General features: G+C 43.7%; 1 protein-coding gene across 1 annotated transcript; it reads right to left on the reverse strand.

The window, feature by feature from the left end:
* Positions 1-171,640: 171,640 nt before the first annotated feature.
* On the reverse strand, positions 171,641-688,467 carry GABRA1 (gamma-aminobutyric acid type A receptor subunit alpha1). The gene is made up of 9 exons (XM_078650719.1): positions 688,391-688,467; positions 602,704-602,813; positions 460,143-460,210; positions 384,807-385,027; positions 341,672-341,754; positions 289,674-289,817; positions 260,434-260,586; positions 177,689-177,891; positions 171,641-173,981 (listed from the first exon to the last, which is right to left on the reverse strand). Exons 1-9 carry the CDS (start codon positions 688,417-688,419, stop codon positions 173,676-173,678), a joined length of 1,317 nt encoding a protein of 438 aa, XP_078506845.1. The 5' UTR covers positions 688,420-688,467; the 3' UTR covers positions 171,641-173,675.
* Positions 688,468-1,153,433: the final 464,966 nt, after the last annotated feature.

Genomic DNA, 1,153,433 nt, shown 5'->3' on the forward strand with positions numbered 1-1,153,433 from the left:
CAGGATGTTAGACCGGACCTGACAAGAGAGGGAGTGGACAAAGGGTGCCAAGCATCTGGGGCTACTGCCCCCCACCATCTGACGCCACAGAGGTTTGAGAGCCCTGAGAGGCATGAGGCCTGGGTCTCACCCTTGATCCCTGTTGGTGGTCACCGTGGCTGTCTGTCTGTCTGTTGGGACACACCTGTGAGTAAATTAAGGTTAGGTGCTGCACAGGTATTGTTCACAGGTGAGGAGAAGGGTTCCACATGGATTGGCATGGTGGACCCTGAGAGTATGGATAGAGTGATCCAACTGGGTTTAGGACGGCGTAGAACAGGACTGTCCTGCAGTGTGGGCCAGTTTCCGTGTTCTATCGCCTTAAGCAGGGAATCCCATCGAGGTATCGTTTGGTCTACCCTGGCTTTAGGCTGGAAGGGGGTTGTGTTGGAACTGGCCCTTCTTGCAGGGTCATCCCCAAACATTTTGCTTCTTCCTCCCTTATTTTTCCTGACCCGTGGCTGTTGGCAATAGGACTCTGCGCACTTTACCACTGCTGATCAGTGCTAAAGTGCATATGCTCTCTGTGTAAATTGTTATTGTGATTGGATATACATGTTTGGCATATTTGTATCACCATGAAGTCCCTAGTAAAGTGCACTGGGTGTGACAGGGCTGGTGATGACAAATGCTACTAGTGGGCCTGCAGCACTGATTGTGCCACCCACATGAGTAGATCTAAAATGGTGTCTCAGGCCTGCCACTGCAGTGCCTATGTGCAGTTTAGAACTGCCATGTCCTCCTGGTCAGTGTCCCCACTGACCAGGCCTAACCATTCCCTTTTTGTGCGCATCAGTCACCCCTATGGAAGGCCCAAGCTACCCCCCTGGGCAGGGTGCAGTATATGTAAAAGGTAGAGCATGTACTAGTGCAGGTGACATGCTCTGGTAGTGAATGGCAGCCATTTTCGTTTTTCACTACTGTAAGGCTATCTTGCTCCATAGGTTAACATGGGGGATGCTGGCTACAGTGGTTAACAGCATTTCTTCCCATAGGAACAAGATAGGACATAAGTATCTAGTATCCCTGAACTCAGAATTTAATAACACATCTTTTAGGAAAGGTTGTTTTTAAATCCTGTGTTTGAGAACAGCACTTTTAGAAAGTTGCTGTTCTCTTGTCTGACCCTTCTGTGTGCCTGGGCCTGTTTGTGTATTGACTGTCTGGTTTGAGAGTGACAGGGGCTGGGGGATTCCCCAGGAGGCTGGATGAGTCAGCACTAGGCTGAATGACTGCATTTGCAACTGGAGTGGTGGGAGGAGTTAACACCTGAGCTGAATAGGGCTGTGCCTGCCTTCCACAATGCTGGCTCCACCCCCCTGCTGGGCGGCTGAGGACCCTGCCCCTCACTCTGAAAGGAAAGATGCAGCCAGCAAAACAAAGTACTCAGGATCCACCCAGAACTGGTTTAGACCGGGCTCAGGGCCCACATGCACCAAGAGAACAAAGACTTTAGGGGTATAAGTACAGGACCCCTGACAACAGAAAATTAGATCATCCTGGAAATCAAGAAGGAACCTCTGCCAAGGAGAAAGCTGAAACTGAAGAAGGAAGATTGTCCTGCTGTTGCTCTGCTGGACTGACCTGTTGCTTTGCTGCCAAGGAGAGGGGAAGGACTTTGCTGCTGAGCTGTGTCCCCTGTCTTGAAGGAATCTCCAAGGGCCTGAGAAGAGCTGGCTCCCTGTTTTGAAGTCCCAGGAACAAAAGGACTTCACCCCCAGCTTCCCTGAACTCTGCTGAGAGAGTTCTGTCCTTCCTAGAGTGCTTGATCCAGTTGTGGGGCCTCTGGAAGTTGTACCTGTGCTGGGAAGCTTGAAACTAAGCTTGAGTGACTTTTGAAACTGAAAAGTGTCGCATCGCTCGCTTGCGGAGCGCATCCCCAACAGTGCGAGAAGTTTCCCGCCGCTACGGAGGTCGAGATCATCGCAGCGCCTGACCCCGCTGCCAGAGACGTCGCATCCTTCGTTTGCGGGATGCACCAGACCGGTGCGGGAGAATCGAACATCGCTGCGAGTATCGTCGCAGAGCCTGTCGTCGCTGGGTGAGATCGCCGCACCGCTTGCTTGCGGACCGCATCACGTCGCTGCGAGCATCATCGCAGAATCAACGCATCGAGGAGCTGCGAGAGAGAGGATCCCCGCTGGACCGCGCATCGTCGCAGCCCCTACGAGATCGTCGCATCGTGCCTTTGCGAGAACAGACTTCCTACGGAACCTACGCATCGGAATCCATACAAGTGGCCTTCCTCCCCATACAGACCGGATTCGTCACAACACGCCCGCTGCTGCAGCGGGGCTGTCGCATCGCCTCCCCAGGGTCTCAGGAGCAATGCATCGCTTGTTTTCCACCGCACCAGCTTCTGCTTTTGGAACTTTGTTGCAACTAAAAGGTACTGTGAGTAAACGTGACGCAACTGTGAACTTTTCACGCATCAGTAGAGAATTCTATCGCAACATAGAGAATTCTAACGCAACCTTAAGATCTCTTTTTGAAACCATATTCTTGAACTGTGTATGTTGGATTTTTTTGTCGTTTTGGTCTTGTGTAGTTTAGATTAAAATACCTTTATTTTTCTAAATTGTTGTGGAGTCAGTTTGTGGTGTTTTCACTGTGTTACTGTGAGTGTTGGTACAAATACTTTACGCATTGCCTCTGGTTAGCCTAGACTGCTCGTGCCAAGCTACCTAGAGGGTGAGCAGGGGTTATCTCAGAGGGTTATCTCCTTGCCCTGACTAGAAGCAAGGGTCCCTATTTGGACAGTGGTACCTACCTCTGCCAACTAGAGACCCCCAGATCTAACAGCACCTAATCTTTGTTTCCTTGAAACTTGATCTGCAACAAAAACCTTTCTGTCAATAAAAATGGTAGAAAGTGAAGACGAAAGGGAGACAGCTAGAATAGCAGCTCAACTCCTAGCGGATGACACGAGTCTCCAAGACAATGACCCGAATATTATACTCATTCCGGTCAACATAAGAAAAACTATAACTCTTAAACTTATAGAAAATGGACTAACATCACGAGGTGGTATAGTCATATTCGTGATAGAGGCCCATGAATATTCTATTCATGGATAAACTTTCCAGCAGCAAACACTGTAACACACGAATTCCACTATTACAAAATATAGGAACCTCCGGATGTATAGACTCCGTTTGAGGAGATTGAAATCCCACTAAATTACTAAGAGCACCTGCTCTGGTTTATAGGCGCCTTAAAACATAATAATCACATCACCAGGCTCGGTCCACTAGGTAGACCGGGAGCAACGTGGCCGGTTCTAGCCAGCTACACACCACATCCAGACATCGAAAAAATGTCAGTACCAGAACTTTTAGCACAGCTAAAACAACTGATTAAAATACATAGACAATTAGTCCAATATGTAATGCGGACTTCAACAGTCCAACCAGCAATTAACATTCCACAGCTGACCCCTCATCAGGGGAACACAAACAAAATTACACCACAGAACATACAATCATGTCTTGGTAAAGTACCCACAAAACGGGAACAAATTCCATTCTGGTTAGCACAAAAAATCACTCAAATAGAGGCAGTGTTTCCTAATACTACACCTACTGAGAAACACAGAATTCTGACTATCTGTCTTCCAATGGGGATCGCACCACATGTGGAGGACTGTGACACTTGGGACACAGTCTTTGCTTCCATTTACACAAAAACACATGGTGTTCCGTCCATGGCGGTAATACCAGATGTGCTAAGACAGATTCAAAATGAATACGGTCCAGAACCTGCTTTAACTCTGGGTATGAAATTACTGAAAGACTTAAAGCAGGTCTCGGCTATATTATTAGCCAACATAAAAGGAGAAGCAGCGTCTGTGGCGATCCGCCAGAAATTGAAAGAAACAGATATAGCAGAACAGCCATTTGTACTTGCCAGACTCATAGAAAAATCCTATGAAGAACTAGGTAGAAATAGTTTGGGTGGGAAACCATTAAAACCCCAACTAACTGAAAATCCTGAAAAAATAGTTATAAAAAATAATCTAAATACTCCAAAAAAGAGTTGGGATGGAAATAAACAATCCACTCCCAAAGAAAAAAGATTCCAGTCCAGAGGAAGGTCTCCTCAACGAAGAGAAAGTTCTGACCGAGGAAACAGATCTCCCCAGAGGGAGCCCTCTGAGAAAAGATACAAACTTAGAAATAGGGATAATTTGAAAAAACCTGATAGATATCAAGATATTGATACACGTCCCTCTCGATCTTTTCAGACTTCCTCGCAGAAATCGGAAAGAAGAGGACGGTCAGAACACAGGGAAGAGCACGTCAAGTCCAAAGACAAGGAACCTGCTCAACAAAGTAAAAAGTTACAATTTCCAAGAAAGAAGGTAGCCAGTATTAAAATAATTAAACATGTCGAGGATACTGAGGACACAACTGAAAAACGGGGAGTGGGCTCAGACAATGCTAGACAGCGCAGCAGAAGTGACCATAGCTCGCAAGATCTTGATGAATCTTCTGGAGACAGTGGACACGAATGAATACATTCAGGTGGAAACTGCAGATACCAGAGTTAGCAAACCTCATAAAATATACGAAATAACATTGCGTATAGAGGGAGATAAGACTAGGAAAATAAGGGGTCTATTTTGGGATAACCTTTCGAAAGGCTATGACATCCTTTTAGCTGAGAAAGACTGGCCATCAGAGTTCGTCAGGGAGTGCCCTCATGGCGAAGAAATGATTATGCCTGCTTTCTCAAATCATATTCCAATTCATAGAAAATATACATATGCAAGGAAATGGGCAGTAGCTCAAGCTCCTGCATTATACAAAAATCATGTAGGATGGGATGAGGACTCTCCTCCTCACAAAATCCAGTTAAAATGTCAACCCACTGCACAAAGGCAGTACCCAATTAAACAAGAAGCTAAAAAGCAAGTCAGGGAGATCTTATATCAACTTGAATACCAAGGGGTGATTGAAACATGCACCTCTCAAATGAACAATCCTTTGTTTCCTGTCTCCAAGCCAGACGATTCATATCGTCTAGTTTTGGACTACAGACACCTTAACTCATGTTGCAAAACATTTGCAGCACAAAACTCACACAGTGCAGCACTAATGAATAACATCGTGCGCAAAAAATACAAAACGACATTAGACATCTCTAATGGATTCTTTTGTCAAAACATTGCACCTGAAAGCAGGTATTTGACCGCTTTCTCAATAATGGGGTCACATTAATTTCTGTCGACTCCCACAGGGATTCAAGAATAGCCCAGGATTATTCTCAGCAAGAGTAACAGAGTTACTACAAATATATGATGATGACGCATTATCCTATGTCGATGACATCTATCTAACAGATGATGACCTGGATACTCACTTGAAAAGAGTAAACACCATAATACTTGGGTTTGCAGCTTAGGGTTACAAATTCAACTTTAAAAAGTCACGAAGTGCCCATCTAACTGTCCTGTTTTTTAGGATATGAATTATCAAGTGAAGGCAAAAGCCTAGCAGACAACTTCTTAGAGAAGTGCGCTGTACTCCAAGCACCTAAAACGCTGAAGAACTTACAATCAATTCTAGGTTTCCTGAATTTCGGAAGAACATACATTCTAAATTATGCGGAGAGGGTTAAACCTCTCTATGAATTAATAAAACCTGATTTCAAACCAATCAATTGGACTCAAAAACACACAGAAATGTTAAGATCATTGCAAACAGACATGTTACCTAAAACAAAATTGCAAACACGCGAAAACATACGGAACCTTGTAATCCGAGTCATCCCAGGAAGATGCGGATTCACGTACCTGAACTCTAATGAGGGAGAAAAGGTACCAATAGCTTACAAATCACATTTGTACACACAAGCTGAAAAAACATTCAGTCTTACAGAAAACATTGTAAATGCGGTTCAAACTGCTGTCGTGGACCCCACCGTCCTCAAGAACTACGGTCCCATCTCGCTCCTTCCTTTTCCGGCCAAAGTCATCGAGAAGACCTTCAACAGACAGCTTGCCGCCTTCCTCGAGACGAACGGATCCCTTGACCCCTCGCAGTCCGGGTTTCGGGCCAACCACAGCACCGAGACCGCCCTCATCGCTGCCACTGACAACATCAGAACCCTGATCGACAACGGGGAAACAGCGGCCCTCATACTCCTGGACCTCTCTGCAGCGTTCAACACTGTCTTCCACTGCACCCTAGTGAAGCGCCTCAGCAACATCGGAATCCGAGGGAAAACACTGGAGTGGATCATCTCGTTCCTCGCCGGAAGAACCCAGAGAGTCCGCCTCCCTCCGTTCAGATCCGAGGCCACCGAAGTCATCTGCAGCATACCACAAGGATCTTCACTCAGTCCAACCCTCTTCAACGTCTACACGAGCCCCCTCGCAACCATCGCTTGCCAACACAACCTCAACATCATCTCCTACGCCGATGACACCCAGCTGATCCTCTCCCTCACCAACGACCCCACCACCGCCAGAGCCAACCTACACGAAGGGATGAAAGACGTCGCCGACTGGATGAGGAACAGCCGCCTTAGACTGAACTCGGACAAGACGGAAGTCCTCATCCTGGGATCATCACCCTCCGCCTGGGACGACTCCTGGTGGCCCCCGGCCCTGGGCACCGCTCCCAAACCTATGGACCACGCACGCAACCTGGGCTTCATCCTAGACTCCTCCCTGTCGATGACCAGACAAGTCAACGCCGTCTCATCTTCATGCTTCTATACCCTGCGCATGCCCCGCAAGATCTTCAGATGGATCCCCACTGAAACCAGGAAGACCGTCACCCAGGCACTCGTCACCAGCCGACTGGACTACGGGAACACCCTCTTTGCTGGAACCACAGCAAAACTTCAGAAAAGACTCCAACGCATCCAGAACGCCTCCGCATGACTCATCCTGGACATCCTACGACACAGCCACATCAAAGGACACCTGAGAGACCTGCATTGGCTCCCCGTCAGCAAGAGAATCACTTTCAGACTCCTCACCCATGCACACAAGGCTCTCCACGACCTGGGCCCCAAGTACCTCAACGACCGCATGACCTTCTACACGCCCACCCGCCAGCTACGATCGACCAGCCACGCCCTCGCCACCGTACCACGCATCCGCAGAGCCACCGCCGGAGGAAGATCCTTCTACTACCTGGCAGCCAAGACTTGGAACTCCCTCCCCACCCACCTTCGACGAACCCAAGACCATCTCTCCTTCAGGAAGCAGCTCAAGACCTGGCTGTTCGAGCAGTAGCTTACCCCTTTCCCCCAGCGCCTTGAGACCCTCCTGGGTGAGTAGCGCGCTCTACAAATGCCGTGATTGATTGATTGATTGACTGTAGCAAAAGAAAGAGCCCAAGCACAAGGCAAAAGGATAACTGTTTTAACAGCAGAATCAACCTTTGAGGCATTAACAAGCCCACGCAGTATTACTAAGGTGGCATTAAATGCAAAATGGATCGAATGGGAAAATTCTCTTGCTACAGAAAACGTGAAATACTATTTTGACCCAGAAATGAAAAAATTAAAAGATCTAAAATATGAATTAGAATATCCTCTGCCAATCGAGATTCTGCCTCTACAGCTTTACGCCTGTGTAATATATACAGACGGATCAGCACAACCCGCAGTTGGTGGTAAGCAAGCTTACAGTGCTGCGTGCGCGGTTGTTAAATGCCGGTGGCACGGAGGTAAATTGAGACCACTGGTAACTATGTCTCAATCTGTAAAAGATAGTTCAGCTCAATGAACTGAACTACTAGCTTTAAAGATGACGCTGGATATTGCCGATCGCGAATTCCCCACACTAATAGTGTGCGATTCGCATTACTGCGTCAAATCCTACAATAATGACTTGCAGAATTGGGTTCAAAACGATTACAAAGATGACACAGGTGCCACAATAAAGCATAAAAAGCTTTGGGGACAGGTAGTTCTTTTTCAGAAGGAACTACAAAAGACTCACGTGATACATACACTGAGTCATCAGCGTGATGGCGTTCACGCTGCAGGAAATTCATTGGCTAACACAGCCACAGCGGAAGCAACTAATCCGGCTTCCATAGCCACAAAAAATCGTTCAGAAAAATACATAGACGGGGAAACCATGCTGGCAGTAAAAATGTCTTTACAAGGCAACTGTGCAGCATTACCTCTGAACTATCCACTCAATTATACATACATAATTGATGCAAACTCCGTTCCTTTTGCTCGAATCCCTGGAGTGGGGGATAGAGTAATTCCAAACACGAACAGGAGAGTCTTGTTAATAGCAGACGCACACATGGGTGAAGGTCTAAGGCGCCAGGAGATCTGGACATCTCTGAAAGAATTACAATCTGAATATTGGTGGCCGGGGATGAGCCTGCATAACTACAAATTTGCAATGGGCTGTCCAAACTGCAACAGAGATCGCAGTGGCGAACCGGCCGGAGTAATGCCAGGTCCCTTCTTTTAGAAAGCATAAGGCTATCTATACCCAGAAATCCAATAGGAGAAATGCGTCCCATTTATGTTTAAGACTAGATTCACTTAAAATGTAGACCCCAGCGCTCGGCTGATGCCAGAACTGTTATAAATGATTTGCGAGTCTTTAGCGGCACATACGCAATTGCCATGCTACATTCTGACCAGGGTCCTGCTTTTAGCTCTCGAGCTTAGAAGGAGGCCATGACCAGCATGGGCATTGCATTGCGTTACTCTTGTCCCTTCCATCCTGAGGGAAATGGGATTGTGGAAAGAAAAAACCGGGACATAAAGCAATCTATAACGGCGAGGGTATTAGGTTCTGGTGATGGGTGGGTCCAACATTTAACAAGTGTCCAACGTAGTCTTAATAATCTGCCAAGAAATTCTCTGAAAGGTTTCAGTCCGTACAAACTATTGTTCGGGACTGGAATGCATATTCAGGACCTCGATAGTCAGACTTCAGTGGTAAAAGAAAAATGCTTTGATATCAAAGATCATTTGGCTATTTTACAGGACTTAAATGAAACAAGAAAAGGCCTGAGCAACGTAAAGTTAAAACAGCAGCCAACAGCCACTGAAGATAAACCACCTGTCCCAGCAAGGCCTATCTGGATTCCAAAGATTGGGGATCTGGTCAGAGAGAAGATCGCGGTTAAGAAGGAATTCGGGCCTTCTTACAGAAAAGCAGTACCTGTCTTAGCTGTCAGCGGAACGAGATCAGTTGTACTACCGCCCCTTGCTGGTAAAAAGGAGAACCGAGTTGTATCCATCGACCTGGTAAAACCACAATCATGTGGCCAATAATAGGTAGTAGGCCCAGTGGACTCCCAAGAAATAGCAGAGTACCAAAACTTGCTACAATACAAGAGGTTCAAACTGAGAGACTAATCACATTTGATTAACCTGCAGTGAATAAAAAAGGACTATGCAACAATGCCATGGAACTTGTGCCTCTTGAAACCCAAATTGCAACAGTGTGTCAAGAAACACCAGTCTACAACGATGTAGCCTCAGACTATGCTAGTGAAACAAAGAAAAATCCAAAAGCAAATGAAAATTCGAAAGCAATTCCAACAATTGACAGAACTGCATCTGGCTACTTCATCAATTTCGATAACTTTTCTGAAGATCCAAGTGAACCGGAAGAAATGCCAGCAACAAAAACTATTAAATACAAAATAACAGAACTTCTACATCAACTCAAAGAAACCTATCTGATTTCTCCATGGATTGAATTTTGGATTGTGTTAGGTGTACTTTACCTCCTGCTTTGGCTCATCATGGTTCTTTGTTTGGGAAAATTAATTGAAGGAAAATACAGTACAATGGACACAGCAAGTCAGAACATCAACTTGGTCCTAAAGCCTCACAAGTCATCTCACATCGAGAAAAGAGAACTATCATCAATGAATGTCACAGCCAATCCAATACCCGGTGGGGTAGCATGGGACAAAACGGATTATGAAATCTATGGCCCGGTTGAGCTCTTGAAATATCCACATCAGTTCAAGGTTTCATTAAGTGACTTTGTAAAACCAAGTACATTCTCTGATGATTGGGACTTTGAAAGTATTAATGATATGATGTCAGATTTAGTAATTTCAGCAAAATTTACAGAACATGATTACTTACAGGGTTCATCAAATTATGAAGAAATGTACTGTTATAATCACTTTGCACATCACTATTTGCATAAATCTGCTCAGCCTAGAAATGTTTTTAATTATAATCAATGGGAACATTGTGCAACTCCACCTCAAAGCAGTTCGAAAACATTTTACGAGAAATTCCCATACTTCTCAGGGTTTAACACAAGTGATGCAGAAACGTTTTATTTCAAACTGTTAAATAAGACAGGGGTAAAAACAATGCTGACTAATACTAAATTAATCTATTCGGAAACATTTTATGAAAAAATGATTACATTTGGTTTTGATTTCTGGAAAAACAACATTGAAACAAAAACCATCTGGGGACCAAAGATTGGCAGGTCCAAGGTCTAGAAGCATTATTTAGAGCCTGCATGATCCCAGAACAAATAATATTCTTGAATGATACCATTCAACAGACAACCTGTCTTGGCCTAGCCAAGATAAAAGACTTAAACAAACCGTCTATTCCAAAGCCAACACCTGACAGTAATAGCACTACAGATGTTGAGATAGACGTATCCCATATTTTTAACCAAAACAGAACACATCCTGATTGGAAAAAATGGTTGATCTGGCCCACAGACACAAATAACTGTCAAGATAGATTCCTGAACAAAATACAGGGGTTAAAAATGACCAGGCCAGACCCTAGATACTCTCAGAGACAACATCCAGGGATAGTTACAACATACAGTGTAGGGAAACTTTGCCTCGAATGGCTACAGAAATCCACACTGGCTGAAATTAAGCAACACTTGACTTTACTTAAAGACGGTGCTGACTTGCGTGATTTCATAATGGGACCACGCAAACAGCGTCAAAAACGTTTCATAGCGTCCGGTATATACGCTGCGTACAACGAAGCTCGGAAAGTAGTGCAAATTGAAACAGCGGAAAAAATACGAGAAATTGATCGTATTAATTTGGAAAAATCACTTTCTGTTGTGGACGATGGGTTAATGACTCTGTCCTCCAGAATATATTCACTGGACAGTATTGTATCATCTGTTATTGATATAATAGAGCATGACTTACTAATGTTACAACACGGTCAGTCCCAATTACGTTCTATTGTACAGCTTGGCTGGACGTTGCAAAATCTGCGTTCAGGCTACGTGCCCTGGCGTTTAATCAACACAACATCATTATTCTCTATCTTTACCCTTACTGATACACAAATCAGTTTGGCACAAAAAGGAGCAGACTATACGATTCTGAGCATTGAAAAACTTGAGAGATTACCATTGACAATGTCAGAAAGACCTGTCATTGAATGGATAATACACAGAATAATTACAATTCCGATAACAACTTTCCAATTTAAATACTGCCAAGAGTATATACCAGTGGGCCAGTTTGAAAGGTTGGGTAAAGGGTACCTCAAGTCATCATGGAAATTACCTTATACACACACGTTACAGTGAAAAGAAACAGAATGTATTTCTTAGTGGTAAAAATTGTAAACGATCGCTAAGCGGTATACTTCTATGTCATGGTGGCCTGTAAGGGGACTTCAAATAACCTTTCTTGTCACCAGCACCGCACAACTGCAACACAAATAGTGCCATTCTTTAGACGGCTTTCTAACGGGAGCTATATTCTAATAGTGGACCACAGCTGTTGTGGCATGGTGCGAGGGAAAGCCTATCTCGTCAGCGTGAGTTCCATGGTCACTTGCTGTATGCACGTATTGTATCCAAACAGCTCTCCAGATACGGAGGCAACAATTTGGCCTTCTTTGAATATCTCTTCTATTCGAATTGATACTTTAAACAGAATAAAGTCAGTTCTTTTACAGACAACTGGGCCCTTAACGTCATCAAAAGGAACGTATGATCTGCAAGTTGCAAGGACAACGGCAGAGATAAATAGCCTTTTATCAACAAATTGCCCCATGCATTTCGCAGAAATGCTAAGCCAAATCCTAAATATGTCAGATACCAGTGGCATCCCACATGTATTTAAGACAATTTTTTCGGGACTGTTAACACCCTTCAAAACAGTTCTGGGCATTTTTCCTAATATTGTCCATTCTGTCTTTGGCGGCCTACTACTTCTTTTGGGACTCGTAGCAGGAAATTTATTTTTGATCCTTGATATGGCAAGCCAAGTCGCAGACAAAACTCCAGCAACAATGGAAGAAACGATCCTAGCTATACGCTATCGGGACCGCATAACTAAAGTCCTTGGATTAGCCCGGCTACGAGATCTGAATATGACCTGGTTTCTTTCATTCAGACCCATCTAGCAGAATTGCATCTTACCTGTGCTTCGATGTATGCTGTGCGGAGAAGAATGCGTGTTGGACGTCTGTCTTACACTACCATCAGCAGTACCATTGGATACAGATACTTTGCTAAGTCCTGTAACGGTTCATGCATCGTGTTGTCCCCAGCGGCTACCCATTCTGATGACGGCATTCGTTGAGACTTCACTACTATGATTAGGGGGCAGTGAAGTACGAGGTGAGAGCAGCATCACCCAGGTACGACCGTCTGTGAGCATTGCTGATCCTGACATCGATGATAGCAATCATTCTCACGACTGTACTGTTGTGGCATTTTCAAACTTGGTCGAACTTTCACCTGAAGCCGTAGACCAATTTTTTGAGAGTCTATCTGAAATGATGTTCTCCCCTGAACAGAAAGAATAACTTTTTTAAGCAACGAGCACACAGCGTTCCCTGAACTCTGAATTCGGCCTTCAGCTTTGATAAACAAAAGCTACTGAAAACTTTTGGAACTGGTTTTTCCCCTGAAAGCGAAATTATTTTATCTCACTTCCAAAAATAATTTTTTTTGGCACATGTACTCTGCTTAAAGTAGAACTATTCTTAGAGAACAGAGCTTCTATTTTAGGAACTCTAGAGACAATATATTACCTCAGCCTCTAGCACATGTACAGCATTTTGTATTAATATGTGATGGAATGGTCTCGACCTTCTTTTCTGTATTAAAAGCCATTTCATGTGTAAATTTTCGCAAATCATTCAGCTGATAATTATATGCATTCCTTTTTTCTGAATGATAACACTGCTTGAAAAGCGTACAGTACCAATACTCATTTTCGTGTATTTACCATATACCATTTCGAATGCAAATTTATGTATGTTGGGGTGGGTTGGAAAACACATGCATCATTATATGTTTATATGTTTACTATTGCTTAGTTTTAAGTAATGAGTGACATTAGATCGTGGAGTGGGTGTTGTAGTTCTATCTAGGACCCTAAATTTGATAGTCCTGATTTATGCCCTTATGTGGTTATAATAAATAATATCCGTATAAAGGCATAAAAATCATATCCATATGTAGTCATAGCCCATGCTGCCCAAATTAAGCAAGGCTACTTCCCCAGGCTCTTAGAAAGTACAACAAGTTCTGTAAACAAACCAAACCTCCAGCAACCTGGGAATTCCCCATTGCTTCTGTTTTGATTTCGTCCTAGAACTCCTGTGAGCACTCTAAGAATGGCCAGTTCTTAGTGACATCTTCATTGACGTCTTATGTCCAACCTTACATCAAAACCCGGCACCTTTCAGGTATTAATATACCAACGTTGACTTAAGCAAACACACGGTGGTGGTTTTGGAGCAGAGCGGCTATCTACTTGCGCGAGAGCCCAGCTGATGCGAGAGCCCAGGAACGCCGCCCCTCCTCTTTGATGCACTGAGAGAGACGCTGTCTTTTCTCCTGCCGAGAAATCCAGCTCCGGTGTTTCCAGATACCCTCGCGGGTTACTGGGATATCGAGTCCTGAGAGAGAGATACCAGACCTCCTGCTTTCTAATACCCAGGTACGGAGCTGACTAAACCCTTAAAGAGAATTCTTGATTCAGATTCCTTGGCAAAACCAACTTAACTTAAACTGCTACTTACTTACTCCTTCCCACGTATTAGGCTTAGGTCAGGTACACCGGGAAAGGCGTATTTAGAAGCACCAGTTGAGTACGTTAGTCAATGTATATTTGTATGTATATATTTTATCTATTTTAAAGAAACATATGGCTAAGAAACCATATCAATGCTTTTACAGTATTATTTCATAATACTCCTTTTAGTGTACGCACTTTACTTTACTCTAAGTATTGCAATTGTGGCAATTCATCTCTCTTGTATGAGAAAGAAGACTACTCAATAAATAACACCTTTTATTGAAAACGCCCATCTCTCTTTTCTCTGCACTCTGGTGAAACTAAGTATGCACGCTTGACTGAGTGAAATAGCTGTCTATTGTTTTCACACGACTCTAGAGATACACTCTTATTCTGAGGGAGCAAAGTTGTCATGTTTTATGGTTGTCATAAGCTAATCCCTTCTTGTCTATCCAGGGAGGTTAAACTCCTCCTCGTTTATTCGAGAAAGTTTCTAGTGACCTCTGAGCTAGCTGGCAAACCTTAAGTCTAATATAGTCAGTAGAGACCTAGTCGACCTCAGTCCTACGTCTACACTGCTGAATATATTATTCCAATGCACAGAGCCTATTGGGAATATAGGAACTACACTACACTACCACTTCACCGGCTACCAACTCCCCTAACTCAAAACTAAAAAACAATGCATCCTTGCTCAATTTTCTCCCCGTCACTGAGCTTGAGGTCCTCAAAATAATTGGCAATCTTAAACCGTCCGCCCACACAAAAGACCCTGTACCCTCCAATCTTGTTGCTAACTTTAAGCATGTCATAGCCCCATTCTGGCACAAAATAATTTACACCGCTCTTCCCACGGGCTGTGTCCCTAACTCCCTTCAACTTGGACAAATCTCGCCCATAATTAAAAATCCTTATGCTGACCCAAATGACCTAAATAATCTCCGCTCTATCACCAACCTCCTCTTCTCTCAAAGGTCCTTGAAAAATACAACTTGACAAACACATCGAAAACTTTAACCTACTTGACCCCCTTCAGTCTGGCTTTAGGAAAGGCTGCAGCACCGAAACGGCAATGCTCAATGTCATAGATGACATCCATCAATCACTTGAAAATGGCGAGACCTGCCTTCTTATCCTCCTTGATCTCTCCGCAGTGTTCGATACAGTCAATCATTCAGCCCTACTTAATGTTCTTAGGACCCGTTTCAGCCTTAATGGCATCACCTTTAAATGGTTCACCTCTTACCTTCAACACCGAACTCAGCAAATCAAAATTCTAAATTTTCTCTTTAAACCAACTCCAGTGTCCCTTGGAGTCCCCCAAGGATCTATTCTCTCTCCTTCCCTCTTTAACCTCTTCATGGAACCCCTCACTCTCATTCTTAAACAAGCAGGTATCAACTACCACCTTTATGCAGATGACACCCAAATCGATTACAAGATTAAAACTCATGCTGACATCTTACACCAGAACAACACCTTGTACAAGATCCAAACCTGGTTCCATTCAAATCATCTCTAACTAAACCGTAAGAAAACCAAAATCATTCTTTTCTCCCCTAAAAAGAACATTCTCCCCGTTCAATCTTGGATTTCAGACCTTAACACACTCAATTGCTCACTCACACTGTCAAACTCCATCAAATCTCTTGGCATTACAATTGACAATACCCTCACCCTTAACGTTCACATCAAAAACTCTGCCACTCCATCACCTCAAGAAAATCCAACCATTCATACCCACCGATGATTTTAAACGTGCAGGTCAATCACTCGTTCTTTCACGTATTGACTATGGCAATGCTATCCTCAGCGAATCTTCGAACACGAAAGAGGGGTGAGGGTTTAACTAGTTTATACTCTACCACCCCAGACCCCCCAAGGACCTCAATTATACACACATGAGCGAATCCCCAAGGTCCACCTGGCTCCAATTAAAGCTGTGCTCAACCTTGCAGCCAGACTCACCACTGACTGCAAACGCTTCGATCATATCTCCCCAGCTTTTAAATCTCTTACATGGCTCCCCATTGAAGGGAGATCAGCTTACAAAACTGCCTGCATTACTCACAAAGCCCTCCACCAAAATACTCCGCAATACCTCTCCAAGAAACTCCTCATCGCTGGTACCACTCGTCCTCTGAGAAGCACAAACGCCCTCCTCCTAATCCCACCTCTGCATAAAAAGAAAACCACACAATCTTGCTCCTTCTCTGGCAATGCCTCTACTATCTGGAATACCCTCCCAAAAAACCTGCGGTGTAACCCCTCCTATGCCAGCTTAAAAAAAGACCTCAAAACCCACCTCCTTAATTACTATTGGGGATCCTAACATGTGCCCGACTCCTGATCTCTTTTCACCATACCATATTTGCTTCAGTAATATATGTCCCTCTTCCTGTACTCCACTTTACCTTAATTACTTGTTAATATACTGCTCCAGCTCCTGTTCTACTCCTTCATGATTTGTTAATATGTTGTTTTTTACTTTGATATTTCACACTGTTTTTCTCTATTTTTATGCTTTGATATCATGTTTGCCTCATACTATCGTGATCATGTAAAGCGCTCTGATACCGCTGGGTCTAGGCAGCGCTATATAAAACTCTAAATATAAATAAATAAATAAATAAACTGCAGGTAGAATTCCCAGCAAGGTAGTTCAGGTGGAGCCGGTGGTGAAGTCTTTGTGTCCCTGAGACTTTTGAGATCTTCCTCAAGATGATAAAACAAACAGCAAAGTCCTTTTCTCCATTCCTAGGCAACAAGTAACCACTGCAGGCCAACCCCAGACAGCAAACAGCACAGGGACAGTAATCCTCCTTCAGCTTTCCCAGGTTCTTCTCCTTGGCTCTGCAATGGCTGACCTGAGACATATTTCACAAGCTCCTTCTGTGGGCGGCACAACCAGTGCTGCAAGCCGACCAGCAGCATTTGATTTACAGGCCCTGGGCACACATGGTGCACTGTACTAGGGTCTGAAAAGTAAATCAAACAACTTATCATGGAATCACTAATCCATTACAACATTTTGCAATAGGGAGCACTGGCACATTGGCACTGACCAGTAGTGGCAAAGTGCCCAAAGCATCTAGACCAACAAATACAGATGAAGCAACAGCAAAAAGTGGAAGGGAGACTCACGCCAATGGTGCCAAGTCTAACACATACACTAATTCATATTTCATTTTTTCATCAAATATTTAAATGTAATTGACAATATGCAAAATATTACACTGTGATGCATTTCAACATTTTTCTAATGAGTCCTGAGTTGGGCCTGATTTTGATTTTCCAGATGGGATACTCCAACATATATGTGCTGGAACTTACCATCTGCAAAAGTCCATTAAAGTACCCTGTTTTTATCCATCATTAATTTATCATCTGGACATAATTAAGGACTTTAAAAAAAAATGTTGGTTATGGATTTCTCTGTCACCAATGTGTACTGTGTTGTTCCCAAAAAAATATGCTGGTCACAAATATTTTTCATAAAACAGGCTAGATAACATGCACAGTGCACAGTGAAGGAGCATCACACCTAACACAATAAAGGCTAGTGGCCTGTTTGGTACAAATGTTCCTTATCACATCAAACAACTTGATGTATATGTGTTGTTTAGGCAGGCATGTGTCTGCTAAAACCAGTCTTTTGGTAGTGAACAGAAAACAGGTGGTATCATTTTACACACATTCATTTACAAAACACATCATACACCTTGTTCAAAACTTACAGTTTCAAGAACTCTTCTTCTTCATTGGACGTGTCAACTTTAATATTAATGGCAAAATTAGTTGCTAACTTTTTTGTTATTTAACATATTGAACTCACACTTGAACCTACAACTGTGATGCTGCTGTTGGACTCTCAATTGACCATCAAGCTCCGGATAGGCCACTGCAAGTATGCGGGCCATTAGGGGGCCAGACTTGCTGAGCTGGGCTTCTGATGACTTCTTCGTCCAGCGTCGTAGCTCCTCCCACCTCTTCCAACAGTGAATGCTGCACCGCTTAAAGAGCCCCAGGGTCCGCACCTCCTTGGCGATGGGCTTCCAAATGCTTTTTTTCTGATGGTCATTGACCTGTATAGATACAAGAAATGAGAGGGAAAAAATTAATTGTTTTGTGGCTTGTTGTTTGTCTGTTTAATGTAATACAATTTTACTATTTGAATCACAAGCCTTAGTCAAGAGTTACTACACAAAACATTTTTGTTTTACATTTTGTCAAAATACAACAATAAATAATACTTTTGTTGTAACCTGTTGACTAGCCTTATCCCTTGTCATTTCCTTAATTCAATAATCCAGGCCAGTGACATCATCTGGGCCAGAGTGTTCCAACAGTTTCTGTAATCAGAGTTACTCCTCATCAGTGAATATAATTGTGAAATACTGAAGGCTAAACAACTTGCATAGTGTAATCAGACACCCCCTACGACCAGCTACATTGACTTGAAGCCTAATGTCCATAGAGCCAGATACTATAGTTTGAACTAAATATAATGACTAAGGGCACTATGAAAAGGCTGCCATGTGTGTCAGTGAGAGCGTGCTCGTTATGGATGTATGAACATGTGTGCTTCTGAAGGTGATATATATTCATATTGGCAACTGAGAGCCAGTGAAATGTAAACTATTTGTGTATCTATTAACTCTCCGTTTAATTTTAGTTCCATTTAAAGCATTCAGAAGCATCCTTTTGTTCAGAACTCCAAGTCTTAGTTAACACGGAATTTCTAAGAGTCCAATATGTTGCGCTTCAGTTGTTCACCTCTGTAACTCAGAACCAGCTTGGCCAACAAATCCGAGCACTGCTCATTGTCAGGTCCTGCTCTCTGCAGCCTGATGACCATGATATAACCTGAACAGAGTCTTCCCTTAACTTTGAAATGAAAATATGACCTTGGGCTCATTTGAAAAAGAAATCAAGGCTGTGAGCTACTCTGAAGGTGTCTGGGAGATACTGGTTATTAAAGACAAGGGTCCTTAGCTTACACAATTTACAAGGAATAGGATAAAATATAGACCATGATAGGCAACTATATGTGTCACATATTAACATAATAGTTTGGTTGTGAAGGTGCTTTACAAAGTCGACGTTTATTTTACAGCATTTGCCTGACAATTTGACATACAAGAGATTTACCGCCCTGATAGGGGTTAATTAGACCCTATTCAGACAGGTGGTGTTTGTTAAAAGTGCCAACCTGTGCGCAGTCCTTCTGTGGTATGAACTTCTATTGGGATAGCGTGGGGCAGGTTATATTTAACCAGATACTTCCGTGCGGCGGGGCACCCTCGTGTTGCAACAATCTGCAATACCGGAGCTGGAGGAGCGATGTCCTTCTTTCAGCTCAACCTGTCTGAATAGGGTCTAATTAACCCCTATCAGGGCGGTAAATCTCTTGTATGTCAAATTGTCAGGCAAATGCTGTAAAATATGTCAGTCCTGATGATGATCCCAAACAATTGAGCATAGGGGATCGAAACGTCGACTTTGTAAAGCACCTTCACAACCAAACTATTATGTTAAATTTTGTTGTGTCTGGTGCCTTCTTTGGCACTACTTTATTTGAACACTGATTTAAAAGTGGCCAATTTTGCTCATTTCTTTTGCCTGCTTCAAACTTGCGAACACCTTGTATGTTCTCTGAATTGCCTTGGTACAGGATTGTGCCTGTTGAACTATCCCTGAACTACAAGTCTTATTCTTTTGAAAATAAATATCCTGTCCGGCTGGACAGTGACACATATAGTTGCCTATCATGGTCTATATTTTATCCTATTCCTTGTAAATTGTGTAAGCTAAGGACCCTTGTCTTTAATAACAGTAACTACCCACGGTCCTCAGCAAACTAGTTGGGTTCCCTTGTGTTAATTGATAAAATGGGAGATACTGGTAGCTCCCAAATGACTGATTGGAGACACCTACTCTGGGCTGAGTAATTTGTGGGATAATAAACATAAGAAACATCATTCTAATTTGGTATGTTATATATATATATATATATATATATATATATATATATATATATATATATATATATATATATATATATATATATATATATATATATATATATATATATATATATATATATATATATATATATATATATATACACATCTGCAAATAAGATATAAACTGGTTTCTAGTTTTGCATAATGTGAAATTTCTACGTTTCACGTGAAAATCATACCTAAATTTGCTCTAATCATAAAGTGCTTACAAATACTCACCATCATTTTTTTATGTAATGTAAAAAATAAATGACAACTTCAATCACTGCACTTCACTTAGAAACTCATATAATCATGTGTGTATTAAATAGGAAACAGTCAGACAGATTTACAAACACATTTTAAACATGTACCTGTTCCTCTGGGGAGCGATAGAGCTGGCTGTACAGGGACAGAACCTCAGTTGCCAACAACTCCAGTTCCTCTGGCAATAAGGATCATGCGCTGTCATCTGTTCTTCCTGGGTTTCTGGCTCCCAGAAATTTGAAACAACAGAAAAAGTTGAGGAGGTCTTGTTGGCTGCTGTGTTAGGAGGCAAGGGAGCTTTTTTTTAAATTCTGTGTACATGTACATGATTTACACGATTGTCAATGGCTGCAAATACATCCATTTGCTGTCCTACATTACCTTTACACATGTTAGCCTGTGGCTGGGCCTGTCATGGAGTTTCACACCCACTAGGGGGTCAACATCCACTGTGATCGAATTATTTCAAATGTCCTGATGGCGAGGCCAGACGGCATCCATTTTAGATTGTGGAATGGAATGTTTGTGACTGTTAAGTATGTCACCACCTCTCAAAATGGTGGCAACTTTGTTTGAATGTTGAAAATGCTAATGTTGTTCATTTGTTTTGATGAACAAGTGTAATGTAATGTCTTGATGTGGTTCGATGTAAGATTTGCACAGTGGTGTTTATTCCACCATTGATGGTATTTTTGTACAAAAAAATTAGAAAAAAATATATAACAATGTGTACATATTATATTAACAATGTATTATTTACACATTTAAATACAAATAATTTCCACATATAAGAAATGTTAATTTTTAAAATATTTATATTTAACATAAGAAGTTTCTGTATAATTATGTATTAAAAATGTATATATATTAAAAATTGAATGGAATGTGTGGTTTTATTTTAAAATATGTTTGCAAAAATGTACTGCTTATTTATTTTTTAATGAAGACATATGAACCCAGGTAGAGTGAGGAGAAGACTCAAGTAATCCAACCATTACTAGACCTTGCCGCAAAGGAAGAACGGGAAATTATCATATAGTCAGATTGAATAGGCAAACAAATCTTGATTTATGTCATCAGCTGCAGTCAGATTTTCTCACACAATATTAATCCCACATCAATAACACTAACAGACAAAATAATGTCAGTACTCTATTTTGTGGCCACTACACTGTGGCAGTATCTGGTAGAATGACACAACCAACTTTCAGTGGGGTGATACAAGAAGGTCTGTCTTCAATGATGAGAGACAGCAACAGCTTCATTCAGTTTCCTACAAACCAGTATTTTGCCAACGTAAATGAAGATTTCTATGTCTTGGGCTGCCTATCTCATGAGGTTGGAACAATTGGTGCCACTACACGTCAGAGAATAAGTGCACCACAATCGAAAGATAGTTCCATTCAATCAATGTGCCAGTTGTCTGCTTATCAGATTTGTACATTAGAAGCGTGTGTACACATTTTCCTGGATCAACGCATGATTCCTTCGTACTACTTAACAGCAGCATAGTCCTAAAAATGTACCAACCTGGGTCTGGGAGAGCCTGGCTTGTTCGCAAGTACTATCTGTCATTATGTTGTTTGGTTAATATAACGTGTAATGATCTTTTATTTTGTCACATTTCTTTGCAAATATTTTTTTCATCCCATACAGGAGCCAAGGAACGTCTGTTTCAATGGGGTCCAGGGACGTACATGGAGGCCAGTGGAGCAGTCTTGTGGGCTCATAAAGGCCAGATTTGGATGTCTGGATAAGACATGTAGATCCCTCCCCCACTCACCCGATTAGGTGTACACAATCATGATGGCATGCTGCAAGTTACACTCAAAAACACAATGGAGTCACCCTTCTTTAGAGAAAAGGGACAGGGTATATATAGGGCTAGCACAGAACAATTCCCTTTTCACTTTATTAATTTTCTAAACATCGGGACCCCTTATTTCCAAAATGGAAGCAGAACAAAAAAAAAGAGAAAAAAAAGACCATACTATTGGTTGGTGTAAAACCCATCCTGTAGAATACAGTGAAAACACCTTAATAAAAAAGCCTTAAAAACAAATGAACATAACGTTACAAAAATATGAATGGTTTCAATGAAAAGCCGTATACACATGAGAATTCTTTTTTTTGATAGATAGATAGATATTATTTTATTTCAAGAGATAAAATAACATTATACACGCACACATGTGTGCCTTTTCACAAATCACAATCTATCAATAAAGAATTCAATTACAAAAAGTGCATGTGCATATTCTTTAAAAACATGTACATAAAAAATGTATATTGTATGCAATCTCATAGTCATAGTCATATGTAGCTTTATTTGGTGTCATGAAAAAACATCAATAAAAGCATTTGTACAGAATAGAAAATAACCATACATTTAATTTCATTTCATATAAATGAAATACAGTTATATACAATGTAAACATAGACTCAAATTGTTTAAAATACAGTAGCACACTATTTTTATACTCTCTTTCAAGTTATTCTTACTCCCACTGGTCATGATGCCTATATCCATAATATATGATCTGTTTACCATGTCCTAGGTCACAGCTTTCCAAACTGTGTGGCGCGACACATTACTGTGTCGCGCCCCATGCGTAGGTGTGTCGCGAGGGCAGATTTATGAGGAGAATGAGCGGGAGGAATACGGCGGCGGCTGGTGGAGCGAGGGGCGCCATTTCACCCCAAATCAGCGGGGGCCGGATGTGGAGGGAGCTGCGGCCTATAGCGTGGGCTCTGAACGGGTTGCCGTAACCTGCAAGGCATGAGCACTAGATTAAGATGCTCTTCTTTCGCGCTCGTGGAAAGCACACTGAAGAAGTTGTATTCATCTTCGTAAACGCATTACGGCAGATTGGATTATTTTATTTACTTTTCGATTCTTTTAGCAAGTACTTGGCCAGCTAGTGCTTGAAATCTCCCCACACATGCTTTGTGCTCGAAGGGGTGCTTGCTTGCTGCCTATAAGTAGCTACTGTGAAAAAACTAAAAACTGCAAGTGCATCCCCACTGTCGCAGACATCCCGCGAGCAGTGCCCATTAGTGAAACATTCGTCTCCTGTCTGCATTCCTCGACAGTGCCCTGTGCCCAATACGGCCTTTCACAGCAGAACGGGGCAGCAGTCACTGCGGGCTCCTTGTGAATTAGGGGTGCACACCTATCTGCCACACTATTGGCCGTGCTCACCATTATATAAACAATTCCCATTAACAATTTGTACACAACAGATGCCCTTCCACTGATATATGTATGAGAAATATAAGGGAGCTGTTCCTGACCTCTTTTAACCGAATAATCCATAATTCATTCTGCCACGCATTCCCTGGAGTGCCTTAATGCGCGTTATTTTTATTAAACAAAAAAAGAGTACTTTGAACTACTACTCAGTAATGGTATTACGCCTCTTGTGTTCTGTGTTGTGCTTCTCTTTCCCCTTGCTTGTCACCCTGTGCCGGCCCCTCGTGATGTGAATATCTCCCCGTCTGGGGCGCTGCGTCAAGAACCGCCATAGAGGCCTGTTGTCTGCCTTTACCTGCCAGTGAAGAGAGCTTGGGGCAGTGAGGGGTAGCAAGCGGCAGCGGGAGATGAACCACAACACACGCCACTGCGAACGAGCCAACAGCCATTGTTGCCGAGTCCAGCTTCATGAAATGATGTTCATACAGAGCTAGCGTTACCCGGAGCACTGTGCATAAAGAGCCCAGCCTGCACCATAATTGGATATTGTTTCTATGAAATTGGCCGAGCGTTGAGCATGGAAAAGCCAGACTGATGTTAAACCCTGAAGCAGGCCTTGGACGGATATTAGATTAAAATATCCAGTCAGGCTTGAGTGGCGTCTTCTCATCAGCAAGTGATAATGGAAGCATCTTATGTGGCTGGTAGGAACTTCTTTAGATCAACTGTTGCTGTCTTGTAGTTTACATCTTGCCTGCTTGGGTAAGGGAACCGTCATTCAGTGATGCGAATACAGGGGCGGCTCCTCCACTAGGGCGGGGGAGCTTCGCCACACTACTTTCACGCAGGGGCTCTTAGAAGGGTAGAAGGGGTGAAACAACAGCAAGGCCTCATTAACATACAAATGGTCTTTTAAAGACCTGTGAAGTACTCGGGTGCGGCTGTGAGCACAGGCTGCAGCTAGCTGAAGCGAATTGTCCGCACAGACAAGTTCTAGCTGAAGGTAATTGTGTGCATAGACTGGTTCTAGCTGAAGATGTGTGTGCACAGACAGCAGCTAGCTGGAGTTAATTGTGTGCACAGACTGCAGCTAACTGAAGTTAATTGTGTGCACAGACTGCATGTAGATGAAGTTTTGTGCACAGACTCGTTCTAGCTGAAGTTAAATGTGTGCACAGACTGGTTCTAGTTGAAATTAATTTTGTGCACAGATTAGTTATAGCTGAAGATAGTGTGCATAGACTGCAACTAGCTGAAGTTAATTGTATGCACAGTGTAGCTAGCTGAAGTTAACTGTGTGCACAGACAAGCGCTAGCTGACGTTACTGTGCACAGGCTGGTTCTAGCTGAAGGTAATTATGTGCATAGACTGGTTCTAGATTAAGTTAATTATGTGCACAGATAGCAGCTAGCTGAAGTTAATTTTATGCACAGACTACAGCTAGCTAAAGATAATTGTGTGCACAGGCTGAATCTACCTGACGTTAATTGTCTGTACAGACTGCAGCTAGTTGGCGTTAATTGTGTGCTCTGGGCACAGCAGATACCGACTGGGTGCCCAAACTAGTCCTGTGATTAAAATCTAGGATTTGGTGAGCATAATCTATAATGAAATCAACTGAAACACTATCACACTTACCACAGATAGATGCACTGAAGAACATTTTGTAGATTGATTGCTTCTTAAACAGGTTTCGGATTTGTAAATACGCTATCTTGATTGAATGCCATTGAAACAGGCATTGGCAAACTCAGTAGGCTCGGCCTTGGCAAGCGCCTTGGGTGGTTCGGGCTCGCTAGCTCGCATTGCTGTGTCCCGATTTTTTTTTTTCAGAATGGCGTGTCATCAACATGAAAAGTTTGGAAAGCTGTGTCCTAGGTGGTGACAATAGCATATTTTTCTAGCATAAAAAACAGACCATAAAAATGATGACATTCCACAACAAATCTCTAGCGATGGCAGTGATTGTAAAAACAAATATGCAGGACGGCATTGTGTAAAGGACGGTTGTCATCGGAAAGACATGCCTCTTCCTATGTCACAAGGGCAGTTTGACGGTTTTGTGGATCAGTCATTCATAGCGGGGAAAGTAATTAACAGATGGAATGTGTCCAGTCTTAAACGTGTAAGAAAAAAACTATGGCATGCATTTAAAACTGTTTTAAGATAAGGCTGCATACCAAAAGTAGTTAAAATCAGTTGTTTAAAAAAAAATTAGATTTAAGAAGTTCAGTAGTCAATTTGAGGGTTTCCAGGTGAGTCATCGCTTCCCTTTCCAAAATGTTCTGCTAATTGTACATAGCGATTCCGGTTTCTCAAAGTACTCGGGATCTGCCATGTCGCAGAAAAAACGTTGAACGTACGCCAACCATGCAATGTGTGAATAGAAGCTTGATTTTAGACATTCGCCAATGATTGCTCGATTGAGGTCAGTGTGATCTGAGGTCCAGATTTTATGCCACAACAGGATTGGTTTTAACTTAATCATGTCAGCAAGAAAGGGGGCACCACATTCAGATTGGGATACATATTCTGAAGTACTTTTGTGGATTGTTAAGAGGTATCTGAATAATTAATTTTCTATTATTTGCACCTGTTTGCATTTCTTGTATCCCCATATACCTGCCCCATAAAGTGCTATACTAAGGCATTTCACTTTGTATATCTTCATCATCATCCAAGGGGGATTTGAGCCCACACCTTTTGCAAAGCTTCTGAGAGCCCAGTAGCCCTTACTAAATAATTTCTTCCTATTGTCAATGGCATTGCTCCATGAACCTTCTTTGTTAAATAGCACCCCTAGGTAACAGAAGGTATCAGTGAAAGCAATATTTTTCCCATTTATTGTTATATCCCTATATTTCGTATTTCTCTCACTGCATTTCATAATAAAAGTCTTAGATTGGTTCATTTGGAGGCCCATTTCCTTTATATAATCAACAAAGTTGGTAAGCATTGACTGCAAGGCCAGTGGGGTGCAGGCCATGATAACTGCATCATCGGCGTAAAGGAGGGCCAGGACAGGCTGCGTACCTATTTGTGGAAGATCTTTTGTAGGTAACACAAGCTCCTCCCCCATGTTGTTTCCATATAAGGAAAACAGGGAAGGGGCCAGGACGTATCCCTGTCTCATCCCTCCCTCCAAGCCAAAAGCTTCCGTGCATTCTCCTCTGGCACTGTATCTAACTTTGACTCTGCACCCCGTTTTGACCCGTTTGCGTGGAGGTGAGTTCGATCTTCAAGCGCACACACAATTGAGTGTATGTTGTATACAGTCATTTGCCTTGTTTGCCTTGATTGTTCCTTTCCCTTTATTCTCTCTCCTAGGTTCCTTCCCTGCTGCTGTATTTCCTGGGGTGCCAGAGTCAATAACCAGGACATCGGCTGTTGTCACCTGGGCTACTTCACTTCCTCCATTTGTTAATAAGGATTCTTCAACTGTTAAAATATGCTTCTCAATGGCCCCCATCACTCCTGTAATATATTTTAATAGCGATGTTTGCAATGTTAAAGTTAAAGTTAAAGTCCACATTTGTAAAGCGCACAATCACCCGTAAGGGTCTCTAGGCGCTGGGGGCCGTTGGGAAGATTAAGCGAGCTATTGCCCAGAGTCACATGGTGCTGGGCTAACCTGCCGCCGGAGCCGGGGATCGAACCGTGGTCCCCAGATTCCAGCGTCAGTCGCCCTGGCCACGGCGCCACACCTCTTCCCATGTGTCTGGAGAATGTGTTTTTACTACTGTAGGTAAATGCTTTCTATGACCCATTTAAAAAACTATTTACAACAAGTATGTCAAAAGGACGATTGTACCAGATTGAAGGCCAGATGTAGGACCCTATTTGGTTTGCGAACCGTTTGCTCATGCAAAATGTGAAAGGGCCATGTACAATTACCAAATAGCGAGTCCCAATTTATTTGCGTCTCTCTATTTGAGAATTCCGAGTCGTATTAGGAAGGGTGTTCCCTTCCTAATAGCCAACGCAACCCCATGTATGAATGTGTTGCAACCGCAATTGCGGTCGCAAAACATTCACAAATTACTACCCTCTTCAAGAGGGTGGTAATGCACTCACAAATTGGAAGGGGTCACCAGGGGACCCCTTACCCTTTGTAAATGCAGGGGAAAATATTTTTATGGGGCAGGCAGTGGCCCCAGGGACCACTGCCTGCACTTAAAAAATGAAAACAATTTGTTTCATTTGGAAAAAAATGCATCCCATTTTCCTTTAAGGAAAATGGGCTGCATTAAAAAAATGCTTTATTTAAAAGCAGTCCCAGACATGGTTGTCTGCTAAGCCCAGCAGGCCACCAACCCTGGGAAGGCCTGTCATTCCCAATGGGCTCTCAAAATTGCGTGAGGCTCATTAATATTCATGAGCCTCGCAATTTGCTACCCCATTGGGAATCGCAAACAGTGTTAAACACGCTTTTGCACATGCCAAATAGCTCCTCGCAATTTGCGAGAAGCAATTTGCAAGGTGCTTTTTTGCAGATCGTACATCTGGCCCTAATTCTAGAATAGTAACGTATGACTTTAGACTTTTTTAGGGGGGCAAAAGTACAGGTTGACTGCAAAAATAGAGTTACAAAATTACTTGGCTAATAAGCATCCCAACCTCTAGTGCAATAATAAAGTAATAATTACTGTCCTTGTCTCTCCTTCAAAAGTCAATTTGTTTAGACTAAAAGTTAAAATAGTACCTTAGTTCTTGAAAGTCCCAATATCACGGTTTACTTACAAGTGTGTGTTCGGGCCAGAGCTCCAGCACTTAAGACAATGCAGGGAACTTCCCGCAGATTGATTGATTCAGGTGTGGCTTGTAAGCGTTATAGCACAATCTCCTTTGGTCGCTCGCTCAAGAACAAGTAGATAGAAAAGGTGCGGAGGCCTAGTTGGTACCCCTGTTTTTTGAGATTCAAGGGGGGTGAACCGCCTCCTCCTGTCGCCAACGGGTGCAGGATGGTCCCACCGTTAGCCCGGGCTTCCCTCAGGCTAGGCCCGGGCTCGGCCCATGCACACCCCATGCCGTGGGGTCCAAGGCAGGCTTTATGCACCTCCTGGCGCTCTCTCTGTCTCGTAATTGGCAGCGTGGGTGCAAGACTTGCTGGGGACTGTGGTCATAGTCACTTTCTCAGGCTCAGGTTAGGCAGTAATGGGCTCTCGTGCCACGGGCAGCCAACACATGCTTTATGCACCTCCCGGCACTCTTCCTGTCTCCTGGGTGGCGGCATGGGTGCAAGGTTTGCTGGGGACTGTAGTCCTAGTCCCTTTCTGAGACTCAGGTTCGGCAGTAACGGGCTCCCGTGGTTCGGGTACCCGAGGCAGTTTTAATGCACATCCTGGCGCTTTCTCTGTCTCATTGGTGGTGGCGTGGGCGTAAGGCTTGCTGGGGACTGTAGTCCTAGTCTCTTTCTCAGTCTCAGGTTAGGCAGTAACAGGCAATCTCTTGCAGTTCATGTTAAGATAAAACAGTAACAAGCAGTTGTCACAATTTATATTAAAAAAAACATATAACATATTATTAAACCTTTTGTTCACCACCATATTCTGAAAAAACTGTCAACACTACCCAACATAGCCCTGTGACAGAACATCCCATGCATTATAGATGTCGGAGACAATGAAGGTCACTGGGTGAGGATGTTGACATGCCAAATGAAGATGATAGTGGTAAAAAGGAAGGAAATTGAAGTATGACAAGGTGTCACTGACAATTTCTTCACATGAGCAAAAGTAAACTAATTACATTTTATTAAATGAAATGCTAGACCAACTTTTAATGTAATGAGAATAAATGACTGTGTTAGACATTTTTTAGAAGGTCAAGTAAAGTGACATCCAGGCCAAAGATGTTTGTTGAATAAAGTTTTGACACATTGACTACTGTGTTCATTTGCGTTGTCCATCTTTGATTATTCTTAGAAAATGTGACTTAAAATATATTCATTTGTATGGTGTCCAGCTTGTAATGTTATGTAATGATTTTTTTGTTTTTACCTCTTTTGGGACCCTTCTGCATGTTATCTTCATTTGGACATTTCAAAGTTGTGACATTTACAGTTATATGCTGCTGTTGCGAAGTACAAAGGGAACATTGGTTTATCCTGTGGAAGACACACACGGACTTTGAGTATACATATCTTGTACTGAGATAACTTGCACAGTTATTGCAGGGAAGTTTTTAAAATTACATTAGACCTGGTTTCTGTTGAATGTTGCCACCAAGCCGAATGGGGTGCTGCTTGAATTGCTCTAACCACATGTGATAGTCGACCCAAAGCATATTAATCCCCCTTCACATTAGCAAAATGCTCATTTTGTATGGAGTGTATGAAGCAGTTGTTGTGTCTCATCAATTTAGAAAGAACATCTTGTAGCATACCACTTAAAGTTGGCTGTGACATTCCTCCAGATGTTGCAAAAGTGTATTGGAATAATCCTCTGGCCACACAATTTAGTATTGCCAGGATTTAGGACTATTGATGTTATAGCTGGCAATTCCTAATGTGAGGTGAAAGATCTGGCTCCAGCTCATGACATAATTAAATAATATTGAGTCTGGTTGCTTTGATTGTATCCCCTTCTTCCATGATCGCAAGGTGTGGAGCTGGAAATGTAAAAATGGCACGGAGTCTTTGTATTATGTATGGTTTGTTATGTTTAAGAAACATGTGACACACTAATCTTTTTCTAATTTAATAAAATACTAGTTTATGAGTTTTTGTTCTTTAAATTTTGTTGTCATGATAGAAAGTTGTGACAAATATTATCTATTAGCAATTCATTCATAAATAAAGTATCATTTGATTGTTTACAGTCTAAAATGTGTGATAGAAGGAAAAAAATACATATAAGAACTACACCACCAGTCTTTGACCATGTTAGTTTTGCTTTTATTAAACAAAACCATGTAAAATAAAACACGATAAAAACCAAAAAGCAAACCAAAAATCAAAAAGTCTTTCATGGTGAATGAAACCAATATTGAAGAGCCACAATTGTTTGAAGTTCAATGTCTAAAATACAACTGGCACCAAAAAGGTAAAAGTGGCCAGAAAAGAGTCCACAGAGTGAATGGTAGTCACACACTGGAGACAATTAGGTTCAGGAACCCTTGGTGGTGTTGGTCTGGACATCCTCTCCCGGTGATCCAGATTAACGTGTGCTCCTGCGTTGGGCTCATGAAATCCACAGTTGCAGGGATTGAGGTGTGTTGCCTCTTGTGGCAGGCTCTTCCTTTTTACAGGCTGAGGCTGATGTAGTTGCCCCAGATGTTGTAGGACCACAGAAAAGGGAAGGTAGTACTGGAAAAGGCCTGCACATATGAGTGTAAATGTCACCCAGCACCCAAGTCAGGGAGCCCACATTAGAGTTTAGACTCTCCATCTGTACATTGTGCTCCTTCTGCAACTGCTTCATCTCCAGGAGTTCTATAAGGACCTGTCCTATAATGTCTTGGGACTGATGGAGGGTTCGATAGAATTGTGTGATGATGGCTTGGGTCACAGTGAAACCAGTGGCCTCACTATTTTTGCCAACAGGTTCCCTCACAAGACCCCTACCCCCAAAACACCCTGTCCTCTTGAGCCAGTGTGCCCATCCCACTGGTTCCTGGCTGACCTGGAGGTGGTGTTTATGTTGTCTCAAAGCAACCAGGACTGGGGGGCACAAAATGGGTGTGATATTGGCTTGGACATAAGAAGTGTAGGTATCCGTAAACTGAGGTGTTGTAACAGCTGGGGTGGGAGGTGCAGGTGTGGGTCGAGTGAGACTCACTGGAGCTGGTCGCGCAGGCAGACCAGACGACCAGGCCGCTCCTTTTCATCTTGACTTTCATAAGTGGAGTCCTCCCTAGTGATATGATCCTGGACTGAAGTGGAGGTTTCCTCAGTGACAGATGTTTAGCCACATGCTCTGGCTGTTGGACCTATTATGAGTGTTGAAAAATGAATACATTGTAAAAGTGTAGATTACACATCCAATGAGTTTTAAGCAAAAAATGTAGCAACCTAAAAGGGAAAAGGAATTGAATATCATGATTATATCTTTCAGTTGTATTCTAATTAATTACTCTGACAGTTTAAATTTCAGACAAAACTACTTCAAATAAACAGGTAAGAAGATGTCCTGAAATGAAAAAACTAATTAGTAACTACACAGGAAATGCACCATCCATTACAACTCAACACAGTAGAGAGGAAAAATGTGAAATTACCATTCCAATGCCTAGCAGGTAATAAAAAAGACATTTACACAACTTACAAGGATGTTTAGCATTAGTCACCATTTAACAGTGGAGAGTACATTTTTCACATACACCACTTATATTCAGCATACAAATATACATACCTGAAAAGTTTTAGGTGAACAAACTTTTTCTTTTTTTTTAATTTTCAAAAACCTTTATTGAGAAAAATCAAGACAGAAACAGTACAGCGTGCTGTATCTCAGTGTAGTACATCACATCAAAAGCAGAACATGTGCTCCAGGAAACATACACGTCAATTGTCTACACAGCGGATAAACATGGAAAGAATATCACAGCTCCATCACAACAAGTTCCCTCCCACAGGGGAGAAATCACATCTAGCGTCATTGGCTATAAAAGGGCCACAGAGAAGGGGGCGGATGCGCCCACTACAGGGGGGGTGATGCAGTCACTACCCAGCACCGCCAGCCACCGCGGACTCCGGGCCGGCGGGGAGCGCGGGAGAGGCAGCGCTACTAGGGTGGGAGCGGGAAACGAGGTAGGTAATCAGAGGGCTCCAAATATCACGGGACCTAGCCGGCATTAAATCCCCGAGCTCTGACAAGAGAGTCTGGCATCGAGAGGCATCTTCAAGACAGCTTTCAACCTTGGGAGCCGGCTTGAGACCCCAGCACATGGCCACCCTACACCTAGCGAGGACCAGAAGCATCGCAATCAAGCGACGGGAGTTGTCCGGGCAGAACTTAACAAACCCTAGGAGGCACAGAGGTGGATCAGGCTGCACTGGTGCGCCAGTGATGTCAGAAATAGCAGAACAAACTGCCCTCCAGAACTCCGAGACCTTCGCCAGATGGGCGAAGTCTGCCGCAGGAGCGGCACAGCGCATGCAGTTGTCTCCAGGAAGCAGCCCGAGCCTATGGAGTTGCACTGGGGTACAGTAGAACCTATGCAGATACTTAAAATGGATCAAGCAAAGCCGGTAGTTTCATGACAGTTTCCTCGTTTGATTACAACAATAAAGCCAGTCAGCTGGCGATATCTCCGCTCCAAAATCATTTCCCCATGCCTCACGGGCATGATACGAGGTGATGGGAACGGACACCAGAGTAGGAGCATAAAGTTTGGTGACCAATTTGTGTTGAGACGAGGAGGTGTAAATAAGATCCAGAGCGGGCATATTGGCTGGGGGCTGAGGGAAGGTGGAGTGCAGCTTCCGACATGTGGCACGTAGCTGGTAGAACAGAAGCGTGTCCCGTGGCCTCGATGCATCAGAAAGCAAAAAAAGGTGTTCTCCGGATAGAGGTCCGCCACCGTCGCAAGTCCCAGATGCGCCACACTCCTGGACATACTGGGGGCATGGAGAGAGGCCAAATCCGGGTGGTTAGCTATGGGCACAGATTTAGCGGAGAGCAATGGGACGTCAGACAGCCGGCGCAGGCTAGACGAGGTCCATCGAAGCGTTGCGACCGTGTCGACCTCAGCTCGAGGGCGCACTGTGGGCGCAAACAGTGCCTTGGACAGACGCCAGGGGGAAGCTAAATCCCTCTCAACAGCAACATGAGGCAGGTAGGGAGACGGATGGTTCCAGAAATGGAGATAACTAGCCTGTGCGCATAGTGCATATAGCTTAAAATCTGGCGCGCCCATTCCGCCAGCAGACATGGGAAGAGTAAGAATATCATAAGCTACTCTTGGTTATTTACCTGCCCAGACCAATGAAATAATTAGAGAACGCAATTTGCGAAAAAAGTGAGTGGTAAGGGGGATGGAATATTTAAAAACAAGTAAAGGTATTTTGGAAGAACCACCCTTTTGGCGATGGCGATGCGACCCGCCAAAGACAGCGGGAGCCTACTCCACGATGGGATCTTGGATTCTAGCCAGTCAAACGTGCATCCGAAGTTCGATCTCCACAGTTCGTCCAAATATCTGCTGAGCCAAACGCCCAAATAGCGTGTTGGGCCGGAGGCCCAGACAAAGGGAAAGTCAAGGGGAAAAGGCACCGTGGCGTTAGTCAGGGGGAAGAGTACCGACTGGCTCCAGTTTACCTGGATGCCCGACAGTCCACCAAACCGAATGATTTCGCGGACGAGGGGCTAAGGTTCTCTGGTGTGGTGTATTTATTATGGGTACTGTATCGATCCCCCTGTTTCTGACCCTTGTCTGGTTAATAATTAACTAGCAGCCATTCAACTGCACAGAAATCCGCTATCTGATTAGCCACACAACAGCACAGAAGCCCGTTATCTGATTAGGTCATAGCGCATGCCATCTCATTAGGCAAGCACTATTCCTCCAGCCCCCTAATAGGCATACGGTGTTCTCAAAACAAATCAAACCTACCACGATCTGGGAAATCCCCACAGCCATTGTTTTGATTTAGCCGAGAACTTCAGTAAAGAATGTGCGAACGATCAAGTTCGTATGACATCCTTATTGACGTATTTATGTCCATCCTTACGCCAATCCCGGCACCTTTCAGGTATAAATAATACCGACATTGCCTTAAGCAAACACACGAGGTGGTGACAAGATTGGAGCAGCGAGACTTGCCGAGAAGCCCACAGACGCTGCCCCTCCTTTCTGACGCGCTGAGAGAGAGACGCTGCCTTTTCTCCTGCCGAGAAATCCAGCTCCGGCGCTTCCAAGCAGCCCTCGCAGGCAGCTGGAATATCGAGACCTGAGATAGAGATACCAGACCTCCAGCCTTCTAAATCCCAGGTACTGAACTGAATCATCCTTTGTAGAGAATTCTTGAAGCAGACCCTTGGCAAAACAAACTTAACTTAAACTGCTACTTATCTACTCCCGCCACGTATTAGGCTTAGGTCAGGTACATTGGGGTAGGCGTAGTTAGAAGCACCAGTTGAGTACGATTAGTCAATGTATATATGTATGTATCTATTTTATCCATTTTAAGTATCATATGGCTAAGAAACCATATCAATGCTTTTACAGTATTATTTTATAATTCTGTTATTACTGTATGCACTTTACTTAACTCTAAGTATTGCAATAATAGCGATTCATTTCTCTTGTATGAGAAAAGAGACTGATCAATAAACAACATCTTTTTATTGAACACGCCTGTCTCTTCCTTTTCTCTACAATCTGGTGAAACTAAGAAGCACTGAACTGACTGAGTAAAATAAGTTGTCTTTTGTTTTCACATGACTCTAGAGATACACTCTTGATTAGGGGAGAGCAAAGTTGTCATGTTCTATGGTTGTCAGAAACTAAATCCCTTCTTGTCTATCCAGGGAGGTTAAACTCCTCCTTCTCTATTCGAGAACGTTTCTAGTGAACTCTGAGCTAGCTGGCAAACACTAAACTTTAAGTCTAATATCGACAGTAGAAGACCTAGTTAACCTCTGTCATACGTCTATACTATTGAAGATATTATTCCAATGCGCAGAGCCTATTGGGATGATAGGAACTACACTACATGGCGCCCAACGGTTTGGATAGGCGATAAATCTAACGTAAGACATTAGAGTAACTCAGTCGTGCTTTTTAACACAGACCCCTTTTCCCCATAATACTCCAAAGACGTCTGGAGTGGGTGAAAGGTTAAATCCGCCAAACTTAGTAGGAGGAGACTCCTATGTATGGTTCTTGGTTTATTCAACGTTGAAGGATACACTGTTCCAAAATATTGTGCATCTAATCTTTGTTTCCATAGAAACCTGATCTGCAAATAAATAAAATAATTTTCTTGACATTAGAATGTCAGAAACTGAAGAAGAAAGGGAGACAGCTAGAATAGCAGCTGAACTCATAGCAGCTGACAATAGTCTCCTACAGCAAGACCCGGAGGCAATACTCATCCCGGTCAACATAAGGAAATCTATAACTTTAAAACTTATAGAAAATGGGCTGACACCGAGAGGTGGTACAGTCATATTCGTAATTGAGGCACACAAATATCGGCAGACAGAGGTATTCTATTCATGGATAAACTTTCCAGCAGCAAACGCTGTAACAAAGGACTTCCACTATTACAAAATAGAGGAACCTCCAAATGAGTACACTCCTTTCGAGGAAGTGGAAATACCACTCAAATACCAAGAGCACCTGCTCTGGTTTAATGGCGCCCTAAAACATAATAATCACATCACCAGGCTCGGTCCACTAGGTAGACCAGGAGCAACGTGGCCGGTCCTAGCCGGATACACACCACATCCAGACATTGAAGAAATGTCTGCACCAGAACTTTTAGCACAGCTAAAACAACTAATTAAAATACACAGACAATTAGTCCAATATGTAATGCGGACTTCAACAGTCCTACCAGCTATTAAAATTCCACAGCTGATCCCTCACCAGGGGAACACAAATAAAATTACACCACAGAACATACAGTCCTGTCTAGGTAAAGTACCCGCAAAACGGGAACAAATTCCATTCTGGTTAGCACAAAAAATCACTCAAATAGAGGCGGTATTTCCAGATACCACCCCGGTTGAGAAACACCGGATTCTGACTATCTGTCTTCCAATGGGAATCGCACCACATGTGGAGGACTGTGACACTTGGGGTACAGTCTTTGCTTCCATTTACACAAAAACACATGGTGTTCCATCCATGTCAGTAATACCAGATGTGCTAAAACAAATTCAAGATGAATACGGTCCAGAACCTGCTTTAACTCTTGGTATGAAATTACTAAAAGACTTCAAGCAGGTCTCGGCAATATTACTAGCCAATATAAAGGGAGAAGCAGCAAATGTGGCGATCCGCCAGAGGTTGAAAGAGACAGATATAGCAGACCAACCATTTGAAATTGCCAGAATCATAGAAAAATCCTATGAAGAACTAGGAAGAGATAGTTTGGGTGGAATACCTGTAAAACCCCAACTTATTGAAAAACCTGAAAAAATATTTATTAAAAATAATCTAAACACTCAAAAAAAGAGCTGGGATGGAAATAAACAATCCACTCCTAAAGAAAAAAGATTCCAGTCCAGAGGAAGGTCTCCTCGGCGGAGAGAAAGATCTCCGGACCAAGGACACAAGTCTCCCCAAAGGGAGCCCTCTGAGAAAAAATACAACCTTAGAAATAGGGATAATATAAAAAAACCTGATAGATATCAAGCTATTGATACACGTCCCTCTCGATCTTTTCAGACTTCCTCGCAGAAATCGGAAAGAAGAGGACGATCAGAACACAGGGAAGAGCACGTCAAGTCCAAAGACAAGGAACCTGCTCATCAAAATAAAAAATTACAGTTTCCAAAAAAGAAGGTAGCCAGTATTAAAGTAATCAACCATGCCGAGAATACTGAGGACACAGCTGAAAAACGGAGAATGGGCTCAGACAATGCTAGACAGCGCAGCAGAAGTGAGCATAGCTCGCAAGATCCTTATGAATCATCTGGAGACAGTGGACACGAATGAATGCATTCAGGTGGAAACTGCAGATACCAGAGTTAGCAAACCTCATAAAATATATAAAATAACATTGCGTATAGAGGGGGATAAGACTAGGAAAATAAGGGGTCTCTTTTGGGATAATCTCTCCAAGGGCTATGACATCCTTCTAGCTGAAAGAGACTGGCCACCAGAGTTTGTCAGGGAGTGCCCTCATGGCGAAGAAATAATTATGCCTGCCTTCTCAAATCATATTCCAATTCATAAAAAATATACACTTGCAAGAAAGTGAGCAGTAGCCCAAGCTCCTGCATTATATAAAAACCATGTGGGATGGGATGAGGACTCTCCTCCTCACAAAATCCAGTTAAAATCACAACCTACTGCTCAGAGGCAGTACCCAATTAAGCAAGAAGCTAGAAAACGGGTAAAAGAGATCCTAGATCAACTTGAATACCAGGGGGTGATTGAAACTTGCACCTCACAAATTATTAATCCTTTGTTTCCTGTCTCCAAACCAGAAAATTCATATCGTCTTGTTTTGGACTACAGACACCTTAAATCATGTTGCAAAACCTTTGCAGTACAAAACTCGCATAGTGCTGCACTAATGAATAACATAGTGCGCAAAAAATACAAAACAACATTAGACATCTCTAATGGATTCTTCTGTCAAAATATAGCACCAGAGAGCAGATATTTGACCGCGTTCTCAATAAATGGCGCGCAAAAATTTTTCTGTCGTTTGCCCCAGGGGTTTAAGAATAGCCCAGGATTATTCTCAGCAAGAGTAACAGAGTTACTACAAATATATGATGATGAGGCATTAACATATGTCGATGACATCTATCTAACATATGATGACTTGGATACTCACTTGAAGAGAGTGAACACCATAATACTTGGGTTCGCAGCAAAGGGTTACAAATTCAACTTTAAAAAGTAAAGAATTGCCCATCTAACTGTCCTGTTTTTAGGATATGAACTATCAAGTGAAGGCAAAAGCCTGGCTGACAATTTCCTAGAGAAATGTGCTGTAATCCAAGCACCTAGAACAATAAAAAACTTACAATCAATTCTAGGTTTCCTAAATCTCGGAAGAACTTACATTATAAATTATGCAGAGAGAGTTAAACCTCTCTATGACCTTATAAAACCAGATTTTAAAAGAATCAATTGGACTCAAAAACACACAGAAATTTTGAGATCTTTACAAACAGATATGTTAGTTAAAACAAAATTACAAACACGTGACAACACACGCAACCTTGTGATTCAAGTCATCCCAGGAAGATGCGGATTCACATACCTGACCTCTAATGAGGGAGAGAAGGTACCAATAGCATACAAATCACATTTGTACACAGAAGCTGAAAAAAGGTTCAGCATTAAGGAAAACATTGTTCATGCGGTTCAAACAGCTGTAGCAAAAGAGAAATACCAAGCCGATGGTAGACAGGTTACAGTCAGAACAGCAGAATCAGCTTTTGAGGCATTACCAACACCATGTAATTTACCGACAACGGCACTGAATCCAGAATGGATACGATGGGTAAATTCTGTTGCTACAGACAAAGTAAAATACTATTTTGACCCGGAAATGAAAGAATTAAAATATCTAGAATATGAGAGAGAATACCCTTTGCCGATCGATATTCTGCCTTTACGACAGTACGCCTGTGTAATATATACAGACGGACATGCTCAACCCTCAGTTTGGGGAGAGCTGGCTTACAACGCCACATGCGAAATTGTACAAGAAGTGTGGCGCGGAGGTAAATTAAGACCTCTACTTACAAAAACACACTCAGTGGAAAATAATTCAGAACAACAAACTGAACTAATAGCGTTAAAAATGGCGCTAGATAATGCCGATCGCGAATTCCCGACACTTATAGTGTGCGATTCGTATTACTGCGTCAAATCATACAATAACGATTTACAGAAATGGATTCAAAACGGTTACAAAGATGACACAGGTGCAACAATAAAGCAAAAAGTGCTTTGGGAACAAGTAGTTCTTTTACAGAAAGAACTACCAAAAACTCACGTGATACACTCACTGAGTCATCAGCGTGATGGCGTTCACGTTGCAGGGAATTCATTGGCTGAGACAGCCACAGCGGTAGCAACTAAATCGGCTTCCGTAGCTACAAAAAAGCGTGCAGTAAAATACATTGACGGTGAAACTGTGCTGGCAGTAAAAACGTCATCAAAAGGCGACTGCTCTGCACTACCGATCAATTATCCACTCAATTATACATACATAATCGATGCAAACTCCGTTCCTTTTGCTCGAATCCCTGGAGTGGGGGATAGAGTAATTCCAAACATGGACAGGAGAGGCTTGTTAATAGCAGACGCACATATGGGTGAGGGTCTCAGACACCTTAAGCTAAAAGATTCTCTGGAAGAATTACAATCAGTGTACTGGTGGCCAGGCATGAGCCTGCATCATCACATTTTTGTAAAAAAACTGCCCAGACTGCAACAGGGATCGCAGTGGCGAGAGAAACGGTTTACTACCATGGCGTTTCACTCCAGAAGGTATCAAATCAACAAAAAAACAGAACCCAGTATGAAAATGCGTCGTATTAACATGAAAAGACTATTTTCACTTATAATGTAGACCCCAACTTTCGGCTGACGCCAGAACTGTTATAAAAGATTTGCGAGTCTATAATGGCATATACGCAAGAAGCATGTTACGTTCTGACCAAAATCTTCACTCTAGCTCTAAAAACAGCTTATGGGGGGTGCCTGGCCAAAATGAACATTGCATTGCGGGAGTCTTCTCACTTCCTTCCTGAGGGAAACGGGATGGTGTAAAGAAAAAACCAAGGCATAAAGCAATCTATAACAGCAAAGGTATTAGGTTCGGGAGCTGGGTGGGTCAAACATTTAATAAGTGTCCAACGTAGTCTAAATAAACTGCCAAGAAATTCTCTGAAAGGACTCAGTCCGTACGAACTATTGTTTGGGACTAGAATGTTAATCCAGGACTTAGATAGTCAGACTTCAGTGGTTAAAGAAAAATGCTTTGGTATCAAAGATCGCTTGGCTATTTTACAGGACTTAAATGAAACAAGAAAAGACCTGAGCAACATAAAGTTGAAACAGCAGCCAGCAACCACTGAAGAAAAACCACCTGTCCCAGCAAGGCCTGTCTGGATTCCCAAAGTCGGGGATCTGGTCAGAGAAAAGATCGCGGTAAAGAAGGAATTTGGGCCTTCTTACAGAAAAGCAGTTCCTGTCTTGTCTATCAACGGGACAAGATCAGTAGTACTACCGCCCCTTGCTGGTAAAAAGGAGAACCGAGTCATATCCATCGACCTGGTTAAACCACAATCATGTGGCCGATAACAAATAGTAGGCCAAGTGGACTCCCAAGAAGTAGCAGAACACCAAAGTTTGCTACATCCACAGAGGTTCAAACTGAAAGATTGATCACATTTGGAAAATCTACAGTGAAACAACAAGGACTATGCAACAAAGCAATGGAACTTGAACCTCTTAAAACCCAAATCAAAGCTTTTCATCAAGAAACAACAACCTACGATGATGTAACTACAGAGTTTTCTAATGAAACAAAGCAAAAGCCAAAAGCAAAAAGTAATCCAGAAGCAATTGGAACAATTGACAGAACAGCATCCGGCTACTTCATCAATTTCGATGATTCTTCAGAAGAACAAAGCGAACCAGAAGTACAGCCATCAACAAAAACTTTTAAAGACAAAGCAAAGGAACTTTTTCATCAACTAAAGGGAACCTATCTGACTTCTCCATGGATTGACATTTGGGTGACATTAGGTGCATTTATCCTCATACTTTGGCTCATCATGGTACTATGCTTGGGACATTTCATTGAGGGAAAATATGCTAAAATGGACACAGCAAGCCAGAAAATCAACTTGGTCCTTAAACCACACACAACTTCACACGTCAAGAAAAGAGAACTTTCTTCAGTGAACTTCACAGCCAACCCTATACCAGGCGGTGTAGCATGGGACAATACTGATTATGAAATCTATGGCCCGGTTGAAATCCTGAAGTATCCACACCAATTTAAGATCTCGTTAAGTGACTTTGTAAAACCAAGCACATTTGCTGATGATTGGGACTTTGAAAGTATTAATGATATGATGTCTGACCTAGTAATGTCTGCTAAATTTACAGAACATGATTATTTGCAGGGTTCATCTAATTATGATCAAATGTTCTGCTATAACCACTATGGTAACCATTATCTCCATAAATCTGCACAACCTAGAAATGTTTTAAATTATAACCAATGGGAACATTGTGCTACTCCACCAAAGGGTAGTTCCAAAACATTTTATGATAAATATTCATACTTTTCAGGGTTTAACACAAGTAATGCAGAAACATTTTATTTCAAATTGTCAAATAAGACAGGTATGAAGACCATGCTTACCAACACAAAATTGATATATTCAGATTCATTTTTTGAGCAAATTAATACATTTGGTTTTGATTTCTGGAACAGTAACATTGAAACAAAAACTGTTTGGGGTACAAAAGATTGGCAAGTACAAGGTATAGAATCATTGTTCAGAGCCTGCATGATCCCAGAACAAATTATATTTTTGAATGACACTATTCAACAAACTACCTGTCTTGGCTTAGCCAAAATCAAAGACTTAAACAAACCGTCTATTCCAAAGCCAACAACGCAAAGTAATAGCTCTATAGATGCTGAGATAGACGTAAACCATATTTTAAACCAAAACAGAACACATCCTGATTGGAAACAATGGTTGATCTGGCCCACAGACACAAATAACTGTCAAGACAGATTCCTGAACAAAATACAGGGGTTCAAATTGACTAGGCCAGACCCTAGATATTCCCAAAGACAACATCCAGGGATAGTAACTACTTACAGTGTGGGCAAGCTTTGCATTCAATGGCTACAAACATCCACACTGGCAGAAATTAAGCAACACCTAACTTTACTTCAAGAAGGTGCTGACTTGCGTGATTTCATTATGGGACCACGCAAACAGCGTCAAAAACGTTTCATAGCGGCCTCTATATATGCAGCTTACAATGAAGTTTGGAAAGTAACTCAAATTGAGACAGCAGAAAAAATACGGGAAATTGACCGTATTAATTTGGAAAAATCACTTTCTGTTGTGGACAATGGGTTAATGACTCTGTCCTCCAGAATATATTCACTGGACAGTATTGTATCTTCAGCAATCGATATAATATCGCAAGACTTACTGATGTTACAACACGGTCAGTCCCAATTGCGTTCTATTGTACAGCTTGGCTGGACGTTACAAAAGCTGCGTTCAGGCTATGTGCCTTGGCGTTTAATCAACACAACGTCACTATTTAATATCTTTAACCTTACTGATAAACAAATCAGTTTGGCACAGAAGGGTGCTGACTATACAATTCTGAGCATTGAAAAACTTGAGAGATTACCATTGACAATGTCAGAACGACCTGTCATTGAATGGATAATACATGGGATAATAAATATTTCGATAACAACTTTCCAGTTTCAATACTGCCAAAAATATATACAGGCAGGCCAGTATGAAAGGTTGGGTAAAGGATACATTAAGTCAACATGGAACTTGCCCTATACACACGCATGTGTTAGTAATAAAGGACAAAGTGTGTTCCTTAGTGGCAATAATTGTGAAAGGTCACTAAGCGGTACACTTTTGTGTCAGGGTATTAGTTTACATGGAGCATGTGAAGGGAACTCAAATAACCTTTCATGTCACCAGCTAGGCACACCTGCAACACAAATAGAACCATTCTTTAAGAGACTCTCGAATGGGAGTTACATTCTAATTGTAGATCGCAGATGTTGCAGTCTGCTGCCCGGAAAACCTTATCTCATAACCGTGACTAGGAAGGTCATGTGCTGTGAACGAGTATTGTTCCCGAACGATGCCCGAGACAGGGAGGCAAGGTTGTGGCCCAGTTTGAAAATGTCTTCTATTCGAATTGATACTTTAAGCAGAATGAAGACAGTGCTCCTACATACGCCAACCATGTTAACGTCATCAAAAGATACATATGATCTCCAAGTTGCAAGGATAACTGCTGAGATTCATTCACTGTTATCAACCAATTCCCCCATACATTTCGCAGAAATACTGAGCGAAATCTTAAAAATTTCTGATACAAGCGGAATCGCGAGTGTATTTAAGACAGTGTTTTCAGGAGCTTTAACCCCATTCAAAGCCATCCTGGGTATTTTTCCTGAATTTGTCCATTCCATCTTTGGCGGACTTCCTCTCCTTTTGGGACTAGTGGCAGGCATCCTATTTTTGATCCTGTTACTTCGCTATGGCAAACCACGTCACAGACAAGACACCAGCGATAATGGAAGAAACAATCCGAGCTATTGGCTACCGGGACCGCATAACTAAAGTCCTTGGACTAGCACGGCTACGAGATTTGAACATGACTTGGTTTCTTTCATTCAGACCGATGTGGCAAAGTTGTGTTATGCCTGTATTAAGGTGCTTGCTATGCGGCGAAGAATGCGTGTTGGACACCTGTCTGACACTACAATCGGATGTGCCAATGGACGCAGAGACTTTGTTGGGTCCGGTAACGGCTCATGCATTGTGCTGTCCCCAGCGGCTACCAATCCTGATGACGGCATTCGTGGAGACTTCACCACTACGATTGAAGAGTTGTGAAGTACAAGATGAAAGCAGCATCGATCAGGTACAACCTTCTGTCAGCTATGCTGATCGAAACATCAATGAAGGCAATCATGCTCATGAATGCATGTTACAAAATGTATCCGAGTTAGTGGAACTTTCACAAGAAGCAGTTGACAGTTTTTTCGAAAGTCTCAACAATATGATGTTTTCACCAGAGCAGAAAGAATGACTTTGAACAAACTAGCACACGGCGTTCCCTACACCCTGAATTTGGCCTTCAACTTTGAAAATTAAGCAATAAGAAATTTTCTCACCAGTTTTTACAGAGAGCGAGACATTTTTCCTCTTCCTTTCCAAAATATTTACGATTTTTTGGGACACTTATCTTCTGCTTAAAGTAAGACTATTCTTAGAGAACAAAATTTCTATATTTAGCTACTCATGACACTTTAGCTACCCTCTAGCATATTCACGAGTATTATGAATTTGTGATGAGATGGTCTCGACCTTTTCTTCTGTATTAAGAGCCATTTCATGTGTAATTTCCGCATTTCATTCATGCTTATTTGAAAATATGTGTTTAGATTTAGCATTTATTATACTGCTTGAAGTGCATATAGTAATTATACTCATCTTTTCGTGTATTTCGCATTTCCAAATTTCATTATGCAAATGATTGTATTTTGGGGTGGTTCGGTATACACATGCACTACTAGTATGTTTACTATGCCTAGACTTGTAAATATGGACATAGACTACGTGGAGTGGGTGTGGTGTATTTATTATGGGTACTGTATCGATCCCCCTGTTTCTGACCCTTGTCTGGTTAATAATTAACTAGCAGCCATTCAACTGCACAGAAATCCGCTATCTGATTAGCCACACAACGGCACAGAAGCCCGTTATCTGATTAGGTCATAGCGCATGCCATCTCATTATGCAAGCACTATTCCTCCAGCCCCCTAATAGGCATACGGTGTTCTCAAAACAAATCAAACCTACCACGATCTGGGAAATCCCCACAGCCATTGTTTTGATTTAGCCGAGAACTTCAGTAAAGAATGTGCGAACGATCAAGTTCGTATGACATCCTTATTGACGTATTTATGTCCATCCTTACGTCAATCCCGGCACCTTTCAGGTATAAATAATACCGACATTGCCTTAAGCAAACACACGAGGTGGTGACAAGATTGGAGCAGCGAGACTTGCCGAGAAGCCCACAGACGCTGCCCCTCCTTTCTGACGCGCTGAGAGAGAGACGCTGCCTTTTCTCCTGCCGAGAAATCCAGCTCCGGCGCTTCCAAGCAGCCCTCGCAGGCAGCTGGAATATCGAGACCTGAGATAGAGATACCAGACCTCCAGCCTTCTAAATCCCAGGTACTGAACTGAATCATCCTTTGTAGAGAATTCTTGAAGCAGACCCTTGGCAAAACAAACTTAACTTAAACTGCTACTTATCTACTCCCGCCACGTATTAGGCTTAGGTCAGGTACATTGGGGTAGGCGTAGTTAGAAGCACCAGTTGAGTACGATTAGTCAATGTATATATGTATGTATCTATTTTATCCATTTTAAGTATCATATGGCTAAGAAACCATATCAATGCTTTTACAGTATTATTTTATAATTCTGTTATTACTGTATGCACTTTACTTAACTCTAAGTATTGCAATAATAGCGATTCATTTCTCTTGTATGAGAAAAGAGACTGATCAATAAACAACATCTTTTTATTGAACACGCCCGTCTCTTCCTTTTCTCTACAATCTGGTGAAACTAAGAATGCACTGAACTGACTGAGTAAAATAAGTTGTCTTTTGTTTTCACACGACTCTAGAGATACACTCTTGATTAGGGGAGAGCAAAGTTGTCATGTTCTATGGTTGTCAGAAACTAAATCCCTTCTTGTCTATCCAGGGAGGTTAAACTCCTCCTTGTCTATTCGAGAAAGTTTCTAGTGAACTCTGAGCTAGCTGGCAAACACTAAACTTTAAGTCTAATATCGACAGTAGAAGACCTAGTTAACCTCTGTCCTACGTCTATACTATTGAAGATATTATTCCAATGCGCAGAGCCTATTGGGATGATAGGAACTACACTACACTGGGGGGTGACGAACATAAAGCATAATGTCATCCGCATACATTGAAACAAGTAAGGCATGAGACGAAAAACCAAGGCCCCTGTGGGTATGGTGCTGCCGCAGCCTGGCAGCCAGGGGCTCCATTGCTATAGCAAAAAGCATGGGCGATAGTGGGCACCCTTGACGCGTACCCTGAGCGATAGCAATAGTGTCCAAAATTTGACCATTAATGTGGAGACGTACTGTAGGGTTAGTATACAGGAGTCTGACGTTGCGCAGGAAGTGGTCGCTAAAACCCATGCGTGGCAAGATGTAGAATAAAAAGGCCACTCAAGCCTGTCAAACACCTTGGTGGTGTCAAGCAAGGCAGCCACGGCCGGTAGATCAGGGTTAATTTGATGCAATACCGAGAAAATTGTACGGAGGTTGTGGGAGGTCCCCCTCCCAGGGATGACACCTGATTGATCAGGAAGAGCGATGGTAGACATAAGCTAGAAAAGACGGTTAGCAAAGATTTTGTTATCAATGTTTATAAGAGACAGGGGACGTTAGGAATCGCGGCGGTCCGGGGGTTTATCGGGTTTAGGAAGGAGGGTTAACAGCGCCTTGCACAGGGAGGGCGGAAAGGAGCCGGAATCAAACGAGTCATTATATATTGAAGCGGAATGTGGCTCAAGAAGACCGTCAAACGTCTTATAGAAAGAGGCCGGCAGTCCATTTAATCCAGGGGCCTTGTCGCCGGGCAGACTGTTGATGGCCGCCAATATTTCTTCTCTGGAAAATGGTTCATCAAGATACAGGAATTATTGGCCCTCTTTATCAAGCCTCCACCTCGGGTGGTACCTCCTTCTCTGAACATCTTGGGGAGCCAGCAACAAATGGGAAATCAGTAGCGAGCCTTATTTTGGAGACCATTGAAGATCATCGAGCAGAGACTAGAGCAGATGGGAAAAAGACAAGACAGGCCACAAAGAAACTGGAAGGAGCTATCCGGAAAGTAGGGCGCACTTGTGGCGAAATTTGCGAAAGGCTGGATGCAATGGAAATAAGAACTGTTGCTGTTGAGAAGGACTTGGTTGCTGTGAGACAGCAAACAAAGACTCATGAAGCCCAACTAACCGATGTGATGTGGAAGCTTGAGATCCTAGAGAACCGCCAGCGAAGAAACAACCTTTGAGTCCTTGGGATTAAGGAAAGCATGGAAGGGGAAGTCATTCGGGGCTTAATGTTAGATCTTTTTAAGGAGTCCTTTCCAGGGCTTATTGGGTGGGACTGGGACCAAGAGATCCAGAGGGTACATAGGTTCCCCTTTGTCCGCCACAAGATGCCTAACAGAGATGCTAATCAGCCGAGGGCAATTTTAGTATTTTTTGGCAATTTCCCACTTAGACAGGCCATTTTTGAGAAAGCCCACCCGGAGGCTAGAAGCTAGTTTAAGAGGGCCTCTTTTTTCGTACAGCCTGATTTCTGCCCTAACTATGGAGCGAAGATGGCGTCTATGGCAGTTAATCAAGCCATTTCAGAAAGTTGGGTTTGCGGCTTTTTTACTGGCTCCAGCGAGGCTAAAAACGGTTGGTAAAGGGGTTGCTAGATTCTTTACCTCAGAGATCCAGGCCAGTGATTATCTTGAACAAGCTCAGGGGGAGAAGAGAAAAGTATAGGAATTGCTTGTATGTAGTTGGTTTCGGGTAGTACGGGGAGTTTTTCTGTCTCTAAGCATTGACATCATTAGGGCCTGGGGTCGAGGGAGGGGGGTAGGGGTGAATGGGGGCTGTTGGTTTTTCTGGAGCGGGAGCTGAAAGCAAACTACAGATAAATAATATGATGTGTCTTTTTTTATGTCTGCGTTATTAGGGAATAATGTGGAAAAAACTGCAAAAACCTTCCAGACAAGATTTCTAGGTTACTATATAATTTTGAAAGAGAGCCTATGCAGTTATATTCTGTATGACATGAATAACATGTATATGATTTGCTTGATTATCTTGGAAAGAAGTGAATTAATGAATAATGGCTAAGTTATGTATTGCAACTATAAATATCTGTGGTCTCAATGATGGGGTTAAAAGAAGAAGGATTCAAGAAGATCTTAAAGGATTCAAGAAGGTTTAAAAGTTCTACACGCAGATCTGGTCTGTCTTCAAGAGACCCATATAGCTATTAATGAATATAAACTACTTGATAATTTAGGCTTTAACTTAATTGCATACACGACGCAGGAAGTTAGGATCAAAGGGATGACAGTTTTGATTAAAAGTAAAAATACTATGGGTGAGAGAAAGATTGTCGATAAGCATGGCAGATGGATAATTATGGAAGTTAGAGAAGGGTCTGGCTTGTTTACTCTGTCCTAAATATATGCCCCTGTCCTGGATGATCCTTCGGTAGTGAACTTCTTAGCCAATGAGCTCCCTTCCTGGACGGCGCCTTATATAATTTGTGGCGATTTCAACATTATTGGATCGAATCGCATGTTAGATAAATCTGGAGTAGTAAGTAAGAATCACAAACTTCAATTGTTTAAGGCATTTAAAAATCTGCTTAAAGATATAGGTTTAATCAATGCTTGGCCTAGTTTGAGGAGTACAGAGCCTGGATTCCCCTATTTCTCTGCACCTCATCTTAAATTTGTTAGGTTAGATTATTTTTGGGTTACACCATTTCTTTTGAAGGATGCCAGGATAGAGATATTCCTGAAGGTAATGTTGGATCACAATTCTTTGGTTTCTGAATTTCCACTGTCCAGAGTAAGGAACTTGCAGAATAAATGGACTTTTGGGAGGGCATTACAATCTGACCAGGACTATGTGAGCTATATGAAAGTCTGGATTAATGAGTTTTAATAATAAGGACAGTGCACCCTCAATATTTGGGACTCATTTAAAGCTTCTGTGAGAGGGGAAGACACTGCGATTTAGTTTGATTAGGCAAAGAAAAGCACATAACAAATCAAAGGCTATTATCAGAAAATAGCTCTTCGAGAGACTAAACTAATTGAGTTGGTTAATATTGGCGGGGATATCTCTAGTGTTAAAAAATGGATGTATGACATTACAACGCATGCTTTTACCACGCATGCCTTTACATCGCAGTTTTTACAACGCATGCTGTTATAACGCATAGCGTTAAGGGGTGCTGGATAGTGAATAGTTTAATTTACTATTCCAACTCCAGTCCCCGTGGATAGTAGGGAAGGTGTTGAATAGTAAACTAAAACTATTCCCTATCGTAGAGCGCCCCCCAGCGCAATGCGTTGTAATGGCATGCGTTGTAATAGTTGCGTCGTAAAGGCACTGCGTGGTAAAAGTTGCGTTGAAAAGGATGTTTCCCGGAAAAAATGGCTGGCAAGTATCTCGCTAAAAAGCAACAATGCAATGAATACTGTGAGACAGTTGGCCGACTACTAGCTGTCAGGGCGAGACAACAGACAGCGTTAGGACATATTAAGCAAATCAGGAATCTTCAGGGAGATATAGTTACTGACTCTACAGAGATTAGGGACGCTTTTAAAGAGTATTATGAGGTATTATATACCGCTGCACCCATACCCGAGGAAAGCGAAATGTTGTATGAGCATGATTTTTTACCTAAGCAAAATTATCACAGGAGGAAGCTTTTTTCTTGGGTACTGAAATCTCTCAGGAGTAGCTCTATTCGGCTCTGCAAGCTCTTGCATCTGGAAAGGCCACTGGTACAGACGTCATATCATTAGAATTTTATAAGATCTTTATTAATGAGGTTGGACTCGAGATTTTGGGGTTATTTAAGAATGTCAGAAATGGGGCTGTATCACCGGCATCATGGGAGACTGCCAATATTATAATTTTTGTAAAAAAGGTGAAGGACTCTACGAACTTGGGCTCCTACAGACCTATTACTTTGCTAAATAGTGATACAAAATTATACTTGAAGATATTTGCATCTCGCCTTAATAAGGTTATGCCGCAGCTTGTGACAGTTTGGCAACAAGGCTTCATTCAGGGGAGGGGGACGAATGATCATATCAGGTGGCTAATTTCTCTATTTGATGCAGCAGATGTCTTAAGAAAACTGTTGTAATGTGCTTATTACTTTTGCAGTCTCCCCACTGTGGTTCTTTGCCTTCTGCTCAGCCTATGTGAGGTCACATGGAATGTTGAGGTTGGTTTGTATGTTGAGTGAATCAGTTGGTCTGCAAGGCTGAGCAGAGAGGACCCTTGGTCCTGGTGGGGCATTTCACTGGTTTTGACAAGGACCAGTACTTCTTTTAATAACTGAGTACACATGATTTAACTATAAGAATAAATCTACCACTACGCTTATCTACAAGACTTGTCCGCGCCCTTTATTCTTCTTTTAACACTGGCGACGATTTAAAAAAGAACCCATGTGAACTATCTTGGATTGACTGAAGAATCATAAGGATTTAAAGAACTGGTGCTGATTAGAAATTTAAAGACTTAAAGACTTCAAGTAAGTGGATGAAACTAGGCACCCCATATGCCCGACCAGTGACCTCATCAACGGTCGCCCTTAATTAAGAAGTGCCTTCCCCTACCAAATATTTGCTTTGACCTTAACGACTTCCTGTATGTGTGTCAGTACATAAGTAACAGCTGTGTCGAGGAGAGAAGCCAGCTTTGAGTGTTTTCCTACCATTTATATATTATCCACGTTGTGTAAAATGGGGATTCTGCTCGTGTGTTAAGAGAGCCAGCAACCCTGTGTGACATTTCTTGTCCTAAGCTAAAATTGGAAACGCCGCAAAATGAGGCATATGTAAACACTTCTACACTGTTTATTTTTGAACGGATATGCCTACCGTTATTATGCACGCTCATGCTTCTGCCTCATTTGCGTAGCTGGGTGCACGCGCTGACTCTTCTCTCAGGAAGCCGGTGTTCCCTTATGTGTCTGTGCGTTCTGAAATCATTACGTCATGCGCACATCACGCACGTCACGTACGCCCAAGGGGTTACTATGACAATGTGACAACGAAACGAAGAAAGGATTTTGCGAGTATAGAAGCCTCATTTTTCTGGGTTTTGGCAGTATTTAAACTCTAAGGATTTATTGCGAACTTTCACAGTTTCGTGAAAATATTCTCGCTATTGTGCGGATTCCCTTTAGCATCGTGTATTACTTCAGTGATACACACACTTTTAATTTTTCATTGAGACTATCACCACCAGAAGTTGTGAACTTTGTGCAGTTCCACGTGGCGGATGGCGACCGGCAGACATCTCTCAACTTTTTGGCTCTTAAATTTGAAGCATCATCACTCTGCCTCTAACTCTTCTTTACACCTTATTGTGGATTTAACACTTGGTTTTTCATGAGGTACTGTGTTTTTGGCCTCATCTGCAATCTGCTAAGAATGAGTTTTAAATGGTGTTTGGACGTTATCAGTAGTGAATTCGGGTGAGGGATCGCTCACCGGAGCAACACAGTTCGTGAGTCAGACAGGGTGTGCCATCCTGTTGTATGCTTTTAAGACCACGGTGACTACGTTTTTTGTGTTAGCCTTTTATTTTCTTGTGGACTGTTTATATACATTGTGTTCACCTCACAATTTGTATGTAAAGGGGGAGTGTGGGTTGTGTTTGTCTTAAATACATTGTGCGAGACTGGTACGCACAAAAAAAAAAAACTACCCTTTGTATTGGTTTATTATTTTTTTACCCTTGTTTGGGGGAAAGGGAGAATGGTGTTTGGTTTTTCTGGACTTTCTCATATTTTATTAGGTTGAAGTATTTGTTTCAACCTGTGTTAAGGGGTTTTCCGTGGGTTTAAAGATACCCACAGTTTTTTTTTCCAAGAGTGTCAAGGGTTTAAGGATATCCATAAAGTGTCTTGTGTGTTTCGGGTCTAAGATACCTTAGATTCGTTTTGATACCCTAGATTTACTCTAGGTACCCTGCATTTGTATTGGGTTATATATACCTATAAAGTGTCTTCAGTGTGTTTCAGGTTCAGATACCCTAGATTTGCTTTAGGTACCCTGCATTTGTATTGAGTTAAATATACCTACAGAGTGACTTGTGTTTTGGGTTTATGTGCCCTGTCTTAGGGGCCGATTATGATTGCGGTTTTTCCGCATCTTCCGGGCCGGCGGAAGCGACCACTGGCCCGGAGGATGCGGAAAAAACGCTGCGGAGCCTCCAAAGACCCACCGCCAAATTAGGATGGCTGGTGGGTCTGGAATTCCGTCCTCAGCTTTTCCGCCGCGGTCGCCTTCCGACCGCGGCGGAAAAGCTCTAACATGGCTGGCGGAGTCTATCAGACACCGCCAGCCATATTAGGATGGTGGTGAGTACATGCTTTTCCGCGGCGGCTTTTCCGCCGTGGAAAAGCATACGGACTTTCACTTCAGGGGCCCATTGTGGGCCCCCTGGGTGAAAGGGGGGTGGGGGGTGCACATGGGGGGTACCTATGGTACCCCCCTGCATTTGCATGCACAAAGTGGCAGGCACTGCGCAGTGCCTGCTGCTTTGTTCATGCAAATGCGATGCATGCATTTTTAACCTTGCAGCGGGTGCAGCTTGAAGCTGCATCCACGGCAATGTTAAAGATAGAGGATGTGACCGCCACCCTGGCGGTCACATCCTAATCTGCTCGGAGGGAACGCCGCAACACCTGCGGACGTTCCCTCCTCCTCAGAGGTCGCGGACGGACTCAAGTCCGTCCGCGATCCTAATCGGCCCCTTAGTTTGGGTGGGGTTAAAGGTTACCCCGGACCTACTTTGGATTTAAAAATACCCAGGTTGATTTATGGTGTTTTGGGTTTAAGTTCCCTGTCTTAGTTGGGTGGAATTTGCCCTACACTAGTTTCTGCAATGTAGGGTTGTAGATCCCTTATTTGCTGTAGTTTGGTGCTTTAGTTGTGGCGCCATTAGTTCTGCAATGTAGGGTTGTAGATCCCTGTTTGTTTGTGGTTTTGTGCCTGTTGTGGCGCATTGGGTACTTTGTGCGGTCACTTGGATTTGTATTCGCACTGTGAATTTAAGAAAGTATCTTCTTGTCTTCCACTTTCTTTTTAATTGTCTATGATCATTAACAGGGAGAGGGGTGTTTTATATTGTTATTCATGATGCGATGCGTCCTCTTTTTCTGTTGAAAGTGTATTTTCCATCTTTATGCATTTTTGTGTATGATCATTATTAGGGAAGAAGGATGTGTTATATGTTGTTATTGATGCATTCTTTTTTCCTGATTTCATATTATTATTATTGCATTTCTCCTGTATGTTTTATAATCTTTTATTCAATGTGTTTTTGGTTATTAAGGGGGGAGATGTGTTGTAATGTGCTTATTACTTTTGCAGTCTCCCCACTGTGGTTATTTGCCTTCTGCTCAGCCTATGTGAGGTCACATGGAATGTTGAGGTTGGTTTGTATGTTGAGTGAATCAGTTGGTCTGCAGGGCTGAGCAGAGAGGACCCTTGCTCCTGGTGGTGCATTTCAATGGTTTCACCAAGGACCAGTACTTCTTTTAATAACTGAGAACACATGATTTAACTATAAGAATAAATCTACCACTACGCTTATCTACAAGATTTGTCCACGCCCTTTATTCTTCTTTTAACAAAAACCTATAGCTGCAGCCTTTTTTGATGCCAAGAAGGCTTTTGACCGAGTTTCATGGAAATATTTATGGAAGTGTTTGGAAGCTAACTGGTTAGGCACAGCTCGCTTGCAAATGATGGGAGGGCAGTCACAGCCGTTCTCTGTAGGAAGAGGAACTAAGCAGGGTTGTCCCTCTTCTTCCCTGTTGTTCGCATTATATATAGACTCTTTTCTGCGACGTCTTGAGTCCTCTCCAAATATTTGTCCAATCACGCTGCTTGGCTGGGAGATAAAAATGATAGCATATACCGATGAATTTCGCGATAATTACATCTGAGCCGGATAGAGCGATGGCCGAAGTCGAAATACTGTCCGATCAACTTGGCTCACTCTCAGGCTATTGGCTGTACAGAGCCAAAACCCAGATAGTAGCAAATAGATATACATCCATCGATGACAGTAGGCTGGTGATGAGGCCATATATTTAGGCATACAATTGAGAGCTAAGGTGGAAGATATTATAGATATAAATCTCTCACCCCCATAATCGGTAAAATTAAGAATGATATGTGTCGCTGAGATAATCTAAAACTATCTATAGTTGGTGGATGCAACCTGATTAAAATGATGATTCTGCCTAAACTATCATACATTTTTCGTATGATTCCACTTGAAATACACAACTATTGGTTTAGGCAGTTCGAGAGGGAGGAAGCCAGGTTTATATGGTCGTATAAGCGTACACGTAGATCAAATGCATTTGTATTCCTCGCTAGGGGGAGTCTTGGATTACCTAATTTTAAACTCCACTATTTAGCAGCTTCTTTACAATATTACTGGTCCCTGTTTGGTATAAAGAAGAAGGAAGTAAATGATTCTAATTACATTCCATCCATTTTTGAGTACCTAATTGGCTCACAGGATAATGGCTGTCTATTAAAAATATACTGACCCAATTATTTCAAAAAGGCTCGTTTTAAGACTTTAATAGCAGCATTTCCAAACTGGTCGGGGATCAGGAAAAAACGAGGGCTTGGCGGATTTAGTAGATATACACTATTGATTAAAAATGATCAGATACCTGAGGCACTGTCAGATTCGCACTTGCAAAGATGGGAGAAAGCAGGGGTTTGTAGGATAGGTCATCTTTTGACAGGAGAATATATTGCCTCTTTTGAAGAATTTAGGGTCAAATTTAATATTAATAGTCGAGATGTTTTTAAGTTCTTACACATAAGGGACTTAGGGCCATATTATCAAGCAAGGGCTATACATTATGGCCGCTTTTATCGGCAGGAAACTGCTGCTAAAGTGGCGATAATGGGCTTGATAATATGCCCTTGGGAATTCCCATAGAAACCCAGGTTCTGGTGTTAACCTGGGCTTCTATGGGAATTCACAAGGGCATATTATCAAGCCCATTATCGCCGCTTTAGCGGCAGATTCCTGTATGGCCTTTTATTTTAAAAAAAGTTGGTGGGACAGCGGGGTTTTCAGAATCACCATTGAGGGAAGCTCTAATCCGTAAATCTGGGTTCCCAATCTCTACTTTGTATAGTTTATTGTTGGAGGGTATAACGGATGATCTCAAAAAGCATGCATCGAAATGGCAGGCTGGGTGAATGTCACCGACTGATGCTTTTTGAAGTCAATAGAAATAGGCAGTCTGGTAGTACGTACAGGTAATCTGCGGGCAAAGCATTGTAAGACTCTTTTTGACCTATATATTACGCCTGCAAAAAATGCTAAGTGCGGGGGTATAGAGGGAACCCATTATTTTAGGTGTAAGGTGTATGGGGCAGATGCGACTCACATTTTTTGACATGTCCGGATTTACTAAGAAGAGAAATCTCAGTTTTTTGCAAATTGTACTAAAAAAAGAAATTTGGCTTTCTCCCCAACTTAAGCTACTTGGGATAACAGCACAATATAGCCCTAACAGTGAGTTTTTATTTATAGCCATGTCAGTGCTTAGACTATGCATCACATCAGCATGGCTAGACTCTTCCCCCCCAACCTTTTTGCAATGGAATGTCCAGTAACTTCATATATTTAATCTGGAAAGAGCACTTTATGTACAAAAAGGCAGAAAGGGCAGAGCAAAAGGATTGAAGATCTGGAATCCATTAAAAGATTGGGTTAACGGAGTAACTCAGGAGAGGTACTAGGCTTAATAGGGTGCACTCTTTGTATTTAACAATATGTGTTTTTCCCCTTTTTTTTCTTTTTTGCTCTCTGTCATTCGTCATATGTTTGCTGCTAAAATAAGGAAACCGGTGTCATGTGGAATTAAGCTGCTTTTATTGCTTCTGCTTGTTTTTCCGTTTTGGTTGAATGAAAATAAAAGAATAATAAACAAAAGAAAAGTAATCTATCTTACTTTTTTCATTCAATTCAAAATCTCTTTATTTGATTCAAAGAATCATTAAAGCATTTTGAACACATCTTTAAGAACATTGTAGTAATATTCCAACTAGCATAAGCATTAAGAACAGTTTTCAATAAAAACTAAAGTGCAAAAAATGTAAACAATTCAAAATTCCCAGTTTTTAACATGGTACTAACAAACATAACTTGACAAAAATTATTATAAATACAAAGTGCAAATTTCTGTTCAATTAGCCCATAACTGCGGCAGGGTTAATTACAATTCTGATAAAATAATTAAGCCCTACCCTAGTTAACAATAAAAACATTCATATTATTTTCCTGTATCCCAACATATGCTGAAACATTAATTCAAATATTGGATAAGCGAGCAATCACAGTGCAGCAATGTGTAAATTGATAAAAGAATTGTAACATGTTTGCCCTTTCTTTTTCCTTATGTAACTGGTGGGCAATACAAAATTGCTGATGCCTAATACAATAGGTTGAGAGCTGTCTGATTTTAATATTCTTAGCGTTTCTAAATAGCTCCTGGTATTCAGCATTTTACACAAAGACTTATTCCATTTACGTCTGGGGGTAACATAAGCTGTATAAAAGAATAAGACAAGCGCCATATCTTCATTTGCACCTAATAAGCATAATATACATTTGGGGTCTCTTGCTTTCAATTCAGACTTTGCCCATTTAGTGTCTTTGCTAATTATCGTTCAATTTCATCTAGGAAGGGCTCGAAGCCTGGGGTCATTTTAAAAGACAAAAATTGGGTTGTCTCCCTGACTCGGAGTTTAAAGTGACTTTGTGCAAGATAAAATTCGCAAAAATATACTTGATCTCTCTCTTTGATTCCGGAATCATCAGGTTCGGATTTACCCAATATCTGTTTATACTTAAATCACTGAGCCATTTTCGAATATGGGCCAACCAGGGAAGAGTAACATGTACGTTCAATTCCAATAACTCACTCAGGGTCTGCCTGTAGGTGTCTGATTCCACGGTTGTGCAAATTCTGACCCAGAATGCCAACAAACTCCATACAGCAAGATGTTCCAACCTTTTAATCCCAATGTTGTATGTGAGTGGGATCAGTGGTGTATTTTTGGAGAGACACTTGAACATTCTCAAGATTTTATTTTCCCCTACAGTTAGAGGCTGAAGGTTTTCACCTCCCCATAGCTCAGATCCATAGAGGGTGGTGGGTTGGGCTCTGGATTAGGATACTTCCAGAGCAGGGGTGATGGATTTTGACAAAGTCAGATATTGTTTCTTCACAATGGTCAGATATTGTTTCTTCACAATGGGAGTAGAGTTTTGCATTAAAATTGTTTTTGACTTATTTATTTATAGCTTGAGCATTCTGAAATACATATTATAGTATAGAATGTACCTTTGTTAGCATTAATTGTACTACATTCTACATATTAACAGTAGTCATGAATAATACCACTAACTATTAGCATCAATCTGTGTTTCATCACATGTACAAGCATGAATACTACATGCTTTGGCTCGCATACTAGCATTAATATTGGACTACATTGAAATGAAAGAGAACATTCAGAAAATTATTATACTAAGGCTATAAACATTGGTTGTTGGATGGAGCCAAAGATGGCATGCATGTTGGACCTACACTACCCTACAAACTCTAACTAAGCCAAGAATAGACTTTTCTGGCCTGCAGGAGCTAGGTTGTAAATTCCTAAATTGGCTTGTAAAATTCTGCAGTGAGAATATAGGGGAATTTCATGATAGTGGTTGAGCGCGTGTGAAAGGGACTGAATCCTAATCTCATGTGGAGTGCTCTAGGAGCTTTAACTCAAAATGCTCAGGAGTACATTGAAATACCTCACAAAGCTTGTGGAATTATGCCCTGGTAACAGAGATCGTCCTTGGGTCAGTGCCTGAAGTTCTGGTGTGAGCGACAATTCCTCATACATGTAAATGGGACAGCGGGACATTTAGGTAGGATCTTCACTAACTTGATTCCCATTTCAAGCATTAGAATCCATGCCGAGGTTCCACAATTCTTCCACATGTACAGCTAGGCTCCACAGATTGCTGTCTGTAGTCCAGGGTGGCTATCCTAGACATGTATGTGGATCTTGAGGCGCTCCTACAGCATTGTTCATGCAGGTTTTTACTGCAGAATCACATAGGTAAATAGTTCAATGTGCAACTATAACTCTGTCCTGAGTATAGGTAAATGCCTATGTTTGATGGCTAAATCTCAGGTCAATAGTCACCATACCCCTGGCTTCAAGGATATCTGGCCAGTCTTTGACTCACTCATATGTTCTAGAAAATACTTAGGTACACCGCTGGCAAAATACATTTATGTTTGGAGCACAATCTTAAGTGGGACAATTTTAAGCACCATACAGGCCACAGTCGCCTCCTTTTGCTTCATGAAGTCCGAGGATGTTATTTTACTGCCCAAGTGCCTAAGACCAGAGACGGGCTTATGCGGCAGTTCCTTTCACATAGCAATCTGGGTGAAGGTGATTAGGCATTATTGTAATCAGGCCAATGGACAAGGAGGGGAGTCCATTCTTTGAGTTCGGTCTGCTAAAAAAGTGCCACAAAATATGGGTTTTGCAGGGTGATATGTTCTTGCTTTTATGTTTTGTAACTATATTAAATCATTTGGACATTCCTTTTAATTATTTTTACTATTTTTCTAATAAACCTTTCCAGCCTTGTCAAAACAGATAGTTCATACTACATACCCCTAATTTACACACAGAGCATGGAAATGAAGGCTCCAATGGTATATATATATATATATATATATATATGAACACAGAGTTGTAGCTATTCCCAAGCCTCAGTATCGGCGGGCTCACGGCAGGGGTAGCCACCCCCTTAAATGAATCACGTCACCACCAGCGTTCTCCTTCCCGATATTATGGAAAAGAACTACACAGGAGCCGTGGCCTCAGTCAAAGTGCAGGTTTATTTCCAGACACAACGTCCTACGCGTTTCGGAGTGAAAACTACTCCTTCATCACGGGCAAAGATTGTGCATCTCAACAAAACTAATAAAGAAAAGTAAAGTGTCACGTGGTATAACAACATAGACAAAATATTCGATGCTTGTACATATTTTACAAAATGTATAACAAGTTCATTATTCATTGTATATTATTTCAGATGAGTGACCGCTTGCTGATGTTTTGACCAAAGCTTATTCCAAACATTTTGAAAGAAATGCCGCCAACATACATGTAATTTAACCTTGTTAAAATTACGGATGGTAATTTCTAACTCTATGGGTTGGCGGCATTTCTTTCAAAATGTTTGGAATAAGCTTTGGTCAAAACATCAGCAAGCGGTCACTCATCTGAAATAATATACAATGAATAATTAACTTGTTACACATTTTGTAAAATAAGTACAAGCATCGAATATTTTGTCTATGTTGTTATACCACGTGACACTTTACTTTTCTTTATTAGTTTTGTTGAGATGCACAATCTTTGCCCGTGATGAAGGAGTAGTTTTCACTCCGAAACGCGTAGGACGTTGTGTCTGGAAATAAACCTGCACTTTGACTGAGGCCACGGCTCCTGTGTAGTTCTTTTCCATAATATCGGGAAGGAGAACGCTGGTGGTGACGTGATTCATATATATATATATATATATATATATATATATATATATATATATTTTTTTTTATCTGTTAGGGTAATTGGGCACAATACAATTATACAATTATTAATCAAGGTTGAGGACGCAAATAATTGTGGAATTATTAGGTATTTTGCACACCTGTGATGCTTAGATAAATCATGCAAAGCTATTGAATGATCTCCTCTCATCAGTAAAGATCTCCTTCATGTTGCAAAGTTAATGATCTATATTACCCTGGAAGCAGATGGTAACTGTAAAACTCACAAATTAGATACATTTTATATACTGTCTTGAAATGAACAAATGAATACGAGAATTTTCTAACGCACATGGCTAATCAAGAGTGTCCCATCGCTGAGGGACGCACCCAGACACAAAAGCCTTATAGGCAGACAAGAAAAGCCAAGTGTTAAGCCTCCTCTAGAACATAACATCCAAAAATCTCAAGAGAGCTGATTCCAGGTTTTGGCTGTTAGGAACAAAAACGCTTTACCTCCCTTCCTTGTGTGCTTTATGCAAGCCACTACCAACAAACCAGCCGATGCCAAACGCAACATCCAGGTGGGGTAATAACAGAGGAACCTATCAACAAGATAGCCTTGACAGGACTGAAGCACTGCACTATGTACAAGGGAAAGAGATTTAAATAGAATCTGCTTCCTGATAGTCAACCAATCCAAAGGTTATAAGAAGGGAAAAACACAATGCCCGACTAGGCAATCACATTATGAGCCGGCAGCAGCATTATGTACCGGTGTAGCACGGTTACAACGAATTTTTTACAACGCACTACCATTACATCGCAACTTTTACCACGCAAACCATTACAACGCAATGCGCTGGGGGGCGCTCTAGGATAGGGAATGTATTTAATATACTATCCAACACCTTCCCTGTTATCCACGGGGACTGGAGTTGGAATAGTAAATTAAATAATTCACTATCCAGCGCCTAAAAGCATTATGCGTTGTAATGGACTGCGTGGTAAAAACCGCGTTGTAAAGGCATGCATGGTAAAAGCATGCGTTGTAGTGACACCAATCCTTATGTACCATCTGCAGACGTTGTAGCAAGGCTTCAGACCCCCTAAAGTAGACAGCGTTAGAATATTCCAGTCATAATGTAATCAGCGCATGAATCACAGTTCTTCTAAAATGCAAAGGCAGGAGATTCAGTAATTTCTTGATGGTGTGAAGCAACCCAAAACACGGACGAACCACAGCAGAAATCTGGGGTCACATGAAGAATTGACTATCCAGTTTGACTTCCAGTTTTTTAATCACCGAAGATGGAGGGGAACAAGCAAGGCAAAAGACCAGATGGTTTTCAATCAGTTGGCCGAATGGGAGCGAAAAAGTAGATATATTTTTTTTCAAGTTACATTTTAAGTGGCTGCTTTGCATCCACTCAAAGACTGCCAATATGCAATCCTTAAAATGCTTTTTGATGGAGGACGGAGGTCCCTCAAAATAGAAAAGCAGCTGGGTATCACCCACCTAGGAAACAATTTTACAACAAAATGACTCCACCAATAAAGCCAACGGTGACATAAAGACATTAAAAAGGGTTGGACACCCTGCTTCACTGCTTTAACATCTGAGGTAAACGGTGCTACCCAGACCTATTGCCCTCTGGAATCAAGGAATTACTTCAATCAGTCACACACCAGGCCTCCAACATCCAGGATGACAATGCGTTGTAAAAGAATTCTGTAAGGGATGGTATCAAATGCAGCAGATAGGTCGAATAGAATCTGTGTCACATTTTTGCCTTGATCCAGAGACCACAGAATATGATTAGATATTTCTAGTAGCGCTGTTTCCAAACTGTAACGGAGATGAAACTCATATTGACTAAGACGTAGCAACTTGCCATGCACTAAATAATCTGAAAATTGGAGATTAACCAATTTTTCCAGCATTTTAGAAGAATAACATCAATCTACAACATAATTAAAAACCTGGCTGTTTCAATGAAAGTGGAGTCAACCATATTCGCGGCATCAGTTCTGTCAACTGGTTAGTTAGCGCTGGGACACTCCAAGGAGTAGCCGTGCCCTTTACAAATACACCCTATAACATAACAATTATGCAAGTATCCTGGAAATTTGTTTCCCAATAACCTCAACATACATGCATGCACTCTTCTCAGATTGCTGCCAACCATTTGGTAAAACATAAATGGAAACTTTAACTCACCATACCAGAATCAGAATCCATACCATTCCTACTCACACTCATTCCACACTTCTCCCCACTAGGATGAATTCCTTTCCCACCATTACAACACAAGGCAACATTGCTTAGATTCCACACCCTGACATATATCAATTTGACTGCACTTCCCAAAACCTTGATAACCATCATTGGCTCTGAACAATGAGGCATACCTTTTTCAACAATACCTCGCTTCCTAATCCTCTCAAACTGACCAATCTTACACAAGGAATCCTCACTTTAGAATTGTGACTTGCCCTTGTCACCACTTTTTTCTCATCTCACCATCCAATTAAACACTACAGTTTTTCACATGTTTAATCATCAACCACCGCAAAGCACATTTAGTGGTTCTCCCTCAAAAGACATTATCCCTGTCACAGAATGAATCCTATATGCCAAGAAAATTTTTGGTAAGGATTTCTTCCATGGTAATACTGATTTGAGCTCCAATTTTATGGATTCCAGCATGACTCTATTAAAGCTTGACCTGATCTTTAGCCTCTAAAAGATATAATTCTACTTGTGAATGATTGACACTACAGCTTTTCAAAAACATTGCACTTTCTCCGATGTGAGTTGAACTGTATTTTCAGTAACTAAGGGCCTTGTTTAAAAAAAATTACACAGCGCAGCACCACAAGCCATTTTGCTCCACTGAGTTGCGTAATTTTATAAGCACTGAGAGGCGTCCTATTAACAACAATGTGACGCATCCGTGTGCTTTCCACTGCAGGGGCACACAATTGGCTGCCATGCACCAGCGTAGGCACCCTTACCTCATGTTTCAAGGGTGCCTGCAGTGCGGGGATGATTGTTTTTGTGCAGGAAGTGACACCTTCCGCCACAAAAATAATCATTGATGGCATTTTCATCTTCCTATGCAGCACGCATAGAAAGGAGAAAGCAAGGCAAAATTAAAAGTATTGCTCCTTGTTGCACCATTCCTACATTCCCTGGTGACGCATATGAATCACACGAATTCCCAGTAATGCGTGAAAGGGACCCATCTTTACAAAGCGATGAAAAGTCAAGCAGGGTGACTTTACGTGTTGTTATAAATATGGAGAGGCAAACTGCGCCAGTGTGCATCAAAAATGACACACCGGCGGCACAATCGCCTTGTAAATGAGGCCCTTAAATCTCAGGAATGTTTTTCTCGGAGAGTACAGAAAACAAGCTTGAACGGATTTTTCCTCATAGGGTACCGCTGGAAAAATAGAGGATAATATTGATTGGCTTGCCAATGGGGATGGCTCCCCCGGTAGAAGACTGTGCAACTTGGGGTACAATCTTCTCTGAAGGTTACACCAGGACTCATGGTAACCCTTCAATAGCAGTTTTACCTGAGGTACTGAACAAGTACAGAATGAGTAAAGAGAAGGGCATGCCCTGGACTTGGGGATGAAACTGATAGGTAACTGTGCCACAGTATCAACAATTATATCAAGTAACATAAAAGGGAAATCAGCAGCATTGGCTATACACCAACGCCTGAGGGAACTCACTCCTGTGCAGCAGGAGCTGGAATTGCCTAAAATTATCGAAGAAATCAATGTTGCGCGAGGCAGAGATAATTTGAGAACCTGACTTGGGAAACCGCAGGTTAAGACTCATTCTGGAAAGGATTAATCCAAGCAAGCACCTTATTCTTGCAAGAAGAAATGGGACAATAAACAAAAGAATAAATAAAACAAACACAATCACAGGGGGATCTCCTCAGTAGAAAAACCACTAACAAAAAATAAAATTCAAGAAACCGTGATAATATTAGAAAGCCTGACAGGTATCAGGATACTGATATTCATTCCTCTCGTTCCTTTCAGGATTCATCTGATACAGGTTCAGAGAGAGGTGGACGGTCAAAGCACAGATCAGAAGAGTGCATGAAGCCAAAAGGGGAAACACATCACACTTCAGACTACATCCTTAAAAGGACCAACAAAAGACTCAAAAACCTCAATTCAAAAAGAAGAAAGTAGAGGGATCAAAATAAGAAATCCCAGACTACTGAGGTCTCTACTTCTGAATGGGGAATGGGTAGTGACAATGCTTGAGAGCGGCAGAAATCACGATGGCTCACCAGAACATGATGCATTATCTGGTGGTAGTAGCACCAAGGGCCAGATGTAGGTAGGCTTTTACCGGGTGGTAACGGCCGAATTCGGCCGTTACCACCCGGTAAAAGCAATTTGACATGTAGGGCCCTGTAATTTACAGACTCGGTAAATTTACCGGTAGGTAAATTTACCGAGTATGTAAAATACCGAGTCGGTATCATTACTGATTCCGGACAATTGGTATGTAGGTGGGACTCTTCTGAGTCCCACAAGCAGTACCACATCGGTATTTTACCATCAAATACTACTTGATGGTAAAATACCGTTTCTGGTGTGCATGCACATGTGTGCATGCACACCTATGCCATATGACAGGCAGACCTGCCCTTAGGGCAGGTATGCCTGCCACATGGCACCCGAGCCTCTTTTGGGGGTGCCAGAGGGTGTCAAAGTGACACCCCCTGCACCCTTGTGACAGTCGGTATTTTCCGATGTGGTAAATACCGACCGGTATATGCCCAATCAATCCTATGGGCTTCAAAGCCCATAGGAATGCATGGGCATTAACTGGTCGGTATTTACCACATCGGAAATTACCGACTGTTTCCGATTCGGTAATTGCACATCTGCAATTACCTACATCTCGGTATTTTTATTTTCCGACCTCTTAAATACCGAGTCGGTGTGACTCGGTATTTAAGAGGTCGGTAAATAAAAATTACCTACATCTGGCCCTAAATGAGGATATTGTGGTGTAAACACCTGCTAAAAGGGTAAGTGTCTCATATTGTTTCTTTGAAATAAGGCTCCAAGTGGAGGGGGACATACCCTGGAACATCAAAGCTCTCGTTTGTGAGAACCTGACATATGGTTACGACATTCTGTTGGGTGAAGAGGATTGGCTACCTGAGTTCGTAATGGAATGCCCACTGGGAAAAACAGTCATTTTACCTGCTTTCTCTGACCTCATTCCAAAATCAGTTAAACATTCATAGTCAAGGAGCGGGTGTTAGTGCTAGCTCCTGCACTATACTGTGATCATGTAGGGTGGGATGATGAGTCCCCTCATCACGAAATCCCATTAAAATCAGTTCCTCAACCCCAGAAACAGTACCAAATAAAGCATGAGGCTAAAAAACAAGTTAGGGAAATCCTAGAACAACTTGAATACCAGGGTGTAATGGAAAATTGTGACTAATCCCTTGTTTCCCGTAACAAAACCGGACAAATAATACCATTTAGTCTTGGATTAGAGACATTTGAACACTTCCACATACACATTTGCAGTACAAAATGCACAGAGTGCTGCATCAAAAAGATTGCACCAAAGAAATACAAAACAATGGTAGGTACCTCAAATGGATTCTTCTGCCAAAATATAGCATCTGTAAGAAGATATTTTACCAAATTTTCAACGCTAGGTTTACATCGTCATATTTGCCATTTATCTCAAGGGTATAAGAACAGCCCTGGACTGTTTTTAGCCAGGGCAACAAAGTAACTTCAAGATTTTGATGAGGAGGTATTGTCCTATATAGATGATATTTATCTGATGGACGATTAGCTAATGGAACACTTGGCTAGAGTAACCCACATAAATCTTGGGTTCAATCACTTGGGTTATAACTTTAGTTCTAAGAAATCAAAAATTTCCTATCTCGATTTCCTGTTTCTGGGATATGAGCTGTCAAGTAAAGGCAAAAGCCTGGAGGCACATTGTTTAGAAAAAAGTGCAATGCTCCAACTTCCGACAACTCTGAAAAGACTACAATCCATTTTAGAATTTCTGAGTTTTGGCAGAACATACATTTTGTATTATGCAGAACAATTAAAACCATTCTACAACTTAATCAGACCTTATTTTTCAATCAACAATTCGACACAGGAACATGCAAACATTTTATGTTCTGTGCAAGCTGATGTGAAAGCTTCCAAACATGTTCAAACATATGTAAACACGACTAACCTGGTCATCCGTGTGTTCGCTGGACCCACCGGGTACACCTATATCACTTTCAATGAAGGTAATACAGTACCTATTGCATACAAATAACATTTGTACACCAACACTGAAATGCATTTTGTACCCACTTTGAAAATTCTCACAGAGATACAGACTCCTTCTAGTAAGAAAGAGAGCACTGACTCAGAGTAAGCGCATTATTGTCATTACCACAGTACCGACCTAAGAGGCTGTTACTAAAGCAAGCGTTCCAAATGCCTAAGCATTACATCTCAGATGGATTCAATGGGATAACTCTCTCACTGTAACTCAGATGTAGATTACAGATTTGATTCTACATTACGTACACAAGCATTTCTGCAGTACAAGCATGAATATCCTCTCCCAAATTAACTAATGCATCTAGATTGAGATGAATACATCATTTATAGTGATGGATCTGCTCAGCCTGCCGTTGGGCCACAACACCAGTATTCCGCAGCATGCGCAGTCGTAAAGGAGCACATGCAAGACAGAAAGTTTTGCCCTGTAAAACACACACTCAAAGCATAACTGGCAGAACTAAAAACCCTAATTCTGGCACTGCAAAGTACGGATTCCGAATTCTCCATACTTATATTGTTTGATTATTACTACTGTGCCAAAATGGGTTTGAAGATTCAAAGGGTTGAACAATCAAGCACACGCTGCTTTGGGAACAGAGGGCGACGCTGAAAGAATGATTGCCATGTGCTCATGTAATCCACACATTAAGTCATCAGCATGTTAGGGTTCACGTTGAAGGGAATTCCATGACCAATGAGGCAGTTAAGGCAACAGTTCACCATGCTGCAGTTGCTGCAATTACTCCTTCAAGTATGATACTAGACAGAGACATCATGGTGGCTGTTAAATGTGGCCCGCAACGACACCCAACAGGCAAAAGGTTTACCACTCAAGTTCTCCCTCAAGTTAGATGCACAAAACATTCTGTGTGCGCAGATTCTAGGAGTGGGGGATAGAGTAATACCAAACACTGATCACAGATTGGGATTAATACTAGCTGCCCACAAGGGTCAAGGTTCAGAACACGCAGGAGTTACTGCTACAGTCTTGTTACTAAAGCAACACTATTGGTGGCCAGGTTTAATAAAACAGACCAAGGACTTTGGTCCAGATGTATGACTTTTTTTTGTGGTCGCAAAGGGGTTTTAGGCTCATTCGCGATCGCAAAAAATATGTGGCCCATGTACCAACCCTATTTTGCGAGTCACAAACAAGTTACGACTGGCAAAATAGCGTTAGCGACTCGCTCTTAGGAAGGGGCATTCCACAGGCATCCCTTCCTAATAGTGACTCCAAAAACTATGTATGAATGTTTTGTGAACTCAATCATGGTCGCAAAACACTTGCAGTTTACCACTCTTCTCAGAAGGGTGGTAAAGCACTCATATATGGGAAGGGGTCCCCTTCCTCTTTGGGAATGCATGCACAAAAATGTTTTAAGGGCAGGCAGTGGTCCCAGGGACCACTGCCTGCCCTTACAAAAAGAAACTGAAAAGTTTCATTTTTGGGCCATCTTATAGAGCGCCTGTACATGTCTTGGTTATCAAAAGTACCAGAACTGTACTTCTTCAGCCACTTGCCGGTCACAGAGACAAAATATTTGTCTCCATTGATCTGATCAAACCACACTATGTGAGCCATTCTCAACAGTTGGCCGCGTGGACTCCTGGGCAGCCACTCAATATCATTTAGGAAGTTCAAATAGAAGATTTAATAACTACAGAAGATTCCCCAGCTCAAGCCAGAATGGAGACAGCACTGCTTGTACTGCGATGCCATGAGTGCATGGCACACTGCTCAAGCAGACCTCGTCTTTGAGAACTACACAAGCACTGGTTCTTGTCCTTTGGCCTGTTTAGCCTCACTGTGTACAACCTGTATTCCACTGCCTGCTTTCAAGCCACAAATATGTATTATTTCTATGCCTAGGATCACAATGGGTTGTGAAATTGGACATTGAAATACTGATGGACCCCTTATAGGCCCATGGGTATTGTTATCCCCAGTGTATTCCATTGCTAATGAATGCATTCTTTCAGCCACCATGGGATGCTTTGGCTCCTAGTATATTGGAAATCGGTTCTACAGTTCGCATACATGATGTATTTTGACATTGCAGCGCCAGCAATATGGGTAGTGGACTATAACTCCACATATGACATAGGCGTTAACCATTCACGTCTGTCGCTTCTGGCAGCACAATCCATTCAGACTTCAGGACCCTTGAGGGACTGGGTAGATCATATGCAGCTGAAAGACACTTGGCGTAGTCAGCACCATGAATCACACACTTATTCCCACTACTCCTTGTTGCATGACCTGCACGCACAGATAGATGCAATATACTGCTCCATGGAAGCCCTGACAATGGTAAAGCAAATGGATTACTTAGCAACGGGGCTTTCAGACCATAACCCATTGCAGCTGCATCTAATGTGGGGCGCTTGCAGAGCTAGAATACCGACTTGGCGCTTGTCTGTCACTGCACTTAGGTACTTGACATTCCGTACTGCCATATATCACAGTCAATTACCACATACTTCCAGGAGAATACGGGCACTGCCTCCAAAAGGGGTATAGAGTGGGATGCTTTTAAGACGGTTACCAGGTGACACGCCATTAAATCAACATATGGCTCATCCATGGCACTGACGGCTGACCTGCGTAGACACGAGGAGGAAATACAGCGATGTGAAGTCTTGGTGACCACGGACCCTCTGTTGACTTCCCAGCCGGCCAAGGTGCAGCTAGCATATAAGGAGGCTTTCCATAGTCTATGTGCGCTGGACTACAAACACTATTTTGCTCAACAGCACATAGAAGTCGATAAAGCAGGTACAATGCAAGCCTGGCTCTTGAAATCTGATGCCTCTCAACCCCTAATCACAGCATTATATAATAACGAAGGTGTGCAAGGGAACACACAGGCAGAAATAAATGACTCATTTTATAAATACTATACAACTTTGTACAGGGCTCCAGTGATCAATAACCTTCCATGCATACAGCGCTTCTTGGCACCTGTGCAGCTTGCGCAAGTTACGAAATCCCAATATGACTCACTAGAGGATCCTATTACAGTGGACAAAATATCCGACGCCTTCAAACAATTTGCATCGGGTAAGTCCCCAGGTACCGATATTTGGCCGTTGGAGTTTTATTCTACATACTCTGAAAAACTTGTGCCCCAATTAATGAACGTTTATAAGGATGCTTATGACGGAGGGGAGCTCCCGGCATCCTTGAGAGAGGCACTGTTAGTGGTCCTGCCTTAACTGGGTAGGGATTCACGGCTGATGACATCATATCAACCACTATCTTTATTAAATGCTGACTATAAAATAATGGTAAAGGTGTTGGCCAACAGAAACAACATCTCTTCTGATACATAGGGACCAAAATGGTTTCATCCAGCGGAGGAGTACCAGACTGAAACTGCGTTGGCTTTTCAGATTACTTGACTGGGCCCAGGCGGAGACTGACACACCCTGGATAGCAGCCTTGGACATTGAAAAGGCATTTGACACCCTAGGGTGGCAGTACCTACTGGAAGTGTTGGGCAAATTTTGCATCGAACACAAATACTTGCCCTGGATACGTATACTATATACTAAGCCGTGGGCACGAGTAAAAACAGGACGCGATATATACCCACATTTTGACATTGAGCGAGGCTCCAGGCAGGGCTGCCCTCTGTCACCTATCCTATTTGCATTTGCTATGGAGCCCTTAGCATGCAAGCTGCGACAGCGGGTGTTGGACTAGGGTACCTATGCAGACAGGCAGTGGCATATAATTTTGCAGTATGCAGACGATGCACTGGTCTACCTTCGGGGGTAGGGCGCTGTATCGCAAGACCTGATGGCGCTCCTGGATGCCCATGCGAAGGCCTTTGGCATCCGGGTTAACTGGCCTAAGTCAGTGGTGTTTCCCATGAAAGCGATCCCATTGGATCGGAGGCAGAGTATGCTTAGGACCTAGTTGGAATTGCATTTGATCCTTTCAAGTGCCTGGCAGTGCAAATTTACCACTCAAGCGCAGACATTATAGGTGGTCTTCCCCTGTCCCCTATGGGAAGAGTGGCCATTGCCAAAATGCTGCTTCTCTCCAGGCTTCTCCACTTCTTTACTGCTCTTCCACACAGGCTGCCCGAAGTATATTTAGGGAGCTGGAGGTGCAGCTGGTGGCGCTTATATGGGGGTGCTTCAAGTCTCGAGTAGCACTCTGTATACAGTATCTGCCACTTATAAGCGGGGGATTGGGGGCACCAAATTATGAGCACTGCTACACTGCCGCACAGCTCTATTGGCCAATGAGATGGCTGGTGAGTGCTCAGGTGACTGAGATGTCTAGCTGGGCAATGCCCTTAAGATGCACAGCTATAATAGAATGGCTATCAGGCGCCACTACTTCGTTACAAAAAAAAGCAAGGCAACCTGCGAATGACGGCAGCCAGGCATAGTTGGTTAAGATATGTGATTCCTAAACACCAGACATCACCATATGCACCTATGTTACCACTTGAGACACTGCCGGGGACATTTGCCTGCCATGACCGACCAGAATTAGAAACCTGGGCAGAGGTAAGAGTGGATCCCTGAGGCGATTTATTTGTAGATGCATAGCTGCAGAGCCTGGAAGGGCTGGTAGACGAGTTTGGTATCCCTCAAGGTAATTTTATGCTTTACACATTATTGGCAAGGCAATTCCATCACGTATGGGTGAACGTCGACACAGAACCGGAAACATCACAGGTTCTGCAGACTATGCTGACGCATGGTAAGGGCAGACAGGCAGTGACAGCAATATATAATTCCCTGAGGCCTGGTCCAAGCCCCCTACTGATAAAGCTCTGGGAGTATTGGGATTCCAAGCAATCAACTACCATGAGTGATAAGCAGTGGGAGCAGTGCGTCGGGTATCCCAAAAGTATATCTACTAATGCCCGACTGAAATATACACAGTTTAATAATTTGCACCACACATACTTAATGCTGCATAGATTGGCCTGCATGTACCTGACATCGGTCAACATTTGTCACCACTGCTCAGGAGAAGATGCCAAGTTCCTACATATGGTCTGGATGTGCCCCAGCCTTGAGGCCTACTGGACAGAGATTGCAGTGATGTTTGGGGCAGCAACTGGCACCAAAATCCCAGCGCAAGCCCTACATTTTCTACTGGGTGTCACCAAGTGTAACGCATGACGAAAAACCTCAATAAATGTTTAGACTTGACTTTGGTATTAGCAAAACAGAGGATTGCCATGTCTTGGAAATTGAGCGCAGCTCCCAGCACACGCATGTGTTTATTGGATCTCCACAAGGCTCTAGTGGCAGAGCATATGACACAAATATTGAAGGCACCTCATGACCCCCCAGACCAACCCCATGCAGTGGCAGGAATACGCGTAATTTGTGGAAGGTAAATTGAATGCATCTAATTCCTCCCAAGGATGAGAGGGTCCCCTGTGTGGGGCAACAGCACTACCACACTAACATATACTAAGGCGCAAGGAGGGCACCTGGGCAGGCGAGATCCAGGTCAACTAGACAGAGTCTATGGCTCTCACAGAGAGAGTAAGAGAGTCATGAGTAATATCCCCCCTTTTTTCTCTCCACTCCCATCCTCACTCTCTCTCTCCTTCCTTGCCCTCCTTCTGCTCCTCCTACTGCTCTACCTCTTCTCGATTGTTCCCGCCATCCTCTAAAAAGTACGAATTACGCAGCCTTCCTAGCTCACATCAGACTTGAACCGCATAGCACATATGGGGTAATTGAGATTGCTATGTTCATGTTTATTGTGAATTGATTGGCGTGAAGTATAGAGGTAAAATTAAGAGAAATAGTTAGCTGTTTTAAAAAAAAATATATTATTTACTGATTATAAAGTTGACAATATATGTAGACATGTTCAAAAGATTGGATATGGTTTACTTTATTCCATGACATCAACATTTAGAGTAGCCTGGCTCCCCACCAGGCATCAAAGGTGTGGTTGTCACTGTACTGTTTTTGTGTAATAAAGCTGGCAGATTGTATGAAGTATACATTTGTGAAAACACCAATATAGACGATTTAAAAAAGAAAAATACGCTTACAGGATGCAGTCCCTCCCTCCGCGTATTCTGCTCTAGAGGTGTGCCTCTAGGAACGTCATCTTCAGTTGCGAGCAACAGCAATGTTGCGTCTACCACTCGGAACACATAAACAATTGACTTTTTCTATGTGATGGGAACTATTTGGACTGTTTTTAAAGAAAATGAATCAAAACAGCTTTTTGCTTCATTTTTTCGGCACCATGGTTTTTTGGGTGCTTGGGATTTCAAATAGTATAGTGACTTTTTAAGGCTTTTTTAATTAATATATTTAAGGGCACCTTGCTTTTAGATAGTTTTAAAGGTTTTAGAACTTTTTTTGTTCAATTTCATTATGGCCTGCTGGCTTTTAGATAGCTTTTACATATTGATCCTTTGTATGCAGAGTGGGTGTCATGTGCCCGGGCTAGGCCCATGTAGTGAAGCTGCTCATTTCTTACATTGTACTATTTTTCACAATAATATTTCTGCTGTGACCTTTTGCCCATATTTAGCTGCACAACAATGTTGGATTAGTTGCTCTGCAACTGCTTTGTTTTACTCATCAAGCTTCGCACAACATTATCATGATGCCTTGAACATCATTTACAAGGCTTTTCTATGCAGTATGTACAAATGTCATTTCCATCTTCATCCACGGGCGACAGGTCTATCTACATATCCATAACATCAGTAATTTATATGCACATCGCAAGGCTACTTTCTATCATAAATATAGAGCATCCTGTAAGATTAGTAGAGGAGGCACTACAGCTAACAGTCCCTGCATGCTTAGACTTCATAACACCGCAGTTTGAAATCTCCGTGAGGGGTGCCCAGTTTGTGACCAAGGCAGACTTCTACATTCTATCCCACCAGTTAATGGGGTTGGTTCATCCCTTGGGGTGATTCTTGGCTTCATACCTACACACACTCTAGGCATACTTAGATTAGGGTTTCGTATATAGGGATACACCGGATTACTGCCTTGTCTATATTAGGGGTGGGCGTAGTTCGCAAATTAGCGCTACGCATAGCTACACAGAGTGCACTTCGTACTATGCAAGGTACACATAGCACTTCGCGAACTGCGTAGTAGCATGTTGGCACTGTGAAAGATGTCGTTTTCAATGATTGCACAGTGTGGACAACCATCCGGCACTGTGTAATCATTGAAAACGGCATCTTGCACAGTGTGAGCTGTAATTTTCTGCCGCTCGAGTAGATTTTTACTCGAGCTGCAGCTTTCTCAACGCGGACTGGTAGTTTCTCATCGCGAGCGGACGCGAGCATGCGCGACCACCCGCAATGAGAAACCTGACCTCCCTGCGTTGAGAATCCCGCCAGGAGGTTTATTTTCCATGCTTGCGATAGCGAACAAGGAAAAAGTTTGCGGGGATGTCATTTTGCTTGCTCGCAGTCGCCAACTTGACGTTGAGGACCGCGAGCAAGCAAAAAATGACAGCTGCACTACGCTACGCATGTTTGCACTGTGCTACGTGCAGTTCGCGTAGTGCGAAGTAGCGCAAACTTGGCAAACTACGCGAGCGTAGCGTAGTGCTTGGCCCAGGGTTAGTCTATATGCCTGGATATATACAATGTTTTAGCACCATGGTAGAAATGTATCTACTAGTTAAGCTTTTGGTACTTCTAGTCACTTTCATCTGCTTCTACCAACTATTGCAGCACATGTATTCTATACAAGAATAATGTTAGTTCAATAAGTTCAATAAATATATTGAAAATATCCCACTGTGTTTTCTGTATATTTCTCTGAGCACAAGTAAGCACAAGTGACTGAGTGGAAAGGTTCTGATCTGTTTTCATGATCCCTTAGGGGTCAGGGTTGTAATGTTCAGGGTTGCCAGAAACTATTTGCTCCCTGAAAAGGTTAGGGGGGCTTATGGTAGCACAGTGGAAAGGGCTGAAATACCTTTATTTAAACTGAATTCCCTAGTGAGCATTGCTGCATTGTCCGCACGCTCGTAAGCGCTGCTGCATGACTTTAAGCCCGCATTGGGAATTCCTTCTTCACAAAGATTTGGTGGAGACTGTTTGACTTGAGGAAGCTGTTGCCATAACAAGTGCACAAAACTCTCTGCCTCACAACAGGTTGAGTTACCTCCAGTCGCATTCCTGAGAAGGTTGACATACTGTTCTGTTTTTTCACACCAAGTGATTGCATCATAATTTTTTCAGAAAAGCAATTGTTGAGATCTGACTGTTTAATTATATTGGTCACACCCCTATTCTAGTCATCATGAGAGTAATAAGATATGCATTTTAAGACTATTGATTTTGGGTGCTGGAAAGTATCATAATAATCAATTTTTAACAGAGCTATTTGTTAAATGAAATAGAAGTGACTTATTTAACCCCTCTACTACTCTTTTTGGCACAATTTGGAGTTCCACCAATAGAGTGAGAGGAGCATAAGGATATTTTGAATAATTACTTGGAAGCACTTGATGGGCAGTGTTTTCAATCCAGTCAGGTAAAAGCAATTCTGTTTAGTACTTTGGAAAAAGAAGGATAGCACATTTTAAATATTTATCTCCGGTGTTTACCTTGGGCTGTTATCCACAGTGGTCGACCTATAGAAGATGTGTACTGTGAAGCAAGGAATAAACTTCAGATTAGGTTTGACAAAGGATCTAATGTAGTTATGAGAATATACAAGTTCTACAAAGAGCCACAGAAAGCTGTGGAATCTGTAAGTGACGTTACTAGGTTGCAAGAATTGTCAGTCGAATGCCAATTTGTTACAACAGATGAGATGATAAGGAATCAGCTACTAATTGTACAATGCAAAAGCAAAAAGATGCAGGAGAGATTGTAGGCTGAAAAGATCCATCTTTAAAAGACACTTTTGAAATAGCTAGAGTGATGGAGGAGTCTGAATATTGCATGCAGGAGAAGGAACGGAGGGATCTTGATGAAGGGAGCAATGAGGTGTTGGCTGTTGATAAATTGGAAGAAGAGGTGGCAATAACCTCTAAGTGGAGAGTAAAAGTGGGGAAGCACGTTTATAACAATAAATTCTCTAGAAAAGTATGTAACAGATGTGGAAGCAGCTATCATACATCAGAAGCAAAGAAGTGTTTTGCTATTGGAAAGAAATGCAGGAAGTACAGACATAAAGGGCTCTTTGCAAGGATGTGCAGACACAACAGAAAGGGAAGGTGGCAGTGTTAATTGAGGTAATACCTTTTGTGGCAGGTGGTTTAGACAGAGTTTTGTGTGTAGGAAGGTGCAAGTTCAGACAAACGTTTGTGTGGAGGAAGGAAATGTGGGGAAGTTGAAAGGACCGAAAGCAGAGTTTACGATCAAGAAGGTGGAGCAAATGGTTGATTCTAGCTCATTTTACACCATTTTACCTAAGAGTATATTTGTGGCTGAGGGGCCCCACATAAGGTTACTGCCTAAAGACATCAACCCTGGTGGGTATTAAGGTAAACAAATAGACATTAACCTCATCGCTGCTGCGAACGGCCAACGGCCGTCGCGTGCACTACCTCGGTTATGCTGCGCACGTCCGTTGGCCGTCGTGGCCCCACCCGCGCAATGGAACGTTCAGCACTGGAGCTGAACGTTCGGCGCAGTTAAGAGGTTATTGGGTACATGTACAATGATATTGTGACCGACACATAAAGGGTAAGATGTATGTAGCTGAGTCAGGACCACCTATTTTGGGTTGGTTCTTAAATACAATCTTCACATTATAATTAACCCATGTGCTCTTACCCAGGTGATGGTGGTAGAGGATACAACACTTGATGACATTTTGGAGGGAACAAAACACGTGTTCAAGAAGGAGATGGGAGTGTTTTAAAGGTATGTGTTAGAAATTAGTATGCAGTTTTACTGTGGTATAAGCCCTAGTCAAGCAGCAACCACAATCCTAGTCAAAGTAAGAAAAAGGCAACCCCTAAAATAACCTGTGCTCACCCTCTGGTAGCGTGGCACAGAGCAGTCAGGCTTAACTTAGAGGTAATGTGTAAAGTATTTGTGCAAGACTTCAAACTGGAAAACAGAGAAAACGTCACACAAAAAGAGTCCACCCCAACTTAGAAAGATAGAACTTAATTTATTAAATAAAACAAGAACAAAACTACAAACATCCAATAAGTAGAACTTGAGATATGAAGTCTTAAAGAATAAACTGTTAAGTAGTGCTTAGAAGCAAGAAGCGCTTACTTGGGATATCTGGTCATGCTGGAACGTGGCAAAGTCAAAAGCTCAGGCAAACCACGACGGAGGGATACAAGGACCCAGTTAGGCCTGCTGAACAAAAGTACCTTGATCCTGGCTGCGTCGACAGTAAAGATGCGAGCCATAGCCGAAGTGTTTTGTCAGTGTCAATCCACACAGTTAGGGTGATGAGCTGGTTCTGGTCACACCAAAGGAGCGATGTGCTGGTTCTCATCCATGCAACAGGGGTGATGTATTATCGATACCCAACCTCCTTGGTCCACTCAAGCCCTCAACCTCCACACTCTCTCTAAAGCCCAATCCCCCCTGGCACCCCACACTAACTCTCCTACTCTTGAGCCCTACACTAAACCCTCCTCCTCACAACCCCAACTGGCATAACCGGCCTTCTCCTCCATCTATATCCACAACACTGACTCGGTTTACCCCTGTTCTTCCCTCAATTCGGATTACTCTTCCACATCACGTCTCCCCTCTATTGCTCGCAATAACATAATCTGTCATGACACCCATCTCTCCCAGTCTCCTAGTGAACCTTCCCCCCTTTCTGCCACCTCCTCCATTAACCCTACCACCCACCCTCATGATGCTTCTAATCCACCTAATGCCCCGACCCGCCCACTCCTGCTGCATCCTCTACATGGGACTCTCTATGCTCTTCCGCTCACTCTTCCCCTGATGATCTATCCTGGATCAATCACTTCCCATCCCCCACCTCACTCAACTCCTCATCGGCACATCCAACCCCCCCTCATACCCCTTACTTTCCCCTCATACTAATAACACAGTTTCCTCTACACCCCTATCTCCCTCTGAATTCCTCCTCACCCCATCGGATGATGCTCTTCTCCCTCGCCCTTTACGCCTAACATCTCCAAGTAGCCCCTCATTACCTTCCACTTCCTCCCTTCTGATCCCTCCTTCCCACTCCCCCTCGTTCTCTCTTCCAACCCATAATATGCCTAAGACGCCACCCCCCACTATCCCCTCGTCCCTTTTTCCAACCCTTCCTCCCAATTTGAACGCCCCGCCCCGTCTATCTCCTATGCACCCTCTCTCCCCAACGATGACCCTCTCCCTCCTCATAATTCAATATCCTCCCGCCCCCAGGCTATCCCCCCGTCACCCCTTTGATCTTCTATCCTTTGAACACTCTTACCCCTTTAACTTCATAAACACGATTGAAACACATCATTCCTCACTTCTTACACGATCACTCCTTAATGTTGAATGTCTCCTATCATCCCTTGTCATTGAACTCACCTCCCTCAGAACTGATGTCTCACTCCTCACCAAAGCCCACTCCTTGATCCATGCCCACTTACCGATCTCTCCACATCATTCTATCCCCTCTTCCACTCACTCTAATACCCTTCCCCTCAATTCTCACTCTATCTCCCCTCATGACTTTGCTGCCAACACCTACACTCCTCCTGGTGATGCCACCAACACCAACATTCCCCACTCCCCACCCCCAGCGAACGTCTCTACCTCATCCGAACACACTGAAATTGCCAAAATCATCCCTCCATGCTATGCCATCACGCCCCCCCCTCCACAGCTCTACACCCACACGACAGCCCTAGCAATCAACCCTCTCTCAAGCTCTCTCGTATCTCCTTCATCATCCCTTTCCCCCACTCTCCTTAACCATCTGTCCACTATCCCCGTTCTCATTGGTACAAGCAGACTCCCCCTACCTCCGGCGTCACCTAGACCCCCGACTACTCAGACCTGTCCCCCCTTGTCCCCCCACCCAACTGCCAAACCCCACCCCCCCTTATACATGCTAATTAACTGCTGATCCGCCTCCTGCCACGCGACTGAGATTGCGGAAACCATTCTCAACGAAAACATTGACCTAGCATTCCTGACTGAAACTTGGCTCAAACCTCACTCCACTCCTATCCTCGACCTGCTGGTCTCCCTGGTTATTCCATCATTAAGAAAGATAGAAGCGAGCAAATAGGAGGTGGCCTTGCCCTAATCTTTAAAGAAGGCCTTAATATCACGACAGTCCATGTCCAAGACCCCTCCACATTTGAATACCTATGCTCTGATATCAATATACCTGGCTCCCCCGCCATCAGGCTTCACACTATCTACCACACTCCTGGTAACAGTATCGCCTTTACTGAATAGATGTCTATTCTTATTACCCAAGCATCGCTTTCCCACTCAACAAATCTCTTTCTTGGGGACTACAACATCCACTGGAATAATAATAACGACCCAGCGGTCTCCTTATTTAAAGGTATTATGGACCTCACTGACCTGACTCAACTCTGCCAATCCCCAACTCACTCCAAAGGTGCCACCCTTGATGCGGTCCTGGGTAGCAAGGTTCTGGCCTCCCTCGTAAATATCCTTCCTGTCGACTGGTCAGATCACCACCTCATCCTCTTCACCTTGAATTGCTCCATTTCGTGCCCCGTCCCCAATAGCAGTCTACCTCTGATACCTACTCGAAAACTTCACCTTATTCCGCCGGTCGAATTGGAATCCACTATTAAAACTTACTTACTCCTCCCCCCTCTCTCCCACAGCACTAATGACCTAACTGAACATTACAATAACTCTATCATTGATGCCCTCGACCAAATCGCCCCAATCAACTTCAAACAACAAAAAAACTTCTAGCCCAAATCCTGGTTCAATTCTGACCTCAATAATGAGAGACGGGCCCTCAGACAATCAGAACGGACCTGGAGGAACCATCACTCCTCCAACAATCTGGCCCTCCTTAAAAAGGCCAGAGGACACTATAAAAAACACATTTTCAATGAAAAAGCCTCATATCTCCGCTCCCAATTAGACCAGGCTAGAAACCGCCCCAGAGAACTATTTAGCATTGTTAAAAAGCAAACGTCCTCCGGCCCCCCCAAACTTCTATCCTCCGTTGAACGATGTGAAGAAATCGCTAGCTTCTTTTCTAACAAAATCAACTCGATTGAACTCTCCTTCGCCACCTCCCCTCTCTCACCACAACCACCCCCCACTCATCTCCCCCCACAACATACCTAACACCAGTTCATCCTCTCCCCCCGCCTCAAGTTCTCTCCAAACCCCTCACAATTCACCCCCAATTTGTCCCCACTATCACGTGCCACTATGCTAAAAACTATGCCTCATGGAGTGAATTCTCCCCTGTCTCAGAAACGGCTCTCACCAATATCATCACAAAACTCAAACCATCTTCTCACACCAAAGACCCTCTTCCTGCTCACCTGGTTCAAGAACTCAAACATGTCATTGCTCCGATGTGGACCAACATCATCAATTCCGCTATTTCCTCAGGCTGTGTTCCTGTCTCCCTTCAACTAGGCCAAATCTCCCCCATCCTCAAAAACACCTCCGCTGACCCTAATGACTTGAACAACTTACGCCCCATCTCTAACCTTCCTTTCCTCTCAAAAGCACTGGAAAAATGTGTCCTATCACAACTTGATAACCACATAGCCTCTTACCATCTCCTTGACAGATTCCAGTATGGTTTCAGAAAGGGATGCAGTACCGAAACTGCCATGCTCAATATTACTGATGACATCCATCGCTCCTTAGACAAAGGTGAATCCTCTCTACTAATCCTCCTTGACCTCTCAGCCGCCTTCGACACTGTCCATCATCCCACCCTTCTTAACACCCTCGAAGCTCGCTTCCGTCTTGAGGGCACCGTACTCAAATGGTTCTCCTCATTCCTTCAAAACAGATCCCAACAAATTAAGCTCAGTCACTGCCTCTCCAAGCTCCAACCTGTCTCACTTGGTGTTCCGCAAGGCTCTATCCTCTCCCCTACCTTATTTAACCTATTCATGGAACCTCTCACCCTCATCCTCAAACAAGCTACACTATGCTATCACCTCTATGCTGACGACACCCAAATTTACTACAGGATTAAATCTCATAAGGACATCCTCCACCTCAACGAGTCCCTGATTAAAATACAAACTAGGTCCCATCTTAATCACCTCAAACTTGACCCGAAAAAAACTGAAATCATCCTTTTCACTCCCAAAAATAACTCCCTCCCCATTCAACTTTGGATTAAGGATATAACAGCTCTCAACTGCACTCCTCAAATTCTGTCAAATCCTTAGGCATCAGTGTTGATTGTAACCTGAATCTTATCCCACACATCAACAATGCTGCCAAGGGTGCCCTCTTCACCCTCCACCACCTCAGAAAACTCAAACCTTTCATACCAGCAGACGACTTTAAAACCGTTGTCCAATCGCTTGTCCTTTCCCGTATTGACTGTGGTAACGCCACACTCGCTGGCACCCCTAAAATCCACCTAGCTCCGATCAAATGTGTTCTCAACCTTGCCGCAAGACTTATCTCTGATTGTAAAAAATTCGACCACATATCTCTGATCCTAAAAAATCTCAATTGGCTCCCAGTAGAAGGTAGATCCACCTACAAGATTGCATGTATCACACACAAAGCACTTCACCAAAACACCCCCTCCTACCTGGCAGAGAAATTGCAAAAAACTGGGTGCTCCAGGTCCCTGAGGAGCTCTTACTCCCTCATCCTTATCCCTCCTAAACTCAAACATAAAAAAGCCCAATCCCGTGCTTTTTCGGGGAACGCCCCACGATCTGGAATTCTCTCCCCAAAGATCTTCGATGCAACCCTTCGTACCCCCTCTTCAAAAAGAGACTCAAAATACTTCTTCTCAACAAATATTGGGGAACGTAATTTCTCTTTATTCTGACACTCTTCGCTCCTGGCTCCCTGTTTCTCGCCTCCTCTCAACCCCTTCCCCACCTTTCATCCCTCATCCCTCCTGTCTACACCCCTTGGTCCCTCTAAATTTCTACACTACCCCACCCCTGTTGATCTGCACCCCCCACTCCTCCCCCTCCCATTCTAATACCTTGTTTTATATCATTCATATTTAAATTCACATTGTTTATTTTGTTGCAAATGTTGTCTTACTTGTAAAGCGCTCTGATACCCTCGGGTCCAGTAGCGCTATATAAAACCTTGAAAATAAATAAAATAAATTTATAAATAAATAAATAAATAAATATGCAATGGCAACCATGCACCAGTTCAACAGAGAATGCATGGGCTTTGTTGAAGCAAGCACCTTAGGCATCACTTCCAAGGGTTCAGGACTGGGATAGCACTACTTGGCCGGGCAGACTTTCAGATGGCAGAGTTCAGATGCAGACACCCCAAAGACTTCAGAGCAGGAGGCCAGCCAGCTAGCCCTTGGAGTTACTCTGGGTTCAAGTGATAAATGTCCAGTATTTCTCACCCAGGCAGGGGAACAGCAAGCAGCAGGGCAGCACAGCAAGGCAGGGGTCCGGTACAACAGCAATCCAGCAGAATGGCAGTCCTTCAGCAGCCCAACAGTTCTTCCTGGCAGAGTCTTTGCAGGTCCAGAAGTGTACTGAAGTGGTGCTGTCAGAGGTCCAGTACTCATACTCAGTAGTGCTTTTGAAGTGAGGGAGAATTCAAAGACATGTCTTTGAATGTCTTTGAAGTGCATAGAGGTTCTCCCATCCTGCCCTGGCTCCTGACTCACTACAGGGGGGTATGTATCCCTTTGTGTGGGGACAGGACATAGCCTATTCAGGTGTAAGTGAAGCTGGGTCTAGCGCCTCCATCCCACCATGCCAGGGTGGTCCATCAAGTCACATCTAAACTCTTATTGAGTGTGGCTGTCTAGGGGGAATACACAAAGACCAGCTCTCAGCCTCCACAGACATGCAGCAGAGACATGCAACAGGCACCAAATGGCTAACGTTAGAAAATGCCAACTTTCTAAAAGTGGCATTTTTAGAACTGCAATTTAAAATCAAACTTCACCCTAGGTTGTGATTTTAAATTGTGAATCCAGAGACACCAATCTTGGAAAGTCTGTCTCTTCACAATAGTAAATTACTCTTAAAGGTGTAATAAGGTCATCTCAATATTTTCCTCTGGGAGAGACAGGCCTTGCAGTTGTGAAAAACAAATTTGGGAGTGTTTCACTAATGGGCCATGTAAAACTTAAAAGTACATGCTCTGCTTTGTATATAAGTTGCCCTTTGCCCTGTGGGTTGTCCAAAGACTACTTTAGGGATAACCTATATGTATAAAAAAGGAAGGGTTGGACTTGGCAACATTTTTATTTTGCCTGATTGAGATGGAATTGTAAAATTGCACACACAGGCTGTGCAGTGGCAAGCCTGAGCTATGGTTACAGGGCTCTCTTAGTGGGTGGCACCACAAATGCTGCTACAGGCCCACTAGCAGCATGCAATTTACAGGCCCTGGGAACATGAAGTACACTCTAATAGGGACTTATGGGCAAATTAAATAGGCCAATTAGGGGTATGCCAATCAACCCGTGTTTAGGGGGGTTAGCACAAGCACCTTAGCACTGAGTAGCAGTGGTAAAGTGCACAAAATCCAAAGCTAGCAAAAACAAGGTCAGAAAAGTGGAGGAGGTAGACAAAATGTTGAGGGGTACCACCCTGAGGCTGTCAGGTCTAACAGTACCAACATATGATAAAACTGAAAGAGGGAGCTGTTCAAGTACAGAATAAGTTAAGAAGTGCTCCTATTTTGGAGAGAAGAAGTTAAAAAAATTGAATAACATTTTGAAGGATGGGGTGATTGAGCCTGTTGATACATAAAGCTGGATATCTCCGGTTGTTTTAACGGAGAAGGCTGATTAGAATGTGAGGTTCTGTGTGGACATTAATGAGCTAATTTTGTTGCTAAGATGGGTCATTTTTGTTTTCAAAATTAGATCTCAAGCATGCCTATCACCTGATTTGCTCTTACATTTGTTCCAAGCCTTTGATTTCACTCATAAGGATGGAAGGCACTGAGCAGTCTACCAGGATGCTGTTTGGCTTATCATCCATGAGCAGTGTCTTCCAGAGAATGATGTCTACGGTATTTAAGCGTTTGCACAATGCCATGTACTTCCAAGATGACATACTTTGTTTGGTAATTGTGTGGAAAGTCACAATATTTCATTGAAACAGACATTTCCTTCCTTGGGCGGAATAAGTACTATTCTAAATTTGACAGGAACTTTGCATGCAAAACTAAGTGCCTGAAAGAGTTAATGAGAAAGGATGTAAGTTTTTTGTGGGGTGAGGATCAATAAAAATGTTTAAATAATATTGAAGTTGAGGGTCCCAATTCAACAAGGTAAACTTAGACTGTCGGTCTTAACTTAGACCAAATGTCTAAAATTACTACTTTGTAAAGTCATAAAAGGCATTTACGAGTACTATCTTCATGTTCGCACTTGAGGCGGAGATGTTCATTGGAGTCATGGAACTGTTAGTGATTTAGAATGAACTTTTGTGATGAGTAATGATGAGGTGTTGAAAGCAGTTTTGGAGATGATCGGAAAAGGTGGCAGAAGAGAGAGTATGTTGCCCAATACTTTAAGACCTTCTGACAAAGTTTTGGATGAATTGTCTGTAGTGGCTGGTAAGGTGATTATGTGATGTGATTAGATAGTAATGCCTAGTGATGTGCGGAAGAACCGTTTGAGATAGCACATGAAGGACTTTTGGAGCAAACTGTTACCAAGAAGAGATTGAGGATGGGATTTTGGTGGCTTGGAATGGATAGTGATGTAGTATCTTGGGTGCAACATTGTGATGTATGGTATGCAAGGAATGTGAAAAGACTCAGAGTTGATTATCAAGCAGATGTATGCAGTATTCATGACCCTGGGCAGGATTGACATAGTGCCTGCATCGATTTTATTTATTGTGGACATTCATTCAAGATGGTTGCTGGTTAAATTTTTGTCTGAGATTTCTACAAGAAATAACTTAAGTAAATTACGAGAGGTCTTCCGGGAGCAGGGTTTTCCTGTGGTCCTCGTAACTGACAATGGTACCTAGTTACCTTCGCAGGATATGAAGGAATTTCTGCTTGATGGTGGTATTAAACATTCACACATGGCATTGTACCATCCCCAAGCCAATGGCATTGTTCAGAGGCCGAATTGTAAGGTTAAGGGTGTCATACAATTGGCAATAGCCAACAGGTTAGATGTTGATGAAGTGGTCTCTGATTTTGTTTGGGCATTCTGCATTACAGAGAATTCAGTCACAGTTTGTGTCCCGTTTTGTGCAATGAGAGGAACGAAACCCACTACCAAGCTTATTCCTTAATGGATAACATATTTTATTGAAGGAAGGACTTTGTCGGTTAATGAATAGCAACTGGAGAGTTATTTTTGTGGTTTCACAGCTATCAGAGGGAATATGTTATCTGGTGATTGGGTCAAGGTACATTTAGGGCATGTGAAGAGGGAGTGGAGCAAGTTCTGTGGGCCTTTTGAAGTGAAAGAAGTACATTGGCGGCAGTGGTTTTGGTTAATGGTGAGCAGGGAACCTGAGTAGGCTTGCAAAGTGTGGTATTCAAGGGTGTGTGGAAAGATGAAATAGCATTGATTAAGGGTGAAGTGGTGTTCTGTTGATGAAGGATGAAGAGGCAGTGAATGGAACAGGAATAGATATCACCGGGCACAGCACTGGTTCAGGTGGCAACAATTTGGAATAAATGGAAACTGTGTAGAAAGTGGAAATGGTAGTGGTGGTGGTAACAGAATTGAAATGATTCCTAGAAAAAGGAGGCCACCGAACTACCTGCATGACTTTGTAAAATGACCCTCACTTTTCTAATATCTTGTGTTCATTTCAGTTAAAATGTTACTGGATGCTTATTTCAGGTTCCATATGGTTATTATTTGTTACTTGTATTGATAAGGGAGAGAGATAGGTTGTGATTGTCTCCCTGGTGTCATTTTAAGAATAGACTGTCCTATGCAGTTAAATTCCTATGTGATTGTCTTTGTGTGTGGATGTTCCATCCATGGGCAGTTGCTCGCTGACTGGTGAAGGGAGCACCACACTTGAGATTTTGCTCTGGAATAAACTCTGGACTTCATTTAAAGATCTTCTGTGAGCTTCATCACAACATACTGACACTACAGTACTACAAGTTTCAGAAATTGCTAGTATTTGTAAACTTTAAAGGTGCACTGTGGCTAAAAGGAGAGTTGGAATTTTCCTGTCAAAATGGGTTTTGTTCAGTATTGATTAAGGGACCAAAAGAAACAAAATGGTAACTACAGTGTTCATAGTACCTGAAGACGAAAGGCATTGCGTAATAAAACGAAAGCTTGTGGCTGCAGCAACATTACAACTGACACTGACTCCAGCTCAAGTCAAAACGTTCTAGCTGATGTCATTCGCATTCCTAACAAAGAATGCTAAACTTAAAGAGCAAGTTACAACATCGTGCTTCAGAGGTCATATGTGAGGGTTTATGGATATCAGAGAGGTACACAGAAATGAAGTTGTTTAGATAGGAATAGGACTACAAGTCCCAGAGGAAATGGGCTGAAAACAGAGCACAACAGCTAGTTGATTCAGCCTATCTAATAGCCATCCCACAACTGGCCCAGGTTCTTGGGTGGTGAAGGCAGAGGTCTGCTTATCATGCAGACTGACCAACCATCCCACCTATACGTGTAGCATTTCATCTTTTTCCATCCCACCTGCATCTCAGATGAAGGGATCTTTGGATATTCGTGAACATGAATTAGTGTCAAGTTTGATTTTTAGGCAGTTCGCATTTGATCTTTTGATGAAGGGTAGAGTTTGCTTTAAGCCACCGAGTCACTTTTCTAGTTTCCTTAGACCAGTTAGGAGTTTCATGGTGACAAGGCTTTCTTAGAGGTTTGTGCGGTCACTACATTACCTGCCTGAAAACCTTACATTTGAACCAATAATGTATATGAAGATCATTTGAAATATATTAACTTCCTGGCACATGTTGTGTTGTTTCTGAGGCAACAAGAAGTATGTGTTGATATATAATAATTACGTAACATAATAATGACCTAAAAAAAGAGTAGCAGAAACAGAGCAGTCAGAAGATGTTCAGTGAAAGGTTAATCCTTTGGTGATTCTGTATAATGCTTGCAAACATTAACATTAGTAAAGAAAAAACAGATTATGAACATGCCTTCCTAGTATTCAGGTGTCATGCTTGTTGAAAGTACTATTTTGAAAGAGGATTTTCTACTCAGAATTTAAGGGACCGGTAACCTGAGAAACTTAAAGCAGTTGAGTTTCCAATAAAAATCCTACGAAAACCAAGGTTGGTCATGAGAGAATATAGATTTGTATTGTTTTCAAGATCCAGAATATTATCACTAGTGCATAAACCCATCCTTCAATTTGTTAAAAAGCTAAGGCTATTCACCTGAATTGTATTAACCTACCAAATCACTCTGGAGACCCATTATTCATCTGTCATTTTTGTTCCAGTGTTTCAAACTCCACTTTTTTCTTAATCTCCGAAGAAGCTGTTTATCATTTAAAGGATGTAATAGTTACGAACATAATCAATGCTAAGGAAACCTTGATTACTCCACTAATCCAAATTCTTTATCAATGGGGTTTCACTACTGTTTCAGTGCTAGCAGTCAAAACCCAATCCAAACATGCACAACAGGAGATCGATCTTGCAGAGAAATACCGAATGTATCTATTTGAAATAGTGGATAAATCCACTTCTCCAAACCTGATGGAGTCCCAATATCTCCAAAGAAAGAGGTAAGGAATTATCACCTCTTTCACCTACAGGGCAAAGAAGATGTAAATTAACTTTCCTCAACCTTCAGAAGTCCAAAGCTACAAAGCTAGCCCACAACAAGCTATGGTCAATAGTTCCTCCTTTAAATAAGTAAATCAATAGAACGGATAAATATATTTGCTAAAATTATATATTCCTCCCATGTCACTGAGCCAATTGTCAGAGTGCCTTTCAATCAAATTAAAGAAAAAGGATTAGACTGTTAAAAATATGTCAGGATTCATATTTAGTAAAATAAACAAGGCTGATTGTTGCTGACCTCACTAACTTCCACTCAGTCTTGAATTTTTCTTTCTAGGCATAAATATGATAGAGCTGCGTGAACAGCCATTTTAAATTCTTCATTGAGAAAGCTGTCCTGGTAGAAAAGTACCAGTTATGCTTCAACTAAGGATGTCACACCAAGGCCACAACTTAAATAATAGCAGATGTTGCTCTAAGCATTATAGATAAGAGTGACTCCTTTTTCCTCAGTGACCCTGACCTACGGGCAGCCTTCCACACTGTCTTCTGTAAATTCTCAAAGAGAAAATGAAGATGAAAGGCATAGTCCAGATGGCATGAACACTTACAAATGACCAACTTACTCTCTTTCCTTGTCAAGATGCAAGATTTAATTCTCTCTCCTACCATCTTCAAGCATTGCTTGAAGCCCCCAGCCTCCATTGTCAGTTGCTCCAATGTCTCCTATAATTTCCAGGCAGATGGCACCCTGCTCCCGCTGAAATTGACATCCCCAAAAGATGTTGAAATTATGACTACCGAGTTTGAGTATGTTAAATTCGGAATGACACACAACTATGTGAATCTAAGCCCACTTAAAACAACGTCTCATTGTTTTTACTGGTGTTAAACTGCTAAACTTCCACCATGGAGTCTGTCCAATCCTTTCGCTTCATCTTTTTAAAATATCTTAACATAATCCCACTTCAATACAATGACAATAGGTTTTCACTTTCAAGTTAGACACGCTTGTTGAAACAAACCTTCCAGAACCAGATTTTAGTTAGTTATGCAAGGCGTTGTATTGTCATGCCTTGACTATGGAATAATCTCTGCTCACAGATATTGTCCAACTGTATTTAGCAACCCACTTACAGCTGCATTCCATGTTGCTGCCCAGGGCCAGACTGGGAACTGAAAGCAGACCTGGCAAATGTAGCCAGACCAGCCCCCATCTGGCGCTCAGCGAGCGAGGAAAGGGAGCGGGCCCAACCACTATTAGGGGGATTTGGGGGTACTCCACCCACAAAAATTTTGGAAAAAGTAAGACCAAAACTGTGCATTTGACAGCACATTTTTAATGACATATTTATTTGTATTAGCTTTCAAAGCACAGTAAATAGTAGACAATTGACCCAGGCTACCCTGTCATATCTACCCATAGACATTCTTACTGAGAGCACCAAAAATAGACACAGGAGTAGAGAATCAGAGAGCACAAAGTATACGTGAGACCTCCCCCCATACAGTGTTTCACGAGCAAGGGCCACTACCAGGGGTGGTTTGTGGGTTCTCCCCCAAGAAAAGTTTGGAGACAGAAAGGCCAAAACAATGCATTTTTCAACACATTTTTCATGACATTTAATTGTATTAACTTTTAAAGCATAGTAAATGATGAGCTTATGTTGCACCAGTATACCCAATCATAAACCACAGAAATTCCTACAGAGAACACCCAAAAAATTAAATGTCGAGTATGGAACGTCAATTTAAATATAACACATTTATTCCTACTATAAAATAGTATAAGAAAATCTAAAACTCACTAAACCTCTAACAATTATGCAATGGTTTAGAGCAAAAATGTACAAGACAAGCATCACCCTTCGGGTCACTCTTGTCTTTTCAACCAAAATGCTATGAGTTTGAGTTTTTTTTTTAAGGCTGTCTCAATGCCATAACTTTATAGTACAAGGACTACATTCTGATAAACTTTTTTGTATTTTGAATAAATTGTCACTCACATTGTCACACGTTAAGCACTGAAATGTCACACATGAGCATCCAGGCCAGGAAGCATGGAAATGTCACACATAGGCACCCAGGCCACTGAGGTGAGAAACTGTGGAAATGTCACACATAAGTACCCAGGCCTCTGAGGTCAGAAACTATGGAAACGTCACACCAGGCCAGAAAGCATGGAAACGACACACATAAGCACCCAAGCCAATAAGCATGGGAAACTCACACATAAGAACCCAGGCCACGGAGACCAGAAACTATGGAAATATCACACGTAACCACCCAAGCCAGAAAGAATGGAAACGTCACACAGAAGCACTTAGGCAGCCAGAAAGCATGGACATGTCATACATAAGCACTCAGGAAGCCAGAAAGCATTGAAATGTCACATATAGCACACAGGCCAGAAAGCATGAACAATTCCCACATAGGCACCCAGGCCAGTGGCACTGGAACAATTTGTTCCAAGTGTGGGTGCTGCCATCTGTGTTACATCACTGAAGTCATGGGATTGTGAAAAAAATCAAGAATCACACAAAGAACAAGGGTAGCAAATGAGTCTCGCCTATTCCATCGGAGGTGGTGAGGGTGTGGTTCAGAGTGGAAAAGGTCTAAATTTCATCTCAGCACATGACATTCCTTCAGAACAGATCAGATACATTGACAGATTCACCATCTGTGCGGTTTCATGGAAGCTGACGACCCTTCTTTAGCAGATCTGAGCATTCCCACACACACCCATTCAACACCACTATAAGCGAGATAACAGCATTTATCAAACAACACTACCTCACAGACAAATGTGCATATAGCAAGCACAGCACTTGCAGTCTTAGCAAGACTAAGGACCAGAAACTGCAAGAATAAGAACCAAAAGACAGGCCTTATGCATCAATCATTTTAGTTGAAAACAACACTCTTTTGAATACCTGACAACAGAGCTTTAAGTGGGACTGGTCCTGCCAGTGCCTGACAGTTCTAAAAAGCAGCTGCTGAGACGAGTCCCCATCGGGCTCTTCATTTTTGTCCTCAGGCCAGGTGAAAAAAAAACTTAACTCTGCAGCAGTGCCACCCTTCACTGACTTTGGTATAACTTCAACGAGACTCAGTATAGTACTTTCACAGTGTCATCATTTCAGAACTGAAGCATTTTCAAGATAATAAACAATAAAGCAGTATTTTCTGTGTTTTTCATATACAATTAACAACCATTGACAAAGCCAATAGCCCTGGCGTGTTGTTGTAGGTATAATGTTACGTGTTACTCTATATAGCTGGATACAATGACAGAAACAGCAAAATACCAGTTGGATGGCACACTATGCTAAGCACAGATTTTTAGCTTTTGTGTTATTAAGCCACGTCCTTAATTACATTGGCCACGCCACTTTGAGAGACCCCTTTTTTCATCCCACTTAAAGCCCTGCTTGACAAACATTATAACTGTGACTCTTTGCTTGTCCCTGAACCAGAGAGTGGCAGGAGATATTTCCTCTTCAAACCAGTCCCTCTAGCCAATATCTTGTACTTTTAAATGCAGTGATGTATTTTTGGAGCTATGTCATACTAAAGAAATCCGATCTTACACGTCAAAATCACTTTCCATATTTGCATCATATATGTATAAAAGTCAGTATCTCTCATACCTTCTAATATGCCCACCGTTCCAACTAGCATGATCCAAACCATGCATTCTGGGTGCTTTCTGAGAATATACACTTTTAACCACTGATGAAAAAGAATTTGTTGTACCACCATTTGTGGCAACATCCTATATGTTCGAGATCTGCTGGGGACATGTACAGGTGTCATGCATTCAGCATTACAGCAAAATGCTTTCTAATGACTCCCATTTTTGTTTTCCATTCCAGACAAGACTGCATCTGGCCGGACTGAAAGAAACTAAAAGGCAAATCCCTGCCAGCTCAGAGGGAATGTCTCCTCTGGCGAAATTTGGGTGTTGTATTCCGAGTCCAAGACATGTTAGCCAAACAAATTGAAAAACACGTATGCTGGCCTCGTAATGCCCTTAGCTTGTGGTTAGCATGCAGGCCTGTTTCCATGTGGCCACGAGACTCCACTCCTGGGGATACGTTTCTAGTCAGTTGGTTGTCTTAGGTAAAGTGAAATGAGGCCCAGAGAAATGAGGATTAGATGTTTAGTGTTCTATCTTCAAATAATTTGTGCATGGTTGATCTTCAGTTTGGGTGTGATGCTGTAATCCCGTCAGTCACCAAAAGTTACATCGGGTGGATTGTGAAATGCCTGCAGGTTGGTGGGATTCCTATTTACAAGTCCATGTTGAAAGCGTTTCAATAATGACGATCTAATGTTACCACTTCAAGGATCAAGGTGATTTGAAAGAAAATACCAGTAGGAGAGATACAGGCCCTTGTAGTAAGCAAAGCTTATGGAACACTTTGCCTTCTCTTTAGGTTCCTTTTTTTTTTTTTTTTTTTATTGAAAGTTCATGACAATGTAATATTTCTATACATAACAAAAACATATTGGCACAGAAATATAAATAAATATGCATACAGAATGATAAAAACACATAATAAGATCTCAACTTGTTAGAAAGATGTTAAAACAAGTTAAAACCAAAAAGTGTGGGCTTAAATATAGTGAATATGTTAAGAATATCAGGAGTATCTACATGGGTGTTAGAGACTATTGACCCCCAGTTTTTGACAACCTCCATGATGCCACGGGCGACCAAATCCTTAGTCCCATATCCCTGGATTTCACCCCCTTCAGTGCATACAGCTACGACTCGATGTTATGAATCCCGAGCAACCTGCAGATCCACATTTGAAAGGTTGGAGCCCCAATGTCCTTCCATGCAGCAGCAATTAATATTCTAAAAACAGCTGTTGCTATAAAAACAAGTGCCTCAGACTCTACACTTAAACCTATCTTGGCGTCACACCCAATTATTAAAAGTGTAGGGGATAGGTCTATCCTGACAGCTAGCAGCCCCTCTAAAAACTTTTCAATTTCATTTTTAATTGGCCCTAGTTTCTCACAGCTACAAAACATATGAAGTAGATCAGCAGGACCATTTCCACATCTAGGGCAGTTGTTATCCGCTCTCTTTCCCCACTCAAACAGTTTTGCCGGTGTATAATATAAGTTGAATAGGGTTTTAAAGTGCTGTGCTCTTAGGTTTGAGGATCGTAGGAACCTTTTATCCATAAGAAGGGCTCTGTCTAAATCGATATCGGGATCTCTCAGTTTTCCAACCCAGGTAGCCTCGGTCTTAAGCATATCATCTGGTAGCGTCCCCAAGAAAAATCCATACATTTTACTTATACGACGACCACCTCCCTTCATGTAACCTAATAGTGTACAATCTTTTGATATGTTTATGGTGGGTCTTTTTGATTTAATTGTGTTAGTCAATTGTATGTATTTAAACTCTTGGGAGCCTTGAAGTGAATATCGTGACTTCAGTATATCAAGGGGCCTCAGAACATCCTTTATCATCACTTGACCTAATGTGGTGATTCCCTGTCTTTCCCAATATCTCCAGGGGCCATCTCTACTTAAGTGCGGGAATAGCCCTGATTTCCAGAGTGGAGTATGTTTGTTAAACTTCGGGATGCTCTGATTCTTCTGTATGGCCAACCATACCACCCGAATATCTTCCATGATTTTATAGCCTGAGGCCATGAAAAAACGTTTATCATACTTCTTTAGCAATGCCCCATATGCTTCGTTCCCTAGTGCCAGCTGGCATATAGATGGAATACCACGCTGGCAGTGTATCGTGTCAACAGGAAAAAAGAGTATAGCCATATCTGTGAGGAGACAAGACCAGTTATATAATTTTAGATTAGGTATACCTAATCCACCCTGTCCCTGGGGTAGAGACATAAATTTAATTGATCTCCTCACCTTACCATATTGCCAGACGAAGTTCATAAAAATTGCCTCCATTTCCCTGATCAATATGTCATCTATTTTAAAGGGGATGGACCTAAATTTATATAAGATCTTCGGGAACATTGTCATTTTAATGACATTGACCCTGCCTATAATTGATAGATGGAGGGTATCGATTCTTTTTAAGTCCTGTTTCATTTTCCCCAGTAGTGGTGAAAAATTATCTTTAATGATTTCCTTTGTCTGGGCATTGATTGTGATTCCTAGATAGACTACTGAATCCACATATCTATCGTCCAGTTTGACTGTATTTCTTGAACATAATACTTGTGTTTTTGCCACGTTAAGTCGATAACCAGAAACCCTCCCGAAATCCGAAGTTATACTAATTATTTCCCTCATGGCACTAGCAGGATCAATAGTGGTAATAGCTATGTCGTCCGCATATGCGAGGATTTTAGTTTCAAATCCATTGGTAACAATTGGCTTTATGTTGATATTGCTCTTAATATGACAAATCAGGGGATCTATATACAGTGCAAATAGGATGGGTGAGCACGGGCACCCTTGTCTCGTCCCTCTTGAAATATGGATCTGGTTGGAGCCTTCGCCCATTAGCTGAATACTAGCGGTTGGATTGTAGTACATGGCCTTGATTGCCTGCAGGAATCTAGGGCCAAATCCTTTACCAGCCATCGCTTTCCAGAGAAAGCTCCACCTGACACGATCGAACGCCTTCTCTGCGTCGAGGAGGATCATCGCGATCCCCCCTCCCCCGCAGCATGCATATCGAACAGAGTTATAGCTCTTTTAATATGGTCAGTGGTACCCCTATCAGGGATAAAGCCATGCTGCCAGGGAGAGACGAGGCCCGCGATAATCCTCCCCAACCGTGTGGCCAGTATTTTAGCGTATAGTTTGTTGTCGCTGTTTATTAGCGATATGGGCCGATAAGAGCCGGGATTTTCCTTCGATTTGCCCTTTTTGTGGAAAACCACTATGTTGGTTTTAGTCCAGGATTCTGGTATGGTACCTGTATTAATAACCCCGTTGAATAGGTCTAACAGAAGAGGTGCCGTTTCTTCCTTCAGGTATTTATAGACTTCCAGAGGTATGGCATCAGGCCCTGCTGCCTTACCTGCAGATAAATCTTTTAGTGCCTGAAGAAGCTCGTCCATAGTAATATTCTGCTCTAAGGATTCCCTCTCGTTAGATGTCAGATTGATACCTGTATCCTGCCAATTTGTGCCCGGATAGACTATGTCCGTATCCTCATTATACAGATCCTGATAAAACCTCCTGAAGACTTCCAGAATTTCAGTTGGCTTTTTATAGGTCTGCTGACCTTCTTTAATTTCAGTAATAATATTTTTTGATGTGGCTTGTCTTATCCGTAGCGCTAGAGCCCTACCTGCATTCTCGCCTGTTTCATACATACCAACTCTACGGGTCTGATACTCTGCTGCAGCTTTCTTTGCCAATTGCCGTTGGATATCTGCCTTTATGCTGTTTAATCTTTCTAGGCTCTGAGTTCCCTGGATCCCGTGGCATACGTCTCTCCTATGTTGTTCCTCTGCCTCCGCCAATTTAGCCAAAAGACGCTCTCTATCTTCCTTAACTTTTTTCCACAGCCGCCCAGAGAAGCTGATTGTCTCACCTCTCAGACCAGCCTTAAAACTATCCCAAACCATGCCCTGGGATGCACTATATCTATTTGCATCGAAGAAAGACTGGGACCAGCCCTTTATATACGCTATCTAATTGCTATCCACTAAAAGTTTTCTATCAAAGGTCCAGGGTCTGGTTTTTTCCCTTGATTTATTAACAGACATATTCAAGACAAGGGGATTGTTATGTTATGTTATGTTATGTTAAAATGGTTTTTGTAGAGCGCACGGCTACTCAAAAAGAGTGTCCCGGCGCTTTTAATTGAAACAGGCTGCAGTAAACTAACATAACACATTAAAAGAGAAAGTAACACAGACGAAAGACAACAAACAGAGAAGGCCTACTGGCTGAACAACCAAGTCTTAAGGTCCTTTCTAAAAGCTAGTAAGCAAGTGGCTGCCCGAAGTGAAAGAGGCAGAGAGTTCCACAATTGGGGCGCCAGTAATCCAAAGGAGCGACCTCCCAGGCGCGCTCTCTTCACTCGTGGGACAGTCGCCAAAAATAAGGATTCTGACCTCAGGGAGCGAGTCGGTTGGTAAAAGGCCAATCTCCTTTGGAGGTACTTAGCTCCCGTCGCATGGAGGGCCTTGTATGTCAGGGTCAGAGCCTTAAAGACGATCCGCTTACGGATTGGAAGCCAGTGCAGAGTCTGGAGCAAGCCCGCAGCACTGGCGCGTCTGTTCAGTCCATAGATTGCTCTCGCCGCAGCATTCTGCACAACTTGGAGCCGCTGTAACAGGTACTCTGGCAGGCCCAGGTATAGAGCGTTTGAATAATCCAACCTGGAGCCTATCAGGGCCTGCACAGTCAGCTTCCTGTGCTCCTCCGATAATAGGGGAAGAAACCTCCGCAGCATCCTGAGGAGGCCAAAACATATGCCCGACACGCCCAGGATCTGGGCCTTCATTGTCAACCCCGTGTCCAGCTTAACACCCAAGTTCTTAGCCATTTGGGATGGACAGGTTGGGGGGAACATGTTAGTGGGCCACCAAGTCTGCCAGTCTGGCTCCGAATCGCACCCAAAGAAGAGTACCTCGGACTTATCGGAATTGCACTTGAGGCTGTGCAGTTGGAACCATTGAAACACAGCCCCAAGGCAATCCCGGATACTCTCCCCCTCAAAATCTCCACCTCTCTTACAAGAGAAGAGGAGCTGGGTGTCGTCGGCATAGGATACGATCCGGGCCCCAAACGACTCCGCCAACGCCGCCAAAGGGGTCATGAAGATATTAAAGAGGGTCGGGCTCAAAATAGAGCCCTGAGGGACCCCGACTCCCAGAGGCGGCATCACGGCGGAATCTGGCGAGGCCCAGACCGTTTGCCGGCGGCCAGCTAGAAAAGAGGAAAACCAGCTGAGCACCGTCCCCCGAAGTCCTATCTCATAGAGTCTTGCGAGAAGGCCCTCATGGGGGACGGTGTCGAAAGCCGCCGACAAGTCCAACATCACCAGCATGGCTTTACCCCCTGAATCCAAAATCCCCTTGATTGTTTCGGAGACCTCGAGGAGCGCTGTCTCCGTGCTGAGATTAGGGCGGAAACCTGATTGAGTGGCATGGAGAATCTCATTCGACTCTAGAAAATTGGAAAGCACTGTCTGCACGTGCTTTTCAACAATTTTCTAAAGAGCCGGCAGCAGAGAGATAGGCCGATAGTTAACAGGGGCCTTGGTGTCCAGACCAGGCTTCTTGAGCAGCGGGATGACCATTGCCTGCTTCCAAGCCTGCGGGACCACTCCCTGGCTCAGCGAGAGATTCAGCAACGGGTTGGCCAATGGATTAATCACCTCAGCCAATTTCGCCAGAATTTTAGCAGGGCAAGGGTCCAAGGGCGAACCAGATTTCAAATTGCCCATGAGTGCTAAGGAGGCGGGCGCCGATATGAGTGGAAATGCGCCCAGTGTCAGGCCAGGCGAAGCCGGGGGCGATTGATTAGCCTCAGTAACAGTCCGCTCCGCGGGTGTAGCCGATGGAAAGGAAGCCTGTATAAGTTGGATCTTGCTAGTGAAAAAACCAGCAAGATCCGCAGCCCAAGAGTCAGAGGGCCTCTCCTCAGCAATGTTTATCCGTGGAGATGTAAATTCCCTGACTATAGCGAAAATCTCCTTGCAGGAGTTGGAGGCAGCTTCTATCCTCCCTGCCAGGTAGGCTTTCTTACCCAGGCGAATGTCCCGGTGATACTCCTTCACCACGCTCTTAAAAGTCACCTTAGCCTCCGCATCATATTTTATCTGCCAAGCTCTTTCAGCTACCTTGCACTGCTGCCACTTAGCCGACAGTGCTACGGTAAACCAAGGGGCGGGAACTCGTTTGGGAGTAAGACGGGGGGCTAATTCCGGGGCAAGATCGTTAATCCTATCAGCCAGCCACACCTGCAGGGACTCCAAATCCTTCGTCAGGTCTCCAGAAAGAGGGCAGGGATGATCCAGAGCAGCCTGAGCTAGCATCTCAGGGGTCACTCGATGGTACGCCCTATGGGTTCGACCATACTGCTGTGGGGCGGCAGTAGCCGATTTGACTGTGCCTTTGATCGAAAATTTAGCCAGCAGATGGTCTGACCATAGTACTGGGATAATCTCCAACACCTCTAAAGGGGAAGTCGAGAAAACCTGGTCTAGAGTGTGACCCTTGTCGTGCGTCGGCCCATGTAAATAGGGAAGCAATCCCAATGGTGCCGTAGCCTCTAAGATTTTAATTGCGGCCGCGTCCGAAGGATCATCCATCCGGAAGTTAAAATCCCCTGCCACAATGCAGTGTTCTGCTTTCAGGGCCAATCTCAGTAAGACGGAGTCAAGATCTTCAAAAAACATTCCGGGTGGGCCAGGTTATCTATAGACCAATAGCCCCTTGACAGATTGATGCGGAGCCAAAGCGATGGAAAAAGCGAGGGCCTCCGAACCACGAATATCCTCCACTGGCAAGATAGTACAAGCCGTGCCTTTCCTCACCACCAGTGCCACTCCACCGCCCCTACCCTTAGCTCTGTCCTTCCGGAAGACATTGTAATCAGGCGGGATTGCCATGGCGACGTCTGTGATCCGATATTAACATAGGGAGCATTGAGATTTCGACATTACTAAGATGTGTAGCTGATATTAAAAAATAATCCAGTTTTGTATGTTTATTAAATGGGTGTGAGAAGTATGTAAACCCGGGTTCATCTTTCTTTTGGTTGCCCCAGACATCCTTCAACCCATAAGAATGAATTATGGAGTATACCGCCCTAAAAACCCGGGGCTTGCGGCCACTATATGGGGTGTTGCCTGTAAAATCGGCTGAGATGTTAAAATCACCACACATTACTATAGGTGATGGCCAGTTAGTAAGTTCCCTCTCGATGTGATCCATCACCCCAGGGTCATCCTGATTAGATCCGTAAACTGAGCATAGAGTAATGCCCAATTTCAATTCGCATATTGCCCATCTGCCCAGTGGATCAGCTTTTGATTTTTTAGCTCCTCCCAGACCTACCCGGCCTATAATAGCTACCCCCTTTACAGTTGAAGTCTGTGAGGAACAAGATAAAATTTCATACCCCCTTATATTCAACCAATGTTTCTTTTTCCAGGGTAGGTGAGTCTCTTGTAAACACACGATATCGGCCCTGATTAGTTTAACATACTCCTCAAACCTTTCCCTCTTTTTCCAATCATTCAGCCCTCCTATGTTGAGGCTAATTAGCTTAATCCTTGACATACCCCTGGAGAGAAAAAAGCCAACATACTAACCAATCACATTTTATCCTAAATCTAGCATCGATATGCATAACCACTTTGAGCATCTCAGTTATATTAGTAAACATATTTATTGCATGAACTTTCTTTTTACTTCTTTTTCCCCCTTTACTTCTCCCCCCCACTCCCTCGAGACTTCCCCCCCTCCCAGCCCCCCTGACCCCAACCCACTCCCAAGTGAGGCGTGCAGACTAGGTCTGTGCGTGTGATGGGTGCAGCCCAGCAGCGGACACAGTGCAATCTATTTGTCAGACCTCATCCTCGACCTTTTGTGTAGCCGTAAACCTCCATATTGTGACGCCCTTACCTCTGTGGGATTCAAACTTAAACTAAACTTAGACTAAGGCTTCAGTCAATGTCAAAAATTAAGGCCTTAGCCCTTGTTAGCTTATATAGGTCATGTAACATGCTATAGTGAGTCTAGAAACTCCTGAGCCTTGATTTCCGAGGAGAAATACATGGTCTTGCCTAGATGAATTACTTTTAACTGAGCAGGATTGATGAGATAAACCTGCACTCTTTTGTCCTGGAAAGGCTTGATTAATTGTCTTAATCTCCAGCGCCGTTCGACGGTGGAGTGGGAGAAATCGGGCCTTACGAAGAAGGACCCTCCTTCAAAGGTTCTTTTGGCGTCTGGCCGCGCTTTCTCTGATATGGACTGACGGAGAAGGAAGTTACCTATATAGATTAGAATCGCTCTAGGCTTATCGCCCTCCCTGGCATTTTGTCTCAGTTTGAAGGGTGTCCTATGTGCTCTCTGAATTTCAGTGGTCCAGTTCCAACCGGCGATGTCTGGGAAGGCTTTCTCGAAGGTTCTGACAATAAACATTTTGACATCCTGACCCTCAATCCCTTCCGGGATACCAAGGACCCTAAGGTTGTTCCTTCTTTGCCTGTTTTCTAAGTCCTCCAGCTTCCACTGGACATCAATTGCTTGGGCTCCCAGTGTTTCCACTTTATTTGTGGCTGCAGCAGCCTCTGCTTCAGTGGCAACTACCCTCTCCTCTAGGTTTGAGACCCTATCTCCAACACTTACCCAGGCTTTTGAAAGCTTTCTGACCACTGCTTTCATCTTTCTCATCGCAGCTTAGGATTTAAGGCTGTCTGAACGGGTCTCTTCTCTGTGTGCTGTTATTCCTTGGTGAATTGATTCCATCATTGCCATCATTGACAGCTGCGTAGTCTCGTGATGCCGTGCGTTACCCATGTCCACATTAGAGTTCCCTTGTAGAGATGTTGTAGGAGAGTGATCCCAGGTTAGTGCTGTTTGGTCCCTTTGAGGGGGCACATTTTTGATAGTAGTTGATGGTAAACCTGTCTCACTATCACTCTCTGTTTCCGGGTTACTGCCATCGATATCTGAGCTGTGGGGCTCGTCATCCTCCGACCAGTTGGCCTCCTCTGTGACTGAAAAGAAACATTCGCTCGGGGTCTTCTCCTTTTCCCTTTCGCCGTGAATGACCCCGGAATAGGTTGCATTTGCTTTTGCATTGACGATTAGACCCCCAGGTTCATCCAGGACCGTGATGGATGTGGCACTCTCTTTAAATATTTCGACTATTGTTGAGCCCCCTTGAACGTCCCCACTGTTAGTTGAGGGGAGTACGGGATTAAGTTCTACTATCACTTCCGTTGAGGGGTTTATCGCATCTTTTGAGAGAATTGGGGTTATGATCTCACTATCGTCGACACCACCGGTCTCGTCAACCCCCAGAGATACAGCAGCTAGAGATTCCGGTTGCGTCATCAGAATCTTGTACCCGCCTGAAACATCACCCATGTCTCCGACCTCCTGACATGACTGAAGCAACTGTGTTTGAGGATGAGACTGTTGTTGAAGGTGCGGGATTGATTGTGATACTGGTTGTGATGCAGGGTCTATGTCAGTATCGGTTGCAGACTCTTCAACTGCAGTAGTAACCGGTAGTGGCGATGCCGGTAATGCTGCAGCAAGTATCTCAGGTAACACAGGTAGCACAGGTAACACAGGTGACCCAGGTAACACAGAGGCCGCCGCTGTAGCCGGTTCCAATTCCTTCAGTTTTTTTTTTCTTTCATTACGATTCAGCAGCTCTACCACACTAACAGTCGCGGTGGCTGTAGCTTGTCGGGTTCTAGCTGAAGGAGGACGCATCTCTTTAGGGGTGTTCTGCCCTGTGGGTGGTTGCAGCTTAGCCCGCCCATATTCCGCTTCTGATACTGCTCCCTCCGTCCCGGCATTCATCGCAGACACCGTGCTTTTGGAGCTGTCTGCATTGCCTGTCACAGAGACACCGTCAGTCATAACTTTCTTTTTTGAGGGCGGCTTCTCCCCGGTGTTAGTTTTAGGAGCCATAGGTAGGGCAAGCACTATATGCAGAGAGATCCTCTGCCTCACCTTAACTGGTCCCCCGTAGCTCTGAGCCTCCCAGCCTCCTGGCACCGGCCTGTCGGGTCTGTCGGGTCTACAGCTGCCACCTCCGCTCCGCTCACCAGGTCTCGCCGGCCTTGTGTGGCTCCGCCTCCAAACTCCGCGAACTCCGTGAGCTCTGCTGGGGCTGTGAGCCAGCCCGACTCTCAGCAAGACCGAAGCCAAGAGCCTCTGCCGACCCGTGGGGAACAGCCCGCTGTGAGGACCGCTCAGAAAAAGCATCAGATTTGCATCGAGTTACAGTAGGGTAAACATCCAGGTATTCTGGCCGCCGTTGCGCCGTTACGCTGCTTTACTGCCTCGCTACTTGTGGCTGCTTATGGCTGGGCGTCTGTCTCCGTGCGGTGGCTGTATGACTCCCCCTCGCTCTGCTCACTTAGTGCACCGTGCACCTGACAGACCATGTAGCTTCATAGCGCTACTTTTCTTTCGATAAACAGGAGATACTGGAATGAAAAAAGAGCCTGGGTGTCGAGGTTACATCAGGTTACATCAGACTGTATCCGCGCTGTGTCCAATGCTGCCGCTCAGCCGCTTCTCACGGCCGCCATCTTCGATATCCCAATGCCTTCTCTTTAGGTTCCAAAGGAGAAAGCTCAGTCTAGCAATATCTCCAGATCGCAAACCTTCAGATCATTCATGGGGCATAGTCCCATTGTGTCTGGCCAATCGAAATGCTGTGTTGTTAGATCTCCTCGGAATTCTGGCTTTCATCTGTAAAGACAGAGACTGGTATGGTGCATCAAATACTGAACATACCTCAGACAGACCACCACCTGCAGTTGATCCTCAGAACCATTCTGTGCATTCAGATCAGGGTAGGTATCTTCTGCAAACATGATATTCTGAGTTGTCAGTGTTAGTTTTTCAGGCTATTTGTGCCACATAACTGTAAAAAAGGTTGGTGAGAGAAAGACTATTGTTAATCATGGCCTCTCTGATTCGTATTGGCTTTACTAAGCAATTGAACAACACGTCATGGTTGATGGTGCTGGAAGAGACAAAGACTTTAGCAACCTGATTGGGCTTGTGTGTCCATCTTTTCAGAGACAAAGACTTTAGCAACCAGGTTGGGCTTGTGTGTCCATCTTTTCTGGCACCTACATGCTATTATTTAATGTGAGAATTTTGATCGCTGCCTCAAAAGCAGAACATTGGCTAGATTTGTTGGCTAGGACGTTGATTTCCAAAAGAAGAGAGAGTTCACTGGTGACTACTATTTCTAGTGTTTTATGGGGACGGGATTCATGATGAAGAAGATGAGTTTGCAGACTAGGGTTGCCAGTATCAGAAAGCCTACATTTGTAACCATTGCCTTAATCAGTGATGTCGTCTTAAAGGTTGTGTTGATCTTAATGAGTTTGTATTCTTGTAAAACCATGAAACGACTCATTGTTTTTATCAAAACCTTTAGGCGTGTTCGAGTAAATAGCATTATGTCAAAAGGACAACAGATTCTCATAGAGCCATCGAAAAGAGGCCAGGGGAGATCTGCTAACTGTTCCTCATAGCTCTTTCTGCTATCTTCTGCCTCTGAGATTTCTCCCTAAATCCAACACTCAGTGTGGTCACCAGGGAATTGGACTGGCCACATTAGGCCACCGTGACAACGTGGACTTGGTCTGAATACTTCAGTATCCTCATGTTCCCCGCTAGTCTTTTTCCCAGATTCGGCTAATGCCAAAACAACTGCATATATGCAGTGCCAGTGCAGCTTGGATTACAAGACCACAGTTCGAAGATCTGGTTGTTGTGTGTATTCTGCAGCACATGGGGAGTGGGGAATGGTTATAGGCGTACTTTGACGGACATACAGCGTTGTCTGCTCACTGCATGCATGCCTTTCATACGCTATGGAGCTGGTGGAATTGCTCCTACTGCCAATTCAAGTGGTACAAGCAGACCGTATTTCCATCTCCCACTCGTCTGCAAGCACTTCATAACAGGGTGATAAGTTAACATGACAACCACCATAGCAGCCTGGTGGATGGTGAGAATAAGTAAGAATAAGAGTTAGTGCATGTGAGTGTGAATGAATGATTGCATCAGAGTGAGAATAAGTGACACTGAGACTAGGACAGGGTACAAGTGAGTGTGAGTGAGAAGGTATGAGTATCTCACAGTAAGAGTGAGTGAGATAGAGTGCAAGAGAGTATCTGAGAATGAAAGAGAGAGAATGAGTGAGTGAACTCACGTGAGTGAGAGAATGTTATGCTAGCAAGCCTGCATTAGCTCTGGTATGCTGAAAGTAATTCTTGGTGTACAGAGGCACCCAAGGAAAATGTTGGCACTTGCATGCTCAAGGCAATTCTTTGCTCCAAGCACCCATGAAAAAAGCTAGCGTTGTCATAGAGGTCAACATTCTCGCCAAGAGGGTACCCCTGGCAACATACTGGCACATGGTAATTCATGGCATAGGGAGACCACCTGTGTAATTTGGGAGGAGGAAAACATGGCAAATTCTGACCCTGGATTAACTGGAGTCATTATTGACATACGTGCCACCCAAGGTATAGGGATGGCCCTAACTGCAAAATTCTGACACTGGCATATTGGGTATAATTTGTGGCCTAAGTAGGCATCCATCGCATACAGTGGGCATTCGTATCAAAATGCTGACCATGCAACAGTAGAGGTAATTTTTGATATGTGGGGCACACGGGGCACACTTTTTAAAAACAGAAAATAGGGTCAACTGGTGGCGAGTAGGGCGTTTCATTGGCTTGGGACAGTAAGAAAGGACTTGAATATTTAGTAAGTTAAAATGAAAATGGTGCTCTGGAATGTATTATTTGACCTAGTGTTTTTCAAAATGTTCTCAGTGGGAAAACCTCAACCCTTCCCCAGAAGATATCCGAGTCACTCACTTATTTCCATTTAGGGCAGGTACTACGCCCCTTTCAAAAATTACCAGCTGCAAAAGTAAGAACAGAAGGTAGACAGTGTACTGATGAGCAATGCTTACTTGCAGCAGCTTCCACTGGGAATGGAGTGTTACACTGTAGATATTGTAAAATAATTTCAGCAGTGCATACTCTTCTGGTTAATTACTGCGCTGATGGGGCCCCGCACATTACAGAGAGGCTGGAACGTGGGGGCGCGGGCCTACATTAAGTTTTACGGCCTGCCCCGTGAAGCATGTGATGTCCAGTATGCTGCCCAGCCCAGAGCCCACCCCACCCTCTGAGACTCACCTGAGGCCTGGCCTGCAGCTCTAGTTGAAGGCGCGAGCGGGCTCCAGAAGACCGGGCAAAGCAAGCCAGGGGCTAGCAATAATTAAATTATGGCGGCCCGCAACCGCCACACCCTCTCAGCTTGGATTGGATTGATGGAATGTTTTCATCATGTCCTTTTGCGCAGCCCCACCCTGCGGACTGCGCAGACGCGGAGCCATCTGCGCACTAGGAGCCATCTGCACGCTCCATTAATGATAAAGCCGCGGCCGCTGGCAAGGTGCAATGACGGCGAGACAAGCGTAACGTAAGTTACGTAACGTAAGCCACAAATAATCACACCCCAGGCGCAGTGATGTGTGCAGTGCTTGCTTGCTTAGAGAAGGGGGCCCCTGGAAGTCCCCCCCCCACCCCCACAACGCGGGGGCTGTGGAGTTCTGTGTTACACCCCTGTTTCCAGCAAACGTGTTTTTAATTTTTGGATCCATTTCACAGAGAGGCAAATAAACAAAAGGAGGAAAGAGAAGGTAATGCCTGGCTGTTCTTAATGTAAATTACGTAATGACTGACTGACTCACGCAGGGGTCGGTTCCACACGGTCAGATCGGCCCCTGCTACGGAACCGGTCCCCTGTCACAAAACCGGTCCCCACCCCCTCCAGCCTACCGGGGGATTGCCCGGTGCCTGGACTTGCTGCCCAGATTGACATGTACACAAGACGTTTTAATACATCTCACCTCTTCTCATCTCTTTGAAAGTGTGCCCTATTAAAGCAAAGATAATTTAAAAAAAACTGGCTTAAACCACACACAATCCGCAATGTTCTTGGGCATCCCCACCTATTTTGCAATAAAAGTGACCATCTATGGTCGACATTTTCCTTGAAATACCTAGACAGAAGGTGGCAAAACTCTAAAACAATCCTTATCAGGAAGTGCACCCACATTTGGGAATCTCATCCAATTGCCTTTAAGGCAGTTATTTTCCATGATGCCGTAAAAAAGAAGGAAAGCATATTATTTGAACACCAGGTCCAGTTGTGACAGCCATTTCATACTTTGCAGTAATCATGGGACACTGGGAGAGATTAGGAGATGATGCTGTGGGAGGTGACGACGCTGTGGGAGGGGAAGATGCTGTGGAGGAGAGGACACTGGGGAGGAGAGGACAATGTGGGAGGGGAGAATGCTGTGGGAGTAGAGGATGTTGTGGGGGAAGGACACTGGCGAGAGATGGAGATGCTGTGAAAGGAGATGTGGAGACGCTGTAAGAGGAGAATAGGTGGCACTGTGAGACAGGGGAACCCTGGGGAACTACCATGTGAACACAGAGATGCTATGAGGAAGCACCAAGATTCAAAAGTAGGCTAGCAGGTGTGGTGTGGTGTAGAGTTGCACCAGCCTAACTGGGCCAAAGTGCTGAGGTGCCAGGGAGCTACAGGGGCCTTAAACGAGACCCTAAATTCTGTAGAGAAATGCAGTGAAAAGTCACACGGGTCTTGAACCATGATGAGCCAGAGACACTCAACATTATAGACTCACCTACTTGCTGCCACTGCCTCTCACCTAATGCTAGACATGGGTCAGATGACCCATAGGATTGCTACAGGTTGCTTCTACAGTGCAAGAGAACTACAGCAGAGCTGCTGAGTACCAAAGGTCTTTCCTCAGTAAATGGGGCCTGGAATCAGGAGCTTGGAGACTGGATCAGCCTGGAGTCTGCTTTCACTAATGAGTGGTGAACACAAGGGTTGGTATGACGTGTATGAGTCCATAATACATGAGCAGCTTTAGAGTAGTAAGGGAGGGGCACCCAAGAAGTTGGATTTGCTACCCACTGGGGCATTTCACACTGGTGAGTGCATTGGATGTTGCTGATTGGGCATGGAAGTGGCTGACCTATGTGTTGGTGCAGATTGTGCCCCTTGCACCCCTTAGTGGGTAATTGGAGATAGCTCAATTTTCTGACTGCAGAGGCTGTGACTGAGACCAGAGATGTCTCCCTCCCCTCCCATGACCTCATAACCTGTGCTTGGTATTGAATGACTTATTGTGGACAAGCTCTGCGAATTGCTTGATATATTATCATCAAATGAAGCAATTTTGGCAGCCTTGCAAACTCTGAAAACTATGCCATTAAAAAAAAGAGATTATTACATGAAATATGTGGTTCAAAATAGCTTTGAGCAGAAAAAACAGTAATTGAAGATGTTCAGAGGAAGATATGTCTCCTGTCAATGCCTTAAATGGATCAAATGGACTAAATGGATCAAACAGAGCAAATCGAGTTTATGGTTAAAAAAATAATATCTAAATGAGTTTGGCAACTCTTATGCAGACTGAGGCAGACCAAGAAAAGGAGTTAAAGCAAGTGAAGAAAAATTGTTTCAGTCTGTGTAGCTAATTGATGAACTTTATTTCAAGGCACCTGCAATGCAACCAAGAGTTCTAAATTATCAAAGAGTCTTACCTTGCCACTAACTTCAAATGATATGAATGGTAATGGTAATTATTTAGACAGTTAAGCACTGTGTAAGGCTGCAGATATAAGATCAGGATCAGCCAAGGTTTCACCTAATGCAGCTGATGCTGTAAACAGTAGTATGTCAAATGTTGTCATACATCGTACATCCCAGGTGGATTTTTATCCTCTTTTGCCATTATTATCTATTCAAGGAAAAGTTGTGATTAATTGTGATTTCACATAAATTTGATGATGAAAATGCTTGTAGTATGCAAAGTAGGGTGTGTTAGACCGTATTTTGTTGAGTAAAAGATCGAATTTCAATATCAAAGCAGGGAATTTGCATAGAAGGAAACAAGCTCTCCACCCACCCAACCTGTCTTCCACACACAACTGGAGATGGGCACTAATCAGCGGCCAAAGGTGACTCAAAGTATCGCTATCCCTGAAGTACCACACTCACCCCAGCCTGATACCTACTTTCTTTATTCACGAGATAGCTCCCCCGAGTATTCTTTGCTACACCTGCTAACACTAATGCACAAATTTTCGGGCATGCTCAAAGCTTTAGTTTTGGCAAATACGCAGCAGGTCAAGCCGATATGACTCCTCAAAAGCATTAAATCAATGTTTGATTGGAACTGAAGAGAAGCACAAAAAAACTACAGTGTCTTTGGCCTGAGCAAATGAAACACATTACGGCAATCACCTCAACAATCCCTGACAAAACTACAAGTGTGTACCAGTGAACCATACAGAAAAAATAGGGGTCTATCCTGATACAGCTTACTCAATTGTGGTAGCAGAAAAGTTCCTTAGAGTAAGACCATAAATGGTTATAAATATAATGATTGTTCCCTGAATCCAGACAAAATATACCTGCATGGTGGAGAGCACAGGAATAAGAAGGCCCACCCCAAGGCAAACGAGACAGCATTGATGGAACGTAAAAGTTTAAAGACGATTGCCTGTATCAATTCTCACTATTAAATGAGATTTACAATACTATTTTTAATAAAATTTACAAAATAGATCATGACGAAAAACATGAGAACTTTTCCTACTTTGTAAAAGTATGCAGCAGTGTTCTGAAAACTTGAAAATGTGAAAGATGTAAATTGAGAGAAAAACACTTATTTGCTTATGCAATGTTAACACACATTTAAGAAATCAAACATGGTTAACTCAGAAAATGTGCTGCTGATTATCTAAGTGACAAATTAAAAGAATGCTTACATAATTAAATATTTGAAAACAATTGAAATGTTTAGTTTAACGATGCTTTACAGTACAAGATTTCCTGTTTTATTCTAGTAATATGTGAAAATAAACGTGAATAACATAAGTGACACATGGTAATCTGTTTGAAAAATAAAAAATGTGTGAAATGTTCTTTTTAGTAGCACCTAATATTGACATGGAGATTCTGGAGAAAGAAATAATGAGTAAACTAACTACAAAAACTGAATTATTTATATTAACGTGTGTTTTATATTAATCATAAAGTAGTAATGATTTCACAAGTTTTCATGTTGGCCTCAAAGTGCTTCTTTTTCCTCATTTAGAAAAGCAGTAACTAGCTGAAGTAGTCATTTCAGAGGCTATGAGAACTTTTCCAGGAGTTTCTTTGTACGCTCATGAACAGTAAGTCCCTTTTTGATTAAGCAACACTTTTAACAGAAATGCATCAATACAATTGCAAACCCAGAGAGGGCATCAGGGAATGGGCAGACAGTGAACACATACATTTTTCTACTTCAGAGAAAAGGGTGGAAATGTTAAAGTTGTTGATAATGATGATTTGGCAAAAGGATTACTTAAATGCTTCTGGATTACCTAGTGAGGTATTGATCACACCATGAGCAGCCCACTGTGGACAACCAATAGAAACCATAATGTACAATGAAAATGATACTCTCTGGGTATAATCTATGAACTTTTGGAAGTATAATTGTCTCCTTGTTGAGGCTGGTAATCATTTTTGATTTCCCTGCCTGGCATGCTGTTGGACTGAACTTTGATTTCCTTCCCTATGCCAAACCCGTTTGAACTGAATTTTTTTACTGACTCAACGTGTACTTTGCTGGCTGGTAAAGTGAGCAGGTGATCAGCATATGTCTATTTTCTGAATATGTATGGCATTGTGTGACAAATTGTACTAAATGATTTCTACGAACGAAAGCTTAAATTTGATTTGTGTTTCCTGTCAATTCAAATGTCCCTTAGACAAATGTTTTACATGAGCAAACCGTATCACATTTGAGTCATTCTTTGTGTAACATTTCTTGCCCAAACTCTATTAATATCTATCTCTTAAAACTTGGGCTTTTGAGTGTGGGATAGTTCCCAGAGAACAGGATGATTTTCAGTCAGCTTATTCTCCGATTGACCACAGATTCATACTTTGCTATGCAAGAAGGACAGCAATTACTGTGGGCAGATTATGCTGCTATTTGTAACATTCCTAAAGACCTGCTGTGTATAAAAAAACAACTACATAAACACAAATCTGTACAGGTAGACCTGAATGGGATAGATATTCTAATGGACAAAATGTTGGTGAACAATGGACTAAAACAAGGATGCATCCTAGCCGCCTGCTCATTAGTCTCTTTGTCTTGGATCCACAAGAAGTCCTGGGGAACACAACCTAATTCTCCTCAAAGATAGGAGGAGTACATACATATTGTCTCATGTATGCAGATGGCATGGAGTTTATGGATTACACACCAATAGGATTAAAACATACATAAAAGCCCTACATTTACATTTTTAGAAAACACTTCTCATTATAAATGCTGATAAAACTAAGAGCATGACATTCTCTACTAGGCTGAAAAAATACTCGTTGTTCCTAAAAAAAACTTTTTAGAGCAGGTCAATGAGTATAAATATCTGGGGATTACTTTCTTGTAAAATTTAAAATGGGATAGACTGTCAAAACTGTACTTTTAAGGACAGTGAATACCTTGAAAAGATTTACCCAGAGGTCTCGGAAACTATCCATAGATTCTCTTATAAAGGCAGTAGCTGGGAAGCTAATCGTACCGACTCTTTACATAGGGAAAATTGTAGCATTGGACTAGCGTATCAGCTGAGAAACTCAGTGGAGTATGTGTTTAAAGATGCTCCTGGGTTTCCCAATGAGTTCAATGCAGCAGGCACTACAGTTTGAGTTAGCCCTTAATTCGTGGACTTTGCTTGCCAGATCCTGTATGTTAAGGTTTGTCTATGGCCTTATTCATGTTATAGCAAAGAGAAACATTCTTCTTTGATGGTGCAGGACATAATGTCATCTAGAAGTGAATTCTCCTTATCTTCAGTTAAAGAAATGGATCTAGGACTCAATATATTTGAGGCAGGTAATATTATGACTATGAATATGCTGAAGAGAACATGCCATGAGGGAGTAAAGAACTGCACAACATCAAGAGACAAATTATATCTTCCCTCAAAAAGCTCTGTTGTCCACTCTCTGAAGTTTCTTAGAATAGATGTGTCTTTTTCCTAAATGTCTCAGATCCCAGATAAATGATTGAGGCATGCTGTCCTCCAACTTCTGATCAGTATGGATCCCAGCAGGAGAATTTCCAGCAACAGATAATAATGGCCACTGTTTTTGGAACCTAAATAGTAAGTAGTCTGTAAATCTTTTATTTTTAAATTACACTCTCTTTCTGAGTGAAAGAAAAAGGACATTATATTTTTTTTTAAGAAGTACGGTGTAGGAAACCAGCTGACCTGTGTGGCCTGTGGCAGGGGCAGAGCACAGCCTTCAGCGCCATGAGGGGAACGGCTGGTTACACCGGGAGTGCCGTGAGGGCAACGGCGGTGGTTCCCATCGGGGAACCACATTACCCAGCAGCCCCGGGGTCGGCGCACACCTCCCGCATCAGCAGCGCGCCCGGAGACGCTTCATAGCCCGCGACCCCGACGAGGCACAGGGGGAAACCAGCTGACCTGTGTGGCCCGTGGCAGGGGCAGAGCACAGCCTTCAGCGCCGTGAGGGGAACGGCTTGTTACACCGGGAGTGCCGTGAGGGCAACGGCGGTGGTTCCCATCGGGGAACCACATTACCCAACAGCCCCGGGGTCGGCGCACACCTCCCGCATCAGCAGCGTGCCCGGAGGCGCTTCATAGCCCGCGACCCCGACGAGGCACAGGGGGAAACCAGCTGACCTGTGTGGCCCGTGGCAGGGGCAGAGCACAGCCTTCAGCGCCGTGAGGGGAACGGCTTGTTACACCGGGAGTGCCGTGAGGGCAACGGCAGTGGTTCCCATCGGGAAACCACATTACCCAGCAGCCCCAGGGTCGGCGCACACCTCCCGCATCAGCAGCGCGTCCGGAGGCGCTTCATAGCCCACGACCCCGACGAGGCAAAGGGGAAACCAGCTGACCTGTGTGGCCCGTGGCAGGGGCAGAGCACAGCCTTCAGCGCCGTGAGGGGAACGGCTCGTTACACCGGGAGTGCCGTGAGGGCAACGGCGGTGGTTCCCATCGGGAAACCACATCACCCAGCAGCCCCGGGGTCGGCGCACTCCTCCCGCATCAGCAGCGCGCCCAGAGGCGCTTCATTGCCCGCGACCCCCACTCGCCCCGCGAGTCGCACGCAGGAGCTGCCCGGGAGAAGCCCGGGACAAGGGCGGGGCCGTCTGTGGCCGTCCGGGGACGACAAGGGACGGGATGGGCCTATCCCCTAAGACTCTACTATGGGTAAGCGCAAACATCTATGCAATGGGGGCCAAGAAACTAATAAAGCTAAGATTCCACGTAAAACAGACACTATAATATCTTATCTAACTTCAGCTGTGGGAATGATTTCTAAGGAAATTGCGAATGCCGAAAAAGAACTTGGCTTAACTGCGCCTCCAATGGGAGAGGGGGGTGATGCCCAGGACAGGGTGCCGCAGGAGTCCGTAGTTGCTCAACCCCTTATACATCTGAATTTTGATCAGGGCCCAAGTACTGCATTGTCGGGCGCTGAGGATCCAAATAAAGGCGAACAGGTTCCCTCGTTACCTCAGGACAATACCTTGATCGCCCCTTCCAAACCGTGTAAGGGGGATATGCTACTGAAGAAATGTAACAAAAAGACTAAGCATACTGACACTCTTACTGAGGCCATGGAGGACGAACTGGTTAATAGACTGAGTAACAAAATTGAAGGACTTATCAATCTGCATCTGGAACCTGTACTAACTAAAATAGCAAAGGATATTATTGATGTTCTAAATACATGTGTAGCAAGTCTCCTTAGGAAGTGCAACACTCTAGACTGTGCAACGCAAGAATATCGTGATCTTCTAAATAGAAAAGGGAACCCCATGCTAAGTGTCATCCCAAGGGAACAACAAAACCCAGCTCAAAATCCTGTAGTTAACAGTAGGAAAGCAGGGTTGCTCTCGGAGGGAGCTATTGTAAATAAACCTGTGAGAGGCAGTACACGAGAAAACCAGTGCAGCCCCACACTGATAGGCACAAGATATTTTACAAAGGAATCAGAGGTCCAACCATGTAAGTTTAACATTGATCTTCCGCCCCAAGCTGCTCCCTTACTGGCCGTGTTGACAGGGGTTACCCCATTGAAAAAAAATGAGTGCGAAAGCACGATAGAGCTAATGGAGCGAACCAAATTGTGGTGTAAAAATTATTGTAGTGGGGATAGGGATATAGCCGCTAGTATAAACATGGCTAGAAGAGTAAGATGGGTTGGCTCCAAAAGAAAAACACTTAAAGGGGATTGTGTGGTGATAAATTTTAAGGTCCAACACATGGCGGACCGTTTATTCTGGGATGGCTCTAATTTGTGAAACCCGGGCATTAGGCCCCTCCCCCTTGGCTATTTTTATCCACCACCCCTAAATAGGTCATGGGTCCCCCCAGTTCCAGTGGTGAGGGCATATGGCACCTCACAAGCTGCGACAACTCTCGGGTACAGGGGCTTACATTCCGTGAGAGAGGGAAGCGTTGGGAATAACGTATGGCCCCTACCTGTGACAGATGGAGGACATGGGAATAAGGTACAGGCCCCACCTGTTGCATTAGCTCCTGACATGGCAGCACAGGGTACACCATCAGCACTGCCAACACTTGTCCATGGGGAGCTACAGCCTGTGTTATAAGAAGGGAAAGTGCCAGGGGTTGAGGGTATAATTAATAAAAACTTAAACGTTCTTGGTTTTGCACAGGCGAATCGTTTTTCTCCACTCTCCGGGATGGATGAAAACGACTGACTAAATACGCACCAGGAACAGGGCCATGCTGAGGGCACATCATCATCACACTGTAGAGTGTTGAGCTGGAATATAGCTGGCATGAGGACAAAAATGGGAGATGTCCTGTGAGTGGCCTATCTAAAAACATTTGATATAATATCTCTTCAAGAGACTTGGGACCTCCATAACAGTTTTTCCTTAGACGGGTATTCTTACTTTTCTATCCCAGCCAGACAAAGCGTTGCGAGGAGAGCGAAGGGCGGTTTGATCAGCTTATTCTCCCTGGAGATTAAGGGCTCTCTAACACAGCTTGATGTTGGAAAGTCTAACAGTCTAGTCGTAGAACTATCAGTATCCGATACGAAAAAAGTTTTATTTATTAACCTTTATAACTCCATGGAAGTAGATAACAATATAGATCTATTAGAGCAATTTCTTTTTAATTATAGTTTGAAGTCATATTCCTTTGAATTTTTTTTGATGGGAGACCTAAATATTCACCCGTGTGAAAATCAGTGTGGGAGTAAGGATTATGAGGGCCCCCCATTTACTGCACCATCGCACTTTGAACACACAAGACAGTGTGAGGAACTGGAACTCTTTCTGGCAAATTGGAATTTATACGAGTCAGGTTCTCTAGAGGTTGGAAATAGGATCCCAACATTTAAGGGTAAAGACAAAGGTACAATTATTGACTATGTATTTTTAACATTGTTTATGTTATCGCATGTTTTTAGATATTTGACAGAGGTTTCTGTTTTAGTGACCATAATCCTGTGGTAATTGCACTTTTTCCTAGAATACAACGGGAGACTAACACTTGCCTAGATGTCGATGCTGGAAATTCTGACATAATTAGTGCCTTTAATAAAATTTGTGTACAAGTCAATGAAAGCCTATCAATTAAAGGAAAGCGGAAACAGCAGATTGGTAAAAGATGGTTTAACAAAATGTGCTCTCAGTCCCACGCTGCTCTCCTGAAGGCTATAAAGGCTACCCCTAGGGATAGAGGGCTTGTAGCCTCTCGAAGAGCAGCCTATAAACAAGTATTAATAGAAAGAAAATGGGAGCTACGGGAGGAAGCTTGGTCAAAACTCCTCTCAACAGAAGTCCTGAAAGATAGTGGGAAATTTTGGGAAATAGTAAATCAGCCACTGTTTACAAATGACGATAATTCCCCCTTGGATTGTAACATTGCAGACGAGGCATGGATAGCCCATTTTGAAAATATTTATAGTCTCCCAGGAAATAGCCAAGGTCCTCTACATAAGTTGTTTATAAGTACCCTCTCTCCTCTAATTTATGAGGTCTCTGAAGTTGAAAGGGCCATAGTAGAAATGTCTAAAAATAAGGCTCCTGGGCCAGACGGGGTGCCTGGGGATTTGTCTGGAGCCGCTCCGACTCTTTGGTCAAAAATTCTAACCAATGTTTTTAACTCTATAGGCCCCGACAGTTTACCAGCCTCGTGGGCCACTTCAGTCATTATTCCAGTCTTTAAAAAGGGTGCCAGGCAGGACCCCGCCTTCTATAGACCGATTTCTCTAATCGATTCTTCGGTAAAAATATTGGGTCAGGTGGTACTACATAGACTGACTGAGTGGCTGGATGAGAGAGGTTTTAGATCTAAACGGAGTACTATTGACCAGTGCCTAAATCTTCACCTTTTAATTAGCAAGTATACGGTGGCTAAGGAGGGGTCACTACACATGGGTTTATGGACCTCTCCTCGGCGTTTGATTTTGTAAATAGGTCAAAGCTCTGGAATATACTTTTAGACATGGGTATTGACGCACCCCTAGTACATTTTTTAGCAGTTCTCCATTCCAACCTCTCGGGAAAATTTGAGTCAACAACGAGGGGCGATGCTCAAGACACTTTAGGTCAGATAGGGGGGGTCAGACAGGGGTGTATTCTGGCTCCCCTGCTGTTCACATTATATATAAACGCCCTTGAATCTGAATTTGCTGTGGTTTTCCTGGATATTCCGCGAATGGGGGAACTGGTCATTCCGGTTCTCCTGTACGTGGATGACGCTGTCCTTCTGGCCCGAACTGGAGTGGGTCTTCAGAAGTTGTTGGATGCGTTTGGAAGTTTTATGCATAGTCTGGATTTAAAAATTAATGCGAAAAAATCACAGGTTCTGATTGCCGGGAGGGCAAAGCGGAAGAACAAAATAAAGACCTTCTTCTGTAGTGGGGAAGAGGTCTGTAGGATACCCACTTTCCCCTATCTGGGGGTTGTATTTGATGAAAAGGGTACCTGGCGCCCACAAAACAACAGCCGCAGTGTGGCATTTGCAAGGATTATACCAGGACTCACAGGGTTCACTAAAAAGCTGGGGGCCAAACCAGTAGAAGCAATCTTAATGGTTTATAAAGCCAAATGCCTGACAGTTGCATCATATGGATGTGAAATCTGGGGTTATACAACCCAGAGTAAAATTCAGTTATTAGAGAATACATTTCTGAGAGGGGTTTTATCTGTTCCTCAGTCTACCCCTACTTTCTCTACTCATACTGAACTGGGAGTTGGATTTGTTTCGGACCATATCAAAATTGCACCCTTGCTATATTGGTTAAAGATCTGTCTCAATGAGGAAATTTCACTAAACCACACTATACTGAAAAACTGTTTGGCATTGGACAAAGCCAATAAAATACAATAGTTGGCATACATAAAATCTGGCTTTCATAAAATAGGGGGTGCGGTCCTTTTTTCCTCTCCTGAAACTATAACGAAAAAGGATATCGCACTGACTAAAAACGCTATGATTGACCTGTTATCACTAGAGCGAGAGGAGATCGAATTGGGGAAACCAATGTTAAGAGCAAACTATGCCCTGGTTAGCTGTGCAGGCCCTGAACCCTATCTGATCACAGTGAATACCCCATACCATCGGTATCTCTTGATCAGATTTCGGCTCAACCTGATACACTTTTCCTTGGGTTCCTTCCGAACTTGGTGTTCCCCAGAACAGGCAGGTCCCTGTAACTGCGATAATTTTTCAAACCAGGATACATTACACTTTTTTATGTTTTGCGACTATTTTCAGGAATGTGGAAGGACGTTTTTATTCCCAATCCTGAGGGAGGCTGGATTTACACAAGTTAGGCCAGCACTTGTGTACCTACAGCAATTAAATTCACCCCGAATTATGTTTCATGTCTCAAACGTCCTGGTTGCTGCTATGCACGTCAGGCAAAAGTCCAATATCCCAGTATCAACCTTATGCGTCTCCGATTAGCATATTATATTCTTTGGTAAATTGGTTTTAGGGTCAAGTACATCCAGATGGTAGTATTTTTAACATGTTTTTAAAATTTATATTTATGTATGTGTTAAAACCATGTCAAATTGTACCAAATGAAATGTTTAAATATGTATTTTTCCTTTTACATATAATCAAGTTTATAATTGTGTATTTAATTGTTACTTTATTGTACCATGTCTTTTTTGATATTAAGTTATCGAATAAAGGAATTTTGACTGACATAACAAAGAACAAGCACCTTTATTTGCCATGAAATTATTTGTAAATGCAACAGCCAGGTATATTCTGCTTATTCAAAGATAGCATTTTAAATGTACTTCAGGACATTTAGTATATTATGCAGACAAGTTTATTTCATATTAAGATACTTTGTATTAATTGTGTTCATGTGTATTAATGATTCACAGTAAACTAATGAAAACGCAATTGCTAAATTCATAGTTTCCGTAATGCTTGTTGAATTTGAATAATTTTTATCTTAGTATGTATTTAAAAAATGTGTTTTTATATTTGATAAAGATGAGCTGTACATGTATATTTCTATGAAATATATTTCTTAATTATAAATTTGTAATTGACTGCGAAGTAGATATATTTCACTGTTCTTATCCTACTGTATACTACTCATGCAGCATATTTGATTCACCCTATTTAACTGTTTTTAATTATATTAAATCATATATATATATATATATATATATATATATATATATATATATATATATATATATATATATATATATATATATATATATATATACATTACTTTTTCATACTAATATATATGGTATTATATGTCCTATTACTTTTTTATATAGCTTAGAAACTGTCTTTACCACTCATTGGGTATTTATCAGGAATCAGGCTAGACAGCAGGCACCTCAGGGGATGGACGTACTGCAAATTGGGCCTGCCAAAGTTTAGATGGACTGGAAAACTAGGCTGTTAACCTCCAGTTTCATTCATGTGAGCTCACTTTGTGGGTCAAATATTTTCCAGGACAAGATTGGTAGAACACTATTCAAGATTTCTGTTGAGAGTTAGTCTTTGCCAGGCAATCAGCAGTGGTCTTATTGGCATTCTGACGTCTGCTATAGTCCACACTCGTTTAGCATCCCTTCTCTGTTGTCATTTTCTTCCCACTCAGTTCCCCTGGTTCCCATTAGTGCCTCTCAAGCGTTGTCCTTCTGTTTTGCTGTCATTTGTCTACTTTGTTTGTAGAGTCTTATTGGTGAGTGTTCAGCAGCATCCAGGGGCCTATACAAGATTTACGGTGAGTTTCCAGCTTGTAATAGCATCATCTGCTGCTGAAATAAGTGAGCCTTGTTTAATTTGTTATTTGTTGTTCAGCTGGTAAATTACCTGGCAATCTGCCCCCTGTCTTCCAACTATTCAGATCTATTCATCCCTGAAACATCCAGAAAGTGTGGTTCAGTCCCTTGAAATAAAAACAATACAATGGAGAGTGGGTTCTAGCACACAATTTGTCTCTTACTAATTTTCCTTTTCCTTTTCCTTTCCCTTTCCCTTTTCCTTTTCCTTTTCCCTTTCCCTTCCCTTTTCTTGACAGTCTTGTCTGTGTTGTGTTAAGTTAAGTTATGTTATGTTATTTGTATTTATGTAGTGCATAACTTACCTTGGAGGGTATCATGGAGGCTCTGATGTTCACAGGCTGGTCCTTCCAGGTTCTAGGAGTAAGGTAGAAGGAGGCGCGAGCACTGATCAGGTTCTGCATATGCAGGGGTGCAAGTAGGTGTCTGGCTGGGCGAAGGTGTCTGGTAGGTATGTCGAAATTTATGTTGCTGTTTATGTATCTGGGGACAATATTGTGAAGGTTTTGTATGGGTATGAGGAGTTTGAATAGTGCTTGTTTGTGCATTAGGAGCCATTGGAGCTCTTTGAGGTGGGAGTGATATGAGTGTGGGTGGAAAGTGGCGGTTGATCCTTAGCAAAACGTTTTGTAAGGTCTGGAGTCTTCTGGTCAGTTGAGCATTGATTTTAGCATAGAATGCATTGCCATAGACCTGCTTGCTGGTGGCGAGAGCTTGGTTGACAGTTTTACAAGTGTTGGTGGGGAGCCATTTGAAGATCTTGAGTTTTTGGAAGCAGGAGATGAAGATCCCTTTCATTTTGCCTGTCATGGTTAGTTAGTTGTCAATTACTATTCTGAGGTTCTTTGCATAGGTTGTCATGAGGGATATGAGTTTGAGTTTGTCAGGCCAACATGTGGATTCACAGACGTAAGTGCCTTTGCCAACTATTACTACTTCCATCTTGACTTTGTTGAGCTTGAGGCAGTTCTTTTTTCATTCATCTGGTGACTTAGGTCATGCAGGTGGAGAAATTATAATGGGTGCTTAGAATATGATGTTGATTCTGTGTGTAGATGATGCTGACGAGTGTGGGTGTTGAAAAAAATAAGGCTGAGTGAGGATCCTTGTGGAACTCCACAGACAAGAATGAAAACCCTATAAAGTGAAGGGTTCAGGCTGATCTACTGGGTGTGCCTTGTCAGGAAGGAGAAAATGCACTAACTGCAGGATGTTAGATGATGGCTAAGTCTGGGCAGTGAACTCAGCTCAGCTCGCTGAGTTTGCAGAGATTTCAGCACTCCGCGTTACGTGGAGCTTGAGGAGTTCTGAAAATACACCTCCCAACAGGATTTTCCTTGTTCGCAATCAAGTTAGCGAGTGCAAGCATGGAAAGTCACCCTCCTGGTGAGATTTCTCAACGCAAGCAGTCAGATTTCTCATTTCGAGTGGTAGCATATTCTCGCGACCACTCGCATTGAGAAACTGTCCCTTCGCATTCAGAAAGCTGCTGCTCAAGTAAATATCTACTCAAGCAGCAGAAAGGAAGCTGCTCATGCTTGCGCAGTGCATGGTGCCGTTTGCGATGATTGCACAGTGCAGACAAGCACCTGGCACTGAAAATGACCGCAAACAGCATCTATCCAACGCACTCCACCGCTTACGGAGCTCTGCGTAGTGCAGGTTTTTTTTGCACTTTGCAGAGTCCCGCGTAGCAGAACTCTGCGAACTCTGCCCAGGCTTAATGATGGCTTCATGCAGTCATTGGATGATGATGGGATGGGAGATAATGTTGAACACTGCAGACGGATCCAGGAAGATGAGGGCCTCTGTGTTACCTCTGTCCATTATCATCCAGATGTCATCTGTGGTGGCAATAAGGGTGGTTTCTGTACTGTTTTACTGTAATGAGCCTGAATATAGATTGAATGGTGTGTCAAAGAGGTATTTGTCAATCAGGTGGATGTCTAGGTGCTTGATCATCATCTTTTCCATATCTTTTGCCAGGTAGAGTAGCAGGGAGATAGGCCAATAGAAGGCTAGCGTCTTTGGGTCTGGTGAGGGTTGCTTCAGGTGGAGTATTGTGGCATGTTTCTAGGCATCCAGGTAGGTGGCTGTCATGATTGATTCATACAGGATCAGGATGAGCTCTGCGCTGACGGGGTGCAGTCCTTTGATGAAGATGTAGTGAGGGAAAGGTCTGAGGGTACTCCAGAGTGTATGGATACTGGGTGGTCAATGCAGTCTGTTGAGTGGTGAAGGCGGGCCAGGGAGTAGGGTAATCCTTGTAATGGTGAGTCAGGTGGTCAGGGTGGCCCTCTGGGTGTTGATAGACATGAGGGGGGTTATGAGGTGGAAGGGTTCAGTTGGGGCTCAAACGTTTCATAGATCCTAATGATCTTGTTGCTGAAGAATGGGGACAGCTAGGTGCAGAGGTCCTGAGTGTGGGATGTGCTAGTTTAGCTTACTGCCATAGAGGTGAATTCTTTCATCATGGCAAAGATATCCTTTGTGCTGTTGCTTTTAATGCATTTGGTGAACATGGAGTGATTGGTGCTCTGATTAGCTGATGGTACAGTCTTAGTACCGATTTGTAGGTGGACTTGTCGGTGTCGTTCTGACTGTCTCCATCTGCGTGCAAGTTTCTTGCAGTGGCATTTGGTGGACCTGAGCTCTTCCATGTATTACCTTGCTTTCAGTCTGGTTCTCATTACTCTGTTGACTTTGAGAGAAGCCAGTCTATCTGCACAGGCTGTGATCCAGGTGTTGATGTTAGAGATTGAGTTGAGGGCATTGCTGTTGTGTTGAAGCCGGTGGTGTAGGCCAAGATGCATCTGAGATTTTGTTTCAGTCCCATTGTGAAGAAGATTTGGTGATTGTGCTTCTGCAGTGGTGCGAGATTGGAATGATCGATTTGTTGAAGGTGTCATTGGACCAGGTGATTGGTATGTGCTTGTCTACTGTGATGTTGCTGAAGCTGAAGATGGGGTTCAGTAGGTGTCCGGTTTCATATGTGGGGCTTTCTACTTCCTGGTGAAGAACCGGGTCTTATGGGCCTGGCGGCGCAGGGCACGCCTTAATCTTCGAGTTTACCTGCCTTGTCGGACAGAGACACGAGACACTCTGTTGGACGTAGAAAATCAGGTTTATTAGCTCCAGCTAAGCACAGTTGTCCCAGAAGTACAGAGTAGGTTCTCAGGAGACTGCCACTTCAATTCCGTGGCACACAATCTTTTATAACACACATATTTACGACATGTATTCTCAACACATACAAAGCTAACCATTAGGAGAAGTTGGAAAACAAGCTATTGAATGTCCCAAATACGCCCTTCTTTCAGACTCGGTGTGTTACCCCCTCCCCATAAGTTAATCAATGCTAGTGCTATAATCTAATTCGCAGGTGGCTGGACGTATTTGTGTGCCTCAAAGGATAGTTGTGTTACAAGAGAATACAAGGAGTCGGATAAGATAGAATAAGGAAAGAATAGAGAAAGCCAAACAATCAGTTGAGACAGGGATCAATCAGTCCAGACATGGATTAGTGGACTAGGCCAGACCCTGACATCGGTTTCGTAAGCAAGGGCAGGGGGTTACTTTTTAACAAAAGAGACACGTAGAAGCTGGAAATGGCAAAAACACTCAGTTTGCCGTATCGCCTGAGTGAAGGCAACACAAAATGGCGGCAGGCCACAAAATGGCGGCCGAATACGGGACGAAGTCGGAAATCAAAGAACCTCAGACCCTCCTTTTGCCATTACTCAGGCAAAACATAAAAGACTCAAGTTAATCTGAATCGATGTCAATGGCCATGAGGTCATCGAGCTGTTGCTGCACCATCATCTTAATGTGCTCTGTTCTCTGCGATACAGGTCTTGGGATGCACATTGTAGTACAAAGACCACAAATGGCGGGACCACATTGCACACACAGACAGCAAAAGAAAATGATGGCCAGAACCATTCCAAGGAAGGTTAACACCTTCCATCCCCATGTGGACAGTAGTCCCCAAAACCATTCCATCACCGACCAATCTCCTGAATCCTGATAAATCGACTCGGAAATTACATGTAATTTAGAGATGGCTTGGTATACTGTAGGGGCATTATCAGGAATATAAATGCAGCAACTAGACCCGATCAATTTACAGACTCCTCCGCGGTCTGCTAAAATAATGTCTATAACCATCCGGTTCTGCAAAGTCATAAGGCGGTCGGCCTGAAGGTCCGCTGTTAAAATACTCAAGGCTCCAGAAGTCACATTTATGGTAGCCTCAACAACACGAACTAGTTGTCTAATATTTCTTCTATTGACCATTGGGCCCCAGAAAGGAAGGAGTCCTTTGAAAAAGTCCCCTCCCTCTTGTCCTCCGGTGTCTTTAGTATCAATAACCCCTCTGCCATATCTATTTCTATGATAACTTGAGGGAGCAGTGTATGTTGGAGCGAGACGAAAAGCCACATAACATGTTCCTGAAAAATTGATGGGGAGCCACGTGTAGGCTCTGTCATGACAAACAAAATATGTGCCTTGAGATGGTACTAATGGTGAAGGAATCTGTGATGAATAGATGTATGTATGGGAACAGACACTCTTTTCCTGTTCGTTTTTAGGTTTTGCTTGGCAATGCGTACGAAGTACGCATGCGCTAGCAAAATCTTATGTTTTGCTCTGTGGGGTCGGGTATCCGCCCCCTCCTTGCCCCCTCCTCCCATTGGCTAGCTCCATAAATGGAGGCTAGCCATTGGGAGCCGGATCTGTCCGTCAAGGCCGGACCAGATTCGGGGGCGTTCCCGACATTTTTTCCCTCTCCGCCTCTGCGATGTCGTCATCGCAGCGGTGGGCGGAGTTTCGTTTTTTTTAAAAATTTGTTTGTTTTTCCCATTACGCGGCCGACCGCCGCTGGAGGAAGTCGAGGTGAGTGCTGCCGTTCCCTCCCCCCTCCCGCTGTCCGTGAGCCCCCCCCCGCCCACCTCCCGCGTCTCATGTCGATTAGTTTCTGGAGCTCGGCTCGGGTCCATTCCCGCCCCCCTCCCGCTTCCCGCACCCCCTCCCGCTCGGAAGTGCATGTGCAGTTGCCACCCGGAAGAAGTCCAGGTGAGTGCTTGCTTTTTTTTTTTTTGCCCGTTCCCACTCCCTCTCCCGCTCTCCCTGTCTCCGGCCCCGGTCCCGCACCCCTCCCGCTGCCTCTCACGCTCTCCGTGTCTCCGGCCCCATTCCCGCCCCCCTCCCGCGCTCAGTGCTAAAGTGACAAGTGTGCGGCTACAAGAGAAAACAAAGCATCATCCGAGGCACAACACTGCAAAACGTAAAAAGACACCCATCCACAAAAACAAGCGTCACGTCACTGATTTGTTATACTGATTTGAGCTTGGCGCCTGCAGGAAGGAAGGCACGTTGTGGTGTGTATGTAGTTTGGTGGCAGGGAGTTGTACTATACTTCGCGTGCAACATCTAACTAGCTCCGGAATGCGCTATTCCCTGACCTTCGGTGTACCATGAAGGGCCGGATCGAACTGGCCATTAAGTTCCACTTCTAGCCACGCTCCCGCCATTGCTTGTCTCGACCTTTTAAAGTGTGCATAGCACGATCGCTGTGAGCGGCAGCGCCAGGCACTTAGTTCTTACAACGTTTTTTTGGGAGGTGAATATAAAAATATTGTATTTGATGTTTTTTTCTTTCAGCGCGAGTTACCTCCATGAAAAGACCGAGGCATATGTGCCATGGTGTGGACAGGGTTGCCCAAAAGCTTAGCTAAATTGGACGCGCGCTCCCCTTTCGAATTTTCCCGGCTTGAAGTTAAGACATTGTTGGCGGCTGACCCTCCCCCACGTAATGCTGGACATGCCATGCGTTCTGGCCAGATCCCTTCACTGTTGCGCCTTTTCACGTTAAAAGCAGACCTTTACTTAGATTTTTGCCAACTGTTGTTGTTCGTGCAATAACACGCTGTCCATCCTCTCTACACGCTAGTCCCAAACCCTGCACCCGGGACCAGTGTCACATGCTCCTGTCTCCCACCTCTGCCCCCTAGTACCTGTGTCTCCATGCGTCTGTCCGCCCTGTGCCAGCCTTTCCTGTCCAGACAACCCCGTCACTTGCTCAGTCCTCACCTTCATGAACAACTTCCTCTTTGCTCCTCCCACTCCCTGTGGCTCCATCACTCGCTCTTCCCTTTCACCGCACTCTCCTTCTCTCACTGCCTCTCTCTCTTCTGCTCATACTCTCATCCCGTCACTCGCTCTTCCCTTTCACCGCACTCTCCTTCTCTCACTGCCTCTCTCTTCTGCTCATACTCTCATCCCGTCACTCGCTCTTCCCTTTCACCGCACTCTCCTTCTCTCACTGCCTCTCTCTCTTCTGCTCATACTCTCATCCCGTCACTCACTCTTCCCTTTCACCACTCTCCTTCTCTCACTGCCTCTTTCTTCTGCTCATACTCTCATCCCGTCACTCACTCTCCCTTCAACACACTGTTAACTCTCTCCAATGCACCACTCTCTCACCCTAATTTGTTTTTCCTTCTTGGCTCTATCTCTATTCATTATCCCTCCCAGACTCCTCCTGATTCTATAGAGCACTTTTCAAAACATGTTGTAACCATCGTCCATTTGCGTGAGATTACGCTATTGGCATTGTAAATGACAATGCCATTAATTTATCTGTTTTCAAAACCAACACATAAATACAAAATTTGTCATTGACAATGCCAATAGCTCTAACTTTGTCAAAGGCAAAACCATTGCATTGTAAATGCTTGTTAATATTGCTACCATTTATCTGCAAACACAAATTTCCTCGATGAGGGACGGTACAGATTGGTGGTGATATTCCTCGTTTAGCCTTATCTGTGAGGCTAGTAACATAACGAGTCACGTTCCAACCATCATATGCTCGTTTCTCATCGACAGGAATCCTACCACTTTCGGAGACTCTATCCATAGCCACTATTCCCTTTATCACAGAACTATGACTAAAATCTGCTCCAAGAGCATATGGACCAGCAAGAGGATGTCGAAGTTGAATCTGGTATGCATTAGAAAAATAGCCAAATAGGCCCAAGCAGAACCTTCATAAGAGAATGGAAGGACTAGATATGGCATCCCTTTCTCTGTGTTATGGGGCATGAGTTCACAAACCCAACAATCAGTAGTATTAACTGCCAGTTGATGCTGATGCAACAGCTGGATAAATGAATTGTTAAAGTATTCTGTTCTCCTGGTTTGTTCATGTTCTGGCAGTGTATGAAACTGAGGTGGAAAAACAGTAGTAGAAGAAGACAAAGTAACAGAAGTAGGGACAGGTGCTTGCTGCATAGTATGAACAACCCAACCCACACAAGCCAATAAAATACATATACACATTCAAATGCACAAAGTTATGCCACATGGGCTAAACAACAATTTCTTACATTTACTGTTAATTTTTTGATTTTTATCATTCTTTCCAAATTCTATATCCATTCTCTAGAGCGTTGCTCACGGTAATCTTCCTAGATCACTTAGTTGTGGTTATTAGCCGTCCTATGACACTGCAAGTCCTGCAGACCTATGTCACTACTCAGGTCACATCCTAAGACTCCTACCGTGACCCTGCAACTTGATGGATAGTAAAAAGAATGTCTCTTAAAGAGTTCAAGTGTTTTTTGTCAATCTCGGTCTCAGACTGTACCGAGTCTTATCAGGTACTGTTTGTTCTCGAAACAAAGTCTCTGGATTTGTTGTGTTCAACCTCAGATGTGATGGTACAGCTTCTTGCAACACGTCATCGTCTTCTTTCTCAGATTTTGTCCAATCCAGATGTGCACTACTGAAAGGTACAAACCGGGGGACCCTTTCACCTTCACTATCACCTATACCCTCACGAACCCACTGATCAAAAGGCAAAGGCAAAGGTACCCTTTTGCAGTGCACACCATGGATCCAATTCTTCTTTCCGACAACTTTCACTGCTGTACGTGTCACCAGAATGACTTGTCGAGGCAGCCCCCAACGAGGTTCCAAATTCTTCTTCCGCTGAAAATTCTTCAGGCAGACCCAGTCTCCAGGTTGGATGGGGTGCCCTGGGTCCGTGGAAACCTCTGGTAAAGCGTTTTGTACCTGCTGATGAAGAACACGCAATTTAGTGGTGAGGTCATGCAAGTAATCAATTAACATAGGATACGGAATATCAGAGTACTTTTTAGGTCGTGGGACTCCCCAGACGTTAGCTGGGCGTCCAAAAACAACCTCGTATGGGCTAAGTCCCAGGCGAGAATGTACAGTTGTTCTTGTAGATAGAAGTGCCAGAGGTAAAGCATCTGGCCTGAATCTTTTTCAGTTTAAGCTTGAGAGTGCCATTATAGCATTCTACCAAACACGCTGACTGAGGGTGGTTTGCCGCATGGAATTTCTGCTTAATACCAAGGCCTGCACACACCTTCTGCATAATTTGGCCTACAAATTCGCTTCCGTTGTCACTCCAGGACACTCGCGGCAAACCAAACCTCGGGAAGAATTCCTTCAAGAGGACTTTGGCAGTGGACAAAGCAGTATTATCCTTTAGGGGTAGGCCTCTATCCATCTGGAAAAGGCACACACCACCACCAGAACATACTTTAAATTATTGCAACGTTCCATGTGAATGTAATCAACTTGCAATACCTCAAAAGGATATGTAGGGGGAGCAAAATGACCTGCCGGAGTTGGGGTTCCCTTTCCTGGATTATGCATCAAGCAAACGATACAATGTTTCACCACATTTTCCGCACATTTAGGGATTCCTTCATTTTGCCATACTGGAGCCAAAAGTTTGCATATCCCTTTCGCACTGTTGTGAGTTGGACCATGCACCATAGTAAAAACTGGCAATACATAAGCGTCTGGTAACAGCCAACGTTGGTGTTCTGACAATTCCGTCCAACACTCTGTTGCGTCCAACATTCCTGTACTTTCTCTCCACTTACTCAATTCCTTTTCTGTAGCCTCTCCTTGAATCATTCTCAAAATTTCTATTGTGTCCTCACACATTCCTGCTTCTCTGACCCATCTTGCAGGGCCGGCAACATACATGCGACTTGTAGCATCTCTCGCTGTTTCTTTCGCTACCTCGTCTGCAAAAGCATTCCCGCGACCCACATCATTAGTGATCCTTTTATGTGCACTACATTTCACAATTGCTATCTGGGTAGGCAAGGTAAGTGATTCCAAAAGATCATTCACTAACTGACCATGCTGTATTTTAGTCCCGTGTGAAGTAAAGAATCCTCTTTCTTTCCAAAGGCGGCCAAAACTGTGGGCCACCCCGAATGCATATTGGCTGTCGGTGAACACATTCACTCTTTTTCCCTCAGCCAATACACAAGCTTTAGTCAAGGCTATCAATTCAGCTGCTTGGGCTGAATTCTGCCTGATACGTGCTGTCTCAACAACCGTATGCAAATTAGTAACAGCATAGGCTGCAGTCGTTTCACTATTAGGGAGCTTAAAACAAGACCCGTCCACCCATAAGATCCCATCCGGATCCACGAGTGGTGTATCTTTTAAATCTATTCTGCCTTTCGTTTCCTCCTCTGTACGGAGAAAACAATCATGCTGTTCTTGGGTATCTTTCTCTTCTGTAATGGGTAGCAGTGTTGCTGGATTCAAAGTATTACATCGCTTGATGTGTATATGACTAGCCAAAAGCGTCAGCTCATACCCAGACAAACGAGCACTCGTGAGATGTTGTATTGTTGTTCTGTTCAAAAGGGTATCTACTGCATGTGGTACCATAACCACAAGGGTATTATCCAGCACCAATCCAGCAGATTGACGAATAGAGATCGCTGCTGCTGCTGTAGCTCTAAGACAAATAGGCAATGCCTTGGCTACTGGATCCAATGTAGCCGAAAAATAGGCACATGGCCGCTGTTTATCTCCAAATTGTTGTGTTAAAACTGACAAACCACAACCTTCTCTTTCATGAACATAGAGTGTAAAAGGTTTACTGTAATCCGGAGTACCTAACACAGGGGCAGAACACAGAGCAGTACGTAAGTCAGAAAAGGTCCTCTGACATTCGTCAGTCCAGGGAAGAGGTTGGGGCGTGTCTTTCAAAGTAAGTGCCATCAGAGGTTTAGCCAACAAAGAAAAATTTGGAATCCACTGTCTACAATAGGAGGTAATGCCCAAAAAGGCAGGCACCTCCCTTTGTGTGGATGGTACAGACATTTGTGCAATTGCTTTAATATGTTCTGGGGTCAATCGCCTTCCCTCCTTCGACAAGAGATGACCTAAATAGGTGACCTCTTGGCGACAATATTGTAATTTAGAGGGCGACACTTTATGATGTAGATCAGACAAATAGAGCAACAACAAAACAGTCACATCCTTCCAAATATCCTCTGAATCAGCAGCGATCTACAAATCATCCACATACTGAATAAGGGTGGCACCTGGGGGCAAAGGGAAAGCATCAAGCTGAAATTTCAAAGCCTGACTATAAATGGAGGGACTCTCACAATAGCCTTGGGGTGCACGTTTAAATCGAAAGCTTCGGCCCCAAAGAGAGAAGCCAAAAAGATCTCTACTCTCCTCAGCAATAGGAATACTGAAGAAAGCGTTCTTGAGATCAATGACCGAAAACCAGGCAGCCGAAGCAGGTATCATTGTGAGCAAAGCAGTTATATCTGGGACAACAGGAAACTGGGGTAAAACAATCTTGTTAACCTCCCGAAGATCAATTACAAATCGATAGACAGGAGGCTGAGAAGAATCAGTACATTTAAGAACAGGCAGAACAGGACTATTGCAAACATTTCCTCTTGTTTCTTCAACCACACCCTTCTGAACCAAATCATAAATGATAGCCTACAGAGCTCTTTCACCATCGCAGGAAATTTTATACTGAGGAATGCGTAGTAACTTATCATTAGGCTTGACAGTAACCACGTAAGGTGGAATTTGGAGCAAACCAACATCATTCGGCCCTGTAGCCAAAAGCTTAGCTAGAAGTAACTGCAGTTTGGGTGGAAGGTTGTTTTTAGACAAATACATAGGAGAAACCAAGTTCTTGCCTAAAGTAAGATGTACACCAGAGGGAGAACAGTACAGTGTTGCATGAAGAGGTTTTAGTAAGTCCAAACCCAGCAAATTCTCACCGCAACCAGTCATTAAAATGAGCGGGGCATCTAAATCATAAGGACCAATGGAAAGAGGTAAAGGGCAAGAAACCGGGTTATGAACTGGGGCGCCAGAGAAACCTACAGAAACGTTTGTTAAGCCAGACAAAGGTGCCCCAGGGAGTTTAGAGTGAATGATAGAACTTCTCATTCCACCAGTATCCAACAGAAATGGCTCTGAAACACCCAATGCAACAACTTTAACATAAGGCCCATTCTGATCCACTGGAACTGATACGACTCCCTTACTTTGTCCATGGCTGTCCTAGCTAGAATGAAAATCCTGATTCACACCTTCAACACAATAGTCGTCATTGTAATATTGTGCAGACTGAGTATTCTGTTGGTCAAAATAATTCATGGAAAACTGAGGGGGAGAGGGATGCTGCGTCTGTGACGGCGCACCTCGCCCTCTACCCCTGGGTGCTGACTGAAAACTACCACGGCCTCGTGGCCCTGGCAATCCACCATTATTATTATTATTATTATTATTATTATTATTATTTAGTCACTTGTAAAGCGCGAACAGCTACCCCCAACGGCAGTGTCCCGGCGCTGACAGCGTGTGAAGTCCTAGAGGGTCCATCAGAGAATTCCGTCAGGCTAGATCCGAGAGAAGAACCAAGTTTTGAGTTTCCTGCGGAACACAGCCTCAGATGAGAGGAATCTAAGTTCATCTGGAAGTGAGTTCCACAATCTGGAAGTGGCCACGGCAAAAGCCCTACCACCTGTGCGAGTCAGACGGAAGCGAGGGCAAAACATAAGGCAAAGATGGTTGGATCTAAGATCCCTTGTTGCCATAGACCGCCTGATTCTGTGCCTTAAGAATGCCGGGCCACGACCATTGAGAGCTCTGAAGGCAAAGATCAGGGCCTTAAACTGAATGCGATATCTCACAGGTAACCAATGCAGTTTGGCCAGATGGGGTGAAATTGAGTGGCGATAAGGAATGTTACAAATCAACCGGGCCGCCGAATTCTGCACGATTTGCAGACGGTTAATGAGATATGCAGGGGCACCGACATACAGACTGTTTGAGTAATCCAGATGGGATGTGATTAGTGCATGTACTACTGTTCTGCGGGACTCAAAAGGCAAAAAAGGGATGATTTTTTTAATCATTCGGAGTTTTCCGAAGCAGGATAATGAAACCTTATTAATTTGGGTCTTGCAGGAAAGAGCTGTGTCAAATTGAAAGCCCAGATTGCGGGCAGCTTGAACAGGCACAGGAGGGGGATTACGTTGAGATGGCCACCAGATATTGGAGGGAATAGCAGATTTTTTATTAAAAATAACACCTCCGTTTTGTCGGTATTTAATTTTAAGTTGTTGGTGGACATCCATGAGGCGATGTTAACCAGACAGTGGCAAAAGCGGGCCAGGTAGCTGTCAGAGTGATCCTTAAAAGAAAACACAAGCTGAGTGTCATCAGCATAAAAGATCACTCTGACGCCCCATGATTCAACCAGCTCTGCCAATGGCCTTAGGAACACATTAAATAAAAGAGGACTGAGGGCAGATCCCTGCGGTACCCCCCATCTCAATGGTTTCTTAGTGGAAACAAAGGGTCCGAGGGAAACCTGTTGAAACCTGCCTGACAGGAAAGATTTGACCCAAGCCAGGGGAATTCCTCCAAAGCCCACCTCCTGCAGTCGTATCAGTAGAGTGTCATGTGAGATAGTGTCGAATGCTGCGGATAGGTCGAGAAGGACCAACATGGCCTCCTCGTCCCTATCCACACACTCGCGAATAGATTCAGACACTTCCAACAAAGCTGATTCGGTACTAAAATCAGGCCTAAATCCTGACTGTGTGTCATGCAGAAGGTGGTTAGTTTCTAAATATTCAGACAGCTGCTCTTGTACCGCTTTCTCTAACACTTTTGCCGGCTTGGGGAGAAGTGAGATGGGGCGGTAATTATTAAAGCAAAGTGGGTCAGCGCCTGTTTTTTTTAAAATAGGTATCAGCAGTGCCTGTTTCCCCAAAGAGGGGAGAAGGCCTGATTGCAAGGAAGAATTCCAGATTTCTAACAAGGGCTTAATCAATAATGGGGCTAAGTCATTCAAGACATGAGCTGGGGCAGGATCCAGAGGAGAGCCAGATTTACACTTCAGAAACAGAGTCAAGGCATGATCTTCCGTCAGTGGCTTAAATGAGGTAAACACTTCCGCACAGCTGGTGACATAGGCTGGCGGTGCTGCAGCGGGTATGTGCTGGATGTTTACTGGGATATTCTTGATTTTCTCATAGAAAAAATCGGATAGTCCCTCACTAAGTACTTGGCTTGGGATGATTGGGGAGGCCAATGCAGAAGGATTAGCAAACTCCTTAACAATATTAAAAAGGGTCTTTGTGGAATTTTCTGCACTTTGAATTTTATCAGCAAAATACTCTTTCATGGCCGTACGTTTGAGTTTGTGAAACTCTTTAAGAGCAGATCTGTAACGGGCTTTAGCCACTGGGTCGTATGCCCGGCGCCAAATGCGCTCCAGTTTTTTACAACTGCTTCTGTTTTCTCGTAGCGACAGTGTGAACCATGGGGCCGAAGGTTTAGATCGTAAAGAGGAGAAATTTTTCAGGGGGGCAATTTGCTCAATAGCATCAAGAAGATCTTTATTAAATAAGGAAACACGTTCATTAAGATCGTCAACGGGTGGGACCGGGGAACTCTTAAACCCCTGTTCCAGAGCAAGGCAGGAGACTTTGTGCCAATTTCTGCCCTTTCCTCTGCAAGTAGATTCTATCCTAGGTGGCTTAGATATAGACACCACAAACGGGATCAGATAATGATCAGACCACGTAAGAGGCATAGAAGGGAGAACTTTAAGGTCAGGCAGATTGGAAAAAATCAGGTCGAGAGTATGTCCTGCAGAATGAGTCGGACCACTCACCCATTGGGATAAATCCAGGCCTTGCATAGCGTCAAGGAGATTTTTAGCGGGTATGCAGTCATGCAAATCAACATGATGATTAAAATCCCCCAACACAATGAAATCGGGGTGCTTAAGGGAGAGATCTGCAGTGGCGGCTATAAGCGAGGTGAGTGCAGACTGATGGGAGCTCGGGGGATTATATACCAACACGCCTGAGAGTATGGCAGCCGATGACTCGGCGATCGAAAATAGAGAGCCTCTATAGGCCCTAAATTTGGGATTTTCCTGGAAGTGATGGTGAGATGATTCCGTAAAATTACGGCAATACCACTGCCAGATTTCGATCCCTCACGGCTAATTCCTATGAGGCGGTAGCCCTGGGGAGTAGCTAAAGCAATATCTGGATTGGACGAGTCCTTAATCCAGGTCTCAGTGAGAAAAAGTAAGTCCCAGGAAGTCGATGATAACAGTAACCATATATCGCTTGCGTGACATGGAAGAGAGCGGCAATTCAGTAAACCAGCCGTGTAGGATCGTATAGACATGGGAGATGGCTTTGTGGTGGGAGAAGAGGGTCTTTTATTAGGGACTAAAACAAACGAACATTGATTACATTTGAAATAGGGGCGACAAGGAGAGGCCAAGTTGCACCGTGTCTGGGGAATGCAGGGTCCTTGGTTCAATGCCAACAGCTGAGATCTAGACCAAAATTGATATGGCTGGCCCTAGGCATGGAGCTGGCGCGGACGGGCGCAGACAGGCTCGCCTTTGGCGCGCCGCCGGCGCGCCCGCTGCGCTCGTCCGCTGCGCTTCCGATGCCAAGGAACCATTTATACTTGTGGGGTGGGAGGGGCCGAGCACTAGACCGCTCGCCGGCTCCTCGCCTCACACAAGATGGCGCCCAAAGTAGTCGATCCCAAGCAGACCCTAGTCGTCTGCAGTGGGGGCTACAGCGCTTCGGGAGGGTAACGCTGCAATAAAACCGGACAGCTATTTTTATAATGACCTTCCTCCTTACAATAGGCACATTGATTAGGACCGATTAAAGGTTGCGGGACAAAAGGTTCAGGTTTCTGTAATAACCTCTGAAACTGGGGAGGCTGTTGAAATTGGCGCTGAGCAGAACGAGGGGGATAAGCCTGTTGTAAAAGAACCTTTGTTTTTAATTCTTTAGTCTTTTTCTCGAGTTTATCCTTTTCCTCCTTATCCCTATTCTCGTAACACTGAGCAGTGGCTAATATTTGGCCAGATGAAGAAACAGCCCACGAACTCTCGGAATCTTTTAATTTATGCGACAATTCTGGAAGTAAATTAAATACGATTTGTCCACAAATAATCGTTGTCCACCCTCAGTACTCATGTCTTGACCACTGTGGTCGATAAACGTTTCCTCAAAACAGGTAAAGAAATCAGAGACACTCTCATCTCTCTTCTGTTTACACGCAGCTAATTGATCCCAGTTAACACGTAAGGCAGGCATCATCGTTTTCATTAAGGTAATGATCCTACCGGGCAATTCTGTAATCAAAGCCTCGGGTTTAGCACCACCTACTTGTGCTGCATCTGTGGCAGTTATAGCAGACCACGCACCATCTAAAGCTTGATCATGGTCCTCCTTACGAATCCGAGCCCATAATGCTTGTGGGACTACATTTCCCATCAACAAATCAATATCGGCCAAATTCATGACGCACGCATCAACAGTCTGGGACAGCTCTTTATAATACCCAGTAGGATTTTTACGAGGATCCGGTAAAGACTGTTTAAGAGCCAAAACTTCAGACCATTTCCAGGGGACATGTACCCATATACGCTGGAAATGAGCAGGGACAGGTGGATTAGCACCTGCTTGTGGAACTGCATCTCTCCATATTGGAGGAACTTGTCTCATAGGATAATGTTTCACTTTTTGTCTTACTGCAGGATCAGGTTCAAGAGAAGCGTGAGAAGAAAATAAAGACCTAAAGGTGACAAGTGTCCTTACGGCGTTTTCAACCTCAGAACCCACAATAAGTCCCTTATCAAACGTAGCCTGTACATCTAACAGACCCTGGGGAGCGAGACCCAAGTCCATATCCTCCCAACCTTTAACAAGAGTATCAGACATGACATTAAAAGCATATCTCTGTCTGGGCTCATCCCACTGGGAAAAGGTGCTTATGATATCGGGCACACTATACTGTGGACCACTCGTGATCCATTTACGGGCAAGATTATCCAGCACAGTTCGCTCGTCAGTACCTGGAAGTTGACTACGAGATTGTCTTCGAGAAAGAGCAGGAGTCAAGTTAAAAGATCCAAAGAGGGGGGAGAAAAGGCCAGAGACAGTATCGACCAATCGTCTTCGAGCTGTAGGGGAATCTGACAGTAGAACGGGAGACAAAGCATTAGGCAGAGCAGGAGGAGGGCTGATTGTTATAAGAGGAACCGAGGATAAAGGAGACTGAGGTATAGGAATCCCAGGAACGGGAGTCGGTGGTAAAGGAGGCGGGGTGGCAATACTGGAAGAGGTAATTGTGGAAGAGCCGGGACCTGTGGTAGACTGACAGGTGGCTGGACAAGCGGCAACAGTGGGGGTGCATTAGCACCTTGTGCATAGGGCGGAGGCAATCTCGACAAATGGGACATTAAAGGATCTTCATCAAGATCCTTGCTCTGTGGGGAAGTAGGCAACACAGGGTAACATTTATCTATTGCCATACAGTGCTGTCTGTCAGAGACTTCAATCGCCTGATCAATCTCATTATTTTTAAACTGCTGGGCAGCTTGTATGATCGTCATATCTTTCTTTTTCATATCTCTTTTCGCCTGCTTAATTTCTCTCTGTTTGGGTTCCTTACGCCAGAGGCGGAAAGGGTCAAACATTGCCGGCCGTGCTTTTCTTTTGGACAAAATTGCTTCTAGATTATCTAGTATGTCACACTCAAAACTACCATTTTGTGGCCACTGCAGAACACCATCTTTCTTTGTGTATCGAATCCATGCATCGTTAAACACAATAGGACCAACACCATATTTCGAATAGAGCTCATAAGTGGGAGTTCCAACAGGAGGAATTGGACAAGAGTCCTCCAACCGGGAATCCCTATTACAACCGAAACAACAAAACTTCCTAAACTTACTAAAACCAGGCATTTTCAAAGTCACTGGTCTATTTTCAAACCTCAAGGGGATTTAGAGCAAATGACACAGTACAAACGTACTTACCCCTTGGCTTCGGCTATTGCAATAGTCGAATAATAAACCCAAACAAAAACAAAGAAGTGGGCGCTACCCACGGATACTTAACTAGATGTTTTCTCGCGCCAACAGAGGTCCGTCTAACGTCTCGCAATACCAATCGTCACCAAAGGGGCCAAGTCAGGGTGGAAGTCAGGGCAGCAGTCGTCAGCAGCCGTCGAGAAGGAGTCCACTTTGACATACAGGGGTCGCTTGACGTGGTTCGCGAATCCTCCAGAATTTTCCTGCGGGGCTCCTCACGACCCTCGGGCTGAACCGCTACCACTGATCCTGCCCTACGTTGGGCGCCAGTTGAAGAACCGGGCCTTTTGGCCCTGGCGGCGCAGGGCACGCTTTAATCTTCGAGTTCACCTGCCTTGTCGGACAGAGACACGAGACACTCTGTTGGACGTAGAAAATCAGGTTTATTAGCTGCAGCTAAGCTCAGTTGTCCCAGAAGTACAGAGTAGGTTAACAGGAGACTGCCACTTCAATTCCGTGGTGCACAATCTTTTATAACACACATATTTACGACATGTATTCTCAACACATACAAAGCTAACCAATAGGAGAAGTTGGAAAACGAGCTATCGAATGTTCCAAATACGCCCTTCTTTCAGACTCTGTGTGTTACCCTTCCCCATAAGTTAATCAATGCTAGTGCCATAATCTAACTGTCAGAAGTCGCCCCAAGGAGGCAGGGCGCCGCAACACACTCGCAATCAGCAGAGCACCGCATACATCAGCAAGCCTCCGAGGTTCGGGAACACAAAACTACACTTCCCGGCAAGCCGAGAAGCGCGTCACATAAGTGACGCAGAGCACGCCGTTCCCGGAAATAAAGACCGCGCCAGAGACATCGGCAGCGCCGAATATTCAGGATATTTCTCCATTTTGGGCGGTAAGCTGTGGATGCGGTAAGCTCTTGAATTCTTACTCCCTGGTATCCTGGGTTCCTTGGACCGATCCGTTTGAGCTCCAGACTCTCGTACACGCACATCGCGTGTGTCACGAAACTGCCCCGGGTCTCTCTCGGCTGAGAGAGAGCTGTTACTGTCTGATTGCTTCAGACGAACTTTGGTAAATTCTGTCTGGGGATTTCTTCAGTTGCATTTCATGGCGTTGTTATGAGGTGTTGCCCTGAGGCTATATCGAGGCTAACACAAGGGTGTTTTGACTTGTGACATTGGAATAGAGGCGTCCAGGCTTCTAGTCAGCAGACTACGTTAAGAAGGAATTAACCCTGTCTGCGATATTTTGAATATGTTTTTCTCCACAACCCTGTTTATCTCTCATCCAAGCAGGAGACACGAGTGAGGGGTATCAAGTTCAAGGGATTGTGTTACTGCTGTGTGTACACAAGTGATATGGTATGTGTGGCGAGTTTTCTGCATATAGCATAGTTGTTCTTGGAATAGGGTTTCATGCATGTCTTTCTTCTCTACAGTTGAGCAGAATCCCTGGTACCACCTCGTATCTCTTCTCCTTGCACTAGTCACCATTATTTTCCTTTACAGGTATGAGGATGTATGCATATTAAGTGCCTTGTGTGTAACTAGCAGGTGTGTTAGCCTCAGGAGGGTATGGGGGGGATTCGTTCTAATAGCTTGTTCTTTGTAATTGCAGATCTCCCTCCCTGCTGTCCCCTTCCTTTCCCTCCCCAGTGAAACTGCCTTAGTGGTCTGTGTTCTCATTCAGACATTGGGGTTGTTCTTCGGGGGAAGGTACAGGTATTTTCAACACAGCCCTGAAGAGACATAAGGCGGAGCCTGACAGAATAATCGGCCCAAGAATATTCTCTCTTCTTGGCTGTGTTGAAATACACCATGACAACTCTAGACGACTTGCTGGCAGCGTTGGGGCTGGTTCAAACCAAACTTGCAGCCTCCAATAGGGAAGTGGCGGCTTCCAGAGCCGGGAATGCCCAATTGAAAGCTAGGATGGACAAGACTCCAATGCCACAGACCCTGGGAGGGGGGAGTCAGGTTCCTTCTACCTCAGTGATAGTGGAGATGCCCGCTCAGATACCCCTAGCTCCCCCTGAACGTTTTTATGGAGACAACAGTAAAGTACAGGTGTTTATGACACAGGTTTTGCTGCACTTTATGTGCAAACCGAAAATGTTCGCTACCAACTAAGCTAGGGCGGCCTTTTTGATTTCCTACTTGGGGGGTGAGGCAGCACAATGGGCAGTCCCTGTTGTGAGAAGAGATGAGCCTTTACTCTACGAATGGGATGACTTCCATGCCGAATTTGAAAAAACATTTGATAGAAGGGCTGAGACCTTTACAGCTGATCGGGAACTTCTGAAACTAAAGCAAGGCAACTCGGATTTGGTTACATATCTGAATAGCTTTCGTCGTTTGGTGGCTGAAACGGACTGGCCTGAAGCCAAACAATCTGCCCTCTTTTACCAAGGCCTGAACGATGACCTAAAGGATGTGTTGGCGCAAATCGACTAGCAACCTTGTACCTGCTTCGCACTTATTGAGCTCGCATTGCGCCTGGATCACAGGATGAAAGAGCGAAAGGGGTTCATAAGACAAAAGAACGGCCTGTTCTACCCTATGAACACCCAGGGCACGGGGAAAAGACTTCCTCGGTGCCGTAACCTATGGAAATCGGAGCAGTAAGGGCATCGTTGACGCTTAGCGAAAACAACTACAGTCGGAAACAAGGTCTTTGCTTATATTGTGGTAAGAAAGGGCACTTCTTGCGGGAATGTCCTGTAAAACCCAAACCAGGCAGGTTCAGGACAGGACAGTCCGCGGCAGGAATCACTGAAAAAGAACAGGAAAACTACAAAGCTTGAAGGTGTGTGAAGGGGAACCATCAAGCAGGAAAACCATCCCTTCTTTTACACCGGGAAACGAACCCGAGAAGAACCACCTGTTTTTATGTATGTCACTAGTGATCGCGTCGGAGGAAAAGAACATCAGAGCAATGGTGGACTCTGGCGCTACCGGCTGTTTCATGGATACTGCGGAAGCTGAACGTCTGGGAGTATGTTTGATCGCCAAGGAACATCCAGAAACGGTATATGCTGTTGACGGCAAAGAGCTAAAGGCCGGGCCCATAGTATATCACACCCCAGAATACGCGCTCTCTTATGCAGGAACACACCATGAGAATATGGCGTTCAATATCATCGAAGCACCCCAGTACGGGGTCATCTTGGGGCTTCCTTGGTTGAAAAAACATGAGCCTTCCGGTGCAGTACAATTCAAGTCCACTTTCTGCCAAGACCATTGCAGCTATGATATAACAGACCCTTCGTGAGTACTGGCTTCAGTACTGCAAATCGCCATTGCCGCTGAAAAAGAAGTATCACTCCCGCTTTCTTATAAGGATTATGAAGCAGTGTTCAGCGACGTTAAGGCAGAAGCGCTTCCTCCTCACCGTGCGTACGACTGACGGATAGACCTCCTTCCAGGAGCAGTGGTGCCCAATGGCAGAATCTACGCCCTCACGATACCCGAGAACGAAATACTACGAGCATATTTGGATAAATACCTGGCCCTTGGATACATCAGACCTTCTCGGTCTCCAGCAGCTTCACCGATATTTTTTATCCCGAAGGCCAATGGCGAGAAGAGATGCTGTATCGACTACAGAGCACTGAACACCATCACAATAAAAAAACAATATCCCTTGCCATTGATTCCGGTACTGTTGGAGCAAGTAAGATCAGCCACAGTGTACACCAAGCTAGACCTGAGGGGGGCTTATCACCTTGTCAGAATACGACAAGGTGATGAGTGGAAAAAGGCATTCAAGACGCGGTATGGGCTTTACGAGTATCTAGTGATGACCTTCGGATTGTGTTATGCCCCGGCCGCATTTCAATTCTTTGTCAACGAAGTCCTACGTGACTTCCTGGACCACCATGTTGTTGTCTACATCGACGACATGCTGATCTATTCGAATACCATGGAGGAGCATGTGGAACATGTGAGTCAGGTGTTACAGGTCCTATTGTCCCATCATTTGTACTGTAAAATCACCAAGTGTGAATTCCACGTTACCACCGTGGAGTTTCTGGGAGTGATGCTTACCCCGTCAGGACAGGTGATGGCAGAAAGAAAGGTCAAGGCGGTGAAAGAATGGCCACGTCCCTGTAACGTCAAGGACATCCAGAGCCTGTTAGGATTTGCCAACTTTTATAGGCGTTTCATCCGCGGATTTTCCGGATTGGTGACCCCGTTAACCCGACTCACACGCAAGAATGTACCCTTTGTTTGGGATCAGAAAGCACAGCAGTCGTTTGATCACTTGAAGAACTCTTTCTCCACGGCACCGATACTGATCCATGCCAACCCCGAACTGCCGTTTATCGTGGAGGCCCATGCCTCCGAAGTTGCGCTTGGAGCAGTGCTGTCTCAGAGAAACAAAGCCACCGGCGTATTGCACCCCATCGCATTTATGTCTAGGAAACTAAGCACGGCTGAGTGCAATTACACGATCGCTGAGAAGGAGCTGTTGTCTATCCGGGATGCCTTCTTGGAGTGGAGGCATTGGTTGTTGGGTACAAAACAGCTAGTCACTGTTTATACTGACCATCGGAACCTACAGTTCATGTGTGCCGCAAGACATCTCACGCCACGACAACTACGTTGGATGTTGTTCTTCGAAGAATACCGGTTTATCGTCACTTTCAGACCTGGCTCGAACAACAAGAAGGCGGACGCCTTGACCAGACAGGAACACCCAACAATGTATGCCATGAAACCAAGCAGAGCAATCATTGTACCCTCTCAAGTGGTATGTGTTACGCAAACTAGGGATTTCCTCTCTGGAGTGAGAAATGGTGTACAGACCTGTGTGTAGAACCTGGTTTAGGCATCATCCCGAATGGAAGATAAAGCACGGAGTACCCATGAGAGGAAACCAGGTACTCGTTCCTACAACAATTTAAGAAAACTTTTGTATTCCTGGTGCCATGATACCCCTTGTGCGGGACACATGGAGTATGTGAAATCGTTAGAGAAGATGTTGTGGCAGTTCTGGTGGCCTTCATTAAGGCCGGACTTACGGAGGTGGGTGATGGAGTGTATGAAATGCGCCCAGATGAAGTCCAATCGACAGCAACCACAGGGGCTCTTACAACCTATGCGCACACCGGAATACCCATGGGAGAGGTTTTCGGTGGACTTCATTGTCGGCCTCCCCAAAGACCAGGGGAAAACCGCCATCATCGTGGTTGTAGATTACCTGACAAAAATGGGTCACTTCGTAGCTTGTAATCAGGTCCCCACAGCTGGTCAGTTGGCTCACCTTCTTTTGGTTAATATTTTAAGAATACATGGTCTCCCGAGGGTTATTGTGTCAGACAGGGGGGCACAGTTCACGGCTCGCTTTTGGAAAACCTTGTGTGCAGACTTACAGATATCATCCTCTTTGTCCACCAGTTTCCACCCGCAGACTGATGGGCAGACTGAGATCTGAACCAAACTCTGAAGCAGTATCTGCGTTGTTACGTCCAGAGTAACACGGATGCTTGGGTGGATTGGTTGTGGGTGGCAGAAATCGCCTATAACAGCACCCAACATTCCTCCACTCTGCACACCAATTTCTTTTGTTCTTATGGGCACCATCCAGATTCACCCCTTTGTTGCTACCTAGCACGTGCAGTAAGCTGCCAGACGTCAGGGAGAGGTTGTTGCGTGTCCGTAAGGTGCTCCTCGCCACACGCAAGAATCTTATGCATGCCAAGGCTAGCTATAAGATGCAAGCGGACAAACACCGCAGGCCACGTCCGGTGTACAAGAGTGGTGATTTGGTGTGGTTGTCTACAAAGCACATTAGATTCAAAAGGCACAGCGTGTTCAATCCAAGGTTGATAGGGCCCTACAAAGTCGTGAGACATGTCAATCCAGTGGCCGTGCAATTGCGCTTGCCTGCGCATTTCAGGATAAACCCGGTGTTCCATGTATCCCTTTTGAAGCCTTCTCGCTGCCCGCAACGTCGGTTGCCCCTGCCTATCTGGGTCCACCATGACAAGGTGTATGAAGTACAGGAGGTTCTGGACGCCAAGTGGGTGAGGGGGCGTTTACACTATCTGATCTCCTGGAAGGGCTACGGTCCAGAGGAGAATTCTTGGGAGCCTGCTGGGGCTGTGCATGAACCCCGTCTGGTGGCGAGATACCACCGGTCTTATCCGGACAAACCAGTGCCGGGTCGGCACCCCTTGTGAGGGGGGATGTACTGTCAGAAGTCGCCCCAAGGAGGCAGGGCGCCACAACACACTCGCAATCAGCAGAGCGCCGCATACATCAGCAAGCCTCCGAGGTTCGGGAACACAAAACTACACTTCCTGGCAAGCCGAGAAGCGCGTCACGTAAGTGACGCAGAGCACGCCGTTCCCGGAACTAAAGACCGCGCCAGAGACATCGGCAGCACCGATTATTCAGGATATTTCTCCATTTTGGGCTGTAAGCTGTGGATGCGGTAAGCTCTTGAATTCTTACTCCCTGGTATCCTGGGTTCCTTGGACCGATCCGTTTGAGCTCCAGACTCTAGTACACGCACATCGCGTGTGTCACGAAACTGCCCCTGGTCTGTCTCGGCTGAGGGAGAGCTGTTACCGTCTGATTGCTTCAGACGAACTTTGGTAAATTCTGACCGGTTATTTCTTCAGTTGCATTTCATGGCGTTGTTATGAGGTGTTGGCCTGAGGCTATATCGATAGCCGGGATTAAGGGTGTTTTGACTTGTGACATTGGCATAGAGGCGTCCAGGCTTCTAGTCAGCAGACTACGTTAAGAAGGAATTAACCCTGTCTGGGATATTTTGAGTATGTTTTCCTCCACAACCCTGTTTATCTCTCATCCAAGCAGGAGACACGAGTGAGGGGTATCAAGTTCAAGGGATTGTGTTACTGCTGTGTGTACACACGTGACATGGTATGTGTGGAGAGTTTTGTGCATATAGCATAGTTGTTCTTGGAATAGGGTTTCATGCATGTCGTTCTGTTTTCTTATACAGTTGAGCAGAATCCCTGGTACCACCTCGTATCTCTTCTCCTCGCACTAGTCACCATTATTTTCCTTTACAGGTATGAGGATGTATGCATATTAAGTGCCTTGTATGTAACTAGTAGGTGTGTTAGCCTCAGGAGGGTACGGGGGGGATTCGTTCAAATAGCTTGTTCTTTGTCGTTTTAGATCTCCCTCCCTGCTGTCCCGTTCCTTTCCCTCCCCAGTGAAACTGCCTTAGTGGTCTGAGTTCTCATTCAGACATTGGGGTCGTTCTTCGGGGGAAGGTACAGGTATTTTCAACACAGCTCTGAAGAGACATAAGGCGGAGCCTGACACTAATTCGCAGGTAGCAGGACGTATTTGTGTGCCTCAAAGGATAGTTGTGTAACAAGAGAATACAAGGAGAGAATAGCGAAAGCCAGTCGGATAAGATAGAATAAGAAAAGAATAGAGAAAGCCAAACAATCAGTCGAGACAGGGATCAATCAGTCCAGACATGGATTAGTGGACTAGGCCAGACCCTGACATCGGTTTCGTAAGCAAGGGCAGGGGGTTACTTTTTAACAAAAGAGACACGTAGCAGCTGGAAATGGCAAAAACACTCCGTTCGCCGTGTCGCCTGAGTGAAGGCAACACAAAATGGTACGGCAGGCCACAAAATGGCGGCCGAATACGGGACGAAGTCGGAAATCAAAGAACCTGGGTGAGTCCATGATCGGACAGGTCCTCTAGGAGGTTTGTTATGTATGTATTGATGAGGTCCTCCAGATGGTAGTCGAGGTCACTGAGTCGGGGATCAGGGAAGCAATGAAGTCTGTGATAGTGCTGCCAGAGTGGGCACATAGTCCAGAAGGATGATAGACAATTGTGCAGGTCAGGGTGCTGTTGGCGGTGATGAGGCTTTTGTAGGTCAAGTGTTCCATTTTGCTGGTGGTGCTTTCTGAGGTGGTGGAGCATTGGAAGGATTCTTTGAAGATGACAGCAAAGAAGATATCCGATCTTGTATCCAGGGGTATTGCCATGGGGATGATGAGGTCAGCTAGGTTTCAATTAGGAAAAACAGGTCAGGTGAACGGCCATGTAGCAGATCCCAAATTTCAGTGGTGTGTTTAATGAGGCTGCTAGAGTTGAGAAGCATGCAGGACAGGGAGGGGTGTGATATAGTGGGGGGTCATGTGTGTTGAGTGTGCTTGGTGTGAAGTGCATGTGGGAATGTGGTGGCTGCAGGATGGTGCACGTGAAATGGCAGGTGGTTTGGAACCACAATGTTGGTACTGGGAGTGATGCGCAGCCAGTGTTGGGAGATGCGACTGGGGTTCTGAACGTGGAGAGTCATTGTGGAGTAGTGACAGGGGGCAATGTGGGTTGTAGGAGACCCATGGACCTTGGCACTAGGTGTGGGTGGGGCATGGACAGGCACAGACAGGCTTTTATTTTGCAGGCTTCAGAGAACCTGTGGTGTACCTCCACTGCAGGCCAGTGCTGCAGCCTCCTTAACTGAAGACAGTTGTGGTGGAAAATCAGTGATGTTACTCCCTGTGCAGATATATGATGGCAAATCCAGTTATGTCACTGCCAGTGCAGGTGAATGACGGGTACCCAGTGATGTTGCTTCCTGTGCCGATTGATGATGGAAAATTAGTCCTCTTCCTTGGCTTCTTCTTTTAAAGAAAGTTTTAGCTGGAAGACAGTTATATCATGTCCTGTGTAAATGTGTGATGAGAATCCAGTGATATCACTTCCTATGCAGATGAAGGATGGAAAATGAAGTCTCTTTCTTGCCTTCTTCTTTTAAAAAGAGTTTTGGAAGAAAACCAGTGATGTCACTTCCTCTGGAGATGGATAATGGGAAATTCAGTGATGTCACTTACTATGTAGATGGATGATGGGTAAACTATTTAAAACATAATAAAACACATTTTTTTTTAAATCCTTGAAGTTTTGACAGTTTTATCACACAGATAACCAGCTTTAACTCTGTGTCATTTGGTTTCATTTGCAAATCCAAAATGTAGTGAGATTGATTTTACTTTCATTTTTATAAAATACTGTAATGAGGGCATACGCATGGCGGGTAAGTGACTCTGCATACATGTGACACTAGATACAAGGGCAGGGATGTACATGTTTACATCCCTAACCCATCTTGTATTCACCGAGGCAGGTGATTCATCCCCATACTACATGTTAAAATGCAAACTCCCATGTTGCCTCTGACTTCTTTGCAGGTCTGTTAACTTCACCCATCTGCCAAAACATAACAGCAATCTCAAGTTGCACACCTTTAACATTTAGAATACCTAAATGTAGGCTGGCAAAAAAATAGATTTACTAAACAGCCATTTATTATTACTTTATTGCGGGTGACCATCATAGACTCAAAGTTACACTGCTCATGCACTCCGTGGCAGCTAGGACACACTCTCTCTTTGGTCTTAAACAACCCATTTATATAGAATAGCCAATCTGGTGCTTTAATTTTTGTGTATGAGTGCATTTTCTGGCATGATAATGCATTTTTATTATGGCCAAGTCCAAGGTAACCATTGTCCGAGTATGCATCTGCGAAGTTCTGAAAACGATGTGAATGCACCGCTGCAGTTTCTGAAGGCAAGGGCTGCCTTACTAAATATCTAGGCACAGTGCATGTATTTGTTGTTATTGTATTAAGCAAACCAAGCTGGACTGTAAGAGAGCACTCAACATTGGACCAGTGTCCTAAGATATGTTTCACATGTGTGTACAAGGCAGCAGCTTTACATAGGTTTTGAAAAAGTTGGAGGGTAATGGTCTTTAAAGAGAAGAGATGAGTTTTAATTTCCTTTCAGCATGGCAGAAGAGTAGGAGTAGGAGAGAGCGCGCGCCGCGGCAGTCAAAATGGCCGCTCCTCCTTGAGCCCCGCGATTTCGGCGGCGCTTTCTTCACGAAGGACTCGCTCTCTGCAAGCATCCTCCTTCCAAAACGGTGGATACTGGTGTCGGAAATGCCCCCCACCAGCTGGGTATTCTTTTTACTCGTAATGCCTGTTTCCATGGAGAAAAGTGCGAAAACGCTCTTTCTTCGACGACGGCTGCCATTTTGTTTTTTCTTTTTTCACTAGTTTTTCTTCTACAAGGATTTTCTTGTATTCTACATTGACTATGTCGTTTAAATTGCCTCTGTCTCTCAGTCATTGCTGCAACTCCAGGTTTTGTGTCCTAATCTACTGATTCAAGGATGTTCTCAGACCCTACGCTTACTTCAGTACTACTCTTTTGAATGTGCGTCATTGGTTTCTGAGGTACACCTAGTGGTTTATGTAGCGCAGTCGCTGTTTCTCACAGTTGCTCTACTCTTGAGTGCCTAGCTCCTTTTTTTAGCGCCTTTTCCTAGCACTGCTGTGGTTTTTTGGGTTAGTTCACCCTTTTGTACATCCTAGTGGCTCACTCTTTTGTTTTTTCTTTTCCTTATTTCTACATTGGTTCTCTCCGCTTTCATTGCAATGGAGCACGCTCTCAACTCAAAAGCCTCAACTAACACCTCTGCTCCGCACAAGGATTCCGCTTCCTCCGGTAAGCGCCTCAAAAAGGACCCTCCTTCTCCCTCTAAGTCTCCACTTCCCGTGACTCTTGAGGATATAATGGAAGAGTTACGCCTTATCCGCCCCTTCATGACGGATATCACCACCACTTTACAGAGACTGAATGATAAATGGTCCAATCTGGATAAGAGGGTTTCGGATGTGGAACAACACATTAGTGATGCCAAGGATGTTGCTGCCAAGGTTGCTAGCCTCACTAGAGAAGTGGAAACGCTCAAGAAATCCTCTGAGGACTTGGAAAATCGTAATAGGCGCAACAACCTACGCATTTATGGTATTCCGGAGAATTCGGAGGGGTCTGACGTCATCCAATTTTTTAAGTCACAAGTTTTACCTATCATTGGTATACCTAAGCACTTGGATGTGAATATTCAAAGGGTGCACCGCCTTGGACCAAAAAATTCTTCCACCACTTCTAGAACCAGAGGCATCATCGCTTATTTTCTCCTCTACTCCGACCTTATGACTGTTCTTCACTCTGCTAAACAGCACAAGCAGTTGCTATGGTCTGGCCACAAACTTTTTTTACTCAAGATGTTTCCAAGCTGACAGCTGCGCGTCGCAAGAAATTTCTGGACTTACGACCTGCGTTATGATCCATGAATGCGAGATACGGCCTCATTCACCCTTGCTTCTTCAAGGTCACCTACAAGGAGAGAACCTTCAGCTTTGATGACCCAGCTGATCTCCGGAAATTCATCAACAATCATAAAGAAGATTCGATGGAACAAAGCAGTTCTTAATGTTTCCATGTTTCTGTTTTTTGCCTTTTACTTCCTTGTTTTGTTGTTCCTCATTGTAATGTCCTCTCGTTCCCTTTACCTCGTTCTTTAGGTCTCCCCTCCAATTGTTTTGGCTCCAGCCACCCTTCATTGTGCTGCTTCGTCGTTATTTGTTATGTACATTCCGGTGTGCTGCCTTCCTTTCTAACTTGTTTGGTAAGTTTCCTTCATTTGTTTTTATTGTCATGTTTGGTCTCCAAGCCATTTGTATTTTGTTTCTTTTCCCGTCAAGTCTTCAACATCATTGGGACCTTGCATTAACTTTCTTCTTTGCTGTGCGGCTGTTTGTTTTTTGCTGCTCCCGCTCTCACGTCATTGTTTTCAATGCCTTTATTTTGCATGGCTGAAGCCTCCTGGTTTTTTTGCCATCTTTTTTTTCATTATTTTTTCTCAAGGGAGTTTTGATCTCCCACCTCTCTCTTCCTCCCTTCACTCTCTTACCTACTCTTTTCTTTTCCTTATGGCATTCGTCACCTACTTCTGCCTTCCTCTTTCCAATTTCCTTTGGCTTTCAATTTTAGACTTTGCTTCCTCCTTTCTATTTTCTTTACGTCTCACCCACTCTCTCTCTCTTTATTGTGGTAGTTATATAGTCCATTTCTTCAAGATTGTTTCTCTTTCTGCAATTGTTTGTCCTTCCTCTCCTACGCTTCTCATATCCGGTTTGAGTATATCTTTCCTTCCCCATTTTTCTCTATTTCCATGCATACTTTTCTCTCTAATCTTTAAATGAATGGTCTTCGAGTAATATCTTGGAATGTTAAGGGTCTCCGCATCCCGGTGAAAAAGCAAAGAGTTTTATCTCACTTCGCAAGATTAAAATATCAGGTTGCTTTGTTGCAGGAAACGCACCTTTCCCAGAAAGACCTATCCTCTCTACGTAAGCAGTGGGTGGGAGAAATATTCTGTTCGTCTTCAGTTAATAATAAGAATGGTGTTGTGATTTTGTTCCACAAGTCACTGTCTGTTCAGCTTTCTCAGATTCCAACGGTAGATGGCTGTACTTAGATGTAATAGTTAATAAGTCTGCTTTATCTTTTTGCAATGTTTACGGTCCTACTGGTATAGACCTTACTTTTTGGAATGATTTTTCTAAGTTCTTATCCTCTCACACAAATGTTGATCTAATTGTTGGTGGTGATTGTAATCAATTAATGGACCCTTTCCTGGACCGTAAATCTCAGACCAGATACATTCCTAACAAAATGCAAAAGTCTTTTTCCAAAGCAATTTCTTCTAGAGGATTAATCGATTCTTGGAGGTTGTCTCACCATGATACCCTGGAATGTTCTTTTTATCCCCCTGTTCATGCCACACACTCTCGGATTGATGATATTTTCCTCAATCAGCATATTTTTCAATTCATGACAAATATCGAAATTGGTTCAATTCTTATTTCCGATCATGCCCCTGTCATTCTAGATATTGATCTACCTTCTCATACTCCTCGTTCTAGTCGCTGGCATTTTAACAATTCTCTCCTTCTGGATCCTCAATTTATTGATCACTTTACTCTATTTATAGATTAATTCTTTTACAACAATCTTAACTCCTCTTCCCAGTTTCATTTTGTTTGGGATGCTTTTAAAGCTTCGGCTAGAGTCTTTATCATTGATTTTGTCTCCCGCAAAAAAAAGCAGACCCTATCCAAATCCTCTACTATTCTTAAACAGATCAAAGATCTGGAGCATCTCTTTTATACATCTAACTCCCCAGAAGCCCTTGCATCTCTTATTAAAGCTAAACTCCAATTTAATAAATTTTCTTGTGAAGCGGCCTGTAACCATCTTTTAAAATTCAATTCTAAAATGTATGGTGGGCGCAACAAAGCTGGTAGATCTCTTGCTAATTATTTAAAAATCAAGAAACAAAAATCTAGCATAGCTGTTATTACTGATTTGCATGGTATTCGTCATAGTACAGATGATAAGATTCTTTCTTGTTTTGTTCAATACTACTCCTCTTTATATACCCCTGAATTGACTCCATCTCGATCTCAAATAGATTCTTTCTTTCTTAATATACCTAAATCTTCTTCCACAGATCTAGATATCTCCTCACTGGATGCCCCCATCTCTGAAAAAGAGATTTTACAAGCAATAACTATTTTACCCAATGATAAGTATCCTGGCCCCGATGGCTTCACTGTTCGTTTTTATTTTCAATTTAAAAAGCATCTCATACCTCACCTCTCCTCCTTGATAGCTTCCTTTATCGCCATGGGAGAATCCAAAGGCTCTTTTACTCAAGCCATGTTATGTTTACTCCCCAAAAAAGACAAAGATCCCTCGCTCTGCAAAAATTATCGACCCATTTCTTTAATCAATACAGGTTGTAAAATATATGCAAACATGTTGGCCTCTCGACTAAATACTGTTGTTCCAGATCTTATTAATATTTATCAATCCGGTTTCGTCAAAGGTAGATCCATTACGGATAATTCTAGAGTACTTCTCAATATTATTCATTTTGCCTCTAAGATGAATGACCCCCTTGTGGCCATCACCCTTGATGCTGAGAAAGCTTTTGATAGGGTTAATTGGGACTTTATGTTTTGGGCTCTACGATGGTACGGTTTCGGTCCTCATTTCATTAATCTAATTCAATTGCTCTATTCAGCCCCCTCCACTTCTATTTGGGTTAATGGTGCCCAGTCTTCTTACTTCACCTTGCATAGAGGCACTAGACAGGGTTGTCCTCTGTCCTCTGTCTCCTCTCCTTTTTATTTTAGCATTAGAACCTTTTCTTGAAAAGATCCGGTACTTCACTTCTTATTCCTTTTTTTTTCATAAATCGTTAGATATCAAGTTCAAAGCATACGCCGATGATATTTAACTTTATATCTCTAACCCTTCTACTTCACTGCCTGCCCTTTTTTCCTTACTCAGAGACTATTCCTCTGTCTCTGGTTACAAGCTAAATATCGATAAATCCGAAGTTCTACCCCTAAATAAGCACTGTCTTCCACATATGTTTCAGGACTCGGGCTTTGAATGGAATCTTATTAGTATCAAATGCTTGGGTGTTTTGTATGCTAACTCAATCAAAAATACTATCAAACTTAATCACAAAGATATTCTTTCCAAGCTCTCTGCTCTTATATAACGTTGGTCTCCATTATTTGTGGGTAGATTTGTGTGGTGGGTAGATTGTCCACTATTCAGATGATGCTTCTCCCCATTGTTAATTTCTACCTCTCAATGTTACCTATTTCTCTTCCCGCTTACTTTTTTACACAAATTAATCGTATCCTTGTTCGTTTCCTCTGGAATAACCGCAAATCCAGGATATCTCTCTCTCGCCTTCAGCTTGCAAAGCACTTGGGAGGGGTAAACTTTCCGAACATCGTCCGTTTTCATTCCTCCTTCACTTTAAAACAAATTTGGCCATTTCTATCTCTTCCTACTACTGCATGGAGTGCCTTGGAAGTGGCACAACTCTCGCCCTTCCCTTTTCTCGCTGCCACTCATTTATCTCAACCCCCTAAACGCTTCCTTTCACCCACTTTCAAACTCTCCAGGACGCTTTCCCTCTCACTGTTTCGCTCCTCTTTTTCTCAGGCTCATTTGCATTCCCTCACACCGTTATGGTATAATAACTCCCTTAAAATTAATAATAAAGCTCTCTTTTGGAAGGAATGGATTGATAAAGGTATTATACTTGCTGATAAGCTTTTATCCCATGGTTCTTTAATGGGCTTCTCGGATATTTCTTCGTCTTTTCATTTATCTAATAAGTATTCTTCCCAGTTCCCAGCTTTTAAGCTAGCTTTCTCTTCTCTTATCTCATACCACCACTCCCTCTCGGATGACATTCCATCTTACTCTATTCATTTAGATTTTACCACCGCGCACAAAGCTGCTACTATTTATAAGATCCTCTCTCGCTCCATCCCTGATCGTTCAAAATCCAAAACCGAACTTGCTTGGGAAAAGGATCTAGCACAGTAATTTTCTTTTCCTGTCTGGGATCCCATCTGGTCTGGGATTCACTCTGTGTCCCGTTCAGCTAGTACTACTCAGACTCTGAATTTCTTTTATAATCAACTTTTTCTTACCCCTTCTGACCTTCTCAAGTTTAAAGCCTCAGACTCTAGTCAATGCTGGTCTTGTTCTCACCCTGACAGTAACATCTTTCATATGTTTTTCCAATTTCCCCATGTTATTTCCCTATGGAAAAACATATGGTGCAAGCTGAATGAAATTTTGGGTTCCTCTAACGCTCTGGATATTGTTCATATCTTTTTGGGTGGTTCTTCCCCTATTTGGAATGTTTCTAATATTGTTCGTAAATTTATAGACTTGTTTATAGCTATTTCTTTGCAGATTATTACTACAAATTGGAAAGACACTTCTAAAATCTCCTATACTGCATGGTGGAACCTGTTATGCCATCATCATAGACTTGATCGTGCCCATGCAACAACTACCTCTCTTTTGATAAAAAGAGATTTGCTATGGTTACCTTTAACTGATTTTCTTTCCAGATGTGTAACATAATATGCCTTATTGTTATTAATATGTTATTTTCTCTTTCTTCTTCTGTTCTCTATTCTTTCTTCCTTTTTCTCTCTCCCTTCCTTTCTCTTTCTTTCTTTCCTTCTCTCTTTTCTTTCTTACTCATAAAACTTTAAAAAAGCACTTTCTCTTACTATATGCATTATGTTTTCCCCTTTTTCCTGGGGATTACTTGTATTTTGCAATTCACATTTATATTGTACTTATCAGGTTTTTTCATCCTTTTATACCTTTTTGTTTCCTTTTTCTTATTGCATTGTGAATTGTACTTTGTACTGATGTTTTACTTAGTATATTTGATCTAATAAAGCTTTTTAAACTTAAAAAAAGAAGTGTAGGAGTAGTTCTGATGTTCATGTAGATGTTGATCCAATCTTGCAGTCATGCAGTTAGTGTGCATAGATAAAGAAGGTCTGTGCTAGACCTGTCAGCCCTAGGGTGGCCTTACCCCGCATTTTTTCCCTTTGCGCCTCATTTATTGCCACCATCTTTTTGTTGGACCAAGACCTCTGGGCGCCTTACCACTGCCAAACAGTGCTGAGGTGCAGGATCTCTCTCCTAATAACATGGCTGCCACAGGCCCCTGCTACTGCGGAGTGGCCAATGAACATACACACACCAGTAGTTATGAGCAGGCTGGGACATACTGCTACTGTATCTTTGCTGTCCCGCCTTTTTGTCCCATAGACCAACATGTAGAAGCTCCTTTAACCTTCCAGCCCAGGGAGGAGTTATGCTTTGCCGCCTTTAAAGGAGGGTCACCTGACCTAGAGGTATAAGAGGAAAGGAGGGAAACCTGACTAGTCAGTTGGGGCACCACTGGACCTGGGGGAACCTCTGCCGGAGTATAGGCGGTTGGGCCTAGGCGGGAACCTACACTACTGAGACTGACTGAGCTTAGGCCCTGCTGTACCCAAGATAGCCGAGGGACTCTACCTGCCTGCTGACCTTGCCCAGTGAGGGGGAAACCCAGGAGACCAACTCCAGTGTGCTGCAGGGAACCATCCTGCCTATGATGCCTACCAACTCAACCCCTACCTGTCCCCCAAAATACTGCAATCCAAGAACCTGCAACTAAGACCTGCTAACGACTAATGTTGTGAACCTAAAACCTGCCATCCTCTCAAAGCGCTAGGGACCGTGTGAGAGCGGCTGCTGGGGGATCAACAGGTAAAGCACTCTGCCCACCTAGCGCTATCTTGTCCGTGCTGTGCCCACCTACGCTGTGGGGAAGGAATCGGCCTATGCTGCCCATCGCTGTGGCCTTTGAGCGCTATTTGCCCCCCAAATCACAGCCACAGCCCAGGACTTGGCCTAACTGTCGTTGTGCCCGTGCATTCTGTGACACTCGAGCGTTGTGAGTAATCGCGATGCAGGCCCCAATCACCGCCGCAGCCCAGTTACCTGCCTTTCATCGCTGTGTCAGGAAGTGTGCGATCTGAAGAAATCATCGTTGCGGCCCAGGCGCTGCAAAGTCCCAAACCGATGCATGAGCTTCAAGCGTGTGTGTGTGCCTTAAGTGGGGCGCTACCGTTGAATGCGCCTTGGGGCCCAGAAATCACCGCTGCGGCCCCAGCGCCTCGTGGGAGGAATCAGCATTGGTCCCAAAGTCATGCTGCGGCCCCCGAAGCCTGGGAAGGGCTGCGGCGGTATCAGAGAAGGCTGTGCTGGGCCAGAGAAGGCCGAGAGGGCATTGTCACATGACTGAGGCGCCGGCTGCGTCATCGGCCGTGCCCCCTGCCAGTCGCGCCCCCATTGATTCTTGCTGGCGCGCCCATCGTCAGCTGCAGCCTGACTGGCTGCCATGCCCAGCCCCCAAGACGCCGCAACCCGATTGGTTCCTGGGCCGGGAGGAGGCCAGAGGTTAGGGGCTGATCCTGCACGTTGCCTGCGGAACTCCGCTGCCAGTGTGAGCATCTCGATCAATTTCCCTGACGTCGCCCCCCTCCAGGTGAGAGTCCTGTGGGAGCAGAGCAGTGGGCTACCTGGGGAGGGAGGCGAGATCTCTGCCAGCGTAGGGGCTGCCGTGAGTGGAGCGGCAGCCCCGTGGGTGCTCAGGAGACTGGAATTGGGCCGTAAAGGCCACATTTAACCCATTATGTGAAACTGCTGGGGCTGGGCCTGACTAGGACATAGAACTGCCCTTAACCATGCCGAGTACTGGTAATCACCATCTGCCACACGAGATAAGTTGTTAATGTGAAGTGCATGCCCCTGAAGTGTTACCTGGATGTCATATCAAAAGTGCTATTTTTAAGAAATTGATGTTTGAGAGCTGGTTGCTCCATTTGCCTAGTATCTAAGAAGTGATACCTGCCTGAACTAAAAGTAGATAAAGAGACTTGGTTTAAGCAACAACCTGTTGTGGTGTCAGTCTATTGTGTGCGAGTTATAGTCTCAGTGCGAGTGTGTGCTGCACCACTGATTTACACATTGCCTTCGGGTGCCTTCCCGCCTCGCGCCAAGCTATCGTGTTGGAATTGGTGACCCCAGTTCTAACAGTCTGCAATGTGATATTTTCCTTCTTGCATGTCTTCCTGTTTAGTTAAGCAAAGTCCTGGTTCACTATGTGGTGCAGACCTCATGTAGTGGTTATATTCTCACTCAGTTATGTCAGAATGTCATTTCCGGTTACCTTGTAGGGGGTATAGCTGGTCTTAAAGGTAATGTGTGCTCAGAGGGATGTGGTTAAGCTCTTTGTTTCTTCAGTGAGATTAGCTGCAGCGTTTGATTGGTTTTCAGTGATACCAGAGCGGTTCTGGAATGGGGTTGAGCAGACCATTGTCTTCATCCATTTAAGAAAGGGCTAACAATTGCACTTTTGACCTAAAGTCAGTTTGGGATAGCCAACTTTTCACTTTTTACAGGAGGAAGATGATGTTATAATTTTCTTTGGAGATTTGCTCTTTGAAGGATAGGTTGGTGGTCTGTGTGAATGGAAGTGCCTTTGCATAAAGGATAGGCTAGTGGACAGGGTGACTTTAATTGCATTAGTATTCAGATTGGAGGTGAAGCCTTCGATATTATGTAATGTTATGTTATGTTAATGGCATTTGTAATGCACTCAGCTGCTCCAGCGAAGGAGCGTCCCGGCGCCCGACAAGGTAGCCACACAACATAACGAAGGGCAGAATTTTATTTAAAAATTAGAGTTGCAGCGGCTATGGAAACAAAAAAGTCTTAACGGCCCTGCGAAAAGAAAGCAGGTCAACAAGGGTCCGGATTTCCAGAGGCAAGGCGTTCCACAGAGCGGCTGCCCGCACCTTAAAGGAGCGCCCCCCAGCTCGACTACGATTGAAGCGTGAGGCTAGTGCCAATTCTTGGTCTGAGGAGTGAAGGGAACGGCCAGGGATATAGGGACGCAAAAGGTGATGCAGTATTGGAGCAGAGGGGCCTTTTAAGATCTTAAAGGCCAGACAAAGCACTTTGAAATGTATCCGTTGCCTGACAGGCAGCCAGTGTAGAGCACGCAAGGTGCCGGAGACCAAGCAAAACCTAGGAAGGCCTACAACTGCTCTAGCGGCTGCATTTTGCACTCGCTGGAGACGTGTCAGCTCGGCCTGATTTAACCCTATAAAAAGGGAGCTGGCGTAGTCTAGCCGAGCCAATACCGTCGCCTGGATCACGAGTTGGCGCGTTGCTGCATCAAAATATTTGAGTGCAGGTCTTAAGCTACGCAAAATGCCAAAGCAGGAAGCCGCCAACTTTTTGGTATGGCCGACAAAACTGAGTGAGGGGTCCAAACACACCCCCAGATTTTTTGTCTCCGAAACCGGAGTGGGGGTGGGACCCAGCTCCGAAGGCCACCAAGAATCTCCCCAGAGATCCGTCGGCTTGCCAAAGACCATCACCTCGGTTTTTTTGGCATTCAGTTGGAGACAGTTGGACATCATCCAACTGGCCATTACAGCTGCATATTGAAGTTTGAATCTGAAATTGCTTGTTTCTTTCAACAACCAGGATGAATTATGTCTTTACTGGAGCTTGATATCCATTCTGGATTAAATCAAGGCATGGTTTGAATTACTGACTGTTGAAGATGTAAAAAATTGTAAGGGCATGTATGCCCTCGGTGATCTGGTAAATCTTGACCTCCACAGGAACCTGATAGTATTTAGGGAGTTAGGTTTTCCATCAGAATGTGCTGATGATATTTGGTGGGGTGTAAGGTGTCCCATGGCAGAACTGTGTCAGAGAAATGCATGAATGTTGCAAATCAATGCTTGGTGGCCAACTGTTTTGAAGTTTATAGATAGGTAAAGTAGGGTTAGAGAGCAATGTCATTTATGCATTTAAGACAGCAGTCTAAATGTCACAGGATGTTCTGATGACAGATTGGTAGGCTTAAAGAAGGTTATTCATATTGATTTGAACCTTAATCAAATGGATACTTTTCTCTTTAAATGTCCTGCTGTAAAATAGGTGTTTGAGCAGTAGTTGGCCTGACTGCATGGGTTATGGGTGAATTCTTCCTCAGTGAGAGGACCTGTTAATTTTAGGGTTCATCTTGGAAACCTTGGCAATGTTGACAAGTTGGATTGGCAAAGCAATGATTTGCAGACAATGATGAACAGGCATTTAAGGGCATCTCCAAGATGGATTTCTAAATGAAGGAAGGTAGTAGGTCATCCTCAGAGAAGGTAGCCTTGAGGATGGTTAAGGGAGTTTATGAATTCACCATGGAAAACAAAATTTAATGTTTTGCACTTGCTGTGGCAGGATAGGTTTAGCAGGCAAGGTGGGTATCTAGTTGGTGTTGTCAATGTATGTCCTCATTTTGGTAACCTTCTTGGCAAGAAGTGATTGATGGCAATGCATTTAAAGATTCAATGGGGGACTGGAGGAGGTGGCAGGTAAGTACAAAAGTGTTTACCTGCCTCAAAAAGTATTTTTCTTTAATTCTTCACTTTGTTGGTAGTAGACCAATAGACCCTGGCTTTGGAGGTGTTGAAGAAGGATTTGCATGCCAGACAAAGTGCTTTAATTTGACTGAAGTTGTTTAGAGCACTGGTTAGACAGTCTCCGTTTAATTGTCTTTTTGTACACATAGAGCTTGGGTTCATAGGGTTCTCAGGTATTCCAAAGAAGTAAGGGTTCTGGTTTCGACAGATCATGGTTTTGGTGTGTGTTTATAACCATACAGCTTTTTGCCAATGTGTATGTATGAAGAAAAATGTAGTCCCTACGGTCGACAAATATTGGGGTATCTCACTGCATGGGCCTAGAATTGAGGATGAGGCCTTCATGATGACATTCCTTGAGGATGTTGAATTTGGAGTGAATAGGATCATTGACCTCCTTAAAGCCCACAATCATGAGGAGAGTATAAGGGCATTATTCAATTGTTTTTGTTTGTGAGTCAGTAGGGAGGCTGAAGTGTTCAAGGAAGATGCTTATGACGGCTGAATAGAGACAGATCTGCGAAGAGAACAAGTTTGTGTTAGTGAAGTTCTTGTTCGAGCTAGGGTTCACAAGATTAGATTAAAAGAGGCTATCAGGGATATTTTGAGTTGGCGGTGGGAGATGTGGCTATCGATTGACTTCTATGTATATGTATTTGTGTGCAATTATGTACATAAAGGCACTTGTGCAATGCAACGATGGCTGGTGTTCACTAAATGATCAGTACCAGGTGGACTTGTAGGTAACTTTGAGTCCATGTCTTCTGTTGTGTTTGAAGTCTAAATGTCAGATGTGGGACCTGGGGAGTTTAGGCCATCTATGATTAGTATATGACTGCAAAGTGAGGATTAATTACCAAACGTTTGTGAACCTGCACTGCTGGTCATATGTTTGAGCCAGTAAGTATGATGTGGGAGAGGTTATTAGTGTGAGCTATTTGAGTGTGGTATTGGGAGTGTTGGTATTGGGAGTTGTCTATAATGTGTAACACATATAGGGCAGATGGCTAAGATGAGGGACAAGGGTACTGTCTATAGGTTGCAGCCAACAATGTAGAATGTTTAATAGGAGTGTTTCAATTTTCTTGGCCAACTTCTGTTCAGAACTATTTTTACGTGTGGCATCTGTTATTTGTGGAAGACTGTGGTAGCAAGCGTCAACCCAACATATTAGCAAAACTCTGACCACTGCACAGAATTCATACATCTCATGTAGAAAAGCACATTTTAGCTGCATCTACAAAAGAAAAGATTGGCTCCTAAGACATCTAAGGTGGTGATTGAACAAGTACAGCTAAGCATGTTTCAGAGGTCTTCTCCCGAGGCCACTTCGAAGAATCTATCTGTCCATCATAGGAAAATATAAAAGGAACATTTCAGAAAACAATCCCTCGCTTTCTATTTTCCATGTCCCTGGTTTCTAATAAAACAACATTTTGGGGATCAAACATGACAAGAGACGGTGGAGGCTGAGAAATCATCCCAATCAAGTAGGTTATTGAACATTTTTTAGCTTTATTATTTTAAGAGAAGTACAATCTGACATAAAATAGAGAGCTTTTGCTAAACTCTGTAAAGCAATACATGCGTCTACCATAAACAACCTCAATTTGTTTTCGGTTTATTGCCACATCACTGCACTGAGGTGCGAGAAACATTCAGTGTCATTTTTCGGATTGCGCCCGGGACAGCGGGAGCGGCCACTCTACAAGAGTCTATCAGTATTTTCAAGGAAGACTTACCAGTATTACATGGTTTAGCAAAACGCTGTATAAAAGCTACAGAGTATACCCTTTTCTTCGATAAACTGTGCAATCAATTTTATACATTTCCATACAATTCACACTTACTAATGAACTAAGAGGTGATATAATGCAGTCGTTGCATAGCAAGAAGCAGACTATTTAAAAATATTCACAACTAATGTGCAAAATGCAGACCCAAAAAGTAGCCATGAAGAATACCCAGGAAGGCAGAATGACCAAAAATGAACAAACTACGCCTATGCCAAATTAACCAGATAAACAAGTACACAAAGTTAAAAATTCATACGTTTATATTTTTTTGTATTTCTATACATGTATCTATACATAATACTAGAAGGAATAACATCCCCTTTAAGTGACTAATCAGGACAATTTTCTAGGGTCTCAGACAAATGTTTTTGTCCCACTGATAGGCAGAAGAAAAACACAACCACTTCAGAAATCCTTGCTTGACTGTATTCCATGAACGCTGTTTTTTGTTAAAGAGAAGAAACACGAGTGTTTATACAAACCACAGCAATGTATTGTGATGTAATACATACTAGCTCCATCCTATCCTTCCTCAGTTTCCGCATCTCACATGCCCCACATGGCCACAGGAGAACATGTTGTTTCACAAAATGTATTTCACACCATCAGATGATGAATTGCACGTCGAAACCCTCATGCAGCTCTATGGCGATTGTGCGACATAGGTCCAGAGATTTGGATGTTTTTCTGCTTCTCAGCAAAAGCAAAGCCTTAGATTCTGAAGAATATCTCTGCCAGCATCTCACAGGCCACACTTTCTACTGATGATTCGTTTACAGGTAGGAGATATGTGCTGGGGCGTTTTTTTACCTTCCAATTTGGTACACTGTGCAGATGCAGCTATTCAAAACTTGCATGGCAATTCCTTTTATGCTAAGGAAGGGGACACAGTGGCAGTTGCTACCCACTGCGAATCCCCTGCCTTAAGCAACAATAACTTACAAGATGAAGCTCTAATGACAATGGCTTGAAGACGGTCTGTAAGCTTGGCAGCAGTCTAACCTCAGCTGCCTCCTCCAGACTCTATACCCATTGTGGTTGGATGCAATACCATGGAGATTGTATTCCAGTGGGATCGTCTCACTTTATGTGCAACTTGCACATCGAGATCATTGTTGGGAGAAAGTCTGAAGAATATGCCAACTTGGAGAATTAAAAGGCAGGAGGGTAAAATAAAAAAAAAAGGTTTACATTGAGCATGTAATACACATGTTTATAAGCTAGTATTTAGAGGTACTGCTATTACTGGTTGGAAAGGGGATGTCAAACCTACCGCATTGGACATCTTTTTGTTAAAGCCCTTACATATTGTTCCTACAAAGATATTGCTACAGTAAAAACGTTGTGTATTCAGTTTACTTATTAAACATATGTTCCTGTACATTCCTTTGTTTTCAGATAGTTGAATTTAATGCTACATATATTACATCACATATTGTAACACTTATGTATCATCAAAGATAGCGGTTGGTAATATACAGATTTTTTACACATATATTTATATATATAAGCTTTGCCTCAGCCTACCAAAATTCAATCTGTCTTTTACTGCCTGCCTGAGATTGTAACAGAGCTCTCCTGTGAAATGCCTCTCATGCATCTCCTGTGTAGCAGTCCAGCATCTCTGAATTATGACCATCTCACCAGCCACGTATGTTATCTTCTTCAAAAGAGGTGCTGTAACACGCGCTGAATGGCTGGCTGTCTATCTTGAAGCAATTTCACAGACTTTACAGCAAGACTAACTCATTTTTTTTCCAGATTTGAAGCATGCAAAGTGAAGTTTACCACATTTTTTAATTCTTTAAATTATTGTCTGGAACCGTGATCATTCTGGGGCGATTCAAATATGTTGACAACAAATCTAAAAGCTGGTCACAATAATGTCCTAGAAACATTGTAACAGCATATGTTATCTTCTGCTCACAGACTAGAGATATGTTTAAAGTACCTCACTGCGGCCTCTGTGTCAACTGATTTGTTTGGCAACAAATGTTTCAGAGATAACAGATGGATAGCTTAACACTTTCAGGTGCTGCTCAAACACTGTTTGGAATTACCAACGAGTGATGAAGGCAAGCAGTCTACAAAAGAACGAAATTTGTACTTTGCGGTCCCCTAGTTGACAATTTCCGAAGAAGCGTCGGTGATTGATTAGACATAGAAAAAGATATGCCAAAGTGATTGCCAAAGAATAGCCATCTCAGAGCAGAGCCGAGATTTACTTGTCTTTCGGTGTTATGCTGCCACACAAGTTGCTTGAGGTTTTTCTGTTCGAGTCTTTGAAAGGGCTCGTTGTCAAAGCACGCCATCAGTTAGTTTCCATAGTAACTAAAGAAGACAAACTGAGCAGAAGAGAGCAAAGCTGGAGAGAAGACTTTGCCTCCGAAGGAATGCTGCTCTGCGGAGTGTGGCATGTCAGAACTGAGACGGGCTTTGTCAGTTCATTCGCACGGTGGAAATACAATTTCACTAAAGCACTAGTTGAGAGCTGGTCCCAGGGATCAATGCTGGAAGTCTTTGCACCACCCAAGATACTTGTAAACAATGTTACACAATTCGAATCATGAAAAAGTGCCTTTGTGTTTCTGGGTCATGGCTGCAAAGGTATATTGTCTTGAGTGGAAGCAAAATGCGAACGACAGTTAGGGATGAAGACAACTGAAAAAAGACTCTCAAGTATGAATATTACATGGGAAAAAAAGAAAGAAAACGATTTGGAGCGAGAGCTAACACTGTCTCCGTGACTAGACCCAAAGTTCAAGGCACGGGAAAAGAAAATATAGGTACAGAAATGTCTTTGGGCAACACAGAAAAATTTAACTGGCATTATGGCCCCGTGCTTTACATACAGCACTGGCGTGGAAGGGATACTAATTCTGAACTTAACCAGAATACCGGACATCTCCCATTATCTTTTCAAAAGCAAAGTTGTATCTCAAGCAGCCTTTTTCTGTTTGGAGAATTTTGCAGAAGCGAAGGGCAGAAACAAAGAATCAGCTGGCTACTCCCAAAAACTCAGGACAAGTTTCAAACGTGCTGCAGCAGTTGATTGTGCTGGATTTGCTTTGTTTCTGGCTCCTGATGCGAGCGGTCATGGATACCAAAGGAGGAGCATCTCTGAACTAAGAAGAAGGAGAAGAGGCTTGATACCAGAGCTGTGAACTACCCCCTTTCTTTATGGATGCTCGTTCACAAGAGAGGGAACTTGGGGGCATATACGGAGAGCATGAACAAAGTAAAAACAGCCATCATTGTATCGCTGAAAAAAGTAGAAATGGAGTCTCTTCCACGTTTTTGCAAAGGTAAACTAGCTGAATTCTTCCTATTCTGTATTCTGGGTAAGATTTTGATCTATGTCTATCTGTGAGCAAATTGCATGGTTCTAGGTATGGCAAAGCGCACTGCTTCTTTCAACCTTTGGATGACTGAAGTGACAGCCTTCAAATTCCATTCCTTTTGCAGCTACACCTTACTTCAACAGAAGAGTTAAATTATAAAAGTTTCAGAGCATTGTTCAGCAGTCTGTGCATCTGAAGCACTTCGCTGACTGCACATCCCTATTAAGTTATCGTTGTGTCTGCTCTTTATAGGTTTTTGGGCCATTCTGGATAATTGAGTACTATATTTTTGCACCCTTTTTTGAATAATGCTGGTTCTATTGTGCATCTTCCACGTCACATAAGGTGTCACTAACCTCTGTATTGTACAATGTGATGTTCCATATTTAAAAATTAATTGTTTTCTTCTGCTTCCACAGTTATTAAGTAGAAACCTTTTACTAGTAGAATCAGACAGTCACCTTTTCTAGATGTCGCAGTACTACCCGATATGCTGCCAGTTACACGAATGAACAAATACATCACAGTTACACAAAACTTTCAGGGTCTTAGTGTTGATGCTCTGCCGGACGTCGAAGAAACACTACATGGACATTTAGACCATGATAGATGTTACACTGGGTTATAAGATATTGCAGCACATTTAGATGGGGTAGTTGTTTTGTAAATCACAACAGTAAACTAAAAATGTTTTTGGTGTTGATAATTATTACTAGATCTATAATTTAAAAACAAATGGTGCACAATCCATTTTTCTATTGAACAAATCCTACCCTTTTGATTACTTTCATCCACTCTTGTTTTCAGTTTCACAGTGGTACACAATACAAGCATCCCACTAACACTATGGGTCAAAATGTTTTTGCAATTTTGTCTATCGTGTCCCTTGCCCTAGTACCTGTTAGGGAAATAGAAAAGGGCTTTAAGATGAATGAACGTTAACTAACCCAAACTCAGAGTTCAAGGAATACTTGCAGCATATTGTCTTTCATTACGTATTTCTGGTTTTGCTGATTTTTCACATATGTAACTCAAATACTACAATGTTTTGAGGAGTTTAGGTACTGGAATATTGGAGACACAACTAAGAAATTATGTTTCAGATGGGTTGGAGTGGGAACTCATTCAAACAAAAGACTTTGATGTGGCACCCAAAGTGATGTCACGTGCGGTTTAGGTGGATACATGTATATGTTAAATGATCATTACCATTTGCTAAGCTGTTGTGGATTGCAGTTTGAAGACAAGGTCGTGCAGTTATAGAAAGGCAGAGCAAGATCTTCAGAAGTTACTTGTGAAGCCGAATCTAGGGGCATATTATCAAGGAATGGCGTTATAATTATAGCCGCTTTAGCGGCAGAAAAGAAATTTCGTAGCGCGAGCTGCATCGCAGCTGTATGAATGCATTTGCTGATCACAAACACTGTGGTCCGGTAAACTGCAGGGTTTGCAACCAGTACATGTGTTTTGTTCAAATGTTTTAAAGCATTTAGCAAATCTGTATCAGGTGATTGCACCACTAAATCGGTGTAGAAACCATATCAAATCAGTATTTGTAAGGTGCATGTTTAGTGCATCTCTCCCAAATACAGATTCCTTTTGGTACGTATTAATGTTTTATGACCAAAATCCATTCACAAAACATTAAAATCTTGCTGGGTACCGAAAGGTAGAGGTAACCTATTCCCAAACAGAAGGGGTCTCCAAGAGACCCCTTCCTCTTTGCGAACGGTCAAAAAACATGTTTTATAAGTACCGCCTATTCGTAAAAACGTTTTCAAAACCTTTGTTTCATTTCTTTGAAACATAGCCTATTTTTCCTAAAGTAAAACAACCTGTATTTAAAACAATGATTACTTTATTCAAAAGCAATCAAGGACATGGTAGTCTTTTGACCCAAGCAGGCCCCAATCCATGTGATGGCAACAAAACATAATGGGTTGCAATTTGCGACCTTCTTTATTAACATGGCTGAGGTATGTCGGATTCTGACTAACTATGATTGGGATTTTTAAGAACCAAACAATTACTATACATGGTGGCTCCTAAAACTCTTTACTGGTCACAAGAATATTGATTGCAGTAAATAGTACATATGTCCCAATATTACTGAACAATATTAGCAATGTCTGAAAATTAACTTTGAAAAACTCACTGGTCCCAAAAAGGAAACCAAAGTAAAGGAAGATAATAAGCAGATATGCAAAGCTAGAAACCACACATCATCAATTCTTGCAAGAAAACCAGCTGCCCAAGTAACCTCATTTGCCCTTCCCCCACATCAGCAACATGCTACTTATTCATGCACTGCTAACAAACGCTGGTATTCAACAAATTTTGAAAGCCTTTAATTTCTACAGGCGACCTAAGGTCTCCTCCGCAGGAGTGACATCCAGCTCTTTCTTATCCCCATGAACATCCTATTCTTGTTTCATGTCTCTGGGTAGAGATGCTGGAGCAAAATAGTGTGTTGCGTCGGCCCCCGATGTTTAGTACACAATACCCTGGAGGTTGGTTTCTCTCTCACAAATTGACCCTGTCAAGAAAACATCTCCATAACCGAAACAATGGCCATTGATGAATGTTCTATATATTTAGATCTCACAGTCATGTTGAGATCATTTCCGGGCAGAGGCACTTCCTCTTTGGAAAGTGACACAGGTATGTCCACCAACATGGTATTTCAGCCAGAGTGGGCAAAATCAAGAAACACAGAACAGGAGCGCAAAGGATTTGTAGCTATCCTTAAGTCCTGTTTCTGTTTTTTCATGGTTTTAATGTGCCTAACCAGCATATGACCAATTATAGAAAGCCTCATGGGATGATTCTATAGAGAAACTAATCAACAATGATACATAGTAGTCTGACCAGATGTTGACCAAGGTGAACACTGCTAAGCTATTGTTCTCGTGTGGGAAGATATGTGCAGGTCTTAGCTGAAAATGCATGCTTAATAATGTAGTCACTTAGTGTACTAGGGAAGCGGTATTTAGAAAAGATTAGGTCAAGCAACTTAACACATTTTGCATGTTTTATAGCCCAGGAGAGTGTAAAATAAGAATCGTCTTCAGCTTGGTGATTTAAATCTTCAGCAGAGTTGTTTGGTCATCATTTAAAGATATTTTTCACCCAAGTATGGATGTGCACCTGAAATTGGTACTGGTAGCTGAGTGCGTTGTTTTCAGTTTCGTTCAACTTGTATCAGAGATGTGAAAGAATTTCACATAATGTGAAGATGAGTAGGTTAAATTAGCTCAACCACCCCATTAATATTACAACTAATAATCTTGCTTGACACCTTCATTTCTTTCTGCAATTGTCTCAATTCTCATTCTCCTTTTTAACTAATTATTACACAATTTTATTTCTGAGCATATACTTGTTGAAGTAAAAGTAAAGGAGTGTTAAGTCTGTCCATTTTCTAACTTTCAATTACTTCCAAAATTGATAAAACATTTTTATATCACAGCAACAGTTAACTGTGTGTCGGTCAATGGTTTACTGCCAAATACATTACAGCTGCCTGAATGGCCTTACCTTGACGAAAAGAACGAGGGACAAGTATGCAAATTAATTAAATGAAGTGTAATATGACTACTAATGACAAATTAAACTCATGCAATTTAAGGAAAGTAATGACTTGCTTTGTTTGATCAAATAATCAGCAAAAGAGGATGATATGGCAATGTTACAGTTTTTATTGAAATTGTACTAAAATAACCTCTTTGAAAGTAGCACCTCACCTATGTACACTAACAATTTCACCTTTCAAAGGTACATTGCAAAGCATGCCAAGAAGGCCACTGGAAACCCTAAACCAAATGTGTGGCTTTCATGTGATCTTGTGATATGTTTGGGGGATTCTAAAATCACTTGCTGATAATTTATTACCTGGTACCCTTTAGAGAGGTTCAGGTCAAAATACTAACTAATATCAAACAGATTATTTTTAACTTACTTTAATTCATATAGTGATTTTTATGTTCAGATGTATTCACAAATGCTTCTATAATTGTCCTGGTAATGTGACTTTTACCAAATCAACTGAAGAAGGTATGCAAGCAAGAAAGCAATGTTCTCCAACAAATCTTCAGAACACCCAAAGAGATTGATATCCAGAAAAGCACATGCAATGATTCAAACGGCAGAAAACTATAAAGGCCTTAAACATGCACATATTTATTGGGGCATAAAATGTTGCAACAGTGCAATGAAATATGCTTTTTCACCCAAAATCATGACTGCTCATTCTCGTAAAGGTTATTATAGTGCATGTTGTACATATGTATTTGAGTGCTTCAAGCATTTCATTGTTATATCAGGTGCCTTGAAGATATTGTCCTAGCCACACACAAGTGATATGAGTGAAACCAGCCAGTCATGGAGTGGTTTTTGCTAAGATATTTCTGTTTTCCTGTGACCGACTTTATTCCTTTCTGTATGGTGGAACATGAGATATTAAAGAAGTTATAGTATATAATAGAAATATTAAATCGCTAAAGATCCTTTTCGATGTGTGCACTGGTTATTCAATATTCTCAGAAGCTTAATACCACAAATATAAGATCAATTGTTTTTGCTTGTTAATTCCTTATCATACAAAATATTTAAATTCAGCTTCTCATTGTATAATCTCACTCAGTTGCCGATCATATTTCCATGGACTACCAAATAGCTTTTATTTTCTGTCCTTATCTTACACAATTACTCTCTTTTATCAGTGCCCACTGTCCTCAGACCCTTTTCCACCTGTAAATAGTCATACGATCCTTGAACCTTTTTCATATCCTTGACTTCTGTCATTTCCTTTCCTTCCTGAATATTATGAGAGAATAGAGAGGAATTACTAATATGAACGCTGAGCATGATGTTGAAGGTACTTTTTTTCTAATTTGCTCTGTAGAAATCCATACCCTTGATATGAAAGCATTAGACAACAGATCTTGATTTAGGCACATGGCAACCACTCTTGGATGTGGTCCACCAAATTTGGTTTGAGTGAGTTAGTAATGAAGCGAGTGAGCACATTAATTAGATTCACTGTAAAGTAGAACTCACACCGAACATTCCCATATGAGCCTAACAAGTTGTGGGTAATCATTAAACATTCTAAATGACGAAAGCCTCAACCATTCCTGCAGACAGCGTATTACAGTCTAGAATTATGTATTTGAAATATGGCGTGGAGAGGAAAACCTTTGAGTGATAGATGCTTTCATTCAGCTGGAGTATTTGATCTGTTATCCTCCAGAGATGCTAAGCAGTAGTTAAGATTTACGTTTGCAGACACATTTCTTTCGAGACAGCAATGATTTGAATGCTATGGTTAAAAGACACGTTGAAGGTTCGAGGGAAAAGTCTTAGGAAAAGACCTTCTGTTAATTATCCACATTTCATTTTCCAAGCCATAATAATAATAATATCTGACTATTCTGGTATGTTACCATACACCAGATAGCAAACACACAATAGAGTTAAGGGATGCCTCCGAGGGAAGAAGAAGAAGCTAGTTGAAAGGCAACATGCTTAAGCCCTGAAAGAAAATAGTGGATATACATATGGAAAAGTGGCACATATACATTTTAGGTTATGTTTGCCGCTTGCTTCACAAGAGACCGGGCAAACACCCTTTGTTAATGCAGATATTACATTAGTTTTTTCATCAGGTGCAAATTGGTATTGCACTATTTCTGTGGCGTATGCAGCATGGCTTCAGCAAAATTCTTTCTTAGTTGAAAAATGTATTTTATTTTCTCTGTTCTTTAATACAAACAGATGCAAACAATCATTCGCCATTGAAAAACCTTGCGCAATATGGGTTAGATAACTCTTCTCTAATATGAACTGGCAGAAAAGGGATGCAAGGAATTTCAAAATGTGTTGTCCAGTGGGAGATTTTGTAGAATATTTCAAGGGGGCCTAGGGCAGAGTCCAGTGGAAACAATAAAAGAGAGCTATGGTATGAACTCCATTGTGCACAGTGAGAGAACTAAAGATGGCATGCAGCAAGTGAAGACAGTGAAGAAAAAAGGCATGCTTCCACTGCCTCATCTTATGGTAGGCATACATGATAAGGAGATACATCTTTACTAATCTTGAGTAGTAGAGACTCCATTTATAATGTTTCCAAAGAGTTAGACTTGCTGCAGCTCTCAGCTTCTAAACTTGATTCCCATCAAAACAGCAGCATAGGACCTGATTACAATGTCAGTCGGAAATCAAATGGTCTGACTCCTTGTCGGATCGGTTCCGACTGAATCGCCTTCAGCGAGTCCGACCGATTACGATGCTCTCCCAATGACTTCAATGGGAGCCTGTGTACCGACCAACAACACAAGCTCCAATTGAAAAAAGGGTGGTTGCGGAGACCTCTGCAGCCTGTGGTGCCTACCACACTGTGCATGGTTTTAAAGAGGGGTCCCATGGGTACTCCTATAGCCCCCAACAAGAGGCCTCGGGATGAAGGGGGCCTGCTACGGGCCCCCAACGCAGTTTCCGACCCCTTTTCTGTGTTGGACAGACCGAGTCGGAAATGCTGACTGAAACCGACATCATAATCCGTAGGTCAGAAATGCTGTCCGTAGAACTGTATGATTTGGTTTTGACCAACTCAGAGTTTCCGAATGCCAGTCGGATCCGATTCCGACTCATCGTAATTGGTCGGTCAGAAATGTTTGCGACTGAGTCGGAAACATAGGTTCGGACACGGTTTAAGGTGATTCAAATGCCGTTAGGGGCCTGTTATACTGCTGCTGCTCATCCTGAGTGCCTGTGAAAGAGAATCTGGGTGAATGGAATGTTTGTGTGTGTGAGTGTCAGTTGGAGATGAGCTGAGTTAAATGTTCATGCCAATGCTTTAGAAATGTGTCATCTTTTGTATATCTTGCAATGTGTAAAATGCCTGTGAGCTTTCTTTCTTTTACATTGCAAAGAAAGGGGATGTGTTATACTGCTGCTCAGCCTGAGTGCCTGAGAGAGAGAATGTGGGTGAAAGCAATGCTCTTGTGTGTGAGTGTCAGTTGGAGATGGGCTGAGCGGCAGTGAGGCTGCTACTGATGGGGCTCTTATCCTGGATATATCTTACCTAAAATAAATCGTCATGGAATCTTACCTGGACTACTTATGTTATTTACAACATATGTTGGCGACCCACTGGAAAAAAACATACGTGTTCCACCTCATGAGCTACTAAAAATTACATCCTGAAGAAACTGAAAGGTAAAAGCCTTCTTAAAACTACTTACTACAGAATTTAAGCATACTTGCACCCCTGAGTGAGCCCCACCAGTGACCTCTACATCGGTCGCCCCAACAGAAGTTTGCCAGTCCCTGCTCTACCTTCATTCTTCCTTTACTGCTCCTTAGAAACAGTGCTCCCTCTCCTGCTACTTTGGGACAGTCCCTTCTCTAAGTGCAGTTTCCTGGAACAACCTCTAGCTCTTACTTCCAGTGTGTCATCCTGTCTGCTACCTGCCTGAAGAGCTGTCTGTGTCCTGCTACCTTCCTCTCTTGTTGGCTTTTCATCTTGTTGCTTTAAAGAAGTGTCACTGTTTTGCTGCCTTGCGAGAGTGTTTCTAGAATGTGCAGTGTTGTGTGGAGAAGCACCTGCACTCCATCTCTGTTGGACTCTGGAGTTTGTTTTCTGCACCTTTTTAGAGGAGCTTCCCTATTCAGGAGTCCCTTATGAGTAACATGTGGGGGAGTGTTACTGGCAAAAGTAGTTTAGCATGACTTCAAGGGGGTGTTTCCTTGCTTCACGTGGGAAGGACATTGTGGGCACTACTTCTGTCTTAGTGCCGACTTCATGGTGCAGACTGTGCAGTATTTGGGGCAACGTTCCCACTTTGGTCTGTCATGTGACTGACTTTGCTGTCCCTCAGATCTCCATCGCTGAGCCAGATTTGTTTAAAATTTCAAATGAAACCGCCACCTACCTTCGGACTCTTTAATGGAGTTTGAACAGATTCTTTTCCTTTGTTCGGTGTTGCCAGCGTGAGCCCCCTTTATCCTCGCATAGCGCCATTTCTTGTGCAAGGTTTCCTCCCATGGACATTTGTGAGCACGCTGACGCTGGGAGCCATCCAGCGCGGCGTCAGTGGTGCGTGCCTCAATCTTTTGATTGGTATAATCCTTAACTGTTTGCTGCTTCATACTCCTCTGCCATTCACTTTTCCTGCCAACCACATTTTTCCGTGTCTCAAAAAAGTTACATTGAGACTAGAGAAGCCTCCCACATCGGGTTTTCCTGCTGTGCCTCAATTTTCATTAGCTTTCTCTTGTTGTCCGTACCCGGTGCCAGCCATCCGCAATCAGCTTTTAACGTTACTTCATTATGACGACGCTGATGAACTCCCTGCCTACCCTCTTCTTACAAGCTCTTCTAGCAACTTACACTCCTGTATTTCGAGGTTTGCCGGCCTTGAAGCAACTCCTTATATATATATTTTTTATATATTGCTTTTGTCTGTGCTCATTTTCTAAATGTATTATGGAAGCTATGCACCATGAATCGGTTGTTTTTGCTTATTTTGACATCTCTTTTGCATGATCTGCCATACACAATAACATCAGTTGTTATCTTCTGCCCTGCCTACCATCTCCTATTTGATGCATCTCACGGTGATAGGCACACCTGTGTAAAGTACTGCAAACAATTAAGATCTTATCTTGCGTTTGTTTCCATGCTATTTCCATGGATTAGTCTAGTATTTAGTTTTGTGTTGCTGTAGTGACTTCTTTTCTCCATTCATATTGGTATTCATTTTACACTAGTGTTGTATTTTTGCATTTCTAGAAGAGTTTCGGGTGAGCGGTTGCTCACCAGTGTTCCAGAGTTTTACTGTGTGCCAATGTCCTATGTCATATACTTGTTGTTGTACTATGCTTACTGATGTGCTAATGTGTTAATGCTTTATTCTTGCTTCCCTAAGGTACCTGTACTTATGTTTCCTGGCATGTGTAGGAATATGATTAGAAATGAATATTAATTATTGTTTCCCACTCTTACGTGGTTATGGGTTGGTGTCCAACCACCCATTGTAGTAGAAATGTATTGTGTTTGACTCAGACGGGACATTTGCAATTACTTACCTTATATGATTTTTCGTTCCTTATGTGCTTTTACATTAGTCCTGTGTGAAGTCCCCCTCACACATCACAACCCAATTGTATGTTTGGGTGGAGGTTATTGTTGGTGATCGGTGTGATCTTTACTTGTTTTGTCTGCCTATAGGTATGTGATTTACAAGTTACTGCTTGCTTGCATATGTATTACTCCCTTGGATTTCAAGGTTTCCTGCTTGATTTTTATTTGTTCCCTCGCACGTCAGAGTTGCATTGGATGTTCCTTGTTTCTTTGTGAAGCCCCTACACACATCACTCCCCAATTTGAGGTGTTGGGGGAAGAGTTTTTGCCTGCCTACTTTACATGCATTTACTTAGATGATTTCAGATTGCTTTTTGCTTTACTTACGAGATTTCAGATTGCGTCTTGCTTTCGTCTGCATTGCATTGTTACTCCCTTGGGTGTCAAGTTTTCCTTTGCTTGGTTTGCGTTTTCCCCTCGCACATCAGGGTTGCGTTGGGAGTCATGTTGGGTTTGTGTGAAGCCCCTTACGCACATCACACCACAATTTCTCGTTGGGGGAAGTTTGCTACAGGTGTGCTTGTTAGTTTGTTCTGTGTGGAGATTTTCCACACCTTCTTACTGTTTTTTTATTACTGGTTAGTTTCCTTTCACACTTTCTTCATTGGCTCTCTTGTGCTTCTCGTGTTTGCCTCGCCACCTTTCATGATTTAGGTACTTGGGTTGGTATGTAGTCTGTGGTGTGGGAGTTTTTGGTTGTTGTGCGATAGAAAGGAGGATGGTGTGCATGAGTCTTTGTACTTGTGTTTTGTTTCCGCTTCTTTTATTCACTTCTTTGCATGAATGTTCCATCTTTAATTTTTCATGCCAATGCTGTACAAATAAGTTTTCCCTTCTTTTACTCACTTCTTTGAATGAATGGTCCATCTTTAATATTTCATGCCAATGCTGTAGAAATGTGTCATCTTGCAATGTGTAAAATGCCTGTGAGCATCCTTTCTTTTACATTGCAAAGAAAGGGGATGTGTTATACTGCTGCTGCTCAGCGTGAGTGCCTGGGAGAGAGACTGTGGGTGAATGGAATGTTTGTGTGTGTGAGTGTCAGTTGGAGATGGGCTGAGCAGCAGTGAGGCTGCTCCTGGTGGGGCTCTCATCCTGGAAACATCTTACCTACACTAAATCTACTTGGAAACTTACCTGGACTACTTATTTCATTTACAACAGACCCTTTCCGACCGACATCGTAATCACTCATAACATTCTCCCAAAATTTCACCAACCCAACAGATTAGTAGGTATACCCCTTGTATCACATATAACCTCTCCCAGCCCAGGTGACAACACACATCCAGGTGCAAGTTATCGAAATCCATCACATAGAAGGAAAGGGCATTTTCAACTCTATTTATTCTTGGGCTCTATGCTGGCGGATACCACGTCCATTATGCAGAAGGTAAAAAGTGAAAGAGAAAAAAATCTTTGAATATCTTGCAGAAGACATTTTAAAATATGTATGTTTCTCTAATGTGAGCCTAAGGAAACAGTGATGTGGCTGAAAATTAATTGTATCGCTGCTAGCCATTGTTAACAATATGAGAGGGGTAGAATGAATAGGCATGTAACATTACAGGAAGGTTCACCATACTTATTGATAAAGCAGTCAAACAATTAATTAAAGAATAGACAAAATCGTTTGCTGTGCGCAAACTAACAAAATGAATGGCCAATCTCTACCGCCCCAGAACCACAGAGGAGAGCAGCTTTATGCACAATTAAACTTTGAAATAACCAGGCAGCCCTAAAACAAGCCCAGATGATGAAGACACTCTGTGTTGATGTTTCAGAAAATAGCTATATATATATATATATATATATATATATATCTCCCATTGAGGACGCATTATTCCCCGCTGTAATGACAGGCTATCATTAGAATTAGCATGTGCTGGATAATGAGGACTAGAGATAAGATGTGTGTCCCAGTGTGCCACACAATTTATTTATTTATTTATTATTTATTTGATTTATATAGCGCATTATAACCCAGGGGTCTCTAAGCGCAATCAACTGCTGGTTCCATTCACTAATGTCTGATGCAACTCTGGTGCAAATTATGTGCACTCAAAATATTATTTAGAAATACCCTCTCGAAATAACTTTTTTTGGATCATGTGTTTTAGTTATCCAATGTTTTGCAATTGTTTGTGGCGGATAGAAAAATGTCATTCGATCTGCCATTTGCAGATGCCAAAACTCTTATTTTTGGGTATGTACCTCTTCTGTAAAACTGCTTAAGGCTTTCAAATGACCTTTCCCCTCATAGAGCTACTTGTTACTTGTGTCCTGGTACATTATTTTTGCAATAATCAAATAGACCTACCCTATTAAATTAGGCTGATATGCCTTCAAGTAGGCCAGGTTCAGAGCAATAGAGTATTTTCTACCTGAAGGATGTAGTTGCAGTTCTCACTGTCATAGCGCATGGTACATATCTAATCAGATTGCACAGTCTTTCAAAAAGAGTACACAATTAGTAAGTTTTACCAAGTTGCATTGTCCTAAAATAAATGATTTCCTCGCACTAATTCATTGAAAATTGTGTGCTTAGTTATGTCCAACTCCGAGGGCAAATATTTGAAGCTTAAGCAATAACTTTCGCAACAAGTGGCCCTTTTACAATGACACTGTTCTCCTGCTGTTGAAACACATGCTCCTTCAAGTTAAACAAGGGCTTTATTTTGAACACAATGAAGGTATGTGCACTTATGTACTTGTGAAATAGATCGGATTAGACATATATCATTGGAAGCTCTCAGGAAGAGTCTCTGCTTCTACACACTGAACTTCCTGTGTCACAAACCCTGTTTTGGCTGTGGAGGGGGACACGCAAGATGCCCATTTTCTCTGCCACGGGCAACAGCACTTCAAGAACGTCAATTCACCAAAATGCCAGAAGTAGCAGAAGTGAAATCAAACACCCTTTAAATGCTCATGACATCAAATGGTTGCCCCATTTCCAATGCTTATTCCTGAACGACCACCTATTGGGTGCTGAGGGGCTAAGGGAAGGTAAGGGAGAGCAGTGGAAGCTATGTAAGGCAAACATGGATCTTAATAACCTACTTACTTTATGCACAAGCTCTTCTCTTCATAAATCCTGATACCGGGGATTGCTAAGGACAAGCCAGGGGGAACTGATGTGACCCTAGGCTGCCCATACTGAAAGTCCTTGAAAGAAGTATTGCGTTTGGTGCTCTATACAATACTGTTCTTTGGTTTTGGTAAAGGGCACATCTTGTCACTGGTTAACTGACTGTGAGTGCATGATTATTTCTTTAATGCCTACTGACTGGTTGCAGCGATTAATGGCAGTGACCTGAGGCAGACTGAATCTTGAGCCCAAAATAGGGGGAAAAGGATCTCTGTTTCAAGATAGCTACAATTGTGTGTTAACACTATTAATTTTACTTTGCTCTCCTATTTCGATGTATAATAATTCTTTGATTAAATCCTATAGGGTTAATATAGGAAAGCAAAACGCATTTGATGCATGCAAAAAATTGCAATGTGTTCTACAGATCGACACGCTAGGCTTTTAGTCTTTCTCAAAGCGTTCTAACACGTTTGCATTTAAAGATAAGTTAGAAAAATCCTACATGTTCTTCAAAACATATTCGATTGGGTCGTTATAGAGCTCATCCGGAAAGGGATCATTAATTGTGATTGAACTCTAACAAGTGCTTCATTTATGGGAATCTTAGACACCTTTCCAACCATTCTGTGCGTTGCGAAAGAAATGTGCATAATATAGCGATATGTGCACGATTCTCAAGCATTTTGACACAGCAGTGATTGGACGGGGCACAATTTATGCAACAGATGAAAGTGCTAAGAGCTTTCTGTAAAAAAATAGATAACATTTGTTCATGACATTATTTCATGTTCTCCAATGAAACCCTAAGCATCTGAAGCAATTTTGTCGGAAAGTATACAATGCGGACATATTCTTGAGGGAAATTTAGGTTTTTGCAACATTTTCGGCAGGAGATGCACGGATTTGAACATTTGCACCTCTCTCTTGAAACCCATTCTGCAAACAAGTCAAACACACTTTGACTTATGTCTCACACACTACCTAATATTGTATCACTTTGCTCACTCTGGAATTAAAAAATACCTATCCACATACTGTACCTGAAGTTCTAGACTGCTTTGTAATCTACATTTTTTTGTTATTCGATCGCATATCTACACTGTTAAAAATAAAATGCCATCAGTCCTTTGTGGGTTTGAGGGGCCTTGTGCCCACATTTTAGTGACCTTGGGCGCAGGGGAAATGTATCAATGTCACACATCATTTCCTGTAACTGAAAAGACACACATTCTTAGAGAGAAATTCTGCTTCATGAGAAGAAGTAGGAAACGTAGACTGTTACTCGAGGCCTTCGCTGCTGCACATCGATATCAACTCACTTTTTGTGTTGGGCCATTCCACAATCGTAGTGGCTGCAAGTAACTTTTGGAAGTACTCAGTTTCTACTTTGTAGGAAGCACTGTCTTTCTCTGTTTAAGAATCAGGGTTCCCGTGCACGCGACGAAAGATAACACTGTGGTAACTGCAAGTGCTGACAACTTTTCTTTGATTTTCCTCAAATTTTGTTGGGAACAGGAAACCATCAATTTCTTTGAGACAGAGGCAATGCTGCAAAATGGGAGTACTCGGTCAGGAATTGAAAGCGTTTCCCAGCGCCATGGAACAGAAACAAAATGTCAGAGCGGGGCAGTCTATTGAGGAGGAATCATGGCTTTGAGGCCCGGATCTCGATTCAAGTATGTTGCCCAGTAGACCAAGTTGAAAGTGCCAAAAAGCAAGGGGAAGGCTATTCTGGACAGTCGATCAATTTTGCTGACACTGTTGAAGGTTTTCTTCGGCTCCGCTGGCTTTGGCTTGGGTTCGAGGGCCGGCTCAATAGCAGCACTTTTAGCAATGGTCGCTAACCCTTGGTCCCTGGCAATGTTAGGGTTGTAGCTCTGCGTTGCTGCCGCATACGTATTGTTTCTTTTCATAAGAGGGTCCTTCACTTTCTTTGGCTGGAGCAACAGAAATTGGATACAGTTATTACATGGTTCCATTATTGTCTTTACATTCTCATTGATATTGTCTAGACAGATGAATCAAAAATACCATCGACTTTCAGCGAGCACATCCAGGCCAGTTATCTGCACACCAATAAAACCACTGTAGAAAGAGGACAGGGCTATAAGTGATATTTCTTGTGGAATATAATATTACTGAAATTGTGGACTAGCCTCGTACTTTCCCATTCTTTAAAAGCACTCTAATCTTATTCCTCATAAGTCCCTCGACTCCATATTGGAAAAGGCAGCATAGTGATTTATACCTGTTTGGTTACTCATATGGGACCTATACACCACACTACCTTTAAGTGTCTAGCCCATAGCGCATACAGTAACTTCTGAAGAGAGGCAAAGGACAGCTTCGGCAATAACAGTCCCACATTTTATGTGCGTTTATTGAAAACATCTGTTTTTCAGTATGAACAGTGGCTCATAGCCTCCCCCCATGTCAAACAGTTGTTCCCGCCCACAGTCCAACAATTTTACAAATACCAGCATCTCCAGCAAATAAGGCCTTTATACAATGACTTAAGTAGTGGCAATGGGGATCACTATATCACTCACTCATATTCCCAAACCAATGTTACAGCCCATCAGTGTCAAAAATATATTCCATTGACAATGTATTGTCACTTCAACTTTTACTACATGTCAATTTACAGTAATATGCTCTTGTTATTTTTTCAGCTCAATTAAATACATGCACATTTGAAAGATGGTTTGAATTGTATATGATAGGACTGTGAGAATGAGTTTATTGAGGTGGTGGAATAACAAAGCATATATACACCATCATTCTACACAGTGAGAGCAGAAACTCGCACTGTGTGTTTGCTAGGTTCAGGTTTGGCATCAACATCTTTGGGAAAATTGTTTAGAACAAGAGAGTAAAAATGTTCACAGGCAAGTAAACACGTTTTTCTTAAAACTGAAAATATGAATTTGGGCAACGAGGCATTTTTGCTTTTGTTTGTGCATCTTACTAAGAAAGATACATTGGCTTGAGCCCAATTAAATTGTTCTAAATTATTTCAGAGAAGAAAATATTTTACCACTATGTTGATACAGAAAGAAATATGGAAATGGATAGCTGTCAATTGTGATTTTATATGTGAGCACACCATACAGTTAGGGTTCTTGGGAAGGCACAGTAAGAGGGGCTAATTACAATAAAAAAACAATCTATCTGTACAATATACTAATAGATAACCAGATACTCACGATATGACAAAAGATTATTGAGGGTATCATGTGCCTTGTGGTTCCATGCAAAGCAATGTTTAATATTGGCTGTATAGTTCTGATAAGTCGAAGAGGTATTTTGAGGTATTGAAAAGAAGGGGGACTATGACTCCACTCTGCTTTGGTATAATCAGTGTCCTGGCTAGCAGTTTGGGGTGCTCTAATACCTCTACAATAAACCTCGATAATTGGACAAATAGACTTGTGCCTGCATTAGAAACACACAAGAGAAAATATCCTTGGCAGGTACTGACTAAAATTAGAGAGTAGAGCAAATATTTCAATGCTGAAGCCAAAGTAAAATCTCAGTATGAGAAAAAAAGAATTTTTAAAATGTATTTGCATCGGAGATTGTGGATCTTTTACCATGGTTTTCTCGTTGGATGTGTGTTGGAAACAGTGCACATTAAGTTCATTGAAACAAGGAAGGGGGTTGAAAACGTACAGTCAAAGGTACAATATGGCAACTCAGAAAAACATAATTACACTTTATATTCTTAAAATGTCAAAGTGATCATGAACCAAAGTCTCAATGCTTGTGCCCAGCTGAGGGTGTAATTCAGGAGTCTATTGCATTTGGAGTAAGACAGAAGCATTAGTCTAGTTACAACAGTTTAGGCCACGAAGAGATGGCTGTTGAGTGATCCATTCTTTCAATTCTCCTTCTTAGGAGACAACCAAATATCACCTTCCAAGGCACTCCTGGTCCACAGCAGAGATACGTACAAGATCTTACACATGACCTGAATATAGGAAGCATTTCATTTTCACTACAGTGTCAGAAGCCTACAGCTTCCCAGTTCTACATGGATTGCCACAAAGACACCAGCCTAAATATGGCAATAAAGAGTGAACTTTGTGTGAGGCAACTCAGCCTTAATGAGTAACCTAAGAAATGCAGGTACACAAAGTCACCCACATCAAGCAGAGGCTACTGGGCATGAGTGAAAAAGAAGGAGGAGGTAAAGGTGAAAAAAACAGAAGACTTGGCCTCGAGAGTTTTTTTTTTTTTTTTTATCGAGCAGCATGGGAAGAACCCAATGACAAAGCAAGCCACCAAGGTTATTAAATTGCTACTGGGCATGAGACAAACCAGAAAGTTTGCACTTCTAACACAGTTTGTCATGTTTTTGATCTATGCCAGAACTCATGTTAGGCAATATCAGATCTTTCACTGCTTCTGGGAGAATTCGGTAACACACTCTTCTCCAAATCGGATACAAGGATTGTCACTGGAGCATGGCCAATTTGTAGAGAAACTCCTGAAGCTGAATGCTGCATGTTTCAAGTCTGTCGGGCACCAGACTTAATTGTTTTCTAACTTGGTCTCCATACATTGTATATTTCAGTGCCAGGAAGCTTCCTATGAAGCTGCAGCTGTGCTTTATAAATATAACTTCATTCATTCATACATTATCAGCAGCATGGCACTCTTACATCTCAACAGATTTAATTTGGGACAGTGGTAGGTTAACTTTCACACCATCATGAGCGCCCACATAGCTCCTGACTCCACTTCCTATGGAGTTTCCTTTTCTATTGGCCTCCTTCGTCAAAGGAAGGTTAAACTGGACGTCATCAAATGTGGGCGCCGACACCCACTGCACTTGATCCCAGGTTTCTCTTGCTGATTCACCAAGTATTTTAAACCTCTGCTATGCATGTTTGGATTGGAAACCGTGAATGTACCTAATCTTTGTTTCACTCTTAAAAGGAGCTGCCAGCTGAAGGAGCAGGTTGATGCAGGAGTGGACAGTGAGCGACCGGACGGCCTGATGTCCTGACGCTGCTCTTCCTGCCACGCTGTTTCACCTCGTCAATTGCTACATGCTCCAAGGAAATTAAAGGTTATTGGTTTCACCGGAATAGAGGAGGCTTTACTGAGAGGCTGAGCAGATGCAGGAAATCCTAAGTGAAATGACTCGTGTACTCTTTCCTTCTTAGAAGGAAATTACCCCAGGGAGCTCCTGTAAATGCATGCTGTGAGGGCAAAGTCGCAAAACAGCAACAACCATTTGCAGTGGGGTTCTCCAACTATTGTGTTTAACTCTCTCTTCTTCCTCTTTCAGTTCACCAATGCTCGAAGGAAATCTGGCGGCTGATTGGTTGTGCTAGAGAAATGGTACCTTTAACAACTAAGCTGCACAGATGCCATAGCACAGTGCATGCGAAGCTCACAAAGCCCGCTGCCAATGGGCCATGTTGACTTAAAAACAAGACCCGGGGTTGTGGCTGCGTTGTTGATAAGAAATACATGAAATCAGTAAAAGACTATGAGGAACAATTTAACACAAGAAACTAAACGATGGTACGAGGATTGAGATTAAAATATGATAACAAAACAAAATAATCATGAGCCATTCATACCACCCATCATATTTTTACCACTCGAACTGACAAGTTTGTTTTTAGATTACCTTTTCAGGAACAACACTTTTGCCATCCCAGGCATAGCCTCGCTTTGTGAAGTAATTTACTGTGGCAAATTCAATCAGAGCTGAAAATACAAAGGCATAGCACACTGCTATGAACCAGTCCATGGCGGTGGCGTAGGCTACCTTGGGGAGAGAATTTCTTGCGCTGATGCTCAGTGTTGTCATTGTGAGAACCGTTGTAACTCCTGCAATTCAGAACAGAAATAAAAGAAGCAAATGTAAAGGAGTTCTTTCAGTTATGCATAAATGTAGTTTGTCCAGGTTGTTCTGTAGTATGATACTTAAGCCCTGACCAAGCCTTGTGCCTTGCTGCAATCTCAGTGGTCAATCTATGCAAACATATCGACCAGACAATTAAAAGAAATATATACATATATTTGAGATTCACGCAAATAATACAATGGGAAATGCATTTCACTCAGCTATCCACAACTCCACGTAAGAATATCCTTCGACAGACAGGTTAATTCTTAGACCTATCCTAAACATTTTACAGTCAGTTATTTTGATCCGTAATGCCCGGCCACTCTTAAGGAAACAACTGAGATATTTGTGGTTTGAGAGCTCTAATTGTGTATTAATTCTAACTATTGTGAAGGTAAAGTCCACATTTTGTAAAGCGCACAATCACCCGTAAGGGTCTCTAGGCGCTGGGGGCCGTCGGGAAGATTAAGCGAGCTATTGCCCAGAGTCACATGGTGCTGGGCTAACCTGCCGCCGGAGCCGGGGATCGAACCGTGGTCCCCAGATTCCAGCGTCAGTCGCTCTGGCCGCGGCGCCACACCTCTCCCATGCGCCACACCTCTCCCATGCGCCACACCTCTCAGGTGAAGTCATATTGACAGATACTAGGTTAAAGAGGTCCTGGGATCCCTGTACTGGATGGTATTCGGCAGTTTAAGAGCAAATATTTTCGGATGATGTTTACTCGAGGCTCGGGACCTCTTAGGCCTCAAAAGTGATTCATGCAAACTGTTTCCTGAGTTAGTACTCCTCCATTAAAATTAGGAAAAACAAAGAGAGGAAAACTCGGGTCCTTTATTGTGAAACAACTTGTTGTGTTTATTTTCAATAAGTCTTCTTGTCTAGTCAACCTTCAACATATGCCATGAGTATTATTATTTGTGTTTTAAGTCAGGGGGGCATGGTACAGGGTCAATCCCGCGTCAGTGCTTCTCACTGGGCCCAGTGAGAAGCACTGATGCGGGATTGACCCTGGACCATGCCCCCTGACTTTAAACACAAATAATAATACTCTCAGCATACATTGAAAGCTGACTAGACCATAGTTGTTTGAAACTACAAATGATCCTCAAGATGCATAACTACCCTATAACAAAAGTCTTGAAAAAGCCCTGGTCGACTTGACCATACGGGCGAAACACGTGTCGGCTGACATCCTTTGATCAATGTGTTTCTGAATTCATTGGATTCTTTTAAAGAAGACTTATTGAAAATAAACAAAATAAGTTGTTTCACAAAAAAGGACCCAAGTTTTCCTCTCTTTGTTTTTCCTAATTTTATTGGAGGAGTACTAACTCAAGAAACAGTTTATGTCAAGTCATATTGCTAGTATGTTTGACATTTGAGAACTAACAGAAATACCTTGTGGGTACATAAAGAAAGTAAAGTATGTAAAAGGAATTTTTTGTAGATGGTGCAGTTGTGGTTGCACGAGGCAATTCAGAAAATTTGAAGGGCAAGAACAGAAACATCACTGCATCTGTTGCTGGACTTCTGCATACGAAGGTGAATAATTAGGTAAAATGGAGGCAGAAATGATCTGAAACTCCAAGTGCCTGATTCCTGGGAGAGAAAATGGTTTACAGGTTTTTCAAACTATGATGAAATTATCAGCACCACCACCCCCCAAAAGAACATCACGAAAGGACCAATAAAATTACACTTGTTTTATTTCTCTTTTCCTGCCGAGTCTTGGGGGCAGGTCCTTGGGGGTATTAGCACTGAGGGGAGTGGTAGTGAACTCCCTTCACTGCGCATTATGGTTTGGCAGGCCGTCTCAACCCCCCAGTCTGTTTTGGAGTGCTAATTGAGGGTGCTCAGGCCAATCCTGAAGCTGCTCTCATTCTGGGAGCCTGTGCCTGAAGAAGAGAAGCAGAAGAGTGCAATGTGTGATGTGGCTGGCAGAAGATCATTTAAAAAAAAAATCTAATATTTTTTTAGTTTGCACCCTCCCTTCGTGACCCCTATGCCTTAATTTACCCCGCTACCCACCCGCCCCTCCACTCATCCCAAACACCAGCTGCTAATGAAGATACTTTTTTTTTATATTAATACTAACCCTGGGGGTAGTTCGCGAAGTAGTGCTACGCCAAGCTACGCAAAGTACACTTCGCACTACGCGAGCTACGCATAGCACTACGCGAGCTGCGTAGTATGCTCTTCGCAATCATTGCACAGTGCCGGATGCTTGTCCGCACTGTGCAATCACTGAAAACGGCATCTTGCACAGTGCGAGATGTCTTTTACTGCCGCTCAAGTAGATTTATACTTGAGCGGCAGCTTTTTCAGCGCAGACTGGTAATTTCTCATCGCAAGCGGTCGCGAGCATACGTGACCACTCGCAATGAAAAACCTGACCTCCCCGCACTGAGAAGCTTGCCGGGAGGTTTATTTTCCACGCTCGCAATCGGCAACTTGATGTTGCTGATCGCGAACGAGGAAAAAGTCTCGCCGGGATGTCCTTTTGCTTGCTCGCGGTCGCCAACTTGACGTTGAGGACCGCGAGCAAGCAAAAAATGACTGCTGCACTACGCTACACGTGTTTGCACTGTGCTACGTGCAATTCACATAGTGCAAAGTAGCACAAACTTCGCAAACTACGCGAGATAGCGTAGTGCTTTGCCCAGGGTTAATTAATACAATTACAATGCATAATGCTGGCAACAATTTAATGGAGACCTAGAACTCAGACATCAGCCTTGAGTTTCCAAGATGACATAATGAAATTATTCTTAAATATGCATCTAATGTGGACACTTCAATACTGCATATCAAAGAAATACAACTGTATCACTTTTTACAATTTCTACTGATGCTTCAACCTAACGTCCCCTCATATTCTATTTCATTAATATGCTAGAATTCAAGTATTGCCGTCCCCTGGAAATTCTCATTCTTTTCAGAGAGAAGTCAAGTCATATTTTATCCCTAAAGAAACTCATTCTTACAAATGTAACTACAAGATTATAGCTAGGCTGTAGAACACTCAAAATCACAATTCCTCCAGCACAGCCAGTGCTTCCAAGGAATTTACAATAGAATGCCTGACAGCTCGCTGGAATGCAATGGCAGAAAAACCAGTCCTCCTAACCAATAACTACCTGAATCTATGACCTACCTTCTTGCCTAATTCACTTAATCATACATTTTGGCATTTTCCTTGATACTGAATTTAGTTAAATGCCCCCATAACTCTAGGGTCAGCTCCTGCATATTTCAGCTCAAACGTCTAAAAATAACCTGTTGTTCCCTCAAAAAGTCAGGATTGATAATGGACTCTGGGTTGTGAGCCCTGGTCAAGCACCAAGCACAGATTCTATTCAGGGTAAGGCACAAGCAACCACACATTATCCTGTGCTCACCCACTGGTAGATTGGTACAGAGCAGTCAGGCATAACAATGCGTGAAGTATTTGGGCAAACACCAAACAGTAAAACAACAATAACACCTCACAAAAGATTACATATCAGGTTAGAAAAATTGAATAAAGACCAAAATTACAAAAATCCATTTGGTAAAACCAGAGATATTGAATTTTAATGTTTTTAGAGTAAATAGTGCCGAAAGGTATAAAGTGTCAACTGTGGATATATGGTCGCACCAGTCTGGGACAAAGTCATAAGTTCAGGCTTACCACAATGGATCGTGGGCTGGCTACAAAGACCCATTTAGGCCCACTAAGCAGAGTCCCTTCTGGTTGCGTGGTTCTACATTGAAGATGCGTCGCACAGTTGATACAATGCTTTGGTTCCAAGATGCTCAGAGGTTGTATTGCGAGGTCCTGTTGCATTGTCATAGAGCATCCCAGCAATGAGAGCTTGTGATGCTAAGCCCGGAGTTTGGGATGCATCGTTTAGTAGGGGCAAAATGTCGGTTCCAAGGACCTGCAGAGCTGTGATGGGGAGATTAGCATAATTATTTAGGCAACCATCAATGGAGGATGAAAGGGCCTGTGCTACAGAGGCATCGCACAGCAGCAGTTCCAATGCAGTGTTAGGCTGAGATGCGATGCAAGTCTTTTGTAGTGATTCCGAACTACCCAGTGCAGCAATGCACCAGTTCTCCTTTGGTTTGTGCCAATCAGCATAGGAGATGTGTCCGTTCCTCTGGATCCACAGAGGCTGGCAGAGTACCTTAGACCAACTTCTAAGGGTCTAGGAATGGGGGTCACCACTTGACAGGGAAGACTCACAGATAGCACAATCCTGGCGCACATGAAAGGATGATAGAAGCCTGTTAAGTCCTTGCGGCTTCAATCCGGTGGTCAGCTAACTAGCCCTTGAAGTTACTTTGGACTCTGGGTTGTAGTGATGCAGGTCAAGTCTTACTCATACAGGCAAGAGGGCAGCAGGCAGCAGGCAGCAGGCCTGCACAGTGATGCAGCAGTTCATTCAGAGCCGTAGTACAGCTGAGTGGCAGTCCTTGTGGCAGCACAGCAGTCCATCTTCCTGGAAGAGTGTCCACAGGTCAAAAAGTGTATTAAAGAGCTTGAGTCTAAAATCCTTCTTTTATACCTAGTTGTGCCTTTAAAGTGGGGAGAAGTATTCTATTCCCTGGCTCCAGACTAACTACAGGGGGTATGCAGCCCTTTGTGTGGGGAGAGGACACAGCATATTCAGGTGTAAGTGGGGCTGTGCTTAGCTCTTCCCTCAAATGCTTTGAGTGATGGCCCATCCAGTCACACCTAAGCTCCCATTCTTTGAGTATGTCTAGGAGGAATACACAAAGCACAACGGCAAACTACACCCTTTCACGAGACCAGAGACAGGCTGCTGGCACCAAATTGCTAAGGCAAGAAAATGCAAACTTTCTAAAAGTGGCATTTCCAGAATTGTAATTTAAAATCCGACTTCACCATAAGTTAGGATTTTAAATTAGGATTCCAGAGACACTAAACATGAGTTATTGCTTCCCATTTGGAATTTACACTTATAACATGTAATAAGGCACCTCCAATGTTATCTTATAGGGCAGGTAGGCCGTGCTGTAGTAAAAAACAAATGTAAACGTTTTTCAAAACCAGGACATGTAAAACTTAAAAGTACATGTCCTACTTTTTAAATACACTGCACCTTGCCTTTGAGACTGTCCAGGGCCTACCTTAGGGATAACTTATATGTATTTAAAAGGAAGGGTTGGGCCTGGCAAAAGGTTTATGTTGTCAGGACAAAATGGAAGTTTAAACTGCATACCCAGGCTGTTAGACATGTCATTCTTAGGGTGGTCTTCCCCCAAACACTTTGCCTGCTTACCTCCTCTTTTTGTTTATTCAATTTGTTGGCCATGGAACTCAGCACACTTAGCCACTGCTAACCAGTGATTATGTGCTTCTCCCGTAAACATAGTAAGATTGGTGTATACACAATTGGCATATTTAGTTTGCTTGTAAGTCCCTTGTAATGTGAAATTCCATATAGCCAGGACCTGCAAACTAACTGCTACTAGAGGGCCTGCAACACTGATTGTGCATTCTACACAAGTAGCCTGTCCAACCTATCTCAGGCCTGTCAATACAAGCTTCTGCCAGGCTTCAAACTCCAATTTGTTTATTATACATAAGTCACACCTAAGGTAGGCCCTTGGTAGCACATAGGGCATGGTGCTGTGTAAATAAAATGTAGGACATGTACTTTTAAGTTCTGCATGTCCTGATAGTGACAACCACCCAAATTCATGTCTCACTATTGTGACTCCTACTCCTCTCATAGGCTAACATTGGAGATTCCCATAATACGATTTTTAAGCTGTAATTTCTGATTCAAAAGGAGTAGCTGAATCATGTTTTATATCTTTGGAATGGTAATAAAAAATCCTCTTTACTGGTAAAGTTGAATTTAACATTGCTATTTTAGAAAAACACTTTTCAAAAGTGGACATTTCTCTGATCTTAGCTTAGCTCTGTGTACAAGGAGCCTGTCTCCAACAAACGCCTGGGCTGGGTGACAACTACACTTTGTGCATTCCCTCTAGACAGCCACCAACACAGGAAGGTTAGGTGAGACTGAGTACTGATATGCATTCATCTGCTTTCTGATGGCTCTTCCTGGGCAGGAAGGGAAGGATGGGCAGACACTCACATCTAACTAGTAATGGCCTTGCCCCACATAAATGGTTGATTACCATTCACAGATAGTCTTTGTTAGAACTGGGGATCTCTAATTGGCTGAGGCAGTTACCTTAGTCCAAATAGGGACCCTTGCTTCTAGTCAGGGAAAGGAGAGACACCCTCTTTGATAACCCCTGCTCGCCCCCTGGCAGCTTGGCACGAGCAGTCTGGCTTATCTTCAAGGCAATGTGTAAAGTATTTGCAACCACACTCTCAGTGACACAGTGATAAAACCACAAATGGACCCCACACTGATGTATGAAAATAGCAGTATCTTTATCAAGAAGAACAATACGGTAAGACCAAACGATAAAAATCCAACATATGCGTATTTGTAATATTTCACTTTGACGGTTATTAGGCCAACAAACACTTGTAGGTTCTTGCGGTATTAATGAGCAGTTCACGATGTTCAAATGGAGTCCTAATGCAATGCTATGCAGTTCATAATGCAGTTCTTATTGCCAGACTAATGCATTTCGTAATGCAAGAATAATGCAATCCTCAATGCAAGTAATCAGGCAGTTCGTAATGCTAGAATAACGCAATCCTCAATGCAAGTAATCAGGCAGTTTGTAAAGCAAGAATAATGCAATCCTCAATGCATGTAATCAGGCAGTTCGTAATGCAAGAATAATGCAATCATCAATGCACGTAATCAGGCAGTTCGCAATGCAACTATAATGCACTCCTTAATGCAAGTAATAAGGCAGTTCATAATGCAAGAATAATTCAATCTTCAATGCATGTAATCAGGTATTCGTAACGCAGGAATAGTACAATCCCTAATGCAAGTAATAAGGCAGTTCGTAATGCAGGAATAATACCAGGCCAATTGACGCGATTAGCGCGGGCACTTCTAGGCCCTAACCACTGACAACAGTCTTGAACTATCGAGGGCAGCCCCAGTACTGCCGGGCAGGTCCAGGCCGCTTGAGGACTCAGCGCGTCTAACGCGATGCAGCGGGAGAGAGACGGGAGCACTCCTGTACTCCTCCTGCATTCCTCCCCAGGCCACACACACTTGCGGCTCCCGACCGGAGTCCAAGCCTTACCTGGTGGATGCGCTGCCTCGCTCTCTCTCTCTCTCTCTCTCCCAGCTCATCAGACGTCCTGCTGGGTGCTCCCAATGACGATGCAGCTCCGATGCAAGGTGACGCTGTAGCAGGACAGGTAACGGTGCTGCCTTCTCCGTTGCTGACGATCTTGGGCAGATTCCTCTTGCGAACAACAATCATGATTATCTCATGACATGACTTCCTTAGCTTTATGAAATCCTTTAGCACGTTGCAGCTCGGGCCGGCGATCTTCATCCACAGCCTCAGTTACGATGACGGCTCGGGCCACAAACAGCTACACAGGAGCGTGGACGATGATTCACGCTGCAGGGGCACTGCAGTCACGGGGCACTTTCCAACCAGCACCACGGACACCACGGCAGTCTCAGGCTGCACACACTCAAAGCGTCACTGAGACTCAGTTGGGCTTCAGGCCACACAGTCCTGGGGCAATGCTTACGGAGGTCTCAGGCTGCAAAAAAGCAGATGCACACAGCGTCACTGAGACCCACTTTGAAACTTTGATGTTCCTGAGTTTCCACAACAGGGAGCCAGCTCTCCTCATGCCCTTGGAGACAAGTTACATCGGGACACAGCACACAGCAAAGTCCCTCAGCCTTTCCTTAGTTAAATCAGCAAAGTGCAGGCCAGCCCCAGAACACACAGCAAGGGTTAGTCCTTCTCTTCAGTCTCTTCAGCTGTTCTTCCTTGGCAGAGGTCCAAAGCTCAGGGGTTACAGCTCTCATAGATATATCACTAAATGTCTTTGAAGTCTTTGTGTTTAGGGGGCACTGACCCCTGCCCAAACCAGTTCTGGGTGACTTCCTGCCAGTGGCATCTTTTTCCTTTGACACTGGGGGTCTGGTTCCTCAGGAAACTCAGCAGGAGGAGGAACCATTATTTTATGGCAGCAGCCCAGGCCTCTCCACATCCAGGGGGCTACTCCTCCCCGTACACTTCAGATGCAGGTCAGCCTGTTGCTGTCTCACTTGCCCCGCCCCTGTGTCAAGACACTTCCCAGATCCTTTCACATTCAAATCCAGACTGTCAATCCACAACCATGGCAGAGGCACACAAAACTGGTAGAACAAAAAAAACAGCCACATCTAAAAGCGTGGTTTATAAACACCCAATGCAAAAACCACCTACACAAAAAGATGAGTTATTAAATTGTGAGTTCAGGCACACTAAACGTCACCTCTCCATCTTAAACCTATGGGAAGATAGGCTGGAAACATATTACACAGCCTTCCCCGTTCTGTCCTATGGGCAAGATGACCTTGCAACAGTGAAAAACGAAATGGGGAGTATTTCACTGTCAGAACATGGTACACACCTCAGTACATGTCCTACCTTTCACAGACACTGCACCTTCCCCTGGGGGTACCTTGGGCCTACCATAGGCGTGTCTTATGTGCATGGAAAGGGAAGGTTAACGTCTGGCATGTGGGTACACTTGTCAGTCAAACATGACAGCAAACTGCGTGCAGGCACGGCAGTGGCATGCCTGAGTTTTCTCTTTAGGGCTCCTTGTATGGGTGGCACAATTAGTGCTGCAGGCCCACGAGTGGCATTTGCATTACCAGCCCTGGCACACATAGTGCACTTTACTAGGGATTTTACTAGTAAGGCAAACATACCAATTATGTACAACCAATTACATAATACTTTATAGAGCGAGCACTTGCACTTTGACACTGATCAGCAGTGGCAAAGTGCCCAAAGCATCTAAGTTGACAACACTATGTCAGAAAAAAGGTCAAGGGGGAAGGCAAAAATGTTAGGGAACTTTAGCCAAAAAGGGCCAAGTTCAACAGTCTCGAACCAGGGCTGAGGAAAAAAAGATACCTGTGAACTTCAAATACCCTTCTTTGAAGTCACCCCCTCTTTAAAGACAAATTTGGAATTAAGCACTAGGCTCCTGGCCCCACCAAATCAGACACTTCTGGAGCAACAAAAGCACTCTCTCAGAAGAAGCTATGATTGGCATATACACTAACCAAGTGTTTGTATTCTCTTCCTCCCTGGGCCATCAAAAAAGGACACCTAGGATGAATATGCTAGAGACACAAGGAGTCACTCAAATGAAACTTTTCATGGTTCCTCAAAGGATTTATTCTTTTAGGTTAGAGATTGAACATGAAAGTATGTGGATTTCTAAAAAATCGAGATGTACTAGACCACTGTCTTAATTGCTACCAGATTACAATATGCTGATATCAGTGATCATACACATTAATGCCAAAAACATGTGAAATCAATTTCCAGAAAGGTGAATTGTGAATATGATTTGCTCTCACCACAGTCTGTTTGTACACCAATTCCATAAGTGCAACCAACACTGTTTGTTGACCAGGCACCCTTTTGTTGGAGCTCTTGAACATATGTGATCGTGCAACAGCCACTATTTCTATTGTCTGTGATTGGAGGGAAGGCCTAGTTGCTGCAAACAATATACACGGTCTGTGTATGGTGGAAAGATCTATCAATTATATAAGTTGAAAGAGGATAAATAATTGCCCTGCCATCAGATATGTTGATGGAATAGCATTAATTATTATAGAAATGTAATCACTGGAATTAGTTAAGTGTATGTTAACATACGCTAGATAGCAGAATGTTGTTAGAAAATGGTCTTTTTTGCATAGTCACCTCTAGGGAATCTCTGCCACAACGCTGTGGGGCACCTACCTGCTAGACGTCTTCCTGCCCCTGGGGCCCTGACGCTGTAGGTCTCGCCGCTCGCCGCTGCCGCGTTCCTACATCTCGCGGCTGGTGGCGGCTGGAGACTACAGCTCCCAGAGGGCAGTGCGACCACTTCCAGCCACTTTCTGCCGCTGCGCGCCCGGAGGCGCTACTTAACAGGACGCTCCCTCGGTGGAGCGGGGGAATCTCTGCCACAACGCTGTGGGGCACCTACCTGCTGGACGTCTTCCTGCCCCTGGGGCCCTGACGCTGTAGGTCTCGCCGCTCGCCGCTGCCGCGTTCCTACATCTCGCGGCTGGTGGCGGCTGGAGACTACAGCTCCCAGAGGGCAGTGTGACCACTTCCGGCCACTTCCTGCCGCTGCGCGCCCGGAGGCGCTACTTAACAGTCCGGGGACGACCAGGGACGGGACGGGCCACCCCCCTTATCCTTGTGCCGTGAGTACGTTCAAGCGGTATATAGTGACACTTTCATCGATTTTTAAAATATTCATTGACTGTCTCCTGACTTATCGCCACCATGTCCATACAATCCACTTTACCTGATAACTATCTGTTGAAGGTAGTAAACAGAATAAATACGGATAGGAAGAAATCTCTTGGGAAAAGCAATATGGAAATCTCCCCTTTAATTGAGTCACCGAACCTTAATATTGTGGACACCAATACACCCAGTGAACATGCTACATCTACTGTGGACAAGAACAGTATCGCTGTAGATACCAATGAGGTTATTAATCATGGGTCCATAGCGGAAAACGATATGTGTGACACTTGTGAAGGTACTCCCCAACAGTCATTGAGGGCCACAAGATTAATGAGAGCTTGTAGGAAACCAGTACCTAAAAGGGGAAATTTTCACTCGGGCAGAAAACATAAAAAGGATTTAACCCATAAGGATAACTCAGAAGATATAGGGACACTAATTAAAGATAGTTGTGTCTCTATCGATCCTGACCAATTAGATTTGCTGTTGGGCTCTATTGACAAGAAACTCAAAATGATTATCGATCCACTGCTTGCTAAAATAGAGGGCTTGTGTGGGGAAGTATTAAGATTAAGGGACGCGGTTGTTCAACATACTGTTACCCTGGATAAAACGGTACTAACATCTAAAGATATAACTCCACCAACCCAGGTTTCAACTCAGGAAAGGGCCCAACCAGGAAACATAATTAGCTCCCCTGCTTTAGTTAATACTGGGAAACAACCATCCAAAGAACGACCTGTGTTGACAACTTCTGCTGTGCAGGATAAGGGCAGACCGTCTCAGCAGCAGAGAGCAGGGTCATCAAGTTTAGGACAGGTTATCCCAAATCAGGATGTAAGACCAACATCATCGCTAAATGGGGAGCGGTCTGGTCATGTACCAGCTGTGTCAGCTATTATAGCGACAGCAGCTGCCACAGGGGGAACAAGTAGGGGTACAGTTAGAGCAAGTAAGCGCCCTGCTGACCTCCCACCCGAATGTGTACCATTTGTTGTAGTTTTAACAAATGTCCCACCTATCACACAGGCCCCTAATACCCAAGAGTCGGCAGATTCACTTAAAAACAAAGCTATCTCTTGGCTTAGTCGACACTGTGGTTATCCAGTTGGCTACTCTGACCAGATTATTTCTATCAGAAGAGTCAATTGGATAGGTAACACCAAAAAAACATGTGGGGGTGACTGCGTGATTATTAATTTCAAACATACGCAACACGTTGCGACGGTCCTCCTTAGAGCGGCCTCAATCACGCAGTCAGAGACAGATGTCTTTGCAAGGCCATTGGGATATTTCTACAACCATTTAAATAGGTTACATTCAGCTAACAGTTGGGAAGGTTCTTCGAATAATAATAACTATCATCCTAAGGTAAACAGACCAGGGCCACATACCCTTTGTTTTCCCCCCCAGGAGGGTCCCTTTGTAACGCCAATGCATATGATGAACCTGGCCCATGGCGGGAATAGATTTATAACACATGCGTCTAATTTCCCACCAGTAAGCGATAGTCTAATGTCACCTGTTAATGGGATGTTTTACCAAGTCCCAACACAGAACAGGTTCCAGTCATTGAGTTTCCTGGACCAAAATGATTGACATAAGAGTAACTTAGTTCGGGTGAGAGACAATGCTGGAGAGTTAAAAAAGTCCTTAACTGAAAAGATTAATATTGTGAATACTGATTGTATGTCTAATGGGGGCGATGAGGAGCATTTAGAGTTTAATATAGAGCATTTTAATGTAAATAATACCATGTCCGTATCTATTGACGATATGCCAAACGTCAGCCTAGCAAGGGTTATGGCAACGTGTCATATTGCTAGCTGGAACATTGCTGGTTTGATGGCCAAAGAGGATATGCTGGGTTGGAAGGATTTCATTGGCTTATTTGATATTATTTGTCTACAGGAAACATGGTGTAGAGAATATAAGGGGAGTGATGGCTTTGTTTCCTATGAGCTTCCCGCATTGGCCTCACCGCACGGGAGATCTAGAGGAGGTCTGCTAGTTATGATTTCAGTGAAGTTGCCTGCATTAGTAAAAAAGTATGTAAAAGTGGGGGTTCATTCCCAAATCCTTTGGCTGGCGCAAGGTGAATGTAGAAATGTTCTGTTGATTAATTTCTACAATAATATATTTGATGGTACTAGGCACAGAGTTATAAATGAATTACATAAAGCAGTGTGTAATTTTGTAGAGAATTTTAATGGTGTTTATGAATTTATTTTTGTGGGGGATTTTAATGTTTCTATTTGCCCCTTATCATCCCAGAATCTATGTGGTGTCTATAATCATTCAGGGGAAGCTGAAGTTCATTTTCCTCATCATTTGTATGGTGAAACCCTGAATAACTTTTTGATAGATTATGACATGGAAATCATGGAAAATTTAAAGAATGATCTGGGAGAAAGTGTCCCATCGTTCAAAGGGAGGGGGGCTAATACAGTAATCGATTTTATATGCATGTCTACCAACCTAACCCATATGTGCTCTGAGGTCAAGGTGGTCGATGTAATGCTGAGCGATCATAACTGTCTAACCACTGAAGTTAAGTTCTGGCATTCTACCGCCACCCCCAACTCGGGTACAATTGTTAATATTGAACCACATAGAATTAATGGAGTTAGGTTGAGGTGGAAGGGAGAAAAAGCCAATGAAACATCTGATTCCATCATCAATAGCTGTATGATGGAAATCTCGGCAATTCTCGAACAGGGGGATACAGATATTGCCAGTATCGACCACTTTGACAGAATTAATTTTATTATCAGGAAGAAGTTTACTAAAGAGGTGGGGCACGTAAATAGACAAAATAGGGGCTGGTTTGACCATGCATGTTCGAATGCCCGGAGAGATCTTAAAAAAGCATTATCAGCCAAACCTAGAGATAAGTGTTTAGTGATCCAACTAAGGCAGGATTTTAAACTGGTCCTTAAACGCAGAAAGTCTGAGTTGCAGCAGGAAGCGTGGGACAATCTAAGCCAAGCAGCAGAACAAAGGAATTGTAACTTGTTTTGGTCTACTGTAAATAGTCCCTTCCTCAAAGATGAGGAGGCTCCAGTGCTCACATCTAATGCGAGCATAGACTCATGGATCCAACATTTTTCAACCATATTTGATTCTGGCAATAGTATAGCTCCTGTAGGAAAAGGATGGCCTATAGTTGCACTAGATATAACAGTAGAGGAAGTTATGGTCAGTATAAGAGCTAGTAAGGGAGGTAAGGCCCAAGGACCTGATGGGGTTCCTATAGATGTTTATAAGACCGTCCCGGAGATTTGGGGCCCCCTATTGGCTAAGATCTTTAATGCAGCAGTCTGCTCAAATATACCATCTACTTGGGCAGAATCTATTATAATCCCTATATATAAGAAGGGAGACCGGGGCGAAGCAAAAAATTACCGACCAATATCCCTACTGGACTCATCAGTAAAAATCATGAGTCGTGTTCTATTAGTCAGATTAGAGGAATGGGCAGAGTCGAACGAGATTTTAACTAACAGCCAGTTTGGCTTCAGAAAGGGGAGTGGTACTATAGAGCAGTGCTTAAATCTACAACTTTTGGTCGGGAAATATACCCAGGCCAAAAAAGGGTCCTTGTATATATGTTTCGCCGACCTAAGCAGTGCCTTTGATATGGTCGACCACGCCCTACTCTGGGCTAAATTGATTGATATGGGAGCTCCAGACAGTATAGTGTATTTTCTAGCTCGCCTGTATGAAAAACTTAGTTCCAGTGTCCGATATGGGCCAAACGGGGAATGCACAAGTAAGTTTAGGATAGGGAGAGGAATCAGCAGGGGTGTGTTTTAGCACCCCTACTGTTCACTCTCTTTATTAATGAGGTGGATGCTGTCCTGCAAACAGTATCGGCTTGTGGTAAATAAATAAATAATACCTCTATTTTTGACTAGATATACAATAACAGATAGCTCAATAAATAAGAGTCAAGATTCGAGGTAGCTGGAGTTTGCAGGTTTTAATACAGGATAAAGGACAGGAACAGGACAACCTGCACGGGAATAGGATGGCAGCTAGCTAGCCCTTTAATAACAGTGCACAAGCATATATATACTTAAACAAAATACATGATGTTCAATACAGTAGGCGTAGCAGTAGGCAGGGCCTGTAGCAGTCGCGAAAGATAAGGAAAGATAAGGCAGAAAGTAGGTGTAACAAGAGGCGTAAACAGGGCGTATACGTAGACATGTGATGTAAACGTAACGGAATATGTCATAAAAGGGGCGGAAACATGGAGGGGGCTACCTAAGGAGCCGGGACCTCTGACCTAGTGGTGCGCGCAAACTGACAATGACGTGTTACTAGGGAGAAGCTGGGGGCTATGACTTCTGCGCTAGAAGCAGAGACTGAAGTCTGGAGAGTCAGAGCGACATGTACCTAAACACTATCTAGTATCTGATGTTTAGAGAACATGTTGATAGAATCCAAAAGTTATCAGGGTAAAGGCTAACAGACTCTAAGACTGGTGCATGCATTATTCTACATGTAGTGCGTGTTGAGGAATATTAAATGACCGTTAATACAGTATTTCTCTTAAATGGAGACGTAAAGGCTAGACCATGACGGAAACTATTGATGTGATTCAGTAGCTTAGGAATGCAGAGAAGGAGGGCTGGACTGATAACTAGAATCATAACATACTCTTGGCAGACTGGCAGGCAGAGCCAGGCCGAGCCGGGCACTGTGAGGCAGGAAGTAAGTGAAGGGTCAGGGATACAGGTGGGGGCTGTATCGCTCCTCAGCGAGGGTTCAGGAGACAGGAGCTGAATCTGAGTCCGGGCCCTTTTGAGGCCTAGAAACGGGGACTTTACAATGAAATAACGTGCACACTGTGAAACGTGGCAACGTAACTTTACATAGGCCTGATATTCGTTGTATTCACGAAAACTGGGAACTGGCATACTAGAGATGGACACAACTGTAATTGCGTCTTTAATCGGTCATGGGGAATACATATGCATATTAATCATGCACATATAACATAACATGGGGAACACGTAGGCACATATAACATGGCAAAATTTACTTTTCCACAGGCTGACGCCCCTAGAGTCAACGGCCTTAACATCCCTGTACTACTCTATGCGGACGACGCAGTACTGTTGTCCAGGACTCCCCTGGGTCTTCAACGGTTGATGGACAGGTTTGTCCTGTTCATCAAAAACAGGAAACTGGTGATCAATAGGTCTAAAACCTATGTGATGGAATGTTCAGGACGAGCTAAGACTAAAACGAAAGTCAACTCCCATTATTTTATAGAAGGTGAACAGGTTTTAAAAGTAGACAATTTTTGCTATTTGGGAATTAATTTTTCAAGAAAATGGTAGCTGGGACATTGAACACAGAGCGGTTAAAACTAAGATGATTAGAAGTGCCAATGGGGTTTTTGTTTTCGCAAAGAAACTGGGAAACAGACGTATAGCAGATATGCTAAAAATTTACCAATCTAAATGCCTATCTGCGGCCCTTTATGGGGCAGGAGTTTGGGGTGTGTCATCAGCTGAGGGCCTACAGATAGAGGAGAATAACTTCTTGAAAAGGCTCCTTTGCTTACCCAAATCTACCTCCAATACCCTGGTCCACAAGGAAACGGGGTCCCACTTCTTGAAAGATTTAATCATGTTAAGACCCTTATTATTGTGGCGATCTGTTTGGTTGAATGAAGGCACCTCACTAAACAGAGCTATCATTGAGGATTGCCTCACCTTGGACCAGCACTTGAAAATCCCCTGGATCAAATATAATATCGAAAATTTTCAAAATGTTTTCGGTTACAATGTGATTAATGATCGGTTTTGTGCATCTGATAACTCCAAATCAAATATGAAAATTGTGTTTCTGAATTTCTGTAAAGAGAGGCGCGCCTTGGAAGATTCAAAACTCTCTACCTGTAAATTGTACAATGGCTTGAATGAGTTTAGTGGAATTCACCCTTATTTGACTCAGGTGACTAGAGTCTCACACCAGTTTGTTCTCACTAGAATGAGGATGGGAACGGCTCATCATCTGGTTGCGTGCCCTGATGTAAAAACACGCCCGGTGGGACCCTGTCCATGTGACAGCAGGACTGAACAGAGTACTATGCACTTTCTTTTTTCTTGCTTCTTGTACAGTGAATTACGGAAAATTTATTTAAAACCCATTTTGAAAAGATTTGGAGTAAGAACAATTACAGAATCTATGAAATTGCTTTTTAATATGCATCATCTGGACATTTGCTTTTTTACAGCTACTTTCCTACTCAAGGCTATTGGTGTTAGGAAAAGTATGTGTTTTTAAGACCCTGTTTTAAAATATTTATTCCATCCCGCACTGGATAATTATTGTATTACATGTATCTTTTTGCTTTTTTTGTTCGGTATCTTTTAATAATGAAATGTATGCCATGTAACTGTTTGTGCTTTTATGGACATGTCTTTTATGTTCCGAATAAAGCTCTATGAAATGCATAGTCACCTCAAGTTTTTGCTGAGTGAGTTACTGCTGACCAATCCCAGTGAATGTGCTCTGGCCCCTATAACATGGTAAAATTGGCCAATAACTCAATTGGCGTATTTAATTTTCCCGTGAGGTAACAGTATATGGTGCACGAAAATACACTAAAGGCCCAAGTGATTATATGTTACCTGTAGACTGCAGCTTCTATTCTGTCATCCAGTAGAATGAGAAAGAAAAGCATGGTTTCAGATATACATTTGTAGAGTGCTACAGCTTTTAAACCTGCATGCAAAGCTGTCAAAGTAACCTGGACGGAACTCTCTTTTGTAAACATTTAGTAAGTCCTCGGTAAGTTGGCCTTGAGCCCAGATTCCACAGTTCCTATAAGTTAAAGTGCATTGTGCAGAAATTTCTTGTTGGTATTTTCCTGCAGTTACTACCCCCCAAAGTCTAATTTCACTGGGTATGGCTGCAACTGTTCCCATGAGAAAAACGAAAGTGCAATTAAAATTATGTTCTACTAAACTTGGTTTGGGATGAGCTACAGCATATGATTCAACCACTGTTTTTGTATACGTATTAAACATCCAATTCAACAGTGAAGTTTAATTTTATTATACATATACAGTAAAAGTAACTTTTAAGAATTAAACTTTGCCTGCCTCAAGTTCCAGTCTGCTAATTAGAATTAACTTGCCACTATCTACCCCATCCTGCTTTTCCTGTAATGAGATGTGAAAGATGCTCCCTGTGTAGAATTAATGGCGTATATCCTTTTGCATAGAGCCTGGTTGTGAGGTTGGATGTAGCTCATCCTGTCTTGGAAAAGGCAGATAGGAAGGGTCAGGAACTTTGTTAACTTGAAAGGGAGAAAAGAGAGGCTTGCTGTCAGGAAACACAATTCAAGGATCACCAGCCTCGTTGTTTACTAAGATACAAAAATAGTTCCAGAACTTGCAATTGGACTCCACGTGCCCTGGCGACATAAGAAAAATACAGGATATTCAGGTGGTTATATGGGAAATCCTCTAAACATTATATATAAAATAATATAGTATTTTGTTGACTGAGTTTGTCCACATTTTGGCCCAGAAATCCAGATATGAGACCTCTGTGGGTTCATGAAAGGTTTCTAACATCTCTGTCTATGACAGGGGCATGGCTAAAATCAAGCAATATATGTTTAAAAAAAGAAAATTGCAACATTTCCAGCGCTTGCAAGATCAGGATGTCTCAGTGGCCATTTTGAATGTCAAGACTATAAAAGCCACACCTTAAGATTCCCAATGCTTTGAACTGAGAATCTGAAGGGAGCAGAATTGATCTGGACTAGACTGCATCTCCGATGTAAATGTATTGCGACTTATATAGCGCACGTATCACCCGAAGGCATCAAGGCGCTTGCCTTGGGAACCCGTCCTGGCTTTTCCCTGTGAGATAACCCCTACTGGGTATCCCCAGGGTGAAAGTCAAGCATCCCGCAGCGGGTGGGCCGCCGTAGTGGAGATTAAGCAACTATTGCCCAGAGTTGCAGCGTGGGACCCCATGATTAGAATAGGCACCGAGGCGAGAATTATCGAGTCCGTGGACATTTTTGGGCTCAGGACCCTGCTGCGTCGGGAATTGAACCCTGGTCCCGGGCCAGACCTCTGCTTCAGGGTCTGCCGCTCTAATCAGTGAGCCACACTCCTCCACAGGGGGTATGCAGCATAATGTAACCATCCTGGCACTATCCCAGTGGGAGAGGCCGATGAGCCTGCCTGTTGCAAAAACAACAGCTAAGTACTTCATGCTTCTTATTTGGAGAGTCTAAGTGTTTTGGTGTATGGAGTGAGAATCCTTAAGGGAGTCATCATATTGCGTTCGATCATCCCATAGGGGGGTGCTAAGTTTAAGTGTGTGGCTTAAACATCGGACTTGGGTGCGTATCCTAAGAGTGTCCTTAAAGGGTTGGTTGCTTGCGGACTTGATCTATGAACAGTTGCGGCTATTTTTCTAATATTGCACTTTGCACTAGTAATGCTTTTACCGCTAGGTACGTACAATAGCTTTCTTGTGCCTTGCCGCTGTTGACAAAAGTGGTCCTTTTTTGCACTGTGGACTTTGTTCGAATTAATATGGTTTTTTATCTCTGTTTTAATACGTTTTGCAAATAGTAGCAATATTCTTCCCTCTAGGAGTGTATAACAGTCTCTCTGTGCTTTTTAGTTTGTGGCAAAAGTAGTAACATCTGCGGGAAATTGCACTTTGCAACTTGGGACATAGGATAACAGTTTAGTCTATTGCTATGAGTCTACAGAACACATAGGCTTACTTTTGTTACTACGTTATGTGTTTATTACATGCCTTGCATTACAGTAACACTGTAAAATGTGTTTGTGTTTTTTACTATTCTCTGAGTTGAAGTTTGTATTATGCTTGTGTCCTTGTTAAAATGTTAATGGTTTTAATTAGGCACACAACACATGTTTACATACATTGGTGTGATACTCCATGATTCTGAATGTTTTATGGCTATACCAGATTCATGAAAGTGAAGAGCTCCAAGGGTTATGCACAGAGTGAATTGGGCATTATGATTGAGACTTTGTGTGAGCATTAGCATGAACTCATGTTTAAGGACCAAACAAGCGGAAGTTTGGGAGTTTGGGAGACCTTGAGAACTAGTGCAAATGAATAAGTTGATCAATGACCAGAGCATTGTTCATTAACCTAACGCATGTTAGTGTACTGGTAATTTTGTTCACACCACTATTAAACAAGTAAGTACAAGGTATGAATAGAACACATGGGAACAGACCACAATAAAATCTAGACTCTGAATTAAAAAATACATTTCAGTTTACAGAATCCGGGAGAAAATGCAAATTGCACTGAATGAATAGCAGACATACCCACTCCAAGGCATTTCAATTGTGCTCCCAAGCAATAATAGTTGGGTTAAAATAACAAAGGGGAGGAGACATGTTCACATCAATGCAAGGAAAAAACTGGTTGTATTACCGTATTTCAACAGTGGGACAAACATTGGTTCGAAATAGAAAGGAACGCTGACAGAAACTCAATGCTAACAGTTTTCCCCTACACCCCGGTAAGAGGTGTAAGAGGTATAAGATCATCATAAAAAAGAAAGGGAAAATCTGGAAGCAATATTATGTCAAAGGCCTTATTATTCCAAATTCTTCTTTTACACATGGAGATGTGCAACCTATTATTTTGTTTGTTTTAGTTTGCTATTTGTGACCCCCTGCTTCCTGGGCTCATCCTCTCACAACTACATGGCTACATATCCAGTGGTGGTTGTATGTGCACAATGTGTCTAAGAAGAATGATAGTGTGTCACCTGCCTGTTCACATTTAATTGTAAAGTGAGACCTGGGGAAGAGAGGCCTATTGATCCCAGGGCACAATGTACCCATCCTGGCATTATCCCAGTAGGAGAGGCAGGTGATCCCAGAACCACCTTGGTGTAGTTGAGGAGGTGAGGACTGCTAATATCCCTAAACACTCCCCTGTCTGGGCCACCAACCTCCTCCAAGAGCAGAAGGATTCCCCCATGTTGAATTGTACTTAAAATAGTGCACTATAGGTTCGTTTGCAACAAGAGAAACATGATACACTGCAAAAGTGTCCTTGGAACATTTTACTTATAGCTTTTGAAGTCGCCAGAAGTCGCTCAACCTGCTGGCTAGTGATTACTGCAAGACTTTCACATCACACACAGTATACATCTGGATATGTTGATGAAAAGAAAACTGAATCTGCCGTCCTTGACCTGTAGAGGTCCGAAGGTCTGGACCTGCTACTATGTTTACCAATAATGAGAAGTGGGCCCAAGGTTCAGGTTGCTGACCTCTTCTAGGGCTACAGGGACACAACAAGATGCAAGAGACCTCTTTCCTGGAGTGACCAACAACTGACCCCCTGGACTGGACTCTGATGGAGGCCTTTGCTGGATTGAGTTGTCAACCCTAGGACCTATCCCTGATATCCAGGGAGCCTTAACAGAGACCAAGAGATACTGCTCCAGAAAATATTAACTTAAAAATTAATGAGCTTCCAAGCCCTCTGGCACTTCAGTGGGACCTCGCTGCAAAGATATCTGATTTCAAGAGGACTTCATCTGATAAAATGTCAGACTTTCCCTGCTTCAGGATTTTGTGCTCCTATTTTCATACAAAAGAGGCAAAAGTCTAAAGGACAGCCTGGTGTCAACACGCCCACAGCAACACATCAGGCAACCCAACACTGTGTTAATATGGGGGCTTCCTAATGTGACGGGTCTTTCCAGTGTAGAAACTGTAGCGTCTGCCATCTGACCAAACCCAGAAAGTGCCTGAATTTGGAACCAGGAAAAATCTGACACATACAAAAACATACTAATTGTAACTCGACAACTGCCATTTACCTGATCACGTGCCTGTGTAGGCTGGAGTACATCGGCATGACAAGCCGAAAAATCAAGACAAGGATTTGCGAAAACCGGAGTAACGTCCGATGCAAATGCAGCACTACACGGATGACCAACCATTTTCTCAAAGTTGGACACACCATCAATGACATGGATTGGGTGGTAATAGAACAATTTGAACTCAATACCACCAATATCCAAACTGGATTTATCGTTTGTCTACCCATATACATGGGCTTTACAATAACATTCATGGAATTGTCTTAACAAATTACCCTAATACCATTCCGAACAGTGTGTGCTAGTAACCCGAAAACACAATTACCCACACAAATATATATACTGTGTAAGACACCAGCACTACGCCTTGGGGCCTGCCCCCCCTTTAAACACAGGAACCTTTTTTCTATCAATTGTCAAACCACTGCACTTTAAGAAATTCCGTATTTAATACATTTTTGTTTACAGACCATTTATCATTAAATGCCACACCTGTGCAAGTTACAGCTGATTGTGTTCCCCTCAGCTACTTTTAATGACACTTATTTTTTTTCAATATTAAGTCCATTTTACATAGCCGTTCATGTTATTACAACAGATATCTGGCGTTTTCCATTTCACGTCATATGCAAATTCTCCTATGCTCAAAAGCAACCCTCGTACTATTCAGGAACCAGTCTAGCCTTTTCCAATCAAAGTACGGCGTCACGCGCACACGTGCTGATGTGCGGACTTGATCCCCGCCCTAAGACGTTTCCGCCAGACTCACCTTTAAACAACGCCGGCTCCTGACACGGGTATCATGACGATTCCGAGGAGACCGGAGCAGGTGTGGCAGCAGGCGTCTAACCTTGACGATGTAAGGTTTTCTTTTCATTTACAGGGCACGGTAATTAACAGGCACACAGGGCCGGCTCTAGGCTCACGGAGGCCCTGAGCAGGGAGTGTAGGTAGGGGGCCCGAGGCCTCCAAATCCCTGCCAGGGGCCGCCACGCAAATATGTATCTAAGAATATATATTGGCGTGGCGGCCCCTGGGGTTTGGCGGCCCTGTGCAGGTGCACAGCTTGCACATGCCTTAGGCCGGCCCTGAGGCACAATACAAGCCACTACAGGAGTTTTTGAAACCCATTTGCACGCCGAGTGCTACCCACAGATACTTAACGCATTTTACCACTATTTTCTCATCGCTTCAGTGTGTGACTAAAGTTGTACGTTCCTCCACGGATCAGAAAAGCTTCAAGAATCACATAGCTATTGTGATTATATTTCATGTGACATCCAAATAGCATTATAGGCACGCAAACAACAAATGTGCACGTACTATACCTATCGTTGATATGTACTGAGAGTTCACGCTAGACACCATGTTGCACAAAGCACAATGGCCTATCCACCTTTAATTTTATTATCCAAACATTGTGCCCTGTGCATTACCGTGTCACAAAAGCGCCAGCCAATCTAGACATGCATGCTCACGTGAAATCACATTGCATGATCTAGTACATACTGGCAGTATGTTTCATGTCTGCTGTATGAGTGTTGGCACACTTAGTTTGAACGACTGAATAGGTGTTCCTGGCAACCGCACGTCTGGGCAGAAGCTGGACAAGTGTAAATAAGAGCAAAATACACCAACCACGAGTTTTAACTATATTTGTTGTTTGTCCATTTTACTTCTCCTTTTGTCTTACAGGTTTTATCCTATCAGTGGGCCTGTAAGTAAGGTCGAACCACTGCATGCACAGCACACCTTAGCGTGTGTGCTGCAAAACAATACACATAGCTTATTTTTGACACTTTCACTATTTAACACTATTTCACGTTATTTGGTCCTGATGAAAGCCAGCATCATTTTTTTCAGAGGCTGAAACATGTCGTCCAGTAGGATATTGAAGATCAATTATTAATCTTCTTGTTATCCCTTTTCTTTTTAATATATCCTGGGCTGCAAGGAATAAAAAATTGTTCAGTAGGGAATCTCAGAGATATTTTTCATTTCACCACTTTACAACACACTACAAAATAACCTGCTCCGCTGTAGTCAGGCGTTGTGGCACAGCTGGGTAGCACTTGGCTACCCAGTTGGGAACCCTATGATGAAGCATGCCACCAACTAGGTTGGTAGGTGAGGGTTCTTTTTACAAACCCAAGTGGTGCCTGGCACAATTGATGTAGCAGAGTCGTCTTGAGTGGGTTCCTCATCGTTGTTTATGAAATAAGTGCTAAGGGATAAGGACGTTCCCAATATTGAGTCCTTGCTCTCTCGTTTGTTTTCTGCATGATTTCAAGAGGACTTCATCAGATAAGATTTCAGACTTTCCCTGCCGCAGGACTTTTTGCTGCAAAAAAGAGATTTAGGGCCAAATGATCAAACATGTGAAATTGCGAGTTCCTAATTGCGATTCCATGTTAAACGGAACTAGCATATCACAATTTCAAAGGTGCGAAACTCTTTAAAGTTTCATTTGTGATTCCCAGTGGAATGCAAATAGACCCACCTTATTAATTTGAGGCAGGTTGCAATTTGCGCCCAATTGGGATCTCTAAAAACATATAAATAAAGCAAATAAAGCAACCTTTTCTTTTAAATGCAGCCCATTTTTCTTAAAGGGTAATGGTATGCATTTAGAAAAAAATAATGGAACATTTCAGTTTCATTTTTTAAAAGTAGGCAGTGGCCTGTGGGATCACTCCCTGCTCTTAAAAACATTTTTGCACACATTCACAAAGTGGAAGGGTTCTACTGTGGACCCGTTCACCATTTGCGAATGTGTTAACACCAACTTGATTTTGGTGGTACAGCGTGAATGATTTGTGACCACTTTCCTGTCGCAAAACATTCATATACGCCTCTGCGAGTCACTATTGGGAAGTGATCCCCTTAACAAGCCCCTTACAAATACCGAATCGCTAATCTATTTTGTGAATCGGTAATAGGCTACCGAAACTCAAAATAGGGATTTGTACATAGGAAAATGCTTTTTTGGTGGCAAATGGCCCAACTCTGTGAAACGGCCCATTTGCGAACAAAAAAAAAGCTATGCACGCGTGGCCGTAAGTTCGTAAGTAGAAATCTTGATTGGGTGAAGGAGTAAAAAGCATATGACCAACAACAGGACTTTAGCTGGTACCTAATTTTAATCTCCCAATCTTCACTTAACCCTCCAAAACCAACAGCTTCTATTGGAGCACATCTAATAGCTATCTGATTTCAAGAGAACTTTGACAGCTACAGCCTTCAACCTTGTCCCGCTGGAGGATGTTTACTTCCATAAAAAAGGCTGCACCTGCTGTTAAACCTGTTGAGAGAAACCCCAAAGGCATGACCTGCTCCCCACTCATAACCAGGACACAATAACTGACTCCACTGGAAAATTGGCTAGCATCCTGTTAAGCTCTAGGAACACAAAAGTTGCAAGAAACCCACAACTTCAATAATCCAGCTGAACGGTTACAACCAGATTTGCTCTAGACCCTTCTGGGAGATTTAGTCCTAGCCCCAAGCGTTGCTCAAAAAGTCCTGGACCCTTCACTGAAATTAAAGTGTACTCCTACCATATTCCCCCTTCAAAATGGCAAAACGTAACATTTAGAAACTTTTTCTGAACTTTTCTTTAAAAAAAACACAGAGGCGACCCCCGCATGATGTAGACATTGAACTGCCTGTCAGACTCAACTTTCTGGCTTGTCCTGCTAAAGGTTCCCTGACTTCCAGAAAAGTTTTTAAGTCGGAACATACAGGACTTCCGACATCGGTTGGGAACTGAAACCGAACAACCTCCTGTCATTGTTTCAAGCCTAATAAGTAGGATTGGTCGCAATACTATTCCTTACAATAGGAGCATGCATTTCGGATGTAATGCGTGCTCTCATTGTAAAGAGCAGAGGTGCAATCATCCCTGCACTTCATGGCAGGCACCGCAAGGTGCCTGCCACCGGGTGCAGGGATCAACAGGGGGGCACAATAGGTGCCCCTAGACCATCATTCAGTGGCCTTGCTCCCATGGGGACCCTGCTGGGGGGCCCCAAAGACAGATTCCGAATGCCTTTCTGTGTCAGAAAGGCTGGCACTGAAAGGCTGTGTGAATCTGTCATTGTATCCCCTCAGCTGGAAAGAGTCGAATGAGGGATTACTAAAAAGTTTCTGTATGGCGGACGGGCTCTCCGAGACTGTCTGAGGCCATTCGAAAATCCAATTTGGTGTCCCTTCTGTCCAACCCCATCAAAATGGGTCAGTCAAAAAGTAATCCGACCAGCCGATTACGATGTGGGATGAAGGGCTCCAACCGACGGTCTGAGCAGTTTCAGCCTGCATCGTAATCAGGCCCTAAGTCTGAAAATAAACTTTCCACCGGGGCAAACCAGGTCCCTATATCTGACCCACATGCCATCACGGTTAGCCTCAGCTTTTGTCTTTGGTCCATTCTAGCATGAAAAAGTACCTGTGGTTGCCGCTTAGTGCTCTTTGGCGCTAGAAACATCTAAAACTTTGAAAAAGCATATCTCTGGTCCCCCACATCATGTTTTTCTTGTTTTGGTGTCTATCTGAAAATTTACGCTATTTTTATGAATTGGAATGAGATATTTATGGTATTGTTTTTTCAACAATTTATCAGTTTGCTTACTGACAAATGCTTTGCAAGTAAGTTAGGCCGTTCTACTCTGTGCTACAGCTGCCAAGGGTTGAGCTCAGGTTTAAATTATTAAGATCTAACTGGACCTAGTAAAGGATGAGTGCTATTTCTACTTGAAAGAGTCTACCATCCACTACAACTAATTATAATTCACTTTCTCACTTCACCTATGACCGAAATTCTGGGAGGATCCGGAGTGTGCTCGGGTCATGCTAAATGTATGTGGATTGCTACACTTTACGCAAATTTAAGTGATTTGGCATTCTTAAATTAAAACTAAAGTTATACCATATCACAGTTTCTGCTGGTACGATGTTTTTACATATGAGTTTAGAAAAACTCACAGAAACATTGATTCAACAGGTACTCCTGCCTAAAAATGACAAAATGTGGTAATAGTATGTCGATGCTTTGTATGTCTTTAAATCATGGGCCTATGTGTATCCATTCCACCTTAAATTAAAGTTCAAAACTGATGTTTTTTTTCTGAATGACATGCCTCTGCCTTGCTGCAATGTAGCACATAAAAAAATGTTAAACAGCCCATACCTTAACACAATCTGCATGTATCACGTATAGGAGGAACGTGTTGTTTAGACTGGCGGCATTCTTCTACAAAAGCTGGTTATATCTGCTTTTCCTCTACCATGGTTGTAAACTCCAACAACCGTTTCAATATGGCCATACATAGGGGTGTGCGAAATTCATGTAATTAGCTTTTCTGTGCTTATGCAACATTTTGCGAACATTATGTGAAATTACGCATAATTACATGAAAGGCGAATCTGTCAGTTAGCACTATATTTTAGCATAAATGCGTTCTCCCATCAACTTTTGACACAGGGCACATTTTGCAGAAAAAAATATAGTGTAAAAAACACAAGTGGCATGAGTAGCAACCTCTTGCAGTCAGGCTGCTTGTTTTTTCTTACGCGCTCCCGGGAAAATTGTGCCACCAAACTACGACATAATATTCACAATGGTATACTCTCCATCTAAACGATGCATTCAAGATTGAATGCTGACAATAAGCACTCTCATTGCTGTGCTTTGAGTATCTCTAGCAGACCTCGTTCTTGTGCCATGTCTTCCTGAATTTGCAGGATTGTGGTCATCTATGCACATCCTCACTCAGTAGTCACGAAGTGGGTTACCTTCTGCTTAGTGACCCTGATGTGAGGATGTCGATATAAAGCATTGTCAGAAATAAGAAGGACTGAGGAAGAAATAAAACAAGTGATGGCATAGGAAATGGCTGAAAGGCAGGGTATGCTTGAGGAACAAAGGAAGAACAGAGAAAGGGGAAAGAGGGTGGGAAAATAGGATTTGAGTAAAGAGAAATAAGACTGGTAGTTTGAGAGAATGAAAGACTGGATTACATAATGAAAAAAAGCAGATGGGTAAGAAGAATGTATGAAACAAGAGGATGAAATTAAATAACAGGAAAGGAAGGTAGAAGAAGGGAGCACTGGGAATGTTCAAGGGAAGAAGAATAAGAACATGATATAATAGTAAAAAGGTGAGCGTGCAGAAAGCTGAAAGGAGAGATGGACACAGGAAATGAGGGAGAAGTGTGATATGTGAAGTATGAGAGGAGGCAAATGAAAGCGAGGAAATGAGAGGACAGGACAGGAAAGGACGGACACGGGCAAAAAAATAAGAGCAGCTAGTGAATAGAGGTGTTTATAGCGTGATGGAGGAAGAAAGGAATGCATATAAGAATTTTGGAAGGAAAGTGTGCTTCCCTATTCTAATTGGAAAAAACAGTGAACACCGCTATTAAGGTGATAGAAGGTAATAAAACACAGGTAAGTGAAAGTATTTTAAATTTTTTAATACATAAATGGAACAGTAATGACTAATAGTCGCTACCCTTCAAAAATGTAAGCAGGCATCCCTCTCTAGCTGTTGCTCTTGCTCTGTCTCTCACACACTCTCTCTGTCTCTGTCTTGGAGAAATGATGCATAGCTTCCTTGGCAGAACCCACAATTATGTTATGAAGAAACTCGAACATTTCATCAGAAATTCTAGCTATCATCAAACAGCACTATGATCATTAGTAATGTTTTGTTGTTTCTCCTCTTCTACCACATTTTTGGTTCGTTGTTTACAGACAGTCACACATGTTCAGTCTGGGAATGCTCGGCACGTCACAAGTTGGACGGTTACCTTGGCAACTGTAGGTATTAATGTATTAAATCTACTGCAGTGTTTCCACAGTGCAGAGCGTCGGTGGAAATACGCAGTGGCCTGAACCGTCAGATAATGAGGAATACATTAAGATATCAGAATTGCGACTGCGGCTAGGGACCTGCTCGAGGCTCCCGAGGGGGACGCTTTCCAGTGGGCATCCAGTTATGTCAAATGAGTTTCTCCCTGCTGATCAGTAAACCCTGCAGCAGGTTCCTTTACTCGTGCGTGGAGGGGCCAGAAGGGCGTGCTTCACGTGTTGCACCAGCCGCTGCAAACGAGCTGCTGGGATATCTGCAGAGCTGAGCACGTGCGTGCTCGGGTTCTGTTATGAACATAGAGCCGGCGCAGGGAAGCATGGGGCCAAGAAAAGGGTGTTTTTTTTTGTTTTATTCCTTATCGCACAAGGAGAAGCAAAAGTGACATCGGCAGTGGTATGAGGCTCCTTCCTCTCCTCGTGGGGTTACGCAGTTGAAAGAAATACAGAACGAGGTGGCGTATTGAATTTTTCTCCATATAAATGTGCACTCTAAAATTACGGGGCATATTATCAACAAAGTGGCGAAGAGAGGCGTTAGCCATCTTGGCTTAGCGCCTCTCTTCGCCATTTCGGAAACGCTAGGCTGCACCATATTACCAAGGATATGGTGCAGCCTAGCGTTTCCCCCTGCGATGGCGGTAGGTTTTATAACTTATCGCCAGCGCAGGCACCCTTGCACCAGAGTGCAAGGGTGTCTGCGAGCAGGGAGGTTTGTTTATGTTCAGGAAGGAGTTCCTTCCTGCACATAAATAAACCTTTAATGCCAATTTGTAACTTACATGCACATGTAAGTTACAAATTGGCATTTTTAAAAAGAGGTTTGTTTATGTACAGGAAGGGACACCTTCCTGTACATAAAGAAACCTTGGCGTTTTGCTTTTTCCATGTGTGCTGCACAAGGCAGCACACATGAAAAAAGCAAAAACGAGGAGAAATTAAGCATTTCTCCTCATTTCGCCACCTTAACACCAGGATTTTTCAGGTGTTAAATTTGGCGCTGCCACCTATTATCACAAAGCTTGATAATAGGTGGCAGCGTCAAAGTGAATGGGTGTTGCAGTGGAACACCCACCGCAACACCCACTGCACTCACTCCCCCTTTCACTATGAGTTTATCGTGACAGGGGCCCTATTACCAAGGCAGCGTTAAGTCAATTAAAGTGGCTTTAAGCCACGTTAATTGACTTAACACTGCTTTGATAATATGGCAATGCAAATATCGCTGCGTTATCGGCAGAAAAGTGCAGATAACACGGCGATAAGGGACTTGATAATATGCCCCCACATTCCCATAGTTGGAAGAAAAATTCTGTGCGAATCTTTGGCGACAGTGCGTGCAAATCTAGCTGTATCAGTTCCCCAAAAAATTACGATAAAAAGTATTGTTGAGTACTCCAATGTGTAATTGATAGCGTTGCCATTATTTGCAATTCAATTTCAATACTCGCCTGTGTTTACTCCTTCGTTCCTAATAACTCTATAAAATGTGTATCTGTAAACTGCATGCCAGGAGGATAGAGAAGAATTGACTGGATGCTGTGCAGGGTGATGGGTCACAGCAGAGGAGCAGGATAAGTGGAGGGAAGATCATAGGGTTAGAAGGAGGAGGTTAGGTCTTAGAAGGGCAAATGTATTGGTCAATATGGTTCAGAGTGAGGGCATTTTTAGTGCTAGAAGAAATTCACTGTTCAAGGGCTCGAGGGTTTAGGTCAGATATTATAGACAAATTAGGCCTCCATCAGGGAAACTTATTAAAGATTCTACATCACATCAGAAATGCGTGATCCCAGGGGAAGGGGGAATAAAGTCGACAAATTGCGAAACGTTTTCAGGAAAATATGCTTCAGCAGTCGTTTGAGTGAAAAATGTTTGCAAGGTATTTCCTCACGCTCAAAAGCCATTGAAGTCATTTGCTGAATGTGTTTTCCATGCACTTTCTTAAACTATGCTGCTAAACTGCTAACCCCGTGCATGCTACCAAGGCACTCCTGTAGTTTTATAATTACTGAGAGACTATTTTCTGCTTCAACCAGTCTCCAAAGTGCAAAATTATGCGACAACCCGCCCACCCCCAATCAATCAATCAATCAATAAATTTGTATAGCGCGCTACTCAACCGTACGGGTCTCAAGGCGCTGAGGGGAAGGGGGGGGGGGTCACTACTGCTCGAACAGCCAGGTCTTGAGTTGTTTCCTCAAGGAGAGATGGTCCAGGGTCAGCCGTAAGTGAGTGGGGAGGGAGTTCCATGTCTTGGCTGCCAGGTAGGAGAAGGATCTTCCTCCAACGGTGGATTTCCGAAATCGTGGGACAGAGGCGAGGGCGAGGCTGGCGGATCGGAGCTGGCGGGTGGGTGTGTAGAATGTGAGGCGACTGTTGAGGTACTTCGGGCCCGTGTCGTGGAGGGCCTTGTGTGCATGGGTGAGGAGTCAGAACGTGATCCTCTTGTTGACGGGGAGCCAGTGCAGGTCTTTCAGGTGGGCGGAGATGTGGCTGTGGCGAGGGATGTCCAGGATGAGTCGTGCTGAGGCGTTCTGAATGCGCTGGAGTCTTTTCTGGAGTTTGTCTGTGGTTCCAACATAGAGGGTGTTCCCGTAGTCCAGTTGGCTGGTGATGAGGGCCTGGGTGACCGTCTTCCTGGTTTCAGTGGGGATCCATCGGAAGATCTTTCCGAGCATGCGCAGGGTGTTGAAGCAGGATGACGAGACGACGTTCACTTGCTTGGTCATCGTGAGGGAGGAGTCCAGGATGAAGCCCAGGTTGCGTGCGTGGTCCGTTGGCTTGGGTGCGGTCCCCACGGCAGGGGGCCAGCAGGAGTCGTCCCAGGCAGAGGGAGATGGTCCGAGGATGAGGACTTCCGTCTTGTCTGAGTTCAGTTTCAGACGGCTGATCTTCATCCATTCTGCAACGTCTTTCAATCCTTCCTGGAGGTTGTCTATGGCGGTGGCGGGGTCGTTGGTGAGGGAGAGGATCAGCTGGGTGTCGTCGGCGTAGGAGATGATGTTGAGGTTGTGTTGGCGAGCGATGGCTGCGAGAGGGCTCATGTAGACGTTGAGGAGGGTGGGGCTGAGTGAGGATCCTTGCGGAACGCCGCAGATGACTTCGGTGGCCGCGGATCGGAACAGGGGGATGCGGACTCTCTGGGTTCTTCCGGCTTCCGGCGATGAACGAGATGATCCACTCCAGTGCTGCTCCTTGGATTCCGGTGTTGCTGAGGCGTTGTATCAGGGTGCGGTGGCATACGGTGTCGAAGGCTGCTGAGAGGTCCAAGAGGATGAGGGCAGCAGTTTCTCCGTTGTCGAGCAGGGACCTGATGTCGTCGGTGGCTGCGATGAGGGCGGTCTCGGTACTGTGGTTTGCTCGGAAGCCGGACTGCGGATGCGAAGGAGCTGTTGATGATGTTCCGGAGTTGGGGTGCGATGATGGAGTCGGCTTTGTTGAAGATGTGGTGTGGGCAGGGGTCGGTAGGCGAGCCGGAGTGAATGGTGTTCATCAGGCGGGTGGTGTCTTCGGTGCTGATAGGGGTCCAGGTGCAGAGGGTGGTGGTGGAGGGCGCTGGTTCGGTGGTTGGGTGCGTGGTCAGTGCGCCGAAGCTGTTGTGTATGTCGGCAATCTTGTGGTGAAAGAACGAGGCTAGTGAGTCACAGAGGTCTTGCGAGGGTGTGATGTCGTTGTTGCAGGCGCTGGGGTTGGAGAGCTCTTTAACGATGCTGAAGAGTTCCTTGCTGTTGTGGGTGTTGTTGTCCAGTCGTTCTTTGAATGTTGTCTTCTTGGTGGTGCGGATCAGCTGGTGGTGTTTGCGGGTGGCGTTCTTGAGGGCTGTCATGTTTTCTGTTGTCTGGTCGTGGCGCCAGTCTTTCTCGAGGGTGCAGCAGGTTTTCTTGTAGTTTTTGAGGTCGTTGGTAAACCACGAGGCTTTCCTGCTGCCGGGTCTGATGGGAGGATTCTTCAGTGGTACGAGTTCGTCGGCGCAGTTGGAGCTGTGTGAAGATGCGGGCTGCTTCGTTGGGGTCCGTCGTGTTGGTGGGCGGGTTCTGGCTGAGGGTGGTGGTGAGCTGGTCGGCGGTGATCTTGCTCCAGCTTCTGCGGGGAACCTGTTGCGGGTAGTGGTGGGTCATGGTTCTCCTGGAGTTGAAGTGGACGCAGCTGTGATCTGTCCAGTGTAGTCCAGAGGAGTGGGTGAAGGAGATGTGCTTGCTGGAGGAGACGACGGGGTCAAGCGTGTGGCCGGCGTAGTGGATGGGGTGTTGACCAGTTGCTTGAGTCCGAGGTTGGCGAGGTTGTCCAGCAGGGCGGCGGTGTTGCTGTCCTTGTTGTTCTCCAGGTGGAAGTTGAGGTCTCCTAGGAGGATGTAGTCTGTGGAGGTGAGGGCGTGCGGGCTGATGAAGTCTGCGATGGCTTCGCTGAATTGTGTGCGTGGTCCTGGGGGTCTGTAGATGAGGGTGCCTCTGAGGGTGGTCTTTGGGTCGGTGTGAATCTGGAAGTGAAGGTGCTCGGCGGCTGTGAGGGTGTCATCGGAGTTAGTCGTGATGCGAATGGTGTTTCTGTGGACGATGGCGATGCCTCCTCCGGTTTGGTTGACGCGGTCCCTCCGGGTGATCTTGTAGCCCTCAGGGATGGCTATGGTGATGTCGGGGGCTGAGGAGGTATTCATCCAGGTTTCTGTGAGGAAGGCGATGTCTGGTGAAGTTGTGTCGAGGAGGTTCCAGAGCTCGATAGCTTGCCTGTGGACGGAGCGGGTGTTGAGCAGGATGCACTTGAGGTGATTGTTGCTGGTGCCTGGCCTGGCGGGTGCGGTACAGGTTCGGAGGCAGGTGAATTTGCAGGCTTAGCAGGTGAAGGGTCCGTGGGTGCGTTTCGGGGTGGCTCGGTAGCAGGCGGGCTTCTGACCGGCGTTGAGTGCGTGGAGGCTGGCGGCATCGTAAGTTCTTCGGGTGCGCTGGCATCATTGAGGACCAGGTGCTGGCCCGGTCCAGGCGCGGACGGGCGTAGACGGGCTTGCCTGTGGCGTGCCTTCGGCACACAATCGGCGCACCCGCTCGTGTACGCGCGGGCTCCATATGAGGCGAAGTGGGAGGGAGGAGCAGCTGGGAGGCGGGAGCGGGTTGGGGGTACAGAAGAGAAAAAGGGGGGCGGGGCCGCGAGGGAGCAGCGGCGGGAAGCAGGGAGAGGGGGGCACACCAGCAGGTACAATACTAACAAATAAGCACAATATCACTTTACCAGAACAAATAAGCACAAAATCACTATACCAGAAAAAGAGAAAGGACAGTCACGATGAAAGCACGAAAATGAGGTCAACAGCGGAGTAGAAAATCGAGCAGCAGCGAGGGGGCACCGAGGCCGGGGGCGAACCTGTGGCATCGGGCCCTAAAGTTATTCGAAATATGCCAAGGTCTACAATTGAGATTTACACAGGATTGTGTTATATCACATAATATTTTTTTGGTTAAAAAAAAAGTAACAAGTCTAGCCATCTCATAGAAGAATTGTTATTTCGACCCCTCCCTCTTTGGCGCCAATCAAATACAAAGCTTCCTCAATATGCCACTTACTCATTTGTTAAATTTCTGAGAAGCCTCCATTTCTATTTACTAGCACTACTAAAGTTGTCCTTTCTGATTCCAGTTGACACCAGCATTAATAACGTTATGCAGTAATTGAGTTTTGTACAGTGTGACATGACGGCTTCAGGACAACAACAAATGTTTGTGACAGTTGGTTTACTCTCATCGTTTGTTCATTAGAATAATCCTTTGAGGAGATGGTAAAAGAGTAATTTTCGGCTTCCGGGATTCGCTTGCTCATGAACTCAACATGGCTGCATAGACCAATCTAGCACAAAACATAACCAAAAGGCATCTATACCTCCTCTTTCAACACTTTGCAGCATACCACTACAATTTTACATGTAAGCACGTGTGTGAGGGATGGCAGGGCTTATATTAGCAGAGTTGAATGTTGTGGAGAACATAAATCAGATTGATCAAATTATAGGCTGAAATCCAAACCACGTCATCTGGTTAAGCAGAAAGAATGTGTGGTGAACGAGGAACTATAAAAAGTCAAGAGCAACCATCTGATAGATAACATCCAGACACAGTTCAAGCCAACAGTGGGCACTTATTCAGGAGCAGTGCCAATGTTCAGTGATCCCTACAGGTATACACAATGGAGTTCTATGTGTTGTTTTGTGCATTGGTGTAATTCAACAACAGTGCCAAAAACATTCTTGCAAGACAGTAGACCCTAGAAGTTAGTAGAATTGCATTAGCTTGAATGGAATATCTTTTCTTTTCTCTATCCTCATCCTGGGACACCATTTGCAATTTATGGCAGTATTTTGCTGTGTCATCTCTATTTTATAAAGACCAATATTCCTCCCTTAAAGTGATCTGCTCTATCAAATTACCATTTGACCACTATGGTACATACAATAATCTGTTATTCAAAATACAATATTGCAAATCCACCTTTACTGCATTGTCACTGCAGATTTTTCACTTTTTTTCTGTATCCTATTTTTGTTGGCTTCATATCTCTGTGCACTTTGCCCCTGTGACATAGCAGTAAGGTGTTTGTATTCCCCCTGTTTACTTTGGCTTACCCCAATTGACATACTTATCTTGATTATAGGTTCCTAGTAAATGGTATAGAGAATTGCCCCACGTATTGGAAATTAAAGGCCATCTGGGCCTGCAGAATTTATTGTGTCATCTACATAATTGGCCTAAAAAACTAGTTTCAAGCCTAACATGTGTACTTTGGTGTGTAGCCTGACTAGAGCAACCTAAAATCCTGCTGTGAAACCCGACAAATGAATCCTTTTTGCCAAGTGGAAAACCTGCTTTTAAATAGGAAAACCTGCTTTTAAATATTAGTAAATCACCCCTAAGTACACCTTATTGCTCACAAGGTAGGGTGACTAATATTTAAAAGTGGAATATGCACAAAATTATACTTGGCAAGTTCTTTCAGTGAAAAGCCTTCAGAGGATATTATTACTGGCACTGTTGTAGCTGGATCTTTGAAAATGTCAAATAACACATTATAAACTTTAATCCATACTTTTTGACAGAAATGTTTGATAAATTGCCATTCAAAATTAACTTTTTTTTATAATTATTAAATATCCAATTAATTGGTAAAGTTAGATTTTCAATAAATATTTAAGATGTAACTTTTAGAAATTTGCATTTTCCCATGCATGAATCTCCTGAAGGCTAATTTGCATTAGCCATCCAGATTCTGCCAAGCCACTGCTTGACTGTCATAAGGTGTGAAAACTGATCCCAGAGCAGAAAAATTGCTTTGGCCTGGAAACGGGGATGGGTGTCTGCATTGTAATTTCAAATAGCTCAGGAAGGGCAACTGGGGTAGTTAAGAAACATCATTAACTTGAAAAGAAGCAGAAATGAGGAGTGCCCATTCACAGTTTAGTGAAAGGAGAGATCAGTGAATGAGAAAATTGTTGATCCCCAACAAACTGGTTATGGGGCCAGTCCACCAATAGGAGGGGGGCTGGCCCCATAACCAGTTTTGTGTAACTTTGGAGGAGAGGACTGCTAATTCCCCTAAACACACCCTCTGCAGTGATGCAAACAGATGTGCTGCAAAAGTGGGGAAGCTTGCCTCCAGGAACGGTTTAATTATTGGTTAGGGAGTGTTCAGGAGTCACCACCCATCCACTGGCAATTGAAATCTACAAAACAGGCACCATACCCACAGCTCCTATCAATACTTTCTAGAGTGAGTCCTAGCCCCTAAGTGCTGACCTTGAGGTTACTTCGAAATGATCCATAGGAGCTGCTTCAGAAACCCTGTAAAGATGATGCTTAGAAAACGTTTGAACTTCCAAGACCTCTCGAGTTCTTGAGTGTCAGTGGAATCTTGCAGCAAAGGTGTCTGATATCAATGCAACTTCGTTGGATGCAGTTTCAGGATGGCCCAGTCAGAAGTTTATGAGCTCCATAAAAATGACTCAGTCAGAAAATAAAATCTTTGTCCGGGATGAACCTGCTTGGTGTATTCGGCCCACGCTCCATCATGATAGACCTGAAATTGCACCCAGGTTCCAGTCTACCACACCCATTTTCTATTATTAGTGGTTATTGCTTTTTGGTGCTATTTTCAGTTACATCCTCACAAATTCATATGTCTGGCTCCCTTTATTTGATTCTTGTAATTTTGGTGACTTTAAAAAAATTAAAATCTACTCTGTTTCTTCGAATTTGGTTTAGTATTTCTATTTTTTGCTATTTTGACTTTATTGATGTTTTATCACTGCTCAAACATGTACACATTGCTCTGATTTAAGCCAGTCTGCTTTTCACCATAGCTACCCGCAGGTTGCGCTTTGGTTAATTTAGCGATTTTTGGGGTTCACCTTGACAAACTAAAATAATTATTATTGAGGTGGGTGACAGTCCACCTCAAATAATAATCCACATTCTTACATTCCCAGATAGGTATTGACTGGGGTGGAGATATGGAATTTTCAGGCAAAGCAGAGGGTCCTACTCCTACCTCAATACATCAATACCTATTTGGGATTCACATACTCCTTGGTAAATATTCTATTGTAAACAAGGCCTTTAATATTTGGGGTGAAAGTCACAAAATTGTTTGTTGATCTGTCTTGAGGTGACTATTTAGGTGGAAGTGTACAAACAGGACTACTGATGTATTGTTTTGGTGATAAGGCTTCACCATTTTTGTCCCATTGAAATGTATATTGTAGTGAAAGCCTGGTTTTGAAGATTACAAAAAGTTGCTTATTTACAGGATGATAAGAGATTTTAGTCACAAGATAAAACATCCGTTGTTGGTCATACACTCATTTTAAGAATTGTTGCGAATTGTAACGTCAGTTCACAATTTGAGAATGCTGACCTTGTGCTGGGATTTCAATAATCATGTTTGAGTGAAAATGTTTTTCCTCATACAATTTGCTCATGGAAATTATGGTAAGTTTTCCAGAAGCTAAAACCAGGACGGATTTTATAAAAATTCACAAATATTTTCCTCAGTCATGAAAGGAAAAAGTCTGATAAAATATGTACATCCCACAGGGGTAGCTGTCTGTCAGCTGATTTCTCATTGTTCGCCTGCAGCCTGAGTTCCAAAGAACAACTAAAGCACCAACGTTTTAAATTCATGAATGATGAAAGTGTGGCACAGCTGAACAACATGTTGCCAGAATAGAAGAAGTAGAATTGTAATGTTTTCCAATAAGTGAGGGAGGCTGAGTGAAACACACTTTCAAATGCAGCAGCAGTCCCTCGAATATTAAACATGAATAGTTGGGACATTTCCATATGGGACTGATTGGGAGTATTATTCAGGGGCTTTGCTTTCTCCATTGAGTGCCGATTGTGATGTCGCTCACTCTAGCCAGAAAATAATACTGAAATAAAGGCTATCTATTCATCCCGGAAAACTTAGTGGAAAAACTTGCGTACTGAATTTGGAGCTGCTCTTCTGCTAATGAACCTTCCTTGCTAAGGCCAAATGTCACCAGTTATCAGGTCTCTTTACTTGATGCCAGTGCAGGAGTGGATTAAGTCAACATCTTTCAGAACTGCCCATCAAGCTATTCGCCTGCTCGGCCCTGCAATTCTGTACAAGAAGATTAAACTGTAACTCGGAACCCCAGATCTACAGAAACTAAATCTGAATCAGGTGCAAAGGTTCAAGGAAGTATTCTTTAAGCGTACTTGTCCTTTCAGCATAAGCACAAGCTCTGGAAAGCATTGCACTTCTTACGTTATGAATGCTATGCTCCTTAAAACCACGAAATCTAAAACAAAGCATATGTCGACACGTTTGCAATTCTCTGCCTAAAAACAGACCAGCCATTAGACCTTCCCACTGGCTTCATCTTCTAGGGATCTTGGATGAAATACCGTTCGATCTGGTGTCCTGCATTTGTCGTTTATTGTAAGGATCAAAGCTTCATATCAGGTTTTCAACAGGTGTATTCGTTTTAATCTGATGTGCATAAAGTAAATGTATGTGTGGTTTGTTACAGTTGATCACTTTTGCAAATGACAATGATAAAATGAAGGGTATTTACTTAATTCTAAGTCATTATCAGTGGCGCACAAAGCATGCAAGAATCCTGGCTTCGCCTTGCTATCCTTTAACCTCCCACTGTATCTCCGAGTGCTTGACCGTAACACCACATTGAGGACCACCACGCCGTGAGAGAGCCGAAACCACCAGAGGACTGGAGCAGCGAAACCAGACGCAAGCAAAACAGACAGGCAGGAGCCGCAAGAATGGAAAGACGAGCAGAAGGGACCCAGCACGCCAACCGAACAACCAAAAAAACGAAAGGCACCACAACCCTACCCGCAAGGAATAAACAGACGGGACACGGACCCTAGTCACACCAAGGACCCCCCCGGAAGGGAGCGTGACACCCAGGAGAGAACCCAGACAGGCACAAGGCAAAACAGACCCATAAAGACACAGGAAACAACTCCGAAGAGACCCGGCCACCAAGGGAACCCAACCGACCAACAGCAAAAAGCGGAAGGACCACAAGGCCACCCACGGAGCCCGAAGAGTGGAAGGGACCAAGCCCAAGGCAAAGCCACCAGAAAGGAAGCAAAAGACCACCAGCGGCCACCATGCAGAAGAAAGCAGAGAGAACCCTCCAGGGAGGGGAATGCAGCATGGAGGAGCAAGACTGCTCAGCACAGGGACCAAGCAAACCGTCCCTGCAACGTTCCACAAGAAGGAAGCGAGCCGTCGAAGTGAGCACCCAAGAGGCCACACAGCCAACCAACAACCAGGCCCGAACAATGAAGAGCCGACAGGAACAGGAGCGCACAGGGTGGGAAAGCCACAGTCAGAAACACACCAAATGCGAGAAGGACAGAAGAGCAGGGCGAAAAGAGCCCAAGCAACGGCAACACCTCCAAGGAGCAAACCCGAGCCAGCAGGCCAAAACCAGCGACAAAAAGGACGCAAAATCCACACAGGAAGCGCAGGGCCCAGCCCGGGGAAGAAGAACTGGGAAAACCCTGCAGGCCCGGACAATGAAAAGCACCCTACGAACACAAACCACCCTGGGAAAATGTGAAAGCCGCGTCAGAAAGAAAACCCTCGGCCTGTGTAAAAACAAGTCCCCGAAGCATAATACTGACCATCAAGCTACAGCACCACGGGTCAATACGCCACCAATAGGTCAAACGCCCCGTCCACGCTAGACAAACCCAGATCCCTTAAGCAAAAGGAAACAGAGGCACACGCAAAGCCGGGAGCCAAAACGAGAAGGCAGACAGAGCCCCCACCAGGGACGCAAACCGGAACAAGCGACCCAGTCAAGGACAGCACAACTGTGCCAAAAAACAAAGGGGCAAACCTAAGACAACAGCCCCAGGTAAACCCAGGAGGACCCCCCCAACAGGATCAAAACAGGTCCTATCCAGCGTAACCACTGAGACAGACGAGAACAGATGATCTCATGGCGGAAAGGCCGTAGGCCCGGCAACTCCACTGTGAACGAGGAAGGAGAAAAACCGCCCAGAAAAACAAGAAGAAGCCCCCAGAGGGCAGGGGCAAATCCCAGAAAAATCAAGGAAATGCCATAAGAAGCCAGATGGGAAACCCACCAGCTGGCAAACCAACCGACCCAGTACAGACTGGGAACGCAAGCACGTCCTACAGTACGGCAAAGGCCGTCAACACCCAGGAAGGGGATACCAGGACGGAAAAACAACCGGCTGCACCAGCAGGCAGGGACAGAAGAGTCACCGGGGCCAGAGTAGGGACACCCACGGGCACCGGCAAAGCCAGAAAGGAACTGGAACCCAGGAAAACCCAGAAACAGAGACCAACTGGATGGGGAGGACCCACAAGGGACAGAACCGGGGAAGTACCCCCTGCCAACAAGGTACAAAGATACCCAGAACACACCTGTGGAAGGCCCCTACCAAGGCAGACAACTCCAACCCAAACAGCTGGGGGACCATGCGAAACCAGCCGAAGGGGCACAGGTAGGAGGAAGGCAACCGGAAAACCAGAAAACAGGATGGGGAAAACACCAACACCCCACTGGGAAACCGGAGGAACAGGACCCGCCGGAGAAGGACCAGCCATACAGGCAAAAAGCGACCCTGCAAAACAGGCCAAAACGCACACCACAGCGGAGGCGTGCGCCGAACCCTGGCCCGACCAAGCAGTCACCACCCAAAGGGAGGAGACCAACCAAAGAGCCACAGCAGGTCGGACAGGAGCAGGGGAGCCCGGTGTGCAGGACCCACGGAGCCTCAACAGAGGCCATCCAGGTAGCAGGAGGAGGAGATGGCGCCGAAGCCCCTGACAAGAAAAAGCCCACCTTCCAGAAGCAGAAGGCAAAGACCACAGGGCGACCACCAAAGCAGCCCAGAGAAGAAGGACTGGCACTAACAGCAGCCCATCTGCAACAGATATGCATCAGCCCACAGCCGCCGGAATCCCCCGGTGGACACCAAATCAGGGACCAACCAGGACAGACCCCGCACAACAATGGAGAGCACGGGGAAACAGGAGTATACAGGGCGGAAGGACCGCAGGCCCAAAGCCCAGAAGGAGCCAGGGACAAACAGCAAACAATACGAAGCCGAGGTCCCCATGACACACCCCAAATGCCAGTAACACACCAGGACAGGAATACACCCCCCCCAGGGAAAAATGGGCGCAGAATGTGTCTCCACTGAGAACGTATTACCACCCAACGGAAACCCTCCTGGCAACTGCAGAACAAAGAGAGAAAGAGAAGGGCCCAAAGCCGCCATGAAGTGCACGGTACAGCGAAAACACAGAACTTAATGTAACTTGGCGCTGCATAACAGATGTGAGCCGTCACCCATCTCATTGGCACTCATGTCATCGACCTCAGAAGGATGAAAGGCTGAATGGATCCGTAACCATGAGTACAAACACAGGGCCATTTAGTGGGAGCATTAGTGCACTAAGCCACCAGAACCGGCATCTCGACACCGCTGACCAAAACACCAACATGCACAAACAAAATAGACAAAAGACCAGCAGGGAAGAACTGCAACAAAAGCATCACGTAGAGGCCCACTCAACAGAAAGCACAAACACGCAATCTGACAGGACCGACAATGCTAGGGCAAAAATGGGGTAAACTAAGGCAAATCAGCACCCAGATGAGAAAAACAAGGCACCATTACCAACCAAGGAAAGCTGCCAGGCAAATACTGCAGCAACTGGTGACCGAAACCCCACTAAGAAAGCAACAATCTGTCTAGAAATATAAAGAACACTCACCCAGAGGACATAGTGGCACAGCACAATGAAACGGCAGAGTTGAAAAAGTGACAGGCAGCAGAAGAGCCAAGAACACCAAACACATGCACACACACACAGCCGTAAACCACGTTTAGTGTCGTAGCGCGAGAGAGAACGGAGCGCGCATGCGTGTGTGCAGGACACCGCAAACAAACCAAATGCCCAGAAAGTGTCCACAACACACCATAACCAGAAACGAGAAAAAGAATCCCATATGGACATGTGCCACTCAATGCACAAAAATAATGCACAGGCCACACGCCCCCGAACTGAGGAACGGGCGAGCGCACAGCCACATGAGGACCAGGAACGCCAGAGGTAAAGGCAGCAGCGCGCGGCTCCCGGGAGTGCGTGCGCACCCAGCCCGGCCCAGGGGGGCTTTACGGACCCAAACCCCACCCGCAGAGACCATGCCCAGCAGGCAAACAATAGAGGCAAGGCCCAACGACACTGGGGCCCTCCAAGAGCCGAAACAAGCAACAGACACCATACCAAACACGCAACGGAAACGGAGCCCCGCAGCAGCCAGCTCCAGCCCCTATGGAAGCAGCATTGAGTGCCGGTTAGTAAGCAGCAGCGGAACTTGTAATATAGGTGGTGTGGCTTCTGGGAAGGAATGGCGGAACCTTGCAGCAAGGAAGAGAGGTAGCATGCCCGTGAAGCCTCGGGCTTGCAACAAGCCACAGTAATAGAGAAGGCAGAGTCCGCCCATCAGCCCCTCACCCGGGATAGTGCAGGCCGCAGTGAGGCCCGGGGCCCTCTCATGGGGCCCCCCAAAAACAAAACAAGGAAGCAGAGGCGTGCCCGGGGACCGTAGAACGGACTGCCGGGTGCCCCCACTACACACCCAAGCCGACCCACCAGCATGCACAACGGGAAAACACTGAGTGACAGGGGGGGAACCCGGGCTAGAGAAAAACAAACAAATAAATACTCCGCGCACACGGACGAGGGGACAGGACAACGGCTGTCAGGAAAATCCCCAGACCCCTTAGCCCGGCCTCCTGTAAACCCTTGGCTTGCTAAAGCAGAGCCTAACCGGACCAGACCTGATACCGGGGGAAGGAAGGAGGATGGTCACAGAGTCCTAGGGCCCGCTAGAGCAGGGCCACCAACCAGAGACCCCAGTTCCAGCCACAGCTGGAACCACTTACCTGAAACACGCTCTGGAGAATCTGCAGCGCAGAACCAAAAAAACAGGCTGAAGAGTTGGGCCGGCCCTCCTCTTATGGAGGTCAGGGGTGATAGGGGTCGGCCAATGTTGGGAAGGGATGGGAGGCATGGGAGGCTAACTTTTGCTTTGGAGGGTTCTGGTGTGGAGCTGAAGCTCACTTTGTTATTCATGTGGTGAGGAAGACTTACGAGGAGGTAATTGTGAGGTCCACGGTACTGGTGAGGGCGATAAATCTGCATTCAAAATGTACATTATCATGTTGTACCACTGCACCACTACTGTAAAGCAATGTGTTAAATCTCATAGAATGGGGAATTGCTGTGTGGAGTCTGAATTACCAGTCATAAATCGACACCAAATTGTCAGTCCTGTCGAGTTTCACACAAACATTTACCATCTGTCCTGAGCAAGTGATAAATTAATGCAGGGATGGAGAGAGGAGGTGTGGAGAGTAAGGGAGTAATGGTGCAGATAAGGTCAGGCAGGGGGTAGCATTAAATGCTGCCCCCCCCCAAAAAGAGGTAATCAGGGTACGAGGCATGAGTGCTGCTGCAACCAAAGCCTTATGTGACTTCGCCGGGCAGACTTACCGCCCAGTAAAATCAGGTCCAGTTTTTCAACACCAGTGAATATCTGGTGTGGGACCGGCAGCCCACTCATAATGAGGCAGAGCAGAATTCTCTACAGTATTTCTGCCACGCCTGATTGCTAATAAGTGCATACATTTTATCCACACGCTGCTTTAAAACTATATTTCAAATGCACAGATACAAGGTAAAACACATACTCAAGAATGTATTAAAGCAAGACATTGTTTCCTCTTGTGACTTGTCTTCTAATCAGAAAAACACGGCGGAATAATGTCCTTGCGTTTGCTGCTAAGTGCTAAGCTAATAATTTCGACAATGTAATTCACAGAACAGTCACAAAGGATTCCAGGTTGAATAATATCTCTGCACATTTGCAATAGACCAGGTCAACATTGTAACACTAGCTCATGACCCATCTGAAATTGAATACTAAATAGAAGACAAAAACAATATAAACTGTAATCCTTATAACTTGTGCTCTAGAGTATATCTATCATCTATCATGAATCAAAGTTAAAAGTATCTGCTCTTTGTTGTTTTCTTAGCTGAAGGCTATCATCTACTAAGCATTATGCTTACTGCCTCAGTCAGAATCAAGCGGGGAGTAATGACAGAGCTTTGCCTCTATTCCATCGAGCCGCAACACAATAGGAGCTATCAATGCTTTAAACTGTAGAGGGTTATGGGTTGCTCAAAGGGTACTTAAAAAGAACACCTTGGCAAGGGCAGTGAGTGCAACCATGCATTTTGACAAGAGATTAGGGGCCAAAGCTCTACCCCCCTTCAAGACGTAAGAGTTTTGCAGGTGGTTGAGAATAAAATCTTGCATAGACTTCTTGCTGTTCCCACCTGCACCCCTTCCTTCACGATGCATGAAGTGCTTGACCTGGGCTATATTTCTGACCTTATTGCAGTTGCAACATCAATGCACTGGTTGAGAATCTGGTCAAGTTCTGTTCCTATTTTAAACCAACATGTCCTAGAGGACTGTATCGCACTTAAGGGAGCCTTTGCGTTTTCCCTGGCTAGGTTATGTCATGGATCAGTTGAGGAAGATAGGCCGCCCTGACTTGTTTATGAACCAAAACCACTATGCCCCATTGATATGAGGGACATCAAAGACAATATATAATGTTGAGCTCAAGCCCACAGGGGCAGCCCTACTTGTCGTTTGTCAATAATATTCATCATCGTTTCCTGAAGATCAGTTTTAATTGTATACACTGGTTTTTAGCTGTCCCCAAAGGATTGCCAAAGCCAGGTGCTTTAAAACCATGTCCTTGTAATAATCTTTCAGAGTAGGACACCATGCACATTATATTTTTCAGTGATTTTTTATGGTACCCTGCGGAAAAAATGCATCCTTCCTTCAGTAAGGACCAGTCAATTTGCACAAGTAAGTCCTGCTCTGTTGTATTTACAAATGCTTTCTTCCCCCATGGTCTGCTTTAGGGTTGCAAGCCTTCTGCCAGGAGCCCTAAGACAAAGGAAGAAGTTGTTTAACCACTTCCATGCTAATGACAAGGCCAGCTCGTCATGCAGTTTACTGGACCTGTGCTTATGACGAGCTGGCCTTGTCATGAACAATGGGATTCCACGATGGTCAGCACCCAGCGGGAATTGCCTTAGCAGGCAAGGTGTTAAGGATCAGAGAGCTACCATTTCTTTTCAGCATGTGTGGATATAACTTATACACATTTAATCATGGTACTCATAATGAATTGAACTCAACAATTCTGTTCCTGTGAATGCACTGACATGTCTGCAGTTTATATGACTAATTTGTAACCCCCTGATTCTTTGATTCTGTACTTCTCTTTTAATGGCTTGCCCTAACTTGGCCCTTTAACAATTGACCTTAGTTCTTTTTTTATTAGAAATGGGGGTCTCTAGTTGGCAGAGGTAGGTACCTTTGTCCAAGTAGCGACTCTTCTTCCTAGTCAGGGTAAGGGGATACACTTCTAAAGTAACCCCTGCTCACACCCTTGGTAGCTGGCCATGAGCAGACACACTCCAGCAGGTGTTGGCATAGCTCTGAAAAACAGGGACTTAAAATATGCTCTCCACCATTGGAATCACATAGCGACACAAGGGTGTTCACCAAGCTACCCTTTGCCTCTCCATCCAGTGCCGCGCACAAGTACCCCACACCACTCTCCTGAGATTGGCAAGACAGTGTCTGACTGTCTCTGTCACTCAACCCACACTCTTCTGGGTGGTTTTCACACTCACACCCCAGGACGTCTACCATGGGAGAACCCCTCTCCCTGCACCTCTCATCTAGAGTCAGTAGAATGTCCCACCCACCACTTCTAATATGATCCTCTGCCAGTTCCCCAAAACACTTCAGGGACACTGCACACCACTGGAGCCACCTCATAAACCTGAACTCCCTGGTGTATGTGAACCCCCTCCTTCAAGTCAAGCGCCACATGTGTGTGTTTATTGCTCCCTCAGTGCTAGATAACCCATTTTTGCTGCCACTATCTAAGCTGGACTCCACATCCAGCTAAGCCAAGCTCACTTCCTGAGCTACACACATTTATGCTTCTTGGGCTAAGGCCTTCTTGGTCTCGGCCTTCTTGAGCTCCTCATTAAGCTCTTTCAGCCTCTGCCTCTGCTCACAAGGCAGAAGGCCTTCATCTTTCTCTGTTTCTCCCTCACTTTCATAGAATTCCTCCTCTTCAGACTCATCTGGTAGTGTTAGCCTCCAGCGTGGTAGTTCATACTGAAATATATCTGACTCTAGATCCTCCCTGGACCTTCTGTTCACAGGCAGCCCCCTTTCCTTGCCAAACACACTTAGCTCCCTCATTGCATACATGACCATGTGCCAGAAGTCAGGTTCCATCTTGTCAGGACTTCACAGGTAACAACTAACCAGAGTCTCAGTATCAAAAATACTTCCAGGAGGACATCAGAAAGCAGAAAAAAATAGTATGTGGTCGCGTAATGGTCTGCACTCTACTAGTAGAGTACACCAATCACTGTATGTAAGACACAAATGCAAGTCCAGATCCTCACCGCTGACCACCAATGTTAGAAATGGGGGTCTCTAGTTGGCAGAGGTAGGTATCTTTGTCCAAGTTCGGACCCTTCTTCCTAATAAGGGCAAGGGGGATACACTTTTAAAAAGATCCCTGCTCACCACCTTGGTAGCATGGCATGTGCAGACAGGCTTATTTTGAAGGCAGTGTGTAAAGCATTTGTGAACACATACAGCAATACAGTGAAAACACTACAAATGGACATCACACCAGCTTAGAAAAATAAGTAATCTTTATCTCAACCAAAACAAGACCAAACAACAAAAATCAACAATACAGTTATCAAGATACGACTTTCAAAAGATAGAAACAGCTCTGTCTGTAGCAAACTATGGATGGAACACTTTCAACACAAACTACATTGGACGTGTCATAGTCAGAAACAAAAACAGCCACAGAGAAGGTGATGTGTCGGTTCCCTACACCCAGGGTAGGTGATTTGCTGGTTCCTTACTCCAGGGGAGGTCATGCGTTGGTTCCTTACTGCCACGCAGGGGAGGTAATGCGTTGGTTCCTTACTGAAGGGGAGGTGATTTGTCAGTTTCTTACTGTGCAGGGAAGGGATGCAGCAATTTCTTAATGTGGGCCCAGTGTTCTTGTAGACTTGGCGCCCAAGTACGATGTGTTGCGCACCAGAGGTGAGGCGTTATTTTGTGAGGCTTCGCGTCGTCTGGTGTCGGTGCTGGGGGCTGGCAGGGAGGCTTTGTGTCGCCCAGTTGGACTCAGCTCGGCTTTGAGTCGCCCGGTGTTGGTTCCAAGAGGCTTTGCACTGTTTTGCAATGCTTTGCACCAGTTCTTGCAGAGAGTAGCTGCAAAACCCACTTCCGAGGCCTTTTGACTGCAGGAGGGACCTCAGCCAAGGGTAGGACTCGCAGATGACAGATTAAAGCAGCACCAGCAGAGTTGCAGGAAGTCTTTTATGTCCCTGAGACTTTTTAACAGGAGACAAGCTCTATTTCAAGCCCTTTGGAGATCTTCTTCAAGCAGGGGACACAGCACAAAGCAAATTCCTTTCTCATTTCCTTGGTAGAAACAGCCACTACCGGCCAACCCCAGACAGCAAACAGCACAGGAGCAATATTCCTCCACAGTTTCTCCAGCTCTTCTCCTGATTCCCAGAAATGATCTAAACGTCTGGGGTCTGGACCCCTCTTTTTATACACAAACCTCCTTTGTTCTCTGAAGGCAGAGAGTGTCTGTACCCAGCCAAAACCAGTCTATCCTCACTGGTGCAGCTTCCTGGCAGGAGGTGGAGACAGCATTGTGGAAGGCAGGCCAGGCCCATTTAGGTGAACGGAAATCTCCTCCTCCTACTCTAAGTGCAGCCCAGGTTTTTCACCCCATCCCCTGACTCATCAGGCTCTCTGGAGCCACTGTGCTTCTCCAGCCCCTGTCATCCAAAAGCCAGACAGGCAATACACAAACGTAGGCACACTGGATGGTTAAGTAAGAAAATACCTACTTTCTAAAAGTGGTATTTTCGAACACAGAATGTAGAAATCACTTACTAAAAGATGCATTTTAACATTTTGAGTTCATGCATACCAAACTTTGTTTTTCTACCTTGTTTCTAGGGGAAGATATGTTTATAAGATGTTAGAGAGAAACTCCTAATTCTATTCTGTGGGAGCAGGTAGCTTTGTAATATTGAAAAACGAAATTGGCAGCAATTCACTATCAGGACATGCCACACACATCAAGGCATGTCCTACCTTTCACATGACTGTCCAATAGCTCACCTCTAACCTGCTCAAACTCAACGCAAAAAAAAAACGGAATTTCTCCTACTCTCCCCACACAAAGCCAACCCTGACATTCAGGAATGGATTAAGGTGATCACAGCTTTAAACTGCCCACCGACCATAGTGGACACTGCCAAATCCCTTGGAAAGATCCTTGACTGTAGCCTGCACATGCGTTACCACATCAACTCGATGGCCAAATCAGCCAGATTTCACCTGAGCTACCTTAGGAAACTGCAACCTTTCCTCAACACTCCTGGCCTAAAAATGTCAGTTCAGGCACGAGTCATCTCTAGACTGGAACATGGTTGCTCTACCCTCTCGGGTTTACCAAACACCTCCCTGGCCTCATTAAAAGCCTGCCTCAACGTGGCCGCCAGACTTCTAACAGGCTCAAGGAAATTCAACCACATTTCACCCCACCTGAAAACTCTTAACTGGCTTCCTCTTGAGGCCAGAATCCAATTTACATTTGTGTGTATCATGCACAAAGCTCTATACTCAAACTCCCCTGCATTTCTTGCCCAGAAGCTCATGGTATCCTGAGGAGTCAGAAACTCCTGTTCCGCCAAAGACCTCCTGCTCCAACCAGCACACTTGCGGAAAGAAAAAAAGTACAATCGGGCCTTCTCTGGGGCCGCACCAAGAATATGGAAAGCACTCCCGACCACCCTTAGAAGAATTCCATCTTTGGCATGCTTTAAAAAAGATGCCAACACCTTCCTAATGTGCAAATTCCTCTCCTAAATTTTGCTCTGATATCACCTCGGTGACCTTGTCCTGCTTCCGTTTACTGCTTCCCATTGGTCTATCCAGATGCTATCCACCCGGCACCTCCGGGCATCCCACCCTGGGATCTGGGACCTCCTGTTTCTTGTAAATGGTTTTACTTGTGTTTATCCCAAATGTATTTACCCCCCCCCTCTAAGTCTCTTGTATACAACTTGTGAATTCTGTAAAGCCCTCTGACACCCTAACAGGTCAAGTTTACTTGTATTTTTCCCAAATGTATCCACCCCGCTAAGTCTCTTGTATACAATTTATGAATCCTGTAGAGCACTCTGATACCCTAACAGGTCAAGTTCGTGCTCTATAAAACACAAATAAATACAAACATACAATGCACCTTGCCCACAGGGGTACCTTGGGCCTACCTTAGGGGTGACTAACATGTAGGAAAAGGGAATGTTAGGGCCTGGCAAGTGGGTGCACTTGCCAAGTCGACATGGCAGTACTAGACTGCACACAGGCTCTGCAATGGCAGGCCTGAGTTACATTTACAGACTGCGTATGTGGGTGGCACAATCAGTGATGCATGCCCACTAGCAGCATTTGATTTACAGGCCCTGGGCACACACAGTGCACTGTACTACTAAATCAAATATGCCAATCATGGAATCAACAATCTATAAACACAATTTGCACAGAGAGCATATGTACTTTAGCACTGATCAGCAGTGGTCAAGTGCCCAGAGTCATAAACCAACAAAAGCAGGTCAGAAACAATACAGGAGGAATGTAAAAAGTTCTGGGATGACATGCAATAATGGTTTCTTTTTAAAACCTTGGTATTTATTTTGATTTTAAATATATGTGTTATTAATGTGCCTTTATGGTCTATATTAGACGAATAAAGAATTATTGACTATGACTTTCTGTCTCAGTCATTCAGCCCAATGAACAAAGAAATTGTACAGCTCAGCTCAACGTGCTGATATCTATGACCCATAATCTAGTCCACAAAGGCCTCAAACATGTTCCAGTCAAGTGCCCCCTTTCCAAAATAATGCTTTGTGGAAGTTATTCAGCCATAAACCTAGTGTTTTAGCGGAATGTCCTAAACATATCTCAAGTCTAGCCTAGATAAAGCTCTAGGCAAACATGCCTTTAGTATTCAAGGGAGCTTTAGAGTGGGCATTGTGTATATCCCTTGCTGATGATTCATTGACTTTACTGTCTGTCTCAATTCATTGTGCCTGATTTGATGGCTTTTCCCCCATTATTTTATTTGCCTTGCCAAAGAACGTTTTGTTCTCACTTAGCCCTTATTCGTTAAATGTGTCCTTCCACTGCTGATGGCAGACTATCACTGCAATGCATGAGAAACTAATTTTTCTCCTCCTTTCTTTCTGTGCCATTGTTCCTTTACCCCATCCCCTGTTCTAGTTATCAAACTGTGATGCCTCCAGAAGCTGTTTGTTCAACCAGCCCCTTCTGTTGTTCATGCCGTTTTCCACTGTATCAGTGAAGTAGAATCATAAAATGGTTTTAAAACCATTTAGAGCTAGTTAACCATGCATACACATCTGTGATGACAATCTTTGAATGTATATATATATTTAATTTCTATAAAAACATTTCAAAGATAGTCAGAGAAAGGCGGGGCCGGCATCGGCCTCGCCGCAAGTATGGTGGGTCACTGGCCCCCCTTCCCCCGCCTACTCTCTGTGGTGGGGCACGTTGGGCGCGCCTCATCACGAATTGGCCCGGAAGCGATTGAATCACTTCCCGGTCACTGGGGGAGCAGAGGTCAGGCCGGTTAGAACCGGCCTGGCCAGTAAGGGGGTTTAAAAGGCCGGGGAGCGCGAGAGTTGGCCTCTTTTACCCGCGCTCCCCGGTCTGCCCCACCCAGCCTCTAGGAGGCTGTAATCTTTTTTCTTCTTTTTCGTTACAGATTTACAGGCTGTACGTGGTCACCAGAGCTCGAAGGATTCCAGACACCGGTATTTCACGGCTGGATCCTGTACGCTTGCCTCGGAGCATCTCCTTGTCTTTGTTTTTCCCCTCCCTGCAGGGAAGCAGGCGGAGCGCACTGCGGCAGGAGCGGCAGCCATCAGTTGCAGCAAAGGAACGGCAGCTGGCGGTCGCAGCGGGAGTTTCAGGCAAACGGCGACGAGAGCGGGTGAATCCCCGTTGCGTAGCCGGTCTAACCCACACTTCGTGTGGCTCCAGTGCAGTTTGGGAGTGCATTAAGGTACCACGGTGGGGGGCTAGAGAGGGCTACCCTCTGCAGAGGCGACATCAACACTTTTCCCGGAAGTACTCTGGCAGATTGGTGCCCCCAGCTACAGAACCTTGTGGTGGCTAGCCTAGCACCCAGGACCAGACAGGCTTATGAAGGGGAGTTTTGGTCTTACTGCGCTTTTCTGAGGCAGGATTGGGAGGATAGCTGGCAAGAGTCAGGGGCATTCCTCCGTTATTTAGACACGTTGAACTAAGGAAGGGCGCTCTGCGGCAACAGCCAGGCGACATGTGGCAGCTGTGTCTTTCTTCATGCAATTCAAGGACACCGGGGACCCCACTAATAGTTTAATTGTGAGGAAGGCACTGAAGGGGTGGCAGCACCTCCAGGGGGCTGCTACGGACACAAGACGCCCGATTGGCTTAGAGCGTCTGTGATCACTGCTAGCAGCCCTGGGTGGCATCTGCATTTCCACAGGCGAGGCATTGCAATTCAGAGCCGCATTTTCACTGGCCTTTTATGGAGCATTTAGGGTTAGGGAACTAGTGGCGCACAATAAGCAGGATGTGCAAGGTGGGTTCCAGCTTGAGCATGCAAGGATACAGGGCGACACTTTGCTAATAGCCATTAAAAAATCAAAAACTGATCAGGAAGCCAGTGGCGAAGGGATAGTACTCCACCGGGCACGGGATAATCCATGCTGCCCAGTGATGCACCTAGAAACCTTCCTCCAACAGAGGAATAGTGCAATAGGGGAGGCATTATTAATGCATGTGGATGGTACCCCTCTTATCAGGTTCCAATTTAAAAGGGTATTGGCCATTACGATAGACAGGACAGGTTTTGATCCAAAGGACTTTGGGACTCATTCATTCAGAATAGGGGCTGCCACAGAAGCAACAGCTAGAGGGTTGCACAGCAACAGTGTGAAGAGAATTGGGAGATGGTCCTCCAATTGTTACAAGCGCTATGTGCGGCTACACATGTTGTGAGGGTGGCAACGCATTTTGTCCTGAAGCCTGATCTATTTGTCTGCTTGCATTTCAGTTTCTCGAACTGCCGTAAGTGCATCACCAGCAAGATACTTCACAACGGCAGACACACCTACAGGACAAGGGAGCACATGATGTTTGGGTCATTGGTCATTCCTATGTACGGCGTATGAAATCTGTTTTTCTTTCAGGTAATTACAGACAAAGCTGAGCAGGATGGTTCCAGGGTTTCTTTCCATGGTAAAGGGGGTCTCTGCCTCAGTCAGTTTAGGGTTTTCGTGACAGGGCTGTTGAGTAGCCACAGTACTCCACCCGTGATAGTTATCCCGCATTTGGGTGGGAACAATCTGGTGAATCTGGGTAGAAGGGGCCTGATGGAGGACATAATCTCTGAAGTGGGCTGGTTAGCTAAGGCATGCCAGGGCTGCACCATAGTTTGGTCTCAGATGGTACCCAGATTTAAATGGAGGTGGGGAGACTCTGTGCAAGCTTTGAATCACTCGGTAAGGAGGATCAACAATAAAATAGGGAAATTGTTCAGGTCTCCTCAGCTCCAAAACATAGCACATGGGTGTGTCAGGGGGGAACTGTGCTTCTTAAAAGACGGGGTCCACCTAGGTAACTAAATCTTGTTGGAAAATATAATTGCGTGGCTAGTTAGTTTTAAGGGCAAGGCATGACCTTTCAGTGTAGGAGGGTGGGGGGAGCCATATAGTCGGTCAACTACGCTGGCCTGTGGTGGTAAGGTCATGATTGGGGAGCAGTAAATATAAGGTCCTTAGAGAACGGCGCCATTCTTGAATGGGGTCGCCCAAGGGGAGAGACACGTGGTCTCTCCTAGAACTCCAGGGGCGGTACAGCCGGTAGGCTGGATGGGTGCGGGGGAGGGGGGAGTCATGCTTTCTTCAGGCTAGTTGGCCACCCTGCACGTGCACAATGACGTCACAAAACGGCGCAGAGTGCAAGGGCCCCCCTTTAATGTAGTTAATAGAGCATACAGGGGTAACTGGGGGGGGGGAAGGCATGGCTAATTGATAAGGATCTGACACCAGTTAGCTACCTTGCCATAGGCCCAAATAGGATACACAGAAAAGTAATTAATGTATGATTATGATTCAGATGTTAGATTCAGATTGGAAATACCTTGTACTAGAAGTATGTTAAGGTTAGCCATCTGATATCTGTATATCTTAATTATAATCAAATTTCATGCTACATTTTCTGCATAAAAATGTGTAAATATTGTTTATTTACATTTTTATTTGATTTTATGTTCTGATAAATATGGCCGGAGGTTGTACGACCCCCGCCTCCAAAGGAATCCCTCTCATGTCCATCTTTAATAAATGTGGGTTAAACAGAAAGAGGGGGAGGGGGATGATCGGTAGTCCCTGGCCATACCAAGAATGTGTTTGTATGCCCTGTGGCATTCTTGCAACAGCGGTTCTCATATTTTAAGAACAAATATGATATTACTGGTTGGCTGCTACACATACAGAAAATCATTACACCATTGTCACTGTGAATGCACTCCTAGCATGTGATATGCAAGGAGGTCTTCTTTTAATGGTGTATCTTTATAGGAGAAAACTCATTACAAGTTTGCTGCTGTGTATGAGTGTGCATTGACAGCCATCTTTTTGACTGTTTTTTCTTCAACTCAAAGAAAGACATTAAAAGATGGCTGCCACCCATGCATGCACACACACACTGATGCCATTTCCTAATGATTTTTCTTAAATTAAAAGAAAAAAACTGCAAGATAGCTTCCGTGATGCATGTGCAAGCAAGGGAGCTAGTGGGGGAAAACAGGCATTGGTGAGAAGTATTAAGTTTACTTTGCTAGTGCTTTTTTATTTTGTTTCTTTCACATCAAAAACATAGTTGCACGTGAAAGTTTCTTTGCAGCTGTGTTGTACACTTACACACACTTTTTGAAGTGCTTCTAAAATTACACCCAACTGAGCCTGCAAGACTAAGGGAGTGCAACGTTAGTCTTTGTAAGTATTATAATTTTCAATGAAAAGTGCCATGGCAGTGAAAATAAATGTAGACCAATGAGTACTGTTATTTAAAGCAAATAAACTAATAAAGACGTTTTCACATATGTATTACTACAGTGTAAAGGTACATTTTGAGTATGTTATCACAGTAGAATAACATTTGCATGAGAAAATCAGTGTTTACTTCTACACAGTTTACATGTCACATTATTTTTTTACACGTGGAAGCAACTCGCCTTTCAGTCAGGATGCTTCTCCAATGTGCTTTACAAATACTACACAAATGTAACTACTAACATCCTGGTTTTCATTAAATACCTTTTCTGAAAACAAATACACAGAACAAACATCATGGCATAAACGATGTATACAGATGTGTACAGTATGTTGTTAATGTTAATGTTACCGGATTTCTAAAGCGCATAGCTGCCCGTGAGCGTCCCAGCGCTGAACAAATACAGATGGAATGAAGAAGGAGGGAAGCTCAAGGGAACAGCCATGTCTTCAGAGATTTTCGGAATGTCAGAAGGTTGGGTTGTGTACGGAGGTCAGAGGGAAGGGAATTCCACAATTTGGATGCGTTGTACGAAAAACATCGACCTCCTGAGCGTGCTCTGTTGATCTTGGGTACTCGGGTGAGGTGGGCATTAGAAGATCGGAGAGGTCTGGAGGTGGTATATGGAGTGACCAGATCTTTAAGTATGGGGGGGGGCTTTTCCGTTAAGAATTTTGTGCGTGAGGCAGAGCGCCTTAAACTGCACTCTTTCCATGACGGGTAGCCAGTGCAACGCTCGGATGGCTGGTTTGGCTGAGCAGCGGGTCTTGGTGTTGGTCAGAATCCTGGCGGCGGCGTTTTGGACTACCTGTAGTTTAGTTGTAACTTTCCGCGGTACGCCCAGGTACAGTGCGTTACCGTAATCCAGCCTTGACAAAATGAGGCCTTGGATCAAAAGTTTTCTTGATTGGAAAGGGAGCAATGGTAGGATTTTCCGGGTAGAGCGCAAGAGACCGAAGCAAGCTCCTGCCATTTTCCTTGCTTGTGTTTGCATGGTAAGGTTTTTGTCTAGCCATAGACCGAGGCTTTTAATTTCAGGCTTGGGAGTTGGAGGTTTACCCATGCAGGGGGGCCAAAGAGAATCTGGGTGGAAATGGGCCTGATTCCCCATCACCATAATCTCCGTCTTGTCGCTATTAAGCTTCAAGTGAGATCTGTCCATCCAGCTGACTATGTCTCTCAAGCAGGAGTAAAGGTCAATGGTGGGATTTTCCTGCTGGGTGAGGGAAACCACCAGCTGCGTGTCATCTGCATACGTCAGGAGTTTTATCCCATGTGGGGTGACTATCTTTTCCAGGGGGGACATATATACGTTGAAGAGCGTAGGGCTCAAAGAAGAGCCCTGTGGCACGCCACAACGTATAGGGGTCTCTTTAGATGTATAGTTGCCCTCTATCACCTGGAATGATCGGTCCTCAAGAAACGATTTTAGCCAAGACAGGGCAATACCTGTGATCCCAAGATCGCTAAGTCGCTGGACTAGGATCTGGTGGTTAACCGTGTCGAAGGCCGCACTCAGGTCCAGGAGGATCACTGCCACTGATCCTCCTGTATCCATGATCTTCCTGGCCTCCTCGACCACCGTCACCATCGCGGTTTCAGTGCCCTGGCCCGGGCGAAAACCTGTCTGTGAGGACTTGAGTAATCCGTTGATTTCGAGATAGTTAGACAGTTGGGAGTTAACAAACTTTTCTGTGATCTTGCTAGTACACGGAAGGAGGGAGATTGGTCTAAAGTTGGAGAGGTTGAGGGGGTCTAGGATAGGTTTTTTAAGTAGGGCCATAACCTTCGCCTTCTTCCAGCTAGGGGGCACCAGTCCGTTGGTCAGAGAGGCATTGATCACATTTACCAAAGGTTCAAGAATGGTTGGTGCAACAAACTTTAAGATTTTAACTGGAGCGGGGTCTGAAGGTGAACCACTTTTGAGTGAATAGAGAATGGGGGACAAAGTGTCAGGACTTATAAGGGTGAATGAGTCAAGTCCCGTATTAAGGTTGTTGCCCTGCGGTACTGGTAACCGATGAATGGTCCATAGGGGAGAGGGGTGGAAGTAGCTGTAAGATATTTTGGATCTTTTGGTCAAAAAACGTAGCCAGTTTATCACAGTGGTTATTTGAGGGGTCAATCGAGCCTGTGGACTCAGGTATTTTTAAAAGTTGTTTGACGATTTGGAAAGTCTCCCTCGACGAACATGATGCCGCGCTAATTTTCTCTTGAAAGAACGCGGTCTGGGCGTTTTTCAGAGCTTTTTTATATGTAAGAATAGACAGTCTATAGTCCTTCTTGCGGTTAGGGTCGAAGTCTTTCCGCCACACTCTTTCGGCTTTCTTACAGAGTTTCTTTAGCTGGCGAGTCTCCTGGGTAAACCATGGGGCAGGGTTTTTTTTGCGAGAGCTAAGGTGCGATTTTGTTGGGAGAATCGTGTTAAGGGAGTTATCAATCCAAAAGGAGAACTCCATATCTGTTGTGATAGGATCTGTTTCATAGGTTGGTTTAAGGAGTTTCAAGGCCTGTTTCCATTTATCAGTATCTAGTTTAGCCCATGGACGCGTAGGTTTATCGGGGGGTTTGTTGGGAAGAGAGACGTTAGGTACTTCCCATCTAAAAGGGATAAGTAAGTGATCCGACCATGGCAGAGGCATCGGGGCGTTAGTTTTTAGATCATCAAAGTTGCTTATGATGGGATCGAGTAAATGTCTGAGCATATGTGTGGGTTGGTCGCTCTGGAGGTAGAGCTGAAGAGTCGCTAAATCCGCAAGTAGTTCTGATGCAGTATTGTCATTGCTATTGTCAAAATGTATATTAAGGTCCCCTAGGACTATCATGTTAGACGAGGTGCTAGACAATGCGGTTGAGAATTCCATGAGGGAACTACAGAATTGGCCCAAAGGCCCTGGTGGGCGGTAGATGAGGACTCCTGAGAGGGAGTTACATGGAGATAGTTGGATATTAAAATGTACATTTTCACAGTTAGATAGAGGACTGTCATGAAATCGACATGTAAATTGGTCCTTATAGATAATCGCAATCCTTCCTCCCTTTCCCTTTGCTCGATCTAAATGTTGCAGGAGAAAGCCCTGAGGTAGAGCCTGAACAATGTCATAGTCCGAGTCTGGGCTGAGCCACGTTTCTGTGAGAAACAGAATGTCGAGTTTCTCGTCTTTTAGTAGCATATGTATTTCCTGGGCATGTTTGGGTAGAGATCTACAGTTTAACAGGGCCATGTTAATGATTGTCAGGGGTGATTGGTTCTTCAAAGTTGGGGAAAGTTTGAATGGGCAATATGGACAATGGGTACACCGGCTCTCGCCTTTAAGGGAATTGGTGCAGGAAGTCTGTAGGGGCTGATTCAATTGGAGCAGAGAGTCCCTGGAGTATGACAGCCTTGCTTGAGTGGCCCTAGGCTCGTCCTGGCGCGGACGGGCGCAGACAGGCTTGCTTTAGGCGCTCCCATGGCGCTTCCGCCAGTGGCACATTTTATGTAGGAGGAGGAGGCGGGGGGCATGTCCTAAAAGGGGGCGTGGCCTTGGTGCACGCCGGCAATGGTGTCAGCCAGTGATCGTAGGTCAGCGTTTAGGAGCCGCTGCGCAGTTGATCAGGGTTTTGTTCCTGTCCCAAGGGTTTTATTAAGGTAAGGAAGTTTAAAAACACAGTTTTACCAAATAGTGACACTCAAATATAAAAACAAGGTGCAGCTCCCGGCTTCCGCCTCAGGAGTATTGCTTCTGAAATCGCGCTCGTATTCAGCGCCTTTTCAAGCTGGGCGGGGGGCGTGTCCCAAAAGGGGGCGTGGCCTTGGTGCACGCCGGCAATGGCGTCAGCCAGTGATCGTAGGTCAGCGTTTAGGAGCCGCTGCGCAGTTGATCAGGGTTTTGTTCCTGTCCCAAGGGTTATATTAAGGTAAGGAAGTTTAAAAACACAGTTTTACCAAATAGTGACACTCAAATATAAAAACAAGGTGCAGCTCCCGGCTTCCGCCTCAGGAGTATTGCTTCTGAAATCGCGCTCGTATTCAGAGCCTTTTCAAGCTGGGCGGGGGGGCGTGTCCTAAAAGGGGGCGTGGCCTTGGTGCACGCCGGCAATGGCGTCAGCCAATGATCGTAGATCAGCGATTAGGAGCCGCTGCGCAGTTGATCAGGGTTTTGTTCCTGTCCCAAGGGTTTTATTAAGGTAAGGAAGTTTAAAAAGCTATTTATTATCATGTTTGAGGGATGGGAGTGGCTTTACGCTCTCTGTCTTTATATATATTATATATATATATATATATATATATATATATATATATATATATACACCTGAATTAAAATACCATCACTGGTGTATGCTTTACCTGCGAGTGATCGCATTATTGGTATGAGAAATTGTATATATATGTATATATATATATATCCAAACAACGATCACCTTCACCAAGTAATCCAAGGACACAGCGGGGTGCTTGTCAGGAAGCCTTTATTCACAGGAAACAGCTAGGCATTATGCATTTCGGCTTTACACCTTCCTCAGATGCCGCTGGTTGGCCTGGGAAACACCTCCTCCCACCTTTTGAACTCATTGTGGCGCTCCCATTAGTGGGAGATCAGCTGACCCAACTGCCGAGGGAAACTACAGTACATGTAAAAACTTCAGTTCCCAATGTGCATCTCGGTGGTAAGTACCGCAGCCGGATCACTATCAGTCCATGTGGACGCTGAAAATTGCCTCTCAAAGGTGGGGCCGTGTAGCAGCTGGTGTCCCCTTAATTGCAGTGTTAAGGCGTCCCTCGGGCCCCCAACGCCTCAGCCTCAATACACGAAACAAAGCCGGGCTGTGAAGAGAGTGCAATCATCCCTCTTCCCCGTGCAGTCACGGCCTGTCAGTGACAGCAGCCACTTGCGAGGCTCGATCATGAGGCGGTCTCGGGAGAATTTCAATACCTTGAAAGCCACAGTTTGTTTGCCAGCAGGCTCCCGGGACACTTGTAAGGCGGGTCCTTGTAACGCGCTCCTGGCAGACGCGTAAATATCCAAACAACGATCACCTTCACCAAGTAATCCAAGGACACAGCGGGGTGCTTGTCAGGAAGCCTTTATTCACAGGAAACAGCTAGGCATTATGCATTTCGGCTTTACACCTTTCTCAGATGCCGCTGGTTGACCAGGGAAACACCTCCTCCCACCTTTTGAACTCATTGTGGCGCTCCCATTAGTGGGAGATCAGCTGACCCAACTGCCGAGGTCAGCGATTAGGAGCCGCTGCGCAGTTGATCAGGGTTTTGTTCCTGTCCCAAGGGTTTTATTAAGGTAAGGAAGTTTAAAAAGATAGTTATTATCATGTTTGAGGGATGGGAGTGGCTTTACACTCTCTGTCTTTATATATATATACATATATATATATATATATATATATATATATATATATATATATATATATATATATATATATATATATATATATATATATATATATATATACACCTGTATTAAAATACCATCACTGGTGTATGCTTTACCTGCGAGTGATCGCATTATTGGTACGAGAAATTGTATATATATGTATATATATATATATATATATATATATATATATATATATATATATATATATGATATCTATATGAAAAATCCTCGCTCTTCTGATCCTGTTTTGTGGACAAACGAGAGCGTTCCCAAGAAAATAATGCAATCTCAGGAAACTTTCTCCACACCTACTCAAGGTTGATAATTTAAAGACACACTCGCATGCTGACATGAAACCTACTTAAGGGATTTTACTTTTCCTCACCTGTGGGACTCCAACTACCAGGAATCCTGGCAGACGTCATCTAGTGAGCCACACCCACTCAGGGCGGTACTTTCAAATAAAAACCGTATTTGAAAAATAACAAGTGAAGAAGTCATGCCTCATGTTTTTGTCCATGAAGAAGGGGTGTTTACAGCCCCGAAACGCGTCGGACTCATGCTAAACCAAGGAGAACAGCAGTGAGATTGCCGGGTGCTGCTGATAGAGCCGGATGGTGGGGAATGATGTGGTGAGCCCTTCTACAGCGCAGGGACGCTTTGCTTTTAGACATTGTTTGCGGTCTGTCCTAGACCGAAGAAGGAGCTCCGCATCACACGCATTGAAAGTACCACGTGTGTGATGACTGCGGCGGGATGACCCCATTCTGCCGATCGGCGCCTCATCCCAAGAAAATAATGCAATCTCAGGAAACTTTCTCCACACCTACTCAAGGTTGATAATTTAAAGACACACTCGCATGCTGACATGAAACCTACTTAAGGGATTTTACTTTTCCTCACCTGTGGGACTCCAACTACCAGGAATCCTGGCAGACGTCATCTAGTGAGCCACACCCACTCAGGGCGGTACTTTCAAATAAAAACCGTATTTGAAAAATAACAAGTGAAGAAGTCATGCCTCATGTTTTTGTCCATGAAGAAGGGGTGTTTACAGCCCCGAAACGCGTCGGACTCATGCTAAACCAAGGAGAACAGCAGTGAGATTGCCGGGTGCTGCTGATAGAGCCGGATGGTGGGGAATGATGTGGTGAGCCCTTCTACAGCGCAGGGACGCTTTGCTTTTAGACATTGTTTGCGGTCTGTCCTAGACCGAAGAAGGAGCTCCGCATCACACGCATTGAAAGTACCACGTTTGTGATGACTGCGGCGGGATGACCCCATTCTGCCGATCGGCGCCTCATCCCAAGAAAATAATGCAATCTCAGGAAACTTTCTCCACACCTACTCAAGGTTGATAATTTAAAGACACACTCGCATGCTGACATGAAACCTACTTAAGGGATTTTACTTTTCCTCACCTGTGGGACTCCAACTACCAGGAATCCTGGCAGACGTCATCTAGTGAGCCACACCCACTCAGGGCGGTACTTTCAAATAAAAACCGTATTTGAAAAATAACAAGTGAAGAAGTCATGCCTCATGTTTTTGTCCATGAAGAAGGGGTGTTTACAGCCCCGAAACGCGTCGGACTCATGCTAAACCAAGGAGAACAGCAGTGAGATTGCCGGGTGCTGCTGATAGAGCCGGATGGTGGGGAATGATGTGGTGAGCCCTTCTACAGCGCAGGGACGCTTTGCTTTTAGATATATATATATATATATATATATATATCACTTCTAACCATTGCTTAACTATGTATGCTTTCTCATTATTTGTAACCATTGGTAATTTATCAATTTTGACGAATGAATTTGAATAATGATATAATGAAATGTGCTGAACACCCATATGCAGTCCAAAATGCTATATTATCTGTGTTTGCTAGTGATGGAGCGAGATAGAAAACAAAATTTTGTTTAATCTCGTGAAGTCACATTTCCATAACATGAATAATAATATTAATGATTTGTGATATGTCGTGCTAATACAACTTAGATTAAACTTTACACATGGGGGGACTAACATGTGTGCTCATAAACGTGCATAATTGTTGCATCTTTTTGTTCGTGCAAAATAATAAAATAATTTATTGTTTTCATTTTTGTCATTACTAACTGCTGCAAACTTAAAAGAAGCATGTGCTTGTTTTGCTTTTCCTTGTCTGTGTGATGTCATTTCTACTATTCTAGGTGCATATGAGTCTCATGGAATAACGGAGACTGGTAGATATAAACGCTGCTTTATTTGTTTGCTTTGGCTAGGTAACATTTTGATTAATCGGGTGGGTTAATTAATTAGTAAATCTTGGGGTGGATACAGAATCTACATTATTTCTTACATTAATACTTTTCTTGTGTTTGTTTTATATTAGAAATCATAAGTTGTCTGCTTTTGGGCCTTGTCTGCCCGAACTACAATATGCTGAATTTTACTTCTGCAAAAGTGCTGAGACGCCCATTCTGAAATAAATTATTCGTCAAAAGCTGCGTTCACAAAGCAAAAACTAACGTGCTATCGTCATTCTGTCGGACATGGCCAAGGTCGAAAAAGAACATTTTGTCAGTCCTTAACTTGGCATCCGCGGAAGTCAATTGAAAGTCAATGGACGCTGCGAGAATGACTTTATACAATTGTTGCAATACAAGGAAGCTTCTGGTTGCACTCGAAAGGGACAATGGTCTCTAAGAAATATGACTTAATGGAAGTTTTGAAAAGTGGGTGACATGTCACTTGTCACTCTCAGCCAATGGGACGTCGAAGATTTCTGAAAACTTTCCTTTGCGTAGTTTAGTTAGCGTAGAAAGGTATAAAAAGTCATGCCCCTAGGGATGGGCTGGCTGCTGCTTTCTGACTTTCCGATGAGGGTGATGTGCTGACGGACTTTGCGTGGAGCACGTAAGAATCCTCAAAGAACTTTTCTTTAATTTCTATCTATTTAGTTCAGTTAGGGAATTAGGTTTTATAAATGCTAAACTTTAAATATTCTCTTTGATTTTGATTCACTTGCTTAAATTGTATTTTTCTCATATTTCTTTACAATCATGCTTGCTTTATTGCAAATAAAATTCATTTATAAAACAATCAACTTATATACCATAATTTAGTAAATAAAATCTTACTTTTGACAAACAAGCTGGTCTTGGTTATTCAGGAGTGTAGGTTACTATTAGCTAGATCACGTCGCCAATGGTGGTCATTTAAATGGTTAAGTTTTATTCTAATGACAATATTCCTTTCGCAGATGTATAAAATGTATATAGTTTGTAGATAATGTGTATATAGATTTAATCTGACCACCTGATTCAGTAGGCCCAAAATATGTCAGGTTTATAAATGGGTCCATATTTAGTATAGAATTTTGTTTATAGGTTATGAAGTTGGGTAGCATTGTTTATGATATATTTTCTATAGGCCGCTGGATCAATTCTTGGTAGCAGAAATTGATGGTTGCTAAGAGTAACCAAGGTAATATGGTGGTTGCTAAGGGTTACTAAAACGTTATGGTATGGAAATAGGATCGATGTTTTAACACATGTTGAGTTCGTTTTTCGTGCTATCTGTAAGCTATACCGGTATAGATTGTGTGGCGAGAAATTAGTCACGCAAGCCATCTGTTCTGTTTGTAGTGATATCGCCGAGTATCACAAGAGGTATCGCCGTGTACCATAGTGTTGTCGCCGAGCAGCACAGTTTTAGGGCTAGGTGTGAATCTTGTATAGTGAGGGTTTTCTAAGAAATTAGAGCAGCATGAGAATAGGGACAAAGCGCCTTCCATAAAACTCACTGTAATGAGAGTATTAGTTATATCCGAGCTTGAGTGAAGGGTAAATTAGCGTCGGTGCATGATTATCTATAAACAGGTTAGAGTCCTGTACGGGTACATGTTTCATATCTATAAACAGGTGAGAGCCCTGTACGGATAACGTCGTTATTTTGCTAACGGTGCATGATCTCTATAAACAGGTGAGAGTCCTGTACGGATTTCATGTGTGTTTGAAATTAGGGAAATTTCAGTGTGAAAGTGCGAGTTTGAATTGTATTTTATGTTCAAGTGGAACTCTTAGAACTTTCACTTCGCGGTGGGTTCAGAGCAAAGCGAGTTCATAATTATACGTGTTAGAAGGGTGGGGTAAGGGTTACTCTACTGACAATTGAATATTATCCTTAGTGTGAATAGCGCCGACTATTCCGAAGTGTGGATACTTGAATGTATGTAAACTATCCTAAATAGTGAAACGAACAGATGTTGTCTTTATAGTCATTGTTAAGAATTAATTTACACTGAAAAGTGTTCTTAAAATGGCGCTGTGAAAAGATTTTGTGAAGGAGGGGTAAAGCACCAGGAGTGAGAAACGAGAAACCGCAGCTGCTGTGTACGTCACAGAGCCGCGCTGGGATTGGGCGACCTACGTCACAAGCTATATTCTGATTGGCTCTTGAGTCTCTGACGACTTGTGAGCTGATTGGTCTTTCGGAAAAACTCCAAATTTATTGGTTGAGCAGAAAAGTGACGTAGCTCAACTGTCATTGGCTTGTTGGTGTGTTTCGCGCACGGATTGGTTGTTTTTCGGAACATCCCGGAAATATTTTACGAACGATTTTGTGAATTAGTTTTAACTCTTAAAAATGAGTTATCATTTTAAACATGTTGAGAAAAAGCCAACATTACTTCAGAAGTTTAAGAATTTATTTTCACCTGACAAGAAAATCGAAACGCGAGGTGGTAAACTACTTCATAAGTATAAAACACCTGCAGCGTATATGGAAGGTGAATATGGATATCATACTGTCTTATGGTTCGATAGTTGGAAACGATATACTAAGAACGACGGTGTTTTAACTTGGCCTGATGATGGTTCATTTAATGTAAAAGTTTTAAGAAATTTACGAGAGAAAATGAATGCTCTTATTCCGAAACCGAGACCAACTCAATTTGAAGCTTTAGTTGAGTGGGAAGACGAGATGTATCAATTACAAAGAGAAGCTAGTGGAATTAAAAGACCTTCTAAAAATCCACCTTGGAGAAGAGAAACTCATGAAGATAGATTGCGAATGTGGAGACAGGGAAACATGAGTGAAGGATTGTATTTAATTCATGAAATGGTAATGGGTACTCCTACAGGGAAATCTATGGAAAGTGAATCTGAGGATGCAGTAATGGAAGAAATATATACAACTGCTAGAAAGAATCAGCCTTTGAGACCTCCTAGATCATGGTCTACTCCGGTGGTTTCTACTGAATCTTCACCGAGTGCACCTCCAATTAATGAAGCTCCTAAACTTTATCCTAATAATTGTGAAATCATTGAAACTCCTAGAAGACCAGAATTCGAGAATGCTCGAAATGAAGGTAGACATTTTACAATGGCTCCAAGAGCAAGAGAACCTCCAAAAGATTATACAAGAGAGGCAAGAAATGTTGAAGATGTTGATTATAATGAATATTTAAGATCTAAAGAAGAATTAATAAAAAGAATGACAAAAGGCATGGAAGCTGTGACAGTTCCAGTAACAATTGGTCCTGTTCAACCCGTATTTGACCAAAAGGAAACAAACAAAACTGGATTAACTATTCCTTTAAATACAGAAATTCAAAAGGCTGCTGAAAAATTTTATTCAGATTTATCTGAAATAAACACTTCTAAATCGAGAATGCCTGATTTAACCTTTAATGAGGATTTATCTCCAAAAACACCAATGGGTGCTATATCAGATATAGGGAGTCCTGAAGTCAGGGTAACCACACCAAAACTTGATGTAGCCAAATTAAAAGCGAATATCGAAGAATTAATAATTGGAACAATTGGTCCAGATAGTTTAAATTACTATCGAGATGATGAACTACTGTTCATTTGTAAAAGCATACAGTGGAAAACGAAAAACAAATATGATCAACTAGAGGATCTAGCAGCAGAACTTGAAATTGATGTGAGCAAACAAAAGAATTTTGCAAAACATTACAGATTAGACTTTTCAGAAAGTGACATTGAGAGTTTGAACTCAATGGGAAGAATAGTTCATATTAAAGATTTGATTGTCTATATCAAAAAGCTAGGAGAACTGAATAAATGGAGAGTAAAATGGACGAAAAAGAAGGAAGATGAAAGATTGGAAAAATTGTCAAAACAATTTCCAATGAGAGAAATTGCAGGTGGAGGATATGTTCATGTCCCTTGGTCGAGACAGGACATTCTGTTATTTACAAATGACTTTCCAAAATTGAGGGAAAAACCAGTTGAGTGGTACAGGCAAGTCGATAGATTTATTAAAGTGTCAAAAGTTCTGTGGATTGATTTAGATGGATTTTTTGATATTGTCGTTCCATCTGATCTTTGGACAGAATGCAAAATATCGATTAGTTGGCCAAAAACAGAACCTGAGCGAATTAAAGAAACAGGTGCTCCAAATCCACTTGTAATGGATTTCTATGAGAAAGTAATTGTTTGGATGAAAAACAAAATTCCACCCAAAGAAGTCGATTGGGTTAAAATAGAAAGAACAGAACAGGAAACAAAAGAATCAGTTCATTCTTTTTATGAAAGATTACTGTTAATTTTTAAACAATACAGTGGTTATGAAAAATTAGATGAAAAAGACATGAGCCATTTTGTCTATAGATTTGTTTATGGACTAAAACCTGAAATTGGAGAAATGATCAGAAATAGTATTGTCGGATGGCAATCACTATCTGTAGATGATATTCTAAGAAAAGCAAAGTATTGTAGCGATGAAATAGAAGTAAAACAGAAGAAGCTGAAGGAGAAAGCCATGTGGGCTCAGGTAAAGGTGGCTGAGCAACAGATTGCCAGCATGGGAAATAAGAACACTAATTTTGTTCAAACTGGAAATACAAACCAGATACAAGGAAAGTTTAAAAGTAATAATTTCCCAAAGAAATTTAGCCCAAAGATTGAGGAGTTGAAACAAAGATTACCTTGTTTTAATTGTGGCGAAATTGGACATTGGAGAGACGAGTGTCCTCATCCTCCTAAAAACTTAAAGAATCCCTTATTGAATCCACAGATGCAGAATGGTGTTGACCTGCAGCGACAGCTACAGATGCAACAGGGGTTAAACGAATTTAATATTCAGCGACAGTTACAGCAACAGCAACAACAACAGGTGAATAATCGTCAAGACCAATTGCCACAACCACCTTTTCCGAATTGTGGGGGAGTTCAAAAATATAATCCAAACGTGGGATTTCAGGGAAGTGAACAGGTAATAAAACCACAAAAACAGCAAAAGCAGCAAAGGGTTCAAATGCAAAATGCTTCACAACAATTTTTATTAGCAGAAAGTCAAGACAGCGATTCTGATGATTATTGTTGACGGTGCCCGAGAGAGGAGGAAGAGTGTGTTGTTGGAGCCACTCTTGAGGTTGACCAGTCTGGTCCTTTTGTAAACGGGAAAGTTAATGATGTAGACATCACTTTTCTAGTGGACACTGGTGCTACCCGTTCTACTGTTAGATCAGTGGAAATTGAAAACCTACCTCTCTCTGGGGATACCATCCAAGTTGTCGGAGTAAGTAATCAGCAAATTAAAACTGACTTAACTGATCCAGTACCAGTTGAAATTGGAAATTACAGAGACAAACACAGATTTGTGGTTTGTAATAGTAGTCCAGTAAATCTATTGGGCAGAGACATCCTATGTAAAATGAATTGTAGAATATATTGTTCTCCTGATGGAGTTGAGTTACAAACAATGGAGGAAGATGGTTTATACAGAATGATAATGATGATGATGGAAGCAGAAGAAACAAAATTGTTTCCTGCATTTGAAGAAAAGGATTTACCTGAAGAACTCAAAGAAACAGTGAAATCTGAAATATGGGATTTTACTGGAAATGAGATGGGTCTAATGAAAAACGTAGATCCAGTAAAAATTACATTGAAACAGGGAATAGAATTTCCAAACACTCCACAATATAAAATGAAAACAGAAACAATTGAAGGTATTACACCTATAATTGAAAAATTAATCAAGCAAGGTGTATTAAAGGAAATGGAGAGTAGCTCTTGTAATTCACCAATTATGGGAGTTAAAAAGTCTAACGGAACATTTAGAATCGTACAAGATTTGAGAAAAGTTAATCAAATTGTCGTTCCATGTTGTCCTGTGGTTCCAAATCCAGCAGTAATTCTATTTCAGATTCCACATGATGCTGAATGGTATACAGTCATTGACCTTTGTAATGCATTCTTTACTGTTCCCTTACATCAAGACAGTTATGAAATATTTGCTTTCAGATTCCAAGGTAAGACCCTCGGATGGTCAAGAATCCCTCAGGGCTATACAGAAAGTCCTTCAATTTTTAACGAACTGTTAAAAAGATCATTAGAAGACCTAGACTTACCTGGTAGGTCTACGCTAGTGCAGTATATTGATGATTTGTTAATAGCTGCAAAAACAAGAGAAAATTGTGTAACAGACACAATAATTCTGTTAAATCGCCTTGCAGAAGAAGGACATAAAGTGTCCCCAGCAAAACTACAGTTTTGCAAACAAGAAGTAAAATATCTTGGTCACAGAATTGCAAAGGGAAAAAGACAAGTAACAATAGAAAGAATAAAAATGATTCAAGCAATGTTACCACCAAGAACACAAAGACAGGTCAGAATGTTCTTGGGAATGGTTGGTTACTGTCGACAATGGATAAGTGGATTTTCAGTAATTGCAAAACCACTACAAAGACTGACAAAGTCAGATGTAAAAGATCCAATTATTCTCAATGATGCTGAGATGGATTCTTTTGAGAACCTGAAAAAGAGCTTATGCCAAGCTCCTGCTTTAGGTATGCCAAATTATGAAAAAGATTTTGAACTGTATTGCAGTGAGAGAGAAGGATGTGCATTGTCTGTGTTAATTCAGAGACATGGAAATTTAAAGAAACCTATTGCATACTTTTCTGCAGTTCTTGATCCAATTGCAAAAGCATTACCAGGTTGTTTGAAAGCAGTTGCAGCTACAAGTATCAGCCTCGAACAAAGTGAGGGGATCATAATGGGATTTCCAGTGAAAGTTTTTGTGCCTCATTCAGTTGAAATATTACTGACAAGAGGTAAGACTCAACATTTAACAAGTAGCAGATTGACAAAGTATGAGAAAATCATACTGGGAGCAGATAATGTTTCGATTTCAAGATGTTTAAATCTGAATCCTTCTACATTATTGCCTGATTCTGAAATTGTTGATGACATTGAAACAGAACATGAATGTTTAGATGTCATGGAATTCTGCACTAAACCAAGAAAAGACATCAAAGACAGACCTTTGTCTGAATCGGATTTTGTCTACTTTGTAGATGGCTCATGCTTAAGATCCGAAGGAGGTGTCTTGAAAGCTTCATATTCAGTTTGTACAGTCGTGGATGTTGAAGAAGCATCATGTCTTGAAGGAGTTCGTTCAGCACAAGTGGCTGAATTGATTGCTTTAATTCGTGCATGTGAAATATCAAAGGATATAAGAGTTACCATCATTACTGATAGTCAATATGGATACGGAGTTGTGCATGATTATGGACAACTCTGGTCACAGAGAGGATACATGACATCAACAGGATCACCAATTAAAAATGCAGTTTTCATTAGGAGATTAATCGAAGCAATACAATTGCCAAAAGAAATCGCCATTGTTAAGTGTGCAGCGCACACTAGAGGAACTGATTATATTTCCAAGGGAAATGCCTTCGCAGATGAAACAGCTAAATACTGCGCAAGAAAAAATTATTCATACAATCGGGAGAGAAGTAAAGAAACTGATTCAAATTCATTAATGCTAACAACTGTTGTAGAAACATGGCATGAGATTAGAGATTTACAAAATGAAGCAGAAGATGAAGAAAAAGACTTGTGGTTAAGATCAGATTGTAGACCACGTGAAGAAGATGGAGTGTGGGTTTACAAAGATGGCAGAGTAGTCTTACCAAATTGTTTGATTGCTGATATGGCCAGATTATATCATGGTCCAGCACATCTCGGAAGAGATTCTATGGTTAGACTTTTCAGAGAAACATGGTTCAATACAAAGTTTAGAACTATAGCTGAATCTTTTTGTCAAAGGTGTTTGACATGCCAACAAATGAATCCAAACAGAAAATCAGTGGTGGGGACAGGAATAATTGGTCGAGAAGGTGGTCCCTTTACCAGGTTACAAATGGATTTCATCGAAATGCCATTACACAATTGTTTGAAATATGTGCTTGTAATTGTATGCCTATTTTCGAGATGGGTAGAGGCTTTCCCTACACGACATTGTGATTCAATTACAGTGGCAAAACTAATGCTCAGAGAAATCATCCCAAGGTACGGTTTTCCAGTCACTATTGAGAGTGATGGAGGAAGCCATTTTGATAACAAACTGATGAAGTTAATTTGCGAAGCTTTGAGTATTGAGCAGAAAATACACTGTGCATACAGACCAGAGGCATCAGGAGTAGTTGAACAAATAAATGGAACAATTAAAAACAGAATTGGAAAAATGTGTCTTGAAACAGGTATAAAATGGACTGATGCTCTTCCACTTGTTTTAATGTCATTAAGAAGTACACCAGATAAAAAGACAGGTTTGAGTCCTCATGAAATTTTAATGGGAAGAGTTATGAGGCAAGCTTTTGTACCTGTAGGTAAACTGTTGAGCATAAATGACAGTGCAATTTTGGATTACTGTAAAAGGTTATCTGATATGGTAACTTCTGTGTCTAATCAGGTGGGAACTGAAGCTCAGTCAGATGAAAAAGTTTTGACACATGATCTGAGACCTGGCGATTGGGTCAGAACGAAAGTACATCGGAGAAAGAATTGTCTAGCTCCTAGATGGCAGAAACCTAGGCAGATAATTTTGATCACTACTAATGCTGTAAAGTGCAGAGGATTGAAACGTTGGATTCATCCTAGTCATACTATTCCAGTACCAACTCCTGAGAGTTCTGACGTTGAAAGTGATACCACAGATGATTCTGATTCTGAAGCAGAAGGTGAAACAGAAAGTGAAATAAATCCAGATTCTGAAGATCGACAAGAAAGTCGACATCTGGAAACTGTGCCAGTGAATGGAAATTTGACAAGAAAAGACTTGGAAATAATTGAAATAGATTCTGAAGGTGAAGAGAATCTGTTAAAAGGAAAGATAACTGAAGATTTGGTTGTCTCCATTGAAGAAAAGGAAGCTGAACAAAAAGAAGTTTCAGACCAGGAGAGTATCGAAAGGCAGAGAACAAACTCTGAAGTAAGGAACAAAAATCCGAAATCTGGGAAGTTGGGGGTAATTGAGGAAGAGGAGGAGAACGAATTACCAAGTACCAGTGATGGAAGACAAAGTGAAGTTCCTGAAGGAGTGAAATTGCCGAATAGAGAAGTTCCTGAGTCAATTGAAATTTCAGACTACGAAACTGAAGAAAGTGACGTGGAAGGTGAAAGTGAAAACAGAAAGAAAAGGACTTGGAAGTCAGAATCAAATAATTCTGAACCAAAGAAGAAGTACGTGAGAAAAGCAGACTACTGGCCAGGTGGAAGATTGAGAGTCAGATTGATCAAAAAGCCAAAAGAACAAGTTGAAGAAATCAGTAGTCAAAAGAGTCCTGGAAAAGAAGTTGGAGTTGGAAGAAAAATTGAAGTGATATCGAGAAAAGGGAAGAGAATAATAAGACCAAACCAAAAATACAAGTCTCCTGAGTGGACTTACTTAGTAATTCCACCTGTTATTGACATATATGATAGTAGTGAAGAAGAAAACGAAATCCAAGAAATTAGTGACAATGATTGAGGTACAAAAATATTAAATTGGCAAAAGGCTGAAGAAAATTTGTTAGTTGACACAAGGTCGAAGAAAAACTGTTTAGTTGAAGAAAACTTATGTATGACATAAGGTCGAAGAAATCTTGTTTAGGGCTTTAAAAAAAAAAAAAAAAAAAATTATTTTAAAAGGGGGGTGTAAATATAAATTTAGAATTTTAAAATTTATTTTTAAGCTAAAATTAACCAAGAATGCCTTATGTTAAGGAGAGCACTTCAAAGTGTTCTGTTTTTAAAAGATGCTGTAAGATGACTCTGGTGTGTCTGCTCATTTTAGTTCTGCTCTGGTTGGTTCTAGCTGTAGTTATCCCTTTGGAGATGAATAGAGAATTACACAAAGTTAACTTAACAAGCAAAGCTCTGGTTAGCCAAACTAAACATAGTACGTCTGCAAAAGTTATTGATCATCAGCCTAACATTCATCAAGATAAATCAATTGGTGATTTTTCAAGTAATACATTCACAAAGCTATTGAGTGAATATGTTAAGGTAATGGATGCAAAAGACTGTTACGTCTGCGTTAAGTTACCTGCTTCTGTTTCTGAGGGAGTAACATATAATATGCTTCCTCTCACTTATGCTGTAACATGTAGTGTATTAACTAGTTTATTTTATCAAACTGGACGTTTAGAATATTACTATTCAAATTATGATGAAATTTTTGCAAATATTAAGATTGATAATACTTTAAATAAGCATAAGAAAGCAAAACAAATGAGAGAATTTTTCCTTGTTACTAATGAACTCACTTATGAGTATGCTTACAAGAATAATCTAACATGTAAATTAAGTGCTGAAGGAAAGAAATTTTTGAATATGGTTGAGGAGAGAAGAGCAATTTATAAGAGGAATGAATTAGTCAAGCAGACTAAGTCAGGTTTCTGGCAGAAAGAGGATGAGAAATTAAATGGTAAAATGCTTGAAAATATTGCAATTCACATAGACAAACCAGTTAGTGGAAAACTTTGCATTAGAAGAGATAATACACTTTTTGATAATTATTTTGTAGGTGCAAGTAACTGTGAAGATACTTATCAGATTTTGGGAGGTTGGGGATTTAAAGGTGGAAAAGATCCTATCTTTCCTGGGATTTATTTTGTTTGTGGTGACAAAGCCTACTACAACCTTCCAGACCACTGGTATGGAACTTGTTATGTGGGAATTGTTTTTCCTAAAGTGTTTCATGTTGACAGAGATTCAGAAGGATTGTTTAAAATTCATAATTATGTAAATAGAGTTAAAAGAGAAACTTTTACTGAAGTTCTGGGAGATATTTTTCAAGCTGTAATACCTTTTGTTGGTATAACCCTAAATGCAGGGAGAATTAGAAAATTGTCCACTATAGTTGATAGATTATCGACTGACACAGCTGATGGGTTTCAATTAGTGAATGTTGAAGTTATTGCAATTAGATCTATGGTAATTCAAGACCGCCTTGCTTTAGACATACTCCTAGCAAAAGAGGGAGGAGTCTGTGGCATTTTACATGTACAACATTGTTGTACATATATACCTGATGAAAGTAAGAATATTGAAATGTATATTAAGAATATTACACAAATGCATTCAGAGATAATTCCTTTAGAAGAAGATGATTTTACAGGGAAACTTTCAAAAAGGTTTCAAGCAATTAAAAACTGGTTTCATAATATCGGAAGTTCAATTCTTGGCAAGATTCTGGCACCTTTGATTATAATAGTATTCATTTTTATTTTGACCAAAATAGGTTGTTTGTTACATAAAAGAAAGAAACAGTTGAAAGAAAAGAAAAGAATCTATAAACTCAGAAAAGAAGAAGAAAGGGAGATCGAATTACAGGAGTTACATAGAGAGCGTTATGCTAATTCCAAAGATTATGCAGAAACAGACTTTTAGGTTTACTGATACAAATGAATTTGAATCGATTTCTTAGAAATTTAAATTATCAAAATTTTGAGTGCTGGTGTGGTGATTTGTTAATCACCAGATGAGGGAGTTGATGGAGCGAGATAGAAAACAAAATTTTGTTTAATCTCGTGAAGTCACATTTCCATAACATGAATAATAATATTAATGATTTGTGATATGTCGTGCTAATACAACTTAGATTAAACTTTACACATGGGGGGACTAACATGTGTGCTCATAAACGTGCATAATTGTTGCATCTTTTTGTTCGTGCAAAATAATAAAATAATTTATTGTTTTCGTTTTTGTCATTCCTAACTGCTGCAAACTTAAAAGAAGCATGTGCTTGTTTTGCTTTTCCTTGTCTGTGTGATGTCATTTCTACTATTCTAGGTGCATATGAGTCTCATGGAATAACGGAGACTGGTAGATATAAACGCTGCTTTATTTGTTTGCTTTGGCTAGGTAACATTTTGATTAATCGGGTGGGTTAATTAATTAGTAAATCTTGGGGTGGATACAGAATCTACATTATTTCTTACATTAATACTTTTCTTGTGTTTGTTTTATATTAGAAATCATAAGTTGTCTGCTTTTGGGCCTTGTCTGCCCGAACTACAATATGCTGAATTTTACTTCTGCAAAAGTGCTGAGACGCCCATTCTGAAATAAATTATTCGTCAAAAGCTGCGTTCACAAAGCAAAAACTAACGTGCTATCGTCATTCTGTCGGACATGGCCAAGGTCGAAAAAGAACATTTTGTCAGTCCTTAACTTGGCATCCGCGGAAGTCAATTGAAAGTCAATGGACGCTGCGAGAATGACTTTATACAATTGTTGCAATACAAGGAAGCTCCTGGTTGCACTCGAAAGGGACAATGGTCTCTAAGAAATATGACTTAATGGAAGTTTTGAAAAGTGGGTGACATGTCACTTGTCACTCTCAGCCAATGGGACGTCGAAGATTTCTGAAAACTTTCCTTTGCGTAGTTTAGTTAGCGTAGAAAGGTATAAAAAGTCATGCCCCTAGGGATGGGCTGGCTGCTGCTTTCTGACTTTCCGATGAGGGTGATGTGCTGACGGACTTTGCGTGGAGCACGTAAGAATCCTCAAAGAACTTTTCTTTAATTTCTATCTATTTAGTTCAGTTAGGGAATTAGGTTTTATAAATGCTAAACTTTAAATATTCTCTTTGATTTTGATTCACTTGCTTAAATTGTATTTTTCTCATATTTCTTTACAATCATGCTTGCTTTATTGCAAATAAAATTCATTTATAAAACAATCAACTTATATACCATAATTTAGTAAATAAAATCTTACTTTTGACAAACAAGCTGGTCTTGGTTATTCAGGAGTGTAGGTTACTATTAGCTAGATCACGTCGCCAATGGTGGTCATTTAAATGGTTAAGTTTTATTCTAATGACAATATTCCTTTCGCAGATGTATAAAATGTATATAGTTTGTAGATAATGTGTATATAGATTTAATCTGACCACCTGATTCAGTAGGCCCAAAATATGTCAGGTTTATAAATGGGTCCATATTTAGTATAGAATTTTGTTTATAGGTTATGAAGTTGGGTAGCATTGTTTATGATATATTTTCTATAGGCCGCTGGATCACTAGTCGGTATTAAACTTTTAAAAAGGGACATTAGCCGATCCACGGCTCTATTGTTTTGAGACCCTTCTTATTTCTTGTGAATACTCCGATTCTCAGAGGTATTCAACACATTGCAAGATGGCGCCTATTGTGGTGTCTGAAGGGGTAGTCCCTTGTTGTTGTGTTGTTGTTTACACTGCTGGCACACTTGCATTTAAACCGGAACTGCGAGGGGCCGGTAAGAAACACCGAGGAAGGCCATTGCCGAAACGTTTGTTGTTTGCTGATTAAAAGCTGTATCTTGTGACTGCCGGAGTGCTCTCTTCCTTTCTCCAGTGGATGAGGATTTGTGAGCAAAAAAAAATAAATAAATAAAAAAAAAAATATATATATATATATATATATTACCTACTGGCGGTCGCCAGTAGGTATATATAGTTAGGATTTTTTCTCTATGGGATTTTTGAAAATTCTATGTCTAATAACTTTGGCGTTTGTGGACGGAATTGGCTGAAACTTTCAGGAAAATGGCACATTTTGTTTCTGAGCAGCCCTTGAAAATTTGGGGGGGGTTCGTCAAGGGGGGGCCGAGAAAAAAGGGGGGTCCCAAAACGTGTTTTTAACATTGAGTTTTCCATAGGGCGGTTGGCCTCACTTTTAGCCCGAACGGCTGAATGGATTTGCATGAAACTTGGCAAAATTGTAGGGACTGGTAGCCCGATGTGCCTTTTGTATGTCTCAATATATGTGCTACAGTGGATTTTGAGAAATTAACGTTTAAAAAAAGATATATATCTGTAACAGCGGACCGGGCAGAGCTCCAGGACGCGTACTTTTCGCGCAACGGAGCTTTGTGAAGCGAAGCTGATTGGTTCTCCGGCGTCTGTCAACATTCCAAACAGTCCGTAGCGGCCGCCATCTTGTCTCTCGGTAGGATCGAGAGACAAGAGGAGGCAAAAGCGAAGGGGCAAATGACCATAAGGGGGAATAGTAGATCCTCGCTGACCCCCTAGGTTTGATGTGGAGGTTTTAAAAGGGCCCCGCGGGGCAAAAAAAAAAAATAATAATAATAATCGAACGGCTGAATGGATTTGCACCAAACTTGGTAAAATATTAGGGACTGGTAGCCCGATGTGCCTTTGCTAGGTCTCAATATATGTGCTCCAGTGGATTTTGAGAAATTAACGTTAAAAAAAAGATATATATCTGTAACAGCGCTCCGCTTCGCGTAACGGAGGTTTGCGACGCTGATTGGTCATTCTGTCACTGGGCTATAGTTGGGCTACATCTGGCTGATATTTGGGCTACATTTGTTTTTTTTCGTCTCTGGCGGCCATCTTTGGGCTACATTGGGCTACATTGGGCTTCATTGGGCTTCATTGGGCTACATTGGGCTACATTTGGGTTCCAACATATATATAGGCCAATGTAGCCCAATATATATTTTTCAAAGTTAATTTTCGTAAAAACCACTGGAGCATATATCTTGAGACATAGCAAAGGCACATCGGGCTACCAGTCCCTACAATTTTGCCAAGTTTCGTGCAAATCCATTCAGCCGTTCGAGCTAAAAGTGAGTCCAACCGCCCTATGGAAATGAAGGAAATGAATGGGTAATTTGTAATTAGCAAATAGCTCATCGCAAACTAGGAATGGTAAAGAATCGCTATTTATTCCTTAAAGTTCGCTATTTAGGAAATGCAAAAAACTTTGATGGTACATATGGCGGTTCATCTCTAACAAGATAAGAAGCATAGGGATAGATTTATGATGACTGGCGCATCACCAGGGATGTGTTAGTCATTCTGTGCCGCTGTTCCGTCACCTATGGTGTGCTGCATTTACAATGCGGCGCATCATGGGGCAAAAACAGCACAGATGCGTGATGTATCTGTGCCGTAAAGGTGGCGCATTGCTGGAGTTGTATCGCAAGTGTGATGAAGCTCCAGCAAGGGTCGGGGGTGCCCCTGTCGCAGGGTTTCTGTTCTCACACAGAACTGTGGACAGAGGATTGGAACCTCGGCGAATTAGGGTGTCCCAAAACTCACCTTAGTAATCAAAAACCCCTTAGCAAGCTAGGTACAGTGTCACATTGGATATAACAAACTCTCAATGTTTAGACAATCCAGAATATGAACTTATAGTACCTCAGGATACGTGGAACTCATGAACAGTCGGTCGTTATATATTTCTTAGAAACCAGAACATGGAGTTAAGAAGAACACATGTGTATTTGAAATGTTTATTTACTAATGCCGTCTTCTCAGGCGTAGTATCTTAGATAATACAAGTACACATATTATCAGTAGCAAAATTACCAGCATAGTTACTAGTACATAAAAAGCGAATGGTGACAGTATGTTAACATGCTGTAAATGAATAAGAGTTAGCAACACTTATAAGCAGCCGCGGGCCGTGGAGGGAGTTACGGTGGGGCAGGGAGGCGGGGAGGGGGAGGGGCAGGGTGGAGAGGGCTCCACCCTGCTTCTCCCCCTCCCCGCCTCCCTGCCTCACCGTAACTCCCTCCACGGCCCGCGGCTGCTTATATCTCACCCTCCCTAATACACATATTATATTATTTGCTAAGAAGGTCTCTTTGTGTTGGTTTAGGGCGTGCCCATACTTTAGTGTCTTAGATTTGAAGGAATCACATCAGCATACACCAGCTCTCTCTTCATGTGAACCGCATCAAGTGTTGTGTATGTGTGTTCGGCAAAGCAATATAAAACCCGCCTCATGCCCAGAATTGGCAGAAGTTGCACTTATGTTATGAGTATGAAGTCGTGGAGATCAGACCTCATAACAATTCTGTATCGTGTTGTTCTTGAAACTTTAGCACTCGCTGTACAGATATAGTTTAACAAGCAAAGCAGATAGTAGAGCAATAACATATTATTCTCATGTAAACCACGATGAACTACTAGGTTGAAAGCTAAAGCAACAACTAAGTGTCGTGTGCAGAAGTTGCAAAAAAGGAAAAATGGCGTTTAAACCGGTAATGAGCCCATGCTAACTTAACACGGTGTAAAGATATCCAGGACGTAGATGACACCTCCCCATGATCCGGAAACGAACTGAATAAGATAATAGAAGTGCCATCTCATGAGAGCAGATTGCAAGTTTATATGTGGACGGTCCGCAAGGTAAAGCATTAAAAACTAGGAAAATTTAATGCTAAAGAAAAATAAAACAGCCAAGTACTTTATCGAGTCTTAAGCCAATAGGCAAGGTAAATAATAAAAACTTGACAAATAAGTCAATGAATTGTCAATGAAATGCTAGTACTCAGCATATCAAACATGAAAAAGGTCTATGACATAACTGTGTATGCAAAATAAGCTGCAACAGCCTCCAATAGGAAGTCACCGTCTTCATCCGAAAACAGTTCAGCCATCCAATTTAAAAGCGGAAAAGAACATACGTGCTCTCCCAGCACCGGATCCTCTATCACCATCAGAGGACAGCTCGGTGGGTTTTCAAGAAAGCTCTGTTCCAAGAAAGACTGTGTTGCCGCCAGTAAATTCCAGGGACCAATTAGTCCATGCATCAATGCCACAGCCATAATCCTTTCGCCAGGACAAACCAACTCGTGAGTAATGATAGGAGTCATCAGCTGATTAAAGTCGACGTCAGGAGAAACCGGTCCGCAGAGACACAAATCAATGGCCCAATCGAAATCACAGGTCAGGCAGTGAAATACAGGCTGGACACAGGTGAAGTAGGAGAATCGAAAAGATAATCCATATGCCGTGCTTAATATCGCCAACGGCATTGTGCCATAATATTCTAGCATGCGATTGCTGAACAGTGTCAGCAGCTGCAGGGCGGGAGGTTGCATAGGAGGGACATCCATATTTAAAAATGTAAAAAAGCACAAGAGCGTCCGCTGGTAATGCAAGTAAAAATGGCAATCCACGAAGCAGAGTGGAAAAAATCGAATGAAAGAAAGCAGGGATGACTCCAAAGATTTTCTCAAATGAAGTCACAAGACCACTGGTAACAACTTTAAAAAAGTGCGCCAGGGCCTTTGTGGAGGATGCGTTAGAGATAGTCCGAACCATCTTGCTGAAATGGAAAGGCAAATCTGAATTGAAAAGGGTCTGCACCTCTGTACGGGTGTTCGCTATGTGAAGCACGAAAGTTTCACGGGCCGAACTCAAGGCCACCTCTCTCTGAGACAAAAGAGCTCTTATTCTTGCCATGCCGTTGAAATCTGCTCCCAAGGTTGGTATTTGTGGCGAGATTGAAAACTCCCTATGTTCATGTGTGGGAGGAAATAGAACATTTCTGCAGCAAATAACCTGTTCACTTACTGTTACGATAAAAGGAATACTTTTAATTAACCCAGAACAATCTTCATTATTGAGCATCAAATAACTACCATTTTCCAACAACTTGAACGTGGGGATGATAGCAGGAACTGGCGTGCCTTGCAACACGCAAGCCATATTTGGTCGGTGTTTGTTGCATGAACCGTGTAACTGTATGTGCCTACACATTAGTGAATGATCTGGTGTCTCAGTGCATTCCTCTCCATTCAGATAAACTTCTTGATCATCTTTGAAACATCTGTATGTGTATGGAAGCGACCAGACCTCATGAAGAAAAGCACTACCTAAAGGTTCATAACGACCTATTGGTATATATTTCATACAATTTGAAAACTTATATAAAGCAAAAGGCAGCGTTATTAAACCGTGGATAAGGCACGTTGCCAAAAAACCCACAATCCTCTGCTGATGATGTCACTGAGCATGTCATGAATGATGTAATATGTGACATCATCAGCAGTGGATTACGGGTAATAGTATCTCTAGTTTACTCCCCTATAGCTGTCTTTCTTTTAACATAAGTGTCTGTTTCCTTCCCTTATACTTACTGTTTTTGGTTCGCTTCCGGTTTCGCGTACCGGCGAGCGAACTGGGAAGCGAACTAAGAGAAATAGAGGTTGGCACAGTTCCAAATATTGTACCAATTTTTTAATAACGGGGAGGTAGTTCTGAAAAGAACTTTTTTTTAAATTGTTTTTGTTGTTTTATATTTTTTTTATTATTTTTCGGAATTTTTTTTACTTTTTTTGAATTTTTCTGAACAGTTTTATATTTTTTTGGGTTTTTCTTGGAGGGGGCAATGAACACGATTCATTGTAAAGGGCTCAACAGGAGCAACAAAACAAAAAAAGAAGTATTTATTATTTTGGGCGTTTCGTACAAACTTGTATATGATAGTCAATAGCTCTGTTGATCAGAGTGATGCTTCTTTCTCCGTAGGAAATGAATCCATCGCAAAATACGCAGATGTGTTTTACTTCACCAAATTTCATTTGTATATTTGGCACCATCTCCCTGCCCTCTGGTCCCGTTACTTCCGGTACAACAGATCTTCTGGCCATAATAGGGAGATTATCTAGGTCGTTCCGAAACTGTGCAGCACTGTAGTTGTTAGGATGCCACCTAGTCATATGGCGATGCATTGTGTAGTTTCCGAAACTGTATTTTTTCTCGGTTCCTCTGGACAGTCTATCTTGACATATAAGGCAAGTTACGTATCTTGCATTTACTTTTTTCTGACCTTTGGGAATTTTAAAAAATTGCCAAATTAAGTTTTCTTTCCGGTGAGACGTCCTGGGCTGCTCAGGCAAAAACTGCCTCTCTTCGTGCTCGTCGTCCTGTTCCTCTTCTTCCTCTTCTTGTTGAATTATAACTTGAGCAGGTGGTCCACTCTTCCTTGGATGTGGTGGAGGTGGTGGGGAAGCACCAGCTGAAGCTACTAAAGAAGCCATTGTTCAGTGATCACAAAGGGTCTTTCTCTCACAATGATGAAAGTCAGAGTGAGGAAAGAAGGAGGGATTTTCATCATTTGGGAAAAACAAGAGTTCTCAACCAATGAAAAGTGTTCATTTTAGATTATATGACCTAGTCTTACATCATTAGGAAACCAAAAGTGAAATGAACCAATGAAAAGTGTTATTACCAAGTCACATGACCTGCTGTGTTTACGTTAAGCGCTTTGCAGGGCCTCCCGGTTTGCTTCCAGAAACCTGCGCTTTGCGACTCGCTTCACGTACCAGTTCGCTAACGTAGCACGTCATATGACGTATCACGCGACAACGCGAAACGTCATGCGGACGGGAGGCGTCACGATGTTGTTTTCTAACGCGGCAGTTGCGGTAAAGAAACGTTTACCGGCTCGCGGTCTATTTCGCGGCATCAAGGTCAGCTAACGGGAAGCTTCCCGATTCGCGAAGCGGGAACGAAGAAAAAAAAATATTTAAAAAAAAAATTATTCATAAACATATAAAATATATTTTTGGATTTAAAGAAGAATACATTTTACAGCTACAGATATTAGCTGTTAAAAAACCAATGAAATTCACTGAAAAAAACATAGGTTATAGACCATATATAGTTAGGAATTAGCATTTACAAAACCTTGAAAATTCACTGAAAAAACCATAGGTTATAGACCATATATAGTTAGGAATTAGCATTTACAAAACCTTATTTTACTCACACAAAACCATTGAAATTCCATATATAGTTAGTTGCACTAACTATATATCGCGCTCCCGCAATCCACTGCTGATGATGTCACATATTACATCATTCATGACATGGTCAGTGACATCACTGATGACATCACTGATATATATCACAACTATATATGGTCTATAACCTATGGTTTTTTCAGTGAATTTTCAAGGTTTTGTAAATGCTAATTCCTAACTATATATGGTCTATAACCTATGGTTTTTTCAGTGAATATATATATATATATATCTATATCACTTCTAACCATTGCTTAAGTATATATGCTTTCTCCCCTAAACATGGAAGAATTGGTTTATACCCAGTGGTGGTTTGCAGTGGGAGTGCTGCGGGCAGTTGGGTGGGGGAGGGGGAGGGTGGGGGGCTACTGGAGTCAGACATAAGACATCTACGAGTAAAGCAAATAAATAAATAAATAAAACTATTAACCTTGTGCTCTCTTCATCGCCACCTCGGCGATGCAGCAAGCGCAAGGTAAACAGTTTCATTTATTTATTTACTTGCTTTACTCGTGGACATCGTATGTCTGACTCCACTACCCCCCACACCCTACCCGACCCACTGCCCCACAGCACTCCCACTGTGAGCCGCCACTGTCTATACCCAACTGGTAAATTTAATTTACTTGTAAGCCCCAAGTAAAGTGGTATCCATTCTAACCACGGCTTGTAAATAAAATTTTATCAGTCGGCCTGCAGCACTGAAAATGCCACCCAATTAAGTAGCCTTCTAAACCATGTCTCAAGCCTATCATTGCAGCCTCTGTGTGAAGTTTATGTTTGCATTTTCAACCTAGCAAAATAAACTGGTTGTGGGGCCTAAACCTTCCTTTTTAATATATATAAGTCACCCCTCGTATAGGCACCGAGCAGCCCAGACAGCAGGGTGTAGTGTATTCAAACGGTTGGACATGAACCTTTAAGTTTTGCATGTCCTGGTAGTGAAGAACTCTTAAATTCGTACCACTGCAATAGGATCACACTGGGCAACTTTATTTCATTTAAAAAGTGATAACTACAGAAAGAGATCAGAATTTTAATCGAAGTGTTTCATTTAACTTTGTTAAAATGTGCAGAACTTGGTAAAACATATTTTTCATCTGTTTCTATTTCAGACACAATGTTTTTAAATCATATTAAAACGGGCACATTTTAGCACAGTTTATATTATCTTTCTCAAGTGCGAAAAAATTATATGTTTCACTATATTAGATTGTTGAATATAATGAACACCACTGATAGAGGTACAGAAATCAAATATAGACTGCTATGATCTTTTTTCTGAATTGAGTCACACTTACCAAATACAGTTCTTGCTGGAACAGATTCTCTGTTGAGCCAGAAGGAGACTTGGGATAAAATCACTGTCATAATGCAGGGGAGATATGTCTGAATGACAAAATAGCCAATCTTCCTTTTTAAATGGAAGTGGGTAGTCATGACCACATATTCACCTAGAACAACAAAAAGACACATTCATACTCCCAGAACTCAAATGTGGTAGACAATGGTGATGCAAATTACTATATCAGTCTTAAATAAATGCCTGGTGCAGTGTACATGTGATATATTTTTCACACTACATTCTAAATGTCTTCTTTTAGAATGTGTTTGCTTTAAGAACAGCAGAGTTCAAAATTACATTTTAGCTGGCATAATGGGAAACCTCCCTCATTTTTTCAATTTCATGGTATTTTGATTTTTTAAATATTAATAATTACTCTGGACACAAATCTGCAATTTTCGAAAGAAACCCCAACCTAAAAATCAATCTGCACTTTTCTTTTTTCAGGAAGCAAGCACAAACAGTATTAAATATGATGTCATATAGGTCATGTGTGTTATTAATACCTCACAATTAACATTCCCTTTATTTCCTCAAGGGACTTTAGGAATCCCGGTTACAGACACATGGCACTTAACAGGAATGCATAATATGTGGGTTGATAACTGAAGATTTAGCCTGTTTTTCTGTATATGTGAGGGCTTGTGAGAAAGTAAAAACTCTATCTTGGAACTCTTTAAAAAAAAAGTTGTAATGCTAGCATTTTAGTCACATTTCTAAAAATGCCACTTTTGAGGGGGTGTGGCTAAGATGGCGGAGTGAACAGATGCTTCTCTCCGGAGCTCCTCCGAACCGCCTAGGCCCAAGTCTGCATCCTAGCGTTCTCCCCCCTGCCACAGCAAGGTGGGGACGACGGAGAAGAGCGCGACGAACCAGGACTGCCCCGTTGTCCACCTGGGCCCCGGTGCACCTGCAGGGGAGTGAAACGACGGAGGACGCGGCGGAGTGCCGCGGCGGCCAGTGAATCGGCGGCCAGAAACGACGAGCGAAGATCCCCCCGGAGTCGGCGGCGACCGGACTCAGCGTGTCCCGCGCTCTCCACCCAGCGGGCTACAGAGAAGCGGCGCCCGGCCCTCAGGCACCGAGCGGCCAAGAGGTTAGACTGGGGCTGGGGTCGGGGCCGGCGACGGCGTAGACGGCCGCCCGCATTGCCAATCGAGACCGTTGCTGCGGCCTATGCAAACGTAACCCTTGGCGGTGGACGCCGGAGCGCCCTGTGGACCCCCCCCCACCCTGCTGGAGCGACCCGGCTGGGCGGCTGGAGCCGCCATTTTGAATGGGCGCGCCTGAGCCTGGGAGACCGAGGCCCGGCCTAACAAACCACTGCTCCTCGCAGCCGCGGGGCCGACGCTCGGGACCCTCCTCCGAACCCAGCGGAAGGACGACCTCGCACCGCGCACCTCTGGACACCCACCTTCCTGAGGCGGGGTCGCGGGCTGTGGGTCCCGCTGGCGGAACGGGCTGCATCGTGAAGGAGCACTAACAAAAGCGCTCTGGAGGTGAGGAGACCAGCGGCATAATCGGAAGACAGACATGGTGAGAGCGCGTGGGCCCCGGAGAGCATCCTGTGCTGGGAACCGCGACCCACTCCTTCTGTCCCCGAGCCCGCTCTCGCGGCCTGCTGCCGGACGCCTCCGCCGCGGCGGCCGCGGACGGGTCATCAGGTGCGCGACCACTGTGGGGTCCGCGCTGCTTACCCGTGCCGCCCGGATCAGGGAGCGAGGAGGACTTTGGAGGCCAGGACCTCCTCCGCCGCCTAGTAACGAAGCCCCGCGGCCGCCGTGCACATCTGGACCGGGGAAGCCGCGGCTGCAGTCGAGCCCGAGCGGCGGGGCCTTCCCCCGAGATGGCTGGCCGAAGGGGGGGGAAGACGGGCGAGCGAACCCTGCCGGACATGTTAAACAAAAGCCAGGCCGAAGCAGACAAATAGAGCGGCCTCCCTGCTGGTGCACCTGCCTGCGTGGCCCATAGCCCGTCATCGCCGCCACGTGAGTACTGCTGGGTCTACGGCCGTTGCCAAGCGGCATAGCTCTTCAGGGGGACAACCAGAATCCTGAGGGCAGGAGGCCCGAGTGACTACCGCGCACATTGAGCACTGGAGCGGTGCAGGAGCAGTTGACTTCGAAATGACCGCCCAGAGAGGAGGGAAGAAGGGCGATCGGATGCTGCCTGAGATGCTGTCCAAATCCCAAGTGAAGGCGGACAGGGGACACCCTTCGCCGGGCCGGTTGGGGGCCCAGCAGGACGCTGATACGAGCAAACCACCTATAACTCGCTCCTTTCTGGAGTCCCTCTTCAATTCCCTCAGGGAGGACTTCCTTACCCTGAAGCAGGAGGTGGCGGGGGAGGTACGGGGAGAGGTGGACAGCCTCGGGGAGAGAGTGGCCACCATGGAGGGCGCGGACACCGCCAGAGATGAGGAGATAGTGCAGCTGCAGCAGGAGGTGATCCGTCTGAAAGACCAGCAACTGGATCTCCAGGCCCACGCTGAGGACCTTGAAAACAGGTCCCGCCGGAACAACATTCGAGTCCGAGGCATTCCATCCAAAGAAGAAGGTACCGATGTGGCGGGTTACCTACAGGACTTGTTCCGAGACATCCTGGGCGAGGCAGCTGACTTTCCCATTCGGATTGACAGAGCCCACCGGGTGGGACTAGCACGACGGACCTCAGCTCCACCGCCGGACATCCTGGCCTTCCTCCCGGACTACCCGCTCAAAGAACGTATTCTTAGCGAAGCCAGGAAGAAGCAGCCCCTGCAGTTCCGAGGCCATCCGGTGGTCCTCTATCAGGACCTCTCCGCTATGACGCTCCAAAAGCGTAAGTCCTTTAAGATTGCTACAGACTTCCTCAAAGAACATGAGACGCCGTATGCCTGGGGTCACCCCTTTCGCATCATCTTCAGGTGGAATGGCACCCTACACCAACTTCGCTCCCTCCAGGACACTTGCGGGGTGCTGGGGATCACAGCGACCGAGGAGGATGCGTCCACCCCGCAGCGGCGGCGCTTCACGAGGGATGGCTGTCAACGAGTTTCGAACCGTCGATCATCGGGCTCCAGCGCGCGCCCGGATCCACAGTCTATCAGGGCGGATATGGCTAACGGGGTGCGAGAGGGGGCCCGCGACACTGCACCGACTGCATGAGGCTTCCACAGGGGGAGAACACTTCAGCATTGATTGTTTAGCAGGTATTGGGCTGTGGGGAGGGGGGCAAGGGAGAGGAGCCTGGTGGCCGGACGTCCACGCAGGTAACTTCCATTGACTTGTCCCCTAGTGGGGCCGGACTTGGACTATAATGTGTTTGGGGGCCGTCCAGGGGATGTTCTTTCATGGTTTCTTGTTGGGGTTAGGGGGGGGATCCGGGTGGCGATGGGGGTGTTGAGGGGGGGGGCGAGGGGGTGACGACAGGAGGGGAGGGGGGTTCTCCTTGTCCGCGGGTCCTACACAGGGCAGCTTCTCTTGGTTCGCCTCTGAGGCCTGCGCGCGCAGCACAGCTTCTCCACTTGTAGATCTACAATGACTCGCCCACTGACTATCCTCACTCTCAATGTGAGGGGACTCAACAACCCTATCAAACGCAGAGCGATCCTCTCACTCCTGGAGTGTTCCAAAGCAGACATCTGCCTCCTGCAGGAAACACACTTGCTCCCCAAAAGACCACCTTAGGCTTAAATCACGCTCCTTTCCATGGCAATTCTTTTCCTCTGCGAATAAGAAAGCAGCTGGGGTGGCGATACTAGTGGCCAGAACATTTGAGGGACGGGTCCTACACAAGGAAGCTGAAATTAAGGGCAGGTTGCTGGCACATCGCTTCTCCATCGCTGGGCAGACACTACTCATAGGCTCCATCTATGCACCAATGACGGTCAAGAGGCTTTTTTACACAAGGCACTGGAGGCGGTCACAGCCAACACGCACACACACCTACTGCTGGGGGTGGACCTCAATTTGGTGTTTCACAACACCGGAGACCGTTTCGGTCAACGCTCTGGTCAGGTGGGGGCGCTCTCGGCCGTGGGCCAGGCCCGCCTCGATGATCTGGGCCTGCTTGACTTGTGGAGGTGGGTCCACCCACGGACCACGGCGTACACGTATTACTCGGCAGCCCACAAAACGTATGCACGCCTCGACTATCTCTTGTGCTCCTCCCAGTTGGCGTCCTGCACCCGGGACGTTGATATCCACCCGGCCTCCCTATCGGACCACTCTCCAGTGGTGGCGTCCTTCCTGATGCCGTCTACCCTGCGACCTCAGCGGCACTGGCGCTTACGCGATAGCTTATTGCACAGCCCGGTTGTGCTGGACCGCATCAAGACTGCCATGAGCCAATTCCTAGCCCACAACGCGAATGGCGACACCACCAAAGCCACCCAATGGGCAGCACTTAAGGCGGTCCTACGGGGAGAGTTCATCTCCCTAGCCGCGGCGAACAATAGAGAACGTGCACAGAAGAGAGCCGAGCTCGCCCAGCGCGTGGCGGAGTTGGAACAAATGCACCAGCGTAAAGGTGCTGCCCGAGCTTGGCGCCAATTATGCACGGAAAGGAAGATGCCTGCGGCCCTGGACCAGGATGTGGCTGAATACGCCGCTCTTCGGCTGCGCCACGCGTATTATACCGGAGGGGACCGATGTGGGAGACTTCTCGCAAGCAAACTGAGGGAACAGCAGCAGCGGCGACACATTCGAACCATCCAGGTTGGGGTTGGCGACCCGATTGTGGAGGATGGAGAGATTGCCGCTGCCTTCGGAAACTTCTATGCCAACCTCTATGAGGCAGACCACTTAGACCCGCAGTCCGGCCGGGACTATCTCCAGGGCACAACTCTCCCGTCTTTAAATGAGGCACAGGCGGAGTTCCTCGATCGTCCCATAGGACTGGAGGAGGTGATCTCAGCGATATCCCGCCTGAAACTGGGTAAATTGCCGGGTCCGGATGGCTACTCGGCGGCCTTTTACAAGGCGTTTTGCCCCCAAGTAGCCCCTTTATTGCGTGACCTCTTTAACACCTTCGACCAGCCCGGTGCTGTGCCCCGTATCTCCTGGAGGCTGCAATATCGGTGATACCCAAATCTGGCCGTGATCCCACCCGATGTGGCTCATACCGGCCGATATCCCTGTTGAACATAGACCTCAAATTATACACCGGGATCATAGCGAGCAGGCTCGCCCCGTATATGCAGCAACTAGTAGACCCCGATCAGGCAGGATTTATCCCGCAGCGGCAAACCAGCGATGACACCAGACGAGTCCTCCATTTGATAGAGGCCGGGTCTCGAACGAGACCGGGCTGTATGCTTCTTACCATCGACGCTGAGAAGGCGTTCGACCGAGTGCACTGGCCATACTTAGACCTGGCACTCCAGAAGTTTGGCATGGGAGAGACTCTCCTCAACCGCATTTTTAACTGTTATCGCCGGCCAGTTGCAACAGTCAGAGTCAATGGCCACACGTCTCCACGATTTCCAATCGGCTGAGGGACAAGACCGGGCTGTCCACTGTCCCCCCTACTATTCGCTCTATATATGGAGCCACTAGCACAACGTATACGACAAAACTGCCTCATTGCAGGTTTCCCGTTCGGCGGGGACACACATAAGGTCAGTCTATACGCCGACGATGTTTTGCTCTCCTTGATGTCACCGATGCTGTCCCTTCGGGCGCTCTTCGTAAAGCTCCACACCTTCGCATTGGCCTCCGGATTCAAGGTCAATGTGGAGAAATCAGAGTCCCTGAACATCTCGTTGCCACCTGACGTGTTGGCAGAGGTCAAGGCTGAATTCAACCTGCAATGGCCCACCTCCCCCGTTTCCTATCTTGGGGTTCTGTTGGCACCGACGGTGAGAGCTACGGCTGAGGCCAACTACACGAGGCTCAGCACGCGCCTTCACGGAGAGCTCCGGTGGTGGAAACACCTCACGCTTTCCTGGCTGGGTCGCATTGCGGCCGTTAAAATGACTTTGCTGCCTCAGATTTTGTATGTTTTTCAAACTCTTCCCCTGCACCCACCAGTGGGGTGGCTCCACAAGACGCAATCTGACCTAGCGCGGTATATATGGAATGGCCGGCGGCCGCGCTTTAAGCATTTGATTGCTACGCTTCCCCCGGCTCATGGTGGCGTGAGGATACCGGACCTCACCCTATACTTCCAAGCCGCCCAGCTGCACACACTGGTAGAATGGCATCAACTAGAATCCAGGAAAACACTGGCTCTTCCAGGACCATGCGGTGGCGGGCCGACCTCTGCAAGGAGTCCCGTTTTTACCGCGCCGCCATAGACCCCCAATCTTTACGCGTCACAAATCACGAGTACGGTCTTACGCGTGTGGGACACGGTGGCGGTGTGGTGGGGCTTCACTTCCTTCCCCTCCCCGATGACGCCGATCTTTAGCAACCCAGACTTTTCTCCGGGCCTTGACCCGCAGGCGTTTGCGGTCTGGAGGACGACGCCCTGCAGAGCTGTGGGTCATATGTTCGATCTTAACGGTATTCTTCCCTTTCCGAAGGTGAAGGAGGACTATGGCATACCGGAATACGACCACCTGCCCTACCTGCAGGTCCGTCACTGGGTTCTTCATCCATCCATTCAGCCCGGCGCACAGCGACACCTCACGACATACGAAAAATGGCTGTTGACACGTTCCTCCGACAAGAAGCTGCTCTCCGACTTATACCAACACTTGCTACTCACTAATATTCACTCTTACAATGCGGGGAAGGCCAAGTGGGAGAGGGTCCTGGGGAGGACATTTACCAACAAGGGATGGGGAGGCATATATCATAGAGCCCGCCACTCAGCCTATCATATGGGCCTTACTGAGACGCTGACTAAAGTGGTCACGTATTGGTATCACACACCAGAACGCCTACACCGCTGGGACCCCCGAGTCACTGATCGCTGATGGAGGGGTTGCGGGGGGCTTGGCACCCTAGAACATCTGCTCTGGAGTTGCGACCATCTGCAGCCTTACTGGAACGCAATCCTTGACTTAATAGATATGCACCTAGACACCCAGCTTCCCAGGTTCCCTTCGTATGTGCTGCTCGGCCTCCCTAATGCCTTGATGTACCCCCTGAAATCCTTGAGGGGAAGACTCATAGCGATCGCACTGGGAGCAGTGATGCAGAACATTGTGGCACATTGGAGAGACGCTCAGCCTCCTCAGCAACTTGGGTGGTTGCATAGGCTTTGGACGATATTAGGGATGGAGAAGCTGTCGCTGGCAAAGACTGGTAGGGGGGATGACTTTGCAGAACTTTGGCGACCGTTCCGGACCCTGCTCACCGGGGAGTTCAGGGAGCTAAGCTGCCCCCGATACCTGCGACTGCTGCGCTTGGCCGATACCCTGCTCACAGACCCTACCTCACACTCTCGCAGACCGAGAGCTCGAAGGCGCGCGCCTTCCCAGGAACCGCTGTAACAGGGCATCACTTTCCTGTAGCTTAACCCATTGGACAAGGAGGGGGGTGGGATGGGTGGGTTTGTGGAGGGACTAGTTGGGGTTGTTCTACTTCATAGCTTACTGTATTCAAAGACGGCTCCCATTCCCTAATTATGCAGACGGCCCAGTTGGGTTGTAGGCGGCTTGCTGTGTATTCCACTACATGAACTGGGCGCATCGTGGGCCTTTTCACTTGCTTGTATTATCATGGGAGATCCGTGTCACTTACAGCATGAGCCGTTATCCCTGTTGTGATATTTTTTGCAATAAAAAGATTTAATACTAAAACTGCCACTTTTAGTAAGATGCCATTTTCTTATTCTAATCATTTGGTGTCTGCTGCCTGTATCTCGGGTCACATTACTAGCGTTAGTTGGCAGTTGGTCTTTGTGTATGGCTCCCAGACAGTGAGACAAAGAAAAGCTAGGTGTTAGCAGGATGGGCCACTCTGAGTTACCCAGGAGGAGCAGCTGTCACCTACCATACCCTCACATTACATAGACCCTACCTAGGAACTCTCTCACGGGTTTTGACACCAGTCTATTATGACCCCAGACAATCTGGGGACAGCAAAGAGAGGCAGGAAATTCCAAGCACGTCTGGAGAGTGGAAACTTCCAGAAGCTTTTCCGACTTCAAAGTCGGTAACAGGTATAAATATTGGACGTCAGACCCCAACTCTTTGGTACATTCTGGTCCTGTGACCGATTCAGAAGAAGGACTGCTGTACTGCTCTGCTGCAAGGACTGCCTGTCTGCTGCCCTGCTGTGTTGCCGTGCTGCCCTCCTGCTTGAGTGAAGTACTGGACTTGCATCTTTCTGCCCTCTGTTCCACTCGTTTTTGGTCCCTTCTGCCCTCTGTCCCACTCGTTTTGTTCCTTTCTGCCCCCTGTTCCACTCATTTTTGTGTCCTTCTGCCCTCTGTCCCACTCGTTTTTGTGCCTTTCTGCCATCTGTCCCACTCGTGTGCCCTTCTGCCCTCTGTCCCACTCGTTTATTTCCATGTTTTATGCCCTTCTTGCCTTCTGTTCCGCTCGTTTACCCAGCCGCTGTGCCCCCTGCGGCCCCGCCCTCCTGACTGCCCACTGTGGCCTTTTGTTTAAATATTGCTGTTAATCAGAGCCCCTTCACGGGCTCCGATTAACATCAATACTTAAAAAAAAGCCACAGTCTGCCCCGCGCTTTAATAACAAAATAACAAAAGCGTAGACACTTTCCAAACACAGCGTGTACTTTAGCACACGCTGTGTTTGGAAACTGTCTCTACGCTTTTGTTATTAAAGCGCGGGGCAGACTGTGGCTTTTTGTTTAAGTATTGATGTTATTCGGAGCCCGTGAAGGGGCTCCGATTAACAGCAATATTTAAACAAAAGGCCACAGTCTGCCCCACGCTCCCACATAGCCACCAGCCACCCCGCATGTTTCCTAAACTCGTCATGTTCCCGCCGCTCGCCTCTTCAAAGCGGCCGGCGGTGCGACTCTGTCGCGCAACGTCCTGTGGGCGCGCTCCTAGCGAGTCGGTGCACGGTCATGTAAGGGGAGGTGCGCGCGCCCTAGAGGGAACGGTGATTATGATTGCTGCTTGAGTATGGTTACACCCCCCCTGAACCAGTAACCCAATTTGTTTACAGTATGTTTAGCCTATTTTGCTGAAACTAACGTCTGCGTAACGTAAATTTGTTGACTTTCTCCGATGAACATTCATTTCTATAGCATTTTCCTCAAAAACGATAAAAGAAAAATAGAAATTTGCAACGTTTCTGAAGCACTTCTTAAAATTCACTGAAATGAAGTCACAATTTTTCTTACTGATTAATCATTCAAAACTGTGTGTGGAATTATTAAAGAGGAAACCCGAAGCATGTTGCAACAAAACTACTATCAACCCATCCCAATTAGATAATTCCCAAACAGACAACTTAACTTAAGGTCACACTGTCTCTTTCTCCCACCTTCACCCTTAAGGTAGTCTCCTCATCTTGCAAAGTGTTGACCAGTGTCAGATCTGCCTAAGGCAGCACTCTTGTGGAAAGTGGTTTGATAGTATCCATATTGACTTTCCAATGTATTGTAATAGAAAAGGTACTCATTGCTCATCATGCTAATGCTACCTTGAGAGTTGTGTCAGGAAGTTGCTTTCCTACTGTCAATGCACACATTGTGCATAAATTGATGTTTTATTGATGTTATTATGGAGAACATTGAGGTTGTCTGTCCACACCAAAATGGAGCACATGGTCACATCAGTGAGCATGTCTTCAGTCTCCTGTTCTACCTGAAAGACCAGGTTTGCAGTGTGGGTGTTCATTTTCTTAGCAGAACGCTTAGACTTTCAACACATGTGGGGTTTTGCCACAGTCTGAACAGCTGTCATTCAATGGGCCCTGTCTTGCACAGAAATGAGTCTAGTGCCATCCTCAAGCATCTACATTTCTCTCCAACCTTGGATACATGGCATTCTACAGGATTAATGAATGCGATTCAGTTTGCATAGAAATGTCAGCAAACATATGTTCCTCTCCATTGGTTTCTTCCTTCTGATTCAACCCCTTGGGAGATAGCACGGGCATCAGCCTGGACTGAGTAATCAAACCATAAAAAGGGGATTGAGGCTGCCTTGCCCGCACTAGTAATGAAGTCCTAATGATTTTATAAGGAAGAAGGTGCTGATGGTCTGGGACACAATCCCCTGGATCCCAATGATAGAGGGACAAAGCCTTGTCTCTCTAATAAACTGCACAAAATTGACCCCGCACCCTTCAAATATTATTACAATATTTATACATCAACATCAAATATTGACCATACGTTCAGGTGATCATCCGAATGTTCTCCCAAGAATTTCAAAGTCAGTTTCTTCAAGAAAAAGGTTCTTTATTCGTAAATAGTGACAGAATCAATAGCCATAGCCAACGCCTTTCGTCCGTGATCGGACTTCTTCAGGGCTTATTTAATTTCTTCTTTTTTAGGGCATATATTCTTCACACATGTGAGGTTTGATGATATCATGGAACGAGGACAATCATGATTCCATGTTATAGAATGTTCCAAATTAAGAAGTTCTTTGAATGTAAAGAGCCGCGAAAAGTATCGGCACGTAGTAGATGTGTGGTCATCTGGTTCATGTAGCCGAGGATGCCAGAAGAACGCACACCTGGAAGTGACCGGGTTGCGGACGCCAGGGATGCGAGGGCGATTCGGCCTTAGAGCGAGTGATTCCACAAGTACCCTTGTGGTTTGAAAGACTCGGAATACACAACGAGACTTGGAAAGAGGCATCATTTATTGCACAGGTGTGCGTTCTTCTGGCGTCCTCGGCTACATTTTAATAATTTCGGATTGCCATATACTGTTGTCTTCCAAATACAAGGTTACCCTGTCGGGTTGGAATTATCACCGGACGTGGGCCCAAAAATACTTAGGATTCAGCCATTGAGCCCTGAAGAGTTGTAGTTGCTGTGTATGTACGGACCTACAACGAAACACCTGTCGGCTGGCTGTAAATGGTCAAATGATTTGGTGACCAAATAAAAGGAGTTATAAATGAAACTTCAAGAACCGACGTTGGACATAATTCCATTTAATATATATTTTCACACTGTCTCGCTTTGCCTCCTGCATACCAAGGCTCGTGCCGCACCTCAAGAAAGGCCTCCCGTACGCTGGTACCGGTAGCCTGGTGCTGCACCCGTCTGCCCGAGAACGCGACGCCCCTCACAGATCCACGAGTACGACCTGGCGTGCTAAGAAGTAGTATGCCCCGCAGGCCTGAACGGAGCCTCGCCCTGTGAGCTGCATCGACCCCGGATCGCCACAACCCTCCACAGTCCTGCTCCCCCGCCTCGCTCCTCGAGGGAAACTGAGCCGGAGAGATCCTCTGGAGAACCGTCGGCCTCGTCCCGGGTCCGCCCTCACCAGTAGCCGCGCCTGAAACGCCTCGGACTTCCACAAGCAAGGTACACTTGAACTCCGTCTCGAGTTCATATCGGATCCAGGGTCCGCAACGTTCTTATTTCCCTGTCATCGTACCTTGCTGAACAACGAATATTTAAAGACTAATTGCCTATTGTAATCTGGTGGTCTCAAATCGCTAAACGTTATATGGTCTTGTGATAACCCTGCTTGAATCTATCTTTTATATAAAGTATACGTATTTTTGATACAACCATACGACTGGTGTCCATTTGTGGTGGGTCAGTGGGTTTACTGTGTGTGATCATAAATGCTTAACTTACTATCGCCCTGAGGATTAGCCTTGTCTGCTCGCGCCAAACTACCTAGAGGGTGAGCAGGGGTTATTCGAAGGAGTAGTTCCGTCGCCCTGACTGGAAGTGGGGGTCCCTGCTTGTCACAAGTGCATACCTGTTCCAACCAGAGACCTCCGGTTCCAACAGTCTATGTTACTGGAAATTGCCAGACCAGCCTCCATCTAGGAAGACATAAATGTAAGCCCATATGTTTTACAATGAGTCAGGGATATTTGTTCTAGGCCATGAGTGTTGCATGAATAATGTTCTCTTGGAGTGTTCACTGTTGGGAAGCAGAGAATGTTGAAGTGTGTCTACCATAGCAGTGCCCATGGTGCTCATTGCAATCCGGGCACAGAAGAGCTTGCCTAGGCATGCCATCAGCACAGATGAACTGTGGCTTTGAAGATATATTCTTTTATAAGAGTGGGTTGGCTAATTGGTGACAAAATCACATCTTAGCAAAGAACAAAGAGACGAAAAACTAATTCACAAATTAGAGGCCAGCTGCTTCCAAATTCACTTCCCTTTTAGTGGATTCTACTGGAACCAAAAGTTAAGTTAAAATCATTATAAGATATAAAGTTAGAAAATGAATAAATGAACATAGAGTCACCTCTCCTAGACGGTGACAACTAAATATTGGAGCATATCAACCCCAAAATGACCACGAGGGTTCTTTACAAGGAAATGAAAGTCCCTTTTTTAAGTATCCAAATGCAGTCCAATATGATCCCAGCATGGTTAGATCTGTCACAGACATGCTGTGTGTCTGCATATAAAGCCAAATTTAGACAATTTCCATGCCTTCTTTTTTCAGTTTCCTTAACCGTAAGTTGGTATTGGTCCTGGGTCCGACAAAACTGTCTAATAAATGCTCTTTCATCTTCACATAATACCATCTGACATAAGCATCCAAGTCCATTACAAGTCTATAAGAAATTAGGTTATTGGTTGATGGGGGTGAGAACCCTTTTCAAATAATATTCCCTATCCTTGTACGGTTATGCCACAAAAGTCACTAAAAAAACCTGTGGTTAACCTCCTAGTAGCTTGGCACAAAAGCAGTCAGTCTTAACTTGAAAACTCAGCACAAGAGAAATTGCAACTCTATTTAGAAAAATAGAGTAAATTTTTAAAAACAAAATACAAACTCTAATCACTAGAATCAGCGTTATGAGTTTTTAAAAAAGTTTTGGGTAAAAACAGCGCCAAAGGTACAAAGCACCAACTGTGGGTATCTGGTTGAGGACTGGGACAAACTCACAAGTTCAGGCCGACTGTGATGGAGCACTGACCAGACACAGGACCAGGTATGTCCCGCTGGAAGTATTACCTTATGACTTTGATGTGAAGACAGTGCAGTGCAGCTCTTCAGGGCTCGGTGTCATCCTTTATCACTCTACATTGGATCCGGTGAAACTTTCAGTCGGAAGCTGAGCAGTTCTGCAGGGCTATATATCAATGGGTCTAGTGAAGCCTTTGTGAGGAGCTGCATGCTTTGACTGCGGGCTCCTCGTTGATCTTCACCAGTTCAGGGTGAAGCCTTTTTGTTAAGGGTTGCGTGGTGCAGTTCAGCAGGTCTCGGCACCATGCTGTATCAGATCTGGTGAAATTCTCAGAGATTCGAAGGGTTATTACACCAGGATCACTGGGTAATTCAGTCCTAATACATGAGGGAGGAGTGTGCTGGGTGAAGGTCTCCACTTTCTTGTTTGCTTCAAATGTAAGCTGCCAAGTTATAACAGCTGCAGAGATATTGGTGAGCAATATAAGAAATGAGGGAGGGACAACTGTACCCGTCAGCCTTTCTAAGGAAATATTGATCTGGATACAAATGAAACCTATTTTTAAGGTACCAAGATTCAACCCAGTTAGCAGTGGGGAGTAAATGAAAGGTACAAATATTATTGAAGCTTTGTCAGTGTTATAATTACTGCTGCTACTATAGTTTTCAGTACCAGAAATGTATACAATCAGTCCGTTAAGATTCTTTCTTGAGTTCATGTAGAATGCTCTTACTGACAGCATATCAATATGTGTAGGAAAAAAAATCCTAATAGGCCCCTATTGCACCATATGCATGTCGACCCATGTCAGTGTTCTTGCACATTTTACTGCTTGAACGTAGACGTCAAAATGGCTTGGGAGTGCCGTCAAATGTTATTTTTCGAGAGTCCCTTCGTGGTGTTTATTGAGCCGAGGCTGTTAGACTGGAGTGTTCTGCCAGACTACGGAATGAGGGGATGCTGCTGTTTGACATGCTTAGCGCATAGGCAGCAAGTGTCTAGACGCTGCGAATCATTTCAATCCTCGCATCTCTCGTCTGCAAGCTCAAGTTTGTACTCCGTGCTGTTCTTGAATCTGGTTCCCTATCAAACAATGTCTCTATGCACATGGTGATTGCTTGTTTCTCCATGAGGTGACTTTTGTTTGAGGCTGAATACACTCGCATTTTTCATTGAGCACATGTTTTGCTTAGTCTTATTGCTGCAAAATTAATGACACGGAGTCAGCTTGCAAATCGGAAATAAAATGATACAAACTTAATGATATTGTACCGTAGTTTGTATTCCTGCACTGGCTCGTATGTGAGAGAGCGCAAACTGACCTAAATGTATGAGTGCATCACACTTACCTGTAGTAAGCACAAATCATGAGGAGAAATGCCATGAGTGCTAATAGTATCTGAAATTATATTCTGAATGTATAGCTAATGTAGAGATTTAAGTAGAAGTGGAACTAATACAGAAATGTGTGACACTATATGATTTTATTAGATGTGATTATTTCTGAATCCATGTCGTGTAGCTGCTAAAATGTAAGATGGTATGTGGTTAAACGCAGAATGTGGTAGGCCTCAGGGCCAGAGCTAAAAGGGAAGGTGTTTCTTTTCACGACATAGATTGTACTAATGTTTTGGTCATTGCATTAATGGGCCATGATTTATAGATGTGTTTACTGAATAATAGAATAAGAGTATTAACATGCTTTAATTAATGAAGAAGTTGAATGCTATAATCATTATGAGAAATATTGTAGGCCTGAAATGTTTTAACATTGATTTACACGTACATGTCTGGGCCAAGAAATGTTGCGAACCTTTTTGGAAGTCTATGAGAGTTGGGATCTTGGCTGCAGATGTCTGTCTGCAAGAGAAAAGGGGGAATCCAATTATAAATAAAATGAATAGAGGTCTGTTCAGTAGACGGCCCAGACATGGAGGAGGGTTCCGGAATGTTTAAGGGGTATCAGCGGGCCGGAGAAGAGTCTGAGAAGCAAGGTCAACTCCAACGTATGAGGCCCAACACAAAGCAGCATGGAAAAAGCCAGAAGCTACACCACGTGAGGGGCGTCTCGCGAGGGGCGTCTCAAATGTTGTTGACTGTTTTGTATTAGGGACAGCACCCTTGGGTGGAGTTAGAGCAGATACCTGAGGACCCTTTAGAGAGCGGATGGGTAGGCAGAGAGGGGTCATGACTGGAGAACTATAGGTTTTCACCAAGAGACTTAGAGTGAGTGACTTCCCTTGGGGGTCATTCACTGCTGACACCTTTGTTAGGTTGGGATTTGGTTAAGTAGGGATACCATCTAGAGCAGGGTAGGGACAGCCTAACCTGTGTGTTTTCCTCCAACTTAAATGAAGGAGAGATATGCGTCAATGCTGATAGCTTTATTATTCTTAGAACTTGTGTTAGTAATTTCCGTTGCTCGTCTGAGGGCTTTCAGAGAGCACATGTATGTAGTTGGACCTGTGTATCTCGTGAATCTCATTCTGAGATGCCTGTATTTGCAGCTTATCCTATCCTTACAATAAACTTTTGAAAGCTAGAAGTTGTTTGTGATCTTTGGGAGCGAAGTCCTTTAATGGGTGAACTAGCTTGGAAATAGATGCACTTTCTTCCTCAAAGACAGGCAACAAAGGTTCAGTCGACCAGATCGAGGTTTGGATCAATAGTGATAAGGTATCGATCAAAATCTCGCCCTTCCAGTTGGTAGCTATAGAGGATGGTTGCCTTCTTGAGGACGGTGACCTAGGCCAGGTTAGCTTACCCCAAGGCCCCTAGAAATCGATGATCGGAAGAACCGCCCGCCGAAGAAGATCCGGATGACGTGAGACAGAAAAAGCAGCAGTATCGGTCGAGAGTGAGTATAAAGGGTCATGCGTGTTAGATTGCGGTGTTTTTGTATTGTATCTATGTTGTAATGTCTGGCGGAGTTGAATGTCTGTAGAGTGACCGTGGAACAGGTTGTGAGCGCGCGCAACCGGTGGAAATCTTAAGTTCAAGGAGAGCTTAAGTGGTTCGGGTGTATCGGACACCCAGAGTAATTGTTAACTAGTGTGAAGGGGGTCATGAGGTACCATTGATCACCCGAAAGACCGAGATAGGGGGAACGTAAGAGTGAGTGCGTGAGTAACGGACGCTGGTCGGAAGTTACTGTGTGTGTAAGCAACCTATCAGAGAGACGATAGACATTTCGTCAGTTGTGTTGACAATTACATATAGACTGTGGACGTACAGTCGAGGGAAGTGACCGCTTGGTCGGAAGTAGTCATTTTTCGGTGTATGAATGGGACGCATGCATGACCGGGAGACGAGTTGAGAAAGGAGGGGTGCTGCTGCGAAGCGGAGAAAAGTGACGTCAGGAAGTGTCGCGCAGTGATTGGCTGACCGGAGAAAGACCGCGCCGTGATAGGCCAGCTAGCAAAGACGTCAGAAAGTGTCGCGACGTGATTGGCCGACCGGAGAAAGACCGCGCTGCGATAGGCCAAGTTAGCAAAGCCGCGACAGGATTGGTGGATTGTCATCAGGAAGTAAACAGAGTAGCGAGGCTGGATATTGTGCGCATAATTATGAAGTGTTTTAAATGGCTGAGAGCGGTGTTTAAAAAAGAGAAGCGGGGATCGTATGAAGGGGAAGAAGCCCCGCCGGAGGGTACGCCGGCTCGTTACATGGCAGTGAATGTTGGGTTGCATACGATCCTTTGGATATCAGAGTGGAGTAAGATTACGGAAGGAAATGAGGAACTGACGTTCCCGAAGTACGGGACGTTCAGATTAGAGGTGTTACATCGATTAAAATCAGTCATGACCTCAATGAGACCCTTGCCTAGACCGACCCAGTTTGAAGCCCTTGATGCATGGATTAGGGCAGCGCATGAAAAAAATATGAACAGACGACAAGAAAGGGTGAAACGATCGGTAAGGGCAGTGCAGGATGCCAGGTGGGATGCGGATGCTAAAAGATGGAGAGTGCATAACATGGAAGTAAATAAACTGTACCCGGTGTTAGAGGTGCCCGGAAATAAAAGCCCCCTAGAAGAAGATGATGAGAGCGAAACAGAGGATAGCCTGATAAACAGATTATTGACAGACAGGCCACCCCTGTATAATAGAGCAGGGGGAGAGGTCGAGCATAGTGAAGGAGAAAAGGGGGGCAATGCAGGAGAGCATGGACCGCTTCCCAGTTCAGAGTGGGATCCTGAGGCAAAGAAAGAGCTGTCCCAGCCTAGTCAGGTGCAACAGGTAGTCGGGAGGTTTGTGGTACAAAGAGCGCCGGAAACGGAGAGCGCCACATCCTACGCATTACCAGATGCACTACAGGTACCTGTTACCATAGGTCCTATAATATCGATATATGACCAAGAGAGAGCAAGAGGGGAAGAACGGGTACGGAAGGACAGAGAAAGAGCAGGGACGGCAAGGAGGAACGATACGATTAATTCTCCAAGTCAGATGCCGATACCAAGAGAGTGGAGCACCCCGATGCACACAGCAGGGGATCCAGGAGGGGACCCTGGGGGCCCTAGATGGCCAGTGGATCTGAGGGGATCTGGACGAAAATCCTTTCAAGAGCTAAATGAGTACATGAAGAAGTGGGATGAGGCAGTGGAGGCTCACAAGAGCATCATAGCTGCAGAAGCTGAAAGGGAAAGTCAGGACAGCAGAGCTCGGACTCACTGCGGGGCTGGGGAGAGCAGCCCGGAGTGGGACTGTAGAGAGAGAGATAGTAGGGGAGTCACCCATTGGGCCCGGAGTGGAGGTAGAACAGACCTGGAAAACGGGGGCCCCGGGAATGGGAGGGTGGCGCGCCCAATACTCAGTGAAGAGGAGAGGAGAGCGCAAGAGTACAGAAACAGCTTTAAGTGTCCACACTGTGTGCCCGGCACCAGAGAACTGAATGGGAGTTGTGAGAGGTCGCACCATAGTCCCTGTGATGACGGAAATGAGCGCAGCCCAGGGAATATGGGGAACCAGGAAGGATCGTATCGGATACTGAGCGATACGAGGCAAAGGGAGAGTAGCGACCAGAGGGAAAATAACAGAGAGGCGTACGGTGAAAGGAGAGAAGAAGAAGAGAGTGGGCAGAGCAAGAGTGGGGGTAACAGGCCCGTGTTCCATCACCTTCCAAGATCGGATGGCCGAGCATGGGACCTGGAGAGATGGGAGGAAGGGAAGGCACTCATTAACTCTCCCGAGCCCAAACGTAGAGCTCGAAGTTGGGATGGTAGGGAGACTAGTGAGCCCCCTTCGAAAGACATATTGCGAGCTGAGATAAAAGCCAAGAGACTCGATGTCGCCAGCTTAAGGTCAGACCTGGATGACATGATAGATGGTACCCTGCCTTTAGAAAGAATGGAAATGTATGAGCAAGATGAAATACTGTATATGGCAAAGGACATTACTCGAAAGGCGAGAGCAATCCATGAGAAGTTAGTCGAACTAGCAGGCAAATATATGGTGGACCTGTCAAGAACCAAAGCATTACAGGGTAACCACAGGCTACATTACACAGATCGAGACCTAGATGAGAGGAGAACGATTGGGCTGAAAACGCACATAAGGGAACTGATCACTGGAATAAGGACATGGAGGGCACTAGATAAGTGGGAAGAGAGGTGGTCCAAGAAAGGGACCGGCAGGAGAAGCACGCTTGGTATGACACCAGGAGGACTGCAGGGAATAGAAGCATACCCTTTGCGTGAAGTCGCAAATGGGAACTATGTGCATGTCCCTTGGAGTAGGGGAGATTTAGCTGCTTTTACCACCTCCTTCCCCAAATTGCGGGAAAACCCAGTGGAGTGGTACAAGCAAGTCGAGAGATTTGTAAAAATCTCAAAGGTCCTATGGATAGATCTGAACACGCTGTTTGACATTGTAGTACCAGGAGATCTGTGGACAGCATGCAAGGTTAGCGCTGAGTGGCCCACAACGGAGCCAGAGAGAGATGCTAAGACTAATGGGCCGTCCGAGATTGTGATGGCAAAATTCGAGAGAGTGATGACTTGGCTGAAAGAGAAAGTGCCAATGCAAGACATAGATTGGGTCAGAATAGACCGAACCAGACAGGAACCCAAAGAGACCGTCCACGAATATTACGAGAGATTGCTGAAGGCGTTTAAACAGTATAGCGGCTTGGATGTAATGGATCCAAAAGACATAGGGCAATTCGTGTCCAAGTTCGTCCTGGGACTGAGACCGGATATTAGTTTAATGATTCAGCAACACTCGATTTGTTGGCAAAGCAAACCCCTAGACGAAATACTGAGGTATGCCAGGTACTGCTGTGATGAGATAGACTCCAAGGCTAAGAAACTAAAAGAAAAGTTGATGGTGGTACAGATGCAGGCAGCAGGGAAGGGGGGACAGCAGCAACAGCAGCAAGGAACAGGTACAGGAGGAAAGAAGCAGTACAGTCAGAACAAGGGCAATGAGGAGAGTTCCACCTTTAGACCCAGAATAGACATAGCTGCCTTGAAGAAAACGACTAGGTGCCACCAGTGTAACGAGGTGGGGCATTGGAAACGCGAGTGTCCCTACAATGTAGAGATAGGAGAACAAGAGATAGAGGAGGAAGAGGTCCAGAGCGCGCCTACAAGAGGGGTGACGCCATACCAGGGAAAGGTGCTCAAAGGGGGGGCTCCTCCCCGAGCCCAGTTCCCGCAACCTCCTCGAGTAGGGACTATGGGTAAGACCTATAGACAGATGCCCCTGTTTGTAGAAGGAGAAGAGTGCTATTATGTGGACCCATTAACCGGACAGAGAGTGGAAAGAGAAGACTGCACCCTCGGGGCAGCCTTGGAGGTGGACCAGAGGGGACCCTATGTCGAAGCAGAAGTAGCAGGGTGCCCCACGACATTTCTGGTGGACACAGGAGCCACTAGGTCCACGATCAGATCAGCTGCAGTTCCAGACCTGCCCATGTCTGGAGAGACCATACAAGTGGTAGGGGTCGCAAACAGGAGAATAACCAGCCAATTGACAGAACCGGTACAGGTGAAAATAGGGAAGTACAGTGATGAGCACCAGTTTGTGGTTTGCGATTCAAGTCCTGTGTGTCTGCTAGGGAGAGACCTGTTGTGTAAATTGAATTGTACTATATACTGTACACCTCAGGGAGTGGAGGTATTGACCAATGATGATGACGCAGACTTCAAAGTTGCAAACTCAAGAATATGCGTGGAGCTGTACCCTACTTTGACAGTAGATGAGCTCCCCTGGGACTTGAGAGAGACAGTGGCACCAGAAGTATGGGATTTCACTGGGGAAGAGATAGGATTGGTCAAAGGGGTGGACCCAGTGAAAATTGTAGTGAAACCGCATGCTGAGTTCCCAAGAACACCCCAATATAAATTGACTCCAGAAACGATTGCAGGCATAAAACCCGTGATCGAGTCCATGATTAAACAGGGAATACTGAAAGAAATCGTGGGTAGTCCATGCAACTCCCCGATTATGGGTCTGCAGAAACCAAATGGGAAATTCAGGATAGTGCAGGACCTTCGAAAGATTAATAACATAGTCGTTTCGTGTTGTCCAGTGGTACCGAACCCATCAGTGATACTGTTTCAGATTCCATTCCAAGCTGAGTGGTTCACTGTGATTGATCTTTGTCAGGCTTTCTTTTCGATCCCTCTGGACGAAGAAAGCCATTTTCTTTTCGCATTTAAGCTGGAAGGTCGCGTCCTAACATGGTGTCGCATTCCTCAGGGGTATACAGAGAGCCCATCGATCTTTAACCAGCTTTTGAAGAAAAATCTTGAAAGTCTAGTGCTGCCCCAGAAGTCAGTTCTGGTCCAGTACATAGACGACCTCCTCGTGGCGTCAGAAACAGAAGAAGCTTGCAGGGAGGACTCCATTGCTTTGTTAAATCACCTAGCTGCCAATGGGCACAAGGTGTCCCCGGGAAAATTGCAGTACTGCCTGACAGAAGTGCAGTACTTGGGACACAGAATAGAGAAAGGCAAACGAAAGGTGTCACCAGACAGGATAGAGGCGATCATGAAAATGAATGCGCCTAAGACACAGAGAGAGGTCAGGATGTTCCTAGGGATGGTGGGTTATTGCCGACAGTGGATCGCGAACTTTTCACTGAAAGCAAAGCCCTTGCAAAAACTGACGCACAAGGAGGTGAGCGATCCGGTACCATGGGACAAAGACTGTTTGATGGCATTCTTACAGCTGCGAGAGGACCTGTGTCGTGCTCCGGCATTGGGAATGCCTGATTACAATAAACCATTTTCGCTTTACTGTTGTGAGAGAGAAGGTTGCGCGTTGTCTGTGTTAGTCCAAATCCATGGGAATGCCCGCAGACCAGTTGCGTATTTCTCGGCTACTTTAGACCCAGTAGCCGCAGCGTTGCCCGGATGTCTCAAATCCGTTGCTGCAACGGGTGTCAGCATTGAGAGATGTGAAAATATCGTCATGGGGCACCCGTTAGAGGTGTGCGTGCCCCATTCTGTTGAACTGTTGATGACCAGGACCAAGACACAGCATCTGACCAACAGCAGGCTCACGCGCTATGAGCAAGTTATTCTTGCTACAGAGAATGTGACCCTCAAGAGATGCTCTGTTTTGAACCCTGCCACCTTGATGCCACTCCCAAATGATATCGAGGATGATGATGAATGTACAGACCATGACTGCCTCGATGTGACTGAACTATGCACCAAACCCAGACCCGACATCGTAGATGAGCCACTGACCGACCCAGACGAAATTTTCTTTGTCGATGGCTCATGTGTAAGAGACGAAGTTGGGCAGTTGAGAGCAGCTTATGCTGTTTGTACAATTACTGGAGTTGTGGAAGCTGGGTGCCTGGAAGGAGTACACTCCGCTCAGGTAGCCGAGATTATTGCCTTGACACGTGCTTGCTTGGCAAGCAATCAAATTCGAGTCACCATATACACCGACAGCCAATATGGTTATGGGGTGGTTCATGATTACGGGCAGTTATGGTCTCAAAGAGGGTTCATGACCTCTTCAGGCTCTCCCATTCGCAATGGAGAGTTTGTGCGCCTGTTGTTAGAGGCGTTGCAATGCCCAGCAGGTATAGCAGTTGTAAAGTGCACCGCACATACCAGAAATGAGGACTTCGTTTCGAAAGGCAATAGATATGCTGATGAAGTTGCGCGGTATTGCGCGGAACAAGGGTACTCTTTCACAGAGGTGGAAGTGGGTGGAATAAATGTAAGAACTGAATTAGCCATGATATTGGAAACTGTTGATACTTGGGATGAACTGTCAAACATGCAAGAAAATGCTCCTGATTTTGAAAAAGAAACATGGGAAAAGGCAGGATGTGTAATGGGTGAGTCCCATTTTTGGGTCTCAGCAGACGGCAGAGCAGTGTTGCCCAATGAGATGGTGAGTCCAATGGCCAGACTCATACATGGTCCCGTACACTTGGGGAGAGATGCTATGCTGAGAGTGTTTAGACAGACTTGGTACAATCCTAAGTTTAGAATAGCAGCAGAAGCAGTGTGCCAGCGTTGTGTGACCTGTCAGCAGCTGAACGTAGGGAAAAGAACACCAGTTGCACTGAGTCACATAGGAAGGTCTGGAGGTCCATTCAATCGAATGCAGATAGATTTCATTGAAATGCCAAGGTGCAACCGCCTCCGCTATGTCCTGGTGGTTGTTTGTGTGTTCTCCAGATGGGTTGAGGCATACCCTACACGTAGGTGCGACACCCTCACAGTGGCCAAGTTACTGCTTAGGGAACTCATTCCGCGCTTCGGGGTGCCGGCCTTTTTGGAATCAGATAGGGGAACGCATTTTAACAGCGAGCTTGTGAAGATGATTTGTGCAGCTCTGAATATCGATCAGAAGTTGCATTGCAGTTACCGACCAGAAGCCTCAGGAATTGTGGAGCAGATCAATGGCACGATCAAAGCTCGAATTGCCAAAGTGTGCTCCTCAACGACCCTGAGTTGGCCTGACGCCCTGCCATTGGTCCTCATGAGCCTTCGTAGTACCCCAGACAGAAGAACGGGGTTGTCACCACATGAGGTGTTAATGGGGAGAGCAATGAGGCTGCCATCTGTCCCAACTACTGCACTGTTAAATATCACAGATGATATGATCCTGGACTATTGTAAGGGGCTGTCTGACGCCATTCGTTCTGTGTCCCTTCAGGTGCAGGCTGCCGAGGTTCCATCGTGCCAGGGCCCGTGCCATGACCTGTATCCTGGGGACTGGGTCCTGGTGAAAAAACATGTGAGAAGAAGCTGCCTGGATATTCGTTGGCGTGGGCCCTTCCAGATCATCCTGATCACGAACACGGCTGTGAAGGTGGGAGGCCTGCCCAATTGGATCCACGCATCACATACGCGAAGGGTTCCAGCACCTCGGGAAGAAACAGCTCCTCTCTCGGATAGACGTCCAGCAGAGGACCGAGAAGCCATAGAGGGGGCTAGCCAAGCTGAAGAGGTGCCAGCGGAAGCAGGGAACGAGTCTGACCAAGCTGAGGACGGTCAGTACAACAGCGAAACAGACGACGCTACAGAAGGAGAAAGTAGCTGGGAGTACGAGTCAGACACTGACAGGTCTGACAGAGAGCGAGAACAGACAAGAAGGAGAAGGAGTAGAAGGGCACGTGGAGAAGCTAATTGGCCGCAAAGAAGGAGCTCTAGCCTGAGGTCAACTCCAGAGGTAACCCTTCCTCCGATATCAGAAGACTCAGACCCGGAAGAAGGTGCTCAGGGCGCTGAAGCACCGGACCGAAGAAGGTCAAGAAGAGTGCGTGTGCCTAACAGAAGATACTCCACACCTGAGTGGACATATCTGGCGACAAATGTCTGTGAAACAGGAGACAGGGAGGATCCGAGCGGTGGTGGTGTCCAGTTCTGAGCCCATCGTCACCGTGGAAATACGACTGTTGGTACCCGGAGTCGAACAAGAAGGGTCACTAACATTCATGCTCCCCAGACCTCCCCGCCTCAGCAAGTTAAAACATATGTTTCTCTCAGAATTGCAATTCCCCGACTTTGGTACAACGATAACAGCACATGAAGAGCACAATCTTCGTTTGGAAATACTGAACTTTGCTATCGAAGCTGCAGGCACAAACTTGATAGTAGACTGTTAAAGGACTTTGTAAATAAAGCAAGCAGAAAAAGAAGATTACCTAGCGCCCAGGAAGCAGAGAATATTAGGGAACTTCCCTTGAGTTGATGGAGAAGGGCTAGGGTTGTCTTTATTGAACTGTTAAAGGACTTTTGCGAAGAAGGTTGTCAGCTTCCAGTTGTGTGGATTCTAAAGACAAAAGGATTAAAAAGGAGACTGTAAAGGAACGAGAAGAAAAGAACTTTTTGCTAAGATAAGAGAGAGCCATATTGTCTGACGAAATGGAAGCCGGCACCCAGAACCGCAGAGCTAAATGTATAATAGGTACACTAATAGTAGGAGTGATAATATTGATAGCTTTAGTGGTAACAATTTCTTATGTAAAGGGACATGAGGAAGAGGCAAAGGTAACTGATGTGAAATCTGTAGAAACGCTTACACCCACTGTTGCTGGTGAGAAAAGGGAAAACATTCAAGAGAAAGCGTTATTAGCTGCAGAAGCCCGCAGGTTACACGTAGATGAGTCCCAAGGAGACTTTAGGTCAAATGCTTATGCTAAACTCTTATATGAATACGTGGATGCCATGGAGGTTAAGGACTGTTACGTCTGCATGCAGTTGCCGGCGTCTGTAGATGAAGGCATTAGATACCATCACCTCCCGCTGACATATGGCATTACATGTAGCTTATTGCTTAGTATATTTTATGAGAGAGATAGTTTTGAATACTATTTCTCCAATTATGATTCAGTGTTGCCAGAAGTCCCAAATTATAAGCAGATGAACAAATGGGACTACTGGAAGAGTGAAGACAGATTGGCCAAGTTCTTCATTCCTTGGATTACCTTAGATACTTCACATGCCCGTAGAAATAACCTGACATGCAAGGTGTCAGAAGTCGAGAAGAAGTGCATAGGGCAGGTGGATGATCGTTATAGGAGACAAAAGATTTTGAAAAAATCAGGACAATGGAAAACAGATTGGACCGAGGAAGAGAAGGCACACAAGAGAAAGGGTAGTAGTGGTCCAATAGCTTTAGATAAGACGCAGAGAGGAAAGCTATGTCTTCACCGAGCCAAAACGTATTATGAAAATGTATACGTGGGAGAAGTCGACTGTGAACATGCTTTCAATATAGAGTACTATACTAAAGATTTCCTGAAGGGAATGCAAGTGATTCCAAATGTGTATTTTGTATGTGGAAGAAATGCCTACGTGAGACTACCTGACAACTGGTATGGATCATGTTACCTAGCAATTGTCTTCCCCAAAATATATCATGCACAAGACTTAGTGATCATTGAGGGCAAGACATCATCGAGGGGAAGGAGAGATATAGGAGATGCAGAAATGGTTGGAGATGTCTTTGGAGCTATGTTCCCTCTTTTGGGTCTAATCCTTAATGATGTTAAAATTAGACGACTGGCAACAGTCGTCGACAGGTTGTCTGCCAGCACTGCTCAGTCCTTAATGCTGGTAGAAGGAGAGATGCAATCGATAAGGGCTATGGTTCTTCAGAACCGTCTTGCGTTAGATGTCCTACTAGCAAAAGAGGGCGGAGTCTGTAAGGCTTTGAAGGTCCAGGAATGTTGTACTTACATTCCAGACAATTCAAAGCCCCTTGGGAAAGTTATTAGGAACATAACTGATATTCACAAGGAGATCGAAGACTTGAGTAGAGAAAATGTCTGGGAAAAGGTGGGCCACGGAATGAGTGAAGTTGGAGGGTGGATTTCCACCTTAGGCAAAAGCTTTGTGTGGTATATACTAAAACCTATCATCATAATATTGATCTGTGGGATCATATTGTGGGGATTGGTGAGGGTATTCAAATGGTACAGAGCAAAAAGGTCAGAAAGGGCCCAAAGAGAGCAGCTGCAGAGATTGGCTGCCATACAAGATAATCAGTACAGGAGTCTGAGGGCTCTGGAAGCGCAGAGACAAGTTATGCTAGCAATAACTGCAGTTTAAATGTTAGTGATGACCCCGAGAGGTCATCAAAGGGGGGAACTGAGAGAGCGCAAACTGACCTAAATGTATGAGTGCATCACACTTACCTGTAGTAAGCACAAATCATGAGGAGAAATGCCATGAGTGCTAATAGTATCTGAAATTATATTCTGAATGTATAGCTAATGTAGAGATTTAAGTAGAAGTGGAACTAATACAGAAATGTGTGACACTATATGATTTTATTAGATGTGATTATTTCTGAATCCATGTCGTGTAGCTGCTAAAATGTAAGATGGTATGTGGTTAAACGCAGAATGTGGTAGGCCTCAGGGCCAGAGCTAAAAGGGAAGGTGTTTCTTTTCACGACATAGATTGTACTAATGTTTTGGTCATTGCATTAATGGGCCATGATTTATAGATGTGTTTACTGAATAATAGAATAAGAGTATTAACATGCTTTAATTAATGAAGAAGTTGAATGCTATAATCATTATGAGAAATATTGTAGGCCTGAAATGTTTTAACATTGATTTACACGTACATGTCTGGGCCAAGAAATGTTGCGAACCTTTTTGGAAGTCTATGAGAGTTGGGATCTTGGCTGCAGATGTCTGTCTGCAAGAGAAAAGGGGGAATCCAATTATAAATAAAATGAATAGAGGTCTGTTCAGTAGACGGCCCAGACATGGAGGAGGGTTCCGGAATGTTTAAGGGGTATCAGCGGGCCGGAGAAGAGTCTGAGAAGCAAGGTCAACTCCAACGTATGAGGCCCAACACAAAGCAGCATGGAAAAAGCCAGAAGCTACACCACGTGAGGGGCGTCTCGCGAGGGGCGTCTCAAATGTTGTTGACTGTTTTGTATTAGGGACAGCACCCTTGGGTGGAGTTAGAGCAGATACCTGAGGACCCTTTAGAGAGCGGATGGGTAGGCAGAGAGGGGTCATGACTGGAGAACTATAGGTTTTCACCAAGAGACTTAGAGTGAGTGACTTCCCTTGGGGGTCATTCACTGCTGACACCTTTGTTAGGTTGGGATTTGGTTAAGTAGGGATACCATCTAGAGCAGGGTAGGGACAGCCTAACCTGTGTGTTTTCCTCCAACTTAAATGAAGGAGAGATATGCGTCAATGCTGATAGCTTTATTATTCTTAGAACTTGTGTTAGTAATTTCCGTTGCTCGTCTGAGGGCTTTCAGAGAGCACATGTATGTAGTTGGACCTGTGTATCTCGTGAATCTCATTCTGAGATGCCTGTATTTGCAGCTTATCCTATCCTTACAATAAACTTTTGAAAGCTAGAAGTTGTTTGTGATCTTTGGGAGCGAAGTCCCTTAATGGGTGAACTAGCTTGGAAATAGATGCACTTTCTTCCTCAAAGACAGGCAACAAAGGTTCAGTCGACCAGATCGAGGTTTGGATCAATAGTGATAAGGTATCGATCAAAATCTCGCCCTTCCATATGCATCGAAAGCACTGATGTTAGAAGTGGAAGAGGCTGCCCTGCTTTGAGTGGGCTGGAGAATGGCAGGTGTACGCTTATTGGATACTCTTGCACAACAAGAATATTATTTGTTCACATTTGAGGGAAGAACAAACTCCAATAAGGTTGGTTATCTGCAACCTACAGCTTGTTGCAAAAACTAACTTTTTGATTATTTTTTTTGTAGAATTACCATTGCGCTATATTTTTTGTACAATTAACATTGCGCACCATGTTTTTGCTAGTTTGATTAAATGGCAGGCAGAGGTGTGACCTGAGAATTAAAAAATGTGCCTCTCATGTTGGATTAGTGAAATCTTAAGGACTTTTTTGGGCCCCTGGTGAAGCTTATTTTGGAACCTATGTTTTGAACAAGTTATGTTTCCAGCAAATCCAAGCCCCTGTGTAGTCGAGCAATATTACATGACACGTTAAACAGTCAAAAGCATTAAAAAACAACAGAATGCTCAAGGCGCTTAGTGTCTGCCGTCCACATACTGCCAAAAGAAAGCAAAAAAACTATTCTTAAGACATTTGATTTTGCGACTGGGTCTAGAATTTTGTTAAACTGAAGCAATACTATGTTTTGTGGTATTTGCTCTCTAACCAACCTTCTCCATCCATTGAAGGAAGTACATTGCAAAGGTAACTTGGTTAATATTTTGTATTCTAGTGCATAATATTAAATAAGAAATAAGCTCACTGGACTTGATATTGTGGCTTTGTTTGGCATATATTCATGTCACAAATAAATCTCTCTTCACCAATGGCCTATTTGCTGTAACATTAAAATTCGAAGGGCTGCTCTGAGCATTTTCAGCATTTGATCGGGTAAAACATTTCCACTATTCCTCTTCTACTGAGTTATCCATCTTCTCCGTTATCTATGTGTTCAAATGTTTGTTAGAATGCTTTGTCTGAACCAAGAGAGCAAGAGAAACATAATCAGAGAGGAGAGAGGAGAATAAGCGAGAGGTAAAGTAGAAGAATAAAGCAGATTCATTTGGAGATGGATTAGAGGGGTAGGTGAAATGGGGCGAGTGTAAGGTAAGGATAGAAAGGTGAGCTCGTCCCAAAGGAAACATTTTGAGAGATAGAAACAGGAGAAGGTAGATAAAGAAAGAAAGATAGTCAAGGTTTTAATATGAGGTACAGAAAAGAGTTAGGGAAGAGGCTACTTAGAGATAATAGGAAGACGGCTGGGGTATGAAATGCAGTGATTAGGGTGATAACGTCTATTAAAGGAGTAAAATCGAAGAATTTCAAGATATATGTCTGTGTGTTTACCCGCAGTCACAGTTTTCCTCCTTTTATATACCATTTTAAATATTCATAAATTGCATATAACAAAACAGAATAACATTAAAATGAGTAGACAATTTAGTGCAGCAACAACCTAAGATAGAAGGCCAATATGACCATGTTGTGTTATATGATTTCCAGATTTAATTGTAATATTTATCACAATTTCCACCTCATGAAATTCCTCTGGAAAAAGCCACAGTTTGCTAGTCTCCCTTTTAATATAAGTACTGTTAGAAGCATTTGGTACTCCATCTATGTTCTTTTTCTGAGACTTTACTTCCTTGCTTCATCTTGACCTCAAAGACCTTTTGGGATACACCTTACCTCCTACTAGCCAGGGTTTACTCACAATACAGAAATGTATCCAATCTTCCACATATTGTCTGACCAGGTCCCACACAAAAAAAATTTACTTTTTTACAGACCTGTACTGGACTGAACGATTCCTGATGCAACTGTCTGTCCGAGAAGGTCATATTGGTTCAAGCGCGAGCCATCTTCTGCCACCACCACTGACTGTGCAGGATCTCTTGTCCACTCGTAAATGACCTCTGCCCGGGTGTATGCATCTAATTTTGCAAAATATGAACAGTTATAGTTTATTTTAATAGAAACTTTAGCCAACATTCTTAGTAGAAGCCATCAATTCACAGTCAGGAGAAGAACAACAATATCCAGGTGAAAGTTCACTGAACCATAAGAGCAACATAAGGAATTGAAAAATACAATATGAGCTCGATTCACAAAGGGACTTACATGTAGTAAAGTTACAAGTGCAGAGTCTCTGCACATGTGGCGGAATCTCCTCACTCGGGGTGGAATATCCGCTCCACTACCCTCTCTGCAGAGCGCTGTGGAGAGACTCGTAACTTTACAACATATAAGTTCCTTTGTGAACCGGGCGCTAAATGTGTAGAATTAGCAATAGACCCACTTTCCTTAAATGATCTATGAATGACAGTATTCTGCTGTTGCTTTGATATAAGAATCTTCAGTACTCAATCTGCCTGCATTCTAACAGATATATGTGGCTAAAGCAGAGCGATACCAGTGTGTTTCATATTTATCTGGGTGGAGTTCCACGTACAGTAAAAATATATTCAATTATCAAGTCTGCACTCGAAAAAGCATCCTTTACAACCTCTTAAAGTGGGCTCCAGAGGATATGTAATATCAGTTTTAATAGTTTACGGAAAAGGGCAACATGACCATTGTTCTTTTAAAATAAGCAGGGATGTAGAATTTGGATGAACTAAATGTTTCCGAACTTTCATGGTGATTTTGTCTTATCTTACGTGAGTCACAGCTCATGCAGTTTCCAACTGTGTCACTGCCAGTGTGTATGTTCTGGATTATGGATTTATTGAACTATTCTTTTTATTTATTGTAAATATTAATGATATATTAAACTGTACAGGGAAGGGCAAGGTCTGGCAAGTGAATGCACTTGACAGAACAACAGTTTAACAAACTGCACTGAGGCCCTGCAATGCAGACCTGATTTCGCTTTTTAAAGCTACTTGTGTGGGTGGCACAAATAGTGCTGCAGGCCCAATAGTAGCATTTGCATTACCAGCCCTGGCACACATAGTGCACTTTACTAGGGACTTTACTCAGTAAGGCAGTCATACCAATCATGGACAACCAATTACCTATTACACTTTATACAGGGAACACTTACACTTTGACACAAAGTGCCTGGGATGCGTAACACAAAACAAATCAAAGGGTCGCAGAGAAGACGATGTGTCGATTCTTCCTGCGCTTTGGTTCTGATGCCACAAGATGGCACCTCGATGTGTTGCGGCGATCCAGTGCTATGCGAGAAAATGGTGTCTTGACTGCGATGCGACAACGTGGAGGCGATGTGTGCATGCCCGATGGCCGTTTTCTGAGCCACGACAGGCCCTGCGACAGGCTTCTCTGGTAATGCGAAGACACTTTCGGTGATGGCGACATGCTTCTCTGGTGTTGCGGCGATGATCAGCAGCAGTGCGCTTCCTCAGCAATTCGGCGGCTCTGCGACACGCTTCTCCGGTGATGCGACAGCACCTTCTGTGCAGCGCATGCTTCTCCAGTGATGTGATGGCAAACAGTGGCAGTGGTAACACGCTTTCTCGATGATGCGACAGCGACTGCTGTGGCGGCATCACTCTTCTCTCGTTGCGTTGTGCTTCCAGCTCCCTTCAGCAAAAAAGACTCACACACAGTTACAGACCCTCCTGGCAGACTGGAACTCCCAGCAAGGAAGTTCAGGGAAGCTGGGGGTGAACTCATTTTGTGCCTGGGACCTCGGAAACAGGAGTCCAACTCATTTCAGGCCCTTGGAGACTTTTCTTCAGAGGGACACAGCACACTGCAACATCCTTCTTCAAGCATGGAGCACAGCACCCAGCAAAGTCCTTTCGTTCTCTCCTCAGTGGAAACAGCAAACTGCAGCCCAACCCCAGACGCACAGCAAGGGCAGTACTTCCCCTCAGTCTCTTCAGAGGATCTTCTTTGGCAGGGATTCCTCTTAATCACAAAGTAGTCTTGGAAACTTTTATATCCCTGTGTTTCCACAACAGGAGGCCAGCTCTTCTCAGGTCCTTGGAGACTTTCTTTTCATGACACAGCACACAGCAAAGTCCTTTTCAAGCAGGGGGACACAGCACACAGCAACGTCCCTAGTCCTTCCTTTGGCAGAAATAGCAACTACAGGCCAACCCTAGACACACACCAAGGGCACTACCTCTCCTTCAGCTTTTCTCCTCAGTAAAGGTTCCTGCTTGGTTCCAAAGCAGTCTAACTTTCAGGGGTTTCAGCTCTCATATGTATACCCCAAAAGTCTTTGTTCTCAATATGTGAAGGGTCCTGGACCCAGTCCAAGCCAGTTCTGGGTGCACCCTGCCAGTGCACAACTTCTTCCTTTGTCAGTGTGGGCCAGGGTCATCAGACATACCACAGGAGGTGGAGGCAGCATTGTGGAAGGCAGGCACAGCCCTATTCAGGCCCAGGTGCTACTCCTCCCACAACTCCAAATGCAAATAGGTCTATTCAGCCTAGTGCTGACTCACCCAGACTCCTGGAGCCACACCAGCCCCTGTCACTCTCAAACCAGACAGTCAATCCACAAACAGGCAGAGGCACACAGAAAGGTTGAACAAGAAAATAGCCACTTCCTAAATGTGCTATTTTCAAACATAGAATTTAAAAACCATCCTTCCTAAAAGATGTGTAATTACATTCTGAGTTCAGGGATACCAGACTCCAATTTTTTCATCTCACTCCTATGGGAAGATATGCAGGTAAACCTGTTACACAGCATTCCCCATTCTGGCCTATGGGCAAGATAGCCTTTCAATAGTGAAAAACGAAATTGGCAGTATTTCACTATCAGGACGTTACCCACACTAGTCCATGTCCTACCTTTCACATACAGAGGCCCCCTGCCCAGGGGGGTACCCTGGACCTACCATAGGGGTGTCCAATGTGTAAGAAAAGGGAAGGGTAAGGCCTGGCAATTGGGTGCACTGGCCAGGTCGACATGGCAGTTTACAACTGCACACAGACACTGTGGTGGCAGACCTGAGACATCTCTTTGGGGCTACTCATGTGGGTGGCACAATCAGTACTGCATGCCCACTAGTAGCATTTGAATTACCATCTCTGGCACTCTCAGTTCACTTTACTAGGTATCGACTGGTAAAACAAATTTACCAATCATGGATAACCAATCACAATAACAATTTACAGGGAGAGCATATGCACTTTAGCACTGATTAGCAGTGGTAACATGCCCAGAGTCCTATAGTCAACAACGACAGGTCAGGAAACTAAAGGAGGGAGAAGCAAAAAGTTTGGGGATAACCCTGCAAAAAGGGCCATTTCCAACAAGGGGTCTAACTATGTGAGCTCAAGCCCCTGAACTTTGGAGAATGGCTTGATCAAGTGTGAACAAGACTGGAGCTACTTCGTGGTCAAGAGGACCTTTGCCAAGGAAGAAACAACTGAAGAGATTAAAGTATAGGACTGAACCTTACTGTGTGTTCTGGGGCTGGCCTGCAGTTTGCTGTTTTAACCAAGGAAAGACTAAAGGGACTTTGCTGTGTGCTGTGTCCAACTGGTTGAAGGACTTTGCTTTGTGCTGAGTCCTTAAGTAACTTATCCCCAAGGGCCTGAGGTGAGCTGGCTCCCTGTTTGGAAACACAGGAACACAAAAGCTTCCAGGAGAGTCTCAGCGGCACTGTGGGAGCGTGCTGTTGTGGTCTTGGACCCTCATAAGAACTGCCCTCTTATCCTGGGGCCCTGGAGTCTAAGCAAGGATCAGCGACGCTGTGTGCGTGTGTTTTGTGCAGCCTGAACCCCATTTGTTAGGATTGTCCAGTGATCGTGTCCACCAGAATCCAAGTGAGTCTCATCGCCGCTGTGTGCGGATGCGTTGTGCACCGTGAGACCTTTGTGAGGATTTGCCTTGTTATCATGTGCACCAGAATCCAAGTGAGTCTCATCGACGCTGTGTGCGGGTGCGTTGTGCACTGGGAGACTTTTGTGAGGATGTGCCTTCTTATCGTGTGCACTGGAATCCAAGTGAGTCTTGTCGCCGCTGTGTGCGGGTGCGTTGTGAACCGGGAGACTTTTGTGAGAATTTGCAGTGTTATTGTGTGCACTGGAGTAAAGTGAGTCTCAGCAATTCTGTGCGCGTGATCTTCATGCAGCCTGAGTCCTGTGTGTGGAGTGCCCAGTGATCTCACACCCGGAGGAAGGAGGAGACAGCGACGTTGTGTGCGTCTACTTTGTGGCAGCCTGAGATCTTCGCAAATGAAGCAACCCAGACCAGCAGTCCGGGAGGAGCTGAGTTGCCAGCCTGAGCCCCCATTGCCATTTTGCAAAGCTGCATTGGATGCCCAGCCACTGGACAAGGAGAGGAGAGTGGTTGCGACCCCAGGTAACGCGTGTCATCTCCTGGGGAAGGGCGGGGGCTCAGAGGCAGACACTCTTGGCCTCTCTTTCGTGCTGGCAGCGTGACCCTCTGCTTCAGCTCGTGTTGCGACCCGTATTGCCAAGGGAGTGGCAGTACAGGAACCGGAGTGCGAAACTGCAGTTTAGGATTACATCGTATTGTGTTGGGGGCTACTGTGATAGGCTGACTGCAGGTCAGAAGGAGAGGCGAAGAGACCACCTGAGACCCTGTGATCGGGGCCTGAGAGTACTGTGTAGTATTCCATTTCTGCAGAACGGAGTACCTGACTGATGTATTAGACATGGCATCATTTCTGTATGATAAACTACCTGGTTGACGTATGACGCATTGCCTTGTTTCTGTATAACAAACTACTTGATTAGTGTATTAGGCATTACATTATTCCTGCATAACAAATTACCTGATTAGTGTATACGCATTGTCTTATTTTTGCAGAATGACATATCTGGCAGTTGTATTATGCATTGCGTTATTTGGTGGTTGTATTATGGATTGCATTATTTGATCTTGCAAAGTGCCTGATTGCTGCGTTACGCATTGCATTCTTTTCATTGCAGAGTCTCTGATTGCTACTTTACACATAACAGTATTTTTACATGGCAAAAGAGCCTGATTCCATCATTACGAACTGTATGACATGATATTAGGAGTACAGGAGATTGTTTAGAAGTGTTCATTGACATCGCCAGAACTTACAAGGGCTGGCTGGCCTAACAACCAGCCAGGAGAAATATTACACAACTTCATATGTTGGTTTTATATCGTGTGGTCTTTTCGTATATCTTTTTGCATAAAGTTTATACTTGGTTTAAAAAGAACTCGTATGGAGTCTATTTGTGGTGTCATCATTGGATTATTGTGAACATGGTTGCGAATACTTTACACATTTGCCTTGAAGATAAGCCTGGCTGCTCATGCTAAGCTACCGAGGGGGTGAGCGGGGTTATCTAAGAAGGTGACCTTCCTTTCCCTGACGTTGGAACGCAGGTCCTTTCCTGGCCTAAGGTACCTACCTCAACCAACCAGGGATCCCGGCTCTAACAGTTACATTTTGCATATCAATTAAGTTTTTACATTTGATAAGCTTAAAGTGGCAGACACTTCTGTGCCTTTTTAAATACAGCGGTGCTCAATGCTAACATTGTGGTATTTCAACTGCGTGCTTTCCATATTGTTAGACCTGGCATCCTTGGCGTGGGTTTACCCTGTATTTTTGCCTTTGCCGGCTATATTTTTACTGTGCGTTGGATAAATTTTTACTGGTCTAGATGCTTTGGGCACCTTGCCACTGCTGTTCAGTGCCAAAGTGCAAGTGCTCCCTCTGTAAATTGTTGTCATAGATTAGTGTTCCCATAATTGGCTTATTTGGTTTACTGTTAAGCCCCTAGTACAGTGCACTGTGTGTGCCCAGGGCCTGTAAACCAAATGCTGCTAGTGGGCTTGAAGCACTGATTGTGCCACCCACACAAGTAGCCTTGCAAAAGGGTCTCAGGCCTGCCACTGAAGTGTATGTGTGCATTATGGTATTGCCATGTCAATCTGGCAAGTACACCCACTTGCCAACCCTAACCTTCGCTTTTCTTACAAGTGATTCAACTCTCAGGTAGGCCCAAGGTACCCTTGCGGGCAGGGTGCAGTGTATGTGAAAAGTAAGACATTTCCTGATTTGTGCTGCATATCCTGATAAGTGAAATACTGCCAATTTTGTTTTTCACTATTGAAAGGCTATCTGTCCCATAGGACAGACTGGGAGTTCATTTATAACATCTTATAAATATAACTTCCCATTGGGACAAGATAATGTTTGTTATGCTTGAACTCAGAATATAAAGATGCATCTTTTAGTGAGGATGATTTGTACATGCTGTATTTGAAAATACCACTTTTAGAAAGTAGGTATGTTCTTGAATGGCCATCCTGTGTGCCTCTGCTGGTTTATGTTTTGACTGCCTGGCTTTGGAGTGACAGGGGCAGGGGATGTGCATTCTGTTTAGACAGCCACTTTGGGGGGTGAGGTGTGTCCGCCTTTCCAGGGTGAGTCAGGGCTGGGCTGAATAGACCTGGACTGCATTCAGAGTAGGGAGAGTAGATTTCTTTCACACCTGAACTGTACCAGAGGGGACAGAACTGGTTGTGGCTAGGCAAAGAGCTTCTCTGCCACCGGAGAACAAAGGAATTTGTGCTATAAAAAGTGGGGCCCAGACCCCAGACTTTTAGATCACTTCTGGGATTCAAGAGAAACGTTTGCCAAAGAGAAGAGCTGGAGATCCTGAAGGAGAAGTACTGCCCCTTTGATGTGTACTTTCTGGGGTTAGCCTGCAGTGGCTGTTTCTGCCAAGTAAAGGACAATGACTTTTCTGTGTGCTGTGTCCCTTGCGTGAGAAAGATCTCCAAGGGCTTGAAGTAGAGTTTGCCTCCTGTCCTGAAGTCTCAGGAACACAAAGACTTCACCCCCACCTCCCTTGAACTTCCTTGCTGGGAGTTCTGACCTGCCAAGAGGTGCGGGTTGCTGTTCTGGACCTCTGGAGGTTGTTCCTGTTGTTGGAAAAGTAGCGCATTGATGAAAAGCACGATGCATCCGCACCTTCTTCCAAAGTATCAGCGAAGAAACCGATGCAGCACCTGCCCGTGGTTGGAAAAATCACTGCACGCTGCATTGAGTGCACCGATCTACGATGTCCGAGATCACCACACCAATTCTGACATAGGCCCTGCTATGCGGCTGCAAGAACCAACGCATCTTGGGACTGAAGATGGAGAAACTGACTCATCCTCCTGCATTGCACCGGGGCGCCAAGTCTACAGCAACACTGGAGCCGCAGTAAGAAAACAACTCATCACCTTCCCACTTAGTAAGAAACCGGTGCATCACCTCCCTTTCGGTACGAAACCAACGCATCTTCTCCCCTGTATGGCAGTAAGGAACTGAGGCATCATCTCCCATGGAGTAAGGAACCGAGGCATCACCTTCCCTGTGTGTATGGAACGGCTGTTTGTGTTTATGATTTTAACGCATCCTAGGTACTTTATGTTGAAAGTGTTGCATCTATAGTTTGCTATGGACAGAACTGTTTCTACCTTTTAAAAGTCATATTTTGAATGCTGTATTGTGGATTTTTGTCGTTTTGGTCTTATTTGGTTTAGGTAAAGATCACATATTTTTCTAAACTGGTGTGGTGTACATTTGTGATGTTTTCACTGTATTACTGTATGTTTGCACAAATGCTTTACACACTGCCTCTGAGAAGAGCCTGTCTGCTCCTGCAAATCTGCCAATGGGGTGAGCAGGTGTTATTATAGAAATGTATCCCACTTGTATCCCACTTACGCTGACTAGGAAGAAGGGTCCTTACTTGGACAAAGGTTCAAACCATTGCCAACTAGAGTCCCCCATTTCTAACACTTACAATGCTGAATATTATTATATAACTAAATGAAAGCTTTTCTTCACAGCTTCACCGGTGACCTAGTTTCAATGTGTTAAAGTGTGGCCTTTCATTATCTTTTTTCCAGGCAGGAACTGTTACAAGACACTGAAATAGTACAAGGCTCTGGTCATTAGTAACCACCCGCTCGAAACTGATAAATCAACGTATTCAGTCATTTCATGTCTCAGTTGTACCATGGGCTTCAATGTATCCAGCCGGGTGAGGGATGAACAGTTCTGTAAAAGTTGCAGGAAACCAGCAGGATGCTGCTTACTTACACAATAAAGAGGCACACTAAAGATCGCTACCAGTGTGAATACATGAAAGGTACCCACATATGTATTGATGTGGGAACATGGTAGAAAGCATGCCACCAAAGGTGACAGATTAATTGGGACACAGTTATTCTTTGGAACATTTGGAATCACGACCATTGCACAATGTGCTGGTTTTCCGGCAAGAACCCACTTGCACCATTCTCAGCCCCTCCTTCTGGTCTTACTGAAATAATTCTCCCAAAAATCTGAAAATTGTCTATCTCTGGAAAGTATTTCCAGGATATGGGATGTTGAAAATCATATCAGTAAGTTCATATAAATTATATGAATTTCTATTATGGGAATCATTAATAATGGTGTTACACTGTAATAGGTATCCAGAGTTTCCTATGCACAACCACAGAGCATCTCAGAGTACTGTATCACTTACATAGCACTACCGGTTGTTCTGCAGGATCTCACAACTAAAATGCATACCTGTGCACCTCTGTCGCTGTAGACTCTGACAGACTGGTGCTCATCAATTAAATGGAGCCTAAGTGAAAGAGAGTGGAAACAGTGTCTGATAACTCACCTAGTCAGGTGCAGGATTCCCTAGACCAGCATCACATTGTGCATCCCTTGCTATGCTACATAGCTCGATGACAGAAGACCATGAGCTGGCTTTGCATGGAGCAATGCACCGCTGAAGCTTCAAACTTCAGTCAGTGACTTGTTTGTATTTTGTGCACTGGGAAAATGTCTAGAAACAAAGAGAATTCCTCCTCTTTTATTTTATTGGTAAATAAGCTAAAACAGTAGTGTCTCATTTAGTGTTTCAGGACAGACTTTGAGATCCCTTCAGTAATATCATAAATTGTCCTGCAAGCAATCAAAGTGGTATAATAGATGCTGAAACATATATAGTTTGCTCCCTATGCAACTAACACAATTGTGCTTTGCGTGTTTCAGCACAGCAGTGCTTTTATTTCTCCTTTTTAAATGGATAGGATTGTCCATTCTTATCAGTAGTACTCCTTATTTTGCATGTTTTACACCTGGCATCTTTAGAAATCCATATTTGTTTGTGACTTTCTATGCTGCCCTGGGTAGATCTTTGTGCGGGTGAGCAGCACATTGCAACTCCATATGAATCTCTAATACCCCTTGATGGTCAGAGGTTTTGAGTTAAGAAAGCAATCATATATATTAGTAGAAATTACAATGTTTCTGTTGTTTCTTGTTTTATACAGTCACCTGCGCATCATCTTGATTTCATGGTGGAATGCCAGACAATACTATGTAGAATTAGAACCTTGAGATTGACAGTTGTTTTCAGTTGATGGCTGAGGTGTTTATCAACGTGATGGTGTGTCTTCCTCAATCGGAACTGTGATGAGTTTTGGTGAATGAACACCATAAGATGGAAATGTCAAGATAACTCATGAGATGGATTGCTCAGCTGTCCGGGATCTAATTTCCTGTTCACGTTTATTTGAAAAACGGTGTTTCTCACTGTTATTTTCTTATGTAGGAAACAATTGCAAAGCATCCAGAAGGCTATGCCTTCATGGTTTGTGGAATGCATTTGCAGTATTCACCTGTGCCATTGCAGGAGGGAGAGTCAGAGGTCTGACTTGTATTACGTGCCTTATCTACTGCTGGGAGAATGCAATATGGGTCTGTGTTGCCATCCTACGAGTTTGGGAAAGCCTTGATGGAAAACACACTCTCTGACTTCCGAAAAGAAGTATTGTGGTTGGGAGGCGACTGTTTGGGAAAGCCTAAAGCTCACGTTTCAGAATTACCAAGACCCATCGGCTGTTGAGACAACATCAAGTGATGTATGCAGCATTTTGGAGAGTTTGGGCCCTATTGGATAACACAACGGCTATGTTTAGGATTGTTTCCCTCATCCTCTTTTATGTTAATGTTTCTCCAGAAACAAGGTAAAGCAGTGGAGTGCTATTCGATACCAAATTGTCATTTGAAGGTCATATTACCTCATCATGTTTCTTCATCCTCAAAGTTTTAAGGAAGATACTCCTTTTTATTCCTTCTAACCTGCAAAAAACAGTAGTCATTACACTTATATCGTCTAAAATTGACTACTGTAGCGCTCTGTTCACCAGCACACAAAAGCGCTTCATCAATAAACTCCAGATTGCACAAAATGCTGCAGCACAACTACTCACGGGGATTGCAAGATATGAATCCACTTCTAAATCCCTGATGCAACTGCATTGTTTGCCAATTGTAAAACACATCCAATTTAACCCCTTCACTCCGGCGGCTATTCCGCCGCAGCGCTAAGGGGGTGGGGGTCCGCTCCGTCACCAGCCTCGGGTGAGCTGTGCTGATGACGGAGCGGTTCCGTCATGGCCCCGCCCGCTCAATAGAACGCACCGCGCAGGCGCGTCGGGCGGGTCATAACGGAACCGCTCCGTCATCAGCACAGCGCCACCGCGGCTGATGACGGAGCGGTTCCGTCATCAGCATCGATGCGGTTAAGGCCCTATGCATACCATTTAAATCTCTGCATGGCCTGCGTGGCTATCACTACATTTTAAGCTCTACATTCTCGCAAGATCCCCCACATCAGCTGCAATGGTGACCTTGTCAATCCCAGAACTAGAAAAGTGAGATGGGGGGAGGGGGGTAGGTTCATTGGCTCGCCAGACTTAGTTCTCTGGTGAGGGACCTTGTTTCTCTGTTAAGCCCAAGGCCCGCTTGTGCTTTATATATTGCTGTGGCAGTGGTCTCTGGAGTGCAGAGCCCTGCGCCATTAGATGGGCGCTTTGAACGAGACTCTTTATTTGACAGGAATGTTTTCATCTCTTTTTTTTTTTTTTTGCAGAGTTTTATATAGCGCGAACTAGACCCGATCTGAATCAGGTATCAGAGCGCTTTACATAGCACCAGTTACGTTACATGAGGACACGCATTCATTTTTAGGCACGGGGAGATTAAGTGATTTGCCCAGAATCACAGGAGATTATTTTTTTGGGGCGTCGTTACCGAGACTCGAACCCAGATCCCCAGGTCCGAGGTCGAGCCCACTAGCCGTTAGGCCAACCCCAACTCCTCTCCTAACGTAGATGCGCACAGAGAAATAGGGTCGACACTGCTATATGTTTTGCTGCACATTTATAAGCAGGATGAGCCAAGGGGGGGTGGGGGGGAGGGTGGTTGAGTTTTGTTTTCCTTTTGGGTTCCATATCTGTTAATGGAGAAATGCTATATTGTCACAGTACAGTATGATCCTACCAATGTGGTAAAAGTAGATGGTGTGGCATTGCTTATGAGGTCTACCACATGCACACATTTGACTATAATCTAAAAGATGACATGTGGTCAAGTGTTTGTTAATAAAGTTAAATTGAATGCCATGGATGTTCGGCCTGGGGAGCATAGTGGTCAACCCATAAAGATATTAGGCTTCCTTAATGCATGTATGGAGTTGGGAAGTAAATACATTGATTGTAAAATCTGTGTTTAGAAAAGTAGAGCTGATCTAATAAGATGACCACACCTGAAAAGGCTGAGCGTTACCTTGAATCCCAATGCCAGTCCCCAGGTACAGGCACAATAGATAGAATCTCTGACGGTGTACTCTGGGAAGAAGTATCAGCAATTGTCTGTTGATAAATGAAGATGACTCAAGAGTTACAAGCATCACTTAAGGCTCAAGCAAGGGACTGTACCTGTGGCAGCTATGTTTAGAAGAGTACCGGCCAGGATTCAAGATAAAGTTGCCATTGAACTACAGAAATGTATGTACTTCAGAGTGACTGAAGCACTTGAAGCCACTGAAAGATTGGCCCCTTCAGTTGCCACCAAGTTGTCCAATGGTGACATTTGTTTATGTGTGCATCTTAGAGCTCTTAACAGATAGGTTATTGTGGATAGGCATCCCCTACCTAACAATGATAAGTTAATATTTATTTTGGAAGAGGTAAAACATTTAACCACACTTGACCTAACTGTGGCATATCACTAGTTAGAGTTGGATTTTTGCTAAAAAGAACTCACTTCTTTCATTACACCCACGATGGCTTAGAAGTTTTAGAGGATGCCTTTTGGACTTGTTTCTGCAGCCCCAGTATTTTGATGTGCAATGGGCAAGGTGCTGAACTGAGTTTGTGGTGTAACATTCAATGTCTTAAACTTTTGCAGCATTGTGGAAGAACAAGATGGCTGAGTGTGTGCAGTTTTAAAAAGACTTATCAAGGTGTGTTTGACTATCGGGCAAGATAAGCTTAAGTTTGGAGTGATGTGAGGCACGTTACCTGGGACATAATATCTCACAGAAAGGGGTAAATGTGAATGTCAAAGAATTGGTGTATGCAGTAGCAGAGCTGAAAGAACCTTGCTCTATGGAGGAGTTAGTATCATTCTTGGGTATGAATGAATATTATGGTAAATTCATAAAGAATTATGCTGACAGAACGGCGCTGTTATGAGCTCTTCTGGGAAAACATGTGGAATGCAATTGGGACCAGGCATGTCAAGAGGAATTTTAGTAGTTGAAGACTGAATTAAAAGATGCATCATGTTTACAGGCTTTTGTTCCAGTTGAAGAGACCACTATTGTCACTGATGCTAACTGTAAATAATTACAAGTGGTCTTATTGCAGAAAATACATGGAATTTAATGTTTGATTGCATGAGAAGGAGTAGAACGAGGCAGAGGCGACACCAGATATTTGAACAGAACATATCCAGTTCCCAAGTCAAGATATAAGACTATATGCCCGTTCATGAGAACATTTTAATTTGTACAAAGATATCCATAAAAAGAGGAGGGGATCCACGCCCACCTAATCACAGAGCAAGGAAAAGACCTTTTCTACATGAGGATCTAGTTCACCCATGAGGTATATTAAAACTTATAACAACAGCGATCGTTTGGAGGAGGATTCCCCGACGGCTGTTTCTCATGCGGGACTCCTACAATACGTTTAGGGGAGTTTTTATTATAAATCTAGAGGCCGGTGACCCCAAAGAGACGGCATGTTCTGATGAAGGTGTTACAACATCAAGTAATATAACACCGAAACGCGTCGACGCATTTTTACAATAGTAGAATCCAGACAAGGTCACGGAAGTAACAGATATTGATGAATCAGGGTTATTGTATACTGTACTACCGAAATCTAAGTAAAGACCGGTGGATCTAGAATAAGAGTGGCGGGAAAATCTTAAGGCCACAGTGTTAGGGGGTTTTGATAAGGATCCAATTGCATTCTTTGTATGGTATTTGCATTGATTATTTCTTTTTTCTTTTTATCCTGTGTCGTATAATCTATATGAATGTGATATTGCTTTTTGATGATGTATGTAATGATTTACTATTAATTGCTCATTGATTTTTATTGTACTTGTTTAAAGAATTTTTCCTTGAAATTCTAATTTTTAACTTTGTGTGAAGAAGAGTCTTCACCTTTTTATAAACAATAAAAAGATTGTGAACGTTCATTTTTAGTGTGGAAATTTAATTTTAAATTCTAGTCTTTATACCGCTCACCTTTTGATGTTTGTAGTAGAGAAGTGTGCATGATTGGGTAGAACCTACATAGCCACACAATACTTATTTGTTCTAGAACACACCTAGGGATTCCTCTTTGACTAAGCTGATTGCATGTGCCTCCAAGGGGTTGTGAGGTTCAGAGATTAACTACTCTGTAACTGAAAAAGATTCATTGGCAATGTTTTGGGCCTTAAAAGAATTTAACAATCTTGTTTAAAGAACTATTTTTAAGGTCTTCTCCGATCATAAGACTTTAAATGTGTTTTTTTTTTAAGAAAAAGGGTCTTAATTCCATTTCATTAAGGATACGAAGATGGGTGATTGCTTTACTGCAAAAAAGAAATTTGAAAGTAGGGTATAATCCTGGTGTCATAAATATATCAGTAGATTGTTTATGTCATTATTTAATAGTTTTGGCAGTGATGAGATTCAAGAATATTCCTTGGAAGAAGACATGGAGTTATAGCTGAAGATGTGTGGAAAGAAGAGTTGTTAAATGATTAGATTCTCTTGAAAGTGATAAGAGCTTCTCAATCTGATTAGGTTGGATTGTTGAACAAATCATGATCCACGATTAAAGATGAGTTGTCCCTTGACAGAGATATGCTGTTAAGGAGTACATGGTTGGTGAGGTTCAGAGACTAACTACTCTGTAACTGAAAAAGATTCATTGGCAATGTTTTGGGCCTTAAAAGATTGTAACACTCTTGTTGAAAGAACTATTTTTAAGGTCTGCTCAGATCATAAGTCTTTAAAGGTGTTTTTTGTTATGAAAAAGGGTCTTGATTCCATTTCATCAAGGATAAGGAGATGTTTTATTGCTTTACTGCAAAATTGTTTTAAAGTGGGGTATAATCCTGGTGTCATAAATATATCAGCAGATTGTTTATGTCATTTAATAGTTTTGGCAGTGATGAGATTCAAGAAGATTCCTTGGAAGAAGACATGAAGTTATATCTGAAGATGTAGAAAGAAGAGTTGTTAAAAGATTAGATTCTCTTGAAAGCGATAAGAGCTTCTCAATCTGATTAGGTTGGATTGTTGAACAACTCATGATCTAAGATTAAAGATGAGTTGTCCCTTGACAGAGGTATGCTGTCAAGGAGTACATGGTTGGTTCCCCCTGTACGTTTGAGAGGTAGGTTGGTGGCATAGGCTTATTTAGGTCAAATGGGTATAGTCAAGACCAAGGAGAGATTAAGAGCTTGTTTTTTGTGGCTGGGGGCATTGAAGTGGAAAGGTCTGTCAGATGAATTCTTCGAATGTATAAATAGTGATAAGAGTTTAACTCCCAGGAAATTACCTGTGGTTTGTAGGATACTTCCTGATCAACCATGGAATGAGGTTGTCATTCACATAATTGGTCCTGTTAGGGGTGAAAATAAACACCTTCTCTCATTGTATTGCTTGACCTGTATTCAAGATCGGTAGAGGTTTCATGTGTACCAGCCAATACATCCCCATGAACTACTACATTTCTGGAGGATATTTTTAAGAGGGACAGTGTTTCCATGGTGCATTCTCTTGGATAATGGTCCTCAATTTTATTCGGGTGAATAGAAAATACTTAGCTTTTTATGGTATTCTTCACAAGAAAAGTTCTATTTATCACCTTTGAAACCAATGGGGCAGATGAAAGGAACAATAGAACATGAAAGAAATGTATTCAGGTAGCAGGAGATAATAATTCAAATTGGAGAAATGGGCTTCAACAAGGGATCAACTGCTTACCACCACAAGCAAAACTCCTTTTGAACTTTTTTAAAGGAAGGGCAACCAATGATGTATTATTTCCAGGGTGGATGAATTATGAGAAAGGCATGAAATACAATGATTGGGGTATTTGAAGGAATCGTAAGGAGGTGTTACAACTAAAAAGAAGGAAAACAATGATCTAGTTACTGCGTTGGTGAGATTAGGGTTGAGGTCAGAAATTGGTGTGGCCAATGGTCCATGCTCACCAATTCACAGAGGATGGTGAAGTTACCCACAATTGCTATCAAGGCTGCCAACGGTATAATCTAGAACAAGAGCTGTGTGGTTGATATTGTCTCTCATAAAATGAGCATGAGAGAACATTTTAGAGGAAATTCCGATGCCTCTGATGCTGTCTCCAAACGCACAAACTTGCATACTGGGGTTTGTGTGACAGATAACAGAATTAGTACAGTACATAAACAACCCCAATACCTTGATGAATATGTTAGTAGATAGTTTTATTGTAATAGTTCTCCTTTGATTTTCTTATTTGTGCCATGTAAATATTGTCATGAATCTCCACTGTGCATTGTTCCTATAATGTTGTTTGCTGTGTTGTAAAGGGTGAAGATGTGAGGTGCCATATATTATACAGTCACTTTGCATCAATAGACTGACATCCATCACCATCTGGAAATTACATGTGTCCACCAAATCACACTTCAGCAACAAAGAGGGACGTTTGAGCAGAACAGGTTTAGCCAGGAATGCCATAAACCACTCATTACTCTGTCCATATGTTTTGTGAAATAAAAACTGTTATTACCTGAATCAGGCTACATCTTAAGGATGTTGACTATAAAACAGAATCACTTTCTTTTGTATTGGATGATGAGGGAAAAATACATTGCTGTAAGCACGAGCATACAACATAGGGGCAGTCATGCGGAACTTCATCATCTTGTGTGGAACTATGATGATGAATCTGACATAAAAGCCCCAACTGTACACTCCCACCTCCTATGTTCCCACGGGCATGTTCACTCATAGCACCCTTGACCATAACTCTCCGACAAGCTTGAAAGGTGCAGCTGGTGGGCTGAGATTTTATAAAAACAGTCGAGGGAAGTGTTTACATTTGCTGTTGATGGGGTTGACAGGTAGGGAAACCTTCACTTACACCAGGGGTCGCCAACATTTTCTGTAATACATGCTACTTATAATAAATTTAAATCATTCCAAGCTACTAGTAATATAAATGTTGTAACAGTGACAACATCAGACAAGATTACATTAGTGGCCTCAATTAACAAGCTTACTAGCAGTGATCATCTCAGTTCCTAGCGCATAGTTGAAAGCAGTAATGTATACAAGACTGTGTTTATCTGGAATGCCTTTTGGTGAGTAATGCATAACAGCCATAGCTGCAATGTCCCTGGCCCAAAAGTAAAAATATTAATAATGTCTCCCCCGTACCATGATTTATCACCAAAATAATAGTTTTAAATATATTTTGAAAATGCAGTCATTTTTCTCCGAACACCAGCTAATGGGTTTCTTAAAACTAAACACATTATTGTCTTACATTTTGGTATCCATATATCAATTCAACCAACTAATACCTTCTAATTTAGTAGGCTGGCTGCACACAGGAGAGCTACTTACAGGTAGCTAGCGAGCTACCAGTATATCATAGGCTACTCATTGGTGAAGCCTAACTTACACAATCACATAAACAGTTGAGGATACCACAAAGATACCAGAGACAGAGATAAGGTAAAAAAAAAACAATAACTTCTGATACAGAAGAGTGTGTGTATTTTATATTTACTCAATTTGTTTCTCTTTTCTTAATGACTGCTAAGAATATAATTAAAATTTGCAATATTTTTCTCTAGATGTTTTTCTTCCCACAGAGCGATAGCATATTATAGCAGTACATACTAAGTATGAGCGCAAAATCCGTTCCGCTCGCGGATTTTGCGAATTTTCGGTAAATTCGCGATCCGTGAACTCCCGCGAATTTACCGAGAATTCGCAAATCCGCGAGCGGCGGATCCGGGGGCAAAAGTTGAAGCCTGGCCTGTTGTAACTATTTTACGATGGCGCCGGCAAGCTGCCAGCGCCACCCTAAAATAGTTACTAAGTTAGCTTCAACAGGAAGCTCTAATAGATAAACTAAAGCAGGTGCTCGATTTTATCTATTAGAGCTTCCTGTTGAAGCTAATTTAGTAACTATTTTAGGATGGCGCTGGCAGCTTGCCGGCGCCATCGTAAAATAGTTACAACAGGCCAGGCTGGTGTGCTTTCTTTTCTTCCTCAGCTCAAATTCAGTGACTCATTCATCGGCCCAAAAACAATCGTGCGCGTCATCGAGTCTGGGCAGGTGTGCCTTCTTCCCGAATCTAACGTCTTGGAGGCCTCCTCTCTCTGCCTCAATTTGCGCAGTTCAAAGTTCAGCTTTGATTGGGCTTTATCCAGCTTGCCCATAGTGCAGATGTTCCCCACGCAGTAAGGGTGATGGCACCTGATGTGCCCCCTCAAGTGCCCCAACCAGAACTGTAGCCAGGTGATAGCCGCGATATTAGGGGGATAATGCCTCAGCCGGCTCCAAGCATGATAACCCCAAACTCAGTCATTGGAATTAAGTAGCAGAGCACCACGCTAGAAGTGTCAGCCCTTCATGCAAGGGTGTTCCATGCCAATGGGTTAACGAGGGGGCCACCATTGCTGCCCTGTTATAAAAATGTACTCTGCTCTAGTTTGCTGCACACCACCGACTCACTAAGCTCAAGTCCCCAGGTGCAGCGGCACACGATGTCGGCGGTCGCCCTGCATGTGGAGGAGGGGCAGAGAATGACCCGGGGGCTCCCCTTTCTTTTATGCTGAAGCCTTCAATGCAGTAGGTGGCCCCCGCAGACCACCCGCGCCCCCTCACATGAGCCCACAAGGGACAAAGTATCCTGTCAGCCAGGATGTAGGTTTGGACACTGGCACCCGTTGCTGGGGTAGGGTCTTACACAGGCAGCCACGGTGGAGCAAGGGGAACAGGAGAGCTCCGATTTGAGAAGGGGGACCGAATTGCTGACTCACTGCCAACAAGGGCTCCAAAACGAGGAGAGTCCCCCAGCAGCACATGCGGTGACCAGCGCGCCCCCACATTCAGCCGCCACCTCCAGGCTTGGTTGATTGCTGTGCAGGGAAGCCTGCCTTGCAGGTCAGCATCGGTACAGTGCTCAGAGTACCAACGATGGGGGCTGCGCAGCTATGCAGGGTCCACCTCACCGATCCGGCCAGGTCACAGCTCACAAAGGGCAGGCACTAGCTGCACCAAGCACAGGCAATGCCGATAATTATACGGCGCCAGCAGGAAAGCAGCACCGCCTCCCCGGCCTCACTACCTGCCCAAATCCGCGGATCCGCAAATCCGCGAAATGCGCCGATTTTGCGGATCCACGATCCGCAAATCCGCGGATCGTGGATCCGCAAAATCCACCCATGCTTAGTACATACATCCAGCACTACACTGATATACAAGACCGACTAAAACAACACTAAATAGTGTCCATAGTTGTGAAGTCTAAAGGCCCTCAACTTTGCACATTCCTATTTCAACAATTGGAGCTCTCCTAGTTTAAAGAAAGGAAACGTCAGCACTTTTTACCAGCAGGGAAGCAGGAAACTAGAGATGCTACAGCCAGTGACTCTGAAATCATATTGATCTATTGCCAGCATAAAGATGGGTCCAGTCCCTTGCTTTATGCTCTGCCCACTTTTCCAAGAAAATGCCCAAGTGATCAGGGCTATCAACTCACACCTCGCATGGTACGATCATGACAATGTTTCCAGCTACGGACCATTCCTTGAACCAGCCAGTTATGAGAGAAGGGGGCAGCCTTCTCATTCAACATTACCTGCTCTTCAATGTCCCAACAAAAGATATCCTGGGACAGAAGTTTTGTCTTGTTGTCGTGTCTAGCCAGACACATTCTAGTGTTCTGCCCTCAGTGTAACACGACTTACACCCACCCACCACAGGTGTCACCAGTCAGGTGACACTGTCAATAAAAGAGGCCGGACACACGTACTCAAAGCCAGTTACTACACCAGATTACCTTGTGTCTGCGTCAGTCAATCCTCTCCATGTGGGCCTGAGGCCCAACGTTACACTGGTGATGAGGGTGGGATGCGCCCGTGCGTGCAACTGCCCAGCTAATCGTCGTGAGGGTAAGTGTTGCCCATGTCGTTGACACCCCTCTGCGAGCCGGCGCCCAGAGGCCTGCGGGTATGAGAAGGGCCCAAAGGAATAAGAAGGTGATCCGGAGCCCACTCCGCACCTGGTGTGCCCGTTGATACGTGGCGACACATGACAAGAGTGAGGGACCACACAGTCAGCCCTGGAGCCGGTGCTATGCCCCTGCCACCTGCCTGCTGGGGCCTGAATGAAGAGCGAGACGAGCGGAAACCACCTGCATCTGTCGCGACGACACGCCAGGCAGGAGGTGAGCTCGTAGAAGTGAAGGTGTCACAGAGTTGTGGCACCAAGAGAAGAGTGGTCCCAAACACCGGAGGTCCGCGGGAGCCCACCCCGCATCCACGGCAGAAGATGAGCCTAATGCGGGAGGACAGAGAGTGGAGCAACTAACCACTTCCATGTCCTGCGAGGAAGAGAAGCGGTGGCAGGAATAGAGCCCACAGTCTCCAGCAACAGCTCCAGCTCTCAGCTCAGCGAAGAAAGCAAGTATGAAAAGACTGCCCCGGAGCGAAGTCAGTCCACAGCCTCCGGCATCAGGCACCGCCCCGTGCAGTATGTGAGCTGAGAGGCTGCATCGGTCGGGCAGAGATGGAAAGAGACGGTGTTCGGCGAGCGGTTGATCGGAACGGCGAGGAGAGAAGATGTAGTGTAGTTCCTATATTCCCAATAGGCTCTGCACATTGGAATAATATATCCTATAGATGTGACGTAGGACTTATGTCTACTTGGTCGCTATCGAACATATTAGACTTAATTGTGAGTGCCAGCTAGCTCAGAGGTCACTAGAAACTTTCTCAAATTCACAAGAAGGGATTTAGTTTCTGACAATCACATAAACATGACAACTTTGTTTCCCCAAGATAAAACTGATGTTCAGAGTCATGGAAACAATAGATAGATATTTTACTCAGACATTCGTGCATGCTTCGTTTCACCAGAGGTGTTGAGAAATAGAAAGACTGGCGTTTTCAATAAAAGTATTTATTGAAAAGTCTTCTTTCTCATGCAGAAGAAATGAACTGCTACAATCATAATACTGGTTGAAAATTATCATGCGTACAGTAAGAAGAGTAGAATAAAATAATACTGTAAGAGCATTGTATGGTTCCTAGACCATAGATAAATACATACATAAATTACAAAGGCTAAAAAGTACTCAACTGGTGCTTCTAAAATACGCCTATCCCGATGTACCTAACCAAGTCTAGTACGAGTGAAGAAGTAAGTGATGTGTAAGCATAATTTTAGTATTCTTTGCCAAGAATCTATCCAAGATTTCTCTTAGGGTCTAATCAGCTCCATACCTTGGTTTAGAATGAAGGAGGTCAATCTCAGGACTCGATTTCCCAACAACCCGCAAGGGTAGCTTGGAAACACTGGAGCTGGATTTCTTGGCAAGAGGAAAGACAGCGTCTCTCTCAGTGCGTCTGCTGGAGGGTCGGCTTCCTTCGGCACTTGCTGTAGCAGGATGCGTCGGGCAAGTAGATAGTCGAACTGCTCCAAACGACTGTGTGCTTGCTATAGCAAGTGTGGGCTTATTTATACATTAAAGGTGCCGAGTTTGACATAAAGGTGGACATAATAATGCCATCAAAGAGTCTCAGTTCTTTGAAAACTCCATGAGTTCCTGGACAAATCAATATTCAAGCAAGGGGAAGTCCCTAGCTGCTGAAGCTGAGTTTTCCAAGAAATCGTTGTGGATTTTCGGAACTAGTGGAAGTAGCCATGCCATATTTGCACTGCATGAGCTATGTCTAAATATGGTTATGATTTCTATGCCTATATAAGGATATGGTGATTTATACCTATATAAGGGCATGAAACGGGAACATTACACTAGGGTCCTAAAATGCTATACAACAAAGATACAACTGTCAGGCGGGAGAACCTCCTGAGACGCATGCGATTCCTGCAATGCCACTGAAGGACAAACTAAAGGTGATGAAACAAGACTCACGGCGGTGAAGAAAGGAGGTCCTGCCGAGACTGGCAGCTAGCATGCTCCCCAGGAGATGTCCGTCTGAGAAGGTGCCCCGTCATATGGCTGGAAACCCCTAACTCCACAAGGCTGGCGTTCAAAGCACCGGAGGAGCTGTGCGAAGCTAGCATCCTGGAAAACTGATTGGGGGTCTTAAAGCGGCGATGCCTGAGTATTGAAGCTTAAAGTGGCAATTCCACCTGCTGGTTGTTGGCGGGACCGTGTCTAAGAAAAGAGCTGAGCAACAGTCGGCAGCGTGGGGAAGCTGCTGAGGAGACAAGTCTTTAAATGGTAGATCAAACGCTGCTAAAGGAGAGTGCACAGTTAGGCAGTCTGCATGCTGCTATAACATGAAGAACAATCGAGACAAAAGTGAAAAGTACCAAGTGACAGTAGGAGGTGACAAAGCAACCCCTACTGCATTGGTATTCCCCGTGCTAGATGAAGCTCCTACAGGGCACAGTGCGAGTGAAAGCAAGTGATGGGAGGAGAGCGCTATAGAAAGACCATGCACCATAGTGAGACCAAAATAAAGACTGCCAGGGCATGCAAAGTCTGCAAAAAAAAAGAAGCAACTCCATACGTAGACGTTGAAGAGGAAAGTACAACACCAAGCAAGTACGCAGCAGCACAGGAACAGCAGCTACAGTCTCAGGAGCAGAAAACTGAACAAAATGTGCAGCAGGCACACCCAGTGTAGAAAACGAAAGGCACAGTCGAAGGAGCACCAAGCAGGAGTGACCAGGAAGAGGTTGAAGAGGTGGCTGACAGACCACCAGGATCACGGTTACCCCAAAGAGGGCAGAAGAGCGCCACGTCCGAGGTGCGCGAAAGACGCACCCAGAAGCTTGACTACATGGGCAAGCGCCCAGGAATGCAATACCTCCTCAAAGAGGCATGCAGAAGGCATCAAGGAGAACCACTGCGGTATCGAAGAACAAAGATGGCACCAATGGAAATTCCTAAGAGGAAGTACAAGTCCTACTGACAGGACAGATCCGAGACGGGTTCACAGAAAAGATTACACCATCCGATGAAAGTTCCCAACGGGAAGTACATGTCCTATTGACAGGACAGATCTGAGACGGGTCCACAGAAAAGATGAGACTGTCCAATGAAAGTTCTCAAGGGGAAGTACAAGTCCTACTGACAGGACAGTTCCAAGACGGGTCCAGAAGAAAGATAAGACTGTCCAATGAAAGTTCCTGAGAGGAAGTACAAGTCCTACTGACAGGACAATCCTGAGACAGGCTCACAAGAAGGGTGAGACCGTCTGGGAACCCAGCGAGGCCGATGTGGCACCACCACGAGACACGTGGCAGGACGCCACCTCCTAGTGAGATCCTGGTCGAACGAGAGAGAAAAGATTGACATGATGACACTCTGTGGAGAGAGAAGAAACAGTGGCACAGCGCCACAGGACAAACAACCACCACAGGCAGGCAGGAGGAAAGGAGCAGAGCGACACGGCAGAGGACTCATACCACCACACCGGAGGAACATACCCAGAGACACCAGACAGCCACCAGCCGGACCGACACCCCGGGAGACAGCCCACGGAGAAGACCTAACTGGAAGTGGCAGCTAGCACAAACCGAGTTTCTCTCCAAAGCATCCCAGTGAGACCGTCCAGTCCTGAAGGCAGACCAATGTCCCTGGAGACAGCCCAACGAGGAGAACCAAACATAAGCCTCCAGAGCAACGCGAGCATCTCTCCAACGCTTCCCCACACAACCAGGCAGCTCCACAAACTCACCCAAGACAACAGACCGCGGGCTGCTGCACAACTGAGAAACAACTACCATTCATCATCACCACCAACGAGCATCGCACCACCAATACAAATCCACACGCTCCAAACAACCGGAGTTCCATGAGTGAGCCACCAAGGAACCGTCTGTGTGTGCCCCCGTCAACCTGCAGCATACCGCACCCGGCCATTGGGACCACACAAGACTAGACCATGGCCCTGTGGGAAGTTCTGCAGCGACCCCCAAGCATGGCCTATGCAAAGGCCCGCACAGCCTACGTGGTCACGTGGAAATCCAAGAACAAGGAGCCTCAGTGGAGTTCCTGTGAAACGGGAGTCCGGACGGTAGAAATACCTCCGCAGCGGCTCCTATACACACACAGGACGCAGGGAGGTCGCAGTCGAAGACTGCAAGCCTCACAAATAGAGATCCTCCAGAGTGGACCTCACCACAGCTCCCAATGAACTGATGCTGGATTCTGTACAAAGACTCCAACACTGCGAGACCAGGCCGGTCTGAAGCACTTCGTCAAGGACAACTAAAACATCATGACCATGCAGTCCAAAGCTCCAATGACGCCTGGCTGACGGCCTAAAGAAACTCAGTCAGTGCTATTTAATGTTTGTTTATTTTTCTTCCAGGTTGGACCTTTCTTCCCTTCTTTTTATTAAGGTGGGGTGGGGGGGATATGGTGTATCTAGCCAGACACATTCTAGTGTTCTGCCCTCAAGTGTAACCCACCACAGGCGTCACTAGTCAGGTGACCCCGTCAATAAAAGAGGCCGGACGCACGTGCTCGAGGCCAGTTACTACACCAGATTACCTTGTGTCCACGTCAGTCAATCCCCTCCACGTGGGCCTGAGGCCCAACGTTACACCTGTGACGGCAGAAGAGAAGTTTTATACTATGCCTAGCAAAGCCAGGTGAAATTGAAGACATTTCCTCAAACTCCTGTAGGCTAACGCTTTCTGATTTTCCCAACTATGTGAGAATAATAAAACATGTACCTTTCCATACATTAGACCATCATGACTCCACTTAGGGTGAACCTCTAGAACCAAAAAAGGGTAAACAGTTCTATGTTTTCTATAACCCACACCGGTAAACAGACATAATATCGACTACAAAATATCGAATGGACATAATATCGAGTCCAAAATATAGGCTGGACAAAATATCGAATGGACAGAATATAGACATCAAAAATATCGTTTTGAAGGTAAGTAATGTAATATCGAATGTTAAAAATATAGAAAGTTAAAATATCGAAGTATATAATAGGTTATTAAAATTATCGAATTTTTAATAATATTGAATTTAAATTAATTTAAATTAATTGATTAATTGCTAATTATGTTAATTTTACTAATTTATTTTCTGTAGCGGGTTGTGAGTTTATAGTGGAATAGGGTGGGAAGTAATCTATTCATAATTAATTAAATAATTCAATGTATTTAATTGTTTTTAATTTTAATTAATTGTTAATACATTTTTAATTGTTAATTAATTAATTGTTAATTTGTAATTAATTTGAATAGGTAACTAATAGTAAAAATTAATTGTTATTAGTCATTTTAATTGATTAATTATTTTATTAAATTGGTAATTACTTTTAATTAATTTTTTATAGATATTAATTTATACTGTTTTTAAATAATATAAGAAGTATTTACTTTCCCTACTGTTGCACTCTCTGGAGTGGGAATAGTAATTTTTACCCCTAAGCTATCCAACGCTTTCCCTACTGTTGCACTCTTTGGAGTGGGAATAGTAATTTTAACCCCTACGCTATCCAATGCTTTCCCTACTGTTGCACTCTTTGGAGTGGGAATAGTAATTGTATCCCCTACGCTATCCAACGCTTTCCTTACTGTTGCACCCACTGGAGTGGGAATAGTAATTTTTACCTCTACGCTATCCAACGCTTTCCCTACTGTTGCACTCTTTGGAGTGGGAATAGTAATTTTGACCCCTACGCTGTCCAACGCTTTCCCTACTGTGTCACCCACTGGAGTGGGAATAGTAATTTTTACCCCTACGCTATCCAACGTTTTCCCTACTGTTGCACTCACTGGAGTGGGAATAGTAATTTTTACCCCTACGCTATCCAACGCTTTCCCTACTGTTGCACCCACTGGAGTGGGAATAGTAATTGTTACCTCTATGCTATCCAACGCTTTCCCTACTGTTGCACTCACTGGAGTGGGAATAGTAAGTTTTTACCCCTACGCTATTCAACGCTTTCCCTACTGTTGCACCCACTGGAGTGGGAATAGTAATTTTTACCAATACGCTATCCAACGCTTTCCCTACTGTTGCACTAACTGGAGTGGGAATAGTAATTTTTACCTCTACGCTATCCAACGCTTTCCCTACTGTTGCACCCACTGGAGTGGGAATAGTAATTTTTACCCCTACGCTATCCAACGCTTTCCCTACTGTTGAACTAACTGGAGTGGGAATAGTAAATTTTAACCCCTACACTATCCAACGCTTTCCCTACTGTTGCACTCTCTGGAGTGGGAATAGTAAATTTTACCCCTACGCTATCCAACGCTTTCCCTACTGTTGCTCCCACTGGAGTGGGAATAGTAATTTTTACCCCTACGCTATCCAACGCTTTCCCTACTGTTGCACTCACTGGAGTGGGAATAGTAATTTTTACCCCTACGCTATCCAACGCTTTCCCTACTGTTGCACCCACTGGAGTGGGAATAGTAATTGTTACCTCTATGCTATCCAACGCTTTCCCTACTGTTGCACTCACTGGAGTGGGAATAGTAATTTTTACCCCTACGCTATCCAACGATTTCCCTACTGTTGCACCCACTGGAGTGGGAATAGTTATTTTTACCTCTACGCTATCCAACGCTTTCCCTACTGTTGCACTAACTGGAGTGGGAATAGTAATTTTTACCGCTACGCTATCCAAAGCTTTCCCTAATGTTGCACCCACTGGAGTGGGAATAGTAATTTTTACCCCTACGCTATCCAACGCTTTCCCTACTGTTGCACTAACTGGAGTGGGAATAGTAATTTTAACCCCTACGCTATCCAACGCTTTCCCTACTGTTGCACTCTCTGGAGTGGGAATAGTAAATGTTACCCCTACGCTATCCAACGCTTTCCCTACTGTCGCACTCTCTGGAGTGGGAATAGTAATTTTTACACTTCCGCTATCCTATGGTAATAATATTGAATATTATTTAATTATTATATGTTACTATATATATATATGTTTTAACAAATATGATTGTAAAACATTTTTTTTATAACTTTCATTAGATAATTAATTATTATAAGGTAATTTAAGTATGTTTAAGTATATTTTAGTAATTAATTTTTAATATAAATTTAATTTTACATTATTTTTAATAAAGTTGATATTTTTTTAAACTATATTTTTGTAAACGATATTTTTTACTCGATATTTTTGTACTTACCTGTTTGTAGATACAAAGTCGATATTCTGTCTGTCGATATTTTGTCACCGATATTTTTAATAGTCGATATTATGTCCCTCGATATTATGTCAGTGATCCAACTAACACCAGATACAATATAACTCTGTATTCTCTCACTAACATGTTTATCAAAAAATATACAACACCCATGTGTGCCCAACACTCTCAAAATCACAGTCAGCTAACTAAGCAGCCACCTTCAGTTTGACGGTGTACTATGAACAAAGATGGGGGTATATGGGCAGCAGGAGCATTTTGCATACGCATTCATAAACTGAGGAATTCATTATTCAGTCATGCCCTAGCTAGCCAGCATCAAGTACAATGTCTACAGACCACCTTGGCTTCAACCAGTATGAATCCCCAATCCCTAATGGTTGCACCACACAGCTATACAGGAGTTGATACTGGGGAGCGAGGAGATTGATTGTTATTGAACAAATCATATCAATTTACAATGAAACAAGCACATGCAAAAATGGCTGTCCTTATTCTTTCTCTCATGCTCAGTGTTTTAGCAGACCACATTACCGTATTTTGACCTATTCAGTGATGGTTTTAGCAACCTTGTTTTGCATTTTGTCTTGTTCCACTTTGAGCCATGCACATTTCATGTTAAAGCCTTTACTGCTTTTTACAGTTGACTTTATTTTCTCCCACGGGACACATAACTTTCAATGGACAATTTGGGAACAAGCCTATTCATGTATTTGCATGTGTGTGCCTGTTCTTGTGTCTGTATATGTGTATTTCTCTGTGCATATGGGTATGTCTGTGTTTAAGTGCCCATGTGAATGAAAGCCAGTGTATTATGTGTGCCTGTGCACATTAATATACATATTAATGAGTTAGACTATTATCAAGTAACATACTTAGGTCTAATTATCAATAGTGTTAAGACACCCGTTTGGTATTTGCTCACGCTTTTACCGGATCATCAGCAAGACTGAGTTAAAAGTAAAAGGTAAGTGCAGGATTTGAGTAGGATTTCAACACCTGCTTTAATGCAGAACAGTCTGCTTTACTTAAGGCAGACCACATCTGTAATTTGGATCGGGGGATTAGCTGACGAGCATGTCCACAAAGTCACACACGCTCTTTCTCACACACACAACGACTCACACGTACGGCCTCATCCTCTCACAAGCACACACACGCATGCACATGCCCACACAAACACAGTTTTTCTCTCTCTCTTAGACACACATACACACCCGTTCTTCCTCGCAATGCACAGCACGCAGAGCACAATCATGTACAGAGTCACAAAACACACTCTTGCTCACTGCCTCTAGCGCACACATAGGCAAACATATACCCTGCTCCTCCTTAAACACAGAAGCCATACACGCAAAGAGAAGCACTGACAGACACAAAACACACTTTCTATCTTCTTCTCACAAATAGATATGCAATCGCTCTTCACAAATAAAGAGACACGCAATCGCAGATAACAAAGTACAAACGCACACTGACTCACTCTTGATATGTGTCTCGCAGTCACGTGGCCAAAATGCTGCAACTAAGTGAACCACTGGCCAGATTTATTTGTACACATGCCTGCGTAAAAAAGGTACTTATGGTAGAAACTGCAATATCATGTGTGTAGTATTTACTTTGTGATTGAGTACAATTGCAGAGCATGTTTTAGGAAACAACCTGCAGCATAAGTGACAAAGATTGTTTTATTGAAAACAGCCAATAAATAGGTTCAAACAAGCTAGATACAGACTGAAGAAGGTATCGACCAGACAAGGGTAAAGCTGGACACCATACTTCATCTAAGTTAGTGCAATAAGCTGGAATCAGATGCCAGGGTTCCCATCTACTGTCAGGTTGTATATATTTTTGTATATCGTTTTCATGGGCTGGACCAAACAAGGGATTTTTGACTATCATTATGCAGATCATTAGCCAAAGAAGGGGTTGGTTTCTTTCTATTTTTACTATGCTGCTACCGCATTTATATAATCAACCATCAGGGGTCCTAATATTCCTGAACCCATGTAAAATACACAGACTCTAGGAGTACCTGAAAACCTGGGATTTCTCTAACTGAGTCAGGGATTAATTTCCATGGGAAACGTAGAGATGCTTTTGTTGGCAACCTCTTGGAGGGTGCAGTTGCACTTCTGCCAAGTTATCCTAAATACTTACTGAAAACCTTGGTGGAGCCTCTGCCTATCTTGGGGCACCACAAAACCCATATATGCTAACTTCAAAGCCCATGTGGGGTGCCAATGCCCTGGTCATGAACAGTTTATACGAGGCCTTTTGAAGTGGGTACTTTTGATCTGCGACCTTGTGCCACACACCTTATTTATCTGCAGCCTCCGACCTCCACTTTTCCTTTATTCTTGCCAGGTGTCCCTGTACCTTTCATGGGGCACCTGGTGTGTGCCTAAATCTGGGCAAAGCATAAAGCCCACTCCCACACTAACCCACTAGCTTCCTGGCCAGGCAACATTTCCGTAAGCCACGGCAGAAGCTGGCATTACCCTTGACCCACCTTTGTCAGAGTGGTTAAGTGGTTTCTTTTGCCTTACAAATGGACAATTGAGGAGCACACCGCCCCCCAAGTTGGAGCACATGGTGCTCATTGCTTTTCTGTGCCATGAGGATGGGGTTTCCTGGGGTAACTGCTCTTCGCATCAGCCCCAGGGGATGGGGTCGACAGGGGCAAGGTATGCTCATAGGAGGAGGTCTAACGAACACCCACTCCCCATTAAATTTGTTAAGGAAAGAAGCTTCCTTTTGCTGCTCTCTTGCCAGGCCTGTTCTCTGTCTGTGCCACTGATACTGCCTTCTGCTTCAGAGGGTGTCTTCCACAGCCTCTTCACATTCAGCAATCCAAACACCGTACCTGAAACACCTCCAGGTCCCACAGACCCCTGGTTGCATGAAGGAAACTTGTGAAACAGCTGCATTAAGGGCCAGTTCACAGAAGTCCCAAGGGAACTATCGAGTTTTTCTCAGAAAATATATTGCTCAAAATATCCCTCAGAGGGCACAAAGGTGGCCATTGCTACTGACTCTGGAGATACCAGCCTAGTTCTGCCTAACTAGATGGAATAAAGGCCTGCAGTCTTCTCAGTGGGGTCAGGTGGCTTTATCGAGCTGGGGATCTTTTTGGCATAACAGTGCCAAGCCCAGTGTCTTTTTCAAGTCTTTCTCCCTTGTGCAGCAGTTTTTAAGTACAGGTGGAAATTTCTATAAGCCAGGAACCCGAGTCCCATCTTAAGGTGCCACATCATCGCTTCATACCTGTCTCAACCCTCCTGCATGAAGATGGCAAATTTAAGGGATCCAAGAAAACACCTTCCCATGTCCCTTAATAGGCACAGCTGCCTGGCCCCTTCCCACCAAGACTTCAAAGGGTATCATGTGTCTTAGTTAGGCCCATGAAGAAACGCTGCCATCTTTTACCATGTGCACATTTCTTAACCCCTTGGCCGCGGCGCTAGGGGGCAGGAAGGGCTACGCAGCGCCGCCATGCTCGTGACGGACCCACTCCGTCACGAGCCACGGTGGGGCTGTGCTTGTGACGGAATGGTTCCGTCCTGGCCCCGCCCGCTCAATAGAACGCGCTGCGCAGGCGCGAAATCAGCACCGCGCAGGCGCGGCGGCCGGGCTGTGACGGAACCATTCCGTCACCAGCACAGCCCCACCGTGGCTCGTGACGCAATGGTTCTGTCACAAGCACGCAAGGGGTTAAGTTACCTTCCTCATTGCACAACATTCTTTGACACACATTTGCGTGTGCGACAATGCTGGATAAGTTTATCTGAAACTGCTTCACTTACAGATTCCACTTTGAAAGACCATTATCACGACTTCTCCAACACCGTGTGCATATTGTGCAAATGTCATTCTATTTTTTCATCCACCAGGCGATAAAGCTATCTATAGACTATAACAATGCTGACCTGACTGAGGACTCGCAAAGATGCTTTTCATTGTAAATAAACAAGCATTTCCCATTGTTGGCAGAGAAGGAAACTTCAAAGACAATGCCACATTTGAAATCCAACTGAGGAACCCCCTGTAGGAAGGTGGAATCTGACTGCATGGTTGCCCCCACTTTTTCCTGTTTTTCTGATGGTTTTTGACTTAGTTTGGCTGGGATCCTGCTAATCAGGGCCCCAGCCTATCTGCGTTCCTCTCTAAAATGATTGTATGTACATTAGGTACACTCCAGATTGATTACTGGGTTACCCTTGTGAGTCCCTAGTATATGGTACCTTAGGTACTAAGGGCATAGGTACCACAGAGGCCTACCAGGGGCTGAAGCACCTATTATGCCACCCCCGGGAAGCCTTCCAAAATGGCACCACAGGACTGCTACTGCAGCCTGGGTAAGGTGCTGCATACACCCCTTACTAAGATATAGGTTACCTATATCTACCGTTAATCACTGACACATATAAACCTATAAGTCACTCCTATGGCAGGCCTTATCAATCCTGAAGGCAGAGTGCTTGGTTTTGTGTGAGAGGGGCCCATGCATGAGCAGGACCCCTCTGCATCTTTCGGAATCTATTCTCTGTAGCTGTTCTGTGATGCAGCCAGACCATATACACTTAAGTGAATTATAATCTCGCGGTAAATGCTAACTTGGAGTGGCTGCATGGAAACATGTCGAGTTTGGTGTCAAACACTTTGGAATCCTATCAACCCTCCCCCCCCCGCCTGCCCTGGCGGCGGGGGTAGAATTCCACCCTTCTAAAGGGAGAGACATGTACACACTGACCTAACCGGTAGTAGTTTAAATGAGGCCCAGGATCACAAAGTGGATGCTGCAGCCACAGACAGGAGTCCGACCTCCTGCTGCTGGACAAAACTCCGGCAGGGGAGGCCTGGGCAATAGGTTTCCTGTCACAGGGAGGAATAACCACCTCCCAGACAGGCTTTAGTGTATTGGGGCTGGGTGGGTGCTTTCATAGAATGCTTTTCAGACAGTACTAGTGTGTCCCTGTGCATATTCAAGTTCAAACCAGTTGAAGGGGCACTCTGCCTCTGCTCTGGTGTGAAACTGGACAAAGGGAAAGGGGTGTAGCTACCCGCTCCCTGGATCCTCACATAGGTGTCCCCCCAGAGTATTTCCAACCCCTAACTTAGTATAAGTATGGGACCCCAGTCCTTAGCACTTCAGATTACACCTGGACGAAACTCTGCAACATATATCCTGGAACTTCGACATTCTACACGACTAGAAGAAGGAAGAATCTTCCATGGGGTCAAGGAGTGACTCCCCTGATCAAACAGGAACCAAAGAAGCATCTTGCCAGTCTGCATTTCTGAGGCTCCCACCGGCCCCCGAAGTATTTGCAACTCAGGACGTAGACTCCCAGACTTCTCAGACTTCTCAGAGGCCGACACGATATCCCGGCAAAGCTGAGACCCGTAGCCCTCAAAAGTGACATGGGACTGGAACTCCTGGACACTGTGCACATTTGCTAGTGCATACACTTCCCGAGCTTTCACGAAGTTGTGCATTGGGCTACTTGTAGTCCAAGCCCCGAGCACTCTCTGCACTGAAGAATGTGGGCCTAAACTCCTTGAGTGTTCCGTGAGCCTGCTTCTAGCATTTCTGCTCAAGGCCCCTTCGCGATCCTTGGTCCATGGACTGGTGGGTCCCCACAAAGGTAACTCTTCTTTTCTTTGGGCTTCACTGGTTGCTATAGATGTGCCCTGACTCCCCTTCAAAGGGTGAGTCCCTCAGACCTTGCTAGTTTGCACCAAAGTCAATCTCTGCTTTCTGCGTAGGTTTCTGTTGGCAAGGCTTGTTGGGTCCAACCCACAAACCGACACTGCAGTACTCGACATCCTTTGAGGGACATCTCAATTCCAGCTCCTGATTGCCCTCGATGCTTCCTGGTCCTCGTGGCTGAAGAGTCAAGCTTCACCTCCTTCACCTGAAATCACCCGACATCTGTTGGCATCTTCTCATCCCCTTCCTGGTCACTGGTGAGTGACGCAGACTCTGTGCCTCTGCTTTCAGGTTCTTCACATCTCGGATCTACCCGTGGATCCACCCGGACCCTTTTCACTTGGTCGCCAGCAGCATATTGCAGCAGCTCGCCATTAAAATTGATGACGAAACCCGACACAAAAAGAAACCTATGCACCCAGCTTCCTTGAGTGAGGTAACTCGAGTACTCTGGTGCTCCCATGGGTGTTGACTCTAGAACCTCCTAGTTCTAAAGTGGTTTGCTCCAAGTCTTCTTCTAAGTGTCCTTAATCTTTACATTTCCAACCGTGACTTTCCTCATAGAAGTTAATGGTGATTCGCGGCTGTGTTTAGACACTGCACGCGTCCCCCGTGGGTCTCCTGTGTCACTACCTTGGGTGGTTCCTGGTGGCCCAGCAGTTCTAAAGGCTCTAGGCCTAGTATCTATGTCAGTCGTGGTTCTTATACCACTTTCTTAATATATGGTTTGGTACGCCACGAGGGCTCAACGTATATTGTGCTAATTTACTGTGTGCTAATTAAGTTTACTGAATGTTCGTTTGCCTCTAGCCTCATAGAGAGACTAGAGGGATGTGTTTAGAATAAATACATATATTTTATACATTTATACCTGGTGGCGTTCTCCTTTCATTTGGTCATTCATGTGATTATAGACTGGTAAAACAAGCTGCTTTACATTCCTTCAAGACTTAGCCTGAAGGCTGCTCTCCACAGCTACCACTAGGATAGCTTTCTATATAGGTTGTCTTTAAACCTACCATCAACAATGGTCATTTGGACTGGTGCAAGGTGCCCACTAGAATAGTGGACAGCATAGCCAGGCCAACTTCTCACACCCCCAGATAGTGGTGGAGGTCAAGCCTGCTTTCCTGCACCACGTTTGGCAGGAGGAAAGGTGGGAACATTAGTTAGATGAAGAGGAGGGTCCCCCTTAGCCTGCACCACCCCTTGGGCAGGGCAGGCAGGGGGGAACGCCTCTCCTGCAATTCCACCATCTTGAGATGGTGAGAAAACCTCCAATCAGGGCTTGGTAGTGCCTCTTCCCACAGGAAGTGATCACTAAAGGGTGTGGACACCCTAAAGGTAGATAGCCCATTTAATTTTACCTGTCTCCCCTTGTAACATCTCTTAATTCAGTATTTAGGTAGCTTCATCGTACCAATGAAGACCAGGACAAAAGGAGACCTGCTATGCACTCCGCTGCAAATTAAATGGCAGCAAAGCCTGACAGCTGAAAGAAGGACTTGACAATCACTGCTGCTGTGTTGTACAGAAATCTGACAGGACTCCAAGAACCTTGATGCACCTCCAGCATTCGAGAAGTCAGTGAGAAGCTCCCTTGGAGTGAAGGTAGCACTCCCTTGCACACCGCAGGCACTGATCCATGGTTTGTCGAATTAATGCAGTACCAAAGCATGAAGATGTGTGACAGCTCCAGAGGGTGAGATCTGCCTCTACACCAAGTTTGGAGGCACCAGGACCTACCGGACCTACAGCTTACCAGTATGCAGGTAACAGTAAAAACCAAGAAGAAGAGTCCACTCCAGACTCCTAAAGCATCAGAATTAAGCACCCATCAAGGGGTGTCGAGACACCTGATGCCCACTTGCTGAGTGGCCCAGCTGCCCTGAGTTTGCCTCACCAAGGTGCTTGCACCAGACCAGGAGGACCCCAAAGACACATGGCACCCGGCCCTGGCATCGATTAACCAGCTCTGCACCTATGGTCCCCAGACCCTTGCGACCTCCACCCTCTAAGGAGACACATTGATCCACCTGTGCAGTGTATTTTCAAGTGGCACCCTTCGTCTTCACGCACCAGTCTCCAAGACCCTCAGCACTCTGCTTCTGCTCGATCCGGGATGTTCCCGAACTTCCCTGCTGGAACTTTGGACCTGGTCTCAAAATTGACCTTAAACGGGGAGAGCATTGCCTGATTTTATATGCATTTTTCCTCTTTTTTCCCATTGACCCCTATGGTTCATATTTTCAGCCAAAAAGTGATATCTTTTCAGAACTTTGAGAAATAGTAACTCCAAAACTACTTACCCTAGAACTATGTCAGTTCTAGTGTAAGTATTTTCATCCAAAAAATTAACTTTCTTTTTACAAACTGGTCTTGGATTTATTTGTGAGTGTGTGTGTCATTTATTGCCTCTGTGAGTACAAGAAATGCTTAGCACTACCCTCTGATGAGCCTAACTGCTTGCCCACACTACCACAAAAATAATTATCTGCTTTTACATCTGTGTACCATTAGGGAATCTTCTGGACTCTGCACGGTGTACTTCTTTGTGTACACTATATAGAGAGCCAGCTTCCTACACAACACATTTTCATTTAGTAAAGGAGAGAAATTAATGGACTATCCTGATTTCTAGAGCATGTTGGATATCTTTCAGTTACTGTGGTACAAATATTTACAAATCCAACCCACATTTTCCAACAAACATAGCACTGGGGGAAGAAAACGATCTCTAGACAGCTGAATTGATGATTACTTCTCTTTGTCCAGGTGTGCTCCGATAACAGAAGCCGTTTACAGTATTATAGCAACCGACGACTGGTGCCGGCCTCATGATACCATGCGGCTGACTGACTACAAATCTGTTTCACAAAAGCGAGTTGTTTTAGGGCTCCTTGATACCCATTTGCTGCTTTAAAGAGGTTCGGACACTTTGCAGATAATTTTTTCATTTATTACTATTTTTTACCAAATACGAAAAGTACACATAATAGACTTGACTCCATTTGATGACACCGTTTTCTATACAAATCAAGTAATGGGCATAAAATGTAGTTAAAGAAAGCTGCCTCCTGTTCATATATCTGCTTTAAATCATTTTATTGCCTTTTGGAAAGATAGCAACATAACAGAGAGAAAAAAAACCAAATGTACTGCAAGTGGCATAATCACCTTCAAAAGTGCAGCATGTTCATAAATAGGCGAATAGTTTGTTCATGGTACTGTTTCGGTTTGGGTTTTACTAATATCTCTACTAACTGTAGAGCGCTAACCAATTTTGGGCATGACAATGCTCTATCAATTTTGGTAAAGAACTGCAGTAGCGGGTCACAGGCCTTTGCAAATTTGTGGTCTTCACTGTGAAGTGCAGTGGTCATCTTGTCAATGCCCAAATCTGAAAGAGCCTATAATATCAATCCCTTATGAAGGGAGCAAATGGTTTACCTCACAGAGCGAGGATGGCCCCACCCCAACAACGCAACAACAGAGAAGAGAGCGGGATGAGGTGGGATTGGTGGCCCAATACCGAGTAGGGGAAAGCACCTGTGGTGGTGGCTGCAAGGCTCGAGGAGAAAGACCGCCTCAAATGAAAGATATTGGAGGAATATGGAGCAGGGAACCTCACATCATTGGCTGAATGTGTTTTTTGAGGACCTGTCATGTCTACTCCACTTGGAGTAAACTTTGAGATTGTCCTATTAACAATTTGCATTTTGCCTAATCACACTACAACTGTTCACATTTTTAGAATATTATGTTTATTATGACGCAATGGTTGCTGAGAACAATACGTGAGAGTATGTATTCCATATTTATGGACAAGTATGTAAACAGTGTAATCACAAAGGAGATTACCTAGATTGAGAAAGGCACAGATACGTGCTGAAAAGCGTCGTTTAATGAAAGGACACATTTCCAATTTTGATGCATCTCGTTTCCATCCCATTCTTAAAATCCTCTTTATCCATGTCAGGGATAAAGTCCAGTTTCCCAAACAGTGGTGTAAAGGGGTCTGGGTGTTTGATGAGCCCAAGAGTTTCCCCAATAGACTCCCATGTTATAATGTAGCCTTGGTTACAGAGGTTCAAGTTAAGTTAACAGCTCTAGATCTTGTTTTTGGGCGGTTTTACCATGTAATTTCTCAAAGGAGCACCCTTTGACAAATGATGATCAGTAAGGCAACATAGATGCTAAGATACTGATCAGGACCACTCTAATCTGTGCTCAAATGGGTCATCTTCTAGTTTGGGATCCCTGGTGATCCCTCCATCAGCAGTCAGAAGTCTCTCAGGGGTCTGCATTTTTTTGCCTCTATTAATGACTCCTGCCATGCATGTTGTGGAAGTCTTTTGATTTCAGGATTGACCTTGAAGGGATGGCCTGGAACATAAACAGCACGCTCAGCATTCACATTATAAGGTAAGTAATGGAGATTTTTAAGTTTTAGGGTGGGTATGGGTTTTAGGGTAGGTGGGAATAGTAATCTTTACCCCTACGCTACCCAACACTTTCCCTACTGTTTCACTCACTGGAGTGGGAATAGTAATGTTTACCCCTACACTATCCAACACATTCCCTACTGTTGCACTCACTGAAGTGGGAATAGTAATTGTTACCCCTACACTATCCAACACTTTCCCTACTATTGAACTCACTGGAGTGGGAATAGTAGTTTTTACCCCTACACTATCCAACACTTTCCCTACTGTTGCACTCACTGAAGTGGGAATAGTATTTTTTACCCCCATACTATCCAACACTTTCCCTTCTGTTGCACTCACTGGAGTGGGAATAGTCATTTTTACCCCTACACAATCCAACACTTTCCTTATTGTTGCACTCACTGGAGTGGGAATAGTAATTTTTACCCCTACACTATCCAACACTTACTCTACTGTTGCACTAAAAGAATTATGCATTGTAAAGGTATGCGTTGTAATGGAATGCGTTGTAATGGTATTTCTTAAAAATGTGTTGTAATGGAATGCTTTGTAAATACATGAGATGTAATGGTAGTTGTGATGTAAAAACTGCGTTGTAAAAGCATGCGTTGTAATTGTTTGCACTGTTACATCATATATTCCTTGGATGCAGTCAGTAAGATACAATAAGGAGGGGTTTGTGAATTAAAGGGAGATATTTAGGATATGTAGTATGAAGCTGTGTTGCTGTGGAATGGATGCATAGCTTAAATAAATGAGGCGCTACCGAATAAACAACTTTGATAACCCCTAAACCATTGAAACTGTGGTGCTCAGTTGGCTCCATGTCACTGGGGTACTACATTTGTGATGTTTTTACAACATATTAGTGGATTCTGGAAATTGTAGTCTTGGTATAATTTAATTCAATCAATTGGACCAACACACTTGATATCAATAATATGTAAAAGCAAAGTACAGGAAAAGTAAACTTGTGACCCGGTGACATGGAGAAATCTGGTCATACTATTTAGAACTGATGCAAGCACTTTCAGAAGCCAACTGAGTTTCTAGGGGGAGAGTTAAATAGTTCCACGGCTGTATGCTTTTCGGGTTAACAAATCAATCAATTTTATCAGGAGACACATTTTCTGTTATATAAATCGTCATTATCAGATATCAGTCTCATTGATTCAAAGGAAGCAAAACACAACTACAACTCCCAGAATTCAGTAGGTGGTCACATTGAATTTAATTTATTATATCATATAATGTTTTCACCAATCCTCTGTGGAAATATGCTAAAGTGATGTAATCAGTTACATTAATCTACAAACATACAGCAGCAGTGTAATAGGTAAGAGGAGCCTGCTGGCCTTTAAAAAGATGCAGAAAGTGTGTAATCCATGGGCAGTAGCAGTAGTGAGTGAAAGAGAATTCCGGTATTTGAAGTTGAGTAGTGAAAATTACAAGAAAAGAAAGGGTTGTTAGGAGGATGAGGACCTGCATGAAGAAATTAAGAAACTAAATGAAGAATTTGAAAGGAAGCGTAAATAGTAACAAGGCATTAATGATAAGGGACAGCAAATCCATTAATACATTTGAACACGAGACAAATAAAGCAAAATAATTGTTACTTGTGAAACAGAAGTTTCACTAAAGTTTCAAGGTAGTTTGACAAGTTTTGTTAAAGTAATGAATGAATGGATTTTTTTTCATTTTAAAGAAGTCAACATAGGTAAGAAAGGTAGAAAAAAAGATCTGTAGGAAGATGGTACAAAAGAGGTTGAATGAATTTATGAATATTGAGCAGAGAGGGTCAAGGAAGTAGGTGTGGAGACAAAGGCGTGAGGAGCCGTAAAAAAGTCACTAAAGCACAATAGTAAAACTAAGAGGCAGGAGAAGTAAGAAGATAAAAAGGAATTGAATTCCCAGGAGAAAACACATAATGTCCTGATCACATCTAAATAGGTGAAACCCGAACTATGGGCCTGATTACGATGGCGGACCAACTTACGTCCATCTGCCATCATCCCGGGGATGGGAGCCGGCCGCCTTAATGGTGGCGGTCCCGCACATTACATTACAATGCGACTGCCACTGTGGTGGTTGCATTGTGCATGATTACCATTGCGGCGGGTGCAATGGTAAAAATGCATGTTGTGCATTTCCCTGCACCGCGATGCCTGCCACCTGGTGCTGGGAACTGTAGGGGGCACCCCAAGTGCAAATTCAACCTGCCCCTGCTCAAGGGGGGCCTACAACAGCCCCCTAAAGTACATTCCCGCCAGCCTTTTATTAGCGGTTGAACTGCCATAGACAGGCTGGCGGGGATGCAGCATCCAAATCTGGTGGGCAGTGCTCGCTAGGCACCCCACCATATTGTGGATGCAGATGGGCACAACAGGCAGTTGTAACAATTGCCTCTGTTGGATCCGTAGCGGATGGGCTTTCCGCCCACCAGGCACACCGCCCGCCATCCTGATATGGTGAGTGGTAAAAGGCCGCCATCATATTAAGATCCTATGCGTTGGTCCAGTTAAGCGTTTGAGGCCTTAGGCCTTGCACATAAAACCTTGCATAAAAATGGACCTCACATCTTGCAAGATAAGTTGCAATTTTCTGTTCCCCCACGAAACCTGAGATCATGTCATTTGGCCCTTGCATCACTCAAACGCACGTCAAAGGTTAGAATGGGTGACAGATCGTTCTCCAAAGTAGCAGTGGTTCTTTGGAACAACTTACCACTGGATCTTCGCCTGACAGCTGACCATCTGCTGTTCAGAAAAAAACTGTAAACCACCTTATTTCCTAGATAATGATCTTTTAAAATCAAACTGAATTTTGCTCTAAGTTCCGTCACAGCGCCGTGATATCCCTAGGGATGATTGATGCGCTTTACAAATATAATATACAGTCAGATAAGTTAAAGATATTCATGCAGATTCCTTTGTGGAAATTTTGCAAAATTACGGAAAAAAATCTGGAATTTACATGAAATACCTGTCTGGCATTTTGTGCAAATTCTGTTATTCAGAGTGAGAGCCACTTTGTGACCATTTTGGAACAGGTGGTTCATGCTAATCTAATACGAATAGCACAAAATAATGTGCGACTCGACAAAAAGCAGTTCTTTTTCTGTTTGTGCCTGTTATTTCCTTTCTACAGTGACACAAGTTTGACCCAAACGCAGTTTCAATTATGCAACGAGGCTTAATGGTGTAATCTCGGGGACGCTGCATAACAAGTGTAATGCAAAATGTTGGAAAATACCCAAGATTATGCCAGCGTAACTGAATTTTTGTCCAGGCTTAATTTTGAATTGAAATGCATTGTGATGTTATTACTGATTAGCATCAGCCGATCTATTGGGTCTGAGGGATCATGCCCCCTCACCTTTTGACCCTCATGAACAGTGTCTGTCAGGCTGAGCAAAGGTCAGCCTGACAGACACTGTTCATTTTCATGTCAGGCAGCCAGGAGCTAGACATGCGCTAAATGTGCAGGTTTCCAGCTGTCTGAGCTGCACATTACTGGGCTGAGAATGTCAAAGCTTCTGTGGAAGTGACCTCCTCAGCTCAGCAAAGGTCCTTGAGGTCCTCCCCCTCAGTGATGAATGAGGGGTAGTATCACTAATTGCCTCGCACCTGGGCTCCTGAGTGTGTCAGCAGTCTCACTGACACCATCCCACTCTTTGTCAACGTAGGCACTGCTATCTTTCCTCATTGGCTTGGAACGCAGCAGTCCCAAGCCTCCTGGGACCTCCAAGGCAGAGCTGCAGGTAACTGAGATTTGGGTTTTATATTAAGGTTTGGTGCATGCATGTATGTTTGAATATTTAGTGATTAGGACTGTAAATAGATGTGTGTGTGTGTGCACATGTGTGTGAATGCATGATTGTGAGTGTGTGTGTATGTCTGTCCCATCCATCTCCCTACCTCCTACAATTACCGGCAACCACTGTAACTGATGGCTCTTCAGATGCATTTGTAGGTGGAACAGCAATGGCGTAGCTAGATGTACTGCCCCTACGTTTGCTACCCAGGTGCTGGTAAGAGCGGGGCCGGGGAGTGGCGGCCGATGGCTCACTTGTTGTCGGGGCCGGTGGAAAGTGGTGGTCGACAAACATGACTCCTGCAACCCCGAAAGACAGTGCCGGCTGCCCCCCTAGCTACGCCACTGTGGAAAAGGTTGTGAAAATCTTAGCAGAAAAGGATTTTGTAGAAGAATGTGTGATATGGCAACTTTAAATTCAAACTACATTGTGAATGTTGAATGGTTAACATTGAACATCAGGGTTTCAAAGAAACAAAAAAAAGGATTGAAGATGTTATTCCAGGCAACAATGGAACAGATATTTGACGATATAGGGCATGCCATTAATCTGGAGTTGAATGGTCAATACTGCATTTACATTTTGGTAAATTAGAAAATGGATTCAGGTCTAAGGCATTTCTTAATTTCTACAGCTTTTAAACTTGCATTAGACCAGAAAGAAAAAATATAACAACATAAAAATAAGCCAATGTAAGGTAACCAAGATAACCTAGCATTTATATAAGCTTTATTTTTCGATACTATTTATGATCATTAAATATCTTTTAGTTACATGAGTGAAAAGAGTATATTTCGATTTCCTTTTACTCTAATTTGAGCAGATGGTTGCCAGTAGGGGCCACCAGCTGTCATTTTTGGGGACTATCACGTATTTGTCCTCATCCATCTTCTGAGAGCAAGAGAAGGAAAAAACTCAAATGGAAAAAGAGGAACATACAGACGAAAACACGTTCTTAAAAGGAAAAGGAGGAAGAGTGAGAAAAAGGAGTCAAGGGGTGTCAGGAAGAGGATTAGAGAGGCGCGAGGTGGATTAATGACTGGGCGGCCTTGGAATTCAGTGCACTGACATTTAATGGTGCTGGCCACGGGCTTCCGAGCCGAGCTTTGGGCACTCGTTCTTTTCCAAATCAAGCACTGGTGGGCTTGAGTAGGGGTACCAAGGTGGATTGACAACATTTCTGCTCTTTCATTTATAAATTGCCATTTTACTGAAGAACATATCTTCCACTGATTTCATTCTAGGAAATATGTATGTTGGTAACTTGGTAGCTAGTGCGCTGATTAAAATCAGCGTCCGCTAGATTTCTTGTCCTCTCACATTCCCTTTGTAATCAAAGTATTCAACTTTGTAAACTTATACCAGAAGTTTTTGTTTTGAGCATTTTCTATAAGAGGGACGTGTCCTAAAATACATGACTGACTACATATAAACATTAAAAGTTTAATAACTTATCTTGTCTGAAGCTTTTGTATATTACAAGTCTATGTCTACTTAATTGTTATGTGGCTATTGCTAGCTTTCAAAATACAATTTAATACCCTTATTCAAAATAACAAAATCTACGACCTTGAACACAACCTCATTAGCAAAGATATTAAGAAAGAAGACCCACTATAATGTACAAATATTGAAATAATTTCTGGACAGCTACTTGGCTTTCTGTTAATGAAAAAAGTAAAAGTGCTTACTGGAAATGAAAAAGGACAGCACTCTGTTCTAATGGAATAAAGTGGCATGCATAGTAATCAAATTTGTAAAAAATACAATTATGACCCAAAACATTTAACTGCGTACAAATAAAAAAAGTAATCTAAGTTCTTGGCTAGGAGAAGTGTAACGCATTTTATGTGACTGAATGTATTTAGCTTATACCTACTAATTGCTTACAAACAAGTTCTGCAAGCAGTTTCACAAATACATTTCTGAAAGTTATCCTGCAGGTTTCAACCTTCATATGTAGTGGACCGTCATGATGTAACTGCCCAAGCACGCTATACATAAATCTCCCCAAGGTGATATGGTCACTAGTTAAAATTTTGAATGCATTGTTTTCATTGGTATCTCCTTGTCATGTCCAAGGTGAGAAAGCAATTCCGAATCTTCACCAGTAACAAAATCTTAGTCGTTCTTTTAGAGCTTAGGGGTTAAGTACAATTACATGAAACCGGAATTTAGGATTCTGTCTCCCTTAACCCCAGACCCCAGAGAAGCAACACTGCACATGTAAGGAAAATTGTGGGATTCGAAGTGAGACCCAGAAATCCATCCCCACAGCCCCCACACAGCCTCAACCACATCACATCTAATAAGCTTTTTGCTAAGTGTTAGACCGGTCAGCCTTAGAGTGGTCATCTCTTAATCCTGTTGCCTTACTCCTCGATTGTTGCTGATCTTTGTTTTTGTTGGCCTTAGGACTCGTTGCACTTTGGGTTAAAGGATGTGCACTCACACACTAAAACATGGGCCCCCATTAGGATGGCGGGCGGACTTTGCCCACCCGCCACCCTTGCGGAAAATGGGACCGCCCGCCTTAAAGGCGGGGGTCCCAACGTTAGCATTAGGATGCGCCTGCCCCAGTGGCGGGCGCATCCCTCATTTCTAATTTCTAACATTGTGGCGGGCGGTGCTCACTGCACCACCCGCCACAATGTCAGAAATGCATGCACGCATTTGCATTCCCGAAGCAGCAGGCACCGCGCGGTGCCTGCTGCTTCGTGTATGCAAATGTTGGGGGCCCGGGGGCAACCCCCACCCCTCCTTCACTCTGGGGGTCCTCAGGGGGCCCCCAGAGTGAAGACCACATGCCTTTCTGTGGCGGCATCGCCAACACAGTAAGGCATCTGAAATAGCCCATCGTAATATGGCTGGCGGTGTCTATTATACACCGCCACCATATTAATCCTTTTCCGCCCCGGCCACAAGGCAACCTGGGCGGAAAAGCGGCGGAAGGTCTTTCCGTCCGCCGCAGTCCCCCCCGCCATACTAATATGGTGGGGGGGAATTCACTTGCGGATGTCGGGCGGATTGCCCCCGGACATGGTGACCTTGTCTTGCACCCAATTGACACATTTAACTTACTTGCTAGCCCCTAGTAAAGTGGCACTACATGTACCTAGGGCCTGCAAACGTAATGCTACTGGTGGGCCTGCAGCACTTATTGGGTCACCCACTTGCACATCACAAAGCCCTTCAATGACACACTCACAAAAGGTTTAACACTACTTCAAAGTGCACACCAGGTATAAATAGTAGACCCACAGGCCAAACTCTTCAGTACATCTCTGTACCTGTGGAAGACATGAAAGGAGTGCTGTGCTGCTATGCAAAAGGACTGCTACTCTGCTGCCTGAAACCCATGACTAGGTGGCTTGCCTCCTGATCAGACCCTCATGGACAGAAAATGCTTCAGCCACCTTGAACCCAGCACCTAGACTCGGTCTGCTGTGAGTCTTGCCCCCAGTGTCAACCCAGAAGAAGAAGTGGTGCCTCCCCAGCCTTGGACACTTGGACGTGGGCCTGAAGGTGAAGAACCAGCCCAGCTGTGGTCTCTTGAGGAGAACCAAGCAGCACAATGCATCTCCTTGCACCTCCATTACTGCCACTGCTCGATGCAGGACCTTGCATCGCAGCCTGCAGCATCTTAACCAAAGCTGAGTGACGCATCTCCAATGCAGGGCTTTGAATCAAAAGCTCCATTGACAACTTCATCGGGACAACCCCAGTGCAAGGCATCACTGACGCAGGACCTCACATTGCAATCTGCGGCCCCTCGAAACTGACATATTCTTGTTGTGGGATCTCGCAACCAGGATTAAAGGTACTTTGTTCAACGGGCTAACCTAACCCAGTCTCGCATTGGACCAATGCTCTATCAAAGTCAGCTCAAACTCGTGACTTGGTGTCTCTGCCCCGTATTATGGATGTAGGTGCAGATTTAAAGAGGACATTAGGAGGGGCATTGAGTGGGTGCTACAAAGAGGCAGCACATAGTCTGTGCACCCTCTTAAAGGGAGAAGGGTGGGGTGAGACATCAACCCTGTAAATGAGGGCAGTCACTTGCCACACATGACTGAAGAGGGATCTCTGTCTCCTCTTTGAACTACAGACTCATTGCTGCTGCTCAGTAAAAGGCAGAGCAGCTGCTTCATACAACCCAAGAACCTTTCACTGATGCTCTGCCCTCAAGGCAGCCACGAATATGTGGCTGTCCTGAGAGAAACATATTGTATGTAATTCTGCTCACTGTACAAGGTGGTAACCAGTGAATTTCGTTAACCTCTGCTATGCTCATGACGAGCTCAGCTCGTCATAAGGCACAGTACAGCTGCACTCATGACGAGCTGAGTTCCTCACGGCCGTTGGAGCGTTGCACGCCGGGATAATTACCCCGCTGTGCTGAACGTTTGAAAAACGGGTGTGGTTGTGATGAGCTCCGCTCGTCATGAGTGCAGCTGCACTGTGCCTCATGACGAGCTGAGCTTGTCACAAGCACAGCGGCGCCACGCAGAGAAGGGGTTAAAGGTGTGTGATAGTGCAAACAGGGACAATGTGTCTTATTGTATTGTTTTAAGGACACACAAAATAAAAGTTTATATATGCTATAAAAGTATCTATTTAAGAGTTTAGATTCTATTCAGTTTCGATTTTTACTGAATCTAAAGTCTCAACTAGGACAATGCCATCCAGTGTCAAAAGCATTTGGGCTGTCGACAGATCCCACAGGAGCTTTCATGTACTGCACCAATCCATAAAATGCCATTCATTTTGAAAAGTGACTGCCTCAAATCTACGATAAAGAAAAGCCTATTCATTATTCTGATTGTTTTTATTTCTGGAAACAATTCCATGTATGAGCATCAAAATGTATGGCTTATGTTCATGTAAATGTGGGTGTGCTTTCAAAATACAGGAATGAGATTCCGACAAACATGCAAATGTTGAAAATGCCTTAATTGCATCATATGCAAAGGTGGTATATGATAAATTACAAAAGTGGCAGTAATTCCTCTATAGTTCTGGCTAAGTCAAACTTTCTATCAAAACGTTACAAAAAACAGTTGATTTAATTGGGTTCTTCCTGGCAAGTTTTGCGCAGATAAAAAAACTGATATTTCTCAATTTAAATCTCGCAGGATTCTTTGCTCCTTGACACAGAAAGAACAGCTGGAAGGAATGATACCCGACCTGCTGTCTGAATAGAACGTTGCTGAAGGGATTGCCCTTGCTTGGTTTGCTGTAAATCCTTTCAGTCATTTTTGAGAAAATAACATTTAAAAAGCACTTCATCTGGGCACGAATAGGTTACATTTAGAGCTATCTCGACTGTTGATTGGGGAATCCTTTAAAAATGTGCTAATCCAATAAAAAATAATAAAGGTAAACCATTAGGCTAGGGATCTTTTTCTCCCTTTATTCATAGCGGATTCAAAAATGTACAGCACTCTGAATAGCTGTCATAGAAATATTGTTGTTGCAGCTGTCTTTACATAACAAACTACACTAAGCACTCTGTTGGGTAAAAGAAGGAGGAAGGGTGAACCCTGGCAATAAATAAGTATCATAACAAGGATTTTTATCCTGGAATTCACAAATCCTATACTGGATTCTGGATATCTGTAGGCCCCACTATGCCTCGGAATTCACAAAACCAGAATAGAATTTGTGGAACTGTGATAGAGAATGCAAACAATTATTCAGTGCACTAGTGCTATGCTTGGTCTACTACCACATATGGGGTATTATTTGTACATAGTGGGGTGGGAGTAAGCCCTGGCCACAGTCCAGGCACAGTGGCAACCCGTTTTGTGCACTACTATGGATAAGATGGCCACCCGTGGCAAGTAGGATAAAGCGGTGGCTTGCTGTCTTCAGTGGGTTGGACACAGGGCCTGGAGATGAGTTCCTGCAGGAGTTGCTGGCCATGAAGTGTTGTGTGAAGGCTTGCCCACAGGCCATGTGCAGTGGTGGGGAGAGAGGAAGGCCACATTTTGAGGGTCTGGTGCAAGGCCTGGTTCCCAGTCCGGAAGTTAACTTCACCGCCCAGAGCCAATGGCCCTGTGTTGATGGTGTTGCGGCCCATGTACGACTGGGTGCAAGTAACACTGGCATGTGGTGTATGAAACAAAAAAGAAATCCTTTCTGTGTATTAGTCTTTCTAAAGTGACCAACAGGCCTACACATTTGACTCATTTGCTGTTACTTTTAAGTTTTAAGCAGTTTTTCAACATTAGTACGCCACACTAGAATGTCATTTTAGTTACTCTCAAAGTTTTTTATTTAAAATGTTTTTTTCGTAAAAACTTTTTTTTATGTATAAAAAAGAAGAACATGTATATTCACAAACTTTATATCACGCTTTAAATCATTTAAAAAGTGTGCTCTATTACACTTATAACTACTATCTAACAATTCCGGATTACGGTTTCTAGTTCAGAGTCACACTTGGTTCAAACAATATTTGTGTATTCACATTCAATAAATCAAAACAATACAATTCATTAATAATTAATAAGTCCTATTTGTCGACGCGTTTCGGTGCGTAGATTGCATTTGTGGCACCTTCCTCAGGACAGACGAAATTAAAACAAACGTGATAGCTTCTTTCTAAAAAGGAAAAAATAAGTATAATCAATATATTTTCCTAAAGAGAGTTTTTATTCTAGTTGTGGGCTAATTTACAAGTGGTTGCTTTTGAATATATTGGGTCCCCTTACTTGAAATTTTAGGGATTTAGGTCCTTGTATTGATCTTTCAGGACTGCTTTATTCCTATATGGCGTTACGTTTCTCCTTGGTAGCGCCAAAATCTTATTCTTTTATTGACTTTCTACAAAAAGAAAAGAAAAGCAGGGAATTTAAACTCCATGCTGGAGATAATGGTATTGGCTAGTGCATCCATATTTCATAATTTACTCACTTATAGAGATTTTATGTATCCCTTTAAAATATGGGTGTCTGTCAAAGCTGGTACTGTTTTCCAGTCTGGCCCTCAAGCGATTTGGTGGTATTACTTTGCCACATACATTTGATGATGTTACTGCGCCTATAGACAACACATTAATTAATTAAAGAGTTTTTGGCCTACTTATTTGGGTAGGTTTGGTTTAGAGGAGTAATTTGGCTGATACTCACCTGGCAAGTATTACTCAATGCTTACACTCTGGCACTTTCTTTATTACACCCTCTCCAGTGGTGTCTGTCAACCTGTATTTGGAGTGACATAGTGGTGTATTTAAGTATCATCACCTCCACCATATTCTAATAACCCTATCTTCTGTGCTTCTAGGGCAATTTGGTATGTCCTACATACCTTGTTAATTTGACAGGTTTGGCATAGGTCCAGAGTGCGCCTTGACTTTTTGTTTGGAGCGAGGTCTGTTCTTTTACCTGGAAGATTAATAGATCATCTTAGAATGGAAACAGCGACGTATTGATATTCCGTCTGTATATTTCATCTGCCGCCTTAACATGGGCATCTACTGTTTACTTTTCGCCCAAGGTCTCGCTCTCTTTTCCTTTTTAGAAAGAAGCTATCACGTTTGTTTTAATTTCGTCTGTCCTGAGGAAGGTGCCACAAATGCAATCTACGCACCGAAACGCGTCGACAAATAGGACTTATTAATTATTAATGAATTGTATTGTTTTGATTTATTGAATGTGAATACACAAATATTGTTTGAACCAAGTGTGACTCTGAACTAGAAACCGTAATCCGGAATTGTTAGATAGTAGTTATAAGTGTAATAGAGCACACTTTTTAAATGATTTAAAGCGTGATATAAAGTTTGTGAATATACATGTTCTTCTTTTTTATACATAAAAAAAAGTTTTTACGAAAAAAACATTTTAAATAAAAAACTTTGAGAGTAACTAAAATGACATTCTAGTGTGGCGTACTAATGTTGAAAAACTGCTTAAAACTTAAAAGTAACAGCAAATGAGTCAAATGTGTAGGCCTGTTGGTCACTTTAGAAAGACTAATACACAGAAAGGATTTCTTTTTTGTTAAAATTGTTGATACCCAGTCCTTTCTGGTCCCTGGGAAACTCTCTACCTTTTGAGAGTGTATGAAACAAAAAACACTGAAAAAGAGCCTCAGAAATTTACCTAAATAACCACAGTTATTACCAATCAAAAATGAAACAGTTCTAAAATGTGCAAGTTATGATTAGGGGCACATTCCATAACTCTCATAAAAGCTAGGCAAACGATAACCCACCAACCAGATGCAATGCTTATGACCTCATAAAATGTAGACTACTAAATAACATATAAAATATAACTAAACAACCACATATAATCAAATCAGTTAATGAGAGTGCATTTATAGTTATTACTGTCAAAGGGGAAAGGGTAATGTGATATACAATCTCACCTGTAGGATTAATTGTAACTTTTGTAATTGCATCTGTTTCATTAAGGATTTGGTCATGGGCATGGCATTTGATGTAATTTATGGCTTGTGCAGCTTTTGTACAAGTTATGGGGTTGTGGTCCTAACCATTATTTGCACATTTCTGGGGTGTTAATTTACAACAATAAGTGTACATTAACAGTGTTTTTAGGTTTAATAATAATAGATAGATATATTTGTTCAATGAAAAAACAAAGGTTAAGTAAAGTTATAGTTAGTTATGGTAGTCATGTTTTACTTTACTGAAAAAACAAAGGTTAAAGTGACAATATAGTGAGGGGAATTTTTCAGTTAAAACATAACAGCTTAAGCACTGAAATTTACCAGTGATAGTTAACTGAAGTAACTTGCGCTCCTCACAGTTTTGATGAACCATGTCTGAGCAAAAAACTGTTTTCTCTCATGATTTTCTCTTAGAGGTTATAGAAGGAGCTCCAGAAGCTAAAATTAGAGCACAATTTTCTTTAAGATCACTTTATCTGCCACAGCTATATAGGAATGAAGGCTTGTGTTTTGTTTACAACATGTACTTCCAAAAGAAGGAGCACCCTGTCCGTTGATACTCCAGTACTCTACTAAAGATTCACCACATTGTTCTAATAAACAAGAGGAGAATATTCTATATATGTGGCAGAAGTGTGGCACAAGTGAATGTCATCTTCAAAGAAACAAAGCTGTAGAGCTGAAAGCATTTCATTTAGAAATTAACAAAATGAGGGGGTTCATTTTGTCATGGAAATTATGGTTAGTGCCCTACAAGCTCAAATGAAAACACTTTTTCGATACATTTTCAAATATTTTTCTCATTGCTGTCACAAAAAAGGCTGACATGCTCAGTTAAACGTAGTACAAAGAGCAGCAAAGTGTGTTCCTCAGTGTTCTACTGCAGCCTTACCATGGAGTTCTAATGAGCACCTTAATGGAATCAAAACTGTAAAATGGAATGTGTTTTCTACAGGGAAGACTACAGTAAAGTAATAAAATGAGGGGGTATGTTTGCCATTGAATTTAAGGCTAGCAATGTAGAATGTTAAACTGTGGACATATTTTCAATGAGTTCTCAAATGTCTTTCTCATCTATTTCAGCAAAACATTCTGATATGCAAAGTGAAACATCAACTGCAGCCTGTGGGTTAACTCTCTAATAATCTATTTCAGCATCATCACAACTGAGCACTAACATTTTGTATGTATGACAAAATTGAGGCACTTCTGAACATCAATTTTGTTGAAATAGGGGGTGTTCAGTTTAAAGCTTCTCCTGAGGAGCAGAATGAAATAAATTAGCATGAAAATGTTGATGTAGGTATAAAACCAGTTGGTTAAAAATGTGAAGGGGTTGTGTTTTTAGTAATTTAGGCATAGTGTCTTTTTAAAGGGGATTCAAATAGTTAAGGAGAGAAATCTGCTTAAAAACAGAATCTATATATATACAGACACAGTATTCTTCAAAGGTTAAAGTGCTGTTCTGGTTAGGTGTTGGATTGAGACACAAGCTAACTTTAAATAAAACAGTCAAAACCACTGATATATGCAAGTTATGGTTAGATGAACTAACTATTACTTGCGTCCCTGTGGTGCACTCCTTATGACCTCACATATTACAGCACTCATGATAAGACAAATGGCATCATTGATGACATCGCTCATGACATCTTAGTCACTGCTTCTAGCTAGAGTCCGCATCCAACCCAACTTGGACTCAGTGTCTAGGATCTTGCAAGGTCCTGCACCCAAGTCTCTGCAAGCATCAAACCTGAACTGCCACAATTTTCATATGTTGTATAGGTTTCACACAGGACTTAGGCTGTTGCCAGGGTTTGCCCCCACCCCTTCAAAAGGGGCCAGCCCCCACTATGCCCAGACATTGGACATACATAGTGGAAGTTGTCTGGAAGGCCAGGTGTCGCACCAGATCCTACATATAACATATAGAAAGGGTTGGGGAGTGGGCTTTCCCTATGTCCAGTCTCACACCTTACTTGCTCAGCCATCAGCCAGTCACACAAAGGTTGACCAAAGGGTTTATTGTTCAATGAGGTCCAGCAGCCAGCTCTCCATAAATGACCTACCCCCTCCCCCACTGTACCCATCCTTTTGGTGAATACAAGTAAAAAGACAATGCTATCCTCCAAAGTGCATTATTTCTGAAATATCATACTCCTTTGCATCTTTTGAAAGCTTACAGACAAGTTTATGAGTCCAACCATCGATTTAGATTGTTTTATTACTCCTAATTCACAAAGCCTATATTACACTTCCAGAATCATTCATCAATCTCATTAGTAATTTTGTTATTTAATATAATCACTGATGTCATCAATGATGTCATTTAACATGTCATGAGTTCTGTAATGTATAAGGTCTTAGGTAGTGCATTATGGGGATCCCAATTTGTAATTAATTCACTAAACTATAACTGCTGTATTTTTTTTCCGGCTTCCTATGGTAACTTGTGTCTCATTCCAACACCTAACTGTAACTTCACTTTTAACATTGTTTTTCAGGAATGTGTGTGGGTGTGTGTGTGTCTGTGTGTATAATAAAAAGCAGTTACATCTCTTTGCACACCAGTAGAGACAAGTCTTGCAATAGGATAGTTACATGAAAAACAAACTAATACACATTTTATCTTTGTGATTTTAGCAAAATGTACACAAATGTTGTCGAAAAGAGATAAAAGAAAGCTTCAGTAAAAAAGACTGACTTACAGCTTCCAAATTTTAAGGGGCAAGCATGTGCATCCATTGGAAAGTCTTCTAAATGCATTGGACATTCCGCTCTCACAGTCAATCTGCAATATGTTGAAAAGTAACAAGAATTAGCAGGTAGCTGCATGCATGTTTAAGAAGACATAATATGTAAATAAACCGAACTTCAATTTAAAAAACTTGAAAGCCAGGAGTCACAATTCACACAAATTCAGCACAAATAAAATCAAAGTTTCTGTGGTATACATGAAGCACGCCATTGCTCAGAGAATAACTCCGCCTCCTCTTCCACATGAGAAACCTGGTGCTCAGTCCTCTTGCCTAGAAGGAAATGAGGTGAGTCCCAAAAGGTCTTTAGCTCTTAAATGTCAATATGCATTCAACAGATTCAGTCAATCATCTGCCTTACTGGCAGTTTAAGAAAACTGATTTCCTTAAATGCCAATTTGATTCTGGATGATAAACCTTCCAATGGTCCGTTTATAGAAGAGTGTCTTGAATGACTTTCCTTAGCCTTGGTGCTTCCAAATAGCAGGCCCTGCCCATGGGCAATGTATGGGGGCAGAGCATGCCCACACTTACAGGGGCTGTAGAGAGTGAGCTAACAAATTCCCCTGTCTTGTGCAAAGCAGGGAACTGTCAAAGATGCCCCACCCGTTGACAAGTCAGGGTGCTGAAAACCACATTTCCCACTCGTTGCCAAGCCAAGTAAAGACAATAACACCCCCCAAAATCCTCAGGTAAGGTGGGCATTCTACAGTTTCCCCTCCCCATTCTAATATCTGCATGAATCCCTGCTAAACTCAGATAGCGCTTCCTAAATGCCTGCCAATTATTAGCAATCCAAACGTTTTCTGACTCTACCTCTTTAATTTTGCCTGATAAAGTTTATGTGTTTGTGTTACAGAGTTGGCAAAGAGACCCTGTCTTAATGGTTCTAATGCACTCCTCATATAAAATTAATTTTTTAATCTTGAATGTCGTTGTGCTAGTTGATGAAACTGGATGGAATTAATGAACAGTTTTAGTATACCATACCTCTTGACCAAGGAGGATTTTGAAACCGTCTATCAACGTGGAACTAAAGAGTGGTCGCACACGTGCATCATTGCGTTTTAATTTCCATTCAGAAAAAAAAACAGCTGGATTTTTATTCAGAAAAAAAACAGCTGCACGTATAACAATATATTCTAGGCCGATCTTGAAAAAAACATATATGAGGTGAAATGGTCTGGTCCAGGTTGTGATTATTTTGTGGTTTCATGAAAAGGCATTTAGGATTTTTAGGGGTAAAAGTGGGGTAAAAATTATATATTTTCATAATGATAATTTCTGTTTTGAAATCACAATTTCTCTCGATCACGTTTGAATGTTTGAGAGAGGTGATTGGTTAGTGATAGGCTTCATTTTCTTATTTTCCCACCCCCACCTTTGAAATTGTGATTTTACATTCAAATTGTGATTTATAAATGTGCAAATGTTACGGCCAATTAGTAGATTCTTTCAAAAGTGACACCATATGACGAATCTTAGGATCGATATTTCCTCTTGGTAGGATCAATAATATGCAGATCTCTCAAAAAAAAGAAAACTTTAAGAACGATCAAAAGAGCTTTTATTTCCTAATAACTTTAAAATTACTGAGAGGACTTTGGAAACAGTTACAGCGAGGGGTGTACGGCAGTCCCTTGGAGCGCATTGGTGCCCCCAAAACTTCAGGGGGTGGGGCATTCAGGCTAAGGAATATCTGTGAGATATGGGAGTTTCAGGAACCCCTCTTCTCGTCCTGCGGGGGAGGGGCATCATTTTGTGTTACGTGATTGCTTATTGCGTCAGATAGCTCCAACAAAGCAGTGAAAAGTTAAAGTTGGATGGGATGCCTCAAAACCTCTGATTGCCGATACCTTGGGTGTTAATGAATGGATCCACACAAAATATTGCAGATAAATCATCAAATACATCGTAGTTTTGCTGAGTATTGTGCTGAACCATGAAGGCTGGGACAATGAAGTAGGGACAAGCAGTGTTTTCTATTCAAAACTCCCTAGAAAGTTTAAGTGCACTGCACAAATACCCTGTCTGCAGATCCAACTGTGTTTGGCTGGGTGCAGCTGATTAACGCACCATGGAGGCTGACTGCAGGATGTGGCCAATGACAAGCCATGATCCCATACTCCACTACACAGAAATGGGGGATCTGAGCATAGTCACAGGCAATGTACAGCTAGATGTGTTGACTCATAGGTGTTAGTAAAACACAACAATATGGGCAAGCCATCCAGAGTCTACCCTCCAAGCCAGCTGTGCATGCCCTAAGGTAACGCCCACTGGTTGATGTGCTATGTGATTAAAGTGGCTGAAGGCCAAAGCCACATACAGCCAATGATACACTCTACTCCCAGTCCTCACTGCCTTCGACTGAAGGCAAAATGCAGCGGGCTCCGCGGACCCTAGATTTTCAGGGTTAGAGTAAAAAATGGTTGAAGGCTTTGCTAGCTGCCTTTTGCGGTAGGACTGTTCAGCACAGTAACTTCGAATAAAGCACAATAAATAATGTTGAAGTGCTCTCTGATCTTAGCATAAGTTAGTTATGGTTGACGTTCTGACCCTAACCAATGAAAATGATACATTTTTCTGATTCCTATTATAAACATAACATCCGTTCGATTGCAGTGTTGGAAGGGAATTGCTTGATTTGTTTTTATAAAATTGTTTTCTGAGTGCTTAACCTCTTTAAAAAGTTTTCCTGTGGGAGAGTAAGACTGCATTTTGGAAAATATCATGCCATTTAGAGTTTGTAATGTTTTACTATTTCATGGTATCATTTGTAAGGACGTTTAATAATGGGCACTGATACTGATCTCTGTCGAAAACTACTGCAAAGCCATGCAGTGATGGTTCTTGTAATGCAGCCTTCCTACTCATCTAAAGAAACTAAAGGACAATCCTTCTGCTGCATTGCTTCTCTGTTTAGTGAATCTGCAGCAGCGGCCTGTGCAGGTAAGTGCGGTGGAGCAGTGGGGCAAGGTGGGGGAGGGGGGTATTTCAACAAAACATTCATTATTTATTAAATTTTCCCTCGTGCTTGTGTGTTGAATCCCCACCAACCCGGCCCCACCGCTCTTAGCTGCATGCACCGCACCTGAGAAACTCTAGGGCCACAAAGTAATGGTAATTAGTACTGTAGTCTTGATTCTTTTAAAAAAGATCTATAGGGATATCCAGTATGTCCATATACGTTATTTGTAGACATCTGTTTATTGTCATTTTATGCCTGCTTTATGTTGTGCTCATCAGTCTGGGGGCATACTGAGGGCTTGCTGTCCCAGTCTTCACTTGACTGTCACTGAGAGAGGGGAAGGTGAGGCTCTGTTGCTATCAAGCGTGTTTCTGCCCCGCAGCGCAGGTCACCCTCGGGCTTTGCCCGGGTGAAGACCAGGGCAAGATAGGCCCGTCTTAGCCCGTTAGAGACTGAAGTCGGTTGGGCATGACCCCCCTCCCCCTTTCGCATGTCACTTTCTCACCCAGCCCTTCATTATGATGATGGGGAAGAGGAAAACTGCTACTTCTTCAGTGGTTAAGGACAGCTCTTCAGCAACAAGTATCATGACCTCTCTAACAAATGACTTGTGTGCTATAAAAAAAGAAGTCAGTAAGGTTGAGGAGAGGATAAACACCAAACAATGTGCAGCCACCGAAACAGTAATCGTTCATGCCCTGGCAGTAGCACCAAATTACTGTTGTTCAATGGCAGTGTCAGCAGTTGCACCGCAGATGCATTGGGTTTGGCTGGCACATGTGACAGGAGTTATATGTGGACAATTGACCCCGCCTCATCTACTGATCCTTTAGTGCTAAACCCTAAGTAATCCAAATCAGATACATGTATGAGAAGGCAAGAAAAGTTCAATACAGGGGACCACACACTTAAAACCCCCTGAGAAACATAACTAAATTCAAGGTGTTTCGGCCCTGATTGTGTAGATAAATAATTTGAGGCGGCAACCCCAGAAGCCCCTGGGTAACAATAATTACCAGTCATTAGAGCTTCTGGTAAAGGAGTCAGTTAACAGAGTCTCTAATACACTTCAAGCCCTGTAGTCCGCTGTTAGGAAATGGTTAGCTTTGGTTTAATGCAAAAATAATCTATTAAGATCGGAGCACCAGAGAGCCCTCTGATTTTGAGGACCATGTGGGGAAGAATTAATTTAGAATTAATATGCTTCAAAGCAGTGGGTGAAACTGGGGGTTCTGTTTGCACAGCAACCAAACATGATTAGAACAACTCCAAAAACCTTGTGTTCAGCATAACCAGGAGGAACTGGATACTGCATTGGCAAGTAATTGCCACCAATTACTCTTTGAAGTCACCCCATATGTACTCATCCCAAAGAACCTTCTACCCATCTGCAAGTATCAAGGAGAGACATGAAGAGCGCTATGCAATAAAGTTAAGCATTGGGTGAGGAACAGATTGTTAAGGGCAACAGGTCTTTTGGAGGGAACTAATATGGTATGGTGTTTTCAATGGATTGAGAGAAAAAGAATGATGGCTGTGTGGTGGGTAATTTTAGATCGGCTTATTTTCTCGAAAGGGTCTTATCAATCTTGGCATCCCCCTCTCCTTTGTACACTAAAATTACTGCTGTTTCTATAGCGTATTATTTTTATTAATCTAATGACTGTTCTAGGTCACCTGTAGTTTTTCTGGATATTTGGGCGGAGGAGCACAATAATATTTGTTACATTCAATATGGCTTCCGCAAAGGTATTGGAACCAATAGACAATGACTGAACATAAACCTTTATGTAAACAACTACACCGCGACTTAAAATGGATCAATTTATTTAGCAATTATGGATCTGTTGAGTGCCTTCAACAATGTTATTTACTCTAAGTTGTAGGCACTTATGGGCGAGATGGGGATCAGAGATTCTGTGGTCCATTTTTTTAGACTTGTATAAAGGCACTATGGCTTGTGTCCGTTAGGTTAGAAAGGGAGAATGAATTAAGTTGTTTGAGATTAGTCGGGGTGAGGCATTGGTGCATCTTGGCCCCCTTCCTGTTCATTCTATATGTGAACAGTACCGAGACATTTGTGGCAGAAAGGTGATAAATATGCCCCAAATAGGACCAGTTCTTTACCTCTTCTGCTCTAAGCTGATGATGTAGTTTTATTGGCACGTACGGGATATTATTGTCATCTTTATGGAGTACGTAGTTATAAGTGTCAATCACAGTAAACCTTATACTATGATTGTTGGTCCAGCCAAACAAAAGTCATGTTCCCATTCCCTTAGTGGTAAAAAGATTTTTAATATTGACACCTTCTCCTATGTAGGGCTGAATTTTGATCGTTTGAATAACTGGTGTCATCTGAGGAAAACGAGGAGGTTATGTTTTGATGAATGCATTTTGGCAGTGTTTAAATTCGCTATTTGACTTGGTATAAAGCCTCTTCGGGAAATGACAGCTTTCTATACCCATAAGTGCGTGTCAGCAGCTTCCAATAGAGAATGCATTTGGAGCTACTCAAATGTCAATAATTTACAGACAACAGAAAATCTGTGGCTAAAAGGATTGTTGGCTGAGCCATCTAGCTGTACCAATTCTATTTGCATTCAGGAACTGGGCATGCCATACATTGAAGATCGGATCAAACTTTCACCTTTGATATTGTGGCTCTCCATATGATCCAAACAAGCAGCAGCACTAACCAGGAACTTTGTACGCGGTAGATCATATACCTTGGATGCCCTGTATTAAGAAAATCTGTAATGATTTGAGTATGCCGGCATTTTCTGAAAATTCCGAAACTTTGCAAGGCCTAAGTAAGAGAGATTTTAAAATCTTATTCGCCAGACCTGAATGGAAGCCAGGGAGAGTACTAATCAGAAAAAGATGACAGACATGAGACGTACCTTACGGCATCCAGTCAGATCTTGTGATGGTCAGTTTTGTACTTCATAGATTTGTTCTGACATGGTTTCGTTTAAATGTTGTACATTTCTTAGTAGTTTCCTCAGAAAAGTTCGACCCTAGTGTTACTTTACCTGTGTGAATTTTTCTTAGCAAAGTAATTGACACCTTGAAACCCCTGGAAACTCTATATCACTACTCTATTGAAACAGCTTAATTTTACACAATGTAAACCTGTTTTTACATCTCTACCAAAATTACAAACTCCTGTTACCTGTACTGCAGTTGTCATATTTTTGGGGGACGCTGTAAATATAAGATTTTTAACTCAGGTGACATTTTAATAATTGTAATGCAGTTTTAATTCTCAGTGTGGTGTTTTTTTTTTACTTGAATGGCAGAGCTGTGAATTTACAAACTATTTTTTGTATGTTGTGACGAAATATTGGATTGTTTATGATCTTTTTTATCGTATGTGTTTGTTTTTTTCTTTTCCGGTTCATATTTGAATGGAATATAATTTGAATGACTAATTCTTTATGTCTGCAAGGACACCTATTCACGTTCCACTGCTGGTACAGCCTTAGTCTCTGTATTATCATTGGAAAAAAAAACACGTATTCAAAACAGCAGGACTTTCTATGATGTCAGCAGTGATCTCATTAATTATCTCATTTGTGATGTCATGTGCAGCGTTAATTGGGGGTGGGGGTCGTCAGCAGTGAATTGTGGGATATACCGTTACACTGCTCTCCCTAACTGTCAAATTTAAGCGTTCTAGATTTTCAACAGCTTTTTCGTTTCAAGTTTTATTCAATATTGAGAACTGAATGATCATAATATCTACAAAAGCATTCCATAACGGCCCTTTTGCAGTGAATCTCTATATGCTGTTGTGTGTGTTTTCATATTCATTTGTCATTCTACCTCTATATAGCTAAACAGAAGTATATCGTCCTACGATTGGCAATCTTATTATCGCCTGCTTCATTCATAATGCCCATTATTATCTTTCCTTGAACAGAAGAAAAGCTGCACATCTTAGAACGTTTTCCACAGCTAATTATGTTAGAAATTATGACATATATTTCCTGGAACGTAAAGACTTGAACAAGGTAATATGAAAGGAAAACTCTTTAAATTACCTGCATACATTAAATTCAAATGTGATCTTCATGTAATAAATGCACCTTCTAGGAACAAAAGATTATGAAATAAAACCTAAATAATTATCGATGTGAGTATCTCATCATTAAGGCAAAATGGAAATGCATATTATTCTAAAATAATACGGCATTTGTAAAATGGTGAAGACAACTGAGAAAGCATCTTTTTATGCAAATTGGAAAAAACCATGATAACCTCACAAAAGTCGAATTAGGCAAATCACTAATAATGCTTAACGGCTTTAATCTTGTTGATAAAACTGACAGTGAAGATATCACTGTTTGGCCAAATGACAGCATAATTATCACTGGTAACGTTTGCTAAAGTATGCATCCCAATGTTAAACCTATGCCTGAATTGGCTGGGGGTAGGTGTGTCTTACTCTTGTACGACTCCTGGCATTCACCTGAACTTCAGCAAAAAAAAATCTTTTTTTCTATGCATACTCCAGTTCTCACTGTAGGTGTCCTTGATCCGGCAGTTGCATTTCTTGCATCAACAAAGCTTCTAATAGATCTCGTTGCAGTAATGGCATTCTATGGAAAGTGCAAGCTAAATGATTTCATTAGAGTTGAAAACTAACAAAGGATGTACAGTCCAAAACATCTCACATCAAAGGGATGAAGAACAGATTATTGCCTCATTGGCCTGTGGCTCCCCAGCCAAAACGTGTTTATTTATTTATTTATCTATTTATTTTGAAGTTTTATATAGTGCTTGCCCGACCCAAAGGTAACGGAGCGCTTTACAACAATGGTACTGCAAAAGATCACAAAGTACAATAATAGTAGAGAATATGGACGGAGAGTTTCAGCGGGTTGTGAAACCAAGGGGCATTGGAAATTTGGACTGCCTTCGTGAGTGTCATAGTCATTGGGCAGAACTCCTCTTCCAGGGAGTAATGTTTTAGTGCTTCTGCGGCTCCTGTCCGTTAGCTAGGGAGTGATCTAGGAGCAGGTTTTTTAGCTGACCTTTGAATTTTGAAAAGGAATATGATAGTTCTGATGTGTGGGGGAATAGAGTTCCAGATTTTGGGCACGTTACTTGCGAAGGAACAGGCCTCCATTTTTTGTTAGCAAGCTTTCAGTGGGATGAGTAGAAGTGTGTTCGAGCTCCTGGGAGTCCTGGTCTGGTCGGCTTTTTTGAGCTTGGAAGCCAGGTATTCAGGTTTGCCTGTGTGAAGGGCTTTGTGCGTGAGGCAGGCTGTTCTGAAACTAGCATGCAGTTCAACTGGGAGCCATTTTAGTTCTCTGAGTGCGGGTGAGATGTGGTCAAATTTCTTTACTCCTGTGACCATTCTGGCTGCTGCGTTGAGAGTTGTTTTGAGGGAAGCAAGGTGTGCTTTTGATGTACCTGTGAGGGTAGCTATTCCATAGTCTAATCTCGACAGCACCAATGCTTGGGTGGCTTGTTTGAGGTCCATGGATGGGATAAAAGGTTTTATTTTGTTCAGTAGCCTCAGGTTAAGGAAGGCGCTCTTGGTGGAGTTCCTAATGTGTTTGGCCATGTCCAGATTCGGGTCTAGAGTGATACCTAGTGATTTTACAGAGTCCGCCAGGGTGAGGTTGCTGTTGAGCGCATCGATCGCTTTTAGCCATTCTGTAGTTTGGGGGTTCTCTTCTTTGTTAGAGATGAGGAGTATTTCAGTTTTGTCCTGACTGAGGTTTAGGTGGTTACTTGAAAGTCAGTGTTGGACTTCTCTGAGCATGTCATTGAGTCTCTGAATGTCCTCGATGGAGGTGGCTTCTAGATAGATCTGTGTGTCATCTGCATATAGATGGAAGGGAATGTTGTCTTTTTTTAGAAGGGTTGTGAGGGGTTCCATGTAAATGTTGAAAAGTTGCGGAGAGAGCACTGAACCTTAGGGGACTCCCCTGCTGACAGGGTGAAGGTCGGATGTAAAGTTTTTGAATTGTATTCTTTGGATGCAATTATGAAGGAAGGAGGAGAACCAGTGTAGGGCCACCTTATCTAGACTAGCCCTTTCTTGAAGCACCTTAATGAGCAGTTTATGATCGACCGAATCGAATGCTGCCGATAGGTCTCGGAGAATGAGAAGGCAGCATTTGTTTGCTTATTATCAATCCACATTTGGGAACTTGCTAATTGTGGCTAAGTACAAATTAAAAATAACTGCACACATAAAGGAGGAATCTTTAATATATCTCACGATCAAAGTATGTTAGAGCTTATTTTTGTTGCTTTGCGTGAGGTATGATTAGCTCACATTTGAACACTTTCCTCTGGCTCATTGCCGATCTTCAGTCTCACTATTGTCTACTCTCTTTACACACTTCCACTGTCTCCCACACCAAAGCCTGCCCAGCCTCGATTCTCAAACTCTGTTTCCCTAGTCCTTACTACCTCAACTCTTTCAATGCCATCTTGACTAAAGAAGGGCCATGCATTTGCAAGGAAATGGAGTACAATGACTAATACAATTGCTTTTCATTGTAATAAGGATAACATTGATACCTTATAATAGACGTGGCACTAATTGTTTATTATTTATGTAGTCACATTGCAAATGTCTGAGTTCTGTTATTCTAACCGTGTGTTGTCCTATATGTTTTCCGCCTAATATTTTTTTGTTTCCTTCAACCCTTTTCAACATTTATTAAATTATTGTATTATTTTATTTGATTTTCGCTGCCATAGAAACTATTTGACTTCTATTTACATTTTTGTATAGGACTCTGTTGGAAGAGACCGCTTGTTCCTCTAGACATAACTGTACCGAGGGTCCCTGACACACCTTTGGGTTCCCTTGTCTATGAAAATACACATTTGCAAGGGCCAAAATGAACCTTTCCAGTGGGAGGCTGCAGTTAGTGCTCTGAGGTCCCAGACTAATTCACAATCAAGATCTGTATACTGGTGGAGTGTCAGACAGGGGGCAGTGGCCATAGATACTGTGCTGTGAGTTTTACTGTGGGTTTCCTTGCATAACAGAGTTTATACTTGTACTACTAAGATACACAAAGCTATTATAGTAGGGATCTGCAGATGCAAAAGCAATCCAGCCACTCCCTGCATGCTACCAAAGGGAGTGCACATATATATCTGGACCTAAAAGTGATCATAAAAATCTGTCTTTAGAATACATCATCACTGCATGTTAGGACTGGACTTATCATTCTGTAAAGCTGCAACTTTTAATGAGCTTTGGATACAGTAGTTGTATCGCAATTGGAGATACTTTGCCCTTTAAATTCAGCGATACTTCACATCTGGCATCTCTGAGATTGTTCACAACTGCCAATGTGGAATGCAAGAGTGGGGGAGCAGACTGTAGTGCATCCCCTTGATCAGGAAAAAAGGCATGGGTATCAAGCTCTCTGTGTGCGCTTTTTTGTTTGACCCCCAAGCTCTTCTGCTCTTTAAAATTCTTAGGACAGGTTATACAGAAGTATTTCGTGAATGCTAGCGATTCATTTCACAAAATCACAGGTTTGCAACACAAAATGTGTTTCTGAAAGGTAGTAAACCGATCTCTGAGCCAGAAAAGTTTGTCTGACTCGCAAAATGGGTATTTTGACACATACCGAATTGCAATTAGGAAAGGGCGTGAAAGGGGCATCCCTTCCTAATTGCGATTCATGTGGCATATATCGAGTTTTTTGATACGTTTATTCCAGTTAAAAACCATTGATGTGTTACTGACACCATAACAGAGGTGGTAACCAATTCCCAAAACAAAATGTGTCCCCTTTGGGCACCATCCCCTTTATAAATGGTTTAAGGAGTTATCAGGGTGAGTAAATTAGAAACATTTTGCATTTTTAGCACCACCAGTTTCTTTAAGGACCACGCGTTAATTTGAAAACAATTGTCCCATTTAGGAATACAAACACAAAAATGGTGGTACGGTGCTCTGCTGATTCTTGAAAGGCTTCATACCTGTGTGATGTAGTCAACTAGTTTTAGTACACGGGCCATTTAAAGGCTGTTCAAAACAAGTTAATGCTCAATTTTCGACCACTTTTTGTGATCAGTTTTGTATATGTCTAGCCTTTAAGGAAGAAGTATAATGCTCCCTCACTGACAGAATAATGTTTCTTATCTGTGTTCTTAGTAAGTGCAGCTTTATATTATCTTTATAGTGCTTTGTCTTGCAGTGGAAGAACAACTCATCAGAAATGTTTAAAATACAAATATAACCACATAAAAATATCTGGGAATATGAATACCAGAACACAAAGCCAAACTCACCAAAAATAACATATACAAATTTCACAACCGTCTAGGGTCTCTGTAAAACAGGTAAGGGCTGGGGAGACTAAATCACGTTCATACAAAACATCACTGATCAACTTTGCAGCACCTCTTCCTGGCCTTGTCAGTCTCTGTAGGGGTTATTGCCCTGTTTTCTCAAGTCACAAATGACGCATCAGTGGCACAAGGACCTTGTATCTTTGTTTCTGCTGCCCGTTTGCGGAGTGTGCTGTTGCTTATCCCAGGAACGCCTACCTCTCGCCGGACCCGCTCCGCGGGTCCCGCATCGCTGTCTGGAGACAGGACTGCGCCGGGGGAACGTGGTTGGAGTTTCGGGGCGCTGGTCAGTCTTGCAGGGCTGCGAGCAGCGTGGTCAGGGACTCCATATCCCAGGAGTCCCTGATAGCCCGGCAGAGAACACCTGGGCCGCTCTCCCTGCAAGCTCCGCCCCCTCACCAACGGACCTAAAAGCCCTCGCCTCTACAGTCTCACTGGGACCCTCTATCTTTGTTTCTGCTGCCCGTTTGCGGAGTGTGCTGTTGCTTATCCCAGGAACGCCTACCTCTCGCCGGACCCGCTCCGCGGGTCCCGCATCGCTGTCTGGAGACAGGACTGCGCCGGGGGAACGTGGTTGGAGTTTCGGGGCGCTGGTCAGTCTTGCAGGGCTGCGAGCAGCGTGGTCAGGGACTCCATATCCCAGGAGTCCCTGATAGCCCGGCAGAGAACACCTGGGCCGCTCTCCCTGCAAGCTCCGCCCCCTCACCAACGGACCTAAAAGCCCTCGCCTCTACAGTCTCACTGGGACCCTCTATCTTTGTTTCTGCTGCCCGTTTGCGGAGTGTGCTGTTGCTTATCCCAGGAACGCCTACCTCTCGCCGGACCCGCTCCGCGGGTCCCGCATCGCTGTCTGGAGACAGGACTGCGCCGGGGGAACGTGGTTGGAGTTTCGGGGCGCTGGTCAGTCTTGCAGGGCTGCGAGCAGCGTGGTCAGGGACTCCATATCCCAGGAGTCCCTGATAGCCCGGCAGAGAACACCTGGGCCGCTCTCCCTGCAAGCTCCGCCCCCTCACCAACGGACCTAAAAGCCCTCGCCTCTACAGTCTCACTGGGACCCTCTATCTTTGTTTCTGCTGCCCGTTTGCGGAGTGTGCTGTTGCTTATCCCAGGAACGCCTACCTCTCGCCGGACCCGCTCCGCGGGTCCCGCATCGCTGTCTGGAGACAGGACTGCGCCGGGGGAACGTGGTTGGAGTTTCGGGGCGCTGGTCAGTCTTGCAGGGCTGCGAGCAGCGTGGTCAGGGACTCCATATCCCAGGAGTCCCTGATAGCCCGGCAGAGAACACCTGGGCCGCTCTCCCTGCAAGCTCCGCCCCCTCACCAACGGACCTAAAAGCCCTCGCCTCTACAGTCTCACTGGGACCCTCTATCTTTGTTTCTGCTGCCCGTTTGCGGAGTGTGCTGTTGCTCCGCCCCCTCACCAACGGACCTAAAAGCCCTCGCCTCTACAGTCTCACTGGGACCCTCTATCTTTGTTTCTGCTGCCCGTTTGCGGAGTGTGCTGTTGCTTATCCCAGGAACGCCTACCTCTCGCCGGACCCGCTCCGCGGGTCCCGCATCGCTGTCTGGAGACAGGACTGCGCCGGGGGAACGTGGTTGGAGTTTCGGGGCGCTGGTCAGTCTTGCAAGGCTGCGAGCAGCGTGGTCAGGGACTCCATATCCCAGGAGTCCCTGATAGCCCGGCAGAGAACACCTGGGCCGCTCTCCCTGCAAGCTCCGCCCCCTCACCAACGGACCTAAAAGCCCTCGCCTCTACAGTCTCACTGGGACCCTCTATCTTTGTTTCTGCTGCCCGTTTGCGGAGTGTGCTGTTGCTTATCCCAGGAACGCCTACCTCTCGCCGGACCCGCTCCGCGGGTCCCGCATCGCTGTCTGGAGACAGGACTGCGCCGGGGGAACGTGGTTGGAGTTTCGGGGCGCTGGTCAGTCTTGCAGGGCTGCGAGCAGCGTGGTCAGGGACTCCATATCCCAGGAGTCCCTGATAGCCCGGCAGAGAACACCTGGGCCGCTCTCCCTGCAAGCTCCGCCCCCTCACCAACGGACCTAAAAGCCCTCGCCTCTACAGTCTCACTGGGACCCTCTATCTTTGTTTCTGCTGCCCGTTTGCGGAGTGTGCTGTTGCTTATCCCAGGAACGCCTACCTCTCGCCGGACCCGCTCCGCGGGTCCCGCATCGCTGTCTGGAGACAGGACTGCGCCGGGGGAACGTGGTTGGAGTTTCGGGGCGCTGGTCAGTCTTGCAGGGCTGCGAGCAGCGTGGTCAGGGACTCCATATCCCAGGAGTCCCTGATAGCCCGCCAGAGAACACCTGGGCCGCTCTCCCTGCAAGCTCCGCCCCCTCACCAACGGACCTAAAAGCCCTCGCCTCTACAGTCTCACTGGGACCCTCTATCTTTGTTTCTGCTGCCCGTTTGCGGAGTGTGCTGTTGCTTATCCCAGGAACGCCTACCTCTCGCCGGACCCGCTCCGCGGGTCCCGCATCGCTGTCTGGAGACAGGACTGCGCCGGGGGAACGTGGTTGGAGTTTCGGGGCGCTGGTCAGTCTTGCAAGGCTGCGAGCAGCGTGGTCAGGGACTCCATATCCCAGGAGTCCCTGATAGCCCGGCAGAGAACACCTGGGCCGCTCTCCCTGCAAGCTCCGCCCCCTCACCAACGGACCTAAAAGCCCTCGCCTCTACAGTCTCACTGGGACCCTCTATCTTTGTTTCTGCTGCCCGTTTGCGGAGTGTGCTGTTGCTTATCCCAGGAACGCCTACCTCTCGCCGGACCCGCTCCGCGGGTCCCGCATCGCTGTCTGGAGACAGGACTGCGCCGGGGGAACGTGGTTGGAGTTTCGGGGCGCTGGTCAGTCTTGCAGGGCTGCGAGCAGCGTGGTCAGGGACTCCATATCCCAGGAGTCCCTGATAGCCCGGCAGAGAACACCTGGGCCGCTCTCCCTGCAAGCTCCGCCCCCTCACCAACGGACCTAAAAGCCCTCGCCTCTACAGTCTCACTGGGACCCTCTATCTTTGTTTCTGCTGCCCGTTTGCGGAGTGTGCTGTTGCTTATCCCAGGAACGCCTACCTCTCGCCGGACCCGCTCCGCGGGTCCCGCATCGCTGTCTGGAGACAGGACTGCGCCGGGGGAACGTGGTTGGAGTTTCGGGGCGCTGGTCAGTCTTGCAGGGCTGCGAGCAGCGTGGTCAGGGACTCCATATCCCAGGAGTCCCTGATAGCCCGGCAGAGAACACCTGGGCCGCTCTCCCTGCAAGCTCCGCCCCCTCACCAACGGACCTAAAAGCCCTCGCCTCTACAGTCTCACTGGGACCCTCTATCTTTGTTTCTGCTGCCCGTTTGCGGAGTGTGCTGTTGCTTATCCCAGGAACGCCTACCTCTCGCCGGACCCGCTCCGCGGGTCCCGCATCGCTGTCTGGAGACAGGACTGCGCCGGGGGAACGTGGTTGGAGTTTCGGGGCGCTGGTCAGTCTTGCAGGGCTGCGAGCAGCGTGGTCAGGGACTCCATATCCCAGGAGTCCTGATAGCCCGGCAGAGAACACCTGGGCCGCTCTCCCTGCAAGCTCCGCCCTCTCACCTATTTCCATCCCTATATACCAACGCTTACTCCTCGCTGCGCGGGAGCGCGCGGGAGCGCCGGGAGAAGCCCGGGACAAGGGCGGGACCGTCTGTGGCCGTCCGGGGCCGCTGGAGGCCGGGCTGGGCCACCCTATTAACATTCTCAGCCCAGGTACTGTCCCATTGTTGGATATACTAATTGATCTGTGACTTGTGGTTTCATTGTGGGGCTGAAGGGGGGTTCTCCACTCTATGGCTTCTATAACAGGCACTTCTATGCTGCTGCCTTTAATGACAGAGACAGAACCGGCTGTCATGGGCCCTCTTGATTCTTATTTCAAACGCTTGCCACAGGATATTGACAAAGAGATTGCCCTGGCGGAAAGACGAGCTGGGCGTAGGCTCTCGATTGAGCTTTTGAAAAATCCGCCTGAAAAAAACCAAGGTTTGAACTTTCCTGCGCTGGTTACACCATTGTCATCTATTGTTCTACCAGTTACCCAGGACCCCCTCTTTGATATACCTCCCCATACTGAGCTAGTTGACATTTTTTCATCAGTTACTGTGGGAACTGGTTTGTCTGTTGAGCATTCTGGTGGATTAAGACAATCTTCTAAAAAAAATGGAGTTTTAGTAAAACCATGTGTGCATTTGGAAGTGCTTAAATCCAAGCCTGGTGTTAAAAGGAAATGGGGAGTTACTACTAAAAAAGCACTATCACAAAAACCTGTGAGAAAGCATAGGAAGTTGGGTTCCAAATCATTTCTAACCCATGTCCCTGTAACGAATGAAGTAGTAACGCCGATGGGGGAGGATATAGCAGTCCAATCAGAAGTGGACCCATTAACTTTGGCGTCCCCTACAACATTGGCAGTCCCAGCCAACGATCCAACTCCTATAGAACTCCCGGGTTTACCTTCTCCAAACCATGATTTCCTGATAGAAGTGGGAAAAATAATGCGCTCCCTTCTGCACCCCGTAGAGCTTAGATTGCAAAAGCTAGCTGAACAACTTGACCATCTCGAACAAGCTAGCCTAGATAATTTTTTTATCATTAAATCTTTAATCAAGTCTAGCAATAGATTGGGAGATAACGGGAAGCAAACACAGATAGCTAATAAAGATCAGGGAGTCGTGTTGGTAGATTTGCAATCCCCGCCTGTAAGCGTTACCCCTGTCCAGGAAACCCAAGGGAAGAACAGTATGAATGTATCTAATTCAATTTGCACTAAAACTATTAGTACCAGTGGGAACACCAATTCCGTTAACAATACTAATAGGGGTTGTAAGGTTAGTGTAAAAAATCCATCAAAAATAACCACCACAATTACCACACCTTTGCCGATTGGGCAGGGGAAACCTATGGCCAAAAGGCCAGGAAATGATAAAATCCCTCCTAGTAATGTTACTGGGAATAAGGTGGGGCCTATGACAAATATAGTAGTGGGTGGTGGTCCCACGAGGGATGCCCCTAGCAATGGGAATGGGACCAATACTGTTGTGGCAGTGAAAAACATCCTCACACATTGCCGTGTTCCCCCAGACCAAGCACCCACAAAATCACATATAACTAAAGCTCCGACTAGGATCCCTCCAGTACAGCTCACCCCGGACTCCTACCCATATGTGGCCATACTTACCAATGTCCCACCCCTAATGGAGGGCCAAAGAGAAACTTTTGACATGCTAAAAAACAAGGCCATGCATTGGCTTCGTGTCAATAGACCTCTGCCAGGGGGAGTGGACGGCCTGATAATTGGGGCAAGAAGAGTCAATTGGATAGGGAATACCCCAAAAAAGCAGGGGGGTGAGTGTATTATAATCAACTTTCAGGATCCAAGGGTGGTGGGGCTGATAACGGGATCTGGTTGGAATATTAATATTGGAGGGATTGGGGTTGTGGACCTAACCTTCTTCTATCCGAGACCTGTTACTCTGCTAGGGGGCTGTAGGGAACTATTGAGATCTAGTCTCTGTACTGGGGTAGAGGCTGGTCCCACTGCTGTGCCCACTGTAAGAACAATCAATTGTTATACACCAGCATTCTTCCCGCAGAATGGGCAGGGTCAGATGAGGTGGGGATATTGACAGAGTTCCGACGTGCAATTCCATCGGGAGGGGGAAATGGTTGGGGGAAGTAACCCTGTTGGAAAAGTGCTAAATAATGAGGACGAAATGAGTTTAACATCGGCAACAGTGAACGTGAGTGATGGGAGTATTATTGCAAGCCCTGTGGGTTTTGTGGGCGAACTAGCTACCCCAACCACTATTTGCAGTAAGGAGGGAATAATTGTTAATTGCATAAACACTGTTATAGGAGAGGATTGTGATTGTAGGACGCTGGAAGATTTGTTGCCCATGGTATCTATTGAAAAGGGGACTTGTAGTGAAAATACCCCGGAGAGATTTCTGTCATGGAATGTGGCGGGGCTGGGGGCTAGATTATTGTCACAGCAATGGATTGATTTTGTAAGTGGGTTCGAAATGTGCCTATTCCAAGAGACGTGGGCTTGTGACCCAATATACCTCCCAGGTTACTTAAATTTTTGTATACCAGCAACGAGAGGCCCCAGGGGTAGACCCATGGGAGGCCTCGCAATTTGGATCAAGCAAAATTCAAAGGTTAAAATAAAAATGATTGATCTGGGGTGCAAGGATATACAATTATTAAGACTATCTGTGGGAAAGGGTGGCATGATAGACATTTATAATATATATGCTAGGGGCACGAGTCTTGGTAATTCTGCTACCCTAGAGGTCTTATCTGACTCCCTCGAATCCCAGTCACTTGGTAACAGAGTAATTTTGGCTGGTGATCTGAATAGGACATTTGAGCCTCTAGAAAATACTGCATATCCAATAGGAATGGAGGAAGATGCCCTTTGGGGCATCCCAAAGTTAAACCTTGCACCTGTGAAGCGGTGGTCAAAAGACATTCTATTGTTGAATGCGATATGTCTAGAGTATGGTTTGAGGGCTCTCAATGGCAGGACAAAAAGCGACCATGGTGGCAATTGTACATTCGATAATGGACATAACAAAAGTAGGATTGATTACGTCATCTGTAGTCTTGAGTTATGGTGTGGCGTGGGCGACATGGAAATTGTGGGGAGATTAGAAAGTGACCATAACCCCCTCTGTGTCTCCCACTCATGGTGGAGGGCCGCACGAACTAACTTAGTACCAGGTAGTGGTAGCATACCTGTTATGACTAACGACTTAAGACGGGTGAGATGGCCATACGTTCTGGCCAATTTGTCGACTTTGGAGTCCATTAAATTGGAGACAGACAATGCTATTGATGCCATGATAAAAGCTGAGCCGGTAACTCCAGACTCTGTTCAACTAACAGATATACACGACACCTTCTTCACTGTGATAAAACCGTACTTTACCAAGTCATTAAAGTCTAATAGAAAAGCACCAATCACTATGGCGACCTGGTTTAATAAACAGTGCAGGGTTGCCAGACTGGAGTTGGGCAGAGCTCTCAAAAGCAGGGTTAAGGCCTCGATTAGCGCCTGTAGGAAACACTATAATGACAGTATTCGTATGGCCAAGAAGTTATGGGAAGAGGAATACTGGGAGGAGCTACTCGAGGCTTCAGGGCAAAAGGATTCCAGATCATTCTGGAAAATTGTGAAATGGGGAAGAGGGGGCGCCCCCAACAAACCCGACAACAATGTCGATGAGGCATTGTGGGTCGAGTACTTTAAACCCCAGTATGCTGAGAATAGGGATTTAATGGCCACAGAACCAATCCCTATGGTATTCTGCAAGGTTGATTTATTTTCATGCAAGGACGCGGAAGTCGTAATAGCAAGTTTGCAGGGGGGGAAAGCCCCGGGGCTAGATGGAATCCCCTCAGATATTTTCAAACACGAAAAGGCCCAGTGGGCAAAATACGCGACCTTGTTGGGAAATGGTCTAGCGAAAGGGGCTAAAATCCCAAATATATGGAAGGGGGCAATAATAATACCGATCTTCAAGAAAGGCGATCGGTCACTCCCGGCAAATTATAGACCAATAAGTTTGTTGGCCACCATGCAGAAAGTGGTGGGGAAGATGCTGGTTGACAAACTTATGGCTTGGGTAGATGATAACAATGCTTTATCCCCCTTCCAGGCAGGATTCAGACGTGCAACTAGTACGGTCGACCAAATTTTTCGCCTCACCATGCTGCGGTGGGGGACTGTACTCCTGGGCAAAGGCAGGCTCTATGTAGCATTTGTAGATCTCAGGGCCGCCTTTGATCTGGTGCCCAGGAGCACGCTGTGGGAGGTCCTCTATAAAATAGGGGTCCCTCCTGATTTGCTCACGCTGATAATGCGTCTGCATGAAAGTAACTATGCAAAGGTCCAGTGGGGGAGGAATGGGGAATCCACCATTAACTTCCCAGTCGAGCGGGGGGTCCGGCAGGGATGTGCTATGGCACCCCTGCTGTTCTCCCTGTTCATTAATGGCATTGTAGAAAGGATATTGGACGCACCGGTCGATGCACCTTCGTTAGCGGGCATCAGAGTTCCAATTCTGATGTTCGCTGACGACACCTTGATTGTGTCTAAAACCCCGTCAGGCCTCCAGCGAGCCTTGAATATTTTTGACTCCTTCTGCAAAGAACGGGGTCTCGAGGTTAATGTAAATAAAACCAAGTTGATGGCCTTTGGGCAAAAGTGTCACTCTCGACCCAATGTATCTTTGAACAAAATCAACCTAGAGTTGGTAAATGTTTTTACGTATCTTGGGGTCGAGATATCAAGTAAACAGGGTTGGTCACGACACATAGAGAAGGCGGTGTTGAAACACCAGCAGATCTCTGGAGCACTCAGGGTCGAGCAAGCAAAATCCAAAACCAGGCCCATAAAACCGGTTCTCATGGTTTATGACGCAAAAGCCCTGGGCGCAACCCTTTACGGGGCTGAAGTCTGGGGCTTTGAGAGTCTTACTACCCTTCAAAGATCTGAGAACAGGTTTGTGAGAGGGATAACCAGTCTTCCCCAAAGCACCCCACTTATACCGCTTGGTCTAGATTTAGGAAGAAGATCGCTCAGCGACCGCGCCCGACTGAGGCCTATCCTTTATTGGAGACGTCTATGGACAACCGTGGAAATAAGACACTACGCCGAGGGGTTTTTAGCACTAGCCAAACTTGATGTTTTCCATAAAATCACATGGCTAAAAACGTTAAGGGATGCCCTTGTAGAGCTTGGGCTCTCCAAATTGTGGGAAAACCCCCTTGGGGAAGTATTCCCTAGCAAATCCAGTATCAAAGAACTATACTGGAACCACATTGACCAAAAACTTTGGAGGAGCGTAACCTCGGAATCCTTGGGGGGTAGATTCATGGAAATTAAACAAAAACCATCCTTAGAAAAGTATTGGGACAGTATAACTGTCCCAATGGATAGGAAATAATTTTTCCAGCTAAGGGCAGGCTCCCTCCCCTTGAAGTGTATGACGTCCAGGTGGAAAACTGGAGGTAGCGCGTGTTGTCCGTCATGTGGGGCCCTCAATGAAAGCATTGCACATTTTCTTTTTGTATGTGTGGCTTATACAAACCCAAGGAAATCTTGGTTGGCTCCAGTTTGTAGGAATCTCGGTGTCCTAAGTGGTGTTGAGGGGCTAAGAATAATTTGTTCCTCCACTGAAATGTCCATTGTAGTCGGAACTGCCAAATATTTGGGGTGGGCATGGTCCTTAAGGAGGAGGGCTTTATCTACCAAGGCGTTCTGAATTTTACATTCTCCTAATATCCTATGTACGATTTCTTCTTGCAGATAGCAACTGGGAGACTTATATGAATTTTAACTTCAAAATGTGGTTAACATGTATGGCATGAGTTTTTATTGTGTAAATTTGGGAATGGTCCGTAACGCTGAGGTTTCTACATTGTAACATGCATTTAGTTACCGCACATTATGAAAAAGCTTATTTTAATTTCTATTGATAAATGATTTTTATGTTTGTGTATCATGTACTTTTAACTACAAATTAATTGTTACAGAATGTTTGATGTTTTTAAGAAATGTATGTAATCTATATGTGTGCTTTTATGAGTGTATAACTCGAATAAAGCTTTTTCTACAATTAGCCCCAATGTTTTGGGGGAAGCACCAGTTATCATTATCTCCTTTTACTATTTAAAGAACATGAATCCGTAGCATGATATCCTGACCTACACCGATTTACCTGAAGCTAGACATCATGGCCAAAAGTTATGTTATGCTTTGTTATTTAAGAGTATTATTATATTACTTTCATATATTCCCCTTGTATTTCTTGCTCCAGATCTGAAAAACGCTTGCTTCCATTTCACTAGAAAAGGCTGCTTATGTAATCAGCTCTCAAACGTGATTGTCTGTTCATGTGTATTGCTGTTTCTATTTCTATCAAATGAATCATTTCAGAGAAAATGTTCATATGAATGGTTGAATTTTGACTTATTATACAGCTATTGTAAGGACCAGGCTGGTGCCATTACGTTCATGCACATCGATTTGCTTGAGACTAGAACAGCCTTGCAAACATGGTATAACTGGTTCAATTGCTCAACTGTGCATCGCAAGAAATGCCTCCTGAGTTTAATATTTACTATCGATCTCTATGCAAAAATACAATATACAGTAAAATTAGATACATATCAAGTGTATTAAAAACAAATGTATAGGGCCAGTTAATATTAAATAGGCATCCACCTGAATTTGCTTACTCAACAGTGGCTCTCATCTCTGCCCAATGACATAGTGCGTTCCCCATACAGACATCCAGAAAGGAACAGAAGAACTTTTTGTAACATAGGAACACATAGCAGGCCACCATGTTCAGACGCTTCACTCAACATTATTTTTTTCATTTTTGTTTTTCAAATACAAACCAAAATTGCATTACATTATTTCTGAAAAGCAAAAAAAATAAATACCTATGGCAAAGATGCACAATTAAGTGATCTGCCTGTGCACTGGGAAGTTCTTCATTTTCCATACCTGGGTACGACATACAAGAAATGATGATCTGGGCAAAGGAAATATGCTTCTAGGTAATCATCATAAATAGGGCTGTTCGGTGGTGACCCAGTGGCATTTATGTCACTACCTTTGTGTGACTACTGGGGGGGGGGGGGTCAATCAGCAGTCCTCCTTGCACCCCCTACATCTAAATGAGATTGGAGAACTGCAATCTTGGCCAGTTAGATAGTTTATAGTTGTCCTTCTGCCTTGCCAAACTTTAAATTACCTTCATATTTGATCCTATTAAACCTTCCTTTTACACTAAATTTGATGGGAAGTCAATTGGATAGAGAGGATCATGGTAATTGAGAAATTTTTAATTATGATGGTTTTACTGCAGTCTCAATGTAACGCAGATGTGTTATATTATGCAGATTTCTAGAGTGCACTATCACCCAAGCGGTGCTGAGCAGGTGTAAGTCTCAGCACACTCACGGCCTTGTGGGTCTGCTCAAAAAACTAGGTCTTTAGCTTCTTGCAAAGTTTACAAAATGATGAGGATTCTCTTATGTGCAGTGACAGCTTATTCCACACTTTCGGAGTAAAGCAGGAGAATGTTCAAATGCTGAATCTGGTTTCCCGTACGTGTGGGATTTGTGTAAGTAGCAGTGTGGACGAGCAGAGGTGCCTAGAAGGATTGTGAAAGCAGATGCAATTGTTAAGGTATGCTAGGCCAGTGTTTGTCATGCCTTGAAAGTGTGGGTGAGGGGTTTGAATTGTGCTTGTCTGTGAATGGGGAGTCAGTTGAGCTCCTTCAGGTATGGTGTGATGTGAGTGCGGATTAGCAGATTGAGAGCGATTCTGGCTGCCTAGGTCTGAATGCTCTGAAGCTTTCTGATGAATGTTTTGTTGTTCGCAGCAGAGAGGGTGTTCCCGTTGGCCAGCTTGCTTGTGACTCGGGTGGTTACATGACATTTTTCCGGGTGCTGATTAGGAGTCATTTGAATATCTTTCTTAGCATCTTCAGGGTATGGAAGCAAGCATGAGGCAGCAACATCATTGACTTGGGTGGCAATGTTGAGTTTGCTTTCAATGATGATTCTGAGGTTCTTGGAGTGGGTGGTGGGGGTGGATGCTTGGCCCTAATTCTCTGGGCACTAGGTCGAGTCCCACAATGATGTGCTCTTCCCGAATATCATGATTTCAGTCTTGCCAGTGTTCAGCTTTAGTCCATTGGTCTTCATCCAGTGGGCGATTTCAATCTTGCAAGCATTAAACTAGGCATGTTTGAGAACTCTGCCCTGCCAGCGGAGTGTGCAGAGATTTCCCTACTCTGCGCTCAGCTGAGAACACAAAGTAGGGGAAAAAACTCTGACTCTGAAGGGGAGCGGAGTTAGCCAGCCCCTCCTCTAAATTGGCCCCACCTCCGCCCCACCTATTAAAATAATAGTGACATTAATTTAAAAGAAATAAAGTCACTTACCTGTATTGCGGTTTCCCTCCTCCTCATCGCCGTACATCTTGCATGAACTGCGTATGCTCGCACACATTTCTTGCAAAGAAATGAGCATGCGCAGTTCGTGCAAGATGTACGGCGATGAGGAGGAGGGAAACCCAAGCTCCCCAGACACTTGTGTCTCACTCCAACAAAGGCCAGCAGCAGGGTCCAGATCCTGTTGGAACTGGTCATGTGGGCAGTTGTAGGAGCTGAGGCCACTGGAAACTTGTTGTGTCCCTGAAGCTCAAACTGAAGGTCAGCCAACTGTCCCTTGGAGTCACTTCTGGGGACCTGGGTTTAAAATAGTCTTCCATCGGGTATCTGGGAGCAGGTGTAGTCCCCCTCCTGTTCTTCACAGGTACATGAGTGTTCTGTGGAGAGGTATAATGGGTCACCTCTTATGCCAGTTTCAGCCTGTCGGTGGAGGGTAAGCATTTGTCAACCCCATAAACCAGTTCAGGACAGTTCCTCTACTCCAACTGGATTTGTTTCCAAACTGACTAGATAGACAAAGTGGAGGCAGGGCTAAGTATGAGCTTCATCTGCCATTGAGAAGTCTTGGGTCCTTTGAAGCAAGGGATGGTGCTAGGCACAGCTCCCCACTCCACTCTGTCAAGTTTGGAGTCTCCCTCCCCACACCAGAGCAGAGCCCTTTGTCTACTATCTGGCAGCAATACACTTCTCTTCACAGGGGAGCCATTAGGACTCAGGTGACACTTGGAATCGGGCAAGAATGCCTTTTGGTTTTAGTCAGGAAAATGAAGACTAACAAAAGGGTCACTTCAAAAATAGCAATATTAAATCCAACGTAACCATTAAGGTTAAACATATATTGGCTAGTTATTCAGGAAGTCAATTAGCCAATAGTTTGCAGGCAAAAACGTGTTGTCCATTTTGCAAGTTCAGAATTTCAGAAGGATGACCTACAACTAGATAAAATTATAGTACTGTCAAGCTGAGACTAGAGTGTTTTCATTGAGCACTGCCATAAGTCATAATAAAGCCTGTGACATGATAGTCTAATGAACTCAGGGATCCAAGGCACTGCAGAATTCTAACATCAATGAACAAAACATGTTGACTAGTGATCAGGGCTATTGGTTTACTTAAACAGTCTACATAACCCCTCTCCAAAATGTTCTAAAAGCTTCTGGCCTCCTTCTGTATGCCACTCATCTTCAGGTCCCATTTAGTTAATTGCACCTTCCACTGCCCTCCCCTCGTAGACATTGTTTTTATAACGAAAGTTACATCCATATATAAGTGTTTCCTAGTTAGCTAATTTCATAAAATGTATTTTCCCACCTTAACGCCATTATTTTCCAGTCGCGCTTTCAGCCCAAAGAAGCCTATACTATCTTTTTTGCCTAGCTACCACATGTCGGAATTAGTTCTTCTGAGACAGGCCACCACACCTCTATTATTATTGAGTGGTCCTGTTCACAATTGTGGACCTCATGAAGTTTAAGTTCAGATATAACCCCTCCCATGCTCGTGACGGAACCGTTTTGTCACGAGCCTCGGGTGGGCTGTGCTGGTGACGAAACGGTTCCATCACGGCCCGCTCGCCGTGCCTGCGCAGCGCGAATTCCGCGCCTGCGCTGACGTTCTAAAGAGCGGACGGGCCGTGACGGAACCGTTCCGTCACAAGCACAGCTCACCCGAGGGCAGTGATGGAGCGGTTCCGTGATGAGTACGGGAGCCCCGCGCGGCCCCGCCTCCCCCTTAGTGCTGCGGCGGAATAGCCGCCGCAGCGAAGGGGTTAAAGTTAATGCTGGTGTGCGTTGTTTTCATCTTTCAGACCACTTGATTGCTTTTTGAATCGTCTCCCAAATAAGATACAAGACCTTTAATTTATCAGACCTGTTGTGTGGAAAAAAATTAAGTTTGATCACATGGAGGTGCTAATAAAAGTCCACACGATCTTTATTTGGAAAAATGGTCTGAGATCTCTAAATGCTTGCACACCAAAAAAGAACAATGAATAATGGATTTTTCCTCGTGACTTAGAAAAGTGTGAAGTGCAGAAGACTCTATGGGGAGGCTACCCATTCCAAGGCTAATTTAATAAAAATGACTTTTTTTTTATTTATTGTCCACGAGATGCCCAGAAGTTACAAATCCTTCTTGTGTTGTTCATTCATTTGTCCAACAAATGAACATTGCTTCCCCTAAAACAAATAACCCTGTATCAAGGATATCACCTTTGGATATCACATTACCATTCTAGGTTGTCATCTCCAAAAGGAAGTGCAGCACATTGCTTTCATTCACTATTATTCGCAGCAGATAATTATTGATAAATAAGATTGTTCCAAACAAGTTGTTTCCCCTAAATATCATTATCTTACCCACTAGTCAACATATATTTAAAGTGTTATTTTTTTTACAATTCTGATCACAGATCAAAATGTTCAATCCACCCCACCACCCTTCCTTTACTAGACGCTCTTTGTGATAGTGCATATAAGATGTAGCCAAATCCATTAAAAAAAATTACAAAACACTAGGGCCTCATTCTGAGTTACCTGGAATTCGAGGGTGAGGAGGGATGCCAAGGCTGGAATTAATGCTTCCAGCCATTATGTGGAACTGTCAAACTAGGCACTAGGAGTAAAAGGTCCAGAAATGGGGAATACCACGTGGCCAAGGAGCACCAGGTTTTTTACTGGATCCAGGTTCCTAATTTTGTGCCTTCTCTACTAAAGTTGATCTGATCTGCTCTGAGTAGGTGAAGAAGTCAGCAGGCTACATGTGATTTGATTGGGTGTGAAAATGCATCTCGGAATGTTGCCTTGGTGTTCCGGCAGTCATTGAATCCTGGGGTTAAAACACAGGACCAGGCAGAATCATTGACTGGTAATGAATCTGCTACTTTCTTTAGAACAGACTATGTGGCATTCCTAGATTAATGCCTGCAGTTCTGCAAATCGTAATTTGCTGTACATCCAGATTTCCAGGAGGTGAGGAGACTTAAATAGGGCCTAATCAATACATGGAATCAAATAAAGAGTGTAGAACCAACTTAAAAGGTGCTGCTATCCATTTCCACTAATAATTCCTTCTTCTCAACTAACATTTATCTCAACTATATCTGATTCAACTAAGCTGTTCTCCTCATGAGCAATTGGCTGACCTTATCCGGTGCTTTAAGACAAGATGTAAAACCCCTATATGATTCTTTTACCAAAACGCTCCTGATCCGTTTTGGTTAGTTTAAACACTTCATCGACTCTACCTTGCATTTCCCATAATTGTATTTCTCTTGGAAGGAGTACTCTTATCCACCTTCACTAATGACCTCAATATTTTTGGATATTGTCAAACAGCATGCTTTCTAACTTCCATACACAGAGATACGCAATTCAAGACTGTCCTCTATGGAATTAGGTAAAACAATTATATTTCGTGGATTTACTCCTGTTAGATTCCATTGACAATATAATCTTCATCAAATCAAATTCTGAGAGGCCATTGATTGTAAATCTTTACAAGACTGAAAAAGACTAATTAAATCACCACAGTTCACTTTTTCACGCAGATGTTCAGAAACATATATTGCCTAGAACAAAAAAACTCAACTTCATTTGCTAACTAATTATTTGTCTTAACATTCTATAATGTAATAATAATTGTATCATTACAACGGAAAATGCCAGAGCTTCCCTGGTCCAAATCTTATACCAGAACCAGGGCACATATGTGTTGGTTGACTGGACAAAAGAAAAGGAGATTTAACTTCCATGAGTAACGTGATGGAACACTCCTTTCCGCTTCCAGCTTCCAGTCCTGGCTGGTTTGTATCTTTCATTTTTGGGATTTGAGTGATTATTACTTGTGCAGAAAGAATACTGAGTAGTCATGTGTGGCCAACAACAGTTACCATCCACTTGTATGCTTTTGACGTTATCTAAAGGTTCACATTTATTTAATGTATTGACTGCATGATTTAATTTCTTTCTTTGTATTGTAGGACCTTTCCTTTCCCGGTGGTCTGTTCATTTGCAGTCCATCCTGAATTATTCTTGTCAGTCTCTAGTTGATGTACCTTAGTAACGGTGTAGATGTTCTATTGTCTATAACAGTCGGACAACCCTTTTCTGCCAACACTTCAGATTATGAGAGCTGCTCTATATTCTGTGCGTGGCAAACAAACTGTGGTACGTGCAACATAAATGCCACGTACAATTCTATTGCTCTGAACAGGTGTACATAAAACAGCTGCACCTCATGCATTTTAGCCTATACACGTGCAATACTTCCACTGCACCTTATGCAAGCTAGCACAATCTCTTCCAGTTTATATGGTATGATAGGCGGGACCTTTCGGATCCATTTTGCAATTCTTAAGTGTTCCATGTGCAAAAAAAACGAGGAGCAGAGATGCATTTGCTCATGTTAATTAGAGTGATTCGCTTTAACTAATTAGCCAAAGTGTCCCCTTGAAAAATCAGTTACCTTCCTCGTCAAAGAGGAAACACTATTTATTATTTAAGACAGGCAGAGTTCTAGTCATCAAGCTGCCTTCATACTACAGAGCTTATTAAATGTGATGCGCTTTTAGAAATTGGCCCAATCAAAGTCGTTTTCCTCAAATACGGTCATGCTATTGAATACAAATGAGTGTGGTCTGACAATGTTTGCTTCATTTTCTGACTGCAGAGTTCCGTGCAGTGCTCTCAGTGCAGAACAATAAAATCACTATCGATTTTGCTGGGGTATTTTTATTCTTACCGAATCTAAAGTATAATTCTGGTTAAGCCAAAAACATGTTTACATTCGTTCATCTCAATTTTCACCGCAATGCTTCAAGCAGTCTGTTACAAGGTATTTGCTACTTTTAATTGACTATTATCCTTTGGACAGTCTTAGAAAGCTGCACATTGAGTAAATGCTGCCCTCCTATTGGACAACGCAGAAGAGCTCCATCACAGAGTAAGTTTTCATTTTGCTGCAAAGGTTTTTTCTCACTTTGCCACGGATCGGACTCCAACTATAATATTCTAACCGTACGAAATAGCTCTCTTTTGATGTTATTGCACCTGTCCGCTGGGACTCGCAGTGCCCACCGCAAGGACAAGCTTTGTTGGAAGCCTGGAAACCACGGCCATCCATCACAATTATGGCGACGGAACATCCCTTGCTGACAACTCAAGTGCGCTTGCCTCTCGTCAAATAAAGGAGACAGATGAGCTGTGGCCTTAACTCGAAGGCCTGGTCCATTCTTTGTGGCGGGGTGGAAGCAAAAAGCTCCGCGGGGGAGGCGACAGCCTTCACAGATGGATGTGGAAATAAGTGAGACAGTCTCCGCCCCCTTCTTTGGAGATATGAGCAATCGCTTTCAGACAGCGTGAAAGTTAGTATCATAAAAGCAAGGAGGTTTCTACTGTTGAGTCGCTTAAATACATCTGAAGAGATAGAAAGACTCTGAATTAAGTGAGAAAGTAATGGGGTGTGATATGATTCTTCCGTTTTTTGTTGTTGAATACAATCAGAAACTCTTTTAAATTGTGCAAAGTTTCGATGTAGTCTCGAGAGGTACCCTGCCTTGCGTGGACGGGTCCCATGCACGTGATGGAATAGAAAGTAAACTTTACTGACTCTATTGATATATACACAGCAGCAAGCAGGCCAAAAACGCATTACTCTGAATGTCTGGCACATTAGCGATTTTGACTTTTAGCACACCCATGAACTCTTGCCACCCCCTCCCCCCTTGCACCGGCCTGTGGGGATCACCCAACCTCTCATTTAGGGCAAGGGGCACAGCAGGATAAATGAAAAACACCCAGAACAGGGTTTTAGGTTTAAATACATTTTTATTACAATGTTAATGCCATGTTCAATTATCCATTGATATCACATATAGGCTGTTGGGCTTTTTTGCTGGGTCATCCCAGAACTTTTTGCCTTCCTCCTGTATTTTTTCTGACCTGTTGTTGGTGATTTAGGACTCTGGGCACTTTATCACTGCTGTTCAGTGCTAAAGTGCATGTTCTCTTTATGATAAACTTGGTAAGAATGGTCTATACCTGTTTGGCATATGTAATTTACCTGTCAGTCACTGGTACAGTGATACCTCATATACCCAGGGCCAGTAAATTAAATGCTACTGGTGGGTTTGCGGCACTGCTTGCGCCACCCACCAAAGTACCCTTCAAACCTGTCTCAGGCCTCTGTCACTGCAGGGCCTGCGCATGCAGTTTACTGCCGCTGTTACGTGCACATAAAGTGGGTGCCACATCTGTGACTCCCTTTTTGCTACATATCAGTCACCCTTAAGGTAGGCCCTAGCTATCCCTATGGGCAGGGTGCAGTGTAGGTAAAAGGTAGGACATGTGTCTTAACTGTGTGGCATGTCCTGGTAGTGACAAACAGCCTATTTGGTTTCTCACTGCTGTGAGGCTGACCTCTCATAGGAATGCATTGGGGATTCCCTGATATGTGCTTCAGTGGTAACTCCTGACATGAGAGGGGTAGCGTGATCAAGTTTGGTATGTTTGGAATAGCGGTATTAAATGCTGCATTTTTGGTGTTCACAGATTTATTATCAGTATTTTAGGAACGTTACATTTAGAAGTAGGCATTTCTGTGTGCTATGTGTCTGCCTGTTGTGAATTGACTGTCTGGCCTTGGAGTGACAGGGGCTGGGAAGGTGCAGTGGCTCCAGAGAGTCTGGATGAGTCAGCACTAGGCTGGATAGGCCTGGTCTGCATTTGGAGTGGTGAGACGAGTACAACCTGCACCTATTAGGGCTGTGCCTGCCTTCCATAATGATGGCTCTGACCACCTGTGGTGTGTCTAGGGCCAGGGCCTACACTTAAAATGGGGAGTGTTGTGCACTTGCAAAGTACCCCCCCCTGAACTGGTTTGGACTGGGCTCAGAGCAGTGGGCCAGGGGAGGAAAAAGACACTTACTGGTATAAGTACTGGGGTGTGACCCCATGTTTTGTGGAACTGTGTTTACTGTGGAACTGGGTCTGAAGAGGGACACTCTTCCAGGAGGAACCCCCGTGAGACTCAGCTACTGCCTGCTGGACGGTTGAAAGGGACTGCCCTCTGCTGGGAGGCCTTACGTGCTGGCTTACCTGTACCCTGTTCCCTAGTCCTCTGCAAGATGGACGGTTGCGCTTGTGAGCGTTGCACTTGCCCTGCACTTGCTCGTAGTTGGGTACAGGTGAAATACCTTGGGTGCCTGATTGCCACAAAGAGCAATTTATTTTCCACAGAGCGCATGTGAGCGACGTATCCCCATGAGGGAAGAAACGGGAAAGCTATCCTGTGAGTGCTGTACATGACAGTGGTCCTCACTACAAGAGACGTGCGGGGTTGCAAGACGTGGAGAGCCTGAATCACTGCAGGATCTCCTGAGGTTGCCCAGGCTTGGAGTGGTTGCCTAGCGACTTGCAGGACAGGAAGGCTGCCCACTCTGTGCTCCGGAGCATAAAGGCTCCACCGGAAGACACTGCTGGGCCTCAGGAGAGGCGGACGTCTTGCCGGAGCAGAGACGCGCCTTGGCACCAGAGGCCCAATTCAGGAATCCGGCAGGGAGGTGAGTGCCGGTGAAACCGGTGTGCCGCTTTCCAGAGCCATGCTGTCCAGGGCACAGCAGCTGAAGACCAGGAGAGGTCTTAGGGGTGCCCTTTCAGAGAAGAGGGCTGCCCTGTTGTTTTTCCGAATCTGAGGTGCCATTGCCAGATTCCGCCTGAGGTTTCCACCTCACCGAAGTGATCTCTGCACTCCCGATGTTAATGAAGCTGCAATGCATGGCAGCGGGCAGCTATACTTTCGCTTGTGGCCGGGGGCCATTTCCTTTGAAAAGAGACTCGGAGAGGTCTCCTTCGTATTTGGTGCTAGTGGCTGCACCACGAGGAATCGTGGCAGCTGCCGGTTGTGTGCCCTGTTAGGGGTTTCTTCTTGTTCCTATGGCAATTGCAGGGTTAGCCCAAGGTGGGCCCCCACCGCAGTTTCCACAGCGGCTGTAGCACGAGTTGGTGGGCAGCTGTCTTTTACTGGTGAGGACAATTTGGTTCCCAGGAAAGTATTTGGGGTAAGCATGTTCAGGCTCTGATTACGCTGTGAGGTGGTGACACCTATGTGGCTTACATGAGAGAAAAAGACTGTACTAGTGGCATTTTAATGTGTGCTAAGTGCAATATTACCAGTGGCTACTCGCCCCTAACTGTAATGGTCTATAACAGTGGCCCGATTGGCCAGTGATTTATGTACTCCCTGTGAAGTCATGACAAGTGCCAGTGGCACAGTGATATATGTGATTGCGTTCTAATATGTTTTTATGGATAATACGAAGGCTATTTTTATATAACCTTGCATGGAGTTTCTTCTGTGGTGCGCCTAGTGTGTTGCTGCTGTGTGAGTGTGTTGCACAAACGCTTTACACATTGCCTCTGGGATAAGCCTGGCTGCTCTGCCAAGCTACCAAGGGGATGAGCAGGGGTTATCTTCAGTGTGTAACTCCCCTGCCCTGACTAGAGTGGTAGTTTCTGCCTCGCTTTGGCGCATGCCCTAGCCAATCAGAAATCCCATTTCTAACATAGGCATAGCAAGATCTACTGAAAAAACAGGCATTCCCACATAACTCAACCCCCATATCCCTTCCCCCAGCCGTCCTTTCTTCCTAGCCTGGCCTCCCAGTCTCTTCATTAATTTGAGTATTGCAATGTAAGTGCTCTGACTTTTTAAAGTTCCAATGTCAGCCCCGTTTGGGCCCTGTATGTCTCTGTAACACTGGCGAATTTTGGTGTAGTAGTCCTCTAGCTTTGCTTGGTTTTCAGAGTTTCAGGGCTCGGAGGCCCTTTGGGCATGACAACTGCTTGAAGACTTACTGAAACAGTTAAAAATTGCCCCATTGTTTGGTGGAGGCTTTCTCCTCCCAAGCAAGTTTCAACAGCTTTTCCATGCTGAGAATCCATCACAGTCTTTCAACCCATTTATTTTCAGATGGTAGAGTTTGTTGGGCCCAAGCGCTAAGAATAGTTTCTTTAGCTGTGCACAGGAGGTGGGATATCAGTTTGCCTAGAGTACCCTACAGCTGATAAATATCTGCTATAGTGGGCCCCAATAAAGTCACCTCGGAGCATCTAGTCAGTTCTAAAGCAGTGATTTGTTACATTGTAGATAATATTAAGGTCCAGAAGAGATGTATCTTGGAGCAGGACCATAGTTCGTGGTAAGGGATCCCTCCGCGATACATTCCCTGCAGCAGAGAGGTCTCACCTCTTTCTTCATTTAGGGTAGACATGTAGAATGTAGTCCACTGATATATTATTTCATCTATGGTTCAATCAATCAATCAATCAATCAATCATTTGTAAAGCGCACTACATACCTGCGAGGGTCTCAAGGTGCCGGGGAGGGGGGGAGCCTGCTACTGATCGAACATCCAGGTCTTGAGTATCCTCCTGAAGGTCAGCAGGTCTTGGGTCTGTCGTAGGCTCAGTGGGTGGGTGTTCCATGTCTTGGCAGTGGGGTGGGAGAAGGATCTCCCGCCGGTTGTTATTCTTTGGATGAGCGGGACGGTGGTGAGTGAGAGGTGGGCGGAGCGTAGCTGGTGGTTGGGGATGTAGAAGGAGAGCAGTCTGTTGAGGTAGGCTGGGCCGGTCTTGTGGAGTGCTTTGTGTGCGTGGATAAGGAGCTTGAAGGATATCCTTGTTGATGGGGAGCCAGTGCAGGTTTCTCAAGTGGGGGGTGATGTGGCTGTGTCGTGGTACATAGTGGATCAGTCATGCCGAGGCTCTTTGGATGCGTTGTAGTCGTTTGATGAGCTTGGTCGGGGATCCAGCCTAGAGGGCATTTCCGTAGTCGAGTGTGCTGCTGACAAAAGCCTGGGTGACTGTCTTTCTTGTATCTGTCGGGATACATCTGTTGATCATGCAGAGCATGCGGAGGGTGTTGAAGCAGGAGGAGGAGACAGCGTTGACTTGCTTGAACATTGAGAAGGTTGAGTCAAGGATGATTCCCAGGTTGCGTGCATGGTCGGTGGGTGTCGTGGCTACCCCCAGTGCCGTCGGCCACCAGGAGTCGTCCCAGGCTGAAGGGTTGGAGCCTATGATGAGGACCTCCGTCTTGTCCAAGTTCAGCTTCAGACGACTGATCTTCATCCAGTCGGCGACGGCCTTTACTCCTTCGTGGAGGTTGGCTTTGGTGGTGATGAGGTCCTTGGTGAGGGAGAGGATCAGTTGAGTGTCGTCGACGTAGGAGATTATGTTGAGGTCGTGCTGTCAGGCAATGTGTGCGAGCGGGGCCATGTAAATGTTGAACAGTGTCGGGCTGAGGGAGGATCCTTGGGGTATGCCGCAGATAATCTCTGAGGCTTTGGAACGGAATGGGGGAGGCGGGCGCTCTGGTTTCTGCCGGAGAGGAAGGAGGTGGTCCATTCCAGAGCCTTGTCTCGGATCCCTGCGGCGTGGAGGCGTGCGCGTAGAGTGCTGGTGCTGTGGCAGATAGTGTCAAAGGTGGCCGAGATGTCCAGGAGGATGAGTGCTGCGGTCTCACCATTGTCCAGCAGGGTCCTGATGTCGACGGTGGTGGCGATGAGGGCAGTCTCGGTGCTGTGGTTGCTGCGGAACCCTGACTGGGAAGGGTCCAGGATTCTGTTTTCTTCAAGGTATCAGGTTAGCTGTCTGTTGACTATTTTCTCGATGACCTTGGCCGGGACGGGGAGCAGAAAGATGGGCCGGAAGTTCTTGAGGTCTCTTTGATCTGCCTTAGGTTTTTTGAGTAGGGTGTTGATCTCAGCGTGTTGCCAGCTCTCTGGGAAAGTCGCAGTCTCGAGGGAGAGATTGATGACGTTGTGCAGGTGGGGTGGGATGGAGCTGCTTGCTTTGTTGAAGACGTGGTGCAGGAATGGGTCTGACAGAGAGCCGGAGTGGATTGTGCTCATGGTCTTGATGGTGTCATTGACGCTCACACTGGCCCAGGCTAGCAGGGGATCATGGTTGATGGTGTGTGGAGGGTCTGCTGTGTACTTGTCTGTTGGGGCTGTCTGGGTGTTGAAGCTGTCGTGGATGTCTGCTATCTTGCGGTGGAAGAAGGTAGCGAGGGAGTTAAACTGGGCTTGCGATGGCGGGATGTCGTTGGTGTTGGAGCTGGGGTTGGAGAGTTCCTGCACAATGTTGAAGAGCTCCTTGCTATTGTGTGCATTGTTGTCAAGGCGGTCTTTGAAGGAGGTCCTCTTGGCCACCCTGATGAGGTGGTGATGGTTGAGGATGGCATCCTTGTGTTCTGCGTGGCTGTCCAGAGTTTGGTTACTGTGCCATTCCTTCTCTAGTTTCCGGCAGGCTTGCTTGGAGGCCAGGAGTTCTGGGGTGAACCAGCTGGCCCTCTTGCTGGTGTCTCTGTGTGTGGGTTTATTCAGCAGGGCGAGGGTGTTGGCGCAGTCCTGGATCCAGCGTCTTAGGCTGTGGGCAGCGTCGTCGGTGTTGGAGGGTTTGATGGGTGGGCTGAGAGCGAGGTTTGCATGTAGGTGGTCTTAGATGATTATGCTCCGGCAGCGGCGGGGGATCTGTTGGGTGAGGTGGTGTGTGGTGGGTTTCTGGAAAGCGAAGTGGATGCAGCGGTGGTCGGTCCAGAGGAGTTTGGTGGTGTGACTGTCAGAGACGTGCGGGATTGAGGAGAAGACGGGGTCGAGCCTGTGTCCGGCAGAGTTGTTGGGCGTTGTGACGAGTTGCTTCAGTGCGAGGTTGGCGAGGTTATCGATCAGGGTTGTAGAGTTTTTGTCATTGTTGTTCTCAAGGTGAAAGTTCAGGTCTCTGAGGATGATGTAGTCGGTGGAGGTCAGGTCATGCGTGCTGATGAAGTCGGCAATGGAGTCGCTGAACTGGGGAAGGGGTCCCGGGGTCAGTAGACGAGGGTGCCTCTGAGGGTGGAGTTAGGGTCTGTGTGGATTTGGAAGTGCATGTGTTCTGCGGTCCTGAGCGCGTCGTTGGTGCTAGTCAAGACCCTGATGCTGTTCTTGTGGACGATGGCGATTCCTCCTCCGACTCCGTTGGTGCGGTCTCTGCTGGTTATCTTGTAGCCGTCTGGGATGGCTATGGCGATGTTGGGTGTGGAGGAGTCATTCAACCAGGTCTCTGTCAGGAAGGCGACATTCGGGGATGTTGTGTTGTGCAGGTCCCAGAGCTCGACGGCGTGTTTGCGCGCGGAGTGGGTGTTCAGTAATATTCATTGGTGGTGGTTAAGGTCTTTCTTGCCGAGTGATTCGTCGGCTCTGAGGCTGGTGTAGCTGCAGTTCCGGCAGGTGAAGGGACCGTGTGTGCATTTTGGAGCAGCCTTGAAGCAGGTGTCGGACCGTCTGGATTTGAGAGCGTGCAGAGTGCTGGCGTCGCAGTGGCGGCGGTTATCGTGGCGGGTGCAGGGGCCAGAGGTTCTGGCTCCGGGTGCGGTCCAGGCACGGACGGGTGCAGACGGGCTTCCCTTAGGCACGCCTGCGGCGCGCCAGCTGAGCGCGGCCGCACAGCAGCTGGCATATATGGGGAGGTGGGAGGGAGGAGCAGCTGGGAGGCGGGGGCAGCGAATAGGCAGTCAGGGGGGCAGGGCAGTGAGGGATGATGAAGGGAACAGAAGGCAAAAGGGCACAAAAAACAAGGGAAAACAAGTGTCACAGAAGACAAGAGGGCACAGAAATACAGAGAAAAAAGAGTGGCACAGAAGGCAAAAAGGGCACAGAAATACAGGAAAAACGAGTGTCACAGAAGGCAAGAGGGCACAGAAATACCTGGAAAAAAACGAGGGGCACAGAAGGCAAAAAGGGCACAGGTATACAGGAAAAAAAAGTAGCACAGAAGGCAAAAAAGGCCCAAGAATACAGGGGCAGCTGAGAAACAGAAGGCAAAAAACTGTCAGAGAGGCACGGGACAGCAAGGGGAACAGAAGGGAAAGCCGGGCTGAGAGACACAGGGGCAGCGAGGGGTACCGAAGGAAAAACCGGGCAGAAACACGGGGGCAGCAAGGGGTAGAGAAGGAAAAACTGGGCAGAGACACGGGGGCAGCGAGGGGTACAGAAGGAAAAGCCGGGCTGAGAGACACGGGGACAGCGAGGGGAATAGAGGGAGGAAAATGGGCACAGACCACAAACAGGCAACGGGGAAGACAGAACAACAGCTGTCACAGACACAACAGTAAAATACAGGCAATACAATAAAACAATAAAGCGGAAAATGAACAAACCTGCGGCCTACCACTGGCCACCAGGGATGAGGCGCAGGTGGTAGCCTGCAGGTGGTGGAGGGCATCGAACTTCCTCAGCAGCGGCAGCTGGGGCAGGGACGCACAGGCGGTGCTGTGCGGAGGGGAAGCGACCTACCTGGTGGGATCAAGGGTCGCGGCCGGCCTATATGGGAGGTGGAAGGGAGGAGCAGCTAGGAGGCGGGAGGTGGGGGCAGCGAATGGGCAGTCAGGGGGGCAGGCCGCAGGGGACACAGTGGCGAGGGCGGTGAGGGACGATGAAGGGGACAGAAGTCAAAAGGGCACAAAAAACAAGGTAAAGCGAGTGGCACAGAGGCAGAAAGGGCACAAGATTGAGGGAAAACGAGTGTTACAGAAGGCAAGAGGGCACAGAAATACAGGGAAAAAACGAGTGTCACAGAAGGCAAGAGGGCACAGAAATACAGGAAAAACGAGTGCCACAGAGGCAAGAGGGCACAGAAATACAGGGAAAAAATGAGTGTCACAGAAGGCAAGAGGGCACAGAAATACAGGAAAAACAAGTGTCACAGAGGCAAGAGGGCACAGAAATACAGGGAAAAAACGAGTGGCACAGAAGGCAACAAGGGCACAGAAACACAGGAAAAACGAATGTCACCGAGGCAAAAGGGCACAGAAATACAGGGAAAAAATGAGTGGCACAGAAGGCAAAAAAGGGCACAGAAACACAGGGAAACGAGTGTCACAGAGGCAAGAGGGCACAGAAATACAGGGAAAACGAGTGTATGGTTCCTTCCCTCCTGAGTGCAAGGCATAGCATTAGCACAAATCAGGATTTCCTCCCATCGGCCATCCTCTGGAGTAATGCTTAGCTCCTATACTCAGGTACGCTGGAATGTGTGTTTGGTGGGGCCTCATGCAGGAGGCACTTTTCAATGGGTGTAAGGGCTCTCGCCCCCCTTACTTGGGTATTTCTGGTGTATAGTAGCCAGTGGTGTAATTGTAGTTAGCGGTACTCTTACTTAAGGTGTTCAAACTATTTGATGGACTCTTGTATGATCATGTCTCTTAATGGTTATCTACCTACCTCCAGCCATTATCGTACAATGTTCTGGTCAGTATGGGTGTGAATTCATGTTTAGATGTGGACCATTTTTGTCCAGTGGGTCACAGTTGTCAGGGGATCTCCCACGGAGTTCCTTGCACCATTGTATGATCAGTCATGTACAATCCTTTCTCAGTTTCTCTTTGTGTCCAGTGGATGAGGTAGCGCATATGTAATGCAGAATAGTAGTGGTCTAGGTTAGGAGTTCCCAGGCCCCTGATCTTGAGTGTAGTGAGCCCTGCTTTCGACTGATTCTTTCTGCCTTGCCCCACCATATAAAGATGACACAGATCAACTGGTGGTCACCTATGTAGTCCTTGGAACTCTGAGAGTGAGGGTAATATTTTAGGCAATTTCATTATTCACACTCGGCTATTCTCCCAAAAAGTGAGATGGATTTATGTTTCCAGCCTGACAAACACGACTTACCTAGGTGTGCCAGTGGGTGGGGGTTGGTGGTAAGCAGCAAAGTGAACACATAGGCATGCGCACCCCAGTCCAAACACACCATCTAGATGGGCCCAGTAATTGACGGTCCTCAACTGAAACTGCAAGGACCATAGGGGCAACGAGAGTCAAGGAGGCATATGTTCATCTGAAGGCTGTCTCACAGAGGTGCGATATCTATCTTCAAGGGCAGCAGGCAAGGAGAACCAAACAGTTTGAGCAAAGCACTGCTGGATCCCTGTAACTCATCTTCAGGTGACTGATCACCTCTAACTTTGAGGATAGTGAACAAATACATGGATTAGGCTAGGAATTTCTTTGGATTTATTTAGCACATCCATCTTTTTCATCAGGATGGGGCAATGTCCTTTTGTTTGGCTTCCCAGAGAACACACTGGTCCTCCTCAAAGGCATCCTGCACACCACATCAATTGCCTGAAGAAAATGACGACATCTACCTAAACATCACAGAACTCGAAATCACTTGAAGAATCACGAAACAATTATCAATTATCATGTTGACAACATTATAACCGCCAATGGCCCTCGGCATACAAGCCATCAGGACATCATTAGACATGAAATGAAAAGTGCAAATATATACAAATACATGGCAACAGCCTTTCACCAGTTATGCACTCAAGATTCTGTACATCCTCCCCATATCCATTGATAGCATTCCAACCCTGATTCAATTTACAACAGAGATGAAGACGCACCTCTTTAATGATACTACATTGCAACATAGGAAGAGTCCATGTTTGCTTTCAGAAGACAGCCACCCTCCAATCACACTCATTGGCCGTATATTTGCCACTGACGATCTAGAGTGTTCTACTGCCCTTTGGCTTGGTACACGCTATACAAATACTAAATACTCACAGCCACCATGACTGAAACTATAAGTTTAAGCCACGATCATGTTCTGTTTGGCAAATTCTTTCCCTTTGAATACGTGTCTAAACACCCTTTGATTACCTATCAGAGCTTTCTATGACTACCCTATTTAAGCAATAATTATTTTTTAATGATGATGTAAGTTAAATTTAGGATGTAAAGTTTGACCAGATTTACAAAACTGTAGTTTGATCAATCAGAAATGGATGATCATACATAATCTGCCCTGCTTAACCATTGAAACAATACCAGTTTACCTATATAAACAGGTTTGCCTTGCCTATCAAAAGATGCTTGGATCAGGACCGGACTGACTACCGGGCAGTTTGGAATGCTGCCGAGCTGGGGGCTAATTTAATTGCAGTGGGAGCAGATTTCGTTCATGGAGACCTGCGTGTGCTTCGAAATAATTAAAGCAAAACGAATTTCGTTTAGCACACGCAGGACTCCATAAATTAAATCCGCCCCCAGCTCAGCAGCATTCCAAACTGCCCGGTAGCCAGTCCGGCCCTGGCTTGGATTATCTACCTAAACCCGCTCTTGTTATCAATCTAAATGTTCCTTGCTTGGAACGTATGTGTATTTGTGAAGTGTATTCAACATATTTCCCTCTGCATGTGAAGTCAACAACGGGTCGCAGCAGTTATTTGATTTCTGATGTTTACAATAAGCCCTCTTACTCCCATTAGTAATAAAAAATAAGTTGCAATTGTTAGTGCAATGCGATCATTTACAAATGCCTATGGTAGGAGTTATCAGTGCATGGCTCTCCATAAAATGAGCAGCAAGTTACAAACTTTTTACTTCACAGAGTTTATGAATCCTTTTTCAAGTCTTTTTAAGATCTGCAATCTTGGAGTATGCAAAGTTGAAATTCCAAGGACAATTTTACATAAAAAGTTTCTTCGTGGAAACTTTTACAAATTGTTGCAAGGAGCCAAGATTATAAAGTTTACAACAATTTCTAGGTGAAAATGAGTTTCTGCCCACACCGATATTGCTTCACAGTTACATTTGGGGATCGAGATTTTGTCAATTGTGTTTTAAAATTATGTGAAAAACCATCAGATATCGAAAAGGATATTCAAAATATTTCCAGTTAGTGAGTAGATCTATTCAATTCAAATTTATACCAACCTATCTATTGTTTTACATTTGTGATGGCTGGAGAGGATGCCCATCATTTGGATGTCACAGAAAGAAATGCTTATCCAAAATGTCTACATTTTGAAGTGAGTTATAATGTATAATAAAATATAGGGGGCTTACTTATGAATCCTTGTGTCATTTTTGCGCCGCTGGTGCGTCACTTTTTCTGGCGCACCAGCAGCGTACAAAAATGAGCCTTGTTGCGCCACTTCTAGGACGCAAATGCGTCAATATCTTATGCCTGCCTTTAAGACTGACGCAGGCTCTTTTCACATGGGAATAGCTCATGTGTAATGACCCATTGCTGGTGTTTTTGCACCTACAGATACTTCAGAAATACTGATGTATCTGTAACTTCTTGCCACATGATGCGTCATACTGTAAATATTTCGCATCAATGGTGTCGCAAGGAGGGCGCAATGAAAAGTGATGCATCGCTGTTTTCATGCAGCGATGCGTCACTTTTCATAAATGAGGCCCTGAATGTTTACTAAAATGCATTTGTACTTTAATTTAAAAATCGTTCGATGTACAGACATTTAAGGTTTTCATGTTGCAATCCGTAATTTTAGAACAGGAAAGCAATGAATTGAGTGATGAGAAGAGGGGAGGGCGAACAAACCTGACACAAATGGGTGCAAATAGGAAGATTAAGCATGGCTAATCAATACTGCTCATCATCTTCCCATAGCCTACCTTTAACGCACACTCCTGTATCTGGAGCCTATACATCAGGGGAGACCCATTAACTAGTGCCCTTGGGTTGTTCTAAGTCATTAATATTACATGAGATCCTTCCCTGAAATGCTGAAAAGTCTCATTCAAACAGAATAATCGGAATGTGGCAATTATCTGTGAGTTGAATCTTTTATATAAGACTTAAAAATAAGACTTACAATCTCCAAAGTACTCTTAGTAATTTGTTATATTTTCGGTAATACATTTAATTTATCTAGATGTAGCTATGCAGATTGTCTGCTATCTAAATCTCTCTGTGACTTGTGGTATTTTTGCAAATGAAAGTATTGATACCAGCCAGACCCGTAATTTGTGGTTACTAATGTAACATTGCATTGCATCTTTCCCCTATGGAAGGCAGAATCGCCAGGGATATTAGTGTTACCGCACCAACTAACATCAATAATTCTCAAATTCTGCCCGTTTTCTGTGGACAAATCCCATTAGGTTTTAGTTGAACAAATTTATGCTGAAGTAATTTTACTACTTTTTTTCTAATACAGTTCAGACATTTCGGGTCTATACCCTTTTCGGACCAAAGCGGAACTACAACAAAACTGTCACGGTCTAAGTTGAAAATAAGAACGATTAAATGATGAAAAGTGAGCGTCCACATGGACATATTTTTCGGGTAAAAATCCTTCTGCTAAACAATCATGAAATATAGGAGGGTTTTCTTCCTACTACAACCTTATTATTCACTTCTGATTTTAACTTAAGCAAATTAGTGTATTTTTAATGTGAGAAACTGGCAAACATGTCTGCATTAAATGACTTCTCCATTCCTCACACGAATGGAAGTCCCACATTCTCATCTCTAGCACAAAAAATACAAGTTTGGAAATCTGCAATGCTGGCAGAACTACTGTTGTAGTATTCAACAGGTAAGATAAGGGAGAGGTGTGGTGCAGTGGCCTGAGCGGCTGACCCCGGAGCTTGGGGATTACGGTTCGATCCCCGGTGACAGCTCAGCATCATGTGACACTGTGTAGCAAGGGGTGACTGGGGGGCTGTCTGCCCTGGGCAGCACGAGTTTTGGGGAAGCACCACCCCACTCTTACCTGCGGCTGTCGCAGGGTTCCAAATGCAGGGATCGCCAGCACTACCTCACCCCGAGCTCTTACCTGCGGCCGTCGCGGGCCGCCTAACGCACAGGGGTGTAACACAGGCCCCTGCAGCCCCCGCAGTGCAAGGGGGCTGCCGCGAGCTGCAAGGGGCCCTCAGCACAGTACTCAGTCCCAATACCTACAGATTAAGGGCCTCATTATGATTGCGGATAATCCGCATACTCCGGGTCGGCGGAAGCCACCGCCGGCCCGGAGTATGCGGATTATCCGCCGCAGTGACATAGAAGACCCACCGCCAGATCAGGATGGCGGTGGGAGTGCGGTTGGACCAGCGGCGGACGGCAGGTCCGTCCGCCGCTGATCCGCGGTGTGAGGAGGGCAATTTGGTGACGGTGTCTGCAAGACACCGTCAGCCAAATTAGGAATTGCACAAACACATGCTTTTCCGCGGCGGCTTTTCCGCCGTGGAAAAGCATGTGGACTTTGGCTTTTGGGGGCCCGTTGCGGGCCCCCAGGGTGTCGGGGGTGGGGGGTGCACATGGGGGTACCTATGGTACCCCCCAACATTTACATGCTCAAAGCGGCAGGCACCGCGCGGTGCCTGCCGCTTTGTGCATGTAAATGTAACACATGCAGTTTTAACATTGCGGCGGGTGCTGCTTCAAGCAGCACCCGCCGCAATGTTAAAACATACAGGATGTGACCGCCAGGGTGGCGGTCACATCCTAATTTGCACGGAGGGACGCCGCTGCCCCTGCGGACGGTCCCTCCACCTTAATCGGCCCCTAAATCCGGAGGGGGCCCCTCCGTGTGCGTGGCAGGGGACCCCCTCAACTGTCGTTACACCACTGCAAACGCAGGACTGACACGGGTGGTAAAAGGTGTAGTTAAGCCACTGGACTCTGCGCAATAGCTCACTTAATCTCCCACACGGCCCCAAACGCTTCAAAAACTTAAGGGGTGATATGTTTGTTCTTTACAAATATGGCTTATTATTATTATAGATCCTGTGTACCAAGACATGTAATTCACCATAGCAAAGTACCTTATTTCAGCGCATAAGCAGCACTTCATGCATAAAGACTTTAAAAGTCAAGAATGTTTTGATATGTGAGGAATGTTTTGAACAATACAAATCTTTTTTCTAATAAACGCTCTATTACAAAAATTTACATTCTGGCATGGATTACTCCATATTTCTGAAACTTGTCTTACCTCATTGTGTAGAGAAGGGTTCCATCCTCTGTGATGCGGAGAAGCTTGTTGGGCATTGTCATGTTGTGAGCAACTGACTTTTTGCCATTGTGAAAGAAGGTGTCGGGCGTCCAAATTTTGCTGGCCATTAGATTATTGAGACGTAGAACTGTCATAGGGCCTTTGAACTTTAGCCTCTCGTCCTTCCAGCTCTGACGGAAAAATACATCAATAGTGTACTCCTAGATGCAAGGACAGTGGACAGATCAACAATTAAGCAATGTAGTAAAAACAATTAATTAAATATTGTTATGTTAAAGGGTGGGTAGAAGCCCAACACTTTAGTAAATACTATTTTCCATCATCACACAGCAAAATGATTTTCTTATATTTTTATACCTTGCAATTGAATGCTTTGCTGTTTGGCTGTCTTATCGTTATGAGTACTTCAACATATGCATAGAGTGGGCCTTCGCTCACACTCGAGGGGTGCATAAAGGGCTATTTTAGATCTGAAAAGTAATCTCTGTCATCACACTTTAATGTCTTTATCTCATACATGCACTGTACACAAAGTTTACTATGGATAACTTACCTCTGTACCTAGCACACCTATCATGCCTACCACAAAATTTAACTACAGATCTACCCTACCAAACCCAACTCGCCTATCACACTTAACTTCCATATCTGCCCATCATATCTAACATACTACCAAACCTACCATAAATAAGCCACTATACCTAACCTATGATACTACTCTATCATACCACCCTAATATACCTACCATTCCTACTTAACATACAAACGATACATCGCCTACATTGAAACCATACCAAACTTTCTAAGCCTACTCTCCTGTCATTCCTAGCCTACATATAGCATATCTAACTTAAAATACCAGTTTACCACACTTAACTACCAAATCTACAAACGCAAACTTCCTCTTACCTACCTAACATGACCTACATACTTATTATTTCTAAACTAACATACCTAATCTGCCATACCTACCATACATACCTACCTACCTAACCTTCTATACCAAACATAACAGCCCTCTCTGTAACACCAATTTACCATGAATAGCATCTGTATGCTACCATACATACCACACATATACTACCATACATATTTGCCAACCATATCAAACTTACCATCCCTAACCCAGCACACATACAATTCCTACTCACTATACTGAACCGACTATATACTCCTATTTACACTCTTATCATATGTACATACTATACCTATTTAACATACCCAACCTAAAATCACTAGCCCACATACGTAAACAAATACAACTACCTTCAAGCTACTATACATAACGTACCTACCAGACTTACTTAACCTACAATCAAAAGCCTACAATAACTGACCTATAATACCATTATACCATAAATTCCTACCTTGCATACTATACCTATTCTACATAGCTAGCGGAAAATCTAATCTACCATCTGTAAACTACCACACCTACCTTTCATATCTGCTTATACCTAATATACATATCTACCCACATAGCATACCATCAATAACCCAATATACCTAACCTACATTACTAAACTGCTACATCTCCCTACCATGTCTACTTACCATACATACCCTGCAATACATTCAGTTCATTACCTACCATATCTACTTTCCTACCACAGCTAACCTACCACATATACCATGCTTAACCTATTATACATTCTTACCATGCCTATCTACCTATCAAACCAACATATTCACCTTACTTACCATACCTACCTAACATGAACAACATACTTACCATATCTAACCTACCTCATCTAATCTACCATATTACCTATCTACATACCTACCAGAGTATACCCAAACTACCATGCCAATATACCATATGCAAACTACTAAACCTAACCCACTGTACATTTTTCTACCATACCTACTTGACACACCTAAACTATTATATCACCCATACCATGCCAACCATACCTAACCTACCATTTCTAATTTACAATACTTAAACTGCCATACCTATCTCACATGCCTACCTGGCATACCCAACATACATACTGTACCTAATCTACCATCTTACCAAACACAGGGGTTGGGCAAAGGGCTTGGCCACCTACCAGCCCCAGCAGCCAACCCTGTGCCACACATGGCAAAAGGCCATAAATTGTGTGGGGTTGGCTGTCTATATGGAGTTTGATGCAGGGCCTGGTCACAGGCCTTCTCTTTGGCCAATCCCACATGGTGTATGACCACAGTCTGTGCGCCATAGGGGGTTGGCTGCCTGCAGGCAATTGGAGAGAGGGCGTGGCCACAGGCCAACTGCACACTGGCAAAGGCCCTGCACAGGGTAGATCCATGAGTTACATATGCTAATATTATGTTATATATATTATATTATATCACTTCTGTGAAAAAAACAAAGGGTAAAGTGATGTTATAGCTACATATGTTTATAATATCTTACTTTGCATTATAAGGAAACCTTAGAAATTCAATGAAAAAAACTTTTAAGGTATCTCAAATAACTATAACCTGCACCCTTACCATGCACTGCTTATGATCACGCATATTACAAAACACAGGGCATGCTCGGTGACATCATTGATAGCATTACTGATGACAACTTAATTGACCTAATTGATGGCAACACGGTGTATGGTGGGGCCACATGTTATAGTTACTTGAGCTAACTATAACTGCTCCTTAAACATTTATGGATTTATTTCACTGAATTTACATATATTGAGATGTCATCATTGATGTCTCTGACCATGTCATGAGCGATGTATTATGTGAGGTCATAAGCAGTGCATTGCAGGGGTGCGAGTCATAGTTAGCTCAGCTAACAATAACTGCTGAGGTTCACTGGTTTTGTAAGAGTGAAACCCGAGCCTAACTATAATGTCCCTGTAACCTTTGTTTTTTTCATTGAATTTCTATGATTTTTTAAGTAGCAGTTGTATGCAGAGTGGTGTAGAAAGTGGGCGGGGTCTCCAGCCAGCTCCCAGGAATCCTGCCGGTAGGGCTTAATTGAGGTTCCAGGAGGGCTTCTAGGCCCCCAAGGTCCCTCAGCATCCAAGAGGACTTTGTCCCCCAAACAATAGTGTGCCTGGAAGCACATTTGCAGAGCAGTGGAGAAAGGGGGCGAGGCCTCAGAAGACTGCTTATAAATCCTGGTGTGTGGTACTTGCTGGAAGTAATAGGAAGGGGCGTTTGTCTCCAAGGACCCTCAGCCAAGGGGAATTCATACCCTACCTAGTGGTGCACCAGGAGGGGTTGATTGCAAAGTGGTGCAGAAAGGGGGCAGGGCCTTTGGTGACTTGCCGGTCTCATTTCTTTGTTAAGGAAGGGGGGCTGCATGCGCTTCCTTCCCTGAGCCTATTTTGTCCCCAGGGACCACCTCCCCCGAGACTCAGCCTTTTAATCATATTTTATTTTTCAAAATAAAGAGAGAGGGGCCAAGAGACCCCGACTCCCGGGCCAGTTTTGGCCCCGGGGACCTCATCCCTCGGGGCCACGCCTACCTCTAATAGGGAATTCGGGCCAACAGCCCACCTTCCTGGGCCAAATTCAACCCCAGGGACCCCATCCCTCAGGCCCGGCCTTTATTTATATATTAAAAAGGTGGGAGGGGGAAGCGCAACCCTCCTCCCAAGGCAAATATCAGCCCGGGGACTCCATCCCCCGGGCCTGGCTTTTATTTATATATTTAAAAAGGGGGAGGGGCAATGTAACCCTACTCCCTGGGCCGATTTCAGCCATGGGGACCCCATCCTCCGGGGCCTGGTCTCTCAGTTGGGGACGGCATGCAGAGCCTCAATGCCCCCACTCAGTCTCCTGAGGGAGCTAGCATTGCTTTGAGACCCAGGGTGCTGCTAAACATGCAGCTACCTGTATCTCAAAGCTATTTGTCTGTTTCCCTGCTCGCTTGACAATGGACAGGGAAACAGACAATCGCTCTGTTTTCAGCAAGTGAGAGCATTTGCGAGCTTCTGATTCCTGAAAGTGCTGTGGCTTGGTGGGAAGCTCCTACCAACCACAGCAAAATGCAATGACCCAAGGTTGGGCACCATAGGACATTGCAGGAGCTGGTCCTGGGGGTTGGCGGTCCCAAGGCCAATTTATGGCTCCAGGGGGGACCAAGTGCCTCCCTCCAATGTTTACTTTGCCCCTGGGTAGGTGGTGTTCCCTTGGGCCAGGGGTCCGCAACAGAACCCCTTTATTCTTTTGCTCACTGGAGTTGGCATTCCCTAGGGCAGAAGTGGAGCTGTGTGGGCCTCCTGCATTTCTTTAAATTATTTGCCCCAGGGTGGTGGGGGACCCGAGAGTTGGGGGGGTCTGCATACCCCGCACTGTATTCATTTAAAGCCCCGGGGAGGTGGCCATTCCTGGGGCTATGGTGGGGTACCATGGCCCCTGCCCTTATTTGTAATAAAGCCCTGGGAGGTGGTGGGACCTGGTGCCAACATAAGGCCAACGATGGGAGCCTGTGCGTCCAGCTCCTTTTCTAGCCCCCAAATGCCCTCAGGACCTGGCCCACCCGGGGGCCAAATAAAGTCAAAGCACGGGAGACTGTCTTTTTTTTCCCTGAGATTTAATTTCTTTTTAAAATGCTTTTCAGCTGTGGTGGGGTCTCTATGAGACCTCTGCCCCTTGGCCAAGGGCTTAGGGTTTCCCTGCCTGGCCCCTTTTCTTTATTATAATATTTTTTGTGGGAATAGGCTTCAAACCAAGACCCAAGATGGCTGCCTACACTTCCTGATTGAAGTGATGGCAACCAGTCAGATTTTAACCTGCATCTGCAATTTCTCTCCAGGAATCCGCAACCCTAGATATTTATTTTTCCCCTTTAATAGCTCTAAAACTACTGAACAGATTCATACCAAAGCGTGATCTGGGTAACCAAATCTACCTTTCTGTCAAATTTGGTGTAATTCTGTCCAGGGGTTCGGACTGTAATCATGTTCAACCGTCCGATGGGTCCAATGGGAATTAACATGGGAAGAACACATTTTTAGACCCTCCTTTTTTCTCTGCCCCCACTTGATGGATCGACCAGAAACTTTCAACACAGCAGCTGGCTCCACTAAAGTATACGTTTTTAAACTTCTGTGAAGATTCATCGAGCAGCGCTTAAGTTATTGTCAAAACATAAAAAGCTCTTACTATGGACACTAGCTCCCAACTACAACTACCTGCTGGCAGTCTCTTCCCAAACCAACAACGCAGCGGCACAGCAGAGATTCTCCAAGAAGAAATATATATATCTATATCTATATATATATATCTATCTATATATATATATATATATATACACGTGATCAAGGGCTTCAGAGCTCGAAACGCGTTGTGTGTGGGGTCTTTTTGAGTAAAGAAAGAACATTGCCCAGAAAACTACAAGGTCTTCGTCTATTTCCTCGCCGAAGCCGCCGTGTGTGCGGCAGTTGGAAGTGGTTCGAGTGCTCGGGATATATATATATATATATATATATCAAAAAGCAGAATCCATTATTGGCAGAGGCCGTCTTCCAGGGCGGTCCATGAACAGGGTACCATTCGCCCTGCACCATAACATTCAACCACGTTTTCTGTATCAAGAAACGTCACGGACACCTTGGGTAGTTTGCAGTAACTATATTTAATGACTGCACAGCAACGCGTTTCGACTTTACGTCTTGATCAAGCCATGCTTCATAATCGGCGCCTATCCACTCCCTGGTAGGATGACACCACCAAGGGGGACTTAACCAAAGATGGAATGGGACTTCATGCTTACACAGGGGCACAAGGTAGAAAGCAATAAGAAGGAACAAAAACTATTCACTTATATAAATATTCCCTTCAATCATTTGGAATAATTTTGATCCCAAAATCTCAAGTCCCAGGGCAGAGGAGAGATGGAATGTAGAGGTATTTAAAACTATCAAAGCAGAGGGATTTCCAAAACTGAACTTCTACACAAATTTACCATCTCCCTATAAAGGAATTTGAGGCAGGACTTGTGGGAGCACTATTTAGATGGGTGCACAGTATTGCTACAGGAGTTCCTGCAAATTAGAAGCAATGTGTTGCGTATAGAGTATTTCCCCTTGCTGCCCATGTGCTTAGCCAGGGGGACTGTTACGCCTAATGCAGTCTCCACTCTCCTATTACATGAAGACACAGGCTTACTCAGAGGAGGGTTTTATTGGGCAGATGGGCAAGAATGCAGTGAGTTGTGCCTTTGTCTACTGGAACCTGTACACCAGTGTACACATGAGGTACATAAATGGGGAGGCGCTGTCTGGATCGGCAAATGGACTAATAGTGTGAGTGATGTATTTCCATTTTGCATATATTCATTAATTTGTGCACTTATGTGCAGCTTTAATACAATAATATACTGCTTGGCCATTGCAGAATAATCATATTAAGGAATTGGTGACCTCAGTGATTCAGGTCATGCAGATTCAGGTTGATGCTTGGCTTTTGCACAGTAAATATTAGTGGTCAGGAGAGTATAAAAGTGCTGATTACTTAAGTGTAGATACGGACAATTAATGCTAATATCCACTAGGCAATGATTATTTGGCTTGTATTTGACCAAGTAATGCAGGGCAGAGGGGACACTCTTTCTTCAGCTCACAAATATTCACTGCTACTCCTATTTACCATCTCAGAACTCTAGTGGGTGCAGACCGTTACAGATGAGATAAGTTATCACATGCCAAGACAAGACAAGAGAAGACAATCAGTGGTAAAAACATATTTGATTATTGATGAAACAATATTGCTATGCTAGGTGAGATAAGGAATGCTAAGAGGGGAGACGCGCGAGTGCGCGATACAAGATGGCCGCTGACTAGGGAGCTCCGGCGCGTCGGACTCGATTTTATTATTATAGCGCCAATTTCTTGTCAGATATTTGACAAAAATGATGTCGCTTTTTTTCTGAAGACAGTACCTGTTGGTTGTGGTACCTTTTGACGATTTTTGTGCGAGTTACAGCGCTTTTTCTCTATTGAGCTTCTCCTTCCAGCTCTGCTCACAGAACCAGCCAGGTCAATCAGTCAGGGGGCGGAGCTCCTCTTCAGGAAAGGGCCTGGCTTGGGCCTAGTCACTCCCACAGCCCATTATAGCTGCTGCACTGGTTTTACCATAGATTTCTTCTTGCTGCATTATAACTTGGTTCCTACTTTTTCGTTTTTTCATATAAACTGCTGACTTTTATTCCATTATTAAAATGGAAAGTAAAAATCCTATTCATTCCAAAAGAAGGCAGCAAGTTTCACCTCCGCCAATTAAATCAAAGGCAGTTGACTCATCAGAACCTTCTTTATCACTAATTTGAGAGGAAATTCAAGCTCTTCGCATTAATACAGACACCATTGCTTCAGACATTAAAAGGGTTCGTAAAGAAATGGCGAGTTTATCAATGAAAATCTCTGATAATGCCATTAAAATTCAGGATAATAAAACTAAACTTGACTCTTTTAACCCCCTTGTTGCAAAAATATTGCCAATGTCTACACATCTTTTGACATGGAAAATCACAACAAACAATACAACCTACGCATTTTTAATTTGCCAGAAGAGGTTGAGGGTAACAACTGCAGACTGTATTTAGAGAATTTGATTCCAGGCCTTCTACAAATTAAATTTCCAGAAAAGTTCGAGATTGGTAAGGCTCACAGGATTCCTTTGCATCGCTCTCCTAAGAGTTCTAAACCGCGTCAAATGATTTTCAAAGTTCTTCGACATCATCATCTAGTCCTGATTCAGAAAGCTGCGAGGGAGATTCCTTCTTTGATGGTTAATGGGAATAACATTTTCATTCACCAGGATTTCGCAAAAGAGACTGTTGCAACTCGCAAGGAGTTTTCTCAGTTACGTCCCCAACTGCGAAGTCTTGGGTTCAAATACGGTCTTTTTGACCTTTCTACTATGCGTATTTGGAAAGACAATTTTTCAAAATCTTTTCAGCGTCCTGATGATTTACGTCACTTTTTAGATCAGCAGTTGCACCACTCCATGGATACTCATGAGTCTAATACTTGACTTCAATAAAATCCTTATGTCCTACAAGATAATTGCGTTTGTATACTATGGGCTCCAACGGTTCCGGTCATACTTGTAGAACGCATGTGCGTTTCTTTCTTGATATTAATGTACTGTGTTTGTCCTTTTCTCCCTGTTATCATTTCTTCCTGTCCCTTCTCCGCATCTAGAGTTACTATTCTCTTCTATTTCTTATCTCTGTTCTTTTTGCCTCTTCTTGCTTCCTTACTTTCATCCTTTCTTTCATCTCTCCCTTATGGCTAATGTTCATAATATTAAAGTAGTGTCACTAAATGTTAAAGGTTTGCACCACCCTGTTAAACGTACTAAAATATTAGATTATTTATGTAGTTTATGGTCCTACTGCTGACGACCCTATTTTGTGGTCTAATATTACCACAGAAGTTTTAAAGTTAGGCAATGTTCTGTTGATTGTTGGTGGGGATTTCAATGTTATTGCTGACCCACTCTTAGATAGATTATCCAGTACTAAATTTCGTCCACCTAAGGTTTTTCATGATTTTAAATCCTTTATCCATACCACTAAATTGGCTGACATTTGGTGATTGCATTTTCCTACTGATAAATGTTTTACATTTTTCTCTAATCCTCACAATTCACATTCCAGGATTGATTCTTTTCTTTTTTCTAAGCAATATATTCAATCTGCAACGAATCCTATGATTGGTAATATCGATATATCCGATCATGCCTTGATTTTGTTTGTTTTAAATCTATCCTCCACATTTGCAAAACAAACTAGATGGCGTATGAGTGCTAATATAGTCCTTAATGAGCATAATAAACCAAAAATTTTACAGGCCATCCAAGAATATTTTTTGTTTAACCCTGAAGACTCCACTTCATTGGTCAATAGATGGAATGCCTTTGAAGCATATAGCAGGGGCGTTACTATTTCTATCATGGCCTATGAGAATAAAACTTTCAATGCTCATATTAAACATTTGGAAAAGCAAATAGCGAAATTTGAAAGACTATTTATTACGTCCAATGATCTTCAATATCGACTCAAGCTACAACAGCTTAGATATGAATTTAGCGCGATCCTCAGTAAAAGAGCTGGTATCCAAATCTCCAAATCCAATGCTAAATTTCGTTTTAATGGCAATAGATCTGGGAAGCTCCTAGCGAATTATATACGTATAAAAAAAGATAAGACGCAGATTACTTCTGTTCAGGGTCCTAATGGCAAAATTGCATTATCCCATAATGATATTGTTAAAGAATTTTTAGACTTTTACTCTAATTTGTATAATAAGCCAGAATGTCTTGATACCTCATTAATTGACTCTTTCTTAAATACTTATGATTTGCCCAAAATTTCACAATCAGATAAGATTGGATTAGATTTACTCATTACTGCTGATGAAATTTCAGTAGCCATAAAATCTCTCCATAAAAATAAATCCCCTGGCCCTGATGGTATTCCAGCTGAATTTTATAAAGAATTCCAATCCCAACTCACCTTATTTACGTCAACTTTTTACTTATTTTGGTTCCTCGGGAACCAGTTCAGGTACTTTTACGGATGCTTTAATTGTTGTACTCCCCAAACCTGAAAAAGACCCTACCCTTGTATCAAATTATCGTCCTATCTCTTTAATTAATCAAGATTGTAAATTATATGCTAAAATCCTTGCTTCTAGATTAGATCCTATTCTTGCTTCTATTATACATCCAGATCAATCAGGCTTCATGAAGAATAGATATTCTGCAAACAACACAAGAGCTTTACTGCATGTAATTGAACAAAGTCATACTTTAACTGCTCCTTCTGGAATTATGGCTTTGGATGCAGAAAAAGCTTTTGATAAAATCCATTGTCAGTTTTTATTTTGGACCCTACTGTCCTTTAATTTTGGTCCTTTATTTATTCGTATGATTTCTGCATTGTATTCTGCTCCTACTGCTAGGTTATTTATCAATGGTCAAATCTCAACCCTATTTTCCCTTTTTAGAGGCACACGGCAAGGTTGTCCTCTTTTTTCACTTTTATTTTTACTTGGAAATGAACCCTTTCTTCACCATATAAGAAACTGTGATGATATTAAAGGTATTATGTTGAAGAAAATTACTATCAAAACCTTAGCCTATGCTGATGATGTATTATTATTTATTAGTGACCCTATCTCTTCGGTCCCTTCCTTATTAGAAATCATTACAAACTAGTCCACAGTTTCTGGTTACAAACTTAATAATAACAGAATTTGTCCCCTTAAATGTTTTCTGCACTCCTGATATGCTGCCTATGAAATACATTATTTGGCAAAAAAACTAATTGAAATATCTTGGTATTTTGTTTTTGTCCTCCATCAAAACGACATTAACAATAAATAGTGATTTTATCCTAAATAATATTAAAGTTAAAGTATCTCAATGGTCCTTACTTCATCTTTCATGGTGGGGTAGAATGGATTCCATCAAAATGAATATTGCTCCAATTTTTTTTATACCCTTGCTATAATTCCTACTCAATTCCCATTCAAATTTTATAATGATGTTATAGATGATATAATTAGTTATATGTTAATGGTAACTCTTTTATAATAATGATGATATAATGTGTAACCACACTCCCTTTCCCTCCTTTTCTCCCCCACCTTTTTTGTTGCTCTCCTTTTATTGAATATAGATATTTAGATACCTTTTTACATTTATCTGAAGTTTTACATCTCTTCTTATCTTGAGAAGGTATTATTGCTTATGTAATAGTTTTTTTTGTATTGTCTCTTTCTGTTATTTATTCTGAAAATGTAATAAAATTATTTTGAACAAGGAATGCTAAGAAGCTGGAGGTGGGGTTTGCGCATTTGTGTGTGCTGTCATATTTCTTTTACAAACTCCCAACTGGAATACATAGATGACATCTCAGTACAGTAGTTATTTTTCCAGGCTGTTCTCTGACATTCTGCACAGGTGGATACATTATCCACTTATGGAAGACTTCCTGAATAAAGGTCTTGTCTGCCATATGTGCATGCTGTAACTTCGGTATTGAAACTTTTTTCATAAGCCACAACCTCTAATACAAACTGGTAACCTCTCTGTATCTTAATACATACATACAGTTGACTTCATGTACCCAATTGAGGTCTAACAAAGGATGCAAAAAAATAACTCAGGCCAGATTTGCTAATTTTTGTCCTCTCATTTTTAATAATGGATGGAACATAAAGCATCTGCAAATGGAATTTCCAGGAACTGATCACTTGCATTTTTTGAAAAACTTAGTACAATAACAACAGAGGGAACTTTTCGTACAGCATATTTGTAGTAAGTTAAGGTACAGGGCAGAATTGTACTTCTGCTTCTCGGGCCAGGAATATTGTGGCACAGGAATATTGGGGACAAACTATCGAAGAACAAAATATTGAAAGGTAAGTGTCTATAGAGGAAGTATAGATTTACTATTCCTCACTCTACATCTACATGAACTGAAGATTTTTATTTTGTCAAGGTACGTATATGTAAAGTTACATATAGAAAATCCATACTTACCTTTTGATATTTTGGATTCAATATTTTGTCCTCAATATTTGCCTCCCTCGATAGTCGATTGTGTACAACTGGAATTTCTTCCATGTGTGTATCAATCCTGCTTTATAGACCACATTTATTCCTTTATTATGGATGGTTCAGTCATTAGACGTAATATTACCACACCAGGTTATTACCACGGCCATTGGACTCTTTAACACTTGAGTATTACAAAGGCCTATTGTATGTGATTTGATTTTGGGTTTTGTATACCGGTCAAATGCCCTAAGGCTGTAGTGTAGTTCCTATTATCCCAATAGGCTCTGCGCATTGGAATAATACCTTCAATAGTATAGGCCTAGACCAGACGTTAACTAGGTCTTCTATTGTCGATATTAGACTTAAAGTTTTGGGTTTGCCAGGTAGCTCAGACTTCACTAGAAACTTTCTCGAATAGGCAAGGAGGAGTTGAACCTCCCTGGATAGACAAGAAGGGATTTAGTTTCTGACAACCATAGAACATGACAACTTTGCGCTCCCCTAATCAAGAGTGTATCTCTAGAGTCGTGTGAAAACAAAAGACAACTTATTTTACTCAGTCAGTACGTGCATTCTTAGTTTCACCAGTTTGTAGAGAAAAGGAAGAGACGGGCGTGTTCAATAAAAGATGGTATTTATTGATCAGTCTCTTTTCTCGTACAAGAGAAATGAATCGATATTATTGCAATACTTATGGTTAAGTAAAGTGCATACAATAAAAGCAGAAGTATAAAATAATACTGTAAAAACATTTATATGGTTTCTAAGCCATATGGTGGTTTAAAATGGATAAAATAGATACATACATATAAACATTTGACTAATCGTACTCAACTGGTGCTTCTAACTACGCCTACCCCAGTGTACCTGACCTAAGCCTAATACGTGGGTGGGGATAGAAAGTAGCAGTTTAAGTTAAGTTTGTTTTGCCAAGTGACTGATTCAAGAATTCTCTGCAAGGGTTTATTCAGTTCTGTACCTTGAATCTAGGATGGTTGAGGGATGGTATCTCTCATCTTTGGTCTCGATATTCCAGGCTGCCTGCAAGGGCTGCTCGGAAGCGCCGGAGCTGGATTTCTCGGCAGGAGAAAGGCAGCGTCTCGTTCTCAGCGCGTCAGGAAGGCGGGGCAGCGCCGGCGGGCTTCGCTCTCTGCTGGGCTTCGGCAAGTCTCGCTGCTCCGATCTCGTCACCACCGCGTGTGTTTGCTTAAGGCAATATCGGTAATATTTATACCTCTAAGGTGCCGAGATTGACATAAGGATGGACATAGATACGTCAATAAGGATGTCATACGAACTGGTCGTTAGCACATTCTTTTGCTGAAGTTCTCGGTGAAATCAAAACAATGGCCGCAGGGTTTTTCCCAGGTTGTCATAGGTTTGATTTGTTTTGAGAACTCCGTATGCCTTATCAGGGACTGGAGGAATATTGCTTGTCTAATTAGATGGCAAGCGTTATGACCTAATCAGATAACGCCTTCCTGTGCCGTGGTGTGGCTTAATCAGATAACGGTTTCTGCATCATGGGATGGCTGCTAGTTAACTTGTTAACCAGAACAGGGTCAGGAATAGGGGGATCGATACAGAACCTATAGGAATACATCACAAGGCGTCTTGGAGCTGCTGTCGAACAAATGCGGTGCTGCAGGGAGACTAATTACTCCCCGTTAATGGCATGTAAACAGCCAGTTTTTTATTTGCTTCCGAAAAATCTGGAAATCGGAAAATTTCCTTATCGCCAGGGGTAGGCCGTTCCAGAGTGTAGCTGCCTTCAGTAGAAACCTCGTTTGTTCCCAGCGGTGGTAGTTTATACAGATATGCAGGCGTCTAGAGATCAACTCTATGGGGATACAGATAACAATGTACTACATTTTGCACACACTTCACTGTAATTGTGAATATTTGCCTGGACAGTCTGGACATTAGTGTTGCAAGGTGCACGAAGAGACCCCACTATCAGTCTTCCTTTTCCCTTTTCATAAAAAATTATTTGCCAAGTAAAAATGGCATTCTTTTCCCAGTAATTTACACTGCTAATTTCTCACCCTTTATGCACACTTATGTCATCATCTATGTATAGGTTTAGACGTTATTGAGGTGTGGAGGAAGGAATGTGTTCACATGCCAATATATTTCCACATTTTATTTTTAAAGCGTTTTACGAATATCCTCAATCTACAACTGCAAAATGTCTACAATTAACACAATCCGTAAACTTACAGAAGATGCCTTAGGCTTATATCAAGAAAAGTTATAAATATCCTTACTTTACCCAGTGTAGGCTGAAGCTTATGCGAATCAGGAGTGTTGGTGCATAGCCCCTAGCTGTACTAGAAAGAATATCCCATAATGCAGAAGTGTCTTGGGATTCTACAACATGGAAGCTGGCAGTACAGTTCCTTTGCTGAAAGGACTGCATTAGCGGAGGTACTCTTTTTATTAAAGAATAGTAAAATGAAAGGAGAACGATTATGAAGCTTGCATTGTGAGTGGTCAACATAAGAGGTACACACATAAAAAATATAACATAATAGATAATTCTGTTTGAATTATCAACCATTCATACTCCCACTTGAATTAATATTGACGAGCCATGATGGATTTTTTCTCCTGTAGATCAAACAAAACAAGGTGAAAAATTGGCAGCCAAAAACAATAAATAAACACACGTGAGAATGAAATGTTTCAGTATGGAATTTGGATTTGGACTAGGCTCTGTCTCTCGCAATTTTGGCAGCAACATTTTGCAGGCATTTGATTTTATGTGTAAAGCTGTGCGTCAAAAATATTTGTTTTATTTTACAGGAAAAGGGTATTTTGGTGGAATTACTGAATTGCCATAATCACTTTAACACAAATAAACATTGTAACCATCTACGAAATGCAATGGCCTTGATAGAGTTCATGCAATGGAAAATCACGTGAAACATATAAAAACTAAAGGGTTAAAGGAGCAGACACAATCCCCATTCTCTCTAAGTACATACTATTGTTCTTTTTTAAAGATAGAGTACATGTTAAGTGTGATTTTTCTATATGTTTGATATTGTTGTATGTCCCACAGGCCTTCAAGCATGCTAAAATGTTCCCTGTGTGTGCCCTGGATGGGTATTCTCAGCACAAAAAGAGAAACGGAGGAAAAAACCCAAGCACGTTCTCATATGTAAATCTATACTTCACTCCAAAATGCTAAGGCCTGTATTATGTCACTATTGAAGTTCAATCCTAGGCCCCTAAAAGTGTCCATCATCAAGCAAGATAACTGAGGGTCGCCTCACCCACAAATTCTTGTGGCATGCTTCATCATAGGACCCCCCCCCCACACACACACACATACACACACACTACAGTAAAACAGTGTCACTTCAGTGGACTTAACCGTAAATAAAGTACTTAGCTATTACATGAAAAAGGGCAATGCAGGGGTTTAAGAATATCCAAGTTTAGTTATATTCCAGAGTACCCTTGATGTAATTAAAATATGATATGTTGTGAAACTGGTTCTATGATGACAGCAATTCGTCAACCAACCATTCTTCCTGCCAACATGTTTGACAACATTATATCACCTATAACGGTCAACGGTCTTCTTTAGGACTGTGGAACAACCTGTCTAGCTATTGTGCATAACTCATGCAGAAAAAGGTGAGGCATAAGGCTCTCATGCCTGTCTACTTTCAATGTTATTTTCCTGCAGCTAAAATGTATATAAAGATAAAAGGTAACACATAATAAGCTATCTCTCTCATCAGTAATGAAAGATTCTGGAACACAGATTCAAAAAAATAGATGCATACCACAATTATCATATACTTACCCCACTTGTGAGCACTGCACTCATTAAATAGTGTGATTATCGTGCATATATATCAACTGTATGCAACCAATCAATGTGTCATTTCATGCAAGTGCGTGGATTCCGCATGATTTACCCCATTTTGAAAAGCCAAACACTTCATGGTCTGAATAGGGTTGGAAGTCTTTCTTCTACGCACTTGTTTCACACTAAGGAGGCGAGTCACCATCATTGTGGTAGTTGTCTGTGACTTGTTTAGTTGTTCATGTATAACGTTAAAATCCCCATAAAATGAAGAATCAGAAATAGTTCTCTCCAACTTAGGGAGTCTAAAATAAAGTCATGATTGCACACTATAGTGATCAAGAAAAGTCAGCTGGAAATCAATATTGGTGTCTAGCCTTATGTCATAATACAAGTGGAGCCTGGACCAATCAGTCAAGTTTGGTCCTTTAATGTACATTCAAAAACATAGTTCATGCTCAAAGACAATACAACGTTAAAGCACATGCAAATGGACAGGGACAACTTACAGCCTATCGTTTACAGATTTTCTGATGTGAATGCCCTGGCTTTTTTTATGATAATGGTGACATGATTCCAGTCTTCTATTACAAATGAACCACAGCTTGCGTACTCAAGTCAACCTGTCATCGCATGTGTATCGACATACGCTGAACGCTGAAACTGAAACCCGACGCCGGGAGTGGCGGGCAGCAAGGAGCTCCCGGACATCTCCTGCTCCTAGTCCAAGCCCAAGTGTGGTCGGAGCCCTAGTCTGGACTATTGAGTTTGAGCTGGGGACCACTCCAGGGAGAAGTGCGGATGAAGTGCAAGTGATTCTCAGTAGCAGACCAGAGGAAAAGGATCGAGCTGCGAGAGCGGCAAGAGTAAGCCGGAGCCGGGGCAGGGGGCAGGAGCATGAGCAGGAGCGAGGAACTGGGGCGGGAGTGTGAGCGCGTGGGAGTCCATACTCCCACGCGTAAGCCCTCTTAAGCCCACAAATCATACTGCAACTGCAACTACTCCCGCATGCCCCAAGTCTCCCATGGCTCACCTGACTGCCTCGCACCCAGCGATCAAAGACCTTGTGGCAAGTGTGGCTGCCCTATAGTCAGCGGCTGCAGTGAGAGCAGCCCCTGGTGGACTCGCAGAGATGGCCTGATTAGATCTGGTGCAGCTTGCGATTCCACCTTGAGTCCCCTGCTTGCTCTACTCCCGCATTCTTAAAGACTGGCCCTTTGAAGAAACATAGAAGGACCGGTCCCTGCAAGTTGGTGGTGGCACGAAGTGTAGGGGTGCCTGGGCTCTACACAAGACAGCAGGCAGGAAACTGTTATCTTATAGAGAAGCTATCTGAGGATATAAAAAGTGTATCAGCGGAAAAGATGGACCAATCAAAGAGTGAGTCAATTCCTCGGAAAACCAAAGATCTGCAGAAAGAAGAGGTGGAAAAAATATATATCGGTCCAGTAGTAGTGCGGGCACTCCGGGTAGATCATAATACAGTCGAAAGTTGAAGTTTTAATACAACTCAAAGTCAGAACCAGCAAAATTCTCAAAACCTAGAACCAAATTAAGAAATCAAACAATATAAATGTGTACCAAAAAGATATAATAGAACAAGCTGTGGATATCCGGTACGTATCGAATTGGGATCACTTGGTCATTGTAAGAAATGGGGAGGATAAACTAGTCACAGATAAAGCCCCACAAAATATTGAAAAAGACAGTAAAAAAGAATCATCAACTAACGGAATGGTACAACTAATTTTCAAACCAGTATATGACTCCCGAGGCAATCAAGACACACTGAATAGAGGAAACATTCTCCATCTCTTTAAGTCTATTCCGTTGCTAGTAAATGTGACAAACAAAGACATTGAATGTATTGGATGCTTACTGGGGATAATAATTAGCAACCTATTACCAAAGGTATACCCAAATCCTTTCATCAAAGAAGAGAGTCCGATACTGCAACAAAGAAGGAGCAATGAGCAGGTATTCTTTATACTAAAAAATTCCCCTGAAAGATCGGAGCGAGATGGTGAAATGGCATTGACCCAAAGTAAAGTAGAAAAGTCAACAAGCATGAACGAAAAATGGATATCTATGGCAATAACGATCCATGACAGAACACAGCAAAATGTACAATAAAAAAGCAAATAAGGACAGTGAAATATTAAAGATATGCTCAAGGAACATAAATGGGGTATGCAACAAGGTAAATAATGGCCACTTAAACTCTATGTCTAATTCCTATCAGATTATTTTATTACAGGAAACATGGGCAATCGACCCCGTTATGTTAGTAAGTTTTAAAGGTTATTTTGAGCCCGCAATCAAGCAACATAAATATAGCCGGCCTAGTGGGAGGCCTAGTTACAGTAATATCCATTGACTTGAGAGTAGAACATGAGCAAGTGGAAACAAATAATTGTAACTTTCTAACGGTAAAGTTATGATAAAAGGCAAGCAATCGAGCAAATTCAAAAACTTTAATACTGATCAACGTATATATACACCCCACACAAAGTTCAAGGACCAATATGTGTGCTTCTCTTACCAGTTTTTTGTGGGAGCAAGCGATGGATGATCCTTTCGCAGATTTTATACTTACAGGGGATTTTAATTTAAATCTACTCATACCTTTTATAAGAGACATTATCACACAGTCACAGGATCACAAATGGGCAATTCCTCAGCAGACACTAGATACAGAAATGAAGTCTAGACAAGGTAAAGTGGGTAAAAAATGTTTTTTAAGGATATAGAAGCAATGGATCAACGAATATTAAATGGGAGATTCCCACAAGACTCACCACCTGCTTGGATGTTTCATTCACACAATTCGAAGTCACGAATTGACTATATGATTGTATCATTAAACATCTTTAATAATTTTACCTCGTACCGTCTGGGGAAGGTGCCTGATAGTGATCATAGTCAGCAAATAATCACCACAAATTTGCCTAGTAAAAAACATCAATTGTATTTAAGAACACAATGACAGATGGAAACTATCAACTATAGGAGACTTATCTGGACAGCTCATAATTAAGCATGGGCGGATTTTGCGGATTGGCAATCCGCGAACTTGCGTATTTACGGATTCGCAATCCGCGAAGATCCGCGAACTCTAGCAGATTTGCGGATTTTTCCGTTTTTTGTGTTGGCGCGTGTTCGCGCCGATTTTTGGACAAGTTCGCAATTGCGAACTTACTTTTCGGCTTGCAACGGCCGCGACTATGTTGTTTCTACGTCTGGTTTATCACAGGTTCACAGCACCCTCTGTTTCACCACTGCCACCCTCTGGGACACCCATGCCACCCTCTAGTACATCCTCACTGGCACCTATTAGGTTTATTTATCACTGTAGATTATGGTGGTTGAAAAAAGCAAGCACACCTGCCCTTCTTCAACTGCCATCAATTAATTTGTGTTTCATTAATGTGTCAGTAATTTTGAAAGTTCCAGTCTGGCTGGCACCTGCTTCCTTCCTTATCTGTAATTTGCTTTTTGTTGCAGTGACATTTTTTTTTCACAGGACCTTTATGGTGCTATTCTATGAGCCTGCTGTTTGGGTCATAGCAGGGTCATAGAATAGTTGCAAACTCTGGAGGGGCCCATCAGGAAGCACTACCTTGAATGTTACTAATGTTAAGTTTGAACTTTTGCACCTGCTCATTGCTTTCAGTTTAGCTAAAATCGTTTTTTCTGCAATTTCGCGCGTTTTTTGGGGCGCGAATCCGTGCGAGATCGATTTCGGAAGCCGCGAATACGTGCGAATACAAAATTGTTTTTGTTGCGACGTGTATGTTCGCGTGATCTTGCGCGTGTTCGCGAGGCGCTTCTAGCTATACGTTTGCCAAGTTACCCTATCGGTCGTACACGGGCGCGGCCATCTTGTTGGCGACACGTAATTCCGTTTCCGCCCGCTATGTGTAATCTCGCAAAGTGTGCTGCTCGCTAGTACAATTTCGCGCGTACTCGCAAGGAAAATCTCGCGCGAACTTACCCACGCGGTCGTGAACGGGCGCGGCCATCTTGTTTCTCATTCATTGCTATGGTTCTGGGCATGCTTTCTCTATCCTCTCTCAATCTCTGCCATCCTTTGCTTGTTTGAAGTTTTTTTGATCTAATTTTACTTATTATCTAACCCTCTATTTTTCTAGCTCTATATTTTTGTGTTTTCTGCAGCTTTTAGTTACTTTTAAACTACTTTTTTAAACTCTTTTCTTTTCTTCTTCACTATTCTATTTCTTCTTTATCATTTAAGTTTATTTCTGCCCAGACCATGGTAAAGGGAGCCGGGAAGCACCCTGAGAAGGGGAAGGGTCCCGCACCCCGTGCCCGGCTCCCGTGCGGGCGTTTAAGGGGGGAGCAAGTGGTCCCGAGGGAGATCTTCAGCGCGGAGGAAGTGGCGGCACTGATCTTCCACGTCCAGCGCCGCCTCCCCAAGACGATCCTGGGAGGCGGCAAGATCGCGACCGGCTATGGCATCCGGGAGCGTCGCAAGCGGTGGGAGAAGGTGTGCCGGGCCATGTACAAGATCTCTGGGGTCCGGCGCACATATAACCAGGCCACCCACCGCTGGACCGATGTCATGGACCGGGAGCGGGACTTGCTGGACGCGCTCGGCGTAGAGGTCCCCGGGCTTGGTGAGTAGTAGTAGTAGTACATTTACTACTCTGTTTTATCCTGCTCTGTTATTTGCAAATCTTTGTTCTTTACCAAGAGCAATAATGCTGCCGATTACATTGAGGTAAATTATATTTCAAAATCTTCTATGCATTTCAGGTGCACTGCTCTCCTTCTCAGTAGCCTTGCTTGCTACTATGCTTCTTTGTTTTGTATGTTGTGTTCAGAAGCATTTCATTGGCCTGAGAAATTATGTATGAGTGTACTGTAAAGAAAAGAACTGCGTAATGCTAGACAGTAAGGGTCATATTTTCAATTACCGGCGCATCCCTGCAAAGTAGCAGGGATGCGGCAGTAATTGTGTGCCATGCCACCACCACCCATTGGCCCAAAACGTCACAGAAGCCTTACGCATCTGTGCCGTAAAGGCAGCGCATTGCTGGAGTTGCGTGCCAACGATGGCGCAGCTCCAGCAATGCTCTGGGGTACCCTATCTCCCCAATGCTGCATCAAGCCGTACGTCGGCTTCAAGCGCGCAGGGTTTGAGTCATGCATCATTGTCCTAAAAGTGACTGATTGACATCTTGTAGATTTCCCTCAACCACTTTTAGGATTCGTTCCTGCGCAGGTACGCCCTCCCTTGCGCCGGAACGCCCCCTGATGGCGCAGGGCTTTACAACGTGATGCATCGCCCATATGCCCATATGTGGTTTTTTTTTTAATATATACGCCGCACCAACACCATGGCGAGTCTTTTGTTCTGCCGCTGCGTCAGAAAAGGCACGCAACAATGGAGGAAAATCAGCCGCAACTTCCGCAAGGGACTTATAAATCAGCCCCAACAGACTGAAGTCCAGTCCTTCCTTTAGACAGTCACATGGCTATAAGAAGAAATAGTGGCGGTGGTGGCGGGTGGATTGATAGTTTGAGTATTCACTGATCTGCAAGCAGGATGGACTTTGTCTGTCACGTGTTGCGCACTGCTGCCTGCAGTGCCAGGCCTAGGCAAACCTCTTTAGTAGTCTGTTTATTGAGTTACATAGGAACTTTCTAAGTCAACGTTCCGCAAATCAGGCAATACGAATAACGTAGTATACCACATGAGATAGATCCCGTGGAATAGTTGTCTATCTATTTGCTATTTTTCCAAAATATGTTGTTATTGTTCTTTTGAAATGTTTGATTTGGTTGAAAAATCTCATCCATGTTTTCTGGTTTTTCTTTCTTTCATGTTGTACATCAGCTCCCCCCAAGGGCAAGAGGACACAGGAGGAGGGTGCTGAGGATGCAGGCCAGGATCGGGCAGGCGAGGGCTCCTTTGCTGGCCCCAGTAAGTTTACATTTTAATAAACAGTACCTATTTTTTCCTAGCGTTCCTCATTCGATTTTTTCTAAATCGTCTTTGATCTTCTTGTAGACTGGATATAAATTCTTATCCTGCCTCGAATATGACTCCCTGTGGTATTACTAGACTATTCTTATTAGTCTGTCTGTGTAGCTAACTAAGATTGGACATTTGGCAATTCCATTGGACTCCCATTATATTCAGCAATACCTCTATGCACTGTCTCCTTACTGACTAGATAGTGTGGCAGAGTCATTCAGCTCCCGAAGTCACCGATTATAGATCCCCAATGATCTCTAGATTATCGTACGCAGGACAAGAGAGTAGTACGGAGTCACAGCACAGTCAAGAAGTGTCAGAGGCACTCATGCTTGCAAAAATTCCAAAACCTTTAGCTCATCCACTCTAGTCTAGAGGAACAAAAACCACAGAGTCTATTTAAGTTTAAAAGCTTTATTAAAAGTAAACACATTTATTAAAATCTACTTTGTCATAAAACTATTTAACTGTAAACGGAAAAGTGGTTAGTGCTGACGATTAATTGGACACATTTCTTGTGGTCGAGCCGAACTCTCACCTAGTTTGAACTTGATCCTGGTCGTGTTCTTAGGACTCAGGAGTCAAGCTTCTGTCTGTTAGGAGAAAAAGTGGTGCGTGTTAAAAATCAAAAGCAAGCATTCATCAGTTGTGCATAAAAGTGCAGCAAGACAACAGCCTTCCCTGGAAAATGGGACATTTTTACTATGGAGTAGACAGTCACAAATTATTACATTGTATTCTGTTTTTTTAACATTTCTCCTAGACCAAATATTATATAGTAGTGAGTGGTGTATTCTAACATTCTTAAATGTACTTTGTAGGTGTAACATCTGGTGACGGGGCCAGCGCGGAGGTGGCTGTGTTGGACCAGGACTCGGAGGCCTCTGGGGAGGAGGCGGCGGTAGAAGAGCTGGTGGCCGTTCCTGTGGGGGATCAAACGGTGGTGGCGGAAACAGGTAAGCTATATATTCCTTACTTATTGAGATTGAAGACTGCATAGTGTGCTTTCTGCACGGGTGTATTACAATTACAAATCAACCAGGTAGTAGCCTCCTCGAAATGTACTTCGACTTAGCTGTGAAGTTTTTGGTGAGAAGAATCCCAATAAGTTCTTAGACGAACGTGATGGATGGGATGAACGAAAAGCGAAAGAAGGGTGTAAGTAAGTGGGACGCGAACTTGTATGATGGCTGGCAAAGAAGAACGATATGTGTTTGCTTGGACCCAGAGGTGGCTGGGAAGGAAAGAATATGGTATGGTGCATGGCTGGGTCAATGATGAAGCAAGGATGGGTGGAAGGACAGCAGCCTGGGTGGGTGAAACAGAAACTGTATGTGTGCGTATACTTTGACTGAATGGATGCCTGGAGCATGGTATTCTCTGACTCTTACATAGCACATGTGTATCTAGAGAGAGTAGATGGTCGCCAGGTGAAGTAAGTGTTACCTTGAAGAGCATGTACCACCGCACCCGCACGTCCGTCCCAGTGCAGGGAAGGCAAGGAAAAGAAATTGTAAATGTGTCCAATACTACCATGAATAGTAGCAGTACTTTGTATTGCGTTTGCATTCACAGCATATATCTGGTTATTACGGTGGACACTCCGTACCTCTCTTAATAACTTTAGTTTACTTGTAGTACGTCATTCATGTGTGGGTGTATCACTGTTCACTCAATATTAAGCAAAGCACCTAAAGTCATCTCATCTGTCATTAAATACGTCCCATGTGAAGTGATAGATAATCAAATTAGTTAGCTTCTTCAGTTTCCTTTTCTAGTACTCATTTGCACTGTAGGGTGAAAGGTAAATTAATTAAGCAGTAGCCCTTGTAACAGAGTATTCTCAGTGCCACCCGTAATAGAAAAGTAATAGCTTCACCACCTGCATGTACTGGACCGGTACAGTAACGCAAGTCTGTCTCAATCATCATGGTGTGCAACTTTTTTTCTCGGGTGCAACTTCACTGTGCTGTGTCCATGTCATTCTGCCGGCCTGCATAAGATAACGTACCCATTTCCCTAAACAAGAGAGAAGAAGAAGAATAAGACTGGTGTACTGTCATAGTCGACTGTAATGGAAGTCCATAGTGGTCGTAGAATTAGTTCATTAAACTACCACTACTGTTAGAGCAAGGATGCAGAAGTGGGAGGTTACATAGATACTGTCCTCAATAGTTATGTACTGTGCTTTCAATTTGCTACTTGTACTCTGTGACCCAACTTTCGGCTCAATCACTTTGTGTTATTAATAAGGAGCATTGGTTACAGACTATGTCTTTCTTTCTTCATATAGTTGCTCCTTCCAAATCAACAACAAGGAGGGAGCAGGCTAGATTGGCCCGGCAACGGAGGCTGGAGGCCACAGTCGCCGAGTATCGGCGGCTGGTGGCCCTGGAGGAGGAGGAGGACACGCAGTCGAGCGGGGCAACATCCTCGACTGTGACCACTGCATCCTCCTCCGTGACTAAGCCAGCGGGACCGAGCCGGGCTAAGAAAGCCGACCGCCACCGCCAAGCAATCGAAATACCAGCTGCCCCCCACAGGAGCTGCAAGGAACGCCAACGCCGCCTACGAGTCCGCATGTCCAACCTGGAGCAGGAGGTCCTGAGGTATAAGAACTTGGTTAAGGGCCTCCGCTCCGAGCTTGCCACCCTCCGCAAGGAGTATGATGCCCATGCCGCATCATGCACCAGCACCAGCACCCTCCAGTAGTGGAGTGTCCCTTGCCCTTTTTTTATAGACTTTTGGGGGGTGGGATTTGGGAGTTGGGATCGTTTTGGGACGTTTCAGAGACAATCGTTGGGGTTAGGGTGGGTGAGGGAGATTATTTTGTTAGGGCTAAATAAATATATTTTTCAACTTTATCTGACCATACCTGTTTTTTACTGCTTTTCAGTCTGGTGGGTGGGGGGCGGGGGTGTAACAGTAACTTTGTTTTCCTGAACAGTCGTAGGACTTTAGTAGTACAACCGTCAATCTCTTGTCTACTCCGAAATAATACTCCATTATACTACCTCCCACCAAACGCTTATCTTACCTGTAATTTGTGTTAGAAATTAGGGCTAGGCCCAGGGCTGGCTCCAGGTGAAATGGGGATTAACGTTGTCAATCCTGGGCGGGTGACATTTCCTCATTGCGGTGGTACTAGTGGTGTGACACAGTGGCAGTTGCATGCCTATGGAAAAAAAGAAAACGAAACCTTGTTTGTCCTCCTTACTGTAGCATTACAACGGTTACGGTACGATCGAGAAAATAGCAGGTGACAGTACACTAGAACAGTGCCATAATGTAGCCTAACAAATGGTAAAGTATTTGCTTGCAAGTATAACTAGTACTTGCGTTGAATTTATTTGACATTGGCTACTACTACTAGAAGATATAGTACTGAAGCTGAGTAAGTCTAGAAGATATCCTCGTATTCCTTCACCAGCCTGTTGCTGCTATCACCTTATCCTCCCCAGCAAGTGTGTGGAATTATTGATGTCATTTTAGTCAGACATCAAGCAAAACAACACAGCCCGGGGGAAGAGGGTTAGGGTTTGTAAAATGGATGGGAATGGGGGTTTCTTTTTGGGTAGGTTTTGTTGAGAGAAGAAAAAAAAAGCAGAGCATGGACAAACAATAATTGAAGATACAGAGTTTACAGACAATCTTTGGTTACAAACTAGGTAAGCACATGCAGTCACACTCATAGAATAAAAGACAACAATGGATACTGTATCTGTATTGCGTATGTTGTTGGAGTTGTCCTGTTGAAATTGGTAAGTAAGTTGCATGCAGCAAACAATTCCTCTTATTGGCGGCACTCCTCCATTCCAGCTGACGCTTCGTCCATCAATGTGGTGGTGACCACTGACAGAAGAGACACCCTGTCCACTGCCTGCCTGGCGGATGTTGACTGAAACCCGGCCTGTAATTATTGAACGGAAAACAGGAAGTGCTATTACAATACCACTGATAAATAAATAAAAGGTATGTACGCTGTGTGGTTCAAAAAGTGACACTTTGATTTCCCTAATAGACAGTACAATATTTTTGAAATTGCGTGCTCTGTCTGAGTCACCTTTTTAAGGATCAATAAGTATGGCCAAAATATTATAGCGGATCTTTCCCCTCAAGGTGGGTGTACTACTGTGTTTTAGAACAAAATTTGACCTTCCCAGCAATGCTCCCACCAAGACCCTTACTAAAGCCAGTCGCAAAAATGTAGAAGAACCCCAATCATATCTCCAAAAACGATGCCTAGCAGAAAAATGGTTACAAAACGTACTTTGAAAGTAACAGTAGGCCCAAATACAGACCGTGGATTGTATTCAAACCACTTGCAAGCAAGCAAAAGTATCCATAGCCAGCATCGCTCCAACAGTGCTCTACAACAACAGAACCGCGTTGCAATAGAACCCCCCTAAACACATGCAATCCTGCTGCTAGGGCTAACCCTAACGAACCCTAACTTACAAAAAGTGCCAAAACTGGTGTTTCCTTATGGATTTTGTCCAACAAACTTCTAGCCGGTATTAGACCTTCCCAGGAATGCCCCAGGCAAGACCCGCCAACCCACCCGCAAAAAAACACCCGACACAACACCCCCAAACAGCGAAGAAGCTAAATCTCATACTTACAATGTCTCTCGGCCTTCGGTCCAAACGCGGCGCTGTGCAGCTAGGTCGTCATCATCATCAATCATCATAACTCCTGTTTTCCACCACGGATTTCCTGAAAAGCAAATGCAATCAAGATTAGACTGTCGCAGCAGTGCTTCGACAGAGACCCCGGCCGCAACCCACCCACGAACAGCAGGAAGCCCCCCATAACGCTACATTGAGCAAGATGTCTGAAGAAATGGCAAAAAAAAGGCTGTTTCTTATGGATTTTGTCCAAAACACTTGTATCCGGTATTAGACCTTCCCAGGAATGCCCCAGGCAAGACCCGCCAACCCACCCGCAAAAAAACACCCGACACAACACCCCCAAACAGCGAAGAAGCTAAATCTCATACTTACAATGTCTCTCGGCCTTCGGTCCAAACGCGGCGCTGTGCAGCTAGGTCGTCATCATCATCAATCATCATAACTCCTGTTTTCCACCACGGATTTCCTGAAAAGCAAATGCAATCAAGATTAGACTGTCGCAGCAGTGCTTCGACAGAGACCCCGGCCGCAACCCACCCACGAACAGCAGGAAGCCCCCCATAACGCTACATTGAACAAGATGTCTGAAGAAATGGCAAAAAAAAGGCTGTTCCTTATGGATTTTGTCCAAAACACTTGTATCCGGTATTAGACCTTCCCAGGAATGCCCCAGGCAAGACCCGCCAACCCACCCGCAAAAAAACACCCGACACAACACCCCCAAACAGCGAAGAAGCTAAATCTCATACTTACAATGTCTCTCGGCCTTCGGTCCAAACGCGGCGCTGTGCAGCTAGGTCGTCATCATCATCAATCATCATAACTCCTGTTTTCCACCACGGATTTCCTGAAAAGCAAATGCAATCAAGATTAGACTGTCGCAGCAGTGCTTCGACAGAGACCCCGGCCGCAACCCACCCACGAACAGCAGGAAGCCCCCCAAAACGCTACATTGAGCAAGATGTCTGAAGAAATGGCAAAAAAAAGGCTGTTCCTTATGGATTTTGTCCAAAACACTTGTATCCGGTATTAGACCTTCCCAGGAATGCCCCAGGCAAGACCCGCCAACCCACCCGCAAAAAAACACCCGACACAACACCCCCAAACAGCGAAAAAGCTAAATCTCATACTTACAATGTCTCTCGGCCTTCGGTCCAAACGCGGCGCTGTGCAGCTAGGTCGTCATCATCATCAATCATCATAACTCCTGTTTTCCACCACGGATTTCCTGAAAAGCAAATGCAATCAAGATTAGACTGTCGCAGCAGTGCTTCGACAGAGACCCCGGCCGCAACCCACCCACGAACAGCAGGAAGCCCCCCAAAACGCTACATTGAGCAAGATGTCTGAAGAAATGGCAAAAAAAAGGCTGTTCCTTATGGATTTTGTCCAAAACACTTCTATCCGGTATTAGACCTTCCCAGGAATGCCCCAGGCAAGACCCGCCGGCGCCAACCCACCCGCAAAAAACCACCCGACAACACCCCCAAACAGCGAAAAAGCTAAATCTCATACTTACAATATCTCTCGGCCTTCGTTCCAAATGCGGCGCTGTTCAGCTAGGTCATCATCATCAATCATCATAACTCCTGTTTTCCACCACGGATTTCCTGAAAAGCAAATGCAATCAAGATTAGACTGTCGCAGCAGTGCTTCGACAGACACCAAAAATTACACACAAACCCCCGGAACCCCGCCAAAGAGCACCTCAAAGGCAAGCAAGTCAGCAAAAACGGCAAGAAATTTCCACCTCATATTTGGTCCAAAACACTTTTGTCCATTATTAGAGCTTCACAGCAATGGGCCCAAATCCGTCAACTCACCCGCAAAGAAGTACAACACCCCCACAAGTGCTGAGTCTTTCTTCATTGTGCGTAATCCAGCACTCTGCTTGGAGGGAAATCGCAGTCTGGAGGAGGAGGATAGAGGAGCATGTTCTTCAGAACTTGTGAACCTGAGGAATGTAGACTGCGGCACCTTCAAATCAATAAGCAAACAAGTGAAGACAGTTCTGATGATGGTCTTGTTTTTGGGATTAGGTGATTAAAGTTTGAATTAAATTAACTGTGCAAAACAAAGAAAGAGAGACACAAAGCACACAGGAATAAAAGTGAATAAGGACGAAAAAGAAAGTTCTTGATTGATTGTCTCATTTTCAGGGCTCGGTGTCAGGGAATAAGAACAAGATTTCGTCATCATACTCTGCGAATTCAGGCTGGATGAGGTCAGTGGCACCGAACAGAGAAAAAATCCCCTCATCTACGTTGCTGTCCTCCTCGTCTTCATGCGGCGTGCTTTCTCGTACTTTGTAATCTGGTGGTATGAGGTGCTGATTCATCTTGATCATTGTCAGCCGCTCCACATTTTTGGGCGAGAGGCGGCTCCGTTTGGGAGTTACAATGCCACCAGCAGCACTGAAAACACGTTCAGAAGACACACTTGCGAGTGGGCAAGACAAATAGTTTATAGCCAGGTTGAAGAGCTGTGGCCACAATTGTTTTTTGCCATGCCAATACTGCAATGGCTCATCATTAAGGAAGACCTCTGTTGAGTCATTCAGATAGTCCTGCACCATCGACTCAAGGTCATCAACTGTTCCTCCACTTTGCTTACTTTTTGCTGTGCCTGTGACATTTTTTCGAGAACCATACCCCATCAAACTTAGCCAATCCTCCTCCCCAGCCACTGTTAGTGTTGTCATTGTGTGTGGTGCAGATGATCCAGTTGCCGGTGTCTTTAACGGCTGAGAGGTCACTTGTGCCCCAGCCACAGGTGCAGAAGTGGATTCTTGTGACTGCGGATGGCCTGCTGATGCTGATGCTGATGTACTGGCTTCTCCTTCAATAACCTGCCGTTCTTTTTCAAACCTCTTGGCTGACCAGGCTAACCAATGTTTGTACTTTTGAACATCTGCATCAGCGAAAGGAAAGAATGCGTTGTCTGCCAGCGCCTTTTTGTAGCGTGGATCCAGAATAGTAGCACAAATGTAATGCTGATCTGAGTTGATGTTTTGAAGACGTTCATCACCACGTAGGCGATGTAATAATTTCTCAGACAAAATGAAATGGGGTTTTTTTTTCCATCTTTTTCAAACTCAGAAGAAACCGCCATCAGTTGGTGCTCCAGTATGCACAACAATGGGATAGCTTTTCCCAAATTACAGTCCTCCTGGCTGACTGCACGCGTGAAGAACTCAAAAGGACGAAGCATGTCTGTCAGGCTTTTAACTATGGCCCATTGCGCCTTACTCATCCGCAGGTCCTCCTTCTGAGATGTAGCCTCTGTCAAGAAATAGTGATCGAGTACCGTATACTGCTCATACAGACGCTCAAGCATGTAGAAGGTTGAGTTCCAACGTGTTGCCACCTCCTGGATGAGTGCTTTCACTGGCATTCCACGTTGAAGTAGCAGTCTCCGCAGATGCTTCCGGGCCTTAAAAGAATGGCTGAAATGGTTGCACATTTTGCGGCAGGTGGCCATTACCTCGAACGCTGGACTCTCTTTATCACTCAAGAATTTTTGAACTACCAGGTTGATACAGTGCGCCAAACACGGCACTCTAACATGGTCACCAATGAACATGGCCTTAACTACATTGGCGCCATTATCCGTGGAAACATAACCAATCTTGCGTTTTAGGGGGGATAGCATTGTCAAGACCTTTTTGTCAAACTCTTCCAAAAGGTTTTCTGCTGTGTGACTTTTCTCCAAGCCAAACATGGCTAGTGTTGCATGTTTCCGAGCAGCTTTGAAAACTTGGTCCGGGTCAACACCTGCGTTTAGCTTTGCTTTAACACCTGAAAAAGAGACCCAGTGTGCAGTGATGCACATGTAATCATCGCCTGGGCCACTGGTCCACATGTCTGTTGTCAGATGTATTGTGTGAACAGCACTCTTCTGCAAAGCTGCCCCAATCGCCTGCAGCACATCTTCATGTAGTGCTGGAACCGCAACTCTGGCAAAATAGAACCGGCTCGGAACCTTCCATTTAGGGCAGAGCGTTGCAACTAATTCAAGAAAACCTACCGCTTCTACAAAAGAAAAAGGTAGAAGGTCCACAGCTAGCATTTTAGCCAGCTTAGTGTTATACAGACGCGTCAGTGGGTGGTTGCGTTCATATGGCACGTCTGAAGTAAGCATTGTTCTAATGTTGCCCTGGACCAAGCATTTACGGGCTGATAATGACTTCGTTGACCCAATTTTGCTCGCTGGTGAACTTTTGTGCGTTGGTGTCTCACTCGCTCCAACACTCTTAGTGTGCCTCACATTGGGTGTGCTGCTGACAGGGGTACTGGGTGTAAGGGAAGTGTTTGACACGTCTTCTTCCTGCTCGTCAACATCAGATGAAACATCAACGTTTCCTTGATTTTGGCCTTTCTTGATCGCAGCTAGGTGCGCAAACCATTTGACAGCGTGCTTTCTCTCAAGATGACCACTCTGGCCGCCGGTACCATAGTTGGTACCTGACTTACCACGACTAACTGCAAGCTTACAAAGGGTACAAATGGCAAACTTTGGATTTTTGGGACAAACAGTAAAGAAGTCCCAAACTGGGGACTTGAAGTGTCTGTGGGACCTGGAGGAGGCGGCGATACTGGTGGTGGTGGTCATGAAGCTAATGCCAGATGAAGTGGAGGATCTGGATTGCCCAACTTTTGTACGTTTTCCACTTTCACCGCCACTAATTAAGGTCGAGGTTGACGGAGGTCTCTTCTTGCCAGAAAGAAATATGGAAGCGGGACGAGTTGGTGTACTACTTAACTCCAATGATTGTGGTGTTTCCACTGCCTCCTCATCGACAACATCATCATCATCATCATCACGCGCAGCAGCTCTTCGGGCTAGGGTCAAAATGTCTGTTTGCTGCATGCCCGCTGGGGCTGCAGTGACCTTTATGATGACTGGGTCGTCGTTGGCAGAGTCTTCATCAGCAGCAGTATCCGCCACTTCTTGTTGAGCCTCATCACACTCCATAAGTCTGAGACTTTGGACGAGCTTCCTTTTACGCTTAAGTACCTTTGTTGGATCATGGTGTGCCTCACTCTCAGACGGCTGTGGTGCTGGTTCCCAAGTTTGATCCGTATCATCAGAAGGAGGTGTGCTTGAAGAGGATGTAGACACCACCCTTGATCTCTTCCTTGCTAGGGTTGTGGAAGACAATGAAGGATCATCAGGAGGAGTGGCTTCCTCAAATGATACCTCGCCTTGATTGTCGATTTCCTGATGTGCCCCTACTTCGGGAGGAACAACTATTGTGGGCACTTGTGACCCTCCATGCACCTCTGCTTGCGCATCTCCTTGCGCTGCCTCTCCTTCCACATGTACTTGGGCTTGTACTTGCACATGTGATTGTTGTTGCGGCTGTGGTTGTTCAACACTCGTCAGATGAGCTACAACAACCTGTGTTGATTGAGGGACATTGCTGCTGCTTTCTTGCGATGAGCCAACATCACTGGTCGATGGTGATTGAAGAACTATACTGGCTGCCTCTGCAGCACTCAAGGGCTTGGACTTAAGTTGGCGTGGTGGTGGTGGTGGCACTGAGCCCAATGGAGCGGGGGGGGGTGCTGCCAGCTTGGTCCCCAGCAGATCCCGCTGCTGCTGCTGCAGGCATACTTTTTTTTTTACTCCCAAAAAAAGGGGCGGGCGGCACACCAGTCTCCTTGGTAACTTGCTTCTTCTGCTCCTTACTGGCACCTTTCTTGCTAGAGGAGCTACGGGTTACTTTTTTTGGGGCCATCCTCTTCAGAGCAGGTCAGCAGGCAGCAGTTGCACGAGTTGCAGAGGGTTCTGTGTCCAGACGTGACGTCGCGTGACGTTATGCTGCACACACCGCTGCAGGACTTCTTCCTGGCACTGGTGGTTCTCTTGAGTCTTCTTGTGCACCTAAAAGCAATGGAAGACAGAGGAACATCAGTTCAGTTATACACCCCAAAAATTCGACAAAACACAGAAAAATGAGCACAATCCCATGCCATCCTTGATGTTTACATTGAAGACACCCCACAGAAAGACTACGGACATGCAAGTATGCAACACTCACTACCCCTGGGCATAATGGATGAAAAGTAGGCAAAATAAGTGCAGGCCTCAGACACTGCCTCTCCTCAAAATGGCCCCTTACACCCCAGGCACATGTTGCCTGTACCAGCCAGCACTCAAGATGGCCACCACCACCACCCACATGGCCAGTCCACATCAACAGTACACCCCCAAAAAACAGAAAAACAGCCAGAAATCACCACAATCCAACGCCATCCATGATGTTTACATTAAAGAGAGTGAGACCACACCACAGGCACACTCAGTCCATGCACCACCCACCACCCCTGGGCAAAAGGCCACACCAGCAGCCCCCCAAAAACGACAAAAAACAATAAAATAAGCCCAATCCCAGCCCATCCATGGCCTCAATTATGTTTAAATTCAAGAAGACACCCCACAGAAAGACTAGGCCCATGCAACACTCACCACCCCTGGGCAAAGGGCCCCACCAGCAGGCCCAAAAAAACGACAAAAAACAATAAAATCAGCACAATCCCAGCCCATCCATGGCCTCAATGGTGTTTAAATTCAAGAAGACACCCCTCGGAAACACTAGGCCCATGCAACACTCACTACCCCTGGGCATAATGGATGAAAAGTAGGCAAAATAAGTGCAGGCCTCAGACACTGCCTCTCCTCAAAATGGCCCCTTCTTACACCCCAAGCACATGTTGCCTGTAGCAGCCAGCACTCAAGATGGCCACCACCACCACCCACATGACCAGTCCACATCAACAGTACACCCCCAAAAAACAGAAAAACAGCCAGAAATCACCACAATCCAATGCCATCCATGATGTTTACATTAAAGAGAGTGAGACCACACCACAGGCACACTCAGTCCATGCACCACCACCCCTGGGCAAAAGGCCACACCAGCAGCCCCCCAAAAACGACAAAAAACAATAAAATAAGCACAATCCCAGCCCATCCATGGCCTCTATTATGTTTAAATTCAAGAAGACACCCCACAGAAAGACTAGACCCATGCAACACTCACCACCCCTGGGCAAAGGGCCCCACCAGCAGGCCCAAAAAAACGACAAAAAACAATAAAATCAGCACAATCCCAGCCCATCCATGGCCTCAATGGTGTTTAAATTCAAGAAGACACCCCTCAGAAACACACTAGGCCCATGCAACACTCACTACCCCTGGGCATAATGGATGAAAAGTAGGCAAAATAAGTGCAGGCCTCAGACACTGCCTCTCCTCAAAATGGCCCCTTACACCCCAAGCACATGTTGCCTGTAGCAGCCAGCACTCAAGATGGCCACCACCACCACCCACATGACCAGTCCACATCAACAGTACACCCCCAAAAAACAGAAAAACAGCCAGAAATCACCACAATCCAATGCCATCCATGATGTTTACATTAAAGAGAGTGAGACCACACCACAGGCACACTCAGTCCATGCACCACCCACCACCCCTGGGCAAAAGGCCACACCAGCAGCCCCCCAAAAACGACAAAAAACAATAAAATAAGCACAATCCCAGCCCATCCATGGCCTCTATTATGTTTAAATTCAAGAAGACACCCCACAGAAAGACTAGGCCCATGCAACACTCACCACCCCTGGGCAAAGGGCCCCACCAGCAGGCCCAAAAAAACGACAAAAACAATAAAATCAGCACAATCCCAGCCCATCCATGGCCTCAATGGTGTTTAAATTCAAGAAGACACCCCTCAGAAACACTAGGCCCATGCAACACTCACTACCCCTGGGCATAATGGATGAAAAGTAGGCAAAATAAGTGCAGGCCTCAGACACTGCCTCTCCTCAAAATGGCCCCTTACACCCCAGGCACATGTTGCCTGTACCAGCCAGCACTCAAGATGGCCACCACCACCACCCACATGGCCAGTCCACATCAACAGTACACCCCCAAAAAACAGAAAAACAGCCAGAAATCACCACAATCCAATGCCATCCATGATGTTTACATTAAAGAGAGTGAGACCACACCACAGGCACACTCAGTCCATGCACCACCACCCCTGGGCAAAAGGCCACACCAGCAGCCCCCCAAAAACGACAAAAAACAATAAAATAAGCACAATCCCAGCCCATCCATGGCCTCAATTATGTTTAAATTTAAGAAGACACCCCACAGAAAGACTAGGCCCATGCAACACTCACCACCCCTGGGCAAAGGGTCCCACCAGCAGGCCCAAAAAAAGGACAAAAATCAGCACAATCCCAGCCCATCCATGGCCTAAATGGTGTTTAAATTCAACAAAACAGTTGTATCATGCACCCCTAACCAACCCTGGTCCTACTGGATACTGTGGCTACCCACAATATAATTTATTTAATGTTCTGAAAAAGTTCCAAATTTTTACTTGCAGCAACTGTAATGCCCCAAACAAACTTACTTGTGAAAGTTGATTTCTAATCCAAAAGTGCTCCAAAGACAGTCAAAAAGGCCTCAAATCCAAATATCCAGCAGCACCCACAAAAAGTAATCCTTCCAGCTCCAGATCCAAATGAAAGTGACCAGGAGATGGACAAAGCACTGGGAGGAGCCTGCTGGACAGGAACAGGAAGTTGGAGACTGTGGGGCACTTCCTTCCTCCCCCCCCCCCCAAAATGGACTCCTTGCAAAAAAAAGGCCATGCAAATGTCAACCTGAGGAGTGATTCTGATAAAAATCATAATTTTCTGAAGGTTTATCCTGTTTGCTGGTGATTTTCTTGTGCGAAATTGCAAAATCTCTATTTCGCAAGTGCGAGATTGTTCCTTTCCGCCGCAACTACGTGTTCGCAATTGCGAACTCTCGCGAGGTGTGCTGTGCAAGGTGGCAAGCCGCGAGTACGTATTCGCGGGCGCCAAACTCCCGCGGGAACACGCAGCAAGATCTAAAATGGCGCGTCACTCGCAAAGAAAAACAACTCGGCAAACGCTAAATGACGGAAAGTGAACGCCGTGCACCACGCCGCGCGCCGCAACCAAGCAAAAAATCCGCCGCGAGGGGATTCACGGATTTTCGACAAATTCGCGAGCGTTCGCGGATTGCGGATTTGCCGAAAATCCGAAAAATCCGCGAGCGGAGCGGATTTTACGCCCATGCTTACTCATAATAAAGATGACACTAATAAATTGGTGCAAAAACTGGTCAAAGAATTAAAAAAAATCTTTAAATCTCCAATTGATCAATGGGTAAACTTTACAAATCTAATTGGAGAGGCAAGATGGCCGCTGACTGACTGCAGAGGACAGTCTCACTCGGCTCACCCTCCTCCCAAGGTCTAACCTGACCATAAGAATGCTGGCATGACTGGGGCGTTTGAGCTTTCCTACTTTGGCCCCCCGCGCTGGATACAAAGAACTGTGAGACTCTTGACTTACCGACTTCTGCGCCCCCTCTCTGACGGGATCCAGCGTCTACAGGATGGTGCGGTGATGGCACCACAGGGAATCAAGCAGCAGCAGAAAGAGATGGATCCCACAAAGCGACCTCCAGCAAGCAGCGGCAAGGACAACAAGGAGGCACCAGTCCCGGCCTCATGAACCGCAGCACAACTCAGGAAAAACGTCAGAAAGCAATCAGAGACATCCCGTGGTAATGGCGTCGGATCCGACACTCGAAGTGCAAGGGATTCCGTGAAAACCATCGCTAGTAGTGGCACCGAAGTGAGATCAGCGGGAGCCGGCGTCAAGGACCAGCAACTTCGACAATCTACGCTAAAGGAGGCTTTTGCTGCTAAAGCCACGGAGAACTCAGTATCGTCAGGCAGCATGGCAGAGAACGAGGCAGGTCAAACCGACAATGCCGGGAAAGCTGTTGCTCAGCAGCAGCAGAGTCAGAACATGCCACATCTCGACGATGCTGCTACTCCAGAAGAAGCTGCGGGCAGAGGCAAGGAGACGATATTGTCTGACCCGCGAAGAGTCCACAAATGCAACACACAAGTAAGGGGGCAGACTCTATAATTAACAATACTGAAATCCCTGAAAACCTGGAAGCCAGTAGTAAAGTAGCTATTGGTCCAAACACTGGGGCGGAAGACTTCTCTGGGGGAAATAATCTCGGGAAGGCCAGCGCGAGCATCGAGGCAAGTATTGAGGAAGGTAGGAGAAGGAATGTCCCAACTCCCGGCAAAAGGGGGGTCCCAGATACACCGGAGGCTGAATGTTTTTATTCAGTAAACGAGGAGTCGGACTCTTATCTCTCCAGCGAGGGGGGAGAGGATAGTTTGTCTACAACCACAGACTCAGGCTCGGAAGTTGAAACAAAATCATCTGTCCAGAAAGCTCCTCCAGGGATTAAAAACTTCCAAAAAACTAGAAAGAAGACTAAATCTAAAATGAATTCCCCACATAGCCCAACAGCGCTAGGTTCGGACTCAAAGCTTTGTGGGGACTGCTCGGCAACCTCACTGTTATACCAAGAGGATGCAGCCGAAGGCCCCCAGATTGAGGGAGGGGGCATTGAGAATACTCCCCAGACCACCTCACTAGATTTATTATACACAACCCTCAAGCAGATGCAGTCTGAGGCTAGATCTGAAAGTCGCAGAGCCAAAGTAGCGGCAAAAAAATCCACAGCTCCATGCGGAAAATGAATAAATTATATGAGGAAATGGCTGACAGAGTTTCTCATGTGGAGGAGTGGACAGGCAGATTGGAAGAGGATGTTAGTCGCTGGCAGGAATTTAAAGAAGCGGTGGAGAAAATATCGGAGGACATGCAATGGAAAATGGAAGATTTCGAGAATCGCCAGCGACGCAAGAGCATAAGACTTTTGGGGGTTGCAGAAGGACTTGAGGGACAGGATGCTAGGGCATATGTGGTTAGGATGCTTAAGGGTGCTTTTCCTGAGGTCACAACATGGAATTGGGAAAGCGAAGTGCAAAGGGCACATCGTTTTCCTCTAGTGCAAAGGAAAACCTATGGGGCCTCACAAGATTCAAAGCCTAGAGCACTCCTGGTATATGTTGGTAATTTTCTCGCAAGGCAGGAGATAATGGATAAAGCAAGGCCAGAGGCAAGGTGCACATTTGAAGGGGTATCTTTCTTCGCACGTCCTGACTTCTGCCACGCCACTGTGGAAAGAAGGTGGCGACTCATGCAGCTGATTACGCCATGTCAAAACTTAGGACATGAAGCATACCTGCTATATCCAGCAAGATTAAAAATTATTGTAAAAGGCCGTGCAAGGATGTTTGCCTCTGAAAGCAAGGCCCAGGAATATATTAATGAGCTCAGAAAGCAAAAGGGTGGCTAGTAAGGAGAAGCTTCAGATGCCCTAAAGCTAGGATTAGGCTTGGGTCGCTCTTTTTTTTCCTTATGGTCAGGAGTTCTAGAAATACACGTGGGTGATACACGGGAGGAGGGTGGGTAGCGATTACTGCACTCAAAAGTTGCCACACATAGGTCATGCTTGACCTATTTGCCCGTAGAGAGGGGGGGACCTGGGAGGGGAGGTGAGGGGGCAAAGGGGTGGGGCGGGAAAGGGGGGCACTTTCAAGTTACACAGCTTGTACAGTACACAGATTATAGTATGGTTGTCCTTCTTTGTTGTTGTTATTTTGTTTATACATTTAATGAGTTGGTTTTATCAGAAGGCAAGACATATGATGTATTCTAATGACATGCAGAATTGCATCGATTAATATCTGTGGGCTTAATGACGCGACTAAGAGACTTAGGGCCCGATGTAGGTAAATGGCATTTACCGATTCGTAAATACCAAATTTTACCGATTCGGTATTTACAAATCGGTAAATGCTATGTAGGTATTTTTACCGTTTTTGTGACCGAATCTGTAACATTCGGTAATTACCGAATCGGTATTTACTGATTCGGTAATTGCCATTGATTCCTATGGGCCTTGAGGCCTATAGGGAACCAATGTCAATTACTGAATCGGTAAATACAGATTCGGTCAAATTACCGAATTTACAAGGGGGACAGGGTGTCACTTTGACACCCTGTTGCACCCCTGATTCAGGCTTGTGTGCCATGTGACACACATACATGCCCTCAGGGCACAGGTGTACATGCACAGATGTGCATGTACACAGGAATTCGTTATTTGCCATACAATAGTATTACATGGTAAATAACGAATTCTTAGGGGCCTGTGGCACTGTTTCCAGTGCCACCTACATATAGATTTACCGAAATAGTAAATTTACCGATTCGGTATTTTACAGAATCGGTAAATTTACCGATTCTGTAAAATATAGGCCCCCAACATCTCAATCACCAAATACCGGTCGGTACTTTAACATCCATGACCTTGATAGCTCTTTTATAATATCAGGGGGACACTATTTGGGGAGGAAGAAGAAATATATAGAGCACTTGCAGACATGGTACAGCACAACTCCTTAGTAGATCCATGGATTAGGCTACATCCGCATGTAGATGGTAGCACATTTTTTTCCGCTCCCCATAAAGTCATGGTCAGACTGGATTATTTCTTGGTATCGAGCCCTCTGGTTCCTGGTTCCAAGATTGAAAAACACCCCCGGGTTGTGTCAGACCATAGCCCATTGGTACTAACGATTAAAATAGGTCAAGCTCAAAGAAGGGAAACGCATTGGACTTTTGAAAGAGCATTGTTAAAAGATGAGGAATACCGTAAGTGTATGGAGGTGTGGATTAAGAATTTCTGGGATGTAAATAGGGGGACAGCATCTCAGGGGATGGTCTGGGATGCCTTCAAGGCCGGGATCAGGGGAGAGACACTGAGTTTTGCATTACATAAACAGAATGAGGAGAAAGCTAAGGTAGAAGAACTGTGCAAATGTCTCCTCAGAGTGGAAGAAGAGCTGTCTTTCAAGGAGTTTTGGGTTCCGATATGTTTAACACCATGGTTCAGGCTCAGCAGGGGGAATTGATCCCGAATTCATGGAGAGGGGCGGATATCATTTTAATATTAAAGACAAGGAAATCCCCGCTAGCTCCAGGTTCATACAGGCCAATCACATTAATGAACGCCGACGCAAAAACCTTCTCCAAAATATTAGCGAAAAGGCTAGCTAGGATCATTGAGAGCTTGGTCAGCCCATCACAGCATGGTTTTATCCCCGGCAAAGGCTCCACCCAGCACATCAGGCAGGTAGTCACAATGTTTGATGCAGCAGGAATCCCGGGAGACCCTTTGGCAGCACTCTTTTTAGAAGCAGAGAAGGCGTTCGACCAGGTCTCCTGGGATTATCTCTGGGCAACAATGAGGTGGTGTGGTATAGGAGAAGGATACATAAAAGCTATTCAGACCCTGTATATAGAACCAACTGCTAGGATCAGGGTTATTAGGGGGTTTTCAACGGCAGGTAAGGTCTCCAGGGGGACGAGGCAAGGAAGCCCCTCCTCGCCCCTATTGTTCGCACTATACCTGGATCCTCTGCTGCGAAGTTTAGAAGCTAACCCCGATATCCCACCACCAAGGGTAAATGGTAGGGAGGTAAAAACACTGGCTTATGCGGATGACGTGGATATTTTAACATCTAACCCGACCTTAGCTATTAGAGAAGTGGAGGATGAAGCGCAGTTGTTCGGGCAGATCTCAGGCTATATTTTAAACAAAAACAAGACCCAGATAGTGAAAAATAGGTTTACATGCTGTAACGATCTTCGAGTTGTCAGTTCTGCTGTGTACTTGGGGGTGGAGATCTCGGCCGATTTGGATAAGGTGGTGGAGAATAATATGAATCTTCTAATGTCAACTGTAAGGGTAGACCTAGAAAGAATGAACCGAGAAAGAATGAATAATCTGCACCTGTCCCTTGTGGGTTGCACTAATGTCATCAAGATGCTGGTTCTCCCCAAATTTCTTTACTTTTTAGAGCTATTCCTTTATATTTTGAAGCAAGGTGGTTTAATGCATTGGAGGTAATCCTTAACAGATTAATCTGGGCTCATGGCAAGACACGAAGGGCTTATAGGTTTATCTCCCTTCCTAGAGAGCAAGGTGGTTGGGGTGCACCTGCCTTTAGGCTATATTACTGGGCAGCGGCTCTACAATACATGCGGGGGTTCATTGGGGTCTTGATCAAAGGGTTACATTCAGCTCCACGGAGGTTTATGCAACGGTTCTGGGGATCGAGGTGGAAAACTGTTTTTTGAATTGCATCGATTTTTTATATTATAAGAAGACGAGATTCAAGACAGTTAGCGCCACTATTAAAATTTGGAATACTTTTTTGAAAAAAGCTGGGCTGGGGAGATATAATAGATATACAAAATTATATAGGAATTGATCCTTCTCAGAGGCAGTCTTCGCGGACCCAACTATGGCCGGATGAGCTGATAAAGGGATTGTACAGATTGGGGATATCATGGACGACACTGGGGTGGTACAGTTTGCAGAACTAATTAAGAAATATGGTATAGACAGTAGGAGTTTTTTTAAATACCTTCAGGTTAGGAGTTTTCTGAATACTAAACAGGGAGGGCCTGCTGGGTTTGGTAGTAATGAAATTATGGATAAAATAAGGAAAGGTGATGAATGGTCAATTAGTAGTTTCTATGCATGTTTAGCCGCAGGTAATCCTGACGATATAGGTAAATATAGTAATAAATGGGCTGAGAAATTGAGCATCGAACCACAGTGGTTCCAGGAGTCATTGGATCTCGGATGTAGAACTCTCTGCTCGGCTCCCTTGCAGGAACGCACTACAAACCGCTATAACCGTTATATTTCACCCCAGCCAGGATAGCAAAATGGGGGGGACCGTGGGGATTACTTGTCCTCGGTGTTATTTCCCAGAAGCAGATATTGTGCATATTTTCGCTACCTGCCCCCAATTGCATACTCTTATAAGAGATATAGAGATTTTTTTAGATAGATCAATAGGCATTCAAATAACACTTACACCAGCCTGGATACTACTAGGGGCCAGCTCAGAGACTGATACCTCCCAGCGGGAATTCATGTTCATAGCCATGGCAGTCTACAGATCAGGTATAGCCAAGGCTTGGTTGGATAAACCCCCCCCGGTACTACAAATATGGCTGTCTAACCTCTTGGCTGCCTATAATTTGGAAAAATCAATCTATGCGCGGAAAGGCAGGAGAGGGAGACAGCTTGGTCTGAGAATATGAGACCCGATTAGCCCATGGAAGGAGGGTCTGGAGATCTGCAGTTGATCGTCGAATGTTGATTGTTGTATGTACTAAACCTTCTCTGCTTTTTTCATCTCTTATTCTTTATTCTCGAAGGATCTCTTGATTTTTTCTTTTGACTCCCATAGAATAGTGAGAGTGCTTCTTAGTTCAAATGGCTTAGTCCCTAATGGATATTATTAAGGAGCTCACTATGCTATAACTTATTGTAATGAAATACAATTGCAATATATTTCTATTTTATATAAACTGCTATTGTTAGGATGTACTGTATACAGCTGTGCTATGATGTATAATATGCGGAAGAAAGGCTGAAAAACTTTTAATAAAAAGATTTAAAAAAAAAAAAAAAAAACAATGGGTAAACTTTACACCCAAATTAGTCAAATCGTATGATTCGGCCCCCAAAGCTAAGAAAAAAAATGATACAAATGCAGAAATGGAATAATAATATTCATTTATCCTATACAATAAGGAATATGAGAAGGACTCGTAACAATCTCAGGGGACAGTTAACTAAGTTCCCATATAATAAGGAATTGCCCATCAAATTAAACAATATAAATCAAAATTTGAGGAAATTAATCTGGAACAAAAGAAACCATGTTAAGCACAATCTTTGGGCTAAAATTTTTTACGCTAGTAACCAAGCGAATTCAAGGGAATGTTGGAAAATAATAAATGGTCTAGTAAGACCTAATAAATCAGTGGTAGCATTTGTATTAACTGAAAAAGAGTGGGTTAATTTTCTGGCAACACACTTAAACTCCGTCAGGAAAACAATGAATCTGGATGGCAAATGGAATATGATGGATACACTAAGTCAGGAAATCGACCGTGAATTTGATATAACAAAAACTCAACTGTCTAAACTAATATCGAAACAAAAAGATGGGGCACCAGGTACCAATGGTATTCCTTTTGCACTTTATAAAGAAGATCTGGATATATGGTCAGAATATCTCACTGTAGTTTTTAAAGAAGTAGCACGGACATTGACAATACTCAAATCTTGGAGAGGGTCGCTAATATCCCAAATTTACAAAGAAGGAAATTGGACCCATCTGGAAAATTACCAACTAATAACTCTTCAAGACACAGATACCAAGATATTTGCGTAAGTTTTACTATCACATTTATTTGAATTGGCAAAGGAAAAGTAGATACTCCCGCCCAATCAAACAGGATTTATTAAAGGACTGGGAACTACCACAAATATATTAGCCTTTTCAGTACTAATGGATAAAACCATCTCAATTAAACCACCCTTGTATTCATGCTTTGTCGATTTTAGATTGGCCTTTGATTGCGTGCACAGACAAGTTCTGTGGAGAAAGTTGTAGGAGCAAGATATCTCAGTGTCACTCTTAAAATGAATTCAACTTCTGTATATCAACACTTGGGTTAGAGTACGGATGGAGATTGGCTTGACAGTAACAAAGGAAATTTTAACCATGGCAGGGTTAGAGCAAGCTTGTGTATTGGCCCTCTTACTTTTAATCTGTTTACTAATGCATTGAATGTAATAAATGCACACCCGCATAAACTAGCCAACAAACAGATATCTAATTTGCTGTACGCAGATGATGTCATCCTTCTAAGCCAAACAAAAATGGGGTTACAACGGTTAATAGATCAAATAATATTGTAGTTAAAAGGAAACGGGATGGTGATAACAAAACAAAGACTAAAGTTATGGTGATCAGCAAAAATTCAAGATTAAAACATAAATCCAAATAGTTTCTGGAGAAAGTCCAACTAGTACAAGTAGAATCATACAACTACTTGGGAGTTTTATTAGATGATAATGGAAAAAACGGATATTCAAAGGAAAGCAAATGCTTTGATAGCTGCATTTAGGATCTTGCAGAAATCATTAGCCATTCTTTTAGGTTATATCAGCAAAATTGCTGCCTACCTTAACATATGGTAGTGAGGCCCTAAGTGGGAAAGACGCTGTGACCATTAATAATGCGGTCACAAAAACATTTATAACCCGCTTTCATTTGCCTAATAATGCATCCCCAGTGGAAATAGGCTGGAGTTTGGACTAACTAACCAGTTATATGCGAGAATAGGGCAATTTATTAACGTATGGAATAGAATAAAAAGTGACTATGAAAATCAAATGTCTCAATTATGGCAGGAAGTAAGTGTAAACAGGACTGGAAATACTTAAATGCCGCATTAGAAGAATATGCTGTGACCCCAATCTGGGGGGCTACAACAACTTCGGAATCATTCAAAAAAGCGATCAATAAAATAAAAAAACATCTATCGCTTGTAAGGGATAAAGACATACTAGCAAAAAGAAAACACACATGGCCAATAATAATGGTTTTCCAAAAAATAAAGTACAAGCATACTTAGAAACTCCGTGGACGTTGAAATATAAACAAATCTTCACAAAAGCTTGTTTTGGCGTATTACCGGGCCTATGTCATCTCCCTCCATGGTTAAAGTCAGAAGAAGATACATTATGTAGGCTATGTAAATAAGGAGAGGAGAACATTATTCACCTACTGTGTCTCTGCCCAGAATTGAAAATTGAAAAAAAACCATACTCAAGAAACTTTTTAATGCTTGAGGAGTACGGACATGCAGGCAAGCTTTGATAATATGTCTACACTCTGATGATATATAATGAATTCTGCTTTTGCAAAGTTTTTAGTAAGAATAGGATCAAAATTAGAAGAGCATACATTTAAATCTATAAGTACTGTATGACATATATTAGAATGTAAATAGCAATATGAAATGGATTTTATCAAACTTAACTCTGCTAAAAAATATTGCATTATTTATTCTTGTATTTATCTGTTCCAAATTTATGAATCAGATGTTTACAGTTGATTATGTACATTGTCTCATTGTAAGATTTTAATTAATCAAACAATAAAGAATAATAATAATATCTGCGTATAATGTTGGTCAGGGGAACTCCCTACCAATATGTCGTAATAATCCTGATCAATAAAAAGTAGCGCACTTACTTAATCAAGGAGAAGCATAAACCCAATCACCTACTTACCCCCTGCCATCATATAGTAGACTCCGGAGTACTTGTGGCTTCTCTGTTTACAAGGCTGAGCTGACTGTTATGTGCATGTGCACAAGGGCACGTGCAGGTGAGCATCATGGAAATTGTAGTCCTAACGCATGCTTAAGCAGAGGTCTGTGTATTGCGGCTCCCTGGGTGTATCTGATTACATCTAATAAGGTAAAGGAGTAAGGATAGCCTCACTGCACCGGCTCATGTCCCTCCAAGTATCAGATCTATACCATGGTTATTATGATCTAAAAAGTGTAATGTGATTAGTTTTTTGGACTATATATTACTTCCTAATTTTATGTTGTTTTTTATGTTGCCTCATGGGTAGAGTGAAAGGTTCCATCTTCCTACATAGGGAGTGTACTTGTTCTGACAAACACCAAGGGGCCAGGCTTTTGAATTTAGAAACATGAAGAAGCATGTGATAAGTGTTCTGCACCACCAAAGAAAGAGCATGGGGAACAGCTAAGTCCCCGCCACTCACACAATTCTTATCCAGAGTAATTTGTGTTATTTCCCACATACAAACACTGAGGAGGGATGGGGATTGATATATTAATTTGTTTTTCAACATAACTCAATAGTAATTGCTGTTGTAGAGACATTTATGTGTAGACATCATTTATCATTGTTAAGCCATGATTACCCTAAGGAGGTGAACATGTTTTAAGAGTTTATTGAGTCTATTGGAAGTCATCGTTTGAGACCTTTGGTTGATGTGTCCAGCAAATATATCCACCTCTGTTCTGACTAAAAGTGTCTCTTATTCATGTGTGCAAGTCGTGATGGCACTTTTTGAATGACTGTTCATATATGTTGTTCTCTGAATTACTCTCATCAACAGAGTGCTTCATTAATTCTGTTGGTCCTTTTTGCACTGTATTGTGCTCCTGTGTTCCTTAATCCTAGTTTTCATCTTCCTGTTTGTCATCCCCATATGCCTCAAACCCCAAGGACAAGTTAGCATTTATACCACATTGGTAGAGTCTCAATTGTTAAACTTGTTCTGTATCCATGGTGTGTGCATGCCTAAATCTAGTTTTTTAGTTCTTTCGGTGAATTTGCACACATTGGATTAGCCACATGGGGCATGTCCTGTTGCAGGTGTAAGAGTCCACACTGCTGACATTGTCCTTTGGGGGTTGTTACTTTTTGGAAACGTGTTAACCAATGTATATTATAATGATCTATCTTGCTTAAAAGAGAACATTGGTTTCAGAAAATTAAGTGATCCCGATGTTAAAATACACCAGTGTTTTCTGACTATTTTCTGTACATTGCTTGACTGAGTTCCATACATGGTAATGCAGATCAAACAGTCAGTCTCTGATTTTTGGAAGATATCTAGTAGGTTTCCCTATTGCTGTTAAAGGCCTCCTTCGCTGAACTACTGATTATCTTCAGCAGATATTTTCTTTCCTGTAGCTTACTAGTCAACAGGCCTGCATGGTGTAGGACATCTTCACTTTTAGTACAATTCCTGTAGAATCTCAGGAACTGTCCTAGTGGAAGATTGTCGCAGAGAGATTTATGATCGAAACTACCGTACCTCAGAAGATTATTCTGATCAGTTGGTTTATAGAACACTTCATATTTAAGGGAGTCTCCAGTAGATATGATCTTCAGGTCAAGAAATTAAATCTCACTTCTGCTTACCTCAATAGTGAAACTGAGGAACTTCTTCATGCAATTAATCTAGTCTGAGAATGCTTGTGCCTGATCATTGTTCCCTCTCCACAGGATAAGTATATCATCGATATACAGTCTCCATAGTGTACGTTTTTTAACACAATGGTTGTGGTAATTGAAGATATGTGTTCTGTGCAGTTAATGCACACGCAGGCATGCTACACTTGGGGCAAAGGTACTGCCCATCAAGGTCCCATGGACCTTCATACATATGTCAGTCTCAAGTTCAAGGTATTCTTGTTTAAAGCCATGTGGGCAAAGTCCAAAACAAAGTCAACAGGTGTGATAGAGGACCACTCTGTTGCAGACAGAGGTCCCTCCAACACAGGTAGTGATTCTGCCAAGGGAATACTGGTATAGAGAGCTTTAACATCCAAAGCTATCAAGATTTGGGAGTGTGTATCAAAGGTGATACCCTATAGGGTGTTCAGAATGTCCTTGGTGTCTTTGATGTGAAGGTGTATGTTGGTCACCAGTGGTCTCAAAAACGGTCAATGGTTCCATTACTAAACCCATGTAGGACACAATCTACTGTCCGAGAGGAGGGTCCTCTATTTGTGGACCTTGGGCAAAATGTAGAAGGATGGTGGGTTTCGCATGGGAACTATTCCTCTGGTTTGGTGATCCGATTCTCTTCCTCAGCTTACTGTGTCATGAACTTGATATCTTCTATAATATCTTATGTAGGGACATGAGATCGTTTTTTTTAATTTTGCATAGCCCCCAGTAATCTTAGACACTCCTGTCTGTACACATTAGATGGCATGACCATGATGTCTCCCCCTTTATTTGCTGGGTTTACCACAATTAATTGTGCTTCTGAACGTTCTGTTAATGCTAGTTGCTCAGCTTTTATGTGTGGTGAAAGGTCCGGATGTTGCTGTCTTTCAATTGGTCCACCTCTTTTGGCACAGCCAGGTCAAATGCCAACTCTCACATGGCATACTGCCAGCTGAAGAGTTAACATTTTGTTTTCTAAAACCTGTGTTCATGTCTTTCTCAATTGTTGGTTTGTTTTCAAAGAACACTTTAAGCCTGGTTCTTTGAAACAGCTCAGCTAGTTCTCTTCCATGTTCAAAAATATTCTGCTTTCGTGTGGGGATAAAATCCAGGCCTTTGTTAAGAAGATTCAACTGTGAATCTGAAAACTTGAATTCACTCAGATTAATCACTGTCAAGGTTATCTGCTTCTTTCCAGTTGTGAGGAGGCATCCTTCTCTTTGGGGGTAACATGAGTCTCCCCTTTGTACTCGTTGGTTTGATGTTCAATGTCAGACACCTTTAGGGACCTAGGTTTGAGCTTCAACAGTGACATAATACAAGCCCAAGCATTTTTCTGTGAAGCAGTGAATGGGTATAACTGAAGTGATAGGCTTAAGACTCAGTCAGGCTTTCTTTACTTTTGGTTTCTTAGCTTAAATTTTGCTAACAGAATTTGTATGTGTTACATTGTTACATATTTTTGTTTTTGACACCATAATAGTCACAGAACAGTTTTGTTTCAGCATACAATAGTAGCTAGACCTCTGCTTGTAAGTTGATCTTGTGTTTGTCTATGCTGGCAGCATTAAAAAGCTGCAATACAATAGCTTCCAAATAAACTAACAAACCATTGTGGTTTTTTTCTGTGTAACAAATGCAGTGTCAGAGTGTGCAGAGTCCCTATGTCTATATGCATGAAAAATGTTGAGAAAGCCCTAGGATTTGGAACATAGCAAGCAGATCATCGCCTGTATTTCTCTTAGACAAACCTTTTGACGTAGGTAAACAGGTGGATGAGAATTAGGCAGCCTTTTGTGAACAGGTATGCACAAGTTTAGATCAACTAGCCCCTTTGAAAAACCTTAAGAAATCAGGAAGACCATCTGCTCCTTTGTATAACGACAAACTGAGAACTCTGAAAACAAGATGCAAGAAGGCAGAGCAAAATGGAGGAAAGCATATACAGACGAGCATAAGACTGCTTGGAAAGTGACAATAGCTAATTATAAAAAAGCAATTACTATCGCAAAAGCTGAGCACTTTGCAGATATGATTTGATTGATTTGAAAATGTGTAGAGCGCACAAATGCCCAAGGGCGTCTTGGCGCTAACTCGATGTAAAAAAAAACAGAACTGCCGATGATATAATGCTCTATCTAGGAGGTAAAAAGCTCTAACTAGGAGGTAAAAAGCCAGAATTGTACAGCTTTCCTGAATGATAATAGCTAGGGACTATTTTTTGTTGTCATAGGAAGGGGGTTCCAGGTCTTGGCTGACTGCAGCAGGAAGCTTCTCGCACCCACCTGACCTGCTTAAATTTAGGGACCTGAATCAATTTTGCCTGACCAGATCTCAGGCTCCTGGATGGCTCATACTGGTTCAGATACGTTTTTAAAAAGTGTGGTCCTACACCGTGGAGGGCCTTATAGGCTAGGCAGACTGACTTAAACCTTATGCTTTTCTCCATTGGTAGCCAGTGGAGGGCTCTTACTCTGTGAGAAACCGGCTCAGATCTGGGGATGTCCAGTACCAACCTAGCTGCTGCGTTCTGTAGATGCTGGAGTTTTGTTAGATGTTGGATTTGTATCCCGGCATACAAGGCGCTGCGGTAATCCAACCAGGACAAGGCCAGTGCCGTTACTAGTGTTTTGCATGATTCTTGGGGAATAAAAGGCGTTATTCTTCTTATCATTTTTAGTATATACCGTACGGTGGAAAACAGTTTATTTATCTGAGCATTAAAAGACAATTTATTATCAAATATAACTCCCAGATTTCTGACTTTATCCACTGGGTAGGGGCAGTCGCCTAAACTATCCAGCCACCATTTTGGCGACCAAACATTTGTATCTGTCCCGAGCAGCATAACCTCGGTTTTATCACTGTTTAATTTTAGGCAGTTAAGCTGCATCCAATGATTAACCTGTCTCATCCAGTTGCTAAATCGGTCTGCTATTTCCTCCAAATTGTTTGAAATTGACACCACTATTTGGGTGTCATTTGCGTAGGAGATGGGTAGGAACCTACATTTCCTTATTATGGTTGCTAGTGGGGCAACATATATATCAAAAAGAGTGGGGCTCAAGGGGGACCCCTGAGGTACCCCACAGGCTGAATTAAAAGTTTTGGATGTGGAGTCTCCTAATTTGACTGTAAAAGTTTTATCAGTCAAATATGAGGATAGTAACTTGAATGCAGTGTCATGAACTCCCAGTATTGCTAGTCGGGTCAGGAGTATATCATTGTTCACAGTGTCGAAGGCCGCCGATAGATCCAAAATAATCAGGGCGGCCTTCCCACCTGTATCCAATACACTCCTGAGTTCCTCAACTGCCATAATCAGAGCTCTCTCGGTTCCATTTTCCTCTCTGAATCCATACTGTGATTGGTCCAGGACATTTTGCAGAGGCTAGAAATTTTGACAGCTGTTTATTCGGTAGTTTTTCCATCACGTTAGCTGGGAAAGGGATTCTTGAAATTGGTCTATAGCTCCCAGGTTCATGAGGGTCCAGATTTGGCTTCTTTAGTAGAGGGAGGACTGATGCTGTTTTCCAGGCATCTGGGAAACAGCTTGACTGTATTATCTTTGTAAAAAACAAATGTAATGGTTCGCTAAGTAGATCTGGAAACATATGTATTACTTTGGGTGGGGAGGGGTCCGGTAGGTCCCCAGACCTAATTGTCATCATCACCTGTCTGATCTGTTCCTCTGATTGGGGCAAAAAGCAGAACCCCAGCCTGAGGTTTTTCAGTGTACATGCCTTGATTAGGATGTATATGGGGGATATCAGATATGTTGCTAGTCTTACAAGACTCATATGCTGATTTGACTTTATCAACAAAGAACTCTCCCAGTGTATTACATAGTTCAATGCTGCTTTCCATCTGTTTATTCGTCGTGAGATTTGTTTATTTTTTTTACTGTGGCAAATAGCTCCTTACTAGAGTTCTTGGCCTCATTTATTTTTCTTGTGAAATAATTACTTTTTTCTTCTATTATTAGTTTTTTGTATGTGGCCAGAGTCCTGCCGTATTCGTCTTTTGTCTGTTGCTTGTAGTCAGTCCTCGATTTTCTCTCTGCCCTTCTGAGCATGCTTGCTTTTGCACCCTCAACTTTCCGGTGAACCAAGGTTCTGAAGGGTTTTTCCTCCTAGAGATAACCCCTATCAAGGGGGCTACAGTTTTGACCGCTGATCCAACTGGATATCTGAGTGTATGCCCGGCCACATGCTTATCATACTTGACAATCTGGTCCAGAGAAAAATTGCCCATTGCCTCGGCCATCGATCTTTTCTAGATGTAAACTGAAATCCCATAGTATGATAAAGTCTGAGCCCTTTGAACTAGATTCTAAAAATGTACTTAATAGCTGTAGCAAAGAAGTTTTTGCCCTTGGTGGTCTATAGATCAGAAGGTATTTTAATGTATAATTGTTAGTGATAGTGATATGAAAGGATAGCATTTCACAGTCTGGGCAACTGCCCAGTTCCGAGCCCCTTGCCTGCAGCTCTTCTCTAAAGATGATGGCTATACCTCCCCCCGCTACCCTGTTCTATCAGCCCGAATTATCAAGTAGCCTCCTGGTAGAGCTAGTGCTATGTCTGCATCAGAGGTACAAAAGGGGGTGGTGATGGACGGAGCATCTGAATCAATCAAACACTCACACCCAGTCAAAAGATCTGGGTTTAATCCATCACCGTTCTTTAGCCCACTCTGCCACCCCAGTTGAGACATGGCTATATGCAAATCAGTCTGACCCTGTGCCTCATGGGAACAGTCCAGCCCGAACTACCAAGCCATGTCTTCCCTGGACCGGAAACAAGCTTCCGAGGACCGGTTTCTGGCATTCCAGCCGTCTTCAGCCCGGCTTGCTTGAATCCAGTGGCAAAGTGAGCAAGGGACTCACGTCTGAGCATACCCTGCCACACTTATGGCGGCCAAAAGCGGTACAAAAGGGGGTGGTGATGGACGGAGCATCTGAATCAATCAAACACTCACACCCAGTCCAGGGAAGGCATGGCTTGGCAGTTCGGGCTGGACTGTTCCCATGAGGCACAGGGTCAGACTGATTTGCATATAGCCATGTCTGAACTGGGGTGTCAGAGTGGGCTAAAGAACGGTGATGGATTAAACCCAGATCTTTTGACTGGGTGTGAGTGTTTGATTGGTTCAGATGCTCCGTCCATCACCACCCCCTTTTGTACCGCTATGTCTGCATCAGAGGCACCATCTGCCCAAGTCTCTGTGATGAATACTAGGTCAAGATTGTGTGTTTCAATTAGTGCAGTCACTTGTGTGTTATGTTTTACTAATGAGCGTGCATTAATTAGCACTGCCTTGATGACTTTAGTTGTCTTCCTGGTAGGATGGGTGCGATGTTGTGTCAACGCCCTGATTTTTGTAAAACTAAGAGGAAGCTGGCAGTTCGTACACTGCTTAGTTTCAACCTCCATATCCAATGTGGGGTGGCATGGTTTGGCCTTGAGTCTAAGCAATTCTATGCTAGTATATGTTAACCTCACAGGATTTACCTTTATTTGCACAGGGGTCGTGGCCTTGGTCCCGGTCCAGGTGCGGACGGGTGGAGACGGGCTTGCCTTTGGCGTGCCGGCGGTGCGCACGCTGCATGCGTCTGCTCTGTCATAGGCTCAAGAAGGGTGTGCAGCGTGAGTGACTAGCCCGCTCACCACCCGGAACTGTCTCTCCGACTGGAAGTGTGGGAAAGTCTGGAGCGCCCTCAGCACCCTCTGTGCATTCGGCACTTGCCGTGATGGACCATTCATTCATTCTGAAGTCACCCAACCATACCAGGAGCATTTTTAAAATAGTGAATGATATCACCAACCCAGACTGCTCCAAAAATGAGATACATTTTACAAAAGATCTCTGTGATAGCCTAGCTACCTATTTTGAGGACAAAATTAGCAAGATTATTGACGGCTACAAGTGGGAAGTATGTCTATTAAGGAGGATCTGAGTGGAACTGCCAGGGAGCCACCACGTACTCTGGAAATAGTACAGGAAGGGATGGAACCTATCAGTCGCTTTGATCACTTTGACATACCATTGGCAGAGGATTTTATCAAAGTTGCCCGCAGTGTCTCCTTGGGCTCTCCTCTGGACCCACTACCACATAGAATATGGAAAGCCGTGGGTGCAGAGCTTTTCCCGGTGCTTCGGCTGATCTGAAACCAATCCCTGACTAGTGGTATAGTATCAACCTGCTGGAAACAGGCGATAGTAACACCGCTCTTGAAGACAGCCATGCTCGATCCAGTATGTCCAAAAAACTACAAGCCTATTTCTCTTTTACCATATCCGGCAAAAATCACAGCTGGTTAGCAGGGCACTTTCCCAGTTTTTAGAAATTAACAACATACTGGAGGATGTGCAGTTTGGCTTCCGCCCAGGACTTGGGACGGAAATTGCCCTCATGACCGTTCTGGATGATCTTTGAATGCGGGCGGACAGAGGACAGTTAGCAATTCTGATTTTGCTTGACCTGTCCGCCGCATTCAATATGGTCAATAATGAAGCCCTGCTTGCCAGGCTTGCTGGAGTTGGAGTGTAAGGTAGGGCGCTTGAATATTTTCAATCCTATACGACTAACAGACAACAGGCAGTAGCTCTTCCCCCTTATCAATCAGAGTTTGCAAATGTCAAGCATGGTGTTCCTCAGGGTTCGGCGAGCAGCCCTATCCTGTTTAACATAAACATGAGGCCGCTGGTTGCTGTCATCAAGTCACACATCATTGACTTGGTGAATTATGCTGATGTCACACAACTGATCCTATCATTAGAGGGACAAATTCCATGCGTGTATGCGGGATGTTACACAATGGTTAGAAAATAACTATTTACAATTCAACGGGGATAAGACTGAGATTTTATGCTGTGCAGCTGGAAAAAGAGTTTTTGGCCTAGTCCGATGGCTACTCCTCTAATACTGTCTAAGACGGTGCGTAATCTGGTGGTTAGCTTTGATTGCAAGCTAAGTCTGGAGTCGCAAGTAAACAAAACTGTTGGGAGCCGTTTCTCTATGATTAGAATACTCCGGAAGATTCTTCCATTGTTACCTTCACAGGCGAGAACACTGGTAGATAGGAGCATAATCTTGCGCCGTCTGGGTTATTGAAATGCCTTGCTGCTGAAGTCCCCTAAATACTTGATTGGAAATTACAGAGAATCCAGACCATGGCAGCCAAGCTAGCTCTAATGAGACCACATCATTCATCTGCCTCTCAGGCCCTCTCTGAACTCCACTGGCTTCCAGCCCTGCATAGGATACAGTTTAAAGTGCTCTACATAGCTTTCAAAGCTTTGCATGGTCTTGGGCATATACCCTTGCAGGATAGATTCGAATGGTACGCTCCCTCATGCAACCTCCGCTCCTCATCAGCTAAGCTGGTAGAGTGTCTAGGTTTAAAAGAGCTAAATCAGGAGGAAGGGCCTTTAGTATTGCAGCGGCACTGGCCTGGAATAAACTCCCAACTGAACTCAGGCAGATGGAGAACAAGCTGCAGTTCAGCAAGAAGTTGAAGACATGGCTCTAACCTAGAGCATAAGTTTCTGATCTTCTCTCTCTAATCTATCCTTCTTTCCTCCACTACTCCTAGTTCGACAGAACTCATGTATCTAAGTGCCAGGATACCCGGAGGGTCACAATATGCTTTATAAATCCTAATTACAATTACAATTACAGACGGACTGGTTGCAGGGGAGAGATGTTGATGACCAGTTACAGGGGAGAGAGTTTGAAAATGGAGACTACTGTTTGAGACTCACTGGCATTATGCAGGCAGCGAGAGCTTTACATGACTTAGGAAATAATATGTTATCTTTTAGAACAATGCTTGAATCTTTAGGCCAGCTAGATACAATCTAGTTTGTACTTGCAATGCTAAGCTTATAGTAATTTTTCAATTTGATGTGATTTCCCTTGAATGTGGAGTTGTTATTATGATAATTTTGATTGACCTGATTAATAGAATAGCACATAGTAAATTCTGATACATTATAAAATATTACAATTTTTGTAAAGATTAGGTGGCTAAGCACTACTGTTTTCTTGCTGTATAAATCTGAAAATCAACCCTATACACTATTTATGAAGATGCCAGAGGACTTTCAGCATTGAGCTAACAGACTCACCGGTCCTATAGAACTACACTGAATACATCCATAAATTAAATAATTACTGTGATCCCCTAACTGATATATTTGGTTATGAAACAATCTAGTCCGAGAACACTGTTCACCAAGTGGGCCATCCACACATGGATACTCTCTTGTGAAAGGTCCTAGGGAAATTTTACATTGTTGAAGAATCCACTGTACAGCTTAAACTAGGATATATCATGCCCCCTGCTTCACTTAGAAGAACCTCCATTTGATGCCTTGAAGAAGTCTTCTGGGTCAAAATGTAATGGCTACATTTGAATCAAAGAAGATGTTATTTTAGACAATAAAGATGAAGAATATGATTAAAGACATCTCTACTTTCCAACCAACAGAATGCAATCTGTGTTTTACATTGAACAATTGAATTACATTGTATAGAATTGATTTTTAGATTGCTACGACAAGAAATCAGTTTTGCTGAGCCACCTATTTTTGTAAATGTTCTCTCCTAATTGGAAGACTAATAGGACTGGCCTTCAGGACTCATGCACTACCTGATCCATTATATTCCTTGCCTACTAAAGTATTATTAGCAATCCTCTGTTGCCTCAGCCTCTTTGTACAGATTATTTGTTATCATTTTTGTGAATACTTACTCCTTAGTTTATAGTGGAACTCTATTTCACGTACAAATGTAAGATATTCTCTGACAGGTTTGTCTGATTCATATCACACCTACCCCATAAGAGAATGGGTTATTGGAAGGACCATGAGATGCCTTCCAGTTTATCTTTTTTTTTTTTTAAATGGTCACTTTCCGTTGAGATTGCATGAATATCAGTAATATGGTGCTCAAATTGGTGCCACTGCTCAAGGGGCCCCTGAGACTCAGAAGCTCAGAAACTATTGTTTACATACAAATCTAGAGGAATCTGTAGGTATTTAAAATCCTCCTCTGATGTAGGAAAAGTATCCGTCTGTCCACTTGAGACACTGAGTTCTTACAAAGGATTGCCCCCACTAGTACTGAAGAAGTGGAAGTAGTGAACATACTTGAGACCATGTATACTGCACATTTAACTAGAAGAGGATTACTAGTAATAGGAAGTTAAATACTAAATATACCTTGCCCAAAGCAACCTAGATATATGTTCTACAATGATAAACCTGCAGGTAACAAAACTATCACCAATTTTGCAACCACCCCAAATTCCTTCCATGAAAGCAAATCAACGATTTGAAATCTACATGATTATATCTATTTCTACAAATGAGTAAATGAAGATACTTATATACTAGTAGCAGTATATTCCTGTGTGGTTAAATTAAACTAAATATATTTTTTATTTGATTGCATAAAAACAGATCATAAAATTTGTATATATTGACCTTGAGGGAAGAACATTAGCCGTCTGATGGAGCCTACTCTGAAGCAGGTCAATACCATCCAATCCCACATATTCTACACAAAAGATAAGTAGGGAGCCACTGCTTCAGTAATTTGGAGGAGGCAATATTCTCCGACAGCAGATTTCATGCCTTCCCTTTCCTCCCATCTAAATAACCTTCCTAGGTGCAAGGGATGCTCAATTGAACGATTTGACCAAAGTGCTCTATCCAATTTCCGGGGCCCATATGGATGGTCCTTGGGATAGAAAACAGTCTTTCACCATTCCTTCATCCCTCTTTGTAATGCTTTCTGGCTTTTCAAATATGTATGGAGAGCCAAGGGCAAAAGTTGTTTCCCTGATGTACTGAAGCCAGGGAATATTTTGGCCATTCAAACAAGAGTGGCAATCTGATATAATTGCCCGATTAATGCGAGCCACTTCGTTTAACCAGATTGAGTACCATACCATCAGTAAAGCAAGGGTTAGCAGGTTCTCCACATATTCCAGACCTGGCTCCTGGTGAATTACAGAAATAGGGGTTGAAGGAGGGACTCCCAGTACCTGCTTGCATACTCTATTTCCTCCACTTGCATCCTGCTTTTATCCCTACAGCACTAGAGCCATAGGTCAGAGTAGGGAGGCAGTTTCTTCTACAGGTCTCGAGAATGTGTGTACTTGGTTTCCCCCCTAATGAGTCGGCTAGTGAGGAGATGGAACCCACTGCTCACGTCAAATGGCTCATCCTGCTCTTGACGCAAGAAGTTCAGGTGCATGCATCGTCGACCTTCATACCTAAGTACGGAAAGTGACTAACTTTCTAAATTGATCTTTCCCTAGTGCATATAGAGCATGTTTTAGTATTGATAGGGTCACACACCATATTAAAGGTTTCTGAAAAGTAAGTTTCTGGGTTGAGTTTTTTCCTAAAGGCCACAAAGCTAGAGATTAACAACTTCAGCCCATTAGCAGTCCTAGCAAGCAGCACAGCATTGTCTAAATTTAAGAGTGGCGGCATAATTTTATTAATTATTGTATTATAACAAAAATGACATTGGAGCAAGCACGCACCCTTGGCGTACAACCCCGGATTAACCATAAATGTGGAAGAACACTCTCCATTATCCCCAAACCTTACAGACACTATTAGATCCCAGTAAAGATGACGTAAAAAGGCAACCAGGCATGCCTCAAAGCCCACCGAAGTTAAATTATTACATAATCTAGAATGATTAACACCATCAAAGGGTCTTGATAAGTCCATAGACACCATCTGCAGAGAGCTGCCCTTGGCACACTTATATTTGGAAAGACGGAGATGGTGATTTAGACACTGTTCAATGGTGTTGAGGCATTTCCTGAATCCATATTCGGCTGGCGAGATGATGCTTGTCTCAGAAGTCCACAGGAGCAAACAAACCAGTGTGATATGCCCAAATACTTTAATAGAACAGTCAATTAGCTAAATTGGATGTTAACACTTGGGATTGTGCATATTTCCCTTTAACATACTGGATGTAGGCCAAGATGGGAGGACACCAGCCTTACATATAGAGGTAATGGCATTGGCAAGTATAGGTGACCAAAACCATGGATTTACCTTGAATATAGCCATGGGTACCCTGTCTGGTCCTGGAACCTTTTTAGAGGGTCTCTTTAGGATGGTTTTAGACACCTCATTGAAAGAAGAGTCAATACTCAGGGGCATCTAATAAACCTATCTCAGTGCAAGGGATGCTGGATTGATACATTTGACACAAGTGCTCTATCCAGCTTCCGGGGCCAATATGGGTGGTCACTATGTCAGAGGAACCTCCTTGGGCAAAACCCACTCTAACTGCCTTCCAGAATGCCTGGGTGTCATTAGTCTGGAGAGCAGCTACTAGGTTATCTCTCTTCTCGTCCCTAAGTTCTGTCTTCCTGTTGTTAGGGCCAGCTTTTAAGCCTTTCTAAATTAGCCAAGTGGCTCCTGATCCCTGGGAAATTCCTTAATGTAACTTAACATTGGGCGACCTGCAGGCAAATGTTGAACCATGACTTACTGTGTCCTACCTTCGTCTGTAGGGGCTTTGACAACATATCCCTAATATGCAGGGTTAAATTTGTGAAGTACGTTAATACTTCACAGGGCCCACACACCTCAAATATGCACACAGTCACCAGATCTGCACTCTCTTTAATTAGCTGGCCTGTTACTATATTCATATCTGTGAAGTGTCAGACTAGCCTTCGTCCCACAACCTTAGAGGAAAGTATCTGCCTACTCCCCATGCAAATTCTCGTGCCCTTTGTAATGGCAATAGTGACAGCTATAGGGTCATGATCACTATATGCTGTAGGAACAACCATCCTATCCAAGACATGAGGGTGCATGCTCTGGGAGACAAAAACATGCAGTTACCAGAGCAGGAACATCACTCTCCAGGTCATATCATAACTGGAAGGCATAGATAGATATCCTCTCAGGTCCATAACATCTTAACTCATCTCTAACTTGTGCGAACGTTGTGGGAGAAAGGGAAGGCAAAGTACCCACCCTTTCATTAATTCAGTGTAGCATAATCGCACAGAATTATCTAAGAATTCTGTGACATTATGCTTGAATTACCACAGAATTACCGAAATCACTCTGATTACTCTGGTGTAATCGAAATTTGGCACAAAATCTCTGAGTGGACAAAGCTGTGCCTGATAGGATGTACAGGACCAAAAGGCAAAGGGAAATCTAAAGAGGCTACTGCTGCGTACAGAGTGTATTTCAGTAACTCCAGTATAACTGGCAGCTTACTGACGCAGTGCCAGACTTGCTGGTTTCTAGACACAGAACCCTCACAAGCAGCCCCAGAGGATACGATATCCCAACCGTAGGACCTTTATGTTCCAACCTCAGCTATTTGGAATCTGGGGACTAAAGCTCAATAAGATTAGCCCAAAACTAGAATGTAGTACATAAATGGCATCCTTGAAGACAACAGTATTAGTTGAGCAGAGAATAGTACTTCTGACAAAAGGACAGTAATTTAAAATTCTTATTTACTACAAGATATTTACTCGGAGAGATCCCCTAAATAAATATCTCCATAAATAATATATATATGTATATATATATATATATACAGCAACCTCAGTTTCCGTCGCAAGCTCGCCCTCACACGAACACGCACAGGAAGCAGACACGGACCAAAGGTATTTGGATGCTCGATTCTTTATTCTGCTGTCGCCATAACGTTTCGGCTTCACCTGAGCCTTGATTACATGACAGCGTGTTAAGGTGAAGGGTGACTTTTTAAAGTGCAAGTGCTGTAAACTGATTGGGTCACAGTCTAGTTAACAGTGAAAACAGACCTGAGTTCACATCATATTGCCGTAGCAGTTCATTGCTTCTCATAGTGCATAACAATAAGACATTGTATTTAAATCAGCAATATATGATATTTTTATCAAAAATAACTCGCCATATGCATCAACGTTAATATTGATTAAAACAATACTGGGTTAAATCCTCAATGTACAATGTAGTACCAAGTTAATCTAAACTTAATTTATACGGGTAACCCATACCAAATGTGCTGAAAAGGTGTATGTGCAAAGTGCAAATAAATCATTATCAAAAATGTATAATATATATATATATATTAATCACCAAAGTGCCTGAAGCATTCAGGAGGCACACGACTGTCCTCCGCCCTCCGGGCTTCTCACGCAGCACACCTCCCCACTTAGCAATTCTTCACCGTGCCCGACGCGTTTCAGGGAATTACTCCCTTCCTCAGGGGCTGCCATCAAAAAACACTCGTTCATGCATTCCTGTTTTTGAATCATTTAATTATGCAAATCCCTTGGTAGGCGTAGGCTAAGTGCGTCGTCATTCCTTGATTGCTGGGACTTGTAGTCCGATTTGATGCATGTTTAGATAATTTCACTTTTAAGTAAAGTCGAGCATGTTTTGAAAATTAATGCACCTTGTCCTGCCTATAGTAGGCTGCATTTGTAGTTTGGTGTGCTGTATTTTTCACAAGGAGTCCTGTGCTCAGCCTCCAAACAGTTTGGAAGCGCCAGCCTCAAGCTGCTGTGAAGAGTCCTGATTCCAGCAGTTGATGGTGCTCTCCCACGGCCAGACGGCCGTTACGAAATATTAATCACCACAGTGCCTGACGCATTCGGGAGTCACACAACAGTCCTCCGCCCTCCGGGCTTCTCACGCAGCACACCTCCCCACTTAGCAATTCTTCACCGTGCCCGACACGTTTCAGGGAATTACTCCCTTCCTCAGGGGCTGCCATCAAAAAACACTCGCTCATGCATTCCTGTTTTCAGATCATTTAATTATGCAAATTCCTTGGTAGGCGTAGGCTAAGTGCGTCGTCTTAGCCTTCGTATTAGGTGAGTTCTCAGCTGCCCCAATCTTCTCCTCATAAAAGGAGGATTGAGCGATTTTAATTTCAGCCTTGTAATTTCTTATTGCCTCTCTGTAGTCATTTTTCCTTTCAATTGCTAAGTTCTGTCTCCACATCCTTTCGAGTTTTCTGCAAATTTGTTTGAGTTCACTTAGTTTGAGGGAGTACCAAGGAGCCAACTTTTGTTTGTGAGTTTTGCGGGAAAGTTTTTTGGGGAGAAGAGTGTCAAGTGAATTATGGATCCAAGAGTTAAAATTATTATTTCCCCTTTCTGGATCTGAGTCGGCGCCGGGAGTAGTGGCAACTAGAGTCGCAGACCACCGGCTGGGGGACTAGTTTGCCCATTTCCTTTCCAACCGAGGAGAGAAATTCTGCACAGTGGGAGGGACAGCAGTTTCCCAGACCAAGGGGACTAGTAGGTGATCAGTCCAAGGGAGCGGAATGGAAGATCCTGCTGAAAGAGCCTGATCATTGCTGAGCATCGGATCAAGAAGATGGCCCTTGATGTGGATGGGGGTGAAGCCTTTCTGCACAATTTGGAGCGCCAAGAGGCTAGCTAGTAAGTCTCTTGCCGTGTGGTCAGACGGGTCATCCAGATGGATATTAAGGTCGCCCAGTATAGTAAAGTTAGCAGAGGTTAAGGCAGAATCAGCAATGAAAGATGGGAGTGAATTAAGGAACTGACCTATGGGTCTGGGGGGGCATAGAAGCAAGCCGGTAAAGGTATAAGTAGATGAGAGTTCTAGGGAGAAATATATGCTTTCAGTATCAGGTAGATCTTCCATAGAAGACTGGCAACAATAATTGTCTTTAAAGATGATCGCTAGTCCACCGCCTCTGCCTGATTTGTGGTCAACTCTGTGTATTAAGTACCCTGATTGCAGTATCTGGGTGATGGCTGCGTCAGCTTCATCCTGCAACTAGGTCTCTGTTAAGAAAAGGACGTCAGGTTTAAGATCTTCTCAAAATGGCCGCCCGCGAGTGTCCCACCGGAAGTGAAGATAATGCCCCTTACTCCGAGCATCTACTCCCTCCACATAAACAGCATAGCAGGCTGCGGTGGACCGGGGAGACTGATGCACACAACAAACCAAAGCACATGAATTGCGCAGGTGAGTGAAAGTTATTTTAAAAACAGCGAGAAACTTGTGAGTTTAAAACAAGTGAGTGCGGCGAAATTCAATTAGGCCAGAGCGAAGAAGTCTGTGGTGGCTCTAGCGCAATGACAATCAAGAAAACTAGCCTGTCTGTCGCTGCGCGACGGCACCCTGAGATTAAATAGGCTGATGCGGGGAACACTAGAGCGTCAGCCTCTCAAAATGGCCGCTCGCGAGTGTCCCACCGGAAGTGAGGATAATGGCCCTTACTCCGAGAGTCTACTCCCTCCACACAAACAGCATAGCAGGCTGCGGTGGACCGGGGAGACTGACGCACACAACAAACCAAAGCACATGAATTGCACAGGTGAGTGAAAGTTATTTTAAAAACAGCAAGAAACTTGTGAATTTAAAACAAGTGAGTGCGGCGAAATTCAATTAGGCCAGAGCGAAGAAGTCTGTGGTGGCGCTAGTGCATTGACAATCAAGCAAACTATCCTGTGTGCCATAGCACACTATTTACTGGAAACCAAGACATAATATTGGAACAGTTTAGGTTGCACTGTTAACAGAAATTGAGGGTATGCATCAGAATAACATCAGGTGTACAGCCATTGGCCAATGCTCAGAGAATGTAGCCCATGCTGGCTATAACCCTGCCTTGTCTAACTTTGGATACGTCTGCTACATGTTCTATAATTAAGATATTCAGTTTTTCTGGCCTGCACACTGTTCATGTCTGCCAGCAAGCCACGCTGACTCATGTTCTAAAGTGTGTGACTGCAAACCCCTTCTGCTGCCAACGTACATAATCTGCGTTTTCATACAGTGAGTGTGTGCACAAAATGTTGGATCCTGTAAATTGCATGTGCTAAGCTGTATATACAACTTATACTGCTGCGTCTTGCATTCATCACAAGAGACAGTATAGATGTTTCTGGACTGCAAGAAGATATCTTCGCTTCCCTTTCAGCCACTTTATCACCTTCCTTAATTCAGGATCTTTCCCTTTCCCTTATGGTGCTTTTCTGGACATCACCTTGCAACGAGAAAGCTTTAGCTCGGGACATCTGGTGTCAACTCACAGATTTTGATCAGTAACTTCTAGCTCATCCTTTTCCATTTCAGGCAGACTGGGAAGATGAACACTACTCACATTATTTGTGAAATATGTGAATTTAGATGAAATAGTTAGGTTTTTGGTTGACCTTGTCGTCCATCATTGTCCCTAAAACAGAAAATATGCTAGCTTAATCAAGCCAGTAGTGGTTCTTCATCCATAATTCTGAAAACAAGTATGTGCACCAGCATACAGAACAGGGGCGGCTCCTCCATGTGGGCAGAGGAGCGTTGTCCCACTGCTTTCTCGCAGTGGGAGAAGCACAAACATAAAAAGGTATAAATACCATTTTATGTTTCTGCTTCACACATTGCGAGAAAGCAGAAGAGTTTGCTTGGGGGCGGGCGCGTGGGCGATCCTGCTCGAGGGCAGAGTATGAGTGGTTCACCTACTCTGAGGGCGCTGACTATTTGGACAGCCACTTGGCCTTCCAAACCAGTCATAAACACTCTCCCTTTTCTCCATGTAGGCTGCATGCAGTCTACATGGAGAAAAGGGGCTCTACATAGATGCATATGTAGTCTGCATCCCAGCCAATCACAACGCTCCCATTACAGCGTTGTGATTGGCTTAGTAGAGGCTGCCTGCTTCCTGTGAGGAGCAGAGACGACTCGGGACAACACAGGACTGAACCGGGCTAGCAAAGGTAAGTTAACTATTTTTTTATGCTTAAAATGAACCCACCTTCCCCACGCAACCCCCTCCCCGCGCGACCCCTGCCCCCCCCACCCGGGAGTCATGCCAGCCACGATACAGAAATGTTTACCAAAGACAAGGCCGTGCTGGTTACTGTTTTCAAAGGCCAGAAAGAAGAGACCTAGGACACTGACAAGGTACTGCTGCTATGATCTGCCATTGAGGGGGAAATATATTGAACTGTCTAATGTCAGGAAAAAAGCAGGGCTCTAACTAGGAAGATAAAAAGCATAGCCCGGCTGACCGAAACATGCATGAAGAGCATCACAATTGAGTGAGCAACAAAGACACATCTCAGATGGCAATACCTACCAAGGAACATCTTTGTGATGTATCTCTGGAGAGATTCTAGGAGCATGGAAGTAGCGAGTCTATATCTTTTCTGGAACATCTGGTACAATCACTGAATTTATGCGAGCTGGCAGCATCTGCCCCTTCCCAATGCCAGAGTAATATAGTGGTTTTTCGTTTTCCCCTCAGGGCTTAGGCCAATATTATATTGACTGTGGCTGGTTGTCCAGATTCCAAAACTAGTTGATTTATTGTACTAGGGATGTCATCCTCTGAAGTCATAGTGACATCCTAGTTCCTCCATCTTGGCTGGGAGCCTGTACATCCAGCTGGTGCCACATTCTATGGGGGCCCCTCACCAACCAAGACTCTTGACTGTGACTGTCCAGTTTTGATATATGGACCCGTGAAGTGGTAGGTAATTTGGGTAGATGGGCAAGTACAGCTTTATTAGTCCCTTAGTAGCCTCTCCGTGTTAAACTGTAACCAAGAGAAACAGTTTGATGCGATCCCCTCTTCAAATGTGCCTGCTCTTGATATCGAATGCTACCCTCTTATGCAGCCATTTACTTGTTTTAAAGAATGTTATGAACTGGCCAAGAGAGACACCAGTATTCAATATGAACAGAGGGTAAGTCACGTGTCCATTTTGGGTGCTACTTTTGTGTGATATAATGGTTTTCTAGTGGGCTGAATCTACTCAGTCACGGAGCTCTGGGATCAGGACATTTGGGAAACTAAGAGAGGGGGAAAATGTATTAGAGTAAACTTAATTGTATCATTTTGTCTGACACTACTTCCGAACTGAATAGAGCCCATAAAACCCCAAAAATGTCATGAGGTGTGAAGAAGACGCTCCACCTTGTCCAATAGTGTAACATTGTCCTTGTTGAATTTATTATTTTATTCCCAAATTGTTTAAGCACTATGATAACATTTGGTGTCAAATCTCAAGCCACGAAATCATCAGCACCTTCAGAGTTTTTCACGGTTTCTGGTTTTTAACTCACCTACTGCCTGGAAGGAAAATAAACTAACTGTTCTTTTTCAAAAGTCTATCTCCCACAAGACATTGAATTTATTGAGTGTAATAACTTGTGGTGTGTGTTATCGGAATTCCAAACCCTTTAAAACCTCCTGCAGGAAGCATTGACTCACTGTTCTTGTGGACTCAAGTGCACAAGAGAGGTAATTTGGTGATTCTAATAAAGTACAATAATACATCAGGTTCTGTGATAAAAGTGCAAAAACGGTTCCCTACTACGAATAACGTCCTGCCTTCTATGTCTGTGACAGCCCTTAAAACATTTGGCCAAATGAAAGAGTTTGCCAATCTTTTCCACCTCTCATTATCTTTCATACTGTTATTGTTGAGGGCCCCTGGGGTCCACCAGCACTACTTTTTAATTCCTGTGCTAATTTCCTTCCAGGCACCCTCTTCTCTTAAATGTGCCTTTTGACCACATTCTGTCTTGCCACTTTCTCCTCTATTTTCACCTCTAGCGTACCCTCAGCTCCACCCTACTCCTAAGTGGTGTAATTTATCTTCATGTCTTTTTACCTGGGTGGTTTTTAACTTATCCCTGCTCATCATTTTTCGCCCTCTTGCCTCATTAGATCTCTGCATCTTCCCCATGTCCCGTCTCATTTCTAGGACGCCTCAACTTTTCTTATCCTGTTCTCCTCAACTTTGTTTCCTTTAGCAAGTATCCTTTGCATCCTTCTGCCCGATTCCTGATCTCAAATTGCAGCAGTATTTCTTCTTTCCCCTTTCGTCCCTTGCTAAACTCATTGAACCACAGATTCTTTTTACATGAGAGTCTCTCTGCATGTTACAAGTTATGCCAGTTGGGAGAAGGAAATACTGCTTTATTTTCCGTGCTCTTTTTTCTTTGCTTTGGTTTAAATTCACTTTTATTGACTTGCTTTGTCCACGTTCTAATAAGGTCATTCTAATTTATGCAAATATAGCAACACTGATTACTTAGTTTACTCTAAATATTGTGATTGTATTAAAAAAAGACAAGCATTGGAAATGCAATAGATCTCAAATTTGTTTGAGTTAGAGCTATTGGCATTGTAAATGGCAATGTCTTTTACCTATGTGTTATGTGTATGTATAAGGTGTGTAGTGAAATTAGATGGCTTGGATTGGCTAATTTATGGAATTGTGTGGCATGGAATTGTGTGGTGGGGAGTGGATTAGTGTAGTGGAATTATGTGGCATGGTGTGCTGTTGAATTACATGGATAGTAATTATGTGGTATTGAGTGTACTGGAATTATGTGCAGTGGGATTGTGTGGTATGGAGTGTAATTATGTGGAATTCTATTTTGTGTTGTGGAATGGTACGTAATGGAGGTTATGTGGTGTGCTGTTGAATTTTGAGGCATGACATGGAATGGATTGGATGTACGTGATGTGTAGTGTAATTGTTTTGTTGAGTTGATTTATGTGGTTTGGTGATGAATTATGTGGTGTGGACTAGAAATATGTGGAGTTGATAGAATGTATCCTGGGCATACACTGCATCAAATCACTGAAGAAGAAAACAAAAAAGGAAAAGATTTGGAATGATGGTGGGGGTTGTAGATGAAAGGAGAGTTTAACCATATCTTTGTTGCTTGTATATTGGTCCTGCTGCATATAGGCTACTTCAATGCTGGAAGATGGAAAGGAAAAGTGAAGAAGTTGTAAAGAATTGAGGTGACAGGAGAGAGGAGGAAGAATTGTGATGTTATGCCACACACTGGTTGTAGGAGGGGTATAAATGGGATGGAAGGAATTGGAAAAAAAGAAGTAAATAGTGGTGGGTTATATCAAGTTGGCTGCTTGTATAGAGCTTACACCACCCTTTTTCTGCTTCAGTTGGCTAAGGAGAACAGCAGAGGGGAAGAAAATAGAGGGATGGCCGGAGGAAGGAGCAGATGACAGGAAGGGCATGATGCTTTGTTATGTTAGTTGCATATATGAACCTTACATCTACCTTAGGCTTCTTCAAATCATTAATTAGGGACATAAGAGGGAGTAAGTGCATGAGAGGAAATGAGTGATCAAGAATGAGAAGAAGGGGATCCCGAGAAGTAGAAGGAAGGAAACAGGATCATTTATCACATTTGTTGCTTATATAGTGTGTAAGATGGTTAAAAAGGCTTAAACTCTTGCTAGTATCTGCTGTGACTTGTAGGGCACAAGTTTGTAGCCGAATAAGCCGAACTGAGACTTTCATCCTTCTAAGATGAAAAAATTGAGTACCACGCAGAGACAACAAAATATGCACATTATAAAAGGAAAAACATGATTTCTATGATAGAGCTTATACCACTTTGAAGCATCGAGGAGTTACCGAAGAGGGAATGATGGGGGACACTTTCTTCGGCATGTTCACAAAGGACATATCTGTTCTGCTGCACACTAGAGTAAACGTTTTTATTTCTCTACTGATATACACCATAATGGGGGAGCTGATTGTGCTGAGTGTAAGGCAGTGGCATGGCTCTACTGTGAATAGCACTGTGATGTATTCCTCTGGACAATCACCCACCCATATGCATAGCCCTCAGTCCAAGTGGCACATGTTTCTAATTTTGCCAGTTGTCTGCTTAGCTTTCTGTATATCTCAGTGCTCTGAAGTTATCAAAAGATTGGGTTAGGAGCTGTAGAAAACACCAGCCGCGGCTCGTGGAGGGAGTTCGGTGGGGCAGAGAGGCGGGGCGGGGGAGGGGCAGAGTGGAGGGGACTAAACACCAGAATATGGATAATTGGAGGTAAGTAAACAATTTAATCAATAAAACGAATTTCGTAGAGTGCTCTGCATTGCAAAATGCGATGCAGCGCCCTTTACGAAGTTCGTTTTATTTATTAAATTGTTTACTTACATCCAATTATCCATATTCCGGTGTTTAGTACCCACCACCCTGCCCCTCCCCCACCCCGCCTCTCTGCCCCACCGAACTCCCTCCACGGGCTGCGGCTGGAAAACACCAACTTTTATAGAAGGAGATGAGCAGTAGCATGTTGTCATTCAGCAGCAGGGAGAGCTGCAATTTGTCCTAGCTAAGGACACAGAACCAGACCCTTGGGAGGACAGAGAGGAAACGCCAATTGTAGTCAAAATTAACTGAAACCTGGGTGTTAATTATACAGTATCAGCCTACAAAGTATGGTTTAGATGTAAAAATGGGAACATTTTGTTTATATCTTTTTTTAAATTTAGGTTTACAGGCCACTTGTGTGTCCCTGAGCATGTAGAGCTGCTGTGCTATACTGAGCATGTCACGATCCGGAGAAGGGGAGCACACACCCTCACAGAGCAAACCCCTTGTGCCATCAAATTCTTGTCTAGGATCAGCACAGTTTGTGACTGACACACAATACCACCCTTTGCCCTTATCAGCAGGAAGCAGCCCAGCACCTCCAGTGGAGAGTGGCAGCAATAGTCATGCCTGTAGCAAACTCTGACCCCGACCAACACCAAACGACAAAAACATGGAAAATGATGAGCTTATTAACATTTCCATATATATTCCAGCAAGCGTATTTGAACAGCAGTGATACTCGTAAACCCAGCCAACAGCAAATGTTATTTGGCAGAAGTGTAGTGCACAGTCTGCCATTATAAGGATTATAAGGAAGCTTTTGGCAATTCCGGGAGGATCAGCCGATCTGAGATGTTCAGAACAAATGTCTGTCTTAAGTTTATCTATGCTATGCCTCTGTCTCTCATTTATATAGCGCTTTATGTCACACAAAGATCACATAAAAGCACTAAGTCAGAATAGGAGAAATAGAAAACAAAGACCAGGAAAGAGAAAGGGGGGACAAGATACAGGGTAATGTGATGGAGGAGTGGTTGGTCTCAAAATGATAATAGCCAGGGCATAAGACCTAACAGTGTAACACAAGCAGTGTTGTGAGGATGCACTACGAAAGGCTGTCACTTGGTTGCCCTTGGGACCTATTTTGGCCACATAAAGTACTGCACCATGCAACATGACTGGGGAAATGATATGGCAAAGCAGTGAGAGCTGCCAACTGGGGAGCTGAGGAGCTACGGATCAATTTTCGAGTCTGGTGTCTGCTCAACATTTTGTGATAATGGGCTGATTGTTTCATTTTCTCAAGCATGTATAAATAAAAGTGACTGATGTAAAATGACATAAGAATTAAATGCAGAAACCATTGTTGGGCTAGTGGATGGGGGTAGATGGCAAATAAATTATGCATATATTAACCAAACAAAAAATTAGCAAAAAAGCTATGGCCTCGGAGGGGTGCTGGGGGCCCGCAAGCAGTGTTGTGGGAGGGCTGAGGGGGAGGCATGGGAGATTAAAGGACTGCCAGCAAATGAAGCAGAAGTCTCATTGCACAGATAAACAGAACAGTTACCAAGCAAAGAGGCAGGCCAACTAAAACAAGAGTTCTCTCCAAGTATCAATAACCTGAACAGTAAGAACGCATGTAAGAAGGGTAGTCCTCATGGGATACAAAATTCCAAAAGGAGGGACTGCCAACTGTATTTGCCAATGAAAAGCCAGCATTTCTAAAGAACAGCAAGAGGACCCAATAAAAAAGATGGGCGTTTCTTCAAGCCCTTATCCCAGCTACAGCATGTCTCGAAGAGACAGCACAAGCGCTGCCTTGGCAAGACCTTGAAAGGACATATAATTAGGCTTTAGTCAAAAAAGTTCTATTAGTTCCACCACATTGTTCTTTTCCACACAGAATTATAATCTGTGTAACTTTCAAACGGCATTCAACGGGACTGACTTCTTTTTTTGTGAAAGCTATTGATTCCTTCAGAAATTATGAAGTAAGTAGGCTGCTCTCTAATGTGCGGCTAGGCAAATATAAAGCATGTTCCAATCCATTATCGAAGCCATTGAGGCCGTTAATTTGAATGGCCCTGTGTCCTCAGAGTTCTAACTGCAATGGTTATCCGCGGACAGCAGCTATTGATTTTGTTTTTCAGAAGAGAAGGTGATAAAAGTAATGTCCTTGAAAGTCTGTTCCCCCTTGAGGTTGGCCTTGCTCTCCGCCTTCCATGCAAAACTCACAAGGCAATGCAAAACAAACTTTCACTGAATCACAGAGTAAAATCCCTCAGTGTATTCTGAAACAAAAATACAGTCTGGTTTTAGTTTGTGTGCCTCTCTCAAAACAAACGGTTCAATAAATATGTGTATAAAGACTGAGGTCCATGGTCAACCTTGGTCCAGTATTATAATCTGAAGGATTCACCTCCGATGCTAACCCCAAATCTTTCCAAGAGCACAGGTAATACTGGTATTTTTTGGGTTGCCCTTTGACTAATGCTGTTCCCCTGAGATTTTCAACAGCATGATGTGTTTCCTCCTCCTGGCCCATCAGTTAATCATTTTATGTTGTTGTCATGAGCAAAAGCCATACAATAAATAGTTAAAAAACATAAAAACAAAAGCAATCCATTTTATAGGGCCCTTAATCTAATTTACATCAATAAAACTTAACACGATAAATTAATTAAAATCGACAGTTCAACACTGCTAGGAGAAACATTTGATTAAATCTATGCCTTCAATTTCTCTTACCTAAAAGGGACCACGCTGACCAAATGTATGAAACGAACATTACTAAGTCATCATTTCAATAACAAAATGATAGTGAATCTGCAGATCGTCTAATTTTCTAAGACTTAAATAGTGGCAGGAGCCAACGTTGTCGAGCTTTATCAGTCTATGTGCAAAATAGCAAAAAGTGCTTAAATGATTCTTTCACGCCAATGATACAATTGTAATACTCGATTCCTAATACAAATCTGCTGCATTTTGATAGGTACCCTCCAGCTGAAAACATCCCCAAAGTAAGGTACATTTCTTTGACAATTGCTATGGTATCTGGGTAAACTAGGGTGGGATTATTGCAAAAACCATCTAATTGCAAAGATTGCAGAGATTTCCTAATATAAAACAACCAGTTATTTCCTCTAAAGCTGCCATATTGTGCACAGTCTAATATAGATTTTCTGCATAAAGGTTTCTGTGTAAAGATAGCCTATACATTACAGGTATTAAGGCAACTATATCAGAAACTATCTAGATCCATACAGAAGGATGTTCCTAGAGGTCCTCTTGGTCGACACCTCCACCAGAGGAAACAGTGTATTTTGACAAAGAAGCAAGTACCAGAAAACAATGTATTGACACCATAATAATACTAATAATAAGAGGATTTATAAAGTGCTTGGTTGTTCCAAATGCAGCGTCCCCACACTTGGGAATGTCCTGTAGGAGCTACAGCATACTAACCTGACAAAAGAAGGAGCAGATTAAATGAAAGTTACAATCTCGTGCTGGAGAGCAGACATAGGTCAATGGCCATCCATATTATAGTGACTGAAACAGCTAAGTTTTCAACTTATTACAAAAGGTTGTTTCAAAAGACTCAGACCTAAGATGGAACTGTAACATGTTTCATAATTTCGAGGCTCGAAACCTAAAGGAACAGCCATCTATGCATGTTCTTCTCATCATGGGGACCGCAATAGCAAGGCACCAGTTGGCCTAAGGCTCCAGCCAGGCTGGTACAGTTTCACCAACGAAAACAAATAGCGGGGCCATTGCATTAAAGATTCTGTGGCAGAAGCACATAGCTTTGAAGGAGATTATTTTATTCATAGGTAGCCAATGCAACTTGGCGGAAGCCTAGACACATGGCGCACGTCTAGGAAGATTTAGCCATAGCCATGCCTCCGCGTTTCGGACTATCTGCAGATTTTGCAGTTTGTCCAATGAAGTCCTGACATTGAGTATTTTACAATAGTCCAATTGGGATATTTCCAGGGACAGAACAATGGTTTTCCTGGTGGCTATTGAGAGGAGATCAATGATCTTCCTCGGAATCTTAAGCATACCAAAACATTTCCCAGCTACACAGGCAATCTCGCTATCAAACGTCAAACTAGAATCAAACCAAAACCCCAAGTCTTTAACTTTAGACCTAGGGGCTGGAATGGGGCCCAAAGCATCTGGCCAACAAGCAGAGAGAATTTTTCCAACAATAAGGATGTTTATTTTGTCAGCATTGAGTTTGAGGCTGCTCCTATCAATCCAGTCTGCCAATTCCAAGAGGCAAGATCTAAATTGCTATCTTGCACCTCCCTCATCCTGTGAAAAGGTGACAATGAGCTTTATGTCATCAGCATAAGACACAATGGTAACATTTGAACAAAGTAGGGCTCAGCGTGGAGTCCTGAGACACCCCCTAAGACAGAGGCAGCACTTTGGTTGAGAAAGGCTTTTGGTCCACCAGGAAAGTGTGATTCTGGAGAAAAGGGTCTAGCCAGCTGAAGGCGATACCTCCAACACCACAATTCCATAGCCGTTCTACCAGAAGGCCATGGGACATGGTGTCAAACGCAGAGCTGAGGTCTAGCATTATTAATGCTTCTATTTGACCTCGATCTGCATGAAACCTAAGGGACTCAGATTCCAGAAGTAAAGCTGACTCCATGGAGTGTTGAGCTCAGAATCCCGATTGAGTCACATGTAGCAAGTTGGTAACCTCTGTGAAGCTTTTCCATTGTGTGTTGACATGATTTTCCACTACTTTCAGAAAAAAAAGGAAGTAGCGAGTTTGGCCTGAGATTTTCAGGTAGTATTGGGTCTAACAATTGTTTTTTAAGGAGTGGCACGATTATAGTGTGCTTCCACCTTACTGGCCGTTGACCCATGGCGAGTGAGGTAACAATTATGTTACTCAGGTACGACAAGATTGACTCCATACACTTGACCAGAATTCTGGTTTGACAGGATACATAGGTGACCCAGATTTTACCTGAGTGCATCCTTAACTCTTCTGAGGAAGGAGGAATAAACCTCCGAAGACCCTTCTCTATGGCCAAAGCATCAACCCAGGCCTCCTGGCACCAGATGTTTCTGCTGGCCTGAGGAAAGGAATCATACATTTCGAAAAATATGGGGCATATCTACTAGGAAGTGGCAGAGCGTGGCATTAACCACCTTGGCTTAACACCACGATCCGCTTCATCCAAAACGCAGGGCTGCACTGTATTTACAAGGATACGGTGCAGCACTGTGTTTCTCCCTGTGCTGGCGCTAATTTTAGCTGCCTAGTGTCAATGCAGACACCCTTGCACCATTGTGCAAGGGTGCCTGTGTTATGGGGAAGATTGTTTATGTGCAGAAAGGTGTACCTTCCTGCACATAAAAAATCTGAAGTGCCATTTTGAAACTTCTATGTGTGCTGCCTAATGCAGCACACATGGAAGATGCAAAACATCATTTTTTTTATTGATTGTTTATGTGCAGGAAGGGTCACCTTCTTGCACATAAACAGTCAATGGTCTTTTGCTGTTTCAATGTGTGCGGCACAATGCAGCACACATAGAAACGGTAAAAACAAGGAGAAATGTAGCATTTCTACTAGTTGCGCCTGTTTAAGACCAGGTTTTCCCTGGTCTTAACCTTGGCAATGCTCCATATTTATGCTGCACTTTTAAATGTGGGGCCGCGTCAAAATCAACAGGTGTTGTGGCGGGACGCCCATCACAGAACCCATTGCCCACCTCTTTCACGATAAGTATTGTGTGAAAGGGGGCCTTATTTTTCCCAAATCGCTACAGGAATGTCACTAAAAGTGACGTTTCTGTGATGGTAGGGACTTGCAAATATGCCTATTAGTTTAAAAAGAATTGGGCGATCGTGTTGCAGCTAACAAGAGAGAAGGCTTACTAATTCCTATAAACGCTGCTCTACTGCTCTTTGCTAACGAGAGGCTCAGCAAAACGAATTACTGAGCAGAGTACTTTTCCCAACCTTGCAAGAACCCTAATTTGCAAATCTTTTGCTTGCAGTGTAAGGAGTATTTATGATTAAATGTTATCCCATCACACTTGCGGCATAATATTGCCTGTTCTTTTGGATGTTTTCGTGAACCTAGTTCAAGTAGTGCATTTAAAATTCCCTGTTTTCTTACCCAGCATTATGAATGTTGTGTGTCTATGACACTTCAGTCTTTTTTCTGATTAAGTATAGATTGATTTCTTCTCCGCTTCTCCCCGTAACTGACACGATTACATATCTGACTTTTATTTTCCTTAGGGGAACCTCATTCTGGCCCTTTAGCTTCAATATTAAAAGCCTATTGACCTGAAGTCCATCTTAAATTACATTGAAAGGTAACATTTTTACCACTCTAAATAGGAAGAAGACCCAGGAAGCTGATTGACAAAGCGTATCCAAGTGTGAGGGCCACTGGGTGATGAGCCAGGACACATTCCAACACAGTGTTTTTTGTTCACGATGCCACTTCAGACACAGATCAGCCAAATGCAAATCAGACTTGGTCCTGCTCTGAAAGGAACTGCCTAGTCCAAACTCACAGGCCGAGACTTTCAGACCAACTTCGACCTCGTTGATCCTATTGGAGGGGAGCAGATTCTGTCCTGTGGCACCGTGAGCAGAGGACCCGATTCGGATGGAATATTTCGCCCTTGAGGTGTCTTACTTATACACAAAAGAAAATGCAAAGTAGGAAAATCAGATCATGTAAAGTTTGGCTGTCAGATTATTTGGGTGACCTACCTCTGAATAAAAATGTAGTTTCTCCCTCACGCTTAAATGGCTTCTACATTATACCTATTGCAGACATTATGAATGTTAAATGTACAATAGATCTAGAACAGCATTTACATCGGCGGGTTTTCTCCATCTGAAATTTCTTGCCTAATTTTCTAAGGTTTAAAATCTGGTGCGGGGTTCTGGCTGAGAGTCCCCTGCCAAAACAAAAATTTAAGCGAGAATGCTGAGGCCACTGCCACTCAACTCAAGGGAATTCTCGGTTGGTTATGACTGCTCTCAAACAGACCAGCATTTTTTATAGTCATAATGGGATTCGGGAACACAGTTGCATGTCTTATGTTATATTCAGAAATTAAATTTCAAATACACTTTTCAGTAAAGAGATGCCTCAAAGGAGACCGATCACGATCTCATGTTGCGCCTGTGTACAGGTGCTCCACGAGTGTATGTGACCATTTTTAATTAAATCACATAGTCAGCAGCGCATACACTAATTGTTTACTGCACACGGTACAGACAACACAGCTCGGAAACACGACGACACCACCACTATTTGAACCTCATGCCGTTCCCATCGAGTTATTAAGTTAGTGCAGACTTCGTGATTTTATTGAAAAAGGGCGTCCTCTTCTACTGCTGACCATAGGACCAAAATGGGCTCATGTTATGGTTCCAGGTATAGTGAAAAAAAATATTCTCAATTGGGAAACTGCCAGCCTTAGTAAGATGGAAGTACAATTTGAGGAGTTGTCCTTTGTAAACATAGAGTGAAGTTCTTTTAACAACTTTATTCTCTTTACTTTATTAATTGTTAAATTATCAAAAAATAGAGGTCGAAATGTCCCACAAGTAATGGAGATGACCGAAAAAAACATGCATAGAAGAATCTTGTCTCGAGAAAGCATTCTCGGGAAAATATTTGAGCAATTTTTTTTTTAAAGGGAAATTTCACCTGCCAGACATAGTTTAAAAGAAGGTAACCAATTCCGCAACTTCATCAAGTTACAAACTGTTATGCTTTTCACCATTATCAGCTGGCAAGAAATGTAATTTTACATACACGTTTAATGAATCTATATGTATGTCTTTATATGTATCTAAAGCTGCTTCTGAGCACTACATTAGTTTCAAAAGTGTCCATATATACAAAGTTAAAATACAGGACATCTTGAAATAGACTTCATACATCTAATTTGCTTGTTAAAATCGTTGGAAATGCAAGATGTGTATTTCGTCTTAGACTGAAACTGCAAAGCATTGCAACCCCTCTCGTTTTTTCTGTGTTACAATAGTTATCTTCACAGTTCTTCTTTCCCTACTAAAGGAATGAGCGCCAGAATATTGGACGTCAATGATCTAACGCGCTCTCTGGGTCTGAAGCAGCTGATGTTTTTGTGAAGATGAATCAGCCCTTTATAGTTGACTGATGTCTAAGATACAAAGGGTTACCTTTAATGCTAGCTGCCCCTTTGCGACCTGAACAATGATCTCATGAAAGAAGATGTCAGGGTTTTTTTTTATTTATTAGAAAAATAAGTGTTTTCCAAAAGGAAAAGTGTTTATCGATTTTTTCACATAGAAAAAATAAACAAATTATAGCGTGTGCATCATAACGTATGCCAAACATAAATTAATCCACGTGAGTAATATGGAAATGTTTTACAAACCAGCCAGCCTGGCTGCATGGAGATGCGTGGGACAGCTCATCAACTTAAAATCAACAATGTTTTTCTAAAAAGCACCGAAACAATGCATGATTCCATGGCTTGAATTATTCGATTAAAATATACAAAAAGAGATATTCCACTTACCATGTCATGATCAGACACAGGCCCAAAACTGGTGACGAAGATGTCAGTCTTCACTTCAGTTACACGCTCTGTTGAAGCAGAAAATTGACATGGTCAGAGACTATCAGCGGGCTTCATTAGCTGTCGCCCCACAATCTTGACCCCAAAAGGAAAATATATTGCTTTTTATTATCCATGTTCAAAATGGGTCTACAGGGGATGCTTGACAATTTGCAGCTTCGGAATACAATTTCACGAAAAAACGCGGTTAAGTGTGAGAATGGACATTATGACCCACTCACTGCAGCCTTTGCCTCACTTGAATCAGGGCCCCACCTCACACCCACCAATGGTATTAATATTCTGCACTTTCTGATTCATTTGCAGAAAGCAACGAACTGATGACTTAAAGAGGCTGCAGAAAATAACCGTGTGGGCGTTGCGACCTACCAGTTAATTTGTTGGGGGACCTCATAACGTAACGTTTTCTAAATTGACAAAACAACCAAAGTTGAAGGTTTCTCAATTTCCCCACTACTACTGTTGGCCATTGAGTTGTAGGCACCACGTTATTCTCAGTGTGGCATGGTTTCAAATTGCGTTGGTGTTGATGCTAACTATTACGTCGATAGGGTGTAAAGGCACAAATAATTATGCAGTCTTTTTGGGAAGAAGGTAAAGCGTACTTAACTCAACATTACTCAGTGCCAATTCCTAATCTGGGGACCCACATTTTGAGCAGCGAAGCTATGCAGGGAAATACATATGACCAAATATTACACATTGCTAATAAACATTGCATTACTGATAAACATATCTACTACTGAAGTGTAGACCTCAAACTCATGACATTACCACAGTGAAGCTAAAATACCCTTGAAAAACACTGGTTACTGGCTCACTGATGTCATGTCACATTCACAAAACCCTTACTGGTCTCCCATCACAAGGAAGGTTTATGGAGACTGTATCTTGTTGAACAGATATACAAGTTGTTCTCTTTATATAATTGTCCTAACTACATTTAACAAAAAAAACAACGCTTTGGATCAAATTATAAGGGAAGCAATCAATATTTAGTTATAGTTCATAACTGTAACTGGTGAATTACTGTATTTTTTATAGTTCATTAGGGCGTGGGCTCCCTCCCGGAGCTGTTAGACTCTGGGGATCCCACCCCCCCCCAAGGCCACTTTTTAAATAAAGGGGAGAGGGGCACACATGTTCCCCCTCCCTAGGCCAATTTCGGCCCAGGTAACCCCATCTCCCATGGCCCGGTGTTCTTTGAGGGGGAGATGATCACACGGTCCCTGACCCCAAGCTGATTTCAACCCAAGGGACCCCATCCCCGGGGCCTGGTGTTATTTTGAAGGGGTACATGTGGCCCTCCTCCTTGGCTGACTTCTGCCCCGGGGACACCATCCCTTGGGCCTGACGTTATTTTTAGGGGGAGGAAGCGTGCATGGCTCCTCCACAAGAAGATTTTATCCACGGTGACCCCATCCCCCAGGCCTGGCATTATTTTTACAGAAAGGGGGTATGCAGCTCCCCTGACCGGCTGCTTTCAGCCATGGGTACTCCATCACTGGTGCCATGCTAAGTTAAAGGTGGGTACCCTGGTGCCCACCCAGGGCACCCACCATATTTTTGTTGGGGGCTCTTAATGCTTCTCCATATGGGCAGGAGCAATATTTTAATCTCTTTCCCTGCCTGCATCAATGTGGGTAGGCAAACAGATCAAAAGCATTTTTGGAGCTCCCGCCTGCTGGGAGTTGACTTGATGATTGCTCCCGCTTGCCCGAGGTTTTGAGGGAAAATGCTCACGCCAAGCTAGAGCAAATACAGGTTTTCCTGCTAGTGTTGCTGCAGACAGGGAAACTGCTATGTCTCAGGGGTGGGATCCTCAGGACATAGCATATTAGCCAGCTCTGGAGGTGGGCTCTCCAGGGCCTTTAGACTCAGGGAGGGGGGCCATGTCAGATGTCATCAGTGATGTCATGAGTGATGTCACTGACCATGTCATGAGTGATGTAATATGTGATGTCATCAGCAGTGCATTGCGGGCGCACGAGTTATAGTTAACTGAACTATCTATAACGGGGAATTACAATGGTTTTGTACATGTGAAATGTACAGCTAACTATAACGCCACTGAAACCTTTGGTTTTTCCAGTGAATTTCTAAGGTTTTCTAAATGCTAATTCCTAACTATAACATGCCTCAAACCTATGGTGTTTTCAGTGAATTTCAAAGGTTTTTTAAAGGCTAATTTGTAACTATGCCTACAGCGATAGGACATGTGAAGAACGAAGAAAAAACACAAAGAAAGAAAAAAAAGAAATGCAGGAAGAAGCAACAGAAGTCCTCAAAGATTAAGAAAAGAGCAGGAAGAAGGAAAACGTGCAGAAAGAACAAACAGAAGAGCAGAAAGAAGCAAAATCATCCTGTACCCTCAACTTTTTCAGATGGATACTGGTGGTAATTGAGTCTGACTAACCAGTCCTAGAGCCAGTGCTATGTTAAAAGACACTTATAATACAGTGAAAACACCTACATACACAAGGGAACACAATGCGTTTGGGTCCCCCTGTGATTAGCATGACCTCCTCAAAAAGCCCCTAGTATATAATAGGGCAGGGGGATTAAAACTACCTCTTAAAATGCGCCACAGGGCGTTTGCACACGTCAACTCAGGCCCCTCCCCTCCCTTTCCCACTGTGTAAACACGCTCTGTGGCCGTTTCAAGTATGGAGATTAAGTCCTCTTGAATCCTGAGGGTCCCCAGGGTCCAACTAGCCCAGTAGTTACCTCCAGTAAGTGCTACAGAGCTGCGTTGCAGAGAGGTGTAAAAAGGGGCATGGGCACTGAACACCTGTCTGCAACGCACCTCCCTGGCGCATACTGGAGATACCTGTTGTGCTAGTTGGCCCTCAGGGACCCTCAGTATTTAAAAGGAGTTAATTCTCCAACTTAAAACGCCCCCACAGGGCGCATTTGCACAGTGGTGAAGGAAGGGGGCATGGCTTGAGGTGACATGTGTTCAAACACACCCTGTGGTGCGGTTTAAGTTTAGGAATTAATTCATCAACTATCCTGAGGGTCCCTGGAGGCCAACTAGCCCACCAGGTACCTCCAGTTGGCGCCAGAGAGCTGCATTGCAGAGAGGTGTCAGAGGCCACGCTCTTTTTTACAACACTCTGCAACACAGCTCCTTGGCTATAGCAAACTACAGTGTCCCGTGGGTGGGCACCCCTGGACACTGCAGGAGCCGGCTCTAAGGGGTGGCAGTCCCCATGGCCACGACAAGGCTTCATGAGAGGGTCCGTGTGGCCCCCCTCCACTATTTCCAAAGCCCCAGGGGGTGGTGGTCCCTAGGGCATGTGGGGGGGGCTTGAGCCCCCCACACAGGGTATTTAAAAAAATAAAAATAAAACCCCAGGGGGGTGGCGGTCCCCGGGGCTGTGGGGAGGCAGTGTGCCTTCCTGCAATCAAAAGTAAGTTGAGCCACGGGGGGTGGCGGTCCCTGGGGCTTGGGAGGGCCGTGTGCCCCCTGCAACTATTAATGCTTTGCCCCAGGGGTGGTGGTCCCCGGGGCAGTGTGGGGGGGATTGAGCTCACCACACTTTGTTTTTGATCATGCCCCCGGGATTTGGCCCCCCGGGGGCTAATTACCAACGAAGCGCGGCTCCATGAGGGGGGCTGCATAGCCCCCCTCTACCATTTCCAAAACCCCGGGGGTTGATGGTCCCCGGAGCTGAGGGGTCCATCACAGACCGCCCGTTTAAATATTTTGAGCCCCAGGGAGGTGGCGGTCCCCAGGGCATGAGGGGGGCTTGAGCACCCCACAAAGGGTGTTTAAAAAAAAGCCCCAGGGGGTGGAGGTCCCCGGGGCAGCGGGGGGGGGCAGTGTGCCTTCCTGCAATCAAAAATAAGTCAAGCCCCGGGGGGTGGTGGTCCCCGGGGCTTGGGGGGCCTTGGAGGCCTCCCATCATTACATTAACAAGCCCGGGGGGGTGGCGGTCCCCAGGGCTGCGGTGGGACCTTGTGCCCCCGCTACTATTAATGCTTTTCCCCGGGGGTGGGGATCCCTGGGGCAGTGTGGGGGGAATTGAGCCCCCCACATCTTGTTTTCGATCATGCCCCTGGGATTTGCCCCCCCGAGGGCTAATTACCAATGTAGAGCGGGAGTCCACGCTTCGTGTTTTTTTTTTATCAGCAGGATTTGCGCACCCTGCGCGGATCTTGCCATTTAAAAAAAAAAAAGGAAGTCAGAGTGTTTCTACCCTTCCCCCTTTTTGCGTTTTGCAAGGTTTTTTTCTGCTTTCTTGTGCCTGGGTTCTACTGAGGCACACCACAAAAAAGTATCCCCACCACTTCCTTCCCAAATTATAGTGACACATTATCTGCACCGGAGCAGATGCCACGGAGTAATGTTTATTATAGAAGTATTTTCCTATTTCCACAATAGACATTACAGCATGTAATCTTCAAGTGTCGTCCATTTGTAAATCGGGGCAATTTAATTATCTGTGTACTATCTGCATAGTTGCTGTACTCCATGGTCATAACACCAATTAGCATGGAATGGCAGTTACTTTTGTAAGTTTGCAGAGAACACATATTTCAAGCACATTACAAATTCTCAGTTTCAACTCCTATAAGACTGAGTTGATATCGATACACCTCATCATTGCAATTGTATGTATATGGTGCAATAATTGAGAAAGAGCCTGATTTTAATCATAACAAACCTTTAGTTAAAGGTGAAAATTTGGATGTTTACAATATTTCATATTCCAATGCTTCCAGAATGCTAATCTTTTTTACATGAAAAAGCTTATTACCTGTACTGCATGAAAAAAAAGAAATATCATTTCTCTTTTTTAATCTTACAGGAGGTGCTGTCTGTTTGAATTCTGCATTTTAATGGTTCCGACAATTACCTCCAAGGTCTTCAGCAACAAAGCCAACAAATCATTGGGATTTACTTATTTTTTTAAGAGAACAATCAATCCAAAGTTATGTAATAATGCATATTGATTGAGAAAATTGACTTTTCACGGCTTTGCGTAAACAAAGACTTTATGTTATTGGCCTTCGGAGGAGAGAGATTGTAATAATAAAGTAAATTTATGGTACTTTGTAGAGGACCGAGGAGGTAGATATGTTGGTGGAACTTGTGAAATCGTCTGAATCTCATTTGCTGCTTAAACTAAATATTGATTTATGTTAGGTAAGCAGCTTTACTTAGATGTTCTACATAATTCATTGTATTCATCAATGGGGACTTTTTTCACAGTGCAATAGGCCACAGAGCACCTGTAGCTACGTTCAAAGGCATGAGTGAATATAGCAAATAACTGATGAGCAGTGGTCTGTTCATGGAACCACTTCCTGGAAAGGGGCATATGTGATATTTAAAGGTAGCAACCAAACATATATTATCTTTATAACGGCATCATTTATGTTTAAGTGCTATTTTTTTTAACTTAACAAACACAAATAATAAGTTTTGCTGGCTAACAGATTCCTCCAGACATTACCTTTAAGCTGTAGCAGTCAGTGGTGGGAGTAGCTGCCGGGCAGTGATGTGGGGAGGGGCAGGGTAGGGGGTAGTAATCTATGGATTATGGAGTATTACAGGTAAGTAAACATATTAATATATAAAACGAATGTCATTGTGTGTACTGCATCGCATCTGGAAATGCAGTGCGTGCAACGAAATTCGTTGTATTTATTTATATGTTTACTTACCTGTAATCCTCTGTAATCCATAGATTACTAGCCCCCACCCTGCCCCTCCCCCTCCCCACGTCTCAGCACGGCAGCTACTCCCACCACCGACCGCTACTGCCTTTAAACCCACTTTGACATTTTCTCAGAAACCCAGGTGTGGGGTATAGGGATTCTTTTGCAAGATGATGTTTTTCAGAACCATTTCTGTTCTTCCAATTCTTCTAGAATGGAACATGCTCAAGCAATGAAATCTTAAAATAAATGAATTGTAATTACCAACTTGCTAACTGATTTTCACTATTACTGCAGTCCAGGGATCTGTATGTAGATCAAAACGCCACTCCCTTGGCTTACGGGAGCTGAAATTCTGTTGCTGCTGAGTAGTTAGGAGCCGAACACCCAGTGCATCGTCTCACCTCCATCTAGAGGAGGAACAGTGTTAGAAATGGGATTTCTGGTTGGCTAGGGAATGCGCCAAAGCCAGGCAGAAACCACCATTCTAGTCAGGGCAAGGGAGTTACACGCTGAAGATAACCCCTGCTCACCCCATTGGTAGCTTGGCAAGAGCAGTCAGGCTTATCCCAGAGGCAATGTGTAAAATATTTGGCAACACACACACACAGCAGCAACACACTAAGCACACCACAAAAGAAACTCCCCACAAGGTTATATAAAATTGCCTTTGTATTATCCAAAACACATTAGAATCCTTATCACACATATACACTGTACCAACTGGCACTAGGTCATAATTAACAGGGGATTATATACATTACTGGGCCAATCGGGCCACTGTCAGAACCATCACAAAGCACAAGTAGTAATAATATCACAACCAGTAACTACTGGCAAAATACTGTACTCCGCATTAGCAACATAAACACATTATGTCTGCATCACTTTATGCATAAAACGCATAATCTTATTCACATTACGCAACCTCTGTAGGCATAAACACATTATGCAATAGGCATCACAAGCATAAACCCATTGTGCATAAATCGCAGTCAGGAGGGCACTGCCTAGGTGCATACATCTCCTTATTTTAGGGCCGTGCGCCCTCCTGGTACACACAGGTACCAATCCTTACCCCCAGGTCAACTGGCCTTCCACTGGGGCTCAAATGCCCTCTGTCCAGAGTGTCAGGGCATTAATGTAGGGCCTCTTAAGCTGCCCTCTGGCTGCCAATGAAGCAAAAACACTGCACAATATGCTGGGGGCATGGGGTGCAACTCACCCCTTCCTCATAGTGAAGCAAACAAAAATGCTCCCATGTTGTAGCTGCCCGCACTCTACGCAGTGCAGCTGTGAGAATGGACCTTGGTACCACTGTGCCTCCTGAGTCCCCACTGGGACTCTACAACAAATTTGCCCAACATTGCAGCTGCTCAGCAACGGGTGGGTCTGCTGGAGAAACCACGGCACTGGCCCTAACTGTGCCCAATTCGAGCACCAGCAATGCCCTCAATGATGTAGCTGCCCTCTGTCCCTTGGGGCAACTGAAGAAAATAGCCTTGGCACCACCGTGCCTCTGGAGCGCCAATGCTGCTCCGCTTAGCCCCCACTCACCGGGGCATTGGATGCTGAGGCAGGAAGGTACCAACAATGTGCCTTGGCGGGTTCTGGCTTCCGGGGACTCCCCTCACTTCTCTGGTCCTTCCTGGGCTGGAGACAAGGCACCGTCCTCCTCTTGGCGACCTGTGGGGCTCCCACTAGCACAAGAGGGCCCGCTCTCCTGCAGACACGGCCGGCCAAATTGCCGCGTCACTCCACCTCTCCTCTAACTGGCCGGCCGTCAGCTTCTGAATCTTGAATCCGCCCACAGTCAGGCAGCCTGTCTGTCTTCCGGGTCACCGCTCGTGGTGTGGCGGCCCCTTTTCCATGCAGACCAGAAAGCGGGGTGGGCTACAGCTAGAAAGGCATCAATGTGGGGGGATTCCTGCTAAATTGACATAAAAACCGCAGGGTAGGCTCCCGCTTTCAGTAGCATAAATGCTGTGTGGGCTCCCGCTTCCCGCACAATGCGGGTAGGCTCCGGCTTTGAAATACCCACAAATGTGGGGGAATTCCCACATCGGGATTCCCTTTGAAGTTGTCCCAGCTCCGCGCTGCAGAAGCACCAGCACTCGCTCCCATCTTGGAGCACAAGAAACAACTGTGCAGCGCTCACAAGATGCTTTGGGTCCCTAAGTTCAACGGCACAAAGCTGGACTCAGGCAGGTCAGCTCACAGGGTCCTCCAGCAGGGAGGCAGCCCCTCATGGCCATTCCTTCTGTAGCCCAGCAGCCACATGTCACAAGGAAGCACAAGCACAATGACAAGGGGTCACAGCCCCAATATTTATAGTACATTTTCTTTGTCTGCCCTGGCAAAGGGCTTGTGATCCAGCCTCAACTGTTTCTGGGGGATGTGGAGCACTTTGTTTACAGGACTCCCACCCTCCTTTGTCAGGTTGGGGCTCTGTCATCAGACACACCACAGGGAGGCGGAGCCAGCTTTCACCTTGGCAAGCACAGACCTATTCCTCCCACTACTCCAAATGCAGATCTCCCATTCAGCCTAGCGCTGACTCACCCAGCACTCCATGGAGCCACACACACCTCACAGCCCCTGTCACTCCAAAGCCAGACATGCAATCTACATCAGGCAGGCAGACACATAGCACACAGAAATCCCAACTTCTAAAAATGGCCTTTCTAAAATAGTGATAATAAATCTGTGCACACCATAGCGCAGCATTTATTATTCCTATTCCAAACATACCAAACTTGACCATGTTGCTCCTCTCACATCAGGAATAACCACTGAAACACTTATCAGGGAATCTCCAATGCATTCCAATGGGAGAGCAGCTTCACAGCAGTGAGAAACCAAAATGGCTGTTTGTCACTACCAGGACAAGTCACACACTTAGAGTACATGTCCTAACTTCTACCTACAATGCACCCTGCTCATACGGCTAGCTAGGGCCCACCTTAGGGGTGAATGAAATGCACTAAAAAAGGGGGTCACAGACATGGCACACACTTTAGGTGCCCCATTACAGCACCAGTTACACTGCGTGCACAGGCCCTGCAATAGCAGAGGCCTGAGACAGGTTTGAAAGGCCACTTTGGTGGGTGGCGCAATCTGCGCTGCAAGCCCACCAGTAGCATTTAATTTACTGGCCTGGGTATCTGGCTTTACAAGGGACTTATAAATAAAATTAAATATGCCAAACAGGTGTAGACCAATCTTTACCATGTTTACCACAGAGAGCACTTACACTTTAGACTGGACAGCTGTGCTAAAGTGCCCAGAGTCCTAGAACGACCAACACCATGTCAGAAAAAAGGCTAGGAGGAAGGCAAAAAGGTCAGGGATGACCCTTCAAAAGGGCCAAGTCCAACAAACAGCATATGATGTTCCATAGTTTGCAATATTCTGACAGCTAAAGCTTACAGTGAAGGGGATAGCTGAAAGGAAACTTGAATGTGGCTCGTGGCTTGCAGATGAAGGGGAAAGTAGGATATTTTTGGCAGTAAAAAAACTGTTGTGGGGCCTGATGTACGAAAAGTGCCTTCACCTTGCAAATCTTGCACTGTACAAAGAAGAAGGTGAGACCGTAATGCATTGCAAATGATTGTATCATTGATTTGTTATGTCAGCATTACTATTCCTAGAACATTGAATGGAAAAGAAGGTATTGTTCTTTGTTAGGTATCAACAATGGAGGAGTACCCCCTAGGAGAAGAAACAGAAAAAAGAGTCTTTTCTGTGTCTAGAGCGTGAAGCTCAGGTTAGCACAGTGTGCCCCAACCCCTAACAGGACAAGACATGTCCTTAAAGAAGACCCCTCACTCACCAACCTAGTTGGTGACATGCTTCATCATCGGGGTCCCACCCCATAGGCCGAATGCCCATAGGGTGTGCTGCGACACATGATTACAGTGGAGCGGGTTCTTTTGTTTATATGTGCAAAGTGTTAAAATAATCAGTGTTTTAAAAGAGGGCCAAATCTACTCACAACAAGACTTTATTCTTGAGTGTTTGGACCCTCGTAAAAGCCAGTGTGGCACCTGTGCCTCATTAGGAAGGCTTCGGTGTCTACAGAAGTGTACTAAATATTAAAAATAGCGTAGTGTGCTATGTGATAAATGAAAATTAGGTCTACATGTTTCAACCATTAACAAATTATAGGTTTTCGTCAGGACTGTGGTGATTGGACGGGGTGGTCCGCACACGCTAAGGTGCGTCCAGCCCTCGTTCAATTAAAGACCATAAATCGTGGTCTAGTGTAAAAAGGTGTTTTCCCTGGACCAGGAGAAAAACCTGCAAGAAAAAATGTAAAAGGGTTGGGATTACATACCGGGGAAGACACAAGACAAGGGTGCACACTTTACATTTATGGTGCTTAGAGGAATCACCTAGATAGGTGACAGAGACACACCTATATTGATCAGGTCGCACCCGTGGTCAGTTGTCAATCACACAGTGAGGTGCTCGGTCGTAAAACTACCAGAGCGGGTGTCTGTGTTGTGTAAATCAACAACTCGTGGATATGGCGGTCTATAGGCAGTGGTAGACTGAAATGTTCGAGCGGTAGACTACCGGAGCATTACGTTCATGGCCTAAATCAACAATCTTTGAAATCGGCGGTATGGCAGACAACCGGGTGAGGAGGAGTGACTACCAACTATATTGCGGCGTTGTGGCTTAACGAAGTGATCGCCGGCTACACAATCGTGCCGCTATGTAAGCGGGTTAAATGATAAACATTAATTCATGCAGAGCACGGTATTGGGCTCAGCTTACATTGGAAGCGGTAACTGTCGCTTCATGGGCATGAGGGTATCCAAGACGGCAAGTTTCCGTCACCTTGAAAAAGAAAAAATATATGGGCAGAGTTGTAGTTAGTGCACCGTCACATTGCTCGATATATTGAAACGGTCTGCGGCATGGTTCGCCGAGTCTTTCAAAGGATCACAGCACTTACTTGCGGCTTCTGCTCGTCAGGAAATGAAACCTACTTGGTCATTTCTCAATGCCCCGTGGAGTGTTCTGTTCGGTCTGCGGCGCCGGGAAGTAAACTACGAGTTGCTTCCGTGTTGGGCGGGGCGTACAGCAGGGACCTTTCGTGGGCCAATCAGAACATTTCAAATGGGCGGTGTCAGCTGCAGGTCGAGTGACGCTGCAGCTGACGAAGGATGTTATGAATCCATAGCAACAGTGCTAGTAGGGCGCTGCTGCGTGGAGAGAGAGAGAGAGGGACGAATGTTTAAGAACTCAAAGGAATAAGGGACATGTGCAATATCCGTGCTAATCACAAAATCACAAGGACAGAGTAATTATTGTTTAAGGTTCAGGATCATGGTGAAATTCATGGCTAATTAGGCTGAGTCATTCAATGACATCACGGTGTACTTAGAAAAAGTACTTTTATCCCAGGACAGAATAATAATAGTTTATGGTTCAGGATCATGGTGAAATTCATAGCTAATTTGGCAGAATCATTCAGTGACATCATGGTGTACTTAGAAAAAGTAATTTTATCCCATCACAGTGTTCCATGGGATGTTATCATTGAGGCCAGTTGTATGAGTGGAAAGTCTATAGCCCCACCTCTGTTCTTTTTCAAAGAGGCGTTGGTTCATATTGGGTCCATGTTGGACCTGTTCAATGACGGTCCACTGTAATTCATCCGCGCTATGCCCTTTCAGCAAATAATGTTCAGTGAGCTTGCTGCTAGCCTTTTTGCACCTAATGGTGCTCCTGTGTTCACCAATGCGGATTTTAATCTTTCTGCTAGTCATACCTACGTAATGTAGGTTACAGGGACATGTCAGTCTGTACACGACGTTCTCGCTATTGCAGTTCGTCTGTCCTCTGATCGTCCAGGTTTTTGTAGGTTCCAGCTGTAAAGTCTTAGTGTTATAAGTGAACGGGCAAACACTACAATTCCCACATTTGTAGTGGCCTGTTACTCTGGGTAGACCCCAGGCGCTCAAGACAGTTTCGTTCGCCACCTGTTTTTGCTTCGGTCTGGTGTTCACTACTGCATCTTTGATGCTGCGTGCCCTTTTATATGAGAACAAGGGTTTGTCCCATCTCAGATTGCCGGTGTTCAGTATGCTCCAGTGTTTTCCTATAATTTTGTTTACTTCGTTGGAAATGGTATTGTACGTTGTGTCACAGGTTAGGGGAATCTCCTCCACTGATTTTGACTGATTCTCCAAAAGAGCGCCTCTGTTTTGATTTCGAGCGCGTTTCTGGCTTTTATATAGAATCTTATCCGGGTATCCCCGGGTCTTCAGTTTGTGAGTTAGATCTTGGGCTTGTTGTTTGTAGTCGTCAAGCTCGCTACAGTTTCTGCGGACCCGTAGGTATTGTCCACACGGCAAGTTTTCACGCAGTGGTCTCGGATGAAAGCTTTCAAAACGGAGTAGGTTATTTTTGGCAGTCGGTTTGTAGTGAGTAACCATTGTCAGCTTCCCGTTTGCTTTTGTTATGGTGAGATCTAGGAAGACCAGCGAATTGTGGTCCATCACGTAAGTGAACTTTAGATTCTCATCCAGTGTATTGATCCAGTCGAAGAATGCTGACAGGGTATCTTCAGTGCCTTTCCAGATTGTGAGCACGTCGTCTATATATCTTCTCCAAAGTAAGATATTGGGACTGTACGGGTTCGTGTTGCTGAGGATATATTTCTCCTCGAAGTCGTGTACATATAGGCCCGCTACACTTGGAGCAAATGTACTGCCCATAGATGCCCGCCCAGTCTGGAGAAAGATCATGTCTTCAAATTGGAAATAATTCCTTTTGAGGGCCAGACGGGCACACTCCAGAATGAATTCTCTTGGTGTTCTTGATGTCCATTCTTCCTTCTCAAGGGCCCTTCTTAAGACCTCAAAAGTGGCGTCTTGGGGAATGTTGGTATATAGGCTCTCAATATCGAAACTCACCAGTATGATGTCATCATCTATGGTGAGTTGATCCAAGAGTTGTAGCACACTTTTAGTGTCCTGTAGGTAGGTGCTCGTTTTCTGTACCATAGTTTTGAAGAACACGTCGCAAAAGCTGGACAGGGGTTCCGAAAATGCACAAAAACAAAATACCACCACCTGGCAGGCCCATTGTCTCTGGGCTTGGTTCCCTACTGGAACCCCTGTCCAGCTTTTGCGACGTGTTCTTCAAAACTATGGTACAGAAAACGAGCACAGGACACTAAAAGTGTGCTACAACTCTTGGATCAACTCACCATAGATGATGACATCATACTGGTGAGTTTCGATATTGAGAGCCTATATACCAACATTCCCCAAGACGCCACTTTAGAGGTCTTAAGAAGGGCCCTTGAGAAGGAAGAATGGACATCAAGAACACCAAGAGAATTCATTCTGGAGTGTGCCCGTCTGGCCCTCAAAAGGAATTATTTCCAATTTGAAGACATGATTTTCTCCAGACTGGGGGGACATCTATGGGCAGTACATTTGCTCCAAGTGTAGCGGGCCTATATGTACACGACTTCGAGGAGAAATATATCCTCAGCAACACGAACCCGTACAGTCCCAATATCTTACTTTGGAGAAGATATATAGACGACGTGCTCACAATCTGGAAAGGCACTGAAGATACCCTGTCAGCATTCTTCGACTGGATCAATACACTGGATGAGAATCTAAAGTTCACTTACGTGATGGACCACAATTCGCTGGTCTTCCTAGATCTCACCATAACAAAAGCAAACGGGAAGTGAACAACGGTTACTCACTACAAACCGACTGCCAAAAATAACCTACTCCGTTTTGAAAGCTTTCATCCGAGACAACTGCGTGAAAACTTGCCGTATGGACAATACCTACGGGTCCGCAGAAACTGTAGCGAGCTTGATGACTACAAACAACAAGCCCAAGATCTAACTCACAAACTGAAGACCCGGGGATACCCGGATAAGATTCTATATAAAAGCCAGAAACGCGCTCGAAATCAAAACAGAGGCGCTCTTTTGGAGAATCAGTCAAAGTCAGTGGAGGAGATTCCCCTAACCTGTGACACAACGTACAATACCATTTCCAACGAAGTAAACAAAATTATAGGAAAACACTGGAGCATACTGAACACCGGCAATCTGAGATGGGACAAACCCTTGTTCTCATATAAAAGGGCACGCAGCATCAAAGATGCAGTAGTGAACACCAGACCGAAGCAAAAACAGGTGGCGAACGAAACTGTCTTGAGCGCCTGGGGTCTACCCAGAGTAACAGGCCACTACAAATGTGGGAATTGTAGTGTTTGCCCGTTCACTTATAACACTAAGACTTTACAGCTGGAACCTACAAAAACCTGGACAATCAGAGGACAGACGAACTGCAATAGCGAGAACGTCGTGTACAGACTGACATGTCCCTGTAACCTACATTACGTAGGTATGACTAGCAGAAAGATTAAAATCCGCATTGGTGAACACAGGAGCACCATTAGGTGCAAAAAGGCTAACAGCAAGCTCACTGAACATTATTTGCTGAAAGGGCATAGCGCGGATGAATTACAGTGGACCGTCATTGAACAGGTCCAACATGGACCCAATATGAACCAACGCCGCTTTGAAAAAGAACAGAGGTGGGTCTATAGACTTTCCACTCATACAACTGGCCTCAATGATAACATCCCATGGAACACTGTGATGGGATAAAATTACTTTTTCTAAGTACACCATGATGTCACGGAATGATTCTGCCAAATTAGCTATGAATTTCACCATGATCCTGAACCATAAACTATTATTATTCTGTCCTGGGATAAAAGTACTTTTTCTAAGTACACCGTGATGTCATTGAATGACTCAGCCTAATTAGCCATGAATTTCACCATGATCCTGAACCTTAAACAATAATTACTCTGTCCTTGTGATTTTGTGATTAGCACGGATATTGCACATGTCCCTTATTCCTTTGAGTTCTTAAACATTCGTCCCTCTCTCTCTCACAGCAGCGCCCTACTAGCACTGTTGCTATGGATTCATAACATCCTTCGTCAGCTGCAGCGTCACTCGACCTGCAGCTGACACCGCCCATTTGAAATGTTCTGATTGGCCCACGAAAGGTCCCTGTTGTACGCCCCGCCCAACACGGAAGCAACTCGTAGTTTACTTCCCGGCGCCGCAGACCGAACAGAACACTCCACGGGGCATTGAGAAATGACCAAGTAGGTTTCATTTCCTGACGAGCAGAAGCCGCAAGTAAGTGCTGTGATCCTTTGATAGACTCGGCGAACCATGCCGCAGACCGTTTCAATATATCGAGCAATGTGACGGTGCACTAACTACAACTCTGCCCATATATTTTTTCTTTTTCAAGGTGACGGAAACTTGCCGTCTTGGATACCCTCATGCCCATGAAGCAACAGTTACCGCTTCCAATGTAAGCTGAGCCCAATACCGTGCTCTGCATGAATTAATGTTTATCATTTAACCCGCTTACATAGCGGCACGATTGTGTAGCCGGCGATCACTTCGTTAAGCCACAACGCCGCAATATAGTTGGTAGTCACTCCTCCTCACCCGGTTGTCTGCCATACCGCCGATTTCAAAGATTGTTGATTTAGGCCATGAACGTAATGCTCCGGTAGTCTACCGCTCAAACATTTAAGTCTACCACTGCCTATAGACCGCCATATCCACGAGTTGTTGATTTACACAACACAGACACCCGCTCTGGTAGTTTTACGACCGAGCACCTCACTGTGTGATTGACAACTGACCACGGGTGCGACCTGATCAATATAGGTGTGTCTCTGTCACCTATCTAGGTGATTCCTCTAAGCACCATAAATATTAAGTGTGCCCCCTTGTCTTGTGTCTTCCCCGGTATGTAATCCCAACCCTTTTACATTTTTTCTTGCAGGTTTTTCTCCTGATCCAGGGAAAACACCTTTTTACACTAGACCACGATTTATGGTCTTTAATTGAGCGAGGGCAGGACGCACCTTAGCGTGTGCGGACCACCCCGTCCAATCACCACGGTCCTGACAAAAACCTATAATTTGTTAATGGTTGAAACATGTAGACCTAATTTCCATTCATCACATAGCACACTACGCTATTTTTAATATTTAGTACACTTCTGTAGACAATGAAGCCTTCCTAATGAGGCACAGGTGCCACACTGGCTTTTACGAGGGTCCACACACTCAAGAATAAAGTCTTGTTGTGAGTAGATTTGGCCCTCTTTTAAAACACTGATTATTTTAACACTTTGCACATATAAACAAAATAACCCGCTCCACTGTAATCAGGTGTCGCAGCACACCCTATGGGCATTCGGCCTATGGGGTGGGACCCCGATGATGAAGCATGTCACCAACTAGGTTGGTGAGTGAGGGGTCTTCTTCAAGGACATGTCTTGTCCTGTTAGGGGTTGGGGCACACTGTGCTAACCTGAGCTTCACGCTCTAGACACAGAAAAGACTCTTTTTTCTGTTTCTTCTCCTAGGGGGTACTCCTCCATTGTTGATACCATTAAATCCGGGGACTAGGAGTTCCCACCACACATAACTCTTGTAATCTCCCTTACTCTCTCCCTTGTTATACACATTGTTCTTTGTTATTCTCAAGGATATATAAGAATGATATTTCAGCCTTAACATTTACAAAGCAAGGAGGATATAGCCACTTGTGTCATCCAAAATCATTCAAACTGTTGAAGTTGTTAATCAGGCAAGCGGCAAAGTGCGTTTGTTCATGACGTTCACATTAATTTTCAGTGCTGGATGTTTGTCCCTCGCTGGAAAATCTATGCGAATAGCACCATGTACAGCACAACAGGGCGCTGCGTCTTTCCAGCCACTCAAATAGATTTTCTTCTCAAGCAGCAGCTTTCTCAACGCTTGCGCTCGCCAACAGGACCTTGGAGAGCAAGGAAAAAACTATGCGAGCAGAGTTTTTCGGGACTCTGCTTGCTCCGTGGAGCCGGAGTGAGGAAAACTCCACAAACGGTGTGGAGTTCACCACCCAGACCTACTTCAGGGACAGATTGACCAGTGTAAATGAGATCCCTGGGGATCAAAGGGAGGAGTACCCGGCTGCATGAACAAATTCATTCCTGCACGGGCTTCTCTTTTGAAAAGGGCCATGTTCTTTGGCACTGTAATACTCAAAAAGCGTCCCCATATAAGGTCTTGGGAATATAGAAAAACTGGTTACGAGTAGGTGTCCCTGTGAAACATTCTGTTAGTAATAGGTAGCATGTAACCACTACTAGTCGACTAGCCGCCTCCTTCTACCCCTAAAAGTGTTAACTTTTCAAATATCATTTAAATGATACCATATTCTTATAAAGAAAAATTTAATCCATCACAAATTCTAAAAAGACTCATACTGTTAATCCTTAATTACAAGATGAGATGCTGTAGGTAAAATGTATATGCACACACATGGCAACAGGGGCAGAACGTGTGCCCCAGAATATCAAAACCACAATATTGAGGACAGAAATTGAAAAAAAATATCAATAGGTAACTAAGTCTAGATTTTCTATATCTAACTCCACATAAATGTAATTTAGGAAATTTTGTATCCTCAAAATATTCAGATGAGGAGTTGGGAATAGTAAATCTGTACTTCCCAGCATGGACTTACCTTTCAATATTTTATCCCTCGATATTCAGTGGATTTGTCACATGAATACTCAGAATGTTTTGAATTTTGCATCTTCCCCTTGGAGAAAACTGCCAACACCTTTGTCTGGTAAAGAAAAACAAAGTCTGGACCAGCTTATTACGAAATGCAGGTTTAGCCTGCTTTCATGCCTTTGATGGAAAGCTCTTTAAAACCGAAGATATGGCAAAGATTCGGCACTGGGTAGTTTGTAGACATAGCACAGTGATGTGGAAACTATGGGGAATTGAGTACAAATTTGGTTAAAAAACGTATCATTTTGAGTTTTCTAAGACAACAATTGATGGGCAGAATGCAGAACAATGTCATACATTCACCCCAGTACAGAGATCTGGGCCTAAATCCATTGTTTTTTTGCTCACCATGCCATTCCAGTTTGAACCTAGCCATATGCAAATCAGTCTTGACCCTGTGCCCAATGGAAACAGTCCAGCCCGAACTGCAGGCGAGGTCCTCCCTGGACTATAAACAAGCATCCTAGGACCAGACCCAGGGTTTCACCCCTCATCAGCCAGGATAGCTTGACTCCAGTGGCATGGAGAGCACGGGACCCACGTCTGGGCATACCCGTCGCACTCAGGGTGACAAATGCAAAGACAATAATTAATGGACAGAGTTTGTAGAGCACTTATTCATTGCCGCGAAATACTTAGACACATAATTAGAAAAGTGCCCTAGGTGATAATTGTTACATACAAGTTATCAGCAGTTTGAAGATATTTGTACAAATACGTACCCACATCATATATGTATTAAAAGTTTGCATTGCATGGCCTGGAATGAGCTGCCAGAGGAGGAAAAAAATCCACCCTGCGTCTATGTTTAAACAATGTCGAATGAAAGACATTACATCCTTGCGGCAGAGAATGCTGCTTTCTCCTGACACGACGTGCAACAGTTACCAATTAAAGAAGCCGCATACGCGAATCCACAGGTACTGCACATGTTCTGAACTCCTTCTCCAGAAGCACAGAAGAATTTGAAGGTGTTCGAGATTTTTGTTTTATTACAGTAAAATATAAATATGCCTTCACTGTAAACCCGTTGAACCTAATTTCCATTTGAACAGGTGTTCCTTTCATATCTCTGTTAGGAAGAATTGTTTTATTTATAAACGAATTATTAGCTAATCTCACATTTCTATCATTTGTTTCGAATTTCTGTTCAAATTAATTAATCTTTTTTATTTGTCTTGGTTGTTTTACTATAACGCTTGAGAATCTGCAGGGTTTAGGCCTTGACCACAGTGAAAATAACAAACAGTGACAGAATAGCAAATTAGACAATCTCTGTCTACCATAGACTAAATTAATGAGAACAAGACTATAGTTAAACCTTTACTCTCACATTTCTACTAGGTTAATAATGTCTTCACACTAAGGAAACATAATTAATGAAGGGTTAATGGGAGTGTGTGATTTGTAGGCAATGGCTGGCATTTTCTTTTCTACTGCATAAATTATGTCATCATTACAATGGCTTTGGGGTATTTTGAGCCTTACATGAATATGTGCCAACCAATCAGTGTTGAAGCAAATGGAAAAAACATGCATCCACAAAATTGACCTGCACTCATCAGAAAAAAAATGTAAACAAGATTGAGAACAGCAAAGAAACATTTTGAATTGAATTAAAGCAAAGTGTATCCCAACTGAAAAAAAAATACTCTAAATATTTGGTTAACTGCACCATGGCTTCAGAGCAAAAATACATAAAATAAAACATGGCACATTTTTAAGTATGAATTTTGCAGCAAAGTATGGGCCTCATTTGGCCCCACATCACCGAAGCCGTACATTGCGGTCTTGTGGTTCTGCGCCTAATGCTAAAATGAGAAAGTCAGACCCCAAACAAGCGAAAATTCCATTTGAGAATAAGAGTCTCACTCGTACTAATGACTCAGGCCCCAAGCTGGAATCGGCACAGGGTTTCAAAGAGCTCCCTGAAAACCAGGAGGAGGACATCTGTGCTATCCTGTTAGACGTGCGTTCCAGCATTAAAATGGTTGATAATAAGATTGATGCTCTCTGCTCCAGTCTGGATGTTTTTAACAAACGTGTAGATGCACATGAGGGTAGGCTTGATATTTTGGAAAATAGGTTGTCGGACACTCAAGACTCGAATGTAGAATCCAGGTCGCATATCCCTAACATGGAAAAGGTGTTGGAGGTGATTAAAGCTAAGAAGGAGGACTTGGAGGCGCACTCTCGGCGCAATAACCTATGCATTATTGGCCTGCCTGAATTGACTGTCATCCCGAAAATGGAACCCTTTATCGAAGACCTTTTACGCACATTGTTTGGGCCGGCACTATTACAAGTTATGATCGTTGAATGGGCACACCGCTCCTTGGGCCCTAGACCGCTGCCTGCAGCCACACCACACCTGATCATTGCATGCCTCCTGAACTATAGAGAGAGGGATACCATTCTCAGAGTTGCGAGAGACCAAAGTCCCATTACTCACCAAGACAACTCCCTCTCCTTCTTCCCTGACTTTACGCCTACTCTCCAGGCAGCACGTAGGGAGTTCATGCCACGAAGCACAACCTACAATCTGCCTTCATCTCTTATGCTATGCTCTATCCAGCTAAGCCTAAAAACACGCATGGCGGGCATTTGCAGTTCTTTAGGGATGCCAAATCAGCCCTGAAATATGCCAAGCACATAGGTGCAAGGAACACGTCCTCGTTTTTTTCGCAACCAGCTGCCTCCAAACAGAACTTGAGTGATAATCATTGATATGTCAATGAGTAACTCTATATTGTATTATATACATTAGATTATTGCTGCATTAAGGGTCACATTGCAGTAAGCTACCTAGTTTACCCCGATTGAAGTTCAAATGCACATGTATCTATGTTGGTGCACTTCTCTCCTTTGGTGTTTTTCACACTATTCCCCCTCGCCTGGTCACCCTGCCACATGGCAGGTCAAAGCTCATGTCCCTAGCCCCATAGGGAGAGCTCCCATGTGGTGTTGTTTTTTTCACTGGGTTTTTCATGGGTGGGAAGGTGGTTTCTATGACACAACCTGTTTGGGAGGTTGCTGTGGGTAAGAGGTGGGAGGGGGAAATATGGCATACTTAGGTGCCTCAGGTGCCTTGTCCTTAACTAAACAGTGTATATGTGAAGTGATATGGTATTGGGTTCACTTTATAGATTGTTCATGCTTCTGCTCGTCACCAAAATATACAAAGTATAAGTTTAATACATATTTAATTTCAGAATGGTATACAGTGCACCTACTCTACTGGTACACATTGCACACACCTTATCCACTAAGATATGACTGAGATGAAGTTCCTCACCTGGAACATTTGTGGACTTAATGATTTTAAAAAGGCACGGCTGGTGCACACATATTTACGTAGGCATCGCATAGACATATGTTTCCTCCAGGAAACACATTTACATCACAAATCTGAGCCCAGACTAAAGAATAGATACTGGGGGAAATACACTCTGCATCCTACTCCAATTACGCCAGGGGTGCCTCGATTTTGACCAGACGTGAACTGGGATGGTCGACCGCGCAGCTACTACTTGACCCTGAGGGAAGATATATCATTCTTACAGTTCTTTCTCCCTATATGGGCTGAGATAGCAACACTGGGTGGAGACACGAAAACTGGGGACGGGGACATTAATGCCACTCTCAACAATGACTGTGACACTCGTAACTCACACCTCAAGGCAACGTCACAGTTAAATACCATTATACTTGAGCATGGGCTGGTGGACATCTGGCGTAGCAGGCATCCAGCCCTGAGAGAGGGGACTTGCATTACATCATATCATTATGCATGGTCCAGGATCGACTACTGGTTAGTGACAAGCGATGTTGCAACACACTTCATCTTGCATGCACTCTCTTTGACCATGCCCAGGTGCTGCTGCACTGGAAGGTGCCTCAAACTTTACCTTGCGCGTTCAGCTGGCGTCTGCCACCGCATGCACTCCTAGATACCGCATTTAAAGTAGAGGTTAGAACTGACATTACAAATTATTTTTCCACTAACGAGGGTTCGTGGACTCCGCTCCAACTTTATGGGAGTCTTTCAAGGTGGTGATTTGAGGGGTGTGTATTTCCAGGCAATCGGGGGTATTACATTCTATTCGGTCTACCATAACAAAGTTAGTAGATGAGGTTAAGGCAGCGGAACAATTGTTTTTCCAGTCTGGGGCACCGGGACATTTGGCCACCATTAGGGGGGAAATCTCAGAATACGAGGAAGAGGCAGATAGGGAAACCCATTTCATAGGGAAACATACCAGAGCGCGGTGCTATGGGGAGGATGACAGACCCGGTAAAACTCTTGCTAATGCACCTCATTTATAGCTGAACTGTTAGATGATGACGCTTCCCCCATCAGAGGCCAAGGGGATACACATAAATATCTCACAAAAATCAATTTCCTCCTTATAAGCGGCAATGCACAATGCACCACACACAGACCTTGGGGACTACTTAGAATCCATAGAGCTGTTCTAGTTAAGTGACTCCCACATAGTATCTGGATGAACCACTTTCGATAGAAGATATGTCCCAAGTTATTAATGGCCTACCGGGCGAGAAGGCGCCTGGACTGGATGGCCTGACCACCACATTTTATAAGACCCATGTGGAGGAATTGGCACCTAGACTTCTAGATGTATACCAGGAATTGCTTGAGGTGGGAATCCTTCCACTGTCTATGTGGGAGGTGGCTATCGTATCCCTTTTAAAACCCGCTAGGGCAGCTAATCTTTGTGACTCATACCAACCATTATCATTAGTAAACGAAGACGTAATGATCCTTGTCAAACTCATAGATAACAGACTTCAACCACTATTAACGCTAATTGCGAGACATGATCAATTGGGAATCATCCCGCGTAGGTCAACAGCCCCCAATTTGCATACGTTCTTTGCTGCGGTGCACCAGATTGATCCACTGTTACCCTCCGTTGCTGTCTTTCTAGATGCCACAAAGGCGTTTGACTCACTGGAGTGGCCTATCTTGTTCACTATTCTGCCCAGGTTGGGATTTACCCCCAACTTTGTCAAATTTGTATACAAAACCCACAGCCCGGCTTAAGGCAAATAATCGAATATCGGAACCATTCTTCATTACTCGCGGAACCAGGCAGGGATGTCCCCTTTCACCGCTGCTGTTTGGAGTAACAATGGAGCCTCTTGCAGCCAGAATTCGCCAACACCACTCCACACGTGGGCTATGGTTCACTGACAGGAGTCTCATTATATCAATGTATGCAGATGACATGACATTATACATCCGCAAGCCAGATGAAAACCTCAGCCCGGTGTTGAGAGAGGTCCTTCGACTTGGTGGGATGTCCAGCATTCAAATTAACAGGTCGAAATCCTTAATCTTACCACTAACTGATGCCCCGCTGGACTGTAACCTAGAATTCCCACTTAAATGGGCTGAGGGAGCTGTTAAATACCTAGGGATGTGGTTAAGTAGGGACTTACAGTAAATATGGAAAATGAGCTTTGGTCGGCTTCTAGACTGGTTGGATCATAGGTCCAAACTATGGGCTGCCCTTCCTCTGTCACTAGCTGGCAGAATAGCTGTCACCAAGTTGATAGTGCTTCCTACATTTTTATACCCATACCCTTGACCAAGGCCTTTTTTAACTCCTTGCGCTCTATTGTGACTGCCCTAGTTTGGGCCGGTAGGCAGCCCCGGGTGAGCTGGGAACTGCTGACTCACCTACTGACTGGGGGCGGCTTGGGTTCACCCGATTTTGAGCTCTATGCACTGTGTGCACAAGCCCAATTTTCTTCACTTTTGGACACATCCCACTCCCTTTCAGCCACACGTGGCCATTAAAACAGATATAGTTGACCCCACCCCGCTACAAGTAGCAATCTATAAACCATATCACAGAGCAGTGAATGAAATAAATACAGTTGAGACCTTCAGATGGGCCTGGGACGGCTTGAAGAAACGAGTGGGGACATTATTCCTCTACAAGCCCTCTACTCCTATTGCACATCCCCCTCTTTTCCCCTTCCTTCATGATAAGGGTTCCATAGCACGAGCACACATCGTTGGACTTTGCAGATTAGAGAACCTATACCCGCAGGAAACATTTTTAGAGCAGCGACAACAACAAGGAGAAGAACCGGTGCCAATCCTGAATCTATTCTTATATTTCCAGCTCCGTGCTGCTTTTATGAAATTGAATCCAACATTCCCAGCCCCCCAGATCTGAGGAGGCCTCTAGAACACTTACTAACCATGCCCCTACCTCATACGTTGATTACCAGATTGTATAACCTCACGCAAACTAACACCCCCTGGGATGCCCCCAAGGCACTACTATGGTGGAGGGTTGACTTGGAGTAGTTGCCCAACGACAAACAATGGGATTTCTGTTGCTCGCAGCTGAGATATCTATCACCAAATTACAAAGTGAGATTGATCCACTTTAAATGTATACATTAGATGTATTGCACCCCGAACCCCCTTGCAGTTACTCAAATGGGAGCTACGCCCAGCTGGAAATGTGGACGCAATGTGGCTGCCTTTTTTCATGTTTAGTGGACTTCTCACCTCATTGCTGAATATTGAAAGGAGGTGTATGACACTGTTCAGGCTGTCACTGGAATAGCAGTGGAATCTACCCCGGTAGAAGCGCTGCTGGGTTATGTGGAAGAAGTCCCACCCAAGAGGCGCCGCTTGGTGGCCTTGATACTGCTGCTGACTAAGCGCAGGCTGGCCATACGCTGGGGTGCCCCTAGAACCCCCCGTGGGGATGCATGGGTGCATGATATCACTTACTGTCAAGAGCAGTTGGCGACATTCTGGGATCTAATGCCGACAGCATCTCGCCCGAGGGACATATGGGGGCCTTATACTACCTGGTGTAGTGTCGTGCATGCAATAATGACAGACACTACTTGATGTTCAAGGAGCTTTATTAACACACTCCTTCATCGTCCCTGTCCCTACTCTAACTAACCCTTTCCTGCTCGTGCCCCGCCTCTTCCTCCACCCCATGACTCCACCCACGCCCAGCTACTAGAATGCTCAAAGACATAACATCTCCCCCGTTGTTAACAAAAGATCGAACTAACTTTATTCAAGTTCTTCAATCAGTCTTTTAGGTCTGTGAATGTTCCTTCTTGGTCGCAAACTCATACCGCCAGCATCCAATTCAGCCTCAGTCTGCTGATCAAGTGTTTGGATTGTGTCCACTTGACTGGGTCCTTGTGTGTCCGGTATGTCTCCATCTTGTTCAAGAGCCTCCTTCAGGCCCGGCGTGCATTTTTGAAAGTGAGACACATTTCTGGTAATCTTTCTCTTGTCAGATGCCGCAGTGACCATGGTGCCCTTTTGTTGGGTGATAACCAACGGTTCGTCTTTGAACCTGCAATCTGTCTTGCGGGATTGTTCTTGTTTGATCACCACACAGCCCCCTGTCTGCAAGGAAGGAGACTTGGCTCGCCGTCGATGGTCCGCATATGATTTCATCTTGTTCTTATTGGTGCGATCAGCATGAGCCACCTCTTGGTGGACATGTGTCGGGATTCTGGTTCTGATGGGTCGCCCCAGCATAAGAGTGGCCGGGCACTTTCCAGTGGTGGCATGTGGGGTAGTCCGGTAAGCTTGCAGAACTTCATTGAGGGCAAATTGCAAGTCCTTCTTTTCAAGCGTGGCTTGTTTGAATGTTTTCTTCAGAGTTGCCATGAACCTCTCAATAGTGCCATTAGCCTGTGGCCACAGAGGCGTGACCTTTCGATGTCTAAAGTTAAGGTGTCGTGCAAACTCACTAAACTCCTGGCCATTGAAAGGAGGACCATTGTCCGTTTTGAGTTCCTTTGGGACACCCCAGGCGACAAACACCTCATCAAGAACTGCGATGGTGCAGGAGGCATTAGTGGAGGGCACGAATTGGGCTATCGGAAACCTTGAGTACTCATCCATGATAGCCACCACATACTTGCCCGATTGAAGGGGTCCGTAAAAGTCCATGGCTAGTTCTTGCCAGATTCCATTTGGTAGTTTAGTCATTGGAAGCAGGGCCGGGGGTGTTCCATGGCTGAATAGTTGACACTGGGGGCAGTCTTTGAGGGTGGCCTCCACCATGGTATCAAGCAGCGGGAACCAGACTCGCTCACAGAGATTTCTTTTGATTGCAACCACTCCCCGGTGACCTTCATGAGCCAGGTTAATGACTCCTTGTCGTAACTGCCTCGGGATGACAATCCGATGGTCTCTCAGGAGGAGCCCCTCCCAGGTGGCGGATAGCTCTTCACAGATGTGTCTGAACGCCTGCATTTCTTGGCTGACCTGAGGATCGGTCTGCTCCTCCTCACTGTCATGTCTCCATCGATGGGTGCGCAGTCGACGCATGACTTTCCGAAGAATGCCATCTTGGGCAGTGGCTTCCTGGATTGCTTCTAAGGGAATGGCCGGAGGTTGGGCTGATCCTACTACAAAATGGATGTATTCTTCAGCAATTGACCGAGGCGAGGCCTGGGATTCCTGAGGGTGTCGGGACATGTAGTCCGCCGGATTCTCCCCTTTCCCCGGTTTGTGTATGTTTTTGTATGTGTATTCCTGTAGGCACAGGCCCCAACGTTCTATCCTAGGTGGCATTTTAGCATGAGGTTTGCCAAATATGGTAAACAACGCCTGATGATCTGTTATCATGGTGAAATGCTTGCCATAGATGAAGACATGAAAGTGCTCACAAGCCCAGACAACTGCAAGACTCTCCTTCTCGGGTTGAGAATAGGCCTTTTCTGTTTCAGTCAAACTGCGACTGGCATAGGCCATGATATGTCTTTGCCATACTGGGCCAAGATGGCACCCACACCTACTGGGCTGGCATCCACTGTTATTTCAGTCTTTCTCTTGGGGCTAAAGTATGCCAGATTGTCTGCAGCCTCAACAGCCTGTTTGATTTCCAGGAAGGCCCTCTCACATTGGGAACTCCACACAAAAGGTTGACCTTGCTTGGTGAGAGCTCTCAGGGGATGACTGATGGTGGCATAGTCTTTGATATATCTGGCACAATAGCTCGCCATGCCCAGAAAGGAACGAATATCACTGACATCTTGGGGACTTTTGGTGGCGTTGAGTGCAGTCACTTTCTCCGGGTCAGGCCTCATGCCGGCTCCCGAAAACACATGGCCAAAGAACTTGAGAGTGGATTGGTGGAACTCACACTTATCTTTGTTGAGAGTCAAGTTGGCCTCCAGAAGAGCATGGCATACTCGATCCAGTGCCTTATCATGCTCCTGCGTGTTTGACCCATATACCAGGATGTCATCACTGCAATTCAGCGAGTTGGGTATGTGTCTGATGGTCTGCCGAATCATTTCCTGAAAGATTTCAGCTGCTGATGAAATGCCGAAACTTAGTCTCTTGTATCTAAACAAACCTAAATGTGTAGCGAAAGTCTTTATATATATCTTGATTTCTCATAGAGTACCAGCTGGTGATAGCCCTTGTTCAGATCAAGTTTGGAAAATACTCGGGCTCCATTCAAGGCGGTTATCATGTCACTCAGGTGGGGTCCTGGGTGACGCTCTCTCTCTATGGCAGTATTGGGAAGTCTCATGTCTACACATAGGCGCACTTTGTCTGGAGTGCCTTTCTTTGGGACTATGACGACAGGAGACACCCATGGCGTAGGACCGTCTGTCTTTTCGATAATGTCAGTTTGTAACAGCTCCTGAATTTCCTCCTCCACCGCTTGCTGAAGATGAAAAGGCACTCATCGAGGGTGTTGAGCCACAGGGCGCACTTGATCATTGATGTGGAGGCGGATCTGGCATTTGTTCATTTTGCCTAGCCCAGTAAACAATTTGGGGAACTTGCGTATTAAATCGGGATCATCACTGACTCTGTAAAGGATCTCCACAAGGCGGAGACGTTCCGCCGTCGGCAGGCTGAGGAGGCACTCCGCCTCGGGACCTACAATGACATGGATATATGCTGTCACCGATTTGTCTTCGTGTGTGAGAATTGTTTCGAATTTGCCCAAGCATGGAAGTGGTTTCTTCGCCATCCAGGTGAAAACTCTTACGTGTGCTGGGCTCAGGTGAGGTGGTGATTTCATCTTGTTATATTCTGTCACGGGCATGTAGTTCAGGGATGCCCCACTGTCAAGCATGAACTGTGTCGCATGAGTCCCCACTTTTATGTCCAATGGAGGATTCCTTTTTAGTTGATCAGGGTCTGACACCATGCAGACATATTCATCAGTATAATTAGACTCTGCCGACGTCGATCTGGACTCTCACAACGGTGATCGTTTCGGTGACCTTCTGGTCCACTGAGATTCACGAGAGTCTCGGCTGGAGCGGGACGATCCAGAGGATGACATCGCCCGGTCTTGTACCGCTTTGGCGTGGTGTCTTCTGGGGTCAGACTGCCGCCTGTTCGTTTCACCTCTCCTTTCTTTGTTATATGTTCCACACATTGCTTCAAAGTGGTTCTTGCGCCCACACTTGTGACACTGTTGACCCATCGCTGGACAGACGTCTGAATGCGGATAATCGTATCCACATCGATAGCACTTTCTAGACCTGTCCAGTTTCTTTGCAAGTTCAACCTTCTTGTCTCTCCGGCTAGACTCATAGCGTCTGCGTCCTTTGTGTTGATGACAAGAGGCCGGTCTGGACATTCTCTGCTGTTCACCTGACCTCCTGCTAGTCTTGGTGCTGTGCGTCCAGAAGGCTTGTTCTTTTCTCTCGCTTCTTCCTGTCTCCATGCACTTGGCGTGTTCCTCCGCCTGATCATGTACCCTTATCATTTCTTCTATATCATCAAGGTTATGGCTTTTCCTTAGCAACCTCCTCCGGACTGTTTCGGAGTGACAGCCTTCAATCACTCGCAGTCAGATAGCATCTTCCGTTGAAAACGCATCAAAATTGCAGTACTGAGACAGTCGTCGCAACCTGGAGATGAAGGTGTTCATCATTTCTTCCTTGTCTTGACGAGCTTGATGAAAAACATATCTCTCATAGTCCACGTTCCTCTTGTGTATGAATTTCTTATTCAGCGCTTCTTTTGCTTTGGCATAAGTCCCTTTGTCATCTTCTGGCAGCTCTTTAATCACTTTGCTGACTTCTTTGCCAACTAAATTACGCAGTGCAATGAGTTTCTCTCTATCTACAGTGACCTTTGAACCTTCAAGATAGTCCTCGAAATCTTCTAGCCACTCCTGCCATCGAGGGCCCATGCTTCCGTCATCCACCAACATTAGTGGTTCAGGGGGACGCAAGTGTGATATTCGAGGTTCAGTCGAGGTAGCCACGGCAGCATGGCCATTCTCTTGTGGTGGATTCGACATCCTTGAGCGTGATTGGCTACGTCACCTTTTATCTTACTGGTGCCAGTCGTTTTGTCGAAACCAGTTTTTAAGGTATCACTGCTTGTTTCGCATTTACCAATGCTTGTTTGCGTTTGCCAGTGCTTGTTTTCTTTCACCAATGCTTATTTTATTTCATTTGCCAATGCTTGCTTTTGCATTTACCAGTGCTTGTTTCGCAGTTACCAAAGCTTATTTTGCATTTGCAAGTGCTTATCTTTGCATTTACCAGTGTTTGATTCGCAGTCACCAATGCTTGTTTGCATTTGCCAGTGCTTGTTTTGCATTGACCAGTGCTTGTTTCGCATTCCCCAATGCTTGTTTGCATTTGCCAGTGCTTGTTTTGCATTTACCAGTGCTTGTTTCGTATTCACCAATGCTTGTTTGTATTTGCCAGTGCTTGTTTTGCATTTACCAGTGCTTATTTCGCATTCACCAATGCTTGTTTGCTGGAGCCGTGAGCCGCCTGACTTCAAAATGGCCACTTCCCATTTACACATAGGGATTGTCCTGCGGGCTGCCTGACTTCAAGATGGCCGCCGCTAGTGAAATCTCGGCTCCCGCGAGATTTCAACTTCATTCATTCTCCTCACTCCGATCCAGTTACTGAGACTCACCGGATCGCCGATCTTGTCAGTAGCACTGTAGCAGCCGCGCTCCACTTGCTTTCTCTGGAACTTCTTCGCGAAGGGGTCAGGGTAGACTCGCGATTCTGTCGCTTCGCTCGCTGTCACTTCCGACGCCTTGCCAAGTTACACGCATCTGGGGTGAGCTCCCGTTTTGGCGCGAAGTGACTTCTCGGCAGCAAACTTATTTTAGCCCTCACTCGGCAGCGCTCCACACGATCGACGGATCGTGGAGCTGTCACAGCTGTCGCTGGCCTGGGTCCTCAGGCGGCGATCTTCTCTGGGGGCACACGTGTCGCGATGGCGACTACTTCTCGGTGCTGCCCAGGGACAGGGCACTCGTTTCCTCAATGTGGGGATGGCAGGTTACTTCATCCCACCCTCGTCGCCAGCTGTAGTGTCGTGCATGCAATAATGACAGACACTACTTGATGTTCAAGGAGCTTTATTAACACACTCCTTCCTCGTCCCTGTCCCTACTCTAACTAACCCTTTCCTGCCCGTACCCCGCCTCTTCCTCCACCCCATGACTCCACCCACGCCCAGCTACTAGAATGCTCAAAGACATAACACCTGGCTGAGGGAATGAGATGTTACTCCCCTGAATACTCCTGCTCAGAATTAGGTTACCTCCCCCCTTGCTCACTCTTACTGGGATGGCCGATTGAGACTCGCAGAATATATACACTTAGAATCTACCCCGGTAGAAGCACTGCTGGCTTATGTGGGAGAAGTCCCACCCGAGAGGCGCCGCTTGGTGGCCATGATGCTGCTGCAGACTAAGCGCAGGCTGGCCATACGTTGGGGTGCCCCTAGAACCCCCCATGGGGCTGCATGGGTGCATGATATCACTTACTGTCAAGAGCAGTTGGCGACATTCTGGGATCTAATGCCAACAGCATCTCTCCCGAGGGACATATGGGGGCCTTTCACAACCTGGCTGAGGGAACGAGATGTTACTCACCTGAATGCTCCTTGTCAGAATTAGGTTACCTCCCCCTTGCTCACTCTTACTGGGATGGCCGCGTGCTAGACTTACATTATATGTACATTGCTGATTCCACTATGGCACAGTCAATAAGACCGTGTGTATTGTACAACTGTACTGTATAAATGTACCGGATTTGCTTTGCAAAGGACAAGACAGTATAGAGCTGTAAACCGGATATTGTTTAAAATGATACCTCACACTATTGTAATACTGTTACCTGAGATATACTGTGTAATGCTTCATGATTATGCATTGTTGTTATCCATATGCCTGTACAAAATTCAATAAAAATAAATAAAAATAAAAGAAATTAATGGCCTCATTTACGAAAAGTGTTGCATTGCTGCCGGAAAACAGCGATGCAACACTTTTTATAGCGCCATCCTTGCTACACCATGGATGCACCGTATTTACTGCATGGTGCTCCATGTTACAAGGACTTCCAGATACGTAAGTATTCCTGATGCATCTGTAGGCGCAATATTGGCACATTGCTGGAGTGTGTGTAAAAACAGATGTAACCCCAGCAATTTTTCTTTTCACATAAGGCAAGCCCCATGTGAAAAGCCCTGCTCACTCCTTACGCCTGCTTCAAGCAGGCATAAGGATGAGACTGAGTGACGCCCTAGAAGTGGCCCAGTGAAATCTCATAGATTTCACTGCAAAACTTCTGCATGGCTTTTCTGCGATGGAACGCCCGCCCTGCATACATTATACCTGTCGCAGGTACAATGTAGCGCAGGGGTTTACAAAGTGATGCATCTGCCTCGATGCGTCACTTTGTACATTTGGCCCAGTGTGGTGCATTTTTTACCCTGCCGCAGCATCACAAAAAGAACCACAACAGTAGCGTAAGTTCCTCATAAATAAGGCACTAATTTTAATAGCTTAAGATTAAAAGTGCTGCAGCAGATACATGGGCCTTTACCCCATGGCAGGGACTCAGGGCCACTAGTTGTATAAGCCTAAAATTTCAAATATATTATTAGTCTTTTATTGGGCAACCTTCAAAATGGTGTATCTAAAACCTTGCGCCTTTGTGAATATGTAAAGCTTTCACTTTATATTTTTTAGTGAAAATCATGAATTTTGGTAGTAATTTAAGTCATACAGATACGTACTTATCAGTAACAAAATAGGGCATATTTTGTAAATAGGGGTATTAGTTGGGGGAATGGTAAGTACCCAACTCATATAACAGCCCCAGTCCTTGTCTGGGTGAACCAATAAATTCACCAAATTAACCAAAGTATAACTCACTGGTAGCTATGGCACAGAGTAGATAGGTCAAATTTAGAGGCAACTTGTAAAGCATTTATCTAGTAAAACTCCAAACAAACTTTGAAAAATAGGGAATATTTTTATAAATAAAATGGCACCAAACTCCAAAAGTTTGCTAAGTAGAATTGGCGTAATTAATTGGTAAAGTTTGAATTTAAAAATAGCATCAAAAACATACAGTGCTAACTGCAGTACCTGGCTTCTCTTGGGATGACTGTGGGTCTGACAGAATGAGCAGCTGTGTCCTGGGCGAAAAACTACTTTTACACTTATAAACTCTTATGGAGCAAAAAGTCTTCACCGGGCAGAAGGCAGCAGGTTGTGGCCAAGTTGAGCTTGTTGATGACGGAAAACCAAAGACCTACGTCACAGTGAAGTCATCGGTGCAGGGGAGATACTTTTAGTTTTCACGCCCAAACTGTCCTCTAACTAAATAAGATACAGGTGGGTGGCTTGGCCCGGTGAAGCTTTCTATGTTTGGACTTAGGAAAGTTTCTGGAGCATGGATTTCCTCAGCAGGCAAAGGCTACACTGCAGGCTGTGGCTAGGGGGGGCACAAAGGTGTCAGATGCTGGTCAACATCAGTCCTGCTGGAAGAACATAGCGACAGCTGTGGCAATCTTAAATCAGTATTCAATTTATTTATTATGTTTTTGGCTCTCAGCAGAGGGCCACATAAAATATACAGAAATAAAATACAAAACAGTGCAACTGCAAAAAAGTGTCCGCCAACAAGTACATAAATTACATATAGACTAATTCATACGCCAGAGCAGTAGAAAATTTGGCAAATCAAGAGGGCGTCTCCATTGATTATTAATAGATAGCTAAAAAACCTTTAAAAAAATTAAAAATATAGAAGCAGAACATTTCGTTAGGGGGACAATAAAGTGCATGAAGAAAATCATTCAGAGTTAGAATGCCCAGACGGAGACAAATAACTTTTATCCATCTAGAACGCAATTTACATAACGCAGGGCAAATCAGTAGAACATGCGTACAGTCCTGAATATTTAGATGACATAGATTACACAAAGAGGTGGAGCCGTACCATTTGGAAAGCAAGAGATTTAAAGGAATTAAATCGTATCGCAACAGGAACCAAAATCTACGTATACCATGTGGAAGGGACCATCGCACATAGGATTGTGGCTGCTTCATCAGATAAGTATCGAGAAGGATATGTACATTCCTTTTCCCATGGATTAATTTTTTATCCGATTGAAAGCAGAGGTCCCAGGAGGCTGCTTTTAGCACAAGTTTTAACTGAGTAGGGGAGTACACAAAAAGAGACTTTTCGTCTAATTTTAAAAGAGTTACGGCTTTTCTGAAGTTACAAACAAGTTGGGAAAACTCATTGAAGTTACCTAGTAATTCACTTTTAATGAGTGCTCTCAGTGTCCCAGCTTCTGCTCTTGCAAGACAGGCCACCCATCTTACTAGGGCACAGAGACCCTGTACCCAACTGCTCCTTAGACCAAATTCAAGCCTACAGGCGGCCAGAGAGCAGGCAGAATTTAATGAGGAGAGAGATCTTAAGAGTTTCCCCTCAATCCTATGGCAGAAGTCCCACTTTTTCAACTCTATTAACTCTATACCATACAAAATTGTCGCGGGGATTTTAGATCTATACACCTCCAATAGAATCTGAAAGTGCCGTTTCCCCGTTGCATGGTATAGTGAGTTTAAACCTTTGCCATGGGCAAGAGCTTTGCGAGAACAATGCTCTATATGGAGCTTCTCACTCAGATTAGCCGTAACAATTTTCCCCAGAAAAATATATGACTTTACAACCTCCAATTTTTGCCCCCCGATACACCAACCAAAATCTGCAGCTCGACACCTCTTTTTTCCTACTATACACATGACTTTACTCTTGGTTATATTAATCTTCATACAATGAGCCACCGCATAACTATGGAGGGCATGCAGCCGATTTGAGAGTCCTTTGGGCGTTAAGTCAAGAATGAGGACATCATCGGCATACATCAGACAAGATACAGGGCTCCCCCCCAGCAAGGGGGCGATACCCTCAGTGGCTGACAGAGTGGCGGGCAAATCAGCCGTATATAGAGAAAATAGGAGGGGAGCCAGTAAACAGCCTTGTTTAAGGCCATTGCTCCATGGAATTGGGTCAGAAAGCCCCCCTTCACCCCCCAACAGGACCCTACACCAGGTCTCTGTGTGGAGAGCCCGCACCAGCTCCAACAGGTGAGACGGGAGACCGAGCGCAGCCAATTTTCTCCAAAGCGTTCCACGATCCACTTTATCGAACGCAGTGGAGAAATCAATAAAAGCTGCATACACCGTCCCCCGTCTCACCTGTACGTATTTGTCCGTAACTACCTGTAGAGCAGTAAGATTATCCAGGGTTCCGTGATTCCTACGGAACCCAGTCTGTGCAAACGGCAGGATATTGTTCTCCTCAACCCAAGCGGAAAGAAATCCTAGAAGGCATTTCGCAAAGACCTTCCCGATTGAGTCGAGGAGCGCAATCAGACGATAGTTACTTGGGCAATCCCTAATTCCCTTCTTGAAAATTGGGACCAGAATACTCCCCCTCCACGAGGCAGGAACCTTTTTAGACAAAAAACATACTTTAAACAGGGGGTACAGTATTTTACTCCACCCGAGCGGGTCCTGTTTAAGGATCGTCATGGGGAGTTCATCAGGTCCCATTGCCCCAGATGCACGCATGTTTTTTATGGCCGTCTCGATTTCTTTTACTAGAGGAAAGTTCGAAAGGCCGTCCGCATCCTGCGCAATAGTGTTAACACTACCTAGGAGATCATCAGAAGCGATAGCATCAGAAATACCATTCCCTGCATAAAGGTCCCGAATGTAAATGGACCATACCTCTTCCGCTATGGGAATAGGGGAGGGGCTTAGTCTGGACCCACACCCCTTACCTATTATTGCCCAGAAATCTCTAATCCTACCATGGACGACCGATTCCCGCAGATCGATCCAGATAATGTCCTCCTTAGCCTTTTTTATTTTTAGTTTAAGTCTACTTCTCTTCCTTTTTAGCCTTGAAATCTCTCTTCCACGTTCTATACCTCTATCCAAGTATTGTTCCCGGACAAGATTGTTAATTTCCTTATTTAAGGTGCACAGTTCCCTGGGAACTTCAACCCCACTTATTGGTCGGGAAGATTTTTTAGCACAAGAAGTAATCTTCCGCAAAAATTCTTCGAAGTGTACTATTTCATTACCACGCCACTCATTAAGAGCTAAAACGGTATCAGATAAAAGTTCCTGCACTCCTTTAACGGCTGCGGCATTCCAATAACACCTTCCAGAAGAAGCATGGAAGGCAACATCGCTGCCGCTAAGGGACCAAGGTGCAGTAGGAAGGGTTTTTAAGGAAATAGTTACAAATAATAAACTGTGATCACTCAGAGGGGTGGGTACAATTTTAAAGTCGAGAATAGATGGAAACAAGCCATAGTCAGCGATAACATAATCCAAGATGGAAGACCCAAAGGGAGACTTATGGGTAAATTTTGAAGGGACGTCCGACGGGAATCTACCATTTAGTATGAGCCCGTCGACGGCCACTAATTCATTTAGCAGGATCTTCCCTCTTTTATTTGTCACTGACTTTTCGGGGAAGAGAGCTTGGGGAATAAAGTGCGCCTCTTCTTTAGACTTATTCCTAAAAAGATCCAGACTTACATTAGAGATCTTACAATTCAAATCGCCCATGATCAGAACCTCCGGAGGAGATGGGACATTTTTAATCTGATCCTCATAACGAAATAACCGCTTCATTAACACATTAAAACGTTCTTCTGGAGGAATATAAACATTTAAAATCACGATAGGGGACTTAGTGCCATCATTAAACAAATTTTCTATAGTTATAGCATGGAAGAGTTTACTGGGGTCAATATAATGGGAGAATCTCCATTGCGATTTATTAGACAATAAACAGGCGATTCCCCCCCTGGCGTGTCCTTTCTTGGAAGGGGCAGCAGGCACTTCCAAGACATAAAAATCTTTGGACACATTCAGCATGTTGACACACCAAGTTTCCTGTAAACAAATCACATTGGCTCCTACAGAAAAGAGGAAATCAAATTTCTCTGGGCTGCTATGGATCCCTGAGGCATTCCAAGAAATAATCTTCAGCGAAGTGCTAAAGATGCTGGAATAGTCTGGGGTTGTCTTTAATTTTTGAGGTCAGGGCTCCATGCAGCCAATTCCACCGATCATTATCCTCTATACAAGAGGAAATCTGTGTCAACGGGGGTGGTTTTGCTTGCAAGACCACACGTTTTCCCTTAGAGACCTGAATCTTCAGATCCCCAAGGGAAGCGGTAACCCCCCTAATCCTATCTCCTCCTAATGCCTCCCCGGGCGCATACTTAATGTTGCCCAAGTTAAAAATCGGGAGAATATCAATACCCGTGCGTTGGAAAATCTCGGCTTGCTGCAATATCAGGTTTACAATGATTGGTGAGTAAAATTTAACCCTTATACTAGAAACCTTAACTTCACCAAACAGGGTAACCAACTCAATATCCCTAGATTGGATATGGTGGAGATTTTCATTCTCACTGAATCGCTTAAGTAACCAAGCTCTATTTAGGGGAAGGTCCACATCAAATAAAGGTAGAAAGTCCAAGACAAGGGTGTCCACTGGAGCTTTGGATATAAATTGGAGGTCCTCCACTATAGGGACAACCTCAGTCTCTAAAGCCATGGCAAAGGAAGGCGCCATAGGATTAAGAGGCCCGGATCGAAAATTACTTGGGTCTCCACTCACAGGTGGTTGAGACTGGGTTGGCAAAGGAGCCCCCAGTCGAAGCAAAACCTCCTGAGAAGTCAAGGGGCCAAGTTCGCGTCTACCCTTAGGTGGTGAAGAGAGAGAGGAGTTCAATTCAGCATCCGCCTTAGTTGATAATGAGCGGGGCTCTGAACCAACCTCTTCATTCTCCCCTTCGGCCGAGCAATCTTGGAATATTATTCGACGCTGCCTTTTCTTCCTGTACTTGCGAATTGGCTTCTTTTTGTTCCCTTTATTTTTACCATTTTGGCCGATTTTTTTCCTTACCACAGGTTCAGAATCATAGACGCCTTTTCTGTTCTCAGACGTAAAGATGGGAAATAGGTCTTGAACCCCGGTGAGAGCAGCCACAGATTTATTTTCTTCCTCAATCTCTATAACAGAATTCTTAATGCAATTCGACACTGCAGTTAAGGGACTAGCTGCAGTATGTAGTTGGGAAGTCACCACATCCTTCGTATTAGCAACTTGTGCACAGATATTTATCTCACCCCCTTGCGAGCTATGTGCCGTCATGGGTAGGGCAACACCTCTCAAATCACTTGATTTTTGTAACAAGGCCTTCAAGATTTGAGTAACTGAATCCAAGATGCAGTCTGAGCTGCCAACAAATTTCCCCAATAAGGCTAATATCGAGGACAATAATTGTTCCAGAGCAATCATGGATTCAGAGATGGGTTTTTCGCATGCCTCCAGAGGGTGGCATATACCCGATAAGTTAAGACCCAGAGACCCAGAAGCGTCTAACAAATTGGGCATATCCTGATCATATAAGGAAGGGGAGCTACTATGGAGCATAAGCCTGGAGGGGGTCGCACCACCCGGGGATCTACTGGGGGCCTCAGAATCCACTTTGGCTATATTTGCACGTTGGCCACAGAATTCACGGTCGGTAGATGATGGCAACAAACCACCACCCGACCTGTCAATCTGTGGAGTGCAAGACAGCAGTGGATAAATCGTAAGATCTCCTTCAGGTCCCACTAAATTAACCATGCTTTCTCCCTTCCCTTCAAGAATAGCGATAGGGGAGGGCACCACCAATACTGAATGTGGTGCAGAAAGCAACGCGGAAGTGGGCGGGGGCGACATAAGGGCAGAGGTATAAACCACCTGGCCCTTGACACCGAAGGCTTTATTTGATACATTAGCGTTATTAAGGGTCGGCAGATCCCAGAGATCAGATAGTTGGCATTGACCCTTCAGTGGGGGGTTGTTCACAGATTTATTTCTTATGCGAACAGACTCTTTTTGTGAGGCCAATATGCCTCCAACTTCCCTCCCTGAACGCAACGTTTTAGACATTTTAAATATAACTCACACAATAACAATACAAGAATACCGACTTCCAGAAGAATTAATATAAAATATTAAAAATATTTTCCGAAGATAAAACAAATAGTCCAGAAAATCCAATGAAGACCGCCAAAAAAAGGAGATGCTAGCGAATATATAAACAATATCAGTTATCAAAATCTTCCAGGAATCAACCAATACAATCAATACAACTCGAGGAGTGCACAATACAAATAACTTAGTCCATGTAAGTGACCAGGCCCAGCCCGGCCTACCTCGGCCACTGAGGGCCACAGAGGGCCCGCCCTTTGCCCGGGCTTAGCCCGGCGTCGCCCGCGCGCGTCCCGCGTGCGCGGAGAAGTGCTGATGTAAATAGTAGGTGAGGGAAGGGCGGGAAGAGGACCAGCTGCGGCAGATCCCAGCCGCACAGCACGCTGGTCCTCGCAGTCTCGCTGAGCGTCAAAAGAGTAGTCTCTTGGCTGATTCAGTTCCTCACTACCTCTGGGACTCAATAGCAGCACTCCCACACAGATGGCTTGACGAGCGGCGCCCGCGAAGCGGGGGCCGCGAGCGGTGGGAAGCTTGGAAGTAGAAACACAGTCCGTCGGTAGGAGCCGATAAAGCAGCAGCACACTCTCGTTGCGCTAGTACAAACAAAGCACCCGGTGACTCACAGTCCTGGCGAGATTTTTAAACTGCAGGGAAGGGCGGGAAGAGGACCAGCTGCGGCAGATCCCAGCCGCACAGCACGCTGATCCTCGCAGTCCCGCTGAGCGTCAAAAGAGTAGTCTCTTGGCTGATTCAGTTCCTCACTACCTCTGGGACTCAATAGCAGCACTCCCACACAGATGGCTTGACGAGCGGCGCCCGCGAAGCGGGGGCCGCGAGCGGTGGGAAGCTTGGAAGTAGAAACACAGTCCGTCGGTAGGAGCCGATAAAGCAGCAGCACACTCTCGTTGCGCTAGTACAAACAAAGCACCCGGTGACTCACAGTCCTGGCGAGATTTTTAAACTGCAGGGAAGGGCGGGAAGAGGACCAGCTGCGGCAGATCCCAGCCGCACAGCACGCTGGTCCTCGCAGTCCCGCTGAGCGTCAAAAGAGTAGTCTCTTGGCTGATTCAGTTCCTCACTACCTCTGGGACTCAATAGCAGCACTCCCACACAGATGGCTTGACGAGCGGCGCCCGCGAAGCGGGGGCCGCGAGCGGTGGGAAGCTTGGAAGTAGAAACACAGTCCGTCGGTAGGAGCCGATAAAGCAGCAGCACACTCTCGTTGCGCTAGTACAAACAAAGCACCCGGTGACTCACAGTCCTGGCGAGATTTTTAAACTGCAGGGAAGGGCGGGAAGAGGACCAGCTGCGGCAGATCCCAGCCGCACAGCACGCTGGTCCTCGCAGTCCCGCTGAGCGTCAAAAGAGTAGTCTCTTGGCTGATTCAGTTCCTCACTACCTCTGGGACTCAATAGCAGCACTCCCACACAGATGGCTTGACGAGCGGCGCCCGCGAAGCGGGGGCCGCGAGCGGTGGGAAGCTTGGAAGTAGAAACACAGTCCGTCGGTAGGAGCCGATAAAGCAGCAGCACACTCTCGTTGCGCTAGTACAAACAAAGCACCCGGTGACTCACAGTCCTGGCGAGATTTTTAAACTGCAGGGAAGGGCGGGAAGAGGACCAGCTGCGGCAGATCCCAGCCGCACAGCACGCTGGTCCTCGCAGTCCCGCTGAGCGTCAAAAGAGTAGTCTCTTGGCTGATTCAGTTCCTCACTACCTCTGGGACTCAATAGCAGCACTCCCACACAGATGGCTTGACGAGCGGCGCCCGCGAAGCGGGGGCCGCGAGCGGTGGGAAGCTTGGAAGTAGAAACACAGTCCGTCGGTAGGAGCCGATAAAGCAGCAGCACACTCTCGTTGCGCTAGTACAAACAAAGCACCCGGTGACTCACAGTCCTGGCGAGATTTTTAAACTGCAGGGAAGGGCGGGAAGAGGACCAGCTGCGGCGGATCCCAGCCACACAGCACGCTGGTCCTCGCAGTCCCGCTGAGCGTCAAAAGAGTAGTCTCTTGGCTGATTCAGTTCCTCACTACCTCTGGGACTCAATAGCAGCACTCCCACACAGATGGCTTGACGAGCGGCGCCCGCGAAGCGGGGGCCGCGAGCGGTGGGAAGCTTGGAAGTAGAAACACAGTCCGTCGGTAGGAGCCGATAAAGCAGCAGCACACTCTCGTTGCGCTAGTACAAACAAAGCACCCAGTAGTTATGCACCTTCAGTAAATTGGCTTAGCATATTGGTCCCAGGTCCCAACTTGCAAAACATTTCAAAGTCACAGATTTTGGGAAACTTTAGGAGTACACTTTAACACGGCCAAGGGTCCAGTACCATAAGGGGGAAACAACCTTTACAACGCAACTTTTACAACGCACTACCATTACAACTAAACTTTTACAACGCAACATCCATTACATCGCATGCCATTACAGCGCAACCATTACAACGCATAACACTACAACGCATACCACTACAACGCAAGTCATTACAACGCATACCATTACAACGCATAACATTACAATGGATAGTACCCTTACACTATCCAACACTTACCATACTGTTGCACCCCCTGGAGTTAGGATAGTTATTTTTACCCCGACACTACCCAACACTTACCCTACTGTTGCACCCCCCTGGAGTTAGAATAGTAATTTTTACCCCTACACTATACAACACTTACCCTACTGTTGCACCCCCCTGGAGTTAGAATAGTAATTTTTACCCCTACACTATCCAATACTTACCATACATGCAATGTAATGTTATGCGTTGTAATGGTATGCATTGTAAAGGTAGTATGTGTTGTAATGGAATGCGTTGTAAAGGTAGTTTTTAAAAATGCGTTGTAATGGCATGCGTTTTAATGGAATGCGTTGTAATGGATTTTGTGTTGTAAAACATGAGTTGTAAAGGTATGTGTTGTAAAAGTATGCGTTGTAACATCATACATCCCCATAAGGAGAACAATTGGGGGTCAAGACTCACTCCAACAGAGTTCAGAAGCAGGGTCAAGGTCAAGTTCAGTTGGAATTTGTCAGTTTGAAAAGCAGGAAAAAGGCCTGGAGAAACTCTTTTCTAGCACTGGAGCTCATACAGGAGGTCAGCCAACTGACCATTAGAGTCGCTTCTGGCATCCTGGGTAGAAGGAGAGCATGTTAAGTGTTCTTCAGGTCTTCAGAAAGCAGGACAGCCCTTCTTCGAAAAATGTTACAGGCACAGTGGTGTTCAGAGGAGGATGCTGTGGATATAATATGTGCCACATTTATGCTCAGTGCCAGCGTGTGGGTGGGGGCTACCCTGGCCTCTCCCTAACAAATGGGGAGAAAGTTCCCAGGGGTGACCCTACCTACCTTTGCATTAGTTCCTGCGTCATTTACTGGAAACAATCCCACAGTGTCCATTTCTTCTCAAAACCATCATGGCAGAATAATTTCTCTTGTGTGCTAAGCTCCTGTAGCACACCCTGAAGTGTGGTTAGTGCAATGCAACCCCTCCCCTGTTATCACTCAAAACCAGTTATGGGGCAGCTCCTCTCCCATTGTCCTGGTGCCTGGCTTGGCTACTTGTACAAAGGAAAAGGACAGACCCAGAAGGTAGCTACATCTGACTGTGACAAGGTAGGCCTTCTTGAAATTAATTAAGGTCCTGGACACAGCCTAGATTGTCAGCCTACCAGAGAAACAGACCACATCTCCACACTCAAGGCTTTTGTCTCAGCTCTGGGAGCAATCATCAAGGGGACTTTTTTAACTCCTGTGTGACAGCATGAAGCTCATGGAAATGTACCTCTAGAGCCTTTAAGCAGGTAACTGGTAACTTTTCATAAAATGATCTAGTCGAAAATATGTATTACAAAACCACCTTTATCAATGAATTTGACTTTTAAGACATGTTATGTAGCTGTTTCCTAGGTGGAGGTAGAAATATTACATTTAATATTGACCTTGATGCTTTCCTGTGGACAAGCTAACTCTGCAGGGGTTAAAAAAGCTTTAGGGCTTTTTTCACTGTAAATATATGTTTACATAGCCTACTTCTAAATACCTTGAACTTTGTTTTATGGACAGTGATGCCAGCTTACGGTGACTTATTATTATTTAAAAGGAGGGGTTAGTGCTGTCAAAAGTGAATATTTTGACAGGTCAAGTTTACTGTTTTAAAACTTCCACAGCCAGGTTACTGGTGGCAGGCCTGCAGTCATGTTTATTCTGTCACTATAGTGGATGGTGTAATGGATGTTGCAGTCCACTTGTGACATTTATCTGACAGATCTTGGGTAAAATGTGGTACCATATACTATGAACCTACGGGTAAATTCAAGATGCCAATAACAGAAACATGTTATGTTATGTTATTGTGAATGTTTAAAGCATGCGTTCACCTGCAGGTCTCTTGGCTCTGGGGTTTAGTGTTGGAGTGATCGAACCTGGTCCAGTCTAATTGTGTGCTTGAGTAAAAAGCAAAGTCTTCAACATTTTCCTGAAACGCAAATAGTCTACTTCAAGTCTCAAGGTTGTTGGCAGAGAGTTCCACAATTGCTGCCCCAGTAGAGAACCGTGCCCGTCCTGTCCGTTTGCATCTGAATCTTGGAACTGCCAATAGATTTGTATGCATGGATCTTAAGGTGTGCTGAGGGGAGTATTTGAGGATTCGCGAGGATATGTATTTTGGACCCATACCATGTATGGCTTTGAATAGGATGCATCCAGTTTTAAACAGAGAACGCTGCTCTACCGGGAGCCAGTGCAGCTCTTTCAGAAGCGGTCTAATATGACATTGGCTGTCTTGTTGGTAAATAATACTGGCAGCCTGATTCTGAGTCATCTGCAGACGATGTTTCTGATTTTGCGCGGGGTCAAGGTACATCGCGTTTCCGTAATCAATTTTGGAAAGAATCAGGGCGATAATGATTTGGATGCTGGCCTTTCTGCTGAAAAATCTTCTGATCTTTCGCAGTTTCCGAAGTTGGATGAAGTATGCAGAGGTAACTGAGCCAATCGGCGTACTCATAGAAAGATCTGAGTCTATTTGTATGCCCAGGCTCTTAATCACAGACTTTGGGAGAGGTGCAGCGCCTAACTCCAAAGGCCAGTGTGCCGGAGTCCAATGCAGGAGTTTGTTTTTGGGGATAATGATTTTGTTTTTTTCCGAATTCAGTTTTAACTTATTGCTATTCATCCAGTTCTTGATTAATAGGATTGAGTTCCTATGATTTTGTTGACTCTTTAATGGTAAAAATTTGCTGCAGTCTGAGAGCCACACTGATTGCTTGCAGCCCTCTAAAAAGGATTTGAACCAACTCAAAGCAGGGCCTCTAAGACCAGCTGCAGCAAAACGATCTAACAATATTTCATGGTTGATGGTATCAGAGGCGGCAGACAGGTCCAGGAGAATCAAGGCCTGTGTGAAGTCCTCATCCGCCTTTAATGTTAGATCATCTATAACGGAGAGTATGACACATTCGGTGGAGTGTGATGGATGGAAACCCTGCCTGACGGGTGTCTAAAAAATTAGTTTCCTCTATGAAGGAACTAAAAGATCTGGCTACATACATCTCCAATAATTTAGCGGGAAAGGGAAGTGGAGATATAGTCTGTAGTTATCTAACTTATGAGGGTCAATGCCATGCTTTTTTTGCAACGGTATGACCACTGCTTCTTTGTAAACTGATGACACTGTACCTTGGGTAAGAGAGAGATCCAAGAGGGCAAGGATGGTATCTGGAAATGCCAGATAGATGGATTTTAATATATGGAGAGGGCTTACCTTCTTGGGGGAGCCTGATTTTACTTTGTTTACAAGTTCAGAGAGAAGTTCTCTATTTAGGCAAGGAAAGGTGGTCAGAGAGGGAGAGTTGGTATAGCTTAGTGGTTCTTCTACATCATTATGGCTACAGTTGATTGAGTCTTGGATTTTTTTTAATTTTGTCTATAAAGAAAGAGTTCAAATCGTTACAAAGTTTCTGTGTGGCAGTGATAGGGGGTTCACACCACCAGGATTAGATAGCTCTTTCACAATCTTGAAGATATCTTTTGTCCTATTGTTTGATTTGAGTACTTTGTTACTAAAAATAATCTCTTTGTCTCCAGGATGGATTTTTTATATGCCATGAGGGTCACAATGTATTGCTCTCTAGCCTGTGCTGAGGAGGTTTTTCGCCATTTCCTTTCAGCTTGACGTACATTGAGTTTCATAATTTTAAAATCAGTAGTGAACCATTTAGATGCATTATCTCGCCTTATACAAGAGGTTTTAATCCATTTAGGGGCATGGATATTGATAGCATTCAATTGCCAATTCGCAATCTCCCTCTCAAAACTGTCTATGTTTTCCTGAATAGTGGGTTGCTCATGGTTTAGCTTGTCCCATAGAGATTTCAAATCAATGCGGTTCCAATTTCTGAAAGTGCCTTTTAAATGAGGCATGGATTTAGGCTAAAACCTATCACTCAAAGTGAAGATCATAGTATAATGGTCTGACCATACCTAAGGTTAAATAGCTAAGTTCTGGAGGGTGTGGGAGAGTGGATGTGTTGAATGAGAATTAGGCTAGCCAGGGACTCAGTTAGTTCCCTGACTGCCTTTACCCCTTCCGCCTCGTTAGCCCAATAGTTCATGTCAACTATAATTAGGACTTTGTCATAGTCCACTGTCAGGGATGCAATGCTATTTGTGAGGTATTCCATTTCCATAATTCACTTTACCACTGGTTAGTAGAATTCAAGTGCACAGAGCTCTACATGCAACAAAAACTGTCAAAGCTAAACATCGGAGGTGGTACCATGCAAAAGATAGTCATTTCTCAAAAGAGATAACAATGAGGTGGTGATAAGGCTGAACCGAGAAAGAAATTAATCCATATCAGTAATTTCTTGGACGCCATTACATTTAGGATTATAGCACCTACTGTAAATTATTATATTTGTGTTGTACTGTGCAATACCATATAGCTAATATTGGTGCAGCAAGCATAAAGGCACATCTGGCCTGGAATGTCTTTTACCGTTCACCCAAGATTGAGGGATGACATTTTCCATACTTGTTTTAGGTTCCATGACATCATTGGGAAATGACAGAATGCCACTCTGCACATATAAGTCGGCCTGGGTGGAATTGTGATATTTCTCCCATGTGGAAATTATCCATGATTTGGCTATGTCAACTATCAAAAGTCACACAAAATACCCACTCAATGTATTATCTATCCAGTTTGCATAATAATGTATGGAACATTGTTGGCGCAGCACATGCTTTTGTGGCACACATTCAGGTTGCAGTATGTTCTGCTCAAGACAGTCTATATGGGTGAAGATTACATGAGATTACATGCTCAAATTAAATGATAGCAAAACGGAGGTTTTAATACTGGGTCCAAATCACCATCTCTGGAACCCAAGACACTGGCCATCTGAAATGGGTTCCCTACCCTCCCCGTCGCAACAAGTACGCAATCTAGGCATTATCATCGACAACGACCTAACCATGGAGCCCCAAGTCACTAACCTCACATCAATTTGTTTTACCATCCTGAGGTGGCTCAGGAAAATTATCTGGTGCTACCTGACGACACACAAAAGTCTGTGGTCAACGCATTAATCACCTCCCGTTTAGACTACGGTAATGTCCTCTACCTAGGGTCATCACAGGGCAGTCATGAGACGCCTTCAACTTGTGCAGAATGCCGCCGCTAGATTGCTCTGCAAGTCCCACAGAATCGAACGCATGTCCGCTCATCTCAAGGCACTCCATTGGCTACGAATTGAAAACAGGGTCAAATTTAAAACACTTAGCCTTATGCACAGAATTAAATGGGGCAACGCCCCCCGATACTTACAAGCCCTCGTGCAGACCTATACGTCGGCTCGCTGCCTGAGATCCTCATCTCACGGCCTCTTCTGTGTGCCCAAAGTGCGCTGAGCGAGGATGGGGGGAAGATCATTCTCCCTATTAGGCCCCAAGCTTTGGAATTCCCTCCCTCAACAATTACGCTTGGAAACCTGCTACACCCATTTCCGCAAAGCCATTAAGACATGGCTTTTTAACCAGTAACTTGCTCCTGCCTTTTCCCTGAGTTTTTACGATCCGCTCACTGGTTAAGTATCTCTTAGCGCCGGGAAACCCTTTTTGGGTAGCTGTCGCGCTTTAAAAGCCCAATAAATAAATAAATAAATATGTGTAAGATTAATCCTGCCAAATAGCAATTTCTTCCCAGGAGTATACAAATTCTGTTGAACATGTAAAATTGTGGCAAAGAATACTGCATATATTTTCCAGATATCCCAGGTGTGATTAAATATTCTCATGGAAAACAGTGAAAACCAACTTGCAGCACAGAAATACATTTTCCTCCGGCATCAGTAAATTAGAAATGTTTTAAAACTTCAGAGAGGTGGAACAATGATGTGAGTGAAACTTTGCATACACCGAATAATTGATCCAGCTATTCAGTCCTTAATTTGTCAAAAATAAGTAAAGGTGCTCATTTTGTTTTTTACGTCTAGGTTAGGCAAGACTTTTTGATTGTCTGAAAACTAAAATATATTTAATAAAACAGGCTTTGAGCCACCTCTCTTCATCCATTCGACTGTTACTGTGGCATTCACATTTTGCATCCACCCACTACAGCATATAGCATGGGGCAATGTGTCGTTCTATTTCAGCCACTGATTAAATGCACTTTGAGTAACTGCCTTTAGCCTTTTCACAAGGAGCACATTTGTACACAAGATAGTTCCCTTCAGTGCCTGTGTTTTTGTTTTTAATGTATGTTATTATTTCCATTAGTGTTGCCTTTGTTTGTAGAGAATTATGTGCCAGCTGGAGACTTTCCTCCAAATGTGAGCACAGGGCACATGCCAGCTTTATCACTTCTTGTCGCCTTTTGAAGTAACCTTTGTTTATCTGACTGCTGCCTTTTCACACCATATCAACACTTTACATGAACTCTGAAAATATACTCATGGGGTGCTCTGCCTTTGCAACCCTTCTTTCATCCCTTCTGTTTTCCTCTCTATCTTTCTTTTCTCTTTCTTTCATTCTTTTGTCTTCTTCTTCTCATCTTTCTTCCCGTTATTACTTCCTTCCTTGTTTGTTTGTTTGCTTGTTGGTTTGTTTGCTTGTTTCTTTCTTTCTCTTTCTTTCTTTCTTTCTTTCTTGATCCTTTCTTTCCTTCTTTCTTTCCTTCTTTCTTTCCCAAAGGCAACAGGCTGGCAGCCACTGCCAGACTAATAACCTTTTTTAAGCCTGTGTTTGCCAATACCTTTTGATTTCACAACAATTATGTGTATAACATAGTTACTTGTAGAAGTTTCCACCAAGACTGAGACCGTCATTTAGGAATAGTGACGCACTCGCTGTCAGAAACCAGTGATGGGTCAACTTTCATTGCGCCCTCCTTGCAATAGCAATGATGCGTCATATTTACAGTATGACACATCATGTCACAAGGAGTTACAGATATGTCAGTATTTCCGAAGAATCTGTAGGCGCAAAAATGATGCATTGCTGGGTTGTGTCAAAAAAGTTATGCAACTGCAGCAATGGGTCATTCACACATGGGCAATTCCCATGTTAAATGTGCCCGTGTCAGCAGGCAAAAGATATTGACGCATTTGCATCCTGTAACTGGCACAGTGAAATCTCATTGATTTCACTGCATCACTTCTACGACCCTTTCTTGCGTCGGAATGCCCCCCTGCATACATTATACCTGGCGCAGCTATAATGTGGCTCAGGTTTACAAAGTGATGCATCTACCTAGATGCATCAATTTGTAAATATGGCGCAACATGGCACAATTTTCACAGCACTAGTGTGTCGAAAAAAGTGACGCACCTGGGGCACAAAAGTAACTGAAGGACCCATAAACAAGTCCCTAAATTTGTTAATCTGTGGTTGTGCCATTCACATTTTCTTCCACCTACTTCAGTAAGCATCAAGTGGTGAAGTGTCAGCCCTCTTCAGCCTTTGCTTGACTCCGCTGTAAGTCACGGCTTGGTACCCTTTCACAACGAGCACATCCCCACATAAAGTAGGTCCCTTAAGTGCTAGGGAGTAATAATAAAATGTGTGCTTTTTTTTTTAAAACAAAAAACCTTTTTGCCTTTAGGCAATATTTTCTTTAGATAGAGGAGTTCCTATCAGTGTCCTGAAAAATAAAATTTTACGAAAACCATGACAAAGCAAAAATTGTTGAAAGGCTACAGGTTGCAGTAAAGGCCAGGTCATTCGTTTTGTCAGCACTTGCTTTACCTAGAGCCGTCATTGATTGAATCAGAGAGAGCATAGAGCGTAGCAAATGATTGCCATTTGTCTAGCTTGTCAGCTCAACTTACCAAAAAAAGAAGGTTTGTTTGATAACAGTGCAGGCCACAGTCGGTAGAGGGAGGACACACTTCACAGTGAAGGTGAGGAATCCAAACATTAGTCACACTCCTTGGACTGTCTTGTTGAAGTTTGGGATTCATGAATTGAGACGTGGTCCTCAGAAAAAGCTACCAGTTTTGCAAATCAGCAGCCATCAAGTCAAATTAACCACTGAAGCGAATGCAGGGAAGTCTTGTGAGGCTGGAAAACAAGTTACGTTTGCCTTGACCTTCCTCTTCTGGTATTGATTTGTTGAGCCTGCCAGAAAGTGGTATATATAAAGGGCCAGGATTTTGCAAAGTGGTGTTGGGTTCATTTGTTCAGACTCCCCAGGATAGCAAGCGAAAGATTCCATAATGATTATACTGCAGCATAAAGAATGCAGACATAGAACTGAAAATTAGATAAGAATCTGGCAGAGGCATACTTTGTTAACACATGTTTTGTGGGTGTTGAGATCGGATTTTGTGTTTAGTATGCGTTACATCAATGTTTCTGTAGTTCCATATATTTTACGCATTGATGTAAGTGACCGAGTTTTATAGCTTTAGTCGTATTACAATGTTTCCATATGCACAGTGATATGAGTTAATAATGTCACATGAGCTATCGGGTGGTATTTAGTCTAACTAATATTTATGCCTTGATAACTTTGTGAGCGAGATCCGCTTTAATCATATTGTTGTGTTCAATAAAATGATACCTAGTACATTGAAGCAGGATGCTTCGTTTGAATGATGGGAAAATAGGTAGATATGGCCAACTCTTAAGATTTAGAGTCACTGAGTTCGGGTGTTCATTACTTGCATGCAATCAGTGGTGGCTGGCTTCTACAGGAGGAGGGGAGAGCGGAATATTAATATCAAAAATAAAACTTACCTGAACTGACGTCCTCAGCTCCGGACCTCTTCTGAAGAGCTGGATGCTTCAGTGCGGCACCAATCCTGGCGCTGTTCTCACACCGTGAGAGCAGTGCCCTGATTGGAGGGAGCGGCCTCACTCAGCGCTCCCCAGTGTCCTGGCAACCTACACTTATTCTAATCCAGCTGTCTTAAAACAGCTGGGTTAGAGGTTTCAAATTGTGCATGTCTGGCTGGTCGTCGCAAGAGGGACAGCCAAAGGGACATGTGCGCTTTGAAAAGTGCACAATAAGCCCACCCTTTTCCCTGCTGCTGTCATTCAGCAGCAAACCATCCCCTATTCTTGCACTCGGTTCAGGACGGGAGGATGAAAAATAAAATGATAATGAATTACCATTTTTTTCATCTTTGTGGGTAATTTATGCACTTCATTATAGTTTCATTGCTATACTCCAAAAATATGACACACTATTTGCCACTAATATGTACACTTGCCTGGAAGACAGACAAAGTTTTATGAGAAAGTTTGCAGAATAACTCATTACCCATAATATCGTAACTTATCAGCATGTAAGTCGACCCAGTAAAGGGTTTACTTGAAATTATATTTTCAAATAGCTTTTGGTTGGATCACCACTGAACAAAACAGAAACATGGTTTGGGGCACAGGACAAATTGTGTCCAATAAGGAATGGACTGTTAGACTCTCTTAAGAGCAATAGAAGTTGATGTTCATTTGATTATTGTTAGACCTGACATCCTTGGTGTGGTTTTTCCGCTAACTTTTTGCCCCCAGCCCTCTTATTTTGCTGACCCGCTATTGTTGGCTTTAGGATTCTGCAGACTTTACCACTACTATCCAGTGCTAAAGTGCCTGTGCTCTCTCCTTAAAACATGGTAGAATTGGCATATACCCAATTGGCATATTTAATTTTCTTCTAAGTCTCCAGTAAAGTGGCACTGCCTTGAGCAGGGCCTGTAAATTAATTTCTACCAGAGGGCCCATAATACTGAAGAGTAGCTTGTACATTAGTAGGAGGGGTGTCTGAGGATTTCCAACAAGCAATGTGGTGTACCCAACTAAAAAGGTAAAAGGTGGACAGGGGCAGTTGGGAGGGAAGGGCTTTGCATTCCAGTGATTAAACAATGTGAACTACCAGAAGTAAATTAGGGGACCCAAATAAAGCACATGGATGGACACAGTGGGTGGTGATGGAACACCATTAACTATAGAATGATGCTTGTGTCAAGTATACCTTGAACTACCTCATTACATATGCAGGGTTGTGCCAAACGATATGCATCAGTTCAAATAACGAGAATATTCATGGGCACAGGAACACCCTTTAATGAGCACATATTCCAATGCATCTTCCGTATCTTCCCCAATTACCTCAAAAATGTTGAGGCATGGTTTGCTTACACACGCCAGTCCTCTGATACTCCAATTCCTACTTACATAAGTTACTGATAAACGCTTACATGTTGCCTCAACACCAGGCTCAGCATGACTTTTGTGCAGGGAGCTCAGCATACTATGAATTCAACACAAAGCAGTCCACTTCAGAAAAGGGCCAGCCTAGAGCACTGGACTACTGGATAGCTGATACTCACAGAGGCCCTGACATAGCTGTTGTATGGCTTCTCTGTTATATGCGAAAAAAGTATCTAGTCATAACTCTTTAGTAACAGAAAGTTGTACGCTGATAATTGTTGGTTTATATTTAAATATGTTCTTATGGACTTAAAATGTCCATCAACAGTGCTGTTACCTAAAACGTTAGGACTGGCTTACGGTGTCATGCATTACACAGAGCTACTTACAGGTACTCTAGCAAAAGTTATTGGCCATATTTTGAAAGCCTTATGGTTTTTTGGACTGGACCATGGTAAACCCTGTTGAAACAAGGAAGCCTCTACCGGTTAATTAAAATGCAAAGCATACACCAAAGAGCAGTATTAAATAATTGATGATCCTTGCAGGTATTGAAAATAAATTGAGTTTCTATCTGGATAAACAAGTAACATTTTGAATCCACTCCATCCCCACCCTGAGTGAAGCAATATTAGTGCAACATAATTTGTTTCACAGTATTTTTTAACTAGAGACAATGCTTCCTTAAAGCTCCACCCAGGCCAGCAACACAACGCAATGTTTGCCACTGATCATGTTAACTTTTTAGCAAACAGCATTTTTAATGTTGTTATGTTTTAATTGATAGGTTAAGGGTGAAAGCAAAATGTCAAGTCCCAGAATGAAAAAGTGCTGTTAGTCAAAAATTGGTATTTTCTAAAAAACGTCACAATTAGAATTGAGCCACTTTGCTAGTGTGGCTGTACAATAAGAGCAACAGCACAACTTTTCACTCATTATGTACTACTGTATTAACTGAATACCTTTATCATTTTATCAATCGTTTGTTATAGTGACAATCTAGTGACAGTACCGACTTTCGAGATGTGTCAAGGCAAATGCACCAGGCATGTATTTTCAAATGACATTGTCAGAGTATATAAATAATTCCATGTCATAAGTAATAATTTATCCAGCATTTCCTTCTATGCATCATATTGAGTTTTGGAACTTGGAGTTTTATCAAAGCACGGAAATGTGCTGTTTGATAATTAGTCATGACTGGCTCAGGGTTTTGTACCTGACAGATATAACTTGGGATCTTTGCTTATAAGATAAAATGCCAGTTGGCACAAATATAAGGAACATAACCTGTGTTGCTTGACAATGAAAAGGCTTCTGTGGTTATACTTCATACTCTTTCATCAAAAGTGGTTTGTAAAATGCTTGTGAATTTTTTCATGTATGGATACATTTGCTTTATTGAGGTAAATGTTTGTCACTGAAAAAACTCTTAAACACTTCACAAACGACCTCTAAACAGGATGTAAATAAATAAATAAGTCATATTTGTAAGGGTGGTAGACACATGACCTGTTGTTACTCCAAATGTCACAAACTGCTAGAGCTGTGAGGATTGATTAGGACACCCGACTTGGAGTGTCTCCAAAAAAAAACAATAGGTGCAAGTCCTTTTCTTTTTCAGTTAAGCCTTGCCTCAGTGCAAGTGGGACCTGACTGTTGGCATGCAACTTTAAATCAAACATGCCTTGTCTGCTTGGCTAGTGCATCACACAGAGAATTCTGTCCTTGATAGCACTAGCATGATACAAGACAGCCCTCTACAGTCAGGCAGTGATGTGAACAAAGAATCCGAACAGTTGGGTCTGGACTGATTGTCAAATATATTAGGGGGTTACTCCACCCCAGACACCCCCCAAAGATACACCCTTAAGTGTGCCACCCACTTACGCAGACCTTTAAACATGACTAAAGTCGGCAATTGCAGACCATTTGTGCAGTTATTAAACTTTCGATGAAGCAAAATAAGCCTTTTGCCAGACCCAAAACTTCCCTTTTAAGATATATATATATATATATATATATATATATATATATATATATATATATATATATATATATATATATATATATATATATATATTGTCAACAATGGCCCGAAAGCTTAGGAAGAAACACGCAGGTCACCCACCATATGGTGTATCTTTGTTACCACTCGTGCAGATTCGCTGGATAATTTTGCCAATGCTTTTCGAGGTGAAACCTCTTCCTCTGGGCTGTTCAAAAACATAAGCATTACATCTCGCTTTGTTTTACTCTTTTATTTATTTCATCGCCCCCTGGTGGGCTGTGCTCCCTTTTTGAATTTCCATTAACGTATTTTGGGACATGTAGTCTTCAAAGCGAGTAACAGTCTTCCCTTTGTAGGTGCAATGCCATAATGTCTTTTAAGAACTTTAAAGTCCTTTAGTAAGGTCCAGCACCTCTGAGCGAGTGTAATTGTTTCATAGTTCGCCGCACTGTGTCTGGTTACAAACTAGTTTCGATCTGCAGCCTCCCATTACATTGAAGGGACGGTTATCCTCCTCACGGCAGGGCTGCCGTGTTAGTGTTGTCAACAATGGCCCGAAAGCTTAGGAAGGAACAGGCAGGTCACCCACCATACGGTATATCTTTGTTGCCACTCGTGCAGATTCGCTGGATAAATTTGCCAACATATATATGTATGTATGTATGTGTATATATATATATATATATATATATATATATATATATATATACATATATACATCGATTTGGCTCTCCTTAGTTGACCCCTGGCGCTTCTCCGACCGGTGCGATACTCCTCGGCAGAGCCTTGCCGTCATTAATTGAGCACACCTCCTTCACAGGAATGAGTACGCACTCCCAGGATCGGTTCTTTTCCAATTTTATTCACAGCAATAATCCAGCATCACTATTGTGATGCTGGATTATTGCTGTGAATAAAATTGGAAAAGAACCGATCCTGGGAGTGCGTACTCATTCCTGTGAAGGAGGTGTGCTCAATATATATATATATATCTATATATATATCTATCTATCTATCTCTATATATATATATCTATCTATCTATCTATATATATATATCTATATATATAACACACCACTCCTTCGGGGAAGAAGAAGAGACCACAAACGGGGAAACTTGGAGGCATTTATTGTCCGAGGTCAACGACAAGGCAAATGCATTTCGGCTTCCAACAGCCTTCTTCAGTGCCAGAGGTGTTGGTAGTCAGCATTTCACGGATTCAAATAGCCCCTTCTGACCTGTAGCTCGTCGCTTGCCCCGCCCTCAGGTGAGTATTCATGCAGCTCCATTTGTTAAGCCTGCAAGTCCCAGAGTGCATTATTCAAGCTCTGCGAAAGTTCATTGCGAGGGGGGGTTTTGACGCCACATGTAATGGACCCTCTAAGTGTGTTCGTAGCCTCAGACAGTCCATGTCCCTTTGCGCCCCCAAAACCACATCACCCCAAGTCCAACAGGATCCTTTACGGCGGGGACTCGGTGGAAATCCGCCTCGCCCGACGTGCAGCTGATTAGCCACAACACCGCCCCAATTATCTCCCAGGACCAGGGGGGACTACGGCAATTCCAGTACCCTGGAGAAAAAGCAAATCCGCCGCAACGGTGAACCAGCAGTTCTGTAGTCAGCTTCACGATGTGGGGGTCTCAAAAGCGTGATGCTGGCAGCCACGCATAATATAACACACCACTCCTTCGGGGAAGAAGAAGAGACCACAAACGGGGAAACTTGGAGGCATTTATTGTCCGAGGTCAACGACAAGGCAAATGCATTTCGGCTTCCAACAGCCTTCTTCAGTGCCAGAGGTGTTGGTAGTCAGCATTTCACGGATTCAAATATCCCCTTCTGACCTGTAGCTCGTCGCTTGCCCCGCCCTCAGGTGAGTATTCATGCAGCTCCATTTGTTAAGCCTGCAAGTCCCAGAGTGCATTATTCAAGCTCTGCGAAAGTTCATTGCGAGGGGGGGTTTTGACGCCACATGTAATGGACCCTCTAAGTGTGTTCGTAGCCTCAGACAGTCCATGTCCCTTTGCGTCCCCAAAACCACATCACCCCAAGTCCAACAGGATCCTTTACGGCGGGGACTCGGTGGAAATCCGCCTCGCCCGACGTGCAGCTGATTAGCCACAACACCGCCCCAATTATCTCCCAGGACCAGGGGGGACTACGGCAATTCCAGTACCCTGGAGAAAAAGCAAATCCGCCGCAACGGTGAACCAGCAGTTCTGTAGTCAGCTTCACGATGTGGGTGTCTCAAAAGTGTGATGCTGGCAGCCACGCATAATATAACACACCACTCCTTCGGGGAAGAAGAAGAGACCACAAACGGGGAAACTTGGAGGCATTTATTGTCCGAGGTCAACGACAAGGCAAATGCATTTCGGCTTCCAACAGCCTTCTTCAGTGCCAGAGGTGTTGGTAGTCAGCATTTCACGGATTCAAATATCCCCTTCTGACCTGTAGCTCGTCGCTTGCCCCGCCCTCAGGTGAGTATTCATGCAGCTCCATTTGTTAAGCCTGCAAGTCCCAGAGTGCATTATTCAAGCTCTGCGAAAGTTCATTGCAAGGGGGGGTTTTGACGCCACATGTAATGGAACCTCTAAGTGTGTTCGTAGCCTCAGACAGTCCATGTCCCTTTGCGTCCCCAAAACCACATCACCCCAAGTCCAACAGGATCCTTTACGGCGGGGACTCGGTGGAAATCCGCCTCGCCCGACGTGCAGCTGATTAGCCACAACACCGCCCCAATTATCTCCCAGGACCAGGGGGGACTACGGCAATTCCAGTACCCTGGAGAAAAAGCAAATCCGCCGCAACGGTGAACCAGCAGTTCTGTAGTCAGCTTCACGATGTGGGGGTCTCAAAAGCGTGATGCTGGCAGCCACGCATAATATAACACACCACTCCTTCGGCGAAGAAGAAGAGACCACAAACGGGGAAACTTGAGGCATTTATTGTCCGAGGTCAACGACAAGGCAAATGCATTTCGGCTTCCAACAGCCTTCTTCAGTGCCAGAGGTGTTGGTAGTCAGCATTTCACGGATTCAAATATCCCCTTCTGACCTGTAGCTCGTCGCTTGCCCCGCCCTCAGGTGAGTATTCATGCAGCTCCATTTGTTAAGCCTGCAAGTCCCAGAGTGCATTATTCAAGCTCTGCGAAAGTTCATTGCGAGGGGGGGTTTTGACGCCACATGTAATGGACCCTCTAAGTGTGTTCGTAGCCTCAGACAGTCCATGTCCCTTTGCGTCCCCAAAACCACATCACCCCAAGTCCAACAGGATCCTTTACGGCGGGGACTCGGTGGAAATCCCCCTCGCCCGACGTGCAGCTGATTAGCCACAACACCGCCCCAATTATCTCCCAGGACCAGGGGGGACTACGGCAATTCCAGTACCCTGGAGAAAAAGCAAATCCGCCGCAACGGTGAACCAGCAGTTCTGTAGTCAGCTTCACGATGTGGGGGTCTCAAAAGCGTGATGCTGGCAGCCACGCATAATATAACACACCACTCCTTCGGGGAAGAAGAAGAGACCACAAACGGGGAAACTTGGAGGCATTTATTGTCCGAGGTCAACGACAAGGCAAATGCATTTCGGCTTCCAACAGCCTTCTTCAGTGCCAGAGGTGTTGGTAGTCAGCATTTCACGGATTCAAATATCCCCTTCTGACCTGTAGCTCGTCGCTTGCCCCGCCCTCAGGTGAGTATTCATGCAGCTCCATTTGTTAAGCCTGCAAGTCCCAGAGTGCATTATTCAAGCTCTGCGAAAGTTCATTGCGAGGGGGGGTTTTGACGCCACATGTAATGGACCCTCTAAGTGTGTTCGTAGCCTCAGACAGTCCATGTCCCTTTGCGTCCCCAAAACCACATCACCCCAAGTCCAACAGGATCCTTTACGGCGGGGACTCGGTGGAAATCCGCCTCGCCCGACGTGCAGCTGATTAGCCACAACACCGCCCCAATTATCTCCCAGGACCAGGGGGGACTACGGCAATTCCAGTACCCTGGAGAAAAAGCAAATCCGCCGCAACGGTGAACCAGCAGTTCTGTAGTCAGCTTCACGATGTGGGGGTCTCAAAAGCGTGATGCTGGCAGCCACGCATAATATAACACACCACTCCTTCGGGGAAGAAGAAGAGACCACAAACGGGGAAACTTGGAGGCATTTATTGTCCGAGGTCAACGACAAGGCAAATGCATTTCGGCTTCCAACAGCCTTCTTCAGTGCCAGAGGTGTTGGTAGTCAGCATTTCACGGATTCAAATATCCCCTTCTGACCCATATCTATATATATCTATATATTATTCCGTTTGTCTCTTTGCAGAGACGCTTTTCCTCGTGCACTCCCGTGTGATTAGCAATTATACCACACTCGTATTTAGTCGATATTCTGTTTATTTTCCTCCATAAACCAGCAACCAGCAACACCTTACGCGTTTCGGTCTCCACAGAGACCTTGCTCACAGGTTCACACAATCGACATTTTTTTACCATTAAATAACGTGAAAAAAGGAAATTACTCTTTGCAGTTACATCACTTCCTGTTTACACACAGGATTTCTGGGACATGTAGTTTTTGAAGAGTTATTGTTGAATTTTTTACTCTTTAAGGCTTATAACTCTTTTATATACAGACATTTTGAATATGAGCATAAAAAACTACCAATTTAGCCCTCCGTGTGAACTTGTGAGCAAGGTGTCTGTGGAGACCGAAACGCGTAAGGTGTTGCTGGTTGCTGGTTTATGGAGGAAAATAAACAGAATATCGACTAAATACGAGTGTGGTATAATTGCTAATCACACGAGGAAAAGCGTCTCTGCAAAGAGACAAACGGAATAATTTACACGCGGCTGGTCCGCCTCAGAGCACCCGGAAGCTCTGACCTTGGATCAAATTGAATCATATATCTATATATATATCTATATATATATTACCTACTGGCGGTCGCCAGTAGGTATATATAGTTAGGATTTTTTCTCTATGGGATTTTTGAAAATTCTATGTCTAATAACTTTGGCGTTTGTGGACGGAATTGGCTGAAATTTTCAGGAAAATGGAACATTTTGTTTCTGAGCAGCCACTGAAAATTTGGGGGGAGTTTGTCAAGGGGGGGCTGAGAAAAAAGGGGGGTCCCAAAACGTGTTTTTCCCATGTTAATTTCCATAGGGCGGTTGGCCTCACTTTTAGCCCGAACGGCTGAGTGGATTTGCACGAAACTTGGCAAAATTGTAGGGACTGTTAGCCCGATGTGCCTTTGCTAGGTCTCAAGATATGTGCTCCAGTGGATTTTGAGAAATTAACGTTCAAAAAAAGATATATATCTGTAAGCGCGCTCCGGGCAGCGCCCCGGTTCGCGTACCTGGCGCGTAACGGAACTTCGCGAAGCGAAGCTGATTGGCTCTCCGGTGTCTGTCAACATTCTAAACAGTCCGGAGCGGCCGCCATCTTGTCTCTCGGTAGGATCGAGAGACAAGATGTGGTGAAAAACGAAGGGGAGAATGAAGGAAAGGGGGCAAGCTAGACCCCTCCTGACCCCCTAGGATTGATTAGGGGGATATTAAAGTGCCCCGCGGGAAAAAAAATAATAATAATAATTTCGCAGTAGAGGCGCGTCCCGGTACGCGAACCGGGCAGCTCACCGGGCAGCTAACCGGGCAGCTAACCGGCAGCGTAGCTGTCAACATTGTAAACAGTCCGGAGCGGTCGCCATCTTGTTTCTCGGTAGGTTCGAGAGACAAGATGTGGTGAAAAACGAAGGGGGAAATGAAGGAAAGGGGGCAAGGTAAACCCCTCCTGATCCCCTAGGATTGATGAGGGGGATATTAAAGTCCCCCGCGGGGCAAAAAAAAAAATTGCGATTTTTCGCGGTAGAGGCGCTTCCCGGTACGCGAACCGGGCAGCTAACCGGCAGCGTAACGGGAGTCCGCCATCTTGTGTTTTTGGAGCGTCCGGTTCGCGTACCGGGTAGCGTCCCGGTAAGCGTAACAAGAGAAACAGTAAAAAAAAAAATAATGGAATAGATTATCAAGAAAACTTTGAAAAATTGTAGGGACTATTTGTTTGATGTGCCTTTGCAAGGCCTCAAGATATGTGCATGTGTGGATTTTGGCTAACTAAGGTTAAAAAAGATATATATATCTGTAAGCGTGCTCCGGCGCGCTTACGTTACGGGTTTTGTTTGCGCTGCAGAGCCGATACATCACGGTTATGCGACGTGTCATGAGGCGTCTCACGTGGCTATGTGATACGTCACGTAATAAAGAATATATTTTACAGATATAGATATTAGCTTTTAAAAAAACAATGAAATTCACTGAAAAAACCATAGGTTATAGACCATATATAGTTAGGAATTAGCATTTACAAAACCTTGAAAATTCACTGATAAAACCATAGGTTATAGACCATATATAGTTAGGAATTAGCATTTAAAAAACCTTTTTTTACTCACACAAAACCATTGAAATTCCATATATAGTTAGTTAGTTGCACTAACTATATATCGCGCACCCGCAATCCACTGCTGATCATGTCACATATTACATCATTCATGACATGGTCAGTGACATCACTGATGACATCTTTTCTTCATCTCCGGCCTCCTTTCTCTCACTGTCTGTGTCTGATGCATCTTATCGCTGCCATTTTGTGTAATTACAGAAGAGAGTAAAATAAAATAGTTCGGAACGTGAAAAGGGGGCAAAGTAGAGTACCCCTCACCCCCTAGGCCTTCTCAGGCGGTCCCAAAAGGATCAGTTTCTGTTTTCCTGAGAGATTATGGTATGAGTTCCATATACCACAATAACTTGCATTACAACATGCAAGATATCTATCTCCTATTACCAAGTTTTGGAGATATTCGCGCTAAGCGCGAATATCTCCAAAAACTAACACCTGCCCTGAGCAGTTCTTAGCCATGTTATCCAATGGGAGGTGGATAACATGGCTAAGAGCATTAGCTCGGTAATGCATGAATATCGCTGACTTTTTAGCGATATTCATGCTTTGCGGCCGTTTTTTATCGCATTTGCGATAAACCTTGATAATAGCAAGGTTTATCTGCGATAATTTCTGACGATGCTTACCGGTAAAAAATTCGTTGCTAAGCATCGTTAGCGATAAATATCGCTTAACTTTGGTAATATGCACCAACGTCTGTTAACGTTCGATTAGAAGGAAATGAGGAAGTGTTGAAAACATTGTCTGCGCCATCTTGCCCTTTTTGAAATGCCACACTTTTGTCGTGCACGGCAGCCATTTTAGATGCCTTGACCAGACCCACTCTCTGCACGCTGTTGATCCGTAGCATGGCTCCCCACCCTCGCAAGCATCTTCCCCAGGCACTGGTCACCCCCGCTCTCTGTCTTATGCATCAGCAATAAACCTCCCCCCATCTGCGCTGCTCTTCCCTGAGAATCACACTCTGTGCCCGCCCGACACCTCCCTTTCGCCCTATTCACTACCGAAACCCTCTGACACTCCTCTTCCTCTGTGTCCGATTGTCCAGGCTATCAGCTAGCCCTGCAGATGTAGTTTATGGCCCCAGCTGTAAAGAATCACCCCTCTTCAAAGGAGTTATAGTAGATCAAGGCCCACACCCGATGAGATCCGTCAAACCACACGCGTTCCTACTATCTGAAAACCATCCTGTATTGTGATTGGGGAGGGGACCGAGCCTGAAGCGGAAGATTCCAGGGATGACTCTTTGTACATCAAAGTTTTTACAATTATGTGTCACATTAAAAATATATAGCACTCCAACAAAGTAGTAGGAATATAAAACTTTAATAACTTATAAATATATACAACAAAACAAAAACAGTAAAAACATTTAAACAATGAAGAGACCGTGGCAATTTCTTTTGAATTATCCACTACATTTAATGAAATTGACAGCACCAATAATGAAATATTCTCATAAGGAGGAGATGACTTGAATGATTTTTTTGATCAATCTCTTGATGGCGACTTTATCGAATGTTTGGAGACCATAGAGTTACAAGAATCATCATTGCAGACTTTTCATGAGGAGATTCCTGATGAGATGATTGAAGAGGAAATTCCTGATGAGGACATGTTACTAGTTCTTTCAAATTATGAAAATTCAGAAGATGTTGCCTGGGTGCCGCACTGATTTGGGTATCCGGCGTGGGGCGTCCCGAGGGGTGGGTTGTCAGTAGCGGTCTGTTGTGCGAATAGTTCCAAGGCAGCAGAACACGCTGAAATCCGGATGGCACGAAGGTGATGTCTAGTAAGTTGCCGCCCAGCAAATAACGGCGTGGGGCGCCGCGGGGGGGAGGAGGCAGTCCAAAGTTCCGTTAAAAGGGCAAAGGAAAGGATCGGTGGTTTGAACCATCAGTCAAAAAGGGTAGGGGGTGCAACAATTTTTCCTACCGGGTCACACTGTGCTTTCACCGGAACTGAGGTCTGCAGGTTTCTAGTCATTCAAACTGAGGCTGGCGCCAGCATGGGAGCACCGACGTCCCGCGGCTACAGTTTCGTCACTCCACGGGTGATCATGGCAGTCATTCCCCATCGGGGGTGTCTGCGGGGGTCGGGGACTCCCGCGGCTCCTCTAGAATCTTCAAGGTCGTGGAGGACTACGGTGGTGGAGTCAACCAGTGACCGGGCCATTTCTTCATGCTGGGCCCGCTCTTGCCAGGTCGACCGCCATTTTGAGAGTTCGGTAGCTACTGGCGATCGCGGGGTCAAATGAGCGGACGGGCTCCACCCTGCCGGGCGAGACGTTGCAGCATCGCCACAGTGGAAGAACCCTTTTCCGGGCGCCTGGAGCGCTGAGGGTGCAGCTGGGAAGCCTCCACCTGGGCAGGCGGGAGAGGCCTGTTCGCACCGTCTCTCCCACCCAGTGCACCCCACGGCGTCTCGCTTGACATTTGTTATGGCCAGACCAGGCGATGAGGACGAGGGGGGGGGGTCGGAGGCATGTGCAAGACATCCCCCCCCAGTGTTGTCGCAGCCATTATAAAAGAAAGAAGAAATGTCCCGTCCGTCTTTGGGCCGGACCTCCGGTGGATGGCGGCCGGACGCCCTTTGCTCTGGCCCCATGAACGGGTTCCTTGGCTCATCCGGTGGGGCAGGCCTTGGCGTGTGGTGCCTCTCCTGGGCCTTTCGTGCAGTGGCCTCTCCACTCCCAGGCCCTCCATGGATGCTGGCCCAGACTGGGAGAGAGAGGGTCTAACCTGCAATTCTCCAGGGTTACCGCCACCGCGGCCGGATCCCGTCGGCCTCGGCCTCTGGTTGATGGTGGCCGGACTGGGAGAGAGAGGGGAGGGTCGAGGACACGGACATTCCCCCCCTGCAACTCTCCAGGGTGGTCGTAGCAATCCCCCTGGCCGGGTCCCGCTGGCCTCGGCCTCTCCTCCGGCTACACCCTACGTGATGATCTCCTGGCCGACGGTTGGCAGCAGGACCCGCCTTATATGTGTTGCTTCCGGCTGGGCGTAGCCGGAAACCTGTTTCTCAAACAAAGGATATTGAGGCAAATGTGGCGCATACTCTCTTCTTAACCTATTGTATTCCTTAACACAATCTAGATCCGCACAAATGTTTGTGACATCACACTCAATCAAGTACAATCCCGATAAAGTTTCCAGAATGGGGCGGATGTCTGCTGACTTGTATCTTTCCCAGTTTGCCGTTATTTGGGCGTGGCAGGCGGTGGGACAGACACGTTTTGGGGCAGTGAGGGGCGATGAAGCCTCGTTGCTTTGTGGCCGTTGCAATGTCACACTTGGTTTCTCTTACTGTTCTCAGGTTTCTTATTACGGGCTTACTTCTAACGTTTCTTGTTTCTAGGACAATAATAGGTTTTATCATTACGTATTGTTATCGTTTCTTTGTTTGTTATTTAATAAAAAGTTCATCAGTGGCCTACTGATTTTCGTTTTCCTATTCCTTTCTTTCCAGGTTGTTTCATGCTAAAGTTTCTGTTAACAGGATACAGTGATCACTTCGTTATTATTGCATATGTCCTTTTCACTAGGGGTGCTCTCTGGTCGGGCCAGATGACCTATCTCTAGTAAATGGTCCGGGTGAAACAGGTGCATCAATCAGTGGGGAGTAGATAGGCATGACAGATTACAACGGGGGACAAAGGTCCGCATTACCTACCCTTTCACTACTTGCAAAGATTTTCCTACGTTTATTTGCAAACAGGGAATACCTCCAAAAAGAACCAATTCCCAAACAGTCAATGTTCGGGCAAACAATCAATCAATGAGGAACGAAATAGGCACGACGTGTTAAAGGTTTGCGTTACCTACCTTTCACTATCTGCAAAGGGAGAGAGAATATTCCTATTCTTCCTCGTTTGCAGACAGAGATGTCATCAGTGATGTCATCAGTGATGTCATTTGAGATGTCATCAGTGATGTCATCAGTGATGTCATTTGAGATGTCATCAGTGATGTCATCAGTGATGTCATTTGAGATGTCATCAGTGATGTCATCAGTGATGTCACTGACCATGTCATGAATGATGTAATATGTGACATGATCAGCAGTGGATTGCGGGTGCGCGATATATAGTTAGTACAACTAACTATATATGGAATTTCAATGGTTTTGTGTGAGTAAAATAAGGTTTTTTAAATGCTAATTCCTAACTATATATGATCTATAACCTATGTTTTTTTCAGTGAATTTTCAAGGTTTTGTAAATGCTAATTCCTAACTATATATGGTCTATAACCTATGGTTTTTTCAGTGAATATATATATATAGATATATATATATATATATATATATATATATATATATATATATATATATATATATATATATATATATATATATATATATATATATATATATATATATATATATATATATATATATATATATATATATATATAGATATATATAACTGTCATCCCTAGAGTAGGCCCTGGACAGCCTAGAGGGCAGGCTGCAGTGTATTTAAAAAGTTGCACATGTACTTTCAAGTTTTACATGGCCTGGTATTGAAAAACTCTTAAATTCATAACTCTCCTATAGAATAACATTGGTGTTACCTTATTATATTTAATAGGCTGTAATATTCAAAGGGGAGCAGGTACACAGTTCACATTTGGTCTCTTTGGAATTGCATGTAAAATCCTCTCTGATGGTGATGTTTGATTTTAAGGTACAATTCTCAAATTGTCACTTTTAGAAACTTGCCATTTTCCTGCCTTAGCCATTTGGTGCCTGTAGCCTGTCTCTGAGTCACATGACTGGGTGTAGTTGACAGTTGGGCTTTGTGCATCCTAGATAGTCACAAACAATGGAGAGTTTGTGTGTGCCTGGATGGGCCATCAGTGGCAGGATGGGAGGGCATAGCTGTGCACAGCACTACTTACTCTTGAATATGCTGTGTCCTGCATCCACACAAAGGGCAGTCTTTCCTCTGTAGTCGGGAGCCAGGACAGGGATGACATGGAACATCAAAGGGAATTTCTAGAAGCTTCTCTCCCGTCTTATGAAAGAAAAGCACCATTTATAACATTTGACCGCAGACACTAACTCTTTAGTACACTTAAGGCCTTTTGATATTCTTCCTCAAAGAAGGGCTGCCACTCTGTTGAACTGCTGCTCTGAAGGAAATGCTGCCCTACTGTTATGCTGTGCTTACCTGTTGCCCTCTTGCCTGGGTGAGAAGGACTGGACCTTCATCTGGTGAACACAGGACTCCCGAGTGACTCCAGAGGCTAGTCGGCTGGCCTTTTGACTAAATCAGGGACAGAAGGCCCCAATAACCTTAAACCCAGCACCTGAACTCTGCCATCTATGAGTCTTAACCTGCCAAGGGAGTCACTCCTAGGCCTGGACCCTTGAAAGTGGGCCTAAGGTGCACTGCCAGCCTCTGTGGATCCAGTAGAACTGACGCATCTTCTCTGCTGCTCAGTTCAACCCGGAGCAGAACTGATGCATCACCGCTGCTGCATGGGTCTCCCCATCGCAAAGACATCAATCCCATCACAGCCTGCTGCCTCATCAGGACCACCATTGCATGATGCAACCTCGGCACAGGCTCTTCCATTGCTCATCAACTGTAACCTTGACAATGACACCAGATACCGCATCCAGCAGTGTGGCTCCTTGGAACCAACACATTGCCCCAACAGCTTAATGCATTCTTGATGCCAGACTTCACATTGCAAGACCTCATCAACAGGATCCTCAAGAATTATGCAAGACCTCCCATTGCAGCTTTGCTACATCTCTGAACCGACTTATCGCTTCGACTGTATGACGCATCTTTGATGCAGACACTTCCAGGGGTCGGTAAAGCAAGATTTAAGGTACTCTGTTCACTGTGCCTAACTGGGTTTCTGTAGCTGACCTGTGCTCCATTGCGGTCAACCTGAACTTGTGATTTGTTCCTGTCTGGTGTGACCAGATTTCCACAGTTAGCGCTTTGTGCACTATTTTCACTTGAATCTTCAAAATTGCATATCTCTGGTTCAAGTGATTGTTTTTTTGTTGATTTGGCCTGGTTTCATTTATTTAAACATATTCTATCTTTGAGTAATCTGATGTGGAGTCTTTTGTGTGGTGTTTACACTTGATTAATGTTTGGAGTATTGCACGAATACTTTACACATTGCCTCTAAGTTAAGCCTGACTGCTCTTTGCCTTGGCTATTAGAGTGCTGAGAACAGGTTACTTTAGAGTTGATTTGTGTGTCACCCTGACAAGGACTGCAGTTGCTGCTTGACCAGGGCTTACATCCCATTCAACCAACAAACCTGGAAAAAGCACAGAAGCATGAAGTTAATAAGTAGTAAACTCATATTATTTCTGGAAATGATTAATTGAAATGAGTAAATACAATTGAAATGATGTCCTTATTATTCCCCACTTGGTAAGAGTGTGTCAGGATATATTTATAAATACTATTAGGTTATGGTAATGTTTCAAGTGACTGACTTAATTGACATGGATAACAACGCCACCATAATGTTAAGATGCCGAGACAGCCGACTTACAACTGCACCAACCTTTATTATATCTCATGGTGGTCTGGGTATACATTTCTGTCTGACTACATCCATAGCAATGTGTTAATATATAAGCTAGAACATGGAACTCTACAATGATATGCTTTGGGTGTTTTTTGCTGGTGAATTTTTATTTTGCTATTTACTTTGTGCTTATAGAGAACTGAATCACATTGAGGTACTATGACAATGTGTCCTTTTTTACTGACCATTAAAACCGTTAAAAAGAACCAGAGTCCACATTCTTTTCATTATTTCATAATACTTCTAAAGACTGGGTATAGAAAAGACTCTAAGGAGTTTTATTTAGAAGCTGCTCTATCTGAACAGAAGATGTTGTGTGCCCAACACTTCGCTCACAAGCTTTTTCACTGGTTTTCTATTAGAACAGCCATGTTGGCACATAGGGCTTTATTATGACTTTGGCGCTCCTCCTATGGTGGTGGCCCTGTGCCGTCCGCTAGAGGAACGCCAAAACCATTGTGCGCCTGCCCACTGGATTAAGAGTGTAATCCTGTTTGGGCGGGCAGTGCAGTCTGACGGCAGCAATATGGAGAGCCTAACATGCAGGCCACTACTGTGAGATCACAGACTGCATGTTTCTGCATGGTGTGGCATGTATTCCACATTGTGTAGGAACTGAGGGTACAATACAAGTGGGGAACAACATGTGTCCCACTGCATGCACCCCCAGGCTCCCAGACGTAGTTGCCTCTCTGCCACCCTTTTCATGGTGGGCTCATTACCATGAAAGGCCTTTCAAAAACCAACTCACAATCCACTCTGTGGTGCGGCAGTAGCACCGTCAGCATATTGTGGCTCCTGACTACTGACCTCTGGGGTATCCTGGATCCCCGACGGTTTCAGCAGTCCTGTGGTGCTCTCACCGTCACACTCTTAATACGGCAGGTGGATTCACAGTGTGGCGGTGGTCAGACGCCATAACTAGTACGGCGGTCCTATGGAGCACCGCACTATTAATAAGCTCTAAAGTCTCAGATATGACAAGTTGTTAATAGGCTATTTGAGTAATTTAATTTGGTTCCACAGTCCTACAACTACAGTACTCTAACAATTGACAAATGATAGCACTGAACTGGGCTGAATACTACAACTACTATGTGCTGAAAGGGATCCAAAAAAATGCTGTGATACTGTACTTTTCTGCACCAGCACTGGCAATTTCGGAGACCAGCAATAAAATTGTACAGTGAATGAGAATAGGAAAAACAGAGCATACTACAGTGCCTAACAGAGCCTTGGGATAAAGTAACTGTCCATTCAGTTTATCTCTCCTAACATATGTCAAATAATTCTTTAAATAAATAGTATATCTATAGATCCATATGTATGTAACAGAGCTGCAAAAGAAACTGGGTCATCTCTCTCTGAAGTGAATGTTTTCAGCACATGGTCTAATGCTGGTGTTCTTTAATGGACAGAGTACCATATCCGAGGTCACAATTCTTCTCATATTCTCCAACTCAAAGCTGTTTCAATGGCAATTAAAGTGTGCATAGAGATGAATGTGCCTTTCCGCTGGGCTTCATAATGAGCCCTCTTCTAGTCTGTGAGAGAAACGTCTACACTTCTATCTGAAAATGCAAATTTGTAACCAAATGGCTAAATCTGTCAGATCTATTCCATACTCTAACTCCGTTGTATTTGCCTTTAAAACAATGCAGGTGCTAATTAACGTCGACCTATAAAGTGTCATATATTGGGAATTCACTTTGAAATACTATTGAACTCTAGAACATATTTACAAAGGGATAGTGCCACTAGAACATCACTTTGTGTGACATTGTGGTGGCGAGATGCCCTTCTCCATATTTACAAAGTGGTGCTAAGCCACCTTGTAAATAAGGCCCCTTTACACGCATCACTTAGCGTGCAAGGAGCATGCAATGGGGGTTGTTGTGGGTGTTCCACCACAACACCCATTGCTTTTGACACTGCCCCAGATTTACGAGGTGTAAATGTGAGGCAGCGTCAAAAACTAATGACATGCAAGGTTAGGCATTACAATGTTGAAACAAGGAGAAATACTTTTATTTCTCCTTGTTTTTGCTTTTTCTATGTGTCCTGCATTCAGCAGGACACATAGAAAGAACAAAATGCCATTAGTGATTGTTTATGTGAATGAACGGACACCTTCCTGCACATAAACAATCATTCCCTGCAACACAGGCACCCTTGCACTGTGGTGCAAGGGTGCCTACATTGGCGCTAGGCATCTAAAGTTAATGCTAGTGCTAGGGAAAACACAGGGGTGTACCAAATTCTTGTGAGTATGGCGTATCCCTGAATTTTGAAAATGTCAGATCGCAGTGCTACCAAATTTGGCACAGCCCCATGCTGTGGCATTTTCTCTTAATTATGCTCCTCTGTTTCTTGTCAGAGAGTTACTTTACAATCAAAATAGCAGATTTAAAGATTTTTTGCATCATGTGGTAGGTCAGCACTGTTTCTGTCAAAAGTATAATTAATCTCTCTCGATCAATTAGAAGAATGCATGTTTGATTATGTGATATCAATTGTCCTATCACTAACTCAGGTAAGTGGATCTCACCCTTTTGACCCTCACTTTATAATTACAGAAATCCTGGGACCCCTACTGAATCATTATTGAACTGTGGCGACACCCACTAAGTCATTACTGGAACGATGGACACCGGCCTAGGCAATTTCGATGATTTGAACTACAAAGCAATACACAGAAATACAGAAACAAGCATTCATCAAACAAATACACAAATGTGGAATAATTGTATTTAGTTTACAAGCAAATATAAAAGAATAACATTTTAAATTTAATTGGAAGGTTGGACATGTTCCAAATTCAATTGAGGCCACCCATCACTCATACTATATTTCATTTGATGCACCTTCACTGCTCCCACAAATAAATTTGAGGATACATCTTCCCTTTCAGTTTACAATTTTGATTTCCTGCACATTTACAGAATGCTTTAAAATGATCGGTTTTACATTTTGCTTCTTTATTTATAATTTCTGTTAATATTATTTTGTAAGCAATTGCAGACCCCCTGGGACTACAGGTTAAGAACCGCTGAATGTAACCTATATGTTTTTTTTTATGTAAGAGTATACATTTGTCTTTTGCTACATCTCATTATTTCCTGTTTTTAACTGGGCATATATGAATATGTATCACAAATAGGAGAGACAATAACTATTAATGTCCCGAAGAAGGTGGTTCACAAATAAATTACAGCAACCGAAACACGTCGCACTCTTTGTCACATGGTTATATTCGAGGAACATTTGAGTTTAGTTATATGAATATTGACAGACTCCAACAAAATTGATTCATTCGAAATAACTGAATTATGATGTATTTAATGTTTCACTTGTTCTTTGTCTCTCGTGCATTTTGAGTATTTTGTCAGTCTAATGTATGAATTTGTTGTCATACAATTTTTAGCTGGCCCAAATTTGATCTTTAATTGTATTGATTTGTGATTTTAAATAAAAATAATTTTCTGATACCAGGATTGTTTTTCGTCCGTGTGTTTATAATTGTTCTTTGGGTCCTTATCTATGAATACAAATGGGAGTCTGAGTTTACTTAAGGTTTATGTATGGTTGATTGCAACGCGGCTTGACATCCGTAACTTTTTACCCAAGAGAAATTCTTCTTACATTGATTGTGTTTGGTACCCTGTCTCTTGGAGAATGGAGCCACTCCCTTCTTGCTTTACATATTTTGTCAATATAGGACAGTATTTTGTTGTCTGACCCTGTCATCCGTAATTCTGTGAGGCTGTTTTTAAAGTATTATTCACGATGGCATACTTCAATTAATTTTTTGTCTATTCACGAATAATTTGTATGCATTTTATATTTGTTGCATTATATTTAGATCTTTCCTCTACGTTTTATGTTCTTTCAAGATTATTTTACAAGCGATTGAATGAAGCTAGAGATAAATAAAAAAAAAAACAATGGGCCTGATTCACAAAAGTAATCTGAGACAAAATCCTAACTTTACGACGTTCGGTATTCACAAAGGGCATTTAGGAGTAGTAAAATTAGGATTTTGTCTCACCTACACTTAAGGTTTGGTCCTAAGTTAAACTTAAGACCAAACCTTAAGTTTAACTGAGACAAGATCCCAACTTTACTACTTCTAAATGCCCTTTGTGTATACCGAAAGCCGTAAAGTTAGGATTTTGCCTCAGATTACTTTTGTGAAATGGGCCCGATGACCTACATAAATCCTAAGTCTTTAGTATAGCCTTATAGCCCACTGCTGAAGCCTATACTCTTTGTTAAAGGAGACTCTAGCCGAAGGGCCTTTAACAACAGGTATAGCATGAAACAGAAGGGCTATAAGGCTATTAGAACTTTCCACCCACTAAGGGCCTTATTACAAGTTTCGCAGTCCGACCGCACAAATACCGATGCAACATCCTCTAGAAGACTGCAGTGCCAGTGGTCTTCTGGCCGCCATATTATGATTTGACCAATGTGTCCATGGTACGCCAGCGGGTGAGTAGTTTTCCATATGTATCGATGCATTTTTGAGCATTTTGACTGCATATGTGTCGAATGTACACAAATGCATGATACATGTGGAAAAATACCACCTACACATTGCCGGAGTATGACCAATATGTGACCTGTCCTGGCAATAGGTATATGGTAGAAAAAGGACTTATCTGGGTATCACCATAGACAGGGTTGTGTTCCTTGTGGTGAAGATGTTGCTGTGGAAAGGGACACCGAGAAAGCGATCCATTCTGAATGCTCATGGAAAGAATGGGAAAGGGGTGAGTATGCACCCCAAATTATTTGTTTCCGCCGACATAAAGCAGGCATGGTCAGTTCGTCGAAACCTACCTCATAATACGGATGGCGGTGTAGCTACTCTGTAGCTCCCTGTGGCAGATGCATTCCTCTGACCACGACCCAGGTGGATGGAGGTGTGCTGGCGGTGTCGGCGGTTCATTCGCGGTCTTTTCAAAGGCAGTACTTCCATCTTGTAATACTGTAGTTGGACTGCCGAGATCACAAGGGATGGACCATGGGTATGGCAGTCCATGGAATGCCAAACTCATAATAAGGCCCTGAGTAAAGAATGTTCTAAATTAAAAAGGGAGCAACAGAAAGACGAACATTGGAATGTTGGAGCAGAAGGCTTATACCAGCCATAAAAGCCTAGAGCCACTCCACTGTCTTCAGTGTAGCTCTCAACATTCCAATGTTCTAATAGCAGTTATAATCAACTACTCAACATGTGTATTTTATTAAGGACCCAAATCAAAAAGTTCTATTGACAAAAACCCTGAATCTGCAATAGAAAGTTTACTTCTACACTTAAAGTAAAGTTCAAATTTTTTAGAAGTTCACAAAAATGCTCAGTGAATTTAAAGACATCTATGCCAGTCAGAGATTTTCTGTATTACTTCAATGTAATCATGGCTGGATTTCCAGCAGGTGCAAATTCTGCATAAATAAATGTGCTTTAGTACTTGCAAATTCTTTCCTCCAGGGCATAAACTATTTTTCTCCATGGGAAAACCTCGTCTCCAACTCTATTAATTATTAAGTCTTTCCTTCCATTTTGTACCTTGAAAAGGCACCTTTTTCTTGTCTTTCATAATAGCAAATACACGTATGTCTGTTTTCAGTGTGGCAATCTAGCTAAAAATGAATGTTCAATTAGTTACGATTTTACAATCCCACCCCAACCCTAATGTTGTGAAAGTAGTGATTTTGTCACACCCCTGAATTTTCCTAATTTAAAGGTGTACATGTGCTTTATTGATTAATGGCTTAGGGGCTTCACGTGCATTTGTATGGACATTCATTTTTTAAGCTCTAGGGAAAGAAATATTCTTCGAAACCACCCATGTGTTTAGAAGGCGAATACACGGAGTCTAAGGACCCACAAGTCAAGTAGGGGTTAGAGATGCTGTATCTCAGAAACTGTCCTTGGGCTATCTATGAACACAAGTTGGGCTGCTGTCATTATTAAAGTCAGCACAGGGAGCTACGAGAAACAATGCGACAATATAAGATTGCCAATTAACTTCCATAAATCTCTGTTGTTCATTAAAAAAAATGCAACTGCTGTGTGATTTCGCGTCATCTGTAAGCATGTCCTAACCACTTAACTGCATTTGACGTTGAGACTGCAAAAACACTTAACACGAACCAGGGTACGTTTATTTTTCTTCCTCAAGTTTCAAGAGTTTGCTTGCAGTGACATATCTCCCCAGAGGCGCTGTGGTTGACAAGTAATGTAATACATGTGTATGCACTCATTTACGATCAGCAATGGCTGTCAAGACAGTCTAGCAAACTGCAGATGCAGCTAATGCCTGCCACGCGTGTCTGTGCTGGAATCCTTACACCTCAGCTGATGTGCAATCTCAGAGGGCTGGATTTGTACAATACTGAATGAGGTACATTTAATTTGAACGGGAATTGTAATTAAGAAGATGGATGTTTTCCAGTAAACTCAAACTAGCATAAAGGACAAAGACAACTTCATCACCAGTTATTTTCAGCACCAAGTCTCATAAAATAATTGGAATGAATATTAGGCCATAGAGATGACCCTTTGCGAAATCTAGTGCTAGTGACTTGAGGCAGAAAAACAATCCTACAAAATACATTGTAGGGCGTAACTATGAAATAAACAAAAAGTACATTTTATTAGGGGGGATATATTTCTGGAAGGTCTATGAAGAATTTCGGTCTTCTATATATGTTTTCTCTAAAACCTTAATTGGACAGCAGTAAAACACTCAATTATTGTATCCTTAATTCGTTGGAGGACGCATGGAAAGGGATTTAAATCATAGATGTATATGCCCTTTTACCCTAGACACACAGATTGGATTTATGATACACAATGCGTAGGACTATGTTTGAGGAACGTATATACATTACTTCGCTTATGCAACTTCTCTAACTTTTTACACCTTCACAAATATGTGGCTGTTGTTTGTCAAAGCAACATTACGCACTTCCGTCATTCTTTTTGCCATAACTTTATGTGCACATATAGAGCATGCAGTGGTCTTAAGAATACCTAAAAAACGATTAGTTTATTAATGTACATGAGCCATTCCCCGGTAAGAAACTATGTTCCCACCCATAACCCGAAACAGGCTACGATGGGAAACCACCATCTATTTTTAATGTCAATGATTATAATTGCAATGGGTGAGCATAAACATATGCACAACCTGATCTGGCGACTCATGGTCAGAAATTTGAACTTGCTGATGCCAGTTTTACACACTGAAACTTTGGTTCACGCAGATTTAAGTAAACTTATTCTTCCAGTTGGCTACTATCTGACCTCACGATAATCATGAAATTAATAATAAAACATGACTCAATTGTACAATTCCAGTAACTTGCATCAGATATGAATATCATATGATTGGACCTTGTGTGGAAAAAAAACTAAAGGTATCACAGAAAAGACTGAGGGTCTGATTCAGATTTTGGCAGAGAGGAATACTCACAGGCTTGACAGATATTCAGTCCACCACATTACGAGCCCATTATATCCTATGGAGATCGTAATATGGTGGACAGGATATCCGTCACATTTGTGATCGATTATTCCATCCACTGAGATCTGAATAAGACCCGGAGATTTGTTTTTTAGAGATTCCATGGTACTAGGTCACGGTGGCAGAGGCTGAGGCGCAATGGGAGGGTCTTCCAGGTCAGGGGGAAACAATGGCCCAATTAGAATGCTGGAAAGGCTGTTTCCAGGACAATTTCAGAAGCGTAAAAATGGGAACAACTTCCCTAGCAATTGCCTAGTTGTGTAGATCCTTTTCAATCAAGTCATTTACTGTACTGCAATACCTGCACATTTCCTTCATTCTCCCTTCACCTCTCGATTTCCATCTATCGTTAGTTATTTCCTGGATGTTTGCTCCTGCATCAGTGTTCCACTGTGGCCCTATTCCGCATTGATCCTACAGTGCTCCTGCAATCAGCAGCCACATTTCTGTCAACAATGTCTCCTGGGTCACACAAGCTTGAGGAAGGTCTTCAGGTATTTCTTGTGTTAGTTAGGAGTATTTTCAATTGGAGCATAATTAGAGAATAATCACACATATCCTTACTCTGTATGTGGTTGCATTACTAGAAATATCTGCTGTTCTACCTTTCTAAACATTACCACAGCTGCTGCAGTTTTTTGTCTGCGTGGTGAGCTTACTTTGAAAACCCAGAGACTAAGACATTAACCCAGATTGGACCTCCAGACCTAAAGACAGGACCTCCAGTGTTTCTTCTCTCTGTCTTCATCCTCCGTTTCCAATCACAACAACATGTAAGTTTGAGTTCTTCTATTCTCAACCTACAAATCTCTCTTGATGTATTCATATTAGAGCCCATACACGAAACCTCTGTAGTGACCTTCATGGGTCAAAACTCTTTTAATTTATTCATACTCTTATAGATTATCATTTTACTCATGTGACTCTAAAAACATCCTTGTTATTTAAGAGAGAAGCTCTGACTGGTGCTTATGTCCAGATGCTCAAAGAAACGCTGCAGAGCAGGAATATCGACACATAAATATCGAGGGACATAAATATCACCGCAAAAATATTGTGAGGAAGAAATATCGACAACAAAGATATCGTGGGCAAGACTATCGACTGACAGTAATATCGATTTCAAAAACATCGACGTATTAAATATCGTTTATAAAAATATAGTTGACAAGATTTGTAATAATGTTATGTATTTTAGTGTTTTTGATGAGAATTGTTGTCATTTATTACATTTTTTAAATTGTACTAGTTATTAATTTATTTTAAGTTTAATTTTGTGTTTTTAGTTCCGTTGCGGGTTGGGCGTTTATAGGGGAATAGGTTGGGAAGTAATTTATTTATATAGATTTAAATAATAATTTATAGTAGTTAATATATTTTTTTTAATTTGAATTTTGAGTTTTTAATTCCGTAGCGAGTTATGGGTTTATAGGGGAATAGGGGGGGAAGTAATTTAATTATATAAATATGTATTGAATAATTAATGAGTTAATTGATTAAATAATAATAGTTTAATAATTAGCTGTTAATTAATTTCAATTAATAATTAATTATGTTAATTGTTTAATTAATTTTAGGTGTGTGTTGTGGTGTTTATATGTGTAAATGGTGTGAAGGTTGGTAAGTAACACATTTTTTATTGATTCATTATTAAATATTTTTAAATTTATTTGGATTAATTAATTAGTAATTATTCATTCTAATTGTGTAATAAATATTAGGTGTGTGTTGTGGATATTATAGTGTTAATTAATTGATCAATTAATGATTTTTTATTATCTTTGGTAATAATAATATATTTAAATGTATCTATTAATTATGTTAGTATCGGAAATTAAATTTAATTAACTTTCCCTACTCTTGCACTCGCTGGAGTAGGGTTAGTAATTGTCATCTCTCCGCTATCCAGAGTTTTCCTTACTGTTGCACTCACTGAAGTGGGAATAGTAATTTTTACCCCTACGCTATCCAATGCTTTCCCTACTGTTGCACTCCCTGGAGTAGGAATAGTAATTTTTACCCCTACGCTATCCAATGCTTTCCCTACTGTTGCACTCCCTGGAGTAGGAATAGTAATTTTTACCCCCTCGCTATCCAACGTTTCCACTAATATTGCGCTTATTTTGTTATTAAATGTATGTTTTATTCTTTTTTTAAAGTTTTATGAGTTAATTAAATATAGAATATTTTATTTAATTTTAAATTATTTATATATGTGTATATTTTATTTTTATATTATTTAAAAAGTTAAATTAAATTAAATTAAATAAAGATAATAGTTAATAAAATGTATTAAAGTAAATATATGTATATGGACACTTTTTTGTGTTATATTTATTACATTAAGTTTATTAGTTATAATTAGGTAAAATATATATTAAATGTAATTTATTTTGTTAATAATATTAATATTATTTAATTAGTTTTATTTGAGCTATGTAAGTTTTTTTAAGTCGATATTTTTTACATCAATATTTTTGTTTCGACATTATTGTACTGTTTATGCATAGGTATATTTTCACATCAATATTTTTTTCATCAATATTTTTTATATATTTTTTTTTAATACTTTATTTCGGCTATACAGCCATAAAAGCACAACAGATTTTACATTGGGTAAAATAAAACAAAGTATTAGACGAGAAAGGACAATTAAAAGTAGATGATCAAAAACAGCCATTCGTTTGTAGACAAAAATAAATTAAATCTACACCACAGCCTTAACAAACAATAGTTGACTACCAAGGCCCCAAATTAGTGGCGAGCAGGATGTCAAGAAGACCCAGATCTCATAATTAAAAGTTTTTAAAACTATTACAAGACAATATCAAATCACATACAAAATTAATTAGACTATTTGTTAAAAGATAAGTTAAAAAGAATAAGATTAAAAATTGACATTCTATACAAACAAAGTAAACACAATTATTGTCATCACAGTCTCTGAACAATACTATATAGCAGCAGAGAGCAACGAAGAGGTGATATAAAGGGCAACATCAACTGTTACCCATCTCTTTCTCCTTTAAAATTCCTCTACGAGTACACCACATTGCAAAAAGGAATTTCGAGGTGGTGACTACAAATAATGGTAGTGTTTCGTATTTAAGTAGCCTAAAAACCTCTAAATAGTTTCTAAGCCCTAAGTTTCTGCACAGCTGGAGAACCCACTTCGATCTAGACCTATGGCATGCAGGACAGAAGACCATTACATGGAGATCTGTTTCTTCCGAGGCAGAACAGCCAGGGCAATCTGATTTAGCTGTACCCTTCCATTTATTCATAAATGCACCTAACGGAAGGGTTGCATGCCTAAATTGTATAAACAGTTTTTTTTGCCATGAATGGTTGAATACTGTTGAAGGTCTTTTCCAGTTTATCTTGCTGCTTGGCATCAAGAAACCTTGATGTCAAGGAGCATGAGGTCGTGCTTTGAATTATTTGGGCAAGTTTATGTTCCTTCAAGGCTAGAATTAAGGATTTTTTAGAAATACTAGAACAGGTCTCCTCCGGATTTGACCACAGGTTACCACAACCCAATGAAAAACACAGATTCCTGACATAGGACAGCCATGGTAGATTTGCAGCCCCCAGTTTGCACATAACATCCCTCTGTTCCTCCCTATAATTAATTAACTCCAAATGCGGCGCCAGAAGAGGAGAGGATGAGAGGCGATTAGATCTGATATGTGGCCAATACCCAGGTCCATCCTGAGCAGGGTTAAGGGCGTGCTTTTTGGGATACCCAACAATTGCCTAACAAATATATTCTCAGTCACCTGTAAAGGATGGGGTTGACAGGGACCCCAAAGTTCGGCACCATAGAGGGATGCTCCCCTTGCTTGTGTTTTGTAGATTTCAGCCGGGGGACCAATCACTTTTTGGGAGCAGTTTTTATACACTTTAAGGATGCCTCCCATTGACTCGGTTAATTTCAAATTAGCCTTCATTATTTGTGTCCTCCAATCCATTTTGTCATTCAATGTGAAGCCCATGTAATCGAAGATGGGGACTCTCTCTAGGGGTCTACCATCCATTTGGGGATGTGGACAGTTGGTAGTTTTGGCATGGAAAACCATATATATATTTTTTTTTAATGTTTATCACCAAATTCCTTTTCCTACAGAATGAACTAAACTCATCCAAAACACGCTACATCCCCATAGATGATTCAGACAGGAGCAACTTGTCATCAGCAAGCATTAAAGCCGGTATTTTCCTATTTGCTAGCCTTGGTGAGTCTATGTCCTTCATGGCTAAGAGTGTATCAATTAAGCCATTCAGGAAGATAGAGAAGGGGGTTGGCGCTAGAACACATCCCTGCCTCACCCCTTTCTCCACAGGAAAAGGCACAGTCAGTTCTCCATTCTTGCCAAACCTTACCCTTGCATAGGTGTCTTCATGAGGCGCTTTAAACGTTGGCACAGGTAAACCGGCACCCCTAAGTCAAATAGGAGTCCCTATAACTGCTCACGATGGACCAAATCAAAAGCGGACTTAAGGTCCACAAAAGTCATGTAAAGACTACGCCCTCCCATGGTTACTGTCTTCCAGTAAATTAGTTGTAATCTAAAGATTTGGTCTATGGTCGAAATTTTGGGTCTAAATCCTGCTTGTAAGCGGGTTAAATATTTGACTCGTCCATCCATGATTGCAGTCGCCCCAAAAGGACGCGGGCAAATATCTTTTGAGTGACATCGAGAAGGCTAATAGGCCGATAGTTTGCTGGGTCTAATGCGGAGCCTTTTTTAAAGATTAGAATAATCTCCGCGCCAGCCCAAATCGCGGAAAACTCCATACCGTGAATAATAGTGTTAAATAGAAACAGCAAATAAGGAGCCCAGACAGCCTGTTCTGTTCTGAACAGGCCAGGGATTCTGTCCAGACCCGGTGCCTTATTAGGAAGCATCTTGCCCAATACCAGGTAACTTCCAACAATGTGCAGGGAGGTGGTACCGCATTTAAGGGTATATGAAGAACATCCACTAACCCTTGTGCTTCAGTATTGTTCAGGGACTTAGAATATAACATTTTAAAATACGATCTCCAAGCTTCTTCCGCTAGATTTGGAGCAATGGCCAGGTTGCCTTCGCAGTAACCAGTCTTCACTAGATTCCAAAAGCAACACATATCTCTAGAGTCCAAAGCTTTCCTGATTGCTTCCCATTTCTCGTTCTCCCAGGATGCTTTGGCCTCAGCCAAGGTTTTTTTAAATGAGACCTAGCTGATCTGCTACCTAAACATCCTCATTCTTAACTTCTTGTACCAGTGCAGTCTTAGCTTCCCTGCAGGCCTTGTTGAACCATTGGTGCTTTGGTTTGGGGTCGGGCTTATTGTTATTTTCATGTTTATAAAAAAGGGCTACCAATTTTAAAAACATCTCCTGATGATTGGTTTTCACAATCAGCATTAATTCTTGGTCTTGATAGTTTTTGATCATAGAGAAAGCAAACCCTAAAAAAGGGATAATCTCAGTATACAAGGACGCCATTTTCTCGTCTGATGCAGCTATTATACCCCAGCAAACTCTTCTACCACCTTCTCTTAGGATTAAATTTGGAGGGGATTGGGTGGGGTGGCCCTGATCTTTCCTAAATTGAGGAATAGACAAGTCAAGTATTAATGGATTATGATCGCTTTCACATCGTGGTTGAACAACAAAATCCCGGGTTTTGGACCAGTTCTCAACGTCAACCAAAATGTAATCAATTATGGAGGCCTGTCCTATTTTGTTGAAGTTTGGGTTTCCCGGATTATCTGATGGGAACTGACAATTACAGGCCCTAAGCGAATAAGTGAGTGTAAGTGTGGTCAACTGAAGGACAAGTGGGGACCATCCCCTTGTTGGATAAGTGTTACAATGTGGGATTGACCAAACAGAGTCCACTTCACTTGTAATATTGGAACTTATGCCATTGAGTGGCTCAAAATGGCAATGAAAATACCCTCCAACAACTAGATGGACAGACTCCGGAAGGGTCAAAAGAAAGGAAGACAAAGAGTCTAAGGTCAGCGAGGTTTGCCCCAACTTCACTGGCCACGAGCATACATTTATAATAGCCAATTTAGATTGCTCATTAAGCGAGAGGAGAATCCAAAGTATGTCCAAGGAACCAGTATCGAGGACTTTAATAGAGCACCCCAAATGGGTGGCAATCCAAATACAATTGCCCCCTGAGGGTCTCCCCTTTGGCCCTGTAGAGCTGGGATTGAGTAAGCTGCATATCCTAGCCTATATAGTGGAGTAGCAGACCATGTCTCTTGGAAGAGGCATAGCTCATGGTTGTCAATATAAGCTCCCCAATCAGGATGATCCAACTTGGAGGCAAGACCTGCTATGTTCCATGAAGGAACCTTTTTGTTGTGTAAATCTAGTGTATTTTCAGTCAGGAGGTCGGGAGTTAACACCTCCTGCTGAATTATTTGCCAAAGTATCCCCTCATAATCTTGTGAAGTTCCTGAGAAATCCCCCTGTATACTCGATAGGGCTCCCAGTCCATCCAGATCTTCTATAACCTCCGTTAAATCCCCCAAATAGCAAACCCCTAGCTAAATACTTTCACATTTCATTTTTGTAGCAGTGGTGGCTGGGTGGTTATACCTTCAGCAGCTTCTACTAAAGGATCCAGTCAATCAACTAGATCTAAGCTGCAGAATCTGTTACTAACTGGGATATTAAAAAACTGGATTGTTTCGAACCCCCGTCTCATATTTGACAGGTGGTCAGTTTGGGCCCTCATTTCCCATTTTTTGTAGACGCCTCCCATTCTTTCTATCAGAGGAGTGGGAGGCAGCCGCGGCCGGCGGTGGGGGTACCTGCAGGGCGGTGACGTGGGGAGCGGGAGGGGCAGGGTGGGGGGTAGTAATGTATGGATTACAGAGTTTTACAGGTAAGTAAACATTTAAATAAATAAAACAAATTTTGTTGTGCGCACTGCATCGCATTTGGGGATGCAGTGCACTCAATGAAATTCGTTTTATTTATTTAAATGTTTACTTACCTGGGAATCTCCGTAATCCATACATTACTACCCCCACCCTGCCCCTCCCCCTCCCCACGTCACCGCCCTGCAGGTACTCCCACTGCCGGCCGTGGCTGAATAGAAATAACCAAGGGGAAGGGTCCTTATATCACTGGTCTCTCTTGCATGGTCCCAATTTAAAATATGATGAACTGCTCTAGTATCCCTAAAGTTAATCACTATGCAATCCCTATGTATGTCTTTCTTTTTTTTCCCAGCCAGCTAACCCACCTAGCAAAAAGGATTTCGCTCTGAATTAAAGTGGGCAATGGTCTTGTTTTTTTTAACCAAAAAATAACTTTATTTTTTAATTCTGGGTAAAGCTCTGCTTTGTCAATTTCCAACTCAGGGACTCCAGTTAGAATAACAGTATAAGGAGTCGATGCAGGAGGCAGGTCTATACATGGGAGATTGGGTTTAGGTGTGGGTCTATTAGAGTCATCATTATTCCCATAGTCTCCTCTACTTTTACTGGAAAAATACATTCCGCTGGCGTGCCCATTGCTATTACCATTGTCTTCGGGCCTTGGCCATCCAGCCTCTCCTTTGATGACCCAGGTCGAGACCCCCCAAGACCGTAGAGTGATTAGCTATGGAGAGGGGCTCTATAACAGTGTTAGGTTCTCTGTAGGCAGTATAGAGGGATGTGGTCTCTTGGTTACTCTGTTGTATAGAGGCCTGTTCAGAAATCTTCAAATTGACCAAAGTGTTAGAGAGGGCATCAATTTTGCTCCCCCATGAGTCAACCAGCAGTGAAAGCTTCTCTAAGTGTTGTCTAAGAGCTTCTATCTCACTGTGGATGTTGTTTTCCAAGTGCTCTTTGATTTATTTTGGCATATTTGTAGCCCTTGGCCGAGCTCTAGTGCTTGTTGATTATTTCTACAAGATGTATTATTCGCAATCTGAATCTTTGGCGCTACACTCAAGGAGGGGTTCACTTGCTTCCCCCCCTTATTTGCCTTTTGTTTCCTTTGGGCACCTTTCCTAGTAGCCCCCCCAGCCACATCAGATTTGGGACCAGTAACAGGAGGTGTCCTTTCCAAAAGTGGCTTTGGATCAGGAGTAACCGACAAATCTACTATCTGAGATGAGTCAGAGACTCCTGTTTCCAAGGTCAAGGATGGGCATGGAATTATTGGCATCAAGGAGAGCCTATGTTATGTGCTCTCTATCTCATTAAAGACAGCTCCTATCGCCTGCCGTAACATTTTGTCAATAGCAGTTGGTTTAATAGTGGGAGTGCGCACAGAAGCTTTGTGTCAAGTATTAGGCCTTGAAATTGGAGATGGACTCTCCCCCATATGCTTGGAGATGGCATAGATAGCAGGCGCCACACAAGGGATGCCAGGACTTGGAGTCCTTCTTCTGTCCCGCGCTGGTGGTGGCGAGGGAGCGGGACCGGGAGTGAGTGTTCCGTTGCAGTCACCCAGGACCGATAACCAGGTATGTGCAGCAGCATCCTGGCGTTAGAGGTGCCCAGAGAGCTCCAGCCCCACTCCACTTATCAAGCGCCTCCTGGCGCTTGGTGATGGCGTAGATAGCAGGCACCACACAAGGGATGCCAGGACTTGGAGTCCTTCTTCCGTCCTGCGCTGGTGGTGGTGAGGCAGCAGGAGCGGCAAAGAACTGGGAGTGAGTGTTCCGTTGCAGTCACTCAGGACCAATAACCAGGTATGTGCAGCAGCGTCCTGGCGTTAGAGGTGCCCAGGGAGCTCCAGCCCCACTCCACTTATCAAGCACCTCCTGGCGCTTGGTGATGGCATAGATAGCAGGCGCCACACAAGAAATGCCGGGACTTGGAGTCCTTCTTCCGTCCAGCGCTGGTGGTGGGGAGGCAGCGTGAACGGCGAAGAACCAGGAGTGACTGTTCCGTTGCGGTCACCCAGGACCAATAACCAGGTATGTGCAGCAGCGTCCTGGCGTTAGAGGTTAATATTGATATTTTAACATGGAACCGAAAAAAATCTATGCATTCAAATATCACCAACCAACACCTACATTGACTTACCATCAAAAGAAATATCCTGGTTAATTTTTGTGCAATCTATAAGTTTCTCTAATAGTGACTCCCACATAATCATTCTCAGCCTGAAATGGAGTATCCTCTCTGGCACAAGACATAACAGAGCCTCTTTTGATTGTCTTACTCCCCAGCGGATGAAAGAAATAACACGGATCCAGAGACATCTCTGCGGTTCGCTCATACACACAGAAATCTACAACTTTGTTTGGATGATACTTAAATCCTTTCTCTTCGATAAACTCTTATCCAATTAAGTCATTCCTTCTCTTTCGAGTATACCCAGACAAAAAAGAGTTTGTGCAAAGTCATCCCCAGACTTTTTGCCTTTGTCACCCTGTTTTCTGAACCTGTTTTGTTTGATTTTATGACTCTGCACACTTACCATTGTCAACCAGTTCTAAACATGGTAATATTGGCTAACCCCCAATTGGAAAGTTTAATTTATTTTTCAGTGCCTAGTAAAGTGACAGAACACACAACTAGTGGGCCAGCTGCACTAATTGTGTCATCCACCCAAGTAGCCCTTTAACCATGTCTGAGGCCAACCATTGCAGCCTGTGTGGACAGTTTAAACTGTCATTTCGACCTGGCAAAGTATACTTTATTTCAGGCCTATCCCCTCATTTTGAATATATTAAAGTCACCCATATGTTAGGCCCTAAAGAGCACCTAAAGCAGGATGAAGTGTATTTACTAAGTTGGACATGTACTTCTAAGTTTTACATGTCCTGGCAATGATAAACTCTTAAATTTGTTTTTCACTACTGAAAGACCAACCTCTCTCATTGGATAACATTGGGTTTCCATAGTACATTTAATAACTGATAACTTCCAGTTCGGAACAGGCGGGAATGGCAAGTTTGGTTTCTAAACAATTGGAATTTCAAACCCTGTTTAATGTTGAAGTTGGATTCTAAGTCACAATTCTGAAAATGCCACTTTTTGAAAGCTGGCATTTTCTTGTCCTAACCATTTACTGCCTACAGCCTGTATCATTGGTCACATGACTAGGTGCAGCTGGCAGTCAGTCTTTGTGTATTGCTCCCAGACAATGAGGAAAAGGAGACATAGGTGTTACCAGGATGGACCATCTCTGACTTGATAGGGTGAGGAGCTTTCACCTACCACATTTACACACCACTAAGCCTTTGCTTCAGCACACTCACAAAGAGTTTCACACCAGTCTATTGTGACCCCAGACAGCTGCAGCCAGGGCAGGGAGGCATGAAATTCCGAACACCTCTAATGGTGTTACCCTCTAGAAACGTCTCCAACTTCAAAGCTGCCATCAAGTATAAATATTGGGCCCTTAGACGTAACTCTTCAGCGCACCTCTAGACCTGTGGCAGACTCAGCAGGACTGTTGTGCAACACTGCAAGAAGGGCTGCTACTCTGCTGCCCTTATGAGTGAATAAAAAAAGGACTGGACCTGCATCTTGAGCAAAGGATCACACAAGTGCCTCCATAGGCTAGGTGTCTGTCCTACTCATAGGAGTCCAAGGGACAGAAAAGGCTCCAACCACCTTGAATCCAGCACCCAGAATCCACTTGCTGTTATGCCCCCCAGCTGGTGCTACCCTAGTCCTGGACCTTTGGTAGTGAGCTTCATTGGAACTGCCACTGCACGATAAATCTATAACACAGGACCTCACATCACTGACCAAGCCCCCTAGAATTGCTGCTGCTTGAGACATTCTTGATGAGGGATCTCACAATTCTGGGCAACCAGGAATTAAGGTACTCAGTTCAGCAGCTCAAACTTGGTCCCTGTATTCAGCACATGCTTCATCATGGTGAGCCTTGTTTGCACATGGCCTTTGTCCTTGTGTCCTGCGACCAGATAGCCAGTTGTCACTTTGTGCTTTTAAGCACTTTTTTTAACTTACATTTTTAAAATTGCATATCTTCGGTTCTACAGATTGGACTTTTCTCATTGTAGTCTCAAATAATTATTTACATTTTTCTCTATTCCTTTTAAGTGGTATGGGATTTTTCTTGTGTGTTTTTTTCACTTTATTACTGCTTGAAGTGTTGCATAAATACTTTACATATTGCCTCTGAATTAAGTCTGATTGCTTTGTGCTAAACTGCTAGAGGATTAGGTATAGGTTATTATTTTTTTTTTGTGTGTTTCATCCTGACAAGAATTGTGGTTGCTGCTTGAATAGACTTCATCCCCCCTCAACCACTAACCCAATTTCCTACACTCATCTTCTACTTTCCTTAGTTTCTGGATCCTGTGGGCAGTAATATTTTCCACCACAATGTTTCTTAAAGACGGTCCAAGTGAACAGTTATCAAATAGATTCCTACCTCTTATAGTTTTATGTTGTGAAACGTGATGTAGTTCATGATATAGAAATCACCCAAAACTATTTTAAAGACTGTCACTCTCAAGCATTTATGGTAATAACAGACAATGGCACAGTTCATGTCTATAATGAGTGAATAAACAAGCACAACAAGGTCAATTCTCCTAATCCCTCATGCATTCCGAGAGTATAATGCAGTGCATGTCTACTATTGGCATTCTGCATTTGTTCTCTAGTCTTTAAGTCTTTGCTCTCAATATCAGTTTTGAAAGCATCCTCACTGGCAGAGAAAGTCAGACAGATATGCTCTTGGATAACAAACTGTGCAGAGGTGGGAGACCAATTCAAAAAGTGGAATTTCAAGTTGAAGAGTAATGGTCATAAGGTGAGCTACAATTCCCTAGGTTGCAGTACATTTTATTTAAAAGAGGATGAGCCTCTGCAAACAAAGTCACTAATCCCTGTCATATGTGTTTCTTTGTCAGCAGATTGCATTGCCTGCCTGTTCTAATAAAAGCAGTTGCTGAGGCAAGCAACAAAGGAGTCAATCCAATGTTCATAATGCAGCAACAATAATTTTCTGAATCATGCATCATATGTATTTCCTGTTTCTTGGGCATTAGGGCACACCATGTGAAAAGTAAGCAACTTGATGTCCTTTCAGAGTGAAAGAAATGGGAGGTCAAGCAACACAATGATCCTGCTACCATCACAGACATCTGACTAACTGAACGGAGCCAGCCATCATGAACTTGGTCCAATCAGGGGCCCCAACCAACCAATGCGCTCACACCATCTTCAGCTTAGTCAAAGCTAGAATCAGCTACATACTCACAACCTTGTTCAACACCTCAATTGCCACAGCAACACTCCTCAAGGACTGGAAATTCGCAGAAGTCAATGCCCTACTAAAGAAAGCATTGGCAGACCTCAGCAAACTCAACAACTACTGACCAATCTCACGGCTCCCATTCCCGGCCATAGTATTAGAAAAAGCCATCGCCAACAACTCTCCTCACATCTGGAATGGAACACCCCACTTGACCCTCCCAATCCGGATTCCGAAGTAATCACAGCACAAAGATTGCCCTCATTGTGGCTACTGACGACATCCAAGCCCTACTTGACTGAGGAGCGACTGCAGCTCTAATCCTTCTAGAACTCTCAACTGCATTTGACATGGTCTCCCACCACACATTCATCAAAGGCTGGACAACATAGGCTTCCAAGGAGCCGCTCTCAGATGGATAGTCTCTTTCCTGACCGGAAGAAGTCGAAAAGTCTTCCTTCACCACCGAACCCAAAGTAATCATCTGTGGAGTACCCAAGGATTCTTGCTCAGATCCACCCTCTTCAACACTTGATACCTCTGGCCAGCATCCCAAAACTCACAGACCTCCACTCCACATCCCTTTCTCTAACCCTTACTCCGGCATCCAATGTAGCAGATGCGGAGGGTGCTCCTTCTCCTACCTAGCAGCGAAGACATGGAAGGGGCTCATCTTTCATCTCCGGGCCTCGCCATCTCTTCCAGAGTTCTGGAAGTCCTTGAAGAACTGGCTATTTGGCTAATCAGCTGGATCCTTGCAGCGCCTGAATACCCTCATGGGTGACAAGTAGTGCTCTATAAATCTACTGATTGATTTATTGAAATTCTTCATTCTACAGTCTACTTTGCTTAGGATTTCACTAAATATTTCATGGTTGTTCCTTGCCTCTTCAATTCTGTATTTTGTTCCTATTTAACCAATCACCTTGTTCCAAAATAACTGGAATGAGACAGAATATATTGTGCAAATGGACATAAAATAATTGCTCAAGGACAGTGGAATTTGTTTCATGTAATGCTGGCTCGCTTTGAGATTCACACTTAGGTACATTTCTATTGTTTTGCACTATTGCACACTGTATCTGTAGGTTAGCTTTTAAGAAAATTAATTATTACATATACTGTAATGCTATTTCTATAAGTTTTCTATTTTGTCCAGAAATATACCTGCTAATGCTCAGAAGAAGGGTGCATGTACCATTGCAAATTTGTCTTTGCTCTTTCTCATACAATTTGCTTTATTTAGCAGAATATTTGAGGGCTAATTTGAAGTTGCCTAGTATTTTTTAAGGTAATACTGCTAGCAGTAAATGCTGATGATGTATGTGGTTGCATTATTTTTGGGGGGTGGAATTACTACTCCTCCCAAGTTCCACATCTCAGAATGTGTGATTAAGGCAGTGCATGGTGTAGATGACCGGGTGGGCAAGAACTGGAACAGGATGCGTAGGGACAGAAAGATTGATGCAGACAGGTAAGAGGGACTGTGGCCAGGTTTGGGGGTAGCTTTAGGTATGTGTGGTAGTTTTTAGGAGTTAGCTTGTTTATAGGGCAGGGGAGAGTTGGGTTGTTTTAGGTTTTAGGGATGGGGAGATTTTAGGGCTGGGGTGGGTTGTTTAGAGGGCAGGGGCCACGGTTTGAGGACTCAGGGCAGGTGGTGGTTCAGGATAGTATGGGGTAGTTTTTAGGGCTTGGAAGGCTGGGTTATTAATAGGGATGGGGCCAGCGTTTCATGGCCAAGGGCAGGGGGACCGCGGTAGCTTTAGCTTTATGGGGTGGGGAAGTTTGTAGGTCTCTGGTCCGGCTGTGTAGAGAGCAGGGGCCAGAGTTTTAGGGCTCAGGGTGTGATCTTTCCCTTTACCAATCATGCCTTTAACACGAAATTGCTTGGTTACGCAAGGCGTGATGAAGTCATGCATGGAAAACCAATGCGTTGTTCAGAATCATACATTGTTTGGGCTGCATTGTAGAGGCTTGCGTGGTTTAGCCATGCGCGCCTGTTATACAACAGTCTTTTTTGTTTGCTGGAAATATAGCATAATTTGCTGGTGTCTCGAAAGCAACATCACAGCACAACAAAACAATACAATGTAACACAAAACAAGTAGCAACTCAATAGTGCATATTGGAATACTGCACAACAAATGAATCAAAACAGAGTGCAATAACTTAACCACATTGCAACACAACACGCATTGTAATGATGCAACACAACAGCACTAGAGCACAAAACAGTGTACACTACCATATAACAAAATGCACTACAACACAATACTTAAGCGGGACCCCAATACAACCCATAGTAACTTAATAACATACTTTTAAAATAGCACAACAATGTGCCAAAAAAGCACAACTTCACAACAAAATAGAAGAAAAGCACACAAACAATGCAGCAAAATACTACCACATATAACACAATTGAAACTGCACACATTTTCTACTGTGTAGCTTTGTTATGTTTTTCAATTGTGGTGTGTTGGTTGGTTATGCATGTGTGCTATGTTGTAATTGTGCACTGTTGCATTGTTTAATTGTTTTTTGCTCTCTTTGTGATGTTTCATTGCAGTTCGCAGGTGTGTTGTATTGAGTTTTTGAATTGTATATTTATTGTGTTATGTTGTGCTATTGTAGTTGAAAAGAAAGTATATATTCTCTTATTGCAGTATTGTGTAGAGCAAAAGTCTTATATTAAAGCTTTATAATTGCGAAAAAACAGAAAACGTAATTATTGCGTTAATTTGTTACTCTTAAGCTGACTGATCTGAAGAATTATACCATAAGGCACCTTGGACAGAGAGACTGGAATTTTAATATTGAATGTATATTTATGTGTGAGTACATTTCCTTATGTTACTTGTACATTTTAGGGATGCTTTGTAATATCATAGTAGGTGATTAGTTGCAGTCACAAATGAAAGACTAATTAAAAATAAATGTTAGACGCCGCTAGAAATACCCAATTGTCAGTGGTAAAATTGTAGACTGTTGAATTTACTGCCAGTTTCGAGGATTTTCGGACCAGGAATTAAATATGCACAACAGATTTCGGTAGAATATTGTGGAAAATCCTGCATTATAATATTTATCATAACTTTACCAATTTTGATACAAGAACCCCTACTTCTGTGAAGTAAACAAAATGTAAAGTGGTGATTTTTTGGGAGCATTCAGTTAAATTGCATTGATTCACCGGGAAATATTCTACAGTTCCTTTCTTTACTAATTGCTACTCTATTTTCCAATCATATGATTTTCCAAACGTTATTGGAGTTCATGCTTGCGAAATTATGCGGATGCTGTGACCTGCATAGGGTTTATAGAGTATAACTTAGATAAAATACCTGCATGTGGTATGAACGATTTTAAAACAATTAAGTGGTAGATAAAAAAGAAAATCCGATGCATTTATACCTTCAATGTAATTACTGTTCAAACACTGTACACATAATGAACTCTTGACGGCCAAAGTGTTAACAACACATCAATAAAAACAGAACAGATTTGCAGAGGTTTGGGAATTTATGTAAGCAATAAAAAGAAAGTAAATTTATGATCCACGATGTTCACACTCCCACACATTCCCAGAGATGGAAGAGTATTAGAAACACGCATAGCTCTCATCTTTGGATCAAAGTGATCACCTCAAATAACAAACATTCTGCTGCACAGAAGGCTGACCTACAAAATAAACCCACACAATGGACCTACAGGCATAGAAGCAGTGAGTCAATACACCCCTGAAAGGAATACTTTTTAGCTCTGCAGACTCAGGCATATTCATTCGTAGGCAGCCTCTCATTCGGAAGAATTAAAGGTGCAGCTGTGCTTATGATTATCATGATAGCCCTTCTCAGAACGTTGAAATAACATTTTCTGGGAAGGCAGCTCACAGACTTAATGCCCCAGACATTGAATCTGAGGGTGGTTATATAAACTGTCCGGTCTTGCTAATTTATATCAAGGTTCTGTTTAGCACCATGAACTTTACAGCTATTTTCCTCCAAACTGTTTGCTGTGACCAGAGCTGCTTTCTGTTTTCAATACTTAAAACCAAAATAGGAACAATTTATTTGTGCCACACTAAGCTACTTTTCTGTATTCATGTGGTGGCGCGGTTCGTTTTTGGCATTAAGAAATACTATTTATATTTTGTCTGCAAGGGAAAAAAAACATGCTTATTGCTGATACAAACCAGCTACCTTCATTGCTGGAAAAAGAAACGTCACCACATAGCACTTCCTTATATTGTAGAATGTGGTGGTGATAGCACCTCTGTGAAATTTAAACCCAGCTGGGCACTTTATACAACCCATTCCATGGTTAGGGTTTGCAGCCCATACAAAGTCAACTTAGCTTTTAAAAGGTAGGTGTATACCCAGGGCGGGATATTCTCAAGAACGTGTGATAACCATCGTCAAATTACCTTAATGCAACTCTGCTTATCGCAGTCTATCGTGGGAAAATAACGCTGTGTTAACGTAGCATTCACAACATAGCAGTACCATGCGAAAAGCCCACGATAATGCATCAAATATCCACGATAAACTCAATGCGACGTCACAGTGGCGTGTGCGGAGGTCGGCCAGGAGCCGTCCGGAACACGTCCAGTCATTAAATCACCCGCACTGCGGCGGAATTCACGCCACGGTCAATGGGTTAATGGTGGTTTAAAAAATACCGTACTGCTGCCGGGGCTTTGCCTCTAGCTACTTATGGTACATCTTTCCTAGAATACTGGAAATTAATCTTTCTAAACAGTGAGACTCCAAGCGACACCATGCAACTTGCCCTGATGAATTTTTCGTTCCTCCCTTACATATCAAACACTGTGCAAAACTAACCGTATTTTCCACAGGCATTGATCACAACTACATTTTTATGTTCCTATATCTTCCATCAATTGAAATAGTGGTGAGTGACATCTCTACTTTAAATCTTTAATACCATGATACCTAGCGTGCCATATTCTCTTTGACAGTCAAAATGCAATTTCAGTGTTCAAGAACAAGTTTTTTAAGTTCTACCTTTTGCTTTTATATTCTAGTGAGGCGGAATACTGCGGCCTGCTCACCCTTTACATTGTCTCTATACCACAATTCCGTGTTATTTTTGAGCGCTTTGACTAAACTATTTATTATACTTTGTGCGACTCCTTTAGCCATGCATTTTATAAGGTCTGCCTTTGTTGCAAAATTAATTCACCTCGTCAGAAAACTTTAGGTTTTCATCTCTGTTTCAATGCACTTTCTTCACCACCTAATATAGCAGTTTTTCGGTCAATATGGGATATCGGCTAGAAGGATAACTAATGCGGCTTAATTTTCACATGGCTGCTGCTTTACATGCCTGGCTTTTCCACTATATACTTCTGGGATCATATTTGGTTTCTTTCATATTCTTTTTGGTGAAGATATGCTACAGTCACAAAATTATATACCTATGCCATTGTCATTATTACATTTGTATAAGACAATGTATGCATCCTTTTGCTGTCTTGAAAAAATCTCTGTGATGAAACATGTGTCCGCTGGTAGTCTATATTGGATATTACTTTTGACATAAGGAATGTGCAACACTGTGGAAAGAATAAATCACACAGAATTCGATAAAAAACTTTGCTTCACTGCTTTATTGAATATATTTGGAATACATTAGACTTCTTTGAGTGCTTTGGTATTGTCTTGATTATTTGGATACCGAATGGGGTATTTACCAGTTCTGGCCATTGCACCCCAGGGGGCAGGTTGCATATACCAGGAGAGCCCCAACCTTGCTTTGTTCTTCAAATTGTCATTCAATTTCCTTAAACTAATGTGCAGCTCAGAATGTGTGTACATTTTGGCATAGCCACCATTATTTCGTGCATTGTACTTTCCCCAAAGTCTTCTTAAATGTGAAACCATTTTTAATTTTTATTTTTTTAAAGTGCCTCTGATCCCCTTATTGGAGATGGGCTGCTTTGGAGATGTAAATGCAGGCCTCAGCCCCTGCATTTGAAGCCAAACACAGGAGCTTGCAAACTTTGACCTTCTTAATTAATAATCATTAGGTAGGTTGTTTTGCGAGCCCCCCCAAATATAGAATTTGTGATTCCACCTGTTGTATATGTCATAATATTACTCTTACCATCTTCATCATCTTTTATGGCTGGATTTAGGAATGAAGGATTATGAGGATGTCACTTTTCGAGCAGTTTTAAATGTCTGAATAGACCTGAAGTGGTGTTCTAGTTCGGGTGGAGGATAAATAATATATAGCAAGCGGTGTCTGCATTTTTTTCTTCGATGACATCTCACTACCTGAGCGTGGCTGCCAAACCATTGCATCATTACTTGATGGGTCTGCCTCCCCACATCATTGACCATGCTGTAGGTAGGCGATGAGGCCTTCATTGTGATGCATGAGTGATAGTCCCATCTACTGACTCAGCATTTTACAGTCCTCCATCTCCAACTTTTCATCTTTTTCGGTCACCTCCTAAGACACATTTCTCCTCAGAGAGTCGCTTAGGTTAACATCTGATTGATGGAAAACAACCAGTGATGAAAAGCAAAGCACATCTTGTCAGCCCCTGCAAGCAGCTCAAGCACATAAGCATTAGTGCGTTTTCTTTTCACCATATTTTTTCTCACCTAATGACTACTTTTGCTGAACTAATTCTTATGTATCTCTGAATGATGTAAATGAAACAACACCATTAAAAACAAAAAAAGTATAAAGAACCAACAGCCTGAGATGGCATTGAAAAATCGTTGACTAAAAAAATCTGTGAGGGAAAGACCAAGTTGAAAAATGTATTTCAAGGCTTTCCTTAATGAAATAATAGTTGAGGAGACATGCCTCTCTGCCATGAGCTAATATCAAAGTATGGGAGCAGTATCAGAGAGTGCTTGTCAGCTAAGTTTGAGCAACCAAACCTGGCAACATCTAAACCTTTCCTCTCAATGCTCACTATGATCAGTCAGTAGGACTGGGCAAAATTATATTTGCGCAAAATAATTTCACGTAATTTTCAGCAATTTGTATTACACTAGTTCTGTGAAACTATGTCATTAAGCCTGGGCAAATAATTAACAAATGTGTGCACATAAATTCCATATTCTATTACAGGAGCAAGATTACAATGTGAATGACCAAAACACGAGTGATTGATCTTCGGAAAACTTGTTTTTTGAGCAATTTTTTGCATGAAATGCATGCTTGCATCCAAAATGGGTATAAGGACGCATTTCACACTAAAATATAGTGCTAAATGCCCAAATTTCATTTCGCACTATCTATATATATAAAAACGAATGTATGTCTGTCTGGCTGTCTGTCTGTCTGTTTGTCATTTATGCATTACTACACCATTCATTCGATCGCCATGAAACTTTGGGAAGTTGTTGAGTACACTCCCGCAAAGGTTTCTGGCATAAAAAAAATATATATATCAAGATTAGAAGCTGTTCGAATACAAACTGATCAAGCCCGTTCTTCTCAAACAAACGACCATCAAGAATCGCTCCGAAGGTGAATTCCTCTAATGTAACCCGGCCCTCCTCGAGCGCAGCTACGCGCATTGAGGGGGCCGGAGAAGCTGCCCAAACATGTCGAATCAGTCTTCATTGTGCCGCGACGGAGTGTTGGCGAAACAGTGCGGGATCGGGAATGAACCCGAGTCGTGATGGGGCATAAGGTATGAGCGTGTAAGCGATGTGCTCTCGCGCTCACGTTTAAAAGTATACCAAATGTGATGAGGACTAATCCGGTTCGAAATAGAACCAGAGGGGAAGTAGTCTAGGGTGAAAGACACAGGGGTCAATATTGAGTGCGAGACACAAGTATCATTAGAAAGCGTACACAAGCCAGAGAAAAAAGTTAGAAACTTCACCTTAAAAGGCCATTCTAAGGTATTCAGAAGATATAGACCAATCCCAGAAAACATAGGAAACTAAGATAATTATCTTTCTGAGCAGCAGCAACATTCCTTTCTTTTGAGATCGCAGCAACGCGTGACCGGTAAGCTAGTTTCACATCATTTACCTGAAATTTCGCAAAGGTACTCGTGGGAAAATGGCCCTTTTTGCAGGGTCACCCCAAAATGTTTTGCCTTCCTCTTCCTACTTTTTGCTGAACTTGTTTTTGTTGGTCTTAGGCCTCTGAGCGCTTTACCACTGCTAATCAGTGCTACAATTCATGTGCACTCTCCTCTATACATGGTAATATTGGATCACACCCAATTGGCATATTTAATTCACTAATACGTTTCTACTAAAGTTGTACCCCATGTGGCAAGGGTCTGTAAATTAAACACAACAGGTGGGACTGCAGCACTGATTGTGCCACCACATAGGTAACCTGTTTATCATGTCTCAGGCCTGCCATTGAAGTGCCTGCATGTGCAGTTTAAACTGCCATTTTGACCTGGCAAAATAAATCTTTTGCCAGACCTAAACTTTTTTCTTACTACATATGTCACCATAGGGTAGTCCCTACACAGCCCAGAGGGCATGGTTCAATGTATTTAAAAAGCAGGAGATGTACTGTTTTACACGTCCCCGTAGTGAAACATTCTTAAATTTGTTTTCCACTACTGCAGGGAGTTTATCTCCCATAGGATAACAATGGGATTACTTTATTACATTTTATGTGTAAATACCAAATGGGAAGATATGACTGGTTACATTTTGGTGTCTCTGGAATCCTAATTAAAAATGTTAACTTATGGTAAAGTCCGATTATAAAATTAGAGTTCTGAAAATGCCAATTTTAGAAAGTTTAGATTTTCTTTCTTTAGCCACTTGGTGCCTGTAGCCTGTCTCTGTTCACCAAGCCAAGCCAGGAATGGAGGACACCTGGGCACTTTAAAGGCATGCCTTTGAGGTCTCCCCACTTCAAAGGCACCACTGGGTACAAGCATTGACACCCCCACTTTGGTACACTTTTTTTGCAACTCATGGTGCCATTCGTCCTGATTTTCAGCTCTGCACACTCTATCAGAACTAAATTGCAACACAGGCACCATATTTTATGCCCTTTGGTAGAATTCTGTGGAATCTCATAGTTTTTCTGTAACTCTGCAGAATTCCATGGAGTGAAACTCCACAAGTTCCACCCACCCATATACAAAACTAAAGTGCTCAAAAGGTGCTTTTTAAAGAGGATAATAATATCTGCAAGTGTGGTATAGCAGCTAAATGCGATCTTCCTCAAATAATTTTAGATTGCTTAAGATTTCTGCAATAGAGGACAACATTACTGACACCTAGTTTAAGGAAGTATGATGTTAGGGAAAGGAACCAAGCATCTACCCTCCTAATGGACATGAGGGGCCGTCTTACACATGGCTGAGCTGGCGCTAGTTGTCGCTGTGTGCCAGAGTATGCGCCCTATCGCATTTCAATGAATCGGTTTGTAATGCGCTGTGATGTTGGTAGAGACTTTGAGCTCTGTGTTCATGTACGTTTGCATCTGTGGGCATATTGTATTAGCACACCGACGCAAAAGCACATAAACACAAACATACTCTGGTGCCCAGCGACAACTAGCGCCGGTGCAGCCATGTGTAATACGGCCCGAGGGTTTTGGATATAACATGTGCACTGGGAGGCATAAAACATCTGTAAAGGAAGTGTTGGCAAGGTACTAATTATGAAATGTGTTATTTCCCTTATGCATTGTTCATAAAACTATTTATGCTATTTTTTAGTTTTTAAATATTTATTGAATATTTATGTGAAACTGCTTTTATAATGCCACTGTTTAGAGCACGGGTCATCATAGTATGGCCCGTGGGCTGCCAGTGACCCGGGAAGCCTTCCTGGGCGGCCCTCGGACCTTGCAAACATCGTACCTGTGTTATTTTTTTTTAAAGTGTCTGCAAACACCGCCGGTTGCTGCTCTATGGGGGCCAGGCGATTCCAGGCATATTCATAGTGGAGATGCAGGGGCGCTAAGAAGAGGTCAAATACAACAAAACCTCATTAACAATTAAATGGTCTTTTAAAGACCTGTCAAGTACTCAGGTGACTGGCACCAAAGGGGGGCTTTGATATGACTGCTCGGGGTGAGAGTCAGAATTAAAGCCTGTGACAGATGTGACCCCAGGCCCAGTGGTGGGACACAAACCCCACAAAGCAGCACATTCTGAGAGACCGAGCTGGCTTTTACATTACACAGGGAGGGGGGGGGGCTGTCTCTGGTCTGGTGACGGGGACGTGTAGACACAGTATGTGTGCACTGCCCGAGACACAGAGACAGACAGAGACAGAAACAAACAGATAGAGACAGATAGACAGAGACAGACAGGGACAGACTGACAGATTGAGACAGGTAGAGGTAGAGACAGATAGAGACATATAGAGACAGAGACAGATAGGGGCAGGGACAGATAGAGGCAGGGGCAGATAGAGGCAGAGGCAGGGGCAGACTGACAGAGGCAGAGACAGAGACAGATAGAGGCAGAGACAGATAGAGGCAGGGGCAGACAGAGCTAGATTGAGGCAGAGACAGGGACAAACTGACCGAGGCAGAGACCGATAGACGCAGAGACAGAGAGAGGTAGAGACAGACAGAGGTAGAGATCGATAGAGACAGAGAGAGAGAGACAGAGCTAGAGACAGAGATAGAGACAGGCACAGATAGAGGCAGAGACAGATAGAGAAAGACAAAGACTGATATAGGCAGAGACAGACAGAGATAGAGACAGAGACAGGGACAGAGAGACGGAGAGGGAGACAGAGGGAGGGAGACAAGGAAAGACAGAGACAGGGACAGACAGGGACAGGCAGAGACAGGGACAGGCAGAGACAGGGACAGACAGGGACAGGGACAGACAGGGACAGGACAGACAGAGGCAGAGACAGATAGAGGCAGAGATGGAGATAGAGAGGCAGAGATACAGAGAGGAAGAGACAGAGAGAGACAGAGAGGAGGAGACAGAGAGATGGGGAGACAGAGAGGGATACAGAGAGAGACAGAGAGGGAGGGAGACAGAGGAAGGGTGATAGAGGGAGGGAGAAAGAGAGAAAAACAGAAGGAGACAGAGAGGGAGACAGAAAGAGTGAGACAGAGGGAGGGAGACAGAGAGAGGGAGACAGACAGAGGGAGACAGACAGAGTAAGACAGACAGAGGGAGACAGACAGTGGGAGAGAGACAGAGGGAGGGAGACAGAGGGAAGGAGACAGAGGGAAGAAGACAGAGGAAGACAGAGAGAGAGGGAGACAGAGGGAGGGAGAAGGAGGGAGGGAGACAGAGGGAGGGAGTCATGGGGAGAGAGGGAGACAGACAGAGGAAGACAGACAGAGGGAGACATACAGAAGGAGACAGAGGGAGACAGACAGAGTGAAACAGATAGAAGGAGATGGAGGGAGATAGAGGGAGGGAGAAAGAGGGAGGGAGACAGAGTGAGAGAGAGAGGAGACACAGAGAGAGGTATACAGAGAGAGAGGGAGAGAGAGGAAGACATAGAGAGAGGGAGACAGAGTGGGAGACAGAGATAGAGGGAGACAGAGAGAGAGGGAGGGAGACATATAGGGAGACAGAGGGAGACAGAGAATGAGGGAGACAGAGGAAGGGTGAAAGAGGGAGGGAGAGAGAGAGGGAAACAGAGGGAGACAGAGAGGGAGACAGAGAAAGTGAGACCGAGGGAGACAGAGGGAGGGAGACAGACAGAGGGAGACAGACAGAGAGGGAGACAGACAGAGGGAGACAGACAGAGGGAGTCAGACAGAGGGAGTCTGACAGAGGGAGGGAGTCAGAGGGAGAGAGACAGAGGGAGGGAGACAGAGGAAGACAGAAAGAGAGGGAGACAGAGGAAGGAGGGAGACAGAGAAAGGGTGAAAGAGGGAGGGAGAGAGAGAGGGAAACAGAGGAAGACAGAGAGGGAGACAGAGAAAGTGAGACCGAAGGAGACAGAGGGAGGGAGACAGACAGAGGGAGACAGACAGAGGGAGTCAGACAGAGGAAGACTGACAGAGGGAGGGAGTCAGAGGGAGAGAGACAGAGGGAGGGAGACAGAGGAAGACAGAGAGAGAGGGAGACAGAAAAAGAGGGGACAGAGGGAGGGAAACAGAGGGAGGGAGTCAGGGAGAGAGAGGGAGACAGACAGAGGGAGACATACAGAGGGAGACATACAGAGAGAGACAGAGGGAGACAGACAGAAGGAGATGGAGGGAGATAGAGGGAGGGAGATAGAGGGAGGGAGACTGAGGGAGGGAGACAAAGGTAGAGAGAGAGAGGGAGACACAGACAGAGGGAAACAGAGAGAAAGGGAGACAGAGTAGGAGACAGAGAGAGAGGGAGGGAGACCGAGACGGAGACAGGGGGAGCCAGAGTGGGGGGGGGGAGACAGAGGAAGAGTGACAGAGGGAGGGAGAGTGAGAGGGAAACAGAGGGAGACAGAGAGGGAGATAGAAAGTGAGACAGAGGGAGGGAGACAGAGGGAGGGAGACAGACAGAGGGAGACAGACAGAGGGGGAGAGACAGAGGGAGACAGAGGGAGACTGACAGAGGGAGACTGACAGAGGGAGGGAGACAGAGGGAAGGAGACAGAGGAAGACAGAGAGAGAGAGCGAGACAGAGAGAGGGGAGACAGAGAGAGAGAGAGAGGGAGAGAGAGAGACAGACAGACAGAGGGAGACAGACAAAAGGAGATGGAGGGATACAGAAGGAGGGAGATAGAGGGAGGGAGACAGAGGGAGGAAGACAGAGGGAGAGAGAGAGAGGGAGACACAGAGAGAGGTAGACAGAGAGTGAGGGAGACCGAGAGAGCGGGAGACAGAGTGGGAGACAGGGAGAGAGGGAGACAGAGAGAGAGGGAGGGAGACAGAAGGAGGGAGACAAAGACAGGCAGAGGGAGACACAGAGAAAGGGAGACAGAGAGATACCGAGAGAGGGGGAGACAAAGAGTGAGGGAGACAGAGAGGGAGACAGAGAGAGAGGGAGACAGAGAGAGAGGGAGACAGAGAGGGAGACAGAGAGAGTGAGACAGGGGGAGGGAGACAGGGGGAGGGAGACAGACAGAGGGAGACAGACAGAGAGGGAGATAGACAGGGGAGACAGACAGAGGGAGAGAGGCAGATGGAGACAGACAGAGGGAGACAGACAGAGGGAGATTGACAGAGGGAGGGAGACAGAGGGAGGGAGACAGAGGGAGACAGACAGAGGGAGGGAGACAGACAGACAGAGGGAGACAGACATAGGGAGACAGGCATAGGGAGACAGACAGAGATGCAGGGAGGGAGACAGAGAGAGTGAGACAGGGGGAGGGAGACAGAGGGAGGGGGACAGACAGAGGGAGACAGACAGAGAGGGAGGTAGACAGAGGGAGACAGACAGAGGGAGAGAGACAGAGGGAGAGAGACAGAGGGAGACAGACAGAGGGAGACAGACAGAGGGATACATACAGAGGGAGACTGACAGAGGGAGACAGGCAGAGGGAGACAGAAAGAGGGAGACAGAGGGAGGGAGACAGATAGACAGAGGGAGACAGAGGTATAGAGACAGATAGACAGACAGACAGAGGGTGGAAGACAGAGAGAGGGGAAGACAGAGAGAGGGAGACAGAGAGAGGGTGACAGAGATGCAGGGAGGGAGACAGACGGAGGAAACAGAGGGAGACAGACAGAGGGAGACAGACAGAGGGAGACAGGCAGAGGGAGACAGACAGAGGGAGACAGAGGGAGGGAGACAGAGGGAGGGAGACAGATAGACAGAGGGAGACAGAGGTATAGAGACAGATAGACAGACAGACAGAGGGAGGAAGGCAGAGAGAGGGGAAGACAGAGAGAGGGAGACAGAGAGAGGGTGACAGAGATGCAGGGAGGGAGACAGACGGAGGAAACAGAGGGAGACAGACAGAGGGAGACAGACAGAGGGAGACAGGCAGAGGGAGACAGACAGAGGGAGACAGAGGGAGGGAGACAGATAGACAGAGGGAGACAGAGGTATAGAGACAGATAGACAGACAGACAGAGGGAGGAAGGCAGATAGATGGAGACAGACAGAGGGAGACAAATGAAGGGAGACAGAGGGAGAGAGAGGGAGGGAGACAGACACAGTGAGTGAGACAGAGGGAGACAGAGAGAGAGAGAGAGAGAGGATGGAGGGAGTGATGGAGAGAGAGAAAGAGAGAGAGAGAGAGAGAGAGAGAGAGAGAGAGAGAGAGAGAGAGAGAGAGAGAGAGAGAGAGAGAGAGAGAGAGAAAGAGAAAGAGAGAGAGTGAGAGGTGTGTGTATGCCGGGTCAGGTGGCTCAGTAGACGAAGGCGTCCGCTGCAGAGGCCTGTGTTCAACCTCATGGTCACAGTTTTTTTTTGCTTCAGCCCCACCCCCACTCCCCCATTGACCCTGCCCCCACCAGTGCAGCCCTTTGCCACAAACCACACTGTAAATGTGGCCCCTGAGAGAAAGTTTGTGAGTACCCATGGTTTAGAGACTAAGAGTTGAATAAACAATTTTTTTACTGACCAACACAGATGTGCCACTTTTCTATATGACAGATCTCATGAGATCTTGATTTCCATTAGAGGGGACCAGGAGGGATGAAAGGGTGGTAGGTTGAAAGAGAAGGTGGAGACTCAGCGCTGAGTGAAACCGATCAATGGTCCTGCATACGCCTTGACCTTTGTTTCAGAAAGCAACTGAAAAATGTAATTTAAGAAATATTGATATATACATTTTGTGTTAAAAAAATTCCTAGTATTAACATTTGATCAGCCCTGTGGCATGACAACTGTAAGGAAATACCTCTTTTTGCATGATCATCCGCACAAATTTGGACTGATGTCGCTGATTTTTCCAACTTTGTAAGAGCACTGATTCCTGCTAAACAGACCTTAGTGCCAGTTTTCTAACCCATTACAAAAGGTATATTGAATTTGATATATACAATTGACATAACTGACTTGCTGTGTCCACCCACGGTGGCAGAACTGGTTGTGCCACCCTGTGAGTAACAAAATACAAAATGGCTCCCAGACCTGTCACTGCACCTTTGAAGAGCAGTTTTAAAACTGCTACTTCGACTTTGCCTTTTAAACCAATGACAAAGCCCCCTACTTCCCTTTACAATATATGTAAGTCTCCCCTCAGGCAGGCCGATCAAGTCCTAAGGCAGAGAGCTGTATATAAGTAAGTAGGGAATATTTTTAATATGCTCTAGCAGCAAAACCTCCTAATTGTTGTTTTTGCTTTGGAAGAGTTAGTAGCCCAATTGGCTAACACATAACTACTGACTTACCCCTCAGCCTGGGTAACTCCTGAATGGGACTACTAAAATAGTTATTTGAAAGTATCAAATTAATCATACCATTATATCTGACTTGATGGCCAAGTCGAATTTAATGTCACTTTTAAGGAAAAGCCACTTTTAGAAAGTTGCCACTCTGTAGCCCAATTTGTCCCCTGGCCTCACACAGTCACTGCCCACCAGACAGCCTTCTGCACTGGGAGTAGTGTGTAGGACTCCTTGGCTCAGGAACAATAGGAGCCTGCTGCAGGGAGAGATGTTACCTCAGCCTTCCAGGAAGCCACTCAGGGTGTTGGCCCAAAAGATGACCTTTAAAGGATAGCCAGCTTTGGTCGGCAAATGACAATCCTGAAGGGTTTTCCCTTTGTTCAGGTAGACAGACTGGTGGTATGGACAGAGAGGGAAGACCAGTGCCCAAACCAGTTTTTTCGTGGGCGTGTAGCCCACAGGTAGCCACATCTCCAGGGTGGGTTATTATTATTAATATTATTCCATTTGTACAGCGCACAACTACCCGAAGGTTTCCCGGCACTAGAGAATGCAGAAGGAAGAAGGCTAGGGTAAATAGAGTGGGATGGAAACTACTGATTAAAAAGCCAGGTTTGTAAGTCCTTGTGGAATTTAAGGTAGTGTTGTTCAGAACGTAGGTGATTAGGGAGCGAGTTGCAGAGTGAGGGAGCCAGGTAAGAAAAGGAGCAACCACCCATTCTGGCCCGTCTGATCCTGGGGACTTGGAACTTGTGTTGACTGGAGAATCGGAGAAGGCGGGGGGCGATAGTGGTGCACTAGGTAATGGGGTGCTGTACCGAAATTGATTTTATGCACGTAGCATAGGGCTTTAAATTTGGCATGACTGTCAATAACAGTTAACAGGCTAACAAACACAACCTCCAAGGAAGGGCTCAGACATATTGGGAGTGGGCATAAAATAAAAAATGTAAATCCAGTACTTCTATAGCACACGAATCAGCCCCGAAGTGGTATCTCGGCGCTGGGGGCCGTTGGGAAGATTAAGCGAGCTATTGCCCAGAGTCGCATGGTGCTGAGCAGACCCCTGCCACCGGAGCTAGGGATCGAACTGTGATCCCAAGCATCCAGCGTCAGTCGCCCTGTCCGTGGTGCCATAATAGTATACTCTGGGATTTCTAGATGCCATTCAGAGCCAGAAGTTGTCACAGGGTGACAGGAATCCTGGTAGTGCATTGGCTACTAACAGCATCACCCCCAGGGCACATACTGGGCATACATATGGTACATCTAGCACCCTGAACCTCAGATCACTAGGCAGCTGGAGAGAGGTCAAAAGAAGAACTGCCTTGCTGACCCCTGGCCTGGACCTAGTAAAGACAGGCTGAACCGTCTGCTGCACTGCACCTTCAGCACCTTGTTCTTGCAAAGAGAAGACTGTACCTGTGGCTCCGAGCTTGAGGAAAAGAAACTCCCAAGTCCCAGACCAAAGAAGTGAATACAATGGTCAGTCAGCTGAACCATAGAACCAGCACAGGGTGATTAAAGCTGAAGTAGCCAAACTCCACAGGTCACCAGACACTTCATGGGGAATACTAGCTGACCAGCGCTGGGCACCCCAAGAGACTGATGCAATCCTCAATGGGCAACACTTGCATGCAAGCCTGCCAGACCTGGGAGTGTCATCTCATTCCAGATTGGTCACACAAGGGAAACTTGCCTCCACAAGAGGATTAGCTGGACCTGCTGTGGATGGAGACTGGTAGCCCAGCAGCAGCTTGTCTTCGATTGGCTCAAAGAGGACATCGAAGGACCCTAACCTCTGTGGCCAAAGTCACCACACTTGCCCCATGGACCAAGCAGTAACTGCAAGGACACCCACATCAACTGCACAGCATCCAGACCATCTTTGAACATCCTTCATCCTCAGCATCAGGACCACTCCATTAACATCTACGGCAGTTGTGAAATAAAGCTCAAAACTGAATTGGCGAACACTTTGGTGACCAGATAACTGTCCAAATATGCCTAGTGGCTTCCCTGAACTTCTCCCTGCTGGATTTGTCTGCCTTAGTCTTGTCAGAGCAGGCAAACACAACTCTTTCAATCTTTTCTAAAGTTTCCAAGCTTTACGGTTATCAATGCTTGTTTGTAATTGTCACTCAAAGTAATGACATTTACATATACTTCCATACCTCTGGTGTCCTCCATTGGAATCTAGTTTTCTTGGACTAAAAATTCATTAAAATATAATATAATTTATAAATTGGTGTAGGATTTCTTTTGTGTTGTGTGACCTGCTTATGTCAATGTTTAGTGCTTTGAAATGCTTTACAATAAATCCTTTGTTAAAGTCTTGCTGTTTAAAGCTACAGCTACACAGGACTTAGCTAAACATTTTACAAACAAACCTGACTGGACCCAAGACGGTTTTACAAGTATTTTATATGGTAAGGCTGCACAACAATACCATGTACTGCAACCCAATCCTCCCAGCAACCTTTCTGACAAAGTAATTCCCTACCTCTAGCTATGTATTTCGAGAAGACCAACACTGCACATTTACAAAATTGGCACACATAGAACATCTCTGCCAGCTTCCACAACATGTGTCTTGTTGGAGTATGGAAACCTCTCCATGGCCTCATTCTCAATTACAGCTCGATGCTTTAGAAATTCCATTGAACAGAGATCAGCACATTAGCAGATTCAAATACACTTCAAGAAGCGTTTGCCTTGGGTTCGGACATACAGAGTTAAAGAGATCTGCACAGAGGTGAGCTATTCTGATTAACAGGATGCAAAGAGTTAGGCTTGTCAGTACTCAAACCTGTGCCATTCAGCTTATGCTCAAACCTATACAGAATGTGAGCAACATAGTGGACTGAATCATTACTAGGCAGCAAGTCAACATTCAGCAATGAATACATCTACATACTGCTGATGATGTTTCTTGCATGAGATTAAGAAATCAGTTTCCACTGTGATTATCCAACTGAATGTTAGGGGGTATGTTGGAAAATGCCTTTCTCTGAAGGGTCACCTCAAACTGTTTGCCTTCCTCCTCCTCTATTTGCTGAACTCTTTCTGTTGGCTTTAGGACTCTGAGCACTCTGGTCCCTGAGTCAGCTGAAGGAGAGCTGGACTCTACCTTCCCTCCAAGTGATCTCCAAGGGCTTGCTGTTTTGCTTCCTGTTTTCTGATGTCTCAGGGGCACAAAAGACTTGCTATGTCTGTTGGTGCTGCTGGACTCTGCCTTTTGTGAGTTCTACCCTTGCCAGAGGTGCCCCTTCCATTTTTTGTGCCTCAGAAGTGGCTTCTGCAGTTGCTTTCTTTAACAGTGACGCATTGTCACCACTGAATCAATAGGAACTGACGCATTGCTGTTCAACGCCGACTCAGAGGCTGTTCGGTGACAGCTGTTCTACAGCCTGAGCAGCCCAGCAATGATGCTCTGCGCGGCTCAATAACAACACATTGCCTTCACCTCAATGAAGCTCGATGACGACGTAGCAACCCAACTGTGTGGAAAAAATCGCTGCATCAAGCCCGCAGCTTCAAAGCTTTGGTCCATCTAAGGTGCTTTCTAAGCTGACCTGCGTGTGTCTTGTAGCTGGCCTGCCCTCCATCATGGTCGGCCAGAACTCTGAATTTGCACCAGTCTCTCGCGACCTCAAGTAACCTTTTGACAGCTAGTGACTTTTAGGCACTATTTGTGCATTTAATCATTAAAAATTCATATCTCAACGTGTACTGATTGCACTTTTGTTGTTTTGGTCTCATTTTCCTCATATAAATATTCTCTATATTTCTAAACATGTTTGGAATATTTTTGGTGTGTATTCCTTATGTTACTCTGTGTGTGCGTGTGTGTGTGTTGCACAAATACTTTACACATTGCATCTTTAGATAAGCCTGACTGTTCTTTGCCAAGATACCAGAGGGTGAGCACAGGTTATCGTTTAGTGTATATCTAGCTTACCCTGACTAGAGGCATGGTTCCTGCCTGGCCTGGGTGCATACCTATGCCAACCATGAATCCCATTTCTCACAGGGTCTTAAAACTGAAACCGCTCATGTCATTAAACGTCCATTGATAAAACATGTCTATGAGGGGAAAACAGTTAATTACTTTATGTCCAGTGCTCTGATGCTCCTTAGCTAGGCCTGTACTATACAGGTAGGGTTAAATGTTTCCATACAAAGCTTGTTCACATAAATTGGAAGGACACCTTTGGATCGGCATTAACAATGACAACGCCATACTGCTTTGAGTAGGGAGTAAAATAGTCCATAAGATTAACACATTGTCTTAACCTAGATTAAAAATAAAATTAAAATTGTGATTCTTGCCCACAGAATAAAAGATCAAGATTAAATCATTACTAATCTCTCTTAAATTGAAGCCAGTGAGGGGTATGTATAAAGGATCTATGTGACCGTACATTTTCTCATGAAGAGGCTTTCCAAGAAGGTTGTATTCTTAGTAGGAGATGGCAGACGACTATGCTACAGTCTAAGAAGACAGGCTAAATTCACCATTAATCTGAGCACAAAATTAATCATGGGACAAAATAGCAGAGAAGAGTTTCTCATGGACTCCCAAAATCCTCAGAACAAAGCTACTCTTGGCCCATATAAACGCCAATCTCCTCTGCCTTGGATATATTTAGCTTTAACTGCATATTTTACATGTGTGAATAGGTGCCTCGAGACATGCGTTTAGCAGGTTAATGTGGGTTCGCTCCATTTGATCTAAGGGGAGACTTTGAGTGTAATCATCAAAGAGGTAAAAGTGAAACTCAAATATTTTACCTGTCAGTGTTTAAAAAGGCCAAAGGAAATCTAGCTTGCACTGCAAGGGAGAAACCAGCGAGGGAGCCGCGTCAGGAGGGTGACTGAGGAGCATTGCATGGTTGGTGGTGTTGAAAAGTGCAGAAAGATCCAGCAGCTTTATCACATAGATAGAGTTGGCATCCCTTGCCCTTTAGGTGTTGACCAGCTGGAATTGTAAGTCATTCCATAAATTTCAAGAGGTGTAAACTGTGTGACATGTGTCTGACATGTTGTGTGGTGCCAATGAACACAGAGGACTGCTCAGCATTGGCTCTCAACGCCAATGTATCCTCACAAAGAACAGAAAGCAGAGTCTCTGAGGATTCTTTTAACTGCAGAATGAATTTGTCTTCCAGTATGTAATGAAGATTTAGATGACTGCAAATAGAGATGTTAGGAAATAAAAATAAAGCAAATCCTTTTAAAGACAACAAAATATCATGGCTCCTTTGGTGACTCTAGGCGCTACCACATTCCAACTAGGTCTTCAAACTCAAATCAAGCTGCTTGGACAAATAAGTCAGTTGCGGATCTTGTAGGAAGCTGGAAATTACAACGGAATAATGGCAAAAGTTGAAATGTGGACGAGAGTATTGCTGTGCTGGATTCTTTGGTGATCTAGCAACAGCACAATGTTAACAGAGACGAATGTAAGACGTTCATACTGCTAGAAGAGTCCACTCGTGTGATCATTGCTAATGCTGTGGTATCATGCTTTGTGACACCGAAGAGCTATTCTTCTGTAACATGACATGAAGGCTATGGGAAGTATAATTTCTGCATTGTCTCTGCTTTTGTATCTTTAGAGCTGCTCACGCTGGGTTATTAACAGACATTTCTTGTTGGGGAATGTAGAACTCCACAACTAAAGTAGTAACGCATGGCTTCACAGTAACACATTGCACTGTATTATTTCTATATATAAATAAACTAGCTACATGTACAATCTGTAAGTTGAAAATCATTGTAAATGTTCAAAAACCCGTCAACCCAAAAATCATACTCACCCAGATACCCACATAAAAGGTGATATGACTTTTACAAATTCTCAGAAGCAGACTCTCAACTATCCAAGTTCACCTTTTCAAAGACAACAAGAAGCATTTAAATTCATAAAACATCCTAGCTGAACAGGTAGCCAACACTTAGTGACGTATAGGTTGAAGTTTGCAGCTTCAACAATTCCACTTTCAGAGTACTCTAACGAAATAGTGAATGCTATACTGGTTATACGACTACTGCATAAATACTATCAGTATTATTATTACTATTAGTATAATCACAAACACTTTCACAACGGGAGTGTTCACTCATTAAGTGGAGATGTTCCTCATAGTAGATAAGGAAAAGTACTACCTTTCCTGCATGTAATATCACAGACATTGTGGGAGCAGCTCCCCTCGGCAAGAAGATGTTGTATTACCCCTTAGTGACGGTCTAAGCAGTGCTTAATTTGTGAAACAGTAAGCACTGGGGCCCATCCATCTGTTCTGAAGCCCACAGCTGGTGCTATGAATATCGGTTGGGTAGAATACCAAGACTGAGTAATCTTGATTTCCACCTCCTGCCTCCTTCATCCACCAGCAGCACACCCTCTCCTTATATCTCATGTGTGTAGGTTCTTTCCTCAAACTTTCTTTCTCCCAATGTCACTGTTTTTCCATATTTTTCTTTCTCTTTCCTTCCTCTTTTTGTGTTTTCTCTCTCTTGCTCTGGGTGAAAGTGTGATGAAGAAAAATAAGTGCTTGTCCTAGAACAATAAGTGCTGCTTTGCCCCACCTGCACCCACCGGCTCAAATTAAGCAATGAAATGGGTGCTCTATAGAGATGGCCTTGTCAAAGGACTATGAGGGTTTTTTGGACGTTCCTGAGAGACCACACCGGGAGGCATTCACAAACCTTGCCTGTCAAACTCCCTCTTACTTAGGAGTGTACCCTGATTTGCGACCGGTGCAGGTAAATGCGGTGGCAGGGGGTGAGGCGAAGTCAACAGACGACATTGAGGGAAAATAAAATAAATAAAAGAAAACCACTTACCTTGTGCTCGCTGCATTGCCAACTCGGTGATGCAGCAAGCGCAAGACAAGTGATTTTTTATTTTTTTATTTTATTTTCCCTCGTTCTCATCTTTCGAGTCCCCCTCTACCCCGACACACAGCTCTTACCTGCACTGCCCAAGACTGGGTACCACCCAAACTACAGAAGCCTCTGCAGCGGACTCTGGGGCATATTACCAAGCAATAGCGATAATTATCGCTATTGCTTGGTTAGAGACAAAATTTTACCGCTGAGCTGCGGCGATTTTTATCGCAGATAAACCTTGGTATTACCAAGGTTTATCGCAAATGCGATAAAAAACGGCCGCAATACATGAATATCGCTGAAAAGTCAGCGATATTCATGCATTACCGAGCTAATGCCCTTAGCCATGTTATCCACCTCCCATTGGATAACATGGCTAAGAACTGCTCAGGGCCGGTGTTAGCTTTTGGAGATATTATCTCCAAAAGTTGGTAATAGTTGGTAATAGGAGATAGCGATGTTAGCGACTGTTTCCAGTCGCTAACATCTTGGCACGCCCACTTTGCATGTCATTAGTGATAAATATCACTGACATGCAAAGTGGGGCCCAAGATGGTCACTATCTCCTACTAGCTGTCGCTAACTGGTGTTAGCGACAGCTAGGTAATAGGGAGATAATTTTATCTCCGCTTTCTTGGCTTTTAAAGCCAAAAAAGCGGAGATAAACCCCCTTGATAATATGCCCCTCTGTCTGTTCCTATTTTTAAAAAGAGTAAAAGAGCTCCTTTAATAAACATGCTCACTTAAAGCTATGGGTGGCTCTCTGCACTATGTAGCAAGAGATGCATTGCTCTCCCTTTCTCAGCTAAACACCGTTCAGAGCGATAAAGGGTACTTGAAGGATGAAAAGTGGATGCACGTGCCAGAAAGAGTCCACAGCAGCGAACAAGGAACTCCAGTAAATAATTATATTTCTTTCCAGAGACCAGCTAATAAAATTTAATTGGGATATGTTTCCAAGAGGGGTGAAAAATATCAATTTGATGTCCTGCAAGATTGGAAGCCAACGATGAGGTCATTAATATTCTCTGCTGTTTGAAAGGATGTTATTAGACGTCAGATGATGGATTAAATCGCATCTCTGCACAGTGTGCTGGAGGATTAGTGAGGATACAGGTTTTCAAAGCTCTGCACTGTCAATGTGGCTGGCGGGCCTGTGAGTCAGCTATGCTGCACTACCTCAATAAAAGAAACCAGGGTTGGACTGGGAGCACAAAGCAGCCCCTGCAACTTTTTGGACCAGTCACTGGCGAAGCACTGCCTGGCCCCGGAAGGCTGGAACCACTTCTCTGCTGCTTTTGTTACAGGGGGCCAATATTGCAGCAACACAGCAAAAACATCCTCAACCCTTCCCGTCTCTTGGGGAAACACCCAGCATGGTCAGTCCGGCCCTGAAAAGAACCCCACATGGTGCAACCTATCCTCTTTGCTTTGGTGCTTTGAAGCCAAAGGCAAAATAGTACATAGAGACCCAAGAATCTGTACCCCCTAGTGCATTAGGGAAGAAAGTCTAAGTAAGGTTAATTCTCCCACAAAAACCTCATACTTCACTCTAATTCGGGAGTTTGCAATAAGATCCCGACTGCTTTTCACTGTGCTGTAACTTATTGAGCTGTTTACATAATTTCCTTTTTTTTAAATAAAACAAATGAACATTGAATTAATGATGTTTTATACACTATATATTATACAATCAAACATATCTTGTTCTGCAGAGTAAAGCTCAGAGGTGAAGTGGATAGGTTAGGGTGGGACTGGGGAACCAAAAACAGCCCTGGCAAAAATGCTCAAACCAGCCCCACACCCTCTTCTTGCTCTATCACTCTCTTTCCAGGTCAGGTTCTTTCTCTCTTTCTCTGATATCTTCTCTTGAATTCCCCTATGCCTGCTGCAATTAACCTCGAGAAGTAGGGGAAAAGTGACAGAGGCTCCAGCAGCAGCCCTGGGCTTTCAGAGCCTGGCCTACATTAGCTCGAGCCTTCCTGGGAAATACATGATGAAAACAAAGGCTTGTCTGGCCCTGTTTAATGATACATTGTCCAGTGGTTGGCCATGTAGTTCACAACACGGCCAAACATACACTCTAAGGGAAGAAAAGTGAGTGCTTTTTTACTAAAACAAAGGGTCATGATTGGTCAAAAACTATCCTTCATCTCAGTCATACAATGGATTGCAGATCCGGACTGTTAGTATTCCAGACTCCCCTTTGGGAGAGTGTAATAGCAATATATGTGCATCCTATTAACCTTAAAATGAACAAGGCTATAATAAAAAAAAAAACACGGTTAAGTCTTGGCCTTTGAAGGAAACATGACCAAAATGCCGTACAGGATGTGTTTAGTAAGCTGTTTTTTTTGTTCAAATAAAACATTCATTAGTTTAGGTGATGGCGTTTCTAAGAAAATATTTCTTTTTCTTAACTCATTTGTTCTTTTTCTTATGTTTTTTAACTGATGCTGTTGGTTTTTGTCCTCTGTACACAGGGACCCTGCTAACCGGGCCTACATGAATGTGCTCTGACCCCTAACAACTTGTGGAATTGGTTAAAGATCTTTATTGGAACATTTACCTCAACTACAAGTCCCTAGGATATGGGACCCAGTTTACCCAGGGCCTGTAAGTGGTTTGCAGCAGATATTGTGCCTCTATGACAGTGATAAGGCAAAGGGTGTCTTCAGGCCGTCCTTTACAACTGCAAATTCGATCCGACAGATAAACATTTTGCCATGCTTAAACCTTCCCTTTTGATGTCTATAAGTCACCACTAAAGCAGGCCAAAGGGCAGGGTGCATGCATACATGTCAACAGACAAGTTCAGGCTGGAGATTACTGAGTTTTGAAGCAGAGCATGGCTTTATTTTATCTGTCTCCCACCTGACACTGCCTCTATTACAATATAAGTTATTGGGGAAAATACATTCCCCAGATAATTTTTTCCAAATTCTCTCACTTTCCTGGTCTGAAATGTTGGCACGTATGTGCATGTATTTAAACAGTAGGGCATGTGTATTCAAGTTTCACATTTCCTGGAAGTGAAATATCATCAAAGTTGTTTAGAATGTGGCAAGGCTGGCTCTCCCATAGAAAAGTACTCAAATACATTGTAATGCCTTATAATGCATAAAAACAGTGAATCCAAGACTCAAATATTAATAATTTAAAATCCAATCTAACAGCCAAGTAGGATTGTAAACTACTATTTTAGAAAGCTGTCATTTCCTGCCCAAACCAAATGTGCCTTTCTGTCAGTGTTCAATGTCACCGGACTGTTAATGACCGTCCTTGACAGGGATGTGCGTTGCTCCCAGACAGTGGATAAAAGCTTGGCTGTCAATCCCAATGGGAGAGGGGCAGCCCCCAATACCTTTTCGATTGACCACAAGGAAGGGCTTGAATATTATATTAGCCACATCTCTGGGTGGGCTAAAGGAGCTCTGCACAGAGGAAACAAGGTTATTTCATATTGATTATAGGTAGAGGGAGGCACTGTGGTATATTTTACTGAAAACATACAATAAGTGCTGCAAAACTGGACAGTGGCACCCCAGGAAACCTTTACCTTATTGGTTAAGGAGCGTTCATGAGTATTCACCACACACAGGTTGGCACAGGGCATAAAAGTGGCTCCATCCTTACACCCTTCAGCTCTGAACCTGTGGAAGACAGAAGAAGGGCTGAACCTGCTGTTGAACCTGTGAAGAGAAAGCCCAAAAGCAGGACCTGCTCTCCACTTGTACCCTGGTCAGTAAAGTGGACTAGAATGGCTAATTGGCTAGCCTCCTCTTCGGCTTCAGGAGCGCAAAAACTGAAAAAAGCCCAAATCTCTGGTGAGCCGAGCTGACCAGTTCCAACTGAATTTACCCTAGACTCTGCTGGTGGCTTCTGGGAGATTGAATCCTAGCCCCCAAGTGGTGCCCAAAATGTCACATAACCTTGGCTTGTTTAGAGTGTTGTCTTTACCCATTCAAAATTGCAAGCTAGGCACTTAAAACCGTTTCCTGAACTTTTTGCCAAAACACCCAGAGGCTACCACCAGTCTGCTGCTAAACTGCTGGAATGATCTTGCTAGTTTGCTCCACTGAAAGGACTTAAAAAATGTGTCTAAGTCTGAATGTAGAGTACTTCACTCAGACCAAAACCAAGCAACACTCTGTTGATAATAATGTCTTATTTGGCCTGGCCTTTGCCTGCTTAGAGTTTTCCTTCTGTCTATATTGAGAGCCTCAAACTTCCCACTGGAGCCAAGGCTCCCACCGAGGTCATGTGCTTCAGCTGGCTGCCAACAATGAACCTCTCTTTGGATCCAGCCTGCAGCCCAGATCTGCCAACGACCCCATTACTAGGACTTTTCTCCAGAAAAATGACTACGTCAGAAGGTAAACTTTCCACAGTGGTAAACCTGAGCCCTGGGTCTGACTCATGCTCCATCATGGTCAGCCTTAACTCATGTCTCTGACCTGGTCTAGTGTGATCTAGTGTGATCAGGCAGTTGTGGTTGGCACTTTGTGCGATGCAGTGTCATTGCCATTGAAACCTGGAAAAAACATATGTCCAGTTCCCTACATGAAATTTCTGTTGTTTCAGATGCTATTTATTAAGATGCTCTCTATTTTTGGGAATTTCATTGTGTTTTGTTTATATTTTAACAGTTTTGGTAGATTCAGATTCAGATTAGCTATATTCGATTTTTGTTTCATAAAATCAAAAAAGCAACATTTCATATATATACATACAGTTCATACATAATAAGACCTTTTAAAAACAGTATTAAATCAGTTTAAGGTACATTCGCTAATCATTATATTCCGTGTTCTTAAAACATTTTTTAAAAATCCAGTCATCACCATGGTACAAGTAGCATTTCCCAGTTGCTGCAGGCTAAGAAACGCAGGGCGACATTGCCGACAGGCACCATGTTTCAAATACTGTTTGATCCACCTTTTACGCTCACTCTCATATAGTTTACAAAACAATACTATATGAAAGGTGGATTGCACCGATATACAGTCACATGGGCAAGGAGCTAGGGTTCTTGACCAATCATTTTTACTTGGGAATGTAACTAACCGGTGAAATAAATTAAACCTAAATCTAGTTAAAATGAATCGATCAAAGCCCAAGTTACATAAGGTCAAATATGGCTGGATTGTGTAGGTAGTCAGCGATAGTTGATGCTCACTAACCGTTTTCTTCCTCATCTCTCCTATACACCTTAAAAGTTCAAAATGAGCCATACATAGCCTTTTCAATTCAGACTTCGAGATGTTCACGATAGAGACTGGATTGCTATAGTATTCAGGACGTTGTATATCTATAAATATTCTCCTGATATACTCAAGCCAAGCTATGCGCTTTACATTTTCAAGGGCCATGACATCCTTTATTATATCCTGGTTTAGAACAAGGGCCTCTGAGGCCCATACTCTGCGCCAGAGTAGAACCGGTTGTAATTTAATCAAATCGGATATATAGTCCAACCCCATTTCCTGATGGCAATTAAACACTGAGGTACCTTTCGGGAGAGCTAAAAGGTATCTAAGGAAGTTATTTTCTTCAACTTGAATCGCCGATGTGTCCTGATAGCCCCAGATCCCTGCCCCATACAATGCAACACTTCTGCATTTAGATATATAAATCTTTAACATGATTTCAGGGTTTTTTTTGCCCAACTTGGCGGCAAAATTTCTTAGCGCTCCAATAGTGCGCTTAAAAGATAGGGTCCTATTCTTCATCTCGGGCCCCCAGGAGCCAGAGCCCTCAATTATGACCCCTAAGTATGGGAAAGTTTTAGTATGCTCAATTACAAGTCCCGATGCCTTAAGGTTTTTACAACTTGCACGTCGCTTCCCACACCGCATCACGTATGATTTTTTAGCATTTATCATGAGGCCCCTTTCTTTCATGAATTCAAGATATTTTGTTAGGGCTTTCTGCGCTCCCACCTTAGTTCTTGCCATCAATACCGCATCGTCTGCGTACAGTAGTGATACAATTGAGTTACTTCCATACCTGGGGGAGTCTATTTTGAAAGCACCCAGTTCTTCCTCAAGTTTGTTCGTATAAAGGGTAAAGAGAAAGGGGGCCAATACGCACCCTTGTCTTACCCCTTTTTCTATACTGAAGGACCCAGTGCACTCTCCCCTCAGTCCGTATCTAACCTTGGCAGTTGCCCCTGTATACAGCTGCCTTAGGAAGAGTACAATGGCAGGCTCAACTTCCATTTCCTCGAGAGTTTGCCACATCTTGGAATGTATCACGCAGTCAAAAGCTGCGGATAGGTCAACAAAGATGGCATATAGTTGACCTTCTTTAGCCCGAGTGTATTTGGCTTGTAACAAAACGAGGTTTAGAACCTGCTCTACTGTACCCATCCCTTCACGAAAGCCATACTGTACAGGGCTCAAAATATCGTGTTCATCCGCCCATAGTTGTAATTTATTTAAGACCACCCTCCCCGCCATTTTCATGAGGGAATCTAGTAAAGAGATCGGTCTATAATTAGATGGGGACTCCAGAAAAATGACTACGTCAGAAGGTAAACTTTCCACAGTGGTAAACCTGAGCCCTGGGTCTGACTCATGCTCCATCATGGCCAGCCTTAACTCATGTCTCTGACCTGGTCTAGTGTGATCTAGTGTGATCAGGCAGCTGTGGTTGGCACTTTGTGTGATGCAGTGTCATTGCCATTGAAACCTGGAAAAAACATATGTCCAGTTCCCTACATGAAATTTCTGTTGTTTCAGATGCTATTTATTAAGATGCTCTCTATTTTTGGGAATTTCATTGTGTTTTGTTTATATTTTAACAGTTTTGGTACTGATAAATGGTTCACATTTGTCCCATAAATTAAGCCTGGCTGCTCAGTGCTACAGCTACCAATGAGTGAAATTGTGTTTACATTATTGAGACCTAAATAGCCATAGTAGGGAATACTGCTATTATTACTTGAATAGGACTTCCATCCACTTCAACTAATAATCCACTTTCTCATGGTGTTAAAACATACTTTTTTCCTGTGAAAATATTGAGTTGTGTAAAAGAATCGACAATATATAAACATTTAAAGATCATTCTTATGTAAAGTAGAGTGATTAGGACCTCCTTAGGAAAGGAACTATTTGCTTTCTTAATAGGGATTTGTGATTTGAAGAGGAGTCTGTTAAAGTGTAGGTCCAAGTAGGGGACCTTTATGAAGGAAACAAGGTATGGGGATTCCTTGATGAATTATGTGTTTCTCTCATCGTTAAGTTAATAAGCAGGGGTGGGCATAATTAACATGGTTTGCTGGTGTGTAATTATGCAAAATTACAATACAGTTCTGCAGAATTATATGAGGCGCAAAACCCAGCTTCTAATGCTATTTTGTTTTAGCCTAATGTGCACCTTCAGGTCCAAAGTGGACCGAGTGTGCATTTTGCACTAAGAAATTATGGGTAACCGCAACAGAACATGAACAGCAGCAGCCACTTGTGCTCATTAAGTTCCTTGTTCCTGTGCTCCAGTAATAGGATGTTTGTGCGGTTGTAATCACAGCATTTTTGGTGATTTTGTATCAAAAGAGTAGCAGTGGACAGAGTTCTGGAAAACTCTGCGAAGTGACGCAGAATAGAATTTTTCTCTCAAGTGGTTCACCAACATGAAGTTGGCAAGCATTCGTGAGACAAAATCACACGCTAGTGAGATTTCTCTGTGAGATTTCTTAACGCCGGGGGTCGCGGATGGTCACAACCGATCGCATTGAGAAATCTGCTGCTCACGCTGAGGAAGCAGCCGATTGAGTAGAATGTCTATTAAAGTGGCAGAAAGCAGCAGCGCTCTCTGGCATGACGCATAGTACAGTTCGTGTTTATTTTACAGCTCAGGACAAAGTCCTGGCGCTAAAAACCAGTGTGAGCAGTGTGAATTAAAAAATTCCGCCATGCCAGAACTCAGTAGCGGCTCCTGGAAGGAGTGCTGCGGGCGGTGGGGTGGGGCAGGGGAGGGACAGGGTGGGAGGGTAGTAAACTCCGGCAAACGGCCAATCAGAGTTAGGTAAAGAAATTAATAAATAAAACTAAATTTGGCGTTGCAGCGCACGCAATTTAATTTCTTTATTTCTTTACCTAACTTCGATCGGCCGTATGACGGAGTTTACTACCCCTCACCTTGCCCCTCCCCCGCCCCACTGACCTGCAGCACTCCCTCCAGGAGCCGCTACTGGCAGAACTCCACAGAGCATGGCAGAGTTTATCCAGCTTTTCACAGAGTTCCGTGGAGTAGAATTCCTCAAACTTCACCCAGGCCCACAAAAGAGCAAAGCTAAATTATAAAATTACTCTGATTACTCCAGAGTAATTAAAATTTCACCCAGGCCTATTAATAAAGCAGTATGTTCCTAAATGTAGCTACAGGGTGCATTTGAACTAAGGACCAGATATGCAAGTCTTCATTAGGGAGCGGGTACATGGCTCTAGAGGTGACTGTAAAGAGGTTGGCATTCAGGTAGGCAAAATACTGAGGTTTGAAATGGAGGGTTTCATAGTAAGTGTCAGTATTAGAAATCGGAAATGAACCATTATATGGTGAAGTGGTGAAAGTGGACATTTCTGTTCATGGTGTAAAATTTTGGAATTTTACAAAAAAGTTTTGTTTAAATTTGTTTGATTGTTTTTTCTTGGAACTTTAAAACAAAACAAAGCAGAATAGCCCGTTTATATATTATATACCTCCCGTCACAGAAGATCATTACATGTTACAATACATTTTATGGTACTGTACAGTTATATTATTATCATTGGGTTGTAAATCCAATACGGGATAAGACAATGTTCGGTCTAGAGTATATACAAAGAAAGTGTGATTAAGAAGGGGGAGGGGAGGACAAAGGATAAGACAGATGGGAAATCTTAACCAGTATTCATCTATATACTTGTGCTGGATAACAATGCACTTAATTTGTCATAACCACATAAGTTGTAAATACGTATCTGGTCAGCCATAGGAACCGCCAACCTAGTGACATGTTATTGAGCGGTTGTAAACACTCATGACTGCGTAACTGATGTGTAATGTTGAGTGTCAGGGATTATCATTAGTCAGTCACATTGCGTCTGCACTCTAGTGGATCTAAGTGGGCACCATGTGTGATGTTACATGTTCGTCAGTTTTGGAATTTTACCAATATATGGTTGAGAGAATCTCACATCAGTAAAAAGTATAGAGAGGTGGTATAACAAAGAGGTTTAAAAGAGAAGCAGTTGGAAAAGTTCACTGTATGGGTAATCTGGGTGGTACTTAAAAGTGACATAAGGTGTCTGTTGTAATGTTGTGTTTAGTCTTAAACTAGGCTAGTCTACCAGTCTTGTAGCTAGCTTTGGCACTTTGTTTAGAAGTAAGCAAGTTTTTTTAGATTTTGATGGTGGGCCAGGGGTGGCTTAGTTTAGGCTCGCCTTCTGTTACCCAAATTAATTATATCAATGTTCAAAGACCATGCTATTCTTGTGGCTAAGCTTGATGTTCTTGCTTGGGGCTTGTGTACTCACGCCTTCAAGGCCCAACTTCAGGAATGAGAGAATGTGATGTCACAGCGTTGAGCACTCTTGCACAGAAATTGGGAATTGGAGTTTGAATAAGGGAAAACATCTCATTGTGCTGATAGGACTAGTTTGTGTGATGCGGTGATATTGATGCTAATCAGAAAGGGGATACGACTATATGGGAGTTTTCCATGACAAAGTTACTACAAAAGGGAAAATGTAGTGTATTCAATTTTTTTTAAAAGGCATTGAGAAGCAAAACATTAGAAACATTTTAGACTGAACAAAATAAATGAGAAAATATATTTTTGTCGGAAAAACTAAGCCCATCGGGAATTGTGGTACTGAGAGAATTAGCACCATGTGGTGTATATATGACAAATGTGTGTTACACACTATAAAAAAAAGTGGTTCACTCTGAAGGACAATTCTTAGGTGGGGCAAAAAGAAAACTAGCTATTAAAATTAATTAATAAGTAACAGGCATAGGAGCATCTCATACTGACTACCTAAAAGTAGATTACTTATTTGTTCAGTTGCATTAGGTCCTTCTTGTGTTTTAAAAGCTAAAATCATGTAGGCTTCATTCTGAAGGAGGACTCTTTTTATGTCCCCTCCTCTTATATATTATTGTATCTAGCTGACAACTGTCCCCTTCAGACATAGTTCAAAATGCTTTTTGGGTAGGAAATATTCTACTAAGGATGCATTTAAGGTTTTGCAAATTAATTCTTGACTTGTGTTGCAGAAATCTGTATTCTGACTTTTGGTCTGTCTCCCCAATGTACATTAAATTGCATGGGCAAATTATAGCACAGGCAGCATGTTGTGAACTGCAACAGGTGAATTTCTTATCTTGCATAGAATTCAGTTTCTTCTATGGTTTACAGAAAATACTACATGCATCACATATATGGTGTCCAGTGATAAGAGGCAAAACCATTTGTAATGGTAAATAATTTTCTGGTGGGTTGTTAGTCTGCTTGTAAGAAACTGGGTTACTGGTTGAAGGGGTTGAAATCCTATTCAAGCAGCAACCACAGTCCCAGTCAAGATAAAGTCACAAGCAAACCCCAAATTAAACTGTGCTCAACCCAGTAGCTCGGCACAGAGCATTCAGGTGTAACAGAAAGGCAATGTGTAAGGTATTTATGTAGTCATTCAAACCGTAATAAAGTTAAAACACAACACAAGAAAAATTCCCAACAATTTTGAAAATAGAGTCAGCTTTAAAAATAAATCAAGACCAAAATTACAAAAAAACAATCAGTAGACCTGGAGATACACAAGTTAAAATATTTCAGTGAAAATAGCACCAAAAAGCACAAAGTGTCACCTGTGGCTATCTGGTCTCACCTGACCAGGACAAAGGCACATATTCAGGCCAACTATGATGGAGCACAGGCCAGCTACAGAAACGCACTTAGGCCTGCTGAACACAGTACCTTTATCCTGGTTGTGAAGAGATGCGGAGATCCAAGTCTAGGATGCGTTTTGCAGCACAGGTGATGCAAGGTCTGGGTGAGGAGATGAGTCACACAGTGGCACTTCTGGGGAAATGCACAGTGCAATGTGATGCCCTTGCTTGTAGTTGCACCAAGCAGTGGCACTTCTGATGAGCTACAAGGAAGTCCTTGCATCAGTTCTGAGATCGATATGTCGAGTAGCAGAAAGGAAGCGCTGGTTCTGTGGGAATGCAAGGCAGAAGAGATGCATTGTTTCTGCTAAATCCAGAGATGGGCTGTAAGAGCACCTTCAGGTCCAATTTCAAGAGTCTAGGACTGTGGTGGCACCACTTGAGAGGGCAGGGCTCACAGATTGCAGAGTTTAGGTTGTTGGAAGCCTGTTCTATTGTGGGACTTCTGAGAGGAGGCCAGCTAACTAACACTTGCAGTCACTCTGGAGTCCTGAGTTGAGGGTTGCTGGTCCAGCCCTGCTCACCCAGGTAATCGGGCAGCAGGGCAGCACGGCAGGGCAGCAATCCAGCAGAGTGGCAGTCCTTTTTTTTAGCAGAACAGCAGTCCTTCTTCATGGCATGGTCCAGAAATGTCCTGAGGGTTTGGGTCTAAGTGTTCAATATTTATACCTGGTGCCCACTTTGAAGATGGAGAAGGTCCCAGAGGTTTCCACCCCCTTAGGCATCAGGCATTATCTTCCTCCTTGTCTTGACTCCAGCATGTCTGGGGTAACAGAAGACTAGTGACAAACCCTCTGGGAGTGTGCTCAGGCAGAGTCTTTGTGATGTACAAGTATGGTAGGTGGGAAACATCCTGAACAACGGCTCTGAAACAACAAGTTTGAGAAGTCAGCAAGCCGAACAACGACTTGCCCGACCAGGAACTTAGTCTTAACCATGCATGTGCATGGTTAAGGCTAAGTCGGTCTAGTGTTCAGGATGGGTGGAGTGTCAGACAGGAACAGGACAGGTAAGAGGGGTTCATGGGTGCAGGGTTTGTGTTTTTTTAGGGAGTGTTAGGGTTTGGGGTCGTTTCTAAGGGTGGGGAGGGTATGTGTTAGTATTTAGGAGGTGGTAGGAGTTTGGGGTATTTTTTTAGGGGAGGGGGTTTGTGTTAATTTTTAGAGGGTGGGAGGAGTTTGTGTTCGTTTTTGTAGAGAATGCGTTGTTAAGGTAAGCATTGTGAGGAACTCGTTTTTCCGTCACCCAACCCTGGTAGGTGACAGTTCCTCCCCCCGTTAATGCAGAGAGACTCATCCTGCCAACACCCATGTTCCCTTTCTCTCACTGTCTGGGAGCAATACACTAAGATCAACTGCCAGCTGCACCTAGTCATGTGGCCTAAGATCAGGCCGCAGGCACCAAATGGTTAGAACAAGTAATGCCAGCTTTCTAATAGTGGCATTTTCAGAGTTGTAATTAAAAACCTGACTTTACCATCAAAATTCAATAGACACCAACCTTGAGCTGTTTACCTGCTCCTAATTGGAAATTATCACTTATTTAATTTAAAAGGGTACCTCCAATGTTATCTTATGGGAAATACAGGCCTTTCAGCACTGAAAAATTAATTACAAGTTTTCCACTGCCAGGACATGTAAAGCTTATAAGTACATGTCCAACTTTTTATATATATTTTCCACTGCCCTCTGGGCTGTTCTAGGCCTACCCTAGGGGTGACTTATGTGCATTAAAAAAGGAAGGTTAAGGCCTGACAAAATGTTTATTTTGCCAGGTCACAAATGGTAGTTTAAACTGCAAATATAGGCGACATTACAAGCGGCGTATAAAATCTGGGCAGCTTTCACCAAGAAGTTCGGCATTGGGAGGTTCAATAGATATACCTGTATCTTAGCAAATGTCTCCCTCCCAGTGGAAATATTTAGGGACTCAGTGATGTCGGACTGGGGGATGTGTGGTATTCAGAAAGTAGGAGATCTTCTGGGTCCTGACGGACTGCTTCAGTTCTCAGAAATACAGTCTAAGTATGGTTTAGATAGCAGGAGTTTCTTTAAATATTTACAGGTCAGGAGTTTTATTGGCAGCAAAAACGGTGGACCCTTAGGGTTTGGACACAATTGTATTCTAGACACTATTGAGGGCAGGCGGGACTGCACAATACGCCGGTTTTATGCAGAACTGATTGCAGCTAAATCCGATGACCTTGATAAATACGCTTGAAAAAGGGCAGAGAAATTAGGCATCACTCAGGTGGGGTTTCAGGTTACCCTGGGCTTGGGGCGAACCATACTGTGCTCTGCCTCCCTACAAGCACAACATTACCAGACGATATATTCTTTATATCACACACCTGCAAGGATAGCACAATGGGGGGGCAACTCAGGCACTAAGTGCCCACGCTGCGACTCCAGTCAGGCGGACATAATTCATATTTTTGCGATATGCTCTATACACTTCTTAAGGCGATAGAAAAATTTATGGACACCTCTTTGGGCGTCAAGATCACTCTCACAGCGGATTTAATCATACTGCGGGTTAATGCAGAACCTGGGGGCCCGCATGCTGAATTTCTTTTCATGGCTATGGCAGTCTTACGCATATGTATAGCCAAGTATTGGTTGGATAAGTTACCCCCAACCCTTCATCATTGGCTAGCCAGGTTGTTGGCCGCTTATAACCTAGAAAGTACAATCTACGCCAGGAAAGGTCGCAGGGGCAGAATACTAGGTGGGAAAATCTGGAATCCCATTGAGCAGTGGAAAAAGAGAGTGAACAGCATACCAGGGTAGGGATGTCTATCTCTTGTAATCAGGGGGTTTGCCGTGCAAGGTATACCAATGGCGTTAAACCACTCCGGTACATTTCTTCTTTTTTCCTCTTTTTTTTCTTCTTTTTCCCTTGTTTATAATCTGCATCGACTCCCCTTTGTCTATTCTCCCCTCTTTTCTTTGTCTTTTTTGTTGCTTGTTTGTTTTCCTATTTGCTTGAATTCCAATCCAATCCAATCCAAAAAATCTTTATTTCGGCCATTAAGACCATAAAAGATGCATGAAAAAAAGATACAACATTTTAAAACCAACATTTAAGTGCATGTAAGTGCCAATCGATACGGATCTTGGAAGTTAAAATTAGATGAAGTAAAATGAATAAGAAAAATACATCACAGTTCATATCAATTGAGGTAAGATAGACATTAATGTAAAAACTTTACGTAAGGAGCTAAAAATTGTTTTGAGACAGTGGCTGGAACTACCATCCTATGTTGGTATGACCTTAATCAACTTGGACCTAATACGCCACATGGCGAACAGATATTTTGAGACTGCAAAAACAATGTGAGGGGAGGAATCAGATTTCAATATTCTATACGATGTTGAACAGTTTCTTATTGCCATGTTTCTACATAAAGGCACCAACCAATACTTCCTTGGGGACCTATAAGTGGGACAGAAAAACAAGACATGGATATCCTCCTCATCACAAGAATTGCAGCCAGGGCATAGTTTGTCCCCTCCATTGGTCCATTTACTCGTAAAGGATTTAAGGGGTAGGGTTCCGAACCGCCACTGTATAAAAAGCTTCCTTGCTATAACCGGGTAAATAAAATCCAAAAAAGATTCAAATTTGTAAGTATTTTTGGATTGGGTAAAACAATGGGTTAGGGTGCCGATGCTAGGTGCAGTCATTTGGGATACAAGATTTTGTTGCTTGTAGGCTTTCACTAGTCTTTTCCGGGGGACCTTATTGCAGCCAATTTCGGGGGCCAGCCACAGTTCATTGAAGCCTAGCCGGAACAATTCTTTTTTAACAAAAGTTAGCCAGGGGATCTTGTCGTTGGGGTTTAGATTCATAACATGCACGAGATCTCGCCTGTAGTGGCTAAGCTCCTTAGTTGACCAGAGTCTGTGCCAGAATCTTATAGGATTAAGTTCTGCATCCTCCCTGATAGATGATAAGCCCAAATCAAGACGTAGGGGAAGCAAGGGAGTTGCAGCTGGAAGGGCCAAAAGACGCCTCATGAAATTATTCTCAACACGTACCATCTCATTTGCAGCTTGGTGTCCCCATAGTTCGCTGCCATATAGTGCAGCAGATTTTGCTTGAGTTTTGTACATCTCAACTGCAGGAGCTATGGGTTTATATGTTGAAGTATTTGTAATCTTCAGGATAGCCCCTGACAGTTGAGAGAGCCTTATTCGCGAACTTGCAATCTGTGGACACCATGAAAGATTCTCCTGGAGGGTTACGCCCAGGTATTGAAAAGTTTTTACCCTCTCTAAGACCGTGGAATTTAGGGATGGGTTAGGTCTAGTAGTGGAGGAGGGGTTAAAAATCATATACTTGGTCTTCCCGGCGTTGATCTCGAGGCCATACTGCCTGCAAAAGAGATCAAAGCCATCCAGAATTCTCTGAATTCCCATGGGCGTTTTGGAAAGCAGGAGGGTGTCATCAGCAAACATAATTGCCGGTACCCTCCTGCCTGCCAGGACCGGGGCGTCGTTGTCCCCAACATTGGCTAGATGCGAGATGAAACTGTTCACATATAGACAAAAAAGGGTTGGGGCAAGGACGCACCCCTGCCTGACCCCCCGGGAAACAGGGAACCTTTGTGTCAAAGCACCACCTCGCCCACAGCGCACCTGGGCGAAATTACCCTGATGGAGTCTTATAATTGCCTGGAGTAAACTGGTAGGAACTCCCATCTCCCTCAGGACCTCCCAGAGTTTTTTCCGTGGTACAAGGTCAAACGCTGACCTCAGGTCTACGAACACCATGTATAATCTCCCGCCCTCAATGGTCACCGTTTTCCAATAAAGGAGGACGAGGCGGAAGATTTGATCCATGGTGGACGTATTTTTCCTGAAGCCAGCCTGGAGAGGACTTAAAATTTCATTTTCCTCCATCCAGTCCATGAGTTGGTCCAATAAGAGTCGCGAATAAATCTTCTGGGGGACATCTATCAGGCTGATCGGCCTGTAGTTGGATGGGAGCAGAGGACAGCCCTTCTTAAATATGGGGACTATCTCTGCCCCCAGCCAAGTGCAGGGAATCGCCATTCCACATGCTATTGAGTTGAAAAGGATAAGAAGGTAGGGCGCCCAGATCTCTGAATTGGACCTGAAGAGGTCACCAGGTAGTTTATCAAGGCCGGGGGCCTTGCCCATTGCTAGGCCATCTATTGCACTGACCACTTCCCCTAACGTGAACTCCAAAGTATCTCCTGGGAGGGAGAGAAGTGTTGCAATAGTGACATCAGTGTTTTCTAGTTCATCTGCATAAAGTTTCCCAAAATGGTCTTCCCATATATGTGCAGCTATATTGGGTTCAACTGCTGCTTTCGGTTCCCCTGAGCCAGTAGAGACTATGGACCAGAATCTTCTAGTATCCTTAGCTATTAGTGCTGCCGAAAGATCGTGCCATCTATCCCAGTCCCAGTCGGACCTCGCACGAGCCATAATGTCCTTGTACAGTTGTCGCAGAGCGGACACCCTGGTACGGGGGACACCCTCTTTGACTGCAGCAATAAGATCAGATTTTGCCTTTCTGCAGTCAGAGTTGTACCAAGTGGAGGTTCTGGTTTTATGCTTGGGTTTAGGTACCTCTGGATATAGGACCTCTCCCAAAGCTCCCACTAGGTCTTCATGTATGGAAGGTAGGATTTTAAATAGGTCCTGAGCACTGCAGCAACTGATCACTTCATCCAAAGCCTCAAATCTTGGGAGGACGAGGTTGTAAATTTTCCCAATATTTTCTTCCGACTTTGAGAATTTCTGCCATTTCACCCTACGCCTGTTAGAGGTTAATACAAGGTTTCCCCGTTCATCTCCTTCCCCCGGGGAGGAGAGTCCGGTGGGCTCAGGAAGATAGGCCAGGGAGAGTGAAAGGGCATTATGATCACTATCAGTGCGGGGAATTATATTAAAATCCTCAACCTTTGGCCACAGACTGGTATCGACAAAAATGTAGTCCAGTCTTGACTCATGGTTTGGTCTATTAAATGTGCATTTTGAGGGGGTGTCTGAGGGTGTGCGACCATTACAAGCTCTTAACGCATAGTTGAGAGTTAGTGTCATGATTTGAACCGCAAGTGGAGACCAGGATCTGGGATGGGGAGATTGGCATGCTGGTATACCCCAGTAATCGTCCTCTGCCGTGAGGGCCCCTTCCCTCAAGCCCTCTAAGGGTTCAAAATGGCAGTTAAAATCGCCACCCATAATCACCTTATAGTCTGACGGCAGCTGGCTCAAAAAAGACGCAAGGTCTTCTAGTGTAGAAGACTCCGCCGTTGGCCCTACTGGGCGGGAGTAAACATTTATTATTGCCAACTTCGGGGCACCCGTCCAGGTTAGTAAAACACACTGGATGTCTTGGGAGAGCGTGGCTATACTTTCCGCTATGCACCCAGTGTGAGATGCTATCCACACCGCCAAACCACCTGAGGGCCTCCCCCTTCCATTCCAAGTAGCAGGAATTTCAAATACAGCATAACCATTCTTGTGAACCGGTTCCCTCGCCCATGTCTCTTGGAGGAGGCAAATCTCATTATTAGATATCAGGGAATCCCATTCTTCAGTTTGTATTTTGTTAAAAATACCTGCAACATTCCATGAAAGTACCCTCAGGGTTCTAGACTTAGTATGGAATGTGGGGCCCTGCCCCTCAGAAGTATCTCCACCACTGCATACATGGGAGGTGGAGATCCGTGGGGGGGGAGATAAACTGTGATTGCTTCCAGCTGGATGGGTTTGGGTTGTGCCATAGACATCGCCACACAGTTGTCGGGGGGGGTTAAAAGCTTGAGCAACAGAATTACCATTGTGTTCACTTGGGGCCCCCTCTGCAATAGAATAACCAGGGGAGCACCCCTCGAGTCAGTCGCAAAAATCCAAACCAGAAAATGCTTCGAATCTGTTGCTAACTTCCAAGGGTGTGAAAGGAAGCAAGTGGTCCATCCCCCCCGTTTGGGAGGAGTGGTCCAAACTCCTATAGTTGGAACCATAGCCCCTCTGGGGGACAAATTCCCACCTATAAGGATTCTTTGGAATCAAGGGGTCAGGGTGCAAAGGAGGATAGTGGTTGGTTTGTTTTGGACCATTGATACCTGTCAGGGACATAGATGGCCATGGACATGACAGGGGGGCCACTAGAGCTCTAGGGTAGAAATAGGTAAGATCACACGGCATGATGGATTTGCCTAGGTTCCCTGGCATCCAGCTCAGAATGTGCCTGACAACTTCTGGGTCCCTAAAGTTGATCACAATCAGATCGCCTTCTATATCTTTCACCCGCCCCCCCAACCAGGAGAGTCGGCGCACGTGCACTATGTCCCCACTTACATTCCCAGGGAGTGGTCTATTCTTAGACAGCCAATACATGGTCTTATTTTTGAGTTGTTGTGGGCCTTCTCGCTTATCAGGGTCAAGGGTGGGAACACCCGTAAGCACCACTACATAAGGTAGTGATTCCGGAGGCAGTTCGACCGGAGGGATCCTACGTTTTTGTACTATACTAGGGGGTTCCCTCGCTTCAACCGACTGAATTGGTCTGGGTAACATGCTATTTCCGCCCTTGGGAATGGCACCATTCGAGTGCACTTCAGGTCTAAAATCATTTTTAGAAGTTGAAGTTCCCAAGAGATTATTTGCCACTATTTTGGTAGGGAGATTGGACATGGGTAGAGAGGCCGTTGCGGTAGTGATAGAGGTTATGTGAGCCGCCTTGGCTAGGTTGGTAGAAGTTGGGTGGGCCTTCTTGGGTACAGAGGGTTTTAAACTATTTGATGAACTGGCTGAAGCTGACACTGTACTAGATATGGGGACCGCCATCTGGTTTTCCAATTTATTAAGAATAGTCTGCTCCAGATTCCCTAACCGCTCTTCAATGGCCCGTAATCTGTCTATGATTGGGGAAGTGAGCGTCCTGAGCATTTGCCCAAGATACTCCAGAGTGGGGGCGAGCGGGAGAATCTCCTCAGAATTTGCATTTGGAGGGGTAGTAACTACTGTGGGAGATGGTGTGTCTTGTATAGTCACTGCAGGAATATCAAGTCTTGTGCCTTCAGTTGATTTAGAAACAGAGGCTGTACCCCCCCCCTTCCCCTTGCCAAATTCAGTATGACTAGTTTTACCTTTTTGTATAGGGCCCCCCTTCCTCATTCTCTTTTTGGGCGGAGGACCATGATTTATCTGGGCCACAACCTTCCTCTGCAGATTTTTGGGGTTAATTACTCCAATTGGGATGTGAGCTAGCGGGGGATTCGAGGCTACATCAGAGTTACAAGATGGAGGGGGGGCAGGAGGAGGTGGACTAAAGGGATCCACAAGAGAAAGTGGCGGAGGAGAGATATCTCTTAAGAGTTCTGGGACACCCTGAGATGTAAAGGGGTCCTCAGTGATCAACTCTATACTAGTTAGTCGATTGGGCAGGGATGTACCCAAGGTGGATCTAGCCTTATGACCCTCGACGGAGCGACGACGCTCCATCCTTTTCTCTTCCAGGGATTCTTCTCTTTCAACCTCAGAGATGGATTTCTTGAAGTAATTGTCCAGTGTCCCCTTGTTAAGATTTACCCCCACTTTCCCAGGTGAGGGCATGTCCATAGTGACGAAAAATAGACAACTATGGGAAGTAACCAAGAGCAACCGTCGTAATAATTGCCCAGCCAGCAAAGTTAGAGGGGCTTAGCAGCCACTAGACAATCACATCCAGCACGCCAAGCAGCACATTAAGGAGGCATACATTAGGTGTTCAGGTCCAGGGTATACGCCACAAAGTCTCAGGGACAGGGCCCAGCCCAGCCTTACCAGCCACCTAACGGCCACACAACGGCCCGCTCTTTGCCCGCTCTTCGCCCCGCGCGCGTCCCGCGTGCGCGTGGCTGGGGCAGAATTTCAGAGGGAGTGACAGGTGGGGGCGGGAAGAGGACCAGCTGCGGCCGATTTGCGCCGCTCAGCAGGCTGGTCCTCGCAGTCCCGCCTCTGTGCTTGTAGATGCAGAGTTAGTAAATGCGTTGGTGCTCCAATGCACAACAGGGGACCAAGAACCAGAAACCTGGCAAAGTCTTGAGCCTGCGAGCGGCTCCCGCGGAGCGGGGGCCGCGAGGCGTAGAATCAGCAGGCAGGCGGAAAAGAACAGGCAACCGGGACGGCACTCCCAGCACGGCCAAAGAACAAACCCAAACAGCACACTCTCCGCGATGATTTTAAGCCGGTGGAGGGGGCGGGAAGAGGACCAGCTGCGGCCGATTTGCGCCGCTCAGCAGGCTGGTCCTCGCAGTCCCGCCTCTGTGCTTGTAGATGCAGAGTTAGTAAATGCGTTGGTGCTCCAATGCACAACAGGGGACCAAGAACCAGAACCCTGGCAAAGTCTTGAGCCTGCGAGCGGCCCCCGCGGAGCGGGGGCCGCGAGGCGTAGAATCAGCAGGCAGGCGGAAAAGAACAGGCAACCGGGACGGCACTCCCAGCACGGCCAAAGAACAAACCCCTTGAATTGCAATACTGTGCCTAAATTATGTAAATTGTGCTTAAACTGTGCGTAATAAATGGAAAAAAATTCTTTAAAAAATAAAAAATATAAAAACTGCAAATATAGGCTCTGCATTTACAGGCCTGATACATAGTTAAATGGATATTTCAGTGGGAGGCACAAGCAGTGCTGCAAGCCCACAGTTGGTATTTAATTTAGAAAGCACCTGGGTATGTGTAGTACCACGTTTTTAAGGACTTATTTTAAATATTAAATATTAATTAAATATGCCAATTGGGGGAAAACCAATTTAACCATGTTTAAAAGAGAGAGCCCAAGCACTTTAGCACTGGTTAGCAGCGGTTATGTTATGTTATGTTATGTTATGTTATTTATCTTTTGTATAGCGCACGGCTACTCAAAAAGAGTGTCCCGGCGCTTTTAGTAAGGAGGGCTGCATCATAATAACATAACTCAGTTAAAATAAATAAAAGACAGAAGGCCGAGCGAACACACAAAAAGCGGACTACTGGGAAAAAAGCCAAGTTTTAAGGCCTTTTCTAAAGGCAAGAAGGCTGGTAGCACCCCGCAGAGTGAGCGGCAGAGAGTTCCACAACTGTGGCGCTATTAGTCCAAAAGAGCGGCCACCCAGGCGAGCTCTCTTCACTCGCGGGACAACCGCCAGGAACAGAGATTCCGACCTCAAAGAGCGAGTCGGGTGATAAAAGGCCAGTCTCTTTTGGAGATACTTTGCTCCCACCGCGTGGAGGGCCTTATAGGCCAGAGTCAAAGCCTTAAAGGCAATCCGCTTCCGGATTGGAAGCCAGTGCAGGGTCTTCAACAGACCCACTGCACCGGGCCGTCTGTTAAATCCAAAGATAGCTCTCGCGGCAGCATTTTGCACCACTTGGAGCCGCTGCAGCAGATACTCTGGCAGGCCCAGGTAAAGAATGTTGGCATAATCTAACCTGGACCCGATTAGAGCCTGCACTGTCAGCTTCCTATGATCCTCAGACAACAGGGGAAGGAACCTCCGCAGCATCCTCAGGAGGCCAAAGCACATGCCCGACACCCCGAGGATCTGGGATTTCAACGTTAGTTCCTTATCCATCTTGACCCCCAAATTCTTAGCAATTTTGGAAGAACAAGACGGAGGGAACATATTGAGGGGCCACCAAGCCTGCCAGTCTGGCTCTGTATCACACCCAAAGAAGAGTACCTCTGACTTATCGGAATTGCACTTGAGGCTGTTCAGTTGGAACCATTGAAAAACAGCCCCAAGGATATCCCGGATACTCTCCCCGTCAAAGTCCCCTCCTCTCTTGCACGAGAAGAGGAGCTGGGTGTCGTCGGCGTAGGATACGATCTGGGCCCCATACGACTCCGCCAACGCCGCCAAAGGAGTCATGAAGATGTTAAAAAGGGTCGGGCTCAAAATAGAGCCCTGTGGGACCCCGACTCCCAGGGGCGGCATCGCGGCGGAATCTGGCGAGGCCCAGACCGTTTGCCGGCGGCCAGCTAGAAAGGAGGAAAACCAGCCGAACACCGTCCCCCGCAGACCTATCTCATAGAGTCTAGCGAGCAGGCCATCATGGGGGACGGTGTCGAAAGCCGCCGACAAGTCCAACATCACCAGCATGGCTTTGCCCCCCGAGTCCCGAACTCCTTTAATGGTTTCTGAGACCTCAAGGAGCGCAGTCTCTGTGCTGAGATGGGGACGAAAGCCCGACTGGGTGGCGTGCAGGATCTCATTGGTCTCAAGAAAATTGGAGAGCACCACCTGAACGTGCTTTTCCACAATCTTCGTGAGAGCCGGCAGCAGCGAAATAGGCCTATAGCTGGCAGGGGCCTTCGGGTCGGGCGGTAAATTGCACAGAGTCCTGAGACCAACAAAATGGGTTCAGAGACATGAGAGGTGAAGGCAAAAAGTTGAAGGATGACCCTGCAGAAATGGCCAAGCCCGACATGAATCCCCTTCAGTCAAAAGCCAGAGTAGACTAATCAATACCTTGCTGCGCTTCTCTTCTTAATAGATAGATTGTGGATGAAGGCCCACTTATTGTGTGACATTTGCCAGTTATATGCCTCTCTGAACTCAGTTCGCTCCCTCCCTCGCACTTTCCTGAGCCACTGGACTGACCCATTGGTAACCCATCTCATCATCTGTGGACACCATCTGTGCAGATGCTAACCTTAATTTGCTCACAGATGCTTCCTAGTAGGCAGACATTTTCAACATGGCCACTGAAGAGATGTGGCCTATTCCTCCCCTTGGGTCAGACTTGTGTCCCCAACCCAAAGAAAATTATGTCCATAAATGGAGCCACAACTGAGGCCACTGACAGCTGTCTTTGTCAAGAGCCAGGCCCTGTGCCATCCACTGCCAGGTGGAAGCTCCAAGCAGAGACCTTGAGCGGGACTTACTTCCAGTCATCAGGCTGGTAAGGAGTCTCCTCTGGGCTGCTGAGGGTTTTCCTAACTATGAGGTTTGTCAGAGTGTGAGGCAAGAGCCCCAGGAGTTAGGCACCCTACTTCTACTCTGCCTCCTACAATTCCAGTGTTGGTATCCTGGGACTGGATCTTCAGCCCATGGTCTGTAGACTGAGGCTAGACAGGAAACACGTTTGAGTCTCCCTTCTCCTCGACCCTTCAGGTGAGTCCCTGTACCCTCTTCTTTGGAGAGGTAGCTCAGACCACTGAGCTTTCAGAGTGCCTTGGGCGGCCACCCCTCCCAGCTCTCCTGACACCAGTGAAAACTAATTTCCTAGAATGCAGTCAATGTGTATCTGGAGCTAAAGTGTTGCTTTGCGAGACTTCATTTTGTCTGATGACAGATCAGATGAAGCAGTGTGGAAAGGCTTTGAATTGCTCTGCTTAGGTTCCGATGAAGCTGGTAGCTGTGGGGTGAGTCTTTGCATCCCTTGGCATCAATTTCAATTTGGATGGCAGCTGTGCAGCAGGACTTTGCATTGGAGTTGATGGAATCTTGATTTAAGTAAGTAGGAGGTCCCTCTGATGCCAGCCAAGGGCCTAGGACCCAGGACCCAGGGAGGCACCTTTTGAGGATCAGCAACTCACTCCAGCAGAGGGTAGCAGAGCTCCGACAGTTTCCATTGCAGGTCCAGTGCAGCAGGTCAGCTGGGCAGTTGCAGAGAGGACTCTGGAGCTTGTTCTGTCCTTGTAGCTTAAACAGGAGGAGAGTCAGCTGACCCTTGAACTCACTACAGCCTGAGATGAAGGGTACAGGTTCCGTCTCCTCCTCACAAGCAGGCCTCAAGCAGTAGGGCAGCACAGTAGCCACAGGTCAAGACACATACTGAAGTGTTGGGTCTGAAGGTCCAATACCTGGTGTAAGCTTTGATGTTGGAGAGGTTTATGGACATTCCTTCTACAGTAGTGTCTGGAGTTTCCTGCCTTAAATCCTAGATGTGGACCGTTTCATCATGGAGCAGCAGTTCCAAGAAGCAATATGAGGTCTGCATCAAAGAAGTGTTGTGCGGCGATGGTTTCAATTACCTATGAGGGCTGCAATGTGAGCTTGAGTTGAGGCTGCGTCACACTGCATCAGTTCTGATGAGAAGCTGCAAGGTCCTCATCGAGGGTGAGTCATTGTTAGAAATGGGGGTTTCTAGTTGGCAATGGCTTGCACCTTTGTCCAAATAGTCAGGGAAAGGGGGATACACTCCTGAATAACCCCTGCTCACCCCCTTGGTAGCTTGGCACGAGCAAACAGGCTTATCTCAGAGGCAGTGTGTAAAGCATTTATGAACACATACAGTGATACACTGAAAACACTACAAATGGACACCACACCAGTTTAGAAAAATAAGAAATCTTTACTAGAATTAACACAAGACCAAAAGACAAAAATCCCCAATGCAGCATCAAGAATATGACTTTAAAATGGAAGAAATAGCTTAGTTCAATGTAGCGGTAAATGCGACACTTCGGCGATGCAACTGCAACGGCTGCGGCAGCAACACGCTTCTTCCTGGTTGCGTTGCAATTCCAGCTCCCAGTGACACACAGTCTCTCAGACGGCCCAAACAACAGCAGGCACCTCCCTGCAGGTAGAATTCCCAGCAAGGAAATTCAGGGGGAGCTGGTGGTGATGTCTTTGTGTCCCTGAGACTTCAGAACAGGAGGCAAAGCTCAGCTTCAATCCCTTGGAGATCTTCCTCAAGATAGTGAAAGTACACACAAAGATCCTTTTCTCCTTTCTTTGGCAATAAGTAACCCCTGAAGGCCAACCCCAAACAGTCATCATCGCGGGAGCAGTCTCCTCCTTCAGCTTCCTTGGTTTCTCTCCTCAGAAAAGGTTTGTCTTGATGCCCAGAAATGATCTAAAGTTCTGGAGTCTGGGCCTCAATATTTATAATGCAAAAATCTTTGTTCTCTGAAGGCAGAGTGTGTCTGGACCTAGTCAAAACCAGTTCTGTCCTCCTGGGTACAGCTACCTGGCAGGAGGTGGAAACAGTATTGTTTGAGAGCAGACCTGGCCCAGGTAGCTGAAAGGAAGTCTCCTCCCCCCTACTCTCTATTCTATGAGTGCTCAGCTCAGTGAAAGGAAATCTCAACACCCTACTCTCTTTTCAATGAGTGCTCAGGTCAGTGAAATGAGGTCTCCACTACCTTATCTCTATTTAATGCAGGTCCTATTCAGCCCAGCCCTGGCCCATCAGACTGGAGGAGCTAAGGCCCTCTCCAGCCCCCTGTCACTCACAAACCAGACATGGAATACACAAACCAGCAGAGACATACTGGATGGTTAGGCAAGAAAATACCTGTTTTCTAAAATTGGTATTTTCAAACATAGAGTATAAAAATCACCTTCACTAAAAGATGTATTTTAACATTCTGAATTCAGGCATACTAAACTTGAATTTCTGCCTTGTTCCCTGGGTCAGTTAGGATTATAAGATATTATAATCAAACTGCCCATTCTGGCCTATGGGAACAGGTAGCCTTGCAATAGTGAAAAAAGGAAATTGACTGTGAATCAATATCAGGATATGCTACACACATCAGGGCATGTCCTACCTTTTACATACAATGCACCCAGCCCATGGGGGTACCTCGGGCCTACTTTAGGGATGACTAACATGTAGAAAAGGGATGGTTTAGGGACTGACAAGTGTGTGCACTTGCCAAGCCGACATGGCAGTCCCAGGCTGCACAAAGGCTCTGCAATGGCAGGCCTGAGGCATATTTTACAAGCTGCTTCTGCTGGTGGCACAACCAGTGCTGCAAGCCCACCAGCAGCATTTGATTTACAGGCCCTGGGCACACATGGTGCACTGTACGAGGGTCTGACAAGAAAATCAAATAACCAATCATAGAGTCACTAATCCATTACAACAATTTACAACAGGGAGCACTTGCACTTTGGCACTGAAAAGCAGTGGAAAAGTGCCCAAAGCATCTAGACCAACAAAAACATAGCAAAAATACAGGAGGAAACAGCAAAAAAATGGAAGGGAGACCCAATGCCAGTTGTGCCAGGTCTAACAGCCATGCAATGGCAGTTCCAATGAGCTTTGCAGGCTGCAAAGACCTGCATCAGATTTGTTCTTCACTGCGTCTGTTCTGATTAGTCCACAACTGAGCTGACAGGACACCTTTAGCTTCACTTCCAAGAGTCCAGGCATGGATGGGCACCACTCGGGGTGTGGGGGTTAGGACTCACAGCAGGCAGAGTTCAGGTGCAGAGTCAAGATGATTGGAACTTTTTCTCTCCCTTCAGCTCTGATGAGGTAGCCAGCCAACTAGCCCTTGGATCACTCTGGTGGAACTGGGTTCAAGATGCAGGTCCAGTCTTTCTCACTCAGGCAGCAGGGCAGCTGGACAGCAGAGTAGCAAGGCAGCAGACAGTCCTCCTTGCAGCAGCACAGCAATCTTTATTTTGAGTCTTCCACATATCCAGGAGTACTGAGAAGTGTACAGAAGAGTAGGCTTGGGTGGAGCTTGCAAACTTTCACTCCGTGGAATTCTGAGGAGGTACAGAAAATCTCTGCGAGAGTCCATGGAGTTCCTCAAGCAGGCAGAGTATATCTTGGGGTAACATCTGATAAATCCAGCCGAGCTACTTCAGTCATAAGCATCAAAATTTCCTCCTGATTCAGTGACGGGGAGCAGGGCTTAGGTGAAAAGCGCATGCCTCTCTGTGCATTAGGCATATTTAGAGTAAATTGCCTATGACACAGCTGCTTCATGTTGGTGCAGGCGTGTTTCTAAGGAAACACAAAGAGATAATGGACATAGTGCTGACATTTTTAAAACACTCACCCCCAGTCACAGATCTGGGTTGAATCCATCATCATTCTTTATCTCACTTTGCCACCCCAGTTCAGACCCAGCTATATTCAAATCAGTCTTGACCCTGTGCCTCATGGGAACAGTCCAGCCTAAACTGTTTAGTCATGATGAGGGCTGTTAGCCCAAAACCGGTACCAGGATGCTTGTATCTGCTCCCAATGAACTGGCTGACAAGACACATGTTAGCTTCATAATCATGCAATAACAGTATTCCATGAAGTACAGCATTTTATCTGTACTAATTATATAAGTATCATAACTTTGTTTATTTTGGAGGACTGAACAATATTTTATTGTGAAGCATTTAATTGTGATTTTTGTGCTATGATCTGTCTTATATGTATATGCTTTTTAATAATAAATTATATAAAAGACACATGTCTTTTTTAACAATAAGAATGGCTACTTATGATATTTGTCTTTCATTACATATGATACATATTGTTTGTTGTTCACTTGTTGCTTTTTGTTTACCCATTGATGCTATTCTTGTTAAGGATTGAGTGCACATAGTGTTGTTACACATAGAGAAGTTATTCTCCTTGACAAGGGAACATTTACCATAACCGAGTTTTGCTCATGCAGACATGTGCATATTTATACAACTTTGACAATTATTCTTGAAAAGGAAACATCCTCTTTGTTCTCGATTATTTTAGAAGTACTGCAATCGCAGCAATGCATCACACATACCCTGTACTCTTGGTCTCAGTCAGTCAAGCAGTACTTAGGGCCTTATTATCAAGAAAGGGCGATACATTATTGCCGCTTTTATCGACAGGAAATTGCTGCTGAACCTGGGCTTCTATGGGAATTTTACAAGGGCATATTATCAAGCCCATTATCGCCGCTTTAGCTGCAGTTTCCTGCCGATAAAAGCGGTGATAATGTATCGCTCTTTCTTGATAATATGGCCCTTAGTTTACAGTCTAAGAGCGGTAATTCCTGCATATGTCACAGAAACCTTGCACTTTCGGGCAGGGATGACATGTGAGACAGGCAGTCCATGATCCCTGGACTTGTCACACACCACACAGATGGGCTTCTGGCCATCATCACAAAACAGCTTGAGCTGCAGCTGGTGTTTTTCATACACATTCTCCTGTGGCTTCAGGGAGGGGAGGTGAAGCTCCAGCATTTCCATGAGGCTTCCCAGCCTCTGCTAGGCTGGAAGCCTCCCCCTCTAGAGTTTAGAGGAGGTCCAGCACTGTGGACAGGCAAGGTCCACATCAGACCCCTGCCAGCACAGCTAGATACAGGACAGTCAGAAGCCATTCCCGCAGTCCATGATATCTGGATTGCCAAAAACTAATCAAACAAGCAGCCTCATCCCCCAGCCTCAGTGACTTGGCGGTCACCCCCATGATGCAGGAAAAGACTGAGGGCTTGAGTTTAGTTTAGTTTCTCCTCTGTGAGCTCTTTGAGTAGGGGCGTGTCTTTTTGCCTCCAGCTCCTCAATGGCCCTCTGTGCTCTGGTGCTGCATAGCTGGTGGTTCAATCTGTCCTGCCGAGGTATCCAACTTATGCTCCCTTCTTCCTCTGTGCTAAGGATTTGTACAGCCTGTAGTCTTTATTATGTATTTATTTCGCAGTTTTATATCTAAGGCAAACCAGACCCAGTAGGGGAGCCACACACTTTATAAAAGAGCAAGAGTAAATACAGGTAACAGCACCAGTAAATTCTTTGGCATTGCATAGGTTGAGTTTTTGCCAAACTTCGCATTCCTAATGGATCTCGAAGTGGTAAAAACTCTGTGAACTTCACTCACAGAGCAGAGTCTACCACCCAGGCCAACGGAAGAGTTCAGTGTTCACTACTTATGCCTGGTGCCCATTTTAAGTGGGAGAAGCTTTTAGAGAGGTATCTGGAATTTCCTGCCTCCCTGCCCTGGCCCTAGCCCTAGCTTTTCTGGGGGCACAAAAGACCGCTGTGAAGCTCTTTGTGAGTGTGCTGATGTAGAAACTTTCTGATGTGCATATGTGGTAGGTAAGAACTTCACCACCTATCAGGTCAGAGATGATCTATTCCCTCTTTGTCTCCTTGCCTTAGAGTAATACACAAAGACCAACTGCCAGGTACACCTAGTCATGTCATGTGTTTGGAACAAGAAAATGGCAACTTTCTAAAAGTGGCATTTTTAAAATTGTGACTTGCAATCCGACTTTAGTATTAAAGAGAGTTTTAATTTGCAATTTTATAGACACCAAACAACTTTCCTGCCTGTTTCCAATTAAAAATTACCCCTTATTAAATGTGATAAGGTAACCCAATGCTATCCTATGGGAGAGAGGAAACCTTGCAAGATTTTAAGAGTTTTTCACCACCAGAACATGTAATGGTTAAAATGGATGTATGACATTACAACGCATGCTTTTACCACGCATGCCTTTACAACGCGGTATTTACAACGAATACCTTTACAACGCATAGTGCTCTGGGGCGCTGGATAGTGAATAGTTTAATTTACTATTCCAACTCCAGTCCCCGTGGATAGTAGGGAAGGTGTTGGATAGTAAATTAAATCTATTCCCTATCCTAGAGCGCCCCCCAGCACAATGCGTTGTAATGGTTTGCGTTGTAAAAGTTGCGTCGTAAAGGCACTGCGTGGTAAAAGTTGCGTTGTAAAGGATGTTTCCCGGTTAAAAGTACATCGCCATCTTTTTAGATATACTGCGTCCTGTCCTATAGCCTGTTTAGGGACTACCCTAGGGGTGACTTATATGTAAAAAAAAGGTTTAGGCCATGCAAAAGGCTTATTTTGCCAGGTCGAAATAGCAGTTTAAAATTCCACACACAGGCTGCAATGGCAGATCTGAGACATGTTTCAAAGACTACTTAATGAGTGCTGCAGTCCTACTAGTGAACCACGAAAGGGGGTGGGCCCTAAAGGACCAGGACCAGACAGGACCCATATAAACTAACAACAACAAAAATGACCTAGGTTCCTATGTCACTCAAAAATCCTTTCATTTTAGGAAAAGAAACCACACTATTTTCTGTCGGTGGTTTGGTTATTTATTTAACCCACATTTTTCAAATTCATTCATGTATGGTAAAAGGGGGCAACTGTTCTCCACAGATTTACGCACAATTTTTACCTACAAACATTTAAAACAATAAATACACTACTTCATACATGTGATACAATGCAATGAGACAAATCAATTCTACAATGCAATAAGACAAATTAATTCACAGTTTTTAAACCCAAAGTGTTCACAATTACAATCAATAATACAATGTGGACAAAAACAACTTTTTTGCATGGCCAATTAATTGCACCACAAGTCTACGTAAATTTGGACAATGGAGATGTTATTCGCAGGGCTAATTACTTGCACCTCAAGTCTGCATAAATTTAGACAATAATTTCCTATTAGTCCAGACTCATTTCGAGACACACTTCTGCCTTAGTGTGCTCTTATCAGGGCATTCTAATAATCCACATTTCCGTGTATCTGTCAATGTGGTAAGGCGTAATTTAACTGGGGCTTATATTAGATCGCTGTGTCTTGTTCAAGATAACGCAATGAGTCTTTTTTAATGTTTTGCCAGACTCGACTCGGAACTTCTTTACTCTTGTACCTCGTTGTTTCTTCAGGCGTGTGTTTTAATCCTTCGCCTATTATATTGGAAACTCAGGACCTCGACCCTCTTCTTTCTCAGTTACCTGTGAACATGTCAAAGCCTCCTTCCACCATTAATTTGGCCGCATAGCGTGTTGTTAGCAGTCCTACTAGTAGCATTTAATTTACAGGCCCTGGGTACAGGTAGTAACACATTTAGTAGGGATTTACAAGTAAATAAATGTGTCAATGGGGATAAGCCAATTTTACCACCTTTAAGGGAGAGAGTATAAGCACGTTATCATTGTTTAGCAGTGGTAAAGTGCACAGTGGTCAACATAAACGAGAGTGGCAAAAAATGGGAGAATAAAGGCAAAAGGTTTGTGGATGACCCTGCAGGAGTCCAATGCCTACATTTCATCATTTGCTGCAAATCACTTGCTGAAGCAATCACATCTAAATTAGATTACAGCAACATGTCGGAAATACAGTTTTGAAAAAGACTTATAGCAAACAGATAATTAAATGCCAAAACCTCTCACTCATATATTGACATATATAGCTACAACAATCACACAATTCTCTATGTATATAATAGCAGAGAGATATATAGTTTGATATACAAAAAATCTTTTTATTTCATATCATTGATTACCTAATTCTTTTAGTTGTCCTATATAGACTTTATAAATAGATGTTTATAATACAAAATTGTATATTACATTTTCTAGAGGTATACACATAGAAAGAAAAACATGAAAACATAAACATATATCACGAAAAACCAAAGAGACAAATCGGTCGATAGTCTATAATGGTAGGCAAAAGCGGAGAGTTTTGACACTACGCGCGTTTCGGCATTCTGCCTTCATCAGGTGACCGTCATTCGCGTGTATACTGTACAGGACAACAAACTTATGTAGCATTGGTATGTTGATAGAGGTAAATTGTTTTAGAGGCCCACATCTATTTTCCTCAATCGAATTAGCGCCGATAGTGCACTAGTTTTCTACATGATTACCGTTTCCAGAGATGCTTTAAAATAGGTTCATATGGTAATCAGACCCAGTCTGTGGTCAAGATGCTTGCTCGGAATAGGTTCAAATGCTCTAATCCAACACCTATAGGTGGTATCGATGTCTTTAATCAAACATGTAGGTGAGCTGAAACGCCATATTTGGGGGCCGGCACATATGTTTTCGATATCTTCTTTTCTTATAACGGGCGAACAAGTGGCAGTTTCTATTTTTTCATTTTTGTTGTAAACGACGGACGTCGCGTATCTTTCAATAGGCAAAAAAACCTTTCTTGATTATACAGAGTAGAATTCGGAAATACTACATATGTATTGGCTCAAATAAAGAATATTCAAAACAGTGCTGGCAATTTCATCTTTATGCTTTAATATAAAGAGCCTATCCTCATCTTTCAGGACTGCACTGCCTCCTGGTGATAAAAAAGGATGATGTTAAACTATGTATTTGGATTCTGGTCAGCCACATGACTGAACCCATCTTTCTGCAATCGCGTGTTTCCAGATATGCTACCTCATGCTTTCTCTGCTGCTTCTGATAAATTCTTCTGAATATTCATAGTGAAAGAGTGGAAGGCCATGCTCCCCTTCTTTGGCGGTGGGGAAGAGGGGGATGGATCTTTGCATTGGCCTGGAGTTGGCGTGTACAGGGCTCACGGCTGTCCTCAGAAACACCCCAAAATTCAGCAGGCATCTCCATATTAACGACGAATTGAGCTGAAATCTGTCTGATCTATGCAACAAATGGTAAATGAAGACTTTCGCATGTTCATTGGATCAGAGGGGGAGAGAGAGGGGTGAACCTTGCAAAATGCAAGGTGAACCTTGCATTTTGTTTTTGCATTGGGGGAGGGAGAAAGTACTACTAGTAACTGAACCCAGTAGCGGCCTGTGGTGGAAGTGCTACCGGGTGTTGATGTGGGGAGGGGGAGAGGCAGGCTGGGGAGTAGTAAACTACGGATTACGGCCATTTAGCGGTAAGTAAACATATAAATAAGACGAATTTTGCTGCGCGCGCTGCATCACCAAGTGCAATGCAGCATGTGCAATGAAATTAGTTTTATTTATTTATATGTTTACTTACCTCTAATCGGCCGTAATACGTAGTTTACTACCCCACACCCTGCCCCTCCCCACGTCAGTGCCCGGCAGCACTCCCACCATGGGCAGCTACTGACTGAACCGCAATAAGTTACGTCTAAATCTGCCAAATGTAGTTCTCCCTATCAAAAGAGGAGAACTCTATATATGCTATTTAAAATTACAAATTGAAAAAATTAGAAATACAAATATCACCAGAGGAAAATATTACGTACCTAACACACATTAATAATGTATTTCTTAAACACAGTCCACACCTCTGGGGCTCTGCCTTCTTTCCCTTGCTATATGAGGCCTTGTTATGCCAGGCCTTAGCTACAGTTACGTTGCTTTCCAATTAATGTTTACGAAACTAGTATGTATACTAGTGTAAGTTGTGAGATGAATTATGTTTCTCATTAACAATTTTCTATGTATGTGCATCTGTTCTGTTTACATTTGTATTCATATGATTTGTATAGATACGTGCACTTTTTCAGTTTAGTGATGTTTTATACTAACATTGTTATTTTCTTAACATTTCTATAATGTGGTGTACATGGGTGTTTGCAATGTACACAATTATATGACGATTTTTCACATTCATGATATTTGTTTTCTTTTCTTTTTTGAGGCATTTGTACAATGTAATGCGTATAACATTTTGTGATTATTTTATTCTTTGCATTGTATTTTTTTAGGTGTTGTATTTTATTTAGGTGTAGGATTTTATTTTGGTAGTGGTTCCTTTTTAATTCCCCTAAAGTTCCAATGTCTGGTCATGTGCTGTATGTGATTTTCTCCAAGGTTCGCTGACTAGATGTAGGGGTTACTTTGGTTTCTTGCAACTGACTTACTATTTGTAAGTATTTTTATATTAGTATATTCTTTCTTGTGCCCCAACTTAGTTTTATCTTTCTTCCTCCCACTTTGTCATAGGTATTTTCCATTTTCAGACATTCCTTGTCACTCCCAAATTTAAACCTAAAACAAACATCTGCCTGTGTGCAGCTCTTTGCAGAGTTAATGGAGAACTCTTCACATAGAGACAAAATAGGTTTAGGTCTTGATTTACGCTGCACCCTTGTGAATTGCCTCTATGAGTACTTAAAGTAGTATTACAGAAGCATTACTATACATAACAATAAATGCTTTTGTGTAATTAATTAGCCCGTAATGTTTACGCTCAAACCAATGTAAGCAGGAGATTACATTGTGTGCAGTGTAGTTTGACAATCATCAGCTGGGCAATCAAATCTCCAGTGCCCATCAGTGCTCTAGTGGATGGGGAGGAAAGTTCATTGACAAGTTGACGTACAAAGTTTGAATCACGTCTTGGGTGATAGGCTAATAGAAATATTGAGTGACAGCAAAGTTGAAGAGATATACCAATAAACAATAAACGATTGGGCCACAGAAAATAAAGAATCAAATTTGATGTGCTCAAAACGAATTAATTAGAAGATGGCTTGTACTCTTGGTCATACTCACCATGTGACTTTGGATAGGACGAATATTGTCAAGTAGTATGTGGAAAATCGGGCATTAACTGAAGAATTGGAGTAGCACAAACAGAGAGGCAGGCGGACAGGAGGAAGGCTAAGGGGCATATTATCAAGGACCGGTGTTAAAATTATCGTTGTTTTATCGGCAAGAAACTGCTGATAAAACGGCGATAATGGGCTTGATAATACGCCCTGATGTTAACCTGGGCTTCTAACAAGGGCGTATTATCAAGCCCATTATCGCCGTTTTATCGGCAGTTTCCTGCCGATAAAACAGCGATAATTTTAACACTGGTCCTTGATAATATGCCCCAAGGTTCAGCCAGATGTAAGGGTAGGGAGAAGTAACGGGGCTATAGTGGCGAAGAGGGATGGGGACCAGCCGCGGCCCGTGGAGGAAGTTACGGTGGGGCAGGGAGGCGGGGAGGGGGAGTTGCAGGGTGGAGGGTGCAAAAAACCGGCATATGGATAATTGCAGGTAAGTACACAATTTAATTAATAAAATGAATTTCGTAGCGCGCACTGCCTCGCAAAATGCGCTGCTGTGCGCGCTACGAATTTCGTTTTAATATTTAAATTGTGTACTTACCTGCAATTATCCATATGCCAGTTTTTAGCACCCTCCAACCTGCCCCTTCCCCTCCCCGCCTCCCTGCCCCACCGTAACTCCCTCCATAGGCCGCGGCTGATGGGGACAAAAGGTGAAAGAAAACAAACGGGTAAATGCAATGAAATTGCTAACACAATGAAATAAAACAAAAGTCAAAGAGGCTATATAGAGCCTAGTAATGAAATAATAGTAGAATCAAGGTAAAAGAGATGATGTAATATCCCATTTAAGAGGAAATGCCAACAAGAAAACAAGATTGGGCAAATAATCACATTTTATACCAGCAAAAAGATTTCAAGTTAAAAACAAAAGATGTGCTGTCGGCCTTAGTTATAAAAAGATCCACATTTGGTCTAATCATTTCTTGACAACTGCTTCTACAATAGAGGAGTCACAGAAAATGTGTGTTTTCGGATAGGAGAAAAACAAGCGAATAAGGAAAATTGGAAATGCTTGCTTTATATTTCGCCTTTCTCAGTAGGCTGCATATTACTCTCTGAATAAGGGGAAAATGTTCAAAGATCTTTGGTGGGTGTTATAGCTGGAAATAGAAGAGGGAAAGTGAGAGAAAAGAATGGGAGATGAAAGCCAATAAGAACACACCGACAACTGAAGAGACTGACAGGTGACAGAGATAAAGCAAAGAACACGAGAGGTATGTGAAAAAAGTACAGAGACCAGAGAACATGTGAAGTCCCTTGAATGAAGTGTGCCCTTCTTCAACAAACGCGAAAACATTGGATTTCCCAGTATGTTACACATTTTATGAGCCTGTAATATACACACACCTCCGAGCCCAGGTCGCAGGCGGTTGTCATAGCCATCGAGAAGGCGGTCGAGAATCCTGGTGAACACAGTTGTGTTGTCTTTCGGCTCCTCTGCTGCGATTTGTCCGAAGCTAAAACGACAGAACGGAATTATGGAAAAAACATTATTAAACGTTAATCTCAAAGCAATCCTGCCAGTGGTAAATCTAAAATCTACTTAATCTTGGTTTATAGAGATTTTCAGGCACAGAACCCATTTCGGGAGCGAGATTATCACTGGTGTTTAACTGCAGCAGGGGCAGGCTGCAGGCGTCCCTTCGGTAATGCAAAAGGCCCTGTCTTTGCCTGAACGTGAACTGAAAATTGTAGGTCAACAGTAAAGTGTTACCCTTAGTAAGAAACGAGGTCCATTCATTGGTACATTTATTCAAAGCAGGCATTTCAACTATTACATTATAAATGCAAAATCAGAAAAATAAACAAAATCAAAGAGAGTATTTTTCTCATAAACCAATGATCAAAGAAGGGGAACTCATGAAGAAGGATTGTTTTGCAGAACCACATTTGGAGTTCACAGTTTAATTTCTAAAAATGGATTCTAACTTAATGATCGAGTACACCGATTTCGTACTCCAGAGTTGTCGATGGCTAGTTATGTATAATGAAGTATATTTTTAGATCTGGCCTTTGAGACATCTTTAGCTATCTCACCAGACTTTTATTTTAAGAAGAAAAAAATATGTTACACCTCACCTCAGTACTGGAATTGGAGGAAAAAAATGTAACATGCATTATCGTTCCTAGATGATCGATGGGTTCCTTTCAAAATATCCTCAATCTTGCAGTGATAAAGAATAGTGAGTACGACATTCAAATATATGTGAGTATCCTTTTGCACTTATGAGTTCAAATATTGAACATATTTTCCACACAACTTTTTAATTCCCTTTCAGATTGTACATCACACCGTGACAAACATTTGATGGAGGTTCTTCTGTAATTCTATGAAAGGTCTCAATGTAAGCCAAACATCATTTTGTTTGAAATGTATTTTAGTCAAATAATTGCATTGGTGTTTTGAACATAAGCAATATTGTTTTAGGATTGCAGGCTGTTGAGCCAACACTGGGACAGGAACCTGGTCATTCCAATTTCCACATTGGCAACTGAATCTTCTAATCAATCAATCAATCAATCAATCAAATAATTTGTAAAGCGCACTACTTACCCGCAAGGGTTTCAAGGTGCAGAGGGTGGGGAATGGGGGGGGGGAGGGTTGCTGTTGCTACTGATCGAACAGCCAGGTCTTGAGTCGTCTCCTGAAGGTTAGAAGGTCTTCGGTTTGTCGTAGGTTGAGGGGGAGGGTGTTCCAGGTCTTGGCGGCGCGCAGGGAGAAGGATCTTCCTCTAGCTGTGGTTCTACGGATGCGTTGGACAGTGGCAAGGGAGAGGTCTGCAGAGCAGAGATTCCTGTTGGGTACGTAGAAGGAGAGTCGACTGTTGAGATAGGCTTTGCCGGTCTTGTGGAGTGCCTTGTGTGGGTGGATCAGGAGCTTGAAGGAGATTCTTTTGTCGACGGGGAGCCAGTGCAGGTTCCTCAGGTGGGGATGATGTGGTCGCGGCGCAGGACATCGAGGATCAGGTGTGCCTAGGCATTCTGGATTCTTTGCAGTCTGTTGATGAGCTTGGTCGGGGCTCTGGCGTAGAGGGCGTTTCCGTAGTCGAGTCTGCTGCTGACACATCTCCTCCACATCCCCATAGTTTTTTTACATGTGGGTTATCATCTCTCCGGCTACCATATCCATTCAGAGCAACTCTAATTACTCACAGGCAGAATGATTCGCTTTCAAAGAGAGAGAACTTACCAGCAGAGAATCTTGTGCCAATATAAGTTACTGTGTTGTGCATTACATACCCGTAGAAGATTGAGTGACTGGTTGAGGGGCGGTCCTACTCAAGTAGCCATCAGAATTAATTTTTAGAAAGAAGTCACAAGCAAACCCTAAATTACCCGTTCCTCAACCCTCTGCTAGCTTGGCACAGAGCATTGAGGCTTAAATTACATGCAATGTGTAAAGTATTTCTGGAGTAATTCCCACAATAATAAAGTGAAACAGAACACAAGAAACATCCCACACCAATTTAGAGAAATAGAATAAAATCTAAAAGATAATTTAAAACCAAAATGGCAACATTCCAATCAATGGAGCCAGAAATATGCACATTTTCAAGATTTAAGTGAAAATAGTGCCAAAAAACACAAAGGTACAAATTTGTATATCTGGTCATACGTTTCAGCAGACTGCAATGGAGCACGGGCTGGCTACAGTGTTGTGAGGTTCTGTGTCAAGAATGCACCATGAAGCCAGATTGATGAGAGGTCCTGAAGTGGAGATGTGTCACACAGCATTGGATTAAGGGAGCTGCAAGACAACGCTGTAGAGTCCTGCATCATCAATGAGGATACTGTAGATGAGGGTTTGTGAAACACAGACCTGCATCCAGGATACATCTCTCAGCAGTGGTTCTGGTGAGGCTGTGTGTTGCAATGTGAAGTCCTGGGTCAGGACTGCATCGCATGGTGAGGCGATGTGCCACACAATGTTTTTGATGCAGAGTTTCTGGGATGCAATGTGTGGCAACGCATCAGTTCTGCTGGGAACTCAGTTGAGTTTGCAAAGCATATTCACACCTACTTCCAAGAGTCTAGGATTGGGCTGGCACCACTTAGAAGGATAGGACTCACAGCTGGCAGAGTCCAGGTGTTGGGTTCACGATGGAGGATACTTGTTCTGTTCCTGAAGCTTCCGATCAAAGAGGCCAACCAACTAGCCCTTAGAGTCACTCTGGTGGTCCAGTCCTTATGGCTCAGCTCAGGCAGGAGGGTATTAGGGCAGCAGGGAAGCACAGCAGGGCAGCAGAATGGCAGTCCTTTTTGCGGGAAGGTAGCACAGCACTCCTCCCTCTTAGGTCTTCCATAGGTCCAGATGTGCACTGAATAGTGGGGTCTCAGGGTCCAATATTTATACCTGGTGTCCACTTTGATGTAGGAGAAGGTTTTGGAGGTTCCCACCACCAGAGTTGTTTGAAATTTCCTACATCCCTGATTTGACCTCTGATTGTAGAGTAGTTTCAAACGCATTGTGAGCGTGCTCAGGCAGAGCCTTTTTGATGAACAAGTGTGGTGTGGTGGCACAGGTAGCCCATCCTGCCAACACCAATGGCCCTTTGAATCACTGTCTGGGAGAAATACACAATAGACCAACTGCCAGTTATGTGACCCAGGGACAGGCTACAGGCACAACATGGGTAGGACAAGAAAATGCCAACGTTCTAAAAGTGGCATTTTCTGAAATGTGACTTAAAATCAGAATTTGCCATTAAAGATGATGTTTAATTGCAATCCTTTAGACACCAAAATCGAACTGTCAAAATGCTTCTAATAAAAGTCACCAATTATTAAATGTAATAAGTGAACCAAAGGTTAATCTAATGGAGAGATAGGCCTTGAAGTACTGAAAATTTAATTGAGGAGTTTTTCACTTCCAAGCCGTGTAAAACTTAAAAATACATTTTCAGGGTATTTAGGGCCTACAGTAGGATAGACTTATGCGTATTAAAAAGGAAGGTTTAGGCCTTGCAAAAGGTTTATTTTGCCAGGATGAAATGGCAGTTTTATACTCTAGACACCCAGGCTGCAATGGCAGGCCTGAGACATTTTACAAGGCAACTCAAGTGGGTGGCTCAATCGGTGATGCAGGCCCACTAGTAGCACTCAATTGACGGGCCCTAGATATAGGGGATGCCACATTACTAGGGACTTACGAGTAAATTTAATGTGCCATTTGAGTACAAGCCAATTCTACCATGTTTAGGTAAGAGAGCACATGCACTCTAGTACTGGTTAGTAGAGGTAAACTGCACAGAGTCCTAAGGCCAGCAAAAAAGAGATCAGCAAAAAAAGGAGGAGCAAAGGCAAAAGGTTTTGAGAGAAGACCACCATAAGGCTGACAGGTCTAACAATACCTTTGCTGACAGGAAGTCTTATGACGGCCTGATTGTGTTTAACAGAATTTTGTGAAGGCTAATAATCTTAAAATTAGAGTATTGTTTCATATAAGGGGAGATTTACTGGGATTTATGTAGGAAAAAAAAGAAGCTGCTTGAGTTAAAGTTTCAAAATTACCACAAATATACTGGAATCCAGTTTTATACCATATCTTGCTAATGATGAAGAAAACAAGGGTGAATTTTGCTATATATTAAAATGTTGTTTTCTTTGCTTTTTTATTGCAAGCTGCAGCAAATCTCTCTTATCTACAAGTTCTCTCCAAATTTCCCATATTTTCTGAATATTATTTTACATGGCTTTATGACTCTGTACACTTTTGCACTTCTCAATAATAGTAAAGTGTTTGTGCTTTCCCTCTAAAATATGTGCTATACATTGGGGCTCCCTATTTGGCCCTGTTTAACTTCCCTAGTACTCCGATGCAAATATTACATAAAGTACGCTGTAAACCTATGGCAGGTAAATGCTGCATACAGGCTGCAGCTTATATTTACACCACACACGTGTGACAAAATATATGTCTTCTGTGAGCACCATTGTGCTCCGTTTAAGCTGCAATTTAAATGTGCTGCAGTGGCTTATGACAAGGAGCAGTGACTTTGCCAGGTAAGAAAAACCTATTTTATATATTCATAAGTCACCTGACATCCTTGCAGTGGTTTTGCTCAAACATTTACATTCACTTCTGCTATTTAGCTGAATTTGTTTATTTTGGCATTAGGACTCTGTAAAGTGTTTTTGATTACTCCTTTAAACATTGTAAAATTGGCTTACACCCATTTGACACATTTAGTTTACTTATAAGTCTTTAGTAGAGTGGTACTGGATGTCCCCAGGGCCTGTAAGTGAAATGCAACTAGTGAACGTGCAGCACTCATTGTGCCACCCACATACATAACCCTTTCAAACCTGTCCCAGGCCTGCCAATTAGCACCCTGTGTGCAGTTGTAAATTGTCATCTCACATGCCAAAATAAACCTCTTGCCAGGCCTAAACCTTACTTTTTAATGCATATGTCACCCCTAGGATAGGCACTAAACAGCCATAGGGCAAGGTGCTATGTAATTTAAAAGTTAGACATTCACTTACTTTTAAGTGTCACATGTCCTCTAGTGGAAAACTCCTTACATTTTTTTTACTACTGCAAGGCCTATCTCTCCCATATGATCAACTTGTGTTTCCTTATTACAGTTAATAAGTGATAACTTTTGATTGGCAACAGATGGGAAGTCAAGTATGGTATCTTATGAATTGTAATTTACAAGCCTCTTTAATGGCAAAGTCAGACTTTAAATCACAACTCCGATAATGCCATTTTTTTAGAAAGCTGGCAATTTCTTGCTGTAACCCACTTTTGCCTGTATCCTAGTCACATACCTAGGTGTAGTTGGTACTTGGCCTTGGTGTGTTCATCCTAGTCAGTATCACAAAGGGGGAGACTGAGGGTTGGCAGGATGGGCCTACCTCGGTAGATGGAGGGGCGAAGCAGTCACCTACCACAATTGAACTTCAAAGGCACTGCCCCAGCACACTCAGAAATAACTTTGTTTAAGTCTAAGGTAACCCCAAACCTCTAGGAGTCAGAGTAGGGAATGGAAGGAAATTCCAAAACAGATGTAGGGGAAAAGTCTGGAAGTTCCTTCCACTTCCAAATGGGCACCAGGTATAAAACTAGGGTACTAAGACCCGCTCCTCAGTACAATCCTGGACCTATGGTTACCACAGGAGAAAGACTGCCCTGTTGCCTGTTGCCTGCCCTGCTGTCTACGAAGGAAGACTGAATCTGCTCCTTTTATCAAAGGCTACCTCAGTGACTCAAATGGTCAACTGACTGACCTGTTCTGAGCTACAGGGACACAGCAAGCTCCAGAGGCCTCCCTGAACTACCCAGCTGACTTGCTGCACTGATCCTGTCTGAGCTCTGCGGGACTCTACTGGAGTGAGTTCCTGGTCCCCAAGTACTGCTTCCCAAGGTCCTGGGTCCTTAGCTGGCATCAGACAAAGCTCCTCCCGGCCTAACTGAAGATCCCACCAAATGTGATGCAAAGCTTCACAAAGTCTCACTGCACAGCTGCAGGCTTCATGGGAACAAATGTAGAGTGGCACAAGGCCCTGTAAAGCCTCACAGCACAGCTGGAAGTTTCATTGGAACCAATGATGAGTGATGCATAGACCCACAGAGCCTTACCTTACAGTTCATTAGATCCAATGCACAGCGATGCAAAACCCAGAAAAGCTGTGCCTCATAGGTCCATCAGAACCTACGCTGGATTACGTTAAGCCTCGCAAAGCAACAATGCGCAAAGACATATGGCACAATGCTCAGCGTCCAAACCTGGTCCTGTGGCTGGCCTGCACTCCATTGCTGTTGGCCTGAACTTGCAACTTTCTACCAGTCTATCGTGACCAGATACCCTTAGTTTATGCTTTGCATTTTGTGACTCTACATTTATCCAATGCATATCTCCAGTTCTACTGATTGAGTTTTTGCTGTTTTGTTGCCTGATACTTTTTTAATTTTACTTGATTTTTCAATATTGGTGTGAGATTTTCTTGTGTTGTTTTACTTTGATACTGGTTGTGTGCTCCATAAATACTTTATACATTGCCTCTAAGTTAAGATTGATTGATTTGCACCAAGTTGCCAGAGGTTCAGCACATGTTAATCTAGTGGCTGTTTGTGTTGCACACTGACAAGGGTTGTGGTTGTTGCTTGAGTAGAGTTTCACTCTCCTAAGCCAAAAAACAAACCTCTCACAGCCTTTAAAGAGTGCTGTGTATGGCCGCGCTGGAGAGTGCTAATTTAGAAAAAATATGGAACACGGCATATTGAGTCAGTGTGCCCATACAAAATAAAACCCTCAAGCTACTTGACTGTGTAGATCAGGCAAGATTTTGTTGACCTAGGTGGGATTAAAATCTGTATTTTCCACCTTAGTTTACGAAAGGACTACAAAATGCTTCAAAGATATTTCCTGCTTAGTTTTTAAAGTCTGACTTAATTGTGAAATCACATTTTTGATCATTTAAGCAGAAAATGTACTTTGTAAAAATGTACTGTATGTGGCTTGAGCAGGAACTGTCTTAAAAACAGTTTTGTCACCTATCACACTTCCAGAGCTGGAATCCACATCCTTGGCTGGGAGAGTTGACGACTCTGACTCAGATGATAATGGTTTGCCTCTGGGACCAGAAAAAAAGTCGCCACTAATTGTTGACCAGCTAGCAGGGATGAGCTAACTGGAAGTGTAAAAACAACAGTTGGCAGACCAAAGGGCAGCTTTAGGACTACCTCCTCTCAGAGTAAGAGGGAAAACAAGGTTTGCCCTTGTCAGGTCATCTCAACTGAATAGGGAAGTTGTGTCGGAGCTAAAGTAAGTCATTTTGAAACTGTGGCCACTGGGAATGTTTACAGGAAGACAAAGAGATCATTCTTAACAAGCATTTACAATGCAATGGTGTTGCCTTTGTTAAAGTTTGAGCTATTGACAATGCTCTTGACATTATTTTTATTTATGTTTTTTTTTTAACATAAATAAATGGCATTGTCATTTGCAATGCCACTAGCTTTATCTTTCGCAAATGACACCCACAAACACCTACAGAGAGGCCCCCCAACACACACCCACACATCAACTAAAACCTCCCCATATTCAGAACAGCAATAAGACTCGAATGACCTGAAATCTGAACAGACACTTGTTTGTAAAGCCTGCCTGTGAAAGTAAACCTCAAACTCCTTTTGTATGAGTGGGTGTACTGCTTACTTGTAAAATAGTCCCTCATAAATTGAAATGAAAGTACTCCATGATGGAGGTGGACCAGTACACCAAACATCTAATAGAATGAGGCGACACTGCCATCCTCGCGTGCACACAGCTTGTATACTTTATCAAATTAGTACCAATATGCATACGTCAGTTGTGCTCTTAGGGCAGATCAATTAAGAGGGGGCAGTGAGTGAATACGACATGATGCAGCTGACTGGAAAGAACGCGGACTGGTAAACGGAACAAGCCCTCTAATACGAGAACGTATTAAATGTATAATTCCACAAATGTGGCACGAGAACATCAACTGTAAGCCAAAAGTTAACAGCATTGGTAAAACGGTCAAATTGAATGCAAAAGAGACTAATAATAAAAAAATGAACTAACACCACGATACTGGCGCGCCTGTGAAAGGGGGACAGTCGTAAAGGGGCAGTGCTAAAGTAAGGAATTGTTAGGAGTTGCATTTGAGGGCGCGAGCTGTGCCAGGCGCTGGCAGGAAGTGCCCCCACCTTCTCCCAGTGCCTGGCTGCACCTCTGCCCGGTCCCTCCACCGAAGCACCCACCGGTGGTCGGAGAGCCGCGTTACACTCCTTTGGGGGAGGAAAGAGTGAGCAAATATTGGCGGCACATGGGGGCGCTGACACGGGGCACATTGTTCCCCCGCTGGCCCGTCACTTCCCCATTTGCGCTGGGACTACTACAATGCCTCCATCCCGCACCTCAGCCGAAGATACCCCTCTCCCATCCCGGGCACACTCACATATCTTGCCCCTGAGGCTCTGCAAAATGCGGGGGTCTCCCAGCTGCCCCCGTCTTCCTCCGCCATGACCAGACTTCAGATTCTAGCTTGCCGACACACACCAACTTCAGGCCATTGGAAACCCAGCCGCGCGCCACCCCGCCCCATGCCTGGCGTCACCGCCCTCCTGCACCGTGCCCCGTGCACCAGGTTCCGCCCCCAGCACCCGACCACGCCCCCCAGGCGCGTCACCGCGCTGCCATAGGTGGGAAAGGGCAGGGCATTCAGTGACAAAATATCCCTGACCTGCGCTGTGTTTATACCGAACACTTCCGCCTGACCTGTTTGTGGTGGCTTAGGTTAGTGCAAGCACAGTCTGCAGGAAGTTTGTGCACCTGGTTGCAAAAACAAATGAAAAGACAGTATTAAAGTCACACTCGCATTTTTTAGGCTAATAGCTATCAGTCAGTTGTATAACTTCAGAGTAGGGTTGTGTCGTGATAAAGCAACCCCAACGGGTAGAGAAACCTTAAACGAAACCAGATGAAACGTGATCCTTCTCTCTCCAGCCACGTTAATTGACAAAGTAAGAATCCACGCTGTACAAAGGTTCTATCAGACCTAAGATGAAAGCACATTCTAAATATTATTAAAGGCACACATTAGTACAGGTTGTCACCAAACGATGCAGGCTGCTTTCTGCTCTCCACTCCTCCTCCTCCTCCCGATGACGCGGCGGAGGCTCGGCCGGCTGGGCCAATCCCAGCGCGGCCCTGCCTGGAGGCAGACGGCTGCTTCCTTCGGCTTCGGGGGCCGCGGTGGGAAACAAAGGGACAATGCTGGGTCTTGTGTGCACAAATGTTTTTTTCTTTACTTGGACACCTCGGCGCAAGTGAGGTGGGGGGTCCAAAAAATCGACAAAGGACGATCTGCAAAGGCAACTGCCGGCAAAGGACGATCGGCAAAGGCAACTGCAATGAGGGCGGGTGCCGGCAATGCCAGACCAGATTCAGGGGCGTTCCCATGAACAGGCTTTCGGCTGACGTAGCCAAAAGGGAAAAATTCTCGGGAACGCCCCCGAATCTGGTCCGAGATTGACGGACAGAGCCTTCTCCCAATGGCTAGCCTCCATTTATGGAGCTAGCCAATGGGAGGAGGGGGCGGATACCCGACCCCACAGAGAAAAACATAAGATTTTGCTAGCGTATGCGTACTTCGTACGCATTGGCTAGGCAAAACCTAAAAAGGAGGTGCGGAGACTGAGAAAATTGTTATTTCAATCATTAGTTAGTGCACAGGAATAATCTACCACCTCCATCACCATCTCCTGAGAACATTCATGGTTAAAGGAAGACTTAATCTAAACAAGGCTGCTGGAAGAAGAGTGTTTCATTATTCGTCTTGCTGAAAAAAGAGGATTTACACAAGGACTCAAGTAAATCTTAAATTCCTGCTGGCAGACAGGAACTGGAACTGCTTACCAAGGGTCATGTGGTTGGCCTCCTGTTAGTCTACTTCAATGACACAAAAAGCAGAAGGACCTCTGACTGCCAGATGGCTCAGATGACTAAAGAGGACAGGAGACCTAGATGGAGAGAGAGAGGTGCTGAGGTGTATGCCCAGAGAAGAAAAGGTCTAGAAGACTGACCAGAATAAGCTTCCCCAGCAGTTGAAGACTTAGATTGAGGTAAGAGCTTTGACCAGGACTATCCGCTTGGTGTATCTGACCTCTGCTCCTACACGGTTAGCATGATATTGCATCGAGGTCTCGGTCCACTACAAACTGTTGTTTTTCTATATTACTTTTTTTTCTGGGTGTGTTTTTTGCCTTAAAAATGTAAATGTCCATAATCTTTTGTTCCCTTTGAATTATTCTGATGATTATGGTGATTGTGTGCTCATTAAATGTCTCTCCATTAATTTGGGAATGTTATTGTGCTATGTTGTTTACGTTATAATTTTTGGTACTGCTTGAATTTAGGATGCATTGGCTGGGTATTGCTTTTTGCTTGCGACATACCTACAAGTGATTGAGCAGAAGTTCTCTCTGCATTGTGTTTTGATTTACCCAGAGTGGGTTTGTTTAGTTGGCAGGAGTGCCTTCCTTTCAAATTAATGACATGGTTTCTGACATAGGCCATTAGGGAGTTATCGAGTGAAACTGACTTGGATGCTATTTAGTTTACTTTCATTCTTCACGTCACTTTATCCTGTATGTGTCATTTGTATTTCCTTGTTTAGCACTTTGCAACAACACAACATAGAGCACATAATAGAAGTACAGTATTTATGCGGCCACTCCAATAACTGTCTCTTTGGCAGGAAATGACATGCCCTCTGTTCACTTCATAGACAAAAGGAAGGAACCAAGAATACAATATTAAGATGGTATCTTCATTGATATGGCCCTTTATTATGTCTGCTGTAAAGATATGTAGCCATCTCAACAGTGTCATGCAATTAAAAAAATCATAATTATGTAATACATATGTACATACATACATAGGGGTTTGCCTTTGCTCTGCTCTCTTAAGCGATCTTTTCAAGTAACATTCATATTTAACTTCAGCCCGCCGTAGCATACAGCATGGGACAGTGCCCCTGCCTGTTTGAGCAACTTGCTCTTGCTCTTTTACACTGTGAGTGATGGGGTTTGCTTGATGACGTGCAAATCTATAAAAAAAGAAGTGCATGCCAGTCCTAGGGCCAGTAAGCTAATATCTACCTTTACCAATGCTTTTCTTTCCATTTGTTGTTATTTTTTAATTTTTCTGAGTAGTCACCCTTATGTACTTAAACAATGTCTTTGTATTACAGTAATTCTAAAACAATAGTGCATTTTCTTTGTGCCAATAAGAATCATCTTTTGGTGACATGTGCATTCAAAATTGCTTTTTATTAGGGTTTGTATAACTGTTTGAAGTGCACCTGCCTGGTAGGAAGTACCTGTACTATTCTATTATAAGTATATATATAAATGTTTTTTTCAAATGTAACTTTTTTATTGGACGCACACGGTCGCCATGTTTAGGTAGCAGCAAGTTCTTTTTTTCTTTTATTGTGCATATGTCTGCAAAACAAATTAACAACACTCCAGAGTCCCAAGGCTTGACCAATTGGCCCTGCCATCTCTTGTTTTTTTATGAATGTCGGCCTCTCGCTAACTGACGAAAAGTGAACCATCAGCTGGTTACGTTTTCTAACTGTGTATGAAGCTGCTCTAAATGTCGTTTTCTACATTTTATGGGCATGCTGTACATTTTAGGTTTGGCTTTATGAATACAGCTTTAAGTGTTCATATGCCAAATCGTTTTGCGAGTATGGGGCAAGTGGTGCAAGGGGAATTGCTAGCTTTGAAATTGGCAGGCCAGCCACAATGATTCAGGGTCGGACTGGCCTACAAGCAATCAGACAGTGCCCGATGGTCTGGTCTAATAGGTCAGTGGGTCTAATAGGTCAGTGTGTGGGCCTTTCTTTGGCTGATTGTGAGTGTTTTATGGGTTGCAGGCCAGGTTTCTACTTTTGATTTTCCTGATATTAAAACTAACATTGCCTGCAGCAAGCTCAAATCCTTGCAGTCTTTCATACTTTGCAAAACACTTATATAAGCAGGGCCGGACTGGGAACCACAACCGGCCCTGGCAAAGTGGTCGGTCGCCCCCACCTCCATACCACCCCCGCCCCCACACCCCCCTCCCATTCTGGGGACGGCCCGGTAACAAAAACGGTCCCTAGGGGCCCAAAACCGACCCCCACCCGTGCGGCGCACCAGGGGATTGCCCGGTGCCCGCTATGGCCAGTCCGGCCCGGTATATAAGGAGTCTTTAAAAGTTAAAAAACTAACCAAATTTGCAAACATGGTGCATTTTTTTTAGCTATCGAATTCACTAATAGGTGCCATAATAATCATAGTGCCTGTGCCGATTCTCTGTCCCATTCCGACCCTGAAGGAAATGTAGTCTAACTTTTCCACAAACAAACGCTGGCTAGAAAGCACGTTTGCAACGAGCACAGTACATACAAGTACCAACATTGTTAGATCCTTTTAAATTCAGGATGTATGACACTAAAAATCAGAAATCTCTTCAAAGCTGAAAATGCTAAATGTCACATTTTCAATATGGTTAAGAGAAAATGTATGTCTTGTTGCATTTTCCTTCCATTAGTACATCTGGGTGGCTGATATATGACCGAAGCGATATGTAATATGCAGGACCATCTTAAGGGTGTGTGAGGTCCCTGGACAAGTTATAGGGTGCGGTCTCTGCTCTGAACGAATTGGAATTTACTATCCATTTTCGGCTAATTAAAGGCGTGATGATGCGAGGCAATAGTGAACTGTTTTGTAACCATTGAGAAATGAGCAACAAAAAACATCCGAGCTCTCATGCACACAACATTTAGGTAGTATCAAGACAAAGCCTGGGCAAGCATTGATAAAGCCACTTATCTTTACAATTGAATCTAAATAGCTCTGTCTTGCAACACACTATTTTAGATATAATTCAGCATTTATCCAGCCTGTTTCTACCATTGAAGGAAAGGTATGGTAATTATAATAAATATATTTTGCAATCTAAAATACAATCTCTTCATTGGATCTGTACCTGCTGTCTCATCAATGATAACATAATTGGTACCTTCCACTCAGACAATAACATCATTGACAGCCTCTGCCATAAGAAGTCATTGTGAATTCATACTTTATAAATGTTTTTATAATTTGGGATAAGACAGGGGTATTTCGAGAGCGATGATGTTAATCGTCCTTTTTTTTTAGATAAAAGAACACTTTCATAAATGAAAAGGTTAATTGGTATGAACAAGAGTATGCGATTACACCTTTCAGCCTTGCAGTAGTGGGATTCATTTCGCATCAATGGGAAAGTGTAGGGCTGTGCAGGAATGTCCTGTAAATAATTTTGAATTGGTAAAAGCATCGAGTGGAAAGTGACAAAGTGAACTGAAGCTGTCACAGAAACATTAGATAAAGTGTATTTCAGGAAAACAAATGTCAGCATAGCGCAGTCTTTCTTTCTTCCAAGATGGGCCCCTTGAGTAATTTTAAAGCGGACGACAGATCCTTTTATGAACAGCGCTTTAAACTGGAAGAATTGTGGTTTGAAGCGCTACAAAAAGAGCACGTTGTTATCATAAAGTAAAATGTGTATGGACTTTTCCAATTCTTGGACTAAACCGTGGTTTTATTTTAGGACCACATTTCGGAAACATCTATCTTGTTAACAGTAAAACACGAAATGACTGTTTCATCTCAGAGTTTCAGACATCCACAAAATATTATACTCCAATAAAAAGTGATGTTTAATATTACTTGGAAAGATTCACAGACTACATCATAAATGTAATCTAAGAAATTGGGTTGCTGGTTGAGAGAAGTGAAACCCTACTCAAGCAGCAAACACAATTCTCTTCAGGGTGAAATCAAAAGAAAGCCCCAAATTAACCTGTGTTCAACCCTCTGGTAGCTTGGCATAGTGGCATAGAGGCAATGTATAAAATATTTGTGCAACACTTCAAACAGTAATAACGGTAAAACACAACCCAAGAAGAACTCCATACCAAATTAGAAACATAGAGTTAATTTTAATTAATAAGTCATGATCAAAGGGACAACATTTTAATCATTGGACCGGAGAGATGCAAGTTAAAAAAATAAGAGAAAATAGCACTGAAAATCACAAAGCTCCAACTCTGGATATCTGATCACACAAAACTGGCACAAAGTTATAATTTCACGCCGACCATGATGGAGTGCGAGCCAGCTACAAGCCCCAGTTAAACCCCCTGAAGAAGAGTAGCTTAAAACCTGGTTGCGGAGTGTGCTGCGAGGTCCCGCATTCAAGATGAATTGTGCAGCCGAGGTGATGCAAAGTCCGGGTTCGAAATGCACCACACAACATTGGTGTGAGGAAGCTGCAAGGCGAAGTACTGCGTTGAGGATGTGTTGGTCACCGGTTGGTTCTGAAAAAGAAGTGGCGTTTGTGATGCAAATTTCTGCGTCGTTGTTGAGGATGTTGTCGAGAAGGGGCTTGCGGTGTCAGGGACTGTGACAAGGATGCATTGCTCAGTGGCAGCTCCGATGGGGCTGAGGGCAGCGGTGGCAATGCGGAGTCCTTGCCATGGAAAAGTCCATGCAGCAGAAGAGCATGTCAGCAGAGGAGATGCACCGGGTCTACTGGGTCCACAGTTGGGCTGGCAGAGTATCTTCAGGGCCACATCCAAGGGTCCAGGACTGGGTTGGCAGGGTAGAACTCACAGTTGCATAGCCCAGGAGCTGGTTACAAGAAACTAGCACTTGGAGAAAAATCTGTATATGTGCATCTACTAAATAGGTTTTAGTGACAAAAAAGTAATCTAATCAGGCTAACTTTTGATGTGGACAAGAATAGTGTGTATATCCTGGATCTGGATGTTTCAACCTAGGCCATACATCAACTACGCCATGTTCATAACAAAGCTGTTGTAAAGCCTTATAGACCTTAGGTTTACTGCCATAATATTTATCTCCCACCAACCCCTGCGTCATTTCTTCCAATTGAATATTAAAATCCCCCATCAGTATCAAGGGCGCTGCCCAATTAGCCAGTTCTGTATTCAGGTATTCAATAATCTGTGTTTCATCATTATTAGATCCATATACAGAGCATTTTGTAAATTTCTCGTTAGCAGCTACACACTCAATCATAGCCCAACGGCCATACTTATCTGCTAGACTTTTAATTACTGTTTATATTATTATTTTTAGCGAGAATAGCGACACCTCTGGCGGTAGTACCCTGCGAAGTACAGACCAAAAGCTCATACCCAACTCCTTTAGTATATTGTGTGTTACTCCATGGAACATGTGTCTCTTGGAGACAATACACATATGGGGACATAGTTCTAATTTCTCATGCCACACTTTGCTGTTTGACCCTTTCATTGAGTCTCCGCACATTAAACGTTCATACAGATAAAGCTGTCATTTTTTTAACCTGGTTCAACACTACAGAAAACGCTTCCTCTCTCCCATAACATCATCTCCTTTCCTTTTATTAGGTCTACAATAGCTTTGGCTTACTTACAATTGTCACCCTTCCTTCCCCACCCCCTTGGTAGCCCCCTCCCCCTCCCCAACCCCTGAACCCACCCCTCCTCCCCTTGATTGTCTCCTTTACCAGCGGAAGCCCCCACTGTCCTCCAATGCATGGAGGCTGATAGACCCAACGATCTATAGTGATGGAGAGCTTCGTAATGGCACCTATCCCCATTTCCTCCCAATTCACCAAGCCCCCCTAACCGTTTTGTATTTTAAAAAAAGTAGAAAGAAAACAATGATCTATGGGGGAATATACTAGGCGCATAAATCTAGAGTGCGGCTTAGCTTAGATCTGTGAGGGTAATACACTAGCTAAAGAAAAACATTGGTTTTCTACAAGCATTAGCAAAATTGCCAGCAATTTATACTATCCTTCCCCTAGGGTTTAAGTTCTAAAACTCATCTTGTCTTATAATATTTTTAGTTTCGCTAGATTTAATAGAAATGCTTGTGCGCCTTTGCCCTGAAAGAATTAATTAGCTGCCTGAACAGCCACCTTTTTTCCACATTAGCATGGCATAGAAAGTTTGATAGGCATATCAATAGAACTCTAGGGGCTAGATGTAGGTAAAGCATATTTACCGACCCTTAAATACCGAATTTTACCGATTCGGTATTTAAAAGTCGGTAAATATGAAGGGGGGAGATGTAGGGAAATCCAGATGTTTATTTACCGAATCGGTAAAAGTCGGTATTTACCGATTCGGTAAATACCGACCTGTAATGCTCCATTCATTCCTATGGGCTTTGAAGCCCATAGGAATGAATGGGGCATTACAGGTCGGTATTTACCGATCGGTAAATACAGATTTTTGGCAAGGGTGCAGGGGGTGTCACTTTGACACCCTCTAGCACCCCCAAAAAAGGTTCGGGGGCCATATGGCAGGCATACCTGCCCTAAGGGCAGGTCTGCCTGTCATATGGCACAGGTGTGCATGCGCACATTTGCATGCACACCTGAATCGGTATTTTACCATCAAATTGAATTTGATGGTAAAATACCGATTTCTAAGGCCTTGTGGGACTCATAAGAGTCCCACCTACATATCGATTTTACAGAATCTGTAAATATACCGGTCAGTAAATTTACCGACCGGTATATTTACAGATTCTGTAAAATTACCTATTGGTAAATTTACAGAACGGTAAATTTACCGATTCTGCCCCCTACATCTCAAATGCCTTTTACCGGTCGGTAACGGCCGAATTCGGCCGTTACCGACCGGTAAAAGCCTACCTACATCTGGCCCTAGGTCTTTTATTTGATTGATTTGATCCCGCCTGATTCTTTAGGTAAAAGGGAACCGATGAGTGCATTGTAGCTCCGTAATCTATATCAATTGTGTCACTTCCGGAAAGGCTTCTGTAAAAAGTTTCACAATATACTTCCGGGGGTCTGAGCCCTCAACCCTGTCAGGCACACCAAGAATTCTTAAATTTTTGCGTCGGAGGCGATTTTCCATGTCCTCGCGCTTCCTGGAAATATCTCTCTTCTGCGTCATCAGTGCATCTGTGGATGCTTTCTGCACAGTCATCTCGTCTTCAAGAGTAGAAATTCTATTTTCGGCTTCAGAGATCCTTTCTCCGATCTCTGAACAGGATTTGGCCATAGGCCGGATAGAATTTTCTACACTTTGAACCCCCAAATAATACAACAAAATACTAATTCTGAATGTTGATGTATTATTTTGGGGTTCAAAGTGTAGATTGTTTATGTGGGGTCCCCGGTTTCAGTAGTGATTGATTGGGCGTCCGCAGAAGTCAAAAGGTTAACAATCACTGCCTTAGTGGAATTCTAGTCCCATTCCCAAACAACTATACCACATTACTACCTCCTTTGAAGTGCCAGTAAATTTTCAATGTTTTGCAATCCAATTTCGGTCACCAAACATTGATACATATGATACTGATTCAGTACTAGATGCTTAAAACATGCCCCCTTTCAGATAATGAATCAGTATCATTCAAAATCCTAGAAAAACTTTCCATACTCCTAAAACACGATTAACACGTAGGCAAAAAACATTGTAATCATCACACACACACCAAGTTGGAGCATTTGTTACCGTTAAGATGGTTAATAGAGTTGGCCACGAAGATTCCATGCATTTGCAAGAACAAACTGCTATTGACATCACTTGTCATCACTTCCATGGCATGCATGTGGTTTGAGTTAAGTGTAAATGCTGTATTGAGATTTTGCATGCGTATGGTTAGCAAAATAACAAAATGATTAGAAACTATTTTGAATTTCTTAATTAGCAGAAAATATGTTTTAATCAAAGTCCTCTATATCAGACCCTCATCATGAAAATACACTATGTTTGAAGTACTTCAACATCTTTCATACAAATATAAATAAGTTTGCAAGTGCAGTTAAGAGAGCAACACACATATAACATTTTTGTAAAACCCTACTGAGCTCTAATCGGATGGATGTTTGCTTCAATAGTATTGCCTTTTTCTGACCTGTCCCCAGACACTGCTTTAGCAATGTCTACTTGCACAATTAGAAGGTCACAGAACATATCTATTCTTCACACTTTACTGGATATCATTTGATATGTAGGGTCTGACTCACATGGGCTGTTGTGCACCTAGCGTTGCAAAAGATGCATTAATCGTAGCAAATTCCAAATCTCGATTCACAAGATCAAGAATAGTAAAATTGTCATAAAATGTCGCGTTTATGATGAAAAATCTACAGTTTTCTCCTATCATAAGTCCCGGGATGAAGACATAGATGTTCCCAGTGGAGCAAAAGAAAGTCATTAAAATGGTTGTCACCATTGCATCAACACAACCCATAAATCTGATAGCCTTAATGGATAAGATAGGAGGCTACCAGGAGTAGGTAGATTTTAACCACACTACTTAGATGGACATGCTCCAAAAAACTCTTCACTTTAAGTAAATTATAAAACAAGATTAATCAGATAGTCCATCTTGAAAAGTGGGATTTTTCTTTTTACAAATATATTGTATTAGAACTCCAAAGGGGTGCATAGCTCTTTCTATTCCCAATGTATCAAAGAGGCAGATAATAACGGGAAGGAGATCTTTAAAATTGTCTCTAGCTTTATAAACCACGACCCCTCCAACAGAGAGCCATCAAGTCCTATGCTCGAGATCTCTAATATTCAGTAGACCTGGGTGGAAAACTACGCTATGCTCGTGGAGTGTGCTTAGTTTGAGCAACTAGACGCTACGGGAATTGCACGTAGCACAGTGAAAAAACGCGTAGCGTAGCAGGCTTATTTTGCTCGCTCGTGGTCCTCAACGTCAAGTTAGAAACCGCGAATGAGCAAAATCAACATCCCGGTGAGACTTTTTCCTCATTCGCGATCGGCAATAACAAGTTGCCGCTCGCAAGCGTGGCAAATAAAACTCACGGGCAGGTTCTCAAGGCAGGAAGGTCAGGTTTCTCATTGTGAGTGATCGCGTATGCTCGTGACCGCTCGCGATGAGAAACTACCAGTCCGCGTTGAGAAAGCTGCTGCTCAAGTACAAATCTACTCGAGCGGCAGAAAACGACTGCTCGCACTGTGCATGATGTCGTTTGCAATGATTGCATAGTGTGGACAAGCATCCGGCTCTGTGCAATCATTGCGAACAGCATTTCCCCAACCGCACTACGCTGTTCACTTAGCTACGCATATCGTGCGTAGTGAGAAGTCCACTTCGCGTAGCTACTACACAAACTAAGCCAGGGTTAATATTCAGACTAATTTAATGAGCTTAAATAATCTGATTCTCATGCCAGGGCCTGGAGATATAGAAGGACCAACAGCAGCCTCTAAGCCGTAATCTTTCAGTGCCCCCTCAATGGAAGAACTGATGGTACAGATTGCACACTGCAGGCATGGGTCTTTTGACGACCCTATGTGCCTACACATCTTAAGGAGTATCGTGGATACTACTGCCCATGTCTACCAGGAGCTATTTGCCATCTCACTCAAATTTAGCGTTTTTCCTGTTGACTGGAAATGAGCAAACAATTTTACCCTGCTCAAAAAGGCAAATGCTGACCCTGAAACCCTAGCAAACACTAGCAAACCTTAGATCAGTCTCTCTGCGCCTGGAAGCCACTAACGTTCTGGAAAAGGTGGTGAACTACCAGCTTACCACCTTTCTGGCTGAAAATAAGTTGTTACACCCATCCCAAACAGGCTTTAGAGTTCGTCACAGCACTGAGACCTCTGAATCCATCAAGACCAGTCTTGATTCTGTACTTAATGTTGCTCTGGTGCTGTTGGACCTGTAAGCCACATTTGATACAGTGGATTATAACATCTTGCTGCACAGGCGAGAATACCTGGTGATGACGGGATCAGCCTTAGGCAGGTTGGGCTCCTTTCTTGAGAGATGAGAGAATGTAGTCTGGATGAAGCCTTTTTGCCTCTAGGGCCAAATCGTTGAAAGGGGGGGTGCCTCAGGTCTCCTCCATGAGTCCTACTCTTTACAACATTTATATGACCACATTGGCATTTCTGGTTGAATTCTTTGCCATCAAGATCATATACGCAGCTCTTGCTCACTTGTGATGTGGACTCAGTGAGCACCAAAGAAGCATTTGCATTTTGTAGAAGGCATTGCTTAAATGGCTCAGGGCTAACAAATTAAAGTGAAACCCATGCTTCTAGATCTGTGAATGCTTAGGAAATGTCTTAACTTCCTGCCTCATGATGCCCAAGTCACTGTGGTCATGGTGTTGAATCTTTATAGGTTGAACTATGTCAGTGTTTTGTGCATAGGTCTCCAAGAATATTTGGTTCAGCATCTACAAGTAGTGCAGACAACGGCAGTTTGCCTACTCTATAAACTAACCATGCACGCTTCGGTATCTCTGCTTGAGAAAAGCTACATAGGTCCTCAGGCGTATCATGTCCAAAGCCCTGACACTAACACATCAAGCCCATCATAAGAACAGGCCGGCTTACCTGAATGAGCGGTTCAAGGAATATAGACCAGGGAGGCCGCTGCGCTCCAGTAACGCTGGTTTACTCACAGTCTGTCGTTTTTAAAAACAACAGAGAGGGGGGTTCCTTTTTCACAGACAGGGCCGCTAGTATGTGGAATTAGATGCCTGGCCATCTAAGATCTATCATGGAGGAAACTAGATTCAAGGAAGAGATGAAAATCTATGTATTCAAACTATAGGGATTAAAGGACACCTGACAAACTATGCCACTATTTTCATCTCTGGTTGCCAAGCTTTGGGACACTATTTGTGTAGCCAAGCGCTATATTAGAATCATTAATTCATTCATATCCATGAATATGTCACAATTATTTGATATTGTACTGGTTAAAGCAAGCTGTTGCTAATTGTACTACAGAGACACATAGATATGCATTACCAAGTGTGCGGGTGCCTGAATGTGAATAAATTATTATGGATAGATTTGTAATTTAATTTTTTATAAATGTCAATGAGAACTTGCCTCTAACATTTAAGCCTAACTGTTTATGTAGGCCCTCGTCCAAAGAATGCTGATATGCTAACATAATGCAGTAGCACCAAACTGCTGGACTGTACACCACCCAGACAACAAACTTATTTTATGACATATTTACCTCACTTTCCTAATCTCTTTTCATCTTGTAACCATCCATAATGCTTATCCCCCTCCTCCTGTGACTTTCTTTTGCCAAACCATTAGGCTTTTGTTTTAGCTCACATTACCTACCAGCACATATCATCAACCATCCTTGACCATGTCCAAGGTCATCCTTTGTTCAAACACAACAATGTATCCCTAAAGTAAATGCAAGTACTGAAAAGCCTTGGATGCCGTTTTCCGTATTAACAATTAATTGATGCTAATGGCACTCTAAATGCAATTGGTGGGAGAGCCTCAATTTTTTGGCAGATGTACTAGCCTGTCAAATTCGAAATAAGGCCCTAAAGACAAACAGATGTTTGAACTAGTATGCAATATTTCCATTGACTGTTATATTTGTGACTGTAGAAAATGTTATTAGTCTGCAACAAAATGGCCCTCATAAAGAACACTTTGACTTTCACACCCTCAGTCCACATTACTACCATCAAAGATATTTGATGGACCCCAAAGACTTGACTACACCATAAGCCCTCCACAATGGCCTAATCACCTTCTGGTACACCAACAAACTGACAAACAACTCTCAAGCAACTACTGTCACTATCACAAAACCCCTCTTCCATGTTCTTGCAGCTGTCACTGAACATTCATAGCCACATGATTCAAATTAGCTATAGCCAACAATGGCCCTAATGCAATTAGTCATTACTTTAAAGAACTTAACATCATCCTTGATCGATCTGGATCCTTCACTTTTAGCGTTCTTCAGGGTGAGTTCAATCTGACACATAATGAGCAACTGTAACACACTGTTATTACAAATTTTCTCTGATCGCTCTTTGAGATCTTGCACTCATATCTAGCACTCTGTCTCACTCAAAGCTCAATGTGAACCAATCTTCATCCGATCACCACCTGATACGCATAGAAATGCATATCCCACTAAGGCTCCCCAATCTGCTAATAACCCCATCTCCAAAATGAAGCACTCCTCTGTCTTCCTTCCAGTGTTCCTGTGCCAAATTCGCAACACACCATTTTACTCCTGCACAACACATCATTCAACCTTTCTAACAGCACTGTGAGTTAATCCTTCACAAACACTACCAATCAACCCCAAAATTAAATTAGAACAATTCCATGCAAATAGTGCAAGGGATGTAAAAAAGCATTGAACATATTATCCATTGCCCTCGGTAAGCTACATGCTCATACTTTTAGGGGCATATTCTAAAGGAACAATCGCCGCGTTATCGGCACTTTATCTCAGCCAAAGTCGCGATAAATTTATCTCCCCATTCACAAGCAGGTGCTAACAGCCCATATCACCAGTTTAGCACCCATAGCAGCCGCAAAAAACATCACCACAGACAGCAACTATCGCTAATGAGATGCAGAGTAGGCGTTCCCGTGCCAAAAGCTGTGACAACACCACTCCCTCAACATTCTCAACAACCAGCCAGATCGGCGATAAGAGCACAAAACGTGTGAAAAGGCGCTTCAGCAGCAGGAAAGTAACACCTGCTCTGGCCTGGTGTAAAGTCGGATGACAGCCTGCTCCACATAGGGGAGCCCAGACCAGAGCCACACCAAAAGGACAACAGATGCCATGGAGCCACTGATCATGCTGGCCGGACACCCAAGAGGGCCACAAAACACACTGCCACAACCTCTAGGACCACCCCCCACCGATCCCGGCCCTAACCCAGGCACCCTCCACCTCCCCCGGACCAAGATACTGCACTTCAATGGTACAAACCCATGAACAAAAGCACCCGCCCAATGTTGCACAATTACAACAATCAACATTCATGTGAGTACAGAAATCCTGATTCATACATTCACCATTGACAGTCCAAACAATTCCAATTTGTCTCCTAACAACTATTTTGAAGAGTCATGGCGGGGCATCCCTGGACAATCTGTGAGTCACAACCTGCAAGACAATATTCAAGATAGGAAGGTATGTCAGGCACTCATCAAAGGACAGAGAGAGAGAAAGAGAGAGAGAGAAATAAAGAGAGAGAAAGAGAGAAGAGAGATAGAGACTGAACAAGGAGCGCAAGGCCAATCGGGCCTTTGGCTCATTCAAGCATCCCAAGTGCTGCTTGTGTTTTGTAATTGGTGCTCCCCAAATGACAGGCCTTGCATCACAGTCAGTGCGAAGGCCACATCACATTTCAGAAGTGCAAGCAGTAGTGAGACAAAAATTAGGTATGAAAGCTCCTTTGTCTCAATACACAAGGTTGAAGGACAACGGAACCCTCGACCTTGGTCCTGAATGCGGCTGGCACACCCTGCATGAGATACCATACCAGACTCCTACGACTCCCACACCATGAACTGCACTAATGAAAGACCAACGTGCCCACACCCTACATACACTTGTCCCTGCACGAGCTACACCTGCAAGGGATGCCCTTGACACAATGGTTAAAAACAACCCATACTTCTAAACGTTGCACACACATACGACTCATTGCCCAGAGCTGTACCATATTGTCCACCGAACTGCCACCAGTCTGAGGAGTGCCGGTGCTACGAGACCAGCAAACACAATGGCAGGAATGCCTGGGCACATGCACAACCCCTGTCACTTGGAACTGTAACTGTTGGGATCTGTGCCAATGGCAGTGTTGCGAATCAGTTACCGTCTGAGTTTCCGTCTTGCCTATGTCACCTGCGTCCTGCCCTGGTTCCACTGTTGATCATTCACATTCGAGTGGACCCTGGAGGTATGCCTATCCAACGCAACGGTAGCTGAATTGGATTTTGATCTGTTAGTGCGCACCCTGTTGGCCCATGAACAGGTGTGTCACCGGGATAGCCGTGCATTGGATGCACTGATCTTTGGCATATATGCTGGCAGTTGTGGAAGGGAGATTGTACAACTCCTTGTGTGCAGTGACCACGTCGAGGCGCTCCCCTATTGAGTTGTGTTGCGAATTGGTGAAACTGCATAGACTGAGCACATCTGCTTGGACCAGTTAATGGATTGGCTCACCCTGGTGTTCCTTGAACCCGACAATGGCGAACTATTGGAACAGATTGCCCATGAAGCTGCCCTCACATTCATGGACGAGTAACTACATTCCTGCAGCCACATCGGATTGTCACCCACAGCACAGGTCCCAACACCTTGTTGCATCGTGGGGCATGCTCACATATCCCACCACAAAAGTTGACATGTCTGCCTTCGTCTGGACTCAGAATGCATGTGCGTGGAGCTACGCATGTGTACCCACACCTGTGCAAGATGATTCAGCTACATGGTCATAGCAGAACAGTGTCGTTTGGCAACATTCCTAATTCGACATACTCCTGGCGGGAGAATACACACATGGCAATGTAGCACGACATGTGCCCTTGTCGGAACCTTTCACCTGATCACTGTCAGCAGAGCAGACAGTCGGCGCAGTCCGGTGGTACAGCACTATGCAGATCCCATGGGCTGTGAGTCGTGTCCCCTTCCAAGGGGCAATAAGCAGACGCCAAACATCACATGACTCGTCCAGCAAGGCAAGGTGGGCTGAGACCGTTGCCATCCATAAGGATTTTGTGTACATTTTTGCCTCCCCATTTCTTGCACCTCGAATTGTTCCCATGTAAGGGTCTTAAGCATTTCCCTGCATGTTGTGGCCGTTGCCTTGTCCGTACTGACACGTGCATGCCAATAAAGAATGTGCAACTTCACTGGTGTCTAACTGTGAGGAGTGTTGATTAGAGTGTCAAATTGTGTGCCACAATGAGCATCGTCCCTACAGAGGGCGGGACTGACTGACGCATGTACAATGGGGGTGGGTCCCTTTTGACAGCTCCACCTCTGTGGGCCAGACATTGTGTTTGGGATAGTTGCTGGTAGACCTGTGCACTTACATGTCTTCAGCAATGTGAGTATGGTGTCCAACCTCTGGCCATATACAGCAATGTTATTCATCAAAACAGAATGTGTCCACACAGATGTGTGTGAGTAGGTATGCGAAGTGACGTTCAGTTGTCACATGTGATGTAGGACCCCACTTCTGGCCTGATACCGATGTGGTCATGGCTACACATAGCCCTATTCAATACATGGACGTGTGCCTACGCTAGGGGGTTGCGAGATTGTTGTTCATGTGCAATGAGGCCACAGATAGTTCATACCTTCATAGTCATCTAATTGGCTATGTGGGTCAGGGTCACACATGCGCATTGCTGTCATTTACCAGGGTGTACCTTCTTGTGCAATCAATGTCCCTACATCCATCGATACTTCCATACTTGAGTGAACATAGATATGAAACATCTGTGTGATTTCAAATGTTTTATTTACATTCTGGTGAATGCCGGAGCTGGAGCTGTACATGGCCATGCCAAGCCCACATTACATAGTAGCTCAGTGGTGGGACAATCAGAGTCCTTTGGGGATTAAAAAGTGAATTGGAAGAGGGAGAGTGCAGTCGGCAGCAGGTTTGCTGTGTAATTGTCAACCAGTGAAGATATGGCAGACCATGTCGGGGTCCAGTTGAATGTCGCAGAGTGTTCCGGGGGTTAGTGGAAGTGCTGTCCCAAGGCATGATGCATAGGGCTGAACCAGGCAGTGACAGGCCATATGCCAGGGATGGATGCTACTACCTCCTTCCTCACATAGTAATTGCCATCCACATCTTACTCCTCTGATACTTCTTCTGTGTCCGGTGTGTCCGGTGAGTGTGTGGTGGTGTAATGGCTGCATCACTGTGTGCCACTGACACATCAGGTTGCAAAGGTGATAGGGCTTCATCACTGTGTGCCACTGACACATCAGGGTGTGAAGGTAATAGGGCTGCATCAATGTGTGCTACTGACACATCAGGGGTTGGAAATGTGTGTGTCGAAATTCCCGCAGCAGTTATCTGGGACAGGCTCAGTGGCAGCAATGACAAGATGAGGAACTGCAAGGCATCGAAGAACCCAGTTACATCTCACTGGTGTTCAGCCGTGACAGACATGCTTTCAGACTGCATCTGCTCCTTGGTGTCCATTGTCCTGCGCATCTGTGCCAACTCTGTGCTGTCATCGCTGGTGCCTGTCTGACTAGACAGTTCTTGTATCTGAGTAATGGCCCCAGCGATGTCAGCCAAGGATTGTCAGTGTTAATTGTCCCTCTGCAATGTAAAGGGGAGATGCAGGTTTACAGAGTATCCCATGAATGTTTACGCTTTGCAGATGTTTACATACAGACTGCATGACAATGTACATTGTGACTGTTTTGGTGGAGCTGGCAATTTGATGGTAGACAGTGGGAATTTCGACTACATGACGGATGTGTGGTCTTACTTGTACATTATCATCACGCAGTGTCAGGCAATGCAAGATGTGAGTGGCCAGTTTCTACGCACAAGCGGAACTTGTTGTGTCCTCTGTCCTGTGGTGTAGGTGTTGAACTTTGTACCGCATTGCCGTCAATGTTGATGTGCTGTGATTGCTATGTGTGTGCTGCATTGAGGGATAGTCGCCCCTGCAGCTCTGATTTTGCGAACCCTTTAGCCCTTTGAGGTTGTGTGCCTTTGAATTGTGTGCTTTTCAGGGGTTGAAATGTTTGCTACTTGGGTCATTTGTGCACTTGGACAGATATTGTGGTCTTGTGCATTGTTTGTCTGCTGATGTGTAATGGACTTCATGGGTTGTAGGTGTACGTGGATGTGTCAGAGTGTGAGCTGCTCCTTTACTGATGTGAACCAACCTGGGCCACCTCCATGTCGAATTGTGCACCATGTCATGTATTTTGACTGCAGCCATGCTATCAGTCATGCAGTGTCACTTGCATAGTCAGTGTGGCTCACACAGCCACTGCTTTTCTGGAATATGCACATGTGCATGGTGGGTAGGTTGTGTAGTTGGTGATATGGAGGGGGCCCATATGTGCACATGGTGGGCGGGGGCCTACTTGGTGATCCTATGTGTGCTGCAGTGTGCCAAGGGTATCAGGGGCATGTTCCACTATCATTGTGTGTGTGCAGTGTGTTACAAATGATTGTGCATTTGTGCCATTGTGCCCATCTCTCCCCAACCACCCAGTCCCTGGCCGTTACTCACCCTGTTGCTGTTGTCCAGACCCCCAACTCCTGCAACCGTCTCCACACTGGTGACTGTGGCCACCATTTCCTCAAGCCCATCCAGCTCCTTCTGTTGCGCTGGACTCCCATCTCCAGTCGCCGTTTCTGCCTTCCTGTTGGCGGCGATTTCCTGTTTGGTCTGGCTTTGCACATCATGCCAGCGCCTCTTCACCTGCTCCATTGACCTCCTCGACACTCCGACTGCATTGACGTTGTTGACGATGGTCTGCCATATTTCCGTTTGGGTTGCCAGTGCCGCAGTGGAGGTGACGAACAGTTGTTGGTAGTGTTCTGTTACCTCCGCAACGATGATCCAGTCTTCCTGCGGACTGAACCTGTTTTCCTCTTCCTCTTCTCCATGCCCTTTCCCGACCACAGGGTTCTTGGCTGGTCCTTCGTGGGGCTTGTGGGGTTCGGGTTGTCCTCTGCACTTGGTCCGGGTGCATCCATGATGCTACATAGTTTGATTTGGTTTTGGTGTGTTTTTTCTGTTGCTTTTATAGTGCATTTTCCTGCATGACGTGTGGGAATTGCAGGCCTGTCGCTGGTTGTTGCTGATTTTGTTATCACGATTTGGGGCATCGCAACTTTTTCAAATTTGTGATGGTTATCACACGTTCTTGAGAATATATCCCTTAGATTCTACATACATCACTGAAACTTCACCCCCAGCGGCCATCGCGCACCTTACTCTTGCGATCACTCATCAATGTACACCGAAAAGGCATCTGCTGCAACTGAGAAGACATAAATGACCGCCAACCCAATCGGAGGTGAGCATGTGAGTAGTTCTAGCTAGTCAGTTTCATACACTGGTGCCATTTATCAAAACATGACTGCTCTTTCTCCTCCTATACGTTCCCACACGATTGTAACATGTAACACAGATGTTGGTACTTAAATGTTAGTTCAATATTGTATTTATGTGAAATACAAGATATGAAGCCTAGAAAGGTTTTGGAGAGTACAAAGATGAGCAAGGTAGAATTCGGATCAAATGCCAGAGAGGCCATTACTAAAACACACAGGTAAAAAAGAACGCTCTTGTAAGACTGGTTTTCCATGGCTTCGGTGCTTTTTCCTCTGCGAGATAGAAATACGGGAGGAGATATACTGATGACGTTTGGGAAAGAATGGGAAACGTGTGAAGCTGTGTTCTGTCTGAAAACATAACTTGAAGAACAATCCTACAGACGTGAATGTAAATATGAAACGATGATCTTAAATAGCAAAAGGGAAACACACACGTAACATCAAATGAACTAGGAAAATGGCCGTGAAATATGCACAAATGTTTTCAGTATTGCTGCAGGGAGTGTATGGAGGACGCTCCGCCCCTCGTTGTTCCCAGGTATACATTCATGTCAGACAAAGAGACGGGGCTTTTCATTAGTGCTAAGATTTGCTTAGCTGAGGCGCTGGAGAGAAGACCGAAAACCGGGAGCTTCCTCCTCTATTGAAGCATTTTGAAGAATCCATGTTGCTATGACAACTGTGGCTTAACATCTTGGTTGTAAAAGAGGCGATTTCGGCAACAGCTCTTATTTCCCTTTTCTCTGTGCAATTGTTAACGTTATGAACATACGCAGCGATTAGAAAAAAAAGGTTATTGAAAAGCAAGAGCAAACAGGAAGCTACCTTTCGTGACCCCACAATGGTGATGTACAATGGTGTGAGAGAGTGTCTGTAAAGAGCACACACAGTGGCACACAGAACAAGAATATTCAGGAGTGACAAAGCTGAACTGCAGTCACCACCGTCCACAATCCTACTAAAACAAACGCCTAGTAGCTGCTTGTGCCAATGAGCACAAGAGGTGAAAACAGACTTGTCAATCAAACAGTAGTCTAAAAACCAAACACATAATCAGAAATAAGGCACTTGAGGCAGTACGTAATACTTGTCAATCGGTACGTGATTATTACATACTGCCTGATTAGTGAAAAAGGCTTCATTTAACTATATGACTGATGATCTACCAAGTTGCATCTACAAATCAACATTCTTCCAGGGTCGGAAAGCTTTCTGTCTCATGAATAATGATGAATCAGGAGGTATGTTGTGATCGAATACCGAATGTGCTGAAGCACAGGGTTTGAGGTTTTTGAGGGACAACAGACTTCAGTCGTTGTTATTCATGTGCTCCATTGCACTCTCAGGGCAGTAGAGAGTTTCATCGAGTTTTGGAATACAATTTACTATTCTAAATTCGCCCTAGATTATATAATTAAAGTACGGCTTTCTCTAAAATAGTCCAGGAGACTTATTGTACTCTTATTTATGTCCTGTAATATGGTTTTTTTTAGTTTTTAAATGTTGTCATTTTTCATTGCTGAGAAGTGCTGACCTGAGGACGCCACTCAAGGGGGAAAATAGGAATAACACTTTTTTTTTTACAAATGAACATTATTTTAAAAATCATACCCGGTTCCAAGTGAATGTATATGTTTTTAGAGCAGCCGGTGCCCCTAAAAAAGACGTGGGATGCTTTTAATAAAAAGTTCCCTTGGAAAGAATGATATCAGGGCGGTGCTAGAGGAGCAGCCTTCTGTGGTCCCTGGACTACTGTCTGCTCCCCCTGGGCTGCTCACCATGATTCCCAAAGAAAAACCGTGACAAAGGACCGCTTCAGCTTTGTGACTCTGTTTCCAACTCTTTTCAGGTGTCGGTAACTGATTAATGGTTTATAACAACAATTGTGCTCTCACATTATTGATTACAACATGAATCGAAAATTGGAGCGGTACTCCATTTCACACACCCTCATATTTGTGAACCACTGCTTTTGCGAGTCAGAGATCCTTTATGCACTCGCACAGTAACTTTTCAACACTGTGAAATAGTATTTTGAGATTACAAATGATTTTGCAAAATGTATAAACTTTGGCAACATTGAGATTTACAACTTATTAATAACAGCCAAAAATGTTATGCCTTCTCACCCCTCCCGTACTTTTCAGCCTTCTCACCCTTACCTCTCTCTCTCTCTCATTTACATCCCCTTTATTTTTCCCACTTACCTATTTGGCAGCTTACCAGACCAGGTTACGATGCTGTACTTTACTGGTGGAAGGGAAGGTTGAATAACGGCCTGATTTAGGCTTTGGCAGACAAAGTACTGTCAGTCAGGGTGGTGGACGACATTACCTCCCCTATCCTAACAAACCACTGTCTCCCAAATTTAGAGTTGAATGCTAGCTCAGCAGCCATCTCTGTAATTAAAAAAAGCCACCATCATTGTTGTTCCCTTCAAAGTACAAAATCTACGGTGGACAGGCTGCCGGGACCAGTTCTAGGATTTTTGGGACCCTGGGTCATAAGGGAAAGTGCGAGGCCCCTCTAATTTACTTAAGTGACACCTTCAGGGCTCCGGAAGCTGCTTTGTGGAGACTTTTCCTGGGCTGCAGTTCCTCCTCTCAGCCACCTACAAGCACCTCTTTTACAGCCTATTTCGTCTGAAGTTGTAAGAATTGCTTGGGGATTGAGTTTTAAAGCTGTTGGGGCGCTAAAGTGCTATACAAAGGGCATCCCACAGTGTCTCTGAATGGGCAGCTTGGCAAGAGGTCTAAATGCAGGACAAACCTGTAAAATGCGTCTCCATGAAACTGGGACACCAGCCCTAAGAGGTCCAGGGAGGGCCCCCTCCCTCTCAAGGGCCCAATTGCAAAGAGACACCTTTCTTTTAATTGAATCGGTAGGAGTACAAGAGGGCTGGAGGTGTGTTGAACTGGTGCGGGCCCGATGCTGGTGGGCTGAGTGCGAGGCCCTGGGCAGCTGCCCGCACAGCCCATGTCTAGCGCCGACACTGCAGGCTATAAGCTTTGACAGCAGTCCACTAAACTTTTTTTTTAAATGCTTCAAAAAAAAACTTCTAAAGTCTGAGTTTGTTTTTGAGAAACAAAAAACAACATAATTACTTTTTTTCTGTCCCTCACAGGCAGATTTTCCTGGTGGTGAAAAACAACAAAAAAGGACAACAAACTGTCCACAAAAAATAAAGCTGACTGGTTAATGCCCTTTCTCTAACGGCCCCTACTCCATCTAGCTTTTGGAGGAAGCTTCCTGTCAACGGATCCAGTGGAGGTGCCATTGGTGGAAAGCTTAGGATCTGCTTCTCTCCAAATGAGGAGGGTGGACCAGGAGTTTGGTAGACAGGGTGTTCTGTCACATATGCGCCCAACTCTAAACCAGGTTATACGATTGAAAAGAAAGATGATGTATAGGCAGGCCCAAAATTTACCCCAAAAGGCACTCCAAAATTGGTAGGTTTTGATTAGCTTGTAAGGAATGTGATTTGTGGTCTCTTTAACAACATTCAAGTTCAGGTACAGACAATATTTCATGCTGATCCAGCAAGTTACCATAGTTTTAAATATCATTCATATTAAAGTATTTCCCACTGTAATTAATGTATTACAGCAATGGCCAAGAATAGTGGCCAAATGTAATTTAATTCTGTTACCATTTGTATTAAATCATTACAAGTTCTTCACATTTTAGACCAATCATATAACATGGCAATACTCGCATATACTGATAAACCTGCATTAGTATGAAAAGATATGTGTATCAAAAACAAGCCTAGGGAAATGAGGGTGGGTATTCAAGTTTTGTCCAAGAGGAGGGTTTTAAGTATTCGGGATTTATAGGCGCTCTAGCAAAAGTGAACGTGCAAGGTTTATCTCAAAATAATGGTGCAGGCAGGAAGGGGAGACCCTTTGAAAACCCCTCAATTGGAGTGCGTGAAAACACACCCCTACAATACAAACACAAAATCCTGCGCACTCAAAAAGAATCTCAACAACAATGTGACTATTATTTTACAAATTGTTACAAAAAGTAATTCTTGTTCAACGTCATTTTCATGGAGGTTCGTGTGTCTCTCCTTTTTATTGGGTCATCAAATTTAGGTAACTGTATACACAGCCAGCCGACACGTGTTTCGTTGTAGGACTGTGCAATTACAGTAGCTACAACTCTTCAGGGCTCAAATGCTGCAACGACCAATCTGGACCCAATTCCGGTGATAATTCCAACCCGGCGGGGTGTCCTTATATCCGCTATTGTGCTTAGATCCTAATCCAAGAAAGTCCGTATCAATTTATTAGACTTCCGTATGACACTGGAAGCGAGAAACATCAATTAGGTGCAGTCCCCGTCAATATGCCCACAACAAACGTAACCACGGGTGCGTGAGTTACGAATTCCTTCGGCACAATCGCCCTCGTCCTCGCGCTACTGGCGTTCAAGACCCGGAAGTGAAAGCGGGGACTGCACCTGATTGATGTTTCTCGCTTCCAGTGACATACGGAAGTCTAATAAATTGATACTGACTTTCTTCAATTCACAGGAAAGCAAGAATAAATGCCTCATAGCAAGAGGAAAAAGCAAGCAAACATCGTAGTTTGTTATTCTTGACTTCCATGACATCTAGGCTCACTTTCCCACTCAGAGAATTGAGAGATGAGCCAGCATACCATAATATCAATTGATTTTCAATAAATAATCAGAGACGCCACAAGATACCAAGATAAAAGGTAAAAGCCAAACCACACACAAGAAAAGTTGCTTTTTATTAGCTCCGTACAACTGGGGATGAGACTGAGCCCACTTGTCATGTCTCGGGTTAAAGATAAGACAAGAAACGTGGGGATACACACATTACTACAAAAGTCAAAGCCCATCACACTCCATATGCTATCCACTCAATAATGCATCACATTAGTATTGACTTTAGAATAAGCAGCTTGGAGATCTTTGGCAGCTAGCCTATCAAAGAACATAGGATGGGACAGTCAGGTCAGACTAATACACTGCCAGATCAGTGTCAACAGAGTCAGCACAAAAAGAAATTCACTCAAAAGATACCTTTGTTTGGCAACGCTTCATAAGTTGCGCAAAGCTTTTTGCTTTCATGAATTCATCATCTGGCTTTGTTTCGACACACTTTTTATATTTTGTCTCCCTTTCCAATTCCCTAATTTTGAGGTTCCTTGTTTGTTAAATCCTTTGCTGTTTTGTTATTTCTCTTGATTTTTCCCAACTCCCCTCCTCTGCTGCAGTACCTCAAGTCGCTGGGGATTTCTCAGTTCCATGCCTGTATCCTGATGGGTCTTGGAGCTCGATACAGCATACCCTTGCCTAAGGCTGGTGTGTCATTCCGTCATACTTATCTGCTAAGAATCAATGTGCACTGCTTCGTTTTCCTAATTCCTAAAACTCTTGCTTCTGTTTGTGTCCAGTATTTGTTATACCAGTATCCATCTGAGACGGTTCTTGTTTATCTCTCTCACTAACCCTTACCCTTATTTTCCAAAAACACTGACACTGGAGTTTTTTCATGTCACTCTGAACGGGGTTACAGGATTATAGGGACTACTGACTGGTAATTTGGTACGTCTGACACCACACACGCTGGGACAGTGATTTGGCAGCAATGGAAGGGTTCCTGAGTGACTGTATAATGGTAGTTTTCCAGCAAAGCAAACATTCTAATTGGTTGCCCATCAGTATTTTAAATACATGTATCATAGTCCTTAAATGGGATAATGATCGCATAGAAAGTTTACATATTAGCAACATTTATGAATAGCTTAGGTTGCTGAGACAGGCTGAAGACCACAAACACATGCTTTTAGTAATGTGTGTGCCCCACTCCCTATTCCAGAGACACTCTTTTTATTTTCTGCAAGTGCCCATCGTTGCGAGATGTCCAATCAACAGATATTAGAAGCATGATTTAAAAAAACATTTTTATTTTAGCAGAATTTGTATAGAATAACACATGATTTCAACAAGAGAAAGATTATTCTAAAAAACCTTTCAATCATCAGTAATAATCAATGTAAATTACAAATTAAAAAATGGGGGGTACCATTATTCATACATGGTAAGGACTAGAGGTAGCTTTTTTCACTAATCAAATAAAAACGTCCAGAAAGACAATTGAAAGCATACTAAAGTGCAGGCAATCTAAACAACAACAATTAATTACTAAGGTTCCTTGAGAATATGGTAAAGTGCATAAGCAGGCAAGAGTAAAATATCATTCATTCCTCAGGTTTCTTAAGAATATAGTAAAGTGTATAGACAGACAAGAGTAAAAAAGTAGCTGGACACCAATATACCTCATAATCGTGCTACATGATGAAATACGAATCGCCTCTTCAATGAAGTGCAATAAGACATCAATCATTTACAATCACAATTTATAAGGTCAGCAACTCCATCATATGGAATATTAGAAAAATACTATGGCCCAACACTTTGAGAAATAGAGCAAGATTCACATGAAGACCAACCCAAAATATCCTGAACCACAATGCCCAGACTTTAAATTAGATCGAGATACTGCCAAGAGGCATAGAATCTCTTTAAGCACGTACTCTTTTTATGTAGGCTTCCTCAAATTGGTTCACTATAATCATTTTACTTAGCCATTCTGGATATAGTGTGACCCTGCAGGTTTGCCACAATTGCAGAATCAGAAAGTGGGCAACAGTAAAAACAATTGACAAGAAGCTCTGTCCTGATTTCACTATTATTGACGATTGACAATACTCAAAAAGACCAAAACGTACCAAGGAAGGATCCAAATCAATTCTTACCCCTGTGGCCTAGTTTAAAACTGAAGACAGCTGCTGCCAAAAAGGGTTTTGACATGTGGCACGACAAAGAAATTTTAAGCCACTCCCTTTGCCCTGGTGCTTACAATAAAAGCAACAATTATCCAGAAACTGAAAAATTCTTTTCAGGGCTGCTGGAGTGTAGCAAGTCATCCAACGAGAAAGGAACAACATCTTTTTAAAGTTAGCCGCCCTCAACAACTTATGGTCTAGTAGTGATATGGTCTGCCAATCCTCCTCCGAAAGATGACAATGTGTTGTTAGCCGGATTTTATCTAAAATAGTTTTAATCCCATCCCATTCTATTGTACCCTTTGATTCTGTATTAGCTGGTACCTGTTCTCCACACCAACCATCTTGGACCTAATAAATGCACGAATTGCAGGATGAATATCGAGACTAGGATTCATGTGATGAGCCCTGAGAAAGGATGTGAAATTTCTGGAGGGTAAGAAACATCCAGCCTGAAGAAGCATGGTTAGAACAGTATGGGTTCAGAAGTCTAACACTCACATCATGCAAAACGTTATATCTGGTCCTTTTCAAGAGTTTTGGATCCTTAATAGAGATTGGTAGTGGACCACACATCATGGATAAGTAGACAATCACCGGCCTATGAAAAGGTCTAGCAGAACCTGAGCAATGTTTTGGTTTTACAAGAAATTTCTAGTTCCAAGGCTTTTCACAAGGAATTATATGAAGAAAGCCAACAGGCTGAGAGGCATTTGGATTGGTGGACCGGGGTAAGACAGGAGGCTGTGTTTGTTAGGGAACTGCAGACTCTCGCTTCAGGAGGTCTAGTTTTGGATAAGGATCAAGTTTCACAAGTCTTTGAACAGCACTATAAGGAGGTTTACGAAACAAGCTATTTCACAGTTAAGTATGGCTCAATTTTTTCAAGCTATTAAAATGTCATTCTTTTCTGATACTCAGGCTGAGAAATTTAGGGCCACTGTCTTGCTTACAGAGATCAAAGATGCTTTGGCGACAATGCCCATTGGGAAGGCTTGCAGTAATGATGGCTTCCCAGCCGAATTTTATAAAACCTTCACTATCGAATTACTGCCTACCCTCACTGAATTATTAAATTCTGTTAGAGAAGGGGGTGAAGTTTAATCTTATTTTAAAAATCATCTATTGTTAGTTTCTTTAAAAAGGTCAAGAATCATAAAGATGTTAATACATACAGGCCCATTAGTTTGCTTAATGCTAATTTCAAGCTCTTTATGAAATTATGGGCAACTCGTATTACTCCGCTCGCACAGGATTTAATTCACAGTGACAAGCCAGATTTTGTGGCAGGGTGGATGATGGCTGCAAATACAGACTTTCTAATTCAGGCAATTCACTGTTTCTCAGTTAATCCAACAAATGTGGTCGTTATTATGGTCGATGCTGAAAAAGCATTTAATCTGGTATAACTGGGATGCGCTTTTTTTTGGTCTGGAATGATTTGTTTTTTCTCTCCAATAAGTTAGAATGCTCCCAAATGTATATCATGGGGCCAATGCTAACATTTTTGACGACTCCCATTTAGAAGTCACAGTGGCAATGAATAGAGGGACCCATCAGGGGTGCCCCATTTCACCCATTTTATTCACACTTTTTAAAGAGCCTCTTGCAATTATGAATAGGGCTTCCCAGGCTATTGAGGCCCCTCTCCCTCATATGGACGAACTTGAAATGCTTGCAGATAATGTTATTATGTATATGATGCCAGGAAAGGGCAATATTCAGCAGGTTTTTGATGAATTAGATTGCTCTAAAGATATCAGGAGTTATAACATCAATCCAAAGAAAACTGATGTCCTGCATTTTAATTCATCTGTCGATGCTCTCCTGGGGCCTCATTTATGAGGCCGCGCGTCACTTTTACGCTGCTGGTGCGTCACTTTTTGTGACGCACCAGTAGCGTAAAAAATGTGCCTTGTTGCACCAAATTTACAAAGTGACGCATCTAGGTAGATGCGTCACTTTGTAAACCCCTGTGCCACATTATACCTGCGCCAGGTATAATGTATGCAAGGGGGTCGTATTGATGCAAGAAAGGGTCCAGGAGGTGACGCGGTGAAATCTATGAGATTTCACTGAACCACTTCTAGGACGCAAATGCGTCAATATCTTACGCCTACCTCATGGCAGGCGTAAGACTGATGCAGGCCCTTTCACATGGGGCTTGCCCCATATGAAAGGACACATTGCTGGAGTTGCGTCACTTTTGTGACACACTCCAGCAATGCGTCCCTTTTCCGCCATAGAGATACGTCAGAAATCCTGACCTATCTGTAACTCCTTGTGCAATGATGCGTCATACTGTAAATATGACGCATCATTGGTGTCGCAAGGAGGGCGCAATGAAAAGTGACGCATCACTGTTTTGCCGCAGCGATGCGTCACTTTTCATAAATGAGGTCCCTGGTCCTTTTGATTTCACAGGCCAGAGCTAAGACTCTGATTCCATATCTTGGGGTGTTCATCACAGATGATTATTCCAAGCTTTTTCAAATAAACTACCTCACAATGTTTTACAAAATGAAAAGACTGATTGATAGATGAACTTTGCTTCCCCTGACCCTGGTGGCAGGGTGGCTCTTATAAAAATGTCTGTTCTTCTATTGCTGTTGTTTCTTTTCTCTAACATTCCCATTGAAGTGAATAGTAGTTATTTTGCTGACTTGGATGTACGTTTTAGGCAATTCATCTGAAACAGCAAAGTACATATGGTTAAATACTTCCCCTTCCAGCTGGATACCTTATAGGGCAGGCTGGCACTTCCCCATTTCCAAAGGTACTACCAGGCGTCCCTTTTTGATTTGTAAGCAAGGGTGTTGGATGGCATAAGTACCATGCACTCTTTTTTTCTGGATTAAATGATGCAGGATGCTGGTACTCAACTATCAGTGGCATGCATGCTGTGTGGTCTGGGTTGTGATTGCCTCCTTGTCTATCGCTGTGAAGTCAGATATTTATTCAACATCATGCTCTGTGTTATACATGCAAACAAATGATGAAAATCAGAATATGGCCGTGGAGTTTCAGGAAAGACCTGATTATTAAAACAAACTTGGTGGCTCCACACACACCTCAAGAGAAAAGTCTCAGTGTTCATTAAATTAAAGAAAAAATAAACAAGCATTGGCAAAGCCAAGCCAATAGGTCTGGCTTTTTGTAGTAGAAATGCCTGGTAACGGTTAACATACTTTGTGTGTGGTGCTCCAAGATATCCTAGAAAAAAACATGAAAATGAACAATATCTTAAACAACCACAATACAGAAGCTGCAAGTGGAGGCACCTCACTGATTAGTCTGACTTAGTATAAAAGCTGTACTCTCAAAGAAGTGTGTTATGAAAAGGAGTAGGACGTTGTAATCTGTGTTGTCAGCAGGGAATTGAAATGGCACACACAGTAAAATATTGATTAGGAGTAATTACTAAAAAAATGCCATTATGTTTGTTGCATCTTTGGAAAGCCTTGTCTGGGCATGTTGAACTGTGAAATAAAACGGTATATCTAGCATGTTATAATGGCAAGTACAAAATGGAAAAAGTGAATGAACAAGGGTGACTAGAGAATAGCACTACTATAGGCTAATGGATTCCAATAGAAAGCACTTCCAAAACAAAATGGCCTTCAACCAACAATAAAAATGTCATTTATGTCAGCAAAATGAAGGTAGTAAAGAACACACAAGTACTCTCAATTATAAGGTATTATAGGTTGCATCTGTTGTCTAACTAAGAATCTAGGGGCATATTATCAATAAAGGGCGTTAGAATTATCGCCGCTTTAGCAGCAGGAAACTGCCGCTAAAGCGGCGATAATGGGCTTGATAATATGCCCTTGTAAATTCCAATAGAAACCTATGTTCACACCAGAACATGAGCTTCCATGGGAATTCTGAAGGGCATATTATCAAGCCCATTATCGCCGCTTTAGCGGCAGTTTCCTACCGCTAAAGCGGCGATAATTTTAACTCCGTTCTTGATATATACTTCATTGCTCATCACCAAAGTCTAATATGGTCAAAAATGGGACAATGTACCATTACTTAATGGACAGGCTTTCCAAGCAATAGCAAACTATAAAAACACATAACATGAATGGCAATTCCATGCGTTTCCATAATAAAAGAACTAAAATACAGTAAAACACAGAACTACTACAAAATACCGACAAGCATTCATGTAATGCTACTTTGACACAGTTCTGTTTAATTTAACTTCCACATGTATAACTGTCAGTTTTCTAACCTAAGTGGAAAACACAAAAACTTACATAAAACCAACCCAAATCAAACGAATGGAAAATGTCCTCCTAAAAGAAAGAAGAGAAGGAACTAAAGTAAAGAAAAGAAGTGAGTATGCAGAATGGGGCACATTCTGGGCCTTACCAAGTTCAGGATTGTCTAGTTTCTTAACCTCCTTACTCCAACATAAACCCAGATTACAGGAAATGTGAATTTATATGTAGGAATTCCATGTGCCCTGAATTAACGTCTCTGGCCAGTATCCCAATGCAATAATCTGGCTATTACAAGGACATCCAAAGCTAACGGGAATAACTGTCCATCCACAGTTTTCCAGGCAGACTTCTTGTGCAGAATTCCAAAGAGAATATCATTCCCATGTATCACCTGCTCTCAGCAGATGGTAAAAGGGGAGCGGGAGTCCAGTGCGCGGCAGGGTGGGAGAGGAGGATGCTGGCTAGGGCAGTAGGGGAACACGAAGGATATGACCTAACAGGGGAAAGTACTATATGGGCCTCCTGTGCTGTGGAAATTGGTCAGATAGGGGTCAAAGACTGGGGCTGGGCTGCACTTAAAGCCAAACCCCAAAACATTTTAAGTACCACTAAAATCTGGTCCAGTACCACCAGACCCAGGAAACACATTGTTGGTTAGTGGGAAGGCCGAGTGGTATCCTGCACACAGATATGGCTGATTCATAATCTGCTGCTGAGAAAGGAACCACTTTCTGTTATCAGCTTGTCAGATATAAAGCGTGCAGTGGCGAGGGCGAGTTTTGGGGCGCGGCGGCTGCTCCCCCGCTCTTACATGAGGTTGCTGCAGGGGCGGCAAACACGGGAAATCTCGCCATCACACCCCCTCCCCCTGCTCTTCAGTGCAGCCACGGGGCTGCAACAGCAAGTATGCTACTGAAGGCGTGAGATTTTGAATGATACATTTTACCAAGGAATTCACAGGGAACAATGAAACAACTTAAACATAGGTCTGTATGATCAAATTCAGAAGTAGAAGTATACTTGTATCGGCATCCGCATCGCCACTTGTGTAGCAGATATAGAATAAATGATCCACAAGGTATGAGCCAATATTACCTAGTTTAGGAGAGAGTACATAAGCACTTTAGCACTGGTTAGCAGTAGTAAAGTGGGCAGTGTCCTAATACCAACAGAAACAAGATCAGAAAAGTGGAGGAGGAAAGCAAAAGGTTAGGGGGAATACCACCCTAATGCTGTCAGGTCTAATAGATACATTATGTGAATGTAATGAAGGAAATGTTTCTTATGTATGGTAAAAAAAAAAAGGGCTATGCTTCCATGCAAGAGTTGAGTTTGGATTATTAGAAAATTGTCTCATAGGTTTATAAGGGAAAATTATTTTTATATTAAGCAAAAGAAAATCCATAACTTGCAGTTTATTTGTTACATTGTATCACTTGCCCATAAGTTCACTGTGGGAGCTGGATGCTATTGCGTTATAGTTTTGTTTTATGGGCTTTTCAATATAATAATCTTTAATTGATTGAAAAAAGTGTCCTTATTCTCAAATAAGAGTGACATTATTTACAAGGGATGAACAAACTTAATGTGAACAACAGATCAGTAATTACACATGTGTCCCCAAGCAATCCTTGTCACAAGGACAAGATCCAGAATTGTGACAACTGAGGCATGAACGTTTAGGTAACTCATCAAAGGGTTAGAGTTAATGGGAGGAATAAAAAAATTAACATTCGCCTCTCAAACTTGTGGATTCCTATGTACACCTGCCCTGACAAGCTCTTCTGTCATTCTGGTTATAAAAAACTGAGCAGTATTCGACTCAGACTTTATTAAGTTATTTCATACTGCAGAAACCGAGAACCCCTTCTTAATGTCCATCCGATGGTGTAGAGAAAAGAACCTCCAAAGAAGCCACTGAGGGTCCCCTTGCTTCATGGCCCATGGAACCTTTATCCATCCCTTTGTCATGACCAGCTACTGGTGCCAAGGCCATCTGCCCAGCAGACTCTTTCACTTTATCTGGACCCCCTGTTATACCACTCTCAGTAAGAAAAGTTGGGGTTGCGTCCGGGGACAGAGAGCCGCCCACAGCATCCATGCAGTCGGGAGCTGATTTTAAGGATAGTTGCCCTGCTGACCTCCTTCTAAGAGCCTCTCCCTGCTTGAAAATATCCAGTAACGCTGGTTGTACTTTAAAGTATGACCTCAAGGAAGGGGTGAACCTAACTTTGGAGTCAAGGGGATTACTTTTGGCCCTCCTGCCTTAATGAGCCTACCTTTGACCTCGTATGACTGAAAAGAAGAGCTGCTGGTGACCGTGCCTACGTTGGGGGACTCCTGGTTCCCTGACTCTTACCACTGCTCCCCCTACCAGCCTCCTTGGGGGGCAGTTTGCTATTTCTGCCCCTTGATTTTAGTTTCCCTGACCCTAGGGTCACCCCCCATGCTTTTTGCTTTTTTTAATTCCCTTAACAATAGGAACAGTAGTAAGTCTCACCTGGGGTAATGGGCTAGCATGCCCCTCCTGGACCCCCATCCCTGCTTCTCCTGTTGTAACTGTTGTAGATGCAATGATGGTTCCAAGGTGGGGTTGCTAGTTTGAGCCAGCTCCTCCTGTGTCTCCTCGTCCAGAGCTTTCCTCTCTGGGACACCGGGGTGTCGACATGTGCTGGCACTGCCATCGCTGACCCAGAGGAGCCCGCAAGCCACTGCTCTGTGGCCACTTCTGAGCTCCAGGGCGGCCTTCAAACACCGGGTCGGGCGGAGAGGACCGAGGGCCACCGTCTCCCCCAGGCACATCCCAGCCAAAAGCATCAAAAGAAGCCGAGCCTAATCCAATGATGTTCAAACTGTAAGGTGAGTCTCTCTTAGAGACTTAAATCATCTTGAAAACGAGACGTGAGTGCTCCGGGTGCAAGCGGCAGCTTAGCAAGCAGCCACCATGTTCTCCCATTCAGAAAGGGTTCTCGGTTTCAGCTGCTATTCAGGGAGAGATTAGGAAGTTCTGCGAGTCATTGGAGAGAAAAGTGGATCTCTTATATATAAAAACTGAGACTTCAGAGAACACTGTCGGAGAGCTAAAAGATCATCTTGGGGCCACTAAAGCTGATATCCAGTCCCTCAAGAGGGAGGAAGTTGCCCTTCGGGACAGGTTGGAGTTGTTGGAGAACAACTCTTGGAGGAAGAATTTGCGTATCCTGAATGTTCTGGAGGGGAGTGAAGGGACTGACCTCAAGTCTTATACGGTCTCATTGCTGAAAGAATCCATGCAGCTTGATGAATCGAAGTAGGTTCTGAGTAGCAATATTCAGAGAGTTCACAGGGACCCTTTTTGCAGAAATCTGAACAGAACAAAGCAGAGGGAAATTCTCATCAACTTTTATACTTATTCTCTAAAGGAGAAGATTCTTAACATGGCCTTAAAGGTGAAATCATTGAAGGCCAGGGACTTCTCTTTCGAAATCCGTTCAGGCCTTGCCAGAGTTACTCTTGATAGACAATGGGAATTGGGCAGGAAGCTCAATGTCTTTAAAAAACTTGGTGCTGTTGCCCAGCTTAAATTCCCAGCAACTCTGAAAATTATGCACAAGAACAAAATGCATAATATAAGATCAGTCAAGGAGGTGGACGAGTTGCTTGAAATCATGGGGAAAGGGATGCCTTAATGGGCGAAACTAGCGCAGAGGCCAGGCATTATCTTGGTTGATTTGTATATCGGCCGTTCAGGGCAGCTCATAGCAGCGGATTCCTAAATTCCTGCCATCTTTTTTCTGCTTGATATGCAATGACATGATTGTAATAATCATGTAGTTGCTCATCCTTTGTTATTTTTTTCTTCACTCTTAGTTTGGCTCACACTCTTTTTTGTCTACACATAAAGGGACAGGATGGGCTGCTCCGGGGGGGGCGGGGGGGGCAGCAACCGTACTACATCTGTCCAGGTAAATGGGGCGATTTTCCAAGGGGGGTGCTTTGGAAGAGGGGGTGGGGGATTTGGGGGGAGCACAGGGGTATAAAACACAAACTTTCCTCACTCACCTTAGTGCCCATTCAGATGGCCATGGCTAGGATGCGATTGGTCTTGTACTGGTTCGTTCCATGTCCCAACCGTGTTGAAGATCTTGGGTCTAAACCTCCATGAAAACAATTCAATTCCTGTCCTGGGATGTTAATGGCTTGTGCGTGAGGTCCAGAAGGGATAACATTTTGCAATATTTTAAAGAATCCCCCGCGCAGGTCATTTTCCTCCAGGAAACTCATCTCCTCAAGGAATAGATCACCGATATATTCAAAAACAAAAAATGGGTGAACTCTCTCATTTGTTCAAATCAGACCGCCAACATCAGGGGCGTTGCTATACTTTTTTAAAAAACAAGCAAATGCCCATGTCTTACACTTTTTGGCTGACCCAGGTGGCAGATGGGTAATCCTGAATGTGGCCATCACAGGCTTTCTCCTCACCTTGGTTGGCTATTATGGCCCAACCCAAGATGACCCTTCCTCTCTTAAAACTATTTTCCCGCAACTCCTAGACTACCCAGGCCCAGTTAGTATGGCTAGGAAGTTTAATATTGTCCTCAATCCTAAACTCAACAAGTCGGCAAGTAGCAGAGCCATGGTTCCTTCTAAGTCCCAGATGGGCCTGCAGTCTATGATGGCCCTAACCGGCCTCTGCAATATCTGGAGAGAAAGATCAGGCCATCAGTTAGGAGTCTCATACTGCAACAGTAAATGTCAACACAAGTCGAGAATCAACTATATTCTGGTCAGTCAATATTTGAAGGACAAGGTTAAGGACAGCGAATACTTGCTCCGCATCTGTCTGATCATTCAGGGATATTGATGGACCTCGACTTGGTGCAAGCCCAGTATCTCAGAGCCTGGACTTTCGATCGAACTTTGCTTCTTGAGGCAGAAGAGATGTCCTACTTATCTGATGAGATTGAATATTTTCTGAAGGTGAATCTGGGCTCTGCTATGACTGCTGTAGTTTGGAACTCCTTAAAGGCTTTTTCGAGGGGCCTAATCATTAGCAGGGTGAGCTTCAGGAATAAAAAAATACAGAGAGGAGGTGGCACTCAAGGAGGCTGAAATTAAGACAGTAGAGATAGATCTGAATAGAGGGGTCAGCTTGGAGGGACAGCAAGAGGATCTGGCCAAACTCAGCAAGTTAAGGGTGCAGTTGGACACTATTCTCCAAATCAGGGTTATGAGAAGATGGGAGGCAAGCAAGCTTCCCTTTTCGGGTATGGGGAAGGAGCAGGTAAGCTACTGGAATGGAAGACCAAGTCCGATAGGCTTCGCAACCAGATTAAACAAATTGATGGTGATGATGGGGTAACGGCTCTGTCCTCGGACAGAGAGATAGGACATGCTTTTTTTGATTTCTTCCAGGATTTATATCAAGAAGATCGAGCTGTAGTTAAGACGGAGTGTAGGGAGTGATTAGGCATGACCACTCGTATCCCCCTGAGCCCTATGCAGCAGGAAGATCTAGAGCAGGATATCGCGCAGGAAGAGGTAAAAAAAGCTACTTTTGCCTGTAAGAGTGGGAATGCTGCAGGGCCCGATGGGCTTCCAATAGAGCTCTATAGATCTCTGGGTGAGGTGATAGTTCCGGCCTTCACACAACTATTTAATGAGATCTTATTCAATGGCTTTAAGCTTCCAGAATCTTGGGGTGAAACCATAATCATCCTTATTTTGAAACCCGGTAAGAATCTAGTGAGTTGTGAGTCTTATAGGCCCATCTTGTTGTTGAACGCAGATTATAAAATATTTGCCATTATCCTGGCGGCTAGGCTGGGACTTGTGGCAAGTGACATTCTTCATTCCGATCAGAAGGGGTTTGTTAAAGGTAGGAACCTATCAGACCTCACCTATAATTTCATGGATGCAATAGACATCGCCTCTACTCACTCACTTCCTTTCGCAGCTATGACACTCGATGCCACTAAGGCTTTTGACAGGGTTAACTGGGTTTACCTGTCGGCAGTCATGAAGAAATTTAATCTGGGCAAGAAGTTTTGTCGAGCTATCCATTTGATTTATCAAGAGCCGTCAGCCAGACTTTTGGTTAATGTCAACCTGACCAGACCTTTTGAATAACACCAGGGGGACTAGGCAGGGCTACCCTCTTTCTCCTCTCCTCTTTGACCTATACATCAAGACTTTTGCTCAGCGGCTGAGAGAAGAGTCTAGCATTTAGCATTTTAAGCATGGGGCTTGGGAGAGGAAGGTTGCCCTGTATGCAGATGACATTTTGATTCTTCTACGGACCTTGCTACAACCTTCCCTGCTGTAATCAGATTGGCACAGGACTTTGGGGAGGTATTGGGCTACGAGGTCAACGCAGGGAAAACTGAGGTCATGACATGGAATCTTGAGGGGCCCCAGCATCAGACCAAGCGCAGTATGCAGTATCTGGGAGTCAGAATAGTCCAGGACATCGCCAAGATGACAGAGGTTAATTTTGAGGCTGTCTCAAGGGAGTGCAAGAAACTGATGAAATCTTGGTCCATCTCCCTTTAACCATTCTTGGGAGGGTCAATTTGGTTAAGATGATGGTACTCCCTAAGATAACCTTCCTTTTTAATTCTATTCCCCTGCATTTTGACAAACCAGCCATTGACAAGTTCCAGCAGGCTATCAACTATTTTGTATGGGCATATAGGTCCACTCAAATCGCCTGGGAAAAGCTGAAGCGAAGGAGGAAGAAGGGTGGACTTGCTTTGCCTGAATTGCAATACTATGCATGCACTATCCAGCTGTCACATTCCAGGATGCTTTTAAAAACTCCAGCAAGCACAGAGGTGCGGGCTATGTTCTCTGTAATGCTAAATGGTGTTAGCCTATCCAAGGAGAGTTTTCTGTTTAAATTTGGGGAACCAACATTTTTCAAAAAGGTCAAGCTTAAAGTTCTCCAGGCAATGGCCAGATCATGGGCCAGTCTCAAGCCCTTTGCCGGTCTTAACTACTTTTCTAGCCTTGCCCCTCTTTGGGACTCACCAGGCACAGCAGAGTGCCTAAAGGATAGGTTGGCATTGCCTCTGAGAGCAGCTGGTTTAAAAGTGTGGGGGGACTTGGCCCGTGAGGGTACGCTTATTTCATGGGCATCACTCAGCGAAAGGGTTGGAGTGGGTCTTTCAAGGTTCAAGTACGTTCAGCTGCAGAGCTGGCCCCAAACTCTGAAAACCCCTATAGGTAGCGGTAAGATCTTGGAACATCAGTTAGTGGTAAGACCAGTTGGAAGGAAGGAGATTTCTTTTTGGTACTGGACCATCAAGGAGGCTGTAGACGGAGAATTCAAACTGGCCAAAGAATTGTGGGGGGATCCTTTACCAAATGAACAGTGGGAGTATTTGTGGTAAACCTCGTTTAAGACCTTATTTGCCATTTTAAAACCAGCCTTGCTTAAGAGGAACCACTTGTTCCCACAACACAGGGCCTCCCTATCTCCGCTGAGGTTCACTAAAATGTTGAGGGGGCCTCCAGTCAGCTGTAGAAAATGCGGTCTGGCAGGAGCTTCAGATGTCCATATGTTCATAGACTGCCCGGCAATAGCAGATTTTTGGGAAAGAGTAGGAAATTCTGTGGCGGATATTTTAGGCCTCCCAATCCAAATAAATCTTGCCTTGATAATTTTTGGTTTATCTAAGGAAATCACAGGTTCTGCTAGATCCTTCCGATGTTATGCTATACTATTAGTTAGGAGGCAAATATGTAAAAGATGGATAGATACCACACCCCCCTTGTATTCTGACTGGCTGACCTCACTCTTTGAGACATCCAAGATGGATCTGTCTAGATCTCAGGGCAGGAAAAATACAGCTTTGTGGGATTTTTTGTTAAAATGGTCTGGGGCTTAGTCGGGTGAGATGGTTAGGGAGTTAAATAATTATTTAAGCATCATCAAAATAATCTGTGGGTCCTATGATTATCGCACTCTTCTGACTATGTTGGGCATTTCCAGTTCTCCCAACAGGCCTATGATAATAGTCACCAGGCTCACCCAGGCCGGGTGGAAGAGTGACCTCTCCCCCCGGTATTCGGTGGTTAGTGACATCTGAGCCTGTCACGGTGCCTGTAGTAGGGTGTTGCCATTGTCCTAAGTCAATAGTCTTCATCGTTCCTTCATCAGGCTTTGGTACGGACAGCTCATTTGTTCAGTGAGGTCGGAGGTGAAAGAGGACAAAAAAAAAGAAGATGTTTCATACAAGATTCAGAACTGCAGTCAGCAATTAATATGTGGCAGGTCTTGAGAGTCTTCACTGTTCATTCATCAATCCATATATCACCTAAATCTTTCAAAAGCACATTGAACTTGGGAACGATAGATGCACTCTTACCTCGCCTACAGAAAGGAAAATGATAGGTTAATTCAATTTCAAAGAATTCCAGAAAGAGCAATTGGTAGTTGTTGTCACCTTCTAAAACCAGCACAGAGGACAGGAGATTAGGTTGGAGTGGGTTAAGAGTGTAGATGGATTATGCAAATAATTATTCAGTGAAACATAATAATACGTGCTGGTGAGCAGAAATTGCAAAAGCGTATGGGTGCAGATAAAGACGGAATATCATGCAGAAAAGAGATCAATTAACTGAACATCTATAGCAGAAAGTAATCCAACACAGACATTAGGCCTTATCTGCCGGAAGAGCACACATTGTGACATTTTACAATGATACTGAAGAAACGGTTTGAATTCCGTCCACCTTTCTGTGGTTGCATTTTGGCATTTTAAAAATGAAAAAATCCACACATCCAGAAATACGTGGTAAATTACCGCAGATTAAGTAACTGGAAAATTACACATATAAAAAGAGGCAGATCTGGCCCAAATGTAAAACATCGTACAGGTTTGTTATTACTCAGTTTATCTTTTAGTCAGTTACCTAGGGGCATTTTTTTTGTGTTAGTCGTTTGCCCATATAGATACTTAGCCGTGATGATGGTCACATTATCTGTATGATAAGCATATCATCTATCAACCTGAATATCAACTGCTCTCTCACTACAAAGTCACTGCGTTTCTAAAGTCTGTTTTTGATGTCTTATATTTTTTAAATCAAGCTAAATGTAAACTAAAATAGAAAGTTGGGTATGCATTATAGCCAGTGTCAGCGAGGGAGGGTGACTTCAACTGGAAACTGTTTGGTCACAGAGGGAGTCTTATATGAATGTCACAAACAGAAATTCTCTGAATCTGATTGAAATGATTAGCAGTCAAAATAGGCCAGCAATGTGTCTCCCATCAGGCGATGCTTTCTAAGTTTATTCACCATGTCATTTGTTTGCGTTCTGTATCTAAAGTCTCTATAAATAATTTATTTGTGTGCTAGTATGATGAATATACTTGCCTCCTCGTAGAATATGCTTGTTTTCAAGGTCTGTTTCTTTAGCAGATCAACATGTTGCAACGAAAACAATTAAGCTAGAGAATGGCTTCAAGGTGATTCGCCCTATTTACTATTTGTTTCTGGTTACAATTAGGGGCAACTTAATCATACTTTTGAACAGCACAGCTCTGCAAGACACCTTGCTGCGCTGTGCTGAGAGAAAGGGAAAAGGCAGGAAGGCACTGTATTTAACATCATACAGCATATTCCTGGCCTAGTGGCAATGCATGCACCCTTGCAACATGTGTTGTACGCAGGATTGCTTTTGTGCAGGAGTGACACCTTCCTGCACAAAACAATCTTGAGAGGCATTTTCCTCTATGTGTGCTGCAGAATGCCACACACATTGAAAGAGGAAAAACAAGGAAAAATAAAGATATTTCCCAACTTTACACTTCCCTCTGAAGATGTAGCATTTGACACATTCCCAGGTCTACCACTAATGATAAATCTGGAATTGGGTCAAAATCCACAAGTGGATGCGTTGGAACTCCCATGAAATGCCTCCCTGGAGCAGAATAATGCAAGGAAGTAGTTTGTGCTGCCTTGCGTTACTCTAGATTTATCAAGCCATGCAGTGCCATACAAGGAGGCTTTGTGTGGTTTAATAAATCTGACTGACTTTAGTGTTGCGTCGCCCTTGCGCACCCTTGAAAGGGGTAAGGGCGACACAGCACTATGATAAATATGGGTCACAGCATTGGGACTCAGAGATTTTGACAAAACAGAAATCCAATATTGTCATTAAAAAATGCATCTTTAGTGATTTTTGAAATTCAACTGATGACGTACATTGTGAAGCATAATCTCAAAATCTCAAATCCATTCTGTACGACCAACCTTAAATTGCCATTGAAAATGGCATCAAATATATTGTGTACATGCGAAATAATATACGATTTTCAAGAACTGAATATTCATATTTAAATAAGTAGAACATTTCTTTGGACATTGTTCTGCAGAACTCTATACAAAACCTACAAAAAACACACCATCACAGAAAAAATAATAGCATGCAATAGATGATGGCAGTCATGATTGCACGAAGGAATTTAGATCAAAACAACTTCAAAATGGTGTGTGATAAGTCCATCCATTATGCCATAAAAGTAGAAATCAAAGGTCTCCAGACAGAGAGAGAGAGAAGGTGATAGAAATGTTTGGTGGAGAGAAGTATATCAAGGACTAAGATTCCTACCAGAACCAGTAATGCACGTTCTTTCCAAAAGATTTCCCTTAAATTCTCCTTGTTTGTTCTACTGTGACTGTAGTTTCTTAAAGTGGTTCACAGGACCCTCTTCAAATTGAACTTCACCCCCTTTCAAAATTGGATATTATAAACATGCTTCTAATTGTGCTTGCAGTTGTATCTATGATGCATTGCATTGCTTAAGTTTTGAAGGTTAATTTTCTGACACATGCAATATACAAATATTTACAAATTGTTGTATTCCTTTTCCACCTCTTCAATAATCTACTCATGTCCCTATGGATTGTCTACAGGCACAGATGGAGTGAATGATTTGCAGGACAAGGTTTTGTGGATATGAGCTTGAGCGAGTTTAGCATTTTTTCTGCTATATAACCAACAACAAACTTTAACAATTACATCAGCCTTTTCTGGTACCAAAAATTAGGTGTGCAAATTGGGTCTGAAACAAAGTGGTAGGGTTAGTGAGTTCCCGCCATATGGATGTATTTGTTGTCATTTACTAGCTTGCCAGCGGCCACTGACGAGCCTCTCTTATTGGAGAATTTGTGTTCCCACCATAAATCCTCAATGTACAATTGAACAAAATTTGGCATGTTTTCAGATTTTTCCATGGTCAAACTTTCTGTTCCGATCCACAAATACTAATACGTCTCTCAGTATCTGCCAGTAGTGCCTGGAGGTGATGCTGTTTTGGCACTTTAGAGGAAATATGTCCCCCAAATATTTTGGAAGTCCTCCCTTGGTTTTCTGCAATTGCGAACCTTCTGATTTGAAAGCTTTAAAATGTTGGAATATATAATTTGTATCTATCTTTCAAGGCCACTATCTTTTTTTTAATAATAGTTATGAGTCAGCAATGCTTTTTTGCCTCAATTTGTCTGTCACAAGATTTTCATTTTAGCTTATGTTTTTACATGATCTGCAGTCTCAGTCAGGTATTTTGTTAAAGGACCCAACAATTTTAAGCTGCTGTTTAAAGTAACAATCATTTTTTGCGTGAGGAGTTAGCCTTATGATGTATTGAAACAGCACCAACAACAGGCAACAGTACTTAATATGTTAATGGGTTCTTCTTTTCTTGGGCAAACACATCATCCAGTTATTGGCTAGATCTATGCTTCTTCCAACACTCCACTCTAGTAAGACTTCAAGCTTTTGGTATCACAGTCAACCCCATGGAAAACAAAATATCCTTATACATCTCACAAAAGTAAGAAAAGCATTCTATCTAAAATAAGATGCCCCTTTACATGGCTATTTGAGCATGATGCTTTATAAAAAAAAATTTTTTTCTATGAGGCACTAATAACCAAATAAAACATATTCTTGAGGGGGAGGACTTGATCAACAAGTGCTACTGTATGATTGCTTTGGAAATATATTATCTAAAATGAGGAAGAAATCACAAATGTACAATAAAGCAATTGTGTTACCACCAGCATAAGTGGTCCAGGTAAGTTGCACAATCTGAACAATATTTAAAGACTTAAACTTTAAAAGACTAAGGGGCTGATTAAGTTGTGGTCATAAAAGTCTTTGACCCTCGGTAAGAGCCTTTACGTCTGCATCGTAATATGCCAGTCGGATACCTTTATGACCGCCTCATTACAATAGAGGTGGTCAAAAAGGAATCCGACCAGTCATTCGGCTAGCTTCTGCTGGCCAGTCAGAATGTGCCCTGTAATCCCAAGGGTGGCTCTTTCCGCCCTTGGGATTAATATATAAGGTTTCGGCAGCCTTTTTGCGCCGGCCTTTCTGATACAGAAAGGCAGTTAAAACTCACATTTGGGGGCTCCCAGCAGCGCCCCCTTGGGTGAACAGATTCCGGGTGGAGGCCGAGGGTACATCTATGGTGCGATACAAAAGGGAATGATGGACGGAGCGTTTGAGCAAATCAAACACTCACCCCCAGTAAACTGATCTGGGTTTAATCCATCACCATTCTTTAGCCCACTCAGCCACCCCAGTTCAGACATGGCCATATGCAAATCAGTCTGACCCTGTGCCTCATGGGAACAGTCCAGCCCAAACTGCCAAGCCATGTCTTCCCTGGACCAGAAACAAGCATCCTGGGACCGGTTTCGGATTCATAATCCTCATCAGCCAGGCTATCTTGAATCCAGTGGCCAAGTGAGCAAGGGACTCACGTCTGAGCATACCCTGCCACACTTAGGGCGAACAAAGCGATACAAAAGGGGATGATGGACGGAGCGTTTGAGCAAATCAAACACTCACCCCCAGTCAACTGATCTGGGTTTAATCCATCACCATTCTTTAGCCCACTCAGCCACCCCAGTTCAGACATGGCCATATGCAAATCAGTCTGACCCTGTGCCTCTGTGCCTCATGGGAACAGTCCAGCCCGAACTGCCAAGCCATATCTTCCCTGGACCGAAAACAAGCATCCTGGGACCGGTTTCGGATTCATAATCCTCATCAGCCAGGCTATCTTGAATCCAGTGGCCAAGTGAGCAAGGGACTCACATCTGAGCATACCCTGCCACACTTAGGGCGAACAAAGCGATACAAAAGGGGATGATGGACGGAGCGTTTGAGCAAATCAAACACTCACCCCCAGTCAACTGATCTGGGTTTAATCCATCACCATTCTTTAGCCCACTCAGCCACCCCAGTTCAGACATGGCCATATGCAAATCAGTCTGACCCTGTGCCTCTGTGCCTCATGGGAACAGTCCAGCCTGAACTGCCAAGCCATATCTTCCATGGACCGAAAACAAGCATCCTGGGACCGGTTTCGGATTCATAATCCTCATCAGCCAGGCTATCTTGAATCCAGTGGCCAAGTGAGCAAGGGACTCACGTCTGAGCATACCCTGCCACGCTTAGGGTGAACAAAGCGATACAAAAGGGGATGATGGACGGAGCGTTTGAGCAAATCAAACACTCACCCCCAGTCAACTGATCTGGGTTTAATCCATCACCATTCTTTAGCCCACTCAGCCACCCCAGTTCAGACATGGCCATATGCAAATCAGTCTGACCCTGTGCCTCATGGGAACAGTCCAGCCCGAACTGCCAAGTGAGCTAAAGAACGGTGATGGATTCAACCCAGATCAGTTGACTGGGGGTGAGTGTTTGTATTGTCAATGCTCCGTCCATCACCACCTTTGGTTTTTCTCTGTTCGCCCTAAGTTGGCAGGGTATGCTCAGACGTGAGTCCCTTGCTCACTTTGCCACTGGAGTCAAGCAAGCCCGGCTGAAGACGGATGTAATGCCAGAAACCGGTCCTGGGAAGCTTGATTCTGGTCCAGGGAAGACATGGCTTGGCAGTTCGGGCTGGACTGTTCCCATGAGGCACAGGGTCAGACTTTGCATATGGCCATGTCTGAACTGGGGTGGTGGAGTGAGCTAAAGAACGGTGATGGATTAAACCCAGATCAGTTGACTGGGGGGTGAGTGTTTGTATTGTCAATTCTCCGTCCATCACCACCTTTGGTTTTTCTTTTTTCTTTTGTTGATCCCTGTACCCCGTGGCAGCCACCTTAAGGTGCCTGCCACGGGGTGCAGAGATGAATTGCACCTCCCATTTTATAATGGGAGCATGCATTCGGACGGTTTATGGCCAGAGAGCATGCTCCCATTGTAAAATGTAGGAATGCGACTGAATAATTTTTGGTTGCATCCTAATGGGCCAGTCTGGACCACCGACCACGTGTCGGTCGGTCACAGGACTGAGACGATGTCGGCTGAGACAATTCCATCTGACATCATAATCAGCTCCTATCTACAAAACTTCTTAAACGACTCCCTCAGTACTGTGCAAAGAAAATCCTGTAGAGTCTGTAATAATTTTAAGAATCAGATTTATTTGGACCATTGACCATAAGAATTGCAAGCAAAGCTTTTCAAACAATCAGTTATTTCATAATAAACCAGCTTTGTATTGATAACACCTATAATAAATGCTTGTCATCCTGATGCTTCATACACTATAGGTAACATAATAATTCATTATAATTGATAATAATCACATCATAATTGCAAACAGATTGCAGATGTTACATTTACATCCAAAAGCTTTCTTGAACGGACTGCTTTATTTCTGGTAGATATAAGTTAAAATGCACATATTTGGAAGTTCAAAGAATGCATCTACATGTACTCAATTGTAGAAATCTTTGTAACCCACAATCACTTTGATGTGTATATCAATACCTTTCATGATCTACTGGTCATGAGGGATCTATAGTTCATAATCATGCAAATAATATCCACCTCTTTTCAATATAATATAAGACTCTGAGATGCCAGAACACAAGACAGCCGTCATTCAGTCACCAGCGTATGTACTAACTAGGGAATGGCTGGATAGAACAGCACTGAGAATGCTGTAGCATTGACTTCACCTAAACTAATGAAAATTGTACATACTGTATGGAGGTAATCATGTCAGCCTATGAGCAAATGTGATTTATTAAAAAAACAATACATTGGTTCATTATTCATTGTGATCATCACTACTAGTGCATATAAAAAATGAAAATGGTAGGCATCCTGGAGGATCTTGAAATGCTTTGCTTAAAGCTTAATCTAAATGCATATAGCTTTAAAAACAAAGTATTTAAAAGAGCTCTGAACTTCAAAAGTAAAGAATTGTGAGTTGTAAAACAGTTTATTATAGCTTTGCTTCATCATTCAAGTAAAGGTGATTGTGCTATCTGTAAGCATATGTAACACATGTATACACACACAGAGAATTAGTGTTTATTTTCTCTCCCAAGAAATAAATGACACAATTCAACTTTTTCTAATTATTATAATGTGAGGGGGCATCTACTGGGGCTCCCCACATGGGCATGAGGGTCATGGTATGCTCAGCATACCTTCTTTTGTTCATTTCCCCAATTTTTCCTAATTTCTTCTTGCTTGGTGAACTGTGTTGGGTGATGGCATCGCAAAATCTTTTTTTCTGTGACATCTAGCCAAGCGCAATGCTCAAATGAATTAATATACAGCCAGGTTTGATTATCTGCATCGGATGAAAGAAACAAATGCTCCTTCTTCCAAAGTGTACTATAATTGTTTTATTGGATTCAAAGATCTAGAACTTGAAGAGGATCCACACATTAAAGGTCAACATATCTCAATAATGTTCTCCTTCTAAATCTGCTGAGCAATGTTTAGCAAATCTAATTTCTCAAAAATTGACAAATGGATTTACACTAAAGCAAGTAACTTGGCAGCTCTGAATTTCTACTTTTTAAGCTTACACTGGTTTAGCCTTCTGTAGTTGGAGGCTAATTTTTCTATGAGAGTTAAAATAGAATTTGCCCTTTGCCTGATTCCCCGACTGATCATCGTGAAAGTTGAGAAGACAAACATAGATCATACTAATTTTTAGGAACGTTTTGTGTCTGTTCTCTAAACAGTGCCAAAGTGATAAACAACATTGAAAATGTCATGAGTAATGTAATATGTGAGGATATAAGAAGTGCATTGTAAGGGTGCGATTTATAGTTACTTAAGGGTGTAAGTTATAGTTACTTCAGTTAGCTGTAACTGGTGAATTTAAGTGTTTTTTAGTTTAAAATATTACTGTGTAATTGACACTGATAACTAACTATAACATCACGTTCACATATGATGTTTTCAATCAGTTTCTGTGGTTCATTTAATGTAAGCTACTGTCAGTATATAAAAGGCAGGCCTATTGGTTTTGTCAAGGAGCGACTACCACCTCAGTATACAAACCAAGCCCATTGGCTTTGTCAACAAATCTGGGCATCATTACCATATCTGTCAGTAAATACATAAATATGTAAGGTTAACACAACATTAAACATGTGTTAGAGTCTACTACTAGTTACTATCCTCAAATCACATAATGTAACCAAAAGACCATATACAAGGGGACCCTGCATCCCCAACCTAAAACAAAAAGCTGCAGATCTAAGAATGCTTCAAAATATCATCACCTTTTCCTGGGGCCGTGCTCTATAGACCCCAGGAAAAATGGGCAACTTTAAAAAAATATTTCTTGGTGGGTTGCTGCACACCCTCCAGCACCCAACAACACTTAAAAAACATTCTGCTCAAGCCCCTGTCCTGACTGGGGCACCACCGTGAAGCTGAAAATGTGCAAATCAGACCTTGAAGTGCATCATGGGGCGCTCTTTGCCTGAACTGAACATATAAATAAATAAAACTAATTTTGTTGCGCGCACTGCTTCGCATTCGCTGATGCAGTGCACGCAGCGAAATTCTTTTTATTTATTTATATATTTACTTACCTGTAAACCTCTGTAATCCATAGAATACTAACCCCCACCCTGCCCCTCCCCCTCCCCACGTCACCGCCCAGCAGGTACTCCCACTACCGACCGCGGCTGCTCCACACCATCCCAGACTGCCCAGTGTGTCTAGTTTTCCGAAATGGCTGATGTTAGTACATTTTCCCGAGTGCTGGCAAGCTACAGGGCTACATTCCACAGCTACTCACATCCCTAGAAAGGTTTAAATTCAATGGTAAAATCTTGATGTTTCTGTGTTGAATTTTGGAGGATTTCCAGACAATGATGATAGGCCCACTTACACAAGTGGGGTTACTGTTTTTAATGGAAAATAATGGGGATTCTGGGTGATAGGAGTTTTTGTTCGATCTCCGCAGATTCTGGAATGTTTTCTCACAAAAATGTGAGGGAGTTCTAAGAATTATGACTTTGAGTAATAAACGTTAGTGGGCTAGTTGAAAGCCAAACCCCTAAGGACACCCCCAGAAATCTAGCTTTCAGAAATGAATGAGGTTCATAGGTTTGCCAGACTCAGGGTCCAAATTGTGCACATCCACTGCAAGATGGAAATTCCAGGGGAAAAGGTGGGATATCATTTTTACTGGAAGAAGTTTGGGAATGCTGGGTTGTGGGACTTTTGTTAATCTTGGCAGATTCTGGAACTTCCACTCAGAGAAAATGTGAGGAGAAATGATTGCAGGACATGAAAGCATGATGGGCTCGTGCAATCCACAGCTCCCTGTACTCTCCCAGGTGTCTAGTGCTCTGAATTATCTACAGTTGGTAGGTTTCCCTAGATGCCACCCGACTTTGGTCCCAAACACAACAGCAACCATATCCACAGAAAATTTGAAATCCAATAAAAAATGTGTCTCAACATTGCCTCTTAGGACCTTTCCTATCATGGCTGAGAGGCCACTGTACTATTTTTATCAAGAGGATTTTGGAACTATAGAAGGATACAGTGTGTTCTTTTCTATTTATTTTAACTCCATTGTTGGCCTCATATATAACTCAGTGTGCAAGAAAGTAGGCATTTTGCAAACCTCAATCTAAATCATGTATTTTGGATCATACACATTCCAAGTCTCATGAATACCCACTATTTCTAAACTCATATTCTTGGGCACATTTCCAAAATGCATCGCTTTACTTCATACCCATTTTTTTCATGAAATGTTACCTTATTAATGGATGGTTGGATGGATCAAAAAGTAAAATCAGTATTAACTATTTATTTCAGTTACAGGAACTGTCAGACAAACATAGCAGTATATTACTTTTGTAGATAGGCCATTGGGGCAACAAAATACAGACACAAATATTGACACCTCTTCATATATTTTCCTATTTCCTTTCTATATGTTTTGGATTTCAATAATGTCTTCCTTGAATAAAATATGAGTGGTTGAATCCAATGTCCATTTACTACGTTAAACTAAGTTTACTTTTTGGAAATGTACAGCTTTCTGGGTTCACACATTGGTTTCACCACTCTTTGCCCACAAACTGCAAGTAAGTATAAACAACAGAAATACAAAGTTTTGACTTCAGCTGAAAACATTGAAAAAACTGTGGTAAAAGAACCCCACTGCCCATGGCCTTTGGTCGGGTGCAGAAAAGTTTGGTCTCAGGGCCTGCTCTATGACTTGATGTCTGCCTTCCAAGCAAAGTTAAATAATCATTTTAGTGTGTGCCTTTGCTTTGATTAGATTTTTTTTAACACTACTGAATACTTGCAAGTCAGAAGCAACTCGTAAGCCTAGCACAAAATGGTAGTCGAATGTAACACCTAAAATGGCCACTAGTGTGCTTGCGCTTCAGCTCTGGCTTACCACACAGTTTTTGGTGTATTTTTGAGGGAGTTTTGCTTTTCCATACATTTTTTAACCATTGCCCACTTCCCTGTAGTGAGTCAGTCATGTTTGGGTTTGACACCCTATGGCTGTGGATTTCTTTTTCCACAGTGCAAAATATACAGGTTGGAGGTGACATCCCTCAAAGGATTCACGGCCCATAATTGCTACATTAATACCTCAAAGAATACAGAATGGATTTATATCAACCCAAAAAAGTATCACCTTCTGAGTTAAGTTCGGTGTAAAACTTTTAGGCTGTAGATGTAAGCAAAATTCCCTAAGGGAAGTAAAATACTAAATCAGTAGTGTGTACGGGTAGCAATGCAATATGGTCCAATAAATTTATTTGAGGGGTACTAGCAACATTGTGGTTTGTAAATATAACCAGACCTTTATATTGTGCAATATTTCCATTGAGGTTTTCTCGTGACATTATAAATTACAAGACTGAGTTTTAGTAAATGTCACTGGCTCCCCACGGTTGCACAATGGAGTCATATTACATATTTTACATTTAATGTATTTTTGTATATGTCATAATAGTTTTGGGTGTATTTAGCTTGTAAAATGTGTTTTAATTCAACCACTAAATTGGTAAATGAAAATGGTAATAAAAATACTGTAAGATACTACCTGGTTGTTTGTTGTGTAAGGAAGATAGCAATACATAATTGCATAAACGTTTAGAATAAATATATTACGTACGTTATTAAATATTAGCAGTTTCTGTCTGTAGGAGTGGGTGAATGCTGAAGCTGTTCTTTTCAAGCAACAGCTAACTTTCGTCATATAATGGTATTAAAAATGCTTAGACAAAATTATTGAAAATGGTTGGTGCCAACATAATTTTCTCATGGCTGTGGAGTTTACCATACAATTATAAATGTACTGCATTTGCCTTATAATTAGCCACATAATTTGCAGATGTCAACAAGAAATGTTTATTCTAGCTCGAAAGAATAAATAGATAGACTAAATTGGCCCAAACATAGATGTGTGCTGCTTTTATGAACCTCCGGGACAGATGGAGTGCTGATACAGTGTCTCTCGAGGGGTAGAAGAATTTTGGAAAACACTCACTTCAAACTCAGTCAATGCGCAGACGCTGTAAACAGCAGATACATGTAGCTCTTCCCTATCCAGTGGGGATTATTAAGGGCAGTGTAGCTGACACCAGATGTCATGTACTGAAAGCGAATCCCATTATGCAGCACAACTATAAAAACAAGACTACCCTGGTGATATTAAAATAGAGTAAATATCTCACAGTAGGCTACCATCAATTTGCACTGAACGTGTAACTACTTGAGGATAACATTAGAAAAAACGGTGAGGATACCTCAATATATATCAAGAATGAGAGGTTCAAATTGTTTAAAGTATTTTGAAGTCAAGCGGGTCGTAGTAACTTTTCGAATGTTAAGGTTTTTCTTTGATGTTACGCTCATAAACTTTATAGAACACCATCTTGATGGAGAGAAGAGTATTATTTCAATGTGCAAATAACTCACAATGAAGCATTTGTTTGTGAGTAGATGTGACACACGCATTTGTATTTAAGCAAGTCCTGTCTTACCTTTCACATATCCCTGCATATCCAGGACTAAATTAAATATATTCTATGAAGAAAGCTTTGCTAATCAGACCCAATGAACACAGTTAATTACCAATTCCAGCTTGAAAATCATCTGCTGTACTCAAATATGCCTTGAGCACTTCCATTTTACGAAATAAATGGATTCAGATCTCACGTGTGGGTGTTGTTTACCTCATCCTTGAGTGCGGGAACTATTAGCTATGCGAGATCGTGTAAAACAGACTCACCAGCCTCCCACAGACGTCTTAAGTGAGGGTTTTTTCTACAATACATTTAATTGGAATATAAATTACAGCATAATTAATCTTTCCTAGTGCTAAATCAACCCCCACAGTATGTGTAAACACTAATCCTAGTCCCGTAATGAATTGTATAACATATCAAATGTCTGGAATTTACACGAGCTGAAAACAATACTTTTGTAGTGTGACAAGAATTGCATCTGAACACTTTTCTTAAGGTTTGGTTATGTCGACAATTTAAAGTTTGATCAATTTGGCCATGATCACCGACAATACTTCCTGCTGTACGACAAGGGATGATGCAAATGTATGGAGATTGAATGAAGGCATCAAACAATTCAGGGGCCGATTTACAAGCCCCTTGCAACACTTTTACGCCGCCATTGTGTCACTTTTGTGACGCAGCGTCGGCGTAAACAATGCGCCACAATGCAACATATTTACAATGTGACACATCTAGTGAAATGCTTCAAGTTGTAAAGCCCTGCGCTACATTATACCTGCATCAGATATAATGTATACAGGGTGGCGTTCTGTCGCAAGGAGGCCCCGTAAAAGTGACACAGTGAAATTTAAGAGATTTCACTGAGTCACTTTTACGTCCCCACTGCGTCAAAACCTTACACCTGCTTGTAGCGGGCGTAAGGAGTGACTCAGCACAGCAAATATAGGGTGCTCCCGAGCAGTGCTGGAGTTGCGACGCGCTTGCGACACAACTCCAGCACTGCGTCACCTTTACGTCATCAGATGCATCACGCATCTGTCTATTCTTGCGCCATGGTGCGCCGCATTGTAAATGGTTGCGCAAGGGGTCTCTGCCGTGACGCAAAATAACTGGCTCATCCCTGCTGATATGCAGGGATGCTCTAGTTATTGTAAATTTGCCCCAAGATTTTTAATCTGAAAGCCAAAGAAGAACTGAAAGTATCATTTTGAGCATCATATTTCGCTCACCAGGATAGGTGTGGTTCTACGTGCTCACTACTGTTCTCCAACTTTGTTCCACTACATCTAATGCACGCAGGCATTAGCTGTCCCAGACCTGGTTACTATTTTACACTCTTTCCCTTGCTTGATATGTCCCTTGCACTGTTCTCTATTTCATGTAATGAAGGCTATTACATATTAGAATAATTGTTCATCCTCATACCACTAAAATTTTCAAACATTGTTTTCATTCATGTAGTTGTCAATACGTTAAATCAAATTGATTCATCTAACTTCATGTTCAAGTCTTAAAATTGCTATACCAAGGATTCGAGAAAATTTTCAACTTTTATGGAATTCACTACGGATTCCAGAAGTACTCTTTGGAATATGACACTGCAGTGCTTGTGCTCTAAACAGCAGCAGGTGCTCACTATATCGCCATTTATTGTCACAGAGTGTGCCAGAGGAACAATTCAGTTATTTCAGAGCAGGTATACAAAGCTTTTGGAAAGTGCAACTACCAGGCGCAAGTCCTGCATTTGTACAAGCAGCTGAAGATGTCCCTGATTTCCTTTATGTTCCTTTGTTTAAATAACACCTACCTCTTATTTAAAACATTTAAATAGTATGGCATAAGATATTGCAAAAAGTTCTTTAATAAAAACCAATAAACGTAATTCCAAATATAGAGACAGTGCATTATAACATCTGTTGTCTAGTTGGTCCAGATCATTCCTAGCAACATAGACTGGATCATTTTAACCCACCTAATACAAACCAATTTTCTGGCTCACCAAACCCTCAGCATATAAAGGAACTCACAGTAAAAAAAGACATAGCAAGACATAGACACAGACTGTTCACACCATTAAGAAGAACTGACAGAACCAGTGAAACATTCTGTACAAGTTCAACCAAAAACAAAAACACCCAATCCACATAAAACATTATAGTTCTCAGCAGAGTCCTAAGTTGTATGAAATCCATTTAATAGGGAATAACAGCAAACACATCTTTTCCATGAGGGGCAAATAAGTAAGCTCATTCAGCCCTTTCTCAAAGTTTGTCTTTTGATGAGTTTTCTAAAGGTGTGTGATATACCAGTTGGTCACAATGAGCACATACATAGGTTAAGAATACACAGAAGTACATCATGGGCAAAACTGTTGAAACCCAATTCAGTCTAGAAGGACTAAAAAATCGTTTCACAATTCAGTGAAACATTTGTATGATGTGGGATTTAAAAATATATCTCCGCTGTTGAATATTGGTAGGTTACTTCATTCAGAGGTTCTTTTTTATTGGAAGCCCAATATACAGATGTTGCACACGATATCATGTTAGAGAATATGGCTTTCATTAAGTTTATTAATCATGACACAGATCTTCAAAGATTGTTCTGAGCTGGGCACGCCTAAATTGCTCTTCTACACCCTCACTGGCCTGTGTTTCTCTGGTAGGGCAAACTGTGGAAGTGTTGTATCTTACGTCACCATTATTGTAAGATGAGTTGTTCTCTTAGCATCCACATTTCATAAACGATGGAATGGTGGAGCTCCCTTTATGTCAATGAACAATGTGTTTGAGTTTTGCTCGAATGAATTGGGTGCTTTGTTGATGAAATCAGATTAAGATTTTAATCTACAGCCCACTTTTTCAGGATCTATGGTTCTTAATCTTTGCTAAAAGTACAAAAAGGATTTTTTGGGAAATGTTGTCCTCTAGTCCGTTTAAAGGTTAGGGTTTTTTGCCAACTCCTTGGCACTAAAAATGCAGCAGTTAGACTCATTTTGCAATGCCTCCTTATCGAAAATATTTTTGTCTTGCCTATAATTTTACAAAATGAAACACTCATCAAAAACTTTGTATTAGAGGGGTGGAGTGTAAACGCATAATATTTTGATTGCTAGCTCCATCAGATAAATCAGGGAGTTTCTCTCATTTTTGTGCTGATATGAACTGTCGTCAGTTGAGGCCAGTGCTCACTTTGATGTCGTGCTTTTCCACAAGTCCGAGTGAATTGTTGTTGCATTTTTAGGGCAATAATTTCAAATAGAGGCATCTATGGTCAATTACTACTTTAAAGGGGCAGATTTTGATGAAGAGAAAGTCTCGGTTCTGGATTGCTACTATTGGATCCATAGCCATCGGTCACTGTCAGCAGGCACTAGGGAGGTTGTCAATATACAGGACCACTGGAAGTAGACTTCAGGGTAGGACAAAATTATGTGACAGGGTTAACTAAATGCAGCTGCTGGAAAAAGCACATTTTGGATTATGTGGCCAATGCACTAAATTCATACTTATGCCAAAAACCCTGTGGCCACAGCATTACATAATTTTGATGGCCCTGAACATATTGCTTATCATGGCTTCTTTATATTACAAAAAGATACCGTTTTGGATCTGTTTTAATTTTCCATAACTTTGAATTTGCACATCACATTTCTGCCATCTGGATTGCCTTTTAGCTGAGCCAAGTTTCTGGATCTACATTTCTGTTTGGATGTGAGGTTTGCAGCAGATCAAGTCCATTTAGGAGGATGCTATGCCTCATTCTTCACCCCATGCCCATGTCTTTGAGTGCCTACACTCCTATTGTACTCACCTGTTCATGTTTCCGACTGTCTGTCTTTTTGTCTATCCCTACCCCAGTACCCATCTGTTCCAAATCCATGTATCCCACTAACCATATGCACAAATGTTCATATCCTTCAGCGTTCAAATCTCCTAGTGCCCTTGTCTTTCTGTGTTTGTGTCGATAGTAATAATGTCTATAAGTGTCATTCTCTCCAATGACAGTTTCCCCCAGTGTACTTGTAGCCCAGACCCAAAGCATGCTTGTGATCTGATTGTGCATTGTGTACAGATGCCTCTGTGTGTGCTAGAGTGTATATTGATCTGAACATTTAATGTGAATTCAAGTGCAATGCTAGTGTTTCTCCGTGTCAATTTTGAAGCTCCGGCTGATGACAGTGAGTCGAGGGTCTATAGAGCATAGGTGCAGGTGCCACGTATTGAATGTGCATGTGGGTGTTGATGGAGCAAGGTTTCACTCGTAAAGAAACTTGCTCGGATTCAACCCTCTCGAAATAATATATAATATTTTAATCAACATGTTTCGTCTTACTAATAACGCACCACACGACATTTCTAGCATCTAGGGGAAGCTTGTATATGTGCTTTCACTAACAGTAACTTGAGTGACCTAATATGGCCACCGCAACACAGGAACTCTTCTACGCATGCGTCTGTCACACTCACATGACGTGACGTATTCTTTGCTTGGTGGGAAATCTTTGCTTCTGCGAACTAGAACTAAAGATGGCTGCTCTATGTTTTCATGTGCTAACACTTGCATTGCTGCTTTTATTAAATTGTTCGTTCTGCTTAACTCCTAACGCTGTAGTCAAAATAAAGTAATGGGAACAGAGTAGAGATAGGTGGTATACAATGCATTCATTTATTCTTTGTTCTAAAATTGTTTCTCTTTGACTTTGCTATTAGCTTGTACTTGGGCCTGATGCAATCTTGCTGCACTCCATTTTACAATCCTGCGACTGTGCAGAAGAGCTCAAGAGTACACAAGTCATGGTATTGAACTTGTGCCAGTGACTGGTCTTGCCTGAAGATGCGCCTGGGAAAGTCACCCTTCGACCTCTCGAGAGGAAGCAAAATTGAACATTTTTAATACAATGTAGTTGTTATTGAAATATCCATTGTTGGGTGGAATAAAATGCATGGGAAAATAAAGTTATGGGCGGGAAAGAAAATTTGCATTATTGAATCAAGTGACCTCATAACTGGTATGGTGTGATGACCTCTCCTCGTCTTTTGACCACTCAAATTGAGGGAATACACACATTTACAACATTGGGGGGTGGTACACTGCCCTGGAAAATGGTATATCTAAGGTAGGCTTAGTTAGTTAGATTGTCCGACTTGTCCGAATAGCTGACCTGTCAATGACCCAACGCACTCAATAGGCGATCGAGAGCAGAGGTGCTGGTGGAGCACTTTGTCAAAAGAATCAATATCCTAATCGGGGTTCTGGGAAGGAGTTCGATTACCAAATCGGGGTTTCTGAGGGAGAAGATTCGCTAACCCAATCAGGATCCAACTGTTAGCCGCAGTGAGGGGTGTGACGCTGGTGTTGCACTTAGTTGAGGGTACTTGTTTCCAACCTGAATCCATCCTAATTTGGTCATCACTGGTCCTCATCTACACCTGTGCTGTCTTACTGGCATCTGAACTACTAGAATTTCTGTTCTTTATCCCAGCCCGTGGCCAGGGTTGGTCTTCACACCATTCTAGGTGTATATAAAATTCATGTGGGTATGTCATTGTACTGTTTCCCTTTTCTTACCCTTCCTATGTTTCAATGCTTAAAGAATGTCTCATAATATTTTCACATCATCTTACTTTGATTATTTTCTTCCTATTTGAAAAAACTCTAATTAAACTGGTATGGACTCTCACATTTAAGAATTTACATAGATAAAGTGTTTAAACCTTTCACGAGGCTGTGGTTATTTTATGAGTGCAAATGTTTATATACTGCCTATTATGCTAACACCCTTGATCCCTTAGGACTCTAGGTACTGGTGACTAGGATTGGTAAATCAATGGTATAGGTCCTAAATGGTTAATTAAAATTCTGATTAAGCATAGCTTTACCTGTTCAAAGTGTGTATGTTTTTATGGGCCCAGGGGAGTATGATAAAACAAGCATGTGAGCCCGCGCTCAATCAGTGTGAGCACCAGTAAGAATGGGTGCAGTAAAAGTGCAGTTGAGGTCCCAGCGGATATAGATAGAGCAGGCAGTAACTTGTGCCAGTGGGTGCGGCCACAGTACAGTTAGTTGTCAATGTGTGCATTGTGCTGGTGTGGCACTAAATACAGGGGGGGAGGGCTTAAGAGAGGTAAACCCTGTTCCCCTCAGTGCCTTAGAATCGGTGTTCTTCGCTTTTCATTGGGAGAAGTGGACATCTGTTCAGCATATGTGCTACTCCCACACTGTTCCCCCGAGGAATGACAAAGTATGCAAGTAACCATAATGCAATTTTTGAGATGTGTGAGATTTACTTTCTGGACAGGAAAACTCCCTGCACTTCTGTCATTTGGAGATATAGCGTTTTCTCTTGAAGGTCAGTGGTGGGGATATCTGCTCTGCAGAGTGCTTACAGATGGTACATGGATGTGTAAGATCAACATGCATTCTACTGTGTCTTGGAGCTTATGTAACTGATAGAAGAGGAATGGATGTGGCTTGCATGCATTGCTCACTTTACCAAAGTGCAGAGATATAAAGAACTGGCTCCTGCCCCCCCTCCCCCGCCCCCCCCACACACACACCCTCTGGGTACTAAATGCTACAAACACGAACCTAAACAGTGACTGTCCTGATGCACATTCATAAAAGATAACCTTGGGCTAGACGAGTCTAACATGCACATGGCAGCCCAGACAGCCACATAATATTCTGCAGTGAATAAGAAGGAACAAAGCAAGACAGCAGTGCCCTTGAGGGAGAACTCGGTTTGAGCTGCTGGTGTGGTGTCTATAGCAGTAAGAAAGGGAAATGAAGCAGGTGATGTGTTTCAGCATGTTCCCTTCAATTCGCTACACTTTGATCATATGACCCAAGGTCATGTCATCATAATTGGCCAATGGCTACCAAAATAATTTGCATACATAATGAGAGAGGGATAGTTAACTGCCTAAACATGGTCATCCTCCACCTCTCCACTTTCATTTGTCATCCTACTTCCAAACTGATAAGCAATGATTCACAAGGACGGACCTTACAAAAGTGGAGGTGTTGTCACTGAAATAGGTAAAAACATGTCCACATGTGTCACTACAGATTCATCCAAACTCCTTTCCTTTGAAGTGATGTATGTCAATATAAAACAATCTCAAAATATTCCTTCCTGCTTCCATAACCTATACCAACCACAAGTTAAAATGCTGCATTGCTTGAACACTCCACTTTATTCGTCCATTCCATGTCGACTAACTAATTACTCAACTAATATTGTCCTTAGTAGTTTTACTATGCCATGGAACAGTAGCGGTCGGTGGTGGGAGTAGCTGCCGGGTGGTGCCATGGGGAAGGGGCGGGGCAGGGTGTGAGGTTAGTAATCTATGGATTTCAGAGGATTACAGGTAAGTAAAAATATGAATAAATAAATCGAATTTCGTTGCGCGCACTGCATCCCCAAATGCGATGCAGTGCACGCAACGAAATTTGTTTTATTTATTTATATGTTTACTTACCTGTAAACCTCCATAATCCATAGATTACTAGCCCCCACTCTGCCCCTCCCCCTCCCCACGTCACCGCCCAGCAGCTACTCCCACCCCCGACCGCTACTGCCATGGAACATAACTAAAACCGGACTCACAGACATTCTTAAATAAATCTGCTTTTTGCTTAATCAATCTCAACTTTCTTCATTCTTGACTCACAACAAAGGTAATACGCTTGATTGTATTATCTCTATGACAAATCTGAAACATTCTGAATAACCTATTAAACATACCTTGGGATAGCACCATGTCACATGTTATGCAGAACAATCCTAGGTCTATACAAAAAAGGTCAAGATAAATTAATAAATATTCTGAGATTTCTGAAAATATTTCTTCTCAGTAACTATCTAAAGAACTTTAATTCATTGCATTCCACAGAAGATCTCACCAGCTATGAAAACAATACCACCCTAACACCCATAAACAAACTAGTTTTCCTCATACTGGAATCCATCAAGGAGAGAATCAGTAGCAACCTCCATGCAAATGGGAGATCAACCAGAAATCTGGAATAAATTCTTTAGAACACATCAAACTTCCCAGGAGAAAATAACAAGAAGTTCTAACTGTAATTGAAAACAAACAATCTACTTTAAAAAAAAGAACACATGAATTAAATTTAAACCAACCTCAAATCGCTCTCTTTAAAGTGATCAAGCATTAAATCACTCCAAATCGAAAACTCATTGTAGTATTTTCAGTCCCATTGGCGACTAGCATCACCACATTCTTCTCCAAAAGCTTATTAGAAATGAAAACTTGTCTTACGAAGAAAGTCTCTCAAGCAGATACACACTCGAACATTCCTCATAGAACTGCTACATAATGGTCAGCCTTTAAACAGGCAAACCTCACAGGCACTCTACAATACATAGCTTTCACTAAATACTTCATCATATTTTGAGGACACCGATCCAGCGCACCTAACACAATTTTGTGCCAATGATGTAGTAATGACAATTTTAAGTATTGACGCCGTGGGTTGTAGAATCAAGAGCAGGTGCAGCACAGATCTAAGTGATTTTTTTTTGCATTTGAGGATTTTAACATTCTCCAATATAATTAATGAACACAGAAAACACAAATAGGAAAGAGTGAGTAGAAGTTCTCTCTCTCTGTTTCTGACTTGTTCCGTATAAAGTTTATAAAACTATAACCAAGAAATCCAAACTATTGAATCATGCATTCTCATGCCGAGTAATAAAAATACGCAACCAATATGCAGAAGACCTCAGACCTCCTATTCTTCTGAGAATAGCCCAAACCCATGTTTTTAGACCGCAATTAAAACCTACTATGTCCAACTATTTTCTCTCATCATAACCAAACTTTGTTCTTCTAAAATTCTTATTCATTTACTCCTCCTAGCTATAAATCGTAAAGTGCTCTGTCGTCCTTGTGTATAGGTCTGACCTCTAAAATATATTGCATACCTTAAATAATATAATTAACGTAAGTAAGCTATGGGACTTAAACTCGGTTCACTAAATTACTCCACTGATGTTCTATTGGGACTACATATAAGCATACCACCAAAAATAACACAGTTGATAATTAACTGCTTTGCTGTAGGAAGGATGTCCTAGCTTGGCAGTGGGTTGAGTCTGGTGGAATATGTTAATTGACCAGTATCTATAAAAAATAATATTTTAGTGAAAAAGAAGGAGCACTGTTCCAAGTGGTCTCTTTTTGAGCTATATCATTGGTTATTAATCCTGAGTTAGATTCAGTGGTTGGGACCGAGTAGTCCACTTTAGCCCACGAGAAGTGGAAAGGTCCATGTGTTCCTTCTCCTATTCTTATTTTCTCAGGAACGCCTTAAAATCTCAAAAATATTGCTCATCAGACTCTGCATCACACCTGAATGCAGCCCTTTTGCAATATAATGTGCAGTAACACCTTTCACAACTGCTTCTGTTATAAATAAAAATAATTTTACAGGCACTTCTGTTTCGCCTACCTGCCAAATATATTTACCCAGATTGTGCTCATTGCCTTATAGTATTCATTCCTATTGAACTCACCTGTCTTTACAGCTCTTTCTTAAGTAATATCATTCTAAAATTCTCCAGTGCCCATGTGTGTCTGTTCAATTTACAGTTGGATGTTCATATGCCGACGCTGCAACTATTACGGCTACTTCTACTATGAACAATACTGAAATTCTTACTACTACTTATAATGCACACAAAAGCAACAACAATAATAATTATAATAATGTAATAACGAGGATAAAAGTAATACTAATTATTTCTAAATGAGTGTTTTATTTGTATCTTTGGAAAGAATAAACAATAAATGTGTATTAAGTTCTTTAACATAATGTTTATAATCTTTCTCTTCATTTCAGGGTTTTGCAGCTGATTGTCAAATGACATGATTGTAGCCTCTCTGATTTCCGGGTGCGATATTAATGCTTACACAATGGGAGGATTAAGGCCGGTAAAAGAAGAGGTTATAATAATATTTGACTCCCCAGAGTGTGGCTTAGAATGAATATTCTAATAAATCAGTTGATACAGTGCAATCTGCAGGCTACTCTTTAATGTGGAAGTTGTGCTACCTTGGTAATGTACCCTGAATTATTACATCAAAATTGAGTCTTTTTATTGGTTTTTGAGGCACTTTAACTACCCATGTATTCTCAAGGACACAACCATACTATATGGAAAACATCCTAGGCTTAACTAAGAATTTATCTCAGGAAATATCAGGCTGAAACGTTGCTGGACCCAACAAAATGGTGACAATCATAATGAACATTCCAACAGGCTTTGTCCAACGTGTCCGCTTACAGAGTAACCTAATACTATCTCAATGATTCCATACAATGTGATGCCTACACAACAAAATCGGTTCCAACAAAAAATGCCAGTTTCACCCCAGGCGTGGCCGGCACAGGTAACCCTTTTCCCTCTCCCTTCGCCCCACCATTGTTTCCTGTGCTTAGTGCCTGGTCACCTCTATGGTTCTGGGAAAGCTTGTCAACATCTTCTCACTGATTGCAAGACAACATGTGCATAGCATCTCTAAAGTTACAGAGTGCAGCAAATTACTTCGTGAATCTCTACAGCAGATTGTCTCAGTTCATTTACAGTGGTATGTTTACAAAAAAACCAACCGTGACTCTCAGGTAAAAAACAAATCACAATTTGACTTTCTTCGAGATTTAATATCAAGGATTAGACTGGAGCATGATGGGGCATATCGTTTGCACAGGATCTGCATTGAATTTCAGCATTTGTGCCTTTTGCTTTGCTCTATTAATATGAGATTTCTCATTAGACAGTTGTCGCGTCATTGGTTACGTTTTCAAGTATGATTTAATCAGTTCTAAGACACGACCGATATTAAACAACTAACAACAGAGACAAAACGGTAATGCAGTTCCTTGTTGTTGCAGGAGCTTTTAATGGTGCTCGCCCGCATACTTGTATGAAACACAGCCCTGACCATGGCAAAGCTAATATCAATGCATCTAATTGTAAAAAAAATAATGGCCAAGGCTGAAAATTCCATTGACGTTCAGCCAGCTACAATAAACTGTACTTGTAAAAGCTGTATTGATATTAAGTTCTCAGTTTAAAGAAATATAAGTTGCGAAAGAGGTCATAGATGGCCAAGCATGAGCAAGTACTATGGTTAACCATTCACAGGCGCCACACTGACTGAGATATGTAGAGAATAACACAGTTTTATGATGAAAACAAAATCATTCCCTGTTCAAAGCATTTCCTTAAAGTACAGAGGTCCCATTTCTTCCCAGCCCTATCTGCCAGGCTATCTGGAGGGGTAATCCATCCTTTGTTTGGAAACAGGACACAGCCTTTTCAGATGTAAGTGTCAGCCCCCACTCCCCATTTCTGCTCGGGAAGGCTATCTGAATGTAGATGAATAAAAATGAGTCCTCTGTCACACCCACCCTTCCTGTGTTTGTGGCTGTCTAAAGGGAATAAACAAAGTGTAGCTGTCACCAAGCAAAGATGTGTATTGGAGATGAGGTGCAAGGCAAACAGAGCAAAGTTAAGAGCAGAAAAATTACCACTTTCTAAAAGTAGCATTTCTTAAATAGTAATGCTAAATCCTGCTTAACAAATAAAGAGGATTTATCACACCATTCCAAACATATGGAACTTGATGCAGCTATCCCTTTCTAATCAGGATTAAACAGCCTATAAGTGTTTTAAGGAATTCCCAATGCTAGCCTATGAGAGGAATAGGCCTCATAGTATGGAAAAACAAATGTACCTGTTTGTCACTACCAGGATATGTAAAGCTTAAAAGTACACGTCTTGCGTTTGAGTTACACAGCACCCTCTCCTTAGGGATACCTAGGGCCTACCTAAGGGATACCTTAGGGATACCTAGGGCCTACCTTAGGGGTGACTTATGTGTAATAACAAAGGAGTTTAAGGCTTGTCAAGTGTTTTAAATGCCACATCAGAGTGGCAGTAGACTGCACAAACAGGCCCTGAATGGCAGGCTTGAGACAGGTTTGAATGACTACTTGTGTAGGGGACACAATCAGTGCTGCAGGCCCACTAGTAGAATTTAGATTACAAAACCTGGGGTATATGGTATTGCACTTACAAGGGACTTACAGGTAAACTAAATATCCCAACCAGATATCCACCAATGTCACCATATTTAGGGGAGAAGCACATGCATTTTAGCACTGGTTAGCAGTGGTAAAGTGCTCAGATTCCTATGGCCAACAAAATGATACATGAAATAGTGGAGGTGAGCAGGCAAACATTAAGGGGAAGGCCACCCTAAGGATGACAGGCCAAACAATATGTATTTATAGGACATGATCCTGGCTAGAGGGTAATACATGCTAAAACATGGTAAGAATATGATGTGAGATTTCATACAAAAATCTTGATACCAGTGAGAGTAAATTTCTCAACTCTGTGCAGTGGCGGCCGGTGGTGGGAGTGCTGTGGGGCGGGGTGGGGGTGGAGCAGTGTGGGGGGTAGTAAACTATGGAATACGGCCCAATGGAGGTAGGTAAACAAATAAATAAATAAATAAAACGGATTTCGTTTCACGTGCTCCACCGCATTTGGCAATGCAGCGCGTGCAATGAAATTCATTTTATTTATTTATTTGTTTACTTACATCTGTTCTGCCATTTGCCGTAGTTTACTACCCCCTACCCCGCTACTTCCCCGCCCCGTCCTACCAGCCCACAGCACTCCCACCACTGGCCGCTACTGCCTCTGTGATAGCTGTTAGATAGGAGGAGCTTAGAAGCCCCTAATGATGATACAAGTGATGTTCTTTGAGCACATGTGCTTTGTGGACAGTGCAGGGTGGAAATGCCTGGAAATTCCCATGAAAACTCTCAAGGATGAGATTTTTGGAATTTTGGCAAGGAGCATTACCATCCTGAACATGGTGTTGGCTATTTACTGTCTTTAACGCCTTAACGGCGCCCGCGATTTTGCAGAAGTGTGGCACTTCCGCAAAAGGGCGGGCCGCATCAGCCATTGGCCGACGGCAGCACTAGGGAGGTAGTGCTGCCATCGGGCAATAGTCGAGGGCAGCACGGAACGGGTTATTAGAAGCAGTAAAACTGTATCCAGAGTTGAAATGGGAGTCAACCACTCCAAAGTTGGTAGAGATGGGGACTCGAAACAGGGAAGCATATTTCTCTATGTAGTCAAAATAAATCAAAAGCAATCAAGGGCCAATACACCTTCTCTATGCTTTTAAGTATATGCAGAAGTTAACCATGCACGTTTATGCATGTGTACATGTATATAGACATTAGTACTGCTGTAAAGCTAAGACTTTTGCAGCATTACATTGTGACAGATGAAAGCTTGGGATTTTTTGTGAATTGCAAAAAAACATAAATTTGCTGTAAACTAGAACTAAGCTAAATTTATTTTTAGGAACCTGGGCATATATTGGTCCGGTAGTTTTACCAACATTAACCTTTTTCCAGCTTGTTCCTTTCTGGATAATCTTGTTCATCTGTCTAAGCACTCTATCTGATTGTTGTATCAAACTGTAGTGAATGAAGAAGCCCTTGCAATCTATTGAATTAACTCTCCTACTTATATGATCTATAATGTACATAACTTTAGGCAATGCTATATTTTTCGCATGTCCGCAATGACAATCTGAATTGTAATAACATATAATTATAGGCATCTGCTATGATGGTACAGGTTAGAAAGAGCTTAGACACTTTTAGTCTCTCCTGATGAAAGTAATAATAGCTTACTAAAGCAAGAGACCATGCAGATGCTTTACTCTTTCCACCTTTAGAAAACAATTACGGCAGATAATGGCCATTTTCTTAAGCAAGAAATGTTATATTCTGCTCTGGAAGTTGGCGTACAGTGAACACTCCACCCCATTTCACGAGTTAAGAATGTGCATATCAGAAAAGGCCTTTATTGTCTTTTACTGGATAGGAGTGATTGAGCTTTCAAATCTGCTAACTAAACCAACACAAGTTTATGGTGCAAGAATAGGTGACCTGTCACTGGCCTCTTCTGCACGTTGACCTCCTTTCGAAGAGCATTACAGCACGGTCGAATTCATGAACTGAAGCTGCTATGATAGACAAACAAATGTTATCTGGTAACTAGCATAATCATGAGTAATATTGCTTATTGTTCAATATGTGATCCTATCAGTTTTGTCACTGGGGACACTGAGTGAGCAAGTGATATTCACCGCAGCACAATTGAATTGTTCTTTTTAAGGACTTCTGAAAGGACATATCAGCTGATTTTATTTTTGGAAGAGATTATTGTCCCGCACAGTCCCTAAAATGTTGTTGCTTATTTGTGTTAAGCTTTATCATGGTACTAGGGAAGAGATTATCGGGCCCTTAGAATTAGTTTCCTATGGACAACAATTTGTGAGTCCACCACGGATGTGTACTTTTACTCACGTTCTCTAACTTATATTTAAGTGACCTTGATTCTAGACTAAATTTCTCTCCTTCTTCGTTGAAGGTTTTGTGCACTTAAGCAATGGTTAGCAACCCGCAAATACATGTTTACAAAAATCAAATTATTATCTGCTACCTTCAAAGCTTCTTGATTTATCAGTGCAAAAAATGTTATAATAAATCCCAAGTTATAAATAATTGGGTGTGCATTTTGATACATTATTGATTTAGATTCCTCAATTGGCAATTAAAACACTTTTCTTAAATTAATCGATGCACTGCACTTATCAGTATCAGTGCCAGATTTGGCAATTTTCTTTGTGCTCTTTTTCCAAGCACATAATTCTAAGGCAATAGTGATTCACACTTCTTCTGCTATTCTCTGGCAACTGATTTCTTCAAGACATGTCCTTATAATTGAGGGGTTTGTTTGGCATAACTTCAACAGTATCAGAAAATGTATGCTTTGATAAAATTTTGTTCGGCAATGGGGGCACAGTCTAGTCAGGAAGTTAATGTGCGGAAGCAATTGTGTTTACTTTCTCTAACAAAATGTTGGGTTTGATATTCTCTTTAACTGATAACAGTGGGTGATCAACCATAACAAACAGACATATGACACAATTATACTCACTTTTGGGGAGCATTGACTTGGCGTTTTTTAATGATGCTTCTGCTATATCCCAGTCTTACTTTTTTGGTTAAAATTCATTTCATCACCTATCAGTAGGCGATGATAGAAATCCCCAACCTACTCTTTAGGACTACCTCTCATTTTAAAAAAGACAGCAACCAAGCCGCGCTCTTTTTTCTGGAAATGCTCCAAGCATATGGAACAGCCACGGCCCGTGGAGGGAGTTTCGGTGGGGCGGAGAGGCGGGGCGGGGCGGGGCGGGGCGGGGCGGGGCGGGGGACGGGCAGGCTGGGGGGTGCTATAAACTAGAGTATGGATAATTGAAGGTAAATAAACAATTTGATAAATAAAACAAATTTTGTAGTGCACCCTGCATCACATTTTGCGATGCAGGGCACGCTACGAAATTTGTTTTATTAATTAAATTGTTTACTTACCTTCAATTATCCATACTCCGGTTTTTAGCACACCCCACCCTGACCCTCCCCCGCCCCGCCCCGCCTCTCCGCCCCACCGAAACTCCCTCCACGAGCCGTGGCTTATATGGAACTCCCTATGGTGTGACCTTCAAAGCAACTCTCCCTTCCCTTGCTTCAAGAGAAACCTGAAACTCCTCCTCCTCAACAAATACTTTAACTCCTAGTTTTAGGGATCTTAGTAAAGTATTGCTTGATCAGACCTAGATTCTCTGTCTGAAGCTGCGGTTCATTTGTTTCTCTGACTTTTAGATCATCTTGAATTGTGTCTCTATTTATATATTTATGAGTTTTTTATAGCGCTAGCTGGACCTGAAGGTATCAGAGCGTTTTACATATAATGCAAGATCATTAGATTGAAGTGCATGCAAAAAAACAGACAAAGAAAATCATTTGGCCGCAGCGGTCCTTACAGTATGCAGACTTAGGAACCACTTGAGCTACAAAATGTACAAGACATAGTGGACCGCTGAAACACTAATTTACCTGCTACAACTGGTCAAGGCAGAGTGGGTGTGAGCTTTGGGAACATAGCTCAGTTAGCGTGTGTGTTAAAGTATTTGTTGAGCAGCAGGTGTTTAAGGTCCCATTTGAAACAGGAAAATAAGGCTTTGCAGCGCAGATACTAGGGAGTGAGTTCCATATCATGGGAGCGTTTCCATGGAAAGAACGTGAATGGGAGGATTTATTTTCCAGTTTGGGAGGTTTAAGAAGAAGTGTGCTGGAGCAACTTGGAGATCTGGCTCTGCCAGCTTTCTAAAGTTTGTTCTCTAGATATTTGGGATTATGTGTGTGAAGGGCTTTTTGGGTGATGCAAGCAGTCTTGTAGAAACGTCTTCCTTCGATTGAGAGCCAATTGAGTCTCTTGAGGGCTGGTGTGATGTGCTCAAACCGATTACAACCTGTTATTAGCCTGGCTGCCATGTTCAGAACTGAACTTAAGGGGGCCCGGTGAGTTTTTGGAGTTACAATGAAGATGGTGTTACCATAATCCAGTTTTGAGAGGACAAGTGATTGCACTACCATCTTTAAATCTTATGGGGGAATGAAAGGTTCAATTTTCTTGAGGTTCTTTAGTGTGAGGAGTGCTCCTTTCGCTGAGTTGTTGGTGTGGGCTTTCAATTACATGTTTCTGTCCAGAGTGATACCTAAAGACTTGTTAGAGAACAGTTTAGAGCATCCAAAGTCTTGAGCCATATGTGGATTGATAGCAGGTTCTTTTTCCAGAATAAAAGTAGTAGTTCAGTTTTGTTGGTGTTCAGCTTTAAGTGGTTGATATTGAGCCAATTTTGTATCTTGATTAGTGTGGTATTCAGTTGTAGGATGTCACTGGGTGATTTAATTTTGTAATAGAGTTGGGTGTCATCAGCATATAGGTGATATTTAACCCCTGTTTGGTTCAGGATAAATGTAGGGGGTACCATGAAGAGATTGAAAAGGGCTGAGGATAGAGTTGAGCTTGGGGTACACTGTGGGGAACTAGTGTTGGTTTTGAGAAACAATTGTTGATTTTTATTTGTTCTGAGCAATGTTGCCGGTAAGATGTGAACCATCTTAGGACTGCGCCATTGATCCCAGTACGGTTCTTGAGTGTCTCAAGTAAAACAGGGTGATTTACGGTATCGAAGGCAGCCGATAGGTCAAGGAGGATTAAGAGGCATGCATCACATTCATCCAGGGATCTGCGAATGTCATCCGAGATATTGAAAATACCAGTTTCAGTGCTACAGCCTTTCCTGAACCCTGATTGGAAGGAGTCATGGAGGTTGCATTCTTCTATGTGTTGGTTTAGTTGTTGTAGGACGCACTTCTCCAATGTTTTGGCTAGAAAGGGAAGGTTGGTTATAAGTCTGAGTTTAATGAGGTCATTGGGGTCGGCACCTGGTTTTTTGAGTATGGGTGTGATTTGGCCTAGTTGGAGGCAGTCAGGAACACTGCCTGAGGAGAGAGATGAGTCGATGATTTTAATCCAGAATGGGGCAATGATATGGTTGAAGTTTTTAACTATTGTGGAAGGCGTAGGATCCGAAGTGTGAGATGTGGACTTCAACTTCGGACTTATATTAAAGACTACACTTTCAGTCTTAGGTTCAAAATTAGACCAATTCACTTTGCTTTTCATTTGAAGGAGATCAAGGTTGAAATTAGTTTATATAAAGGCCATGCGGTCCTTGATTACATCAGGAGGGTGTTCTGCATGTAGGGGAGTGAGGCAGAGGGGAAAGTTGGTAGGGATGTCAGAATTGTGACTTGGATGAGGGATTGTTCAATTTTTTCAACTTTATCAGTGAAGAAGTTGGCAATTTCTTCACATCGTGCAGTGGTGGATTTTGTTTGGTGTGGGGCAGAAAGGGTAGTTTGCCGTTTAATAATGTTGAAGAGGTCACTGGGTCTGTTCTTAGCGTGGTCAAGTTGGTTGCAAAAGAAAGTGGCCTTTTCTCTGCAGATGTGCTCCTTGCAGGAAAGCTGTGCCGTTCTTAGGAGTGACAGGTTCATTGTAGAGGGGTTTTGTCTCCATAACCTTTCTGACAGTCTGAATTGTCTCCTCTCGTTGTTAAGATCTGAGTTGAACCAAGATTTAGGTTGGATAGAACTAGACTGCTTCAGTTGAGCTGTGCCATTTCTTCCAGAACAGCAGATACTGCCGTGTTGCAGTGGGTTATGAGGTCATCAGCTGTGTGAGTGGGAGGTTGGTGCTGCAGTTGGGCGCAGATCCTAGTCTCCAGTTCTGTCATTGAGATTTGCTTTGAGTTCCTGGAACAGTTCTTGGGTCTGTCGGAGGGGGTTATTTGTAATCTGAGGTAGATCTCTATATTAAACAGTATGAGTTGGTGGTCTGATCAGTAAATGGAGGTGATGGATCGAAGTGAGACAAGATCATTTTTGGCAATAATCGCATCTAGAGCCGCGCCTTTGATATGGGTCGGTACGTTGCAAAGTTGGATTAGATCGTTAATTTCACAAATGTTAGTCAGATTGCGTACTGTGGTATCTTCAGCATTGTTCTATTGTTGGTCACTCTACAAGCACCTGATGGGGACCATTATTCTATTGAACACTCGCCTCTTATGTTCTTTGCATTACTGCGTTACTGTATTCTATTCCGATCAATGTGAAGCACTCAGACACCTACGGGTCTAGCTAGCGCTATTTAAAACTTATATCAATAAAAAATAATTAATTAAAAGAGCTGAAATATCCTTAGTTTAATACAGGTGGGCAGCTTGAGCTCACTACAAGGTCTTCTGTTTAACTGAAATGCTATGCTTATCAGCAGAAAAAGGAAACATTAATCCATTTCTTTAGTTCAGAATATCAGCATAGACTTTGATGGTAGATACGTATTCAGATGTATATTTCAAAAGTGCTATTTATTTATTACCTAAATTCGAAGCCCTTATAAGTGATTAAGATGATATTCTAAGGATATTCAGAATTATCATTTGAAATCGGATGATAAGTTTGTTTCGCTGGAAGTTTTAATGTGACCCTTTAGCATTTATCAGGCAAATCACCCAACCAAATGTGCTGCAATAAGAACTGAAATGTGTACTTAGGCACAATGATGTCATATTTTACATACTGATTGTAACTTCATCTTTTTCCTATCCCCTCTTTGAGAATAGTCCAGAATAGATCATATTTTAGTTTCACATTTGCTCCTATCCAGTATCAATGATGTTGAGTTGGAGATAAATGCAGTTTCAGATCAGGCACTAGAATGATTAAATATTGATTTGTGCATCAGTGTTACTGTTTTAATTAGTTGCTAATGTTTAAGTGCTTTTTAAATACCCCCTTTCACCAAGAACAACACTTAACTGAGGTTCACAGTTCTGGGATAGTGATATTTTGGAGATTAATGAGATTTCAGTTGATTCAATAAATGCAGCCTGTGATTCTCTTAAAGCATATTTAAGCAATAAGATTATTTCTTTGCATCAGGGAATAATAAAACGTATACGAGTAAAGAATTAAGCATGGCAGGGGAGGTAATGAGGTTGTGTGGGCGTTTGTTCAACACAAAATACAAAATTTACAAAGATTAACAAATTCTAGTGTAGGTTATAATTATTTCATGTATTGGATAGCAAATTTTATCTTGAGTGGTATTAGGTAGGAATTTTGGACCAATGGAGGAAACGCATAGAAAATATGAGCATACGACAGTAAATACAACTGTGCTTCTATGAAGATATCTTTAGTTAGGAAACCAGACAGTAAAGCTGTATTTTCAAAAGGAGAAAGTAATGGTGCTATCCAGGATTCTTCGACCTCAGAAATGTAACAACATTATGCCTTTGATATGTTTTCCAAACACTTAAATGTCTCTAAGGTTGACTTATTTTTACATGAAGTCATGACACACAAAGTTTTGCAATCAAAGATTCTCTAGGGGATGAAAGGGCATCTGGAGTGGAAGGGATTCTGGTCGATTACGTTGTTACCCTTAAAAAGAGTTGTATGTTAACAAGTAATTTGATTTATGAATGATATAACTGATGGGCATGGCTTGTGAGCTTAACAAAAAGTATCCTGGTGCAGAAGCTTTGAGTGAGTGCAAGCAAATTGTCAAACTATACCAGTTAAAGACAAGCAGCAAATTCTAAATTTAAAGTATGAGTTTGGGAAAGAGTAGTGGATGTCATAGAGTAACTCATTTATTTATGTGACTACTTCTCAAGCATACGTATATAAACGATTTGCTTCTGTAAACTATTTGATTGTTCCAGCAGCCATATTGGGAAAGGACCAACATTGATTCATAGAGGATACCTAATCAGTAACAATGCTCTTTATAGAGGATACATAACAGATAACCATGTGACAAGGTCCAATATTGCTACCAAGGAGTTCTGATTACATCATCACTAAGAGGCCAAAGTCAAAATTGTTTGTAATGTTCACCAGACCCATAATATGGTAATATTAGGGCATACTACACAAATTACAGGTCATGTAAGTTTTTTTTATGATACTTGTTCATTTACGTACAATTACCACAAAAATAATGTTGTTTTTCTAAAGATTAAAAGGTTTGCATAAAGTAGGTTTGCCATGATATTATGTTTGAATGCAGAAAAATAAGAAAAACATATACATTATGAAATTAGAAAGAAAGGGTTTTAGATAAAACAGTTTTTTCTTTTGTAAAAAGTACTTTTTGGCTATAAACATCAAAGCTTCACTGGCAAGACAGAGCTAACAATGGGCATTGATTGTAATTGTGGCTCCTGGTTTTATGGTATTTAATTTTTTTTACATTTCTGTCTGTATTGCTCCATATTTATTTTTGGGCCATTTTATCTGTATGTATCCATACTTATTTTGTGTTTTGAATATACATGAAGCTGAAAAACTAATTTTTCAATATATATTTAACCAATAGATGCGGACTCATACTTTGATGTCTGTTGTGTTTTAGCTATTTAAACTGTCAAATATTACATAACAATACATCCACTGGTAAATACTAGCATTATACCATAAATGTACATTGAAAATGACGTTATTTCAAAACAATGTCATCCTGTTTTTTAAGTTCCCATGCTGTCCATATGCTCAGCTGCTGGCCAATAATTCAGCAAAGATAGCACGGAGGGACACTTAAAAGGAGTAAAATGTTCTGTATTTCTCCATTTTTAAAAGTAAATGCAGATAGAAAACACATTGTTTTCTGTCTGTATTTATCTGTAAAATTCTGTAAAAATGAAAAACAGGGAGCCTTACTTGTAATAAGAATAGTTAGCTTTCGTGAATTGATTGTTGATTAAAATATAGACAGAGCGCCTGTTCAGATATATGTGGCAAATGTGGTAAATTCATAGTCATTAATTTAACGCTGCAGCCAAAGATTCTCAATTCAGTGGCTGCTGTATTTACCACATGATTATGGATTTTCAACATTTGCCACATAATTTGAAGGTTTCTGAAAAAAAAGAACTTCTAGCACAAATCGGTTAACATACCGTAATACTGCCAGAGAATATGCTGCACAATTAGCATTTTGCGACATACATTAGATAACCTTGCCACATAGTTAGCTTCTCTGGGTCTCATAATCCTAGTAGCCCTGCCAATGGTAAATCTCTCGAAAAGCGATTTGAGGATTGTCAGTATGGTGGTTAAATGCATATTCTACACGGAATCATGAGCTATTTTCCAAATTTAACATTTCTCTGTTCTGATAAAATGCCCCTTTTTGCATTGTCACCCTAATTTTTTGCTATTTTTCCAGGGTTTTAGACTCTGCACACTGGGGGACTGCTGTCTAGTGTTGAGTGCATGTACTCTGACCTGTAAAACATGTAAAATTGGCTAAGCACTGAATGTCATATTTAACTTTCCCATAAGGCCATAGTATATGGTGCAGAAATACATCCATGGTATTGAAAGTTAAATGGCACTTGTGCACTGCTGCAGTTTAAACCTGGAGTCCGACCTCTCAAAATACCCTTTCTGACAGGAAAAAACTCCCTTTTAAATATGAACATGTCATCCCAATTTAGGCCTAGTAGCACACAAGACAGAGTGCATGCTATTTTAAAATGGGACATATGGAAATGTAAAGTTACCATATTCCTACAGTGACATGGCCCCAAAATAGATTCACACTGGGGAATGTCCTGGCTGTTCTATAAGGGAAATTGGATTAAAATGTTAGCTCTGTTATCTTGGGTTTGGGACTAACTAGAAAAATTGTTCAACCACTATGTTTAATGCTTATTAAAAGTTCAATTCACTTGTGAATTTTGGGTTTTTATTAAATACCTAGATAAGGGTAACTTTTAGAAAGTTACATTTTTACTGCCTAAAGCTCCTGATTGCTAATTTACATTAGCTCCCCAGCAACTGCCTAATAAGTGCTAGGCCTTACTAAGGTGTAATAATAATTTTTTATTGTTTGATTATTTAAAATCTTACAATTTGACATATAACATGTACTATAATATAAAACCACTAAAAGCAAAATAAAAAAAGATGCAGCAGCAAATTCTGAACCAGTTACAATAAAATATACCAAAAAGTTTAAAACTATTTCTTACTGTGCAAAAGTTTTCTTAACTATAATCTCCCAGTTTTGCTTTTACACTTAGTAAAAACTTTACAAAAGCAGAGTTCATACTACTTAATAAGGTGTACAAATGACTCGCGAAGAACAGACAATTCCCTGGGTGTGGGATGGTGTTTTTTATCCCCTGGCAGGAAAACGTGTTAAGGTTGATCATGAAACTTCATTAATTGAAAAGGGACTTGCCCTTTCATAAGTAAATATATGGTGAGACCTTGGAAAGCCTGGCACAAAACCCAGTAGGATGGGAGCAAACCCCAGAACCGGTTTCGAGTGACCAGAGAGGATGGAACTGCTCATTTCCAGGCCACACCTCTGAGTGGGCACACAAGCTCTGCACCAGGGAGGAAGGGTTACCCTATCTTGAATTTTCGAACTAAGGTGCACTGTGGGATTGTTTGGAGTAAGGAAATAGAACTACTGCGCAGTTCTCGCAAGACTTACGTTGGATTTAGGGGTTTGCAGGAGAGAGACCACAGCATGGAGGGGAGGGCAGCCCGGAGTTGCCATAGTACAGGTGAGTGCCTTTTTTCTTTTTTAGTTTGTATTTTAATATTTTTTATTATAATGGGGGTGGAGGTGATGAGCGAAGCAGAGTTTGTGTTCATGCGGTGAGGGGTATTGGGTCCAAGGTCTCAGCAAACCTGCAGTAATAGAGATGATCTGGTGGGGTTTACTCGTTCATGACCAGTAGCGTCTCCTGGAGGGAATGCTGTGGACAGTGGGGCGGGGTGGGGGAGGGGCAGGGTGGCGGGTGGTAAACTATGGCATATGGCTGAACAGAGTTACGTAACTAAATACATTTAAAAAATGAATTACATTGTGTGAGCTGTATCGCCATTTGCGTTGCGAATGCCTTTACAATGGCCAAATGGCCTGAGGCTCCCTCAGGGGGTAGGGAATCGATATCTAGGTTAGGAATGCGGTCCTTTCCCTGTAAGCCGTGAAGCAGCAGTATTGTCGTTCAACAAAAATGGGCTGCAGTTAGAAGACTATAGTTTGCATTCACACAACCAGACTTTGAATTTGACAGGAAGCCCACCACCATCTGACGTCTCTCCAGGAGAATGAATGAGACGACTCTGTGTTAGTCAAAGTGTGGAGACTGCTCTCTGGATCACTTCCCAAGTCTGATATGGAAGTAAACTGCACCATAATGTCCACTCTATTCAGCTCTGAAACACCATCGTAGTGACCTGTTTCAAATTGTTCCCAGCTAGCACAAGTTCGTAACCACTTTTGACAAATTAAAATATTGATGTAGACATCCAGGAGGAGATGAGAGGCTTATACAGAGAGTTTACTGGAGGAGTGTGGCTCACTGATTAGAGCGGCAGACCCTGATGCAGAGGTCTGGCCCGGGACCAGGGTTCAATTCCCGACGCGGCAGGGTCCTGAGCCCAAAAATGTCCACGGACTCGACAATTCTCGCCTCGGTGCCTATTCTAATCATGGGATCCCACGCTGCAACTCTAGGCAATAGCTTGCTTAATCTCCACTACGGCGGCCCACCCCGCTGCGGGATGCCTGGCTTTCACCTTGGGAATGCCCAGTATGGGTTATCCCACAGGGAAAAAGCCAGGACGGGTTCCCAAGGCAAGCGCCTTGATGCCTTCGGGTGATACGTGCGCTATATAAATCGCAATACATACATACATACATACTTAATTGTAAACATTTAAAGATCAAATAATCCGCCCTGGTTCTTTCTCTATTGGATCACAGAAACGTATGTGCAAGAAGGAGGGCCTAGGCATGAATTCCATGTCCTTAAAGTTGTGAATTGTGGAGCCCAAGTAAAGTGGTGTCTATGGATTAGCTGTTACCTTTCCATTGACAATGGCAACTATCTGATGGTCTTTTCTCACCCGATCTTCTGCAGGCAATGTTGTCTGCCACCGCCGGGTGCTAATGAATGAATCTGTGAAACAAACTGCACAGACCGGCTCACTTGCAGGACACAGATGGGTGTTCAAACCTCGCTCAAGGTGAACACAAGATCAAAAAGACGGAAATGCCCATTGACAAACCGGACACCTTCCTGGCAGAGGCGTGAATTACCCAAAGGCATAAAACGCGTGATGCAGCAAGGCAGCATCCAGCGTGATTGATGAGATGCAACCAGAGCTGAGCTTATGGGATAAGCAATAATTATGCCCCTAATGGAGTTTGTGGTTCCTGGATTTACTGCAAGTTTACCTCTTACAGTGCATTTCTGCGGCATTTAATAGAGTGTTAAAACGCAATTGCACGTTCGCCTTACAAGTGAAAGTCAATCAGAAATAAATAAAATGCTTTTAATGACAGTCTTCAAAAAATACGAACACAAAGATCCTTGAAGAAAGTGGATTACTTGCACGGGTGCATTACAACAATTTAACAGTTTTAACACAGAAAACGTGAGTAAAAGTCCATGGCGATTAATCAAGATGGCCAGAAAACGTTGGCATAGGTCTCTGAGGTCAATTTATTGAAGATGACGTGTTTAAATAACATCCTACCTTTTGGCGTCATGTGCATATTTTATGTAAATGTAAACCAACTATTTGGTTACGACTCTTTTGATATATATATATATATATATATATATATATATATATATATATATATATATATATATATATATATATATATATATATATATATATATATATATATATATATATATATATATATATATATATATATTGTACAGTACACTAACTCCATCTACAGGTCATTACCATAGTGGCATGTTGTATTTTTCCAAAAAAGGCATGTTACATTCATATTCCTGACAGATGGCTGGCATGATGCAGCGATTCTAACAATTTCTAAATGTAGCTCTAAAAGTGTCCCAATTTCCAGTAACCGACCACAAAACGCGCATGCGCTGTGCTCGTATCCCCTGCACCAACCATGAACCAGTACGCACACTACTGGCACATATATATGACTTTGGCAGATCGGCACGTCTTCCATATATTGCTGCTCTGTAACAGAACAAAGTGCTGATAAATTCCTCGCTGGATCAATGTAAGTACGTTGACTGAGTGCAGCACCGTCCACAAAACCGTTGGCCTCTGTCACCCTGCCTCGAGGTGGGTTTGAGTTAAAAATCAAGATTTTCTAAATGTAATTTTTTAGGATAATATGTTGTTTTTTTCTCAGCTAAACGGTTATGGGGAATATTCGGGTTAAGGTCGTCGAAAATATTCTCTTTCCCACATAGTAAGGAAACAATGACCCTGTGGTTGCAAAACACTGTGTTTAAGCTTCAAATTAGGCATCGACGCGTGTGATTCGAATTTGTGGCAATATGTCACATATTTTCTGCTTGCGAAACACACATCGTGCTCACTGAGCAATGTGCGGTTCGTAAAAGCACTAAGCAAAAAACACTTTTTTTTCCCCTGGCTGCACTTAGTACTAAACTCGCTTGGAGGTGGAAAAAAAATCCATCCAGGGAGCTTGATTTCTTGTACTTGAAAGCGAGTTTCTTAAAAGTAAATGGTTAATTCATTAAAACTGGAACATACAATAATAATGGCAATATAGCATGGCTGGTTTCACCGGAGCCAGGCGTGCGTTTCCCGACCTCGGAGTTATGGCAGCTTGGGCTGTGCTCACCTTATCTTAGTCAGGGACCCGAACAGCATCAACCAGGCCAGCGCGCAGCCCCTGGCGCCGTCTGAGAAGCTCCTCGTCATCGCGGGCTCGTGACTGCAAAGGAAGGAAAAACGTGTAATTAGTGGAGGGCTGGGTGGGGAGGATGTATCAGAAGCCTGGGGGAAGGGTGAGACCCACATACATCAGATACCATCTGAAGAGGTTTGTGAACAGACCCTCTGAAGGGATTCAATAGTACATCCTTTGGGGTGTGATATATCAAGAGACAGGGGTATACATACCAACAGGCTCTGTGGAGGGATGTAGACAGGATATCAACAGACCCTGTGAAGGGAGGTATATAGCTACAGTCCCTCTGGAGAGATATATTAGAGGGATGGTGGCAGACCTTGGGAAAGCCTGGTATCAACAGACCTCGTGCAGGGACAAATAAACCTTCCATGTGAAGAGTATATCAACACACCGTGTGAGGGGATCTGTGAATGGGCACTTTCGAGGGATATATCAACAGACTTTGCGGAGGGATACATTCACACACACTTGTGAGTGTCGCAGCAGCAAACCCTCTCGCAGAGGTACATCAATAGGCTTTGCGGAGGGATACAGCGTCAGACCCTGTGAATGGAGAGCTCAACAAACCAGGTGAGGTTGTACATCAACAGGCCATCTGGCCGGATATACTGACAAACCCACGGAAGGGAACATCATAGATCTAAAAAATACATTAAAGAAGCACCCATTTTTCAGATACGTCCTTCGATGAATAAATCGAGAGACGCCCGATGTGGGGGGCTATGAACAGATCGTGTGAATGCAGGCACGCTATGAAGAGATGGAGCAAAAGACAGCCTGTCAAAAGGGACATGTTAATTGATACTTTCGGTGTAAATCTGCAAGCCATGCTAGGGATTCAATGACAGCCTGTGTGATATTCCCTGCGAGGGCTGCATTGGCAGCCCCTATGAAGAGATGTACCAATAGGCCCTGTGACGGAATGTGTCAACAAGAAACCCTCTGAATGGTTATTTACACAGCCTTGATGGAATATGTTATTAGACCCTATAAATAAACTTTATGATTACACCACCAAACACTGCATGTGTCAACAGAGCCGGTGAATGGCTGCCTCAGTGGACCAGGTGGCCCTGCAGAGAGGGGGCTGGCATGGAATGCAGCAGTGATGTGTGTCTAAAAATATTATTTTTCTGATTTGTGCGCAGGGTTAGGTAAATATTTTCAGCGGGTTTTGATTAACCCTACAAGCTCCTCTGAACTGTTATACTGGTGGAATTCGTCTCAATATAGCAACATTGTATTTTGTTTCAAGACACCAACTGGATGGCTTAAAAGGGGCATCATGTCAGTTTTGCACATATTTCTTTTTCTGACCTCGTCGCGTATAGATTTGGTGTATTACTGGATATTCGACTATATTTAATCCTAGCTACTTTTTCCTACATACCTGGACAGATAGCACACAGCGAGCCTTTGATTCGCGTGTGTGCGTGCAGGTGGGGTCTGTTTGTTTACACGTGAACCATGCCGGTCGAAGGGGTCTCTCATATAGTTTTGTGGGAATGCTGATATGTGACGTCCTCTAGGCCCTGTGACAGACGCTGCATGTACAGTCACGTGCACCGGTTCGGTTCAAAGAAAGAGTTTAGCGCCTAGAGATTGCAGCGCTGCAGAGACCACTTTACGTCTTACCACCAATGCCCAGACTCAGAACTGCATTTTGGTCTTGGCACTTTTCGCCCTTGTTGGCACTGTTGATGCAAACTTGGAAATGCGTTCTCCCTCGTTGACCCTTCTACCTTCTCCCACCAAGAAAGCATGAATACACTGATCGACTCGGGTGCCTCCAATAGCAAATGATCCTGTAGTTTGCAGCTCGCACGACTCATGGCCGATATGCAGAATTCTCTCTCTGTCTCTAGGGTTCCGTGCACGTCCCGGGGGGCGGGGGCATTGCCTTTTGGCCTCCTTCCGTTATTTTATGAGGTGGAGCACAATGAGAAGAAAGCACGTTAAGAGTTCCAGAAGAAGTCCTCTGTCAAAATAACTGAGGTGGAGTGATTTCTAGAACCGCCTTCAGAAAGGCGCTAAACGTGGTTATCATTCTGAGTACGTTTAACGCCCGCGGCTGCAGCCGAGCAAGTGGCACGGGGCAGCCGCTCTCACTCAAGGGATGTGGGCACACATTGATAGTCGTGGGTGGAGGGGGAGGGGTTGGAGGTAGACCCTCCCCTTAGTCCAAAGCACCGGGTCACTAGGAAGGAATGATCCCGAGTGCCAAGGATGCTGCATTTGACACATGCAACCTCGGAAGCCTGAGAGCCGGCCCGCCGTGGTCTCGGATAAAAGGTGCATTTAACAAGTGATCGTTCAGTCCCTTGCACAATTCGAGTCGTTATCAGGGGAGACAAGCCGGGCGGCGCTAAGATAAGAGCACCCTGTTCGGATCCCACGAAACAAATAAATACGCGGGTCCATGGCCTCGGTTAGACGTATAATGCTACAGAAAAGCAGCCATATATCCGCCCTCCCCTGCCTCCCCGCCACCGCTTCGCATTGCTGGCATCCCCGGCTGGATCTATGCCTCTGTTGTCAGGCTGCAGAAAAGACTGGCAGATTTCTGTTCACATAAGGAAAAAGAAAACAACTTTGGTGCCCCTTCAGTAGAGGGGTCGATCTGGCCAGGGTGTTTCCATCGTGTCTAAAATTGGGGTCGGGCGCAAAAGAAAAACCTAGCCCTGCCAGGTAGGTGCATCGATCGCTGCGGGTTTCCGAGCAGAATCAAACATGGTTTTTCCGGCACCCGCTAGACGCCTAGGAGCGCAGGACAGCGGCGGAGGGTGGTGCAGCATAGCAGGGCGCGCGCCTTACCTAGATCGCCTCTGAGAGGCGAGGAGCCCGGTGCTGCGGGAGGCAGGAGGGCAAGATGCTCAGCCGGAATGGATGCAGGACGCCTGGACCAGTTTCTCGCCGCTGCCGCCGCTGGTGCTGCTGCTGCTGGAAGCCACCATAGATTCTCCCTCGCTCCTCGCTCGCTCCCTCCCTCCTTCTCTACTTCTCTCCTGGAGATCTCAGCACACGCCGCCCCCACCCTCCAGACTGCCCTTCCCAAAATATCCCCCCTCCAGCGGCTACTACAAGAAAGCCTCCACCTTGCACCGAGGCACCGAGTCACACGTCCCAGGGTAAACCGGATGTGAAATACGCCGTGACTTCATGCCAGGCAGATTTTATTTTAGAAAGGAAGGTGGCACCGCGGCAGCTCGCATCCACAGACCAATCCGCCCATTTTTTTTCTCTTTTAGATGCAGCACGTTGTTCAGCTTGCGCTGCTCTGCCCTTAATCCTGTCCTCTTCTATGCTCCTGTGCCAATCTCGCGTTGGTGTGCACGACCCACTCGCCTCAATCTTATACAAAGGGAGACAATTCTTGCTGGGTGGGGCGGGGCTGCAAGGTGAGGGGGGTGGGGGGAGCTCGACAAACCCAGCTGATCTGCATCCGTGACCCAACCTTTGGCTAACATTAAGCGGTTTTCTGAATATTCAATGGTGCGCACATCATATAGTGCGGGTGATACAAGGACGCAATATACAAGAGAAGACAATGGTGTTTTTTTTTCTTTTCTGCTCCTCTTTGTTAGACGGACGTGCAGAAACCTTTTTGTCTTGTTAGCTATTGGACATCTTGCCCACTCATATGCAGGAGGCAGGTGCCCACGGTTTGCAGTTTAATGTACGCACATTTCTGCACACTGTAGCAAATCCTCCTCTGTCGTTCAGTACCCAGCTCTGTACCAACAACAAACACCCCGCAGTCAGATGCCCTTAGAAAACAACATACATAATATACATTATATATGGGCGAAGTCATCATGCTTATCTCGTGATCTACGTTCGGATGGCGCGGTGGTGCTGAGGGGAATGCGGTCGGGCGCCCCCTGTGCAGGAACGCACTTATCTCTAGTTGCCGGTATGAATCCTGCCAGTGTGAAAAGGCAGCTGCCGGCTCCTGGCGCCACGCAGCTGGCGATTTATATGGCTGTCCTCTCTGTGAGTGCGGAGTGCGAGCATGGGGTCTGTGGTGCAGTAGGGGTTCGAATGACCAGGTGTCTCTGATTTGGCGAGACAGCTCCGGGTACAGAAACCTATTTTCTGAGAGGATCTACCGCACAAAGCGGGGAACAATATCTCACGGGCGCCAGTGCAGAATTAGCAGAAAGCAATTCAGCCAGCACAGATAATACCTTGTGTAAAAGTTGCATTTTATTTCGCTTAGTGCCTCGTTGTGTGTTTAGTATGTCGATAAGCGCAGTCAATTAAGTCTTTTAATACCACTGGGGCCATGAGAAATGGTAGCCTTATTTCTGTGTTTGTGGAATGCAACGGCGTATTGTTTTCAAAGTCTCGCCATCCTTGACGTGGCCGCTGCTGTGACATATTGTGAACCGGAATTCTGAAAGGGACAAGGGTTGAGGCCCAGCGTCCGCTTTCTAAGAATCCTGGGATAGGGGAGGACAGAGAGGAGGGGATATGAATAACTAGCGCTGCAGCGCATATGTTAGGGCTGGGGTTCAGAACGACTCTAAAGGTTTGGTAGTCGAGTCGACCAATCTCTTAGTAAGCGTGCGAATGGCTGAGTGATCGCCGTTGAGGAAGCGCTGTCCAGGGTCCTGGAGGCAAATTCTCCTGCCAGAAGGCTCGCGTGAACAGAAGGCTGCGCCAAAGAGTCACTGAAAAGCAATGCAGGCCATCACGTTGTACATTCGCTTCCTAGGTGTTTACACACTATAGCTATATGGTATGTAATGAGAGTCACTACATGGACAACTCGGAGTAGTTCATAAAGTCAAAGATATATTTCTTATATAGTGCACACGCGTGCTGAATCGACTGTAGGTATTTCCCCCAAGTATCCATAACTTTGGATGGATACTAATGTCCTCGAGCCATAACGCCACCCCAACCCCCAGGGCAGCATGAGAACCCCCTTCTTCCAGTGACCAAATCGCATTGCCTCAGTGAGAGGCATCTGTTTAGGCCGGGAACTCAGCCGGGGAAACCCTCACCAGGCCGTAGGCCGCTGACGAAATACTAGATTAGGCGTAAAACGTCAACACATCAGTGGTCGAAGTGGGGGAAAAAAAGTAGGGGAACTGTGGGTGGAGAATCAGGGGGCGGGAATAACCGAAGATTGAATCAGTGGGCGGAGTCAGGGGCGTGGCTAGAAATAGCAAAACATACCAATTTTTAGTACGTTTAGCATTTCACTGACCAGTTACAGCTTATAACGTTATTTAATTAAAACAATGGATAAACATGTTTGAGGTTTAATTCAGGAAAAAGCAAACACTAACCAGGAACAACATGTTACCTTAATGCTTTTACTCAATGTTCAGAAATCCATGATTATTTTTTGTCTCAAACATTGATGTCATGAATACAGGGCTCCTCCTGTACACGTGTTATGCAGGGCTCAGAAGAGAAAGGAACTCTTCAGGAGAATCAATACTCACGGAAACCCACAAAGGCTCCTTCATATTCATGTCGCCAGCTAGCTGCTCAATCATAATATAGCAAAAAGAACAACTGAATGCAGAACAATACCATACATTCACCCCAGTACAGAGATCTGGGCCTAAATCCATTGTTTCTTTGCTCACCATGCCATTCCAGTTTGGACCCAGCCATATGCAAATCAGTCTAGATTCTGCACCCAATAGGAACAGTCCTGCCCCCTCCCTTCTCCTGCCCCCTCCCTTCTCCTGCCCCCGTCAACGCTCCTGCCCCCGTCACTTCTCCTGCCCCCGTCACTTCTCCTGCCCCCGTCACTTCTCCTGCCCCCATCACTTCTCCTGCCCCATCACTTCTCCTGCCCCCGTCACTTCTCCTGCCCCCGTCACATCTCCTGCCCCCGTCACTTCTCCTGTCCCTTCACTTCTCCTGTCCAAGGCCGGACTGGCTACCGGGCAGTTAGGAATGCTACCGAGCTACTGCCTGATTTTACTGCAGTGGAGGCGGATTTCGTCCATGGAGACCTGCGTGTGCTGCGAAATCCTGAAAGCAAAACGAATTTCGTTTAGCTCACGCAGGTCCCCATTATCGAAATCACCCCCCAGCTCAGCAGCATTCCTAACTGCCCAGTAGCCAGTCCGGCCCTGCTTCTGTCCCGTCACTTCTCCTGTCCCCGTCACTTCTCCTGTCCCCTTCACTTCTCCTTCTCCTGTCCCGTCACTTCTCCTGTCCCGTCACTTCTCCTGCCCCGTCACTTCTCCTGCCCCGTCACTTCTCCTGCCCCGTCACTTCTCCTGCCCCGTCACTTCTCCTGCCCCGTCACTTCTCCTGCCCCGTCACTTCTCCTGCCCCGTCACTTCTCCTTCTCCTGTCCCGTCACTTCTCCTTCTCCTGTCCCGTCACTTCTCCTGTCCCTTCACTTCTCCTGTCCCATCACTTCTCCTTCTCCTGTCCCGTCACTTCTCCTGTCCCGTCACTTCTCCTTCTACTGTCCCGTCACTTCTCCTTCTCCTGGTCCCTTCACTTCTCCTTCTCCTGTCCCTTGACTTCTCCTGTCCCTTGACTTCTCCTGTCCCTTCACTTCTCCTGCCCCGTCACTTCTCCTGCCCCGTTACTTCTCCTTCTCCTGTCCCGTCACTTCTCCTGTCCCGTCACTTCTCCTGTCCCGTCACTTCTCCTTCTCCTGTCATTTCTCCTTCTCCCGTCCCGTCACTTCTCCTTCTCCTGTCCCGTCACTTCTCCTTCTCCTGTCCCGTCACTTCTCCTGTCCCGTCACTTCTCCTGTCCCATCACTTCCCCTTCTCCTGTCCTGTCATTTCTCCTTCTCCTGTCCCGTCACTTCTCCTTCTTCTGTCCCGTCACTTCTCCTTCTCCTGTCCCGTCACTTCTCCTTCTCCTGTCATTTCTCCTCCTGTCCCGTCACTTCTCCTTCTCCTGTCCCGTCACTTCTCCTTCTCCTGTCCTGTCACTTCTCCTGTCCCGTCACTTCTCCTGTCCCATCACTTCCCCTTCTCCTGCCCCGTCACTTCTCCTTCTCCTGTCCCGTCACTTCTCCTTCTCCTGTCCCGTCACTTCTCCTGTCCCGTCACTTCTCCTGTCCCATCACTTCTCCTTCTCCTGTCCCGTCACTTCTCCTGTCCCGTCACTTTTCCTTCTACTGTCCCATCACTTCTCCTTCTCCTGGTCCCTTCACTTCTCCTTCTCCTGGTCCCTTCACTTCTCCTTCTCCTGTCCCTTGACTTCTCCTGTCCCTTGACTTCTCCTGTCCCTTGACTTCTCCTGTCCCTTCACTTCTCCTGCCCCGTCACTTCTCCTGCCCCGTTACTTCTCCTTCTCCTGTCCCGTCACTTCTCCTGTCCCGTCACTTCTCCTGTCCCATCACTTCTCCTTCTCCTGTCATTTCTCCTTCTCCTGTCCCGTCACTTCTCCTTCTCCTGTCCCGTCACTTCTCCTTCTCCTGTCCCGTCACTTCTCCTGTCCCGTCACCTCTCCTGCCCCGTCACCTCTCCTGCCCCGTCACCTCTCCTGCCCCGTCACCTCTCCTGCCCCGTCACCTCTCGTGCCCGTCACCTCCCCTGCCCGTCACCTCTCCTGCCCCGTCACCTCCCCTGCCTCGTCACCTCCCCTGCCCCGTCACCTCCCCTGCCCCATCACCTCCCCTGCCTCGTCACCTCCCCTGCCCCGTCACCTCCCCTGCCCCGTCACCTCCCCTGCCCCGTCACCTCCCCTGCCCCGTCACCTCCCCTGCCCCGTCACCTCCCCTGCCCCGTCACCTCTCCTGCCCCGTCACCTCTCCTGCCCCGTCACCTCTCCTGCCCCGTCACCTCTCGTGCCCGTCACCTCCCCTGCCCCGTCACCTCTCCTGCCCCATCACCTCCCCTGCCTCGTCACCTCCCCTGCCCCGTCACCTCCCCTGCCCCGTCACCTCTCGTGCCCCTCACCTCCCCTGCCCGTCACCTCCCCTGCCCGTCACCTCCCCTGCCCGGTCACCTCCCCTGCCCGGTCACCTCCCCTGCCCCGTCACCTCTCCTGCCCCGTCACCTCTCCTGCCCCGTCACCTCTCCTGCCCCGTCACCTCTCCTGCCCCGTCACCTCCCCTGCCCCGTCACCTCCCCTGCCCCGTCACCGCCCCTGCCCCGTCACCTCCCCTGCCCTGTCAATTCTCCTGCCCTGACACCTCTCCTGCCCTAGTACCTTCTCCTTTCCTGTCGCCTCTTCTGTCCGGTCACTGTGGTCACTGCTCCTGCCCAGTTCACTTCACTCAGTGTACAACATTGACAAAGGTGTCAAGTTCCCCACAGTACTCTGCTTGGGGAAAGCTCCTCTCTAATCAGCAACTCCGATCTCAGGGGCACTTGATATGTTAAAGGCAGAGGGTGGCCGCATTGTCATTCTAAAGGGGTTAATCTGCCTCAATCGGAATGACAATGGCCTGCCCTCGGCCTGTGCGAGCTCAGGGGGGGCGGGGGCTGCTGCAGCCTCTGGAGTTCAACAGAGAAGTGCGAGCAGCCCCTGGAAGCGGAAAGAAAAAAGTTATCATTTTAAAGTTGGACTATTCTTGCCGTCCCGGGACGCTTTTTTGAAAGCAAGAAGTAGGGGAACGGACTGAACAATTTTTCAGAAGTAGGGGCACGCCGTGCCCTTCCGTCCCCGCCCACTTCTATCACTGCAACACATTGAGCGTCAGCAGTCCGGAAGTGAGGGTAAACTCCAGGTAAACGTTCTGGAACACATAGACCTGTTACCTCCTTCAGCACTGCATGCACATACCCACTTTGAGTCACAAAGCCTGAGGCTGGAGTTACGATTGTCTGCCCCACTGCACAAAGGTACTCCTTTCTGCATAATGTTACAGACAACAACAGTTTTTACTGAAGTTAGCCAGTTTCTCCCACAATGTCTAGATAGGGGCAGTCAGCAAAACTGCAACACAGCACTTTTATGTAGAATGATCCACTTTGCTGAAGTGGTGAAGTTGGAAGATATTTAAAGGTTCCCGGTTCCTCATTTGCCATTTTTGCTTCTAGACCACATGCAGCACAGGGGTTTTCGCATCCAAGATCTTAATGCAGACGCAGTTTAAGACAGCAGTGCCGGTTGTGAGCTCAGAGCTACTGCTCTGTAGAACTGGATTTTACAATAGCCATTATCAGCCCTTGCTCATGAGATCAGTGACAAGTGGGCACCACTCTGTGTTTACTCTGGTCTCTGTCAACTCACTCGGAAGATATCTTGGGACACTTTGGAGAAGATTCATCAGCAAGGTGGCATCCAAAGTTATTATTGTGTTAGGTTATGTTTGTTTGTCAACACACGCTTAACGATTCTTGATGCTATTAAGACACAATAACTAAACACGTACACGTCTACGAGAAAAATAAAATAAAGCCCAGTTATTCAATGGAGGGTCAATAAAAAAAAGAAGTGATAAAAAGATGAGAAATATAAGCCTACGGGGCAAATAATTTTTATTCTAGGTGACATGCTTGGTTAAAAAACAAAAACATTAAAAAACATACAGGTTCATTTCCCTAAGAGACCATATATTAAAGAAAAATATATTTTCTGAACCTCTGCGGAATGGCTTCCACTTGATACTGAATGGGCAATGCATTTCACAGTTTATAGGCAGCAGTCGAGAAAGCTTTATCAGCGCAAGTGGCATAAATATTGCCCTAAAGGACAAGTAGAAGAAATTGATGTGATACACGAAGCTGCAAGTTGTGAAGCAGTCCCTGAGTGACAAAGAAAACATTTTGTGTGATCAACATGGGTCTGACACCTATTCTCTCTTTTATTGGAAGTCAGTGAAGATCCATAATAATCTGGTGCATGCGTTCTTGCTAGATTGAATATGTCCAGGTATGAGCCTGGTTGTAGCTTTGAAGAGGCTCCCTGGTCTGGAATTCTCTTAGTCTGTCTAACCGAGAATGAAGGATTAACACATTTACTAAATGTATGTAAGGATGAACTAAATTGAAAAGCAGGACTTTTTTAAGTGATATGATTTGCAGAAACCAGATGATCGAGACTTTAACTACCTGAGAATCGAGAGCTAGAGCTCTATGTCAGTGCACAGTTTGTACAGGAATCAGCAAGTGGTCCATGGAGGTGAGTTGCACGTCTTGCTTTAGCTCACCACCCAGCCTATGTTGATGGCTAGCTTGGTTTTAAAGGCATTTGGTTTCAAAACGTTAATGGACATCTACCAGTGTTTTAATGACATTCCCTTACTTAAGGAGGGCCATACGCTGATCCCTTTCCATCATACCTGGTCGACCGAGGCTAAAGGTGAGCTGTGTGGCATCAGCATACATGCATAGGCACCAACCTATGTGAGGCATTAACGTTGTAGGGAGCACACAGATCTGTTAAATAACAGTAGGGATAACATTGACCCTTGAGGGATTCAATAGATGATCATCCTGGATTGTGATGAGAAAGGAGGCAATGCAACTAATATGTAACTCTCTAACAGTAAGCATTGACAGAGCACTTTTTAAAATGCAAATGAATGCAACTAGGATGTAGAAATGACATACAGTCACATTTAAAAAAAATGAATGCAGTCATATGGAAAGTTGCCATCGGGGGCAAATTCCATTCTGGATTGCACAGAAAACAAGTCAGCATAAGGCAGTGTTTCCCCATATGAGACCCCAGGAAAAACACAGGATTGTTACCTCAGGCTTGCCGGTGGATGACTCCTACTGTGGAGGACTTTGCCACTTACGCAAAAGTGGGTAGAGATTACTTGGGAGTAGTAAACCACAAATTAAGAATAATTCTGAAAAGGATTACTCAAAGCTAGCACCGACTCTTTGACTGAGAAGAAGTGGGCTAGTATGAAAAATAAAGAAAAGGATAAACCACAGGATGGGTCTCCTCAAAAGGAAGCCACTGGAAAGTGCTATAATCTGCCCAACTGTGAAATTATAAAAACGCCTGACAGGTATCGGGATACTGATACACATTCATCTGTTCCCTTCAGGAATCATCCGATAAAGCCTCAGAGAGAGGAGGATGGTCAGAGCGCAGATCAGAGGAGTCCAGGAAACCAAAAGACTCATGACGCTCATCTGACTATATCATAAAAAAGAAAGACAAACCTAAACAGTCCAAGCCTCAATTAAAAAAGAAGAAAGTGTCAGGCATCCAAGTGATGCATACCACAGATATTTAAAACACTGCTTCTGAATGGGGAATAGGCTCGGATCGTGCAGTGCAGTGTGGCAAAATTACAATACTTCAACAGAACTTGATGACTTCTTTGGCAGCAGTAGCACTGAGTGACTATATCCAGGTCGAAACACTGGATATGAGAGTGAGCGTTCCACATCACTTATATGTAACACTGGGCGGTGAACTATGCTCAGCTCGCAGACTTCGCGCTCTGCAGTGAACGTGAAGTCGTCGAATACTTCGCAATCTACAGCGTAGCATAGTTGTTTTCTTCCAAACACACCCAATAGCGTTCTTGCGTGCGCGGTAATGACTTACAGTCGTTCTGCATTCGCCTTCTCGATTTTCTCTCCCGGTCGCGTGAGCCACGAGGTTTGGAATCCGACCGCATTATCCCGCGAGACTGTGCGAACGCGATCACATCATTTGGATGCACGATCATGTCATTCGGACGTGCGATCTTCCTTCCGGTGCAGTGTTGGTAAGATCGCGTTTCCGAAAACGCAGAAACTACAATCTGGCACAGAATATCTCTCGAGCATGATAAAACCTTCTCGAAAATGATCATGTTGCTCAGAAACCCCCCTCAGATTGTGATTTGGCTGTAGTCTTTTGGGCAAGGAGTCCTCTTTTTTTTATTCTATTTTTTTCAAGAGGAAGGAAGTGCCCCTGAGTCTCCAACTTACTGTTCCTGTCCAGCAGGTTCCTCCCAGTGCTTTGTCCATGTGCTGTTCACTTTCATTTGGATTTGGAGCTGGAAGGATCACTTTTTGTGTATGTCTGCTGCATCATATAATTGGATTGGATTTATTGAGGACTTTTGAAGTTGAAATTTTATTTTACAAGTAAGTTGGAGAATTGGTGTACATGTTTGTTTTATTTTTTACCTACAGTTTCCTGGGCTTTTCAATCCTTGTTAAAATTATTGTTGAGGGAGGCCTGTATTTTCATGAGAGGCCAAGTTGTATTTCTTTGAAATTTCATCCAGTAGACCCAGAGGTACCCATGGGTCCAACCATGTTTCCGTGGTGTCTGTTGAATTTCAAGTTTTTAAACATCATGGATGGCATTGGATTCAATTGCAAACGGTGTTTTTTGGAGTGGAATTTCAGTTTTTGGGTGTGTGTTAATTAAATATTGGCTTTTCAGCCAATAGGTAACCCTAGGAGTTCATATAGTTAGTGTAGGCCTGCTTGAGTTCCTTGTATGTACTTTCTGTGGGTGGCCTGGCCATGTGGTGGCGGCCATTTTGTGGGACCAGCCACTGTGCTTTTGCCAGAGGCCTCCAAGCTTGTGGCCTACTCTGCCAGTAGGCCCAGAGGTACTACTCAAGTCATCATGGGTGCATGAAAGTTAAACAACTGTTTTTGTGGTGTTTGTTTAATTTGTAACATCATGTATGGCATGGATGGCTTTGGATTGATTTGCAAAATGTGGTTTTGGGTGTGTGTTAAATATTATGGCTTTTTCTGCCAGTAGGTAACCCTAGGAATTCAGCTCGCGTAGCTTTGGTAACTTTGCACAGTGCGACAACGCAATCTTACAGTTTTTGTCTTCTTTGCACGCTCAATCTGCGTACTCGGGCATGCGATAACGACTTATGGTACAGTTCACGCTGCCGAACACGCCAAATTTGCAATCTCGCGAGCAATATGTCTCGAGTTGCATAAAACCTTTTAGAAAATGATGATTTTGTTCATTTTGCTAACAAAAACTCCTCAGGTTGTCATTTGGTTGTAGTTGTTGGAGCATGGAGTCATTTTTCTGTTTTCATTTTATTTTAAAAAGAGGAAGGAAGTTCCCCAGAGACCTCAACTTCCTGTTCCTGTCCTTTGTATGCACTTTGTTGTTTGAGGGTGGGCTGACCATGTGGGTGGCAGCCATTTTGTGAAGCCAAGCATTATACTTTTGCCATAGGCATGCATTGTCTGTCTTCTCTTTCTTTTCATGTTGTTGTGGGTGGCTAGGCCATGTGGTGGTGGCCATTTTGTGTGACCTTCCACTGTGCTTTTGCCATAGGCCTCCAAACTTGTGGCCTATTCTGCCAGTAGGCCAGAGTCCCAGAGATAGTCATCAGGGGTTCTTGATGTAGGTGTTTCTATGTTGTCTGTTGAATTTACACATCATATAGGGCATGGAAGGCATTGGATTGAATTCCCAAATGTGGTGTTTGGGGTGTAGTTATCTTTTTGGATGTCTGTTAATAAATGCCTTTGTTGTATGTGTTGTTGTTGTGTAGCTTTCCAACCTTTTTAGCCATGCAGATTTTCTTTTTTGCATTAAGCTGTGATGTGTTATAGGCATCATCCTTTGTCTAGCCATATAGGGATATAGGCCTGCTTGAGCTCATTGTTTTCTGGGCTTTACCCATGTGCCTGTGATGAGTGGCCTTGTGGCTGGGGGCCGTGGTGGTGGTTGTAGTAGTGTGCTCTTTTGTTTTTGCCACATAGGCCTTTGTGTCTTTCCATTGTTCCTGTTGGCTTACTGTTTCCATCCCCATTGCTATCTGCTGCAGGTCACTGATGCTGCATCCATCCGTCATGATGCACAAATTAAGGATAAACAAGTTCAACTTCCACTACATTTGTATTTTAGTTCTTTGCTATTCTTACTCTTACTGAGTGTACTAACACTACTAGTAATTAAAATTAAAGCACAACAAATCCCACATTTGACTGATGTTCTTCTGCCTTCTTTGCTTGTAGGTGCACAAAAGACTGAGGAGGAGGTGTCTGTCATCATTCATCGCCCATGGTACTGCCAGACAGACGTCCTTCTGTTGTACGTGACGTGTGGTGTGACCTGTCCAGACATCTCTGCAACTTGTGCAACTGAGTGCTGCTGACATCTGAAGAAGATGGGCCCAAAGAAAGCTGGTACAGGTCCAGGTCCTCCAAGACCAAGAAAGTTGCTGATAAGAAGAAGGAAGAACAGAAGAAGGAAGTGACACTTAAGTCAGGTGTTGACCCCAAAACCTTTTTTGGGAAACCAAAATGTATGCCTGCAGCAGCGTTGTCTGGGGAGCAAGCTGGGGGCAGCACCTCCGCATCAGTGGGCCAAACCCACCGACCCAGGCCCAAGCAGATGAGTTCAGGAAATTGAACCTCATGCAGAGCAAGAAGAAGAGGAAGACACTCATGCAGGAGATCTATTGTCTTCCAAATCCCCTCCAAGGAAAAAGAGGGTTAGTCCATCGAGTTATTCGCCAAGCATCCCTTCTGATGATCTAGATCTCACTTGGGAGCCACAACAACCTGAGCATGAGAGGGAGACACATCCCAAGACCAGACTATGGAAAAGGAAGGTTCCAGAAAGCCTTACACTTATGGAGGTCGATGTAGAACAGCAGGATAATGATGATGATGAGTCTGATCCAGTCATCACAAGCATCACTCCCGGCCCGAGCACATGGAGACCAACATTTTTACCCTATCCAGAATGGCTGCGGCTAGTAGGGATGTAGCACGCATACCTCCAACTCAGGCAACACCAACACAACCTCCAGCTTCCATATTTACATTAGCAAAGGGCCGGCAGCGTCCTACATCCAGCACAAGCACCACCTCAGCAGAAGTAGTTAGTGGAACTCCTGTGCAGCCACATAGTCAAATTCAACACACAAGTTCATCCGGCATTGGAAGTGGCATCTCTAGCAGGAGTCAAAAGTTAAGCTCCCCAGTTTGGGACTTCTTTACGGTTAGCGTAAAGGAGGAGAACATTGCTATATGCTCCATTTGTAATTCCTCTGTTAGTCGTGGTAAGCTTGGTACAAACTATGGTACCGGAGGCCAAATGAGCCATTTGAAAAAACACCACGCAATCAAGTGGGAGGACCACCTTCGTAGCATAAAAACTGGAACCATTGATGTTGGTGGGAAAAACTAGTACAAGGTTCACTCACGGTCGAACAGGAAGAAGAAGAAGAGGGAGACATTCTATCTGGTAGTGGTACACAAAGTAGCCCTGCCCCCAGCACTGCAGTGGTACAGCCCACATCCTCCGCATCAGCAACATCTCAGTGGCACAAGAGTAAGAGTCAGCCGTAGACACCAAGGAGTACTGCGATGCAAAGTGCTGCGTCGAGTCGAACAGAAAGAAATACTACGCAGTGTACCATTCTTAGCATGTTTATTAGGCAGGAGGGAAAGTACGAAGGCAACCACCCAATAGCACATGTGTACAATGCTAAGCTGGCTAAAAGTTTAGCACTGGACCGTCTCCCTTTTTCTTTTGTTGAAGGGGGGTGTTTTCTGGAATTTGTGACAACCATCTGCCCAAAATGGAAGGTTCCCAACCGCTACTATTTTGCCAGAGTTGCTGTTCCAGCACCACATCACAACGTGCTGGAATTGCTGGGAAAAGCCTTAGATCAGAGTGCTGTTCATAGTATCCACCTGACAACAGACATGTGGACCAGTTGCCAAGTCACTGATTACATGTGTATCACTGCACACTGGATCTCTTTTTCAGGTGTTAGAGAAAAGCTATCTGCAGGCATTGACACTGTTGATATTTTTAATGAGACTCGCAGACATGCAACTGTAGCCATGTTTGCTATGGAGAAATCTCATACTGCTGCAAATATTTTGGCCGAGTTTAACAGCAAGGTCTTTGAATGGCTGCGACCAAGAGGGCTTAACATTGGTTTTGTTGCCATAGACAATGGCAGTAATTTAGTTAAGGGCATGAAAGATGGTGCCTATTTCAGGGTCCTGTGTTTGGCACACTGCATTAACATTGTTGTTCAAGACTTTCTGAAGAATGAAAGCAAAGTCAGCAACTTACTGACAACCTGCAGAAGAATATCCACACATTTCAACCATTCTTTTAAAGCCAGGAAGCAGCTAAGGGTCATTCAGCGTGAGCATAAAATGCCAGTCAAAGCACTCATCGAGGAGGTGCCAACACGTTGGAACTCAACTTATTACATGCTTGATCGTCTGTTTGAACAGTACATACCACTTAATGCTTATGTCATGGCAAGAAGATTAGGGATCCTCCTGTGAAAGCCATGACAGTGGAGATGTGGCAATGGAACCTCATTAAATGCATGACAGAGATGATACTTCCTTTTGAGGTCTTCACACATGCAGTCAGCAGGGAGGACTGTACCATGGGCCAAGCTATCCCATTGTTGTACATGCTAGAGCAACAGCTGAAGGAGGTGTCTGAAACATACAAAGGTGTGGAAGACAAAGTAGACGCATGTTATTTGGCGAACGCCTTAGCCGTCCGCTTATCTGACAATACAAGGATTCAAAATAAGATTGTGCCATATCAACATTACATTACTGCCACAATTTTGGATCCACGGTACAAATTATTTCTGAACAGTAATGCAGTAATTCCTTTTTCAGAAGGGGATGTTGCCAAGTACAAAACTTTAATAGCTGAGGAAGCCACTGATTTAGAAAACGAACGGCTCTCAATTAGAGGCCTGCCAGTGCCAGCCCAGGACAGGGCATCCAGAGTCAAGTTCTTCTTCAGAGCATGAGAGCAGTGTGTTTGCTTCCCAACAGACACCAACTCTTCCAATAACATCAACAACAGCACCAACAGGATCTGATTAATCAGACACAGAAAAAAAATAGCTGCTTGATTTCTACAGAAAGGGATGGGTAAGTCCGTTGCTGGTGCAAAGTCAAAAGAGGCCAAGCAAATCGGAGCACCCCTGAGCATTGAGCGGATGGTCCAGGCCTATCTGGATGACACAACAGAGGTCTTCATGGAGCAAAGCCCATTGGCGTATTGGTATGGGAAAAGAAGCCAATGGGCAGTGCTCAGCAGGCTGGCAAAAAAGTATTTGCCTTACCCTGTCGCAAGTGTCTCTTCTGAGCGTGTTTTCAGTGCTGCTGGTACCATTGTAACTGTGAAAAGGACCAGTCTCTCACCCAAAAGCGTGGAGAGGTTAACCATGATCAAAATCAATCAGCACTTCATACCACCGGACTACAAAATATGTGAATCGCAGCAGGAAGAGGAGAGCGACTCCGAAGACATAAGTAGTGGGTTACATGACCTACTTCTGTCCGAACCACCAGAGTTTGCGGACGAGCTCCTCTTCCCTGACAACTAGGATTTAGAGGCTAGGAAATTACTGTTTATAAGGGCCACCACTGTGTTAGTTAATTTTGCACACAGGTTGGGTAGAAGGCCACCCGTAGGGATTATACAAATCTATCAAGCAAAATGTGTTAGCGCAGTGATGTATGGTGCTGGGGTGTGGGGCTCTCGCCCTCCAAAAGGTAGAAAACTGTTTCTTGAGGTTTCTCCTGGTGGTAACGAGCATCACCTCTACCTTTAACTGCCATTTGGAACTGGGTCTTCTGTACGTTACCGATCTGGTGAAACTTCAACCAATCCTTTTGTGGCATCGAATTTGGTCCGCACCCAACTTGGTTTTTAACAGAGAGCTTCTGAATGTCTGCCTCTCCCTTGAAAACTCAGAGAAGATAGGTTGGCTCTTGTATGTAAAAATTGTTTTGTTTGATTTGGGTCTGGCGAAGTACTACTATGAGCCCCCATTGATCCAAGAGATATCAAGGAAAAACCTAAAGAAATTATGTTTGTCACATCTGGAGGATTTGCGACTGACTATTGAGTCATCTAAAAGTTCAGTCCAACATATCCTTCTAGTACAAACTATTTTAACCATCCAGCCCTATTTGACATTTAAACTGACAGGCTTGTGCTCACTAGATTAAGATTGAATACATTCCATTGCCTGTTAACCTTTCCTAAAGTTAATGATTGGTCTTACCTGCTACCACCGTGTCCCTGTGATGAACAGTCTAGTCAGTCCACGATGCATGTGGTCTTGTTCTGCTAATTTTACCATGAACCAAGGAAGCAATGGGTGAAACCGTTAATGAAAATATTGGCTTTGCGACAATGTCCCCCTGCTTTCCTTGTGATCCAATATTTAGAAGTTGAGTATTTTGCAAAGAACATTGCCAGATTTATTTAATTCTGCATATAGCATAGACCAAATTTCGATCTGGACTAATGATGTCATTACAATGAAATGATTATTGGTGTTTGTATATTCCTCATATATTTATGATTTGCCAATATCCCTCCGAGTCTGCTTTTCGTAACTCTGTAATTATGGCCGGTAAACATTGTCATGGATAAAATATTAATGATGTTTTAATCAATCTATTGCACTGAGAAATGTAATTATAACCATCTATTTTAACAGTTTTTAAATGAACTTTTATGGATTTTGTACCTATAAAAACCGAATAAAGAGTTTTTGATTTGATTTGAACTAGGCTTCCAAATTGTGACTTTCTCCCTTCCTTTATTTGTGTGTATATCTGTCTTTCTGGTTCAAATCAAACCACTACAAATCCATCACCACTGTCTCTTATTTTTATTTACCTATTGGAGTTGCACGTCTTTGCATTTAACTGTCCACTCCACTCCTCAGAGTCCTGTTCCATCTTCCTGACACTCCCTAAATACATTTCCATCTTGCCAGACATTGGATGGAGATGGAGAATAGTACAATAATGTAGCCTCTAACAGTCCCTCCATAACAAGTTAAATGTACGTGACTATAGCCATCTTCTGTTTTGTTTCCAATCTGAAACTCATCACTGTCTTAAGGCTGCCACCTCTGAGTGCAGGCATACACAACTCTTCACTGTCAGAACTTGAGCAGGCATCCAAAACTAAAGTAAACTCGTCATCATTTTCAGAAGGCTTGACATCTCTGATCTGACAGCTAAAGAGAAGAGCAAGACAGGTATATGATTAATGAATGATGCCATGCATTGCATTGGATGCTTGCTGACTCTGAGCAAATGTGCATGAAGTTGAACTATACTAGTAGTTAAAATAATAAAGTAAAAGTGACTCAAGTGATAGTCAATGTTTCCATGTGGTTTAATAATAACCAATTGTACTCCTACTACTGCAGGTGCAGTCTGAACTTACTTAATCAGAGTCACTCACTACAGACTGAGTTGGTGTTGGTCTGTTGAACAACACGTACACGTACCACACCATGATGATGATGATGACCAAACTATCTTTGCACGCAGTCAGTCAGTTGGATCGGAGATGATTGATGGAATAACAGCATTTCAGGAAGTGGCATAAAAGGTAAACACAACCATTCAACAAGAACTACAGCAGACCTAGGCAAAAAGTCTGTGCAGTGGTGGAGTCAAATAGTGGTATGATGACTTACAGTGGCGCATTGATTTAGTCACTTGATTTGGAAAATGCCAGGTTGCTGTATATGCCTTTTGTCTGGCTCTGTCAAAATTTAAGGGAAATGGAGTTTGGGTCACGGCCCGGTGCCGTGGGCCTGTTCTGTGCTGGCTCCTGTCCTGTTGTTCTTGTAGATTAATGCTGTATAAATAGTAGAGTAGACACAATGTATCCAAGCCGCCTCAGTCTGAAAGTCTTCTCGCTCAAGAGTGTTCTCTTTTTGCACTACACCGTAATTGATGCTTTTTTTAAATTCATTTATTTTTCAATACCCCTTTTGTTTTTCCATCAACACTTACAGGCCGGCCTTTTACCCAGTGTTATTATACTTGAAGCAACAACTCACACTTACCTTACCAATCCTCATCATCCAGCCAGTGGCACCCAAGAATGATGTGCAGAGTGTCCATGGAAGGGAGGACCAAGATGAATGATGAGATACAACTACACATTTGGACCTGGATGATACAATAACTTTAGTTTCATATTCGTCTTTTTAATAATTTGATTCCTTTTTTCTCTTTATTCATTTTATGACTGTGTGATTTTGTTTGCTAATTGCTCCCTATAACTATTTTTTAATTTTCTTTGCTAGCTTTCAGCCCGGTACAGCAGGTAATTAGAGTTTCTCTGAGGGCATACAGCCAAGGCAAATTTCATTTAATATTACTTCCCTGTACTGTCCAATTGTGTAGTAGTAGTTAAGTACTACTCATTAACTATCAAGTTATCTTCATCATGCATGCATTTCCTTTTTCTCCTTTTATAGATTTATTGGATAGTGGGTCATCGTCGTCTTCAAATATTGTTTTGCTTTTGTTGTCTCCATGCGTACTGTTTTTCTTTGTCAAACCTTTCCCCAAACCCCCCTTCCCATCCATTCATCAAACCCTAACCCTCTTCTCCCGGGCTGTGTGAATTTATATTGAAGTGTGATGTGACTACATCAAATCTACATCAACAATTGATCACGCTCTTGCTGGGGCAAATGTGATGGAAGCAACACTAATTAAATGTCAATGAGGCAGGGCGAGGATCTTCTTCTGCTTTAAAGGGTGGGGCGTCATCTCGCACCGAACCAATAGCACTGCTATATGGCCTTAGCCGCGAATTAACTCCAATTTTACTCCAATATTGCCAATGTAATCCTGAATATTCCCTTTAATTCTCCTCAATTTTCTCTTGGTTGCTGGTCCACATGTGAAATTATGTGCCATTTTCTAAATTTCTACTGTTTCAAATGTGTCCATCCGGACCTCTTTAGGAAACATGACTGACGCACGATTCATCACAGGCAGTGTTTATTTAAAAAATCCAATGCGTTTCGGGCATTACAGATGCCCTTCGTCAGGGATCACTATAAATAACAAATAAAATTCGAATCAGTTTTACATTCATGTGTAGTTTTTACAATTACAATCATTAAATCTTACTACCATATGGTTTACAACCCAGTCATTGCCTCCCACCATAGACCCATACATCAGCTATGCAAGTAATCTCCTGCCTTTGCTATCGAAAAACACGAATATTTCTAAATAACATTCTTTGCACTTTACCCCTTCTTGCCTTTCAGTTATATAAATCACTCTGCTTAACAAAACCGCCTATTTATATCTGTTGTATTTTACTCTCCATTTCCGTTCTTTCAACTCCCATTATCATCTTGCTTACAAAAATGTTATGGTCACCACGATCATTTAACCTTGCTGTTAACCTTTCCGTCCTTCATCCAAAGTCACGATGTTACATTTTTAAAGTCATTCTTACACATGCATTAACTCTTGCTACACGTTCCTAACTGAAAACGATCCATCTAATTTTTACCCGTCTCACGTAGTGACCTGTGCAAACATTCTCATACCTGCCATTCACGTTAAAAAGTCTCCGTCCTGATCTGCTTCAGTGGAAATGATAGTTTGCGCCATTACTCCTTCCCTCTTTAACCAAATTCAAATGTGATACTCCCTCTCAATAGGTTCGTTTGTCGCCATAGTTTCAAACAATGCTATTTACCCTTCTACCTGACTCCAAAACCCATAATGCAATATTCAAGGTGAAACCTAAAACGTAAAATTATGAATATATAATTGCCATTTCGAGATTAGCTCTTAGTGTAAAGCCATGTTGTCTTTTATAAATAGTGAAAAGAGTTTGTTTTCAACATTTAGGAATACAACTCCAACTGTATTGGTGAACCAAGGTATTTTGCCACTGTGTGGACTAGTATCACATTATATTTTTCTCCTTTTTCTCTCTTCATTCAACCAACGGGTGCCATCTCCATTCTGGGCATTAAATATAATCAACAAGTGTGGGGTTTGGGATGCACACTATTATTCCAGTATATTACGTTTGTCCATGTTATTTGCAATGATTGCGTGCACATTGGTGTGGTGCCATGCCCTTGGCACCAATTAGTTAGGTACTCCAAAGGGTGGGGCGTCATCTCGCCCCACCCTTTGGAGTACTTAACTAATTGGTGCCAAGGGCTTGGCACCACACCAATGTGCACGCAATCATTGCAAATAACATGGACAACTGTAATATACTGGAATAATAGTGTGCATCCCAAACCCCCCACTTGTTGGGTCTTCTTCTGCTTTCCCACCCTTGATCAGTCTATGTACAAGCCAGTTAATTTTCCAAAGGGACCCACCAAATACATCATAATTAATTGCAGGCATTGATTGGATTTGCAGCATTAAAGTTTACGAATTAGGATTGTGTTAAGTCACTCCTTCGACACAACTATAGTTTAACTTCTTAGCTTCTTGTTCTAGGCTGTCCCCGCCACCATTGTTTTCTTTTAGTTTAGCAGTTGCAATATTGTTTGTTTGGCAGTCTTCTTATGTACTGTACTTTTCTACTACTCCCACAGTCTCTCTCATGGCAAGTGACTATCTCTTTTTTTTTGTTTGCAAATGCTAATGCCAGTGCCTACTGCTACCACAACAACCATGGCATCTTCTCCATTCTCTTGGGAAACCATGCAGCCATTGCTGTGCAGAACGTAATCCTCATCAATCACAGGTAAGATAACTTTGCTGGGAGGTATAATGGACTAGGAGGAGCGACTGGTAGTACTAGTAGGACAAATATAACTCAGTGAGGGGTACTGCATCTATCTGTTTGCATGTTACAAAATTGGCAGATTATTTAAATCAAACACTGGCTGCTGCCCTGCATCTGCAAGTAAACCTTGTGACGTACATAAATTCATGAAACAGTAACCCCCCCACAAAACATTAACATCGTATGTGTAGGTAAAAATAAATAACATTTATTTTCATAACAAAAATAGACTATCCCACACCTCAACCAATGTCCAAGTCCAACCAATATCAAAAAAATAAGAAACCCCAACACCCACTTCCCACCCACCAACAAAAGTACTAAAAAAGGGTAAATTATCAGGGTCCATCTACAATCGGCGGGATTTCAGGTGTTTGTCCACGGGGATTTTTACGCGCTCCTCTAATTGGACCTCCAGCTGTGCCATCCGGAGGAGAAGTTGCTGGCGAAATGCACAGCACTTACAATTGCATCCATGTGGGGGGGCAGCAGATGTTGAGAAATGGCGGCGGTGGGCGACTGCCTGACCGGGGCCCCGCCGTACTCCTGCAGGCGAGGCCTGGCTGGGGCCCGGGGCATTGGAAGAGGCAGCAGCAGCTGCCGCCGCCTCCTCCTCCTCCTCCTCTGCCTGACCCTCCAGACTGAGGTATGCCTCACAGATGGCCTGCAGTTTCTGTTGCCGGCCCTGGCTGCCAACTCCTTCCGTGTTGGTTTTTGGGAAGAAGGATCTATAAAGAAAGAAACAGAATTGTAACCAAAACTCTTAGCAAAACAGTAACACAAAATTAATTCAACACATAGTGGCACAGTAGCACTAGCAAGCGCAGTACATAACATTTGTGCTAAGTATCTATCCTCCTGCTTCCCTGGCCTCTAACATTTGTTGGAGGTTTTTTCTGGCATTATACTTGCCCTAGTACTATGGATGTACTCCAGTACACAGAAGAACACCAGTCTTTTTCTTTTCCCTGCTTTAGATAAATTACATAACCTTATTGTAGGCTATAGCCGGCAAGCCAGCTCAGTCAGCTAAGCTTGCGTCCAAGACAAACATACGAGTCAATACGCAGACACCTGTTACTTTTATTTACTATGCTGCAGGTGGGGAAGCTCGTATATTTTTCAATTATGGGTGGCACTGCCATACTCTCTCTGTTACATGAAGGGCAATTGCTCAATTTCACTTTCACTGAGCCCTGGCGACTACAAAAAGGCAGATTAATAATAATATATTATACTTCTGATCCAATGATCATTACTTATATGGACCGACATATCAGTCCAGTAGCGGTCAGAGGTGGGAGTGTTGGCGGGCGGTGACGTGGGGAGGGGCAGGGTGGGGGGAGCAAACTATGGATTGTGGACAATTACTGGTAAGTAAACATATAAATAAATATAACAAATTTTTGTGCGCACTGCATTCAGAATCCATAGTTTACCATCCCCGCCCTGCCCCTCCCTCTCCCCACATCACCACCCGCCAGCACTCCCACCACCGACCGCTAATGCATAAGGTACTTTGTTCATTGATTGTGTAACCAACAGATAGGCCACCCTCTGCAGGATGGCTGAGCTGACACAATCGATTTTTTTTTAACATAGATAGGAAGTGGTCCTAGGAGTCAGAGGAAGGCGCTTGATAATATATATAATAAATGATGTGCTTGCAAACTACTGAGTCATCAACTGTATTCTGAAATGAAATCCTACTTTTATATAATATATGATGACCCTCTGCTTTGCTACTCTGGCGCAGTTTCTTTTACATTCCCTTCAAAGTAAGACTCGTCTGCATCCAGTGACAGTCTCCACCTATGATGAATACATCCAGGGGGCATCCATCCATTAACAGTAAATGTCTATCATTCTTTTGTTATATGTATCGCTTAACAAACCTTAGCTGGTTTCACTTTCACCAACAACCACACATGCGTCCACTCCTTCCTTCCTTGCCGTGGCTTTGGGTTTGACAAAAACACCGCTGATGATTCTTGCTATCCACTATCCACCCATATTGTGTCGCCCACCCAGGCAGGCATCTTCTTTCACCTTCCACCCATCCTTCAACAACCCATGCATCTGATTCCTATCAGCCACCTGCATGCTGCTTCCAAAGTATCCTTCTCTGCTAGTCGTATTACATCTCTTGCGTCCTTTCTCCTTCCACCCTAGTTCTTTCCCTTTTTGTTCAACACATCCATCAAGGTCATCTGATCTGACTTTTAGTCTTCTCCATAACTTTCACAGCTGAGTTGGAGTCTGATAGAAGAGGCCTTTGTTTACTCAACTCACGCTGGTAATGCTATTGCTATTGCATTGGTAATGCTCAGTAAAGGGTGTCTTCTTCAACTGTTGTATATTGTTCAGTATAACTTCAAGTTCATACTTACTTAATAAGTCTCACAGTACAGTGAGTGAAGTGTTCCCCTTCCAGGTAGTAATGCCAATAAGTAAAGCCCACCGCTATTGTTTCTTCCCCCACTGGTGCTCCTGCAGGTGCCGCATCTCTTCGCCCTCCTGAATGGCAGCATTGGCATCACCGCTGGCCCCGCCGGCACTGGTGGTTGGTACTGGTAGTGCACCTATCAAAAAAGTACACCTTTTTAGATGCCTGTACACCTCCCCCTATTTTACTCATTTTCACCAGGAAGGAAGATTGAAAAAACAGTTAATCCCTCCCATGCTCATGACGAGCTGAGCTCGTCATAACGGCTCCAACGCTCGCACACAGGGCTAATTCCCCCGCTGTGCTGAGCATTCCAAAGAAACGGGTGTGGCCGTGACGAGCTCAGCTCATCATGAGCACACGGCCACCATGGCTCATGACGAGCTGAGCTCGTCACGAGCACCGGGGCGCTGTGCGTGCCCCCCGCTCCCCAGCACAGTGGGGGAATTACCCCGCTGTGCTGAGCATTCCAAAGAAACGGGTGTGGCCGTGACGAGCTCAGCTCATCATGAGGGTTAAAGTACAACATAAATCATCACTAGTCCAAATTGTGTACTACAGTAGAGTCAGTAGACAGACATTATTAGTATTATTATATGGTCCCTAGGGTCATCTCATCTATACGCCTACTCTAGACTTTGGAAAGTTAGCCTGAGCCATGTGACAATTTTAGATTCATGTCTACTCAAGTTATCTCGCAGCTTGTTGCGCAGTAAGACGCCTTTGAGGCCACATGAGTGTTCTATACAACTGAAGAGGGTGAAAAACAAGCCACTTTTTTTATGGACTTCGGTTAGTCCCTATTGCTTAGCCATAATGTTACACTTTTTGGCATGACTGCAAAAAGCTTGCATAATTGTATTATACTTTCTAACGTGCCCCATTTTTCTCATAATAGGCAGAAGATTCCCTTCTATGAACCAGAGATTTGCAGATCTTACGAAAGATGCATGTAACTAGTATGCGTTCAACGGTGAGGGGTCTCCCAGAATTCACACAGATCTCTATCATGCACTAGTTGTACAAATGTTTAGTGTTTTAATCTTCTTTCTTTTGCATGTTGGAGCTGGATGGAATTTCATGGAACAACTAACAAAGCTTGTTATTATTTGAAATAAATAAACCTTTTGAACTTACACATAGACTCTGAGGATTTTTTGGTGTGGTGTTGTGGACTTACATGAGTGAGTGAGCGAAAGGGTGTTATGTTCTGGCTTGTGTTATAAAATCATTCGGTATCTTCGTGTGGGGGTTCGGGACATAATGATTAATGAGACACTATAGCTAGTCAGTCAGGGAATTGTGGGTTCTGAGTTCTGACTGAGGTGTAAGTAAGGTCCAACCTCCCATCACCAACATCCTATTTTCTTGTGCGTAGTCCTGTATGTGGCTGTGCAGAATACCCACAACAGTAGAAGTATGTACTACTATCCTAACAAAAAATACTAGACAAACATCTGTTTGCGCATTTTGTTGGTGGGAATTGTCAAAGCCTAGAGATTAAAGAGGACAACGCAAAGGACATAAGTGGACCCAGTGGCTACAGCTATTATTCCATCACAGCTTTATTCAAAAGAAAACCTTAACTAAATATAATTGTTAATAATATAAGCACTGTAGGATATACTGGGGCCAGCAGCAGGATCCTCGGTAGAGGAGCGCTCCTCTGGTGGTTGTCCCGCCGACTCGCATCCCGTCTTCTTGCCCCTGGGTGCTGATCATGTAAAAAATAATAAAGAAAGAGAGAAACACTCAAACATTTTAGGAAACTACAATTGCAATAAAATTAACCTATCTAAACTACTACAGGCTTGCAGGATTCATGGACCGTCTACTTATATGAAAACTAATCAAATGTTCCATAATCATTCTGATTGCAGAATACTAACGAAGCCAGTACCACCTGACCTACACCACCTATTCCAGATGGGCCAATTGTTCAGTAAATCTGCATTTCCATTTTATTTTTGCCAGCAAAAAATGCATAGATTTGTGCATACACCAAATTGTTGGTTGGTTGCCTCGTATGTTGTTCTGCTACTGACTGACAATGCTATTGCTAAGCCTGCCACTCACTAAAGAAACAACAAAAAGGTTCTATGGAGGACTGGGGTAAGAAGCATTCAGTGACAGAGGAGGCGTCACACAGACCGTAAAAAAAACATATAAACTAATACTAAGTAAAACTATTATCCATCCACCACTATTTCACTGAAGAACAATGGAAGGACAAGAGTCTATCAATAGCATTAACTAACTTCAGTTCTCTAAAGTAAACTCTAACATCATTAATCAGCCCAAGCTAGCGCAAAGTTACAAACAAGTAAGAGAAGTGCCGAGCAGCACCTGTGTCATACAATCACAGAAGATTCTGAAACGGAATTGACCTGCAATGTAACTAAGCGCACCAGTAATTGTGTTATTTGGCCAAGAATTATACACAATACGTATACTACTATATATTACTAGCTACTCACAAAGCCCCACGACCTTGACACCTAGCAGGTCCAACAGGTCCTGCTCCTGGTCTAGGATGTCCTACCACGGTGGACCAGCGGGTTGTGGGTGCGCCGGATCCCCGAGCAGCGAAACACTGCCCAGCGCACCTTCGCCCATCGGCGGTGATGCTCCTGGGTAAGTTACCCGGAGCCTGGCCAGCCGCCTGCTGCCAAGGTCAAGGGGAGGTAGCGCTGGATGAAGAAAACCAGGGCGGCCACCTCCGCCTCTCCAAAAAGTTGTCGGGCCTGCACCCCTGCAGGGCGCATTCTGCCACAAGGCAGTCAGCGCTTGGGCGCAGGCATCTTGCCCTTGGAGCCGGTACTGCTGCCCTTGGCCATGGTACTGGGTTGGAGACAGAAAAAAAAAAGAATTAAAAAATAAAGTTAGCGGGAAGAAGTAGGAGCTTGAACAAAGAAGTAAAATAAAAAAGTAGAAAAGTAACAAAAACACAGTGAAAGTAGAAATAAATCACAAAATATAAACTTAGGGACAGAGAGACAGAGATGATAAATAAAAGAGAAAAACAGTGAAAATAAGTAAAGATTGCAAAGATTAAAGGTAGATAGAAAATTAGGCCCAGAACCATAGCATAGAGTGAAAAACAAGATGGCCGCGCCCGTCACAACCACGTGGGTAAGTACACGCGATATTTCTCGCGAACACGCACTTGTCATCGCGAACAAGTAGATAGCGTTCCCGAACATGCCATGAACAGGAAATAAGGCAACGCTAGTGGGTGGGACAATTGAAAAAACAAGATGGCCACGCCCATAGCCGACCGCATGGGTAAGTTTGCAAGCTACGATCCCCCAAGCACGCAGACAGCACCCAGAACACGCACAACACACTCCCGAACAAGAAAAACGCATCGCAAACGGGTCCGACAAGCAGTAGCTTTGTGTAGCGCGACTATGTGTACTACGCCCAGGCCTACTTATATGAAATGTAGCTCCAGATCGAATGGGATATAAAAATGCACAATCAAGGTTCTTAATTGGGAGAACTTGTCTTTCAGCAATGACATTGTCGTTGCTAAAAAGGATTGGCCGCAAAAATTTGTCATGGACTGCCCCAAGGGAGATACAGCAATTTTACCTTCTCTTGACGACTTCGCCCCAGGATCGGTTAAACATGTATACTCCAAAAAGTGGGCATTTGTGCTGGGTCCTGCATTATACTGCAACCATGTGAGGTGGGATGATGCGTCCCAATATTGTGTAACACTAGTGTGGTCAAACTCACAGCCTCAAAGACAGTACCCCATCGTCAGATGCCACTTTCCTGTCCCAATCCCGCTTCAAGCTGACGACGGTGGGGGGCCGTGCGTTTTCCAACGTGCTTCCAGCATTGTGGAATAAATTGGACTCAGATGTCAGGAAGGAAAGTAGTCTACTTCCCTTTAGAAAAAAACTAAAAACTGTGTTGTACAAACAAGCATGGAGTAGCTTTTAGGTGCACAGCCTTTCGTTTGTAACATCTCATTATGTAACATCTTGCATGTAAATCTGGACAGACAGCGCTTAGAGACCCCTGTTGTTATAACGCGCCATATAAATTAAATAAATAAATAAATAAATAAAAGAACGATGCCAGAAAACAGGTTAGAGAAATTCTCACACAACTTGAGTACCAAGGTGTAATCAAACATTTCACCGTTCCCATGAATAATCCCCTGTCCCCAGTAATGAAACTGGATCATTCATATCATCTAGTAATAGATTAAATACATTTAAATACAGCTACACATTCATTTGCAGTTCAAAATGTGCATAACACAGCACAAATGAACAATATAGAGCATACAAAATATAAAACTGCACTACATAGCTCAAATTGATTGTCTGCAAAAATATAGCTCCTGGAAGCAGATATTTCACAAACTTTAGTGCTTTAGGTTTTCAGAAACAGTTCAGTCATTTATCCATTGATTTAAGAACAGCCATGGGTTCTTTTCAGCCAGGGTTACAGCACTGTTACAACAATTTGATGAAAAGGCATTGTCCTATGTTAATGACAATTATTTGACAGATGATGACCTTTGTGCTCACTTGACAAGAGTAGATGGCATAGTACTAGGATTTGCTAACATGGGCTCTAAATGTAACTACAAAAAATCAAAGAATGCCCTATTTCTAGGACACAAGTTGTCAAGTGAAGGTAAAAGCCTTATGGTACACTTCTTAGAGAAGTGTGCACTTTTACCACCACCAAACACATTGAAAAAACTTCAATCCATATAGGTCTTCCTAAATTTTGGCCAAAATTACATTTTAATTTACGCAGAATGGGTAAAACCATTCTATTACGTGATTCATTCAAGCTTTTCAAGTACACAATGGAAAACCAAAACAAACAGATTTTACGTTCAGTCCAAGCTGACATGCTAGCTTTAAAACATTTACACACATGTGTAAACACAATGAACCTGGTGATCCAAATAATTATGGGGTCATCTGGTTACACCTACATTACATTCAATGAAGGTGACACAATACCAATTGCATATAAATTAATTTATACACTAACGCCAAAATGCATTTTGCACTGACAGAGAAAATACTGATGGTGGTACAGACTGCTGTGGTGAGGGAGAGCATTGGCCCAGGGGAGATGAATAATTGTCGTCACCCCAGTTCCAGCCTTAGAGGCTGTGACAAAGGTCAGTATTACTAACGCAAAAGCCTTACATCCATGATGGATACAATGGCTAAATCTCTCACAGCAACTGATGTAGACTACATATTTGACTCTACCCTAAAAACACAAGCATTCCAATACGAACATAAACATCATCTGATGCCTCTTGATCAGTATGATTACGTTATATATACACTGATGGCTCCGCCCAGTCCGCCATAGGGACAAAGCAGCAATATTCAACAGTGAGCACAGCCATAAAAGGGCACATGCAGGATGGAGAATTCCCATCCTGAAAAACCTACACACAGTCACTAGGTGACTGCACTGCGCAGCTGGCAGAACTCAGAGCTTTGATTCTGGCCCTGTAGAATGTGGATCACAGACCATCCATACTAAAAGTGTATGATTTGTATTAATGTGTTCAATCATATAAAGAAAACTTACACTACTGGAGCCAGAATGGATTCAGAGATTCCAAAGGGTACACAATAAGGCAAAAAACGCTTTGGGGACAGGTGGCCAAGCTGTAAGCATGCTTGCCACAGACGTTTGTGATTCACACCTTGGTTCACCAACTTGTAGGCATACATGTGGCAAGGAATTCAATGGCTGATGAAGCTTCAAATGCAACAGTGCAAACTGTTGCAGACACAGTAATAACTTGTTCAAGAATGAGAATAGATCAAGGCTGGTGGCTGTCAACACTGTATGCAATGACACCCATCTGCTAAAAGGCTTTCCCACAAACTACCCCTACCAGTTAAGCTTGCAAAACATGCCATTTGGCACTATTCCCAGGAAGGTAGGGAGGGTAATACCAAATTCAGATTGCAGGTTAGGCATAATCCTAGCATAATCCTAGCAGCACATGAGGGCTTAGTATCTACACAGGCAGAGGTGGCAGCTACAATTTTAATTATTGCAGCAATACTATTGGTGGCCAAGTGTTTACAAATAGGCTAGGAACTTTGTCCTTAAATGTGACATCTGCAAGCAGATGAAGGGCTCCACCATAGCATGCCCATCTCAGACCCCACTATTGATTTTAAACAAGCCTCTTACATGCATATATCTGAACCCCTGCAGCCAATTACAATCAGAAGGGGTTTACAAATACATCTTGGTTGCAGTTAATTTCTGTTCTTGATTCCTAAGTGTCTTGCCTAGTGATCGGATGATGCACGCGCTGATATAGAGGACTTGCAAGTCTTTATCAGGATATATGCATTTGACACATTCCATTCCGACAAGAAGTGGCCAGGGTTCAGTTCCAAGGTGCACAAAGAAACCATGGGAAGATTAGTTGTGACTATGCGGTACTCTTACCCATACCATTCCAAGGGTAATTTGGTTGTGGAGAGGAAAAACTGGGACTTAAACAGTAAGGTTATTAGGTTCAGGTCGCAGTTGGGTCCAACACCTATATGGGGCTTGTGGACCTGGGCCTTTTTTGACAGGTTCACCCCTAGACTTTTTGCCTTTAGCCTCTGACATGGTGGTAGTGATGTTAGGCCCCTGCGCAATTTAGCACTGTGGCCCAGTGTAAAGTGCGTGCGCGCTCTGAGTGCGTGTGGTGAGATGGGCCTGCCCTCCCATAGGAATGTATGGGGGATATATGTGTATGGGGGATATATGTGATATATGGGGAGTGCAGGGTCAAGCTTAGTATGCGCAAACTCGTGAGAATAAATGATGTGCAATAGTGTGTGCAGATTTATTGTGGTTAGTTTAGAAATGCCAATTTTAGAAGTTGGCATTTCTGTATGCTGTGTAATGTGAAGTTGACTGGGGGTGAGTGTTTGATTTGTTGAAACGCTCCGTCCATCATCCCCTTTTGTATCGCTTTGTTCGCCCTAAGTGTGGCAGGGTATGCTCAGACGTGAGTCCCTTGTTCACTTGGCCACTGGATTCAAGATAGCCTGGCTGATGAGGATTATGAATCCGAAACCGGTCCCAGGATGCTTGTTTCCGGTCCAGGGAAGACATGGCTTGGCAGTTCGGGCTGGACTGTTCCCATAAGGCACAGGGTCAGACTCATTTGCATATAGCCATGTCTGAACTGGGGTGGCTGAGTGAACTAAAGAATGGTGATGGATTAAACCCAGATCAGTTGACTGGGGGTGAGTGTTTGATTTGTTGAAACGCTCCGTCCATCATCCCCTTTTGTATCGCTTTGTTCGCCCTAAGTGTGGCAGGGTATGCTCAGACGTGAGTCCCTTGTTCACTTGGCCACTGGATTCAAGATAGCCTGGCTGATGAGGATTATGAATCCGAAACCGGTCCCAGGATGCTTGTTTCCGGTCCAGGGAAGACATGGCTTGGCAGTTCGGGCTGGACTGTTCCCATAAGGCACAGGGTCAGACTGATTTGCATATAGCCATGTCTGAACTGGGGTGGCTGAGTGAACTAAAGAATGGTGATAGATTAAACCCAGATCAGTTGACTGGGGGTGAGTGTTTGATTTGTTGAAACGCTCCGTCCATCATCCCCTTTTGTATCGCTTTGTTCGCCCTAAGTGTGGCAGGGTATGCTCAGACGTGAGTCCCTTGTTCACTTGGCCACTGGATTCAAGATAGCCTGGCTGATGAGGATTATGAATCCGAAACCGGTCCCAGGATGCTTGTTTCCGGTCCAGGGAAGACATGGCTTGGCAGTTCGGGCTGGACTGTTCCCATAAGGCACAGGGTCAGACTGATTTGCATATAGCCATGTCTGAACTGGGGTGGCTGAGTGAACTAAAGAATGGTGATGGATCAAACCCAGATCAGTTGACTGGGGGTGAGTGTTTGATTTGTTGAAACGCTCCGTCCATCATCCCCTTTTGTATCGCTTTGTTCGCCCTAAGTGTGGCAGGGTATGCTCAGACGTGAGTCCCTTGTTCACTTGGCCACTGGATTCAAGATAGCCTGGCTGATGAGGATTATGAATCCGAAACCGGTCCCAGGATGCTTGTTTCCGGTCCAGGGAAGACATGGCTTGGCAGTTCGGGCTGGACTGTTCCCATAAGGCACAGGGTCAGACTGATTTGCATATAGCCATGTCTGAACTGGGGTGGCTGAGTGAACTAAAGAATGGTGATGGATTAAACCCAGATCAGTTGACTGGGGGTGAGTGTTTGATTTGTTGAAACGCTCCGTCCATCATCCCCTTTTGTATTGCTTTGTTCGCCCTAAGTGTGGCAGGGTATGCTCAGACGTGAGTCCCTTGTTCACTTGGCCACTGGATTCAAGATAGCCTGGCTGATGAGGATTATGAATCCGAAACCGGTCCCAGGATGCTTGTTTCCGGTCCAGGGAAGACATGGCTTGGCAGTTCGGGCTGGACTGTTCCCATAAGGCACAGGGTCAGACTGATTTGCATATAGCCATGTCTGAACTGGGGTGGCTGAGTGAACTAAAGAATGGTGATGGATTAAACCCAGATCAGTTGACTGGGGGTGAGTGTTTGATTTGTTGAAACGCTACGTCCATCATCCCCTTTTGTATCGCTGTGTAATGTGAATTGCCTGTCTGGCTTGTGAGTGACAGGGGCTGGCTGGTGTGGTTGGCTCCAGGAGCCAGGATGAGTCTGCCCAGTGGTGAATAGGGAGATCTGTATGTAGATGGGAGGGAAGGGTTGCACCTGGGACCTCCACAATGCTTGCTCCAACCCCTGTGGTGCGTCAGATGTCCCTGGCCTGTCTTGTGAAAGGGAGCTGGGCAAAACAAGTGCTCCTGAACCAGTTGTATCTGGTTCTCCCCTTGCCGGCATCTTTGAGACAAAGGATTTTGTGGTATAAGAAGGGGCTGTGACCCCATGAAAGAGGTTCCTGTTCTTGGACTTCAATCTATGAGGGGCGTGCTGCTGCTGGGGGCTCAGGGGAAGGCTTGCCTCCCTGAGCCCTGACCTGCCCCTGGATGCCTGGATGACATCTTCTTGGGATCCTTCTGCTTTGCTTGTGATTTCCAGGACCTTAAAAAAACTTTGGCTTTGTTTTTTATCCTTAAGGACTTTATGCTACTTTGGGCACCCTGGGAGTGCTTTGCTTACATTCCCCTGCAGAGCGCTTTCTATTTTGTACAGAGGTGCCTTGTTTTGTTCTAGGGGAGAAGAGCTTCCATTTTCCCCTTGCAGCACTGAGCTGCAATCGTTGTGAGGGGATCCCGATGTAGGGATTCCCCCGCTGTGGCTGACTTCCTTGCAGGTGCCCACCCCGCTTATGGCGGCTTTTGACTCTATCTTTGAAGCGGGTGCCCACCCTGCTTTATATCGCTAATTAAGAGGGAGCCTACACCTCATATGCACGCAGAAATATCACTGCTGCAGTACCAAGGTCGGGTTTGTGGCAAGGAGAGGAGCCTCTAACGTCACTCCAGTGCCACGCTAGGATTGGCCCCAGTCGGCCGAGACCCCCGCAGCGTCACCGGTGTGCAGCGCAGAGACTGGCTCATCCTTGAGGGCTTCCCCACGCTTGGATGCGGAAGCAGAAGAGGCCGGCAGGACGCTCTAACAGGAGCTCACATGTTGGAGGGAGAGCCTTGCGGAAGCGGCCGGAGTAGAGAAGCCCTGGGTCCCAGGAGAGGGGGCCCAGGTGTAGTTGGTGGCAACGCCTGGCTGTACAGGGCTCCCGTGAAAAGAGGAAAATCCCACCGGCCGGCACCAAGTGCGAGGAGGAGCCTACGCCAGAGAGGAGCAGCCCGATCAGTAGCAGTGGCTGAGGGGGGGCTCGGTGTGAGCAATGGTGGTGCCTGAGTGAGGCACCGTGTCAGTCTGGTCTCGAGTGGGCCCGCCTGCCAGAGGGCCACTCCAACATGGGCCCAGTCATTTCCAGAGCCTGGATGGCTCCAACGGGGCAGGCAGATTGCTAAAAAATTCCCCCGTGAAAGCCCAGAGGGGCCTGTGTTCTTTTCCCGACATTGGGCAACATTATTCTTAGCGCCAGTGCGCTCCACAGTACTTGGGGGCCAGTTCTTCTCTCTATTTTGCGCATGATTACTTCAGGAGCCAGTGTGCTCCAGGGGACATGATTTTCAGAGCCTAGATGGCTACAACGTGTTGCTGATAATTTGTCGAGCCTAGGTGGCTCCAAAGTTGGGCACATTTGTTTCTAAGGGCCTTTGAGAGCCCATGTTGCATTTTGTAACTTTCAAAGCTGCCCAGCAATTAGTGGGCAGTTGCGCCGTTAGGCCTTCCTTTATTTTAGGGGACCTGTCTTGGACTCAGGAGTGAGATGCACTCCTTCGCCCCCATCTTGTCCTGCACAGCTGCGCAGCACTTAGTGCCAGCTGCTATGTTTAGGCCCTGCATTTAAGATTCACAGCTGCCCAGAAAGTAGTGGGCAGCTGCAACGTTTAGGTTTGCGCCAAGTACGCACCCTTGACTGTCACTGCATTTGGCAGTGTGCCCGGACTTTGGACAGCGGGCATTTGAGCCTTTTAGAGATGCCCAGTTGGCCAAGGGGACTATTGGATTTATGGGGCATCAGGCCCTGGTGTGATTTTTATAGGTGCTAGGAACTGTAATGTTCATAGTATTTTTTATGCACCTTGATTTATGCTTATAGTTATGTTTTTATGCTTATTAGGTTTTACGTACTGTCTTATGTTTTATTTGATTCTCGGTTTGATTTATTCCCTACTGCAGTTTATGTTAGTCAGTTCATTTCCCTAATGCAAGTTATGTTTAGGAGATTATGGTCTACTATGTCTAGGCTTATGAGGTTGGCGTAGAATAGATTTCTCGCCTTATGTGATACTGTGCATGTTATGATTTATGTTACAGGTTGACGCTGAGTATACTGTCTGACAGGGATTACTGGCTGTCTTCTAAGTTCATGATATATTCTTACTTTTACTATTCTTTACCAAGTGATGATTCTGACAGTGGCCCACGTGGTCCTGTCATGTGTAAATAATCCCCTGTAAATATTGCCCGTGCCAGTTGGCACAGTGTATATCGTGTGATTACCATCTAATGTGTTTTATGATAATACAAAGGCTATTTTTATATATAACCATGTGTGGAGTTCCTTTTATGGTGTGCCTAGTATTTTGTTACTGTGTGTGTTGTGCAAATGCTTTAAACATCGCCACCGGGATAAGCCTAACTGCTCGTGCCAAGCTACCAAGGGGGTGAGCAGGGGTTATCGTTGGTGTGTAACTCCCTTTCCCTGCCTAGTGTGGTGGTCTCTGCCTGGCTTTGGCGCAAGCCTTAGCCAACCAGAGATCCCCATTTCTAACAGGGCTCAACGAACACTTAGCAATCTGCCTAAAATATCCCTGGGTGGTCATACTCCCCATGAAATAATTCTGTTCAGGGTTACTGGAGTACATAGCAAGTGAGTGGGTGATTTTATAAGTGCATGAGTACTGCTTGGGTGATTACAGGAGTACTGAGGTAATGCCTGAGTGAATAAAAGAGTGCAAAGGTAGTGCCTGGGTGATTTCATAACAGCATAACTACTGGCTGAGTGCTTACATTAGTACAAGGGTAGTGCCTATGTGATTGAAGGAGTGCAACGTTAGTGCATGAGTGATTATATAAGTGCATGTGTAGTGGCTACATGATTCAAAGAGTGCATGGGTAATACCTTGGATATTGCATGAGTGTATGGGTACTGCATGGTTGTTTGCATGAATGCAGGAGTAATGCCTCGGTGATTACAGAAGTGCATATGTAGTAACTGGATCATTTGAAGACTACATGGGTAGTACTTGGGTGTTTTTATAACTGCATGATTGTTGGGCCTAGCCAAATATAAAGCAGCAGACTATTACATGACTCAGCTATAAGTCTCTCCATATTGTTAGAAACATGCATATATATGTCTCTACATTTTCAAATCATCATCATATCTAAAAGAAATATGTATATAATATTTCTGGAATAGAGTGAAAGCTACAAATGAAACATGAAATGGATATGCCTGAGTGATTGCTAGGCCTGGGCGGTGAATTACGTTCCGTTCACGGAATTTGCGGAATTTGGGGAATTTGGGAAATTTGTTGTTCCGCGGAAAATGCAAAATTGCCCTAAATTCTGTGTTCGCGATCTCTAGGTGCGTATTCGCGATATGTTTCCCCCCAAGCACGCAAATAGCAATTGCGAACAGTAAAAAAGCACCGCAAACTAAGTATGGGTGAAATTTGCGAATTCGAGGTACGCAAATTCGTGCGAAATTGCAAAAAAATCTGCGAGTTCGCGAATTTTCCGGCAAACTAGCGGATTTTTGTGCCATTTGCACAAATATGTGACCACGTGTGCCTGTAACTTTGCCAGCGTGCCAAAAGGCGTCGAGGTCCCTTGAGTGAGCTGGCCATTATAGTGGGGACGGGCGGGAAGACGTTTCATACCGCTAGTGTGTGGTGGACAGGACCAAACAGGCGGGGCTTCCATGTGAGTTCACATGCATCTTGTTTATAAAGGGTCAGAGACCAAGCAGAGCAGCAGATGAGGAGAAAGCAGCCTCCTGGTCACAGGAGCTACACAGGGATGGCGCTCGGGAAACTCATGGATGCAAAAATATGTTTGGCACAGGACCCCAGAATCCTTCAGATGTCCAAGATAGCTCTGCTGCACGTGTTGGTACAAAGCCATTCTGATCCTGCTCAGTGGGTTTAGGCGCATGCAGCTGCTGCTGCTGGACAATGTGCCATCTCATACTAAACTGCCCCGTACAGACATATGGTGGTGCTGAAACAATTCATAAAGGGGGTGGTGATGGACAGAGTATCTGAATTAAGCAGAACACTCCTACCCAGTCAAAAGATCAGGGCTTGATCCATCACCGTTTTTTAGCTCACTGCACCATCCCAGCTCAGAACCTGGCTACATGCAAATTAGTCTGACCCTGGCCCAGTGCATCATGGGAAAAGGGCAGACCAAACTACCAAGCCAATTCTTTACTGGAAAGGAAACAAGCTTCCGGGGACCGGTTTCTGGCATTACAGCCGTCTTCGGCCCGGCTTGCTGGAATCCTGATGGTGCAGTGAGCAAGGGACTCACATCTGAGCATACCCTTCCACACTTGTGGTGGCCAAAACGATTCATAAAGGGGGTGGTGATGGACAGAGTATCTGAATTAAGCAGAACACTCCTACCCAGTCAAAAGATCAGGGCTTGATCCATCATCGTTTTTTAGCTCACTGCACCATCCCAGCTCAGAACCTGGCTACATGCAAATTAGTCTGACCCTGGCCCAGTGCATCATGGGAACAGGGCAGACCAAACTACCAAGCCAATTCTTTACTTGAAAGGAAACAAGCTTCCGGGGACCGGTTTCTGGCATTACAGCCGTCTTCGGCCCGGCTTGCTTGAATCCTGATGGTGCAGTGAGCAAGGGACTCACATCTGAGCATACCCTTCCACACTTGTGGTGGCCAAAACGATTCATAAAGGGGGTGGTGATGGACAGAGTATCTAAATTAAGCAGAACACTCCTACCCAGTCAAAAGATCAGGGCTTGATCCATCACCGTTTTTTAGCTCACTGCACCATCCCAGCTCAGAACCTGGCTATATGCAAATTAGTCTGACCCTGGCCCAGTGCATCATGGGAACAGGGCAGACCAAACTACCAAGCCAATTCTTTACTGGAAAGGAAACAAGCTTCCGGGGACCGGTTTCTGGCATTACAGCCGTCTTCGGCCCGGCTTGCTTGAATCCTGATGGTGCAGTGAGCAAGGGACTCACATCTGAGCATACCCTTCCACACTTGTGGTGGCCAAAACGATTCATAAAGGGGGTGGTGATGGACAGAGTATCTGAATTAAGCAGAACACTCCTACCCAGTCAAAAGATCAGGGCTTGATCCATCACCGTTTTTTAGCTCACTGCACCATCCCAGCTCAGAACATGGCTACATGCAAATTAGTCTGACCCTGGCCCAGTGCATCATGGGAACAGGGCAGACCAAACTACCAAGCCAATTCTTTACTGGAAAGGAAACAAGCTTCCGGGGACCGGTTTCTGGCATTACAGCCGTCTTCGGCCCGGCTTGCTTGAATGCTGATGGTGCAGTGAGCAAGGGACTCACATCTGAGCATACCCTTCCACACTTGTGGTGGCCAAAACGATTCATAAAGGGGGTGGTGATGGACAGAGTATCTGAATTAAGCAGAACACTCCTATCCAGTCAAAAGATCAGGGCTTGATCCATCACCGTTTTTTAGCTCACTGCACCATCCCAGCTCAGAACCTGGCTACATGCAAATTAGTCTGACCCTGGCCCAGTGCATCAGATACTCTGTCCATCACCACCCCCTTTTCTGAATCATTTTGGCCACTACAGGTGTGGCAGGGTATGCTCAGACATGAGTCCCTTGCTCACTGCACCACTAGGATTCAAGCAAGCCGGGCCGACGACGGCTGAAATGCCAGAAACCGGTCCCCGGAAGCTTGTCTCCTTTCCAGTGAAGAATTGGCTTGGTAGTTTGGTCTGCCCTGTTCCCATGAGGCACGGGGTCAGACTAATTTGCATATAGCCAGGTTCTGAACTGGGGTGATGCAGTGAGCTAAAAAACGGTGATGGATCAAGCCCTGATCTCTTGACTGGGTATGAGTGTTCTGATTAACTCAGATACTCTGTCCATCACCACCCCCTTTTCTGAATCGTTTTGGCAACTACAGGTGTGGCAGGGTATGCTCAGACATGAGTCCCTTGCTCACTGCACCACTAGGATTCAAGCAAGCCGGGCCGACGACGGCTGAAATGCCAGAAACCAGTCCCCGGAAGCTTGTCTCATTTCCAGTGAAGAATTGGCTTGGTAGTTTGATCTGCCCTGTTCCAATGAGGCACGGGGTCAGACTAATTTGCATATAGCCAGGTTCTGAACTGGGGTGATGCAGTGAGCTAAAAAACGGTAATGGATCAAGCCCTGATCTCTTGACTGGGTATGAGTGTTCTGATTAACTCAGATACTCTGTCCATCACCACCCCCTTTTCTGAATCGTTTTGGTCACTACAGGTGTGGCAGGGTATGCTCAGACATGAGTCCCTTGCTCACTGCACCACTAGGATTCAAGCAAGCCGGGCCGACGACGGCTGAAATGCCAGAAACCGGTCCCCGGAAGCTTGTCTCCTTTCCAGTGAAGAATTGGCTTGGTAGTTTGGTCTGCCCTGTTCCCATGAGGCACGGGGTCAGACTAATTTGCATATAGCCAGGTTCTGAACTGGGGTGATGCAGTGAGCTAAAAAACGGTGATGGATCAAGCCCTGATCTCTTGACTGGGTATGAGTGTTCTGATTAACTCAGATACTGTGTCCATCACCACCCCCTTTTCTGAATCGTTTTGGCCACTACAGGTGTGGCAGGGTATGCTCAGACATGAGTCCCTTGCTCACTGCACCACTAGGATTCAAGCAAGCCGGGCCGACGACGGCTGAAATGCCAGAAACCGGTCCCCGGAAGCTTGTCTCCTTTCCAGTGAAGAATTGGCTTGGTAGTTTGGTCTGCCCTGTTCCCATGAGGCACGGGGTCAGACTAATTTGCATATAGCCAGGTTCTGAACTGGGGTGATGCAGTGAGCTAAAAAACAGTGATGGATCAAGCCCATATCTCTTGACTGGGTATGAGTGTTCTGATTAACTCAGATACTCTGTCCATCACCACCCTCTTTTCTGAATCATATGGTGGTGCTGGGCAGTAGGGTGCAGTGGCATGCGGGTGCTCCTCGCCTGGTACATGCGCATACCGGTGCCAGGGGGGACACATGTTTATTGGTGCTGTGTAGCAAGTTATGACTTTACATTTTGACTGAACCAGATGGTGGTACCACCTACACGGATCAGGAGCATTCAGGCTCCAGACTTCATGGTGCAAGAGCATAATGGTGCTCTGTGGTACGGGTATATATGTACTGGGGGCAGGGGGGCACTTAGCACAATGTGTGCTCACACCCAGAGGGCTCCCAGGCAATTGAGCACAAATGATTTTCACACTGAGAGGGCTCCGGGGCAGTTCAGCAGCACGGGGGCTCACACCCACTGTGCCCCGGGGCAGTTCAGTAGCGCGTGGGCTCACAAACCCATGGCAGCTCAGCAGCGCGGGGGCTCATACCCACAGGGCTCCCGGGCAGTTTAGCAGCGCCACCCTCTGGTTCATCACTGCCACCCTCTGGTTCATCACTGCCACCCTTTGGTTCACCACTGCCACCCTCTAGTTCATCACAGCCACCCTCTGGTTCACCACTGCCACCCTCTGGTTCACCACTGTCACCCTCTGGTTCATCACTGCCACCCTCTGGTTCACCACTGCTACCCTCTGGTTCATCACTGTCACCCTCTGGTTCACCACTGCCACCCTCTGGTTCATCATTGCCACCTTCTGGTTCACCACTGCCACCCTCTGGTTCATCACTGTCACTCTCTGGTTCATCATTGCCACCCTCTGGTTCATCACAGCATCCTCTGGTTCACCACTGCCACCCTCTGGTTCACCACTACCACCCTCTGGTTCATCACTTCGACCCTCTGGTTCACCACTGCCACCTACTGGTTCATCACTGTCACCCTCTGGTTCATCACTGCCACCCTCTGGTTCATCACTGCCACCCTCTGGTTCATCACTGCCACCCTCTGGTTCATCACAGCACCCTCTGGTTCACCACTGCCACCCTCTGGTTCACCACTGACACCCTCTGGTTCATCACAGCACCCTCTGGTTCACCACTGTAGATTATGGGAAGAAAGCACACCTGTCCAGCCTCAACCGGGGGCTGGTTAATGTGTTACTGAATTTGAGCTTCATGTCCGGCACCTGCTTCCTTATCTGTAAGTGCTTCCTGTTGTGGTTTAATTTTTGTGACAGGCTGGAGCATTGTGCCATACTTGTAAGTATTCTCTGACCCTGCTTCGAAGGTCAGAGCAGGGTCAGAGAATAGTTGCAAATAGGCAATAACTCTGGAGGCGCCGCTCAGGAAGCACTTACAGGGTTACAGCAGGTGCCCAAGTTGAAGTTAATTTCTTTGTAACCATTTTGTAAATGGTTACAAAGAAATTAGCTTCAACTTGGGCACCTGCTGTAACCCTGTATGTGCTTCATGTACAGGTTTTGAAAATCCGCTCCGCAAGCGATTTCGCAGATTTGTCTCCAATTTCGCGAGATTCGCGGACCGCGAAATTGCAGAAAATCTGCATGTTCGCGGAGATTTTTTACCGTTTCGCAGAGATTTGCGTAACACGATTACGCAAATTCCGCCCACCCCTAGTGATTGCATATCTTCATGGGTAGAGCTTTGTTGATTGTATGAGTGCAAGGGTAGTCACTGGGTCATTGTAGGAGAATATGGATAGTGACTGGCTAATTGCATGAGTGCACACATAAACATTGAGTGCATGGATAAGTATATAAATAGCACCTAAAGGTATAGATGACTCATTGAGTAGTGCCTAGGTGAATAGATGAGTGCAACAGTATGACCTGGGTGATTCTACAACTGTAATGGTAGTGTCTGGGTTATTACATGAGTGCATAGGTACAGCCTGCATGATTGCATGACTGCAGAGGTAGTACATAACTAGTGCCTGGGTGATTGCACGACTGCAGGGTTAATATCTGGGGGATTACTGGAGTACATATGAAGTGAGTGGGTGATTTTGTAAGTCTATGAGTACTGCCTGGGAGGTTACAGAAGTACTAAGGTACTGCCTGAGTGATTACAGGAGTGCAAAGGTAGTGCCTGGGTACTGACTGAGTGATTACATAAGTACAAGAGTAGTACCTGCGTGATTGAAAGAGTGCAATGAATGATAGTGCCTGGGTGATTGAAGCACAGTATAGCTAATGCATTGGTGATTGCATGAAAACAGGGGTAACATCTGGGGGATTAAATGAGTACATAGGTAACACCTGGGCAATTGCTTGACTACAGGGTTAATATATGGGGATTTACATGACTACATAGAAAGTGTCTGGGTGATTTTATAAGTGCATAGGTGCTTCTTGGTTGATTTCAGGACTACTGAGGTAACACCTGAGTGAATAAATGAGTGCAAAGGTAGTGCCTGGGTGATTTCATAACAGCATAACTACTGGCTGAGTGATTAAGCAAGTACAAGTGTAGTGCCTAAGTGATTGAAGGAGTGCAACGTTAGTACCTAAGTGATTATAGATGTGCATGAGTAGTGGCTACATGATTCAAAGAGTGCATGGCTAATACCTTGGCGATTGCATGAGAGTAGGTAGTGCCTGGATGTTTGCATGAGTGCAAGAGTAATGCCTGAGTGATTACAACAGTGTGTACGTAGTGATTGGATCATTGGAAGACTGCATGGGTAGTACTTGTGTTCTTTTATAACTGCATGAGTGTTTGGCCTAGCCAAATATAAAGCAGTAGACTATTACATGACTCAACTGTAAGTCTCTCCATATAGTTAAAAGCATGTATGCATATGTCTCTACGTTTTCAAATCATAATCATACTTAAAAGAAATATGTATACAATATTTCTGGATATAGTGAAATCTACAACTGAAACATGTAATAGATCTGCCTGAGTGATTGCATAACTTCATGGTTAGTGCTTGTATGATTGTATGAGTGCAAGGGTAATCCCTGCGTAATTGTAGGAGACTAAAGTTATAGATGACTCATTGAATAGTGCCAAGGTGAATAGATTAGTGCAACAGTAGGGCCTGGGTGATTCTATGATTGCAAGGGTAGTTTGTGGGTTATTACATGAGTGCATAGGTAGACAATGCATAATTCTTTGACTGCAGGGGCAGTATATGACTAGTGCCTGGTTGATTCCATGACTACAAGGGTAATATCTGGGGATTACTGGACTACATAGCAAGTGAGTAGGTGATTTTATAACTGCATGAGTACTGTTTGGGTGATTGCAGGAATACTGACGGAATGCATGAGTGATTAGAGGAGTGCAAAGATAGTGCCTATGTGATTTTATATGTGAATGGGCATTGGCTAAGTGATTGGAGGAGTGCATTGATCCTGAGAGGGTGAATGGAGAAGTGCAAAGGTATTGCCTGGGTGATTGAACCAGTGTATAGCTAATGCATTTGTGATTGCATGAGTGCAGAGGTAATGTTTGGAAGATTAGTGGAGTACATAGATAATGTCTGGATGATTACATAAGTTAAGGGATAACATCTGGGGGATTATAAGAGTAGATAGGAAGTTCTTGGGTGATTTTATAAGTTCATTTATACTGTCTAGGTGATTAGAGTACTATTGTAGTAGTGCCTCAGTGATTGGAGGAGTGCAAGGGGATTGCCTGTGTGATTGAACCAGTGTATAGTTAATACATTGGTGATTGCATGAGTTCAGAGGTAATATCTGGGGGACTACTGGAGTACATATAAAGTGCCTGGGTGATATTTTAAGTACATCTGTACTTCCTGGGTGATTACAGTAATATTGTGGTAGCGCCTCAGTGATTGTAAGAGTGTACAGATAGCGCCTGGGTGATATTATAAGTGTATAGGCACTGGCAAAGTGATTGGAGGGGTGCATAGATCCTGACAGAGTGATTGGAGGAGTGCAAGGGTAGTGCCTGCGTGATTAAACCAGTGTATAGCGAATACTAAAAATGAGCACAAAAGTCAGGTCTATGACATGATGTACACTTTTGTACTGCAGCGTCACAATTCTGTAACAACTCAGGGTGTTGGGCGTACCCAAAATAAAGTATAAAAAGCTACACATGAGTCTGCTATAAATCTCACCATATTCCTGAAACTATGCAAGCATATATATCTACCTTTTGAAATCATCATCATAAAAGACACACCTACATTTCTGCAGTGTATTTCAAGTGTACCTTTCCCCAGACTCATAGAAAGTATCCTAATCAGTAATCCCTTCTGCCATCATGTTTTAAAACTCACTTTTATTCTACAGCTTCACCATTCTACGAATATTGGGCCTAGTCAAACATAAAGCAACAATCTATCACATGTCTCTACCATAAATCTAACCATAATCCTAAAAGCATGCATACCTCAATCATAACCTATTGCCAAAAGCATTACACATATTAGAATACATGTGCAAGTAGAAACATAACCACACTCACACAACCATAAAGGCCTTAAAACTTGACAGAGTACAGTTAACATTTCAAACACACCTAGATTTATGCGGTAACTTTTAAGTGAACTTTTACGCAGACTCTTATAAAGTACCATAATCAATATTTCCTCTGCCAACATATCTTAAACATTACTTTTCTACTACTACTGCTTCACTCTTCTAGTACTAATCAGGTATTGAGCTTAGCTAACATCAAAGCAACCCTTCACTTATCTTTGATGAAAGTCTCCCCATATTTCTAAAAGCAATGATACATATGTCTGTACCTTTTGCTAGCAGCAGGATATATAAAAGCAATATACAGATAAATGTATACCTGTGTTTTATACATCTATCATCTTCAGATGCATAACATATACCATAATATATGTGCAAGTAGAGACATATCTCAATCCCAACACCATCCACAGCTCAGACAGAACTTCACAGACTACACATCAATTTTCAAAGACACTGGAAATTATGCAGTATATATGAAATATACCTTTCCACACATCATACAAATTACTCTAATAAATAACACCTCTACAAACATATCTCAAACCTCACTTTTGTGCTGCTGCGTTATCATTCTATAACTACTTATAATGTTACACCTACCCAAATACAAAGCAGGAACCCTACACATGTCTTTACTAAAAGTCTCACCATATTGCTAAAAGCATACATGCATATGTCTGTACCATAACACTATCCAAACCTTAAAAATTCACAGAACAAACTTCCAATTTCAAGCAAACACCAAAACTTATGTGGCATATTCCAACTGTACCTCTCTAGAAACTTAAAAAAAGAAGCCTAATCACAAATACCTTAGGTCAGCAACTTTTAAACCACAGTATTATGCTGCATCTTCACCATTCTACTACTACTCACAGTCTTGAGCCTATCACATAAAAAGCAACAACACCTCTTTGTTATACATCATGCACCTTCAAATGTATAAGACATATGAAAATGTATATATATATACAAGTAGAGACATACTTGACACAGAAGTTCATGCACACCTTAAAACTTGACAGACTCCACTTCCAATTTTAAAGCAACACCTAAAAGGATGCAGTATACTACAAATGTACATATCCACACACCAAAACAAAGTACCATAATCACTAATCCATCTTCCAATATACACATATTACTATACACAATCTATTTCAAACAACGTTTAACTACAATAAAACAAAGTACAATACACATCACTACATTTAATAATATATTTCAAACATCACAGTTTGTCAATAATCTTTAAAGATTAAAAATAAAACTAATACATAATACACTTCACAAATGTATAACTCACTTTGCAAATTGATTTGTAGAATATAAAATATCACAAACTCATAAAAGATTTTCTATGCACACAATCAATGTAATGCACCACTCTCAACAAGTTAAAACCAGTAATGACAAACCTTCCCTCTCTTTCTCTACACAAATAAATGTAAGTAACAAATTGCATTACTTCCTACACATTTTTTAATTGTAAAACACATTTCTATTGGTTAGACATATTAACCCTGCTTCAATCACGTGCACCAACGTGATTGAGCCGCAAATCCGCACAGGAGTTCAAAAATATATTAAAAAATAAAATACCACTATTTTTAACAACAAACCACTTGTGAAGATAGTAGTGACTTGGGAAGTTATACTTTAATAACATATCACTTATATATAAATTACAAATTCACATTTTAAGTCCACAGTTAATTTTCAACCCTTCCCCTTCTGCTTAATGCCAGTTCCCATAGTAACAGTTCAATGGACATTCGACTACTGAACAAACAGGTCACAAGTCCACCATATTTTCAAGTTCAGCACACAAGGTTATACATGCAAACAGCAGGTGTGGTTGAATTTAGCAAAATATGAGCTTATCCTATCACCTGTACCTTTCAAATACTTTTTTATTAACCAATAACGAACATGCTTTTTAAAGAAAGTAACATGCATCCTATTTTTGAGTGTACAATGTTCTTAATCAGCCAATCAATTCTCTACTTTTGACAAAACAGCAACTTGTCCATCGTTTTAGATACCTCTCATTCTACCAACTGACTACCTCAGCTACCAACATCTTTTCATTACTTTCAGACATCCCTTCAAGATGCTTACAGTATGGATTTTTGCACACAGCAAGGTTTTCTGGTACAAAAGGTATGCTGAACGCACAGGTATTGACAAAGACTTAGCTTTGCAAAATGTGGATATTAAATGGATTGCACAGAGAGGATTAAAGTGGCACCAATTGATGCTTTTTTTTGCATCTTCAATCCCCTGACCTCATGATTGTGCACTGTGGTGGCAATGACATAGGCACATTGACTGGGGTAGGTATGGAAATGCAAATAAAGGACACCTTTTTACAACTGATGTTGCTTTTACCTCAAACTGTCTTTGTATACCCTAATATATGCCAAAGACAGAAATAGAAGTGGTCAAATCAATTCTGTCCACAGACTGAGAAAGCTAGAAAAAATGTCAATAAAGCTGTTTTTGCTTACCTCAGAGACCATAGGATGGGATCCTTCTATAACAACAATCTACGTGTTGATATGGATGACATACACAGAAGTGATGGAGTACACTTCACACATCAAGGAAATAGAGTCTTTCTCAACAACCTAAAGCTGTGCAGCCACACTTACATGTAGCTACAACAAACTCTTAATGAAAACAAGGGCTCTTTTTAGAGCCACCGTATAAAATAACAGTGAATATAATTTTTTTTACGTATACCTAATTATTTTTTATTTTTGGTGGATTTGGGCACACAACGTGAATCTGCAAAAGTATGAATTCAATGTACTACCACACAATCCACTTTTCAAGTTTAACTATTAATTTTAAATTTTGTATATTTTTAACAACCCTATCAATTGTAATCTTGCAATTAACTTCAATCACAGTAACTCTTTTAAATAACTTCACAAATACAACACTCCCTTGTAAATAATATAATACTTAATTATTTATTTAGGGTGAATTCACGAATCCAACGTGATGACACAAAGGGGCCGCGCTGAGAGTCACGTTGGGGTCGTGACTCCAAACGCGAAAGAAAAAACAAATGCTCCACTTCCATTATTCGGTATTTGCCCCGGGGACCCCATACCCTGGGGCCTGCCAGCATTTATTTTTTAAAGAAAAGAATGAGGGGGGCTGCCTGGCCCACCTCCTGAGGCCATTAATGGCCCCTGGGACATTACCTCTTTTAAAATATTTTTCTTTAATTGAATTATACAGAAGGGGGGCCATGCCCCCTTCCAAGGGCCACTTTTTGCCCCGGGGAACCCATACCCCAGGGCCTGCCCTCCTTGATGGGGACTCTGGGGGAAGCCCCAATGCCCCGGTGGGCTCAGCAGGCTCCCCACCTCCTGCAGGAGCCGACATTGCTTTTTGGGCAAGGGGAGCTGTTAATATGCAGCTCCCCTTGCATAAAAGCAGTTCTGCTTTGCTTCTTAAAAGTGAGAGCAAGTTTCCTGCTCTTGTGCTTCGAAGAAGCAAAGCAGTGTTTGATATGGCAGGACGGGAGCTGTGCTCTAGCACTGCCATAACAAACAGCAAGGATCTGGGGGTGAGCACCCCGGGACATTGCAGGAGCCGGCCCTGGGGGTGGCGGTCCCCAGGAGGGCTCCAGAGGGGGCCGCATGGCCCCATCCCATCATGTTTGATGCCCTGGGGAGATGTTGGTCCTGTAGGTTAGGGGGGTCTGCGAGGACCGCCCTAACTTTGTTTTTTTTAAGCATGGGCTGAAAATCCGTTCCGCTCGCAGATTTTGCGGATTTTCGGCAAATTCGCAATCCGCGAGATTCGCGAATTCCCCGCAAAATCCGCGAGCGGAACGGATTGGGTCAAAAGTTGAAGCTGACTTTTGTAACTATTTTAGAATGGCGCCGGCAAGCTGCCAGAGCCATTCTAAAATAGCTACAAAGTCAGCTTCAACAGGAAGCACTGATAGATAAAGTAAAGCAGGTGCTCGAGTTGAAGGTCAAATTAAGTTACACAATCATTAATCACCCCGAGTTTGGGGTGATTAATGATTGTGTAACCTAATTTGACCTTCAACTCGAGCACCTGCTTTACTTTATCTATTAGTGCTTCCTGTTGAAGCTGACTTTGTAGCTATTTTAGAATGGCGCTGGCAGCTTGCCGGCGCCATTATAAGTGGGGCTGAGGGCAGAAGGGCACAAAGTGGGACAGAGGGCAGAAGGGGACAAAAAACGAGTGGGGCAAAGGGCAGAAGGGCACAGAAACGAGTGGGGCAGAGGGCAGAAGACCACAAATATAAGTTGGGCAGAGGGCAGAAGAGCACAAAAAAACGAGTGGGACAGAGGGCAGAAACGAGTGGGGCAGAGGGCAGAAGACCACAAAAACGAGTTGGGCAGAGGGCAGAAGAGCACAAAAACGAGTGGGACAGAGGGCAGAAACGAGTGGGGCAGAGGGCAGAAACGAGTGGGGCAGAGGGCAGAAGACCACAAAAACGAGTTGGGCAGAGGGCAGAAGAGCAAAAAAACGAGTGGGACAGAGGGCAGAAACGAGTGGGGCAGAGGGCAGAAGACCACAAAAACGAGTTGGGCAGAGGGCAGAAGAGCACAAAAACGAGTGGGACAGAGGGCAGAAACGAGTGGGGCAGAGGGCAGAAGACCACAAAAACTAGTTGGGCAGAGGGCAGAAGAGCACAAAAACGAGTGGGGCAGAGGGCAAAAGGGCACAAACACGAGTGGGGCAGAGGGCAGAAAGGCACAAAAACGAGTGGTACAGAGGGCAGAAGGGCATAAAAAACGAGAGGGTGGCAGTGATGAACCAGAGGGCGCATCACGGTCTCGCCCAAAAAAAAACCCGTGAACACGCAAAGCTCCCCGCGAACATGCCAAAACGCCCCGCGAACACGCAAAGCACCCCGCGAACACGCAAAAATATAAAAATCCGCAAATTTGCACAAATTCGCGAATTTTGCAGATCACAAATTTGCAAATCCGCAAATTCGCGAATCGCGAATTCGCAAAATTCGCCCATGCTTAGTTTTTTAAAATTTTCTCAGCAGTATTCGTGCAAACAGCATGACGTCCGCAAAAAACTAAAAACAAAATGGATTTTTTGGGCCGACCAGCCCTAGGGGTTCAGGGTGTTTCTACCCTGACCCCTTTCAAACATTTATAAACTTTTTTCCAAAAAATATTTGGTTTATTCATTGCATTTTTGAAACTATATTTGTTTTTATAGTTACATCTATACACATTATGTAGACTAGATTAGGACATTTGTTTGAATCAAATCCTAAAAACATCTTAGTGTGCATTCTAGTGTGTGTCCATTCATGATAAAAGGAGTTGGAAGCTCACTAGGAAAAAAGTAGTGTTGTAATTCTCATAAGACTGGTCATTGCCCTGAATGCACCATCCTCATGAAATGTGCAGGTGGTTTGTGGGTTACAGTCCACTAGATTCCCTGGTTCCATTTGATAACTTGGCATTAAGCCTGAACTTTGTCCGGCAGGATTAGAGTTGTATAATAGGGACGTATTTTGCCTAAAGTTCCGAAAAGCTATCAAATTAAAAGAAATGCTTCGATAATGAATTGTTGTTCACACAGTACTTTATACTTACATCTATCAATTGTTTCTAAGCACTGCAAATAGCAGGTTACAATTTCTTAGTTTATTGGTGCTCAATTTAATAGGGCATAATTTACTGACCTATGAAGGATGAAGGGCTGAATCTTTATTGCCAGGATTTGAAATTATAACCCTTAGATCGCTGCATAGATGCAAGAGGAGCATTAGCTGCCTGATTCATCTTAAATACTGATGTTTATGTGCAATATTCTATTCACTTGTGTAAGGGTGGTGTGCCTACTGCCCAAGCACGGTAATTTGTTGACCCTATAATAATGATGATGGGTTTGCGTCTTTGCCATGCTAGTGCCCACCACTGGGATAATGCTGGCCCCAATATAATGGCACTACTTTTCGACATATTGTGTGCATCCATGGCCTGTTAGTGCCCACCCCTGATGTTATGATGGCCCTAGCTCAATGGTGGTTATTCTCTTTTTAGAACTTTTGTTTATTAAACATTAGTCAGTATCAATATACGACATTACAAAAAGCAATGGTTGATTATACATACATGCCATCTTGCTTCGCATTTCATTGACAAATGGACGTTAGTAAAATATCCAACAGTTCTCGCAGATTCCCTGCTCAATACACTCCCAGTCAACCACCCCCTCCTGCTTTAGCAATCAAGTATCCTTCAATTACGCCTGTACACTTCTCACTGTTGCCCACTTTTTCCCATTTCTTAGGGCAGCCCCTACTCTCATATATTGTCTTTTCAGCAGCGCAGCACCAGTCCATGTCCATCTTCCATCGCGCAACTGTCGGAGGTTGAATGGCCCCCCAGGCCCTGGAAAGATTTCTCTTGACCACAATTGTAGACACAAATAGCCACATTTTTCTGTATTTAGGCCATGTCTGCTCCCCAGATACACATAGAACCTTCCACCTGCCATCCACAGGAACTTCCTGCCCTAGGACCTCTGACATTATCCGCGTCACCTTCCTCCAATACCGCTATATAATCGGGCATTCCCACAGAATATAGAAAAAGGTACCCCTCTGACAATCCTCCGTGAGTATCCTCCCCAACTTGAACATGAGCATGCTAGTGGAGTAATACCAATGCAGGATTCTCAGTTGGACGAGTCTGAACCTTAACTAATTGCCACGTCTCTAGGGCTTTGTACCACCTCCGCCCAATTGTCAGTCGTCCTCCAGCAGGCCCACGTCAGATTTCCAGGTCTCCCTAAGCTTTAAGAGTAGATCCGGCGACTTATTAATAATGTTCCTGTATGTACAGGACAGTGCTTTTTCTGGAATTGGATCCAGTACTAATCTGTCCTCTAGCGGGCTATATTCAGGGAGATGTTCCCCTTCCTTGTGGTACCAGTCCAGGGTGTTTCAATTGCAAGTACCTATGATGTTCTGTGTTTGCCAATTGATATTCTTTTTGTAATTCAGGGAACGGGAGCATGGCCTGTCTCTGCCACACATCTCCCAGGCGTACTATATTTATGAGTTTCCATTTACCGAAACCCTGCAATCTGCCAATGTCCTGGAGCATAGTGCCGTCTCAAAGAGGGGTCTGTCCCATTAGTCTGTTAGCCCATCCCAGAAATCGATTGGCCCTCATCCACACATTTATTACTATATGTGTATGTGACAGCATGTTTTCTTTCTTCCCTTGACCATACAGTGCACCTAGGTATCCTGCAGCCCCCTTCCCCAGTGGTCTACCCTGTACGCCGGGTCATTTCTATCTGTGAATACCCAGTCGTTGATTATCATTAGGTGTGAGGCCCAAGAAGGGCCAAACCACCTTCTTATACTCCCCTTTGTAACTTAGCCAATGCGATCTGTGCGCCCCCACAGTCCCACAATAGTGTTCTCAGTTCACAATCCACATCCTTAAAGACTTTGTTGGTTATTGGACAAGGGGTGTTTTGTACAATGCACCATATGTGTGGTAACAACTTAATTTGGAAGAGTAAGGCTCTCCCCATAAGGGATAGCGGCAGAGTCCTCCAGTGGGCGACGTCTCTCTTTAATCGTTCGAGCTGTGGCTGTAATTTCCCAGTGAGAAATCCCACGTCTATTTTGGCTATCTGTATACCCAGATATTTAAAGCTATCCTTAACCTGCAATTTGGTTTCTGCACCGAATATCAGTGGTGGGTCATTGGAAAGTATGCATGGGAGTGACTTATTTCAATTAATCTGGTACCCGAGTACCCTTTAAAGAACTTAAAAATCTGCAGTAGCCAGTTTATTGTGAACCGTGGTCTTATCGTAAACAGAAGGATGTCATCAGTGTGTAGGTTCCCACCCGTAGATGCCCAAGATCACCGGGTCCCCCTTACCCATGCCACGAGTGGCTTGAGCACCAATAACAACAAAATCAGTGAAAGAGGGCAATCCTGCCTCATACTCTTGTGAAGAGCAAAGGAGCAAGACACTGAAACATCACTCCGACCCTGGCCAAGGGATGTGTATACAGCAGCTTAATCCAGGACTGGGAATGGGGGCCGAACCCAAACCGCTTCAGGACCTCGAACAGGTAGTGCCACTCTATACTGTCAAACACCATGCAGGCATCAAAGGACAGGAGCACAGCCTCCACCCTTGAGTTGTTCTTTACCAGGTGCATCACTCTGTATAGCCGTCAAAGATTAAGCCTGGTGTTTCAGCAGGGCATATCGCCCGATTGGTCTGGGTTTATCAGCGTCCTGATAGGTGCTAGGAGACAATTCACCAAGACCGTGGCCTGTATTTTAACCTCCAGGTTCAATAAGGATATCTGCCGGTACGAACTTCACTGATTAGGTGGCTTGCCCACCTTGGGGAATACAACGATGGTTGCCGTCCGCTGATCAACTGGCAAATGCCCCCGCTATCTCGCTTCATTAAACATATCTAGGAGATTTGGGGCCACTATACTTGCCTTGCATTCCCTGCCTGCAGGTACTATATTGTGCATACTATTTCATTATTCGTTATGTCCTTCTCAATGTTTTCTCTGTCTTCCTCCGACAACACTGGCAGTCTCATTTCCTCTAGTAGTTCATAACAGTCCGAGTCTGTCCTAACTGGGTTGGACATGTATAACTACTCATATTAATCTGCAAAGACCCTAGTCATGTCCTCCCCGGTAGAGTGTGCCTGCCCGCTTTTGTCCGATACTTCTGCCACCCAACTCCTTTCCCTGTCTCTCTTGTCTAACCAGGCAATCATTTAGTTGGCTTTATCTCCCAGGTCATATACTCTTCTCTGCATTGCCAGCACACCCAATCTTGCAGCATTATTTGCCAGGTCCTGCAGTTCCTGCCTCTTGAGATCTAAGTAATGCGCTAATTCCTTGTTAGTTCTCCCGCCCTCCAGGAAACCTGCTTCCATCTACATTATTGTCGTCTTCATTCTGTCCCACTGCAGTCTCTTTTCTTTGTTATTACCTCCTATGCAGGCCTGAACATGCCCCCTCATAACTGGTTTGAACGCTTCCCATAGAATACAGGCCGACTCAACCGTCCCCTCATTTTCCTGGAAATAGAGTTGCGCCATACTCGGACTTTTTGAGTATTTTCTTTATTCCTAAAGAACCATGAATTCTGCCTGGGTGGTAGAGTTTGAGTTTGGGTCGGTCCCCTCACCATTACTTCCACCAGAGAACAGTCCGAAATACCTTGTGGACCAATTCATGCGTTAGAAAACCATGCTTCCCAACCTCTGTGTGTCAGTATGTGGTCAAGCCGTGAGTAACTACCGTGGGCGGCTGAGTAGAAGGTGTATTGCCGAGTATGTGGGTTGTGTAACTGCCAGAGATCTGTCAAGCCCACAGCTTCAAGAAATGCAGGGAGCAGCTCCACCCCTCTCTCTCTGGTGGATAGAGATTCTCTATCAAGCCCCAGGTCAATGGAAAGTACATGTCACCTCCCAGCATCAGTAGTGGAGGGGGAAGGTCGGCCAGTAAGGTCCCCAGCACAGTAAACGCCTCAGACTGCATCACTGGCAGAATGTAACTTGAGACAATAATGCGCCTGCCTACAAATGGCTAACATGATACGGCTTGTATTATGAACTATTGTTCATTCGTCGCTGTTGCATCCTAACAACACGGCGCGAGTAAACATTATTGAACCACGGTCCTCACTTGTCCAAATGCACCTACTTCAACAAGGCATGGAATATCCTGTACCTACTATAGACCCTTGCAGATTTCACAAATATACCAACTTGAATTCTGCCTTCTCCCACACTGGTTATCTCCTGATATAATTTGCCACATCCATCCACACACACCTGCACCCTGTATTGCCAAGTTTCGCATTGAGCCACGCATGTCCTAATTCTGCAAGTGCATGCTGCGTTGTCACGCCTAAACCCCACTCTTAATTTCTTGACTTTAATGCTACGCTTTCTAATTTCTACAATTTTGTATTTTCCTTCCCGGTTTCCTCCTTAGGCAATTGAGGCTTCTGATTATTAGGCATAATATCTATGTCCTGATGATGATCCGCGTAATGTCATGCTGGATCGAAACGCAGTCAACACTTTGATACACCTTATACACTAAAACCTTGTGTGTACTGAATTTGTAAAGGTGTTGAATGAGACGTGTTGCCCTTTGAAACTGTTATTCATCAAGTACAACAAACTGTAAAGCTTTAGCCTAAAATCCCTTTGTTTGTCCTTTTCCCTGCTTGTAAATGTTTTACACGGGTTAAGTATGGCACAGGCTTGTGTCCCACTTTTTGTATTGTTGTGAAAAAACCTTTTTCTATTTGCTAAAAAATAAATATTAGACCTCTGTCCGGCTGGACTTGTCATTTTCAATATAGCAACTACTGAGTCTATATTCATTGTCATTATATTCTTTCTTCCCCAGGGGCCACTGTTATGCAAATATTGTATCACTATGCTGCATTTAATACGACTCCCTATGCCATTAACATTCCATGACCACATTTTAAGACTGAAAGGCCCTTGCTGCCCGCCCCCATTGGCTCCCTGCTATTGTCTGTCCTGTTTCCTGCAATATTACCCTCTCGTGTGACACCATTCCTGCGTTAAGTACCCCATTATATGTCTAGCAAGTTGTATCAAACTATTATTCTGACTTGACAATGCTAAAAAACTAACAATAAAAACAAACAAAACACAACATTCCCCAGAATACATAACCCCCTCCCTGCTGCCCTGCTGATGGGTATAGCAACTCCCACACACTACAATTCGCAGAGTGCCAGTCATCCCGAACAAGTAACCAAAATGTGGTTGGTCGGTGCTGGGCTGTAATAGCCCACTCCCTGGGATTCCGCCACCTCCCTGCAATAATATATGAGTTTTTATCCAGTAGCAACATTTATGATATATTATTATACCAAGAGTCTCAAAATTGGAGAGTTCATATCTTTACTACCTCCCCCCACCCCCACCCGTCACCCATGTAACATGACCTGCTCTTCATAGTTCTTGACTGAACATCAAACTAAGGTCCCAGTTTCCAGACCCTCTGTCTCTCTCTAGCCAGGCAATGGTCCGTTTGCGCTCAGTCCGATTCCTCCCTTGCCGTCCTGTGTTCTCGTCATCTTCCTCGTTGAGAGTTTGAGTCTACGTTGCACCATCCCTCCAGCCTCTCCTTGGCCTCCTCTGGGGAGCTTAAGAACCAGGTTTTCCTTTCGGCCTCAACTCTCAACTTAGCCGGGATCATCATAGAGTACTGGAGTTCTTTGATCCGCAGTTCCATTTTTACAGTTTCAAAGGCACGCCTTTGTCATTTTATGGTTAGTGTGAAATCGGGGAAAAATCAGATCACAGCATTCTCATGGCGCAGGTCGCCGTGTTGACGCACCGATTGTAGGATGGCATCTCTATCTCGGAAACTGAGAATCCTCGTGATGATTGTCATTGGTAAAATGTAGGGTTTGAGCTTAGGGATGGGAGCTCGATGTGCCCGTTTAATAGTGAAGTAGTTGGAGACGTTTTGGTTTAAGATGATTTAGGATCAAGTACTCCAAAAAGAGGTCGACATTAGGTCCCTCATAACTTATGGCACTCCCACCACTCTTAGGTTGTTCCTGCGGGCCCGCCCCTCCTTATCCTCCAGTTTAGCTGGAATGGCGATTGTTGTTTCGTGAGAGCCTCCAAACTCTTTGTGCTGGTCTGTAGTTGGGTCACCTCTTGCTCGGTGGCGGCAACTTTATCTGACATCTTCCTGAAGTCTACTCGGAGGAGGTTAACATCCACAGTCACTGCATCTATTCTAGGGTCAATCCTACCCTTAAGTTCTGCAATGACCGCCATGTTCATGCTCAAAGATCGTTCCGCCAGGTCAGCTGGATTGTGACACTGCGACGCCAAAGTCTGGAGCGGCACTTCATACTTGATTTTGTTTGTCTGCGTTCCTGCTTGTCCTTTGGGCTTCAATTGGGTGTGCACTGCAATATCTTGACTCCCGGTTGTGGGAATTCTGAGGGTTCTGACACCAAGTCTTGACCTGTGTGGCAGGGACTGAGGTCAATTTACACACTCCATCAAGGAATCCACATCTGGATCCAACATTCGTGGCACCGTAGTATCTACCCTGAACCGCACTGCATTCACCCGCACCCAAAAGGTGTGGTCACTGACTTGGGTCGCACCCCGTCTGCAGGAGTCCTGCTGCCCCTTTTCTGCTGTCTTTTAGGAGCTTCAAGTGTGTTCTTCCCAGTTAGGTCTTTTGTCCTGTGGGCGAGTCACTCGCTATGTGCTCCAATCCATCTGGGTCTTATTGTGCCTCGCAACTCATCTCACTCCCCTCACCCAGTCAGGAATGCCCTCGCATTTACTGTCTCACAGCCTCTCAGAACTCAGGTCAGCCTGGGTGGCCTCTAGTAATCGCATTCAGTGCACTCCCACTGGCTATTTTCTGCTGTCCCACTGGCAGTATACCTCGGACAGGGGATTACCAGTTCTATTCTCTGGCCCATTCCACCTCCCGTTTTCTGTTATCCAGTCAACCGCACTGGCTTGACTCCCTCTGACCAGGACAGGGTCGGTCTCCACATTGCACCACACACAGCAGGCCTCCTCACGCCTCCTACACACAGACTGCAGCCTCCCAGGCCTCACTTCCCTTGCGGATGTGCCGCAGTGCTGAAGCAGTGCCACAGCTGATGTGTTGAGCTAAGCCCACTTCTTCTGGGGGTCTCTGTAGATCCCACGATGTCCTGCTGGCCCCCACTTTACACCACCAGTCACCAATTCAGAGTGACAACCGGAGTGGCAGGTCTCTGCTATGTCCTTCTGTAAGACCACCGGCCCAATCTCGATTAGCGCTGTTGGATGAGGGGTGGGAGGAGGAGTCGCGCCCCGCTCGTCACCACAAGGCTGCGTTAACTACTGTTTTCCCCGTCTGATTTTCACTGCAATATGGTGCATCCCCACCAGGGATGATCGCTTGCCTGATTTTCAGTGGGCGCCGGTCACGCTGAGCAGCACAACGCCATTTCACCCAGTACTCCCGATTCGGCGTTTCAGTAATGACTGCTCCCAGTTCAGTCCCCATAGCGCAGTGGTCTCCAAGAGCTTCTTTGTGTCAAGGTCTCTTCTAGTGCGGCAACAGGTCTAATTTTTGCATGGAGTCAAGCCCTTGGTTCTCCGATGCATTCCGCTGATGTCTGTGCTGCCACTGGCCGGCTGGAGAAATTGATTTTTGAGGATCTAGGGACCCGAGAGCTGGAGCTCTTCTAGGACGCCCCATTACCATCGGCTTCAAAGCCATGCCCTTTTAGTGCTAAAATGGCGGCCAACACACTCTGGTTTGGAGTATTGGCAGCCAATAGGAATGAAGCTTGTGCTTGGGAGGATTTGAGGCTCCTTCTCGGTGCTCAGATATCGATCTTTTTATTATTTGAATTTCTAAGGAACAACTGAACAGATTTACACCATTAAAAAAAAAGGGCGCTTTCTCAACCAAGAGCTACCTTTTTGTAAAATTTAGTGTAATTCCGTTCAGCAGTTCGGTCTGTAGCCTATAGAAATGAACATGGAGAAAAAATGTATTGGGACCTCTCTTTTTCCTCAGCCCCCGCTTGATGAATCACCCCAAAACTTTCAAGAAAGGAGCTGACCTTAGTGAGCCATTAGTTTGAAAAATCTCATGAAGATTCGTCAAACGGTGCAAAAGATATTGGCAAAAGAAAACACGATTTTTGGTTTGGAGGAACATGGCGGCAGCAGGCTAGCTGCCGCGGTACTCCGCTCTGGGCTTAGCGGAGCGTATGTTTTTTTTTGCTCGCGAGTGAGTGCTATCACATTTTATCGATATTCCTAGCAGTTCTGCTTTTTCTGGACGCACTTGTGTTTTGGGAAATACCTCTTTTCACGGAAAACGGGAAACGAAGAGCTTTCCTCCGACCGCCTGACCCGGTCTGCTTTCGCTCTTCATGCACGTTCGCAGGGGCGTGTTTCGGGTTGACTCGGCGTCTGCTCGAGCTCTCCCGAGTGCATTGTTGCAAGCTCACCTGCCGCACCTGCCGCAGCAGACACGGATTCGGGCGCCGGTGGTGCTGTGGAAGTGGCACCGGGCCCCCCTGGAGTTCCGCCACGCGAGGAAAGTGCGCTCCCTCTGCAGAGATATTTGCCTCGAGGTTGCTGGCTGGAAGGGGGGCAAGGCAGCGTTAGGAGACACTGCTGTATCTACTCTGGTGTCAGCCTTGGCCTCGGAAACAGCAACGGAAGCAGCGGTGGAATCTGGCATACCCGGGCCAACAACAAGTAAGGTGAAGGGGAGCCAAGGAGAGGGGGGGCTGAGGGGGCATCGGTTATCAGATCACTGAGGGCACTAGAAAAGACGTTTGAAGAGGGACTTGAAGAGGGATCAATTGGGCTTAAGGAAGAGCTAAAACTGGTTGCTGGGTCTGTAAAGCAGAAGACTAGTCAGGTTAAAAATCCATACTCCCTCAGAAGCCACAATTCAATTCAACCAGAGTTTACCTCAAAATTAAGTCCAGTAATAACAAATAAGGGGCGTAGAGGAAAAAGGGCCGCCAAAAACCTGAGGAAGACTAATCAGGGGAAACTAAATTCGTTTGGTGCCTCAGCTCTGGAAACCACGCAGGGGATTGGGGGAGAGGACCAGGACTATACTGCAGTGGGATCTAATCTAACTAACCCAACCAACGAAATATCCACCAAAAATAGCAGTACCACTAGTCATATGAGTTCCGCGATTAAAACGCCATCTAAACCCTCTTCCTACCTCTCCTCAGAAGCTAAACCTAAACGAGCCAAGAAATCCAAGGTAGTTAAAGCAGTTTTGGATTCAAGTTCAAAGATAACACCCTCTCTGCGATCTTATTTTAAGGCCATACCTCAGGTCTTAAACCTTGCACAGAGCAGTCCCCCCTCTACTAGTGTACCTCCTGACACAAACCCTAGCTTAGCTACATCGGGCTGTATGGCCTCTTCTGTCTCTTGCTCCCAAAATATGGAAAAGGAGCCACATAATGAGAGCCAACCTGGCGAGATGGAACGCCCATCTACCGATATTACATTGGCAGATATTACGTTAGCAAATATAGATTCAACTACTCTTTCCCTAGAGGCACCAATGGAGCAGCGAACTAACAGCACCAACAGCCCTATTAACTCTTCAAGCTCTTCAAGCCTGAACAAGCCTGTTTTGATACCGGCGGCATCAACCAGTATCGCGGAAGTGGAAGACTGCAGCCTCCCAGACAAACATTCGGAGTCAGATACATGTTTCGAGCCAGCAGAGTTAGGGAATCAACAATTACAACTTGAGGTTTCAAAAGTGAATCAGAATACTCAGAATACTCAATTGCAACCGGCTCATAGTGTTCCCCTCAGTCCTGACATGCACTTGCTTACTAGTACCATTGCATCCGTTACACCCCCAGATCTCTCCTCAGTACTGACTATGTTTTCTAATTTGTCGGCCGACATCAAGCATGGTTTTGAGGAGTCATCCAAAATTCAGAAAGAGATCAGGACGTACTGCGAATCACTAGATAACAAAATAGACTGGCTTTTTTCAAGAACTGGGGCGTTGGAAGAAACAACTGCTGCAATGTCTCTAGAATTAGAAAGTGCCAAGGAAGAAATAGCGAAACTCTAAAGAGAGGACATCACATTGGCTGATAGAATGGAGGTCCTGGAAAACAACGCGAGGCGCTGCAATATTCGCATCCTGAATGTACCTGAAGGAAGTGAAGGAATTGACATCAAGCCATATATCAGTCAACTCCTTAAAAAATCTCTAAATCTAACGTATACTGAGGAGGAACTGAATGTGGACATCCACCGGTTTCACAGGGATCCCTTCAGGCGGAATCCACAGCGGACTAAGCCCCGGAAGATTCTGGTGAACTTTCACACTTTCCAACTGAAGGATCACATTCTTAACTTAGCCCTCAAACAAAAAACCCTTTCTGGGGGGGGCTTTACTTTCCAAATACGATCTGATCTTTCAAGGGCAACCCTTGATAGACAGTGGGAATTGGGTAAGAGAATGGAGGCCTTTAGGAACAAGGGGGCATCTGTGCAGCTAACTTTTCCTGCGGCACTGAGGATCATGTTTAACAACAAAATGTTCAACGTTCGTACAGTTCAGGCTGCAGATGAGCTATTGATGAATATTGGCACTTCTAAAAGTTGACGATAAATTAGTCTTAACCCGAGAATTCAGGGGGGTCCCTTCTATTGCTGTTTATTGACTTTATACACAAATGATTATGAATATACTATAACTTCAGGTTAGCATAAACCTTCCCAATAAAAGAGCACTAAACAAGACAAATTAGAAAGTACTAAGTAGAAATATATGAAAAAATATAGGGACTTAAAATAAAAAAGAAGAGAAAAAAATAGAAAATAATAAAAAATAAATAAATAAAAAAAAATATATATATATATAAAAAAAAGGGGAAAGGTAAGGGAAAAAAAACACAAAGGGAATAAATATACACATAATTACTAACATTTTTATAGAGTTACTGCAGAGTCAATTTAATACAACTCAATTAATTTTGAGTGTGGCCACAATAGGCTCAACTCTAGCTAGATTTGTTTAGTCCTCAACACTACAATTAATGACGCTTCGTCTGAGCCTGGATTGGGTCGGGGTATCACAAACCGGACCTGTTCCGGTTGGTCAATCAAGGGTTCCTCAGGGGGGGCGGGTTTCACGTGGGTGAGGGTTAGGGTAAATAAACATAAAAAGTTTCTCATCTCTAAATTGGCTGTTGATAATTACATATGTAAAAAATGGACGGATTGTGTATCCTCAAGTAGTACTAAGGGGTGTAACTCAGCAGGATCCAGCCTCACTAGATATATTAACTATGAGTACCATTAAGATTCTCTCCTGGAACGTTAATGGCCTGCGCACCAAACCTAGATCAAATCAAACACGATTTTACAATATATGCGTGATTTTGATGCGCAGGTCATTATACTCCAGGAGACACACCTAGTTGAAGCTGAGGTATTAGACCTGGTGAAAAAGAATAGGTGGATAGATCTATCTGTTAATACTTCTCAGACAGTTAACACTAGAGGGGTTACCACCCTTTTTAAAAAAACTATTACTACTAGATTCTTGAAGCAGAAGGTTGATCCCTTGGGTAGGTGGGCTATTGCGGCTGTCACGATAGGTGGTTCATGTCTCACATTAGTGGGGTACTATGGGCCTAACCGAGATGACCCCTCTGCCCTGAATCGCTATTTTCTGAGCTCTTGCATTTTCCAGAACCAATGATAATAGCGGGAGACTTTAATATCGTGCTCGATCCCTTGTTGGATAAGTCCACTTCTAGCCGACAACTTGCTCTATCTAAATCCAGAGACTTTTTACTTAAATCCATGTATCAATATGGAATCATTGACATTTGGAGAGCAAGGTCGGGACAGAAAACTGCTTTTTCCTTTCGAAACTACAAATATCGCCATAGATCCAGGATCGACTTCTTCTTAGTAAGTAGAGTTCTGATTAATTCAGTCAGGAGTGTAACCTACTTGCCATCTCACCTATCGGATCATTCGGCGGTACTTTTAGATCTTGAACTACAATTCAACCCCAGTTTAGATCATGGTCTATTGATAGGTCTCTCCTGACATCTCCTGATGATCTGGAGTATATTAGAGCAGAAACGCAAGAATTCTTTAAAGTTAATATCGGTTCTGCTTGTTCTAGTATAGTATGGGACGCTTTTAAATGCTCTTTGAGAGGGGTTATTAAGAACAAAACTACGTTTCGAAAAAAACAGTATACCCAAGAGGTCGCATTAATAGAGTCTAACATATTGACAGCTCAATTAGAGTTAGAAAATCTCAACAAAGCCCCCGAGCATGTCACACTGGCTAAACGGGAGGAGTTGATGAAGCTCAAAGGGCAACTAGCCTCTCTACTTAACCAGCGCATTTTGCAAAGGTGGGAAGCTAGTAAATTAGCCCATTTCGAATTTGGTGAAGGGGCGGGTAAATTACTAGCCTGGAAGTCTAGTACTGATCAGACCCGTAACAATATTGGTTCTATAATTACTAGCTCCGCTACAGTATCTTCTGACCCAGAAATTAGGTCAGCCTTTAAAGACTTCTTACAGGCTATTTACCAAGAGGACAATAACATCTCCTCTGAAAATTTAAGGAATTGACTCTGTAAAATCTCATTGCCATCACTCTCTACAGAACAAGTTGCTTTTTTAGATCAGGCTATAACAGCAGAAGAGGTATCAGCTACTATACTTAACAGCAAGAGCGGAAAGGCGGCAGGGCCAGATGGCCTGCCCGCTGAGATTTATAAACATCTTGTGGCTGATATTGCTCCCTTCCTTGCTAAGTTATTCAATCAAGTCTTGATGGAGGGTGATTTACCGCCCACATCGTGGAATAAAGCTTCGATCATGCTCATTTTGAAACCAGGAAAGGCCTCCACCGCCTGCGGTTCGTATCGTCCTATTTTAATACTCAACGCCGACTAAAAGATCTTCGCGTCACTTTTAGCTAAGAGGTTGGGGCAGGTCGCTCCCTCAGTCCTGAATTCCAATCAAAAGGGATTTGTTACAGGTCGTCAGCTCTTCGAATTGACGTACGACCTAATAGGAGCAATCAATATGGCAAATAGCTCATCGATACCCTTAGCTATTCTCACGTTGGACGCAGCCAAGGCCTTCGACAGGGTCAACTGGGTGTACCTGTCGGGGGCCTTGGAAAAATTCGGCTTGGGTCGCGCCTTCCGCAGAGCGGTGGAACTGTTATACCATAATCCATCTGCTTCGGTCTTGGTTAATGGCGGACTGTCTGAACCATTTGCTATTACAAGGGGAACACGACAGGGTTGCCCGTTATCGCCCCTGCTTTTTGATCTCTATATTGAGCCATTTGCTCAAATAATTCGGGAGGATAATAACATCATACCTTTCAGACATAGAGATTGGGAAAAAAAAGTATCCCTGTATGCTGACGATATTATGATCATAACTTCAGATATCAGCTCTGCGTTTCCGACAGTCATAAACTTAGCACGACAATTTGGTGACATCTCTGGCTATGAAGTAAATGCCACCAAGACCGAGGTCATGGTGTGGAATAGCGTAGCAACGGGTCTTCCTGTGCAACCCTGTGACAACATGAGATATCTTGGCATAAAAATTGTCAAGCATATAAATTTGATCGCCTCTACTAACTTCACTTTGGTGGCTAAAGAATGCAGGAAACTAATGAGTTATTGGGGACATCTTCCACTAACGCTCCTGGGCCGGTCAAACTTAGTTAATATGTCTATCTTACCTAGGTTGACCTTTATCTTCAATAGTGTACCACTCTATTTTGATAAAACATTGATAGCGAAGATGCAGAGTGACATCACCTCATTCGTCTGGAAGAACAGGAGTGCAAGAATAGCTTGGAGGAAACTGAGGCGTCCTAGGGAGAAGGGTGGCTTGGCAGGTCCAGACCTCCAGATTCATGCTTGTGCCTTTCAGTTGACACACGCCCGAATGCTACTTAAAACTCCATCAGATCGAGGCATCGGGTTGATGTTTTCAACATTACTACAGTGTGAAGGTCTTAGTCAGTTGGGGTTCTTATTCAAGTTTGGTGACCCCAAATTCTTTAAAAAGATTAAACTAAAGGTGTTGCAGGGCTTAGCAAGAACCTGGTTTAATCTCAGAGTTACCACCAAAATAGGCTATCTCTCATATGGGATCTCCCTGCTCCTCCTGGTTGGGCTGATGACGCACTGATAAGTCCATTAAAAGACGCTGGAATCTCTACATGGGGAGACCTGTTTTTTGAAGGGGATATGTTCTCCTGGGAACATCTAGTGAGTAAGGTGGGCCCTAATTTTTCTAGATTAAAATTTCTGCAAATCTCAAGTTGGGCACAAGCACAAAGAACTGGGCCTCTTCGCCACCAACAACTATCTCTAGGAGGAAGTAGCCAACTAGAATCTTCTTTACTTGACAAGACTCCTGTGCCCAAGGAGGTCTCCTTCTTCTACAATCTAATTTTAGAGGAGATTGATGGGGAATTTCTTCTCCCAGACCAGTTGTGGGGCTCCCTGTTGCCTGCGATAAACTTGCATGAACTATGGTTAACCTCCTGCAATGTTCTCTGGGATATTGTCAAACCTGCTTGGCTTCGTAGAAACCACCTCTATACCCTCCATAGGGCTTATTATTCTCCTCAGAGATTGTCTAAATTTTCAACAGGCGAACAATTGGCCTGTGCCCGTTGTGGCCAACTGGCAGCCTCGGACGCACACATGTTTTATGATTGCCCACTCTTAACATCTTATTGGCAATCAATAGGCAATAAATTAACATCTTCAATAGGCTCCACAGTGATTATAGATCTCTGGCTAGTAATTTTTGGAGTAGTGGATAAAAAGCGAAGTCCAAATAACAACCTCTTGTTCTACTCTATGTTGGTGGCTCGACGTGAAATCTGCAAGCCTTGGAAAGAGGTATCTCCTCCGTCGCTACATGACTGGTGTTCCTCCATGTTACAAATATCAAAAATGGATCTTTCCAGGGAGGGAAAACCTGACAAAAGAGCTTTTTGGCTAAAACTCGATTGGTCCCAATAATTCGAGCTGTTTTTTTTTCCCCCCAGTTCCAATGATTACGAAGCCATGATACACTCTTTTTTTTTTGCTTTACCCCTTCGCCCTTTCTCTTAGGAGAATTGGTGCTAATAGCAATGGTGGAAACTAGTTAATGGTAACTATCTGTCAAATGGTACATAGTGGTATGGATCAGTTGGGAGAATGACATTGCTGTAGGGTTTTGACGGATTCGAACTACGATTACACCCCAACCAGTCTTGGACTGAGACAGCTTGTCTATCTCACATATTTCACTCATCCCTGACCACGGTACTGACGGACTAAGCCATGGTTGAGATGAGGAACAAAAAAAAAAAGAAAAAACGATTTTTGAATAGAACCAAGGTCCTAACTATAACTACCTACTGGCAATCACTAGTAGGTAATATTTTGTTGTATTTATCTTTGTCTCCTTTCCCTTGTGCCTCACATGGTGTCACTGCCAGAATCCTCAGTGACATCATGGAATGTTGGGGACTCAGCCTGTGTGTCAACTGGCAGTTGGCGCTGGCAGGCTGAGTGGCCAGGAGGTCACTCCTGGTGGGGTTTTATCTTTCCATCTTGATAACTTGATTAACAACTCAACTTAAATAAAGATAACTTAATTATACTCCCGGCAAATGGACATTCATTTATAACATTTTGGCGACATTTTGGAGAATCTACAGCGTGCAGAAAAGAGCCTATCTACAAGAGAAATAAGGAACTTACAACTACATGAAAGGGCCTACATACACCTACAGAGACCTACAGAGACAAGAGTAACTGGAACTACGGAAAAGAATCCACAGCATTGGGAAGAGACTGTGATTAAAAACATACTACTGAAACTAAGCTAATTACACGAACTTGCCTAACCCCACCAGTGTCATTTGCCATATTGACAGCCTGCAAGCAAAAGGCGTATAACCATCTAAGAAGTAAGTGTCAGCTTACAGTAAAGATCGTTGTTTTATGATTGCCCTGTTGTGAGTCGTCCTGCTAACTAAAATTGACCGTGCTGACCTGTGCAAAAGAAGTGGCTATGCATGTGTACTGTTTGCTCAAGTGAATTAAATTAACAGTAACTACGCGTACCGGCAAGACAAGAAGACACCGATCTAGTATATATTATATTGTGCTACACAAAGAGAGAGTGCAGCACATGGTGTGAGCAGGTGATGGCGTGTTACAGCTGGAGTGTGGCAATACAGCGCATGGAGTTTAGCAATACAGCGATTTTACAATAAAAGTACTGTATTGACGATGCAGTACTGTTTGGTGTCACGGAGATTCAGATGTACACAGCAAACGAGTGACAGTTCGGCGCAATGGAGTAACATTTAATTTGGGACACTCGGGTTGCGACAATGGAGGGGCTGTTGAATGGCAATCCTGAACGGCTGTATTGACATTTTAAAATTCAAAAGTGAACACGCGCTGCTCACCGTTTCACCAGCTTCAGCCGGACAGCCGATTAGCCTTCTGTGACGTTTTGTCTTCTTTGTGCGTGACTGCATATACACGTTTGCCAGCACTGGCGTGCCGAGAGCCACCCGGTGTTGCGTGTCTTACGTGCTGCCATTTTGACTGCCTCCGTGGAGTGCACATTGACTGCCACACGCAATGACTGCCACACGCATTAACTGCCAGAGGTATAAGGATATTTACCGAGCGTCGGAATACTCCTGTGAACTTTACATCGTACAGATTTCAAGACAGTATCGAACATACACCCCAGCAGTAAATTCATCGGCAGTGAAATTGTCAGAGCACTCGGTGCGGTGAGGACCTCGGGTGGAAAATCGTTCACCGGAGCTTGTGTTTTTGTTTTTTTATAAAATTTTACTGTGACTCTGTTGTTATGTGAGGGTGATGATGGAAGTTGCAACTTGCTCTTAGGGAGAGATTTGCATTTTTTTGTCGTCATTTTGCCCTAGTTCCGTTAATAAGGCTTGCGAGCCTTGCCAGGGTTCCTTAGAATTGTGAGGCTTTAAGTGTATATTTAGTGTCTGTGTGGTAGCACATGCCTCAGTTTTAGTCTACCCTTATGGCTGTAAGGTTGTGGGAGCTCAGTATCCCAAATATCTTTCACAGGGCATTAAGTAATGGAAGCTAAGTGTACCAGCACTAGGGTGGTGAGTACCCTTTTGTAGTTGGTGTGGAAGCTAAATGCTCCGATTTCAGTTCACAGGGTGTTGTGTTTGTTTCAAAAGTATGGTGTACCCTGTTAAATGTTTGGTTGTGGGTCATGGTGGTCCCAGTTACAGTTCACGGGGTCATGTGTACCCTGTTACGGGGCGAAGAGTGCTCCAACAATTTTTTTGGTTCACAGGGTGATGTGTACCCTGTTACACGTGTGGTTGTGGGCGATGGTTGTCCCGGGTGTGGTTCACGGGGTCATGTATACCCTGTTACGGACTGGAGAGTGCTCCAATTTTTGGGTGTTGTACTGTTACGCCATGAGTTTGGACCTTTTTGCCGCTTACTGACCTGGCCAGTTGGTTTGTTTGGTTTCTGGGTTGAGCGTGTGATGCGTGGGCGTAATAGTGTGTGGGTTATTTTGTTGTGTGGGTGATGTCTGTGTTAAGTGCGTATCCTGTTATGTTTTGTTGGCGGAGCAGAATGTACTCCGGTTTTAGTTCACAGGGTGGTTCATACCCTGTTACAGATGTGGTGAAGGAGAAGAAACCGAATTAGTCTTCTTGGTGGTTGTGTTGTGTTGTGTTGTGTTTCCCAAGGGAAGGGGATGAGACTAATTATCTGAGAATCTTATGTTAATATCTCCTTTTCAATATATGCTTTATTTTCAAAGTATGGTGTGCACTGATGTTGATGTGTGCACTGATGTTGTTGTTGCTTATTCCAATTCCTCTTTTATAATTTCCCTAAAGAAAGGAGATGTGTTGTATTTATCTTTGTCTCCATTCCCTTGTGCCTCACATGGTGTCACTGCCAGAATCCTCAGTGACATCATGGAATGTTGGGGACTCAGCCTGTGTGTCAACTGGCAGTTGGCGCTGGCAGACTGAGTGGCCAGGAGGTCACTCCTGGTGGGGTTTTATCTTTCCATCTTGATAACTTGATTAACAACTCAACTTAAATAAAGATAACTTAATTATACTCCCGGCAAATGGACATTCATTTATAACATATTTGTATATATAGGACTAGAAAATTTTGTTTAGTATGGTAGTAGTGCAATCCAGCATTTATGCTGATATTAGGTACTGTGGCAATTACATTTGGGAAGTACATTGTCGAAAGTCTTTACAGAATTGGCTTATAGATATGTAATACTATGGGCCATAATAGTATTGCGATTGAATTACATAAACATGTTTATACATTCTTTTCATATAGATGTGTATTTATGTATTTATAGATATTTATTTTATTTATCTATTTATTTCTTCAGTACTCTTTTGATGACTTTTATTTGCCCAGTTTTAGAAGTTGATTGCTAATCCATTATAATTATTTACTTTAATAGTCTTGCATACAGAAATATGTAGTCACTCTTCTATCGACGTGAAATTGCGATGGGATGTTCTATAGTGTTTCTTCTATGTCAATTTAACATGTGACATTTGGTGGTTGTAAGCATAACAGATAACAAGTATGGAGGACTGCGTTCCGATATATGATCAAGGGCACTGTGTTGCTCGATATGCGTCAAACTGAGGTGAGCGAAAAATAAACTTGCCATGAGATCCTGAAGTCCGTTACTCTCTTTTTTCATCACATGGAATCTTGGAGAGTTTCAGGTTTTGATATATAAATATCAGCCAGGAACAGTCAGCTTGAACACACACCACAATATGTGGATTTTTTTCTCCAGGACCTAGTTAAAGCACTGCCATCATATGTATGCGACACCAGTGATTTTCTAAGGAAACTAAATGTTTTTGAATGGAAACAAGATTATCTGCTTGTAGCACTGGATGTGAGCTCGCTTTACACAAGCATCAGACATGTTGATGGCTTACATGCTTTAAGGTACTGTAGAAAGAAAAGAGTGGACAATACTGAGAAACAGAATGAGATGTTGACACAGATGGTAGAATTGTGCTTAATGAATAATGGATTCATGTTTAACAACTTGTTGTACCAACAGATCAGAGGTGTGGCGATGGGGGCCAGCTTCTCTCCCAGCTATGCAAGTCTTCACATAGGCTGGTGGGAGGAGCTGGTCCTCAAGACCCAACACAGACAAGTCACTGCAACTAACATCAAGCTATGGTTACGATTAATAGACAAACTGTTTGTGATATGGGGGGGGCACAGTTAGTGAAGCCAATGAGTTTGTGAATGCTATAAATGATAATGATTTATATTTACATTTCACAGCTAGCATAAGTGCGACCCAAATAAGCTTCCTAGACACACAGGTATTGAGAGCGGATAATAAAATTAAAACCAAACTATACCGTAAGGAGACTGCAGGAAACTCCACACTACATGCGAGCCGTTCTCCTGCAAAACATCTTGTCAACAGTATCCCCTACGGGGAAAAGTTAGGTCTGAGGTGCATCCATAGCAAAGACAGTGAATTAATTGAAGCACAGAATGCCAGTAAGTTGAGATTCTTGGAACGAGGTTATCCCTGGAAAGTCATAAATAATGCTATTTTAAAATCTATGCATCATGAAATGCTACTGGAAGACAACCGCACTAGCTCTGACAACACTAAACAACAACTAGTGAAAAAGGTGCTAGAGGGGAACAAGGAGTTTAGAATAATCATACAGTACAGTAAACAGCAAAAACAGGTAACATCAATTATGGTTCGGAACTGGCCCATGTTATTCAATGATCCTGTTATTGGGCCAAGTTTACTGTCCAGTCCCTCTATTACATACAGTCTTTAGGTCATAGAGGGAACCGATTTGTTGCAAACACATAAAGGTTTTTTTAAATGTAAAACCTATAAGGCGTGTCGGCAGGGTGAGAACAGGACAACCAATACAACCCCATTCAGCCCTAGGACAACAAAAATAACCAAACTCCTGACTTGTAAAACCACATTTGTAGTGTATGTTTTTTTCTGCCAATGCAATCTACAGTATGTGAGTAGCACCAAATTACAGATGCATAAAAGGATTTTACAACACATGCAGGCGATTACCAATCAGGATAATATGTACCCTGTAGCACGACATTTTAAGGCCAAACATGAATCAAAGAATCAGGACCTCATATACTCTGTATCACCCAGTAGGAGAGGGGGAAACAGGGAACATAGATTGTGACAAATGGAAACCCGATACATTTTAGAGCTTAACACCAAACAACCGGCTGGGTTGAATGTAACTGAGGATTTATATACTTGTTTATGAACTCTGGGGAAACATTCCTATACCGAATTATCTATTTAATAAATTGAATTTTGTGCAGAACCTTTCTATCCAATTCTTAAGGACATTTTAACATCATATATATTTATATTTGTATTTATGTAGTTTACATATATCAAGGTTTTATACTTAGAGAATTTTATATATGTATGCATTGAAAAATGATGTTAATTTATTGGAGACATGAAAGACGATTCATTGCACATATTTATTTGATCTATTTTGCTCCTTTAAACCTGTTGAGATTTAAAAAAGTAAATTTGAATTCTGGTATTTAAACAGGGATAACCCTATAAGTGAAAGTAACACCACTAGGTACATGCTCTGGCATTAAACAAATGAAATTAAAATAACCTTACAAATTAGATAAAACTGCATAATTTAACAGCTACAAATTAAAACAACATGAAACTGCATCTGATGCTGCGGCTCCAGTACCATGGTAATGCAGAGGGTCTGTTTGAATTAACAAGTGTACCGAGTAACATTTGGAAAGAAAATATCTATCTGTGTTAGACATTATAGCACTATGCACTTTTAAGAATTGGTGATTTTCACATTTGCAATCTAGCACTTTATTGCACTTTAGAAAACGACACAATATACAACCTGAAGAAATTCAATTATTATATTGTGTATCAAAAATGGGGATAACTTGTAATATATATGAGTTACATATAAGTATGAGATTTGTACTTATAAAGTATTTAAATGTGGTTTGCGTAAGCTGAATCCCATACCAATGCAAGTGAAAGGATAGTATTTGACTTGAAATGTATTGAAATTGCTTTCTTGATAGTGCAAAACTACAATTGAAATCATTTTCTATGTTTATTGCGTGGAGTTGCACTCGTGGTTTAGACCACACCTGCACTTTAATAACGCCAATTGTAACGCCAGACCTATGTCAGGTGATCAAGCCTAGTTTGAGGACTGAAACGTATTCTGTCGACTTGCACAAATAAGGAATAATTGCACTACTATCATAGTCCGGATCCGTTTGTTGGAGAATTCAGTGAGAGAATGGTACCTTGTGGATGTGAATAGCCGATGCAGTCTCTTTTTATGCTACCGAACGGACCCCCTTTCCGCATGGGACGATGCACTTGGAGAGGCAAGATTTCCGGGGCAACCAGGAAGTACAAGTGGAATCCGGAAGGAATTGTGCTGTTGAGCCCCCCTGAGCTGGTAAACACTGCTAATCCCGACTGTAATAGAATAAACCGAGTTGGATTCAAGCAACAACTCAGGTATGTGAAGGAGGCATAATGGGGTTGAAAGGTGTGCAGGAAAGGGAGTGAGGTGTAATATCTCTGCAACTCAATACTCTTGAAACCGTGTAATATTCAAATGTGTGTGCAATGTCGGCTGACATGGTTCGAGAGAGAGAAGCCTCACCATTGGAGATGTTTGATGACTGTTGGACAGTGACAACAAATGAAATAAATACTAACACAGCTACAAAAAATCATTCAGACTCTGTATGAGACCCCAAATCCACTAATGATGTGTGAATGGGCCGAGTGCAATCTTGTATCCTCAAATGGGTAGTAATGATATTAATAAAATATTGACATAAATCGGGCAGCACTACTGGAAGAAATGTATAAATTCAATGAAGAACTGGAGAGTTTGGGGCAGGCTGAAGAAAAAACATAGTACACCAGGAAATGTAACAAAGGCTAAAGAAGAAAGAAGATAAAATAAAGGAGAGGAAAACCTATAAATTCCACCGGGATAAAACCGACTATGAGTTAGGCCAAATCTTCACCTTCGCGAAGAAATATGAGGCCCTAAGATCAATAAAAATGACAAAATCAACAGAACCCAAGGCAGGTACATCAATGAGTGGGGAACCAGCCTCAGGCACTTCGCAATCTGATCTGAGCTCCGCTATAGACAGCGAGTCTGAACGTGACACAATGAAAAATAGCAAAAGTCAGCCAAAACAAAAAACTACTATGGATGAGAAATTGAGTTTTTTATGCGACAACAGGAGGCAAACCCTCTGTCCAAGAGTGCAGGGAATCAACTACGGACAAACAGGAACTACAAATGCGCATAACAGAGGAAGGCCAACAGAAAATGCACCAAATCAAAGAAAACGAGGTGGCTTGAGGAAAGGCAAATATAACCAATATCGTGAACAATAATAAAACAATCATGAATTTGTCAAACATAATGTTAAGCGATGCGGACAAACAAATGTTAAGTCTGGGCCTCTCATATTGTCCAGCGAGGAATTTCAATTACCCAAAAACCAGACTAGATGTATTTAAAAGTATCAGGAAACTGAAACTTAGAATAAGGGCCCTGGGCGCAGCACGCAAGGAGCCCCTGCTGCCTGACACCGTAATGGCCGCCAATTGCAGACGCCCGACTGGAAGCTGACATTCTAGACCTCTAGAAGACCCCTGGGTGCCCGAAGCCCCCTGAAGTGGGACATCTGAGACCCCAGATGTCATTTAGGCGTACTGAAACGAAAGATGAGCCCCCAAGATTCAGCACTTCAGGAGCCCCTGCTGCCTGAACCGGTAACGGCCGCCAACTACTATTTTACCACAGGTATTCAAACAGCTTTAAAGTCACTGAAGAACCCCGGAAGCCTGGATCCTCCTATCATCGGAAGAAGTGTCTTTTGCGTCTCTCGATAACAACTAGGCTGCCCTGAGGAGAGAGAGGAACCCTGAGACCTGGCACCCTCTAAGCCTTCGCTGCCTGACTCAGCATTGACCACTAGGATTCATTCCCTCGGCTAATTCCATCAATCTCTCACGACAAACTCTGGGAAACCTCAAAGATCTCACCCATGACCGAATGCAAGAGGGCTCTGAGCCAATGCCCCTCCAACTCGCTATACACCGCAACAAAGACTCTCAGGTTAGTGTGAACAGCCTCTGTGACTCCAAGCACCTGTCCCTGAAGAGGCTACGATAGACCATACTTGGACTAGCTTCCTGAGAGTCCCGATCCATTAACTCCCAATGCTCACAGGACCCACAGAAAAGTGTAGGCTTCCTCTAGATGCCCCCCCTAGAAATGCCCACCCGGGACTTAATCTCCAAACCACCATCACATTGCGTCAGAGACGATCCCTACACCTTTAGAAAAGACATCCAATGACACAGGCCCCCTCCCCTAAATACCTGACTATCACCTTCGCTCAATCCGGGTCCTTGAAGAAGCCCCACTCCACCCGACTCCCCCTCCCCCCTCTGGTCTCTTCCCACCGGATGGTAACTCTTCGAGCTTCCCAATCCCCTCCCCCCACCTGGTCTCTTCCCATTAGAAGCTAACCCCTGCACTTCTCAATCACCAGGACTAGTTAGCACTCTCCCCTTCACACATTAGTCTTTCCTTCATACCCCTGAAAGTTCCTCCCCCCTCTTAACCCAGCCATAATGCCTCCGGCCTCGTGTATAGCTATCACCACTCGAACACACTAAGTATCTGACACCCCATGGACCGAAACTCATTCGCGATCTCCTTCCCCCCTACCTCTCTGGCAAAGCAAAGAGACACTTCAAACATAGACTGATCAGACAGTACCCTGAAACACTTTTCGTAGTCTCCTTCCACGCTCATCTAATTTGCAGATCAAAACGGACCTCATCTTCCACACTGTAAGACCTGACACCTGGATCAGCATCCTCAACACACATCTTCACATCACCAAAACCACCATCACATCCCATAGCCGCAAATTGACGTCCTCTCTGCCGAATCACCAGACACTGTATGGTAATATCTCCTTAACCATTTACTCGAATGGCACAGTCCTGATACAAGCCAACAATGATAACCTCGAGGCTTTTGACTCCCTCTTCCTCTCACTAATAAAACCTCAATTACACAACTCATGACCTGGCCTCTCCCCCCTTCCTACCAGCGAGTCTTCCACGGCAGATGAGACACCAGAACCTTCTCACACACCCCCTGGGATCCTCATCCTCGCCCTCCCGTGACACCGCCCACAATGCTGCACCTCCGATCACCAATCCCCTCCCCATTGGAAAATGACCACCCCACTCTTGCCTCTCCACGCATCCTAACCTGCCATCCTTGAGCGAGCCACACCCACTAGCCCAATCTCCCTCCAGCTCCACCATACCCCCAGGCCACTGGAGGCCTAACCGTCATCATGAGCCATTACTTTCCCTGCTCAGGACTCCTTCCAGAGTCATACCAGGCAACTTCCCCCCAACAGCCAGCACGTTTGCAACCTTCCCCCCTCGCCCACCTGCAATGCCGCCACAGACTCTCCACCTCCCTCCGTAGATATCATGACGCAACGCCTAAACCTCCTAGAAACTCAGCTCGAAACCCTGATCCATGGCCTGAGCGAAACCTTATCCATCCTGGTCGAGATTCGAAAGCCCACCCAGCCGCCCATAGCACCTCCTACTCTTACCTATCCCGAGCGTGCCAAGGCATCACCCTCAAATGGGGCCCCTGCCCCTCCCAGGCCCTGGCCTTCGACCAACAGATTGGCTACTGAAAATCGCTCTGATAGACCCAGAAGAGCAAAAACCGCACTTTCCTTGTGGGAAGCGGCATATCTAGCCTCAACCTAAAACTCTCCACCCAATTCCTCCCCCAAATATTTGATCCAAGTAATTACGGGAGTCAGAAGAGATCACCTTCCACCTAAAATTCCTAGACCTCCAGCCCACCTAACCTCTCTTCCCAGAGCCCCGTCGAATAAGAATCCGAACATGCTTGCTCCTAAACTACAGATTGGCCTCTAAACACGCAACCGAACTAGCAGAAGCCATCCTCTCCCACGATATAGACATTGCTTTCATCATGGAGACCTTGCTCAACAATCTTTCTTACCCCAACATGGACATGCTGGTGCCTCCAGGATTCACAATGATCAACAAAGACCGACAGAAGCAAAGGGGAGGGGGTATAACTATCATTCACAAGAACTCCATCACGAAAATTACAATCTGCCTATATAGCACCTTTGAGTGTCTCTCCATCATTATCAAGACATGTGATAACAGGCCAGCAATCTGCCTTCTCCTTTACCACCCCCCCTGGCAATTCCTCTGAATTCTGGAACACATTTCTGACTTAATTGCACATTGTGCTCTCGGTAACTCAAAAAATATAATTCTAGGTGAACCTCAATCTAAGATGGAATGAATCTAAAAACCCGCTCATTCAATCCCTAAACAACCTCCTACTAGAAAACAATTTGACCCAACACTGCTCAGAAGAAACTCACCACAGAGGAGCAACACTTGACACAATCATTGCCGAAAGGAACGCTATCACCATTGACCATATCCTTCCTTTAGACTGGTCCGACCATCACCTCATCCTTTTCCGCATTAACCAAACGGTCCCAACTCAACTCCCCATGGAGTACCCTCCCAAATGGGTTAGAAACACAGCTCAGATCTCTTGAGCAACACTAGAAGAAAAAATAAGCTTGCTCCTCCCCGTTAGCACTGATCCCCTCTCAACTATTGAACTTACCTCTCTCTACCACTCCAATTTGACACTCGTCCTAGACAGCCTTGTGCCTATGAAACTAAAAAAATCCAGGAGCATTCCATCCAGATCATGGTTCTCCACTGACATGAATGAAGAAAGAAGACTTCTAAGAGCCTCAGAAAGAATCTGGAGGAATAATCCCACCGACCTCATCGCGATCAACTCCAAGCAGCCTGCAGGAACTACAAAAAGCACATTAAGAACAAAAAGACATCTTTCTTCTGCTCAGCACTAGACATCACAAAAACCCGACCCAAAGAACTCTTCAATATCATCAGAAATCAAACCTCGTTGTGAAAACTTCGCCATCTTTTTCAATGACAAAATTGCTAAGATTGACCTCGCATTTGGCTCAAATTTCATCCCCTCCGCCGTGATCCAGACATCTGAATCGAACAACTGCGCCTCCTTAAACCCCAAAAACAATGGTCCTCCTTCACTCCCATTCAGGAAGCAGAGTTAATCAACCTAATCTCCAATGCTAAACCCTCATCCAACACCCTGGATCAACTATCTCCCCAAGTGACCAAGGACCTGAAGCTCGTCCTAGCTCCGCTATGGGGCAAGATCATTAACAGCTCATTGTGCTCAGGCGTCATTCCGGATTGCCTCAAAGTTGGCCAAGTCATGCCACTGCTGAAAAAGCCTGGCCTAGACACTGAAGATATAAACAACTTTAGACCAATATCAAACTTACCCCTTCTGTCCAAAATCCTGGGAAGATGTGTACCTCCTCAGCTAACCCAACACCTGGACAACATCAATCTCCTAGACCCCCACCAATCTGGCTTCAGAAAGGGCTGCAGCACTGAAACCGCAATCCTTATTGTCATAGACGATCTTCACAAATCACTGGACTCGGACCATTGCTGCCTTTTCATCCTCCTAGACCTATCGGCGGCATTCGATACAGTCGATCACAAACTGCTCATCAAGACTCTTCAAGAAAGGGCAGGTCTTGAAAAGACAGTCCTCCACTGGTTCTCTTCCTTTCTCCACAACCGCTCACAAAGAATAAAAATTAAAAACTTCAAGTCCGACCTCCACCCCATCAACAGGGGTGTTCCACAAGGATCAGCGCTCTCCCCTCAGCTTTTCAACATCTACATCGAACCTCTTACCACTCTACTCAGGAAATCCAACATCCCCTTCCACCTATATGCGGAAAACACACAACTCTATCTGGTAACCTCCTCTATTGCTGACATCCAGAGACTCAACACCATGCTAAGGGAGGTACAAGACTGGCTCTTAAACAATCACCTAAAACTCTATCAGGAGAAATCAGAAATACTCCTTATCTCCAACAAAGAGGAAAATCCACAAATCGCGGAATGGCTCGAAGGCAATGATACCCTCAATAGCAAACCTCATCCTGGCGGATTCGGTAAAATCTCTAGGTATCACCTTAGACCCGCAGCTGAACATGAAAAAACACATCGCAAGATCCGCAAAAAGTGCCTTCCTCAAGCTGAAATTACTGTATACAATAAAACCCTACTTCCCACCCAAAGACCTTCAACAAGCCACCCAAGCACTAGTGCTCTCTATAATCGATTACGGGATTGCAGCCCTGACTGGGACATCAGAATCTCACCTCACCGCCTGAAAACAACCTTGAATGCAGCAGCTAGAATGGCCACTGGTACTAATAAATTTGATGACATCTCCCATGCACTCAAAGAACTCAATTGGCTCCCAATTGAATTGAGAGCCAGCTTCAGAACAGCCTGCCTCACCCACTAAGCCCTGCACACAGGCAACCCGGAATACCTGGCTGCCAAACTCAAAAAGGCCGGCCAGACCAGAAACCTCAGGAGCTCCAACACAATGCTACTCATCCCGCTGAAATTTCGTAAGCGGAAAACCACGACAAAATCATTTGCCGGAAATGCCCCTAAAATCTGGAACTCCATCCCCCCCCACATCAGAATGATCCCCTCATTTCCCAAATTCAAAAATCTGCTCAAAATCCTCTTCCTTGACCGCTCTCGAATGAACCAATAGAAGCCAAGGACGCCCCCAAGCCTGCACTATTTCTAACTTTAAATTTTCACCAGTGACACTAATTCGGACCATGAAAATCTTTCTGGACATTCGTCCTGTGTGAACAAAGCAACTGTGGGGGGGCACGCCTTGTTTGAACTTCATCCTCCATGCCCATCCGCGTGACTGCGCCTTTGTCCGTCCTTTACTTGGTTTGATCCACATGTTTGACCATACTCTGTACTGCCTATTTGCACATAATTTACTTGTTGTAAAGCCCTCTGATACCCTCGGTTCCAGCTAGTGCTATATAGAACTCATAAAATAAAAAAATAAAAAAATAAAAAAATCTATTTGTTGAGTAAAAGGAATGAGACTCGGTCTGTTTATAATGAAATCGAAGCAATAACGACTGATATTCCAATAAATACCACACAATCAGATGTATCATTCATTAATAAAATGCAGGAACAATGGGAGACCAATGGGGCAATCCCCAATGCAGAAATGTATGATCCAGATTTTAAACAAATGCCATCAACCTAATATGGGAAATATACAAGATCAGTGGGAAAACAAAATCAACAAACACCCTTCAGACCCAAATCCACGTTCAACCCCATCATGATCTGTGATTCTATCGATGTTTTTCATGAACACTTGGTCGAACAGATTAAACAACTCAATGTGAAACAACAGAATATAAAATTCAAATATAACACACAAAACCACGAATATGATAAACTCATGAAAAGACTCAAAGAAAATGACAACATCGTTATCTGAAATTTGGATAAAGGAGGAAACATTTTTGTAATGTATAGAGAGGAATACACAAAAGAGGCCTACATGCAACTAAACAATAGGACATGTTACACTAAGAGTAGTGTCTCCAATTTGAAAGCAACGTATAAGACTTTTTACAATAAATTACAGGCATTGATGAGCAATGACTTGTTAACTATTCAGGAGTACATATTTTTGAAAAATGACCATTCTGTCGTACCCACAATTTACTTTATACCTAAAGTCCATAAAGATCCACAAAAACCACTAGGCAGACCCATTATATCAGCCACGAACAGTCTGCTTGAACACACATCACAATATGCAGATTTTTTTGTCCAGAACCTAGTTAAAGCACTGTCATCATATGCATGCAACACCAGTGATTTTCTAAGGAAACTAAAGAATTTTGAATGGAAACAAGAAGATCTGCTTTTAGCACTGGATGTGAGCTCACTTTACACAAGCAACAGAGATGTTGATGGCTTACATGCTTTAAGGTACTATCTGAAGAAAGGAGTGGACAATACTGAGAAACAGAATTAGATGTTAGCAGAGACAGTGGAATTGTGCTTAATGAATAATGTATTCATGTTAAACAACGTGTTGTACCAACAGATCAGAGGTGTGGCGATGAGGCCAGCTTCTCTCTCCCAGCTATGCATGTCTTCACATGGGCTGGTGGGAGGAGCTGATCCTCAAGACCCAACACAGACAAGTCACTGCAACTAACAGCAAGCTTTGGTTACGATTCATAATCGACCTGTTTGTGATATGGGAGGGCACCATTAGTGAAGCCAATGAATTTGTGAATGCTATAAATGATAATGATTTAAATTGACATTTCACAGCTCACATAAGTGCCACCCAAGTAATCTTCCTAGACACACAGGTATACATAGCGAATAATAAGATTGGAACCCAGCTCTAACGCAAAGAGACTGTCGGAAACTCCACACTACATGCAAGCAATTCTCATGCAAAACATCTAGTCAACACTATCCCCAATGGGGAAATGTTACGTCGATGCACATCCATAGCCAAGACAGTGGCTTAATTGAAGCACATAATGCCAGTAAGTTGAGATTCTTGGAGCGAGGTTATCCCCAGAAAGTCAACAAACGCATATGTATGACAGCCTCTGTGTTGTGAGAGTGTATTTAACTTAGACATTAACAAAATGTTTTCACAAATGTGTCAAACATGACAAAAAAAATTGATTATGTCACTTAAAGTTTAAGAATTGAATAGTTTAAGCGTTTGTCTGCTTAAATAAATAGCGGTACATGAACTAACTGCCAGGTTACTTTTAGAAAGTGTGCATTTTCTTGTTTAACCATCCTGTGCCTACCTATGGAATAAATGTCTGGTTTAGACTGACAGAGACTTGTGTGTGCTTTCACTCCAGACACTCACACAAAGGGAGCTGAGGTGTGCCCTGTGTATGCTGATGGGCCCTCCTGGTCTAGAGTAGTGGGAGGAGTTGTCACTTACACCTAAATAGACTGTGGCTGCCTTTCACAATTCTGTCTCTTCCCCTTGTAGTGAGGCTGAACCAGGGAGGACATAACTGGTTTTACTGAACAAGAGGGACTTTCTTCCACAGACGTCTGAGGGAGAAAGGGGTATAAGTATTAGACCTAAAACACCAGACTTTTTAGGACACCTGCCAAGAAGAAGAGCTGACAGGAGGTGTGCTGCCTCTTCTGCTGTGTGTTGCTGTGCTGGGGTTGTCCTGCAGTTGCTGCTTCTGTCTGTGGGCAGTGGAAAGGACTGGACTTTCACTTTGTTTTGGTATTCTGCTTATGAAGAGTCTCCAAGGGCTTGGTGTATAGCTTGCCTCCTGTTAAAAAGTCTCAGGGACACAAATACTTCACCTGCTAAGAGTTCTGATTTGCCTTCTGGTGTCAATCCTAGGTCTGGACCCTTGGGGGTTGTTTTGCTGCTCCTGTTGCTGATGAACCACGCATTGCCCTTCTAGTGCTGTGTTTTTCCTACTGCAAGCGGCAATGTGTTTGGAAAATACACGTGTAATGACCTGATAATTCTGCCAATCACCAGGACATACGACCTTATCCCCTCTTGGGACCCAAAAGGACACGATACTTCACGATACTCACCCAAGAAAGGAATACCAATACTAATACTACAAAGCTTTATAGTCCTTATTGAGAAGCTCACAAACACCAAAGCCTAATGGTGACCGGCACTGTGCAAGAGGCAATTTACCACTCCTCTCATGACCACAGAATACTCACCCAAGTAGTACCACAACGCATATGTCTCCAATAAGACTGGGGGGTGGAAGAATTAGAATTTACACATCACTTGCCAGGAGTAGAACAACTTCCTGGAACGCAATTTCCTGCTAGAAGGGAATTTACCCATCCTTCTACAACATATGCATTTGGCCAAGAAGAGTCCATACCTCAAGCTACAAGAAAAAGACGAATTGGTATATTTGGGATATATTTATCAGTACATTATAATAACACCACACGGTAAGCCAAATGCATCTATCATAGCAGACTCTAACATATCAATAGTATGATTGAAACACAATCAAGGCAAACATATATGTAGAAATATATATGTATATACGTGTATGGAATCTGTAAATAGGAGAAAATAGTTAGATAAGAACAGCTAGAAAATAACAGTTAGTGGAACACCTCATCAAGTTCCTACACATCCCATTTCCACTTCGCTAGAGGGGAGTCTGTTTCTCCAGCCAAAACAGAATTCTCTGCTCCACCGTCACAGCTACACGTCTGTACTGTGATGAACTACCAGAGATTAGGTCTCAGACAGCTCCTTTAGTAGAAGTAGAAACATAGGACGAAGGTTCTAACAAGCCTCGCCCCCTCTATCTCCCATCAGATTCCGTACCACTCCGTGCCAAGGACACAGCATTGGTTGATCAGGCCTTTGCTATGACTTCGAGAAGGAACCTGTACATTCCTCCGATAAGAACTGGTTTCTACTAGCACACAGAGTGCAGAAAACAAGTGAAAGCAAAACATAACTTCTCACCCAGAAAGGCTCAGAAGATGGAGACAGCTCAGAAAATGTAATCGCTTAAGCATAGGCCAGTACTCCTGCAAAGAGCCAAAATTAGTATGCAAGATGGCATAAGATTATGCCAAAGCCAATAGGCAAGCCCTGACATTAAGCAAGATAAAGTCAGAAACAGAAAGGTACATAATAAAACCCTACTTTGTAGTGTGGCAGGCCTACATATCACCATGTTATGTGACAGTATAAATTGCAAAGCAAGATGACATGAGAGCATGTCAAAGGCAATAGTCAGCATTGCCGTTAAGCAAGAAAAAGTCAGAAACAGGCTTACACATCACTATATTAGGCCAAAATATAGTGAGATGGTAGTGGGCAATGGTCATAATCGAGCCATTTATCCATAAAATAGCTTGATCACAACAACACGTCACACCGCAGATGAAAATATTGATGCAGCGCTTTCCTGTGGCCGAAGAAACTGCTACAGCCTCAGTCCCAAGCACTGAGTCTTCGAAGTCAGAAACTCCTGCTCGGACTCTGACGCAGGCCCTGCTAAGCACCTGGAAATATCGATGCATCACCTGTCTGCGGCTGCAAAATTTGATGCAGTGCCTGCATTGTCACCTTATTGAACTGGAGCAGATTGATTTTCTAATGCATGGCACCTGCGTGGCAAATATATAGCGATACTGGCTTCCAGTAAAATACTGACGCATCACCTCCCCTCAAAGTAGGAAACCGACCCATCACCTCCTCTCCAGTAAGGAACCAATACATCACCTCCCCTGTGTGGAAGTAAGGAACCAATGCATCACCTCCCCTGGAGCAAGGAACCAACGCATCACCTTCTCTGCAAGTAAGGAATTGACACATCACCTTCCCTGAGTCTGTTTTCATCCTATAATTTTAACACATCCAAGTTACTTTGTGCTAAAAGGGACACATCCATAGTTTCCTATGAACAGATCTGTTTTACCTTATAAAAGTCATATTTTGATATTTGTTGTATGTTGAATTTTTGTTGTTTTGGTCTTGTTTGGTTTAGATAAAGATACTTTATTTTTCTAAACTGGTGTGGTGTCCATTTGCAGTGCTTTCACTGAGTTACTCTATGTGTTCACAAATGCTTTACAGATTGCCGCTGTAGTTTAGCCTGACTGCGCTATGCCAAGCTACCAGAAGGTGAGCACAGGCAAACTTAGGTGTGTACTGTACTCATCCTGACTAGAAGGAATGGCCCCTACTTGGGCAGGGTGTATACCACTGCCAACTAGGGACACCCGATTTCTAACAATTCTCTTCTAAGATATTTTGACACAATATTGTTAGCTTTTTTATTACAAATATAGAACATCATTATTTTGGTAGACAATATTGTTGACACAACATTCATGTCACGTGATATTTGTGTTCATGATATTGTGCCATACAACCCAATCTGCATGACACAACCCTAACTGTGCTGATACTGTCAACACATAAGGCTGTTGTAGTATTGATGGAAAAACCAGTGACTGGCTGTTGCAAAGTCATCCTGTGCCCTGGGCACCCCCCAACATTTGGCTGAATAGTACTAGTGGTAACTGACTCTGATTGACACTGGGCTCTGCCTAACCAGGCCCAGGGTCAGTGCTATGCTGAAAGAGACACATTTAGAATACAGTAAAAACACATACATACACTAAAGTAAACTAAGGTATTGGGTACTCCTGTGATTGGAGTGACCTAACGTATCAGACCCTATTAAATAATAGGCAGGAGGATTAAAACTACCTAGAAGTCCCTAGTCCACAATAGGGCATGGCAGCTTAGAAGCCAGCAGATTTTTCTGCACTCGCATGTGTGCACTGCTGAAGCCTGAGGTCAGTTTAAAAGCAGCCCTGGGTGGCAGGACTGCTTTTAAAAAGTAGATTGTTGCCAAACTTGACTTTTGTGTTTGGGGCATTTAGAAATGGAAAACCGACAATGTTGTGGCATATTATGAACCCCCAGGGTCTCCCCTAGGTGTCCCAGTGGTAGAGGTCAGGTATTTATAAGGTAGACCCTTATAAAATGAGTTTTATATGCCCTGGGTTAAGTGAAATTTCATATTTTACTTCCCACATTGTGTTAAAGTGCTGCCCGAATTTGACTTTGATGCTAGGAGCACTGTGGAGGGATGATCTGCAATATTTCTACAGATTCAAAGCCCCTGAAGTCTCCCTTAGTTGTCCCATGGGATAGGGGTCCTGTAGGTATAAGCTGAGTACTTAAAAAATATGTTTCTATAAGCCCTAGTGCTGGAAAAATGGCCCAAGTCATTTTTCCCATTGCAAATCCCATGCCACTTAGGGTAACATCACACAAAAAGGAGAAAGGTCCTTGGCGGGGCTGAGGGAGGGCTGGACCCTATATACTGCAAACCAACAAACTGTGCCCCCTCACTCAATCACTTAAGTTTTTGGGGACCAAATAAACATGGACTTTAAATTTGGTCCGGTATCTTTATTTATACCTTTTTCTTTAAATGATTATTTCGAAAACAATTTTGTTTGGCAGATAGAGAATACAACATACACAATTATTGACAATTAACACTAGCCTACATTAACACAATACCACTAACAAACTCTGTGAAAAAAAGATTTCAAGTGTAACATCCCACAAATAATACAGTGCTGAACCATAAACATGACAATTAGACAATTTTATACAGACAAATCAAAAATACGTGGAAAGAGCCAATTCAATACAAGAGCAAAAAAGCGTAAGGCAAATATGTTTTTTGATACACATTCAATGTATATAATTAGCTCTTGCTGGGTTGCCGACGCGTTTCAAGTTTGGGCATGGAGTTTCCAAACTATCATCAGGGCTCTTGTAATTCTTCTGTTGGAATGTAAAAAACAAACCGTTTTAATACAACCAAATGGCCTCTTCTGAAAAAGAAGAACCGTTTGAATAGGCTTAAAAGTACCTGAGTATTGGTATTAGGTTGGCCTGTATGGGTTTCTATAAATGGACCAAATCCTCTATTCAGGACACAACCAGGGTAACTTCAGTGACAGCACCAACCTGAGAAAAGAGGTGTTGTCTTTATTTGACATGTGGTCTCTTGGGTATGGAATAACATCCTGCATTATATTTACAAAATGGGGATAATATTAAAAGATTCATACCTTTAGTGGATCGATTTTGTAGCCAAAAAGGGTCTGGGGGGCGGAGGGTTATCTTTTCTTAGAATCCTGTATGGGAAATATGTACCCATTTGTCATGAGGGGAATACTTCCGTGATTACATGAAAGTTTCTTTTTTTGAAACAAAATATTTTATCGAGTTGTCATACCTTTCACGCTCTTCTGCTGGAAGGCGGCAGACACTTCTACCCTGTGCCTGTAAGAGCAATACACTGAATGAATATGGTCTTTTTATTTTCTGACAAAACTAGACTTGGCGTTATGGCACACTTCAAGATTTTCGGTGCGCCGGAATTGAATGTACCTTTAAATATTGCTGTTGGCGGCACCCCTCGCCCCCAGTCTACGGCCCCAGCCGGGGCTGTCGGGAATCACAGTGACTTGGTTCCACTCCGAGCTTTGCAGTCACGTACCGTCGTGATCTGAAAAGACGCGCGGATGGTTAGTCTGCGGAAGGCACAACAGATGTAGATCTCTTAGCAGATCGACATGACTGTTTGTTACGCTCACCTCTACAATCTTTTCTTTACGCGGCTTGGATACGATGCTTCTCTCTCGCTCGCTGTTAGCTAGAACAGGCGGCGGCCATTTCTACATACTTAAAGGGACACTGCTTAGAAACAAAGGGGGAACGCTCCTTAGACCAAGGTGCATTCTGGGATTTGAAGTGCAAAACCCATTTTGGTGTAATCAAGCCAATCCCAGGTTGATTATATGACAAACAATGATAGGCGAATTTAGCTTGTGAGAGATTGAAACGCTACGGGGTACAACAATTCCCTCATATATCATTCATGAATGGAGCATAATAGTGACAACACGGCAGTATGGCACGAAGTCTCAAATTCTTGACAGTTCAGACATGTTGTTAAGGCCAGTCATGGTACTTAGGGTAACATGGCAAGAAGATATTAACTAATAACTCCTAATAGGAGAATGATAGAACTTCCATTCAAAGACTTTCCAGAATGGTAGTGATGAATCCAACACTATAATATTGTTACATTTCTCCTAAATTGTACAGACAAGAAGATATTAGTCTTTCTTGTTTGTAAGTCCAGAATCAGCCTTCCAGTGGTCTGTCCTGATTGGCCAGAGTTAAGTGAATTAGCCAGGCTGCCTTGACGAGGTGATAAAGAGCACCTGGGGTTAACCAGCTCTGCTGGGAGGGAAGTGTGCTGCTACACAGGAATGCCAGAGCAGAGGGAGGAGTCATAAACCAAGGTCTTCAAAGAGAAGAGGACTGCCTCAGTGTCATTTACAACTTTACTTATGGAAGGGATGCACAGATGCAGTGGGGGAGAGGCTATGGAAAATAGCCATCCTAGTGATGTGTTTAGCCAGCTCTTACCTCCCTGCTGGAAAATCAGCCATTAGGAATTTGGAGGATTTGGTGCACTCTGGGACAAAATAATGGCACACTCTACAGGATGTGGTCATATCCTTGGGTGGTTGCCCTGCTCCAACTGGTCAGGAGTGACCTCCTGCTTGACCCAGAGCACTTGGAATAAGTATCTGAGAGGGGCAGTCTCTCAGATCTCCTACTTGAAACTTAAGAGAATCAGAAGGATCTGCACTGAAGATTTTGATGTGTATTTTCAAAGGACAGGACTCTGAGATTGCGCCTTTTTTTGCACCCTTTGAAACAACAGCCCTGTGGATCAAACCTGCTTCAAAAGTACTAAAGAGTGAACTCCCTGCAAGCTACAGGTTAATAGAGCTCACTTGGACATCACCACAAATATTCCCCTGCCTGGAGTACTACCAGTGGATTTGTAAGGGGTTTGTTCAAGTGGATTGCAGAATTGAAGTCTCACACTTTCAAGAATCCTCTTGGAGATTTCAGAACCCTGGATTATGTGTTGGATACTCTGGGACCTGCAAGAAGAACTTCAGGACAGAGTTCTAACTGGACCCAGCCTGCTGGAGAAGGCTGCACAACAGTGGTGAGAAATTCTCCAGAACAATTACTAAAGGTGTGTCCCTGTCAGAGAAAACGAAATAGCTACAAGGGTCACTGTTGGTTTCTAGGCACTGAAAAGAGACTAATCTTTAACAATTTGTATCTCTGATTCCCCACAGTAGATTTCTTTCGTTTTGATGTAATTTAAAAGACACACATATTTCCTATTTTTATAAATTGGTGGAGTTTTATTGTGTTTTGTCTTAATTATATTCTGGATTGGTGTTTTTAAATGCTTTACATACCTATCTTTGAAGTGAAGCCTGCTTTCTTGCAGCCATGTTACCAAGGGTTGAGCATAGTAATAATTTTCTAAGACCTACGCTGCGTCCTATCATGTGTTAATGGTCTTATTGCCAGTGGCAGACCTACATTTGCCCATACCAATAATCCACTTTCTAACACTGGCATAAAGTTGTTAGCTACAGAATATGAACATGTATGGCAAATATTGCTGTGGTTGCATTATGTATGTACTAGAGCGGAGTGCTAATAATCTGACATCTTGAATTTGGTAATGTGGTAGAAAGCAAGGAAGGGAGGACCATCAAATATGGTGACGTATAAAACAGGAATTTAGTTTGCAGAGGCCAAAGAGCAAAATGGCAGACAAATGTGCAGCTGATTTTATCATTTAGTTGGGGACCAGTGCACCAGTATTGTGAAACAAAATGTGAGGCAGCTTCATCAAAATTGTGATGTTGATCGTATGATAAAAAAAGTCTGCCTTGTCTAGTTCACCAGAAATACAAATGTACATGACAGCTATTGTAGTGGTTAAGAGGCTAATTCTAAATTGGAATCATAATGTCATGCCAGTTCTGCGTGGTGCCATGAAGATATTTTTTAACTCGCAAGCAACCTTTTTTAGCTTGGAAATTCCAGATACACTTCATTATCATCACCCCTATTCCACTCACCTAGCCATTGTTGCTAGTAATAGTCATGCCTATGTTTTAAGATCTGGCTTGAAAGTGCATCTGTCTCTAAAACAACACTGTCACCATTTGTTTAAATAATATATAGATTGGGCGTTTGATCTGCCAATAGTGGAGAAATGTATCTCGTACTTCATGCTATTGGCTGTTTGTTGTATCATTCCACTGCCTCAGGGGTGCTTGAATTGCAGTGCATGGGGAAATATTTTGCATTTCAAAACTACCCTTATCAACACACAACTTATTTTTCTGATAGATACACTGTATGCAGAAGTCAATTATTTTGTTTTTCAACGCTGTCGTTTTTTTAATGTTTTATTCAAGACTCAAAATGCTAGCCAGGACCGTTAGCTTTGCCATTCCTTGTTCTCGTTGCATAGCCCACAAGTTGACCAAAAATGCCACTACACAATGGCACGTTATCTTCCAATTAATCAGCCACTTTAGAGAACGATTGCTGGTCAAAATTGCAAGTATTTTCACTAGCTACCTGAAATAACTGAGGGGTATATTATCAACAACTAGCGATAATTTTTGTCTCTAACTTGTTTAGAGACAAAAATTATCGCCGCACATCGGCGATTTTTATCGCAGATAAACCTTGCTATTAGCAAGGTTTATCGCAAATGCGATAAAAAACGCCCGCAATGCATGAATATCGCTGAAAAGTCAGCGATATTCATGCATTATCGAGCAAATGCTCTTAGCCATGTTATCCACCTCCCATTGGATAACATGGCTAAGAACTGCTCAGGGCAGGTGTTAGCTTTTGGAGATATTCGCCCTTAGCGCAAATATCTCCAAAAGTTGGTAATAGGAGATAGCGATGTTAGCGACTGTTTCCAGTCGCTAACATCTTGGCACGCCCACTTTGCATATCATTAGTGATAAATATCACTGACATGCAAAGTGGGGCCCAAGATGGTCGCTATCTCCTATTAGCTGTCGCTAACTGGTGTTAGCGACAGCTTGGTAATAGGGAGATTATTTTATCTCCGCTTTCTTGGCTTTTAAAGCCAAAAAAGCGGAGATAAAACCCCTTGATAATATACCCCTGAATCTTTTATTTTCCTTTGCATTTCATAATACTTAAAGGAATGAGACATATTAATGTCCGATGCAAAACAATTAGCAAAGGCCACTCTATTCATATTTGCCACATTACATTACATCCTCATTATAGTATTTGCAATGTAAATTTTAACAATTTCTGTGCTACGAAAATCTTGCCTCGACAATGTTTTGTACTTTAACAGAACGGCATTAATGAGATTCCACTCTTTCTGCTGGTGCTAACGGAGACGATTCAATAAATCGAGTCTATGCTATGAATTCTGTGAAGTATTTATACAAATAAATGAGTTTCTCAGCAGTGTTTGAAGAGGCCTTTCTGCCAGTGCTTTCCAGGGGAAAATACGAAGCCGCGGGTACACAGGAAGCACTGGGAGTATCCAATTACTGTTTTTCAGAAACATGCTGTACACAAACAGAATAAAAATATCTGAAAGCAAAAGTAATCCATGCTCGTGAATCATTTGTGTTGTGGTATGTGGTCAGAATGCTGTCCAGTAAAATCTCAGTACAGAGTCATCGTTGATGTCCGCTGTAACCACAGTGTCAGACCAAGCACATTTAACGCCTCGTCAGGGGTAATAAGCGCTATACAATATACTTTACAATTTTAAATCATGCATTCAAATCAGCAGAATCTTTTTTTCCAATAGAAGACCCAAATACTTCCCTGGGCGTTTACTGTGTCTTTAAACATCAGGGGCCCGATGTAGGTGGCCATTACCGTTCGGTAACGGCCGTATTCGGCCGTTACCGACCGGTAAATGGGTCATTGAGATGTAGGGGGCTATATTTTACAGAATCGGTAAATTTACCGAATCGGTAAATTTGCCGATTCTGTAAAAATACCGAATCGGTAATTTTACCGATTCGGAAAATTCCTGATGTAGGTAGCACTGTTTCCAGTGCTACAGGCCTTTTAGATTCGGTATTTTACCACCCAATCCAATTGGGTGGTGAAATACCGAATCCAGGTGTGCATGCACATCTGTGCATGCACACCTGTGCCATGTGACAGACAGACATGCCCTTAGGGCATGTCTGTGTGCCACATGGCACACATGCCTGTATTTGGGGTGCTAGAGGGTGTCAAAGTGACACCCCCTGCACCGTTGCTAAAATCGGTATTTACCGAATCGGTAATTACCGAATTGGTATTTCCCATTGATTCCTATGGGCTGTGAAGCCCATAGGAATCAATAGGAAATACCGATTCGGTATTTACCGAATCGGTAAATACCGAATATTACCGATTCGGTAATTCCACATCTGGAATTACCTACATCTCCCCTCCTCTTTTTTACCACTTCTTAAATACCGATTCGGTATGAATCGGTATTTGAGAAGTGGTAAAAAAGATTTACCTACATCGGGCCCCAGGTGCTGAGCAACAAGCTGCAGAAGCGCCCTTTGCTGAGACGCAGGTGACCAGAGACCAGCAAAAGACAGGTGCATTCTGCTGACAGGGCACAGACAGCAGAAAGAGACCTGTCAGGGGCATCAGTCTCACCTGCACATGAGGTACAGGAGGCTTAAAGCCATGCATGGGGGGGAGGGGCATTCATGGTGCATTGTGAACAGGCCTCTTCTGTGCAGAGGGGTGAGTGCATGGCCTGACCAAAGTCCAGGACCACTGAGCAAGGTTCATGCCTACTGAGGGTTGCTAAATAGGTACATAGACATTTGAGTTACAAACATGACTCAGATTTTAACTGTGTTTTTTCATTGCATTTGTTATAATAATGTTTTCAGTGCTTAATTTGAGCCAGTGGGTTCCAGTGCTGGCACCAGCACTTAATTTCTCTAATAAAAGAGAGAGGGACCCCAAGACCAAAGGGATAGGGTTCCACAGTTGACACACGTCAAAATATAATTCCCTTTGGGCGAATTATCATAGAAAGGCAAATTCTTACCAGTATGCAAATATACACTCAACAATCAATAATATCACACCATAACAGGGAAGCAATACAAAAAAATATTAAAAACGTCTTAAGTGAAAACACAATAATAAAAGTAGATCTGCACAGTTTATTACCATACACTATAGTTTGTTAAAAATTGGAAGCATACACAAAACGGAACATTATATATGTGATATTATTGATTGTTGAGTGTATATTTGCATACTGGTAAGAATTTGCCTTTCTGTGATAATTCGCCCAAAGGGAATTATACCAGCACTTAATTGTCAACACTAGTACTTATGACAACCTGCCACATGGTGACACTGCTTGTCTAATTTAGAGATACACACAAAATTTGCTTATTAATTGAAAATACATTAAAACTACTAGTATCTGCTCACAAAGTCACTCTTACAGCTTTGGGGTCAGGGTATAGTCTTGTAGGAGTGTGATGGTTAGCTGTGTTGGAACTACCACTGGTAACGCTGGCAGGGACAATGTCTGATGGAAGCTGCAGTGGAATCCTGAGGAAGGCCCTGGCACTAACTTTCTTACAAATTAAGCACTGCCGGAACATGCAGTGCTTGGCTGAACATTTATTGCACTCTAGCTCGATTCATTTCCCTTACAATCTCTCAAGTTAAGCCTTGGAATGCTCACCCATATCTATGGAATCAAGGATGCTTAAATGACCCCTGCGTTCTGCTGCAGAATGGGTACCTTGATTGCTTATTGCTAGGAATCCAGAAAGCTCTCTCATTTGGAGAACTCAGTGATCCTAGTTTTCACAATACAGAGAACCCGGTCTGAAACAATCTGCAAATGAGAAAGTCTTCTGGACTGCAGTGTGATTCATATAGGTACAAACCAGCCTATTTAAATAGGTTTTCAAACCCACCTTTCTCAAAGTTAAACCTTTCGTATTCAGTACAATTTAAGAGGATGCACAAACACCAATAACTTGCAAAAAACACAGTTGATGGACAGAATGTAGAACAATGTCATACATTCACCCCAGTACAGAGATCTGGGCCTAAATCCATCATTTTTTTGCACTCCTCACCACCCTGGGTTAGACACTGGCTATATGCAAATCAGCTCTGACCCTGTGCCTCATGGGAACAGTCCAGTCCGAACTACCAAGCCATGTCTTTCCCAGACCGGAATCAAGCATCCAAGGACTGGTTTCTGGCTATCAGCCTTCATCAGCCTCGATAGCTTGACTCCAGTGGCGTGGAGAGCCTGGGACTCATGTCTCAGCATACCCAGCACACTCGGGGTGAAAATTGCAAAAAACACAGTTGATGGACAGAATGTAGAACAATGTCATACATTCAACCCAGTACAGAGATCTGGGCCTAAATCCATCGTTTTTTGCACTCCACACCACCCTGGGTTAGACACTGGCTATATGCAAATCAGCTTTGACCCTGTGCCTCATGGGAACACTCCAGTCCGAACCACCAAGCCATGTCTTTCCCAGACCGGAATCAAGCATCCAGGAACCGGTTTCTGGCTATCAGCCTTCATCAGCCTGGATAGCTTGACTCCAGTGGTGTGGAGAGCCTGGGACTCACGTCTGAGCATACCCAGCACACTCGGAGTGAAAATTGCAAAAAACACAGTTGATGGACAGAATGTAGAACAATGTCATACATTCACCCCAGTACAGAGATCTGGGCCTAAATCCATCGTTTTTTTGCACGCCACACCACCCTGGGTTAGACACTGGCTATATGCAAATCAGCTCTGACCCTGTGCCTCATGGGAACAGTCCAGTCCGAACTACCAAGCCATGTCTTTCCCAGCATCCAAGGACTGATTTCTGGCTATCAGCCTTCATCAGCCTGGATAGCTTGACTCCAGTGGTGTGGAGAGCCTGGGACTCACGGCTGAGCATACCCAGCACACTCGGGGTGAAAATTGCAAAAAACACAGTTGATGGACAGAATGTAGAACAATGTCATACATTCACCTCAGTACAGAGATCTGGGCCTAAATCCATCGTTTTTTTGCACTCCACACCACCCTGGGTTAGACACTGGCTATATGCAAATCAGCTCTGACCCTGTGCCTCATGGGAACAGTCCAGTCCGAACTACCAAGCCATGTCTTTCCCAGACCGGAATCAAGCATCCAAGGACCGGTTTCTGGCTATCAGCCTTCATCAGCCTGGATAGCTTGACTCCAGTGGTGTGGAGAGCCTGGGACTCACGTCTGAGCATACCATATAACTGTGTATTTTGCAATTTTCACCCCGAGTGGGCAGGGTATGCTCAGACGTGAGTCCCAGGCTTTTGAAAAGCGCCTTTTGTCTTGTTAGCCTTGTGGAGTGGGGATCTACACTATTCTTACATATTCAGAACCCCTAAAGTCTCCCCTAGGTGTTCCAGGGGTGGGGGGTCCTGTACATATAGAAATGGAAATGGTCCTTATAAAAGATGCTTTATAAGCCCTGATGTTGGAGAAATTGCCCAGTTTATTTTCCCCATTGTAGATCCCCAGCCACATAGATTAACATTGCAATAGCTTATGAATTAATAGCTACTGCAAGGGACAACAGAAAAATATATTTCAAGGACTTAGTAGAATGGCAATGATAAATACAACAATATGCTGTTGTTGAATTTATCCTAAAATGTTCAGACAATAAGTTACGTGAACGTGTGGAATGCAAGGTTTCTGCCAAATGCCCAAAATGTGTCATGTTATTGGGATCTCATGGTGCCCATTTGCAGAGCTGCTTCATCTTCTGTTCTGTAGAAATATTATGGCTACGTCCATCCACTCATGACAACACACCTAAGGTGTGCCTAACCCAGGGCTTGTACGTGTACTCCATAGAGCATAAACCATTTTTCCTTACAAGTCTGCCTAATGTGTAACATTTTCTATCGGCAATCAGAAATGTAATTGAGTGTTGCTAGCCACTGCAATGGTAATCCAGTAAAGGTTACGACCTTGCCAGCATTTCTGTAATGGTGATTCAAGCAGTTTCACTTTAGGACTTTCTGAAGCAATGAAGGGTAGAAATGCTGCAACTTAGGTTGACAGATGAGTGTGATTTGACGTTGGAAGGCACACTTCGCATAACTATCTAACAAAGCCACCTGAACGAGTCACAATGCAGTGGACACATTCAGATCATGACAAACAAAATCATCATAGACATGAATTGGTAAATAGTTCCAACATGCTGTGAGTTATGGAGAGCAATACATGTAACATTGATGTAAATAGAGTTCACCACCTGGGCCGTATTACGCATTAGCATTGTTTGCCCCCGGTGCACCTTTTAAAAGGTGAGCCGGGTGCAAACAATGCCAATGCGCCCCATTAAGGTGAATGCACTGCCCCTAGGGCAGGTGTAAACTTGCACTGCCTTGGGGGGCAGTGAATTCATGTGAAAACACGGAGCAGCTGCTCTGTGTTTTCACAGTGCATGCAGCACCCGCTTGCACTTTCAAAGGGGATTAGAGATCCCTTTGCAGGTGGGTGCAGTCAGTGACTGCACCCGCCTGCAAGGGGATGTCTGGGGAGTCCATTGGTCCCCCTTTACCCCCTGCAGAGGGCTGCTCTCAGGGGTGCACTTACAGTGCGCCCGCTTTTAAGTGGTGCACTGTCAGTGCGCCTTCTGAGAGCTTCTTTGACTCTGTGCCCGAGTCTGTACTATGGTGCGGGCGCAGAGCCTAAGGAATTCCCTCAGTTGCATAGGGCACGCCCCTATGCAAATGAGAGAACACCCTCTGAAGGTAGCTCTGCACTGTGAGTGCACAAGCACTATTGGTATTATAAAAAGGGAAGCACAAGTGTCTGCGCCCCCTTCTATAATACCGTTGTGCCCCTGGGGCACCTTCTGTAATACGTCCCCTGGTACGCTTGTATGACGCTATCCCGCATCCAACACCACTCCACCTATGCGCCCCCCTAAAAGCAAGTCCTTATAACAACTTGCGTGCTAAAGTAATGCATGCTAACAATGCATTCATACTAATGATGGCAATGTGAAGGCCAAGCGTGATTCTGGCTTCATTCTAAGGGTTGTATGATGCTATGATCCTTGGCACGCATGCCTTTGCAACGAACACGTCATTGCGATACATTCCTTAAGCATGCATGTTATTACAATTACTCGCCTTAGGGGCGCTGGACTTTGTAATAGTCATTTACTATTCAAACTCCAGTCCGCGCAACAGTAAGGAAGGTGTTGGACTAAAAAATCCACATACTGCATTTGGATCTTGGGGTTGAGTTATCAAAAACCTACTGTACACTAGGATGACCTGATACCACAAATTATCTATATAGGAAAGGATCGCCCAAGGGGACCTAAATTCTGACGACTGGCAGAGGCCATCTCAATTATTTATTAAGTACAGTCGTTCCTGGAGCACTTCCGCATGATTCCCTGACAGATTTCCATCTTTCAGTTCAGAGCAGTGGGCTCACCTTCTCGCTTTTCGGATCCTTATAGATCCAGGTAGATTAGATAGAATCCCTCCCAAGCAATACCAGCTTCTTCAGCGACGAGGTTGGAGGTCTCTTTCAGTGCACGCACAGGGGGGCATGTTACCAAGAATAAGCGATAATTATCGCTAAGCTTGGTTAGAGGCAATAATTTTATCGCCATGCTTTGCCTATTTTTATCGCTTAGAAACCTTGCAATTATCAAGGTTTATCTCCTAAGTGATAAAAATCGGCCGAAATGCATGAATATTGCTGTAAAGTCAGCGATATTCATGCATTACTGAGAAAATGCTCTTAGCCATGTTATCAACCTACCATTGGATAACATGGCTAAGAACTGCTCTGGGCATGCGTTAGCTTTTGGAGATAATCGCGCTTAGCGCGATTATTTCCAAAAGTAGGTAATAGGAGATAGCGATGTTAGCGACTGTTTCCAGTCGCTAACATCTTGGCACGCCCACTTTGCATGTCATTAGCAATAAATATCGCTAACATGCAAAGTGGGCCCCAAGATGACCGCTATCTCCTACTAGCTGTCGCTAACTGGTGTTAGCGACAGCTAGGTAATAGGGCGCTAAAATTATCGCCACTTTAGCGGGAAAAATTCCCGATAAAGCGGCGATAAGGCCCTTGGTAATATGCCCCAGGGTTCTTCAGTCCGCAGATGGTAGCAGAGTACCGGGATGCACAGTGATGGTCTTCATCGCAGGCAAGACGGCACAGGTATGGTTGTTTTTCAAAGTAACATTGCTAATTTCAGGTTACGCATGGTTTGAATATTTTACTCCACCTCAGAGTAAATATTAGGTGCCTTAACAATAACTTATCAGTCACTAATAACACATATGTCACAAGGCATACTTTTTATGAGAAGGGGAACATGTATAAAGGATTGGAAGATATACTTGGAAGATACGAATTTGTTCATAATATAAGATCAATATCACAAGACACAAATGTAATGTTACTTTATCATAGCTTTATATTGCAAATTGCATATACATGAAAAAACTGAAAACTAGACAGCATGAAGGAAAAAAAATATTCTGTGTACATACATGGAGGAAATATGTGATTTTAAACAATTGGCCACAGCATGCAGGCAACAGCATTTCATCACGAAAACAGTAGTCTAATGTTAAAACATATCACCCTTACTCAGCATCGGTCATGAGTGTGGCAATTCTCAAACAGGAGGTTGTCAGGTCAAACAGGAGTTAGCCAGATGGGTCCTTAAATGCACCCCTGACTCACGCGCCCATCCATAGTTAGGGGAGCAGGATTGGGACTTAAACCAGGATTAAGATCTACATATACATGCCTGACAATGCAATAGTGTGCAGTAAGAAACAGACTGGGATACGTTTCCATACCATTGGTTGGGCTACAGCAGCACACCATCTATGCAATCCAAGTAACAGAAGCATGGCTTCAGAAGATCAGAAGATCAAAAGATGCCTCCTCTGTGTGATCGTCTTATCTCATTTGATGTCAGTGACCGATGAACTAAAGGGAGTCAAGAGATGTGGAGAAAGGGGATACACAGAATCCGTGCCGGCTTTAGTGCTGGTGGCAGCCAGTGTAACAGTGCCCCCAATTACCTCCTTCTCCACGGATTCCCTCACTGCCACCCTACAACAGTGTTCCTCGTCTCTCCATAGCTCGTCTCTCACATGCATTTCATTTGTTTTATAGCGCAACTCATAAGAGTGTAGTTTGTCAGAACACTAAACATCACACACATTATAAATAGAATGAATCATATATGTGTAAATAAGTCTACAGGTAATGTTACATAAAATAATGAGGATTACAAGGTGTAGGAATCCCTTGTCATCCATGCCATTAGGCAGTATATTTCAAAATGGTTTGGTCTGGAGAACCACAAACTCAGGATTTACAATGTAGCACAATAATTGAGGTTGGCTCCACTAATAAGAATGTATTCCTATCCAAACAAACCCTTATGACAATTAGGATATGAAAGACAGGGTGAAAAATAACGTACTAAACTATACAATGACGTTTGTTTGCAGTCCTTTGATGACAGTCATGGCTCAAAGTACTCTATTAGGATTGTAATTAATGAACTGCAAGTAACTAAATAATCTATGTGGTAAAAACAGTAACCAGCGGTGCTATCGAAAGCACTTTACTACATGGACGGAAGTGACATGTGCAATTTATATACGCCCAGGGCATAAAAAACCTATTTTATAAGGATCTTCATTAGAAGAACATGACCACCCTCCACCCCTTGGGACAACTAAGGGAGACCCTGGGGGTACCTAAGAAGCCAAACAACTGTAGTTTATCAATTTTAAATGCTTCAAACACCAAAGTCGAGTTTGGGCACAATTTGCATTTATAAGCAGTTCTGCAGCTCAGGGCTGCTTTTAAAATGACTTCCAGCTCTCAGCAGTGCACCCATTCAAGTGCAGAAAGGGTTGTTGGCCTTTAAACTACCATGCCTTATCATATACTAGGGACTTAAAGATTGTTTTTAGCCCTCTGCTATATTATGCAGTAGGGCCTATGGGGGGTCATGCCCATCATAGGTGTACGTTAACCCATAGTGTACCCTAGTGAATGCACCTGTTTTCACTGCATTGTAAATGTGTCTCTTTCAGCATAGAACTGGCACTGGGCCTGGTTCTGCAAAGCTCAGGACAGTCAGAATCAGTTACCACCAGTAACAGTCAGCAAAAAATGTGTGCGCCTAGGCCAAAGGATGTCTTTATAACACTGGTATTTGTCTTTCATGAGAGAAAAAGTTCTTAAGGTTGCGATAAAAATTCTTCAGGTTGCGTTAAAATAATCCACAGTTACGTGAAAAGTTCACAGTTGCGTCACGTTTAGCTCACAGTACCTTTAGTTGCAACAATGTTCCAAAAGCAGAAGCTGGTGCGGTGGAAAACAAGCGATGCGTTGCTCCTGAGACCCTGGGGAGGCGTTTGCGACAGCCCCGCTGCAGCAGCGGGTCTGTTGCGATGAATCCGGTCTGTATGGGGAGGAAGGCCACTTGTATGGATTCCGGTGCGTAGGTTCCGTAGGAAGTTTGTTCTCGCAAAGGCACGATGCGACGATCTTTGGAGGTGCGGCAATCTCCGGGGGGCGACAATGCGCGGACCAGCGGTGATCTTCTCTCTCGCAGTTCCTTGATGCGTTGGCTTCGGCGATGACTCTCGCAGCGAAGTGATGCAGTCCGCAAGCAGGCGGTGCGGCGATCTCACCCAGCGACGACAGGCTCTGCGACGTCACTCGCAGCGATGTTGGACTTCCCGCACCGGTCGGGTGCGTCCAGCAAACGAAGGATGCGAAGGCTTTGACAGCGGCAACAGGCGCTGCGACGATCTCGACCTTCGTAGCGGCGGGAATCTTCTCGCACTGTCGGGGATGCGCTCCGCAGCGAGCGATGCAATAACTTTTCTTTAGCAAAGTCTCTCAAGCTTAGTTTCCAGCTTCCCAACACAGGTACAACTTCCAGAGGCACCACACATGGGCCAAGCACTCCAGGAAGGACAGAGCTCGCTCAGTAGAGCTCAGGGGGAAGCTGGGGGTGAAGTCCTTTTGTTCCTGGGACTTCAGAACAGGGAGCCAGCTCTTCTCAGGCTCTTGGAGATTCCGTCAAGCAAGGGAACACAGCACAAAGCAAAGTCCTTCCCCTATCCTTGGCAGCAAAGCAACAGCAGGGCAATTCAGCAGAGCAACAGCTGGACAATCTTCCTTCTTCAGTTTCAGCTTTCTCCTTGGCAGAGGTTCCTTCTTGATTCCAGGATGATCTAATTTTCTGTTGTCAGGGGTCCTGTACTTATACCCCTAAAATTCTTTGTTCTCTTTGTGCAAGTGGGCCCTGAGCCCGGTCTGAACCAGTTCTGGGTGTTTCTTGAGCACTTTGTTTTCCAGGCTTCTCTTTACCTTTCAGAGTGAGGGGCAGGGTCGTCAGCCGCCCAGCAGGAGGTGGAGCCAGCATTGTGGAAGGCAGGCACAGCCCTATTCAGGCCCAGGTGCTATCTCCTTCCACCACTCAAGTTGCAAATGCAGTCATTCAGCCTAGGGCTGACTCAGCCAGCCTCCTGGGGAATCCCCAGCCCCTGTCACTCTCAAACCAGACAGTCAATACACAAACAGGCCAAGGCACACAGAAGGGTCGGACAAGAGAACAGCAACTTTCTAAAAGTGCTGTTCTCAAACACAGGATTTAAAAACAACCTTTCCTAAAAGATGTGTTATTAAATTCTGAGTTCAGGGATACTAGACTCTTATGTCCTATCTTGTTCCTATGAGAAGAAATGCTGGTAGCCACTGTAGCCAGCATCCCCCATGTTAATCTATTGATCAAGATAGCCTTAAAATAGTGAAAAATGAAAATGACTGCCATTCACTACCAGAGCATGTCACCTGCACCAGTACATGCTCTACCTTTCACATACACTGCAACCTGCCCAGGCGAGTAACTTGGGCCTTCCATAGGTGTGACCTATGTGCACAAAAAGGGAAAGGGTAGGCCTGGTCAGTGGGGACACTGACCAGGAGGACATGGCAGTTCACAGACTGCAAGCAGGCACTGCGGTGGCAGGCCTGAGACACCATTTTAGGGCTACTCATGTAGGTGGCACAATCAGTGCTGCAGGCACACTAGTAGCATTTGTCATCACCAGCCCTGGCACAACCAGTGCACTTTAGTAGAGACTTCATGGTGATACAAATATGCCAATCATGTATATCCAATTACAATACAATGTACACAGAGAGCATATGTACTTTAGCACTGATCAGCAGTGGTAAAGTGTGCAGAGTCCTATTGCCAACAGCCACGGGTCAGGAAAAATAAGGGAGGAAGAAGCAAAAAGTTTGAGGGTGACCCTGCAAGAAGGGCCAGTTCCAACACAACCCCCTTCCAGCCTAAAGCCAGGGTAGACCAAACGATACCTCCATGGTATTCCCTGCTTAAGGCGATAGAACACGGAAACTGGTCCACACAGCAGGGCAGTCCTGTTCTACGCCGTCCTAAACCCAGTTCAATCACTCTATCCATACTCTCAGGGTCCACCATGCCAATCCATGTGGAACCTCACCTGTGAACACCACATGTGCAGCACCTAAACTTAACTTGCTCACCGGTGTTTCCCAACAGACAGACAGCAAGCCACAGTGACCACCGCCAGTGATCAGGTATGAGACCCAGGCCTTATGCCTCTCAGGGCCCTCAAACCTCTGTGGCGTCAGAGGGTGGGGGGCAGTAGCCCCAGGTGCTTGGCACCCTTTGTCCACTCCCTTTCTTGTCAGGTCAGGTCTAACATCCTGGCACTGACCCACCAGTCCCGGACCTGTATCCAGCGGCTGGACAGGAGGCTGGGGTGGGCTTCCCCACACCAGGTCTTCCTCTTCCTTGGGGCTATGTACCCTCCCACCTGGAGCGGTACCCCCTTCTAGAATAGCCAGGGCACCTGTGGCAGGTGTCCCGCACCATTCACCCATCAGTTCAGGATCTCCCTCCAGCAACTGGTCTCCCAACCTAGGGTTTAACCCCTCAGGTTGCACCGGTGTCAGAGGTGAGGACTCCATCCCTCTGTACCACATTCCAGAGCACTGCACACTCCCTACTGGAGGGGTACTTCTGGAAGCCAAACTGGTCAGGACACTGGTTACAGATGTCCTTCTTTCCAGGTCAGGCAGATCCTGAACCTGGTCTCCAAACCCAGGGACCAATTCCTGCGGTTGTGCACTTGCCTGGCACGACAGGACTTCTGGGGACTCACACAGTACCCCCTTGAGGGTGACACACAACTCATGTGTCCTGAGACAGTCTGCCTGGCGCAGGTCTCCCGACCCCTGTCCACCTGATAGCGCGGGAAGATCCCCCAGGACAGAAGTGAGGTCACCATGGTCACTCACTGGGGACTCAGCCCTTCTGACTGGTCCCTGACCCACTGGTTCTCCCACTGGGGACTCCTTACCCCTCTCACACCTCAGTCTGGACTTTTGCACCCTCCCAACTGGAGTGGCACTGCCAGACACCAGAACCGATGGAGGCCTGGTTACAGGCACTCCCCGGTCACCAGACACAAGGAGATCCTCCTCAAATGGCCTACTAGTACAGTCTAGGTCCCCAACCAGGTGTTCCCTTAAGGAACCCTCCAGGCCCTGAAACTGGGTTTCGGGCACCGTGAGACCCACCGTCCCACACTCTCTCCTTCCCCACTGAGACAGGACACGAGCCCCTGTACCCCTCCCACTACACTGGGACCTAACTGGGCTACACTGAACCTCTTCCACCTCACAGGCTTGGAAGACATCTAAGCCACTCCTCTTGGGATCACTCCCCAATGCCTCTTCAGACCCTTTGGAATCCACCAAGAGGTCTGTCTCCAATGCAAGTTCTCTGGGGTCAGAGAACTCACACTCCACCGGGTGTTGGCATAGCTTTGGAAACCAGGGACTTAAAATATGCTCTCCAACAAATGAATCACACAGCCCCCCACAGTTGTTAACCAAGCTACCCTTTGCCTCACCCTCCAGTGCCTCACACAAGTACCCCACACCACTCTCCTGAGACTGGCAAGACAGTATCTGACTGTCTCTGTCACACAACCCACACTCTTCCGGCTCGTCTTCACACACACACACCAAGGTTTCTACGATAGGGGAACCCCTCTCCCTGTATCTTTCATCTAGAGTCAGTAGAGTGTCCCTCCCACCACCAGGGATATGGTCCCCTGTGCCAGTCCCCCAATCTACTTCAGGGACACTGCACTCCACTGGAACTACATCATAAACCTGAACCCCCTGGTGTATGTCGACCCCCCTCCCTCAATTCAGGCGCCACATCTCTGGGTGTTTGTACCTTTCTCTCAGCACTAAATATCATATTCATGCTGCCACCATCTTAGCTGGACTCCACCTCCAACTCAGCAAAGCTCACTTCTTGAGCTACACATGCTTCTTCTTCAGCTGAGACCCTCATGGCCTCACGCCTCTTGAGCTCCAACTCAAGCTTCCTCATTCTTAATTCATGGGCCAAGGTCAATTTCAATTCCTCCAGGGCACGGGCATGTTTGCTCTCCTCCGCCGCCCTTTCTTTTTCCATTTGCTTCATCTCCATTTCAAGCCTCAACATTTCTAACTTATGATCTCTAGCCCTTTGGTTTTCCTCCAACTCCTCTGGGGAAAAACGTTCAGCTGAATGGTTGCTGCCATCCCTTGAGGCTGCTCTGTACACAGGCAGATCCTGTGGCCTGAAACCATTCCTTTGTGCATCCTCATCCACTTCTGCATCATCTGTCTCCCCAGCCTCTTTGGTCTCCCACCAGGCCCTTAAGGCCTCCTGTAGCTCCTCCTTCTTGGAGCAGCGCTTCATGGGGCATCCAAAGTTCCTGCAGAACTGCCTGAGTTGACATACTTTGTAATTACTTAACATTTCAATATCAAACTACAGTTCTGCAACATCACTTGCTGGTTTACCATTCTGAGACATGATGCTCGGATTCTTTCAGGGTTATTATAAAAAATAGATCCAAAATAAAAAACTCAACCGTAGTATGCGGTGGCGTAGTGGTCTGGACTCACTAGTGATGTACACAAATCACTGTGGGTCTAGTACAAATACAAGTTCAATTTCCCACCGCTGACCAACAATGTTAGAACTGGGGTCTCAAGTTGGCAGGGGTAGGTACCTCTGTCCAAATAGGGACCCTTGCTTCTAGTCAGGGTAAGGAGGAAACCCTCTGAGATAACCCCTGCTCACCCTCTAGGTAGCTTGGCACGAGCAGTCTAGGCTAACCAGAGGCAATGTGTAAAGTATTTGTACCAACACTCACAGTAACACAGTGAAAACACCACAAACTGACTCCACAACAGTTTTAGAAAAATAAAGATATTTAATCTAAACTACACAAGACCAAAACGACAAAAATCCAACATACACAGTTCAAGAATATGGTTTCAAAAAGAGTTCTTAAGGTTGCGATAAAAATTCTTCAGGTTGCGTTAAAATAATCCACAGTTACGTGAAAAGTTCACAGTTGTGTCACGTTTAGCTCACAGTACCTTTAGTTGCGACAAAGTTCCAAAAGCAGAAGCTGGTGCGGTGGAAAACAAGCGATGCGTTGCTCCTGAGACCCTAGGGAGGCGTTTGCGACAGCCCCGCTGCAGCAGCGGGCGTGTTGCGACGAATACAGTCTGTATGGGGAGGAAGGCCACTTGTATAGATTCCGGTGCGTAGGTTCCGTAGGAAGTTTGTTCTCGCAAAGGCATGATGCGACGATCTTTGGAGGTGCGTCGATCTCCGGGGTGACGATGCGCGGACCAGCGGTGATCTTCTCTCTCGCAGCTCCTCGATGCGTTGGCTTCGGCGATGACTCTCGCAGCGAAGTGATGCAGTCCGCAAGCAGGCGGTGCGGCGATCTCACCCAGCGACGACAGGCTCTGCGACGACACTCACAGCGATGTTGGACTTCCTGCACCGGTCGGGTGCGTCCCGCAAATGAAGGATGCGATGGCTCTGACAGCGTCAACAGGTGCTGCGACGATCTCGACCTTAGTAGCGGCGGGAATCTTCTCGCACTGTCGGGGATGTGCTCCGCAGCGAGTGATGCGATAACTTTTCTTTAGCAAAGTCTCTCAAGCTTAGTTTCCAGCTTCCCAACACAGGTACAACTTCCAGAGGCACCACACATGGGCCAAGCACTCCAGGAAGGACAGAACTCTCTCAGTAGAGCTCAGGGGGGAGCTGGGGGTGAAGTCCTTTTGTTCCTGGGACTTCAGAACAGGGAGCCAGCTCTTCTCAGGCTCTTGGAGATTCCTTCAAGCAAGGGGACACAGCACAAAGCAAAGTCCTTCCCCTCTCCTTGGCAGCAAAGCAACAGCAGGGCAATCCAGCAGAGCAACAGCTGGACAATCTTCCTTCTTCAGTTTCAGCTTTCTCCTTGGCAGAGGTTCCTTCTTGATTCCAGGATGATCTAATTTTCTGTTGTCAGGGGTCCTGTACTTATACCCCTAAAATAGTTTGTTCTCTTTGTGCAAGTGGGCCCTGAGCCCGGTCTGAACCAGTTCTGGGTGTTTCTTGAGCACTTTGTTTTCCTGGCTTCTCTTTTCCTTTCAGAGTGAGGGGCAGGGTCGTCAGCCGCCCAGCAGGAGGTGGAGCCAGCATTGTGGAAGGCAGGCACAGCCCTATTCAGGCCCAGGTGCTATCTCCTCCCACCACTCAGGTTGCAAATGCAGTCATTCAGCCTAGGGCTGACTCAGCCAGCATCCTGGGGAATCCGCAGCCCCTGTCACTCTCAAACTAGACAGGCAATACACAGGCAATACACAAACAGGCCAAGGCACACAGAAGGGTCTTTCTAAAAGTGCTGTTCTCAAACACAGGATTTAAAAACAACCTTTCCTAAAAGATGTGTCCTTAAATTCTGAGTTCAGGGATACTAGACTCTTATGTCCTATCTTGTTCCTATGAGAAGAAATGCTGGTAGCCACTGTATCCAGCATCCCCCATGTTAATCTATTGATCAAGATAGCCTTAAAACAGTGAAAAACGAAAATGGCTGCCATTCACTACCAGAGCATGTCACCTGCACCAGTACATGCTCTACCTTTCACATACACTGCACCCTGCCCAGAGGGGTACCTTGGGCCTTCCATAGGGGTGACCTATGTGCACAAAAAGGAATGGTTAGCCCTGGTCAGTGGGGACACTGACCAGGAGGACATGGCAGTTCACAGACTGCAAGCAGGCACTGCGGTGGCAGGCTTGAGACACCATTTTAGGGCTACTCATGTAGGTGGCACAAACAGTGCTGCAGGCCCACTAGTGGCATTTCTCATCACCAGCCCTGGCACACCCAGTGCACTTTAGTAGGGACTTCATGGTGATACAAATATGCCAATCATGTATATCCAATTACAATACAATTTACACAGAGAGCATATGCACTTTAGCACTGATCAGCAGTGGTAAAGTGTGCAGAGTCCTATTGCCAACAGCCACAGGTCAGGAAAAATAAGGGAGGAAGAAGTAAAAAGTTTGAGTATGACCCTGCAAGAAGGGCCAGTTCCAACAGGGTTCAATATATTACATACCAAACACACGCATGTGGAGTATACTCCTCGCACTAGGTCTCAGCACAGTGTCTAATACCATGTTTGCAATGATAGTCACAGTTTATTGAGGGTGAAATGGAGAATAGAAGTAATGTGCATAATAATATGGGTTGCAATGTGAATGAATGTTAAGGTGGAATGTATGGGGTGAAAGTGTGAATGTGAATTTAGAAAAGTTGAACTAACACTTGTTGTCTTGGGCGGGACCTGGAGCCCCACAGGCGAAGGTTAATCCGGGCCAGATGCTTCAGGCATATGACTTATGCCCAAAGCTTGTGCATACAGACATTCAGCCTTTCCTTTCGAGAGCTACAGGACTTCATTGTGCCATCTGTTGTTCTCCCGCTAATTATCACTAGTTGTACCTGCAACTTCTCCATTGAGGCTGTATGATTCCAATGTGCTTCTGTATATATATATATATATATATATATATATATATATATATATAAATATATATATATATATATCCTGATTTCGCCTCTAGCACACAGGAATCGAATCCCAAGAGACGTATATATATATATATATATATATATATATATATATATATATATATATATATATATATATTACCTACTGGCGGTCGCCAGTAGGTATATATAGTTAGGATTTTTTCTCTATGGGAGTTTTTGAAAATTCTATGTCTAATAACTTTGGCGTTTGTGGACGGAATTGGCTGAAATTTTCAGGAAAATGGAACATTTTGTTTCTGGGCAGGCCCTGAAAATTTGGGGGGGTTCGTCAAGGGGGGGCCGAGAAAAAAGGGGGTCCCAAAACGCGTTTTTCCCATGTTAATTTCCATAGGGCGGTTGGCCTCACTTTTAGCCCGAACGGCTGAATGGATTTGCACGAAACTTGGCAAAATTGTAGGGACTGTTAGCCCGATGTGCCTTTGCTAGGTCTCAATATATGTGCTCCAGTGGATTTTGAGAAATTAACGTTCAAAAAAAGATATATATCTGTAAGCGCGCTCCGGGCAGCGCCCCGGTTCGCGTACTTGACGCGTAACGGAACTTCGCGAAGCGAAGCTGATTGGCTCTTCGGTGTCTGTCAACATTCTAAACAGTCCGGAGCGGCCGCCATTTTGTCTCTCGGTAGGATCGAGAGACAAGAGGAGGTCAAAACAAAGGTGAAAATGACCATAAGGGGGCATAGTAGATCCTCCCTGACCCCCTAGGTTTGATGTGGAGGCTTTAAAAGGGCCCCGCGGGGCAAAAAAAAAAAAAAATGTTTTTGTTTTTTTTGCGTGGATAGCGCCCGGTTCGCGAACCGGGAAGCGGCCCGGGGAGCGTACTATGAGGAAAAAAGAATGATAGACTTTTCAAATACTGTATGTTAATTGATTGTTGGTTTTGTTGATTATTTATTATTTTTTTTTGTAAACAATTATTTATTGTGTTTCAAAATTTAATAAAATGTCTAACATTTCACTGTCTGAAATGTCGTTATTTTCATTGAACATAGCTTGTAATGTTTGAGTGTGTAAAATGTCCTCATTTTCAAGGAGGACATCTACTGCTTGCACACATTGCAGTAGTTCTTGGTCCCAAGTTTCATCCATAAATTCTATATAATTTGGATCAATTATTTCTTGGTTGGTCTCTTGCAGGACAATTTCAAATGAAACTTTGTGTTCGCCTTCCATTTTGTCTGAAATTTGGATAAAAAATATATTAGTAGAGATAGGGCACTGTTGGGATTAATTTTAGATAGGCAGTTTTTAACAGTGAATTTATCTTTGGGCAGTGTATAGTATCAGAGTGGAAGTAGGAATATAAAAAAGTGTATGCGATTTAACGTAGGTAAATTCATAATTATACAAGAGAAACCTAACTCCATCCATAACTATAACAGAGAAGTCTATCTAAATCTATAACTACTACAGAGGGATAGTATATAACTATCAGAAAAAGTTTACCATATTAACTTATAGTGCACAATATACTTCAGTTTTTAAAATAACAACTTACCTTTACAAAGAAGTTGAAGTGATTAGTGAAAATCCAATTGAAATGTACACCAGGAAGTAGTAGTCAAAATGGCTGTGTTTCCTTCTCTTCCTTTATATATATTCAGGTACATAACCAATCAAATGTCAGGTAAAAAAAAAATAGAAAATGAAAGTAACATTTTAATTGGTTGTGAATTCCAACACTTCAGATGTGTTTTGTGAAGTAATTTACCTCAGGGTATTTAGAGAGGTCTACAGGCTAAATGGCTAAATGGAATTTCAACCAAATTTGTGAAAATGGTAGGGATTGGTATGTAGTATGAGCAAATCTATATTTGGTGAAAGTGTCTCAAGGGTTTCTTCTGTAAATTACTTTCCCACCTTTTTTTATGGAGCGCTTCCCGGGGAGCGCCCCGGTACGCGAACTGGCGAGCGCCCCGGTACGCGAACCTTAAGCGTTACGGGAGTCCACCATTTTGTGTTTCGGTCGAATTAAGATACAAGATGGAGGGCACATAATGTTCAGAATGGGTAGAAGGGGACACGGTAGACGTATTTTGACCCCCTAGGTTTTCTGAGGATGGCTGAGGAGGCCCATATGTGCGGAAAAAAAAACATTTTTTTAAAAAATTTTGCGCGGTTAGCTTCCGGTTCGCGTACCGGGTAGCGCTCCGGGGAGCGTACTTTGTTGAAAATTAGTAAAAAAAGTTAGAGTAAAATAATAATTGTGAGTGATCAGATGTAGGGTAGCTCTGAGAAGAGCTTTTGGGTTTATGGTACATTTAGGTACTTATAAGTAGGTACCAATGCACATTTTTAAATTCAGAATGAAAACTCTGTTCCCTTCATCTGAGAAGTGAACTCCATCTCCTCTGTAGATATCTTGCATGTAGTAACGCAAGTTATTGTTGTACACGGAGCCCATTCCATGGTCTCTCATGTAAGCTGAAACAGATTTGTTTACATGCTTCCTCGACTTCTCAATTTGTGGACAAAATTGGTTCGACCACCTCCATTTCTGTCTTTGGCATATATTTGAATATACCAAGGCAGTTTGAGGAAAAAGTGCCATTAATTGCTCAAAGGTGTCCTTTAAAAGCATTTCCAGACCTACTCCAGTCAAAGTGCCCAAATCATTACCTCCACAGTGCACAATTAACAGGTCAGGTTTTGGCAAATGCATAAAGGTTTTCACCAATGGTATCAATTGGTGACATTTTAATCCTCTGTGGCCAAACCACTTAATTTCCACATCTTGTAAATTGAGGTTAGGTAAGTTTCTGTTCTCAGCATACCTCTGAGCCCAATAGATGTAACTATGTCCAACAATCCAGACACAAAACATGGTGAGAGAAGGTTCTGCTGCAGTCAGATGAAGTGTGGTAATGAAATGGCAGTTGAAAAAATAAGAGTTTAAAATGAAAAAAACTGTGGAGTTTCTGTGTTAATGAAGCAGTAACGGTGATTGGTGGATTTTGATTGCTGAAAACAGAAAGTTAGGGTGCATGGATGAATTCTTTGAAAGATGTAATTTGAATGGTCAAAAAAAAATCATTTAATGAAAGATTGCACTGGATACGCAGGTGCACTGAGAGTTCAGAGTTCAATTGAAACATTGTTGTGTGAACTTGCAAACACCAGAGGTCTTCCAGGAGGTGGTTGCTATGTAAAAAAGGCAGAGAGGGCAGAGGGGGGAAGGGTTTTGATTTGAAAAAAGTGAGGGAAGAGTTTTGATTGGGTGACATGAGAGATATGTGTGATGAATTACAGCATTTCTGTGCTTTCTATAGCTGCAGCCTCTGGAGTGCATACCCTTTGTTCTGCTGAAGACAAATTGGTGTATTTCTGAGACTGTTTTGAAACTCATAAAGTATTTGCTAAGGTGAGAAAAGATTTATTTAATTTAGATAGAGAATAGTGTGTTTTAAGGAGAAAATTATGAAGAAAGTTGTGTTTTTAAAATGTTGCTTTGTCTCAAGTGTTTTACAAATAGATTATGTTTCTTTGAGAAATTGTAATTGGAGAAAATGTGAAGTATTAGTACTGACAGGGTGTTTTTGTGCATAGGAGCTGTGCAGTGTTTTCAAAATATGACTTGAAAATCGTTTTTGAGGAAAAGGAATGCTTTTAAAATTTATGACAAGGAAATAATGGTGTCTGCTTCTTTATAAGGCATTTGAGTGTCTCTGATGTTATTTTTCCCATTTTAATTTAAGACCTTTCTCCGTGGGGCAAGTTCCTTGGAAATATGCTCCCACCTGTGCTTGGTAAATTTAGATTTTGAGTCTTTAAGTTACATAGCCATGTTAAAAGTGACCCAAAAATGCTGCACAGGCAATCAAAAAACGCTTTCATGTGTCTTAAGGACATTTTCAGTCATTTCCCCATGTGCAGTGTTTTCAAATTATGACTTGAAAATCGTTTTTGAGGAAAAGGAATGCTTTTAAAATTTATGACAAGGAAATAATGGTGTCTGCTTCTTTATAAGGCATTTGAGTGTCTCTGATGTTATTTTTCCCATTTTAATTTAAGACCTTTCTCCGTGGGGCAAGTTCCTTGGAAATATGCTCCCACCTGTGCTTGGCAAATTTAGATTTTGAGTCTTTAAGTTACATAGCCATGTTAAAAGTGACCCAAAAATGCTGCAAAGACAATCAAAAAACGCTTTCATGTGTCTTAAGGACATTTTCAGTCATTTCCCCATGTGCAGTGTTTTCAAATTATGACTTGAAAATCGTTTTTGAGGAAAAGGAATGCTTTTAAAATTTATGACAAGGAAATAATGGTGTCTGCTTCTTTATAAGGCATTTGAGTGTCTCTGATGTTATTTTTCCCATTTTAATTTAAGACCTTTCCCCGTGGTGCAAATTCCTTGTAAATATGCTCGCACCTGTGCTTGGCAAATTTAGATTTTGAGTCTTTGAGTTACATAGCCATGTTAAAAGTGACCCAAAAATGCTGCAAAGGCAATCAAAAAACGCTTTCATGTGTCTTAAGGATATTTTAAGTCATTTCCCCATGTGCAGTGTTTTCAAATTATGACTTGAAAATCGTTTTTGAGGAAAAGGAATGCTTTTAAAATTTATGACAAGGAAATAATGGTGTCTGCTTCTTTATAAGGCATTTGAGTGTCTCTGATGTTATTTTTCCCATTTTAATTTAAGACCTTTCTCCGTGGGGCAAATTCCTTGTAAATATGCTCGCACCTGTGCTTGGCAAATTTAGATTTTGAGTCTTTGAGTTACATAGCCATGTTAAAAGTGACCCAAAAATGCTGCAAAGGCAATCAAAAAACGCTTTCATGTGTCTTAAGGACATTTTAAGTCATTTCCCCATGTGCAGTGTTTTCAAATTATGACTTGAAAATCGTTTTTGAGGAAAAGGAATGCTTTTAAAATTTATGACAAGGAAATAATGGTGTCTGCTTCTTTATAAGGCATTTGAGTGTCTCTGATGTTATTTTTCCCATTTTAATTTAAGACCTTTCCCCGTGGTGCAAATTCCTTGTAAATATGCTCGCACCTGTGCTTGGCAATTTTAGATTTTGAGTCTTTGAGTTACATAGCCATGTTAAAAGTGACCCAAAAATGCTGCAAAGGCAATCAAAAAACGCTTTCATGTGTCTTAAGGACATTTTAAGTCATTTCCCCATGTGCAGTGTTTTCAAATTATGACTTGAAAATCGTTTTTGAGGAAAAGGAATGCTTTTAAAATTTATGACAAGGAAATAATGGTGTCTGCTTCTTTATAAGGCATTTGAGTGTCTCTGATGTTATTTTTCCCATTTTAATTTAAGACCTTTCTCCGTGGGGCAAGTTCCTTGTAAATATGCTCCCACCTGTGCTTGGCAAATTTAGATTTTGAGTCTTTGAGTTACATAGCCATGTTAAAAGTGACCCAAAAATGCTGCAAAGGCAATCAAAAAACGCTTTCATGTGTCTTAAGGACATTTTCAGTCATTTCCCCATGTGCAGTGTTTTCAAATTATGACTTGAAAATCGTTTTTGAGGAAAAGGAATGCTTTTAAAATTTATGACAAGGACATAATGGTGTCTGCTTCTTTATAAGGCATTTGAGTGTCTCTGATGTTATTTTTCCCATTTTAATTTAAGACCTTTCTCCGTGGGGCAAGTTCCTTGGAAATATGCTCCCACCTGTGCTTGGCAAATTTAGATTTTGATTCTTTGAGTTACATAGCCATGTTAAAAGTGACCCAAAAATGCTGAAGAGAAATGAAATGAAGAAGCAGACACCATTATTTCCTTGTCATAAATTTTAAAAGCATTCCTTTTCCTCACAAACGATTTTAATTTCATTTTAAGTCATTTCCCCATGAATGTAGGTATACAATTGATTTATATGTTGTGTTTAAAAACGTTTTTTGAAATCAATTACATTTCTGGATATGTACTGCTAGAGCTTCATGCACCTTAAACAAACCTCTGGATAGGCTACACCTTATCGTCATCCTGAATTAATCATTTAAAATGCTAGGGACAGATTTATGATAGGTGTATGCCTCTTTTGCACCACTGTGCGTCACTTTTGTGACGCAGTGGCGGTGCAAAAGATTTGCTATGCGGCGACAAAATTACAAATTGATGCATCTAGGTAGATGTGTCATGCTGTAAAAAACCTGTGCCACATGAAACCGATGCAGCAGTGATGCAAAAGATGCACCATGTTGCAAGACAGGCCTCACTTCATCTCCAACAAGATAAGAAGCTGAGTCTTCTGTAAATGTGAAAATTGTTGTATACACGGCTCAACTTCTGTGTACTCTTTGATATGCTAGACTCCATCTGCACTATGAGGTACCTAAGCAAAGGAAATACAGGTGATGTAATTGTAAAATGAGGAAAAGAAACTCCACATTTTTCAATTACATCACCTGTGTTTCTTAAGTTTACGAATGACATTGTGCAGATGAAGTTAAGGTCTGTCCACGGACACAAAAGAGGTCTGGCCTTTGTTCAAGAGTGAAGTGCACATGACTTACTTCATTAGTAGGCCTTCACATGTATTATCTCCTCTGTATTCTTCAACAAGCGTAAATTTCATCTGCAACCCTGAGTAGGCCTCACCTTAAACAAACCTCTGGATAGGCCACACCTTATCGTCATCCTGAATCAATCATTTAACATGTTAGGGACAGATTTATGATAGCCGTGTGCCTCTTTTGCGCTGCTGTGCGTCACTTTTGTGACGCAGCGGTGGTGCAAAAGATTTGCTATGTGGCGACATATTTAAAAATTGATGCATCTAGGCAGATGTGTCATGCTGTAAAGACCTGTGCCACATGAAACCTGCGTCAGTTTTCATATAGGTGTTTTGTTGCAAGGTATGCATTAATTTGCAAGAAAGCCCTGTAAAACTAACACAGTGAAATTTAGAAGATTTCACTGAGTCAGCTTTATAGCATTGCTGAATCAAATCCTTACGCCTGTTTGAAACAGGCATAAGAAGTGATGCACCATGCAATGTGAGGGTTCCTCCTGTGCATTGCAGTAGACATGTCGCGCTTATGACGTGATTCCTGCAATGTGCTGCTTTTGCGGCACAGATGCGTGACGCATCTGTGCTGTTTTTGCTCAATGGTGCTCCACATTGTAAATGCGGCACACTATGGGTGGCAGAGCAGCGGTGCACATTAACTGGTGCATCCGTGGGGATGCGCCACTTAGCATAAATCTGCCCCTGTACATTTAAGTATGAGCAGGGGACACAGAGTCGGTGAGGCTTATCCAATGTTAAGAAGAGATGAGTCCTGTTCACTGAAAACTTGGATATAGGCCTCACCTCCTCAGCATCGCTGGACATGGCTAAATAATAGCTGCAAAATGTTACTCTTGTTAAACAATTTTACTATTATAATCTCTGAGATTTGTCTCTTACTCTGCAACATCTCATTGTTGTTATCTTTCTTTAAAGCTAACGACAACATCAACATGAGCGACCATCAGCAATCAGTTGATCTTGACCTCATCATTGAACTCGTAATTGAAACGTCAGTGGAAGTAGATCCCTTGGATGATTTAAATCCTGAGGATGAAGAAGAACATGATGAGGATGCAGATTTGTCAGAATTGTATGACATAGGGTGGGAAGCTGACCTGCTTGAGCCTATGGAACTATAAACATTTATTTTTTAAATTTACAATAAATGAAAAGTAAAAATGTAAACTGTTTAATTTTAAATTAAACACACCTTCAAAAACAGGTTATGTGTAGTGTCTTCAATAAAATATTAAAATATGCTCATAAAATTAGATCAGATTCACATATAAAACAGCACAGGTAAAATGAATATGAATTCCATTTCTTTTCTGCTATTTCTGTATTCTAAATTTGCCAAGCACTAAAAAATATTCTATGTAAAAATGTGAAGTAGTGTGTTAAGTTTTTGATGACTGTTATTGATTTACTGTTCGGTAATAGTGGTTAATAACATTTTTTATTATATTTTACCACAGATTCAACTGCAGATCATTTCAAGATTTCAGCATGCCAACCAAGGATAGACTTAGAAAGGCTGCAAAACGTCAAAGACAGCAGGTCCATGAAATAATGCAGCAGTCCTCTAGCAAAAAAACTTGTCAAGTCACCAAGAAAGCACCGGGTAAGACCACAAAAACATTCATAAGAAATATTTGTAGTAAAAAAAGTATTACTACAGAAAATGTTTCAGTCCAGAAAAAGAGAAGCAATTTAAACGGAAAGGAAAGGCCAATCAAAAATGTTACTGCTAGAGCAAGAGATAACTCTGTGCATGATAGTAGAAGGAAACAACAGTTTAGCGACATTCGTAAACGAATGTTCCGCAACAGGATAATTGGCAATTTGTTAAAAAATATTAAGAAAGGTCAACAGAAAGTGGTTTTTTATAAGAGAAAAAAAAAAGTTGAGAAAGTTATTGATCAGGCATTTGAAATTAAACGTAAGTTATTTATTTTGATAATCAATAGAATTAGGAAGCTAAACAAGGCAATTTATGATTTCAAAACAAATAGTAGATGGAAGAGAATAGTTAATCGTAGTAATTTTTGTGTGGTTTTTTCCGGAGAATGGATGCATAGTTCAAGTTGTGAGGCATTTTTTAATGAGGAGAGTTATTTCCAGGATAATGATTTGGTGCATGCAGTTGACACCAGTGGTCGAGCTTATGAAGTGAAAGATGGTTGTCCAGTTGAAAAAGAAAAACTTGTGACAACAGAGGCAGAAGAGATGTTAGGTAATGAGGTTTTAGGAAGCCGTCCTAAGGGACCTGTGTACACCTGGAAGTGTAGTAGTATTTGCAGTGTGCGACAGGATTCCATCAATTTGCTTTGTGATTTTGTACGGACATTTAATAGGAAAAGTTTGAAGCAGAAAATGAAGTTGTTGCAAGAATTAGATCCTTGCAGAGTGAGAGAAGTGACAGGTTTGCATGGTTATTCACTGGCTTGTCTTTCCAGGAGAGTATGCCAGAGTGTTTTTCATCATTTCAGGATGCTAGCAGTGCATCATAATAAAGTGAGGAAATTAGTTAGAATGTTGTATTATGCTAAGAGTCCAGCAGTTATGCTTAAACAATTATGCACTGCTCTTTTGCATGGTTCTGAAATAGATGTGAAGAATATTTGTGAAGAAATTGAGTTTTGTTACTTTGGAAGTAAAGAGGAGAATGTTGAAATTGACCAAGAAGAAGAGGGTAATGTGGAAGATAGTGTACAGGTTTCCAGTACAGATAATTTTCAGAGGGAAATTGCGACGTTTCAGGTGAAATCAAGTGAGAGGCCTAATTTCACTTGTGTTTGTTGTCGACGCACTTATTATAAGAATCAGACTAAGTTAGTGGATTTATATGCAAAAAGTGAAAGGGAAAATAATAGTGAATGGAAGGATTTCACAACATACTTGATGGTAGAAAATTGTTTTGATTTGGGATCGGATCAACGTGTGTGTACTTATTGTTGTAGCAAATTAAATCAAAACCAGATGCCTGCTAGAGCAGTTCATAATAATCTGGAATTGGTTGAGATTCCTTCTGAATTGAAGGATTTAAATACTTATGAATCTATTTTGATTCAAAGTATCCATCCCTTTCAGGCTATTGTAAGAATGGAGCCAAAGACAGGGAAATTGCCTCCATCAGATTTACAGAGAGGATTAAAGGGAAGAGTTGTTTATTTGCCTCTAGATTTGAAGAAAAACATTAACACAATTGGAGTAGAAAAAGTGGAAGAGGACCCTCTGGTTATCTTAGTTAATGGGGTTCCGACATAGAATAAGAAAATATGGCAAGATTTAGTGGATGTTAGGAAAGTCAAAAAGGCAACATTGTATTTGAAAAAAAATAATAAGTACTATAAGAATATATATGTTGCAGAAGAGGAAGTAAGTGAGGAAGAGGATAGCGATTTGTGTGCTGGTCAAATTGAGAAAGTAGAACCCTCTACTAGTGAAGAAATATATGAACATTATAGTGTTCATCCTTTGCATTCCAAGGAAGTCATGGGGAATGCTATTGAGTTGTTTCAAATGAAACAAGCCAAAGGGAGTCCCATTAGTGTTTGGGAGGAAAGTTTGGAAGCTCGGTGTTTCCCACAGCTTTTTCCAACAGGTCAGGGAGGAAGATATGATGAGCGACCTCATCAAATTCCTGCTTCTGAATACCGGACTTGGCGATTGTATGCAGGAGATGCTAGGTTTCGACAATGTATTCCCTATTTGTTTCATCTCCTGTTTGAAAGCGATCTGTCTGGACTGTCATATGCAGTGAACCACATCTTGAAAAGTGGTATACACATGCAAAACATCTCGGCAAGTGACTTTATGGATAAAGTCAATGTCCAAGACAGTATTTTGGATTCTCACCTGATTAATCTCATGGCGTGTCAGCGTGGTACTAATGAGTACTGGTACCGTCGTCATGGTGATTTAAAATGTATGCTGAGGAACTTAGGAACTCCCACATGGTTCCTCACTCTGAGCTGTGCCGAGTATGGCTGGGAAGACTTACTTGAATTTCTACGAGAGGCAAATGGAAACATCGAAAACATCGAATTCAAGACACCCGGAGAACTGTGCTCTTTGGATCCAGTCAATGTATGCCGGTACTTCAATCATAGATTTGAAGCTATGATGTCTTTCATCATGAATAAGAAGAATCCACCTCTTGGAGAGGTGTTGGATTTCTTCTGGAGAAAGGAGTACCAAGCAAGAGGTGCTCCTCACATACATATGCTGTTGTGGATCAAGGATGCACCTAAAGTTGGAACAGATCCAGAAGACTCAGTGATGAGTTTCATACAACAGTATTCTACGTGTGCTGTTCCAAACGCAAAGGAGAAGAAAAGCCTAAGAGAAAAAGTTCTACGTTTCCAAAGCCATCGTTGTGGAAAGTACTGTCGTCGTAAATTCCGAAACAAGGACAAGTTCTACACGAAATGTCGTTTCGGCTTTCCACGACCGGTGATTTCTAAAGGAAGAGTAAACAGTTTGATGTCTTCGCTGCGACATAATGTGATGAAGAAATCACCTAAAAACACATACAATTTGAAGAGGAACGAAGAGTCCAAGTACATCAACGACTACAACCCAGAGATTTTGTCCATGTGGAATGCTAACATGGATATACAGTTTGTGGCTGATAACTGTATGGCTGTGGCTTGGTATGTGACATCTTACATCACCAAAAAAGAAAAGACAGAATTGAAGGATATGTGGGAGGACATTTGCCATGAAAGGAGCCTCAGTAAGAAGTTGTACAGTTTCAGTCTGAAGATGTTGTCGCATCGAGAAATCGGAGCTTACGAATGTTCTGACCGGTTGTCTTCAGCAAGTCTCTATGCCAAATCTAGGAGTATCGTTTGGGCGAGTCTTGGTCTTGCTGCAACACGTAATCGAGTTCTGAAACCTGTGCGGGAAATTGAGTATTTGGCAGAAAAGGAGCCAAACAGTACCGACATTTTGAAGAGCAACATGTTGGATACATATTATCCAAATCGAAGCAGTCACCTCGAGAATGTTTGTCTGTATGAGGTTCTACAAAATTACATATTCAAGAGGAACATCAAAGAAGATACTGAGAAAGGACTGTATGCTGTAATTGGAAGTGAGGGATGTCTGGTCAAGCAAAGAAAATGCCACTTGGTAAACCATCGAAAATTGAGTGGCGAATCTCCTGAAAAAAAGGAGATTTTCTATTTAGCACTTTTGCAACTTTTCAAGCCTTGGCGTGCAGAAGAGGAACTGCTTGGAGATTTCCTCTGTTACGAAGACTCTTTCACTGCCGCCAAGGAGACCATAGAATGTCCTGCTTTTCCTAAATATGTAGAAATGTTGAAATCGGAAATCGAGCAGGAAGCAACGATTGCAGCCGAGATTGCCAGAGACAGTTCTCAGGACAGTCAGAGTTCTGCTTCATTGAGTCAGGATCCACTAGGAGGACCTGTTATCGAAAATGAAGCTGCCACTGCCATGAATGAAGTGGAAAGAGCCATGGCACATGTTCAGGAGGATGCAGTTAACTTAGAAGAACTCAACGTTGAGAAGAGGAAAATATATGACGAAGTTACCAAGCAAATTGATCATGGATTAGGTCATGAGAAGAAAGAGTGCTCATGTACGTCGTTGAAGCCTGTCCGACTGTACGTGAGTGGAGAAGCGGGAACTGGAAAAAGTTTCCTCATTAAAGCAATTTCATGTTATTTGCAGGAAAGGACTAGGTCATCGCTGTCTTGTGTTGTCACCGCTCCAACTGGACTGGCAGCACATAACATTAAAGGGATTACTTTACATCGTTTACTGATGCTGCCAGTGGAGCATGACAACAAATTACAATATCACAAGCTATCTGGAGATGCTTGTTGTGAAGTTTCAAGAATCTTGAGGAAAATGAAACTTCTTATCATTGACGAAGTAAGCATGGTTTCCAATGTCATGCTTGCCTTTGTACATTTGAGAATGCAAGAAGTTCTCAAAACAGAGTATGATGTGTTATTTGGTGGCAAACACATCATTGTTTTCGGAGATCTTCTGCAGCTGACACCAGTGAAAGGACAACCTGTGTTCAAAATGCTCACGCATGAAGATACCAGGAAGTGCCTAGGGAGCATTGGCAACGTCAATATATGGTTAAACTTCAATTATGCTGAACTGCATGAAAATATGCGTCAGGCGAAGGATGAAGTTTACAAGAATATTCTACAAGATGTTAGAATTGGAAAAGTGACCGAGCATGGGAAAGAAGCTTTACATGCACGATTACTGTCAAATTTATATCCAGAACAAGATGTTGTGCCTGAGAATATTTTTCAGAAAATTACTGAGAAGAAATCTGGAATATGTTTGATGCCAACTCTTGCAGAATGTGCCATCTTCAACAACAAAATGTTGCATTTAGAAAAGCAAGAGATTGTGAAACTGGAAGCTATTGACAGAGTAGAGCATATGGGATCAACAATTATTTTGTCTGAGAATTTGAAAACAAAATTGGATTCATTAGAGAAGACTATATCTAAAACTGCAGGTTTTGAAAAGACTCTGAATGTGTGCTTAAACTGCCGTATAATTTTAAGAAGGAATTTACATGTTAAAAGAGGTCTGGTAAATGGATCAATGGGTAATGTTGTTGATTTTGTGAAATACAGAAATAGAGATGGAATTGAATTTTTAAAAATTGAATTTGATGGCATTGAGGAAGTACAGCTAATTGGTCGTTGTTCTGCTAGATTTTTGCTTGTAAAAGACTTATATGTTCGCCGTAAGCAGTTTCCTGTTTGCTTGGCATATGCGGTGACAATCCATAAATCGCAAGGTTTAAGTGTAGACAGTGCATTGGTGAATATTGGCAGTTCTGTGTTCAAGGAGGGTATGGCATATGTGGCATTGTCACGAGTTAGAACTTTATCGGGATTGTACTTGATTGAGTGTGATGTCACAAACATTTGTGCGGATCTAGATTGTGTTAAGGAATACAATAGGTTAAGAAGAGAGTATGCGCCACATTTGCCTCAATATCCTTTGTTTGAGAAACGTGTGGTAGGCCGGAAACGAAGAAATGTGACCAATACTAGGGAGGTTGTAGCAAAAAGACGAAAAGTCGATGAACCTGAAATTATAAGCAGAAACAAAAAGGATTCTGTTGAAGATGTTGTTGGTTTTCAATTTGAAAACAGTTCTGGTGTCAACTGCTATGCTAATGTAGTGGTTAATGTTTTGTTTTCTCTAGAAAATGTAAAAGAAGAGATTGTGGTCAATTCTGATCAAAGATTTTGCAGTTTGTTAAATTCTGTGTTAGAGAAATGTAGCACTGATAGAAAAAAAATAGAAAGTGTGTCTGAAATTCGAAATCTGTTAGACAGATGTTCAGGTCAAACACAATTCTCTCAAAATATTCAGCAAGATTGTCAGGAGTTTTTAATGTATATACTTGATGTATTGCATGCTGAAGGTGTAGATGTAGATCACCTGTTTGGGCTTTCTTATCAATGGCAGCATGACTGCGAGAACTGTAGGGTATCAAGTACTACTAGTGTAGACTCAGAAAGATTTATATATTTAACTTTGCCAGACAGTAAATCAGTCTCTTTTAATAAGCTAGTAAAAGCAGCTGATCACAACATGGAGTGTAGCCAATGTAAATCTGAAATGATGTCAACATTATTTATACGAACATATGGCCAGTATGTCATTTTAATGTTCCAACGATGTAGGCCTGATGGAACAAAATTGACAACTTTAATTAAAAATTTTGTGGCTTCACAGTTGTCAATATCAGGAAGGACTTTTGTAACTACAGCAATTATATATCATGACGGTCCTTCAATAACATCAGGACATTACACAGCTTATTTAAAGTCTAGAAATGGCTGGTCATTCTGCAACGATTCTGTTTTAATTTTCAAAAAAAAATTGCCGTATGACCTTAAAAATTCTTACCTGGTGTTTTTAAAACCAAAATTTTAGGGAAAGAATCTCGGGATGTGCTCTGAGGAATTTCAAGAGGTTCTAATGGCTCCTACACGATTTGGCCTTGAGGATAAGTGTAGTACAGAGACATAACTTCTTACCATAACAGTTGACGTCATGGGAAAATAACTGCACTTTGAATGAGTTCAGAAAAACTGTTTCTTTTTATAAGCTAATTGAAGCAGCCAATCAAAACATGGAGTAGAGGGAATGTAAGTCTGCAATGCTGTCTACTGTTTTATATTGCTTTGTGATTAAAAGTGATGTAGAGAATTAAATAATTGTAGTAGTCATAGAGGTAGTGTAAGTCTGCTTCATAGTAAGCAGTATCAGTGTCATAGGAAATGTAGAACATGAGTGAGCAAGAAGGGTAAGATATTACTAGTCCAGGATTGTGAAAATGGTCTTCAACATTTTAATTCTGAAAGTTGCGGAAATACAAAATGACGGGATTGGCTTACAAGAATTTCAAGAGTTATAAATGGCTCTTACATGATTTGGCCTTGTGGAAACGTGTGGTAGAGAGCGAGAAGTCATTTATTGTATGTAACATATTTTTCAAAACGATGGAGGTTTTCTTTCAGAAAGTGGCGGGCTGAAAGTAATAACAGCACAACAGAGTGTAAGCTGTTCATAGGACATCCTTCGACGTCATGGAAAGTAAGTTAATTTTAAGGAGTTCTGAATTCTGATTTGTTATGTTGTATGGGTTTTTTAAACACAATCATTTTGATTGTGTTTTTTTTCCCCGCTGTTATATGATGAATACCTTCAAGTCACTGTTTTTAGTGAAATTTGATACATTCTGAGAACAGCAAAAATAAACCATTTAACATGTATAATTAATTCTGTACTGTTTGTATTTATGATGTACATTTAGAACTGTGTAGGAGGCATGGAGAAGGAGAGGCTTCTGTAAGTGTCAAAGTTGTTGCATACAGTGCTCACATTCTACGTAGTCTTTCATATGATAGACTACATTTCCACAATGAGATACCTAAGCAAAGGAAACACAGGTGATATGATTGTGGAATGAGCAAAAAAAATTGCACGTTTTTCAATTATATTACCTGTGTTTCCTAACATTACACATCACATTGTGTAGATGAGGTTTAGGCCTGTTCCAGGAGACAGAGGAGGTCTGACATTTGTTCAAGAGTGCAGTGGACATGACTCACTTCGTTGGTAGGTCTGCACATGTATTATCTCCTCTGTATTCTTCAACAAACCTAAATTTCATCTGCAACCCTGAGTAGGACTTACCTGAAACAAATCTGTGGATAGGTTACACCTTATCGGCATCTTGAAACAATCATTTAAAATGTTAGGATCAGATTTATGATGGCCGTGCGCCTCTTTTGCGCCACTGTGGGTCAGTTTTGTGTAAAAGATGCACCTTGTTGCAAGATAGGTTTTAGTTCATCTCCAGCAAGATACCATCAGTTTGAAATGTATATAATTAGCACTGTGTAGGGGGCATGCAGAAGCTGAAGCTTTTGTAAGTGTCAAAGTTCTTGCTTGCAGTGTGCATTTCTGGGTACTGTTTCATATGCTGGACTACATCTGCACTATGAGATACCTAAGCAAAGGCAACACAGGTGATGTGATTGTGAAATGAGGAAAATAAACTCCACATTTTTCAATTACATCACCTGTGTTTCCTAAGTTTACGAATGACATTGTGCAGATGAAGTTTAGGTCTGTCCACGGACACAGAAGAGGTCTGGCCTTTGTTCAAGAGTGAAGTGGACATGACTTACTTCATTGGTAGGCTTTCACATGTATTATGTCCTTTGTATTCTTCAACAAGCGTAAATTTGATCTGCAACCCTGAGTAGGCCTCACCTTAAACAAACTTCTGGAGAGGCCACACCTTATCGTCATCCTGAAGTAATCATTTAAAATGTTAGGGACAGATTTATGATAGGTGTATGCCTCTTTTGCGACACTGTGCGACACTTTTGTGACGCATTGGCGGTGGAAAAGATTTGCTATGAGGCGACAAAATTACAAATTGATGCATCTAGGCAGATGTGTCATGCTGTAAAAAACCCGTGCCACATGAAACGATGCAGCAGTGATGCAAAAGATGCACCAAGTTGCAAGACAGGCCTCACTTCATCTCCAATAAGATAAGAAGCTGAGTCTTCTGTAAATGTCAAAATTGTTGTATACACTGCTCAACTTCTGTGTACTCTTTGATATGCTAGACTCCATCTGCACTATGAGATACCTAAGCAAAGGAAACACAGGTGATGTGATTGTGAAATGAGGAAAAGAAACTCCACATTTTTCAATTACATCACCTGTGTTTCCTAAGTTTACGAATGACATTGTGCAGATTAAGTTTAGGTCTGTCCACAGACACAAAAGAGGTCTGGCCTTTGTTCAAGAGTGAAGTGTACATGACTTACTTCATTGGTAGGCCTTTACATGTATTATCTCCTCTGTACTCTTCAACAACTCGAAATTTCATTTGGAACCCTGAGTAGGCCTCACCTGAAACAAACCTCTGGATAGGACACATCTTATTGGCATCCTGAAACAATTATTTAAAATGTTAAGGGCAATTTTATGATGGCTTTGCACCTCTTTTGCGCTGCCATTGCATCACTGTTGTGAGACAGCTGCAGTGCAAAAGATGCACCATATTGCAAGATAGGCCTCACTTCATCTGCATCAAGATACTGTTAGTTTAAAATGTATATTTTTAGGACTGTGTAGGGGCATGGAGAAGCAGAGGCTTCGGTAAGTGTCAAAGTTATTGAAAAACTGTTTGTCCTTCAATCTTTTCCCTTGTCTTTTCTAATTTTTAAATACATGTTTTAATATTTTTCAAATGTTTGTTCTCTCTTTCACAGATTGAAAGTATAAAAATTACAAGTGACTAAGTTAACGACAATTATAAGGTAAATGTTTTGTACTCTTTTCGTTACATTTCTATCACATTTAACTTCTATTAGTTTCACTACTTCATTTCTTTAACCCTCACTTTCCTGCCTTTGCTACTTCCCTCAATCCTTTCTCTATTACTTACTTACTCTACTCCTTCCACTATTTTTGTCAGTCCCTCTCTTCTCATACTTCGTCACTCTTGTTCACTCACTCTGTCTCTATTACTCTCACTGTTTCTGACTGATCACTCTTTCACTACTTGTTCATTATGCTTTCTCTCTGTAGTTCAAGCACAGTAAGGGGCATATTATCAACACAGGCAATAAATGTATCAGTGTTTTTATCGGCAGAAAACTGCCGCAAAAGTGGCTTTAGCAGCAGTTTTCTTCCGGAAAAGCGGCTTTAGCGGCAGTTTTCTGCCGATAAAAGCAGTAATTATTGGCAGAAAACTGCCGCAAAAGCGTCTTTAGTGTCAGATTTCTGCTGATAAAAGCAGCAAAATTTTTATCGCCTATGTTGATAATATGCCCCTATGTTATTTACATTTCTTTGCTGTTTCAATCATTCCTTTTCTGTTACTTCTTCTTTTCTGTATTGTGTTTTTTCTCTCTGTTATTCCGATGTTTTAATCTTAATTTGATTATTCATTCACATTATCTAAGAAACTCTTGTTTGTTATTCTTCTACTCTCTTTTTTTTTCCTCACTACCTTATCTATTTTGTTTTTCACAATTATACTCTCTTAAATCTTTTCTTCAGTAAATAGATCTATTAAACAGTATCTCTACTTTACTCCCTATAGCTGTCTTTCTTTTAACATAACTGTCTGTTTCCTTCCCTTATAATTACTCTTCTTTTTTTAAAAAAATTTTTTGGGTTCGCTCCCGGTTCGCGTACCGGAGAGCGAACGGGGAAGCGAACCAAAAGAAATAGAGGTTGGCAGAGTTCCAAATATTCTACCAATTTTTTTATAACGGGGAGGTAGTTCTGAAAAGAACTTTTTTTTATTGTTTTTGTTGTTTTATATATTTTTTATTATTTTTCTGAACTTTTTTTACTTTTTTGTATTTTCTGAACAGTTTTATATTTTTTTTGGTTTTTTTGGGGGGAAAAACGAAAACAATTCATTGTAAAGGGCTCAACAGGAGCAACAAAAAAAAAAAGAATTTATTGTCTGGGGCGTTTCGGACAATCATGATTGTCGATAGCTCTGTTGATCAGAGTGATGCTACTTTCTCTGTAGCAAATGAACCCATTGCAATGCACGCACACTTGTTTCACTTCCCCGAATTTCATCTGAATATTTGGGACCAACTCCCTCGCCTCTGGTCCCGTCACTTCCTGCACAACTGATCTTCTGGCCATAGAAGGAGGATTATCTTGCTGGTCACGTAACTGCGCAGCACTGTAGTTGTTAGGATGCCACCTACTCATATGGCGATGCATCGTGTAATTGCCGTAACTGTACCTCTTCTCGGTGCCTCTGGACAGGCTTTCTTTACATATAAGGCAAGTTACGTACCGTGCATTGACTTTTTTTTGGCCCTGGGGATAACTAAAAAATTGCCAAATATAATTTACTTTCACATGAGACCTCCTGGGCTCCTCACGCAAAAATTGCCTCTCTTGCTGCTCTTCCTCTTCTTCCTCTTCTTCCTCCTCTTGCTGAATAATAACTTCAGCAGGTGGTCCTCTCTTCTTTGGATGTGGTGGAGGTGGTGGGGAAGCCCCAGCTGAAGCTACTAATGAAGCCATTGCTCACTAATCACAAAGGGTCTTTCTCTCACAAAGATGAAAGTCAGAGTGAGGAAAGAAGGAGGGGTTTTCATCATTTGGGAAAAACAATAGTTCTAAACCAATGAAAAGTGTTACTTTTAGGTCACATGACCTAGTCTTACATCATTAGGAAACCAAAAGTGAAATGAACCAATGAAAAGTGTTATTACCGAGTCACATGACTTGTTGTGTTTACGTTACGCGCTTTGGGCCGCGTCCCGGATCGCTTCCGGGAAGCAGCGCTTCGCGCCTCGGTTCGCGTACCAGTTCGCTTCCGGGTACGCTACCTTGGCGCGTCATATGACGTATTACGTGACAACGCGATACGTCACGCTGACGCGACGCGTCACGATGTTGTTTTCTAATGCAGCAGTTGCGGAAACGGAACGTTTACCGGTTCGCGGACCGGGTCGCAGCACCAAATTGCGCTAACGGGAAGCTAACCGGTTCGCGTACCGGGAGCGAAACAAAAAATATAATTAAAAAAAAAAAGTATTAAAAACATGTAAAATATATTTTTTGATTTAAAGAAAAATACATTTTAAAGCTTTTGTTATTTGCTATTAAAAAACCATTGAAATTCACTGAAAAAACCATAGGTTATAGACCATATATAGTTAGGAATTAGCATTTAAAAAACCTTTTTTTACTCACACAAAACCATTGAAATTCCATATATAGTTAGTTGTACTAACTATATATCGCGCACCCGCAATCCACTGCTGATCATGTCACATATTACATCATTCATGACATGGTCAGTGACATCACTGATGACATCACTGATGACATCTCAAATGACATCACTGATGACATCACTGATGACATCTCAAATGACATCACTGATGACATCACTGATGACATCTCAAATGACATCACTGATGACATCACTGATGACATCTCAAATGACATCACTGATGACATCACTGATGACATCTCATTTGACATTACTGATCACATCACTGATGACATCATTCATGTGATAATACGATGAACCTCTTCAGACTCTAATATAACCTTAGATACACTCAGTGTAAACAGACACTCACAGACTGTCACTCATCCATGGAGTTACTCAGACACTTAGTCAGTCATGCAAAGAATCAATCACACCTCCATTTCCTCAACTATACAGTTATACACACCTTACTTATTCAAACATATACTAACACATATTTACTCTCTTTTACAATGCCTGATACAAGTACACAATGATCCATACAGCCACTCACACATTCACTGGCTCTTATGCACAGTTATTTATATATGTCAACTGTCACATGTACTGTGTTTTACATATGTACTTACTTTGACATGTAGCACTGAGATATCCATTCACTCACCAATGCACTCAGTCAACCGCCCATACAGGTGTTTCCACATGCACTTTTGAACCCATACATCTATTGAATTAACTGCTAACACATCTATGCACAGAGTCATACACCTCCCAGCCACCCACACACACACACTCAGTCTCCCATACAAATACTTGGGCAACCAATCAATAACCCATATACTTACTCATATAGCTACTGATCAACACATGCAGCAGTTTACAGAACAACAGACATAATGATGCACAAATTAAGACAGTTTAGTCACTAACTCATGCACTCAGTGACACACATTTATTCACTCACTCATACAGTCAATCATGCACCTAATAAACCCTTCATCCAGACACTTATACATCGACTCATTCTTCAATATGTAAGACATATTTTAACTTTACAGAAACATACAGTCACTGGATGTTGTCATCAGTGATGTCATTTGAGATGTCATCAGTGATGTCATCAGTGATGTCATTTGAGATGTCATCAGTGATGTCATCAGTGATGTCACTGACCATGTCATGAATGATGTAATATGTGACATGATCAGCAGTGGATTGTGGGTGCACGATATATAGGTAGTACAACTAACTATATATGGAATTTCAATGGTTTTGTGTGAGTAAAAAAAGGTTTTTTAAATGCTAATTCCTAACTATATATGGTCTATAACCTATGGTTTTTTCAGTGAATATATATATATATATATATATAAATATAAACATGTATAGGTTTGGGGCTGATTTTCAAACAAGAACTGGATTTTTTTTAAAACACACTACCCCATTACATCGCAACTTTATCTTATCCCAAATATTCACAAGCATGACAGTAACTCCCCTGGAAGAGTGATCATCTCAGCAATACGGCGTCTATTCGAAAACACTTCCAGGTACATTGATTTTTTTCCTTCAGGAAATCATCTGTGAATTCCCTTCATACATCAGGGATACTGGAGATTTCTTGAAGAAGATCTATAACATTTCATGGAAAGACCAGTATGCACTTATGACTTTAGATGTCAACACACTGTATACTAACATAAAATATACAGATGATCCGAGAGCTCTGGCATACTACCTAGGCAAAAGATCCTTGAATTTATTCCAGCACACATGAATGTTACTGCAAATGACGGAATGGTGTCTTGATAATAAAATCTTTATCTTTGACCAACTCACATACAAACAACTGCAGGGCACAGCCATGGGTACTTGCCTCGCCCCCAGCTATGCAAATCTGCATATGGACTGGTGGGAGGAGCAGGTACTACATGCCACATGCAGAAGGGAAATGTCTGAAAATGTTAATTTATATGTTAGACATATTGATGATCTGTTTATTTTGTGGCAGGGGTCTCAAGAATCAGCATATCAATTTGTTTTACAGATGAATGAGAACAGTTTTGAACCTTTCATTTACCTGTACTGTGATCACACAATCTGTTCATTTTCTAGACTTGGAATTATTTGTACAAAACAAACAGTTACATTCTAGGACGTACAGAAAGCCCACGTCAGGCAATTCCATTTTACATGCGAGTAGCTCCACCCGACAAAACTAAAGGAGAGCAAACCGAATGCGAATGCCTCCGCATGAAATGTAATTGTAGTACACCAGACAGCTGGAATGGCACCGCGAATGATCTGTTTAAGAGACTGAGATCACGCGGTTACAGTCAGGAAACACTCATGACAGCCCAGCATAAGACTTCACAAATCAAGTGAGAAGATATGCTCTTCAGTCAAACAAACAAGGAGAAGAAACCCCACAGACAGGCACACCTAGACTCATTACTGGCTACACAACATCTCACACAAACTTGCGCACATTCTCTATAGAAATTGGCAAATCATCAAAAGCGACCATCGTTTTTGGCTCAAAAATATCTAAAGTTCAGCCTATGACCTTTAGGAAAGCAAAGTCAATGTGCAGCGAACTAGTGCACAATGCACCAAGAGTTAAGACAGGAACCGACAGGCTGATAACACACAGGGGCTTCCAAAGTTGGTCTTTTTAAATGTAAGGCCTGTCACCATGGAGTGAACACCAAACAGGTAGCAACTCCCTTTAGGAAAACACCATTTGAAATTCGTGGCAGCTTCACCTGTAAAAGTGATTTCACTTTGTACATCTTACAATGTACCTATAATAAAAAGTACGTAGGGAGCTCCATACATCCCGTTCATGTAAGGATCCTACAGCACCTGCAGGCTATCACTAAAAACGACTCCAGTTACCCAGTCACCAGACACAATAATTTATGTCATGATGGCAATTCAAATAACTTAACCCACTTTGTAAGCAATTCCATCCCCAAGAATCCTAGAGGTGGCAATAGACTATTGGCACTTAGGAGATTGGAATCCACAAATATTCTATTGATGAACTCTAAGATTCTGTTTGGGTGAATGTAGACGAAGGGCTATCAGTCCACCTATAACCTGCACACAGTCTTTTTCTCTCTCTCCTGTATGACCCCTCTGAGTTTTGTAAAAATTATGCACATATTTTTAACAGTCACATGTTTAGATATTATTTAGGTTTAATTTTGTAATTTAGCCTGTGGGAAGTGTTTTATTAATTCCGTCAGCACTTACTCTCAGGTGACAGCCTTCTTAGCCCACTTGGATAGTATTGAGTTGCCGCTTTTCCCTTTATGCGCGACAAAGGGGTCCACTGTCCCCTGACATTACGCGCATGCACTATGTATTAAGGGAATAGATATTCCAGTCTTGACATCTTGCATTCTTTCGTATCGAACACAAGCACTTGGTGAGTCACAGTACTCCTGGGCTGACATAAGGACTATCGTCATAGCAATAGAGTACCAGCTTCACATATGGTCTTTATATTACCCTCTTATCCACAGTTGCTTCACACGCAAAGAGTAGACTGATGTTAAGTCTCAGTTTTTTCTTAAATAAAGTATTTTATGCTATTCATTAATTGGCTGCATATACTGAGAATCTGATCACTGTATGTTGTATAACTTGCATTCTATGTTCACTAATTTTCTTTATACAAATGGTTAATCCTTTATGTCCATTTTGACTTGTGGTTGCTGTGACAACCCTGTTCAGCGACCCTGCATTTAAGGATGGATTTCAATGGCGCCCAGCATTGTGAGCAAGGCAGTCTGCCACCGAAATGCATCAAGGCTTTCTTTTGTGAATAATAAATCACAGTGCCAGATCTCCACAGTGTCGGCGCCTATCATGTGAATGAAAGGATAGGATTGGTCGTATGTATATATTATCGTCTCAAGACCCGGCTGTACCGGACAATGGGGGCTGGAACGTAAAGGGAACCCGATGGAGTTTGTTGGACAACATTTTTCACTGTGAAATCTCCATTACATCACCGCACCTTTACCCTGAACACTGTGTTCCTTCCCCAAGCAATCCTCACCAGGAGCGGTGGTGTCTGGAGTTGAAGTGTTATCTGAGCCACTATGGGAGAATGACCATATGACTTTGGGGTGGAACTCACTTACCTTCCAATGAGGGTTATGCAGGACACATAAAAGACAGCATTATGTAAAAACTGGAACGCGTGTCGGCTGTTAGATCAAAGGCTGATCTAACAGCCGAAACGCGTTCCAGCTTAAACATAATGCTGTCTGCCTATTAAATAGTTTATGACAGAGAAAGAGTGCAGGACCCGTTTTTTATGCTAACATTGGGTTCGTTTGTATATATATATATATATATATATATATATATATATATATATATATATATAAATATATATATATATATATCAATTACGCTGGATTCGGATGGTTTTCCTTGGTCGTACAATACGGAGCTTTGGGAGGCTGCAGCTGTTGCATATATATATATATATATATATATATATATATATATATATATATATATATATATATATATATATATATATATATATATATGTATATGTATATATTTAATACAAAAAGAATCTCGCGGCACACTTCTTGGATGAATGCAGTTTATTTATTCAAAACGTGGCACAACACCTACGCGTTTCGAACCGTAGTTCCTGGTCACGGTAGTGATAGTGATTAGTCCCTTTTCACTGTTATTTATAACATTACATGCACCATTGATTTACTGGGGCATGCTGGTCTATGTGGTTAAAACAATTACACTGTTGCATTACTTCATGCATTTTGATGCTTGCTATGTACAACAAAGGGGAATATGTAAGTCACTGCTTTTGGAAGCGTGCCTAGTTTTACAGTACCTCTCGCTTCCAAAACGCTCGTGAAACTCACGTGCGTGTTTAATCCTGCCTACTATGTGCCTGTAGGCTGGATTTGAAGCGTGACTTGGGACTAATTATCTTTTTCAATACAGGGCTGAGTGCCCTACGTCCCCGTTGTTGTCATATGTTAAGCATCACAAATTAAATTCTAATAGTGAATTCCAAAGAATATACAGAATAACGCGCTTTAAACAGACAGACTTTCTATTTAAATTGCACGGAGTACATGCAAACTTTTCTTGGCAGCAGTTCGTGACGTGCTTAGGGGTCATCAACAAATAACCCCCTCTCCTAACAAAAAACCATCAGTGAAAGTGAAATAAACGTCCACCACATTCTTGAACCACTTATTAACACATTTGCAGTATATTCGGTGTCACGAAACGGCAACTGGTGCAATAGTAATGGAGGAAAGGAGAGCAAAACGATTAACCAAGGCAGAGAGTATTTTTCAACGCAATCCTACTAGTGAAAACAGGGATGAAACAACGGTGGCACCACAAGAAACAGCAACCACCACTAAGATATTATTCATTCAATTAGAAAAATTAATGCGCAAAGAAATTTCCAGAGAATGGGAGATTTTAACTTTGGAGAAATATGTGGAGTGTAAAATGGTACCGAGAGGACTTCGAATATTTACCTTACCAAATCACCCTGACACCAAGCCCGAAATGTTAGAAGAATGGGGCCAAAACAACATGGTCTGCTCGAACAACATGATGCTAATAATCATCAAATTTGCTAAAATAGAAGTGGACGAACTCCATGACAAAATTGCAGCAATAGAAACCAAGTTATCTGCTACTAATGAGGAAAAGAGTGTCCTCACAAAACTAAGAACTGAAATGGAGAAAAATCTTGACAGACATGAGGAGGAGGTCCAAAATCGGAAGCAAAGAAAATTTTGCAGAGACCAAGATGATTATAGATATGGCACCATTCTGACCTTCGCGAGAAAATACGACATTTACAAACAACAGTGGGGAGCAAACACTCTAACCCCGGGCGATCTAACAAGTGGCTCCGAATCAGACCTCAGTGAGGGAGAACAAAGAAGACCAGGACTACGACGGTTCTCTTTTTTAGACGAGGTGAAGTTGCTCTATCAGGAGCAACAAACACCGAGAGGCAACACAAGAGGCAGAGGACAAAACAGACGCAGACCAAGGGGAAGGGGCTACGCTCCCCAAATAAACCAAAGCGCAATACAAGGCGCAGCAAACGAAGAAGGAAACAGATACAACTTGAGGGCCCGCACGGTGACAAAGAAATAACTGAAAGGGGAACCCCTAATTTAGTGATAAACCTGTCTAGACATAACTTAACAGTCAACGAACAGAGTTTATTAAACAAGGGACTCTCGTTCTGCCCTGAAACGCACCATGATCTAACTGAGACAAAAATCGACATCTATAAGTATGCAAGAAAACTTAAATTGAAGAAATTCTTTGCTAAAAAAATGAAGAACGTAGATAGAACTCAAGTGGAACCAACACCAGCAGATCAAATGTCTGGGTATTCAACATCAGAAATTCCACATCTACGCATCGCCTATGAGTTGGCTAATGAGATTGAAGACACGCTAATACCAGACACCCAGGTGCAAGACGAAATGGGCATCACAACAGACGAACATTGCCACACAAACTTCAAACCTAAATCAAAATTTTGCCCAACCTTATATCCGGGCAATAAAATTGATACATTCCATGAACTAGTAATTAGTGACATTGAAGGAATGCACAAAACTCACAATAAAAACAAAAAAGAAAATTTATCAAAGGGAGAACGGATGGCAATACAAAGTCTGAGGAACAACCATAAAATAGAGATTAAACCCGCTGACAAAGGCGGCAACATTGTCGTAATGGAAAAGGACCATTATGTGGAGGAAGCAATTAGACAATTGAGCAACACTAATAACTACAAAGTAGTAGTGAAGAATCCAATCAACAAGATGAAACAAGAACTCGAAATCAAACTAACTACCTGGCAATCAAATGGTCCACTAACGGAGAATGAAAGGAAATTTTTAATGGTCGAGAATCCAATTATCCCGACCATATATTTCTTGCCAAAAGTGCATAAGACTCTAAACAAACCTCCAGGACGCCCTATAATTTCGAGCTGCGGCAGTATTTATGAAAATGTCTCCAGCTATGTGGATTACTTCATTGCTCCTATTGTGCCCACATTAAGTTCCTATATCAAGGACACAGGCGACTTTTTGCGTATACTCATGGATATGGAATGGCAACCGAACTATCTGCTGGTAACAATTGATGTGATATCATTATACACATCCATCAATCACGACATTGGGCTAAAGGCAATCAGTTACTTTCTGGACCAACTACCTATCACGCGAAGGGAACATTCGAAAATGATCAAGGAAATGATATCCATGTGTTTGCACAACAATGTGTTTCTGTTCAACAAAACTCTTTACGAACAATGCTGTGGAACAGCGATGGGAGTGTCCTTCTCTCCAAGCTACGCGAATCTCGTGATGGGATGGTGGGAGAGGAGCGTGGCTTGGAGAGAGGAAAATGACCACCACATTGCCAAAGTGGCACTTTGGTTACGATTTATCGACGATCTTTTTCTCTTGTGGAAGGGAACTGAATCGGAATTCCTCATCTTCTTTGAAATCTTAAACAACAACAACGTGGGATTAAAATTCACATATACAATAAGCGCCAAAGAGATTGAATTTCTGGACACAAAAGTGTACATATCCAATAGCAAAATACAAACAACTGTTCATAGAAAGAAAACCGCAACAAACAGTCTCCTACATGGCTTGAGCTTTCACCCACATCAATTAAAAAAGAGCATTCCGTATGGAGAATTTCTAAGGATGAGAAGGAACTGCTCGGAAGACCGTGAAATGGAAAAGAAATTCAAAGAAACCAAGGAACGATTCCTACAAAAAGGATATAAGAAAACAGATCTAGAAATATGTGAAACAAGAGCACGTACTAAAACCAGAGCAGACACCCTCGTAAATAAAGACCAACAAAGCAACCAATTGACAAACATTGATTCACAAAATGCAGCACAAAAGGAGGATCAGCCACGGCTGATAATAACATACAGCAAGGAGAGCTACAAGATACAAAAGACAATGATGAAATATTGGCATGTCTTGCGCAAAGACCCTGATATTGGTATGACCATCGGAGACCATCCACTGATAGCATACAAAAGAGCTCCCAACCTTGCAGATCAATTAACACAAAGTCACTTTGCAATGAATAAACCAGAATCCTGATTGGACCAAAGGAAAAAAGGATTTACTAAATGTCCAACTTGTAAGGCCTGTAAAATTGGAAAAAACACTAAGAACCTCAGAGACCCAGAAGGCAAAACCTTTATCATCAGGACCAGCATCACCTGCGAGTCGTCATTTGTTGTGTATATGCTACAATGTTTCTGTGGTAAAGCATACATAGGTAGCACGACATGTCCACTGAAAATTAGAATATTGCAACATATTCGTGCTATTCAAAACAGAGACTTTTCTTATGCAATAGCAAAACACATAGCCAGCCACGAATCAAAAACCTGGCTTGATGTGAAATTCTTTGGACTGGTAAGCGTTCCAGAACATGAAAGAGGTGGCAACCGCAAGCAAACATTGAGACGTCTCGAATCAAAGTTAATAATCAGGTTTAAAACGAAACAGCCGGCTGGTCTCAATGGCGATGAAGAACTTTATGTCCATTTATAAAAATCAGACTCTCCATATGTTTGAAACAACAGTAATCAGTTAATGGCAGTGACAGACCGAACATTCTGTATATTCTTTGGAATTCACTATTAGAATTTAATGTGTGATGCTTAACATATGACAACAACGGGGACGTAGGGCACTCAGCCCTGTATTGAAAAAGACAATTAGTCCCAAGTCACGCTTCAAATCCAGCCTACAGGCACATAGTAGGCAGGATTAAACACGCACGTGAGTTTCACGAGCGTTTTGGAAGCGAGAGGTACTGTAAAACTAGGCTCGCTTCCAAAAGCAGTGACTTACATATTCCCCTTTGTTGTACATAGCAAGCATCAAAATGCATGAAGTAATGCAACAGTGTAATTGTTTTAACCACATAGACCAGCATGCCCCAGTAAATCAATGGTGCATGTAATGTTATAAATAACAGTGAAAAGGGACTAATCACTATCACTACCGTGAACAGGAACTACGGTTCGAAACGCGTAGGTGTTGTGCCACGTTTTGAATAAATAAACTGCATTCATCCAAGAAGTGTGCCGCGAGATTCTTTTTGTATTAAATTAATCAGAGACACTGCCCTGGTCTCTTCGCGGGCACCCATCGCAACAGAGCTCCCGTTGCGACAGGACAATTTGTTGTTTATATATGTATATATATATATATATATGTATATATATATATATATATATATATATATATATATATATATATATATATATATATATATATATACATATATATATATATATATATATATATATATGCAACAGCTGCAGCCTCCCAAAGCTCCGTATTGTACGACCAAGGAAAACCATCCGAATCCAGCGTAATTGAAGGCACAGAAGTTTATTTAAAAGCTGAGCCTAACAAAATATATATTTTCCACACACTACAGGATGCGAGCAATGCAGATCCATGAGCCCACTCAATCAGGATAGCAGAATTATTGTTTATATATAGTTGTGCCCATGCTGGCGAAGCTAGAGACCGTTTCATGAACAAATTAGCATTTCTTCCTGACTCCTGCTCTTCAAATAAATCCTCTTTCGAAATGTTTTGTCATCCCTGGACTCACCCAAAATGTATGCAGTGGATTTTTCTTCCTTCTGATTGATGCTAGCTCTATTGTATGTTTGCTGTTAGCAATGAAACACTGGGGATTTTTCAAAAGCAGCTATTCTGAGTTTTTGGTACACGACTGCTCTCTGGTGAGTGTGCTTTTTCTAAGATGTTACGGATTCCATTTTTTCACCATTTGTATAATAACATTACATACATTTGTATGGTGAAGTATTGCAGTTACCTCACGCCGGCATAATAGTTTATGCGACCTTATCTTTTGGGGTTGTACTCTTACACACGTGTAGGTTTAAGTGTGACAATATACACATCACAACAGTGCATCTGTACGACAGACCTGCTATCACTCACAGATGCACTGTGAGGATGTAACATCTTAGGGCTCCACCCGTGTAATGTTGCATACACAGATGTTGTGAATTGGGATACCCCTCAGTTTTAAACCTAGTTATATTTAAATAGCCACTCTCAAAATAATTTTCCAAGGAAATCCTGTCAAGGGGTCTTTGTTAGAGTTTGTCTCGGTCCTTTTGTTTGTTTCCTGCCAAAAGAAAGTTTGCCATGTAAAAATTGGTGAACACATTTTCTTGTTCTGGACTGGGAGTGAGAACAAAGCCTTTGTAAGCAGGAGTTAAGTAGGACAGCAGCATATTCATTTTTCCTGTGCGTCAGCCTTCTCCCCTCATTAGAAATGCATAGTTTGGTGTATCTTGAACAGCCCAATTGTACGTATTTTCCCAAGAGACGCCGATGTGAGCAATCAAGAACACAGGTTAGAAGCGCAGCACATTAACATGATTGAACAACCTCGATTCTTAGCCATTAAGTGCATTTCAATCCTTGAAATATTTTCAGGTATACACTCCCTTCTGAGAGACCACTTATATCCAACAGAGTAGGCAGGCAGGAAAACATCATTTACTGCAGAAATGTAAATTGTATAAGAAGCATTTGTTTAAAAACTTTTTGAAGAGCGAAATGCTTTGGGGTCATATGAAGTTCAAGGTTTGCAATTATGTTTTAATTCTACTTAACACAGACCTTGAGAGGAGTATCTATGCTGGCATTCATGGTCAACTTTTTAAGAACATGAAATTCAGGTTTTTAGACAACTAACTAAAATGTGCCTTTTTATTTTTTTCTATTTAAAATAGGCAATAGTATTCATCACAGACATGTTTTCAGCAATGTGTTCAGCTGATGTTAAAAAATGGCCCTCTCTGACCCCAAGCATTTTGCTTTCCTCCTCTTTTTCGGACCTTCTTTTTGTTGGCCTTAGGACTCTGGGCATGTTATCACTGCTGACCAGTGCTAAAGTGAAAGCGCTCTCTCCTCAAAACACGGCATAATTGGTTTACACCTGTTTGTCATATTTGCTCTAAGTCCTTTGTAAAGGGGAATGCCATATACACAGGGCCTGGAAAAGAAATATTGCCACTAGTGGGGCTGCAACACTGATTGTGCCACACACAGGAGTAGCCTTTCAAACCTGTCTCAGGCCTGCCACTGCAGTGCCTGGTTGTGAAGTTTATTGCCCCTTTGACTTGCATTTATAACTACTTGCCAGGCCTTAAATTCCTCTTGTATTACATATCAGTCACCCACAGGTAGGTCCTAACTAACTTTTATGTTTTGTATGTCCTGGTAGTGACAAACAGCATTTTTAGTTTTTCACTACTGTGAGGGCTACTCCTCTCATAGGCCAGCATTAGAAATTCCTTAATACACTGTAAGCTGTAATTCCTGATCAGAGCAGAGTAGCTTTTTCATGTTTCATATGTTTGAAATGGTAATGATAAATCTCCTTACTGGTGAAGTTGGATTTAACATTACTGTTTTAGAAATACCACTTTTAGAAAGAGGACATTTCTCTGTAGTTACTACTCTTTGTGTTTGACAGTCTGTCTCCAATACACGTCTGGGTTGGGTGACAGCTGCACTTTGGGCATTCCCTCTAGACAGTCACAAACATAGGAAGGTGAGGCTCTCATTTGCATTCATCTGCATTCTGGTGGATCTTCCTGGGCAGGGAGGAATGGGAGTGGCTAACACACTTCAATAGGTAGTTTCCCGTCCACACATAAAGCACTGGTTGACTCCCCATAGATAGCCTGGCAGACAGGTCTGGGTTGACAGGGATCCTTGTGCACATCAGAGAGCTGCTTTGAAGTCACTCACTACATCAAAGATATTTTTGGATATAAGCACTAGGTCTCTAACCTCCTAAAACCAGACACTTCTGGATCTTGAACTGAACCTCTGTCAGAAGGACTGCTGTGCTGCTTAAAGGACTGAACTGGACTGCCTTTCTGTAAGGACTGCTTTTCTGCTAGTTGCCCTGCTGCTTGCTGCTCCCTGGCTCTACTAAAGAAGAGCTGGGCTCTGCCCTCCCTCCAAGTGATCTCTCAGGGCTTGCTGGTTTGCCTCCTGTTTTCTGAAGTCTCAGGGACACAAAAGACATCCTGCAATTCTGCTGGTGATGCTGGACTCTACCTTCTGTGAAACCTACACTTGCCTGAGGTGCCCTCTTTTAATTCTGGGCCCCAGAAGTGGGTTTGAAGTCAACAGTTCTACAGCCTGCGTGGCCCGATAGTGACACATTGGCTTCACTTCAGCGAAGCTTGACGACGACGCAGCGACCTCACTGCATGGAAAAGATTGAGCCATCATACCTTCGGGGTTGACACCCATCCAAGGTACTTTCTCAGCAGGCCCTATAGCTCACCTGTCTCCCTTCATGTTGGCCTCAACTTTTGATTTGCCATGGTCCCACCCAAGCTCACGTAACCTTTTGACCGATAGTGACTTTCAGGAACTATTTTTGCATTTAACCTTTAAAAATGATTATTTATTAATTTATATATTTTAGAAGATTCATGTAGCGCTGTCCTGACCCGAAGGTATCGGAGCGCTTTACAGAGGATACATTGCAGAGATTACAACAAACTAGACAAGAGAACAACACAATAATAATACAGGGCATTGTTGAGGGGTCAGCTTCGTAGTCAAGGGAACATCTGTTTCGTGGTCTCGCGGACATGATGTTGGAGCAGTGAAGGATGTATGTTACCCCACTCTGAGTGCTCCTATCGACTCCCTAGGGAATGATTGAGGAACAGGATTTTGAGTTGGTTTTTGAATTTTACAAAAGAGGGAATGGTTCTGAGGTGAGGGTGAATGGAGGTTCAGATTTTGGGCACACTTCTGCAAAGGAACAAGCCGCAGTTTTTAGTTTTCGAGTTTTTGGCGGGATGAAAAGGAGGAAATTTGAGCTTCTGAGGTAATGGTAGGGCTTTATGAGTGAGGCATGCTGTTCTGAAGCTGATCCGCATTTCAACTGGGAACCACTTAAGTTCTCTGAGTGCAGGAGAGATGTGGTCAAATTTCTAGATTCCGATGACCATTCTGGCTGCCTCATTCAGAGTTGTTTTGATGGGAGCTAGGTGTTACTTTGCAATTCCTGAGAGGACTGCGTTCCCATTGTCCAGTCTTGACAGTACCAGTGTTTGAGTGGCCTTTGAGATCACCAGGCGGAATGATGGGTTTTATTTTGTTCAGTAGTTTAAGGTTAAGGAAAGCGCTCTTAGACACATTCTTGATGTGTCTGGTCATGTTTAGTTTTGGGTCTAGTGTGATGCCTAGTGATTTGATAGAGTCAGCTAAGGCGAGATTCCCGTTGAGTGCATCCATAGCCATTCAACAAACTGAGGGTTCTCCTCCTTGTTTGAAATGAGAAGTATCTCGGTTTTGTCGAGGTTTAGTTTAAGGTGATTCAAAGACAGCCAGTGTTGGGCATCTCTCAGTACGTCATTGAGTCTTTGAATGTCACTGAGGGAGGTGTTTTCCAGATATTTCTGAGTATCGTCTGCGTAAAGATGGAAACAGATGTTGGCTGCTCTGAGTAGTTTGGTGAGAGGTTCCATGTAGATGTTAAAGAGTTGCGGGGAGAGCACTGAGCCTTGAGGGACTCCCTTGTTGATAGGGTGAGAGTCAGAAGCAAAGTTTTTAATTTTTATTTTTTGAGTGCAATTGTGTAGGATTGAGGAAAACCATTGGAGGAGCACCTCACCAAGACGGTCTCTTTCTTGGAAACTTCTACTGATTGGATGTTTGTCATTTGGGTCTTATATTGTTCAGATTAATATTTTTTATCTTTTCAAACCAGTGTGAAACTTTTCTGTGGTGTATTCATTGTGCTATTGTGTGTATGTGTTGCTCAAATACTTTACATATTGCCTCTTTAGATAAGACTGACTACTCATTGCCAAGCTACTAGGGGGTGAGCACAGGTTATTTTTTATTCTGAATTTATATTGCCCTGACTAGAGTGGTGGTTTCTGTCTGGCACGGCTGCATACCTCAGCCAACCATGAATCTCATTTCTAACAGCTGGTTAGCCAGTTACTGGTATATATTGGTAGTGGCCAGTTAAAGACAACAAAATTAACTGCCTTTGGAACATAAATAGTCCAACATTTTTCAAAAGCCACAAGTGTGTGCTACTCCCTTTTTTGGTCTTTGAATGAAAGAAAAGTTGCACATTAAATACATGTGAAGAACATCGTTCTTACAGTAAAGCCTATAGCTAAGCATTTGGTCTTAGACCACCCAGCAAAATACATTTCTTCAGACCCATGAGCCCCAACAAAGTGAAGTACAGGCCTATTCTCAAGCATCACAACAATGTCCGATCTCACCAGGACAACGAACAATCAAGCAGATAGATAGCTTCCAAGCTAGGACCATTTGGTGCAGGCAGTTGATCGAGTCTTCTCCATTCAGGAATAGTTCCAGAGATGCAACGTGCTAACTTTACATCAACTGCATCTCAAGAAAAAACCCAAGTGTATTTTATTTTAATCCACGTCAATTAGGCAACCTGCACCTATGGTCAGGCAACCTGCACCTATGGTCGTCAGTGAGATAACAGGAAGAGCAAACATGCAGTGAATAAAAAGGGATGAAATTCCAGTACTGGAGAATGACTGGTTTCAAAGGATCAGTAATTCCTGGGTATGGAGTTACTCATTTACAAGTTTCAGTGCCTGGAATTGGAAAAGACTGAGCTAATGTTGTGTTTCCTCAGTGATTCCTGCATGTTCTCCTTCTAATGTAATCAGTGGCGGCTCGCAGTGAAAGTGCTGCCGGGTGGTGAGGCGTGGTGGGGACGGGGAGGGGAAGGGTGAGGGGGGGTAGTAGAGATGGACATACAACGTCCACAAGTAAAGAAAGTAAATAAATAAATACAACTATTTTCCTTGAGCATGATGCATCGCCGAGTTGGCGATGCAGCGAGCGCAAGGTAAATAGTTTTGTTTATTTATTTACTTACTTTACTCGTGGACGTCATATGTCTGACTCCACTACCCCTCACCCTGCCCCTCCCCCGTCCCACCCCACCGCCCTGCAGCACTCCCACTACGAGCCGCCAGTGATTGTAATCTATTTTCTGCTGAAATCAGTTTGTGGAAAAATATTGTACTACGGTATTCCCATGCCACTTGTGATTCTCCATACTGTCCATAACTCCTATTACAGGCAGCATTAGTATTTACAACCTATTCCTAATGAGGACACTCAAGCTGGAGTTTAACAAAATACTCGTAAAACAACACGAGAACACCACTGTCACCATCCCACTATATCATTTCTTCTTGAACAAAATTGGAAAAGCCCAATTGTTTGAATCAATTATAAGATTTTAGTCTAAAAAGTGACGGATGACATTACTTTGCAATCAACATCGCAAAGACCTTAAAGGGAAAAAAGGTGTATTTGCAACTATTCCCTAGTGAAGTGGTGAGCTTAGGCCTAATTAAGAATTCATGACCCCTTAGGCATACAAGCGATAATCCTTCCTGGGAACAAGTAGTGAGCCTTTTACCTACTAAAGTAGCAGCCAGGACATCTCTTTTTTAAATGTTCACGGTTGAGCGAGGATTTATAGGATACCCTCCAGGGTTTAACTGCATTTATATGACAATCTGTCTATTCAGTATTTATTTCCCCTATGGATATCGGAAGGTCTTAGTGTTTATGGCAATATCTCATTTGATAAAAGTCTGCGGAATCTGAAATCCTTTTTTTTTTAATTTTCGCTCAATAAAACATTGTTCTATTTGACACATGATAAGCCTCTGAGGGTGTTAGACTCAAGGAAACACACTTCTGGGTTTTAAACGTGGGGAATATATTACGCGGTTCCTTAAAGACTATTAGAATATGTCTATCAGAAATGTTTCTCTTCTGTTCATACTATCTTTATAGCGTCCTGTATACCAATGAAACGTTCTGTATAACGTTATAATCTAGAAATGGGGCCAATGTAAGAATAACTTCCGCAATCTTGTGCTCTCTTTGGAGCTCATCAGTGTGATGGAGACGTGGAGGAGCATGGCTTTGAGAGCAATGAAGCACAGACTACTGCCGTTGCCCGGCAATGTTAACAGATCTTCAGGTAAAATGAAGTACAGCAACCGATTCCACGCAGAGACCTTTGCTGTCTGTGGACTGATTTGGAATAATCTGCTGTCCAAATCCGCCAAGATAAATGCAAAGTTATCAGCAACTTTCCCAAACATAAACTTTGAACTGAATTTCCTGCATGCCCCTTTAAATATTTATCTTTTTTTCGTGTGACGTTGCAAAAAGGAACATACTTTTGCCAGCAAATGTCAATTTTATCTTTATATGCTACAGTTTAGTAATTGTGCAAATAGGACGACTCAATCTAGTTGTGTTGTGCAAAAAAACGTTGGCAATTCTATGTACGGGCAAATTTTGCACTCCCTTTAATGTGGTACATATAGGGGGCAGAGAACCCTTTGCCGATGTGCACACACATCATTCATTCTGGCATTTGCTATCATATATGGCAGGCAGATTTTTTCCCCTTGTTACTGAATTTGGGTGATCCCTGGATAATTAACCTTGGAGAAAGTTGAAGACTTCTAGCAGTGCCTAAATAAAGTTTATATTTCCTGCCAGATACTAGCCTTAGGCTGGCCAACAAGATCTTCTTCCGTAGCGGCTCTGGCTCAATTGCACTGGCTCCCAGTGAGGGAGAGGGTGACCTTTAAGTCCCTATGTCTGACCTTCAAAGCCCTTCACAGGTTGGGCCCGGTTTGTCTACAAAGGATGTTTTCGTGGTATGTACCGGCCCGTAACCTGCGCTCCTCCTCGGCCAGGGTGGTGGCCGTACCCAGGTTTAAAAGATCTAGAGCGGGAGGCAGATCATTTAGTGTGGCTGCGGCCAAGCTTTGGAATTCTCTGCCCATTGAACTCAGGCAGATTAACTGCCTTCTTGCCTTTAGGAGGCAGCTAAAAACTTGGCTTTTTCCCCTCTCTTCTTAAATTCTCAGCCTGCCACTAGCCGCCCTTTTTTCGCTTTTTTGATGCTGCCAGCGCCAGGATGCCTTTCGAGGTGATAGTGCGCTTTATAAGTGTAATAAATAAAATAAAAAATAAGTTACTCTGATAATTTAAATCACCCAAAATGAGCACAAAGAAGAACTCTGGATAGCTTCTTTATAAGCTTTTATATCTAGTTCTGCTGTGAATATTCAGCAACAGAAAGCGAATAATATTAAAATATGCAACATGTCATTCCATATAATTAACCTTCTTGTTGAGTCTTTGTTAATGAGAATTAGCAGCGAAAAGTCTGCCACCAAGAGGGTTGCAATGCATCATCACAACCCTGTTTGGTGTAGGGAGGCTGACTGGCGCCTTCAAGAGTAGGTTTTTCCGTGAATAATCAACTTGTAATCACCTAATGTCCATGATGGTAAAGAAGTGAACGACCCCGTTGCTGGAATGCACAATCCTGCCTTAAAGATGAAGATGCCGGGTTTGTACTGTTCAGTTCACAAGCGTGCAGGCGAAAGTGAGCCAGTGAATCGTGATAAAGTGTGAGATGAATCCCTTGGGGGAGTTTTACCGATAATTGTGCATCAAAGAAGCAACTGAGCCTTAGCTAAAAAACTGCAGATTATATGTATATAGGAACTAAAAGCACACACTTGTATTACTTACAATTTATATGCTTCGCGTATTACATGCAAAACAGGATAAAAGCATAGCACTCACAAGTAATTGGGCGCTTTAGACCACGATGAAGAAGAATCAGAAGCATGATAGTGTGGGCACCTTGCAAACAGTGAGTAAAAAACCAACACCTCTGTAATGACAGTGAGCCTTTTTACTGAATACGAATCCATGTTTATGCATAGTTCAACTAAGTAACTAATTCAACTAAGTTCAAAAATCCGGCCCATTATCCGATTCAAAAGCAGGACACCAAAGACAATAATACCAGTGTGCCCATAAGGAGTTGTCATCAATGCGGAAGACAAGTTTGTAACATTTACGACTCCAGATTCAGACATAGGGAGATATTCTCAAGAACGTGTGATAATTATCGCAAAATTAGCTTAATGCAACTCTTCACATTGCAGTCTATCGTGGGAAAATAACGATGTGTTATCGTTGCTTTCTCAACATGGCGGTACCATGCAATAGTCTCATGATAACGCTTCAAATGACTGCGTAAAAATCAACGAGGCTCCGCAAAAATGCAAAACGCCAAAAAAGCAGCGAAGTCCCAAACCGCAATACAAAAATCAGCGATAACCAGCGCCAGGCGTACAATTCCCACGTGTCATGTGGGAAAATGCAACATAAAAGCAGACAAAAAAACTGTGATATGACAATGTACGAATACAACCTCACATCCGTGATGGAGAACAAATGTCCATTGTCCCGCATCAAATAGGCATCTCCTCACAAACAGTCACAATGTACATTGACATGCAGTCTGTATGTAAACTGCGCCAAAGCGTAAACATACATGGAACAGACTGTGAAACGGCATCTCCCATTCACATTGCAGAGGGACAATCAACACCTCCTGCACACATGTCTATGATCAACCAAGTATGAAAGCATGGACGAAAGTAGGGGCAGTGACTCCCCCTTACGAACATGCTGCTCATGTTGTAGGACTTGAGTCACAGGGTGCATCCCTACATCATGGTGGTACATATTTGACCCCAAAAGAAGACCTGTTATCACTTGTTGGTCACAAATGAAAGTCAATATTTAATTATGTGGGACACAAGTGAAACGCCGAAGAGTGGGGTTCCACACTATCTGCGACACACAGAAATGGCATTTCGAATATATGACACAGTAAACAGCCTCTCTGTACAGGGGTGACACACCCACCATCTATTATCAAATCATGAAACTGTTAGCACTACATGTTGCATTTACACTTGTCTGAGTGATGTGCTTTTACGGAGGAGTGACATGCACTCAGGGAATTTGTCCTGGAATGCATTTATTTGCACATACTGTGCCTGTGGGCATGTTGTACTGTCCCATGATTGCTAAGGACTGTCACAATCTGACATGCTCATGTGAAGAAATTGTCAATTATGGTGTTCCTACGGGCTATTCCTGCTGCGGCTGCAGTGGGGTGTGGTCCACCTGCCTCATCTTCATCATCATCATCCGGTACACCTGGATTTTGTATCCATGTGGCATTGGTGCGTACACATATGTTGTGCAACACACAACATGCAACAATCATCTTGCAAACGATATCTGGGCTGTACAGGAGCCTTCCACATGTGTCCAGGCATCTGAAACGTGACTTCAACACGCCAAATGTGCGTTCCACAATGCCCCTGGTACGTTTGTGGGCTGCATTGTTCTGCCTCTGGGCCTGTGTGTTCGTGGCTCGGAGGGGTGTCATCATCCAAGTGCAGAGTGCATATCCTTTAACACCAGTGACAGAGCAGAGAGACATGAGTCAATAGTTGGTTCTGCATGATGTGTTGGCAGGCTCACTGGTACATTGGTGTGTGATATGTGTGACTTAGTGATTCCTGTTTGACGTGTACTGCTTGTAGCAAATGAGCAGCATCAATGTGTATTACGTAGCCTCATTGCGGCTCCCCCATCCCCCTGAGCCTATTTACTGGTGTGCGTAGCGTGGTTGCATCACTTGCACCCCTAAGGCACACCATTGTCATGCCTGTATGCGCATGTCCACAAGCCTGACAACAATGCTGTGATGTTGTGCGCTGAAGGTGGGCGGCCACCTGTGTGTAGCCCTATGGTAAGGATAGGGTGGACAAAGATGTAGAGTTCATGGCTGGCTGAGCTCGCCATGCGGTTGAGGGTAGACCTCTGCTTATGCTGCGGTAATAGCGACACACAAAACAGTTGGCATGTATGAACCCTGACCCTGAGCAGGCTTGCGCTCCCTCATTTACCCCTTCGACCGAGCCTGCACTCCAGGGGCATGCTACATTGCAACATTGTCCATTGAGGGATGGGTGGTGCTGACACTACAATAGAGACACACTCATTAGTTACTTCATTGGCAAGGGCAAAACCTAACCACACCCAGAGCCCCAGATTGATCAACCACACCCCTATGCTTGACTGTCATATGCGAGTCCACACTGCCTATGCTTACAGGGGGGGACGACACAGCTACATGTCCCAGGTCTACCCCACTGCCTGAGGTGACATGGTTGCGTCCACTGTACACAGGGCAATGTAATGTGGTAGGGCCCGGCCCCTTTTATTGCCAGGCTCACATGTCCAGTGACAACTGTGCTGGATGGGTGTGGGGTGAGGGTAAGCCACCCCTCAGGGGGTGGTTGATGCTGGCAACAACTACAACAGTGATCAGACAATCAGAAGTTCAAAGTTCAAACATCAAGGGTCCATTACTTGAGCTGAACAGAGTTAGTGGCCCTGGATGCCCTGCGGCTGGCACGGCACACGGCCATGGGACGGTGACTTGTGGTGCACTGAGGTAGAGCCACACAAGCTGAGCGGGTCTTCGTCGATGTCCAAGGTGAATGTCGTGGAGTGTTGCGGGGGATAGTGGAAGGTGTTCTTCCAGGGCATGATACAGAGGGCAGAACCAAGCTAAAACAGGCAATATGGAGGAGATGAATGCAACAGACTCATTCTTAACACCAAGACAGTATCAGCTACATGATAATGAAGACAACCCCCAGGCCACACACTCAAATGCCACCAAAGTTCAACCAGTGAGTGTCCATGAATGTCGGGGAACAGACTTAGTGGCACCAGTGCTGAAAGGGGATGCAGTGTGCGATGAGCCCTGTACAATGATATCAACTCCGCCACAAATTAATCAAGACTCAGTTCCAAATGTGTGCCCTACTCTCCCACAGTGTAGGCCGTAGGCAGCGGACAGCAGGGGCACACATCCACATGTCGCTGGTTTGCGATACACAGAGTTAGTGACACCAGAGCAAAATCTTGGATAGATTTGGGATTAATGCCCTGTCCTATGCTGATGACACCCAGCTGGTGGTATCTTTGACTCAAGTCAGGGCTGACGCTGCCTTCAACTTCAGGTCCTGACTTCAAGAACTAGCTGGGTGGATGGCAAACAACTGCCTGAAGTTGAACGGGAGCAAGAGCGAGGTGCTGGTGATAGGGAAGGCTCCATCAGTATGGTCATCGGCATGGCGGCCCCAGACCTTGGACTCTACCCCCACACCATGCGAAGAAGCAAAGAATCTTAGGGTATGGATGGATAACAAGCTGTCTTTTGATTACCATACCAGGCGGGTGGCAGGCGCCTGTTTCGGTATCTTACGGGGTTTATGGAAAACCCTTGACACCCTTCCCACAGCATCTAGGAAGATCATGGTGCATGCCTTGGTGACTTCTCCCCTGGACTACGGCAATCTCCTGTGTTTGGGTGCAACTTCCAAATGCATGCGGAGATTGCAGTGTATCCAGAATGCAGCTGGGAGATTAGTTTTTATGCTACCAAGGCGAGTCTCAGCCAAAAGAGCGCTGACCTCCCTGCACTGGCTTCCCATCAGGGAGAGAGTGAAGTTCAAGGCCATGTGTGCGAGTCATCGGATTTTACAGAAGAAGGGGCCTTCGTATTTGCATGACCTCCTCACTCCTTATGTACCGGCCAGACTGCTAAGATCTAGTGGGAAAGGAAAGGTGCACATCCTCAAAATCATGAGATCCAGCATGGGCGGTCATTCTTTTCGGTATCTGGTGGCCCAGATCTGGAATACTCTTCCCCAGAGTCTCTGGCTAGTGTGTTCTGAATCCATTTTTCGGAAAGGTCTGAAGACCCATTTGTTTCCTGCGTTTTAATTCGTTGTTCCAGGTCCTTGGGGATGCTGCTCTCTTTTTAGCTGTTACCTCAGCGCGGGGACACACTGGTTCAGTGTAACCAGGCACTTTATAAATGCAATTATTATTATTATTATTATTTATTCAGAGCAGTTGTTTTTAGTGTTCGATCACCTCCGTAACGATGATGCTATTTTCCTCTGGCCAGAAACGTGTCTTCCTCTTACACCTCTCCTTGCGTACAATGATATGAACTCGGCCATCAGGATATCAAGACTCAGTTCCAAATGTGTGACCTACTTGGCCTTAGTGTAGGCTGGAGGCAGTGGTCAGCAAGGGACCACAGACCGGTGCGGTTGGAATGCTATGCACAGAGTTGGTGGCACCACATCGAAGGGAGTATAGTGACATAAATGTTGCCATTGACATATGAACTCGGCCATCATGTTATTAAGACTCAGTTCCAAATGTGTGACCTACTGGACCGCAGTATAGCCCGGAGGCAGCGGTGGAGTACGCCGACGAGAAAGGAGTACTGTGGGCCTGTGTTGCGGAGGGCATGATGGTCTGGGGAGGCTGCCAAGGTTACGGGCCTTTGCTTGGAGCTTGCACCAGCACGTGGTGGGCCCTCTTTGACACACGTCGGTGTCGTCAGGTGAGCAGTGAGGCATGGGTACGCAGGGGCGGGCAAGACGGGTCTGGGGACCAGCGGCCTGGGGTGCAGCAGGCGCACAGGATCGCAGGCACTACCGCTCATGGCGTCGGCCTCATGGTGGGGTGAGAGGTGCCACCCTGTCAGACACATTGGCCATTCCGGAAGAGAACCAGTTCCAGAGTTATGTGCTTTTTATTCACACCCCTACGCTGGCTTGGCGTACGCCGGGCCAGCCGACTCCGCTCATGCTTTCAGGGGGGACGTAAAAAGCCACATTTCTGCGATCTTCCCCACTGGCTGAGGTAACATGGTTGTATCCACTGTCCACTACACACCAAACACCAGCAGTGTATGTCGACATGAAAATGTCTGTGGTCTGCATACTGCAGTCTGGCCAGCACATCCATGCCACACTTGGCATTGTGTACATTCTCATTCATGGATCACTTACCTCCTTCGCACATGCCTTTCCCACCTCTCCCCAAACTCTGCTATTGTGTGGCTGAGGTGCCATGCCGTTGATGGCTCATGTACATGGCTAGCCCAGGTTGCCCCAGTAAGTTGTGCTGTTGTGTATGGTGGGTGGGCATGTTGTTTGGCATGTTGGATGTGAGTTTGTAATGTGTGCATTACCAGAGTTGGGAGTTGCATTATTGTGGAATTGGGGTGTGTGGTGTGTTCATTTGGTACTTACCAATGAGCAGTGCATTTCCATAGGTACCATCCTGGAAACGCTGGCTGATGATGGTCTGGTGGAAGATGTAGGAATCATGCACATTGCCTGGGTAGTTGGCGACGACATTGGTGAAGACTCCCCGGTGGTCCACCATTGCCTGCACATTGATGGAATGTGTGTGCTTTCTGTTGAGGAAAATGTGTGCAGTGTCGGCAGGGGGCACAAATAGGACATGTGTGCAGTCAATTGCTCCCAACACGTGCGGGAAGCCAACTATGGCGTAAAAGCCTTGCTTGGTCTCCAGCTAGTCCTGCGCAGTGGGGGGGAAGTGAAGGTGCTGGGGTACCAAGCTGATAATGGCATCTAAGACAGTTGTGATGAACTATGAGAGGGTTGGCTGTGAGACTCCCCCGACTCTGGCAGTTGTTGATTGGAAAGTACCAGAGGCCAATAGATGCAGCACAGCCAGCAGCCTTGTCTGCAGAGGGAAGTTGGTTGTCCACTGTGTTGTTACCATCAGCCTGTGGTCTATGATGTTCAGGATGCGGAGGATGATTGTTCTTTTGAGCCTGTAGTGGGCAATGACATCCTCCGGTGTTAGGTCTGTAAGGCTGGTGCATTTTCAGAAGGTTCACTGTCTTTGTCTGCGCTGCCTCTGTTGTAGTCTGGGGGGGTGCGGGGGGGATCCGGGGATGGCAGTCCTGGGTGTGGTGGCCATGGGTGTTGTTGTCCTCTTGGGGCTCCGAGCTGCATGATCAGTAGCTCCATGGCATCTGCTGTTCTTCTGGTGTAGCTCTGGGCTGGGCTCCCTTTTATGGTGGAGGTTATCTTCCGACTTTACACCAAGTAAGAGCAGATGTTAAATTATCGCCTGTTTTGGGAATTACTGCAGATCTGGCTGGTCATTGAGAATGTTGCGGATTGGTGTTTTCGCGGCTTTTTGCATGGGAACACCTACTCTGCATATCATTAGCGTTAGTTTCCGGGGTCATCTTCACAATGTTTTTACGGCTGCTATCGCACGTAAACTGGTGGTATCGGCTGGTAGCACCAGCTTGTGAATGGCGTGATAAATTTATCACCACTTTCGCTGCAATAAAGTGCCGATAACTTGGCGATAAGTGCTTGAGAATATGCCCCATAGGCTTGTAATGGTGGCAAACACACCACTGGAACTATGAATGTCCTAGAGAGAAACAAGGACGTTTATGAGATGATAAGGTAACCGAGGCATGGTGTGTCCGCGAGAAACCAACTTGTTATCACCTAATGTCCATGATGGTAAAGAAGTGAACAGCCCTGTTGCTGGAATGCACATTTCTGCATGAGAAACCTGAAGATGCCGGGTTTGTACTGCTTACAAGCTGGTAGGAGAAAGTGAGCCAGTGAATCGAGATGAAGTGTGATATGAACCCCTCGGGGGAGTTTTACCGATAATTGTACATCAAAGAAGCAACTGAGCCTTAGCTGAAAAACTGCAGATTATATGTATATAGGAACTAAAAGCACACACTTGTATTACTTACAATTTATATGCTTCACGTATTACATGCAAATCAGGATAAAAACGTAGCACTCACAAGTAATCGGGCACTTTAGACCACAATGAATAATGGTCAGAAGCATGATATTGTGGGCACTTCGCAAACAGTTAGTAAAAACCCACCCCGCTGTAATGACAGTGAACCTTTTTACTGAATTCGAATGCATGTTTACGCATAGTTCAACTAAGTAACTAATTCGACTAAATTAAAAAATCAGGTCCATTATCCGATTCCAAAGCAGGGCACCAATGGCAACAGAACCAGTGTGCCCGTAAGGAGGTGTCATCAATGCGGAAGACAAAGTTGTAACACCTACGACTCGAGATTCAGACATAGGCTTTTAATGGCGGCAAACTTACCACTGGAACCATGAATGGTCCTAGAGAGAAACGAGGACGTTCACGAGATGATAAGGTAGCCGAGGCATGGCTGAAAATTGTAAACAGTGGGCGTATATGTCAGTAGACCAACATAGTTGGTGCAGGTTAATGCACCATTGGTGTCACTGCAGGGGAAGTAGCAATCACAAAATAGTGTGACATCAGAGGAACACGCTACATATGAGGTTGACTAGGTGGCAGGGGGCAATAGTAGTAGGGCCCTGTAAGAAACAGGACCGATAACAGGCAATTGCATTGTCCTGCGATGACTTTGATGCAGGGCAAGTGGCTGCTGGATGTGCTCTCACAGGAAGCAAAGGTGGACATTTCGGCATAATTGTGTCATAGCAGGAGACAGATTGGAATCTTTCAGGACAGTGTTCATGCGGATGGAGAGCTAATGTAACCCCAGGTATGAGCAGTAACAATGCTGTTCAGAATGATGGAGGAAAAATCACTTTTAAAGAAGAATAATGACACCTGCAAGAGGAGAAAAGGAAGTGGAACTTTAAACAAGTTTGATGTACATGAGCCCAAAAAAGATGGAATGACACAGAAAACAATCTTATGAGCTTTGAGCATTCCAGAGCCTCCTGAAAGAATTAACAGCAGGATGGCTGGAGGCATTTAACACAGCGCAAGAAATAGGCACACGGAGTTGGATGTTTTGGGTGCTCACAAGACGTTGCAGCTCTGCCGCAGTGTGTGCTCGCTGAAGGTCAAAAACAGAGCAGCCAAAGCTTAAAATACTTATTTCTGCCAGGACTGAAATTAATTTGTGAACTTTATCAAAAGTGCAATGGGGAGGGGGTGGAATTGAGCCAAGACCGGTTGGTAGAAGGTTTAATTGGACGCAGATGAAATGTTACACAAGAACATTTCACAGTCTGGTGAACAGTTAGCAGATAAACATACCAGAGGTAAGGACATTTTTAGCCAATGCCTACATTTCATTAACAGTCATGGAATAGTAGTGTCTAATAATCATAACCTTGTTCTAAAAAGAGTTCAAAGAACTGAAATTAATATTTGGCTTTCTGATATTGAACAAAATCTGTTGGCAACAATTCAGCATCCAGAAAATAGAAACAAGGAGTAAAATCAGTTCAGCGATCAATACCAACACACATATTCCTTTGGATAGGATCAATGAACTGGACGTTGCAATCTAAATGTAGGACCAGGAATTGGATTGTCCCTGCTAATGCTCCTAAGGCAAGAGGCCATCAATTCGTGCCGCAAATCTGGAACAGAGGTGTGAGGCGTAATGAACAGATACAATGCACTTTAATAAAGCTATACAGGGGGCTACATAGGCAAAACTGTAGGACGACTCAGGAGCAATGAGAGGATATGCAGCCAGAAATAGAAAACGGAGCACCAGTCATTACCAGCGAGGAGGGACTGCAGCATAGAGGAAACGTTAGTGAGCACGATAAGTGCTGGCTGATGGGAGATGGACACCAGGAAGGAGAGAATGGAGAAAATCTCGAAACGGAATCAAACAAGATTGAGAAAGTCCAGCGATGCAGTGGGACTCTTGTGAGCAGCTACCAGAGGGAGAGAGGCGCCGTTTCCCTGGACCCATGGTTCTGGCGCAAAACTGTTGTTTGTGGGGATTAATGCGCCGTTCAATCAGTACACAGGCTCTGAGACTGGGTCACAAGGTGGCTCAGAAGGAGGGCATCATTAGTGGCGCAGAAGAAAGGTTTGGAGATCCATGATCAGCGCATGTTGGTGTTGGTGTAGGGTGATGCTCACAAGTGGTGGCATGGACTAAGTTTGAACTCGATATCTGAAGATGTCCCGCACATAGACTGCTCTAAGTGCCCTGTTCATTTTCTTCCTTGAGGGACTTTCTGGGGGTGATTTTCCTGAAGGTTGTTGTTTTTGGCGGAAAGGAAATACGAGTGGGGAGCATGCCAGAGTTATTTATTTATTTGAAAAGTTTTATATAGCGCCGGCTAGACCCGGAGGTATCAGAGCGCTTTACATGAGGTTCAGCGAGTTACAGGTTACATAGTTACATCAATTAAATCAAAAAAATAACAGAGGGTGGTGAGGGGGAGGGAAGAAAACACAACAGGGAAACGAGGAAAACAGTGTCAGATGACCAGCTGGGTAGGTGACGTCCGAGGGGGTGAAACCTAGGACAGACTCCTCTATAGCTGCGTATGACAGCTCCACTGGGCATCGGCCAAGGTTGCTCGTGCACCGAGGTAAGTACAAATAGTTTTGGTATCCGCCCAGAGGTACAGGTTACATAGTTGCATCAATTAAATCAAAGAATCACGGAGGGAGGGGGAGGGATGGAAACACCAAGGGGAAACGAGGAAAACAATGTCAGATGACCGGCAGGGTAGGTGACGGCCGAGGGGGTGAAACCAGGGCCAGACTCCTCTACAGCTGCATATGCCAGCTCCACCGGGAATCGGCCAAGGTTGCTTGTGCACCGAGGTAAGTACAAACAGTTTTGTTATCCACCCAGGGGGCATAGTTAAAGGTCCATCGAAAGTTCCATCAAAGTTCCACCGGGCATGGGACATGTTGATCCGGCTCCATGCTATGCATAATGTTCATGGTTTCATTCCATGGGCATCGTCACAGATCAATTGGCAGCAGCCATCCTGGAGTTACTGGGAAACTAAATCTTACTGTAGGGTTGATAGTCGCTCTGCCTGTCGTCTCCTCAGCCTCCCTGTGCTTGCTCTACATACCATGGGGATGATTCAGGGCCGTGGCACAGGCAGCGGGATTGCCTCCACTTTTCCACGATCTCTGGACCAGCCCTCTGCTTAATGAATGATCTCGGTGTTCTGACCCACGCTTTCCTGCAGCAGTGGGGCTCAGGGGTGTATTATATGTCCCTACTAGCCAGTCACAGGCGCCCCAGTACAGTCCTGTGTCTGCGCCGCGCTCCTCATCTGCCGCGGTCCTCCTATCTAGCGCTCGGTTTAATTTAACAGGCACGCACTCCCAGTCTGGCAGCCACTTTTCATCCCGCAGAGTTGCTGCTCAGTACTCCCTACGCTGTGGGGTTGGCCCAGTGCTTTCTCACCTCTCAGCGCTGTAATTCAGGCTACGGAGCGCACGCTCCAGCGCTCCTCACATGGTCCACACATACCGGGTTACCGATCATCTGGTGTCCATTCACCACACCTCCCTGGTCTGCCGTGCACCTCCGCTGCCATCAGGGCCCGTCACCATGACCCACATACGCCATTTTCTTGGCGCAACACAGGGCCGCAATGTCCAGGAGATCGCGCCCGTTAACCTCGTCCCCAGAACCGCCGCTCATACTGCATTCCACCACAGGTCTGTACGCCTCACCCCCTCCTGGCAGCTCGCACACTCAGCTCAAGTCCGCCGCCTCCGAGCTGGGCGTAGGGCACCATCTCAGAACCTCGCCGCAATATTCTAGTTTTCCATCACTAGTTGCGACAAGGAAAAGTAGAAACAACCCTTACTTCTTTTAGATTAAATTTCTCATGTCGGAATGGAGCTTCTTGCATGGGTGCAGAAGGTGGTGACACAAGTCCAGTGGTTGTTGTACCAAAATAGAAAGTCAGTGAAGGTGGAAGTAAGCAGCCTCCTCATCAGGAAAGATAATCTCACCTCAGCTAATCTCTTCTTTCTGTAACTCCGGAATAGGGACAACGTTGGACTTGCATATAGGGCAATAAGGCAATTCTCGATGGGCTGGCTTGAGAGATCAGTGTGTGGGCCAGGTCTTTGGCTAGTTGTTAGTAGTTTCCATCGATGGGAGGTGCTGAACAGGATTGACCACAGCTTCTTGGTGTGATAAATCAATGCCTTCTTAGTCTACTTAGCACTGATTAGTAGAGGCAGGTTGCAACAAACGTCTACCCTGAGAACTGGAACAGCTTGGTACTTTTTCAATGGTTAGCACGAACACATAGACACGTGCAGTAGTGTGTGAAGAATTCCTTGGGAATTCTACCTATAGTTGTGCATCCAGCAAACTGTTAAGCCTAAGCCATATCAAACACAAATGACTATATGAATTCAAAGAACCTTTAATAAGCCATAAAACATAATCCGTATATTGTTATTTCATAATCAGAAAGAATGCAATAATAGCAAATAGTATTTATAATAAATAATCAGGAAGATTAGGTGACAAAAAATATTGGGTAGGTGCTTGATATGGTGGCCACCTTTGCAAGCAATGTGTAAACACATTTAAAAAAATGCAAAACTTTGATGAAGTAACCATCATCTTGAGGCACTTAGTGCTCATAAAGTACAAGCAGAGAGGGTGATAGGGACGCTAATTCAATGGGTACACCTGTAAGATATAATTTTTAACCCTATCAGGAAGGACTCAGGAATAAAGGACGAGAGAGGGTACCCTCCTAGATAGTTTTAGTCTGATTACTGCCTCTGCATAAATGGATTACTAGAGTTTTTTCCTCAAAAAAATATTTGCGCTCCACCCCATTTTGCCCTCTCCACGGCTCCCTATATCCATGGGGATCCTGCATAGTCACCTGCACACATATAATAGGCCAGGGATTCCAGGAACCTGGGGGAGGGGAGTACCTCTTAAGGAGTACCTCTTAAGACATCCCTTCACCTTAACAGACACTGGTAAGCCCAATCGTGGCTTCTCCGCTAAGGCGGAGGAGGGTCGCCCCATTGCTCCTTGTGTGGTGCAAAAGAAAAAGAAAATTATAATAACAAGAAGTTATTATCATTTTATTCTTCTTTGCTCCAGCCAGGTCAGGCGGGCGGGGCTGGCTCTCCGCAGAGGGAGCAGTAGTGGTGTGCACTCCCTCCCTATGTGAGCATGATGGCTTGAGCCACCCGTCATGCGCACTTGGCATGTTCTCCATTGGGTTCTGTTGCACAGCTCCGTGGAGAACATGCCCAGCTTCGCTAGGCACTGCTTGAGCGGGAAACAGCCACTCAACCCAATCACAATGCTGCTCAGGCAGCGTTGTGATTGGCTAGAAGAGTTTGGAAGCCTGAGTGCTACCACTGCTGCCAGCAGACAGAGGAGAGGCGTGCAGCGACGGCTATGGCGACGGAGAAGGTATGTTTATTTTATTTTTTTCTAGGTCTGAATGTAAACTCCTAGTTCTAGATGAAATGCTTCATATAAATATTTTGGGGGATTTATCACGCTGTCTCATTGTTATACATTATTCATTACCAGAATTATATTTGCATTGTGATAGCTCCTCACCCCCTTTTACTATTATTTCTTTTTTTTTTTTACTTTATTTGATTATATTTTCCTCTTAGTCATAATTCCATTTCTGTGGGAGTTTAAGTCACTGCTGTTTTTTAACTATGCAGTTTTGTCCAAGCTGACACATCAGAGAGACTTTTTCTGGGTGGTTTGCTTTGGATCCAGACCAAACCATCAAAGATAACTCAAAGACACCCTTTGATTTTGCATATCTTACTGTAGTCCGCCTATTTCATTTTCGGTGATCAGGAAATTCTATATATACAGTATCTTGCCGATCACATGGGCATTCGGGGAAAATGCTTGTATGGTACGACAACTACTGTGTGCGCTCATTCTTAGTTAATTGTGCAGTTTTAAGATTACTATGCATTTTAAACTGTTATGCTCTTAGGAAATTGTTTTCTATTTTCGTAACAATGGCTTCTGCTTGAATACATACCTTGAAATGTCAGCTCAGGTACACAGCAGCCCTCCGAGACACATAACGATTTTGCTATTATTACATTTTGATATTAAGAATTGTCTGTCACACTTTTGCTGAGAAACGCAAGCAGTTTTGTGATGCATATTGCATTTTATTTCGCGTTTTTTTATAAGCAACTATGCGTGGTGTATTCCCTGGAGAAATAGTTGCATGCCAGTCTCACTCCGGTTTCTTCGCTTGCTGTTTTACTTAGCTGAGTGAGGGGATAATGTTGTGCAATTATAAACAATTCTCATTGCGCCAATTGGACAATATTACACTTTTCCCCAGGTAAGCAAAATCTTTAATAGATTCAAACATACGAATACAGCGTTGTGCTACTGCTTCAAATTAGGTGAGCATTAAAACACATTTTGATGAACAAGGTGTTTGGATTTTTGAAGGTATACAAAATTAAGGGGCATCTAGTACTTACATTTTTTTAAAGACAAGTATGAGCTGTGTTATTTATCATGGAGGACTGGGATCTTTATGTACTATTTTTTACATTTATTTTCTGGGAAAAGTTTAGGAATAACCCCCCCCCCCCACACACACACCTTAATCAGAGCGCTTAATATACAATTTCCCTCAGTGGGACTGGTCTATAGGGCAATCAATCAATGCCCGATAATCTGGTCTGAGAGGTCATCTTGTAAGCTGCTTTTTTCACTGTTTGTGGGCGGTTTTTTATGTTCTGCCGGCCGATTTTTTCTAAAAGTTATTTCTTGATATTAAAACAACATTACCAACAGCAAACTCAAATCCATGCAGTCTTCTATAATTTACAAAATGCTTATATATACAGCTTACTCTAATTCACGATTTGAGCCACCTTTATTTTGGTGTCCGTTTTTTCTTGTCTCAGTCCAACCCCGACCGAAATTGTGCAGATAGAAATAGACCAGAAAGTGTGGCAAAGTAAACGAATGAGCCATGCTTGCTATGGATATATGTAGGAAGGGATCCCATGGATGTTATACAACCAGCAGCGGGCAGTGCAGTTAAAGTTGGTGTGGCAGGGTGCTGCGGGGGTGGGGGGGAGGGGTGGGGGGGTGATGCTGACATGATGGAACAGGAGTTATTTATTTAATTTGCCCTATACATTCGTCTGTCGACATCCCTACAACACCACCAATACCATGAATCTGCTTACCTCAAATGTGTATTTCTTTAGCAGCGTTTTAAGCATAGGATTAGCACAGTGCCCTAAGGTAACTGTAACTTGTGCAAATGTTACAGTGGTATTATCAATGATGGTATAGAATATGTAACTAGTGATGTAATATGTGGGGTAATTAGCAGTGCATGGCAATGGCGTGAGTTACAATTACCTTAGGCCCTTTATTTTTCATTAAGTGGAGGGTGCTTGCAGCCCCATCCTCTTATTTATGGAATTCAGCCCTAAGGGATGGGTCCTCGGGTTTATTAAGACCCAGGGAAGGGGGTTGCATGACCCCTTCCCTTATTTTACCTCATGGCGCAGGAGCTGAGGTCCCGGGAGGGGGACCTAACTCCCACTTCCCCAAAAGGAATATTTCACACTGCTCCCAGGACCTGGCCCACACCATGCACTTTTTCCAACTCTTTGTAGTGAATATGCAGACCATATGTTAATTTACAGCAACATTTAAAAATGAATAAAAACGTTTTTGGCTTCAGACCATGTGCCTCTGGGATACCACCACCGGGCTTAGGCAGTCAGGGTATCCCTGCCCCTTATGTTTTTTTAACCATTTTTTAAGGACTTGGGATGGAGTTCCAAGTCCTAAAATGCCTGCCTCCACGTCCTTTTTTATGTGGCGGTACCCAATGCCCTGTGGGTCTTCCTTGGCATGAGATATACAATTAATGTGACCCTTACTTGCACAATAACTACTCAATAGATTTACAGCAAATCACAAAATAATTTATTCTGGGCCAAGACCTAGCTCTCTGCCAGATTTGGTGCAAATCCAATCAGCTGTTTGGGTATAGCTGTGTCTAAACTTCCTTCTAACTTATATATATATATATATATATATATATATATATATATATATATATATATATATATATATTTATCCATATGGCTCCCTTCTTTTTCAGTAGGCGCTGCTGGTTGTGGCCGCGTCGCTCCTGCGGTTGAGCCCAACCGCTATTAATCCATATATATATATATATATATATATATATATATATATCCAGAACAAAATGCCCCCAGCATTTCGAAGGGCGACTCGACCTCACTCCAGCCATCCGGCAGTGACATGCATCTCGCCATAAATCTCCCTTTGTCATTGTAATAAGCCGACGCGTTTCAGGGCACAGCGGCCCCTTCTTCCTGGGCAACTCGAAAAAACATGACTGAGGCTTGCAATGATCATTCCTCGGTTTTTATTTGGGATCACATGTCCTCGCGGTAGCCCCTCCCAATTAGTGCCACCGCGATGCCTTCTGGGACATGTAGGCACCGCATTGCAAGTTAAAATATTCTTTAAGTAAGTTCAGTCCATGTTTTTAAATTCTGAGTGTGTTAATGTCCTTAAGTAGGTTGAGGGGTGTTTAATGGCAAGTTTCGTTCGCATATAGGAGCGAGGTGCTGTCACAGTTGACAAGTTCAGCTCCCAGCCTCTCTTTTCCTTTCTTGAGATGGTGCCTCTTCCACGGCAGGGACTGGCCGTGTAATTCATCCAGAACAAAATGCCCCCAGCATTTCGAAGGGCGACTCGACCTCACTCCAGCCATCCGGCAGTGACATGCATCTCGCCATAAATCTCCCTTTGTCATTGTAATAAGCCGACGCGTTTCAGGGCACAGCGGCCCCTTCTTCCTGGGCAACTCGAAAAAACATGACTGAGGCTTGCAATGATCATTCCTCGGTTTTTATTTGGCATCACATGTCCTCGCGGTAGCCCCTCCAAATTAGTGCCACCGCGATGCCTTCTGGGACATGTAGGCACCGCATTGCAAGTTAAAATATTCTTTAAGTAAGTTCAGTCCATGTTTTTAAATTCTGAGTGTGTTAATGTCCTTAAGTAGGTTGAGGGGTGTTTAATGGCAAGTTTCGTTCGCATATAGGAGCGAGGTGCTGTCAGAGTTGACAAGTTCAGCTCCCAGCCTCTCTTTTCCTTTCTTGAGATGGTGCCTCTTCCACGGCAGGGACTGGCCGTGTAATTCATCCAGAACAAAATGCCCCCAGCATTTCGAAGGGCGACTCGACCTCACTCCAGCCATCCGGCAGTGACATGCATCTCGCCATAAATCTCCCTTTGTCATTGTAATAAGCCGACGCGTTTCAGGGCACAGCGGCCCCTTCTTCCTGGGCAACTCGAAAAAACATGACTGAGGCTTGCAATGATCATTCCTCGGTTTTTATTTGGCATCACATGTCCTCGCGGTAGCCCCTCCCAATTAGTGCCACCGCGATGCCTTCTGGGACATGTAGGCACCGCATTGCAAGTTAAAATATTCTTTAAGTAAGTTCAGTCCATGTTTTTAAATTCTGAGTGTGTTAATGTCCTTAAGTAGGTTGAGGGGTGTTTAATGGCAAGTTTTGTTCACATATAGGAGCGAGGTGCTGTCAGAGTTGACAAGTTCAGCTCCCAGCCTCTCTTTTCCTTTCTTGAGATGGTGCCTCTTCCACGGCAGGGACTGGCCGTGTAATTCATCCAGAACAAAATGCCCCCAGCATTTCGAAGGGCGACTCGACCTCACTCCAGCCATCCGGCAGTGACATGCATCTCGCCATAAATCTCCCTTTGTCATTGTAATAAGCCGACGCGTTTCAGGGCACAGCGGCCCCTTCTTCCTGGGCAACTCGAAAAAACATGACTGAGGCTTGCAATGATCATTCCTCGGTTTTTATTTGGCATCACATGTCCTCGCGGTAGCCCCTCCCAATTAGTGCCACCGCGATGCCTTCTGGGACATGTAGGCACCGCATTGCAAGTTAAAATATTCTTTAAGTAAGTTCAGTCCATGTTTTTAAATTCTGAGTGTGTTAATGTCCTTAAGTAGGTTGAGGGGTGTTTAATGGCAAGTTTCGTTCGCATATAGGAGCGAGGTGCTGTCAGAGTTGAATGATCATTGCAAGCCTCAGTCATGTTTTTTCGAGTTGCCCAGGAAGAAGGGGCCGCTGTGCCCTGAAACGCGTCGGCTTATTACAATGACAAAGGGAGATTTATGGCGAGATGCATGTCACTGCCGGATGGCTGGAGTGAGGTCGAGTCACCCTTCGAAATGCTGGGGGCGTTTTGTTCTGGATGAATTACACGGCCAGTCCCTGCCGTGGAAGAGGCACCATCTCAAGAAAGGAAAAGAGAGGCTGGGAGCTGAACTTGTCAACTCTGACAGCACCTCGCTCCTATATGCGAACGAAACTTGCCATTAAACACCCCTCAACCTACTTAAGGACATTAACACACTCAGAATTTAAAAACACAGACTGAACTTACTTAAAGAATATTTTAACTTGCAATGCGGTGCCTACATGTCCCAGAAGGCATCGCGGTGGCACTAATTGGGAGGGGCTACCGCGAGGACATGTGATGCCAAATAAAAACCGAGGAATGATCATTGCAAGCCTCAGTCATGTTTTTTCGAGTTGCCCAGGAAGAAGGGGCCGCTGTGCCCTGAAACGCGTCGGCTTATTACAATGACAAAGGGAGATTTATGGCGAGATGCATGTCACTGCCGGATGGCTGGAGTGAGGTCAAGTCGCCCTTCGAAATGCTGGGGGCGTTTTGTTCTGGATGAATTACACGGCCAGTCCCTGCCGTGGAAGAGGCACCATCTCAAGAAAGGAAAAGAGAGGCTGGGAGCTGAACTTGTCAACTCTGACAGCACCTCGCTCCTATATGCGAACGAAACTTGCCATTAAACACCCCTCAACCTACTTAAGGACATTAACACACTCAGAATTTAAAAACATGGACTGAACTTACTTAAAGAATATTTTAACTTGCAATGCGGTGCCTACATGTCCCAGAAGGCATCGCGGTGGCACTAATTGGGAGGGGCTACCGCGAGGACATGTGATGCCAAATAAAAACCGAGGAATGATCATTGTAAGCCTCAGTCATGTTTTTTCGAGTTGCCCAGGAAGAAGGGGCCGCTGTGCCCTGAAACGCGTCGGCTTATTACAATGACAAAGGGAGATTTATGGCGAGATGCATGTCACTGCCGGATGGCTGGAGTGAGGTCGAGTCGCCCTTCGAAATGCTGGGGGCGTTTTGTTCTGGATGAATTACACGGCCAGTCCCTGCCGTGGAAGAGGCACCATCTCAAGAAAGGAAAAGAGAGGCTGGGAGCTGAACTTGTCAACTCTGACAGCACCTCGCTCCTATATGCGAACGAAACTTGCCATTAAACACCCCTCAACCTACTTAAGGACATTAACACACTCAGAATTTAAAAACATGGACTGAACTTACTTAAAGAATATTTTAACTTGCAATGCGGTGCCTACATGTCCCAGAAGGCATCGCGGTGGCACTAATTGGGAGGGGCTACCGCGAGGACATGTGATGCCAAATAAAAACCGAGGAATGATCATTGCAAGCCTCAGTCATGTTTTTTCGAGTTGCCCAGGAAGAAGGGGCCGCTGTGCCCTGAAACGCGTCGGCTTATTACAATGACAAAGGGAGATTTATGGCGAGATGCATGTCACTGCCGGATGGCTGGAGTGAGGTCGAGTCACCCTTCGAAATGCTGGGGGCGTTTTGTTCTGGATGAATTACACGGCCAGTCCCTGCCGTGGAAGAGGCACCATCTCAAGAAAGGAAAAGAGAGGCTGGGAGTTGAACTTGTCAACTCTGACAGCACCTCGCTCCTATATGCGAACGAAACTTGCCATTAAACACCCCTCAACCTACTTAAGGACATTAACACACTCAGAATTTAAAAACATGGACTGAACTTACTTAAAGAATATTTTAACTTGCAATGCGGTGCCTACATGTCCCAGAAGGCATCGCGGTGGCACTAATTGGGAGGGGCGACCGCGAGGACATGTGATGCCAAATAAAAACCGAGGAATGATCATTGCAAGCCTCAGTCATGTTTTTTCGAGTTGCCCAGGAAGAAGGGGCCGCTGTGCCCTGAAACGCGTCGGCTTATTACAATGACAAAGGGAGATTTATGGCGAGATGCATGTCACTGCCGGATGGCTGGAGTGAGGTCGAGTCGCCCTTCGAAATGCTGGGGGCGTTTTGTTCTGGATGAATTACACGGCCAGTCCCTGCCGTGGAAGAGGCACCATCTCAAGAAAGGAAAAGAGAGGCTGGGAGCTGAACTTGTCAACTCTGAAAGCACCTCGCTCCTATATGCGAACGAAACTTGTCATTAAACACCCCTCAACCTACTTAAGGACATTAACACACTCAGAATTTAAAAACATGGACTGAACTTACTTAAAGAATATTTTAACTTGCAATGCGGTGCCTACATGTCCCAGAAGGCATCGCGGTGGCACTAATTGGGAGGGGCTACCGCGAGGACATGTGATGCCAAATAAAAACCGAGGAATGATCATTGCAAGCCTCAGTCATGTTTTTTCGAGTTGCCCAGGAAGAAGGGGCCGCTGTGCCCTGAAACGCGTCGGCTTATTACAATGACAAAGGGAGATTTATGGCGAGATGCATGTCACTGCCGGATGGCTGGAGTGAGGTCGAGTCGCCCTTCGAAATGCTGGGGGCGTTTTGTTCTGGATGAATTACACGGCCAGTCCCTGCCGTGGAAGAGGCACCATCTCAAGAAAGGAAAAGAGAGGCTGGGAGCTGAACTTGTCAACTCTGACAGCACCTCGCTCCTATATGCGAACGAAACTTGCCATTAAACACCCCTCAACCTACTTAAGGACATTAACACACTCAGAATTTAAAAACATGGACTGAACTTACTTAAAGAATATTTTAACTTGCAATGCGGTGCCTACATGTCCCAGAAGGCATCGCGGTGGCACTAATTGGGAGGGGCTACCGCGAGGACATGTGATGCCAAATAAAAACCGAGGAATGATCATTGCAAGCCTCAGTCATGTTTTTTCGAGTTGCCCAGGAAGAAGGGGCCGCTGTGCCCTGAAACGCGTCGGCTTATTACAATGACAAAGGGAGATTTATGGCGAGATGCATGTCACTGACGGATGGCTGGAGTGAGGTCGAGTCGCCCTTCGAAATGCTGGGGGCGTTTTGTTCTGGATGAATTACACGGCCAGTCCCTGCCGTGGAAGAGGCACCATCTCAAGAAAGGAAAAGAGAGGCTGGGAGCTGAACTTGTCAACTCTGACAGCACCTCGCTCCTATATGCGAACGAAACTTGCCATTAAACACCCCTCAACCTACTTAAGGACATTAACACACTCAGAATTTAAAAACATGGACTGAACTTACTTAAAGAATATTTTAACTTGCAATGCGGTGCCTACATGTCCCAGAAGGCATCGCGGTGGCACTAATTGGGAGGGGCTACCGCGAGGACATGTGATGCCAAATAAAAACCGAGGAATGATCATTGCAAGCCTCAGTCATGTTTTTTCGAGTTGCCCAGGAAGAAGGGGCCGCTGTGCCCTGAAACGCGTCGGCTTATTACAATGACAAAGGGAGATTTATGGCGAGATGCATGTCACTGCCGGATGGCTGGAGTGAGGTCGAGTCGCCCTTCGAAATGCTGGGGGCGTTTTGTTCTGGATGAATTACACGGCCAGTCCCTGCCGTGGAAGAGGCACCATCTCAAGAAAGGAAAAGAGAGGCTGGGAGCTGAACTTGTCAACTCTGACAGCACCTCGCTCCTATATGCGAACGAAACTTGCCATTAAACACCCCTCAACCTACTTAAGGACATTAACACACTCAGAATTTAAAAACATGGACTGAACTTACTTAAAGAATATTTTAACTTGCAATGCGGTGCCTACATGTCCCAGAAGGCATCGCGGTGGCACTAATTGGGAGGGGCTACCGCGAGGACATGTGATGCCAAATAAAAACCGAGGAATGATCATTGCAAGCCTCAGTCATGTTTTTTCGAGTTGCCCAGGAAGAAGGGGCCGCTGTGCCCTGAAACGCGTCGGCTTATTACAATGACAAAGGGAGATTTATGGCGAGATGCATGTCACTGCCGGATGGCTGGAGTGAGGTCGAGTCGCCCTTCGAAATGCTGGGGGCGTTTTGTTCTGGATGAATTACACGGCCAGTCCCTGCCGTGGAAGAGGCACCATCTCAAGAAAGGAAAAGAGAGGCTGGGAGCTGAACTTGTCAACTCTGACAGCACCTCGCTCCTATATGCGAACGAAACTTGCCATTAAACACCCCTCAACCTACTTAAGGACATTAACACACTCAGAATTTAAAAACATGGACTGAACTTACTTAAAGAATATTTTAACTTGCAATGCGGTGCCTACATGTCCCAGAAGGCATCGCGGTGGCACTAATTGGGAGGGGCTACCGCGAGGACATGTGATGCCAAATAAAAACCGAGGAATGATCATTGCAAGCCTCAGCCATGTTTTTTCGAGTTGCCCAGGAAGAAGGGGCCGCTGTGCCCTGAAACGCGTCGGCTTATTACAATGACAAAGGGAGATTTATGGCGAGATGCATGTCACTGCCGGATGGCTGGAGTGAGGTCGAGTCGCCCTTCGAAATGCTGGGGGCGTTTTGTTCTGGATATATATATATATATATATATATATATAGTAGTCTCTAACACTGACACGAGCAATGACAATTGGACACAGGTGAGCCCGCCACCACTGGGAATGCGGAGCATATATGAAAGTCGAGTGGGAGCTGAGACTGCATATGGAGAAAGGCGTCTAGAAGAAGGCACAAGCCGAAACCGGTCACGCCACAGATCCCGAATAAATACCTGTTTTGAATCCCGCAGTGTCCCTGGTGGTCTTCTTTATCAAGGAGAGAGTGAAGTGATATTCAGCGCAGTTCCAGTGAAGTACACGAAGGGACCCTTTCAGGAAGCGGCCGTGGTATTCATTGGAATGCAGAGTTGTTTTCGAGAGTCGGATGCTTCTACGGCCCGCCAACAATCATCAGAGGCAGCTTGTTAACATCGGCAGCAGACGGAGCGGAGAGACGCCGATTTCCGATCTGCACCCCCAAGCGTTTTTGCCTTTGATGTTAAGGCATGTAAGAGCGGAATTCTAACTCCAACAAAGAAAGTTTGTTTTTCAAATGTGAGGCCCCCCCACCCTGCAACCCAATCGCCAGCACTTTGAACTCTGGGACTAGTAGTCTCTAACACTGAAACGAGCAATGACAATTGGACACAGGTGAGCCCGCCACCACTGGGAAGGCGGAGCATATATGAAAGTCGAGTGGGAGCTGACACTGCATATGGAGAAAGGCGTCTAGAAGAAGGCACAAGCCGAAACCGGTCACGCCACAGATCCCGAATAAATACCTGTTTTGAATCCCGCAGTGTCCCTGGTGGTCTTCTTTATCAAGGAGAGAGTGAAGTGATATATATATATATATATATATATATATATATATATATATATATATATATATATATATATATATATATATATATATATATATATATATATATATATATATATATATATATATACATATATATATATATATATATATATATATATTCACTGAAAAAACCATAGGTTATAGACCATATATAGTTAGGAATTAGCATTTACAAAACCTTATTTTACTCACATAAAACCATTGAAATTCCATATATAGTTAGTTGTACTAACTATATATCGCGCACCCGCAATCCACTGCTGATCATGTCACATATTACATCATTCATGACATGGTCAGTGACATCACTGATGACATCACTGATGACATCTCAAATGACATCACTGATGACATCACTGATGACTACATCCAGTGACTGTATGTTTCGGTAAAGTTAAAATATGTCCTACATATTGAAGAATGAGTGGATTTATAAGTGTCTGGATGAAGGATTTAGTAGGTGCATGACTGACTGTATGAGTGAGTGATTAAATGTGTCTCACTGAGTGCATGGGTTAGTGACTAAACTGTCTTAATTTGTGCATCATTATGTCTGTTGTTCTGTAAACTGCTGCATGTGTTAATCATTAGCTATATAATTAACTATATGGGTTATTGATTGGTTGCCCAAGTATTTGTATGGGAGACTGAGAGTGTGTATGGGTGGCTGGGAGGTGTATGACTCTCTGCATAGATGTGTGAGCAGTTGATTCACTAGGTGTATGGGTTCAAAAGTGCATGTGGAAACATCTGTATGGGCGGTTGACTGTGTGCATGAGTGTATTGGTGAGTGAATGGATATCTCAGTGCTACATGTCAAAGTAAGTACATATGTACAACACAGTACATGTGAGAGTTGACATATATAAATAACTATGCATAAGAGCCAGTGAATGTGTGAGTGGCTGTATGGATCATTGTGAACTTGTATCAGGGATTGTATAAGAGAGTAAATATGTGTTAGTATATGTTTCAATAAGTAAGGTGTGTATACCTGTATAGTTGAGGGAATTGAGGGGTGATTGATTCTTTGCATGACTGACTAGGTGTGTGAGTAACTCCATGGATGAGTGACAGTTTGTGAGTGTCTGTTTACACTGAGTGTATCTAAGTTTTTATTAGAGTCTGAAGAGATTCATCGTATTATCACATGAATAATGTCATCAGTGATCTCATCAGTGATGTCTTTTGAGATGTGATCAGTGATGTCATCAGTGATGTCATCGGTGATGCCATTTGAGATGTCATCAATGATGTCATCAGTGATGTCATCAGTGATATCATCAATGATGTCATTTGAGATGTCATCAGTGATGTCATCAGTGATGTCATTTGAGATGTCATCAGGGATGTCATCAGTGATGTCATTTGAGATGTCATCAGTGATGTCATCAGTGATGTCACTGACCATGTCATGAATGATGTAATATGTGACATGATCAGCAGTGGATTGCGGGTGCGCGATATATAGTTAGTACAACTAACTATATATGGAATTTCAATGGTTTTGTGTGAGTAAAATAATGTTTTGTAAATGCTAATTCCTAACTATATATGGTCTATAACCTATGGTTCTTTCAGTGAATTTCAATGGTTTTTTAATAGCAAATATCAAAAGCTTTAAAATGTATTCTTCTTTAAATCGAAAAATATATTTTATATGTTTTTAATACAATTTTTTTTAAATTATTTTCTTTTGTTTCGCTCCCGGTCCGCGAACCGGTTAGCTTCCCGTTAGCTCAATTTGGTGCCGCGACCCGGTCCGCAAACCGGTAAACGTTCCGTTTCCACAACTGCCGCGTTAGAAAACAACATCGTGAGGCGTCGCGTCAGCGTGACGTATGCGTTGTCGCGTGAAACGTCATATGACGCGCCGCGTTAGCGTACCCGGAAGTGAACCGGTACGTGAATGAGGCGCGAAGCGCAGCTTCCCGGAAGCGATCCGGGAAAGCGCGTAACGTAAACACAACAGGTCATGTGACTTGTTAATAACACTTTTCATTGGTTCATTTCACTTTTGGTTTCCTAATGATGTAAGACTAGGTCATGTGACCTAAAAGTAACACTTTTCATTGGTTTAGAACTATTGTTTTTCCCAAATGATGAAAACCCCTCCTTCTTTCCTCACTCTGACTTTCATCTTTGTGAGAGGAAGACCTTTTGTGATCACTGAGCAATGGCTTCATTAGTAGCTTCAGCTGGTGCTTCCCCACCACCTCCACCACCTCCAAGGAAGAGAGGACCACCTGCTGAAGTTATCATTCAGCAAGAAGAGGAAGAAGAGGAAGAGCAGGAAGAGAGGCAGTTTTTGCGTGAGGAGCCCAGGAGGTCTCATTTGAAAGAAAACTTTATTTGGCAATTTTTTAAATATCCCCGGGGCCAAAAAAAGTCAATGCCCGGTACGTAACTTGCCTGATATGTAAGAAGGATTTGTCCAGAGGGACAGATAAGAAGTACAGTTACGGCAATTATACAATGCATCGCCATATGGATAGGTGGCATCCTATCAACTACAGTGCTGCGCAGTTACGTGACCAGCAAGATAATCCCCCTTCTGTGGCCAGAAGATCAGTTGTACAGGAAGTGACGGGACCAGAGGCGAGGGAGATGGTCCCAAATATACAGATGAGGTTCGGGGAAGTGAAACAAGTGTGCGTGCGTTGTAATCAGTTCATTTGCTACAGAGAAAGTAGCATCAATCTAATCAACAGAGCTATCGACAATCATGTTTGTCCGAAACGCCCCAGAGAATAAATTCCTTTTTTTTTGTTGCTCCTGTTGAGCCCTTTACAATGAATCGTTTTCGTCCCCACCCAAAAAAACAAAAAAAATATAAAACCGTTCAAAAAATACAAAAAAAGTAAAAAAATGTTCAGAAAAATAATAAAAAAATATAAAACAACAAAAATAATAACTACCTCCCCTTTATAAAAAAATTGGTAGAATGTTTAGCACTCTGCCAACCTCTATTTTTTTGAGTTTGCTTCCCTGGTGGTCTTCTTTATCAAGGAGAGAGTGAAGTGATATATATATATATATATATATATATATATATATATACACATGTCCCTTGTAACCATGGCGTTGCAGTTACTGTTAATATGACTCAGATCTCGAGTCCGCGTCTAGTCCATGTCTCCCTTCATGATCCAAATACATTCTTTGACCTAGAGACCTGGGAAGAAAGCTGTGGAGCTATCATATATATATATATATATATATATATATATATATATATATATATGAAGCTGTGGAGCTATCATATATATATATATATATATATATATATATATATATATATATATATATATATATATATATATGATAGCTCCACAGCTTTCTTCCCAGGTCTCTAGGTCAAAGAATGTATTTGGATCATGAAGGGAGACATGGACTAGACGCGGACTCGAGATCTGAGTCATATTAACATTAACTGCAACGCCATGGTTACAAGGGACATGTGTCTCTCTATGATTGAGACATTTTTGCCGATACACGGCATGATCAAAGTCGAACTGTATTTGGATAAATACTAATAATGTTTGCTTAAAGCGCATCGAAAAGACACTCCAAGACGGCGCCTATGATTGTGCAGAGTGTAGTCCTTTGTCGATTGGTATTGCACTGTTTTGAATGGTTTAAAATGGCGCCGTGCATCGCGTTCCCGTATGACACTGAGGAAGGGACGCTTCCCGAAACGCGTTTGTCTTGAATAAAGTTTGTTGGAACTGCCAAGAAAACCCGTGAGTGCTGCCATCTTTCTTTGACCTAGAGACCTGGGAAGAAAGCTGTGGAGCTATCATTTGTGTACGCGGTACACCAACGCGTGGCAGCACCCGCCAGCAGAGTGACTCGCGGTACCGGTGAACCTTGGAGCATTGATATATATATATATATATATTGTTAGCAAATGCGCTCCTGCTCTATCAACAGGCACACTCAACGCTCCTAGCCATCCGGCACTTCTCGCCTCTCAAGTGCTCTGTAACTTCACTTTTCCTCATTGTTTTTCATGTGCCCGACGCGTTTCGAGGCTGAGCGCCTCTTCTTCATGGGGTCTTCAATAAGGGAAAGGCATTTTCACTCGCCCTTTGTCATCCAAACTTTATTTCATTTGAAAGGAACGCCCTAAGTGGGCGTGGCTTGTCTTCTTTACCACCGGGAATGATGGTCATTGTAGTCCATAGGGGTAGTGTTGATTCTCCTTGAGTAGGTTGCCTGCCATTATTGACAATTAAACCAAATGTTTATACCCTTGAGTAGGGGGAATCTAGAAGAAAAACAGAGCTGTCTTTCCAAAGGAACGTTGAACCACAAAAACAGCCGCTGAGTGCGATGTCATGGCCTCTCCGCGTTGCATCCACCTTCTCTGCAACCTATGGACTACAATGGCCATCAATCCCGGTGGTAAAGAAGACAAGTTACATAGCACTCAAAAGGTGAGAAGTGCCGGATGGCTAGGAGCGTTGAGTGTGCCTGTTGATAGCGCAGGAGCGCATTTGCTAACAATATATATATATATATATATATATATATATATTACCTACTGGCAGTCGCCAGTAGGTAGTTATAGTTAGGACCTACTTTCCATAGGAAATCCACAACATTCTATTTGGAATAAATTTGGCACCGGTGGACAAATGTTCGCAAATTTCTCCAAGAAAATGGCCTGCTCGGTTCCACTCCTTCCCTGAAAGGTTAGAGGTGATTCGTGAAGTGGGGGCTGAGAAAAAAGGAGCGGTCCCAAAACGTGTTTCCAGGGCTACAGCCTGAACGGCTGAACGGAATTACACCAAATTTGGCAGAGAGGTAGAGTTCAGTTCGCAGATTGTGCTTTTTGTTAAATGGTGTAAATCTGTTCAGTAGTTCCTGAGAAAACCAAAAGTAAAATCATAGCGATATCTAGAGACGAAGTACACCACGCGTACGGAAATCCGTACAATAACAACCACGAGCTGCTTGCTGATTGGATGTCAACTGTCTGTCAACACTCCAAACCAGGAAGTGTTGGCAGCCATCTTGTGCCTCGGTAGAACCGAGTCACAAAAAAACAGTACAACAAAGTTGAAAAACAAAGGAAAGGGGGCAGTGTAGAAAGATCCTGACCTTCTAGGCCTGCTCAGGGGGTCCCACATGGATCTTTAGGCTCCCAATTAAAAAAAAAAAATCGCTGGGGGAACGCGTATTGGTAAACAAAAATAAGGTTGATTCTTAATTGGCCTCCCGGGGGGCCAAATCTCGGGGGCAATTTTTATCCATAAAGGGGGACTTGTAAGGCCCCCTGCAGCTTCGTGGACGGCCACCACCTCATTTAAAAAAAAAAAAGAGTATGTTTCCGGCTCCCCCTCCTCCTGTACACGCCCCGGGGACCGCAATCTTCCTCGGACAGTAATATGTAAAATGACCTTTCAGTCCCTGGGACCTGCACCCCCCGGGGCTTTTTAATGTTGGGAGGGGGTCGCGCGGCCCCCTCCAGAAGCCCTTGATGGCTATGGGGACCACTGCTTCCCAGGGCCGGCTCCTGCAGTGTCTCGGGGTGCCTACCCCCTGGACACTGCTGTTTGCTGTGGTAGGGCGGGAGCGTCGCTGTTCCCACTTTACCACAGCAAACCATTTTCCTATTTGAAAGAGAGAGCAAGTTAATCTGCTCTCTCTTTCAAGTAGGAAAGCAGATTGGTTTTCGATAGAGAGAGCAGCATGTAAGTTGCTCTCTCTGACAAAGCAAGGCCGGCTCTCGAAGGACGCGGGGAGGATCGTGGGGGAATTGGGGCTAAAAAAACAGGGCCATATTATCAAGCCTGGGTGATAAAATTATCGCCGCTTTGATAATGGGCTTGATAATATGCTCTATGGAATTCCAATCAACGCTCATGTTAGATGTGAAGGATATCTAACATGAGCTTTGATGTTAACATGGGCTTCTATGGGAATTAACAAGGGCATATTATCAAGCCCATTATCGCCGTTTTATCAGCAGTTTCCTGCCGATAAAACGGCGATAATTTTAACACCGGTCCTTGGTAATATACCCCTATATTTCTATGATAGTATGTGAAACTTTCCGGTTTTTTTGTGCATCAGTTGTACTCTCTATGCATGAGCAGCCTTGTTTCCAAGACCATGTTTCTTTCTTTTTCTTTAAGTTCGCCAAGCAAAGCTGTCCTCATTTCAGGTATTAAATTTGCCACTTTCTTTTCCCGGGCCATGTGTGTCAATCGCTGCTATACTTTTGTAATATATTAATAATCATATTGCGGAGGCGCCAAACGTTGATTACATACTCCGTCCTCCGCTATTTTAGTAGTTTTCCTTAGTTTTTTTTTATGCCTGTTACTTTCATTTTACCCTCCGCCTATCTTGTCTGTGATCGATGAGATGTCCTGTGTTTGTCTTTGGCCTCCGATGTTATCAGACTTGGTCACATGTATACGTAAAAAGTAATTTGAAGCACGTAAGCCACAGCCATTACGACGCGTGTCCGTCACCAGAAAGCCATTATTATGCTTATGCCTTTATCATGGGTGGTAAATGTATATCGCTAAAGACATACTCGTGCTCCCATCATTATCAATGCAGGTTGTTCTCCCGCTCAGTGCTTTGGGCACAACTAACTCAGTGAGCAAAGAGGCCACGCATGTAGTAGTGGGACCCTTGTTCGGTACTTTGGGAACACCTCTAAAATGGCGTAGAACACGTGCGCCCCGTCTTTTTTATACATAGGGTCACGTGTGTAGTGACGGATGTGCTGGATAGGTCTGGTGTGGGTGTATACCAGCCATGAGAGAGTGTGTGTCGATCTAACAACTAGACCTGCAACTAAGAAATCACTACAATGGAAATCTGGGCTTTGTACTGTTGTTGTGTTTTCCTGGTAGCGTAAGCACAGTAGGCTGTACTAACGTATTCAGTCTCGATTAATTTACCACCTCCCCCAGGGGCTTTTAAATGTTGGGAGAGGGGTCAATAATTGTGTTGACTTTTCTTCTTTAGTGTGCAGTGCTATATTGTTTTATAAAATGTATTAGTCTTCAAACTATCTTTACTCTTACTATGTATGTGCGATATTTCCGTAATTGATTTTAAAAGTAATATTCTCTTTTTTAAAGTTTTAAAAAACTATTTTCATGATTATCCCAGATAATGTCTTCTCTTAATATGTACATTAAATACATAAATATATGTTTTTGAACAATTAGAATCTTACACGGAGTACGTGTACGGGGCGCCGTATATGACGTCACGCTGGATATATATATATATTTTTTTTTTAAACGCAGAGTACGCGTTTTGGGCAAAAAAGAAAAAAACGCAAAGCCCGCTTTATTGGTACTTAGCCTCTGGGGGGGTTAAATCTCTGGGGCAATTTGTTTTTCATAATGGGGGGCCTAGAGGGTCTCCCCTGCGCGGGGATCGCTACCCCCGGATCTTTAACTATATGTATGCGGGGGGGCTCATGGCCCCCAGAGTTCTGGGGACCGCTTTCTCCTCCACTCGACCCCCCCCACCCCTTGGGCCTCCTTTTATTAAAAAAACTGTGCAAAGGGGTTGCAAATGTGGTATTTTGGTTTCGTTTCTGTCTTGTAGAGGATCCAAGGTAAATATTAAGTTTTTTTGTACAGCCACTACTTTTCTGCCTGTTACCATAGTAACAGTTCATGGATCACTTGCGTGAGTACAGAGGTTAGAAGTTCATCACAATATGTTGCTAATTGAAATACTTACTGTGCTGGAGATTTATATTTATTTTTTTCATAGGAACCGTTAGTCGTGGAAGAAGTTTGTGGAAAAGTTTTATTAAGGATTCCTTCCTGTTCAGGGAGTATTAGGGTAATGTGCTCCAAGCAGGACTTTACGAAGTTTAATGTTCATTGGCTGTAAAGTATTAAAAGTAGAAGGCTTAGCAGTCATTCCTTGCTCGTCTTTGGAACAAGATGGACATTTTATTGGCTAAAGTGTTCCGAACACAAGTTTTCTCCTTATTGGGTGGAAACGGTTCATTGTTGTCAGTGATATTGTGATGCATTTTGCAAAGGAGTATGGGGAAAGAAAGTAGTAGAGGGCAGGTTAGGAAAACTATTAATGTGTACAGTGCCCATAAGGTGGTGGAGAGGAATTATGAGGTAAACAATTTTTTATATATGTTTCACAGGCCATTTATATAATTGCCGTGTGGTGTATAAATCACGGCGGAAAAATAGCAGAGTCTTGCGCTGTTTTCTTTTATCAAGTTTGTAGGTGACATACTTCTTAGTAGTACAATTTACTTAGAATGTGGTGTTTACTTTCATGATGGGGAGGTGTGGTTGCACTGCAAAAAATTCAGTCTAGGTGTGAAACAGTTTTTATTAGGCAAATACAAATAAACTTTCTTCAGAAACTGTCGCAGTATATATGAAAGGAGTAACAATTAAAAATGGAATTTCATAAAATATCAGTTAAGCGTGGCTATATAGTTCATTTATGTGCTATAGTTTGTAAAACTGTTGCCCCACATTCTTGTTGATGTAAGAGGGCATCAGTTACTTTTAGATAAAGTAGAATAGAATTGCTACAGCAAACACTCCCGCACTACATTATCTCAGATCAAGAGAACAAGTAAAACGGTAGAATCTAAATTGTTTCATATTACATAGAAATGCATGCATTATTATTTTTAAAATTTGTATTCTGTACAATTCAGGAACATGCTGTTGTAGTGTTTACAAGTTGCAGACTGTTCCGCTAATAAATCACATATTCACCAAAGAATATATAGAATGTTACTCTTATAATATAAAGTACAGGTCCTATATATTCTTTAGGGAGGAGGTGAATAGAAATCGCAAATAAGAATAGAAATTAGAAAATAACATTCAGAAATGTAGGGTTTATTCAATATTTAAAGTAACAAAGTATGCATGATAGCTTATTTTAATATATATAAAAATATCTGATCACGTTTTTATAAATATTTGATAATTATATTACAGATGGCGCTGAAAAATCTCCCATTCCTCTCTGTAGCAATAGGACAATCTATTATAATATAACAATTGATACCACTGTTACAGTAAAAAGAAAAGGAAAATAAAGTTATGTATTTAACAGAACATCCATAATGAAATAGTTTCGAGCGGTAATTATTTACTGAACTTCTTTTCTCCGGGAGGGGAAAAAATTAGATCTTCGTGGGGACGGGTCATAAACTCCTCTGAGATCATGATGGTGAGAATAATAATATGTATATATTCTCACAGCATATGATCACAAGGGGAAAATAGACGGAAAGCCGCAAGCCGGTAAAGTTGCTTACTTATCGTTACTGTTTGTGACGATGGATTGTGAATTCCGCTAGGATCACTAAGACTGTTAATGTTATAATATACATATTAACAGTATGTGATCTCTAGGGGAAAACATAATAACAAGTGTATCATTGTCACGTTGATTGTAAATGTTTAGGGTTTGCGTCGACGGGATAGCAACACTTCTCGAGCGAAGTACAGTATCAATATTATAATATAAACAGTCACTATATATTAGGTAAAAGGAGCCAGAAAAGGAGTAATATTTGTTATAATATATCTGTTTCTAAGAACAAGCTGCTGACGTTACAGAGAAAAAGCGAAAAACATGCAATAACATGTTTTTTCTACATATAAATTTTTAAATATTGACAAATAGTCACAATTTATAACTAAGTACTATGCCTATGCCATCTTGAAACAACTTACAACTCCGGAATATGTTTGTTGATGCAAAAAGAGAATCCAATGCTAAAGAACGGAACCTGCAACAGAGATTGGAGAGTCAGAAATAACTCGGGAAAACGAAACTAATTGCACAGTAGGTGTGGGTTATATAGTTTATTGTTGTTTAGTAGTCTATGGAAGGAAGATGTGGCTCTGCTATGTGGATGGCACGTTTTGAAGTTTACACGTGCTCACGTTTTAACAGTTTTTCATCTACACGTGTTCGGAAAAGTTACAAACTGTGAAGCTGTAAATGTTTCGATTTTCATAGTAACACATATAAGGTATTATTATCTACATACGTTGGAGAGTTTTAAAAGTATTACTCGGTAAAATGTGTTCTTTGCATTTTCATGATTAAAAGCATCTAAATAGAAGACGTATAAAAAAATATCGTTATCATTAGAAGAAAAAAAGGTTTAATATTTGTTATTATTATGGTTCTTAATTTAAAAAATGCTAACATTTGTAAATCGTAATCCTACCCTCGGAAAGGTGTGCTGGGGCTCGGGGCTTTGGGAAGGTTATTAAATAATAAATACCCTTTTCTATGCACCTGTAGACTTGGCTTTTAAACTTTCAATTGCCTAGTCTGTATATTTACACTTCCTCCAAACATTTTGGTACTGCTATTTTAGTATTGTAGTGAGCCATTCAGTAGTATGTGTTTATGTATACACTGTTCTAAAAGTGAAGCTGCTGTACATTTTGCCAGACACTCTCCTTGCAGAATTGTAATAATTAAGCCAGTACCCAAGTAGTCATGGTGCAAAGTGGGCATTAGGGCATGGACTGCTTCAAACTACTATACACTATGCATGCAGTCTTCTATGCATGGGAAACTTGTATTTTATAGCTTTTATTATCCGGTCTATATTCTTACACTTCCAGCAAACTCTTTGTGATTGCTGATTCAGTGTTGTAGTGAAGTATTCAGCAGAATGCCCTTATGTATGCACTGTGCTAAAAATGAAGCTCTTCTAAATTCAGACAGACACTCTCCTTGCAGAACTGTAATTATCCAGTCAGTACTCAAGTAATCAAGGTGCAAAGTAGGACTTTGGCCATGTACTGCTTTAAACCTGTATAGAGTATGCATGCACTCTTCTATGTAGCTGCACATTTGTTTATAGATTCAGTTGTCCAGTCTGTGTCATTAGACTTTCACAATCACTCTCACTCTACTGTTTCAATATTGTAGGGAGACATTCAGCAGTATTTCCTTATATGTGTACTGTGGTAATACTGAAGCTTTTATAAATTCAGTCATGCACTCTCTTTTCAGAACTGTAATCATGCAGTCAGTACCCAAGTAATTATGGAGCAAAGTAGGCCTTAGTATATGGACTGCTTCAAACTCCTATTTACTATGTATGTACTGTTCTATGCACCTGCAAATTTACCTTTTATATTTTAATTTCCCCAGTCTCTATCCTTACACTTCCACCAAACACTCTGTCATTCCTGTTATAGTTTTGTAGTGACTCATTGATTAGTGTGTAGTAATGCATTCACTACATTCAAACAGTAATCAGCAGATGTACAATAAGTGGTAGATTCCCAGAGATATGGCAGTTATTGTGCACTGTGATATCAGCACAATGGATGCATCGTATTTACAATGTAGTGTATTATGGAGCAAAAACGGCACAGATATGTGATGTATTTGTGTTGTGAAGGTGGTGCATTGCTTGACTTGCGTTCCAAGTGCAACGCAGCTCCAGCAATGCTCTTGGGGTTCTATGCTCACAAAGCTGTGTCAATCCTTACACCTGTTTCAAGCAGGTGCAGGGCTTCGAAGTAGCATAGACCTAAAAGTGACTAAATGAAATATTATAGATTTCACTCAGTCACTTTTAGTAGGTGCTCCTATGCTTCAACACCTCCACTCCCTCCCCCCCTCTCTGTGCAGGAAAGTCTCTTTCTGGCGCAGGGCTTTAGAATGTGATGCACCTTACATATGCATTACATTGTAAATATCAGGTACTATGGTACATCTTTTGCAACACTGCTGCATCACAAAAGTGACGGAAAAGATGTGTAAAAGAGGTACAAGGGGTTTGTAAATTTGCTCCTAACACATACAAATTCACTCAGGCAGTTTCATTAGCAGTGCAAATTGAAGTATAGACTTCTAACATATTTATATGGATGTGTTAGATTGAAGTGCTTTGGAGGTACTACAGTATAGTATAGGTAAACACCTTACACATTTATGCTGTAGCACTCTCTTACAGTTTGGAACTTTCACATTCACCATACACTACTAATTCATTCGTTCATTTATGCACTACACATTCTGACAAAGTTTTACACACTAATATAGGAATATAGTTCTTTTTTAAGCCAGTGGAGGTAGTTTTGAAAATAAGGTGTTTTTTTTTGTTTTCTATTTTTTTTATATTTTTTCAGCAAGTTTTTAGTTGGTTTTTTTTAAACCATAAAAAATTAAACTGGAAACAAAAAAACTGTGGACAGGAAGAAAAAAGAAAAAAAAATATTATTGTTTTGGGCAACAGTGCTCTTCTTTGCTCTTCACAATGAGGTGAATAGACTGCTCAACGTAACAAAGGAGTTCTCTGCAAAATTTGCAATGAATTGTAAGGTCTGCAAACTGAGGCACACTAATAGGATGCAGACTGCTAGGAGGAGGTGGTGGTGCAGTTGAGGAAGAAAGAACTGCAGGTTGAGGGTTCTCCTGGAACCTTTGTGTTGCCATCCTTCCATAATTATTTGGATGCAAATTTTTGACATGGCGAACCATTGAGGCTGTCCCGAAAGAGTACTTTTTAGTGGGGTCAACCCTGGAAATTGTAACCTCACAGATCTTGCATGTTACTTTCGGTACATTCACCTTTTTCTGTCCCTCCGGAAATGAAGAAAACTTCCAAATTAAAGCTTCTTTTCTCTTTTTCTGAGGTGGCTCAGTAACAAAATCTTCCTTAGAGGAATGTACTGATGAAGTCTCTAAAAGAGCAGCCATTGTAGAGTTTGATTGTAATAGACTATAGCTCCACAGAATAGATGTTTTTCCTGGGAAAGTCGAAGTAGGATGATCAAAATGAGAGGGGTCTTTCAACAGTTGGAATAGGAAGTATTATGAACCAATCAAAACTCTCCTTTTATGGTCACATGACTTTGCGTACGCTTACAGTGCTCTTACGGTGCTCTTAAGATGCGAGTACGTACGACGTACCTCTGCGTTTTGCGTAATTACTTTTAAAAGTAATAATCGCTTATTAAAAGTTAAAAAAACTATTTTCATGATTGTCCTAGATACTGTCTTCCCTTAATATGTATATTAAATACATAAATGTATGTTTTTGAACAATTAGTAACTTTTGCGCCGTACGCTTACGGGGCGCCGTATATGACGTCACGCAGAAGCGTTGATGCGATGCGCAAGTTCAAAGCATATCCGTAACGAGTGCGCGGCTACACGCAGAGGACCATTTGCCGTACAAAGTGTGGAGCGATCACTGTACGCGTATGGTGCGATTACCCCAAAAAATATGAAACAGGAATTATACAGATTTTAATTGTAAAAAATGGAGAAAAACATTTTTTTTATATAAAAAGAAATTTGGGATTTAGTTTTGTTAATATTTTACATTAAGATTATGCAATATAATTAAAAAAATAAAATAAATATTTTTGATAAAAATGTAAGAAATTAGTATAAAAAGAAAGAAATGTAATAATTTATACATTTAAAAATAATTATCATTTACTAAACCTTTGAAATTCACTGAAAAAAACATAGGTGTCAGCCACGTTATAATTAGGAATTAGCATTTAAAAAACCTTGCAAATTCACTGAAAAAAACATAGGTTTCACACATGTTATAGTTCGCTGGAGATTTCACTCATACAAAACCATTGAAATTCCCCCATTATAGTTAGCTCGGCTAACTATAACTCGCACGCCCGCAATGCACTGCTGATGACATCACATACTACATCACTCATGACATGGTCAGTGACATCACTCATAACATCACTGACATCTCAAATGATTCAGAAAGTGACGTTTTTTTAAATGGTGTAAATCTGTTCAGCAGTTTTTGAGAAATTCAAAAACTAAGAGTAAAAAAAATATTTTCCCATAGGAAACTTTGTGCAAGGCTACAGCTGAAACTACTGAACGGAATAACCCCATGAAGGTAGTGCGTGGGTCAGAAAGTGCCCATTTTAAAAATGGTGTAAATCCGTTCAGTATTTGCTGAGAAATTAGAAAAATAAAAGTTTTGATATCTGGGAGGAGCCTAAGTCGTGTGTGCGAGCTTCACTATGTATGGCTGCTAGCACTCCAAACCAGGAAGTGTTGGCAGCCATCTTGTGGCTCGGTAGAAGCGAGTCACCTGAAAATGGAGAAACAAATGTATAAAACAAGAGAAGGGAGCAAGGTAGAAAAACTCTGACCCACTAGGTCTGCTCAGGGGGTCCCAGAAGGACCCCTAGAGCCCCAAAAATCATTAAAATAAAAATCAGCAAAAATGTGCGCAGGGGTCGCGGGTTCTTGTGTTTTATTTTAATGAGGCCCTTGGGTGGGCTAGGTTCCGGGGGTATTCCTTAAAAAATATTAGCAGGGGCTCGCAGGGGTTGTGGGGGTCCGCGCAGCCCCAGGGCTTCACTTATGTTGGGAGCGGGTTGCGCTGCCCCTCTCCTGGAGTTTTCTATGTGCTTGTAACTTTGGCGTCATTTTACAAATCTTTATGAAATGATCCAAAAAGTTTCTCTTTTTTTGATTAGCTCCTATATTAAAAGTTTGGGGGTGAATGGTGTAGAAGGGGCTGAGAAAGAGAGGGTCCTAGAACGTGTTTTCTCCATGCAATTTCCATACAAAACTTTTCAGAAGACTACAGGTGCAACTGCTGAACAGAATTACGCCAAATTTGGCAGGGTGAAAGGTGATGGTTTAAATTGAGTAAATCCGTTCAGTAGTTTTTAAGAAATATCAAATTTTATAGATATAGATATTTGAGAATTCTGACATGTGATTGGCAGGAAGTGTTGGCTGCCATTTTTTGATTTAATCCGTCAGCTCACATCTCTCCATGTAGAAGCCATCGGTTCCCCAGTTTTACCTGTGCGAGGCAACATTGGCATCTGTGTCTGTGTGAGATATGCCTTTCATGCTGCCTCACCTCATATCACCAGGTTGCGGGTATATCTTTAGAAGCCCGTCCGTCGGCTCAGAGCTCTGTGAGTCAGTCTGTCGGTACGATACCCTACACTACCCAAAGACTACTCAAACACCACTGCATTGTCGTAAACTCTAAAACACTACCCTCAGCAGGACCCCATACACTACACAAACAATATTGCACTACCCTAACCCCTAAAATACTACCACCAGCACAACCTCCTACACTACCCAAACACAACTGCATTGTTGGTTACCCTAAAACACTACCATTAGAAGGACCCCCTACAGTACCCAAACACCACTGCAGTACCGTAAATCCTAAAACACTACTCTCAGCATGACCCCCTACACTCCACAAACACACTGCACTGCCGTAAACCCTAAAACACTACTCCCAGAATGACCCCCTACACTATCCAAATAGCACTGTACTGCCATAAACCCTTAAACACTACTTACTTCCAGCATGCCCCCCTACACTAAACAAACACCACTGCACTACCCTAAACCCCAAAACAGTACTCCCAGCATGACCCCTTACACTACCCAAACATTAGTGCATTGTTCTAAACTCTAAAACACTACCTCCAGCATGATTCTTACACTACCCAAACACCACTGCACTATGTTAAACCCTAAAACGTAACGTCGAGCACGAACCCCCAACAGTACACAAACACTACTGTACTACCCTAAAGCATAAAATAGTATCAGTCGAAGGCCAGAATGGCATGGCAGCACGATCTGCAAATGCAGATAGATGATGAAATGTGGAAATACTGTTGTAAAAGTATGAGGAAGCTGCCTCTTAACGGAAGACACAGACTGATCCATTTCAAATATCTTCAGCGCGTATATTAGACACCAGAGAGACTGCATAGATATGGGCTTAGACAATCTGCCGAGTGTGAACATTGTCATGCACAGGTGGCAGATTTCATGCATATGGCGTGGAGTTGCCCTGGTATTAATACATTTTGGAATTAAGTTTTTTCGGAAATGAGTGTGATACTAAAAACGGAGATGCCGGCTAATCCTGCGCTGGCGCTGCTGGGATACTCCAAGACACTCCCGGTGGCATTGCGTCGCCTGGCAGATATAGGCTTGCTAATAGCCAGACGAGTTGTTGCCATATGCTGGATGAGGGGCCCGTTGCCAACTAAAAGTAGATGGGCCAGGGATATGCTATATTGCTGCACGCAATCAGAAACTTACAGTGAGCTGCTCCCGCCTAAGAGTCGGCCAAAGAATTTTTGGGGTCTGTACCAGACATATTTGAACACTGGGGACCATGAGGAAACTGTACAGGGTGGGGCAAATGACAGTCAGTAACTACTGGAGGAGGAAGCTGGCCTTGATTAATGGAGCAATTAACTGAACTAGGAGCGCTATATGGGAAAGGGGAAGGACCTGGAAGGAGTGGGATTAGGTATATAGGGAGGGTAAGGGCTGTGAGCTTTGCTCTGACTATCTAGAGTCTGGGGCTACGCTGAAGCGGAGGGTGCTCTGGGTGGTGTTGGTCTAACAGTAGGGAGGGGCAGAACATGGAATGGAGTGTGAGTTCGTTCATGGGGGGAGGTTGGAGGAGCTGTATAATAGTCTAATTTCCAAGACGGGTAGAACGGGGAGGCGAGTAGTTTGTGCTTCACGGGTGGGGGGGTTGTTGGGGTTAGAATTTGTATTTTTTAGCACAAGGGAATTCTTTGGGTCTACATCCTAGCAGAGTTGCCATAACAGTTATTAACAAGAGATAGACTACCTCCACGCATGGGGGGCGGGACAGGAAGGGGGGCAGTGAAGCTATGTTGGGGCAGGGGGTTCTTACCTTTAATATTTCTGTACGCCGCCGGACCTCCGGGTTGTCGGCTAATTGGCTGTGTATGCTCCGATCAGATGATGCGGCCTTGCTGCCTATATTTCACTGCCGGCCCCAGGGTTGTAGGCTGCAAGCTGTGTGGGATGTTTGGTACCTAAATAAAGGTTTTTTTAACTTAAAAAAAATAATAATAATAAAATAGTATCAGTCCGTTGGCTTGCAGCTGTGTGTCTGCGAGCCGTGGTGTCCCTAGCTGTACATGTGTGAATCAGTCCGTTAGGTGATAGGTGTGTCTCTGCTAGGAGGGGCGTTGGCCCGTTGATGTCCCGTTGTGAGTTAGACTCGAGATCTCCCTCTGCGAGCCAGCACACTGTGGGAGCTGAGCTAATGGGCCGCAGCTCTCCCTCTGCGAGCCTGCTCGACCCGCAGCTCTCCCTCTGCGAGCCTGCTCGACGGCCCCCAGGTCTCCCTGTGCTAGCCGGATTGCAGCTGTCACTCTGCAAACCGATATTGGGAATATAACACAGCTCTAAAATGAGCCCTTGTGTTTATTAGTTGGAGCTACATATAAGTGCGGAGGTACAGCTTCAGGTTATTCAGAAAAACTTGATTTCCCTGATCTGTGAAGTGTACTCCATAACTTCTGTAGATATCAGCCATTTCAAAACGTATGTTGTTGTTGTAGATCAACCCCATTCTATGGTCTCTGAGGTATGGAGACACAGCTTTGTTGACATTCTTCCTCGATTTTTCAATCTGAGGACAATATTGGTTTAACCATTTCCCCTCCTGTCTTTGGCATATATTGGAATATACAAAGACAGTTTGAGGCAAAAGCAACATCAATTGTCTAAAGGTGTTCTTCATTAGCATTTCCAAACCTAGCCCAGTGAATGTGCCTAGGTTGTTTCCACCAGAGTGCACAATCATGAGGTCAGGGTGCTGGAGATGCAAACAGGTTTTAACAAAAGGCAACAATTGGGGCCACTTAATCCTCTCTGTCCAAACCATGTAATGGCTACATTTTGTAAACCTCGTCTAAGTCAATACGTCTCAGTTCTGCATTTCTTTTGCACCAGAAAACATAGCTATGTCACACTAGCATCTTGAAGGTGTGGCTGGGAGGTATGGATAGATTTCTGTAGCACATGCAGTCCATTTGTAGAATAAGAGATATGCTTGAAGATGTGGAACAACCTTTTTCCCCATACAAAACGATAACTGATTGGGAGATGAAAAGCATTGGTTTTTAAAAGTAGGGTGCACATTTGTTTTGTGGAAAAGCATCTTTGTGATTGGTTAAGAAAAAGCGGTTTAAACGTGGAGTACATATCATAGGATAACATTTGCTCAACTCAACCATATTGCTACTTGTATTTGTAAGGCAATGTTCAAACTTAAAACAATTGTGAACTTTTAACCTGCACGTGCCGTTAAATGTTTGAGAAAATGTTGGAAAAAAATATCATTAGGTTTAACAAAAAGGATGGACTTTTAACCTGCAAGTCTTGCAGCATGTTCTAGAAAGTGTGTTGATAGAGTACGTTGCACTTCTGACTTCTGTGTCCTTGAATATTTAAAAAAACTGCTTAAAATTCAAAAAAGAACAATAGAGAGAATTTTTGCAATCTAAAAGTATCAAGGAACTATTCTTATTTGTTCTTTACATGTATTTATGTGTGGAGGAACAAAATTACAGACACAACAGCACCGGGAAGAGGAACAAGCAGGGAGTGAGGGGACGGGGGGAGATGGGCACAGTGGGACACATGCACAATTAAGTACAGCACAACTACAGACAAACCATGGCCAAAATGAAACAAGGAGCACAAGTCACAAAACCCGCCAACATCACACTACTGAATAAGCATAGAAGTGTAAACCACACTGCCTAAAAGGGAGAAGGGTGAATAAAAGCTCAAATGAAGGGACATCTCACACACAATGCAGCACACACACATAGGAAGTAGAGTACGCCATCATCCAACACAATGTCGTCCAAACACAAACATTTGCACAATCAAAAACAGGACACAAATGCTAGCAAGATAGCTCAGACAAAGAACCTTTCATCCCTACAGTAAGTTCCCTAGCTGCATTCATACAGGATGTGTACAAAGGCCGGTCGTGGGTTTTGTGGGATGTCTGCAACCCTGATCATCATGGATGAGATGCCCATCATGTGGCACGTGGGCGGGTTCACTGTGTGTTATGTTGCCAAACAGCTGCTTCTCCCTCCCACGAGCCACCACACTTTTGTGTGGTGCGCTGTTGTATCCCATGCACTCCTACGGCACAGCATTGTAATGCCCATTTATTCATGCCTGTCCTGCGGCATTCCAACCACACCGGAACACTGCAGTTTGGAGGTGGTGCATGTCACTTTACAACATCGACCTTGTGGCTGCCACACCAGAAGACAGAGACACAATTATCGCACTTCCTGCACACGGACCTGTCCGAGACACCCGTTCCCCTTGCCAGATAGGCACACCCCTGCGCTGACCTGTGGACGTCGGATGAGCATACGCCGCTTGTGCATGCAGGAGGATGCATGCGTAGCTGCATGTCCAGGCTCACTGCCAACGCTGAGGTGACATGGTAACGTCTGCTGAAGACAGCACACTTTGATGTTGCAGGGCCCGTGCCCATCGTGCTAACACAATGACCACACGGACCCATTTGCTCAGATGCGGGTTTGGGTCGCATTGGCAGTCCTGGGGTTGTTGCGATGAGTGTTGTGGACCTCATGGGTAGCCTTATATCATGCTCATTGACTCTATGGTTCCGGTGTGTCTCTTGGCTGTGTTCCATTTCATGTTGGAAGTAGTCGTCTTGCTTAACACCAACAGAAAGCAGGTGTAAAATCCCTTGTGCTAACGCGGCTTATCACCGGAATTTGATTTGCATCCCAGATTTTGCCTTTCGTTGTGAAAATTGTGATGTGGTTGTTTCGTGTACAGAAAAAATAAACGAACTGGGCAGTGTATCCCATCAAGATCCAGCACCTGTGTCACTATTCCAAATCAATATAAATACCATGAGATTTATTCATTGATTTTGTGTGTTCACTGTGAATGCACCCACTACCACAGTGCAATTCAATACAGGATTTTAGTATTTAGAATGAATCGTAAAGGTGCAACTTGTGTCTTTTTGCACAGCAACGCCTACTCTGCATCTCATTATCAGCACTTTAATGCAACTAAAGTTGAGATAAATCTAACACACTATTCAGAAGCTGATGCAAACTGCAGACATCACCAGTATTCCTGCGATAACTGCCCCAAAGTTTAACACCATGGCGGACACCACGAAATACCAGTAATAAGAATGAGAAAGAGTCCCACAGCACTTAAGTAACAACCAAAAACGTTATTGACATTTTTTTTCCCAAACTTTATTTTCCTGTTAACGTACATATAGAGGATGTACTAAATTTAACAAACTCAACACAAAACAACAAGGCAGAAGACTCCTGTCGGGACCATGAATGTCGACGACACAGCCTGGAAAATAAAGCACAAAATAAGGATGTGTAATGTGCATATCAAAAGAGTGAGACACAGAGAAAGAAAAAAGGAAAAAAAGCCACAGAGAAAAAGAGAGGGATGGAAAGGAAGGGAGTGAGAAAGTGCGAAGGGAGAGAGAGTAAAAAGATGGAAGGAAAGGAAGGAAGAGAGTGAGAGAGAGAGTGAAGAGAGGCAAGTGAGAGAGACACTTCTGCCCCTGAGCATCCATGACCAAATAATTACATGCTGCCACAGGAGTGTCTACTAGTGGGCACTCCACGTGCTCCACGTGCTCCAGGGCCTGGTCCCGCCACCATGGCTTGGTTCACATTATGTGGACCCACTCCGCGTCCTAGCAGATCCCACACATGTCTCTGAGTCCCGAGTCATCAATGGCGGAGACCACATCAGCTTTTGGTGCCGCTAACCCTGTGCAACGCAAGTCAGCACCACGTGGTGGTAGGCCCCTGATGGCCACATCAGCTTCAGGTGGCACTAACCTGTGCAACTCAACTCTGTGCCACTTCTAGTAGGCCCATGAGGGCCACATCATCTCCAGGTGGCACTATCCCTGTGCAACTCAAGTCTGCAGAACGTGGTGGTAGGCCCCTGATGGCCAAATGAGCTTCGGGTGGCACTAACCTTGTGCAATTCAAGTCTGCACCACGTGGTGGTAGGCCCCTGACGGGCATATCAGCTTCGGGTGGCACTAACCCTGTGCAATTCAAGTCCGCGCCACGTGGTAGTAGGCCCATAATGGCCCCATCAGCTTCGGGTGGCACTAACCTGTGCAACTCAACTCTGCGCCACTTGCTAGTAGGCCCCTGAGGGCTACATCATCTTCGGGTGGCACTATCCCTGTGCAACTCAAGTCTGTGGAACATGGTGGTAGGCCCCTGATGGCCAAATGAGCTTCGGCTGGCACTAACCTTGTGCAATTCAAGTCTGCACCACGTGGTGGTTGGCCCCTAACGGGCACATCAGTTTCGGGTGGCACTAACCCTGTGCAATTCAAGTCCGTGCCACGTGGTAGTAGGCCCATAATGGCCACATCAACGTCGGGTGGCACTAACCTATGCAACTCGACTCTGCGCCACTTGCTAGTAGGCCCCTGAGGGCCACATCATCTTCAGGTGGCATTATCCCTGTGCAACTCAAGTCTGTGGCACGTGGTGGTAGGCCCCTGACAGCCACATGAGCTTCGGGTGGCACTAACCCTATGCAATTTAAGTCAGCGCCACGTGGTGGTAGGCCCATGATGGCCACATCAGCTTCGGGTGGCACTAACCCTGTGCAATTCAAGTCTGCACCACATGGTAGTAGGCCCATGACTGCCATACAGCTCATGGTGCGACTAACCCTCTGCACAACTATTCATGGACTCTTTATGATTCAGACCTGTGGAGTGTCCTCCATCCAATCACCACCGGCAATAAAGGATGTGATGTTGTCAATCCATTATATTTGCGTGGACACATGGCCTGTGACACATGTGCTGGATGGGTGTGGTGTGTGGGCAAAACTGCCCTCAGGGAGTGCCCGTGACATGTTGACAACTAGATCACTGACCTGCACACCAATAGCGAGTACGCTTGTGAAAGGTAGCTATGTGGGGCCAACGTCGGAACGTAATCGGAGTGGCGTGGCTTTGTGTTTGCCGGAACAGGGCAGGGATATCCACATTGATGCGAACAGCTGGTAGTCCGGCGTCTGTGAGTCAAGCGTACGGGCAGCAGTTGTCTGTCTGTGAGCCAGGTGCGAACTGTTCATAAGTCACACTACATAAGCATTAAAAAGCCATTTTGTGACTCAGTCCGTCAGCTGTCCGAGGCATTTCTGAAAACATACTGGAGTTCTTTCTGTGAGAGATACCCCTTTCCTGCCTCGTCTCCCCACATCAGCAGGTAACGCACCCTCTTCCCACATTACCAACATACCCCCAACAACCTTTTTGGGCCCGGAAGTGTCCCAGTGCAGTTGGACAAACAAATATCTCAGTCATGTATAGATTTACATATAAAACATTTTATTTAAAGAAAACAACTACAAATAAAACTGAAGAGAATCTGGTGCTGTGGTCGCTGCCACGAAGTTGGGGTCACTGCCATTCAGGACACAGTTCAAATGTGGGATAGGCTTGTGTTATACTGGGTTAGTGGCACTACGTGTCGCCGGCCTTGCATATGAAAATAGACCTCACTGATCGAAGGGAGTTTGGTGCTGTGTTCGCTGCAACGGACTTTAGGTTACTGCCATATAGGACTCAGGACACAGTTGCACATGTGGGATTTACTGTGCCGATGATGCATCATCCGGGCAGGCCGTATTCATAACAATGTCTGTAGCCAACTGGACTGCGTCATCTACAATCGTGACTCGATCGGAATTGTGAGCCCTACTCACCTCAGTGGAGGCAGGAGGCAGTGGTGAGGAAGGGCCCACAGCCACGTGTTGTTGACTTGAGCAATGTCTGTTGCCTACTGCACTGCGTCATCTGCAATCGCAACTCGATGAGAATTGTGAGCCCTACTCACCGCAATGTGGCCGGAGGCAGCGGTGAGGAAGGGCCCACAACCATGTGTTGTTGACTTGAGCAATGTCTGTTCCCTACTAGACTGTGTCATCTGCAATTGCAACTCGATGTGGATTGTGAACCTTGCTTTCCACAGTGTATATCGAATGCAGTAGTTTGTACAGACATAAGTCCGCGGTGCTGTGCCTCTGGGGGCCTGTATGGCGGAAGCCAGCGATCGGATGAGAAGGCTGCCGTCACAACAGCGGCCACATGGCAGGGTGAGGGGCGCTGCCCTGGCAGACGCTTCGGCTTTCCCACAAGTGAACCACGCCCAGAGATCCAGCCTATGTATTCACACTCCTACGCTGAAGAGGCGTACGTCGGACCAGCCCACTCCGGTTACGCTTATGCTTACAGGGGGGGGGGGACACAGCTATAAGACTGAGATCTTCCCTAATGTTTGACGTAACATGGTTGGGTCCACTGTCCATACCACTACAAGCACCAGTAGTGTTTGTGCACATGGAGAGGTGTGTGTTGTGCATACTGAGATGTGTCCAGCACATCACTGCTACACTTTGCATTGTGTGCAATGTTAGTCATGGGTGACTTGCTTCCTTCACATATAGTTTGTTCACATCTGTCCCAATATTAAGCTATTGTGTGGCTGAGGGGCCATGTTGTTTTCGGAAAGTTTGCTGTCTTGTTCTGCGCTTCCTAGGTGGTAGAGAGAGGGGGTTCCTAGGGGTGGTGGTGGGTGTTGTGGCGTTCTTGGCTGTTGGAGCTGCTTGATCAGTATGTCTATGACATGTGTTGGTCTTCAGTTGTGGCTCTGGGCTGAGCTGCCTTTCACACTGTATGTAGTTGTTTAACATTTTAAAAACAAGAAGACATTATATAATTTAAATAATGCAAACAAAATTACAAAAACAATTTGACATCACTCATGACATCACTGATGACATCTCAAATGACATCACTGATGACATCATCCTTGTGAAACAGTGGCAGACCTCCTCTCACCCTAATATAACCTTTGATGCACACATTCAAAAATAGAAACTAACATTTTTTTTAAAAATGGAGATACCAATACCAGTTACAACAACCTATTAGGTAATTCCAACATCTACATACGCGTACCCCGTGATGTCAAATGAGATATCATCAGTGATGTCATCAGTGATGTCCTTTGAGATGTCATCAGTGATGTTATCAGTGATGTCACTGACCATGTCATGAATGATGCAATATGTGACATCATCCGCAGTGGATTGCGGGTGCGCGAAATATAGTTAGTACGACTAACTATATAGGAACAATTTCAATGGTTTTTTAAATGCTAATTCCTAACTATATAAGGCCTGAAACCTATGGTTTTTTAAGTGAATATATATATATATATATTCCATGGAATCTTCTCACCTCGCTCTTTGCGATAGAAGTCACGGCACAGCAACAGATACGTTTTTAAACAAAAGTATTTATTTACACACCATGTGCAAAAGAACGTGCAACGATTAGGACGGCCTACGCGTTTCGGCTACTACAAGCCTTCCACTGGACCATAGAGTCCCTCATGGCTAGACCTTTTTTAAAGTGCTGTGTGCAATACAAAAATTAAGTTCCCTTTTCCATTTCTATTAAAAGTCTAGACTGTTAACCTTGTTTCCACTTTTGGGTACAGAAATGGTCGCCATTTTTTAGAGACGGTCTCAAGGCGCTTGGTGCTAATGCTTTACAAGCCAATCATTACTGTAAAATACCTTGTTAGATTCTTGCATTATATACACATTGCACTAGATTATTTACAGTCTATATACAATATACATTTTTTCTACTCATGGGGTGGATGTTTTTTTTTTTTTTTTACACATCAAGTTGTAATGATCAGTTAAGTACTGTGACCCCTCCCATCAGTAGAATCCAATTGACAAAGTTAGGTGTAAAGTACACTTGAACTGTACATATTTCACATTATTTGCAAGACGATTCAGTCATTTTTCATCACCAATTCCCTAATATGTACATTGCATTCTACCCTCTCTAATAACTATCTCAGTTCAACATTACACCAGGTGTTTGCAATTTCAATTTGTAAAGTACTTTCAAATTTAGAACTAAGTTCGGGAAATATTAGATTTTAAATTTTCACTGAGTTGAAGTCTTTCTGTATGTACAGATTTAATTTTGTCAAAAAATTGTATATAGATTGAGCAAACTTAAGTCTCTGTTGTGGCAACTTTTCTTCATAGATATTTCACAATGCTGCAGATATTTAAGTCAAGATACAGAAGGATTCTTGGATCAACAAGCCATTTAGTGATTTCATACTAATTTCACAGATGTACGTACGGTTCGGCATCCAAGTTGTGCCCAAAGGGATATCCTGTGCCCATTGCTAAGATCATTCGTGATTCAAGTTTGCGTAACAGCAGTGTTTGGTCTCCCCCTCTTTCAGACAATTTGCACAGTTTTATTCCGGCATATCTTAGCAAACTTGGGTTTGATTGATGGTACTTAGCAAAATGTGTCGCCATAGGGTAGCTCGTGTCCGCATTTTTAATCGCTCTTAGATGTTGTAAAATTCTAAGTTTGAGTTTGTTTATTGTACTCCCTATGTAGAGTTTTTCACAAGGGCACGACAATCTGTATACCACACACTTAGATTCACATGTTATGTGGTCCCTTATTTTCTTTATGCGTCCGCACTGTAGTCTGTACTCTGTTAAGTTCGTGCCATGTTCACTGGCCTTACATTTGAAGCATTTCCAGAAACCAGGTGTTGTAAGCCATGATGTTTTTTTGGGGATTTTTTGTTGCAAGTGATTTTGAGTTAGAATGTCACCTAGCGAAGAAGTTTTTCTGTAAGTGATGCTGGGATTGGAGGTCAAGTTCTCTTTCAAAGTTTCATCAAGCATTAAATTATTCCAGTTTCTTTTCAAAGCCTTTTTTAATTCATGACTCTGGTTGTTATAGTCGACAATTATTCTAGTCACGTTTTCCTTCGTGTCTGGGTTGCGTGTCATGACATCTTTTTTACTCTCCTTTGGTGAAAGGAGGTCTGCTCTTCTTGTCAGGTTCATCCTTTCTTTCGTCGCTGTAATTACTCTATGGGATAACCCCGTTCTTGAAATCGCTCCCCCAGTTCATCAATCTCCTTTCCCAGATCATCCACTTCTGAGCAATTCCTTTTGGCTCGCAGCATTTGACCATAAGGAATGCTCCATTTAAGTTTGCTTGGATGTCCACTGTTCACATGCAAAAAACTGTTGCAGGACGTCGGTTTTCTATGAATTTTTGTACACAAGGTCTCTTCTCTGACAAAAACTTCAACGTCAAGGAAAATCAAAGTGGTTGCACTGATTGATGAGGTGAAATGGAGGTTAAGATCATTCCTCTCCAATGAATTTATGAACATTTGAAGATCGTTGCTGTTACCTTCCCAATCTATGAATAAATCGTCTATAAAACAACACCAGAATTTAATTCTTGATTTGTGTTTCTTCTCTTCTTCCAGCACTTCCATCTCCCACATGGCCATCAAGAGGTTCGCGTATGTGGGTGCAAATGATGTCCCCATTGCAGTTCCCTGTTTTTGCAGGTATAGATTTCCCAAAAATAGAAATGCATTGTGCGTTAAGCAGTAAGTGAGCATTTCTATCAGCATTGCCGAATGTTCCAAATAGCTGATAGATCTTTTTTCCAGAGCTCTTTTGATGGCCTTAATCCCGTCATCATGGCGTATTGACGTGTATAGTGATGTTACATCTATACTCGCCATTAGATAGCTCGATTTCCAATTGATTCCTGAGATTTTATTAAGGAAATCCATTGTGTCCCTCAAATAGGACGGTAATGGCATCACATAGTTCATAAGAAATATGTCGATAAATCTAGATGTTGTCTCAAGTAATGATCCAATCGAGCTCACAATTGGTCTACCTGGAGGTCTTATAAGTGCTTTATGTACTTTCGGTAGAAAGTAAATTGTGGCTGTGATGGGGTTATCCGTTTTTAGATAGGAGTATTCATCAAAGTCAATCAGACCTTTTTCTTTCCATGCCAGCAAAAGAGAGTGGTATTCGTTCTTCCAATTTTCTAATGGATTATTCTTTAGTGGCTCATAATGATCTTTGTTTTCCAATTGTCTGTTTGCCTCCGCAATGTAATCTGTTGTATTTTGTACCACGATGTTTCCACCCTTATCAGATGACTTTATTATAATTTTGGAATCATTCTTGAGTTCAGATATTGCGCGATACTACTCAGGTGATAGATTTTTCTTTTTATTCATGTTTTTTTTCAAATTCGACGGTTTCCCCGACATCTTTGTGATTTCCTCAATCATTACTACGTGAAAAAGGTCGACTTTATTCCCAGGTGGGAGTTGTGGGCAGAATCTGGATTGTCTCTTTAGACCACTTCCTCCACCTCTGTTTGTGCTTGTGCCCATTTTTTTTACAAAATTCAATGTCGCTTGCAAATGAGCTGGTGGCGTCTGATTGGTCCAGCAATGGTGTTTCTTCAATTGATGCTAATTTCATTATTGCTGATAAATCCCTGTGTGTTATTGTGGATATATCTTCCACACCTTTAGTTATCAGAGATTTTCTCTTATTCCTTTCAGCAAAGTATTTTCTTAATTTTGCTTTACGGCAAAATTTGTACATGTCAATTCGTGTGTTGGGGATGTCAATGTTCTTATTTGGGCAGTAAGAAAGTCCTTTATTCAATAGTTTAGTTTGTATGTCTGATAATTTTTTATTTGATAAGAGTAAGACAATATTATCAGATATTGTTGATTTCCTCTTCGCTATTTTTGCTTTCCTTTGCCTCTCTTTTGTTTTGTTGCGTCGTCCGCCCTTCTGGTTGTACCTTTGTGTTGGGTTTCATCTGAGGTTTTGACTGTCCTCTTCCCCACGTATTGGCTCTTGCCCTTCCTCTTTGCCGCGTGACCATTTGGGCCAGCTGCATCTCCCCGCGAAAATCCAGTGGCAAACTTGAAGTTTCTTCATTGTTAGAACTTATTTCAGAGCTGTCGACAGTGTCCATGTCCACTACTCCCGCACTTTTATCCATTACCACATGGCTTCTCAATTTGTCATATTTCCTGGCGAACGTGTAAATACGCCCATTCGCGTAATCCAGCCTATCTCTGGTGAATTTATTGGCTTTGCGTTTTTCTACTTCAAGTTCATGTTTTGACACTTTCTTTTCCTCGTTTTCAATGCTTTCCATTTTCTCCTCAGTGGCTGGTATGTCTGCCAATTCTAATTCCAGAGCTTCAATTACAATTATTATCTTTTCAAGTTTCCTTTCTGCGTGTATGATAAGGGTCCTCATCAGTTTAAAAGAACATTCGTTAGTGTCTGTTTGCCATAATTTGATCAAGTCAGGGTCCAAGTCATTGAGGGTGGGCATAATGAATATCCTCAGGCCCCGAGGGACCCTCTTGTATTCTATATATTTTTCCAAGGTCGTTTTTTCCCACCATTTATAGATCTCCATGATTTTTTGTTGTTGTACTTCCCTTATTATGGTTAGTACTGTTCTATTGTCTTGCCGTGATCAAGGCTTGCCCTAAGCCGAAACATGTTGTAAGGTGTGAATAAACACCCTTGGATTTACTTTCTGGTGTGGAGTGGCGTTTTTCCTGAGAGCGTGAATATTGGTGCTTTTTTGGAGAATTGACTGATCGGCATGCTCGGCCGGAGTACACGCCACTTACCGTGGGGGCCATCTGCAATCATTCGGAGCAAACGTGGAAATGTTATATATATATGGGCCTATTTCAAACACGCAACTGCCCATACCAACTAACGCTTTGGGGAAGGCGCACGCAGGCTCGGGTGCTACCCGCTACTTGGACAACCCCATGGAGCGTAATATATATATATATATATATATACATATATATATATATATATATATTACCTACTGGCGGTCGCCAGTAGGTATATATAGTTAGGATTTTTTTCCTATGGGATTTTTGAAAATTCTATGTCTAATAACTTTGGCGTTTGTGGACGGAATTGGCTGAAATTTTCAGGAAAATGGAACATTTTGTTTTCGAGCAGCCCCTGAAAATATGGGGTGGTTTCGTCAAGGGGGGGCCGAGAAAAAAGGGGGGTCCCAAAACGCGTTTTTCCCATGTTAATTTCCATAGGGCGGTTGGCCTCACTTTTAGCCCGAACGGCTGAATGGATTTGCACGAAACTTGGCAAAATTGTAGGGACTGGTAGCCCGATGTGCCTTTGCTAGGTCTCAATATATGTGCTCCAGTGGATTTTGAGAAATTAACGTTCAAAAAAAGATATATATCTGTAAGCGCGCTCTGGGCAGCGCCCCGGTTCGCGTACTTGACGCGTAACGGAACTTCGCGAAGCGAAGCTGATTGGCTCTTCGGTGTCTGTCAACATTCTAAACAGTCCGGAGCGGCCGCCATCTTGTCTCTCGGTAGGATCGAGAGACAAGAGGAGGCCAAAACAAAGGCGAAAATGACCATAAGGGGGCATAGTAGATCCTCCCTGACCCCCTAGGTTTGATGTGGAGGCTTTAAAAGGGCCCCGCGGGGCAACAAAAAAAAAAAGTATTTTTTTTTTGCGTGGATAGCGCCCGGTTCGCGAACCGGGAAGCGGCCCGGGGAGCGTACTATAAGGAAAAAAGAATGATAGACTTTTCAAATACTGTATGTTAATTGATTGTTGGTTTTGTTGATTATTTTTTTATTTCTTTATTTTTTAAGCAATTATTTATTGTGTTTCAAAATGTAATAAAATGTCTAACATTTCACTGTCTGAAATGTCGTTATTTTCATTGAACATAGCTTGTAATGTTTGAGTGTGTAAAATGTCCTCATTTTCAAGGAGGACATCTACTGCTTGCACACATTGCAGTAGTTCTTGGTCCCAAGTTTCATCCATAAATTCTATATAATTTGGATCAATTATTTCTTGGTTGGTCTCTTGCAGGACAATTTCAAATGAAACTTTGTGTTCGCCTTCCATTTTGTCTGAAATTTGGATAAAAAATATATTAGTAGAGATAGGGCACTGTTGGGATTAATTTTAGATATACTTCAGTTTTTAAAATAACTACTTAACTTTACAAAGAAGTTGAAGTGATTAGTGAAAATCCTATTGAAATGTACACCAGGAAGTAGTAGTCAAATTGGCTGTGTTTCCTTCTCTTCCTTTATATATATTCAGGTACATAACCAATCAAATGTCAGGTAAAAAAACAAATAGAAAATGAAAGTAACATTTTAATTGGTTGTCAATTCCAACACTTCAGATGTGTTTTGTGAAGTAATTTACCTCAGGGTATTTAGAGAGGTCTACAGGCAAAATGGCTAAATGGAATTTCAACCAAATTTGTGAAAATGGTAGGGATTGGTATGTAGTATGAGCAAATCTATATTTGGTGAAAGTGTCTCAAGGGTTTCGCTCTGTAAATTACTTTCCCACCTTTTTTAATGGAGCGCTTCCCGGGGAGCGCCCCGGTACGCGAACTGGCGAGCGCCCCGGTACGCGCACCTTAAGCGTTACGGGAGTCCACCATTTTGTGTTTCGGTCGAATTAAGATACAAGATGGAGGGCATATAATGTTCAGAATGGGTAGAAGGGGACACAGTAGACGTATTTTGACCCCCTAGGTTTTCTGAGGATGGCTGAGGAGGCCCATATGTGCGAAAAAAACATTTTTTTTTTAAATTTTGCGCGGTTAGCTTCCGGTTCGCGTACCGGGTAGTGCTCCGGGGAGCGTACTTTGTTGAAAATTAGTGAAAAAAGTTAGAGTAAAATAATAATTGTGAGTGATCAGATGTAGGGTAGCTCTGAGAAGAGCTTTTGGGTTTATGGTACATTTAGGTACTTATAAGTAGGTACCAATGCACAGTCTTAAATTCAGAATGAAAACTCTGTTCCCTTCATCTGAGAAGTGAACTCCATCTCCTCTGTAGATATCTTGCATGTAGTAATGCAAGTTATTGTTGTACAAGGAGCCCATTCCATGGTCTCTCATGTAAGCTGAAACAGATTTGTTTACATGCTTCCTCGACTTCTCAATTTGTGGACAAAATTGGTTTGACCACCTCCATTTCTGTCTTTGGCATATATTTGAATATACCAAGGCAGTTTGAGGAAAAAGTGCCATTAATTGCTCAAAGGTGTCCTTTAAAAGCATTTCCAGACCTACTCCAGTCAAAGTGCCCAAATCATTACCTCCACAGTGCACAATTAACAGGTCAGGTTTTGGCAAATGCATAAAGGTTTTCACCAATGGTATCAATTGGTGACATTTTAATCCTCTGTGGCCAAACCACTTAATTTCCACATCTTGTAAATTGAGGTTAGGTAAATTTCTGTTATCAGCATACCTCTGAGCCCAGTAGATGTAACTATGTCCAACAATCCAGACAGAAAACATGGTGAGAGAAGGTTCTGCTGCAGTCAGATGAAGTGTGGTAATGTAATGGCAGTTGAAAAAATAAGAGTTTAAAATGAAAAAAACTGTGGAGTTTCTGTGTTAATGAAGCAGTAACAGTGATTGGTGGATTTTGATTGCTGAAAACAGAAAGTTAGGGTGCATGGATGAGTTCTTTGAAAGATGTAATGTGAATGGTCAAGAAAAAATCATTTAATGAAAGATTGCAGAGTTCAGAGTTCAATTGAAACATTGTTGTGTGAACTTGCAAACACCAGAGGTCTTCCAGGAGGTGGTTGCTATGCAAAAAAGGCAGAGAGGGCAGAGGGGGGAAGGGTTAGAGACCATATATAGTTAGGAATTAGCATTTAAAAAACCTTATTTTACTCACACAAAACCATTGAAATTCCATATATATTTAGTTGCACTAACTATATATCGCGCACCCGCAATCCACTGCTGATGATGTCACATATTACATCATTCATGACATGGTCAGTGACATCACTGATGACATCACTGATGACATCTCAAATGACATCACTGATGACATCACTGATGACATCTCATTTGACATAATTCTTGTGCTAATACGATAAACCTCTTCAGACTCTAATATAACCTTAGATACACTCAGTGTATACAGACACTCACACACTGTCACTCATCCATGGAGTTACTCACACACCTAGTCAGTCATGCAAAGAAACAATCTCACCTCCATTTTCTCAACTATACAGTTATACACACCTTACTTATTCAAACATATACTAACACATATTTACTCTCTTATACAGTCCCTGATACAAGTTCACAATGATCCATACAGCCACTCACACATTCAGTGGCTCTCATGCACAGTTATTTATATATGCCAACTCTCACATGTACTGTGTTTTACATATGTACTTACTATGACATGTAGCATTGAGATATCCATTAACTCATCAATACACTCATGCACACAGTCAACCGCCCATGTAGCTTTTTCCACATGCACTCTTGAACTCATACACCTAGTGAATCAACTGCTCACACATCTATGCACAGAGTCACACACCTCCCAGCCACCCCCACACAAACTCAATCTCCCATACAAATACTTGGGCAACCAATCAATAACACATATAGCCTCTCGTATAGCTAATGATCAACACATGCAGCAGTTTACATCACAACAGACATACTGATGCACACATTCAGACAGTTTAGTCACTAACCCATGCATTTAGTACGACACATTTATTCACTCACTCATACAGTCAGTCACGCACTTACTAAATCCTTCATCCAGACACTTATACATCCACTCATTATTCAATATATCAAACATATTTAAACTTTACAGAAACACACAGTCACTGGATGATGTCATCAGTGAAGTCATCAGTGATGTCATTTGAGATGTCATCAGTGATGTCATCAGTGATGTCATTTGAGATGTCATCAGTGATGTCACTGACCATGTCATGAATGATGTAATATGTGACATCATCAGCAGTGGATTGCGGGTGCGCGATATATAGTTAGTGCAACTAACTATATATGGAATTTCAATGGTTTTGTGTGAGTAAAATAAGGTTTTTTAAATGCTAATTCCTAACTATATATGGTCTATAACCTATGGTTTTTTCAGTGAATATATATATATATATATATATATATATATATATATATATATATATATATATATATATATATATATATATACATATGTAGGTAGGTATAGTTAGGACCTAGTTTTTATAGGAAATCCGCAACATTCTATTTGGAATAACTTTGGCACCGGATGACGAATACACGCAAAATTCTCCAAAAAAATGGCCTGCTCAGTTCCGCTCCTTCCCTGAAAGTGTTGGGGTGATTTGTGAAGCGGGGGGTGAGAAAAAAGGGGGTCCCAAAACGTGTTTTCTACATGCAATTTTCCATAGGGACCTTTAAGACGGGCTACAGCCCGAAATGCTGAACGGAAATATACCAAATGTGGCAAAAAGGTAGAGTTTGGTACGCAGATTACGCTTCTTGTTAAATGGTGTAAATCCGTTCAGTAATTTCTGAGAAAATCAAATAAAATTATAGATATATCTATAGACGAAGTACCGTACGAGTATTGTCCGAAGATAGTGTGCGTACCATTACGAGCACGAGCTGCATGCTAATTGGCTGTCGAATCTCTGTCAACACTCCAAACCAGGAAGTGTTGGCAGCTATCTTGTGCCTCGGTAGAACCAAGGCACAAGAAAGCAGCGAAAGAAACACAAAAAACACGCAAAGGGGGCAGGGTAGAAACACCCTCACCCCGTAGGCCTGCTCAGGGGGTCCCACAAGGACCCCCATGGCAAAAAACATTTTTTTTTATGTCGGGGTATACGCGTACGGTATGCGTATGCTGTGAAAAAGAAGGAAAAAAAACGAAGCCCGCTTTATTGTTAATTAGCCCCTGGGGGGAATGTTTTTATTTATAATGGGTGTCCCAGAGGGGGGCCCACTCCTCTGACGAGGCCTTGGCCTAAATCCTCTGTAATGACATAACCAGACAAGAGGCACACCCTTCTCGTATATCATGGCCAAGACCTGGAAAGAACTCCCCCTCAGCATCAGATGAACCTCCACACTGAAAGCATTTAGGAAGACCCATAACACCTGCCTTTTCGAATGACGAAAGCTCACAAATCCCCCCACATACTCCCCCAGCACTTGGAAATCCTCACAGGTGAATAGTGAGGTCTATACATCCCTAATTGATTAATTCATATGCCACCACAGTTTATGTTTGAGTGTTATGAACAGGCCCTGCCATTGCTTTGGGTGTCTGTAACTCTTAAGGGTAGTGAAATGAGCAGTATTACCTTCTTTAATATACACAGAATCTCTGAGATTGGTTTGGTTTGGCTTCACGTCTGAGAGCTACTTTTAGGGTGCTGGTGAGCTACCAGTAGTTCCCGAGCTAGTAGTTGGAGACCCCTGGTATATATAGTGAGTGGGGAAGTGTAGTCCTGAAGCATAAATGTAAAGGTTATTACACCACAAAATGCATAATATATAGCACTTTGAATCAGTGAATTCCCTAAAGCCTTCCTCACTTCATGAGTACATGCTTACTGAGTAAATATACGGAAAATTTAAAAAAAGTTTAAAAAAAAGGTAAGTTACTAGAATAATAAGTAAAAAAAAAAAAGGGAATGAATGTTAATACTCCTATTAAAAAAATAGTAACCTATGGAAATGCTTTAATCATAAAAATTAGTTTAAATAAAGCATTTTAGAAATTATAAGAAAGTCAAAAAGTATGGAAAGAGGCATATTTACATCAACACGTGGCACGCTAAAACAGTGGAAATGAGAACACCTGTCAAATGAAAAATGTGACTTAATAGTGGGAGAAGCATTAAATTGATCCCATAGACTGTTAAGTAACCAAAAGTATATAAACCACACCCATGGGATGATTAGTTTCATTTCAGAGAATCAATACGGGCGAAGAAACTACGAGCAAAGGAATGATTCGGCACTGCGGAAACATCTTCACATTGTCTTTCATTTCCTCAGAGAGTACCTATTGTTAATGTATATTTAGAAATACATATTACCGTATGTACTTTCCAGAGGAGTTGGATGAATTTCTACGGAGGATAGAAACAATACCGAAGAGAGGTAAATTATATGAATGGAAATATAGGTTGTTTAATGAATTAGTACGTGCAAAGTATTGATTAGGAGCGATGTCATAATCTTCAATTTATCTTTCATTTCCAGAGAGGGATCATATTGTTAATGTATATTTTAATTTATATTAAACTGTATTATCCTTCAGCTGGAGTTGATTGACTTACAACCGACAATTTTTTTTTTTTAGTATGCAAGTATTTCTTTATGATTGAAAAATGTACTAAAAACAAAACTCTTTATCTTCTAGAGGGAAATTGGGCTAAAAGTATTTATACTAAGTAGTGCTTTTTGCAAATTTCACTCATGAAGAATAGGAGGATTATCTATAGAAGCTCTTTTTTTAAAAAAAGTAATATAATTGTGGTTTAAAATATCATGATTGTTAAATGTAATAATGACATGAAATGTACATAAAAAAAGAAAGATGTCGTAACACTTCTACTCTACTTCATCTAAAAGTAAAAGAAGCCCAAACATTTATAAAAAGATGATGAGGCAACACTTACATAATATAAACATAAGGAATGAGTGTTATGATAAAAGAAAATAAATGTGGACGAACGTGTGATACTAATGAATGTAAAATAATTTTTGCATTTCACCCATATGATGAATATAAAAGGCTCAATAAAAATATTTTGAAAACATGAGCATTTTTCTTTCAAGGATGGTTTGAAAGTTATACATTTTATAAAAGAACATAGTACTGCACACTAAAGAAGGAAAGTCAGCACAATTATGATAGAATAGAAAATAGAATAATCTTTATAAATACTTTTACAGTCAACAAACTCGTAAGCAGAGTACACAGTTTAAGTTAAAAGCTCCCTACCACAACTAGTTTTTGAAACGCATAGTTAAATAAAGTGCGTCACAAAATGGGCTACATACATGGTGACTGTATCGTAACGTCACATAGAAAAAAGAAAGCCAATCAAAATTAGCATGAGGAAGGTAGACATAAGCACACAAGTCAATCAATTTTTTTTCAAAATCTGCGCAAGGAAAGGGATTGGTCGCTAATACGTTTTCTTACAATGCTTCACAACCAATCAAAAAGAGGTGTTGAAAGTTTCTGTTTTTAACATATTAGTAAATGAGATATCTTTGCATGTACACGCAGCGAGAGGGAATTATTAAAGATGACTTGCTTTCGCAAGACCCCGAAAGGCTTCTTCTTGAATAAGTACGCACTTCACTGCCAGACCCCATTTAATGATTATCGAGGCTCTCAAGCCTAAACACGTCAGAAATCATCTCTCATCACTTTCTCTTCTTTTTAGTGTATTGTGTGTGGCAGACTGCATGACCCTATGTTCAGAGCCCTCGAAGGCCCTGGAGACTGCCACGCCGAAGACCAGCTCCTGCAGTGTCTCGGAGCCGGGCGGCTCACCTCCCAACATTTAAAAGCCCCGGGGGGAGGTGTACATTAATCGAGACTGAATACGTTAGTACAGCCCACTCCGCTTACGCTACCAGGCAAACACAACAACACTACATGGCCCAGATTTCCATTGTAGTGATTTCTTAGTTCCAGGTCTAGTTGTCAGATCGGAACACACACACTCCCTCATGGTTGGTATACACCCACACCACACCCATCCAGCGCATCCGTCACTACACACATGACCTTATCTATAAAAAAGACGGAGCGCACGTGTTGTACGCCATTTTAGAGTTGTTCCCAAACTAACGAACTAGGGGGCCCACTACAACATGCGTGACCTCTTTGGTCACTGAGTTAGTGGTACCAGAAGCACTGAGCGGGTGAAGAACCTGCGATGATGATGATGGGAGCACGAGTATGTCGTTAGCCATAGAGATATCAAGACTCGGCGCCATATATGAGACTTCTTTGTTGCAGAGCGGGACTACATGATGCAGAAGGTGTCTTTTCCACGAAAAGGTGAGCAGTGAGGCCTGGGTACGCATCAGAGGGAGTCAAAGGGTTGTAGCAGACTAGATACAAAAAGGCGATGCAGCGATTTAGACGAACGCACTCCTATATAGTGTATCAATTTACATGTATACATTTTTTTCCCAATAGCAGGAACGTTTTTTTAGTCGCTGAAACGTCCGGAATATTACCTATACAAATAGTTCGTATAAATGTGAGAAGGAACGTGTATGAAGGCGCGATGTTATCTAACTGCACATTAAGATGATAGTAATTACCAATCATAACATCTTTCTTTTATTATCTTTTAGATGTAGAGCATGATGTCCGGCACGTGGTGAAAAACACCGGTGACAGAAAGGTGAGCTGCGAATATTGTTTTCAGTCACTCTCTTATTTCCTCTCTCATTTCATAAAAAAAATTACACACAATGTTAACTACCTTTTTATCTTACCGGTTGTGTTTTACAAATTGACGAAACCCCCGCAAAAGAAACCTACAAAGCTCTACGTTCGTGTATTCTGCGATGATGCGTGGCCACTGTAACAATGACTGAGAAGCCTGCTTTGACACGTAGTGCCCCCACTTTGAATGATGCCAATGGCTCAAGGTGAGCAAAGAAGCTTGTTTACGAAAAAACAACAAGTTATCTGTGAAAGGAGAGAATATGTAGTATGCTGCCGGCACGCAATACCCATTAGGCTAACGGTGCTTCAGCCCCCCACCCATCGTGTGTGTCTCTTCCACGTTTTATTGTCCTTTTTTCTCTCTCTTTCTTACTATCTCTCACATCGTTTTTTTTCTTTTTTACAGTTATGGACGCTGCTGTGTCCACTGTGACATATAGAACCTTACCTGAGTTTAAGTGGTGAACTCTGTTGGCTACAGTGAAGCCTGCTTCGAGACATAGAGCACCCTCTTTCAATCATGCCTATGGCACTAGGGGCCATAAGTATCATCAACCTGATTTGCGATCCTGAAATAGCGATTTTTTAGAAATCGCTCTTTCAGAATCGCAAATAGGGATGTATGTTCAAATTCGCAATTTTTTTTAGAATTCTTAGTATTCCTTAATTGTGATTAGCAAATTGTGAAACGCAATTAAGGAATACTTTCCTATTAATTTCTATGGGCCAGGAGGCCCATCGGAATGAATGGGAAGTTATTCTCAATTGGTGATTCGCAATTTGAGAATCGCAAATTGAGAATAATTTCAAGGATGCAGGGGTGTCCAAAGGACACCCTGTTGCACCCCTGAAATAAGCATGGGTACACATGTGACGCACATAAATGTATGTGCATCACATGGCACTTAGAAAAACGCAAACATTTGCATTTTTCAAGGAATTCGCAAATTACCACCAACTTGAAGTTGGTGGTAATTTGCGATTCCTTAAGGACACTTTGCATTTTTTTTTGCTTCATACATGGCATTTAAGGAATCGCTAAATTTGCAATTCCTTAAATGCAATAGCAAAATTGCGATTCCTTGTTTTGCACCAGATTTTCCTTAATACATAGCATTTGGCAAATTTGCATTCGCAAACGCTGAAATTCTGCAAATTTCGTCATTTGCGAATGCGAATTTGCTTGATACATATGGCCCTAGGTGAGCAAAGAATTTTGTTTCCGAAACAACAACAAATTATCTGTGAAAGGAGAGAGTGTGTAACAGCTTGACTGTGTAGAAATGTATAATTACCCTTGAGCAGTGACAACAGATAGGTTACAACAGTCTGAGGAACAGATATTCAAGCTTATTGCGCCACTTTTGTGTCACTTTTAACATGGGAAAAGTGGCGCAAGGAGCTTGTAAACCTGCGTCTGACTTTTCAAGAAAAACTCTCAACTCCAGACTGTGCGAGTCAATGGGGTTCAACAGTCTAGGTACAGAATATTAAGAACTCACATTAAAATTCACTTTTGTCAGGAGTTTCACAACTCAGTTTACGGTGATCAATCAAATGTCCTTTTGTTTGCTTCACCAAACATCCTTCAGAAGCAATCACGGCATATCGAGCAACAGCAATGGAATTGTCCGCAACGTATTGAATATACTTTGACGTGTAGAAGCAGAGTTAAATTCAAGTTGTGAACTCTGATGGCCGCAGTGTTTATACAAGGTAAGCACAGCGGCCTAGATATACAATGCCTCCAATTAAATGCATTAGAAATGAATCGGTGTATTTACAATCCCGTTGTGCCACTTTTGTGTCAGTAACGCAGTAGGCACTTCCATATAGACACCACTTGAACGCGGGACTTTAACAGAAGTGAAATGTACCAGGGCACACTGCACACGTAAAATCGTACTGTTACCTTGACCTGTAAAGTTTCACCTTATTTAGTCACATCTACATAATTTTAAACTCTAATTTTCTTTTTTGTTTTGCAGATTACCTAACGTACGTCTTTTGGAGTCCACATCACAATTTGTTTATAATATTGTTTTATTAAAGTTATTTTTCTAGATGTTTATTATATTGTTATCTTTAAGTTACGTTTACAGGTATTGTTGTTTTGGGAGGGTGACAGTCCACGATAGAAATAATATTTATAATTTGAAGTATTATGGTAAAACGTTTGAGATTAGGGTTGAAAAGTACTGGCTGTACAATAAGTGACATTTACTCTGGATGCTCTACAAGACAGATAGGAAATCCAGATAGATTTACAAACCCCTTGCGCCACTTTCGCATGCAAAGCCACCCCTCTACAAAATTAAAAGTGTTTGGGCTCAATGGCGCCCTTAAAACCACGGAAACAATGACCCCCCCAGAGCTTTCTATATTGTGTGAGGGGGGCTGCGTGGCCTTCCCCCTGGTGCCCTGGAGTCCACCACGCTCAGACCCGGTTCCTGCAGTGCCCTGGGGGGGGAACAGCCATTGCAACGCGGTCATAACCACGCGTGACCGTCACCACAAAGCCATTAGCACACATAGGGCTTTACCACCCATGCTTTTAAGTCTAGTATGCATTTTCCACGCATGATAAAGGCATACGCGGGGTAATGGCTTTGTGGTGACGGTCATGCTTTGTAATGGCTGTGGCTTACATGCTTCAAATTAGTTTTTAGGTATTCTTTTGACCAAGTCTGATAAGATCGGAGGCCAAGGACAAACACCATGGTGTCTGTGCTAGGAAATCTCATGGTTCACAGAGAAGGTAGGCGGGGGGTAAAATAAAAATGAAAGTGGCAGGTATAATAAAAATAACGGAGGGAAACTACTAAAATGGCGGATGACGGAGAATGTAATCAAGGATTGGTGCCCCAGGCAATACGTTTCAAATAAATATAGATAGAATATGATTATTAATATATTAGAAAAGTGTAGCAGCGGATGAGGCACACGCCCGTGAGAAGAAAGTGGCAATGTAATACCTGAATTGAGGAGAGGTTTGCTTGGCAAACTTGAAGAAAAAGAAAAAAGCGTGGTCTTGGAAACGAGGCTGCGCATGCGTACAGACTACAACTGGTGCAGAAAAAAATGGAAAGTTTTACATACTATCACAGAAATGTAGCTCTTTTTTGACCAGTGAAGTTAGTTCTGAAAAGAACTATTTTTTTTGGTCTTTTTTTTAACATAAAAAATTAATTGGAAACAAAACAGTGTCCAACAGGAACAAATAAAGAAAAAACAAAATAGCGTCATGAGCATCACGGTGCTCCTGTTTGCGCCGTTTAATTAAATTAATTGACTGCTCCCCGTAGCAGAGCATCTTATTGCACAATTTGCAATGGATGATTAAGTCAGCATAATCTGGTTCGATATTTGGATGTGGAGTCCATGGCAGTGCGGTTGGTGCGCTTGAAGTGCTGGGAACAGCAGGTGATGGATTGTCCCGTAGCCTATCAGAGCAAGCTCTTGCATAATTGCGAGGATGGTAGTTTTTCACATGGCGAACCATGCTTGCTGTCCCAAATGAGTACTTCTTGCTCGGATCTCCTCTTGACAGTGTGGTGTCACCGATTTTGCAGGTGACCTTTGCAGCATTTACCTTTTTCTGTCCTTCTGGAAAGGTGAAAAATGTCCAGATTACTGTCTCAATTGTTTTTCCATGTGACTTCTCAGCTATAAATTCCTCCTCTGAAGAATTTTCTGAAGTGGATTCCAGAAATGCAGCCATATTAAAGTTGTTTTGTCAAATGACAGGAGTACCAGACAAGAGATGGTTCTTCTGAGAAAGTCAAAGAAAAATGATTAAAATGGGTGGGGTCTTTCAACAGTTCGAATTGGAAGTCTTATGACCCAATCAAATCTCTTATTTTAAGTTACATGGCGTATGAGAAGGTTGCGCTTACAGTGCGTGAATGGATGACATACACCGCCATTTGCATAATTGCTTTTAAAAGTAAAATACGCTTACTAAAAGTTAATAAATATTATTTTAATAGTTATCCTAGATAATGTCTTCCCTTAATATTTACATTGAATACATAGATATGTCTTTTTAAACATTAAGGAACTTTCGCGGTATGCATACAGTGCTCCGTACAAATGTACATGACGTCACGCAGAAGTGTCGATGCGACGCGGAACGTGGAAACGTATTCGTAACATATGCGCGGTTGAGCGCACAGTACGATTACCCGTACAAAGGATGGTGCGATCACCGTATGCGTAGCGTACGAGTACTGAAAAAAAATATAAAAAGAAAATATATAGAATTTAATTTTAATATATTGAAAAAAAAATAACTTGTAATATTTTATATTAAAAATGTGTAATATAACTTAAAAAATAAAATAACAAATGATTATTATAAACATGTTGGAAATTACTATAAAAAGAAATAAATATAATAATTAATACATTTAAAAATTATCATTTACAAAAGCTTTGAAATTCACTGAAAAAACAATAGGTTTCAGCCATGTTACAGTTAGGAATTAACATTTAAAAACCTTGCAAATTCACTGAAAAAACCATAGGTTTCAGCCACGTTATAGTTAGAAATTAGCATTTAAAAAACCTTAGAAATTCACTGAAAAAACCATAGGTTTCACACATGTTATAGTTAGATGGACATTTCACTCATACGAAACCATTGAAATTCCCCCGTTATTGTTAGTTCAGCTAACTATAACTCGCGCGCCTGCAATGCACTGCTGATGACGTCACATATTACATCACTCATGACATGGTCAGTGACATCACTCATGACATCCCTCATGACATCTCAAATGACATCACTGATGACTTCACTGATGACATCATCCTTGTGAAAGAGTGGCAGACCTCATCTCAGCGTAATATAACCTTTAATACACACCTTCAAAAATAGAAACTAAAACTTTCAAAAAATTGAGATACCAATACCAGTTAGAAGAACCTATTCAGTAATTCCAACATCTACATACACATCCACTCATTCACCATCAGTTCTATATTGTCACTCATACATGTACTCACTCATCATATGTACTCATACACCTTTACATCCTGTTACACACCGATACATATCCATAGAGTTACTCACACACATGCATATAAACTATCAAACATCCATTTACTTGCATATACAGGTAAACACACACCCCTACACTTACTTCTACAGAAACGTACACATACTTACTTTCTTATACAATCACTTATAGAAACACATACTTATTTATACAGGAACTCTTCCAATCTCTCACTCTCACATATACTCACTTATATATATCAATACTGACATATACTGGTTTAAAATATATGTAGTTACTCATAAAGATACTATTGAGACAGTCATTCACTCACTAACACAGCCAAACACACACTCATCCACCCATACAGTCCTGCACACATGCTGTCTTAAAAAAACATACAGTGAGTCACTCATTCATGCATCTATGCGCTAAGTAATACCCCCACCACACCATACAGACACTCATACTGATACTCACCAACTAATAACCCATATACACACTCATGTAGCTACTCACCAACCCATGCAGCCATCTATACACAAAGTGAGACACTGATACACATATTTAAATATTTAAAAATTATTAGCTAAAACATGTATTCACTAAGATACACCTAATAAGTCAGTTATACAATCAATTTTACAAAAAAACCCATCCATTTAGACACTTATTTACCAATTTATTCTTCCATCGACCTTTAGATATACATATATAAAAAATATTTATTTTTCAGAAAGACACACATTCACTCGATGATGTCATCAGTGATGTCATCAGTGATGTCATTTGAGATGTCATCAGTGATGTCATGAGTGATGTCACTGACCATGTCATGAGTGATGTAATATGTGACGTCATCAGCAGTGCATTGCGGGCGTGCGAGTTCTAGTTAACTGAACTAACTATAACGGGGGAATTTCAATGGTTTTGTATGAGCGAAATGTCTAGCTACCTATACCATGTGTGAAACCTATGTTTTTTCAGTGAAAATATATATATATATATATATTACCTACTGGCGGTCGCCAGTAGGTAGTTATAGTTAGGACCTAGTTTCCATAGGAAATCCGCAACATTCTATTGGGAATAACTTTGGCGCCGGTGGACGAATTTTCGCAAATTTCCCAAATTAGATGGCCCGCTCCGCCCTGCTCCTTCCTTGAAAGTTTGGGGGGGATTCGTCAAGCGGGGGCCGAGATAAAAGGGGGGTCCCAAAACGTGTTTTCCCGATGTTAATTTCCATAGGGCGGTTGGACTCACTTTTAGCCCGAATGGCTGAATGGATTCCCACCAAACTTGGCAAAATTGTAGGGACTGGTAGCCCGATGTGCCTTTGCTATGTCTCAAGATATGTGCTTGAGTGGATTTTGAGTAATTTAGGTTAAAAAAATATATATATCTATAAGCGCGCCCCGGTACGCGCACCGGGCACGCTACGCGAGTACGCGAGCGGAAAGCTGATTGGCTCTCGGGTGTCTGTCAACATTCCAAACAGTCCGGAGCGGCCGCCATGTGTGTCTCGGTAGTTTCGAGACACAAGAGGTGGCAAAAACAAAGGGGGAAATGACCAAAAGGGGGCAGGGTAGACCCCCCCCTACCCTATAGGTTTGATGTGGGGGCCATAAAAGGGCCCCGAGGTGCAAAAAAAAATAACAAAAAAATATTCGATTTTCGCAGGGGGAGCGCCCGGTACGCGCACCGGGGAGCGTACCAGGGAGCGTACCATGGAGAAAAAAGAATGACAGAGTTTTAAAAAAAATGTAACATTTTTTTATAAATTGGAGGTAGTTCGAAAAAGAACTGTTTTTTTATTCTTTTTGTTGTTTGATATTTTTTTTTATTGTTTTTTGAAAATTTTTTACTTTTTTTGGCTTTTCTGAACAGTTTTATATTTTTTTTGTATTTTTTATTTTGGGGAGAAACAAAAAACAGGGAATTGTAAACGGCTCAACTGGAGCAAAAAAAAATCAGGAAAAAATTAAGGTTTCTTTGGGCACTTGTGGTTATCACCAGCAACCAGCATACGTAATTGTTTTTCCACAAAATATACAAACAATTTTGTATCTACCAAACTTGGTTTGAATGTTTGGGATCATCTTCCTTGTCTCTGGACCCGATGGAGTGGGTTCGTTACTCGTTGAGGTTCTGGAACATGTTTGGGGAAGGTTTCTGGCCAGTTCTCTCACCTCTGCCGCAGAATAGTTGTTCGGATGCCTGCGTTGCATGTGGCGAATCATGGTGTGATTATCAAAAGAATATTTTTTGGTAGGGTTCCCCCTGGAAAGTTCACAGCCACAGATGAGACAGGTCACCTTTGCAGCGTTTACTTTCTTTGCACCCCTTGGGATTTAAAAAAAACTCCCATATAAAGTGCTCCCTAGGTTTATATGGGGGATTGTCTTCAGGCAGGAACTGCCTTCTCTCCTCCTCCTCCTCCTCCTCCTCTTCTTCTTGACCACCAATGTGATTTTGTGGTGGTCCTTGTGGTGGTGGTGGTGCAGATGCTCCAGCTGTTGCTGCTACTGTAGCCATTTCTCTATCAATAGAAGCAGGTCTTCCTCACTCAAAGAACAAAGTGAGAATGAGAAAAAAAGGTGGGGTCTTTCATCATTTGGAAAACAAAACTGTTCTGAACCAATGAAAAGTGTTATTTTAAGGTCACATGACCCGGTCTTTCATCATTTGGAAACCAAAAGTGTTCTGAACCAATGAAAAGTGTTATGTTCAGGTCACATGACCCGACGCGCTTACGCTACGCGCCCCGGGCGCGCCCGACTGCGCGCCCGGTCGCGCGCCCGGGGGCGCTTACGTAGCGCGGTCGTATGCCCTCGGGCGCTTCCGGGTGCGCTTACGTCGTGCGTCATAAGACGCATCACGCGGCTACGCGATACGTCACGATGATGTATTCGTTCGCGCCAATAGCGCTAACGGGACGCTCACCGGTACGCGCACCGGCGCGCCGGAAGACTGCGCTTACCGGTGCGCTCACCGGTACGCGCACCGGGAGCACTCCAGGGCAAAAAACATTTAAAAAAATAAAAAATAAAAAAAAATAGTATTACATAAATATACGGTATAGGATTCATTATAAAATAGAAATTAGCTATTAAAAAACCTATGAAATTTACTGAAAAAACCATAGGTTTCACACCAGTTATAGTAAGGAATTAGCATTTAAAAAACCTAATAAATTCACTGAAAAAGCATAGGTTTCACACCAGTTATAGTTACCAGGAAATTTTACTCGCATAAAACCATTGAAATTCCCACGTTATAGTTAGTTGGACTCACTATAACTTGCGCTTGCAATGCACTGCTGATAACGTCACATATTACATCACTCATGACATGGTCAGTGACATCACTCATGACATCACTGATGACACCATCCTTGTGACAGAGTGATAGACCTCCTTTCAGTGTAATGTAACCCTTGAAACACATATTCAAAAATAGAAACTAAAATTTACAAAAAAATGGAGATACCCATACCAGTTACAACAACCAATTCAGTAATTCCACCATCTATATACACATCCACTCATTCACCAACAGTGCTATATAGTCACTCATACATATACTCACTCATCATATGTAGTGATACACCTATACATCCTGTTACACACCGACAGTCATCCAAAAGTTACTAACGCACATACTCACACATACAAATAAACTATTGAACATCCATTCATTTGCATATACAGCTATACACACACTACCACCTTACTTCTAAGGAAACTTACACATACTTACTCTCTTAAACAATCACTTATAGAAACACATACTTATTTAAACAGGAACTCTTACTATCTCTCACTCTCACATATACTCACTTATATACATCAATACTCACATATACTAGATTAAAACATATGTAGTTACTGATAAAGACACTAGTGAGACAGTCATTCACTCACTAACACACACATATACACACTCATCCACCCATACAGTCCTGCACATATGCTGTCTTCAAAACACATACAAAGAGAGACTCAGTCATTCATGCATCTATGTGCTAAGTAATACCCCCACTAAACCATACAGACACTCATACTGATACTAAAAAAAACATCTAATAACCCATATACATACACATGTAGCGACTCACCAACCCATGCAGCCACTTATACACAAAGTGAAACACTAATACATATATTCAAATATGTAAACATTACTCACTAATATATGTATTCACTACGATACACTTAATAAACCAGTTAAACAATCAATTAAAAAAAAAACATCCATGTAAACACTTATTTAAACATTTATTCTTCCATCAACTTTTACATATACATATATAACACATATTTATTATTCAGAAAGACACACATTCACTGCATGGTGTCATCAGTGATGTAATGAGTGATGTCACTGACCATGTCATGAGTGATGTAATATGTGACGTCATCAGCAGTGCATTGCACACGCAAGTTATAGGGAGTCCAACTAACTATAACGTGGGAATTTCAATGGTTTTATGCAAGTAAAATTTCCTGGTAACTATAACTGGTGTGAAACCAATGGTTTTTTCAGCGAATATATATATATATATATATATATATATATATATATATATATATATATATATTACCTACTGGCGGTCGCCAGTAGGTATATACAGTTAGGATTTTTTCTCTATGGGATTTTTGAAAATTCTAAGTCTAATAACTTTGGCGTTTGTGGACGGAATTGGCTGAAATGTTCAGGAAAATGGAACATTTTGTTTCTGAGCAGCCCCTGAAAATTTGGGGGGGGTTCGTCAAGGGGGGGCCGAGAAAAAAGGGGGGTCCCAAAACACGTTTTTCCCATGTTAATTTCCATAGGGCGGTTGGCCTCACTTTTAGCCCGAACGGCTGAATGGATTTGCACGAAACTTGGCAAAATTGTAGGGACTGGTAGCCCGATGTGCCTTTGCTAGGTCTCAATATATGTGCTCCAGTGGATTTTGAGAAATTAACGTTCAAAAAAAGATATATATCTGTGACAGCGCTCCGGGCAGCGCTCCGCTTCGCGTACTTTTCGCGTTACGGAGCTTTGCGAAGCGAAGCTGATTGGTTCTCCGGCGTCTGTAAACATTCCAAACAGTCCGTAGCGGCTGCCATCTTGTCTCTCGGTAGGATCGAGAGACAAGAGGAGGCCAAAGCGAAGGGGCAAATGACCATAAGGGGGCATAGTAGATCCTCCCTGACCCCCTAGGTTTGATGTGGAGGTTTTAAAAGGGCCCCGCGGGGCAAAAAAAAAAAAAATTTCGTTTTTTTTGGTGGGGTGCGCCCGGTTCGCGTAACGGGAAGCGGACTGGGGAGCGTACTACAAGGAAACAAGAATGATTGACTTTTAACTTATTGTATGTTTATAGACTTTTTTTTTTCTTTTTTTTCTGCTGAGTGACGTCTCGGCCTATCTCCACGGGGTGCAGTCCCTACCATCTCGGCGTTTAAGCCCAGGGGGACCGGTAGTGTGGGAGAGATAACGTCTGTTAACGTTCGATTCGAAGGAACTCAGGAAGTGTTGATAAACATTGTCTGCGCCATCTTGCCTTTTTTCAAATGCCACACTTTTGTCGTGCACGGCCGCCATTTTAGATGCCTTGACCAGACCCACTCTCTGCACGCTGTCGATCCTTAGCATGGCTCCCCACCCTCGCAAGCATCTCCCCCAGGCACTGGTCACCCCCGCTCTCTGTCTTATGCATGGGCAATAAACCTCCCCTCATCTGCGCTGCTCTTCCCTGAGAATCACACCCTGTGCCCGCCCGACACCTCCCTTTCGCCCTATTCACTACCGCACCCTCTGACACTCCTCTTCCTCTGTGTCCGATTGTCCAGGCCGGTCCCAGGCTATCAGCTAGCCCTGCAGATGTAGTTTATGGCCCCAGCTGTAAAGAATCACCCCTCTTCAAAGGAGTTACAGTAGATCAAGGCCCCCACCCGATGAGATCCGTCACACCACACGCGTTCCTACTATCTGAAAACCATCCTGTATTGTGATTGGGGAGGGGACCGAGCCTGAAGCGGAAGATTCCAGGGATGCCTCTTTGTACATCAAAGTTTTTACAATTATGTGTCACATTAAAAATATATAGCACTCCAACAAAGTAGTAGGATTATAAAACTTTAATAACTTATAAATATATACAACGCAACAAAAACAGTAAAAACATTTAAACATTTTTAGGAAAAAAGAAGCAACAATGGTCAGTAGCTGTGTTTTGTGCGAATAGTCCCAAGGCAGCACAACGTGCTGAGTTCTGGACGGCACCCAGGTGATGTTGCCTGTTTGCCGCACTGGTTTTGGGTATCCTACAATGCAGCTCCGAAAAACGGCGTGGGGCGTCCCGGGGGGTGGCCTCGTCAGTAGCGGTCTGTTGTGCGAATAGTCCCAAGGCAGCAGAACGCGCTGAGATGTGGATGGCACCCAGGTGATGTCCAGTAAGTTGCCGCACTGGTTTTGGTATCCTACAATGCTGCTCCGAATAACGGCGTGGGGCGTCCCGGGGGGTGGCTCGTCAGTAGCGGTCTGTTGTGCGAATAGTCCCAAGGCAGCAGAACGCGCTGAGATGTGGATGGCACCCAGGTGATGTCAAGTAAGTTGCCGCACTGGTTTTGGTATCCTACAATGCTGCTCCGAATAACGGCGTGGGGTGCCCGGGGGGGGGGGGGTGAGGCGGCGTGAACGGGCCTCCCCAGGTGGAGGCTCGTCTGCTGCAGTGGGGCGCCCCTTTACCGTTTCAGTTGCCATTCCGCCCGCTTTTGGTACACTGTGCCAAAATCCGCCATTCAGCTGAGTTGCGCCCACTCTTGCGGTGCAGCGATAGGCGGCTGCCACAGGACTCTCAAAATGGCGGCAGGCTCTTTCCTTTTTGGGCCTGGTCCACTGAAATGGCCCTGGGACACCTTGGAAATCGGACGCTTGTCTGCTAGGTCTTGGACCCCATTCTCGAAAGCGTCCCCTCAGCCTTGAAGATTCTACAAAAGTCTTGGGGGCCCCCGACTCCTGCAGGCTTCCGGTGGGGAGCGTCTGCCATGATTGCTCGCGGAATGACCACGACGGAGCCACGAGATGGTGGTGCTTTCATGCTGACGCCAGCTTCAGTCTGAAACATCCAGAAACAAGGTGGGGCTTTCATCGTTTGGGAAAAAAAAAAGTTTTCATCCAATGAAAAGTGTTATTTTTAGGTCATATGATCAAGCCTTCCATCATTAGGAAACCAAAAGTAAAATGAACCAATGAAAAGTTTTATAAACAAGTCACATGACCTGTTATGCGGCATAGGGTATAAAAAGCGCAGAAAATCCGTTGGCACGTGAGGCGGCGTCAGTAGCGGACCGATGTGCGAATAGGCCGAAGGCAGCACAACGCGCCAAGATCCGGATGGCACTGAGGTGGTGTCCACCAAGTTGCCGCACTGGTGTGGCCATCCTACAATGCTGCGCCGAAAGTCGGCGTGGGGTGCCCCGTTGGCCTGTGAGGCGGCGTCAGTAGCGGACCGATGTGCGAATAGGCCGAAGGCAGCACAACGCGCCAAGATCCGGATGGCACCGAGGTGGGGTCCAGCAAGTTGCCGCACTGGTGTGGCCATCCTACAATGCTGCGCCGAAAGTCGGCGTGGGGCGCCCCGTTGGCCTCTGAGTTCGCGTCAGTAGCGGACCGATGTGCGAATAGGCCGAAGGCAGCACAACGCGCCAAGATCCGGATGGCACCGAGATGGGGTCCAGCAAGTTGCCGCACTGGTGTGGCCATCCTACAATGCTGCGCCGAAAGTCGGCGTGGGGTGCCCCGTTGGCCTGTGAGGCGGCGTCAGTAGCGGACCGATGTGCGAATAGGCCGAAGGCAGCACAACGCGCCAAGATCCGGATGGCACCGAGGTGGTGTCCACCAAGTTGCCGCACTGGTGTGGCCATCCTACAATGCTGCGCCGAAAGTCGGCGTGGGGCGCCCCGTTGGCCTGTGAGGTGGCGTCAGTAGCGGACCGATGTGCGAATAGGGCCAAAGGCAGCGCAACGCGCCAAGATCCGGATGGCACCGAGGTGGGGTCCAGCAAGTTGCCGCACTGGTGTGGCCATCCTACAATGCTGCGCCGAAAGTCGGCGTGGGGCGCTCCGTTGGCCTGTGAGTTCGCGTCAGTCAGTGGGGGTTGTTTGAGGATCTGACTGCATTGGAAAGCAATGTGATGCTGTGCGTCGCCCCCAAGATGAAGGTTCCTCGGCTGCAGTGGGGCGCCCCTTGGTGTTTCACTCGCTATGCAGCTGAGTTGCGTGCGCACTTGCGGCGAATAGGCCGAAGGCAGCACAACAATATTTTCGGAATGGAAGACACCACAAGGCGCTGAGATTCGGTTGGCACCGAGGTGGTGTCTAGCAAGTTGCCGCACTGGTGTGGCCATCCTACAATGCTGCTCCGAATAACGGCGTGGGGTGCCCGAAGGGGGGGGGGAGGCGGCGTGAACGGGCCCCCCCAGGTGGAGGCTCGTCTGCTGTAGTGGGGCGCCCCTTTACCGTTTCAGTTGTCATTCAGCTGAGTTTCGGCCGCTCTTGATGCTACAGCGATAGGCGGCTGCAACAGGACTCTCAAAATGGCGGCCTGTTCTTTGGATTTGGGCCTGGTCCACTAAAATGGCCCTGGGACACCTTAGAACTCGGACGCACACATTTTTTTTCCTTTCCTCTGCATGCAAAAAAGGTAAATGCCCGGTACGTTACCTGCCTCATCTGCCACGATGTACTCTCCAGAGGAACCGAAAAAATATATAGTTATGGTAACTATACCATGCATCGTCATATGGAGAAGTGGCACCGATTAATTATAGTGCTGCACAAAAGAGAGATTTGGAGGAGAACCCCCGACTTGCCAGTACATTCACCAAAGAAGTGGCACTGACAGCATCAGAGGCAAGGGAAACGGTCCCAAATATTTAGAAGAACTTTGGAAAGATTAAAATGACATGTTTAGATTGTGGCAAATTAATTTCATGTGGACAGATGAGTGTTACTCTAATAAATACAGCATATGAACATCATCATAGTCGATGGTTGGTGGAGACATTTTGACTATATCCTGGACCTGCCCGTCCTCGCCCAAAATGGCGCCGGAATAAATGGGACTCGTAACTCCTTGTTGTGTACTGGTTGCACAACCTTGATATCACGAGATACATATGCAGTTTTGAAGCACATGGCGGGCGGGGACGAGAATTGATTGAATATTTCGACATCCCTATTGATATTAAGTTCTGATGTGTTATTGATTACTGTACTATTGAAAGTTCGAATTAACGTCACCCATGGTACTTGCCCGCAAATGTATATCTAGATAATTTTATTGTAACTGGCCCTGTCGTATTTTAATTAGAAAATGTACGTCCACCGATTCCGCAACTGTTAGACACCTTAGTTCTTGCAACCTAATGGCCCGCCCGTTACGTTCCTCTACAGTGTAAATGTCTCCTCATCATATACGATTACAGTTTGCTCCGTGGCCGGCCCACGTGGTTATAGGCCCGTATTTGTATACTGACATTTTCACAATAAAGGTTTTTAAAAGAAAACATGGTAGTAGTATTTACATTGGTAAAGTTTTTAATAATAGTCACTGTTTTCGAATCAGTCACATGACCTGTTATGCTTACGTTACGCGCTGCGCGCCGCGCCCCGGATCGCTTCCGGGAAGCTGCACTTCGCGCACCGGAGCACTTCCGGATGCGCTAACGCGGCGCGTCATAGGACGCATTACGCGACAACGCAGGTCCAGAATATAGTCAAAATGTCTCCACCAACCAGCGGTCGGAACACAACCCCTTTCAGCAGGCTAAATAGTTCTGTTAAATGACAACAGAAGGGACAGGCAACAAGAACCATCAGTCAAAGAGGGGAGGGGAAGTTCTTCTCTACCGGGTCACGTTGGGGCGCTACCGGAACTGATCGAATTGGTAGTCTACAGTGTTTCTGGATGTTTCAGACTGAAGCTGGCGTCAGCATGAGAGCACCACCATCTCGTAGCTCCGTCGTGGCCATTCCACGAGCAATCATGGCAGCCGCTCCCCACCAGAAGCCTGCGGGAGTCGGGGGCCCCCAAGACTTTTGTAGAATCTTCAAGGCTGAGGGGACGCTTTCGAGAATGGAGCCCAAGCTCTAGCAGACAAGCGTCTGAGTTCCAAGGTGTCGCAGGGCCATTTTAGTGGACCACGCCCAAATCTGAAGAGCCGGCCGCCATTTTGAGAGTCCTGTGGCAGCCGCCTATCGCTGCACCGCAAGAGCGGGAGCAACTCAACTACATGGTGAGCGAGACGCTGTAGTCGAAAGAGCGGGCGGTAAACAGCTGAATAGCGGAAGAGGCACAGTGTAGCAAAAGCGGGCGGAATGGCAACTGAAACGGTAAAGGGGCGCCCCACTACAGCGTGTCTTTAGGTGAAACGGATTGTGGGACAAGGTCAAGAATGGAAGAGTCACCAAAAGGCAAAAAGTTCCGCTTGACCCCGGGAGCCGGCCACCTATGTCGGGGGCGATCTCAGGCCACACCAGGGCAACACGACTTGGGGAGGGGGCCGGAGCCAAGCGCCCCCTCCGAGTCCGCGCCATCACACCGTCCCTCGGGGGCCTCCGTCAAGCGGTTCAGGGTGGCACGGCATCACATTGTTTTCAAATGCAGTCACGTCCTCAAACAGCCCCACTTACATTGAGAATAGTGAAGCTGTAGCAAGTGCAAATAAGCTTCAGACAGTGTTACAAGCACTCCTCAAAACTTTGAACTATCAGAGTGCATGAGTTTCATGCTCGATCGATTGAGCTAGCCAGATCGGGCAACAAAAAGTATAAAATAGTTATGTATATAGTTATTTAATAAAATGTTTTACCCTGTTACTTTGCTGGTGTGTTGTATATATTTGTAATATTTGCATAGAGTTTATCGTTATTTTGGGCGGGGTGGGTGGCGGAGCCGAGCTGTCTTGCAGCCATCATGGTGTGGAGCTCAGTTTATCTCGCTAGTTTCGTATTTCTCATGAGGGGTTGTTCCTAATGTTTCTATTTTAGCGAGGTCAAAAAGAGATCCCATTAGTCTACTGATTTTGCTCGATTCCTTTTGTTTTTTTACACGATTTTTCACTATCTGCAAAGACTAAACAGAGTATTGCGACTCTGTGCTTGTTTGTAAATAGAGAATGAACCAAAGAGAACCAATTCTAAAACAGTAAATGCTTGGATAACAATCAATCAAATGGAGAGAGAAGCAGGTACGACGGATTACAACGGGGGCAAAGGCCTGCGTTAACTACCCTTCACTATCTGCAAAGAGAGAGTACTCCTAATAGAAATGAGGGGGAGGGGGGGGCAGCATTCAAAGCAGATCAGTGTGCATAAACACGAAAATGTTTTTACTTACAACGTACTTGACATTCGACAGCTTATGATATTTGCTATTAAAAAACCATTGAAATTCACTGAAAAAACCATAGGTTATAGACCATATATAGTTAGGAATTAGCATTTACAAAACCTTGAAAATTCTGACTGATGACAACATCCAGTGACTGTATGTTTCTGTAAAGTTAAAATATGTCTTACATATTGAAGAATGAGTGGATGTATAAGTGTCTGGACGAAGAATTTAGTAGGTGCATGACTGAATGTATGAGTGAGTGATTAAATGTGTCTCACTGAGTGCATGGGTTAGTGACTAAACTGTCTTAATTTGTGCATCATTATGTCTGTTGTTCTGTAAACTGCTGCATGTGTTGATCAGTAGCTATATGAGTAACTATATGGGTTATTGATTGATTGCCCAAGTATTTGCATGGGAGACTGAGTGTGTGTGTGGCTGGCTGGGAGGTGTGTGACTCTGTGCAGATCAATGTGTACTTGTATCAATGATTGTATAAGAGAGTAAGTATGTTTTAGTATATGGTTGAAAATGTAAGGTGCTCTATGTTTAACTGTATAGATTAGAAAATGGAAGTGTGATTGATTCTTTACCGGACTGACTAGGTGTGTGAGTAACTCCATGGATGAGTGGCAGAGTGTGAGTGTCTGTATAGGTGTATGAGTGCATATGATAGTGTTGTAAAGATGAGTGATTGTATGTATGAATGATTGTATGGGTGAATGAGTGAATGTGTGTGTAGACGTAGGAATCAGTGAGTGCGTATGTAGTAACTAGTATTGGTGTGTCAACGGTTTCAAAAATTATACTCTGTATTTAACACTGGGTGTAACAGAGGTTATATTAAAATGTGAGGAGATGCATTGTATTGTCACATGAATGATATCATCAGTGATGTGGTCATTGATGTCAAATGAGATGTCATCAGTGATGTCATCAGTGATGTCATTTGAGATGTCATCAGTGATGTCATCAGTGATGTCACTGACCATGTCATGAATGATGTAATATGTGACATCATCAGCAGTGGATTGCGGGTGCGCGATATATAGTTAGTGCAACTAACTATATATGGAATTTCAATGGTTTTGTGTGAGTAAAATAAGGTTTTTTAAATGCTAATTCCTAACTATATATGGTCTATAACCTATGGTTTTTTCAGTGAATATATATATATATATGTGCATATATATATATATCTATATATATTTTTATATATATTTATATACTTATATATATCATTAAAAATCCCTTTTGCCACTCCTGGCAAAGAACGGGCACAGACTCCAACATAACGTGCTGCAGTGCTTTTTATTGAAACTTGCCTGTATGGCGCGTTGCGACCACACACTGTGGCCTTGTTCACATACAAACGCACGCTACAAAGTGTCCTCTTTAAAAGAGCACAACCAGAATAAACATGGAAAAAATACTCATGTGATCGACACAGTAAGTCAGCACAGGAAAACAGATCCATAGAAGACTGTATACAAGTGAGAATTCACGTATAAAAATATAAAGTAACCATTCTATCAATGTGTGATGTATATTGAAGGCATACTTTTATATTTTGACTGAATATTATCAATACAAACATTATTTAGAAACCAAGATTAACCCTTCAATTCTAATATTGACCTGAACAATTGATGTGACAGCAATGATATTTAAAACTTACATTCAGCTCAAATGGCGAGAAATCTTTATTATTCCTGCATAAATGCACCATTGTACGCATATCATAAAAGTAGGCTAGAATTTTTTGGACAAACGTTATCAATAAATATTGAAACACATGTGTGTTGTCTAAAATAATCAAAAAACTCCTCTATGTTGTTTAATTAATACTAGATTCAACTTCAAGGATTTCATATTAATAATCACAACATCCATAGTTATAAAAGTCAATCTATACAAGGTAGAATAAACCAGATTGTTATAATATGGAGTGCATCAGTCTTTTAAAAAATATGGAAGCGGGTAGTGCAAAAATGTGTAAAAGTATGGGGACATCTGTTGCCCCGACATACGCCAATCTCTTTATGGCGGTATGGGAGGAAAACATACTACAGAGTAGGTACAAATCGAACATAAAAACCTGGATAAGGTATATTGATGATTTATTCGTCATATGGGAAGGAGATCAAGACTGTTTGACAGAATTTATAAACAATCTGAACCATAACGATCAAAATCTAACATTCACATCCTTAAGCAGCAAAACCAGAGTGATATATCTAGATGTGGAGGTCTTTGTCAAGAATCAACGGCTTTGTACCAAAATACATAGGAAACCCACTGCCACTAACAGTGTTCTTCATGCCAGCAGTGGACACCCGGAACATCTATAGTGGAGCATCCCGTATGGGGAGATGCTCCGCGTAAAAAGAAATTGCTCGGAAGATAATGACATCGAACAGAACATTGAAGACACAGGTTTAAGATTCTTGGCTAGAGGATATCCTATGGAGGTTGTTGAAGAGGCAAAAATGAAAATCAAAGAAAGACCACGATCCACATTATTGGAAACATCGGAAAGGGCGGATAATGAGGAAACAACCCGCATCATTATGGACTTCAACTCAGAAAACAGAAGTCTTAAGAAAATCATAAAGAAAAATTGGAACATCTTTATGCAGGATGACTCATTGAAAAAAACACTCCCACCCATCCCCCAAATAACATACAGGAAGACAGCTTCGTTGGGTGATATCCTTACACAAAGTCATCTAACCACCCACAATTCAAAGAATGAGAAAGGTAAAAAATCGTGGCTAACAACACCTGGCTTCTGGGAGTGCTCGAAATGCAAAGCCTGCAAGCACGGCTGTAACACTCTCTCATATCAACTACAAAACGGAAAAAAGGAAAACATCACTGACCACATAACATGTGAATCCAAATTTGTGGTGTACGTTCTACAATGCCCATGCCAAAAACTATACGTTGGGAGCACAATAAACAAACTAAAATTGCGTATATTACAACATCTAAGGGCAATTAAGAATCAGGATCTCTCTTTCCCAATGGCTAAACACTTTCTGGGGAAACATTCAAGCAACAACCAAGAACTAAAATTCTTCGGTGCAAAATTGGTAAAACCAAATGAAAGAGGTGGAGATAGAACCTTAGATTTAAGAAGAGCAGAATCGAGGTTCATCCTGGCATTGGGTACAGAGAGTCCTTTTGGACATAATCAGGATGCTGAACTATATGTGCATCTGTAGAAGTGCAACCGCTTGGATAAGACATGAAGAACATACTCAATTTAAGGGGACAGAATAACCTTAAGTGCAATGTGATAATACCTCTATGATAAATTTAACAACAACTTAAAAATGAGGAAACAATTGGGAAGAAGGAAACAAGGGGCGTAAGATGTGCAGACATAATTAAAATATTGAGCAGGGGTGATTTGTATAGAAGGATCGAGGGAAGTCTATTTTTTCTTTAAAAATCAAATGTGACACTTAGGGATGGATTAAGGAAAAATGGATAGATAACTCTTATTTTTTCCTCTCCTTATCTGTGTTTGTTTCTTGAAAGTCTACTTTAGCATGATTGAACACAGTGAGATGGCAAATTCTCTTTTTAAAGAAAAAGTTTTTATATATATATAAAAAAAGGGTGTATGATAAGATCTAGAAACCTAATGCGTCTTTGCACATGAAAAATATTTGCACATGATATTTTGCACACTTTATTATTCAAATTCTCCTTGATCCATCCCATAGATATTTGCTAATCCCTCTTGCTCTCTCCTCCCTCATTCTCTCCCCTCATGGTCCTTCTTTTTTGTCCCTCACTCGCCCTCCCTCCCCTCCCCTCTCCCTTCCTTTCTCCCACCCCCTCCCACCCCCCCTTCCTTTTCCCATTTTCCCACTCTCCCTGTCCTGGGTCCCCCTTCTCTGTCTCGAACTTCCTGATTTTGCCTCTTCTCTCTTCCGCTAGGATCTCCATTTACTCCGTCTTTATGACAATTGAAGGTTACACACCGCACATTCTGATATATATAAACCCCTATATTTCCGTTTTTATGACATTTTATAACACGATTTTAACCAGGTGGTGAGAATGTTAAAATTAATTTTATTACCTTTCTTGTCTTAGGGTATTTTACCATTATGTTTCTCTGCCTCAAAGAGTCATTACAAAAATGTATGTCCTAAATGGCCACTAAAAAAATAATAGACTAGTAGGGTTAATAGTTTAGTCAATTTTTAAATGAAATGAGGAAGGAACTTATGCACTTGTCACTTTAAATGGACAGTTTAGACTGTGGGACTCTTTGGTCCAGGTGAAGGAAATCGACAAAACGCATTGACCGTCCTCCTTGTTTGCACAAAATGGGGTTGTAAAAAATAAAAATTATCTCTACTTGAAGAAATTAAGTTTTGGATTCCGTTTGTGCTTTGGTGTATCTGGACTGCTGGGCTGCGAACTGGAGATCGGCTGGGTCCGTTCTTGTCTGAGGAATATATATATATATATATATATATACATATATATATATCATGAAAAATCCCTTTTGCCACTCCTGGCAAAGAACGGGCACAGACTCCAACATAACGTGCTGCAGTGCTTTTTATTGAAATTTGCCTGTATGGCGCGTTGCGACCACACACTGTGGCCTTGTTCACATACAAACGCACGCTACAAAGTGTCCTCTTTAAAAGAGCACAACCAGAATAAACATGGAAAAAATACTCATGTGATCGACACAGTAAGTCAGGACAGGAAAACAGATCCATAGAAGACTGTATACAAGTGAGAATTCACGTATAAAAATATAAAGTAACCGTTCTATCAATGTGTGATGTATATTGAAAGCATACTTTTATATTTTGACTGATTATTATCAATACAAACATTATTTAGAAACCAAGATTAACCCTTCATTCCTAATATTGACCTGAACAATTGATGTGCCAGCACTGATATTTAAAACTTACATTCAGCTCAAATGGCGAGAAATCTTTATTATTCCTGCATAAATGCACCATTGTACGCATATCATAAAAGTAGGCTAGAATGTTTTGGACAAACGTTATCAATAAATATTGAAACACATGTGTGTTGTCTAAAATAATCAAAAAACTCCTCTATGTTGTTTAACTAATACTAGATTCAACTTCAAGGATTTCATATTAATAATCACAACATCCATAGTTATGAAAGTCAATCTATACAAGGTAGAATAAACCAGATTGTTATAATATGGAGTGCATCAGTCTATTAAAAAATATGGAAGCGGGTAGTGCAAAAATGTGTAAAAGTACTAAAGTATAAGTAAAGAGCGCAGTGCTGTGTAAAATAGTTATGAATACCACTTATCAGCTTCCAATATTTGTCATGAATGACCTATTAGGGTATTCTTAGTTAATACTTAAGGGGACTGTTGGCATAGTCTAAAATATTAGTAAACAGAGTACCTACACTTATGGTCCAACCTCGTTTTTTTGTTTAAATAACTTTATTGGCATTTTCTGATTTTAACATGACTATCATCACGTCAAGATATAGCAAAACTGTGTATTTCTGTTACAAACATCTGAATATCTCAAATATTCAGATGTTTATAACAGAAATACAGAGCACATATATAGAATAGCATTACCCATTGCAACAGCATATGATTGTGTTATATTTTACATCTTGTTAAATTGTACTGTGTCCCTTTAAGATGCTTGTCATACTCAGCATCTAGTTTGTGATGTCATGTGCATCCTGTGCATGATGGAATGTTATGTTTTGAGGCTGAGAGACTGTTAAGCTAGAAGATGCTGGCAGATGATGAGCTGTGTAGTTGTGTTCAAATAAACTACCTTTAACCCAAGTTCCTGTCTCCTGGATTACTGGATTCCAACATATTTTTGGCGACGCGGTCCTACACAGCTGAACCTACGCATCTATCCTCAAGAAATAATTTTTATCTTCAAACCATCTGCCAACACTCTCAACTTCAACTTCAATCTCAAGGAACCTTCAATAATCAATTTACTTTCAAGATGTCTGGAACCTTCTATCATCAATCTACCTTCAATATGCCTCTCAATATCAACTCCAGATAAGTGACTTTTACTTTTCCTCAATTAACTTTAGCTGCGCTTTCTGCCCTGAAATTTCATCACATTTCCAAGCATCTGCAACCTCCATTTGAGAACGAAGGCATCAAAATCTTTCTCTAAAATTACTACTAAGCTAAGCGAATATTCTCTCACTGCTTCATATTTGACTCTGCACATTTAACCCTGCGTCGAAGCACCGCCAAAACCTCTGCTGCTGCTTGCATTTCTACTTTGCCTTGACTCCTGAATGCCTTAACGCATGTATGTTAGCGGCGCGCTTAATGCATTTACAGCAGTACCTTCGCTTATGCTCAAACCCATACCAACAGCGTAAATTGTTTTTTTTTACAAACAAAGCAGTACTTGTTTATTTTTGACCTCTCGGTCAACGTCTCCACCAGCGCGCGTCTACTCCCTCGAACTGTGGCTGCTTCTACTGTGCGCGTCAACTCTCTCGAGCGGTGGCTCGCTCTCACTGTCGTCATACGCGGAAGAGCAGGGTTCTGCCTTTACAGTTGCTAGGCAACTAGCTGACGGCTCGGAAGTCGCCATACACGAAAAAAAAAAAAAAAAGGTTCTGCTTCTACAGTTGCTAAGCGATTAGCTGAAGACTCCAGGTTCCAAAGCTACATTCTTCGTCCAATCACCAGGCAACCTGCTTACAGCTCAATGAGTCACTATTGCCTAGCAACGTATCCTTGCCTGAATTGTCCTTTGTTTTCAACATTCTCAAGAAACTTCTTCTTCTTTTGACAATCAATTGTTTCTTCACAAACAATTCCAGAAGCTTTTCAAGGTTCTTTTCCCACGCTTTATTTTCAGTAGTGTGACATCATAACATTTATTCATTGTGGAACAAGACACAGTATTATTTGAGGAAGACATCCCATGGTTATTTTATTTTCTTTTCTCTACAGTGAAACTATCCTAATTGAAATTTGAAGAAGACATTTTTTTTCATTCTGAAAAGTTTTTTTTGTTTATTCAAATTTCATATATCCAACTCGTAGGCTAAATTTGTCTTATTTAGTTCTACTATATCTTGGTTTTCAATATGTCCTCTTTACAATCCATTAATGCTCCTCCTGCTTTTCTTGATTGTCCTGGTGAACCTCCTGTGAAGTGGGACATTTGGTTTGATGCTTTCGAAACCTATTTAGGTGCCATTGGAGCTTCAAGGTTTCGTCCTGAGCGCAAGAAATGTCTTTTATTGCATTCTCTTGGATTTGAAGGGAGAACTATATTCAAGCACTTACCTGAACTTCCTGTAGATAATGAGCTTGTTATTGATGAATATCAAACTACTGTCACGAAACTTAAATTGAGGTTCGATAAAAACCCAATTTAATTGTACTTAGGCATAAATTCTTTATGAGGAAACAGACTGATTGTGAAGATGTTGACACATACTTTTCTACCCTTAGGAAACTAGCTTCTGTCTGTTTGTTTGAAAACGTTACTGAGCAGTTGATTCGTGATCAATTTGTTGGTCATTTTAAAGACAAACAAACTAGACAAAAGTTACTCACTATGGACAATCCCACGCTTGATGAGACTATCAAGATTGCGAAAAGTATTGAGACGTCTCATGTTTCTCTAAGAGAATTAGAAGACAAGCCTGTAGACTGTGTTAATTTTGTTGGGGGGTCGAAAAAGAGCAAAAATAGATCTTTTAAACCTATCAACAGTTTTACTCCTAAAGTCAAAGATAATTCGTCTACAAAATTCAAGGATGGTGGGTCTGTACCAAGTAACATGTGTTTGCGTTGTGGAGCTTCCATTCACAACAAAGGCTCAAAGTGTCCTGCTTTGAATTCTACGTGCAATTATTGCAAGAAAGTGGGACATTATGCTACTGTTTGCCTAAAGAAAAAGTTTCAAAGAAAAACTATAGCATGTGTTTTAGAATCAGATGAAGATTCAGATACAGAAACTATCTCTATTGTTACTGACAATGTAGAGTCTAGTGATACATCAATCCCACTCACTGGTGATCCTTCAAATTGTGTAGACCCTATTGTTGAAATTCTTGTGGGTGATAAGAAGCTTAATCTTTTAGTAGATTCAGGTGCAAGAATAACCATAATTACTAATGAGTTGTTCCGCGAAACATGGGGTGAAAGGACTCTATTTCCTCCTGATAGAAAACCCATTTCATTTCAAAAACGCAAAATAGCTCTCTCAGGATTTTTCGAAGATTATCTAGAATTCAAGGGTAGGAGAATCAGAGGCAAAGTGTATGTGGCTGTTGATGGACTCAATATCCTAGGATGGTTTCATCAAGGGCTTTTTGGTATGTAACTGAGACCAGGAATGAGAGAACAAGTTTTACTTGTCTCTTGTGGAGAAGAAAACACTAGGTGGGTTAATGAATTTCCTTCAGTGTTTGGAAACCAACTTGGCAAGATCACAGGTTTCAAACACAAAATAATTGTAAAGGATGGTGCAACTCCCATTAAACACAAACTCAGGAGTGTCCCTTTTAGCATTAGGGAGGACCTTGATAAGGAAATAACCATGCTTTGTGAAAAGGAAATTATTGAGCCCACAGAATCTTCACTATGGTTATCCCCTCTTGTGGTCGCACGTAAGAGGGATGGAAAAATCAGAGTTTGTGTGGATCTCAGGTCCTTAAACAAAGAGATCTGGGTTGATTCCCATCCTCTGCCCAAGATTACTGATCTTTTTACCAATATCAAAGATGCCAAGTTGTTTTCAAAGTTGGACTTAGCCAGCGCATATCACCAGATTGAACTCCACCCTGACTCACGATCTCTGACTGCCTTTGTTTCACCACTTGGTACGTTCCGTTACAAGAGAATGCCATTTGGGTTGGCCTCCGCAGCCTCTGTCTTTCAACGGGTAATGCAGAACTTATTGAGAGATGTTGAAGGGGTTCTTGTTTTTCAAGATGATGTTTTGATCCATGCTAAAGATGATGTGACACATGATAACATTGTCAGGAAGGTTTTGGGTATTTTTAAGGAAAGTGGTGTTGTCTTGAAAACTGAAAAGTGCAAGTTCGGTTGCAGTGAAGTTGAGTACCTTGGGCATTTATTGTCTTCCGAGGGGATCAAGCCTAGGGAAGGGTTGATTGATGCCATCATGAAGGCACCAATACCAAAGGACAGGTCAGGAGTTAAATCTTTGTTGGGGCTTTTGGAGTATTATTCGAGATTTATACCAGGGTATGCGTCAATTGTTAGGCCCATCAGTAATCTACTCAAGTTGTCCACGAAGTTCTCATGGACTAGTGATTGTGACAGTGCATTTTCTAAAGTTAAAGACATTCTCAAGAAGGGTGATGCCCTTACCCCATTTCATCCAGATTTGCCTTGCTATATTACTGTGGATGCGAGCAAGGTAGGGTTGGGGGCCATTCTCACTCAGCGTTCTGGTGAGAGAGAGTTTACGGTTGCTTTTGCTTCCAGAGTACTTAGGAGTGCTGAGGTTCAATATTCCGTTATAGAGAAAGAGTTGCTGGCGTGTGTGTGGGCTATCGACAAGTATCGCCCGTATGTTTGGGGTAGACGTTTTAATTTGATAACCGACCACAAGCCATTAGTTTCCATTTTGTCTGCTGGTCCTAGCAAATGTTGTACACCCAGAATCACAAGAATGGTGACCAATTTACTCCAATATCAGTTTGATATCACGCACATTTCTGGTGGGAGAAACACACGTGCAGATTTTTTATCTCGTTTTCCTCAGAGTGATGGTGTGAAAGAAGGTACAAATTTTCATGATTTGAATGATGAAGACAAGGAGGATTGTTTTGTGGCTTCAATAGATGTACCTGTTTTAGCTGTGGGGTCTGAAGAGAATTGGAAAGAGACGTTGTCAAAGGACAAAGTGTTGCAGGAAGTGTTCGATTATGTCAGAAATGGGTGGCCAAAAGAAAAGTCTTTGCCTCCCATTCTACAACCATATTGGAAGATTGAATCTGAAATTTCTATTGAAGATGGTCTTTTAGTGAGGTGTGACAAACTAATACCACCTCATGATCTCAGACCAACTATTATGAGGGAGTCCCATGAAGGACATTTGGGAATTTCTCTAACAATACGTCGAGTACGACAAGATTTTTGGTGGCCGAGTATGGACAATGAGATTCGCACTTTTGTTGAGAATTGTCCAGTATGCTCTGTGTCTGAGAAATCATTCAAAAGTACTGTTCCACCTTTGTCTCCCATCGAATGTCCCAGCAGTCCTTGGGTTAAAGTAGGGATTGATATCATGGGTCCCTTTGATGTTTTGCCATTAGGTTTGAGATTCATTATAGTTTTAATGGACTATACATCGAAGTGGCCCGAAATTAAGGTTGTTAAGGAGGTTAGTGCTTCCACCGTAATTAAGTTCCTCAAGGAACTGTTTATGAGGGAAGGTTTTCCTGAATCGATTGTCTCCGACAATGGGACTCAGTTTGTTAGTTTGGAGTTTCAATCGTTTCTCAAGTCATGTGGTATTAAGCATTTTAAGAGTTCGCTTTATTATCCACAAACGAATGGTCTTGTTGAGAGAATGAATCGTGTTGTGGGTGAGTGTGTCAAGTGGGCTGTTGAGGCGAGGCATGATGTCCTTGTTGCTTTAGAAAGCATGATTTGGTCTTACAGAACAACACCTCACTCTTCCACAAAGGTTTCTCCTTTTGAAGTTTTAAGGGGGAGGAAGGCTAATACTAGTGATGTAATGAGTGATGTCACTGACCATGTCATGAGTGATGTAATATGTGACGTCATCAGCAGTGCATTGCACACGCAAGTTATAGGGAGTCCAACTAACTATAACGTGGGAATTTCAATGGTTTTATGCAAGTAAAATTCCTGGTAACTATAACTGGTGTGAAACCAATGGTTTTTTCAGCGAATATATATATATATATGTGCATATATATATATATCTATATATATTTTTATATATATTTATATACTTATATATATCATGAAAAATCCCTTTTGCCACTCCTGGCAAAGAACGGGCACAGACTCCAACATAACGTGCTGCAGTGCTTTTTATTGAAACTTGCCTGTATGGCGCGTTGCGACCACACACTGTGGCCTTGTTCACATACAAACGCACGCTACAAAGTGTCCTCTTTAAAAGAGCACAACCAGAATAAACATGGAAAAAATACTCATGTGATCGACACAGTAAGTCAGCACAGGAAAACAGATCCATAGAAGACTGTATACAAGTGAGAATTCACGTATAAAAATATAAAGTAACCATTCTATCAATGTGTGATGTATATTGAAGGCATACTTTTATATTTTGACTGAATATTATCAATACAAACATTATTTAGAAACCAAGATTAACCCTTCAATTCTAATATTGACCTGAACAATTGATGTGACAGCAATGATATTTAAAACTTACATTCAGCTCAAATGGCGAGAAATCTTTATTATTCCTGCATAAATGCACCATTGTACGCATATCATAAAAGTAGGCTAGAATTTTTTGGACAAACGTTATCAATAAATATTGAAACACATGTGTGTTGTCTAAAATAATCAAAAAACTCCTCTATGTTGTTTAATTAATACTAGATTCAACTTCAAGGATTTCATATTAATAATCACAACATCCATAGTTATAAAAGTCAATCTATACAAGGTAGAATAAACCAGATTGTTATAATATGGAGTGCATCAGTCTTTTAAAAAATATGGAAGCGGGTAGTGCAAAAATGTGTAAAAGTATGGGGACATCTGTTGCCCCGACATACGCCAATCTCTTTATGGCGGTATGGGAGGAAAACATACTACAGAGTAGGTACAAATCGAACATAAAAACCTGGATAAGGTATATTGATGATTTATTCGTCATATGGGAAGGAGATCAAGACTGTTTGACAGAATTTATAAACAATCTGAACCATAACGATCAAAATCTAACATTCACATCCTTAAGCAGCAAAACCAGAGTGATATATCTAGATGTGGAGGTCTTTGTCAAGAATCAACGGCTTTGTACCAAAATACATAGGAAACCCACTGCCACTAACAGTGTTCTTCATGCCAGCAGTGGACACCCGGAACATCTATAGTGGAGCATCCCGTATGGGGAGATGCTCCGCGTAAAAAGAAATTGCTCGGAAGATAATGACATCGAACAGAACATTGAAGACACAGGTTTAAGATTCTTGGCTAGAGGATATCCTATGGAGGTTGTTGAAGAGGCAAAAATGAAAATCAAAGAAAGACCACGATCCACATTATTGGAAACATCGGAAAGGGCGGATAATGAGGAAACAACCCGCATCATTATGGACTTCAACTCAGAAAACAGAAGTCTTAAGAAAATCATAAAGAAAAATTGGAACATCTTTATGCAGGATGACTCATTGAAAAAAACACTCCCACCCATCCCCCAAATAACATACAGGAAGACAGCTTCGTTGGGTGATATCCTTACACAAAGTCATCTAACCACCCACAATTCAAAGAATGAGAAAGGTAAAAAATCGTGGCTAACAACACCTGGCTTCTGGGAGTGCTCGAAATGCAAAGCCTGCAAGCACGGCTGTAACACTCTCTCATATCAACTACAAAACGGAAAAAAGGAAAACATCACTGACCACATAACATGTGAATCCAAATTTGTGGTGTACGTTCTACAATGCCCATGCCAAAAACTATACGTTGGGAGCACAATAAACAAACTAAAATTGCGTATATTACAACATCTAAGGGCAATTAAGAATCAGGATCTCTCTTTCCCAATGGCTAAACACTTTCTGGGGAAACATTCAAGCAACAACCAAGAACTAAAATTCTTCGGTGCAAAATTGGTAAAACCAAATGAAAGAGGTGGAGATAGAACCTTAGATTTAAGAAGAGCAGAATCGAGGTTCATCCTGGCATTGGGTACAGAGAGTCCTTTTGGACATAATCAGGATGCTGAACTATATGTGCATCTGTAGAAGTGCAACCGCTTGGATAAGACATGAAGAACATACTCAATTTAAGGGGACAGAATAACCTTAAGTGCAATGTGATAATACCTCTATGATAAATTTAACAACAACTTAAAAATGAGGAAACAATTGGGAAGAAGGAAACAAGGGGCGTAAGATGTGCAGACATAATTAAAATATTGAGCAGGGGTGATTTGTATAGAAGGATCGAGGGAAGTCTATTTTTTCTTTAAAAATCAAATGTGACACTTAGGGATGGATTAAGGAAAAATGGATAGATAACTCTTATTTTTTCCTCTCCTTATCTGTGTTTGTTTCTTGAAAGTCTACTTTAGCATGATTGAACACAGTGAGATGGCAAATTCTCTTTTTAAAGAAAAAGTTTTTATATATATATAAAAAAAGGGTGTATGATAAGATCTAGAAACCTAATGCGTCTTTGCACATGAAAAATATTTGCACATGATATTTTGCACACTTTATTATTCAAATTCTCCTTGATCCATCCCATAGATATTTGCTAATCCCTCTTGCTCTCTCCTCCCTCATTCTCTCCCCTCATGGTCCTTCTTTTTTGTCCCTCACTCGCCCTCCCTCCCCTCCCCTCTCCCTTCCTTTCTCCCACCCCCTCCCACCCCCCCTTCCTTTTCCCATTTTCCCACTCTCCCTGTCCTGGGTCCCCCTTCTCTGTCTCGAACTTCCTGATTTTGCCTCTTCTCTCTTCCGCTAGGATCTCCATTTACTCCGTCTTTATGACAATTGAAGGTTACACACCGCACATTCTGATATATATAAACCCCTATATTTCCGTTTTTATGACATTTTATAACACGATTTTAACCAGGTGGTGAGAATGTTAAAATTAATTTTATTACCTTTCTTGTCTTAGGGTATTTTACCATTATGTTTCTCTGGCTCAAAGAGTCATTACAAAAATGTATGTCCTAAATGGCCACTAAAAAAATAATAGACTAGTAGGGTTAATAGTTTAGTCAATTTTTAAATGAAATGAGGAAGGAACTTATGCACTTGTCACTTTAAATGGACAGTTTAGACTGTGGGACTCTTTGGTCCAGGTGAAGGAAATCGACAAAACGCATTGACCGTCCTCCTTGTTTGCATAAAATGGGGTTGTAAAAAATAAAAATTATCTCTACTTGAAGAAATTAAGTTTTGGATTCCGTTTGTGCTTTGGTGTATCTGGACTGCTGGGCTGCGAACTGGAGATCGGCTGGGTCCGTTCTTGTCTGAGGAATATATATATATATATATATACATATATATATATCATGAAAAATCCCTTTTGCCACTCCTGGCAAAGAACGGGCACAGACTCCAACATAACGTGCTGCAGTGCTTTTTATTGAAATTTGCCTGTATGGCGCGTTGCGACCACACACTGTGGCCTTGTTCACATACAAACGCACGCTACAAAGTGTCCTCTTTAAAAGAGCACAACCAGAATAAACATGGAAAAAATACTCATGTGATCGACACAGTAAGTCAGGACAGGAAAACAGATCCATAGAAGACTGTATACAAGTGAGAATTCACGTATAAAAATATAAAGTAACCGTTCTATCAATGTGTGATGTATATTGAAAGCATACTTTTATATTTTGACTGATTATTATCAATACAAACATTATTTAGAAACCAAGATTAACCCTTCATTCCTAATATTGACCTGAACAATTGATGTGCCAGCACTGATATTTAAAACTTACATTCAGCTCAAATGGCGAGAAATCTTTATTATTCCTGCATAAATGCACCATTGTACGCATATCATAAAAGTAGGCTAGAATGTTTTGGACAAACGTTATCAATAAATATTGAAACACATGTGTGTTGTCTAAAATAATCAAAAAACTCCTCTATGTTGTTTAACTAATACTAGATTCAACTTCAAGGATTTCATATTAATAATCACAACATCCATAGTTATGAAAGTCAATCTATACAAGGTAGAATAAACCAGATTGTTATAATATGGAGTGCATCAGTCTATTAAAAAATATGGAAGCGGGTAGTGCAAAAATGTGTAAAAGTACTAAAGTATAAGTAAAGAGCGCAGTGCTGTGTAAAATAGTTATGAATACCACTTATCAGCTTCCAATATTTGTCATGAATGACCTATTAGGGTATTCTTAGTTAATACTTAAGGGGACTGTTGGCATAGTCTAAAATATTAGTAAACAGAGTACCTACACTTATGGTCCAACCTCGTTTTTTTGTTTAAATAACTTTATTGGCATTTTCTGATTTTAACATGACTATCATCACGTCAAGATATAGCAAAACTGTGTATTTCTGTTACAAACATCTGAATATCTCAAATATTCAGATGTTTATAACAGAAATACAGAGCACATATATAGAATAGCATTACCCATTGCAACAGCATATGATTGTGTTATATTTTACATCTTGTTAAATTGTACTGTGTCCCTTTAAGATGCTTGTCATACTCAGCATCTAGTTTGTGATGTCATGTGCATCCTGTGCATGATGGAATGTTATGTTTTGAGGCTGAGAGACTGTTAAGCTAGAAGATGCTGGCAGATGATGAGCTGTGTAGTTGTGTTCAAATAAACTACCTTTAACCCAAGTTCCTGTCTCCTGGATTACTGGATTCCAACATATTTTTGGCGACGCGGTCCTACACAGCTGAACCTACGCATCTATCCTCAAGAAATAATTTTTATCTTCAAACCATCTGCCAACACTCTCAACTTCAACTTCAATCTCAAGGAACCTTCAATAATCAATTTACTTTCAAGATGTCTGGAACCTTCTATCATCAATCTACCTTCAATATGCCTCTCAATATCAACTCCAGATAAGTGACTTTTACTTTTCCTCAATTAACTTTAGCTGCGCTTTCTGCCCTGAAATTTCATCACATTTCCAAGCATCTGCAACCTCCATTTGAGAACGAAGGCATCAAAATCTTTCTCTAAAATTACTACTAAGCTAAGCGAACATTCTCTCACTGCTTCATATTTGACTCTGCACATTTAACCCTGCGTCGAAGCACCGCCAAAACCTCTGCTGCTGCTTGCATTTCTACTTTGCCTTGACTCCTGAATGCCTTAACGCATGTATGTTAGCGGCGCGCTTAATGCATTTACAGCAGTACCTTCGCTTATGCTCAAACCCATACCAACAGCGTAAATTGTTTTTTTTTACAAACAAAGCAGTACTTGTTTATTTTTGACCTCTCGGTCAACGTCTCCACCAGCGCGCGTCTACTCCCTCGAACTGTGGCTGCTTCTACTGTGCGCGTCAACTCTCTCGAGCGGTGGCTCGCTCTCACTGTCGTCATACGCGGAAGAGCAGGGTTCTGCCTTTACAGTTGCTAGGCGACTAGCTGACGGCTCGGAAGTCGCCATACACGAAAAAAAAAAAAAAAGGTTCTGCTTCTACAGTTGCTAAGCGATTAGCTGAAGACTCCAGGTTCCAAAGCTACATTCTTCGTCCAATCACCAGGCAACCTGCTTACAGCTCAATGAGTCACTATTGCCTAGCAACGTATCCTTGCCTGAATTGTCCTTTGTTTTCAACATTCTCAAGAAACTTCTTCTTCTTTTGACAATCAATTGTTTCTTCACAAACAATTCCAGAAGCTTTTCAAGGTTCTTTTCCCACGCTTTATTTTCAGTAGTGTGACATCATAACATTTATTCATTGTGGAACAAGACACAGTATTATTTGAGGAAGACATCCCATGGTTATTTTATTTTCTTTTCTCTACAGTGAAACTATCCTAATTGAAATTTGAAGAAGACATTTTTTTTCATTCTGAAAAGTTTTTTTTGTTTATTCAAATTTCATATATCCAACTCGTAGGCTAAATTTGTCTTATTTAGTTCTACTATATCTTGGTTTTCAATATGTCCTCTTTACAATCCATTAATGCTCCTCCTGCTTTTCTTGATTGTCCTGGTGAACCTCCTGTGAAGTGGGACATTTGGTTTGATGCTTTCGAAACCTATTTAGGTGCCATTGGAGCTTCAAGGTTTCGTCCTGAGCGCAAGAAATGTCTTTTATTGCATTCTCTTGGATTTGAAGGGAGAACTATATTCAAGCACTTACCTGAACTTCCTGTAGATAATGAGCTTGTTATTGATGAATATCAAACTACTGTCACGAAACTTAAATTGAGGTTCGATAAAAACCCAATTTAATTGTACTTAGGCATAAATTCTTTATGAGGAAACAGACTGATTGTGAAGATGTTGACACATACTTTTCTACCCTTAGGAAACTAGCTTCTGTCTGTTTGTTTGAAAACGTTACTGAGCAGTTGATTCGTGATCAATTTGTTGGTCATTTTAAAGACAAACAAACTAGACAAAAGTTACTCACTATGGACAATCCCACGCTTGATGAGACTATCAAGATTGCGAAAAGTATTGAGACGTCTCATGTTTCTCTAAGAGAATTAGAAGACAAGCCTGTAGACTGTGTTAATTTTGTTGGGGGGTCGAAAAAGAGCAAAAATAGATCTTTTAAACCTATCAACAGTTTTACTCCTAAAGTCAAAGATAATTCGTCTACAAAATTCAAGGATGGTGGGTCTGTACCAAGTAACATGTGTTTGCGTTGTGGAGCTTCCATTCACAACAAAGGCTCAAAGTGTCCTGCTTTGAATTCTACGTGCAATTATTGCAAGAAAGTGGGACATTATGCTACTGTTTGCCTAAAGAAAAAGTTTCAAAGAAAAACTATAGCATGTGTTTTAGAATCAGATGAAGATTCAGATACAGAAACTATCTCTATTGTTACTGACAATGTAGAGTCTAGTGATACATCAATCCCACTCACTGGTGATCCTTCAAATTGTGTAGACCCTATTGTTGAAATTCTTGTGGGTGATAAGAAGCTTAATCTTTTAGTAGATTCAGGTGCAAGAATAACCATAATTACTAATGAGTTGTTCCGCGAAACATGGGGTGAAAGGACTCTATTTCCTCCTGATAGAAAACCCATTTCATTTCAAAAACGCAAAATAGCTCTCTCAGGATTTTTCGAAGATTATCTAGAATTCAAGGGTAGGAGAATCAGAGGCAAAGTGTATGTGGCTGTTGATGGACTCAATATCCTAGGATGGTTTCATCAAGGGCTTTTTGGTATGTAACTGAGACCAGGAATGAGAGAACAAGTTTTACTTGTCTCTTGTGGAGAAGAAAACACTAGGTGGGTTAATGAATTTCCTTCAGTGTTTGGAAACCAACTTGGCAAGATCACAGGTTTCAAACACAAAATAATTGTAAAGGATGGTGCAACTCCCATTAAACACAAACTCAGGAGTGTCCCTTTTAGCATTAGGGAGGACCTTGATAAGGAAATAACCATGCTTTGTGAAAAGGAAATTATTGAGCCCACAGAATCTTCACTATGGTTATCCCCTCTTGTGGTCGCACGTAAGAGGGATGGAAAAATCAGAGTTTGTGTGGATCTCAGGTCCTTAAACAAAGAGATCTGGGTTGATTCCCATCCTCTGCCCAAGATTACTGATCTTTTTACCAATATCAAAGATGCCAAGTTGTTTTCAAAGTTGGACTTAGCCAGCGCATATCACCAGATTGAACTCCACCCTGACTCACGATCTCTGACTGCCTTTGTTTCACCACTTGGTACGTTCCGTTACAAGAGAATGCCATTTGGGTTGGCCTCCGCAGCCTCTGTCTTTCAACGGGTAATGCAGAACTTATTGAGAGATGTTGAAGGGGTTCTTGTTTTTCAAGATGATGTTTTGATCCATGCTAAAGATGATGTGACACATGATAACATTGTCAGGAAGGTTTTGGGTATTTTTAAGGAAAGTGGTGTTGTCTTGAAAACTGAAAAGTGCAAGTTCGGTTGCAGTGAAGTTGAGTACCTTGGGCATTTATTGTCTTCCGAGGGGATCAAGCCTAGGGAAGGGTTGATTGATGCCATCATGAAGGCACCAATACCAAAGGACAGGTCAGGAGTTAAATCTTTGTTGGGGCTTTTGGAGTATTATTCGAGATTTATACCAGGGTATGCGTCAATTGTTAGGCCCATCAGTAATCTACTCAAGTTGTCCACGAAGTTCTCATGGACTAGTGATTGTGACAGTGCATTTTCTAAAGTTAAAGACATTCTCAAGAAGGGTGATGCCCTTACCCCATTTCATCCAGATTTGCCTTGCTATATTACTGTGGATGCGAGCAAGGTAGGGTTGGGGGCCATTCTCACTCAGCGTTCTGGTGAGAGAGAGTTTACGGTTGCTTTTGCTTCCAGAGTACTTAGGAGTGCTGAGGTTCAATATTCCGTTATAGAGAAAGAGTTGCTGGCGTGTGTGTGGGCTATCGACAAGTATCGCCCGTATGTTTGGGGTAGACGTTTTAATTTGATAACCGACCACAAGCCATTAGTTTCCATTTTGTCTGCTGGTCCTAGCAAATGTTGTACACCCAGAATCACAAGAATGGTGACCAATTTACTCCAATATCAGTTTGATATCACGCACATTTCTGGTGGGAGAAACACACGTGCAGATTTTTTATCTCGTTTTCCTCAGAGTGATGGTGTGAAAGAAGGTACAAATTTTCATGATTTGAATGATGAAGACAAGGAGGATTGTTTTGTGGCTTCAATAGATGTACCTGTTTTAGCTGTGGGGTCTGAAGAGAATTGGAAAGAGACGTTGTCAAAGGACAAAGTGTTGCAGGAAGTGTTCGATTATGTCAGAAATGGGTGGCCAAAAGAAAAGTCTTTGCCTCCCATTCTACAACCATATTGGAAGATTGAATCTGAAATTTCTATTGAAGATGGTCTTTTAGTGAGGTGTGACAAACTAATACCACCTCATGATCTCAGACCAACTATTATGAGGGAGTCCCATGAAGGACATTTGGGAATTTCTCTAACAATACGTCGAGTACGACAAGATTTTTGGTGGCCGAGTATGGACAATGAGATTCGCACTTTTGTTGAGAATTGTCCAGTATGCTCTGTGTCTGAGAAATCATTCAAAAGTACTGTTCCACCTTTGTCTCCCATCGAATGTCCCAGCAGTCCTTGGGTTAAAGTAGGGATTGATATCATGGGTCCCTTTGATGTTTTGCCATTAGGTTTGAGATTCATTATAGTTTTAATGGACTATACATCGAAGTGGCCCGAAATTAAGGTTGTTAAGGAGGTTAGTGCTTCCACCGTAATCAAGTTCCTCAAGGAACTGTTTATGAGGGAAGGTTTTCCTGAATCGATTGTCTCCGACAATGGGACTCAGTTTGTTAGTTTGGAGTTTCAATCGTTTCTCAAGTCATGTGGTATTAAGCATTTTAAGAGTTCGCTTTATTATCCACAAACGAATGGTCTTGTTGAGAGAATGAATCGTGTTGTGGGTGAGTGTGTCAAGTGGGCTGTTGAGGCGAGGCATGATGTCCTTGTTGCTTTAGAAAGCATGATTTGGTCTTACAGAACAACACCTCACTCTTCCACAAAGGTTTCTCCTTTTGAAGTTTTAAGGGGGAGGAAGGCTAATACTAGTTTTAGACCTAGCTGGATGTCGAAATGGTCTTCACCTGTTGTAAATCTTGAGTCTGTCTTAGAAACGGTCAAGTCAAATTCTTTAGTGGCTCAAGACAAGGAGAAAAGTTGGTTTGATCAAAAAAGAAAAACAAAAATGGTCACGTTGTGTGTGGGGGATTTTATAAGAATAAAGAACTCTACACACACAAAGAAAGGAAGAAGTAAATACAGTGAACCTATCAAAATAGTGAGAATTGGTGGTAATGCTGTTCAAGTTGAGGGAGGGTGTTGGTGGAATGTTTCGAAAGTTGTGAAAGCTAAAGAGATTACTGTTGCTCCTCAGCAAGGTGACATACTTACCAACAGTACGAACTTTCCCAGTAGGAAAAGTTCTAGATCTATCAATTTGCCTTGTAGGTTTCGCGAGTAGTATCTTTTAGCTTATTGTTGTTAAGTTTCTTTTTTTTGATTTGTAATTTTCCTTCTTTTTGGAAGAAAGGGAGGTATGTTATATTTTACATCTTGTTAAATTGTACTGTGTCCCTTTAAGATGCTTGTCATACTCAGCATCTAGTTTGTGATGTCATGTGCATCCTGTGCATGATGGAATGTTATGTTTTGAGGCTGAGAGACTGTTAAGCTAGAAGATGCTGGCAGATGATGAGCTGTGTAGTTGTGTTCAAATAAACTACCTTTAACCCAAGTTCCTGTCTCCTGGATTACTGGATTCCAACAGATTGACACTAGCGTGCTATTCTCCATTACAGATACTTGTATCTTATATAAGCATGTGTTCTAGGGTCCCTGCGTGCCATTGCCCACAGTTTTGCTATATCATGATTTATAAATTGGAATCATTACTATCTGCATCTTACTCATAACACATCCAACCTGAACTTTTATGACAGGATCTTATGTTTATATACCATATGCATACGGAATTTGGCATTCGGGCCTGATCATCAATTTACTGCATGATAGAAAAAAGAAATTATATTATGATAGAACGCAAGTAATAGTCACTGATGAGTACCAATTAGACCCATTTTCTGAAATATACAAACCAATCAGAAACTTATAACATAAAAAGAAAATCTGCCATCTATAAAATACAAACAAAATCGATTTTTGCATGACTGGGTACAAAGGTGCATTATCAGTACATTTCCACATAACAATATATCTAGTCGGAAGTTGAAACAGTGAACATAACAAAGCATAATAGCCTACCGGCAAAGAGGACCTCTATGCCTGAAGATGGATGGGGTGTACGTGACTATCCACAGCAGACCAGGAGGTTCAATAGTGTTCTGCTTTGTGTGTTCTGAAGCGTATCAACTCCATTTTGGATGAGTAGTGAGGAGAAACAACCTTTACAATGTAACCATTACATCGCACTACACTTACAATGCAGACATTACATGGCAACATCCTTTACAATGCATGACACTGCAACGCAGGCATTACAGCGCATACCATTACAACGCATGACACTACATCGCATAACACTACAATGCAGTCATTACAACGCATAGCATTAAAACGCATACCATTGGAATTAGAATAGTAATTTTTCAGCCCTACACTATCCAAAACGTACCCAACTGTTGCACCCCCTGGAGTTAGAATAGTAGTTTTTAACCCTGTACTATCCAATACTTACCTTAAATGCAATGTAATGGTAGGCGTTGTAATGGTATGCGGTGTAAAGTTAGTATGCAATTTAATGGAATGCGTTGTAAAGGTATTTTTTTTAAATGCGATGTAGTGTCATGCGATGTAATGGAATGCGTTGTAGTAGATGTTGCGATGTAAAAACTGCATTGTAAGTGCATGCGTTATAAATGTATGCGTTGTAATGTCATACATTCGTAGTGAAGGACTAGTGTGTTTATCACAGATCAACAGTCAGGGTGTTATCTACTTCTATTGGGTTGCCGGTTTGTAGGGCAGTGAGTAATGTGTTCCAGCTTTGTGCAATGGATATTTGTGGAGCCCCGCTGTCTCCTCTCTATGTAGTGCTGTACTTTCCGCCTGTGCACATATTGTGAGTGGTTCTGTCGGGTGAGCGCTGATATTGCTTTAAAGGAAGGCTGGAGAAGCTCAGAACACAAACACAAAAACCTCTCTCTGAGAAAAACGTTTTTTATATAGTAAAAGCTGGGAACACAAAACACGGCAATTACTTCATTCCGTTTTCGGTTCAGTATTTTAAAAACATGTTATTTGTGACTGTTGTGAACATAGTGACTAGTGCAAAGCATATAGTGACACTTATATACAAATATATACAGTTGGGGGACGGGGAAGGGATAATGTCTTTTGTTGGAAGGCCAGTATTATAAGGTTAGGATTCCAAGGAAACTGATGGTTAATGTCCAAGTTCCTGGTGGTATATTGGCCAAGTAAGAGCGTCGACGTTTCGACCCTATAGCGCCCCAATTGGTGGTCGCGGCGGGTCTTTATCAAGACAGGGGGTTGAGGACCTGGAAAGGAAGGGAACGAGGTATCAGAGAGGGTTCTGTGTAGTTACTTCGTCATAAGTAACAAACATGCAGATTTACTCACGGGTGGGTCTGAATTCCCAAGGGAAGCTTGTCAGTCGACCTGGATGGGGGATGAAACTAATTTCAGACCTTATATAACTGTGCACGATCGAGATTCTATTTAATGTGTGCCTAAGTGTATATTTAAGCTTAGGCGATATTGGGTATGCTCAAGTGATTTAGTGTAGGGTCAGATTACGCTGGGAAAGGTCTGCAAGGTGTGGGACCGGTTGCTTACCCTCGGTTCTGCGATCTAGAATAGTAATGCTGGCGGTTCGAGCAGTGTCAAAGCGCCATCAGAGCAGTCAGGGTAAAGCTCGAACAGAATGAGCCCGGGAAACCTAGGACGATAAGTGTGCTCGTTGCTAAGCAACGCGTGTCAGCGATGATGACGCCACCCGGCTCACCCAATCAACGTGGCTGCGTGGATTAAGGAGACGTGAGGTGCTCCTCCTCGAGGACGCATGGCACGTCCGTTGCTAGACAACGCTGTTTCAGTATCTTGCGCCCTGATTGGCCAATGTAACCTGTCAATTGCAACGGGTATTGGTGGTCGGTACTAACGTGTAATACTAGGACACAAGATTTAAGGTTAACAATTGCAACAGTATATGGTGTTCAAATATACATACACAATAACCAACACATTAGTTACATCATTTTGAGGGTGGATATACAGTTCAAATGGCCCAAATTGAAGAGGAAGCCTATAACCAGGTTATAATAGGCCCATTTGTTTTGAAATCTCCTCGTGTTCATTCATTCCCTGACTCACAGAGTTAAGGGTGTGAATCCATTTACATTCTTTTCTGTTCAGAGAATTGGACAAAGAGCCACCTCTTGGATTACATTGATCTTTTCCAAGATGCGCCACCGCATACTTTCAGGATCATGATTGTGAGTATGCGTGCCTTCACCTTCTGTGTTGTCTGTCCCACGTAGGGTTTGTTGCATGGACATAGAACGATGTATATGGCATTATTGGTATTGCAATTTGTCAGTGAAGGCAATGTATATGTTCTGTTGTTGTGAATGAAGGAAGGTCCATCAATGCAAAGGGGACATGCTTTGCAGGTACTGCACTTGAAGTGTCCTTTCATGGGAGGTAGACCCAGATGGTCTCTGAGGGTGGGTGGTTTAGATGGTTGAAGGAAAGCTTTTACTATGTTGTCCTTTATATTCCTACCCCTCTTAAATGCAAAGAGTGGACTTTCATCAGTGTTGAGCTCGGATGCCACCAAGTTCCAGTACTTCAGTATGTATTTTTTTCATTATGTTGCTCCTTGAGTGAAAGGTCGTGACACAGACTAGGCTGGTGGAGGTGGACTTCTTTTGTTTAGGGATTAACAACTCTTCTCTCGGGCAGTACCAAAGCTCTCTTCGTGGCCCGCTTGAGGAGACCTACAGGATAGCCGCGTTCACGGAGGCGGTTCGTTAGTTTCTCACATTCTTTAAAGAAGTCTGTTTTCTTGGTACAGTTACGCCTCATCCGTAGGTACTGGCCAAATGGCAGGTTGTCCCTTAAGTTCCGCGGATGGTGAGAGTCATACTGTAGTAAGGTATTTTTCTCCATTGGTTTCCTATAGAGATCACATAGCATTAGACCCTCTTCTGTTTTGAATAGTAGATCAAGAAATGCAATGCTCTTTCTGTCATAGCTCAAGGTGAATTTAATGTCTTTGCATCTTGCATTTAGCCATAGGTAGAAGTCTTTTAGATCAGCTTCCGTGCCTGTCCAGACCATGATCACATCATCGATAAATCGCTTCCATATCGATATCGAATTGATGAATGGATTTTCTTCCGTGTACAAGTATTGTTCCTCATACTGGTCCATATACAGATTAGCCAGACTAGGGGCATAAGTCGCGCCCATCGCCACTCCCTTGCATTGAAAATAAAACAGTTTTTGGAAGATAAAGTAATTGCGCTTCATGGCGATCTCCAGTAGGACTCTGACATTTAAAATCCTCAAATTGTCATCCCCTCAGATTCTGGAGCATCTGATCTCCCCCTACGTTCCAGCTCGCTCTCTGAGGTCCTCTGTTCTCCACCTTGCCATAGTGCCTCGCTTTAGGAGATCCAGGATTGGCGGACGCTCTTTTCGAGTTCTTGCCGCCAAACTATGGAATTCCCTGCCTGTCCATATTCGTGCCATCGACGGGCTCCTTGCTTTTAGGAAGGCTGTCAAAACCTTTCTTTTCCCCTTAGCTCCTTAGTTTTGCTGTGTTGTGTTTTGTCTCTCACCTTTGTCCGTTTTTTTTTTTTTTTGTTCTGTTCTGTACTAGCGCCAGGACGCCCCTTTGCTGGGGCATCTGTACGCTCAATAAATCCGGATAACATAACATAACAAGAAAACTCGTTGGTATCCACTGTGGTGCTGGACGTTTGTCTAGTATGTCCTGTAGGACCTTGATTGCATTGTTTTGGGGTATCGACGTATATAACGAAGCAACGTCTAATGTTACCATGAATTGGGTGGCTTCATCATATGGTTTCCCCTGCAGTAATTGGATGATGTGCATCGAGTCACGCACATAAGATTTGGTTTCTTGTACCAAGGGTTGCAAAAAGTGATCGATTAATTGGTTCACTGGTTCTAGTACGGACCCACAGCCGGATATGATGGGCCTTCCTGGAGGATTATTCAACCCCTTGTGCACCTTGGGTAAGGTGTAGATAGTCGGGATCTGGGGTTCTTTTTTGATTAGGAAGTCTCTTTCCAGTGGACTGAGGAAGCCCTGGTTGACCCCTTCCTCTGGCAGTGTTTCAATCAGTGTTCTTATACTCGCAGTAGGATCTCTCGGTGTCGGCTGATAACTCTCTCTTTCAGCCAGTTGACGTTGGATCTCTGTTATGTAGTCATCCGTATTTTGTAATACCACCGCTCCCCCTTTATCTGCTGCTTTAACGATAATGCTGGTATTGTTGCTGAGCTCTTTTAACGCAAGGTTCTCTTCTTTTGTCATGTTGTATTTGATGTAGTGTCTTTCTTCAAGACTCGTCATCACCTCTTGCATTACCATTTGTTCGAATGCCAGTATCCGTTGGCTCATACAATAGGATCCAGGGGTGAAGGTGGATGGAGGTTTGAATGGAGTCGCTGTTATCTTGGGAGTGTAGTCATTCCTACCAAAGTATTATTTCAGCCGTACTTTGCGGAAGAATTTTTGTAGTTCCATTTTTGTTGTGAAGGCATCTGACCTGATTGTAGGGACAACTGAAAGACCTTTACTGAGAACACTTCTTTCAGCAGGTGAAATCTGATGATTGGACAGGTTGATGATGGGATCTGTGAGTGGGTGGGTTTCTGGTATTCGGCCTCCCGTGTGTTGGGCAAGGTTGTTCTGTGTGCCTTCAGTCGTGGTGGATGGTAACGGGGTTGCTTGTTGTGGCAGTTCTATTACCTCAAAATAGAAAGACTTGAATAGAAACTAATCCGATCCCGTCTCCATGGACACGTTCTCGCTAAATATCTTGCATCCAACTTAATTCCCGAAGGCTTACAAATCAGGAATGAGCCTGGAATATTCATAGACGTGCTGAAATTTAGGGAAGGCTTCAGTTTTGTGGCCAACAACTGCTCCAGCCACTGGATGGTGCTAGGGGTGGAGACGGCCATAGATTACGTCAAAAAACTGATACAAGAAATCGCTGACCTGAAGAAAGAAATATTGGAAGACGGTGCGCTTACAAACGCCAAAGAAGCACTAGAAAAAGCAGAAAAGACACTGGCGGAGTTCAATACAGTGACACTGAACAGAAAATTGGATAAACTAAGCAAAGACATCCGCAACTACGACAAAAAAGTCACTTACCCGTACCTTGCGGACGAATACTACCAACAAGACGACCAAGGCTTCTTTACCAACAGAGGCAGACAAGGGCCAAGAAGGTTCACAACATTCTCTGACTCCTCAGCTGGCATTGGATCTGACTCGGAACAAGAGGCAGCATCGACCAGCAGACAACAACTACAGGGTCCCCAACAACAAAAATGTTTAGACCAAGGCTACCGCCCACCCAACCGAGGCGGTACAGCCCAACGAGGTTGGACACCGAGAAGAACATGAAACAGGCCGAGAGGGGCGGCGAGAGGGAACACGAGAGTGAGATTCTACCAACCAGAGGTGCATGGGGAGATCTCAACCCGAAAACAAACCTACAGATGGTAACCGAAGCGTTAGATGAAAATGCCTCCGGCTCTAATGGGAATATGGCAGCACCAGAGACATCTGAAGCACTAAGAGATGGTCTACACACCGACCGACAACTTGAGGTTGAATTGAGAACCAGTGCACAAAGGGATGATCCTACCTTCCGACCAACCAACACGGATGAGGTAATAGAACTGCCACAACAAGCAACCCCGTTACCATCCACCATGACTGAAGGCATACAGAACAACCTTGCCCAACACACGGGAGGCCGAATACCAGAAACCCACCCACTCACGGATCCCATCATCAACCTGTCCAATTATCAGATTTCACCTGCTGAAAGAACTGTTCTCAGTAAAGGTCTTTCATTTGTCCCTACAAGCAGGCCAGATGCCTTCACAACAAAAATGGAACTACAAAAATTCTTCCGCAAAGTACGGCTGAAATACTACTTTGGTAGGAATGACTACACTCCCAAGATAACAGCGACTCAATTCAAACCTCCATCCACCTTAACCCCTGGATCCTATTGTATGAGCCAACGGATACTGGCATTCGAACAAATGGTAATGCAAGAGGTGATGACGAGTCTTGAAGAAAGACACTACATCAAATACAACATCACAAAAGTAGAGAACCTTGCATTAAAAGAGCTCAGCAACAATACCAGCATTATCGTTAAAGCAGCAGATAAAGGGGGAGCGGTGGTATTACAAAATACGGATGACTACATAACAGAGATCCAACGTCAACTGGCTGAAAGAGAGAGTTATCAGCTGACACCGAGAGATCCTACTGCGAGTATAAGAACACTGATTGAAACACTGACAGAGGAAGGGGTCAATCAGGGCTTCCTCAGTCCACCGGAAAGAGACTTCCTAATCAAAAAAGAACCCCGGATCCCGACTATCTACACCTTACCCAAGGTGCACAAGGGGTTGAATAATCCTCCAGGAAGGCCCATCATATCCGGCTGTGGGTCCGTACTAGAACCAGTGAACCAATTCATCGATCACTTTTTGCAACCCTTGGTACAAGAAACCAAATCTTATGTGCGTGACTCGATGCACATCATCCAATTACTGGAGGGGCAACCATATGATGAAGCCACCCAATTCATGGTAACATTAGACGTTGCTTCGTTATATACGTCGATACCCCAAAACAATGCAATCAAGGTCATACAGGACATACTAGACAAACGTCCAGCACCACAGTGGATACCAACGAGTTTTCTTGTCAGCCTACTGGAGATCGCCATGAAGCGCAATTACTTTATCTTCCAAAAACTGTTTTATTTTCAATGCAAGGGAGTGGCGATGGGCGCGACTTATGCCCCTAGTCTGGCTAATCTGTATATGGACCAGTATGAGGAACAATACTTGTACACGGAAGAAAATCCATTCATCAATTCGATATCGATATGGAAGCGATTTATCGATGATGTGATCATGGTCTGGACAGGCACGGAAGCTGATCTAAAAGACTTCTACCTATGGCTAAATGCAAGATGCAAAGACATTCAATTCACCATGAGCTATGACAGAAAGAGCATTGCATTTCTTGATCTACTATTCAAAACAGAAGAGGGTCTAATGCTATGTGATCTCTATAGGAAACCAATGGAGAAAAATACCTTACTACAGTATGACTCTCACCATCCGCGGAACTTAAGGGACAACCTGCCATTTGGCCAGTACCTACGGATGAGGCGTAACTGTACCAAGAAAACAGACTTCTTTAAAGAATGTGAGACACTAACGAACCGCCTCCGTGAACGCGACTATCCTGTAGGTCTCCTCAAGCGGGCCAAGAAGAGAGCTTGGTACTGCCCGAGAGAAGAGTTGTTAATCCCTAAACAAAAGAAGTCCACCTCCACCAGCCTAGTCTGTGTCACGACCTTTCACTCAAGGAGCAACATAATGAAAAAAACCATACTGAAATACTGGAACTTGGTGGCATCCGAGCTCAACACTGATGAAAGTCCACTCTTTGCATTTAAGAGGGGTAGGAATATAAAGGGCAATGTAGTAAAAGCTTTCCTTGAACCATCTAAACCACCCACCCTCAGAGACCATCTGGGTCTACCTCCCATGAAAGGACACTTCAAGTGCAGTACCTGCAAAGCATGTCCCCTTTGCATTGATGGACCTTCCTTCATTCACAACAACAGAACATATACATTGCCTTCACTGACAAATTGCAATACCAATAATGCCATATACATCGTTCTATGTCCATGCAACAAACCCTACGTGGGACAGACAACACAGAAGGTGAAGGCACGCATACTACAGCACATGAGTAGAATTTGGTGCAAAGTTCAAGGGGCGCCCATGGTGGACCACTTCATAACTCACAATCATGATCCTGAAAGTATGCGGTGGCGCATCTTGGAAAAGATCAATGTAAATCCAAGAGGTGGCTCTTTGTCCAGTTCTCTGAACAGAAAAGAATGTAAATGGATTCACACCCTTAACTCTGTGAGTCAGGGATTGAATGAACACGAGGAGATTTCAAAACAAATGGGCCTATTATAACCTGGTTATAGGCTTCCTCTTCAATTTGGGCCATTTGAACTGTATATCCACCCTCAAAATGATGTAACTAATGTGTTTGTTATTGTGTATGTATATTTGAACACCATATACTGTTGCAATTTTTAACCTTAAATCTTGTGTCCTAGTATTACACGTTAGTACCGACCACCAATACCCGTTGCAATTGACAGGTTTCATTGGCCAATCAGGGCGCAAGATACTGAAACAGCGTTGTCTAGCAACGGACGTGCCATGCGTCCTCGAGGAGGAGCACCTCACGTCTCCTTAATCCACGCCCCCACGTTGATTGGGTGAGCCGGGTGGCGTCATCATCGCTGACACGCGTTGCTTAGCAACGAGCACACTTATCGTCCTAGGTTTCCCGGGCTCATTCTGTTCGAGCTTTACCCTGACAGCTCTGATGGCGCTTTGACACTGCTCGAACCGCCAGCATTACTATTCTAGATCGCGGAACCGAGGGTAAGCAAACGGTCCCACATCTTGCAGACCTTTCCCAGCGTAATCTGACCCTACACTAAATCACTTGAGCATACCCAATATCGCCTAAGCTTAAATATTCACTTAGGCACACATTAAATAGAATCTCGATCGTGCACAGTTATATAAGGTCTGAAATTAGTTTCATCCCCCATCCAGGTCGACTGACAAGCTTCCCTTGGGAATCCAGACCCACCCGTGAGTAAATCTGCATGTTTGTTACTTATGACGAAGTAACTACACAGAACCCTCTCTGATACCTCGTTCCCTTCCTTTCCAGGTCCTCAACCCCCTGTCTTGATAAAGACCCGCCGCGACCACCAATTGGGGCGCTATAGGGTCGAAACGTCGACGCTCTTACTTGGCTAAGATACCACCAGGAACTTGGACATTAACCATCAGTTTCCTTGGAATCCTAACCTTATAATACTGGCCTTCCAACAAAAGACATTATCCCTTCCCCGTCCCCCAACTGTATATATTTCTATATAAGTGTCACTATATGCTTTGCACTAGTCACTATGTTCACAACAGTCACAAATAACATGTTTTTAAAATACTGAACCGAAAACGGAATGAAGTAATTGCCGTGTTTTGTGTTCCCAGCTTTTACTATATAAAAAACGTTTTTCTCAGAGAGAGGTTTTTGTGTTTGTGTTCTGAGCTTCTCCAGCCTTCCTTTAAAGCAATATCAGCGCTCACCCGACAGAACCAATATTTTGTTGTTAATCACGCATACCCAGGTTCTGAGGGACACAGAGTTACCCCTTTTTTGTTAAAACATATTGTGAGTGAGCACTTCCAGCTAAGTGTCTCTGGAGGGTCTGCATGTTTCCATTTTTTAGTTATTAGACGTTTTGCAGTACTTAGACCCAAATCTCAGAACCTCGAGGTGACTTCAGTTTTTTTGGATCTGGTATAGAGCCCTAGAAGGCAAGTTTCCCATGACAACGGCAGCAGCGTGTCAGTACATGAAGCTAAGACTGTGACTACTTGACTGTGACTACTTCTTGCCAGTAATGCTGAAGGAATGCGTAAGCCCACAGCATATGATGCCGGTCTGCATCAGGATACTGACAGCATGGAAATGCAGAGGTGGCGGTGGAAATATCTATTTATCATGTCTGGTGAAAGGTATGCCCTCTCTATGATATATGTTTGTATAAGCTTGAACCTAGAGTTCCTTGGTATGTTCCTAGCACCCGCTAATATGGCCTCCCATTCCTTATCAGTCCAAGGCTGGCCTCTATCTGCCTCTCATCTTACTCGGAGCCATTGCATCTGCTTCAACGTATGTGTAAGAAGTGCCCCCACCATCCAATGCACCACATGCAACCCGCTCCCATCACATGTAAATATTGTACTAATAGATGCATCGGTGGCTCAGTTGTCAGATTCCCCAAGGCAGCTGACAAAGCCTTCAGGAGGGAGGTGTGTAAAAGGAATTGACCCGCTGGCAACTCAGCGTCTTTGACCAGGGTCTCAAATGCTACTAATGCCCTGTCTCTATATAAATAGCACTGAGTGTCTAGCTCTGCCGCATGTCAGGTTGCCAGAGCTGCCTCCGAGGTGCCCAGTCTACTCCTTGGTGTCCTCATCAGTGGTAAAATTGGGGCATATGGAAGTGTTGTGCGGGTAAGATATAAACTTCTTTTGTAACACTTATGAGCTAATCCCAAGTGTAATTGTGGTGGTCGCTGAAGCTGGCGACAGGATGAAACAAGTGACAAATTTAAGAGTGGGCCCAAGGCTGGTGTATAGTCGCTGTGTCTTCCAGACACCTGGGATCCAGCCATTTCATCGCGCAATGGAGCCGGGCAGCTAAATAATACAATTCCATGTTGGGACAGACAGCCCACCCTTGCTAGTGGGAGCGTACATCTTCCACAAAGCGACACGAGGTCTCCCCTTGTTCCATATTAAGTCCCGGAATAGCCATTCCAGTTCTCAGAATATCTTAGGTCGAATATAAAGTGGGCGGTTTGAGAAATAATATAACAGTTTGGGAGGTACGATCATGTTCAGCAAGGTGATGCGGCTCATTACATTTGGCGGAAGCGCTTTCCAAAATTGCATTTGAGCTCGTATGGCCGAGATTGCTCTCATCAGGTTACCTCTAATAAGTCATCAGGCGATCGGTATATAAAAATACCAAGATATCTGAAAGTGGTGGGATACCATGTAAGGGGCTTGCCATTCAGGAACACATCTTCCTCTATTGTGTCAGTGATAAATGAATAGATCCATGATTTGGCCCAATTAACCCAGAGCCCTGACTTCTCCTCAAAGGCTTTGAGTGTATCTGCAGTGGACGTTGGGATTGCAGTAACATCTCGAAGATATAACAACAAAATGTCTTCGTACAGGGAAACGGAGTGTAGCCCATCTCCCAACCCTATCCCCACTCCTTGCCATCTCTCTGGAGCAACATTGCTAAGGGCTCTATAGCCAGGGAGAACAATAACCGAGATAATGGGCAGCTTTGACGTGTCCGCCGTCTCACTCTCATGCAATCTGAGATTAACCTACCAGTACAAACCCGGACAGTGGGCCAATAAACAAACCATATTTAAATAGTTTTCCCCTAGTTTGTATTTACCCAGCACAGACGCCAGATAAGGCCATTCTAATGAATGAAAGGCCTTCTCCAGGTTCAGTACCAGCAGCCCAATCTGGGCCAACTATGCTTAGCGTACTGTTGCACCCTAAAACACCTGCGTATATTGAGAGAAGTGCACCGCGCGGGAACAAATCTATTTTGATCGGGGTGTACCAATGCTTTCACTAGGGGTGAGAGACGCCTGGCTAGGAGCGATGCAAAGATTTTATAATCTGTGTTGGGGAGCGCTAGCGGACAATAGGAACCTAGGAGGTCAGGATTTTTATCAGGTTTAAGGAGGGAGACCAATAGAGCCTCATTCTCCGTGGTGGTGAGAGTAGAGTCATCAAGCGCAGTTTCGTATACTTTTAGGAACTGCGGCACTAAGATGTGTGTATATATGCCTTATAAAATTCAGTCGGCAGGCCATCCAGTCCTAGCAACTTCCCATTGGACTGTGAAAAAATACTGTCCCAGATTTCCTCTGAGTTGAGAGAAGTGTTTAACTCTATGCTTTGTGCGCGCGTAGGCCTCGGCAGATCTAGGTCTTCCAGGTATGTCTGAATCTCTAGGGGTGTAGCTTGCACACGCGAATCATACAGATCCCGATAATGTGTTACAAATGAACCATGAATATCTCACTGCGTATTTGCGATTTCCCCTTCCGCCTTTCTCAACCATGCTATTGGCATCGACGACTCATTCTGACAGATGAGCCATGTGAGCAGTTTGCCTGGTTTGTCACCCATATGGTGAGTTCTCGCTGAATGAGCAGCATAATTGAGGCATCTCGGTTGCTCTAGCAGTCGTGCATGCTCCTCCTTGAGGTGGCCCAGCCGCCCTGAGTATCATATATGTCCACCTGCTCAGTATAGGCTAGTCTTCGCTCTAAAATAGTGAGTTTCTTTTCCAGTTGTTGGCACATGTCTGCCTGTGTCCCTAAACAGTGCCCCTTAACAACCACCTTAAGGGCGTCCCACTTAACCAATGGTGACGTGGCCGTACCTGCATTTTCTTCAAAATATTGCGCTGCGGTGGTGGCCAGTAAGTCCCGGAAGGGCGCGTCCAGGAGAACATCTGGCTGGAGGCGCCGTATTGGGATCGGTGGCAGCTCAACCTCCCACTGTAGCTCCATGACATGCTGCTTATGATCAGAGTGTGTGCGTCCTATATAGGTGGAGTCAGGAATGCATGGTAGGAGGTCGTTCAACACCATGAAGAGGTCCAGGCGTACATGGAGATTGTGGGCCCTTGAGGAGTAGAAATATACCCTGTCTAATGGGTTTCTATGTCGCCATGCATCAGAGAAGCGCCACTGCATAGCCCAGTGCGCCAACGCTTTTGTGGCTGTGTGCGTGGCAGTGCCAGGCAAGGGAGGGATGATCATAGGGGTATCGTGCCATGTGTATTATCTCTGTGATATATGATCTAAGAAGGCTGCGTGCTTAAAGTGATTGCAATACCACCGGCTTACCATCAAGTACCCCTTTAACTAAAACATATCTGCCCTCCCCACCCACCATTATGTCACCACATGAAATGGAGTACCCAGTCTCACCCACACTAGGACCCCCTGTGCGTATGCAGAGTAGCTCTTTGCATACAGTTGACCCCTCCAACGTCTGTGAAGGCATGCAACTTCTGCTTGAGCTAAATGTGTCTCCTGAGGAGCGCTATTTGTATGTGGTGGCGTTTCAGATAGGAGCATATGAGATAATGGCATTCCGGGCTATGGATGCCTCGCACGTTCCATGTACCTATCTTAACAGGCGCCATAACCGGTGAGTGTCAGGGGTGCAATCAGGCCCGTCCAGCCGAATGTTGGGAGAGGGTGGCAACAGGTGTATAGAGCCCATTCTAGTGTGTGTTTTCCTGCTCAGCCTGACTTTACAACAATCATACCCTTGTCGAAGAATGATGGCATAAAAAACATAAAAACTATTTACACTCAAAAATACCATGAGAGCAATTTTTGCAACAGGCAATCGCCCGACCTTGAAATGCAATATCACGCAACTAACGTCTGGGGGAGACTATTGTGCACAGCAATCTAAGAGCCAACGGAAGAGAAGGAGGGGACCGTCATGCGCGGCTAAGCCTGTCCCTGGCCAGACAGGGCTGCTGCCTACTTCTTATGCATAAAATTCACCTACATTAAGAAGCTAACAGATAGAGTATGCCGATAGTTCCAGGACCCGCCGTAGAAATACGAAATTTGCACGAGTACCAAGCATAATCATTGCGATTCAGGAACAGCATACAGAGTCATTTATACTTGCTTGATCAGTGAGTCCGTGTGACACTCAGTCTATGGAGGAGAGGAAAGGTGAACAATTAACATACGCATGCTCAAGCAATGTTGTCAGAAGTCTGCGGGGTGGCATGCAGCAGCACACAGGAGCCATGGAAAACAGGAAAATTGTCCGAAAGTTTCTCTTCACTGTGCTGCCCCTGGCGATCAGAGTCTGAATTGGACTCCCCCTACGGTGACCTGCTGATATTCACCACAGCTTGTACCGCCTCGAGTTGACCGCTCAGTATCAACTCTGGCGTTAAGCCAGACACCTGTTGGGTCGAGGATTTTGACTTTGTTAGTCTCCTTCGGCAACGCCGTAGTGTACTCTCTGGCAGTGGCTCTCTTCATCCAGTTTGTAATGAATTGTAAGAGTCCAGCCATTCCTCTGCGGCTTCCGGCGTGGTGAAAAAATGGGTCTTACCACTTGCGATGACCCTCCATTTCGCAGGGAACAACAAAGAATACTTATGATCACATTGTCATAAGCACTACTGCAAGGGAAAAAGTCCACCCAAGCGGATCAAGCAATGGCCCATAAGGAGTCCAATAATTTCAATGCACAACATGGAACTCACCAAAGGGCAAAAAAGGTCACCGGGTGGGATAAACTTCAAGTATAAATGTACAAAATCTTTATTTTCTTTTTCTCATATTTTGTTTGCACACATTTGATCCAAGATATTTGATAACATAATAGATCAATTCATTAGATCATAAAACATACATCAATAAATACACATAATATGAAGACCCCACATCAACCTCTCAACATACATACACTATCTTCTCATTCAGTCACACACAAACATCCACTTATACACCAAACACTATATACTAATTCCTCAACGTAATCCCCAGAGTGATACAAGAACAGGATCCTGCGGAGTCTTCGTAGCAAACTGCCAGAGAGTCCAGATCGATAAGGCAGGACCCAAGAAACACGTAACGCCAACGCGCGTTTCGGTGCAGGGCCCAGATCTATGGGCGCACCTTCATCAGGGCTCTCACGCCGAGGGAGTGGGGAAAACACAGCACATTTGTAATACACCCGTGGCCAATCTGTAGTAGACAAAGAACTGAATTTAGAATCAACAACCTCATAGACTTGTTCAATAGTTTCCAAATTTATACTCAATATACAAAAGGTCCAATATAGAACATAGTGCTTTTCATAAGGTCCACAAAATCAGGTGCCGTTTATGCAAATTTCATTCAATTGGATAGACATGTACAGTTCCAAGTTTTAAGAACTCTATATGTAGCATTTTGTTTTGAGACATCGCCCCACAACTGGTGAGCTCCAATGTTGCTAAAAAGATAATTTAATAATAAACTGGAAAAATAAACGCAACCAATGCACACATAGGAATCCCTAGATACAAGAAATATCAGGCATCACATTCATAACAATTCATAAAAACACCATACTCTTCATAGATATTCGAGTGGTCAAGTGGCAACCCCTAAAAATATTCTATCATACTTAATTCACCGTGAGAAATAGAATTTTAATTCCTCTATGGAAGATAAGACCCATTCTTCTAAAGGACACACTATTAGTTCAACTTATAATGTAATCCTTGTACCTCTGTCACTGGTTCCTGGGTCCAAGTATCGCAGCTGGATTATCAAAGTTCGAGATCACTAGCCCAACAGAGATGACGTGGGAAACGCACTAATCCGATTGCAATCTGTTTAGAATTTAACAAGAATAGAATCGTTTCTACTAAGTTCGATAGGGGAGAGAATACACAGCTCAACCAAGGAGCCGCCCTCAGACGGTCTTTCGTAAAGAACTTACCCACTAAGGATATTTCTTCCACAAGGCGTCCTTCATTGGTCTCACAGAGATCACAACTTCCTGCTTCAAGCGGCACGGTATAAATATGCCTAAACAAAATATACATCGGTAAGTCATACATTATTATCCGCAGTTTGCCAGATGGAGAAATCATGCAACGCGGTGGCAAATGAACGGGCTAAAATTCAAAAAGCTGCGAGATAACCTAGTTCTTTATTTTTTAACAAAACAACGGTAAAATAAGTCAGGATTAAGTGACTAGCGGCTGCCTTTTAGGATGACTTCTCAACAATAGACTAGGTAAATATACCGAATTAGGCATTCCGTCAGATAACCGACATGGAGAATAATCGCAATTTCAGGTACTCGATCGAGGAGAGTCAGCTAAAAATTCTGAATACAGCTATAGATCCCACGTATTCTGTGGAGGATAGAGAAAACACAAAAACCCGATAAGGGCAGTAGAACAGGATAGGATTTCAAAAGATACGCTATGTACACAGGTCTTTTAATCTAACACCCTCCGTCACAGTATAGCCAAAAGCCGATTACAGAAGAATTAGATCAGACAGGAGGGAGACCCATTACTGCACACTGCCTTAAAAAGGCGTAATTTCTACAGTTACGGTCATTAGCTAGTCGCATAAACGACTACAAAAGAGGGTAACCCGCCAACTGCTATCGCGCCCTTCTTACCTAAGATCAAGTAATGGAGGTAAAACTCTCCTCTCGGAACCGGGTTCTCACGGAAGGTCAGCGGGTTTCAAACAACCTCGACTCGCATCTTCCCGCCGTTTAAAAAGGGTTAAGGGCCCGCCTCTTACCTCTGAATAGAAACACCTGGTAAACCCCTCCAAGGTTACACAGGGCCCGCGGCAAGACCCGGCACGGATCCGACTGCTAATTTAGCCACGAACACACACCACCAGTCGGCCAGCCAATAGAAACAAATCTCCATGTAAACAGAGAGAGGATGCATACTAATCCCTCGGTTGAATAGAGGCAGCGCTTCCTTGGAGTGATTTTAACGTCCTAGGCAGCACCAGGTAATCAGATTCTCGGGGCTCGCAATCGGACCCCAAACGGATCCCGTAGTAGGCTCAACCACAAGCACAAATTGCCAAAATATTAATATATAGTAAATCCCCAGAACACATAGATGGCTTCAACGTCCCTAGATATGATCAGGGTAACACCCCTTCCCGTGGTATTCACATGATAATAAAATAGCGGTGATTCCTCCCCAAGGGAAAATCACTTAGCGCTCCGGTACATAAGCTCATAAGCTGATTATACGGTGAACTTCGTTTTCAAACACCCCACAGAAATCGAGATATAAATAATAAAAAGGAATAATCATCATATATCATGGAGTGGAGCACTTCCGGATCCACCGGGTTAAGATGTAAGTTTGAAACCAAAGCTCTAAAAGTAGAAAGGGGGAGAGTCGACAAAGAAGGGGGGGAGAAAGAAGAAAAGAAGAGAAGAAATGGGGCCCGAGGAGGGTTCAAATATGTAACAATGATAGTCTACAACAGATATCAACCAGGTTTCTATAAGGAGTCAAACAGGCCATGTCAAGTTCTGCCTGAAAGGAGAATTGATATAACCGCAGAGTACACAGATCAAACGGCGTGGGTATCCCCTCCGGGACAACTTCTCCTTTAAAATATCAGACTGAAGGAGAAAATCGCTCAAAAGAGAGCAGTTTCTCCTTAGACTGAGAAATTGACTAAAGGGAAAGGAGTCGCGCTGACTGCACGGATGGAAGCTTCCATACTCAAGGAGCGTGTTCTTCGCCGTCGGTTTTGTGTAAAGGGAGACATAGAGAGATCCCTCCGCATGTCTCACCCACACATCAAGAAAGTCCACTAGTACACAGCTGGCATTGGCCGTAAAATGCAAGTTTGGATCAGCAGCATTGACCCACGCCACAAATTCATCCAAGGAAGCCTGGTCGTCATAAGCGCCTATTCACCGCTAGATAAGAGTGACACTGTCTTGGTACTTGGAAGTGTAGTTCGGGAAGATCATAACTTTGTGATTGTCCACTTGTATGTCCTGCAATTTTTGATTCTCTTGGAGAAGAGAGTCTCTGTTCCTGTAGTTTAATAAGTGGATTAAAACAGTCTCTGGTTGGAGCCCGGGGACCGGGGTTTGGCAGGCACTGTATGCGCTCTTTTAACAACAAAGTGTGGAGACAGGGCCTCTCCTGATAGCAGCGAACGGATCCAGTCTTCTGCGTCATTTACTGCATTTCTCACTTCCGCTCCCTCCGGAAGGCCCACAACGTGTTCATTGTTGCGGTGGGCCCTGCCTTCAACATCCTCTGCTCTATCTTCCAGGAATTCCACTCGGTTTAATAAATCACGAATGTTCTTCTCAGCCGTGGACACTCGCTGTGAAACCTCAGCAATTTCCCCTTCTTTGGCAGCAGTATGGTCTGCGAGTTTCTGATGAGCTGCGTGTAGCAGCGTAAGATCAGGTGCTACTTTGTCCATTTTGCCTTCTAGAGAGATGCAGAGTTGATTCATCATCTCTCCGAGCTTCTTGACTGCCGCCAGCACTGCATCAAGCTTATGCGCCATGGGGTCCACCATCTCCGCCTCTGACATCCTGACCACCTGAGCCCGGGTTTGTCAGTGAGGGCCCATCGCACCCCAGTGCCAATCTTCGTTCGACCCCCTTGTGACATGGAGCAGCAGACAGGAAACGCCAAGCTGGGTGTATCGCCCCTCAAGCGCCTTTGGAGCAGTTCCCGGGATCCACACCCACCATCCACAGCAATCGAAGCACAGGATGGATCAGACAGGGCAGATGTGTCTCACCAGTGCTGCTCGTAACTCTGCCGCGAAATCTCGATATGGAGGTGGTCAGGCGGGTCCCACTACCTCTGAGCCCGGTGTTGCAATCTTGGGAGGCAGGGCATATCAGGTGTGGTGGATTTTAATGTGTGGCCAGTCGCTAGTCAGCTCCATCCGCAGCATCCCAATCAGAATGACTCAGAATGACTCCTGGGAGAAAGGCACACGACAAATCGCACAAATCAGGACACTCAATAACAGGGTGTTGCCAACATAGGACACCCTGAACCTCGTTGAATAACTCTTCACACCCTTCTCGTTTCAATGGATATGGTATCTCAATGTGCTCCGATAGACTGAATTTCCGCTGTCCAGTCAACACTCGGGAGAGTGACCAGGTCACGGACCTACAGGCTGCATGTACTTTCAATTGGCAGGTCGTGCGCCACCACCGCGCATGTCTGCAGAGATGTTACTGCTCGGCCTCACACAGGGCAGAATAGTCCTGATGAGGGGCTCCAATACAGATGCCCAGATTCAGGGGTGGGGCAGTCGCCGGTCTCAAGCAGGCGACAGGGTCCGGCGCCTCTTTTGTACCCCGCGGTGGCCAGAAAGGAGGGCGTATCAGTCCCTAAGCACCAGCATTCCCACCACTCGTTTCCAAAGCAGGGTCTCACAGGTAAGTTCAGGGTCCTTACAGCAGGTCACACCCCCCACACCAATCCAGGTACACTCTAAGTATGGGCGAAATGTGCAAATTCGCGGTACTCGAATTCGCGCGAAAGCGAATTCGCAGTCTGCGAAATCCACGAATTTGCGAATTCTTTTTTTCTGCGTGTTCGTAGGACTTTTTACGTGTTCGCGGGGCTTTTTGCGTGTTCGCGTGGCTTTTTGCGTGCTCACGGGATTTTTTTCAGCGCGTCTACCGCGAGGTTACCCATGCGGTCCTTACATGGGCTAGTTGCATGCTCGCTTTGTGCAATTGCGTGTTCACGTCCGTTTTTGCGTGCTCGCAGACAAAAAGTCTTGCAACCAAGCAAAAAAATCCACAAGCTTGCGAATCGCGAATTTTTTGACAAATTTGCGCAATTCGCGAAACGCGAATTTGTCTTAAATTCGCAAATTCCGCAAGTTGAACGGATTTTACGCCCATGCTTAGTTCACTCCTCTCGGTCAGGCCCAGTGGGTGGAGTCAGACCCCGGCCTCACGTGAAGGGTCGCAGCCGGCATCACCGCTTCTCACCCGGTAGTCTTTTGGTCAGTAGGATTTATCCCAGGGCCATGCGGGGCTTTCAGTGCGTCTCCTCTCAGTTCCGGTTGGGCTGATTCTGGGCTGTCCGTGGCAATAGGTGATCTTGTTTTACTTACCTTTGCGGTCTAGTTTCGACCACTCTACGAGTTCATATTCTTTTATTTTACTAAGTTACCTGTGGTAAAGACATCACCACGGGGAGGGCACCTTTCTTGTTTTTTAAATTTCACCTAGTGAATTTCGAGGGTGAATTTACCCTTATGTTGGCCCATGAATATTGGAAGCATTAACTTTGCGATATATTTAAAACGTAAGTTTGGCGCTTATCAGTATAACCATGTACTCAATCCTCCTGTAATTTTTTTACCATATACTTTAGAGGAGGGTTTTTCATAATCCTATTGGGTTGTTAGTGTTGCTAGCAATGGGATCGACGGACATTTGGCAACTTATTGGACATCACTCCCATAGAAACCCGCGGGAAGGTTAGAGTTCTAGCCTTCGCGCTGGAAGAATGCTCTTAATCACTTCCGGTTTGTGTAAGGCTGTTCTGGATTTAGAACGCCAACGAAACGACGCCGATCCTGCCACCGGGTATGTGCCTGACAGGGTTATTTTTTGTCATCTTCCCTTTTAAATGATACGAACTTGGAACTTATGATTTATTACCCTTCAACTCTTTTACCTCCGTAGATACTGACCAAACACGCACCCGTGTTTGTGTCCTGCTTGATACTGCCAATTAACAGAATTCATTGCCGTGAGACTATCATGATAGACATTCTGAAATTTCTTGATCCTCCGGAAATTTTGGGATTATGTTGGCGTTCCCCCATGATATGTAATTGAAGCACTATCGGGTAAGATGCCTGCAGATGTGGTCTCCTTTTTCCTTTTGGGCTGGCTCCCCTTTTTTCACAAATTTAAGAGTGGGTCCAAGGCTGGTGTATAGTCGGTGTGTCTTCCAGACACCTGGGGTCCAGCCATTTCATCGCGCAATGGAGCCGGGCAGCTAAATAATTCAATTCCATGTTGGGACAGACAGCCCACCCTTGCTAGTGGGAGCGTACATCTTCCACAAAGCGACACGAGGTCTCCCCTTGTTCCATATTAAGTCCCGGAATAGCCATTCCAGTTCTCAGAATATCTTAGGTCGAATATAAAGTGGGCGGTTTGAGAAATAATATAACAGTTTGGGAGGTACGATCATGTTCAGCAAGGTGATGCAGCTCATTACATTTAGCGGAAGCGTTTTCCAAAATTGCATTTGAGCTCGTATGGCCGAGATTGCTCTCATCAGGTTACCTCTAATAAGTCATCAGGCGATCGGTATATAAAAATACCAAGATATCTGAAAGTGGTGGGATACCATGTAAGGGGCTTGCCATTCAGGAACACATCTTCCTCTATTGTGTCAGTGATAAATGAATAGATCCATGATTTGGCCCAATTAACCCAGAGCCCTGACTTCTCCTCAAAGGCTTTGAGTGTATCTGCAGTGGACGTTGGGATTGCAGTAACATCTCGAAGATATAACAACAAAATGTCTTCGTACAGGGAAACGGAGTGTAGCCCATCTCCCAACCCTTCCCCACTCCTTGCCATCTCTCTGGAGCAACATTGCTAAAGGCTCTATAGCCAGGGAGAACAATAACCGAGATAATGGGCAGCCTTGACGTGTCCGCCGTCTCACTCTCATGCAATCTGAGATTAACCTACCAGTACAAACCCGGACAGTGGGCCAATAAACGAACCATATTTAAATAGTTTTCCCCTAGTTTGTATTTACCCAGCACAGACGCCAGATAAGGCCATTCTAATGAATGAAAGGCCTTCTCCAGGTTCAGTACCAGCAGCCCAATCTGGGCCAACTATGCTTAGCGTACTGTTGCACCCTAAAACACCTGCGTATATTGAGAGAAGTGCACCGCGCGGGAACAAATCTATTTTGATCGGGGTGTACCAACGCTTTCACTAGGGGTGAGAGACGCCTGGCTAGGAGCGATGCAAAGATTTTATAATCTGTGTTGGGGAGCGCTAGCGGACAATAGGAACCTAGGAGGTCAGGATTTTTATCAGGTTTAAGGAGGGAGACCAATAGAGCCTCATTCTCCGTGGTGGTGAGAGTAGAGTCATCAAGCGCAGTTTCGTATACTTTTAGGAACTGCGGCACTAAGATGTGTGTATATATGCCTTATAAAATTCAGTCGGCAGGCCATCCAGTCCTAGCAACTTCCCATTGGACTGTGAAAAAATACTGTCCCAAATTTCCTCTGAGTTGAGAGAAGTGTTTAACTCTATGCTTTGTGCACGCGTAGGCCTCGGCAGATCTAGGTCTTCCAGGTATGTCTGAATCTCTAGGGGTGTAGCTTGCACACGCGAATCATACAGATCCCGATAATGTGTTACAAATGAACCATGAATATCTCACTGCGTATTTGCGATTTCCCCTTTCGCCTTTCTCAACCATGCTATTGGCATCGACGACTCATTCTGACAGATGAGCCATGTGAGCAGTTTGCCTGGTTTGTCACTCATATGGTGAGTTCTCGCCGAATGAGCAGCATAATTGAGGCATCTCAGTTGCTCTAGCAGTCGCGCATGCTCCTCCTTGATGTGGCCCAGCCTCCCCTGAGTATCATATATGTCCACCTGCTCAGTATAGGCTAGTCTTCGCTCTAAAATAGTGAGTTTCTTTTCCAGTTGTTGGCACATGTCTGCCTGTGTCCCTAAACAGTGCCCCTTAACAACCACCTTAAGGGCGTCCCACTTAACCAATGGTGACGTGGCCGTACCTGCATTTTCTTCAAAATATTGCGCTGCGGTGGTGGCCAGTAAGTCCCGGAAGGGCGCGTCCAGGAGAACCTCTGGCTGGAGGCGCCGTATTGGGATCGGTGGCAGCTCAACCTCCCACTGTAGCTCCATGACATGCTGCTTATGATCAGAATGTGTGCGTCCTATATAGGTGGAGTCAGGAATGCATGGTAGGAGGTCGTTCAACACCATGAAGAGGTCCAGGCGTACATGGAGATTGTGGGCCCTTGAGGAGTAGGAATATACCCTGTCTAATGGGTTTCTATGTCTCCATACATCAGAGAAGCGCCACTGCATAGCCCAGTGCGCCAACCCTTTTGTGGCTGTGTGCGTGGCAGTGCCAGGCAAGGGAGGGATGATCATAGGGGTATCGTGCCATGTGTATTATCTCTGTGATATATGATCTAAGAAGGCTGCCTGCTCAGTGTTGCGTGCTTAAAGTGATTGCAATACCACCGGCTTACCATCAAGTACCCCTTTAACTAAAACATATCTGCCATTATGTCACCACATGAAATGGAGTACCCAGTCTCACCCACACTAGGACCCCCTGTGCGTATGCAGAGTAGCCCTTTGCATACAGTTGACCCCTCCAACGTCTGTGAAGGCATGCAACTTCTGCTTGAGCTAAATGTGTCTCCTGAGGAGCGCTATTTGTATGTGGTGGCGTTTCAGATAGGAGTATATGAGATAATGGCATTCCGGGCTATGGATGCCTCGCACGTTCCATGTACCTATCTTAACAGGCACCATAACCGGTGAGTGTCAGGGGTGCAATCAGGCCCGTCCAGCCGAATGTTGGGAGAGGGTGGCAACAGGTGTATAGAGCCCATTCTAGTGTGTGTTTTCCTGCTCAGCCTGACTTTACAACAATCATACCCTTGTCGAAGAATGATGGCATAAAAAACATAAAAACTATTTACACTCAAAAATACCATGAGAGCAATTTTTGCAACAGGCAATCGCCCGACCTTTAAATGCAATATCACGCAACTAACGTCTGGGGGAGACTATTGTGCACAGCAATCTAAGAGCCAACGGAAGAGAAGGAGGGGACCGTCATGCGCGGCTAAGCCTGTCCCTGGCCAAACAGGGCTGCTGCCTACTTCTTATGCATAAAATTCACCTACATTAAGAAGCTAACAGATAGAGTATGCCGATAGTTCCAGGACCCGCCGTAGAAATACAAAATTTGCACGAGTACCAAGCATAATCATTGCGATTCAGGAACAGCATACAGAGTCATTTATACTTGCATGATCAGTGAGTCTGTGTGACACTCAGTCTATGGAGGAGAGGAAAGGTGAACAATTAACATACGCATGCTCAAGCAATGTTGTCAGAAGTCTGCGGGGTGGCATGCAGCAGCACACAGGAGCCATGGAAAACAGGAAAATTGTCCGAAAGTTTCTCTTCACTGTGCTGCCCCTGGCGATCAGAGTCTGAATTGGACTCCCCCTCCGGTGATCTGCTGATATTCACCACAGCTTGTACCGCCTCGAGTTGACCGCTCAGTATCAACTCTGGCGTTAAGCCAGACGCCTGTTGGATCGAGGATTTTGACTTTGTTAGTCTCCTTCGGCAACGCCGTAGTGTAGTCTCTGGCAGTGGCTCTCTTCATCCAGTTTGTAATGAATTGTAAGAGTCCAGCCATTCCTCTGCGGCTTCCGGCGTGGTGAAAAAATGGGTCTTACCACTTGCGATGACCCTCCATTTCGCAGGGAACAACAAAGAATACTTATGATCACATTGTCATAAGCACTACTGCAAGGGAAAAAGTCCACCCAAGCGGATCAAGCAATGGCCCATTAGGAGTCCAATAATTTCAATGCACAACATGGAACTCACCAAAGGGCAAAAAAGGTCACAGGGTGGGATAAACTTCAAGTATAAATGTACAAAATCTTTATTTTCTTTTTCTCATATTTTGTTTGCACACATTTGATCCAAGATATTTGATAACATAATAGATCAATTCATTAGTTCATAAAACATACATCAATAAATACACATAATATGAAGACCCCACATCAACCTCTCAACATACATACACTATCTTCTCATTCATTCACACACAAACATCCACTTATACACCAAACACTATATACGAATTCCTCAACGTAATCCCCAGAGTGATACAAGAACAGGATCCTGCGGAATCTTCGTAGCAAACTGCCAGAGAGTCCAGATCGATAAGGCAGGACCCAAGAAACACGTAACGCCAACGCGCGTTTCGGTGCAGGGCCCAGATCTATGGGCGCACCTTCATCAGGGCTCTCACGCCGAGGGAGTGGGGAAAACACAGCACATTTGTAATACACCCGTGGCCAATCTGTAGTAGACAAAGAACTGAATTTAGAATCAACAACCTCATAGACTTGTTCAATAATTTCCAAATTTATACTCAATATACAAAAGGTCCAATATAGAACATAGTACTTTTCATAAGGTCCACAAAATCAGGTGCCGTTTATGCAAATTTCATTCAATTGGATAGACATGTACAGTTCCAAGTTTTAAGAACTCTATATGTAGCATTTTGTTTTGAGACATCGCCCCACAACTGGTGAGCTCCAATGTTGCTAAAAAGATAATTTAATAATAAACTGGAAAAATAAACGCAACCAATGCACACATAGGAATCCCTAGATACAAGAAATATCAGGCATCACATTCATAACAATTCATGAAAACACCATACTCTTGATAGATATTCGAGTGGTCAAGTGGCAACCCCTAAAAATATTCTATCATTCTTCATTCACCGTGAGAAATAGAATTTTAATTCCTCTATGGAAGATAAGACCCATTCTTCTAAAGGACACACTATTAGCTCAACTTATAATGTAATCCTTGTACCTCTGTCACTGGTTCCTGGGTCCAAGTATCGCAGCTGGATTATCAAAGTTCGAGATCACTAGCCCAACAGAGATGACGTGGAAAACGCACTAATCCGATTGGAATCTGTTTAGAATTTAACAAGAATAGAATCGTTTCTACTAAGTTCGATAGGGGAGAGAATACACAGCTCAACCAAGGAGCCGCCCACAGACGGTCTTTCGTAAAGAATTTACCCACTAAGGATATTTCTTCCACAAGGCGTCCTTTGTTGGTCTCACAGAGATCACAACTTCCTGCTTCAAGCGGCACGGTATAAATATGCCTAAACAAAATATACATCGGTAAGTCATACATTATTATCCGCAGTTTGCCAGATGGAGAAATCATTCAACGCGGTGGCAAATAACGGGCTAAAATTCAAAAAGCTGCGAGATAACCTAGTTCTTTTTTTTTAACAAAACAACGGTAAAATAAGTCAGGATTAAGTGACTAGCGGCTGCCTTTTAGGATGACTTCTCAACAATAGACTAGGTAAATATACCGAATTAGGCATTCCGTCAGATAACCGACATGGAGAATAATCGCAATTTCAGGTACTCGATCGAGGAGAGTCAGCTAAAAATTCTGCATACAGCTATAGATCCCACGTATTCTGTGGAGGATAGAGAAAACACAAAAACCCGATAAGGGCAGTAGAACAGGATAGGATTTCAAAAGATACGCTATGTACACAGGTCTTTTAATCTAACACCCTCCATCACAGTATAGCCAAAAGCCGATTACAGAAGAATTAGATCAGACAGGAGGGAGACCCATTACTGCACACTGCCTAAAAAAGGCGTAATTTCTACAGTTACGGTCATTAGCTAGTCGCATAAACGACTACAAAAGAGGGTAACCCGCCAACAGCTATCGCGCCCTTCTTACCTAAGATCAAGTAATGGAGGTAAAACTCTCCTCTCGGAACCGGGTCCTCACGGAAGGTCAGCGGGTTTCAAACAACCTCGACTCGCATCTTCCCGCCGTTTAAAAAGGGTTAAGGGCCCGCCTCTTACCTCTGAATAGAAACACCTGGTAAACCCCTCCAAGGTTACACAGGGCCCGCGGCAAGACCCGGCACGGATCCGACTGCTAATTTAGCCACGAGCACACACCACCAGTCGGCCAGCCAATAGAAACGAATCTCCAAGTAAACAGAGAGAGGATGCATACTAATCCCTCGGTTGAACAGAGGCAGCGCTTCCTTGGAGTGATTTTAACGTCCTAGGCAGCACCAGGTAATCAGATTCTCGGGGCTCGCAATCGGACCCCAAACGGATCCCGTAGTAGGCTCAACCACAAGCACAAATTGCCAAAATATTAATATATAGTAAATCCCCAGAACACATAGATGGCTTCAACGTCCCTAGATATGATCAGGGTAACACCCCTTCCCGTGGTATTCACATGATAATAAAATAGCGGTGATTCCTCCCCAAGGGAAAATCACTTAGCGCTCCGGTACATAAGCTCATAAGCTGATTATACGGTGAACTTCGTTTTCAAACACACCACAGAAATCGAGACATAAATAATAAAAAGGAATAATCATCATATATCATGGAGTGGAGCACTTCCGGATCCACCGGGTTAAGATGTAAGTTTGAAACCAAAGCTCTAAAAGTAGAAAGGGGGAGAGTCGACAAAGAAGGGGGGGATAAAGAAGAAAAGAAGAGAAGAAATGGGGCCCGAGGAGGGTTCAAATATGTAACAATGATAGTCTACAACAGATATCAAACAGGTTTCTATAAGGAGTCAAACAGGCCGTGTCAAGTTCTGCCTGAAAGGAGAATTGATATAACCGCAGAGTACACAGATCAAACCGCGTGGGTTTCCCCTCCGGGACAACTTCTCCTTTAAAATATCAGACTGAAGGAGAAAATCGCTCAAAAGAAAGCAGTTTCTCCTTAGACTGAGAAATTGACTGAAGGGAATGGAGTCGCGCTGACTGCGCGGATGGAAGCTTTCGTACTCAAGGAGCGTGTTCTTCGCCGTCGGTTTTGTGTAAAGGGAGACATAGAGAGATCCCTCCGCATGTCTCACCCACACATCAAGAAAGTCCACTAGTACACAGCTGGCATTGGCCGTAAAATGCAGGTTTGGATCAGCAGCATTGACCCACGCCACAAATTCATCCAAGGAAGCCTGGTTGCCACAAGTGTCATAAGCGCCTATTCACCGCTAGATAAGAGTGCCACTGTCTTGGTACTTGGAAGTGAAGTTCGGGAAGATCATAACTTTGTGATTGTCCACTTGTATGTCCTGCAATTTTTGATTTTCTTGGAGAAGAGAGTCTCTGTTCCTGTAGTTTAATAAGTGGATTAAAACAGCCTCTGGTTCGAGCCCGGGGACCGGGGTTTGGCAGGCACTGTATGCGCTCTTTTAACAACAAAGTGTGGAGACAGGGCCTCTCCTGATACCAGCGAACGGATCCAGTCTTCTGCGTCATTTACTGCATTTCTCACTTCCGCTCCCTCCGGAAGGCCCACAACGTGTTCATTGTTGCGGTGGGCCCTGCCTTCAACATCCTCTGCTCTAGCTTCCAGGAATTCCACTCGGTTTAATAAATCACGAATGTTCTTCTCAGCCGTGGACACTCGCTGTGAAACCTTAGCAATTTCCCCTTCTTTGGCAGCAGTATGGTCTGCGAGTTTCTGATGAGCTGCGTGTAGCAGCGTAAGATCAGGTGCTACTTTGTCCATTTTGCCTTCTAGAGAGTTGCAGAGTTGATTCATCATCTCTCCGAGCTTCTCGACTGCCGCCAGCACTGCATCAAGCTTATGCGCCATGGGGTCCACCATCTCCGCCTCTGACATCCCGACCACCTGAGCCCGGGTTTGTCAGTGAGGGCCCATCGCACCCCAGTGCCAATCTTCGTTCGACCCCCTTGTGACATGGAGCAGCAGACAGCAAACGCCAAGCTGGGTGTATCGCCCCTCAAGCGCCTTTGGAGCAGTTCCCGGGATCCACACCCACCATCCACAGCAATCTAAGCACAGGATGGATCAGACAGGGCAGATGTGTCTCACCAGTGCTGCTCGTAACTCTGCCGCGAAATCTCGATATGGAGGTGGTCAGGTGGGTCCCACTACCTCTGAGCCCGGTGTTGCAATCTTGGGAGGCAGGGCATACCAGGTGTGGTGGATTTTAATGTGTGGCCAGTCGCTAGTCAGCTCCATCCGCAGCATCCCAATCAGAATGACTCAGAATGACTCCTGGGAGAAAGGCACACGACAAATCGCACAAATCAGGACACTCAATAACAGGGTGTTGCCAACATAGGACACCCTGAACCTCGTTGAATAACTCTTCACACCCTTCTCGTTTCAATGGATATGGTATCTCAATGTGCTCCGATAGACTGAATTTCCGCTGTCCAGTCAACACTCGGGAGAACGACCAGGTCACGGACCTACAGGCTGCATGTACTTTCAATTGGCAGGTCGTGCGCCACCACCGCGCATGTCTGCAGAGATGTTACTGCTCGGCCTCACACGGGGCAGAATAGTCCTGATGAGGGGCTCCAATACAGAGGCCCAGATTCAGGGGTAGGGCAGTCGCCGGTCTCAAGCAGGCGACAGGGTCCGGCGCCTCTTTTGTACCCCGCGGTGGCCAGAAAGGAGGGCGTATCAGTCCCTAAGCACCAGCATTCCCACCACTCGTTTCCAAAGCAGGGTCTCACAGGTAAGTTCAGGGTCCTTACAGCAGGTCACACCCCCCACACCAATCCAGGAACACTCTAAGTATGGGCGAAATGTGCAAATTCGCGGTACTCGAATTCGCGCGAAAGCGGATTCGCAGTCTGCGAAATCCACGAATTTGCGAATTCTTTTTTTTCTGCGTGTGCGCGGGGCTTTTTACGTGTTCGCGGGGCTTTTTGCGTGTTCGCGTGGCTTTTTGCGTGCTCGCGGGATTTTTTTCAGCGCGTCTACCGCGAGGTTACCGATGCGGTCCTTACATGGGCTAGTTGCATGCTCGCGTTGTGCAATTGCGTGTTCACGTCCGTTTTTGCGTGCTCGCAGACAAAAAGTCTTGCAACCAAGCAAAAAAATCCACAAGCTTGCGAATCGCGAATTTTTTGACAAATTTGCGCGATTCGCGAAACGCGAATTTGTCTTAAATTCGCAAATTCCGCAAGTTGAACGGATTTTACGCCCATGCTTAGTTCACTCCTCTCGATCAGGCCCAGTGGGTGGAGTCAGACCCCGGCCTCACGTGAAGGGTCGCAGCCGGCATCACCGCTTCTCACCCGGTAGTCTTTTGGTCAGTAGGATTTATCCCAGGGCCATGCAGGGCTTTCAGTGCGTCTCCTCTCAGTTCTGGTTGGGCCGATTCTGGGCTGTCCGTGGCAATAGGTGATCTTGTTTTACTTACCTTTGCGGTCTAGTTTCGACCACTCTACGAGTTCATATTCTTTTATTTTACTAAGTTACCTGTGGTAAAGACATCACCACGGGGAGGGCACCTTTCTTGTTTTTCAAATTTCACCTAGTGAATTTCGAGGGTGAATTTACCCTTATGTTGGCCCATGAATATTGGAAGCATTAACTTTGCGATATATTTAAAACGTAAGTTTGGCGCTTTTTAGTATAACCATGTACTCAATCCTCCTGTAATTTTTTACCATATACTTTAGAGGAGGGTTTTTCATAATCCTATTGGGTTTTTAGTGTTGCTAGCAATGGGATCGACGGATATTTGGCAACTTATTGGCCATCACTCATATAGAAACCCGCGCGAAGGTTAGAGTTCTAGCCTTCGCACTGGAAGAATGCTCTTAATCACTTCCGGTTTGTGTAAGGCTGTTCTGGATTTAGAACGCCAACGAAACGACGCCGATCCTGCCACCGGGTATGTACCTGACAGGGTTATTTTTTGTCATCTTCCCTTTTAAATGATACGAACTTGGAACTTATGATTTATTACCCTTCAACTCTTTTACCTCCGTAGATACTGACAAAACACGCACCCGTGTTTGTGTCCTGCTTGATACTGCCAATTAACAGAATTAATTGCCGTGAGACTATCATGATAGACATTCTGAAATTTCTTGATCCTCCGGAAATTTTGGGATTATGTTGGCGTTCCCCCATGATATGTAATTGAAGCACTATCGGGTAAGATGCCTGCAGGTGTGGTCTCCTTTTTCCTTTTGGGCTGGCTCCCCTTTTTTCACAGTGACGCTTTAACTGATAACAGGCACGTAGATTATATTTCTTGGCACTAGATTACACTAGTACCTTTTGTTGAGTATACTACATTCTAGTAAAGATCGGACATCCTGATTTATAGTTTTGATTTCTTAGTTTGACCAGATCTTAATACCTAGCGGGGTGTAAACAATCTAATATTAAACCTTTTGCTGGCTTAATTCCTTAGTATACCTCAACTTGGATTTTAATTGATTCTTTTGACATTAATGGCGCGTTTAATCCTGGGACTCTGAACCCTTTGGAGACTTAAGTACGGACCTATTTTGTAGAACTACAAACATGGTGCCACTCTTGACTTTTTCTGCCACTAAGTACGACTTGTTATTTTTGTTTCTACAGCCTTACCAGGGGTCCTTAATTGACTTTTCGATTCCCTTACTGAACTTTGAACTTGGTTACCCGTCTGAGTTGGAATTATCACCGGAATCGGGGTAAGGGGTACATACTCTCCTTTGCAATTAGTTTTTGATTCTGGTGTACTTAATAATTTTTTCTGGAAATCCAATAGTAACGTCCATTCTCTTTCTCTCTCCCTCCCCTCTTTGTTTCTCTATACTTTTCCCTTTTCTCTTCTTTATTACTATCTCTTGTAGCCTTAACCACCTTGGATACAGCCATTGAGGTACCTTAGTGATCCATTATAATGACTAGATTTCATTTTGAGTGCACGACACACGTCTTACCAATACTGCACTAATGTTACGTTGTGTTGTCCAGTCTTTTATCCTTAGCAATTACTTGTGTGTCACAACTGTTTTTTACCCTAGTTTTACTGGGCACGTAATGTGTTTTTCTAACTTTGCTACACTTCGCACCATGATTTCACCCAATCATCTCGAACGGATGACGTAATATATTCTGTATGTCATAAAAGGTCTTCGCGTTTTGAGTTCCACATGTGTTGGGTGATTTTTACTTAACATACCACCTTTTGGATACTTACAGTGGTTTACATGATTACGTGTACCTATATGTTTTAGACTTAGGTCATCTACTTTGTATCTCTTCCAGACTGAAGAGTTGTAGAATAACCTTGTATATCTACAACGAAACACGTGTCGGCTGGCTGTGTATTTTCTTTAAGACTTGATGACCTATTAAAAGGAGAAAATGACTCCAGAACCTTCGTGGGACATATTTCTGTTCTTGTTCTTGCATTTACTTAACACACTGTGTTCAGACTTTGTCTAGAGTGCGCAGGAATCTTTGTTTCTTTCTGTTTGTGTGAAGTGTTTCATACATAATTGGAGGGGTTCGGGGGTCTCCCCTCTCCTGCTAGCACCACTAATCCGATTTAATCTTTGAGTACCAAATATTACGTCTATTCAGCTTGAGCGCCATTTACTCCTGTATATTGAAAACCCGCTTCTGTTGTTTATTTAACTTTGTCTCAGGATTGGCTGCCGCAACGTAAAATATATTGTAATTGTGCTCATTTCTTTTGCTTAAACAAAAATGGACAGGGACAAAGAAGCTGAGGAACTGTTTAGAACCCTCACCGCTGATAATTTGACTAACAAAGCCTCCAGTAGCGTGAACACCACACGTAGTGCAGGCCTTAGAGAGAAATTCCTTAAACTAGAATGTTTTAAAAAAAACGAAAATGCTAGGTGGTGGGACAGGGCTCCCCTTAAGCAATACCTTAGGCTGAAGAGAATTCCAAGGGGTCTACGCGCCCAGGTCCTACCCACTTATGATGAATTAGATATTGACCTTCTAGAGAAATGGGAAGGATCCCTGAATGTAAACTCCCAAACACTTATGATGATTCTAATTGAAAGCTCTGATAGAAAAGTCACTAAGTTGCAGGATGAAATTAACCTCCTGGAACAGGAGATCAGGGACGTGAACCTAAAAGAGGCTACAGAAAAAAACGATGTCATTTTAAAAGAGGTTCTTGCGAACCATCAAAAAGACATCAAAGACAGGAAGTCACGACAGCTAAGGCGGGACGAGATTGATTATAAGACCGGGAGAATCTTCACATACGTTCGGAAGTATGACTCTCTGGTAACAGGCAACACTAAGAAAGGGACAACAGCAGAGACAGACGCCATCTCCCTAGCATCTAGCTCCTCTTCAGCCAGTATATCAGTCACTAGTGGAAGTGAGAATGAGATTAACAGCACCATCCCAGTTTCTGCTTTTTTATTAGAAGTCCAAACCATTCGCAAGGGGAACAGGACCCAAAACGCAAGAACAGGTTTAGCAACAAAACCCGTAGAGGTCAAAGGGGCGGCCAAAGGGGATACAGACGACTACAGAAAGAAGTTGAGATCGGGGACCGAAAGGAAATAGAATCTCCAGACAATGCCCTACAGGTGATTAACCTTTCTACTAAACATCTAGACACAGATATGGTTTCCTTACTAAGCAAAGGGTTGAGTTTTAACCCAAAAGACACAGGGGATATGTGCAAAATGAAGGTTGATTTGTACAAATTTATCAGAGGGTTAAAACTTAAAAAATTCTTCAATTGTAACCCTTCCATGAATAAAACAGTCCCACATGCAAACCTGAGTAATGTGTCTATGGTGCCTAGTATCCAGGATATACAAGCGACTAGACTTTTACTTTCTATTACTGAGATTGAGGAAGATCCGTACACAATGACTAGACTGCTTGAAGAACTTGATTTAGATATGGATTTTTCCATCTCTTGTGGCCTAAAAAACAAGTCGAAATGGACACCCACTCTGCCAGGTGGGAACTCTGTGGACACCTTTATCAAAGGGTTTTACAAGACCTTGATGAATGGGATTTTAAATGTGCCCACAAACAACGGGGGAATTTCCTTAATGACAACCTCAACAGAGGGGAAAGACAAGCACTAAAAGATCTGAGCAGTGACAAAATGATCTTAATAAGAGAGGCAGACAAAGGGGGGGATGTGGTGGTAATGAATAAGACAGATTACATCAGCGAGGCTATGTCCCAGCTTTCAGATACAGACTGTTATGAACCAATTTCCTACAACCCTATGGGCCATCTGAGCGCATTGATTAACAAATACTTGGTAGAGTGGCACTCCCAGGGCATTCTAGGAGATGACAAATTAGCCTACCTGAAGGTTTTCAGGCCCACTTCCCCTTATCTCTATACTCTGCCTAAAGTGCATAAACACTGAGATTTCCCTCCTGGTAGACCTATAGTTTCCGGAATCGGGGGCCCCACTGAGAAATTGTCTGAATACGTCGACACCTTTCTGGGACCTTTGGTACGGAACTTACCGAGCTATATACAGGACTCAAAACACATTCTCAGTATCCTAACAGACTTAGATTGGCACCCAGGCATGATAATGGCCACATTTGATGTGGTTTCATTGTACACCAACATCAGTCCTGATTTGGGCCTACAGCCCGTCACACGCATTCTAGGTACACGACCGCCCACCCAATGGTTACACAAGGAGATGCTTATTAGAATGATGCAGATTATCCTTCACAACAAATTTTTTCTATTTGATGGCAGTTGGTGCAAACAGATACGGGGGTGGCGATGGGATCTAAATTTTCCCCTTCGTTTGCCTGCTTATTTATGGGCTGTTTGGAGCGAGATTGGATCTGGGGAGATAAAGGTAACATCTGGATGGACAAGATTATTATTTGGGGCAGGTACATAGATGACTGCCTGTTACTATGGGCAGGTACGAATCACGAACTGCAACAATTTTTTGAATATATGAACAGCAACGACTATGGTATGCAGTTCACCATGGAGACTAACGACAAACACATTTCCTTCCTATACATTGAATTGTACATAGAGGGAGATACCTTGAAGAGCAGATTATATCGGAAAAGTACAGCTTGTAACTCTATCCTGCATGCAGAAAGCTCTCACCATACACACCAGATTAGCGCCATACCATATGGGGAATTTGTGAGAGCTAGACGAATCTGTAGTGAAGAGAGTGAGTTTCATACTTGTATCAATGACATGAACAAACGCTTTGAGAATAGAGGATACCCATCCACTGTTCTCAAGCAAGCTAAGAATAGAGTTATGAAAACCAACAGAAAGGACACCCTGAAATTAAGGCATAAATCAGATGACAACAAACAGCTTATCCGAATGGTTACGAATTTTAATGACCTGAGTCTTATCCTGCGGAAGAGCTCAAGAAAACATTGGGGTATCCTTGTAGCAGAAAAGACACTTACTTCCCACATCACGAGTCAACCACAAATTACTTTTAGGAGGGGAAGGACTTTACGTAATAGACTAAGCCCCACAGTACCCAGGACTGATACAATGGGGACTTGGCTGATGTTACCCAATACTGGTTTCTACAAATGTGTTTTTTGCGGGGTATGCAGGTGGGCTAAACACAGAACCAAAAGCTTTAACCCCTTCGGGGCTAATGACGAGCTGGGCTCGTCATCGCGCTTACCTGTCCTGCGCGGATGACAAGGCCAGCTCGTCATCAGCCCCACCCTCGGGGGAAGCGCTGGCGCTCCCCCCGAGGCTCTCTGATCGTCGTTGTTTTGCTGGGGGCGGCAGTGGAAGAGCTTCCGCTGCCGCCCCCGCCCCCCCCATGGTAATCCCTGATGACGTCAGCGCGCACAGCGCGCGCTGACATCATCAGGGATTCCCAGCGCTCGGGAAGCCATTTGCTTCCTGCGCGCTGGGAAAGAAGGTAGGTTTCTCGAGGCTGGCGGGGGTTTGGGGGCAGCAAAGAGGCATCAGGGGAGAGGAAAGAGATTTTCCTTTCCCCTGATGTCTCTTTGCAGGGCATTTCTGCCTCACGATCGCGCACAGCGTCGCGATTGTGCGGCGGAAATGCCCCCACTAGACACCAGGGATATACTTTTAGTTTTTAGGAAGTGACCCCTTGGGCAAGGGTCGCTTCCAGGCTGGCTGGCAATATGTTTTCATTTTTCTGCCCCCCCTGGGGGGAAATCGGCCCGTTTTTTCGGCCGCTTTGCCCCCAGGGGGGGCAGAAATTCCCCACTAGCACCAGGGATATAGATTTTTACAAAGATGGCGGCCATTGATTTTGTTTACGTTTTTCTGTCCCCCCCTGGGGGCAAATCGGCACGTTTTTTTTTGCCGTTTTGCCCCCAGGGGGGACAGAAAATGCCCACTAGACACCAGGGATGTAATTTTAGTTTTTAGGAAGCGACCCCTTGGGCAAGGGTCGCTTCCAGGTGGGGTCTGAGTATGTTTTCGTTTCTCTGCCCCCCCTGGGGGGAAATCGGCCCGTTTTTCTGCCGTTTTGCCCCCAGGGGGGGCAGAAATTACCCACTAGAACCAGGGATTTTTGTTGGGGCAATGTGTTTGTTTTGGGAAGCGACCCCTTTTTTCTGTCCACCCTGGGGGCAAATCGGCCTGTTTTTTTTGCCGTTTTGCCCCCAGGGGGGGCGGAAAATGCCCACTAACACAAAGTTTTTAGGAAGCGACCCCTTGGGCATGTTTGCTGGTGGTGTGTGTGGGGAGTGGTACTTGGCTGGATGGTGTGCGTGGAGCGGTGCTTGGCTGGCGGTGTGTGTGGAGTGGTACTTGGCTGTCGGTGTGCGCTGAGTGGTGTTTGGCTGGCGGTGTGCGTGGAGGGGTACTTGGCTATCTATGCACGGAGTGGTGCTTGGCTGGCGGTGTGTGTGGAGTGGCGCTTGGCTGGTGGTGTGTGTAGAGTGGTACTTGGCTGTCTGTGCACGGAGTGGTGCTTGGCTGGCGGTGTGTGTGGAGTGGCGCTTGGCTGGTGGTGTGCGTGGAGTGCTACTTTGCTGTCTGTGCACGGAGTGCTGCTTGGCTGGTGGTGTGTGTGGAGTGGCGCTTGGCTGGTGGTGTGCGTGGAGTGCTACTTTGCTGTCTGTGCACGGAGTGCTGCTTGGCTGGTGGTGTGTGTGGAGTGGCGCTTGGCTGGTGGTGTGCGTGGAGTGCTACTTTGCTGTCTGTGCACGGAGTGCTGCTTGGCTGGCGGTGTGTGTGGAGTGGCGCTTGGCTGGTGGTGTGCGTGGAGTGCTACTTTGCTGTCTGTGCACGGAGTGCTGCTTGGCTGGCGGTGTGTGTGGAGTGGCGCTTGGCTGGTGGTGTGCGTGGAGTGCTACTTTGCTGTCTGTGCACGGAGTGCTGCTTGGCTGGCGGTGTGTGTGGAGTGGCGCTTGGCTGGCGGTGTGTGTGGAGTGGCGCTTGGCTGGATGGTGCTTGGCTGGCGGTGAGTGGTGCTTGGCTGGTGGTGCTTGTGGAGTGGCGCTTGGCAGGTGGTGTGCGTGGAGTGCTACTTTGCTGTCAGTGCACGGAGTGGTGCTTGGCTGGCGGTGTGTGTGGAGTGGCGCTTGGCTGTTAGTGTGCGTGGAGTGCTACTTTGCTGTCTGTGCACGGAGTGCTGCTTGGCTGGCGGTGTGTGTGGAGTGGCGCTTGGCTGGTGGTGTGCGTGGAGTGCTACTTTGCTGTCTGTGCACGGAGTGCTGCTTGGCTGGCGGTGTGTGTGGAGTGGCGCTTGGCTGGTGGTGTGCGTGGAGTGCTACTTTGCTGTCTGTGCACGGAGTGCTGCTTGGCTGGCGGTGTGTGTGGAGTGGCGCTTGGCTGGATGGTGCTTGGCTGGCGGTGAGTGGTGCTTGGCTGGTGGTGCTTGTGGAGTGGCGCCTGGCAGGTGGTGTGCGTGGAGTGCTACTTTGCTGTCTGTGCACGGAGTGGTGCTTGGCTGGCGGTGTGTGTGGAGTGGCGCTTGGCTGTTAGTGTGCGTGGAGTGCTACTTTGCTGTCTGTGCACGGAGTGCTGCTTGGCTGGCGGTGTGTGTGGAGTGGCGCTTGGCTGGTGGTGTGCGTGGAGTGCTACTTTGCTGTCTGTGCACGGAGTGCTGCTTGGCTGGCGGTGTGTGTGGAGTGGCGCTTGGCTGGTGGTGTGCGTGGAGTGCTACTTTGCTGTCTGTGCACGGAGTGCTGCTTGGCTGGCGGTGTGTGTGGAGTGGCGCTTGGCTGGTGGTGTGCGTGGAGTGCTACTTTGCTGTCTGTGCACGGAGTGCTGCTTGGCTGGCGGTGTGTGTGGAGTGGCGCTTGGCTGGCGGTGTGTGTGGAGTGGCGCTTGGCTGGATGGTGCTTGGCTGGCGGTGAGTGGTGCTTGGCTGGTGGTGCTTGTGGAGTGGCGCTTGGCAGGTGGTGTGCGTGGAGTGCTACTTTGCTGTCAGTGCACGGAGTGGTGCTTGGCTGGCGGTGTGTGTGGAGTGGCGCTTGGCTGTTAGTGTGCGTGGAGTGCTACTTTGCTGTCTGTGCACGGAGTGCTGCTTGGCTGGTGGTGTGTGTGGAGTGGCGCTTGGCTGGTGGTGTGCGTGGAGTGCTACTTTGCTGTCTGTGCACGGAGTGCTGCTTGGCTGGAGGTGTGTGTTGAGTGGCACTTGGCTGGTGGTGTGCGTGGAGTGCTGCTTGGCTGGAGGTGTGTGTTGAGTGGCGCTTGGCTGGTGGTGTGCGTGGAGTGCTACTTTGCTGTCTGTGCACGGAGTGCTGCTTGGCTGGCGGTGTGTGTGGAGTGGCGCTTGGCTGGTGGTGTGCTGGAGTGCTACTTTGCTGTCTGTGCACGGAGTGCTGCTTGGCTGGCGGTGTGTGTGGAGTGGTGTTTGGCTGGCGGTGTGTGGGGAGTGGTGTTTGGCTGGCGGTGTGTGGGGAGTGGTACTTGGCTGGATGGTGTGCGTGAAGTGGTACTTGGCTGTCGGTGTGCGCTGAGTGGGGTTTGGCTGGCGGTGTGCATGGTCTGGTGCTTGGATGGTGGTGTGGGTGGACTGGAACTCTGCTGGCGGTGTGTGAGTAGTTACTTTCTGTTGGTCACTACACACACTGCTAGTTGAGTGACACTCTACGCAGTCCATCATTTTCTGTATTTGCTATGTCAGATATGTGGGCGTGTGAAAGTGATGGGCGGCTGGCGGTGTGAATGTTTTGTATGTGTCACACGTACAAAAGGTGTATGAATGTCCTTACTGCCCCTGTGTGATATGGGTACTGGTAGTAGCAAAAGACTGACTGGCACCAAAGTGGTCAGGCACTTTACAAAAATTCAAAAAATTATCCAGTGTCTTGATGTTAAACCTCATCTAATCTCATTTGGTCTAAGCCCTAATTGATGGCCCATCTGGCCGAATTTTAATTTGGGGGGCAAATTTGTGTGTTGTTTTTTTAATTGTTATATTGTTTGTGAAATGTGGTAGTAATTTTTTTTTCTTCTCTATTTTTGTCTTGTTCCAGGCTTTTGCTGTTTGGATTGTTGTAGGTTGCGTGTCTGTTTGCAGCTTGTGTAGTTGCTTGTGCTTGGTAAGTGAATGTATTTTGTACTACTTCTCCTTGATGTTTGTCTTTTTGAAAAAGGTTGTACTTCTAGCAGTTTGTGTGGCTCTGTGTTTTTTTTTCAGCATTAGTGTTTGATGTGCACTTTGTTTTCTAATGTCATTTATTTTTTTCTTTCTAGTGGGATTTCATTTCTTTTCGCTGTGTCTCAACAGAGTAGGTGCTGGTGAGTGTAGCTATATTTTGTAAGAGTGAAATTGTTTTGGATTGTATTTATCTTTTAGTGAAAGCCTTACCTTGTTTACTTCTTACTTTGCACAGTGTAGGTTGTTGTTCACTTGTGTGTGCAGTCTTCTTGCTTTGTAAGGATAATGGCTAGTCGCAGGATTACTGCTCAGCAGGTTCTTGGTTTGCTTTTTGAGTCTTCCTCGGACCATGGTTCAGAGTCTGAGTCCGATTCGGACTCCCAGGAAGCGGCAGAAGATTCAGGCAGTGAGTTTTCTCTTCGCATGGAATCATCATCATCGGATGATGACTCTTCTTCTAGTGCTGATGAAGGGCCTATGGTACAGGAGGACATTGTGTTGCCGGTAGTGGGCCAAGAGGCACCTGTGCTGCTGCCTAGGGCCGCAAGGTTTCCTTTCTTTTTACGTCGGCAAGAGGCATGTGGGCTGGAGCCTGCACCCAAAAGGCTTCACATTGCTGTGGTGCGCAAAGGGGCATCTGGTGCTTTTCGTCTTCCTGCTCGTGTAGTGCAGCAAGAGGCATCTGGGGCTGTTAGGCTTCCCATTGGTGTAGAGCGGCAAGAGGCATCTGGGCCTGCTGGGTTTCCCGGTGGTGTAGTGCAGCAAGAAGCATCTCAGGCTGCTGGGCTTCCCGTTGGTGTAGTGCAGGAAGAGCCCTCTGGGGATGCTACGTCTTCTGTTGGTGTTGTGCAGCCTGAAGTATCTGTGGCTGTTAGGCTTCCCGTTGGAGAACAGCAGCAAGATGTTTCGGTGCTGCAGGCTGGGGTGGCTGCTCCCCCCGTTGATAGGGATGGCCTCTGGGTTCCCCCTGGCTTGGTGCAGCCGGCATTGCCAGAGTTCACTGGTGTTCCTGGGTGTAGAGTGAATACAGAGAATTTTCTGCCAATTAATTTTTTTCAGTTGTTTTTTGACGATGTGTTTTTGCAAGAGATTGTTGAGCAAACCAATTTATATGCAGAACAATATTTGAGGGCCAACAGTGCCAGCCTTAAGCCCTATTGTAGAGCAATCCGGTGGACTCCCACCAATGTTGAAGAGATGAAGAAGTTTCTGGGATTAACTTTTTTGATGGGCTTGATAAGGAAGTCATCAATTACTTCATATTGGTCCACTAGTCCCTTGATGGTAACAGCTATATTTCCAGCAGTCATAAGTCGTGATCGGTATACGCTTCTTCTTCGGATGATGCATTTTGCTGATAATAGTTTAGCGTTGTCACGCGATCACCCTGATTGTGACCGTTTGTTTAAAATTCGGCCTGTCCTTGATCACTTTGTTGATCGTTTTTCTGAGATTTTTGTCCCTGGTAAAGAAATTGCAGTGGATGAGTCTTTGGTGTTGTTCAAGGGCCGCTTGGTTTTTAGGCAATACATTCCTAGTAAGAGGTCACGCTATGGAATCAAACTGTATATGCTGTGTGACAGTGAGACTGGATATGTCTACAATTTCAGGGTGTACACTGGTAAGGAGTCCCGCATTAACCCTCCTGGTTGTCCTTCTACTTTTGGAGTAACTGAGAAAATTGTGTGGGAACTAGGTAGAGGATTATTTAACAAAGGCCATCATTTATATGTAGATAACTTCTACACTGGTGTGCAGTTGTTCAAGGAGTTGGCCAAAGTGGGCACTGTTGCTTGTGGCACAATGCGCAGTAACCGTAAAGGTTTCCCAAAGGAACTTGTTTGCAAAAGGCTTGTGCGGGGACAGTCTACGGCATTGCGATGTGGGGAGCTTTTAGCTGTGAAGTATTCAGACAAGAGAGATGTGTACATGCTGACTACTATCCACGATGAAAGTACTGTACCTGTGCCTGTTTGGGGTCAGGGTGCTGAAGTGCGCAAACCTGTGTGCATTCTAGCTTACAATAAGTTCATGGGTGGTGTTGACAGAGTAGATCAGAGGTTGGAACCTTATGCTGCTCTTCGAAAGGCTTACGTTTGGTACAAGAAGTTGGCTATCCATCTGTTCCACTTGGCATCATTTAATGCTTTCGTTGTGTACCAGAAGTCTTGTCCTGGGACGAAGATGACTTTTCTTAAGTTTCAGGAGTCTATAATAGGCAGCCTTGTACTTGTGCAGCAGGCAAGTGTTCCTAGATTTGGAGTGGTGGAGGAAGTGGCTAGATTGCAAGATCGCCACTTTCCTGAATCTATTCCTTCCACTACTGCTAGAGACTTTCCGACTAGAAGATGCAGAGTCTGTTGGCGAAGAGGCGTGCGGAAGGAGTCTCGTATATACTGTCCTGACTGTCCTTCTAAGCCTGCATTGTGTATGTCAGCTTGTTTTAAATCGTACCACACGCAAAAGAACTATTGGGAGTTTGATTGAGCTGTAAAGTGAATTGCTTGGTCTGCATTCTGTAAAACATTTTTAGTTTGTTTCAAGGATTGGCATTAGTGCAAAGTTTTTATTTTAAGAATTTGTGTTACCTGATTTGTAGGTATTTCCATTTGTTTAGTGTCATTTTCAAAAAAAGAATTCTTAAATGTGTTTGTGGTGTGTGCCGGCTGGTGCTTGGCTGGCGGTGTGTGTGGAGTTGCGCTTGGCTGGCGGTGTGTGTGGAGTGGTGCTTGGCTGGCGGTGTGTGTGGAGTGGTGCTTGGCTGGCGGTGTGTGTGGAGTGGTGCTTGGCTGTCTGTGCACGGAGTGGTGCTTTGCTGGCGGTGTGTGTGGAGTGGCGCTTGGCTGGTGGTGTTCGTGGAGTGGTACTTGGCTGTCTGTGCATGGAGTGGTGTTTGGCTGATGGTGTGTGTGGAGTGGTGCTTGGCTGGCGGTGTGTGTGGAGTGGTGCTTGTCTGGCGGTGTGTGTGGAGTGGTGCTTGGCTGGCGGTGTGTGTGGAGTGGTGCTTGGCTGGCGGTGTGTGTGGAGTGGTGCTTGGCTGGCGGTGTGTGTGGAGTGCTGCTTGGCTGGCAGTGTGTGTGGAGTGGTGCTTGGCTGGCAGTGTGTGTGGAATGGTGCTTGGCTGGCAGTGTGTGTGGAGTGGCGCTTGGCTGGTGGTGTTTGTGGAGTGGTACTTGGCTGGAGGGTGTGCGTGGAGCGGTGTTTAGCTGTCTGTGCACGGAGTGGTGCTTGGCTGGCGGTGTGCGTGGAGAGGCGCTTGGCTGGTGGTGTGCGCTGAGTGTTTGGCTGGCGGTGTGCATGGTCTGGTGCTTGGCTGGTGGTGTGGGTGGACTGGCGCTCGGCTGGCGGTGTGTGAGTAGTTACTTTCTGTTGGTCACTGCACACACTGCTTGTTGAGTGACACTCCACGCAGTCCATCAATTTGTGTAGTTCCAGTGTCAGAAATGTGGGCGTGTGAAAGTGATGGGCCCTTGAATGGCGCTGTTTGCTGGTGTGAGTGTTGAAATGTGATGGGTCCGCGGCTGGCGGTGTGAATGTTTTGAATGTGTCACACGTACGAAAGGTGTATGAATGGCCTGTAAAGAGGTTGGTGCCTTGACGTGGCTTTACAGCTCACGAGCTGTGAGTCAGTGGTTCAGTTTATCATACTTGCAATTATACACAGTGTATTTCATTTTTGTGAAATTACTTGCGTATACAATTGTATGTACTGAATCATCACTCACCCTCGTGCCAAATCCAACCAGTATGTGTGTGTGCTTGCGGATTAGATGGGTGTGCAGTAATAATTGTTTTTTTTCTCTTTCTGCATTAGGGTGTACCTTGTCCCTTATTGTGATTGTTGTAATGTGTTGCTTTTATTCCAGATGGTGTCAGTGGTCTTGTTTGTATCAGGTATGAAAGGTGCGTGAATGGCCTGTAAAACGGTTGGTGCCTTGTCGTGGCTTTACAGCTCACGAGTTGTGAGTCACTGGTTCGGTTTTTATGCATTTATTTATTGACAGAGCATTTCATTTTTTTGAAATATCTTGTTAATAAAATTTTATATACTGAACCATCACTCGCCCTCGTGCCAAATCCAACCTGTATGTGTGTGTCTTTGAGGAATAGATAGCCGTGCTTGAATGTTTGTCTTTTGAGTAACTCTGTTAAGGTGAGGTACCCTTTTACTCGGGAGAACAAGGGGAACGCTGGGTGGTAGGACATTTTTGCTGGCACGGCGATCCCACGGCAAAATTTTGGGAAAAGTGCTATTTTTACCTAATTAAGGTTTGCAAGGAGTTCTGTGTAGGAAAACATTGGGGGACCCACGCATGCCATACCTCCCTGGACTCCCCCGGGTGTCTACTTTTCAGAAATGTGTGGGTTTGGTAGGTTTCCCTAGGTCGCTGTCTCGCTCGGGGCCAGAAACCCAGGTAACCCCTCTTGCAAAAGCTGGAGAATTCATGTCCACCAGCTTTTGCAAGAGGGGTTACCCGGGTTTTTGGCCCCGTGCGAGACAGCCATCTAGGGAAACCTACCAAACCCAAACATTTCTGAAAAGTAGACACCCGGGGGCTTCCAAGGAGGTATGGCTTGCGTGGATCCTACAACGTTCCTTTACCCAGAATCCCTTGCAAACCTCATTTTTTGCTTGGAAAAAATCATTTTTTTTCACACGTTTTAGTGTGGGAAAGCGTGGCATCACTGGGCTCACACAAATTACCTCCCACCCAGCGTTCCCCAAGGTCTCCCGATAAAAATGGTACGTCACTTGCGTGGGTAGGCATAGCGGCTGCTTTAGGAAAAGGCCCAATTCATACTGTGGAGACGAAAACATTACCTTTAGCCAAATAATCTTATTTTTTGAGGGGGTCACCTGAGCTTTTGGCCCGGGGCTTGGCAGGCATCTTTGGAAACTACCAAACCCAAACAGTTCTGAGAACTAGACACCCGGGGGAGTCCAGGGTGGTATGGCATGCGTGGGTCCCCCAATGTTTTCCTACCCAGAAACCCCTGCAAACCTGAAATTTTGGTCCAAAAACCAACTTTACCATACTTTTTTGGGTGGGATCTCGCTGCCGGAACAAATGTCCTACCACCCAGCGTTTCCCTTGTTCTCCCGAGTAAAATGATACCTCACTTGTGTGGGTGGGCCAAAGGCAAGTGACTTAGGCTGGGGTGCTTAATTTGTAAAACGTAAATATGAGTAAAAACTACCTTTTTCAAAATTCATTTTTGGGGTGTTCTACTTTGGGGCACCCACACAAGTGAGGTATCCTTTTACTCGGGAGAACAAGGGGAACGCAGGGTGGTACAACTTTTTTGCCGGCACGGCGATCCCACGCCAAAAAGTTTGGAAAAGTGCAATTTTTACCTAATTTTAAGGTTTGCAGAGAGTTCTGGGTAGGAAAACATTGGGGGACCCATGCATGCCATACCTCCCTGGACTCCCCCGGGTGTCTAGTTTTCAGAACTGTTTGGGTTTGCTACTTTGCAAAGAATACCACCGAGCCCCGGGCCACAAATTCAGATCCCCCCCCCCCAAAATCAAGGTAGTTTTGCAATAAGGTAATGTAAATTCACCACCGTACGATTTGAACCGTTTCCTGTTGCAGCCACTATGTCTACCCACGCAAGTGAGGTACCGTTTTTTTCGGGAGACCTGGGGGCACGCTGGGTGGGTGGAAATTTGTTGATCCACGCAGATTCCAGAACTTTCCACCACAGAAATGTGAGGAAAATGTGTTTTTTTGGTCACATTTTTATCTTTTCAAGGAGTTCTGGGTAGGAAAACATTGGGGGACCCACGCATGCCATACCTCCCTGGACTCCCCCGGGTGTCTACTTTTCAGAAATGTGTGGGTTTGGTAGGTTTCCCTAGATGGCTGTCTCGCACGGGGCCAGAAACCCAGGTAACCCCTCTTGCAAAAGCTGGAGAATTCATGTCCACCAGCTTTTGCAAGAGGGGTTACCCGGGTTTTTGGCCCCGTGCGAGACAGCCATCTAGGGAAACCTACCAAACCCACACATTTCTGAAAAGTAGACACCCGGGGGCTTCCAAGGAGGTATGGCTTGCGTGGATCCTCCAACGTTCCTTTACCCAGAATCCCTTGCAAACCTCATTTTTTGCTTGGAAAAAATCAATTTTTTCACACGTTTTAGTGTGGGAAAGCGTGGCATCACTGGGCTCACACAAATTACCTCCCACCCAGCGTTCCCCAAGGTCTCCCGATAAAAATGGTACCTCACTTGCGTGGGTAGGCATAGCGGCTGCTTTAGGAAAAGGCCCAATTCATACTGTGGAGACGAAAACATTACCTTTAGCCAAATAATCTTATTTTTTGAGGGGGTCACCTGAGCTTTTGGCCCGGGGCTTGGCAGGCATCTTTGGAAACTACCAAACCCAAACAGTTCTGAGAACTAGACACCCGGGGGAGTCCAGGGTGGTATGGCATGCGTGGGTCCCCCAATGTTTTCCTACCCAGAAACCCCTGCAAACCTGAAATTTTGGTCCAAAAACCAACTTTTCCATACTTTTTTGGGTGGGATCTCGCTGCCGGAACAAATGTCCTACCACCCAGCGTTTCCCTTGTTCTCCCGAGTAAAATGATACCTCACTTGTGTGGGTGGGCCAAAGGCAAGTGACTTAGGCTGGGGTGCTTAATTTGTAAAACGTAAATATGAGTAAAAACTACTTTTTTCAAAATTCATTTTTGGGGTGTTCTGCTTTGGGGCACCCACACAAGTGAGGTATCCTTTTACTCGGGAGAACAAGGGGAACGCAGGGTGGTACGACTTTTTTGCCGGCACGGCGATCCCACGCCAAAAAGTTTGGAAAAGTGCAATTTGTACCTAATTTTAAGGTTTGCAGAGAGTTCTGGGTAGGAAAACATTGGGGGACCCATGCATGCCATACCTCCCTGGACTCCCCCGGGTGTCTAGTTTTCAGAACTGTTTGGGTTTGCTACTTTGCAAAGAATACCACCGAGCCCCGGGCCACAAATTCAGATCCCCCCCCCCAAAATCAAGGTAGTTTTGCAATAAGGTAATGTAAATTCACCACCGTACGATTTGAACCGTTTCCTGTTGCAGCCACTATGTCTACCCACGCAAGTGAGGTACCGTTTTTTTCGGGAGACCTGGGGGCACGCTGGGTGAGTGGAAATTTGTTGATCCACGCAGATTCCAGAACTTTCCACCACAGAAATGTGAGGAAAATGTGTTTTTTTGGTCAAATATTTATGTTTTCAAGGGATTCTGGGTAACAAAACCTGGGGGTAGGCAGACGAGTCACCCCATCCTGAATTCCCCTGGGTGTCTAGTTTCCAAAAATGTATAGGTTTGCTAGGTTTCCTTAGGTGCTGGCAGAGCTACGGCGCAAAAACAAAAGGTAGTCTTTTTGTCCGAATCGTGCAAAATTTCACTGGGAAATTGAGGTGCGACCATGCTGCGTTTTGTGCTGTTTCATGTCGCAGCCACTATGCCTACCCACGCAAGTGAGGTACCATTTTTTTCGGGAGACCTGGGGGCACGCTGGGTGGGTGGAAATTTGTTGATCCACGCAGATTCCAGAACTTTCCACCACAGAAATGTGAGGAAAATGTGTTTTTTTGGTCACATTTTTATGTTTGTAAGGGATTCTGGGTAACAAAACCTGGGGGTAGGCAGACGAGTCACCCCATCCTGAATTGCCCTGGGTGTCTAGTTTTCAGAAATGTATAGGTTTGCTAGTTTTCCCTAGGTGCAGGCAGAGCTACGGCGCAAAAACAAAAGGTAGTCTTTTTGTCCGAATCGTGCTAAATTTCACTGGGAAATTGAGGTGCGACCATGCTGCGTTTTGCGCTGTTTTATGTCGCAGCCACTATGCCTACCCACGCAAGTGAGGTACCATTTTTTTCGGGAGACCTGGGGGCACGCTGGGTGAGTGGAAATTTGTTGATCCACGCAGATTCCATAACTTTCCACCACAGAAATGTGAGGAAAATGTGTTTTTTTGGTCGAATATTTATGTTTACAAGGGATTCTGGGTAACAAAACCTGGGGGTAGGCAGACGAGTCACCCCATCCTGAATTCCCCTGGGTGTCTAGTTTTCAAAAATGTATAGGTTTGCCAGGTTTCCTTAGGTGCTGGCAGAGCTACGGCGCAAAAACAAAAGGTAGTCTTTTTGTCCGAATCGTGCAAAATTTCACTGGGAAATTGTGGTGCGACCATGCTGCGTTTTGCGCTGTTTCATGTCGCAGCCACTATGCCTACCCATGCAAGTGAGGTACCATTTTTTTCGGGAGACCTGGGGGCACGCTGGGTGGGTGGAAATTTGTTGATCCACGCAGATTCCAGAACTTTCCACCACAGAAATGTGAGGAAAATGTGTTTTTTTGGTCACATTTTTATGTTTGTAAGGGATTCTGGGTAACAAAACCTGGGGGTAGGCAGACGAGTCACCCCATCCTGAATTGCCCTGGGTGTCTAGTTTTCAGAAATGTATAGGTTTGCTAGTTTTCCCTAGGTGCTGGCAGAGCTACGGCGCAAAAACAAAAGGTAGTCTTTTTGTCCGAATTGTGCAAAATTTCACTGGGAAATTGAGGTGCGACCATGCTGCGTTTTGCGCTGTTTCATGTCGCAGCCACTATGCCTACCCACGCAAGTGAGGTACCATTTTTTTCGGGAGACCTGGGGGCACGCTGGGTGGGTGGAAATTTGTTGATCCACGCAGATTCCAGAACTTTCCACCACAGAAATGTGAGGAAAATGTGTTTTTTTGGTCAAATTTTTATGTTTGTAAGGGATTCTGGGTAACAAAACCTGGGGGTAGGCAGACGAGTCACCCCATCCTGAATTGCCCTGGGTGTCTAGTTTTCAGAAATGTATAGGTTTGCTAGTTTTCCCTAGGTGCTGGCAGAGCTACGGCGCAAAAACAAAAGGTAGTCTTTTTGTCCGAATCGTGCTAAATTTCACTGGGAAATTGAGGTGCGACCATGCCGTGTTTTGCGCTGTTTTATGTCGCAGCCACTATGCCTACCCACGCAAGTGAGGTACCATTTTTTTTGGGAGACCTGGGGGCACGCTGGGTGAGTGGAAATTTGTTGATCCACGCAGATTCCAGAACTTTCCACCACAGAAATGTGAGGAAAATGTGTTTTTTTGGTCAAATATTTATGTTTTCAAGGGATTCTGGGTAACAAAACCTGGGGGTAGGCAGACGAGTCACCCCATCCTGAATTCCCCTGGGTGTCTAGTTTTCAAAAATGTATAGGTTTGCTAGGTTTCCTTAGGTGCTGGCAGAGCTACGGCGCAAAAACAAAAGGTAGTCTTTTTGTCCGAATCGTGCAAAATTTCACTGGGAAATTGAGGTGCGACCATGCTGCGTTTTGCGCTGTTTCATGTCGCAGCCACTATGCCTACCCATGCAAGTGAGGTACCATTTTTTTCGGGAGACCTGGGGGCACGCTGGGTGGGTGGAAATTTGTTGATCCACGCAGATTCCAGAACTTTCCACCACAGAAATGTGAGGAAAATTTGTTTATTTGGTCACATTTTTATGTTTGTAAGGGATTCTGGGTAACAAAACCTGGGGGTAGGCAGACGAGTCACCCCATCCTGAATTGCCCTGGGTGTCTAGTTTTCAGAAATGTATAGGTTTGCTAGTTTTCCCTAGGTACTGGCAGAGCTACGGCGCAAAAACAAAAGGTAGTCTTTTTGTCCGAATTGTGCAAAATTTCACTGGGAAATTGAGGTGCGACCATGCTGCGTTTTGCGCTGTTTCATGTCGCAGCCACTATGCCTACCCACTCAAGTGAGGTACCATTTTTTTCGGGAGACCTGGGGGCACACTGGGTGCATGGAAATTTGTTGATCCACGCAGATTCCAGAACTTTCCACCACAGAAATGTGAGGAAAATGTGTTTTTTTGGTCAAATTTTTATGTTTGTAAGGGATTCTGGGTAACAAAACCTGGGGGTAGGCAGACGAGTCACCCCATCCTGAATTGCCCTGGGTGTCTAGTTTTCAGAAATGTATAGGTTTGCTAGTTTTCCCTAGGTGCTGGCAGAGCTATGGCGTAAAAACAAAAGGTAGTCTTTTTGTCCGAATCGTGCTAAATTTCACTGGGAAATTGAGGTGCGACCATGCTGCGTTTTGCGCGGTTTCATGTCGCAGCCACTATGCCTACCCACGCAAGTGAGGTACCATTTTTTTTGGGAGACCTGGGGGCATGCTGGGTGGGTGGAAATTTGTTGATCCACGCAGATTCCAGAACTTTCCACCACAGAAATGTGAGGAAAATGTGTTTTTTTGGTCACATCTTTATGTTTGTAAGGGATTCTGGGTAACAAAACCTGGGGGTAGGCAGACGAGTCACCTCATCCTGAATTGCCCTGGGTGTCTAGTTTTCAGAAATGTATAGGTTTGCTAGGTTTCCCTAGGTGCTGGCAGAGCTACGGCGCAAAAACAAAAGGTAGTCTTTTTGTCTGAATCGTGCTAAATTTCACTGGGAAATTGAGGTGCGATCATGCTGCGTTTTGCGCTGTTTCATGTCGCAGCCACTATGCCTACCCACGCAAGTGAGGTACCATTTTTTTCGGGAGACCTGGGGGCACACTGGATGGATGGAAATTTGTTGATCCACGCAGATTCCAGAACTTTCCACCACAGAAATGTGAGGAAAATGTGTTTTTGTAGTCAAATTTTTTTGTTTGAAAGGGATTCTGGGTAACAAAACCTGGGGGTAGGCAGACGAGTCACCCCATCCTGAATTGCCCTGGGTGTCTAGTTTTCAGAAATGTATAGGTTTGCTAGGTTTACCTAGGTGCTGGCAGAGCTACGGCGTAAAAACAAAAGGTAGTCTTTTTGTCCGAATCGTGCTAAATTTCACTGGGAAATTGAGGTGCGACCATGCTGCGTTTTGCGCTGTTTCATGTCGCAGCCACTATGCCTACCCACGCAAGTGAGGTACCATTTTTTTCGGGAGACCTGGGGGCACACTGGGTGGATGGAAATTTGTTGATCCACGCAGATTCCAGAACTTTCCACCACAGAAATGTGAGGAAAATGTGTTTTTTTGGTTAAATTTTTTTGTTTGAAAGGGATTCTGGGTAACAAAACCTGGGGGTAGGCAGACGAGTCACCCCATCCTGAATTGCCCTGGGTGTCTAGTTTTCAGAAATGTATAGGTTTGCTAGGTTTCCCTAGGTGCTGGCAGAGCTACGGCGCAAAAACAAAACGTAGTCTTTTTGTCCGAATCGTGCTAAATTTCACTGGGAAATTGAGGTGCGACCATGCTGCGTTTTGCGCTGTTTCATGTCGCAGCCACTATGCCTACCCACGCAAGTGAGGTACCATTTTTTTCGGGAGACCTGGGGGCACACTGGATGGATGGAAATTTGTTGATCCACGCAGATTCCAGAACTTTCCACCACAGAAATGTGAGGAAAATGTGTTTTTTTGGTCAAATTTTTTGTTTGAAAGGGATTCTGGGTAACAAAACCTGGGGGTAGGCAGACGAGTCACCCCATCCTGAATTTCCCTGCGTGTCTAGTTTTCAGAAATGTATAGGTTTGCTAGGTTTCCCTAGGTGCTGGCAGAGCTACGGCGCAAAAACAAAAGGTAGTCTTTTTGTCCGAATCGTGCTAAATTTCACTGGGAAATTGAGGTGCGACCATGCTGCGTTTTGCGCTGTTTTATGTCGCAGCCACTATGCCTACCCACGCAAGTGAGGTACCATTTTTTTCGGGAGACCTGGGGGCACGCTGGGTGAGTGGAAATTTGTTGATCCACGCAGATTCCAGAACTTTCCACCACAGAAATGTGAGGAAAATGTGTTTTTTTGGTCAAATATTTATGTTTTCAAGGGATTCTGGGTAACAAAACCTGGGGGTAGGCAGACGAGTCACCCCATCCTGAATTCCCCTGGGTGTCTAGTTTTCAAAAATGTATAGGTTTGCTAGGTTTCCTTAGGTGCTGGCAGAGCTACGGCGCAAAAACAAAAGGTAGTCTTTTTGTCCGAATCGTGCAAAATTTCACTGGGAAATTGAGGTGCGACCATGCTGCGTTTTGCGCTGTTTCATGTCGCAGCCACTATGCCTACCCATGCAAGTGAGGTACCATTTTTTTCGGGAGACCTGGGGGCACGCTGGGTGGGTGGAAATTTGTTGATCCACGCAGATTCCAGAACTTTCCACCACAGAAATGTGAGGAAAATGTGTTTTTTTGGTCACATTTTTATGTTTGTAAGGGATTCTGGGTAACAAAAACTGGGGGTAGGCAGACGAGTCACCCCATCCTGAATTGCCCTGGGTGTCTAGTTTTCAGAAATGTATAGGTTTGCTAGTTTTCCCTAGGTGCTGGCAGAGCTACGGCGCACAAACAAAAGGTAGTCTTTTTGTCCGAATTGTGCAAAATTTCACTGGGAAATTGAGGTGCGACCATGCTGCGTTTTGCGCTGTTTCATGTCGCAGCCACTATGCCTACCCACGCAAGTGAGGTACCATTTTTTTCGGGAGACCTGGGGGCACGCTGGGTGGGTGGAAATTTGTTGATCCACGCAGATTCCAGAACTTTCCACCACAGAAATGTGAGGAAAATGTGTTTTTTTGGTCTAATTTTTATGTTTGTAAGGGATTCTGGGTAACAAAACCTGGGGGTAGGCAGACGAGTCACCCCATCCTGAATTGCCCTGGGTGTCTAGTTTTCAGAAATGTATAGGTTTGTTAGTTTTCCCTAGGTGCTGGCAGAGCTACGGCGCAAAAACAAAAGGTAGTCTTTTTGTCCGAATCGTGCTAAATTTCACTGGGAAATTGAGGTGCGACCATGCTGCGTTTTGCGCTGTTTTATGTCGCAGCCACTATGCCTACCCACGCAAGTGAGGTACCATTTTTTTCGGGAGACCTGGGGGCACGCTGGGTGAGTGGAAATTTGTTGATCCACGCAGATTCCAGAACTTTCCACCACAGAAATGTGAGGAAAATGTGTTTTTTTGGTCAAATATTTATGTTTTCAAGGGATTCTGGGTAACAAAACCTGGGGGTAGGCAGACGAGTCACCCCATCCTGAATTCCCCTGGGTGTCTAGTTTTCAAAAATGTATAGGTTTGCTAGGTTTCCTTAGGTGCTGGCAGAGCTACGGCGCAAAAACAAAAGGTAGTCTTTTTGTCCGAATCGTGCAAAATTTCACTGGGAAATTGAGGTGCGACCATGCTGCGTTTTGCGCTGTTTCATGTCGCAGCCACTATGCCTACCCATGCAAGTGAGGTACCATTTTTTTCGGGAGACCTGGGGGCACGCTGGGTGGGTGGAAATTTGTTGATCCACGCAGATTCCAGAACTTTCCACCACAGAAATGTGAGGAAAATGTGTTTTTTTGGTCACATTTTTATGTTTGTAAGGGATTCTGGGTAACAAAACCTGGGGGTAGGCAGACGAGTCACCCCATCCTGAATTGCCCTGGGTGTCTAGTTTTCAGAAATGTATAGGTGTGCTAGTATTCCCTAGGTGCTGGCAGAGCTACGGCGCAAAAACAAAAGGTAGTCTTTTTGTCCGAATTGTGCAAAATTTCACTGGGAAATTGAGGTGCGACCATGCTGCGTTTTGCGCTGTTTCATGTCGCAGCCACTATGCCTACCCACGCAAGTGAGGTACCATTTTTTTCAGGAGACCTGGGGGCACGCTGGGTGGGTGGAAATTTGTTGATCCACGCAGATTCCAGAACTTTCCACCACAGAAATGTGAGGAAAATGTGTTTTTTGGGTCAAATTTTTATGTTTGTAAGGGATTCTGGGTAACAAAACCTGGGGGTAGGCAGACGAGTCACCCCATCCTGAATTTCCCTGGGTGTCTAGTTTTCAGAAATGTATAGGTTTGCTAGTTTTCCCTAGGTGCTGGCAGAGCTATTGCGTAAAAACAAAAGGTAGTCTTTTTGTCCGAATCGTGCTAAATTTCACTGGGAAATTGAGGTGCGACCATGCTGCGTTTTGCGCGGTTTCATGTCGCAGCCACTATGCCTACCCACGCAAGTGAGGTACCATTTTTTTCGGGAGACCTGGGGGCATGCTGGGTGGGTGGAAATTTGTTGATCCACGCAGATTCCAGAACTTTCCACCACAGAAATGTGAGGAAAATGTGTTTTTTTGGTCAAATTTTTATGTTTGTAAGGGATTCTGGGTAACAAAACCTGGGGGTAGGCAGACGAGTCACCCCATCCTGAATTGCCCTGGGTGTCTAGTTTTTAGAAATGTATAGGTTTGCTAGGTTTCCCTAGGTGCTGGCAGAGCTACGGCGCAAAAACAAAAGGTAGTCTTTTTGTCTGAATCGTGCTAAATTTCACTGGGAAATTGAGGTGCGATCATGCTGCGTTTTGCGCTGTTTCATGTCGCAGCCACTATGCCTACCCACGCAAGTGAGGTACCATTTTTTTCGGGAGACCTGGGGGCACACTGGATGGATGGAAATTTGTTGATCCACGCAGATTCCAGAACTTTCCACCACAGAAATGTGAGGAAAATGTGTTTTTTTGGTCAAATTATTTTGTTTGAAAGGGATTCTGGGTAACAAAACCTGGGGGTAGGCAGACGAGTAACCCCATCCTGAATTGCCCTGGGTGTCTAGTTTTCAGAAATGTATAGGTTTGCTAGGTTTCCCTAGGTGCTGGCAGAGCTACGGCGTAAAAACAAAAGGTAGTCTTTTTGTCCGAATCGTGCTAAATTTCACTGGGAAATTGAGGTGCGACCATGCTGCGTTTTGCGCTGTTTCATGTCGCAGCCACTATGCCTACCCACGCAAGTGAGGTACCATTTTTTTCGGGAGACCTGGGGGCACACTGGGTGCATGGAAATTTGTTGATCCACGCAGATTCCAGAACTTTCCACCACAGAAATGTGAGGAAAATGTGTTTTTTTGGTCAAATTTTTTTGTTTGAAAGGGATTCTGGGTAACAAAACCTGGGGGTAGGCAGACGAGTCACCCCATCCTGAATTTCCCTGGGTGTCTAGTTTTCAGAAATGTATAGGTTTGCTAGGTTTCCCTAGGTGCTGGCAGAGCTACGGCGCAAAAACAAAAGGTAGCCTTTTTGTCCGAATCGTGCAAAATTTCACTGGGAAATTGAGGTGCGACCATGCTGCGTTTTGCGCTGTTTCATGTCGCAGCCACTATGCCTACCCACGCAAGTGAGGTACCATTTTTTTCGGGAGACCTGGGGGCACACTGGATGGATGGAAATTTGTTGATCCACGCATATTCCAGAACTTTCCACCACAGAAATGTGAGGAAAATGTGTTTTTTTGGTCAAATTTTTTGTTTGAAAGGGATTCTGGGTAACAAAACCTGGGGGTAGGCAGACGAGTCACCCCATCCTGAATTGCCCTGGGTGTCTAGTTTTCAGAAATGTATAGGTTTGCTAGGTTTCCCTAGGTGCTGGCAGAGCTACGGCGCAAAAACAAAAGGTAGTCTTTTTGTCCGAATCGTGCAAAATTTCACTGGGAAATTGAGGTGCAACCATGCTGCGTTTTGCGCTGTTTCATGTCGCAGCCACTATGCCTACCCACGCAAGTGAGGTACCATTTTTTTCGGGAGACCTGGGGGCACACTGGGTGGATGGAAATTTGTTGATCCACGCAGATTCCAGAACTTTCCACCACAGAAATGTGAGGAAAATGTGTTTTTTTGGTTAAATTGTTTTGTTTGAAAGGGATTCTGGGTAACAAAACCTGGGGGTAGGCAGACGAGTCACCCCATCCTGAATTGCCCTGGGTGTCTAGTTTTCAGAAATGTATAGGTTTGCTAGGTTTCCCTAGGTGCTGGCAGAGCTACGGCGCAAAAACAAAAGGTAGTCTTTTTGTCCGAATCGTGCTAAATTTCACTGGGAAATTGAGGTGCGACCATGCTGCGTTTTGCGCTGTTTCATGTCGCAGCCACTATGCCTACCCACGCAAGTGAGGTACCATTTTTTTCGGGAGACCTGGGGGCACACTGGATGGATGGAAATTTGTTGATCCACGCAGATTCCAGAACTTTCCACCACAGAAATGTGAGGAAAATGTGTTTTTTTGGTCACATTTTTTTGTTTGAAAGGGATTCTGGGTAACAAAACCTGGGGGTAGGCAGACGAGTCACCCCATCCTGAATTGCCCTGGGTGTCTAGTTTTCAGAAATGTATAGGTTTGCTAGGTTTCCCTAGGTGCTGGCAGAGCTACGGCGCAAAAACAAAAGGTAGTCTTTTTGTCCAAATCGTGCAAAATTTCACTGGGAAATTGAGGTGCGACCATGCTGCGTTTTGCGCTGTTTCATGTCGCAGCCACTATGCCTACCCACGCAAGTGGGGTACCATTTTTTTCGGGAGACCTAGGGGCACGCTGGGTGGGTGGAAATTTGTTGATCCACGCAGATTCCAGAACTTTCCACCACAGAAATGTGAGGAAAATGTGTTTTTTTGGTCAAATTTTTTTGTTTGAAAGGGATTCTGGGTAACAAAACCTGGGGGTAGGCAGACGAGTCACCCCATCCTGAATTGCCCTGGTTGTCTAGTTTTCAAAAATGTATAGGGTTGCTAGGTTTCCCTAGGTGCTGGCAGAGCTACGGCGCAAAAACAAAAGGTAGTCTTTTTGTCCGAATCGTGCTAAATTTCACTGGGAAATTGAGATGCGACCATGCTGCGTTTTGCGCGGTTTCATGTCGCAGCCACTATGCCTACCCACGCAAGTGAGGTACCATTTTTTTCGGGAGACCTAGGGGCACGCTGGGTGGGTGGAAATTTGTTGATCCACGCAGATTCCAGAACTTTCCACCACAGAAATGTGAGGAAAATGTGTTTTTTTGGTCAAATATTTATGTTTGCAAGGGATTCTGGGTAACAAAACCTGGGGGTAGGCAGACGAGTCACCCCATCCTGAATTGCCCTGGGTGTCTAGTTTTCAGAAATGTATAGGTGTGCTAGTTTTCCCTAGGTGCTGGCAGAGCTACGGCGCAAAAACAAAAGGTAGTCTTTTTGTCCGAATTGTGCAAAATTTCACTGGGAAATTGAGGTGCGACCATGCTGCGTTTTGCGCTGTTTCATGTCGCAGCCACTATGCCTACCCACGCAAGTGAGGTACCATTTTTTTCAGGAGACCTGGGGGCACGCTGGGTGGGTGGAAATTTGTTGATCCACGCAGATTCCAGAACTTTCCACCACAGAAATGTGAGGAAAATGTGTTTTTTGGGTCAAATTTTTATGTTTGTAAGGGATTCTGGGTAACAAAACCTGGGGGTAGGCAGACGAGTCACCCCATCCTGAATTTCCCTGGGTGTCTAGTTTTCAGAAATGTATAGGTTTGCTAGTTTTCCCTAGGTGCTGGCAGAGCTATTGCGTAAAAACAAAAGGTAGTCTTTTTGTCCGAATCGTGCTAAATTTCACTGGGAAATTGAGGTGCGACCATGCTGCGTTTTGCGCGGTTTCATGTCGCAGCCACTATGCCTACCCACGCAAGTGAGGTACCATTTTTTTCGGGAGACCTGGGGGCACACTGGATGGATGGAAATTTGTTGATCCACGCAGATTCCAGAACTTTCCACCACAGAAATGTGAGGAAAATGTGTTTTTTTGGTCAAATTATTTTGTTTGAAAGGGATTCTGGGTAACAAAACCTGGGGGTAGGCAGACGAGTCACCCCATCCTGAATTGCCCTGGGTGTCTAGTTTTCAGAAATGTATAGGTTTGCTAGGTTTCCCTAGGTGCTGGCAGAGCTACGGCGTAAAAACAAAAGGTAGTCTTTTTGTCCGAATCGTGCTAAATTTCACTGGGAAATTGAGGTGCGACCATGCTGCGTTTTGCGCTGTTTCATGTCGCAGCCACTATGCCTACCCACGCAAGTGAGGTACCATTTTTTTCGGGAGACCTGGGGGCACACTGGGTGCATGGAAATTTGTTGATCCACGCAGATTCCAGAACTTTCCACCACAGAAATGTGAGGAAAATGTGTTTTTTTGGTCAAATTTTTTTGTTTGAAAGGGATTCTGGGTAACAAAACCTGGGGGTAGGCAGACGAGTCACCCCATCCTGAATTTCCCTGGGTGTCTAGTTTTCAGAAATGTATAGGTTTGCTAGGTTTCCCTAGGTGCTGGCAGAGCTACGGCGCAAAAACAAAAGGTAGCCTTTTTGTCCGAATCGTGCAAAATTTCACTGGGAAATTGAGGTGCGACCATGCTGCGTTTTGCGCTGTTTCATGTCGCAGCCACTATGCCTACCCACGCAAGTGAGGTACCATTTTTTTCGGGAGACCTGGGGGCACACTGGATGGATGGAAATTTGTTGATCCACGCAGATTCCAGAACTTTCCACCACAGAAATGTGAGGAAAATGTGTTTTTTTGGTCAAATTTTTTGTTTGAAAGGGATTCTGGGTAACAAAACCTGGGGGTAGGCAGACGAGTCACCCCATCCTGAATTGCCCTGGGTGTCTAGTTTTCAGAAATGTATAGGTTTGCTAGGTTTCCCTAGGTGCTGGCAGAGCTACGGCGCAAAAACAAAAGGTAGTCTTTTTGTCCGAATCGTGCTAAATTTCACTGGGAAATTGAGGTGCGACCATGCTGCGTTTTGCGCTGTTTCATGTCGCAGCCACTATGCCTACCCACGCAAGTGAGGTACCATTTTTTTCGGGAGACCTGGGGGCACACTGGATGGATGGAAATTTGTTGATCCACGCAGATTCCAGAACTTTCCACCACAGAAATGTGAGGAAAATGTGTTTTTTTGGTCACATTTTTTTGTTTGAAAGGGATTCTGGGTAACAAAACCTGGGGGTAGGCAGACGAGTCACCCCATCCTGAATTGCCCTGGGTGTCTAGTTTTCAGAAATGTATAGGTTTGCTAGGTTTCCCTAGGTGCTGGCAGAGCTACGGCGCAAAAACAAAAGGTAGTCTTTTTGTCCAAATCGTGCAAAATTTCACTGGGAAATTGAGGTGCGACCATGCTGCGTTTTGCGCTGTTTCATGTCGCAGCCACTATGCCTACCCACGCAAGTGGGGTACCATTTTTTTCGGGAGACCTAGGGGCACGCTGGGTGGGTGGAAATTTGTTGATCCACGCAGATTCCAGAACTTTCCACCACAGAAATGTGAGGAAAATGTGTTTTTTTGGTCAAATTTTTTTGTTTGAAAGGGATTCTGGGTAACAAAACCTGGGGGTAGGCAGACGAGTCACCCCATCCTGAATTGCCCTGGTTGTCTAGTTTTCAAAAATGTATAGGGTTGCTAGGTTTCCCTAGGTGCTGGCAGAGCTACGGCGCAAAAACAAAAGGTAGTCTTTTTGTCCGAATCGTGCTAAATTTCACTGGGAAATTGAGATGCGACCATGCTGCGTTTTGCGCGGTTTCATGTCGCAGCCACTATGCCTACCCACGCAAGTGAGGTACCATTTTTTTCGGGAGACCTAGGGGCACGCTGGGTGGGTGGAAATTTGTTGATCCACGCAGATTCCAGAACTTTCCACCACAGAAATGTGAGGAAAATGTGTTTTTTTGGTCAAATATTTATGTTTGCAAGGGATTCTGGGTAACAAAACCTGGGGGTAGGCAGACGAGTCACCCCATCCTGACTTGCCCTGGGTGTCTAGTTTTCAAAAATGTATAGGTTTGCTAGGTTTCCCTAGGTGCTGGTTGAGCTACGGCTCAAAAACAAAAGGTAGTCTCTTTGTCCAATGAGCTTAAGATTTCACTGGGAAATTGAGGAGCGACCACGTTGCATTTTGTGCCGTTTCCCGTCGTAGGCACAAGGCCGACCCACACAAGTGAGGTACCATTGTTTTCGGGAGACCTGGGGGCACGCTGGGTGGGTGGAAATTTGTTGATCCACGCAGATTCCAGAACTTTCCACCACAGAAATGTGAGGAAAATTTGTGTTTTTTTTGTCAAAATCTGAGCTTTGCAAGGGATTCTGGGTAACAAAACCTGGTGGTAGGCAGTCGAGTCATCCCATCCTGAATTCCCCTGGGTGTCTACTTTTCAAAAATGTATAGGTTTGCTAGGTTTCCCTAGGTGCCGGAAGAACTAGGGTGCAAAAACTACAGGTAGGCACTTTGCCAAAAAAGGGTCAATTTGTAACTGCAAAATTTAGGTGTGACCACGTTGCATTTTGCGCCGTTTCCTGTCGCAGGCACAAGGCCGACCCACACAAGTGAGGTACCGTTTTTATCGGGACACTTGGGGTAATTCAGATTTGTAAATCAACTGTTATTACCAATTGAGCTTTCTTGCATTTCTCCCTTTGAATGAAAGATATTGTGTAGAAAAAAAAACTTTATGAAAAATGACCAATAATTCTCATGCTAGTATGAGTATTCCCAACTTTGAAAATGTGCAATTATATACTGTTTCTGAACTCTATAATTTGTACCCAATTCATACATACATAGGTGTCTTTCATGCAGATTATTCCATGTGTACATTTTCCAAGACAAAGTGCACTATACCCAGTAAATGAAAAAATACCATTGCAAGTTGCTGCTCAGTTTTTGGATCTGGGTTCGTCGGGTTCTTGGTGAAACTACAAGTCCCATATATCCCCACAACCAGGAAGGTCTAACGGATGTAACGGTATATTGCTTTCCAAGAGCTGTGAAAATTAGAGAAAGTTATAGGTGAAAACGTTGAGACAAAAGGCCGTTGTTTTCAACAAATTTTCAAATATTCCAATATCTAACTGTTAGTTTCTATAACGAAACCTTCATGGATTTAGACAAATGACCCCTTTCTGAATTCAGAATTTTGTCTATTTTTCGGAAATGTAAAGCTATCCAGGATCCATTATTGCTTTCAAACTCATTTCTACCATTAACTGGAAGGAGGTGGAAAGCTCTAAAAATAGCAAAAATAGGCTATGTCCCAGAAAAATGCCAAAACTGAGTGAAAAATTTCGGTTCTCTGACAAAACACTGTCATTCCCTAAAAGCTGAGAAAATGGAGAATTCAGCCCCACAAACCCTTTTTTGATACCATATTCAGGGAAAAAGCCAGAGGCTTTCATTTGCAGCCCGTTTTTCCCATTTTTCTGAAAAAAACAAAAAAAACACTATATTTTGGTTAATTTCTGGGCCCCCTCCAAGGGAATCCACAAACCCTGGGCGCCTTTAGAATCCCCATGATGTTGGAAGAAAAGGACGCAAATTTGGCGCGGATCCCTTATGTGGTCAAAAAGTTACAAGGGCCTAAGCGCGCACTACCCCAAAACACCAAAAAAAGCCTTAGCACAGGAGGGGGAAAAGGCCTAGCAGCGAAGGGGTTAAGGGATGTGATAACAGGACATGACATCAAAATGAATATCAACTGCCAAACTAAGTATGTGGTGTACATAATTGAATGCAAATGTGGGCTTCAATATGTGGGCAGTACAATCAGATGCTTAAAAGACAGGATTGGTGAACATGTAAGAGCCCTTTTACAACAAAATGCGAAATACCCAGTGGCCATTCACGCTACTGTATGTACTGCGCAAGGCCCCAAAAAAGACTTTGTTTTCTTTGGAATTGACCATATTCCAGTGAATCTGAGAGGTGGCAATAGAGAGTTGCACCTAAGACGCACAGAAGCATTATGGATCATACGCTTACATACAGTTGGGCGGGGACTCAATTGTGACCCGGCGATGCAATATTTCCTGGGGAGCTAACTGGATTTGACTGACAGGACGTGAAGTGGATGTTGTAAACTCTCACGTGCAGTCACAATTGAATGTACGCTTTAAGAATACAGAATCACCATTTGTAGAGTCATTATGTTATCACTGTGCTAGTGTATATTTTTATCAAGGCCCTGGCCTGGTTACGTATTTGCCTTTCTACCTCTGACCTGTCACTTAACTGGACGTTACAACTACAGCCTTCAATACTATTACATTTGACCTTATCGAAATTTTTTTAGAGCATCTCCCTTCGTGTACACAGTCAGAGTATGGTGATGCCACACGGATTTCATCACAACGAGTTATTTTGAAAGTAGTGTGAGTTTACACTCTGGTTTTCTAATTTTGACGCCTTCTTGAGTGACTTCTTGGACTGCCATAATCTTTAGGCAAGTTGCGCCTTGTTTTACTTACCTTTGCGGTCTAGTTTCGACCGCTCTACGAGTTCATATTTTTTTATTTTACTAAGTTACCTGTGGTAAAGACATCACCACGGGGAGGGCACCTTTCTCGTTTTTCAAATTTCACCTAGTGAATTTCGAGGGTGAATTTACCCTTATGTTGGCCCATGAATATTGAGAGCATTAACTTTGCGATATATTTAAAACGTAAGTTTGGCGCTTTTTAGTATACCCATGTACTCAATCCTCCGGTACTTTTTTACCATATACTTTAGAGGAGGGTTTTTCATAATCCTATTGGGTTGTTAGTGTTGCTAGCAATGGGATTTACGGATATTTGGCAACTTATTGGCCATCACTCCAATAGAAACCTGTGTGAAGGTTAGCGTTCTAGCCTTCGCCCTGGAAGAATGCTCTTAATCACTTCCGGTTTGTGTTAAGCTGTTCCGGATTTAGAACGCCAACAAAACGAGGGCGATCCTGGCACCGGGTATGTACCTGACAGGGTTTTTTTTGTCATCTTCCCTTTTAAATGATACGGACTTAGAACTTATGATTTATTACCCATCAACTCTTTTACCTCCGTAGATACTGACGAAACACGCACCCGTGTTTGTGTCCTGCTTGATACTGCCGATTAACAGAATTCATTGCCGTGAGACTATCACGATAGACATTCTGAAATTTCTTGATCCTCCGGAAATTTTGGGATTGTGTTGGCGTTCCCCCATGATATGTAATTGAAGCACTAGCGAGTAAGATGCCTGCAGGTGTGGTCTCCTTTTTTCTTTTTGGGCTGGCTCCCCTTTTTTCACAGTGACGCTTTAACTGATAACAGGCACGTAGATTATATTTCTTGGCACTAGATTACACTAGTACCTTTTGTTGAGTATACTACATTCTAGTAAAGATCGGACGTCCTTATTTATATTTTTGTTTTCTTAGTTTGACCAGATCTTAATACCTAGTGGGGTGTAAAAAATCTAATATTAAACCTTTTGCTGGCTCAATTCCTTAGTATACCTCGACTTGGATTTTAATTGATTCTTTTGACATTAATGGCGCATTTAATCCTGGGTCTCTGAACCCTTTTGAGACTCAATTACGGACCTATTTTGTAGAACTACAAACATGGTGCCACTCTGGACTTTTTCTGCCACCTAGTACGACTTGTTATTTTTGTTTCTACAGCCTTACCAGGGGTCCTTCATTGACTTTTCGATTCCCTTACTGAACTTTGAACTTGGTTACCCGTCCGGGTTGGAATTATCACCGGAATTGGGGTAAGGGGAACATACTCTCCTTTGCAATTAGTTTTTGATTCTGGTGTACCTAATCATTTTTTCTGTAAATCCAATAGTAACGTCCATTCTCTTTCTCTCTCCCTCCCCTCTTTGTTTCTCCATATTTTTCCCTTTTCTCTCCTTTATTACTATCTCTTGTAGCCTTAACCACCTTAGATGCAGCCATTGAGGTACCTTAGTGATCCATTATAACGACTAGATTTCACTTTGAGTGCACGACACACGTCTTACAAATACTGCACTAATGTTACGTTGTGTTGTCCAATCTTTTATCCCTAACAATTACTTGTGTGTCACAACTGTTTTTTACCCTAGTTTTACTGGGCACGTAATGGGTTTTTCTAACATTGCTTCACTTCGTACCATGATTTCACCCTATCATCTCAAACGGATGACGTAATATATTCTGTATGTCATAAAAGGTCTTCGTGTTTTGGGTTCCACGTGTGTTGGGTGATTTTTACTTAACATACCACCTTTTGGATACTTACAGTGGTTTACATGATTACATGTACCTATATGTTTTAGACGTAGGTCATCTACTTTGTATCTCTTACAGCCCTGAATATTTGTAGAATAACCTTGTATATCTACAACGAAACACGTGTCGGCTGGCTGTGTATTTTCTTTAAGACTTGATGACCTATTAAAAGGAGAAAATTACTCCAGAACCTTCGTGGGACATATTTCTGTTCTTGTTTTCTTGCATATACTTAACACACTGTGTTCAGACTTTGTCTAGAGTGCGCAGGAATTTTTGTTTCTTTGATCTGTGGGGTGAGACTGGGCTGCAGCGCTCGTTGGGGCATAGGGGCCGAGCCAATCCCCGGCTCCATGTACCTCACAGCGCTCAATGTTTGAGAGCCACTCTCGGCAGAAGCACAGGCAGGGAGGTCCGCTTCGGTGTTCCTCAGCAACCATCCTCCTGTTTATTCACCAGGATGTCAGTACCACCTCAGAAGCAGTCTCAGCTGGTGGCGGCCCCTTCAGCACAGGTATATGCGGAGCAATGCGACCAGAGAAGGGAGCCGATGACGGAGCTCTACAGCTGCACGTCCGACTCCATTGCTGGCCAAGCCACGCCCCCCCCCCTTTAGTCCAACCTCATGTGACACTATTAAAATCTAGTAGTGTATTTACAAGCAAGACCCGTAAAAAACTATTGGCTTAATTTTCCATACATCAGTTAAAAAGGGAAAAGGCAAGGGAAACAAGAAATCTGCATGATCACCAGAAATATTCAATTTTGCTTATAGAAAATTGCGTAGCTCTTCACTGTTATTAAGGCTATTCGGTACCTTGGAATCTAGTTCCAATATAAAACTGTATTCAAGTCTACCCCCTCATCTCAGTGGTGGCACAGCTCCTATCACATAATATTTCAAACAGGTAAGGTCGTTGTTATGTTCCTGTTTGAAATGTCCGGCCACTGTGTATGTGTGGTCTGAACTGACTAGTGCCCTTATATGCTGTAATATTCTTTGGTGCACCTGTAACTTGGTGCTACCAATGTAGAGAAGTCCACATGTGCATTCAAGGACATACACTGCATGGTCTGTAAGGCAGTTATACATACCCTTTAGGGGAATAGGTTTGGAGCTAAATGCTGATATATATTCTACTCTGTTGACCCTAAAACAACAGGCTCTGCATGGACTACACTTATAAAAATAATGTTTGGGTGAGAGACAATCAGTTTTGTTATCTGTAGTATGTTTGATGCCCTTGACCTTTGGTCTGCTCTTGATTAACTCTCATTTAATAGATGGTACCCATCTGAATGTAAGGATAGGTTTTTTGGTGAATCTTTGGCCTAGTAGAGCATCAGTCATTTCTATTGGCCATTGGGTATTGATAATTGATCTTATCTTACTTCTTCTGCGACTATGTGTTGCGATAAGTCTCACCACCACATTTTCTTCAGACTCTTTACTTGTAGAGATCATACTCCTATTTATGTTATCTGAAAGCATGCTACTTCTGGTAATCTCATTTGATTTAGCTAACTCATCTTCTACAGTCTTTTTATCATCAACTCTGGCATAGAATCTTTTTGACTTTCTAGTTGACAATGGTGGAGATCGAATTTAGAAATACAGATCTTACGCAGCCTAAGAAATTCCCCATAGGGAACACTTTTAATGCGGTGTTTTGGGTGAAAACTAGGGGCATGTAGTGTTGAATTGCCTGCTGTATTCTTACAATGTAATGTGGATTCTAGTTCATCACCCTTAGCGTATATATGTACATATATATGTATATAGTGTATATATGTACATTAAGAAAGTCAATACATTGGTGATGCATGAGAGCATTGAATTCAAGATTCAGATTGTTGGTATTGATGCTATTCCCAAAAGCAGTTGCACTTTCTATTGACCCATTCCAAACTACAAATACTTCATTGATGTATCGCATCCATTCAAGTACATGTGTCTGCCATACCACCCTATGGGTTACCCTGAGAACCTGCTCCTCCCACCAGCCTGCGTGCAAGCACGCATAATAGGGGGAGACGCAGGCTCCCATGGCCACACCCCTAAGTTGCTGGAACACTTCTTTACCAAATAAGAAATAGTTGTTTGTCAGACACCAATTGATCATTTCTAATAACATGACGTTGTGCTTGTAAATATTTATCAGTCTCTGATGCAGGAAATGTTCAACAACCTTCAGGTCATCCATGTGGCTGATACTGGTGTAAAGGGATGTAATATCTAGTGTAAAGGCAATTAGGTCCTCTGACCATCCCACCTTATCCAGTTTCCTTAAAAAGTCTCCAGTGTTCTTTGATGTAAGATGTGAGTGTTATCACAAATTCTTAAAGAAAAAAAATCAATGTGTTGAGAGTAGACATATTCTCAAAGACACCGTTGTTGGCTGAAATGATGGGTCTACCTGGGATAGGGTTGACTCGTTTATGAACTTTAGGAATAACAGGCAAAACGGGAAACTCAATAAATAAAAACAAATATTCATTTTTGATAATGAGACCATTGTTTTTCCATTTTGTGAGGTCTTTTTTAAAGTATCTTTGATTGTCTTGAATTGGTGCATGTTGGACTTTTTTTAGCAAGATGTATCATTAAGGTGATTGAAAGCTTCTTTGATGTATTCACTTTTGGGCCACAAAACTACGTTGCCTCCTTATCGGATTTGTGGAACAGTATATCGTTATTGGTTTTTAATTTGTTCAATAGGGCCCAATACTGCTTTCCACAATATTTTCTTTTTTCGCACTTTTTTGTCATTTCATGATGTAATTTTTTGACTTCTTCCACTGTTCGATCATGGAATATGTTGATATCTTCTCGAGGAATCATGGGAACAAACATGGAAACTAGTTTATAGGGGCTAGATGGCATACTAGGTGTAGCAATTCCATTTTCCTCAGAGTGTTTGAGTGGATGTCATAGCATCATCCTTGCCAACTTCAGTGGACAATTCATCCAAGGTATGTAACGTTGAGATATCCGATGCTTGTAACTTATCTCTTCTGTTAGTGTAACATATATATATATATATATATATATATATATATATATATATATTGATTCAATGAAAACAATGAGAGGTTACAGGGACATAGTTAGGGTCAGATTTCATTCATGCAAAACAGGTGAAATTCAGAAATTATAGTTACCTGAGCTAACTGTAACTTACGCCCATGCAATGCACTGTTTATGACTTCACATATTATATCACTCATTACATGGCCAGGGACATCACAGATGAAATGTCAAATGACGTAACTGATTACATCATCCTGTGAGTGTGAGTCTTTTGTAAATGTTTCTGAGACTTAAAGATATGTACTAAGCTATAGCGTAATTTGAAGTACCATTCTTTCTGTACTAGTAATTAGTCACACTATTTCTAACATATCTCATCTGAGTGGCTGTGTTTCCTGTAAGCATGGGCGGAAAATCCGTTCCGCTCGCGGATTTTGCGGATTTTCGGTAAATTCGCAATCCGCGAACGCTCGCGAATTTACCGAAAATCCGCAAATTCACACGCAGCGGATTTTTTTTTCTTGGTGATACAATTTTGCGGCGTGCGGCGTAAGTTCGCAATTGCGAACATGTAGGTGCGGCGGGCAGCAACAATCTCGCACTCGCGAAATTACAAAATTTGCAATTCTGCACAAGAAATCCACTAGCAAGCAGCATAGACCTTCTGAAAATGATGATTTTTATCAGAATAACTCCTCAGGTTGACATTTGCCTGCACTTTTTTGGATTTGAGGCCTTTTGACTTTCTTTGGATCACTTTTGGATTAGAAATCAACTTTCACAAGTAAGTTTGTTTGGGGCATTACAGTTGCTGTTCTGCAGAAAAACGAGTTTTGCTAAACTGAAAGCACTCAGCAGGTGCAAAAGTTCAAATTCATCATTAGTAACCATTCCCTGTAGTGCTTCCTGACTGGGGCCCCTCCAGAGTTCAGTTGCTAGTTGCAACAATTGTATGACCCTGCTCTGACCCTCACAGCTGGATCATAGAATAGCTACAAGTAGGCCACAAAGGTCCTGGAAAAAAAAATTGCACTGCAACAGAAAGCAAATTACAGATAAGGAAGCAGGTGCCAGACTGGAATTTTAAAACAGTGACACATTAATAAATCAACCCCAAATTAATTCATGTCAGTTGAAGCAGGGCAGGTGTGCTTGCTTTTTCCCCCCATAATCTACAGTGATGATGATGCACCAGAGGGTGGCATTGATGTACAAGAGGGTGGCATGGGTGAAACAGAGGGTGGCAGTGTTGAAACAGAGGGTACTGTGAACCTGTGATGATGAACCAGACGTAGAAACAACATAGTCGCGACCGTTGCGTGCCGACAAGTAAGTTCGCAATTGCGAACTGGTACAAAATCCTTGCGAACTGGCAGAAATCCTTGCGAACACTATAAAAACAAAAAAATCCGCAAATTCGCGAGAATTCGCGGATTTTGCGGATTGCGAGTTCGTAAATCCGCAAATTTGCGAACGCCAGATTCCAGTATGTAGTTATAGTTAGGACCTAGTTTCCGTAGGAAGAGCATTTTTTGTTTCCCAATAACAGCCGGTTGATGAATCTTTGTGGAATTTTCAAAATTAGTGGCCCGCTCCAGTCAGCTCCAGTCCCCATGTAATTTTCCATAGGAAACTTTAGACAAAGCTACAGCCCAAGCTGCTGAACGGAATTAAACCAAATTTGGCAAAAAAGGTAGCCCTTGGTTCAGAAAGATTCCTTTTTGTTGAATGGTGTAAATCTGTTCAGTAGTTCCTGGGAAATTAGAAAAAGAAAAAATATCAATATCTAGGGCAGCAGTGGGTTCGCGAACCCTCCCGACCACGAGCCTCATTCGAATTGGCTGCCAACACTCCAGACCAGGAACTGTTGGCAGCCATCTTGTGACTCGGTAGAAGCGAGCTAGAAGACACCAGTAATCTGATAAAACAAGGGAACCCAAACAGTTGGCTGAGGACCGTGGGGAATTATGCTTCACAAGACAAGGGTCCTTAGCTTACCAAAATAAGGTGTGAATGAAATATAGGCCATAATCGGAAACTATATTTGTCCTCTGTCCAGCCGGACAGGGTATTTATGGACAGAGGCTGCAGTTCTCTCGAATAAATTGAAAGACCGAGGCTACCCAAAGAGAATAGTCAAGCAGGCCTTGAAACGAGCATGGTATTGCCCACAAGAGGTTTTACTGACGCCGAAAGACAAAAACCAGAAAGAAAGAATCGCATGCGTCACAAACAAAATCAGAAGGTCAATCATAAAACACTGGCCAACAGTAAATGCAGGCTCAATAAACATTGAAAGACCCCTTTTTGCATTCCGCAAGAGTAAGAATCTAAAGGACCACCTTGTAAGAGCAGCACTACCTTTAACACCGCAGGTAGGCACACTTGACATAGCCTGGGGCCTACCACCACTCGTAGGCCATGTAAAATGTGGATGTTGCAATGTCTGTGAATACACGGCGGAGGGCAAAAAATTCACTCACAATGACACCACGTTTGAAAGGCGCTCTTTTTCAAATTGTAATTCTTCAAATGTAATTTCTGTAATTCAATGTCCTTGCCCAAAACTTTATGTAGGCCAGACAACACAAAAAGCCAAGACACGCATTTGCCAGCACAGGAGCCGGATAAGGAGTAAAACAACCAATGCCCCTTTGGTGGACCATTTCGTGGAATTTGGGCACAATGAAAATGACATAAAATGGACAATACTGAAGGTTGTCAAGTTACCTTCCCGAGGCGGAGACATTGGCCAAATCCTCAACAGAGAGGAGCTAAAGACAATGATTCAATTTCATACGATAAGGAATGGCCTAAATTGAGCAGAAGATTGGATCACCTTACTATGACCAGCCTATCGTTCTTCCAGGCCTGGAAGGCGACTTATAGACTATGGTGGAACATTAACATGATTACAACCGTTTCATTCTAAACCATAGCCCCTTGCTGTTCTGGCAACTCTTATCCTATTTTAAGTTGTATATTATATGAATCGACTATTTGACTGTCACGGAATTCACTTTCACATGTACATCACAGTAAACACACGCGCCTGTATAGTAAGCACTTCCTTGCACTGTCCACACAATCACGCCTGCAAAGCACCCATTGCGCAATGTTTAATAATCCTCTACCGATGTCCATTTCAAAAAGACCGCTAACTTAAATGTTACTAGAAACGCCTTGCAATATGCCTATTCCACCTGAAGGAGTACTACGGGCTAGACCCACTCCAAAATGGCCTCCATTGTTTGGCCGCTTTCTATTTCTATATACACGCTGCCACAGACGAACGAACCACATACTGCAACCACAGCAGTGGACGGAATGGACATCGTTCTTCCGACCCCCAGAACACCGATTGCAGCGTAGTCAATGCACTACCAAGGTAACAGCAACACCCCTCTGGGCCCAGCGCGCTTATTGTGATATATTTAAACGGAATTATTCACAATTGGTCCCACACCGTAAGCCCGTTACTGACCCGTATCCTCTTCCCCCTTTTATATCAGACGCAGCACTGTCTCCCAATCGGACCCAGCAGTTCATATTATACTGCTTGGACGAAGAACACTGTTTCACAGGTAATTCCCGCGAACCGCACGAATTAAAATCCACGGTTAGAAATCCGCCTGTAGAGGTATACGTACTAATCTCAGTAATCTATATCTCTCGGTTTTAGAATACTTTTGGTGGCATATAAGGACCCCGTAATCAAATCCACTCCACATGGGCCTATAGAACCTGAAATTTCAGGTAAAAAACGAATCATTGCATGCCTTGAAAATAAATAAGCGGGGTATGACTACTAGTACCTAACGGGACCTTCCATCCTCTAGGGAGAACAATATTAGCCTAACGGCACTGTCAGCCACCCGTGGAGGCGAATACGCCACATGCTTCCAATCTAAAGAGCTCAGAACCGGGTAAGACAAATTCCCCGTGTTTTAGTAACCACAAGGCGCAATCACTCGGACCCCAGGACACTGTATGAATGTACACGGTTGTTTTGTTCACTCGAAGGTTGCCGAAAGTCACATAAAATGGATCCCCAGAGAGCATGTCACTTAAATTACTAAGATCTGACACTGCGACATCCTCTGCGGTCTCTCGGCGTCAGTAGAAGCATGACTGAGTATGCCGACACAAGTAATTTCCTCTGTGTTCTCTCGATTCTAGTACAAGCATGATTCAGTATGCCAACACGAGTCACTTATGCACCCAATTATGAAAGCTTGGTAACCTCACCCTGTTCAAGACACCAATTAGAACACGTTAAGCCATTTCCGAATAAATGTAGAATGTGCAAAGTAATTGGACTGTCTGATTTGTTGAAGTATCACTCTTTAATTCAGCCATTGGCTACCACTTCTCCCCTTCTTTCCTTTTTCCTCCCTAACAGGCGGTCATATCGCAAATACAGGAAGGCAAATGTTGTCAATTTTAGTCCTGATGATGATCCCGTGTAATTAGAGCAAAAAGGGATCGAAACGTCGACTTCATGTAGTGTTGTCACAAGAATTGTGTTTTATCCTAGTTGTGTCTAGCGCTTTCTGGCAAATACTTCAATTCAACATTGATTTAAAAGTGGCTAGTATTGCTCTTTTTTGCCTGTGAAATCTTCTTAATTGTTGTTTGTCTTTCTTGAGTATGGTACAGGATTGTGCCTAAAAACCATTCACTCAACTGTTTCATTGTGTTTAAATAAATACCCTGTCCGGCTGGACAGAGGACAAATATAGTTTCCTCTAATGGCCTATATTTCATTCACACCTTATTTTGGTAAGCTAAGGACCCTTGTCTTGTGAAGCATAAGACAACAGTAAAGCATAATTTAAAATGAAGGAAAGGGGGCAGGGTAGAAACTCCCTGACCCCTAGGGCTGCTTAGGGAGTCCCACAAGGACCGCCAGGGAGAAAAATATATATATATTTTTTTTAAAACTGCAGATGTGACGTTGCGGTCTATTCCCCTGCTGAGAAAAATAAAAAAAAGAAGGGTGAACTGTCATTTTCAAAAAGCCCCTGGGTGGTCCAAGTCCCGAGGGCACTTGCAAATTAATGTATAGGGGCCCGTGGGGGCCTCACAGTCCCAGGGACCACCACTTAGTGCAGTTAATATTTATATACAGGGCAGGTCCCCGTGGACCACCACCTCCCTGGGGCAATGAAAAGTAGTGAGGGGGCCCCAGAGCCCCCCTCCAGTAGCCCTTAAAGGCCCTGGGGACCGCCACCCACCAGAGCCGGCTCATGCAGTGTCCCTGGGTGCCCACCCCGGGACACTGCTTTTTGCAATGACAGAGTGGGAGTTGTGGGGCTCCCGCCCTGTCATTGCAAACTCCTACATTGCTTCAAGGAAGCGAGAGCAGGGAAACCTGCTCTTGTTTCTACGAAGCCAGCAGCAGCTCCCGTTGCGGAAAAGCAATGCTGGCTCCCGCAGGAGGCGGGGAGCCAGCGGGACCAAGGGGGCATTGGGCCTCCACCCACGGTCCCCAACAGTGAGGCTATCCCCTGCGGGTTGGGGTCCCCTGGGCTAAAAATGGCCTGGGAGGGGGGCCATGCAATCCGACCAAAAATACCAAAAATTGGCATGTCCCGGTGGATGAGGTCCCCAAGGCGACTATAAATTAATAATAGTAGACCTTTTTTGCCACAGCTTGGAGCAGCTACCCTTGCTCAGTGCTCAGCACGGCCCCCTGGTCTAAACACGAGGGGTGTGTGGCACTCAGCATGCCCCCTAGTGTGAACGCGAGGGGTGCACGGCTCCCAGCACAGCCCCCCTAGTGTGAACGCAAGGGGTGCACGGCCCCCAGCACAGCCCCCTAGTGTGAACGCGAGGGGTGTGCGATTCCAAGCAAGGTTATACATTGGGTTATTGAGTGGCTCTAAAAAGAGTCCTTGTTTTCATTGGGAGATTGTTGTAGCTACATTGAAGTGCAAAGGTGTCCTTCATTAGCATTTCCAGATCTACTCAAGTCAATGTGCCTAGGTCGTTGCCACCACAGTGCCCAATTCAGGGGCTTGGAGATGCAAAACGGTTTTAAGCAAAGGCATCAATTGGTGCCACTTTAATCCTCTCTGTCCAATCCATTTCTTGTCTACATTTTTCAAAGCTAGGTCTTTGTCAACACCTCTGCGTTCAGCATAGCATTTGCACCAGAAAACATAGCTGTGCCCAACAATCCACACTGAAAGCATCTTGAAGTGATGACTGTAGATGATGAAAAGATGTATGTAGCTGATGTAGTCAGTTGGTAGAATGAGAGATATCTAAAATGGTGGACAAGATTCTGTTTTTAAGAAAGTAGAGATTTGATTGGCTGTTTAAGAACATAGTACATTAAAAAATAGGGTGCATTTTACTTTGTATAAAAAGCAAGTTTCTTATTGGTTAGTAAGAAATGTTTGAAAGGTACACCAGAAAGGATAAGGTCATGTTTTCCAACGCCAACCACACCTACTGCTCCCATTTGCAACATTGTGTGGTGAACTTGTGACCTGTCAGTTAAATTGAATGTTTCATGTCCTGTTGCTATGGAAACTGACATTAAGCAGAAGGGGTGAAGAAGGCAGTTGATAAGGGTTATTATCTGTGACCAATGGAAATGTGTTTTACAATTTAAAAATCTCTAGGAAGTAATGTCATTTGTTGCCTATGTGTATTTGTAGGGAAAAGGAGAGGGAAATCGTGCCATTACTGGTTTCACCTTGCAGAGTCTGGGGATTTACATTGACTGTGTGTAAAAGAAAATCCTGTCTTAGTGTGTGATATTTTTCATTCAATAGATTTATTTGCAAGGTGAGTTATATATTTTTGAGGTTTATTAAAAAAAAGTTGGCATTCTAAAACTCTGTTGTTTGAAAGATATTATTAAATGTAGAGATGCAGATTGGAATTAGTTCCAATGTACTTGAAGTTTGTTTCAAAAACAATCTGTACAGTAATATGTTTATTTTTAAGTCTGTTCAAAGATATAGCTGAATGATGCCCCATAGTTTTAGATAGTTGGTTGAAGATGCAATACAAATGTGTATTTTGAAAGATGTTCTTACAAGGTGTAGTTTATTAGGCTTCATTTTCTCTTCTCTCTACAATGGTATAGTTCAATGATACTGCATAATTATAGATACTTTGGTAAAGATGCCGAAAAACTGTGGTGTTTGTAAGATGATCATATAATGTGCTATTAATTTGGTTTCTGGTATTTGTACAGACCGTAAAGTTAAATTATGGCATATAATTAAAGATAGAATGGTGAAATGAGGTGCTGTTAATTAGGTTTCTTTTTGTAGTCTAAACAAAGGTATAGTTGAATGATGCCAGATAATTTTAGATACAGAGCTGAAGATAAATGTCGTTTTAAAAATGATCATTAAATGTGTTAATTGCTTTTCTTTCTTAAGTCTGTTGTCTGGTATAGTTTAATGATGTCTCATATTTGTATATTGAATGTTCAAGATATAACTCAAAAATAAACTACCATATATCACCCCTTGTGGCAAGTCTCACTTATCTACTTAACTAGATAGTCTTTAATCAGTTAGCTATGTGTTCAGATACTATTCATACAGTTGCATGTGTGCATAGTGTACTCATGCAATGACCAAGGCACTAACTCATGCACTTCTACACTCCCTTGAGCACTACGTATACAGTTCAGTTATCTCCCTGTTACTACCTCAGCACTCCTCCAATCACCTAGTCAGTCTCATGTCCTTATCTAATCACTGCACCAAAGTCCGAGCACTTATAAATTCACCATGCACTCTCCTTGCAGTACTCGAATACTCTAGTCCCTACCCATGTACTCATGCAATGACCCAGACACTAACTCATGTACTACTACAGTCCCTTGAGCGCTACCTATACAGTTCAGTAATCCCCTTGTTACTACCTATGCACTCCTCCAATCACCCAACGAGTGTCATGTCCTTATTTATTCCCTGCGGCAAAATCCAAGCACTTTCCTTACAGCCCTCTAATCATGCAGTCACTACCCATTTACTCATGCAATGACCCAGGCACTAACACATGCAGTACTACAATCACATGTGCACTATCCATGCAGTCTTCCAATCACCTAAACACTACTGATTCACTCCTCCAATTACCCAGGTAGTACCCATGCAGTACAGCAATCGCACTGTCACTCCCTCTGCACTCCTCCAATCACCCAGCCAGTACCATGTACGAATACAATCACTCTGCCAATACCCAAGCACATATACATTCAACATGCACTCTCCTTGGAGTAGACTAATCATCCAGTCAGTACCCATGTACTCCTGAAATTACACAGGCACTAACTCGTGCACTTCTACAATCCCCTGAGTGCTAACTATACAGTTTGATAATCTCCCTGTTACTACCTAAGCACTCCTCCAATTACCCAGCCAGTCCCATGTCCTTATCCAATCACTCTGCCAAAAAGCAGGCACTCATTAATTCACTATGCAGCCTCCTTGCAGAACTCAAAGTATCCACTCACTATCCATGTACTCATGGATTGACCCAGGCACTAACACATGCAGTGCTACAATCACATTCAAACTATCCATGCAGGCCTCTAACTACCTACACACTACTGATTCACTCCTCCAATTACCCAGGTGGTAACTATGCAGTTTAGCAATCACACTGTCCCTCCCCGTGCACTCCTCCAATCACCCAGCCAGTACCATGTACTAATTCAATCACTCCATCAGTCCCCAAGCACTTATAAATTCACCATGCATTCACCTTGCAGTACTCTAATCATCCAGTCACTACCCATGGTTTGACCCAGTCAGTAACTCATGCACTTTTACAACCACTTGAGCACTACCTATACAGTTCATTAATCTCCCTGTCACTACCCATGCACTCCTCCAATCACCCAGACTGTCCCATGTCCTTATCTAGTCATTTTTCCAAAACCCAAGTACTCATAAATTCACCATGCACTCACCTTGCAGTACTATAATCATCCAGTCACTATCCATATACTCATGCAATAACACAGGCACAAACACATGCACTGCTACAAGCACCTGTGCACTTCCCATGCAGTTCAGTAATCTCCCTATTACTACCTATGCAGTCCTCCAATCACCCAGCCAGGCTCATGTCCTTATCTAATCACTGCGCCCAAACCCAAACACTTATAAATTCACCATGGTCTCTCCTTGCAGTACTCTAATCATCCAGTCACTACCCATGTACTCATACTATGACCCAGGTACTAACTCAGGCACTTCAACAATCCCTCGAGAACTACATATACAGTTCAGTAATGTCCTTGTTAATATCTATGCAATCCTCCAATTAAATAGTCAGTCTCATGTCCTTATCTAATCTCTGCGCCAAAACCCAAGCACTTATAAATTCACCATGCACTCACCGTGCAGCACTCTAATCATCCAGTCACTACCCATGCAATTACCCAGACACTAACTCATGCACTTCTACAATCCTGTGAGTACTACCTATACATTTCAGTAATCTCCCTCTTACTACCTATGCACTCCTCCAATCACCCAGTCAGTCTCATGTCCTTATATAATCACTGTGCCAAAACCCAAGCACTTATAAATTCACTATGCAGTCATTTTGCAGTACTCTAATCATCCAGTCACTACCCATGCTATGGACCAGGCACTAACTCATGCACTTCTACAATCCCTTGAGCACTATCTATACAGTTCAGTCATCTCCTTGTTACTACCTCTGCATTCCTCCAATCACCCAGCCAGTCCCATGTCCTTATCTAATCAGTGTGTTAAACCCAAAGCACTTATAAATTCACAAATGACTCTCCTTGCAGTACTCTAAACATCCAGTGACTACCCATGTACCCATGCAATGAGTCAGGCACTAACTCATGCACTTCTACAATCCCTTGAGCACTGCCTATACAGTTCAGTTAGGCATGGGCGGTAAGTTCCGTTCGCGGAATTTTGCAGAATTTGGGTAGTTTCACGTTCTGCGGAGAACGCGAAATTGCCCAAAATTCTGTGTTCCGCAACTTCGCGAAATTTTTTGCTTGTTCATGTTCTCAAAATGCGTGTTCGTGAGATATTTCCCCCCGAGCACGCAAACAGCAATTGTGAACAGGAAAAAAGCATCCCGAACAAGCAATTCCGCATGTTCGAGGAATTTCTGCGTGTTTGCGGAGATTTTTTACCGTTTTGCGGAGATTTGCAAAACGCGATTACGCAAATTCCGCCTACCCCTAAGTTCAGTAATCTCACTGTTACTACCTATTCAGTCCTCCAATCACCCTGCCAGCACCATGTACTTATCCAATCACTGCGGCAATACTCAAGCACTTATAAATTCACCATGTACTCTCATTGCAGCACTCTAATCATCCATTCACTACCCATGTACTCATGCAATGACCCAGGTACTAATACATGCACTATTAAAATCCTCTATCCACTGCCCAGGCAGTCCTTTAAACACCTAAACATTCACTCATTTACACATACAATTATCCAGGTAGTGCCGGTGTACTGCAACAAATGCATTGTGATTTCAAGACAAAGGGTTTTAATGGTTTTTATGTAGAATGTGTTTGTTCAGTAATAGAATGGTATATTTTATAGATTCATATGAATAATATTTATTTTTTACAGATATTCTTTATCATCATTAAAAAAGGCTTACCATGACTAAAAAACAGTAAAGAGGAAACAACAAAAGAAAGAGTATTATTTTAATAAAAAACAACAGCAAGAATTAGATGAACTACAACATGTTGGAAAAAAGAAAAAGTATTGTGGTAAGAAAACAAAATAATTTATTAAAAGACTTTCAAAGATTAGAAACAGTTTGCACAATGTAGAAAGTAGAAAGAATACCTCAACAACAAAGAAGAGTGAAAAGAAAAAAGAGAAATTAATGGAAAATAACGTTTTCAAAAAACTATCTATGGTAAAAGGAGAAAGAATAAATTTGATAAAATCAGGTAAATAATCTTTCACAAACTATTGTTGAGAAGGCTTTTGAATTAAAAATGAAATCATTCATTTTAGTTTTAAACAGAATTCGATCATTAGATAAGCCAATACATTTTATGAAAACCAAAAGTAAAAAGAAGAGACTAACTAACAAAACTAACTTTTGTGATTTTTTTAAATGGACGCACAGTTCAAGTTCAGAGCCTTTTTTAATGAAAAGAGCTATTTTCCAACCAATACATTAGTGCATGCAGTTGAAAAAGAAAGAAGATGGTTCCAAGAAATGTAGAAGAAGTGATATCTGATGTAGTTCTAGGGAGACGTAGTAAATCCCCAGTGTATATTTGGGATTGTAGTAGTATTTGTAGTATACTACAGGAGTCTATTGATATTTTACGAAATTTCTTACCAGTGTATAGTATAAAAAAGTGTTAAACAAAAGATTAAGATGCTGCAAGGACTAGATCCTTGCAAAGTGAGAAAAAAATCTGCTTTGCAAGGTCTTTCTCTGGCTTGTCTTTCTAGAAAAGTATGTCAATGTGTTTTTCATCATTTTAGAATGTTAGCAGTATATCACTCTTAAATGCTGAAGTTAGTCAGAAGATTTTCTTAAGTCCAGCAATAATTTTAAGTGACTTAAACAGTGCTCTTTCAGAAATACGAAAAGTTTGTGATGAAATAGAGTTTTGTTCCTTTGGTCCTGAACATGAGTGTAGAGAAAGTGAGACATTCACAGAAGTAGGTGTTGAAGAAAATGTGCAAGATAGTAGTACTGGAAATTTTCAAGAAGAAATTACAAAGTTTAAGGTAATTTGCTGTGAAAGACCAAATTATGGTTGACAAACTCACTATAAAAATCAAACAGGAATGTTGATTTGTATTTAGTAAGTGAAAAAGAAAACACTGATAAGTAAATGAATTTGCAACTTATTTGTAGGCAGAAGATTGCTTCGATATGGGTAGTAATCAATGTATTTGTAAATATTGTTATTCCAAATTAGAGGATAACAAAATGCCAGCTAGAGCTGTACATAATAACCTAGAGTTGGTAGCTATTCCTCTAGAGCTGGTAGATTTAAATACTTATGAGTCCATTTTGATTCAATCTGTGCACCCGTTTAAGGCTATTGTTCTTATGGAGCGTAACACAGGTAAGTTGCCTCCCACAGATTCACAAAGAGGATTAAAAGGAAGAGTTGTTTATTTACCTTTAGATTTAAAGAAAAATATTGAAACTATTGGTGTAGAGAAAGAGGAAGCTGAACCTGTAGTTATTCTAGTTAATGGTGTTCCTACGAAGAGTCGGAAAATATGGCAAGAATTAGTAGATGTGAGCAAAGTGCTAAAGGCTATGTTATATCTCATAAAAAACAATGATTACTGCAAAAATGTGTATGTGGAAGAAGAAGAAATACTTTTAGGAAATGATAGCGACATTTCAAGTGGTCAAATTTAAAAAGTGGACATGTCCAAAACTGAAAAAATGTATGAACATTATAGTGTACATCCTTTACATTCAAAAGAAGTGATGGGAAATACTATTAAATTATTCCAAATGAAAAAAATGAAGGGGACTCCCATGAGTGAAATTTTTTCCTATGAGAAAAAAGTTTGGATGCCCACTGGAAAAGGTGGACTATATGATGAACAACCAGTACAGATTCCCACATCAGAATATCGGACAACAATATTGTACTCAGAAGATCCAAGATTTCGACAATGTATTCCATATATATTTCATCTTTTGTTTGAAAGTGACTTGTCTGGACTTTCATATGCAGTGAACCACAACTTAAAGTTAGGAGTTCATTTTCAAAGTGTTTCTGCAAAGGAACTCTTGGAAAAAGTACATTAGAGAGATGTTCATTTAAAATCTCAATTGAATAATTTGATGGCTGGTCAACGTGGTACTAATAAGTATTGGTATCACCGTCATGGAGAACTTAAATGTATGTTAAGGAACTTAGGAACTCCTATGTGGTTTGTTATGCTAAGCTGTGCTGAATATGCATGGGATGATTTACTTGAATTTCTTCGAGAAGCAAATTCAAATATTAAAAACATTGAATTCAAGACACCTGGAGAACTGTGTTCCTTGGATCCTGTAAATGTGTGCAGATATTTTAATCATAGGGTTCAAGCTATGATTTCTTTTATCTGCAATAAAAACAATCCTCCTCTTGGAGAAGTTATTGATTTCTTTTGGAGAAAAGAGTATCAAGCTAGAGGTGCTCCTCATATACATATGCTTTTATTAATCAAGGATACACCCACATTTGGAACTGACTCGGATAAGACTGTTTTATCTTTTATTGAAGACTATGTTACATGTGCTATACCAAAAACATGGGAAGTAAACACCTAAAGGCAACACGTTTTACAGTTTTAAACTCATCAATGTGGCAAATACTGTCGACGGAAATACAAGTCGAAGGCAAAGTTTTATACCAAATGTCACTTTGGATTTCCATTTCCAGTAATGTCCAAAGGAAGAGTCAACAGTTTTATGTCAGCAGTGAGACCTACCATCACTGGAAAATTTCCCATAAATACTTGCAATTTTAAAAGAAGTCAGTAATCAAAGTATATTAATGATTATAATCCAGTCATTTTTCAAAGTGGAATGCTAATATGGATATCCAGTATAGGGCGGATAATTCCATTGCTGTTGCTTGGTATGTAATGTCATACATAAAAAAATCAGAAAAGACGGAGTTAAAAGAAATGTGGGAAGAAATTTGTCACAAGAAGAGTCTAAGTAAGAGATTGTACAGCTTTAGTTTGAAGATTCTGTTCCATCAAGAGATTGGATCCTACGAATGTTCAGATCGCTTGTCCTCTGCAAGTTTATATTCAAAGTCAAGAAGAATAATTTGTCTTAGTCTAGGTCTTGCTGCAACCTGAAATCGAGTACTTAAATCTATACAAGAAAGCGAATATTTAGCATTAAAGGAACCGGAAAGCACAGATATTGTTAGAAACAAACATGTTGGATACGTACTATCCAAATAGAAGTCCTCATCTTGAAAACATATGTCTCTTTGAAGTGCTGCAATATTACAGTTTTAAGAGAAATATTACAGAGAACATAAATGAAGAAAAATATGCAGTGATTGGTTCAGAATGATGTTTGGTGAAACATAGTAAAGGAAATCTGATTAATCATAGGAAACTGAGTTGCGATACTCCTGATAAAAGGGAATTTTACTATTTAGCACTTCTGCAACTCTTCAAGCCTTGGCGTATGGAACTGGAATTACTTGGAGATCTTAAGTTTTTTTGAAGATACTTTTAATGCATGTAAAGATAGCATTAAATGCACAGTTTTTCCAAATGATCTCAAAATGTTAAATGAAGAAATTGAACATGACGCTAGTATTGCAGCTGAGAAAGCTAGAGACAGTTCTCAAGATAGTCAAAATTCTGTTCCTCTGAGTCAAGATCCACTAGGAAAACCAATTCTTGAAAATGAAGCAGCAATCACCATGATTGAAGTGGATACAGCAAGACATCAAGCACAACACAATATTACGGACATGGGAAATTTGGAAGAGCAACTAAATATTGAACAGAAAGAAATATATCAGCAAGTGAAACAACATATCGACCATGGTTTACTTCATGAAAAAAGAATGCAACTGCACATATTTTAAACCTATTCAAATGTATATCAGTGGTCAAGCTGGTACAGGAAAAGGTTTCTTAATTAAAGTTTTGACCAGTTATTTACAGAAAACCACTGAATCACATTTATCTTGGGTTGTAAATGCTCCAACTGGGTTAGCAGCATACAACATAAAAGGGATTAAATTACATTGTTTACTAATGTTACTTGTTGAACATGAAAACAATTTGGAATATTACAAGCTTTCTGGAGAAGCTTGTTTGGAAGTTTCAAGAGTACTAAAGAAACAGACCTTTTGTTTATAGATGAGGTGAGCATGGTCTCAAACTTAATGCTTGCCTTTGTGCATTTAAGAATGCAGCAAATTTTAAAATCTGAATATGATGTGTTATTTGGAGGAAAACGCTTGATAGTTTTTGGTGATCTACTGCAACTTACTCCTGTAAAAGGGCAACAAGTTTTTAAAACACTTGTGCATGAATACACCAGAAAATCTTTGGGAAGTATTGGAAATGTCTACAATTGGTCATATTTTGAATATAAAGAACTTTTTAAAAATATGCGACAGGCAAGTGATGAAGATAATGGAAGCCTTCTTCAAGATAGAAGAAATGGTGTATTGACAGAAAATGGAAAAGAAGCTTTGCAAAGTTGGCTACTTGCAAACTTGCTTCCAAATGAAAATGTTGCTCCGGAAAGAATATGCAAAAATATTGGAGAAAAGAAATCTATAATCTGCCTAATGCCAACACTGCAAGAGTGTTCTACATTCAATAAAGAACTTTTGAAGCTGGAAAAACCACAAATAATAAAAATGGAAGCCATTAATAAAATAGAGCACAAAGGAATTACTATTATTTTGTCAAAAAAATTAAAAACAAAATTGGATTCTTTGGAAATATCTATATCTAAAAAAGCTTGGTTAGAAAATAATGTATATGTATGTGAAAACTGTTGGGTAATTTTATGGCGTAATTTGGATGTGGTAAAAGGTTTAGTAAATGGAGCAATGGAAAAAGTTGTTGATTTTGTTATCTATGAAAATAGGGATGGAATTGAATTTTTAAAGATTAAATTTGATCAGATTGAAGAAGTAAACCAGATTGAACATTGTTCTTTTTGTTTTTTGCTTGTTAAAGATATGTATGTTCATAGAAAACAGTTTCCTCTTTCTTTAGCATATACGGTGACCATTCATAAATCTCAAGGTTTAAGTGTAGACAGTGTTTTGGTAAACATTGGAAGTACCGTGTTTAAAGAGGGAATGGCATATGTTGCATTGTACCGAATCAAAACATTATCTGGATTGCATTTGATTGGTTTTGATGAGAGAAAGATTAGTGCTGATGCAAACTGGTTTTTGAGAGTATAATCAGTTAAGAAGACAGTATGCTCCCAATTTAGGTGAATATCCTGTATGTGAAAAGAATGTAGTAGGTCAAAAACAAAGATATGGGAATCTCTGTAGTGAAGTTAGAAAGAAGAAAAAAAAATCAAGACAATGATGAGATTCCAAACAAAAAGAAAAAAGGACACTGTTGAAGAGATTGTAGAATATCAGTTGGAAAATAGTTCAGGTATCAACTGCTATGCTAATGCAGTGGTGAATGTCGTTTTATTTCTAGAAAATCTCCAACAGCAAATTATGAAGAATTGAGAAAAAAGGTTTTGTTCCTTGTGGCATTCTATTTTTGAATCATTGAGTACTGATAAAACTACAATCCAAAGTGTTTCTGGCATTCTGAATCTTCTGGATATATTTTCTGGTTCTTCACAATTTATACAGAATGTTCTACAAAATGCTCAGGAATTTCTCATGTTTATGGTTGCAGTATTGGAAGATAAAGGAATACTAATTGAACATTTGTTTGGACTTCGTTACAGATGGAAACATGAATGTGAAGACTGTACATTTACTTCTACCACTGAAATAGACACTGAAAGATTCATATATTTGACAATACCATATTGTAAAACAGTGTCTTTTAAAAAATTTGTAAAATCAGCAAATCAAAATATGGAATGTAGTCAGTGCAAATCTGAAATGTTATCAACATTATTTATAGATAGATTTAGACAATATGTCATTTTAATGATACAACGTTGCAGAACAGATAGATGAAAATTGGAAACTAATATTAAAGATGTTGTGGCAAGTCAACTGTCAATTCTACAGTCCTGAGAACATCATTCGGCCTATTGGGAAGACGTCAACAGGATATAATGAGGTTGTTTTGGAAATTTTCAATACAAACAAATTCAGAAACATCATTCGCCCTATTGGGAAGATGTGAATATGAATTAAGAAGTTTATTTTGGATATTCTCAATACAAATTATTTCGGAAACATCATTAGACCTATAGAGAAGATATCTAAAATTGCTGATTCAATTATTGTTTTTGTTCTTTCGTATTGTATTTACGAAATTGTTTTTGAAATAAATATTTCATATATTTGATCTTTGTATTATATGCAATGTTATTGAGGATATTTATTTTAGGAATTGTGAAGAGATAGTTAAGTTTGTTGTAAATATTTTGAACACAGATTTGTTTTTTTTAACAATCGTATTTTTTTGCCCGCTGTTACATGATAAGCAACATTCAAATCACTGTCTATGGTGAAATTGAATAGATTCTGAGAACAGCAAAAAGGCAAACTGAATATGTTATGTAATGGTAGAATTATGTTGAGTTCTCAAAACTATAACAGATTATATTATAACTGTATTTTTTCTTCTCTTGACGCGAATTCTAAAGTTTGAAAGCTTTTTAATTTTTTTTATAAAAAACAAGTGCAAAAAATAGTTTCAAAGACTTTCATTTCTACTATCGAATAGGTAAGATTAAGTAACCCAAACACTACCCATGCACAACTACATTCACTTCTGCACTATCCATACAGTCCTCCAGGCACTGGTCATTCACCCCTTTAATTACCCATGTAGCACCCATGCATTCCAGCAATCCACCTGTCACTCCCCATGCACTCCTCCAATCACCCAGTCAGCACCATGTACTTACACAATCACTCTGCCAAAACCCAAGCACTTATAAATTCACTATGCAGCACTCTAAGTATCCAGTCACTACCCACGTACTCATGCAATGACCCAGGCACTAGCTCATGCACTGCTACAATCAACTGTGTTCTACCCATGCAGTCTTCTAACCACATAGACACTGAACATGCACTCCTCCTATTACCCAGGTAGTACCCATGCACTCCAGCAATCCCCCTGTCACTTCCCATGCACTCCTCCGATCACCCAGCCAGCACCATGTACTTATCCAATCACTCTGCCAAAACCGAAGCACTTCTAAATGCAACATGCATTTTCCTTACAGTACTCTAATCATCCAGTCACTACCCGTGTACTCATGCAATGACCCAGGCACATACATGCACTGCTACAATCACCTGTGCACTTACCATACAATACTCTAAGTGCCTAGACACTATTCATTCACACCTTTAATTACACATGTAGAACCCATGCAGTTGAGCAATCACCCTGTCACTACCCATGCACTCCTCTAATCACCCAGTCAGTCTCATGTCTTTATCTAATCACTGCATCAAAACCCAAGCACTTACAAATTCACCATGCAATCACCTTTCAGTACTCTAATCATCCAGGCACTACCCATGCAATGCCCAGACACTAACTCATGCATGTCTACAATCCCTTGAGCACTACATATGCAGTTCAGTAATCTCCCTTTTACTACCCATGCACTCCTACAATCACCCAGTCAGTCCCATGTCCTTATCTAATCACTGTGCCAAAAGCCAAGCACTTATAAATTCACGACACACTCTCTTTGCAGTCCTCTAATCATCCAGGCACTACCCATGCAATGACCCAGACACTAACTCATGAACTTCTACAATCCTGTGAGCACTACCTATATAGTTCAGTATTCTTCCTTTTCCTACCTATGCACTCCTCCAATCATCCAGCCAGTACAATGTCCTTATCTAATCACTGCTCCAAAACCCAAGTACTTATAAAGTCACCATGCAGCCACCTTGCAGTACTCTAATCATCCAGGCTCTACCCATGTACTCATGCAATCACACTGGCACTAACTCATGCACTTCTACAATCTCTTGAGCACTACATATACAGTTCAGTAATCTCCCGGTTACTACCTATGCACTCCTCCAATCACCCAGCCAGTACCATGTACTAATCTGATCACTCTGCCAATACCCAAGCACTTATAGATTCACCATGCACTTTCCTTACAGTACTATAATCACCCAGTCACTACCCATGTAGTCATGCAGTAAACCAGGCACTAACACATGCAGTGCTACAATCACATGTGCACTATCTATGCAGTCGTCTAACCACCTACACACTGCTGATTCACATTTCATTTTCCGAGGTACTAACCATGCCCTTTAGCAATCATTCTGTCACTCTCTGTGCACTCCTCCCATCACCCAGCAAGTCTTATGTCCTTATCCAATCACTCTGCCGAAACCCAAGCTCTTATAAATTCACTATGCAGTCTCCTTGCAGCACTCTAAGTATCTAGTCACCACCCATGTACTCATGCAATGACCCAGGCACTAACTCATGCACTGCTACAATCAACTGTGTACCACCATTGCAGTCCTCTAACCACCTAGACACTGCTCATGCACTCCTCCAATTACCCAGGTAGTACTCATGCACTCCATCAATCCTCCTGTCACTTCCCATGTAATCATCCAATCACCCAGCTAGTACCATGTACTTATCCAATAACTCCGCCAAAACCCAAGCACCTATAAATTCATAATGCACTTTCCTTACAGTACTCTAATCATCCAGTCACTACCCATGTACTCATGCAATGACCCAGGCACTAACATGTGCACTGCTACAATCACCTTTGCACTAGCCATGCAGTCCTCTAACCACCTACACACTGCTCATTCACACCTTCATTTTTCCAGGTACTAACCATGCACTCCAGCAATCAAACTGTCACTGCTCGTACACTCCTCCAATCACCCAGCCAGTACCATGTACTAATCCAATCACTCTGCCAATACTCAAGCACTCATAAATTCACCATGTACTCTCCTTGCACCACTGTAATCATCTGGTCACTACCAATGTACTCATGCAATGACCCAGGCACTAACATGTACACTGCTACAATCACCTGTGCACTTCCCATGCAGACTTCTAACCACCTACACACTACTGATTCACTCCTCCAATTACCCAGGTAGTACCCATGCAGTTCAGCAATCTCCCTGTCACTTCACATGCACTCTCCCAATCACCCATCCAGCACCATGTACTTATCCAATTACCCAAGCACTTATAAATTCACCATGCACTTTCCTTACAGTACTCTATTCATCCAGTCATTACCCATGTACTCATGCAATGACCCATGCACTAACGCATACAGTGCTACAATCACATGTGCACTATCCATGCTGTCCTCTAACAAGGGTTGGGCGGGATTTGCGTAATCGCGTTACGCGAATCTCTGCCAAACGGCAAAAAATCTCTGTGAACACGCTGAAATTAGGCGAACACGCGGAATTGCTTGTTCGCGATGCTTTTTCACTGTTCACAATTGCTGTTTGCGTCCTCAGGGGGAAATATCTCGGGAACACGCATTTGAGAACACAAACAAGCAAAAAATGTTGCGAAGTCGCGGAACTCAGAACTTTAGGCACGCGTTGTCCGTGGAACGCGAAATTACCCAAACTCCGCGAGCGGAACGGAATTTCCTGCCCAGGCCTACCTCTAACCACCTACACACTGCTCATACACACTTTCCTTTTCCGAGGTACTAACCATGCACTCCAGCAATCACACTGTCACTCCCCGTGCACTCCTCCAATCACCCAGCCAATCCTATGCCTTTATCCAATCACTGTGACTAAACAAAAGCACTTAGAAAATCACCATGCAGTCACCTTGCTGTACTCTAATCATCCAGTCACTACCCATGCAATGACCCATGCATGAACTCATGCACTTCTACAATCCCTTGAGTAATACATATACTCATTAGTAATCTCCTAGTTACTACCTATGCACTGCTCCAACGACCCAGCAGTCCCATGCCTTTATCTAATCATAGTGCCAAAACCCAATCACTTATAAATTCACCATGTGCTCTCCTTGCAGTACTCTAACCATCTACTCAGTACCCATATACTCATGCAATGACCCAGTCACTAACACATGCACTGCTGCAATCCCTGTGCATTACCCATGCAGTCCTCTAACCACTTACATACTTCTCATTTGCTCCTTCAATTTCCTAGGTAGTACCCATGCAGTTCATTAATCACCCTGCCATGCCTTATGAACTGCTCCGGTCACCCAGCCACTGCCATGTACTAATCCAAACACTCCACCAATACTCCACCACTTATAAATTCACCATGTGCTCTCCTCGCACTTCTGAAATCACCGATGCACCACCCATACACTCATGCAATAACTCAGGCCCTACCCATGCACTGATGCAATTACTCAGACATTACCCATGTACACATCCAATTATGCAGGCACTACCTATACTCTCATGCAAGCACCTGCGTACTATTAATGCACTCATGTAATCACCCAGGTACTACTCATGTACTCATCCAATCACTCATGCAGTAGTTACGCAATCTTCCAACAATCAACTCAGTACCTAGGCACTCATCTAATCAGTCTCATATTAACCAAGCAATTAGCTAATCATCCAGGCAGTATTCATGCATCCATGTAATCATGCAGATATTATTTGTACAGTTCGTACACAACGTAGAAATTTCGCTTTTTTAACCAGAGTAGGTAGCTGTAAGAAGAATTGTTTTTTTTGTCTTTTGTTATTTTATATCTTTTATTTGTGATTTGGTTACTTTTTTATATTTTAGGGGTGTTTTTTGAAAAATGAAAGAAAAATAAACAGAATAAACTGTGAAAACTTACACAGCATTTTGCAATTAGTAACATTGCAAAAACCAAAAAAAATTACAAAAGTGGTTTGAGATTGCAAATAGAATTTCATCTATGGATTGTTCTCCAATCCAGAGAACTGTGTTGCATTTTACACAACTCTGTTTAATTCTCACGAATTCAGGCTTGATGCTAGTTGTCATGGCAGTTAGAGATCCAGCTGATGTGCTTGCACCTCCAGATTTAGCCTGTCCTGCAGCCTGCTTCGCCATTGCACGACGATGTTGCTCGGATGCAAGCGCCCTCGGATGAATAGTCTGCAGATGTTTCAGCATGGATGAATACTTCTTTTTCGACCCACGTGACAGGTCCCTTTCGCACAGAGTGCACGTAATGTTCCATGCATCCGTTTTCTTTTGGCATTGAGGGATGGAAAAGTAAGTCCAGACAACACTTTCATACCTTTCCTTCACTGGTTCTGGTTCATCATCTTCTTCCTCTGGATGAAACTGTGGTGGAATGCTGGAAGAAGCCATTTGTCCTTGCTGTATTTCAAAAACTGCAAAGAAATTGAGAAAAAGTAGAGAGAAATCACAGCTGCAGTCTCTCTGCTGAGGTTCTCCAGAGTAGAATAAAATATGGGTGGTGTCTTGAAACTTCCAGAATGAAAAAGTTATGAATCAATGAAATACTTCCTTTTAAAAACTCACCTGAATTTGCGCACCATGCACGCACCCCGCGGGCACCCATTGCGAATTCAAAAAAATATAATTACTAGTAATTTATCTTTATTCTACCTACAAAGTTATCATTTTTACTAAAAAAGTAAATAATCTCTTGGTTTAATATACATGTAAAAGATATATATATATATCTATATATATATATATATATAGATATATATATATATATATATATCCACAACAAATGGCGAAAGAAAACCAGCGCCTGCTTCCTTACGGCGGACCACAGTGGGGTTCAACACCTCCAATAAATCCACAAGACAGTTGTTTGACTCAATCCATAAAGAACATGCTGAGGCCCATAATGGCTCCTTAGTGAGTTTTAATCGGCAAATTACACACGATGCGTTTCGCAGCGCCCGCTGCTTGTTCACAGGTACGGGTGCCGTGATCATCGATAAAGTTATATTCAAGTATGCATCATGTGACATTCTTTTCCACAGCCAGTGAAGACAGACTAATGTGAAATACATCGCGCTCTAAATGTGATTAACATTAGCCTAATATTCATTTTTAAGCAATTCATAGTATCCAAAGTGCTTTACACAAAATAAAAGGCACATTTAAATCAAGCATTCTAATTACGAACCTATTGTTATTATTAGATAAATGGACTTCATTTCCTATGAATCCCCCGCCTGTTTCGCGGAGATTCAAAATGTGCTCGTGACTTTAAACCCTTCCATGCTGATGACGAACCCCAGCCGTCACGCTCCATGGTGCTCGTGTGCTGATGACGGCTGGGGTTCGTCACGGCTCCGCCCTGTTCGTTTGTTTACCGCACAGCGGCGGAATCGGCCCAGCATGGAAGGGGATTTACAGTGATAACTCATATACATAAACACATGCCGAGTGGCACATACAGTACTGCTTAATGCAATCATATTGCTGCAATACTGTCGCTTAAACAATACAATGCCCGAGGGTATACGGCAAGGATTAATTTGTTTAAACTTCATTACCCATAATGCTGTGTTTACAGTTATGGAAACTGTCAATTAGTGCAAACCACAATTACAACAAACATTAAGCCTAAGTGGGCTGGTTCTAAGTTTTCACACATCCACATTTAAACATTAGCTCAAATTCTGTCCCTGCATCATATTAGTCACTTAATATAATACGGATAGTAATCCAGTCATCAAGTTACTCAAAACTCTATTGCCAATGGCGCTTCTTTGTAAACTTTTGAAACAGTAATTCTGTCGGTTAACATATCACAAAATAAAATCTTCTTTCACAGTCAATCCCAAGTGGGCATTTTCCAAATAAATGAAAGTATGACTTAAAGCAATTGCCACATCACTTTCAAAATAATGGACATATTTGGTTATTACAGCTGGATCACTGACATAATATAGAATGACAAAATATAGACTTACCAAAATATAGTCTCTAAAATATAGAATGCCAAAATATCGAATTCCTATCTACAAACAGGTAAGTACAAAAATATCGAATCCAAAATATAGTCTGTAAAAAATATAGTCAGTCAAAATATCGAATTTTTTTAAATGTCTTAAAAGTAATTTAAAATTAATGAAATAATAAATATAATTAACTAAAACATACTTAAAAATACTCAAATAACCTTAAAATTAAGATATAATTAATTTAAGTTATTAATAAAAAATGTACAATATTTTACCGTAGGATAGCAGGAGGGTAACATTTAATATTACCACTCCAGTGAGTGCAACAGTAGGGAAAGCGTTGGATAGCGTAGGGGTAAAAAATACTATTCCCACTCCAGTGAGTGCAACAGTAGAGAAAGCGTTGGATAGCGTCGGGGTAAAAAATACTATTCCCACTCCAGAGAGTGCAACAGTAGGGAAAGCGTTGGATAGCGTATGGGTAAAAATTACTATTCCCACTCCAGAGAGTGCAACAGTAGGGAAAGTGTTGGATAGCGTAGGGGTAAAAAATACTATTCCCACTCCAGTGAGTGCAACAGTAGGGAAAGCGTTGGATAGCGTAAGGGTAAAAATTACTATTCCCACTCCAGAGAGTGCAACAGTAGGGAAAGCGTTGGATAGCGGGAGGGTAAAAAATACTATTCCCACTCCAGTGAGTGCAAAAGTAGGGAAAGCGTTGGATAGCGTAGGGGTAAAAAATACTATTCCCACTCCAGAGAGTGCAACAGTAGGGAAAGCGTTGGATAGCGTAGGGGTAAAAATTACTATTCCCACTCCAGAGAGTGCAACAGTAGGGAAAGCGTTGGATAGCGGGAGGGTAAAAATTACTATTCCAACTCCAGAGCGTGCAACAGTAGGGAAAGCGTTGGATAGCACAGGGGTAAAAATTACTATTCCCACTCCAGAGAGTGCAACAGTAGGGAAAGCGTTGGATATTGGAAGGGTAAAAGTTACTATTTCCACTCCAGAGAGTACAACAGTAGGGAAAGCATTGGATAGCGTAGGGGTAAAAATTACTATTCCCACTCCAGAGAGTGCAACAGTAGGGAAAGCATTGGATAGCGTAGGGGTAAAAATACTATTCCCACTCCAGAGAGTGCAACAGTAGCGAAAGCGTTGGATAGCGGGAGTGTGAAAATTACTATTCCCACTCCAGATAGTGCAACAGTAGGGAAAGCTTTGGATAGCGTAGGGGTAAAAATTACTATTCCCACTCCAGAGAGTGCAACAGTAGGGAAAGCGTTGGATAGCGTAGGGGTAAAAAATACTATTCCCACTCGAGAGAGTGCAACAGTAGGGAAAGCGTTGGATAGCGTAGGGGTAAAAAATTACTATTCCAACTCCAGAGAGTGCAACAGTAGGGAAAGCGTTGGATAGCGGGAGGGTGAAAATTACTATTCCCACTCCAGTGAGTTTAACAGTAGGGAAAGTAATGATTTAATATATTATTAAAAATAAATTAACTATCAATACCAATAAAACATTAATTGAAATTAATAACCAATTCAATATTATGTAATAATTAATTAGAAATACAACTACATATTAGTTATTAAAAATGAATAACCTAATCATAATTATTTAACAACTAATTAATTTTCAATAAAAAAACGAATTAATAATAAAAATTAATACCAATTAAAAATTAACAGTAAATTAATTATCAATACACAAAAAGTATTTTTAATATGTAATTAATTACAATTACATTACTTCCCACCCTATTCCCCTATAAACCCACATCCCACTACAGAAAATACATTAATACAATTATCATAATTATCAAATATTTAATTAATACAAAATAATTACCAATGAATAAAAAGTAATTGCCAATTAATAGAAATTAATTACCAATTAAAAATTAATTAACAATACATTTAAAATCAATACCAATAAATGAAAAAAATTATTTACTTAATTACAATTAAATTACTTCCCACCCTATTCCCCTATAAACCCACAATCCGCTACAGAAAATAAATTTAGTAAATTAACATAATTAACAATTAATCAATTAATACAAATAATAAAAATTAATTACCAATCAAAAAATAACAATAAATTCAAAATGAATACCAATAAATAAATAAAAATGTTTAATTAATTACAATTAAATTACTTCCCACCCTATTCCCCTATAAACCCACAACCCGCTACAGAACTAAAAAGCAAAATGTAATTAAAAATTAATAATAATTGCTAAAAATTTATATTTAATTTAATATAATTAAATTACTTCCAACCCTATTCCCCTATAAACCCACAACCCGCTACAGAATTAAATTAGGAAAAAATAAATAACATAATATTCATTACTTAAAATACATTAAACATACATTACAAAAATTAATATACACTTTTCACACATATACTAACATACAAAACACTTTAAAAAAATTGATATTATTAAAAAAATCGATATATTTAATGCCTATATTGTATACTTCGATATTTTGACTTCTATATTTTGAAAATCGATATTACTTACCTTAAATTCGATATTTTTAACCACTATATTGTGTCCATTCGATATTTTGTCCATTCTATATTTTTACTTCGATATTATGTCCATTCTATATTTTGGAATCTATATTATGACTGTTTACCATTACAGCTATAACGCCCCAGTGGGCCCAAAGAATGCTAATGACTTGCACATTCTTATCCGCTTCTAAACTCTTAATCAGAAGCGTGAAATGCTTTTCTTGTCATACATACCATCCGAGTAAACTGCCTGTAAGAGTTTGATCCACCCACAATCTTTTTCTTGTAAAAGGTTACCCTAAACACTAAAAATATCTTTACCGCCCTATACTCTTACGAGCCTCTATATCCTAGAAATACCCTTACCACCATATACCCCTACCCTCCTCAAAAGCATGCTGATTCTGATACTCAGATAGGCGTGATAAAGGTATATTGTGGTAATGCCTGCCTTGTAAGGGTGTTTCCGGCTCCACCAATTTCATAAACGTATACTACTAATTAAACCACTGTATGGGCAGATTCCCTCACCACACCGAATTGTGGAACCTTAATAAATATATTGGATTTATGCTCATTTATCATTATTTTCAACATTTCTGAGGTTTGTTTAAGGTACCCTCTTCCGCATGGGTATTTAATAGATAGATTACGTGTTTAGAAATGCAAGTGGAATATTGTCTGATGTGTATTTCCTTCCCAGGTTAAGGATTATTTAAGGTTGACCCTTTGAAGATATTGTTACAGACTGAACAGTTTAAATATGAGAATGTGCCCATTAATGGCCACAAAGCAATCTGTGTTGAAGATGGTTTCGGGATTTTGTCACTAATCCAGAAATTCCTTAATATCCCTTGCTGGTATGTCTCATGTGTTTGGTTTAGCATGCCAAGTGTGATTATTTTTTTAAGGCGGACTGAAGTGATTGATTACCTTAAATGTGAGAACCCAAAAAAATATGAACAACCGTAAAACATTTGTGTGAAAGCCAAGCGACAGTTAAAATGAGTATCTTTGACAGTAACTAGGGGACATTGATAGGACATTGATAGGTGTAGCCACCCTGTTGCTTATGTCTAAATCACCAGTGGTAGCATAAACATAGCATATTGCATCATAGGGGAAAATTCTCAAGGAACTATCGCCAAGTTATCGGCATGTTATTGCAGCCAAAGTAGCGATAAATTTATCTCGCCATTCACAAGCTGGTGCTAACAGCCCATATCAACAGTTGACTCGCGATAGCAGCTGCAAAAAACAGCGCCAACAGATGACCCCAGCAACTATCGCTAATGAGATGCAGAGTAGGCGTTTCTGTGCCAAAAGCTGCAACAACACCACTCCGCAACATTCTCAATGACCAGCCAGATCGGCAAAAAGACCACAAAACGATAAGGCTTGTTAGCAGCAGGAAATTAACAACTGCTCTGGCCTGGTGTAAAGTCGGACGACGGCCGGCACCAGAAAAGGAAGCCCAGGCCAGAGCCACACCTGAAGGGCAACAGGTGCCATGGAGCCACTGATCATGCAGGCCGGACACCCAAAAGGCCACAACACCCACCGCCACCACCCCAGGACCACACCTTCCCCTCCCGGGCCCTACCCCGGGCACCCCCAACTTCCCTGGATAAAGATATTGCACATCAACGTCACAAAATCAAGAACAAAAGCATTCACCTGATGTCACATCTTTACAACAATCAACATACATTTGAGTACGGAAAATATGATTCATTCATTCACCATTGAAAGTCCAAACAAAACATCACATTCAAATTTGTCTCCAAACAAGTATTTGGAAGAGTCATGTTGGGGCATCCCTGGACAATCTGTGAGTCACAACCTGCAAGACAATATCCAAGGTAGGAAGGTGTGTCAGGCACTCATCAAAGGACAGAGAGAGAGGGAGAAAGAGAGAGAGAGAGAGAGAAAGAAGGAGAGAGAAGCAGAGTGACTGAACAAGGAGCACAAGGCCAATCGGGACCTGGCCTCAGTCAAAGATGCCAACTGCTTCGTGTGTTTCGCAATTGGTGCACTCCAAATCTAAGGCCTGACATCAAAGTCAGCGCGAAGGCCACATCACTTGTGAGAAATGCAAGCAGTGGCCGGATTAAAATTAGGTATGAAACCTCCTTTGTCTCAATACTTGAGGCGGAAGGACAACCTAACCTCCGACCTTGGTCCTGAATGCGGCTGGCACCCCCTGAGTGAGATACCAGACCAGCCGCCGACTACTCCCACACCACGAACTGCGCTGATAAAAGACCAATATGTTCACACCCCACACACACTTGTCCCTGCATGAGCTACACCTGCAAGGGATGCCCTTGGCACATTGGTTAAAAATAACCCATACGTCCAAACATTGCACACACATACGACTCATTGCCTAGAGCTATGGCATATCGTCAACCGAACTGCTGCCTGTCTGAGGATTGCCGGTTCTACGAGACCAACAAACGCAATGGCAAGCATTTCCGGGCACATGCACAACCCCTGTCACGTGGAACTGTACTGTGCACGAATGCTGCATCTGTTGGGATCAGTACCAATGGCAGTGTTGCGAATCAGTTTCAGTCTGAGTTCCCGTCTTGCCTAGGTCACCTGCATCCAGCCCTGGCTCCACTGTCAATCATGCACATTCGAGTGGCGCATGGAGTTCTGCCTATCCAGCGCAACGGTAGCTGTATTGGATTATGACCTGACAGTGTGCCCCCTGTTGGCCCACGAACAGGAGTGTCACTGGGATACCCGTGCATGGGATGCACTGATCTTTGGCGTATGTGCTGGCAATTGTGCATTAAAGATTGCACAATTCCTCGTGTGCAGTGACCACATCGAGGCGCTCCCCTATTGGTCTGTGTTGCGGTTTGGTGAAACAGCGTGGACTGAACACATCTGCCCGGACCAGTTAATGGATTGGCTCTCCCTGGTGTTCCTTGAACTTGACAACAATGTACTCCTGGAACAGATTGCCCATGAAGCCGCGCTCGCATTCCTGGACGAGTAACTACGTTTCTGCAGCCACATCTGATTGTCACCCACAGCACAGGTCCCCACACCTTGTTGCATCTTGGGGAATGCTCACATATCCCACCACAACAGTGGACATGTCAGCCTTCGCCTGGACTCAGAATGCATGTGCGTGAAACTACACGTGTGTACGCACACATGTGTGCAAGGTGATGCAGTTCCATGGGAAGAGCACCACAGCGTTGTTTTGCAGCATTCCCAATTCGGGTTTAGCTAACTTTATTTCAATTTTAGTCCATTGTTTCACCTTGAACCTGTACCTTTTTACTTTTCCCTTCTTTTGCTGTTCATATTGGTCACCTATCCATAACCCCTCATCCCCTCACCTGTCCCTCATGGATAAATTACACACATTTGGGTTCTCTGATGATGACTTCGTGTCCATGGTAGGCGAATTAGCTACCTCAGACACTCCAGTAAGTACTAATTCACAAAATATTGAATATCAGCAACTGTTAGCCTTAAAGAAAAAAATAAAACGTATAGAACTGCATGGCCACTTCATGCTCCAATATTTAAAAGCTGGAGTTATCCCTCAAGGCCTGCGAGTGAAAAATATCCCAGGGCTTTTTGTCCAGATAAGAAGATTCCTAGAAAGATGGTCGCTCATAGCAAATAGATGCTCAAGGGATCTCATGATGCTCATAGTAGAGACCGCCAAGCATCTGGTAGAGACCCTTTTAATAGAAATAACAGAATTAGAGCTCAAACTCAAAAACAACACGGCCAAAGAAGATGCAATAAAAAAACTAGAAGAGATAGAAAATGACCTACAGTCATATAATGACTACCTCCTAAAGAGGAAAACAGATAAACTTAAAAAAGATATTCAATACTTCAGTAATGAGAAGGTCTATCCGTATTTGGCAGACAATTACTATCAGCCAGAACCCCTGGGCGACAACACCTATGCCCAAAATCAACAATCCATCCCCAAAAAAGTGACCACTTTCTCTAATACATCAGGGTCAGATAATGAGAGCAACACTAGTGACCCAGACCAGGGAGGACAACAAAGAGGAGCACAAAATAGAGGCAACAGGCCTTTTTTATCCAGGCGAGGGAACCCCCAGGGACGCTGGAAACCCAGATATCAATCGCGTTACAGGGGCAACCCACAACAATACAACCAGCATTACCCCCTACCCCCCAACCATCAATATCCAGGCCCTTTGATGCATGCCTATCCCCCTCCACCCCCCCAGAATTACCAGGAAGCTCCAGCAATGTACTCCAACCCCAACCAATTCCTAGTGACGCGCCATGCTCTATATTGGCGCGACTAGAAGAAATACCCATCTTCAACTTAAGCAGCAAATTCCTTACTCCGGCAAAAGAAAAGCTGTTAACTAAAGGGCTCTCCTTTGTCCCCCATTGCAATATCAATAGATTCGAACTTTTCAAAGATCTCATGACCTTCTTTAGGAAGATCAGACTTCAAAATTTCTTTGAAGTTAATACCATAGAAGTAGAAGATGTCATCAACCTATCAGGTCTAAAACCAGCATCCACTTTTTTACCTACTTTAGAACAAGTATCGCCGGAAATTGCCACATTCGAACATGTGGTGTACAATAAACTTACAGCTGCCACTAAATATATACCCCCTCCCAGCTTCAACATCTCGTATGAGGAACATCAAGCCCTCACAGAATTAAAAACAGACAAAGATATCACGATCAAATGTTGTGATAAAGGGGGAGGTATAGTGGTGATAGACACCAATCAATATATACTGAACATGGAGAAATTACTACATAATACCAACCATTATATCCCAGTTCAAAAAGATCCCACCAAAAGAGTCCAGTCTGCAATTTTGTCTCTAACAACTAAGGCCCTTGACGACAATGTGATATGTGATAAGGAGTGGCATTTTCTTAATGTTCGCCAACCCAAAATGGCAGCTATCTATGGAGTCCCAAAGATACATAAAAACAGCCATGATCCACCGTATAGACCGATAGTCTCCACCATCGGATCCATTACCGAACCCTTATCAAAATACATTGATACCATTCTAAGGCCTCATATACTAAAAACTCCATCCCACGTCAAGGACACAAGAGACATCATTAACATCGTGGAATCTCTCACCTTTGACCCTGACAAACAGTGGCTAGCCACTATGGACATAGAGGCGTTGTATTCTAACATTCCGCAACCAGGAGCAATTAAAGCCGTCTCCTGGTTCATTGATACTTACCAAATTGACTGCCCGAAAGATTTCATCCTAGATTGCTTAAAAATAGTTCTATCGGAAAATACATTTGACTTTAATGGCTCCCTCTATCAACAAACCATGGGCGTAAGCATGGGTGCTTCATGCGCGCCCACCGTAGCCAATATTTACATGGCTGAATTTGAGTCTAAATTCATTTACAATGAAATCGCTCCCTTTAGCGAGTCCATCTCATCATGGGCTCGCTATATTGATGATGTTTTTTTCATTTGGACCTCAGACACAGAACCACTATCCACCTTTGTGTCATGGCTTAATTTATGTGACACAAATATGCACTTCACTGTTGCGTCCAGCCAGACACGTGTCGAGTTCCTAGACATCAACATCATCAGTAAGAACTACCGTCTTAGTGTAGACCTGTATGTGAAGCCAACTGCTCGCAACACGTTACTTCACTATACGAGCTACCACCCCAAAACCCAGAAGTCCAGCATCCCCTTCAGTCAGTTCCTTCGGGTTCGAAGGAACTGCTCTTCTGTCACTGATTTTGACAGAAGAGCAACTGATATGAAACTCAAATTCATATCCCGTGGGTACCCCAAACGCCTGGTACGAGAATCATATAAAAGAGCAAGGTTTTTCGACAGGCAGCACTTATTAACACCCCAAATCAAAGAACCCCAATCTAGAATGGTCTTCGTAACCAGGCACTCCACCATGAATGCGAAGCTTCAACATATCATATTCTCTAACTGGCACATCCTGAACGCAACAAAACCCAAAGAAAGTCAACTCCCTAAGCCCATGTTTGCATACAGGAAAAACAAAAATCTAAAAGATCTGGTAGTAAGATCAAGAATGGAGCCGAATAAAACAGCTCCCACACAACGAACACTCGCTGGCTTGAGTCCTGCCACAGGCAACTATAAGTGCCTGGATTGTGTAGCCTGCAAATTCGCAATTGAAACCAAAGAGCTGAATTTCAACAACTGCAGTATTCGCTCTCAAACCCTTACCAACTGCAAAACCACCAATGTGGTTTATCTTCTACTGTGTCCATGCAACAGTGGCTACGTGGGCGAAACAGCAAGGATGATGTCCACGCGCCTATCAGAACACAGATCAGCCATCCGTACAGGCAAAACGCAGGCCCCCCTGGTTAAACATTACCAGGAGGCCAAACACAACTCCAACGACATTCGTTGGTTCATCTTGGAAAAAATCCATAAAACATCTGGCGCACTAAGCACACAGGTGCGCAAATGTCGCGAAGTTTATTGGATTTTTACCCTCAATACTTACCTAAAGGGTATGAATAACGAAATACCGTGGGACCAAGTCTTGAAACACAACTATGGTTAAATACACAAATGGGGCCCCACATCCCACCATTCCGGACATAATTTTACTTTTTCTCCCCCACTGAGGCGCATTAAATCTTTAAATCCTTTTTTTCCCTTCATTTTTTCAAAAAATACCCTTTACCATGTCCATTCTCCTGCAAACTTGAATAAGCTGTTAACATCACTCAGTATCAAGAGGTCTACTTCATCCTCTCCAATATGGCCGCCAGTCTTTAATAATTTTTCACTTCCCTAAAAAGCAGATGGTATTGAATTAAGTCTGTCTTCCATTACGAGGCCATCTACCATTAGACACCGAGAGGTTTAGTCCACCCTCCCAATATGGCCGCCAGCTTTCTGGCATCTCCATATGACGCTATTAAACATAGTCCGTCATCGAGCTTTAGGCCATGTATCCATTAAACACCGAGAGGCCCATTTTACCTCTCTAACATGGCTGCCAGTTCTCGCTATTTCCACAAGGCGCTACCAAACATAGCCCGTCATCGATCTTTATGCAACTCGAGACGCGCCCACTTTCGAAATTGACCGCAATGGTTTAAATGCAGACGGCTCCATTTAGCTTTCTTGACCCCTGGCTCTACGTGGTTAGACGCCGGCAGACCCCTCCATCGGACAGCGTAGGAAAGACAACCATCAGGTAAGCCAGCGGGCGTAGATTTAAGCCCGACTAAATAGTGCTCACACCCGCCTTGCACAAAACAGCATGATAATAACTGCTGGCGGTATATATCTTTTTATCTACCCTTGTCACACAGATTGCCTCCGCACTGCCACTAACATGATGGCATACGTCGGCTAAACAGCGAAACCTCTAGACCCCCAACTTAAATACAGTGGACCGAAGCTAAAGGTAAATGGTTGTAAATAAATAATTGTTCTTTACTATCCGCGTAAAACAACACGCCATCCCAACACGCTGTTATTGCTTGTACCCATTTTAGACGAGCCCACGCTTGAAATTGACCGCAAGGGTGCACATACAGCCGTCTCCGTTCAGACGTTTTGATACCTGGCTCTACATGTCTAGACGCCACCAGACCCCCTAATTGGAAAGTTAAGAAAAGACATCCATCAGGTAAGCGAGCGGTCACCACAGATTCCTGCTCGACTAAATAGTGTCCATACATGCATGGCAAGACATAGCCCGACAATAATTGTTGGCTGCATGTCTCTATTTCTCTATCTTTGCCATACAGATTGTCCCCGCACCGTCACTACAATGACGGCATCCAGCGGCTAAACTTTAGAAACCCACAGACCCCCAGCGCAACCGCAGTAGACGGAAACTAAAGGTAATTACTGTTAAACATATAACCGTTCTCCACCATCCGCGCACAACTATATGCCTTTTTAACACGTTATCATGGCTTGTACCCTTTCTGGCACACAGATAGTCAGCGCTATAAGAAACGCTCAACGATCCATCCCAGAACACCTATGAATTATATCTACAGGTATTTATTGGGCTCTCACTATCATGATCGCCAATATCCCCTCCTTGGATATGTACTACCCATAGTTTACCATGCATGTCCTCCGATAATTAGGTTAACTATACCATACTTCCTCCGCGCCAAGAGCGCTTTACTGAGCAACTGTACACAACCATCTGTACAGCCAATACCCCTGCTGCGCTCCTTCAATTAAGCCTCCTGATACTAATATGACTTATATAATTTCTCCCCATGTCCCCCCATCCAGCAGCTCCAAAATCAAAGTCTGCCGCTAGATAGCAGGACACCGACTGAAAGAGAGACAAAATACACAACATCACTAACTATACAGGTAGTTCTTTATTTTCCTGCGGTACTTTCCTTTGAAAATCCATCCGTTCTGAATTATTAAATATCGCATTTTTAACCATGTCCCCCTGCAGCGCCCACGTCTCCGAGTCAGACCCACCACAGGTCTAAATCTCTCTATCTTCCTGTGAGAACCAGCTTCTCTTATTTAACCAGGTACAACCATTGTTCCTTATATGTCCCCCCTGCTCTGTCCTCTCCATGCCTTCCTTCCCCCGGCCTTTCTGGGTCTTAATCCTTTTCTTTGACCTTGTGTCATTATTGACACTCTCCCTATCCTCTACTACTCCTCTTTCCCTTCCCTCTCTCATGGCTATCTGTACAACATTACCGCTTTATGCCTTTTTGGCAGTTAGCACCCAGATTTGTTTAAATATGGTTTAGACAATTACCCCTTGTGTACCCCCCCATTTTTCATCGCCCCTATGTTGTAGTTTGCTGCATAGAAATATAATGACACTAGCAATGTATTAGCCCATATGGGCATCCAACTGTATATAATTGTAAATAATAGGACAGGTTCAAGAATTTTCATAGACTTTATTGTCATGTTATGTATTATTGTATAAATGTATCATAATGTTCTTTCACTGTATTTTAACATGTAAATATTTAAGACAATTTACGGACAATGACAAGCACTGTTATTACTTATTTTCTTATTTGCATAGGTCCATTTGGATACACACATGGCTCCCTGATGAAGGCCCCCAGCCGAAACGCGCGTAGATGTCATATCTAGCCATGTTTTTATGTATAGTGTGTTGAAACAATCTTCCACATAACCTCCAAGCCCTAATTTATCACTTGAAATATGTATAGGATGTATATGTAGACTGATAGTCACATGTATAGTGGAGGCATACACACGATAATTACTTGTAACAAAATAACGATATTGTGTATAGAATAATATTTGAATAAAATAAAATAAAAGCCATATTTTTGTATCACACACCTTGTTTATGCAATAGTTCTTGCTGTCATTTGTCCGTTTTTACCTTCTATTTCAAACCAGTTCCTAACTACTTTTCTTTCAAATAGCATTCCCAATTCGGACATACTGCTGGGGGGAGAGTACACACATGGCAATGTTGCACGACATATGACCTTGTTGGACCCTTTCACCTGCTCACTGTCAGCAGAGCAGACAGTCTGCGCAGGTCAAGGATTACAGTCCACTATGACTAATTTAGTAGAGACAAAACCGCAGGGACTTAAACAGCTGTTTATAAAATTGGAGAGACTTTGTAAGTCTGAATTGTCTAGATAGAGGGATCTCACCACCTAAAAAAGTATATTGAGATCAAACAAGTACCTAGGGGATTGAGAGTGATAATTTTCCCAAAATTTGAGGATCTTGACTCTGATCTTCTGCTTGAGTGGGAAAATCTAATCTCTGCCTCTTCTTTTGGCATGATGGATCTGGTCATTCGCCATGCCGAAAGAAAGAGATCTAAATTGCTTAGTGAGATAGAACAGATTGATGACAAGATAAAAGCATTAAATATGCCAGATGCCACAGAATTTATTTTTACTATTGTAAAAGAGGTTTTGAATGCTCACCAGTCCTATATCAGGGACAAGAAAATTCGCAAATTAAAACGTGATGAGAACGACTACAAAAATGGTTGGGTCTTCACATTTGCGAAAAAATTCAATGATGTAATAGCAAGAGCGGGTATTAGTGACCTGAGTGAAAAACGCACAGATAGTCCAGTCTCAATAAGTGAATGTGACCTGTCAAGTAATGCTAGTGAGAGCAGTTATGCTAGAAGTGAACTAGTGTCATCATCAACAATGATGCAGAATGAGACTAATGCCAACCCCTCATCTTTTTTATCGGAGTTAGAAAGATACAGGAAGTGTACAAGATTGGGATTCAACTCCAAGAAAAATGCAGGAAGAAGAGAACAAGGAGGGGGGGTACAAAAACAGTTCCCTATATACCAGCATCCCATCGGAGAAAGGTATGGAAGCCCTGACTTATTATTTATCTAGACGGGATTGAACAACAACTTTTTCACGTACAAAGACACATAGTACAGACAACATTCTGGTGTGGCTATGGAGGCAAAATTCTCCCCATCCTTTGCCAATATACATATGGGCTTTTATGAACAGTATCATATCTAGATTTCTTGCCCAGTAGTACTGACGAATAGTATAGTTTACTGGGGTCATTTCATTGACGACGTTTTAATGATTTGGAGCGGAGATAGCTCCAGTCTGAATGACTTCTTCACATATCTGAACAACAACACATATAATCTCAGCTTTACTCATACCTACAGTAAAGAACACATTGATTTTTTTAGATGTGACACTTTTTATGGAGGATGGGGTACTGCAATATAGACTATTCCGCAAGGAAACTGCTTGCAATTCTATATTGCATGCAAGCAGTTCACATCCCTTATCTCAGATAAGGGCCATTCCCTTTGGTGAGGTGACTTGCGTTCGTAGGAACTGTAGTAAAGATCTGATTTTCCAACAAGAAGTTGTGAAACTCAAGAAACGATTTTTTACCCTGGGATATGACTATAGAATTCTTGAACAGGCTCACACTAGAAGCAACAAGATTCAGAGGACAGAACTTTTGAAACCCAGACTCGATAGAAAGAGAGCAAGTAATCGGAAACATGTGGCGTTCATAACCCAGTATCACTCCCGCAGTAAGGACATCTACAATACTCTTCAAAAACACTGGCATTTACTGCAAATGGATCAGGATCTAGTTCCGTTTATCAAACAAGAACCTCAGGTTACTTACACAAGAGGCAGGACACTGAGGAACATCTTAAGCTCAGCCAATACAGATGCTCTAAAACAAGGGCAACAAAGGACCTGGCTACCGAATAAACCGAAAGGTTTTTACAAATGCACTATGTGTAACGTTTGCCAGTTTGCAGACAATAAGATCAAGAATTTCAGGTACAACACTAAACAGATGCACAATATCATGGACTTTATCAATTGCAATACCAAATTTGTGGTATACGGTATAATTTGCCAATGTGATTTAATATATGTGAGAAGTACCATCAGACAACTTAAGGAACGAATCCAGAAACACATCAGGGCGATTCGCAACAACAACTGCAACTACCCACTGAAAGTACATTATAACACTATACATCAATCAGTAGAGGCTCTAAAATTGAGATTTCAAGGTATATCTACAGTGACAGATGACCCCAGGGGAGGGGATAGAGTCTCTAGATTGAGAAAACTTGAGGCCCAATGGCTGATTAAATTGAGAACGGTAGACATGGGACTCAATATTGATAGGGAAATGCATGTCTTTTTAAAAAACTGATGATATTGTGTTACATAATGAGCTGAAGTATTCCTTTCAGAGCATTTCTACATATTAACAGATTGATCACAATCTATTTGTGTGCTCTTTGAAATTGTAACTGTGACAAAACGTGTTGTGTTCTACTGTATAGCCTAATTGTTGAATTGTTAAGATTACTGAACCAATCTGGAATTGATGTAACATTTATGCAGCTGGCAGAGCAAGCATTAATGTCTGTGTTTTCTAAATTATTACTTGGCAGTTACCTTCTGTTTGTTACTTGATAATTTTAAATATCTGATTATGAGCATTATATATGTAATTTGACGATGTATCCATGACTATCTAAATTTTGATATGTTATATGTATTTGCAGGTGCCATTCCTTATTATCTCTAGTTTACATCTCTTTCCTTTTTTTTTTTTTACTAAGTATCACCCCTGTTCTTTCTCACACAATTTTATGACTAACACCATTTTCATTAACACAAGACTTGGTACAGGTCGCAGTATGCAGAATCTGGTTGTATTCTTATAACACGAGAACTCCTTTTGTGTCTCCTATAAATGACTCCTCCAATAGTTATTACTTCAGTGGATAGCTCGCGTGTATGCACCCCTTTTCTATTTCTACATTTAGGTGGAGGAAGATTATATGTAGTAATCAACAGGGAGGGAGGAGGGTAAATGGTCCATTCTGTTCCCCAATCTAATATGCTATATCATCAAGTAGGAGAATGGACACTAGTAACTACGAAACCGTAGGTTCGTTGGAAACACCCTCATAAACGCTATGTCTATAGTGCGGTGTATATTGGTTCTCCGCCCCGCATATGCGTTATGGCATTATCATTGGCTCCTCCAAAAAAATAAGGTGAGAGGTATTGGCCAATTATAGTTAAAACACAAAACGTTCACCGTAAATGGATCTCTTTATATCACTTGTTTTACATAGTCAAGACTTTGTAAAACAAGTGATATAAAGAGATCCAGTAACACGATCTTGAGTTATACCCACAAAGAATTTTTTAACAGCAAAACCTCACCATTGTATTGAAGTTCATTTACGGTGAACGTGTTGTGTCTTAACTATAATTGGCCAATACCTCTCACCTTATTTTTTTGGAGGTGCCACCCTTCATCTCTGGAAACTACTACTTAAACCAGAGGTTGCCTCTGGTTGAGGCTGGCATACCACTATAAATTGGACACCCAATGATAATGCCATAATGCGTATGCGGGGCGGAGAACCAATATACACCCCACTATAGACATAGCGTTTTTGAGGGTGTTTCCAACGAACCTATGGTTTCGTAGTTACCGCAGGAAGATTATATCCACAACCAATTAGGTCATTGTTTTACAAGCGCTGTCTTAATAGTCTATAGCGATGATTTGCTTATATGCAGTTTACACATTATATCAACTTTAGTACTTTATAAATGTTCTTTACATCTTGACCCTTACTTATTGATAGTTTCTCTTAAGCGATGTCTTGACTTTTATGCTTGTAAGGAGCGGAACCAAATATGTCGATTGTTCTGATTGGGTCACATCTTCACCACTACCCTGGGGTTTTGGCAGATTATTTACAGCCACCATTAACAGGGACGGATGGGCAGCTTAAGATGGCGGTTCTTTCCTTTTAGAGAGTCTCAATTTTTCTTATACCACAAGACGTCATGATCACATGATCAGACCTGATCATGTGACTCTCTACACGCCCCTAGGTATAGGGGGAGAGTCATGTCAGCGTCTAGTGCACGGAGCAGTTTACACAGAGCAGTTTACACGGAACAAGAATACTTACTGGCTGCAAGATTTCAGGTACTTTACTTCGACTTTGTTAGAAGGCGCTGCACGGTTGCATATGATCGCTTAGGGATATACGATCAACAATTTGTACTTTGTGTGTTCTCCCCGCCCGTCACCGTGTGCTCACTGCTGTCCCGTCCCAGTCTGTCGGGATCTCTGCAGTGGAAGAGCTGCGTGGAACCACTGTAGGGTCATTCTCGATAGTGCCTCGAAGACAGCCTTACTTCCAGGGTTCAAGTCGCTAAGCTGGTGGTTACTGTTGCTTAGGAACGTAGAAGTGCAAGCGGAGAAGGGCGGAAGAAGAAGAAGTCAATGACTATGACCAACAGAGCAGCTGCTCTGCCGTGATATCGGCAATATCCACACCTGGCGATAACACCTCAAGATGGCGCCAGAGGAGAAACGGAGGAAGAAGTGGGGGGGCTGTGGTGAAACGGACCCACGTTATGAGATTACAATGCGGGGGCCACGACATCAGGAGCGGGCCCCCTGCTGCCCTTTCATCTTCCCCGGCGGGCGCCTGCAGCTCGGGCAGCCCGTGATCGCTGGATCTGCAGCATCCATCTGCCTGTGTGGCCCGACCGCAGTGTGTGGATGGGGGCCCGTGGCCACAGCGGACGGGCGGGACAGGGTACACGACCGGGAGAGGATTTTAATTACAGCGCTCACCCCCTACACATGACGAAGCCGCTAACTCCCCCCGGGAGAGCGAAGATAAACATCAGCTTTTTGTCGTGCATTTTTTCAATGACCATTAGTCTGACTTGGCATAGGGGGATTGGTGTGTACATGTTGGTGTGACTTTAGACCTTTTTGAACTAGCTTTATACAGCAGTGTTCATTATGTAATATTTCTTTACTGTGACCATTCCATGTTGGGAGAATATTTTGACGGCATCTAGTACTTTTTGGTTTTAGTGTTGGCAGCTCTTTATACTTTGGACACCTGAGTTTCAACTTCTTGATGGCCACAGTGAATTCTGATTTGACTCGCGTGATTGGTGGGTTTTGATCCATTTGAATATTTAACCATTCATATCACAAGCATGCATCTTTTCTAGGTGTCCACACAGAGAGCCATGTGCTTAGATATAAACAGTGCATGGGTACTTGGGATCTTTTCTTTACGCACAGTGGCTTGGATCACAATGGTAGCGCTACAGTCTATATTTTTTGATTTACATATCTCGCAATTCTTCTTTTCACTAACGTCATTATGGCATTTGATGCATGTTAACCAATATTAGTTCTAGCACAATGTCTCTCAGTGGTTCCTTTTCAATTCCTTTTCTATTTCTTAATGATATAAGAATTTTTTTTTGTACTAGCGATTGGAATTAGGCAAACAGAAATATGTGTTGATCTTAGCTCTGGAGCTTATATACTGTATTTGATGTTTATTTTCCAGCCTTGAAAAAGTCTGAATACGTATTATTGTACAGACACAACACGTGTTGGATTGTATCTATTGTTGGGAACTTTCTGTAGAAATATAAAGAAGACCAATTGACATCCAGTGTGGAGAAACCATGAGAACCTAGGGGCCGATTAGGATACCGCCATCCTGTCGTGGCAAGAGACCATCTGCCATAATGGTGGAGGTCCCGTGCATTGAATTAGGATGCACCCGCCACAGTGGCGGGTGCATCCCGCATTTTTAACATTGCGGCGGGCGGTCCTGAAAGCACCGCCCGACGCAATGCTAAAAATGCATGTTGTGCGTTTCAATGCACAACATGACAGGCACCGCGCGGTGCCTGCCATGTTGTACTTTGAAACGCAGGGGAGGTACCATAGGTACCCCCCATGTGCACCCCCCACACCCCTTCACCCTGGGGGCCCGCAACGGGCCCCCAAAGCAAAGACCGTATGCCTTTCTGTGGCGTCATTGCCGCCACGGAAAGGCATTCCCCAAAGCCTATCCTAATATGGCTGGCGGTGTCTGATAGACACCGCCACCATATTAGACCTTTCCCGCCATGGTCGCAAGGCGACCACGGCGGAAAAGTGGCGGACAGTCTTCCGTCCGCCGCGTACCCCCCAGCCATCCTAATGTGGCGGGGGGTCATTTCAGTGAGGATGGCGGATGGATTTCCCCCGCCAGGCCGGCGGTGGCTACCGCCAGCCCGGTGGGGGCAATCTGTCCGTCAACCTAATTGGCCCCTTAGTTGCTATTTTGAAGTATCATAGTCATTTAATAACTGTTCAATTGTGTCAGCGTTGGAATTATATTTACCTAGAGTATATGTTATGTTCGAAGAGAACCAAATGTGACCGGATGAGGGAGTGCTAATATTAATCATTTTGCAGTCAGCGCACTCCAATGGTACGGCACTAAGCAGATCCCATGGGCTGTGAGTCGCGTCTCCTGACACCGGGCAATGAGCAGATGCCAAACATCAAATGACTCATTCAGCAAGGCAAGCTGGGCTGAGACCGTTGCCGTCCGTAACGATTTGTGTACATTTTAGCCTCCCCTTTTCTTGCACCTCGCTATGTTCCCATGCTGCGTGTAAGTGTTTTAAGCATTAGTCTGCATGTTGTGGGCCTTGCCTTGCCCGTATTGACTCGCACATGCTAATAAAGTCTATGCAACTTCACTAGTGTCCAACTGTGATGAGTGTTGATCAGAATGACAAATCATGTGCCTCAATGAGCATTGTCCATACACAGGGAGGGACTGACTGACGCATGTAAAATGGATAGTTGCAGGTAGACCTGTGTACTTACGTGTCTTCAGCAATGTGAGTATGGTGTCCAACCTCTGGCCATGTAGAGCTATGTAATACATCAAAACAGACTGTGTGCACACAGATGTGAGTGAGTAGGTATAAGAAGTGACGTTCTGTTGCCACATGTGATGGAGGACACAACTTCTGGCCTGCTACCGATTTTGTCATTTCTACATACAGTCCTATTTAATACATGGACGTGTGCCTATGTTGGGGGGGTTGGGAGATTGTTGTTCATGTGCAATGAGGCCACAACTAGTTCACACCTTCACAGTCATCTAATTGGCCATGTGGCTCAGGGTTAAACATGTGCATTGATGTAATTTACCAGGGTGTACCTTCTTGTGCAATCAATGTCCCTACATCCATCCATACTTTCATACTTGAGTGAACATAGACATGACACATCTGTGTGATTTCAAATGTTTTATTCACTTTCTGGTGAATTACAGAGTTGGAGCTGTACATGGCCATGCCAAGCCCACAATACATGGTAGCCCAGTGGTGGGCCAACAAGAGTCCTTTGGGGAATGAAAAGTAAATAGGAAGAGAGAGAGTGCATTCCGCAGCCAGATTGAATTGTAATCTGCAACCATTGAAGATATGGCAGTCGATGTCGGGGTCCAGGTGAACGTCACAGAGTGTTCCGGCAGATAGTGGGAGGTGTTGTCCCTGGGCATGGTGCATAGGGCTGAACCAGGCAGGGACACGCCATATGGTGGGGATGGATGCTACTACCTCCTTCCTCACTAAGTCATTAATATCCACATCTTACTCTTCTCTGTCTGGTGTGTGTGGTGGTGTTATGGCTGCATCACTGTGTGCCACTGACACGTCAGGGGGCGGAGGTGATGGGGCTGCATCACTGTGTGCTATTGACACATCAGGGTTGGAGGTGATAGGGCTGCATCACTGTGTGCTACTAACACATCAGGGGGCAGAGATTTGTGTGTCGAAGTTCCCGATGCAGTTATCTGGGACAGGCTCAGTGGCAGCAATTATATATTAGAATGGTCCCAGTGTATTGGTAACATTCACACAAAAGGGAGGGATGAAGAAATCAAAAAATCAAAACAACATCCAAGATTTAAATAAACAAAACAGATATTATCCCAATGTTATTTAATCACAATGGAAATATGCATCTATGCACAAAACAAATTTTGAGTCATCCTAACAGGGTAACAGATTCCAGAGTAATGGTGCCCGGAAAGGAGGGAGGGAGTGGGAGAGATGTGGTAGTGAAAGATAAAATTTGTGGTGGTGACATAAAATCACAAGCAATTCAGGCACATATTATTCATATGCAGGATGGTCAGGTACAATTTCCTCAAAGTACACAGAATATATACACATTTGCCATGTAACACATGAGTTCACAGTATATTCATTACTGTTGAATGGATTGGCAAAAGTTCAAGTGTCAGTGTCAGTGTCAGCAATGGCAAGATGAGGAACTGCAAGGCATGGAAGATCCCAGCTACAACTCACTGGGAATCAGCCGTGGCAGCCATACTTCCTGCCTGCATCGGCTCCATGGTCTCCATTGTCCTGTGCATCTGTGCCACCTCTGTGCTGTCATTGCTGGTGCCTATCTGACTAGACAGTTCTTGTATCTGAGTATTGGCCCCAGTGATGTCAACCAAGGATTGTCGGGGAGCAAGGTGCCGACTGTGGGTGTCTGTTAGGGACTGTAAGTGGTCCCTGATGGGACTCAGAAACCCACGTACGGCAGCGAGTTTGGCTGCCATGAGCTCGAAACCCACCCGCAGCTGAACAGCCATCTCCTCCTAACAACCCAACACATGGCATTGGAATTCCATGTGTTGGTCTGGGGGTTCCTGGGAGACAGCCGTGGTGGTGTGTGTTTCCTCTTGTGTGGTCTGTGCTGGGGGTGGAGTCAACTCGAGGCAGCTGGGCAGCCCTGCTCCTGGGCATGGGGTACGGAGGCTGTCCATTAGTCATTGGAGGGTGTCTGAGCAAATGTGCAGGTTGTCCTCTTCTTCATTACTGATGAGATATGTGGTCTGCTCTGCAGTAGGTGTTGATTTTCCCTCTGCAATGTAAAGGGGAGATGCAGGTTAACAGAGTGTCCCATGTATATTGATGCTTTGTACATGTTTACATACAGACTCCATGACAATGTATATTGTGACTGTTTTGGTGGAGCTGTCTATTTGATGGGAGACAGTGGACATTTTGACTACATGACGGATATGCGGTTGTACTCGTACATTATCATATCACAGTTTCCTGCAATGCCAGATGTGATTGGCCAGTTTCTATGCACAAGTGGCACCAGTTGTGTCCTCTGTCCTGTAGTGAAAGTGTTGCACTTTGTACCACATTTCCGTCAGTGTTGATGTGCTGTGCTTGCTATGTGTGTGTGCTGCATTGTGGGAGAGTCGCCCCTGCAGCTCTGATTTCACGGACCCTTATCCCTTAGAGGTAGTGTGCCTTTGACTTTTGTGCTTTTCGGGGTCTGGGATGTTAGCGACTTGGGTCATTTGTGCTCTTGGACAGATTTTGTGGTCTTGTGCATTGTTTGTCTGCTGAGGTGATATTGACATCATTGGTTGTAGGTGCACTTGGATGTGTCAGAGTTTGACCTGCTCCTTTACGGATGTGATCCACACTGGGCCACCTTAATGTCAAATCGTGCACCATGTCACTTATTTTGACTGCAGCCATGCTCTCAGTCATGCAGTGTCACTTGCATTGTCAGTGTGGCTCACACAGCCGCTGCTTTTCAGGATTATGCATATGTGCATGAGTAGGTTGTGCCATTGGTGATGTGGAGGGGGCCCGTTTGTGCGCATTGTAGACGGGCCCCACTTAGTGTTTCTATGTGTGCTGCAGTGTGCCAAGGGTATCAGGGACATGTTCCAGGATCATTGTTCATGTGCACAATGCTAAACGTAATTGTGCATGTGTGCCAATTGTGCCCAATTTTCCCGTCCCCCGAGCCCCTGGTCGTTACTCACCCTGTTGCTGTTGGGTCAGGTCATATCGAGCTGTGTCCAAACCCTCAACTCCTTGCACCGTCTCCACACTGGTGACTGTGGCCTCCATTTCCTCCAGCTCATTCAGCTCCTCCTGTGGTGCAGGACTCCCACCTCCAGTTGCTTTTGCTGCCTTCCTGTTGGTGGCGAGTTTCTGTTTGGTCTGGCATTGCACATCATGCCAGCGCCTCTTGACGGCCTCCATTGACCTGCTCAACACTCTGACTGCATTGAGGTTGTTGACAATAGTCTGTCATATTGCCGTTTGTGTTGCCAATGCCGCAGTGGAGGTACCAAACAGTTGTTGGTAGTGTTCTGTCACCTCCGTGACGATGATCCGGTTTTCCTGCGGACAGAACCCCCTTCTTCCTCTTCCTCTTCCTCTTCTCCTTGCCCTTCGCCGAACACGGGGTTCCTAGCTGGTCCTTTGTGAGGCTATTGGGGTTCGGGTTGTCCTCTGCACTCGGTCCGGCTGCATCTATGGTGCTACGCAGTTTGCTTTGGTTTTGGTGTATTTTGTTGTTTTTGCTTTTAGAGTGCATTTTCCCGCATGACGCGTGGGAATTTGCAGGCCCGTAGCTGGATGTCCCTGATTTTTGTATCGCAATTTGGGGCATAGCAACTTTTTGGGAATTTGTGTTTCACATTTTTGGTGCGTTGTGTTGATTTTTACACAGGCATTTGGTGCGTTATCCTGCTACTATCGCATGGTGCCGCCGGGTTGGGAATTGAACGCTAAGACGATGGTATTTTGTTGCGATAGACTGCAATGTGCAAAGTTGCGTTAAGCTAAATTTGCGATGTTTATCACACTTTCTTGTGAATATCCCCCATAGTGTGTTCCTTTACTTTCTACCTGGTTAAAAGCACAGTAGTACATGCCATTTTTCTTATAGCAACCTTCCTCAGCTCTCTTTTCTTATTCAGCCACTCCCTGTGTTTGCATGGTTTAACAATGAAGTATTGACTCCTGAAAACTGTGCTTCAAAAATAATGTTGCTAAAATAAATACAAAATATAATGAAGGTAAGTATAGATTTAGATAGGTGTAATATACTTATCTCCATATTTATATACTTTAAAATATATATATATTTATTATCTATAATCTTTCTATCTTATCTATATATCTATTTATATATCTATATCTATCTATATATCTATCTCTATCCTCTCTCTCTCTCTCTTTCTCTCTCTCTCCCTCTATATATATATATATATCTCTATATATATATATATATGTATTACCTACTGGCGGTCGCCAGTAGGTATATATAGTTAGGATTTTTTCTCTATGGGATTTTTGAACATTCTATGTCTAATAACTTTGGCGTTTGTGGACGGAATTGGCTGACATTTTCAGGAAAATGGAACATTTTGTTTCTGAGTAGCCCCTGAAAATTTGGGGGGGTTTCGTCAAGGGGGGGCCGAGAAAAAAGGGGGGTCCCAAAACGTGTTTTTAACATTGAGTTTTCCATAGGGCGGTTGGCCTCACTTTTAGCCCGAACGGCTGAATGGATTTGCACGAAACTTGGCAAAATTGTAGGGACTGGTAGCCCGATGTGCCTTTGCTAGGTCTCAATATATGTGCTCCAGTGGATTTTGAGAAATTAACGTTCAAAAAAAGATATATATCTGTAACAGCGGACCGGGCAGCGCTCCAGTTCGCGTACTTTTCGCGTTACGGAGCTTTGTGAAGCGAAGCTGATTGGTTCTCCGGCGTCTGTAAACATTCCAAACAGTCCGTAGCGGCCGCCATCTTGTCTCTCGGTAGGATCGAGAGACAAGAGGAGGCCAAAGCGAAGGGGAAAATGACCATAAGGGGGCATAGTAGATCCTCCCTGAACCCCTAGGTTTGATGTGGAGGTTTTAAAAGGGCCCCGCGGGGCAAAAAAAAAAAAAAATAATAATAATCGAACGGCTGAATGGATTTGCACGAAACTTGGCAAAATTGTAGGGACTGGTAGCCCGATGTGCCTTTGCTAGGTCTCAATATATGTGCTCCAGTGGATTTTGAGAAATTAACGTTCAAAAAAAGATATATATCTGTAACAGCGGAACGGGCAGCGCTCCAGTTCGCGTACTTTTCGCGTTACGGAGCTTTGTGAAGCGAAGCTGATTGGTTCTCCGGCGTCTGTAAACATTCCAAACAGTCCGTAGCGGCCGCCATCTTGTCTCTCGGTAGGATCGAGAGACAAGAGGAGGCCAAAGCGAAGGGGCAAATGACCATAAGGGGGCATAGTAGTAGTTTTTTTGGTGGGGTGCGCCCGGTTAGCGTAACGGGAAGCGGACTGGGGAGCGTACTACAAGGAATGAAGAATGATTGACTTTTAACTTATTGTATGTTTATAGACTTTTTTTTTACTTTTTTTTCTGCTGAGTGACGTCTCGGCCTATCTTCACGGGATGCAGTCCCTACCATCTCGGCGTTTAAGCCCAGGGGGACCGGTAGTGTGGGAGAGATTACGGGGCATATTATCAAGGGGGTTTATCTCCGCTTTTTTGGCTTTAAAAGCCAAGAAAGCGGAGATAAAATTATCTCCGTATTACCTAGCTGTCGCTAACACCAGTTAGCGACCGCTAGTAGGAGATAGCGACCATCTTGGGCCCCACTTTGCATGTCAGTGATATTTATCACTAATGACATGCAAATTGGGCATGCCAAGATGTTAGCGACTGGAAACAGTCGCTAACATCGCTATCTCCTATTACCAACTTTTGGAGATATTCGCGCTAAGCGCGAATATCTCCAAAAAGTAACACCTGCCCTGAGCAGTTCTTAGCCATGTTATCCAATAAGAGCATTAGCTCGGTAATGCATGAATATCGCTGACTTTTCAGCGATATTAATGCATTGCGGCCGTTTTTTATCGCATTTGCGATAAACCTTGATAATAGCAAGGTTTATCTGCGATAATTTCTGACGATGCTTAGCGGTAAAAAATTTGTTGCTAAGCATCGTTAGGGATAAATATCGCTTAACTTTGGTAATAGGCCCCAACGTCTGTTAACGTTCGATTCGAAGGAAATCAGGAAGTGTTGAAAAACATTGTCTGCGCCATCTTGCCTTTTTTCAAATGCCACACTTTTGTCGTGCTCGGCAGCCATTTTAGATGACTTGACCAGACCCACTCTCTGCACGCTGTCGATCCTTAGCATGGCTCCCCACCCTGCAAGCATCTCCCCCAGGCACTGGTCACCCCCGCTCTCTGTCTTATGCATGGGCAATAAACCTCCCCCCATCTGCGCTGCTCTTCCCTGAGAATCACACCCTGTGCCCGCCCGACACCTCCCTTTTGCCCTATTCACTACCGCACCCTCTGACACGCCTCTTCCTCTGTGTCCGATTGTCCAGGCCGGTCCCAGGCTATCAGCTAGCCCTGCAGATGTAGTTTATGGCCCCAGCTGTAAAGAATTACCCCTCTTCAAAGGAGTTATAGTAGATCAAGGCCCACACCCGATGAGATCCGTCACACCACACGCGTTCCTACTATCTGAAAACCATCCTGTATTGTGATTGTGGAGGGGACCGAGCCTGAAGCGGAAGATTCCAGGGATGACTCTTTGTACATCAAAGTTTTTACAATTATGTGTCACATTAAAAATATATAGCACTCCAACAAAGTAGTAGGATTATAAAACTTTAATAAGTTATAAATATATACAACAAAACAAAAACAGTAAAAACATTTAAAAAATTTTAGGGAAAAAGAAGGAAGTAGCGGTCGGTTGTGCGAATAGTCCCAAGGCAGCACAACGTCCAGATTTCTGGACGGCACCCAGGTGATGTTGCCTGGGTGCCGCACTGATTTCGGTATCCGGCGTGGGGCGTCGCGGGGGGTGGGTCATCAGTAGCGGTCTGTTGTGCGAATAGTTCCAAGGCAGCAGAACGATGGCACCAAGGTGATGTCCAGTAAGTTGCCGCCCTCCGAATAACGGCGTGGGGCGCCCCGGGGGGGGGGGAGGCGGCGTGAACGGGCCTCCCCAGGTGGAGCCTCGTCTGCTGTAGTGGGGCGCCCCTTTACCGTTTCAGTTGCCATTCCGTCCGCTTTTGGTCCACTGTGTCAAAATCCGCAATTCAGCTGAGTTGCCGCCCTCCGAATAACGGCGTGGGGCGCCCCGGGGGGGGGGGGCGGCGTGAACGGGCCTCCCCAGGTGGAGCCTCGTCTGCTGTAGTGGGGCGCCCCTTTACCGTTTCAGTTGCCATTCTGTCCGCTTTTGGTCCACTGTGTCAAAATCCGCAATTCAGCTGAGTTGCGCCCACTCTTGCGGTGCAGCGATAGGCGGCTGTCACAGGACTCTCAAAATGGCGGCAGGCTCTTTCCTTTTTGGGCCTGGTCCACTGAAATGGCCCTGGGACACCTTGGAAATCGGACGCTTGTCTGCTAGGTCTTGGACCCCATTCTCGAAAGCGTCCCCTCCGCCTTGAGGATTCTACAAAAGTCTTGGGGGCCCCCGACTCCTGTAGGCTTCCGGTGGGGAGCGGCTGCCATGATTGCTCGCGGAATGACCACGACGGAGCCACGAGATGGTGGTGCTTTCATGCTGACGCCAGCTTCAGTCTGAAACATCCAGAAACAAGGTGAGGCTTTCATCGTTTGGGAAAAAAAAATAGTTTTCATCCAATGAAAAGTGTTATTTTTAGGTCATATGATCAAGCCTTCCATCAAAAGTAAAATGAACCAATGAAAAGTTTTATAAACAAGTCACATGACCTGTTATGCGGCATAGGGTATAAAAAGCGTAGAAAATCCGTTGGCACATGAGGCGGCGTCAGTAGCGGACCGATGTGCGAATAGGCCGAAGGCAGCACAACGCGCCAAGATCCGGATGGCACCGAGGTGGTGTCCAGCAAGTTGTCGCACTGGTGTGGCCATCCTACAATGCTGAAAGTCGGCGTGGGGCGCCCCGTTGGCCTGTGAGATGGCGTCAGTAGCGGACCGATGTGCGAATAGGCCGAAGGCAGCACAACGCGCCAAGATCCGGATGGCACCGAGGTGGTGTCTAGTAAGTTGCACTGGTGTGGCCATCCTACAATGCTGAAAGTCGGCGTGGGGCGCCCCGTTGGCCTGTGAGATGGCGTCAGTAGCGGACCGATGTGCGAATAGGCCGAAGGCAGCACAACGCGCCAAGATCCGGATGGCACCGAGGTGGTGTCCAGCAAGTTGTCGCACTGGTGTGGCCATCCTACAATGCTGAAAGTCGGCGTGGGGCGCCCCGTTGGCCTGTGAGATGGCGGCAGTAGCGGACCGATGTGCGAATGGGGCCAAAGGCAGCGCAACAATATTTTCTGAATAGAAGACACCACAAGGCGCTGAGATGCCAAGATCCGGATGGCACCGAGGTGGTGTCTAGTAAGTTGCACACTGGTGTGGCCATCCTACAATGCCGAAAGTCGGCGTGGGGCGCCCCGTTGGCCTGTGAGATGGCGTCAGTAGCGGACCGATGTGCGAATGGGGCCAAAGGCAGCGCAACAATATTTTCTGAATAGAAGACACCACAAGGCGCTGAGATGCCAAGATCCGGATGGCACCGAGGTGGTGTCTAGTAAGTTGTCGCACTGGTGTGGCCATCCTACAATGCTGAAAGTCGGCGTGGGGCGCCCCGTTGGCCTGTGAGATGGCGTCAGTAGCGGACCGATGTGCGAATGGGGCCAAAGGCAGCGCAACAATATTTTTGGAATAGAAGACACCACAAGGCGCTGAGATTCGGTTAGCACCGAGGTGGTGTCTAGCAAGCTATGCAGCTGAGTTGCGTGCGCACTTGCGGCGAATAGGTCGAAGGCAGCACAACAATGTTTTCTGAATAGAAGACACCACAAGGCGCTGAGATTCGGTAGGCACCGAGGTGGTGTCTAGCAAGTTGCCGTACTGGTGTGGCCATCCTACAATCCTGCTCCGAATAACGGCGTGGGGTGCCCGAAGGGGGGGGGGGAAGGCGGCGTGAACGGGCCTTCCTAGGTGGAGGCTCGTCTGCTGTAGTGGGGCGCCCCTTTACCGTTTCAGTTGCCATTCAGCTGAGTTTCGGCCGCTCTTGATGCTACAGCGACAGGCGGCTGCAAGAGGACTCTCAAAATGGCGGCCTGTTCTTTGGATTTGGGCCTGGTCCACTAAAATGGCCCTGGGACACCTTAGAACTCGGACGCTCGAATTTTTTTTCCTTTCCTCTACATGCAAAAAAAGGTAAATGCCCGGTACGTTACACGCTTCATCTGCCACGATGTACTCTCCAGAGGAACCGAAAAAAATATATAGTTATGGTAACTATACCATGCATCGTCATATGGAGAGGTGGCACCGATTAATTATAGTGCTGCATAAAAGAGAGATTTGGAGGAGAACCCCCGACCTGCCAGTACATTCATCAAAGAAGTGGCACTGACAGCATCAGAGGCAAGGGAAACGGTCCCAAATATTTAGAAGAACTTTGGAAAGATTAAAATGACATGTTTAGATTGTGGCAAATTAATTTCATGTGGACAGATGAGCGTTACTCTAATAAATACAGCATATGAACATCATCATAGTCGATGGTTGATAGAGACATTTTGACTATATCCTGGACCTGCCCGTCCTCGCCCAAAATGGCGCCGGAATAAATGGGACTCGTAACTCCTTGTTGTGTACTGGTTGCACAACCTTGATATCACGAGATACGTATGCAGTTTTGAAGCACATGGCGGGCGGGGACGAGAATAGATTGAATATTTCGATATCCCTATTGATATTAAGTTCTGATGTGTTATTGATTACTGTACTATTGAAAGTTCGAATTAACGTCACTCATGGTACTTGCCCGCAAATGTATATCTAGATAATTTTATTGTAAGTGGCCCTGTCGTATTTTAATTATAAAATGTACGTCCACCGATTCCGCAACTGTTAGACACTTTAGTTCTTGCAACCTAATGGCCCGCCCGTTACGTTCCTCTACAGTGTAAATGTCTACTCATCATATACGATTACAGTTTGCTCCGTGGCCGGCCCACGTGGTTATAGGCCCGTATTTGTATAATGACATTTTCACAATAAAGGTTTTTAAAAGAAAACATGGTAGTAGTATATACATTGGTAAAGTTTTTAATAATAGTCACTGTTTTCGAATCAGTAAAAGGCAAGTGAAATAAAGCAGTCCAATTACATGAAGGGTAAAAGGTATAATACGCAGGAACGCAGTAAAGATAAATGGTCAAGGGCTGTTGTGTTTTCTACTCCTGCAACATAAAGTGATCGATAAGAATCTGATATTCAGGCGTATCGGCGACTAAGACAGCAGGCCGACCCTCTTTTGCTCAACGGCTCCGTCATGGGACGAAGAAACGCCCTTTTTCTCGAAAAAGGAATATATTTTACTTGCAGGACAGTTGTAAATTTTCCGGGAAAGTACATTAGCCTGGAACATTATAACATATATTTAAGAAAAAATAATGTTCGAAAGCATCATTAGAATAAGAACAGTAAAATGAACCAATGAAAAGTTTTATTAACAAGTCATATGACCTGTTATGCTTACGTTACGCGCTGCGCGTCGCGCCCCGGATCACTTCCGGATGCGCTAACGCGGCGCGTCATATGACGCATTACGCGATAACGCAGGTCTAGAATATAGTCAAAATGTCTCCACCAACCAGCGGTCGGAACACAACCCCTTTCAGCAGGCTAAATAGTTCTGTTAAATGACAACAGAAGGGACAGGCAACAAGAACCATCAGTGAAAGAGGGGAGGGCTAGTTCTTCTCTACCGGGTCAAGTTGGGGCGCTACCGGAACTGATCGAATTGGTAGTCTACAGTGTTTCTGGATGTTTCAGACTGAAGCTGGCGTTAGCATGAGAGCACCACCATTTCGTAGCTCCGTCGTGGCCATTCGACGAGCAATAATGCTAGCCGCTCTCCACCAGAAGCCTGCGGGAGTCGGGGGCCCCCAAGACTTTTGTAGAATCTTCAAGGCTGAGGGGACGCTTTCGAGAATGGAGCCCAATCTCTAGCAGACAAGCGTCCGAGTTCCAAGGTGTCGCAGGGCAATTTTAGTGGACCACGCCCAAATCTGAAGAGCCGGCCGCCATTTTGAGAGTACTGTGGCAGCCGGCTATCGCTGCACCGCAAGAGCGGGAGCAACTCAACTACATGGTGAGCGAGACGCTGTAGTCGAAAGAGCGGGCGGTAAACAGCTGAATAGCGGAAGAGGCACAGTGTAGCAAAAGCGGGCGGAATGGTAACTGAAATGGTAAAGGGGCGCCCCACTACAGCGTGTCTTTAGGTGAAACGGATTGTGGGACAAGGTCAAGAATGGAAGAGTTACCAAAAGGCAAAAAGTTCCGCTTGATCCCGGGAGCCGGCCACCTATGTCGGGGGCGATCTCAGGCTACACCAGGAGAACACGACTTGGGGAGGGAGCCGGAGCCAAGCGCCCCCTCCGAGTCCGCGCCATCACACCGTCCCTCGGGGGCCTCCGTCAAGCGGTTCAGGGTGGCACCGCATTACATTGTTCACAAATGCAGTCACGTCCTCAAACAGTCCCCACTTTACTTTGACAATAGTGAAGCTGAAGCAAGTGCAAATAGGCTTCAGACAGTGTTACAAGCACTCCTCAAAACTTTGAACCATCAGAGTGCATGAGTTTCATGCTCGATCGATTGAGCTAGCCGGATCGGGCATCAAAAAGTATAAAATAGTTATGTAAATAGTTGTTTAATAAAATGTTTTACCCTGTTACTTTGCTGGTGTGTTGTATATATTTGTAATATTTGCATAGAGTTTATCGTTATTTTGGGCGGGGTGGGTGGCAGAGCCGAGCTGTATTGCAGCCATCATGGTGTGGAGTTCAGTTCATCTCAATAGTTTCGTGTTTGTCATGAGGGGTTGTTCCTAATGTTTCTATTTTAGCGAGGTCAAAAAGAGATCCCATTAGTGGCCTACTGATTTTGCTCGATTCCTTTTGTTTTTTTACACGATTTTTCGCTATCTGCAAAGACTAAACAGAGTATTGCGACTCTGTGCTTGTTTGTAAATAGAGAATGAACCAAAGAGAACCAATTCTAAAACAGTAAATGCTTGGATAACAATCAATCAAATGGAGAGAGAAGCAGGCACGACGGATTACAATGGGGGCAAAGGCCTGCGTTAACTACCCTTCCCTATCTGCAAAGAGAGAGTACTCCTAATAGAAATGAGGGGGAGGGGGGGCAGCATTCAAAGCAGATCAGTGTGCATAAACACGAAAATATTTTTACTTACCACGTACTTGACATTCGACAGCTTATGATATTTGCTATTAAAAAACCATTGAAATTCACTGAAAAAACCATAGGTTAGAGACCATATATAGTTAGGAATTAGCATTTAAAAAACCTTGAAAATTCACTGAAAAAACCATAGGTTAGAGACCATATATAGTTAGGAATTAGCATTTAAAAAACCTTGAAAATTCACTGAAAAAACCATAGGTTATAGACCATATATAGTTAGGGCTTAGCATTTAAAAAACCTTATTTTACTCACACAAAACCATTGAAATTCCATATATAGTTAGTTGCACTAACTATATATCGCGCACCCGCAATCCACTGCTGATGATGTCACATATTACATCATTCATGACATGGTCAGTGACATCACTGATGACATCACTGATGACATCTCAAATGACATCACTGATGACATCTCATTTGACATCAATGATCACATCACTTATGATATCATTCATGTGACAATAAAATGCATCTCCTCACACTTTAATATAACCTCTGTTACACCCAGTGTTAAATATGAGTATAATTTTTGAAACCATTGACACACCAATACTAGTTACTACATACACACTCACTGATTCCTACTTCTACACACACATTCACTCATTCACCCATACAATCATTCATACATACAATGACTCATCTTTACAACACTATCATATGCACTCATACACCTATACAGACAATCACACTCTGCCACTCACCCATGGAGTTACTTACACACCTAGTCAGTCCTGTAAAGAATCAATCACACTTCCATTTTCTAATCTATACAGTTAAACATAGAGCACATAACATTTTCAAACATATACTAACACATACTTACTCTCTTATACAATCATTGATACAAGTACACATTGATCTGCACAGAGTCACACACCTCCCAGCCAGCCACACACACACTCAGTCTCCCATACAAATAATTGGGCAACCAATCAATAACCCATATAGTTACTCATATAGCTACTGATCAACACATGCAGCAGTTTACAGAACAATACAAATAATGATGCACAAATTAAGACAGTTTAGTCACTAACCCATGCACTCAGTGAGACACATTTAATCACTCACTCATACAGTCAGTCATGCACCTACTGAATCCTTCATCCAGACACTTATTCATCCACTCATTCTTCAATATGTAAGACATATTTAAAGTTTACAGAAACATACAGACACTGGATGTTGTCATCAGTGATGTCATCAGTGATGTCATTTGAGATGTCATCAGTGATGTCATCAGTGATGTCACTGACCATGTCATGAATGATGTAATATGTGACATCATCAGCAGTGGATTGCGGGTGCGCGATATATAGTTAGTGCAACTAACTATATATGGAATTTCAATGGTTTTGTGTGAGTAAAATAAGGTTTTTTAAATGCTAAGCCCTAACTATATATGGTCTATAACCTATGGTTTTTTCAGTGAATTTTCAAGGTTTTTTAAATGCTAATTCCTAACTATATATGGTCTCTAACCTATGGTTTTTTCAGTGAATATATATATATATATATATATAGATATTTTCCAAAGGCTCCCGTGCATTCATTACCACCTCCAAAGCAAGAGTTGCTTCATCAAATACGACCCCACGGAAGCGGGTCGCCTTAAATCAAACCCCACACGGCTTTGTTTTCCTTCGATGAATTCAAAGAGAAGGGCTGGAGTTTGATATATATATATATATATATATATATGTAAATATATTATCTACTGGCGGTCGCCAGTAGGTAGTTATAGTTAGGACCTAGTTTCCATAGGAAATCTGCAACATTCTATTGGGAATCACTTTGGCGTTGATGGAGGGAATTCGCTGAATTTCTCCAATAAAATGGCCAGCTCCGCTCCGCTCCTTCCCTGAAAGTTTGGGGGGGATTCGTCAAGCGGGGGCCGAGATAAAAGGGGGGTCCCAAAACATGTTTTCCCCATGTTAATTTCCATAGGGCGGTTGGACTCACTTTTAGCCCGAACGGCTGAATGGATTTCCACCAAACTTGGCAAAATTGTAGGGACTGGTAGCCCAATGTGCCTTTGCTATGTCTCAAGATATATGCTCTAGTGGATTGTGAGTAATTTAGGTTAAAAAAAATATATATATCTATAAGCGCGCCCCGGTACGCGCACCGGGGCGCATACCAGCGAGCTACGCGAGTTCGCGATCGGAAAGCTGATTGGCTCTCGGGTGTCTGTCAACATTCCAAACAGTCCGGAACGGCCGCCATCTTGTGTCTCGGTAGGATCGAGACACAAGAGGTGGCAAAAACAAAGGGGGAAATTACCAAAAGGGGGCAGGGTAGACCCCCCTGACCCCCTAGGTTTGATGTGGGTGCCATAAAAGGGCCCCGCGGGGCAAAGCATATATATATATTTTTTTCGATTTACGCAGGGGGAGCGCCCGGTACGCGCACCGGGGAGTGTACCGGGGAGCGTACCATGGAGAAAAAAGAATGACGGAGGTTTTAAAAAATGTAGCATTTTTTTTATAAATTGGAGGTAGTTCTAAAAAGAACTGTTTTTTTATTATTTTTGTTGTTTTATATTTTTTATTGTTTTTTTGAAATTTGTTTACTTTTTTTGGCTTTTATGAACAATTTTATATTTTTTTTGTAGTTTTTATGGGGACAAACAAAAAACAGGGAATTGTAAACGGCTCAACTGGAGCAAAAAAAATCAAAAAAAAATTAAGGTTTCTTTATGCTGTTGTGGTTGTCTCCAGCACGGTTGATGAGTTTGATGCTTTGCTCACCATAGGAAATTGTAGTCCCGCAAAATATACAAACTATTTTGTAATCTCCAATTTGGCGTTGGATGTTTGGGACCATCTCCCTTGTCTCTGGACTCGATGGAGTGGGTTGTTTGATTTTGGAGGTGCTAGGAGAAGATTGGGGAGGGTTTCTGGTCAGTTCTCTGACCTCTGCCGCAGCATAGTTGTTAGGGTGCCTGCGTTGCATGTGTCGAAGCATTGTATGGTTCCCAAATTAATATTTTTTTTCAGGGTTCCCCCTGGAAAGTACAGTGCCACAGATCAGACATGTCACTTTTGGCGCATTGACTTTCTTTTGGTCCTTTGGGATTTTAAAAAACTCCCACACAAAGTGCTCCTTAGGTTTATAGGGGGTATTATCTTCAGGCAGGAACTGCCTCTCCTCCCCCTCCTCCCCCTCCTCCTCCTCCTCCTCTTCTTCTTCACCACCAATGTGGTGTTGTGGTGGTCCTTGTGGTGGTGGTGGTGGTGCAGATGCTCCTGCTGCTTCTGCTACTGTAGCCATTTCTCAATGAATAGAAACAGGTCTTCCTCACTCAAAGAACAAAGTGAGAATGAGGAAAAAAGGTGGGGGTTTTTATCATTTAGAAAACAAAACTGTTCTGAACCAATGAAAAGTGTTATTTTCAGGTCACATGACCCGACGCGCTTACGCTACGCGCCCGGGGGCGCGCACTGGGGCGCATAGCGTAAGCGTTTCGGGGCGCGCCCGGGTGCGCTTACGCCGTGCGTCATAAGACGCATCACGCGGCTACGCGATACGTCACGATGATGTTTCCGTTCGCGGAAATAGCGCTAACGGGACGCTCACCGGTACGCGCACCGGGGCGCGCCGCAAGACTGCGCTTACCAGTGCACCGGTACGCGCACCGGGAGAGCTCTAGGGCAAAACATTAAAAAAAAATAAACATGAACAATATACATAAAAAAATAGTATTACATAAATATACAATATAGGAGTCATTATAAAAAATATTATATTTCATAGTTATAGAAATTAGCTATTAAAAAACCTATGAAATTCACTGAAAAAAACCATAGGTTTCACAACAGTTATAGGTAGGAATTAGCATTTAAGAAAACCTATTAAATTCACTGAAAAAACCATAGGTTTGACACCAGTTATAGTTAGCTGGAAATTTTACTGACATAAAACCATTGAAATTCCCAAGTTATAGTTAGTTGGACTCACTATAACTCGCGCGCCCGCAATGCACTGCTGATGATGTCACATATTACATCATTCATGACATGGTTAGTGACATCACTGATGACATCTCAAATGACATCACTGATGACATCACTGATGACATCTCAAATGACATCACTGATGACATCATCCATGTGATAATACAATACACCTCCTCACACTCTAATCTAACACATGATACACCTAGTGTTAAATACAAACTACCATTCCTGAAACCATTGACACAGTAATACCACTTACCACATACGCACTCACTGATTTCTAGGTCTACACACACATCCACTCATTCACCCATACAATCTTTCATACATACAGTCACTCATCAATACAAGACCAACATATGCACTCATACACCTATACAGAGACTGACACACTGCCACTCATCCATGGAGTTACTCATACACCTAGTCAGTCATGTAAAGAATCAATCACACTCCCATTTCCACAACTAAACAGTTATACACACAAAACCTTGCTTATTTAAACATAGACTAACACATACTTACTGTCTTTTACAATCACTGATACAAGTACATATTGATAGATACAGTCACTTATGCAATAACAGGCTGTTATATATAGTCATTTATATATGAGAACTATCGAAAGGCAGCAGCTTGCACAACAAAAAACATAATGATGTACACATTCAGACAGTTTAGTCACTAACCCATGCATTCACTAAGACACATTTAATCACTCACTCATACAGTCAGTCACGCACCTACTAAATCCTTCATCCAGACACTCATACATACACTCACTCTTCAATATGTAAAACATATTTTAACTTTACAGAAACACACAGACACTGGATGATGTCATCAGTGATGTCATCAGTGATGTCAATATCAAAATGTCAAAATAATCCTTTCTTCAGAGGCATTGTTCACAAAGGGCTGGAAGAGCAGTTTTTGGCCACGTCTGCTCATATAATCACTGACACCTGCCACAGTGGGCGTGGCTAACTCGCAAAGCCTTCTGTGCCTTGTAGTACGCTGGCCCTCTTACCACAGTGGAGCGAGCAGTGAAATGGATGCAAATAAACGTGCTGATCTGAACTTTGTGTGGCTTTGCTTCAATTTGGGGCTTCCTGTTTAGACTTTGATGGATATCGGCTGTTTGCCCAGTCGAGAAGCGAGGCCCACCTTACGAATGGTTCGTGCAGGCTCTGAGAAGGGGCTTGCAAAGACGGAACGAAGACAAGAGCAGCTCCAATGCAGGTGATGCTGCCTTGAGCACGAATTCACTGCTGCAAAGTGCAATCTGAGTGCTTACAGCGCTTTACTTTACTCCACTTGGTGAATACTTGGTTCAAATTGCAAGGACTGTTGAGTGGCCCCACTGTGGGAAGAGGGCCAGCGTACTACAAGGCACAGAAGGCTTTGCGATTTAGCCACGCCCACTGTGGCAGGTGCCAGTGATTATATGAGCAGACGCAGCCAAAAACTGCTCTTCCAGCCCTTCGTGAACAATGCCTCTGAAGAAAGGATTATTTCCTGAAACGCGTCAGGCTTTACATGTTCAAAGATTGCTCTGAAAGCTGTCAAGGAGTGAGCAGTGAAATGGATGCAAATAAACGTGCTGATCTGAACTTCGTGTGGCTTTGCTTCAATTTGGGGCTTCCTGTTTAGACTTTGATGGATATCGGCTGTTTACCCAGTCGAGAAGCGAGGCCCACCTTACGAAGGGTTCGTGCAGGCTCTGAGAAGGGGCTTGCAAAGACGGAACGAAGACAAGAGCAGCTCCAATGCAGGTGGTGCTGCCTTGAGCACGAATTCACTGCTGCAAAGCGCAATCTGAGGGCTTACAGGGCTTTACTTTACTCCACTTGGTGAATACTTGGTTCAAATTGCAAGGACTGTTGAGTGGCCCCACTGTGGGAAGAGGGCCAGCGTACTACAAGGCACAGAATGCTTTGCGATTTAGCCACGCCCACTGTGGCAGGTGCCAGTGATTATATGAGCAGACGCGGCCAAAAACTGCTCTTCCAGCCCTTCGTGAACAATGCCTCTGAAGAAAGGATTATTTCGTGAAATGCATCAGGCTTTACATGTTCAAAGATTGCTCTGAAAGTTGTCAAGGAGCGAGCAGTGAAATGGATGCAAATAAACGTGCTGATCTGAACTTCGTGTGGCTTTGCTTCAATTTGGGGCTTCCTGTTTAGACTTTGATGGATATCGGCTGTTTGCCCAGTCGAGAAGTGAGGCCCACCTTACGAAGGGTTCGTGCAGGCTCTGAGAAGGGGCTTGCAAAGACGGAACGAAGACAAGAGCAGCTCCAATGCAGGTGGTGCTGCCTTGAGCACGAATTCACTGCTGCAAAGCGCAATCTGAGGGCTTACAGCGCTTTACTTTACTCCACTTGGTGAATACTTGGTTCAAATTGCAAGGACTGTTGAGTGGCTCCACTGTGGGAAGAGGGCCAGCGAGCTACAAGGCACAGAAGGCTTTGCGATTTAGCCACGCCCACTGTGGCAGGTGCCAGTGATTATATGAGCAGACGCGGCCAAAAACTGCTCTTCCAGCCCTTCGTGAACAATGCCTCTAAAGAAAGGATTATTTCCTGAAACGCGTCAGGCTTTACATGTTCAAAGATTGCTCTGAAAGCTGTCAAGGAGCGAGCAGTGAAATGGATGCAAATAAACGTGCTGATCTGAACTTCGTGTGGCTTTGCTTCAATTTGGGGCTTCTTGTTTAGACTTTGATATATATATATATATATATATATATATATATATATATATATTCACTGAAAAAACCATAGGTTATAGACCATATATAGTTAGGAATTAGCATTTAGAAAACCTTATTTTACTCACACAAAACCATTGAAATTCCATATATAGTTAGTTGCACTAACTATATATCGCGCACCCGCAATCCACTGCTGATGATGTCACATATTACATCATTCATGACATGGTCAGTGACATCACTGATGACATCACTGATGACATCTCAAATGACATCACTGATGACAACATCCAGTGATTATGTGTTTCTGTAAAGTTTAAATATGTTTTACATATTGAAGAATGAGTGGATGTATAAGTGTCTGAATGAAGGTTTTAGTAGGTGCGTGATTGACTGTATGAGTGAGTGATTAAATGCGTCTTACTAAATGCACGGGTTAGTGACTAAACTGTCTGAAAGTGTGCATCAGTATGTCTGTTGTTGTGCAAGCTGCTGCATGTGTTGATCAGTAGCTATATAAGTAGCTATATGGGTTATTGATTGGTTGCACAAGTATTTGTATGGGAGACTGAGTGTGTGTATGGCTGGCTGGGAGGTGTGTGACTCTGTGCAGATCAATGTGTACTTGTATCAGTGATTCTATAAGAGAGTAAGTATGTGTTAGTATATGTTTGAAAATGTAAGGTACTCTATGTTTAACTGTGTAGATTAGAAAATGGAAGTGTGATTGATTCTTTACAGGACTGACTAGGTGTGTGACTAACTCCATGGATGAGTGGCAGAGTGTGAGTGTCTGTATAGGTGTATGAGTGCATATGATAGTGTTGTAAAGATGAGTGATTGTATGTATGAATGATTGTATGGGTGAATGAGTGAATGTGTGTGTAGACGTAGGAATCAGTGAGTGCGTATGTAGTAACTAGTATTGGTGTGTCAATGGTTTCAAAAATTATACTCTGTATTTAACACTGGGTGTAACAGAGGTTATATTAAAGTGTGAGGAGATGCATTGTATTGTCACATTAATGATATCATCATTGATGTGACCATTGATGTCAAATGAGATATCATCAGTGATGTCATTTGAGATGTCATCAGTGATGTCATCAGTGATGTCACTGACCATGTCATGAATGATGTAATATGTGACATCATCAGCAGTGGATTGCGGGTGCGCGATATATAGTTAGTGCAACTAACTATATATGGAATTTCAATGGTTTTGTGTGAGTAAAATAAGGTTTTCTAAATGCTAATTCCTAACTATATATGGTCTATAACCTATGGTTTTTTCAGTGAATTTCATTGGTTTTTTAACAGCTAATATCTGTAGCTGTAAAATGTATTCTTCTTTAAATCCAAAAATATATTTTATATGTTTATTAATAAATTTTTTTTTTAATATTTTTTTTTCTTCGTTCCCGCTTCGCGAATCGGGAAACTTCCCGTTAGCTGACCTTGATGCCGCGAAATAGACCGCGAGCCGGTAAACGTTTCTTTACCGCAACTGCCGCGTTAGAAAACAACATCGTGACGCCTCCCGTCCACATGACGTTTCGCGTTGTCGCGTGATACGTCATATGACGTGCTACGTTAGCGAACTGGTACGCGAAGCGAGGCGCAAAGCGCAGGTTTCTGGAAGCAAACCGGGAGGCCCTGCAAAGCGCGTAACGTAAACACAGCAGGTCATGTGACTTGGTAATAACAGTTTTCATTGGTTCATTTCACTTTTGGTTTCCTAATGATGTAAGACTAGGTCATATAATCTAAAATGAACACTTTTCATTGGTTGAGAACTATTGTTTTTCCCAAATGATGAAAATCCCTCCTTCTTTCCTCACTCTGACTTTCATCATTGTGAGAGAAAGACCCTTTGTTACCAGTGAGCAATGGCTTCTTTAGTAGCTTCAGCTGGTGCTTCCCCACCACCTCCACCACATCCAAGGAAGAGTGGACCACCTGCTGAAGTTATAATTCAGCAAGAAGAGGAAGAAGAGGAACAGGACGAAGAGCACGAAGAGAGGCACTTTTTGCCTGAGGAGCCCAGGACGTCTCACCGGAAAGAAAACTTCATTTGGCAATTTTTTAAAATTCCCAAAGGTCAGAAAAAAGTAAATGCAAGATACGTAACTTGCCTTATATGTCAAGATAGACTGTCCAGAGGGACCGACAAAAAATACAGTTTCGGAAACTACACAATGCATCGCCATATGACTAGGTGGCATCCTAACAACTACAGTGCTGCACAGTTTCGTAACGACCTAGATAATCTCCCTATTATGGCCAGAAGATCTGTTGTACCGGAAGTAACGGGACCAGAGGGCAGGGAGATGGTACCAAATATACAAACGAGATTTCGTGAAGTAAAACAAGTCTGCGTACATTGCAGTGGATTCATTTGCTACGGAGAAAGTAGCATCACTCTGATCAACAGAGCTATTGACAATCATGCTCATGTTTGTCCGAAACGCCCCAAACAATAAATTATTATTATTTTTTTGTTGCTCCTGTTGAGCCCTTTACAATGAATCGTTTTCGTTGCCCCCTCCAAAAAAAAAAAAAAAAATATATAAAACTGTTCAGAAAAATTCAAAAAAAGTAAAAAAAGTTCAGAAAAATAATAAAAAAAAATAAAACAACAAAAACAATAAAAAAAAGTTCTTTTCAGAACTACCTCCCCGGTATTAAAAAATTGGTACAATATTTGGAACTGTGCCAACCTCTATTTCTCTTAGTTCGCTTCCCAGTTCGCTCGCCGGTACGCGAACCGGAAGCGAACCAAAAAAACAGTAAGTATAAGGGAAGGAAACAGACAGTTATGTTAAAAGAAAGACAGCTATAGGGGAGTAAACTAGAGATACTATTACCCGTAATCCACTGCTGATGATGTCACATATTACATCATTCATGACATGCTCAGTATGTATGGAAAGGGGCAGATTTATATTAACTAGCACATCCCCAGAGATGCACCAGTTAACGTGCACCGCTGCTCTACCACCCACAGTCTGCCGCATTTACAATCAGATAGGACAAAGCTGCATCAAAACCCTGCGCCTGCTTGAAGCAGGCATAGATCTTGACGCAGGTAGGCTGAAAGCTAAAGCAACAACTAAGTGTTGTGTGCAGAAGTTGCAAAAAAGGAAAAATGGCGTTTAAACCAGTAATGAGCCCATGCTAACTTAACACAGTGTAAAGATATCCAGGATCTACATCAGTTTGGGGTTCACAAACCTGGCAGGTAAAAGGCACTGAGGCTTTGCACCGTGCATATCTCATCCCAAATCATATGTTGTTTGTGAATGAAACAATTTCCCAGACCAAATGCTTTGGATTGGCTACTTCTAAAAAATTAAACACCCCTACTATCCCGGAGTTAGAGGAATATGATGGTTGGAGTAATTTTACTCGGTTGTCCATTAAAGATTTACAGGCCCTACTCCATAATTCTTCCTTTATTATTTCCAGTATAAATCCAAAAGGTTGGCTGCTTTGGCAACGTGCCTTATCCACGGTTTAATAACGCTGCCTTTTGCTTTATATAAGTTTTCAAATTGTATGAAATATATACCAATAGGTCGTTATGCACCTTTAGGTAGTGGTTTTCTTCATGAGGTCTGGTCGCTTCCATACACATACAGATGTTTCAAAGATGATCAAGAAGTTTATCTGAATGGAGAGGAATGCACTGAGACGCCAGATCATTCACTAATGTGTAGGCACATACAGTTACACGGTTCATGCAACAAACACCGACCAAATATGGCTTGCGTGTTGCAAGGCACGCCAGTTCCTGCTATCATCCCCACGTTCAAGTTGTTGGAAAATGGTAGTTATTTGATGCTCAATAATGAAGATTGTTCTGGGTTAATTAAAAGTATTCCTTTTATTGTAACAGTAAGTGAACTGGTTATTTGCTGCAGAAATGTTCTATTTCCTCCCACACATGAACATAGGGAGTTTTCAATCTGGCCACAAATACCAACCTTGGGAGCAGATTTCAACGGCATGGCAAGAATAAGAGCTCTTTTGTCTCAGAGAGAGGTGGCCTTGAGTTCGGCCCGTGAAACTTTCGTGCTTCACATAGCGAACACCCGTACAGAGGTGCAGACCCTTTTAAATACAGATTTGCCTTTCCATTTCAGCAAGATGGTTCGGACTATCTTTAACGCGTCCTCCACGAAGGGCCTGGCGCACTTTTTTAAAGTTGTTACCAGTGGTCTCGTGACTTCATTTGAGAAAATCTTTGGAGTCATCCCTGCTTTCTTTCATTCTATTTTTTCCACTGTGCTTGGTGGATTCCCATTTTTACTTGCATTACCAGCGGACGCTCTTGTGCTTTTTTACATTTTTAAATATGGATGTCCCTCCTGTGCAAGCTCCCGCCCTGCAGCTGCTGACGCTGTTCCGCAATCGCATGCTTGAATATTATGGCACAATGCCGTTGGCGATATTTAGCACGGCATATGGATTATCTTTTCGATTCTCCTACTTCACCTGTGTCCAGCCTGTATTTCACTGCCTGACCTGTGATTTCGATTGGGCCATTGATTTGTGTCTCTGCGGACCGGTTTCTCCTGACGTCGACTTTAATCAGCTGATGACTCCTATCATTACTCACGAGTTGGTTTGTCCTGGCGAAAGGATTATGGCTGTGGCATTGATGCATGGACTAATTGGTCCCTGGAATTTACTGGCGGCAACACAGTCTTTCTTGGAACAGAGCTTTCTTGAAAACCCACCGAGCTGTCCTCTGATGGTGATAGAGGATCCGGTGCTGGGAGAGCACGTATGTTCTTTTCCGCTTTTAAATTGGATGGCTGAACTCTTTTCGGATGAAGACGGTGACTTCCTATTGGAGGCTGTTGCAGCTTATTTTGCATACAGGGTTATGTCATAGACCTTTTTCATGTTTGATATGCTGAGTACTAGCATTTCATTGACAATTCATTGACTTATTTGTCAAGTTTTTATTATTTAGCTTGCCTATTGGCTTAAGCCTCGATAAAGTAGTTGGCTGTTTTATTTTTCTTTAGCATTAAATTTTCCTAGTTTTTAATGTTTTACCTTGCGGACCGTCCACATATAAAGTTGCAATCTGCTCTCATGAGATGCCACTTCTATTATCTTATTCAGTTTGTTTCCGGATCATGGGGAGGTGTCATCTAGATCCTGGATATCTTTACACCGTGTTAAGTTAGCATGGGCTCATTACCGGTTTAAACGCCATTTTTCCTTTTTTGCAACTTCTGCACACGACACTTAGTTGTTGCTTTAGCTTTCAACCTAGTAGTTCATCGTGGTTTACATGAGAATAATATGTTATTGCTCTACTATCTGCTTTGCTTGTTAAACTATATCTGTACAGCGACTGCTGAAGTTTCAAGAACAACACGATACAGAATTGTTATGAGGTCTGATCTCCACGACTTCATACTCATAACATAAGTGCAGCTTCTGCCAATTCTGGGCATGAGGCGGGTTTTATATTGCTTTGCCGAACACACATACACAACACTTGATGCGGTTCACATGAAGAGAGAGCTGGTGTATGCTGATGTGATTCCTTCAAATCTAAAAAAACAACAAAGGTCCTTCAAATCTAAGACACTAAAGTATGGGCACGCCCTAAACCAACACAAAGAGACCTTCTTAGCAAATAATATAATATGTGTATTAGGGAGGGTCAGATATAAGCAGCCGCGGGCCGTGGAGGGAGTTACGGTGAGGCAGGGAGGCGGGGAGGGGGAGGGGCAGGGTGGAGCCCTCTCCACCCTGCCCCTCCCCCTCCCCGCCTCCCTGCCCCACCGTAACTCCCTCCACGGCCCGCGGCTGCTTATAAGTGTTGCTAACTCTTATTCATTTACAGCATGTTAACATACTGTCACCATTCGCTTTTTATGTACTAGTAACTATGCTGGTAATTTTGCTACTGATAATATGTGTACTTGTATTATCTAAGATACTACGCCTGAGAAGACGGCATTAGTAAATAAACATTTCAAATACACATGTGTTCTTCTTAACTCCATGTTCTGGTTTCTAAGAAATATATAACGACCGACTGTTCATGAGTTCCACGTATCCTGAGGTACTATAAGTTCATATTCTGGATTGTCTAAACATTGAGAGTTTGTTATATCCAATGTGACACTGTACCTAGCTTGCTAAGGGGTTTTTGATTACTAAGGTGAGTTTTGGGGCACCCTAATTCGCCGAGGTTCCAATCCTCTGTCCACAGTTCTGTGTGAGAACAGAAACCCTGCGACACGGGCACCCCTGAGCCTTGCTGGAGCTTCATCACACTTGCGATACAACTCCAGCAATGCGCCACCTTTACGGCACAGATACGTCACGCATCTGTGCTGTTTTTGCCCCATGATGCGCTGCATTGTAAATGCAGCACACCATAGGTGACGGAACAGCGGCACAGAATGACTAACACATCCCTGGTGATGCGCCAGTCATCATAAATCTATCCCTATGCTTCTTATCCTGTTAGAGATGAACCGCCATATGTATCATCAAAGTTTTTTGCATTTCCTAAATAGCGAACTTTAAGGAATAAATAGCGATTCTTTACCATTCCTAGTTTGCGATGAGCTATTTGCTAATTACAAATTACCCATTCATTTCCATGCAGCAGGAGGCCCATAGGAATGAAGGTGCAATTTGCGATTAGCAATTACCCCATCGCAAATTACGAATTTTTCCGAGGGTGCAGGGGTGTCTCAAGAACACCCTGCTGCACCCCTGAAAAAGAAATTTGGGGGCATATGGCGCACATAAATTTTGAAAACATTCCTTTACCTCAAAAACGATTTTCAACTCATAATTTGAAAAAACTGCACATGGGGAAATGACTTAAAATGTCCTTAAGACACATAAAAGCGTTTTTTGATTGCCTTTGCAGCATGTTTCAGTCACCTTTAACATGCCTATGTAACGCAAACATTCAAAATCTAAATTTGCCATGCACAGGTGGGAGCATATTTACAAGCAATTTGCTCCACAGACAAACTTCTTACATTGAAATGGGAAAAATAACATCAGAGACTCTCAATTACCTTATAAAGAAGCAGACACCATTATGTCCTTGTCATCAATATTAAAACCATTGCTTTTTCTCAAAAACGATTTACAAGTCATAATTTGAAAACACTCCACAGCTCCTATGCACATAAAAACCCTGTCAGTACTAATACTTCACATTTTCTCCAATTACAATTTCTCAAAGAAACAAAATCTATTTGTAAAACACTTGAGACAAAGCAACATTTGAAAAACACAACTTTCTTCATAATTTTCTCCTTAAAGCACACTATTTTCTATCTAAATTAAAGAAATCTTTTCTCACCTTAGCAAATACTTTGAGTTTCAAAACAGTCTCAGAAACACACCAATTTGTCTTCAGCAGAGCAAAAGGTATGCACTCCAGAGTCTGCAGCTATCAAAAGCACAGAAATGCTGTAATTCTTCACACATATCTCTCATGTCACCCAATCAAAACTCTTCCCTCACTTTTTTTCAAATCAAAACCCTTCCCCCCTCTGCCCCCTCTCTGCTTTTTCTGCATAGCAACCACCTCTTGCAAGACCTCTGGTGTTTCCAAGTTCACACAACAATGTTGCAATTGAACTCTGAACTCTCAGTGCACCTGCATATCCAGTGCAATCTTTCATTTAATGATTTTTTCTTCGCCACTCAAAATACATCTTTCAACGAACTCATCCATGCACCCTAACTTTCTGTTTTCAGCAATCAAAATCCACCAATCACTCTTACTGCTTCATTAACACAGAAACTCCTCAGTTTTTTTCATTTTACACTCTCATTTTTTCAACTGCCATTTCATTGCCACACTTCATCTGACTGCAGGAGAACCTTCTCTCGCCATGTTTTCTGTCTGGATTGTTGGACATAGTTACATCTATTGGGCTCAGAGGTACGCTGAAAACAGGAATTTACCTAACCTCAATTTACAAGATGTGGAAATTAAGTGGTTTGGCCACAGAGGATTAAAATGTCACCAATTGATACCATTGGTGAAAACCTTTATGCATTTGCCAAAACCTGACCTGTTAATTGTGCACTGTGGAGGTAATGATTTGGGCACTTTGACTGGGGTAGGTCTGGAAATGCTTTTAAAGGACACCTTTGAGCAATTGATGGCACTTTTTCCTCAGACTGCCTTGGTATATTCAAATATATGCCAAAGACAAAAATGGAGGTGGTCGAACCAATTTTGTCCACAAATTGAGAAATCGAGGAAGCATGTAAACAAATCTGTTTCAGCTTACATGAGAGACCATGGAATGGGCTCCCTGTACAACAATAACTTGCGTTACTACATGCAAGATATCTACAGAGGAGATGGAGTTCACTTCTCAGATGAGGGCAACAGAATTTTCACTCTGAATTTAAGACTGTGCATTGGTACCTACTTATAAGTACCTAAATGTACCATAAACCCAAAAGCTCTTCTCAGAGCTACCCTACATCTGATCACTCACAATTATTATTTTACTCTAACTTTTTTCACTAATTTTCAAGAAAGTACGCTCCCCAGAACGCTTCCCGGTTCGCGAACCGGGCGCACTCCACGCCAAAAAACTAAAAAAACAATATATTTTTTTTTTGCCCTGCGAGACCCTTTTAAAGCCTCCACATCAAACCTAGGGGGTCAGGGACGATCTACTATGCCCCCTTATGGTCATTTGCCCCTTCGCTTTGGCCCCCTCTTGTCTCTCGATCCTACCGAGAGACAAGATGGCGGCCGCTACGGACTGTTTGGAATGTTTACAGACGCCGAAGAACCAATCAGCTTCGCAAAGCTCCAAAGCGGAGCGCTGTTACAGATATATATCTTTTTTTGAACGTTAATTTCTCAAAATCCACTGGAGCACATATATTGAGACCTAGCAAAGGCACATCGGGCTACCAGTCCCTAATATTTTACCAAGTTTCGTACAAATCCATTCAGCCGTTCGATTATTATTATAATTTTTTTTTTTTGCCCCGCGGGGCCCTTTTAAAACCTCCACATCAAACCTAGGGGGTCAGCGAGGATCTACTATGCCCCCTTATGGTCATTTGCCCCTTCGCTTTGGCCTCCTCTTGTCTCTCGATCCTACCGAGAGACAAGATGGCGGCCGCTACGGACTGTTTGGAATGTTCACAGACGCCGGAGAACCAATCAGCTTCGCTTCACAAAGCTCCGTTGCGCGAAAAGTACGCGAACTGGAGCGCTGCCCGGTCCGCTGTTACAGATATATATCTTTTTTTGAACGTTAATTTCTCAAAATCCACTGAAGCACATATATTGAGACCTACAAAAGGCACATCGGGCTACCAGTCCCTACAATTTTGCCAAGTTTCGTGCAAATCCATTCAGCCCTTCGGGCTAAAAGTGAGGCCAACCGCCCTATGGAAAACTCAATGTTAAAAACACGTTTTGGGACCCCCCTTTTTTCTCGGCCCCCCCTTGACGAACCCCCCCCAAATTTTCAAGGGCTGCTCAGAAACAAAATGTGCCATTTTCCTGAAAATTTCAGCCAATTCCGTCCACAAACGCCAAAGTTATTAGACATAGAATTTTCAAAAATCCCATAGGGAAAAAATCCTAACTATATATACCTACTGGCGACCGCCAGTAGGTAATATATATATATATATATATATATATATATATATATATATATACGTCTGTATTACCTACTGTCGGTCTTTGGCCCCGTTTGAGGAATATTTGCAAAATCTTTAAAAACTAATGGGGCACTCCGGTCAGCATCTGTCTTGGCAGATTCGGGGTGATTCGTCAAGCTGTGGCCGAGAAAAAAGGTGGTCCCAAATGCATTTTCCCGATGTTAATTTCCTTAGGAAAAATTGGAACAGGCTACAGTCCGAACTGCTGAATGGAATTACACCAAATTTGGCAAAATGGTAGGTCTTGGTTCGGTAAGCAACTTTTTTTTAAATGGTGTAAGTCCGTTTGACAGTTCTTGAGAAGTTAAAAAAATAAAACTTTCTATATCTGAGCACGGGGGAGTTTTCGCTAACCCTCCCGGGCACGAGCTTCACTCTGATTGGCTGCCAACACTCCAAACCAGGAAGTGTTGGTAGCCATCTTGTGACTCAGTAAATGAGTCACAAGAAAAGTAAAAAAAAGGTAAAAATACAAGAAAAGAGGGCAGGGTACAAACACCCTGACCCCCTGGGCCTTCTCAGGGGGTGCCACAAAGAGCCCAAGGGCCAAATATATATATACATTTTTTTAATCGGCCAAATTCGCACTGGGTGCATGAATTCGGCTGACCAAATTAATAAAAACAAAGTGCAGGCTCCCACGCTTCGTTGTATTTAGGCCCCTGTGTGGGCCAGGTCCCGGGGGCATGCCAAAATATTTTGCGGGGGCCTGGGGGAGCCCCTGTAGCCCTGGTGACTGCCACCTCCCTGGGGCTTCATTTATGATGTGCAGGGGGCACGTGTCCAGTCGCAACCCCTGGGACGGCCACCTCCCCAGGGATTTCTTAAAATACGGGTGGGGGCTTCATGGGCCCCCCCAAGCCCTGGGAACACCACCTCCCCGGGGCATTGATTATTGTATTATGGGGGTACGTTATGGACCCCGGGGACCACCACCTCCCCCGGGCTATGTAAATGAAGGGAGGGGGCAGTACGGCCCCCTCCTGGAGCCCTTGATGTCCCAGGGAACCGCCACCCCTGAGAACTGACTCCTGCAATGTCCTTGGGTGCCCACCCCCAGGACATTGCCGTTTGCTATAGCATGGTGAGGACCTCAGGTAACAAGTGGACTTCATCCCCTGAGCAGCAGTGTGCCAAGAGGCGAATTTGCAGAGTGGTATAAAAAGGGGGCGTGGACTCCAACCACCTCTCTGCAATCCAGCTTTGTGGCGCTTACTGGAGGTTCCTGGTGGGCTACTTGGCCCCAGGGACCCTCAGTATTCAAGGGGACTTAATCCCCCAACTTAGAAAGTGCCAGCGGGCGTATTTGCAGAGTGGTGGAGAAAGGAGGCATGGCCTTTGTCCACCTCTCAGCAACTGTGTGGGGCTTACTGGAGGTAAGAGATAGGCTAGTTGGCCCTTAAAGGACCCCCAGCAGCAAAGGGGACTTCAACACCATTCAAGAGCGTGCCAGAGAGTGTGTTTGTAGAGTGGTGGGCAAAGGGGGCGTGGCATGCTCTGAGAACTTAGCAATCCTGCTGTGTGGGACTTACTGGAGGTAATAGTAGGAGTAGTTGGCCCCGAAGGATGTCCTTGGGGGCCAAGTACCCCTCTTGTTACCTCCAGTGAGTCCCACACAGAGGGATTGCTAAGACGTCTTTGGAGGCCATGCCCCCCTTTCTCCACCACTCTGCAAACATGCCTTCTGGCAAACTACAGGATGGGGGATGAAGTCTAAATTACTCATGAGGGACTTTGGGGGTTAAGATAGAAGCCCTACTCGTACCTCCTGTAATCCCTACAGAGCGGAATTCCTGAGCGCTGGTGGGAGGTTCAGCACCCTTTCTCCACCACTGTGCAAACGCAAATACTAGTTAAAGTGTTTGCAATGTAATAGGTTTTGCATTTTTTACTAATGTTTTTTGGAGTGGAGTGGATGTACGGTGTGTGTAGTGGAATTATGTGGTATGTTGTGCAGTGAAATTATGTGGATAGAAAGTATGTGGTATTTGGTGTATAGGAATTATATACAGTGGGATTATGTGTCATGGAGGGTAATTATGTTGTTTGGTAGTCTGTGTTGTGGAGTGGTAACCTCAGGTTTAGTCTTCCTCTTTTCCAATGAAGCTCAACTATGAACTCAGTGAGACAAAAAAAGATGGAATCACTGAGGAGCACTTGTGGGACTTAGTCAGAGGTATGGGCAGGGCCATTGGAATTATATGACTGTTTGCCTGCACCGACTTTCACACAATTATATATTTTCTGCATTAGCCACATAATTCATCATCTGCACCCTAATCTGCAGATTTGAACAAAAACAGCCTTGTTTCTAGCTCAAACGTTACCAAAAATGCAGCGACAAGTGTTATTGCGTGGTGGAAGGACCTTTGCAAACCTAGAATGGTCACCTGTTACTTATTGCTAAATGTGGGTGTTAAATTGTACTAATGGTGTGCAAGCCATTCTTGCTTCCCTCTGTACCTCTCTTGCCTCTTTCTGCATTTCTGTTGCTTCTTTCTGAACGTTTCTATCTTTTTCTGCACTTCTCTTGACCTCATTCTGCAAATCTCTTGTACTTTCTGCACCGCTCTTGTTTCTTTCTGCATGTCGGTTGCCTCTTTCTGCACCTCATTTGCTTCTTTCTGTACCCATCTTATGTCTTTCTGCACCCTTTTTGTCTCTTTCTGCACCTTTATTCCTTCCTTCTGCATCTCAGTGTAAAGTAAATGCATGAGACAAGGGAGGTATTGGCACGAAGAGATGCCTCTGTCTGCTTTGTGAGTTGTGTCCATCACTATTTATCTCCATGAGGTATTTAAGACCATCGTGGCTATCAAAGTGCCATTAATGGCTGTTCCCTAACACTTGTCCTCTCCTTCACCACAAGTGAACAAGAATATTACTTTGTGTCTGGTCAAAGCAGGCCCAGCCCTTGCCCGGATAGTGCCAAGGGTGGATGAAAGTTTGCTGCTGAAGGTACGCAAAATGAGGCAGCAGGGGGTCCTTTCCACAGGCCAGTCCCTGGCTGGCTAAATCACTGATTTGCCTTTGAACACAAAGATGTCGTCCCTACCCTGCTTTACCTGAATAACCCCCAGCTTAGCTCCACCAGGCTGGTGCCAACTTGTTTGTTGGGGTGGGGAGAGGTGTTCCAGTGTGGAGGTAAGGGTCAGAGGTAGATGGGAGAGTAAGTAAAGGGGCTGATGGAGTGTTAACTGCAGTATGTTTCAAATTATCAGCAGCACCTTTAATGGAATCACCGGAGCCAAGGTAGAGGAACTGCTGTCTGCAGGCCCGTAATGCAGAAGGCTCTGAAAGTCCCACTAAAGGCAGGAGCCCGGCGCCCAGCTTGCCCAAGCCAGAAGCAGGCCCTGGTCACGAGGTCATCAAATGACAGAATGCAGAAATATAGGATTTCACTAACTCTGAGCTGCATGTCGTTCTCTACCTGGCACACCCAGGACTCGCACATTGCAGCAACACATAAACATTATTCAATCAATCATGTGGCTTGTATAGTGTGACTACTCATCCATTATGGTCTCAATGCTCTGGGGGGCAGGGATCTGCTGGTCCATCGAAGACGCTGTGGTTCAGTGAAAGAAACAGGTCTTGAGGTCTTTCCTGAATTGAGACAGTCATGGTGATTGCCTGAGATGAGAGGCAGGGTGTTCCAAGTCTTTGCTGCAAGGTAGGAGACGGTTCTTTGGTCTTGTAGATACGTGGTACTGTTACCAGGGCCAGTTGGGGAGAGCAGAGGTCTCTTGTGGGTGCATGGAATGCGAGGCGGTGGTTGAGGTGCGCTGGTCCCACATTGTGTAGGCTTTGTGGGCATGTGTGAGGACATTGAAGGTGATTCTTTTGTTGACTGAGAGCCAGTGGAGGTCTCTCAGGTTGGCTGGTGATGTGGCTGTTGCAGGGGCTGTTGAGGATGAGTCCAGCTGAAGCATTCTGAATGTTCTGAAGTTTCTTGGGGAGTGTCTGGGTGAATATGGCATAGAATGTGTTGCTCCTCCTAGCTTATAGCTTCTGCTCTTCTCACACACACACACCTACATACACACACACAAACACACGCACACAAACACCCTTTCTGATTTGCTGGACATCAAAATAATTCTTCCCTCACTTTCTCTGGTACCTGACCCTGCCTAAAACACTTCCACGTTTACTTTATCTTTTCTCTCTATTTGCATTTTATGTTACATCAAGCTCACTGTGATACAACTGTAGCGCTCCGTGTAGAGGCCATGCCAACCAACATTCCTCCCAGCCACACAAGCCCACTCTGCATGCCTCCATGCACATGGTAGCAGTGCGTTGAGCTCTGGCTAGTGGCAGCTGTGCATTATGATGGTGATGTTGATTATTATTATAACATGATAATAATAATAATAATTATTATTATTAATATTATTATCATTATTATTGTGCAGTGCACAGATCTGGGACTGGCCTATAGGGCAATCTGGTAATGCTATAAGGGCTGGTCCGGCAGGCCAGTGTGTGGGACTTTTTTGCCTGCTTGTGGGCCTCTTTTTCGGTCTAGGGTGCTGGTTTTACTGTTGCTCTGATATCACTGCAAAGATTCCGTGCAGGAAGCCCAAATGTGTGCTGTGCTTCCCATTCCTTCCAAAACACCTCTACCGCGTGTCTTTACAAGTTCAAAACTCCCCAACTTTGCAAATGTGGGGCACTTTTCATCTATATGATTCGCAAAAGGGCGCCACAATTTTTAGTGCATGGGTCAGTTTTATGTCCCATTCCACCCTGTCGAAGCATCCACAGAAGGGCTGTTACCTAGGATCAATGTGCAGCCGGCGCGGGTCCAACCGGTAACGCGGAAAAGAGCTTGAGTTCAGTGCCTTTTGCATGTGGTACTCCACTGACTTGCTTAAATGTAATGTGGAGCTCCCGCAGGTCTAATTAAGAAACCGCCCCCATCCTTGCGGTCCCTGGCGCCAAATAATGACGCGTAATCCATCCTGCGCTGACATCCTGGATGCATAATGGATGTCCTGGTCAATTACTCCCTGCGCAGCCAGCAAAGAAAGGTGACTGCTACTGTCAAAATACCATCTCAGAGTAAAATCGGATCTAATACGAAAAAAATCATTTAGCCTGGCCTATTTATAACAGGCATATTTCCGTGCCAGCTGCGAGGTACGATGAAGTGGTATCACTTGGTCTAAATCAATCAACTTGATATATCGAATTGCAGGGTTTTATCATCTTTCCTAACTCGCCAATTCATTTTCGTGACAAATGTCCTGTTGTCTGCTGCCTTTTTTTGTGCTCTCTGCCTTTGTTGATTCAGAGGCTGGCAAGTTTGCAAATGTTTAGCTTTAACCTGGTTGAGTTTGCGAGTTCACTGTAACCATGCTTGGATTGAAGGAGAGCCACACTTTCAAGCATAGTGACCATCACACCCATCTTATGCTGGTAACTTAGATCAGTAGGTTCATCACCTGCTGAGAGAAGTCTGGCCTGCAAATCACAGGTTGGCCTATTGCTCTTCTCTAGTTGATGCAATGAGTAAACTTACAGCGGTAAATAATAAATGTACCTGATTTGTTATTGCAGTCGACAATGTAAGCCACGACAAACCTGTATTAAGAATATGGCTTCACTGATATGGAGTAATCATACACTGAAGCAATTACATTTTTACTAGCTTTTTAAATAATATTAATTTCTGGAAGCGTGAAGATCAGTCAAGTAGAGCAGGGATCAAGGTACATGGTGTTAAGCATTGTAAACACAAAACTGACCCTGAAGCCAAATCACATTATAAATAAAAAGCTGACTCTGTTAAGTTTCTTTTAACTGCTTAAATATGTATTTATAGCATATTAAAAACTCACACTGCAAACGTTGTCTCCAACTAGAAGATCTCTCGTCCACATGTAAAGAAAAGTTCAATAAAATTAGAGGTGATGCTTAGGACCTGATAGTGTAGTCCCTGTCCGACCATGCAGGCAAAGGGCTTCATGGCCAATGCCAATAGAAGAGGCGACAGGGGATAACCCTGTTGAGTACCCAGTTCCACTGGGAAGGCCTCCAATATCAAGGCTCCAGTACATATCCTAGCAACAGCTGCGGCCAGCAGTTGGAGTACCTGCAGAGCGGTGATGTGGGATGGGGGAGGGGCAGGGTGGGGCGTAGTAATGTATGGATTACGGATCTTCCCAGGTAAGTAAACATTTAAATAAATAAAACGAATTTCGTTGAGTGCACTGCATCCCCAAATGCGATGCAGTGCGCGCAATGAAAGTAGTTATATTTATTTAAATGTTTACTTACCTGTAAAACTCCGTAATCCATAGATTACTACCCCCACCCTGCCCCTCCCCCTCCCCATGTTACCGCCCTGCAGGTACTCCCACTACCGACCGCGGCTGCGTGGCTGCCTAGCAAGAGGGTCTGAGCAGAAAAGTTTAGTCTACCTAACGAAAGCAGACCAGGGCCCATGCCAAGCAAAGTAGTACAGAGAAACTCCCAGCAGAGCGAATTAAATGCCTTCCTAATATCCATGAAATAACCATTGGTTCCAGTGAAGGAACTCTCAGCTGTCCAAGGCCAGACATAATTGCGGAACATTAGGCATAGTGCAGCATGTAGAGATGAAGTTCATTTGGTCCGGGTGAATGAGAGAACACGTGAGGGAGTAGCCGATTTGCCACAATTTTACTCAATATCTTATAGTCTGCACTGAGCATGTAAAGGGAGTGACAGGAATCAAGAAGAAGTGAGTCTTTGTCTTTCGTAGAAAGTGACATTATGGCAGCCTCCCTCAGTGAAGGACGAAGTTGACCATGCCCCTGTCATTAAAAACACCATTAGCCTAGAAACAAGTTTTGTTGCAAAAGCTGCGTGAAATTCTATCGGAAATCCATCAAGGCCATCACCTTACCCCTCACCATATCCTATGTCAGTAGCGGTCTGTGGTGGGAGTGCTACCCGGCGGTGACGTGAAGCGGGGGAGGGGCAGGGTGGGGGTAGTAAACTACGGAATATGGCCAAATACAGGTAAGTAAACATAAATAAATACAGCTAATTTTGTTGCGCGCACTGTATCGCAAAATTCGATGCAGTGCGCACAATGAAATTTGTTTTATTTATTTATATGTTTACTTACCTGCATTTGGCCGTATTCCGTAGTGTACTACCCCCGCCCCACGTCACCGCCCGACAGCACTCCCACCACAGACCGCTACTGTCCTATATTGCTTCCCTCACCTCCTGTTCAGTAATATCCACTCCCAGTTAATCTACCACAGTCGACTCAAGGAACTCTGGAGAAGCATCCACAATATAGTCTGACATCTCCCTCTCATGTTAATCTCCTCCTGTGTGAAAACATTCGGTCAGAAGGGACGCGTACTGAAGGGCAGGCTGTCCTCCGTCATCTTGTAAAGACAATGGCAGCTCCCTGCCCAACTTATCCCGCTCCACATGAGCCCTAGCTGAAAATGCCTTGTAATCAAAGTGGCGGATGCACTCCACCAGTTCAAAAAAACTTCTTTCCGTCCTCTAGCTCCTGGGGTCCCCTCCAACCCACTCAGAAGACCATCAAGCACTGCTTCCTGCTGCTGAATATCCAAGAGGAGCTGAATACAAACTCCCACTGCACTAGATACAGTATTCCCGAAACACCACGTTCATAGACGCCCCGTCTATGCCCACTGACGAGGCCTTATGAATATTGTTGGAAATGGGGGCCTCTGGTTGGCGCAGTGCAGCACTGGCGACAAGCAGGGACCCTCTCTCCCAAGTCAGGGCAAAGGATTACCTTCAAGAACAACCTCTGCTTACCCTCTAGGTAGTGTGGCGCAAGCAGTCTAGGCTAATCTCTGGGGCACATGTGGTTAAACATTTGCAGTATCACACCCCTCACCACCAACCCACCACACAATGACACCAGACTGTATTATATTAAAAATATATTCTCTTTATATAATCTTAGCAGCAGGCTTGTAAATACAGTTTAGGTACTTTCAAATGCGAGGTTCCAGTTACTCTTCAACATATGCCACAGTTCTTGTTTAGCTCTTGATAGTTCTGTACTTTTTAAAAAGGGATTACAGGCTCTTCAACATATTTTTCCTGTCCTGCAGGCACAATTTCTGATCAGCAAGGGTTACCCCTTGCTTTCCGTGGGCCTCTCTGCGCCCCTGAGATTCTCCGCGTAGGAAAAGCCGGCCCGGTCTGCCCAATCTCACGCTTCTGGCGGGAGCGGCGGCCGGGGAGTCAGAGTCCGCCTCTCCGTGCGAGCTGCACGGCTGTGCGCGGCTGGCGGGGGAGACAGCGGGGGCCCTGGGAGCGCTCAACACGCGGCTCCGAGGGCTGGGCGAGGCAGAGGGCGGTGCGAGCGAGGCAGGGCAGATGCTCGCACCGCGGGGCAGGAAACAGTACCTTTCTCTGTTGAAGCAGTCTGGGCGCAGGTCAGCGCGGTGATCCGCGTCGCGGTGTCTTCCTCCCGGGGTTGGATCGAGCGGCGGCTCGGCTCTGGCTCGGAGGTTGGCGTTGCGTCGCGGGCCGGGTCGCGCTAGTAGAGCGCCTCGAGATTTTCTTGACAAAGGGGGGGCACACGTAGAGGGCAGCGGTCCTCAGCGCAGGCCTCGGTCAATCCAGGCGACGTTCTTGCCCCACACGCCGCAGCTGCTCTTCAGACAGCGGCAGGCGGGTTCAAGGGCACAAGACACGAAGGGGTGCAAGCAGGCACCGGGCACGGCCTTTCTTCACGTTGCGAGCTGCGGCTCGGGGCCAGTCACGGTGCTTGGATCAGCTGAGCTGGTCTTTACAATGTTTCTGGGCCTGGCAGGCGGCAGTCACGGTGTTCAGAGAGATGGCAACACCCAGAGCTTGCTAAAGAGCGCGATTGTAACAGCGCGCTCCGCTTTTCCTGGAGAGGCGTGCAGAGGGGAAAGCAGCGCTTCACAGCGGTTCCTCTGTCAGGGGGTAGCGCCCACTGTTCCTGGGGCACTGGTCAGGGGGCAAGTTCCACGGCAAGCCCTTGGAGATCTTTTTAGTAGTTTGGCACAAAGTTCAAATAAAGCAAAAGTCTCTTGTAGTCTCTTCTTTTCCTCTCCTTCTGCAGCAAGGCACCAGACACAGGCCAGAGACAGCACTCCTCCTTGTAGTCCTTCCAGGTCCTTCTCTTCGGTCAGAGTTTCTTCTGTAGCGCAAACAGGATCTAATTTACAAAGAGCAGGGCTCCTACTTTTATACCCAGTTTCTTTTGTTCTTACAGGCCAGGGGGGCCTTTGCATAACTGCTCTCAGTTCCTGAGCACTTGTGGTGGGTACTTCTGCTTCTGCATTCAGTGTGAGGGCAGGCACATCAGCCGCTCCCCAGGGGGGCGGAGCCAGCATTGTGTGGACAGGGGCAGCCAGGAGCACTTTGTTGACAAGCTTCGGTCCTTCCTGGGCCAGGGGCAGGCTGAGTCATCAGTCGCTCCCCAGGAGGGCGGAGCCAGCATTGTGGAGGCAGAGCACAGCCTGATGCATCATTCAGGGAAACTCCCACCTCCCACTAAGGTGTCATCCTGCTATTCACCACCTTTCAACTCCCAGCCCTGTCACTCACACAACTCAGACAGTCAGATACACACAAAAGCAGAGGCGGGCTGAAATGGTTAGACAAGCAAATGCTAGCTTTCTAAAAGTAGCATTTGCAAACACAGGATATTAAAATAAACTTTACTAAAATAAGTATTTTATTATTCTGAGTTCAGGCATACTAAACATTAGTTTCTACCATGTTCCCTGAGCCTGCTGGGATTATAGAGTGTAATAATCCCAGCAGCCCATCTGGCCTAAAGGGAACTGGTAGCCTTACAATAGTGAAAAACGAATTTGGCAGTAATTCACTATTAGAACATGCCACACACATCAGGGCATGTCCTACCTTATACTTACAATGCACCCTGCCCTCAGGCCTACCATAGGGGTGACTAATATGAAGTTAAGGGAAGGTTTAGGGGCTGTCAAGTGGGTGCACTTGCCCAGCCAGCATGACAGTACCAGACTGCACGCAGGTTCTGCAATGGCAGACCCTAGACACCTTTTAAGGCTGCTTCTGTGGGTGGCGCAACCAGCGCTGCAGGCCCACTAGCAGTATTGGCATTTACAAGCCCTGGCACTCCTGGTGCACTTTACTGGGGACTAACAGTAAATCCAATGAACCAATCAGGTATATCAATCACATATACATTTTGTACAGGGAGAGCATATGCACTTTGGCACTGGTCAGCAGTGGCAAAGTGCCCAGAGTCATTAAACCAACAAAAAACAGGTCAGAGAGAGTATTGGAGGAAGGCAAAAAGTTTAGGGATGACCCTGCCACGAGGGCCAGGTCCAACACATATTATCATTCCAGTACTGAGAATCTGTTCCTGTGGCAAGTCCCGAAAGCCTTGGTCATCCAGAAGTGTTTTAAGCAAAACACATAGTAGACACTATAGGCCTGGAATAGGACCATTGGAAAGCGCCCAGAACGGGAGCGTGACCCTAATATGTTTTTGCTAAATATTCTAACCCAACAACTCTGCCATAGAGAGCCCTGCATGTTTAGAGTCTGTCAAGTTGAACCTCAAGATCATGGAATCCAAAGTGCTAGGAGTATACACAAGACTCCAGGTGGCGAAAATACCTGCAATCTATTAAATCCCACTGGCCCGACCATGTTTGGTCCGCTGTCACCAGTCTGCCTGCGGGAGCACCAAGCAGGTGCAGGTGGGATCTAACCAAACTTATATCCTTAACACAATAAAATCACCCTAAACACCCTTCAATAAGGGACCATAGGAGGAAGCAGGGGCACCAAGCCAGTAAGGAACGCAGATTGAGCCACATTTGGTGCATAAATAGTTATGCTATGTTTTGTTAAAATCGTTGTACAGCGCTCCTACACCAATATGTTTCTTCGCGGGAGCCAATCGAGTTTTGAAATAAAAATGGGGTGGTTGGTGGGTCAAAATTTGGAAGCTTCTGCCAATAATCTAGCTGTGGCATTCTGCAAAATCTGCGGCCATAGTCCAATCTAAATCCATTAATCACCATTGGAGGTAATGTTTGGGTCACCAGGTATCCCATACTAGTCGGGACAAACCTGTTTTTCTACTAGCTGTCCCAGCAGATTACGGCAAATTTGGCTCATCTCCCAGTGTTCATCGAGGGTTGACTGAAAACAGAGGGAGGCACATTTGTACATGTTCCAGATCTGTACTAGTTAGCAACTGTTAACAGAAAGCAATTTTAATACCAGGCAAGAACCTGGTTTTAAAAATTAAATTGTATTTATTTCCTTAATGCCTCGTCTGTCTTTCAGTGTTGATGAGCGCTGTCATTCTGTGCCCCTTAATTGATGTAAAGCTGTAGTCCTATTTTTCCTAAATGTCATGGCTTTTAGTTAAAAAAATCTCTTTACTTCATACCTAGAAAGTCAGTTTTCTCTCCATCTACGTAACATATTAAATTCACACCTCAGCTCTTATTCTCTCTGTGTAATAGGTTTCTTTCCTGAGAGCACAAGAAATCACAGGTTTACTACATTCAAATTCACTCGACACATAGGAATCAGTCAATCAACCTTTGTATGCTAATACAAATTGCAGTGAAAACTGATACAGGTACAGCATCGCAGCAGGTAATGTAAAACCCCCGATAATCTATGCAGCGATCTAATGCGGAGGGAGGCGTGCAAACACCGCTGGGATTCCACACAAACCAGTTCACCTAAAATCAAGCAAGCCCCATGACTTCCCTTTTCATGAATTACTAGCACCAAAAAATAGGCTACACAATGGGCAAAAGTTATATTGCATGCTATTTCCATGTGTAATACATGTCCTTTCCACAAAAAGTTACTATTTACTTTTAGCATTTGCCTATGTGTAGAGATTTGTGTAGAGATTTGTGGTACAGGGTTCAACTCATTTACAAAACTCACGGATAACATGGGTCGCCAACCTTTGCTCTTTGGCACAAGTACTAAATTGTGTTTAGCCCCACACAAACAAGGCTTCTTTTAACATGAAAATCACACAAGACACATGATGAAAAGAACAGTGCACATTTTTGTTTCCATTTGTGCAGCACAATTCTATATATGAGCCAACACATTAACATAGAAAGCAGAGCAAGAGCCAAGGGTCAAGCTCGGCTCTTATAGCCCATGCACGATCTGAGCCCTGAAAATGTTTGCTATGTAAATCATATGACACATATCACATAAAATATGATAAAGTCTCTTCAAAGATCAAAAATGTGTATTTTTTTAACATGTGGTAGCTTTGACAAAAATCTGCACTGACAACTACTTATTAAAAGTGACATGTTTTAAACATGAACTATTAGTGAACTAAGAGGCAAGACAGGTGTCATGTAAACTTATATGTGGCACAGATTATTATACAGCAACATTATAGTCTATTAAACCAAACACAATAGATTTTGTACAACTGGTATTTTGAACTCATTCGAAAGTGACTTCATACACTATAATGAAAAAAAGGAGTATTGTTAAACCAAAATTTGCTTAAGATCACACAATTTAAAAAGGTAAGCCACAATTTATCCACGTTTACTGCTTTCACTTTCCACAAATCAGCCACTAAATGGGCATCTATTTTGCCTTTTCTTATGTTAACACTTTGTTCTTGCCTTTTGTGCATTTTTCTTCAATTTGTATATCTGTAAACTAGACCCCAAGGTATTGAAGCGCTTTAGGTGAGCACCTGTACATTACACTATGTCACTAGGCAAAGGAAATGAAGTGATTTGCCCAGAATCATAGGATGTTGAGCCAACGCTGAGGCTCAAACTTAGTTCCACAGTTTCAATGTATACAGCTCTGGCCAAAATACCGGATCCTGGGTAGAGGGAGGGTGGCAGGCAGAGGCGACTTGAAAGCTCGACTCATTATGGGCTCGGGTTCCAATAGGATCTCAAGCTGAGCGAGAGCCAGGCTCCAGGCTTGAACTTGGCTCAAGCTTTCAGTCGCTTGCCAGCCTCCAATGCTACATATGTGCATGCAGAGCTGCATAGCATACATTTTCTTGGCAATTACTCTAATACCCAATCACAGAGGTATATTGACTCTCCTTTCATAACCGAACCATGCATTTGCTCTAACATTTCAGATGTCACCCAATGAAGCATTCCTATTCACTTTTCTACTTGCAGTTGTAGAACAGGATAAAATATCGAACTCATTCTCACTACATTAATTTCCACACCACCCCCTCTCCTCTACACCCCTCACTAGCGCCTCACTTGCTCAGTGCTGCCCTGTAATCCCCAAAATCCCGATGCTCACAAATGACAGTTCATTTAAATACTCTCTCTGCTGCTAAGTAGTACAATACCTGAATCTCACATTCCAAGTTGTATTCTGCGTGACCTCGGTGCTTAATACCTCCCAACTCTCTTTTATCTCTCCTCCTTCTTTTTATTGTGCTACTTTTCAGCCTCTTTCAAAGAGGTTGACTGCTCCTTCCTCTCTAGCTACCGTCCCATCTTTCACACTTCCTTTCTTCTCCAGAGTTTCGCCTGCTTTGTATTCAACAGGCTTCCATGCTGTGTCTAATAGCAGAAGCTGCTTAACCCATTCCCACCCACGTGCTGGGCAGCCCTTTCCACACAGGGCGTCCTTTCTCAGGTTCCAAGGTTTATCCCCTCGCCCAGAGAGAACCTTTTAATATCTATTCGCATTTTACTAGAACTCGCAGGAGTGTATCAAACTGTCAACCACACAATATTTATCTCAACACACCCCTATTTTTGCACTGCAGAAAGAACAAGCAGCTGGTTCTCATTTTTTGACTTTGCTTATCACCCCAACGTGGATACCACCAAATATTGTCTCCTTTCAATTCTACCTCTGCAATCGTGTATCTCTAGCTACATCTCACCGCACAATGATTTCCAATAATTTCTGCTCAATTGATCAATCCTTCATTTTGTCTATTAACAGCTGGCTCCTGGGATGATCAGTGCTCTGGCTTTCATCTTGCTCGCAAGTAATCAGGTCAATATTTTGGTTATCTTTTTGTGATGAAATTCCTCACAGGCTGCACTGGATGCAAAGTGGACCTGAGCAAGCAGCACAATGCTTGTGATCACATGTACAACACAGACCATCACCCTTCCACTGCAGAAACACTTCAGCTGTCTACTCTTCAACATCGCAAACATAAGGAGATAATGGACGGAGCGCTGGAACTTTTCAGACACTCACCCCCAGTCACAGATCTGGGTTGAATCCATCATCGTTTTTTAGCTCACTTTGCCACCCCAGTTCAGAGCCAGCCATATGCAAATGAGTCTTGACCCTGTGCCTCATGGGAACAGTCCAGCCCGAACTGCCAAGCCATGTCTTCCCTAGAACGGAAACAAGCATCCTAGGACCGGTTCCAGGGTAACACCCCTTATCGGACAGGCTAGCTTGAATCCAGTGGCAAAGTGAGAAAGGGGCCCACGTCTGGGCATACCCTGCCAACTTAGGGAGAACAAACTTTTCAACATCACAGATGCATACAAGCAAAACAGTCCCTCAGGAACCAAAAGATAGGTGAGGCGACATGGTCCTCTACAGTTGAATACTTGAAACACCCTCTCTTGATATGAGTTCAGGCCAGTGCATCTGTTCCCCTTTTTGAGAAAGGTGCAGTAGAGCTCTCCTTTTACTCTCAAGATCTGGGCCACCTCTTCTTGCCTCTTCCCAGTAGCTGCCAAAGGGTTTCCCAATGATGGACCCTAGAAGATAGCTGCAGGAGACTCATTTTGCATATCTGCTGCTTCACCACAGTACTAATAGAAGTACCCAGGCACAGAGGGAAATAAGGTAAACGAGGCAGCACATAATGCGCACAAATTAAGACACACAAACCAACAAATTACACATAGGTGTAATATCAATATCAGAGCTACAATGGATTAAAGAGGGTTCAAACACATCAGACAGAATATTAACTCCTGTGGCAAAACTAATTTTTTCATGATCCAACATCTAACAAAGTCACTTCAAAAAGTGGTTGTCCCACACATCGTGGTTATTTTGACTCAGGAGTAAGTAAATATGTTGAGTCGCATTTTTTTAGAAAGACCAATATTCGGGATAAGGTCACTGATTAACTTCACAGAAAAACAAAAATAGAGATGCATTTTTATATGTTAACAAGGGTGAAAGTCGCGTGTTCGAATACCCTCTGAGGACTGGTGCAGATAAAAGAAAATGTAATAAACAGAGATGTTTTCCTCTTCTTGGCTTTCTAAAATCACAAGCTCACAGCCAGCATCCTCTGGAAGACCTTGAAAAATTCAGCTAATTAATTTGTCTTTTACCTTAATTTGCTGTAGTTCAAAGGCATGAGCAGGTATCACTTTATGTATTACTTATATTAGCCAAGAATGGGTTTAAATTATGCCTAGTTAAATCTATATGAGCGCGTCGAGCGCGTTCCCACAGAGCGCTGAAAGAAGAGGGATGCAGGAAGGCACACAGTAAGATTTGTTTGACAGGGAGGTTGCACATGGCGTTCTTCTGCGCACTTTTTTGAACAGATCATACTTTTGTGAATTATTTAATGTTAGTTGCCAGAAGCTATGGAAAGGCAGGCTGCCTTTCATAAAAAACCGATGCATGTAAACGCAGTTGCCTTCAAGTTGGCACCATGGAAACAAGGTGCTGCTCTGCAGAGACATTTCCAATGATGGTGCCGCCCATGCAAAATTGATGACTCATTGCAGTATAAAAGAAAAACAAAACGGATTAAAAATTAGCAAATACGATAGGTCTAGCTTTAACATGTAAATGCATGAAAACAATATTTGCAATTCCTTTTCTTTGCGTGAGTAACCCCCATGAAGTCGGCTATATTGGCAGATGCATGCAACTCTTCCTGTATTAGGAGGATCTGTGCAGCTGGGCTCACGCGCTATCCTGACCCAAAGAAATGAATGAATCGTGACAGAAACCACTGCAGGCATGGTTCATATCTCTGCTCCCGTCACCTTCACTTCAATTTCATCAGCGAGCCCCTTCTTGTCCTCCCACCCGTGTTGTGGCAGCAGGTTATGGCCTCCAAGTCTAGTCCCTGCCACCCTCGATTTAGCAATTCATAATCGGGCATGCCATGGGCATTGTTAGTGGACTGCTGTTGCAAACTGGAGTCTTCCTTTGCCCCTTGGAATATGAGAGCTGAGTCTTGCAGGGAGAGAAGAGAAGGGTAGAGTATTGAGGAGAGGGGGAGTCGTCAGCCCTCTCCCCATTTCCTCCACAGAAGAAGGGGCAGGATTTGGGGGGGGGGGGGGGGGTGAATTGTGAATATAAGACCTTATTAAAAATTTGGTGGAGCGGTCCACTGGCCAAAAAGTGGCACCTGTTCGCCCTGCTGTATCTAGAGTGCCATTGATCTCAATACACTCACTAAACAGCAGATTGGACATCTGCCCCTTTTGTCACAGGTCCCTCATCCTTCCAACTCCATGTGAGGCCCCTGTTCTCCAAAGAATACTGCAACTCAGCCCAGGAGGTCCTAAGCTCTGGAGAGTGTCTCAGATGCCTCTCGATGCGAGCGCCATCAATGACCCTGTGATTTCCTCTCTGTGTGGAGACACCCTTCCAGTGTCTCCTTACTCCCTGCACTTGTTACACCGGCTCTTTGCAGGGCCGGTACAGATGCATTGTGGCGGTGACTGCATTCAGACTTCTTCCTATTGGTGCTTTGCTTCCCTTGGTGAACTAAAGGATAGAGATACAATTCTGTCACTCAAGATGACTGATAATCCAATCAGTAATTGGTGTCTTGCAAGCTGATTAAAAATGTGAATGACAGGGCAACAAAGCAGCGTTTCAGTAAAAGCCTCCTCTATATATTATAATAATTCATGATCTATTCATTTCAAAAGCTTTGAGATACAGCAAAGAGACAGACCGAATGAAGTTTGCAGTTTCAAACAACAAATACAAATGATATTCCTAATGAGCAACCACTTTTGTAATCTAAAACATCATCTAGAGTGGATAGCTTCAGTTTACAGGGAAAGATACAGCCAAGGTTGTCAGTAAGACTGGAAAGCTTGACTTTATTTGACAGTAAGTATAAAGCACAAGTACTGTCTAGTACAGCACATGAGTCAAAAGGTTAGGCTAATGTCAGAACAAAGATTCAGTCCATGGGCATGATTCAAGGGAAAATGACCCCTATCAGATGCTATTTGGACCATTGGATACATGGGGAGAAGGTCTTGCAGGAATAGATCATCCAGTCAGTCATCCAGTATATTGTCCACAATAGTATTATGCTTATTGTACCTCAATGTGGAAGGTATCTAACTCTAATTACACTCAGGGATTGCATAGAGCAGATTCAGTTGGTCACAAAGTGTTTCCAATGCACTACTGAATAAACTATGATCCCCAGGTATGTAGGTTCCCAAACAATTTATGGAATCAGTTTCTAAAAAATCATGGAACAGAGTCAGATAATCAGATAGATCGTTCCTGAATCCCTCGGGCAAATTGTGCGGGCTACTATGTTTAAAAGTCTGCCCAGCTCCCACTGTTCGCCTTTGCCATGTTTAGCTTTTGACTACCTTTTTCGGTTACACTTAGAAAAAAAATTGTTGAGACACTAAGAATGAGATGGAGCCTATTCACTTCACTTCCTAATTGTATCTACTCAGTGTTCACCTTTATCAGTTGATTTAGAATTGGTAAACTCCTGTGCAAGAAAAGAAACGTTTATACCCCAACCTTCACATTGAGAGAAGGCTGCTGAGGTAGAAATGGGGCAGAATCAAGAAGGCGATATACATAAGGAGAGCCAGTATACATACATTTATTTTCAAGTTCTGCATCTATAGAAATTGACAATCATAAATGTGTTGGTCAATCTGTTCGAGCTTTCTTTATTCTTCACGGACCAACCACATTTTCTGAATGCTTCAAGTGTTACTTCACCAGATGTAAAGATATGGGATTTGACATCAAATCTGAGGATTTATCTGCAGTTATTAAAGATTACTTTCATGTACTTGCCAATAAACCTTAGTTATCTCCCTTACTTACTATAAACTTAAAAGCCCGATTAAATCCAGTACAGTGTATGATAATTTAACCAGACGCAATTTTCGTTTGTAAGCTGCAATACTTTTTATTTTTCTGATAATGGGTTTTTCCAAATCAAATTTTTCCATCACTGAGTTTCAGAAAAAATGTATGCAATTTCAACATTCAAACTACATTGAACAGGTATATGTACTAATAGAAGAATTACGTTATTGACTACATTTAATACAGAGATGACCGAATAATAATTCTGTGTAGTCCACCAAAATAGAGAAAACAATCTTTCTCTAATAATTGCATTATTGTTTATCTGTGTACTGCACCTATACCGAACCAAAACCCCCAAACCTTTTACATTGAGCTCTGGGACATTCAATTAAAAAAACAGATGGTGAGAAGTTTTACAATTACTAAAGAGTTATAGCCCCCTATTTAATCTCCGGTGACCTTCACAAGGACTAAAAAACACTTTTGATTTCTTTCGGACCTGTTCCCAGTCACAACATCCTTGAACTGAAATGCCATGACAATTGCATTACAAATGGCAATTAACTGAAAACTATGCTGCAATCCATTGTTCTTTTGCTCACCATGCCACCCCAGTTTAGACCGAGCCAGATGAAAATCAGTCTTGACCCTGTGCCTCATGGGAAGAGTCCAGATGGAACTGCTAAGCCAGGTCCTTCCTGGACCAGAAACAAGCATCCTGGGACCGGTTTCTGGGTACTACGCTTCATCAGCCAGGCTAGCTTGACTCCAGTGGCACAGTGAGCAAGGGACCCACATCAGGGTATACCCATCCCACTTAGGGTGAAAAGTGCTATGCAAACAAATGATGACGGGAATGCTGAATAAATCATACATACACCCCCAGTCAAGAGATCTGGGTTAAATCCATCGTTCTTTTGCTCACCATACCACCCCAGTTTAGACCCAGCCATATGAAAATCAGTCTTGACCCTGTGCCTCATGGGAACAGTCCTGACCGAACTGCTAAGCCAGGTCCTTCCTGGACCGGAAACAATCATCCTGGGACCAGTTTCTGGGTATTACCCTTCATCAGCCACATTAGCTGTACTTTTTGTATAACAAATCCAATCATATTACTTTTTTGCATAATCATTGGTTATCCCTTGAACTAATCTGCTTATCACTAAAATGCATCAATTAATTTCATACTTATCTCAGGTGGATCACTCTGCTGATGATTGAGCTTAATCGAAAAGCCAAGACCTTTGAGAAGATCCTGGAGTCACTATTCATGAGGGTGATCAGCCTATATGATCCAGGTTCCTGGGGGAACAACTATTTCTGCCGGGACCCAGGACTTGGGTATAGAGCCTCCTCCCTGCACCTGCTCAAATGTCCTTATCATATCTTGCTTCAATATATGATAGAAGGTTTTTATAAAATTCCAGGGGTATCTGGTCTGGCCCCACTGATTTTCCCGTTGGGAGCTTCTTTAGGGTATTATGTATTTCCTCTTCTGTCAGGTTTGCCTCCAGGTCTTCAACGTCGCTTGGGGCGAACTGCTCTATTTGAATATTATTCAAATACCCCCTGACATCGTCACCTGATGGGTCAGATTCCTCCAGATAAAGTTTGCTATAATACCTTCAAAATTCCTCCCTAATCTGAGAAACTCTTTAATCAAACTCCCCCCTGCATCCTGTATCTCCGCTATCTTCCCCATCACCCTCCTCTGCCTCGTCTGTACAGCTAGCTTATGTCCAACTTGTTCGCTCAGTCATAGCTTCCTTGGCGCCATTTCAGGTATTTCTCGGCCACTTAAGTCACTGTAATTGCCCCAATTTCTACTTTGGTTATCGCTATTCTATGAGTCCAGCTCTCGACCGGCGCCCCTTGTGCTGTTGCACTAATCAATTCCTCTTCCAGTTTTATCAGAGCCTTATAAAGTATGTTCAATTGTTCTACTTCTTTTTTCCGCTGCTGGGTGCTTTAGCTGAGCATCCCCCCCCTGATCCAAGCTTTATGTGCATCCCAGACCATTCCATAGCTAGTACTATCCCTGTTAGTCTCCAAAAATCAAGTCATACAGGAATTCATATGAGTAATATAGTCTGGGTTTTTTCAAGAGAGCTCTCTCGAAAGTCCACACTGATTCTTTAACTTCAGTCACCCTAAACTTCACCGGTAATACTCATGGTTTATGATCTGATATCACCCAAGGACGCTTTTCTTTGCTACTTTCTAACACCAGCTGATTTTAAGTGGAAACAATAATCTAGTCTTGCTACCATTTTGTGTGTGGCCGAGTAGAATGTACTCCCAGAATCCTTCACTTTTTTCTAAGTCCAGACATCCACTAAACCATTATCTTGAACCAGTGTGAGCAGGGCCCTCCATACCCCACTTTTACGTCCAGTATATTTCCCAAACCTACCCCCCTAGCTAATGGTCAAACCATTATTATTTAGATCACCACAGAATAATATTGGTGTTGGTCGTGAAGCTAACTCTACATTCACCTCCTCCAGGACCTCGGGGTCATCTACAGTAGAGCCATACACAGAGCATAGACTAAAGGTTTGCATGTGGTGCAGCACTCAGCCATCACCCACCTCCCTAATTTATCTGCCTGGCAGTTCTTCCATCTTAATTGTTTTTTACATGAAAGAATAGTGACACCTCTTATTCTGGCACTCTGTGTTGTGTTGATAACCAATGTGTATCCTAGCTGTTTCATTATTTTGCTCCTTGTGCCCTCAATGTGTGACTCCTGTTTGCACAAAATATATTTTTGCAGCATTTTCAATTCAATTGCAATTCTTTGCCTTTTCTTTAAATCATTCAGGCCGCACACATTTATAGATGCTATTTGGATACTCAACATTTATATGATAAGTTCCTGCGATCCTTTTAACAAAAAATGCCCTATTCTCTTCCTGATTGACTCACAATCCATTGACCATGTTTCCCCCTTGGTTATGTTGGAAGGGGTAGCTATGGCGTCGGCCGCAGTTTTATCTTGTTCATTATATACCTGACTTGTAGCGGAGTAGTCAAATATCAATTTTCGTGTGGTTTCATCATTACTATTCATTCAGTGACTCGTCCCCTTTGATCTTTTTCTTCGTTTTTGGGTGGCTGGCTTATCTTGATTCTTGCTTGTGGATGATCCCTCAGATCCTGACCCTTCCTCTGTAAGCCCAGGAGTAGATGTTGAAAGCTCAGAGTCATCTATGAGGGAATAGAATATTTCCCGTCCACCATCTGGTAAACCCATTGTTTTCCCTAACCAGGGGGTACCCATCAGTCTCTGTTCAATCATCAGCAGAGTGATCCACCCGAGACAGCATGAGTTTATACCCAGCACAGGAACCACCGAGCAAGTGCGCAGGGTCATAACACTATTTGATGCCGCAGCTGTCTCTGGGACTCTAAGGCATTGATACCATTAGATGCAGAGAAATCGTTTGATAGAGTCTTCCGGGGCTACCTGTGGGGTACTCTTGAGAGGTACTGGATAGGAAAAGGAGTCATCAAAGCAATTAAGGGTTTATATAAGAACCCAGTGGCCTGCATTAGAATAAATGGAAGATATCCGCAGACTATTCGGATCACAAGGGGTACCAGGCAAGGGTGTCCTTGTTCCCTGTTACTCTTCGCCTTCGACATAGACCCACTTATTCGAAGAATTGAAGGAATGAAACAATTAAGTCAATAATATTTCTGGAGACGGAAACTAAAATCCGAGCATATGCGGACGATCTAGCTGTAGCCACACTCGATCTCCAGTCCGCAGTCTTTGCAATTGGCGAAGAAGCAGCAGTATTTGGGGTAATTTCAGGGTACAAGCTTAAACAGCAGAAAACTCAAGTAGTAGCTAACAGTTTGGTTAGCTGGGAAGATACACAGGTTACAAATATGGCAATTTACCTAGGAATAAAAATTACATCTGACAAATTGCAGAGGCAAATATTGTTCCGCAATAAGGAAGGGGGAAATCATTTTTTTATAGGTGGCACAATCTTCACCTTTCGATAGTAGGCAGGTGTAATGTAATAAAAATGTTATTGTAGCCTAAAGTACTATACGTGTTTAGGACTATTCTCCTCGGGTTTGTGGGCTGTTGGTTCAAAGAAATGGAAAATCTGCTTAATAGGTTTATTTGGTCAAAAGGCAAGACAAGAAGAACGTTCAAATGTATGTCATTAGCAAGGGAGAAAGGAGGATGGGGGTTCTCAATTTAAGAATATATTACTGGGCAGCTCCTTTACAATATATGCAGGTGCTTTTGGGTGGTCATGGGGAAGCACAGAGAAATGTACCTGGGATGGAAGATGTATACAATTTATTCATAGATGAAGCCGCCAAGGGTTGTTTTTTGAAGTATAGTGAGCCGAGCTATAATAATAAGGTTAGATTTAAGACCCTTCAGGTAGCATTTAAGATCTGGGTTGCCATTAAAAGAAAAACGTGGCTTGGCAGGCTGAACTATTATATGCAGCTTTTTAAAAACCCAACAATGCCAGAGATCTTTAGGGACAAAGTTATGTCAAGAGAGAAGGGCGCAGGTATTTTGTATGATAGGGGATCTGCTAATGTTCATTTAGTGAAATTCAGGATAAATATGGAATACCTGCCAGGAATTGTTTTAAGTGTCTAAAAATTTATTCTTAGACTCATTGGAACTTGGAAGGACTGTGCTCCTTTCTGGTGCCCTTCAGGCTCAACACTATAAAACGTTATTTTTATTATACTACACCCCCACTAGAATTGCGCAATGGGGTGGGCAGGATGGGACCACTTGCCCTCGTTGCAGTAGCCTCAACGCCAATATAGTGCACATGTTCACGACCTGTACCCTGTTGCGCGGCTGGCTAGGGGAAATCGAAAAATTTCGGAGAGTTACCCTCAATAGAAAACGAACTTCTCCACACAGCTTATAATAATGGGAGTTACTAATGAGGAGGCTTCTGAAGACAATCACTATTTCCTTTTCATAGCCATAGCAGTGGTTAGAATATGTATCGCGATAGTCTGGCTGGACCCCCTGGCATCTGGATTTCAGCAGTGGCGAGGGAGATTAGTAGCCACTTATGATTTAGAAAAGGACATTTAAGGAAAAAAGGCGTTAGAGCAAGGAGGCTGGGGAAAATATCTGGGCCCCCATTACAAGATGGAAAGAAGGAAATGCATGCATCCTGCAGCCCGTGCAGGCTCCCTGCTTTCTGCTTTTCTTTTCCTTGCCATTGTAACTCTTTTCTCTTCCCAGATGTGGCTTCTCTATTTTAGTTACTTTATTTTCCACATGGTCAAACCTAAAAGTGTATTTTGTCTGCTTTAAACCTCATGTAACATGTACATTTTTAATTTGCTGGTATTGAAATAAAATAAATAAAAAAATTGTCATTCTTATTATGCCAAAATCCAGCTACCATATTCACCAATCTACAAAGAGTTGTGCTTCTTCAGTGAATAATCTTACACCTCACATACCCAAATGTTCACATGAAAATTATGCATGAGGTATGCACTCTCTTTCAAAAGTCATGTGAGAAACCTGACCAATTTATTTCTCTTACAATTCTAAAGTATCTTGAGGAACAGTGCTGCAAAAGCACATGCTGCTGTGGCACAGGTCTAATTTCACGCATGGGCCAGACTACAGCAGGCAAAAATGAAATGGAATACACAAAAGGCAATAATCACACAATATTATGCATTTGTAATTACCCTAGCCTAATTAGGACAGGTGAAACATAGTTAAAAGCTTGCAAAAGTTCCTAAACACCACAAAAAAGTCCATGTGATTGAGCCTAGCAGTCCGGCTAAAATGGAGAAATCGGCGCATGCAGGAATTCCAGTCATTTCTAACCTCACTAATTTGTACCACACTCTTAACCTGCCCGTGACAAATATTTTCTAACTCTAGTTTTGTTACACCAGGTTTTTGGATCTCTGTTATCAGTGAGCCTCATTCACTGTAAGATCTTGTAAAATGGATTCCGGTGCTAACCCCCTTTAAAATAAGTGGCTCTTCTCTGGTGCGACATGAACATGTACTCTTACACATGTGCATGCAGGTGTGGGCTGAGCAAGCGGAAATACATTATAACCCTATCCGGTATCCGTTTTCTACACACAGGTAGCCTATTGCAGATGGAATTTTCAATACATGCAAATGCAGTGTCTTGTAGGCACTGCATTTGCAATTAGACATTCAAAAAGAAGTGTTCCCTTTTTCATTCACTATACTGTAAACCTGTGTGCTTCATTGAAAGTTTGCAGTGCTTCTCTGTATTTGCAGTGTAGGCGAAAGCTGCCACAAAGTCACTATTATAATTTTAACTTGTGCTTTCCTAAATAAAGAAAGGCCCTAAAGGCCAAGATAATATTGACTTGGTTATATTTGCATTCCTTTATGTACTTGGAGCTTGGTCATGTTTTTCTGATTCCCCTTAATTATATTTGGGCTTTGAACTATCCCTCTGGGCCAAGTAAGTTACTCTGCTGGCCATTATGTAGACAAGAAACTTTCCAACAAAATGTGTCCATCTGTGGGGCATTAGCTTGTTCCTGGGAGAGCAATCCGGCCAGGCAGAATCTACATAGGTTATTTTCATTCACACTAACTGACATGCCAGGGCATGCCATTCCCGGAGACACAACAGGAGGCTGCCAAACCTCTCATACCACTCACCAGAGGGATTCTGCTTTGGAAATCTGAAGGTAAAAGATCAGTCTTCTCTGTCATTTAGGGGTTGGAAATTAAGGAGCTGTGGCCACCGACTACTTGAACTCGCCTTCTAGAAAAGTCCCAAAATGCTGTACAAGAGTGATGAGATGGGGGAGAGTTTAATGTTTGGAACTTATCATCCCCACATAAACAATGTACAAGGTTGAGGCTTTTCAGAAAATTGTGCGACCTGTGGGTATGTACACAGAGAACAAGGCCCAGCTTGACGGGAGGAGTGTCCAGTTGAAGAAAAGGACTCAATGAGTGATTCCGGCAAAAGGGAAAAGGGACTCAAGAACTTCTGACTCCTGATGGAAAACAGGACTCCAACTGACACCATGGGTCTAGACTTTGTCTTCTGGGCCAGAGGCACTGACCTCGGTACTCCCATGGGAACAATATTTGGACAGACGTGCTGGAGAGCCTGGAGAAGAGGGTTCTCCTAAATTTTCAGTGGGCTACTGCTGTGGGGACCCCTAAAGTGTGACCCTCCTAACTCCTGCTGGATAGATTGGTGACCAGCATGTGGCCTGAAGACAATGGGACCTGGAGAGTGCAGGATAGGAGAGTAATGATCATTGAGGACTGTCAGGTGCTGCTGAAGGAGACTCAGGTTAAGGAGAAGCACTAGTGGTCCAGACAAAGGTACTGGGTGCTGTGAAGAAGTCATGCCTGCAGTCTGTGAGGTGCTAAGGGGGCAAACCCTGAGCTCTGAATTTACACGAAGGTGTATTGCTGGTTTACCTCCAAAGCCATATTTCCTACAAAAAATAGGCAAGAGAACGTACTTTTCTATTATCCATCTTCACAGAAAGTGGCATCACTACATTTCCCATTTTCCAGTTGCACATGAAGTGACATTGATGCATTTCACATCATTCATCTGCACAGGAATTGACACCACTGGTTTCCCAACAAAACCATCTTCCAAACAAGAAGACCGCAAAAGGACATAATTCATTTGCAGAGGAAGTACTAGTACTGATTTCTCAACAAAAACATCTTTACAAGATGACAACAGGCAAGAATAATGCATTGCCCATCATCCATTGGCCTAAAAAGGGACATCTTGTCCTGCCGTCTTGCAAATTCATTCAACTCTTCAATGGTGTCCCGTCGCCTGGGTATCTCTGGGAATGATGGGACTATGCCACCAGATGTTTGGGCCCGTAGGGTGGACATAGACAAGGGCATTGCCTCTTTGGGCTTGTTAGGGCCAATCTCCATATTCCACTTAAACATACAAGGTAAAACATAATCATGTGTCTCACCCAGCATTCCATACTGCCAATACCCTCAAAATCACACTCAGATCGAGGTGACCCAACCTACACAGAATTTGCACCACACGTAAATGCATCATTGTACCTATTCCTCCAACTACCCCACACCCTGAAAGTACAGAACACACATTACAAAGTATGCTCATTAATGACTGTTCTGTGGTAGACTCCATTGTTGAAAATGATTATCTTCTGCATGGTGTGCCCCCATAAATGTGCCTTCTGTTGCTGAACCCATTTTTTTGGTTATTCAACTGTGTGCACTTTACCAATGCCAACCAGTGGTAGAGTGCCTGTCCTCTAGTTTTGAAACATGGTAAATTTGCCATACATCAAATCAGCACATTTAATTTACATATAAGTCCCTAGTGTATGATACTACCTGTACCCAGGACCGGTAAATGAAATGCTACTAATGAACTGCGGCACTCATTGTGCTGCCTATTGCGATAGCCCTGTAAAACTTGTCTCCATGCCTGGCAGTGCAGGTATTTTAACAGCATAAACAACCTGCTCCTATGGATTCAAGCTAGGTTGGCTGATGAGGGGTGACGCATTGAAACCAGCACAAGCATGCTTTTTTACAGTCCATGGAGGGCCTGGTTTGGCAGCTCGGGCTGGACTGTTCCCATGAGGGAAAGGGTCAAGACTGATTTGCATATGGCTGGGTTCAAACTGGGGTTGCGTGGTGAGTAAAAGAGTGATGGATTAAACTCAGATCTATGTGACTGGGGGTGAATGTTTGCATTATTCAGCATTCCGTCCATAATTTGTTCCTTTTGCATTTGTTTCCCTAAGCCGGAAGGGTATGCCCAGACGTGGGTCCGGTGCTCACTGCGCCATTGGAGTCAAGCTAGACTGGCTGATGAGGGGTGATGCCTTAAAACTGTTCCCAGGATGCTTGTTTCCAGTCCAGGGAGAACCTGGTTTGGCAGTTCGGGGTGGACTGTTCCTGTTGGACTTGGCCCTTTTTGCAGGGTCATCACTGAACTTTTTACTTTCCTCCTATATTTCTTCTGACCTGTTGTTGGCTGTTTTATGACTCTGGGCACTTGACCACTGCTTATCAGTGCTAAAGTGCATATGCTCTCCCTATTGTAAATTGATGTATTAATTGGTGATTCCATGATTGACTATTTGGTTTACATGTCAGACCCTAGTACAGTGCACAGAGTGTGCCCAGGGCGTGTAAATCCAAATGCTGCTAGTGGGCTTGCAGCACTGGTTGTGCCACCCACAGAAGCGGGCTTGTAAAATGTGTCTATGGTCTGCAATTGAAGAGCCTGCATGCAGTCTGATACTGTCATGCTAACTGGGCAAGTGCACCCACTTCTCAATTCCTGAACCTTCCCTTTTCTTCATATCAGACACCCCTATGGTAGGCCCAAGGGCAGGGTGCATTATAAGTTTAAGGTAGGACAAGCCCTGATGTGTGTGGCATGTCCTAATAGTGAATTTTCGTTTTTCACTATTACAAGGCTACCTGTACTCCATAGGCCAGAATGGGCTGTTAGAATTATTACATTTTATAATCCTAACTGACTCAGAGAACATGGTAAAAATGTGAGTTTAGTATGCCTGGACTCAGAATGAAGAAATACATTGTTTAGTGAAGTGGGTTTTAACATTCTTTGTTTGCAAATACCACTTTTAGAAAGTAGGTATTTGCTTGCCTATACCTTTCAAGCCTGCCTCTGCTATGTTGTGTATTCCTTATCTGGAGTTTAAGTAACAGGGCTGGGAGATTCCAGGAGACAGAATGATTCAGCCCAGTGCTGAATAGAGAGATATGCATCTAGATGGGAGGGAGGAGTTGCACCTGGGACATGAATAGGACTGTGCCCGCCCCCCCACAGTGCTGGCTCCACCCTCTGTGGTGCATCTGATGTCTCTGCCCTGCACACTGAAAGAAGAGAAGGAAGACTGTCAACAAAGTGTTCCAGGGCTGTACTTGCCTTCCACAATGCTGGCTCCACCTCCTGTGGGACGTCTGATGTTCCTGCCCTGCACTGTGAATGGAAAGGAGAAGTCTGGTAAACAGAGTGCTTCAGAACAGGTTTGGACTGGGCACAGGACCCTCTCCCCCTCAGAGAACAAAGGATAATGGGGTATAAATATTGGGACCCTGATCCCAAGAAATTAGATCACTTCTGGACTTACAAGACAAAACTTTTGCTGAGGAGAGGAGCCTGAAGAAACTGAGGAGAGACTATTCCCAAGCTGAAGTGCTGCTTGGGGGATTGGCCTTCAGTGGTTGCCTGAATGCCAAAGAGAGGAGAAAGAACTTTGTGTACTGTACTTTTAACTTGTGAAAAGATCTCCAAGAGTTTTGAAGGGAGCTTGCCCCCTGACCGAAGTCTCAGGTCCAGTAGACTTCACCAGCCTTTGTGAATTGCTGCTGGAAAGGCTGTTTCAGTGGCTACAGAGGCAGGGAGCTGTGACCGACTCTCACGACCGGCCCGGTGTCTTGTAGGCACTGCATCAAGCAACGTCCGCCTCGAACAACGCAAGCTCTGATCTCACCGACTCTGTCCTGACGCCGTCACCGAGCCATTGCCTGCACCGTGACTGGTGGACACCGCGACGTGAACGCCTCACTTTACGGACTCATACTGGTCTGACCGACACGGTCACTGCTGCTGACTTCGAGTCCTGTGAACGCACCGCCTTGCACGCTTTCCAACGCACTGCCCAACTCACACCGCTGTCCGGACTGATCGACGCCAGCTCCCAAACTCCGGCTCTGTCGACGCACCGCAAGCTGCAAGCACCACATCGAAGCACCATCTTGCCCTGCAACACACACCTTAGATCCACCGACTAAGGCCTCTGCCTGCACCACATTGAGGGACAACGCGTCCTGCATCGCTTCCTTTCTGCACCGCGACAAACACCAGAACCTGGCTCGCACATCCGTGCCGGCCGCCTCAAGTAAAAGGTACTGTGACTGAGTCTGTCGACATTTCAGAGAGCCCATCCCGACGAGGTTCGCTGGATTTGCTAGACTCTGTGTTATTTCAACAATGCTGTAGCCGGATAATAATAATAATAATCCACATTTGTAGAGCGCACAATCACCCGTAAGGGTCTCCAGGCGCTGGGGGCCGTCGGGAAGATTAAGCAAGCTATTGCCCAGAGTCACATGGTGCTGGGCTGATCTGCTGCCGGTGCCGGGGATCGAACCGTGATCCCCAGATTCCGGAGTCAGTCACCCTGGCCGCGGTGCCACACCTCTTCCTCTATAGGGCTACTGACTTGCACAGAACCTTGATCTAAGCCTTTTCAACCAGAACTCTTGAATTCTAATAGTACTGTGGATTATTTGTGTTGTTATTGGTCTTGTGGTAACTCTATATAAAATATACTTATTTTTGAAATAAAAACCTTGTGTGGTGTCCATTTGTAATGGTGTCACTGGGTTACTGTGTGTGGTCTCAAATGCTTCACTTACAACGCCTCTGAGATATAGCCTTGCTGCTCTTGCCAAGCTACCACGGGGGTGAGCAGGGGTTATTTTAGGGGTGTAATCCCCTTATCCTGACTAGAGGAGAGGGTCCCTATTTGTCACAAGTACCTACCTGTGCCAATTAGAGACCCCCAATTCTAACAGTTCCCATGAGGGACAAGGTCAGACTGATTTGCATGTGGCTGGGTCCAAACAGGGAGGGTGTGGTGAGCAAAAGAAGCACGGATTAAAGTCAGATCTTTGTGACAGCGGGGTAAAGTTTTGCACCGTTCAGTATCCTGTCCATCATTTGCTCCATTTGCACTATTGAACTGCAGTGCTCATTATCTCACACATTGCAGTAGCCTGTAAAGCATGTCTCCAGGCCCGGCAGTGCAGTTATTTTAACTGCATATACAACCTGTAGTGTTTTACCTGCCCTGGCAGTGACAACCCTCCGTAGCTGTTTCTCACTATGGAAAGGTTAACTCTCCCATAGGAAAATACTGTGTTACATTATAACAACTTATAATGTTTGATTTCAGTTTAGGAGCCACTAGAAATGGAGAAATTGAAATTAGACGCAGGTGATATTATGTTAATTACCGACTCTGATAAGGGGGTTCAGAGGAAGGTTTTTGAGATTTTACACATTATGAAGATCTCGATGGGTATAAAATTAATGAAATGGAAACTGAAATAAGGGATGTGAGCCAGATGTTTTACATATGAATATTGCCCCATGTGCGAATTCTCCTCCAAAAAGATATTTAGGAACTACATTTTCACCACATTTTGCGGACATATATGATCAAACTTTCTCCCCGCTTATTATAAAAGTACAGGATTTATTTTCACTCGGGAACTCTCTTCCATTAACCATTATTGGGAGGGTTTTGCTGATTAAGATGTCTGTACTCCCGTTATTCAATTTCTATTTTCAGCTATTTCGTGTGTTTTAACTGCATCCTTCTTGAAAAAGATCGAATCTATGTTTAAGTCCCTTATTTGGTCAAAAAAACTCCCCAAATTTCACTAAGTACTTTATAGGAGGATTTGGAGAAAGGTGGGCTAGCATTCCCTAATCTTAGAGTTTATCATTTTGCATACTTTGCACAATATGTCTGGGTTCAAACTAGAATCACATACAGGAATATTTGAGAACTACTTCATGTTGTTAATTTTCTCAGAACATCAAATACGCTATTTGCAAAAAATAATGAAGTCTCCCCAAAAAAATCGGTTATAAGAGCATGCGGTGCTTTTTTCGTAAACGGCAGGATTTTTTTAGAAGATACGCAATTCCTATTTCCAACATTGCAACTCCCTTATCCAAACTCGCTTCTGAATTAGGGACTAAAGTTTCATTTTAAATATTCCAAAAATGGGCTAAGGCTGGGTTAGGAAAATCTCTGATTTTATGATGGTGGAAAGGTGGCTCAATATTTCTGAAATCCGTGATTTAATCCAAAATGATTTCCTTCTCCTTGGCTTGTTTAGATCACTTTATAAAATTCTCAGTAATTTGGATCTGGTTCAAATAAAAATATGGTGCTTGCGCTATTTGAAGCAGATTTAGATATGTGACCCGGGGAATGTAAAAAACTTTTGGCCTCTACAAGAGGTCTAGACCTTACTCGGAAAGCAGAGGCAAAATGGGAATAACATGAAGGGTTGGAATTAACAGCTAGAATGTGGACTGGGGTTAATTAACTTAATTTTAGAATGTTACATGGAGTTAAATGGCACAGGATGCTATTTATTAGCAAATGGGTTCTATACAGAACTCCACAGTTTCTCTCCCAGATTAACCCTAACCAGTCCAGTCACTGCTTCCGTTGTTTAAATCAACCGCTGCTAATTGGACGCCTATAATCACTCAGTTCCCTCTGGTTCTGGAGTTCTGTAATGAAATATTTCGGCATTTGGAGATCGAGTGCCCAATTAAATTGGCATCCAACAGCTCACTGAAAGTCCTGAGATTCGTTCCTTCTCTCCACCTATCCGATATGTGGGTGAAACTAATATATATTGGTAATAATGGAAGTCGCCAGGCCCCTTCAGCTTCAAAAATGGCAATCTCGTCAGGTTTCAACAATGTGTGAGTGGGCTCGGAAAATGAAGCTAGTTAGCAATAGTGAAAGGCTATATGCAATGCGAAATGGGGGGGTTCAGGAAATTTGAAAAATTGTGGGAACAGTATTTTAATTATATACTAAGGCCAGAGCAAAGGATCTTCAAACCATCCTGCTAAGTTGCATTTTATATTATCCACTTTTTCTGTAGAGAGATTGTTTATTTCAAGGGGATTGTTAGTATGATGATTATATATATAACATATATATGTTCAGATTGACATTCTGCACATTTGCACATCATTTTTTTAGTTTGCACTTTATATACTTTTATGGACTTCAATGGTTTTGTATCACAAACATCTGTATTGTATCTGGTTTCTAATGATTTTTAAAGCAGTGTTACTATCACTTTTAATCTGTGCATTAGTTTATATTCCTGAATATGTATGATGTACTTATTGAATAATAGTGTATAGCCAAGAAATAATACTGTAATATATGGATGAATTGGAAACTTTAATGGATCTCAATAAAAAATAAATAGAAAAAGAGTGACATGGTAACCCAGTGTTAGTCTATGGGACAGATTGCCTTACAGCAACAACTTTAAGAGTTTTTCACTGCCAGGACATGTAGCAGTTATACTCACATGTCCTACTTTTTAAATACCATGCACCCTGTCCATCTTAGGGGTGACTTACAATAAAACGGAAGATTTAGTCCTGGCAAAAAAAAATTCTGCCAGGTAGAAATGGTGGTTAAAACTGCATTAGAGGCTGCCATGGCAGGCTTGAGGCATGCTTTTCAAGGCTACTTTAGAGGATGGCACAATGATTGCTGCAACCCACAAGTTTAATTGAAATTACAAGCCCTGGCTACATGAAGTGCCATATATTAGGGAGTTATTAGTAAACTGAATGTATCAATCAGGAGTAGGCCAAATTTACAATATATTCAGGGGAGAGCACAAGCACCGTATCAGAAGTTAGTAAGGAAAAAATGCACAAAGTCAGAAAACCCAACAAAAAAGTGGTTGGAAAGGAAGGCAAAAATCCAGGGTGACCCTGCAGAGAGGACCAGGTCCAACAGCTTTGCAACACAGTTTCACTGAATTCCAAGTTACTTGGATTCACTCTGGAGACCAACCTCACACTCAAGTAACACGTTGACAAAAATCGAAGTTGGCCTGGCACCAAATCTCTATTCTACAGAAAGTAAAATGCTTTCTTCCAGAAAGTAACTTCAAAACTGCTGTTCAAGGTCTCATACTCTTACATCTAGATAATGGTAACACCCTACTCCATGGCCTCCCAAAATCCATACTGGCACTCCTTAATGGCATGTATGCCAATATATGTCTCAGTAAGAGCCACCTGAACTTTGATCAAATCACCCATCCTGATGGACCTCCATTGACTCACCTTACCAGCCTGCATCACTTCTTCTAAACCAGCTGCATCATTTACAAAGTCAAGTTTCAAGTTTATTTTATCATGCATAGTTAATCAAAGCCATTGCCTGTACATTAAAACACATTAAAAGACTGGCCATATTAATAGCATATGTCCTTTAAGTCACATTAAGAGACAATACACATAATCAAGTTGAGCTGTGCATGGCTGGCCAAGAGAATAATATAATATTGGAAACAGCTGGACAGAACAATTAAGTCAACGAAATATTTGCTTCATAAAATCAGTCAAAATATTACAACCAACATGTTAGAATCTACCAGGGTCCATTTCAATAAGGATTCCTTTGAGCTTTGCCTTACTGAACAACTTGAGTCTTTTGTGAAGTAGAAGTGCCATTCGTAGTGTACAATCCTCACACATTATGGTGTATTATTGTGTATTTGCACTGCTGTTGTGATGTACTAAGTAAAGTGCTATTTTATTAATGGATTCAGTCGATTTTTTCTTAACTAACGGTCGGGTGATCAATGAAGAGCTTATAGGCAACCTGTTTACCTGTGTGTGCAGGCGCTTATAAAGGATTGAGCACAACATTTGTTCCTTAGAGGTTAACACGGACCTAGAGGAGTAAGGTCCTGATCTGGGGGGATAAGGTGCCTAGTGTTTGTGATTGATTGTGGTGTTGCCGACCTGATCAGCTAACAGTGTAAAAGTGTGAGTTTGCTGACAGGTTCTGCAATATAAAGCGCTAGGTGGTTCCTGCTTCCTTAGGAAGTCCATGGTACAGCCCTGAACTAGAGCAGTGGATCGGAGGAGAGAATAGTCAAGTGCTGCACTATTCCAGCTCCTTGGCAGCAAGGCTCAAGAAGTCTTGCATGTTAGTCCCCTCCCAGTAACGCAATTACAGCTAAACAGCATGATCTGATTTGCAAAGATCTTAAAGATGGGGGTAAAAGAGTTTGTCTGTGTTTTATCAGAGTCAGGCAAATGCACAATAGATGAGGCAGCGTTTTATTTTGTTGATGTATCCACAAAAACGCCACTGAGTGGTGGTCCAGGGCTGCTTCTAGGAGGGCACTAGGTCCTTCAAATAAAAGACTGTGAGACAGATTAGCATTAGTTTGTGTTTCTTCACCTCAAAGAAATGGGAAGGCATGTCTGGCTGGGGGCCCCAGGCAGCATATGATGGCATGATCACCCACTCATGCTGTTTACTCGCTAAAGTGGCATTGTCTGTGATGATTAGAACGAGCTTGGCTGCTTCGATGGTAATTGGTTTGAAAACAGTGGATTCAATAGGGGTATACCAAAACTCTTCTTGTTCCAGTGATTCGACTGACTGCTGTAATGCAGGGAACACAGATTTATTTTCATGGGTCTGCTTTTCTATTTCCAGCCAACACTAATATGTAAGCAAGTTTGCTTCAGTTGCCCTCGACCTCCAGCAGAATTTCAATAGAGCCCCATGCCTGGATGGGCCCTGGTGATGCAGGCAGAACTCAAGCCTGATTTGGGCTTGCAAGACATACTGTGGAATCACAAAGTGTTTTTTGAAGGAGCTCGATTGTAAGATGTTTAAGGTTTCTGTTTCTTTCCCTTGTAGCAATTCAGAGCTATAAGATGTAGATGATGGGATGAGTTTGACTCCCATGACCTAGAGGAGATGATCAGTCGAGGTGTTTCATGGCTTTTGTTGCAAGGTTTTGAATGCAAACAGCAGATTGTTGGCAGTGACTCATCTTGATTGAAGGTGCGGTTTTTACGTTAATTGTGAGCCTAGATTAACTCTGTGGTACCTATAGGTTTTAACCAATTCTAAGATGTTGCCATTGGCCCGCCAGGGGAATTTGGGCTGCCTGTTGTTGCCTAATCTTGTAAAACATAGTACCTTGGTTTTATTGTAGTTAAGGCCCGGTTGCAAACTGATTGTAAACCTCAATAATTGGTCTATGGACTGCTGCAGCCCAATTGATGTTTTGCTGAGGAGGACACTGTTGTCAGCGTATTGCAGGCTTCTGATTTATTCCTTGCCCAGCTTAGGACGATCAACCTGCGCTTGGGCCAGATGGCTGTCAAGGTCAGATGGGTAGATGTTGAAGAGGCAGGAAGCAAGAACACACCCATTTTTTAAGCTGATGTTGGTGTACATTTGGTGGTTCTAGCTTGATTTGTACTAATGCGTTGGAATAGAGACTGATGATTGTCTCCAACCGTTTTGCTGGCATGCCATTTTTTCCCGCTGCTGAGCCCTCTGCACTTTGTCGAAAGTTGCTTTTAGGTCGATGAAGCAGGCATAGTGCTTGCTGGATTTAGCGATTGCTTGCTCATCCAAGAGAGTAACCGCCTGCAGATTGGTTGGAGTTCTCATTCCTGCTCTGAAGCCTGTCTGAGGTTTCGGGACTATGTTTGAGTGATTGACCCAGTCCTCTAAATCAATGAGCAAGTTTAAAGGATAGATCTTGGCTTCAACGTCAATTAAGGTGATGAATCTGTAGTTGGTGAAGTTTTGAACACTTGCCCAATTTATATATTGGCTGGAAGATGCTGACTCACCAAGATTCTGGGATGATATTTGTTGCCATAGCAGAATTGAATAGGGGGTAAAGTGTGGAGACCAAAGGCAGGAATCCTTTTTAAATAACGCATTTGGGAGGTCGTTGGTTCCTGAAACCCCCTTGGATCTGAGCCTTTTTTGCAGATGGGCAACCTGCTTGTAACCAATCAGAAGATGGTTCACCTCCGTTGGGTTTAATCTTTGTTGCACTTCTTGTCAGGGCTCTGCGTGTGCTAGCGGGAGGATGGCCCCATCCACCTGATTATAGACAGTGGTGATATGTGTTGACCAGGCCACGTCTGTTATGCCGGCATTGTTTTCAGATGATACCCCTTAGCCAATTTGTTTATTTCAGCCCAGAAGTTCTTTTTCTTGCTTGCTTGCGTGGAGTGGTTTGGCCCAGAGATCTGTGCTGATGTATTTTGCAGACCAGATCACTTTTTTGTAGGTTTGTTTCATTTTGGCCATTTTAGAGATTGAATCCTGACTGGGTTGACCACCCAAAAGGAGGACGTGCCTAAGCTCTCCATGAAGCTGCTTTTTAGATAAAAAAAGTCATAATGCCCAGCACCCACTTATCTTGCAGCACATTTCATTATCTCTGGTGGTTTTTAGAAAACATCCACAGCTTGGACACCATCAGACTGCAGAATAAGACATTTAAAAAAGCAAAAACAAGGCAAAATTCATTTTCCAATCTACTCGACCAAGATCTTGAATTTCATCCCTGTATACATCAGGTCTGACCTAACTTTGCTCTAATTTAGTGAAGAGTTGAAGATGCCCTGATTTAAAGAACACTGTATCACAAGGAATTAATAGTCTACTAACCAGCTACTTCTTCTAACACTCGTTCACTGTATGCTTGTTGTTGACTCTGTACAAATATTTGCTGCCTTTTGGCTACGTTTGTGCTACAGAAATACCAACTAACTGATATCACAACTAGGGGTGATTTATCTAATGTGTGTGTAAGTAGTTATTTCAACATATCATAATTTGTTTTTCTGACATTCATTACTGCAGGGTTTGAAGTTGCAGCCAGTCACGTACAATGGGGAGCCTAAATGTACACTGCACCCTACATGGGACTGTCAACATTCACACATCTGGTGTTTTTCGTCCTTCAACCTATCACAGCCTTACTAGAAACTTAATAATATAACTCCAATATGGAGTGGTAAATTGTACGGTGTGATATATGCAGGGCACATGCATTGTGAGACTGAGGAGCAATTTCACAATGCCTAGTGTGCCAATACCATCAGAAAAGTGTCTGCAGAAATGTAAACAATCTAGACAAACCGCCCAGAAATGTCAAAATTGGTACAGGAGATTTCCAGGAAGCGAACCCTGGCACGACGGCAAAATGCATTTTGTGGCAATGACAATGGCACAGTCATTAATTAAAACTTAATGGTAAAAGGCCCCTTCTCCCACACCCCTTCAACCGGAAGCAGAAGGACTTATAAAATTCCAATTTAAAGGCACATAAACATTTCTGTCATGTAACATTTTATGCGAATACAATGTTCAGTGCAACCTGGTGGTCTGGGATGCATAGCTGACACGTTGCGAGTAAAGTCAAGTTACTTTTTTACACTCAATACATGCTATCAGTTCTATTTATTCACAATTGCAATCATGCATTAGCTGATTTCATGACATGTTGTTGAATATTGTATTATTGCTTCACGTTGATATTGTGTCACTCTTTTTATATGACCAAATCAACTGATTCCCTGTTATTATCTCGGGCTGATTTAACTTCAACCCATTTGCAAGTTCTTCAACTAGAAATTGCCTCCTCAGGCAGTCTTTGCTCCAAAGTGTCGAAAAGATACAAAAGCATTGATATTTATTTAATCTATTCGGGTGCCAATAAAAGCTGAACCAGTATTCATTTTAAGGAGGTAAATGAGACGTTTAGAAATGCCTGAGTGGTGTCAAGTAACAAATGTTGTTATAGTTATATAGTACAATTCTTTGAGGATGCAGCTAATTTTTTGAATTGCAAGAATCTTTAGGGAAAGAAAGGGCTAATAAATAAACATAGAAAATTAGTCAGATGATAAGTAATGTTAGTTAATGGCCACTGTGAGTTTACGAAAATTAAGCTATGAAGGCAAATAGTCAGAATTCGAAATTTGTATCGAATATATTTTGGAAGTAAACACAGTAATGCAACCTACAAATGGGGGTGGGGTCGCACACTACTCACACACCGGCGGTGTCGCCCCTAAGGACTCTGGTCAATGTAGTAAAGTGTTCGCGATGCATCATCTTTCGATCTTCTGCTATCTTCGCTTTCTTCGCCATCCCTGGACACGTGTTTCGGGGTATTACCCCTCATCAGCAGGGATAGGCCGTGTACTGGGGTTGCCGATGGCGGGCTGACGAGCCTGGGATCCCGCACCTACGCGCCTGAGTGGTACTATACCTGGCAGATATTGGCAGCCATCGGCAACCCCAGTACACGGCCTATCCCTGCTGATGAGGGGTAATACCCCGAAACACGTGTCCAGGGATGGCGAAGACAGCGAAGAAAGCAGAAGATCGAAAGATGATGCATCGCAAACACTTTACTACATTGACCAGAGTCCTTAAGGGCGACACCGCCGGTGTGTGAGTAGTGTGCGACCCCACCCCCATTTGTAACTTTAAAGCTCCCTTGACCAGCGGGCTGACGAGCCTGGGATCCCGCACCTACGCGCCTGAGTGGTACTATACCTGGCAGATATTGGCAGCCATCGGCAAGCCCAGTACACGGCCTATCCCTGCTGATGAGGGGTAATACCCCGAAACACGTGTCCAGGGATGGTGAAGACAGTGAAGATAGCAGAAGATCGAAAGATGATGCATCGCGAACACTTTACTACATTGACCAGAGTCCTTATGGGCGACACCGCCGGTGTGTGAGTAGTGTGCGACCCCACCCCCATTTGTAACTTTAAAGCTCCCTTGAGCAGCGGGCTGACGAGCCTGGGATCCCGCACCTACGCGCCTGAGTGGTACTATACCTGGCAGATATTGGCAGCCATCGGCAACCCCAGTACACGGCCTATCCCTGCTGATGAGGGGTAATACCCCGAAACACGTGTCCAGGGATGGCGAAGACAGCGAAGATAGCAGAAGATCGAAAGATGATGCATCGCGAACACTTTACTACATTGACCAGAGTCCTTAAGGGCGACACCGCCGGTGTGTGAGTAATGTGCGACCCCACCCCCATTTGTAACTTTAAAGCTCCCTTGAGCAGCGGGCTGACGAGCCTGGGATCCCGCACCTACGCGCCTGAGTGGTACTATACCTGGCAGATATTGGCAGCCATCGGCAACCCCAGTACACGGCCTATCCCTGCTGATGAGGGGTAATACCCCGAAACACGTGTCCAGGGATGGCGAAGATAGCAGAAGAACGAAAGATGATGCATCGCGAACACTTTACTACATTGACCAGAGTCCTTAAGGGCGACACCGCCGGTGTGTGAGTAGTGTGCGACCCCACCCCCATTTGTAACTTTAAAGCTCCCTTGAGCAGCGGGCTGACGAGCCTGGGATCCCGCACCTACGCGCCTGAGTGGTACTATACCTGGCAGATATTGGCAGCCATCGGCAACCCCAGTACACGGCCTATCCCTGCTGATGAGGGGTAATACCCCGAAACACGTGTCCAGGGATGGCGAAGACAGCGAAGATAGCAGAAGATCGAAAGATGATGCATCGCGAACACTTTACTACATTGACCAGAGTCCTTAAGGGCGACACCGCCGGTGTGTGAGTAGTGTGCGACCCCACCCCCATTTGTAACTTTAAAGCTCCCTTGAGCAGCGGGCTGACGAGCCTGGGATCCCGCACCTACGCGCCTGAGTGGTACTATACCTGGCAGATATTGGCAGCCATCGGCAACCCCAGTACACGGCCTATCCTTGCTGATGAGGGGTAATACCCCGAAACACGTGTCCAGGGATGGCGAAGACAGCGAAGATAGCAGAAGATCGAAAGATGATGCATCGCGAACACTTTACTACATTGACCAGAGTCCTTAAGGGCGACACCGCCGGTGTGTGAGTAGTGTGCGACCCCACCCCCATTTGTAACTTTAAAGCTCCCTTGAGCAGCGGGCTGACAAACCTGGGATCCCGCACCTACGCGCCTGAGTGGTACTATACCTGGCAGATATTGGCAGCCATCGGCAACCCCAGTACACGGCCTATCCCTGCTGATGAGGGGTAATACCCCGAAACACGTGTCCAGGGATGGCGAAGACAGCGAAGATAGCAGAAGATTGAAAGATGATGCATCACGAACACTTTACTACATTGACCAGAGTCCTTAAGGGCGACACCGCCGGTGTGTGAGTAGTGTGCGACCCCACCCCCATTTGTAACTTTAAAGCTCCCTTGAGCAGCGGGCTGACGAGCCTGGGATCCCGCACCTACGCTCCTGAGTGGTACTATACCTGGCAGATATTGGCAGCCATCGGCAACCCCAGTACACGGCCTATCCCTGCTGATGAGGGGTAATACCCCGAAACACGTGTCCAGGGATGGCGAAGACAGCGAAGATAGCAGAAGATCGAAAGATGATGCATCGCGAACACTTTACTACATTGACCAGAGTCCTTAAGGGCGACACCGCCGGTGTGTGAGTAGTGTGCGACCCCACCCCCATTTGTAACTTTAAAGCTCCCTTGAGCAGCGGGCTGACGAGCCTGGGATCCCGCACCTACGCGCCTGAGTGGTACTATACCTGGCAGATATTGGCAGCCATCGGCAACCCCAGTACACGGCCTATCCCTGCTGATGAGGGGTAATACCCCGAAACACGTGTCCAGGGATGGCGAAGACAGCGAAGATAGCAGAAGATCGAAAGATGATGCATCGCGAACACTTTACTACATTGACCAGAGTCCTTAAGGGCGACACCGCCGGTTTGTGAGTAGTGTGCGACCCCACCCCCATTTGTAACTTTAAAGCTCCCTTGAGCAGCGGGCTGACGAGCCTGGGATCCCGCACCTACGCGCCTGAGTGGTACTATACCTGGCAGATATTGGCAGCCATCGGCAACCCCAGTACACGGCCTATCCCTGCTGATGAGGGGTAATACCCCGAAACACGTGTCCAGGGATGGCGAAGACAGCGAAGATAGCAGAAGATCGAAAGATGATGCATCGCGAACACTTTACTACATTGACCAGAGTCCTTAAGGGCGACACCGCCGATGTGTGAGTAGTGTGCGACCCCACCCCCATTTGTAACTTTAAAGCTCCCTTGAGCAGCGGGCTGACGAGCCTGGGATCCTGCACCTACGCGCCTGAGTGGTACTATACCTGGCAGATATTGGCAGCCATCGGCAACCCCAGTACACGGCCTATCCCTGCTGATGAGGGGTAATACCCCGAAACACGTGTCCAGGGATGGCGAAGACAGCGAAGATAGCAGAAGATCGAAAGATGATGCATCGCGAACACTTTACTACATTGACCAGAGTCCTTAAGGGCGACACCGCCGATGTGTGAGTAGTTTGCGACCCCACCCCCATTTGTAACTTTAAAGCTCCCTTGAGCAGCGGGCTGACGAGCCTGGGATCCCGCACCTACGCGCCTGATTGGTACTATACCTGGCAGATATTGGCAGCCATCGGCAACCCCAGTACACGGCCTATCCCTGCTGATGAGGGGTAATACCTCGAAACACGTGTCCAGGGATGGCGAAAACAGCGAAGATAGCAGAAGATCGAAAGATGATGCATCGCGAACACTTTACTACATTGACCAGAGTCCTTAAGGGCGACACCGCCGGTGTGTGAGTAGTGTGCGACCCCACCCCCATTTGTAACTTTAAAGCTCCCTTGAGCAGCGGGCTGACGAGCCTGGGATCCCGCACCTACGCGCCTGAGTGGTACTATACCTGGCAGATATTGGCAGCCATCGGCAACCCCAGTACACAGCCTATCCCTGCTGATGAGGGGTAATACCCCGAAACACGTGTCCAGGGATGGCGAAGACAGCGAAGATAGCAGAAGATCGAAAGATAATGCATCGCGAACACTTCACTACATTGACCAGAGTCCTTAAGGGCGACACCGCCGGTGTGTGAGTAGTGTGCGACCCCACCCCCATTTGTAACTTTAAAGCTCCCTTGAGCAGCGGGCTGACGAGCCTGGGATCCCGCACCTGCGCGCCTGAGTCAATCAATCAATCAATCAATCAAAGCATTTGTATAGCGCGCTACTCACCCGGAGGGTCTCAAGGCGCTTGGGGAGGGGGGTCCGCTACTGCTCGAACAGCCAGGTCTTGAGCTGCTTCCTGAAGGCGAGGTGGTCCTGGGTCAGGCGGAGGTGGGTCGGGAGGGAGTTCCAGGTCTTGGCGGCGAGGTAGGAGAAGGACCTTCCCCCTGTGGTGACTCTTCGGATGCGGGGGACGGCGGCGAGAGCTTGGCCGGTCGATCGGAGCTGGCGTTTGGGAGCGTAGAAATTGAGGCGGCTGTTGAGGTATCCTGGTCCTTGGTTGTGCAGGGCTTTGTGTGCGTGGGTGAGGAGACGGAAGGTGATTCTCTTGTTGACCGGGAGCCAGTGCAGGTCTCGCAGTTGTCCGGAGATGTGGTTGCGACGGGGGATTTCCAGGATGAGCCTTGCTGAGGCGTTCTGGATCCGCTGGAGTCTCTTCTGGAGTTTGGCGGTGGTTCCGGCGTAGAGGGCGTTGCCGTAGTCCAGTCGGCTGGTGACGAGGGCCTGGGTGACCGTCTTCCTGGTCTCGGTGGGGATCCACCGGAAGATCTTGCGTAGCATGCGTAGGATGTTGAAGCATGACGAGGAGACGGCGTTGACTTGTCTGGTCATGGAGAGGGATGAGTCCAGGATGAAGCCCAGGTTGCGTGCGTGGTCTGTTGGTTTGGGTGCGCTGCCCAGGGCGGGGGGCCACCAGGAGTCATCCCAGGCAGAGGGTGAGGATCCCAGGATGAGGACTTCCGTCTTGTCCGAGTTCAGTTTCAGGCGGCTGTTCTTCATCCATTCGGCTACCTCCTTCATCCCTTCGTGTAGGTTGGCTCTGGCGGTGGCGGGGTCGTTGGTGAGGGAGAGGATCAGCTGGGTGTCGTCGGCGTAGGAGATGATGTTGAGGTTGTGCTGTCGTGCGATGGCTGCGAGGGGACTCATGTAGACGTTGAAGAGGGTTGGGCTGAGCGAGGAGCCTTGAGGAACGCCGCAGATGACTTCGGTGGCTTCTGATCTGAACGGTGGGAGGCGGACTCTCTGTGTCCTTCCGGCGAGGAAGGAGATGGTCCACTGCAGCGCCTTCTCCCGGATTCCGACGTTGCTGAGGCGCTGTACTAGGGTACGGTGGCAGACGGTGTCGAAGGCCGCGGAGAGGTCTAGGAGGATGAGGGCCGCTGTTTCTCCGTTGTCGAGCAGGGCTCGGATGTCATCGGTGGCTGCGATCAGGGCGGTCTCGGTGCTGTGGTTGGTCCTGAAGCCAGACTGCGAGAGGTCGAGGGATCCGTTCTTCTCGAGGAAGGCGGCCAGCTGCTTGTTGACGGTCTTCTCGATGACTTTTGCGGGGAACGGGAGCAGCGAGATGGGTCGGTAGTCCTTGAGGTCGGAGGGGTCGGCTGATGGCTTCTTTAGTAGGGCGCTGAGTTCGGCGTGCTTCCAGCTCTCCGGGAAGGTAGCGGTGTCGAAGGAGGTGTTGATGATGTCCCGCAGGTGGGGTGCGATGACAGCGTCGGCCTTGTTGAAGACGTGGTGAGGGCAGGGGTCTGTCGGAGATCCGGAGTGGATGGTGTTCATCGTGCGCATGGTGTCTTCGGTGCTGATCGGGGTCCAGGCGCGGAGGGTGGTGGTGGGGGGCGGTGGTTCGGTCGTGGCGAGCGTCGGTTGAGTGCTGAAGCTGTTGTGTATGTCCGTGATCTTGTCGTGGAAGTATGAGGCGAGGGAGTTGCAGAGGTCTTGCGAAGGGGTGATGTTGTTGTTTCCGGCGTTGGGGTTGGAGAGCTCTTTGACGATGTTGAAGAGTTCCTTGCTATTGTGTGCGTTGTTGTCCAGTCGTTCCTTGAATGCAGTTTTCTTGGTGGTGTGGATCAGTTGGTGGTGTTTTCGGGTGGCGAGCTTGAGGGTAGTCATGTTGTCCGATGTTGGTTCTCTGCGCCAGGCTTTCTCAAGGGCTCTGCAGTTCTTCTTCGAGTTCTTGAGTTCGTCGGTGAACCATGGGGCTTTTTTGCTGCCGGGTCTGTTAGGCGGGGTCCTCAGAGGGGCGAGGTCGTCTGCGCAGTCGCTGATCCACATTGTGAGGTTGGTGGCCGCTTGGCTGGGGTTCGCTGCGCTGGTGGGTGGGTTCCTGCTCAGGGAAGTAGCGAGTTGATCAGCTGTGATCTTGTTCCAGCTTCTGCGTGCAACCTGTTGCTGGTGGTGGTGGATCGTGGTCCTTTTGAAGCTGAAGTGGACGCAGCTGCGGTCCGTCCAGTGGAGTCCGGTGGCGTGGCTGAAGGGGATGTCCTTGCTGGAGGAGAAGACGGGGTCGAGAGTGTGTCCGGCGTAGTGGGTGGGGGTGGTCACCAGTTGCTTGAGTCCGAGGTTGGCGAGGTTGTCCAGCAGGGTGGTGGTGTTGCGGTCGTTGTTGTTCTCCAGGTGGAAGTTGAGGTCCCCGAGGAGGATGTAGTCAGCGGAGAGGAGGGCGTGCGGGCTGACAAAGTCGGCGATGTCCTCGCTGAATTGTGTGCGTGGTCCCGGGGGTCTGTAGATGAGGGTGCCTCTGAGGGTGGTCCTGGGGTTGATGTGGATCAGGAAGTGCAGGTGCTCGGCAGGTGCGAGGGTGTCGTCGGTGTTGGTCGTGATGCGGATGGAGTTCCTGTGGATGATGGCAATGCCTCCTCCGGTCTGGTTGACGCGGTCCCTCCGGATGATCTTGTAGCCGTCCGGGATGGCGATGGCGATATCGGGCGCTGAGGAGGCGTTCATCCAAGTTTCCGTGAGGAAGGCGACGTCTGGGGCTGTGGTGTCGAGCAGGTTCCAGAGCTCGACGGCGTGTCTGTGGACCGAGCGGGTATTGAGCAGGATGCAATTCAGGTGGCTGTTGCTGATGTTCGTCGAGGTCTTGGGCACTGCTGGAGTGGTGCAGGTCCGGATGCAGGCGAACTTGCAGGCGTTGCAGCAGAAGGGTCCGCGGGTGCGTCTCGGGGTGGCTCGGTAGCAGCCCGGGAGTCTGCCGGCGTTGAGTGCGTAGAGGTCGGTGGCGGCATAGGTCCGGCGGGAGGGCTGGTGGCTGCGGGGGCCAGGGGTCCTGGCACTGGGCGCGGTCCAGGCGCCGACGGGCGCAGACGGGCTTACCTTTGGCGCACCGTCGGCGCTCAATCGGTGCTCCCGCTGCGCGCGTCCGCTGCGCGGTCGCTCTGGGGGCGTCATAAGAAGGGTGCCGGTAGGGAGGGTCTGCGGGGAGGCGGGAGCGGGTTAGCCAATCGGCTGGCGGGGGGCGGGGCCGCGGGCTGGCAGCGGCGGGAAAAAACGGGTGCGGGCGGTCCTGCGGCGGCTGGGGCACTGGAGGAGGGAGGAGGGAGCAGGCAGCGGCGGCGGCAGGTAGGCACAGGAGCAGGTAGGTGCTGGAGCGGGAGGCAGGAAGAGCGTGGGGGCGACCAGGCCGGTAGAGGCTCTGTGGTCGCTCCTGAGTGGTACTATACCTGGCAGATATTGGCAGCCATCGGCAACCCCAGTACACGGCCTATCCCTGCTGATGAGGGGTAATACCCCGAAACACGTGTCCAGGGATGGCGAAGACAGCGAAGATAGCAGAAGATCGAAAGATGATGCATCGCGAACACTTTACTACATTGACCAGAGTCCTTAAGGGCGACACTGCCGGTGTGTGAGTAGTGTGCGACCCCACCCCCATTTGTAACTTTATAGCTCCCTTGAGCAGCGGGCTGACGAGCCTGGGATCCCGCACCTACGCGCCTGAGTGGTACTATACCTGGCAGATATTGGCAGCCATCGGCAACCCCAGTACACGGCCTATCCCTGCTGATGAGGGGTAATACCCCGAAACACGTGTCCAGGGATGGCGAAGACAGCGAAGATAGCAGAAGATCGAAAGATGATGCGTCGCGAACACTTTACTACATTGACCAGAGTCCTTAAGGGCGACACCGCCGGTGTGTGAGTAGTGTGCGACCCCACCCCCATTTGTAACTTTAAAGCTCCCTTGAGCAGCGGGCTGACGAGCCTGGGATCCCGCACCTACGCTCCTGAGTGGTGCTATACCTGGCAGATATTGGCAGCCATCGGCAACCCCAGTACACGGCCTATCCCTGCTGATGAGGGGTAATACCCCGAAACACGTGTCCAGGGATGGCGAAGACAGCGAAGATAGCAGAAGATCGAAAGATGATGCATCGCGAACACTTTACTACATTGACCAGAGTCCTTAAGGGCGACACCGCCGGTGTGTGAGTAGTGTGCGACCCCACCCCCATTTGTAACTTTAAAGCTCCCTTGAGCAGCGGGCTGACGAGCCTGGGATCCCGCACCTACGCGCCTGAGTGGTACTCTACCTGGCAGATATTGGCAGCCATCGGCAACCCCAGTACACGGCCTATCCCTGCTGATGAGGGGTAATACCCCGAAACACGTGTCCAGGGATGGCGAAGACAGCGAAGATAGCAGAAGATCGAAAGATGATGCATCGCGAACACTTTACTACATTGACCAGAGTCCTTAAGGGCGACACCGCCGGTGTGTGAGTAGTGTGCGACCCCACCCCCATTTGTAACTTTAAAGCTCCCTTGAGCAGCGGGCTGACGCGCCTGGGATCCCGCACCTACGCGCCTGAGTGGTACTATACCTGGCAGATATTGGCAGCCATCGGCAACCCCAGTACACGGCCTATCCCTGCTTATGAGGGCTAATACCCCGAAACTCGTGTCCAGGGATGGCGAAGACAGCGAAGATAGCCGAAGATCGAAAGATGATGCATCGCGAACACTTTACTACATTGACCAGAGTCCTTAAGGGCGACACCGCCGATGTGTGAGTAGTGTGCGACCCCACCCCCATTTGTAACTTTAAAGCTCCCTTGAGCAGCGGGCTGACGAGCCTGGGATCCCGCACCTACGCGCCTGATTGGTACTATACCTGGCAGATATTGGCAGCCATCGGCAACCCCAGTACACGGCCTATCCCTGCTGATGAGGGGTAATACCCCGAAACACGTGTCCAGGGATGGCGAAGACAGCGAAGATAGCAGAAGATCGAAAGATGATGCATCGCGAACACTTTACTACATTGACCAGAGTCCTTAAGGGCGACACCGCCGGTGTGTGAGTAGTGTGCGACCCCACCCCCATTTGTAACTTTAAAGCTCCCTTGAGCAGCGGGCTGACGAGCCTGGGATCCCGCACCTACGCGCCTGAGTGGTACTATACCTGGCAGATATTGGCAGCCATCGGCAACCCCAGTACACGGCCTATCCCTGCTGATGAGGGGTAATACCCCGAAACACGTGTCCAGGGATGGCGAAGACAGCGACGATAGCAGAAGATCGAAAGATGATGCATCGCGAACACTTTACTACATTGACCAGAGTCCTTAAGGGCGACACCGCCGGTGTGTGAGTAGTGTGCGACCCCACCCCCATTTGTAACTTTAAAGCTCCCTTGAGCAGCGGGCTGACGAGCCTGGGATCCCGCACCTACGCGCCTGAGTCAATCAATCAATCAATCAATCAAAGCATTTGTATAGCGCGCTACTCACCCGGAGGGTCTCAAGGCGCTTGGGGAGGGGGGGTCCGCTACTGCTCGAACAGCCAGGTCTTGAGCTGCTCCCTGAAAGCGAGGTGGTCCTGGGTCAGGCAGAGGTGGGTCGGGAGGGAGTTCCAGGTCTTGGCGGCGAGGTAGGAGAAGGACCTTCCCGATGTGGTGACTCTTCGGATGCGGGGGACGGCGGCGAGAGCATGGCCGGTCGATCGGAGCTGGCGTTTGGGAGCGTAGAAATTGAGGCGGCTGTTGAGGTATCCTGGTCCTTGGTTGTGCAGGGCTTTGTGTGCGTGGGTGAGGAGACGGAAGGTGATTCTCTTGTTGACCGGGAGCCAGGGCAGGTCTCGCAGGTGTCCGGAGATGTGGTTGCGACGGGGGATGTCCAGGATGAGCCTTGCTGAGGCGTTCTGGATCCGCTGGAGTCTCTTCTGGAGTTTGGCGGTGGTTCCGGCGTAGAGGGCGTTGCCGTAGTCCAGTCGGCTGGTGACGAGGGCCTGGGTGACCGTCTTCCTGGTCTCGGTTGGGATCCACCGGAAGATCTTGCGCAGCATGCGTAGGATGTTGAAGCATGACGAGGAGACGGCGTTGACTTGTCTGGTCATGGAGAGGGATGAGTCCAGGATGAAGCCCAGGTTGCGCGCGTGGTCTGTTGGTTTGGGTGCGCTGCCCAGGGGGGGGGCCACCAGGAGTCGTCCCAGGCGGAGGGTGAGGATCCCAGGATGAGGACTTCCGTCTTGTCCGAGTTCAGTTTCAGGCGGCTGTTCTTCATCCATTCGGCTACCTCCTTCATCCCTTCGTGTAGGTTGGCTCTGGCGGTGGCGGGGTCGTTGGTGAGGGAGAGGATCAGCTGGGTGTCGTCGGCGTAGGAGATGATGTTGAGGTTGTGCTGTCGTGCGATGGCTGCGAGGGGACTCATGTAGACGTTGAAGAGGGTTGGGCTGAGCGAGGAGCCTTGAGGAACGCCGCATATGACTTCGGTGGCTTCTGATCTGAACGGTGGGAGGCGGACTCTCTGTGTCCTTCCGGCGAGGAAGGAGATGGTCCACTGCAGCGCCTTCTCCCGGATACCGACGTTGCTGAGGCGCTGTACTAGGGTACGGTGGCAGACGGTGTCGAAGGCCGCGGAGAGGTCTAGGAGGATGAGGGCCGCTGTTTCTCCGTTGTCGAGCAGGGCTCGGATGTCATCGGTGGCTGCGATCAGGGCGGTCTCGGTGCTGTGGTTGGTCCTGAAGCCAGACTGCGAGAGGTCGAGGGATCCGTTCGTCTCGAGGAAGGCGGCCAGCTGCTTGTTGACGGTCTTCTTGATGACTTTTGCGGGGAACGGGAGCAGCGAGATGGGTCGGTAGTTCTTGAGGTCGGAGGGGTCGGCTGATGGCTTCTTTAGTAGGGCGCTGAGTTCGGCGTGCTTCCAGCTCTCCGGGAAGGTAGCGGTGTCGAAGGAGGTGTTGATGATGTCCCGCAGGTGGGGTGCGATGACAGCGTCGGCCTTGTTGAAGACGTGGTGAGGGCAGGGGTCTGTCGGAGATCCGGAGTGGATGGTGTTCATCGTGCGCATGGTGTCTTCGGTGCTGATAGGGGTCCAGGCACGGAGGGTGGTGGTGGGGGGCGGTGGTTCGGTCGTGGCGAGCGTCGGTTGAGTGCTGAAGCTGTTGTGTATGTCCGTGATCTTGTCGTGGAAGTATGAGGCGAGGGAGTTGCAGAGGTCTTGGGAAGGGGTGATGTTGTTGTTTCCGGCGTTGGGGTTGGAGAGCTCTTTGACGATGTTGAAGAGTTCCTTGCTATTGTGTGCGTTGTTGTCCAGTCGTTCCTTGAATGCAGTTTTCTTGGTGGTGTGGATCAGTTGGTGGTGTTTTCGGGTGGCGAGCTTGAGGGTAGTCATGTTGTCCGATGTTGGTTCTCTGCGCCAGGCTTTCTCAAGGGCTCTGCAGTTCTTCTTCGAGTTCTTGAGTTCGTCGATGAACCATGGGGCTTTTTTGCTGCCGGGTCTGTTAGGCGGGGTCCTCAGAGGGGCGAGGTCGTCTGCGCAGTCGCTGATCCACATCGTGAGGTTGGTGGCCGCTTGGCTGGGGTTCGCTGCGCTGGTGGGTGGGTTCCTGCTCAGGGAAGTTGCGAGTTGATCGGCTGTGATCTTGTTCCAGCTTCTGCGTGCAACCTGTTGCTGGTGGTGGTGGATCGTGGTCCTTTTGAAGCTGAAGTGGACGCAGCTGTGGTCCGTCCAGTGGAGTCCGGTGGCGTGGCTGAAGGCGAAGTCCTTGCTGGAGGAGAAGACGGGGTCGAGAGTGTGTCCGGCGTAGTGGGTGGGGGTGGTCACCAGTTGCTTGAGTCCGAGGTTGGCGAGGTTGTCCAGCAGGGTGGTGGTGTTGCGGTCGTTGTTGTTCTCCAGGTGGAAGTTGAGGTCCCCGAGGAGGATGTAGTCAGCGGAGAGGAGGGCGTGCGGGCTGACGAAGTCGGCGATGTCCTCGCTGAATTGTGTGCGTGGTCCCGGGGGTCTGTAGATGAGTGTGCCTCTGAGGGTGGTCCTGGGGTTGATGTGGATCAGGAAGTGCAGGTGCTCGGCAGGTGCGAGGGTGTCGTCGGTGTTGGTCGTGATGCGGATGGAGTTCCTGTGGATGATGGCAATGCCTCCTCCGGTCTGGTTGACGCGGTCCCTCCGGATGATCTTGTAGCCGTCCGGGATGGCGATGGCGATATCGGGCGCTGAGGAGGCGTTCATCCAGGTTTCCGTGAGGAAGGCGACGTCTGGGGCTGTGGTGTCGAGCAGGTTCCAGAGCTCGACGGCGTGTCTGTGGACCGAGCGGGTATTGAGCAGGATGCAATTCAGGTGGCTGTTGCTGATGTTCGTCGAGGTCTTGGGCACTGCTGGAGTGGTGCAGGTCCGGATGCAGGCGAACTTGCAGGCGTTGCAGCAGAAGGGTCCGCGGGTGCGTCTCGGGGTGGCTCAGTAGCAGCCCGGGAGTCTGCCGGCGTTGAGTGCGTAGAGGTCGGTGGCGGCGTAGGTCCGGCGGGAGGGCTGGTGGCTGCGGGGGCCAGGGGTCCTGGCACTGGGCGCGGTCCAGGCGCGGACGGGCGCAGACGGGCTTACCTTTGGCGCACCATCGGCGCTCAATCGGTGCTCCCTCTGCGCGCGTCCGCTGCGCGGTCGCTCTGGGGGCGTCATAAGAAGGGTGCCGGTAGGGAGGGTCTGCGGGGAGGCGAGAGCGGGTTAGCCAATCGGCTGGCGGGGGGCGGGGCCGCGGGCTGGCAGCGGCGGGAAAAAACGGGTGCGAGCGGCCCTGTGGCGGCTGGGGCGCTGGAGGAGGGAGGAGGGAGCAGGCGGCGGTGGCGGCGGCGGCAGGTAGGCACAGGAGCAGGTAGGTGCTGGAGCGGGAGGCAGGAAGAGCGTGGGGGCGACCAGGCCGGTAGAGGCTCTGTGGTCGCTCCTGAGTGGTACTATACCTGGCAGATATTGGCAGCCATCGGCAACCCTAGTACACGGCCTATCCCTGCTGATGAGGGGTAATACCCCGAAACACGTGTCCAGGGATGGCGAAGACAGCAAAGATAACATGTATAATGGGACCCCCTCAAATGAATCATTTGTGGCCAAGGAACAGAGGGGAAAGGAATACACAAAATATAAGAAACGTTCCTTCAATGGCCATATACATCAATAATGTGTATGCATCTATAAATATCCAAATAGAGTGACAGTAACAAGTTAATTAAGAATACTGATTATTCAAAAAATTGTGTTTATTTTTCTTTTTTTATATATATATAAATTCATATAAATACTGTTTTGAATCAAAAAATCACATAGAAAATCCATCAAATAGTTACAAAAAATCACAAATCATATATTACAATCAATTAAATAAGCAAAAATTAATAATACCCCTGGGTAACAATCAACCAAACAACTCACTTACGTGCTACCAATCATACCACAACCATACCACATACTGAGATGAGGAGAAGGAACTGGATTCCAATTAGCTAGATAACAACGCTAATATTATACAAGGGCCCCCAGATGTAATAGTCGGCCCCTGCTGCAGGTCTACGCGCGTTTCGGTGGTTCAAGCCACCTTCCTCAGGACCTTGTACATCATCAAGTGCAGATACCAGGGGATTAGAACAAACAAGAAAAAATAACCTAAGGAAAAGGGGGAGATTACTGGACTTCCTGCGATTATGGGTAATCACAGATGTGGCTCCTGCCACGCCTGTGATTCAGCGATTACATCTGACACAGTGATCTACAATGATAAAAAGATCAAGCTGCGCTTTCTCACAAATTGTCGCAGTAGCAACATCGTGTACATTCTATTTTGTGACTGTGGTCTGGCTTATGTTGGTGAGACGGGTCGTGAGTTTCGCGTCCGCTTCAGCGAACATAAGTCCGCTATTAGGACCAACAAGTTGTCAGCTCCATTAGTCCAACATTGCATTGAGAAATCTCATGGAGAGAATGAGATCAAATGGTCTATCCTTGAAAAGGTTACAACTAAAATGGGACAATCGAGCGAAATCACGCGTAAAAAACGTGAAACGTTTTGGATTTACCATTTGGATAGCGTTAAGCGAGGGTTAAATGAAGAGTTATCCTGGTATGTGACCAAGTAATGTACCCTTGTCTTAACTCTGTATGTACCATCTTGGGTATCTGACATGGAACATCTAGAGTACATATCCTGCCCCCTCATTTTGGGAGCCTTCACTGTAGCAAATGGTTCAGTAGGGAGTGTACCATATAGGAATTCCACTTCCCTCTCTTGAGTGAATTTGACTTTTGACATGCATCGATTTATTTATGATGCATATTATTTAATTGATTCATGAAACCTTTTTCTATCCTTTCCATCCAATCTGGATGGTTGCATTACTCCATCCCTTGGGACTCCACACTGGTTAGATGGACGCCACTTGGGAGTCTTTCCTCCTTTTTGTATAGTATTTTGTCCCTGTCTATGATGGGAGCTTCTTCTAAATTATTACGTATTTTTCATTTTTTATGTCTTGATTTAAACTTCGTTAGTATTTTTATATATTTGATATTTTCATTTCAATTCAATTTTTTTTGGCATGATAATAATGGTGGCTTGATCGGTCCCTATTTCAGGCATTAGTGAGATGGACGCTATTTCGCAGTCCTCTTTCTATGCCCATGAGGGGAGATTCCCACTACCTGTTACGCGTCTCTGGGAACTTCCCGCGTGATTTCAGGACCTATCACGGAAGCTTTAAAACATGACGGGCTACTGTGATCTTCCGCTGAGGGTTTCTTCCGACGTAGAGGGATCACGTCGCACTGCTGTGAAACACCAAGTAAGCAAGCTAGAGTTATATTTTTGGGTGTAGGAATTTGGAATAGCTATCGCTATCATATTGGCAATATGGGTTTAGACCTGCCCAAGTAGTTAACATGCCCTGTCAATTTCAAATGAGCCACTCGCTACCGACGTGTTCTTTTCTTTTCTGTAAACACGCACGTATCCGGGGGTTTTGTAAGTTGGGTAGATTATAGTTATCATCCTTCATCGGGGCTTGGACCGCCATATGTTTTAGTATGTGGTTTTGGCCGAGGTTATTTTTGCAAGTTACAGCGCATATTCCTCCACAGTAGACCCTTGCTGTATGCGGCACATATTGAACGCCCGTACCTCTTTTTTTCAGAGTCGCTGGTGTTGAAAACTATACCCGACCTACTGATGGCTTATTGACCATATTCAGAAGTAAGCCCAGTTATTTGCTGTTAGGGTTTAGAAATCTCCAAACCGTGTACCGGTACCGGCACTAATAGGATTTCTCTATACATTTTCTCACCTTTATACAGATCGAGAAGCAACAGAAATTATCTCCCTCGTCGTCTGCAATTAACTGAGATACTCGCTTTGACAAACACCAAAGATATTAATACATTGAGAGTCATTATCAGCACGGACATATTGCGACTAATTGGGTATGTTAATCGGTGAACCTGATTATTAACAGCATTTAATGAGGAGTGACCTGTTAGGAGGCATTTACACAAATCTTGGTGTTTCCCATATATGTCTCGCCCCAAGTATGACCGCCTGGCTCTGTATGCTTTTTCTGCAGCCAGCAACACGGAACAGTCTGATTATCCCATCCATTATATGAAGCGTTTTAGCTTTTCTGTTCCCTGTTTCCATCGTGAGTGGAACCATTGGTAAGCTATCCAACTGTGTAATATACATGAGTTTCAGTCAGTCCCTTGAGCAAGCTTTACTCTAAATGTCTTCTTTAATTTTATGCAGAAGCTGTGCACTGGATTTCATCTTAATCTTGATTTTACTGACTATATATTCCTTTTGAAAAGATACTCATATATTATAGTGTAAGTATAACATTGCATGCCATGATGTGTCATTATTAGTTTAAATTTCTATGAATTAGATTAGGTTATGCCTTGTGGCCCACCTCTTTCTTTGTCTATATGGTAAATCTTTGGCTGTAGTCGTACCCTTACCTATGTAGGGATCACTAATAGGGTTTGAGAACGATTTGTTACTATTGACCTTTTTATTTAAAAAAATGCCATCTTCTTTGCCACAGTTTTTGTGAATCCTTGTCTTGTCTCTTGTGAAGAATTAGATTTATAGAAAGATTTCTTGTGAGAGGTAGGACACCTTTTCTCTATGGTCACGTTGATGAGCTCCCAGAGTCTTGCCTAAACAGTGAATGTTGAATATTTTTGTATATACAACCTTTGTGTATTTTGGAGTGACAGACTTGTTTTCTCCCCCTTTTCCTTAGGTTATTTTTTCTTGTTTGTTCTAATCCCCTGGTATCTGCACTTGATGATGTACAAGGTCCTGAGGAAGGTGGCTTGAACCACCGAAACGCGCGTAGACCTGCAGCAGGGGCCGACTATTACATCTGGGGGCCCTTGTATAATATTAGCGTTGTTATCTAGCTAATTGGAATCCAGTTCCTTCTCCTCATCTCAGTATGTGGTATGGTTGTGGTATGATTGGTAGCACGTAAGTGAGTTGTTTGGTTGATTGTTACCCAGGGGTATTATTAATTTTTGCTTATTTAATTGATTGTAATATATGATTTGTGATTTTTTGTAACTATTTGATGGATTTTCTATGTGATTTTTTGATTCAAAACAGTATTTATATGAATTTATATATATATAAAAAAAGAAAAATAAACACAATTTTTTGAATAATCAGTATTCTTAATTAACTTGTTACTGTCACTCTATTTGGATATTTATAGATGCATACACATTATTGATGTATATGGCCATTGAAGGAACGTTTCTTATATTTTGAAGACAGCAAAGATAGCAGAAGATCGAAAGATGATGCATCGCAAACACTTTACTACATTGACCAGAGTCCTTAAGGGTGACACCGCCGGTGTGTGAGTAGTGTGCGACCCCACCCCCATTTGTAACTTTAAAGCTCCCTTGAGCAGCGGGCTGACGAGCCTGGGATCCCGCACCTACGCGCCTGAGTGGTACTATACCTGGCAGATATTGGCAGCCATCGGCAACCCCAGTACACGGCCTATCCCTGCTGATGAGGGGTAATACCCCGAAACACGTGTCCAGGGATGGCGAAGACAGCGAAGATAGCAGAAGATCGAAAGATGATGCATCGCGAACACTTTACTACATTGACCAGAGTCCTTAAGGGCGACACCGCCGGTGTGTGAGTAATGTGCGACCCCACCCCCATTTGTAACAGTAATGCGACCTTCATATGTTGTTCCGAACATCGAATAGCTTTACAATACATGGGAGCCTGCAATCCCTGTATAAAAGCCCATCTCTAGTTTTCATATTGCAGGTGACCTGAGACATTCCTAGTCACCTCTAATAAATAAATGAATAGCTGTTCAATTGTGACATTTTCTTCTTGATAAGTTCTTATTTTCTTCTTGATAAGTTCTGACATTACAATGCCTGTTGCCAGAGCCGGTAGCCAAGATGAAAAGTAGGTCACAGAGCAGTAGTAAAGCTGCACCTTAGACAAGTATTGGCAATGCCAATTGGGCTGGTTTTAAAGGAATGCTGTATGGTAACGTGAAACATTACAGGTGTTAGACCTGACAGCCTTAGGGTGGCTCACCCACAATCTATTAGCCTGCTTACCTCTACTTTTTTGATGTATTCTTTTGCTAGCATTAGCACTCTGAGCACTTTACCACTGCTGACAAGTGCTAAAGTGCATGCACTTCTTCCCTGAACATGGTTTCATTGACTTACCCACAACTTGTATATTTAATTTATCTGCAAATAGAGTGCACTATCTGTGCCCAGGGTCTGTAAATTAAATTCTGCTGTGGGCCTGCAGCACTGATTGTGCCACTCAGACAAGAAGCACTTTAAAACTCAGACCTGCCACTGAAGAATCTGTGTGTGCATTTGCACTGCAATGTCAACCTGGCATTTAAACGCCCTTGCCAAGCTGTAAACTCCCCTTTTATTACAGATAAGTTACCGTTAAGTTAGAGCCTAAGTAGCCCATAGGGCAGGGTGAGGTTTAACTAAAAGGGAGGACATGTAGCTTTTAAGTTTTGCATTTCCTGGTAGTGAAAAACACTTACATTAATTTTTTACTACTATAAGGTCTATCCCTCTCCTACGTTAACATTGGGAATTGCTTATTATCCTTTAAAACTGTAATTTTCGATTGAGAAGGAGTAGCTTTGTCATACTTAATATCATTGGAATGGTAATGATCAATGATCAATCCTCTTTGTTTGCAAAATTGGATTTATCGTTATTATTTTAATAATGCCACTTTTACAAAGATGGCATTTCTCTGCTCTTAAATCTCTGTGTGCCTGCAGCCTGTCTCCAATACACGTATGGGTGGGTGACAGATGGACTTTGTGCATTCCTCCCTGCTCTTTCTACCCTGTATCAGGAGACACTGCTGCTGTTCTTTTTTTCCAGACTCTGGAGCCTCCTACCTGACTCACCGTATCAAGCCCGCCGGACCCGCTGTGCGGGTCCCACAGCGCCTTTCTACCGGCGGGAGCTGCTGGTGCTGCAGGACTCTGTCGGTGACTGAGGAGGACCTGGGGTATGGGTAAGGAGGCAGGGCTGCGAGCGCTGAAACAGGGACTCCATATCCCAGGAGTCCCTGTGTGTGCCCAACCTGTTCCACCTGGGCCGCTCTCCCTGCTTGCCCCGCCTCCCCGCCTACGGTGTAAAATCTGGGCAACCGCCTTCCTCCGTGGGACCCTGCTCTTTCTGCCCTGCATCAGGAGACACTGCTGCTGTTCTTTTTTTCCGGACTCTGGAGCCTCCTACCTGACTCACCGTATCCAGCTCACCGGACCCGCTGCGCGGGTCCCGCAGCGCCTTTCTACCGGCGGGAGCTGCTGGTGCTGCAGGACTCTGTCCGTGACTGAGGAGGACCTGGGGTGTGCGGTAAGGAGGCAGGGCTGCGAGCGCTGAAACAGGGACTCCATATCCCAGGAGTCCCTGTGTGTGCCCAACTTGTTCCACCTGGGCCGCTCTCCCTGCTTGCCCCGCCCCCCGCCCATTATTTTTTCCCCTATTTATCAGGTCAATCGCCCTGCGGCGCGGGAGCGCGTGGGAGAACCCGGGGCCCTCTGTGGCCCTCCGAGGCCTGCAGAGACTGGACTGGTCTAGGTCCCTTATTGGTAAAGTGGTCTAGCCCGTAGTTTATCAAGTTCTGCTGGTTAAGATTTGTGTAACTGCTCCATATGCCCCTGCTTGGTAATTTGTATTTTGGTCAACCTTGAGCACTAATTATTTTTACCGGGTATTGATTGTTATAAGTCGTAGTGCTATTATAAACCATCTGATCTCAGACCAGGGGAATGTCTGCCCGTGAAACCCGCAGCCAGGCTGCGGCTGGAGCTAAAAGTAAAACTAAAAAACTAACGAATACTCTAGACAACTTTATTACACGTACAAACACCTTAATTGATCAGGGCATTGTCCTGATGGAAAGGAGGGTTTCACAAGACCTCGCTCAAGCTAAAAGGTCGTCACTAGGGAGTATAGCCTCTGCTCGTACTCCAAATAAAATCTTGAGCAACTCCGTTCCACTTCTCACGCAGGTAGATCCTGTGACTGGTCCAATTTTGAGCACTACTGGGTCCCCTCGCCCTCCTAGGGTTTTATCTCCGGTGTCCTTATCGTCCTCCCTAACCCTGATTCCTCCTGTAACCAACACTATAATTATATCTGCCACTGTTCACCCAGAGGCTAATTTAAATCATGGGCCAGTAGTAGGTGCAACCCTTACTCCTGACCAATCATCTCCTCACGTGAATGGTGGTAATACATCCAACCAAGTTACGTTGGGTTCTTTAGGAACCAAGGTCTGTGCCAGTAGTATTAAGTTAGCGGGGAGCTCCCCCCCGGGTCGCTCCGTAGAGAGAGAAGGGGTACAGCTTGTTTCGCACCCCCTCCCAATGGGCATCCTGGATGACACAGGTTCGATTGCCAGTCTGGCGAGTATCCTTGAAAATAGTAGCCAGGATACCTCCTTGGATGATCTGGTAGTCCAAAACGCCCCACTTCTAAGTTCATTAACCGTTCTCATCAGGTCTCTTCTCGTGCCTTTAGAAACCAAACTTCAAGGCATTGAACAACAGCTCCAGGCCCTTTGCTTGGAACTAACATCGAAGGGGGAAAATATTGCTAAAAGGGCCCCTGAGAAACCAACTGCTCCCACCACATCATTCCCCTTAGCTAAAACGCAACTGTCGGGAGTCAATTCCACCTCCATAAAACGCCCCTCTAAACCAGCTCCCAAAAAAGGTAATAAGGGTAGTTACTCACAGATAGTCTGCAACACCCCCACAATTCCCAAAAAAGTGGATGGTCCTTCGACTTCGGCTCCCAATTTCCCTCTTAACACCTCTGAGAACCCGGATGATTCCTCCACCCCAGTCCCCACACCCCTTCCCTCCCGCCCTGAGAAAACCAGTGCACGGCGTAATATTAGCTTACCACCTGACGCCTGTCCTTTTGTTCTGGTTTTAACAGGTGTTCCGGAGTTGGAGGTCACTACTTCCGAACGCTTTTGGGCACTTAAGAACAAAGTCTGTCATTTGCTGAATAGATACCACCCTCCTCCTCGCAATTTTAACAACAAAATGCTAATGGTGGAGAGAGCCCCATGGGTAGGGGAAAATATGAAAAATCTGCTGGGAGATTGTGTCGTGATAACATTTGAAGACCCAAGAATAGTAGAACATATCTGCTCGAGGCCTTCCCTTAAGAACGAGTCCTCGATCTCGGTAAAACCTCTCTCATATTTCTTCACGTCCTCAGTACACCATGACAACAGGTGGAGTTGGTTTAGGGCTCCCAACCACGAAAGAAACAGGATAAATCCTGAGATTAGGAAGAGTCAGTACCACTTCAATGGGAGTGGTGATAACTATGGCGGCTGGAATACGGTGCGTAATGATAGGAGACCTTTTTACCCTTGTAACCAGTTCAATGAGGATTGGTCTGGTCCACAGCTTAACTATCCCTTTCCCTGTTATAATCGCTTTAGCGGTTTGGAGGGAGTCAATTGACTCCCACCCAAGTCATCTGGCCCAAGTAGCAGTGGGGAAGTGATAGTTATCCCTGAAGCTTATTCTATCACACCCAGGGAAGGTTTAGTTCGCATAGGTGAACCGGAACCCAGTACCCCAATTACATCCAGGGATCAACCTTTGGCCACAAGACCTATTACTATCTTGTCTTGGAACATAGCAGGATTAAAGAAAAATCTAGAAAATCCCGAATGGAATAATTTTATTAATACTTTCCATATATGTATGTTCCAGGAAACCTGGTGCTTGAACCCGCAATATAAAAATGGTTATTCTACATTTTTTATCCCCGCTGTTACGTTGGGGAAAGGCCGCCCTTCTGGAGGCTTGCATATTTGGGTTAAAGTAATCCTGAATTGTGTTGTCATCATACACAATACTGGTTCTAATGACATTCTGCATATTACCCTTAAAAGTGAGATAGGGGGTTGGAAGTTGGATCTTTTTTGTATTTATGCTAGAGGCCTCCAGGGTGGGCTAGCCTCGCCAATCATCGAGCTCTTAGATGGGATGTTATTAGATCTTCCCCCCAGATCCAAAATATTAGTTGGAGGGGATTTCAACTGTACTTTTGAACCCCTAGACAACGACGATTCTCTGGGTTTCAATACAGAGGATCGGGGTCAAGTCATACCATCTCTATCCCTGGATCCCATTAAGAAGTGGACAGCCAGAGCAATCCAGTTGAATGCTCTGGCATTGGACCACAATCTAAGGGCTCTAAATGGGCGTACAGTGTCAGATCGTGAGGGAGCAATGACCTACAACAAGTTGGGCTGCCCCTCGCGAATTGATTATATCTTTCTAGATATATCATCTTGGCCGGCCCTAGTAGACATGGAGGTCAGGCAATCTTCGGATAGTGACCATAATCCATTATGTATGTCAATCAATTGGTTAAATGGGACCGATTCGAGGAGACCAGAGTTGATCACAAAAGAGGTCTTTCCAACATATTGTAATCGGAAACTAAAATGGGATGTGGTCAAGTGTGAAGAGGAGATACTCAAACGCATCAATGAGTTAGTATCTTATGAAACTTGTAATCTAACGGGAGTGGTTCAGGCAGTAGTAGATCCCCCCGGATTTAACTTGCAATCTTCCTATAAAGATTTAATAACCAAGTTAGGTAATCATTTTACCAAAAAATCCCGGGAGAACTCCTTGCCAAACCGTGAACTATCTAAAAGTAACCCCTGGTACACGGCAAACTGCAGGACAAAAAGGAAAGCTATAACTTTAGCGATAAAAAGTAAGGACTCCGTAGCAGTCAGTATGGCCAGAAAGGAGTATCGTAGTAGTATAAACTCAGCTAAAAAGGAATGGGAGAAGGAGCATTGGCAGCAGCTAAAGACTGCAGCCAGTGGCAAAAATTCGGAAACTGATTAATGCCCTTGATAGAAGGGGGGGGAGCCTATTTTAAATCATATAACAGAACAGCAATAGTTCTCTCACTTCTTAAATCTATATTGTGAAGACAGTCTTAACAGTACAATAACATCTGTAGCCACTGATCTCCAAAGTAAGATGGCCATAGAGCAAAGTCCCACGGAAGGCCAATTTACCAAGTTAGAAGTGCAGGACGCCATTTCTAAAATTTTACCGGGTAAGGCGGCTGGCCCAGATGGGCTACCAGGAGATTTACTATTACATGACCCCAAATTATGGGCAGATTTTATAGCGTGTTTGATGAATCTTATTCAGCAGGGCCATCCCGTTCCAGAATCCTGGAAAGGAGCAGTAGTGATCACTATATTTAAAAAAGGCAATAGAGAGGACCCTGCCAACTACAGACCAATAAGCCTAATAGACACTATCCAAAAGGTAGTTGGCAGGGTCATAATAAATCGTACAGAATCATAGCTTATGGATAAGGATAAGGATATTATATCCCACTTCCAGGCGGGGTTTAGGCGCAATGTTGGTACTATGGACCAGGTCTTTCGATTCTGTGCAGTCTATTGGAAGTCTGTGTTAATTGCCAAAGGTAGTTTATATTTGGCTTTCATAGACCTCAAAACAGCATTTGATGTCATTCCACGCGCCAAACTCTGGTCGGTCCTTTATGATATGGGTTTCCCCAGCTATTTGCTGCAATTCATTATTAAACTCCACGAAGGGAACTTCGCAAGGATTCGTTGGGGAAGCCAGGGCCAACTAAGAAGGCCGATACCGGTCAATAGAGGAGTAAGACAGGGATGTGTGATGGCCCCTACTCTCTTTTCCCTTTTTATAAATGGGGTGGTGGACCACCTGAGGGAGGACCCTGCGGATGCCCCAGTTCTTGCTGGTGAGAGAACACCAACACTCCTCTTCGCAGATGACACCCTCCTGTTATCTAAAACCCCTATGGGTTTGCAAAGGCTACTCGATCGCTTTTGCAGCTTTTGTCAAGACCGAGGTTTGACGGTCAACACCAGCAAGACTAAGTTGATGGTGCTGTCCGCCAACAAAAAGATCAAGAGGGTTAACCTCTCTCTTAATGGCAGCCCCCTGGAGGTAGTGGCGGAGTTCGACTATCTAGGAGTAAGGCTCAGTAACACCATGAACTGGAATTCTCATATATCTAAAATGGTTTTGAACCTTAAAAGGTCATCTGGAGCTATTCTTAAAAAACAGCGCCTTTCCGTCAGTAGACCCGTAGCTCCTGCCCTGGCGGTCTACGGGGGAAAGGCGCTACCATCGGCAGTATATGGCTCTGAACTTTGGGGTGCGGAGAATACTAAAGCATTGGTAGTGGCAGAAAATAAATTTTTGAGAGACATCGTCTCGCTACCCTCTTCGACTCCTCTGAAACCATTATTCCTTGACATGGGCCAAAAATCTATTTCTGATGTAGTTCAAATCCGCCCCTTGTTATTTTGGGTACGCCTCAGAAGGACCCCTGAACTATCTAGTTATGCATTAGTACTAGATGAACTCCTTAGTTTGAACACTGCGAATAAAATAAAATGGCTTAATAATTTTAAAAAGTTGGTTGTATCCATAGGTCTGGGTGAGTCCTGGGCCTCCCAATCCCCTCCCCCGAAACAAACTGTTAAAAAACTATATTGGGATTGGATTGAGGCAAAGGATCAAATTAACTCAAAATGGGGATCCTTGACGAACAACTTCCTTGAACACAAGTCCTTAAGGAAGCTTGAGCCATTTCTAGATTTAATCCAGACTCCCAGGGATAGAACCTTGTTCCTTAAACTAAGACACGGAACCCTCCCCCTTAATACTTTCAAGGAAGGGTGGAAAGATAGGAGGGAGGTAGACCTGAAATGTCCGGGTTGTTCGTGCTCAAAAGAATCACTTGGCCATTTTTTGTTTGCTTGTACTGCCTATAAACAACCCAGATCTAAATGGTTAAAACCCGTTTGCAGAGTTCTTGGAGTAAGGGACCATAGATTAGCCTTGCGTATTATTCTAACTAATGTCTCCACTATGTACATTGTCTGTGGGGTCGCTAAATATGTGTCTTGTGCCTGGCTCATATGATCCAAATTGTTATCCAATGGGTAACCTGTATTAGCAGTTAATGCTTGCTTCTGTGATGCCTTTTCTCGCTTTTTAATAATATTTAACTATGGGAATGAAATGTTAGTAATACTGTTTCAGGTATTTTTATATGTGTGACTGTTTGTACTTTTATGGAAAAAAAATTCGAATAAAGTATTACTACAACAGCATTCCCTCTAGACAGCCACACACATAGTAAGGGCAGATGGGACTGAGTGCCCATCTGCCTCCTCATGGCTTAGGTAGGATGGGAGGGTGGAGCTGACACTTACACCTGAATGGTCAGTGTCCTGTTCCCTCACTAAGGGCTGATTACCCCACTGTAGTGAGTCTGGAGTCAGGACTGGGAAGGGAGGACCTCTGTGCACGTCAAAGCCCCTCTTTGAAGTCACCTCCACTTGAAAGGCACAACTGGGTATAAGTACTGGGTCTCCGACCCCACCAAATCGGACACTTCTGGACCTGTAAAGAAATGCTAGCAAGCAAAAGGACTGCTGTGCTGATACAAGGACTGTCACTCAGCTGGACTGCAGTTTTGCTCTGGAAGAACTGCCTTTCTGCTGTGCTGCCTGCTGCCTGCTGCCTGCAACCCGCTGCCTCTGTAGAGGAGGAACTGGACTCTTGCTTGAACCCAGAGTGATCTCCAAGGGCATGCTGGTTTGCCTCCTGTTTTGAGACTCAGGGACATCAAAGTCTCAGCTCCTGATCCTGTGCCTGATCTATTGGAAGTGGATCCAGGTGCTTGCTCCAGTGGATCTAATGCATCCTCTTCTGGGTGAAGCAGAATCAACACTTCACTGCTGTTGCAGGAAGAGAACCAGAGCATCACACTCAGAACCAGTACATCACCTCCAGAACCAATGCATTGGAGCCGCTGCATCACCGCCACTGCAGTGTGAGTAGATCAACGAATCCCCTCGACAGCGTAGAGAAACCCTGCACATCGGCTTCAGACCCAATGCATCTCAGCTTCAACACCTCATCTTCGGAACCAACGAACCCCATCATTGCGTGGAGAAAATCAACAGATCACGTGAACTGCAGGGATTGAATCCAACGCATCGCTTGGTCGTGCTCCCCATCTCGCTGATGCGACCAGGATGAGGGTACTTTGTTTAGAATACCTTTTGTGGCTCTTGTATCTGGCCCATGCTCTATCGTGGTTGGCCTGAACTACTGACTGTCCCCGGTCCAGCACAACCAGATAACCCCCATAGGCGCTCATTGCTTCTAAGCACTATTTTTACATTTAATATTTAAAAATTGATGACTCAACTTCTACTTATTGGATTATTTTTTGATTTGGTCTTGTTTATTTATAAAATTAAAAGCTATTTTTCTAAACTGGTGTGGAGTCTTTTTGTGGTGTTTTTACTGTGTTAATTTTTGAAAAGTTGCACTAGTACTTTACACATTGCCTCTTAAGTTAAGCCTGCCTGCTCTGTGCCAAGCTGCCAGAGGGTGAGCCAGGTTAATTTAAAGTGTGCTTCTTACTTACCTTAACTAGGATTTTGCTTTGTGCTTGGACAGGGTGAATACCCCAGCCAACCCGAAACCCAATTTCTAACAAGAAAAAGTGTAGCATGGGAATAGACATGTATTTGTATGGAAGCAAAGAACTTTAAATTGGTATTGGTTAAAAGGTTGAGTGACAGCTGTACTGTGATACCAGACCTAATAATCCATGTAGACTAATAACTGACTTTTTGCAAAATGTTCTGCTGCCAGAGAAAAACAACATCAATTACCTATTTAACTACGGCACTTTAATAGCATACCAGTGTCATGCGTAGGCCCCTGAAAGTTCAAGCTTAGGCCGCTGGATAACTAAACACCACCAAGTCATCAGCACCAATGAGATTCATCTGAGATTGCAATTGGCACTCCTGTGATCCGGCGGGTTACCAGCAACAGGTAATCAAACACCACATACTCACCTGGGCCCATAAATTCAATCCCAACACACTATCGATAACCACTGGGGTCATGTTTTGTAATTCTCTAGATTAGTTATCTCTATTCCCTAACTAATCTTTCACTGATTAAAAAGTTCTTTCCTCTGGTCAATGGACCATTAGTTGAACTAGTTGATGGTGAAATGACCTAGAATTTCAATATACTAACACATTGGAAATGATCACAGAGTCGGAATGAATCTTAAAATGTGATCTCAAATAAATTCATGTGAACCACTTACACAGTACAGAACAAACTCTGTTTCCCACAGGAAGGAAGATTCAAATAATCAAGCAAAATGCATTCATTTATACTTTGCAATGACAATGCATGAAAGGTAGAGGATTGAGAGAAAAGCACATAAGCTCATACACAAATATATTTATAATTACCTAGAATGGTGTGAAAACCAACTCCCAGGCCTAGGAATTGGTAAGGGTCCCCAGGAAAGATCTGGCAAACAAAGGCTTCAGGACAGGAATTAGGACAGGAATAAGGACAGGACAGATGACCTCTCTATCACCAACGCTTGCGTAGCACCCTTCTCTGACACTCTCTTCCTCCTCGGGATTCTTACCCTATCTTCTTCTAAATTTATTTGCATAAGATAATTGGTTAGGCCGTTAGATTCTTCTTCAGCATCACTGTGCTCTCGGACAGCATCCTGGTCTCTAGCACTAACTAACTAACTAATGCTACCTCAATTATACCTTTCTGTATGCTGGTACCACCCATTAATGTTTCAAACTTATGAAAATACTAACTCTGATTGGACAGGCAAGGGGAGGTGATCGTCACACCATGCTTACATATTACTCTTTTCAGTTAGCCCTTGTTAATAAACCCATTCCCTTAATTCTTTATTCAAACTTTATTTTCCACCCGCATTCACAATGTAATGTCCCAAATTATAAAAAATCTGCAGGTTCCCATGCATTTCAGTGGACTTTCGTTCCGGTTTTAATGAAAGTATCCATCAGCAACCTTGGACGATGTTCAAGTTGACAATGAGTCTTCCAGCTTGGTTGCACTATGCATGTGCGGTAGAGCGAGAGGGAATAGACTGGGGCTTACGATTCTAGGCCCACAATATACACTATTGAAAGAACCAAAAAGACAAATGTTAAAATAAAAAATAAATCGTTTCACTGTATACCACCTATCTCTACTCTAATCCCATTTACTTAATATTACTCTCCCCGTATCAGCATTAGTAGAATAGCTGGGTTTTGTTTTTCAGTAAGCAGTTTCAAGCGGCCATTTTGTTAACTACTGAGCAAGTGCAGAAATTTCCCCCCAAGCAAAAGATACGCCATACTACGTAGATGCAGTAGGCGCATGCGCACTAAAGATTTTCGGTTAGCGGACATTTTAGAATCACACTTCAATAATTGGTTAATAAGACACATAGGCAAGCTTCGTTTTTACTCGTAAATGTTGTGTAGTGCATATTATTTCCACAATATAAGTTTAGTACGGGGTTAGACTTTACATGAGAAGATTGTTTCCAAACAAGTCTCTTTTTCACGAGTCCATGCTCCATCATGTGGAGAAGTGTGGCTCAGTGGTTAGAGGCGGCAGACCCGGAAGCTGAGATCAGCCATGGACCAGGGTTTGATTCCCCGCCTCGGCGGGTCTCGGGCTCAAAATTCCACGGACTTGACAATTCTCGCTCCGGTGCATACTCGACTCACGGGGTCACACTCTGCGACTCTGGGCAGTAGCTTGCTTAATCTCCACTACGGCCCCTTGCAGCGGGATGCCTGGCTTTCACCTTGTGAATACCCTGCTGGGGTATCTCACAGGGGAATACCAGGACGGGTTCCCTAAGCAAGCGCCTTGAGACCCCTGGGTGATTTGTGCGCTATATAAATCGAAATACATTTACACATTTACATCACCCATCTCTCTGAACATTGTGCGTAGACATAGATTGGCCCTCTGTGAGTTGAATCACCAGCACAGTGCACATTAGGCAAATGAAAATGCTGTGTTGCTTTTAATTTTGCTTCCAGGTAGCGTCCAATAAACATTTCTTCTTTGTCCCATTATCAAGTCATTAGGCCTCTCCTGCTAACATTGCGTTTTGATGTCCCTCTTTTTCTCAGATGATTACAGAGATTGATGATCAAGCTTGAACCAAATTCCCTCACACAAATTCATTTTTTTTCTTACAGACTAGCACTGCTCCGAATCTATGGGCCACATTTATGGGGTTTTGCCATAGGGCAGCGCAGCAGGCCGTGCTGCTGCACTGTCCTACGGCAAAAGAAAAAGGCAGGAATACGCTGTATCTATTAGATACAGCACATTCCTGTCTTTTTCCCCTGTGCCATCACACAATGGGCTGCTGTGCGCTAAGGCAGACACTTTTGCACCATGATGCAAGGGTCCCTGCATTGCAGAGATGATTATTTTTGTGCAGGAAGTGAAACCTTCCTGCACAAAAACAATCACAAGAGGCTATTTCCTCTTTCTATGTTTGCTGCAGAATGCAGCACATGTAGAAAGAGGAAAAACAGGGAGAAATAAAGATATTTCTCATCGATGTGCCTCCCTCACACCTTCCCAGGGGAGGTGTACGTTTTTGGCTCTGGCTCAGGGTCACGATTTCTCATAAATCTGGGGCAGTGTCAAAAAACCATGAATGTTACTGGGAACGCCCCAGCAGCATCCATTGAACCCACCTTTCAAGCATTTTTCAGTGTGAAAGGGGCACATATTTATAAGGCCATGAAAAGCCACATAACATGGCTTTACCTGGCCATATAAATATGCTAGTGGCACATTGCGTCACCGGAACATCAATAAAGTGACGTTTCAATGTCGCAATAGTGCCATTTTTTTGCAACCAAGTGCCATATATGTTCTCCGACTTTGCTCCCCCTTCATTTTTTATTCAGTTGCTTCTGAGCTCGTGTCTATTATTTGTTGTTACCTATCCTTCGTTCACATCCCCTCTGCAGACTACAACTGTCCTTGTTTGCAATAATTCCACCAAAGTTTCTGAAAGCATTTGGGATTAAAGTTTGATTCAAATCTGAAATCACATTTGGAGATGGAAGCCTACTGCATGCGTGGAGGGACTTACTTAGATATCTTCCGAAGCGAATGTCATGTACCAAAGTGCATTTGGAACACGTGAAATGTGTCCTGATACCCAGAATGTGTCAGGTTTACAATGGGAGCTAAAGTACCTATTGTTCCACGTGCGTGAAACAATGTCTTGTGTCGCAGCGTGCATCAGCGCTATGTTAGAGTTTACTCGCTCTTCAGTACCTATGTGGCCCAGGGGAGTTAGGTATAGATGTTTGAGGAAAGGGTAATTGGTATTTTCAAGGTGAGCAGACATGAATGGATTTATATAATTCCTCTCTGTCGATTCCCGTTGTGTTCATGGCTTGTTATATATCCATCACTCACCCCTTAGGGCTTTGCGATAAGGAGACTGGAGATGCGCCGTTTCATACTGTGCAAGGTCTTTTTGAAAGGTATCTCAGTGTCAAGCAAGATCACTTTTTATTGTTAAGCAGTGAATACTAACATATTTTTGCTTCTAAATGGAAGAGAGTATCTACTATTTGGATTGCAAAACTTGCCAATAGTGCAAAAACTTCAATATTTTCCTTGCTGCTGGCTAAATAGTAGATTGCATAATGTTTTGATCCTGCCTCGGCACATAGCAAAATAGCGTCACTACTTGTTTCAGTCACTGGCTATATCTGAGACAATGTGGAAAGTGGCCGTGCAAATTGCAAAGGAACGTCACAGTTTGCTTGGGATTTAGTTAAATAGTGAGCAATTAGCTATTGTTTGGCAGACAGCAATGCAATTAACCAAGAAATTCATTATTGCATGTTATCTGGCTGAATGACTGAAATTATGTATCAGTTAGAGCACAGATTCCAACAGGAACCTACCACCAGGTAGATTTGAAAACAAGGATTGAACAACATTTATTTATTTATTTATTTAGTATTTTGTAGAGCGCACAGCTACCTCCGACGGAGGTGTCCCGGCGCTGAAGACCTTATCTCTGAAGAGTCAGGGGAGTGTGAAAGGAGGTTTTTAGAATTAGATTTGGGAAAAATACCAGGTTTTCAGTTTTTTTCGGAATAGGGGTTCTGATGTCAGAAATCGTAACTCTGTGGGCAGTTGGTTCCAGAGTTTGGATGTGGCAACTGCAAGGGCCCTTCCTCCCGTGCGTGCAAGACGATAGCGGGGGCAAACCATGAGGCGTAGATGGTTAGATCTGAGGTTTCGTGCGACACAGGTATGTGGGGCCTCGGTCATTGAGAGCTCTAAAAGCCAGATTTAAGGCTTTAAATTGAATGCGCAGTCTGATAGGGAGCCAGTGAAGTTTGATCAAGTGGGGTGAAATGGAGTGGCGGTAAGGAATATTGCATACCAGCCTGGCTGCTGCGTTCTGGACTCTCTGTAGTTGGTTAATGATGTAGGTAGGAGCACCTACATACAAGCTGTTAGCGTAGTCCAGGTGGGTGGTGATGAGGGCATGGACTACTGTTTTTCGAGAGTCCAGTGGTAGAAAGGGGATGATTTATTTTAACATTCGTAGCTTCCCGAAACAGGCTGAGGTGACTTTGTTGACTTGGGTTATACAGGAGAGGGAGGTGTTGAATTGGAAGCCTAGGTTTCAGGCGGCTTGGACTCGTTCTGGAGGAGGGTTGAGTTCGGATGGCCACCAGAGATTGGAGGGTAAGGGAGATTTCTGATTGAAGAATAGGACTTCCGTCTTGTCTGTATTGAGTTTTAAATTATTCGCAGACATCCAGGAGGCGATATTCAGCATGCAATGGCGAAAGTTGTCGAATGATTTTTCAGAGTGGTCTTTGAAAGAGAACACCAGTTGGGTGTCGTCGGCGTAGAAGGTCACCTTGACGCCCCAGGATTCCACCACTTTTGCCAGAAGTATGAGGTACACATTGAAGAGGAGTGGGCTAAGGGCGGAGCCCTGCGGGACGCCCCAAATCAGTGATTTTTTGGAGTAAAGAAAGGGTCCAAGCATCACTTGTTGGGTTCTGTTCGTGAGAAAAGATTTTACCCATGAGAGGGGAGGCACGCCCATACCTATCTCTTGAAGTCGAGTCAGTAGTTTGTCATGAGAGATGGTATCAAATGCCGCGGATAGGTCGAGGAGGACCAACATGGCCTCCTCTCCCCTATCCGTGCATTCTCGGATCGACTCGGATACCTCAAGTAGTGCCGACTCAGTACTGTAGTCCGGTCTGAAACCCGATTGGGTATCGTGGAACAGCAAGTTAGATTCTAAGTAGAGTGATAGTTGTTTTTGAACAGCTTTCTCAAGTACTTTGGCTGGTTTGGGTAAAAGTGAGATCGGCCGGTAGTTGTTTAGGCAAGAAGGATCTAAGCCTGTTTTTTTTTGGATAGGGATTAATAATGCGTGTTTCCAGACGGAGGGCATAACACCAGTGATTAAAGAGGAGTTCCAAATTTCGAGAAGGGGATTGATGATTAGGGGGGCGATTTCATTCATGATTAATGCCGGGGCTGGGTCCAGGGGGGAGCCTGATTTACACTCCATAAAAAACTTCAGGGCAAGTTCCTTAGTAAGTGGTTGGAATGCTGTGAATGCATGATTGCAGTTAATGGCGGGGCCTTCGGTAATGTTAGAGCCATTCTGATGGATAGTAGCCGCAATATTGGCTATTTTTTCTTCAAAGTAGTTTGCGAGATTTTCACTCAGGGCTTGAGACATAGGAACATGGGGAACATGGGTGGTTTGTGCACTGGGATGAGTGAAGTCTTTTACTATATTAAAAAGGGCCTTGGACGAGTTTTTTACCTTGGCAATAGTATCTGAAAAGTAGGTACACATGGAGTGTCGCTTGAGTTTGCAAAACTCTTTAAGGCTTTGACGATAAAGGGCCTTGGCTTCCGGGTCATAGTGCTGTCTCCAAAGACGTTCCAGCTTTTTGCACTTGCTTCTGTATGCCCTGAGTTCTTGCGTGAACCAAGGGGCAGAAGGTTTTTGCCTGCGGGAGGTAAGGATTTATAGAGGGGCAATTTTCTCTATAGCGGCCGTAAGGTCGTTGTCAAATATACGTGCTGCTACATCGAGATCGTCCGGTAGGAGGTTTAGACTGTTGGGTATTTTTGCTCTAAGGTAGTTAATGAGAGCTTGTGCCATTTCCTGCCTAGTGTTCTAATGGCGACCTCCTGTTTAACAATTTGGGCCAAGGGGACCTCAAAAGGTATTAAGTAATGGTCAGACCAAGTTAGAGGTAAGGGGGGGAGGATTTTGAGTTTCTCGCAGTTCGAGAAAATAAGGTCGAGGGTGTGTCCTGCGGTATGAGTGGGGCCTATTACATTTTGTGATAAATTTAAATTTTGCATAGATTCTAGGAGCTGCGAGGCTCGATTGCAGCTGCTCACGTCAACATGATGGTTGAAGTCTCCCAGTACCATGGAAAATTGGAAAATATCTACTTATGGAAATGCGTGCTAAAACTGTCATAAAACAATTTGCACCTAAACGGCACTAATTTATAGTACATTGAAATAATAATAAAATGAGCGCAAGTGAAAAATGTGCTTTCTCCGTGCTCTCTTCTGTGTTATACAAGACCTGTCGTCAACCCATAAATAATTGTGTATCATAATCAAGCGGTTTATTAGCTTTCAGATTATACGATATGCACATTGGTAGCCTTATTCACACTTGCGTATTTATTTATTTCATTTATTTAGTGCATTTTTATAAAGTGCGGACATTGGAAACCCAATACAACATTATAAACTAAAAATGAAAGTTACATAAACACAAAATCGAACAAAGCACGCAGGAGAGAGGAATGCACAGGAAACATTTACAATGAGTGAACTTCCAAGAGGGGGCTGAGCATGACAGTATTAGTTCTGAAAGTGTCATACTGAGGAGAGCACTGAGCACATTTGTCACTGGTACCCATTTTATTATTATTTGATTATCCTGGTATTAAATGATAATTTGGTTATAACTATTGTTCTGCGTGGCTGATCATTCATTTAGTTGACTACTACAGGTTTTAGTGATTCTTAGGTCATCTTTTGTGTGCTACTCTGCTACGCAGCATGAAACACATTATCAAATTGCTCCCTTGTTATCATGTATTTTTTAATTCTGCCTGCATTGAGCTTTTATTAAAAAAAAGCACTGCATTCTGGAAGTGGTAATTCAGCTTCAGTTCAATTAAACAAATCATAGTAACACACAGTAAAATAATAATTTGCAAAAGGAAAAGTAAAACTAAATTAGTTATATCCCAATCATGGTGCCATCTGGCAATCCTACCGTCATTGTAGCTGCCTGCACCCTGGCGGTGCAGCTGTGAAGAATTAGCACAGGCACCAACAGTGCCTGGGGAGCCCCTCCTTCCTTGGGCTCCTCTTGGTGCAACTGCCACCTCACGTAGGCACCCACTGTGTGCCCTCCCAGCCCCACTGACGGGGCTGTCCTGGTGGCAGATGCGAGTAACTGGATGGAGGCGGTCACTGAGGGAGCCTACAAGGCTCCGGTCCTCCTCTAAAGGGACCCGGTGAGCCCACGAGGCTCCTTCTCCATGGGCCGGCATGCAGGGCTCTCCTCCTCAGCGCAGGGAGCCCAGTCCTCAATCAGGCCTTCCACTGCCTGTCTTACGGCCTGTGCCTGGGCCGTCCTGCATCCGGAGAGAAGTCTCATTCTGCTTGGCTCACCAGCGGACACGTCAGAGCGAGGTAGGTTCCTGCCCGCTGTTTGGCTCTGGCTCTATGTTTTCTGTCCTCCTGGTGAGAACTACCCCCTCTGCAAGGCTTAGTCTTCACCTAGCCTCCTCATTCTGGCCCCGCCTACAACCAGGCAACCGCCGCGTGACTTTCTGAAGCTGCGGGTGTACGGGGAATCACGGAGCAAGGTCTCAGCCGATTTTGACACCTTCCAGCCTAGGCCTCCGCAGATGTCTTTAAAGGGAACCACCTGCAGGATACAGCGCTCTTGAGTGCTAAACAACAAACCACAATACGCGCTCCAGGGCAGAGTGAGCCCACACCTGGGGCTCAACCCATGAAGGGGTGGGCAGTGTAGTCCACGCCTGCAGAAAAGCACCCCTTCTTAAATCAGCCCTGCACAAGCCCTCTCCTTGGGGAACAGACTCAGAAGTGCGAAGTCCAGAGAGCTCCCCACATGCTAAGTCCCAAACTCCTCAGGGGCAGAGCTGGGGCCAGGCAGGCCAGCTCACAGGGGCAATCCCTCATGGCGGTTCCTCCTGGGGACAAATGGTACGGGCAATGCACAGCTTTTTGAGGTAAACAAAGTTTAGTGCGAATTTATTTAGTGGTTAATTTATTAGAGGTGCTCCTACTGGTGGCGTAACCGTCCGTTTGCGCCGAATATATGAATCTCAATGTGTGTGCACACAGCTTGTGTGCACATCCCAGTATGTGGGCACTCCCTCTGGTTCTACAAACATGGGTAGACTCCTCTTGATTTCAAAGTTTTTTTATTTGATTATAGTTTTAAGCCTTTAGTGAATATAGATTCATTTCATCAATTTCAATTGGCTTTTTCCATGTTTTGAATCAAATCAATATGGCTCCAATGCATTTCGGGCCAGGTGCCCTTTCTCAAGGAGCTCTGAAAGCAAGAACGAGCATCATTGTATTAAAGACATCAAAATATGACAATTTGCGTAGTCAAATCATAGAAAGTGGTGCATAATAACATGTTCCAAATATTGGTGAATATATGAACACAAGTGGTGCACATGTGGTATAAAGGGAGAATAGCGGAAAAATGAAAGAAGGAGAGTAACCCGGTGTAGTAACAGCCAGAAAGAAGTAAAATCGCCGGACGTTTTAAAAAAAAAAAAAAAAAGGGGGGGGCACCCCGAGTGAAAGAACAAACAGTTACGGTTATATCGAATGTCAAAAAAAGAAGCTCACGTGTGTTCACAGCGTTCATTAAAGCTGTAAAAGTAAAAGGGGAATGTCAGAGAACACAAACTGTTTAAACCAATGCGTAACGCATTTATATGAAGCGGGTCAAAGGAATCTCAAACGAGCTTACCGGGAAATGATTCAAAGTCGGGACTCTGACGGTCTCCGTATGTGTGGCTGGACGCGATCGGCCGAGCTGGTGTGTGTGGTTTTGTGGCGCGTTGACGTTGTGTCAACATAAACATAGGACTGGACGAAAGAAAAGTGGGTCGGCCATCTTAAACGGGTATGGATGAAAGTGAGGAAGAAGGTGAAAAGAGGGTGAAAACATAAGAATAAACATGAAGTGTATCATGGAATCAAGTGGTGGCATACTCTAGACGGAATATAACCCAGGACCATGGATGGCATAATTATAGAATCACATTTGAGATGTGTATAAATGAAACATAAATGAACATAATAATGACATCACACTTTTGACCATGGATGACGTAATTGTAGAGTCACATATAAGATGTGTATAAATGAAACATAAATGAACGTTGTAATGACATCGCACATTGAGATATGTGTCCTTATGTACCATATAGGTATTTATAAAAAGCAACTTAGTTCGATACGGTCATTAAGACCAAACGGTTTACAAGACTGAAGGCGATAAATCCAGGCTGTTTCTTTTTGTAGAAGAAGTTTGTTGTTGTCCCTTCCTTCTTTTTTTTCTATGGTTTCAAGGACCATGAATTTTAGCTGTGCCACGTTGTGGTTATGTTCCATAAAGTGCATGGCCACACTGGATTTGGCCTGTTTGGTTCTGATGTTTGATTTATGTTCATTTAGCCGTATTTTGATCTTTCTTTCGGTTTTTCCCACATAAATTTTCCCACAGGGGCACTTGAGTAGGTATATTAAGTTAGACGAATCGCAGGTTGCATTGGTGTTTACTTTAATTTCTGTCCCCTTCATGGGGTGATTGATCTTGTTGCCTGGAATGATGTTGTTACAACTGTTACAGTTGAAGCACGGTCTAGTGCCTTTGTAGATAGTTTGTTGAGGTGTCTCTCTTGATAAGATCTCTTTAATGTTGATGGCTCTAGTATATGCAAAGATCGGAGGGTACTTAAAAAGGTCTTTGAAATCCGGTTCCGATGTTAAGATTCTCCAATGACCAAGTATGATTTTTTTGTATCGTCCACTTAGTGTGGAGTATCTAGATACTACCACCATCCTATTGTCTTCACTTTTTGTTGATTTTTTTAGTGCCTTTTCACGTTGGATTAAAGAGACTTTACTCATTGCCTCGTTTGTAATTTCAGGTGGATAGCCTCTCTCGATGAATCTCACTTTCATTTCATTGATGCGTTTGGTGCAAACTTCTGGGTCTGAAACTATGCGTTTAACTCGCAACATTTGGCTGAAAGGAAGATGACGTTTAAGCGAATTCTGATGGAAGCTAGCAAAATGCAGCGTATTGTTGCGATCCGTTGGTTTCCTATAGAGGTCTGTTTCTAGGCCTGTACTAGACCTAGTGATTGACACGTCCAGGAAGTTGATATTGTGTTCATTCAAATTCCATGTCATTTGGATTCGGTGGTCTTTAGTGTTGAGGATATTCAGCTCATTTTCTAACTCATTTTTAGTGCCTTTCCACAGGAAGAACAGATCATCGATGTACCGCACGTACATCAGTAGGTTGTTGGTCCATTTGGAATTGTCGTAAATGTGGATTTGTTCGAAGTCCGCCATGTATATATTAGCGTATGCTGGCGCGGCGCAATTGCCCATGGACATACCAGATAACTGTTGAAACCATTTACCATCGTGGGTGAAGTAGCTATGGTAAAGTGTAAAAATCATCAGTTCCATAAGCAGGACTTGCATTGGTTCGGGAATATCGCTATTCAACAGGATTTTTTCAATGGCATTGTGAGACTTGGCCCTTTCCCCAAAATGTTTTGCCTTTTTATTTCCCTTTTAAATCAGAATGCCCTCATGGTAACAACAATGTATAGGCCTTGTGTAGTGAGGAAAGCCCTGTGTACTGTGAAACTGATGTTAAGATGCAGGTGTCTTATACCCCTAACATGGCTGCCACTGACCACTGCTGCTGCAGCGGGGTTTAGTGGGCGCATTCTAGTGGCTAGGGCCTGGCTGGAACCCTCCAAACAATGTATCAACTTAGCCTGCCAGCCTGCCCACAGGTAGAATGGTGGAACGTCCTAGAACCCCCTGGAACCTTCTGGAACAGGTGAGGTGACACCAACTGCCACTGCCACTGCCAACTGTCAACTGGCACTGTATAAGGAAAGGAAGGAAAACTTTCCTGTCAGAGGGACTAAGGGGAGACCTGGGGAAGTACCTACGCAGGAGGATAGGCAGTGGGGGTCAGGGCAGGGTCTTATGATGCTGGAATGACAGGGCCTAGTGTGCTGCTTTACAAGTATTGAGGCATCCTGTACCCCCCCCACTGACCTAACCCCGCGGCAGGGAACCCCCAGGGACCACTTGAAGGGATTGGCTGAGAAGAACTTGGAACACCAGCCACCAAACTATTCCCCCCTTCAAGGAAACAAGAAACCAAAGGGCGCAAGAAACATCACGCCAACAAGAAACTAAGCTTCTATTTACAAGGGCGCAAGAAACATCACGCCAACAAGAAACTAAGCCTCTATTTACAAGGGCGCAAGAAACCTAAAGCGCTAAGAAGAAATTAAATCAATACAGGACTTTTGAAGAAGCAAACAGGTATTGGCGCGGTACTGACCCTGCGTTTCCTGATGTCACCTGGGGTCTCCCTTGCTAACCTGCTACTGGGGTGTCACCTGTCCTGTATATCTAGCGCTGCCCTTGCTGACCCTGTGAAGAGCGCTGAAGTAATGGAGGGGGTTGCTGCCTTCTGAAGCGCTATATTTGCCTGAACTGCAGCACCCTGAACTGAATGTTATTAGACCTGCTGGTCTTGCCCCCACCTCGTGTGGGCCAAAGCGCTATAGCCCTGCACCCTGCTGTCTGTGAAGCGCTAGAATCCTGGGCGTGATTCCTGCCTGAAGCGCTATATTCTGTGGTGCCCTTCAGCAGCGCTACCTGGAATGAACTGTCTGCCGAGCGCTACCTCTGCTGTGAATTGCCTGCTATATCGTAGCGCTGTGAATCCTGAAAAGCGCTATCCCCCTGAAGCGCTGTGTCACCAAGAACTTCTGTGGCTCTAGAAGTTGCTGCCTTCTGAAGCGTTGACTCCCTGCTCCCCCAACGCTCCTTTGCTGTCCCTGTGAAGAGTGCTGAGGTACTGAAGGGGGTTGCTGCCTTGTGAAGTGCTGTACCTGCAGGGTGCTATTATCTAAACCTGATTGCCTGCTGAAGCGCTGTCCCCAGCATTGCCTGTGGCCAAGCGCTGTCATGTGAGGAACTGAGGTAGTGCCCAGGGAAGCGCTGTAATTTCACTCCAAGCGCTTTCTTGAATGTCCCATAGAAGCGCTGTAATTGTGCCTCCAAGCGCTCTCTTGTAGGCCCCAGAGAAACGCTGTATTTTTGACCTTAAGTGCCCACCTGTTGGCCCCTATGTGCCTCTAGTGACGTGGAGGCCATTAAGTTACTGTTTATGCCTGAGGACAGGCTTGCCATTCATTAACTGTTTGGGCCCTGGTTCCGGCGTAGGCCTAAAGACATACTGAGTTCATCTGCGATGGCTTAGCCCTGCATAGGGGAGTCCAAGGCATAGTAAAATGCTCATTGAGAATGCTTTACTGAATTGCTTATTGAAATGTTCACCTTAATTAACAGAAATGTTTTACTAATCTAAAGCAAGGCCTGTGCTTGCTTAATGAGATGTTGCTCTCTAGCAATGAGTAATGTTCTATTTATAAGTTACTTAATGAAATGCCTATGCCTGATTCCTTCCCTGTAATGTTTACTCCTGATTAGGGGGATGTTACCTATGATTGGGGAAGAGTTTTGAAGTGGATATTCCTGCTTGGAACCAGGATTATTCTGAACTATAGAAGTTTTATTACACCCCTGCCCCAGTGTTATAACCTCTACTTATTTACAGGTTTACTCTTGGGTGCTGAAAGGTTTATGCCTGCTTAATGTAGGAATTAGAATGTTGATCCTGGCCTGGGGGTGGAAACGCCAACAGCTGCATAATGAACTGTGTCTGCTGACTAATGAAACATTTATTCATGTTGGTTGAAAGGTGGAGCACATGCCCACAGTTATGGAGTGAGGTGCTCCTTGCTTTAAAAGAAATGTTTACATTTACTAAAAGGCTTTACATGCATAAACCAAGTCTTCTAAGCTCAGGCTTGCCTGTTAAAAATGGATCTCTGCCTTGAAGAGTTGTTAACTGTTGATTGCTGAGTAGGGGAACGTTAATGCTATAAGGATATAGTTACACTGCCTAATGAGATGTTTTATCCGCAGTGGCGTGTTTTTATTCCTGCCATAGGAGTTTCATTCCTGCCTAAGGAAATGGTTAATGAAATGTTTTACCCTCAGTGAAGTGTTTTACTTCGGCTAAACTGATTATCTCTATTGCAGGAAATGTTTTACCTGTAAGCTCCTGATTAATAGGGGGAAGGCCCTGCCTGTTCAGGCAACAGGTAATAGGATGGTGTGTGATGCCTAAAGAAATACTTTATGCCTAATGAAAGGTGATGACCTCATTTGAGGCAATGTTTACTCCTGCCCAGGGAAGGGTCTCATACCCCTGCTATAACAGAGATCTACTTACACCTGCTCAATGTAGGGATTTCTACTTCCCTGATGGAATGTTGGTGTAGCCCTGATACAGTTAAACCTGCACAAGGGGATGGTTACCTAGATTGCAATGTTTTCTCCTAGTTAGTGCTGGCTAATGCAATGGTTAGCTGGGCCCAATGAGAGGTTCTCCCAAAGGGATGCCCAACCTTGTTATATGGAATAATTATTCTTAATGAAATGTTTAATTCCTATTACAGGAGGAGAGTTACATCCACATACTTTTGTGGCAAATGAAATGTTTCATATTTAAGGAAATGTTTGAACTACACTTAACGAATTGTTTATTCCTACAGCGGGGAGATGTTTCTGTTATGGAACTGTCCCTTTGTTTACCTGAGGAAATGGATATTGATGCTTAATGCAGTGTTGTTCTTATGACTTTGAGATGTATTCCTTTCAGGTACTGACCAAGAAGCAAGGCGTAGGTCGGGCCTGTGTCCCACTAAAAATGTATTTAACTATTTATTGATCCAATATTTAATATTTATTGCAGAACGGATATTTATTCATCTAATATTGATCGCAAGTTTTGAGACACATGTATTTTAAATGAATTCATGATTTCCCTGATCCTGCTCTATCTATCTGATTATTTATCTTAATACAAATCACTTGTTTTTATACAAGCTCTGGAGTGGAGTCATTTGTTGCGTGCCTAGGTTTCTGTCTCAGTGTGAGTGTGTGCTGCATGATTGCTTAACACATGTGCTTTCGGATGCCTACCCGCTCGTGCCATGCTACCCTAGGGGACTGGTGACCCCAGTTCCAACAGGCATCAATTCCTCCGTCGTGTGGGATGGATGTATATAAGCTGTTTACATCCGCCGTGCAGAATATCAAATTATCGTTTTCATTGATTGCAATTTCAGACAACTTAAGTAAAAACTCAGTGGTATCCTTAATATAACTTTCAAGTTGTTTGACTGAAGGTTGAAGATACCGGTCAAGGAATTTTCCTACGGGCTCATGAAGTGACCCCTTAGTTGATACGATCGGTCTCATTGGAGGATCCATTAGGCATTTGTGGATCTTTGGTAGTAAGGTAATAGTTGGACTTCTTGGAAATTCGACCAGTAGATACTTTTTAGTACGTTCATCAATGGTTCCTGAATCGTACGCTTTGGTGACAATTGATGTTAATGTGGATTTATATTGGTTGGTTGGATTGACTTCTAGTAATGAATACGTTTCTGACGTCCAAATATGCTCATGCATTTTAGCTTCATACATGCTGGAACTCATTACGACGAGGGCGCCGCCTTTATCAGCTTTTATGCATTGGATGGTCTTATTATCAGCGATCTTTCTTAATGTATCTTTATCTTTTTGTGTAAGGTTCATAGTTTTTGTTTTTTTCTTGAAGTTGATCTTTTCCAGGTCCTGTTTCACTAATGTCTCGAAGGTATCAATACTCTTGTGGCTGACAGGTGGTATATATGAACTTGGTGGACGTAAGCCACGCAGTTGATCTGGTTTCTTATCAGTGGTTGGTGGGAGCACGTTTTCAAAAAAATGGCGTAACCTTAATTTCCTTGTGAGCTTAAATGTACTAGTCTCCAATTCAAGTTGGTTTGTGGTGGTGGTCGGGATGAATGATGTGCCTTTTTGTAAAAGGTTGGTCTCGTATTCAGATAATTTGATGTCAGAAATGTTGATAACTAGCGATTTGTTTTCTTTTTGTCCTTCTTGGAACCTCTTGTATTCGGTGCTTCTGATTCTTTTTCTCTTACTCCGCCTGAGTCTTCGGTTTCTGGTGGGCCTTTCTCTAAAAAAGGACCAGAAGTGGTAGCGTTCTCTTCCGGTTGTGTTCTCGCCTGTTCTTGATTCCTATTTACGTCGGGAGTTGTCTTTCTCGGTGGTCGGTTGGATGTATCACTCCCAGAAGAGGAGGTGTCTGTATGTTGGCTGAATGGTTTGTTCCTTCGACGTTGGGCATAAATGTCAGCCCAGGTGTAAACCTCATCCAGTTGGTAATCAAGTGTGTCACGTCGGAATTTTCTGATTTTTCTGTCGTTGATGTCTTTGGTGTGCTTATCTAATTGTGTTTTAATGTCCTCCAACATTTGTGACAATTCTTCGGATGATGTGAATACTTCAAGTTCCTTTTCAACTTCTTTTATTTCATTAGTTAAATCAATCAGGATAGTAGACAATTCCTCTATAATGAGTAAAATTAAATCAAGGCTGCATTTGTTTAAAATGGCATTCCATTTGGCTTGAAAGTTTTTGGAGTTCTTGCAAAGAGAAGGCTTTAGTGCTTGGTGGTATTTCACTAATGTTTTGGCGTGTAGTTGCTGATTGATGCGGCGTTTTGACAAGTATAAGAGATGTTTGACACATTGTTCTCTAGTGCGACTGGTGGATTCTTGGGATACGTCGTCTTTAATTAAGGCATAGATGCGTTCTTTTTCATCGTCTCCATATGCCAGGAGGTCAGCTCTTGCTTCAGTTGATTTGGAGATAGCTTCATATTGCATTTTGAATGCGTGCTATTGCCTTGAGGGCGGTGAACGTATTTAGTGACAAATGGTACGGGCAATGCACAGCTTTTTGAGGTAAACAAAGTTTAGTGCGAATTTATTTAGTGGTTAATTTATTAGAGGTGCTCCTACTGGTGGCGTAACCGTCCGTTTGCGCCGAATATATGAGATGGCCGACCCGCTTTTCTTTCGTCCAGTCCTATGTTTATGTTGACACAACGTCAACGCGCCACAAAACCACACACACCAGCTCGGCCGATCGCGTCCAGCCACACATACGGAGACCGTCAGAGTCCCGACTTTGAATCATTTCCCGGTAAGCTCGTTTGAGATTCCTTTGACCCGCTTCATATAAATGCGTTACGCATTGGTTTAAACAGTTCGTGTTCTCTGACATTCCCCTTTTACTTTTACAGCTTTAATGAACGCTGTGAACACACGTGAGCTTCTTTTTTTGACATTCGATATAACCGTAACTGTTTGTTCTTTCACTCGGGGTGCCCCCCCTTTTTTTTTTTTTTTTTTTAAAACGTCCGGCGATTTTACTTCTTTCTGGCTGTTACTACACCGGGTTACTCTCCTTCTTTCATTTTTCCGCTATTCTCCCTTTATACCACATGTGCACCACTTGTGTTCATATATTCACCAATATTTGGAACATGTTATTATGCACCACTTTCTATGATTTGACTACGCAAATTGTCATATTTTGATGTCTTTAATACAATGATGCTCGTTCTTGCTTTCAGAGCTCCTTGAGAAAGGGCACCTGGCCCGAAATGCATTGGAGCCATATTGATTTGATTCAAAACATGGAAAAAGCCAATTGAAATTGATGAAATGAATCTATATTCACTAAAGGCTTAAAACTATAATCAAATAAAAAAACTTTGAAATCAAGAGGAGTCTACCCATGTTTGTAGAACCAGAGGGAGTGCCCACATACTGGGATGTGCACACAAGCTGTGTGCACACACATTGAGATTCATATATTCGGCGCAAACCGACGGTTACGCCACCAGTAGGAGCACCTCTAATAAATTAACCACTAAATAAATTCGCACTAAACTTTGTTTACCTCAAAAAGCTGTGCATTGCCCGTACCATTTGTCACTAAATACGTTCACCGCCCTCAAGGCAATAGCACGCATTCAAAATGCAATATGAAGCTATCTCCAAATCAACTGAAGCAAGAGCTGACCTCCTGGCATATGGAGACGATGAAAAAGAACGCATCTATGCCTTAATTAAAGACGACGTATCCCAAGAATCCACCAGTCGCACTAGAGAACAATGTGTCAAACATCTCTTATACTTGTCAAAACGCCGCATCAATCAGCAACTACACGCCAAAACATTAGTGAAATACCACCAAGCACTCCGCATTCCCCGTGGACTCAGAATTGCACTAAAGCCTTCTCTTTGCAAGAACTCCAAAAACTTTCAAGCCAAATGGAATGCCATTTCAAACAAATGCAGCCTTGATTTAATTTTACTCATTATAGAGGAATTGTCTACTATCCTGATTGATTTAACTAATGAAATAAAAGAAGTTGAAAAAGAACTTGAAGTATTCACATCATCTGAAGAATTGTCACAAATGTTGGAGGACATTAAAACACAATTAGATAAGCACACCAAAGACATCAACGACAGAAAAATCAGAAAATTCCGACGTGACACACTTGATTACCAACTGGATGAGGTTTACACCTGGGCTGACATTTATGCCCAACGTCGAAGGAACAAACCATTCAGCCAACATACAGACACCTCCTCTTCTGGGAGTGATACATCCAACCGACCACCGAGAAAGACAACTCCCGACGTAAATAGGAATCAAGAACAGGCGAGAACACAACCGGAAGAGAACGCTACCACTTCTGGTCCTTTTTTAGAGAAAGGCCCACCAGAAACCGAAGACTCAGGTGGAGTAAGAGAAAAAGAATCAGAAGCACCGAATACAAGAGGTTCCAAGAAGGACAAAAAGAAAACAAATCGCTAGTTATCAACATTTCTGACATCAAATTATCTGAATACGAGACCAACCTTTTACAAAAAGGCACATCATTCATCCCGACCACCACCACAAACCAACTTGAATTGGAGACTAGTACATTTAAGCTCACAAGGAAATTAAGGTTACGCCATTTTTTTGAAAACGTGCTCCCACCAACCACTGATAAGAAACCAGATCAACTGCGTGGCTTACGTCCACCAAGTTCATATATACCACCTGTCAGCCACAAGAGTATTGATACCTTCGAGACATTAGTGAAACAGGACCTGGAAAAGATCAACTTCAAGAAAAAAACAAAAACTATGAACCTTACACAAAAAGATAAAGATACATTAAGAAAGATCGCTGATAATAAGACCATCCAATGCATAAAAGCTGATAAAGGCGGCGCCCTCGTCGTAATGAGTTCCAACGCATGAGCATATTTGGACATCAGAAACGTATTCATTACTAGAAGTCAATCCAACCAACCAATATAAATCCACATTAACATCAATTGTCACCAAAGCGTACGATTCAGGAACCATTGATGAACGTACTAAAAAGTATCTACTGGTCGAATTTCCAAGAAGTCCAACTATTACCTTACTACCAAAGATCCACAAATGCCTAATGGATCCTCCAATGAGACCGATCGTATCAACTAAGGGGTCACTTCATGAGCCCGTAGGAAAATTCCTTGACCGGTATCTTCAACCTTCAGTCAAACAACTTGAAAGTTATATTAAGGATACCACTGAGTTTTTACTTAAGTTGTCTGAAATTGCAATCAATGAAAACGATAATTTGATATTCTGCACGGCGGATAAAAACAGCTTATATACATCCATCCCACACGACGGAGGAATTGATGCCATTGAAAAAATCCTGTTGAATAGCGATATTCCCGAACCAATGCAAGTCCTGCTTATGGAACTGATGATTTTTACACTTTACCATAGCTACTTCACCCACGATGGTAAATGGTTTCAACAGTTATCTGGTATGTCCATGGGCAATTGCGCCGCGCCAGCATACGCTAATATATACATGGCGGACTTCGAACAAATCCACATTTACGACAATTCCAAATGGACCAACAACCTATTGATGTACGTGCGGTACGTCGATGATCTGTTCTTCCTGTGGAAAGGCACTAAAAATGAGTTAGAAAATGAGCTGAATATCCTCAACACTAAAGACCACCGAATCCAAATGACATGGAATTTGAATGAACACAATATCAACTTCCTGGACGTGTCAATCACTAGGTCTAGTACAGGCCTAGAAACAGACCTCTATAGAAAACCAACGGATCGCAACAATACGCTGCATTTTGCTAGCTTCCATCAGAATTCGCTTAAACGTCATCTTCCTTTCAGCCAAATGTTGCGAGTTAAACGCATAGTTTCAGACCCAGAAGTTTGCACCAAACGCATCAATGAAATGAAAGTGAGATTCATCGAGAGAGGCTATCCACCTGAAATTACAAACGAGGCAATGAGTAAAGTCTCTTTAATCCAACGTGAAAAGGCACTAAAAAAATCAACAAAAAGTTAAGACAATAGGATGGTGGTAGTATCTAGATACTCCACACTAAGTGGACGATACAAAAAAATCATACTTGGTCATTGGAGAATCTTAACACCGGAACCGGATTTCAAAGACCTTTTTAAGTACCCTCCGATCTTTGCATATACTAGAGCCAACAACATTAAAGAGATCTTATCAAGAGAGACACCTCAACAAACTATCTACAAAGGCACTAGACCGTGCTTCAACTGTAACAGTTGTAACAACATCATTCCAGGCAACAAGATCAATCACCCCATGAAGGGGACAGAAATTAAAGTAAACACCAATGCAACCTGTGATTCGTCTAACTTAATATACCTACTCAAGTGCCCCTGTGGGAAAATTTATGTGGGAAAAACCGAAAGAAAGATCAAAATACGGCTAAATGAACATAAATCAAACATCAGAACCAAACAGGCCAAATCCAGTGTGGCCATGCACTTTATGGAACATAACCACAACGTGGCACAGCTAAAATTCATGGTCCTTGAAACCATAGAAAAAAAAGAAGGAAGGGACAACAACAAACTTCTTCTACAAAAAGAAACAGCCTGGATTTATCGCCTTCAGTCTTGTAAACCGTTTGGTCTTAATGACCGTATCGAACTAAGTTGCTTTTTATAAATACCTATATGGTACATAAGGACACATATCTCAATGTGCGATGTCATTACAACGTTCATTTATGTTTCATTTATACACATCTTATATGTGACTCTACAATTACGTCATCCATGGTCAAAAGTGTGATGTCATTATTATGTTCATTTATGTTTCATTTATACACATCTCAAATGTGATTCTATAATTATGCCATCCATGGTCCTGGGTTATATTCCGTCTAGAGTATGCCACCACTTGATTCCATGATACACTTCATGTTTATTCTTATGTTTTCACCCTCTTTTCACCTTCTTCCTCACTTTCATCCATACCCGTTTAAGATGGCCGACCCGCTTTTCTTTCGTCCAGTCCTATGTTTATGTTGACACAACGTCAACGCGCCACAAAACCACACACACCAGCTCGGCCGATCGCGTCCAGCCACACATACGGAGACCGTCAGAGTCCCGACTTTGAATCATTTCCCGGTAAGCTTGTTTGAGATTCCTTTGACCCGCTTCATATAAATGCGTTACGCATTGGTTTAAACAGTTCGTGTTTTCTGACATTCCCCTTTTACTTTTACAGCTTTAATGAACGCTGTGAACACACGTGAGCTTCTTTTTTTGACATTCGATATAACCGTAACTGTTTGTTCTTTCACTCGGGGTGCCCCCCCCTTTTTTTTAAAAAAAAACGTCCGGCGATTTTACTTCTTTCTGGCTGTTACTACACCGGGTTACTCTCCTTCTTTCATTTTTCCGCTATTCTCCCTTTATACCACATGTGCACCACTTGTGTTCATATATTCACCAATATTTGGAACATGTTATTATGCACCACTTTCTATGATTTGACTACGCAAATTGTCATATTTTGATGTCTTTAATACAATGATGCTCGTTCTTGCTTTCAGAGCTCCTTGAGAAAGGGCACCTGGCCCGAAATGCATTGGAGCCATATTGATTTGATTCAAAACATGGAAAAAGCCAATTGAAATTGATGAAATGAATCTATATTCACTAAAGGCTTAAAACTATAATCAAATAAAAAAACTTTGAAATCAAGAGGAGTCTACCCATGTTTGTAGAACCAGAGGGAGTGCCCACATACTGGGATGTGCACACAAGCTGTGTGCACACACATTGAGGTTCCTCCTGGGGCCCAGCAATCCATGCAGGCACACTGCTCCAAGTAAGCACAACTCATGGGGTCACAGCTCTAGTACTTATACATCACATGTCTTTGTTCTCTCTCCCTGGCACAGGCCTAGGCCCGGGCCAAACCAGTTCTGGGGGCACTCCAACCATTGTTTACAGGGCACAAACAGCCTCATTGTCAGAGTAGGTCCTGGCCCCAGACACACCACAGAGGGTGCAGAGCCAGCATTGAACAAGGCAGGCACAGACATATCCAGGGTCAGCGGCTACTCCTCCAACTACTCCAAATGTAGATCTGTCTATTCAGCCTAGAACTGACTCACCCAGCCCCTCTAGAGCCACAGCACCTCCTCAGTCCCTGTCACTCCAGAGCCAGACATGCAATGAACATCAGGCAGGCAAAAAGACATATAGCACACAGAAATGCCAACTTCTAAAAGTGGCATTTCTACAATAGTGAAAATAAATTTGCGCACACCTTTACGTAGCATTTATTGTTACTATTCCAAACATACCAAACCTGACCGCACTGCTCCTCTCATATCAGAAATTACCACTGAAACACTTATCAGAGAACCCCCAATGCATTATTGTGAGGGGGCAGGCTCACAGCAATGATGAACCAAAATGGCTGTTTGTCACGACCAGGACATGTCACACAATTAAGGTACATGCCCTACCTTTTATCTACAATGCACCCTGCCCATAGGGCTAGCTAGGGCCTACCATAAGGGTGACTGACATGTAGCAAAAGGGGGGGTCACAGATGTGGCACCCACTTTATGTGCCTCATTACAGCAGTAGTAAACTGCGCTCACAGGCCCTGCAATGGCAGAGGCCTGAGACAGGTTTGAAAGTCTACTTTGGTGGGCAATCAGCGCTGCAAGTACACCACTAGCATTACATTTACTGACCCTGAGTATCTGTGATACCACTTTACAAGGGACTGACAGGTAAATTAAACATGCCAAACAGGTGTAGACCAATCTTAGCAAGTTTACCATAGAGAGCACAAGCACTTTACACTGCGCAGCAGTGCTAAAATTCCCAGAGACCTAAATCCACCAACACCAGGTCAGAAAAAAGACTAGGAGGAAGGCAACAAGTTCAGGGATG

This window comes from Lissotriton helveticus, chromosome 7 (genome assembly GCF_964261635.1).
Source record: "Lissotriton helveticus chromosome 7, aLisHel1.1, whole genome shotgun sequence".
Taxonomy (NCBI): domain Eukaryota; kingdom Metazoa; phylum Chordata; class Amphibia; order Caudata; family Salamandridae; genus Lissotriton; species Lissotriton helveticus.

Coding starts and splice junctions, on each gene's coding strand:
- GABRA1 (XM_078650719.1), bottom strand. CDS start 688,419: ATGCTGTTCGGGTCCCTGACTAAGATAAG. Junction 385,028..460,142: donor CTGTGTCTGATCATGACATG/GTAAGTGGAATA, acceptor CCTTGCATCTAG/GAGTACACTATTGATGTATT. Junction 260,587..289,673: donor AATCGTTCAGTCCAGTACAG/GTCTGTAAAAAA, acceptor TTGTTGTTCTAG/GTGAATATGTGGTCATGACT.